Below are 1,153,433 nucleotides of genomic sequence, written 5' to 3' on the forward strand. Positions count from 1 at the left end.
AGACAGGACAGCTACTTCAGTTCTAGATTCAGATTGTGATGACCAAGCATACCTTGTGTTGAATCCTGAAAAGGAGGGCTTTGTTGTTGAGACCATAGACAAAGTTTTTGATCCAAATGTTCTCATGCCATTAGAACAGAGCCTGCATGAGGAGGTAATTCAGTCAGTTCATGAAAATCAAGATGAGATCTTCATTCAAGTAAGTGAAACAATTCCTTTGGATGAATTTATGGTAGATGATAGAACTGTCATTTTTGCACCTCAAGAATCAGCTGAAGTTTCTTGCCTTATGATTGAAGAATGTAATGAGAATCCGGCTATCATATCATATGAAGATCACCTACCATATTGTCTGACCACTGAAGATTATAGCATACAGGATTACCTTTCAGATTCTTCATATGTTTCATGTGCTGAAATGTTTTTCCAAGAAGAGATCTGCTCATCCATTTGTTCAGAATTTTTTGAAGCCCATGAGCATACTTTTACTGGAGCACATGATGAAGGTAGATCAGAGTTTGAAGCAAAGGACACCTTGTTCTTTCAGCAGGAGGTGGCAGTGGCAAATCTTCGTGTTTTTCACGATCCTCTAGCAAGTTTGTTGCAGCCAGCAGTGATAGTGTTTATTGCAGTGTTCAGTGATGAAGGAGATCACGGTCAGCTATGTTTTTGGATGCCCAGGGATAGGTTTGTAATGTTGACCAGAAGATCTGATAAGAAGGATCAATCAAGAAGGCATCTCCTTGATTGGTTGCATTGGCATTTTGATATAGTTTGATGGTATTTTGTCTTGTAAGAAACACAGGTGGTTGTCATCATGATTTCAAATCTTGATGGACTGCTGCCCTTCATAAGCTTTGTAAGTTTTGTTTTAAGTCAAGTCATGAGTCATTTGTGTTTGGTCTGTTGAGTAAGTTTTTCAAGTTATTTCAGTTTGCCATCGAGTCGGTTTGAGTCAAGCATCAGTTAAGTTTCAGTCAATTGTCTAAGTCAAATAAAGTTGTTTTTGAGTTGGTCACATGTGAATAAATTGACTCCATTGCCCAATGAATAAGGCACTGGTCTGCTCTCCCAGAGGTCTAAGGTTCTTGGCACCTCCAAGGAGCTACCATCCCCATTGGAGCCAATGTTATTGTCAGTATTTATAGCCTTCCTCCAGTGATCAAATGTGCTCTTACATAGTGATTTTGAAGTGTCAAGGTCAAATTTTGTCATTTCAAAGAGTTTTCAAGCAAAATTTGGTCACTAGGCATTAGGTCTAGGGTTTGCCCAAATGTCAGTCCATGTCATCATTCAGCTGAGTTTATCATCATTCATAGGGTTGTCATTATCATGTCAGTGTCAAATGAGTCATTTTACACCTTGTTCATGCTTCAGTTGCCGCCCAGGCAAGGTCATTTCCCTCTCCTAGGGTTTTGAAGGCAATTTTTCTTGGATGGTCAAATCACCGGCAAAACTTGTTTCCTGATGTTCATACACCTTCCCCTATCCTTAAAGTACCTTATCAAACACTTCCCATCCCTTAGATCCGCCAAATTCCTCATTTTTGCACAAACCCTAGTTTCTAGCTACAATCTGACAATTTTCTAGGTTTGGCCTGTGTTTTGCCCTTTTCGACCCCTTCCCCTCACTCAATCACTGAGATTCCACTTTCTCCTATTTCCTAACATCCTTCCCCACTCCCAAAAATTTCCCCAAGAATTTAGAAGCCCCCTATCCCCTTCATCTCGCTCCATTTCGACAAAATTCCTTGCTTCACACATCGGGACAAGTCACACTCAAATGATGTTCCAGAGCAATCAAAGATGAATTTTGCAAAACTGAGAGAGGTTTTTGTCCAAAACATGCCAAGGAAGAAAAGTCTCTTTCACTTTTTACACAGGTGTCATGGTTTGAGAGAAATGTCAAAAATACCGGCGAGAACAAAGGTGCTCCAAGGACGGTTGGCCAAAGCACAAAAACGAAGGAAAACGCCCGATCCACTCCAAACTTTGGCCAAAGCCTCTTTGACTTAGCATGGTACTTGATTGGGGACTCCCAGCCCAAATTTCAAGAAATTTGGAGAAAATTTTGTCATTTGTGAATTTTTTGTGCAATTTACAGGTTTTTCCCAAGAACTGGTCTCACCCCGGGTGAGACCAGTTTGAAGGGCTGCTCGGAATTTTGAAAACTCGGCATTTTTGGAAAGGGAATTCAAAAAGAAAAATGACCAATACTTGGGAGAAGCCTGATTTTGAGTTTTGAGCCTCCAAAAGCTCAAAATACACCTAAAAAATGACTTTCTGCCCACTTTTTGAGTTACAGAAAGTGACCTTGGGAGAATCAACTTTTGAGGGGTCAAATCAACTCCAAATCCAGAAATTCCACTTGGGATGGAAAGTAGACAGACCAAGCTTTCCAATGAGCCATCTTGCACCTGATTTGGACCAGTGGAACCTACTCAAAAATAGCTGTGAAGGGGCACGACCAGAACTTCCAGGGGCGCGACCAGAACTTCCAGATTTGCCAGAATTCACATTTTTGGTCAAAAAACACTGTTTTGACTATGGTTGACTATTTTTACTTGTAGATAAAGGATAAATGTAATATTTTCATGGCACTTTGGTAGTTTTTATCTTTCTTTACCCTTCTAGAAGCTTCCATGATGTAAAAAGTGAAAAATTAATGCATGGATGAGTTAGCTAAGTAATAAAGGCAAGTTGTTAGGCTGCCTATTTTCTAGTTCTTAGTTTAGAATTAGTTCAAACTGCTCCTAGAAAGCTGAGCTCGACCCCTAGAGATGGGGAAAGGAGTTAGATGGTCTAGATGGTCTATATTATGCTCTCTCCTTCTCATTTTCATGGTTGGACTCTTGTGTAAGGAAGCTTTATTGTATATTGTGCATCTATTTCTGCAATTGAAGGCAAGGAAAGCCAGGGTTTTACAGACATCTTTGAGGATTCTTGTGGATCTGATTGTTGATGGTGTGTTCTCTACATGTTCTTGTAAGTTTGTTTATGTGTTTCACATCTCTCTTATGCTTCTAAATTGGACAGATGAAGTGGTAAAGTTTGAACTCATGTTTTGACATGCTCAGCTTTTTAGTTTGTTCAATTTTAATGTTTTCTACTCTCTAGAGAGGATTCGAATTGTGTGTTTGTCCTCTTTAGCTTCTCCTCTATCATCTCTGATCATCCATCTCAGATTAAGGCATCAACACTCATTCCTACCTTGCCCCTTAGATCCCCCTGTGAAAACTGTGCTCAATCCCCGCACCTTGAATTGCACTCCCTCCAATTGCCACCAAAAAACCCAAAAATCTTTAAATCAACCCCCCTTATCAATTTACTAGCCTAATATCTTTGATCCTAATTGGTCAGCTTATTATATTATAAGATCTATCAAATCTGACCCGAGAGAGCCTTCTCATACCTCGTAGGGCTAGCTACGAGGTGAAATGGTTTGATGTAGCCTTGAGAGTTTGTCTATCTCAGCCTAGGTGAATTGCAAGCGCTAACAGAATCAAAGGCTTGGAAATATTGGAGAGAAGGGGCTTTGACTACTTCATGGTAAAGGTATGGTAGAAGGTATGACTAATAGCTCTCTGGATTTTGATTTTTGTGAAAGTTGTGTATATGCAAAGCATAATCGTGTGAGTTTCCTCTCTGGTGGTAAGAGGGTGAAACAGATATTAGAGCTTGTGCAGAGTGATGTGTTTGGACCTATGAAGGTTCTATCAATGGGTAAGTCTGCTACTATGTATCATTTATAGATGACTTCTCAAGGAATACATGGACATATTTCCTTAAGAAGAAACCTTAAGTCTTTGACAGGTTTAAAGGATTTAAGGCTCTGGTGGAAAACTAGACAAAGAAGAAGTTAAAGGTGTTGAGGTTAGATAATAGTGGAGAGTTTTGCAGCAACGAATTTGAAGAATTCTATAAGAAGTGTGGTATAGCATGGCGTAAGACTACTCCATACTCATTTGAGAAAAATGGAGTTGCAGAAAGAATGAACAAGATGTTAATGGAAAGAGCAAGAAGCATGCTAAGTGGTGTCGGGTTAGGACAAGAATTCTGGGTAGAGGCGGTGCAGATAGCATGTTACCTGGTCAACAGATCACCTTCATCAGCGTTGGGGTATAAGACTCCACAAGAGGTATGTACTGGTAAGAAACCCTCTCTTTCACATCTGAGGGTATTTTTATGTGATGCATATGTACATGTTCCAAAGGAGAAAATAACCAATTTGGATAGTAAATCTGAGAAGTGCATACTTATTGGGTACAAGGATGGTTTAAACGGTTATAAGCTTTGGAACCCAATAACAAGGAAGGTTGTGTACAACCGAGATGTGGTGTTCAGAGAGGTGAAAGATGTTATTAAACATGAATTCCAACCAAAGGAACCTAAGAAGATAGAGTTTGAGCTAAAGGGGGAAGAATTAGGAGATGAAGAGCCACAAACTTCGAGTGTGAGAAGATGAGTTCGAGAAAGAAGGAAACTAGAAAGGTATAGTCCATCTACTTTCTGTTCAACTTTTGCTTTATTTATTACTGATGATGATCCCATAAATGTGAAGGAAGCAGTAGATTCAGAGGATGACAAACTCTAGAAAGAGGCCATGGTTGATGAAATGGCATATTTGCACAAAAATGAGGCTTGCGATTTGGTGGAGTTGTCGGCTGGAAGGAAACCCATTGGAAGCAAATGGGTGTTTAAGAAGAAGACAAATGCAGAAGGAAAGGTGGAGAAATACAAAGCTTGGTTTGTAGCAAAAGGTTATTCCCAGGTACTGGGAATTGATTTTGGTCATATTTTTTCTCTTGTTGCTAAGGTAGCTTCTATTAGATTACTTTTATCTGTTACTGCTAGTTTTGATATTGAGGTAGAACAAATGTATGTGAATACAACATTTCTTCACAGGGATCTGGAAGAGGAGATCTACATAAAGAAACCTGAAGGCTTTGTGGTGAAGGGTAAGATAGAATTGGTATTAAAGTTAAAGAAGTCTCTGTATGGGTTAAAACAGTCACCAAGGATGTGGTATCAGAAATTTGATACATTTATATGGGGACTTGGCTTCACCAGAGTAAAGCAGATCACTGTGTGTATTTTAAATTAATTGGTGACCGTGTTATTTATCTTGTCTTTTATGTGGATGATATGTTGCTGGTGGAAATGACAAAGAAATTATCTAGGATTTGAAGACCCAATTATCCTCCAAATTCAACATGAAAGATCTTGGTGCTGCAAACTATATTTTGGGCATGGAAATTAAACAGGCAAAGAGGAAGCTCAGTTTAAACTAGAGGAAGTATGTCAAGACAATACCGCAGAGGTTTAATATGCAAGATAGTAAACCGGTGAAGGTTCCTATTCCTGTAGGTGTAAAGTTATCTGCTGAACAGTGTTCCAAGACATAGGAAGAGAAAGAGGACATGTCCCGTGTTCCATATGCAAGAGCAATCAGTAGCCTGATGTATGCGATCGTCTGTACTAGACTAAACATTGCACACGCAGTGGGAGTATGGAGCAGGTTTATGTCAAAACTAGGGAAGGAGCATTGGACAATAGTGAAGCAGGTATTCAGGTATTTGCATGGCATTAGTGATTATGGTTTGTGCTACCAAGGAAGACCAGGATTGGACAGAGTGTTGGATATTCGTGGCTTTGTTGATGCGGACTGGGCCAGAGATCTAGATTAGAGAAGATCTACAAGTGGGTATGTGTTTAACCTATTTGGAGGTGCAGTCAGTTGGATGAGTAAGAAACAATCCGTAGTGCACTATCAACTACAAGGGTAGAATACATGGCAATCACCCATGCAAGCAAGGAAGTAGTCTGGTTGTAGAGATTGTGTTCAAGTATGGCGTTAGTATAGGGAGCTATAAGGATATACTGTGATAGAAAAAGTGCAATTTTCTTGGAAAAGAACCTTGCTTATCATTCAAAGACAAAGCACATTGATGTCCAATATTACTTTGTGAGAGATATGATAGAAGAAAAAAAGGTGATGCTGGTAAAGGTGGATACTTTGAAGAATATTGTAGATGCATTGAAAAAATCTATGAGCTCTGAGAAGTTCTCTTGGTGTAGGGAAACAATGGGCATTTCAGGGCTAGATAAATGACTAAGCTCTCCTATGGCCCCCGGTGGAAAGAAAATAACAAGTGGGAGAATGTTGGGCTGTGTTATATTCTTTCCACAACTAGCCCACGTAATTAACTGGGGGGTTAGAGGGGGGAAAAAGCCCCCACTTCGTTGCACTGATTGCGCAGCGAGCGGCACCCCCCCTGTCTGGGGGGTTTGAGGGGGGTAGGCAACCCCCCTCTACAGGGTCCAGGGCAGCGCCCCAATTTTTTTTTTTGAACCCAATATTTGGTTGGGTGGACCTACCTACGGTTTTGTGCATGGTTTTCACACATGGTTTTGGATGCGATGGTTTTTGGTCCATGGTTTTCGGTCCATTGTATCAGATGCTTCAACATATATAAATATGTATTGTAACATTGAAAGGAACATAATGAAAAATCAATCTGGTAGTCCAAATTTTGGGATCCAGGGAAAATCTATATGTATATGTGTTTTATGTGTTATTCTCTCGCATTGTTTATTTTCTGTGTTTTAGAATTCATATGCAGGTAATTTCTATATGGGGTTAAAACCTACAGTTCCACCCGGCCATGTATCATTCTTTTCACGACATCAAACATGTTATTGAAGCATATCTGGATGATTTATCTACTTATTATCGAAAGAGAATTGATCATCCTAAACACCTTCAGTTGATCTTTGAATGGTGTTGTTTTTATAAAATCGAGCTGAATCCAAATAAGTGCGTTTTCACTGTCACATCCAGTCGGTTGTTAGGATTCATCGTATCGAGAGAGGGGATTCGAGTTGATCCCTTTAAATTTGAGGCAATATTTCAGTTGCCTCCCCCATTTTCCATTTGTCAACTTCAAAGTCTCCATGGAAAGGAAAATTTCTTGAGGAGATTCATAGCAAATTACGCTGAGATTACAAAAGGATTTATGCATTTTCCTAAGAAAGGAGTCCCATTTTTATGGGATGATTTCGTGCAACGATCTTTTGATGCTTCGAAAAAAGCATTAACCTCTGCTTCATTGTTGAGTCCACCCAATTATAACAGAGACTTCTTTTTGTATCTCACTACTGTAGAATCAACTATTGGTATGGTTATGGTTAAGGAAGATGATGCTTTTTCTGAGCATGTAATCTACTACTTAAGACGAGGCTTGGTAGGTCCTGAACTATGCTATTCCCACATCGAGAAATTGGCTTTGGTAGTTGTCCATGTTGTCCAACACCTTCAGCATTACATTCTTCTTCACAAAACATTTGTCTTAGTAGCCATCAATCCATCTCAGTTTGTTCTTAGTAGGCGAGTGATTGTGGGAAAATACAATAGATGGATTGTTATTTTGCAAGAATTTGATCTGGAATTCATGTCGACTAGATCTAAGAAATCTTTAGTATTTGCAAAGTTGATATCAGATCTGCCTTGTGAAGAAGCAGTTATTTATGAGGAAAATTTTCCCAATGAACATTTATTCCTCATTTCTTCACAAGATCCTTAGTATAGAGATTTCATTATATATCTCTAGACTTCGAAGTTTCCACCTACTTTCTCCAAAGATGACCATAGAAAGTTGTGTCACCTCGCTAAGAATTATGTTATTATAGGTGACACATTATATTATTGTGGGATTGATTCAATCCATAGGCGTTGTTTAACTTTGGAGGAAGCGAGTCAGTTCTTAATGATTTCCATTGTGGAGCTTGTGGAGGTCATCTATCAAGGCTTGCAACAACCCAAAAAATTTTGCGAGTAGGCTACTTTTGGCCTTCGATTTTCAAAGACTACATTGAAGCAGTCAAAAGATGCTATCCTTGTCAAGTATATACTCGGAAAATGTGCACACATCCAGCTCCTCTTTTCCTTTTTATCACCATTGGTCCTTTTACGCAGTGGGGCATTGATTTTACTACTTGTAATCCACATTCGGCAGGAAATCACAAGTACATCATTGTAGCAGTATACTACAATAAAATAGTGGCCTTGTTTCTCTTCAATCAGATTATTTGACGATTTGGTATTCCTAAAGAGATTGTCACTGACCGTGGTAGTCACTTCTAGAACCAACTGATGTCTGAGTTAGCTCTCAAGTTGGGTTTCCAGCAAGAGCATTCATCTCCATATTATCCTCAGGCCAATTGGTAGGTTGAAGTTGTGAATAAATCCCTTTGAATCATCCTACAAAGGATGATTGAAAAATCTCGATCTAATTGGAACATCATGTTGTATCCAACACTTTGGGCATACCGAACATCAGTTAAGACAACCACTGATTTTACTCCTTTTCAACTAGTTTACGAGATGGAATCTATCTTTCCTATCGAATTTGAAATTCCTTCTCTTAAGCTAGTTGTAGAACTTCTTCTAGAGACTTCTAGTCTTAAAGAATGCCTCATTCATTTGGAGCATCTTGATGAATAGCATTGAGATGCCACCATAGTAAACGAAGCCCATAAGAAAAGGATAAAAACTCAGTACGATAAATTTGGTCATCCTCGAAATTTCTGAAGGCAACCTTGTCCTGGTCTATGATTAAGACAAAGACACCCTGGGGGCAGGAAAGTTTAAATCCATGTGGTATGGTCCCTTAATAGTCAAGCATGTTTTGAAAAAGGGGGTTTATGAATTAATTGACTTTGAAGGAAACAAGTTGGCGGAGCCCAAAAATGGGCTCTACCTTAAGAAGGATTTTGCTTAGGCTTCAGCCAATCACTTACTTGTTTTCTATATAATGTATGTTTGTGTTGGCTTGTTGGGGCCTGACCCAGGTTTGCAGTTAATTAGCCAAACAAATCCCTATACTACTAGCCCGTTTGGCAACAATTCGTGGAGCATGGACTGAGGTCTCACCCGAAGTAGTATGGGGGGTACTGGAACTAGGTTTCCACTCCCTTGAGATGTCCGAGGGGTCGATTTGGTCCAACTATGAGTCCCTTCATGCACTTCCCTAGCCTTCATGCCCTGATATATTCACCTTCACAAAGCCCTAACCAGGGGGTTGTGGGGCTTTCGCGTTGGCCAGCGATTTGTACTATTTCCCTAAGTCACACCCTTCTTATAACAATTAGTTATCTTCGCGTAAACAGATGCCTTGTATTATATTTACTTATTTAGCCCACTCATATGAGTTCGTGCAGTAAATAAATAGTGAACTTGCAGTTCATACCCAATAATATATAAAATAAGAAAATATACAGAGAAATATGGTAAAACTTCTCTTTTATTAATTCTTCCCACAGTTACAGACTTGACCTGCCCTGTGTACTTAGGTGCAAGGGTCCGCACACTCAGTTGTAGACTACTAGGCCTATGCGCACTCAGTTGCAGAGCGTTTTCCTACTCTATGACCTAAAGACATGATTTACACTTCGACTCAATGCTTCTATTCCTTCGTCATCAAGCCATCATATTATTAGTTTTTTTCTCTTTTCACACTTAGATCCTTTATCTATTTATACAATCCCATGGTCCACGGACCATGGGCAGATCTTTCAAGCTGACATTACATTACAAAAACAAGGGCGGACAACACTATGACTCTACTATGACTTTGTGCTTCGCGCCCATATATCACAGTGTTCGAAATGGACTTAGTCAAAACTTGGCCTTTAAGCCCCAAAACATGCCTTTAGGGGATTCCATGCCTAATAGGCCCCCAACACAAACATCTTGACTAGCCCTCGAGTCACTCTAGCAGTGTAGAGATCTTCACGCGAGTCCTCCAATGTTGCTCGAATAGCTGCAAGGTCGGTAGTGCACTGAGTGCCTACCTGTTGAATCTCTTGTACAGGTTGATCTGAGACTGCGGTGTCAGAACTACTTCTCTGCATCTGTTTATAGTCTCGCGCCTTCTTCCAGCTACTTAGAGCACAAAGGCTATGCTTTTTTTGGCTAGTCAGATAGCCGGGCCACCCGTGTATGGCTTAATCGACTGCCATTCACTTTGCTTGGGAAAGGTTCTCCATTTAGCTTTACGAGCTGGACCGCACCTCCATCTGTAACCTCCTTAACAACATATGGTCCTAGCCAGTGCATTCTAAACTTTCTTGGGAATTTATCAAACTTACTCTCATACAGTAACACTAAATCATTTACCTTGAAGGTGCACAACTTAATATGTCGATCGTGCAAGGCCTTTTCACACTGCTTTTGTACCTGTTCATGGAAGCGAGCCAGAAACTATTCCTCTTCGAGTTCCTCCAACTGCATGAGCCTTTCCTCTAGGGCCCCGTGGTCCATGATACCTGTAAGCCCTTCTATGTGCAGACTAGGCAAAATATACTCCATTGGCATGTCAACTTCCACTCCATAAACCAACTAGAAAGGTGTCTATCCCGTTAGTTTCTTGCATGTTGTCCTATAAGTCGATAGTACTATAGGTATGCATAGGTCCCAATCACTCCACTGTGCATTGCAGACTTTAGTTAGCGCAGTCTCCAGTATTATGTTAAATTCTTCTACTATCCCATTGGCTTAGGGGTGATATGGTGTGCTTTTCTGATGATACAACTCAAACTCTTCTGTCAGTGCACTCATTGTTTCGGTCAGGAATTGTGTACTGTGATCACTCATCAGGATCTTCGGACATCCAAATCTTGTCAATAAGCGTTCAAACAGAAACTTTACAGCTATGTTGACCGTGCAATCTTTTACCAGCTGTGCCTCTGCCCAACGAGTCAGGTACTCTGTCACAGTGATAATTTATCCTGCGCTTGTCTTTCCTTGAGGTTTGATAGGTCCTAGGAAGTCGATCGCCCACTTTTCAAAGGGTTACAGTGTGATTTGTGGATTGAAAGGCATCTCGTCCCTCCGTGACAGCTTACCTGTTCTTTGACATACATCACAAGCCTTGCAATGTTCTTTTGAATCCCGATGAAGGGTCGGCCACCACAACCTTGTGTAGAGGATCTTTTGTGCAGTTGCTCACCCTCCATAGTGTTCTCCCACAGCACCCCCATGTGTGTACACAAGGATCTGGCTTTGTTAAAATTCAGGTACATACCTTCACAGTATTTCATCATTTTCGATCTTATATAGGTGCCCCACAATGACAAAAAAAATCTGTCGCTCGCACAACTAGTTCCTTCCTCTACTGGATGAAGTATTCTTTTAGTGCAGTTCCCATTGTCAAAAAGTGGATTATATCTTCAAAGTGTCCATCTGCTACGTGCACAGCAAAGAGCTATGCGTCAAGTAATCCTTACTAGAAATTAGTAGGTTCCTCTCCCATCTCAATGAGTGACAAGTGATCTAGTCTTGCTTTCAGGCATCCAGGCTTCACGATGACCTCAAAGTCATATTCATGGAACAATAAGAGCCACCTGCATATGCGCCCCCCCAACACAGGCTTATTGGCCAAGTATTTCAGCGCAGAGTGATCTATATACATTTTGAAGTGTCCAGCATCAAGCGTGAGCTCGCTACATGGTGCTTAACCAATCCAAATACAGTCCAATCATTCAGAAAAACCTTGAGGAACTTGTGGATATATTCCTTGAATGCTGCAACAACTATGTGTGAAAAGATGGCTGGCGTGTTCTTCAACCCAAACAGCATAACGGTGTATTGAAAGAAACCCCATTCAGTCATCAAGGTTGTCTTACTCATATGTTCCCACACAATTTTGATCTGGTGGTACCTTGAGAATCCGTTAGTGAAAGAATATGCTTCCTACCCACCAACATTCTCCAGTACTTCATTTGTGAACGGAGTTTGGAATCGGTCATGAACACATGCGTCATTCAATTTTATGAGATCCACGCATATTATTATCTCACCCTTCTACTTATTTTCCTGCACTACCATATGGCTTACCCAATCAGATTCTTCTACCGGCTTAATGACTCCAGCTGTAAGCATCTTGTCTAGTTTTATATGGAAATTCTCCTTGTGCTTCAGATTCAAGTGGTAAGGCCTCTGCTTAACTAGCTTCGCGTCAGGCTTTAATGTGATCCGCATCATTCCTAAATCTCCGATGATTCCTTTTAAGTCTGTGATCTTGGTGGGGATTAGGTCCTGGTACTCGTGGAGTAACTTAGCGACTTTACCCACCATTGCATCATCCCAGTAGTCACTGAGCATTGCGTAATTAGGTTTGGCTTCCATACCAATGTTTACTTGCTTCATTTTTACCGCAGTGATTATGTCAGGGTCTTCAATTAGTGGCCCTTGAACTTCGCGATAGCCTTTAGTTTCTGGAATGTTAACTTTTCGCGGATCCTTGTCACCTTATTCAGTTTTTACATTATAACACTCTAGCACGTAACTTAGATGAGTCACCCATTCAGGTTGAATCTTCTATTGGCTCCTAGGGTATTTAAAGATAGCTGCTTTAACTTCTTGTAGTGCGTCATCAACAGTATCCTACCAACGATCACCAAACATCAAGGTTAACAGGAACCCTTCGCATAGGATATCCCATTCACTTGTCCCATGGCAGAGCTCCATCTCTATATACCTGTTTATGGGTATAACATCTAGCGTATGATAGAAAAGGTGTACCCACTCAAGTTGTGGCTCTTCCACATAGACCTTTGTCCACTTGGCGAGGTGTGCGCGCAGATCACCCCGTCCATCATACTTGTCTTTTAAATGCATCTGATACTTCCCAAATCACATGCACATCATTCTCCTGCATTCGCGCCAGTCCTCAAAGCTTCCTTGGTGCATACCCCACCACCTCATGGGCATAGTGCGTAGCACCCATTTCATAGCTTTGAAATGTTGTTATTCCGGCACCTCTCTTTCAAATCTATTCAGGAAGGTATCGACCTTGCTTAACCCATCATACGTAGGCAGATCCCTTACCTTTGTTGATATGCAGTGCAACGATCTTGTCATCATGTTGTAGTTTAGCATGGTTACCTCGTGTAACTGGTTCTGCCATCACTCTATCTCTTCATCTGAATCCGATGTACAGGCGCTTTCACACTCCCATGAGATTTGTCCATCCACAGTGGGATTTACCTAGTCCTACTCTCACGCGGTTATCTTGTAGATGCAATCTAAGTCATCGTCGCTTTCATAGCCGTGCACTAGCTTCATGTAGCACGATCCTACCACATGGTCCATAGGTCTGACTACGCGCAAAGACTTTTTCTCAAAAATCATCTTGTGCTTCTTCAGATTTATCACCCCGTTCATGTTAGTGGTCCAATCTATTCCTAATAGTGTGGGGTAGGGATTTCTATCATCAACAATCTCTATCACTTCAAACTCTGCCAGCATGCTTGCTCCTTCAAGATCCACTGTGATTCCCTGCAATCTTCTCATCAGTAGGATCTTTTGCTAGTTCGCCATTTGTAGTTGGATAGCAAACCATTGCAGCATAGGCCTTGTCATGCGCTCCCATGCCTACTTCGGAAGAACACTTGTGTCTGATCCTAGGTCCAAAATCACTCGATCCATCTCATATTCCCCAATCTGCATAGTCAATCTCATTTCTCTTCCCGTTCTCATCACATGCTTTTCAATCTTCCGAACTATGCGCGGTTCTCCTGACGTGGTCCCAACGCATTTATTCATGAGTTCCTGCAGTCCCTTTATAGCCTTGATGTCGCGTAGCATCTTCATGCATGTTTCTAGGAATGCCATGAGTATCGATGGATCCATTTCTGGCTCTGGTCTATCCTTACTTCCTGAAGTGGAGGCATCAGTGAAGCTCTTCTTGGCTTCCATGAAGGTTTCCTTGGCACACTCCAAATCAAACTCTGGTTCTTTTGTCAGAGCCTTGCGAACCCAAGTACTATCTTTAGGTTACTTCTCTTTATCATCCCCCGTCATCATCCCAGTTCGGAGCACAATATTTACTTTGGGGTCTTCCTCGCGTGGCTCAGACCTCATCATTTGCAGGTTCTGAGTTGGGGGAGGTTGGAGCGCTCCTTTGTTGCACAACCTCGCTATCAGTGTGGGAAAATACTCTATCTCATGATCAAAAAATGTACAATATAGACATGACGGATGCGTTGGGTTCATAAAATCATGGGCATAATGTCCTAACCATCCGCAATTGTAACATATTTGCTGTCTGCGACCTCTTCCAGGTCCTCTACCTCGGCCTTGTCTACGGCCCTAAAATCCATTTTGTGCCATCCCTACGTTCTAGTCAAGGGGCTACGTTTTAGCCTAAACTCTGTAGGTGGGAGTCCTATCCATCATTAATTCATAGCTTCTACAGGTGTGCTCATCATGTCCCACTAATCTACAGAAATTACAAAACAATTGTTTCGAATTCTAGGTGTACTTATGTAATAAATGGCAGTTTTCCGTAGCATGCTTTCCTCCTATTTTAAAAATCGCGCACCACAAAGTAGCCATCGTGCTAGGTCCTTCTTGTGCCTCTGGTCTTAATAGCATTGACCCTCTTCCCACGAGGTAATTCGCGAACACTGGGTAATGGTCCTTGTCATGTCCCTGACCCTTGCACTTTACACTCCATACCTTGTCGCACACTTCTGGGCGAGCTGTCTTGTCTTGTTTCAGACTCTACATCTCAAGGCACAAGTTTCTCAACTACGCATGGATCTATTGAGCTCTTAGGTTAGGATCCTATATCATGGTTTCATGCAACCTCATCGCGATCTCCAAGGCCTCGGCTTGAGTAGTTAGCCTTTGTTGTGACAGTGCATTCCTTAAATGCAGCGTTAGTGATGCTACAAACCATTCGTGGTGTTGTCCATCCATAAAAGTCATATTAGCTTTGTTAATTGTGCACTTCAATCTTCGATCCAAGTCCCAAGGAGTCTCGCCTGGTAGCATCGTGATCTCCTTGAACCCAATGATCGAATGCGCCTCTGACTTCGGTCTACTAAATTCTTTGTTTAGCACAGTTTAGATGTCTGCGATCCCTACATTCGGATTGTCATTAGAATGCTTAATATACTAGGTCTGTGCATGATCTTGTAGAGCGCTGACCAATGTTGCTTTCTTTATATTGTCATCTAACTCCCTATGCTTTGAATATAGCTTTTATCACGAACCGAAACTAGTTCGAATCTTCATTTCCTACTCCCTTGAACACTGAAAACTTTATCGCACTTGCCATATTGACTCATGGTGGCGGCGGAGGTGGTACGGGCGAAGATGGAGGTGAAGGTGGTGAAACTGGCGGTGGTGTGGGTGGGGGTGGTATGTGTGAAATCCTCTGCCTTATCAAGTTGATTTCACTTCTTGGTGAGACCTTCGTGAGCTCTTCCTTGTCCCCTCGTGGAGGTGAAATCAAGGGGCTAGTTTCTAGTTCTCCACTACCTCCGTTTCTGTAAATTTTCCCACTTTCCGTAGTCCCAAACATCAATGTATTTGCATAATCCACTTTTCAGACAATAGAATTTTAATCCAAGTGTTCATAGACTTAACGCACTTACCTCACGGTCCTTTGTGAAAGTATCATTCTGCCTCACTATAGTTGACTAAAGTATCTACTGTGAACTCAGTAATGAATCGTCCTATAATTTGATCGAGCCAGTGATCAATAGTGCCTGCGATCTTATCCTTGAATGCTTCCAATCTACGCACCAATTCTGCAGTCCACACAATTGGATTATCAAGTTTCCACCTTCCTTGGCTATCTACTAGCTTCTCAATCTACTTGTATAGCTCAGTAGGGAAAAATGCGAAGAAAATTTTGTGGATTTCCATGTACAGGTAACAGTCTAACCACTTTTACTTTGATAGTTGCAGATTCCTGTTTTCCTGCGCCGTAAACTCGTGAATCTTCTTATCCAACCAATTTTCAATTTCCTTCTTAGTTGGATTCTAGCGATATGACATTAGACATCTCTATGCAGATCCCGATCCCAGCAGCATAACCATTTGTTGGCTTGTTGGGGCTTGACCCAAGGTTAGAGTTAATTAGCCAAACAAATCCTCGTACTACTGGCCCTTTCGGTAATAGTCCGTGGAGCATGGACTAAGGTCTCACCCGAAGTAGTATGGGGGGGTACTGGAACCAAGTTTCCACACCCTTCAGATGTCTTAGGGGTTGATTTGTCCAATTGTGAGTCCCTTCGTGTAGGTTACTTTGTGCACTTCCCTGCCCTTCGTGCCCTCATATATTCGCCTTCACACAGCCCTAACCAAGGCACTGTGGGGCTTTCGTGCTATTGGATCAGTGATCTGTACTATTTCCCTAAGTCACACCCAAGATCTTACTTATCTTCTTATAATAGTTAGTTATCTTCGCGTAAACAGATGCCTTATATTATATTTACTTACTTAGCCCATTCATATGATTTCCCATAGTAAATAAATAGTAAACTTGCAATTCATACGCAATAATACATGAAAAAGGAAAAGATACACCAAAATATGGTAAAAATTCTCTTTCATTAATTCTTCCCACGGTTATGGACTAGACCTGCCCTGCATACTTAGCTACAGGGGTTCGTGCACTCAACTGTGGACTACTAGACCTCTATGAACTTAGCTTCAGAGCCGTTTCCTACTCTATTCCTACTCTTACCACGCGACGCTGCATCTCCTCTATTCGTACTCCTACCACGTGACGCTGCATCTCCTCGGGAAAATCCTCTATGAATATCATGGGTACTTGGTGAGTCAGGCTCACCAAGTTCCTCTGAACTACATGGAGAACTCTCTCCCTCTTGGCTACAACCTCTTCGGCACCTCTTCCACGATGCCCGTGTCTCAGAAATCCATCAAGTCTCACAGGTCCAACATTTGAAACATGATCAATATAGTTTGTAAGTTTCTTGTCTCATCAAAAAATATTTTTAAGTTCATTTATATTAAAAATCCAAAAAGAAATATTAACAAAGCTTAATTTTTTATTTTTTTTTACCTATGGCACCCCATGCTACATTTGGTGGTAACACCAAGTCTGGATCTTCCTGGAAATTCATACTGGAAAAGGGGTAGTCATCGACTACGATGACTTGTTGATCCCACCAAGAGAAAAAATCATCATCAAAGGTCATTGTATACACGCCGCCACCCCAAAGGTGCTTCATCAGATCAACCCATCTACTGATCCATGGATCTCTAGGGCTACTCATAGTCAATAATACCTTGGATCGAAGCCTAGGTACTTTCTCGAAGAAGAATGAACATAAGAGTGTGCCATACCCAAAATTCTTTGTCTGACCCTTATGAATGGAGGTTAGTTGATTCTTGATATTGGTTAGTAGAGGCGTGCACCAATCAAACATTATGGTGAGACATTCCACTACTAGGGTCATCAATACTCATGAGGTCTGATGTAAAGAAGCTAAACCATTTACCCTGGCAATGGTAAATAGTAAAATATTTAAGGACAAGCTCTCGACATGTTTGATTGGAATCTGACTTCCAATCTTATATAGATGATTGGGACAGTATATGTGGACATAGTCTTCTACAGAAATACTACTCCTCATCCGGCCAGTAGAGTGCACCACCTCTCCTCTTTGGGAAAGACCAGTAATAAAGTAGATATCTTCGATCCCAATCCTTAGAGGCATATGATTGATCATGCAGGCATCATCTTCTACACTCCAGTAATGAATAAAAAGCTCAAGCAATCATGTGTTGGCTTTCATATTTGGCATCTTAAAGAATTTTAGTAAGTTTCATCCTCTTAAATCATCCAAAGCATTTGGGTCCTCCATTACTTCATTATCTATAGCATTATGTTGTCTTTCCCTCTAGGTTATTGTCATCCTCTCCAAAAAGATGTTTCAAACTGTTAGTTTTTTTTTTTAATTTTAACTTGTGCACACGCGGGTTCCCTTTACACGCAATTGCGTATAGGGCCATCGTATATGCGGGTTACCCATATTAAACCCAGATGTACACAGAGTTGAATTTTTTGATACATTTTGCCACAGTCAAAATTGGAAAAAAAATCTGAAAAGTATGACAAATCATTAAAAGCAGGATATAAGGGTTATCTGGAAATTTTGGAGTGATTTTATAAGTTCAATTGGTCAGAGGAAGCTTTCTTGAGTTTGTCTCCACACCTCCCTCCTCAAAACTCAAATGAAAAAACTGTGAGTCTAAAATTCCTTATATAAGTTGGAAAATACAAAATATTTTCTCAAAAATTGATTTTTCTCTTATGGATTTTTTGACCTTTTGGCTTGGAGTGTCAAGATTGGGTTGTCTTTAAGGGATATTTTGGAGACTTCTTCAAGACATTATTCTGGCCTATGACCATAGACCCATCATGGCAGGTATCACTTTCTTACTATCATATAGGTTAGGGAATACCACTTTCCGCTGCATTTTGCACACTAGCCTCCATACTGCAATACATTGGCCATAGGGTCGACCCCATCATTTCTTTGTTTGGAAACCATTCTCACTCGTTGAATTTAAAAATCATGATACAATGGCAGAGCCGACCTTTACATGGGCATTTTAGTTAGATCTTTGCTCACGTTAGCTGCCCATGCTGCTATATTAAGTAGGCTCGGGAGTCTTGTTTAGTCCCGACATGACTTATGCATTGAAGACTCATTCTCGTTCTTCTCCACTTATTTCTGGCCTTATACCCTAGAGGCTCCTTTGTGTTGAGTTGTACTGATGCATTGCATATTGACTACTTGCACCTTTTGACCTTGAGCCGACTTCACTTGGACTCGTGTTTAAGCCACTTTTTCGACCATGTCTTCTGCAAAATCAACCATGAAATCACTTAGCTTTTGTAACTTGACACACCCTTTTACCTGTGGAAAGAACATCCCTTTGAGTGTCCTTGACCAGTTCCGCCACCTTGCATTGAGCATAGGAATGTTCCCCTCCCAAGGGCTAGAGCATCTGTTTTTTCTGACACTCGTTCTTTCCACTGCACTATAACATTCTTTTATTCTTTTTCAAGCTTCATACAAAAGAAAAAGAGAAAAAAAATATATATTCCAAAAAGAGCGGGAATGGGACATTATTTCCATATTTTCATGGCAGCTAGAGTCAGTCGTGTTTCCCTTGAACAAAGCACTCAAAAGAAAGTCTTTCCTCCATTTTGGGTGGGCTTTAGCTTGACTTAGGAAAGCCTTAACCTTGTTATTGAGTTAGTTCTCCTCCAATTGGTTACCTCTTCCAATCATGCAGAGAGTTTGCTTATGCCTCATGCATGACAAACTTATACAGAGTTATCATATGCTGCCATATAGTCACAGTTGAGTCGTGCTTTTTTTCAAGGGAAGTAAGCCTGAGTTGGCCTCTCTATAGTGTCTCTTGACCTATTTTTGTCAGCCATCCCTGGTTGTCAGCATCATGTTCATTATCACATCATTTGTATTGGTCCTTTGCTCATGCCGATTTCAGAAGGTCTCCGTTAACTTCTTACTGGCAGGTCTTTTCCTTATTGACTATGAAAAATTACTCTGAGGGAAGATCTAGAGCTGCACCCTAGCCCTATTTTCATTACTGATAGGTCACCTTGTGCTCAGCATCGATTAGTATCATGGGTCTTTGACTGGGTGGCTTCCCTTATGTTCAACATCAGCTTTCATTATCACACATTGGGATTTGTTTAGTGCCTTAGTTTCCGTTTGACCCTATTGGTGGATTCCTCGCCTCTCTGTCAGCTTTCATTATTGGTTGGTTTAGAGGGTTTCTATCATGCGCTAGCTACATCTTGTGTATGTTAGAAACGTGCTTTGGTTGGGTTACTACATCTTTGTTCATCCGATTCCTTACACATTATTGGCCTACGGGTTACACTCATGCTATATTGATGAAGGATGCCTTAATGCCTTCCTTCTAGCAGATCTTTTCCCATCGACTTGAGCTCATTGCTCTGGGAAAGATATCTAGAGTCCATTTGGATGTACCTTGGGGTTTGCAGTCATTAGTTGCAGATTCCTTTGCTATCGACAGTGGGAAAACATCATTGTCTCTTAATTGATATATTATTTCAAGTGTTTGACCACAGGTCATTTATTCGCACTTGTTAGATTGTATTGGGTACCTTGACTCTCATTATCATTATCGGTGAGTAGTCTCGCGTTTGTTAACAGTATACATCGATGGCTGGTAATCAAACGATTTCTCACATGGTTGACTTCATATCATGCATTCCCATTGTGTAGAAATGTACCACGGCAGTCGGTGAAGACATCGGGTTTACAACATGTCTTGTCTCACTTGAGAGTTGCTCCTCTTTCTGCTAGTTGATGCCCTCCACCTTACATGTTGCAGTTCCTTACAATGACATCTTATATGTTAGCATCCGAGTTGTGAGGTAGTATCATCGATTCCATCATGTTCACTTGCTACTATTGAGATTAGTTTATTGACTTCAGTGATCAGCTTCATACTTCAGCTCTTTATATGTGATATTCAGACATGTACTTTCTCGATTATGATCAGATGATCCATTATGTACTTTCAGCTCCTTTATACTTATATACATATTGGATCCCCTTTTGTACTTGATATGTGGACATACTTTACTATTTCTCAGCAAGTGTATGCCTGCCTCAGACATCAATTTCTTTTTGATCTCTTTCAATATCTTGGCAGGTTGAATTCTGGTGAACTCCTCCTCAGTCTCAGCATGATTCTTTCCATTCCCTTAACACATTTTGGCCATCATCTACCCCTTCTGAACTCATATATTAGGGGGCATCTATTATAGCACCATTTACCACTCTTGGTAGATCTGATGCTCTGTTTGTGGCCTAGGGAAACCCTTCCTTCCAGACTTGGTCCAAAATCTTAAAAAACAATGTTTTATTCCCTATATGCTACTTTTCCCAATAATAAAAGTGTGTACACGTGGGTCAACATATACCCAACCCACGTACATATGTTAAAACACTTAAAAAAATTAATTTTCCTTAATTTCAGGTGGTGTTCATGGGTTTTAGCTATTACTCACCTCCTATTGCCCATGGCCCAACTGTTTCCCAACTGAAAAAACTAACTTGGAGAGGTATAAATATATCTCCATGGGAAGGCCTTAGAGGAGAAAGTATGAGATATTGATACTATAGTGAGATTATCCCTGATCAAGTCTGAAGAATCCCTGTGCCTCTTGCACTCCCCAAAGCTTTGGGAAGCCCTTGTTTCCTTAATTATAGATATCCCCCATCTTGCTTGAGATATCCTTGTGTTGGTGATGGAGTAAGATTGCTGAAGGCTAGGAAAGCATGGATTCAGAGGATGGTTCCACATGGAGATGGAGAAAGACTTAGGTCATATTTCTCCACGTTATATATATCTTACTTCAATAAAAAGGAATGTTGTTTTGTCTCTGAATTTGAAATGTGTTTATGCATCAAAGTCATCTTGTAATTCATTTATGAGTCTTTATTGATGTATAATTAGTCATTCATTTATATGATTTGAACTTAACATCATGTATATCATTTATGTTTCTACTATCTTGTATGTTCTATTTGAATAATTTTCAGGTTTCAAGAACATTGGGAGAAGCTGAGGGTTTTCATCCTGCGAGATCTACCCAAATGAAGGACATAGGGTAAGGACACTCCTACGTGATTTAGTAGAATAAGGATTTTTAATGATTGTTTGAGCATTTCTTTTTGAAGTTTGCCCACTGCTCTGTTGGAGTTCTCAACCCAAAGCTCTAGGGTGGTTTCACCCATAACAAGTTTGTCCCTAGTTAGCACCACATCTTGTGTCTTCTTGTCTTGGCTTGTCTTCTGTGATTTATATATATGTTCTATATGCATTTTCCTTTAATGTTGATGTGATTTCTAATATGGAAAATATATTGAGCTAACTGTGAAAATTGAAATAAATTGCTCTAGCATAGAACATACCTAAAATTAACAAGAATAAAGCCACAAGTTCAAAGCAGATCCACTCGTGATAAAAGAATACTTGGAGATTGAGGCTAAGAGGTGACATCATGAGAAGAGGAGCGTGCAAAGGCAAAGAGATAATCAGAGGATGGAGGAAACATAAAAGGAGTTGCAATATTTGAAGCAACAACTTCGGGAAGAATAGGAGATGCACAAAAGAGAGAAGGAAGTGTAGCATGGTCAGACATAACAGGAGTTGTAGCATGTACAAATTGATGAAACTACGCCCATATAGGTTATAGACTCATCCGAGCAGCTCACACAGAGTAGATAGGGTGAGCAGTCACAGCAGTAGGACTTAGCTCAAGAGATTGAACAGATGCTGGAGAAGATGGATACAGATGTGGTGCAACTAGAGTCTGAACAAGATATTAACCTCATGCCTCATAACCAAGAGGTCACCCCACTGACTTCACCATTTCTGAAAGTAGAGTAAGTCGCAAGTGATCAAGGAGACACGGAAATCCTTGAAGACAATCCAGAAGCAGAGATGCACAACATATCTCTCGACGAGTTGCAACACAGAGTTGTGCAGTCATCTAGAGTGCTTACTCCAGATGTCAACACATCTCTTGCGCAGTTTGAAGAACAAGTGATTATATATTATGTGTGCAAGAATCTAGAAGCATTGGCCGATGCTACTAGAGCATATGTCGAGGCCACTATCTCGAGTGTTCAGTTCTTTATAGCAAAGAACGAGCGCATGGCCAAGTAGTTACAAGTGGCCAAGCAGGGAGGAGAACAAGTTACATCATCTGCCAGAGAAGAGAACAATGTAAACTTTGAAATGGAACTATAAATTCAAAACAAGAACTCTGGCCCAAAAACCCCGAAAAAACATGACAAACAGTGCTAAAAACGAAAAGAGTGTATACTGGAATGATGGTTTTTTCTTTTAGGGTCAATTTTGAACATGTTTTAAAAATGGCAGTGAAAAAGATTTTTTCGTTGGAAAAATTGTGAAAAAAACACCGTGAAAATGAAAAGTGTTGATACTGGAATGATGGCTTTTTTTAGGGTCAATTTTCAACATTTTTAAAAAATGCTAGTAAAACCGAATTTAAAATTTCGATTTAAATTTTTTTTAAGACGGTTAAAAAAAAAACATTTTTATTTTAAAAACAAAAAAATGACTCACACTACCCTATAAAAATATAAATATAATTTTGATTCAAATTAAAAAATTATTATTATTATTATTATTATTATTATTATTATAATATAATGCTCATAACATATTTCATTAAAAATACTTGAAAATATTAACATTATTCGTATGTCTTTTTAAATTGAATGTTTTAGTTTATATCAATACATCATACCCCATATATATATATATATATATATATATATATATATATATATATATATAGATATATATATATATATATATATATAACGCTTAACATATTTTAATAAATTTAATTATAAAAAATTATATATATTAATAAAATATGAAACACCTAAATATATATATTAAAGTGTAGATATATTAATATAAACACAGTGTTAATTAGTCATATTTCTTAATTTTTGGTGATGGCATTCAACAATAAAGTGTTTTATTAGTTATTTTATTTTTGTGATAAGAACTGTCTTTATTATTTTTTTAATTTAATTAAAATATATTTAAATTAAATGACACCTACTAACTACTATATAAATTTTATTATAAATTTATCTTAATTTATATATTTAAATTCAAATTATTATATATTTATTTTTATTTGAATATGTTATACTTTAAAATTATATAAAATACTTACATTCAAATCTTTCATTCCATTTTTTTTTAATTTCATGCATGTGTAATCGAGATATTTCTATGCGTAGAATAATAAAATTTCATGGAAATTGTCGTTTAATCATTGTACTAGGATCTCTATATTTAATTATTCATCGAGACTGTTGTTTAATCATTGTACTAGGATCTGTATATTTAAAGCTTTTTCGATAATTTTTTTATTAGAATAACAAAACTTCATCAAAACAAATTTTTAATCATTGTACTAGGATCTTAGTATCTAAAGCCATTTAATTAGTGTACTACAATCTCAGTATCTAAAGGTTTTCCATTGTCAGAACATTTAATAAACATCCTTTGCAATAAACAAAATATGCCTAGATACGACAAAGGAAGAGGAAGGCTGAAGGTTTAGCTTTGTTATGTTTATCATATTTACAACGAAGTCATTTAAGAGATAAATGACTTTTCATCTATTCATTCACTATTAGAGTAATCACCAGAGTTATCTAGATTGTTTTCATTGGAATCATCCAAGTTGTTCTTCACTAATTGAGTAATCACCAGAGTCATCCAGATTGTTTTCATTAGAATCATCCAAGTTGTTCTTGGACGATTTCTCAAAATAATGCTCACAATAGATTCCAATATATTTGATAGATATCATATACAATAATTTGAGTTCTGATAGATATAACTTACAATAATTTCAGTTCTGACCACAACATCAATATGGATTTGTTATCGTGCTATCTATGCCTTCATAATAAATTTGAAATGTTTTTAGGGAGAAAATAAATTCAAGGAACAAATAGTTTGACCGAGTAATCTCTTATCAATTACATGATATAGAAGTCCTAACTGTCTAAAAGCTGCTTCGAATCTCAGTCTAGTTGCTTTGTTATTCTAAAAGGCTTGGAGTCTTCTTTGATTTAGATTAAAAAATGATAATACTAACTCTGTGTTTTCAGATTATGACAAATCCGGATGCACCTACTCCTAGCTACCCTATCGCACGTGAGTATTTACACTGGTATTTATTCATAATATTTTAAATTTAGGAATTTTAATTTGAATCTAATCCCTCTAAATTCCTAAATTTAAAATATATTGGCATTGGGCGATTCCGAGAATCGCCCAACGTAAACCTGCTAGCTTTTGGGGAGAAAAGATTTGACTTTGTTATGTTGCAATTATTTTATTTAAAATAAAAATTGATATTAAAAAAAAACTAATATTTTATTAAAAAATATATTTAATTTTTTCAAACAAATAATATTTATTTTTAAAAAAGTTTTAAATTTTTTTCACACACAAGATATTGGTCATAAAGGACGGAGGTTTTCCTTCTTGGTACAATGATCTGAAAGAACTTTGTCCTTCCATATGATTTAATACTACAGGTGTGTTAGAATTTATTTTCCTTCTTGGTACAACGATCTAAAAGAACTTTGTCCTTTCATATGATTGAATACTTTATTCATTGAATTATCTTTATTTCAAATTAAATTTGACACGCAAGATATTGGGTCATTTAGAAAGGAGGATGTGGGTTCCACATTTAAAAATTGGTGGAAAACTAACTTGAATATTGTGGAAACATACTTGTCAGGAACCCACACAAATAAAAAAAAAGTGAAAGGTGTGTGCATGGAGTTCAAATGTGTTACCACGAAAATGATCTCAGCGATATCTTATGCTCGGTCATGTCAGGCCAGGGTAACTGCAGAATGAATGAGCAGAAGAAAAAACTGAGATTGATTTATTCATTAGCTAACTATCAGTTATATACATAAATATGACGGATCAGTTCATCTTCTTGATGACTGTCCAGTTCACCCATCCGTTGAGAATTAGGTGTCAACATTCCCCCCCTTAATCTGAAGGGATGTTGGTGAGTCCAAGCATCGTTCTAAATCTTTCAAGCTTTTCTCTTCCAAGCGCTTTGGTGAAGATGTCTGCAATTTGCTCGTTTGTGGAACAATGACGGAGATGGATTGTTTTGGCGTCAACATGATGTCGGATCAGATGATATTTAGTATTGATGTGCTTAGTACGATCATGGAACTTTCGGTTCTTGGCCAACTTTATTGCAAAGGTGTTATCAATCATGAGTGGAGTTGATTGTATTTGTTTTACCTGCAAATCTTCAAGAATTTTCCTGAGCCACACAATTTCTTTCGTTGCTTCAGCTGCTGCCACATATTCTGCTTCTGTTGTGGAATCTGTTGGTACTGATTGTTTGCGTGATCTCTAGGAGACAGCTCCTGATCCAAGACTCATAGCATATCCTGAAGTAGATACCCCAGTTTCTTTGTCTCCATCAAAGTTTGAATCAGAGTATCCAATCAAGTTGAAGTCGTCCACCTGTGTATATTTGATTCCAAGGTCTTGAGTTCCCTTCAAGTACCTTAGAACTCTTTTTGCAGTAGACCAATGTCCCTCACAAGGCTTTTGCATAAACCTGGAGAGGATTCCAACAGCAAATGAAATTTCTGGTCTGGTAGTAGTGAGGTAGATGAGACTTCCTACAAGCTGTCTATACTTTGTTGCATCCTCAAATTCCTTTCCTTCAATAGATGTGAGCTTCAAGTTTTGTTCCATTGGAGTAGAAAGAGGATTACACTCTGTCATGCCAAATCTGTTTAACAAATCTCCAATGTATTTCTTTTGAGAAAGAAATATGGACTTTGGATGTTGGGTTACTTCAATGCCAAGATAGTAATGAACATAGCCCAAATCAGTCATTTCAAAAAATTTTCCTAATTCTTTCTTTATGGATGCAATATAGCTTTCATTGTTCCCTGTCATTAAAAGATCATCTACATATACCACAAGATATACAACTTTTTTGCCAACTTTCTTGACAAATAAAGTTGCATCATCAAGATCAAAATGATTGAAGTTGAGTTTTAGAAGATGCTCAGTTAGTTTTTCATACCAGGCTCGTGGTGCTTGTTTGAGGCCATACAAGGACTTCACAAGTTTGCATACTTTATGTTCATGTCCTTTCACAGGAAATCCTTCAGGCTGGGACATAAAAACATTCTCTTTTAGATCTCCATTCATGAATGCAGTTTTTACATCCATTTGATGGACTTTCCAACCGTTCTGAGCAGCTAGTGCAAAGAGTGTCTGGATGGTGGCCCATTTTGCTGTGGGGGAAAAAGTTTCCTCATAATCGACCCCTTCCTTCTGTGCAAAACCTTTTGCCACAAGCCTAGCTTTGTGCTTGTCAAGTGAGCCATCAGCTTTGTATTTGTTCTTGTAGACCCACTTGCAGCCAATTGGTTTGGTTCCAAATGGAGGATCAACCAGCTTCCAAGTGCCATTCTTTATGAGGGCATCATACTCCTTCTGCATCGCTTCTTTCCATTCATCATGAGAAGTAGCTTCTTTGAAGGAAGTTGGTTCAAAATCTGTAGACAAGTTCAATTCACAATCATAAGTAACATCCATATCAACAGGTGAATTAGAGTTATCTACATCACCTCCATCTTGTCGGTTTGTATTTCTGGTTCTTGTTTTTCCAATTTCATCAGGATGAACACTTTCAAGTGTCTTTGTCAGCCACTTTGGGGGACCTTTCTGAGATGGTCGAGGATGCTCTGTTGATTGAGTTGGGTCTGAATCAAGATTGAGTCTCCCAATCCTATCAATTACATCACTTAAAGCATCATCCGTTGTTGGAGTGTCATGCAGGGGAGATTGTTCTTCAGAAGAAGATTCCACATGTTGATCTAGTATAGGAATCCCCCCTTCAAGATGTGGAATTTGATTATCAAACTCTTGAAATGATTTCGGTTTTGTGAATCTATCCAAGCGATCAAGTTGCCGCTCAACAACGCTGTCAGATTTGGATGATTCAAGAAAAATGACATCTCTAGATAAAACAAACTTTTTATTTACTTCATCATAGAGGCGGTATGCTTTAGATGTGTTTGAATACCCCAGGAAGATACAATTACGACTTCTAGCACCAAGTTTGTTTCTATGTACCTTTGGTATTAAGGCATAACAGGTGGAACCAAAAATCCCGAGATGTTTTACCGAAGGAACATGTCCATACCAAAATTCATAAGGAGTCTTGTTTCTTATAGCACTAGATGGACATCTATTCTTTATATATGCAGCACATAGAACAACATCAGCCCAAGACATTGTCTTTACATTTTTGAAGAAAAGCATGGATCGTACCATATTCAAAATTGTTCTGTTCATTTTTTCAACTACACCATTTTGTTGAGGATTATAAGGCACAGTTGTTTGATGTTTAATCCCATGTTGGCGAAGATATTGTTCAAATTCATTTGATGTATATTCTTTTCCATTATCAGTGCAAATAGACCCAATATGAGATTGTGCATCATTTTCAATCCACTTATGAAAATTCTTGAATGTTTGAAAAGCATTAGATTTTTTCTTCAATAAATAAACCCAACACATTCTAGTGTAATCATCAATAAATGTCATGATATATTTATTTCCATTTGCAGAAGAAACAGGCATTGGACCACATAAATCTGAATGAATGAGTTCAAGCTTCCTATGTGCTCTTGAATGTTAATCACGAAAAGACTGCTTGCTATGCTTTCCTAGAATGCAAGCATCACATTGCTTATGTTTTCTAGGAATTGTAGGCAAACCAGCAACACCATTTTTCTTCAACAAGCGGAGACTATCATAGTTTAAATGTCCAAATCTAGCATGCCATAATAAACCTGATGGAAGTGTACCTTCTTCATGATGAGAAATATATGAGAATTGTTGTGCATAAGCAGAAGTTCCTTGCAGTTTAAGAAGTCTTTCTTCTTCTATACCCCTCATGACAAGTGAGTGGTCAGATGCCTTTCTTACCTCAAGCTTGCCATCAAACATATGAATGGAGTGACCTTGCTAGTGGATGTGGACCAGGGACAACAAGTTTCTTTTGATTTGTGGGAGATATAGAACATGATCCAGAAGAAAGTCTGGAAGACCAGGCAGTTTAAGCCTGATTGTGCCAAGCCCTGATGGCTTGATTTTTGATTGATCTGCAAAGTATACTGCTTCATCAACATTGTCAGTGAAATCTTCAAAAAAATCTTTCCTATGAGTCATATGACAGGTTGCTCCTGAATCAAGCAACCAGCCATTTTTCGAAGAAGCAAGTGAAGCATTAAACAAATCTTCATTTACTCCAATGTTACATTGTGCCTCAATATAGTGAGCGGATTCAGGTGCTTTACCTTTGTCTGTGTCATCAGTTTTACCTTTCTGCTGATTTCTTCTCTCCTCAATTTTGTCCCATGGTAGCTTGCATGTAGAAGCATCATGTGATCCATTTCATTTGCAGCTAATGCAATGCAGATCTGCCTTTTCTGCTTGAGAATGTCTGCCCCCCCTACCTCTGAAGTATCTTCCTCTTCCTCTTCGTCCACCTCTTCCTCTTGTAGAATCTTGAGCAGGATGCTTTTCTTTATGAGCAAGGCAAACAGTCTCTTCAGAAGATTCAGGGACTGTTTTCTTTCCAAAGGCTTTCTCTCTTTCAGCAAACTTTTTCACAAGAGACTCAAAGGTTATGTCTTTAAGATTTCCATTTGCTTGTAAAGACTCAAGATAATTGGAGTAGGTAGGATAGAGTGCTTTGAGAAAGGCAATAAGAGAGATATCCAGCTCAACCTTAGTGGATTTAATATCATGCATTATAGACTTTATTTCAGATGCAAGAGCAAGAGGATCATTGTTTTTCAGTTCAAGAGTGAAGAGTTTAATCATGAGCTGAACAACTTCAAGTGCAGAATGTGAATCATAGAGTTCTTTAAGCTTTTGTAAAGCTTCAAAGGCAGTGGAATAGGATGAAATATGACGACTTACTTCTTCATTTACAGATGCTGTGATCAATGCATAGGCTTTGCTGTTCTTGTTTTCCCAAATGACAAGTTCTTTATCTAATGTAGGCTGCACAGGGTCTTTGTCTTCTTCTCCGACACACACTCCCTTCCACAACTCATTGTACATGAGGGTGTGTTTTACCATCCGGGACCATTCAAAATAGTTCTCCTTGCCAGTGAGAACTATTCCTACCATAGAAATGACTGAATGCATTCTGTAAAAAAAAATTCTGCTGATTGAAAAATACTTTTTCTGTTAATGTGGAGATGATATCACTTGTGCAATGTACCAAATAATACAATGTTTAAACAATACATATGGCTGCTTTTAAAAAAATACATATGGTTGCCTTCAACAAAATACATGTTACTGCGTTAAAAAATACATATGGCTGTCTTCAAAACCATATGACAGCAACACATCTCCACACAGATCATATAAAAATCTTCAGGTAAAAAATATGGTTCTCAGAAAAAATATGTAAGCCAAGAACACAACAACTGAAGTCATAAAAGAAGCGGTGAACGCCAAGAAGGAACGAAGTCTATGAAACAGTCTCACTGTAGTTGTTCCATGGAGGCCGCACCATTAACTGATCAAAACACTGCGCGGATTTTAGAATACTCTGAAAATCACTTTAAAGTTGCATGCACTGACTGAAGCACTGTGCCCTTCTTCCTCCAACACCATAACCTCTGCCACTTTTCCAAGATTCAGAGAATGGAATAAATTTCGATTTCGATTCTCTTAAACACCATTACCGATTACGAAGTAAAAAATTGAGGCTCCTCATTACTACACCGGATAGAGGCGCAGCGGTTAGAGCATGCAACAGAGCGAATATGAGCAGTTCTTACAATAAAACTGAGGCCTGTTTTGGACCGGGAGTTAACCTCGGTAGAAATTGAACTGGGATTAATGAGGAAACTTACGACTGAACAACTCACGAGGCCCGATAGTTTCTCGTCTTCCGTCGAAGGTCAACAGCCTTGTTCACCGAATGGCTCGCAGTCATCTTCAATATCTCCCATTACTCGCCATGGTTCACCAATGGTGGGTGGTGATTCTATGAGTAAAAATCATGTCGGTGTTGTAACAAAATATGTAGGTGAAGCTGCTACTGAAGCAAGCTATCTGAGACACAAGCGTACCAAGTAACTCTAGATTTCGTGCAGAGAAGAAGGTATCATCAATGATTGAGGTTGTGGACCTGGACTACATCAACACGGCCATGGAAAAGTTGGAGAAGAACGATGTCCGTTACATATTTGTGGTGGATGTTGCTGGAAGCAAGCTAGATAACTAGTGGAGCACTCACAATAATCAAGGATTCGATGATATCATTTGAAACCCAAAGCAAAACGGCAGGAAATACATGAACGATAATGGAAGATTTTTGATGAGATTTGGAAGAGAGAGACTCGGCGAACGGCCAAAAGACGAGAATCAATGAACAGATACATTCAGGTATAACCGATACATTCAGGTATTCATGCGAAGAGAGGGGCAGCGCAGAGAGGGGCAGCGTATTCAGGCAAACGTTTATAAAAAACAATGAGCAGTCTCTGGCAGTCAGAGAACGCAATACCGCCTTAAAAAACGCTTATAGTGCAGTCAGGCCAGGCAGAGGCAGAGCCAGGGAGTCAATGTCAGAGTAGCACTCAGGACTGAGCAGCTCTCAGGACAACAGGAGTTACAACTATTTCTGGGACCTGTGCTCTGATACCATGTCAGGCCAGGGTAACTCCAGAATGAATGAGCGGAAGAAAAAACTGAGATTGATTTATTCATTAGCTAACTATCAGTTATATACATAAATATGACGGATCAGTTCATCTTCTTGATGACTGTCCAGTTCTAAAACCGTTTTCTCCAGTTATATGCACGTCGCTTGTGACCTGTTGTTGTACGTGATGGCATAATTCACAACTTTGAAATTCATAAAAGATTAAACTGGGAGAGTGGATGTGATTCATATCTTAAAATGTGTGCGGAAAGTTCCCAAGTATGCTGACGTAGGCCTGGAATTTCATTCTCTCTCCTTGTCAAATTTTAATGAAAATTTGATGAATTTTTGCATTTTTTTATGCATGTCATTTTACGTTTTGATCCAATCAAATTTGTGAGCGTCTGCGTGCTTTTATTTAAAAACTTTCTTTCAACAACTCTTACAAATTTGTTTTACAATACAAAATATTTAAATTCCAAGCTAATATTAACTATTATTTATAAGCATTCATTTTAAATTTCTATCATTTACAAATATTTAATAATAATTTTTTTAAATGATTTTTTTCTCAAAAGACCAATTTTTTTTTTTTTTTTTTTTTCCAGAAAATCAATTTTTCTTTTTTCTAAAAAATAAATTCTTGGATTTATTCTGTCGCAAGAAAATTATGCAGCTTGAGGGATATTGTAACACCCGTGTTGTAATTAAAATTATCAGTTTTTGTGTCTCGTTTATTATTTGTGGTTTAATTAGGGATTGAGATTAGTTGATTTTGGTTGGAAAATAATATTTTTTTGAATTAATAAATAAGTATTAATAAATAAAGTTTGTTGTTCTATGGTTTGAAATCATAATGGGTGACACTAGAATAAATGATACTTTTCCGGAATTTAGAGCAATTAGATTCAAATTAAAATTCCTAGATTTAAAATATATTGGCAGCCGAACGATTTCGGGAATCATGTAAACGAGAAAAGCTTTGATCTTGTTATGTTGCAATAACCACTCCAAAATGATGCATGTAGATTTATTTGATTCCCTATTAATGTTAAAAAACTATCATGTTATTTGATTCCCTGTTAATGTTACCGAAGTTACTATTTTATCATTTAAACTCTTGGATTTTTAAATGAGGAATTAATAAAGTGAATTAACAACTTTGGTATCACTTAAAATATAATGATAATAGTTTGGACATTAAGGGTTTTGATTTAACCTAAAACATTAGGGATTGAGATTAGTTGATTTTGGTTGGAAAATAATATTTTTTTGAATTAATAAATAAGTATTAATAAATAAATTTTGTTGTTCTATGGTTGAAAATCATAATGGGTGACACTAGAATAAATGATACTTTGCTGGAATTTAGAGGAATTAGATTCAAATTAAAATTCCTAAATTTAAAATATATTGGCAGCTGGGCGATTCTGGGAATCGCCCAATGTAAACAAGAAAAGCTTTGATCTTGTTATGTTGCAATTATTATAACTGTCACCACTCCAAAATGATGCACGTAGATTTATTTGATTCCTTGTTAATGTTTAAAAAGTATCATGTTATTTGATTCCCTCTTAATGTTACTGAAGTTACTATTTTATCATTTTAACTCTTGGATTTTTAAATGAGGAATTAATAAAGTGGATTAACAATTTTGGTATCACTTAAGATATAATGATAATAGTTTGGACATTAAGGGTTTTGATTTAACCTAAAACATTAGGGATTAAGATTAGTTGATTTTGGTTGGAAAATAATATTTTTTTGAATTAATAAATAAGTATTAATAAATAAAGTTGTTGTTCTATGGTTGAAAATCATAATGGGTGACACTAGAATAAATGATGCTTTGCGGGAATTTAGAGGAGTTATATTCAAATTAAAATTCCTAAATTTAAAATATATCGGCAGTCGGGAAATTCCGGGAGTCGCCCAACGTAAACGAGAAAAACTTTGTTCTTGTTATGTTGCAATTATTATAACTGTAACCACTCCAAAGTGATGCATGTAGATTTATTTGATTCCCTATTAATGTTAAAAAAGTATCATGTTATTTGATTACCTGTTAATGTTACTGAAGTTACTATTTTATCATTTTAACCCTTGGATTTTTAAATGAAGAATTAATAAAGTGGATTAACAACTTTGGTATCACTTAAAATATAATGATAATAGTTTGAACATTAAGGGTTTTGATTTAACCTAAAACATTAAGGATTGAGATTAGTTGATTCTGGTTGGAAAATAATATTTTTTTGAATTAATAAATAAGTATTAATAAATAAATTTTGTTGTTCTATGGTTGAAAATCATAATGGGTGACACTAGAATAAATGATACTTTGTCGGAATTTAGAGGAATTAGATTCAAATTAAAATTCCTGAATTTAAAATATATTGGCAGCGGGCGATTCCAGGAATCGCCCAAAAAGCTTTGATCTTGTTATGTTGTAATTATTATAACTGTAACCACTCCAAAATGATACATGTAGATTTATTTGATTCCCTATTAATGTTAAAAAAGTATCATGTTATTTGATTCCCTGTTAATGTTACTGAAGTTACTATTTTATCATTTTAACTCTTGGATTTTTAAATGAGGAATTAATAAAGTGGATTAACAACTTTGGTATCACTTAAAATATAATGATAATAGTTTGGACATTAAGGGTTTTGATTTAACCTAAAACCTACGTCAACATAATATCAGAATCTTGACCCATGTTCAATTAAAAGCTAGTAGGTTTAGGTTTCGCCTTCAATTGCAACCTACACAACTGAAATCTGTTAAACATAAATTCTTCTCATTATATTTACAGGGTTTGGTGTGCATCATTTTTGACATCGCAAATGAGATTCTACCAAGTAACCTGGACTGAAAATTCCATGTTCACACGACATTCATCTCTAACTACTGTTTTCTCCAATTTGGCAATCGGGAAATTCTGAGAATCACCCAGCTGCCGCCCAGGGCTGTGCCCCCACGGGTGGCCGGACGACAGTGTGGAGATTCAGGGAATTGCCCAACTGCCGTCGAGCCACCCGTGCGGGTGCGACCTTGGGCGGCGAGGCTTATTTTTATTTTAAAATGGACCAGGCTTATAGCCGCGCCTACGCCCTGGGCGACAGGGCTGTAAGCCTAGCCCATTTTAAAATAAAGATAAAAATTGATATTAAAAAAAAAAACGAATATTTTATTTTAAAAATGCATTTAATTTTTTGAAACAAATAATATTTATTTTTATTTATTTTTAAATGTTTTTTTTATTTAAATAAAAATTATTTTTTTAATAATGTTAAAAAAAAATTAAATCGAAATTTTAAATTTTAAAATTTGTAATATAAAATTTAAAATGTTTTTATTTTAAATAAAAAATATGGTTTTTTTTTTAATGTTTTTTTTATTTTTTATTTTTTAAATTAGAAAATAACTATATTTTTTTAAATTTTAAATGCTTTTTTTTTTTGTTTTGTTTTGTTTTTTTTTTTTTTTTTTTTTTTAATTTTTAGTTTTTTTTTTAAATGATTTTAATCTTTATTTTAGTAGTTTTTAATTTTTAATTTGTTAATTTTCTAATTTTTTTATTAAACCTAGTTTGTTTCTAATTTGTTTTTTTTTTAGTTTTTGTTAATGCTTTTTTAAATTTTTCTATTTTTACTTAATTTTATATATTTTTTTAAATATATATTTTTATATTTCTTTTTATGTCAAAAATAATTGACATAAAAAATTTAACATATCAAAATTCGTTAAATTTAGAAAATAATTATTTACATTTCATACATTAGAAGATTTAAAGTCAAAAAATAGGTCTTTTAAAAAAACGACATGATACAAAATCATCACTTTTTTAAATCAGCGTGGAAATCACTAACATTCTAAAACGTAATGTACATAAAAAAGTTAAAGTGCCAAAATCTATGCTTTAAAAAAATATGTGTGTTCTGCATCGCCCTTTTTCAAAATCGGGTCACTTTTTCGCTATCTCTACGAAACAGGTAACAATATCAGTTCCCGTTTCAAATTTTACATTGTTAGAGTTAAGAGAACGATATTGGATGAAGTATCGTCCCTCAAAACAGTCATGCAGATGTTGTATTATGGATTCGCCACCATGCATAAGGAAGTTTTCCATCTCCACAGTTGGTAGTAGTGTTGTTGTAGGAGAACATGCATCTTGTCAAATCTTCAAACTACTATTGACTGCATGCAGACATGGACAATGAGATTGTTGGTAGTGTTAGACCACCAACATGTCATGGGATCTCGTCGGTAAGAAGTCCCAATTAGACCTCATATTGTTTGGTGTAGTATTTCCAGTAGTGTGTCATATGGTAATGCCATGACCATGATTTCGCACAGAGGCAAGTAAGATAACTCTATTGGTAGCAAGGATGTGACAGTTGTAGTGAGCCAAGGAAGTTGCATGAGAGGTTCTAACACACGAGGGTTGAGATGAGTGCACCCCTTGGAAACCTATGATAGCATGCAATTAAGAAGTGAACACATGAGTGAAGATGCATCACAACATGGAAGGAAAGTTAGCAAGCAATCCAAAGTGATGGTTAAACCAACTACAGATTTCAGAAAGATTCATACATACATGCATAGATAGTTATACATGCATGAGTAAGTAATCCAATCCATATACCATTTAGAGTAAACCAGATAACATAGAATACAATACAACATATGCATGAAACGTGCTAGATCTTGTTATATTAAGAAGTGTAAGTTCTAGTCATACAATACATTGATGTCCAACCACTAGTTCCGATAGCGAAATGTTATAGCCACAATTGCCTGCTACTCCAAAGAGATGTACTAGCTCTATGTAGTGGAGAAGCCAAGGCTTGTCGCAATACTATGTAAGCTCTCTCCAAGATAGTCTTATTGGAAGCTTGGCTGACCAAAAGCCTATACAATGAGTTATGAGGGACTATTTATACGAAATGGTGGGGTGACCCTTGACATTCCCCTTTGTGACATTTCATCTACCCTCATGGCTCTTAATCTACTCTATGACCGTTACATCCAACTATCGACACTTGACTTGCAGTTGACATGAAGTTACACTACAATGCGCATGCACCCATGTGAGAGAAATGGCTTGAGAAAGCCATGCTAGATATCACTATGACTTAGACAACCATGGAAGTCCACCTCCTCAAAATCCTCATGCTGATCAACTATATTATACTGATGCCAAGACCAATAATCCACGATGGTGTGCGTGTCCTCCAAGGTGACATGTTTTTGGAACTTGACTCTTATCTCCATAGCATCTTAGTACACTGCTTGGGCTCCTCTGTCCAACTTGTTTGCAAGCATGCCCATCATTGTCTTTAATGTGGCTGGACCAGCAACATACTTGTGCATGATGTCTACACTGATGGGAAAGTCTGGGCAGGTGTAAATGCACATCAACTTGTTGATGTATGAGTCAAGCTCTAGTCGGACCTGTGCCTTTCTCTTCACCTGGGCGAGAGTCCCAATAGATGGGACGATATGTGTGCGCAACACAAAATCTATACTCTTGAACACACTGGCATGGGAAGCCTGTATACTAGTGATGAGATGCGGGAGCTCATCATATTTCAGGAGTTGACACCAGATACGTGCCTTTAGCTTGACCGCACTAGCCTTCATCATCTTAGGCAAGTGAAGTGGGGATCCCTTGTATCTCATCATCCCTATTTGAATGTAATCAACAATAGCATGCAAGTTCGTCAAGGTACGTGCTCTTGTATCACATCACTGCTACCACTCATTGAGATGGACGACTGCCTTATGCACGGTGCCAAACTTGGAGTACAAGGCTCACATAATTGTGTCAAGGGATAATACTTCATCTAGTATTGCCTTCTTCAGTTGACCTCAGGCGGACGCTATCACCATCTCTCCTCCTTGCTTGGCCGTTTGCAGTTCCTTAGCCATTCGCTCATTTTCAGGTATCAGAAAGTGAACACTTGAGCTAGTGGCTTTGACATACACTCTAGTTTCATCGGCCAAGGCTATTGGATTTTTTCACACATCAGACATGATCACTCATTCCTCAACTTGCATAGGAGATGTATGATCATCCAGAGTCAACACTCTATGAGACTGCACAACTCTATGTCGAGATTCATTGAATGAGATGTTGTGGATCTCTCCTTTTGGCTACTCTCTAAGGATCTCAATGTCCCCTCGGTTGCTTGGGACTTTCTCATCGTCTCAATGTGGTGAAGTAGGTAAGTCGACCTCTTGGTGGTGAGGAATAAGGTCAATGCCCTATTCCAATTCCTGTTGCTCGATATCCATATCCAACTATTGAATTGGTTGCTCTATATCACAATCGAAGTCCTACTCCTACGATGGTTCACCCTGTCTCCCTAATGCTAGTTGTTCTGATGAATCCACTACTTGTACGAGTATCCTTTCATCTGTTTTCACATGTTGCACCCCCTTCTGTACCTGTTGATGTTGCACTTCCCTCTCCTGTTTGCACAACTCTTGTTCCTTCCGGAGCTTCTCCTTCAACTCATGCAACTCCTTCTCTGCTTCTTCCATTCTTCTATTATACATTTGTCTTTGCTCGATTTGCTTGTTCCAATATTGCATCTTCTCCTTTATAGCCATAACTGCTTTTTCCACAAGTGGATTTTCTCAGAACTTTCAAATTTTCTATTCCTCCATGTGATAGACAATCTTCCTCCTTCCCCTATTGTGCACTGGTATGCTTGCCTCTACTACTAGTGTTGGTGCCCTCTAGGTTGTTGATTCATGTTACTTTTCTAACCACTCCACAACAAATCCGACCTGTTCATTGGGTCTAGAGAAATTGTAGCAATATCTCCATGGGTCCTCCTCTGCCCAATGACATGCTGCATGGATCTAGTTGAACTGCACTCTCGTGAAATGATCTTTCACAATACAATGTGCGTCATACGAATTGTAGCTTCAGAGGTTGAATGGATACTTCTTCATCTATTCTGCTTCGACATCCATTTGCTTAAAACTCTGGATCTCATATAACCCAATCTACAATGGAAGAGTGGGCCAAGGGGCCTTCTTTTTCCAGTGCAGTATAGCTGTCAATCATGTTCAGATGTGATATGCTGCTTCCTACAGGGTGAGTATGTTCAAGGTGAACTTTGGTAGAATGTGCAGAGGCTTCTCCACACTGGACATTCATATGAAGGTGCCAAATGGTGAGGCATACCAGTCAACAATGCCTATCAATGCCTCCATTTCATCCTTCGACATGTAGGGTGGATCCTATTCAAATATCGTCTTATAAACTGGGGTGAAAAAATGACTGGACAGACGTGTCATTACTCCTCTAAAGTTGCATTCAGACAACAACTTACAATATGTGTTGACAAGAATCTCTGTCGGCAACCATGCCCACTTCAAGCTCGGGAACTCCTAATGGGCACAGATTTCATCTAAGATGTATGCAGACATATAGATCTATGCTTTCACACCTCCAGGTGACTGTCAAACCTTTGTTACTTGTTCCTTCAGCTGATGAGGCAACAGGTCGGACCAGTTACATGGTTTACCCCCTCTATGCAGTTGGTCCAGCACGATCACCAAACTTTGTGGGAAGGTTGCCATGCTTTCTTGACCATATAGTTGACATGAAAATATGACCAAGTATTGATACACCTTCTGCAGTATCTTCATCTTATAGACCTGGTTGGGTGTCTCCTGAATCTAGCCAGCTCCTTTACCTAGTTCTTAAGAATGTCTATGGAGTTGGAACTGCTACTAGGTAAGTTTAAAGGAGTCTCCATGATAGTCATGGGATTCGATGTCTAATACATATCATCACAATCATGTGCCCTGAAGGTGGAAAGCTTCGTCCCGCAGACACTACTCAAAGTCATCGTCTTGGGATCAGTGTGCGAGATGATCAAGTGTATCATGTCTGTGAAGGGTAACGCGGTGTATCTGCATGAAATCTGGTGCAAGTCAGACTTGTGAATGTTCACATACACCCGACAGTCTTCAAGGACTTCCGCAAAAGTGCCTACAAATTCTTCATTGACCTCTTGCAATTTCAGCTTGATGTCCTTGTCTAGAAATGACTTGGTATGTTCATAGATCGGTAGGCATGTGGACACCTACTCAACTATTGCTCCAGTTGCACTTTTGTCAGTGTCCTTTGATCTTTCTCTTTTAGAGGCCGTTGATCTTTTACTTCTAAGAGGTAGATGAACACCTGAAAGATCTTGGGATAAAGCAACATGCATGGTAAGAAATCTGTTAGCGAAAACCTAAGCAAATTCGGGGAATGACTTAACACATAGTTGGGGAATGATACGTAAATGTTGCACAATTTCTTCTGGGAGGCTGGGTGACTAGCTGCCAGAACTAGACAAAAGGTAGTCTAGGTTGTCTGGGAGGTTAGACTGGTTGTTGGATTTATGCAATGTGCAATCTAGGCTAACTGCTGGGATTGCATAATGCATAATTCCAGCTGGCAATGACTGCAAGCTCAGGGACTACATTGCGCAATTTTTTGGGCTTGTAGTCACTGTCCCTCAGTAATGGGTAAGGTAGTACTGGAAGACATTGTCTAAGTATAAATACACATTTCTAGATAGGAAGACAGAGCCTTCCTTCTCCAGATTATGCAATGCTATCTAGGTGAGGTAGAGTCTGGGCCAAGGCTGGCCAGACTCGCCGACGGACAACTGAAAGAAAATATGAAAGTGAATGCATGGAGACACTAAGTGAAAGTAGAAGTGATTGATCATGCATGCAAACATTGAATTAAAGATTCAGTAAACAGATCAACATTCATGTGGGTGAAACGAGTCCCTGAATCAGCAATCGTTCGTGGAAAACAATTTCATGCATGTGACAATAGTGAGATAGAAACAAAAATTGAAATAGTGTTAGAATCAGCATACAAAGGATGATTGACAAATCTCAATCTAATTGGAACATCATGTTGTATCCGACACTTTGGGCATATCGAACGTTAGTTAAGACAACCACTAATTTTACTCCTTTTCAACTAGTTTACGGGCTGGAATCTATCTTTCCTATGGAATGTGAAATTCCTTCTCTTAAGCTAGTTGTAGAAATTCTTCCAGAGACTTCTAGTCTTGAGGAATGCCTCATTCATTTGGAGCATCTTGATGAACAACGTTGAGATGCCACCATAATAAACGAAGCCCATAAGAAAAGGATAAAAACTCAGTACGATAAATTTGGTCATCCTCGGAATTTCTGAAGGCGACCTTGTCCTAGTCTATGATAAAGACAAAGACACCTTGGGGGTAGGAAAGTTTAAATCCATGTGGTATGGTCCCTTAATAGTCAAGCATGTTTTTGAAAAAGTGGGTTTATGAATTAATTGACTTTGAAGGAAACAAGTTGGGGGAGCCCAAAAATGGGCTCTACCTTAAGAAGTATTTTTCTTAGGCTTCAGCAAAGCACTTAATTGTTTTCTATATAATGTATGTTTGTGTTGGCTTGTTGGGGCCTGACCCAGGTTTGCAGTTAATTAGCCAAAAAAATCCATATACGAGAGCTGGCTTCCCTTGATCAAGGAAATAAAAATCGCAAGCGCATCCCCTGGTAAAGCCCTCGGCATGTAAGTTATCCCTCTCCTTTCTTGTGTCTTCAGTCTTTGTTTTCATTTAGATCTAGGTATAGAATTTCTGTTAAATTCTAGAATATTTTAACCCTAGATATTAAATTAATTTCCTACTAGCATTAATATTCCCTAGGTTTAAAATCAATTTCATATTAGAATTAATATTTCCCTAGGTATAATATTAATCTCATATTAGAATTAATATTATATATTAAAACAAATTAATATTAATAATATAATTAATATTAATAATAATATAATTAATATATTAATAATAATATAATTAATAATAATAATATAATTAATATTATTAATATAATTAATATAAATTAATAATAATAATATAATTAATATAATTATATTAATAATATATTAATAATATTAATTAATATATTTAATAATAATATAATTATAATAATAATATAATTAATATAATTAATATTAATAATTTAATTAAATTATTTAGAATTAATTTTTCCTAGTTTCAAAATTAATTTCATATTAGTATTAATATTCCCTAGGTTAAAAATCAATTTCATATTAAAATTAATATTTCCCTGGGTATAAAATTAATTTCTCGTTAGAATTAATAATATTATATATTAAAACAAATTAATTTTTAAAAACATATTAATATTATATATTAAAACAAATTAATTTAAGATTATATATATAATATTAATAAAACAAATTAATATATTTATAAATTTAAAAAAAAAAAATACAAATTAATATAAAATTATATAAAATAAAAATTAATTAAAATAAAAATTATTATTTCAGCCGACAGTTTGTTATTCCAAATGTTTTATCCTCATCACTATTTATTATTATTTCTCCTTGCTCTTCTGTCATCATCATTCTCTTATCCTGAAGATGGATCCCATTTGGGATTTGAAACGTTGGTACAAAAATGTTAAAACTGTGGATTCTCCTGTCAATGATTCAAAAAATCCCTATACTACTGGCCCTTTTGGCAACAATGCGCGGAGCGTGGACTGAGGTCTCACCAGAAGTAGTATGGGGTGGTGCTGGAACTAGGTTTCCACACACTTGAGATGTCTGAGGGGTTGATTTGGTCCAACTGTGATTCCCTTCACGCACTTCACTGGCCTTCACGCCCTGATATATTCACCTTTGCAAAGCCCTAACCAGGGGTTTGTGGCACTTTCGCACTGGCTAGCGATTTGTACTATTTCCTTAAGTCACACCCTTCTTATAACAGTTAGTTATCTTCATGTAAACAGATGCCTTATATTATATTTACTTATTCAGCCCATTCATATGAGTTCATGCAATAAATAAACAGTAAACTTGCAATTCATACCCAATAATACATAAAATAAGAAAATATACACAGAAATATGGTAAAACTTCTCTTTTATTAATTCTTCCCACAGTTACAGACTCGACCTGCCCTCCGCACTTAGCTACAACGGTTCGCACACTCAGCTGCAGAGTACTAGGCCTATGTGCACTCAGCTGCAAAGCATTTTCCTACTCTACTACCCAAAGACACGATTTACACTTCGACTCAATGCTTCTATTCCTTCGTCATCAATCTATCAGATTATTAGGTTTTTCTCTTTTCACACTTAGAGCCTTTCTCTATTTATACAATCCCATGGTCCATGGACCATGGGAAGATCTTTCGAGCTAACATTACATTACAAAAACAAGGGCGGACAACCTTATGACTCTATTATGACTTCGTGCTCTGCACCCACAAATCACAGTGTTTGCAATGGAATTAGTCAAAACTTGGGCTTTAAGCCGCAAAACATGCCTTTGGGGGATTCCATGCCCAATAGGCCCCCAACACAAACATCGTGACTCGCCCTCGAGTCACTCTAGCAATGCAGAGGTCTTCGCGCGGAGCCCTCCAATGTTGCTTGAATAGTTGCAAGGTCGGCAGCGCACTGAGTGGCTGCCTGTTGAATCTCTTGTACAGGTTGATCTGAGACCGCGGTGTCAGAACTACTTCTCTGCATCTATTTATAGACCTGCACCTTCTTCCAGCTACTTAGAGCACAAAGACTATGCTTCTGTTGGCTAGTCAGATAGCCAAGCCACCCGTGTATGGCTTCAATTGACTGCCATTCACTTTGCTTTGGAAAGGTTCTCCATTTAGCTTTACGAGCTGGACCGTGCCTCCATCTGTGACCTCCTTAACAACATATGGTCCTAGCCAGTGCATTCTAAACTTTCCCGGGAGTTTATCAAACTTACTCTCATACAGTAACACTAAATCGTTTACCTTGAAGGTGCACAACTTAATTTGTCAATCGTGCCAGGCCTTTTCGCACTGATTTTGGACCTGTTGATGGAAGCGAGCGAGAAACTATTCCTCTTCGAGTTCCTCCAATTGCACAAACCTTTCCTCCAGGGTCCCATGGTCCATCATACTTGTAAGCGCTTCTATGCATAGACTAGGCAGAATATACTCCCTTTACATGTCAACTTCCACTCCATAAACCAACCAGAAAGGTGTCTATCCCGTCAGTTTCTTGAACGTTTTCCTATAAGCCCATAGTACTACAGGTACACATAGGCCCCAATCACTCCGCTGCGCATTGCAGACTTTGGTCAGCACAGTCTCCAGTATTATGTTAAATTTTTCTACTATCCCATTGGCTTGGGGGTGATATGGTGTGCTTTTCTAATGATACAACTCAAACTCTTCTGTCAGCGCGTTGATTGTTTCGATAAGGAATTGTGTACCACGATCGCTCATCAGGATCTTCAGACATCCAAATCTTGTCAATACGTGTTCAAACAGAAACTTCGTAGCTATGGCGACCGTGCAATCTTTTACTAGCTGCACCTTTGCCCAATAAGTCAGGTACTCTGTCACAATCATAATTTATTCCATGCTCGTCTTTCCTTGAGGTTTGATAGGTCCTACGAAGTCGATCACCCACTTTTCAAATGGTTGCAGTGTGATTTGTGGATTGAAAGGCATCTCGTCCCTCCGCGACGGCTTACCTATTCTTTGACATACATCACAAGCCTTGCAATGTTTTTTTGAATCTTGATGAAGGGTCGGCCACCACAACCCTACGCGGAGGATCTTTTGTGCCATTGCTCACCCTCCATAGTTTTCTCCAACAGTGCCCCCATGTGTGTACTCAAGGACCTGGCTTTGTTCAAATTCAGGTACATACCTTCACAGTATTTCATCATTTACCATCTTATATAGGTGCCGCACAATGACAAAAAAATCTGCTGCTCGCACGACCAGTTCCTTCCTCGACTGGACGGAGCATTCTTTTGGTGCAGTTCTCATTGTCAGAAAGTGGATTATATCTTCAAAGTGTCCATCTGCTACACACACAGCAAAGAGCTGTGCGTTAGGTAATCCTTCCTCCAAATTAGTAGGTTCCTCTCCCGTCTCAATGCATGACAAGTGATCTGGTCCTCCTTGCAGGCATCCAGGCTTCACGATGACCTTAAAATCATATTCTTGGAACAATAAGAGCCACCTGCATATGCGCCCCACCAACACAGGCTTATTGGCCAAGTATTTCAGCACAGAGTGATCTGTATACATCTTGAAGTGTCCCCGTAGCAAATAGTGATGATATTTTTGGAGCACGTACACCATAGCCAATCCCTCATGTTCAGTGGTAGAATAGTTATTTTCTTCTTTAGACGATCTGTGACTCGTGAATACGATAGGGTGATCCAAACCCTCTCCACCCTCCTTGTCCCATTTTGGGAAGACCAGGATCAGCGCAGAGACTAATTTTTCTTTTAGTACATCTAGGCTCTTCATGCATTCATCATTCTAGCAGAATGTGACATGTTTTTTCAACATCTTCTCCATTAGCATACTGATCTAGGCATAGCTTTTAATGAACTTCCTTTAATATCCCGTATGTCCCAAGGTAGCGCGCAACTATTTGACACTTCGTGGTGCTTCCAAATTCAGAATCACTGCAATCTTCGCGGGGTCTACCATCAGCCCTTGTTTGAAAACCACATGTCCCAACAGGTTCCCAAAGGGAACAAGGAACATACACATCTTGAGGTTCAACGCAATTTGGTGTTGTCAGCCGGTATCCAACATCAAGCGTAAGCTTGCTACATGGTGCTTAACCAATCCAAATACAGTCCAATCATCTAGTTAAACCTCGAGTAACTTGTGGATATATTACTTGAATGCTACAACAACTATGTGCGAAAAGATGGCTGGCATGTTATTCAACCCAAAAATCATAACGGTGTATTGAAAGCAGCCCCATTCAGTCATCAAGGTTGTCTTACTCCTATCTTCCCATGCAATTTTGATCTAGTGGTACCTTGAGAATCTGTTAGTGAAAGAATATGCTTCTTGCCCACCAACATTCTCTAGTACTTCATCTATGAATGGAGCTGGGAATGGGTCATGCACACATGCATCATTCAATTTTATGAGATCCATGCATATTATTATGTCACCCTTCTACTTCTTTTCCTGCACTACGATAGGGCTTACCCAATCAGATTCTTCTACTGGCTCAATGACTCTAGCTGCGAGCATCTTGTCTAGTTCTATGTGGACATTCTCCTTGTACTTCAGATTCAAGTGGTAAGGCCTTTAATGTGATCCACACCATTCCTAAATCTTCGATGATTCCTTTTAATTCTGTGATCTTGGTGGGGATTAGGTCTTGGTACTCGCGGAGTAACTCAGCGACTTTACCCACCATTGTGTCATCCCAGTAGTTGTTGAGCATTGCATACTTAGGTTTGGCTTTCGTACTAATGTTCACTTGCTTCATTTTTACTGGAGCGGTTATGTTAGGGTCTTCAATTAGTGGCCCTTGAACCTCGCAATAGCCTTCAGTTTCTGGAATGTTAACTTTTCACGAATCCTCATTGCCTTATTCAGTTTTTACATTATGACACTCTAGTGCGTAGCTTAGATGATTTTCCCATTCAGGCTGAATCTTCTATTGGCTCCTAGGGTATTTTAAAGATAGCTGCTTTAACTGCTTGTAGTTCGTTATCAACAGTATCCCTCCAACGATCCTCAAACATGAAGGTTAACAGGAACCCTTCACGTAGAATATCCCATTCACTTGTCCCATGGCGGAGCTCCGTCTCTATATACCTGTTTATGGGTATAACATCTAGCGCATGACAGAATAGGTGTACCCACTCAAGTTGTGGCTCTTCCCCATAGACCTTTGTCCACTTGGCAAGGTGTTCGCGTGGATCACCCCATCCTTCATACTTGTATTTTAAATGCATCTGAGGCTTCCCAAATCACATGCACATCATTCTCCTGCATTCGTGCCAGTCCTCAAAGCTTCCTTGGTGTGTACCCCACCACCTCGTGGGCATAGTGCGTAGCACCCATTTCAGAGCTTTGAAACGTTGTTATTCCGGCACCTCTCTTTCAAATCTATTCAGGAAGGTATCAACCTTTCTTAACCGATCATACGTAGGCAAATCCCTTACTTTTGTTGATATGCAGTGCAACGATCTTGCCATCATGTTGTAGTTTAGCATGGTTACCTCGTGTAACCGGTTCTGCCATCACTCTATCTCTTCATCTGAATCCAATGTACAGGCTCTTTCACACTCCCATGATATTTGTCCATCCATGGTGGGATTTACCTAGTCCTGCTCTCACGTGGTTATCTTGTAGATGAAATCTAAGTCATCATCGGTTTCATAGTTGTGCACTAGCTTCGTGTAGCGTGATCCTACTACATGGTCCAAAGGTACGATTACACACAAAGACGTTTTCTCAAAAATCATCTTGTGCTTCTTCAGATTTATCGTCCTGTTCATTTCAGTGGCCCAATCTATTCCTAATAGCATGGGGTAGGGATTGTTGTCATCAACAATCTCTATCACTTCAAAATCTACAAGCATGCTTGCTCCTTTAATAGCCACTATGATTCCATGCAATCTTGCCATCAGTAGGATCTTTTGCTTAGTTCGCCATTCGCAGTTGGATAGGAGACCATTGTAGCGTAGGCCTTCTCATGCGCTCCAATGTCTACTTCGGTAGAACATTTGTGTCTGAACCTAGGTCCAAAATCACTCAATCCATCTCATATTCCCCAATCTGTGCAGTCAATCTCATTTCTCTTCCCATCCTCATCGCATGCTTTCCAATCTTCTGAACTATTCGCGGTTCTCCTGATGTGGTCCCAACGCATTTTTATGAGTTCCTGCAGTCCCTTTATGGCCTTGATGTCGCGCATTAGCTTCAAGAATGTTTCCAGGAAAATCATGAGCATCGATGGATCCATTTCTGGCTCCAGTCTATCCCTACTTCCTGAAGTGGAGGCATTAGCGAAGCTCTTCTTGGCTTCCATGAAGGTTTCCTTGGCGTGCTCCAAATCAAACTCTAGTTCTTTCGTCGGAGCCTTGCGAACCCAAGTACTATCTTCAAGCTACTTGCCTTTATCATCCCTCGTCGTCATCCTAGTTAGGCGCGCAATATTTATGTTATGGTCTTCCTTGCGTAGCTCAAACCTTATCATTTGCAGGTTCTGGGTCGGGGGAGGTTGGAGTGCTCCTTTGTTGTGCAGCCTTGCTATCTGTGTGGGACAATCCTCTATCTCATGATCAAACAATGTACAATATAGACATGACAGATGCATTGGGTTCATAAAATCATGGGCATAATGTGCTAGCCCTCTGCAATTGTAACATATCAGTTGTCTGCGACCTCTTCCAGGTCCTCCTCCACCTCGGCCTCGTCCGTGGCCCTAAAATCCATTTTGTACCATCCCTACGTTCTGGTCAAGGGGCGACGTTTTAGCCTGAACTCTCTAGGTGGAAGTCCTATTCATCATTAATTCATAGCTTCTACAAGTGTGTTCATCATGTCCTGCTGATCTACAGAAATTACAGAACAATTGTTACGAATTCTAGTGTACTTATGTAATAAATGGCAGTTTTCCGTAGCATGCTTTCCTCCTATTTTACAAATCTCGCACAAAAAATTAGGCATCACACTAGGTCCTTCTTGTGCCTCTAGTCTTAACAACACTGACCCTCTTCCCGCGAGGTAATTCGCGAACACTGGGCAGTGGTCCTTGTCATGTCCCTGACCCTTGCACTTTACACTCCATACCTCGTTGCACACTTCTGGGCACACTGTCTTGTCTTGTTTCAGACTTTACATCTCAAGGCACATGTTTTTCAACTGTGCGTGGATCTGTTGAACTCTCAGGTTAAGATCATTTATCGGGGTTTCATGCAACCTCATCACAATCTCCAAGGCCTCGGCTTGAGCAGTTAGCCTTTGTTGTGACAGTGCATTCCTTAAATGCGGTGTTAGTGATGCTACAAACCATTCCCGGTGTTTTCCATTCATCAAAGTCATATTATCTTCGTGAATTGTGCACTTCAATCTCCGATCCAACTCCGAAGGAGTCTCGCTAGTAGCATCATGATCTCCTTGAACCCAATGATCGAATGCGCCTCTGACTTCGATCTGTTAAATTCTTTGTTTAGCATAGTTTAGATGTTTGTGATCCCTGCATTCGGATTGTCATTAGAATGCTTAATATACCATGTCTGTGCATGATCATGCAGAGCGCTGACTAATGTTGTTTTCTTTATATTGTCATCCGTAACTCCCTAAGCTTCGAATATAGCTTTTATCACAAACCAAAACTAGTTCGGATCTTCATTTACTACTCCCTTGAACACTGAAAACTTTATCGCACTTGCAATATTGACTCATGGTGGCGATGGAGGTGGTATGGGCGAAGATGGGGGTGAAGGTGGTGAAGCTAGCAGTGATGTGGGTGGGGTGGTATGCGTGAAATCCTCTGCCTTATCAAGTTGATTTCACTTCTTGGTGAGACCTTCATGAGCTCTTCCTTGTCCCCTCGCAGAGGTGAAATCAAGGTGCTAATTCTAGTTATCCACTACCTTCATTTCTATAAATTTTCCCACTTTGCATAGTCCCAAACATCAATGTATTCTCATAATCCACTTTTCAGATAGTAGCATTTTAATCCAAGTGTTTAGAGACTTAACGCACTTACCTCATGGTCCTTTGAGAAAGTGTCATTCTGCCTTGCTATAGTTGACTAAAGTATCTACCATGAACTGAGTAATGAATCCTCCAATAATTTGATCAAGCTAGTGATCAATAGCGCGTGCGATCTTATCCTCTGATGCTTCCAATCTATGCACCAATTCTGCAGTCCACACAATTGGATTATCAAGTTTCCACCTTCCTTGGCTATCTACTAGCTTCGCAATCTACTCGTACAACTCAGTAGGGAAAGATGCGAAGAAAATTTTGTGGATTTCCATGTACAGGTAAAAATCTAACCACTTTTCCTTTTATAGTTGCAAATTCCTATTCTCCTGCACCACGAACTCATGAATCTTATTATCCAACCAATCTTCAATTTCCTTCTTAGTTCAATTCCAGTGATATGACATCAGACATCTCTATGCAGATCCCGGTCCTGGAAACGTAACTGTTTGTTGGCTTGTGGGGGCTTGACCCAAGTTCAGAGTTAATTAGCCAAACAAATCCCTATACTACTGGCCCTTTCGGCAATAGTTCGTGGAGCGTGGACTAAGGTCTCACCCGAAGTAGTATGGGGGGGGGGGTACTAGAACCAAGTTTCCGTACCCTTCAGATGTCTCAAAGGTTGATTTGTCCAATTGTGAGTCCCTTCGTGCAGGTTACTTTGCGCACTTCCCTGGCCTTCATGCCCTCATATATTCACCTTCACACAGCCCTAACCTGGGGGCTGTGGGGCTTTCGTGCTACTAGATCAATGATTTGTACTATTTCCCTAAGTCACACCCAAGATATTACTTATCTTCTTATAACAATTAATTATCTTCGCGTAAATAGATGCCTTATATTATATTTACTTACTCAACCCATTCATATGAGTTCGCGCAATAAATAAATAGTAAATTTGCAATTCATACCCAATAATACATTAAAAATTAAAAGATACACAAAAATATGGTAAAACTTCTCTTTTATTAATTCTTCGCACGGTTATGGACTCGACCTACCCTGTACACTTAGCTGGAGGGGTCTGTACCCTCAACTACGGACTACTAGGCCTCTACGCACTCAGCTGCAGAGCCTTTTCCTACTCTACGACCTGAAGACACTACTTACACTTCAACTCAATGCTTCTATTCCTTCTTCATAAATCCATCAAATTATTAGATTTTTTCTCCTTTTACACTTAGAGTGTCACTCTATTTATACAATCCCATGGTCTGCAGACCATGGGCAGATCTTTGAAGCCAACATTACATTACAAAAATAAGGGCGGACAAACCTATGACTCTATTATGACTTCGCGCTCCACGCCCACAAATTGTGGAGTCTTTACAATGGACTTAGTGAAAACTTGGGCTTTAAGCCCCAAAACTCTCCTAGGGGGATTCCATGCCCAACAGTTTGTGCATATCTATTTAACAGTTTTAGTGATATCGATATTTTTTTATCTACTTTGTACAATAAAACATATGCATGAAATGTGTTGGATCTTCTTATATTAAGAAGTGTAAGTTCTAGTCATACAATACATCGATGTCCAACCACTAGTTCCAATAGCGAAACATTACAGCCACAATTGCCTGCTCCTCAAAAGAGATGTATTAGCTCAATGTAGTGGAGAAGCCAAGGCTTGTTACAATACTGTGTAAGCTCTCTCCAAGATAGTCTTATTGGAAGCTTGGCTGACCAAAAGCCTATACAATGAGTTATGGGGACTATTTATACCAAATGGTGGGGTGAACCTTGACATTCCCCTTTGTGACAGTTCATCTACCCTCATGACTCTTCATCTACTCTATGACTGTTACATCCAACTATCGACACTTGACTTGCACTTGACATGACGTTACACTACAATGCGCATGCACCCATGTGAGAGAAATGGATTGAGAGAGCCATGCTATACATCACTATGACTTAGACAACCATGGAAGTCCACCTCCTGAAAATCCTCATGCTGATCAACAGTAATACACTGATGCCAAGACTGGTAGTCCGCGATGGTGTCCATGTCCTCCAAGGTGACATCTTTTTGGAACCTAACTCTTACCTCCATAGCATCTGAGTACACTTCTCAGGCTCCTCTGTCCAACCTTTTTGTAAGCATGCCCATCATTGTCTTCAATATGGCTAGACCAACAACATACTTCTGCATGATGTCTACACTGATAGGAAAGTCTGGGCTGGTGGAAATGCACATCAACTTGTTGATGTACGAGTCAAGCTCTAGTCGGACCTGTGCCTTTATCTTCACCTGGGTGAGAGTCCCAATATATGGGATGATATCCTTGCACGACACAAAATCTATACTCTTGAACACACTGGCATGGGAAGCCTATATACTAGTGATGAGATGTGGGATCTCTTCATATTTCAGGATTTAACACCAAATATGTGGCTTCAGCTTGACCGCACTGGCCTTCATCATCTTAGGCAAGTGAAGTGGGGCTCCCTTGTATTTCATCATCCTTATTTGCATGTAATTAACAATAGCATGCAAGTTCGCCAAGATACGTGCTCTTGTATCACACCACTACTACCATTCACTGAGATGGACAACTGCCTTATGCACGGTGCAAAACTTGGAGTACAAGGCTCGCATAATTGTGTCAAGGGACAATACTTTGTCTAGTATTGCATTCTTCATTTCACCTCAGGTGTACGCTATCATGAACTCTCCTCCTTGCTTGGTCATCTAAAATTCCTTAGCCATTCACTCATTTTCTGGTACCAGAAAGCGAACACTTGAGCTAGTGGCTTTGACATACACTCTAGTGGCTTTGAGCTACTGGATTTTTTCGCACATCAGACATGATAACTCATTCCTCAACTTGCACAGGGGATGTACGATCATCCAGAGTCAACACTCTATGAGACTGCACAACTCTATGTTGAGATTCATTGAATGAGATGTTGTGCATCTCTCCTTTTGGCTACTCTCTGAGGATCTCAATGTCCCCTCGGTCGTTTGAGACTTGCTCATCATCTCGATGTGGTGAAGTAGGTAAGTCGACCTCTTGGTGGTGAGGCATAAGGTCAATTTCCTATTCCAATTCCTATTGCTCCATATCCATATCCAACTGTTGAATTGGTTTCTCAATATCATGATCAAAGTCCTGCTCCTGCGATGGTTCACCCTGTCTCCCTAATGCCAGTCGTTCTGATGAATCCACTACTTGTACAAGTGTTCTTTCATCTATTTTCACATGTTGCACCCCCTTCTGTACCTGTTGATGTTGCACTTCCCTCTCCTGTTTGCACAACTCTTGTTCCTTCCAGAGCTTCTCCTTCAACTCATGCAACTCCTTCTCTACTTCTTCCATTCTTCTATTATCCCTTTGCCTTTGCTCAATTTGCTTGTTGCAATATTGCCTCTTCCCCTTTATAGCTATAGCTGCCTTTTCCACAAGTGGGTCTGCTCATAACTTTTATATTTTCTATTCCTCCATGTGATAGACAATCTTCCTCCTTCACCTGTTGTGCACTGGTATGCTTGCCTCTACTACTAGTGTTGGTGCCCTCCGGGATGCTAATTCATGTTACTTTGCTAACCACTCCACAACGAAGCCAACCTGTTCATTAGGTTTGGAGAAACTGTAGCAATATCTTCATGGGTCCTCCTCCGCCTAATGACATGCCCCGTGGATCTAGTTGAACTGTACTCTCGTGAAATGATCTTTCACAATACAGTGTGCATCATATGGATTGTAACTTTAGAGGTCGAATGGATACTTCTTCATTTGTTCTGCTTTGTCATCCATTTGCTTAAAACTCTGGATCTCATATAACCCAATCTGCAATGGAAGATCAGGCCAAGGGGCCTTCTTCTCCTGGTGAAATCTAGTTGTCAATCCTGTTCAGATGTGATATGCTGCTTCCTGTAGGATGTGTATGTCCAAGGTGAACTTCTGTAGAATGTGCAGAGGCTTCTCCACCCTGAACATTCATATGAAGGTGCCAAATGGTGTGGCATACCAGTCAACAATGGCTATCAATGCCTCCATTTCTTCCTTCGACATGGTGGATCCTATTCAAATATTGTCTTATAAACTAGGGTGAAAAAATGATTGGATAGACGTGTGATTACTCCTTTGAAGCTGCATTCAGGCAACAACTTACAATATGTGTTGACAACAATCTCTGTCAGTGAGCATGCCCACTTCAAGCTTGCGAACTCCTAATGGGCACAAATTTCATCTAAGATGTATGTGGATATATAGATCTATGCTTTCATACCTCCGGGTGACTGTCAAACCTTTGTTACTTGTTCCTTCAGCTGATGAGCCAACAGGTCGGACCAGTTACATGGTTTACCCTCTTTATCCAGTGGGTCTAGCGTGATCACCAAACTCTGTGGGAAGTTTGCCATGCTTTCTTGACCATATAGTTGACATGAAAATATGACCAAGTATTGATACACCTTTTGCAGTATCTTCATCTTATATACCTGGTTGGGTGTCTCCTGAATCTAACCAGCTCCTTTACCTAGTTCTTAAGAATGTCTATGGAGTTGGCACTGCTACTGGGTAAGTTTAAAGGAGTCTCCATGATAGTCACGGGCTTCGATGTCTGATACATATCATCATAATCATGTGCTCAGAAGCTGGCAAGCTTTGTCTAGCAGACACTGCTCAGAGTCATCGTCTTGGGATTAGTGTGCGAGATGATCAAGTGTATCATGTCTATGAAGGGTAATGCAGTGTATCTCCATGAAATCTGGTACAAGTCAGACTTCTAAATTTTCACATACACCTGAAAGTCTTCAAGTACTTCCGCAAAAGTGGCTACAAATTCTTCATTGACCTCTTTTCCTTGTCTAGAAACGACTTGGTATCTTCATAGATCAGTAGACATGCGGACACCTGCTCAACTGCTGCTCCAGTTGCACTTTCATTAGTGTCCTTTGATCCTACTCTTTTAGGGGCCATTGATCTTGTACTGTTAAGAGGTAGATGAACACCTGAAATATCTTGAGACAAGGAAACATGCATGGTAAGAAATTTGTTAGTGAAAACCTAAGCAAATTTGGGGAATGACTTAACACATACCTGGGGAATGATAGGTAAATGTTGCACAATTTCTTCTAGGAGGCTGGGTGATTAGCTGCCAGAACTAGACAAAAGGTAGTCTAGGTAGTCTGGGAGGTAAGGCTGGCTGCTGGATTTATGCAATGTGCAATCTAGGCTAACTGTTGGGATTGTGCAATGCACAATTCTAGCTGGCAATGACTGCAGGCTCAGCAACTGCATTGCGCAATTTTCTGGGCCTGTAGTTACTGTCCCTCAGAAATGGGCAAGGTAGTCCTGAACGACAATGTATGGGTAGAAATGCACATTTCTGGATAGGAAGATAGAGCCTTCCTTCTCCAGATTGCGTAATGTTATCTAGGTGAGGTAGAGTCTGGGCCAAGGCTGGGCAGACTCGCCGACGGACAACTGAAAGAAAATATGAAAGTGAATGCATGGAGACATTAAGTGAAATCAGAAGTGATTGATCATGCATGCAAAAATTGAATGAAAGATTCACTAAATAGATCAACATGCATGTGGGTGAAGTGAGTCGCTGAATCATCGATCGTTCGTGCAAAACAGTTTCATGCATGCGACAATAGTGAGATAGAAACAAAAACTGAAATAGTGTTAGTACAAGCTAGTATGCATGTAAACGACAACAAACATTCAATGAAATCAAGCAAACAACACTCACACAAGTGAAAATAAAAAAAAGTGACAGAAATGATGAAAAAGACAAGTTGAGACCACTTACCCGTGAATAGCTGAGTCGTATGTGTCGAAGAGTCCTGGATGTGTTGTGGTATGTCAGAGCTCCAAGATCGATGTGAAAGAATGAGATCTATTGCGTCGAATAAATACATTTGATATCATGATGTGCATGCCACAAATCTAGGAAAAAGCGACACATGGAGGAAAGTTTCTAACACAAACTTTGCATGTAACCTCTGGTTGCTAAAAATAGCTCCCTAAATCAAGGGATTACTTTTCCATGTTGCCTTTTTCTATTCCAATAAAAAGAAAGCCATGCATGCAAGTCAAGTTTCCTTGGTCCTGGGTGGAATTGTTGAACCCGACTGCGCATGCGTGAGGCTGCTCAAATGCTGGGAGAAAATGTGCATTTCTGGATGGGAGCTAGGCTAGCTTCCTAGGAGATTTCCACAATTTCTCGGCAGAGCAGCTGACTGCTACCCTGGATTGTGAAATTTTTGGGTTGAGCAACTCTATTGGGAAGGATTGTGGAGTTTTCTGGATGAAGCCTAACTGGCAGGATTTCACAATTCTGAAGCCCAATAGGCTGCCAGACAAAATTGAACAATTTCTGGAGTGAAGGTTGGTTTCACTCCAGAATTGCACAATTTCTGGAGTGAAGGTTGGTTTCACTCCAGAATTGCACAATTTCTTGGGGGAGTTGATCAGCCCGCAACTGGACCAAGTCTAGGTGACTAGCCCGTGAGGGGAATGCATCAAGATTTGATCAACAGGCTATCTCTATGCAAGAAAAATAGTGAAGCTTCTGTACTTGATAAATCGAGACAAGGTGTTGTGAAAGGTTGGTAGGGAGGCTCCAAAACGAAGCTAAGGAAAAATTTTGAAGGGTGGTTGTAGCTGCTACAACACTTGACGACACATTGGTAGAACTTCAGCTCTCTAAATGGACCTTGTTCATGAAAAGCAAGTCTAACACCTCCGAAAGTATTGTTCAATTCTCAGTTTGTCTTGGTTATACACTAGCTTTATTGTAATATGTAGCATTTTCCAAGCTCTTGTTTAGTTGACACATATTCCAAGCTAAGGAAACATAGTTGTTTAGATTGGGGTTGAGGGGTATATTGGTGCACAAGTAGTACAGTCGTCGGAGTATTAGTTTCATCTCTAGTGTTCCTCCACTGCCAGTAGGCTTGGACAGTACCTCGACAGAGTCATGTAGGAACACAAGCATGGTTCCACTGCCAGCGAACCTAGTTAGTACCCCATTGGAGTTACTTGCATACCCTATCTGTTCAGGAAGCCTTTCTCTTCTTTTGCCTTATTTATTCTCATTTTTTCAAACTTTTTCCACTTTTTCTTTTTTTTCATTTTTGTAACTGTGGATAACACTTATTCATTTCAGAGGTGAAAGAGGTATCCCAACTTATTGAGAGTAGAAGAGGTTGTTCCAGCAAAGAATTAGTTTATTGTACCTCTGATGTGCTTGTTAAGGTTTTCCCCCTCACCTTACTCTACTTGACTGAGCTAACAAGGTTTAACCCAAAAACAATTGACTAGAGTAGGTGACACTACTTAGCACACAAGCGTTGTGTTTTCACCAAGGTTTACATCGAATAGTATGTATTTTCCTTCGACGTATCATGGAATCTAAGTAAAAAGTTATTCATACAAAGGTAAGATGACAGATAACCATGTAGTTATAGCTACGCAAGGCCTCTTGTACTTTACCCAGCTTGTTTCAAAATTCATACATGGTTTCATGTGAAAATAACCTACGAGAAAAACAATAAAATTAACAAACAACAAATCAAATCATAGGTAGAAGAAAAATTTAAAGAAAAGTAAACAAACAAGTAGGAAAACAAGCAAGCGAACAAACAAAATAAGCAAACAAGCATGAAATCAAATCACCTGAAATAAAACATTACTCCTACTACTAAACTAACGGTGCATGGGCCTGATCACGTAAAGTGATATTTCCAATGCATCCATCGACACCTTGGTTGACCCATGTTGGTGAAGGCTTGGTCCGCGAGCAACCCAGTTATGCAAACCAACAAGAAAGAAAGATATAAAAATGAAGACAACCACACTTTGTGCTCCAAGATGCCCACGGGACATAAGTGACTGCAACTGTATGAAGAAAGGTCCATGGACTTACCACGATACTATGCGACACTGCATGCAGCTTTGATGCATAATCACACTCTTGACTATGACATGCAAGAAAACGAAAGAAACAAAGACAACTTGCGTCGTGCACATGTGCTTGCAATTTAAGATTCCTCCAATGCATGAGCAATATGATTGTGTAGTTTGAGTGGAGGAAGCATAATCTGTGTGTGAGATTGATCTTCAATGCATATAGATGAGTGATGAGGAGCCTTGGGCGGTTGAACAATTTCCTAATCAGAAGTGAGACCAATCTCTAGATAGTGAGGGCTTGACATAACCATCAGCTCTGGTTGAAGTGCCTCGACAGTCTAGAGTGTTTCAACTTCATCTTCAGATAGATCATCATAGACCAGTGGCTTTGAAAAATCAACTGAGGTAGAAACATGATCGCGATAGAATGTGGGAGTAAATGGATCATGACAACCATGATCAGAAAAATCAATGATTTAATCGGTATCATCATGATTTAATGAATCAAACAGAGGGGTATATGAGAAGCGAACATATTTATCCTCTGTGTTTTCGGAAAAGGAAGATGAAAGATCAAGTGGATTTTCAATGAATAACTTATCCTCTCCATTGTCGAATCGTGGACTGACATCCGGTGTGTCCAGCCATTGATCAATAATGCGTGCATCTGCTAATGAAGATACACATGCGAAATCATGGATGGAAGGTTCACCAAAGATGCCAGGGAAGAATGGAGGAGGTTCAGATAGAAGGGAGTCATCCTTCGCCGAGTGTTGATGCTCAAGCTCCCACTCATACTCTTCATGAATGACACAGCATGTTGGTTGTGCAACACTAGCTCTGTCAGTGGCTTGTTCCTCATTCACAACAAGTGTAGAGTCTGGAATGGAAGAACACAAGACAATATCATCCAGAGGAATAGCCGAGTGCAAAGACAAAGGTTGTGGAACAAAATGCATATGACAACTCGATGGACTCACAACCAAATCTGTGTGAAAATTAAGCGAACTGATGTTGGGAGGATGTGACAGCTGAACAGGTGTATGAGCATGATCCTCAACATCACTCTATAGTGGTGGAGTTATTTGATAAGGGGATGGCAAAGAGTCACTTGTGATAGTGACCACATTTGTCTGGGATTGCACAGCTCCATCACTAAAGAATATGGAGTGAGGCTTGATTTCAAACTTCTTCTTGGGATGAGCAAATTTCTTAACGAAATAGTCGAATTTTCCCCAAAGATAGAAAAATTTCATTTGGCTCTTCAGAGCCTAAAACTGCAAATCACAGAAGCGTAGCAAAAAATCCATAGTCGATTAATGAGGAGCCTTCCGTTGTTCTAACAATTTTCGATCAAGATGCTCTAGATCAAAATGATAGAAAGTGTCTTCAATGAGATCACAGAAGTGCTCAAGTGAGTGCACACTATTAGCCGATAGGATGCACAACCATTGAAGTGGAGATTCACTAAGTGTGTATGAAAACAACAAGATAGCTTATTCATCAGTACATCCATCTCCCTCATGAAGCATGGAAAGGAAGTCATGTAAGAGGTAAGGCCAGACCACTTCGCCTTCACCGTCATACATGCAAGTGGAAAAGAGATCAAAGAACTCCCTCATGGTGATGAGATCTTCATGATTAAAAAAAACACAGAGGGAGGAGAGTGCACGAATCCATGATAGATATGCAAAGGTTCAAAATAGGATGAGATGACAGCTTGTCATCTGGCCCTCCTTTTAGTGCAAGAAATGTTGACTGTGTTTGACCCACCAACATGTCAGGGGATCTCCCTGGAAAGAAGTCCCAATTAGACCTCAGAACGTTTGGTGTAGGAGTCCCAGCAGTGGGTCGTATGGTAATGCCTTGACTGCGATTTTGCATAGAGACACATAAGATAACTCTGTTGGTAGTAGGGGTGTGATAGCTGCAGCGAGCCAAGGAAGGTGCATGAGAGGTTCTAACACACATGGGTTGAGATGAATGCACCCCATGGAAACCAGTGATAGAACATAGTTAAGAAGGGAACACACGAGCGAAGATGCATCACAACATCGAAGGAAAGTTATAAAGAAATCCAAAGTGATTGTTAAACTAGCAACACATTTCAGAAAGATTCATACATACATACACAGATAGCTATACATGCATGCATAAGAAAACCAATCCATATATGATTTAGAGTAAACTAGATAGCATAGAATACAATACAACATATGCATGAAACATGCTAGCTCTTATTATTTTAAGAAGTGTAAATTCCAGACATACAATACATCCATGTCCAACCACTAGTTCCGATAGAGGAACCTTACAGCCACAACCGCCTGCTCCTCCAAAGAGATGTACTAGCTCTACATAGTGGAGAAGCCAAGGCTCATTACAATACTATCCAAGATCTCTCCAAGATAGTCTTATTGGAAGATTGGCTGACCAAAAGCCTATACAATGAGTTATGAGGGACTATTTATAGCAAATTATGGAGTGACCCTTGACATTCTGCTTTGTGACAGTTCATCTACCCTCATGACTCTTACATCCAACTATCAACACTTGACTTACACTTGACATGACATGACATTACAATGCACATGTACCCATGTGAGAGAAATGGCTTGAGAAAGCCATGCTAGACATAACTATGACTTAGACAACCATGGAAGTCCAACTCCTCAACATCCTCATGTTGATCAACTATAATATTCTAAGGCCAAGATCAGTAATCTGCGATGGTGTCCACGTGCTCCAAGGCGACATATTTCTGGAACCTGACTCTTGCCTCCATAGCATCCGGGTACAGTGCTCGGGATCCTCTATCCAACTCGTTTGTAACCATGAGCAGCATTGTCTTCAATGCGGTCAGACCAACAACTTACTTGTTCATGATGTCTGCATTAAACGGAAAGTCTAGGCTGGTATCAATGCGCATCAACTCATTGAAGTACGAGTCAAGCTCTAGTCTAACTTGTGCCTCTCTCTTCGCCTGGGTGAGCATCCCAATAGATGGGATCATATGTGTGTGCACTACAACATCCATACTATTGAACACACATGCATGGGAAGCCTCTATACTAGTGATGAGCTACGGAAGATCTTCATAGTTGCGGATATAACTCTGGATACATGCCTTCAGCTTGACTGCAATGGCCTTCATCATCTTAGGCAAGTAAAGGGGGGCTCCCTTGTATCTCATTGTCCAAGTTTGCATGTAATCAATAGCAGCATGCTAGTTCGTTAAGACACGTTCTCTTCTAGCACATCGTTTTTACCATCCATTGAGATGGACGACTGCCTTATGCATGGTGCCAAACTTGGAGTACAATGCTCACATAACTGTGTCAAGGGAAAACATTTTGTGTAGTATTTCCTTCTTCAGTTCATCTCGGGCGGACGCTCTCACCAACTCTCCTCCTTGCTTGGTTGTCTGAAGTTCCTTAGCCATTCACTCATTTTCAACTATCAAAAAGTGAACACTTGAGCTAGTGTCTTCGGCATACACTCTAGTTGCATTGGCCAAGGCTACTAGATGTTTGCGCATGTTAGCCATGATCACTCATTCCTCAACTTGTGGAGGAGATGTATGATCATCTAGAGTCAACACTCTACGAGACTGCACAACTCTATGTTGAGATTCGTCGAATAAAATTTTGTGCATATCTCCTTTCGGCTGATATCCGATGATCTTAGTGCCTCATCGGTCACTTGATACTTGTTCATCATCTAAATGTGGTGAAGAAGGTAAGTCGACCTCTTGGTGGTGAGGCATAAGATCGATGCCCTGTACCAATTCCCATTGCTCCATATCCATATCCAACTATTGAAGTGCTTTCTCTATCTCATGAGCGAAGTCATGCTCCTGCAATGGTTCACCCTGTCTGGGTGATTCCAGCTATTCTGATGAATCGACTACCTGTATGAGCGCTGTTTCATCTGTTTGCACATGTTGCACCCCCTATTGTACCTATTTTTTCTGCCCTTCCATCTCATGTTTGCATAGCTCTTGTTCCTTCTGGAGTTGCTCCTTCAACTCATGTAACTCCTTCTCTTCTTCTTCCATTATTCTCTTATCACTCTGCCTTTGCAAGATTTTCTTATCACGTTATTGCCTCTTTGCGTCTATAACCATAGCTTCTTTCTCCACAAGTGGATCTTCTTGGAACTTGCAACTTTTCTCTTCCTCCATGTGATTGACAATCTTCCTCTTTCCTTGTCGCACACTGGTATGCTTGCCTCTACTTCTACTGCTGTTGGTACTGGTGCCCTACGGGATGCTACTTCATGTTGCTTTGCTAACCACTCCACAGCGAAGGCGACCTATTCATTGGGTCTGGAGAAACTATAGCGATATCTCCATGGGTCCTCCTCTGTCCAATGACATGCCCCATGGATCCAGTTGAATTGTACTATCATGTAGTGATCTTTCACAATGCAATATGGGTCATTCAAATTGTAACTTCAGAGGTTGAATAGATACTTATTCATCTGTTCTGCTTCGACATCCACTTGCTTGAAACTTTGGATCTAATATAGCCCAATTCACAATGGAAGAGCGGGCCAAGGGGCCTTCTTCTTCCGGAGCATTCTAGCTGTCAATCCTGCTAAGATGTGATATGCTTCTTCCTGCATGAAGAGTATGTCCAAGGAAAACTTCGGTAGAACATATGGAGGATTCTCTGCGCTGAACATTCGTATGAAGGTGCTAGATGGTGAGGCATACCAGTCAGCAATGTCTACCAATTCCTCCATTTCTTCCTTCGACATGCAGGGTGGATCATGTTCGAATATCATCTTGTAAATTGGGGTGACAAAATGATTGAAAAATCGTGTGATTACTCCTCTGAAGCTGAATTCAAACGAAAACTTACAATATGTGTTCACATTAGTCCACACCAGTGACCATGCCCACTCCAAGATCAGGAACTCTTGTCGGGCACAGATTGCATCTAAGATGTAGGTAGACATGTAGATCTCTTCTTGCATACCTCTTGGTGACTCTCGAGCCTTCATTACTTGTTCCTTCAACTGATGAGTCAACATGTCGGACTAGTTACATGGTTTACCCTCTCTGTCTATTTGGTCCAGCACGATCACCCAACTCTGTAGGAAGGATTTTCTGCTTTCTTGGCCATACAGTCGACATGCAAATATGACCAAGTATTGATAGACATTCTATAGTATCTTCATCTCATAGATCTGGTTAGGTGTCATCCTAAATCTAGTTGGCTCCCTTACCCAGTTCTTAAGAATGTCTCTGGAGTTCGCACTGCTAGTGGGTAAGCTTAAAGGAGTGTCCATGATAGTCACAGGATTTGACATCTGATACATCTCATCATAATCCTGTGCCCAGAAGGTGGCAAGCTTTGTCTGGATGACATTGCTCAGAGTCATCATCTCAGGATCAGTGTGCGAGATGATCTAGTGTATCACATCCGTGCATTAGACCGTGGGTAATATGCATGCAATCCGGTACAAGTCAGACTTGTGAATGTTTACATACACCTAATGGTCTTTGAGGTCTTCCGCAAAAGTGCTTGCAAATGCTTCATTGACCCCTTGCCATTTAAGCTTGATGCCCTTGTCTAGAAACGACTTGGTATCTTCATAGAATAGTAGACATGAGGACACCTACTCAACTATTGCTCCAATTACACTTCCGTCAGTGTCCTTTGATCCTGCTCTCTTTGAAGACATTGATGTTGTACTGCTAAGAGGCGGATGAACAATTGAAAGATCTGGAGACAAAGCAACATGCATGGCAAGAAATCTGTTAGCGAAAACAAAAGCAATTTTGGGGAATGACTTAACACATACCTGGGGAATGATAGGCAAACATTGCACAATTTCTTCTAGGAGGCTAGGTGTCTGGCTACCAGAACTGCGCAAAAGGCAGTGTGGGCTGTCTAGGAGGCAAGAATCACTGCCAGAACTGTGTAATAGGAAGTTTTGGCTATTTGGGAGACAAGAGTAGCTAATGAATTTGCGCAGTGCACAATTGAGGCTGACTGCTGACTACTGGGATTGCAATATGCACAATTCCAGCTGGAAATGACTGCAGGCTTAGGGAATGCATTACTCAATTTTCTGGGGTCAGCAATCACTGTCTCTCATAAATGCACAAAGCAGTCCTAGAGGATAGTGCCTAGTCAGAAATGTGCATTTCTGGAGAGGAAGATAAAGCCTTCCTTCTCCAGATTGCACAATTCTGTCTGGGTGAGGCAGAGTCCAGGCCAAGGCTGGCGAGACTCACCAATGGGAAAATGAAAGAAAATATGAAAGTGAATGCATGGTGACACTAAGTGAAAGCAGAAGAAATTGATCGTGCATGCAAACATTGAATGAATGATTCAGTAAACAGATCAACATGCATGTGGGTGAAGTGAGTTGCCGAATTGGCGACTATTCGTGCAAAACAGTTTCATGCACCGACAACAGTGAAATAGCAACAAAAACTGAAATGGTGCTAGTACAAGATAGTATGCATGTAAACGACAACAATCATTCAAAGAAATCAAGAAAACGACACTCACACAAGGGAAAATAAAAAAAGTGACAAAAATGTTGAAAAAGACAAGTGGAAACCACTTACCCATGAATCGCTAAGTTGGATGTGTCGAAGAGTCATGGATGTGTTGTGGGATGTCAGAGCTCCAAGATCGATGTGAAAGAATGAGCTTTGATGCATTGAATAAATAATATTGATGTCATGACGCACATGCCACGAATCTAGGAAAAAATGACACTTGGAGGAAAGCTTCTAATGCAAACTTTGGATGTAACTTCTGGGTACTTAAAATAGATCCCTAAATCAAGGGATGCTTTTTGCATGTTTCCTTTTGCTATTCTAGGAAAAATCAAACCATGCATGCAAGTCAAGTTTCCTTGGTCCCGGATGGAACTGGTCAACCCGACTACTCATGCATGAGGCTGCTCAACTGCTGGGAGAAAATGCACATTTATGGATGGGAGCTAGGTTGGCTACCCAAGAGATTTGCATAATTTCTGGGCAAAGCAGTTGACTGCTGCCCAGGACTATGCAATTTATGGGCTGAGAAACCTTGCTTGGAAGGATTTTGTATTTTTGTGGGTAAAGCCTGACTGGAAGGATTGTGGAATTCTGGAGCCCAGCAGGCTACCAGAAAAAATTTTGCAATTTATAGAGGGAAGGCTAGTTTCCCTCCAGAATTGTGCAAGTTCTTGGGGGAGCTGCTCAGCCCATAGTTGGACCAAGTCCTGGTGATCAGACTGTGAGGGTAATGCATCAATCTTTGATCGACAGTCTATCTTTGTGCAAGAAAAATAGTGAAGCTTGCGTACTTGATGAATCAAGACAAGGTGTTGTGAAAGGTTGGTAGAGAGGCTCCAAAATGAAGCTAAGGAAAAATTTTGGAGGGTGGTTGTAGTCGTTACAATAGAGATACAAAGAAGCCCCATTGTATTTTCCAAAGATGATGAATCCAAAGGAAGTAGAGTTGATCGCATGAATCTAGAGTCAGACCCGGAACTATGAGGAACTCTCGCAAGTCATCACCAGTTTGCAGGCGTCACATGAACAGGTGTTCAAAATCATGGATGTCTTGATGCGCACGGACACGATCCCATCGATTGGCACACTCACCGAGGTGAAACCAAAGAAACAAGTCTCAATGGAGCTGGACATGTAATTTTATGAGTTGATGCATGAAGCGACTAGCGTAGACTTGGAGATCAGCACATGCACTATGCATCAATATGTTGTTGGTTTGGCTACACTCAAGACTATGATGCGCATGTTATCAGACGAGTTTGATAGAGGTGCGAAATCAGTGTACCCAGATGCAATGGAGGTGAGAGTTCACTTTCATCAGGATGTTACCATTCAGCAGAAGGACACCATCACAGACTACCAAGCTTGGCATTAGTTTGCCACCATTGACCATCATGAGGATGTCGAAGAGTTGGGCTTCCCACAGTTGTCCGAGTCTTAGTAGTGTCTTTCATGGCTTGCTCAAGAACTTTTTTTCTCACATGGGTACATGTGAAGATTGTAATGTAACATCTTGTAAAAATAAAAGACCAAGTGTCAATGTTTAAATGTAATAGCCATGTAGTAGTTGAAGAGTCATGAGGGTAAGTGAAGTGTCACAAAGGGGAATTTCAAGGGTCACTCCACCCTTTGCTATTTATAGAACCTCACAACTCATTGTATAGGATTTTGGAAGCCAAGCTTCCTCTAATTGTATCTTAGAGAAAGCTTGGAGTGTATTGTAACGTGTCTTGGCTTCTCCACAGTGCATACCTAGAATATCTCTTTGGAGGAGGAGGCGGTAGTGACTATAAAGTTCTGTTGTCGGGACTAGTAGTTGAACATGGTTGTATGTATGATTGGAACTTTCACTTTCTTAATATAACAGAGCCAACACGTTTCATGCATATTTTGTTATTGTGTTTTAGTTACCTTAGTTACTCTAATGATATATTTAGTTGTTTTCTTACTCATGTATGTATGAAATCTTTCTATATATGTATGTATGAATCTTGTTGAGATATGTTTTGGGTTTAACCATGACTTTGGACCATTGGTTCACCTGCCTTCCAACTTGTGATGTATCTTTTCTCGTGTGTTCCCTTCCAAGCCATGTGTTTCCATAGGGTTCCAAGGGGCACACTCGTTCCACTTTCTGTTTCTTAGAACCCTTCATGCACCTTCCTTGGCTTTCTATGTTGGTCACACGCTTTCTACCAACAAAAACTTCCTACTTGCATCTTCGCATAACCGTGGTTAAGGCGATACTGTACGACCCACTTCTGGGACTCCTGCACCAAACAATCTGAAGTCTATTTGGGACTTATTACCAGGGAGATCCCTTGACATGTTGGCGAGTCCAACACCATCAACAGTTGCATATCCATGACCCAAACATAAAAGAAAACATCGACAGGAACAACTTGAATTCTCAAACCAATGACCTTGAGTGGCCACACACAGGAAGTAGGAAAAATCACACTGTATTTTTTTCTTAATCCAAGAACATTGCATGGAATGGTAACCTAATCAGCGAAAAACCCTCAATATAATTTTCTTTTTATAAATCTTTGAATATCATTCCTCCTAGAAGCTATTGGTGATTTCTAAAGTTAACAGACCGATCCAACGATCATGAAATCTCTCTATAGCTCAGGTGAGGCAAATAAGAAACATATGATAAAGATCAATGGAAGTGCATGAAAATCAAACTCCCTTTCAACACAATCAATGAGATCTTGTTACATCAATCTCGCTGAATCTCTCTTCCTAACCCATTGTGTCACCTAGCCTTACAGGCCAGAAAACAACCCGTACATGACTTGCATCATATTGCTTTCCAGCCTAGCATTTCCAATTTCCTTCCCGACCCCCTCGCATGCCTATAAATACCCTTGTTACTTGTCACTTCAAGATTTCTTTTCTAAATTCTAGGTTCTCTTCTCTACACTACATGTACCAATGGATCAAACATTGAACCCCTCAAATTTCAAGTGGTTTTGGTCACACTAAACTCTTGCTTCCTACTACCCGTTAGCCGACCTCTATGCTCAACAATCATTTGCTGTGCTCATCTCTCCTCTTTCTCTTGGGTCTTTGTAATTATCCTAGAATTTAGGCTGACGTACAAGTGAAACTCCTTGTCATCAACAACTACGTGGATGAACTTAAGACCAGATCAATGCACTAACAATGATACATAAACATATGTTTAACTAGGAGCTCAATTTCGAAAAAAAATATGTGCACCATCCACATGAATCTTTAGCTGTGAACTAAAAATAAATCTCCATGCAAAAGTCTTGTGTCCACTTTATGCAAGCCACGAGCAAATTTAAACTGGCTTACTATTCCAACAATGACATACTCCCGCTGAGGCTGATAAAACCTCTCGATTCTCTGAATCTGTAGTGCGCCACTGCTATACTCCATATTTATTTTTTCTGTCATGCATCACAGGGTTCAAACTAAGAACACATCCGTCAATGAGCTGTCTGCAACAAATCTATCATGTTCATGACCATTTACAACTCCGATCACACATCTTTAGCTTCCCATTGATCATTAATGCAATTGATTGCCCAATATTCATATTGGACTAGATCAAGACAAAAAATAACTATGCTCTACTAACATAATGTGTTCACATATTTGAATTCAACAATTACCGACCCACGGGAACCCTAGCTCTGCAGCCGCCGCCATGCCCTCGGCCGCCATAGTTTCTCAGATCGCCCCTGCCGCGAATGGAATCGAGCACCGCAGGCATAGATCAAGGGATATATCCCTCACTGCAGACGCACAGGATGCTCATTTTGTGAATGCTATGGCCGCAAACAAGATTACTCGCGCGGATCTCTTTGGAGAGTGCCCTGGAGTAGCTCGGCATCAGCTCCCCGCTTTTGCAAAAAACTCATGGAGCCATCCTCAGCCTGTCGGCGCAGCAGCCAAGGGCGCTCCAGCAGAACCCCACGCAGCGTATCTACTGACCTTGGATACTGGGAAGGAAAAGCCTGCTTCGATGGGCGGTATGCCTCCCCCGCAAATGAGGAAAATCCAAGATACGAAAACTAATCTTCACGCATGCAGCCTCTCTGCACAGATCTGCAAGGGAAAGAGGCATTCGGACTTTTCTGCATCATTCCAGATACAAATCAAGCTCATTACAGGAAAAACTATGCTACAATGGGTGAACCAGACGGATCTAGTGCAGAATCTCAAGCATACACTGAGCATCAAACTGGGAATCCCCTCTGTAGCTCAACGGCTTCTCCATGAAGGTAAACAACTTGAGGATCCCTATCCCACTTCTTTTTTCGGCATTGAGAAAGATGCATTCATTATTTTAATCCTTCGTTTGAGGGGAGGAGCTGCTGGAGAGTCTTCCTCAGCTAAGGCGTTTTCTTATAAAGATGCAGTCCATGCTAATAAGCCTGAAAAGACAGATTCGCCAGTTCAGGCTCCTCCCAAACCCTTTCTGGTTGACAAATTGGAAGAGGTCCCCTCTGTTGAGATCTCTTATCCTGACTTAGCAGATGACACCCATCAATTTGCTGAAAGGGCCATCATCTGCAGATTCAATGGTCTCTAGCCACGCTCAAAGGATCTTTATGATTGGATCAAGGACAATTGGACTCACCAATGCAAGATTTACTTCTGTGCAAAGGGATATTTTATAGTGTTGTTCGACAATCTCGAGGACTACGAAGAGGCCTTAGAAGAAGGCCCTTGGTTCATGGGTTCGGCAGGCCTCTTCTTAACTCCATGGTTCCCAGACTTTGATCCAGCTTCTGCAGTTATCATAAAAGCCCCTGTCTGGATCAGACTTCCAAATCTCCCAATTCACCTGTGGCGCACAGAGGTATATAGGCAAATAGGCAACACTTTGGGTTGCTTCTTAATGGGAGATTACAAGAGGGAAATGCAGGGTCTTTACACATATGCCAGAATTTGTGTGGAGCTAGATTTAAGCAAGGGATTGCCAGAGCAAATCAATCTCAAGATCAAGGACTCTGTTTGGACTCAGCTTCTAGACTATGAGAACACTGCCTTTCGGTGCCGCCATTGTCACCTTACAGGACACCTGCAGAACTCCTGCCCATCGCTGACAGCAAGATCGAAAAAGGGATTCAACGCAAAATCCAAGCCCAAGCGATGGGCTCCCTGCCCTCCTCCGCCGACTGGGAGCCCCAGCTCCCCAGGTTCGAAGGATGGGGATAGCGATTCAGAACCAGATCAGGAGCCTCAGCCGATGGATCCTCCCATGGATACCATGGGCCATCCCCCGGACACAGCAATCGCCCTGAAGCGCAGCCATGAGACCTCCTCAGAATCTGAAAAGGAATTCCAGATGTCAGAGTTTCCCAGTGTTCAAGTTGTCCTAGCTCATCCTCCCCAGGATGGCTGGATAAAAGTCAACAAAAAGAAAGGGAAAAAACAATGCGTTGTAGCTTCAACCCCTATGGGGTAAAGATCATTTGGTATGTCTGTGATTACATGCTATCTGTTGTTGCCATTAGTTCAAATCTTCTCACCGGGACCGAGGTTGATGGATACATCATTTCCAGTCTGCCGGTCTCTTGCTTTTCCTGATTGTACTATATTTTCTACTTAATAGAATTAGTCTTTACCGAGAAAAAAATGTGTTCACATATTTGGGGGCTCAATAAATTAATTAATTATCACCACATTCAACGATTACACCATGATGAGAAAAAATCATCCACTACGTTGTCTTTAATTTTTTGATATAATTCAAGGGCCTAAAATTAACCACTTACCTTTGGACCAAATCATTTGAAAACGTATACCAAATCAACAAAAGTTTGATTCTATATATCAACATGCACACATGTTAAAATATTCCTCTTCTTATTAATCGATTTTCCATTTGCAATATTCAAAGAATACCCTCCTTTCTAATTTTTTTTAATAAAGGCGCTATTAGAATTTTATTTGCTATAGGCAAATTGAGTGATTGACAATAAGTGAAGAACAAAGAGATCAGATTTAATTCCTGCAAATTCGTGCTCCATTCTTCTCTGAGAGTGTTCACTTTGTTTCCTTGCTTTTCCTCTTTCTTTTTTTTTCAAAAACTAATCATTGATTTGTTGTTTAGTGCAGAAAAAATAAACTTGGAATAACAAGGTAAATCTCAGTTCATGAATCCAGATTAAAAAACACACCATGATAAGTTACAAAAATAAAATTTACTCTAGTTTATGAAGAAGCTCTCATTTACGGGAGGAGCTCCCACTGAGCTTCTAGAATTTATGCTTCAATCTGCCCCTGAGGCAATGTTGTCCTCAATTCTTCTTTGAAGAAACTTGATACTCCATCTCTTTCAATTATTCAATAGTCTTATTTCTTCCTCCTAGGTTCTCTTTTCTTCTCCATATTTTCTTGGTTTTCACTTGTTGATTAATTTGATGCATGTTGGAATAATTCACACCATGATTCCTTATCTTCCATCTAAACTCCATGATGGCCATGAGTAGCTTGTAGTCTTTCTCTTTATGGCCAAGATTGTCATAGATATAACATCTAATGTGCCCAAGAAATTGTGGAAATTGCTCAAATCATTTTCTCATATTCTTTCTACATTCAATACCTTTATGGTCAGATTAATTACGTAAATAACAGTACCCATAAAAAATATTTTTGTACTTAGAGACTATTGACTGACTGCTTGAGATTTCTCCACATTTAAATGCTTCTTTTACTGGGAATTTTTTGTTATTTTTCTTCTACAAATTGCAGAAATGTGTCAAAATTATTGGTAGTTAAAACACCTGACATTTTATATACCTTTACTTTCTTCATCCTTTAACTCCTGATTTTTTCACTTGATCTTGTTGGCAACTTCCTTTACTTGTGCTTGAACTTTATTTTTTAGGATTTTCAATTGTTTCTCTCTTTAGACTAGATCTGCTCTCTTCTAACTCTACTACAAGTTTTTTGTAATGGTTGATTTGTTCCTTACGCTGATTGCCATCTCCTCTTCAGTCTTCCTTGCCTTCTCCATCTAATTTTTCATATTAGAAATTTATTCCTTAAGTGAATGCTCTCTCTCCTCAAGAATCTGGAGAAATTTCTTTAGATATTTATTCTCAATCATCAAAAATTTTATCACCCTTGCTTGAGCTTTGTTTTTGGCTTCAAGCATCACCAACCTCTTAAGGCCCTCATCTTCAAACTCTTGCACTGGAAAGTCAATTTCCTCATCTCTTGAGGAATCAACTTCAAAACACTAATAATTATCTTCTTCAATGAATTCAAGATCATCATCACTAGACTGGAAAGGAAAATGTCCATGATTGAATATACTATTAGCCATACCTTTTACCAAAAGAAGTGGGTTTTTAGGCTTTGCAATCAAGGAAAATTTTAGGGGCTAATATTTGAAAGTGGGCTAATTTTCCATGTTTCTTCCAAAAAAAAGATTGAACAATTTCCATTTTTTTTTTAAATCATTCGCTCACATTATAAGTATAAAAATATTTTCCCTTAAAAATCACCAAAACTTTATATAGAGCAGCATAAAATCATTAGAAATCTAAATATTTTTACAAAAATATTTCTGCACATTTTATAATTTTCATATTAGGGACTAGTAAGATTCGACAAGGTTTCTAAACTTTAAGATAAAATTCAATCCTTAAAATTTTCCTTGTTTACAATATTCTTTGCTTGTTTGTGACTCTTCCTTTTCTGAGATTGTTTCCTCTTATTCTTGACCACGACCCATGATTTTCTCTCAAGCGATCAAGCTTCATTGAGAAAACTTGAATATGATACCAAATGTTGGAAATGAGATTAATATTGAGAGGGCGGGGTGAATTAGTAGTAATTGTGATTATGTAACTTTTAATTCTTTTTACTATAAAAATGAATAATTAGTTAGGAAACATAAAAAACAAATTAATAACATGTAGAATAATTACATCAACAAATTAAAAACACCATGAAGAATCAATAATAAACCATGAACATAAGAGGAAAAAATGTTTCTAGTGGAAAACCCTCTCTAGGGAAGAAAACCACAATTTTTTGTTGTTGCTCAAATATTCTACCAAGTGTTGAACAAATTTTTACATGGAAGAGATAGCAGTGACTAGCTATAAGACTCGATTAATATGATAGTCTACTTTCAATACTGGATATAAAAAATCTTCTCTCTACAAACACCCATTCATTGGAAGCCACAACAACCAACGAGCCTCATCCAACAATGCTAGACTCTGGAGAAATATACTTCATTTTCTAATTTTTTGGCTAGAAGGCTCCTACCTTCTCTCCACATTGTCTCCTATGAGGCCTCATCACTTTCAACACCTCCATCCGAACCATGTTTCATGCATTTTCAAACGGTTCTCTCAAACCTGCTCAACATGAGTAATCCAATAGTCTCATTGTCTGCATATGAAAATGATAAGTTGATAGACACACTCTACTCAATATAGCTACGTATATGCAATATGCTAGACAAACCATTATAGCACACTGTCACTCTCACACAAAAAATCAACCACAAACTCATTCTTACATAAGTATATGCCAAATTATCCTCAATAATATCCAAATCAATACTACGAGAAAATAACATGGTTATGCCAATACCTAGGACACCTGTACCATGGTAATCTCTAAACCAATAACATACAAAAGTACTATGGTTATTTCAATATCCTGGACACCAGTACCATGGTACTCTCCAAACCAATACCATAGGAAAATACCATGGTTATATCAATACCCAAGACACTTGTTCCATGGTAATATAATACCAAATGCCAACCTACTCCACACACAAAAACATATAGAAATCAACCTCAACCCAATTCCATGGTAAGATACTAGGGCAATGCCAATATAAGGTGCCAAATACTAGTACTCATTATTAGTCCTATAAGAGAACCCACAACACATGAAATATTGTCTACAAGTACATCCACAAGACTACATCTATGTGGTTAATGTTGGGATATGTTATATTCTTTCCATGACTAGCGTACATAGTTAACCAGGGGGTTAGAGAGGGGGCGGAGCCCCCCCTTCGTTGCACCGATTGTGTAGCGGGGGGGTCATGGGGGGGTGGCAGCCCTCCCTATTCGAGGGGTTTCTGGGGGGTAGGTAGTGCCTTGGGGAAATTTTTTTTGGACCCTATATTATGTTGGGTAGACTTACCTATGGCTTTGTCCATGGTTTTCGCACATGGTTTTGGATGCGATGGTTTACGGTCCATGGTATTGGATGCTTTGAAATGTATAAATATGTATTGTAACATTGAAATGAACATAATGAAAAATCAAGCTAGTAGTCCCGGTTTTGGGATCCCGGGGAAAATCTCTGTGTATATGTGTTTTATGTGTTATTCTCTCGCATTGTTTATTTTCTATTGTTAGAATTCGTATGCAGATAATTTCTGTATGGTGTTAAAGCCTACATTTGGTATCGATGATGTTTTGGCTTCAAGGGGATGCCTTTGTTGCTAAGGGGTTTCACTCGGGCATGTGGTAGACTCTATTTAGTGGGAGATGTGTGAGATCGATTTTGGTGATGAAAGAAGATGGCGAGTAGTGGAAAGATAGAGATTGAGAAATTTAATGGTCAGAGTTTTGAGTTATGGAAACTCAAGATGGAGGATCTGTTGGTGGACAAAGATCAGTGGATCGCAATACATCCGGGTACTAAACCAACAGGAGTGTTCGATGAAGAATGGAAGAAGTTGGATCAAAAGGAAAAGAGCACAATATGATTGTGTCTCTCAGATTCAGTATTGCTGAATGCATCAGGGGAAGCTACGGTTAAGGCTTTGTGGGACAAGTTAGGGTCTTTGTACCAATCTAAGTCTCTGGTGAATAAACTGTTCCTACAAAAAAAGCCATATAACCTGAATATGAAAGATGGAGACGCAGTGACAGAGCATCTAAACACATTTAATACTGTGGTAATTCAGTTATTATCTATTGATATTAAAATTTTAGATGAAAATAAGTGCATCAATTTGTTGTGTTCTCTATCAGATTCATGGGATAGTCTGGTTATTGCAATAGGTGGCAATGCAACTGTCTTGCAGTTTGATGAAATAGTCTCATCTTTGCTGATGGAGGAGATGAGATGGAAAAATATGGAGAGCCAAAATGGTGATGCCTTGTCTGTATGAGGATAGTCCCAGAATAGAAACAAAAATAAGTCATTGAGTGGGGGGACCTAAATCTAGAGGGAGATCTAAATCTCCAAGAAAACTTGTAAAGGTGGTATGCTGGAAATGCGGAAAGGAAGGGCACTAAAAAGGGAACTGTAAATCTAAAGCTCTTGACAAAGGAAATGGATCTAATGATTCTCCTTCTACAGAGGTGAAAACAACCTTAGATGAAGGTGGGGATGTGTACTTGGCTTCTTCAAGTACACATGTAGATTATGAGGCATTGTTGATTGACTCAAGTGCATCCTTTCACTTCACTCCCCATAGAGAGTGGTTTTGCGAGTATGAGAAATGTGATGGTGGTGATTTCTTCTTGGGGGATGATAGGAAGGCTAGAATCATTGGTCGTGGAAAATTAAAGTTGAAGTTGCAAGGTGGAAGGGTTAGAACACTTCCAGATGCTATGCATAATCCTGCATTAGCCATAAATTTGATTTTTATAAGCAAGTTGGATGATGTAGGTGTAAAAACAGTGTTCGAGAAGGAAACCTACAAGATGGTTTGGGGAGCACTGGTATTGATGTGGGGAGTTCGAATTGGAACTCTGTACAAGTTGCAAGGTAGCACTGTTGTTGATGGGTGCAACAGTTCTATGGTTGCTAAAAGTGGAGTACAAAATCTAGTGGTCTCTGGAGAGAAGAACATGCTATGTAATCAAAGGCTTGGACATATTGGAGAGAAGGGCCTTCAAATACTTCATGGTAAAGGTATGGTAGAAGGTATGAGTAATAGCTTTTTGTATTTTGATTTATGTGAAAATTGTGTATATCGAAAGTAGAATTGGGTGAGTTTCCCCTCTCATGGTAAGAGGGTGAAACCGATATTAGAGCTTGTGCACAATGATGTGTTTGGACCTGTGAAGGTTCTATCACTAGGTAAGTTTGTATACTATGTATCATTCATAGATGACTTCTTAAGGAATACATGGATATATTTCCTTAAGAAGAAATCTAAAGTCTTTGACAGGTTTAAAGAATTTAAGGCTCTGGAGGAAACCCAGACAGAGAAGAAGATAAATGTGTTTAAGACAGATAACGATGGAGAGTTTTGCAATAAGGAATTTGAAGAATTCTATAAGAAGTGTAGTATAGCACAACAGAAGACTACTCCATATACACCTAAGAAAAATTGAGTTGTAAAAAGAATGAACAAGACGTCGATGGAAATGGCAAGAAGCATGCTTAGTAGTGTCAGGTTAGGACAAGAATTCTAGGCAGAGGCGGTGGAGACAACATGTTACCTACTCAATAGATCACCTTCATCAGCGTTGGAGGATAAGACTCCACAAGAGGTATGGACTGGTAAGAAACCCTCTCTTTCACATCTGAGGTTATTTAGATGTGATGCATATGTACATGTTCCAAGGGAGAAAATAACCAAGTTCGATAGTAAATCTAAAAAGTGCATCTTTATTGGGTATAAAGATGGTTTAAAGGGTTATAAGGTTTGGAACCAAGTAACATGGAAGGTTGTGTACAACTGAGATGTGGTGTTCAGAGAAGTGAAATATGTTATTAAACATGAAGTCAAACAAAGGAACCTAAGAAGATAGAGTTTGAGCTTAAGGAGGAAGAATCAGACTCTACAACAGAGGAGGAATCAGAAGATGAAGAGCCACAAACTCCGGGTGTGAGAAGATGAGTTCGAGAAAGAAGGCAACTAGAAAGGTACAGTCCATCTACTTTCATTCAAATTTTGCTTTATCTATTACTGATGATGATCCCAAAACTGTGAAGGAAGCAGTAGAATCAGAGAATGGAAAACTCTGGAAAAGGACCATGGTTGATGAAATGGCATCTTTGCACAAAATTGAGGCATGGGATTTGGTGGAGTTTCTGGATGGAAGGAATCCCATTGGCAGCAAATAGGTGTTGAAGAAGAAGACAAATACAGAAGGAAAGGTGGAGAAATACAAAGCTCAGTTGGTAGCAAATGGTTATTCCCAAGTGCTGGGAATTGATTTTGGTGATATTTTTTCGCCTGTTGCTAAGGTAGCTTCTATTAGTTTACTTTTATCTATTTTTGCTGCTTTTGATTTTGAGGTAGAACAGATGGATGTGAAGACAACATTTCTTCACGAAGATTGGGAAGAGGAGATCTACATGAAGCAACCTGAAGGATTTGTAGTGAAGGGTAAGAAAGAACTGGTATGAAAGTTAAAGAAGTCTCAGTATGGGTCAAAACGGTCACCAAGGATGTGGTATCAGAAATTTGATACATTTATATGGGAACTTGGCTTCACCAGAAGCAAAGAAGATCACTGTGTGTATTTTAAATTAATTGGTGACTGTGTTATTTATATGGTCTTGTATGTGGACGATATGTTGTTGGTTAGAAATGACAAAGAAATTATCCAGTATTTGAAGACTCAATTGTCCTCCAAATTCGACATGAAAGATCTTGGTGCTGCAAACTATATTTTGGGCATGGAAATTAAAACATATCAGGCAAAGAGAAAGCTCTGTTTAAACCAGAGGAAGTATGCCAAGACAATATTGCAGAGGTTTAATATGTAGGATAGTAAACCGGTGAAGGTTCCTATTCCTGTAGGTGTAAATTTATCTTCCGAATAGTGTCCCAAGACACAAGAGGAGGAAGAGGACATGTCCCACATTCCATATGCAAGTGCAGTCAGTAGTCTGTTATATGCAATGGTCTGTACTAGACCAGACATTTCACATGTAGTGGGAGTAATGAGCAAGTTTATGTCAAAACCAAGGAAGGAGCAGTAGACAGCAGTGAAGTGGATTTTCAGGTATTTGCGTGGCACTAGTGATCATGTTTTGTGCTACCAAGGAAGACCAGTATTAGACAAAGTGTTGGATATTCATGGCTTTGTTGATTCAAACTGGGCTGGAGATTTGGATCAGAGAAGGTCTACAAGTGGGTATGTGTTTAACCTATTTGGAGGTGCAGTCAGTTGGATGAGTAAGAAACAATATGTAGTGGCACTATCAACTACAAATTTAGAATACATGGCAGCCACTCATGCAAGCAAGGAAGCAGTTTTCTTGTAGAGATTGTGTTCAAGTATAGGGTTAGCACAGGGAGCTATAAGGATATACTGTGACATCCAAATTTCTATCTTCGTGGCAAAGAACCTTGTTTACCATTCAAAGACAAAACACATTTATGTTCAGTATCACTTTGTGAGGGATATGATAGAAGTCAGAAAGTTGTTGCTAGTAAAGGTGGACAGTTTGAAGAATACTGCAAATGCATTGACAAAATATGTGAGCTCTGAGAAGTTCTCTTGGTGTAGAGAAACAATGGGCATTGTTGGGCTGGATAAATGACTAAGCTCTCCAGTGGCCCACTGTGGAAAGAAAACAACAAGTGGGAGAATATTAGGTTGTGTTATATTCCTTCCATGACTAGCCCACGTAGTTAACCGGGGGGTTAGAGGGGGGGTGGAGCCCCCCCGTTCATTGTGCCAATTGCATAGCAGGGGAGTCATAGGGGGTTTTAAGGGGGGCGGGTAGCCCCCCTCTATGGGGTATGCGGAAGTGCCCCGAGGAAAATATTTTTGGACCCTATATTAGGTTGGGTGGACCTACCTATGGTTTTGTGCATGGTTTTTGCACATGGTTTTGGACGTGATGGTTTTTGATCCATGGTTTTGGACGTGATGGTTTTTGGTCCATGGTTTTGGATGTGATGGTTTTCGGTCCATGGTATTGGATGCTTCGGCATGTATAAATATGTATTGTAACATTGAAATAAACATAATGAAAAATCAAGCTGGTAGTCCCAATTCTGAGATCCAAGGGAAAATCTTTGTGTATATGTGTTTTATGTGTTATTCTCTCGCATTGTTTATTTTCTGTTGTTAGAATTCGTATGTAGGTAATTTTTGTACGGGGTTAAAACATACAGTTAAAGGCCTATAACCGCATGCATAGGAATGGATCAATGCAGTTGGGGTAGTGAATAGGGAAAAATAAAGACTTCTCAGATACCTCTATCAACCTACTCCAAAACTCTTCTATCACCTGCACAATTGTTGAAGAACCCAACAACTAGCATGCGAAGCAACATAATGATAACACTTGCACATAAGACAGTTACTAGCTCATCCATCATAACCACACAAAAGCCAAGCTGCAAAACAATCATCTGCAATACATGCCGAGGTTGACATCAATTCCAACCATCAATCACTGCAACTAACAACAACATCATCAATTCCAACATTTTCAACATTCCATGCCCATGCACACATTACGCACACATGACCAAGTACTTTTGCTAGCCTTTATCCCCAGGATCTTTACCCTTGTGTGCATTTTATTTATTCCATGGTCGATCCTCTATCGTTACATTTCCTATGAGAACCCACATGCCACTTGCACCCTCATCATTCGTCTTTCAAACTAGTCGCATATGCCACCTATGTTTCACCATGTCCTAAAGCCTTGTCATTTCAGAAAGAACTCATTATACTCCCTTTCAAAACTTCTAGGGTCCCTTTCCTTTAAAGGTCCAGGATTATGTGTCCCAGTGGGACCTATGTCGCACACCAGGACCAATCATAGAATAGTTGGAGTGAGATGTATTGCCACCTAACATCTTTGATGTCCCGGAACTAGTTCCCGAGATGTTTAAGCCTGTGCACCCTTGAAATCTTCCAAGGTTATGCCTCCAGGGTGATGTGTTTGCTAGTTGTTTTCCACCATACAAGGGTTCCATGTGTCACTCATTTTTAGCCCACTTAGGTACCTAAAAATTCCAAATATGCATGCCACATGTCACCCTCTCAATGTTGTCACATCATGTTGATGCCATCATGCAACTATGTCTCCATGTCATCTCTGTGAGATAATAAAAATTTGTCATTTGTCCTTTGCCAATTAATCAATTCTATCAAGTCCACATCACCAGTGCAAGAGAGGAAGTGGTCTCTGGGTCTTAGATTTGTTAGGTATTTATTTGTTAAATTTTTAAGGGTCGTAGGCCAAATCATCTTGTTGTGTCCTCATGGCACCATGTCAGCCCAAGACATCGCCTTGCGTTTGCCTCTATATCTTATGGGGTCATACCATCCAAGGTGAGTTATATGGTGGGGCTTCTGCACACAAATCATAATTCATATTGTTGTTTACATCCTTTTCCATGTTTTCCTAGTGCCTTGCCACCCTAGCGCTTCAAACTTCTATTTCCTTTGGATGTTCTAGGGTTGGACCTTCCAGGGTGATGTGGTTGTGGGGACCTCCCTGATTTGTTGTGCACCAACCATAAGTTGTTCCACTGTGTCCATACCATGCCCATGTACTTCCAATGCTTCACCATCCAAGGAGTCTCATCTTTCACATGCCTTTATATTGTTGGTAAGTGGTTGTCATTGATGTCAACCCAAGCAGTACCAGGGGCTACCCCAATCTTGCAAGGGATTTTTGAGTTGAAAACTCATATTATTTTGCATCAAATATATTCTCAATGGATTCTACTCATGTAGATGTTTCCTTTGATATATGGTATGCCTCCCAATTCTTCATGGTTTGAGAGTTATTTGCATTTGAAGTTAGTAACCCTAGTTAGTGGGCTAAAACCCTATGGGGTTGTGGCATGACACTAATAATTGGTTGTGGTCACTGAATAGTCAATAATTAATATTATTGTTTTTCTCCTAAAATCCCTCCAATGTTCACTTGTTGAGTACCCTCCCAACTCAGGACATTCATATAAATAATGACCCTCATATCCTCCTCTAATAGGGATTTTGTGGCTTGAAACAGATCATCATGGAATTTTTGCTATCACTTTTTTTCTTCTAAGCTTCAGAATATGATATTAAAACCCATCTGAGGTGACATATTGATGAACCTTGTGGCCAAATTTTAGACCTTGGTTCACTATATTTTCGGAGCTATGATTTGAGGAAGTTAGGGTTTTTGTAGGCTCCCAAATTCCATTTGAAATAGGTGACGTTGGGAAAACCATCATAAATTTCTCTCTGAGCATTGGATTCAAATTTAATAAGTAGTGATAAAAAGACAACAGACGATAGTTTGTTGAGTAGTATTTTCAGGGCCGAAGGTCGCAACAGTGACACATGGAGCTTCGTACAAGTTTTCTCTACTGAACCAAGCTATAATTAGGTCATCATGGGAGATTGGACATAACTATTTCTTTAACTCAAAGGTCTACCACAAGATGGAATTTTAGACCTTGGAGATCTGAAATTACATAGATACAAGAGATTCAATATTGAGCTCCTAGAAGGCAAGAAAAAGCATGCATTCAAGGGTCACTGCAGTAAGGAACACACATCAACAGTCAAGGGTAAGTCTCCTATAGAAAGGTATGTATGATTAGTGTTTACATTTGAATTTTGAGTATCACCTCTGACATATGTTTTTGTAGGAAAACGTAAGTATATAGAGGGTCTCAGTTATATCTCTATGTCTCTATATGTAACGGTTAGTTTTGATACCACATTTCGGATGTACTATTCTTGATACTACACATTTGATGCTACATCAAGTTTGCTAAACCTATATGATGTTGTTAGGCCTCTATACTACTAGTGTAACCCCTTATTGTTATTAGTACAACCCTAACATTTGGTATCAGAGCTTTGGATTCTAGGGTTTCGCTGCTCCAAACAAGTCATCGTGGCATTTTCACTATAACTTTTTTTTGCAACGTTTCAGAAGTTGCAAAAAAAACCCATTTGATAAGAAAACGCTCTGAACCTCGAGTTCGAATTTCAGAGCTTTTCGCGCTATATTTACGGAGATATGATCTAAGGAAGTTGGTCTTTTTGCAGACTCCTGAATTACATTCCAAACAGGTGACCTAGGGAAAATCGTCATAACTTTCTCTCTGGGGATCGGATTGAAATTTTGTAAGAAGGTACAGAAAGAGGATGGACTGTAGTTTCTTGTATGCGTTTTTCATATCGAAAGGTTGAAACAGTGACTCGTGGCGTGTCGTACAAGTTCGCTCTACTGAACTAGTCTATAATCAAGTCACTGTGGGAGATTTCACATAACTCTTCGTTGGAGAATCCAATTCGGGTCAGCCTTGTGGCATTGGAAAGAGGACACAGAGGGCTACTGTAGGTCACAAATTTAGAACTAGATGATCAGAAAGTACAGAGATACATCAGAGGAAATATCGAGCTCCTACAAAGTGAAAAAAGGTGTGTAGATTTTCTTAAATTTTTACTTAAGCTTGGTTTGAAAATTTATTTTGAAGGAGTTCAAAGGGCATAGTAGAGAATTATTATCAGTAACTGATGCCCTGAAGAAAGAAAATGCAATCACCTAGTAAGGAACTTGAAATCTCTAGCATGACTCATGAAGAAGAGAAAGAAATGCTACATGATATATCAAAATTACAAGAACAAGTGCAACAAATGTCACTGTCACAAAATTTAACAGAAGCTAAGATAAATGGCATGGAAGTTAAGATGAATGGAATGGAAGCTAATATGGACAACTTGAAGATAGATTTGAACACAAATTTGAAGACAAGCATGGCAGATTTGAAGACAGATTTGACAAATTTTCTACAAGAAATACTTACCAATGGTGGAAAGGTAGTAAAGGAAACTCATGATGCGAACAAAAGAAATGTTAATCATGATTTCTTAGACTCTAATGTGGAATTGAAAACCCACCATATTCCAAAAATCGATATGAGGAAGTTTGATGGCAAGGATCCTGCAACATGGATATTACAAATGGAGCAATTTTTCGATCTCAATAATGTGCAAAACACACAAAAGGTACGTATTGCAACTTTATATTTGGAACCAAATCAGTTTGTATGGTATCAATGGCTTTGCTCTCGTAAAAAAATTATCACTTGGGCAATTTTTACGGAAGAATTGATAGCACATTATGAGGATACAAAATGCAACACTTTTTTTAGCCAATTGATAAGTCTCAAACAAAAGGGTTCAATAATGGAGCACATTGAGGAGTTCCAAAAATTGAACATAAGGGTAAAAGATATTCTAGAGGAGCATAGGATTGATGTGTTCATAGGGACTTTAAAGGATAATATCCAACATGATGTTTGCCTTTGGGAACTTGATTCATTAGAGAAGGCATTCCGGTTAGCAAGAAAAATGGAAAGAAAAATTATGGCAACCAGGAAGCATACCACTCACAACTATAAAGATGGAAATGTGGTTGCTCCTAGTCTTCCACAACCTATAAGGTTGACACCACAACAATTGGAAGAAAAAAGAGCAAAATGGATTTGTTATAGTTGTGATAGCAAATACACTAAAGGTCATAAGTGTGTTGAGAATAAATTATTCTACATAGATTGTGAAGAGGAAGAAGAAAAGGAGCAAGAAAGGCCAAAAGAATAGGATATACTCCAGGAACAAAGCCTAGATAAAGAAGAAATGAATCCGACCGTATCTTGTAATGCATTGGATGGAATTACCACTCCTCAAACCATCAAGATAGAAGGACAAATCAAGAAGAAAAAGGTACTAGTGTTGATTGATTCAGGAAGTACCCACAATTTTATTCATTGTAAGGTAGCAAAAGAATTGAATTGCTTCTTATACCTAGCACCAGAGTTTCAAGTGATGGTTGTAAATGGAGGAACAATAAATTGCTCTGGAAAGTGCCATAATATCAAGCTATCGATGGGAGAATATGTATTGACTAGCCCAATGCTTTCCATTCCAATGGGAGGTGCTAATGTTGTACTAGGAGTACAATGGCTACAATCCTTGGGTACAATAGCTTTCAATTTTCAAGAACTTTTCATGAAATTTTCTGTGGAAGGAAAGGAAGTTGAAATAAGTGGGTTGTACTAATAACAATAAGGGGTTACACTAGTAGTATAGGGGCCTAACAGATGTTGTAATTTCATGGTACCTGTCTTGTCATAGTTGATAGAATGGTCTTTGTTTTTGTACTTAGAACTTGGTTCATCACAAGTCTAGTGTCTGTCATTAGTTTCTATAGTATATATCTTTAGGTCAGTTTTGGATAGAGTCTTGCATGGAGTCTAGGCCTATATCAAGAGTGGGAGTCTTTTTCTACTGCTGCAACAAGTCAACAACAAAAGCGACAAGAACATTTCAGGTACACATTGCAATTTTAATTTGTATTTATTCATTATTATGCACTTACGTCTGTGTTGCAGGAAGAGGTAAGTTGAAGGGTATTTTGTTTTTCCTTTTGAGATTGGGTTGCGTTGGGAAAATTTGCATAGAGGTAGATGAAGATTCAAGGACAACACCAAGCGAGCATCTAAGAGCTGAAGTATCAAATCAAAGGAAGCATTCCAGCTGGACATCCATTAAAGACATGAAAGCTATCCATATATTGTGAATAAGTGTCAATGCCAAGAGTCATCATTGTAAAGTTTTAAAAGAGTCATTTCTAAAAGTGTCATTATTGTAAAATAATCAATCTTCCTAGAGTCGAAAAGGCATTGTTGGGAGGTATAGGAGTGTCCGTTGGGATCATGTCATGGTTGGGTTGTAGGTCATAGTGTGATTGGGTGTTCGGTCAAAATAATTGTAAATCATATTGTATCATGGATCATTGTTCATGATATGGGAATCCACACTCTTGTCTCATTTTAGGCATTATAGGGTGGTAGGGAGGTGCTAGACAGGTGCATGAAGTTGCCTACAGGTTGGAGTCGGTGAACACTTCAAGGTGGTAGGCTGGTCTAGGATGTTGGGGCATCCATTTAGTTGATTACTGAAGAAACTATGGTGTTGGGGTGTCCTTCTACTGCGAGCTGGAGAAGAATTCTTTTCTAGAATTCTAGGAAGTTGTTGATTTCATTTCAGTTGGCATTGAATATTAAAGAATTTATTAGAAAATCATTTGGTGGTTTTCGAACTAGAGGGGGTTTTCCACCTAATTCTTTTGTGCCTCTTGTGTTCTTTTATTTATTGTTATTATGCATAAACATTAATAATAATTGAATATTAACTAATGCTGAAAAGATTTAAAAGTGCTAATTGCTAAGGAATACTGATTCACCCCCCCTCTTAGTATTTTCCAACATGTATCTTATGGGGAACATCCATTATTGACTTGAAAAATTCCATGGTTATGTGTCAAGCACACAACACTAGTGAGATTTTTATTTTTCCTATGCAGTCCACAAGTGTTCCTACATGGCTGCCACATGTACGCTAACTATGATGTGCGGCCCTAAATTTTGAATGTTTTCTTCATGACTTTGACCATCAATAAATTTCGATCTAAGATGTATTTTTTTGACTTTAGTATACCGTTGAAAATCTACTCCCGAGCTCTATCCATATGATAGGTTTCTAAGAGCTACTAGTATTATGTTATGAATTGGAATTGACTCCAAAGCCTCTGCACCTTTGATCATTCTACTCACACTCATCAATGACTTTGCCATCAATGAAAACTTATATTTAAATTTTTTTCTTTTTCTCCTTAGGTGGAATCCAATTGAATGCTTATACTCACTCCCTCCACATCATCTATTTGCACTCCTAGTATCCATAGGCTTTCATCCCAATTTTTAGATTGAGTCATCAAGATAATGATTTTTTATCACCTATACCATGTTTCAATTACAAGGGAGATGAATATGTTGAGACAAATTATTTTATGTGATATGCATCCATATCTTGTCTCATTGTCCTTATATTTGATCACACATAAACTTCTAGGATAAGTTTGATTATAAATAATTTCATCATATCATAAGTATGAATTATTCCTTCACACCCCCCCCCCCCTTAATTAATACATATGAGTCAATACATATGCCTTGAGTTATCTTCATATATAATCTTATACACTTTGCATCATCTCTTGTCTTCTTAATATTCATTTGAAACTTTATTTTTCATTGTATTTCTATATCAATATGCATTGCATATTTCTTTGATAGTTTTGGATATTGACTCAACCATTAGACTGCAACATCTTCATATCAATAATTTATTTATATTTCATTGACCTTTTCAATGGTTACTCTTCAAAAATTATATCATACTTAAGGTTTTCTTGACTCACCCTTGACCTCAAAGTGGTTCAACTTACAAAGAACCAATCATTACATCAAGTGGTTTGCACTAACTACAAACCTCCATTTGTCATTACAAAGTAGTTTTTAGCTTACCATGATAATTAACCATAGGAGGACCAAATGGCACATGAAATTTATATGGGATCTATTGTTTTAGATTTGAATACTTTACTGTGAAAAATATTTTCAACACAGATGTAATTTTCTTCCATTCAAGCACATCTAACCAACCACATTGTACATGTAAATGAGGATCTGATATTTCTCTATTCCAAAACTTGTGATGACCATGACTTATAAGAGAAAAAACATTGTAGTTATGTGTGTTCCAACATTTCACTTGTAGATGTCCCTTCCTACCACAATGACTGAAAAGTTGTTCATGCTTCTGAACTTGATTCATTGTATTGCTACTTGTAGAAATTCCAACTACTGTCATTGTTTCTACTTTTAGAAATTTGACAGTTGCATTGCTCATTTGTCCTTCATAACCTATACCTTTATTTTTTGGCCTTACACATATTTGTATGGGATTCTGAATACCTTGACCACTTCTACCTAAGCCCTTTCCATTGAAACCTATTTTATTTAAAAGTTTTCCAACAATTCCTTCTGTGAGATTATTGAAATTAACCATCTTCATCTTTAGAAACATTACTAGGATCATTATTTTGAGACTTATAATAAGAAAGATACATTTTACGTCAACATTATTATCATCTATCAAATGGTAAGTATAAATATATCTATCAATATTTTGAATGAGGTCACTAGTATTAAAAATTTCAAGACACTTTTCATTGTCTTGACTTAACTATATTACATAATTTTCAAGTACTAACAACACTTTTCTTTGGCCTCGAATTCTTGCTACAACAATTCTATCAAATTTTGTTTTTGACCTTGAATTTTGAAGAGATCACCTACAAATTGATCTGGTGATTTTAAATTATCTTTTTCCTGATGTGTTGATGCATTGTGTAACAAAGCTAACAAATTCATGATAAATTTAATTATCTTGTGAGAAGAACTATGCAACTTTGCACAATATGGATTTATTTTTCTTTTGTAAATTGTCTATTTCTTGAAAGAATAATCAAGATATTGTTGTAGTAGTTCAATTTCATTATTAATAATTTGTAGTCTTTTTCCTCATTTCCTCATTTTAAATTGCAAATGGTTCATGATTTTTTCTTCAAGAAAGAGTAAAATAAACATAAGGTATTAGCAATCATGCATTCATATTTAAAATTAAATAATGATAATGGTTTAACTTTGATTTCGACTTTCTCATTTTATCCTCAAATTTGGCTTTACTTTGACCTTAATTGAAATTCTCAAACTCTTAATTTTAATATTTTAACTTGAATCACTTGTCTTTACTATGACCTTACAAAAAATTTCATTAAATTACCTGACCAAGATATTTTAGCTCATATTCTGATTTGACTCGAGTCTTAAATTTAACATGTGAAATAACTCACTTCCACTAGATTCTCATCTTGGATTTTTTTTCTTAAATTGAGAAAACACTTATATACATATCAACACCCTTTTATCATTTATTTTTTTTTGTAAGAAGAGGATCATATCAATAAACTAATGGTATTGATGAATTCTTTTTGCAATCATATCACTTTGCTCTTAAAAAAATGAATTATTGTAATATTTTACTTTATCTTTAAACCATGAATAAATGGATCATAATTTAAAAATAAATCTCAAAGGATGAACCATGTTTTCCTTTCTTTTCTAGAAAAAAGGTTGTTTGAATGTAATAATAGTGGGAAAATGTCATTGCCATGCAAAAAGGAATTCATGAAAGTAACGAGTGACATATGAAGTTAAGTGAAAGGGCTCTTATGATTGTCTTCAAAAAAGGAAGTTTGAATGTAATAAACGTGGGCAAATGTCATTGCAATGCCAAAAGGAGCTTTGGGAAGTAATGAGTAAGATATGAAGTTAAGTGAAAGGAATGTTATTTGAACTTGACATGACCATAATGGGGATCCAATAGTGTTTATTTCATTCCTTAACTATTCCTTCATCATGTTATGTTTCCATAAACTTTTCAAGCTGTTATTTTAAATTGTAAGCCCCTCTTTTTTTAGCCTAGTTTTAGCCACCCAATCCACTATGATTTTTCCAATTTCCCAATCTTTCAATAATTGACATACAGTGCAACTTAGACTCTAATAATTTAGGAATACTGCCAATTATGTATCCACTACCCAATTAAAAAAAATGATTTGGTCTCAAAATTTAACAGTCCCAAAAACAATGCTTCACACCAGCACTATAATTTCTCACATACCTTTGTTTTTTTCCACTTTGTTGAGTAATTTCTCTTCGTATCACAAACATTCTCTACATGATCACTTGAAATTATAACATTTGAATTCTATTGAAAAACTTTGAACCAAAAACGTGCTTCTTTCCTTGTCATGATACTTGCATTCCTTTTCCATCCGTGCTTCTTTCCTTGTCATGATACTTGCATTCCTTTTCCATCTCTTGGTCATCATCACACCTGTGTTCACAAATTTTTTATTTTTATTTTTCGCTCTTAAAGCATTTGAACAAACCTTCTTTCATTGCAACTTAATTTTATTAGCAAGCATATCAATGAATTCCTTCATCCCATTCTTTTCACTATCTTCACTTCCATGCACTTGTCGAATTTGATCTCCATCCCCAATATATATCATTTTTAAAGGCTAGTGTGGTCGTCAAAGTTATTTGGTTACAACTTCATGACCCAATTACCTGTAAGGTGGTCACATCCCATAGTATTTTGATTACACTAATTGCTAGCTGAATCTTCTTATAGGTTGGTTTGGTCCTCACACTGGCTCATTAGGCCTCCTCATGCGTTGTATACATTCCTTTTGCAATCCATTGCACCATATGAAGAAACCATAATGAATGTGAAAAAGGAGGAAATTAAATGCCAAATCCCTTGAAATCTAGAACCCTCGCTGACATGGATTGAGCTAAATCCACACACAGATCACACACTACAAATAAGGACACTCGTCAGTAGATCAGACCCAAAAATTCAATCAGCTCTAAAGAAGACATATGCTTGTTTTTGTTAGAAATCATGTAGGTAAATCAAGACACACTCAATATATGTTGAAAACCTTGTTTGAATGACCACCTACTCTTATTCAATTCATCTTCATAGATTAGTCCCAAAAATACACAAAATTAATGACTAAACACAAGTATGAAATGGAATATCTTCAAGCGATAAATAATCAAAAGTCTTAAGCCTCTTAACCTAACTTTATGTCTTCATTTGTCCACTTTTGTGCTAATCTTCTCCTCAATCTACTACTTCACATGTAGATCCAAAAAAACATTTATCAGGGACTATTACCTCACACTTCTCTCACATGCATAAATTAATTTGTTTCTGGAACTCAAACATGTTGCAGACATGTATTTCACTTGATATCAAAACATAAATTTTCATTTTTACAAATACTTAAAAAATTTGTTTGTCTCCAGCCTTTGAAAGTAATTTTGACATTCCACTACTTACCCCCCTTATAGACCCCCTAAGTTTTGAGATTTATTCCATAATCTAAGTAAACTATTCTAAGATAGACTCCAGTTGTGGGGACACAATGAGTATCCACACATTTATGGATTCATAGTACATCATACTCCCCTTATTTTTAAAATTTTGAACCTCTGTGTTTATAGGAATCTAGTTTAGTAAAACTAAACAATTCCTCTTCAATTATTGAAGTGTTGTATGAATCAGGAAACCCTTGATATCTTACTAGATACAACTTATGGTTTTTAGATCATGTGGAAATAAATTTTGTGTTGTTGACACTACGATCAAGACCCTTCAAAATTTTTCTTATACATGAATTTTCAAGCCTACTAAGGATCTTATGACTTGCCGTTCCATGTGAATCATAGTCACTTCATGGTCGATTAATGTTTTTCAAAGCACTCGATTATTCTTCTCAAATCCTAAGTGTCAAAGTCACTTATTCACACATGCTCAATCCTTGATGAATTCACAAGCATGCCTTTAATCTATAGGAATTACACAGTCCTTGAGAGTAAGGCTTGTGCAGTCTTTGGGAATAAAGCTTGTGCAATGTTAAGTTATAGTACTTGCGTAGTCACTATAGATAGTAACTACATAGTCAATAATGATAGTGCCTGCACAATGTTTATCCCATGCCAACATTTAGTCTTCCACATCACTCGACAATCCCTCTCACTTTGGTTGCACTTGTACTTCTATTTTAGTGAGTTTTCTAAACTATCACGTTTACGTACATTTTTCATTCATAGGTGTCGGTTTCACTTCCATGACTGTAATATTTTATTTCTTTCACTTTAGGAAGTGTTGTTTTCATGTTATCTTAACTCTCACATGTGTCTCTTTCACTTTCTTTATGTTTTTCATGTGTCATATTTTCATTTTCTTATTGTCGCAAGTGTTGCTTCTAACTATTTTCACTCCTGTATGCATCACACCTTCACACATCACTAGGGGTAGTTCCAACACACTCTTCCACATTAGATGGTCCTATATATCATAAGAATATGTGTTAGCCACATCCCTACAAGTTAGCACACTTTTTAATCATAGTCCAACCTTGCATCGCAACTTGTCTTCTAAGTGTCACACTCAGAGATATGTTAACAATGTAGCAAGAAAGGCCCAATTTCACTTTAGGCTTAGTCAAATTGAGTAAATCGAATTTCCACATTAGTAGTACAACTTGGAGGTAGTTAAATAGTGTGACATGGATCTTGTCACTTAGTTAGCTTAGTAAATTTGAGTTAGTGGGCTTGGAGTTTAGTTATTCATGTGTCATTGCTAAATTTTAGCAATCTAGTTCAGTTATCTTCAGTTGTATTCAGTTAATTGGCCTATAGTTATTGATAGAGTCAGTTGAAGCTCAGTTGTGCCGTGAGATGATAGTTTAACTCAAAGATTTGTCAAGTAACAGATTAATCAAACCAAAATACCTAATGCATGAATGGAATTCAAATTCCTCAGCTGAAGTAGAGATGAGAAGTTAGTGTAATATGAGTTGTATACTAGTTTGAGTGTACAAGTGTTGCATAAGTTAGGAGATCAATCCTTGCGAATTGTGCAAGAAAATAGGAGGAAATTCCTATATTTTAGGACCAAATTTCCTCATTTCACAAGGAAATAGGAGGCTAGATGAGCAAACAATTGGCTAAGTGCTGGCCATATTTTGTCATTCAGTAGAGAGAACAATTATTCTTTCGTAGGTTGTGCTCAGAGTTGGAGCAAGAACTTGTAATGGTTTCTACATTGAAATAATTAATGGAAAGAGTCTTGAGGGATTTTTCCCAATTGTTTTCCCATTAAATTCACTGTGTACTTGTGTTTTTTCTTATTTCATGTTTATGCATGTTGTTCTAAAGTGTGATTTTCATTCCACAAATTAATAGACTATAATTGTGTCTCTTGTTTTTTAGTTTTAAATCTTGAGAAGTGGCAATTTATATAAAATTTATACATGATATCAGAGCCCTGAAATCACATTAGAACCAAGATTTAGAATTTTTCCCTCAAGAATTTCAAATTTTCAGTTTTAGTGCAGACATTTTTCTTTAGGATCAGGAGAATGTCTTTGAACGGAATGTGATTGGAGCATGCCCCGGAGGGTAGGTCGAATTTCATAGTGTAGAAGAACAAAATGGAAGTAGTTCTCGAGGATAATGGTATGTTAGAATATGTTAAAATTGATATAAAAAACTCCACAGTCAGATGCACATTAGTTAAACCAGTGGATGAAGGATGTTGCAAAGGCTGGGAGAATTATTTTGGAAGGTGTTAGATACCATGTGGTCTCAATTCTCCATGGAAAATAGACACCATTTTATATGTGGAATAAACTTATTGAGCTATTTGAAGATAACATTGAACATAAAAAATTGGCCCTAAAAGATAAAGTTCAAAACATTAGGATGCAAAAAAATGATACTATTCCATAATATCTCTACATATTTACACAAATTCGAGATGAGCTTGGAGGTGTTGGGCTGATTGTTGCAGTAGATGACTTGGTGAGCCTAGCTCTTCTAAGCCTTCCAAAATCTGGCATAGCTACCAGGACTTTGTGAATGGAAGGGGAAAAGTTACCGAAATGGGAGAGGTTGTGATCTGATTTAGTTCAAGAAGAGTTCAAGAGAAATACTAGATATGGAACTTCATCGATACTAGAGGATGAAGAGAATTTTTCCTTGGTTGGGAAGGGGAAGAAGGGAAAACAAAAGAAGACACAGAGAAAACGTGAATCCAAGCAAAATAATGGCAATAAGAAATAATTTTGAAAGATAAATGTTTCCATTGTCATGAATACGAGCACTATGCGAAAAAATGTTCACACAATAAGTCTAATAAGAATCCTTTAGGAGGAGTAGGGGGTGAAGCATTGGATTCACAATTCAAATTGAAATTCACCCTAATAGCATGCATGACCAACACTATTATGGGGAGTGTGTGGTACCTTGATTTTTTTGCCTCATTCCATATGACAGGGTGCAAGGAGTTTTTTGGTAGCTTGGAGGAGAAGGATCTCCAGATGCATATCGAATTGAGGGATGATGGAAGGTAGAGTGCTACAAGAAATGGTACTGTCAGCTTTGAGAGGGAGAAATCCTCCCATATTCACCTCAAAGATGTTATGTTTGTACTTGGGTTGAAGAGGAACTTGATCTCTGTAGTAGTATTGGAGGATAGAGGCTATGATGTTATTTTCGTTAAAGGAAAATCCTTTCTGAGACACAATTTCCAGGAAAGTGAAGCATATCAATGTTTGAGTGAAGAAACTATACAAAATTGAGTTGGGAGATTGCTCTGCATTAAGAATTCAGAATGAAAAGGTGCAAAGTTGACATGTTGGAGAACTCTGACATAGGATATTTTCCATCTACACTGTGTTGCCTTAAAAATCATTTATAAAATTACCACTGGTCTCCTTAAAGGCCCCCTTGATCAGTAGGATGTTTACAAGGGTTTCAGATTGGGGAAATATGTCAAATCCAACTTCCACGGCCTAGATAACAGAGAAGATGCAATCTTGGAGCAAGTCCACTGCGATGTTTGTGGAACCTTTTATAAATCCTCCACAAAAAAACATAAATACTATGTTATTTTTATTGATGATTTCTCTAGAAAATGTTGGATCTTCCTCATGTAAAAGAAGGATGAACTTTTCTCAAATTATTTTGAATTCAAAGCATTGGTTGAGAAGGAGACTCGGAAGAAGGTGAAGGCTCTCAGGAGCAACAGTGGAGGTGAATTTGTTTCCAATGCATTCAAGGAATTTATGTGACGAAGAAGGTATTCAAAGAGAATTGATATCACCCAATAACCCACAGTAGAATTGGGTAGTTGAGAGGAAGAAAAGGATCATAATGGGAGCAGAAAGAGCAGTATTGCATGATCATGGGATGCCACTGCATCTATGTGAAAAATCATGCAACAAAGAAGTCTGCTTGCAAAACCAGAGTCCTCATAGAATACTTGGTGTGATCACACTGGAGGAAGCTTTCTCTGGGAGAAAGCTCGATGTGTCTCATTTCAGAATTCTTGGAGCTTTAGTTTATTGTCATGTCTCCAAGGATTCAAGGAATAAACTTGAGCCTAAATGGAGTTTGGAATTTTTGTAGGATACACAGAAACACCACACAATTATCGAGTGTATTTACCTTCGTTGAGGATGATAGTTTTGAGGAGAGATGTCAAGGTCGATAAGGAGAAAGATATGATATTATATTTGGAATGAGATATGAGTATCCCACACAGTAGGAGCTTCTATGTCCAAAGAAGGAGCCTTATGATGAGCTTTAGTATATTGTGGAGCAACCACATGCAGCGGAGCAGGAATAATAAATTGACCACCCATAACAAAAATATTGTGAAATAAAAAATTCTATTTGACTTATGTGAGCTGATAAAATATTATAAGATCGATATCAAATTGAAATCATAAAATGTACAACAATAAGGTATACCTACTCACTGAAAGTATGATAACAATAAAAGGAATCTAGTTCATTAAGATCAAACTATAATAAAGAGTTCTAACTCGTTCTAAATTCAATAAAAGGTTCTTAATAAAACACTGACAAAAGAAAGTATTCGTTGAAAATTAGCTTATAGAAATCAGTGTGTAATCAAAATGAATTCAATTCGTAATTAATATAACTTCAATTATTTTACCAGAAATGTACAATACTAGAAAGAAACACTCCAATTCAAAAAGAAGAGATGATCGATATTTCTAAATGGAAAGGTATAATTACTCTGTACTAGATCTAACCGTGCATGCTAAGTCTAAATAGGTCTAACTTCTCAAGGCTTTCCCAAGATCAATGGTGGGAACTTGCCAACAACCTGAATCAATATAAACTAACTGCAATAAATTAAATTAATCACAACACATCAATAGAGAATAGCAGCTGAAATATTATTTATAAAGTCTTCAGTAAAATTTGTACATCATAGTTCCCAACATGTTTGAATCCAAACAAAGCTCGTAGGTATTCTAGGAAGAACATTGTCACTAGTATTTATTCCTATCTTTCCATGTCTAGCCTATGACACTAGTGATGATTCTCTTTTAAAGAGATCATCGTATAAAAATAAATCTACAATTGAATGAACAGAAATAGTAAAAAATATCTTGATATTTTCATATTAGGACAAGACCAAATTTCTTGGAAGGTTTTCCAAATCCATATGAATCAATTCCCAAGGGAATTGGTACTCTTTTTCAATTGCAAACAAATGTCTTCCATACAAATACTAACATATTCCCAAAAAACCTAGCATGGTTTCAAACTAACTAGATGAACGTACAAACAACTATTGATCGTTGTTGAGAGGAGCACAAAGATATACTATCGGGCTAGCTGGTGAATGGTCATGGTACCAGATTAAGTGCAAAACATAGTGTTGAATATATTCCTAGTAACAAACAACCAATCTAAGGATTGGACTATTAAGTTTACTTGTCAAAGACTAAGGAGTTCACAGTTTCATCTCAAGGTCCCCTAGTAGAGATACAACCATATGTTGATGTTAGAAATAGGATATAAATTCACTTAAGCATTTGTCTAAATCAACCAAATAAGTATGAAAATGAATCTAATCGATGACTCTTTATCTCCATTCACAATTTGGACCATTGATAGGATTAAGGACAATTTTAAGTATAATAGGATAAAAATGGGGAAGAATGACTATGGAAAAGGTGGAATAGGGTATCAAGAGGCGGCCAAAAATGAGTCCCAACATCTACCCAGTTCCAATTAGTTTTCATGTCCTCATGCAACTTTCCCTTAAAAAATTGTTCAGCTAACAAAATTGGTATTGGCTTTGCCTTATATTCTTGTTGCACTGACTAAAATCTCCAAGCTTCGATTATTACTTTTTCTCTATTGTTGTAGCCTCGAGTTCTTGTCATAAATAGTATATGTTCAAGAAGGTTTCAATAATTTTTCTCTCCAATGAAATAGATCCATGTTTTTCTCGGCCAATCTGTCATTTTCTGCCTTCAAGGTCGAATTTTTGGCCTAAAACTATTCACTTTATCCTCTAACACATTTGTACATGGTCTTATATTTGTGTGCCTTCTCTTTTAACTTCATAATTTTCCTTTGTAACCTTTTGACCAGGTTACACTAACTGTTCCATAGAAGGACCAAATATGTTATGACGGATATAATATTCTTTTCTAAACTAGTCTTCATAAACTACTTTCTCCTAGACCTAACGCACCACTACATTAGTTATCCATTTATTCATAGTAGGTTCATATGAAGATGGAACATTGGGAGGAGAGTTACCTTGTAAGTTTAAAAATTATGCATAGGTCCTATCTACCTTAGAAGTGACTTGTCAAGTGTTGGTGTCCTTGGAGGTGACAGAGGGGGAATTCTGGTCTTAGAATGTGGCTCTTCATTTGGAGAAGATGGAATAGATACTGGAGACTACTTTTTATGTGGCTTTCTTCTCCGTCTGTCCCCCTGGACCATTACTAGCATGCCTTGCTTGTTTTATTAATTTGATCAATGACTCAACAAGGGGTTCATGCTCTTTTATCGATTTCTTTGGATTAAGGGTTTTGTATTTCACCTTAACTTGATCTACCTCTCCTAGAAAATTTCTTGCTATAAATTGTGACCATATATCATTTCATTAGCCTAACTCATGCATGATTATTATTTTGATGAGGACATAGTGATATATATTGGTTTTTGTGGTTTTAGAGGATGATTAAACATTTCTCGCAACCTTTTGCACAATCTTCCATAAAAGGAAAGGAAAATTCGTAGCACAATCATGTGTGAAATTAAAAATAAGCCTCACATGATAGAGAAAGGTAAATGCATACCTTCCTTTGCAAGTCAATAAATTCTATAACATTGTTAGTAATGCATGCCATTCTTCTACCATATAACTTTTAGGAATGCCTCCGGTTCAGTCCACATTCTTGTGCTCTAGATTCAAGAATTTCTCACATTTCTTTTAGTCAACTAGAGTCCACTTGAAATATTTATCTCCACATGCAGGTAAGTCAGTTGCTTTAGATATCAATTCTTCTGTAAGTTCAAACTCAATATCTCCAAATTTTATAGTGGTTGCATCAATTTTTTGTGCGAATTCTAGAGCAATTTTATTATTATACCCTTGAAAGGTCCACTGTAAAAGTGGTATCCACCCTTTCTCTTCAAATTTATCTCTACATAACTTATATTTTGGGTTGGTACTAACATGTTAAAAGGTAGGCTCATGCCTTTCCACCTTGATTCCTCTGATGAACTTATCTTAGAACAACTGAATGACTAGAAAGGAGTCATGGAGGGGTTTACAAACAAAATTGAAATACTAGGACACTCATGTAATTAGGAGTACACAAATAGAGGTAGGGATTAATAAAAGGACTGGTCTTATTTTTTCTCATTATGAATAATAATGAGGATAAGTACCAAACTCGATGATCATTAGTAGTTCATGCATGTTCATGACTCCAAGAAGTGATAATGATGATTGATTGGGAAAGGAAAAAGGTACTAAATATAAAATCTCCTTTTTCGACATATCAAGGAGTACAAATGTTTTCAAAGTAGGGTGCATAATTTTTATCATTATTATTATGAATGGAGACTAAAATCACTTCATAAAATTAATATCCATAGTCCTTGTATTGACTTTAAAAAATTAAAAGTTAATTCATACTTATGCCTGGTTGTGTAATAATATCTACGGATTCATGAATTAAAAATATGAAGTATTCCCAAACATTGAAGTATAATGCTGACAACCATCACATGTGAAACTGAGTATTGAATAAATTAACATTCCAACTGAATATATTATTACTAAATTGGGAAGAGAGTGAAATTTGGCTTCATTAGGAAGAGAGTGAAATTTGTCAAAGTAGAGGAGACTTCTTGTTGGACCCTGGGAGGAGCTTGTACAACATCAAGGCACAGGTTGTAAAGTTCTTCTTTGATTTGAATTAATACAGTCAAATTCATTTTTCTCAACAAATTGTCTTATTTCATTTGTTTCAATTCCTTAATCATCATGTTAAGTATGCTTTATGATATTGGCTTTTCAGGTGCTATTTAATTTGTTTGCTTGTTTGTGTTTGCAGATTCGCAACAAGGGAGCTCATTTGGATCAAAGGAGCGAGGCTTCCACAAACTTGCATTGGACCTAAGGTAGGCCTAAAACACTTGTTGTCGTTTTTTGTAAATGCATATTTAGAGAAAGATAGTTTTTGATTGGATTGCTTGTCACTAGATATTGTTAGATTCTAGGAAGGTCTATCTTGTCCGCAAGATCAACTCATTCCATGTGACAAAATGGCGACTCCACTGGGGAATTGATTTTTTCCTTGTTTTTACTTTGACCTGAAAAACTGTGTTTTTGTTTTTGTTTTTGGCTTGTTGTGTGTGGAATTGGGTAGATTTAGTAGATCTAGGATTATTTTTCATTTTTCATAACTTTGGGAGAGGACCGCACCCTAGGCTTGTGACACAGTGCGGACCTATCCGCACTTTTGCTTTTAGCATAGAGCAGTACCGCACCTGTGTTAACTGTGGGACTGCGGACCCTGTCAAAATTTTGGAAAACCTAAGATTTTCTATATTAGTCAGCTTAGTTTTTGTTTAGATGTTATTATCCCCTGCCCAGACCTGCATATAACCTGTCAGAAGCTTTCCTTAGGTTAATTTCATTGGTGTTAGGGTTTTAGGTGAAATTCCTAGAAGTTTTGGTTGTTGGGTTTGTTTTTCATTTTGGTCTTGTAGTAGCTCTGAGCTTAGAAGCTGTAGAAACCTCAAATCACCTTGGTTTTTACCAACCTTCTTTTGAGTCTGACCATTTGGAAAATCTACCTTTGTTGAGGAATCCACCTTGTGTTTTCTCTTTACGAAACTTCAAAAAAGCTTGTGTTTAAAAGTTTGGATTTCATTTTTAGAAAAGAAAACAAAAATTGGTTGTTTTTTGACTAATTTGTGATTCTGCATAAATTGGTCCTTAGTTTACATCTAGCTAAGTAAAACATCCTTGAAAAATACATCTTGTAAGCTTTGACTTCAAATAGGTTTTTATAGTTTATAGATCTCAAGATTAGTCATTTCCATAGTTTTGAGTGTTTTATAAAAAATATAAAAAATCTCTTTTGGAAAAAGTTTGTTTTTGTAGTGGTTGAGTGTTTTGAAAGAAAAGGGAATTTTTTGTGAAAATAACTAGTTGTCTCATTTTGAGCGCATTGGAAAAGACAAAAAGCTATTCTTTTAATTTGTTTGTTAAGAAAGATTTGCGTTTACAAGTATTTGCATTCTCAAACTCTTTCCTAGCTAGAAGTTCATTGAAGGGAAAAGATTGCTTAATCATCTTAAGTGCATTTTTTAGTGATTTCGAGTCGAGTCTTCATACCACGAGTTTCATCTCTGCACCTCTTGACCTAAACAAAAACCAATAAAAACAACGCTTAAAGTAAAATCTATCTAGTAATATTTTTATTTCTAGGGCTCTGATACACCAATATAGCTTAGGCTAGTGTCTTGGAGTAGGGAGTAATTAACTCTCCAAGACAGTAAAACAAACATGTAGCTGTATCTTCCAATAGGAGAGAAATCCAATTGTTGCATTTATGCTCTGGGAAAGCTCCTCTTAAAGGAGAAGCACGAGATCGTTTCCGAACCAATGTGGGAATCAATCCTTCCTCATTGGGAACGACGCCAGATATTCACGTATTAAAAACGGTAAACCTCAGATTAACCATTGTCGAGGAGCCTGGGGTCACTTGTTGGTAAACCTTGGATTATGTCAAGGAGCCTTCAAGGGGATTGATCTTGTTACTTTGCCCTTGCGTGTGTATCGGATCGTAGACTGTTCCCCTAGGTATATTTGTTTCTGTTGGTAACCTTAGTGACCATATTCTAAAGGATTCTTCCTAAGGTGATAGTGGTGGGAAGATCCCACTGTACCTGGAGCAGACGTCGGCTAGACTCACTTGGATTTTCTGGGGGGTTATCTTCACTTGAGACGGTTTAGTGGAGGAACTTGTGCCAGTCTATTCATTAAGCAGGTTGCTGGGGTAACTGTTCCAACTGCCATTTCTGTATTGAACTCTGTGACGTTGGGCTTCATCACCAACTAGTGTTTTCAGTACGGAAAGTTACTGTTTGTGTGTGTTTGATCTCCTAGATTCTTTAGGCGTGTGATTCAAATTTGTTTGGTTCTCTAGAGGCTTTAAGTGGTTTTCATTGAGATTTTACTTTGTTTGCATGTGAAGTAGTTAAATTTTTTTAATCGTGGTTGAATTACCGAGGAAGTCCCGTAGACTTCGGGGCCAACCTCCTGAGTTTTCACCGAGCCAGCCTGAAGGGTTAAGAGCCCTCGTAACTCCTAGAGACAGTAGAGTTGGGTCACCTGAAGAAGGAGAGTCTTCTTTGGTGGTACACCCTAATTTTCAAGCTTTAGTAGCAGATTATAATCCACATTAGTGTCAGTTTCCGAAGTTACTGGTAGCTTTTCATCTACTAGTGATATAGGTGAGGAACCTGAAATATCCGAGCCTGAAAGTGAATTTACTACTACTCCAACATCGGGGTTTACTTCTCTAGCTTCTAGTGGTCTTGGTTCACCTAGAGTAGAAAGAATAATTACCCAAAATCTTCCTTTTGGACTTATAGCTATCGAAGAACTTGCTACTCCTGAAGAAGAAGTAGGCATCCCTATCCCTGAAAATCAACCTGTTATTGAACTAAGGGAGCGTGAATCAATTTTTTACAGTCCACCTAGGAGCAGTGCTTGGTATCTTTCATTAACTAATTTTTTGGAAAACCCAGGGTTAAGTTTTTCACCACCTCGTATTCCTTATCACCCAACACCTAGAGGTTAATATCCTCCGTTAAATATGTCAACACAGTCATCCATGTTTACTCAATCACCGGAATCTTTTTTGTATGGTGGTCCTTCTGTTCCCTCTAGGTATCAGTGACTTTCTGGTACTTTTGCGGGAGCATCTCCTCAACCCATTGAACAAGGGTTATTAACTGGAAACAATGGTACTAAGCTGTTGAGTGTAGAAGATATTCTCATGATGTCAGGTACTATTCGTAATCCTCAACATCAAGGTGGCCAGTTACCGCCTGGGGGTCAGCCTCAAAATCCTCAATTATCGCCTGGGGGACAACCTCAAGGTACCCAATTTGCGCCCGGGGGGCAACCTCAAGGACAGTACATACCTACGGGATAGTACGTTCCTCAAGGACAACCCCAGGCTCAATATGTACCCCAAGGTCAACCCCAGTATCAATATTTACCTCAAGTTCAACCCCAGTATCAGTACGTGCCTCAAGGGTATCAACCCCAAGGTTAATACTCGAACCAAGGTTTCCAACCACCCTCCGGTCAATCATATGTTCAAGGAATGAGAAATGTACCTTTGAATTATCAACCCTACCCTCAATCCGGTTATGGTCCTCCATATTCTCAACCTGCTATGGGTCCGTACCCCGGAATGAATTTAGTGTGGGATCCATCGCAAACTCAACAGGTCTTGCAACCGAATGTATAGTTGTCATCTCAAACTTGACAACCCTTAGTTTCTGGTTCACCCCGGCAACCTGTCTAGTCTACCATTCAAACTTCTGTAGCTTCAGTAGTTTCTCAGCCTGGGCCTAGTACGCCTCGTACTCCGCCTCAAACGGTTGCCACAACTACTGCAACATCTGTTCAATCTACCCCACCTACTTCTAGAGTATCGACAGCTCCGGTTTCTATTGTTCCTGTATCTACTCCTCAGACATCTTTACCTCAGTCTGGATCCACAATTCAAACTTCGGTTTAGATGCCTGTAGGACAACCTGGTTCAAGTAGGGTTGTCACAAGTCAACCACAATTTACTTATCAACCGTACCAGGGACAGTACCAATTCGGTCCTGTTGTGCAATAGCTAGTCTATAAGTATCAACCATACCCTGGGTACACATATCAACAACCTCAACAACCCCAGTACGGTCCGGTTAATTCTGGTTTTCCAGGAGGATACAAAATCCCAAATGCAATCCCTATTCCTAGTTATCCTGGATGTCCTCCTCCTGGGGCTGGTCTCATGACCCAGAGTTTTAGGGACCCTAATTGTCAGTTACCATTTATCGCAACTTTGGACTTGCCTGACTTGTCACGCCTAATGAACGATCCCATTAATTATCTTCCGTTTTGGCCACTAATGCCGAATAAGTTGCCTAGTGATATTCCTAAGTTTGAAGGCAAATCAGGAGAGGACCGGTCGAACCATTGTTATAGACATTTTTGTGCCTTACATCATGGAGCATGAAATGTCAATAATCTGAGGGATCCAAAGTCCCTAAACATGTTGTTCCTACCCCTAGAGGAACAAGGTCAGCAAACCACAGCACTACAGATCAGTTCTCCTCTGAAAAACACTCAAAAACAGGTCAATTTTGGATCAAAGCAGCTGCTCCACTAAGCATCTGCGCTGAATGTCAAAAGCTCTATGGTGTACCTGCGCTGCATAGCAAGTGCAACAAAGGCTACCTGCGCTGGGCGTACTTTGACATGTGGAGGAATCTTTTCTCAATGTGCCAGTGCCCAGGAAGCTTCCAAAATGACACTTGGATCAGAAGATTCGCCTAATGATGAGTAAAGAGGTTCTAAAAATCCAAGTGGAAGGTAGAAACTCCGAGTGGACTCAAGGACTGAAGAACAACTGGAGTTGAAGAGGACAACAAGTCACACATCAAGCTGACTTATCTTCACTCCAAAACTCTATATAAGGATCTCATCCCATGGGATCTGGAGGCCGGAATTTTGTGCAAAGAATTGCTGTTGGTTTACAGTTGAGAGTATTGGGTGATTGCTTGAGGGAGGTGAAGAGGAGATTTCTTTCCGTCGGGAAGGTGATGCTGGATTGGACCTCTTATAGTTGTATCACCGCCTGAACCTTACTTCCTTATATTAATAAAGCATTTGAGGTTCTTCTATTCGCATGTGTTTCAATGGTGTATTGTCTTACTTGTGTATTTGATTTATGCTAATCCTTGAATCAATTATGAATGCATGCTTCTTGTAGTTTCCCTTTCTTGTCTTGTTCGCAGGATCTCGTGTAGCTGGGCCCGTGAGAAGACTTGGAGCTGGGAGCAAGCGGCAAATAGAGGAGATTGGATCGACCATTTGCGCAAGACATCGGTAAGTGGATCTCTTCCTTTCATCTCTTGCATGTCATAAAGAAGTAACTTTAGATAGCTTTGCTTCAGCTGTTGCTAAGGAACTATCACCCTTAGAGTGGGATAGGGTCATTCCGTGTTGGATACTTTTCCCCACAACAGACTGGCGACTCCGCTGGGGATCGTGTCTTGTTGGTAGCTTGTGTTTCTTGCTATTCATTTCCTAAACAAACGGAGTACCGAATCGAACTGCATTCGAATACTTCGAATGCAAAGTAGAGGGCAGCTACTCTAGCTCAGTGCTGGGCATGTTTATGATTTGAAGAGCTGATCCACAAGGACTCTTTTTAGCTCTTTGTGATAGTGTTCATCTTCCTTAATCATCCTCTAGTGTATACTTGACTGATAGCCTCTGATTTGGCCAAAAACCATTGATTTTTGAGCAAACTGTGACCCGGAATCTGAGAGAGACGAGAGTTGTCTCTTCAGTGCAGCTGCAGCAAAGGCTACCTGCGCTGCAACGCAGGTCCCAAAAGGGGCTACCTGCGCTGCATGTCAGATTGATAGTGCAGCACCTGCGCTGATCCAGTTTTGCCTTGTGCAACTGGGGTTCCCCACTGTCTGTTGCCCAGTTTTCAATATTGTTTTTGCAGCCTGTTGTCAACCTGTATACCCAGCTGAAAATACCTTTCTTTGCCTTCATTTCGCCTCAGTTGTATGAAGAAACCGTGATTGTTCTTATTGTATTTCTTGCTTTCATTCGCAGTTTCCCGTAGCAAAAGTGAACTAGTCTTGCTGTGACCTCTTGAATCTAGACCTGTGATAAAGTGTCGTTGTGATTCTAAGAGCTAGTTTATTGCTGTTCATAGCTGCTTGAGCATTTGCTTTCATTATATGGTTCGAATTTTAGTATTTCTTGTGTCGAAACGAGTGAATCTTAAGGTGTTCTTTTGATTATTGGGCAAAAACTTGTTTTCTTTCACTTGAAATTGAATTCGAAATTATACAACAGCTTTCTTTTTGTAATACATCAACATTAAGAAAGAAGAAAAGAAATACTTGCATTGTGCATGTGCATTTTGACAGTTTGCATGCCGATTTAGGAAAGTGCATCAGTGTGTGCTCTATGATCTGTTTGAAAAGATGATGTGTTTCTTTTCCTTCAGTAGTTAAGATTTTCATAAGTTGAAAGAATTGAAAAAGCTTGCTTATCATTCTTAGACTGCATTTAGGAGTTGTATCATACATCACGTGGTGATCCATAAAGGAAAACTGCTAAGCAAGATAAACCTAAAACGAACTGAATTTACCTAACAATGCTTTGAAACATAACGAAACACAGTAGAGGTCTAGGTAGAGACGTGAACCGGCGTCGTTAAACATAGTGACTGTCGATCTCTACGAAGGTGGGTGATTCCTCCTGAGGGACGATAGCACTAATACGGACTTGTGCCCCCGTGTACCATCGCGTATATTGGGGGACCCCTATAGGAACAAATTCTTTATCCATAGGAAGCCATGTCGGCCGCCCTACTGATCGCGATGCAGTGAACACAGCATTCACGAAGATCGACCACTCGTACCGTAAAACGTATTCTGTGGTTTCGCGAAAGGTTTGGCACACCCTCTGCCTAGAACTCCAGAGTAGTTTCTTTTGGCCTTTTTCAAACTCTATAACTGAAAAAGTCCATCCGAGCATTTGTCACTTCGGGCTCGTTAATATATCGAAGGAGACTAGAGTCATCTTTAGCTTTTTCTCGACTCTTAAAAAGTGAAAAAGCAAGTTGTGTCTTAAAAAGCGTCTAAAATTAATTCAATTCGAAAACACATTTTTACCCTGTGCATTGTTGGTTGATCAAGTAATCCGCAACCGTGGAAGAAAGTCAATCGATGAACCGTCGTTCGCGGAGGCGCACGAGTCAACCATCTTTGTCTCCGGAATCGAAAACAACCCGGGCAAAGCGATCTCGTTCAACTGGTTCCAAATCTCCTCTCAAAGTTAGAACAAGTGTTCCGACGACATCTGAGGTTCCAGTTACTCCAAACATTTCTGGAAACCCTGCCCCTATTGAAGAAGTTCAATAGCCCCAGAAGGACAGTAACACTGATCCTAGTCTAAGAGCAAATACTTGTGTTACTGAATCAGTTCCATCAGTGATCGGTTCAGAGAGTCTTGCTCCTCAAACAACTGTCGCTGTCGAAACAACCCCTTCTTCGGCACCAGAAATATTCTACGGACCTGACGGTCTTCCTCTTCCACCCAGTCTGATCGCAATAGAAGAAATTGTAGAACATCCGCAAGCAACTACTCCAACGCATTTTGGAGCAGGGATCACTCTACTTCCTACTGCATCAGAAGCTAGCCTATCACCCAGAGAAGTTCCTGAAGAATCACTAGGCAATCTACTGGATAGACTCAAAATGTCTGAACAACCATCAACATCTAGGACTGTGCCAAATGACACAGCGACAGCAGAACTCCCTGCAGTCATTCCAACAATGTTCGCCGGCATACCATCTGTCCCTAACTCTCAACAGCTGGAGGGGGTCCCTTCGGGGGCCGTGACGACAGTATGGTCTGTTCCTGTTTGTTCTCACGGGATAATACCCGGTAACTCCTATGTTGGAACTCAATAGATTGATCCTTTCGGAAATCAGTTTGGGCAATCCGGTCCTCTAGGTGTAATAAATCCTCTCAGTTCCGGACCACCACCGTATGGGGGGCAATATGCTTTTTCATTACCCCCTCCGGGAGGTTACCCATACGGGAGCTCACAACCATACTCAGGTTATACTGGAATAACTACAAGTGGTTGGATACCTATGCTACCCCAGCAACCAAGAGTTGTGTATTCTATGCAACAACAGATGCCTGTGACGAACATCCCGACGACACCAGCAATTGTGACTGTGTCGCAAGTTCAAACGATACCTGTTGCATGTCAACCTCAGTTTTCCCAGGTTGTAATGCAACAACCCTTTGACCCTGCAACCCAACCACAATCGCCGACTGGCGGGGCGACACAAGCACAAACGGGTACCCTTACCCCTCATCTTGGCCCAGTGGTAAGCATCTTACAACAACCAATGGTATCACAACCATGGTTGGTGCAGTATCAACAACCGCAGTTCCAGCAAGTGTACCAAGGTACCGAGCAACAGATTTTTGCGAAAAATGGACAACCGTACCTACAATATGGTCAAAACCAACCACTTTACAGTGGGGTAGTCCACCAACCGTATCAATCATACCAGCATCAAATACATTATGCCGGTATGCAAAGACCAACTGCTCAGGCGATCCCTTCGTATCCTGGGTACGCTTCGCCTAATCTGAGTCAACAGCTGCCATTCGTGGCAACTCTAGAGTTACCCGATTTACATCGGTTGACGAATGATCCGATTGCTTATGCCCCTTGGTGGCCAGCGATTCCTCACAAACTTCCCTCCGACATTCCTAAATTCAATGGAAATCCAGGTGAAGACCCGTCGAATCACGTCATGACCTTTCATCTATGGTGTTCATCGAACACTCTGAACGATGATTCGATAAGACTTCGCCTCTTCCAGAGGACATTGACAGGTCCGGCGGTTAAATGGTATATAGAATTGCCAAGAACCTCTTTCGACAATTTCAGCTCCTTAGCCACGACTTTCCTAACCCATTTCCAATTACCTATCAGGTATGAAACAGGAACCGAGATACTAACCAACTTCAAACAGACGACAGCTACTCACATATCTGATCACATACATGAGTGGCGTCGCAGTCGTAGGATGGTGAAAACATACGTTCCTGATCAGCTATTAGCCGAATGGTTTATAAAGTCATTACTTCCGGCTATAACGGAAGATGTGGCCAAGGGGGGGGTTGTAACAGAGGAGCAAGTGATTGCTCGTGCTCAATATTTAGACTTGGTATATACTCAGTCTGGCACGCTCTACGACAAAATACCTGATGCCCCCAGACCTGAATTTTCAATTCCTCCCCCTCCTAAATCGAATATTGACTCTCATGCCGGAGATGGCGTGATTGGCATTGCAAGCGCGAAGACGAAAAAGGCTTCACCTCAGAAAGCCCGTAAGACTTCAAATCGAAATGCCCATGAAGAGATTCTTGCTTCGGAAGTAAATGCCATATCAGCAGATAAAGGCAAAGAAACCAATCAACCAGGAAGCAAGAAGAAACAAAACAAAGGGAGGAAGAAGCAACAGGATGATCCGTCACCTGAAAAAACTTCTTCAAACCCTCCTGAGAAAGGGAAAAAGAAATGGCCCTGTATGATATGTGACGAAGATCACAAGACAACAGATTGTCCATACAAAGCTGAGCTCAAGAGATTCTTTAAAAGTCCAAAGAACCCAGCTGTGTTGACAGATCCATTTCCCAATCCAGGTCAAAATATGGTTGATAGTGGAAATGCTTCCCCGTCGCAAGTGCTGATGTTATCGATCTCCAAGCAGCAGAACGATGCTTTGATTTCGACAAGGAACAAAGATTACGGGAATCCGCAACTGTCAAACGAAAAAGGTAAAGATCAACCTAGTAGTTCGACAACAACTTCGACAGAAGTTGTCCCACCCATAATGCCAGAATTAACGATAAAACCACCTAAGGGTGTAGTACACAAGTCGACTTTTAATCCTCGTGCCAGAGCGGCGCAACATTATAACATAGTAGAAGATTTGGCTCAATCGCCATCCGCTATGTCGACTCTAGAAGTACTACAAAATTGTCCATCCCAAAGGCAGGCATTGTTATCGGCAATAGGGGGGGTTGATCCTAAGGATTCCAATCTTGTGTCCTTTGATCACAAAGGGTATGACCCTCAATTACCAGCTCAACTAGCTTTCCTTATTCAAGTGAAGGCCCTCAACAAAACTATTCACAGAACAATTATTGACGAGGGGGCATCTACATGTATTATGTCGATGAGCTGCTGGAAAACGCTAGGGTCGCCAACCTTGTCGAGATCTTCGACAACACTGTTACACTAAAAAATGTCACCTTGACTACTTACAGTTAGTATGGCTCAAATCAACAGTCATGCTACCCTCTTAGGCAAGTCTCATGCCTCTGTTATCCATCTCAAACTCAAAGAAGAGAGAAAGTCTTGTAAAAACTATGTTTATCTCTGGGGTCGCAGGTTCTCTCTAGCCTTACCTGCGGGGACGCTGACCATGTTCACAAAATCTGCGTCCATGGACGCTCTGTATGTTAAGGGACAGGTGCGTCCCTCTGTAAAAGGCAAAATGCGCGAGTTTTATCTTGAAAAAGTTACTTGTGGTTACTTCTAGAACATTCTAGAGGTCGGTTTGATGAAATGGATGCGCCTCCAGTTGGTTCATGTATCTCTATTAAGGGGAACTTATCCCATCAATAAGGGAGCTATCCCACCCATAGAGGGGGATGATCCCATTGATAGTGGACCTGAATAACCTCTTTACAGCACTATAAATAAAGGCATTGAGCCAAAAGGAGAGGAGGTTGGAGCTATACATTTTCTTTGGGTAAATGCTGCAGGATTTAGGTCTTCCATTAGAGCCTTTGTGAGGAGAGATTGTCTTCACTTGATTCTACTTGGAGAGGGTGAGCTTTGTCAAAGTAGAGGAAAACCCTTGATGGACCCTGGGAGGAACTTGCACAACACCAAGGCCAGGTTGTAAGAGTTTCTTTGTTTCGTTATTAATACAAACTGGTTTATTTTTCTCAATAGCTTGTGTTAATGAGTTATTTCATGTGTTCCTTGGTCTGCATGTTGAATATATGTTTTATTATATGAAATGCAAGTGCTTGGTAATTGTTTGATTGTTTGTGGTTGCAGGAATTGACTTGAAGGAGGAGCTCATCCGGATCGTCAAGAACGGACTTCAACAACAGCGTTTTGGAATAAGGTAAGCCTAAACACTTGTAGTTTTCATGTTGTAAAAGGTGTATTTAGAGAAAGATCACTCCATTTTGTCTTGTTTGTCATTAGAATGTCTTAGACTTCTAGGAAGGTCAGTCGTGTCCGCACCCTTGACAGATTCCGTGTGACAAACACTAAAGGATTTCGACGGTAGGACATATACCCCTTTCGGTATCCTAAGTAACTTGAAAGTTGAACTAGGTGGAAAAACAGTAGAGATTGATATTGAAGTCATAGATGGAAATCTAGATTACAACATCCTACTGGGAAGACCATGGATTTATGCCATGGCAGCTATCGTGTCGACTTATTTCAGGAAGATCGCATTCCCGTTTGAAGGAGGGATTACGGTCGTCGACCAACAGAACTTCCTCCTTAATGGTTCACAAGTTACGGGAAGCATTCCCATGATCCATGAAAGCGACCATTCAATTCAAGATATAGGAGTAGGCCTGTTGAAAGACCCCACGATGATGGGGACTTTCTCGCTACCAAATCATATGTACATAGGAAATGTACCATTGGTGGCTACCTGCAACATGATATCTTCCACGAAGGTCGCAAAAGACAAAGTCATCATGGATCGGGCAATGGTCTTGCACTCGAGCCCAATCGAAATATTGTAGCAATCAATGTTTCAGGCATGGGAGGCGAGCCCAAATCAATGCTCGTCAAGCGTTTGGGTAGATAGGTCAGGAGAATGTGGTACCCCTTTAGATCCTTGGTCACGAGTGCATGCAAGTGACGAAGGAATCCTGCAATCAATGTGGATTGAGGGGGCACCATGGGATGATAACCACCATCATTCCCTTCCTAAGGAAGATACTCAAAGCAACCTGTATCACCCCTCAGTATTTGAATTCCTAACGAATACTGTAAATACGGTGGACTCCGAGAGAAACCTATCCGATATAGAAGAAACTATAGCCATAAATATCTCGACCAAAACAGACATTGTAGAGAATATTTATGTCGGCAAAGGTTGTTCCCCTTCAGAACAAGAAATATATAAAGCTCTTTTCCGCGAATTTAGAGATGTCTTTGCCTGGTCATATGATGAAATGCCAGGCATTGACTCGAGTATTGTTGAACATGAAATTAAGATGTATCCTGATGTCAAACCAGTAAGACAACGGCTTCGGCAGGTACACCCCAAGAAGGCCGCTGCCGTTAAAGCAGAAGTTGAGAAGCTTCTCCATGCTGGTTTCATCTACCCGGTTCCTCTAACCGATTGGGTATCGAATATTGTCCCTGTTATGAAAAAACAAGGAACAATATGAGTGTGCGTCGATTATAGGGATGTAAATCAATCCTGTCCAAAGGACAACTACCCTACACCCTTCATCGACCAGATAATTGATGAATGCGCCGGGTGTGAAATCTTTTCGTCTATGGATGGATTTTCCGGGTATAATCAAATTAATATCTGCCCACAAGACCAGTCAAAGACTGCATTTATTTTTCCGTGGGGCACATTCGCTTATCGAAAATTACCCTTTGGTTTAAAGAACGCAGGAGCGACGTTTCAGAGAGCAATGAATTATGCTTTCCATGACATCAAGAACATCGTTCAACCTTATCTCGACGATCTTCCGGCTCATTCGCAAAAGCGGACTGATCATCCGCAGCATTTAAGAGCAATATTTCTACGTTGCCGACACTACAAGATAAGACTCAATCCGCACAAATGTGTGTTTTGCGTCGGTTCTGGTCGTTTACTTGGCTTTATAGTCTCCAAGGATGGGATTCGTCTCGACCCTTGCAAGGTGCAGGCAATCATTAATTTGCCTCCACCTTCGAACTTGCTTCAGATTCAGAAACTCCAAGGGAAAGCAAACTTTCTGAGGAGGTTCATTCCAAATTACGCAGAACTTGCTAAAGGTTATACCCGTCTCCTGAAAAAGGATGTACCTTTCGTCTGGGACCAGGTTGCACAAGCTTCCTTTGATGCTTTGAAAGAAGCGCTAGTCAAAGCATCATTAATGTACGCCCCAGACTATCTAAGGGACTTTAACCTGTATCTGGCTGCAGCAGATACGACCATAGCAATGGTTTTAGTTCAAGAAGTCGATGGAATTGAACACCCTATATATTATTTAAGTAAAAACTTAAATGATACAGAAAGTAGATATTCTCATGTTGAAAAGCTAGCATTGGCTGCTGTTCAAGCGATACAAAGATTTCGGCATTATGTCCTCTTCAGGAAGACCACCGTATTGTCAGATTGCAACCCCATGACTTATATACTGTCGCGACAGTTGCTTGGGGGCAAATATTCAAAGTGGATAGCTATCCTTCAAGAGTTTGATCTGGAATTTGTGAAATCCAAATCAAAGAAAGCTTTAGTTTTCGCCGAATTATTATGCGATCTCCCATCATCGTCCAACGATGAAACATCCAAAGAATCGATCGTGGACGAAAGTTTGTTTCTGATATCAGCAAGTGATGAGTGGTATGGAGATATAATAGTTTATCTCCAAACCCAAAAGTTTCGGCCAGATACCTCTCACTCAGAACAAAAACGCATTCGATACCAAGCAAAAGACTACATGATCGTCGGTGATACTCTTTACTGTCGTGGTGTCGATACGGTCCTGAGAAGGTGTCTAACCCATGAGGAGGCCGAAAAAGCCCTGAATGAATGTCATTCAGGCACCTGTGGGGGGCATCAATCTGGATATGCTACATATAATCTGGATAGGTTGACAAAGAATCTTACGAGCAGGATACTTCTGGCCAACCATGTTCAAAGATTGCATAACCGCAGTCAGAAGTTGCCATGCATGTCAGATTTTTGATAGCAAAACCAGAAGACCCCCCGCTCCTTTACAGCCAATAATAGCTGTGGGGCCTTTCGCCAAGTGGGGCATCGATTTCATGCAATGTAACCCCACCTCGACCGGGGGGCATGGGTATATTATAGTCGCGGTTGACTATTTTACCAAATGGGCCGAGGCGATGCCTACATTGGATAACACTGGTGAAACAGCAGCCCTATTCTTTTTTAATCATGTGGTCGCTAGATTCGGCATACCACAGGCCATAGTGACAGATCATGGATCGCATTTTCGCAATCACATGATGGTTGAATTAACTGCCAAACTAGGATTGTCTCACGACAGCTCTACTCCGTACTATCCGCAAGCTAACGGACAGGTTGAAGCAATCAACAAAGTCCTAAAGCGCATGCTACAAAGGATGGTGGGGGTTCACAAAAGAAGATGGAATTTGATCCTGTACTCGGCTTTGTGGGCCTACCGAACATCGGTAAGGAATGCCATTGGGTTCACACCGTTTCAACTGGTGTATGGCCTAGAGGCGATCCTACCAATCCAGTGTGAAATTTCGTCCCTTAAACTCTCAATTGATCTCCTCCCCGGAACCTCAGAAGAAGAAGCTCATTTCTTGGAGTTAATCCAGTTGGATGAAACCCATCGTGATGCCGCCTTGGCCAACGAAGCCCATAAGAAACGAGTCAAAGCGCAGTTCGACAAAAATGTCAAACCCCGTGTCTTCTCGGAAGGTGATTTGGTCTTGCTTTATGACCAAGAATCCGATAAATTGGGAGCTGGGAAATTTAAGTCCTTATGGATGGGCCCTTATATTGTTAAGAGTGTATTAGCAAAAGGAGCCTACGAGTTGGTAGATTATGACGGGATTCCACTGGCGTAACCCCGCAACGGGTTGTACCTTAAGCGTTACTATGCCTAATAGTAACCTGTATGCTTTTGTTACATTTTTGTTTTCGCTAAAGCGTTTGTTCCGGTTTAAGTAATCTGCTTTTTACACTTATTGCAAATGTCAAATCCATTGGAACCGTGGGTTGGATATGCTGACGGAGCGAGTCGTAGTTCGAGGAACCTATCCTCTGTAGCATGGGCCATTTTTGACCCAAGCGGCGAGTTAGTGAGTTTCAGGGGGGTATGTATTGGTCAATCAACAAATAATATCACTGAGTATAGCGCGTTGATAGAGCTCCTCTCTGATGCCATCACCCATGGCATACGCCGGCTAGTCGTCAGGCTAGACTCACAGCTCGTGGTACTACAGCTCAATGGTACCTACTCTGTCTGAAATCCAGCTATTTATCGCAAGTTCCTAAGAGTTAAAATCTTGGAAAGACAGTTTGATTTTATCCAATATCAACACATTTCCAGAAACTTAAACACATTAACCAACTCATTAGCAAACTATGTGTTAGATAGACATTTGCAAAATTGATAAAAAGAGAAGCATCATCGATGTTTCATACATAGATCACATAAAAACTGGAATAAACCCCGAAAATCAAAAATATATATAACTGTTTACGGTTTACATATAATGTTCTGTAACCAAGACAAAATCGGTCATATGACCCCAAAACTCAAAAATGGCTGGGGGGCACCCTAGCCTAGTGATGCTCATGATAACATGCCATGGCCTGTGCGATCATGCGCAGAAGACGAGACCATCGTCTAGGAACACCAGCAGTATGTCGCTGCAATCGTAGTGGCAGCTCGTCGATCCGTACATCCGGAAATCCCAAGGGTAAGACCCTCGACCTGTTCCTGCACAGCTGCAAGAGTCTCGGCCAAGTCAAGGTCACGGAGAATAGCTCTCCCAGGAGCCTCCCCTGCTGGGGAAGCGGCCGGAGCTCTCGGACGAACTGCTGGACGGACGGGACCAACATCTGCATGCACACATGAGTTTGATTAGAGTCTTGATAGAGTAAAGCACAAGGACATTATAAAACAGTAAATAGTGATAAGGTCAAGATTTTACCAAGATCACCCCACTGCTCGCCATCCGGTAGCACCAAATCCGGATCACCTCGGAAATCCATGCCAATATATGGATGCTCGGAAAAAGCCATATCCTGCCGCTCGAACCACCTAAAGAAGGCATCAGTAAAAGTAATCTGAGATTGACCTGCATGTCTAGCCATGTGGTCGACCCACCTCTGCATGCGTGGCTCAGTAGGAGATGGCAAGTCGAGAACAATGTATTGAGGTTGCATCAGGGGTATCTTCTCCAAAGCGAAGGCAGTCAAGACCGAACCAAAGCCAAAATTCTTCAGTTTCCCGTCCTTTACTTTAGTCAACTGGCTTTTCATCTGAACCAGTACTGCATCACACCAGTTAAAAACTTTCGGCTGAAGACACTCCAGGGCGTGCTGCACATAAGACCTATTGGCAACATGAGGGGATGCGCTGCCGGCCATCCTACAAATCGTGTACAGAATGGACCTGAGAGACCTGTCAGTGATATCACGGATAGAAACCTTGCCGTCTCTGCTCGGCTGGGATCCCTCCCTACAATACTGACTGATATAATATTTCACGGAATCGCTCCCTCGGGCCGAACCGGACAAGGAAATGGGGGCACCCCGCCTTGACAACCCAGTCAAGAAGTAAATGTCCACTATGGTCAAAGGGATGGACATGCCCCTAATCTGGAACACTTGGTTAACAGGATCCCAAGCATCAAGCAAGTACTGCAGTAAACGTATCTGTGCCCTCATGCTAGATATGCGGAAGAATTTTAGCAAGCCACAGTTCCGCAACGCGCTCACGGTAACAGGATCATGGAGGGAAATCATGTCCTCCTCTTCATGCTCTTGTTCTCGCCACGTAAGAGTCATTCTGCTCCAATAAACTCTGCAAAACAAACAAGAGGAGGAGTAAGATCCCTGACTCGGTAAAGAAAATGGAAAAATTCTCATGAAAAAGTATGCAACCAAAAAGTTTTCTGCGCCCAACGCAGGTAGGGAAGGGTCTCACCTGCGTTGGGAGACAAACTGCCTTTGAAAATGAGAACCCCCAATGCAGGTTTCGATATGGGGCACCTGCGCTGATGGCAGAGCGCCCTAGAGAAACCCCAGGGGCTCATGGGGGCAGGAAAACAAGCATAAAACTGAGAAATAAGACCATGAAAAGATAGAGCTAGGGTTTAGCTCCTACCTGGTGGAAACAACGCTGAAAATCGTCCACAGAATCTCCCGAAATCAGCTGGTGAAAAGTCAAGAGGAAGAGGCACCTCCAAAGCTCCAACAAACCAAATGCACATGAAATGGTAAAATGAGAGGTAAAAACATCTTTTAATTGCTTTTTACGTAGTTCAAAGTGAAATATTAGTATTTTTACTTCATGTTATCTGTTTCTAACAAGTTTGTTGCAGCAATTGATGAAACAGTACTATCTTTGGAAAAGAAAAACTAGTCATGGTAAAATATGAATTTGACCCTATCAAACGAGCAGTTTTGGCAAAGTTCATGCTCGTTAAAAAATAAGCACAAGATCCGAGCAGTTTTAACGCGGACTTCATGCTCATTAAAAAATAAACATAAGCATGTGATCAAGCTTCCCCCAGAGTTCAAGCTCATTAAGGAAAATGAACCGGTAAATAACCATTTGAGACCGTAAATTCATCAGCCATAAAAGCCTTGGTCGTGTTTGTGCACCGTCACCTCCACTTTTCATTTGGCCGATCATTCACACCCACTTGATTGTTTACCTATTTTGAGGAACAGCTGCGAAGAGTGATTTCACTTAGCCATCCTTGTAATACCGCCGTGATTGGAAAATTCCAACCTGTACCTGGAATCTGCTGCTATCCCTGTTTATCACTCGTTCCTCAAAATACGAGTCTTCTTTGAGCTCTTTTCACTGACTCGTAAAATATGAAAAGTTTGCCGAGTTTTGGCCTTCCAGCTCGTTAAAAGGACCGGAAGAGCTATCCCTCCTCTAGATTTTAATCTTTTTGGACCTGAGGGATTATTGCACAAAAAGATTGAGCGCTTGTCTAGTTCGGCTCGATAAATATATCGAACATTCATCCCTTCTGTATTGTTTTATACTTTTTCGGACTTAAGGGATTAGATGACGAAAAAGGACCCCTGGAGTCCACTTTATGTACCCTTTTCAGACTCTCTAAAGATGAAAAGGACCGAGTTGTCTTTGTCGCTAGGCTCGTTAAAAATATTAGATAGCGACAAACTTGTCTTTAGACAAGAACGAGTTTCCCTATCGTTAAGCTCGTTAAAACATAGCGATGGGCTTGCCCGAAGGGCAGGTTATAGAACAAGCATATGTTATCCTCCTCAAGCTTGACAAAAATAAAGAGGTACTGGTCAGAAATGACTGGGGAAAAATTGGGAGAACCTCAAAGCTTAATGGTAGCAAGTCGCTCTTGAACATGACACTTTTGCCTCCGTAAATATCGGGTTGGGTTATTATCATTCACCGGTCCCTTCACCATGGTCTCGCCATACCATCCATACATGGGGTAATGCTACCGATCCATAACATCAGTGTCGTTATATGTTCAAGAGATGTCATTCAGAAAGTGTCAACCGGGTCCCATCCACTACCATACATCATCTTTCATCCTTCCATGACCGCCACCCTGAATCATATTTCACAGATCGTTTTCACCATCATCACTAGCTCCGTTTCGTGTCACTGATGTGGGATTCATTAAGGCCCTCCTTTGACGGATCACTTCTTGTCGACATCAGCTCACTATCCAAGAAGTTGATCTAGGAACACCCCCTCAGTACTTTGAAGCTTGCATGCCTCAATGGCAAGTTTCTCACTTCCGACGATAGGTATACATTAATGACCTTCGACCGGGAGACTTTGCGTGGTGTTCGACGTCAGATCCTATATTCACGCCACGTGAATTGTGCTGCAGTACCTTGAGGGTCATCATCATTATCGGTGATTCCTCTCGCGCTTGTTAACAGTTTACATTATTGACTGGTAATCAAGCGATGTCTTTCCATGTTCGACTTCAAGAAATTCTCACATGGATCGACTTGTACTAGAGTGAAGATCGGACAAGTTTGAAGACCCCGGATCTAGTTTCATCCATCCGGGCTGCGATATATATTTAGGAGATAAAAACATAGACATGTGCAGCAGATGATCATCCTACTAAAGGGATGATAATTAAAAGCAGAGAATTATCAGTCTATTATCAGATGATCGTCTGTTTATGTACAACAAATGTATTTATAAAGCTGAGCATGGGAAATGCCTGCATCAGCTAGATCATGAAAAGAAAGTATGAAAAGATAATGTATTGTATTGTATTTTGTTACAGGTCACCTCCCGACGATTGAATGAACTTCGGATCCTCCTAATAAAGCATTTCACCCGATAAACGACCTCATACTTTAGGGGGCAACTGTTATAGACATTTTTGTGCCTTACATCATGGAGCATGAAATGTCAATAATCTGAGGGATCCAAAGTCCCTAAACATGTTGTTCCTACCCCTAGAGGAACAAGGTCAGCAAACCACAGCACTACAGATAAGTTCTCCACTGAAAAACACTCAAAAACAGGTCAATTTTGGATCAAAGCAGCTGCTCCACTAAGCATCTGCACTGAATGTCAAAATCTCTATGGTGTACCTGCGCTGCATAGCAAGTGCAACAAAGGCTACCTGCGCTGGGCGTACTTTGACATGTGGAGGAATCTTTTCTCAATGTGCCAGTGCCCAGGAAGCTTCCAAAATGACACTTGGATCAGAAGATTCGCCTAATGATGAGTAAAGAGGTTCTAAAACTCCAAGTGGAAGGTAGAAACTCCGAGTGGACTCAAGGACTGAAGAACAACTGGAGTTGAAGAGGACAACAAGTCACACATCAAGCTGACTTATCTTCACTCCAAAACTCTATATAAGGATCTCATCCCATGGGATCTGGAGGCCGGAATTTTGTGCAAAGAATTGCTGTTGGTTTACAGTTGAGAGTATTGGGTGATTGCTTGAGGGAGGTGAAGAGGAGATTTCTTTCCGTCGGGAAGGTGATGCTGGATTGGACCTCTTACGGTTGTATCACCACCTGAACCTTACTTCCTTATATTAATAAAGCATTTGAGGTTCTTCTATTCGCATGTGTTTCAATGGTGTATTGTCTTACTTGCGTATTTGATTTATGTTAATCCTTGAATCAATTATGAATGCATGCTTCTTGTAGTTTCCCTTTCTTGTCTTGTTCGCAGGATCTCGTGTAGTTGGGCCCGTGAGAAGACTTGGAGCTGGGAGCAAGCGGCAAATAGAGGAGATTGGATCGACCATTTGCGCAAGACATCGGTAAGTGGATCTCTTCCTTTCATCTCTTGCATGTCATAAAGAAGTAACTTTAGATAGCTTTGCTTCAGCTGTTGCTAAGGAACTATCACCCTTAGAGTGGGATAGGGTCATTCCGTGTTGGATACTTTTCCCCACAACAACCATGTGATGATTTATCACCTCTGGTGTGCGTCTAACTCCATTTCAGATGATTCAATCCGTCTAAGGATTTTCCAGCGCACTTTAATTGGTCTCGTGGCCAAGTGTTACATTGAGTTACCGCGAGGCACTTTTTATAACTTTAGTCAGTTAGCTACCTCGTTTTTAACTCATTTTTAGTTGCCAGTCAGATATGACAATGGCACGGAATTACTAACTTCATTAAATCAGTCGACGTCCACTTACATTTTAAATCACATTCATGAATGGAGATGTCGACGACGTTTAGTGAAGGTTTTTATTCTGGATCAGATCTTAGCTGAATGGTTTGTAAAATCTTTGTTGCCAAAGATCACTAAGGATGTAGCTAAGGCCGGAGTCGTTACTGAGGAGCAAGTAATTGCTCAAGCACAGTACCTTGACTTGGTTTATACTCAGTCAGGTACATTACACGAGAAAATCCCTGATCTTCCTAAGCAAAAGCAAATCGTTGCAGCTCCTTCAGGGTCTCATGCCACTGATGGTATGATTGGTACAGTTAACACCAAAAGTAAGAAGAAGTCTTCCAAGAATTCTTCTCCTATCATAACCTTGCCAGATTTCCCGACATGAGATTCTTCCGTGGAGATTTCCGCTAATATTCACGTTGTAGAGTCATCTACAACCAAATCAAAATCTGGTGGTAAGAAGAAAGGGAAGAAGAAAAATAAAACGGACAAAAATTCAAAAGAGAAACCTAAAAAAGCAGAATCCAATGATGAAAAATGCAAACCTCGTTATCCTTGTCTCATTTGTGATGAAGAGCATTTTAAAAGAGACCGCCCTCATCGTGCAGAGGTTGTGAAGATTGTCAAAGGTTCCCAAACGCCTGTTGTTTTGAAGGATCCTTTTCTAAGTAAAGACAGTAAGATGATAGGTTCTTCCTCGAGTGCCAATGAAGAACCCATATTGATGATGTCCCATGTTAGGATTGTGACTCGATCGCATGATTATGGTAGTAAAAGTCCTGTTCATGGTAAAGAAGCGGAATCTTCTCATTCTAACCCATCAACCTCAGCTCCCGGTTCCGATCCACTACAGATAGAGAAACCTAATCCAGGCTTAGTAATCAAACCGCTTGCCAAGGGTATAATTCAAAAGTCAGCTTTCAATCCACATGTGAGAGCGGCTTAGAACTATAACATTTTTGAGGATTTAGTTGTTTCACCCTCATCAATGTCGACTTTGGAAGTGCTACAATCATGTCCAGCACAGCGTAAATTATTTTTGTCGGCTATAGGAGCTGTTGACGTTCAGGACCGAACCTAATAATTTTCGATCTAGAAAATAGTACACCGTGCTTACCTCATCAAATGGCTTTCTAGATCCTAGTGATAGTAAAAAACAGGCCTATTCACAGGACTGTGATTGATGAGGGAGCCTCAACGTGTATTATGTCGATACAGTGTTGGAGATCGCTTGGTTCTCCTTCACTAAATCAATCCCCGACAATTCTAAAGGCCTTTGATGGCTGTGGGTTTCATCCTTTTGGCATTCTACAGGATCTACCTATAGGGGTTGAAGGAAAAACTGTTAATCTAGACGTGGAGGTGGTTGATGCCCCTCTAGATTGAAACCTTCTCTTAGGTCGTAGTTGGTCTTACGCTATGACAGTTGTCGTTTCATCGGTCTTTCGGGTTATAATGTTTCCTCATAATGGAAAGATCGTAACAATAGACCAGCTAGCTTACTTTTCATCTGACCCAACCTCTTCTGAAAGCATTCAGCATGTCGGTAAAACGACTATCCCGTATAAGGATGTTGGAGTAGGACTAGTTAAAGATGCTGGTTTACTGGGAACTTTTCCTTTTCCTCTGATCAACGCATCGTCTTCTTTTGCAACCATTCATATGATTTCGTCAGACACCATTGTTTATGATGATCCTTGGATCATTCCTTCTGAATTTGAGATAGACTCATTTGGTGATATTATGCCTTTGAGTCCATATGAAATTGTGTATGAGGCCGTGCAATCGTTTACCGACCCATCTTCAGCCAAAATTGACTTAATGAATGTGGTCCGTGAGGAATCACTTTTCACATCAAGCTCGGATGCAACAAAGTTTTCCGAACTTGTTCACTCTGATGAGCAAATTCGTGAAATCCTATGTGTAGATGATTTACCATGGGAAGATCTCCATCACAGATCTTCGTTTTTACCTGATAATGATGGTTTTGAAAATGATTTTTCATCAATTTTTATGACTGAATATTTCAAGGAACCTCAGAATCCAATGAAAAATCCTAATTCAGAGTTAAATTTGGGAAACATCTCTCGAACTATTCCTATTGACATTTTGGTTAAGCCTAGAATTGTTGAGAACATTCATATAGGTGCCTCGTCTACAGAAGATGAAATTCAAATATATAAGGCCCTATTTCAAGAATTCCATGACGTGTTTGCCTGGTCCTATGAGGAAATGCCAGGAATTGACCCTGCAATTGTTGTTCATGAAATCAAGACTTACCCAGATGCTAAACCCGTCCGGCAACGTTTGCATCAGATTCACCCAAGAAAAGCTACTGCTATTAAAGCAGAAGTTGAAAAATTACTCAAAGCAGGTTTCATTTATCCGATCCCATTAACGGATTGGGTATTGAATATTGTTCTGGTTAACAAAAAGCAAGGGACAATAAGAATATGTATCGATTATAGGGACACTAATCGAGCCTGTCCAAAGGACAATTACCCAACTCCCTATATCGATCAAATCATTGATGATTGTGCCGGCAGCGAAATATTCTCTTTCATGGATGGTTTTTCCGGATACAATCAAATCAATATTCTACCTGTCGATCAACCAAAAACGGCTTTCATTTGTCCATGGGGGACATTTGCTTATTGAAAATTACCTTTTGGGCTCAAGAATGCCGGGAAAACTTTTCAAAGGGCCATGTCTTATGTGTTTCATGATATCAAGCACATTTTGCAGCCCTATCTTGATGATTTGCCTGCTCATTCATTACATCGAGCTGATCATCTCATCCATTTACGAGCAATCTTTATGAGGTGTAGGCATTATCGGATTAGGTTGAATCCACACAAGTGTGTTTTCTGTATAGAAACCGATCGATTGTTGGGGTTTGTTTTTTTGAAAGCCGGCATTCGCGTCGATCCCTTGAAGGTTGAAGCTATTGTCAAATTGCCTCCTCCTTCGAGTCTTCGCCAACTCCAAAGTTTGCAAGGGAAAGGAAACTTTTTACAATGATTCATTCCTAACTATGCCAAGGTTACAAAGGGTTTTACCCGATTGTTGAAACAGAATACTCCATTCTATTGGCATGAGACAGCTCAGAAATCTTTTGATGCACTAAAACATGTGTTGACCCATGCACCGTTATTGCATCCTCCCAACTACAACCAGGACTACTTCTTGTATCTCACCACCTCTCATTCCACCATTGGAATGGTCTTAGTTCAAGAAGATGAATTCGGTACTGAACATGTGATATATTACCTTAGTCACACTTTAAATCCAACTGAGCTAAAATACTCACATGTGGAGAAATTGGCATTGGCAGGTGTTCAAGTTGTCCAACGTTTTTGTCACTACATTTTGCTACGTAAAACTACAGTAATTTCTGATTGCAACCCTATGATCTACATTTTGACTAAGCAATTGCTAGGGGGAAAGTACTCTAAATGGATTTTCATCCTGCAGGAGTTCGACTTAGAATTTGAAAAATCTAAGTCTAAGAAATCTTTAGTTTTTGTGGAGTTAATGTGTGACTTCCCGCGTGCTGACATGGAAACTGTGGCAGAGGAGCCCATTGCGAACAAATCCTTGTTTCTAATCAGCACTTTAGATCCGTGGTATGGGGATATCATTGTTTACCTCCAGACCCAATCCTTTCGGCCATAAATTTCAAGGTCAGAATGTCATAAAATACGATTCCAGTCCCAACAATTCAAGATTATTGGAGATACTCTTTATCGCCGTGGGGAGGACTCTGTTTTTTGACGTTGTTTAACTCACGAGGAAGCTGAAAGGGTTCTAAATGACTGTCACTCTGGAGCGTGTGGCAGTCATATGTCTGGGTATGCCACAGCCCAAAAGATGTTGCGCGCTGGCTACTTCTAACGTGGTTCGAAAATGCCACAACTGCCAAATTTTTTATCGAAAGATGCGCGCTCCACCTGCTCCTCTCCAGCCTATAATTGCCATTGGTCCTTTTGCCAAATGGGGTATCAATTTTATTACATGTAACCCTCACTCGGCCGGGGGGCATGCATATATCATCCTTGCAATAGATTATTTTACCAAGTGGGCCGAGGTGATGCCTACATTTGAGGCAGATGGAAAAACAACTGCAATTTTCGTGTTCAATCATATAATTGCTAGGTTTGGTGTTCCACAAGCGATCATCACTAATCATGGGCATCATTTTCGAAACGTTATGATGACCGAACTTACAGGCCAGCTTGGCTTGCGTCACAATAGCTCAACTCCTTATTATCCACAAGCTAATGGTCTGGTTGAATCCATCAACAAAGTTTTAGTCATCATGATCCAACGAATCATTGGGATTCATCAGTCAAATTGGCATAACATGTTTTTTTCAGCGCTTTGGGCGTATTGAACCTCAGTAGAAATGTCAACAGGGTTCACACCTTGTTGTTGGGAAAAGTATCTATTCAGAATGCCCCTATCCCACTCTAAGGTGTGATAGTGCCTTAGAAACAAACAACAAAAACTACTTGAGTATTCTTCTTTATGAGATGTAAATGAGGAGAAAGGATGTAACTAACCTGTGTCTTTCACTAGTTTGTTGATCCAATCGCTCCTCTCTTCAGTAGCTCCCAGCTCCCTGCTCCCCTACCGGCCCAGCTTCACCGAATTCCTGCAAGATCACAAGAGAGAGAAACTACACGAAGATATAGATATACATTCATAAAAAGCTCAGGATCAGATTAAGCTAAACATGCAAATATAACAAAACATCATTGATACACAGCATGTAGGAGAAACTCAAATAATTTTATTGATATGATAAGAAAGTCCAGGAGGAGATACAACCAAGTGAGTCCCGATCCAGCATCTACCTCCCATCAAAGGAATCCCTTCCTCTCTTCCAACAAAGCGTAAATCACCCAATGTACTAATCTCAATCTCAAACCAACAACAATTCTCTGCAAAGTACAAAATTCCAGCCTATGGATCTCTAGGATGAGGGATCCATATATAGATGTAAGCAGAGAGGATGAGTCAGCTTATGTTTTGACTTGTGGCTTCTCTCTGTCAGTTCTTGCTTCCACTTGGAGACTGAGAGCCTCTTACTCATCACTTGGTCGAATTCAGTGAGGCAAGTGTCATTGGAGAAGATTCTGGAAGCTTCCATGGTCTTTCCACCTCGTTGAATGACTCTGCCACTTGTCATTTCCCGCTCAATGCACCGGGATAGTGCATTCAAGTGCGTTGCAATGCACCTAGCTAGTGTATTTGGGTGCTTTGCAATGCAGGCAGCTAGTGGAGCTTCTGAATTGATCCCGATTTGACTAGTTCTGAGTGGTTTTTGGTGGAGAACTTCTGGGAGAAGCTGTCATTGGTTGACCTTGTTCCTTTAGGAACTGTAACAACATCTTTAGGGACTTTGGATCCCTTGAATTATGGACATTTCATGCTCATAGCTGTAAGGCACAAAAATGTCTATAACAATTGCCCCCTAAAGTATGAGGCCGTTTATCGGGTGAAATGCTTTATTAGGAGGATCCGAAGTTCATTCAATGCTGGGAGGAGACCTGTAATAAGATACAATACAATACATTATTTTTCATACTGTTTTCATGATCTAGCTGAGGCGGGCATTCCCATGCTCAGCTTCATAAATTCATTTTGTGTACATAGGACAGACAATTGTCTGATGGTAGACTGATGATTCTGATGAAATCATCATCCTTTTGGTAGGATGATTATCTATTATGCAGTGCTGTACATGTCAATGTCTTTATTTTTCCTGAATATATATCGCAGCCCGGATGGATGAAACTAGATCCGGGGTCTTCAATCTCGTCCGATCTTCACTCTAAGTACAAGTCGATCCATGTGAGAAATGTTTTGAAGTCGAACATGGAAAGACATCGCTTGATTACCAGTCAATGATGTAAATTGTTAACAAGCGCGAGAGGAATCACCGATAATGATAATGACCCTCAAGGTACTGCAGTACAATTCACGTGGTGTGAATAAAGGACTTGGCGTCGAACACCATGCAAAATCTTTCGGTCGAAGGTCATTGATGTATACCTGTCGCCGGAAGTGAGAAACTTGCCATTGAGGCATGCAAGCTTCAAAGTACTGAAAGGGGTGTTCCTAGATCAACTTCTTGGATAATGAGCTGATGTCGACAAGAAGCGATCCGTCAAAGGAGGGCCTTAATGAATCCCACATCAATGACACAGAATGGAGCAAATGATTTTGATGGAGATGAAAACGATCTGATGATATATGGTTCAGGGTGGCGGTCATGAAATAATGAAGTGTAATGTATGGTAGTGGATGGGACACGATTGACTTCTCTGGATGACTTCTCTTGAACATATCGGTGACACTTATATGATGGATTGGTAGCATTTACCCCAAAGGTGGATGGTATGGCGATACCATGGTGATGTGACCGGTGAATAAAACAACCCAACCCGACTCAGGCACGGAGTGGAAGTGTCATGTTCAAGAGCGACTTGCTACCAATAAAGGTTCTTTGAGTTTCTTCCCAAATTTTCCCCAGTCATTGCTAACCAGTACCTCTTTATTTTTGTCAAGCTTGAGGAGGATAACATATGCTTGTTCTATAATTTTCCCTTCGGGAAAACCCATTGCTATGTTTTAACGAGCCTAGCGATAGTGAAACTCGTTCTCGTCTAAAGACAAGTTTGTCGCTATTAATCTTTTTAACGAGTCTAACAACAAAGATAACTCGGTCCTTTTCATTTTTAGAGAGTCTGAAAAGGTACGTAAAGTTAACTCCAAAAGTCCTTTTTCGTCATCTAATCCCTTAGGTCCGAAAAAGTATAAAACAATACAGAAGGGATGAATTTTCGATAGTTTTAACGAGCCGAACAAAACAAGCGCTCGATATTTTTGTGCAATAATCCCTCAGGTCCAAAAAGATTAAAATCTAGAGGAGGGATAGCTCTTCCTGTCGCTTTAATGAGCTGGAAGGCCAAAACTCGGCAATCTTTTCATATTTTACGAGTCAAATGAAAAGAGCTTAAAGAAGACTCGTCTTCTGAGGAGCGAGTGATAAAATGGGTAGCAGCTGATTCCAGGTAAGGGTTGGAATTTTCCAAGCACGGCAGTGTCACAAGGATGGCTAGTGAAATCACTCTTCGCAGCTGTTCCTCAAAATGGGTAAACAATCATATGGAGGTGAATGATCGGCCAATGGAAAAGTGGAGGTGACGGTGCAGACACGACCAAGGCTTTAATGGCTGATAATGTTACATTCACGGTGGTTATTTACCAGAGGATAGTTCATTTTTTAACGAGCTTAAATGCGGGTTGAAACACTTGCTCGATCTTATGTTTATTTTTTAACGAGCATGAACTATGTGCTAAAACTGCTCGATTAGATGGTCTTGTTTTGATTTTTACCATAAATAGCTTTACTTTTTCAAAGATAGTACTGTTCTTTCAATTGCTTCATCAAACTAGTTAGAAATGAACAACATTTGCTTGAAAATGAGATTAAAACGCTAATATTTTACTTTGAACTACGTAAAAAGCAATTTAAAAAGTGTTTTTACCTCTCATTTTACCATTTCATTTGAACTTGGTTTGTTGGAGCTTTGGAGGTGCCTCTTCCCCCTTGATTTTCATCAGTTGATTTCAGGAGATTCTGTGGACGATTCTCGACGCCGTCTGGACCAGGTAGGAGCTAAACCTGAGCTCTTTCATTTCATGGTTTCTTTTCTGCATTCTGTGCTTCAGTCCTTGCTTTTCTGAGCCCCTGGGGTTTGATGGGATCGTTCTGCCATCAACGCACCCTAGGCATGTCGAAACCTGTGCTGATTGTGGGTCATCATGAAGGTGACTTGACATTCAACGCACCCATAACACCTGTGTAGGTGCGTTGGGCACAAAAAGGAAAGATGTAGCACAGTTTTAAATGAAATTTTTCCCTGTTTCTCATCAAAATTAGGATTTAATCTCCTCTCTTGTTTTTTTTTGCAGAGATATTGGAGCAAAATGACCCTTACATGGCGAGAACGAGAACATGAAGAAGAGGACATGATTGCCCTACATGATCCTGTTACAGTGAACGCGCTGCGGAACTGTGGTTTGTTGAAGTTATTCCGCATCTCCAGCATGAGACAGCAGATCAACCTACTGCAGTATTTTCTCGATGCTTGGGATCCTATCAACTAAGTTTTCCAGATTAGGAGAAAATCCATCCCCTTGACTGCAATAGACATTTACTTCTTGACTGGCTTGTCACGGCGGGGTGCCCCCATTTCTTTGTCAGGTTCGGCCCGAGGGAGTGACTCTATGAGAGATTATGTCCTCCAGTATTGCAGGGAAGGATCTCAGCCGAGTAAAGATGGCAAGATCATCATCCGAGACGTCGCTGACAGATCCCTTAGGTCTATCCTGTTCACTTTTGGTAGGATGGCCGGGAGTGCATCTCTTCATGTAGCCAACAGGTCCTATATGTAGCATGCCTTGGAATGCCTTCAACCGAAAATATTAAACTGGTGTGATGTAGTACTTCTTGTGATGAAGAGTCAGTTGACCAAGATAAAGGACGGGAGGTTGAAGAACTTTGGGTTTGGTTCTATTTTGACCGCCTTTGCCTTGGAGAAGATACCACTGATGCAGCTGCAGTACATTGCACCTGACATACCTCCTCCTACCGAGCCACGTATGCAGAGATGGGTTGACCATATGTCTAGGCATGCTGGTCATTCTCAGATTTCGTTTTCCGATACCTTCTTCAGGTGGTTTGATCGGCAGGAGATGGCTTATGCCGAGTATCCATATGCTGGCATGGATTTCCGGGGTGATTCGGATTTAGTACTACCGGATGGCGAGCAGTGGGGCGCTATTGGTAAAATCTTTGACCATATCACTGTTTACTGTTCTTATTTATAATGTCCTTATGCTTTGTTCTATCAAGACTTTTAATCAAACTCTTGTGTTCATGCAGATGTTGGTCCTGTTCGTCCAGTAGTTCGTTTGAGAGTGCCAGCCGCTGCCCCAGCAGGATAGGCTGCCGGGAGGGTTATCCTTCGTGACCTTGATGTGGCCGAGACTCTCATAGCCATGCAGGAGCAGGTTGAGAGCCTTACTCTTGGTATTCCCGATGTGAGGATCGACGAGCTACCTTTGCAGTTACAGCGACATACTACTGGTGTGCCTAGACGATGGACTCGTCTCTTACGCATGATCGCACAGGCTGTGACTTGCTATCACTAGCATCATTAGACTAGGGTGCCCCCTAGCATTTTGAGTTTTTGGGTCATGTGACCGATTTTGTCTTGGTTACAGAACATTATATGTAAACCGTAAACAGCTATATATATATTTTGATTTTCGGGTTTTATTCTGGTTGAGCTATATGATCCACATGTAAAACATTGATGATGTGTTTCTTTTTATAAATGTCGCAAATGTCTATCTAACACATAGTTTGCTAATGAGTCGATTAATGTGTTTAAGTTTCTGGAAATATATTGGTATTGAATAAAATCAAATTGTCTTTCCAAAATCTTAACTCTTAGGAACATGCGATAAATAGCTGGGTTTCGGACGGAATATATACCATTGAGTTGTAGTATTACGAGTTGTGAGTCTAGCCTGACGATTAGTCGGCGTATACCATGGGTGATGGCATCAGAGAGAAGTTCTATCAACGCACTATACTCAGCGATATTATTCGTTGATTGACCGATACATACATCTCTAAAACTTACTAAGTCGCCGCTTGGATCAAAAATGGCCCAGGCTGCGGAGGACAGGTTCTGCGAACTACGACTCGCTCCGTCGGCATATCCAACACATGTCTCCAAAAGGTTTGACATCTGCAATAAATGTAAAAAGGTGGATTACTCAACCAAAATGAACACTTTAGCGAAAACAAAATACAACAAAAGCATATTGGTTACTATTTAAGCATAGTAACGCTTGAGGTACAACCCATTACGAGGTTGCGCCAGTGGAATTCCATCATAATCCATTAACTCGTAGGCTCCTTTTGCTAACACTCGTTTAACAATATAGGGGCCCATCCATAAAGAATTAAATTTACCTGCTCCCAATTTATCGGATTCTTGGTCGTAAAGCAAGACCAAGTCACCTTCTCAGAAGACACGGGGTTTGACATTTTTGTCGAACTGCGCCTTGACTCGTTTCTTATGGGCTTCGTTAGCCAAAGCGGCATCACGACGGGTTTCATCAAATTGGATTAATTCCAAGAAACGAGCCTCTTCTTCTGAAGTTCCGGGGAGGAGATCGATTGCGAGTTTAAGAGACGAGATTTCACATTGGACTGGTAAGACTGCTTCCAGGCCATATACCAGTTGGAAGGGTGTGAACCCGGTTGCATTCCTTACCGATGTTCGCTAAGCCCACAAGGATGAGTACAGGATTAGGTGCCACCTTCTTTTGTGAACTCCGATCATCCTTTGCAACATACGCTTCAAGACCTTGTTGATCGCTTCAACTTGTCTGTTGGCTTGCGGATAATACGGAGTAGAGCTGTCGTGAGACAATCCTAGTTTGGCAGCTAATTCGAGCATCATGTGATTGCGAAAATGCGATCCATGATCCGTGACTATAGCCTGTGGTACGCCGAATCTGGCGACTACATGATTGAAAAAGAAAAGGGCAACTGTTTCACCAGTGTTATCTAATGTAGGCATCGCCTCGGCCCATTTGGTAAAATAGTCAACTGTGACTATGATATACCCATGCCCCCCGGTCGAGGTGGGGTTACATGTCATGAAATCGATGACCCATTTGGCGAATGGCCCAACAGCAACTATTGGCTGTAGAGGTGCGGGTGGTTTTCTAGTTTTGCTATCAAAAAATTGACAAGCATGGCAACTTTTGACTGCGGTTATGCAATCTTTGAACATTGTTGGCCAGAAGTATCCTGCTCGTAAGATTTTTTGTGCTGTAGCATAACCAGATTGATGCCCCCCACAAGCTCCTGAATGACACTCATTCAGGGCTTTTTCGGCCTCCTCATGGGTGAGGCACCTTCTCAGAACTGTATCGATACCACGATGGTATAATGTATCACCGACGATCATGTAGTCTTTTGCTTGGTATCGTATACGTTTCTTTTCAGAGTGAGAAGTGTTAGGCCTAAACTTTTGGGTTTGGAGATAAATTATTATATCTCCATACCACTCATTTCTTGTGGATATCAGAAACAAATTCTCGTCCACGATTGATTCTTCGGATGTTTCATCATTGGACGACGATGGGAGATCGCATAATAATTCTGCAAAAACTAGAGCTTTCTTTGATTTGGATTTTACAAATTCCAGATCAAACTCTTCAAGGATTGCTATCCATTTTGAATATTTGCCCCCCAGCAACTGTCGCGACAATATATAAGTCATGGGGTTGCAATCAGACAAAATGGTAGTTTTCCGAAAGAGGACATATTGTCGAAATCTTTGTATCACTTGAACAACTGCAAGTGCTAGTTTTTCAACATAAGAATATTTACTTTCTGTATCATTTAAGTTTTTACTTAAATAATATATAGGGTGTTCAATTCCATCGACTTCTTGAACTAATACCATTGCGATGGTTGTATCTGCTGCAGCCAGATACAGGTTAAAATCTCTTTGATAATCGGGGGCATACATTAATGATGCTTTCATCAAGGAATCTTTTAAAGCATCAAAGGAAGCTTGCGCAACCTGATCCCAGACGAAGGGTACCTCCTTTTTCAAAAGACGTGTATAACCTTTAGCATGTTCGGCGTAATTTGGAATGAACCTCCTTAGAAAGTTTGCTTTCCCTTGGAGTTTCTGAATCTGAAGCAAATTTGAAGGTGGAGGCAAATTTATGATTGTCTGTACCTTGCACGGGTCGAGACGAATCCCATCCTTGGAGACTACAAAGCCTAGTAAACGACCAGAACTGACGCAAAATACACATTTGTGCGGATTGAGTCGTATCTTGTAGTGTCGGCAACGTAGAAATATCGCTCTTAAATGCTGCGGATGATCAGTCCGCTTTCGCGAATGAGCCGGAAGGTCGTCGAGATATGGTTGAACGATGTTTTTGATGTCATGGAAGGCATAATTCATTGCCCTCTGAAACGTCGCCCCTGCGTTCTTTAAGCCAAAGGGTAATTTCCGATATGAAAATGTGCCCCACGGACAAATGAATGCAGTCTTTGACTCGTCCTGTGGGCGGATATTTATTTGATTATACCCGGAAAATCCATCCATGAATGAAAAGATTTCGCATCCGGCGCATTCATCAATTATCTGGTCGATGAAGGGTGTAGGGTAGTTGTCTTTTGGACAAGCTTGATTTACATCCCTATAATCGACACACACTCTAATTGTCCCTTGTTTTTTCATAACAGGGACAATATTCGATACCCAATCGGTTAGAGGAACCGGGTAGATGAAACCAGCATGGAGAAGTTTTTCAACTTCTGCCTTAATGGCAGTGGCTTTCTTGGGGTGCACCTGCCTGAGCCGTTGTCTTACCGGTTTGACATCTGGATACATCTTAATTTCGTGTTCAACGATACTCGAGTCGATGCCTGGCATTTCACTGTATGACCAAGCAAAGACATCTCTGAATTCGCGAAAAAGAGCGTTATATATTTCTAGTTCTGAAGGAGAACATCATTTGCCAACATAAATATTCTCTACAACATCTGTTTTAGTCGAGATATTTATGGCTATAGTCTCTTCAATGTTGGATAAGTTTCTCTCGGAATCCACCATATTTACATTATTTGAAAGGAATTCAAAAACTGAAGGATGATAAAGGTCATCTTGAGTATCTTCTCCATAATCCGGAAGAAGGGAACGACGGTGGCAATCATTCCATGGTGCCCCTTCAATCGACATTGATTGTAAAATTCCTTCGTCGGTTCCATGCACTCGCGACCAAGGATCTGAAGGGGTACCATATTCTCTAGACCTATCTACCCAAACGCTTGACGAGCGTTGATTCGGGTTTGCCTCCCATGCTAGAAACATTGATTGCTATAATACTTCTATTGGGCTTGGTGGCAAAACCATTGCATGATCCATGTTGATATCGTTTTCTGAAATCTTTGTGGAAGATATCATATTGCAGGTTCCTATCGACGCTACTTCCGCCAGATTGATTGGAGGTGGAAGAGAAAAAGTTCCCATTAGTATAGGATCTTTCAGTAGGCCTACTCCGATATTCTGAAGCGAATGGGGGCTTCCATGGATCATGGGAATGCTTCCTGTAACTTGATAACCATTAGGGAGGAAGTTTTGTTGATTGACGATTGTAATCCCTCCTTGGAAGGGGAATGCAATCTTTCTAAAATAGGTCGACACAACAGCTGCCATGGCATATATCCACGGTCTTCCTAGTAGGATGTTGTAATCAAGATTTCCATCGATGACTTCAACATCTATTTCTACTATTTTTCCCCCTAGTTCAACTTTCAAGTTATTTAGGATACCATATGGGGTATATGTCCTTCCGTCGAATGCTTTTAATGTCGTCGAAGATCGCGATAGGGTTGGAGATCCTAAAGTTTTCCAGTACCTCATCGACATAATACATGTAGATGCCCCCTCATCAATAATTGTTCGATGAATAGTTTTGTTGAGGGCTTTCACTTGAATAAGGAAAGCTAGTTGGGCTGGTATCTGAGGATCGTATCCTTTGTGGTCGAAGGATACAAGATTGGAATCCTTAGGATCAACCCCACCAATGGCTGATAACAAAGCCTGCCTTTGGGATGGGCAATTTTGTAGCACCTCAAGAGTCGACATAGCGGATGGCGATTGGGCCAAATCTTCCACTATGTTATAATGTTGTGCCGCTCTAGCGCGGGGATTAAACGTCGACTTGTGTACTACTCCCTTTGGTGGTTTTATTGTTAATTCAGGAATGATGGGTGGTACAACTTCTGTCGAAGTTGTTGTCAAACTACTTGGTTGATCTTTATCCTTGTCGTTCGACAGCTGCGGATTCTCGTAATCTTTGTTCCTTGTCGAAATCAAAGCATCATTTTGCTGCTTCGAGATCGACAACATTAGCACTTGCGACGGGGAAGCATTTCCACTTTCAACCAGATTTGTTCCTGGATTTGGAAACGAATCAGTTAACACAGCTGAGGTTTTCGAATTCTTAAAGAATCTTTTAAGCTCAGCTCTATACGTACATTCTGCTGTCCAATGATCCTCATCGCATATATAACATGGATTTTTTTGTTTCCTATTTCCAGGAGGGTCTGAAGAAGTTTTTTCAGGAGATGACTCACCCTGTTTCTTCTTCTTCCCTTTGTCTTGTTTCTTCTTGCTTCCTGGTTGTTTGGTTTCTTTGCCTTTATCTGCTGATACGGAATTTACTTCCAAAGCAAGAATTTTGTCTTTTGCATTTTGATATGAAATCTTATGGGCTTTCTTGGACGTAGCCTTTGTCGATTTCGTGTTTGTCGTGCCAATCACGCCATCGCCGGCGTGAGAGTCATTGTTTGATTTAGGAGGAGGAGGAATTGAGAATTCCGGTCTAGGGGCGTCAGGTATTTTGTCGTAGAGTGTGCTAGACTGAGTATAGACAAGTCTAGATATTGCGCACGAGCGATGACTTGCTCTTCCGTTACGAATCCCCCCTTTGCCACATATTCCATTATAGCAGGAAGTAACGACTTGATAAACCATTCAGCTAATAGCTTAATGGGAACGTACGTTTTTACCATCCTACGACAATGTCGCCACTCATGTATATGATCAGATATGTGAGTGGCCGTTGTCTGCTTGAAGTTGGTTAGGATTTCCGTTCCCGTTTCATACCTTATTGGTAATTGAAAATGGGTTAAAAAAGTCGTGGCTAAGGTACTGAAGTTGTCAAACGAAGCTCTAGGCAATTCAATATACCATTTTGCCGCTGGACCCATTAACGTCCTCTGAAAAAGGCGAAGCCTTATCGAATCATCGTTTAGGGTGTTTGACGAACACCATAGATGAAATGTCATCACGTGATTCGATGGATCTTCACCTGGATTTCCATTAAATTTAGGAATATCTGATGGAAGTTTATGAGGGATCGCTGGCCACCAAGGGGCGTAAGCAATTGGATCGTTTGTTAACCAGTGTAAATCAGGTAACTCTAAAGTTGCCACGAATGGTAACTGTTGATTCAGGTTAGGTGAAGCATACCCAGGATATGATGGAATTGCCTGAGCAGTTGGCCTTTGTATACCAGCATAATGTAGTTGATGCTGGCATGACTGATACGGTTGGTGGACATGACCATTGTAAAGTGGTTGATTTTGACCGTTTTGAATGTACGACTGTCCACTATTCGCAAAGATCTGCTGCTCAGTACCTTGGTATACTTGTTGGAATTGTGGTTGTTGATATTGCACCAGCCATGGTTGTGAAGCCATGTTCTGTTGCGCTATACTAACCGTTGGACCAAGGTGCGGGGTAATTGTACCCGTTTGGACCTATGTCGCCCCACCAGTCGGCGATTGTGGTTGAGTCACAGGGTCAAGGGGCTGTTGCATTACAACCTGAGAAATCTGAGGTTGACATACAACAGGCAGCGTTTGAACTTGTGACACTGTCACAATAGCTGGTGTAGTCGGGATGTTCGACATAGGTACACATTGTTGCATAGAATACACAACTCTTGGTTGTTGGGGTAGTATAGGTACCCAACCACTTGATGTAACTCCAGTATAACCTGAATACTGTTTTGAACTCCCGTATGGATATCCTCCCGGAGGGGGTAATGAAAGGCCATACTGCCCCCCATACGGTGGCAATCCGGAACTCAAAGGGATTGTCTGCCCTTGGGGAATGGATTGCCCAAATTGACCTCCAAATGGATCAATTTGGCGAGTCTCAACATAAGAGTTGCCGGATATTATTCTGGAGGAACAAACAGGAACGGACCATACTGTCGAAATAGCCCCTGGATGGACTCCTTCTAGCGGTTGTGAGCTAGTCGGGACAGATGGTACGCCGACAAACATTGTCGAAGTGACGACAGGGAATTCCGCTGTCGCTGTGTTAGCCGACACAGTCCTAGATGTTGATGGTTGTTCAGACATTTTGAGTCTATCCAAAAGATTACCTAACTTCTACAGGAACTTCCACTGGTGGTAGACTAACTTCTGATGTCGAAGGAAATAGAGTGACCCCGACTCCAAAATGTGTTGGAGTACTTGCTTGCGGATCTTCTACAATTTCCTTTATCGCAATCAAACCAGGTGGAAGGGGAAGACCGTCAGGTCCGTAAAATATTTCTGGTGCCGAAGAAGGGATTGAATCAACAATGACAGATGTTTGAGGAGCAAGACTCTCCGAACCGGTTGCAGATGGAACTGGTTCAGTAACACAAGTGTTTGCTCTCAGACTAGGATCAGTATCACTGTCCCTCTGTGGCTGTTGAACTTCTTCTGTAGAGGAAGGGTTTCCAGAAATGTTTGGAGTAACTAGAATCTCGGATGTTGTTGGAACACTTGTTCTAACTTTAATAGGAGATTTTGAACCGGTTAAACAAGTTCGCTTTGTCCGTACTGTTTTCGATTCTGGAGGCAAAGACGGTTGACTCGTAAGCCTCCGTGAACGACGGGGTTTCAATTGACTTTCTTCCATGATTGCGGATTACTTGATCAACTAAAATACAAAAAGGGAAATGTGTTTCCGAATTAAATGAATTTTAGACGCTTTAGACACAACTTGATTTTTCAATTTTAAAGAGTCGAGAAAAAGCAAAAGATGACTCTAGTCTCCTTCGATTTTTAATGAGCCTGAAGTGACAAGTGCTGAGATGGACCTTTTTTGTTAAGGAGTCTGAAAAGGAATGAAATGGACTGCTCTAGAGTTCTAGGTAGAGGTTGTGCCAAACCTTTCGCAAAACCGCAGAATACTTTTTAAGGTACGGGCAGTCAATCTTCCCGAATGCTGTGTTCAGTGCATTGCGATCAGTAGGGCGGCCGACACGGCTTCCTATGGATAAAGGTTTTATGCCTATAGGGGTCTCCCAATATATACTCGATGGTACGTGGGAGCACAATCCATACTGGCGCTTATCGTCTCTTAGGAGGAATCACCCAACCATCAGTGAGGCCGACAGTCACCAGGTTTTACGACGCCGGAACACGTCTCTAGCCTAGACCTCTATGTTGTGCGTTAAGTTACAAAGCGTTGTTAAGTTCATTCAATTTATTTTAGGTTGATCTTTCTTAGAAGTTTGCCTTTTTGGATCACCACGAGATGTAGATACAATTCCTAAATGTAGTCTAAAGATGATAAGCAAGCTTTTATCTCTTTTCAACAATGAAAATCCTAGCTACAAGGGGAAAAGAAAGACACAATCTTTTCTCAAAGAGCATAGAGCACACTGTAAATGCACTTTTCCTAAATCAAACCATACAAACTATCAATATGCAAATGCACAAATGCATGTATTTGTTTTCACTTTCTTAATATTGATGCCTAAAAAGAAATCTGTTGTACAAATTTGAATTCGATTTCAAGTGAAAACACAAACAAGTTTCTTTTTGAAATCAAAAAGACGATTACGACACTTTATGATTCTGAAGTAAACACTTGTTTCGACACTATAAATTCAGAAATTCAAACCAAAAGACAAAAGTAAAAGTGCAACCAACTGTCAACAGCACACAAATTTACTCCTAAGATCACAACGACACTTACGACAGGTCTAGATCTAAGGGCGACAGTATGACTAGTTCACTTTTGTAATGGGAAACTGCAAATGATGTAACAAATACACAAAAACAAATACATTTTCTTTTATACATCTGAGGTGGAATTAAGGCAGAGAAAAGTGGTTTTCAGATAGGTACACACACTGATAACAGGCTGCAAAAAACAGAGATAAAACTGAACACAAGGATGTAAAGAACCACAGCTGCACAGGGCAAAGGCTGATCAGCGCACCTGTTGCACAGAGAAACTGAATTGCAGCACAAGTAGCCCTCTTAGGACCTGCGTTGAAATGCAGAGTCTCTTCACAGAGCCTGCGCTGAAGCAAAAACGAGAATTGTCTCTAGGTTCTGGGTCACGGTTTGCAGTTTGATCTGAGGTTTTTGGCCGGATAAAAGCTATCAATAAGGTACAATTAGAAGGATGATTTAAAGGAGGACTAAGAGCTATCACAAAGGGCAATTAGAGCATTTGTGGATCAGCTTGTTCAGATCATAAACAGGCCCAGTGAGTGGACTAGAGTGGCAGATCTCTACTTTGCATTTGTAAATGGCAAATGCAGTTCAATTCGTCACTCCTAAGTTTATGAGAAGAACAACAATAGAAACACAAATAAACTAACTAGATACGATCCCCAGTGGAGTCGCCAATTTGTTGTTGGGAAAAGTATCTATTCAGAACGCCCCTATCCCACTCTAAGGTGTGATAGTGCCTTAGCAACAAACAAGGAAAACTACTTGAGTATTCTTCTTTATGATATGTAAATGAGGAGAAAGGATGTAACTAACCTGTGTCTTTTGCTAGTTTGTTGATCCAATCGCTCCTCTCTTCAATAGCTCCCAGCTCCCTGCTCCCTTACCGGCCGAGCTTCACCGAATTCCTGCAAGATCACAAGAGAGAGAAACTACACGAAGATATAGATATACATTCATAAAAAGCTCAGGATAAGATTAAGCTAAACATGCAAATATAACAAAACATCATTGATACACAACATGTAGGAGAAACTCAAATAATTTTATTGATATGATAAGAAAGTTCAGGAGGAGATACAACCAAGTGAGTCCCGATCCAGCATCTACCTCCCAGCAAAGGAATCTCGTCCTCTCTTCCAACAAAGCATAAATCACCCAATGTACTAATCTCAATCTCAAACCAACAACAATTCTCTGCAAAGTACAAAATTCCAGCCTCTGGATCTCTGGGATGAGGGATCCATATATAGATGTAAGCAGAGAGGATGAGTCAGCTTATGTTTTGACTTGTGGCTTCTCTCTGTCAGTTCTTGCTTCCACTTGGAGACTGAGAGCCTCTTACTCATCACTTGGTCGAATTCAGTGAGGCAAGTGTCATTGGAGAAGATTCTGGAAGCTTCCATGGTCTTTCCACCTCGTTGAATGACTCTGCCACTTGTCATTTCCCGCTCAATGCACCTGGGTAGTGCATTCAAGTGCATTGCAATGCACCTAGCCAGTGTATTTGGGTGCTTTGCAACGCAGGCAGCTAGTGGAGCTTCTGAATTGATCCCGATTTGACTAGTTCTGAGTGGTTTTTGGTGGAGAACTTCTGGGAGAAGCTGTCATTGGTTGACCTTGTTCCTTTAGGAGCTGTAACAACATCTTTAGGGACTTTGGATCCCTTGAATTATGGACATTTCATGCTCATAGCTGTAAGGCACAAAAATGTCTATAACACACCTTTCCAACTAGTTTATGGTCTGGAAGCTGTGTTACCCATTGAATGCGAAATCCCGTCATTGCAAATGGCCATCGAGTTACTTCCAGCCACTTCCGAAGAGGAAAAACGTTTATTATACTTGGCTCAATTATATGAGAATCGACGTGATGCTGCATTGGCGATCGAAACTCATGCAAAACGTATGAAAGCTCAGTATGATCGAAATGTGACCCCTCGAAATTTTTCGGAAGGAGATCTAGTCTTATTGTATGATCAAGCTAATGATAAATTAGGCACTAGAAAATTTGTTCCTATGTGGCATGGTCCCTATGTTGTCAAGCGAAAGCTAGCAAAAGTGGCCTATGAATTAGTAGACTTTGACGGGGACTCTTTAGGTAAACCCAGAAATGGTCTTTACCTGAAGAGGTATTATGCTTAAAGAATGGGTATGGAGATTTTTAGTTAGGATAGTTTTCTTTCTAGCTGGTGTGTTTTAGTTTAAAAAGTGTGATTAGCTTAGAGAGTGTTTTTCGTCATTATTCCTACTTATCTGGTTTTACTCTTGATATTGCAAATGTCGATGCCTCTCCAAACATACATTGGTTTCGCTGATGGTGCTTGTCGTAATACACAGAACATTTCTTCTGCAGCTTGGGTTATCTATTTGCCCTCTGACAAGTTGGTATCTATGCATGGGGTAAGCCTCAGTCAAACAACGAACAACATTGCCGAGTATGGTGCAGTGATTGAGTTATTATCTGAATCTATTTCATTTGGGATTCAGAGTTTGTTAGTGAGGTTAGATTTTGAACTCGTTGTGTTATAGCTTAATAGAGTGTATGCCATTAGAAATCCAACGTTATTGAGATTATTTTTGAGAGTGCGTCTCTTGGAACATGAATTTGATTATATTGAATATCAGCATATTCCAAGATCTTTAAATACATTAGCAGATGCAATTTCTTCTCGAATGTTAAGTAGACATTTGCAATAATCATACATGTAAATTTAAAAGCATTCCATAACATGATTTACAAGATAAGTCGGTAATAGTGATATATATAGGAGTGTGTCAAAAAATACATCGTCCTCGATCATACGTTGAAAAACACCTTATGATCGGCAAAAATGATAAGTACAAAAAGCAAAAATGTCATATGTGCCTACAATAGGCGATCATCCTATCACTAGTGATGATCTCGATAAGAAACCACTGCACAGGCCACTTTGCAAAGGAACCTCCTAAAAGGTCCTGGGACCCCAATCACATAGCGCTGAAGTCGACGAGGAATGTCATCTATGCTGGTCTCCAGAATGTCTCCTGTCAAGCGCTCTAGATGACTCTCCAACTCGGCCAAAGTCTCTGCTGATTCGTCCTGTGGGGCTGGTGCGGCTGCAGCTGGTTGTTTCCTCTCGTAAGGCCGGAGAGCGGCTGGTCGCTATGGACCCACATCTGCATTTGAAACTTTTACTATCAGTTTTGGGACGATATAAAAAATTAAAAATTAAAAATTAAAATAGGAAAATGTTGAAAATGATTTTACCTGAATCATCCCATTACTCTCCTGGTGGAAGATCCATGTCTGGGTCACCACGAAAATCTACCCTAGCATAAGGGAAGTCCTGAATAGAAAAACCGGTTTTCCAACCATTGGAAATACTCAGGTTTGAATCAAACAACCTCTGTCCCCTCGTCCAGATGACGGGCCATAACTACAACCCATCGCATCAGTTTGGGCTCTCGAGGAAGCCCAGCTCCAATAGTAAGGTGCTGCGAGACCAGCATTGGGACCCTCTCCAAACCAAAGCTCACAACCAAAGCCCCATAACCAAAGGTCTTCAGTTGTCCATTCTTGGCTCTGTTCAGTTGGCCTTTTACATTAGCCAACACAGCATCGCACCAGTTGAAGATGGTGCCTCGAAAGCAGTCAACTGCCATCCGCATCTGGGATCCGGTGGCAATATGTAGTGCGGCACTCCCGCAAAGTTTGGTGACAATAAATGCGATCACCATGAGTTCAGGACGGGATATGGTTTTAATGTCTATCCCTTTGTCTCTAGCCTGGCTGTTGCAGAACTCTAGCTGGAGGCTATCGACAGACTGGCCACCTGGCCTAGTCCCAAATAGAGTCAAGTCTTCACCTCTCTTAGGCAAACCGGTCAAAAAGTATATGTCTGCCGGCTCAATTTCGAGATGGTGACCACCAATGAAGAAGCAATGGTCCTGTATGCTCCACATGTCTACCAACCACTGTAAGAAATCCACCTGGGCGCTCATGCCAGGTATGGCCCAGAATTTGTACAAGCCGCATGCCTTCAATGCATCAATTGAAGGTTGGTGATTCAACGTGGCGAGATCCACGTCCTCATGCTCCCGTTCACACCAATCTAGCATGATGTACACTCTACATCCAACAAAAAGGCAAATTAGAATGCAAGAAATTAAATTGTTTGGGTCAAATTTGAGAATTTTTGGGTTAAAAACCCTTGCTACAGGGACCACACCCTCTATGTTAGAGACAGTTCATGGGTCCACACCTTGCCTTCATGGAAGGTGCGGACCCTTGACTTTTTCCCCATTGAGAAAAAGTCGGGGTCCGCGGGCTGCCAGTGTTATGCCCGCGGGCCCCCGCGCGTGGGTTTTTAGCCTAAAAACCCTCTAAAAAAAGAAATAAAACCCTAAAACAAAATTTGAAACAGTTGAAATTGAAGAGTAGGATGATGTGGATTACCTGGAGAAGATGGTGTTCGATTCCGACAGTTGGATTTTCCGTAATCTTCACGGGAAGTTTTCTGAACAAAAGCACTATTTTCTCACCCAAATCTGAAACGGTAAATATGAATTGACGAAAGCCCTTTTTATAAGTTTTTTGAATAAATGAATTGCAAATTTGTTTATGTTTCACTTTAGAAACGTAATTTTTGCAGCATTTTTATCCATTTCAAACAGGTATGAGTAATGTTTGCATTTTTGTTCAGGATAACGGATTATTCAGGCGAAATCTATCATTTTCAACGGAAAAACATTTAGAGTCACCTTTAAGCTCTTTTCTAACTCCTAAAACATGAAAAGATCGCCGAGTTTTTCTTTTTAAACTCGTTAAAATGGAACTAAAAAGACAGTCCACTTACAGATCTTTTCTGACCGTAAAAACATGAAAATATTGCCGGATTTTTGTCGTTTCAAATTCGATATTGGTTATAAAACGACGTGTCGTTGATCGCTTTTTTACTTTTTTCGGATCAGGGGCACTAATTACGAAAAGTAATCCTTGGTCATAAAGATCAAGTGGTTCTCTCAAGTATTATTTTATACTTTTTCGGGCTTGGGAGACACAAATTTACGAAAAAGGTCAACCCTGGAGTCTTCTTAAATTTTTTCAGACTCCCTAAAATTGAAAAACGTCGAGTTTCTCCTATACTGGACTCGTTAAAATTTCACAGTAGAGGACCTATTAAATTACAAACAGGAACGAACCACTCCTTCTTAGGGTTTGAATTTAAACTAAGTTGGACTCATCCGAAGGATGAGCTTATAATCAAGCAAATGTTATCCTCCTCAAGCTTGTCAAAAATAAAGAGGTACTTGCCAGAAATGGTGGGGAAAATGAGAGAAAAATGATCCAGTTTGTCACACTTTGTAACCACTCTTGAAAACGACATTTTTATTCACCTGGGTTGGGAAATCCTTTGCCTAACAGCTGATCAAACCACATTTGAAAGTCTTCAGCCGGTTTCTGGGTATTAACTTCGGGTCAATTGTCACCAAACCATCTGTTGTGTCGTTATGTGTTCAAGAGGCCAGTGCCAATAAGCCATTCATCTGCAAATATTTGTCATCCATCTCGACCATCCCTTAGTCAGTCCTTGCAACTAAATTTCTTCAACTTCATCTATGATTTCGTGTTGTGGGCTTGCCTGCGACGGATCGCTTTCTATCGACTTCAGCTCATTATCTATAAAGATGATCTAGAAATCGTCAGTACCTTGGGATCTGCATGCCTCAATGGCAGGTTTCTCGCCTTTGATGACAGGTTGCATCATTGACCTTCGATCAAAGGATTCCATGACATGTTCGACATCAACACATTTATTCACATCTCATGGATTGTACTGGGTACTTTGAGAGCCATTGACATCACTGGTGGTTTCTCTCACACTTGTTAACAGTTTACATCATTGACTGGTAATCAAGTGGTTTCTACCATGTTCGACTTCAACACATTCATTCACATAGATAGGATCGTACTGTTTTGGGAAGTAGAAATGAAGACCCTGGATCTAGTTTCTGCAATCCAGGCTGCGAGGAATTTTGTATTCATGATATGATGGACTATTCATAAACAGATGGTTGCGTCCATGTTGTGTCCACATGAGTCTATACTTGTGATGTATTATAAGATCATTCCTATATCAGAGCAGTAGTTAGCTTTCTAAGTCAGTTTTGATCTGAGTATGGGAATGCCTACCTCAGCGATGATATGATCTCATATATATATCTTGCATTGAATGTTTTTACAGGTTTTGACCAGGCTCTCCACAAGATAATCCTCGAAATGATAAAGTACTTCACTCTTCCTAAATGATAAATGAAATCCTCATCTACTACAGACTTCGCACTTTAGGGGGCAATCTGTTACACAAAAATATCGTCACCATGATTATTTGCAATCAGTATGGGTCTATCATCACTTGTACTGTCCTCCTAAGCAAGTCTCAGACCTCAGCTCTTCAAGTCAAGCTTTGAAAATGAGAGAAAGACATTGAAAATCAACAAAGCTCTGGTTCCTCACTTTCTCTCACTGTTTTCTGCAGTCCCGCACCCCCTATTCACAAAAATTTCGGACCTGCACACTTTGTCCCTAAAGTAGTGGGTGCGGACCCCTGTGAAAGTAAAAAAGGCGCAAGTTTATTCTAAAAAACTCACTTTGGGTTAATTCTAGATGATTCTAGAAGGAATTTTGATGTGGATTGGTCGCTCTTAGGTGGTTCATGCATCCCAAAAGAGAAGGAGCTAATCCCTTGATGAGAGGAGCTATCCCTTTGAAGGAGGGCTTTATCCCTTTAAAGGAGGACCTAGTAACTTCCCTCCATTACACTATAAATTAAGGCATTGGGCTGGTTGCTAGAGAGGTTAGAAGATGAAATTTTTTTAGGGTAAATGCTAGTGGAATTGAGACTTCCTAGTTAAGCTTGAGAGGAGAGATCACATACCTTTTTGGCTTCATAGGGAACAGAGTGAAACTTGTCAAAGTAGAGGAGACTTCTTTTTGGACCCTGGGAGGAGCTTGTACAACATCAAGGCACATGTTGTAAAGTTCTTCTTTGATTTGAATTAATACAATCAGATTCATTTTTCTCAACAAATTTTCTTATGTCATTTGTTTCATGAATTGCTTGATCATCATGTTAAGTATGCTTTATGATATTGGCTTTTCAGGTGCTATTTAATTTTTTTGCTTGTTTGTGTTTGCAGATTCGCAACAAGGGAGCTCATTTGGATAAAAGGAGCAAGGCTTCCACAAACTTGCATTGGACCTAAGGTAGGCCTAAAACACTTGTTGCCATTGTTTGTAAATGCATATTTAGAGAAAGATAGTTTTTGATTGGCTTGCTTGTCACTAGATATCGTTAGATTCTAGGAAGGTGTATCTTCTCCGCAAGATCGACCCATTCCATGTGACAATGATCATCATGGTCTTAATTTTAACTAAGCCACTACTAAAAATTGTTTGAACTTCATAGGGCCCTAACCTTCTAGTAGAAATACTCCCCTCAAATTTCTTGAATTTACTCTCATATTACAATGCTCAGCCTCCCAATTGAAAAGTATTGTTTTTAATATACCTATCATGCCAACATGGTCTTTGATCCTATACCATCATAGTCTTTTGGAGAGCATCCTGTCTAACCTCATCTAGTTCATTCAACTAAACTATTGTTTGTTTCTGAGCTTCACACAAATCCATCCCTAATTTAATAACTATCCTTAAGTTCTCTACTTTAAATTATATTGGTAATAATACCTATTTCCAATAAACTAGTTCATAGGGAGTATATCCAATCACATTTCTCCAAGTTATTCTGTAGGCCCACAATACTTCTAGCAATTGGTCAACCCAATCTCCATGATGCAGATGAATGGTTTTAGTGAGAACAACCTGCAGGACATTGTTTTTAGATTCTACCTGATTGTTATCTTGAGGATGATACGTTGTAGACATGTGGTGCTTAATATGATAATGTTTAGTGATAGCCTTTACCAACTTGGAGATAAATTGTGTCCCTTGATCTGTGACAATTTCTGTAGGTATGAAAAACGTGTAAATATATCTCCAAAAAGAAAATCAACAACATATTTTTCACTAGTAGTATATAAGGCTTTAGCCTCTACCCATTTTGTCATGTAATTAGTGCAGACTAGAACACACTTCTTCTTTCTAGACATGGGTGAAATAGGCCCTATGAAATCCAATGCCCACTCTTGAAAAGGTTGAATCAATGCCTGAGTTTGAAGAGGCATATCATCATTTGGAATTGGTCTTCCCATTTTTTGGAAAGCATCAAAACTGGCAACAAACATGTTAACATCTTTGAAAAGGGTCGGCTAATAATATCCCACATCATTTTGTAAGTTGTCCTTTAATCGGTAAAATTCCCACCACATGGATCATTGTGACAATGTTTGAAAACATCATGCATTTCATATTACCACACACATATACTCATAATTAGATCAGGTCCTGAGTGGTACAAATCATGTTCAGTCCATGAAGAGTTGGCACTCAATTGAACAATATTATGCTTCTCCCAGGCATATAAGTTTAGTGGTTATTTTCCTATCACCAGGTAGCTAGCCACATCAATAAACCAAGGAGTATAAGTAGAGATTGAGAACATATTCTCATCAGGGAATTTTTCCTAGACTAGAGAAACATTTTATGAAATGTTCATTCTAGACAAAAAGTTTAGAACTAAGTTATCTCATCCCAACTTGTCAATCACAATAATGTTAAATTCCTGAAGCAAAAGAAACCATCTTGTAACTCCTCCCTTTATAATAATTTTATTCATGAGAAATCTAATAGTAGAGTGATCAATGAGCATGAAAATTTCATATCCAATAAAATAATGCCTAAATTTGTTAATTTCATGGACTACCACTAACAATATAATTCAGTTATGCAGGTGAGATTTTTGCTAACAAAATAATTAACATAAGGAATTTGATTTTCTATCTGACCCGACACAAATCCAAGGGATGTATCTAATGCATCAGTACAAATATTAAAAGGAAGAGACCAATTTTGTCCCCTTATTACTGGAGCAATTGACAATATTTCTTTCAGTACTTGAAAAGTAGTTTAGTAGTGAATATCCCATGAAAATGCAACATATTTAGCTAATATCTTAAGCCTAGGAGCAACAAGTTTAGTGAAATTATCTATGAATGTTTTATAATACTTTGCATGCCATATAAATCTTATTACTTATTTTTGTGAGGTTGGGATTTGGAGTTGTAATATTACTTCAATTTTTGCAAAATCAACCTTTATCTCAGTTTTTGAAACATGATGACAAAGAACAATTCCTTCAGTTCTCATCATTTTGAACTTTTTATTGCTAAGACCTACATACATTTCCTAACAGAAAATAAAAAGTTTCTCTAAATTATCCAAACCTTCTTGAAATTCACTCCCATTTAATATAAAATTGTCCATATAGACCTCCACATATTTGTGTATCAAATCAACAAAAATGGCTAGCACAAATATTTCAAAGTTGGCTTGATATTTGCACAAGCCAAAATGAACAACTTTATAGGCATAAGTAATGCAAGGAAAAGTGAAGGTGGCTTTCTCTTGGTCTTCTAGGGTTATTTGGATTTGATTATAACCACTAAATCCATCTAGAAAGGAAAAACATTTCTTTATAGTTAGAGTATCCAACACCTTGTCAATGAAGGACAAAGGAAAATAATCTCTGAAGGTACCTTTGTTCAACTCGATATAGTTTACACAAATCCTCCATATTTCATTCTCTTTCAAGATAAACTACCAAGGGAGATGTCCATTTACTATTTGGTTGACGGAATATTCTCTTCTCTAGACATAAGTGAACTCCTTAGATCTAGTTTCTTGATATAGACACAATAGAAACAAAAATAATTATGTTTTCCTTAGAGACATTAGAACATGGAGGAAAGACTTAGCTAGATTCCAAGACAATCTCTCCTCTTCTCCTAGCTTGTAAATTCCAACTCCAACTCCAACTCCATGTTCTATAAGTGGAACCTACAAAACAACTATAAAAAGAAAGAGAACTACAAGATACAAACAACATAGATTAATATCTCTAATCAATGAGTCAAGAAGGCATTGGAATACATATGCATAGAATAGGTATAAGTATAGTAAAACAAACCTTTCTATATTAATGAAATGTAGAATAATATGACAATCCTTTTATAGATCTTGACCATGTAGATGTCTCTCGCTTAACTTATCCTTCCTCACCCACAAATAAATCTTTAATCACAACTCAAGGATGCTAATTGATCCTTAGGTAAAGAGAAGCAACATCATGGCATAGATAATAGTCTCCAAAATCTATGCCAGACTCAATGGGAGTTAGTGAGTTTATAGGATAAAAGTGGTAGTTTGGGTTTTACCAATCTAGGACTTAGATCCACATATGAGGGAGGATAAGCTCTATGGATAAGAGATAAGACCTCCATGACAGGAATTTGAGATCTTAATAAATAGTAAATGGTTAAAACCACTTTGTAAGTTTTTTGAAAGACAAGTTTCAAAATTATTTTTATTTTTTCTCAAAATTCTAGAACCATCACACATGTAGTGAAGGAAAATGTGTAAATCAGTGCAATATCTTAGTTATGCAACATGCAACAGTGGACATTTCTAGAAGAGAAAGTGTGATGGGTAAAAAAATTAGGGTTTTGAGCTGATTAACCTAGAAAACTTGGAATTTTTGGAGAGATAATGCTTAAGGCTTTGCAAAGGGATGATTTCAAGGTGTCAAGGGTGTTGATTGATCCCATTTCTAGGCCATTTGACTAAATGAAACAAAATGACCTGTAACACATTGCCCCGTAAAGTAAAAAGTAAGAAGTAGTGGCTGAGGATTGAAGTGATTTACCATGTTACATGTTCATATCAAGAATATATTCGTTGAGATCCTCATTTGTTACAATACATATTATCATCATGATATCATCATTGAGGTAGGCATACCCATGCTCAACCTATAAGATAATATTACATGTAAAATAATCAAATTTATGTCCACTGATGAGAAATAGTGGACCCATGTTTGGATGACTTTCAGAATGATCGTAGCCATCATACTCTGTGATCTAGTGTGAATATTGAAACTACAGCTTGGATGGATGGAACTCGATCTGATGTATTCTACCTTGTCACTTGATAGTACGAGTCTAACCATGTGAATAAATAAGTTGGAGTCAAACATGGTAGACATCGTTTGATTATTGGCCAATGATGTAAGCTATTAGGAAACACAAGAGAAACCACCGATAATGGTAATGGATCTCAAGGTAGTATAGTACAATCCATGAGGTGTGAACGAATAAGCTGAAGTTGAACACCTCATGGGAGGGCCTTTATGTATCTCTCATTAATGACATGAAACAAGCATTGGGATTTGAGATAAAATGTAATGATGTAAAGCTAATTCAGGAGAGGCAGGCATGAAGTAAGGCTTAAGCTATTGTAGCAGATTCCAACTGAGGGTGGTCTTTCTCTTGAACATATCAGTGACACTAAATGGAGTTCACAGAATTTTATTAAAGATCCATGATGAAGGTATAATCAATAGTGAGGTAAGAAGATTCCCCAACCCATAGAAGTCATAGAGTTGAAGTGTAAGAGTGTCATGTTCAAGAGCAACTCACTTCCATTAATTGGTATGATGCCCTGTTTTCCCATTTTCCTAACTATTTCTGGCTAGTATGTCTTTATTTTTGATAAGCTTGAGGAGGATAAAATATTCTTGATCTATAATTTCATCCTTTGGATGAATCCTTTTGAGCAATTTTAACAAACCCTAGGAAGGTGTGGTTTGGATCCATCATTCTTGATGAACAGAATATTGTTTAATGGTTTTACGAGTCTAGCAAAGGCATAAATTAACTTCTTTTTCATCTTTAGAGAGTTTTAAAAAGAAGAAAAAGGGAAAAATCCAATAGGTTCCTTTTGGTAAATTTGTCTCTTGGGCCTAAAAAGGCATAAAACAATACCTAGGAGAACTTTTTAGCCATGTTCGACTAAAGTATTCCTTTTTCATAAATAGTCTATCTGATTCTGGAAAAGGGTTAAACTTATACTTGGTATACATATTTTCATTTACTTTAATGAGTTCCAAAATAAAAGTGCTCAATAATCTTTTGATGTTTTGGGAGTCTGAAAAGAGCTTAAAGAGGACTTTAGGGGGTTCCTTTTTCATAAGTTTAGCAAGCCTAAAAAAAGTGTTAAAAGTGTACACATTTATCAAAATGACTTGTATTTAACTTATAATATGCATTACATCCTTCAATTACCTCCTTTTAACCTCCTTATAACACCCAAATAATATTAATAATACATGACAGATGGTAAAAATTAGGTCAAAACATTAAAAAGTATTAAAAAAATGACTAATTTGACTATAAAAAGTGCCAAAATTTTAGCAGTTGATTGCAACAAAATCGGTGGACCATTTCGATTTATGTCAGCTCTAAGTAGGTGGTCTATCCTTTCTCATCAATTTCATGGTTTCCATTTTCTATTTGATGATTTTTTTAGGAAGATATTTGAGGTTTTTGGGACTTAAGATGTCCCCTAAGCCCATCACACTTTCCTTATATTGCGAGGTACGATGTGTAAAATAAATTTACATTGACCAATGTGAGTGAGCACACTTGCAAAGGCAAGAAAGTTTGATGGGTCACTCTACCCAGTGAGGGACAGTATGATGGGCATAGTAAAGTTCCAAGAAAATTGAATTTAGGTTAAATTTCTCCCAAATTTCTTCATGTGGCCAATTCTAACTATTTTTCATGTCATTTGCAGGTGCTTCTTTAGAGAAAAAAAGGTTCTAATCTAGTGAGAAATAGAGCATGAATCTCAATACATGGTTTCTTCTAATATCCTAGCAATGGTTTAGGCTTTGAGAAACTGTGGGCTTCTCAAGTTCTTCATGATTATGGGTATGAGGACCCAGGTAGAGTTCCTGGAGTACTTGGTTAGAGCCTGGGATACATAGGGACAATTCTTAGGGATTGGAGAACATATTGTCATGATAGATGTTGAGGACATCTACTTCTTGATATGGTTTTATTATAGAGGGGATCCTATTTCATTATCTGGCATGAGGAGAGGCGGAAAGACTGTGAAAGACTACATAGCTTCTCATTATCGACCATGCTCTTAGCCAACTAAAGATGGGAAAATAAAAATAAACGATGTCATTCGACTTCGACACAAAAGAATATTGTTTACTGTCACTCAGTTGGCTGGCAATGCTACTTTACATCTAGCCACGTGTTGAAGGATTGAAATGTAGCCTCAACATCGAGGAAAACCACTCGGTCAGGACCTTAGAGCATATCCTTTTCCATTTGAGATGGTGGCTCCAATTGGGATTACGGGACCAGTTTCCCTTTAAGTGAAATTATAAGAAATAGACTGAATAAAGTTATAAAGATATGATATAACTAGAATTGGAAATAATATTAATAGACTGAATATCTATCCTGGGAATGTTGTTTGTATATGTGATTAAAGATATTTCATAAATTAGCATGACAATGTAGATTGTCGTGTAAATATGAAGTTAAAACAGAGAAAGGTAACTAATTTCATTAAATAGTTAATTAAATTAGCTTAAAAATTTGTCACATATATGATATCTCGTTGTTCATACCTACTCGTTATGATTCCAATCAAGCATATCAGTAGTGACAATGTACGATTGTTATAAAACATATATAATGTCCAATATCTAATTTGCATTCCTATTAAACAAAATAATAATACATAGATAAGTGTACCTGATATATTGTTTCTCTGCGCATGAGAAAAATGGTGTTGGTTCAGCTATGTATTAAGAAAAAATGACGTTACAATATTGTAAGCTTGAGCCTTCCTTAAAAAATGCAGAACCCCTTATCATTACAAATTGAGGGCATTTGCAGTTTCAAAATAAAATACAAATATAGAAAATAGAACAAAAACTTGAAATGGTTTTAACAAACAAAGCTAAAATGAACAAAAAGAGACATAATAGAATCTATTGTAGCAAATCGTGTAGGCCTATGAAGAAGATTGTCTTCCCATTCATTGTTGTAGCTTGTAGATATCTGACATAATCTTTAATTTGGGTGGAGACTTCGGTTGAACTCACATATGGGTGATAAAGATTGTGTCCCTTAATGTTGGTAACATTTGAGTGGTGGTATTGGATAGACACCAGAGCATCAACTATTGTTTGTGTGGTTTGACCAAAAATTTCCAATGACTATCTAAGACAATTTTAGATAGTCGATATATTACTTTGGCTTGCTTTTTGGATGACTCTTGCCACATTTTAGCGAGTAGTTTAATATCTGGCAATGATCCTTCAGTGTAATTTGATATGATATTTTTTTGAAATAAGTTGTCACTAACTTCCTCAATGAGATTATTAGAAATATCTCTTGCATTGAACATTGTGACCTCTACATGTTTAAGACAAATTTCCCATTCTCTAAAGAAAATTTCCTTGTGTGACTCTTCAATTATGGGAAGATTAGCTAATCTTCCATCAGAGTTTTCCTACCATGTAAGGAAAGCTATAATTGTTTCTTCAATTTCATCAAAATAAGTTCTGATATATGATAATTAATCAACTAGGGAATTGGATTTATGGCACAAATCATGAATAATGACCAACGTTTGAGAAAATACAACTTTTTGTTAAGAAAGGAGAGTGTTTAACTCTCTTGCTTCCTTCTTAAACTCTGTCAAATCAGGATTAACACTTAACTGTTCAATGCTATTCTGCAATTCCTATATTTGAATGTCTCAAACCTACAAATTAGTTTCATATTGAACTTTGAGGGTATCAAAATTGTTATGGAGTTTAGTAATTTGTCCTTTCCATTCGTTGACAATATTTTGTTTCTCAATTTTAAAACTCTATTCCAAATGCACAATTGTGTCTTCTTTTTATTTTAACAATTGTTGTACTTTCGTGGATTTATACATTATTGCTAAAGCATAGGCTTTTGTGAATTGAGTGAGCCTTCCCAGCTCCTCTGTAGGAGTGAAAAAAGATCCTTTCCATACAACCTCAAAAGAATAATTTCCAGGGACTAGAGCCTGGGACTGATCAATTTTCCTTTTCTTCCTTTCTCTTTTGACAATAGCCTTGTACTGAGGACTGTAAAATATATCAAGTGGAGGAATTTATTTAATCCTTAATACAACCTCAGATGTTGGAAAAGCCAATATAATTTCAGTGTCTTCATCTTCTAAAGGCTTGTCAGAGGCCGTTTTATTGGTCAGAGTTTGTTCACAATTATTGGAAGTGTCTTGAACTTTCTCTTCTAAGGGAATCTTTAAAAATTGAGGTTTTTTGGCTTGAAGACCTAGTTATATTGCTCCCATATTTCTTTAAGCTTGCTATTAGGCACAAGGCCTTTTGCCTGAGAAGAGGAGGAAGAATGTGTTTTTCTTGATTGAGGCACATCAGTAGTCTGTGTGGAACAAACAACTATGACATCATCATGAATTGTGCCTTCCTCAGGAATTCTTAATGATTCCATAGGAAAATTAGCTAGCCTTGCGGCTATGTACTGGGCGAATTGAATCATCCCTTGTGGATTCAACTATTTTGCAACTTGTCTTATAACCACTAAATAGGTAGAATCCTTTTCAAATAGATCATTGAACTTGTCTGGCTCATGAGTAAACTGCTTGATGCTTGATGCTGTGGTAACCTTTCTGAAAACTTGATGGGGATCATACTATCTGTTAGGAATGGTTGGGAAATTGAGCTCTAGGATAGCATTAATTTCAATGCTTGCATGCTTGAAATTATCCAAAGCATATATATTGCATTGAATAGGAAAAACATTCCACATTTTCTTATCTGACTCCTTTAAGAATTTTGAAATACCATTCCCTACAATCTGGTATGTTATTTCTCAGGAAAGAATCTTATAAGGGAAAAATAGAGGCAAGACATAGGGGTTAGCAAGACTACCAAAGACTAGGACATAGGTAAAAAATTGTTCACTGAACCAGTTTCCTATCCGGAGCAAGTCTGTTTCAATTTTAGGAGAAACCCTTAGGCTCTTTTATTGAAGATGATTTTGTAAATAGGAAACATTACTCCATGAAAGATTTTATAAAAACAAGGCTAATACTTTTAGTCCCAAAGAATATATTGATATATGTGGATAGGGGTCAGGTCTTCTAAAGTCCACTTCCACCCCATAGAGGTGAAGTCCATAGTGAAACATAGGGCATCAATTATGAGGGCACTCATGTAAAATGGAGGAATTATGTTTTATGAGACTTTATGCTTTCTTCTAAAGGCCAGAATATGAGAGGATAGGTTATCTGAAAGTATATTTATCGAATCAAACATATAACCTTCTGAAGCCTTGTCAATCGGTGGCATCCATTAATTAATAAGGTTTTGTGTATTAGGGTAGGCAAAGAATCTACACATCATAGAAAATATTTGACAATAGGGACCACTAATTCTCCCGCTTTTACTTGTTCATATCTCTCCTCCATGCTTTAATAGGCTCTGATGCATGGTCATGTTCCCTCATGAATTTTTCCACGAACTCTTTGTTATATTTGCACTCAGGCTTTGGGAAGTGGTACATTGCGCTCAAATATTTTGCAGTGAATGAACCTATGAGTGTATGCTTCATTTTCATGATCTTTCTTTATGAAATTCTCAAATTTTCAACCACTCATCAAACCATGTTTGTATAAGGAAGGATTCTAAGTCGTCCCGTAATTTTGTGTAAGAATGAATTAGCAACATTGCTATAAGTAGTGTCCAAGACTAGGGTAGAATCATTAGCTATAATTGTTCTTTGTGTGACCCTGGGATCTTCATCCTAAAATAGTTTATACATGAATTCCTAAGAAGAACTTCCAGAATCTTAAGAACAGACTATATCGGAAAATAACCCTGGCATAACAACATTTTCAGTTGGATGAGTGGTAGTTTGCTGCTGAGCAGCGTGTTTCTTCTTTGATTTTGATGCTTTTCAAATTTCTTCATTATTGCGGTGGTCGAGACTTTCCTATTAGTATAAAACACAGGTCTAAGAGATAACATTTTCACATGAAATACTTAGCACAAATAATGAATTTTACAAAAAAATATTTTTCTTAAAAGCGAATTATGATAGAATCAAATTACAATGAATGAGGATGTTTATAATCTCGGAAACTATAAATTCACCACTATTCAAACATTAAATTCCTAAATGTGAATTAATGTGGGTTTACCTACATCAATATATCGAAATATAAATATGAAAGGAATGAATTTGAGATTCATTTGAAAGTTATGATATTGGTAACTTCTGATAAAAAATATTTGATTAAGTGATGACCATTAAGTAGAGGCGGGAGATGATATCAAGATTTATATATCTGAGGTAGCATATACAAAGTTTAAAGAACAAGCTCTTGATATGAAATTCCTGATAAAAGCTGCGAATGGTAATATTTGGGGTCTTGTGGTATCAGAGGAGACAAATATCAGGGCTGGTAGATATCAGAAGAAGAGCGTATGAGAGCTGGGAGATATCGGAAGTGTTAAGTATCGTAAGTGTCACACTTAAAATGTTAGATATTACGAAGAGCTGATATGCTAAGTGGTAGTTGTGGGGTCAATGACACTTATAATATTCTTCTAAAAATGGAGCACGTGACTTATATGAAGCTTTTTTGAGAAAATACCTTTTAATAAATAAATAATCATCGGGAAAGCTTTATTAGGGAGTTATTTTATGTTAACTTTTTTAAAAGGAAAGTTGCTATATATTAAGTGTCTGATGGAAACCTTTCGATAATGCATTGAATTTGAGGAGAGAGGGCCTATCGAGATTTTTATTTATTATAATATTTTAAGGGTTGAGCCTCCAATAAATGAGTTCCGATGAGGGAAACTTTTAAGCCTAAGAAATTTTACAACAAACTTAAAAATGTCTTATCTTTATTGAAAATTAAAGAGTTTTATTAAAATGAAATAAGGGTCCCCATTATTTATTAATAGCTAAAATAAAAATAAATAGGGGTGTTGTTGAATACTACGACACCGCCAAGTCCCAAATGCAGTATGCTTTGTAGTGCTTGCAACCTATAGTATTTAACTTGTCTGAAGGAGTTTTGGTGAATATGAAAGAACAACTCGATTGGGAAATGACAGGATGACTGAAGAACTTTAGATATGGATCTCTCATGAAATCCTTTGCTTTAGAGAGGATACCATTACGTTTTCCTTAGTGCATATCTTGTGATTTTCTGGGACCTAAAGTGTCTCGTATGAGGCAATGGGTAGATTTGATGTATCGTCATGGGGGAACATTTACAATGCGTTGTACACCTACTTTCTTCAAATTGATGTGAGTGCAACTGATTATGGCCTAGGACTATCCATATGTTGGAGTTGATTTCCATGGAGACCCAAAAATTGTCTTACCCAAAGGTGAGCAATGGCGTGATGCAGGTAAAAACATTGTCATACATGAATTTTTTTGGTTTTGGATTTTGAATTTTTTTTAGTTTTTATGTATTTGAGACTAAATATTGACTTCACTTGTAGATATAGGTCCTATGTGACCAGTAGGTGTGTCGTATCTTCAATGATGGGAGAAACCACAACTTGTACAAGTTGAAGCTACTGTAGGGGCAAAAGAAGAGATGGTTGATCCCATCACAGCTAAGACACTTGCTAATTTGAGCACCATGTCGAGGGTTTAACTCGTGGGCCAGAAAAAGGGATTAATGAAGTACCTATCTTTCTATAGTGGTACAATGTTGTGTAAAGTAATCCACTTAATTGTGTTATTGAGAACATCATCGGGATTAGTCACCCAGGAGGATTTTGAGACATATTTTGTATACATGTATTTTTTATATTGTAGGTCGTGTGGCCATATGTGTCTCAGACGCAATTTTTGTTAAAAAAAACACTATATATGATTTTCTATCTATGGATGTCTTCTACTGGTATTCTACTCTCTTCCATAACGTATGATGATGGTTTGTGTATGTAGAAATTAATGTGTAGATTTGAAATTGCTCATGAAATTTACTAAATCGCAAGACTCGAAGCTACTCTACTAATCCATGGAAGTTAATTCACAATCTAGGACACAAATCATATACATGAAAAAGGAAACATCACACATTCACAAATATTTATCTAGGGGAAATAAACCGATCAAATCTCCTTACTATCTCTATTGCATTAATCAAAGACTAGAGATGAAATACATATGCTTGCTCAAGCCTGAGCATACCCTACAAGTGTATATTTTATCCCTCTACCTGACTAACTAAATTCAGCCAACACTTAGCCAATTTTCAATCCCTTCAAGCTCCTATTTACTTACACTTTTTTGTTGAGAAATTGGCCCCTATTTTTTAGTAATTTACCACAATGGAATTGCGTAATTTCCTTAGGTCCTTCCTATGACTACATGCACCACCAATACATATTGGGATATGCTACAATTGATAGTACACTACCTTGGAATCTCAATCTCAAGCAGGTAACTCGAATTATCTACATGCAACAATTATTTTGGGTTGATTGATCAATTAACTAGTTGATCATTGAGTGTGGTTGAAGTTCCATTTCAACAACTTGACCTCCACTAGTTCTTCTGATAGTCAGAACTAGTTAAGCTAACAATCACTCAAATTAAATGAAATATATTGCTACAAATTAGAAATCAATCTTGTTGAACTGAGCTCATTCTTCCCCAACTTGAATTAACTGAGTTAACTGAGTGACAAGTGCCATGTGACCTCAGTTAGCCACCTGCAAGGTTTCTACTAAAATAGAAATTTGAATTTTCTCTAGTTTGACCAAGGGAAAGTCAAACTAAGACTTTATTACTACATTTTCAACAATTACTCTAAAAAATAAAGGGATTATCAACCTCCCATATTCTGCATTTGTGGAAGCCAAAATTCACCATTAACAAGACCTTTGTGAAAATATCAGTATCTTGTTCCTCTGTCGGAAAGTACTGCAACAACATAATTCATCTGTGCACATAATCCCAGAGATGGTGATACCAAATACCAATATTCTTGGATTGATTGTGAAAAACAATATTCTTAGAGAGTTTGATGCAACTTTAATTATCATAGTAAATCATAGTATGATCCATCATCTGGCCAAATAATCCAACAAGTATCTTTCTCATCAAGATCGCCTCACATTTTGCTTGAATTGTAGCCATGTATTCCGCGTCTACTGAGCTAAGTGCCTCTGATATCTTCTCCCTGTTGTACCAAGAAACCACTATGGACCCAATAATGAAAATTCCACATAATGTAATTTTCCGGTTTGATGGAATTCCCACCCAATCTGCATCAGTGAAGACACACATCTTCACTCCCTTTGTCCATATGTACCAAAGTCCAAACTTGGTAGTTCCTCTCAGGTACTATAGAACATGATTTACTTCCCTACAAAATAGTCTGGTTGGCGTAACCATAGATTGATTCAGCTAGTTGATTGCATAGCACATGTCTGGTTGTGTGTTCACAAGATAGATGAGTGAACCCACCAACTTCCAGTAAATAGTCACATCCACTTCCTCACCTGAAGTGGCATCTTCTTTCCTCAAGTTGGTTGCTAGAGGAGTCTCCATGGGTTTACACCTGTCCAGGTAGAACCTCTAAATCATCTTGTTGGCATACTTTCCCTAAGAGACAAATCATTCCCCATAACCTTTCCATGCTTCTAATCCAAGGAAGTAGTGTATGGGACCCTTTTCCTTCATATCAAAATCTCTTGCAAGGTCCTCCTTGCAAGATATGTTTATCTTCTCATCACTAGTCAAGATAAAGTCATCAACATATTAAAAAAAGTCAAAAATTTACCTTCTACCAAAATATGATAGAGGTTTGCATCCACTTCACTTTTGGTGAAATCCAAACTAGTGAGATAGCTATCAATCCCAACGTACCAAGCATGGGGTTCTTGCTTAAGACCATACAATGCCCACTTGAGTATGCACACATGAGACCTTGATCAAAAGTCTCAAAGTGTTCAGGTTACTGGATATACACCTCCTCCTTAATAACTCCATTGAAGAATGTTGTTTTTACATCCATCTCGTGGATCTTCCACCTCATATGTGCAGCCAAAGCAAGGATTGATTTGATGAATGGGGACCTTGCTACAAGAAAAAAAGTATCCTCATAGTCAATCCCCTCCACTTGAGGGTACCCCTTCCTCACAAATCTAGCCTTCTACTTTTCTATGCTTCCATATACTACTTGCTTCACCTTGAAGACCCATATCAAACCCACAATTGATTTTTATTCTAGTATTGGGACCACTTCCCAAACACTGTTCTTCACAATCGATTCATACATGTCCACCATTGCATCAAAACATATAGGTTTATCTATGTCTTCCTCAAAGAGGATGGCTCTATCTACACTATCTTAGTCATTAGATCTATGTAGCCAATGAATCTATCTGGTGACCTTCTCTACCCACGCTGATTTGAAGGAGAAGCAACATTCTCCCTCACATCCTGCACAAGTCTCTAAACTTCTCTAGTTCTCTTCCTACCTGCTTTGGATGGTTCTTCTTGAGTGATTGTTTCCACTCTCTTCTCCTCAACTTATGGCTACTCCACAACATCTTGAGGCTCCTCCTCTGGAGCTAAAAGCTCCTCCTTTGGTGGGATCTGAATCTCCCTCTGAAGAGAGCACCACATGGATTTTCTTCACCAGATTTGACATCCTATCACACAAATGTCATTCTAAGGGATGGAAAATACACACAGTATTTTGTGGGGAGTTTCCATGTAAGCAAAAAATACCCTCAACTCTGTTGTCGGCTCTAGCTTCTTCCTTGATTATTTGGAGACATGGAAATAAATAGAGTCTCCAAAGATCCTGAAGTGAGATGCATCTAACTTCCTCTCCGAGAAATCCTCCTCTGGTGTGATCATGCCAATAATTTGATGAGCAACCCTATTTTACAAATAGATTGTTGCGTTGCATGATTCAACCCACAAGTGTAGAGCTAGGCTTTGTTCATGCAACATTACCTATGATGCTCCCATAATGATATTGTTCTTCCTTTTATCCACCCCATTTTGTTATGGGTTGTGGGGTGTTTTCAACTCTCATCGAATGCCTGCCTTTTCATAGAAATTTTAAACTCATTCGACATATACTCACATATATTATCTCTCTGGATAGTCTTCACTTTCTTTCTCCGCCAGTGCCTTCAAACTCTAAGAACTTGGAGAAAGTTTCATCCTTCTTAAGGATGAAGAATATCAAGCACTTCCTTGAGTAGTCATCAATAAAGATGATAAAATACTTATGGTTGGCATTGGGGGCTATCGATAGAGGTCCACAAACATTAGAGTGGATCCTTTCAAGGACTTCATTTTCTCTGGTATCCCATCATGGAAAGTGGATTTTGTGTACTTCACAAAGGTACACCCTTTGTATGTGTCTTGCTACTCTAGTTCTCCTTTGGGGAGGCCCATGGTAATATTTTGCATGATCTTCAAAGCGCCATGATGAAAATGGCCAAGTATTATATGCCAAAGTTCATCGACATCACGACTCTACACCTTCTCCTCCTTTGTGCTCAATGCAACACAAGCCTTCACATCTAGCTCATAGAGGTTGTTCACATGAACCCTGATTTGATTCGCCTATCCCCTGACTGTGTCTTAGGAATGCCTTTCCCTTTCTAAATATCACATTGTAACCACGGTCTTCCAAAATTGAAACAAAGACAAGATTCTTCTTTAGACATGCAACAAACATCACATCCTTGAGACTAGTAGAGGAGACCAACTCCCACTAAAAGGAGACTGTACCAATCCTAGTCGCATTGTACCTTCCATCATCTCCCATATTGATGTTCATATGGAGATCCTTCTCCCCCAAAACACCAAAAAAAATCCCTATTCCCCATCATATGGAATGAGACATTATTGTCGAGGTACCACACACTTCCCATCATTGTGATGGACATGCATGCAATGAGATTCAAATAAATCTTGAATTGGGAAGCCAAAGCTTCACCCACTACTCCTCCATAGGTATTCTTGCTTGTATTCTTGTGTGGACCCCTTGTGGCATAACTATTGAATTCATGGAAGTATAATCACTTGATTCTGGGAAAGTCTTTCTTCTTTCCCCCTTGACTAGATTCTGCTTTTGATTGGGATTTCTTCCATTTCCCTTTTGTTAGGGTCCTATAACAATAAGATTCATAATTTTGAATTGGCTATGATCAGTATTGTAATATTGTACATACTTTTGTTTTCTACAAAATGTTTTCACATATTAAAAGTAAAAAATGTAAATAGGGTAATCCCTAAAAGAAAAATCAAAGGACTAAAAGAAAAGGATCAAAAAAGAAAATAAAATAGGAACCTCACCAAAAAGAGATAGAAAATATATTCTGAAAGTGATGAAAATTCAAATTCCACTTACTTCTTTTCTTTTCAAAATAAGATTGTGTGCAACTTGTCAAAAATGGCACAAGCCTTGATGGTCAAAAAGTTTAATCTTGATTCATTCATGCTTTAAATTTCATGTTGATAGGTAGAAAATAAAGATCTAGCCAAACTGTTTAATCTTGGCAGATCAGTAGTTAGGTAGAGAATAATAATGAGCTCATCAGTTTGATATGAGTCATTGGAAGTTATAAGATTAGAATTATATAGTTTTCTTATCAAAGAAAAAGAAATAGAGGGTCAACAAGCTCAAATGCACCCTATGAATGAAGAGAAAATGCTAGGGTAAATAAAGGGTAGGTAGAAGAAGTTTTTGGAATGCACAAGATTGTTAGCTCAAATGCACCTTCATCATGCTAAATCCTATGTTTCATGTGCAGGGAGAATTATCAAAGAAAGAGGACATTCACAAAAAGTTGTATATTACTTTCGGTATTTACCCTAAGAGTTCTATATAATTTTAGGCCTGAATACTAAAGCTCATTCACTAATTTCCTCTCATTTCACTAAACCCCTTACATGTCTAAATTATTAGTTTCACTTCATTACCCCTTCATTACTTTTCATTTCCCCTTATTCTAACACATTTACATTGTACAACCCTTTTCCTTCATTTTAAGCCTTTTTCCCTTTGTTTCAAACCTCTCCCTAGACATTTCCCTTTAAAAATCATTCCCCCCTTATAAATTTCCCTTTTCCATTTAAACCCACTAAAACCCCCTTATCCTAAGTCTAAATAATGTATCGGGCCCTATTAAAAAACTCTCCCCGATACCCTTTTAACTCATATCCCCACTATATTATATCCCCAATCCCAAAAACCTTTGCATAAGGGTTATAACCCTCCATCGTATAACCCATGGTCCCCACATTTTAATACCCACTTCATATATTATTTCCCCATACATTTTAATTAAAACCCGACCCCATACCATGACTCATCACTTGCAACTCTACCGTACGACAGCCCTCCGATCACCCACCTTCAGATCCAATGGCCCACATCCCACATCACACACTCCCAAAGCTGATCTTTAGCATCCCAAAAGCACGTGAGATTCACGGTTTTGCCCAATCGTCCTTTTTATACATGGCAGCCCCACGTTATATTGCATCCTTTGGAAAAATACCACCATACACTCAAAGTGGTGTGATAACCCATAATACCACCTCCCTGCGTAGGATGAAACCGCCTACTATTCACACATTAAATCCGGACCCAAAATTAACCAATGTTGGTTAAAAACCAAAAAGCTACCATTTCTACCGTTTTTACTATTATTCCATTGCCAAGAACCTATATTGACCAATTCCAAAGCCCCAGAAGACCTCCTGAACCATTTTGAGCCATTTTTCAACCACAATTCAAAGTTGACTACCAGAAGACATTGCAAACTCCAATGTGAAGCAGCACAAACAAAATTGAATCCTCAGAAAGCCTTCGTTGCTCCCACATAAACCTTCTACATACCAAATCTTCGTTTTCCAGGTATTCCTGAAAGTACCAGAAAGGCCCTGTACTTAAATCTTTGCACAAAATTTTAAAAGGAATTAATCAATTAAACCAATTAAAAGCCTGGCCAACCTAAAAGCAAGCCACTATTGCATCCCAAACCCTTTGTTGCAGACTATAATCACCTTTTGCACTATTCCAAAGGTCCTAAGATTACTCCTCAAGCCAGATAGTAATTAATCCAATGAAATAATCAAAACTATGGCTTCCCAGAGCATTTTGAATGCAAATCGCCTACAAACCCCTCACTTGGACATTAACCACCTTCCATTGGCCGACAGAGATTTCCAAGTCAAAGACACAACCTCCCCTAGCCATCTATTAAAGCTCCACTACTGGAGTAAAGACAAATTCCTCAACCACAGTGACGATGTCTAGTTATGGGAGTCTAATTTTCCCAAATACTTGTTCCCATAGGTATACCAGTTCCCTTAAATCATCCACCTATGCCAACTCTGCTACATCCCAAGTCAAAGAGCCATAGTCTCTCCCAACTAGTAGATTTTATTCACAATGACTGCAGAGTCAATAAATAATATGTTGCATATCTAGCCAAAGACTAATGAAACCCTATTTTCTATTTAAAACCTACTTGAGTTATACCTAAAGCTAGACCTTCTGAAAAGATCTCAAATTTTCTAGACTTTCATCTTAGAAGAGGCTCATATCCCTACAGAAAGTCCTCCATACCCTACCACCATTTTCTTTGATAGGGAAAGACAGATTTTAACCATGTTGTCTTGTATTCTAGGATATACCACTAATGAGCATGTAGATGAGCCTATACTTTCTTTCCTTTCTATTTTTTGCCCAGGCAAGCCTCTTGCTACAGTTTTCAATTGTGCCCAATTCTTAGCAGACAAAATATATGATCAGTTGATCATATTTCCAGATGAAAGAGTATTCAAATACTCTTCAGTATTGTTCCATATGTTCCTATATTTCCAATCAGACAGGTTTCCAGTCAACATCGAAAAGCTGGACACTAAGGGAGATCCTAGGTCTATTATCTTTTGGACACCCATGATCCAAAAATATTCCACTGTTTTCAACTACAAAGGGTTCATTGATTCCTTTGTTCACCCAGTTTTTAATATGTTAAGTAATAGAAATCAACCCAGGATCAGTGATGAGATTAAGAGAGTGTTATAGTTGTCTAAAAATAGTAGAATAGGAGACTGGTATTTATAGTAGGACCACACTGAAATTAGGGTGTGTGGATGCCAGCTCACTCCCTATAAGTTGCCCAAATATCTCCCCATGAGGATATTTTCATTAGAGTATATCAGGCAGATTATAAATTCAGATAATGTGAATTTTCTATCAGCTAGGAAGAAAACATAGTTCAAAATAAAAAAACAGCTTGGTCCTTTTATTTGCAATATTAGGGAAGCTGGTGAAGAAGCAGAAAAATGTTTACAAGAAATGATGTTCACCAATAGATTCAAATGGGAGTATGATCCTTTAGGAGTCATAAACAAACTAAGACTCAAGTTTAAATTGACCCCTTTTATGCATGAGTCCAAGCTAGAAATTGGAAAATATGCCAACCAGTCAGAGTGGTTGGAAAATACCTTGATAGATATGGATAAACAAATGGATACTAGTTCCATTTTGCATACTCCAGCCCTGCAGGACAAAATGAAAAAACGACTAGGGAAGAAGGTTCTTGCTCAAGCATAGATACAACACATGACAAATTTGAAATTATGTACGTGAAGAAACCCAAGCTAAATCTTGTAAATGAGCAAGAAGAGATAGTTGAGACAGTTGAAATCATTGATACTGACATAGTGGTTAAAGAGAATACATCTCCAGCAGTTTCAGAGGAAACTCATCAGCTATCAACCTCCAATACTCAGATTATTCAGAATCAGTTTAGTATTGAAGTTTCTTCATCCAGGAAACCAGTGGATAAAGAAAATGATATAAAGGAAAAGTATAAAGAAATCAAGTTGAGAAATGAGGTATTGAAAGCTGAAACCTATGCCCAGTATTTCAAATAAACTCCTAGTAATTAGAATAAGTTACTTTTAGCTTTTGACATTAAAATAGGGAAAATGCAAATGACCTTTTTGCAGCCTACAGTAAAACAATCTAAGTCATCAATGGATTACAACAAGACAAAATTTGAAGTTTTGGCCAAGAATGTTCATCCTATAGATCAGATTGAATTTCATAAGCAAGAAGGAGAAATGGTATACTCAGCAATGACCAAAAAATCTATGAGTCTACAAAAACTTCAAACTTCTCTAGAGAATATCACAACACAGTTTAAACTAGAGAAGGCATCCTCACAAGTAAAGGATAACAGAATTAAATCATTAGAAGAATTGGTTATTGAGATTGGATATAATCCAAATGACATCAAGGCAGTAGAAAAAACTCATAAAAAAGAAGAATGAAGACATTGCTGCATTGAAGAAGCAACTAAAATTGCCTCCTTCTGAACATCCACAGACCAAGGAAGTTCTAGAGAATCAAAGCCAAAAGGATGAGATGATGGACCTCATTCTTCAACTAAATTCTCAATTGAAAGAAATGGAGAATGATATGGATAAGTTAGTACAAGAGAAACATGCCAACATGGAAGTAGCTACTGCAATTGCTATTCTTATAGTTACTACAGCAGTTCCTTCTACTTTCGTAGTCTCACTGGCCCCAACAGCTCCAGTAGCTACAACACTTCCAAGCGCATTAGCAACTACATCAGCAACAGGTTCAACAACAACAACAACTCATCCTAGTGATGAAGCAAGTAAACTAGTCAAAGCCATGGAGGATATGTCGATCCAAACCACTGAAGTAAATAGAATTAAGGAATGAATAAAAAGTCTAGAGGATGAAAAGAAACTGGCTCAAATCATGCATAATATTGAAACACAAAAATCAAACACGGTGAATGAAATGTTACAAAAGTTAGAGAAGGAATTGACACTGAAAGAGCCACTAACCCAAGCAAAACAACTTTTATGGGCCAATATCAATGACTCATTCAATGATATTTGGCCATCTATATAGGTGATATTTGAGCAGAACGATTTTATCAAAGAGGTTGGTGAGGCAATTCAAAGGATTAGAGCCAAACCTAGGAATAACCCAGAAGAAGCCTCAAGAATAATCTAGTTCCTTAACTCAAAGAAAAAGTATGAATTGCAGGAACTTTGAATAGCTGACAAAACTGAGACAATACTAGAGGTAAAGAATGTAATAACCAAAAGGAACCTGATGATACAATTGGAGGAGAAATGCCAAACAATGAAGCTAGCAATAGCTAGGTTTATGGTGAAATTTGATGCTTTGAGGCAGAAAGATCTACCTAATCCATTGGTGATTAATGATAGGTTGATGCCACATGAAGACTATGACAAGAGGATCAGAGAAGTGACAAAGGAACGAGCCAAAAATTCCTCTATGAAAGGGATGCCTACAGGAAATGTTCTCTATCGGACTTTTGAAAACCTATTTTACCTCCAGCGTGAGGTAAAACATCTGTTCATAAACAAGCCTACTTTTGCAAAAGACACAGAAACTGATGAAGTTTACAGAAGAATGGCAAATATTAAATTACAATATGCACAATCTTGGGAAAAGTTGAATGATTTACTATAAGAAATGCAAGGTAAACAGTGAATAGAGAGAAGTCAAGGTAAAATAGCATATTAGCTAAGTCAAAGAGTTTCAGATGAAAGAGAGAGTTTAAAAGTCAAAGGCAAGGTAAAAGGACAGCTAGCGTAGAGCAATAGTAAAGGAGAGAAAAAGCAGCATAATATCAAAGAAAGGCAACAACAAACAATAAAAGATGGACAACTTGAATCAATTACATATCTGTCTCTATCTTCTTGCATGAAGATATTTCTTTTTCCTTGAATAATTCCTAAATCAGTTTTAGGATATTTTGTAATAGTTTTTGTATAAATACTACACAACTCGAAGTATTGGTGTGGATTGCTGGACATTTCTATAGTTATATTGATATGAGAACCTAAGGGTTTATTGTAACATTTTCAAGTCACCAGACTAGATTGAGTAATAAAGGCATTGCATTATAGGATTCGTGTGTTGGGTTACTTTAGTGAAGTATCTTTAATTTGTTAAATTGTTATTTTCTTGTGTATTTTACAGCCATACATGTTTTCCAATTTGAATGAAATAACTAGAATGTTACTATATAATTTGTTCAAGTACACTCTGCCTTGAACAGCTATTCATTTTGATGTTTTCTTCTGAAATCCAGAGTAGGGAATTCTTCATTGCTCCCTAGTTTTGATTGACCTCTTGCATTTCCCTCATTATTTGGTTTGAGGAATCCTTCACTTCCCCTTGACCTCGATTGGAAAACCAATTCACCATCCAGCCTAAAGATTTGAATTTACTCAGCTACCTTGCCTTGTGAACACTATCTTTAGAACTTGATTCAGTCCTATTTTCTTGACGTTTGGACTCCATGGCCCAATGGTAATAAGACACTTATCTATCCATCTGAATCAATGATTCCACCACCAAATCAAATCAAAACCCAATCGATCTTAAATAACTAGTCTAAAATCAAGTAACTAAACAAATTTAAATCATTAAGAGAGAGCCCTCTTTGAGCATTAGGAAGGCCATATCCTGATCTGAAAAGTAGGTTTGTGGTTACCTCTATCATTTCTTTAAACACAACATGAAATCCCTAGGGAAATTTTAGAGTGATAACATAGTGGTGACCATACTGGGGAATCACTCCTCAGTTCAATAAACCTTAAAGGAAATCATAAATCTCATCTTTTCACCTTAAGGCCATTTTAGGGTTGTGAAAGGTTTCATTAAAAAATAAAAAACTAAAAAATTAAAATTCTGGCTTCCAAAAGAACATACTATACCAGGGCACATCCAGATCCAAACCCTGCTATAATTTTTGATAATCTAGACAAAATCTTGAGAAAAAATAATAAAGTAGAAAGTTAAGAAAGCATTAGTTAGGTAACCAAAGAAAATTCACTTCCTAAAGAGTTATCAAGCTTATAGGATCTTAAATTTGATTTATCATTCGAGCATTCATTGTTTCGTACCAAATCTGAAACTTCAGTCAATGATACTATAACAGACCCTACTTTTATTCAATTTATTGAATCAAAGAATAATACTATACATCCTAATTTAGATCAGCATGTTGTAGACACTTTTGACAAACTTGATTCTTTAACCTCAATTCGATAAGAGATATAGACGAAACCTATTTTCAATAGTCATTTGAATTAGCTACCCTAATTGTTGCTACTCCTAAACCTTCTACCCTTCTTTCAGAGTCTATAAATTCATCTTTATTTAGTACCACCTCATCTATTATTTCCACTACAATTCATTCCACAGAATCATTCATCCCCAAGCTTCCTCTTCAGCCTAGAGTTTTATTTCCATCTCCAGATACTCCAAGTTCAGCTTCTAGTACTTTTGCTACATTTTCTAGCACTTAATGATCATCTAAAAGCCCTTCAAGTTCATCTTCAAGCACTACCACTTTACCTCCTAGCCAAGCTATAATCTTAGCCATGACTGCCAGATATGATCCTTTGACCTTACCCGCTCAAGTACATGCCATGCCCCAAGACTACCAAAGCAAAATCTTTTAGTTTGATGGTACTGGTCAATATACTACACAACAACATGTAAATAAATTGAGTGGTTATTTTGAATCACATGAAATTTATGAAGAAGATGTACAAATGAGATTATTTTCACAAACACTATTAGGAGGTGTCAAGAAATGGTTTGAATCCTTACTTGCTGGTCATATTGTTGATTTAACTATTTTTCATAGATTGTTTATCAATAGAGGGGAAACAAAGAAAAACTCATTACAAATATTACCTAAATATGAAAACATTAAAAGAGCTCCTAATGAGTCTATTCAAGACTATTGTACTAGGTTTAACAGCCTTTATAATGCAATCCCTGCAAATATCAAACCTCCACCAGACTTGGCACTAATCAAATTTCTTGATGGTGTTGACACTGATATGTCTTACCAATTGAGAGAAAGAAACCCTCCAACTCTAGAACAGATGCAGAGTGATGCAGTTAATGTAGAAGCTAACTTGTTTGCTAAAAGAGATAGAATGAGAAATGAGAGGAGAGTTACCATTAAGGAAGAACCATCTACTTCAGATGTTAAGATAGATACTTTGGCTAAAATTTTAGAAAAGTTAGTGGATAGATTAGAAATTATTGAAATAAAACCACAATGGGATAATCAACAAAAAGGTCCTCAAATAAGAAATCCAAACTTTAGGAAGAATCCTAATACTGGTAAGCCTAGAGAAGGGCCACCTGATCAATAGATTAGACCACCTTTCCAAGAAAACTGTGCTAAAGGTTCTCACCAAAATGAAGAAGATGAAGACACTTAGATTAAATTAATGGGAATAAATGATGGTAATACTATTTTTCTTACCCAAGAAGAACAAAAACTATGCATGTTACAACACTTACAGTTACAATCTGGAGAGTCCTTTGATTATAAACAAGGTTATGAGTTTGCCATTAATGAAGTTCATAAGAAATATAACCTTAGGAGTAAGAAAAACATGGAAACCCCTACTAATAAAACTGTCCAAACTCAGACCAAGAAAACAGTGGGAGCTCCTGTAACCAAAGTGCTACAAATTCTCTCTAAAGCAACCCAAAAAAATTTCACTCCAAAGATTATAGCTAGTCCAAAAATTGTAGACATTACAGATACTGCTGTTAAAACTTTAGCTGATATTCAAAAATCACCTGCTCTTAAAACTTCAAAATATATCCAAAAATCAACTGATACTCAAGCTTCAAATGCTATTCAGATTTCAACTACTTCCCAAACTATTCCAAATCAAAAAATTGAAAATAGAAAAACTGTGGATACCCAAACAGAAACTAAATTACCTACTGAGAGTAAGAAAGAAAAGACTACACAAACTCCAATTGCGAAGGAGGAAATTATTCAGTTAGGCAAACACACAGACTCCATTCAATATCCAAGATGAAATTACCAAATTGAAAATATTAGTTCCTTTAACATAGTTGATAAGAAATGATTCCTACAAAGGCCAAATCACTGAAACAATGAATATAGATGAAGGAGAAGACTCTCTTAATCTAAATGATGACCAACCAGAGTTAATATTTGATCCTAAGGTAAATGGAAAACATGAACAAAGTGGTGTTCCTCCATTCTACATTAGCTTGACTATTCATAATCAAATCTTACACAATGCTATGTTAGATTCAGGAACGCCTCATAATTTAATGCTTAAAGCAATCATGGAAACATTGGATTTAGATATAACCAGAGCATACAAAGATATTTTCTCTTTTGGTTCAATTAAAGTTAAGTTCTTGGGCCTAATAAAAGACTTTTCTGTCACTCTAGTTCAATACCTAGGTAAGAGTATTGTCATGGATATTGTAGTTGCTGATATCCCTCTAAAGTATGGAATGCTATTATCTCTCTCATGGGGAGAAAAATTTCAGGGATCTCTATAGTTAGACATGTCTTATGCCAAAATATCAGTATTTTGTCAGCCCAAAAATCTTTATAGAGAAACTTTAATGAAATGCGTGGTTAGTAGTACAGATAAACCACAAAACTATCCTATTTATTCTGTACATTCTGATATAGATTCGTTCATTTTATGTAATGCAGACACTGAAAAAGACATTAACAAAGTTGTAAAACAAGAAAATAAAGAACCTAACAGTGATAATTGTTGGGCCTTGAAATTGTCATTCACTTCCATTACATTTTCAGTTATATTTCCATATTATCACTTTCACTCCACCTCTATTTCATTACATTTACCTTACCATTATCATTATTGGGTCACATTTATGCTTTTCCAAACTTTATTAATTCTTAGCATTTTTAAATGAATTTATGGTTAAAAATTAGAAAATAATGTGCATATGCTTATACCTAACAAGTGGGATGAGATTGTTGACATGTGTAGGTCAAAAGGAAGCTTCTAAAAGATTCTTATGTGGCCTACCAAAACCAAATTCGAATTTGAGTGGAGAAGATCATGCAATCATAAGGATATGTGTTTCATTTCCTATTTGTATTGAAACTCTAAGAAGATAAGTATTATCATTTCCTATTTTGATTGTAACTCTAGAGATATAGGGAGAGATTCATGGACACTCATTAATGAGATAGCTTCTAATCTTTTTGTATAAATAGGGGAATTTTTCTCCTACCATTTTATGTGTAAAATTTGGGAATTGCTCATGTTTTGAATAAAGAAGAATGATTGCATTTGGAGCTTCTCAACTTTCCATCCTCATACTTTTCGATTGGCCATCTACAATGTGTGAGATTTATTTGTTTTCATAGATTAAGGCATATTTGCTTTCATAGATGAAGATTTATTGATTTCTTAATTACTTTGTAATCTTATGCTTATCCAATCGTCTCAAGAAAAGAATTTTCTCTTTTACAAAATTGGATTGTGTTTGAGGCATTGGAGCATACAGTAATCTTAGTTTTCCTTTACATGTTTTTACAATGCCTTCTTAGGATTAAGTTTTACATTCATTGTTTAATCTTATATAGAGCATTTCAAGAAGGTAGTTCTTCCAAAACTCATTGCTTGAGGCATTTAGAACACACAGTGATTTAGTTTCCTTTCTCCATGCTTTTATCATGCTTTTTAGATTAAACTTCTCCAAAATTGATTGCTTAAAAACATTAGATTACACAACCATTGCAAGTTTTTACATGTTTTATTTTACATGCTTTCTTTATGCATTCCTAGATCATGTTTTCTTTCATTTAGAGTAATAGATTAGTTTCTTTCATCAAAACATTTCCTTTTATTCCATTTCTAGAAATTAGTTTTCAACATTAAAATTCATTAGGTTTTATCCATTAAAATTTAAAGATTTCATCTAGAAGCATAACTTTCATTTCTTAGATGAATTTTCATAGGCATAAGAAACAAAACCCCAAAACAACATAAAAACATACTCAACGATGTAAGAAACAAGGCTAACTAAGCACATATTGTGCACCACACTTCATCCGTTTACTAACCCTAGTCGATAATTTATGTTATCAATTTAAGACATTAAATTAAATGAACATTTTGGCGCCATTGCCGGGGAAGTGTAATTAGGAGACCTTATTTCTTACATCGAACAAAAAAAATTAAAATTAATCAATTATTAATTTCTCAAGTATGCTCTCCTCCTGTGCTTTGTGTGATCTCGAGGATTAGAAAAATATATTTTTTATATTAAAAAAGATATAGAAAAAAAACAAAAAAAAAATAATAAAAATCAATATTGATTCATTTTGAATAAATTCAACTGACACAGTAAGAGTCACTTTGTCTTTTTTATCGCCATCAAAAATAAAATTTGTATGTGAAAATATGAATTTTTTTGAAATGCATAAATAAATTTGACGAATTTGACTAGTATGCTCTCTTTCTATGCCTCGTTGCAACTTGGAAGATCAAAAAATTAGATCAGTCAATTTAAAAATTAAAATTGAAAATTCATATAAACAAAAAATAAAAAAAAATAGAAATTGATTTACAGTTCTTTTTTTTTCAAATCATGATCCTCTTTGCTGTCAAAGTACTGTGAAGAGATGATGGACAGAGTATGGAAGAAACATTCGCTGTGGAAGACTCTCTTAACAGAAGCAGAAGTGAAACAGGTTGCCAACCACTCTCTGGCCAAAGGATAAATTGCAGTGTTCAAAGCAGGGGCCCGCAAATTGCCCTCTTTCCCTGTTGCCCATCACCTTATTTCAGCATCCACTATTTCAGCTAACCTATTGTTCTTTTCTTGCTCTCTTTGTGATTGCAAATTGCAGTCATTCTTTTGTGCTTATGTTGTAGCTGCACGTTCAAGGGTATGTTGATGTCATTCCAGCCTTTCATGCCACAGAGAATGCCACTATCCATTCTTTGAGGAACATCGTGACTGAGGAGACAAGAGGTGCCATGGCAGAAAGAGCTTGCCAACACTGTCCATTTTATAGGAGTGATAGGTCGGCCCGATTCAGTTCAAATACACGCAACACAAGGCAGAGAGTGAGGCGTGGAATGATCAAATCAAAATCAGAAAGTCTGGGTGCAGGTCAATACCAAAGAAAATAATGTGATGTTCACCTGAGCAGAACAGTAGAGCAGTCAATCAAGAAGCAATCGATCAAGAAGTGAATGTGGCCCTCTTGAGAGAAGTGCAACATTTGTAAAACCATCAGTTTTAAAATGCACTTTCTGAGCAAACTAGGGCGAATCTGAAAAAACTAGGACACGACTTTTTCCAGAAAGAGATGAATTTAATAACCCAGAAACTGTTTCCTCGGATTCCTAACCGTTTGGGAGAAAATCACGGTTCTTCGGGACCCTGTTTGGTGACTGCGTGAAGGAAAAATGGATTGCAAAGACAAAAACAGGATTTGCTGGCAGTGAAGGAGATCTCTACGACCATCAGTCCAAATGGAACAACTATCAACGCTTCAAGTGCATAATGTTTCAACTATTTTGATGTTTGAACAGGTTCTACACAGCAAATCAAGGAATGGGCCAAACAGATGATTGAGGAATGATTTAAAAATGAAAATACTCCTATCCAGCTATTCGAATTCCATAGGAAGGCTCTTTATGGTCTTGCTAGTTCATGACACTATCACTGAGTTACAGAGTTTTATGGGAGTACTAAATATTGACAGAAAATGAATTCCACAATTTTCCCTATAACATATATACTTCTACGCCCGCCAGGCCCTGTAGAAGCTCTTTCTTGGTACACTTAGTAGAATTAGAGCATGGTTTGAGCTTCAAGCACACCAGTAGGTAATGCCAGAAGCACTAGAGTCTTTAAGGCAAGCTTAGGAATATAGTAGAGTAGCTGAATCAGGCAGCTGTGTAAGTGTTACCACCCTTGCTGCTTGCCTTGATGCTTGTGGTGGTTATTCAACTGGCTCATTTCCAACTAGATTTGATGGGACTGCCTTTCCTGCCTTTCTCTCTGGTTCTAGCTAAACAACTGCTGAAACAATTGCTCAAACATTTGCTTCATCAACCGGATCTACTTCTGCTTCATCGACTGAATCAACTCGGTCAATAGAAATCAATATATGGTTGGCGATGATATGAGCGGAAGAGGAATAATTCGAAGGAAGATTTTACATTTAGAGGAATCATTCAAAACAATTCAATTTGACAGATTGAATAATGGCTTGCAAAATAATTGGAAGATTATTTAGATGATTTCTGAACATTTGGCATTAAAAATTATAATATTGTTCCTGTGTATTTTTATATGAAGTTTTAACTTGCAGGACATAGTGAATCTTTGAGATGCCAATCATTTTGCTGAGCACATCGCATGAAGTCATCCGACAATAGGGAGTTGAATTATTTTTCATGGTTATTTCTTAAAAATGGATTGTTATCAATATCATGAATTGGACTGAATATAACACTTTTGATTTTCCTTAATCTGTTTCATTTGACATTTAAATTTTGCATAAGAATCAGAAAGTAAATTGGCCATTTCTTTTTGAACACACTTATGTTCTTTATGTCAAGTTTTTTTTGTAGGTTTGGGATGATTGAATGATCATTGAAGGAAACTAATTGTGCACACAATTGGTCTTCAAATGACTGATTTCATGAGAAACTTAAGAACAAGTCCATGTCCATATTCATCAAAACCATTACTCTTCCTCCCTTTTGAATTATAAATCCAACCAAGAACTTCGAATCAAGCCACAATTATTTTTCCTAGCAAGATTCAGTTGTTCATTTTCCTTCATTCACATACACTTTCCATCTACTCCACAAATAAAAGAAAGAAGCTTACTGTCATGCTTATTTCCCATTGTCATTATTATTTTCCATTGTCATCTCCCATTTTCATTTTCATTTTCCTATGCTTTTCATTTCGTAATTAAACCCTACTTCAATGCAAATTATCGAGTCCATAGTCCTTTGAGTCTAAAATCCTTGCAAAAACACCTTGAGGCTTGCATGCCTCAATGGCAAGTCCTCATGCCAACAAACATTGGGAATACATCAATGTACCTTGTTCATCAGATCTTTTAGGTACTCGACAACAACAAAATTATTCGTACTTAGCAAGATGTGTTTGAGCATCTTGACTCTCATTGTCATCACTGGTGAGAGTTCTCATGTTGACTGGAGGCATCCATTAATGGCCACTAGGTCAATAATTTCGTACTATGTTCGACATCAGAACATCTATTCACATAGCAGGAATTGTGCCAACGAGGTTTTAAGACATGAAGACTATCATTTTTAGAATTTTGGATCAAATGTAGAAGAGATACAACTGCAGAAGCAACTAACAACTGTAGAATCCAATAACAACTGTAGAAACAAATAACAGCTATGGAATCAGATGTCAGCAGCAGAATCAACACCATTCTACAGTAGATTCAACAAGTTTTCATAAAAGCAATAAAAATTCATCTTGACTCTTTTCTGCATGACTTGTCCAACCACTTGAAGAAGATTATGATAAGAATTTTTCAGCCACCACGCATGTAGCTCATCCATTTCTAAAGGGTAAGGTATGTCATTTTATAAGCTTTTACCATAAAATTCCTTGAAAAGCTAGAATGATAATTTTTGGAAAAAAATATTTCTCTTCCAAATCTGATAAAATTTCCAATATCATCAGTTGGTGCGGGGATACATTCATATTCATATTTTTCCATATTCATATCACATTCAAAAGCCCACATACTTCCAAAAGATATTAACTATTACATTATTGTTATGAGCATACAAAGGCTTGTCAAAAGTACTAAAAATATAATTGGATACAAAAAAAATCATGGTTGTCACATAAGAACCAATTATGGTGCAATCCAATAAAGATATACTTTGTAACAATAATCAAATTATCATTATGCAAAGTTCAAAGATCAAAAATGAATGCAACGACAAAATATGTTTGTAACGCAAAAACCAACCATGTTGCAATTCAACTAAAAGAATTTGTAGAATATCATGCAAAGTTAAGCCAAAGCTCAAGGATAAAAAAGAATTAATCTAATAGATTGCATGAGGACATGCAATAGTTTCAGTTGGGGGGTATGTTGGGCCTTGAAATTGTCATTCACTTCCATTAAATTTTCACTTATATTTCCATATTGTCACTTTCACTCCAACTCTATCTCATTACATTTACCTCCATTTCATTACATTTACCTTACCATTATCATTATTAGGTCACATTTATGTTTTTCCAAACTTGATTAATTCTTAGCATTTTTAATTGAACTTATGGTTAAAAATTAGAAAATAATGTGCATATGTTTATACCTAACAAGTGGGATGAGATTTTTGACATGTGTAGGTTAAAATTAAAAGACCCTTATATGGCCTCCCAAAACCAAATTCGAATTTGAGTGGAGAAGATCATGAGTTCATAAGGATATGTGTCTCATTTCCTATTTGTATTGAAACTCTAAGAAGAAATGTGTCTTATCATTTCCTATTTTGATTGTAACTCTAGAGATATAGGGAGAGATTCATGGACTCTTATTAATGAGATAGCTTCTCATCTTTTTGTATAAATAGGGGAAGTTTTCTTCTATCATTTTATGTGTAAAGCTGGGGAATTGCTCATATTTTGAATAAAGAAGAAGGCTTGCATTTGGAGCTTCTCAATTTTCCATCCTCGTACTTTTGGATTGACCATCTACAATGTGTGAGATTTATTTTTGTTCATAGATTAAGATTTATTTGCTTTCATATATTAAGATTTATTTCTTTCTTAATTTCTTTGTAATCTTATTCTAATCAAAGCATCTCAAGAAAATAATTTTCTCTTTTCCAAAATTGGATTGTGTTTGAAGACTTGGAGCATACAGTGATCTTAGTTTTCCTCTACATGTTTTTACAATGATTTCTTAGGATTAAGTTTTACATTCACTGTTTAACCTTATGTGGAGCATTTCAAGAAGATAGTTCTTCCAAAATTGATTGCTTGAGGCATTTAGAACAGACAGTGATTTAGTTTCCTTTCTCATGCTTTTATCATTCTTTTTAGATTAAATTTATTATCTATTGTGTTATCTCATGTTCAACATTTCAAGAAGGTAACCCTTCCGAAATTGCTATCTAAAAACATTAGATTACACAATCACTGCAAGTTTTTACATGCTTTCTGTTACATGCTTTCTTTATGCTTTCCTGGATCATGCTTTCTTTCATTTAGAGTAATCCCTAGTTTAGTTTCTTTCATCAAAACACTTCCTTTTATTCCTTTTTTAGAAATTGGTTTTTAACATTAAAATTCATTAGATTTTATCCATTAACATTTAAAGATTTCATTTAGAAGCATAAATTTCATTTCTTAGATTAATTTCCTTAGACATAAGAAAAAAAACCCTAAAACAACATAAAAACATACTGAACAAAGTAAGAAACAAGGTTAACTAAGAACATATCGTGCACCACACTTCATCAGTTTACTAACCTTGGTTGATAATTAATGTTAGTAATTTAAGACATTAAATTGACTGAACAATAATATATTTCATGAATCTAGGTGGCACCTAGACTTTGATGGTTTAGTTAATAGATTAGGAGCAGGTGTAGGAGTTTGGATTCATAACATGGAAAATAATCATTCTTAAGGTCATGCCTTTAGATTAAACTTCGAATGCACAAATAACATGGTAGAATATGAAGCTTTGATCTTAGGATTTCAAATTGTAAGAAACTGTGGAGCCAATAGAGTTTCTATCATGGGAGACTCGAAATTGATCATAAAACAAATTAGAGGAGAGTATTCTGTGAATAATTCTAGGCTTAACCAATACAGAGAAATTGTTCTAGATCTGATTAAGGAACTTCTTGAAATTTATTTTGCTATTATTCCCAGGAAACAAAACATGCAAGCTCACAGTTTGGCTATTTTTGCTAGCACTTGCAGATTAGCTTTCCAGCCTAATCACCAGTACACTATTGAGGTAAGACATAGGCCTGTTATACCTGATAATCTTAAATATTGGTGGATTTTTTCATGAGATTCATTCTGAAGGTCATGCCTTTAGATTAAATTTCAAATGCACAAATAACATGGTAGAATATGAAGCTTTGATCTTAGGATTGCAAATTGTAAGAAACTTTGGAGCCAATAGAATTTCTATCATGGGAGACTTGAAATTGATCATAAAACAAATTAGAGGAGAGTATTCTGTGAATAATCCTAGGCTTAACCAATATAGAGAAACTGTTCTAGATCTGATTAAGGAACTTCTTGAACTTTATTTTGCTGTTATTCCTAGGAAACAAAACATGCAAGCTCATAGTTTGGCTACTTTTCCTAGCCCTTGCAGATTATCTTTTCAGCCTAATCACCAGTACACTATTGAGGTAAGACATAGGCCTGTTATACCTGATAATCTTAAATATTGGTAGATTTTTTCAAAAGATTCTCAAATCTATGATTTTATGAATACTAAGGGAGAATTCCAAAACTATAACATAGATACTGATTGTACAGTAAATGACATCATAGGTAGTGGGATAAATATAAATGTTGTAGATGTAAATAAACCCACTAAATTCACTAAAGTAGAAGTAGATAACTTAGACAAAGTAGAAATAGAAGAAATAATCAATGATGATTCTGAGATTTTAAACCTTAAAAATAACTTTTTGCCTAAGGGATTAGTCCCATTAGAAGATTTGTTTGATTCAAATGATGTGGCTTGAAAACCAAAAATGGAGCCTTTAATATCAAACATAGAAGAATGTAACCTAGGAACAAAAGAAAATCCTAAGGTTATTAAATTATCCAAAGCATTACCTCCAGCTGAAAAGCTGAAATACATAAGCCTATTTAAATAATTTCAAGATGTCTTTGCCTGGAGTTATGAAGACCTTAAGTCTTATGACTCCAACATTATTCAACGTAAAATACCATGAAAGAAGATCAGAAACCCTTTAAACAAAATCTTAGGAGAATTAATCTTGTTCTTATGCTACTAATTGAAAAGGAAGTAAAAAGGATGTATGAGGCACAAATTATAACACAAATTAGATATTCAGAATGGGTCTCTAATTTGGTCACCACTAGAAATAAAATAGGAGAAATCAGACTCATGTTGATTTTAAAAACTTGAACAAAGTATCACTGAAGGATAACTATCCCCACCCTAAAATGGACCACATTCTCCAGAGCGTAGTAGGGTCATCCAGAATTTCATTGCTTGATGGATTCTCTGGATACAATCAAATCTTAGTTCAACCAAAGGATCAAGAAAATGCTCCTTTCACCACTCCCTGGGGAACTTTAATGTATTTAAAGATTCCCTTCAGATTGATGAATGCTGGAGCAACATTCCAAAGAGAAATGGAAATAGCTTTTGCAAAAGAAATCCATGAATTTTTAGTTGTTTACCAAGATGACATCATAGTGTTTTCCAAATCAGATAATGAACATCTAGATCATTTGAGAAGATTTTTTATTAAATGTAGAAAATTTGGCATTTCTTTGAATCCCAAAAAGATACTCTTTGGGCTAGAAGAAGGTAAACCCTTAGGACACATAATTTTAAAAGAGGGCATTAGAATTGATCCAGCTAGAATAGAGGCAATCCTAAGCATCAATCACCCTAAGAACATTAAAGAATTGCAATCATTCTTAGGTAAAATAATTTTTCTTATAAGATTCATTTATAACTTAGCAGAACTAGTAAGAGAATTGAATAACTTGTAAAAGAAATATTCAACACTTAAGTGGACAATAGAGGCTAAGTAGTCTTTTGAGGAAATCAAAGAAGCCCTTACTAAAACACCTGTCTTCATAAGTCCTGATTTCAAAAAATATTTTATAATTTTCTCTTTTTCTTCAGAATGCACTATTGCAGTAGTCTTGTTGCAAATGAATGATCACGCTTATGAGCAGACTATTGCATTTTTCAGAAAATATTTGAGAAATGCTACACTAAAGTATAATATAATGGAAAAACAAGCACTTTCTTTAGTGAAGGCTATTAAAGATTTTAGAGTGTACATTTTATACTCACACATTATTGCATATGTTCCAAATTCAGTAGTAAAGGACATTATAACACAGAATGGTCCTGAAGGAAAGAGAGGAAAATGGATTTCCACTATTTTGGAATATAATATTGAAATAAAGCCCCCAAAACTAATCAAAGGCCAAGGTTTCGCTAAACTCATGGCTGAATCGAACTGTCTGGCCTTAGATATAAATTTCATTAGTGCTCTAGATGATTAGGAAGAGATGGCGATTCCATAGATCAATGAATTTTTTTTAGATTCACCTTGGTATAAAAATGTCATATTTGTTTTACTAAATTTACAAGCTCCTCTTGGTTTATCTAGAACTAGAGGTAGATTCTTGAAAGTCAAATCAATGAAATATGGTATCATAGACAATGCTTTATTTTGGAAAGATAATGGTGGAATTTTGTTAAATTTTTTATTAAAAGATGCAGCTAACAAAGTCATGCAGGAGATTGTGGAGGACACCTATACTGGAAAACAACTGCTGAGAAGATTTTAAGCGCAGGTTTTTACTAGCCCACCCTTTTTGTAGATGTCAAGAAATATATGATATCCTATCACAAATGCCAAATCTTTGAAGGCAAGAAAAAGCTATTACCTTTACCCCTCAAACCCATCTCCACAGAAGTCCCATTTTAGCAATAGGGTCTAGACTTCATTGGTGAAATTCACCCATCCTCCTCAACCCAACATAAATGGATTTTGATAGCCACTGATTACTTTACTAAATGGATAGAAGCTATCCCTTCTAGAAAAGCCACAGATTATGTCATGATTTCATTCCTTGAAAATAACATCCTTTCTAGATTTGGATGCCCACAAAAGCTCATCACTCATAATGTTGATACCTTCAAATCCTAGAAAATGGTAGACTTTTGTAACTGATACCACATTACCCTTGGTCATTCCACAGCGTATTACCTTCAAGGCAATGGGATTGTAGAATCCTCAAACACAATCCTTGTTAATATCATCAAGAAACTATTAGAAGACAATGAGAAGACAGGGAACAAAAAGTTGGTTAATTCCTTATGGGCAGACAAACTCACTACAAAAAGTCCATTTGTACATCTCCTTATCAACTAATATATGGAATGGATGTTGTCTTTCCATCCTCTTTAGGAATACCATTGATAAAAATGATTCAAGAACTGTAGATAGAATCCAATGATATCCAAAGGAGGATAAATTAGACCATACATTTGCAGCAAACTAGGGAAGAAGTCTAAGTCAAATCCCAAGTGATCCAAGATAAAATCAAAAATATTTTTGACAAGAAAACCAAAGCTGATGATTTTTACATAGGTGACAAAGTACTCAAATGGGCTTCCAGAAGAGAAGAAAAAGGTAAACATGGGAAATTTGATTTCCTATTGCAAGGCCCTTATATCATTTATGGTTACAGAGGTAACAATGCATTTTTCTTGAAGCAGTTAGATGGAACAGATCTACCGGTGGACTAGTCAATGGTAGTATGTTGAAGCATTACTTGTCCCCAGATTAATATTAGTTCATTTATTTAATTTGCTTATTGTACATAACATTATAAAGTTTAGATTGGATTGGATGATTATCTTTCGAGGTTGAAGCCCGAAGAGAAAGCTCCAAGATTTGAAAGGTGTACCATCATATGTATGAATAAAGCATATCACAGAGAAGTAGTTACTAGGCAACCATAATCAAAGTTTCAAAAGGCTACTGATCTTAAAGTTCTTGACATTTCACCAGGAAATGCCATCCCCATGTGGAGCCACAGTTAGGGTCCTATAATAATAGGATTCATAATTTTGAATTGGATATGATTAGTCTTGTAATATTGTACATACTTTTTATTTCTACAAAATGTTTTCTCATATTGAAAATAAAAAATGTAAAGAGGGTAAGTCTTAAAATAAAAAACAAAGGACTAAAAGAAAAGGATCAAAAAATAAAATAAAATATGAACCCCACCGAAAAGAGATAAAAAATATATTCTGAAAGTGATGTAAATTCAAATGCCACTACTTGTTTCTTTGCTTTGAAAAATAAGATTGTTTGCAGCTTGTCAAAAATGCCACAACCCATGATGGTCAAAAAGTTTAATCTTGATTCGTTCATGCTTTAAATTTCATGCTAATAGGTAGAAAATAAAGATTTAGCTAAACTGTTTAATCTTGGTAGATCAGTAATTAGTTAGAGAAAAATAATGAGCTCATCAGTTTAATCTGAGCCATTGGAAGTCATAAGATTAGAATTAGATAGTCTTCTTATCAAATAAAAAGAAATATAGGGTCAGCAAGCTGAAATTCACCCTATGAATGAAGAGAAAATGCTAGGGTAAATAAAGGGTAGGTAGAAGAAGTTTCTGGAATGCACAAGGTTGCTAGCTCAAATGCACCTTCATCATGCTTAATCCTATGTTTCATGTGTAGGGAGAGTTATCAAAGAAAGAGGACATTTACACAAAGTTGTATATTAATTTTGGTATTTACCCTAGAAGTTCTATATAATTTTAGGCCTAAATATTGAAGCTCATTCATTAATTTTCTCTCATTTCACTAAACCCCTTACATGTCTAAATTATTAATTTCCCTTCATTACTTTTCATTTCACCTTATTCTAACACATTTCTATTGTAAAACCCCTTTCCCTTCATTTTAAGCCTTTTTCTCATTCTTTCATACCTTTCCCTAGACATTTCCCTTTAAAAATCATTCCCCCCTTATCAATTTCCCTTTTCCATTTAAACCCATTAAAACCCCCTTATCCTAAGTTTAAATAATGTATTAGGTCCCATTAGAAAACCCTTCTCGATACCCTTTTAACTTATATCCCCACTATATTATATCCCTAATCCCAAAAACCTTTGCATATGGGTTATAACCCTCTGTTGTATAACCCATGGTCTCCACTTTTTAATACCCACCACATATATTATTTCCCCATACATTTTAATTGAAACTCGGCCCCACACCCTAACTCATCCCTTGCAACTTTGCCACGCGATAGCCCTCTGATCACCCACCTCCAGATCCAACGGCCCACATCCCATATCGTGCACTCCCAAATCCGATCTTTAGCATCCCAAAAGCACGCGAGATTCACGGTTTTGCCCGATTGCCCTTTTGCTACATGGCAACACCACGTTATATCACGTCCTTTGGAAATATAACACCGCACACTCAAAAGAAGTGCAATAAGTCATAATACCGCTTCCCTGCATAGGATGAAACCACATACTGTTAAAAGATTAACTCCGCGCCCAAAATTAACCACTATTGGTTAAAAACCAGAAAGCTGGCCTTTTTACTCTTTTCACTATTATTCCATTGCTAAGAACCTCTATCAACCAATTACAAAGTGCCAAAAGACCTCCTAAACCATTTTGAGTCGCTTTTCAATCACAATTCAAACTTGACTACCAAAAAACACTGCAGACTCCAATTTGAAGCAGCACAAACACAATTGAAGCCTCAGAAAGCCTCCGCTACTCCCACAAAAACCTTCTACATACCAAATCTTCGTTTTCCAAGTATTCCTGAAAGTACCAAAAAAGCCCTGTACTTAAAGCTTTGCACAACATTTTTAAAAGAATTAATGAATTAAACCAATTAAAATCCTGGTCAAACCTAAAAGAAAGCCACTATTGCATCCCAAACCCTTTGTTGTAGACTGTAATCACCTTTTGCACTATTCCAGAGGTCCTAAGATTACTCCTCAACCCATATAGTAAGTAATTCAATAAACTAATCAAAACTATGGCTTCACAAAGTATTTTGAATGCAAAACCCCTACAAACCCCTCACCTGGACATTGGCCATCTCCCATTGGCCGACAGAGATTTAAAAATCAAAGACACAGCCTCCCTTAGCCATCTATTAAAGCTCCACTACTGGAGTAAAGATAAATTCTTCAACCACAATGATGATATATAATTATGGGAGTCCAATTTTCCCAAATACTTGTTCCCACAGGTATACCAGTTCTCTAAAATCATCGACCTATGCCAACTCTACTATATCCTAAGTCAGAGAGCCATAGTCTCTCCCAACCAGCAGATTTTATTCACAATCACTACAAATTCAATAAATGAGATGTTGCAGATCCAACCAAAGCCCAATGAAACCCCATTTTCTATTGAAAACCTACTTGAGCTATACCTAAAGCTAGACCTTCCCAAAAGATCTCAAATTTTCCAAACTTTCATCTTAGAAGAGGCTCATATCCCTATAGACAGTCCTCCATACGCTACCAATATTTTCTCTGAGAGAGCAAGATAGAGTGTAACAATCTTGTCTTGTATTCAAGGATATACCATTAATGAGCATGTAGATGAGCCTATACTTGCTTTCCTTTCTATTTTTTTCCCAGGCAAGCCTCCTGCTACAGTTTTCAATTTTTCCCAGTTCTCAGTAAACAGAATCCATGATCAATTGATCAGATTTCCAAATGAAAGAGTATTCAAATACTCTTCAGTATTGTTCCATATGTTCCTATATTTCCAATTAGACAGGCTTCTGGTCAACATCCAAAAGCTGGACACTAAGGGAAATCCTAGGTCTACTATGTTTTGGACACCCTTGATCCAAAAATATTCCATTGTTTTCTGCTACAAGGAGATGATTGATTCCTTTGTTCACCCAGTTGTTAATATGCTAAGTAGTAGCAATCAACCTAGGATCAGTGATGAGATAAAGATAATGTTACAGTTGTCTAAAAATAATAGAATAGGAGACTGGTATTTATATGAGGACCACACTGAAGTTAGGGTGTATGGATGCCAGCTCAATCCCTATAAGCTACCCAAATATCTCCCCATGAGGATATTTGCATTAGAGTATATCATGCAGATTATAAATTTAGATTATGTGAATTTTCTATCAGCTAGGAAGAAAACACAGTTCAAAATAAAAAACTAGCTTGGTACTTTTATTTGCAATAATAGGGAAGTTGGAGAAGAATCAAAAAAATGTTTACAGGAAATGAAGTTCACCAATAATTTCAAATGGCAGTATGACCTTTTAGAAGTCATAAAAAAACTAAGACTCAAGTTTAAATTGAGCCCTTTTATGCATGAGCCCAGGCCAGAAATTGAAGAATATGCCAACCAGACAGAGTGGTTGGAAAATACCTTGATAGATATGGAGAAAGAAATGGATACCAGTTCCATTCTGCGTACTCCAGCCTTGCAGGACAAAAATGCAAAAAGGACCAGGGAAGAAGGTTCTTGCTCAAGCATAGATACAACACATGACAGATTTGAAATTATGTAGAGGAGGAAGCCCAAGCTAAATCCTGTAAATGAGCAAGAGGAGACAGTTGAGACAGTTGAAATCATTGATACTGACACAGTGGTTAAAGAGAATACAGCTCTAGTATTTTCAGAGGAAACTCATCAACCATCAACCTCCAATACTAAGATTATTTAGAAGCAGCTTAGTATTGAAATTTCTTCATCCATCAAACTAGTGGATAAAGAAAAATATATAAAGCAGAAGTATAAAGAAATCAAGTTGAGAAATGAGGCATTGAAATTTGAAACCTATGCCCAGTATTTCAAACAGACTCTTAGTAATCAGAATAGGTTACTTTCAACTTTTGACATTAAAACAGGGAAAATGCAAATGATCTTTTTGCAGCCTATAGTACAATAGCCTAAGTCATCATCAGATTACAACAAGATAGAATTTGAAGTTTTGGCCAAGAATGTTCATCCTATAGATCAGATTGAATTTCATAAGAAAGCAGGAGAAATGATATACTCGACAATGACCACCAAAGCTATGAGTGTAAAAAAGCTTAAAACTTCTCTAGGGAATATCATAGCACAGTTTAAGATAGGGGAGGAATCCTCACAAGAAAATGATAACATAATTAAATCATTCAAAGAATTGGTTATTTAGATTGGATATAATCCAAATGACATCAAGGTAGCACGAAAAAATCATAAAAAAGAATAATTAACACATTGCTGCATTGAAGAAGAAGCTAAAATTGCCTCCTTCTAAACATCCACATACCAAGGAAATTATAGAGAATCAAAGCCAAAAGGATGAGATGATGGACCTCATACTTAAAATAAATTCTCAATTGAAAGAAATGGATAATGAGATGGACAAGTTAGTACAAGAGAAACAAACCAGCATGGAAGCAACTACTGCAACTGCTATTCCTACAGTTACTACATCAGTTCCTTCTACTTTGGCAGCCTCACTAGCCCCAGCAGCTCCAGTAGCTACAACACTTCCAACTACATCATCAACAGGTTCAACAATAGCAGCAGCTCATCCTAGTGATGAAGCAAGTAAACTGGTCAAAGCCATGGAGGATATGTCCATCTGATGAGCCCCAAATTTGGTAACATTTTGGGCTCATTTGGCCTACTTACCCTTGCTCAACCCTTCATTTTTCATCACTTATGCATCATTTTTTAGTATATTCATGTTATTTGTAGGAAGGAAGGCAGTCACTATTCCTAGGTGGCTAATACATGTTTATTTCAGGTTTTTTTACATTAAATGGAGCAAAACCACGCAAATGAAGGCAAGGAGACAACCAAGGTGGCATTGCGGTTTTGTAGGAAGGTTTTCCACAGCCTTGAATGGCCTTCCTCATGATCTCCACCCCAACTCCGAGCTCCAACAGCTATCACCACCGAGTTAGAAGGCAGCCAACGGATTCTAAGGGAACATCAGTTTACTTTTAGTTGGCCAGCCAAGCCCCACTAATTTAGGAGGCCAGCATGGCCCTCATAATGTATAAATATTGAGGCTGTAGCCTTCGATAAAAGACTTTTGAACCTTTGTTGCAGATTCTGAATTACGAGCTATAGCTTTGTTTTGCTTTTTGTAAGCCATTTTTGGCATGTTGTTAGACTTATGACTATGATCTTTTAATAAAAGGCAGGCAGATTCGAGTTCAGTTCTGAGTTCTTAGAGGAGCTATAGCTCTCAGGGTTGGGACCAACCTGAGAGCAATAGTCCTCCTTTCTTTGTATTGTTACTTGTCTTTCTTTCAACATTATATTTATTTTCCTTTACATGCACTTGGAAACACAGTTTGCTGAGTTGACTGTTTTGATGTGATTACGTAAGTTAGGTTTATGAACACAATTGCTTCGGTAGTTTAGATTAGAGTAAGAGGATTGGAGTTAATCAGAGTTCAAAAAAGGGTTGAATGCACACTCACTTTCACCTCTGTTTGGGGACCGGAAGTGCAGACCATGCCAACTACCAAAAACACTGTTTTACATATTCATGCAAGTCTTGAGGTAATGTTTTCGGTTGTAGAAGTGTCCATGCATTTAGATCTTGTGGAATAACTCTTTGTTTCAGCACCATGCACGATTTCCCTTTAAACTACATTGCTGTTCTTTGGTTTCTAATAAAACAGTTAGAGTAGGTTGATGACATTTCGGTTATACGCAAGACAGGGGTGATTTGTTTCATTTACACTGCGCAGCACCACTCTATCATTTCCTTATCCTTCTCAGTCGTGCCTAGGCCATCTACTTATCTCCCAGTTAGATCATTTTCCTCCCAACTCTTCTATCATCCACGTTGTTTTATCTTTTCGGCCTTTCATTGCCTCTACCCTCCTCTAGACCAACCAGCTTTACACACCCCCTCTCCATCTCATCTCACTATCCATAAGACATCACAAGCTCCCCTCCTACCTCCCTATCCACCCATACAGCTCATTCACTCATCCATCACCCAAAACTCCGATTGCAGAACATCCTGTAGAAATCCTGAACTTCCTGTAGAATCCCCTGCAGACATGCTGTAGAAGCTTGCAAACACGGTTGCCAGGCATCTAAACTTTGTGAACTTCTGTGGAATGATGTTAGGGATCCCTTGGACCCTCTCAGAGTCCTCCTGACCTTTTCCAACCCTTACTCCCCTTTATCTACCCCTGCACAGTCAAGACCCCGTAAGAAGCACAGGCATAATAACTCCAACAACTTGAGAAAAAAATACAAAAACATGTTCTCTTCAGATGAAAGTAGTTTAGACACATGCATCTCATCTCAATAGAAGTAATGGCATCAAATTTAGAAGTTGCATTCCCACCATTGCATCATAAGGATTAAGCTGGTAGAATTAGGGTTTACTAGGGTTTCCATGTTTTGTTGGCTTTCAGTTCATTCTTGCAAAGTAGGTTAATTTCCTTTGAGATAACTTTCATTCATCACATAAAAAGCTTCTTCTGAGAACATATAGAAGTTGGCTTGAGCCCTAGCGGACTTGTGCCAGCTGACCAAGTGACAGCTGCGACAAGAGCTAGTACTTGTGCATACAGCACCGTTGCTTCCAAGTTTGTTCCGAACTATCGAGTTGATAAAATTAGAGAAGGAAGCTCCAGGAGTTGTAGAATTATTGCTACAATACTGGAGCCCACCATCTTTTTGGCGCCGTTGCCGGGGAAGCGTCAGAGTATTAGTGATTGTTGCTTTTCTTCTATTTTCCTACTCTCGCCTTCTGCCAAGTAGTTTATTTCATTTCCATTCTGCAAAAGTAGCATAGAAATTTCCTGCTTTCATAGATTAACATTTCAATTCCACAATTTCATTCTTGCAAGCATAGATTAGCATTTCAATTCTGCAAGCGTAGACTAGCATTTCCATTCCTGCAATTTCATTTGAGCAAAGTAGATTAGTTCTTTCCTTCTTTCATTTCAATTCTGCATTTTCATTTCAGCAAGATAGTTAGTTGTAGATCAATCTGTTTCAATTTTTGCAGGTACCAGAGAAAAAAAAACAAAAGCAATGAAATGTCTTTCCATTTCATGCCTCGTAGGAATCGAGATAAAACAGGCAAATTCTTACCCAACACCCCCACTACATCACTAAGTCACCCTTCTCTCTTCTTCGGTGACAGTGATCCAGAAGAACCTATAGGTGAACCTCCTGAGATATACGAAGATTCTATAGCAGAAGAAGAATTAGAGACCATCCCATCTGAAGCTATGGCTGACAATAGAGGAGAAGATGAGAGAATAGAAGGTGCCTTCCCCATCCGAGAGACCAATGGAGACATGAAAATGAAGAACATTAGCCCCTCCGCTTTACCTCACTTCCATGGACCGACTATTGAAGATCCTGATACCTTCCTGTTTGAGTTTGCTTTCCTTTGTCAAACCTATGACTATACTGAAGATGAGCAGAAGCTGAAACTCTTCCCCTCAACCCTTAAGGATGCAGCATTACGCTGGTTCATGGGCTTACCTGGGAACAATATCACCACTTGGGCTCAGATGCAGCAAGCTTTCAATACCAAGTACCGGGACTACTGTAGGTCCAAGGAAACCAAGGGAGAAATATTTCAGATGACCATGGGAAATGATGAGTCCTTAGAGGATTATGAGGAAAGGTTCCAACTTATCTATAAACGGGCTAGGTGCACACTTGACCCTGAATCCCTCAAGTTGGTCCTGCTCCGGGGAGTCCCTGAAGACCTCTTAGATACCCTTCACATGTTAGCTGGAGGAGATATTTACCAACTGCCTTATGAGGACATAAATACTGTGTTTAGAAACCACTCTAGGGTAGCCCGGAAACGAGGTAGAGGAAACCTCCTCTCAGCTAGTATTCCTTTCTCCAAACATGAGTTTGCGAATCAATTAGAGGATCTCAAAAGTGAGGTGAGACAGACCATTGCCATGCAACTTGATACATTCAGGATCCAGCAGAAGAAGGAAGAAGCTGAGAGGGCCTTGGCTATCTTCTGCCCTAGATGTACAAGGAGACACCCTAAGAACAAATGCCCATTACATTCAGTTGAGGTATGTTTCGTTTGTGAGGAGGACCATCCCACAAATCAATGTCCAACCTTACCTGGGCTTAAAGCCATGTACCAAGGGATAGAAGCCCCCACTGAACCACTTTATTTCCTCAACCAAGGGAGGCCACAAGAACCTAGATCTTACCAGCAGGGGATGCAAGGGGCACCCCAAGCTTATTACAGCCCCAACCAATCTACTCCTATGCCTTCCTGGGGTCCCCCTGCTCATCCTTCCTGGTCTGTGCCTCCTCCATGGTCTTATCCACCTCAGTACCATACTCAACCCACTACTCATTCATATCACTCACATGCCCAGCCATAGCCTCAGTGGAATGCACCTCCATCGGGGTGGAGACCCCAGTACAACACTCCTCCCGCCATTTTTCCTCCACCACCAGTTCAACCTCAAACATTACCTCCTACTCCTCCAAGGAAACCTCAAATGCCTGCTCAACCGAACCCGAACCCCAACAACAGACAGGCCCAGCAAGTATACACTGGGGAAACATCATGCCCTACCTATGCTGTGGAGATCCAGGAGATCAATCTGCGATCTGGAAAGACTCTTCCGGATCACCAACCTCCTCCCCCAGAGGACGAGGGAGACAAACAGGAAAGTGAACCAAAGGCTATTCCACCCTTTCCTGAGAGACTAACAGCCACCACACAACCCAACCCAGAGGAGGATGAGCTTCTGGGAGAGCTCAAGCAGTTGTGTATGAAAATACCACTTCTCCAAGCCAACAAGGATGTGCCAATATACAACAAACTGGTTAAGGAAAAGTGTTTCAAACACCCAGGCAGGCGAAAGAGAGATGCTTCAACCATCAATGTCTTAGGACAGCTGTCTGACATTATGTTTGGGACAAGTCATCTGCCCAAAGTATCTAGATCCTGGGAGTCCTATAGTAGATGTCCACATCAATGGCACCATCATACCTCACACCTTGATTGATCTGGGGGCTGCCATTAATGTGATGACCAGGGATACCATGCTCAAACTCAACCTTCAGGGTTCCTTGAGGAAGACCTCGACAGTCCTACAACTAGCAGATCGCTCCACCGTGACTCCCGAAGGGTTTGTGGAGGATGTCTTGGTCTCTGTTGACTCTTGGGAATACCCTGTAGATTTCTTGGTTCTGCAACCAAAGGCAAAGCTTACTAGATATCCTCTTATTTTGGGAAGGCCTTGGTTAGCCACTGCAGATGCTTACATAAGTTGCCGTGCAGGAAACATGACCATCAAAAATGGTCCTATGTCCAAGCAGCTAGTCCTATACCCTCCTGCCCAACCCTCCTTAGAGCATGACTTACCACTTTGGTCGGAGGAAGGAGAAGAGGATGAGGTGTACTCAGCACCTTTGTGCACCCTAGACACCACTAGAAGAGACCCCCCAACCGAGGATGACTTGATTGAGACCTTAATCCAGAACCCACCTCCCAGTGCACTATCCTTAGAGAAATTGGTGGAGGATGCCCAAGCTAGCACCTTAGTGGATCTTTGTGCAACCAACCCTGTCACTCCCAGAGTCAAGAATGTGGAGTTCGGCCCCGAGAGGACGTTAAAGATCAGCTCCTCCCTATCTCCTTCTCAGGAAAAGGAGCTGTGTAGTCTGTTGGCCAGTCATCTAGATGCTTTTGCTTGGAGCTATAAGGAGATGAAAGGAGTCCATCCTTCGATCTATACCCATCACATTTACATCAAAGAGGATTGTAAACCGGTTAGGCAACCCTAGAGGAGGATGAATCCATCCCTTAAGGACATTGTCAAGGAAGAATTGCAAAAACTGTTGGATGCCGGATTCATTTACCCCATCTCGGATAGCGAATGGGTGTCCCCTCTGGTGTTGGTTCCCAAGAAAAATGGGAAGTGGAGAATCTGTGTGGACTACCGAGAACTGAATAAAGCTACCAAGAAAGACCATTTCCCTCTACCTTTCATAGATCAAGTGTTGGATGGACTGGCAGGAAAGAAGTTCTTCTCTTTCCTAGATGGGTTTAGCGGGTACAACCAAATTCAAATCAGCCCAGAAGACCAAGATAAGACCACCTTCACTTGTCCCTGGGGTACCTTTGCCTACCGAGTTCTTCCCTTTGGGCTATGCAATGCTCCTGCTACCTTCCAGAGAGCCGTTTTGAGCATCTTTTCTGAGCTGGTCCATGATGCGGTGGAAATCTATATGGATGACTTCACTCCTTATGGGTCCATCTTCCAGGAAGCATTGTCCAATCTGGGAAAAGTCCTAACCAAATGCATCAAGATGAACCTATCCCTTAGTCCGGAAAAATGTGAATTCTTGATGACCGAAGGGACCGTGCTAGGCCATACCATTTCTTGCCAAGGGTTACAAGTGGATCCTAACAAAATTGCTCTCATCAAGAAGGTTCCACCTCCCCAAAAGGTAAGGGATGTTCGGAGTTTCTTAGGATTAGCAGGGTATTACAGGAGATTCATTAAAGACTTCAGAAAGCTAGCCTCGCCATTGTTTAGCTTGTTGGTAAAGGATGTGGAGTTTAAATGGACTGACGATTGTCAGAGGGCTTTGAATGAATTAAAGGACAAGTTGGTGTCTGCCCCAATCTTGAGAGGTCCAAACTAGGCCCTACCTTTCCACATCCACACTGATGCATCGAACAAAGCCATAGGGGCAGCCTTAGGACAAGTTGAACAAAAACTTCCGTATGCCATTTACTTTGTCAGCAAAAACTTGTCCAAAGCAGAACTAAATTACACTGTAACCGAGAAAGAATTCTTGGCTGTGGTCCATGCACTGAACAAGTTCCGACATTATATCACTGGCTATTAAACATTTGTACATACTGATCATGCTACAATTAGATATTTAATGAATAAACCAGATGTGAATGCTCATATTATTAGATGGTTACTTTTGTTGCAGCAATTTGATTTGACTATCATTGACAAACCAGGTAAAGAAAATGTTGTTGCTGACTTTTTATCTAGATTGGATATATCTGCAGATGAGGATGGAACAGTGGATGACCAGATGCCTGATGAAAATCTGTTTGCTATGTCAGTACTCTCTCCATGGTTTGCTGATATAGCAAACTACCTTGTTTCAACACAGTTCCCTCCGCACCTATCCTCAAGAGAGAAGAGCAGAATCATCAGAAAAAGTCCCTCATTTACTTGGATCAGGGGAAACCTGTTCAAGCTTGGTCCTGATCAGATCTTAAGGCGTTGTGTAAGGGAGGAGGAAGTCTTTGATATCCTCCTCACCTGTCATGATGGGCCTTGTGGAGGACATTTTGTAGCAAAGAGGACTGCCTTCAAAATCCTGCAGGCAGGCTACTATTGGCCCACACTTCATCAAGATGTCAGAAGGTATATCAGCCAATGTGACCGATGCCAAAGAATGGGGAAATCGACTCAAAGGGATGAGATGCCCCTCCAACCTCAAGTGACTCTTGAGCCATTTGAGAAGTGGGGTATGGACTTTGTGGGTCCAATCAACCCTCCTTCGAGGCAAAGGTCTTACATCATTGTGTGCACTGACTACCTGACAAAGTGGGCAGAAACTAAGGCAATCAAAGCAGCAACAGAAGAAAAGGTGGCTGAGTTCTTAAGAGATAACATCTTCTACAAATTTGGCTACCCAAGAGAGCTAGTCACCGATCAAGGAAGACAGTTCACATCCAACTTAATTGAAGACCTACTAGCTCATCACAAAATCAAGCATAGGACTTCCACCCCCTATCATCCACAGTCAAATGGGCAAGTGGAAGTCACCAGCAGAGCATTGGAAGGGATTTTGACTAAGGTGGTGAGAAGCAGTAGGAAAGATTGGGCAGATCACCTGGTTGAGGCCACATGGGCTTACAACACCACCTGCAAGACCACAACTAGCTTCACACCTTATGAGCTGGTCTATGGGAAGAAAGCTTTGCTGTCCATTGAATTTGAATACAACACTTTGAGGATGGCAGCTCAGCTGGACCTAGATCTCATCCATGCACAACAAGAAAGGTTATTGCAGCTAAATGGACTGGACGAGCACCGAATGCAGGCCCTCCTTCACTCAGAAGTGGTTCAACTTCAGAGAAAGGTGTGGCATGACCAACACCTCAATGACAAGCAATTCCATCCAGGAGATTGGGCACTGTTGTATGACTCCAGGCACAAAGATTTCAAGGGGAAGCTGAGAACCAGATGGCTGGGACCATATGCAGTGGAAAAATGTCATGACAATGGATATTTTCTTATTCGGACCATTGATGAGGAGGCCATCCCCATGCTTGTCAATGGGCATCGACTGAAGATCTACAGGAAACCTCTCTTAAGACAAGAGTTCATTAAAACTGTGGAGAAATCAGTGCTGGTCATAGAGAAGGGTTCTGCCTCTGCTTTGGGCATACCCTGAAAGATCCTTGGGTGAAAACCTTTCTGAGGCTTCCAAGGCAAGTGGTAAGGGTGAAAACCTCATTGAGGCGCCCCTATTGTCTTTCAAACAAAAGGGATTTGAAAAAAGATCCTTGAGTGAAAACCTCTCTGAGGTGCTTAAGGCAGGTGGCAAGGGTGAAAACCTCATTGAGGCGCCCCTGCTATCTTTTTAAAAAAAAAAAAAAAAAGAGAAAAGAAAGAAAAAACAGTAAGCAAAAGAGACAGGGACAACAAGTTTATAATGTGGAAATGCATGCAGGTTGCAGGTGTTCTATGAAGGAGAGGAGGTCTCTCAACTCAAAGTCAAGGATCCTTATCATGCTGCCAGGAGACCTCACCAGCACCTCCTCCAAGAATACTCATCTTCTCCAAGGTATGGGCACGATTTCATCACAGCTTAGTCTTCTACAGGAAGTTACAGACTTTCTACAGGAAGTTACAGACTTTCTACAGGAAGTTCTGTATTTCTACAGGAAACTTCCTGTAGAAGTTTTGGACGGCCCAGAACTGATTATATGAGGGGATCTAACGACCAAGGTCCCATATGGATGCATGCAAGCTACCACTTTCTCCCTCACACACTACTGTCACCTCCTTCTACCACCCCTGACGACATGCAATGAAGATACCTACACAATCAAAGCAGATCATTGAGTTATCAAGAGAAAGCAGTTTTTAAATGAAAAAAGATGTTGAGATGCCATCCCATACCCATCCCAGCTATCCAAGAGCCCTATGAGCATGATCGTGAGGCCACTGTCTTCATCGTGCAGCATGCACCCGAGGAGGAAAAACTGCTACAGGACATCCTGCAGGAGTCCCGTAGCAATTAAGCCAACTACAGTGTACACCATTCCATCGCCTGCAACATGCAAGGATAACGCAGGAACATGTAGCCGAATCATAAGACTCATCGTCAGCGGCCTGTGAAGAGGAACCTCCGGGCCTGTGCAATCCACCAGCAGCAAACAAATCTACTCATCATCGTCCAAAAGCCCGAAGAATCATGTCGCGGCCGCACAGGTAAGTGCCTCGCCCTTTCTTCCATCGAATTCCATGAATTTTACTTTGAAATGTTTGCAAGTGTGAAGTGAATGGGTTGAGCGGTCGTATGGCCATTCGATTGGCCACGTCGACCAGTCAGATGGTCTAGTCGGATGGTAAATGGTGGTCGTGGCAAAAGGAATGGGCAGTGCACACGTGAGAGCCATCCAGTCGGGGAGAGGCGCGTTTTAGCAGAAATGACGGCAACGGATCTGCGGGGAATCATGCGGCAGTAAGGGAACTTGCAGAAGAATGATGGAGTGACATCGTCCAACGGTCCGGCAGGGACAGCTCACCCCCGCGCCACGGATTCTGTCGGATTCAAATCTAATCGGCTAGATTGCCACCCCACGCATTTATCATTCGCCGTTTGAAAGTCGAGTGAGCATCCGGATTCCTCTGAAGCTCGACACTCCAAGTCTTCAGCCGTTCGAACACTTGTTAAGCAGCACAGAGAGCGCAGACCCACTGTAGTATCCTCCAGAATTCGTGCGCTGCTTCTACAGGAAAGCTGCTTCTACAGGAAATTGGGTTCCTCACATCAAAAGGTGGCGGATTAAAAAGGTAAGCCTGAACCTTCCATGCAATTGGTTTCGAGGGTGGCAGAGTCGACGTTCTACAGTCTGGTCGTAAAAAATTGCAAGTATTGTCTGCCGTTTGCATGAATTGTCGTCCTACAGGATATGAGTATAATTAAGCCGTGTTAAGGTCATCGGGAGATAAGTTTTCATGAATTGTATGCGTGATAGAGGCGTAATTCTAAGCTCTGTCCCAGTAGGCCAATTTTCTTCCGCACTCGCCACCTCCAGCTAATGCAGCAGTTTTTCACCATGCCGGGTGGGTTCATCAGAAGGGAACCAACCGACTCAACAAATCTAAGAGATAATCCTGAGGTGGTGGAGCTATTCAGGCAAGTGCAATGGATGTCGTTCTGCGACAAATTGCAGGGCTATGACGATGAGGTGGCAGAGGAGTTTTTACAAGCTCTGATGCCAAAATCCAAAACATTGGCCACCGTCAGCTTCAGGGGTTTGAGCCTCAGACTCACTCCACAATTCATCAGCCGAGTTACTAAGCTCCCAATGGGATTACCATGGGATAAAGAAGAAAGGAAATTGGGCCAGAAGGCTAAGAAGGAATTCTTCCCCCCAGAGGAGGAATTCTCATAAGATAAAAACGGGGTTCGTAGAACCAGCTTACTGCCACTGTGGAGTGAAGTTAGCCTTCAGATTATGAAGTACATCACCTATGAAGGTCAGTTTAGCATTGTATATGGGTACCATTTTCGGTTACTCACGGAATTAAGGCATCAGATGGACCTACCTGTAGAAAACAAACTAAGTATCCCCTACTTTCTACTACAGTCTATGATTGAATGTGCCACCAAGTTGAAAGAAGGCACAACAGACCAGGTAGCCCACCATGGACTCATTAAAATCCTCATGGAGGATGTGCTCCACACATACAAGGTTCCTCTCTCATGGGAAGCCTTTAGAAATTTGACCAAGGATGGTGACATAAAGATGTTGACCGAAGAGCTCGGTTCATCTAGCAGTGAGGAGAAGGAGTCAGTGCTCGCAGGGAAGAAAGAAAAAGGCCAGAAGACCACGACCACGGAACAGAAGGAAAAGCAAAAGAAGAAACAAGAGAAAAAGGGTGCCAAAGAGAAGGATGACACACCCATGTTGACGGCCAGAGAGGAAAGATTACAAAGTAGAGTGGACAAGGCTGAGCAGGTCCACGTCAGCAAAGGCACCTCGACAGCAGCCTCGACCAAGTCGAAAAGTAAAACACCCTCAGCAAAGCAACCTAAAGTGGTGCCACTTGTCTCTACAGGAAAACCGAAACTGGCTTCTACAAGAAGCCCGAAATCAGCTGAAAAAGGGCCTTCTACAGGAAGCCCGAAATCAACTGAAAAAGGGTCTTCTACAGGAAGCCCTGAGAAAGCGAAACCCAAGGAGAAGAAAGTTGAAATTCTTGCAAGGGAGGCAGCAGCTGTGCTGGCCGCCCTCAGTACACCTCCTAAGCCCAAGGAAAACAGGAAGAGGGAGACCCCTCTATATTTTAAAGCTAGGAGAAGTGTGAGAATAAAGACGGGCAAGCCACAGCCTCCGTCCAGCAGCCCAATCACTATAGATGATGCCCCTACTTCGCCCAAGGAGAGGTCCCCCTCAAGGATATCAGTCACCTATGAGAGGGGGAACCCAAAGAAAACTACTTGGAAAGAAAGGTTAGACCAATTGGCTTCAAAATCTCGGCTATAGGATGCTGAGGATGCTCTACAGGAAACCTTAGCCCGACTTAAGGAAACAGAGAGAATGGAAGGAGAAGCACCCTCATCACCACCGAGGGAGGGCGAAGTAGAGCCACCAAAAGAAGTGGAGAAAGAGCATATTCCAGAGCCTAGCCCTCAGCCAAGTCTGAGTTCATATTACAACTTCTTGGAGGCTGGAAAAATTATACCTCAAAAATTCACTGTGCCACTGTTCTTTGCATTGGAGGAAGAGAGAGTACGTACACACACGTGGATGAAAATAGCCAAGTCAAACAGTGTGGCAGGCATAGGCCCCTTGGAAGAGCAGCTCAAGGAGGCCAGAAGTGAATTAGCCATGGCTAAACACGTGGAAAATTACTAACGAGTGTTCCTACAGGAAGAAAACGAAAAGCTTAGATTGCAGCTACAGGAGCTAAGGACAGGAACAGGTACATCCTCCAGGGACACCACAGTAGAACAACAAGGCAAAAAGGAACTGCAAACCGGTCTTGGGGAGCCAACCTTGCATCTACAGGAAGCAGAATAGCAAGCACAAATTGAGGTGCAAGCTCTCAGAAAACAGCTGCAGCAGAAAGAGGCACAATTGGCCTGCATGGCCAGTTGGGCCATGGATGCTATACAATGCAGACAGACGGCCAATTCCTATGGCCTGTCCCTGAAAGACCAATAGCTGCAATTTCAAATCAATACCTTGGCGCAAAGAGGTATCTCTCAGCTCCAAGACCCACAACAATTCACTAAAGTATGCAGTACCAGTTCATCAGAGGATAAGGCCAAATTAGCGGAGTTCTACCTCCATAATTTTGCCCTGCCTAATGTAATTTCATGTGATCCCAATATGGCCTTACGAGATATGAAATTAATGGCATTTGCCTCATGGTTGAACCATGAGGACAAAAGAGCAGCAGAAGCCAAAGCGGTCATGAACCGAGAGCTAAATGAGCCATTGCTAATTCGAGCAGAACCAGGGGATCCAGTTGCACTAATCTCGGCTCACCAACACTTGTCCACTGACCCTCAAGCTTCATTGAGATATATGGATTAGCAGGCCCAAGCCATAGCGCATTTTGAGGACATGGAGAGACTGTTAGGAGACAACGCTGTCCAAGCTTGCACCCGCCGATGGAATACATTGGCCCACAGTCTGAAAATCAGAGAGTATCATACCCCAACTCGGATGAGGGAAGCTCTAGTACGGGTGGCCCTCTATAAGAAATCCATGCAAAACCTCCAGGCCAGCTGGATTGGCCTCAAGCTAAGCCCACCACTACTGCTAGGATTGATGGAAGGCAGCACAGAGAAAGATGATAATGAACAGTGGGAAGAGGTGAACAGAAAGGCTGGGTTCCATATCAGCAAGGAGGACACTACTACCGAGGCTTGGGATGTAAGGGTGGCAGTAAAGGCAATGAAGGATGAGGAGCTGGACTAGTTGCTCAAGGATGAGCAAATATTTTAGCTGGGGGGTGATGATGAGCCCCAAATTTAGTAACATTTTGGGCTCATTTGGCCTACTTACCCTTGCTCAACCCTTCATTTTTCATCACTTATGCATCATTTTTTAGTATATTCATGTTATTTGTAGGAAGGAAGGTAGTCACTATTCCTAGGTGGCTAATACATGTTTATTTCAGGTTTTTTGACATTAAATGGAGAAAAACCCCGCAGATGAAGGCAAGGAGACAGTCAAGGTGGCATTGCAGTTTTGTAGGAAGGTTGTCCATAGCCTTGAATGGCCTTCCTCGTGATCTCCACCCCAACTCCGAGCTCCAACAGCTATCACCACCGAGCTAGAAGGCAACCAACGGATTCTAAGGGAACAACAGTTTACTTTTAGTTGGCCAGCCAAGCCCCACTAATTTAAGAGGCCAGCTTTGCCCTCATAATGTATAAATATTGAGGTTCTAGCCTTCGATAAAAGACTTTTGAACCTTTGTTGCAGATTCTGAATTACGAGCTATAGCTCTGTTTTGCTTTTTGTAAGCCATTTTTGGCATGTTGTTAGACTTATGACTATGATCTTTTAATAAAAGGCAGGCAGATTCAAGTTCAGTTCTGAGTTCTTAGAGGAGCTATAGCTCTCAGGGTTGGGCCCAACCTGAGAGCAATAGGCCTCCTTTCTTTGTATTGTTACTTGTCTTTCTTTCAGCATTATATTTCTTTTCCTTTACATGCACTTGGAAACACAGTTTGCTGAGTTGACTGTTTTGATGTGATTACGTAAGTTAGGTTTATGAACACAATTGCTTCGGTAGTTTAGATTAGAGTAAGAGGATTGGAGTTAATCAGAGTTCAAAAAAGGGTTGAATGCACACTCACTTTCACCTCTGTTTGGGGACCGGAAGTGCAGACCGTGCCAACTACCAAAAACACTGTTTTACATATTCATGCAAGTCTTGAGGTAATGTTTTCGGTTGTAGAAGTGTCCATGCATTTATATCTTGTGGAATAACTCTTTGTTTCAGCACCATGCACGATTTCCCTTTAAACTACATTGCTGTTCTTTGGTTTCTAATAAAACAGTTAGAGTAGGTTGATGACATTTCGGTTATACGCAAGACAGGGGTGATTTGTTTCATTTACACTGTGCAGCACCACTCTATCATTTCCTTATCCTTCTCAGCCATGCCTAGGCCATCTACTTATCTCCCAGTTAGATCATTTGCCTCCCAACTCTTGTATCATCCACGTTGTTTTAGCTTTTCAGCCTTTCATTGCCTCTACCCTCCTCTAGACCAACCAGCTTTACACACCCCCTCTCCATCTCATCTCACTGTCCATAAGCCATCACAAGCTCCCCTCCTACCTCCCTATCCACCCATACAGCTCATTCACTCATCCATCACCCAAAACTCCGATTGCAGAACATCCTGTAGAAATTAGCAGACTTCCTGTAGAAATCCTGAACTTCCTGTAGAATCCCCTGCAGACATGCTGTAGAAGCTTGCAAACACGGTTGCCAGGCATCTGAAATTTGTGAACTTCTGTGGAATGATGTTAGGGATCCCTTGGACCCTCTCATAGTCCTCCTGACCTTTTCCAAGCCTTCCTCCCCTTGATCTACCCCTGCGCAGTCAAGACCCCGTAAGAAGCACAGGCATAATAACTCCAACAACTTGAGAAAAAATACAAAAACATGTTCTCTTCAGATGAAAGTAGTTTAGACACATGCATCTCATATCAATAGAAGTAATGGCATCACTTTTAGAAGTTGCATTCCCACCATTGCATCATAAGGATTAAGCTAGTAGAATTAGGGTTTACTAGTGTTTCCATGTTTTGTTGGCTTTCAGTTCATTCTTGCAAAGTAGGTTAATTTCCTTTGAGATAGCTTTCGTTCATCACTTAAAAAGCTTCTTCTGAGAACATATAGAAGTTGCCTTAAGCCCTAGCGGACTTGTGCCAGCTGACCAAGTGACAGCTGCGACAAGAGCTAGTACTTGTGCATACAGCACCGTCACTTCCAAGTTTGTTACGAACTACCAGGTTGATAAAATTAGAGAAGGAAGCTCCAAGAGTTGTAGCATTATTGCTACAATACTGGAGCCCACCACCATCCAAACCACTGAAACAAATAGACTTAAGGAACAAATAAAAATTCTATAGGATGAAAAGAAACTAGCTCAAATCATGCATAAGATTGAAACACAGAAATCAAACAGGTTGAATGAAATGTTACAAAAGTTAGAGAAGGAATTGACACTAAAAGAGCAACTAGCCCAAGAAAAACAACTTTTATGGGCCAATATCATTGACTAGTTCAATGATATTTGGCCATCTATATAGGTGATATTTGAGTAGAACGATTTGGTCAGAGAGGCTAGTGAGGCAGTTCAAAGGATTAGAGCCAAACCTAGGAATAAGCAAGAAGAAGCCTCAAGAATAATCCAGTTCCCTGACTCAAAGAAAAAGTATAAATTGTGGGAACTTCGAATAACTAATAGAACTAATACCATACTAGAGGTAAAGAAGGTAATAACCAAGAGGAACCTGATGATACAATTGGAGGAGAAATGCCAAACAATGGAGCTAGCAAAAGCTAGGTTAATGGTGAAATTTGATGCTTTGAGGTAGAAAGGTCTACCTAATCCATTGGTGATTAATGACAGGTTGATGTCACATGAAGGCTATGACAAGAGGATCATAGAAGTGGCAAAGGAACAAGCCAACAATTCCTCTATGAAAGGGATGCCTACAGGAAAAGTTCTCTATTAGACTTTTGAAAACCTCTTTTACCTCCAGTATGAGGTAAAAGATCTCTTCATAAACAAGCTTAATTTTGAAAAATACACAGAAACTGATGAAGTCTACAGAAGAATGGTAAATATTAAATTAGTAGATGCTTAGTCTTGGGAAAACTTGAATGATTTACTGTAAAAAATGAAAGGTAAATAGTGAATACAGAGCAGTCAAGGTAAAACAACTGACCAACTAAGTCAAAGAGTATCAGATGAAAGACAAAGTTTAAAATTCAAAGGTAGGGTAAAAGGAAAAATAGCGTAGAGCAACAACAAAGGTAAGAAAAAGTAGCATAATATCAAAGAAAGGCAACAACAAACAATAAAAGAGGGACATCTTGCATCAGTTACATATCTGTCTCTATCTTCTTGCATGAAGATATTTCTTTTTCCTTGAATGATTCCTAAATCAATTTTAGGATATTTTTTAATAGTTTTTGTATAAATAGTCCAGAAATCAAAGTATTGGGTGTGGTTTTTTTCCCAGGAAAAAAACGAACTTTCTTATAAGATATAAAAAAGTTACAATGCTTTTGAGTTAACATTCTGCATAGACTGCCTGTTTAGGAGCCAAGACTCCTCTGTTAGAAGCATTAACGTCCCTTCAGGGCTCTAAGAACTTCAACTGAAACCGGCTTTTACAGCCATTCCTGTAGTGCATGTCCTGTCAAATATAAGAAACCGCAGAGCTTCCTGGGCTTCCATACATATGGAAAACAGCCCAGGATCAAAACATATAAGTTTGACCAGTATATAGTTCGCTCTTTAAACCAGAGCATTTTTAAAAACAAAAAACCATAAGAGTAATATCAGTTTGTGCGAAGACATCAAGTTCTATCCGCTAACAGGGAAAAAACAGCTTAAGTAATAGAGCATCTTTAGAGAAAATTTTATATGTTTGGAGCTTGATCCGACACACGGATCTGATCATTTTCCTGTTCTGTTATTCTCCAAACACCCACAGACTGCCGCAAGCCTTCTTTAGAAAATCTATCCGCTTCCTCATTGAATTCCCTGTATATGTGAGCAATTGAGAAAACATTAAACTGCTGTTTTATAGTTTGGATCTCTTCAAGTAAAGGCAACAACAAATAGTTCTGGCATCTATGCTTCCCCAATACCCAATTTATAACATTCAACGAATCACCGAAAATCTGAACTGTGAGGATATGTTTTTGAACAAGCCAACATAGGAGAAGTTTAAGGGCAGTGAGTTCAGCGAAATTATTTGTCCCCCTTCCAATTCCCACCGAAGCTTTGAGAGAATGTGAGCCACTGAGGTGTATGCACAAACCGGCCCCCGTGTAGTCGTTTTGAGCAGCCCCATCAAAGAATGCCCACGGGATCCCTTCTCTGATGCTTGGTTCCTTCCGCGGGATAGCGTTTGTGGAAGCCTCCTTAATAGGAATGCTTTCAAGGATGGCACTGCTTTGGATGGCTATAGCTGTCCCCGGAGTCAGCTGCTCACGGAAAATGCTTCGGTTCCTAGCAATCCAGATACCCCAGCAGATAATGGGAGGTAAATTCCTTAAATTCCTCTCTTGAAAGTGGTTCCACCAGTTTTCCCAAGCGGTGGGCAAACAGTCACCTTCCCATCTGATTTTTACATTTATCAGTCTTTCCACTTCAGCCCACACCTGTTTTGTAAAGGGGCAAAGGATGAACAGATGCGAGATGGATTCAGACTCAGCGAAACACAAAGGGCATCTACCCGGTCCTTGTTTGAAGCGTGCTTGCAAGACTTCCCATGTAGGGATCTTATGATTTAAGGCACACCAGAAGAAAATTCTTGCTTTTTTAGGGCACTTTAGCTTAAATAAAGGTTTTGACCACCAGACTGGCGGGTTCCATCCTTTATTCTTCATCAGAAAGCTGTAGCCAGCCTTTGGCGAATATGAGCCTGTCTCTGCATGAGCCCAGACCAGAGCATCTGGTCTGTCCGAAATTCTTATATTTGATCTTCTAAGTTCTTGGATGAAGGCCTGCCATTCCACTCTCCAAACAGGATCGATTCCTATCTCGACCTCAGACCTCCAAACCTGTCCCCAAATGGAGTACTGATCCAAGTTTGCAATCTGCCTTAGGTTCCTGATACCTATCTCATCCAGGTGATTTAGCATACCAGGGGAAAGAGCAAAACCCTCGTTACACCCAACCCAAGGATCCCTTCCAATCCTGACATTTTCTCCATTTCCCACTCTCCAGGCTAGCCCTTGTTCAATAATCTTGAAAGCCTCCGTAGTGGCTTTCCAAATCACAGAGCAGCTTCTTCCTTTTTTATTTGGCATTCTGATCCAATCTTCCAGAGGTGTGGGATCAATGTACTTTCGCCTTACCACCTTTGTCCAGAGATTTTCCATAGTGATAACCCGCCAGCCCGATTTTGCAGCTAGTGCCAGACTGAAATCTGTGGGGCTTTTCAATCCCCAACCACCCCAGTCCTTTGGTCTTGCTATCTTGTCCCATGCCACCCATGGGAGCACGGAATCTTCCTTTGATCCAGACCATAAGAATCTACTGCAAATCTGCTTGATTTTGTGAAGTGTTCCTTTTGGAATCCAAGTCAGAGCAGCCCAGAACACCGGAATAGCCTGGAGAACAGCCTTTACCAAAGTAAGCCTTCCCGCCCTTGAAAGCCACTTAAAGCTCCAATGGGTTATTTTTTGTTCAATCTTCGCTATAAGCCAATTCCAGTCTTGCTTTCTATAAGAAGATGGTTTTAGCCAAAAACCCAGATATTTGAAGGGCTGCTCCATATTACAAGTGCCGAATGGCAGCTGGCCTGCGATCATATTCTCCTCCTGCCTATTGAACCCTTCAAAAATAAGTTGTGACTTCCTCTCATTTATTTGAAGCCCTGTAGCCTTTAGGAACAGATCAAGAATGCGCTTAATCTCTAAAATTTCATTTATGCTCCCATTAGTAAAAAGAAGAATATCATCAACAAAGAGCAGGTGAGTAATAAACAGGTTGACAGCAACTTCCAAACCTTTTACCAAACCTGATTGTTTTGCCTTTGCCATAAGCCTGCTCAATCCTTCCGCTGCAAGTAGAAAGAGCAAAGGAGAAAGTGGACATCCTTGGCGCAAACCTCTTTGGCTTCTAAAGAATTGAGAAGCAGCTCCATTAATCAGGACAACAAAGTTTACATTGGTGACACATCCCATGATCCAGTTTATGAAACCCACCTGGAACCCCAAATGTGTCAGCAGAAGCTTTAAATACATCCAACTGACTCTGTCATAAGCTTTTGATAGATCTATTTTAAGCACTGCCCCCTTCTTGTTTGCTTGTCTTAAACTGTGAATAGTTTCTTGAGCTACCCCTATTGCTTCATGAATTTGCCTCCCATCCAAGAAACCAAATTGTTCCTTTGAAATGCAGCCAGATAAAAAGGGTTTCAAGCGAACGGCGATGATCTTTGCAATAATCTTATAAATGGTGTTGCACAGAGAGATAGGCCTAAAATCTTCAAAAGAGCCAGGATCTTCTGTTTTAGGGATAAGTGCAATGAAAGTTGCATTGAAAGGACCATAGATTTCCCCTTTAACTCTAGATTCTTCGACTACTTCAGTAAGCTCAGCCCCAATTGATTCAAAGAAATGTGTAAAAAGTTCTATGGTCCATCCATCGGGTCCTGGGCTTTTGTCTTTTGGCATGGACTTTATTACATTTTCTACTTCTTCTTTTGTCACTTCTCTAAAAAGGTCATCCGCATCTTCCTCCTCCACAAACCTGGGGAAGGCCTGGGCAGTTCTAATGATTTCGGGCAAAGTAATGTCCCCCGGGTCCGAGAAGAGAGAGTGAAAGTGAGATTTCCCCATAGAGGACAGTTCCTCAAAAGAGGAGGCCTCTCTGCCTTCAGCATCCCTTAGCTTCCATATCGTGTTTGCATTCCTCCTCCCTTTTGCATAGTTATGGAAGAATTTAGTATTTTCATCCCCTGCTTTCAACCAAATAGCCCTGCTTTTTAATCTCCACTCCTCTTCTCTATCCAATAGAATCTTTGCCCTTCTCTTTTCCAGAGCCAGAATTCTTTCTTTCGACTCCTGAGATGAGTAAGAATCGTTTGCTGGATCTTCTAGAGTCCCCAATGCCTCATCAATACTCACTAAATCTTCCACTTGCTTTTTCCTCCTAGCTGCTGCCCATTCAATAGTAGCTTTTTTCAGTCTTTTAAGGTTCTCCAAGAACCGGCCAGCTTTATTCACCGAGGGCTCCTGACTTGCATGTCTCCAAGTCTCATTAAAAAGCTTAATGTATGATTCCTCCTGAAGCCAGGAAGCATTGAATTTGAAGGGCGCCGCAGGTTTTGTGGGTGGTTTAGAGAACTCCAGAAAGATAGGAAAATGGTCTGAGTTTCCCCCATCACCCACCCATTGTCGGAACAGAGGAATACCAGAGGCCAATCTTTCATTTATAAGGAAACGATCTAGTCTTTTCGCAATTCTGTCTTCCCCCGTTCTTCTATTTCTCCAAGTAGGTTTTGCTTTAATGATATTGACATCAATCAGATGATGCGAGAGAAGAATATTTGAGAAGAAGTCAGTCAATGGATCCTCCCTCGCAAGTGGCCCCCAGGCTTCAGCAATTCCCATCGAAAAATTTAGATCTCCCCCAATGATAAGATTTCTGTCTTTTAACAAATCTTTTGAGAGAAGGTCGTTCCAGAAAGAGACCCGCCCTTGACAAGGGCCGTAGACATTTACAAACAGCAGAGGGATGTCGAATTCAGGGGATACCACCTCCACACCCAGCACGTTTGGTAAACCCCAGGAACTTAAAACCTTCAGTCTTCCCTTTTTAAAACCCAAGGCTAGACCTCCTGAATGCCCACTAGCATCTGCAGCTATGAATACCCATCCTGGAAAGAGAGAAGCCAAAGAGGATTCAACATCCAGACCTTTCCCCAGAGTTTCTTGAAGGAAGACTATGTCCGGATTGTTTCGAGCAATAAGGTCTTTTAAAGCTAGTTTTTTGGGTTTACTAGCTAAACCCCTGCAGTTCCAAGAAAGGAAAATCATTTTATAACCGACTCAGGGGGTTTTGTTGCTCTAAGCGCCCCAGGTATTGTCATTTGTTTTCCATCTGCTACATCAAAAACGGCTTTTGCTTGAGTTTTTGACAACATAGATTTTCTTCCTCTGCCCTTCTTTGGGCAGGATTTTGGGGTTTCAGTGCCCAAACCTCCAACAGGGTCCAGAAGCTCCTTTGAGCACCCCGGTTTTTTGCTATGAGATCTAAGATTATATTGACAGCCGCCAGAGGAGGCTCCAACACCGGAAACCAAAGGGGGGAAATCCTCACAGTTCAGATTTAAGGAGGGAAGAACAGACGTAATAGTTTCAATATTTTGCATAACAGACTTAGCATTTTCTAACTTTGAGACCCCCCCTTCAACAGATTCATAGCAAGAGACAGAGGTATGTTGAGGGAAAAGCATACCCGATTGATCTTCCGGTGAGACCGCGGCCGGAACAGAAGGAGAGGGGTCCAGAGTTGGTTGGTCCACAGTCAAAGTCCTCGCGTCTCCGACATCCTTGATTTTTCCTTCCGTTGTCTGCTGCGGTTGCTCCTCCACAGGCTTTCCATCTGGAATGACCTCCTCCTGCTCGCTCCCGACCCGCCTGCTACTCCTTTCCCATTCCTTTTCATCTCTATAGGTCCTCCTCTTCCTCCTACCCAACGGGCAATCTCGAGCCAGGTGCCCATATTCATGGCAGCGATGACAGCGGAAAGGGAGTAATTCATAGTCCAACGGCTGCTCAACCACGTACTCCCCATATCGCAGCGGGATGGTTTTTGCCAATCCCTCCTTTGGATTTAACCTCACCAGTATCCTTGCCACCCCCATTTCGAAAGTGTCAAGATACGATCTATCTGCGTCCAGGTATGTTCCCAAGTGGTTCCCAATAGACTTGAAAACAGAGTCCGCCCAGAGATAAGGAGGGAGACTCGGAGCCCTTACCCAGACGGGAAACTCATCAACCTTTTCTTTTGCAGCATCAAAGAGCGGCGTCCATCGCTTAAAGAAAACCGGTCTGTTCCCAAATTCCCAAATTTTTCCTTCAACCCATTCCATGGCTTCTTTACTGCTGAAACGGGCCATGAACCAGCCTTTGACCAGAGAATTGATCTTGCATGAAGCCGCTGGGGTGTTTGCCCACTGACACGATGCCCACTGTCTAAGATCTTTACCGGAAACGGGCCGCCCCCTGATTCTGCCCACCAGAGTAACTTCAGCGAACTCTAGGACGCCATTCACATGCAAATCCATACCAAGAACGAGTTCTGAGAGGGTCTTAGTCTTTAAGGGTTTTGCTTTCTTTCTCTTCTCCCCAACCCTTGTCACCTCCGGGTGTGCATTCTGATCCCCGAGCTCTGGATCATGTAAACCCTCATCCCTTTGGGTCCCCAATTCCTGCCTAGTAACCTGCACGTCCCCATCCGATGTAGGGGCTTCGACCAAACCCTCAACTGGACTACCTACCCCTTCAAGCTCCGAGGTAACCTTTCCTTGAACAGTCCCGGCTACCGGTGAAGTCGAAACCGTTCCCTGTGAAACTTGTCCGCCTGCTCCGGAGAGCAATCCTACCGACCCACCGATTCCCAAAGGAGGGTTCTCTGTAAAAAGCCCCTTGCTTACTGCAGATGAATAGGAGCCCTTCCCGATCTCCTTCCCTGAAACGTTTAAGCCTTCAACCGATCTCCACACCCCTCTGTTCTGGACTGAGTTTATAATGTCTTCTAATCCCCCTGATGGGCAAAAAATCTTGGCTGGAGAGGTTAACTTACCAGACGGCACTACGGAACCTTTGTCTCTCAACCCTGACAGTGAGGGTTCCTTCTCATTTCTCCTGCCATCGGCGCCCAAAATGCCCGATAGATCCCAGCTTTCCTCCAACAGTCCCTTAGCGAAGCTTGCTGCCCTAGAACCAGCCGTCAAAACCGCTCCAGCTCCATTCCTTTCGAGCTTTTCGATCAGTTCTCCAATGTTCTGCTCGCTTAAATCCTTCCCCCACACAGTGAGCACATCCTCTGGCGAAGGGTCAAGTTCCACCGACTCGCTAGCAATAACCATTGTAAAAACCTAGAAGTCCGTAAAATGGTAAAAACCTTCCAACCGACGCCCGAAAATGCCAGCTGAAAAACCGCCTGCACAACCTAAAAAACGCATACAATGCTAAAGCCGGAACAGCTTCAAGGTAAAAGTCACGGGTTTTCGATAAACCGCTCATTCAATCCGCCTTTGGTAACAATAACCCGCCCGACTGTGTGAAAAGCTCCTTTGACCCGCGCGGCCCAGACCGCTTGACCGCAGATGCACCCGTCTCCTTCTGTGTATGCCAGCACCGCACCTACCGTACCTGCGTGTCAGCTTGCAGGAAAACCCTAAGCTACCTAGGCCCTAGCCCTAGGGGACCAGGGTCGAATCCCTGCCTCGCCATCGCATCACAAACTTCATTCATAAGTATTGGGTGTGGTTGCTGAACATTTCTATAGTTATATTGGACTGAGAACCTGAGGGTTTATTATAACATTTTCAAGTCAGCAGACTGGACTGAGTAATAAAGGCATTATATTACAGGATTCATGTGTTGGGGCACTTCAGTGAAGTATCTTTCATTTGTTAAATTTTTATTTTCTTAAGTATTTAACAAACATATATGTTTTCCAATTTGAATGAAATAACTAGAATGACTACATAATTTGTTTAAGTACACTCTGTCTTGAACAGTTATTCATTTTGATGTTTTCTTTTGATATCTAGAGTAGGGAATTCTTCATTTCTCCATAGTTTCAATTGACCTCTTTCATTTCCCTCATTATCCGGTTTTAGGAATCATTCACTACTCCTTGACCCTGATTGAAAAACCACTTCACCATCTAGCCTAAAAGATCTGAATTTACTCAGCTACCTTGCCCTATGAACACTATCTTTTGAAGTTGATTCAATCCTATTTTCTTGACGTTTGGACTCCATGGCTCAATGGTAAAAAGACACTTATCTATCCATATGAATCAATGATTCCACCACCAAATCAAATCAAAACCCAATCGGGCTTAAATAACTAGCCTTTAATCGAGTAACTCAACAAAGTTAACTAATTAAGAGAGAGCCCTCTCTGAGCATTAGCAAGGCTACATCCTGATCTCAAAAGTAGGTTTGTGGTTACCTCTATCATTTCTTTAAACACAACATGAAAACCCAAGGGAAATTTTAGGGTTATAACACCTTTATTTGCCTTTCCATCGAAGGAACAATTTTTTTCATCCTCACCCATGGATGAAGTCCCATCTCTGGTGTTCTACCTTATTTCCTCCTGTACCAAATCAGACTATAGGCATTCCCAATTTGGTAGTTTCTCCCTCCCATTAACCGAATCTTGGTAGTCGTTATAGCTCGTAGGAAGGCCTAGGAGGCCAAGGTTCACCAAATAACCCACTCCTATAGTAACACCAAATTTACCAAGTTCATCATGACATTGTGTGAACCTGCTTAGGTAATGTGGAATTTTTTCTTTCCTTTGCATCTTGACATTTCGAAGCTTGTCCTTGAGTCCCAGCTTCCTGTGGTCACTACTATTCTAGAATAGATATATAAATGCTTTCCACATTGCATACAAAGTCTCTTTCCCATGGAGATTTGAGAAAATATTATCTCATATTCCCTCGAAAATTATTCTCCTTGCCTTGGCTACACACTTCTTCCATTATGCTAGATCCTTAACATCAAATGTTGTTGGTTTCAAAATAAGGTTATCAATGAATTCCTTCAACCCATTATGTTCCAGTACTGCCTCCATGTGGTCCTTCCATGCAACATCATTCGAGCTTCCCTCAAGGGAATACTCGAGCCTTAGTCCATTTAAATCCATCTTCTTAGTCTTGAAGAAAACCTGCAACACTGATATGCAAATTTGAATATCCTGCAGTGACAACCTTGAAATATTTTCTCTACAGTGATTCTATCTCCAATACCATGTAGATATTAATGTGTATATTTGAAACTGCTCATGAAATTTACTAAATCACAAGACTCAAAGCTACTATACTTCTCTACACAATTGAATTGACAATCTAGAATAGAACTCATAGACATGCAAAATGAAACAACACACATGCACATAGATTTATCTAGGGGAAAGCAACTGCTCAAAACCTATTACTATCTATATTTCGTTAGTTAGAGAATATAGATGAAATACATATGCTTGCTCAATCCTGAGCACACCCTGCAAGTGTATATTCTATCCCTTTGCTTGACTTACTCACTTTGGCTAACACTTAGCCAATTTTGAAGCCCTCCAAGCTCCTACTTCGTTGTGTTTCTCCCTTGAGTGATTGGCCCATATTTTTAGGAATTTCCTGATTGTAGAAATTGGAATATGATACAACTGATAGTACACTGCCATGGAATATCTATCTCAGCTGGGTAACTCAAATTCTCTTCATGAAACAATTATTTTGGGCTGGTTGATCAACTAACACGATGATGAGTGAGTGTGGTTGAATTTCTACTTCCACAACTTGACCTTCAGTAGTTCTTCTGACAGTTAGAACTAGTTAAATTTGAAATAACTCAAATTAACCAAAATAGATTGCTTCAAATTAGAAATCAAACACACTGAACTAAAATAACGTTTCCACAACTCGATTTAATTGAGTTAACTGAGTGACAAGTTCCATGTCACCTAAATTAACTACCTCTAAGATTTTTGCTGAAATAGAAATTTGAGTTTTCTCTAGTTTGACTAAGGCAAAGTCAAACTAATATTTTCTTGCTACATTTTCAATAATGTATTCACATGTGTTGCAAATGGATTTATCATACATAATTATAGAATTCATTTGTTAATTTATGAAGACTCCTAGGAACATGTTGATACTAGATGTAATCAAAATTTAATTCTAAGAGACAAACCCTAAAAAACATACATAATAAAGCTAGACTTGTCACTGAATAGACATTGTTTAAATGTTGTACTGCAAGTTGTGAATCAATCCTAACAACTAAATAGTGAATTCCACATTAAATAAAATCAGATAATAATTCCATCACTACACTAAACTCAACAATTTTATTAGTCAAGCGACTGATACAAATTCCTTATAGATTCAATAACTCATCATCAAGAGCATAGATTTCCCCCGACTAGCACCATCAACATAACCAACATATAGATGAGGCAATGCCAACATATGCAAATCAAATTAAATTCAAGATGAGCAGAGGCGGTAAAAAACTCTAGAGAACCACATGGTAAACACACTAGAAAACCTATACAATATGTACATAGTGACTATGCAGAAGAAATCATAAGCATAATATTTTTTTAGGTATAACCCATTTCAGGGTTGCACCAAAGGAATTCCATCAAATTCAACTACTTCACAAACCCATTTTTCTAGTACATGTTTGACTATATATGGACTCAACCATAATGGTTTGAGCTTCCCAACTCCTAATTTGTCAGGTTTCCGGTCATATAAAGGACTAGGTCACCTTCCGAGAAGGAATGAGGTTTAACATTCTGGTCAAACCTTTCTTTGACACATTTTTAATGAGCCTTGTTGGCTATTGTGACATCAAGCTAGGTCTCATCTAGGCAAGCTAAGTGAAAAAAACGTTCTTCTCCTATAGAATTTTTTGGAAGATGCTTAATCACAATCTTTAAGGATGAAATTTTACATCCAATGGGGATAATTTCTTCTAGACCATACACCAACTAAAAGGGTGTGAATTTAGTCGCAGTTCATACAAATGTTCAGTATGCCCAAAAAGCAGAAAAAAGAATGGTATGCCAATTCATCTTATGAATCCCAACCATGCATTGGAGCATCAATTTCAAAACCTTATTAATGGATTATACTTTCCCATTAGATTATGGAAATAGGGAGTTGAGCTATCATGTTGAAGGCCCAACTTAGCAGTAAGTTCATACATCATATAAATTAGAAAATATTTTCCATGATCTGTAATGATCATGTCTTGAGGCACACCAAATCTGGGAATAACATCGGTGAAAAAGAGCAATGCAAATGATTTTCCACTATTGCCAAACATAGGCATCGCTTCAGCCCATTTTGTAAAATAATATATAGAAATGATAATGTAGCCATGCCCCTCAGCCAAGTGAGGGTTAGAGGTCATGAAGTCAATGCCTCATTTGGAAAAATGTAGAAAAACAATAAATGTATGCATAGGAGTAGGTGGAGGATAATATTTCCTATTATAAATCTAACATGCATGACATTTTGAGACAGCTAGAATACAATATCGAAACATGGTTAGCCATAAATAACTAACACGTACAATTTTTTGGGTGGTTACATAGCTAGAAATGTTTCCATCATATTCTCCAACATGAAAGTCATTCAAATATTTCTTGACATACTCATGAGTAAGACATTGTCAAAAGATAGTATTGACACCATTCCCATAAAGACTGTCACCAATTATGATGTATTGGTGAGCCTAGTATCGAATTCAAAATTGATCCAAAAGAGTAGTATGAGGAAAAGACGTTCGTGTTTGGAGGTAAATGATGGTATCTCCATAGCATGGTTTGAAAAATTCAATTAGAAACAACATTTTATCTGGAATATGATCATTAGTTGTCGATTCTAATTCAAAGGAGGGAAGGTCGCAAATCAGTTCGAAAAAGACTAAACATTTCTTAGACTTGGTTATGATGAATTCCAAATCAAAATCTTGGAAGATAACTATCAATTTTGAGTATTCCCGCCAAAAAAATTAATGTGAAAAAATGTAAGTCATAGGGTTGCAATCAGAAATCATAAGAGTCTTTCAAAATAGAATATAATGATGGAATATTTGGACAAATTTAATGACTGTGAAAGCTAAATTTTTGACATGTGAGTAATTAGCTTCAACCTTAGTAAAGTTTTGGCTCAAGAAATAAATGGGTTATTCGTCTTTTAAGTCATATTCTTGTATCAACACCATAGCAATCGTGGTAACTACCGTAGCTAAATAAAGGAAATAGTCTTGTTGATAGTCAGGTGGATATAGTAAATATGCTCAAGCTAACACATTTTTCATGGCATTGAAATATTTTTGAGCGACATGATCCCAATGGAAGGGAAGCCATTTTTTTAGTAAGCAAGTAAATTCTTTCATCAGTTTTACATAGTTAGGGACGATTCTACGTATAAATTTAGTCCTCCCTTAAAGGCCTTGTAATTGAACGAATGAAGATGGAGCATGGAAATCAATGATTTCCTGGAATTTCATAAGATCAATGTGGATCCCATTATTGGACACTATGAATCCTAGAAGTCGACTAGATTGGACACAAAATACACATTTATGTGGATTTAATATTATGTTATAATGTCGATACCACAGAAAGATATCTTTTAGATGCATTGGATGCCCATTAAAATGTTTAGAGTGGGTAGACAAATCATCCAAATAAGGTCGCATTATATGCTTGATATCATGGAAATCATATTCATTTCTCTTTGGAAAGTTATGCCAATGTTCTTCATACTCAAAGGAAGTTTTTGGTAGGAAAATGTAGCCCATGGAAAAATGAAGGAATTCTTATACTGGTCTCACAACAGGAGGTTTTTCTATTGTAACCAAAGAAGCCATCCATAAATGAAAAAAAAATTCTTCCAACACGATCATCAATGATTTAGTCGATGAAAGGTGGTCAAGTAGTTGTCTTTGGGACAAGCTCGACTAATATCACTATAATCGATGCATATAATATTGGACCCTATTTCTTCATAACATGAGCAATATTCAAAACCCAATCAGTTAAAGGAACATGATAGATAAAACCAGCACGCAATTTTTTTTTAACTTCTACTTTTATGGCAGCAACATTTTTCAAGTGAACTGGATGTAAATATTGTCGAATAGTTTTAGCATCCATATAAGTTTTAATATCATGCACCATAATGTTTGTAGCTATGCCTGGCATCTCTTCATATGTCCAAGTAAATATGTCATCGAATTCTTGAAAATGGTCCTTATAGATCTTAATCTCGTCAGGAGAACAAGATGTGCCAATATGGACATTTTCAATAACTCCATGTTTGATAGAAATATTTAGGGGTATGGTCTCCTCAATATTTGTTATTTTTTTCTCAGAAGTAACCTCATGAATAGAGATAGAACCCCAACGTGTCTTAGTAATGTTGGGTGAATAAAATCCTTGAAGATTTTTCTCAAGAATTTCAAGCAAACATGATTGATGATGACTATCGTCCCATGGTTCTTTTTCTAACATCATGATCTCCATGATGCCTTCATCGGTGGAAGATATGTTGTCGAAAGGGAGATAATTTAAATATGAACCTTTGGAACAATCAACCCAAGTTAATAAGGTATCATTATCAGAATTTGTTGAACATGCCAAGTAAATATCTTCATACTCTAGCTCAGCAGGGCTGAGTGACATACAGTCACCAAATCAGTGAATGTTAGATTTTTCGGGTACTATCTAGGGATCAGGTTGAATAGTAAATGATGAAATCACATTTATAGGGGCAACTAGATTGGGAATGTCAGGAGGAGGGAGTGTAAAATTTCCCATTAAGGATGAATCTTTAAGAAATCCTATCCCAACATGTTGTTAAGGTTGTGGGGATTCACCCACAATTGGAATACTCCCAATAACGTGGAATTCAATGGAAAAAACGCAAGTTCATATATGGCCAGAATGTTTCCCTAGTGACGGAAATAAATCATCCTAAAATAGATTGAGACCATTTCTTCCATGGCATAAATCCATGTTCAGCCCAGTAAGAGGTTATAATCTAAAGGTTCATCAATGACTTCCACCTCCACTAAGACTATTTTCCCTGGTAATTTTACTTGTAATGAATTCAATATCCCATAAGGTTTAAATCCTCATCCATCAAAATCCCTAAGGGTTTTTGGTGACTGATTAAGTTGTGGAGAACCAATGGCTTTCCAACATGAAAGTGACATTATGCATGTTGAGGCACCTTAATCTATGACTATGCAATGGATAGTTTCACTTCTAACAAAAACTTGAATAATGAATTCCAGTTCAAGCAGAAGTTTAGGAGTATGGTTCTTTTGATTAAATACAAAAATATTCAAATCTGAACGGTCTGCTCCTCCAGTTGTTGCTAGTAAATATTTATTTTTTGCAGGACAAATCTGCAACATCTCTAGAGCTAACATAGTTGAAGGAATTTGAGCTAAATCCTCAACGATGTTGTAATTTTGTGTAGCCCTCGTACAAGGATTGTAATTTTGTGTTGACTTATGAATCATTCATTTTGGAGGTTTGATAGTCAATTCAACAGTCAGATTCTTTATAGGGAGAGGAATAGAAGTAGGTTTAGTAGAGATGGAAGGTTGATCATTAGCCTTTCTAGTTGAAATATTTGAGTTTCCATTATCCTTATGCCTTGTAGCCACCAAGACATCATCCATATTTATGATAGCAGTTAAAATCATTATTTGGGAACAGGAGGATGAATTTTGTGCAATCATATTTATCCACTAGTTTGGGAAAGGGTCTATCAAAATGATAGGTGTAGTGGATGTAGCTTTCAAAAATTTATTGATCTTTGCATGATGTTGATATTCTCTAGTAAAATGTTTGTCATTACAGATAAGACATAGATAAGGAGGATTTTTCTTCTTGTTAGGAGACTTATTCTTCTTCTTTTCTTGTGGAGGTTTTTCTTGTTTATTCTTTCCTTTACCCTTTTTCTTATTTCAAAGTTTTTGATATTTTCCTTTACTGAATTGAAAAACATTTATCTCAAAAGTACACATAGGAGCATGATTAGAATGTAAGGCCCTATCCTAGGGTCTTCTAACATATCTATTTTCTCTGATAATTAAATACAATAAGAGGCAATAATTTACTTTCTTACAAGACATTTAAACAATGAAAATTTACCATTTACATTCTAATCCTTACAACTTATACTGAACATTTTATTTCAATAATTTACATGAGTAACCTATGCATAGAGGAATACCTGTACTAGTGGCTGGAGATGCCCTTGAGCTGCTGCTTCTGCTGAAATTCTCCTCTCAACTACTGACTGGATTTACCTCCTAGCCAACTAGGAAATAATTCCTAGCCTAGAAAACCTCCACAGGTTCCCTAGCCCTCTGAGCCCAAGTCCAACGAGATGTAGTGTGTGTGTCCAAGAGCATGGTAAATAGTGTTTCCCTCCTCTCAACTAACCCAAGAAACCTCCACAGGCTCCCTAGGGATCCAAAAATCATAGCCCACCTAAAATCACAGCTAACCTAAAAACATAAACAAGACCCAACATCCCCCTTTCTCCCTTCCTCCTTCCCTTTTTATGCCCTTCCTCTCATTAATGTCATTAAATTCTCCTCCATCCTTACAGTTGACTTCTCCTCTCCCAAGTAAATTTGAGAGTACATTTGGAAATGTGATATGAACATAAAATTGGGAAATTAATGGGAGAGGACCATGTCATCTCCCAAGTAAATCTGACAATACATTTGGGAATGTGAGATGAATACATATATTGGTAATTAAATGGAGAGGACCATGTCTTCTCCCATGTAAACGTGAGAGTACATTTGGGAATGTGATATGAATATCTATATATATATATATCTATATATATATATATATATATATATATATATATATATATATATATATATATATATATATATATATATATATATATATTGGTAATTAAATGGAGAGGACCATGTCTTCTCCCAAGTAAATGTGACAGTACATTTAGGAATGTGAGATGAATATATATATCTATATATAATTTAAAATAATGGAAGGAGACCATATCCTACCCAAGATTCAATTTGAGAAGACAAGTTGGGAATTTGAATAATAGAAATAATGAATTTTATATTAGTAAATAAATTTATAGTTTACCAATTGAAGGTATTCACCAATATTTCTCAATATTATCAAGTAATGTAAACAGTAATAAAATTTACATGATAAAATTAAGTGGGGCATTACATACACCCCTCCTTTAGAAAAATTCGTCCCGAAGTTAGAGTGAAAAGATACAAGGATTTCGAAGGCATAACAAAATAGAGAGAGTTGTAGTAGTAAAATTGATAAGTCAGACAGTGACATTACTTTCCCCCAAGAGTCTCCAACTGATCTATATCCTCCTATCCATCATGACCTACTTCTGTTCCCACCCTATCCATCCTTTGTTGCTTTATCCAGTGGCATCAGCCATACTAACCACTGATAACACCAACATGGTAGAAGCATCAACTACATTGACATAACTTCCCCAGTAGGAAACTGCCAATCATCATCACGCATACAGGGGAGCGTGTCCCCCACTACCCTCCCACGACTTTAGGTTTCAGAGGATACACAGTGGGAAATTTCTCCACCCCTCCTTAAAACCAGGGTCAACACCCTCATACATACCACACTACAACGCTGGTTGGACTTGTCATCAAATAATCCAGTCAGGTAGTCTCGCCACCTGTCATTTGTATTTTACTCATGTCATATGAGTCCATATCAAGTAGGTATCAAATGTAATAGAACAATGTACATTATACCTTCCTCATGAGATGTCTCGACTTTCGCTCAATGGAAGAGTAGATCTTAGCGATCATATAGTTATTCCCCCCTGCGGGTTAGCTCTCTTTCATGCATTTATATAAAAACAAGATATATAATCCTCATGTTATTAAGTCTAGTATCCATGTGTCAATCTTGTAGTTCATACTGGAAATAAATCATAAATTCACTAAGTCATTCGTTTAAACCAATCATATCCACTTGAGCCATATATGAAACAAAATAATTTTGATAAGTCATGCACTAGATAATTCACCATTAAGTAAGTCATACATTTTAGCCATACATCAACCATTTCCATCATCAATATCAAATCTATAAATTGATTTATATAAGTAATTTCACTTGTCCAAACAAATGCATCAATATTACATAATGTTCATAAATAATAACATGGGACTACCAAATAGAGCCTTAGCATGGGTAGCTATCTAAGTCAAAATGGGAATCACAGATGCTCATGTGACAACCTTGTGAAACCCCTTGATAACAATTAGATTTGAAATAGATTCAATTGTCCACCATGGAAAATAACATTTGAACCCGGATATGCTATAAGATGGTACCAAAACCAAAATATTGGCAAGCAATTAATTAGTGCACTATCAATTCCACTAGAAGGTGCTAGTATAAGTTTCATGCATATAACTACCTTAGTGAATATAAAAGTCTCACTCTTCCAATTTGCTGGCTTTTCATCTTCCAACCTAATTAGTTAACTTGAAAATAAAAGACTCAAAACTTCAGAAACTGTTTCCCTCATGATTTTCATACTTTTTTTTTTTGTAAATTGAGAGAAATGTCCTCTAAATGTCAAAGGTTTTATATATTTAATCATTGCTTACTAGTACTAAAACAATTTCATGATATATATTGCAGCTCACAATATGACCAGACAAATGAGAAATAAATAAATGAATGGAATAATTGCCTTTTCCCTGTTGCTATCAGTATTTCCCTTCTAAATGGCACCGCATTTCTAAAGATGCCTACTCCTTTCACAAGTGGCTAGTGACCAAAAAAGTTGCGAAGAAAGTTGAGGGTCATTTTATCCAAAACTAGAGACAAATTATTTTTCATGGCATTTTTATTCAACACTAGAATAAGGGTAAAAGTGTATCCTAATATTTTCACTGGTCTTTTATTGGCTAAATAAGCTCTCACTCTAAAATCCCAAGTTCTCTATGAAGTGATCTTCTCATTTAATTTAAGATCATTAAAAACAACTATCACAGTAAGCCTTACACAAGTCCATGGTATTCAATCTATGTTTTCACTACATAATTCCACCACCCATAGAATAATCATTAACGTGACATATAGGATATTTCAACATATCCTAATCTGAATCCCCATGCTTCATAGTCATTTACTTCTCAAACTTGAGATTTGCTATTATGACTTCCTCCATGAAGAATGTAAAATATACTATCTGAAAGATATTCCTACTATCCGAATGGAAAATCTACTGTATCTTAAATAAGAATAATGATAATCTGTTATCAATAGAATTAAAAACCACCCACGTATGTAAAATATAACTGACTACATTCTTTAGATTGGGACACATTTTGGGTATAAATTACTAGCCCCAAAACTACAATTTTTAGTGCAAATAGTGTTCACACCATCCATATATTTAATAGACACTGAGGTTGGCAACAAACAAGACCTCAGGTACATATTAGTGGGAACAAAACTGCAATTTTCAAGGTAAATATAGTTCACATCATTCTTCAATTAGAATTCTGAGACCATTACAGAGTTTGTTCAAAACGTTCAAGCGACACATCCTTCAGCCAAATTTAATCATTGTGATGTGGCAGACTTAACTATACAATCAATGAACTTGGGCTGCACGTTGAAATAGAATAGCTACATATTCACAAACCAATCATCATAACTTGACCATAGATCCCTTTGAATGTTGAGAAAGTGACCTTGCCCATAACCATCGATCTATCTGCAACCTTCTAACTTTCCTATCATTAATTCTTTGGTTCATGTGCCAAAGTCATCCAATCATAATCATATAGTTTCCATGCATCTTCTCAGATAATAGAGATATAATGAATCATCAGAGTCATTGGATCAACATCCTTCATCAATCTACTCATTTTAAGATGAGACAATATCATGATACAATTGTATCAACAAACTTCCAATCACCAAATCCCAACAATACACATGCACGGGAACTCTCTCTCACATGATCATTTTGTTTAGCAACAACTTCTAAATAATATATTCAACTGAGAAACATCAATAGAAGTATCATACCTACATCAATAGTACCTTATATTATAGATATCACAAATACTTCTGACTATTTGAACTTACTAAGAGACTTTGATATGAATTATGCCTTGGAATGATCTGCTCTATTTGTTTTGAATTGTTCGCTTCAAGTCTGATTATGATAAGGTGTCTTATGCAACACTGGTTTAGGGTTCTAGCCCTTATTAGCACTATTCCTAAACTTTTATACCACACTCTAGATAGTCCAAAGAGAACCCAAGCAACAGATCAATTCAAGTTATGCCAAGTTACTTATTAGCCACAAATTTAAACTTTAGAACATGTTATCATAGGCTAGATCACTGGTTAAAAACACTGTTGGTTCTTTGTTTAAGTGTTGTGTGAATTTTAGCTGCCTACCAACACCTCATTTCTATTTGTTGGGTTTGTGTTTGCCATGTAAACTTCTACAACTAAATTTCTCCCTGAATGTACAGCTGGTCAACCTACAACAGTAATTATTCATTTATGGCTTTGCAAGTCCACTGTATGGGTTTGAATGCAGTGCAATAGCATGGTACAGGCTACAACCATATATTCTCAAGCCAATGCACTTTGGCATACATTATATCCACCACATGCTGATGTAAATATTTTATAATAGTCTTGCAATTGGGAACATTGACTGGAAGGAATCTGACTTCAGACAACCATTTGAAATTCTGTTTATAAATGCATACAAGCTATTCTTTTGTGATTTGTTGATTAACTACAGCCTGTGTACCTTGATGAATTGACTATAGCCCTCACTCTCCAAACACGTGGAGTCAATTAGCTAAAATGATAAATTTATAATTGACTAATTGAACCTTGATTACAGTGATATCAATGAGAAGTGGTATCAGTAATTGTTATTTTGCTTGAAAAAATGCATATATGATTTTAATGAGTAAAGAAATGGTTGAATGAAGAACTATGATTGCACATTCAAACACAAAGAGGGCATTGTTTACTTTTAACACAAAAGAATTTGACTTACATCCTTGGTTGAGCATTTGCCTTAGCACCATAAGCAGGTAAAATAGGCAGTCAAGCCATTGAAACTAGATTTGCAGAAACCCATTCACTCCATGTCATGAATTCACAATGTAAAGTTTGATCTCAGATTGTGATTGTGACATGCAGAGACAATAAATTTTAATTCTGCAAAATAGCTATGTTGGCAAGTTGGACAGGCCATGGGCCTACGTTTTAGGGACCATATTCACACAAAACCTGGGATGCACAACTTAGTAATGGTGTATGTGCATGAGACTTTGTAAAAGATAATAAATCACAGGGTGGTATTCTAAAATAGTCATCCAATTACAAACGAAAAGAAACTAAAAGAAAACCTTGAGATAACCTTCTTGTGGTTTTGATATAAAATAGTAGACTAGGATCGAGGTATTTTCTATCTATGTCATAATGAATCTCTGTTGTATTAGTATATACTTAAACTCTACAAGAATTTCCATCAAATGGTCAAGTAATTTCAATTTTCACCCTCATGGCAGAACATGACTAATAAGATACTCCATTCAAAACTACGAGTAAAAGTAAATCAGATTAATTGACGTCAACATTATCTAGGTCATAGTAGCTAAATAAAATGTCCTTACGAAATCAATTTTTTTTTTCTCAAAAACACGCAGAATATTGACCTAATCAGTCAGTTGAATTCTCCTTTGGAAACTCCAGATGAACCTTTAATAAATGTGCCTGAGATAAAAACAATTTTTGCTAGAAAGGAGGGCTAAAACCTTTAAAATGTGCTACAGATATCATAGGCCGAAATGTATGCCTTATTAAACTTGTCTTGAAGACCAAACTGATCACAGTCAATAGCTATAACCAAAATGTAAAAATAGTCCAAACATACCTCAAATTTTGACATCCTCTTGAGATAATTCATGAGAATATTAGGACAAAATATCACAGAGAATGAGTACAAATTGATCCTTCTTTCCAACCCTCTCTAAAACTCTAAGACATCACAAGTCCAAGAGGTGCATTTTGGATGAGATGTCCTTGAAATGATTTTAGAAGCACTATCTCTCAAGAAGAGCAAGGACGTTGCATCCCTTATTAAGTTGAGGCTAAAGGGCGTATCACACACTGGAACCTAAACCCTTGAATTCAACCCCTAAATATGTGTAAGTTGTAAAGAACTAAATCTCTTCCCTCTAAAAGAAACTTTTATGAACAACTAAAACTATCTTGCTATCCAAAACCAAATCAATGTCACATTGATCATCCTAATCAAGTCCAAGGAAAAGCTAGAATGTCTCCTTGCTAACTCCACTAGATCAAGAGGTAGAAGATGCTCTTTAAAGTTTAAACAACTATTGCAATAGCAAGGATTCCCACATATATATCTCCCAACATATCTATTAGGGTTATTCTTCAAGGCTAATGATGTGTACAAAAGTAATACAAAATAATTTCGTCAAGGACTTAACAATACACAACTATTAACAACTATAACTACATTATCACTTGACCAAATCAAGACCTGGTTGATGATCCCAAATGAATCAATAGTAGAGCTAGAATTCCTCCTTGCTATCCAAACTACATCAAGGATATAAATATGTTATTTTAAGTTTAAAAATCATCAATCAACAAAGATGTATTCTCCTTAAACATGCATCTCTCCCTGCATATCCATTGAAGCTATTCTTTAAGGCCAATAATCTATAGACATCCATTGAGGACATCCTTCAAGACTAACAATGTGCACATAGGCAAAACAAAAGAACACCATCAAAGACTTATCAACATGTGTCTATGAACAGCTTGTGAGACAAAGTGACTACAACAATGCAAAAGAGCATTTCTAGCAACCATTAGCCATACTCAAAAGGAGTGACTTGATGACAACTAGGAATAACATGGAAAGTGCCAAAGAAAAAGGGGTAGAGAACAAGCCAAATAAAAAGTATAAGGTGGTTGATGTATAAAGGCGAGGTGGCTTGGCAAAAATGATTGAGCTAAATAAGGCTTTGTTCCCCAACAGGCAAAATGATCAGATTTTGCTCCATTTGATATAGCATGCTCCTCATCATCATGTCCTAAGCTAATCTATCCTGAATTTATTCCACACCTGCCCTCATAATTTACCTAGACATGTATGCTCAGTACATATCTTGCTTGATGGAACCTTGATAATGAATTTCCCATTTCACAAAAATTTTGTACATTCTACATCATTAAATTCTTAATAATAAAACTGTCTCATTATTTATTTACAAGACATTAAAATATTGAATTAGGGGTATAAAATCTCAAGAGTAAAAAAAGTTTATATATATATATATATATATATATATATATATATATATATATTTTAAAGACTTGGAAGTTTGGGAAAGTGCCATAATATCATGGAATTTATGAGGACCAATTCCCAAAATGAAATCCATTATCCAATGGAAGTTATTTTTTAGAAAATTAGACTATCGAAAGATGTGATAATAATATTGAGCCAAAGGTTGTTCAGTGTTAGCTGCTGATAACCTCCCAAAAACAAATAAAAGGACCCTCTCAATGTGCATCATGCAATTATTTAGAGGAAACCCAATGGCATCGCTTCTTTGGTCAGTGGTTCTCTAATCAGGTGGATACATTTGCAGAAATTGGGTATACAATTTCCCTTCCTCTGTCCTAGAGTGAAATGTTAATTTCTTGGCACAAAATATATAATGGAACATTTCTGAATAAGCCAATTGTAAAAAGGGCCTGAATGGCAATCACCTAAGTTTATTTGCCGGGAAATATGGTTAGCTAGAGGCAGAGCCATCTTTCAGCAAAAGAACACCACCCCTAGAACAGAGGCAGTGAAACCTTGTGGCCTCCTGTTAGAAGCAATCTGCGTTAAAGGATTGAAAGGCCATAATGTGATGATGCTGGAGTAAGAAGAGAAAATTTGGCTTAAGGATCTTTTGATGGGAGATATCCAGAATCCAAGAAGTATCATGGAAAGACCCAGTCATAGGGCACCATGGCAAATCCACCTAGAAGATGAGTTTCAAAGTTGGTTGACATTGTAGAGAAAGTCTGCTCTTTTCTTTGATGAAGCTTTGAAAGGCAACCGTAGACAACAATCCTGATGGAAAATAAGAAATAAGTTGTGAATGGGCATTAGAATGGAATCTAATAACCAGGTTGAAGCATTATCCCTTTATTAAGCCTTTTATCAAGGATTTAAGATCATTGTTCCAAGGTGGATAAGGAACCTGATAGTCATTCGAGACTCAAACATTATAATTAGAAACATGCACAACTCCACCACCCCATTGGACTGTAGTTTGGCAAGGCTTATATTGAAAATACCAATTGAGGCAAAAGATAAGACTCCCATGAGCATTATCATGTCCTAAGAGTGTGAAATTACCCAGTGGACCATTTAGCAATTGATGCCTCCATTGTAATGCTGTCAAGCCAGGTATTGAATTCTTCCATCAATCAATTCACGAAATATATCTTCAATACACATGATGTGAATTCCATCTTACTGAAATGTCTTATTTTAAAATCTCCTTTAGCCAAATCTGCATTAGAATCTACATCAATCACTTGTTCTTGCTTCCATCTTGGCCTTGCATGAGAAAATCCTACCATGGGTGCAACCAGGACCTGCTTTATGTGGAGGAGACTGAGAATGGGCCGAGATTGGAAAAGAGTGATTTCGATGTTGAATTCCTTGCAGTCCCTGAAGCACTTGATTTAGAATTTATGGCACCCATTCAAGAAATTCTATTTGCATCTGTATTCCATTGCATGATGACTGGACAGAGCTACTGGCTAGATCTTTTAAGTCTAAAGATAAAGAAGAGAGAGGAACCGAAGTCATGGCTTTTGATGCTTTGGAAAGTTACCTAGCTGGGAGGGTAGATGTTAGGGCAGAAAAGTATTATACACAATTGCCTCCTTAATAATGCCAAGGTTCATAGAAGTGTTAATCAACATTGTACTAATCGGGTTGTTCAAAGGGGATGGCTTCTCCAAATCTCTGGTAGCCAGAAGGGAAATAAGTCGTTATGTTTTGGACAACAAAGGAAATGTGTTTGCTGCCAATGCATTTTTAACGAGTGCTTAAGTGTTTGTGGACCTGTATGCCAAAAATGACAACACCAGTGTTTGACTTAAATTCATAGATTATTAGTTCGTACAACCACACACATATCTGAAACTAAATGGAAACAAGCACACAATTTAACCTAACTTGACAGTTTCCCTTTAAATTCCAAGAATAATTAGTCATATAGCCACACAAATATCAGAAAATCATCTTCATCGATCCTTTTCATGCAGAATAATGACACAACCAATAATATCAAAATGTATTGATGTGGAGTTATTACAATACTAATTCTAAAACTTCTATCAAGGTGCTTCAAGAGTCTTAATGGCCAAGCATCCATCTCCTACCAAGGGCTGGGAAACTGTTTGACACTTGGAGACACAAGATTGGGTTTGAATTAACGGTCATAGGTCAAGGGCTGGTTGCAAAGATATTTGCAATGTCTATTTCAAGAACTGCATTTTAAGATAATTATGCAATAATAAAAGTTTCCAGTCAATCGTAATTTAGGTTAAATAACATCATTTCCTGGAAGTTATAAAGCGAAACAATTCTTCACGAGCAATAATTAGAATCAAAGTGTGTCAATGCAATATCCATTTGATAAAAAAAAAAGTAAATATAAGGTTGGATTTCTAAATTACAAGGCCTCTACATGTCTAAAGAAGTAACGACCCTAGACATAGATAGAATTGAAATGGAGCTTTATAAAAATAGATTTAAGAAACCCTTGCACATTTAGCACTAGTTGTGTGAAAGTATACTTCATCCAGTTAAGCTAATAGAGCATACAAGGAATCCCTTGAAAAACTAGGATAATCCCCTGAAGAAAGAATAAAAGAAAAACATTCAAGGAGATGGAGATACCAGGAGCTTAATCCTCACATTCTTGCCATCACCCATTAATTAGGTCTCTAATGGCTCCCCAATGAACCTACGACTACTACTCTACATTAGCACCAATGTCCTAGGTTGCGTCAAACACATCATTCGTAAAAGAGATAGCCTGTGGCAAGAAAACCACGGGGCGTAGAGCTCCAAATTGAATTTCCATGAACACTAAAGATTGCAAAACCATACAAATTCCAAGGAACGAAACCGACATTGGATCCCAAATGAAACCAAATATTTGCACGCGTTCCACAATTTCAGAGAATTTCAGGCTAAATTTGGGTTTAGTGGGTTTTGGGTCTAGATTTTGAACCAAAGCTCTGATACCATGTGCAAGGCCCTATCCTAGGGTCTTTTAACAGATCTATTTTCTCTGATAATTAAATACAATAAGAGGCAATAATTTACTTTCTTACAAGACATTTAAACAATGAAAATTTACCATTTACATTCTAATCCTGACAACTTATAGTGAACATTTCATTTCGATAATTTACATGAGTAACCTATGCATAGAGAAATACCTGTACCAGTGGCTGGAGATGCCCTTGAGCTGTTGCTCCTGCTGAAACACTCCTCTCGACTACCAACTAGATTTACCTCCCATCGAACTAGAAAATAATTCCTAGCCCAGGAAACCTCCATGGGTTCCCTAGCCCTCTGAGCCCACGTCCAACCAGATGTAATGTGTGTGTCCAAGACCAAGGTAAAAAGTATTTCCCTCATGTCAAATAACCCAAAAAATCTCCACAGGTTCCCTAGGTCTCCAAAAATCATAGCCCACCTAAAATCACAGCCAACCTAAAATCATAAGCAAGACCCAACATCCCCCTTTCTCCCTTCTTCCTTCCCTTTTTATTCCCTTCCTCTCATTAATGCATTAACTTCTCCTCCATCCTTACAGTTGACTTCTCTTCTCCCAAGTAAATATGAGAGTACATTTGGAAATATGATATGAATATAAAATTGGGAAATTAATGGGAGAGGACCATGTCTTGTCCCAAGTAAATGTGAGAGTACATTTGGGAACGTGAGATGAATACATATATTGGTAATTAAATGGAGAGGACCATGTCTTCTCCCAAGTAAATGTGAGAGTACATTTGGGAATGTGAGATGAATATATATATATATATATATATATATATATATATATATATATATATATATATATATAGGTAATTAAATGAAGAGGACCATGTCTTCTCCCAAGTTAATCTGGGTGTACATTTGGGAATGTGAGATGAATAAATATGTTGGTAATTAGTTGGAGAAGACTATGTCTTCTCCCAAGTAAATGTGAGAGTACATTTGGGAATGTGAGATGAATATATATATATATATATATATAATTTAAAATAATGGAAGGAGACCATATCCTACCCAAGATTCAATTTGAGAAGACAAGTTGGGAATTTGAATAATAGCAATAATGAATTTTATATTAGTAAATAAATTTATAGTTTCCCAAATGAAGGTATTCACCAATATTTCTCAATATTATCAGGTAATGTAAACATTAATAAAATTTTCATGATAAGATTAAGTGGGGCATTACATGGAGGGGCTTTGATCAGTCATAGTTGGAGAAAATTTCGAATTAGTTTGATTACAAGATTTTCTCGGTGACTGTTGATTGACGAAACCAACCACACCATCAATAACATGTGATTCCTTCGATGGAGAAGGTGGAATAGTATGTGAAGGGCGCGAAGAATTGGTTATCTTACCATAGAACATGCTAGATTGGGTGTAAACCAAATCTAAATATTGAGCATGTGAAATAACTTCCTCTTCAGTGACAACCCCACCTTTGGCAACATCTTCAGTATTAGATGGCAACAAAGCTTTGATGAATAATTTTGCCCCTAACTGATGAAGAATATAAGTTTTTACGAATCGACATTGACTACTCCATTCATGTATATGAGAAGATATATGGGTGGACTCAGATTGTTTTAATGAGGTCAAAATATTAGTTTCGGTTTCATAATGAATATGTAATTGGAAATGGGTTAGAAACATGGTTTTTAAGGGATTAAATTTATTGAAATAAAGCTCATGGAAATTCAACATACCACTTGGCTTCTGTACTATTATGAGGTCTTTGGAAAAGCCACAAATGAATAAAATAATCATCTAAGGAATTGGATGAACACCATAAATCATAGTTCATAACGTGATTGGACATATTTTCTCAAGGATTCCTGTTAAATTTTATAATATTACTTGACAATTTTGTAGGAATAGCCAGCCACTGTGGATGATGACAAATAGGATCATTTGATTAGACGAGAGAAATATGGTAACTCAAGTGCTTTAATAAGTGGTAATTGTCTATTAAAGTCCATTTGGGGAGGTTGACCTTTTGGATAAAGGTTAACTGGTCGTGGAGGATATCCTATATATGATGGAATAGGTTGAGAAACTAGTATTTTCATTCCATGATAAGAAGGATTTTGATAACCAGGATAATGGTAACTAGGTTGTCTAGTTCTATGAAAACATTGGTAAGGTTGGAAGGTATGAGTTTTAATATGTTGGCCTTGATAAGGAATTTGTGTGATGGTTGATTGGATAATCGGCATTTTTAGAATGTCATGCAATGGTTTCCTGGATGGATTTTTCATCATTCCAATATTAGGTTGACTGGCTGGTACCCGTGGCATGTTATGAAAATGTTGGTTTACTTGCATTTGAGGTATGGACTGAGCAAGAGGTAGAGTTTTCAATGAACCGTGATGAGGTTGGGTAGATGGGATTTCAGAAATCCTAGATATTGTTGGAGTAATTTGTATTTGGGATACAACTTAAATAGGTTGACTCACTTGAGGTGTAACTTGGGTAGATTGAGGTATGGATTATAGATATTGGCAAGTATGAACCTGAGACATACTCATAATAGGTTTAGAGGTTGTCATTCAAGTTAATACCAAACTCGGTTGAATACGCATCATAATATTTGTAGTGTCCTATTTTTCTAGTATAGTCTTGTCACTCCTATCAAGGGTTATATATATATATGATAGGTTGATCACTTGATTGAGGAATAATGTTTTACATACATAGTTATATTTCATTTTATGTTTATGTATGACAGATTGATCACTAGATTGGGGAAAAATGTTTTATATAGTTATATTTCCTCTAATATGTGGCATCATTGATTATCTGTATTAGATGGTTTTGGTTAAGTAAAATGTTATACATATTTTTGTTTGTTTGTTTGTTTGTTTGTATTTTTGTTTTTTTGTTTTTGTTTTTGTATCTGATTTATGAAGCGGGTGTATGACATGGATGGTGATCCAATATTGAGACACATATACCCATGGATTCTCATGGTTATGCGGAATAGATGGTTAATTATGATTTATGGATGATACATGATTTGTGTGATTATATATGTCTAATATTGTACTAAGCAGGATGTGGTAGGGTACTTGGTCATTTTCCAACAAGGTTGTTCAATTATGAATGATTGTAGAAGTCATTTCTTCAAAACCAAAAGGACTTTTGAAGCCATGCACCATTCTGGGTAAAATGTGATTAAGTTAATTTCATTATGAAATTCATTTAATTCCTTTGATTTATGAGATTGTAATGTGTGCGAGTCCTTCAACAAGACCTTACCAGTGAGCCATCAGATGGGTAAAATCTCATAATCAATACCATAAGGAGAAACACAAAGTTTCAAAGCACAGTAGATGAGAGGGCATGGACATTAGGGCGTGGAGTCCTAAATCCAAGAAAGATAAAGATGTGGAGTCTTGTATATTTAGGGCATGCAGTCCTAAATATTTAAAAAGATCAAGTTGTGGAAGCTTGGACCTTTGGAGTAGGTCATGGCATGGAGTCCTCAATCTACTAAGACACGGAGATGCATGAAATAGGGGTGCGAAATCCCTATTCTCCAGAATAAAAATACCACTCATGGATGAATTTCCTTAAATAAAATTTCATTCTCACAATTTTGGAATGACTTTCTAAAAATAGAAAGTCATGTCCAGCGTCTCAAACATGACTTTCCAAAAATAGTAAATCACTTTACATAAATTGGTAATCAAGAGGAGGTTAAGAAAAATGAATTAACTTATCATTAATCAATCCCAATAGTTCAATCTTGATTGAATCCTCAAAATTATTAATATTATTATTATCTTTTACGAGACTATGATATTATTATTAAAAAGGAATTACAAGTCAATTTTATCTCCTCAATCAATTCACACATCTCTCTCTCTCTCTCTCTCTCTCTCTCTCTCTCTCTTTTAAATAATTAATTATACTCTATTTTATGCACTCAACAAAGAATGGCATATTCCTTTTCACTCATTCAAAATATGTCATAAAATATTCCTCTTACGCTCTTTTTAATGCATACGTTACACTCTCCTTAACTAAGGCATGCATACCTCTCCTTACTAGCATAAGTTACACTCTTCTAAATGGAATCCAATGCATGCACATTACTCCTCCTTTATTGCAATCATTGGTTTCTCCTCCTATATATGAGTCTCATGTATTCTCACTTGGGGATTAGGAGGCCAAGAGTTGAAGAGAATTGAGGAAAATAGTGAGAGGGAGAGATATGGATAGTAGCCAATTGCTTCCATAATAAATCTAAAAACATCGTTAAAATCCTAAGATCTCTAGCTATTGAGGTTGGCCATGAGTGGTATTGAGAGGAAGTGAAAATTTGCTTCCTTACTTTGCCTTGCAAATCTCCCTACTATTGTCTTTTGGTACTACTTGGGAGCTTTTGCAACTCAGGGGTTCTAGGGGTAAAATTTCTTCTTGGATATGGTTGGGAGGAAAACGGGATGGTTCACAATGAGTTGGTAAGGATATTGGAGCGTGAGAATACTCTCATTAGAGCTGGAGCATACTCCCATTTTTGAGTTGTATAAATTCACTGCCAGGTATGTTGACAACATTGTATTGTGTTTCCTTCTGTAGTTCATTACATGGTTTTTCTTATCTGGTTGTTAAATGAAACTTAGATTTATATCAAATGTTGCACAATAAATGTTGAAGGAATTTTGCAATAACTGTGGTTTATTTTATGTAAGTTTTTTTTGTACAGTTTCATTGCAAGTTGATTTACATCGTGTCTTAATCGCTGAAGCATTCAGGCTGCCATGAGTTTTATGAAAACGTGTTAATAGAACAAATTTGGGGTTTCCTTATTTTTTTATGGTTGTAGATAAGTTTTTAGAGTATATGTTTGACAATAAGGGGTTACACTAGTGGTATAGGGGCCTAATATTCGGGGGGTATATGTACCTTATGACCATGTTGCCCCAACTTTGATTTCAAAAAACAGAGTTTCAGAATCTGGTTCTGTAATCTTCTATATTTTACAAATTTGTTGGTGGTGGTGGTGGTTTGTCTTGCTACTTTTTTTTGTAACTGTGATTTACCGGGTAATCTCATTTTATGAAATCAATCTGTTATATAAACTTGGAATTATTATTTTAAAGTATCAATGGTTAATGCATTGATAGTTTAATAAACTCGTGACTACTTGTTTGATAGTTTAATAGTTAGCAACTTTTGTGACTGTTAACCGTTGTTCAAAATTCTCAATGGCTATAGCTACATCGATGCGAGCTATTTGTAAAAGTTCTTAAATATCAATAGTCATTATGTGCCTGAATTTTGTATATGCAGCATCAAGATGGATGATAGTTCTACTTATGTATTAGGTTCACTTCTTGGCATTACTAGCAAAGAAAAATAAATTATGTAATCTTAGATTCATGTTAGTTAATTTTGGTGAAATCGCCTTAAGGGTTATGGTTGTAAGTGTTTGAAAAAATGCTTCAATGGATGTACATTTCATGCTTGAAAACTATTTTACATAATGCTTCAATGGTTGTAGCTAATTACATCTATGAATTGTCTATAAAAATGACTAAATAAATTTAGGATTTGCAACCAAGGTGTTTTTAGAGATATATAAAAGAATAAGCATGATGGTTCCATCGAAGTAAAAATCCATGGAAGGCAAATTGGATGGATGAAATGTTGTAATTGTTAGCTCACATATGAATTCATAATAATTGGAAACCACTCCTTTAGAATTTAAATTATCGTTTTTTTCTTCCCTTTGTTTTACCAAAGAATTAATAGGCATATTATCTAGTACAAAATCAAATTAGTCACTCTTAAACACTCTTAATTGCAATAGAATGAACAATTATATTATTGGAAATTGTTGTTTGTAAATATTGATATTATTTATCCCACTGAAGACTCTATCATTTAAATGTGATTTTAAGACTTATGGTTGTAAGTATTGGATCTTGAGGAACCAAGACCCTGTAGTCTTAATGAGAAGTTTAATATTACCATGGGTTAGTTAGTTAGTAGAAATTAGTGTGTGGTGTAAATAATACCAATAAAAATAAAAATATAGATATATAACCTTGTATGAACTTTTACGTCTTAAAAACTTCAACTTAAATAGCATTTTGAGTCAGCCTTAGTATAATACTAATGGTTGGTAAGGTGGGACCTTACAATATTCCAAGCATTAGAAACCATTCCTTGAAATAGAGGTGCTTGTTAAACAGAGACAACATGGTATACCCGATGAAGATGATAAAGGAGAAGTACATGAACTAGTCAACACACCAGAAAAGGTTCTAGATAATGACTGGTAGCCAGGTGGCACTTACAGACCACCATAAAAATTACTTTTCGGTGAAATTACAATTATAGAAGTTTTTGCAACTTTGGTTGATTCACTCATGACAATAGACATAGGTTGAGAGACCATCACTAACTCAGTCATGGTTTGTTAGACCCCTATACTACTAGTGTAACCCCTTATTGTTATTAGTACAACCCCCTTATTATATTGTTGTACCCATGTAGTCCCCATATTGTTATTATTGTGCCCCATAGAAGCCCACTATTGTTATTATTGTGCCCTTACATTATTATTGTTATGTCAGCTCTGATTATATTATGACCCCTTAGACTCCTATATATAGAAAGGAGGTCTTGTCATTTGTATCATCAAAGAATCATTCGTTTGTGTAATGTAAAGGAGGTTTCCCCCTCGAAGAGTCTGAATTCTAAGGTTTTGATCTATCTTTTCTATCTTTTTGTGAGTTGGTTTCATAACATTTGGTATCAGAGCTTTGAATTCTAGGGTTTTGCTGCTCCAAACAGGTCATCATGGAATTTGCGCTATAACATTTTTTTTGTGACGTTTTAGATGCTACAAAAAAAACCCATTTGAGAATATATCACGCAAAACCTTGGATCCAAATTTTAGAGCTTTTCGCACTATATTTTGGGAGATATGATCTGACGAATTTGGTCTTTTTGCAGACTCCTGAATTACATTCCAAACAGGTGGCCTGGGGAAAATCACATAACTTTCTTTCTGAGCATTGGATTGAAATTTCGTAAGGAGGTAAAGAAAGAGGATGAACTGTAGTTTCTTATATATATTTTGTAGAGCCAAAGGTCAAAACAGTGACACGTGGCACATTGTACAAGTTTGCTCCACTGAACTAGTTTATAATCAGGTCATTGTCGGAGATTTGACATAACTCTTCCTTGGAGAATCCAATTTGGATTAGACTGGTGGAATTGGAAAGAGGATGCAGAGGACTACTACAAGTCACAATTTCAGAACTTAAAGATTCAAAAGTATAGAGTTATAGTCATTTCAGTATCGAGCTCCTAAAATCAAGAAAAAGCAAGAGGAGGAAGTTTGATGGCAAGGATCCAGTAAATTGGATACTTTAGATGAAGCAATATTTTGATCTACATGGTGTACCACTATTACAAAAGGTATGTATTGCATCTTAATATTTAGAACCGGATCAATTTTTATGGTATAAAGGGCTTTGTTCTCGTAAACAACTTGTTACGTGGTCAATTTTCACGGAGAAAATGATAGCACATTATGAGGATACAAAGAGAAACACCTTCTTTAGAGCAACAACACAACAATTGGAAAGAGTAAAAGGGATTTGTTACATAGTGGAAAGAAAAATTAATGCAACAAGGAAGTTTACCTCTTACAAATATAAAGATGGAAGTGTTGTTTCTCCTAGCCTTCCACAACCTACAAGGGTTACACCACAACAATTGGAAGAAAAAATAGAAAAAGGGCTTTGTTACAATTGTGATAGAAAATGCACTAAAGGTCATAAGTGTGCTGAGAAGAAATTATTTTACATAGAGTATGAAGAGGAGGAAGAAAATGATCAAGGAACAGCAAAAGAAGAGGATATACACCAAGACCCAACCCTAGAGAAAGAAGAAATGAATCAGACCATATCTTGTAAAGCATTGGCAAGAATTACCACTCCTTAGACTCTCAATATAGAAGGACATATGAAGAAGAAAAAGGTGCAAGAAGTGAAATATCACATTAAGAAAGAGGAAATGAATCCAACCATATATTGTAATTCATTGGTCAGAATTACCGCTCCTCAAACTATCAAGATAGAAGGGCATATCAAGAAGAAAAATGTTCAAGAAGTGAAAGATCACATCGAGCATCAAGAAATGAATCCGACCATATCTTGTAAAGGATTGGAAGAAATTACCACTTCTCAAACTCTAAAGATAGAAGGACATATTAAGAAGAAAAAGGTTCAAGCAGTGAAATATCACATCGAGCATCAACAACAAGTTCTCCAACTTTTAAAGGATAATGCCACTTCGGTGAAAAATTGAATGAAACAACAGGTAGATCAACATCGTAGTGAAAAAAGTTTTGATGTAGGTGATAGGGTATTTTTACTACTACATCTCAAGCAAGATATTTATGAGAGGGAAATGTTGGCAATACTATACGCACTTAAGAAATGGTGACCTTACCGAATGGGAAGACACTTCAAGGTAAAAATGGGTCATGATAGTCTTAAATACTTTTTAGAACAACTATTATCTTTGGAAAAACAAAAAAAAATGGGTCATAAATATGTTGGGTTATGACTTTGACATCATCTATAAAAAAGGGAAGAAAAATTTTGTTGTAGATGCACTCTCAAGAAAGGATGAGGATGTGGAAGCATTGTTTTGTGGTATTTATATTATCCAACGAGATTGGATAAACAAAGCAAGGGATGAATGGAAGAAGGATGAAGAAGTATGGCCACTCTTTCAAAAGTTGCAGAATATTCCAATTCAAACAATATTGCCAGAACTTGAAGAGGAAGGAAAAATCAAATTGGAACCTAGAGCAGTCACAGAAACAAGAACCTGATAGCTACAAAATCGTTCAATTTCAGAGTATCTCATCAAGTGGAAGAACTTACCCACCAAATATTCCACATGGAAGGACAAGAATTTTATGTAGAAGCATCAAGAACTACTCAAGCATTGAGGACAACACTTTTTGAGGGAGAGGGGCATGTTAGGCCCATATAATACTAGTATAACCCCTTATCGTTATTAGTACAACCCCCTTATTATATTGTTGTACCCATGTAGTCCCCATATTGTTATTATTGTGCCCAATAGAAGCCCACTATCATTATTATTGTGCCCTTACATTATTATTGTTATGTCGACTCTGATTATATTATGACCCCGTAGAGTCCTATATATAGAAATGACGTCTTGTCATTTGTATCATCAAAGAATCATTCATTTGTGTAATGTAAAGGAGGTTTCCCCCTCGAAGAGGTTGAATTCTAAGGCTTTGATCTATCTTTTCTATCTTTTTGTGAGCTGGTTTCATAACATGGTTAGACTACTCAAAGGATTTTGTCAAGGGAATTTCAAAGGTGAATTGAAGTAAGGAGTGTGATGTAGAGGAGATTGTGTTTGAGTACTAGTGGTAAATATAGGAAAATTTTGGTACAAAGGAGGAAAATATTGTTGTAATGGTATGCAAACAGAAGTCTGAGGACTAGGATAATATTATTTATTTATCTCATCTATGATTACAAGACCATATAGAACTTGTTCTCCATCAAGACTGGAATATATAGGTTGTGGTTGAGATGAAGGAAAAGGAAGAGAAGAAGAAGATCCTGAAGTAAGAGGTTCAATTATTTATGGTTCCTGAGGTTTCGTAACCTCAGGTTGTAAAGTGGATGGATTTACAAATTCATGTTCAATGACTTCATGTTGTAATGTTTGAGGGGCTTCAGTTTCAATTGCATCAGACTCACCAATTGGTAAGGATGTAATTTTGGGTTTGGTGCTTATGGAAAGTAACAATTTTGGTTGGTTAACTTTAGATTTGGTTCCAAAAGGGGTATATTCAAATGAACCAGTTTCAATAGTTTGTCTTTTTCGATTCTTATGACAACCATGTGTTTCCTTTGGAGGTAAAGAAGGAAATATGTTCATGCTATGCGAACGACTAGGGTGTTTAGGTTGTTTTTCCATTATCAATTAATTAATTTTAGAAATTAAAAGCACAAGTAAAACAAAACATGGGTAACTAGGAAAAAGGGTTTACCAAGTCACTATAAACTACAATATATTGTTTCTAGTACATTCAGGAAATTCCCCCGAATTTTGTGTTCGGTGTATCACAATAAACAAGGTGGTTGACTTTGTTACCTATGGAATGATATAAACCAAATGGGGAATTCAAAAATATACCCTAGGTACATGTAAGTGCAGTTTGTAGTAGTGTTGTGTAATGCGTCATGTACAATAGGAAGTATTCTGATACACTTTTCATACATGTAGAGTCATCCAATATGATAAAGGGTACGTGGATAACGATATGATATACTTACGTACATGGAATAATGACTACCCTTAGAATGTAACACAAAGAAGTAATGCGAAATCCTATTTTTAATGACGTTGGAACACATCTTCTAGCCTATACCACTATGTGTGTCGTTAATGTTCCAAATTCTCCTTAGGTTAATTGAATAAATTTTAAAGATGTTCTTCAATTAAGTTTCAATTTCAATGCTCATGTTACAAATTCACCTGAAATTCCTATGATGAAACTAGCATGATGAAAATAACTCTTTTATTTTCAATGAATATCTATCTACAAGAAGGAAAGAACAAACAATGATGCAATAATCAAAGACAAGAAAACAAGAGATTCCTAATAAGATATTTCATTATAATATTCCAATGCAATCCAAAACCCTATATGCAATGCAAGAAATGGAATTTTTTCTTTTCTTTTCTTCTCAATTTTCAAACAAAATGAAAATGAAAGTGAAGCTATATCATTGACCAAAATAAATCACATAGATTCTAACTATAATATGAAAATTATTTTATCCAATAAAAAATCAAGGCAATTGTTCACGAACCCTAATTGTCAAGAAAAAAGAAAAAATTCAAGCAAACTCTTATGAAAAGGTAATGAAGCTCAAATGTAAACACATTTATGGCTTTACAGAGACAATGACTAATTCAGATACTCAAGAAAACCCACTGGATAAAATCAGAACTCAGAGAAAGGAATAAAAAAACAATTTTTTGCAACCTATAGGAACCATCATTTTCTAGGTAAGAGAACCAGTGCGATGCATCGTACAGATAGAGAGAGACAAGTGTGATGGGTCACTCTTTCATAGACCAAAAAATGTGTTGCGGCTAATGTTTTGCAAAAGCAAAAACAAAAACCCTAGCAAGCTCAAAATTATGTTTTCCTAAGACTAACTACTATCTAAACAAGTCAAATTGAGTCAAATTGAAAGGCACTAAATGACTAGGAAAAGGAAACCACTATAGGAACATCTGGTTCCCAAGTATGGTCGCGAAGTTGTTTGACATAAAATTCTCCATGAAGACCAAAATCAACTTCACAGATCTAGTGCCTTGATCTAGAAAAAACATAAGAAAAAATACTTATTCTTTCCTTAGAGAGATTAGGACATGGAGGAAGGCTTACCTAGAATCCAACAAAAACTCTACTCTTCTCCATGCTTGTAAACTCTAGCTCCAACTCTGAGAGTGATAAGTGGAGCCTGGAAAACAACTATAGCAAGAAACAGAACTACAAGAGACAAATAACATAGACTAATATCTCTAACGAATGAGTCAAGAATGCATTGAAATACATATGCATAAAATAGACATAAGTATAGGAAAACAAATCTTTTTGTATTAATGAAATGTAGGAGAAGATCGTAACCCTTTTATAGATGTTGACCATGTAGATGTCTCCCACCTAAAATTTCTTTCCTTAGTCACAAATAAATCCTTTAATAATGGCTCAAGGATGGTAGTGGATCCTTATCTAAAAAGAAACAACATCAGGTCATAACTAAGAGTCTCCAAAAGCCAACCTAGACCCTATGGGAGGCAATGAATTTATAAGGTAAAAGGGATAGTTTGGGTTTTAGTAATCTAGGAATTAGATCCACATATGAGGGAGAATAAGTTATAGGGATAAGAGATCTAGGATAAGAATTCGAGATATAAATGAATAGTAAATTGTTAAAACCACTTTGGAAGATTCTGGAAAGAGAAGATTCAATTTTTTTTTTCTTGAAATTATATAACCATCACACCGGCAGTGAAGGAAACATGCACTTATCAATGTAGTTTCTTAGTTATGAAACATGCAATAATGTAGACTAGTAGAAGAGGAAGTGCTATGGACCCAAAAATTAGGGTTTTGAGCTGATTAACCTAGAAAATTTAGACTTTTTAGAGAGATAATACTTAAGGTTTTGCAAAGGTATGATTGCAATGTGTCAAGTATGTTGACTAATCCATTTTCTAGACAATTTGAAAGAATGTGGAAAAATGACCTGTAACACTATTAGAAATGGGATATATAAAATTGAAACTTAGCAAGTTTTAGAGTTACTCTTTATCAATTTCCTTAAGAGCGGGATTACTTTTTCTTTTTCATTGTCTTATTGGCTTGATTCCTTCATTAGTATAAATGAAGTGTGTGTAGGTATTAGGATGATTCCCCTTCATGTCTGAATAGTCGCAAGAAAATGTTCTAGACTGTTTTGGATCATTTTTATTACTTTCTCCTCTCTTTTTTTTTACACTCAATTCAACACCAACATATAATGTTTTACTAGGGATAATTTCAATAGGCTAAATAAATGATTCTTTGTTTTCGTCCATAGGTGCAATGGAAAAGGATGCAAAAGAAACTAAGTAACAAGTCTCTTGAAATTCAAGACTGAAAGAATGATTATATCGCCTAAGAGAAGCAACCTAATTAATACATATTTCCTCTAATAGAAACTATTGAAGGACATGTTCTTCTGTTCACTCTTGAAGTCCTCTTGACTGTTCTAGAATTAACAAAGGCAACATGCATTATTCTTCTCCATAAGGGTTCTCTAACCAATAGGAAACTTAATTTTCTAACTAAGCAAGTTGAAAAATGGTCAGCCTTTGGACTTGGGATCCATTTGAAATTGTCATATATCTATTCCTACAACCAATAAAAGCATCGATAGTAACTAACCATGGCCTTCATAGACTATTGGGTGTTCTGGTTTAGTGGTTTTGGGAGAGATCACTATAAAATATACCAGATATTTCTAGGAAGCCACAATTACTATCACATCTTCTAGGACTCCAATAAGCTTAACAATAGACTTGTCTACCAATTATAACATAATAGGTGTGGGTCTTACCAAGTTTAATCTAGAGAATTCATAGTATAAATGGTCTTTGCATTAATTTCTACTCATAAATCGACAACAGTATTAGGAAGGAAAGTTCCAATAATTCTCATTGTTACTACTATATTCCCTAGATCAACATATTTTAGTGGGAACCCCAATATTATTTCATAAATTTGGCCAATGACCTTAATGGTTTAGTTATCCTTTTTCTTTCATCCTAATTTCCTTATACAAAGATCTGTAATAATCTTGGAATACATAGGTATGCCCTTAATGGTTTGAATTAAATGGATATTTAAACAAGTAATATTACATAAGTACTTTGGATTTATTTACAAGCAATCTTTGAGGAAAAGGAGTTTCGTTGGCTTGATGGGCCCTGACCTAGGTTCAACGTTAGTCAGCTAAGAAAATCCCTACACTATTGGCCCTTTCGGCTTCTTCCCGTGGAGCGCAGAGCAAAGTCTTACCCAAAGCAGTATGGGGGGATGAAGGAACAAAGTTTCCACACCCTGAGATGGTCATGATGTCGATCTATACCTTCTAATCCTGCCTCAATGCATATCGATAAGATTGTTGCGCTTATTGATGTTCCTTCTCTTCTATCCTTTAGTACCTCTGTGAAGGTGCCCAACTAATCTTCGTGTAGCCCTAACTTGAGGTCCTACACGCCTCTTGTGACTACATTATATATAAGTTCCCAAGTTATCTTAAGTGTTACCTAATCTACCATGGATTTAAAGTTACCTTTGCATAATCCTTTATTCTTTCTTACATTCAATTAACAGATATAATTGAATACATTTGTGCATTAAATAAGCATTATAATGTAAACCTAGATCGTATCATAATATAATCAGATGCATTAAACAGAGACAACATACACAACAATTTGTAGAATACTTCCCTTTATTGATATCTCTAGTTCAATACAGACTCTATCCACCCTATGCACATAGCTATAGGGGTCCACACACTCAGCTGCGGACTTCCACCCTAGGCCTCTGCACACTCAGCTATAGAGCCTCTACCTATGCTAAGACTCGAGAATAGTTAGAAATTCTTACCCAAAACTCTTCTCCTACTCCTCTTAGACTCTTCTAAGACTCCCTTTTTATGCAATCTCCCTATCCATGGACCATGGGTAGATCTTTATAGCTGACATGAGACTTTACAAAAGAAGGGCGGACAACCCTTTGACATCTTCGTGCTTCGCGACCAAAAAATTAGGAGACTTTACATCTTTATTAAAAAATTTGGACCTTCTGCCCCAAAACATGGGCTTCTAGCCCCGAAACTAGCTCTTCAGGTAACCCATTCCGAATAGGCCCCAAACACAAACATGGTGACTCATCCTCGAGTCACTCTGTGGGCACAGAGATCTTGGCTCAAAGACCCCCCAGCAAGACTTGTATGACTGCTACCTCGGTGGTGCACTGCGTGACCACCTCCTTTATTTCCTCGACCAACTGCTCCATTGCTTACTCTGCACTATTAGCCTAAAGCTTCTACTGAGTCTCCTACATACTATCTAGCTTGCCTTCAATGGAGGCCATGATCAAGTAGGTCTCGTCCAACCAAGGCTTCAAGCGCGCCTTCAACACTACCTCCTTATGTTGAGATGCATCTATCTACTTCTTCAATACTTTAGCCTCCTGCAGCTTCTTGAGTCTCTCTGCAAGGGCAATAGTACGCATTGTCCCTTTTACCTCATCATAGCGTTGTTGTAGCTTTCGCGCCTCTGTTTCCACCCTCTGCACAGTAGGTTCTTCTTGCGGGATGGTTAGTACATCAAATGATTGATCAAAAAGCATTGTGCAATCTGCCATTGCACTTTCTACTACAACTGTTTTGTCTATTTTAGCAGTCGCGCACTACTCCTTGACTTCTAGCGGAGTCAAAGGCTGGGCCCTCAACTGCAATTCTACAATTTGGAGGTTCAACTCCAACTAAACCTTTGCCAATTTTTTGCGGGCTTCGCGCACCCCCATAACGAGTTTGTGAACACACACATCTATTGGCTCATCCATGGGAATGGCAATCTCTAGGACCATTCAACATGCTTCCTCCATGACCTGGACTATTTGATTTTTCTTATAGGTTACGTTATTTGCAGTGGCAATGGTAGAATCTCGATGTATTTCCATATGAGCATTGTTAATGCTCTTTTTGTTGATCACATGCAAACTATGATGTTCGCGGGCCCTCATTTCCACGATCATCCCATCCTGTAGTAGGTGGAGCACATCACTAGGAGGCACTGCCAAGTTCAGCCCTACTCCTTTGAGTGCGCTGACAGCAGGCCTGTCAGCTTCGGTCTCTATCGTCAATGCTCCATATGACAACACTATGGCTCAGGAGTCATTTGCACGCAACATCTTGGTGGCTTCTGAAGTACCAATGGCCAAACTGGTGGATGCCACATCAGCCTGTGATGTCTGAATCTGCAGCTCTCGCAGATTCGCTGGAATGACCCCTAACGCTTGCTGCTGCTGCTGCTCAAACTGTTGTAGCAGTTCTATGGTGGCATCCCACACTGTATCTCCAATGTCATTCAGAACCCCCTCTATTAGGGTGATTGGGTCCATGGACGTCTTACTAGCCTTGGACTTCTTCCAGGACCCTACTTTCTTTGTCCCCTTAGATGCTTGATACGGAACAGAGGTGTCTGTGGGTCTGCTCCTGTTAGCAGGAAATCTAGTGTCCACTCAGATCTGCTAGTCCCACTAAGACTGGTAGCTATCTTAGAAACAAACAAACTAAAACCACTTTCATTTTCCTTTATGAGAAGTAGATAAAAGTGGAATGAAGGACACCAACCTCAGTATTGCGCTTGGTTCCTTGCTTGATTCCTCTCCTTTCTGACAGATCCTTTCCGCTCCTCCTTCATCTACACAGCTTCAAAGAGCACTGTGGAATCAAAGCAGCATAATACTATCGAAGAACAGAGATCTACAATCATAAACGATATAGGACCAGATGTATATTGACCACATAAATGCATATATCATCAAACATACAAGAATGTGGAGGAAAACTTGAATAGCTTTATTAACAATCAAGAATAGCAAAGAGGATTACAACCAATTGTTCTGACCTAGCATCATCCTCCAGCATGAAAGCCCTTCTTTCACCTCATGAAAAGCTTAGATCACCCAACACTATGATATTCCAACAAGAAACCAACAACACTTCCTTACAAGATACAAAATTCCAGCCTCTGGATCTCTGGGATGAGGGATCCATATATAGATGATTGCAGGGGGGCGAGTCAGCTTCTGGGATTCTGATTAGTGTCCTCTCTCTGATATTCCTTGATTCCACTTGGAGATTTATGATCTCTTACTCATCCCTGGGCGAATTCAGAAAGGTAAGTGTCACAGGAGAAATTTCTGGAAGATTCCATGATCATCCACCTCGCAAACTGTCTCTGCCATTTGTCCACTCTCACCCATTGAACCCCATAGAAGGGCTTTTTAGTATGTATCGCACTTCCCATGTACATTAGGTGGGATGCATCACACTTTGACCATGGAGCAGGTGAGATGGTCCAGTTTTGACCTGTTCTGAGCAGTTTTTCATGGAGAACTTCTGGGAGATGATGTAATCAACTGACCTTGTTCTTTTAGGGTATGGAACAACACTTTTAGGGACTCAGGAGCCCTTGGTTTATGGACATGTTTGATTGGGGTTGCAGTGCCCAAAAATGTCTATAACAGTTGCCCCCTAAAGCATGAGGTCATTAATCTTTTGATGTCGGGTAAAATGCTTTATCATGAGGATCTGAAGTTTTTTCGAGCTAGAAGGCGACCTGTAATAAGATACAATGCAATAAATTATCTTCATAATATTTTTCATGATCTAGCTGAGGCGGGCATTCCCATGCTCAGCTTTATAAATTCATTTTCATGTACATAAGATAGAAAATTGTCTGTGTGGGAGACTGATGATTTTGGTAGAGTCATCATCCTTTGATTCGGATGATCATCTATGCAGCAACAATGTACATTTTATGTCTTTATTTTGCTAAATATATCGTAGCCCAGATGGATGAAACTAGATCTTGGGTCTTCAAACTCGTTCAATCTTCACTCGGAGTACAAGGTGATCCATGTGAAAGATGTTCTGGAGTCGAACATGGAAAGACATCGCCTGATTACTAGCCAATGCTGTAAGCTGTTAACAGGCACGAGTGGGATCACTGATAATGATGATGACCCTCAAGGTACCGCAATACAATTCGCGTGGTGTGAATAAGGGACTTGGCATTGAACACCACGCAAAATTTTTCGGTCGAAGGCCATTGATGTAAACCTGTCGCCGGAAGTGAGAAACTTGCCATTGAGGCATGCAAGCTTCAAAGTATTGAAGGGGTTGTTCCTAAGTCGACTTCTTGGATAATGAACTGATGTCGACAAGAAGTGACTCGCCATAGGAGGGCCTTAATGAATCCCACATATACGACATGAAACAGAGTAAATGATTTTGGAGGTGAAAACGATCTGGGTGGCGGTCATGAAAAAATGGAGCGTGAATGTATTGCAGCAGATGAGACATAGGTGAATTCTCTGAGCGACTTCTCTTGAACATACCGGTGACACTGACATGATGAATTGGTAGTGTTAACCCCAAATGTGGATGGTGTGATGGACCAATGGTGATATGACCAGTGAACGGAACAACCCAACCCGACTCGGATGTGGAGTGAAAGTGTCATGTTCAAGAGCGACTTGCTACCAATAAAGTTTCTTCAAGTTTTCTTCCCAATTTTTCCCCAGTCATTGCTAACCAGTACCTCTTTATTTTTGTCAAGCTTGAGGAGGATAACATATGCTTGTTCTATAATTTTCCCTTCGGGCAAACCCGTCGCTATATTTTAACGAGCCTAGCGACAGTGAAACTCGTTCTTGTCTGTATGGACAAGTTTGTCGCTATTCGGTTTTAACGAGTTTAACAAAAAGATAACTTGGTCCTTTTCAATTTTAGAGAGTCTGAAAGGGACGTAAAGGAAACTCCAATAATCCTTTTTCGTCATGTAATTCCTTAAGTCCAAAAAAGTATAAAATAATACGAAAGGGATGAATTTTTGGTAATTTTAACGAGCCGAACAAGACAAGCACTCGATCTTTTTGTGTAATAATCCCTCAGGTCCAAAACGATTAAAATCTAGAGGAGGGATAGCACTTCTGGTCACTTTAATGAGCTGGAGAGGCCAATCGCTCCGCAATATTTTCATGTTTTACGAGTCAGGTGAAAAAAGCTTAAAGGAGACTCGTTTTTTGAGGAATGAGTGATAATTTCAGGTAGCAGCTGATTCTAGGTAAGGTTTGGAATTTCCCAATCACGGCAGTGTCACAAGGATGGCTAACATGATCACTCTTTGCAGCTGTTCCTCAAAAGGGGTAAACAATCAAATGGAGGTGAATGATTGGCTAAAACAGAGTGGAGGTGATGATGAGAAGACAACCAAGGCTCAAAAGCTGATGATAATCCATTCGCAATGGTTATTTACTGGAAATTGGTTCATTTTTTAATGAGCTTAAACTCTGGGGGAACGTTTGCTCATTTCTTATGTTTAATTTTTAACGAGCTTGAACTCCACATAAAAACTGCTCATGATAATGGTCATTGATTTAATTTCATCGTTAATCACTTTTTTCCTTCAAAGGTTGTACCGCCTGTTCAATTGCTTCATCAAAACGATTAGAAATGAACAATATATGTTTCAAAATGAGTTAAAATACTAATATTTTACTCAAATTACGTGAAAAGTAATTTAAAAGTGGTTTTTACCCCTCATTTTACCATTTCATTTGAACTTTGGTTTGTTGGAGTTCTTGAGGTGCTTTTCCCCCTTGATTTTCACCAGCTAATTTCGAGAGATTCTGTGGATGATTCTCGGTGCAGTCTGGACCAGGTAGGAGCTAAACCTGAGCTCTTTAGTTGCATTCCTTCCTTTTCGAATTCTGTGCATGTTTCCCTGTTTTTCTGAGCCTCTGTGGTTTGAAAAATTTGCCTTGGCTCCATCACACCCTTTCTATATCGAAATGTGCGATGTATCCTGGCTTGGCCATTGGCCAATAGGGATGCATCCCACCCAGTACACTGCTGGGGGTGCGATGGGCGCGAGAAGGGAAGTTTTTGCACTATTTTCTCATGGAATTTTTGCCTGTTTTTTGCCAAATCAGGATCCTAACTCTTCCCTTGCTTGTTTTGCAGAGATTTATCGGAGCAAAATGGTTGTTACATGGCGAGAATGTGAGCATGAAGAAGAGGACATGCTTGCTCTGCATGATCCGGTTACGATAATTGCACTGCGGAACTGTGGCCTGTTCAAGTTTTTTCGCATTTATAGCATGAGGCAACAAATCAACTTGTTGCAGTATTTTCTCGATGCATGGGATCCTACCAACCAGGTGTTTCAGATCAGAGGCAAATCGATCCCCTTGACTGTCATGGACATCTATTTTTTGACTAGTTTATCAAGGCGTGGTGCCCCTTTTTCACTATCAGGTTCCGCCCGTGGGGGCCAATCCTTAAGAGATTATATTCGTCAGTTTTGCAAAGAGGGATCTCAGCCGAGTAGGGACGGCAAGATCAACATCTGAGATGTCGATGAACAGTCCTTGAGGACCATTCTGTTCACTTTTACTAGACTAGCTGGTAGTGCGGCTCCTCATGTGGCTAACAGGTCCTATATGCAGTACACCTTGGAATGCCTTGAACTAAAGGTGTTAAACTAGTGTGACGCAATACTCCCTATGATGAAAGAACAACTTACCAAGGTAAAAAATGGAAAATTGAAGAACTTTGGCTATGGTTCTATTTTGACCACTTTTGCCTTGGAAAAGATCCCACTGATGCAGCCGCAATACATCTCACTTGGCTTACCTCTCCCGACTGAGCCACGGATGCAAAGATGGGTCGACCTTATGGCCCGACATGCTGGTCAGTCCCAGGTTTCCTTTTCTGATACCTTTTTCAAATGGTTCAACCGTCAGGAGATGGTTTTTCCAAGTATCTATATGCTAGTATGGATTTCCAAGGTGACCCCTTTTGCCGGCTGATGAGCAGTGGGGTGCTATCGGTAAATTCTCTGACCATATCTCTGTTCATTATTTCTTTTTATAATGTTCTTGTGCTTTCTTCTATCAGGACTAATCAAAACTCATGTGCTCATGCAAATGTTGGACCAGTTCAGCCGGTAGTACGTCTGAGAGAACCAACTGGCACTCCAGCAGGAGAGGCTGTGGGGAGGGCTATCCTTCGCGACCTTGATGTGGCCGAGACTATTTCAGCATTGCAGGATCAAGTCGAGGGCCTAACTCTTGGTATCCCAGATGTGAGGATCGACGAGCTACCCCTGAGGTTGCAGCGACATACTACTGGCATGGTGAGTCGATGGACTAGGCTTTTACGCATGATTGCACAGGTGGTGACTTGTTGTCACTAGCACCATTAGACTAGGGTGGCCCCTAGCATTTTGAGTTTTGGGTCATTTGACCAATTTTATCCTGGTTATAGAACATTATGTATGAACAATAAATAGTTATATATATATTTTTGATTTTCGGAGCTTTATTTTGATTGAGTTACGTGATCTTGATGCAAATATTTGATGAAATGCTTCTTTTATAAATGTTGCAAATGTCTATCTAACACATAATTTTCCAATGATTCTGTTAATGTGTTTAATTTTCTGGAAATATGATGATATTGAATAGAATCAAACTACCTTTACAAAATCTTGACCCTCAGGAACATGCGATAGATAGCTGGATTCCATGCGGAGTAGATACCAGTGAGGTGTAGAATGACGAGTTGTGAGTCTAGCCTGACGACTAGTTGTGATATGCCACGCCTAATGGCATCAGATATGAGTTCCATCAACGCGCTGTATTCAGCAATATTGTTCGTTGACCGACCAATACATACCCCTATGAAACTCACTAACTCGCCGCTTGGATCGAAGATGACCCAGGTCACAGAAGATAGGTTCCATGAACTACGACTCGCTCCGTCGGCATATCCAACAAATGATTCTAATAGGTCTGACATCTGCAACAAATTTAAAAGTGGATCACTTAACCAAAACAATTACCCTTAGCGAAAACAAAAATGTAACAAAAGCATAGGGGTTACTATCTTGAGTCAAGCATAGTAACGCTTAAGGTACAACCCATTGCGAGGTTGCGCCAGTGGAATCCCATCATAATCTACTAACTCATAGGCTCCTTTTGCTAATACATGTTTAACAATATAGGGGCCCATCCATAAGGATTTTAATTTACCTGCTTCCAATTTGTCGGATTCCTGGTCGTAAAGTAAAACCAGGTCACCTTCTGAGAAGACACGGGGTTTGACATTCTTGTCGAACTGCGCCTTGACTCGTTTCTTATGGGTTTCGTTAGCCAAAGCGGCATTACAATGAGTTTCATCCAATTATATTAGTTCCAAGAAACGAGCCTCTTCTTCAGAAGTTTCGGGGAGAAGGTCGACTGTGAGTTTGAGGGATGAGATTTCACACTGAACTGGTAAGATTGCTCCCAGGCCATACACCAATTGAAAGGGTGTAAACCCAGTTGCATTCCTCGTCAATGTTCGATATGCCGAAAAGGATGAGTACAGGATCAGGTGCCAACTCCTTTTGTGGACACCAATCATCCTTTGCAGCATCCACTTCAGGGCCTTGTTGATTGCCTCAACTTGTCTGTTAGCCTGCGGATAATACGGAGTAGAGCTGTCGTGGGACAGCCCTAACTTGGCAGCCAACTCAACCAGCATTTGATTGCGAAAATGCGATCCATGATCTGTGACTATGGCTGTGGAACACCGAATCTGGAAACTACATGATTGGAAAAGAAGAGGGCAACCATTTCACCGCTGTTGTTTAATGTAGGCATCGCCTCGGCCCATTTGGTAAAATAGTCTACTATGACTATGATATACCCATGCCCCCTGACCAAGGTGGGGTTACATGTCATGAAATCTATGCCGTATTTTGCAAATGGCCCAACATAAACTACTGGTTGCAGCGGTGCGGGTGGTATTCTGGTTTTTCTATCAAAGATTTGACATGCATGGCAACTTCTGACTGCAGTTATGCAATCTTTAAACATTGTTGGCCAGAAGTATCCTGCTCGTAAAATCTTTTGCGCCGTAGCGTAACCAGATTGATGCCCCCCACATGCGCCTGAATGGCAATCATTCAGGACTTTTTCGGCCTCCTCGTGGGTGAGGCACCTCCTCAGAATTGTATTGACACCACGATGGTAAAGTGTATCACCGATGATCATGTAGTCTTTTGCTTGGTATCGAATGCGCTGCTATTCCGAGCGGGAGGTATTAGACCTATACATTTGGGTTTGGAGATAGATTATTATGTCTCCATACCACGGATTGATTGAAGATATCAGAAACAAAGATTCGTCCATGATCGCTTCTTCTGATGTGACATTGTTGGACGACGATGGGAGATCGCATAGTAACTCCGCGAAAACCAGGGATTTCTTCGATTTGGATTTTAGAAATTCCATATCAAACTCTTGTAGAATTGCTATAAATCTTGAATATTTCCCCCCAGCAACTGTCGCGACAATATATAAGTCATGGGGTTGCAATCTGATAGAATGGTAGTTTTTCGAAAGAGGATATAGTGTCGAAATCTCTGTATCGCTTGAACAGCTATGAGAGCTAGCTTTTCAAGATAGGAGTACTTGCTTTCCGTATCATTTAAGTTTCTACTTAAATAATATATAGGATGTTCAATTCCATTGTCTTCTTGAACTAAAACCATTGCGATGGTTGTATCCGCGGTAGCTAGATACAGGTTAAAGTATTTTTGATAATCAGGAGCGTACATTAATGATGCTTTTATTAGGGATTCCTTTAAAGCATCAAAGGAAGCTTGCGCGACTTGATCCCAGATGAAGGGTACTTCTTTTTTTAATAGACGAGTATAACCTTTAGCAAGTTCTGCGTAATTTGGAATGAACCTCCTCAGAAAGTTTGCTTTCCTTTGGAGTTTCTGAATCTGAAGAAAATTTGAAGGCAAAGGCAAATTAATGATTGCCTGAACCTTACAAGGGTCGAGACGAATCCCGTCCTTTGAGACCACAAAGCCAAGTAAACGACCAGAACTGACACAGAGCACACATTTTTGTGGATTGAGTCATATCTTGTAGTGTCGGCAACGTAGAAATATTGCTGTCAAATGCTGCTGATGATCAGTTTGCTTTCGCGAATGAGCCAGAAGCTCATCGAGATATGGTTGAATGATGTTTTTGATGTCATGGAAGGCATAATTCATCGCCCTCTGAAAAGTTTCCCCTGTGTTTTTTAAACCAAAGGGTAGCTTGCAGTATGCAAATGTGCCCCACGGACAAATAAATGCAGTCTTTGACTGGTCCTATGGGCGGATATTTATTTGATTATACCTGGAAAATCCATCCATAAATGAAAATATTTCACATCCGGCACAGTCATTAATTATCTGGTCAATGAAGGGTGTAGGGTAGTTGTATTTTGGACAAGCTTGATTTACATCCCTATAATCGACGCACACTCTAATCGTTCCTTGATTTTTCATTACAGGAACAATATTCGATACCCAATCGGTTAGAGGAACCAGGTAAATAAAACCAGCATGGATAAGTTTTTCAACTTCTGCCTTGATGGCAACGGCTTTCTTGGGGTGCACCTGCCGTAGCCATTGTCATACTGGTTTGACATCTAGATACATCTTAATTTTGTGTTCAACTATGCTCGAGTCAATGCCTGGCATTTCATCATACGACCAAGCAAAGACATCTCTAAATTCGCGAAAAAGAGCGCTATATATTTCTAGTTCTAAAGGAGAACAAGATTTTCCGACATGAATATTCTCTACAACATCTATTTTGGTCGAGATATTTATGGTGATAGTCTCTTCAATATTGGACAAGTTTCGATCAGAATCCATTGTGTTTACAGTATTTGATAGAAAATCAAAAACTGAGGGATGATGAAGGTCACTAGGAGTATCTTCTTTGTAATCCAGAAGATGGGAACGATGGTGGTAATCTTCCCATGGTGCCCTGTCAATCATCATTGACTGAACAATTCCTTCGTCTGTATAATGTACTTTAAACCAAGGATTTGAAGGGGTACCATATTCCTTAGACCTATCTATCAAAACGCTTGATGAGCGTTGATTTGGGTTTGCCTCCCATGCCGAAAACATTGATTGCTACAAGATTTCTATTGGGCTTGGAGGCAATACCTGCAAATGATCCATGTTAATATCATTTTTAGAGATCTTTTGAACAGAAGATATCATATTGCAGGTTCCCACCATTACCACTTCCGCCAGGTTGATTGGAGGCGATAGGGAAAAAGTCCCCATTAATATAGGGTCTTTTAGTAGGCCTGCTCTGATATTTTGAAGCAAATGAGGGCTTCCATGGATCATCGGAATGCTTCTCATAACTTGTGCACTATTGGGGAGAAATGTTTGTTGGTCGATGATTGTAATTCCCCCTTGAAAGGGAAATGCAATCTTCCTAAAATGGGTTGACACAACTGCTGCCATAGCATATATCCAAGGCCTTCCCAGTAGGATGTTGTAATCGAGGTTTCCGTCGATTACTTCAACATCTATTTCTATTGTTTTTCCCCCCAGTTCAACTTGCAAGTTACTTAAAATCCCATATGGGGTGTACGTTCGTCCATAAAATGCTTTTAATGTTGTCGAAGATCGTGACAAGGGTGGAGATCCTAAAGTTTTCCAGCAACTCATCGACATAATACATGTAGATGCCCCCTCATCAATAATTGTTCGATGAACAATTTTGTTGAGGGCTTTCACTTGAATGAGGAAAGCTAGTTGAGCTAGTAACTAAGGGTCATATCCTTTGTGATTAAAGGACACGAGATTTGAATCCATTGGGTCAATCCCACCTATTGCTGATAATAAAGCCTGTTTTTGGGAGGGGCAATTTTGCAGTACCTCAAGTATCGACATACCGGATGGTGATTGGGCCAAATCTTCCACTATATTATAATGTTGTGCTGCTCTGGCACGAGGATTAAATGTCGATTTGTGTACTACTCCCTTTGGCAGTTTTATCATTAGTTTAGGAATGATCGGTGGCACAACTTCGGTCGAAGTTGTTGTCGAACTACTAGGTTGATCATTGGCCTTGTTGTCCGACAGCTGTGGATTCCCGTAATCTTTATTCCTTGTTGATATCAAAGCATCATTTTGTTGTTTTGAAACCGACAACATTAGCACTTGGGACGGGGAAGCATTGTCACTAGCAACCAGATTTGTTCCTGGATTTGGAAACGGATCAGTCAATACTACTGAGGTTTTTGAATTCTTCAAGAATTTTCTAAGCTCAGCTTTATACAGACATTCTCTTGTCCAATGATCCTCATCACATATTAGGCATGGACGATTTGGTTTCCTTTCTCTAGAAGGGTTTGCAGTAGATTTTTCAAGGGATGACTCTTCCTATTTTTTCTTCTTCCCTTTCTTTTTCTTCTTGCCTCCTGGTTGCTTGGTTTCTTTGCCTTTGTCAGTCAATACGGCATTTACATCCGAGGCGAGAAGTTATTCATTTGCATTTTGACCTCAAACCATATGGGCTTTCTTTGACTTACCCTTTGCGGTTTTCGTGCTGGTCGTTCCTATCATGCCATCCCTGGCATGAGAGTCTATGTTTGATTTATCAGATGGGGGAACGAAAAATCCCAGTCTAGGAGCATCAGGGATTTTATCGTAGAGCGTGCCAGACTGAGTATAGATCAAGTCTAGATATTGCACACGAGCAATTACTTGCTCTTCAGTGACAACTCCTCCCTTTGCCACATCTTCCGTAATAGAAGGTAACAATGACTTAATAAACCATTCAGCCAATAGCTGATCAGGAACATATGTTTTTTTCTATGACGACGTCGCCACTCATGAATATGATCAGATATGTGAGTGGCCATCATTTGCTTGAAATTGGTAAGAATCTCTGTTCCCATTTCGTACCTTATATGTAACTAAAAATGGGTTAAAAAGGTTGTGGCTAGGGTGCTGAAGTTATCAAATGAAGCTCTAGGAAGTTCGATATACCATTTTTGCTGCCGAACCAGTTAACGCTCACTGAAAAAGGCGAAGCCTGATCGAATCATCATTTAGGGTGTTAGATGAACACCACAGGTGAAAGGTCATCACATGATTCGAGGGGTCTTCACCCGAATTTCCATTAAATTTAGGAATATCTGATAGAAGTTTATGAGGAATCGCTGGCCACCAAGGGGCGTAAGCGATTGGATCATTTGTTAGCCAATTTAGATCTAGTAACTCTAAAGTTGCCACGAAGGGAAACTGTTGATTCAGGTTCGGCAAAGCATACCCAGGATAAGATGGGATTGCCTGAGCAGTGGGTCTTTGCATACCAGCATCGTGCATTTGATGCTGATAACTTTGATAAGGTTGATGGGCATAACCACTATGAAATGGTTGATTTTGTCCGTTTTGAATATATGGCTGCCCATTACTTGCAAAGACTTGGTGCTCAGATCCTTGGTAAACTTGTTGGAATTGTGGTTGTTGATATTGTACCAGCCATGGTTGTGAGACCATGTGTTATTGCCCAATACTGGCTGTTTGACCGAGATGAGGGGTAATGGTACCCATTTGAGCCTGGGTCACTCCAGTTAAGGAGCCACTAACCGATGATTGTGGTGGCGTCGCAGGGACAAGGGGCTATTGGATTGCGACCTGAGAGACCTGAGGTTGGCATACAACAGGTAACGCTTGTACTTCCGACACCATCACAATGGCCGGTGTAGTGGGATATTTGACATATGAAAACTTTGTTGCATTGAGTATACAACTCCTCGTTGTTGAGGCAGTATTGGCATCCAACCACTGGATGTAATTCCAGCATAACCTGAATTCTGTTGGGAACTCTCGTATGTTTGACCTCCTGGAGGAGACAATGAAAGGGAATATTGCCCCCCATACAATGGTAATTCGGTGTTCAAGGGAATTATTTGCCTTTGAGGACCGGACTGCCCAAATTGACATTGTGAAGGATCAATTTGCTGAGACTCAACATAAGAGATTCCAGATATTATTCTAGAAGAACAAACGAGAATTGACCATACCGTTGAAACAGCCCCTAGATGGATCCCATCCAGTGATTGAGAGCTAGTTGCGATAGACGGTATGCCGGCGAACATTGTTGGAGTAGCAGCAGGAAGTTCTGCCACTGCTATGTCAGAGGACACAGTCCTAGATGTTGACGGTTGTTCAGACATATCTAGTCTATCCAAAAGGTTTCCTAGCGATTCTACAGGAACTTCCGATAACAGTGGACTAATTTTTGACGAAGAAGGATATAGAGTGATCCTGACTCCAAATTGCGATGGAGTACTAGATGGTGGATCCTCCACAATCTCTTCTATAGCAATCAAACCAGGTGGAAGAGGTAGACCATCAGGTCTGTAAAATATTTCCGATGCCGAAGAAGGTATAGATTCTATAGTGACTGATGTTTGGGGAACAACACCTTTCGCATCAGCTATGGATGGAGCCGGTTTAGATGTAGAAGTGTTTACCCTCACACTAGGATCAGTTCTACTGTCCTCTTGTGGCTGCGGAACTTCTTCTGTAAAGGCAAGGGTACCAGAAATGTTTGGAGTAACCAGAGTCTCCGAGGGTGTTGGAACACTTGTTCCAACTCGACCAGGGTACTTTGAGCTGGTTAAACGAGTTCTCTTTGTTCGGAAAAGTTTTGATTATGGGGACAAAGATGGTTGACTCGTAAGCCTTCGCGAACGACAGGGTTTCAATTGACTTTCTTCCACGATTGCGGATTACTTGATCAACTAAAAATAAAGGGGAAAATGTTTCTGAATTAAATGAATCTTAGACGCTTTGACACAACTTGTTTTTTCAATTTTTAAGAGTCGAGAAAAAACAAAAGATGACTCTAGTCGCCTTCGATTTTTAATGAGCCTGAAGTGAAAAGTGCTTAGATGGACATTTTCCTTTAAGGAGTCTGAAAAGGAACGAAAGAGATTGCTCTGGAAATCTAGACAAAGTGATTACCAAACCAATCGCAAAACTGCAGAATGCTTTTTACGATACGGCAGTCAATCTTCCCGAATGTTGTGTTCAGTGCATTGCAATCAATAGGGCGGCAGACATGGCTTCCTATGGATAAAGGAGATAGCCTATTGTGGTCTCCTAATATATACTCGACGGTACATGGGAGCACAAGTCCGTACTGGCACTTGTCGTCTCCAAGAGGAGGAATCACCCAACCAACAGTGAAAGCGACAGTTACCAGGCTTTACGACGCCGAAATACGTCTCTAGCCTAGACTTCTAGATGTTGTGCGTTAGGTTCCAAAGCGTTTTTAGGTTCATTAAATTTATTTTACAGTTGATATTTCTTAAGAAATTTTCCTTTCAGGTTCACCACGTGATGTAGATGTACAATTCCTAAAATGCAATCTAAGATGATAAAAAATCGTTTAATCTTCTTTTTGCAATGAAAATCCTAGCTACTAAAGAAAGAGATGATATTCTTTCAACATAGAGCAAAGAGCACACACTAGATGCACTGTCCTAAATCAAACCAACAAGCAGTCTAAATGCAAATGCACATGCATGTATTTGTTTTCATCTTTCTTAATGTGTGAATGACAAGAAGAATGCTAAGTACAAATCTAAATTATCTTTTCAAAGCAACAGTACTAACAAATTTCTCTTCAAAATGAAAGGAAGACAATGACAACACTTTACTATTTTTAATTGAAAACTGCTTTCCACACTTGAAAAACTACTAATTCAAATCAATTACAAGAGTAACCGTATAATCGACCATCAAGAACAATGGAATTCTTTTCTTTGACTGAAAACAACACTTGCGACACTTTCAAATCAAAAGACGACAGTACGACTATGCTACTACTTTGCAAAAGAGAACTGAAAATGGTGGAAAATACATAAAAACATTCACAGTTCTTTACACAATGGAGGTGGAATGATGGAAAGGAAGGGGATTTACACAGTGATATACTGACCACAGACAACAAAACTCCAGAATAGAGCTGAAAAGAGTGAAGAAAAACCAAAACCTGGAGGCAAAATTAGCCTTTTCTGATCATCGCACCTGTAACACAGGGAAACAGGGATGCATCCCACCTACTGCGCATGGGAGGTGCGATGCATACTGGTTTCCTTGAAGAGAGGGTGCGATGGTACCAGAACAAGACTTCACTTAGCTCTTGGTCATAGTTCGCAACTCAGTTCCGGGATTTAGGCCGAGAAAATGATGTACAGTAAATATAAATTACAGGGGCTGATCTAATGAGCTTACTAGAGCCACCACTAGGGCAATTAGAAAGCTTGCAAATCGATTGTTCAGTTTATAAACAAAACCCGGAGATACACTGAAGCAGCATTGATCTAATTTGCACTTGCATAGCAAATGCAGTTCGAAGGCTAGCTGGCTTGACTTCAGGCTCCATCTGTAAGTTTATAAAACAAACAAATATAGACAAACAAACAATCTATTCGCTCCTTAATGGAGTCACCATTTTGTTATCGGGAAATCTAGTGTCCACTCGGATCTGCTAGTCCCACTAAGACTGGTAGCTATCTTAGAAACAAACAAACTAAAACCACTTTTGTTTTCCTTTATGAGAAGTAGATAAGAGTGGAATGAAGGACACCAACCTCAGTCTTGCGCTTGGTTCGTTGCTTGATTCCTCTCCTTTCTGACAGATCCTTGCTGCTCCTCCTTCATCTACACAGCTTCAAAGAGCACCTGTGGAATCAAAGCAGCATAATACCATTGAAGAACAGAGATCTACAATCATAAACAATATAGGACCAGATGTATATTGACCACACAAATGCATATATCATCAAACATACAAGAATGTGGAGGAAAACATGAATAGCTTTATTAATAATCAAGAATAGCAAAGAGGATTATAACCAACTGTCTTGACCCAGCATCATCCTCCAGCATGAAAGCCCTTCTTTCACCTCCTGAAAAGCTTAGATCACCCAACACCATGATATTCCAACAAGAAACCAACAACACTTCCTTACAAGATACCAAATTCCAGCCTCTGGATGTCTGGGATGAGGGATCCATATATAGATGATTGGAGGGGGGTGAGTCAGCTTCTGGGATTTTGATTAGTGTCCTCTCTCTTATAGTTCTTGATTCCACTTGGAGATTTATGATCTCTTACTCATCCCTGGGCGAATTTAGAGAGGCAAGTGTCACAGGAGAAGTTTCTGGAAGATTCCATGATCATCCACCTCGCAAACTGTCTCTCCCATTTGTCCACTCTAGCCCATTGCACCCCATAGAAGGGCTTTCCAGTATGCATCACACCTCCCGTGTGCATTAGGTGGGATTCATTGCACTTTGACCATGAAGCAGGTGAGATGGTCCAGTTTTGACCAGTTCTGATCAGTTTTTCATGGAGAACTTCTAGGAGATGATGTAATCAGTTGACCTTGTTCTTTTAGGGTATGGAACACCACTTTTAGGGACTTAGGAGCCCTCGTTTTATGGACATGTTTGATTGGGGTTGCAGTGCCCAAAAATGTCTATAACAGCTCCTGCCTATTCTATCTGATTGTCCTCTTCTTCTGCTTCTTCTGTAGAGGGTGACTTTTCTTTGTTGGAGCTACACTCCTTTTCTCCTATCTATCTGCAAGTCTCCTATGTGGCATCACGGTGTGCCTTAGCCTTATCCTTGGCCTCCTTTCTCCTTTTCTCAACTAGATGCTCCATCTTGAGCTTGGCATCATCCTTCTTCCACTGTGTGGCTATCTTGTTGGATCCCGTCGTTAAGTCCAAGGCAGTGTGCCATTCTATTGGCCAGCTGTCAATAACCGCTTGAATTGCATCATCTATCACAAAGTAGGGAAATTAATAACACTTCTGCTTGGGGTCCTTCCCCGCCCTAATGGAATCATAGTGGAAATCAACCTTAAATTCTGCGTACAACTGTAATTTATCAAGGATAGTAGGTGACAATTGTGGCTTGCAGTTGATGGCCATGTGCACATTCATCTCCATCAAGATCCAAAAGATCTTTATGTCCTTGATCAACTGAGGATCCTTAGTCACTGATATCGAAGTGTACTTCATGGCCATAGGCAAGGCTGGCATGACCGAGGGAAATTGGTTGTCTTCGAGTAGCTCGCAGGCTACCAGCATGATGGACATCAAGAGCCACTCATAGTGGAAGGTCCTACTGAGATACTGCCCCTCGCAATAGTTCGTTAGGAACTCACCACATAGGTAGCACACCTAATTAATTTGAACCTGCTCCATGCATTGGGCCGCTAGAGATATGACAGGTGTCGGTACAGGGAACGACACTTCTACATGACCTTCCCTGCCAATATTTGTGTGGCCAATTTGGCCACAGGGTCATAAATAGTTGTAATCGCATAGCTGCGCAGCTTCTTCTTCATGGCATCCACTAGGGCCAGTTCGCCTGCTTTTCCACCAAAAATCATAGTCGAATTCTCCCTTGAATATAGAAGCCTCGTGATTCTATGGATAAGTCTATCAGTGATGGGTATTGGCTCCTCGAGTCATAGACACCCATCATGTACCAAGCACAAAAACTGCTTGATTACCAGTAAGGTAATGGGCGTGCGGTTGTAGTGCAACACCCATAGCAGGTTGAGCAAGCCTGCCTTGTCCACACCTTTGAGCCACTTCTGTGATTCCAACGCGGTCATCCCAGTGGTCATATGGAGGACGCGGTGCATCAACTGGTTTGTCGCCAAGTGAGCGAATCACTTAGTGTCAGCTAAGTCCCAGTCCTCCAATTTCAACATTGGAATCCACCCCAAGCACAGTCCTTCAAAAACAATCTTGTCCGGCAGCAAAGGTGTGTACAAGGTGACCTTGCTCTCATCAATGTCCTTAGGCACCTTGCCCTTGCCCCTATGCTGAGTGATGTACTCAAGCAATTTAGTAAAGGGGTCAGACCCCTCAACTTCAACATCCTCTGTTTCTATCCTAAGATCCTCATTGTCCATTGGGATATCCTCAATATATTCCTCCTCCGATTCTAGGTTAATTGTTTTTCCCTTTTCTTGAGCAGTGGGCTTGTCCTTTGGCGGGTTTCTCCTAGGTGATGTGCACACCGGTGGTGTCATGGCCTACTTTCCTTTCTTACCTTTCGTGCCTTCGTGGGTCTGGGTAAGCCTTGGTATAGATGATCGTGGCGACTTGGGTATCTATGAAACCTCTGGAGCAATTCCCTCCGCTTCCATAGCAACCTCTGGCATAGCCCCTTCGGCTGTCATTACTTCCCCAATATATATGGTTTCTGCCAGTGTTGACATGACGCTATTCAACAGTTCTTAAGTCTTCTTTGGCAATTGCTCAAACGCCGAACTCACTAACAAGATATTCGAAGAATTCACAGTTCGTACGCGTCTAAGAGCTCAACAACTCAATGATCAAAATGCCAAGTGTTCTTTGTTGGGCAGCCACATGTAATTTATAGGCCATTTTGAATTCAAATCATACAGTTCCCCCCAAAATCGGTTCATTAATGGTAGATTGGCGGCAGATTTTCAAGGATCTCGCCCATAAATTTCGTCTTAAATGCCACACCCCCACTCCATTTGGCCACTTTTTAGTTGTCAAATCATGAAAAGCGACTTGAACAGTCACTTTCCCACTGACCTGCACGGTTTTATCCTAGGTAGTGTAGTCGTCTCTACGCTTATGTGGTCTATGTGACATTTCCTCATTCTGCACAGTTTCTTCATCGCATAGTCCCCCAACTTGGGCAGTGTAGTTTATAGTCCCGCACCTCCTTTCAGCCGCTTGGAACGCTAATATTGTGCTTCCTTCATATAGTCACCTAGCTCGATCACCAGTGTATGGCTTCAATCAGCTACCATTCACCTTTCCTGGGAAGGGCTCCCCATTTAACTTAACAAACTAAAATTCTCCACCATCAGTAATCTCTTTGATGACATAGGGCCCTAGCTAGTGCATCCTAAATTTCCCTAGAAATTTATCAAAATTTTTTTCATATAAAAAAAATAGATCGTTCACCTTGAAGGTGCAGAGTTTAATGTGTCGATCATGCCATTCATTTTCGCACTCCTTTTGAACTAGTTGATGAAATCCAACCAGAAATCGGTCCTCCTCAAGCTCTGCTAGTTGCGCAAGCCTCTCTTCCAAGGCTCCACAGTCCGCCATTCCTATGAGTGCATCTATCCATAGACTAGGTACAATTTATTCCATTGGAATCACAGCTTCCATGCCATACACAACTTTGAAAGGCGATTTCCCAGTCAACTTCTTGCAAGTCGTTCTGTAGGCCCATAGCACCGCTCGTATGTGCACATCCCAGTCACTTCTCTGAGCATTGCAGAAATTTGTCAGTGCATTCTCCAGTATTTTATTTACTACTTCCACCATCCCATGGGCTTGTAGGTCATAATACATTCTCTTCTCATGATACACCTGAAATTATTCCATCATCACACTGATTGTTTCATTGAGAAAATGTGTACTGCAATCGCTCATCAAGATCTTTGGACAGCCAAATCTCGTTAATACGTATTCAAAAAGAGACTTTTTTGCTATCATGCCAGTACAGTCCTTCATAGGCTATGCCTCTACCCACCTAGTTAAGTACTCTATCGCGGTGATGATGTACTGCACACCTGTTTTCCTTCTTGGAGGCTGAATTGGTCCCACAAAGTCAATCGCCCATTTCTCGAATGGTTGTAATGTCAACCTACGTATCAACGATAGTTCATCCCTCCATGATGGCCTTCTAGTCCTTTGACATGCATCACAGGCCCTACAATATTCTTTCACATCGTTATGTAGAGTTGGCCACCAAAATCCAGCATGTAGAACCTTCTGTGATGTCACTTTTCCTACATAATTTCCTCCTGTAGCTCCTCCATGAGCCTCCACAAGGATGCTACTTTGCTCAAAGTTAGGTACATAGCATCACAATATTTTTCCTGACCCCATTTTGTACAAATTTCCTGCAATGATGGAGAAGTCTATTATGCGCACTACTAACTCCTTCTTCTCCTGGCTTGTATACCCTTCTGGAGCAGGCCCCGTTGTTAGGAATTATATGATATCTTCAAAGTTAATGTTTGCGACGCATACTGAAAAGAGCTGCATGTCAGGCATTTGTTCCTCCAAATTAGTGGGCTCCTCTCCTATTTCAATTTGGGATAGGTGATCTGGTCCCACATTCAATCATCCATGCTTCATAATAACTTCAAAATCATACTCCTGAAATAATAACAACCACCTGCAGATCTTCCCCCCCAAAACGGGCTTATTAACCAGGTATTTTAACGTAGAGTGATTCGTATACATCTTAAAATGTCCACATAGAAAATATTGCCTAAACTTTTGGAGGACATATACCATGGCTAGTCCTTCACGCTCTGTAATGGAATAGTTCTTCTCAACCTCCGACAACTTTCTACTCGCTAATGCTACATGCACATGAAATTCCTTCTTCCAACTCGAAAGACTAGGATTGGTGTGCCGACCATTTTCTCTTTCAGCACATCCAAGCTCTTCTGGCATTCATCACTCCAACAGAATGTAGCATCCTTTTTCAACAACTTCTCCATGGCCATGGTGATCTGGGCATAGCTCTTGATGAACTTCCTATAGTATTCGGTATGCCCCTGTTGGGTTGTGTTATATTCTTTCCACAACTATCCTACGTAGTTAACCTAGGAGTTAGAAGGGGGGCATAGCCCTCCTTTCATTGCGCCAATTACGTAGTGGGAGGGGGGTCATAGGGGGTTTGAGGGGTGTGTGATCCAAAATGGATCTAACATAGACTTCTAAGTCTATGAATTTTCCTCACAGAGGAAAATGAAAGTCAAAGGATGAACTTTCAAATAGTCTCATTATAGAGATCTCTTCATTCTGAATCTAATGCAATTTGAATGGGCTAAAATGGAACTTAGGTGAAGAAGTTATTGTAAAAAGAAGTTTTCCAATTATCCTTATAAAAGGAGGGAATTTCTTATTAAATGGGACTTAAGGGAAAATTTTTGTGTTCCTTTAAGTTTATCGCATTGCAACCTTCATCGCGTTGTAAGTATATATATATATGGAGCATTGATATCACAAATTATAAAGGGAAAATTAAATATCGCATCACAAAACATCCAAAGGGAAGGACTTAGCCAAAGGCATAAAGGTTTTGCGATAACTAATCAACGATTGCATGTGGACCATTGGATCGAGCGCGTAGATCAACGGTCAGGATATGATCGCTGATCAATGATCGAAGAAGGTTGAGGACCATGACCCATGGCATTGCGACTTGCGACCATGCGATTGTGCGATATGTGATAATGCCGATCGGTGATCGATGAATTGCATCGCAAACAATAAAAAGGCCAATGCACATGCAACCTATGAATAAAGCGATGGGCTAATTAGGATGAGAGTGTGTCAACCATCAGATTAGAAAAAGAATGGACGGTCCTAATTTGATCGGTGATCGGTGATCAGTGATCAGATTGCACAAATATAAAGGGCCATTGACACAGTGCAATTGTGATTAGCAATTAGGGCACGGACCCAATAGGGTTTATAAATGCGGCTACATAATATTTGAAATCCGGATTTACTAGATTTCTTTGTATTCCCGTGTATTTGGGTTTTTTGCCTACACAATGCAATTGTGATATTGCGATAAAGGGACGGACCCGAAAGGGTTTATAAATGCAGCTGCATATTATTTGAAGTCTAGATTTTCGGATTTTCAGTGTATTCCTGTGTATTGATATTTTTGACCATTTCTTGGGTTTTAAAGCATTCTGCCTATGCGATTGTGATATGCGATCAGAGGATGGACCCGAGAGGATTATAGGGGTGATTGAACTTTATTTGAGTTCAGCCTAAAGGCTCATGATGTGTTTTTCATCAATTTTCCTGTGTATTGCATTACGTGTTCAAATGCAAGATTTCTGTAGGAGGAAGGCCAAACGACTGGGTTTCCTCCCCACCAGTTCCTTTCCAATTGCAAACTGATTCCTGTGATGAAACAATCGGGTTCTTCAATGATGAAGGATTGTAACCAATGTGTTACAAAAACACAGAGAGCTCAATTGATAGGGCGGCTGAAGATTTCTGAGATTCGCTTGGAGGTTGAGTGAAGCATTGATAACATAGAGAGGTAGAGTTATGCTCAGGAGAAGTGCAGAGATGCCTGATAGGCTCAAACATGCTTGAATGTTGAGTGTAAGCCTGGAGCCAGAGCTAGAGCAAGAGCCAAGAGCCAAGAGCCAGAGCCGAGAGCCAGAGTCGAGAGCTAGAGCCTAGAGCAAGAGACGAGAGCCAAGAGCCAAGAGCTAGAGCTGAGAGCCAGAGCCGAGAGCTAGAGCTGAGAGCCAGAGCTGAGAGCCAAGAGCCAAGAGCCAGAGAGCCAAACAGCTAAGGATAAAGATGGCATTCTGAGCCTATTGGTTTAGTTGTAAACCATTGGAGTTGAGTCAAAGACTTGTAGAAGAATTGAGACCATAATCCCCAAGAGCCTATTCAAGTTGATTAGAGCTCAAGGAGACATATCCCAACAGAGGTTTGGGTGAACTCCATATGAAGCTTGTTGTCTTATGGTTTGTTTTACTTGCTGCATATTGCTGCTATGTGTATGATGTTTATTTGTTGCATTGTTTCACTATTATATGCTACATATTAGTTTTAAGAAAATAAAATTTAAGAAAATAAATAGTTAAATACAAAGAAAGCATACACCTATTTCAAGTCCTTTAATTATGCATTTATCAAGGATAAGCCAGATCTTGGAAATTGTTTAGGCTTTGGAGTGGGAGGGGTTCTTGTAAGCTGACAAGAAGCCTTTAGGTCCCCATTTCATATCAAGTGGTATCAAAGTGGTTATATCAAAGCAAAAGTTGATTAACCCCACCTTCAAAGAAGGTTATATCAGAGCAGGTTCTATCATGAAGCAGATGGTATCATGATGCAAGTGGTATCATATTAGAATGCCTGATTGACAAAGCAATCTATATGCTTGTTTGACTTGGAAGGTGTTCAAATAGTCAAATTCATACTGTTTGATTGTTTGTAAACTGATTGTTGTTTGAGTTTGCAGAGGATTAGGTAAAGTTGATGTTAGCTAAGTCCAGGAGAGGAAAAGAAAGAAGAAGTGTTGAAAGAATTCTTCTTATTCCAAAGGACCTCAAAGCAATCCTTGGATCACAAGAGGTTTGTTGGAAAAGGTTGCTTGAATAAGCTCTTTGTTAATCTTGTTTGAAGTTCTTTTGTTCATTTTGATAATGACAACTTCTACAAGTGAGTCCTCAAATTCTTCTTTCTTTACAAGATCCTTTGATGAAGACAAGAAGCAAGACTTGTTCACCATGATGGATATGGTGAGAGAAATGTATGAAGGAGGAAGGAATAGTATCATACTTAGAGAGCAGTAGAATTCCACAAAGGAAGAGAAGTAGTTGATTTCTAAAAAATTGCAGGAAATGGAGAGACAACTTCATATTGCAAATATGAATTTGGAAAAAATGCATGAGTTGGAGACACGGCTCCTTGTTGCCAAAGAAGCCTTAGTCAAGTATCAACTTGAAGAAGAGGTAAATAATTCCAGTTTGTCTTTTTCCTCTAATAATGTTTATATTGGTTCTTTTGAAAAACATACCAGAGGCATAGGGTCCAAGTTAATGTCCAAGATGGGCTATGAAGGAAAAGGCTTGGGAAAAAATGCACAAGGTATTGTTGAGGCAATAATAGTTGAGGAAAGGTCTAAGTATTTGGGTCTTGGCTATGGACAATCTTATGGAGAAATTTCCAAAGTTGCCATGAAGGCCATTGAAACAGATCCAATAAGGAGTTTCATTGCAAGTCTTCTACCTCAAGAGTGTGAAGAATGTATTCATGGGGAATGCAATATCATGAAGCATACTGTGAAGAAAGAAGGTCTATACCACTTGAACCAAAGAGTTGTGGAAACTCTGAAATCATTGAATGGGTTGATGGTGTTCCAAAGGGAGCTACTTCTTCATTCAATTCACCTCCTCAAGAAGGTAATAAAGGTGAAAAGGAAAGGTATAAATCTAGTTTTAACCATATGCCTTTTGATTATGTTCAGCATGGTAAATTTCCATATAAGTATGGGAAAAGAATTGCATCTTCCTTTTGTGGTTTGGATAACCATAATGTTTCTAGATGTTGGAATCGAATGGCCACATACAGGAAACTTTTGAAGGAAAGGAAGCAAGAAGCCAAAGGTCCATTGGACAAGGAAAATCGCGTTGCTGAGGAGATGCACATGTGTTGCACTTACTGTCATAAGCAAGGACACATTGCTGAAAAGTGTTGGACTTTCAATCCTACAATGCTTCCAAAAAACTTGAAGAGGGTGGGAAGAGAAAATCACAGGAATGGAAAGGAAGTTTCCATAAATGATGTGTTTCAGGATGATTCACATGTTGATACTAATGTGCGGACAAAGGAAGGACCTTTGAAATGGATTGGTAAGAAATTGTTAGAATTCTTATCTAATTGAGATTGCATGTATATTGATATAATGCATCTACTTTCATTTCTTTGTTAATGGAATGAAAGTTTTAGGGTTTTACCAAGAAGGGGAATCGAAACGTTGAGTAGGAGACTCACTTTATTGCTACAACATTATATTCATTTCAACTTTGAAAGTATAGTGTGCTTACGCAAAAGTTGAAGGATGAAATGCATGCATAATCATGATGTGCATGAACATAGGGATGTTGATGATTTCCTTGTATTTAAACATGTATGTGTGATTAACTTGAAGGGTTGATTACTTCGTTGTAAACATGCATGTCATGCAATATTGACTTGAGAAAAGTTGATTTGGTCTCGAAGATGGAGATAATGATCTTTGAAAAAGAAGTTTAGAATTCTTTTTCTACATGCTTGACTTGAAGGGTCAATTGTTTTAAAGTCATGTTTTGTTGGCTTGTTATCTAGTCAATCATTTGTATGCAAATGTAAAGACATGGAGGTAATTCACAAGATGTGAAATCTGTTTCTTTTCTTGAAGCAAGAGTTAGGCCATCCAGTTGTTGTCTGTAATCATGTTGTTGTTAACAGTTGTTGTTGACAATATGTCAAATAGGTACAAATGAAAATTTTGTGAAGAAGATGTAACTTCACATTGGTTTGAGCCACCATGGATCAATGATCAAGGCAGAGAAGTTCAAACTACCTTTTGTAACCTTCTCAGTAGGAGTTCTGCAAGAAATCAAGGGGGAAGACAATTCTTCCCAAGAGGAAAAGCACATCCAAGAAGGGAGTATTCAAAGGCTTTGGTTCAAAGGCACTATGAAACACAAGTGTATGGAGGCTGAAAGAAGAGGGTGTTGTTACTCTCATTTACTGTTCAAATCAGTATAACATTCTTTTGGGGTCCAAATATTTTTAGTGGGAAGGCGTGATCGAAAATGAATCTTACATAGACTTCTAAGTCTATGAATTTTCCTCATAGAGGAAAATGAAATTCAAAGGATGCTCTTGGAAATAGTCTCATTGCAAAGATATCTTCATTCTGAATTTAATGCAATTTGAATGGTCTAAAATAGTCTTTGGATGAAGAAGTTATTGTAAAAAGATGTTTGCCCATTATCCTTAGAAAACGAGGCAATTTATTATTAAATTGGACTTAAGGGAAAATATGTGTGTTCCTTAAAGTTTATCGCATCGCAACCTTCAGCGTATTGCAATATATATATATATATATATATCTGGAGCATTGATATCACATATTATAAAGGGAACATTAAATATCACATCACAAAACATCCAAAGGGAAGGACTTAGCCAAAGGCATAAAGGTTTTGCGATAAGCGATTAGTGATTGCATGTGGACCATTGGATCAGGTGCACAGATCAATGGTCAGGATATGATCACTGATTGGGGATCAGAGAAGGTTGAGGACCATGACTCGTGGAATTGCAACTTGCGACCATGCGACTGTGCGATATGCGATAATGCCAATCGGAGATCGGCGAATCGCATCGCAAACAATACAAAGGCCAATGCACATGCAACCTGTGAATAAAGCGATGGGCCGATTGTGATGATAGTGTGTCAACCATTAGATTGGAAAAATAATGGACGATCCTGATTTGATCGATGATCGGATCACACAAATATAAAGGGTCGTTGACATAGCACGATTGCGATTAGCAATCAGGGCACAGACCTGATAGGGTTTATAAATGCGGCTACATAATATTTGAAATCTGGATTTACGAGATTTCTTTGTATTCCCGTGTATTTGGGTTTTGGCCTATGTAATGCAATTGCAATATTGCGATAAAGGAACAGACCTGAAAGGGTTTATAAATGCAGCTACATATTATTTGAAGTCCAGAGTTTCAGATTTTCAGTGTATTCCCATGTACATATGTTTTTGACTATTTCTTGGGTTTTAAAGCATTCCCCCTATGCGATTGCAGTATGCAATCAGAGGACAAACCCGAGAGGATTATAGGGGCGATTGAACTTTATTTGAGTTCTGTCTAAAGGCTGATGATGTTTTCTTCATCAGTTTTCCTATGTATTGCGTTACGTGTTTGAACGCGGGATTTCTACAGGAGGAAGACAAAACAACCAAGTTTCTTGCCCATCGGTTCCTTTCCAGTTGCAAACTAATTCTTGTGATGAAACAGTCGGGTTCTTCAATGATGAAGGACTATAACTAATGTGTTACAAAAACATAGAGAGCTCAATTGACAGGGTGGTTGAAGATTGCTGAGATTCGGTTGGAGGTCGAGTGAAGCAATGATAACACAGAGAGGCAGAGTTATGCTCAGGAGAAGTGCAGAGAAGCCCGAGATGCTCAAAGGTGCTTGAATACTGAGTGTAAGCCCAGAGTGAGAGCTAGAGCTATAGCCAAGAGCCAAGATTTAGAGCTGAGAGTGAGAGCCGAGAGCAAGAGCTAAGAGCCAAGAGCCAATAGCTAGAGTTGAGAGCCAGAGCTGAGAGCCAGAGTTGAGAGCCAGAGCCGAGAGCCAAGAGCCAAGAGTCGAGAACTAGAGCCAAGAGCCAAGAGCTGAGAGCCAGAGAGCCAAAAAACAAGGGATAAATATGGCATTCTAAGCCCATTGGTTCAATTGTAAACCATTGGAGTTGATTCAAAGACTTATAAAAGAATTCAGACCATAATCCCAAATAGCCTAGTCGAGTTGATTAGAGCTCAAGGAGATGTAGCCCAAGAGAGTTTTGGGTGAACTCCATATTAAGCTTACTGTCATATGGTGTGTTTTACTTGCTACATCTTCTTGTTATGTGTATGATGTTTATTTGCTGCACTATTTCACTGTTATATGCTACATATTAGTTTTAAGAAAATAAATAGTTCAAGACAAATAAAGCGTACACTTGTTCCAAGTCCTTTAATTCTGAATTTATCAAGCATAAGCCAGATCTTGGAAATTGTTTAAGCTTTGAAGTGGGAGAGGGTTTTGTAAGCTGACAAGAAGCCTTTAGGTCCCCCTTTCAGATCAGTGCAGGTAACCCCACTCTATGGGGTCCGGTGTAGCACCCCAGAAAGTTTTGTTTTTGGACGCTATATTAGGTTGGGCGAACCTACCTATGGTTTTGTGCATGTTTTTTTTTCACACACGGTTTTGGACGCGATGGTTTTTGTTCCATGGTTTTGGACATGATGGTTTTCAGTCCATGGTATTGGATGCTTCGGCATGTATAAATATGTATTGTAACATTGAAAGCAACATAATGAAATATCAGGCTGGTAGTCACGGTTTCGGGATCCAAGGGAAAATATCTATGTATATGTGCTTTACGTGTTATGCTCTTGCATTGTTTATTTTCAGTGTTTTAGAATTTGTATGCAGGTAATTTCTTACAGGTTTAAAACCTACATTTGGTATCAAAGTTGTTTTGGTTTCAAAGGGACGCCTTTGTTGCTAATGGGCTTTTCTCAAGCTTGTGGTAGACCCTGTTCAGTGGGAGATCTGTGAGATCGATTCTAGTTGTAAAAGAACATGGTGAGTAGTGGGAAGACAGAGATCGAGAAATTTAATGGTCAGATTTTTGAGTTGTGAAAACTCAAGATGGAGGAACTGTTGGTGGATAAAGATCAGCGGATCGTGATAGATCCGAGTACTAAAGCAACGAGAGTGTCCAATGAAGAATGGAACAAGTTGGATCGGAAGGCAAAGAACACAATACGATTGTGTGTCTCAGATTTAGTATTGTTGAATGTATCAGGGGAAGCTATGGCCAAGGCTTTGTGGGACAAGTTAGGGACTTTGTACCAATCTAAGTCTCTGGTGAATGAACTGTTCCTACAGAAAAAACTATATAACCGAGGATAAAAGATGGATACTTGGTGATAGAGCATCTGAACGAATTTAATACTACGGTAAGTTAGTTATTATCTATTGATAATAAAATTTAGATGAAGATAAGTGCATCAGTTTCTTGTGTTCTCTACTAGATTCGTGGGATAGTCTGGTTATTGCAATAGGTAGAAATACAATTTCCTTGCAGTTTGATGCAATAGTCTCATCCTTGCTGACGAAGGAGATGAGATGAAAAAATATGGAGAGCCAGAATGGTGATGCCTTTTCTATACAAGGATGGTCCTAGAATAGAAACAAAAATAAGTCATCAAGTCAGAGATCTAAATCTAGAGGGAGATCTAAATCTCTAGGAAAATCTGTAAAGGTGGTGTGCTGGAAATGCGAAAAGGAAGGGCACTACAAAAGGGACTGTAAATCTAAATCTACTGATAAAGGAAAGGGATCTAGTGATGCTCCTTTTGTAGAGGTGAAAACCACCTCAGATGAATGTGGGGATGTGCACTTGGCTTCTTCTAGTACAAATGTAGATCATGAGGCATGGTTGATTGAATTAGGTGCATCCTTTCACTTCAATCCCCATAGAGAGTGGTTCTACGAGTATGAGAAATATGATGGTGGTGATTGCTTCTTGGGGGATGATAGGAAGGCTAGAATCGTTGGTCATGGAAAAGTAAAGTTGAAGTTTCAATGTGGTAGGGTTAGAACACTTCCGGGTGTTCTGAATATTCCTGCATTAGCGAGAAATTTGATTTCTGTAAGCAAGTTGGATGATGCAGGTGTAAAAATAGTGTTTGAGAAGGATACCTACAAGATGGTTCAGGGGGCACTGGTATTGATGCAGGGAATTCAAATTGGAACTCTGTACAAGCTACAAGGTAGCACTGTTGTTGATGGGTGCAACAGTTCCATGGTTCCTGAAAGTGGAGCAGAAAATCTAGTGGTCTCTGGAGAGAAGACCATGTTGTGGAATCAAAGGCTTGGACATATTGGAGAGAAGGGCCTTCGAATACTTCATGGTAAAGGTATGGTAGAAGGTATGAGTAATATCTCTCTAGATTTTTATTTCTATGAAAATTGTGTATATGGGAAGTAGAATCGGGTGAGTTTCCCCTCTGGTTGTAAGAGGGAAAAACATATATTAGTTGTGCACAGTAATGTGTTTGGACAGTTCCATCACTAGGTAGGTCTGTGTACTATGTATCATTTATAGATGACTTCTCAAGGAATACATGGATATATTTCCTTAAGAAGAAATCTGAAGTCTTTGACAGGTTTAAATAATTTAAGGCTCTGGTGGAAACCCAGACAGAGAAGAACATAAAGGTGTCAAGGGCAGATAACGATGGAGATTTTTGTAGTAAGGAGTTTGAAGAATTATGTAAGAAGTATGGTATAGCATGATAGAATAGTACTCCATATACACCTCAGAAAAATGGAGTTGTAGAAAGAATGAACAACACATTGATGGAAAAGGCAAGAAGCATGCTCATTGGTGTTGGGTTAGGATAAGAATTCTGGGTCGAGGCGGTGGAGACTGCATGTTACCTGGTCAACAAGTCACCTTCATCAGTGTAGGAGGATTGTTATAGACATATTTGGGCACTGCAACCCCAATCACATATGTCCATAAACCAAGGGCTTCTAAATCCCTAACAGTGTTGTTTCATATGCTAAAGGAACAAGGTCAACTGATTACATCATTTCCCAGAAGTTCTCCCTGAAAAACTGCTCAGAACTGGTCAAAACTGGACCATATAGACTACTCCATGCTGAGGGTGCAATGCATCTCACCTGTCACATGCAAAGGGTGTGATGCATACTGAAAATCCCTTCTGTAGGGTGCGATGAGCGAGAGCAGACAAATGGCAGAGGTAGTTTGCTAGGTGGAAACCTAGAGAATCTTCTAGAAACTACTCATTTGACACTTGCCTCTCTGAGTTCACCCAGGGATGAGTAAGAGATCATGAAATCTCCAAGTGGAACCAAGAACTATCAGTAAAATGACACTAATCAAAATCCTAGAAGCTGACTCACCCACCCGCAAATATCTATATATGGATCCCTCATCCTAGAGATCCAGGGGTTGGAATTTTGTATTTTGTAAGGAAGTGTTGTTGGTTTCTCTGTGAAACATTGTATTGTTGGGTGATCTAGCTTTTCATGACGTGAAGAGGGCTTTCATGCTGGGAGGATGGCACTAGATCAGATAGATTGGTTGTAATCCTCTCTTCTACTACTTCTATCAATAAAGCTATTTGGGTTTTCCTCCATATGCTTGTATATCTCTGAATCTTGTATTTGTGTATGCATTTGTATGGTTAATGTACATATGATCCTATATTGTTTATGGTTATATATCTCTATGCTTTGATGGTATTTTGCTGCTTTGACTCTACAAGTGTTCTTTGAAGCGAGACAAGTGAGAAAGGAGTGGCGAAAGCTCTATCAAGGGAGAGAAGAAACAAGCAAGGAGACTAGCAAAAGATTGAGGTTGGTACTCTCTGCTTCTCTCTCATCTATCTCTCATAAAGGAAAACACAAGTAACTTTGGTTTGTTTGTTTCTAAGATAGCTACCCATCTTAGTGGGACTAGCAGCTCTAAATGGACAGTAGTTTTCCTAATAACAAGGATAAGACTCCACAAGAGGTATGGACTGGTAAGAAACCCTCTCTTTCACATCTGAGGGTATTTGGATGTGATGGATATGTACATGTTCCAAATGAGAAAATAACAAAGTTTGAAAGTAAATCTGAAAAGTGCATCTTTATTGGGTATAAGGATGGTTTAAAGTGTTATAAGCTTTGGAACCCAGTAACAAGGAAGGTTGTGTACAACCAAGATGTGGTGTTTAGAGAGGTGAAAGATGCTATTAAACATGAAGTCCAACCAAAGGAAGCTGAGAAGATAGAGTTTGAGCTGAAGGAGGAAGATTCAGACTCTACAACGGAGGAGGAATCAGAAGATGAAGAGCCACAAAAATCAAGTGTGAGAATATCAGTTCAAGAAAGAAGGGAACCATAAAGGTATAGTCCATCTGATTTCTGTTCAATTTTTTTTTTTTATCTATTATTGATGATGATCCAAGAACTATGAACAAAGCACTAGATTCAGAGGATGAAAAACTCTGGAAGGAGACCATGGTTGATGAAATGGAATCTTTGCACAAAAATGAGGCATGGGATCTGGTGGAGTTGCCGGCAGGAAGGAAACCCATTGGTAGAAAATGGGTGTTCAAGAAGAAGACAAATGCAGAAGGAAAGGTGGAGAAATAAAAAGCTCAATTGGTAGCAAAAGGTTACTCCCAGGTGCTAGGAATTGATTTTGGTGATATTTTTTCTCCTGTTGCCAAGGTAGCTTCTATTAGATTACTTCTATCTGTTGATGTTGCTTTTGATTTTGAGGTAGAAGAGATGGATGTGAAGACATCATTTCTTCATGGGGATCTGGAAGATGAGATATACATGAAGCAACTTGAAGATTTTGCGGTGAAGGGTAAGAAACAACTAGTATGCAAGCTAAAGAAGTCTTTGTATGGGTTAAAACAATCACTAAGGATGTGGTATCATAAATTTGATATATTTATACGGGGACTTGGCTTCAGTAGAAGCAAAGTATATCACTGTGTGTATTTTAAATTAATTGGCGACCATGTTATTTATCTGGTCTTGTATATGGATGATATGTTGTTGGTTGGAAATGACAAAGAAATTATCTAGGATTTGAAGACCTGTTTGTCCTCCAAATTTGACATGAAAGACCTTGGTGTTGCAAACTATATTTTGGGCATGGAAATTAAAAGAGATCGGACAAAGAGGAAGCTCTCATTAAACCAAAAGAATTATGTCAAGACAATACTACAGAGGTTTAATATGAAATATAGTAAATCGGTGAACGTTCCTATTCCTGTAGGTGTGAAGTTATCTATTGAACAGTGTCCCAAGACACAAGAAGAGGAAGAGACCATGTCCCGTGTTCCATATGCAAGTGCGGTCGGTAGCTTGATGTATGCAATGGTCTGTACTAGATGAGACATTGCACATGCAGTGGAAGTATTAAGCAGGTTTATGTCAAAACCAGGGAAGGAGCACTGGACAATAGTGAAGCCGGTTTTCAGGTATTTGCGTGGCACCAATGATTATGGCTTGTGCTACCAAGGAAGACTAGGATTGGATAGAGTGTTGGATATTTGTGGCTTTGTTAATGCAGATTGGGCTAGAGATCTGTATCAGATAAGATCTAAAAGTGGGTATGTGTTTAACCTATTTGGAGGTGTAGTCAATTGGATGAGTAAGAAACAATGTGTAATGGCACTATCTACTACAAAGGCAGAATACATGGCAGCCACTCATGGAAGCAAGGAAGTAGTTTGGTTGTAGAGATTATGTTCAAGTATGGGGTTAGTATAGGGAGCTATAAGGATAGACTGTGATAGCCAAAGTGCAATTTTCTTGGTAAATAACCTTGCATATCATTCAAGGACAAAGCACATTGATGTTCAGTATCCCTTTCTAAGGGATGTGATAGAAGACAAAAAGGTGTTGCTGGCAAAGGTGGACACTTTGAAGAATACTGCAGATGCATTGATAAAATCTGTGAGCTCTGAGAAGTTCTCTTGGTGTAGAGAAACAATGGGCATTGTAGGGTTGGATAAATGACTAAGCTCTCTTGTGGCCCCTGTGGAAATAAAACAACAAGTGGGAGAATGTTGGGTTGTGTTATATTATTTACATGACTAGCCGACATAGTTAACTAGGGTGTTAGAAGGTGGGCGGAGCCCACCCTTTGTTGCATCGATTACATAGTAGGGGGGTCACAGGGGGTTTGAGGGGTGCAGATAACCCCACTCTATGGGGTCAGGGGCAGTACCCCTGAAAATTTTGTTTTTGGACACTATATTAGGTTAGGTAGACCTACCTATGGTTTTGTGCATGATTTTTTTGCACATGGTTTTGGACACAATGGTTTTTGGTCCATGGTTTTGGATGCGATGTTTTTCAATCCATGGTATTGGATGCTTCATCATGCATAAATATGTATTTTAAAATTGAAAGGAACATAATGAAAAATCAAGCTTGTAGTCCCAGTTTTGGGATCCAAGGGAAATCTCTGTGTATATGTGTTTTATGTGTTATGCTCTCGCATTGTTTATGTTCATTGTTTTAGAATTCATATGTAGGTAATTTATGTGCGGGTTTAAAACCTACAACCCTAGGGTTGCGTGCAGTTGTTTCACATTCCTTGGCGCCTCTAAGTTGATTATCAATGCGATCTTCATGGGGTCTACAATCAATCCCTGTTTGCACACCACATGCCCTAGGAGGATCACAAAAGGGACACAAAATAGACACTTGTTTAGTTTAAGCATGATCTGGTATCTTCAACACATATCTAGCATTAAGAGAAGACTTGCCACATCATGCTTGACCAATCCAAACACTGTCCAATCATCAAAGTACACCTCCAGGAACTTATGAATGAAGTCTTTGAATGCCATAATGACTACACGCGAAAAGATTGATGGTGCATTCTTCAGCCCAAAAGGCATTACAATATACTGAAAGCATCCCCATTTTGTCATAAAGGTTATCTTGCTTCTATCTTCAGGTGTGATTTTTATCTAATGATACCCAAAGAACCCATCAATGAAAGAGTATGATTCTTGTCCACCTACATTATCCAAGACTTCATTAGTGAATGGGGTCGTGAAGGGGTCATGCATGCAAGTATCATTCATCTTCAAGAGATCCATGCAGATCCTTATTTATTCTTTCAGTTTCTTTTCCTGAACCACTATCGAGCTTACCGAATTAGATTCTTCTACTCGTTCAATAATTCCTGACGTGAACATCTTATCCAAATGAATGTGAACCCTTTCCTTATACTTAGGATTAAGGTGGTAAGTTCTTTGTTTTATAGGCTTTACATTCGGTTTCAGGGTGATCTTCATTACGCCTAGGTCTCCTATTATCCCTTTTAGATCAGAAAACTTTGTGGGGAACAAATCTTGATATTCGTGGAGGAGCTCAGTGACCTTGTCTACTGTCGCATCATCCCAATAGTCCACAATCTTTTCAAATTTTGGTTCCTCCTCTGTGCCAATGTTGACCTGCATGGTTTTCAACAACATGGTTATGTCAGGATCCTCTATTTGTAGACCTTCAACCTCGTGATGACCTTCAGTTTCTGGAATATTAACTTTTTCAGGATCCTCGTCTTCTTCTTCAACAGTCACATTATAGCATTCTAGTGCATGGCTAAGCTGTGTTGTCCAATCAAGTTGGATCAGGTCCAAAGGATCTCGTGGTATCCTAAAGATCTCTACTTTAACCTTCTGTAGCGTCGTGTCAATATAGTAAAACCCATCCTCAAAGATGAACGTCATTAAAAATCCATGGCGCAGGATGTCCCATTCTTCAGTGCCATGAGAGAGCTCAGTTTCCAAATACCAATTCATTGGTATGATGCCCAGGGTATGACAAAACAGATGCAACCATTCAGGCTGGGGCTTCACACCATAAGCCTTATTCCATTTAGCTAGGTGATCACACGGGTCATCTCTTACATCATACTTCTCTATCATCCACACTTTTGGTTGCCCAAAACGTATTCTCATCATCCGCTTATAGTCACGCCAATCACTGAAACTATCCTTGTGCATACCCCACCATCTTGCAGGTGTAGCACGCTGTTATCACTCAGGTTGTCCCTAAAGCTCCTTAAAGGGATACGGCCAAGGTAACCACAAACCAATCTTTGGACTGCAGGTCCTAGCCTGCCTGCAGTCAGAGAGGGCTCTCTCTTTATGATTTAGCTTTGTTGAAGATGATATTAGGCTAGTTATTGAGTTCGAGGGATTTTGTTTATGTTTGGTGGGAAGGAGGATGTTTTCAAGTAGAGAGGAAATGCATAGTGTGGTATGTTTCAAACCATTAGGCATGGAGTCATGGAGTAGGACTGCTGGTGCGTTTTCTTGGTCACAAGAGGAATGAGGAGCAAGGTAGCTGCTCGTGAAACAACACTTAAGTTTAAAAGGATAGAATGAGGGCTAAGGAATGAGAGGCAACAAAGAATCTCTCACTCAGCTTAACAGAGGGAAGATGAATGAGCTCTATCTAGGAGCAGCTAATAATTCTTAAACAACAGTCATTCATATGTGAAATAGATCAAACATGAGCCATAAAGGAATTCATATTTATGCCTAAATCAAGAGGAAAACATTAAGAAGCCAGAGAAACTGAGCATAGAGTGCAGCTAAGCAAATTCTAGACCAATCTTTTGTTTTGTGACTTGAGCATGTATGAAATTGAAATAACAGAGGTGAGAAACACTAATTGATCCATATAGCAGCACATGAATTCTATCATTCACTCTTCAACCATTAAAAACACTTCAAACAGTCCATCCTCCAAGCTTTAAGCACTCTTTGATTAAAGAAATCATATCATATACAGAGCGAGTCTCTAGAGGAGTCATACAACCAACCAACCCTTAAAACTGTGCAGAGGGTGGTATATAAAGAAAAATAGCTACAGACATCCCTTGAACAGCTTTCAAGGGGGAAAAATATCTCAAAAATATCTCTGAAAACAGATCAAAAGAGATCTGTGCAGTCAATGTCATTGATCCTAATCTATGCTGGAAATAAATGCATGAAATAACTTAAAAGGGCTGCGCATGAGGGAGCAGCCTCATCAAAATGGTTCTTTAGGGCTGCACATGGTCCTGCAGCTTCAAAAATGGACTGAAAGAGTGCCTTGAGCCACGAGCTGTCCTCTGTGTGATAACTGCATAATTAAGGAAGCAACGCTGTTCCAAAATGCGACTGGGACCATTGTACTTGTCACAAATCTGCGTTGAAATCCTTTAATCTGCCTTCAAGTGGTCCTGTTGCCTTAAATGGCCAAAATCTGTGAGTTGGTGAGCCATTACAGCTCAATGATGCTTTGCTAGATCTGCTGGGGCCATTTTGAATTCATCTGCTTTGAACCGCAATATTGATACTCTCTGTCGCTTTCCTGATACTCTTTGACATGCACTTGAGCCTTCTCTTTCCTCTGATAAACTTTACGTTGTCAAATCGCCCCTTTTCTGCCTTCTAATGAAAAATTAACTGCTGCAAAGGTTCCCGTGGCCTTTGGAATGCTACTGGTGCTCTGGCCGATCAAAACTAGCCTTAAACTTTTTGAAAAATGGTGCAAACAGGAGGAAAAAGTGTTGCCAACTGTGTCGAGGCCGAGACTGGCCCCTAGAGCAAAACCAGGCTTGGAGCGATCCTAAATGGCTTAAGGATGTATGATTTCCCTTATTGGTTGTGGCAGGCGGGAGCACTGCACACAAACCTTAAACAATGGCCATTTTATCATAATATGAAAATGCTCTCAAAACACTGTGAAATTGTGAAAATTTGGTGCTTAAGAGGACACTGTAGCAATCATTAAATCTTGGTCGTTGGATCTGGCGCGGGCCGATCCAACATCCTAGATCTCATCGCAATATCGCATCGGGGCGGACCAAGGGGTGGCACATAAACAATCGCCGAAACTGCGCGAACTCGATATGTTATAGGCCCTTCCTTTTATTTGGGATCGCATCTGGCCCATCAGCGATGTCATATCGGCGGATTTACAAGACTTTGGTTTGTGGACCCGAAATGCTAATATACCATGCTTTATTGTTATTTCGGCTCCGCAAGTGGGAGCGATACATGGGGAGTGCTGCGATTAAATCAAGGCCATTGATCTGGGGGCCTGATCCGACGGCTGGCGCTAAATTGCATATCGACAGTCGGAGGGACTGGGGGTAACATCTGTGTGATCGCCGAAAAATGGCGAACCCGATATGCTATACAGACCCACTTTATCTCTTTTTAGGTCCGACCCATCGGGACCCTCATATCGGCAGATTTACAATTGAAACGGGTCCACGGACCCGAAACCCTTAACACTATATTTACATACCATTTCGGCTCCGGCTCGTCGGGAGCCTTCCTTTCGCTGCACAAGGGGCCCTTACGGACCCGAAAACCTCATAAGCTACGCCTTTATAATATTTCGGCTCCGCTGGTCGGAGCCAAACACAAGGGGTGACCGCCGATCAAACATGGGTTGTTGATTTGGTAAAGGCGATGGACGACAGAGATTACGTCGGCATTTCGCTATCGGTGGGGTCATGGGGCTGCCACATAGAAACGCCAAAACCCATCAGACCCGAAATGCCTTTGCATGCCCTTTATTATTTGAAATCAGGTTTGGCCCAGGCTTTCGGCAATGCACCATAGAGTTAACACATTTTATCGCCCAACCTCCGACAGTGATATCATGTCAGAGGGAGGGCACCTGCCTTCGGAGAAATTCCAAATATGTTCGTTACATGCCACTTTCCCCTCCCGATAGCGAAATCGCATCGAAGGGGGAACAAATAGAGCCTTTTCTCATCGGAGCATGCATTTTATTAAAATGCAAAGGTAAATGAATTTGGAGGGGTGATGAAATTGCTTTGAATGGATCTCTAGGGCATCGGAAGGGGTCCGATGGCCCGAAAAGGAGGATTTTTCAAATTTTTGAAGGTTTTTACATGGTTTGGGTATTCTTATGCCTTGGAAGGAGTCCAAAGGCACTTAGGAGGAAAGTGATGTGTTTTTGAGAGGGGTTTAGTGGGCAAAAGGGGTTTCATGCCTTCTAAAGGCAAACCAAGGTAAAAGGGGTGATTTTTTAAACATGTGAAGGAGAATTATGCAAAGGAATGAGTCCTTATGCATTTGGAAGATAGTTAGGGGGTTGATGAAGGGTTCTATGCATCGGAAAAGGTCCAAAATGCATGAGAAGATGGTTTGAGGGGAGAAGTGAGGATTCTTGCTGAGTTTCAGATAAACTTAGCAATTTCCAAGGATGTATATGGTTATTTTCAACCAGGGGGAGGGATAAATATATAGGGGAGTTATATACATAGTTTTAGTAGGGGAAGGGGAAATAGATAGGGAGTTACCTAATAAAGTTAGTAGTTAATATGATAATGATGAGAAAAAGCGCTAAGAATGATGTCTTAGACTATCAATGGGGGAAAATGACTGATAGAAGAAGTGTGAACATTCCTTTAGTGAAGCAGATCTTCACCAAGGCAGATGATATGGAGAATGATAAAATTAAGAGTTATCAAGCAGATCTTGACCTCTTTTAGGGGAAGTTAGTGAGTGATTTGGGGAAAGAGGAAGCGGGGGAAGTTAGACATGCATTTCTTGAAGTCCTCCAACTGAACAACTGCCTTCAACTTGTGATATGATAGATATAACACTTGACAATATGAAATGGATCACAAGCCATGATTCTGCAACCACAAAGCTACCTACCCGACCTACTCACCTAGCATTTTCTCTTCCTTTTGGTTTGGGTGCACTTGAACTAGCATACCCAACTTTTCATTCTTTTCTTCTTGCTGTCCTCCTATCTACAACTACACTTATTGCAGCCAGGGGCTGAGATTAAGCTGTTGAGCACCCTTGTTTCTCTACCTAACTACAAATCTGCCAAGATTAACCTGTTTGGACAGATGTTCATTCTCTATATTCTACAACATGAAATTGAAACCTAGGGAAGCCAAGATTAAGCTGTTTGGCCTTCCCATACTTGAGAATTGATCAAAATGGATTACTCATCAAGACTGGAACAAAGCATAGGCATTTAGATTAGCTCACTTTCACGGATACTTCTCTGGTCATCTGTAGCAAATATGGAGCATTGCAGCAAGCAAAGTATGACATATTTGGCATGTAAAAATGTCGATCATGAAAGATGATTAACCTGCCGCAGTAGGAGGCTAAGAGTGGCTCCACTTGGGGATGGCTTTTCCATGTGACAAGCCAAGAACAACAGGTCAAAATGCCTTGATCCTCTGTAGTTGTTGTTTAATTGAAAATTTCTTTTGTGCTAACTACCGAATGACTGGAACTTTAACTTCTGAATGCAACACTCCTCCTTAACTAAAACACTGTGAAAAGTAAAGCATCGCCTGCTTTCTTCCGTGTGCTTGATATTGCATACACTTTTTCTTGAGAACTAAACACAAAAAGGGAAAAAAACTGGAGCTCTTCTTTTCTTGTCTTTGAACAGGTTGTAGATGTAACGCTAAAAAAAACTCCTCTGTTTTGATACTACTGACTGAAGAACTGGAAGCCTGAATGCAACATTTTTAATAGAACTTGCTGTTATAAATAACAGCGATACCCTTTTGACACTGAATGTTCAGAACAACGTTGAACTCTGCTTTGGGAAGCCATTTATCTCTCATTTGTGCACAGGTATCAAAACTGAATACTTTCTTTGAAATATTTCGAAGAACAAAGAACAATAATGCTGCATTTTTTGCTCCTTTAACTCAAAACTGTGCTGCGTTTTTGTCCTATCAATCAAATTGCTTTATTCAAACATAAAAGAGAACGTTGGGTTTAAACAAAGACTAATATATAAATATATACACTGGCCTGAATTGCATTCAATAGATGGGAACATGGTAATGCTTTAATACTCGGCCATTAACCGGGCCTTCTTCAAGTGCAGAGGCATCTTCAGATTTGAGGAAATAAGTATTATTGCCTTGCACAACGCTGATGATAAAAGGGCCTTTCCACAGAAAGTCAAACTTGGCATGATTTCCCCTGTCTTCTTGTCTTGAGTCCCACTTTAGAACCTTGTCACCAATAAAGAAATCCTCAGCTTTAGCCCTCTGTCTGCCCATAGGGCATTGGTGAGCTTTTTATGCCATTTCTTCTTGTTTTCTTCAAGGGTCTTCTTGATAACACTGATCACGCTTTTGTTGGATAACTCAGCTAGCCTTCTTTAGCCTTTCTTGTAACATTTGAGCTCTGTCATACGCCTGCTCTCTGGTTTGCTGAAGATGAATGGTCTGATTGATCCTTCGTTGAATATCATTTGGTTCAGCTTGAACCTCCTGCAGCAGCTTGATAACAGGAATGCCTAAAGAAGACGGAAATCTGGCTTCCATGCCATATACTAGCTCATAAGGGCTCATTCTAATGGATCTCTTTGTTGAAAGTCTGTCTGCCCATAGGGCATTGGTGAGTTTTTTATGCCAGTTCTTCTTGTTTTCTTCTAAGGTCTTCTTGATAATACTGATCAGGCTTTTGTTGGATGACTCAGCTAAGCCATTACCTTGAGGGTAATAGGCTTTGGGATGGCCTAAAGTGATATGGAATTTATGGCAAAAATAGATCATCCTTTTGGATTTGAAAGCAGCGGCATTGTCAGTGATGATCTTCTCAGGGCAGCCAAATCTAGAAAGGATATTGCACTCAAGGAATTGGATAATGGTGGTGTCATTGGCTTGCCTACATGGGATGGCCTCAATCCATTTAGTGAAATAGTCGGTAGCTATTAAGATCCACTTATGCTGGCCTGAGGAAGAGGGATGGATTTCTCCAATGAAGTCAAGACCCCATTGTTGAAAAGGCTTCTCGGTTGAGATGGGTTCAAGAGGCAAAGGGAGCAGCTTTCTCTTGCCCTCAAAGATTTGGCATGACGTGGCATGACGTGGCAAACTTCTTTACATCTGCAAACAAAGTGGGCCAATAGAAACCAACCCTTAGAATTTTATCAGCAGTGGACTTCCAGTATAGATGTCCTCCACAGTCCCCTGCATGGAATTCTTTCATGACATTGTTAGTTTCATTCACAATCAAGCAGTTAAGCAATATACCTTCATGATTTTTCCAAAATAATGCACCATCTAAGACACAAAATTTCAAAGCCTTCATTCTTAAAAATCTCTTCTTGGTCCTGGACAATCCTGGGGGAGAACACAGGTTTAACAATACGAAGCAAATATCAGCATACCATGGGGATTGCAAAAAGGTGTCACTGATCTGTGAAGTCGCCAGCTCCTATTCATTGTCCAGTTGGTTGATGTCTAAGGCTTGAAATTTTGTTTCAGACATCAGTTTAGCTAAACCTTGTCCCTTTATCAGCTTGGTTGGTTTTATCTCTATTTCATACTCAAGAATGTTAGCAATCCACTTGCCTCTTTTGCCTTCTAACCCCTCTTGGGTTAATATGTCTTTTACAATAGCATTTGGCACATAAGCAATCACATGTGAATATAAAATATAAATTCGGAATTCCTTTATTGCTTTAACAAGGGCATAGGCTTGCTTCTCCATGATTGGGTATTTCAGGGGTGCATCTCTTAAGGCTCGGCTGAAAAATGCAATTTTCTTTTCAGTTCCTTGATCATCCTTCTGTAAAAGTACAACAACTATAGTATTATCAGTTGAAAATGAAAATATGATAAAGTCCCTATCAAATTTTGGACTTGTGAGGACTGGGGCTTGAGTTAAGGCTGATTTAATATCCTCAAATGCTTGCTTGGCCTCTAGAGACCACTTTACCTTGGCGTCTTTCTTGAGCATGTTGTTTAGCATTCATATTAGCTCAGCCAAGTTTGGAATAAACCTCCTTAGGAAATTGATTTTCCCAAGGAATGCTTGCAATTCTTTTATATTTCTAGGATATGGGATTTGCAATATGGCTTGGATCCTTTCCGGATCAACTCTAATACCATCCTTTGAGATGATATGTCCAAGTAATTTTCCTTCTTCAAGGCCAAAGAGAGACTTCTTGGGATTCAAGGAAATTCCATATTTCCTACATGTGATGAATTTTTGCCTTAGGTGTTTGAGGTTCTCTTTATCAGATTTGGAGAAAGGGGTTAAGTCATCAAGGTAGACAACTAGGAAATCATGGATTTTCTTGGCGAATGCAATGTCCATTGACCTTTGAAAGGTGGCACGAGCGTTCTTTAGGCCGAAAGGCATTTTAACATACTTGAATATTCCCCACGGTGTGGTAAATGTTGTCTTGTCTTGGTCATCCGGGTGAAAAAGTATTTGGTTGAAACCTGAAAAGCCATCGAGCAGGGAAATACGTGATGACCCCACTACTCTCTGTAGAATGCGATCCATTTTGGGAAAAGGATAGTGGTCCTTTAGGGAGACTTGATTTAGATTTCTGAGATCTACACAAAGTCTGATCTCATTTGTTTTCTTTCTTATGGGAACTAAGTTTGACACCCATTCGGAAAATCTGGTGGGTGCTATGATTCCTGCCTCATACATCCTCTTTACCTCCTTCTCAACCAAGGGAAGGAGGACGGGGTTGATTCTTCTAAGTTTTTGTTTCAAAGGCTTTTGATTTGGTTTTAAGGGAATGGTGTGTTGGATTACTGAGGTATCATAGGACTTCAAGTCCTCATAACACCAAGCAAAGACATCTTGGAATTCTTTGAACAAATCCACATACTTTGGTTTTTGATCAGGAGGTAAAGATTTAGACAGTTTGATCATTTTGGGCTTCTCTGTTGTTCCAATGTTGTATTCTTCTATGGCAGTGTTTATAGGCTACATTTTTGGCTTTTTGGGCACATCATTTGCATCAAACATGTCTTCTAGTGGAGTGAGGCCAACCGGGAGAAAATTGTCCTTTAGATCAATAATCTCGGCCTCTGTTTTATCTATTTCCTCCAAATGAATTTGTTTCAGCTCTTCAATGTTTGCATTGCCAAAGACTATTGGGCTTAGGATCTGCTTGGCTGTTACAGTTGTTACAACTTGCTGATTTTCATTTAATGCTTGTTGTTGTGGGTCCTCCATGGCATCCTCATCAATGTTTAGGCCTGCAAATTCATGCTGTAAGGTAAGAAAATTGTTTATTTTGAGCATCATCCTCGAACACTTGCCAGTCTTTAATGTTATTTTGGACAGCAGGCCTATGTTTTATTTCAGCAGTGAAATGGTGATTTGGCTCAAAGGGAAGCTTGCATGTACTAGCGAAAGTGGCTAGGCTGTGAGCATGAATGTTATGATTTCTTGAAATCTTGGCAAGCTTGGATTCAGTGAATGTATCAAGTATTGCAGTGGCAGCAGTACTATAAGCTCTTAGCCTTCTATCATTGGTAACAAAGTTGCCTTTCATTTGTTGGATTACGAGGTCTGAGTCACCTAGAATGGAAACTTTGGCAGCTCCTAAAGCTTTTAGCAGCTTAAGGCCTAAGAGGAGTGCCTCATACTCAGCCATGTTGTTGGTGCATTTGAAATTCAGTCTATAAGCATGACCCTCTGCATGGTTGTTATGTGTATTGTGAATCCATATTCCTGCCCCTGCTCCTAAGTTGTTAACAGAGCCATCAAACTCTAAATACCATGTGATTTCTTGCTTGTGGTTAGTATTAAGAGTTTCAGTCATTTTAGGGTTGGGCAGACCTGAGTCTTGTGTTTCGGGAGGTTTTTCTTGAGTGCTGGTTGCATTGGCTGTTGTGACAGTCTCATGGGTATGTGCAACCGATTCTTCATTGATGTGTGCTTGTTATACTAAATCCATAGGCTTATCATCGGTTGGAGGACTTGTTTCATCATTAAACAAAATAAAAGAATCCATATCAGTATGGATTGAGTAAATTGGAAATTTTTGGGGCTTTTCCTCACTACTTACCACATACTTCATCAGTGTTTCTCTATACAGTCTCTTAGGCTGCCCAAAGACTGATATAGTGGCATAAGAGAGGTCGAATTGGAGAGATCCTTGGAGTTTTGCTCCCCAAGATCTTGATAAGAGCATGCCATACTTTGGTGGGATGTCAGCAACCACCATGTCCATTAGGATTGTCTTGTTGGGAAATTGGACTAAGGAGACACATAAGTCTTTGATTAAGCCTAAACACTTGACCTGACTTGAGTTAAAGGAGAATAGATCTTTGTAGGGTCTCGTGACATCAAGGTTTAGTTTCTCCATTACAGCTTTGGGCATAAGATTGTGTGAGGCACCTAAGTCAAACATAGCATTGTGAAAGACTTTGTCATGAATGTGCAAACTGACATAAAAGGGTGGAATAGATCCATATGTTGATTTTCCATTAACTTCAGGACCGAACAGCAGCTCAGGGGTATCATCTAAAACATTTACATCATCCTTGACCTCTGGCATTTGAAGTGATCTTTGAATTTGTTGCCTATACACATCATGTTTGGCAAGTTCTGAGAGGGGGATGGATATCTTAAGTTTTCCAATCTCTGCCTCTAAATTAAATGGCTTTTCCAATGGAGTCTTGGTGTTGATGACGACAGTTTTTTCTTTTTAATTTGAATTATCAGCGATTTTCTCTTGTATATCAACGTTATGGGAATTGATTGCTTGCGCTTTTTCAGTTTTAAGAGGGATTTTTGGAACGCTGTTCAAATTCTCTTTCGAGGAAGAAGGTGGCAGAGGCTGATCAACAGAAGGCTGTATGTCTGTTATGTCCTCTACAGTCACTTGGTGCGGGTTTGGGACAGTTATATCAGTTGTTTTTGTTATAATAGCCTTGCCTCTAATCTAGTTGGGTTGTTTTCCCTCCTTTGGTTTAACTTTTTCGGGCACATCTATGTTTCTTGTCCTCAGCTTATACTGTTTGTGGAATTCATAAATAGCTGAATCATAACCTTGTTTAAAGTCAAAAGACTCACCAGAGTTAGTCTGAAATTGATTTATCTCATGGTCATCTTGGTCTTCTTGGGTTAGAAAAATTTGTTGCTCACCCTTCAAATCCATTAAATTCATGTGAGTGTCTTCTATGGGTTCATTAGAAGTGGATGCCTCTGCGTAGTTTTCTTGAAAAGGAGGTCTTATATCATGGTCTGAGCTAGACCTACTAGTGTTTGGATTTTGATTTTTCCTGAAATTCGGGTTCCTGACAGTGTTAGCTTGCTGCCCGTCCCATGATGATTTCCTCTCAACACTCTCTACTCTATCTCCCAGCCTGTGCATGCCATTGATATTAGCATCTAGCTTTTGATCTAAGGCTGAGGGCTCTTCCTTGAAGGTGGTTATTCTCTCAGTTCTAGCTCTGTTTCTTTTGGCAATTAAATTTGCCTCCACAGTGACAACCACGTTTTGCATGTTTGCAAGGCTGTTAGGGGCTCTTTCTTTTAACTGGTAGGCCATATCTGGGTCGAATCCATCAGGGAATTTATATAAGGCAAGGTCAGGTGGGGGCCTTAAGTTTTGTGGGATAGCATTATAAACGCTATTGAATCTTGCACAATATTCCAAGACTGTTTCTTGTGGACCTCTTTTGATTGTATCATATTCAGCTAGTATGTGCAAGGGGTCTTTCTTTTTCTCCCATCTGTTGATAAATGACTGGTATAAGGCTTCTGGGTCTGCTATGGAATTAGCTGGGAGTGCTCTAAACCAAGTCCTGACATCGCCTGTCGAACTTTGGACAAAAATCTTCATTCTCACATTATCATCGTCAATCTCATAGCTTTCAAAGTAATCCTGCATTTTCTTTGTATGCTGAAGGGCTATGTAGGCACTTGTGCCATCAAAATATGTCATTTTAGTTTGGTAATCCTGAGGCATAGCTCCAGGATTAGCAGGTAATTGCAAAGGTGCATATCTGTTAGCCATATTCACAGGGATAAGAGGGACAATAGTAACAACTGGGATAATAGGAGTAGTAGTGGTAGTATGTACAATGAATGGAGGTGTGGAAGGAGTTCTTTGAGACGTGGATGATGAACAAGGGGAACTAGGGGTTGAACGAAATAAAACTTTGGCAGGGGTTGGGCCATAGTTTGGCTGAACTATCACAGGAGTAGAATCAGCAAAATCTTCCTTTAGCTCTAATTTCCTGAGGTTTCTTTGGATCAATTTTGGATTTTCAAAGGCAGCTGTAGGATTTGGGTCTGGATTTGACCTTGTATAACGTGAATTCTTCCTTGGAGCCAGCTTCTGGCTTGTTTTTTGGGGATTTTCTAAGAATGTATGGGTTAGAAAGAAACTTTTGAAGGTATGGTTCTTTCCCAATGGAGCTTTCCAACTTGATTTGTGAAATTATCTGAGGATGCTCCCCAGTGGAGTCTCCATTATGATATCACTCAGGTTGTCCCTAAAGCTCCTTAAAGGGATACGGACGAGGTAACCACAAACCAATCTTTGGACTGCAGGTCCTAGCCTGCCTGCAGTCAGATAGGGCTCTCTCTTTATGATTTAGCTTTGTTGAAGATGATATTAGGCTAGTTATTGAGTTCGAGGGATTTTGTTTATGTTTGGTGGGAAGGAGGATGCTTTCAAGTAGAGAGGCAATGCATAGTGTGGTAAGTTTCAAACCATTGGGCATGGAGTCATGGAGTAGGACTGCTGGTGCATTTTCTTGGTCACAAGAGGAATGAGGAGCAAGGTAGCTGCTCGTGAAACAACACTTAAGTTTAAAAGGATAGAATGAGGGCTAAGGAATGAGAGGCAACAAAGAATCTCTCACTCAGCTCAATAGAGGGAAGATGAATGAGCTCTATCTAGGAGCATCTAAGAATTCTTAAACAACAGTCATTCATATGTGAAATAGATCAAACATGGGCCATAAAGGAATTCATATTTATGCCTAAATCAAGAGGAAAACATTAAGAAGCCAAAGAAACTGAGCATAGAGTGCAGCAAAGAAAATTCTAGACCAATCTTTTGTTCTGTGACTTGAGCATGTATGAAATTGAAATAACAGAGGTGAGAAACACTAATTGATCCATATAGCAGCACATGAATTCCATCATTCACTCTTCAACCATTAAAAACACTTCAAACAGTCCATCCTCCAAGCTTTAAGCAGTCTTTGATTAAAGAAATCATATCAGATACAGAGTGAGTCTCTAGAGGAGTCATACAACCAACCAACCATTAAAACTGTGCAGAGGGTGGTATATAAAGAAAAATAGCTACAGACTTCCCTTGAACAGCTGTCAAGGGGGAAAAATATCTCAAAAATATCTCTAAAAACAGATCAAAAGAGATTTGTGCATTCAATGTCATTGATCCTAAGCTATGCTGGAAATAAATGCATGAAATAACTTAAAACGACTGCGCATGAGGGAGCAGCCTCATCAAAATGGTTCTTTAGGGCTGCACATGGTCCTGCAGCTTCAAAAATGGACTGAAAGAGTGCCTTGAGCCACGAGCTGTCCTCTGTGTGATAACTGCGTAATTAAGGAAGCAGCGCTGCTCCAAAATGCGACTGGTACCATTGTACTTCTCAAAAATCTGCGTTGAAATCCTTTAATCTGCCTTCAAGTGGTCCTATTGCCTTAAATGGCCAAAATATGTGAGTTTGTGAGCCATTACAGCTCAATGATGCTTTGCTAGATCTGTTGGGGCCATTTTGAATTCATCTGCTTTGAACCGCAATACTGATACTCCCTGCCGCTTTCCTGATACTCTTTGACATGCACTTGAGCCTTCTCTTTCCTCTGATACACTTTACGCTGTCAAATCGCCCCTTTTCTGCCTTTTAATGCAAAATTAACTACTGCAAAGGTTCCCGTGGCCTTTGGAATGCTACTGGTGCTCTGGCCGATCAAAACTAGCTTTAAACTTTTTGAAAAATGGTGCAAACAGGAGGAAAAAGTGTTGCCAACTGTTCCGAGGCCGAGACTGGACCTTTGGAGCAAAACTGGGCTTGGAGCGATCCTAAATGGCTTAAGGATGTGTGATTTCCCTTATTGGTTGTGGCGGGCAGGAGCGCTGCACACAAACCTTAAACAATGGCCATTTTATAATAATATGCAAATGCTCTCAAAACACTCTGAAATTGTGAAAATTTGGTGCTTAAGTGGACAATGTAGCAATCATTAAATCCTGGCCGTTGGATCTGGCGCGGGCCGATCCAACGGCCAAGATCTCATCGCAATATCGCATCAGGGCGGACCAGGGGGTGGCACATAAACAATCGCCGAAACTGCACAGACCCGATATGCTATAGGCCCTTCCTTTTATTTGGGATCGTGTCCGGCCCATCGGCGATGTCATATCGGCGGATTTACAAGAATTTGGTTTGCGGAACCAAAATGCTAATATACCATGCTTTATTGTTATTTCGGCTCCACCAGTCGGAGCGATACATGGGGAGTGCTGCGATTAAATCAGGGCCATTGATCTGAGGGCTCGATCCGACGGCTGGCACTAAATCGCATATCGGCAGTCGGAGGGACCGGGGGGTAGCATCTGTGTGATCGCCGAAAAATGGCGGACCTGATATGCTATACAGACCCACTTTATCTCTTTTCGGGTCCGACCCATCGGGACCCTCATATCGGCGGATTTACAATTGAAACGAGTCCGCGGACCTGAAACCCTTAACACTGTATTTACATACCATTTCGGCTCTGGCTCGTCGGGAGCCTTCCTTTCGCTACACAAGGGGCCCTTACGGACCCGAAATCCTGATAAGCTGTGCCTTTATAATATTTCGGCTCCGCTGGTCGGAGCCAAACACAAGGGGTGACCACCGATCAAACATGGGCCGTTGATTTGGTGAAGGTGATGGACAATAGAGAATACGTCGGCATTTCGCTATCGACGGGGTCATGGGGCTGCCACATAGAAATGCCGAAACCCATCGGACCCAAAATTCCTTTGCATGCCCTTTATTATTTGAAATCGGGTCCGGCCCAGGCTTTCGGCAATGCACCATAGAGTTAACACATTTTATCGCCCGACCTCCGACAGTGATATCGCGTCGGAGGGAGGGAACCTGCCTTCGGAGAAATGCCAAATATGTTCGTTACATGCCGCTTTCCCCTCCCGATAGCGAAATCGCATCGTAGGGGGAACAAATAGATCCTTTTCTCATCGGAGCATGCATTTTATTAAAATGCAAAGGTAAATGAATTCAGAGGGGTGATGAAAGTGCTTTGAATGGATCTCTAGGGCATCGGAAGGGGTCTGATGGCCCGAAAAGGAGGATTTTTCAATTTTTTGAAGGTTTTTACATGGTTTGGGTATTCTTATGCCTTGGAAGGAGTCCAAAGGCACTTAGGAGGAATGTGATGTGGTTTTGAGAGGGGTTTAGTGGGCAAAAGGGGTTTCATGCCTTCTAAAGGCAAACCAAGGTAAAAGGGGTGATTTTTTAAACATGTGAAGGAGAATTATGCAAAGGAATGAGTCCTTATGCATTTGGAAGATAGTTAGGGGGGTGATGAAGGGTTCTATGCATCGGAAAAGGTCCAAAATGCATGAGAAGATGGTTTGAGGGGAGAAGTGAGGATTCTTGCTGAGTTTCTGATAAACTTAGCAATTTCCAAGGATGTATATGGTTATTTTCAACCAGGGGGAGGGATAAATATATAGGGGAGTTATATACATAGTTTTAGTAGGGGAAGGGGAAATAGATAGGGAGTTACCTAATAAAGTTAGTAATTAATAAGATAATGATGAGAAAAAGCGCTAAGAATGATGTCTTAGGCTATTAATGGGGGAAAATGACTGATAGAAGAAGTGTGAACATTCCTTTAGTGAAGAAGATCTTTACCAAGGCAGATGATAGGGAGAATGATGAAATTAAGAGGTATCAAGCAGATCTTGACCTCTTTTAGGGGAAGTTAGTGAGTGATTTGGGGAAAGAGGAAGAGGGGGAAGTCAGACATGCATTTCTTGAAGTCCTCCAACTGAACAACTACCTTCAACTTGTGATATGATAGATATAACACTTGAAAATATGAAATGGATCACAAGCCATGATTCTGCAACCACAAAGCTACCTACCCGACCTACTCACCTAGCATTTTCTCTTCCTTTTGGTTTGGGTGCACTTGAACTAGCATACCCAGCTTTTCATTCTTTTCTTCTTGCTGTCCTCCTATCTACAACTACACTTATTGCAGCCAGGGGCTGAGATTAAGCTGTTGAGCACCCTTGTTTCTCTACCTATCTACAAATCTGCCAAGATTAAATTGTTTGGATAGATGTTCATTCTCTATATTCTACAACATGAAATTGAAACCTATGGAAGCCAAGATTAAGCTGTTTGGCCTTCCCATACTTGAAAATTGATCAAAATGGATTACTCATCAAGACTGGAACAAAGCATAGGCATTTAGATTAGCTCACTTTCACGGATACTTCTCTGGCCATCTGTAGCACATATGGAGAATTGCAGCAAGCAAAGTATGACATATTTGGCATGTAAAAATGTTGATCATGAAAGATGATTAACCTGCCGTAGCAGGAGGCTAACACACGCAATACCCAGTCCAAGGCTTGGAAGCAATGTTTTTTCGATACTTCTCTTTTGAATGCATCCAAAAAGAAATAAAAATTAGTTAGCCCATCATAATGAGGCAGATCCTTGACTTCTGATGACACACAATGCAATAACTTGGTCATCATATTACAACGCAACATTGAAACTTCATGTAGTCGCTTTTGCTAATGCTCCAATTTTTCATCTGAATCTGACGTGCAGGAGCTTTCGCGATCCCATGCAATACATTCATACACTGTCAGATTCACCCAATCCTGGTATTATGTCGTTATCTTATAAATCTGGTCTAGATCGTCATCACTTTCATAATCTAGGACTGGTTCTCTATAGCGGGGTCCCTCCGCGGGATCTAGTGGCACCACTACGTGGAGCAACTTGTTTTCAAATATCATCTTCTGCTTCTTCAGGTTGATTACCCCATTCATGTTAGTGGCCCAATCGATTCCAAGGAGCATAGGGTAGGGATTGCTATCATCCACAATCTCTATTACCTCAAAATCTGCCAGTGCACTTGTGCCCTCGATGTCAATTGTGACTCCTTGCAGCCTCCCCATTGGGATAATTTTCTATTGATTCACCATTCTTAGCTACATCAGACACCACTAGGGCGTGGGCCTCCATTATTTCCCAGATCTATTTTGGTAGAACATTCGCATCAGGCCCTAGATCCAGGATAAAGTGGTCCATCTCATATTCCCCTATCTGTGCGGTGAGTCTCATCTCCCACCCGGTCCTTGCCTTGTGCTTTCCAAGCTTCCTGACCACGCATGGTTCACTAGTAGTGCCATCCTTACCAACGCATCGATTGATCAGTTCTTGCAGGCCGTTCACAGCCTTAGTGTCATGGAGTAGCTTCATGTAGGTCTCCAAGAATGTGGTAATCATGGATGGGTCCATTCCTTCAATTAGTTTCTCCTGACTTCTAGAGGTAGAGGCCTCAACAAAGCTTTCCTTTGCTTCCATAAATGTTTCTTTTTCATTCTCCAAATCAAACCCAGTCTCCTTTTCTCGTGCTTTGCAAACCCATTCACCTTTAGTAGGTTGTTTCCTTTTATCCTCCCCAGTCATGGTTCCACTCCGTAGCATAATTTTTACCTTAGGGTCTTCCTCGCGAGGCTCAACCCTCATCATCTAGAGGTTTTGCATCAGCTGCGGAGGCTGTGCCCCCTTTTTGCGAATCTTAGCCAACAATATTGGGAAATCCTTAATCTCATGGTCAAGATATGTACAGTAGCATCATGACAATCGCGTTGGATTCAGACAATCACTTGCACAGTGTCCTGGGCCTCCGTAATTGTAACAAATAATCTATCCTCGGCCTCTCCTAGGCCCTCCTCCACCTCGGCCTTGACCACACCCCTGATAAATCACCTCGTGTTCCCCCAATGCCTTGGTCTAGAGGCCACGTTTCTCTCTGCAGTTTGCATGTGGGTGTCCTATCCATCATCAATTCATAACTTTTACAATTACGCTCATCATGGCCTACTGATTGACATAAATTGCAGAACATTTGTCACGGTGTTTGTGCAAATTTCTATAGAAAATGGAAATTATCAGTTGTATGTTTCCCTGCTACCTAACATATAACACACCAGAGCACGGGCCCTATATTTGGCCCTGCCACAGCTTTCGATCGTAGAGGAATTAGTCCTCCTGCTGCAACATATTCGTTGATTCGTCAATAACGGATTCATGTTTTCTTGCACCACAAATTCATGGATCTTTCTATCCAACCAGGTTTCAATTTCTTTCTTAGTTTGTTTCCAATGATACGACATCACACATCTCTCATGTATATCCTGGTCCCACAAATGGAACCATTTGTTAGCTTGATGGGCCCTGACCCAAGTTCAGCGTTAGTCAGCTAAGCAAATCCCTACACTACTTGCCCTTTCGGCATCAGCCCACGGAGCATGGACCAAAGCCTCACCCAAAGCAGTATGGGGGGATGTAGGTACCAAGTTTCCACACCCTGAGATTGTCGTGATGTCGATCTATACTTTTTGATCCGTCCTTCGTGCATATCGATAAGATTTTAGGGCTTATCGATTTTCCTTCTCTTTTGTCCTTCAGTACCTCTGTGAAGGTACCCAACTGATCTTTGCATAGCCCCAACCCGAGGTCTAGGCACTTGCGCACCTCTTGTGACTACGTTACTATATAAGTTCCCAAGTTATCTTAAGTGTTACCTAATCTACCATGCATTTATAGTTTCCTTTGTGTAATCCTTTATTCTTGTTTGCATTCAATTAACAGATATAATCAAATACATTTGCGCATTAAATAAGCATTATAATGTAAACCCAGATCGTATCATAGTATAATTAGATGCATTAAACAGAGACAAAATACACAACAATTTGTAGAATAATTCTCTTTATTGATATCTCAAGTTCAATACAAACTCTATCCACCCTACGCACACAATTACAGGGGTCCACTTACTCAGCTCTGGACTTCCACCCTGAGCCTCTGCACACTTAGATGCAGAGCCTCTACCTATGCTAATACCTGAGAACACTTAGAAATTCTTACCCAAAACTCTTCTCCTACTCCTCTTAGACTCTTCTAAGACTCCCTTTTATACAATCCCATGGTCTGTAGACCATGGGTATATCTTTAAAACCGACATGAGACTTTATAAAACAATGGCAGACAACCCTTTAACATATTCGTGCTCCACGACCACAAAATGGAGAGACCTTACATCTTTATTACAAAATTTGGGCCTTCTACCAACAATGTAAACTTTGAAACGGGAACTATAAACTCAAAACGGGAACTCTGGCCCAAAAACCCCAAAAAAACCACAAAAACAGTGCTCAAAACGAAAAGTGTGTATACTGGAACGATGTTTTTTTTTTTAGGTGTCAATTTTGCGGTTGTTTTAAAAATGGCAGCGACTACGAAATTTTCCTGCAAAATATAGCTTCAGAACGAAAGTGTTGATACTGGAATAATGATTTTTTTTTTAGGGTCAATTTTCATACTTTTTAAACAATGCTAATAAAACCAATTTTTTATGTCTCAAACAAAGTTAACTTTTAAGGTAAAACACATTAATGTTTCTGGTAGAATATCATTTTTCTTTCCTAAGTATAAATTTAACATGTTTTCAACCACAAAACTAAAAAAACATGACATTATGAACAAATTATATCACTGAATGAATTCAAAAGTCTTTATTTGTACACTGAATAAAAGAGACATTATATCTCTAATTTGATATTGCATTGTAGATATTTAAACAATAAAATTTATCATACTTAAGACATAATCCAACAACATAAAAATGCTTCATAACTTCTCATTTAACAAAATATGGAAAACATTAATTTTATTTGAAGAGACGATGCATACATCAGTTATATAAACTGTCTTAAACAATTATTCAAAATCACTCATATTTTCTTGCACACCATCAGAATTCACATCTTCAGATGAGTGACTGGATGCTGACGAAGATGTTCCATATTCTTCTCTGTCATCAACTAGTGCCCCATCTGAGTCCACATGCATGCCCAAGATTCCAGGTTTCAAAAGTCTTCTAGATCTACGACTGGTTTCAGCAGAGTCCCATGTCAACACTGTTCCTTCTGGTAACAACCTTTTCAGAATCTCTGTCATCTTGAAGTGAAGAGTTCCTCTCTTTGTTAAATTGAAGTCATAAACAAGTATGTCAACATCCTTCAATTGTAATATGTCTGTGCGGCGGCGATTTATATTTGTACCCTGTCTTTTTCTTTTTCCACCATTTTTTTTGTCAACTACCATCTCTGGCTTATACACACCATTGAATGGGTGTGTATTTGTGGCATACCAATGTACTTCAACACCTGTAACATCCTCATTTTCTGTAAAGACCTTTAAAACTTTAGCAACCCAAAATGGATAGCCATTGGGATCTCCATCTGCTAGCACTGCAATCATGCAACCCTCCTTAATATCATGTACTGAACCCCTATAAAGGTCTTCCATGGCTTCACATTGTGCACGAGATCTTCTAGAACCTATATACATCTCTCTTTCCTCTGCCTGTGAAGAATTAATAATACCTTGAGATTGTTGTTGTTCAACAATGTTTACTTCCTCATGTTCATTCGACACATTTTGTGGCCAAATAAATGGATTTTTCAAAGGTATATCTTCATTTATTGTTGTCGAAATGAGATCACTTTGATTATTGAAAAACGACTCCCACCAAACTGAATCAACAATGTCAAAGTACTCATATGTATATCTAATACATTTTTTAATTTCTTCCAGGCAATCAGAATAATTTATAGCCCTGTTCTGTCTACGTGCATTCTGAACTTCACCAACTGATTGTAATGACAATATTTTTGATGCAAATATTGGATGATCTGGAATGAACTTCAAAAATTGCAATCCTGATGATGGTGCCCACTCTGTAGTAGTTGAATACTTCTTGCCCCATATTAGTGTTTTCCCATCAATTTTTTTGATACGAAATTGATGTTGGAAGCTAATGTCATTAAGTTGTTCAATGCATTTCCCCTCACCATATGATCCCAGAATAAACCTTCGCATGTCAACAGTTTCTTCCAACACTTCAAAAGCAGGCTCTGGCATGTATGATTTCTTAATACATTCAATTAGTGATGGCAAGCTCCCAACTTCCTTCCTCCTCAATGTGACTGAAAAACGACTGAACATCTGATCAATATGGTCATGAGTGTGCCCAACAAGAGGGAAACCAACCTTTACCTTTTGAAAAATTCTCAATTCAACAAGCATGTTCAGATACCCAAAAACAATTTGATTTTTGTTTTCACGGCAAGTGTTGTCCAATTGTAGATACAAAACTTCAGGAAGATTACCAGACCAATGAGAAATCACATCATGAATTATGGTTATGGTCAGATTTGCATCATTATGAATATTTGGAGCTGTGAAGTACACCCTTGGCAACATTTTCCCATTGAAGACCATACAACCAACCAAGTGAAACTGAATAAAATTTTCCTCTTGTAGATTTTTGGGTGTGCGAACAAAATGTGGTAAAAGTGTTTTCTTCTGGTCCATACCATCAATTATCAAACCCAAATATTTATTTGGATTATCATAACACTTCTTTCGATGCTTGTACAACTTCTTCCTTTCATTTGTTTGTTGTTCGCGATGCTCCTGAAGTTCTTTGACAATTAAATCTACACAACATAAAAGAAATTCATTAAGAAATATGTTTTCATAGTTGATGACTATACAATTTTAAAAGTAAAAGTTATGAACACTTACCTCTTTCTGAGCCTTCACATTTGTCCCTTTTTGATTTAAGAGAAGCACATGTACTGCAAATCCCCATCCTTGTCTTCTTAGGAATACGAACATTATTGAATTCTTTCTTCCATATCTTCACAAAATATTGATATGTAATAAAGTGGCCCTGTCCCTCAGCACTTTCTGCATATTCTTTGTATAAGTTGTATATTTCTCGTCTTGAAAAATTATCTGGAATATGTATTGTCTCTCTATTTGGCATACACTCTCCATGCTTTGAAAATAAATCTTTCATCCATGACATTGCAGTATTTGATAATGGCCCAAACTGTCTTTTATAACGTACTTCTGAATAAAATGTGGGATCCTTTTCCAAATTTTCTTGAATTCTCGAGAGACGAAAATTCCCAATTGAATGAAACATTTTGAAAGCTTTTCTACACAATAAAAAATTCCTAATATGATAATCATAACCTGACAATGTAGATTGCATGCAGCCAACTAAATATGAGTTTTGCATGCTTTTATTCATTGAAAAATATCTCTTCCTGCTTTCTAATGCAAATGTGAAATCCATACGTTTCAAGCAATTTTTTTGGCAACATTCACTTGAAATGAGAGCGCTGATAGAACTTCTTCTCGTCAGATATTCTGCTCTACCCCTTGTATAACTAGAATAGCTTGCATCGATACGAAAAGGTCTACTCCTACTCCTCGATACAATATTTCTTGGCAACATCTCCATCATTGGATCATCATTTTTATAAGGACTTTCATCATCATTAAGAGGAACGTTATCCACACTATGATCTGCTCTGATTTTCAAATTTTGACTGAGAGGATACCCTTCATCTTCCCCTTCTTCAGTGCTACTATCATAGTCCTTAGAATTCAGACTAAATGGAAAATCTGACTCGATGTTTAATGGATATTCTTCCTCATGTACATTGTCAGTGCTACTCTCATAGTCCATAGAATTAGGACTATGTTGAAAATGTGGCTGTTTACTTATTGAAGATGCTACATCCTGTCCTTTGTCACTGCTACCTTTATACTGATTAGAATTAGGACTAACTGCATCATCCTGTTCTTGATCACTGTTGCTCTCATAGTCCTTAGAATCAGGACTAAGAGGACATTGTGATACTCCAATGTTTTGAAAATCATCATCCCGCGCTTCATCACCGCTGCTCTCATAGTCCTTAGAATCAGGACTAAGAGGACATTGTGATACTCCAATCTTTTGAAAATCATCATCCCGTGCTTCATCACCACTGCTCTCATAGTCCTTAGAATTAGGACTAAGAGGACATTGTGATACTCCAATCTTTTGAAAATCATCATCCCGCGCTTCATCACCGCTGCTCTCATAGTCCTTAGAATTAGGACTAAGAGGACATTGTGATACTCCAATCTTTTGAAAATCATCATCCCGCGCTTCATCACCGCTGCTCTCATAGTCCTTAGAATCAGGACTAAGAGGACATTGTGATACTCCAATCTTTTGAAAATCATCATCCTGCGCTTCATCACCGCTGCTCTCATAGTCCTTAGAATTAGGACTAAGAGGACATTGTGATACTCCAATCTTTTGAAAATCATCATCCCGCGCTTCATCACCGCTGCTCTCATAGTCCTTTGAATCAGGACTAACTGGACACTGTGACACTCCATACTTTTGAAATTCATCATCATGCTCTTCATCATTGCTACTCTCATAGTCCTTAGAATTAGGACTAAGTGGACACTTTGACACTCCATTTTTTTGAAATTCATTATCACATTCATCATCACTGTTGCTCTCATAGTCCTTAGAATTAGGACTAAGTGGACACTTTGACACTCCATTATTTTGAAATTTTCCATCATGCACGTCAAAACTGCTGCTCTCATAGTCTTTAGAATTAGGACTAAGTGGACATCGTGACCCTCCATTCTTTTGAACTTCACCATCACATTCTTCAAAACTGCTACTCTCATAGTCCTCAGAATTAGGACTAAGTGGACATTGTGACACCCCATTCTTTTGAACTTCACCATCATGCTCCTCATCACCGCTGCTTTCATAGTCCTTAGAATTTGGACTAAGTGGAATCTGTGACTCTTTATTAATTTGAAATTCTCCATCCCCTCTTTCATCAGTGTTGCTCTCGTAGTCTTTAGAATCGGGACTAAGTGGAAGAATTCCCGCTATATTCATCAATATGAATAGAGTTGTTACGCGATGAAGATGTTGATGGTGTATAAACTGAAACTTCACCATCAGAGCAATCCATCACTTTCAAATAGAAAATGTTGAATGATACAAATGGAGTCTCCTAAGAATATTATATAGCTTAAAGAATGAAATATTCCCTCCAAAATTATTCCCTCCAAAAATTTTCGCGAAAATATTTCCCTCCAAAAGTTTGTTAGATTTATTTACCTTTATTATTTTATTCTACAATTGATTGAAAAACGTAAACTAATTTATTTTTATGAAATAAATCACTAAAATTCAATTTGTAAATCACAACTTGTACATTAATTATTCTAATAGTTAAAGTATATAATATTTACTTAACAATTATTTTTTTCTAATTTTTATAATATATTCTCAAACAAATTAATCCCACATTCAATCCGTTGTAAAACAACTCTACAATATTCTCTCTATAATAATGTAAAACAAACTATCCCACATTAATCGTATGGAAAAACATCTTCGTAATTTCACTTATATAATAAATTTCGCTATCACTATTACTCTCCTCACATCTAGGTTTTCTGAAGTCCCTTGAAAGACTCGTGAATTTGTGCAGCAGCGATATTGCTATCAACAATATATACAACGAAGAATTGTCGCAATTGAAAGGTAAGTACAATTATTTTTTCGAAATTTTCATATTAAATTACTTTAATGAAAAATATTTTTTTTTTTAAATTAAAAAATTTTCCAAGCCAATTTTTGTTTTTTTTTTTTTTATACCACATGGTGAATCGGTAACTGTCTAGCCTAATCTTGCTATTTACCCCACCCCGCCCGCCACACCTCCCCCCTTCTCCAACCCCTGCCCCCCTAACTCCCTCCCCCCCCCCATATTTTTTTTCAAATTAAAAAATTTTCCAACCCCACCCCACCCCGGGCCCACCCGGCACCCGCCCCCACCCCAGCCCCCCTGCCCATCCCACACCCCACCCCGGGCCCACCCGGCACCCGGCCCCCCTGCCCATCCCACCCGCCCCTCCTCCCTCCCCGGCACCCCCGCCTACCCCACCCCCACCCGGCGCACGGCCCAACCCCGCCCGCCCCTCCCCCTCCCCGGCACCCCCGCCCCCACCTGGCGCACTGCCGAACCCCGCCCGCCCCCGCCCCCTCCCCGGCCCCCACCCCCTCCCCGGCACCCTTGCCTGCCCATCCTCCACCTGGGGCACAGCCCACCCGGCGCCCACCCCCGCCCCGGCCCACCGGGCCGCCCCAGCCCCCACCCGCAGCCGGGCCGGCCACCCCGGCCCGGGCCGCCCCACCCCACTCCCCCTCCCCTCCATCCCCCCCCCCGGCCCTCCCCCGCTCGAAAGCCCCACCCCCCTCCACCTCCCTCCCCCGCCCGGCCACCCCCGCCCGGGCCGCCGCCTCCCCCCCCCCCGGCCCCCCCTGCCCGGGCCACCCCACCAGCCTCCCCCTCCCCCTCCCTCCCCCGCCCGGCCACCCCCGCCCGGGCCGCCCCACTCCCCTCCCCCTCCCCCTCCCCCCCCTCCCCCACTCGGCCACCCCCGCCCGGGCCGCCCCCTCCCCCCCCCCCCCCCCCCCCGCCCGGACCGTCGCACCACCCTCCCCCTCCCTCCCCCACCCGGCCACCCCCGCCCGGGCCACCCCCCGCCCCCCCCCCCAGCCCGGGCCGCCCCACCCGCCTCCGCCTCCCCCTCCCTCCCCCGCCCGGCCACCCCCACCCGGGCCGTCCCCGCCCCACCCCCCCCAGCCCTAGCCGCCCCACCCCCCCCCCCCTCCCTCCCCCGACCGGCCAACCCCGCCCAGGCCGCCCCACCCCTCCCGCCCCTCCCCCTCCCGCGCCCCCTCGCCGGCCCCGCCGCCCACCCCGCCCGCCCTTCCCTCCCGTGCCCCCTCCCCGGCCCCGCCGCCCACCCCGCCTGCCCCCTCTGCCCTCACAGGGCCACCCCCGGGCCGCCCCGCCCGCCCGAGGGCGGAGCGTCGATTCCGGGAATCGACGCCCCGCCCGAGGGTGGAGCGTCGATTCCGGGAATCGACGCTCCGCCCTCGGGCGGGGCGGGGCAACCCGGGGGTGGCGCTGCGCAGGCGTGCCGCCTGCGCAGCGCCACCCCCGGGCCGCCCTGCCCCGCCCGAGGGCGGAGCGTCGATTCCGGGAATCGACGCTCTGCCCTCGGGCGGGGCGGGGCGGCCCAGGGGTGGCGCTGCGCAGGCGCGTAGGCCACCCCCAGGCCGCCCCACCCCGCCCTCAGGCGGAGCGTCGATTCCGGGAATCGAAGCTCCGCCCTCGGGCGAGGCGGGGCGGCCCGGGGGTGGCGCTGCGCGGGCGCGACGCCTGCGCAGCGCCACCCCCGAGCTGCCCCGCCCCGCCCGAGGGCGAAGCGTCGATTCCCGGAATCGACGCTCTGCCGTCGGGCGGGGCGGGGTGGCCCGGGGGTGGCGTTGCGCAGGCGGCGCGCCCGCGCAGCGCCACTCCCGGGCCGCCCCGCCTCCCCCTCCCCCTCCCTCCCCCGCCCGGCCACCCCCGCCCGGCCACCCCGCCCCACCCGCACAGGGCCACCCCCGGGCCGCCTCCGCCCGCACAGGGCCACCCCCGGGCGCGCCGCCTACGCAGCGCCACCCCCGGGCCGCCCCGCCCCGCCCGAGGGCGGAGCGTCGATTCCGGGAATTGACGCTCTGCCCTCGGGCGGGGCGGGGCGGCCCGGGGGTGGCCTTGTGCGGGCGGAGGGGGCGGGTGGGGTGGGCGCGGGTCCAGGGAGGGTGAGGGGCGGGCGGGGCTGGGGAGGGGGCATGGGAGGGGGAAGGGCGGGCGGGGTGGGCGGCAGTGCCGGGGAGCGGGCGCGGGAGGGGGAGGGGCGGGAGGGGTGGGGCGGCCCGGGCGGGGGTGGCCGGGCGGGGGAGGGGGGTGGGGCGGCCCGGGCGGGGGGGTCCGGGCGAGGGGGCGGCCCGGGCGGGGGTGGCCGGGCGGGGGAGGGAGGGGGAGGGGGAGGCAGGTGGGGTGGCCCGGGCTGGGGGGGTGGGGGGTGGGGCGGGGGTGGCCGGGCGGGGGAGGGAGGGGGAGGGGGGTGGGGCGGCCCGGGCGGGGGGGGGGGCGGAGGGGGGAGGGGGCGCCCCTGGCGGGGGTGGCCGGGAGGGGAAGGGAGGGGGAGGGGGAGGGCGGTGGGGCGGCCCGGGTGGGGGTGCCCGCGCGGGGGTGGCTGGGCGGGGGAGGGAGGGGGATGGGGAGGGGGGTGCGGCGGCCCGGGCCGGGGGGTGGAGGGGGCGGCCCGGGTGGGGGGGGGGGCCGACCCGGCCGGGGGAGGGGGGTGGGGCGGCCCGGGCGGGGGTGGCTGGGGGGGGTTGGGGCGCCCCGGCCGGGGGAGGGACGGGAAGGGGGTGGATGTGGGGGGTGGGAGGGGGCAGCCCGGGGGGGAGGGAGGGGGAGGGGGTGGGGCGGCCCGGGGGGCCGGAGGAGCAGGGGGGGGGGGGCGGCTCGGGCGGGGGGACGGGGCGGCCCGAGCGGAGGGCCTAGGGGTGGGCTGGCGGGCGGGTTGGGGGAGGGGGAGGGCAATTTTGATTATACAAATAAAAAATTTATGGTATATTTCTGTTGTTAATGTAAGTTAATATGTTTTTTTATTTACTAATTTATGTGTTTTTTTTTAGGAAAATCGGATCAAGGAAAATTTTTGTGAATCTTTCTGGAGCAAGGAGTCTTAAAGGTGTATCTTCAAAAAATGTTGGTGAATGAACTCCACCTGAGCTCATACCTACAAATATGTCAACTGCTTTAAGTGATAAGAAGCTAATCTCAGATTGGAAAAGTTCAAAAGAGGTGAAATTTCCATCAAGAGCCTGGTATGTGAAAGAAAGAGAGAGCACAACTGTGAATATATATCTATACATCGATACACGCAATAATAATGAAAATTTGGAGGTGATGGGAAAAGTCATAGATATGTGTTCGGTACCAAACACTGAAGTTGTTTACGTACTTACAAAAGCTGCCAAGTCACATGAAAGGATTAAATACCGACTATCATATTCATTATATGACAGGAGAGAGGTATCTACAAAGTTGTGTAAACAAATCGTAAATGATATGAAACAAAACACGGTAAGTATTGTTATTTGTATTTTTATTTTGCGTTTTGAAAATGTCTCGCTATATTTTTTAACTTTGATTATATTAACATATGATATTTTGTTTGGCAGAATTTTGTTGAAAGCTGTTCAATTATGTTGGGAGGCATTCATTACATAGAGCATGATATCATGAAAGTTGTCAGCCATTTTTACTCAGTGTCAGAAGAAGATATGCAAAACATGGAAAATGTAGTAATTGATGATGCTACAAAACTACATCCAAAAAATCAGAAAAAAAATGCCTCTGGTGGATAAATCTAGCAAGGGTAAACAAGTTACTTTTGAGGACGATGAAGTTGAAATTGACAATGAAGCATATGTTGCCATTACTGAAGATGACATTGAAATTGTGGAAGGTCATAAAAGACCAAAAGTAACAATGCCCAAGATTAGATCTCTTGAGAATGTTAAGACGAAATAAAATAGAGTTGAAGATCTTGAAGTAGTCATTACCAGCAGTCAAGAACCTAGTGAAACTTCAAAAGAAAGCAGAGAAATCATTACACCAGGAGCTGATGCAGCTTCCAGGATTATAGTTATCTTTTAACTAAAACATGTTGTTATTGGTAGTATTTGTTATACATATCAGTATATTAACTTTTTCTTACTTTATGTATGCAGTCACAAAGTTTACATGAAAATTCAGGAACAAATGGTTAAATTGTTGAATGAAGATAGTTGGGATGATGTTGTACACAACTATCCAGATTCAAGTTCTACATCAACATTGAAAGATTTTTATCTTGCATTTAAAAGGGTAACTTGATTTATACATTCAGTTTTAATCATCTGTGTACTATTTTTAATTTAAAACTTACACATACATTTGTTTGTTTGGTAAAAGGTGAAGAAAGAAGATAATGGAGCACCAGACAGTTTCAAGACTTTTATTGAAAAAATAAAGATTGAAAGACTGAGAAAGCAACGTATTAAGAATGTTGAACTTGATCCAACTCTTAATCATTTCATTTGGAATGGGCTAGACGCTATTCAATATCAAGTAATACAAGGCGACTGTGAAGACATTGTGAAACTCGTACCAAAAAGGGATTATGCCCTGGTTATTGCAGATATTCCCCATGGTTTCAATATTCCAAACATTTGCTATGATATTGACCCTTATACTTATCAAGCTTTTAATAAAGTGGTGGCGGGATTTAAGGAAGTGACGTCATCACCATTATGGAGATTTGTGACATTTCATTCAGGCACACAATTGGCAATGTTATTGTCAAGCTTCAAGGGGAAAACAAATTCAAGGATGCAGCTTACATGGTAAGATGTTTAAAGGTATATTTGATTAATGTTGAAAAATTAATTTATGTACAAGTTAATTGAACTTTTACTATTTTATGTTACAGGCAAAAGTCAAATCTTCTTGACAATGAAGATCAACAATTTATAAATGACTGTGAGTTCATTCATATTGATAGTTGGGCAAAAGATGATAGCCATATGTCTATGATTTTTAATCGGGTGGACAAAAAGAGTCATAGCCAAATACTGACTTATGATGCTGTTATGAGAAAAATAACATATGAAGACAAAGAAAGGAAAGGAGAGATAGTTAACATTTATCAGAAACCACAATTATTGATTAACTATCTTATAGACATATGTTCAAATGAAGGAGATTGGGTTCTGGATTTATTTTCTGGCTCAGGTACGTTTTGCCACATGGAATTGAATTTCAATATGTTCTTTTTTTTAAATAATATGTCATTGTACTAATTTACTTCATTATTTTTTTGTGCTTGATAATTAGGTACAACACTAGCATGCTGCCTTCAAAAAGGAAGAAATTGCATTGCAATTGAGAAAGATCCATTACAATGCAATTTCATTCAGCAAAGAATTAATGATCTTCAATTTCTTCCAGATGCAATGCAAGAAATTGGGTTGAAGAAAGGGGACTTTAGTGAATCACGTGTGGCAAAAAAGGCAAAGGAACCCCAACCACCATTACATGGAATGTATGGAAAGACACATATTGGGGGATTTGCAGACATGAAAGACCCATTAGAAGAGGAAAATGAGCAAAATGAGAAAAATGAAACAGAAAATATTGTGGAAGAGGACAATGATGAAACTCTAGAGGACGAAGAGTTTGGATTACGTGACATTTTTGATTAAATTTAAGTTATGCTTGTAACTCAAGCTTTGCAAAGTTTTGACTTTGACATTTTATGAGAAGAATAAACACTGAATTAGGGTTGTTATACGTTCAATATTGGTAATATGTGATTTTTGCATTGATTTTGAAGTTAATCATTTTTTTTGAAAAAAAAGTAGTTATTATTATCTTTTTGACATGAAATTCATAAAAAAAACTATTATTTGACCATTTTTAGTTAATATTTTTGTATAAAAATTGTGATTTTGACATGTTAATTCTAGCAAAAAATTATCAAAACGTTTAGTTTTTTTGTTATATTTATGTTAAAAATGGTTATTTTTTATGTCCATTGTTAAAAAATGTTGTTTTTTAGAAACAATTATTTCATGTGGATTGAAAAATTAATTAAGGATGTCTAAATATGTAGATTATCTAAAATTCAAACTATCGACTTTCTAATTTAAAAACGCAAAACAATAAAAACCCCATTAAAAAAAAAAAAATTAAGATAGAGAACAAGAAAATATGAATACAATGACGACTTAAAAAACTATCAAATTTAGAAAATAATTTTTTACATTTCACACACTAGAAAATTTAAAGTCAAAAAATAGGTCTTTTAAAAAAAGGGTGTGATGCAGAATACTCACTTTTTAAAATCAGGATGAAAATCACTACCATTCTAAAACTTAACGCACATGAAAAAAATTAAAGTTCCAAAAAACATGTGTATTCTGCATCAACACTTTTGAAAATCAGGTCATTTTTTTGCCACCCCTACAAAACGGGTAACAGTATCAGTTCCCGTTTCAAAGTTTACATTGTTTACCCCTAAACATGGGCTTTTAGTCCCAAAATTGTCTCTTGGGGGAACCCGTTCCCAACAAGGTTCTTTAGGTTCCAATTGTTCATGTGGTTCTTTTATTACATCATTTTTGTGAATTCTTCTTTTTTTATTTTCATTTTTAGATTCTATTTGGGGATCCTCCTCTTGGATAATGACAACATGTTTACTTTTATTTAAAAATTTCTTATAGCATGGTTTCATTTCATTTACAAGAAAATAATTAATGACACAAGTGGTGAAAGTATGCAATTCTATATTTTTCACAGGTTGAGGAGGGCTATTATTAGGATTAGGTTCAAGTTGTGCAGGTAGTTGAGTTGGTCTTGGATGATTTGAATTAAATGGTTTTTGCATCTGATGTGAAGGTCTATTGGTACCTTGAGGTAATGGGAGTGGCCTTTGTTGTGGTGGTGGTAATGGGAATACAGGTTGTTATGGTGTAGACGTGGATTATACCCTTGATAAAATTGAGGGACATTAGTTGCATATGGTGCATAAGCTGGGTATTGTGGGTGATATTGGGAGCAGAAGGGTACTGGAAAATGAGGTTGATAGACATTATTAGAGAAATTTCCTCTCCAACCTTCACTCCATGGTGAATTTTTAGGTGATTGAGTTGACCATGGAGAATAAGGTTTTTGAGGATTCTAAGTTTGGTATTGAGGATAAGGCTGCACATTAGGGTCTTGATATGAGTTGAGATTTAGTGCCCTACATGGTGATATTCTAGGAGGATGGGAAGGCTTACTTGTTTTCAGCGTTCCTTTGAAAATGGGTTGTAATCCTGATAAGTAAGGGAATTCCTCAGATGGATAATCATGTGTATAAATCCCACAAACCTCCACGACATTTACAGGGCACTCTCTTTGAACATGTTTCTCTCTGTAGTTAGGACAAAAAATGGACAAAGAAGCCTTTTCTTGTTGATTCTTTTTCTTGAGATTAGGAGTGTCCAAGTGTTCAAGATATTTTTTATAAAGGTTTCTCATAAATTCCCTAATTATGTTTGAGTAACTCCCCCTTGAATGAGTTTGGAAATTTTTGTTACAAAGTCTCTTGTATTGTCTCTAATTCTTTTGCCTACTTTAACTTGAATCCTAGAATCTGTTCTATAGAGTTCATATATCTCAATGAAAGGTTTCTTGTAGATATCCCCTCAACTTAAGAGGTTTAATGTTTCTATAAAATCTTCCCTTAATCCCTTGAAGAAGGAATTCCTAATAGTTCACTCATAAAGATTACCTATTCGAGACTTATGTAAGTTCTAAAGGAATCTCTCAAGATACTCTTCTAAACTATCATCTTCCATTTGTTGCATCCTAAAAATGTCATTGATGTCTTTCATTTTACGATTATGTTGATGCTTTTTAAGAAAATGAGATTTCATTTCATCCCAAGAAAAGATGGTATGCTCCACTGAACTCATGAAACACCTAAGGACCAAACATTTTAAAGTGGTAGGAAATAGTTTTAGTTCATCATCATGATAATTGTAACTCCTATAAAGAATGTAAAAATCAAACAAAAAATAATTAGGGTCCTTTGAATACATACCATGAAGGAGTGGAAGAGATGCCAAGGGTATGGTCTTCATAGTAATATTCCTTAAGATATCCAAAATGGGGAATCCAAATGCTCTTCTCTTCTACCACCATCTCCATGAATTATGTCATTATTTCTATTGTCTCTACCTTCCGTTCCGGTCATCCCTCCAAATTATTTGAGAGAAGTAGAATCGAGTGTAGCGTCCCAGCAGGAAGAGGACTCAGCTGAGTTCACTCCTATATGCACAGGTCCTAAATCTCTTCGATGTGATCCCATTGAAGACTTGTGAAATCACCACCTCCTATTTTACTATTACTTGTTCTCTCTCCACAACACTTTCAAATACAAGTTGTTCTTGTTGTGATATACCTCCAAACTGTATGTTTTTTTGTATACAATTATTCTTGATTTGAAGCTATTGTTGTAGCTAAAATTTCTCCTTTCAACATGTTTCTTACATAACGATTAGTTGGGTTAATTGGGGGGGTTTTGTGGAACCAAATAAATTTTAAGGGTACTTCTCACCCTAAATAAATCTACCTTTACTATCTCTAGTTCTACCTTTCGCTCTATGCGTATGAAAATTAACTTAAAAGAATCAATCAGGGACAACCAGACTTTAGAGAAATCCCACCATAGTGGATGTGTGGCTCTTCACTAACATCTTACTATAATTTCTACACCCTCTTGTTGCCCTACAAATATGCTACCACAAAAATTAATCTACCGAATTCCTACCATAACAAAATGTTGGCTAGACCATTTTCAATTCCCTTCCAATGAAGCCAAAAATGTTAGGGGTTTCCTATGTTTGATTAATATCCATTCATTAAAGTGTCAACAAAGGTTCATAAACTTTGAGTTATAAGAGAACACTGGTTTAGGAACACTTCAACAAACCTATTCAATATGGAAATATTCTGACTTTAAAGTTTAAGCTAATTACACAATCCAAATTTGTAAGCTACAGGTACACAATATTATGTTGTTAACTTAGTAATGAAATAAAGTACCAAACCATATCACAATGCAGAAAATAAAATTTCAATATTAACTCCTAAGTTTAAAGAACCATTTAGCTACTTTAGAAAAAGGATAAAGTTTTGTTAACTAAAGGATCCTATTAAATTCAATTTACAACCCATAACATAAATACTCTGAAATAAAGAAGTATATTTGACTTATGCGAGATGATAAAATACTATAAGATCGATATCTAATTTAACTCATCAAATTATCTACAAAAATTAGATAGACCTACTCACAGCAAGTATGATAATAATCAAAGAAATCCAATTCATTCAAATCCAACCGTAATCAAGAGTTCTAACTCATTTGAAATTCAGTCAAAGGTTCTCAATAAAACACTGACAAAACATAGTCTCTCTTCAAAATTAACCTACAACAATCGGTATGTAATCAATATTGAATCAATTCATACTCAATCTCACTTGAATTACTTTTCCAGAAATGTACAATGCTAGAAATCAACACTCCAATTGAAAAACAAGAGATGATCAATATTGCTAAATGGAAAAATATAGTTACTCTATACTATATAAAAACATGCATGCTAAGTATAATTAGGTATAAATTTGTAATTCTTGGCCAAGATTGATGGTGCGCCCTTGCCAATGACTTGATTGAAGAGAAACTAACTGCAATACATTAAATTCATCACAACGCACCAATAATAAAGAAAATAGAATCTAGGATATTGTATTAGAAAGTCTTCAGTAAAACTTGTACATCATAGTTCCCAACATGTTTGAATCAAAATAGAGCTAATAGGTATTCTGGAAAAAATGTTTCACTAGTCTTTACTCCTCTCTTTCCCTTTCTAGCACATAGCACTATTGATCTATCTTCTAAAGAGACCATTGCCTAAAAATAAATTTACGATTGAATGAACATAAATAGTACAAAAGGATTTGATATTTTCATATTAGGAAAATACCATATTTCTTGGAACATTATTCCAATCCATATGAATTGATGCCCAAGGGAATTGGTTCTCTTTGTCAATTGCAATCAAATGTCTTCCATACAAAGCTTAACATATTCCTGGAGAAGTGACATGGTTCCGAACTGACTGGAGGAAGCTACTGAAGAATTGTTGACCATTTTCCATAGGACCATAGAGATATACTATCAGGTTCACTAGTGAATGATCGTGGTAGAAAATTACGTGTAGAACATAATTTTGAATATCTCCCTAATATTGAACAACAAATCAAAGTGCTAAACTATTAAGTTGACCTGCCAAAGACTAAGGAGTTCACATTTTCATGCCAAGGACCCCTACTAAAAATGAAAACTTATGTTGATGTTAGCAACATGATTTAAATTCACTTAAACATCTATCTAGATCAACCAAAGAAGTATGAAAACGAATATAATCCATGACTCTTTACCTCCATTCATAATTTGGACCATTGATGGGCATAAGAACAATTTTGAGTATCAAAGGATAAAAAAGGAGGGAGAATAACTATGGAAAATGGTTTAATATGGTATGAAAAAGAGGAAAAAAATGAGTCCCAACATATATTACTGAAAAAAGGTTGGTAGAACCTAGAATTCCTCCATTGTCACCTATTAAGTAAATTCGGAGAGTTAAGGTAAGCTTAGTTATAGAGAAAGAAGACCTCTATCCAAGGGATATTGAAAGAATGGGCAGACAAAAAGACACAATTTATAGTCATTTCAAACAAACAAAACCCTAAAACTTCTAATTCAATGATCAAGAAAGTCCAAATCATAGCCATTTAGATTAGGGTTACACACATATTAGTGTGAAACCATGTGAAGACAAGTGATATCCACCATCATGGAATAATGTTAAAGCTCCACATTTGCAAACTAGACCACAAGTATTAGAGAGTAATGTCACCATATTAATTGTGTATATAAGTAGAAAAATATCTTAATATATATTTTTATAAAATGAAACATATATTTAAATTTGTAGCAAGATGAAGTGTTATTCAACGTAAAATACACAATAACAAACATTGTGTTTGTATAAAGTGTATGCACAAGACATTAGACAAGTATCTATACTTCAATAGTTTGATATCATGCAGATTTAGTAAATGGACAATGGGGATTTGAAAATATTTAGTAGTAAACTAAACATTTAAGGTAATAATAGAATACATAGTTATAAGGACAAAAATCCAAAATATGGCCACAAGGTACATTGAGCTCATGAGGTTTGATCTTTTCAGGTTTTATATATATATATATATATCTATATATATATATATATATATATATATATATATATATATATATATATATATATATATCTACGTATGTATGTATGTATGTATAACTTTTCATTAATCCTGATAAAGGATTAAAGAATAATTTGATGTTAGGAAACACAAATCACCTCCATAGTAAACAAGTAAAAATTAAGGGAGACAATATATTTTTCTATAAGTGTATTGATATATGTATCTAAACATTTGAACAAATTCATTACATTAGTATTGAATAGTAAAAGACTAAAATTCAATAAAAGGAAGGAGGCTTTCTCTATAACCTTCGAGGATAGTTTATAATAATTTGTAATAATATAGATGTAAAAAATGATCTTTTATGAATTTTTAAAAAGAAACTTAGGGTGTTTTTGTGAGGCTAATTACAAGTGGTATTAGAGTTGTAGGTTACAAAATTGCACCTTTTATGGATCTTAACTGAAATAGTCTTTTCTATGTAACATAAGGAAATCAAACTACTACAAAAAATAAAAACGAAAGAATGGTTGAATATAACAATAGAAACACTTCGATAGGATCACTTGGAGGAGGTGAAGAGCATAATATTGAGCTGGGAATGATGGGAGGAGGAATTGGAAATGCAGATGATCATGGATTTGAGATTTTACAAGTAGCTCATAGTTTAAACGCATATTTAGACAATATTAAAGCTAATCAAGAGAAACTCTCTAGAGCAAGAGATGAACAAGAAAATGCAAATGGCTACATACATAATAGGTTGGAAGATAACCGAGGCAATAGGAAAGTTGAAAAAATAATAAGAAAAGACTCAAAAGTGAGTCACCAGATAGAAATGAATCTATAGCTTCAATTGAGATTCAAACATTTAAGTTTGATGAAGGCAGGGAAGAGAAAAAGTTTGGAAGTAGTGTTTTTGAATCTTACAAGAAAAAGGTTATGTCACAGTTACAAGGTGAATTTAAGAAGATCACACCTCTGAGCTTTGATGGGGAATCAAAAGAGGGACAAAAATATTGGGTTCTGAATATTCCAAAATATTTTGAGGTCTAAAATTACCCTAATAACCTGAAGGCACACATTATCTAACTAGAAAACCAACCTTGTGTTGGGAGTAGAATAAAGTAACACAGAAGGCTGGAAGTAAATTTTTTGACCCGACAATTATTTGAAAAGGAATTTGAAAATAAGTATGTAACAAAATAACACATCAATTAGAAAAGTACGGAGTTGCATGAGTTAAGGCCAGGAAAATCAACCATGGATGAATTTGTGAACAAATTTATGATCCTGTTGAGGTATGTACCATAATTCAAAGAAGAAAAGACAAAAATATAGAAGTTTATTAGTTTCCTACCTTTTTCCTATAGGAAGAGGATTGAATTCGACAATCCAAAAATAAATAGTGAAATAATAAGGAAGGAAAAATTGTATTACAACTAGAATACAAAGAAAAGTGACAATTCTAAAAGTTAGATGGCCAAGAATAATGAGAAGTTCTATGCTAAGAAAAGGGGATTTAAGAAACCTTATTTTTTTAATAATTTTAAAAGAATTCAAAGGGGAATTGCAAAATAAATGCAAATCAATAGAAAAACATAAGTTATAAAAGTGGCAAAGTAGAACAAGAAACTAGAACGTTGGTGAATCAATTAGCCCAGCAATCAATTGTTGTGGTTGTAATGAAAATGACTGATAGAGGAACTATCCATAAAATCCTTCAAATTAAAATGGAACAATACATAATATTCAAGATGCACCAACAATTAATGATGTGGCTCACAATATTCCAAGGATTAGTGTGGAATTGGATGCTAGATAGGTTAATTGTCAATCCACTATGGTAGAGATCCAAGGTAAAATATTTGGAAAGAATGTAATTGTTTTAATAGATATTGGTTCTACTTTAAGTTATATTTCACCTACTATAATTGAAAAAAGAAAAGGAGAATAAACCTTGGTTAGTGCAATTGGCCACAAGAACCAGACAAAGAGTTACTGAAATTACTAAAGATTGTTCAATAGACTAGAATGCAATGCATAATAAATTAAATTTGAACATTCTGTCATTGGCATGGATTAGTTAGAATAAAATAGGGTAGTCATGACCTATCTAGAAAAGTATTTTACATGAATCAATGATGAAGAGCATACCTTTACAGTAAGAGGGATTTCCATAGCCATTTCTGTGACGTAAATTTGTACTCTACAATTAAAGAAATGTGCTCAAAATGAATGCCAAACGTTTGTAGTTTGAATTGAAGATTTTTCTGGTAGAAATTAGAAACCATCTATAAAGGATTATACTATTTTGGAAAAAATAGGATGTTTTTTCTGAATAAATTTCACGACTTCCTACAAGAAGGGACATAAACTTTACCATAGATATTATTCCTGAAGCAGTTTTGGCTTCTAAATCTCCATACAGAATGAGTATTCTAGAATTCATGGAATTAAAAATTTAGCTACAAGAGCTGCTAGATAAGAAATATATAAGACCAAGTGTATGTCGATGTCGTGCAATAGTCTCATTTTCCTAAAAATCAATATGTAACCCTTAGAATTTGCATAGATTATAAGTAGCTCAAAAAGATGAATACTAAGAAAATGTATCCATTTCTCGAGATTGATGACTTATCTGAAAAATTCAAGGGAGCTACAACTTTCTCAAAAATAGATCTAATATTTGGATACCATCATATTAGAATCAAAGATAAGGATATTCACAAAATATCATTTAGGACATCTTACAAAGATTATGAGTTCATTTTACTTCCACTTGCACTCACTAATGCACCAACCACTTTTATGTGTATGATGAATAGTGTACTCAACCTATTTTTGCACAAATTTGTCATTGTATTCATATATGTCATTTTAGTATATTCAAAGAGTAAAAAAGATCGTGACTAGCATTTGAAAATGGTTGTTCAAACACTTATGGAAATTTAACTATATGATATGTTTAGAAAGTGTTCATTTTATGAAAAATATATTCACTACTTAGGCCATGTGGTATCTGAAGAATGGATTGATGTGGTGATCCAGTTGGCTCCAGACACATGCAAAAGTCTAAGAGGATTCAGAAAGGGTAAAATGTCAAAGTGATTAGAATGTTATCGAACGAAAACCAGAGCATATATCTCATCATCTTGATCGCAATGGTGTGAACGGTTTGTCAAACTGAGCTCATATGCGAAAGATAGAGCTCTTCAAAGTTTAACATGACAAGGGGAAAAACGGGGCCCACAGTGTGCCACATGGCATCTTAGTCAACAAGTGGGACCCACTAAGTTTATGTGGCGACTGAAAAACCACTAAAATATCGACACATGGCATGCTAGCATTGGTCTCCTAAACCTGCATAAATGAAATATATATATATATATATATATATATATATATATATATATATATATATATATATATATATATATATATATATATATATATATATATATATATATATATTAAAAATTCCATATAAAAACAAAAAAATCATATAAAACAAAAAAAAATCATTAAAAAAAGAGACCATATATTAAAATGTGATATCAAAACAAAACCATATAAATTATGGTTAGAAAAAAGAACATGAACAAATCCATTCAAAAAGGTTAATGGTTATGTTAAATTTGGTATGGTGTATAATCATATAACACCATATTTAAAATGAAATAAAAACAAAACAACCGTACCAACTATCATCACATGGTAAAAAAAAGTCAATGCGGCCATTTTTATAATTGTTGTGGGTAATTTTGGTGGGGGCGGGGTTGGAATGCCTAACCTCCTACCTCGTCACCTCCATGCCTAACCATTACACCAACGACCCTTTTCTTGATAACTCCGCCCATGTTCATTTATATAAACCCTTTAATTATTTGCACGGGGGGTGGTGGAGAATGCACAGAACGGAACCAAGGCCTGATGGAGCTGTGCAGAATGGTGGAATAGTTAGCCATGCCAAAGGTGGAACCATGACACAATTCCAGAAGGAAAAATGATGGCAGGCTTTTCAAGACATAATTTTTGCAGAGAATCTTAAAGATTCCATGAGGAGGTAAAAATTCATTTTATCAGAATGTAACAAAGTTTACAGTCAAATTAGTCAGATTTTTGTAGGGAATGGTATGGTGAGGTTGGATTCACCTTTGGAGTAGCAGACTTGCAGATTCCCAGTGGAGGATAATCTTCAAGAATCTTGAGGGAATCTTCCATATTCCTTGGAGGCTTAAATTCGCCAGAGTCAAAATACAACCAACTCCATACTCATTTTTCTCAAAATTTAGGAAAGAACCTAATGGCGTAGTCAGATTGATCTGAGCAGCAGATCTTCAGACTACCTAGAGGAGGGAATCTTTGAGGAATCTAGGAGGAATCTATAATATTCATTAAGCCCTAGATTTGTACCCTGTCAGAATTTAGAAATTTGACAGTCGATTTTATACTATTATACGCCACAAATCTGATGGTGCAATCATATTTTCCATTTGATAATTTCATTTTTTAGCCACTTTTCAAAGTGGAGTGTAGGTGTCAGCATTCAACGTGTGAGCAATCATTCCATGAGATTCGATGCCACGAGATTGATGGTACGACCAGCTTCAACAGTTTCACATCCTTTTATTCAGATGGCCCTAGGATGTGAGGTATATGCAGAGTGTTCATGTACTTATTTTTGCTATGAGATGCATTGTTTTGCACAAATCCTTGTTTGATGTTTGATGTGGGATCTTGTTTTTCTTACTTATTTCATGATTCTTGCTTGATGTGACACGGAATCATCTGTGGGATGTACTTATTGTCATGATTCATCATGTTTTGTTTGAGATCCCTTTTTCGTCATGTTGATGGGATACTCATGTTTTCGCCATGTATGTTTGCATTGAGATCCCTTTGATGCCATGTTGGCGGGATGCTCATTATCATCATGCATGAGTTTATGTCATATTGATAGGAGTCCTTTTTGACTGAGAGTCCCTGTAGTGGAACATCTTGTGGAGCCACTCCCACGTGAGGGCATTTTCCTTGTGTGATAGCAATGTCACCACCTATGTACATCATCATTATTGAAATCACTTAATGCAGTGACCTACACCATCTTGGCACTGGGGCCTAGAGATATAGTCCCTCTTGGACGAACTCTGTTATCAACGTCTTGTGTATTATGTTGCTGATTCTTGTCATGTTTTTTCTTCTTTACATCATTCATTTATGTTCCTTTATGCTATTTTAATTTCAATTCTAATGACATCATGAAAGCAAAAGATCTTGGTTAAATTTGGGAGTTGAGGTAACTCGGATCAAGTTTGGTATTGGAGCGGTCTTTGCATGGATGTGAATTGAAAGCGTGAACAATGGAACATGCAGTGACAGAGGATGAAAAATCGATGTACAATACCATGCTTGAAATTTCCCAAAGGGTGGAAATAATGTATGAAGCTCTAAAAAAAGAGACTGAGGAAAAGGAGTGAATTCAACTTCTGTTGCGAGCCATGGAAGAGGCCCTAGAAGAAATAAATCACAACAACCAAAATCTTCAAATATAGAACGCTAAATTGAAGATGCTTCTACATGAAGGGAAAGAGGAAAACTATAGTTTTATATAATAGCTGCAAGCTGAGGATGAGGCCTTGGAAAAACTACAGCGTGACCCATGTCAGGTAGAAAGTAATTCTCTAAATTCATGTATGTGTCCTGATGATGATTTCGCTGTTTTTGAAAATCATACTATATGAATTGGCTCCAAATTGTTGAAGAAAATGGGTTATGAAGGAAAAGGTTTGGGCATTAATTGCCAAGGCATTGTCAACCCCATGAAATTAAAAAAATTACCTTGTCAGGAAGGACTTGGGTATGTCAAGAAAGAAGTTGGGGAATTCGCCAAGACAAACAATGAACCACCAACAACAGAGGATGAGAATCCCTCATTAGTTCTTTCCAACTCGATAGTGGAGGTATAAGATGTTTATTTCCTTTTAGTTTCGTCTTCACATATTATGATTTCTGTTGGAGATTTGGAGATCCCAATTATAGGGACAAACATGAGGCTCCTTACCAGGACGAGGCACGAGGAGGAAGAATAACTTGGTTTTAATAACCAAGGCATAACTCAACCATTGGAGGTTGTGTAGAGACCTTGATTTGCAGGCTTTGGATACACCGAAGGAGAATGCTCAAAGGTGTCATATTCTTTTGAGGCATCATCAAAATCGTCGAGGAAAGAGAATGATGGGAACACATCACCATCATCCCATGGTAGTGCCCATTGTAGGGAAAGAGTTGAGGCATGCACTCATCGCCATAATGATATCAGAGGCAACAAGGAAAGGTATACCTAGTCTCGATATTCAAATGTTCATTTTAATTATAATCATGTTGTTAATGATGGAAATAAATCATGGAATCGAAAGACATGTACCTTTTGTGGATTACATAACCATACATTTTCTAAGTGTTGGAAAATATTAGCATCACACAAAAGGAGGAGGCATGAAAGACCTTCTCCATAGCAGGTAAAGAAACATGTTAAGTAGATCTAGGGGAAGAATATGGATTGCAGTCATTGCAACAGAGGTGGCCACCAAAGGGCCACATGTTGGAGGCTCCATCCAGAGCAACACCTTAAAGACAAAATGTTGGTGCATGAACCAGATGAAACAATTGTTCAACAAGAAAAACCACCATAGGGGGGTGACCCATTCACGTCGATAAGTGAAAAATGGTTTCTAGAGATGTTAGTTTATCATGGTCATGCTTTTGTAAATAATTTGTTGCATTTTAAAATGTAAAAAGTGATGATGTGTTTTCCATCACTTGTTAAGAAACAATGATGTCTAGTCTTATTTTGAGTTGCATGATAAACTGTGAAACTGATGTCGTGTTTCCATCACTTGTCAAAGCAACAATAGTTTTTGGCCTTATTTTGTAAATCATGTGTTGCAGTGATGATGTGTTTTCCATCACTTGTCAAAGCAACAATGATATCTTGGCCTTGATTTCATAACTGCGGTATTGTTTCCATTTTGATGTAAACTTGACCACCAAGTATGTGTTATAAACTTGTGGCAAGTATGGGATGCTTGGGTCATTAGCTGGTCATATGAATTAAACATGTAATTTTCATAAATGTACTACAGGTTTGCAGAGGTTGCAGGTGTCAGCTCATCGCTTATGGCTCCAAAGGACAAAGGTGAAGCAGAAGGAAGGGAGACTTATTAGACATTTGTATGTTATGACAAGGTACAAGGAAGTTACAGATTATTTTTCATGCTTTTGGAGTACCAAGAGCTCCTCAGTGGGGAGGATTGATCCAGGTGGCTGCATACACATGCAAAATTCCAAGAGGACTCAGAAAGAGTAAAAAATCAGAGTGCTCAGAATGTTATTGAACCTAGACCAGAGCATATATCTCATCATCATTATTGCAATGGTACAAATAGTTCATCAACCCAAGCTCGTATGCAAAAGATAGAGATATTCAAAGTTTGACATGACAATGGAAAAAACGAGGCCCACAGTGTGCCACATGGTGTCCCAGTCAACAAGTGGGACCCACTAAGTTTATGTGGCAACTGAATAACCACTAAACTATCGACACATGGTGTGCTAGCATTGGTCTCCTAAACCTGCATAAAAGAAAAAAAAATAAATATTAAAAATTCCATATTAAAACAAAAAATCATGTGAAAAAAAAATCATTAAAAAAAGAGACCATATATTAAAATGTGATATAAAAAAAAACCATATAAATTATGGTTAGAAAAAAGAGCATGAATGAATCCAGTGTGGTTATGTTAAATTTGGTATGGTGTATAACCATATAACACCATATTTAAAACAATATAACGCCATATTTAAAACAAAACCATATAAATTATGATCAAGAATGAATCCATTCAAAAAGGTTAATGGTTATGTTAAATTTGGTATGGTGTATAATCATATAACACCATGTTTAAAATGAAATAAAAATAAAACAACTGTAACAACTATCGTCGCACAGTAAAAAAAATTCAATGTGCGCATATTTATAATTGTTGTGGGTACTTTTGGAGGGGGCGAGGTTGGAACTCCCAACCTCCCGCCTCATTGCCTCCACGCCTAACCATTACACCAACGACACTTTTGTTGATAACTCTCCCTACGTTCATTTATATAAACCATTTAATTATTTGCACAGGGTGTGGTGGAGAATGCACGGAACGGAATGGGACCAAGGCTGAGCAGAACTGTGCAGAACGATGGAACCGCGAGCTGGGACAGAGGTGGAACCATGACTCAGTTCTAGGAGGCAAAATGATGGCACACATTTTGAGACAAAATTTTTGCAGAGAATCTTAAAGATTCCATGTGGAGGTAAAAATTCATTTTATCATAATGTAACCAAGTTTACAGTCAAATTACTCGGATTTTTGCAGGGAACACTATGGCGAGGTTCGATTTGCCTCTTGAGCAACAAATTTTCAGATTCCTAGTGGAGGATAATCTTCTTGAATCTTGAGGGAATCTTCCAGATTCCTTGGAGGTTTAAATTCGCCAGAGTCCGAATACAGCCAACTTCAAACTCATTTTTCTCAGAAATTCGCAAGCAACCTGATGGCGTAGTCAAAATTTTGATTTGAGCAGTGGATCTTCAGATACTCGGAGGAGGGAATCTTTGAGGAATCTAGGGGGAATCTAAAAGATTCCTTAAGCCCCAAATTTTCACTTTGTAAGAATTCAGATATTTGACAGTCGATTTTATACTATTCGACGCCACAAATCTGATAGTGCAATCAGATTTTCCATTTGACCATTTCATTTTTCAGCCACTTTTCAAAGTGGAGTGCAGTTTCAAAGTTGAGTGCAGGTGTCAGTGCTCAACATGTGAGTAGTCATTCCATGAGATTCAATGCCATGAGATTGATGGTATGACCAGATTCAGCAGTTGGACATCCTTTTCTTCCGGTGGCCCTAGGATGTGAGGTATATGCAGTGCGTTCATGAGATGCATTGTGCTGCACAAATCCCTGTCTGATGTTTGATGTGGGATCTTGTTTTTCTTACATGTTTCATGATTGCTACTTGATGTGACGTGGAATCAACTATGGGATGTACTTGTTGTCATGATTCATCATGTTTTGTTTGAGATCCCTTTGTTGTCATGTTGATGTGATACTCATGTTGTCACCATGTATGTTTTCATTGAGATCCCTTTAATGCCATGTTGGTGGGATGCTCATTATCATCATGCATGAGTTTGTGTCATACTGATAGGAGTCCTTTTTGACTGAATGTCCCTGTAGCGGAACATCTCATGGAGCCACTCCTACGTGAAGGAATTTTCCTTGTATGATAGTGACGTCACCACCTATGTACATCATCACTATTGACAACACTTAATGCAGTGGCCTACACCACCTTCACACTAGGGCCCAAAGACGTAGTCCCTCCTGAACAAACTCTATTATCAAGGTCTTGTGTATTATTTTGTTGATTCTTATCATGTTCCTTCTTCTTTACAACCTGCATTTATGTTCCTTTATGCTATTTTAATTTCAATTCTAATCACATCACAAAATCAAAAGATGTTGGTTAAATCTGGGAGTTGAGGCAACTCAGATCACGTGGATACAAAAAAGATAAAGGACATTATGGAATAGCCAATTCCCAAGGATGTAGCTGATATCATATATTTAATGGAAATTGCAAGTTATTACAAAAGGTCCATAGAGGGATTTTCCAAATTATCATGCCCCATATGCCTTTATAGAGGAAGTGAACTGGGTTTGAACGGAACCAAAAATGTCAAATTACCTTTAAGAAATTGAAACAATTGTTAAATAATGCTCCAATTTTGAAATTAGATTATTACAATAAAGACTTTTTAGTTTGCACTAATGCTTGTAAAGAAGGTTTGGGGGGGTTATAATGCAAGAAAACTTAAATAGCATGAGTGGAATTATGTTACACATGATTTTGAGATAGAAGGCATCATTCATGCTTTAAAAATGTGGCGGCACTATCTCATAGGGAGGAAATTCCAGTTAAAAAATGATAATGTCAGTCTCAAATATCTATTTGACCAACAAAATTCGAATGCTAGGAAAGCATGATGATTAGAATTCCTTAGTTATCATGACTTTAAAATGATACACATTAAAGGAAAAGAAAACAAAATTGTGGATGCTCTTAGAAAAAAAATAAATGAGGTGTGTGACATTTCTACGATTATTTGGCAAACAAATCTAGTTGATGAGGTGAAAATAGTTTCAAGTTTCGATCAAGAATATGCAAAAATTACATAAAAAATTCAGCGATTTGATTCACAAGATGAGGAATAAAGTGATTTTTCAATGAATGATCATGACTTGTTGATATATAGGAGAATAATATATATACCTAATAATTCAGATTTGAAATCTTTTTTTCTTGACGAAATGCATAAGGAACTTACAACTAGATATATTTGTTATTAGAAGGTAATAACTATGTTAAGAAAATATTTCTATTGGCCTAATATGAAATCATAAACAATAGAATATATAGTTAAATGTTTAGAATTTCAACAAGTTAAAGCTTCTCTTCAAATTATATCTGGTTTATTGTAGCCTTTACACTTTCCGAAATGGAAATGGGAGATAATATTCATGAATTTCATTACTGGTCTACTAAAAAACAATGAAAGAACATGAATATATGATAGTAGTGAAAAATAAACTCAATAAGGAAACACATTTCATCCCTGTAAATTCTATCTTCAAGGCTATTAACACAACAAAAATATTCATGAAGTCTTTAGAATCCATGGTATTCCTAAGGCTGTGATTCTAGACCTTGATGCCACTTCTAAGTTACGGAAGAGTTTATTTGAGGCTATGGGAGAGAAATTGAATTTTAGCATAGCTTGTCATCCTCAAACTGATGGTCAAGAATAAAACACCAATCAAATTCTTGAGGATATGATAAGAATGTATGTCATGGATAGGCCTTCTAAGTGGAAAGACTATCTCCATTTAGCTAAATAAAATTAGAATTCCAAATTTTTCGTTAAAAGAATTTAAATAAAATAAAAATGTTTTCAATGGAAAAGCCCTTCCTCCTTCATCTTGTTAATGTGTGGTCCTTCTCCATTATTTAATAAATCAATCTTGAAATGATATAGATAAGAAATAATTAAAAAATAAAATTAAAAGAATAATTAATATGGAAAAGTCGACCTTTACCTTTGTCCTCCACCGTGAATTGCTTAAACACTAAACCCTCTAACCTTGAGTCTATAATCGTCAAGCCCATATTTAAGGGGTAGGAAAACCCTAACACATATCCTCACATGAATACTAAAAGAGGATCTTTCTTTTTGGCACATACGCACACACACACACACACACACACACACACACACACACACACAAGAACACGCAATAGGTAGAGGAGCTCAGGGAATGGATGGTCATTGACAAAATATTTTCGCTTCAAGATTATCTTTATATGATGCTCCCATGTATGTGGGCCAGTATTATGTGCCCTAATTTTCATTAAATGAGTGTTTCAAGATTTTTTGTATATGATTCTCTTAGGTATGTGTGCTCTTTTTTTATGCCCTAATTTCTCATTGAAAGGGAATTTTCATTACTTAGAATTCGCTTCTGTTGGGTCCTTCATTTTTTATAATGGTTTTGGAAAATTTTCACTAGTTTTTTATCAAAAAATTATCGTAGAGAATATCACTAGAAAAGGTAAGACAAGTGATCAAACTAGCCAGATGTCGAGAGAAGAAAGAAAGAAGTGGAAGAAATAATTTAGAATAAATTAACTTGGGGGTCACAAAAGTCACAAAAGGAGGATATGCATGCTGAATTTGAAAAGATCAATGATGATAAGGACCAAAAAACTCAAATTTTGTCAATGTGGACCAGCTCAGGTGAGAATTATCAAGGAATAATATATATAAAATGATAAAGGAAATACTTCATAGAGAGAGGGTTTCTATAGTATGATGAGATTCTACCAACATGAAATCAAAAGTCAATTGTAATTTTGAATTTGTATTTATGTGCTCTATTCTATGATTTAGCTATGATGAGCTATGAAGGATCTCGAATCCTCATGAAGCTATGGGTTGTAATGTAATGATATGGTTAATAATATAATGAAGATTTGTAGGAACGATTTAGAGTCTATTTGTTGGGATGAATTCTAATTAACTAGAATTTTAATTTTTTTTAAGATTATAGCTCTATTTATCTTGTGATGTTTATAGTTGAAGAATATCTCTATTCTGATGATTGAATGAACACTAGATTCCATTGTGAAGATGGATGTAATATCTATGATTTTATTGATCGAAATGATAATTTACCTTTCAACCATGTTCAATGATCCCTTATCTTCTTTTCTGTCTCAACATGCCTCAGGTAAGATGCTTCTCTCTTTGAGAAGTGAAAATGCTAGCAATGTGTTATACTATGATGTAAAACCTTTTTTGGTACCTAGTGTATGAACCCTTGGTCTTCCCTCTTGAAATTTTGCGTCAACAAATGGTTTCGTTGTTTGGACCTTATCTTTTTGACGGATGTAGACCATGGTGTCAAGGATCCTTATAGGAGATATTTAGGATTGGTGGTATGAGAAAATTGACTGATTTATTTTACAACAAGCACAATTATGATAGAAGAATTTAGAGTGGGAAAAGGAGGAATTTTTGTATGAAGAACCTACCTGCGATCAGTATGAAATATTATGGTGTGAGTTCCCTGAAGAACTTCATAACTGGTTGCATCAGTTGTAGATCAAACTTGAGGCTAGAAATCATTTTAGACTTCATCGAAATTAGACTACTGCTGATCTGGTTGAGTTGCAAAGATTAGACACTAAGATGACTAGGGTTGTTCAATTTTTGGTACAAGTAACTTTGCAAAGATATATTGTTGAATTCGTTGCAAAATATCATCAGTCTTTTTCCAAAGCCAAAGTAGTATTAAAGTACAAATTGTGGGGAAGGCTATTGAAGGAAATCCATCTATGGATTAAAATTTTGATGGTAGAATAAAACCTATTTCCAATCAAATAAAATAATATGGAAGCTTAAAACTCTAGGTACTTGAGGTAGGGCCTAGGGGAGAGATGTTACTTGGTTACGAAAGATGAAGGCTTTTTGCGATGAATGGAAATGAGTCATAGAGGGATTGATATTTAAGAGCGGATAGAAGGGCACAAATACTTGATGAATGGTGGGAAAAGACATTGCATGAAATCTGAAGACGACAGAGATAATTACACCAAATTAGAGAGGTGTTGAGTAGCTTGAAGCTAGAAATAGAAGGACCAAGTAGCTCGGTGTTGTGACATACAAGAGATAGAAGTGGCAAAAATTCTATCCAAATAGGAGGTGATAGAAGGAAATTCATAAGGAATATGCAAATACGTAGCGGAGATCCACTTGAGTCAAAATGAGTGAAGATGTTGGACGAATAAAGACCTTTAGTAGAGTTGATTGACCAAAATACTCCTCCTGATAATGAGATGCATTATGTGATGAGATGATTATTTTATGAATATGATGTATCCCCTAAAAGTAACATTTCACTGGGTAACAATACAGGTAGCTCCTTCCCTAACCTTCCCATTGTTGAGCATTGGAAAAGGTATGTATTTACCACTTATTTCTTTATCTTTTCCTTTGAATCATAACTTCTTTACATTCTAAGATGGCAATATGATTAAAGAATTATGATAGAATTAAGGAGATTTGTGATTGATGCAAATGACTAATTATTGTGTTTTTCTATACAGAAAGTAAAGAAAATGGAAAATCACTATTCATGAGGAAAAGACAAAGCAGAAGCAACTGTTGTCCCTTTGATAGGAAGCCATATGCAGACGAGGAAAGCAAGATTGGAGCACATGGTCCAGGAAAAGGAAGAGAAAATGCGGCATCAGCTCAAGAGGAAAAAACGATGTACTGGAGATCACAGATATAGCAAATCCCTCAGGATCCTTTGATCCTAAGGGATCATTGCTCTAAGGCTTATCTGTATTCTTGATACTTGCGCCTGGCCATTATAAAAAGGCACAGCACTGGTAGCCCAGGGGGAGGATTTTATTGTCAATTTGTAGAACTTATTGTTGTAAACTTAACTTTGATCATCAACTCTCTTTGAAGAGTGATCGATGTAACTCTGCCATTTATGATTAATATATAACTCAGTTGTTGTTCCATTATCTGATTCTGGAGTTACCACAACAGTGCTTCCTTGGTGGCTAAGGGCTCGACCCTAGTGGATCCACTTGCTTCTTGTATCATTATTTTATGATTATAGTCATGGGTGGTTTGATTTCCTTTGCATTTCTCTAATTTTATTTATTTGGTAATCTTCTGTTCCTGAAATTACATTGAATTGTTGTGTTATATCGAAATCGTAATTGGATTGAAAAATTATTTTTCACAACTGAAAATGTTAAGCTGTTCATTCTGAAATAATATTGCACTATTTAATTCAGATTCCGCTGTTCATTTATAGATTTCTATTGTCGTTCATCTACAGTTGTGATTTCCATTCATTTAACTACAGTTCATGTATAATTGCGATTGTTGTTGATTTCACTACTGTTTAATTATAACTACAATTTCCATTCCTTTATACCTTTGGTTAATGTCTTGTATGTTAGAATAAAATTACTGACTCTATAGCCGCTGTGAATTTACACTTAATTAAGCTTTTTGTTCAATTTCTGTAGATTTACTTAGATTTGTTGTTCCTTTCTTAAATTGCTGTTCAATTCCTTTATTAGTTAAGATTGTTGTTCAATTCCTTTCGGTTAAGATTGTTGCTCAATTCAGTCTTGTAGATTAAGCTTTGTTGTTCGACCTTTTCAATAGATTTAGTTGATGTTCCTTTTCTGCTAATTGAATTGATATTTCCAGCATTTACTTGAGTGTGGATAGAAGGATCTACAACTTTAGCAAACATTGACTACTATTCTCCAAGTTCTTAGATTGAAGGTCTTGTCTGTGATTGATTTTCATTTACATTAGTTTATAGGGGAAAGAGTTATAATTACTTCATCCTTGACTCATGATTATTGTAGTTTCTTGAGTGAATAATTTAGTTACAAAGAATTTAAGTTTCTTGCCATTATAATTAGATTTTGTTTACTTTTGCAAGCACTATACTGCAAACATTACTCATGAACAAGTGACCTCCTTAGACTGAGTACACTCTTGAGATAAAAAATCATACCTGGATTGATAATTAATGTAGGGTAAATAGGGGTTAAAAGACACCTTTTTATTACTCAACATTTTGGCACCGTTGCTGGGGAGAGTGTAGCCATTTGTTTCTTTTGAAAAGAGAGTACTATAAGTACTTGATAGGAGAGAGTTGAGTTTTAAAAACGAAAAGTAAGAACCTGCGCCCGGAGCATGTAATAGCCCTGCTCCCCCACCCGCTTTCCTGCAGATTTGTTGATTATTTTGGGTAGAAATAACAATTTATTTGTGTGCATGACTAAGAAAAAAAGCCTGAAAAGAATCCAAAACAACTACCCAAACCTGATAAAGCTAAGGGACTAGTGACCCTTGGTCGATCGACCTTTATAGACGATATCCTTAGAAAATAAAAATCTCAGCCATTAGTAGGCCCTAGAAAAGTTACTTCTAGACAACCTACTAGTTCCGTTTGGGCCACAGAATCACAATCTATAGCCTTTGCTGAGGTGCACAACCAAACAGAGGAGTAAGATTTTCAAGAAATTTAGAATTCTATCCCAAAATCGTTACAAGAATGGAACCTTAGTAATCTCTGTGGAGGAGGAGGAGAAACAGGGGAAACTGAAGAACCAAGATCTCCTCTTGGAATAGTTCAGCCACTAAGCAGCCCAAATAAGGGAAGTGCTGTCAAAATCATCCAGAACAAAGCTGAAGAACCTAAAAAGCTAATATGCCCCCAGATATTAGTTCAACAAGGGACTCTCATCATCCTAGAAAAAGGAAGTGTTGTTAAGGTCATTCCTGGTCCTTCTAACTAGCCTAGGAATACACCCCTAGAATTCCCAGAAGGATATTGGCACATATTTGACCAAATGGCCCAGAACCAGCAAACACCCAAAACCTCCACACTACAATGTCCCATTGTAGATACTGCAGTTAATACACCTATGAAGGCCATTCCTCTTCAACATATTCCTACATTCCATGGCCAACATCGGAATATCCTAATGCATTTTTGTTTGAATTCGATATGCTATGTCAGGGGTACGACTATACCACCGATCCCCAAAAGCTAAAATTATTTCCCTCTACATTAAAAGGGGTTGCTTTACGATGGTTTATGGGTTAGGTGGAGGTGTTATAAATGACTGGGATCAGATGGAAGGTTCTTTTCTAAACAAGTATTAGGATTATTGTAGGTCTAGAGAATTAAAGGATGAAATATTTCAAATGGTAGCCAGACTTAATGAGACACTAGAAGAGTATGTTGAACACTTTCAGTATAATCTTCAGAGATTGCCTTATGGATCACTACCCTTACCTGACAATGTAATAAAAATGACATTAATTAAAGGCATGAAGGAACAATGGGTTGAAACACTAAATATTATGGGAAAAGGTGACATTTATCAAGAAAAATTTGCTGACATTATTGATTTGTGCATTAGGAGTTCACGAGGCAGTACAAGGCTAAAACCAGTGGAACGTGACATGCTCACAAAGGACAACAAGATCTGTGGTGGAGTAACACACGCAGAAATTGGGAATTTACTGGAGAATTTCAAAACTGATATATTGGGGACTCTGACAACGCGGCTCGATAATATACAAGCTAAACAGAAAGAAATAGAAGCAGAGAAAAATCTGGCAATATTTTGCCCTAGGTGCAGAAAGAAACACAGCCATAAAGAGTGCCCACTGGATGCAGTTCAAGTCTGCACTATTTGTACAAAACAACACTCCACAAAGAACTATCCCTCACTCCCGAGTTTGAATGCAGTGTACAAGGAAGTCGAGGAAGAATCAGAACCAGTGTACCTACTCAATCAGCACCGTCAATGGCAGCCACGACAACCAGGTATGCCCTCTGATTCATCTTCTTCTTTCCAACCTCTACAATATCATGCTCAACAATATAATACAATGTGGTAAAATCAACCACCCTTTTCAAACTGGTCACAACAACTGTTTCCTTCATCACCATGGCCAAATCAAACAAACCAAACTAATTGGCCAAATTTTATTGAGAAAACAATGCATATCCAACGCAATGGTCCCCTCCCACTTCGCAGAGTCAAGCCTAGCAGTCAAACTGCCAAAGACTGATGAATCAGCCAGCTAGAACCATCCCACTCCCTCCACACTGCCAGTGCCATATACACTACAACAAAATCCCCAGTCGAACTTAAGACCGCAACTCCCAGCCCAGCCCAACCCAACCCCAAATAATAGACCGGTTCAATCTGTTCAGATAATCGAAACACCAAAACTAGAAACCCATGTAAGGGAGTGCAATGACCTTCAATTAAGGTCTTGGTGCATTATATAAACTAAGGGAGATAAAAAAGTTCAAGTTGAAAATCAGTTACCCACAGAACAACCTCTACAAGAAGAAGATGTGGTCAGAAAACAAACTCACGATCAAGCAACCACGTATTCTCCCCCATTCCCAGAACAATTAATCATACCACACCCTATAGAACATCCTGACTTTGATATTCTGGGAGAACTAAGAAACTTGTATATAAAAGTCCAACTCCTCCAAGCTATCCAAGATATCCCAATATATGCAAAAACCATCAAAGGGCTATGTATAAGGAAGCTAAAGAGGAGAATAACAACTAACCCAATAGTCTAAGTAGTTGGCACCCTATCTGATCTGTTATCAGGAAGAGAAGCACTTGTCAAATACGAAGACCCAGGGAATCCTATAGTGACAGTGCAAATCAATGGACAAACCTTTTCAAATGCCCTAGTTGATTTAAGGGCTGCAATTAATTTTTTGACAACCACCACTTGTCAAAAACTGGCCATTACATTAGTGGAACCAACCTCCACCTTATTAGAACTGGCTAACTGATAAGTAGTTAGGCTAGAAGGTACACTACATGATGTAGTGGTATCCGTAGATTCCTGGGAATACCCTACCGACTTCCTGATAATTGACCCCAAAAACCGAGTCGATGGTCACCCGTTAATCTTAGGTAGACCTTGGCTTGTGACTACTGATGCTTACATTGACTGCCGACAAGGCAGTATAACTATAACTAGAGGGAGGAATATCAAGAATCCAACTCTATACCCTCCAGCCCAGCCAAGTTTGATAATAATGAAAACTAACAAACAACCTGTATCATACCTCATAGAAAACATTAGGTCCCCATTAACCATAGAAGATGCACTAGATTTTAAAGATCAAATAGAGGATGATGTTATTAACAACTTGATTAACCAATCCGAATGCAGATCCCATGTACAATGTCACATGATAGAGGCAGCATTCGACAATGAACTAGAAGAAGATCCACTCAAAGACACTCATGACCAATCAATACCCACTACCTCTATTTCAAATAGCAAAACTATAGAGATTGAGCCAGGAAAAACCTTGAACATTAACAAAAACCTAACTCTTGAACAAGAAGAAAAGCTGGTCCAACTGCTGAGAAAATATAAGGAAGCTTTTGCATGGGATTATTCAGACATGAAGGGAATTGACCCCCAACTATGTACGCGCCACATTTATACATAAAAGGATGTTAGACCCATTCGCCAACCCCAACGGAGACTCAACCCTCCCCTGAAAGATATTGTGAAAGATGAATTACAAAAAAATTTGGATGTCAACTTTATTTATCCAATCTCCGATAGCAAGTGGGTCTCTCCAATAGTAGTGGTGCGAAAGAAGAATGGAAAGTGGAGGATTTGTGTAGATTACAGAGAATTAAACAAAGCAACCCAGAAAGACCACTTTCCCCTTCCATTCATTAATCAGGTATTAGACACATTAGTAGGAAAGAAATTCTTTTCTTTCTTGGATGGCTTCAGTGGATACAATCAGATTCAGATTGCCCCTGAAGACCAAGACAAAACTACTTTTACCTGTCCTTGGGGAACGTTTGCTTACAGAGTCCTACCCTTTGGCCTATGCAATGCCCCTACCACATTTCAGAGGGCCATCCTAAGCATCTTTTTATATTTAATAAATGAAGGGCTCAAAGTATACATGGATGATTTCACACCATATGGAGATGATTTTGAGCCAGCATTAGACACATTAGAGAAGGTGTTGCAACAACGTATTGCCACCAGGCTCTTGTTGAGCCATGAAAAGTGCTATATGATGATGACCAAAGGGCTCATCCTAGGTCATTATATCTCAGAAGCTGGAATACTGATAGATCCGGACAAAATTCAAATAATTTTGTTAATACCTACTCCTACCACACAAACAGAGGTGGTGGGCCCCAGTATTGTAGCAATAATGCTACAACTCCTGGAACTCCCTTCTTTAATTTTATCAACCCGGTAGTTCGTAACAAACTTGGAAGCGACGGTGCTATATGCACAAGTACTAGCTCTTGCCACAGCTGTCACTTGGTCAGCTGGCACAAGTCTGCTAGGGGCTCAAGCCAACTTCTATGAGCTCTTAGAAGAAGCTTTTTAACTGATGGATGAAAGCTAACTCAAAGGAAGCTAATCTACTTGTGGAAAGAAACTGAAAGCCAAAAAGAAATACAAACCCTAGCAAACCCTAATTCTACCAACTAGTCCTACTGATGCAAAAATGAGAATGAAAACTACGAGAAGAGATGCCATTACTTCTAGGAAGGTAAAATGCATGTGTCTAAGTTATCACCATCTGAAGAAAACATCTTTTTGTATTTTTGATTAAGTTATTAGAATTATCATGCATGTGCTTTTAACTAGTTTTCCACTGTGCAGGGATGGATCAAGGGATGAAATGCTTTGGGAAAGGTTGGGATGGTACAGAGAGGGTCTAAGGGATCCCTAACCTTCTTTCTGAGAGTTTCACAAAGTCTGGATGCCATGCAACCGTGTTTATGAACTTCTACAAGAAGTCTGCAGGGGTTTCTACAGGATGTTCTGTAATTCTTCTACAGGATGTTTCGAAATGGGATTTTTGAGGATGGGTGATTGATGGAAGATGCATGGATGGTTATGGAGGTCGGATGGGGGTCTGAAGTGACCCAGGAACTGATGGATGGAGTGGTAAGATGATATGTGGAAGGCTGATTTGGCTTTAAGGTAGTTGAGACAACAATGGAGAAGAAGGTAGGGTTACGTGGGCAAGAGGATGGGTGTGAAGCGAGAAGCCTAGATATGGGATGAATTAGATGGCTCTGATGAAGCTTGACCATGTGAGTGAGTGATAGAGATGCCCTGCACAATGCACATTCAACCAAATCAATGAATTCTTGCAAACAAACTAAGTCCTAGCTAACTTAATCTAACTGTCAATGAAATGAATAAACAACATCCTCGTTTGGAAAGAGAACCATGTACATCACGTGAGAAAGAACATTCTGAAAGATCAAAATGCATGAAAAACTCCTACCAATCGATTCCCAAACATAAAAAGCTACTTTAACCAACAAAAACAACCAAAATAACAAAGCAAGATCTAAAGAGTAGATTTTATTTTAAGAACGCAACAAACACACATAAAGATAAACAGGGGAGGTACTGGGCGCTTGAGATGGGCCCAACCCCAAGAGCTACAGCCTCCCAAGAGAGATTTAGAGCTGGTGCAAAGTTGAATTCATCTTTATTAATCAAGAATGAAGAGTTACATCAAAACTGTCCACAAGGAGAGCTTGAGAATGAGCTGAAAGCAAAGCTAATCTATTGCATACAAATCTAATTACAAAATGACTACAACAAGGCTATGAAATGACTAACTACTAGCTACTATCTACTGGCTAACTAGCTAACATCCACTGGCTACACTGGCTAACCAAAATGAGGCCCTAAGCCTTCTTATTTATACAATTTGAGGACCCAACAGTCCTCCTAAAATTTAGGGACTTGGCTGCCCAAGACTTGTAGTTAACAACAGTCCTACTTGACTTGCTTGGCTGCCCTTGTGCTCATTGATTTGGTGGCCTTTGAACTCCGAGCTGATGGTGGAGAATTCGAGGTAAGGGCCCATAAATGAGGGGGACACCTTCCTACAAATCCTCTAGCTTGTTCTCCCACGAATTTGGCTGCCAAGTGCTCATTAAGACCTTCATTTTTGTCTCCAAGTTGACCAAAAAGGCTACACAAAGCACCCATTAGACTTTTTGGCATAATGACTAACCAAATTCACTCTATTAACATAAATATAATAAAAAACATGCAATAAACTAATGAGAATGGTGGATTAAGTCAAATTAGGAGGTTGAATGAGCCCAAATAATTGTACATTTTTGGGGCTCATCAAGACGTACACAGCTTCCTAGGATTTTCTGGTTATTATAGGATATTCATAGAACATTTTTCTCAAACAGTTGCACTTCTATACGCACTAACAAGGAATGTTGATTTTGTTTGGACAGATAAATGTGACCATGCTTTTGAGGATCTGAAAAAGTTTGTGTCAACAACGCCAATGCTCAGAGGCCCAAATTGGGACCTGCCATTTCAAATTTCATCGGATGCTTTAGACACAGCTATTAGAGTAGTCCTTGGGTAGGAAGAAGACAAAAAACCATATGCAATCTATTATATTAGCAAGAATTTGTCTCCTGCTGAGATAAACTATACCGTTACTGAAAACGAGTTTTTAGCTGTAATACATGCTGTAAATAAATTTAGGTTTTATATCACTGGATATCCTATTGTTTTATATACATATCACTCTGCCATAAAATACTTAGCAAATAAACCTATTACAAATGGTAGAGTAACAAGATGGTTGATTTTATTGCAGGAATTTGACATCACAATAAAAGATCGACCTGGAAAAGAGAATCATGTACCTGACTTTCTGTCACAAATGCCGAAGCCAATGGACACATCGCTAGTCAAAGATCAATTCCCAGATGAAAATTTGTTTGTTGTTACTGTCAAGACACCCTAGTATGCTGATGTTGTAAATTATCTAGCAGTAGGCAAATTACCAAAGCATCTAACCCCCAATGAACGAAAATAGATTGTGCAATGTAGTACCCGATTTTCTTGGATTGGGGGCTACTTATTTCATAGAGGGGCAAATATGCACATTAGAAGATGCATCTGTGAAGTCAAAATATTTGACATTTTGAAAGCCTATCATGATGGACCGTGTGGCGGACATTTTGCAGATCGAAGGACTAGTCACAAGGTTTTGCAAACAGGTTATTACTCGCTCACAATCTTTAAAGATGCTAAGAAATTTGTTCAAGCTTGTGATAGTTGCCAAAGAGCAGGGTTCCCTAGACAGTCTGACAAAATTCCTTTAAACCAATAGTTAGTAATTGAACCATTCAAGCGTTGGGCACTCGATTTCGTTGGTCCGATCAACCCATCATCAAATCAAAAAACATGTTTTCTAGTAGCAACAGAGTATTTTACCAAATGGGTTGAAGCAGAGGCACTTCCAAGAGCTACAGAGGATTCTGTGATTCATTTCCCATTCCAAATATTTTTGCGATATGGCCTCCCAAGGGACATAATCACGTACGGAGGACCGCAGTTTGTAGGTAATAAAATCGTTGCAACAACAAAAAATTATCACATTCAGCACAAAATTACCACTCCATATCACCCACAGGCAAATGGCCAAGTAGAGAGCATGAATAAGGTGATAGAGGCAATGTTGACAAAAACCATTGCATCACACAGGCGTGATTGGGCTTTAAGATTGCTCGAATCCTTTTGGGCATACCAAACAATGTGGAGAAACACCACCAATTATTCACCATATGTTATAGACATATTTGGGCACTGAAACCCCAATCATATATGTCGATAAACCAAGGGATATTTAACCCATAAAAGTGTTGTTTCATACCCTAAAGGATCATGGTCAACTGATTACATCATTTCCCAGAAGTTCCACTTGAAAAACCACTCAGAACTGGCCAAAACTGGACCATACTGACTACTCTTTGGTCAAGCTGCGATGCATATTGACTCTTACATTAACCAGGTGTGATACATACTGAAGAGGCCTTCTGTGGGGTGCGATGAGCGAGAATGGACAAATGTCTGAAGCGGTGTGCTAAGTGGATGCTCATGGAATCTTCTAGAAACTTCCTCTATGACACTTGCCTGTCTGAATTCACCCAGGGATGAGTAAGAGATCCAAGAAATCTCCAAGTGGAACTAAGAACTAAAGTGGAATGACACTAATAAAAAACCTAGAACTGACTCACACCTCTACAAATATCTATAAATGGATCCCTCATATGAGACATCTAGGAGGCTGGAATTTTGTAATTTGTAAGGAAGTGCTGTTAGTTTGTCTTTGAGAAGGAGCATTATATTGTTGGGTGATCTTGATTTTCATGAGGTGAAGAGGGCTTTGATGCTGGGAGGAAGATGTTGGGTCAGATAGCTGGGTTGTAATCGTCTCTTCTACTATTAATAAGTTATTTGAGTTTTCCTCCATATAATCGTGTATTTGTGAATGCAATTGTATGGTCAATGTATTTCTAATTCTGCATTGTTTATGGTATTATAGATCGAGATGCTTTGATGGTGTTTCGTTACTTTGTCTCTACAGGTATTCTCTAAAGCGTGACAAGTAGGAGAAGGGTTGCAAATTCCATCAAGGGAGAGAGAAATCAAGCAAGGAGTCAGGCGAAAGATCTAGTTTGGCCTTCTTTTCTTCTCTCTTATATATCATATGTAAAGGAAACCGCAAATTGCTTTGATTGTTTGTTTCTAAGATAGCTACCCATCTTAGTGGGACTAGCAGATCGAAAAGACACTAGTTTTCCCGAAAACAAAATGGTGAATCCACTGGGGATATAATAGTTTGTTTGTTTGTTATTGTTGTTTGCTTTATAAACTATAGACGGAGCCTGAAGTTAGCCAGATAGCCTTTGAACTACTTTTGCTATGCAACTGCAAAGTATATGAATGCTACTTCAGTCAATCTCCGGGTTGGTTTTGAACTAAACATTTGACTTACAAACATCCTAAACGCCCTTGTGGTAGCTCAATAACCTCTTAAGATCATACCCTTGTACTTTGTTTTTATTGTCCATCATATCTTAGCTTAAATCACTAAACTTAGCTGCAAATTTTGAGCAAAAACCCAATTTAGTTTCACTCCCTGGCCCATCGCACTGTCTGTAACTTGCAACCTGTATGCATTGCACCTCCCATGTGTTGCAGGTGAGATGCATCCCTATTTCCCTAAAGGAAAGGTGTGATGACTGAGTGATACTATTTCTCTCTTTGAAATTCAATTTTTTCTCCTTGTTTTCAACTCTATTAAGTAGTTTTGCTGATCATGATCAGTATCACATTGCTGAAGCCTCTTTTCTTTACATTATTCAACCTCCATTGATTGGGATTTGTAAATGTTTTTATGTATTTGTCCATCATTTACAGTCCTTCTTTTTCAAAATTAGCTTGCATTGAACTGTCATTTTTTGATGCAAAAGTGTCGTAACTATTATTTTGAGTAAAAAAAAGGAGTGTTGTAAAGTCTTCCACTTCTAGATAGTCGATTGTACTTTTGCCATTGTATTTGATTTGAATTGTTAATATTTGAAGTGTCAAAAGCAGTTTTCTATTCGAAATTGAAAAGTGTCATTTTAGTCTTCCTTTCATTTTGAAAAGAAATTGTCGAAGTGTTGCTTTGAAGAAAATAGTTCAGATCTGTACTTAGTTTTCCTTTTTGGCGTTCTCACATTAAGGAAACAAAAAACAAATACATGCATTTGCATTTGCATTTAGACTGTATGCAGAAAGTGATTTAGGAAAAGTGCATTTAGTGTGTGCTCTCTACTCTCTATCGAAAGAGTCATTATCTTCTTTCCTTAGTGGCTAAGATTTTCATTGCTAAAAGGAAATAAACGTCTGTTTATCATTTTAGATTGCATATCTAGGAAGTTTACATCTACATCACGCAGTGAACCTTGAAAGGAAAACTTCTAAGGAAGATTAATTCTAAAATAAATCTCAATGAACTTAACAATGCTTTGGAACCTAACGCAACACATCTATAGGTCTAGGATAGAGATGTGTTCCAGCATTGTAAAACCTAGTAACTACCATTTTCATCGAAGGTTAGGTGATTCCTCCTCTTTGATACAATAAGTGCTAGTACGGACTTGTTCTCCCCATACCGTCGAGTATATATTGGGAGATCACAATAGGCTGATATCCTTTATCCATACGAGGCCATGTCTGTCGCCCTATTGATCGAAATGCACTAAACACAACATTCAAGAAGATTGACTGCCGTACATAAGTCCTTGGTAATTTCTCTTTAATTTACCACCAAGGTGTATTTTGCAGTTTTGCGATTGGTTTGGTAATCCCTATATCTAGATTTCCAGAGTAGTCACTTTCATTCTTTTTTGACTCCTTAAAAGAAAAGGTCCATCTGAGCACTTGTCACTTCAGGATCATTAAAAATTGAAGGCGACTAGAGTCATCTTTAGCTTTTTCTCGCCTTTTAAAAATTGAAAAAGCGAAGTTGTGTCAAAGCGTCATTAAAATTTATTTAATTCGGAATAACATTTTCCCCTTTTTAATTTTGAGTTGATCAAGTAATCCGCAATCATGGAAGAAAGTCAATCAAAACCCCATTGTTCGCAGAGGCTAGCGAGTCAACCGTCTTTGACTCTGGAAATGAAACCATTCTGGGAAAAACGGTCTCCTTTAACTGAGTCTACCTCTCTTGGTTTATTTGAAACTTGTGTTTCAAAATCATTAGATACTACAGTTACTCCGATCATTTCTGATACATCTGCCTTTACAGAAGAAACTCCATGGTTACAAGAGGACATTATAACTGATCCTAGTGTAACGGTAGACACTTCTATACCTGAAATAACCCCATCTAGGGCTGATCCAGAAACTAAAGATCACTTACCTGAACATCTGGAAGATGAATTCCAGAATTCAGAAGGTGTCACCCCTCCAGTATCTATCACTGTAGAAACTATACCTTCTTCGACTCCAGAAATATTTTATGGACCTGACGGTCTACCTCTTCCACCTGGACTGATTGCCATAGAGGAGATAGTAGAGGATCTTCCATCCGGTACCCCGTTGAATTTTGGAACTGGGATCCACTTATATCCTTCTACTACTAAAGTTAGTTCTTTTAATCATCCTTTATCACAAGTTCCTATCGAATCGTTAGGAGATCTTTTGGATAGACTAGATATGTTTGAGCAACCATCAGCATCTAGGACTGTGCCATCTGATACAGCCACAACAGAACTTCCTGCTGCCACCACTCCGACGATGTTTGTTGGTGTACCATCTATCCCAACTAGTTATCAATAACTAGATGGAGTCCGCCCAGGGACTGTTTCGACGACATGGTCTATTCCTATTTGTTCCCCCAGGATCCTATCTGGCATTTCTTATGTTGAAGCTCAAAAATTGATCCTGCATACCAATTTCAATTTGGGTAGCCTAGCTTTCAAAGGCCAATATGTCCTTTGAGCACTGGATTGCCACCATATGGGCGGCAGTATGATTTTTCATTTTTCCCCCTTTGGAGCAACCATATGAGAGCTCCCCACAAAATTCAGGTCAAACTAGAGTTACATCCAGTGGTTGGGTACCAATACTGCCTCAACAACCAAGGGTTGTATATTCAATGCAACTAGCCCAACCTATGTCTAATATTACCACTACACCTGCTATTGTGACTGTGTCACAAGTACAAGCATAGCCTGTTGTATTTCGACCTCAAGTCTCTCAGGTTGCAGTACAACAGCCTATTGTCCGTAAAACTCAATCACAACTTCAGATTAGTGCTTCCTTAACTGGAACGACTCAGGCTCAAATGGGTATTACCACTCCGCATCTTGGTCAATCATCCAATATTGGACAATAGAAAATGGTTCAACAACCATGGCTGGTACAATATCAACAACTGCAATTACAGCAAGATTACCGAGGACTTGAACAACAACACTTTGTAGCTAATGGGCAACCGCATTTTCAAAGCAGTTATCAAAAACCATACTATAATGGTTATTCCCATCAACCTTATCGAAGTTATCAGCATTAGATACATTATGCTGGTATGCAAAGACCTACTGTTCAGGTGATCCCATATTATCCTGGGTATGCTTTGCCAAACCTGAATCAATAGTTTCCTTTTGTAGCAACTCTAGAATTACCAGATCTGAACCGAGTGACAAATGATCCAATTTCTTACACCCCTTGGTGGCCAATGATTCTTCATAAACTTCCCTCTAATATTCCTAAATTCAATGGAAATCCAGGTGAAGATCCATCGAATCACGTAATGAATTTTCATTTGTGGTGTTCATCTAACACCCTTAATGATGATTCGACTAGGCTTCACCCTTTTTAGCAAACTCTAACTAGTCGGCAGCGAAATGGTACATTGAATTGCCTAGAGCTTCATTTGATAACTTCAACACCCTTGCCACTACCTTTTTAACCCACTTTCAGTTAGCCATAAGGTATGAAACGTGAATGGAACTCCTTACCAACTTTAAATAGACAACAACCACTCACATATCTGATCATATTCATGAGTGGCGACATCTTCGTTGAATGGTAAAGACGTATGTTCCTGATCAGCTTCTAGCTGAGTGGTTTATTAAGTCATTATTACCTTCTATTACTAAAGATGTGGCGAATGGAGGAGTTTTCACAGAAGAGCAAGTCATTGCTCGTGCGCAATATTTAGACTTGATCTATACTCACTCTGGCATGCTCTATGACAAAATCCCTGACACAATTAGACCAAATTTTCTATTCCTCCCCCTCCTAAATCAATCAGGGACTCTCATGCCGGCGATGGCGTGATTTGTACCTCAAGTACGCAAATCATAAAGGCTCCATCTGGTAAAGCCCTTGCAGTTTCTAGTTAAAAAGAAAATGAAAAACTTCTTGCCTCAGAGGTTAATTCCGTGTCATCTGACAAGGGCAAATAACCAAAGCAACCAGGGGGCAAGAAGAAAGGGAAAAACAAAAAGAAGAAACAGAAGACTAAACTCCTGAGAAACCTTCTGGAAACCCTACTGGGAAAAAGAAACCTAATCAGCCATGTTTCATATGTAATGAGGACCATTATATGAAAAATTGTCCACATAGAGCTGAGGTTAAGAAATTTTTAAAAACATCAAGTACCTCGGGAATGTTGACTGATCTATTTCTGAACCCAGAAACTAATCTAGTTGCTATCGATCATGCTTCCCATCCCAAGTGCTTATGTTATCTGTTTCGAAACAACAAAATGATGCTTCGATATCGACAAGGAATAAAGAATATCGGAATCCACAGATGTCAAACAACAAGGCTACAGATCAACCCAGTAGTTCAACAAAAACTTCGTCCAAAGTTGTGCCACCCATCATTCTTGAATTAACAATAAAGCTCCCAAAGGGAATAGTACATAAATTGACGTTTAATCCTCGTGCCCGAGCAACACAAAATTATAATATAGTGGAGGATATTTCTCAATCGCCATCCACTATGTCGACACTTGAAGTATTGCAGAATTTCCCCTCCCAAAAGCACGCTTTGTTATCAACAATAGGTGGGATTGACCTAGCAGATTCCAATCTTGTTGCCTTTAACCATAAAGGATATGAACCTCAGTCACTGACCCAACTCGATTTCCTTATACAGGTAAGAACACTCAACAAAACTATTCATCGAACAATCATTGATGAGAGGGCATCAACTTATATTATGTCAATGAGTTGCTGGAAAACTTTAGGCTCACCACCCTTGTCACGATCATCAATGATGTTAAAGGCATTTGATGGAAGAACATACACACTGTATGGGATATTAAGTAACTTGAAAGTTGAACTGGGGGGAAAAAAATAGAAATTGAAGTTGAGGTCATTGATGGAAACCTCGACTACAATATCTTACTAGCAAGGCCCTAGATTTATGCTATGGTTGCCGTTGTGTCAACATATTTCAGAAAGATTGCATTTCCCTTCCAAGGTGGAATTACAATCGTTGATCAACTAACCTTTTCCCCAATAGTTCACAAGCTACTAGAAGCATCACAATGATCCATGGAATCTCTCAATCGCTTCAAAATGTCAGAGTAGGTCTCCTAAAAGACCCAGCCTTAATGGGTACGTTTTCCCTCCCACCTCCGAGTAATCTGGTGGAAGTGGCCACAGTGGAAAACTGTCATATGATATCTTCTACATCATCAAAGATTAAGAAGAATTCTGAACATTTTTTTAGTATGGATCATCACCAGGTGTTGGCCCCAAGCCCCATAGAAATTTTGTAGCTATCAATTTTTTGGGCCTGGGCGGCAAATGCAAATCAACACTCATCAAGTGTTTGGATAAGCAGGTCTCTAGAGTATGGCACCTCTTCTGATCCTTGGTCTCATATAAATTCTACAGACGAAGGAATCATTCAGTCAATGATGATAGGAGAGACACCATGGGAAGATTACCACCATCGTTCCCATCTTCAAGATAACAATGAAGATTATTCCAGCAACCTTAATCATCCTTCAGTTTTTGATTTTCTATCAAATACTATAAATACGGTGGATTCTGAATGATATCTATCCAATATTGAAGAGACTATCACCATTAATATCTCGACCAAGCCGATTGTTGTAGAGAATATTCATGTTGGCAAATATTGTTCTCCTTCAGGATTGGAAATATACTGCACCCTCTTTCCCGAATTTAGATATCTCTTTGCATGGTCATATGAAGAAATGTCAGGCATTGACTCTAGCATCATTGAACATGAAATCAAGATGTATTCATATGTCAAACCAGTACGACAACGGCTTTGACTGGTTCACCCGAAGAAAGCCGCTGCCATTAAGGCAAAAGTTGAAAAGCTTTTACATGCTGGTTTCATTTACCCTGTTCTTCTCACTGATTGGTTATCGAATATTGTTCCTGTGATGGAAAAGCAAGGAACAATTAGAGTGTGCATCAATTATAGGGATGTAAATCAAGTGTGTCGAAGGACAACTACCCTACACCCTTCATCGATCAGATGATTGATGAATGTGCCGGATGTGAAATATTTTCATCCATGGATGGATTTTACGGGTACAACCAAATCAATATCCGCCCATAGGAACAGTCGAAGACTTCATTTATATGTCCGTGGGGCATATTCGCGTACCGTAAACTACCTTTTGGTTTGAAAAATGCAAGCGCAACTTTTCAGAGGGCAATGAACTATGCCTTCCATGGCATAAAACACATCATTCAACCGTATCTCAATGATCTACCGGCTCATTCACGAAAGCAGACTGATCATCCGCAGCATTTGAGAGCCATATTTCTACGTTGTCGACACTACAAGATATGACTCAATCCGCACAAATGTATGTTTTGTGTTGGTTCTGGTCGATTACTTGGTTTCATAGTTTCTAAGGACGAAATTTGACTCAACCCATGTAAGGTTTAGGCAATTATTGACATGCCTCCACCTTCAAATTTGCCTCAAATTCAGAAACTCCAAGGGAAAGCAAACTTTCTAAGGAGTTTCATTCCAAATTATGCCAAACTTGCTAAAGGTTATACACATCTTTCGAAAAAAGAAGTACCCTTCAACTGGGATCAGGTTGCACAAGCTTCCTTTGATGCTTTAAAGGACTCCCTGGTAAAATCATCATTAATGTATGCTTCAACCTGCTCAACTACTCCATCAAATTGATTAGAAATACATATACATGCCTGAAAAAATGAGTTAAAAACCAACATTTTACTTGAAGTACATGAATAGTAACATAAAAAGCAGTTTTACCTCTCATTTTTACCATTTCATTTCAAATTTGGGATTTTGGAGCTCTGGAGTGGTTTTCCCCCTCAAATTTCCTCAACTGATTTCAAGAGATCTGGTGGACTATTCTCCACACCGTTAGGACCAGGTAGGAGCTAACCTTGAGCTCTTCATTTGCATTCCATCCTTTTCTGATTTTGAGCAAGTTTATCCTTTCTTTTGACCCCTTGGGGTTTGAGGAATTCATTCTCCCTCCATCGCACCTGGCCTGCATCAAAAGGTGCGATGCATATTGAGCTAGACATTGGCCAGTCAGTATGTTTCTCACCCTATGCACAGACAGGGTGTGATGGGCACAGAAGGGAAAGTTTGTACAATGATATTTCATGAAAGTTTTGCCTGTTTTTGCTCAAATCAGGATCCTAATTCATATTTTGTTTGTTTTTCAGAGATTCATTGGATCAAGATGGTTGTTACATGGCATGAACGTGAGCATGAAGAAGAGGACATGATTTCCATACACGATTCGGGTACAGTTACTGCATTGCGAAACTGTGGCTTGCTAAAATTCTTCCGCATATCCAGCATGAGGCAACATATTAGTTTGTTGTAATATTTTCTCGATGCATGGGATTCGATCAACCAGGTATTCCAAATTAGAGGCAAATCCATTCCTTTGACAGTTAAGGATATCTACTTTTTGACGGGGTTATCGAGGCGCGGTGCCCCTCTCTCACTATCAAGATCTGCCGTGCGGGTGAATTTGTGAGGGATTATATTCGCCAGTTTTGTAGAGATGGATCTCATCCCAGCAGGGACGGCAAGATCAATATCTGAGATGTCACTGATCAATCCTTAAGGGCCATTTTATTCAGCTTCGCTAGATTGGCTGGTAGCATGACTCTTCATTTAGCCAACAAATCTTATATGCAGTATGCCTGGAATGCCTGGAACCAAAGGTATCCAACTGGTGTGAGGCGGTACTTCTGGTCATAAAAGAATAGCTCTCCAAGGTAAAGAATGGAAGATCCAAGAACTTTGGTTACAGTTCCATTCTGACTGCTTTCGCCTTGGAGAGGATTCCACTGATGCAGCCATAGTACATTTCACTAAGATTGCCAGCACCGAGGGAACCACAGATGCAGAGATGGGTTGATCTCATGGCCAGACATGCTGTTCAGTCACAGATTTCATTCTCTAATACCTTCTTTGAGTGGTTTGACCATCAGGAGATGGTCTTTGCAGAGTTTCCATACATTGGGATGGATTCCCCAGGCGACCCGGATTTGGTGTTACCGAATGGCAAGTAGTGGAATGTTATGGGTAAAATGATTTGACCATATCTTTGTTTATCAGTTTTATAATGTTTTTGTGTTTCTAAATGTTATCAAGACTTAATCAAACTCATATATTTTTGCAGATGTTGGGCCAGTGCGACCAGTAGCACGACCAAGGGCAGCAGCTGATGTTCCAGCAGGAGAGGCTGTAGGGAGGGCTATTCTTCATGATCTAGACATAGCGGAGACCCTGGCAGTGTTGTATGATTAGATTAAGGGTCTCACTCTTGGTATTCAAGATGTGAGAACCAACAAGTTACCTCTGAGGTTACAACACCATACTACTGGTGTGCTGAGTTGCTGGACTAGGCTCTTATGTATGATCGCACAGGCGGTGACATGCTATCACCAACATCATTAGTCTAGGATGCTTTTCTGCATTTTTGAGTATTTGGTTTGTATGACCAATTTTGTCTTGGACACAAATCATTTTGCAAAACTATAAACAGTTATATATATATTTTATTTTCAGAGTTTTATTTTGGTTAATTTATGTGATCCTGATGCAAATGTTAATGTGAAATTCTCTTTCTTTACAAATGCTACAAATGTCTATCTAACACATAATTTGCTAATGAATTAGTTAATGTGTTTAAGTTTCTGGAAATGTGTTGAAATTAAATGGAATCAAATTGCCTTTCCAAAATCCTGACTCTTAGTAACATATGATAGATAGCTGGATTCCAAACGGAATAGACGCCAGTAAGTTGTAGGATGACGAGTTATGAATCAATGTGTTGTACTCAGCGATGTTGTTCATCGATCAACCAATACATATCCCCCTGAAACTCATTAACTCACCGCTTGGATAAAAAATGGCCCAGGCTGTAAAAGATAGGTTTCGCGTACTACGACTAGCTCCGTCAGCGTATCCAATGAATGATTCCAAAAAGTCCAACATCTGCAACAAATGCAAAGTGGATTACCTAACCAAAATGACAACTCTTGACAAAAGCAAAAATGTAACAAAAGCATATCTTTAAAGAGATTACTACACTTAATCAAACATAGTAACACTTAAGATACAACCCATTTCGAGGTTGCGACGGTTGAATCCCATCGTAATCTACTAGCTTGTAGGCTCCTTTTGCTAATACTCATTTAACAATGTAGGGGCCCATCCATAATGGTTCGAACTTACCTGCTCCCAATTTATCAGAGTCCTGATCGTATAGCAAGACCATGTCACCTTCTGAGAAGATGCGATGCTTGACATTTTTGTCAAATTGTGCCTTGACATGTTTCTTATGAGCCTCGTTAGCCAATGCGGCATCACGACAGGTTTCATCCAAATGGATTAGTTCCAAGAAACAAGCTTCTTCCTCCGAAGTTTTGGGAAGTAGATCGATTACGAGCTTGAGAGATGAAATTTCACATTAGATCGGTAAGAGAGCTTCTAGACCATACACCAAATCAAAGGGCATAAATCTGCTCGCATTTCTCACCGATGTCCTATATGCCCACAGAGCTGAGTATAGGATTAAGTGCCAATTTTTTGTGTGGACTCCAATCATCCTTTGCAGCATGCGTTTCAGGACTTTTTTGATGCCCTCAACTTGTCCGTTAGCTTGCGGATAATATGGAGTAGAATACTCATGGGATAGTCTTAATTTTGCAGCCAATTCAACCAGCATGTGATTGCAAAAATGCGATCCATCATCTGTGACTATAGCTTGTGGAACACCAAATCTAGAGACTACATAATTACAAAAGAAAAGAGCAACCGTTTCGCCACTGTTGTTTAATGTAGGCATCGCCTTGGCCCATTTTGTAAAATAGTCGACTGTGACTATGATATACCCATGCTCCCCGGCCGAGGTGGGGTTAAATGTCATGAAATCTATGCCCCATTTAACGAATGGCCCAACAGCGACTACTGGATGCAACGGTGCAGGTGGTAATCTGGTTTTGCGATCGAAAATCTGACAAGCATGGCAACTTCTAACTGCGATTATGTAATCTTTGAGTATAGTAGGCTAGAAGCAGGCATCTTGTAAGATCTTTTGTGCCGTAGTGTAACCAGATTGATGCCCCCCACACACACCTGAACAACAATCATTCAGGACTTTTTCTGCCTCCTCATACGTGAGGCACCTTCGCAGAATTGTATCGACACCATGACGGTAAAGTGTATCACCGAGGATGAATGAACAACATCAGTGAGTACAGCTCATTGATAGAGATTCTCTCCGATGCCATTGCACATGGCATACGGCGACTTATTGTCAGGCTAGATTCGCAACTCGTCATCCTACAACTTACTGGAATCTATTCTGTTCAGAATCCAACTATCTATCGTATGTTCCTAGGAGTCAGGATTTTGGAAAGGCAATTTGATTCCATTCAATATCAACACATTTCCAGAAACTTAAACACATTAACTAATTCATTAACGAATTACGTGTTAGATAGACATTTGCAGCATTTGTAAAGAAGAAGCATTTCACATTAACATTTGCATTAGGATCACATAACTTAACCAAAATAAAACTCTGAATCAAAAATAGATATAACTGTTTATAGTTTTACAAAATGTTTTGTGTCCAAGACAAAATCGGTCATATGACCCAAATACTCAAAAATGCAGAAAAGCATCCTAGACTAATGATGTTGGTGATAGCATGTCATCACCTGTGCAATCACATGTAAGAGCCTAGTCCAGCGACTCGGCACGCCAGTAGTATGGCACTGTAACCTCAGAGGTAACTCGTCGGTTCTCACATCCTGAATACCAAGAGTGAGACCCTCGATCTGATCCTGCAGCACTGCCAGGGTCTCCGCTATGTCCAGATCATGAAGAACAACCCTCCCTACAGCCTCTCTTGCTGGAACGTCAGCTGCTGCCCTTGGGCGCATCACTGGTCACACTGGCCCAACATTTGCAAAAATATATGAGTTTGATTAAGTCTTGATAACATTTAAAAACAAAAAAACATTATAAAACTGATAAACAAAGATATGGTCAAATCATTTTACCCATAACACTCGACTGCTCGCTAGCAAGTAACGCCAAATCCGGGTCACCTCAGAAATCCATCCCAACATATGGATACTCTGTAAAGACCATCTCTTCATGGTCGAACCACTCAAAGAAGGCATCATAGAATGAAATCTGTGACTAACCATCATGTCTGGCCATGAGATCAATCCATCTCTGCATCTGTGGTTCCCTTGGTGCTGGCAATCCTGGTGAAACGTACTATGGTTGCATCAGTGGAATCGTCTCCAAGGCGAAAGTAGTCAAAATGGAACCATAACCAAAGTTCTTGGATCTTCCATTCTTTAACTTGGAGAGCTATTCTTTTATGACCTAAAGTACCGCCTCATACCAATTGAATACCTTTGGTTCCAGGCATTCCAGGGCATACTGCATATAAGATCTGTTGGTGAAATGAAGAGCCACACTACCAACCAATCTAGCGAAGGTGAATAAAATGGTCCTCGAGGATCAATCAGTGACATCTCGGATATTGATCTTGTCATCCCTACTGGGCTGAGATCCATCTCTACAAAACTGGCGAATATAATCCCTCACAGATTCACCCCCACGGGTGGATCTTGATAGTGAGAGAGGGGCACCGTGCCTCAATAACCCCGTAGAAAAGTAGATATCCTTGACTGTCATAGGAATGGATTTTCCTCTAATATGGAATACCTGGTTGATTGGATCCCATGCATCGGGAAAATATTGCAACAAACTGATTTGTTGCCTCATGCTGGATATGCGAAACAGTTTCGTAATGTAGTAATTGTACCTAGATCATGTAAGGCAATCATGTCCTCTTCTTCATGCTCACATTCATGCCATGTAATGACCATCTTGATCGAATGAATCTCTGAAACACAAACAAAAGATGAATTAAGATCCTAATTTGAGAAAAAAATAGGCAAAAATTTGTACAAACTTTCCCTTCTACGCCCATCGCACCCTGCCTGTGCACAGGGTGAGATGCATACTGACTGGCCAATGTCCAACTCAGTATGCATTGCACCTTTCGATGCAGGCTAGGTGTGATGGAGGTAGAACGAATTCTTCAAACCCCATGGGCCCAGAAGAAAGCAAAAACTTGCTCAAAATTAGAAAAGGATGGAATGTAAATGAAGAGCTCAAAGTTAGCTCCTACCTGGTCCTGGTGGTGCAAAGAATAGTCCACTGGATCTCCTGAAATCAAATGACGAGATTTGAGGGGGAAAACCACTCCAAAGCTCCAAAATCCCAAATTTGAAATGAAATGGTAAAGAATGAGAGGTAAAACATTCTTATGCAACTACACGAACTTAACACGTTAGTTTTTAAATTTTTTTTCAGGCATGTATATGTATTACAAATCAATTTGATGGAGCAGTTTAGTAGGTTGAACAACCGAAAAAAGAATCTAGCGTGTTAAATGGTGAAGTGAACATCTTTGACCACTATCATGAACAATGTTTCCGCAAGGTTCAAGCTCGTTAAAAAATAAACCTGCTAATGAGCAATGTTTCTGCAAGGTTCAAGATCGTTAAAAAATAAACCCACCACTGAGCATACGTTAACGCAAGGTTCAAGCTCATTAAAAAATAAACCCACCTTTAGTAAACGACCTCTGTGATTGCCATTGCTATCAGCCTTTTAAGCCTTGGTTGTGTTCTTACCATCACCCTCATTCTTTTGGCCGATCATACGCTTCAACTTGATTGTTTACCCTTTTAGGAACAGTTGCGACGAGTGATTTTGTTAGCCACCCTCTTCATGATGCCATTTTTGAGAAGTTCCAAACTTACTTGGAACCAGTTATTACCTGGAAACATCACTCGTTCCTCAAAAAATGAGTCTCTTTTAAGCTCTTTTTAGACTAATTAAATATGAAAAGATTGTCGAGCAATTGGCCTCTCCAGCTTGGTAAAGTGATTGGAAGTGTGATCCCTCCTGTACCTTTTAATATTTTGGACCTAAGGGATTATCCCACAAAAAAGATCGAGTGCTTGTCTTTTTCGGCTTGCTAAAGCAATCAAAAAGTCATCCCTTTCGTATTATTTTATACTTTTTCGGACTTAAGGGATTATGCTACAAAAAAAGACTGCTGGAGTTTCCTTTTCGTCCCTTTTTCAAACTCTCTAAACATGTAAAGGACCGATTTATCCTTGTCATTAAACTCGTTAAAACGATTGCGACAAACTTGTCCACCTAGACAAGAACGAGTTTCACTGTCGCTAGGCTCACTAAAAGATAGCGACAGGTTTGCCCAAAGGGCAAATTATATAACATGCATATGTTATCCTCCTCAAGCTTGACAAAAATAAAGAGGTACTGGTCAGCAATGACTGGGGAAAAAGGGAAGAAAACTTGAAGAACTTCATTGGTAGCAGGTCACTCTTGAACATGACGCTTTCACTCCATCACAATGATTGAGTTGGGTTGGGTTATTCCATTCACCGACCATATCACCATTAGTCCTCCACACCATCCATCTTTTGGGGTTAACGCTACCAATCCATCTCAGTGTCACCGACATTTTCAAGAGAAGTCATTCAGATAATTCACCACCCAGTTAATGCCTCATCCACTACAATACATTCACTCTCCATTTTTCATGACCGTCATTCCTAAACCTTGTATCATGAGATTGTTTTCACCTCCAAAAAATCATTTGCTTCGTTTCATGTCGTAGATGTGGGATACATTAAGGCCCTCCTATGGCAGGTCACTTCTTGTCGACATCAACTCATTATCTAAGAAGTTGAATTAGAAACAACCTTTTCAGTGCTTTGACGCTTGCATGCCTCAATGGAAAGTTTCTCACTTCTAGCGACAGGTTTACATCAATGGCCTTCGACCGAAAGATTTTACGAGGTGTTCGATGTCAGATCATATATTCACAACACATGGATTGTACTGTAGTACCTTGAGGGTCATTATCATTATTGGTGATCCCTCTTGTGCCTGTTAAGAGCTCACATCATTGGCTGGTAATCAAGCGATGTCTTTCCATGTTCGACTTCAGGACATATTTTCACATGGATCGACTTGTACATCAGGTGAAGATCGAACAAGTTTGAAGACTTTGGATCTAGTTTCATCCATCCGGGATGCAATATATCTAGGAGTAAAAGGACATCAAATATACACAGAAGCTACACAAATGATCATCCAAGCTAAGTGATGATGACTCTACATACAAATAATCACCAGTTTGCAACAGTAGACGATTATCTATCTTATGTACATGAAAATGAATTTATAAGACTGAGCATGCGAATGCCCGCCTCAGCTAGATCATGAAAATAGAATAATGATGATGTATTGTATTGTGTTTTATACAAGTCACCTTCCAGTTCGAAAACCTCAAATCCTCGTGATAGGGCATTTCACCCAACATCAGAAGATTTACGACCTCATGTTTTAGGGGGCAACAGTTATAGAGATATTTGGGCACTGCAACCCCAATCATGTATGTCGATAAACCAAGGGCTCTTTAACCCCTAAAAGTGTTGTTTCATACCCTAAAGGGTCATGGTCAATTGATTACATCATTTCCTAGAAGTTCCACCTAAAAAACCACTCAGAACTGGCCAAAATTGGACCATACTGACTGCTCTTTGCTCAAGGTGTGATGCATACTGACTCTTACACTAGCTAGGTGTGATGCATACTGAAGAGGCCTTCTGTGGGGTGCGATGAGTGAGAGTGGACAAATGTCTAAGGGAGTCTACTAAGTGGATGCTCATGGAATCTTCTAGAAACTTCCTCTATGACACTTGCCTCCCTGAATTCGCCCAGGGATGAGTAAGAGATCCAAGAAATCTGCAAGTGGAACTAAGAACTACAAGTGGAATGACACTAATCAAAAACCCAGAGCTGACTCACACCTCTGTAAACATCTATAAATGGATCCCTCATCTGAGAGATCCAGGAGGCTGGAATTTTGTAATTTGTAAATAAGTGTTGTTAGTTTGTCTTTGAGAAGGAGCATTGTATTGTTGGGTGATCTTGCTTTTCATGAGGTGAAGAGGGCTTTGATGCTGGGAGGATGATGGTGGGTTAGACAACTGGGTTGTAATCCTCTATTCTACTATTAATAAATTTATTTTAGTTTTCCTCCATATAATCATGTATTTCTGAATCTTGTTATTTGTGAATGCAATTGTATGGTCAATGTATTTCTAATTCTGCATTGTTTATGGTATTATAGATCGAGATGCTTTGATGGTGTCTTGTTACTTTGTCTCTACAAGTATTGTTTGAAGCAGGACAAGTAGGAGAAGGGTTACAAATTCCATCAAGGGAGAGAGAAATCAAGCAAGGAGTCAAGCAGAAGATCTAGGTTGGCCTTCTTTGCTTCTCTCTTATCTATCATACATAAAGGAAATTGCAAATTGCTTTGATTGTTTGTTTCTAAGATAGCTACCCATCTTACTGGGACTAGCAGATCGAAAAGACACCAGTTTTCCCAGAAACACCATATCAGCTAGTATTTGGAAAAGAACCCATCTTTCCAATAGAGTTCAAAATACAAACATTAAGAATAGCACAGGAGATCGGTCTAGATTTAAATGAGGCCCAGACTAACAGATTATAGCAAATTAACTAGCTAGATGGAATTAGGCTCTCGGCTCTTCAACACACTACATTAATTCAACAACAGAGAGAAAAATGGCATGATGCCCTAATCAAAAAGAAAATCTTCCACGAAGGAGATTGGGCACTCCTATATGACTCCAGGTTTCAAGATTTTCCAGGGAAACTTCAGACTCGATGGCTTCGACCGTATGAAATCTAGAAAGTGCATGATAACAACACCATTACTTTGACTACTATTGACGGATCTAGACATACCTTTAAAGAAAATGGCCACCAAGTGTGACTATACCATAAACCACTTACTGAGGATTCCTTTTACCAGCATCTCCGGGAAGATTTTGATATGTAGATTCTTGCTGAGGAAAATAATCTTTCCTTGGCATTGGTTCACTAAATAATTCCATTGTTCTTAAATTTTGTACATAAGTTTTTCTTTTCTGTTTATATAAACTACTTTCTATAAAGATTTTTGAATTTCTGCATTTTTTTGCATTTTGCTGTTCCTTTCCGAAGGAACAACACTTTTGCATTTTGTTGTTCCTTTCTGAAGGAACAACATTTTTGCCTTTTGCTGTTCCTTTTCGAGGGAACAACACTTTTTCATTTTGCTGTTCCTTTGCGAAGGAACAACATTTCCGCCTGTTGTTCCTTTCCGAAGGAACAACACTTTTGCATTTCACTCTTCCTTTCTGAAGGAACAGAATTTCCACATTTTGTTGCTCCTTTCCAAAGGAACAACACTTTTTCATTTTGTTGTTCCTTTCCGAAGGAACAACATTTCCGCCTTTTGTTGTTCCTTTATGAAGGAACAACATTTCCACCTTTTGCTATTCCAATCCAAAGGAATAACACTTTTGCATTTTGATTTTCCTTTCTGAAGGAACAACACTTTTGCATTTTCCTATTCCTTTCCGAAGGAACGGTATTTCCTTCTTTTTTCTGTTCCTTTTCAAAGGAACAAAACTTTTAGTTTTTGCTGTTATTTTTCGAAAGAACAACATTTCCTTATTTTTTTTGTTCCTTTCCGAAGGAACAACACTTTCGTTTTTTGCTGTTCCTTTCCGAAGGAACAACATTTCCGATTTTTTGCTGTTCTTTTCTGAAGGAACAACACTTTCATTTTTTGTTGTTCCTTTCCGAAGGAACAACATTCCCGCCTTTTTGCTGTTCCTTTCTGAAGGAACAACATTTTTGCCTTTCTGTTGTTCCTTTCCGAAGAAACAACACTTTTGTTTTTTGTTGTTCCTTTCCAAAGGAACAACATTTCTGCATTTTTGTTGTTCCTTTCGAAAATAACAACACTTCCACCAGATTGTTTTGTTGTTCCTTTCAAAGGAACAACCCTCCTTCGCATTTTTTTTTTCTTTTTTCCATCCTTTCCGAAGGAACAAAAATTTCGATTTCAGATGATCTTAAGTTGTTCCACCAAAGGAGCGGTATTTTATTTCATGCTTGCTTTATTTGCTATTCCATTTAAGGAACAACTATTGTTCGTCTTAAGAAACAATAGTTTTGAGTGTACTTTTTTCTTTTGTTTACTGTTCCTTTTAAAGGAACCACGGTTTTTGCATGCAAATGTTCTTTTGTTGTCCCTCTTAAGGAACAATAGCTATTCCATCTAAGGAACAACACTATTTGAGTGTATTTTTTGTTTTTATTGTGCGTGTGCGTCTCATCATTTAAAGGGTTTTTTCTGAATGATGATCCTTTTAAGGCACAGGTATACATTTATGCGGAAATACAAAAATTGGAGGATACTGAAATCAACAAACCAAAGAAAAATCATTATCTTTAGAGAAAATGCTTTGAATTAATAAGAAAAAAGAGGAAAGGACACAACTATTTATATCACTTTGCTGCCTTTATTTTAACTAAAACCAATTTGATTGATTATTTTTATCATGTTGGCTCTTTCTTAAATCATCATAATTCTCTTTGATCATTATTATTGAATAAGAATAAGGGCATATTTTTCTCTATTGAGATGTTCAGACTTCTTCCACAATCCCTACTCTTAAGGAGTGTTGGGCCATCCTCTCTATATAAATAGGAAAGTGCTATATAAAAGAAAAAGAAAAAAAAGAGAAAAATATATATCTATATGATTGCTAACATGATTTGTCAAATGAAGGATAGGGGGTCTCATCAAGAGCCAACCTACCATGATCATAAGGAAGCATGTGAAGTGGCATTCCCACTATGGCCACCACACCAGGGATATGATCCAAGAGGCATATCAGAAAAATAAAAAATTCCTTAGAACATGAGGTCTCATCACGAGTCGGCCTGCCCACCTTTCACTCCTTCCTGGTGAATGACATTGTGATTCATTTGGTCACCAAGCCAGCACAATGGCCTCCATTCTGACATCACACAGCACTTTCCTAGGCATACATGAAGGATTACGGTTCCAAGCATGAAACAAGCAACTCTGTCAAGGTTATGGACACCTGTGGGCAATAGAGCTCTGTTGATGGTATTGAAGTCGTACTTTTAAAACACCAATAATTATTATAAACCCTTTTTTTATATCTCTATCTTGATTTCAAATGAGATTATGTTACATAACATTTTCGAACCTCTTACACATGAAAAATCTTTCATAAATAAATCATAAGGGTTAAAGTGGATAATGACCGAATAAGAATTTTTACTTATGTCTGCTATCCTCTCCTCCATTTTTCACATCATTTCACGGCATTTCCATATCTATTCATGATTTCCATCGCAAGCCTTGATTTCAGTAATCTGCTGCTTTTTGTAATCATGTCATAGATATATATGCTATACCTTTATTATATTGTATGACTGTAGTCCAGCATGCTGCTCCTTTATTTTCCGGTTGTGGATGACCTATCACATTTCTGGGGGTTATGGGTGACCTCCATAATACACAGGCATACATGTCAACTCTTTATTTGGAGGTACTATGACTCCATTAAAACTTGAGAATAGAAAGTTTAAAGGTATTGATATTTCCCAAAATGAACAGCATGTTGTACCATCATCATTTTTGTGTTTTTGCTCTGTAAAAATTAACAATGTGCTAAAGCTTGAACAACTTGCTATTCCATCATCATTTCTGTGTTTTTGCTCTATAAAAATGTAATAGTGTGCTAAGCTTGAACAAAATGGGAGGCAGATCAATACACAGCAAACCACAGGTGTTAATAATCTCTGATGCTGCATGTGAAATTTTAGTGAGAGCAGGATGGATTGACTACCTTAACTGAGTACAACAGTCTAATGAGACGGTGGCCATTGAATTTCTACAGAATTTGCAGGAAGATCGTTCCATGGTGAGGGGGAGGCAAATAACAATAGCAAATGCAATAATTGCTGAAGTATCGGGACTGCCAGCTATTGGACCAGTATGGACCCTGGAAAAAGTGAGACTTCAAGACGCTATAACCATCTTTCAGGACGAAGGATAGAGCCTTACTGTCAAAGGAAAAGGAGTCTTGCCTGCAACCCTGGGAGGACCATGGGTAGAATTAGCGAGGATTGTGCAAAGCTACATCACATGCGATGGTAGGAAAGACCTGGTAAGACCACACCATCTCAAACTGTTAGCTGTGTTAAAACAAAAATGTGCTACAAATTTGACTGCATACTTAAATTTTTTTATTGCATGATGCTGCTTAGAGTATACGAAAATATTGCCATGTGGAAACGGTAGTAAGTCATCATGGCCTAATTCGGCTAATAGTCAGTGACAACCTCACCCAACAGCAGATTAGTTGGGAAGAGTTGATATTCTCAATAGATGGGGGATTGGCCTTACCAACCCCCCCCAAAAAAAGAACAGCTAGCACATCAATAAGACTGTAGAAATGTAGACAGTCTGCTAGATTGGGGAGATGCAGAGGAATGTTGGGAAATCCGCAAGAAGACAGTAGCTAGCCATTAGATATATATGACTCAGAGGAAGAGCAACCCCCACAACTTGAAGGAGGGGAAAATGAAGAAGAAGAATTAGAAGAAAATGAAGAAGAGGAACTGGAAGAGGAAACTGAGCACTCTAGCGAGGAAGAAGGGGAGGAAGTAGAGAAACCCAGCGAAAGCCCATTACAAAACCCTCTGCAAGAAGATGAATTGGCCCATATTTTGGCAATATGTGCGAGTATATCCAACCCAACAGCTCACTCAACCTCTATATTGAAGCAAGACCATCACAGGAACACTCTGCTCACAATAAGAGTGCATTTGAAGAAATGAATGATGAAGAAGAAGGAGAAAGGAAATCACAGGAACACTCTGCTCACAGTAATGGTGCATCCAAAGAAATGCATGTTGAAGAAGAAGCCGCCCAGGAAATAGCAGATCAACCCTGGGTTTCCTCCCCTGAAAAACCTAATGAAGAGGACGAGAACACTGAAGAAGTGTTCCAAGCAGAAAACATGGAAATAAGTCAGGGCAAGGGTACAATCCCTAAAGAACAAAGCCCAGGCCCAAGAAAAGAAACAATTGTTCCTTCGAAGAAAAAAAATGAAATCAAAAGGCTATGAAAGGAACAGTAAAGACTATTAAATGTAGTTAAATAGCTCAGACAACAAATAAGGGTCCTAAAAATGGGGAGAATCTCAAAAAGAAACCATGGAGCAAAGGATGCAACGACCCAAATGAAACCCCATAAAATAAAGACCAAAAGGACTCAAACTGAACCCATTATCATTCAGGACCACAAGGAACAACATACGGTTATTACAAACGCAGAGGCCCAAACAGAAAGCACATTAGTTTGTAATAAGGATGTCTAGACAAAGGCATTGTCCTCTAGCATCATGACCAACTGGATAGTTCATGAGAAGGAAATGCAGACTATAGGAACCAGATGTTGCAATAAGGAGATCCAGGTAGCTCTCTAGCGCAAAAATGTTTTCATGGACAATGATTTGAGGATAGTGAGACTTCAAAAGGTTTTGGCATAGGCCCAACAAACGATAGAAAAGTTCACAAAGGAAACTGTTCCTCGAGAGAAATATCAACAGTTACAGCAGCAGGTAAAGAACATCAATGCATCGGAGAGCGAGGCCTTCGATAGATGGTGGAGGGCAGAGGAAAAAATTAAAAAGGTAACCAATAGAGTAGACATAGTTATGAGTCAAATGGATACCCTATGCTCTCTATATACTAATGTTCTAGCATGTAGGGCACCTGCCAAAAACTATGCTTTGTTTTTTATGGAAAGGTACTTACAATTAAAATTTAAAGCTGTCATGGCAGGCGTGCCTATAGAGTTAAAAACTATTGATGATTTCATAAACTGTTGTAAACATTATTGGGTGAAAGTCCAATGATTGCTATGTGAGTTTTATTTGCATAATCTTGTGTTGGACAATGAAACAGAAAAGAACCGTAGCCCTTTTTTGGGTGATATCCAACTTCAGACATTCATCTCTTTTGTTGTTAACCAGATAAAGTGGCTTAAAGCCCATAATACCTTTCAGAGACAGGAGAACGAGTTAGATCTGTGGGTAAGGGGTGAACCAAGCAACCCATTACAACTGTGGAATAAGCATAGAAGCTTAATGAAAAAACATGGTGTGATCCAGACATTGGGACCCATTCACACAATAGTTGTTGAACAAGTGGTAGAATACTTCCTAGCCATCAAAGACCTTGCCATAGTAGCAGCTAAGCTCTGATGGAAGACTTCCAATTGGAATGTGTAGGACAGAGGGCCATTCAATTACGAAAATTTTAAGTTAGCTTTTGATCACCTGGTTACCTATAGTAACCTCATATTAAAAGAGGGCCCGCGTTGGTTAGGCTATAGGTTTCGAAGTCCAATTATCTGGTATCCTGCACCAGGGTATAGGGCCCTATATGAATTGCCTGAAGGCCAGAGAGGGAATATTTTTGAAGTTTTAGCTAGAAATGATGGTTTTAGACCACTGCATGAAAATCCTTCTCCAACTTATTCCCTAACTCTCTTTCATGTAAATTACAATGTTTTCATGAGGGCAAGAAAAAGGGTAAGCAGGGGTTGTGTTTAGCATTGGAATAGGTATGTATTTACCACTTATTTCTTTATCTTTTCCCTTGAATCATAACTTCTTTACATTCTAAGATGGAAATATGATTAAAGAATTATGATAGAATTAAGGAGATTTGTGATTGATGCAAAATGACTAATTATTGTCTTTTTCTATACAGAAAGTGAAGAAAATGGAAAATCAGTATTCAGGAGGAAAAGACAAAGCAGAAGCAACTATTGTCCCTTTGACAGGAAGCTGTATCCAGAGGAGGAAATCAAGATCAAAGCGCATGGTCCACGAAAAGGAAGAGAAAAAACGACATTAGCGCAAGAGGACAAAACGATGAATTGGAGATCACAAATATAGTGAATCCCTCAGGATCCTTTGATCCTAAGGGATCACTGCTTCAAGGCTTATCTGTATTCTTGATACTTCTACCTGGCCATTATAAAAAGGGACAACGTTGGTAGCCCAGGGGGCAGATTTTATTGTTAATTTGTAGAATTTATTGTTGTAAACTTAAATTTGATCATCGACTCTCTTTGAAGAGTGATCACTATAACTCTACCATTTATGATTAATATATAACTCAGTTGCTACTCTATTATCTGATTTTGGAATAACCACATCAGTGCTTCCCTGGTGGCTAAGGGCCCGTACCTAGTGGATCCACTTTCTTCTTGTATCATTATTTTACGATTACAGTCGTGTGTGGTTTGATTTCCTTTTCATTTCTCTAATTTTATTTATTCAGTAATCTTTTGTTCCTGAACATTTCATTGAATTTCTTTGTTATATTGAAATTGTAATTGGATAGAAAAATTATTATTCACAACCTAAAATGTTATGCTATTCATTCTGAAACAATATTTCACTATTTAATTCAGATTCTGTTGTTCATTTACAGATTTCTATTGTCGTTCATCTACAGTTGTGATTGTTGTTCATTTAACTACAGTTCACATATAATTGTGATTATTGTTCATTTCGCTACTGTTTAATTATAACTGCAATTTCCATTCCTTTATACCTATGGTTAATGTCCCGTATGCTAAAATAAGATTATTGACTCTATAGTCGCTGTGTGTTTACACTTAATTAAGTTTGCTATTCAATTTCTTTAGATTTATTTAGATTTGTTGTTCCTTTCTTAAATTGCTATTCAATTCCTTTATTAGTTAAGATTACTGTTCAATTCATTTTGGTTAAGATTGCTACTCAATTCAGTCTTGTAGATTAAGCTTTGTTGTTCGTCCTTTTCAATAGATTTAGTTGGTGTTCCTTTTCTGCTAATTGAATTTTATTTCGAGCATTTACTTGAGTGTGGATAGAAAGATCTACAACTGTAGTGAACATTGACTACTATTGTCTAAATTCTCAGATTGAAGTTCTTGTCAGTGATTGATTTTCATTTACATCAGTTTACAGGGGAAAGAGTTATCATTACTACATCCTTGACTGATGATTGCTATAGTTTCTTGAGTGAATGATTTAGTTACAAAGCATTTAAGTTTCTTGCCATTACAATTAGATTTTGTTTACTTTTGCAAGCACTATTCTACAAAACATTACTCTTGAACAAGTGACCACCTCAGACTGAGTACACTCTTGAGATAAAAAATCGTACCTGGACTGATAATTAATGTAGGGTAAATAGGGTTTAAAAGACACATTTTTATCGCTCAGCACCCATGGTACTCTATCAGAATTGCTCTTGTTTTATTTTGAAGCTACTAAAGGCTTTGAATATTCAAAAGGTCCACAACACATATACAATTGGTACTTCTAGTGGTTTTGGTTCTAGTTCTCAATCAAATCCTTTAGGATCTTCACAACTTGGTTTGCAAGGATTTATCTTGATTTTTCCTAGTCAATCTGCAATGGCTAGTAACATAGCAAGGGAATTCACTTGGTACCCTAAGTTTTCAGGAAGAATGGATGAGGATGTTTAGAAACATTGGTATTTGTGTGAAGCCATATGGAGGGCTAGATAAACACCATATTCTATTAATATTATTGAGTTTCAAACTAATTTAAGAGAGAGGGAACTTTAGGTGGTTTATTAAATGACTTGATTTACATATGAACCTACTCTTGATGAAGTGCAGTGAAAATTTATTCAACAGTTTAAAATTCCCTAGACAAATCAACAAGGGTTATCTGGTATATGTGATATTAAACAACATGAAGGATAAATTGCATGGGAGCGCATGCAATGATCTAAGGATTCTATCAACAAATTAAGTTATCCCAACAAACCTAATCACAAGAGAGACTGGTTCATTAAAGCCCTGTTTCCATTAACTTGAATCCCCTTAATGCAACAAAATATTAATACATTGGAGGATGCACTTGAACAAGCTATGAAGATTGAAGGTATAGCAGGATATCCTCATGAGCACAGGGGAGGCACTCCTTCCAACGAACCAAGCATTGTGGGATTGCTATATTACATTGATGATTTTATTGAAAGATTGAAATACATGCATGTAACACGACCTTTATGTCCTCATGTATTGTGCACTAATTATCATGTTGAAGGCCATCATGCAACATAATTTCCAAGGTTGTGATGTCCAAGACCATCCGCTATGCCTATCGGACCGACTCTACTTTTACAACCACTGGAGTTGCACAAGTTGATAAAAATGATTTATATCAAGGACATAGTCAATTTCATGCATTTCTTAATCAAAAAGGGACGTCTGCAATAGTTATTGTGAGATCTACCAAACTTATGGTCATCCACCTTGTCTTTTTCCTATTCTGCAGAAATATTCAAAATGTTGGGTGTGGAGCCTGATTATCTTCTTTATTGAGAGGTATCACCACATTGGACCCCAGTTCGTAATTTGGTGGTAACGTCGCCCATAATATTTGCACTATAAGGGGGGTCTAGGGGTAGGGGGCTGCCCCCGAAGCTAAAAATAAATTTAAATTTGCCTTGTAAAATGTTCTAATTTCGTAGTCAATATGGGTCGTTCATTAGGCAGAGATATGATGGTAGAAGTTATGTTTAATTTAGGGATTTTTTCCCTAGAAGGAAACCCCTCACTATATATGAGGGAATTGTATTGCATCTATGTAGATCTGTATTCTGAGTGAGAAAGAGAGAGGAGATTGTGTGAGAGTGAAAAGAGAATTACAGTGGATTTGTTGTAGGTGTTATCTCTTCATTTTCCTAGATAATATAAAAGGAAGGACTGCGTATTTCTCTGTGGACGTAGCCCAAATTGGGTGAACCATGTATATTTGTGTCTCGCTTGTTTTATGTTTTTTTGTGTTTATATTTCTGTAATATATTTTATGTGTTCCATTTCTCTGTAATATATAATTTTCTAACAATCGGTATCAGAGCTGAAGGTATTTTTGGTTGATAAAATCGCAGGAGAAAGGGGTTCCTGGTTTGAGTGGGAGCAATGGAAGAAGACAGTAGGTTTAGAGTCAAAAAAATTAACGACCAAAACTACCACCTATGGAAGATACAGATGGAAGATTATTTGTATCATAAAGATCTATACCAACCATTGAGCGGAAAGAAAAACAAGTTGACGAGTATGATAGACATAGAATGGGATTCTCGATAGAAAGGCACTTGGAACAATACGGTTGTGCCTAGCAGCGTCAGTAGCCTTTAATATTTCAAAAGAAATGACAACAAATGGTTTAATGTCAGCATTGGTCAAACTATATGAAAAACCCTTGGCCTCAAATAAGGTATTTCTTATGAAGAATTTATTTAACATGAAGATGTCAGAAGGTGGATCTGTTTCTGATCATTTAAATGAATTTAATACAGTTACCAGTCAGTTTAGTTTTGTAGGGGTAATTTTTGATGATGAAGTTAGAGCTATGTTATTTTTGTGCTCATTCCTAGAAAGTTGGAATAGTTTAGTTATGGCCATTAGTAACTCTATCTCTAGATCTAGTACTTTAAAGTTTGATGATGTTGTTGGTGCAATCCTTAGCAAGGAAATGTGACAGAAAAGCTCCGGTGAGACATCAGGAAATGCTTTGACTGCAGAGACTAGAAGAAGAAAAATGGAAAGAGGAAATAGCCCAGGATATCGCAATAAGCCAAGGAAAGGCAGATCCATGTTCAGATCAGAAATAGTGTGTTGGAAATGTAGGAAGAAAGGACACCTAAAGAAGGACTGCAAGTCTCGGAAGGGAAAAGAATATGCATAACAAGAAAACAATCATGAAGCGGATGTGACAGGTGATGTGCTGCAAGATGCTTTGATTCTTTCATTAGAAAATATTATTGATGCCTGGGTGGTAGATTCAGGGGCATCATTCGATGTCACACCTGATAGGAAATAGTTTCATGATTATGTTCAAGGAGATTTTGGACAGGTTCGATTGGGTGATGAGAAACCCTATAAAATCATTGGAATGGGTCCAGTTTTCATAAAGCAGCAGAATGGAAATCAATGACTATTTGAAGGAGGTAAGGCATGTTCCAGATCTGAAGAAAAATCTTATTTCAATAAGGCAGTTAGGAGGTGAAGGCTGTGTGACTACTTTTACAGATAAAAGCTGGAATGTCACTAAAGGAGCCCTAGTAATAGAAAAATGAGAAAATGTTGGTACATTGTATTCATGCAATGGTATTTCTAATTCTGTTAATGCTTTAACCTCTATAGGAGAAGATACAGCATTGTGGCATCATAGGCTTAGGAACATGAGTGAGAAGGGGATGCAAATTCTTCACTCAAGAAATTTGCTGCTAGGTTTGAAGCATGTTGATTTAAAATTCTGTGAGAATTGTGTTTATGGAAAATGGAAGAGAGTCAAATTTCTCAGCATTAAAAAAGAAAAGAGAGTGAAAAATTAGAGCTTGTGCATACAGATGTATGGGGACCTGCTTAGGTATCATCTCTCGGTGACTCTTGTTATTATCTTACTTTTATTGATGATGCAACCAGAAAAAACTAGAATTATTATGTTCGAAATAAATATGACGTATTTGATACTTTCAAGAAATGGAAAGCTTTGGTTGAAAATGAGACAGGAAAAAGGTTTAAGTGTCTCAGATCAAACAATGGACATGAATATTGTAGCAAAGAGTTTGATAGGTATTGTTAAAAGAATGGAATTCGCAGAGAGAAGATAGTTCCAAGAACAGCACAAGAAAATGGTGTGTCAAAAATGATAAACAGGACAATCACAAAGCTTGCAAGGTGCAGGAGATTGCATGCAGGATTCCATTTACAATTTTGGGTAGACGCTATAGATACGGTTGTTTATGTAATAAACAGAGGGCCGTCAAGTTCCTAGGATGGTGGTATTCTAGAGGAGAACAATGTAAACTTTGAAACAGGAACTGATACTGTTACCCGTTTTGTAGAGGTGGCAAAAAAATGACCCGATTTTCAAAAGTGTTGATGCAGAATACACATGTTTTTTTAAGAACATGGTTTTTGGAACTTTAATTTTTTTCATGTGCATTAAGTTTTAGAATGGTAGTGAATGGTAGTGATTTTCATCCTGATTTTAAAAAGTGAGTATTTTGCATCACACCCTTTTTTTAAAAGACCTATTTTTTGACTTTAAATTTTCTAGTGTGTGAAATGTAAAAAATTATTTTCTAAATTTGATAGTTTTTGAAGTCGTGATTGTATTCATATTTTCTTGTTCTCTATCTTAATTTTTTTTTTTCTTTTAGTGGGGTTTTTATTGTTTTGCGTTTTTAAATTAGAAAGTCGATAGTTTGAATTTTAGATAATCTACATATTTAGACATCCTTAATTAATTTTTCAATCCACATGAAATAATTGTTTCTAAAAAACAACATTTTTTAACAATGGACATAAAAAATAACCATTTTTAACATAAATATAACAAAAAAGCTAAACGTTTTGATAATTTTTTGCTAGAATTAACATGTCAAAATCACAATTTTTATACAAAAATATTAACTAAAAATGGTCAAATAATAGTTTTTTTTATGAATTTCATGTCAAAAAGATAATAATAACTACTTTTTTTTCAAAAAGAAATGATTAACTTAAAAATCAATGCAAAAATCACATATTACCAATATTGAACGTATAACAACCCTAATTGAGTGTTTATTCTTCTCATAAAATGTCAAAGTCAAAACATTGCAAAGCTTGAGTTACAAGCATAACTTAAATTTAATCAAGAATGTCACGTAATCCAAACTCTTCGTCCTCTAGAGTTTCATCATTGTCCTCTTCCACAATATTTTCTATTTCATTTTGCTCATTTTGCTCATTTTCCTCTTCTAATGGGTCTTTCATGTCTGCAAATCCCCCAATATGTGTCTTCCCATACATTCCATGTAGTGGTGGTTGGGGTTCCTTTGGCTTTTTTGCCACACGTGATTCACTAAAGTCCCCTTTCTTCAACCCAATTTCTTGCATTGCATCTGGAAGAAATTGAAGAGCATTAATTCTTTGCTGAATGAAATTGCATTGTAATGGATCTTTCTCAATTGCAATGCAATTTCTTCCTTTTTGAAGGCAACATGCTAGTGTTGTACCTAATTATCAAGCACAAAAAAATAATGAAGTAAATTAGTACAATGACATATTAATTAAAAAAAAGAACATATTGAAATTCAATTCCATGTGGCAAAACGTACCTGAGCTAGAAAATAAATCCAGAACCCAATCTCCTTCATTTGAACATATGTCTATAAGATAGTTAATCAACAATTGTGGTTTCTGATAAATGTTAACTATCTCTCCTTTCATTTCTTTGTCTTCATATGTTAGTTTTCTCACAACAACATCATAAGTCAGTATTTGGCTATGACTCTTTTTGTCCACCCGATTAAAAATCATAGACATATGGCTATCATCTTTTGCCCAACTATCAATATGAATGAACTCACAGTCATTTATAAATTGTTGATCTTCATTGTCAAGAAGATTTGACTTTTGCCTGTAACATAAAATAGTAAAAGTTCAATTAACTTGTACATAAATTAATTTTTCAACATTAATCAAATATACCTTTAAACATCTTACCATGTAAGCTGTATCCTTGAATTTGTTTTCCCCTTGAAGCTTGAAAATAACATTGCCAATTGTGTGTGTGAATGAAATGTCACAAATCTCCATAATGGTGATGACGTCACTTCCTTAAATCCCGCCACCACTTTATTAAAATCTTGATAAGTATAAGGGTCAATATCATAGCAAATGTTTGGAATATTGAAACCATGGGGAATATCTGCAATAACCAGGGCATAATCCCTTTTTGGTACGAGTTTCGCAATGTCTTCACAGTCGCCTTGTATTACTTGATATTGAATAGTGTCTAGCCCATTCCAAATGAAATGATTAAGAGTTGGATCAAGTTCAACATTCTTAATACGTTGCTTTCTCAGTCTTTCAATCTTTATTTTTTCAATAAAAGTCTTGAAACTGTCTGGTGCTCCATTATCTTCTTTCTTCATCTTTTACCAAACAAACAAATGTATGTGTAAGTTTTAAATTAAAAATAGTACACAGATGATTAAAACTGAATGTATAAATCAAGTTACCTTTTTAAATGCAAGATAAAAAGCTTTCAATGTTGATGTAGAACTTGAATCTGGATAGTTGCGTACAACATCATCCCAACTATCTTCATTCAACAATTTAACCATTTGTTCCTGAATTTTCATGTAAACTTTGTGACTGCATACATAAAGTAAGAAAAAGTTAATATACTGATATGTATAACAAATACTACCAATAACAACATGTTTTATTTAAAAGATAACTATAATCCTGGAAATAAGTAAAAATAATTCAGCAAACTTACTTTTGAAATTCTTCAGACATTTCTTCCAATGATAATTCCCCCGACTTCACATGAGATAATATTGTTTTGACAATTTTTTCATCTTTCACTCCTTGCATCGCCCTCCAAGGCGTGATGGTCATATCGTCTGGAAGTTGCTTCAGTTCAGGCGCTGATTTATTGTTGCTACATATCAATGGCTTAGACTTTCTGACCCTCTGGTTTTTAATGCGAATGTCTTCCCACATGCTAAAAATGTCATCAATCAAATTCCAAATATCTCCAGTTCTAAATGCCAATTGGAAAATGTTATCAACATCTCTGAATAAATCGCTAGATCTTTTGTCTTTTCCATTTTTTGAATTTCCTTTATCTTCAATTTGATAGCCTATTTCCATACAACATTCCTTTCGGAAATCTGCAGTAATATTGATCTTATCCCCACCACATTTTTCTAGGAATTCACTATGAATAAATCTAACCTTTTGGATCAAAGTCATAGACATCCTATATTCATTATCTGAATTATGATCCCATGCCACTAACTTTGCTTCTGTTTCATTTAAACCAGCATAAATGATACATTTCATTGTTTCAAAACGTGGGTTATTAGGATATTCCTCCATCAATTGTCTTTGAGCTTCAACAGAATGGTTCCCCCCAAGCACATAATAATTGTATTCAAAACATTTTGACTTATCAAATGCTTCTTTGTTGGGAACTTGAAGTGGATCAACAAGAAGCACATAACTAACCACATGAGCATATGGATTGTACCTCATCAATGTCTTCAAGTTGTGAACATGCAGATGATGTGGCTTTCTGACTTGATATTGGCATTGTCCTTCACTTGCCTTATAGGTTTGTGTGACATTTAACTGAAATGTACGACCACCATCAACTAAGTTTCTCTTTGTCAAATTCTGTCGAATGGCATTTTTTTTTGTTTTGATAATGCCATCACCTAAATCAGCTCCTGGTGTAATGATTTCTTTGCTTTCTTTTGAAGTTTCACTAGGTTCTTGACTGCTGGTAATGACTACTTCAAGATCTTCAACTCTACTTTTCTTCGTCTTAACATTCTCAAGAGATCTATTCTTGGGCATTGTTACTTTTGGTCTTTTACGACCTTCCACAATTTCAATGTCATCTTCAGTAATGGCAACATATGCTTCATTTTCAATTTCAACTTCATCGTCCTCAAAAGTAACTTGTTTACCCTTGCTAGATTTATCCACCAGAGGCCTTTTTTTCTGATTCTTTGGATGTAGTTTTGTAGCATCATCAATTACTACATTTTCCATGTTTTTCATATCTTCTTCTGACACTGAGTAAAAATGGCTGACAACTTTCATGATATCATGCTCTATGTAATGAATGCCTCCCAACATAATTGAACAGCTTTCAACAAAATTCTGCCAAACAAAATATCATATGTTAATATAATCAAAGTTAAAAAATATAGCGAGACATTTTCAAAACGCAAAATAAAAATACAAATAACAATACTTACCGTGTTTTGTGTCATATCATTTACGATTTGTTTACACAACTTTGTAGATACCTCTCTCCTGTCATATAATGAATATGATAGTCGGTATTTAATCCTTTCATGTGACTTGGCATCTTTTGTAAGTACGTAAACAACTTCAGTGTTTGGTACCGAACACATATCTATGACTTTTCCCATCACCTCCAAATTTTCATTATTATTGCGTGTATCAATGTATAGATATATATTCACAGTTGTGCTCTCTCTTTCTTTCACATACCAGGCTCTTGATGGAAATTTCACCTCTTTTGAACTTTTCCAATCTGAGATTAGCTTCTTATCACTTAAAGCAATTGACATATTTGTAGGTATGAGCTCAGGTGGAGTTCGTTCACCAACATTTTTTGAAGATACACCTTTAAGACTCCTTGCTCCAGAAAGATTCACAGAAATTTTCCTTGATGCCATTTTCCTAAAAAAAAAACACATAAATTAGTAAATAAAAAAACATATTAACTTAAATTAACAACAAAAATATGACATAAATTTTTTATTTGTATAATCAAAATTGCCCTCCCCCTCCCTCGACCCCCCCGTAGCCCACCCCTAGGCCCCCCGCCCAGGCCGCCCCGCCACCCTCCCCTTCCGGCCCCCCGGGCCGCCCCACCCCCTCCCCCTCCCCCTCCCCCCCCCCCGGGCCGCCCCTGCCCACCCCCCACCCCCACCCCCTTCCCCTCCCTCCCCCGGCCAGGCCGTCTCAACCCCCCCCGGCCACCCCCGCCCGGGCCGCCCCACCCCCCTTCCCCTCCCTCCCCCGGCCGGGCCTCCCCAACCCCCCCGGCCACCCCCCACGGGCCGCCCCACCCCCCTCCCCCTCCATCCCCCGGCCGGGCCAGCGCCCCCCACCCGGGCCGCCCCCTCCACCCCCCGCCCCCCCGCCCGGGCCGCCCCAGCCCCCTCTCCCTTCCCCTTCCCCTCCCTCCTCCGCCCGCCCCCCCTGCCCGGCCCGCCCCCGCCCACCCCCCCCCCCGCCCCCGCCACCCCCGCCCAGGCCGCCCCACCCCCCTCCCCCTCCCTCCCCAGGCCAGGCCGGGCGGGGGAGGGAGGGGGAGGCAGGTGGGGCGGCCCGGGCGGGGGGTGGCCGGGGGGGGGAGGGGGCGGCCCAGGCGAGGGTGGCCGGGTGGGGGAGGGAGGGGGAGCGGGAGGGGGGTGGGGCGGCCGAGGCGGGGGTGGCCGGCCCGGCCGGGGGTGGGGAGGGGGCGGGACGGCCCGTGGGTCGGGGCGGGGGTGGGCGCCGGGTGGGCCGTGCGCCAGGTGGCATAGGGGCAGGCAGGGGTGCCGGGGAGGGGGCGGGGGTGCCGGGGAGGGGGAGGGGCGGGCGGGGGTTGGGCCGTGCGCCGGGTGGGGCCGGGGTAGGCGGGGGTGCCGGGGAGGGAGGAGGGGCGGGTGGCGGGTGGGATGGGCAGGGGGGCTGGGTGCCGGGTGGGTCCGGGGCGGGGGTGGGTGCCGGGTGGGCTTGGAAAATTTTTTAATTTAAAAAAAAATTATGGGGGGGGGGGAGGGAGTTAGGGGGGCAGGGGTTGGAGAAGGGGGGAGGTGTGGCGGGCGGGGTGGGGTAAATAGCAATATTAAAATTTGGCTTGGAAAATTTTTTAATTTAAAAAAAAAAATATTTTTCATTAAAGTAATTTAATATGAAAATTTCGAAAAAATAATTGTACTTACCTTTCAATTGCGACAATTCTTCGTTGTATATATTGTTGATAGCAATATCGCTGCTCCACAAATTCACGAGTCTTTCAAGGGACTTCAGAAAACCAAGATGTGAGGCGAGTAATAGTGATAGCGAAATTTATTATATAAGTGAAATTACGAAGATGTTTTTCCATACGATTAATGTGGGATAGTTTGTTTTACATTATTATAGAGAGAATATTGTAGAGTTGTTTTACAACGGATTGAATGTGGGATTAATTTGTTTGAGAATATATTATAAAAATTAGAAAAAAATAATTGTTAAGTAAATATTATATACTTTAACTATTAGAATAATTAATGTACAAGTTGTGATTTACAATTTGAATTTTAGTGATTTATTTCATAAAAATAAATTAGTTTACGTTTTTCAATCAATTGTAGAATAAAATAATAAAGGTAAATAAATCTAACAAACTTTTGGAGGGAAATATTTTCGCGAAAATTTTTGGAGGGAATAACTTTGGAGGGAATATTTCATTCTTTAAGCTATATAATATTCTTAGGAGACTCCATTTGTATCATTCAACATTTTCTATTTGAAAGTGATGGATTGCTCTGATGGTGAAGTTTCGGTTTATACACCATCAACATCTTCATCGCGTAACAACTCTATTCATATTGATGAATATAGCGGGAATTCTTCCACTATGAATAGAAAGTCAATTCTTCCACTTAGTCCCGATTCTAAAGACTACGAGAGCAGCACTGATGAAAGAGGGGATGGAGAATTTCAAATTAATAAAGAGTCACAGATTCCACTTAGTCCAAATTCTAAGGACTATGAAAGCAGTGGTGATGAGGAGCATGATGGTGAAGTTCAAAAGAAAGGGGTGTCACAATGTCCACTTAGTCCTAATTCTGAGGACTATGAGAGTAGCAGTTTTGAAGAATGTGATGGTGAAGTTCAAAAGAATGGAGGGTCACGATGTCCACTTAGTCCTAATTCTGAAGACTATGAGAGCAGCAGTTTTGACGTGCATGATGGCGAATTTCAAAATAATGTAGTGTCAAAGTGTCCACTTAGTCCTAATTCTAAGGACTATGAGAGCAGCAGTGATGATGAATGTGATAATGAATTTCAAAAAAATGGAGTGTCAAAGTGTCCACTTAGTCCTAATTCTAAGGACTATGAGAGCATCAGTGATGAAGAGCATGATGATGAATTTCAAAAGTATGGAGTGTCACAGTGTCCAGTTAGTCCTGATTCTAAGGACTATGAGAGAAATGGTGATGAAGCGCGGGATGATGATTTTCAAAAGATTGGAGTATCACAATGTCCTCTTAGTCCTGATTCTAAGGACTATGAGAGCAGCGGTGATGAAGCGTGGGATGATGATTTTCAAAAGATTGGAGTATCACAATGTCCTCTTAGTCCTGATTCTAAGGACTATGAGAGCAGCGGTGATGAAGCGCGGGATGATGATTTTCAAAAGATTGGAGTATCACAATGTCCTCTTAGTCCTAATTCTAAGGACTATGAGAGCAGCGGTGATGAAGCACGGGATGATTATTTTCAAAAGATTGGAGTATCACAATGTCCTCTTAGTCCTAATTCTAAGGACTATGAGAGCAGCGGTGATGAAGCGCGGGATGATGATTTTCAAAAGATTGGAGTATCACAATGTCCTCTTAGTCCTGATTCTAAGGACTATGAGAGCAGCGGTGATGAAGCGCGGGATGATGATTTTCAAAACATTGGAGTATCACAATGTCCTCTTAGTCCTGATTCTAAGGACTATGAGAGCACCAGTGATGAAGAATAGGATGATGCAGTTAGTCCTAATTCTAATCAGTATAAAGGTAGCAGTGACAAAGGACAGGATGTAGCATCTTCAATAAGTAAGCAGCCACATTTTCAACATAGTCCTAATTCTATGGACTATGAGAGTAGCACTGACAATGTACATGAGGAAGAATATCCATTAAACATTGAGTCAGATTTTCCATTTAGTCTGAATTCTAAGGACTATGATAGTAGCACTGAAGAAGGGGAAGATGAAGGGTATCCTCTCAGTCAAAATTTGAAAATCAGAGCAGATCATAGTGTGGATAACGTTCCTCTTAATGATGATGAAAGTCCTTATAAAAATGATGATCCAATGATGGAGATGTTGCCAAGAAATATTGTATCGAGGAGTAGGAGCAGACCTTTTCGTATCGATGCAAGCTATTCTAGTTATACAAGGGGTAGAGCAGAATATCTAATGAGAAGAAGTTCTATCAGCGCTCTCATTTCAAGTGAATGTTGCCAAAAAAATTGCTTGAAATGTATGGATTTCACATTTGCATTAGAAAGCAGGAAGAGATATTTGTCAATGAATAAAAGCATGCAAAACTCATATTTAGTTGGCTGCATGCAATCTACATTGTCAGGTTATGATTATCATATTAGGAATTTTTTATTGTGTAGAAAAGCTTTCAAAATGTTTCATTCAATTGGGAATTTTCGTCTCTCGAGAATTCAAGAAAATTTGGAAAAGGATCCCACATTTTATTCAGAAGTACGTTATAAAAGACAGTTTGGGCCATTATCAAATACTACAATGTCATGGATGAAAGATTTCTTTTCAAAGCATGGAGAGTGTATGCCAAATAGAGAGACAATACATATTCCAGATAATTTTTCAAGACGAGAAATCTACAACTTATACAAAGAATATGCAGAAAGTGCTGAGGGACAGGGCCACTTTATTACATATCAATATTTTGTGAAGATATGGAAGAAAGAATTCAATAATGTTCGTATTCCTAAGAAGACAAGGATGGGGATTTGCAGTACATGTGCTTCTCTTAAATCAAAAAGGGACAAATGTGAAGGCTCAGAAAGAGGTAAGTGTTCATAACTTTTACTTTTAAAATTGTATAGTCATCAACTATGAAAACATATTTCTTAATGAATTTCTTTTATGTTGTGTAGATTTAATTGTCAAAGAACTTCAGGAGCATCGCGAACAACAAACAAATGAAAGGAAGAAGTTGTACAAGCATCGAAAGAAGTGTTATGATAATCCAAATAAATATTTGGGTTTGATAATTGATGGTATGGACCAGAAGAAAACACTTTTACCACATTTTGTTCGCACACCCAAAAATCTACAAGAGGAAAATTTTATTCAGTTTCACTTGGTCGGTTGTATGGTCTTCAATGGGAAATTGTTGCCAAGGGTGTACTTCACAGCTCCAAATTTCATAATGATGCAAATCTGACCATAACCATAATTCATGATGTGATTTCTCATTGGTCTGGTAATCTTCCTGAAGTTTTGTATCTACAATTGGACAACACTTGCCGTGAAAACAAAAATCAGGTTGTTTTTGGGTATCTGAACATGCTTGTTGAATTGAGAATTTTTCAAAAGGTAAAGGTTGGTTTCCTTCTTGTTGGGCACACTCATGACCATATTGATCAGATGTTCAGTCGTTTTTCAGTCACATTGAGGAGGAAGGAAGTTGGGAGCTTGCCATCACTAATTGAATGTATTAAGAAATCATACATGCCAGAACCTGCTTTTGAAGTGTTGGAAGAAACTGTTGACATGCGAAGGTTTATTCTGGGATCATATGGTGAGGGGAAATGCATTGAACAACTTAATGACATTAGCTTCCAACATCAATTTCGTATCAAAAAAATTGATGGGAAAACACTAATATGGGGCAAGAAGTATTCAACTAATAGAGAGTGGGCACCGTCATCAGGATTGCAATTTTTGAAGTTCATTCCAGATCATCCAATATTTGCATCAAAAATATTGTTATTACAATCAGTTGGTGAAGTTCAGAATGCACGTAGACAGAACAGGGCTATAAATTATTCTGATTGCCTGGAAGAAATTAAAAAATGTATTAGATATACATATGAGTACTTTGACATTTCTAATTCAGTTTGGTGGGAGTCATTTTTCAATAATCAACAACAAATAAATGAAGATATACCTTTGAAAAATCCATTTATTTGGCCACAAAATGTGTCGAATGAACATGAGGAAGTAAACATTGTTGAACAACAACAATCTCAAGGTATTATTAATTCTTCACAGGCAGAGGAAAGAGAGATGTATATAGGTTCCAGAAGATCTCGTGCACAATGTGAAGCCATGGAAGACCTTTATAGGGGTTCAGTACAGGATATTAAGGAAGGTTGCATGATTGCAGTGCTAGCAGATGGAGATCCCAATGGCTATCCATTTTGGGTTGCTAAAGTTATAAAGGTCTTTACAGAAAATGAGGATGTTACAGGTGTTGAAGTACATTGGTATGCCACAAATACACACCCATTCAATGGTGTGTATAAGCCAGAGATGGTAGTTGACAAAAAAAATGGTGGAAAAAGAAAAAGAAAGGGTATAAATATAAATCGCCACCGCACAGACATATTACAATTGAAGGATGTTGACATACTTGTTTATGACTTCAATTTAACAAAGAGAGGAACTCTTCGCTTCAAGACGACAGAGATTCTGAAAAGGTTGTTACCAGAAGGAACAGTGTTGACATGGGACTCTGCTGAAACCAGTCGTAGATCTAGAAGACTTTTGAAACCTGGAATCTTGGGCATGCATGTGGACTCAGATGGTGCACTAGTTGATGACAGAGAAGAATATGGAACATCTTCGTCAGCATCCAGTCACTCATCTGAAGATGTGAATTCTGATGGTGTGCAAGAAAATATGAGTGATTTTGAATAATTGTTTAAGACAGTTTATATAACTGATGTATGCATCGTATCTTCAAATAAAATTAATTTTTTCCATATTTTGTTAAATGAGAAGTTATGAAGCATTTTTATGTTGTTGGATTATGTCTTAAGTATGATAAATTTTATTGTTTAAATATCTACAATGCAATATCAAATTAGAGATATAATGTCTGTTTTATTCAGTGTACAAATAAAGACTTTTGAATTCATTTAGTGATATAATTTGTTCATAATGTCATGTTTTTTTAGTTTTGTTGTTGAAAACATGTTAAATTTATACTTAGGAAAGAAAAATGATATTCTACCAGAAACATTAATGTGTTTTTCCTTAAAATTTAACTTTGTTTGAGACATAAAAAATTGGTTTTATTAGCATTGTTTAAAAAGTATGAAAATTGACCCTAAAAAAAAAATCATTATTCCAGTATCAACACTTTCGTTCTGAAGCTATATTTTGGAGGAAAATTTCGTAGAAAATTTCGTAGTCACTGCCATTTTTAAAACAACCGCAAAATTGACACCTAAAAAAAAAAACATCGTTCCAGTATACACACTTTTCGTTTTGAGCACTGTTTTTGTGGTTTTTTTGGGGTTTTTGGGCCAGAGTTCCCGTTTTGAGTTTATAGTTCCCGTTTCAAAGTTTACATTGTTGGAGGCATGGATAGGTAGAAAGGTAAACTACTCATTTTTAAAGACTTTTGGTTGTGAAGCCTTTATCCACATTAATAAAGAAAATAGAGCAAAGCTTGAGGCAAAATCAAAGAAATGTACCTTTATTGGATATGTTGTTAATGATTTTGGTTATCGCTTTTATGATTGTGAAAAACAGAAAATTATTAGGAGCAGAGATGTTATATTCAATGAAAAGGTTTTGTATAAGGATCAATTGCAGGAAAAGAAACATGAAAAAGAAAACATAGAACACACAATGCTTGATGAGAACACAAAAAAAGTGATGGTGCTTGAAAATCATAATGATCGACCACTAGAACAACAAAAACAACCACAACAACAAGAAGCACCTAAAACACCTGAAAGTGGTGTTAGAAGATGTACTAGGATAAGTAGACCACCTGAACTATTGGGTGTGGAGCCTAATTATCTTCTTTATTCAGAGGTATCACCGCATTGGACCCCAGTTTGTAATGTGGCGGCAACACTGCTTGTAATATTTTCACTGCAAAGGGGGTCCGAGGGGGCCGACTACGATCTTTGGGAGCCCCCCTAGCGGGGGATGGGGCGTAGTGCCCCCGAATCTTAAAATAGATGTAAAGCTGCCTTGTAAAATGTTTTAATTTCGTAGTCAATCTGTGTCGTTCATTAGGCAGAGAACTGATGGTAGAATTTATGTTTAATTTAGGGTTTTTTTTCCCTAGAAGGCAACCCCTTGCTATATATGGGGGAATTGTATTGTGTCTATGTATATATGTATTATGAGTGAGAAAGAGAGAGGAGATTGTGTGAGAGCGAAGAGGGAATTACAATGGATCTGCTGTAGGTTGTATCTGTTCATTTTGTTGGATAATATAAATGAAAGGACGGGTTGTTTCTCTGTGGACGTAGCCCAAATTGGGTGAACCACGTATATCTGTGTCTCTCTCTTGTTTTATGTGTTTTTGTGTTTATATTTCTGCAATATATTTTATGTGTCCCATTTCTCTATAATATATAATTTTCTAACAACATGTATTAGAGCCGAAGGTCTATTTGGCTGATAAATACATAGGAGAGAAGGGTTCCCCATTCGAGTGGGAGCAATGGCAGAATATGGTATGTTTAGGGTCGAAATATTTAATGGCCAAAACTACCAGCCATGGAAGATGCAGATGGAAGATTATTTGTATGAGAAAGATCTTTACCTACCATTGAATGGAAAGGCAAAGAAGTTGACAAGTATGACAGACATAGAATGGGATATTCTTGATAGAAAGGCACTTGGAATAATATGGTTGTGCCTAGCAGTGTTGGTAGCATTTAATATTTAAAAGGAAACAAAAACAAAGGGTTTAATGAAGGCATTGGCTGAACTATATGAAAAATACTTTACCTTAAATAAGGTATTTCTTATGAAGTATTTATTTAATATGAAGATGTTAGAAGGTGGATCTATTTCTAATCATTTAAATGAATTTAATACAGTTACCTATTAGTTAAGTTCTATAGGGGTACCTTTCGATGATGAAGTTTGGGCTCTATTATTTCTATGCTCATTTCCAGAAAGTTGGAATGGTTTTGTTATGGCCATTATTATCTCTGTCTCTAGATCTAGTACTTTAAAGTTTGATGAAGTTTTCAATGCAATCCTTAGTGAAGAAATGTGATGGAAAAGCTCCGGTAAGACATCATGTAATACTTTGATTGCAGAGACTAGGGGAAGAAAAATGGAAAGAGGAAAGAGACTAGGATATCATAGTAAGTCAAGGAAAGGAAAATACAAGTCCAGATCAGGGATAGTGTGCTGGAAATGTGGGAAGAAAGGACATTTGAAGAAAGACTGCAAGTCTCGGAAGGGAAAGGAAGGAGATGCGCAACAAGAAAACAATCATGAAGCGAATGTGATAAGTGATGTGATGCAAGATGCTTTGATTCTTTCATTATAAAATATTATTGATGCCTAGGTGGTATATTCAGGGGCATCATTCCATGCCACACCTGATAGGAAACAGTTTCATGATTATGTTCAAGGAGATTTTCGACAGGTTTGACTGGGTGATGATAAACCCTATAAAATCATTGGAATGGGTACAATTTCAATAAAACAACAGAATGGAAATCAATGACTATTTGAAGGAGGTAAGGAATGTTTCAGATCTGAAGAAAAATCGTATTTCAACGGGGAAGTTGAGAGGTGAAGGTTGTGTGACTACTTTTACAGATAAAACCTGGAAGATCACTAAAGGAGCCTTGGTAATAACAAAAGGAGAAAAGGTTGGTACATTTTATTTATGCAATGGTATTTCTAACTTTGTTAATGCTTTAACCTTTACAGGAGAAGATACAGAATTGTGGCATCATAGGCTTGGGCACATGAGTGAGAAGGGGATGCAGATTCTTCACTAAAGAAATTTGTTTCCAGGTTTGAAGTGTGTTAATTTAAAATTCTGTGAGAATTGTGTTTATGGAAAACAGAAGAGATTCAGATTCCTCAACACTGGGAAAGAAAATAAGAGTGAAAAATTAGAACTTGTGCATACAGATGTATGGGGAACTGCTTAGGTATCATCTCTTGGTGGCTCTCGTTATTATCTTACTCTTATTGATGATGCAACCAGAAAAATATGGATTTATTTATTCGAAATAAATTTGATGTATTTGATACTATCAAGAAATGGAAAGCTTTGGTTGAAAATGAGACAGGAAAAAGGTTGAAGTGTCTTAGATCAGACAATGGAGGTGAATATTGTAGCAAAGATTTTGATAGGTACTGTTCAAAGGATGGAATTCGCAGAGAGAATACAGTTCCAGGAACACCACAAGAAAATGGTGTGTCAGAAAGGATAAACAGGACAATCATGGAGCGTGCAAGGTGCAGGAGATTGGATGTAGGATTCCCTTTACAATTTTTGGGCAGATGTTGTAGATACTGATATTTATGTAATAAATAAAGGGCCTTTAAGTTCCTTGGATGGTGGTATTCCAGAGGAGGCATGGACAAGTAGAAAGGTAAACTACTCATTTTTAAAGACTTTTGGTTGTGAAGCCTTTGTCGACATTAATAAAGAAAATAGAACAAAGCTTGAGGCAAAATCAAAGAGATGTACCTTTATTGGATATGGTGTTAATGATTTTGGTTATCGCTTTGATGGTTATGAAAAAAAAAAATTATTAGGAGCAGAGATTTCATATTCAATGAAAAGGTTTTGTATAAGGATTAGCTACAGGAAAAGAAACAAGAAAAAGAAAACAGAGAATACACAGTGTTTGATGAGATCACAGAAAAGTGAAGGTGCCTGAAAATCATCAACAACAAGAACAATTACAACAACCACAACAGTAAAGGACCTCAAACACTTGAAAGTGGTGTTAGAAGATCTACCAGGATAAGTAGACCCTCTGAACGATACTCCCATTCATTATATTATGTATTGTTGACTGATTCTGGTGAACCAGAATGTTATGAAGAAGAAGTGCAGGTAGAAACGAGGAAGAAGTGGGAGCAAGCCATGAAACAAAATATGGAATTCTTAGCACATAACCAAACTTGGGACTTAGTAAGGTTAACTATAGGCAAAAAACATTGCAAAATAAATGGGTTTACAGGTTGAAGGAAGAAGATGGAGGTAGACAAAGGTATATAGCTAGACTTGTGGTGAAGGGGTTTTCACAGAAAAAGGGTATAGAATTTGATGAGACATTTTCTCCTATTGTTAAAATGATTTCAATTAGAACTATTTTAAGTCTAGTAGCAGCTGAAGATATGCATCTTGAGTAGTTAGATGTAAAGACAACCTTTCTCCATGGGTATTTGGAGGGAGAGATATGTATGCAGCAGCCACAAGGATATGAGGTAAAAGGGAAGGCAAAACTAGTGTGCAAGCTGAATAAGAGCTTGTATGGCTTAAAATAGGCTCCAAGGTAGTGGTATCTAAAATTTTACAGGTTTATGTCTAAACAAGTTATACTAGATGTCACTCTAATCATTGTGTTTATCTCAATAGGCAAAATGATGGCAGCTATATTATATTGTTATTGTATGTAGATGACATGATTGTTGCAGGTTCTAACATGCAAGAAATAAATGTGCTCAAAAGAAAATTGGCAAACTCATTTGCAATGAAGGATTTCGGTGCTGCAAAACAAGTCCTTGGAATGAGAATAACTGGAGACAGGAAGAATCGAAAATTAACATTGTGTCAGAGTGAGTACATAGAAAAGGTGTTGAAAATATTTAATATGCAAAATGCAAAACCATTTAGTATTCCTTTGGCTAGCCATTTCAAACTAAGTAAGGAGGTGTTTCCCAAGACTAAGGAAGAAATGGTTTATATCTCTAAAGTTCCATATGCATCAGCAGTTGGAAGCTTAATGGATGCAATGGTCTCCAGAAGGCTTGATATTACACATGCAGTGGGTGTTGTAAACAGGTACATGAACAATCTTGGAAAAGAACATTTGATGGTGATGGAGTGGATTCTCAGGTATTTGAGAGGTACTGCAAACCAAGCATTATGCTTTGGTGGTTCAAACATTTCTCTACAGGGATATGTTGATGCAGATATGGTGGGTGATAGAGATAACAAGAGGAGCAAAACATGATATATGTTTACTCTAGGTGGAACAGTTGTTAGTTGGGTTTCAAAACTACAAAGTTTTGTTTCACTCTCAAAAATGGAAGCAGAGTATGTTGCTGCTATAGAGGCTAGTAAAGAAATTATTTGGTTACAAAGGCTTCTGGATGAATTAGGTAAGAAGCAGGAGTTGGGCATGTTATACAGTGACAGCTAGAGTGCCATACATCTTGCAAAGAACTTTGCATTTCATTCCAAGACAAAACATATACAACTCAAGTATCATTTCATATGCTTAGTGTTGGAAGATGGACAATTGAAGTTGGAAAATATATACACTAGCCAGAATTCTGTAGATATATTAACAAAAGTTGTAATGAGGGAGAAACAAAGATTTTTCTTGGTTTCAATTGGTCTTGAAGTATGATGATGAAGATGAGAAACAACTAGGTGCAAAGTGGAGTCATTGTCCAGAAAATGAAGCATCTATGGAGTTGCTATAAACAGTCTCCAAGTGGAAGATTGTTGGGTGTGGAGCCTGATTATCTTCTCTGTTCAAAGGTATCACCGCATTGGACCCAAGTTAGTAATGTGGTGGAAACACCACCCATAATATTTTTGCTGCAAGGGGGGTCCAAGGGGTGGTGACTATGATCTTTGGGAGCCCCGCCCCCCCTCTAACGAAGGATCAGGGGAAGCGCCCTCGAAGCTAAAAATTGATGTAAAATTGCTTTTTAAAATGTTGTAATTTTGTAGTCAATCTGGGTCATTCATTAGGCACAGATCTGACGATAGAAGTTATGCTTAATTTAGGGTTTTTTGCCCTAGAAGGAAACCCCTCACTATATATGAGGTAATTATATTGCGTCTATGTAGATCTGTATTCTAAGTGAGAAGGAGGGAGGAGATTGTGTGAGAGCGAAGAGGGAATTACAGTGGAATTACTCTAGGTTATATCTCTTCAGTTTTCTGGATAATATAAAAGGAAGGACTGGTTGTTTCTCTGTGGATGTAGCCTAAATTAGGTGAACCATGTATATCTATGCCTCTCTTATTTTATGTGTTTTCTATGTTTATATTTCTGCAATATATTTTATGTGTTCCATGGCTCTGTAATATATAATTTTCTAACACAAACATCCAAAACAATATGTTTTGTGAATTATGTGGGTCCTTGAATCATCATGTGGATGAGCATAGAGATTTAGATGATCTTCTAGATGCCTTGATAGTATTGCATTTAGAGTTAATGATGTTGCTTGAGTAGGAGGAAGAGTAAAGTCAAGGGGGTGAGAACATGAGGAAATTATGACCTGTTGTTATAACTGTGATCAAGAAGGACAAGTTGCCCATGACTATCCATTACCTAGAGGGCCTTGGTGTTCCCATTGTAGAGTAAATACACATGCAATAAAAAATTCTCTTGAGCTAGTTTCTTGGTGGGTAGAGTAAAATCGACAAAGAGGAGAAAATATAATCAATGAAGAACCTAGGGAGATTGAACCAATTCCAATACAAAATATTAACATAATCACTAGAGGAGGAAAAAGGATTGGAGCAGATATGGACACCCCTAAATAAAAAATACGATAAAGCTTGCATCACCTAAAAAGCCCTATGATTCGAATTAGTAGAAATAATATTATAGGGATCCAACAAAATTTTTTAATCAATTGGCTTCATATTATAGTCCTCACATAGAAAAACAGGAACAAGTATGAATGAGGAGCCCTAGATTTTCTCTATAGATGGCCCATCCTATTATGGAATTGTTTAAAGTATTTTGTAGACTATGAATGATGAGAAACTATATACCCAATTGTGCAAGAAGCTCAAGAAAATTGTTAAGGACGAGGAACTTTTGGATAGGCCCATTTCCACAAAGTTTCTTAAATGACACTCCATGCATGTTTGTAGGAATAAGAGGATAATAGGAAGCGATTTTCATGTTGATGCTCAAAATGCAAGATTTGGGCTCTAATGTCAATATCTTACCTAGAAAGAAATGAGAGGACTTAGGGAAACCAAAGTTGGTGTTCTCTCCAATTCAATTACATATGGATAATAATTATTATATTCTTCTAATTGGACATCTTAACGATGTTGAAGTTGATATTGGAGGGGTAAAAACATATGTATATTTTGAAGTTATAGATATCATGTGTTATAAAGATCCATATCCATCTTTGTTGGGGATAGAATGGGCATTTGAGAACTATGTTGTTATTGATCTTAAATCAGAGAAATTGACTTTTGAGGTAGATGGAGTTCGAGTTATAAAACCATTAGATCCTTATGCAAGTCTGAGGTTTAGAGAGACTATACATGATAGAGAAGAGCCTAATCTTCTCGATCAATTTTATCAGCTCACAATGGGAAAAAATATATATTTATAAATCCGATAGCCAATGGTTGTATTAGCTAGAGAAACTTTCAAAATACAAAATTTGGTTCAAACATTGCGTTGGATGATTGGCAGCAAGGAGGTCATGAAATACATTCTAGATGTTGCACAACTACTCGCTGTGCCCACTGGATTGTTATTGAGGTATGGAATTTTCTTACATTTAATGGTATAGGTTTTGTTGTTAGTTTTATTAATGAAATTGATTCAAATTTTGAAGAAACATAAAATTTCCCTTTGTTGGATGCTACCCTTCAAGCCACACCAACAAAATGGTGGGAGATAAGCGTACTCATCTCCAAGATTGGGAGTCAGTCAAGTCTACGTTTTTATGTCGATTTCTTGCTCCAAATAAATATTCAAATAAAAGTGATGTATATGAAGGATGTACTAGCCCACAAAAACATATTCAAAATTGTAGTGGTAAGTGGAAAGAAGTAGGACCTCCTGTAGAAATGAGGGTGCATTAGTTTATCCACACACTAGGGATATTTCTACAAGCTTGGTATGTAAAGGAGGAGATGATGATACAAACAAATGACTGGGAGCTAATGGTAGCTCAATTTTGTAGTGATTTTTCTTTTCGAAATAAGGATGCGAAAAATGTAGGAGATTTAAAAGAAACAAAAATAGTATTGTTTCTATTGTAGCGGCTACAACCACCCTCCAAAATTTTTCCTTAGCTTTATTTTGGAACCTCCCTACCAACGTTTCACAACACCTTGTCTTGCTTCATCAAGTTCACAAGCTTCAATGTTTTTCTTGCACAAAGGCAGCCTGTCAGTCACAGCTTGATGCATTCCCTCACAAGCTGATCACCCAGACTTGGTCCAGCTACAGGCTGAGCAGAACCCCCAAAAAATTGTGCAATTCTGGAGGGAAACCGTCCTTACCTCCAGGAATTGCGCAATCTTGACTAGCAGGCTGCTAGGCTCTAGAATTACACAATTCTAGCAGTCAACACTCACAGTGAAAATTGTGCAATTTCCCCCAGTAGGGCTGCTTAGCCGAGAATTTGTGCAAATATAGGTAGCAGTGAGCTTCTCTGCCCATAAATGCACATCTTCTCCCAGTAGTTGAACAACCTCTTGCATGTGCAACTGAGTTAAACAATTGCCTCTAGGATAGAGAAAAATATGCTTGCATGCATGGGCTACTTCTCCCAAGGTAGCATGTAAAGGCATCCCTTGATTCAGGGATCTACTTTTAGGAGTTAGAGGTTACATGCAAGGATCACTTCAAAAACCTCCCACCAAGTGTTGCTTTCCCTAGATCTGTGGCATGGGCATGAAAAGTTCGATGTTATCAAAACTCATCGACTAGATGCTATAGAGCTCATTCCTCACATCAACCTTGTAGCTATGACATCCCACATCACATCTAGGATAAGTCAGCACATTCGACTTAATTGTTTTGGGGTAAGCCTGTTTCCATGACTTGTGTTGCATTTCTCTCTCTTTTTGTGTTTTCGCTTGTATGAGTATTTTTTTCTTGATTTCTCTGAATGCTTGTTATCATTTACATGTATATTAGCTTTCCCTAGCACTATTTCAGTTTTCGTTGCTATCTCACTGTTGTCGTATGAATGAAACTGTTTTTCACAAACGGTCACTGATTCGGTGACTCGCTTCACCAACATGCATGTTGATCTGTTTACTGAATATTTCATTCATGTTTGGATGCACTGTCAATCACTTCTACTTTCACTAAATGTCACCATGCATCCACTATCATATTTTATTTTAGTTCCCCATCGACAAGTCAGACTAACCTTTGTCTGGACTCTGCCTTCACTGAGACAACATTGCCCAATATGGGGAAGGAAGGATCTGTCTTCCTCTACATAAATGTGTATTTCTACCCAAGCACTATCCTCTAGGACATTTTTGCACATTCCTGACGGATAATGACTACTGGCCTAGAAAATTGCGCAATGCAATCACTAATCCTATAGCCATTTCCAGTTGAGATTGCACATTGCGCATTTCTAGTAGTCAGTAGTGAGACTAGACTATGCATTGCATAGTTTGAACAATCATCTAGTCTCCCAATAGCTTAGACTATGCTTTTCATAGTCTTGGCAGCTAGTCTCCCGACCTCCCAACTAAAACTGCATAACCTTCATGATTAGTCACACAGATATGTTGAAATTTTGTTCTCAATTTCATTTTTGTTTTCAACTGAAATATTTCTTTCCATGAGTGTTTCCATGTCTCCAGGTATTGTAGGTGTTCATCTGCCTCTCATTAGTGTAGGTACAATGGTTTCCAAGAGAGCAGAGTCGAAGACACTATTCATAGCACACCTGGAGATGCAGTCGATCAAATGTCTATGAGCTTGCCTAATCACGAAGATATCAATTTGTTCGTAGACAATAACATCAAGATATCATAGCGATAAACATCATGAATAGACGCTAAATTCAACATACCAAATGTAACGAATGTGGTGAACACAACAAATGCAACAAACACAGTGAATAAAGTGAACACAACGAATGTAGCAAATGCAAGAGGAAGGTTGTTGACAACACAGAGGTAGAATAAAGTTGCAAGATCAAGCAGATCCATTGATGATAAAATAAAATTTTGGAGACTCAAGCTATGAGGTGACGACATGACATGAAGATCACACAAAGACAAAGAATGGAAGGAGTTTCATGTGCTGAAGCAACAACTCAAGGAAGAACATGAAGCTACACAGACATGTGGATGAGTTGCAACAGGAACAGGAACAATAGTGGGTGCAACATGCACTCACAGATGAAACTATGTTTGTACAAGTTAAAGATCCATCCCAGCAGCTGGCATAGAGCAGACATGGTGAGCAGTGTGGTTGATCACATGCAAGGAGTTTAGCAACATGCATGTCATTGTGCACACACATGTGACCCAACCCATTCAGCACACTCACCAAGGCAGAGAAAAGAAGCAAGTCCAACTAGAGCTAAACATGCACTTCAACAAGTTGATGTGCGTGACCACCAACAGACATTTGAAGATCAACACGGACACTATGCATCAATTTGTTTCTAGTTCAGCCGCACCCAAAAAGACCATGTGCATGCTATCATAAGAGTTGGACGAAGGAACCATACCAATTCACTCGGATGCAACATAGGCAAGAGTTCGCTTCAAAAAGATGTAACCATGAGGTGCATGCACACCATCATGGATGACCAAGCCTGGCATCAACTCACCACCTTCACCATCTAAAGCATGCCAAAGAGTTGGTCTCATCACAACGAACCAAGTATCAATGGTGTATTGCATGGCTTCCTCAAGCCATGTTGCCTCACATGAGTACATGTGCATTATAATGTAATTTCACGTCAAGTGTAAGTCATGTGTTAATAGTTGGATGTAATAATCATAAAGCAGATGAAGAGTCATGAGGGTAGATGAACTGTCACAAAGGGGAATGTCAAGGGTCACCCCACCCTTTGCTATAAATAGTCCCTCATAAGTCATTGTAAGGGCTTTTGGTCAGCCAAGCTTCCGATAAGTCTACCTTGGAGAGAACTTGGACAGTATTGTAATGTGCCTTGGATTCTCCATTGCACCGAGCTAGTACATCTCTTTGGAGGAGCAGGTGGGTGTGGCTGTAACATTCTACTGTTGGGGCTAGCAGGTTTACATGGATGTATTGTATAATTGGAACTTACACTTCTTTATATAATAAGAGCAAGCATGTTTTCATGCATATGTTGTTATTGTAGTTGGATTGTTCCGGTTATTGTAGAAATGTATGTTGTTCAACTTACGTAGTTGTGTATGAATTGTTTTGTATTCAATTATATGAATCTTGTTGCATATGTGTCGTTGGTTTAACCATGATTTTGGATTGTCACCTGACTTGCTTTCTAGCTTATGATGCATCTTCACTCATGTGTTCCCTTCCCAGCTGAGTACTGTTGCAGGTTGCCAAGGGGTGCTCTCATCTCAATGCACCTATGTTAGAACATCTCATGGTCCTTCACTCACTGTAGTGGTCACACCCTTGCTACCAACAAAGTTATCTTACTTTCCTCTGTGCGAAATCACGATCAAGAAATTGCCATACAACCCAGTGCTGGGACTCCTACACCAAATAGTTTGAGGTGTAATTGAGACTTCTTATTAGGGAGATCGACTTAACATATTGGCAGCTCCAACATCATCAACATTTCTGGGACTATAAGGAGGGCCTGATGAAAAGCTGTGTCCTCTCATCTAGTTTTGAATCTTTTCATACCTTTCATGGATTCTTACACACTTCTCCCTCCGTGATGTTTCTCGAATCGTGAAGATGTCTCCATCACGAGGGAGTTTTTTGATCTCTTATCCACTTACGCATATGATGTTGAAGGCGAAGTGGCCTGACCTAAGTACTTACATGAATTTCTTTCCATGTTCATGAAGAAAATGGGTGTTCTAATGAACAAGCCAACTTTTTGCTTGCACACACACTTCGCGAATCTTCACATCATTCGCTGCTCAGCCTACCGGCTAACAACATGCACTCACTTGAGCACTTTTATGATCTCATTGAAGACACTTTCTATCATTTTGATCTAGAATATCTTGAGCAAAAATTGTTACAACAACTGAAGGCTCCGCATGAATCGGTTATAGATTTATGGTAGTGCTTCTGTGACTTACAGTTTCAATCTCTGAGGAGCCAGATGAAATTTGCCTATCTTTAGGACCGGTTTGAGTATTTCCTTGAGAAATCTTCCCATCCTAAGAAGAAGCTTGAGATCAAGTGTCGCTCAACATTCTTCATTGATGGAGTTGCAAAATCTCATGTGGATGCGGTCACTATCTCGACTGAATATTTTCCTTCCTCTCATTCAAAAACTCCACCACTACTGAGTGATGTTGAGGATCATTCTCACACACTTGTTCATCTTTCACATCCTCCCAACATCACTTCACTTAATTTTCGTGCAAATTTGGTTGTCAGTCCTTCGAGTTCTCATATGCATTATGTTCTACGACCTCCATCTTCGCACTTGGGTGTTCCTCCAGATGATATTGTCTTGTGTCTGTCCCTTCTGGAATCTTCACTTGCTACGAACAAGGAACAACCCATTGATGGAGTTGGTGTTTCACAACCAACATGCATTGTCATTCATGAAGAGTATTAGTGGGAACTTGAGCATCAACACTTGGTGAAGGAGGAATCCCTTCCATTCAAGCCCCCTCCATTCTTTCCTAACATCTTTGATGAACCTGCCATCCATGATTTGACATGTGTGTCTTCATCCACAGATGCACCCGTTGTTGATCACTTACAGGACTCACTGGATGTTGGTCCATCATTCAATAGTAGAGAGGATAAGATGTTCATTGAAAATCCACTTGATCTTTCATCCGTCTTTTCTAGAAACATAGACGATGAGTTTGCTCATTTTTCATCTACCCCTTTCTTTGATTCATTTGATCATGAGGATGTTGATGAATTCATTGATTTTCTGAATCGTGCCAGTCATGATCCATTTTTTTCTGTATTTGATCATGATCATGACTCTATCATAGTTGATCTTTTGAAGCCACCGTTTTATGATAATCTATCTAATGATGAAGTTGAAACACCCAAGACTGTCGAGGCACTTCAACCCGAGCTAATGGTTATGTTAGCCCCTTTCTCTCTTAGTATTAGTCTCACTTCTGATCATGAAACCATTCAATCACTCGAGGCTCCTCGTCACTCATCTGTATGCATTAAAGGTCCATCTCACACATAGATCATACTTCCTACACTCAAACCTCACAATCCCATCACTCATGCATTGGAGGAATCTTACATTGAAAGCACTCATTCACGATGCAAGTTATCTTTTTTTATTTCTTTTTCTTTCATGTCATAGTCAAGAGTGTTCTTATGCTCCAATGTTTCGCGTAGTGTCACACAACACCATGATAAGTCCACAAACTGCTCGCCATGCACTTGCACTCACTTATGTCTTGTGGGCACTGTCAAGCACGAAGTGTGGTTGTCTTCATTGTTATATCTTTCTTGCTTTTAGATTTTCACACCTGCGTTGCTCGCAGACCAAGCCTTCACCAACCTGGGTCAACCAATGCGCCAGTGGTTGCATTGGAAATATCACTTCACGTGATGAAGCCCATGCACTGTTAGTGTAGGAGTAGGAGTAGTGTTTTCTTTTAGTCAGTTTGCTTGCATGCTTGTTTGCTTACTTTTTTTGTTTGTTTGTTTTTTTTCTAGCTTGTTTTCTTACTCGTTTTGTTGTCTTTCACTTCTGCTCTTGATTTTCTTTCTTGTTTGTTAGTTCACTTGTTTTGATCGTAGGTTAGCTTCGCATAAAACCATGTATTACTCTTGAAATGAGCTGGGTGAAGTAGAAGAGGGCTTGTACAACTATCACTACTTTGTTATCTATCATCTTGCCTCTATATGATGAGCTTGTTACTTTTAGGCCATGATACATCAAATGAAAATACGTACTATTCGAAGTGAACCTTGGTGAAAACGCAATGCTTGTGTGCTAACTAGTGTCACCTTCTCTAGTCAGTTGTTTTTGGGTTAACCATTGTTAGCTTAGTCAAGTAGAGTAAGGTGAGGGGGAAAACCTTAACAGGCATGTCAAAGATATAATAAACTACTTCTCTACTGGAACAACCTCTTCTGATCTCAATAAGTCGGGATCCTTCTTCCGCCCTTGAAATGAATAAGTGATATGCACAGTCGAAAGATGAAAAATGAAAAAATTGAAAAGTGAAAATATTCAAAATGAAAAATGAATAAGGCGAAAGAAGAGAAAGGCTTATTGCACAAAGAATTTATGCAAGTAACTCTGCCGGGGTATTGACCAAGCTCACTAGAAACTGGAGCCATGCTTGTGTTCCATGTGACTTTGTTGGGGTATTGTCCAGGCCTGCTGGTAGCAGAGCAACACCAGAGATGAAACTAAGACTCTGACGACTATACTGCTTGTGCACCAATATACCCCTCAACCCCAATCAAAACAAATGTGTTGACTTGGCTTGGAATATGTGTCAATCAACCAAGAGCTTGGTAGATGCTACATCTTATAATCAAGCTAGTATTAAACCAAGATGAGTTTAGAACTGAACAATACTTCCAGAGGTGTTAGACTTGCTTTTCATGAACAAGGTCCATTCAAAGAGCTAGAGTTCTACCAGTCTATTGCCAAGTGTTGTAGCAGCAACCACCCTCCAAAATTTTGTCTTAGCTTTGTTTTGGAGCCTCCCTACCAAATTTTCATAGAACCTTGTCTTGCTTCATCAAGTTCATAACCTTCAATGTTTTTATTGCAAAAAGGCAGACTGTTGATCACATCTCGATGCATAACCCTCACAATTTTATCACTCGAACTTGTTCCAGCTATAGGTTGAGAAACTCCCCATAAAAATTGTGCAATTCTAGAGGGAAACCAACCTTCCCTCCAGAAATTGTGCAATATTGACTGGCAGCCTCTTGGGTTCCAAAATTGCACAATTTTGGCAGTTAACACTCATAGTGAAAATTGCACAATTTTCCCCAACAGGGCTACTCAGCCCAGAATTTGCACAAATCTGGGCAGCAATCAACTGCTCGGCCCAGAAATAGACATTTTGTCCCACCATTTGAACAACCTCTTGCATGTCTAGCCGAGTTTATCGGTTCCCTCCGAGACCGAGCAAAACAAGCTTGCATGCATGGGCTGCTTCTCCCAAGGCAACATGCAAATAAATCCATTGATTGAGGGATCTACTTTTAGGAGTTGGAGGTTACATGCAAGGAACACTTCAAAAAACTCCCACCAAGTGTCGCTTTCTTTATATCTGTGGCATGCGCGTCAGAAATTCAATGTTATCAAAACTCATCAGCTGGGTGCTACAGAGCTATTCCTCACATCAACCTTGCAACTATGACATCCCACATCACATGTAGGAGTAGTCAACACATTTGGCTCAGCTGTTTTGTGGTAAGCCTACTTTCCATGACTTGTGGTGCATTTCTGTCTCTTTTTGTGTTTTCACTTGTATGAGTATTGTTTTCTTGTCTTCTTTGAATTCTTTCTATTGTTTACATGTATATTAGGTTGTCCTAGCACTATTTCAGATTTCGTTGCCATATCATTGATGTCACATGCATGAAACTATTTCTCACAAATAGTCTCCAATTCGGTGACTCGCTTCATCCACATGCATGTTGATTTATTTACTGAATCTTTCATTCATGTTTGCATGAAATGTCAATCACTTCTACTTTCACTAAGTGTCGCCATGCATCCACTATCATATTTTCTTTCAGTTTCTCGTCAGTGAGTCAGACCAACATTGGTTTAGACTCTAGCTTCATTGGGACAACACTACATAATCTGGGGTAGGAAGGCTCTGTCTTCCTCTCCATAAATGATCAATTCTGCCCAGGGAGTGTCCTACAGGACTATTTTTCACATTTCTGAGGGACTGACCATTGGCAAAGAAAATTACACAATGCAGTTACTGAGCCTACAACCATTTCCAGTTGAGGTTTCACATTGCACAATTCCAGCAGTCAGCAACCAAACTCGACTATTCATTGTGGAGTTCTAGCAGTCAGCTAGTCTCCCAATAGCCTAGACTATGCCTTTCAAAGTCTTGGTAGTCAGTCTCCCAACCTACCAACCAAAATTGCGCAACCTTCATGATCAGTCACACAGGTCTGTTGAAAGTCATTTCTCAAGTTCATTTTCGTTTTCGACTGACAAATTGCTTTCCATGAGTGTTGTTGTGCCTTTAGGTATTACAGGTGTTCATCTACCATTTAGCGGTGTAGATACAATGGTTTCCAAGATGGTAGAGTCAAAGACACCGTTCAAAGCAATTCTAGAGATGTAGTCGATCAAATGTCTATGAGATTTCCTACTCACAAAGATATCAAGTTTTTCGTAGACAAGAAAATCAAGATATCACAACGAGTAACATCATGAACAACAGCTGAAAGCAACATACCAAACTCAACAATGTGGCAAACACAATGAGTGTAGCGAACATAGTGAATGCAGTGAATGCAATGAATGCAACGAATACAATGAATGTAATGAACGTAGAGAACACAATTAATACATCGAATGCAAGATGAAGGTTATTGACAACACAGAGGTGGAATAAAGTTACAAGATTAAGTAGAGCCATTGATGACGAAAGAAACTTTGGAGACTCGGGCTATGAGGTGACACTTAACATGAATATCGCACAAAGATAGAGAATGGAAAAAAGAAGGAGTTGCATGTGTTAAAGAAGAAACTCAATGAATAACATGAAGCTCCAGAGATAGACAAATGAGTTGCAGTAGGAATAGGAACAACAGTGGGTGAAACATGCACTCAGGGATGAAACTACACCCATACAAGTTAGAGATCCATCCTAGCAGCTGGCACAGAGCAGACATGGTGAGTAGTGTGGTTGATCGCATAAAAGGAGTTTAGCAGCATGCATGTCATTGTGCGCATGCATGAGACCCAACCCATTTAGCACACTCACCAAGGTGAAGACAAGAAGCAAATCTAATTGGAGCTGAACATGTACTTCGAAAAGTTGATGTGCATGACCACCAACACACATTTGAAGATCAACACAGACACTATACATTAGTGGGTTGTTATTTCAGTCACACCCAAGAATATCATGTGCATGCTATCAGACGAGTTGGACAAAGGAGCCATACCAATCCACCTGGATGAAACAAAGGCAAGAGTTCACCTTAGCAAGATGTCACCATGAGGTGCATGTGCACCATCACAGATGACCAAGTTTGGCATCAGCTCACCACCTTCACCATCACAAACATGCCAAAGAGTTGGTCTCATCACAATAGACCAAGTGTGAGTGATGTCTTGCATAGTTTGCTCAAGCCATGTTGTCTCACATGAGTAAATGTACATTTTAATGTAATTTCATGTCAAGTGTAAGTCAAGTGTCAATAGTTGGATGTAACAGTCATAGAGCAGATGAAGAATCATGAGGGTAGATGAATTTCACAAATGGGAATGTCGAGGGTCACCCCACCCTTTGCTATAAATAGTCCATCATAACTCATTGTATAGGCTTTTGGTCAGCCAAGCTTCTGATAAGACTATCTTGGAGAGAGCTTGGATAGTATTACAATGTGCCTTGGCTTCTCCAATACACTGAGCTAGTAGATCTCTTTGGAGGAGAATGCAAATGTGGCTGTAATGTTCCACTGTTGGGGCTAGCGGGTTTACATGGATGTATTGTATGACTGGAACTTACACTTCTTTATATAATAACAGCCATCATGTTTTCATCCATATGTTGTTATTGTAGTTGGACTATTCTGGTTACTGTAGCAATGTATGTTGTTCAACTTACGTAGTTGTGTATCAATTTTTTTGTATGCAATTATATGAATCTTGTTGCAGATGTCTAGTTGGTTTAACCATCACCTTGGATTGTCGACTAACTTGCTTTCCAGCTTGCGATGCATCTTTGCTCGTGTGTTCCCTTCCCAGATGAGTATTGTTACAGGTTTCTAAGGGGTGCACTCATCTCAACCCACCTGTGTTAGAACCACTCATGCACCTTCCTTGACTCACTGCAGTGATCACACCCTTGCTACCAACATAGTTATCTTAGTTGCCTCTGTGAAAAATCACGGTTAAGGCATTACCATATGACCCACTGCTGGGACTCCTACACCAAATAGTATGAGGTCTAATTGGGAATTCTTACTATGGAGATCCACCTAATATATTGGTGGGTCCAACACCGTCAACAGTTTCCCGTAGGAAAGCTTATTGAGGAATTTAATGATGAAGGGATTTTTGAGCACTTGTATGAATCTAGGTTTCATGACATCATCACTTACGGGAAGATTAATCGGGATTGTGATGAAGATGATTTAGAGGAATTGAGGCATTTGTCTTTTAAGGAATATGAAGGAGAGAGAAATATAAAAGACAACCTTGTGAAAGATTCTCCGCATTTGAAGCTTTTTTAGTTGTGAAACATAACATTGGAATTGAAGAAACGGTTGAAAGCATGAAGATGGGCTATACTTTTGGGCAAAATATGGTGATGAAATTAAAATTTTTTCCTCTTTATAGAATTGAAGCCCTCAAAATTCATATAAGAATTTTAGATTTTGATTCAGAGTAAAAACAAAATATGTGGATAATTATTTTGGTGTCCTAATGATATTTTTGCAAAACTATTTAGTGTCTTATAATCTGTTAATTTTCCATTAAATGCAATACTTTTCTTTACAATTTTTCACACATCTTAAGTGATATGCATGTGTTTACGTAGCATAAATTAGTCTAAAATGTGTATATATCTTTTTCATATTAAAAAAATTATTATTTCATGCAAGATTATATTTTATTATTATTTTTCAAAGTTGGTGAAGTAATATTTCAATTTCATCTTGCAAACACATGTCTTCGCATAAGGTTTTTTTCAAATGTTTAAATAAATTGAAATCGAAGAGTATACTTTTGAAGAGGAATTGTAAATTAATATAGTGACATCTTTTAAAATATTTTCATTGTGTATATTTTATGTTATTGATTGTTTATTCAACCTCTTTACAATTGTCCAAAAAAAATTCAAGCATTATGTTAAAATAAATTAGATGAAAAATATCATATGAATTTGAAAATTTCAAACTCATATGCCATTGGATGATGATTCCTTCATAAATACAACATAATCACCTTTACCACATAAGGAAAAAAATTTCCCTATGTTTGCAAGGGTACAAAATGGTGTCGTAGAAAAAATTGTAGAATGGCTGCTAAAATTGTGGTTTTTAGGATATCAAAAGCTCGATTGAGTTCTTAAATGCTCGATTGAGAGCTTGAATTTTAAATACAAATAGCTCAATCAAGGGTTTCCTAAACCCTTGATTGGGACATTTATGTGGTTAACTGGGTGCTCGTTCAAGCTATATGGCTCAATTGACCTATGAAGATCAATCGAGCCTCTGTAAAAAGAAATTCAAATCCTTATGTGAATCCCATAATCTAACAATTTAGATTTTAGAATCAATCAAGATATAAAATTTAATCCATTAATAATCTAACCAAGTTGATATGATATTATTTTACAAAAAATGATAATTCAACCAGATCGAGGTTATGAACAACATTATAAAATTTTTATGTTATTACGCTAAGAGGCAATTTCTACAACCTAGTATGTGGGAAGGTGTAAGTATGTATGCTTGTGCTCAAAATATATCTTATCATATACCTTGAATTTGAATTGATCATAAATTTACCTTCCAATTTGTTTTTACCACATGAAAATTCCAAATTAAAATCAAAGTTGAAATACCACATTAAAATTCCAAAGTTTATTATCATTTTTATTATCATCTCATGTAGAAACGTTGTTAAACCTAATATTAATATTAAGACAATATTATTAATATTAATATTAAATTATGAAATAGGATATTAATATTAATATTATTAATTTTAGATTAATATGATACTAAATTAAATTTAATATTAAATTTGTTATATTATAATATATTAATATATTATGATATATATTAGCTCCAAATATTTATGGGAGGGAAGAACAAACACATAGAGTGATAGAGGTGGCGACATAGACAAAGTGACAAGGGAGATATGGAGACAAAGTGAGAGAGAGAGAAGAGGAGTGAAGAAGGAGAGAAGGACATGAGAGAGAGGGAGAAAAAGGTAAGAGAGAGATGAGGACACAAAGATGGAGAGAGGGAGAGGACGAGAAAGTGGAGGATAAAAAGTTGGGTAGAGATGGAGTTGGAGGAAAAGATAGGGAGGGAAGACGAAGGACATATAGGGAGGAAAAGTTGGAGAGAGAGAGAGTGAGAGCAACAAGGGAGAGATGGAGAGAGAGTATGTATGTTGTTGGGTGAGATAGAAAGACAAGGAAGGAGAGATGGAGAGAATAGGGAGAGAGAATAAGAGAGGGATGGATATAGTGGCAAAGTTGGATGATGAAGATGGAGATAGTTGAGCTATTGTTTATCTTGTGCTCTATGTAAAACTAACACATGTAGACCTTGGCCACACATTTTGATAGAAAATAAGCGCTCGATTGAGCTCTAATTCTTTATTGAGCACTAAATATCGATCAAGCCATAATTCTCAATTGAGGTTTGTTTTGAATCCTTGATCGAGCTATTATTTTAGCGCTCGAGGAGCTTGATCAAGTTCTTAAAAATGGCTTGATAAATCCCTCTTTGTTTCACATAAACATGCCCTCCCTTGAAAAAAAGGGTAACCCAACTCCATGGTTTTACCTGAAAGCCTAAGTTAGATTCTATTGGTCATTGTTGGGATGAACAAACTACAAAAGAAATTTTTGATCTCCTCAAAGAATATGAAGATTTGTTTCTTGCATCAGTTTCAAAGCATAAAGGAATTAAAGTATATCTAAGGGAAATGAAGATTGTTTTGAAGCTAGATGCAAGACTAGTCAAACATCAGCCTTACCAATAAAATACTAGAGTGAAGGAGAAGGTAAAGAAAGAAATTGATAAGATGTTGGTTGTTGGTCTCATATTCCTAGTTGATGAAGCTGAGTGGATCGGTCCCATTATGATTCAAGATAAGAAGGACACATATCACATCATGGTTTGCATGGATTATAGGAGTCTTAATAATGCTTGTGTTCATGATTTGTTTGCTACTCCTTTCAGGAATGAGGTATTGGAAAATGTTGTTGTTAACGAAGATTATTCTTTTACTATTGGATTTTGAGGGTATCATCAACTACAGAATGCAAAAGAAGATAAACAACATACTGCCTTTACAACTGAATGGGGTTCTTATTCCTACAATATTATGCCATTCGATATTAAACATACTCCAATCATGTTTTCAAGGATTGTTATTACTTATTTTTCAGACTATATTCATAAATTTCTTGAACTATACATGTATGATTAGATGTATATAACCTTCTAAAAAATAATTCCAATTTGTTGCAGGTAATCATCGACCAATGTTGGGAGTTGCAAAGCTCTTTAAATATGAAGAAATGCATTTGTTTTTGTTCCGTTTGGTACTTTTCTTGGTCACATCATTTGTAAAGAAGGAATTTGTTTGGATCCTTCTAAAGTTGTAGTCATTCTTACTATAGCACCACCAAAAAGTATTAAGTGGTTGTGATCTACTTTGGTACATAAAGGCTATTACTTCCATTTTATCTGCAACTATCCTCTAGTTACCGTGCCATTGGAGAAGACGCTAAATAAGACAAATAATTTTATATGAACTGCTAAATATGATACTGTATTTGATACATTAAAAGAAAAGAGTGTGAGTGCTCCAATTTTGGTCTATCTAGATTGTAATAAGGAATTCCATGTTCATATAGATGCATATGGTATTTCCTTACGCACTATCTTAGCATCTATTGTGTGTTATATTTGTTGCTAGCATCAAAAGAAAGTGTTTTAGGGTAAATATATCCAGTGTGAGCTAGATTTATTTATAGTACACCTAAAATCACTATAGGATAAAATAGATGTAGCAAGAACCATATTTCTTTCAAACATAAAAACAAAAATTGCAGTGTAAAACAAATTTATCAACTACTAGATTTGTTTATAGCAAAAACAACATGATTGCAATGTAAAAAAATTCTAGTGTAAGAAAAAACACAAAAGCATTAAAGCATTAAAAAAGCACAAACACAAGAATTGTAGGGTTAAACAAATATAGTGTATGTTAGATTTTTTCTTAAACAATTGAAAGAAATGCAGAGTAAAACAAATCTAGTGCACGATAGATTTATTTCTAGCATAAACAAAATTATTGCATTATAAAAAAATATAGCACATGCTAAATTTGTTTCTAGAAAAAACACAAGAATTACAAGTTAAATATCTAACACATTATTGTACACATACATCAATAATACAAGTGCCATTTCCAAATTTAAATAGGAACTTGGTGGTTGGATATGAGAATAATGGAGAATAATGATGATGGAGAATATTTTTTTAGTAAATACAAAATGGCTTTGATAATATTCTTAATTATTTCATCCATATTATTTTTTTTAAATTTCGTTTCTAGCAAAAATATAAATCACACATAGTTTAACCTTAATTAAAATTTACAGTTGAGTTGTTACATGATTGGTGTGAGTTAAAATGGAAAACATAATTTTGACAAAAGGGAATTATATTGACCTCCTAATTAATGGTTAATTTATTGGGCTTAGAAAGGTTAAATCTATAGACACTGGAACACATTATGCTCGAGAAAGGAATAATGTAGACTATGTTACATTTTTCATAATTCATGTCACTCAACCACATTTTATTATGGAGGATGTTGATGAAGGGGACACATACCAATGTAATATTATGGTTTTAAGGATCAACATAGGTAAATAAAAATCTTGAAGCATATGTTAAGTGTTATTGAGAGTATACTAAATGTTTCGTTTGAGAAAATACTAAACTTATTTACTTTGTTTTACAGGTGCAAATGGTTCTTTCACATTTTCTCTTGGAGACAAGGTAGATCTTCTATAATATGGAATGAAAATAGGTGAGGTATCCATATTCAATATAGAGCATGGGAATAAGGTGCATGGAAAAATGGTAAAGAAAGAATGCAAAATGGTTAGAATTGAGAAGGTGTTGAAACATGATCCTCCTCTACCACATCCAATAAGATTTGGACATACACTAGGGGGTGCATTGGAATCTTATGTTATTTTTCCATAATCAGATTTGGAACCTCACCATCATGATAACGCCATAAATATTCCCAAGGATAACACTACCTTCATATGTACAAAGGTTTCTCTTACACAAAAATGCAAAGGAGCAAGCATGTGCATTTCCAAAGGAATGATAAGCAATGAGAGACTTTGTTTTCACAGTAATTCATATTGGGATAATTTTGAGATGAAACAATGTAGAGGATTTTATATCTTGTCGAACATTTTGGGTGGACTCTCCACCCATCATCAGGGACTGAGAGATTGAGTGATCACAAACAAGCACTGTGTATTCATTTATAGTAGAAATAATTAGAATTAGCCATTAAATGATAATATTGAAATAATAAACTAGTCATTAAAGAATAATATTATTAAGATAAAAAAATAGCCATTAAAAATAAATAGATAAAATAAAATAAAGGAATAAGGGGGAATAGAATCACAAGGGGTTATTAGGACTGTATTAGGATTAAGTAATTAGATGTTGAGAGTCAAATCAAGATAATTGAAAAATTAAAGGAAATGCCAATTAAAAGAAATAATAGTAACAAATAGAAATAAAAATAGCCCACGAGGCTTTGGATTGACGGTGAATGGGTGCATTGTTAAGGTACTCCTTGCAATAGGTCATTGGTTCAAATCTCCCGTGGGTGCTTACCTACCAAAAAAAAATGTTTTTACTATTAATATAAAACGGTTAAGTCCTTATTATTACATAATTAGTTAATTAAGTAGGGGGTAGAGAAAACCACGATAATTAAAGTATTAAATTAATAGGAAGAGTCAAGTCAATAGATTTAAGAAAATTAATTAATTAAAATGATGCAAATTGAAAGGAAATTGAAGTTAATACTAATAATAATAAAGAGGACAAGGGAAATTTAGATAACATTAATTACAAGTGAGAAAATATCAGAATAGCAAAATCACTAAAGATTATTATTATTATTTTTTTTAATGTTTGATAAGCACGGAAAATGAAATAATTACAAAAATTGAAGATAAAATATTAAAATATTTATTATTGGATTAAAAATAAAATGAAAATTTGGTTAAATAATAAAATGAATAATTCATTAAATAATTTTAAAAATGATTGAAAGCAACAGAAGTAAGAAGGGAGCGTAAGGAGAGATAAATAAAGGAGAAGACAAGAAAAGGTAAAGAGGTAAGGAAAAGAAGGGGGGATCGATAAATAATGAGTCATATGGTGGATAAAGGGATGCCAAGAATGGATGCCAAGAGAATGACTTAATTTAAAAGAGTACTTGTCTCTTTTAATTTATCCGGTTATCCACCATCTGACTCATTTCTTATCACTCCCCCCTTATTTTTCCTTATCTATTTACCTTTTTCTACTCTTCTGCTTTATTTATATCTCCTTACCCTACCTTCTTGCTTCCCTTTCTTTCAATCATTCTTAAATTTATTTAACCAATTATTCATTTTATTATTTAACTAAATTTTCATTTTATTTTTAATAAAATAGTAAATATCTTAATATTTCATTTTCAATTTTTATAATTATTCCCTTTTCTTCGTTAATCAACCATAAAAAAAAAATTAAGCTTAGGTGATTTGGCTATTTTTATATTTTCTCATTTTCTTATTAATGATATCTAAATGTCCATTTTCATATTTATTATTATTAGTATTAAGTTCAATTTCCCTTTTAATTTGAATCCTTTTAATTAATCAATTTGTTTAAATCTCTTGACTTGACTCTTACTATTAATTTAATCCTTTTATTATCCTCATTTTCTCTACTCCCTACTGCATTAATTAATTATGTAAATATGGGGGCTTAACCATTTTATTTTAATAGTATATATATATATACTTCTACTTCTTCTTCTTCTTCTTCTTATTATTATTATTTAATTGGCATTCCCTTTAATTTTTCAATTATCTTGATTTGACTCTCAACATCTAATTAGTTAATCCTAATATAGCCTTAAAAATCCCCTATGATTCTCTTCCCCCTTGTTCCTCTATTTTATTTGATTTATTTATTTTTAATGGCTATTTTATTATCTTAATAATATTATTCCTAATAATATTATTCTTTAATGACTAGTTTATTATTTTAATATCACCATTTAACAACTAGTTCTAATTATTTATTCCATAAATGAATACACAGTGCTCGTTTGTGATAACTCAAATTCTCAGTCCCTCATGATGGGTTGAGAGTCCACTCGAAACATTTCCCAATATATAGAGTTCTCTACATAGTTTCATTCGAAAAGTTCATCGAAGGCTAAGAAATGTCTGTGAGGATGATGGTGGGCTCCAGTATTGCAGCAATAATGCTACAACTCCTGGAGCTTCCTTCTTTAGTTTTATCAACCCGGTAGTTCGTAACAAACTTGGAAGCGACGGTGCTGTATGCACAAGTACTAGCTCTTGTCGCAGCTGTCACTTGGTCAGCTGGCACAAGTCCGCTAGGGGCTCAAGCCAACTTCTATGAGCTCTTAGAAGAAGCTTTTGAACTGATGGGCGAAAGCTAATATCAAAAGAAGCTAATCTATTTGCAAAAAGGAACTAAAAGCCAACAAGAAATGCAAACCCTAGCAAACCCTAATTCTACCAGCTAGTCTTACTGATGCAGAGATTGGGATGCAAACTACTGAAAGCGATGCCATTACTTCTATGAAGGTGAAATGCAGGTATTTAGACTACCTCTATCTGAGGAAAACACTTTTTGTATTTTTGTTCCAATTATTAGAATCATCATGCATGTGCTTTTAACTAGCTTTTTACTGTGCAGAGGTGGATCAAGGAGGCAGAAGGTTTGAAAAAGGTTGGGAAAGTTCAGAGAGGGTCTAAGGGGTCCCTAACACCCTTCCAGAGAGTCTCACAAAGTTTGGCTCCCAAGAAACCGTGTTTATGAGCTTCTACAGGAAGTCTGCAGGGGTTCTACAAGATGTTTCAGAACTTCTACAGGATGTTCAGTAATTCCTACAGGATGTTCTACAATCGGATTTTTGGGTGATGGGTGAGTGGAAGAGGCTGCATGGGTGGATAGGGAGGTAGGAGAGGGGTTTGTAATGCCTTAGTGACAGAGAGATGAGATGATGAGGGGGTGTGCTAAGCTGGTTTGTCTAAAGGAGGGTAGAGGGAATGGAAGGCCGAGAAGGTGGGATAACGTGGGTGGTAGAGTAGCTGAGAGACAAGGGGTCTAATTGGGAGATGAGTGGTTAGCCTGGGCAAGGCTTAGAAGGATGAGAGAGTGAGGGAGTAGCACTGCACAGTGCAAACTGAATCAAATTATTCCACGTCCTGCATATAATCAAAACATTCCTAACTGTTTAATGGAACCAATGAACAACAACGTTATTCTTGAGGAAAATCATGTATGGTACTGAAGTAAGGAAATATTCCAAGAGGGATGAACGCATGGACAACTTCTACAAAAATATTGCACCACAAATTGCATGTACTCGTAAACCAATGTTTTTGGTGGGTAGCATTGTCTGCAATTCCAGCCCCTAGAAAGAGGTGAAAATGAGTGTGCAAGCAACCCTTTTCTGGAACTTTTATCAACTCCAATCTCTTCAATTTATTCTAAATAGCTAAAGCAACTCTATCTTCTACCAATGACCTACTTAACCACACCAAGAAATCTAACTCAACAAACTGTGTTTCAAATGCATGTAAATAAAAACCATAATGCTGAAAGAAAGGATAACAATACAGAAGAAGGAGGCCTTAGGCTCTCAGGTTGGGCCCAACCCCGAGAACTATGGCTCCTTTAAAAGCTCAGAACTGAGATCAAATCCGACTGCTTTCCATTAAAAAATAATAATCATAAGTCAAACAGCATGGCAACAATGGCTACAAAAGAGCAAAACTAAGCTAGCAACTCGTAGTGCAGGATGTGCAACAATGTTTCAAAAGTCATTTTCGAAGGCTAAAGCCCTATCATTTATACATCTCGAGGCCCCAAGTTGGCCTCCTAAATCAGTGGGGCTTGGCCGACCAAACTAGGAGTGAACTGCTGCTTTCTCAAAATCTATTTGATTGTCTTTAAATCCGGTTGTGGTGGCTGCTGGAGCTCGAAGTTGGGGGTGAAGATCCTGAGGAAGGTCATTTAATGTTGTGGACAACCCTCCTACGAATCCTCAACCCCATCTTGGCTGTCTCCTGTCCTTATCTGCTCAGTTTTGTTCCAATCATGTGTCAAAAAACCAAATTTGGGGCTCATCATCACCCCCAGCTAAAATGATTACTCATCCCTGAGCAACTAATCCAGCTCTTCGTCCTTCATTGCTTTCACCACCACCCTCACATCCCAGGCCTCTGAAGTGCTCTCCTCCTCACTGGCATGGAACCCAGCCTTCCTTTCCACCTCTTCCCACTGCTTGTGCTCTTCTTTTTCTGTGTTGCCTTCCATCAATCCTAATAGCAGAGGTGGGCTTAGCTTGAGGCCAATCCAGTTGGATTGGACGTTCTGGATGGCCTTCTTGTAGAGGGGCACCCGTGCTAGAGCTTCCCTCATTCGAGTTGGAGTATGATATTCTCTGATTTTAAGGCTGTGGGACAATGTGTTCCATCAGCGGGTGCAAGCATGAACACAATTGTCCCCTAATAGTCGCTCCATATCCTCGAAATGTGCTATGGCCTGTGCCTGCTGATCCATGTATTTCAATAAAGTTTGAGGGTTGGTGGCTAAGTGTTGGTGGGCCAATATCAACGTAGTGGGACCCCCTGGCTCTGCTGGGATCAGCAGTGGCTCATGTAATTCTCGGTCCATGACCTCTTTGACTTCTGCTGCCCTCTTTTCTTCATGGTTCAACCATGAGGCAAATGCCATCAATTGCATATCCCCTACAACTGTGTTGGGATCCCATGTAGTCACGTTAGGAAGGGCCAAATTATGGAGATAGAACTCCGAGAGTTTGGCCATATCCTCTGATGAGCTGCTATTACATAACGCTGTGAACTGCTGTGGGTCTTGGAGTTAGGAGATACCCCTCTGTGCCAATTCATTTATCTGAAATTGCAGCCACTGGTCTCGTAGGTACAGGCCATAGGATTTGGCCGGCTATCTGCATTGGAGAGCATCCATGGCCCAACTGGCCATGCAAACCAGTTGCGCCTCTTTTTGCTGCAACTGCTATTTGAGAGCTTGTATCTCGATTTGTGCTTGCAGTTCCCCTTCCTGTAGATGCGAGGTTGGCACCCCAAGACCAACTCGCAGTCCTTCTCTGCCTTGATGTTCTGCTATAGTGTCCCCTGAGGATGTGCCCTTTTCCTTCTTCAGTTCCTGTAGCTGCAGTCTAAGTTTCTCGTTTTCTTCCTGTAGGAATACCCGCTGGCAGTTTGCCACGTGTTTAGCCATAGCTAATTCCTTTCTTGCCTCCTTGAGTTATTCCTCCAAGGGGCCTATATCTGCCACACCTTTGGATTTGGCTATTTTCATCCACGTGTGGGTTCTCACCCTTTCTTCCTCCAATGCAAAGAAAAGTGGCACTGTGAATTTTTGTGGGATAATTTTCCCAGCCTCCAAAAAGTTATAGTACGAGCTCAAGCTTGGCTGGGGACTCGGTTCTGGAATATGCTCTTTCTCTTCTTCCCTTGGTGGCTCTACTTCATCTTCCCTAAGTGGTGATGAGGGTGCCTCCCCCTCTGTCCTCTCTGTCTCCTTAAGCTGGGCCAAGGTTTCCTGTAGAGCGGCCTCGGCATCCTGTAGCTGGTCTTTCGAAGCCAACCTGTCCATTCTTTCCTTCCAAGTAGTTGTTTTCGGGCTCCCCCGCTCATAAGTGACTGATATTTTTGAGGGGGACCTCTCCCTTGGCGAGGTAGGAGTATCTTCTATAGTAATTGGGCTGCTGGATGGAGGTTGTGGCCTGCCTATTTTGATCCTCACACTTCTCCTGGCTTTGAAGTACAGAGGGATCTCCCTCTTTCATTTTTCCTTTGGCTTAGGAGGTGTACTAAGGGCGGCCAGCATGGCTGCTGCCTCCCTTGCAAGAATTTCGGCTCTCTTTTCCTTTGGTTTTCCTTTCTCAGGGCTTCCTGTAGAAGGCCCTGTATCAACTGATTTCTGGCTTCCTGTAGAAGCCGCTTTTGGTTTTCCTGTAGAAACAGGTGGCACCGTTTTAGCTTGTTTGACTGCGGGTGCTTTGCCTTTTGACTTGGTTGAGGCTGCTTTCGAGGTGCCTTTACTGATGTGGACGGGTTCAGTTCTTTCCATCCTACTCTGTAGCCTTTTCTCTCTGGGTGTCAATGTGGATTTTTCATCCTCCTTTTCAGCAACCTGGGGTTTCTCTTGCCTCCCCTTTTGTTCTTTCTTTGGTGCCTTGGCCGTGGGTTCTTGGCCTTTTCCTTTCTTCTCTGTGTGTACTGGCTCCTTCTCCTCGCTGCTGGAGGTAGTGAGCTCCTCGGTCAACATCTTGATATCGCCATCCTTAGTCAGATTTCGGAAGGCTTCCCACGAGAGCAGGACTGTGTAGGTGTGGAGTGCATCCTCCACGAGGAGCTTAATGAGCCCATGATGGCTACCTGGTCTAGCGTGCCTTCTTTTAGCTTGGTGGCACATTCATTCATAGACTGCAGGAGAAAGTAAGGAATACTAAGCTTCTTTTCTGAGGGTAGGTCCATTTGGTGCCTCAATTCTGTGAGTAGCCGGAAATGGTACCCATATACAATGTTGAATCGTCCTTCGCATGTGATGTATTTCATAATTTGGAGGCTGACCTCACTCCAAAGTGGCTGTAAGCTAGCTCTGCGAACCCCATTCTTATCCTCTGAGAATTGCTCCTCTGGTGGGAAGAAATCCTTTTTAGCCTTTTGGCCTAATTTCCTCTCCTCCTTGTCCCACGGTACCCCCATTGGGAGGTCAGTGACTCTGCTGATGAATTGTGGGGTGAGTCTGAGATTCAATCCCCTAAAATTAACAATGGCCAGCGTTTTTGATTTTGGTTTCAACGCTCGCAGGAACTCCTCTGCCATCTCATCATCATAGCCTTGAAGTTTGTCACAGAACAACATCCATCGCGCCCGAGTGAACAATTCTACCACCTCCGGGTTCTCCCGTAGTTTCTTTGAGTCTGTCGGTTCTTTTCTAATGAATCCACCCGGCATGGTGAAAGCCTGCTATGTTAGCCGGAGGTGGTGGGTGCGTATCAAAAGATGGTCTTTCAGATTTCTTTGGGACCGAGCATAGAACTACACCTCTGTCACGCACACAATTCGAATTCTGGGCTAGCTACAGATGAGATTTGACAGGGGCTCGATTACACACCACATCCTTTTTCAATTCGCCACCTTTGACGTGAATAGACCAATTTTCTCTGTAGCAGCGAGCTTCCTGTAGCGCAGCTTCCTGTAGAAGTCGCGCACAGGTTCCGGAGAGCACGTCAATGGTTTTGCTCCTTCTGTGCCACCACCAGACGTCTGAACGAGCTGAGGACTTGGAGTAACGAGCTTCAGAGAAATTCGGACGCTACTCGACTGCAAAACGGCTGGTGATAAATGAGTGGAGTGACGATCTAGGCGATGGATTTGAATCCCGGCCGAACTCGTGGCACAGGGGTGAGCTGTCCCTGCCGGACCGTTGGACGACGTCACCTACTCATTTCACTGCAAATCTCCCTGACTGCCACATCATTCCCCGCAGATCTACCGTCGCCATTTCCATTAAATCGCCGCTTCTCCCCGACTGGACGCTTCTCACGTGTCCATTACCCATTTTGCTTGCCACAACCACCACTTTCCAAATCTGACTATACAATCTGACTGGTCGTGGTGGCCAGTTGAATGGCTACCCGATTGCTCAACCCGTTCATTTCCACACTTGCAAACATTCTAGAGTATTATTCATGTAATTTGACGAAAGAAAGGGCGAGGCACTTACCTGTGCGGCCGCGACGTTGTTTCCAGGTTTCGGGACGAGGGTGATTGGATTTGCTTGCTGCTGCTATTTGCACAGGCCCGGGGGTCCTTCCTTGCAGACTATCGCTGATGAAGAAGCTTGTGACTCGGCTGCGGGTGGTGCATGTGCCCGCTCTATGTGTTGCAGGCGCTTTGATGGTGTACACTCTAGCTGGATGAACTGCTACGGGATTCCTGTAGGATGTCCTGTAGCAGTTTTTCCTCCTCGGGTGCATGTTGAGACAGTGGAGATGGTGGCATCATAGTCACGATCGCAGGACCCTTGGATGGCTTTGATAAGTAGTGCATGGTGTCTCTGCAACTATTTTTTATTTGAGAAGCGCTTCCTCTGATAATTCAATGTGCTGTTTTGACTGTGCAGGTATTTCCATTGCATGACAACTGGGGTGGTAGAAGGAGGTGACAACAGTGGATGATGGAGAAAATATTAGCTTGCATGCCTCCATCTCAGACCTCGGGCATTAGATCTCCCCACACAATTGGTTCTGGGCCGTCCAAAACTTCTACAGGAAGTTTCCTGTAGAAATACAGAACTTCCTGTAGAAAGTCCTGTAGCTTCCTGTAGAAGGCTAAACTGTGATCAAATCGTGCCCAGACCTTGGAGAAGATGAGTGTTTCTGGAGGGGGTGCTGGTGGGGTCACTTGGTAGCATAGTAAGGACCCTTGTCTTTGAGTTGAGGGGCCTCTTTTCCTTCATAGAATACCTGCAACCTGCATGCATTGCCACATTGTGAACTTGCTTTCCCTGCTTTTTTTTTTTTTGAAAGACAGCAGGGGCGCCTCCATGAGGTTTTCACCCTTACCATCTGCCTTGAGTGCCTCAAAGAGGTTTTCACTCAAGGGTATTTTTTCAAACATTTTCAGAATGATAGTAGGGACGCCTCAATGAGGTTTTCACCCCTACCATCTGCCTTGGGAGCCTCAGAAAGGTTTTCACCCAAGGATCTTTATTTTTTTTATTTTTTATTTTTTAAGATCTTCAAGGTATGCCCAAAATAGAGGCAGAACCCTGATCTATGACTAGCACTGATTTTTCCACAGTTTTGATGAATTCTTGTCTTGAGAGAGGTTTCCTGTAGATCTTTAGTCGATGCCCATTGACAAGCATAGGGATGGCCTCCTCATAAATGGTCCGAATAAGAACAGATCCATTGTCATTACATTTTTCCACTACATATGGTCCCAGCCATCTGGTTCTCAGCTTCCCCTTGAAATCCTTATGCCTGGAATCATACAATAGCGCCCAATCTCCCAGCTGAAATTGCTTGTCATTGAGGTGTTGGTCATGCCACACCTTCCTCTGAAGTTGAACCACTTCTGAGTGGAGAAGGGCCTGCATTCAGTGCTCGTCCAATCCATTCAGTTGCAATAGACTTTCTTGTTGGGCATGGCTGAGATCCAGGTCCAGCTGAGCTGCCATCCTCAAGGTGTTGTATTCAAACTCAATTGACAACAAAGCTTTCTTCCCATAGACCAGCTCATAAGGTGTGAAGCCGGTTGTGGTCTTCCAAGTGGTGTTGTAAGCCCATGTGGCCTCAACCAGGCGATCTGCCCAATCTTTCTTGTTGCTGCTCACCACCTTAGTCAAGATCCCTTCTAATGCTCTATTGGTGACTTCCACTAGCCCATTTACTTGAGGATGATAGGGGGTGGAAGTCCTATGCTTGATTTTGTGATGAGCGAGTAGGTCTTCAATTAAGTTGGAGGTGAACTGGCTTCCTTGATCGGTGACTAACTCCCTTGGGTAGCCAAATTTGTAGAAGATGTTTTCTCTTAAGAACTCGGCCACCTTTTCTTCTGTTGCTGCTTTGATTGCCTTGTTTTCTGCCCACTTTGTCAGGTAGTCTGTGCACACAATGATGTAAGACATTTGCCTCGAAGGAGGATTGATCGGACCCACAAAATCCATACCCCACTTCTCAAATGGCTCAAGAGTCACTTGAGGTTGGAGAGGCAGTTCGTCCCTTGGAGTCGGTTTCCCCATCCTTTGGCATCGGTAACATTGGCTGATATACCTTCTGACATCTTGATGAAGCGTGGGCCAATAGTAGCCTGCCTGCAGGATTTTGAAGGCAGTCCTTTTGGCTGCAAAATGTCCTCCACAAGGCCCGTCATGACAGGTTAGGAGGATATCAAAGACTTCCTCCTCCCTTACACAACGCCTTAAGATCTGATCAGGTCCAAGCTTGAACAGGTTGCCCCCGATCCAAGTAAATGAGGCACTCTTCCGTATGATCCTGCTCTTCTCTCTTGAGGATAGGTGCGGAGGAAACTGTGATGAGACAAGGTAGTTTGCTATATCAGAAAACCATGGAGAGAGTATTGAGATAGCAAACAGATGTTCATCTGGCATCTGGTCATCCACTGTTCCATCCTCTCCTGTAGGTAAATCCAATCTAGACAAAAAGTCAGCAACAACATTTTCTTTACCTGGCTTGTCAACAATAGTCAAATCAAACTGCTGCAACAAAAGTAACCATCTAATAATACAAGCATTCACATCCGTTTTATTCATTAAATATCTAATTGTAGCATGATCAGTATGTACAAATGTTTGATATCCAGTGATATAATGTCGAAATTTGTTCAGTGCATGGACCACAGCCAAGAATTCTTTCTCAGTTACAGTGTAATTCAGTTCTGCCTTGGATAAGTTTTTGCTGACAAAGTAGATGGCATATGGATGTTTTTGTTCAACTTGTCCTAAGGCTGCCCCTATGGCTTTGTTCGAGGCATCAGTGTGGATGTGGAAAGGTAGGGCCTAGTTTGGACCTCTCAAGATTGGGGCAGACACCAACTTGTCCTTTAATTCATTCAGAGCCTTCTGACAATCGTCAGTCCATTTAAACTCAACATCTTTTGCCAAGAGGCTAAACAATGGCGAGACTAGCTTGCTGAAGTCTTTAATGAATCTCCTATGATATCCTGCTAATCCTAAGAAACTTCGAACATCTCTTACCTTCTGAGGAGGTGGAACCTTCTTGATGAGAGCAATTTTGTTGGGATCCACCTGTAATCCTTGGCGAGAAATGGTATGGCCTAGCACGGTCCCTTCAGTCATCAAGAATTCACACTTTTCAGGACTAAGGGACAGGTTCATCTCAATGCACTTGGTTAGGACTTTTCCCAGATTGGACAATGCTTCCTGGAAGTTGGACCCATAAGGAGTGAAGTCATCCATATAGATTTCCACTGAATCATGGACCAGCTCAGAAAAGATGCTCAAGACGGCTCTCTGGAAGGTGGCAGGAGCATTGCATACTCCAAAGGGAAGAACTCGGTAAGCAAAGGTACCCCAAGGACAAGTGAAGGTGGTCTTATCTTGGTCTTCTGGGCTGATTTGGATCTGGTTATACCCTCTAAACCCATCCAGGAAAGAGAAAAACTTCTTCCCTGCCAATCCATCCAACACTTGATCTATGAAGGGTAGAGGAAAATGGTATTTCTTGGTGGCCTTGTTCAGTTCTCGGTAGTCCACACAGATTATCCACTTCCCATTTTTCTTGGGAACCAACACCAAAGGGGACACCCATTCGCTATCCGAGATGGGGTAAATGAATCCGGCATCTAACAGTTTTTGTAATTCCTCCTTGACGATGTCCTTAAGGGCTGGATTCATTCTCCTTTGGGGTTGCCTAAAAGGTTTACAGTCTTCTTTGATGTAGATGTGATGGGTACAGACTGAAGGATGAACTCCTTTCATCTACTTATAGTTCCAAGCAAAAGCATCTAGATGACTGGCCAACAGACTACACAGCTCCTTTTCCTGGGAAGGAGATAGGGAGGAGCTGACCTTTAACGTTCTCTCAGGACCGAACTCCACATTTTTGACTCTGGGAGTGACAGGCTCGGTCACACAAAGGTCCACTAAGGTGCTGGCTTGGGTGTCCTCCACCAATTCCTCTAAGGACAATGCACTGGGAGGTGGAGTCTGGATCAAGGTCTCAATCAAATCATCCTCTGCTGGGAGGCCTCCCCTAGTGGTGTCAGGGTGGCACAAAGGTGCTGAGTACCCCTCATCCTCTTCTCCTTCCTCCAACCAAAGTGGTAAGTCATGCTCTAATAAGGGTTGGGCAGGAGGGTACAAGACTAGCTGCTTGGACATAGGACCATTTTTGATGGTCATGTTTCCTGCACGGCAGCTTATGTAAGCATCTGCAGTGGCTAACCAAGGCCTTCCCATAATGAGAGGGTATCCAGTAAGCTTTGCCTTTGGTTGCAGAACCAAGAAGTCTGCAGGGTACTCCCAAGAGTCAACAGAGACCGAGACATCCTCTACAATCCCTTCGGGAGTCACGGTGGAGCGATCTGCTAATTGTAGGACTGTCGAGGTCTTTCTCAAGGAACCCTGAAGGTTGAGTTTGAGCATGGTATCTCTGGTCATCACATTAATGGCAGCCCCCAGATCAATCAATGTGTGAGGTATGATGGTGCCATTGATGTGTGCATCCACTACAGGACTCCCAGGATCCAGATACTTTGGGCAGATGGCCTGCCCCAACATAAGATCAGACAGTTGTCCTATGACATTGATGGTTGAAGCATCTCTTTTTCGCCTGCCTGGGTGTCTGAAACACTTTTCCTTCACCAGTTTGTTGTATATCGGTACATCTTTGATGGCTTGGAGAAGTGGTATCCTCACACACAACTGTTTGAGTTCTCCCAGAAGCTCATCCTCCTCTGGGTTGGGTTGTGTGGTGGCCGTTAGTCTCTCAGGAAAGGGTGAAATAGCCTTTGGTTCACTTTCCTGTTTATCTTCCTCATCCTCTGGGGGAGGAGGTTGGCGATCCGGAAGAGTCTTTCCAGATCATAGATTGATCTCCTGGATCTCCACAGCATAGGTAGGGCATGATGTCTCCCCAGTATATACCTGCTGGGTCTGTTTGTTGTTGGGTTTCGGGTTCAGTTGAGTAGGAATTTGGGGTTGCCTTGGAGGAGCAGGAGGTAATGGTTGTGGTTGAGCCGGTGGTGGAGGAAAAATAGCAGGAGGAGTATTGTACTGGGGCATCCACCCCGGTTGAGGTGCATTCCACTGAGGCTGTGGCTGGGCATGTGAGTGAAACGAAGGAGTAGTGGGCTGAGTATGGTACTGAGGTGGGTAAGACCATGGAGGAGGTATAGACCAGGAAGGATGAACAGGGGGTCCCCAGGAAGGCATAGGAGCAGATTGGTTGGGGTTGTAATAGGTTTGGGGTGTCCCTTGCATCCCCTGTTGGTAAGCTCTAGGTCCATGTGGCCTTCTTTGGTTGAGGAAATAGAGAGGTTCAGTGGGCGCTTCTTTCCCTTGATACATGGCTTTAAGCCCAGGTAAAGTTGGACATTGGTTTGTGGGGTGGTCCTCCTCACAGACAAAACATACCTCAACCGAATGTAATGGGCACTCATTCTTAGGGTGTTTCCTTGTACACCTGGGGAAGAAAATAGCCAAAGCCCTCTCAGCTTCCTCTTTCCTCTGCTGGATTCGGAATGTATCAAGTTTCATGGCGATGGTCTGTCTCACCTCACTCTTGAGATCCTCTAATGGATTTGCAAACTCATGTTTGGAGAAAGGAACACCAGCTGAGAGGGGGTTTCCTCTACCTCTTTTCCGAGCTGCCCTAGAGTGGTTTCTAAACACAGTCTTTATGTCCTCATAAGGTAGTTGGTAAATATCCCCTCCAGCTAGCATGTGAAGGGTATCCAAGAGGTCTTCAGGGACTCCTCGGAGCAGGACCAACTTGAGGGATTCAGGGTCAAGTGTGCACTTGGCCTGTTTATAGCTGAGTTGGAACCTTTCCTCGTAATCTTCTAAAGACTCATCATTCCCCATGGTCATCCGAAATATTTCTCCCTTGGTTTCCTTGGAACTACAGTAGTCCCGGTATTTGGTATTGAAAGCTTGCTGCATCTAGGCCCAAGTGGTGATACTGTTCCCAGGTAAGCCCATGAACTAGCGTAGTGCTGCATCCTTAAGGGTAGAGGGGAAGAGTTTCAGTTTTTGCTCATCCTCGGTATAGTCATTGGTTCGACAAAGGACCGCAAACTCAAACAGGAAAGTATCAGGGTCTTCAGTAGTCAGTCCATGGAAGCGAGGTAAAGCGGAGGGGCTGATGTTCTTCATTTTCATGTCTCCATTGGTCTCTCGGATGGGGAAGGCACCTTCAATTCACTCATCTTCTCCCCTATTGTCAGCCATAGCTTCAGATGGAGTGGTCTCTAACTCTTCTTCAGCTATAGGATCTTCGTATATCTCAGGAGGTTCACCTATAGGTTCTTCTAGATCACTGTCACCAAAGAAGAGAGAAGGGTGACTCAGTGATGTGGTGGGGGTGTTGGGTAAGAATTTGCCTGTTTTATCGCGGTTTCTATGAGGCATGAAATGAAAAGACTTCTGATTGCTTTTGTTTTTTCTGGTACCTGCAAAACTAAAATAGATTGAACTGCAACTAACTATCTTGCTGAAATGGAAATGCGGAATTGAAATGAAAGCATGAAAGAACTAATCTACTTTGCTCAAATGAAATTGCAGAAATGAAACGCTAAGCTATGCTTGCAGAATTGAAATGCTAGTCTACGCTTGCAGAAAGGAAATTGCGGGATTGAAATGTTAATCTATGAAAGTAGGAAATGTCTATGCTACTCTTGCAGAAAGGAAATTGCAGAATGGAAATGAAATACTACTTAGCAGAAGGCGAGAGTAGGAAAGTAGAAGAAAAGCAACAATCACCAATACTCTGACGCTTCCCCGGCAACGGCGCCAAAAAAGATGGTGGGCTCCAGTATTGTAGCAATAATGCTACAACTCCTGGAGCTTCCTTCTTTAGTTTTATCAACCTGGTAGTTCGTAACAAACTTGGAAGCGACGGTGCTGTATGCACAAGTACTAGCTCTTGTCGCAGCTGTCACTTGGTCAGCTGGCACAAGTCCGCTAGGGGCTCAAGCCAACTTCTATGAGCTCTTACAAGAAGCTTTTGAACTGATGGGCGAAAGCTAATATCAAAAGAAGCTAATCTATTTGCAAAAAGGAACTGAAAGCCAATAAGAAATGCAAACCCTAGCAAACCCTAATTCTACCAGCTAGTCTTACTGATGCAGAGATGGGGATGCAAACTACTGAAAGCGATGCCATTACTTCTATGAAGGTGAAATGCAGGTGCTTAGACTACCTCTATCTGAGGAAAACACTTTTTGTATTTTTGTTCCAATTATTAGAATTATCATGCATGTGCTTTTAACTAGCTTTTTACTGTGCAGAGGTGGATCAAGGAGGCGGAAGGTTTGAAAAAGGTTGGGAAAGTTCAGAGAGGGTCTAGGGGGTCCCTAACACCCTTCCAGAGAGTCTCACAAAGTTTGGCTCCCAAGAAACCGTGTTTATGAGCTTCTACAGGAAGTCTGTAGGGGTTCTACAGGATGTTTCAGAACTTCTACAGGATGTTCAGTAATTCCTACAGGATGTTCTACAATCAGATTTTTGGGTGATGAGTGAGTGGAAGAGGCTGCATGGGTGGATAGGGAGGTAGGAGAGGGGTTTGTGATGCCTTAGTGACAGAGAGATGAGATGATGAGGGGGTGTGATAAGCTGGTTTGTCTAAAGGAGGGTAGAGGGAATGGAAGGCTGAGAAGGTGGGATAACGTGGGTGGTAGAGTAGCTGAGAGACAAGGGGTCTATTTGGGAGATGAGTGGTTGGCCTGGGCAAGGCTTAGAAGGATGAGAGAGTGAGGGAGTAGCACTGCACAATGCAAACTAAATCAAATTCTTCCACGTCCTGCATATAATCAAAACATTCCTAACTATTTAATGGAACCAATGAACAACAACGTTATTCTTGAGGAAAATCATGTATGGTACTGAAGCAAGGAAATATTTCAAGAGGGTTGAACGCATGGACAACTTCAACAAAAATATTGCACCACAAATTGCATGTACTCGTAAACCAATATTTTTGGTGGGTAGCACTGTCTGCAATTCCAGCCCCTAGAAAGAGGTGAAAATGAGTGTGCAAGCAACCCTTTTCTGGAACTTTTATCAACTACAATCTCTTCAATTTATTCTAAACAGCTAAAGCAACTCTATCTTCTACCAATGACCTACTTAACCACACCAAGAAATCTAACTCAACAAACTGTGTTTCAAATGGATGTAAATAAAAACCATAATGTTGAAAGAAAGGATAACAATACAGAAGAAGGAGGCCTTAGGCTCTCAGGTTGGGCCCAACCCCGAGAGCTATGGCTCCTTTAAAAGCTCAGAAATGAGATCAAATCCGACTGCTTTCCATTAAAAAATAATAATCATAAGTCAAACAGCATGCCAACAATGGCTACAAAAGAGCAAAACTAAGCTAGCAGCTCGTAGTGCAGGATGTGCAACAATGTTTCAAAAGTCATTTTCGAAGGCTAAAGCCCTATCATTTATACATCTCGAGGCCCCAAGCTGGCCTCCTAAATCAGTGGGGCTTGGCTGACCAAACTAGGAGTGAACTGCTGCTTTCTCAAAATCCGTTTGGCTGTCTTTAAATCCGGTTGTGGTGGCTGCTGGAGCTCGGAGTTGGGGGTGAAGATCCCGAGGATGGTCATTTAATGTTGTGGACAACCCTCCTACGAATCCTTAACCCCATCTTGGCTGTCTCCTGTCCTTATCTGCTCAGTTTTGTTCCAATCATGTGTCAAAAAACCAAATTTGGGGCTCATCAGATGACATGCTTGAAGGTGAAACACAGGGTGAAATTGAATTTGTTGTTTCTTGGAAGAAATAGACAAAAATTGCTAAATATGTAGGATTGGGCTTATTTCTAAACATTTTTTGGTTAGATAGCCAATTAATAATCTATGGACAGTAATGGTGAGACGTCAAGGTTCAATGAAAATTTCAAGGAGCCATCCAAAGCAATTGCAAAATGGGATGTTAGAGAGGAAACAAATCCCTTAAATAGATGGGATGGGGATACTTATAATGAAAAAGATCTAAATTAAATTTATATGAATGAAATAAGGACATATAAAATGATTGAACAAGTTATGGCTACAATTGTTTTTGAAAAATGCCAATAAGAAATAGATGAAGAGAATGAAATTTGACCTTTTTGGAGTGGTGTAATGTTGAATACAAGATTGTCTTCAACATGTTGATAGGAAGGCCATTTGAATAGCAAGCAGGGGTTTGAAAGACATAAATAAAAAGGTATCAAGGAATTTATCTTAAATTCACTCTCAAATAAAGTCGCGTCAAAGAGCCATGGCCATGGTCTACCACCTATTGCTATAAAAGTAAAGGACATGAGATTTGAAGGGAATATTATTCGTAAGAAATCATCGTACAAGATACATAACATTCCTCATAGCACCTTTTATAACTGCCATCCTCATTCCTGTCATGGACATATTAAATTCATTTATGGTAACACCACCACATGAAAAGAACTTGCACACAATGTGGTGGCTAGAGAAATATTTCACAAGATTGTATTGGATAAATCATATTATTCACCAAATGAAACACATCAAGTTGAAGAAAATTGAAATATTTATCCTTTAAGACCATGGAATTCAACTTGCACATAAAATTATTTATTTAAAGACATTAAAGAGGCTCTCAAAAATCTCAATTACCCATCAATATCACAACCAATAGTGAGCAAGATGTGCAATACTCATTTTCGTGAGGAAATTTTTTCAAAGAACACCAACTTTATTAAATTTAGTGAATTTATTATGATGAAAACATGGCTGAAGTCAACAACTACAAAATAGTTGGAAGACAAGGCATGATGTAGATTGAAAATACAACAATATTTTTATGTGTGGAAAATATTCCTACTATGCACAATGTTAGGTTCCTATACCAATAGGAGTCATAATTTTGAATGACTAAGGTTAAGCCTTGTAATATTGTACATACCTTTGCTTTCTGCAAATTTTTTCCATATTAAAAAATTAAAAGAATATAGAGGGTATGTCCTAAAAGAAAAATCAAAGGACAAAAAGAATGAGAAAAAGTAAAAAAATGAAAATATATGAACCCCAAAAAACAAAAGAGACCTTGAAAGTGTGCAAGTCAAAATGCCACTATTATTTACTTTTATGCATAATCATGATTGTATGAAGATTTTTATTGATGCCACAATCCATGATAATCAAATTGTTTAATCTTGATTATATCATGCTTTTAATTTTATGTAGGTAGTTAGAGAATAAAATTTGACCAAACAGTTTAATCTTGTCAGATCATTAGATAGGTAGACAAAATAAAAGGAGCTCATAAGCTTAATTTGAGCCCTTGGATGATATAAGGTTAGAATTAGATAGTCTACTTTGTAAAAGAAAAGGATTGATAAGGGTTTGCTAACCTAAATACACCCAAATAAAATGAAGAAAAAATGGTAGGGTAAGTAAATGGGTAAGTAGAAGAAAGGTTGCAGAAATATCAAGTGATTACACAAAAGCACTTATGTCATGTTTAAATACATCTTTCAAATGTGCATAAGCAATATACAAAGAAATGACAATGGTTTACAACATGGTGATTAACTCCCCCTCATTCATTTCTCCCCTCTACTTACTAATTTCCCATAAATAAGTTCTAGGTACTTAAATCCTTTAAGTCAAAGACGCTCACAACATTTCTCTGAATTTTTGAGGGACAGGATTGTCGGCTTAATGACTTATGGACAAAAAGTGTTAGAGTCCCCTTCACAAAATTCATCTCCCTTCATTTCCCCTCGTTAGCTTGATAAAACCCCTTTTCCTAAGCTAAAACTTCATTTGCCTAGGAAAAGTAAACCCCCGCTATGTTAAAATATCTTTCATTCAAAACCCCCCAAAAAAAATTTATCCTAAGTATTTAGCGTATGTAAAGCATGCAAATATTAGATGTTACATTATGCTTTAGGGATATTACCCACTCCTATTATTCACTTCATATTAATTTTTTATTTTATTATATAATCCCCAAAATTCCATTATCTCGTATTAATTAATTCCTTTATATAAATAACCCAACCCCTAGTTTAGTTATAAACTATACACTTTACCCCATATCCCGAAAAACTTTATTAAGCCCAACATTTAATGTTGCGCAATCGCCTAATCTTGTCCTTAAGCAGCACCCAATCTGCTAATCCAGTGATTAAATCTAAACCAATCCCATTCCACTGGAGATTAAAGCTATGGGCCCCCCCGAAAGCCTTTGCTTTATCCCACATGCAATTCCCTCACCTGACTCCAGTTTGATTATCACCCCCCTCATCCGACGGCCTACAACCATATTGGCCAAACCCGATTGCCAACCTTTACCCTCTTGATAAAGTCGTTTTCCCTAACCCACCTACTGCTACGTGTCAAATGATGGAGTACATCAAGTGACCCCTCCCAAATACTTCCCCCTCCATAAAAGTGGTGCGATGGACAAGCAAAACCATTTCCCAGCTTAACAAAAAAAATCGCCAACTGTTCATTAATAAATGAACCCAGAAAAAGTAATTGTTTTTTTTATAAAAGGCCGCGAAGCCCTCTTTTCACCCTTTTTTACTCATTTTCTCTGTAAACTCTAAAAACCTTTGCGACTCCTGCAGACACTGTACTTGCCCACAGACCTCCAAATTCACTCCAGAAGATGCTGCAGACAACCCAACTGACCTCTCAATCCATACTAGAACTGTACAAACCTTTGCAGGTTCCCTGAATCATCAACTTGAAGCCCATTCACGCAATTCCAGGTATTTCACCATAAAGTACCACTCCCCATTCAAATTTGGAAACGTTCAACCTCTCAAGTATTTTCACTAAGTAAAATTAATTAAAAAGTACCTTAAATTTTGAAACCCAAGGCCAAACCCTCTAAAAAATCCCAGTTTCCATGAAAAACATCTGAATAAACCTGTATTGCCTAATTTAAATCCACAAGAACTAAATCATGGCTGCCCCTATTGCGTTAGACGTTAGACCTATCACAAATCCCCATTTAGACCTCGACCACCTTCCCTTGACTGACAGGGATTTCCAAATTTAGGATACATCTACCCGGGGCCTCCTGCTTAAAATCCATTGTCTAGGTAGGGACAATTACCTCAACCATGATGAGGATATTCACCTTTGGGAGTCAAATTTTCCAAAATACTGGTTCCTACAGGTACATGTTTTCATTGTCCACCAGTGCCATGCCTGTTACATTCCCAGCTTGAGAGCTATTATGCCACCTGAACAAAAGATTATGCTCACTATCATAGTTGAATCCATAAATGAAATGTTGCAACTCCAACCAGGACCAAACCTGACGCCACTCTTAATTGGATATTTGTTATACCAATATTTCAAGCTAAGTCCCTCCAGACTGGCCTAATTATTCCAAGATTTCATTGTTGAAGAGGAGATCATTCCTAAAATCCCCCCCCCGTATGTTTATGCCATGTTCTTTGAAAGGGGCAAACAAATCATCACCATGATATCATGTATCCTAGGCTGCTAAACTGATGAATTTGTTGATGAACTTGTCCTAGCCTTCATTTCAATTTATACCCCAGGACAACCTCCTATTGTTTTGTACAATTATGCTGAGCTCATAGCTGAGAGAATGCATGAACAGTTCACTAGGATGCACAATGAAAATGTGTTAAAATACTCATCTATCCTCTACCATATGTTCCTATATTATCAACTAGACAGATTTCCTTTTCCCCTCCAGAATCTGGATACCAAAGGCCAGCCCATGTCTGTCAATTTTTCGACCTCACTATTCCATAAGTATGACTCACCATATACCTATTCAGATTTCATAGATTCTTTTGTTCATCCAGTCATGACTATGCTGAAAGGAAGCCCTCCACCCAAAATAAGTCTAGAGATCAAAAGGGTCCTTCAATTGTCTAAACAAAGCAAAGTGGGAGATTAGTACCTTTACCAAAACCACACAGAGATAAGGATTTATGGTTGCCACTTTGCACCATATAAACTACCCAAATACCTCCCCATGAGGTTATTTTCTCTAGAGTACTATAGGCAAATAATGAACTCTCATGAGATAAATTTTGTCTTGGCAAAGAAAAGATCACAATTCAAAGTAAAAAACCATTTAGGCCCCTTCATTTACAATTCTAGAGAGGCAGGGAAGGAGGCATACCAAATTTTGTAGTAAACAAAGTTCCAAATGAGTTTCATGTGGAGGTATTCCCTCAGAAATTTATGACCAGATGGAGAAATAGGGCCAAGTTGGGACCCTATATTCACCACCCCATACCAGAGATAGAAATATATGCAAATCAATCTGAGTGGGTGGAAAAAACTCTTCTAGAAAGAGAGAGTACGAAGGTATATGTAGAAAATTCCTTTTGTGACTTAGAAAGGCATTTTGATAAGATATTGTTTCTGTAGGTACCTGAATAGCAAGAGCCATCCATGAGCACCCCTCCTATCATGTAGACTCCTCAGAACGAGGAAAAGAACCCCAAAAGAATGAGGGAGGAACCCTCAAGTTCAGGAATGGGCACATCAAATGTACAGTATGGGATCAGTCAGAGCAAAAGACCTAGGCTAAATCCTATTTCAGAGTAGGAAGACACAGAAGGGTCAGTATAAATAATTGATACTGAGTTAGATAGAAGTAAAGGTACAACTATATCTGAGGAAACACAGGGGCCATCTACATCACAAACCTAGATTTTGGAAAGACAACTAAGTGTAGAAGTATCATCATTTGGTAGGCTTGCTGATAAGGATAAGGATAAAAAAGATAGGTATAAAGACATTAAAATGAGGAATGAGAAGCTCAAAGCTTAGACATATGCTCAATATTTGAAAATCCCTCCCAAAAATCAAACAAGGCTGATGTCAGCTTTTGATATCAAGGAGGGAAAGCTTCAAATGTCCTTTACCAAACCTACATCACAGCAGCCCAAGACAGCATCAGAATTCAAGACGGTCGACTTTGAAGTATTGGCAAACGATATTCACCCCATAGACCAAATCGAACTGCACAAATAGGCTGGAGAGATGATATACTCCACCGTCATAGGTAAAGACATAGCTGCTCATTAGCTGCATAATTCATTAAACAATATCTTAGCATATATCAATTAGAGAAGGCCTCCTCACAGGACAAGGATACTAGAATCAAGATTTTGGAAGACTTATTGATTGAATTGGGACATGATCCCAAAGATATTAAAGCCACAGAACAACTGATAAAGAAGAAAAATGATGACATTGTTGCACTGAAGAAACAACAGAAGATACCTCAGCTGCAGCATCGCAAAACATAGGAGGTCTTAGAGAGCCAAACCAGGCATGAATAGTTAATGGACTTGGTCCTAAAGCTTAATGATCGGTTAAGGGAGACAGAGAAGGAATTAGACACTTTAATTCAATTGAAGCAAAGTGATATTGCCACTACCTCGGTAAATGTCATCCCAACAGTATCTACAACAGTCCCTTCCACATTAACAACTTCACTAGAACCTACAACTCCACTTGCCACAACATTGCTAGTCACGACAGTGTCTAAAATAGCAGGTACATCAAGAGAAGAGGTAGATAAATTAATCAGAGCCATGAATGAAATGTCAATCCAGGCTATATAAATGAACAAACTAAGAGAAAAGGTGGCAAGTTTAGAAACTGACTACAAACTTGCCCAAATTATGCAAAAGGAAGAGGCACAAAAGGCCAATAGAATGAGTGAAAGAGTCAAAGCTATGGAGAAAGACCTAACATTGGAGAAACCCCTTGGACAAGCCAAGGAACTATTATGGGCCAATATCATTGACTCTGTCAATGATATTTGGCCATCCATTCAAGTCATTTTTGAGTAGACAGAATTGATAAAGATAGCTACAGAAGCTATCCAAAAAGTTAAGGAAGAATTAGGAGACATGCCTGAGGATTCCAATAGACTCATCCACTTCCTTAATAGCAAAAACATGTATGAGCATCATGAGCTCGATGTAGAAGACATAACTGAGACCATTTTGGAAATAGGGAAGGTCCTTTCCAAGAGAAACCTAATGCTAAACTTGGAAGAAAAGTGCCAGAACATGCAGGTAGCCATTGATAGACTCATGGCTAAATTCCAAATTTTGAGGGAGAATGGATTTCCTAGTCCATTGTCCATTAATGAAAAACTTATGACACAGTAGGACTATGATAGGAGACTCAGGTAGTTGGCTAAAGAACAAGCTAGCACTGCCAATATGGAAAGTTTTGTATAATATATTTGAGAACTTGTTTTTTCTCTAGCATGACAAAAAACACTTATTCATCACCAACCCCAATTTTGCCAAGTATACCAAGGCTGATCACATATATAGGTGAATGATGAATGTCAAGTTACCTGATGATAAATGGTGGGAAACGATGACTGATTTACTATAATAAATTTACAATAAAAAGGTTATTATATAGTAAAAGTAGAACAACCAGGTAAAGAGATGAAAACAGGTTAGCATGCTAAAATGTATCAGGTGAAAGTTAAAAATTAAAGAAGATTCTAGTTTAAAAGACTACAACATCCAGCCAACATAAAGAAGATTCCAGCATAAAAGACCACAATAGCTAGCCAGCATAAAAGGCTACAAAGCAAACTATAAAGGCCAACTGCACCACAATAAAAGGGACCGCATGAAAATAGTTCAATAGCTGTCTCTATCTTCTTGCAAGAAGATATTTGTATTTCCTAGATTAAATCTCAAGTTAGTTTGAGATATTCTATAATAATTTTCATATAAATACTTCACAATTTGAAGTATGTAGGGTGGATTCTTAGACATTTCGATAGACTTCTTGATCAAAGGACTGTAAAGCTATTGTATCACTGACTAGAACAACAAGCTGGATTGATAAATAAAGACAAGATATTTCACCAGATTCGTGTGTAGAGTGAACTGTAGACAAGTATTTTCTCATGTTGTTATCTTTATGAAAGCTTTTCCACAATCTTTAATGTATTTCTGTATTTGAACGTTATAACATGGAATGATATCTTATAATTTGCTTAATTGCACTCTGTTTTAGCTATTATGCATTTAAATGTTTTCTACTGATTATCTAAGTTAAGAAATTCTTAATTGCTCCTTAGTTTAGGTTGTCTCTATGTAATCTATATCAAAGAATCCTTAATTTCCCTTTGTTTCCAATTATTCTGTGTTCCTCGTTTTGATCCCGGTTTGAGAATTCTTAATTGCTCCCTCACCCTGGTTAAGACCTTTTCACTCCTCTAGCCCAGAGACTTGCATTGGACTCTACTAGCTTGCCCTTTGAACACTCCCTTTAGTGAGTTAATTCTAGTTCTGCAACCCTTCTATTGACTCCATAGCCCAATGGCCTAAAGACCTCATTCTATCCATCTATTTTAAGGATTCCACCATCCAATCTTCAATACAAATAAAAAAACCCCTCGAACATTTAGAACTAGCCTAAAATCCCAGCAAACAAAGCTAAATCTTATACAGAGAGCCCTCTCTAAGAAATAGGTTGGTTAGAGCCTATGCTTACAAGTTGGTTTGTGGTTAACTCATTCATTTTCTTTCTTCTGATAACTTTAAGAGAATATTCTGAGTGATAACATAGTGGCGACCACACTAGGGAATCGAATCCTCGGTCCTAATAAAGCTTTAAGAAAATTCTAAATCTTCATTTTGAGCCTCTTATAGTAATTTGTTAGAAGTTTTCTTGAAAAAATCTCACAAAAACAATTAAAAAGTTTGAAATTCTGGCTTCCAAGAAGACTCATTTTACTAGGGCTAATCTAGACCCAATACCTACCCCAGTACTTCATAATCCCAACCTAATTTCAAGAAAATCCAAAAAAGAAGAAAGTTCAGTTAGACAGATACCATTAGTTAAAGCTAGTTCATGTGCTGATGAGTGGTTATTTTTAGAAGAACTTCCCTTTGATGTGCCCTTTGATCTTTCATTATTTAGAAAAAAATCCAAAAATACAATCAGTGAAACTGTTCTAGATCCTAACTTTATTGCAGACCTTGAAGTTCAATAGGCCAACAAATCCATTGATGAATACATTCTGAAATCTCCACAATCATCCATCAATACTGCCACAACCCCTGAGCTTTCTAAACAATCATCCATTACTTTGAGTTCACCATTGCTCCCTTCAACTTCATCAATAATACCTTCTGAAGTCCATTCTTCATCACCATTTATACCTACTATCCCTCACCAACCTATCATTACCCATTCATCACCTACTAGTCCTGGTTCATCATCCACCACTGCATCATCTTCGAGTACCTCAACACCACATCTTAGCCCCTCCTAGCTTATAGCCATGGCAAATAGATATGCTCCTCTTATTTTACTTGCCCAACTTGGTGCTATGCTAGTAGACTACCAAAGTAAATTTTTTCAATTTGATGGCAAAGGACATTACACAGCACAACAACATGTCAACAAGATAACAAATTACTTTGAGTTGCACGAAATTGACATAGATAATGTTCAAATGAGACTCTTTGCCAAGAGTTTAGCTAGTGATGTTAGGAACTGGTTTAGAGCATTGCATATTAATAGTATTGATAGTTTAGATGAATTTCATCAACAATTTTTGAACAGATGGGAAAAGAAAAAGAATCCCCTACAAATCCTTTTAGAATATGAGAATATTAGAAGAGGACCTAATGAAAATGTTGAAGACTACTGCACTAGATTCAATAATACATATAATGCCATCCCAATTAATCTTATACCCCCACCTAACTTGACATTAATAAAGTTCCCTGATGGTTTTGACACATATATGGCATACCAACTAGGAAATAAACCCCCCAACATTAGAAGAAATGCAAAGTGTAGCTGTTAGTGTTGAAGCTAATTTGTTAGCTAAAAGAGCTAGAGTCAGAAATGAAAGAAGAGGAACTGCGAAGGATGAAGCTTTGCCCTTTGAAATTAAAATAGATAGCTTATCCAAAATTATGGAAAAACTAATGGATAGAATAGATAACATAGAAAGGAAATCCCAATGGGATAACCAACAAGCACCTCCAGTTAGAAACCTAAATTTTAGAAAAAACCAAAACCAAAACATTGGGAAAAATGGACTGGATGAGAACATTAGGCCTCGTTTTCAAGAAAATTATGCAGAAACGTCCCATCCTAAAGATCCAGAACAAGATACACAAATTAACCTAATGGGAATAAATGATGAGGACATTGTTTTTCTAACCCAAGCTGAGCAAGAATTGCATATGCTGTAGCAATTATAGATACAGTCCGGAGAATCATCTTATTACAAACAAGGATATGATTTTCCCATATGTGAAATACATAAACAGTATAATCTAAGAAGAAAAAAGAATGTTGATGTCCCTAACCAAACCAAGAAAACACTCTAAAGTCAACCCAAGAAAATAAAAGAAGCCCCTGTGTCAAAGATCCTCCAAATTCTCCCTAGGTAGAACCTAAAACCTTTTGGCTGCACAATTGTAGATATAACCTCTGATCAAAATTTTGTTAATTTTCCATCCACTTCAATTCCACCTAAGGAACCAGTGGACAAAGTTCAAAACATCAAACCTAAAATTCTGCATAAGGAGATCCCCAATAAAGGAAAAGAAGACAAGTCTACTCAAATCCCTTCTTCAAAAATTCAAAACCTTCAAACAGAAAAAGTTTCCTTGCCATTCAATCTGCTAGTAGAGATAGAAAAGTTAAAGATTTCAGTTCCTTTAACAGAACTAATCAAGAATGAAACTTACAAATCACAGATAAACTAGACCTTAAACATTGCTGAAAATGAGGATTCTGTCAACTTGTTTTATGACCAACCAGAACTCATATTTCATCCAGATGTTAATGGAAAACCATTAGAAGGAGGATTTCCACCTTTTTACATTAGCCTTTGTATCCATGGTAAAATTCTACACAATGCAATGTTGGATTCTAGAGAAATTAAACCTAGACATTATAAGGCCTTACAAAGACTTATTCTCATTTGACTCCAGTGAGGTAGAGTGTCTAGGATTGATTAAAGACTTCTGTATCACTTTAGTCCAATATCCTGCCAAAAGCATCCTTATGGATATTGTAGTTGCTGACATCCCACCAAAGTATGGCATGTTGTTATCCAGATCATGGGGAGCCAAACTTGAGGGACCTTTACAACTAGATATGTCATATGCAACAATCTCTGTTTTTTGACAACCTAAGAAACTATACTGAGAAACCTTAATGAAATATATGGTAAGTAGCCAGGATTGGGCTCAAAACATTCCCATCTACTCCATACATTTAGATATCGATTATTTTATCTTATATAATGCTGGTCAAACACAAGAATTTTCTTTAGATAGTATTAATGCAGAACCAAAAGAAATTGCAATTTCTACAAAAAATGAAACTAACCAAACTACGAAACTTTTCAATGAACAACATGATCAAACTGCTATAAATGATGAAAAGTTTGTTGCACCAGATAGTGAAAATTATGAACATGAGATATTATGGCATCTAGAATTTGATGGGTCAGTCAATAAGTTAGGAGCATGAGCAGGAGCGTGGATATATAATTTTGAGAATAATCACTTAGAAGGCCATGCATATAGATTGAATTTTAAATGTACCAATAATATGGCTGAGTATGAAGCATTAATTTTAGGTCTTAAGTTAGTTAGGAATCTAGGAGCTAAAAGAGTTTCTATCATGGGAGACTCTGAACTAATTATAAAACAAATTGATGTTGTATATATGACAAAGGACCCTAGATTAAGTTGTTATAGAGGAACTATTGTAGAAATACTTAACACTTTCCTAGAAACAAGCTTGCAGTAATCCCTAGAAAACACAATATGCAAGCCCATAGTCTATAAATGTTTGCGAGAACTTGCGAGTTACCCTTCCAACCTAACCATCAATACACTGCTAATGTTTGGTATAGACTTGCAATTCCAGATAATTTGAAGAACTGGAAAATATTTTCTGATGACAAATAGATAAATAACTTTTTACTTTTAGAAGAAGAGTTTGTAAATAATAATATAGACATTGATATCTCCATAGATCCTTATACTAAGGATGAGATAGAAATAAATGAGATAGAAGGTGACAAACTAGATAGAGTCAATTCAACTAAATTTACTAAATCAGATGTAGATAACTTAGAGAAAATTGAGATTGATGAAAGAATCAGTGAAGAAACTGAAGTAATTAATCTCAAGGATAACTTCTTACAAAAGGGATTAACCCCTCTAGAATATTTATTTGATTCAAATGATGTTCCTAGGAAACCTAAAATGGAACCGTTAAGGTATGATATAGAGGAATGTCATATAGGCACCAATGAAAATCCTAAATTGGTCAAACTTTCAAAATCATTACCCCCAACTGGAAAAGTGAAATACATTGAGCTATTGAAAGACTTTCAAGATGTTTTTGCTTGGATTTATGAGGACCTCAAATCCTATGACACCAGCATCATCTAGCAGACCATTCCTATTAAATAAAATCAAAATACTTTCAAACAAAAACTTAGAAGGATCAATCCTTTCTTTTACCTGCAACTGAAAAAGAAATTCAGAGGATGTATGATGCCAAAATAATTGCACCAGTTAGATTTTCTAATTAGGTCTCAAACTTGGTGCCAACTAGAAAGAAAACTGGTGAGATCAAACTCTGTGTGGATCTCGAAAACCTCAACAAAGTATCACTAAAAGAAAATTACCCTCTCCCCAAAATGGACCACATTTTACAGAGGGTAGTTGGATCAACTAGAATCTCATTGTTGGATGGGTTTTTGGGTTACAATCAAATCTTGGTTCATCCTGATGACCAACCCAAAACTTCCTTTACTACTCCTTGGGGCACATTTATGTATGTGAAAATTCATTTTTGGCTAATGAATGCAGGAGCCACTTTCCACAGGGCTATGGATATAGCCTTTGCAAAAGAAATTCATGATTTCCTTGTGATATATCTAGATGATATTACTGTATTTTCAAAATTTGACAATCAACATTTGGATCATCTAAGACACTTTTTTATTAAATGCAGGAAATTTGGAATCTCCTTGAACCCCAAGAAGTCTTTGTCTGGGTTAGAATAAGGAAAGTTGTTAGGTCACATAATTTCAAAAGATGGTATAAGAATAGACCCTGCAAGAATAGAAGCCATCTGGCAAATACAACACTTGAGGAAAATTAGAGAGTTACAAGCATTTTTAGGAAAAATTAATCTTCTTAGAAGATTTATATCTAATATGGCAGAATTAATTAGATCACTAAACAACATGTTGAAAAAAGATTCCACCATAAAATGGACCGTTGAGGCTAAAACATCCTTTGAAGATATTAAACTGGCCTTAACTAAAACACCTGTGTTAATCAATCCTAAATTTGACAGAGATCTCATCTTGTTTTCCTTTTCTTCTAAACACACAATAGATGCACTTGTATTGCAGAAAAATGACCAAGGTTATGAAAAACCCATTGCTTTCTTTAGCAAAGCCCTAAGATATGCCCCCTTGAAATACAATATAATGGAAAAACAAGCATTGGCTTTAGTCAAAGCTATTAAGGACTTTATGGTATACATCTTATATTCTCATATAGTAGCCTATGTTACAAATTCAGTAGTCAAAGACATCCTAACTCAGGATGGCCCTGATGGAAAGAGGGGAGAGTGGATAGCTACTAGTTTAGAGGATGATATATAAATGAAACCTACTATGTTAATCAAGGGCCAAGGTTTAGCCTATCTCATGGCTGAATAGAACTGGCATGCCTTGGATATAAACTTTATTGCAACAATAGATGATGGAGAGGAGATGGCAACTCCAATAATTAGCCAAGCCTTTATTGAATCACCTTGGTACGCTGATATTTTTTATGTTTTACTGAACTTACAAGCTCCTCCTAAAGTATCTAGGACTAAAAGTAGGTTTTTGAAGATGAAATCCTTGAAATTTTGTATATTAGATAATGCTCTATTTTGGAGAGATCATGGAGGTATTCTTCTCAATTGCTTATTTAAAGATGAATCTGACAAATTTTTGCAAGAGTTTCATGCAGGTGACTATGGAGGTGATCCAGGTGGATCTTCAGATACCATGGCATGGAAACACTCAAAAATAAAAATGGTCAGAATGATGTCGAACCAAGACTAGATCTAAGAGCTCATCTTCCTGAACATGGAGGTGTGAATGGTTCATAAATCCGAGTTCGGATCACAAAGTTATCGTGAAAAGAAGGTAAACTTCATCCTTAAGAAAATGAGGTTTTTCCATAAAAATTGGACTTAAAGCCTTAAGAGGAAAATCACATCGGTAGAAGTACAAAGGGTAGACTTAAGGTAGGCCTTTGGAACCCCTGATTAGTGATCTCCGATTGATCGGAATTGGGGATAGGCAATCGACAATGGTGGAGAGTTAAGTTATGCAGTTGGCAGTCAAATCGGCGATATCGACACTTTAAATCGGCAATGTGGGCATCAGCGGATCGACGTTGGCGGAACCCAAACATTGAGGACCAGAACCCTTAGATATCAGAGATTGTGATTAGTGATCCCCGATATTGGCAATCGGAACGATCGGCCGATCGGCGATCAGTGTCGGCATATGCCATGTATCGGCAAAGGACCCGAGGTCGTAGCGATAGCGATATACTAATTAAATCGCAGCCGTCTGATCCGAAACCGATCAATGGACAAGATCTAATCGGCAATGTTGACGATCAACGATTAGCACCTTACGATCCTGACTTGCGATATATCCTAGACCCAATAAATTTATAATTCTGATTTTATAAATTTTGAAATCTGAACTGTCGGATTTTTCAATGATTTTTAGTGTTTTTCCGGGTTTTTGTCATATTGTTGTAAAATGATAAAAGGCCTATTTTTTAATGGTTGTTGCGCCCGCTGATTTTTCTATACAACGACTTCCATTCTTAAGCAATAGAACTCCGATTTCAAAGTGTTCTTGTCCCAAACATGTTATAGAACACGATGGGTGACAAAGAGCTGAGGGGGGCGAAAGGAGAGAGAGAGAACTTGTATGTAGACAGTGCCAGAGGAGGACAACCTATGTTAGAGAGCCAAGAAGCCTGTTAATGGTGCCCAGAGCATGGATTTAGAGATCTGGGGAAGGAGAAAGACTGTGTAAACCATGCATGAGAGCAGTATGATCGCAAGCCCGAGAGGCTGCGTGGAAAGGCTACAAGAAAGAAGCCTGAGAGCCTGCGTGCCAAAGAGAGCTTGAAGCTAGTGCAGCGCTTAAACACCAGAAAGCCATAGAGCCAATTAATCTATAGCACAGATAGTCATAGAGGCACAACCCATGAAATTTAGGTAGATCTAGAGCTGCAGGACATAAGCCAGAGCGCTACAGAGCTGAATAGCTAGCAAGCTACAGAGCCGAGTGTCCAGAGCAGTTCTTCTTATTTATGATCGATTCATATTTTGATAAATGCTTCTTTGATTGTTTCTTATGATCGATCATTCTCTGTGATCGATTATTCTTGCAATCGATGTTGTGGGATTGATGTCTCAGTGATCTTTAGCACTTTGACAGTTTGCTTCAGATGCTCGCTTCATCATATGGCCATTCATAGTGAGGCCATGACAGATTACGAACGAACTGTGCCTGCACAATGATGATGTGAACAGATGTTTACTGTGGATATTTTTCTCCACTTCTTCATTCATATCTTTAGATGGCCCATGGTTGGTGTGAGGTATATGATTTATTCATATATTCCTTCTTTTACATTATGCTACAGATCCTAGATAGATATTGATGCAGGATCTTATTTAATTCCATGTTGTCATGATTCCTTGCTTCATGTTATGAGGAATCTTCATATGATGTACCTTATGCTTTGAGATCCTGTTATACAAAAATATTGTCACCATGATTATTTGCAGTTAGTATGGGTCTATCATCACTTGTACTATCCTGTTAAGCAAGTCTCAGACCTCAGCTCTTCAAGTCAAGCTTTGAAAATGAGAGAAAGACATTGAAAATCAACAAAACTCTGGTTCCGCACTTTCTCTCACTATTGCCTGCGGCCCCGCACCTCCGGTTTACAAAAACTGCGGACCTGCCCACTCTGTCCCTAAAGGAGTGGGTGCGGACCCCTGTGAAAGTCAAAAAGGCGCAAGTTTATTCTAAAAAACTCACTTTGGGTTAATTATAGATGATTCTAGAAGGAATTTTGAAGTGGATTGGCCGCTCTTCGGTGGTTCATGCATCCCAAAAGAGAAGGAGATAATCCCTTGATGAGAGGAGCTATCCCTTTGAAGGAGGGCTTTATCCCTTTGAAGGAGGACCTAGTAACTTCCCTCCATTGCAGTATAAATTCAGGCATTGGACTGGTTGCTAAGGAGGTTAGAAGCTGAACATTTTTTAGGGTAAATGCTGGTGCAAATAAGACTTCCTAGTTGAGCTTGAGAGGAGAGATCACATACCTTTTTGGCTTCATTGGGAAGAGAGTGAAACTTGTCAAAGTAGAGGAGACTTCTTGCTGGACCCTAGGAGGAGCTTGTACAGTGTAAAGGCACAGGTTGTAAAGTTCTTCTTTGATTTGAATTAATGCAATCAGATTCATTTTTCTCAACAAATTGTCTCATGTCATTTGTTTCATGAATTCCTTGACTTTCATGTTAAATATATTTTATGATATTGGATTTTCAGGTGCTATTTAATTTGTTTGCTTTTTTGTGTTTGCAGATTCACGACAAGGGAGCTCACTTGGATCAAAGGAGCGAGGCTTCCACAAACTTGCATTGGACCCAAGGTAGGCCTAAAACACTTGCTTGCCTTTGTTTATTAAATCATATTTAGAGAAAGATAGTTTGTGATTGGTTTGCTTGTCATTAGGTCTTTTTTAGATTCTAGGAAGGTCTATCTTGTCCGGAATATCGACTCATTCCATGTGACAAAATGGCGACTCCGCTGGGGACTTGATTTTTTCCTTGTTTTTACTTTGACCTGAGAAACTGTGTTTTTGTTTCTTTTTTTGCCTTGTTGTGTGTAGAATTGGATAGAATTAGTAGATCCAGGGTTATTTTTTGTTTTTCATAGCTTTGGGAGAGGACCGCACCCTAGCCTTTTGACACAGTGCGTACTTATCCGCACTTTTTCTTTTAGCACAGAGCGGTACCACACCTGTGTTAACTGTGGGACTGCGGACCCTGTCAAAATTTTGAAAAACCTAAGATTTCCTCTGTTAGTCAGATTAGTTTTTGTTTAGAAGTTATTATCCACTGCCTAGACCTGCATATAACCTGTCAGAAGCTTTCCTTAGGTTGATTTCATTGGTGTTGGGGTTTTAGGTGAAATTCCTAGGAGTTTTGCTTGTTGGGTTTGCTTTTCATTTTGGTCTTGTAGTAGCTCTAAGCTTAGAAGCTGTAGGGACCTCAGATCACCTTGGTTTCTACTAGCCTTCTTATCAGTCTGACCATTTATGAAATCTACCCTTGTTGAGGAATCCGCTTTGTGTTTTCTCTTTACAAAACTTCGAAAAGCTTGTGTTTAAAAGTTTGGATTTTCATTTTTAAAAAGAAAATAAAATTGGTTGTTTTTTACTGATTTGTGATTCTGCATAAATTGGTCCTTAGTTTACATCTAGCTAAGTAAAACATCCTTAAAAAGACATCTTGTAGGCTTTGACTTCAAATAGGTTTTTATAATTTATAGATCTCAAATTTAGTCGTTTGCATAGTTTTGAGTGTTTTATAAAAAATAAAAAGAATCTCTTTTGGAAAAAGTTTATTTTTGTAGTGGTTGAGTGCTTTGAAAAGAAAAGGGAAATTTTTGTGAAAATAACTAGTTGTCTCATTTTGAGTGCATTGGAAAGGACAAAAGCTCTTCTTTTAATTTGTTTGTTAAGAAAGATTTGTGTTTACAAAGTATTTGCATTCTCAAAGTCTTTCCTAGCTAGAAGTTCATCGAAGGGAAAAGATTGTTTAATCATCTTAAGTGCATTTTTAGTGATTTTGAGTCGAGTCTTCATACCACGAGTTTCATCTCCGCACCTTTTGACTTAAACAAAAACCAATAAAAATAACGCTTAAAGTAAAGTTCATCTAGTAACATTTTTATTTCTAGGGCTCTGATACACCAACATAGCTTAGGTTAGTGTCTTGGAGTAGGAGAGTAATTAACTCTCCAAGACAGTAAAAACAAACAAGTAGCTGTATCTTGTGGTAGGGAAGAAATCCAATTGTTGCATTTCTGCTCTGGGAAAGCTCCTCTTAAAGGAGAAGCACGAGATCATGTCCAAACCAGTGTGGGAATCAATCCTTCCTCATTGGGAATGACGCCAGATATTCACGTATTAAGAACGGTAAACCTCGGATTAACCATTGTCGAGGAGCCTGGGGTCACTTGTTGGTAAACCTTGGATTATGTCAAGGAGCCTTCAAGGGGATTGAGCTTGCTACTCTACCCTTGTGTGTGTATCGGATCGTAGACTGTTCCTCCAGGTATATTTGTTTCAGTTGGTAGCCTTAGTGACCATATTCTTTAGGATTCTTCCTAAGGTGACAATGGTGGGAAGATCCCACTATACCTGGAGCAGACGTCGGCTAGACTCACTTGGATTTTCTGGGGGGTTCTCTTCACTCGAGATGGTTAAGTGGAGGAACTTGTGCCAGTCTATTCATTAAGCAGGTTGCCGAGGTAACTGTTCCAACCACCATTTCTGTATTGAACTCTGCGACGTTGGATTTCATCACCAACTAGTGTTTTAAGTACTGAAAGCTACTGTTTGTGTGTGTTTGATCTCCTAGATTCTTTAGGTGTGTGATTCAAATTTGTTTGGTTCTTTAGAGGCTTTAGGTGGTTTTCATTGAGATTTTACTTTGTTTGCGTGTGAAGTAGTTAAAATTTTTTAACCGTGGCTGAATTACCGAGGAAGTCCCATAGACTTCGGGGCCAACCTCCTGAGTTTTCACCGAGCCAGCCTGAAGGGTTGAAAGTCCTCGTAACTCCTAGAGACAGTAGATTTGGGTCACCTGAAGAAGGAGAGTCTTCTTTGGTGGTACATCCTGATTTTCAAGCTTTAGTAGTAGATTATAATCCGCAATCAGTGTCTGTTTCCGAAGTTACTGGTAGCTTTTCATCTACTAGTGATATAGGTGAGGAACCTGAAATATCTGAACCTGAAAGTGAATTTGCTACTACTCTGACATCGGGGTTTGCTTCTCCAGCTTCTAGTGGTCCTGGTTCACCTAGGGTAGAAAGAATAATTACCCAAAATCTTCCTTTTGGACTTATAGCTATCGAATAACTTGCTACTCCGAAAGAACAAGTAGGCATCCCTATCCCTGAAAATAAACCTGCTATTGAGCGAAGGGAGCGTGAATCAATTTTTTACAGTCCACCTAGGAGCAGTGCTTGGTATCTTTCTTTGACTAATTTCTTAGAAAACCCAGGGTTAAGTTTTTCACCACCTCGTGTTCCTTATCACCCAACACTTAGAGGTTATTATCCTCCATTAAATATGTCAAGACAGTCGTCCATGTTTACTCAATCGCCTGAATTCTTTTTTTACGGCGGTCCTTCTGTTCCCTCTGGGTATCAGTCACTTTCTAGTACTTTTTTGGGAGCATCTCCTCAACCCATTAAGCAAGGGTTATTAACTGGAAGCAATGGTACTAAGCCGTTGAGCGTAGAAGATATTCTCATGATGTCAGGTACTATTCCCAATCCTCAACCTCAAGGTGGCCAGTTACCGCCTGGGGGGCAGCCTCAAAATCCTCAATTATCGCCTGGGGGGCAACCTCAAGGTACCCAATTTGCGCCTAGGGGGCAACCTCAAGGACAATACATACCTACGGGGCAGTACGTTCCTCAAGGTCAACCCCAGACTCAATATGTACCCCAAGGTCAACCCCAGTATCAATCTATACCTCAAGGTCAACCCCAGTATTAGTACGTGCCTCAAGGGTATCAACTCCAAGGTCAGTACTCGAACCAAGGTTTCCAACCACCCTCCGGTCAATCATATGTTCAAGGAACGGGAAATGTACCTTTGAATTATCAATCCTACCCTCAACCCGGTTATGGTCCTCAATATTCTCAACCTGTTATGGGTCCGTACCCTGGAATGAATTTAGTGTGGGATCCATCGCAAACTCAACAGATGTTGTATCCAAATGTATAGTAGTCATCTCAAATTGGACAACCCTTAGTTTCTGGTACACCCCGGCAACCTGTCCAGTCTACTATTCAAACTTCTGTACCTTTGGTAGTTTCTCAGCCTGGGCCTAGTACGCCTCGTACTCCGCCTCAAACGACTGCTGCAACTGCCGCAACATCTGTTCAATCTACCCCACCTACTTCTGGAGTATCGACAGCTCCGGTTTCTACTGTTCCTATATCTACTCCTTAAAAATCTTTACCTCTGTCTGGATCCACGATTCAAACTTCGGTTCAGATGCCTGTAGGACAACCTGGTTCAAGTACGATTGTCACAAGTCAACCACAATTTACTTATCAACCGTACCAGGGACAGTACCAATTCGGTCCTGCTGTGCAGCAGCCAGTCTATCAGTATCAACCGTACCCTGGGTACACATATCAACAACCTCAACAACCCCAGTACAGTCCGGTTAATCCTGGTTTTCTGGGAGGATACAATATCCCAAATGCAATTCCTATTCCTAGTTATCCTGGATATCCTCCTCCTGGGGCTGGTGTCATGACCCAGAGTTTTAGGGACCCTAATCGTCAGTTACCATTTATCGCAACTTTGGACTTGCCTGACTTGTCGCGCCTAACGAACGATCGCATTAATTATCTTCCGTTTTGGTGCCAATGCCGAATAAGTTGCCTAGTGATATTCCTAAGTTCGAAGGCAAATCAGGAGAGGACCCGTCGAACCATGAGATGAATTATCACCTCTGGTGTGCATCTAACTCCATTTCAGATGATTCAATCCGTCTAAGTCTTTTCCAGCGCACTCTAATTGGTCTTGCAGCCAAGTGGTACATTGAGTTACCCCGAGGCACTTTTTATAATTTTAGTCAGTTAGCTACCTCGTTTTTAACTCATTTTCAGTTTCCAGTCCGATATGACAATGGCACGGAATTACTAACTTCGTTAAAGCAATTGACGTCCACTTACATTTTAGATCACATTCATGAATGGAGACGTCGACGACGTTTGGTGAAGGTTTTTATTCCGGATCAGATCTTGGCTGAATGGTTTGTAAAGTCTTTGTTGCCAAAGATCACCGAAGATGTAGCTAAGGCAGAAGTTGTTATTGAGGAGCAAGTAATTGCTCAAGCACAGTACCTTGACTTGGTTTATACTCAGTTAGGTACGTTACACGAGAAAATCCCCGATCTTCCCAAGCAAAATCAAATCACTACAGCTCCTTCGGGATCTCATGCCGCTGATGGTATGATTGGTACGGTTAACACTAAAAGTAAGAAGAAGTCTTCCAAGAATTCTTCTCCTATCATAACCTTGCCTGATTCCCTTACAAGAGATTCTTCCGCAGAGATTTCCGCCGATATTCACGTTGTAGAGTCATCTACATCCAAATCAAAAAATATCACTGATTATAAAAACCAAATCAAATTATAAAAACCTATTTGAAGTCAAAGCCTACAAGATGTCTTTTTAAGGATGTTTTACTTAGCTAGATTTAAACTAAGGACCAATTTATGCAGAATCACAAATCAGTCAAAAACAACCAATTTTTTTTTCTTTTTAAAAATGAAAATCCAAACTTTTAAACACAAGCTTTTCGAAGTTTTGTAAAGAGAAAACACAAAGTGGATTCCTCAACAAGGGTAGATTTCATAAATGGTCAGACTCATAAGAAGGCTGGTAGAAACCAAGGTGATCTGAGGTCCCTACAACTTCTAAGCTTAGAGCTGCTACAAGACCAAAATGAAAAACAAACCCAACAAGCAAAACTCCTAGGAATTTCACCTAAAACCCTAACACCAATGAAATCAACCTAAGGCAAGCTTCTGACAGGTTATATGCAGGTCTGGGTAGTGGATAATAACTTCTAAACAAAAACTAAGCTGACTAACAGAGGAGATCTTAGGTTTTTCAAAATTTTGGCAGGGTCCACAGGCCCACAGTTAACACAGGTGCGGTACCGCTCTGTGCTAAAAGCAAAAGTGCGGATAAGTATGCACTGTGTCAAAAGGCTAGAGTGCCGTCCTCTCCCAAAGCTATGAAAAGCAAAAAATAACCTTGGATCTACTAATTCTACCCAATTCTACACACAACAAGCCAAAAACAGAAACAAAAACACAGTTTCTCAGGTCAAAGTAAAAACAAGGAAAAAATCAAGTCCCCAGTGGAGTCACCATTTTGTCACACGGAATGACTAACTTCGTTAAAGCAATCGACGTCCACTTACATTTCAGATCACATTCATGAATGGAGACGTCGACGGCATTTGGTGAAGGTTTTTATTCCGGACCAGATCTTGGTTGAATGGTTTGTAAAGTCTTTGTTGCCAAAGATCACCGAAGATGTAGCTAAGGCCGGAGTTGTTACTGAGGAGCAAGTAATTTCTCAAGCACAGTACCTTGACTTGGCTTATACTCAGTCAGGTACGTTACACGAGAAAATCCCCCATCTTCCCAAGCAAAATCAAATCGCTATAGCTCCTTCGGGATCTCATGCCGCTAATGGTATGATTGGTACGGTTAACACTAAAAGTAAGAAGAAGTCTTCCAAGAATTCTTCTCCTATCATAGCCTTGCCTGATTCCCCGATAGGAGATTCTTCCATGGAGATTTCCGTTGATATTCATGTTGTAGAGTCATCTACAGCCAAATCAAAATCCGGTGGCAATAAGAAAGGGAAGAAGAAGAATAAAACGGACAAAAGTTCCAAAGAGAAACCTGAAAAATCGGAATCCAATGATGAAAAACGCAAACCTCGTTATCCTTGTCTCATTTGTGATGACAAACATTTTAGAAGAGACTGCCCTCATCGTGCAGAGGTTGCGAAGATTTTCAAAGGTTCCCAAACACCTACTGTTTTGAAGGATCCTTTTCCAAGTCAAGACAGTAAGATGATAGGTTCTTCCTCGAGTGCCAATGAAGAACCCATACTGATGATGTCCCATGTTAGGATTGTGACTCGATCGCATGATTATGGTAGTAAAAGTACCGTTGATGGTAAAGAAGCAGAATCTTCTCATTCTAACCCATCAACCTCAGCTCCCGGTTCTGATCCACTACAGATCAAGAAACCTAACCCAGACTTGGTAATCAAACCGCCCGCCAAGGGTATACTTCGAAAGTCAGCTTTCAATCCACATGCGAGAGTGGCTCAGAACTATAACATTGTTGAGGATTTAGCTATTTCACCCTCAGCAATGTCGGCTTTGGAAGTGTTGTAATCATGTCCAGCATAGTGTAAATTACTTTTGTCGGCTATAGGAGTTCTTGACGTTCAGGACTCGAACCTAATAATTTTCGATCTAGAAAATAGTACAGCATGCTTACCTTATCAAATGGCTTTCCAGATTCGAGTGATAGTAAAAAACAGGCCTATTCATCCGACTGTGATTGATGAGGGAGCCTCAACGTGTATTATGTCGATACAGTGTTGGAGATCGCTTGGTTCTCCTTTGCTAAATCAATCCCCGATGATTCTAAAGGCCTTTGATGGCCGTGGGTTTCATCCTTTTTGCATTCTACAAGATTTGCCTATAGGGGTTGAAGGAAAAACCGTTAATCTATATGTGGAGGTGGTTCATGCCCCTCTAGATTACAACCTTCTCTTGGGTTGTAGTTGGTCTTACGCTATGACAGCCGTCGTTTCATCGGTCTTTCGGGTTATAAAGTTTCTTCATAATGGAAAGATCATAACAATAGACCAGCCGACTTACTTTTCATCCGACCAAGCCTCTTCTGAAAGTATTCAGCATGTCGGTAAAACGACTATCCCGTATAAGGATGTTGGAGTAGGACTAGTTAAAGATGCCGGTTTACTAGGAACTTTTCCTTTTCCTCCGATCAACGCATCGTCTTCATTTGCAACCATTCATATGATTACATCAGACACCATTGTTTATGATGATCCTTGGATCATTCCTTCTGAATCTGAGATAGACTCATTGGGTGATGTCATGCCTTTGAATCCATATGAAATTGCGTATGAGGCCGTGCAATCGTTTACCGACCCATCTTCAACTGAAATTGACTTAATGAATGTGGTCCGTGAAGAATCACTTTTCACATCAAGCTCGGATTCAGTCACGTTTTCTGAACTTGTTCACTCTGATGAGCAAATTCGTGAAATCCTATGTGTAGATGATTTGCCATGGGAAGATCTCCATCACAGATCTTCGTTTTTACCCGAGAATGATCATTTTGAAAATGATTTTTCATCGATTTTTACGACTGAATATGTCAAGGAACCTCAGAATCCAATGAAACATCCTGATTCGGAGTTAAATTTGGGAAACATCTCTCGAACTATTCCTATTGACATTTCGGTTAAGTCTGGAATTGTTGAGAACATTCATATAGGTGCCTCGTGTACAGAATATGAAATTCGAATATATAAGGCCCTATTTCAAGAATTCCGCGACGTGTTTGCCTGGTCCTATGAGGAAATGCTAGGAATTGATCCCGCGATTGTTGTTCATGAAATCAAGACTTACCCGGACGCTAAACCCATTCGAAAATGTTTGCGTCAGATTCACCCGAGAAAAGCTGCTGCAATTAAAGCAGAAGTTGAAAAATTACTCAAAGAAGGTTTCATTTATCCGATCCCATTAATGGATTGGGTATCGAATATTGTTCCGGTTAACAAAAAGCAAGGAACAATAAGAATATGTATCGATTATAGGGACATTAATCGAGCCTGTCCAAAGGACAATTACCCAACACCCTATATCGATCAAATCATTGATGATTGTGCTGGCAGCGAAATATTCTCCTTCATGGATGGTTTTTCCGGATACAATCAAATCAATATTCTACCTGCCGATCAACCAAAAACGACTTTCATTTGTCCATGGGGGACATTTGCTTATTGCAAGTTACCTTTTGGGCTCAAGAATGCCGGAGAAACTTTTCAAAGGGCCATGTCTTATGCATTTCATGACATCAAGCACATTGTGCAACCCTATCTCAATGATTTGCCTGCTCAATCGTTACATTGAGTTGATCACCTCGTTCATTTACGAGCAATCTTTATGAGGTGTAGGCATTATCGGATTCAGTTGAATCCACACAAATGTGTTTTCTGTATAGAAATGGGTCGATTGCTAGGGTTTGTTGTTTCAAAAGCCGGCATTCGTGTCGATCCCTCGAAGGTCAAAGCTATTGTCAAATTACCTCCTCCTTCGAGTCTTCGCCAACTCCAAATTTTGCAAGGGAAAGCAAACTTTTTACGACGATTCATTCCTAACTACGCCGAGGTTACAAAGGGTTTTACCCAGTTGTTGAAACAGAATACTCCATTCTATTGGGATGAGACAGCTCAAAATCTTTTGATGCACTAAAACACGCGTTGACCCATGCACCGTTATTGCATCCTCCCAACTACAACCAGGATTACTTCTTGTATCTCGCCGCCTCTCATTCCACCATTGGAATGGTCCTAGTTCAGGAAGATGAATTCGGTAGTGAACATGTGATATATTACCTTAGTCGCACTAAAAATCCAACTGAGCTAAAATACTCACATGTGGAGAAATTGGCATTAGCAGTTGTTCAAGCTGTCAACGTTTTCGTCACTAAACTACAGTAATTTCTGATTGCAACCCTATGATCTACTTTTTGACCAAGCAATTGCTAGGGGGAAAGTACTCTAAATGGATTTTTATCCTGCAGGAGTTCGACTTGGAATTTGAAAAATCTAAGTCTAAGAAATATTTAGTTTTTGCGGAGTTAATGTGTGACTTCCCGCTTGCTGACACGGAAACTGTGGCGGAAGAGCCCATTGCGGACAAATCCTTGTTTCTAATCATCACTTTAGATCCATGGTATGGGGATATCATTGTTTATCTCCAGACCCAATCCTTTCGGCCTGAAATTTCAAGGTCAGAACGTCGGAAAATACGATTCCAGTCCCAACAATTCAGGATTATTGGAGATACTCTTTATCGCCGCGGGGCGGACTCTGTTTTTCGCCATTGTCTAACTCACGAGGAAGTTGAAAGGGTTTTGAATGATTGTCACTCTGGAGCGTGTGGCGGTCATATGTCTGGGTATGCCACAACCCAAAAGATATTGCGCGCTGGCTACTTATGGCCGTCTTTGTTTAAAGATTGTATTAACGCGGTCCGAAAATGCCACAACTGCCAAATTTTTGATCGAAAGATGCGCGATCCACCTGCTCCTCTCCACCCTATAATTACCGTTGGTCCTTTTTCCAAATGGGGTATCGATTTTATTACATGTAACCCTCACTCTGCTGGGGGGCATGCGTATATCATCCTTGCGGTAGATTATTTTACCAAGTGGGCCAAGGTGATGCCTACATTTGAGGCAGACGGCAAGACAGCTCCAATTTTCGTTTTCAATCATATAATTGCTAGGTTCGGTGTCCCACAAGCAATTATCATTGATCATGCGCGTCATTTTCGAAACGTTATGATGACCGAACTTACAAGCCAGCTTGGTTTGCGTCACGATAGTTCAACCCCTTATTATCCACAAGCTAATGGTCTGGTTGAATCCATCAACAAATTTTTAGTCATCATGATCCAATGAATCATTGGGATTCATCGGTCGAATTGGCATAACATGCTATTTTCAGTGCTTTGGGCGTATCGAACCTCAGTAAAAACATCAACAGGGTTCACTCCTTTCCAACTAGTTTATGGTCTGGAAGCTGTGTTACCCATTGAATGCGAAATCGCATCATTGCAAATGGCCATCGAATTACTTCCCGCCACTTCCGAAGAGGAAAAAAGTTTGTTATACTTGGTTCAATTAGATGAGAATCGATGTGATGCTGCATTGGCAATCAAGACTCACGCAAAACGTATGAAAGCTCAATATCATCGAAATGTGACCCCTCGAAATTTTTCGAAAGGAGATCTAGTCTTAGTTTACGATCAAGCTAATGATAAATTAGGCGCTGGAAAATTCATTAATATGTGGCATGGTCCCTATGTTGTCAAGCGAAAGCTAACAAAAGGGACCTATGAATTGGTAGACTTTGACGGGGACTCTTTAGGTAAACCCAAGAATGGTCTTTACCTGAAGAGGTATTATGCTTAAAGAATGGGTATGGAGATTTTTAGTTAGGATAGTTTTTCTTTCTAGCTGGTGTGTTTTAGTTTAAAAAGTGTGCTTGGCTTAGAGAGTGTTTTTTCGTCATTATTCCTGCTTATCTTGGTTTTACTCTTGATATTGCAGATGTCGACACCTCTCCAAACATACATTGGTTTTGATGATGGTGCTTGTCGTAATACACGGAACATTTCTTCCGCAGCTTGGGTTATCTATTCGCCCTCTGACGAGTTGGTATCTATGCATGGGGTAAGCCTCGGTCAAACAACGAACAACATTGCTGAGTATAGTGCACTGATTGAGTTATTATCTGAATCTATTTCATTTGGGATTCGGAGTTTGATAGTGAGGTTAGATTCTGAACTCGTTGTATTACAGCTTAATAGAGTGTATGCCATTAAAAATCCAGTGTTATTAAGATTATTTTTGAGAGTGCGTCTCTTGGAACGTGAATTTGATTATATTGAGTATAAGCATATTCCAAGATCTTTAAATACATTAGCAGATGCAATTGCTTCTCGAATGTTAAGTAGACATTTGCAATAATCATACATGTAAATTTAAAACCATTCCATAACATGATTTACAAGATAAGCCGGTAATAGTGATATATATATATATATATATATATATATATATATAGGAGTGTGTCAAAAAATACATCGTCCTCGATCATAGGTTGAAAAACACCTTATGATCGGCAAATATGATAAGTACAAAAAACAAAAATGTCATATGTGCCCACAATAGGTGATCATCCTATCACTGGTGATGCTCTCGATAAGAAACCACTGCATGGGCCACCTTGCAAAGGAACCTCCTAAAAGGTCCTGGGACCCCAATCACATAGCGCTGAAGTCAACGAGGAATGTCATCTATGGTGGTCTCCGGAATATCTCCTGTCAAGCGCTCTAGATGACTCTCCAACTCGGCCAAAACCTCTGCTGATTCGTCCTGTGGGGCTGGCGCGACTGCAACTGGTTGTTTCCTCTCGTAAGGCCGGAGAGCAGCTGGTCGCTGTGGACCCACATCTGCATTTGAAACTTTTACTATCAGTTTTGGGACGATAGAAAAATAATAAAAAAATTTAAATAGGAAAATGTTGAAAATGATTTTACTTGAGTCATCCCATTGCTCTCCTGGTGGAAGAGCCATGTCTGGGTCACCACGAAAATCTACCCCGGCGTAAGGGAAGTCCTGAATAGAAAAAACCTGGTTTTCCAACCATTGGAAATACTCAGGTTTGAATCGAACAACCTCTGTCGCCTCGTCCGGATGACGGGCCATAACTGCGACCCATCGCATCAGTTTGGGCTCTCGAGGAAGCCCAGCTCCAACAGTAAGGTGCTATGGGATCAACATGGGAGCTCTCTCCAGACCAAAACTCACAACCAAAGCCCCATAACCAAAGGTATTTAGTTGTCCGTTCTTGGCTCTGGTCAGTTGGCCTTTCACATTGGCCAACACAGCATCGCACCAGTTGAAGATGGTGCCTCGAAAGCAGTCAACTGCCATCCTCATATGGGATTCGGTGGCAATATGTAATGCGGCACTCCCGCAAAGTTTGGTGACAGTAAACACGATCACCATGAGTTCAGGAAGGGATATGGTTTTAATGTCTATCCCTTTGTCTCTAGCCTGGCTGTTGCAGAACTCTAGCTGGAGGCTATCGACAGACTGGCCACCTGGCCTAGTCCCGAATAGAGTCAAGTCTTCACCTCTCTTAGGCAAACCGGTCAAGAAATATATGTCCTCGGGCTGAATTTTGAGCTGGTGACCACCAATGAAGAATCACTGGTCCTGTATGCTCCATCTGTCAACCAACCACTATAAGAAATCCACCTGGGCCCTCATGCCAGGTATGACCCAGAATTTGTACAAGCCGCAAGCCTTCAATGCATCGATCGAAGGTTGGTGATTCAACGCAGCTAGATCCACGTCCTCATGCTCTCGTTCACGCTAATCTAGCATGATGCACTCTCTGCATCCAATAAAAAGACAAATTAGAATGCTAGAAATTAATTTGTTTGGGTCAAATTTGAGAATTTTTGGGTTAAAAACCCTTGCTGCGGGGACCGCACCCTCTATATTAGAGACAGTGCGTGGGTCCGCACCTTGCCTACATGGAAGGTGCAGACCCCTGACTTTTTCCCCATTGAGAAAAATTCGGGGTCCGCGGGCTGCCAGTGTTACACCTGCGGGCCCCCGCACGCGGGTTTTAAGCCTAAAAACCCTCCAAAAAACTGAAATAAAAGACTAAAACAAAAAATGAAACGGTTAAAAATGAAGAGTGGGATGATGTGGATTACCTGGAGAAGACAACGTTCGATTCCGACGCTTGGATTTTCCGCAATCTTCACGGGAAGTTTTCTTAACAAAAGCACTATTTTCTCACCCAAAACTCAAACAGTAAAAATGAATTGACGAAAGCCCCTTTTATAAGTTTTTTAAGTAAATAAATTGCAATTTGTGTTTCACTTTGGAAAGGTATTTTTGCAACATTTTTATCCATTTCAAGTAGGTATGAGTAATGTTTGCATTTTTGTTCAGGATAACGGATTATTTAGGCGAAATCTATCATTTTCGATGAAAAAAACATTTAGAGTCACCTTTAAGCTCTTTTCTGACTCCTAAAACATGAAAAGATCGCCGAGTTTTTCTTTTAAACTCGTTAAAATGGAACTAAAAGACGGTCCACTTACAGCTCTTTTCTGACCGTAAAAACATGAAAAGATTGTCGGATTTTTGTCGTTTCAAATTCGATATTGGTTATAAAACGACGTGTCGTTGATCGCTTTTTTACTTTTTCAGATCAGGGGCACTAATTACGAAAAGTAATCCTTGGTCGTAAAGATCAAGCGGTTCTCTCAAGTATTATTTTATACTTTTTCGGGCTTGGGAGACACAAATTTACGAAATAGGTCAACCCTGGAGTCTTCTTAAGTTTTTTCAGACTCTCTAAAATTGAAAAATGCCGAGTTTCTCCTATACTGGACTCGTTAAAATTTCACAGTAAAGGACTTGTTCAATTACAAACAGGAACGAACCACTCCTTCTTAGGGTTCGAATTTAAACTAAGTTGGACTCATCCGAAGGATGAGCTTATAATCAAGCAAATGTTATCCTCCTCAAGCTTGTCAAAAATAAAGAGGTACTTGCCAGAAATGGTGGGGGAAAGAGAGAAAAATGAGCCTGTTTGTCATACTTTGTAACTGCTCTTGAACACGACACTTTTATTCACCTGGGTTGGGAAATCCTTTGCCTAACAGTTGATCAAACCACATTGAAAGTCTTCAGCCGGTTTCGGGGTATTAACTTTGGGTCAATTGTCACCAAGCCATCTGTTGTGTCGTTATGTGTTCAAGAGGTCATTGCCAATAAGCCATTCATCTGCAAAATATCTGTCATCCATCTTGACCATCCTTGAGTCATTCCTTGCAACTAAATTTCTTCAACTTGATCTATGATTTCATGTTGTGGGCTTTCCTACGACAGATCGCTTTCTATCGACTTTAGCTCATTATCTAGAAAGATGATCTAGAAATCGTCAGTACCTTAGGATCTACATGCCTCAATGGCAGGTTTCTCGCCTTTGATGACAAGTTGCATCATTGACATTCGATCAAAGGATTCTGTGACATGTTCGACATCAACACATTTATTCACATCTCATGGATTGTACTGGGTACTTTGAGAGCCATTGACATCACTGGTGGTTTCTCTCACACTTGTTAACAGTTTACATCATTGACTGGTAATCAAGTGGTTTCTACCATGTTCGACTTCAACACATTTATTCGCATGGATAGAATCGTACTGTTTCAGGAAGTAGAAATGAAGACCCTAGATCTAGTTTCCACAATCCAGGCTGCGAGGAAATTTGTATTCATTATATAATGGACTATTCATAAACAGATGGATGCGTCCATACTGTGTCCACATGAGTCTATGCTTGTGATGTCTTACAAGATCATTCCTGTATCAGAGTAGTAGTTAGTTTTCTAAGTCAGTTTTGATCTGAGTATGGGAATGCCTACCTCAGCGATGATATGATCTCATATATATATCTTGCATTGAATGTTTTTACAGGTTCCAACCGGGATCTCCATAAGATGATCCTTGAAATGATAAAGTACTTCACTCTTCCTAAATGATAAATGAAATCCTCATCTACTACAGACTTCGCACTTTAGGGGGCAATCTGTTACACAAAAATATCGCCACAATGATTATTTGCAGTCAGTATGGGTCTATCATCACTTGTATTGTCCTCCTAAGCAAGTCTCAGACCTCAGCTCTTCAATTCAAGCTTTGAAAATGATAGGAAGACATTGAAAATCAACAAAACTCTGGTTCTGCACTTTCTCTCACTATTGCTTGTGGCCCCGCACCTCCAGTTTACAAAAACTACGGACCTGCCCGCTCTGTCCCTAAAGGAGTGGGTGTGGACCCCTGTGAAAGTCAAAAAGGTGCAAGTTTATTGTAAAAAGCTCACTTTGGGTTAATTCTAGATGATTCTAGAAGGAATTTTAACGTGGATTGGCTGCTCTTAGGTGGTTCATGCATCCCAAAAGAGAAGGAGCTAATCCCTTGATGAGAGGAGCTATCCCTTTGAAGGAGAACCTAGTAACTTCCCTCCATTGCACTATAAATTCAGGCATTGGGCTGGTTGCTAAGGAGGTTAGAAGCTGAACATTTTTGAGGGTAAATGTTGGTGAAATTAAGACTTCCTAGTTGAGCTTGAGAGGAGAGATCACATACCTTTTTGGCTTCATTGGGAAGAGAGTGAAACTTGTCAAAGTAGAGGAGACTTCTTGCTGGACCTTGGGAGGAGCTTGTACAGCATCAAGGCATAGGTTGTAAAGTTCTTCTTTGATTTGAATTAATGCAATCAGATTCATTTTTCTCAACAAATTGTCTCATGTCATTTGTTTCATGAATTCCTTGACTTTGTTAAATATGTTTTATGATATTGGCTTTTCAGGTGCTATTTAATTTGTTTGCTTGTTTGTGTTTTCAGATTCGCGACAAGGGAGCTTACTTGGATCAAAGGAGCGAGGCTTCCACAAACTTGCATTGGACCCAAGGTAGGCATAAAACACTTGTTTGCCTTTGTTTATTAAAGCATATTTAGAGAAAGATAGTTTGTGATTGGTTTTCTTGTCATTAGGTCTTCTTTAGATTCTAGGAAGGTCTATCTTGTCCACAAGGTCGACTCATTCCGTGTGACAGATCCATTATTATATGTTTCTAGGATACTCTTGTTGTCATTGTGCATGTGTTTTGCTTTGACATCCCTTTTATGCCTTGTTGGTAGGATGTGCACCATGCATGTTTTGTGTCATACTGATAGGAGTTTTGATTGAGAGTTCTAGTTGTGGAATATCTCTTAGAGCCACTCCTACGTGAGGGCCTTCTTTCTTTTATTATCGAGACAACAAACTCTTGTGTACATCACTTTTATTGACAACACCTAATGCATCTGCCTACACCACCTTTATTGGGGCCCGAAGACATAGTCCCTCCTGGATGAACTCTGTTAACAATGGCTTATGTTTTAATGTGCTGATGATTATTATGTTCCTATTCTATTTTTGCATGTAGATGTATTCCTTTATGTTCTTTTAAAAATCAATTTTAACACATCACGAAAGTAAAAGGTCTTCGAAAGGTCCTTCTTCACACCTGGACCTGGATCAAATGGTATCAGAGCAGGTTTTAACATTGATGTGAATTGCAGCGTGAACAATGGAACATGCAATGACAGAGGATGAAAGAGCCATGTGTGAGACTATGCTTAACATTTCTAAGAAGGTGGAAATTATGTATAAAACTCTACATAATGAAACAGAGGAAAAGGAGTGGTTACAGATTCAGTGGAAAGCCACAGAAGAGGCCATGAATGAACTAAAGCAAGACAGACATAATCTTCAAACAAAGAATGATGAATTGAAGATGCATATACATGAAGAAAGGAGGAGAAGCAGAGTTTGCTACTACAGCTACAAGCAAAGGACGAGGCATTGGAAAAGTTGTAGCATAACCCATGTGAGGTAAAAAGTATTTCTCCATCGTCATGTATATCTCCTAATGATGATTTCACTTTGTTTGAAAATCATACCACGGGAATTGGCACCAAATTGCTGAAGAGAATGGGATATGAAGGAAAAGGCTTAGGGGTTAATGTCCAAGGCATTGTCAATCCCATAAAAGTAGAGGAATTACCCCATTAGGAAGGACTTGGGTATGGTAGGAAAGAAGTTGGGGAATGTGATCCACCAACAACAAATGATGAGCAGCCCTCATCAGTTCTTTCCAAATTGAAAGAGAAGGTAAAAGATGTTGATTTCCTTTTGATTTCATCTACTGATAGTATGATGTCTATTGGAGATTTGGAGATCCTGATTATAGGGACAAATATGAGGCTCCTTACAAAGACAAGGCACGAGGAGAAAGAGCTTGGTCCTAACAACCAAGGCATGACCCAACCTTTGGAGGTTATGCATGAACCTCAATTTGCAAGTTCGACGTACACCAAAGGAGAGTGCTCAAAGGTGTCAGAGTTATCCGACACTTTGTTGAGGAAAGAGAATGATGGGAAAACATCCCCATCATTACATGGCAGTTTCCATTGTAGGGAGAGAGCTGAGGCAAGCTATGATTGCCATACTGACGTCAAATATAGAAAAAGGAGCTATAACCACTTTTGATCTTCGAATTTTCAGTATGATCATATTGTTAATAATGAATAAAGACAAAGGCATCGAAAAACATGCACCTTTTGTGCTTTACCTAACCATAACTTTTCTAAGTGTTGGAAAAGAATAATAGCACTCATGAGGCATGAAAGACCCTCTCAACCGAATAAAAAGAAACAGGTTAAGCAAGTATGGAGGAAGAAAACATACTGCAGTCATTGCGACAGAAATGGCCATCAGAGAGCTACTTGCTGGAAGCTCCATCCTGAGCAGTGCCTTAAAGAAAAAGTGTCGATGCGTGAACCAGGAAGAGCAGTTGTGCGACAAGCAAAACCACCTCAAGGAAATGGTTCTTTTGACTTGCTGCCATTTCATGGTCATTCTTTGTAAATTATTTGTTGCATTTTAAAATGTAAATGTGACAATGTGTTTCCATCATGTAGTTAGCAACAATGATGTCTAGTCATGTTTTGGGTCATATTTGAGTTGCGTGTTAAAACTATGAAAGTGATGTTCTGTTTCTGTCACTTTTCAATAGTGTTTGGACTTATCTATGTAAATCATGAATTGTAGTGATGATGTGTTTTCCATCACATTTTGAAGCAACCATGATCGGTTGGCCTTGTTGTCATATCTGGACTATTACGTCCATATTATTGTAAACTTTACCACTGAGTATGTGTTATAAACTCATGGCAAGTATGGGACATTTGGGTCTTTAGATTGGTCATGTCATTCATAGCATGTAACTACATATCCATGTAGTACAGGTTCTAGGGGAAGCAGGTGTTGGTTCGTTGCTTAAGGCTCCGAAGAAAAAAGGTGAAGGAGATGGAAGAGAAACCTTTTTAGGACATTTGCGATGCAGACAGGGTATAGAGAAATATGTAGATTACTTTTTATGCTTTTGGAGGACCAAAAGCTCCTCAGTGGGGAGGATTGAGCCAGGTGGATCTTCAGATACCATGGCGTGGAAACACTCAAGAAAACAAAGTGTTTAGAATGATGTCGAACTAGGACCAGATCAAGGAGCTCACCTTCCTGATTGTGGAGGTGCAAATGGTTCGTCAATCCGAGTCCGGATGATGAAGTTATCGCAGAAAGAAGGTCAACTTGATCCTTAAGAAAATGAGGCTTTTCCATAAAAATTGGACTTTAAGCCTTAAGAAGCAAATCACATTGGCAGAACTGCAAAGGGAACACTTAAGGCAGGCCTTTGGAACCCTCGATCAGCAAGCTCTAATTGATCGGAATTGGGGGCAGGAAATTGGCGATGGCAGACAGTTAAGTTATGCAATTGACGGTTAGATCAGCGATATCGGTGCTTTTAAATCGGTGATGTAAGTATCAGTGGATCGGCATCGGCGGAACCCAAAGGTTGAGGATCAAGACCCTTGGATATCAACGATTGCAATTAGTGATCTCTGATATCGATGATTGAAATGATCAACCGATCGGCAATCACCGTCAGCATATACCATGTATCAGTGAAGGACCCGGGGCTGTAGCAATAGCGATATAGCGATTAAATCACAGTCGTCTGATCCAGAACCTATCAATGGCCAAGATATAATCGATGACATTGGAAATCAGTGATCAGCACCTTGCGATCTCGACTTGTGATATATCCCAAACCCGATAAATTTATAAGTCCGATTTTATAAATTTTGAAATCCGAACTGTCAGATTTTTCAATGATTTTCAGTGTTTTTTTAAGTTTTTTTCATATTGTTGTAAAAAAATAAAAGGCCTATTTTTTAACGGTTGTTGAACTCGCCAATTGTTCTATACAACGGCTTCCATTCTTAATCAACAAACATCCAATTTTGAAGCGCTCTTGTCCCAAACATGTTATAGAACATGATTGGTGATAGAGAGCTGGGGGGGTGAAAGGAAAGAGAGAGAGCCTGTATGCAGACAGTGCCAGAGGAGGAAAACCTATGCTATAGAGCCTAGAAGCGTGTTAATGGTGCCCAGAGCATGGATCTAGAGAGCCAGGGAAGGTGAAAGACTATGTAAACTGTGGGCTAGATCAGTATGATGAAAAGCCCGAGAGACTACGTGGAAAGGCTTCGAGGAAGAAGCTTGAGAGCATGCGTGTCAGAGAGAGCTTGAAGCTAGTGTAGCTCTTGAACTCCAGAAAGCCATAGAGCCAATTAATCTATAGTGCAGATAGCCATAGAGGCACAACACTTGAAATGCAGGTAGATCCAAAGGTGCAGGACATAAGCCAGAGTGCTATTGAGTCGAATATCTAGCAAGCTACAGAGTTGAGAGTCCAGAGTAGTTCTTCTTCTTTATGATTGATTCATCTTTTAATCAATGCTTCTTTGATTGTTTCTTATGATCGATTATTCTCTGTGATCAATTCTTCTTGTAATCGACGCTATGGGATCGATGTTTCAGTGATCTTCAGCACTTTGATAGTTTGCTTCAGATGCCCGCTTCGTCATATGGCCATTCACAGTGAGGCCGTGACAGATTAGGAACAGACTGTGCCTGCGCAATGATGATGTGAACATATGTTTACTGTGGATCATTTTATCCAATTATCATTCATATCTTCAGATGGCTTGTGGTTGGTGTGAGGTATATGATTTATTCATATATTCCTTCTTTTACATTATGTTGCAGATCCTACATTGATATTGATGCAGGATCTTCTTTAGTTTCATGTTGTCATGATTCCTTGCTTCATGTTATGAGGAATCTTCATATGATGTACCTTATTCTTTGAGATCCCTTATTGTATGTTTTTGGGATACTCTTGTTTTCATTGTGCATGTGTTTTGCTTTGACATCCCTTTTGTGCCTTTTTGGCGGGATGCACACCATGCATGTTTTGTGTCATACTGATACGAGTTTTGATTGAGAGTTCTAGTTGTGGAATATCTCTTAGAGACACTCATTCGTGAGGGCCTTCTTCCTTGTATGATCGAGACACCAAACTATTGTGTACATCACTTTTATTGACAACACCTAATGCAGCGGCCTACACCACTTTGATTGGGGCCCGAAGACATAGTCCCTCTTGGATGAACTCGTTAACGACAGCTTATGTTTTCATGTGCTGATGATTATTATGTTCCTCTTCTTTTTCTGCATGCAGATGTATTCCTTTATGTTCTTTTAAAAATCAATTTTAACACATCACGAAAGTAAAAGGTCTTGGAAAGGTCATTCTTCACACTCGAACTTGGATAAGGAGGACACCTTTAATAGAAGACCACTACAGATAAAATCCTTAGAGATGGTTTCTACTAGCCTACCTTGTTTGCTGATGTCAAAAAATATGTGACCTCCTATCACAAATGTCAAATTTTTTAGGGGAAGAAAAATCTTTTACCTTTACCCCTCAAGACAATCTTTGCTGAAATACCTTTTCAACAATGGGGCTTAGAGTTCAGTGGTGAAATTCACCCACCCTCCTTTGCCCAGCACAAATGGATTCTCACAACCACAGACTACTTCACAAAATGGATAGAGGCCATACCTTCAAGGAAAGCCACATACACTGCTATCATAACCTTCCTTGAAACCAATATTCTATCAAGATTTGGATGTCCAAATAAGCTCATTACTGATAATGGAGCAGCCTTTAAATCCAAAAGAATGATAGATTTCTGCAATAAATATCATATCATCTTGAGCCATTCTACAACCTATTACCCTCAAGGAAATGAACTGGAAGAATCCTCAAACAAAAGTCTGGTAAACATCATCAAGAAGTTGCTATAGGACAATAAGAAAACTTGGAATAAAAAGTTAGTCAATTCCTTATGGGCAAACAGATTAACTACTAAGAAATCAATTGGTACTTCTCCCTATTAACTAGTTTATGGGATAGAAGATGTCTTTCCATCCCCTTTGGGAGTACCAGTAATGAAGATACTTCAAGAATTACAGGTTGAACCAAATAGTATCCAAAGAAGAATCAACCAAACTATTCATCTACAACAAACTAGAGAAGAGGTCTATATTCGGTTTCGAGTTGTGCAGGAAAGGATTAAAAAGATTTTTGATAAGAGAGCCAAGGCTAAAGATTTCTACCTTGGAGACAAGGTGCTCAAGTGGGATTCAAGGAGGGAAGACAAATTTAAACATGGGAAATTTGATTTCCTATGGATAGGTCCCTATATAATTTATGCTTATAGAGGAAATAATTCTTTCTTCTTGAGAGAAATTGATGGTATAGATGCACAAGGTGGGCCAGTGAATGGTTGGATGCTAAAACACTACTTTGAACCTAGTTACTAATTTTCATTTCCCATTTTGTACATACTTTATTTTCAAAAGTGTAGTTTGGATTGGGTGGTGATCTTTGAAAGTGAATCCCGAAGAGAAGGCCCTAAGATTTAAAGATTTTCTTTCATAAATATAAATAATGTAGATTTGCAGAAGGACACCTAGCAAAGCAACATCAACAACAATTCTTTAAAAGTTCTTGACATTTCACTAGAAAATGCCATCCCCAAGTGGAGCCACTGTTAGGTTCCTATACTAATAGGAGTCATAATCTTGAATGACTAAGGTTAAGCCTTGTAATATTATACATACCTTTGCTTTCTACAAATGTATTCCATATTAAAAAATTAAAAAATATAAAGAGGGTATGTCCTAAAAGAAAAATCAAAGGACAAAATGAATGAGAAAAGGTCAAAAAATAGAAATATATGAACCCCAAAAAACAAAAGAGACCATGAAAGTGTGCAAGTCAAAATGCCACTACTATTTACTTTTATGCATAACAATGATTGTGTGTAGCTTGTTATTCATACCACAATCCATGGTAATCAAATTGTTTAATCTTGATTATATCATGCTTTGAATTTTATGTTGGTAGTTAGAGAATAAAATTTGACCAAATAGTTTAATCTTGGCAGATCATTAGACAGGTAGAGAAAATAAAAGGAGCTCATAAGTTTAATCTGAGCCCTTGGATGATATAAGGTTAGAATTAGATAGTCTACTTTGTAAAAAAAAAAGGATTGATAAGGGTTTGCTAGCTTAAATGCACCCAAATAAAATGAAGAAAAATGGTAGGGTAAGTAAATGGGTAAGTAGAAGAAAGGTTGCAGAAATATCAAGTGATTACACAAAAGCACTTATGTCATGTTTAAAGACATCTTCCAAATGTGCATAAGCAATAAACAAAGCAAGGACAACTGTTTACAACTTGGTGATTAACTCCCCCTCATTCATTTTTCCCCTCTACTTACTAATTTCCCATAAATAAGTTCTAAGCACTTAAATCCTTTAATTCAAAGAGGCTCAAAGCATTTATTTGACTTTTGCAGGGCCCATACCCTCGGCTTAATGACTTATGGACAAAAAGTGGTCGAATCCCCTTCATAAAATTCATCTCTCTTCATTTCCCCTCGTTAGCTTAATAAAACCCATTTTCATAAGGTAAAACTTCATTTACCTAGGAAAAGTAAACCCCCCTATGTTAAAATATATTTCATTAAAAAACCCACAAAAGAATTTTATCCTAAGTATTAAGTGTATGTAAAGCGCACAAATATTACATGTTACATTATGATTAAGGGATATTACCGACTCCGCTCATTCACTTCATACTAATTTTAAATTTTATTATATAATCCCCAAAATTCCATTATCTTGTATTAATTCATTCATTTATATAAATAACCCAACCCCTAGTTTAGTTATAAACTATACACTTTACCCCATATCCCAACCAAATTTATTAAACCTAGCATTTAACCCCGCCCGATTGCCTAATCCTGTCATTAAGCAGTGCCTGATCTGCTAATCCAATGATTAAATCCTAAACTAATCCCATACCACCAAAGATTAAAGCTATGCCCCCCCCCCCCCCCCAAAAAAAAAAAGCCTTTTATTTATCCCCTGTGCAATTCCCTCACCCGACTCCCATTTGATTATCACCCCCCTCATCTGATGGCGTACAACCATATCATCCAAACCTGATCGCTGACCTTTACCCACCCGATAAAGTGGTTTTCCCTGACCCCCTACTACTACGTGCCAAACGCTAGAGTACATCAGGTGACCCCTCCCAAATACTACCCCCTCCATAAAAGCGGTGCAATGGCCAAGCAAAACTATTTCCCTGCTTAACCAAAAAAACTGCCAACTGTTCATTCATAAATTAACCCACCAAAAGTAATTTTTTTTTATAAAAGGCTACGAAGCCCTCTTTTTGCCCATTTTTACTCATTTTCTTTGTAAACTCTAAAAAAAATTGTGACTCCTGCAAATGCCGTACTTGCCCACAGACCTCCAAATTCACTCCAGAAGATGTTGCAGACAAGCCAACTAACCTCTCAGTCTGTACCAGAACCATACAAACCTCTGTAGCTGCCGTGAACCATCAACTTGAAGCCCATTCACCCAATTCCAGGTATTTCACCAGAGAATACCACTCCACGTTCAAATTTTGAAATGTTTAGCCTGTCAAGTATTTTCGTTAAGTAAAATTAATTAAAAATACCTTAAATTTTGAAACCCACAACCAAACCCTTTGAAAATCCGTGTTGCCGTGAAAAACTTCTGAATAAACCTGTAGAGTCTAATTTAAATCCACAAGAACTAAATCATGGTTGTCAGGGAAAATTTTAAGAAGCCCCCCTAAATTTATAAATATAATAAATGGGCGAATCTCCATGGTATATAGGAAAAATGGAAGGCGATTTTATCAATAATATAATATGTATATATAATTTTTTGGCGAATCTCTCACCAAGCATGGCGAATATTTTACTCAATTATAAAATCTTGTAAGATCTTGGCGAGTCTTTCACTAAATAATAAAACTTTGTAAAGTCCTAGTGAATCTTATCATAGGCTACATGTTGGTTTAATTCCCCCATTTAAATAGGCTACATTCCAGGTGAATACCATGGGTCAATACCATGTGCCATTTTTATTTTTATTAGAATATTTTACTCAATTATAAAATCTTGTAAGATCTTGGCGAGTCTTTCACTAAATAATAAAACTTTGTAAAGTCCTAGTGAATCTTAGCATAGGCTACATGCTGGTTTAATTCCCCCATTTAAATAGGCTACATTCCAGGTGAATACCATGGGTCAATATCATGTTCCATTTTGGTGAATACCATGGGTAAATACCATGTGCCATTTTTATTTTTATTAATTCTAATATTAGGGTTAATAATGGTTTTTTGCATGGTATTAATAACAATCTAGTCCATAGTATTTGTCCCATAGTATTTTGGCCATAGGTTTCACCTAAATATAACCCATTTTTTGAGTGTTCGTAAATATAAGGTGACTTATGGAGTAAATATAAAAAAATGTTTTATTTGTTTACCATACCTCTTTTACACATATGATATTTGGCCCATAGGATTCACTTAAATAAAACCTGTTTCTTGAGCCTTCATAAATAGAACGAGGGTTATGGACTAAATATAAAAAGAGGTTTCATTTATTTACGATACATCTAATTTATTTATATTTTTATTTATTTACCATACCTCCACTTTACTTATATTTTTATTTGTTTACACCCTTACATGTATATAAGGTGACTTATGGAGTAAATATAAAAAATGTTTTATTTATTTACCATACCTCTCATTTATTTATATTTTTATTAATTTACCATACCTCTTTTATAAATATGGTATTTGGCCCATAGGATTCACTTAAATAAAACCTATTCTTGAAAATGGGCGAATGGATTCACTTAAATAAAACCTATTCTTGAAAATGGGCGAATGGAAGGTTGTAAGTCCTAATTTCAAGGGCTAAATTTACCTTTTTTACCCTCTCCCTTAAAACAAGGTGGGCTATTTGAGGTGATTTGTAAAAATGTACTATGATACAAAATATTCGCCCACTAAAAATTTAAAACCCCTTAATTTCGTCAAAGGGCGAAAATTCACCCCTAAAATTATCCTTGATGGTTGTGCCTATTGCCTTGGATGTTAGACCTATCACAGCTCCCCATTTGGACCTCAACCACCTTCCTTCGGCTGACAGGGATTTCCAAATTAAGGATACATCTACCCAGGGCCTCCTGCTTAAAATCCATTGCCTAAGTAGGGAAAGATACCTCAACCACACTGATGATATTTGGCTTTGGGACTCATATTTTCCCAAATACTAGTTCCCACATGTACATATTTTCCCTGAAATTGTCTACCATTGCCATGCTCATTACATTCCTAGCCTGAGAGCTATTATGTCACCTGACCAAATGATTCTATTCACTATCATAGCTAAATCCATAAATGAAATGCTGCAACTCCAACTATGAGAAAACCTGACCCCACTCTTAATTAGAGATTTGTTAGACCAATATTCCAAGTTAAGTCCCTCTAGACTAGCCCAATTATTTCAAAATTTCATTGTTGAAGAGCAGCACATTCCTAAAATGCCCGCCCCATATGTTTATGCCATGTTCTCTAAAAGGGGGAAACAAATCATCACCATGACATCATGTATCCTAGGCTACTCCAGTGATGAGTTTGTTGATGAACTTGTCCTGGCCTTCATGTCAATTTATACCCCAAGACAACCTCTTGTTGTTTTGTAAGATTATGCTGAGTTTAGAGCTAAGAGAATGCATGAACAGTTTACTAGGATGCTTAATGAAAATGTGTTCAAATGCTCATCTATCCTCTACCATATGTTCCTATATTATCATCTAGACAGATTTCCTTTTCTCCTCCACAAGCTGGATACCAAAGGCCAGCCCAGATCTATCAATTTTTGGACCCCACTATTCCATAAGTATGAGTCACCATATACCTATTCAGATTTCATAGATTCTTTTGTTCATCCTGTCATGACTATGCTGAAAGGAAGCCCTTCACCTAGGATAAGTATAGAGATCAAAAGGGTCCTTTAGTTATCTAAACAAAGCAAAGTGGGAGATTGGTACATTTACCAAAACCACATAGATATAAGGATTTATGGTTGCCACCTTGCACCACATAAACTACCCAAATACCCCCCCATGAGGTTATTTGCTCTAGAGTACTATAGGCAAATAATGAACTATAATGAGATATAATTTTGTCTCGGCTGTTAGCTACCTATACCAATAGGTTTCATATTTCATGATGGCTATAGAAGTTCCAAATATGCTCTGCTTTGATTATGCAAAGATCCCATATTTCCAAAGGATTACAAGGTGTGTAAATAGCTTAATGTGTCTCAATTTTGATGGATGGTCCAACAGTCTAATCCGGATCATTCCATGGTTTAAATTTCCAGTTGTAGAATAGAGAAAGAAGTCTGTCCAAACAGTCTAATTTTGGAAGACAAAGTAGTTCAGGTAGAGAAGAGAAGGCTCCCAACAGCTTAATCTGGGATCTTGGAAGAAATAAGGGTAGAAGTAGATAGAAAAAAAAAGAAAAGGCCAAAGAAAAGAAAAGGCAAGCAAGGGTCTGCAAGTCCAAATGCACCCTCCAAGAAGGAATAAAAAATGCTAGGCAAAGTAGCTGGGTAAGTAGATGGGGTTGCAGAAGTCATATTCATTTCCAGAGTGAATCTTGCTGGTTCAGATAAGAAAACAAGGCAAAGGAGCATGTCTAATTCCCCAAATCCCCTTCCATTCCTATTACTAACATCCCTTCATCCATGGAGAGTTATGAAAAATTTGAAGTGTTATGATGGTTCTTATGACTCTAAAAGCCACATTTCCTATGTAAAAATTCTTTTCATTTTGATCTACTCCCTAAACTAAGTTAGTCTCAAACAAACTTAGTATTTTCTCCCTTCACTCATTTCCCCCATATTAACTCTAACTTTACTATGTAAATCCCCTATATTACCTTTCCCCTACTAGTATTAACACCATGGTGTATAAACCCCAAATTTTGTATAAATACCCCTCCCCTTGGCATTATAGCCAATAAGTTCTGTGTCAGGGATCAAATGACACCTGGTCATCTTGATGAACCTAAGTCCAACCCCCTCCCCTCTTCTGAAGTCATTTGGCCCCTTAGAAAACTTCATTTGCCAAAAGAGCCTCATAAATGACCTTGTTTTACCCATACCCGCTTCATTTGCAAAAATAACCCAAAATACCCACTTTGTTCGCTTATCCTAAGTCTCGGGCTTGTCTTATTGCGCATCAGAAAACCTTACAAAACCCCTTTATCCATGAAACCCCTTTGAAACTACCAAAAAACCCCGAAAAACCCACTTTCCGCTGCTTAAACCAAAGTTTGCGCATATATTCAATTTTTCGGAATATATTGAAAAGACATTAAAAAATATATATTTATTCCTCCGCCCGTAGCCATATCCACCTATCATGTCATCATCCCGTCCACCGTCGGATCAGATCCAAGAGATCCGACGGTCCTTATGGATGTCCGAGCAGTCCCCGCGACAGAGGTTTAGCGCCCGAGAAAGTGACGTTGCGTTACGTCAGGGCGCGGCCACGTGTCGCCCATTGAGGGCTCTCGAAGCAAACTCTGACAAGTGCGGGGCCGTATCATAACCGCCCTGAGAAACCGCAACTGCTAGGGCTAAACCGTAACCGTTAGGTCATTCACCGCCCGGTTTGCGGGTCCAGCGCCATCCCCACGACATCACCGTGCCTGCCACCGCATCACACTTTTGTCCGCATCTGTGCCAACGTGCCTGCCACCTCATTACCCCATGGACCAATGGTTTCTCGCCACCTCATCCAATGACGTCATGCTGACGTCATCCGAGGCTGACCCCACCCTATGACGTCATGCTGACGTCATCACAGAAAAAGCGCCAAATTGCAAAAGGTCCATATTTTAGCCAAAAAACGCGTTTTTTCATACTTTTCGCTCATTTGCTATTATTTCCTCTGCATGCTATTTCACGTCCTGAACTGCGCCACCTGTGGGAAACGACCTGAAGACCTCCAGAGCACCAGTTCCACCCACAGTTACGACCTCTGTTCGCGGTTAGCCAGGTATTTCTCATAGTTCATCCTCCATACGCCTAAATTCACTGTAAATTGCTCAGAACGCTTAAGGAACACTGAAACTCACTATTTCACCGACAGTTTCCCTCTGCAACACTTCTAAATTACAACTGCAACCTTGAAACCACCAGCTGAGCCTTCATTTCCCGAGTTTTGGTCGAAAACTGTAAACTGCTTGCGCAAACATGAGACAGTTGGTCAAGCTATTTAAACCTGCCAAAGAAGACAGAGGGAGACCAGGCATTGGTCTTATTCATAATTCGAGCAGTATTTCAATTGCTGCGTGTCCACTCCACCCTCTGGTCCCTGTAATTCACAGTTGCATTGCAAAAAGTCACTTCTGTGCTGTACTACTCACTTGAACTAATTCACCTGCAAGACAGAAACTGAATAGACCATGGAGACTCCAATTGCACTGAATATCAAGCCTCTCAATGCCCCTCACCAGGAATTAGAATGGAAATCCCTGGGAGATATGGATTATCAAATTCTAGACTGGTTTCCATTAGGCTCCAAATATAATATCCAGATGCTGAATGAGTTGAGAGCCCAACACCTTAGTGGAGCTGACATCCTAGGGGTTTGGGACTCAAACTTGCCCATCTACAACCTCCCCCAGGTAAATCCTATGCCAGAGTTGATCTACAGATGCCAGGAGTGCTATGATCCAGGCCAAAGAGCTGTCCTCAGCCCTACAGGCGCAATTTTGTTTCATATCACCCCAGAAAGCATAAATGAGATGCTGCACTTCCACACTGCAAAGCCATTGACCCCCCTCCACATGCAGGACTTGATAAAGAAGGGGAATAAGTTGTCAAATGACCAGACCATCAAAATCAACCAGCTGTTTGTAAAACCAAGGTCTGAAGCCATCAGAACTCCTCCTATTGGATATCACTACTTGAATGAATTGGGCAGAATGCTAGTGGATTTGATCAGCTATGTCCTAGGCTTCAAGGGAATGGAGGAGGTGAATGAAATCATAATGGAAATACTGTCTATATTCTCTCCTGGAAAACCCCCAGCTGTACATTATGATTATGCCACATGCATTGCAGATAAGATCCATGACCAGTTCATGAACTTGAAGAGGGAAAGACTGTTCAGGTATACTTCATACATATACCACCTATTCTTGTTTTATCAGCCAGCCAGCTTCTCTATTCCCTTGAAACAAGTCAATGCCCAGGGGAATCCAAGGTCAGATGTGTTTTGGACCTCTGTTTTTCATTGTGCCTCTGTATCACCATACACATACTCTGAGTTCATAGACTTATTCATTCATCCAGCCATGACAGTATTGGATGGTGTTCCTCCTCCAAGGTTAACTGATGACATGAGGAGAATTCTCCACCTGAACAAAACCTACAGCATTGGTAATTGGTACCTCTACCAAGACCACACAGTCATCAGAGTATATGGCTGTGAGTTGAAACCTTTTAGGTTGCCAAGGTATGTCCCCATGAAGGCTTTTTGCCTTAGAATATTTCAGGCAATTTGGGAATGCCGACTACCTCCACTTTCAAAGCAAGAACAAGAAGGCACAGTTGAAGGTAAGGAGCCAGCTGCGCCCTTTCCTATACAACAGAAAAGAGGAGGGGTGGAAAGAGGCAAACAGTGTCCTAGAGGCCCTCAAACTGCAAACTAGCTTTGAATGGATACCCTATGATCCCAATCACTTTGTCTCCCTCAGGAGGATAAAATACAAATTGGGCAGCTATTCACACGTAAGGCAGCCTGAGATTGAGCAGTATGCCAATAAATTAAGCTGGGAAGAAGGTACCCTAGAAGAAGAAATTACTAGTGAGGAGCTGCTAGAGAGAGAGGCTAGAAATATTCAAAAGAAAGCTGACTTAGAAACTTGTGGACAGGTTCCCCTCTCATACAAAAAACAACTTGGAGCAGTTGCCTCATCGTCAACAACGCACCATCAAGCTGCCATCAATCCTCCACAGACAGTCAACAAAGGCAAAGAAAAGCAGGTGGAACAGCCACCTCCTATGACCGAAGAGCAAATGGAAACCCTAATGCAGCAACAAGAAGAAATGGAGCAGCAGGGAGAAGGGCAGCAGCAAGAGGAGCAGCAACAACAACAAGAACAAAGGCAGGAACAGCCTGCCCAGCAAAAGCAAACAGTGGAAGCCCATAAATCCACTAAACAAACTGAGCCTCCAAGGCAAGAAGTTTCACCTGATGCAACAATACTTCAGACTCCACAAAAGGAGGACACAAGCAGGAAAAGGGACAGAGAAACTCCCCTTACAACATCAGCAACTCATGGGGAGAAGAGGCAGAGAATCAATCCTCTTTCAGAGGAAGAGATGCCAATAAGGCAGCCTCTGGGTATGGTCCCACCCAGCAGGGAAACATCAGCAAGTTCCTTTCAACAGGAACAGGATAGAGCAATGGGAGGAGAAGTGAGTTCCTCTAGGCAGCAAAGGGAAGGTGGGACTAGTATTAAACAACAGTTCATCGATATTAAGATGAGAAATGAGCCCATCAAGAGACAACTGTACAACCATCTGCTAAACTTGGCTCCCACCAATCAGCAAAGACTCATGTCTGCATATGATGTTCAGGAAGGCAAAATGATCATGATTCATTTCATGCCAACAGCAGCACAGCCCCAATCTGCCTCTGATTATTTGAGGACTAACTTGCAAGTCCTTGCCAAGGATATCCACCCAATGGACAAGATAGAACTGCACAAGCAAACGGGTGAGATGGTCTATGCTTCCCTGGCAGACCAAACCTTGGATAACTATAAGCTGCAAAATAGTCTTAACAATACAGCCTCTCAACTAGAGTTGGAGAGGGCATCATCCTAGGCAAAGGACAACAGAATAAGGTCCTTGGAAGACATAATCATTGAGATTGGACATGATCCCAAAGATATCAAAGGGATACAAGAGGTATTGAAGTTGAGGGATGCTGACATGGCAGCCTTGAGGAGAAAGATCAAACTCCCTGCCACAATCCACCCTCAAACAGATGAGGTGGCCCAGCAAAGGCATGATCAAGAGGCCACGACCCTGTTGATATCTCTATACAAGGAGCTAATCCGGACTCAAGACAAACTAGGAGAATCTGAGGTTGCAAAGGCAGCACTACAGGCAACATTGAAGCAAAGAGAAGAGGGTCAAACCTCCCAGCCTCCTCCTGAAATAATCAATCTTGAGGAAGCTCCTCCAACAACTGCCCCTCCTCCCCAGCAAACAGGGCCTACAGCACCAACTACATCAACAACTGCACCAACAACAGAGCAGACTCATAGTCTGGATATGCAGAAGCTCCAAAATGAAATTCAAGTCCTGGAAGCTCAAATGTTGGAGCTCAATTCGGCCAAAGAATCTTTGGCTAAGGTAAATGAGAGATATGATAAGAGCAAACAGAATGCAGCTGAAAAGGAACGAGAAATAAAAGCTCTAAAGAAGAGGATAACTGAGCTTGAGAAGGAGCTCACACTAGAAAAGGTGACAGCAGAGCTAAAAGCAGTCCTTTGGGCCAATATTGGCCGGTCTATCACCAATCAGTGGCAGTACATTGAGACTATAGATGAACAATCAGTACTCATTGCAAAGGCAAACAGGGAAATACACAGAGCTAGAGCAAGCCTTGGCAACATGCCTGATGCTGCCACCAGAATGATCAATATTTTAAATAACAGGACAAGCTCTCAACTGGCCACCATGGGAATTGCTCATAGGACTGAGACAATCTCAATGGTTAAAAGGGTCCTGACACTACGAAACCTGGTTGGAACATTGGAAAGAAGAACCCAGGATATGCAGACTGAAATCAACAAGTTCATGGACAGATTTCAGGCATTACAGAACAGAGGCCTCCCCAGCATATTAAGCAGTGTAGGAAGACTGCTTACCCTTGAAAACTACACTAAGAGGGTTGATGCCTATGCTGTAGGACAAATTGCAAGACAGCCCAGCACTTCAGCAGAATCAGGGCCAGCATCAGGGCAAACTTTATACAATAGGGTGGACAACCTATTTTTTATTATGAATGAGATCAATCATCTGTTTGATGTGCCTCCAAATTTTTTTAAGTATACAGAAGCAGATGAAACCATAGAGGCAATTGTGAATCACCAATTGCCCACACAGGAAGTCTGGAAGAATTTGACACAGATAATATTATCAAGCCAGAACCTGTAAATGTTAATTTTTTCCAGTTTATAAGTAAGTCATACACAGGCAGAATTTTGATAGATAAGCATACAGAGCAAAGATGAAAGGCTGAGCCAACTCAGCAGGGCTATTCGGTCGCCACAGCAGCAATCACAGTCACAGATGGCAAACCCGAGAAAATACAGCGCAGCAAGAAATAAAGACGCGTTATTCAGCATTAAAGCAAAGCGGCTCAACCGACTCAATGACCTCCAAAGGTCAAATTATCCTCTGACAGACATAAAGAGCATTTATGCTGCATTCAAAGTTGCAATAACTTCTTTTCTACTATCTGTACGAATCTATGAAGATATTTTCTCTCTCAGATGACTCAATGCCTGAGATATTTTGTATAAACATTCCTATAAAGTCCCCTTCGCATGAGCTTGCAAGGGTTGTTGTTGATTTCTCCTGAAGAAGTTCTTTTGCTGTAATCCTTTCAGAAGTTAATAAAGAAAGTGATGGAATTTCTCGGATTCCTGAAGTGTTGAATGCGTACTGGTATTTGTTGGAAACTGCTGGATTCCTGTGTATTTCGCCATACAATAAGTCTCTGTAACTCTCTCTGTTATGTATTTTGTTTGTTAAAATCCATATGTTATCCCACTTTAAATATCTAGCAACAAGGAAAAAGAATAACTTTCAGGATTTATTCAATGAATACCCTGAGTTCAATCTGCATTGTTAATAAATGTTTTCTTCAGATGCAATCTCGATAAGTGTAATTCTTAATTGCTGCACTTTCAGAATACATCTTTCACAGTAGCCTTTGTCACAGGAATTCAAGTTTGCTCCTGTGCAGCGTGTTACACTTTCACCTCACCAGCTTAAAAGAAAATTCTTAATTGCTTTCTAGTGGTTGACATACATCACTATTTAAACTAAATTTGTTTGTCTGAAATACAAAATTGGCCCTGCAGTTTCAGCAGCAGCAATCTTTCGTTTCCAAGCACTTCATAACTCCAGACTCCATTGCCCAATGATATTTTACTCTCTAAACAGTATATCATAAGACCTGAAAGAAATCCTTCAACCAAAACATAAACCAAAACCTGAGCATAATACCTAGCCTAAAACAACATCATAACAGAGACAAATCATAAAGAGAGAGCCCTCTCTGATTACAGTTTGGCTAGAAGCTGTGATCCAAAGATTGGTTAGTGGTTACCCCGGCCGTATTCCCTTGGGAGTCATAGGGAAAAACCTGGGTGTTAACATAATTGGCGACTCCACTGGGGAGTTTTAGGATTTTTTTAATTGCTATTTATCTTCCATAGCTACCATCAAGCCTGAAATCAGTCAAGAGGCCTTAAAACTGTTTCTGCATCACAGTGACAGCTTTAGGGAAGAGCTTATTTAGGGAATCTTCATCTTAGCTTTGAAATATATATAACCATTTCGAAATCTTTATCCAGTCCTTGCAGATATAAAAACTTCCTACAAAATCCCAAAAAGGTTTGAAGCTGGCTCCTAAGAAAAATCCACGGTACACTAGGGCAAATCCTGACCCTAATCCACCCATCACTGTTGATAATCCAAATACCATCCCTAGAAACATTAGGAGGCAGCAAAGGCAGGAGCAACCTGCTGATTTGACCTCAGAGTCAGATCATCCCAGCCTCATCCCTACTCCATGCAAGGTCCTTTTCCGGTCTACCCCTACTTCCCCTAGCTCACCGTCCACATCTCAAACTCCTCCTCTCACGTCCTCATCCACTGCTCATATCCCCTTGACCAACACTCTAGGTTCATCCTCACTTGTCACCCCTATCGTATCCGCTGTTCTTATTATCCCAGCTACCCCTGTTAATCCTCTAAATCCTGTAAATATGGCTAACAGATATGCACCCTTGCAGATACCAGCTAATGTTGCAGCTTTACCTCAAGATTACCAAAGCAAAATCTCATATTTTGACTCCAATGGCTCTCTAACAGTTGTCCAGCATGCGAAGAAGATGCAAGACCATTTTGAGACCTATGAAATAGATGATGACAGTGTCAGAATGAGGATGTTTGTTCAAAGCCTAACCGGGGATGTAAGAACTTGGTTTAGATCCCTGAATGCAAACTCCATTACAACTCCTGATGAACTGTATCAAGCCTTTACTACTAGATGGGAAAAGAAGAAAGATCCTCTGCACATACTCGATGAATATGAAACAATCAAGAGAGGTCCTCAAGAGACCGTTCTGGAGTATTGTGCTAGATTCAACAATGTGTACAATGCAATACCACAAAACCTAAGACCTCCTCCTGATTTGGCCTTGTACAAATTCCCTGATGGATTTGATCCTGACATGGCATATCAGTTGAAGGAAAGAGAACCTGAAACCCTTGAAGATGCTCAAAAGGCTGCTGTCACAGTGGAAGCAAACCTGATTGGCAAAAGAAACAGGGCAAGGTTGGAAAAGAGAAACATATACAAAGAAGAACCTTCAGCCTTTGACCAAAAACTTGATGCAATACTTAATGGTATGAAAAGGTTGGGTGATAGGGTAGAATCAGTTGAGAGAAAAGCATAATTGGAAGCACCACAAAACAATCCTCCTAGGAATCCAAATTTTAGGAGAAATCCAAACCCAAACATTGGCAAGGCCAGTGCTGACCAGGACATAAGACCCCCTTTCCAAGAAAATTATGCAGAAACTTCCACATCAGCTGAGCCCAATGAAGATCCTGAGATTAATTTAATGGGTCTAGATGGTGAAAGTCAAGTTTTCTTAACACAAGAGGATCATGAGGATGATGAAATCAAACTATTTCAAACTAAATCAGGTGAATCCTTTGACTTCAAACAAGGCTATGACACTGCTGTTTATGAAGTCCATAAACAATACAAGCTAAGGAGCAGAACTGTGAATGTTAACCAGCCTGAAAAGAAAAAGGATAATCAGCAGCCCGAAAGAGTTACAGTCACAGAACCTAATGACAAAATAAATTCACATACACAAGAAGTGATTGTTGAGGAGATCACTGAACCACTGTCCATAAAACAGCAGCCTATGGTCACTCCCCCTTCTCATCCTTATTCAACTATTTCTCCTCAAGAGATGAGTAAAAAGGATAAGTCCCAAAATCAAGATAAAAATCAAGAAGAAGATTCAATGAATAAGGAGAGGACTGTCACCTATAACCCCAGAACCCAATCCGAAAAATCCTTTGATCTAGAAACTGAAATTGGCAAAATAAAGATAGATATTCCTCTCGTGGAACTAGCCAAGCATGACATCTATAAGCTACAAATCAAAAAGTCCCTTCAACTCACTAGTAACAAAGATGATGTCAATGTGATGGATGACACCCCAGAACTCCTGTTTGGCCCAGAAGTGGATGGAAAAACAGTAGTCACAGGGGTACTGCCTTTCTATGTCAGTTTGTATATTCATGATAAAATACTACATAATGCAATGTTTGACTCAGGTGCCTCTCACAACCTCATGCCAAAAGCAGTCATGGAAAGACTGAATTTGGACATAACAAGACCATACAAGGACCTGTTTTCCTTTGATTCTAGCCAAGTCAAGTGCCTAGGTCTCATAAAAGATTTATGTGTGTCTTTGGTTCAATACCCAAACAAGACAATCCTTATGGATGTGGTAGTTTCTGATATCCCACCCAAGTATGGGATGCTGTTATCAAGATCATGGGGAGCTAAACTCCAAGGTTCCCTGCAATTAGACATGTCATATGCCACCATCTCTGTTTTTGGGCAACCAAAAAGACTGTACAGAGAAACACTTATGAAATACATGGTCAGCAGTGAGGAAAAGCCTCAAAACTTTCCCATATATGCTATCCATTCAGACATAGACTCATACATTCTCTTCAATGACACCACAATGCCCTCAAAAGGTGAGGATGAAACCAAGATATTCATACAAGAGAAAGACTCAAGGGAAAGTTTCACCACCCATGAAACAACAGCCAATCAAACACTAGATGTTGCTGCTGCCCTAGTTGTCCACAACATCCAATCAAATGATGAGACTGTCCTAGAAGACAAGCTAGAGAAAAAACCACAATTGCTACTCACATTACCAGCCCATGAACATATCATCAAATCCCCTTCCCAACAGGACATTCTATGGTTCCTTGAATTTGATGGTGCAGTTAACAAATTAGGAGCAGGGGCTGGAGTTTGGGTACACAATAAAGAAAATAGCTATGCAGAAGGCAGAGCCTATAGATTGAATTTCAGATGTACTAATAACATGGCAGAATATGAAGCTCTTTTACTAGGCCTCAAGTTAGTAAAGTTCTTAAAAGCTGCCAGGGTTTCAATCATGGGTGATTCAGATTTAGTTATTCAACAAGTGAAAGGAAACTTTGTCACCAATGACAAAAGACTAAGGACTTATAGGTCTGTTGTTGCTGAGGTACTAAACTCCTTCTTTGAATTCCAAATCACCAAGATTTCTAGGACCCACAATCTACATGCTCATAGTTTAGCCACCTTTGCAAGTACCTGCAAGCTGCCTTTTGAGCCCCATCATTGTTTTACAGCTGAGATAAAACACAGACCCTCCATCCCAAACAATGTTAAAGATTGGCAAGTATTTGAGGATGATATACAAATAAACAATTTTTTGACTTTGCAGCAAGAATTTTCAGGACTAAATATTGACAATGACAGAGCAAGTCAATCACAAATACTTGAGACAGCAAGTCAATCACAAATACTTGAGACAGCAAGTCAATCACAAATATTTAATGGAGCAAGTCCATCACAAATACAGTTTCAACAGACTACTCAGCCAATATCACCCAGAACTGCAAAACTAATGCTGAGTCCAACCATTTTCAACAAGGAAAACATTCAGCAAATTCAACAAATCAACTATGAAGAGGTGGCCAATGCTGAAACTGAAATCATAGAGCTGAAAGACAATTTCCTACCAACAGGCCTAACTCCTCTAGAAGACATCTTTGACTCAAATGATATTCCCAGAAAACCAAAAATGCAGCCCTTGAATGCGGCCATTGAAGAATGTAACATAGGTACAATTGACAAACCCAAAATAATTAAATTGTCTGCATCATTGCCGCCTGATCAAAAACCCAAATACATTGACCTCTTTAAAGAGTTCCAGGATGTTTTTGCATGGAGCTATGAGGACCTAAAGTCCTATGATACCTCTGTAATCCAGCACACTATCCCTCTCAAACCTGATCAAAAGCCCTTTAAACAAAAACTGAGGAGAATAAATCCTATGCTCCTCCCAGCGATGGAACAAGAGGTACAAAAAATGTTTAAGGCAGGCATCATAGCACCTATCAGATTCTCTGAATGGATCTCCAACTTAGTCCCTACAAGAAAGAAGACTGGTGAAATTGGGCTGTGTGTGGATTTGAGGAATCTGAACCAAGTATCCCTTAAAGACAATTACCCCTTACCCAAGATGGATCACATTTTGCAGAGAGTAGTGGGGGCTTCCAAAATTTCTCTACTTGATGGATTTTCAGGCTTCAATCAAATCCTAGTTCACCCTGATGATCAGGACAAAACAACATTTACAACCCCATGGGGAACTTTCAAATATGTAAAGATGCCTTTTGGATTGAAAAATGCAGGGGCAACATTTCAAAGAGCAATGGATATTGCTTTTGCAAAGGAGATTCATGACTTTTTAGTCATTTACCTAGATGACCTTACACCTTTCTCAAAGTCAGACCAAGAACATATAAGACATCTGAGACAGATCTTCCTAAAATGCAGAAAATATGGAATCTCCTTGAATCCTAAGAAATCCCTGTTTGGTTTAGAAGAAGGTAAGCTATTGGGCCATATCATCTCTAAAGATGGCATTAGAATTGACCCAGATAGGATACAAGCTATCCTACAAATGCCTCACCCAAGAAATGTCAAATAGTTGCAAGGATTCTTAGGAAAAATCAATTTCTTAAGAAGGTTTATCCCAAACCTAGCAGAGCTAATCAGATTATTGAATAACATGCTAAAAAAGGATTCAAAAGTCAAATGGATTGTTGAAGCCAATCAAGCCTTTGAAGGTATAAAATTGGCCCTTACCCAAACTCCAGTCTTGACCAATCCTCAGTTTGACAGAGAATTTATCATTTTCTCTTTTGCCTCCCAACACACTATTGCTGTTGTTCTATTACAAAAAGATGACCAAGGAAATGAAAAGCCAATTGCGTCCTTTAGCAGAGCTCTTAGAGATGCACCTTTAAAGTATCAAATCATGGAAAAGCAAGCTTATGCTTTAGTCAAGGCAATTAAAGACTTTAGGATTTACATCCTTTATTCCCATGTTATAGCGTATGTGCCAAGTCCAATTGTCAAAGACATTCTCACTCAAGAAAACTTAGAAGGCAGAAGAGGAAAATGGATTGCCAGCATCTTGGAATTTGACATTGAGATAAAACCTACAAAAATAATAAAAGGGCAAGGCTTGGCCAAATTAATGACAGATACAAATTTTCAAGCCTTAGACATCAATCAGCTGGACAGTGAACCGGAGCTGGCGACTCCAAAGATCAATGTAGCCTTTGAACAATCTCCTTGGTACTCTGATATCTGTTATGTCTTGCAAAACCTGTGTGCTCCCCCAGGACTGTCCAAAACTAAGAGTAGGTTCTTGAAAATGAAAACATCAAGATTTTGTGTGATGGATGGCAATCTGCTTTGGAAAAACCATGAAGGTATATTGCTGCACTGTTTAATTGAAAATGAAGCTGACAATATCATAAAAGAATTTCATGCAGGTGACTGTGGTGGACACTTGTACTGGAAGTCCACTGTGGATAAGATACTGAGGGCTGGATACTACTGGCCCACCATGTTCTCTAATGTCAAGAAATTCATCACCTCATGTCATAAATGTCAAGTGTTTGAAGGAAAGAGACAGTTGTTGCCACTTCCTTTAAGGCCTATTGCAACAGAGAGACCTTTTCAACAATGGGGATTGGACTTCATTGGGGAAATTCATCCCTCATCTTCAGGCCAACACAGATGGATCTTAACAGCCACAGACTACTTCACTAAGTGGATTGAAGCTGCCCCATGCAGACAAGCCAATGATTCAATAATTATTCAGTTCTTGGAGAACAACATATTGGCTAGATTTGGCTGCCCTGACAAAATAATTACAGACAATGCTGCTGCTTTCAGATCTAAAAAGATGGTGAATTTCTGCCATAAATTTCATATTACCTTGGGCCATTCTACTGCATACTATCCCCAAGGAAATGGCCTTGCTGAATCATCAAACAAAAGCCTGGTGAACATCATAAAGAAGGTGTTGGAAGAAAATAAAAAGAATTGGCACAAGAAGCTTGTGAATGCCCTATGGGCAGATAGACTAACAACCAAAAGATCAATTGGGACCAGCCCATATGAGTTGGTTTATGGATTAGAGGCCAAGTTCCCCTCATCCTTAGGAGTGCCTGTTATGAAGCTTCTCCAAGAAAGCCAAGCTGAACCAAATGACATGCAAAGAAGGATAAATCAAATCATATGTCTGCAGCAAACCAGAGATCAAGTTTTCAGCAGAGTTCAGGTATTACAAGAAAAACTGAAGAAGGCCTTTGACAGAAGAACTAAGGCAGAAGATTTTAATGTTGGTGATAAAGTCCTCAAGTGGGATGCAAGGAGAGAAGACAAAGGAAAGCATGGAAAATTTGATTCCTTATGGAGAGGACCATTTGCTGTCCAAGCAGTGCAAGGTAACAATACCTATTTCCTTAAAAGTCTAACTGAAACTGACTTGGATGAAGGTCCTGTGAATGGCAGGATGCTGAAGCATTATTTTGACTATTACCCATGAGTACAGCCTGAGGTTCCCTTGTATATATGCAGATGTATATATTATTTTCTGTTTAGATTGTAAAAATGCAGTTTTTTGAAGATTATTGACTATCAGCAGAAGGCACATAGAATCAGAGATAAACCAAGAAGGAAAAGCACAATTTTGGCATTTCAAAGCAGCATACAACAAGTTTTGGATAAAACATGTTAAGGGCCAAGGCAATCTGACCTGCTGTTCTTGGTCTTTCAAATGAAAAACCATCCCCATGTGGAGCCACTGTTAGCTACCTATACCAATAGGTTTCATATTTCATGATGGCTATAGAAGTTCCAAATATGCTCTGCTTTGATTATGCAAAGATCCCATATTTCCAAAGGATTACAAGGTGTGTAAATAGCTTAATGTGTCTCAATTTTGATGGATGGTCCAACAGTCTAATCCGGATCATTCCATGGTTTAAATTTCCAGTTGTAGAATAGAGAAAGAAGTTTGTCCAAACTGTCTAATCTTGGCAGACAAAGTAGTTCAGGTAGAGAAGAGAAGGCTCCCAACAGCTTAATCTGGGACCTTGGAAGAAATAAGGGCAGAAGTAGATAGAAAACAAAAGAAAAGGCCAAAGAAAAGAAAAGGCAAGCAAGGGTCTGCAAGTCCAAATGCACCCTCCAAGAAGGAATAAAAAATGCTAGGCAAAGTAGCTGGGTAAGTAGATGGGGTTGCAGAAGTCATATTCATTTCCAGAGTGAACCTTGCTGGTTCAGATAAGAAAACAAGGCAAAGGAGCATGTCTAATTCCCCAAATCCCCTTCCATTCCTATTACTAACATCCCTTCATCCATGGAGAGTTATGAAAAATTTGAAGTGTTATGATGGTTCTTATGACTCTAAAAGCCACATTTCCTATGTAAAAATTCTTTTCATTTTGATCTACTCCCTAAACTAAGTTAGTCTCAAACAAACTTAGTATTTTCTCCCTTCACTCATTTCCCCCATATTAACTCTAACTTTACTATGTAAATCCCCTATATTACCTTTCCCCTACTAGTATTAACACCACGGTGTATAAACCCCAAATTTTGTATAAATACCCCTCCCCTTGGCATTATAGCCAATAAGTTCTGTGTCAGGGATCAAATGACACCTGGTCATCTTGATGAACCTAAGTCCAACCCCCTCCCCTCTTTTGAAGTCATTTGGTCCCTTAGAAAACTTCATTTGCCAAAAGAGCCTCATAAATGACCTTGGTTTTCCCATACCCGCTTCATTTGCAAAAATAACCCAAAATACCCACTTTGTTCGCTTATCTTAAGTCTCGGGCTTGTCTTATTGCGCATCAGAAAACCTTACAAGACCCCTTTATCCATGAAACCCCTTTGAAACTACCAAAAAACCCCGAAAAACCCACTTTCCGCTGCTTAAACCAAAGTTTGCGCATATATTCAATTTTTCGGAATATATTGAAAAGACATTAAAAAATATATATTTATTCCTCCACACGTAGCCGTATCCACCTATCATGTCATCATCCCGTCCACCGTCGGATCAGATCCAAGAGATCCGACGGTCCTTATGGATGTCGGAGCAGTCCCCGCGACAGAGGTTTAGCGCCCGAGAAAGTGACGTTGCGTTACGTCAGGGCGCGGCCACGCGTCGCCCATTGAGGGCTCTCGGAGCAAACTCTGACAAGTGTGGGGCCGTATCATAACCACCCCGAGAAACCGCAACTGTTAGGGCTAAACCGTAACCGTTAGGTCATTCACTGCCCGGTTTGCGGGTCCAGCGCCATCCCCACGACATCACCGTGCCTGCCACCGCATCACACTTTTGTCTGCATCTGTGCCAACGTGCCTGCCACCTCATTACCCCGTGGACCAATGGCTCCCCGCCACCTCATCCAATGACGTCATGCTGACGTCATCCAAGGCTGACCCCACCTTATGACGTCATGCTGACGTCATCACAGAAAAAGCGCCAAATTGCAAAAGGTCCATATTTTAGCCAAAAACGCGTTTTTTCATACTTTTCGCTCATTTGCTATTATTTCCTCTGCATGCTATTTCACGTCCTGAACTGCGCCACCTGCGGGAAACGACCTGAAGACCTCCAGAGCACCAGTTCCACCCACAGTTATGACCTCTGTTCGCGGTTAGCCAGGTATTTCTCATAGTTCATCCTCCATACGCCTAAATTCACTGTAAATTGCTCAGAACGCTTAAGGAACACTGAAACTCACTATTTCACTGACAGTTTCCCTCTGCAACACTTCTAAATTACAACTACAACCTTGAAACCACCAGCTGAGCCTTCATTTCCCGAGTTTTGGTCGAAAACTGTAAACTGCTTGCGCAAACGTGAGACAGTTGGTCAAGCTATTTAAACCTGCCAAAGAAGACAGAGGGAGACCAGGCATTGGTATTATTCATAATTCGAGCAGTATTTCAATTGCTGCGTGTCCACTCCACCCTCTGGTCCCTGTAATTCACAGTTGCATTGCAAAAAGTCACTTCTGTGCTGTACTACTCACTTGAACTAATTCACCTGCAAGACAGAAACTGAATAGACCATGGAGACTCCAATTGCACTGAATATCAAGCCTCTCAATGCCCCTCACCAGGAATTAGAATGGAAAGCCCTGGGAGATATGGATTATCAAATGCCAGACTGGTTTCCATTAGGCTCCAAATATAATATCCAGATGCTGAATGAGTTGAGAGCCCAGCACCTTAGTGGAGCTGACATCCTAGGGGTTCGGGACTCAAACTTGCCCATCTACAACCTCCCCCAGGTAAATCCTATGCCAGAGTTGATCTACAGATGCCAGGAGTGCTATGATCCAGGCCAAAGAGCTGTCCTCAGCCCTACAGGCGCAATTTTGTTTCATATCACCCCAGAAAGCATAAATGAGATGCTGCACTTCCACACTGCAAAGCCATTGACCCCCCTCCACATGCAGGACTTGATAAAGAAGGGGAATAAGTTGTCAAATGACCAGACCATCAAAATCAACCAGCTGTTTGTAAAACCAGGGTCTGAAGCCATCAAAACTCCTCCTATTGGATATCACTACTTGAATGAATTGGGCATAATGCTAGTGGATTTGATCAGCTATGTCCTAGGCTTCAAGGGAATGGAGGAGGTGGATGAAATCATAATGGCAATACTGTCTATATTCTCTCCTGTAAAACCCCCAGCTGTACATTATGATTATGCCACATACATTGCAGATAAGATCCATGACCAGTTCATGAACTTGAAGAGGGAAAGACTGTTCAGGTATACTTCATACATATACCACCTATTCTTGTTTTATCAGCCAGCCAGCTTCTCTATTCCCTTGAAACAAGTCAATGCCCAGGGGAATCCAAGGTCAGTTGTGTTTTGGACCTCTGTTTTTCATTGTGCCTCTGTATCACCATACACATACTCTGAGTTCATAGACTTATTCATTCATTCAGCCATGACAGTATTGGATGTTGTTCCTCCTCCAAGGTTAACTGATGACATGAGGAGAATTCTCCACCTGAACAAAACCTACAACATTGGTAATTGGTACCTCTACCAAGACCACACAGTCATTAGAGTATATGGCTGTGAGTTGAAACCTTTTAGGTTGCCAAGGTATGTCCCCATGAAGGATTTTTGCCTTAGAATATTTCAGGCAATTTGGGAATGCCGACTACCTCCACTTTCAAAGAAAGAACAAGAAGGCACAGTTGAAGGTAAGGAGCCAGCTGGGCCCTTTCCTATACAACAGAAAAGAGAAGGGGTGGAAAGAGGCAAACAGTATCCTAGAGGCCCTCAAACTGCAAACTAGCTTTGAATGGATACCCTATGATCCCAATCACTTTGTCTCCCTCAGGAGGATAAAATACAAATTGGGCAGCTATTCACACGTAAGGCAGCCTGAGATTGAGCAGTATGCCAATAAATTAAGCTGGGAAGAAGGTACCCTAGAAGAAGAAATTACTAGTGAGGAGCTGCTAGAGAGAGAGGCTAGAAATATTCAAAAGAAAGCTGACTTAGAAACTTGTGGACAGGTTCCCCTCTCATACAAAAAACAACTTGGAGCAGCTGCCTCGTCCTCAACAACGCACCATCAAGCTACCATCAATCCTCCACAGACAGTCAACAAAGGCAAAGAAAAGCAGGTGGAACAGCCACCTCCTATGACCGAAGAGCAAATGGAAACCCTAATGCAGCAACAAGAAGAAATGGAGCAGCAGGGAGAAGGGCAGCAGCAAGAGGAGAAACAACAACAACAAGAACAAAGGCAGGAACAGCCTACCCAGCAAAAGCAAACAGTGGAAGCCCATAAATCCACTAAACAAACTGAGCCTCCAAGGCAAGAAGTTTCACCTGATCCAACAATACTTCAGACTCCACAAAAGGAGGACACAAGCAGGAAAAGGGACAGAGAAACTCCCCTTACAACATCAGCAACTCATGGGGAGAAGAGGCAGAGAATCAATCCTCTTTCAGAGGAAGAGATGCCAATAAGGCAGCCTCTGGGTATGGTCCCACCCAGCAGGGAAACATCAGCAAGTTCCTTTCAACAGGAACAGGATAGAGCAATGGGAGGAGAAGTGAGTTCCTCTAGGCAGCAAAGGGAAGGTGGGACTAGTATTAAACAACAGTTCATCGATATTAAGATGAGAAATGAGCCCATCAAGAGACAGCGGTACAACCATCTGCTAAACTTGGCTCCCACCAATCAGCAAAGACTCATGTCTGCATATGATGTGCAGGAAGGCAAAATGATCATGAGTCATTTCATGCCAACAGCAGCACAGCCCCAATCTGCCTCTGATTATTTGAGGACTAACTTGCAAGTCCTTGCCAAGGATATCCACCCAATGGACAAGATAGAACTGCACAAGCAAACGGGTGAGATGGTCTATGCTTCCCTGGCAGACCAAACCTTGGATAACTATAAGCTGCAAAATAGTCTTAACAATACAGCCTCTCAACTGGAGTTGGAGAGGGCATCATCCCAGGAAAAGGACAACAGAATAAGGTCCTTGGAAGACATAATCATTGAGATTGGACATGATCCCAAAGATATCAAAGGGATACAAGAGGTATTGAAGTTGAGGGATGCTGACATGGTAGCCTTGAGGAGAAAGATCAAACTCCCTGCCACAATCCACCCTCAAACAGATGAGGTGGCCCAGCAAAGGCATGATCAAGAGGCCACGACCCTGTTGATATCTCTATACAAGGATCTAATCCGGACTCAAGACAAACTAGGAGAATCTGAGGCTGCAAAGGCAGCACTATAGGCAGCATTGAAGCAAAGAGAAGAGGGTCAAACCTCCCAGCCTCCTCCTGAAATAATCAATCTTGAGGAAGCTCCTCCAACAACTGCCCCTCCTCCCCAGCAAACAGGGCCTACAGCACCAACTACATCAACAACCGCACCAACAACAGAGCAGACTAATAGTCTGGATATGCAGAAGCTCCAAAATGAAATTCAAGTCCTGGAAGCTCAAATGTTGGAGCTCAATTCGGCCAAAGAATCTTTGGCTAAGGTAAATGAGAGATATGATAAGAGCAAACAGAATGCAGCTGAAAAGGAACGAGAAATAAAAGCTCTAAAGAAGAGGATAACTGAGCTTGAGAAGGAGCTCACACTAGAAAAGGTGACAACAGAGCTAAAAGCAGTCCTTTGGGCCAATATTGGCCGGTCTATCACCAATCAGTGGCAGTACATTGAGACTATAGATGAACAATCAGTACTCATTGCAAAGGCAAACAGGGAAATACACAGAGCTAGAGCAAGCCTTGGCAACATGCCTGATGCTGCCACCAGAATGATCAATATTTTAAATAACAGGACAAGCTCTCAACTGGCCACCATGGGAATTGCTCACAGGACTGAGACAATCTCAATTGTTAAAAGGGTCCTGACACTACGAAACCTGGTTGGAACATTGGAAAGAAGAACCCAGGATATGCAGACTGAAATCAACAAGTTCATGGACAGATTTCAGGCATTACAGAACAGAGGCCTCCCCAGCATATTAAGCAGTGTAGGAAGACTGCTTACCCTTGAAAACTACACTAAGAGGGTTGATGCCTATGCTGCAGGACAAATTGCAAGACAGCCCAACACTTCAGCAGAATCAGGGCCAGCATCAGGGAAAACTTTATACAATAGGGTGGACAACCTATTTTTTATTATGAATGAGATCAATCATCTGTTTGATGTGCCTCCAAATTTTTTTAAGTATACAGAAGCAGATGAAACCATAGAGGCAATTGTGAAGCACCAATTGCCCACACAGGAAGTCTGGAAGAATTTGACACAGATAATATTATCAAGCCAGACCCTGTAAATGTTAATTTCTTCCAGTTTATAAGTAAGTCATACACAGGCAGAATTTTGATAGATAAGCATACAGAGCAAAGATGAAAGGCTGAGCCAACTCAGCAGGGCTATTCGGTCGCCACAGCAGCAATCACAGTCACAGATGGCAAACCCGAGAAAATACAGCGCAGCAAGAAATAAAGACACGTTATTCAGCATTAAAGCAAAGCGGCTCAACCGACTCAATGACCTCCAAAGGTCAAATTATCCTCTGACAGACATAAAGAGCATTTATGCTGCATTCAAAGTTGCAATAACTTCTTTTCTACTATCTGTACGAATCTATGAAGATATTTTCTCTCTTAGATGACTCAATGCCTGAGATATTTTGTATAAACATTCCTATAAAGTCCCCTTCGCATGAGCTTGCAAGGGTTGTTTTTTATTTCTCCTGAAGAAGTTCTTATGTTGTAATCCTTTCAGAAGTTAATAAAGAAAGTGATGGAATTTCTCGAATTCCTGAAGTGTTGAATGCGTACTGGTATCTGTTGGAAACTGTTGGATTCCTGTGTATTTCGCCATACAATAAGTCTCTGTAACTCTCTCTGTTATGTATTTTGTTTGTTAAAATCCATATGTTATCTCACTTTAAATATCTAGCAACAAGGAAAAAGAATAACTTTCAGGATTTATTCAATGAATACCCTGAGTTCAATCTGCGTTGTTAATAAATGTTTTCTTCAGATGCAATCTCGATAAGTGTAATTCTTAATTGTTGCACTTTCAGAATACATCTTTCACAGTAGCCTTTGTCACAGGAATTCAAGTTTGCTCCTGTGCAGCGTGTTACACTTTCACCTCACCAGCTTAATAGAAAATTCTTAATTGCTTTCTATTGGTTGACATACATCACTATTTAAACTAAATTTGTTTGTCTGAAATACAAAATTGGCCCTGCAGTTTCAACAGCAGCAATCTTTCGTTTCCAAGCACTTCATAACTCCAGACTCCATTTCCCAATGATATTTTACTCTCTAAACAATATATCATAAGACCTGAAAGAAATCCTTCAACCAAAACATAAACCAAAACCTGAGCATAATACCTAGCCTAAAACAACATCATAACAGAGACAAATCATAAAGAGAGAGCCCTCTCTGATTACAGTTTGGCTAGAAGCTGTGATCCAAAGATTGGTTAGTGGTTACCCCGGCCGTATTCCCTTGGGAGTCATAGGGAACAACCTAGGTGTTAACATCGGCCAAGGAAAAATCACAATTCAAAGTAAAAAACCAGTTAGGCCCCTTCATCTACAATTCTAGAGAAGTAGGGAAGGAGGCAGAACAAATTTTGCGGCAAATGAAGTTCCAAATGAGTTTCATGTGGAGGTATGACCCTCAAGAATTTATGACCAGATTGAGAAAGATGGCCAAGTTGGGACCCTATATTCAGCACCCCATACGAGAGATAGAAAGATATGCAAATCAATTTGAGTGGGTGGAAAACACTCTTATAGACAGACACAGTACGAAGGTAGATGTAGAAAATGCATTATGTGACTTAGAAAGGCAGTTTGATGAGAGCTCCTTTCTGCAAGTACCTAAACAACAGGATCCAGCCATGAGCACCCCTCCTATCATGAAGCCTCCTCAGAATGAGGAAAAGAACCCCAAAAGAACCAGGGAGGAATCCTCAAGTTCAGGAAAGGGCACATCAAATGTATAGTATGGGACCAGTTAGAGAAAAATACCTATGCTAAATCTTATTTCAGAGCAGGAAGACACAGAAGGGTCAGTAGAAATAACTGATACTAAGGTAGACAGAAGTAAAGGTACAAATATATTTGAGGAAACACAGGGGCCAACTACATCATAGACCCAGATTTTGGAAAGACAGCTAAGTGTAGAAGCATCCTCATTCAATAGGCCTACTGATAAGGATAAGGATATAAATGATAGGTATAAAGACATTAAAATGAGGAATGAGAAGCTCAAAGCTCAGACATATGCTCAATATCTAAAAATCACTCCCACAAATCAAACAAGGCTGATGTCAGCTTTTGACATCAAGGAGGGAAAGCTTCAAATGTCCTTTATCAAACCTACAACACAACAGCCCAAGATAGCATTAGACTTCAAAAGGGTTGACTTTGAAGTATTGCCAAAGGATATTCACCCCATAGACCAAATCAAGTTGCATAAACTGGCTGGAGAGATGGTATACTCCACCCTCACAAGTAAAGCCATAGCTTCTCATCAGTTGCAGAATTCATTAAAAAATATATCAGCTCGATATCAATTAGAGAAGGCCTCCTCATAGGCCAAAGATACTAGAATCAAGTCTTTGGAAGACGTAGTGATTGAATTGGGACATGATCCCAAAGATATTGAAGCCACAGAATAGCTGATAAAGAAGAAAAATCATGACATTGTTGCACTGAAGAAACCACTGAAGATACCTCAGCTGCAGCACCCCCAAACACAGGAGGTCTTAGAGAGCCAAACCAGACATGAAGAGTTGATGGACTTGGTCCTAAAACTTAATTAGAATTTGACACTTTAATTCAATTGAAGTAAAGTGATATTGCCACTACATCGGCAAATGTCATCCCAACAATATCTACAACAGTCGCTTCCACACTAGTAGCTTCGCTAGCACCTACAACTCCACTTGCCACAACATTGCGAGTCACGGCAGAGTCTACAACAATAGGTACATCAGGAGAAGAGGCAGACAAGTTAATCAAAGCCATCAATGAAATGTCAAACTAAGAGAAAAGGTGGCAAGTTTAGAAACTAACTACAGACATGCCCAAATTATGCAAAAGGAAGAGGCACAAAAGGCCAATAGAATGAGTGAAAGAGTCAAAGGTATGGAGAAAGACCTAACATTGGATAAACCCCTTAGACAAACCAAGGAACTGTTATGGGCCCATATCATTGACTCTGTCAATGATATTTGGCCATCTATTCAAGTTATTTTGGGGAAGACAGAATTGATAATGATAGCTATAGAATCTATCCAAAAAGTCAAGGAAGAATTGGGAGACATGCTTGAGGATGCCAATAGACTCATCCACTTTCTTAACAGAAAAAACATGTATGAGCTTCATGAACTGGATATAGAAGACAAAATTGATACCATTTTTGAAATAAGGAAGGTCCTTTCCAAGAGAAACCTAATGCTAAACTTGGAAGAAAAGTGCCAGAACATGTAGGTAGCCATTGATAGATTCATGGCTAAATTCCAAATTTTGAGGGAGAAAGGATTTCCCAGTCCATTGGTCATTAATGACAAACTTATAACATAGCAGGACTGATCTAGGTGGATATTGGTGGCCATCCACCAAGTCCACCTTGACCCCCACCATTTTTTCTTTCAGCTTTTTAGTTTCCTTAATTGTAGCATAGTTTACTATTTTTAGCAGTTTTTAGGGTCTTGAACTTCCAGAGCCATTTTGAGGCCCTAAACAATGTTTTTTGGGAAGCCTAGGAGAAACATGGGTCCATGGATTGATGTTTCTCTTCCCAAAGTTGTAATTCTCAGATAGATATTTCTAATGAGATATTGTGCATGTCAAATGGAGATCGTATGCGAAAGTTACGACCACGAGAAGTTGATGTACCAATTTACCCAAATAGGGCCCACAATTTGGTGTTTCATCTTCTCGGGTTAGGTTTCTAGATATTTAGGGTTTTCCATTGTTTCTCAATAATGAAGAGGCCTTTGAGCCTCACTGTAACATAGTTCAGAGGCATGCAGCTACCACATCTCCTCTCATAGATAAGCTACCATCACCCTAGCTGGTTTATTTCCATTTCTATTTGTAAGCATATTTCAGTATTTTACATTAATTAAATGAAGCATTATTTCAACTACATCTCTATGTTTATGGTTATCTCTGTAAATTTTTATGTTCCGATTTAAATTTGTATCAGTGGTATCAGAGCGGTCTGCTTTTTCTCTATTTTTCTTTGCATGTCCCCAACGAGTTCAGGATATAAGGAGTTAGGGCTTGAACTAGTCAAACCTTTGCAAGACTAGCCTCACAAATCCCGATGACCTCCCATGGTGGATGAAAAAGAAAGATTAGGGGGTAGGAGATCCTATCAAAATATTGCTCAAAGAAGCTTCCGAGTGACAAAGGAATGCGATGATGGACAACTTTTCCTAGATCCTTCAGCAGCTACCCAGGGGCGACACATTGGCTTCCAATAGTTACTCTGGAAATGCCACACAATTTAAGGTACAAGTTAATTTTGAAATCCCCATATTCAAGGGTCTGATAGATGCAGATGCCCTCAATAAATGGTTAAATTTTCTAGAGGGTTATTTTTTTGTTCATGACTTTTCCATTTGAGAAAATATTATTTTTTCTCTTCTCAAAGCAGCCCCCCACATCAAGGACTGGTGGGAAACCTGCTGCGAGCAGAAGGATGAAAGCACAAGCTCACTATTTTCTGTCACACCCACTTGGAATTTATTCCAGAATGCCATCAAGGAGTAGTACTACCCTATCAGAAGCTATGAGGATCAATAAATAAAGTGGACCATGCTGTGGTAGGGAAGGGACCAAGACATGCCAAAGTTTACCCATATTTTCCATACCCTTCACACAAAGTTAGGTATCAAGGATTTAGAGTAGCATTTGGTACTCAAATATCGCGGCTGCCTGCACAAGTACATCCAGGAAGAAATATAATTCCTAAACATCTCCTCGCTTGAAAGAACATATCGATATGTCGTCAAGGTCGAGCAAACGTTTAAACAGAAGAAGCGAGACTTTGGATCTGTGAATCGGAAGTAAGGGAAAGGTGCCCCCAAACCACAGAACAAAGGATCAAGCCAAGGCAGGGTGGCCCAAGACAAACTTCCAAAGCTACAAGCAAATAACAACGCCGTGAAGCTGAAAAAGGACATGGGAAAGTCGTGTGAGTTCCATAAGATCTCCACTCACAACACAAGTGAGGGTCGGGCCAGGTAGTCATTGGTGGCCAAGCTAAAGGTTTTAGAATCAGATGCATGTTCCGACTCTGAGTTAGAAGTCGATAAGGGGAATGACAAAGGGAAGCAGATTATCGATGTAGAGCCCAACGCCAGCGTTGCCACCATGAAGATCCAGAAGGAGGAACCCAAAGATCCAGAGGAGGAGGAGCCTCTCTTCCACTCCCAAATGTGGGTAAAGGGCTCCCCGCTACAGTTCATTATCGACAGTGAGAGCCAAAAGAACCTCATTTCGATAGAGGTCGTGAAGCAGCTAGGCTTACCGACCACAACACATCCACAACCGTACATGATTGGGTGGCTTCACCAAGGACGATATCTTGGCATGAGCTAGTAGTGTCGCCTTCCATACAACATGAAGCCCTTCACGGATGAGGTATTGTGTGACATTTCTCCCCTTGAAGTTTGTGATGTATTATTAGAACAACCATACTTGTGGAAGCGACATGTTGTGTATGAATCAAGGCCTCATGATGTTATTGTTACTTTAAGAAATAAGTTGTACAAGATACCGGAGGTAGCACCGCCTATCACCCTCTCTTTGGTTACTGTAAATGATGCAATAAGCTCATTTCCAAAACTGGGAAATTTGTTTTCCTGATGATATGCCCTCAAGGAAAGAAGAAGATGGTGGCCATGACCTCTAGACCCCGCCCACATGACAACTATAGATGGACAAGGTCATGAAGGAGTACGATGACATCTTCACCTACCCTACAGGGGTTCCTCTGCACTGTCAGGTTAAGCACTCCATCGATCTGACCCCAAGCGCACCACTACCTAATGGAACAATCTATTGGTGCTCTATTCTGGAGAACGATTAAATCAAGAGGCAGATTTAGGAGCTGTTGCAGAAAAGTCACATCTATCTGAGTTCAATGCCCTGTGGGAGCCTAATTGTGTTGGTACAGAATAAGGATGGGACTTGGAGACTCTGTATTAACTATCAGGCAGTGAACAAAATCACTCTCTGAAATAGGTACCCAATCCCATGGATTGATGACCTTCTGGACCAATTGAAGGGGAAAAAATATTTTAGCAAAATTGATTTGAAGTCAAGATATCACCAGGTACCAATCGAACCCTCCAATGTGTGGAAGACGACCTTCAAAGCCAAGGAGGGCCTTTTCAAATGGTTGGTTATGCCTTCCGGTTTGATGAATGCTCTTGCAACCTTCATGAGGCTAATGGATGACATCTTGTGGCCATTCACCAACTCATTTGTAGTGGTATACTTGGATGACATCCTGATCTTTAGCCAGAGTTGGGAAGAGCACCTCCACAACATCCGACGGGTTCTCCAAACACTATGGAAACACAAGTTACGTGCCAATTTGGAGAAATGCACTTTTTGCATTACCCAGGTTCAGTATCTAGGATACATTGGTGATGAACAGGGGGTGTATGTGGATCCAACCAGGATCCAAGTCAATCGAGATTGGCCATCTCCAACCACTCTAGCAAAGCTCCACAACTTTCAAGGTCTTGCCAACTTCTACCGCAGGTTCATGTTGGGATTTTCTCATATCACTTGGCCCTTCAGTTGAAAGATTGCCTCTACTCAGCACCAGTGCTCGAATTACCAGACTTGCAACAACCATTAGAGGTCGAGACAGATGCCTCATACTATGCTATTGGGGCAATCCTTATTCAACACAGGCATCCAGTGGCATACCACAATGAGACACTTTCAGACACACTCCGAAAGTATCCCACTTATGGCAAAGAGATGTATTCCATTGTTCAGGCGTTCTGACAATGAAAGAATTACATTTTCAGGAAGGAAATGGTCATCCACATAGACCAGGGACTCTTGTAGTTCATACAGACCGAAGGGAAATTGTAGAATGATCGCCATCAGAATTGCTCCACATACCTGCAACAGTTCCATTTGAATATCAAGTATAAGAAGGGCAACACCAATAATGTTACAGATTGCCTCAGTCAACCACCGATCATGGCTTTAACCACCGTGCTCAACTCTTGTGGGCACGAAACTTTTGATTGGCCACTTCTCTACAATAGCGACCCAGAATTTAGCCACACATACTAGACACTCTGGAGGGTCAGCATGTTCCAGATTTTCACCTCCAGGGTGCCCTGTTATGCCACCTAGGTCACCTTTGTGTTCCTTCAAGTGAGCGTGCCAAGATGATTTTGGAAGCATAGTACAGTCGGGCTTCTGGGCATTTCGGGGTTGAGAAAATGGTCGCAGTACTGCAGAAGTATTTCTATTGGCCGAATCTTCGACAGGATGTCAGGAAGTACATCATATCATGCATTGCATGCGTCGTTGCCAAATCAACCATCAAGAAGTAATGCCTCTATACCCTGCTACCTACCCCTAGTCGACCTTGGGAATCCATCTCCATGGATTACACATTTGGACTTCCTTCCATTAAGCATGGAAATGACTATGTTTTTGTGGTCGTTGACAGGTTCTCAAAGATGGCCATTATGGTGGCCTGCAAGAAGAATATCACAGTAGAAGCCACTGCTAAACTCTTGTTTGAACGAGTGTGGGTACACTTTGGGATTCCCCAGTCTATCATCTCAGATTGGGACACAAGCTCCTTAGTAGATTTTGGTCTAGTCTCTGGTCAATATTGGACACCAAACTCACTAAGTCCATAACCTTCCATCCCCAAATTGATGGCCAGAAAAAGGTTGTCAACATGATGATCTTACACATTCTACACATGTACAACTCAAATTATCCACGAACATGGGACAAGAGCCTCCCCTATGTTCATCATAGCTACAACCAGGCTCTCCATAGCTTGACTAGCCATAACCCTTTTCAGGTGGGCTTGGGATTCTAGCCACTATGTCCCATTGATGTGGCCATGCCATTTGTAGCTACTCATGTAGATTCGGCTCATGTCTAGTCCGAAACAGATAAGGAAAACAAATTCATTGAGCACATCCAACACATTTGCCAGCAGGTACATGAAATTATGGAGAAATCAAATGCCAAGTACAAGCAGTGACATGATCAACATCGGGTGCCACACAAGTTTCAGGTGGGTGACAAAGTTTGGTTGCATTTGCAAAAGGATCGTCGTACCGGAGCCTATCAGAAGCTCATACCACTCTGATATGGTCCTTACACCATTACCAAGGCTATGGGAGATAATGCATTTGAGCTTAGCATTCCCGCATTCATTGGCCTACACCCAGTGTTCAATGTGGACTGCCTTCTACCATACTTTCCACCATTACTAGACAAATCTGACATTGCAAAAAAGCTCACACCCACAGAGTTAAATCCAGATTGCATGGACAAGCTACAACTGATCGAATCATGGACACACAGATCAAGCACACTCACCAGCATAATATCCAGCTATATCGAGTTGTCAAAGTAGGCCAACTCCTTCACTAGGGCAAGTGGCTCACCATCGACCAAGTTCAGCAGAAGTTTCCTCATCTCATGGAGGAACTCAACGCAATGGGAACCATTTCTTCCTAGGGGGGGGGGGGGGGAATGATCCAGGTGAATATTGGTGGCCACCTTCCAATTCCAATTGGACCCCCACCATTTTTTCTTTCATCTTTTCAGTTTCCTTAATTGTAGCACAATTTACTACTTTTAGTAGTTTTTCGGGTCGTAAACTTCTAGAGTCTTTTTGAGGCCCTAAATGACGTTTTCTGGGAAAACTGGGAGCAAAATGGGTCCATGGATTGATGTTTCTCTTCCCAAAGTTGTATTTCTCTAATCGATATTTCCAACGAGATATTTTGCATGTCAAATGGAGATCGTATGCCAAAGTTATGACCTCGGGAAGTTGATGTACTAATTTACCCAAACGGAGACTACAGTTTGGCGTTTCATCTTCTAGGGTTAAGTTTTTGGATGTTTAGGGTTTTAATTTGTTTCTCAGAAATAAAGAGGCCTTTGAGCCTCATTGTAACACAGTTCAGAGGCATGTAGCGAGCACATCTCTTCTCAGAGATAAGCTACCATCACCCTAGCTGGTTTATTTCCATTTCTGTTTCTAAGCATATTTCAGTATTTTACATTGATGAAACGAAGTATTATTTCCATTGCATCTCTGTGTCTATTTTTATCTCTATAATTTGTTGCATTCCTGTTTAAATCTGGATCGAGGATTATGATAAGAGACTCAGGCAGTTGGCTAATGAACAAGCTAGCACTTCAGCAATAAAATTACTGCTAGTAGGCAACGTTTTGTATAATACTTTTGAGAACTTGTTTTTTCTCCAGCATAAGATAAAACACGTGTTCATCACCAAGCCCAATTTTTCCAAGTATACTGAGGTTGATGAGATATATAGGCAAATGATGAATGCCAAGTTACCTGATGATAAATGGTGGGAAAAGATGATTGATTTACTATAAGAAATTTACAGTAAAAAGGTTAATGTACAGTAAAAGTAGAACAACCAGGTAAACAGATGAAAATAGGTCAGAATGCCAAAGTGTATCAGTGTCAAAGAGTATCAGGTGAAAGTTAAAAATTAAAGAAGATTCCAGCGTAAAAGACCACAACAGCGAACCATCATAAAGAAGATTCTAGTGTAAAAGACCACAACATCCAACCAGCATAAAGGGCTACAAACCAAACTATAAAGGCTAGTAGCACCACAATAAAAGGGACAGCTTGAAAATAGTTCAATAGCTGTCTCTATCTTCTTACAAGAAGATATTTGTATTTCCTAGATTAAATCTCAAGTTAGTTTGAGATATTTTGTAATACTTTTTGTATAAGTAATTCACAATTCGAAGTACGTAGGGTGGATTCTTAGACATTTCTATAGACTTCTTGATCAAAGGACTGTAAAGCTATTGTATCACTGACTGGAGTAGCAAGATGGATTGATAAATACAAACAAGATATTTCACATGATTCATGTGTAGAGCGAAGTGCAGACAAGTATTTTTTCATGTTGTTGTTATCTTTCTAAAAGCTTTTCCACAATCTTTAATGTACTTCTATAATCTGAATGCTATAACATGGAATGATATCTCAGAATTTTCTTAATTGCACTCTATTTTAACTGTTATGTATTTAAATGTTTTCTACTGATTATCTAAGTTGAGGAATTCATAATTGCTCCTTAGTTTAGGTTATCTCTCTGTAATCTATAGCAAAGGATCCTTCATTTCCCTTTGTTTCTGATTATCCTTGGTTCCTCATTTTTATCACGGTTTAAGAATTCTTAATTTATCTCTCACCCTAGTTAAGACCTTTTCACCCCTCTGGCCCAAAGACATGCACTATACACTGGTAGCTTGCCCTTTGAACACTCGCTTTAGTGAGTTAATTCTATTTTTGCTACCCTTTTGTTGACTCCATAGCCCAATGTTCTAAACACATCATTCTATCCATCTGTTTTAAGGATTCAACCATCCAATCTTCAATACAAATCAAAAACCCCTCGAGCATTGAGAACTATCCTAAAATCCCAGAAAACAAAGCTAAATCATATCGAGAGAGCCCTCTCTGAGCCATAGGTTGGCTAGAGCCTATGCTTAATAGTTGGTTTTTGTTTACCTCGGTCATTTTCTTTCTTTTGATAACTTCTAGAGAAACTTCTGAGTGATAACACACAAAAAATTATGTCAAAGTTCTTTCCAAAGAATTATTTGAGTATTATTCACGATAAAATGCATAAACCAAAGAATTAAATCCAAAGGCTACATGTCAAACCAAAATCTACTGCAGGAAGAAGCTTAGGTATGTCATTGAAAAGTATGATAACACATGGGCATAAGACAAGAGCCTTTGGTCATTTATCCCTACCAATTGTATATATGGGATCACAATTTACTGTTAATCCCTTGAAAATTGTTTGAGGGACCTGGAAGATCCACACCATAATATGTATGGTGATCTACATTATGAGAGTGGATGTTCAATAAATACTATTTCAAATGCATTACTTGACACTTTCATTTACTCAAAATGTAAATTGTACAAGAATGGCTCTAATTTTGATTGAAGATCAAGAAATCAGAAATTTGATTTTAAACCTCTTCCTCCACATTTATTGTTACAACTAGACAATGTTGTGAGTAATAATAAGAATCACTATATTTTCATGTTTCAATCAATATAAAATGATATTGGTGTCTTCATCACTATTGAGGTTGGGTTCATTCCCATGGGGCACACCCATGAAGATATATATGGAACATATGGAAGATTTTCTTCCAACTTGAAATCTAAATATGTATATTCTTTACCTAAATTTATGGATATATATCACGCAATCAAAGAAAAGTGAGTGTTTCCACCTACACTTATTGACAAGGTCTATGAATTGTTGATATAATTTTCTATATATATATGTTGTGGCTGAGTTTACCGATGTCCCACATTTCGAGTAGTCTCACAATGGTGTATGACTTCAAAATTTTCCTTAATGGATACATCAAGGAGAGTAAAAATGCACTATTCAAACATATTAATGTCCAATTGTTTCCAAGAAAACTAGTGTCTATTCAGATCTGCTAGTCCCACTAAGATGGGTAGCTATCTTAGAAACAAACAATTCAAGGTAACATGTGTTTTCCTTTATGAGAGATAGATGAGGGAGAAGCAGAGAGCACCAACCTTAGTCTTTCACTTGGTTCCTTGCTTGTTTCCTCTCTCCTTTGATAGAGCTTTCGCCACTCCTTTCTCACTTGTCATGCTTCAAAGAACACCTGTAGAGTGAAAGCAACAAAATACAATCAAAGCATAGAGATCTATAACCATAGACAAAGTAGAATCAAATGTATAGTAACCATACAAATGCATACACAAATACAAGATTCAGAAATATACTAGTATATGGAGGAAAACTCAAATAGCTTTATTGATAGAAGTAGTAGAAGAGAGGATTACAACCAAGTTGTCTGATCCAGTGCCATCCTCCTAGCATGAAAGCCCTCTTCACCTCATGAAAAACTAGATCACCCAACAATACAATGCTTCACAGAGAAACCAACAGCGCTTCCTTACAAAATACAAAATTCCGGCCTCCGGATCTCTACGATGAGGGATCCATATATAGATGTTTTTATATGGGTGAGTCAGCTTCTGGGATTTTTATTAGTGTCATTTCACTGATAGTTCTTGGTTCCACTTGGAAATTTCATGATCTCTTACTCATCCCTAGGCCAATTCAGAGAGGCAAGTGTCATATGAGCAGTTTCTAGAAGATTCTCTGAGTTTCCACCTAGGAAACTACCTCTGCCATTTTTCTGCTCTTGCTCATCGCACCCTACAGAAGGGATTTTTAGTATGAATCACACCTCTTGTGTGTAACAGGTGAGATGCATCACACCCTTAGCACTGAGCAATTTGTATGGTCCAGTTTTGACTAGTTCTGAGCAGGTTTTGAGGGAGAACCTTTGGGAAATGATGTAATTAGTTGACATTGATCATTTAGGGCATGAAACAACACTTTTAGGGGTTTAGAAGTCATTGGTTTATGGACATATGTGATTGGGGTTGCAGTGCCCAAATATTTCTATAACAGTTGTCCCCTAAAGCATGAGGTTGTAAATCTTCTGATGTCCGGTGAAATTCTTTATCATGAGGATCCGAGGTTTTTCAAACTGGAAGGTGACCTATAATAAGATACAATACAATACATTATCTTCATAATATTTTCATGATCTAGCTGAGGTGGGCATTCCCATGGTCAGCTTTATAAATTAATTTTCATGTACATAGGACAGACAATCGTCTGTGTGGCAGACTGATGATTCTGGTAGATCCATCATCCTTTAGCTTGGATGATTATCTGTGTAGTTATGATGTACATTTGATGGCTTTATTTTCCTGAATATCGCAGCCTAGATGGATGAAGATAGATCCAAGGTCTTCAAACTCGTTCAATCTTTGCCTGAAGTACAATTTGATCCATGTGAAAGGATGTTCTGATGTTGAACATGGAAAGACATCGCCTGATTACCAGCCAATGATGTAAGTTGTTAATAGGCGCGAGAGAAATCACCGATAATGATAATGACCCTCAAGGTACTGTAGTACAATTCACGTGGTGTGAATACATGTGTTGATGTCGAACACCATGAAAAATCTTTCGGTCGAAGGCAATTGATGTAAACCTATTGCCAGAAGTGAGAAAGTTGCCATTGAGGCATGCAAGCTTCAAAGTACTAAAAGGGTTGTTCCTAAGTCAACTTCTTGGATAATGAGCTGATGTTGACAAGAAGTGACCCGTCGTAGGAGAGCCTTAATGAATCCCACATCTACAATACGGAACAGAGCAAATGATTTTGTGGAGGTGAAAATGATTTGATGATATAAGGTTCAGGGTGGTGGTCATGAAAGAATGGAGCGTGAAGGTATTGTAGTGGATGAGGCGTTAGCTGGGTTGGTGAATTCTCTGAGCGACTTCTATTGAACATATCGGTGACACTGAAATGGATGGGTAGCGTTAACCCCAAAAATGGATGGTACGGAGGACCAATGGTGATATGACCGGTGAACGGAATAACCCAACCTGACTAAATCATGGTGATGGAGTGAAAGTGTCATGTTCAAGAGCGACCTGCTACCAATGAAGTTCTTCAAGTTTTCTTCCCTTTTTCCCCAGTCATTTGACCAGTACCTCTTTATTTTTCTGAAGCTTTAGGAGGATAACATATGCTTGTTCTATAATTTTCCCTTCCCGCCAACCTGTCACTATGTTTTAGCGAGCCTAGCGATAGTGAAACTCGCTCTTGTCTGTATGGACAAGTTTGTCACTATTGTTTTAATGAGTTTAATGACAAAGATAACTCAGTCCTTTTTAGTTTTAGAGAGTCTAAAAAGAGACAGAAAGGAAACTCACATAGTCCTTTTTCGTAGTATAATCCCTTAAGTCTGAAAAAGTATAAAATAATACGAAAGGGATAACTTTTCCGATCACTTTAGCGAGCCAAAAAAGACAAGCGCTCGATCTTTTTTTGTAATGATCCCTCAGGTCCAAAACGATTAAAATATAGAGGAGGGATGGCACTTCCAATCACTCTAACGAGCTGGAGAGGCTAGTTGCTCGGCAATCTTTTCATATTTTATGAGTCTGTTGATGCCCCGAAAATCGTTGTATCAACATTGGGGGATAACCACCCGGTCCGGACCTTAATACAGCTCCTTTTCCATTTGGAATGGTGGCTCCGACTAGGGATAATGGGACCAGTTTCCCAGCAATGAGTAAACGGGATGAATGAATGATTGATTGACTAATCTAATGATAGGCGAATAACTTAATTTATCAGCGAAATAAAAGAACTACTACTAATCCCGGGAACTATTGTACTTTAAAGTGTAGCGCTTGATGATCTACGTTTATAAACAGGCATGTAGATGACTCTATTTAAAAAACATGGACTTTTATTCATTCAAGGATTACATTGCTTAAATCGTTAAACAAAGTGATTAGCGCAATATTGCTACAATTACATATCATCAATACATATATGATCAAAAGAAAAGCATCCCATAAACATCCAATAGTGGAGGGAATAAATAAATGCTGTTAAAACACATACATATATATGATAATAGCAAAGGCGATCAAATAACAATTCATATGAAAAGAATGAATTCAGACATAGATAATAGTACCATATGAGCTACTAGTCACTCCCAATATCAATCGCTTTTTGAGATTCTTCTTCCAACGCACATACTTTCAAACAAAGACAGTAGCGCTCATTTGCATAAAAGCTTCCTTGTCAAAATTAGAATAACTGGTCCAGTTTTATAAAAGAATATGGCTGAAGTACAGTAGTGCAACTTCAGTCTTTAAGTCAAGTACAAAACTTTACGACCCTTTCCAAAAAAATCAAAGGGTCTATAAATACTTAATTAAGCTAATTATCTATGAAACTGAAATCCTACTTAATTGGTATCAATTGATTTTGATCATATTCTTCTCAGCAACCTGGCAGTCGGCGACATGAATCATCAAGTAGGCTATTTGCCTTTAAACCTGAGCTGACTTATCGCAAGCATCGGCTCCACTTCGGGCGGTCTGTTGAGACGAGAGTTAAGGTGGGCGGCATAGGTGGCATCCTGAATATCGGGGATAATATACCCGATTGCATCTGTAAGGCATTTGAGGGCGGCTCTTTGACTGTGTGGTTTTACCAAGAAGAACCAATAGGTGTCCCATGTTAAACTGTTAATTCCAGCGATTAATCTCCCCTTTTCCTCTAGATCTGGATAACATGACTGCTCCAATGTTTTCATCGCTGTCAATTTTCCTGGAGTGCATTGGGAAATCATGTCTGACAAGTAGAGAGTATTATTAACCAATTCAACCAAATTACTTGTAGTTGATTTGCACCTTGAAATTGCCCTCTCTGCTTTCATTAACTAGGACTACCATTCTGTAAACAATATATCTTTATGTGACTCTAAAATTCTTGGTAAATTTGCCGCTTGTCCCTAATCAGTATCTTGCCAGTCAAGAAATGCAGCTATCGTTTCTTCAGCTTGATCCAATTCTGTTCTAGCATTTTCTGTTTTTTCACTTATTGATGTCGTCAATTCGCATAGTGGTTCCACCTAGGCGATTTCTTGACATAGAAGCTTGATCTGGGCTATTAATGCCCTATTTATCTGTAATGCCTCTACTCTGAATTCAGTGATTTGTGGAACGCCCTTTGTCTTCTCAAGTTGTGCTGATAGTTGAGCAATCTCCTCATCTTTTGTCTTCAGCATTTGTTCATTTGCTATCCTCAGTTGTGCCAAGGCTTCAGACAACTCTTTCTACTTATGGGTTGTGCTGTGATCAATCCTTTGTTTCTCTGCCTGCAATTGTTGAGTTAATTGATTATTGACTTGCTGTTGTGTCAACAATTGCTGTTCTGCCTGCTCCGCTTTCTACTGTGCTTTTGTTAGTTGTGCCTGCAATAAAAAGATTTCCTGGTCTTTTGTTTCCAATAAAAGATTCACCTTTGATGCTTTTTCTATTGTTGCTGCCGAATAGGCTCCAGCATATTGTGATAGTTTTGTTAGGTCATCAGAGGGGTCAAATTCCTCCCTCCAAACCACATTGCCTGTGACTGTCTGTTCTGGGAAAAGGGAAGGTTGATCAGTCCTTCTTCTCTTCCTCTGTCGTTTTACTATAGCTTTATGCCTTGGGCTATAGAAGACATCCAAGGGAGGAATCTCTTCTACCTGCAAAACGATTTGATCGGAGCGGTCCTTTGGTATTATTTCTACTTCCTTTGAACTGGGTAGGCCGCTGGTTGCACTTGGAACCTGTTGTGAAGTGGTTTCCTGTGTGTCTGCTGCTTTCGAAGTTTCGGTGTCCTTTGAACATTCCAGACTACTGATAATAGAATCAAATTGCTACCATTCCTGGAGCAGTTTTGGATCAATATGAGTATCCACATTTACTTCTATGTTGCTCTGTTTCTGCTCTTTAGTCTAGGTTTCCTCCTGCACTTTCTCCTGCTCTTTAGTATGAGTTTCCTCCTGTGCTTTCTCTTGTTCTTTTGTTGTAACCGGAGGTTCCTTTGAATGTTGTTGTTCAGGCTCGCTTGGTTTTGTTGCTGGGGTTGTTGCTAACAGATCTAGAGGCAGAGTTTGCAACCTCTGTTCTCTAAGTCTGTTGAATTCAACCAACCCTTCATCCTAATATTTCATTCTGGCTAGTGACTTGACCTGAAATATTGACTCGGCTGAGGAGAACATGTCATCAAACACATCTTCTTTATGATCAAACTTTGTCAATTTGGCGTGTTCAAGAGCATTATAGGTGACTTTGTTGGGATCAAATCGCCTATTAGGGAGAGTTGCTAGAGTTAATGATTTTATCTTTGTAGCTTCTTTCTCTGCATGTTTGAAATCATGCAAAGTGTAGACACCACATCTCAAAGGAAAAGAGGGCCAGACCTACTTCTTATTTTTCTTGAGAGTCTGTGTAACTCCCTCGGCAGTGATCTGATAGGTTATTTCCCTCGCCAGCAGTTTATCAGGTATGTACAAAGGAAGGACATGAGGTTCGGCTTGGCTACCGAAAACTCTTATATAAGTAAACTTTTCCTCCCCGAACCATCTTCCTATTGATGTTAAATCAATCCCTACTTGGTAGGAAATCTTGGGAGTAGGTTTATCAAAAATAGAGTAATGATTGGGTAACATAAAGTCATTGCAGACTTGGTATAAATGGTACTTATAAGAAGTTTTCCACAATTTCTGATGGTATATGTGAATAGGCATGGGGTCTTGTGATGTCCATCTCCAGCCGAGCACGGGAAATTCAGAATTAAAACACAGGGTTTCTAGTATATAAGCACTGTAGTAGAATGGGGGAATTAACCTTTCAGTAACGCGGGTCTTATTTCCAAAATCAAGAACAGCTGTTGCTAGTTTATCTGATAGTATAGTTTCCCAATCCATTATTTCACTGTTACACGCCGCTTCCATCAAGGGAACCATTTCTATAGTGAAATTAGCGGAATCGTGCAACCCCCACAATCTACACATCATTATCCTAGCATAACAATAAGGAGAACATAGAGAATCAACAGAGTACTTACCGGAAGATTCATGCTTGTGTTTTGCCAGATTTTGTCTCCAATCCCGGATGGGTTCGGATTCAATTTCGTTCTCTTTTCGGAATTTCTCCAAAAACGCCTTGTTGTACTTCTTCTCTGGCTCAGGCAAATGATACATTTGCCTTAAATCATCAGCCTTGAATGAACCGAAGATTCTCCCATCTCTGGTGCAGAAAGTTCTGTCTGTGATTGGGATTTCCTCAATTGCCCACCTCACTACATCCGTATATGGGAGAATTTGTTCCCGAGCTACTATCCGATGAAGGAAGGAGTCGGCTAAGTCCTTTAAAGTACCATCAGATTTCCGAGTCGCATCTGCCGTGGCTTGTACTGTTGTCACTTCAGGTTCTTCGGCCTCAATCAAATTATAGGTACTTTGCCAAGTAGTTTTGTCGAGACCAGAACATGTAGTATCAGATATTAATCCTTTCTTTTTATTTGTTGGATCAGCGACGGCTTGTCCTGTGGCTGGCACAGCGGAAGCGACTGTGGTTTTCTTAGACTTCTTCCCCATTCTGCTTGAGTTTTCTGCTTCGGAAGAATTCTGCACAGGAGTGAAAATAAGCGTAACACAGAGAATTGGTAGTGAAAACCAAATATGAGCGAGATATATTGATCAATGCGTGATGAGGGATTAACTTTAAAGTGGCCGTGGATACAATCTATGAGAAGATTTTAGGACTTACTATTACATTAAATGGCCGTTAAAACCTGCCAATCCTTTAAATGCCCATCATATCATTAATCGGCCGAATGATTTGTTTAAGCGTGCCTTGGATGTTTTGGCGGTTGAGCGCAGGTAAATCACTGTTCGAAAGATAAGGCCTTTAATATGAATTAATCGTAACATCCTCTGTTTTAACGGCTTTTTTGAAGTTTGCGCTTCTGGCTTTATCGCAATCGGGCGTCGGGGAAAACTTAAATCCTTATATTGACACCTTTTGAAATCCCCGATCGTCGATAGCGATATCGCATCGCATCGGGAGTATGGGCACTTTAAGAAAGCATGAATGGTATATCGCCAATCGCCGATAGCGATATCGCATCGCATCAGGTGTATTACCTGGGGTGCTTTAAAAACATGCATGGTATATCGCCGATCGCCGATAGCGATATCGCGTCGCATCGGAGCGAAAGGAACTTTATCGCATTGGAGAAAACCAATGGGCCTTTAAAGTATGCCTCCTATGTCATTGCGATATGCGATCTTGCGATCGCTTTATCGCAATGATAAAAGATTGATTATTTATATTATAAGGCCAAAATTGGTTTGTCCAAAAGGTTTTTTATAATGTCTTCATTTTTTTTTCGGACCTTTTTGAATAATACAATGTTGATACCAATCAAAACTAAATGGGACCCATTTCATATGATAGTTTTTTGTGAATAACCATGATATGAAATGGGGGGTTGTTGTAGAGCACAACAATTGGCGATTCGATGGAAGAAACAGTTATCTCTGAAAAGTATGGAAATACTTAAACTTTTTCAAAATAGAGTTCTCATTAAAGGGGAAAATTCTAATATAACTAGGTATATATGCATTCTAAATAAAATGAATCTATCTTTGTTAATTTCCTCTCTTGTTTAAAATTAGATACATTCTAAGTTTTAAATTGGCCTTTATTGGTTTATAATGATAAAACAGAGAACCTTTCCAAATCAGCTTTTAGAATTGACTCCTTTGTCATAGGTAGAGCCTCTGCTGCCAGCAAACGTTCATAGTTTCGACAGGGATACCTTTAAACCATATTATTGTCCATTGTCCCATCCATTTAAGAGTGTGATTAACAGAATGAATTCAAAACATGTTTTCATATTTTGTATTTCCTTTCTTTTTTTGTTATTGCTAAGATAAAAAGCCATTGTCCTGGTTTGGTGACCAGCTATTGACAATGCCATTCACTGGTAGTAATCTAACCGAACAAGCTGGCTCATGATGAGACCCCTTGTCTTATAATTCTAAGCCATTACCCTGTTTTGGTATGCAGTATTGGTAATGTCGGTTAAACTATTTCCCTATGAACATGGTAAGCAGGTTTGTAATAAGACCTCTTATCTTTAATATCAAATATTTTAGAATTACACTCTGAGTAACCATAAACTTTGGTGAATGGGATGGACAATTTTCTCCTTAAGAGTAAATGGATAGCTGAAGTTGGATTAGTTTCTGTTCTGATATTGATAACCTTTTTGTGACCAATCTGAAAACATAAAATGATTTACAATACTTCTAAACTTTGAGAAGGGTTCACAAAAATTGAAGTGTGGTTTTGGAATGCAATTATACCTAGTTTCCTAGAAATTATCCCTCTTGTGTAAGACTTCTATTATTTTAAAAGTAAATATCATCACTACTTCTGTTGAGAAAATTTTAAGTACAGCAAAGGTCAATGGAAGATACCTTACAACTTTATTTTCTAATGGTCCTACAAAATACAAAACTCTATTAAACTAAAAAGGAGAAGGGGTTACCTCCTCAATTAAAGAATTTATTTAAGATAAGGCCATTAACAGGGAGAGAATCTCTCAAACCTGATGAATCTTGTAATATGAAGGTCGAATGGCCTATCTTCTCATAGATATGAAATGGCCCAAGCCACATCTTCTGGAATTTGGTGTCTTTTCCCTTGTCCTCATGGGTTTTGTCCCATTTCAGAACTAAATCACCGACTTGAAATTGTTTTGAACCGGATGAGACTGAATCAAAGGATGAATTGATGATTTGCTGATGTTTTGCATGAATAACCTTGGCTTTTTCCCTTTCCTCTTCTAATTTTAGAATTTGGTCATGTCTAAGTTGAATAGAAGAAGAAGGGTTTTCCTCAATAAACTGAACTAGGGCTAGGGAAGGAAGGACAATATTTGTTGGTAACACTGCTTCTTTTCCATACGCAAGGTTGAACGGAGAAGATCCTATGGAAGCCTTCTGTGTTATCCTATCAGCCCATAGTGCGAATATTAAGGATTTGTGCCATGTTTTATGGTTCTGTTCGATAGTTCGCTTAATAATTTTAATCAGATTTTTATTTGTAGACTCTGCTAAACCATTACCCTGGGGATAGTAATTAGCAGAATATTTTAATTTAAATCCTCTTTTAATAGCGAAATCAAACATAGCATTGCCTGAGAAGTAAGATGCATTATCAAAAACAAGAGCATTTGGGACACCAAACCTGGTAATGATGAATTGATCTATGAATTCAATGATTGCCTCAGAATTTGTTGTCTTCAAAGGAATTGCTTCAACCCACTTAGTAAAATAATCAGTAGCAGTAAGGATATACTTATGCTGTTTGGAAGAATGTGGAGTAATTTCCCCAATGATGTCCAATCCCCATTGCTCAAATGGCTGTTCAATGTTGACCGGTTGCAAAGGAAAAGCTGATTTTCTTTGTCTTCCACTAGAAGTTTGACAATTTCGGCATTTCCTTACATATTCATGAGCATCTCTAAACAGAGTGGGCCAATAATATCCAGCATGAATGATTTTATGGGCTGTTGTGTCAGCTCCAAAATGTCCTCCTGCTGGTCCATCATGTAATTCCTGCAAAACCTTTTGTGCTTCAGGTTTTTCTAGGCATCTTAATAAGATTGAATCATAATTTTGCCTAAAAAGCACATCATCAATAATTGTGAAATTTTTTGCTTTCAATCTAATGGCCCTTTTGTTTTTGTAAGACAGGTTAGGAGGTGCATATCCATTTTTCAAATAAAATATTAAGTCAGCATATTGTGATTTAGAATCAGTAATACTTATCTGGTTGATTTCTTCAGTTTGATCTGTATCATATGATTCTGGAATGTTGGATGCTCCTGCCAATAACCTACAAAAACCTTGGCCTCTAACAATCTTTGTTGGTTTAATTTCTAAGTCATATTCTTGAAGTGTTGTAACCGAATTTGCCCTTTTTTCGCCTAGTTCCCTTTGGATTAATAGTTGCCTTACTGCAGGGAAAGGAACTATAACTTTTGTGTGGGCTTTTAAAAGGAAGGGTCTGTAATGTTTGACAGCTTTATATACAACAAAGGCTTGTTTTTCTACTTCGGAGTAATTCAATTCAGCACCCTGAAGATTTGAACTATAGAATGAAATGGGTGCTTCCAAATTGTGATCATTAAGTTGTGTGAGTACTACTGCATAAGGCAAGTTGGATGCGATAGTATACAATGTAAAATGATTAGAAAAATTAGGAGTATTTAAGGCTGGGGCATTGATTATTGATTGTTTGATTAAATCAAACGCTTCCTTTTCTGCTGATCCCCACTTAAAGACTGAATTTTTCTTAATCATAGTTTGAAGTGGCAAAATGATTTGAGAAAAGTCTGGAACAAATCTTTTGACAAAATTGATTTGGCCTAAAAATGACTGCATGGATTTTTTATTATGAGGGAAAGGGATTTCAGAGATTTCTTTGATCCTGTCAGGATCAATATAAATGCCATCTTTAGACACAATAAAGCCTAAGAGCTTTCCTTGGTCAAGAGCGAAGAAAGATTTTTTTGGGTTAAGAGAAATACCATATCTTTTGCAGCGTTGAAAGATTTGATTTAAATCATGCAAATGATTGGACTTCGCCTTAGAAAATACAGTAATATCGTCTAGGTAGACGACTCATGTTCTATTAATCAACCCTTTAAAAGCTATATCCATCGCTCTTTGGAACATCGCTCCTAATTAATAAGTCCGAAAGGCATTTTCTGATACGCATATGTTCCCCATTTTGTTCTGAATGTGGTTTTGAGCTGGTCATCAGGATGGACCAAAACTTGGTTATATCCTGAGAAATCGTCTAGAAAGGACATTAACTCAGAGCCTGCTACTGATTGGAGTATCTGGTCCATAGTAGGTAATGGGAAATTATCTTTTAAGCTCGCCTTGTTCAAATTTCTGAAATCGATACAAATCCTAATGTCGCCATTTTTCTTTCTGACTGACACCATATTGGAGACCCAGTTTGAGTGCCGAACGGGAAAAATAATCTTAGCTTTCAAGAGTTTATTAAGTTCAGATTTTATTTGACTCTCTAAGTTTGGATGTATTTTCCTCAACTTCTGCTGAATTGGTTTCTGTTCGGGAAGCATTGGAATGGTATGCTGGATGATGGATGTATCATATGTCTTTAAACCATCATATTTCCAAGCAAAAACCTGTTTATTTTTCCTTAACAGTCTAATGAATGCTTCCTTTTCTTCCAAGGAAAGTCCTAATCCTAAATTAATGTTTTGAGGAGTTTGCTCAGTGCCAAGGTTTATCAATTCAAACCTTAGGGTAGAACTTTGGAGCTTTGCATTAGTCACAGGTTTAAACCTGTCTTTAATATCATAAAGATCCTCAAGCTTCACCACAGGCTTAGGGATTGAATTTTCCTCAGGTTTACCTCTCATTTGAAGGTCATGCTCGTTTTCCTCGATGATTTGATCATCATAGGACTTTTCGGAAGTTAAGAACTGTAAAATTTCTTCATCATGGTTGAATACTCTCCAATTAGTGACATTGTCAGGAATTGATGGCCTAAAAAGCAATTCTACTAAAAATCTATCTGGGCTGTAGTCTTCGGAAGGTAGGAGCTTGGAAGCAACATTAGCTAGCAGGTCAGTTGCCAAATTTTGAGACCTGGGAATAGAAGAAATATTGAATGCCAAAAAGTGGGAGGTGAGTTCCTGTATCAGCGATTGATAATGTTTGAGATGGGTGGAAAGACAATGAATTGTATTCCTTACCTGTTTGATAATAATTTCGGAATCTCCAAACACTTTCAAATATTGGACCTTGAGGCCAATAGCTTTATATAGTCCTTGGACTAAGGCTTCATACTCTGCTGTGTTATTTGTGCATTCAAATTCTAACCTACAGGACAACATTTTTTTTTCCCCTTGTGGGCTAATCAAAATACATCCTGCTCGTGAGCCCTCACTAGATTTGGACCCATCGAAATATAACGACCAAAATAAAGAAGTATTAACAATTTTATTTACAGTTTTCTCAGTACCATTGAAACATCTTGACCTATCTGTTTGTGAAAAATTTTCAATCTGAGATGTAAAATGGTTTACTGAGAAAGGGATGGCTGGGCAGCGAAGTTGCCAAAGAATGACTCTGATGAATAATTCCCCAAAATGTTGTTATTAAATGCTATTGGTTGGTTTTCTTGTTCAAATTCAGTAACTGTATGGGTCATATGTTTTTCCCGATCGATCCTTATTTGATTTGGTTTACCCTTGTAGGGAAGCCACATATGTGACCAATCAGTAGAAATATACCCATGTAGTTTCTCAGACCAATCCCTACTCAAGATTAAACCATAAAATTCAGGTATATCGGCTATTAGGATATCAATCCTTTGTACTATTCTGGGATCAGCAGATAACCTGATAGTTACGGAATTAATCTCTCTCAAAACCTGTACTTTAGTCCTGTCCAACTGTACAATATGAATAGCAGACTTCTGGGGTTCAATGTTCAGTTTGGAACAAACTGAAGCTGGCATTATGTTAGAAGATGCCCCTGAGTCAATCAAGCAGTTGTGCAGGTTTCTATTGTATATCTCATAGGTTAGAAGGAAAGGTGGAGTATGAGAGTTTGATTTATCTCCTATTAGGGCTGCATCAGTAGCTTCAACCATACCAGAAGGTGGTTGACCTGTATCGTTTACAGCTTTAGCACTGGGAAGAGGTGAAGTAGGAACAACATTTAATTCTTTGAGAAGTAATTTCTACTGATGTTTTAATTTTTTAAGTTCAAACATGGTAATGTTTGCCTTAGTTTTCTTCATATCATCAACAATATTGTAATCCATTGAATCGGATACTACCAAAGTTTTAGATGTTGAAGGAGTATTTGAGGTTGAAGGTTGGTTTTGAGGAACTGCTGCAGGTGGCTTCTTTGTAGATACTTTTTCCTTTGTTGTAGAAGCACCTGCACTCCTTTTCTTTGAAGTTGCCTGAACAGGTTCGGAGGTACTTTTACTCCTAGTAGTGACAGGAAACGCTTCTTCTTCATTATCTGTATCAGAGTTAGGCAGTATGAAATCCCACATTCCATGGCATTCAACAACTTCCTCTTCTTCATCAGTAGGTGTAGCTGTTTCTTCTTCTCCTTCTTCAAGATCTGAATCTGCATTTGATATAACATTTGGTGGTTTTGATTCAGTTTTCTTATAATTTCTAAAGGGTCTTTTGGTCCAGGTTTCGGCTACTTGTTTTTTAATTTCAACCATTTCGTTTGACATAGTCTTGAGGACCTTTTGCAGACCTTCCATGTCATATGGATCTTTTGGGGTTTTCTTCTTTGAATCATCTTTAAAAGAAACTTTTTTAGCTTTTCTGTCTTCCAGAGCAGCTTTCTTTTCTAGAGCATTAATGCGTTTCTCCACAGCAAGTGCTTCTTTCATGTTTTCAGGTAAAGTAGGTTTCCCAGCCCTGTCTACAAAAATAGCTATATTGGTAGGTAGGGCAATTATATACCATTCGCTTCGGATTTGCTCATTTGGTTTGGAGGCCGTTGGGATTTTATTCAAGAGTTTATTGAATCGGGCGTTAAATTCCTTAATTGGTTCCCTATGCTCTATCCTAAGATTGGAGAGATTGTTTATTAGTGTAGCCAAAGACCTATCATCTCCATACTTAGTAAGAAACTGTTCTTGGCAAGTGTTCCAACTGGTAATGGAACCAGAAGGTAAAGAAAAATACCAAGATCCTGCTGATCCTTGCAAAGTATAAGGGAAAAGTCTAACAACAACATCTTGCTCTTTTACTCCCTTTAAGTTGACTGCCAACATGAAGTTATTAATATGTTCCTCAGCTTGCGTTCCATCATCTGGGTTAAACTTGGGTAGCCATTTTTCAGGAGCATCAGGTAATGCATGCAATGGTGCAGGAATGTTGACTGCACCAGGCCTGGTCCATGGATCTGCCATTATAACAGTAGTAGTAGATGATACTACTGTTGAAATTCCAAATGTTTGGGAAGTAAATGATGTTGCGGAGTGAGCAGGTTGGGATGTTAAAGTTCCTAATTCCTGATGAACAACAATATGTAATGGGGGAGTGGATGGTTGACTTCGCACAGGGGAAGGTGAGATGGAGGATGTGGATGAAAGCTCTTCACTGTCAGATCCCTCAGTATATTTCTTCGCCTTTTTCCTTTTGGGTAAAGGGAACTCAGTGGGTTCAATACCGAGCTTTCCACTCTGAAGTCTGGTGAGAGGGTGAGGTAAATTGAACTACGAAGTAGCACTACTTTGTGATACCTTAGATTTTTGTGGTGAAATCGAGAAGCTCTGAAGTTTGTGGATAAGAGACTGGACTTCAGGGGATTCAAGACTTAATTGTTCTAGAGTATGATGGGTTTGAGCAGTGGTAGTTGATTCCTCTTCTTCTTGTATGGATACTGTAGAACCAACATGCAATTGGGAAGTACGAGGTGATGCGGAGGGGGAATTACTCTTAGAATGGCTTGCAGATTTGGGTTTGCTTGCCATTCACAATTGTGGCCCTCCTTCTAGCGCCAAAAATGTTGATGCCCCGAAAATCGTTGTATCAACATTGGGGGATAACCACCCGGTCCGGACCTTAATACAGCTCCTTTTCCGTTTGGAATGGTGGCTCTGACTAGGGATAATGGGACCAGTTTCCTAGCAATGAGTAAACGGGATGAATGAACAATTGATTGACTAATCTAATGATAGGCGAATAACTTAATTTATCAGCGAAATAAAAGAACTACTAATAATCCCAGGAACTATTGTACTTTAAAGTGTAGCGCTTGATGATCTATGTTTATAAACAGGCATGTAGATGACTCTATTTAATAAACATGGACTTTTATTCATTCAAGGATTACTTTTCTTAAATCGTTAAACAAAGTGATTAGCGCAATATTGCTACACTTACATATCATCAATACATATATGATCAAAAGAAAAGCATCCCATAAACATCCAATAGTAGAGGGAATAAAGAAATGCTGTTAAAACACATACATATATTTGATAATAGCAAAGGCGATCAAATAACAATTCATATGAAAAGAATGAATTCAGACATAGATAATAGTACCATATGAGCTGCTAGTCACTCCCAATATCAATCGCTATTTGAGATTCTTCTTCCAACGCAGAAATACTTTCAAACAAAGACAGTAGTGCTCATTTGCATAAAAGCTTCCTTGTCAAAATTAGAATAATTGGTCCAGTTTTATAAAAGAATATGGCTGAAGTACAGTAGTGCAACTTCAGTCTTTAAGTCAAGTACAAAACTTTACGACCCTTTCCAAAACAATGAAAGGGTCTATAAATACTTAATTAAGCTAACTATCTATGAAACTGAAATCCTACTTAATTGGTATCAATTGATTTTGATCATATTCTTCTCAGCAACCTGGCAGTCGCGGCATGAATCATCAAGTAAGTTGTTTGCCTTTAAACCTGAGCTGACTTATCACAAGCATCGGCTCCACTTCGGGCAGTCTGTTGAGGCGAGAGTTAAGCTGGGCAGCATAGGTGGCATCCTGAATATCAGGGATAATATACCCGATTGCATCTGTAAGGCATATGAGGGCGGCTCTTTGACTGTGTGGTTTTACCAAGAAGAACCAATAGGTGTCCCATGTTAAACTGTTAATTCCAGCAATTAATCTCCCCTTTTCCTCTAGATTTGGATAACATGACTGCTCCAATGTTTTCATCGCTGTCAATTTTCCTGGAGTGCATTGGGAAATCATGTTTGATAAGTAGAGAGTATTATTAACCAATTCAACCAAATTACTTGTAGTTGATTTGCACCTTGAAATTGCCCTCTCTGCTTTCATTAACTGGGACTGCCATTCTGTAAACAATATATCTTTATGTGACTCTAAAATTCTTGGTAAATTTTCCGCTTGTCCCTGATCAGTATCTTGCCAGTCAAGAAATGCAGCTATCGTTTCTTCAACTTGATCCAATTCTGTTCTAGCCTTTTTTGTTTTTTCACTTATTAATGCCGTCAGTTCGCATAGTGGTTCCACCTGGGCGATTTGTTGACATAGAAGCTTGATCTGGGCTATTAATGCCATATTTATCTGTAATGCCTCTACTCTAGATTCAGTTATTTGTGGAATGCCCTTTGTCTTCTCAAGCTGTGCTGATAGTTGAGCAATCTGCTCATCTTTTGTCTTCAACATTTGTTCATTTGCTGTCCTCAGTTGTGCCAAGGCTTCAGACAACTCTTTCTGCTTCTGGATTGCGATGTGATCAATCCTTTGTTTCTCTGCCTGCAATTGTTGAGTTAATTGATTATTTACTTGCTGTTGTGTCAACAATTATTCTTCTACCTGCTCCGCTTTCTGCTTTGCTTCTGTTAGTTGTGCCTGCAATAAAAAGATTTCTTGGTCTTTTGTTTTCAATAAAAGACTCACCTCTGATGCTTTGTCTATTGTTGCTGCTGAATAGGCTCCAACATATTGTGATAGTTTTGTTAGGTCATCAGAGGGGTCAAATTCCTCATTCCAAACCACATTGCCCGTGACTGTCTGTTCTGGGAAAAGGGAAGGTTGATCAGTCCTTCTTCTCTTCCTCTGTCGTTTTACTACAGCTCTATGCCTTGGGCTATAGAAGACATCCAAGGGAGGAATCTCTTCTACCTACAAAATGATTTGATCGGAGGGGTCCTTTGGTATTATTTCTACTTCCTTTGAACTGGGTAGGCCGCTGGTTCCACTTGGAACCTGTTGTGAAGTGGTTTCCTGTGTGTCTGTTGCTTTCGAAGTTTTGGTGTCCTTTGAACATTCCAGACTATTGATAATAGAATCAAATTGCTTCCATTCCTGGAGTAGTTTTGGATCAATATGAGTATCCACATTTACTTCTATGTTGCTCTGTTTCTGCTCTTTAGTCTGGGTTTCCTCCCGTACTTTCTCCTGATCTTTAGTATGAGTTTCCTCCTGTGATTTCTCTTGTTCTTTTGTTGTAACTGGAGGTTCCTTTGAATGTTGCTGTTTAGGCTCACTTGGTTTTGTTGCTGGGGTTGTTGCTAACAGATCTAGAGGCAGAGTTTGCAACCTCTGTTCTCTAAGTCTATTGAATTCAACCAACCCTTCATCCTGATATTTCATTCTGGCTAGTGACTTGACCTGAAATATTGATTCGGTTGAGGAGAACAGGTCATCGAACACATCTTCTTTATGATCAAACTTTGTCAATCTGGCCTGTTCAAGAGCATTATAGGCGACTTTGTTGGGATCAAATCACCTATTAGGGAGAGTTGCTAGAGTTAATGATTTTATCTTTGTAGCTTCTTTCTCTGCATGTTTGAAATCATGCAACGTGTAGACACCACATCTCAAAGGAAAAGAGGGCCAGACCTGCTTCTTATTTTTCTTGAGAGTCTGTGTAACTCCCTCGGCAATGATCTGATAGGCTATTTCCCTCGCCAGCAGTTTATCAGGTATGTACAAAGGAAGGACATGAGGTTCGGCTTGGCTACCGAAAACTCTTATATAAGTAAACTTTTCCTTGCAGAACCATCTTCCTATTGATGTTAAATCAATCCCTGCTTGGTAGGAAATCTTGGGAGCAGGTTTATCAAAAATAGAGTAATGAATGGGTAACATAAAGCCATTGCAGACTTGGTATAAATGGTGCTTATAAGAAGTTTTCCACAATTTCTGATGGTATATGTGAATAGGCATGGGGTCTTTTGATGTCCACCTCCAGCCGAGCACGGGAAATTTAGAATTAAAACACAGGGTGTCTAGTATATAAGCACTGTAGTAGAATGGGGGAATTAACCTTTCAGTAATGCGGGTCTTATTTCTAAAATCAAGGACAGTTGTTTCTAGTTTATCTGACAGTATAGTTGCCCAATCCATTATTTCACTGTTACACACCGCTTCCATCAAGGGAACCATTTGTATAGTGAAATTAGCGGAATCGTGCAACCCCCACAATCTACACATCATTATCCCAGCATAACAATAAGGAGAACATAGAGAATCAAAAAAGTACTTACTGGAAGATTCATGCTTGTGTTTTGCCGGATTTTGTCTCCAATCCCGGATGGGTTCGGATTCAATTTCGTTCTCTTTTCGGAATTTCTCCAAAAACGCCTTGTTGTACTTCTTCTCTGGCTCTGGCAAATGATACATTTGCCTTAAATCATCAGCCTTGAATGAACCGAAGATTCTCCCATCTCTGGTGCAGAAAGTTCTGTCTGTGATTGGGATTTCCTCAATTGCCCACCTCACTACATCCGTATATGGGATAATTTGTTCCCGAGCTGCTATCCGATGAAGGAAGGAGTCGACTAAGTCCTTTAAAGTACCATCAGATTTCCGAGTCACATCTGCCGTGGCTTGTACTATTGTCACTTCAGGTTCTTCGGCCTCAATCAAATTATAGGTACTTTGCCAAGTAGTTTTGCCGAGACCAGAACATGTAGTATCAGATATTAATCCTTTCCTTTTATTTGTTGGATCAGCGACGGCTTGTCCTGTGGCTGGCACAGCGAAAGCGACTGTGGTTTTCTTAGACTTCTTCCCCATTCTGCTTGAGTTTTCTGCTTCGGAAGAATTCTGCACAAGAGTGAAAATAAGCGTAACACAGAGAATTGGTAGTGAAAACCAAATATGAGCGAGATATATTGATCAATGCATGATGAGGGATTAACTTTAAAGTGGTCATGGATACAATCTATGAGAAGATTTTAGGACTTACTATTACATTAAATGGCCGTTAAAACCTGCCAATCCTTTAAATGCCCATCATATCATTAATCAACCGAATGATTTGTTTAAGCGTGCCTTGGATGTTTTGGCGGTTGAGCGCAGGTAAATCACTGTTCGAAAGATAAGGCCTTTAATATGAATTAATCGTAATATCCTCTGTTTTAACGGCTTTTTTGAAGTTTGCGCTTCTGGCTTTATCACAATCGGGCATTGGGGAAAACTTAAATCCTTATATTGACACCTTTTGAAATCCCCGATCGCCAATAGCGATATCGCATCGCATCGGGAGTATGGGCACTTTAAGAAAGCATGGATGGTATATCGCCGATCATCGATAGCGATATCGCATCGCATCGGGTGTATTACCTGGGGTGCTTTAAAAACATCCATGGTATATCGCCGATCGCCGATAGCGATATCGCATCGCATCGGAGAAAACCAATGGGCCTTTAAAGTATGCCTCCTATGTCATTGCGATATGCGATCTTGCGATCACTTTATCGCAATGATAAAAGATTGATTATTTATATTATAAGGCCAAAATTGGTTTGTCCAAAAGGTTTTTTATAATGTCTTCATTTTGTTTTCAGACCTTTTTGAATAATACAATGTTGATACCAATCGAAACTAAAAGGGACTCATTTCATATGATAGTTTTTTGTGAATAACCATGATATGAAATGGGGGGTTGTTGTACAGCACAACAGAGTCTAAAAAGAGCTTAAAAGAGACTTGTTTTTGAAGAACGAGTGACGTTTTCAGGTAGCAACTGGTTCCAGGTAAGTTTGGAACTTTTCAATCATGGTAGTGTAAAGAAGGTGGCTAACAGAGTCACTGAGCGCAGCTGTTCCTCAAAAGGGTAAACAATCAAGTGGAGGCGTATGATTGGCTAAAAAGTGGAGGTGATGGTAAGAAAATGACCAAGGCTCAAAATCTGATAGCAATGCGATCACAAAGGTTATTTACCGAAAGGCGGATTCATTTTTTAATGAGCTTGAATATTTGGAAACTATGCTCAGTGTTAGGTTTATTTTTAACGAGCTTGAACTTTTCGGGAACATTGCTCGTGATAATAGTCAGTGATGTTCAATTCACCATTAACACTATTTGCTTCTGACGGTCGTACTACCTGTTCAATTGCTCCATCAAATTGATTAGAAATGTAAATACATGCTTGAAAAATGAGTTAAAAACCAACATCTTACTTGAATTATGTGAACAATAACATAAAAGTAGTTTTACCTATCATTTTACCATTTCATTCAAATTTGGGATTGTTGGAGCTCTAGAGGTGTTTTCCCCCTCGATTTTCATCGGCTGATTCCGGGAGATTTGGTGGACTATTTTTAGTGCCATATAGACCAAGTAGGAGCTAACCCTGAGCTCTTCAATTGCATTCTTTCCCTTTCTGATTCTGAGCATCTTTTCCTGTTTTTCTGGGCCCCAAGGGTTTGAACAATTTGTTCTCTCCCCATCGCACCTAGTATACATCGAAATGTGTGATGCATACTGAGCTAGCCATTAGCTAGTTAGTATGCATCCCACCCTGTACATAGCTAGGGAGCAATGGGCGCAAGGAGGAAAGTTTATGCACTGTTTTTTCAAGGAAATTTTGCCTATTTTTGCCCAAGTCAGGATCCTAATTCTTCCCTTGTTTGTTTCTTAGAGATTCATCGGATCAAGATGGTCATTACATGGTGTGAACGTGAGCATGAAGAAGAGGATATGATTTCCTTACATGATCCGGGTACGGTTACTGCATTGCGAAACTGTGGCTTGCTCAAATTCTTCCACATATCCAGCATGAGGCAACAAATCAATTTGTTGCAATATCTTCTCGATGCATGGGATCCTACCAACCAAGTGTTCCAGATTAGAGGTAAATCCATCCCTTTGATAGTTGAGGATATCTATTTCTTGACTAGGTTGTCGAAGCGTGGTGCCCCTCTCTCACTATCAGGATCCGCCCGTGGGGGTGAATCCATGAGGGATTACATTCGCCGATTCTGTAGAGATGGATCTCAGTCGAGCAAGGATGGCAAGATCCATATTCGAGATGTCATTGGCCAGTCCTTGAGGACTATCTTATTCACCTTTGTTAGATTGGCTGGTAGCACGACTCTTCACTTGGCCAACAGGTCCCTATCGAATATGCCCTGGAATGCCTTGAACCAAAGGTATTCAACTAGTGTGATGCAGTACTTCTGGTTATAAAAGAACAACTTTCCAAGGTGAAGAACAGAAGATCCAAGAACTTTGGTTATGGTTCTATTCTGACCCCTTTCACCTTGTAGAGGATTCCACTGATGTAGCCACAGTAAATTTCACTCGGACTGTCAGCACCGAGGGAACCACGAATGTAGAGATGGGTTGATCTTATTGCCAGACATGCTGGTTAGTCGCAAATTTCATTCTCTGATGCCTTCTTTGAGTGGTTCAATCGTAAGCAGATGGTCTTTGCCGAGTATCTGTATGTTGGGATGGATTTCCAAGGTGACCCAGATTTGGTGCTGCCGGCTGGTGAGTAGTGGGGTGTTATAGGTAAAAAGATCTGACTATATCTCTGTTTATTGCTTTTATAATGTTCTTTTGTTTTTTGAATGTTATCAAGACTAATCAAACCCATATATTTGTGCATATATTGGACCAGTGAGACCAGCAGTGCCCCCGAGGGTAGCAGCTGTCGTTCCAGCAGGAGAGGTTGTAGGGAGGGTTGTCCTTCATGATCTGGACATAGGAGAGACCCTTGTAGTATTGCAAGATCAAATCGAGGATCTCACCCTTGTTATCCAGGATGTGAGGACCGATGAGTTACCTCTGAGATTACAGCGCCATACCATTGGCGTGCCAAGTCATTGGACTAGGCTCTTATTTATGATCGCATAGGCGGTGACTTGTTATCACCAGCACCATTAGTCTACGGTTCTTTTCTTGCATTTTTGAGTTTTTAGGTCGTATGATCGATTTTGTCTTGGACACAAAACATTTTGTAAAAAGCTATAAACAATTATAGATATTTTTGATTTTCGGAGCTTTATTTTGGTTAAGTTATATGATCTTGATGCAAATGTTGATTGAAATTCTTTTTTCTTTTATAAATGCTGCAAATGTCTATCTAACACATAATTTGCTAATGAATTAGTTAATGTGTTTAAGTTTTTGGAAATGTGTTGATATTGAATAGAATCAAACTGTCTTTCCAAAGTTCTGACCCTTAGGAACATACAATAGATAGCTGGATTCCGAACGGAATAGATGCCAATAAGCTGTAGGATGATGAGTTGTGAGTCTAGCCTAACAAAAATTTGTCGTATGCCATGTGTGATGGCATCAGAGAGAAGCTTTATCAATGCGCCGTACTCAGTGATGTTGTTCATTGACCGACCAATACATACCCCTATGAAACTCACTAACTCGCTGCTTGGATCAAAAATGGCCCAGGATGCAAAAGATAGGTTCCGCATACTACAAATAGCTCCATTGGCATATCCAACAAATGATTCCAGTGGGTCTGACATCTGCAACAAATTAAAAAGTGGATTACCTAACCAAAACGATCACTCTTGACGAAAACAAAAACGTAACAAAAGCATATGAAGAGATTACTACACTTAGTCAAGCATAGTAACGCTTAAGGTACAACCAGTTTCGAGGTTGCAACAGTGGAATCCCATCGTAATCTACTAGCTCGTAGGATCCTTTTTCTAATACTCGCTTAACAATGTAGGGACCCATCCACAATGATTGGAACTTTCCTGCTTCCAATTTATCGGATTCTTGGGGGTAAAGTAAGACCAGGGCACCTTTTGAGAAGACACGGTTTGACATTTTTGTCAAATTGCGCCTTGACTCGTTTCTTATGGACTTCTTTAGCCAAGGCGGCATCATGACGAGTTTTATCCAATTGGATTAGTTCCAAGAAATGAGCCTCTTCCTCTGAAGTTCTAGGGAGAAGGTGAATTGCGAGCTTGAGAGATGAAATTTCACATTGAATCAGTAAGACCTCTTCCAGGCCATACACCAACTCAAAGGGTGTAAATCCGATTGCATTTACAAGGCTGAGTACAGGATTAGGTGCCAACTCCGTTTATGGACTCCAATCATCCTTTACAACATGCACTTCAAAACCTTGTTGATGGCCTGAACTTGTCCATTAGCTTGCAGATAATACGGAGTAGAACTATCGTGGGACAGTGTTTGGCAACCAATTCAACCATCACGTGATTGTGGAATTGTGATCTATGATCTATGACTATAGCTTTTGGAACACCCAATCTAGAGACTACATTATTGAAAAAGAAAAGAGCAATCGTTTCACCGCTCTTATTTAATGTGGGCATCACCTCGAATTTTTTTTTAAAATAGTCAACTATGACTATGATATACCCATGCCCCCCGGCCGAGGTGGGGTTACATTTTGTGAAATATATGCCCCATTTGGCGAATGGCCCAACAACAACTACTAGATGCAGAGGTGCGGGTGGTAGTCTGGTTTTGCGGTTAAATATTTGACAAGCATGGCAACTTCTGACTGCGATTATGCAATATTTGAACATAGTAGGCCCGAAGTAACCTGCTTGTAAGATCTTTTGAGTCGTAGCGTAACCAGATTAATGCCCCCCACACGCGCCTGAATGGCAATCATTCAGGACTTTTTCGGCCTCCTCATGGGTGAGGCACCTTCACAGAGCTGTACCGATACTGCGATGGTAAAGTGTATCACTGACAATCATGTAGTCTTTTGCTTAGTATCGAGTACGTTGTTGTTCAGAGCGAGAGGTATTAGGCCTGTATGTTTGGGTTTGGAGATAGATTATTATGTCTCCATACCACAGATCACTTGACGATATCAGAAACAAAGATTCATCCACGATTGATGCTTTGGATGTTGAATCGTTGGACAACGATGGGAAGTCGCATAGTAACTCCACGAAAACCAAAGATTTCTTTGATTTGGATTTTACGAATTCCAGATCAAACTCTTGCAAAATGGCTATCCATTTCAAATATTTTCCCCCAAGTAATTGATGCAACAAAATGTAAGTCATAGGGTTGCAATCTGACAAAATGGTAGTTTTGCGAAAGAGGATATAGTGTGTTGAAAATGCAACAAGATGATGGAGCTTAGTGGAAAGGAGTCGCCTTCACTAAGTGGGCCCACAGGCTATTTTTGGCACAAAGTCTATTTTTAGACATATGGATCATGGTCTATGAGTTGCAAGATGCTATTTGTGGATTATTGGTCATGTTGGTAAAAATAGATGGACTTCTATTTTTAGACATATGGGCGGAGTCTATTTTAGACTGCCAAGCTAAAAATAGAACAGTCGAATATTATTAGCTCTTAATAATATTTGGACTATAAACATTATCTTATCCTCTTGGAGCACTTCAGTTCGAGCTACAGATGTGGCACATGTAGCTGCTAGAAGGAAATACGCTTTTCTTATGGGTCAGTTGAGCTATTACATGATGGACTTCAGTTAGAACTCAAGTGGTTGAGTTTGGTGGAGTTGATTGAGGAGTTGATGGAGTTGTGTTCAGTTTGACTTGGTTGAACTAGTTGTATTTAGTCTAACTGCATAATACACTAGTGATGAGTGATGTGAATTAATTATTAATTAATTCACTAATTATTAACTCATAAATCAACTAAAGAATACATCAGTTAACTCAGTGCATGGACAGTTCAGTGGAGACAGGTGTTAGAGGTGAGTGAAAGGGCAAGACGGCTGTCAGTTGTGACTATAGTTGTGCATGAGATTTGCAAAATCAATGGATTGAGTATTGCCAATGAGGATTGCATGGTTTAGCCAAGGGAAATAAGAGTTTGCATCATCCATTCTCATCTATTCTCATGCAGAATTGCACAGTGGAGGCAGGCAAGCAGTGGAGGATATTTGAACCTGTGATTGATTCAGATCTGAGCTAGTTTGTGTGTAACAGGTGGAGATAGTACTGAGTACTTGTGAGGAGTATTTTACTATGTATTGTTACATGTTCTCAATCAATATAATATACAAATAGTTGGGGGTTTTCATCTGTACGCTTTCCCCGGGTTACATATTGTGTTAATGTGTGCATGCGATTGATGTTTCATTGGTTTTAATGCTGCAAAATTGATGATCAACATAGAGGAGGTTATGTATTATGCATGCATTCCACAATAGTGTATAATCGAGATAATATCTGTGAATAAGTGTCATATTATTCAAAATTTCTACATAGTGTTGAAATCTCTGTACTGCTTAAACAGCTGCAAGAGCCAGCTTTTCAACATAGGAGTACTTGCTTTCTATATCATTTAAGTTTCGACTTAAATAATAGACAAGATGTTCGATTCCATTGTCTTCTTGAACTAAAACCATTGTGATGGTTGTATCTGCTACAACTAGATACAGGTTAAAGTCTTTTTGATAGTCAGGAGCATACATTAATGATGCTTTTATTAGGGATTCCTTTAGAGCATCAAAGGAAGCTTGCACAACCTAATCCCATTTAACAGGCACTTCCTTTTTCAAAAGACGCGTATAAACTTTAGCAAGTTCGACGTAATTTGAAATGAACCTCCTCAGAAAGTTTGCTTTCCCTTGGAGTTTCTGAATCTGAAGAAAATTTGAAGGTGGAGGCATATCGATGATTTCCTGAACCTTACATGGGTCGAGTTGAATCTCGTCCCTAGAAACTACGAAACCAAGTAAACAACCAGAACTGACACAAAACACACACTTGTGCGGATTGAGTCGTATCTTGTAGTGTCAGCAACGTAGAAATATAGCTCTCAAATGCTGCGGATGGTCCTTCTGCTTTCGCGAATAAGCCGATAGATTTTCGAGATACAGTTGAACGATGTTCTTGATGTCATGGAAGGCGTAGTTCATAGCCTTTTGAAAAGTTTCCCCTACATTCTTTAAACCGAAAGGTAGTTTGCGGTAAGTGAATGTGCCCCACGAACATATAAATGCAGTCTTCGACTGGTCCTATGGGCGGATATTTATTTGATTATACCCATAAAATCCATCCATGAATGAAAAGATTTCGCATCTGGCGCATTCATCAATTATCTGGTCGATGAAGGGTGTAGGGTAGTTGTCCTTTGGACAAGCTTGATTTACATCCCTATAATCAACGCACACTCTAATTGTTCCTTGCTTTTTCATCAAAAAAACAATATTCGATACCCAATCAGTTAGAGGAACCGGGTAAATGAAACCAGCATGTAAAAGTTTTTCAACTTCTGCCTTGATGGCAGTGACTTTCTTCGGGTGTACCTACAAAATCCATTGTCATACCAGTTTGACATCTGGATACATCTTGATTTCGTGTTCAACTATGCTCGAGTCAATGCCTGGCATTTCTTCATATGTCCATGCACAGACATCTCTGAATTCACGAAAGAGAGCACAATATATTTCCAGTTCTGAAGAAGAGCAAGTTTTGCCGACATGAATATTCTCTACAACATTTGGTTTGGTCGAGATATTTATGGCGATAGTTTCTTCAATATTGGATAGATTTTGCTTGGAATCCACCGTATTTATAGTATTTGATAGAAAATCAAAAACTGAAGGATGATTAAGGTCGCTAGAACAATCTTCATTGTAATTTGGAAGATGGGAACGATGGTGGTAATCTTCCCATGGTGCCTCTCCTATCATCATTGACTGAATGATTCCTTCGTCTGTAGAATGTACATGTGACCAAGGATCTAAAGAGGTGCCATATTCCGTAGACCTATCTATCCAAACACTCGATGAGCGTTGATTTGGGTTTGCCGCCCAGGCCAAGAAAATTGATTGCTACAATATTTCTATTGGGCTTGGAGGTAATACCTTGCGATGATCCATGCTAACAAAATTTTCAGAAATCTTCTGAATCCTTATAGATATAGAAGATATCATATTGCAGGTTTCCACCATGGCCACTTCCACCAGATTACTTGGAGGCGGTAGGGCAAAAGTACCCATTAAGGTAGGGTATTTTAGGAGGCCTACTCCAATATTTTGAAGCGATTAAGAGCTTCCATGGATCATTGGAATGCTTCTCGTAACTTGCAAACTATTGGGGAGGAAGTTTTGTTGGTCAATGAATGTAATTCCTCAGAAGGGAAATGCAATCTTTCCAAAATATGTTGACACAACAGCAGCCATAGCAAAAATCTAGGGCCTTCCGAGTAGGATATTGTAATCAAGGTTTCCATCAATAACTTCGACGTCAATTTCTACTATCTTGCCCCCCAGTTAAACTTGCAAGTTACTTAAAATCCCGTACGGGGTGTATGTTTGTCCATCGAATGCTTTTAATGTCGTTGATGATCTTCACAAGGGTGGTGAGCCTAAATTTTTCCAACAACTCAATGACATAATGCAGGTAGATGCTCCCTCATCAATGATTATTCAATGAACAGTTTTGTTGAGCGCTTTCACTTGTACGAGGAAAGCAAGTTGAGCCGGTAACTGAGGTTCGTATCCTTTATGATTAAAGGCAAAAAGATTTGAATCCGCTGGGTCAATCCCACCTATTGCTGATAATAAAGCCTACTTTTGGGAGGGGCAATTTTGCAGTACTTCAAGTGTCGACATAGCGGACGGCGATTGAGCCAGATCCTCTACTATATTATAATTATGTGCTGCTCGAGCACAAGGATTAAATGTCGATTTGTGTACTACTCCCTTTGGTAGCTTTATTGTTAGCTCAGGAATGATGGGTGGCACAACTTCGGTCAAAGTTGTTGTCGAACTACTAGGTTGATCTGTAGCCTTATTGTTCGACATCTATGGATTCCCATAATCTTTATTCCTTGTCAATATCAAAGCATCATTTTGCTATTTCGAAATGGACAACATAAGCACTTGGGATGGGGAAGCATTACTGCTAGCAACCAGATTGGCTTCTAGGTTTGGAAATGGATCAGTCAATACCGTTGAGGTATTTTAATTCTTGAAGATTTTCTTTACCTCAGCTCGATGCAGACAATCTTTGTCCAATGGTCTTCATCGCATATGATACATGGCCAACTAGGTTTCTTTTTCCCAGAAGGGTTTCTAGAATATTTTTCAGGAGTCGAACCTTCCTGTTTCTTCTTTTTGTTTTTCCCTTTCTTCTTGGCCCCTGGTTGCTTCAGTTCTTTTCCTTTGTCGATCGACACAACATTAACCTCCGAGGCAGGAAGGTTTTCATTTTCCTTTTTACTGGAAACTGCAAGGGCTTTACTAGATGGGGCCTTTGTAGTTTGTGTACTTGAGGTTCCAATCACACCATCACCGGCATGAGAGTCCCTGTTTGATTCAGGAGGAGGAGGAATGGAAAATTCTGGTTTATGAGCATCAAGAATTTTGTCATAGAGCATGCCAAACTGAGTATAGATCAAGTCTAGATATTGTGCATGAGAAATGACTTTCTCTTCAGTGACAACTCCTCCCTTGGCCACAACTTCTGTAATAGAAGGTAACAATGACTTAATAAACCATTCAACTAGAAGATGATCAGGAACATATGTCTTTAACATTTGATGACGACGTCGCCACTCATGAATATGATCAAATATGTGAGTGGCTGTTGTCTGTTTAAAATTGGTAAGGAGCTCCGTTCCTATTTCGTAACTTATGGGTAACTGAAAATGGGTTAAAAAGGTGGTTGCGAGGGCACTGAAGTTATCGAATGAAGCTCTAGGCAATTCGATGCACCATTTCATTTCTGGACCAGTTAGTGTTCACTGAAAATGGCGAAGCCTAAGCGAATCATCATTGAGTTTATTGGATGAACACCACAAATGAAAGGTCATTACATGATTCGACAGATCTTCACCTAGATTTCCATTAAATTTAGGAATATCTGATGGAAGTTTATGAGGAATCATTGGCCACTAAGGGGCATAAGTAATTGGATCATTTGTTAGCCGATTCAAATCTAGTAATTCTAAAGTTGCTACAAAGGGCAACTGCTGATTCAGGTTTGGCAAAGCATACCCAAGATAAGATGGGATTGCCTGAGTAGTGGGTCTTTGCATACCAGCATAATGTATTTGATGCTGATAACTTTGATAAGGTTGAAAGGCATAACCATTATAATATGATTGTTGGTAACCATTCTGAATATACTACTTCCATTACCTGCAAAGATTTGTTGCTCAGGTCCTCAGTAAGCTTGCTGGAATTGCGGTTGTTGATATTGCACTAGCCATGGCTATGATACCATTTGTTGTTGTCCAATAATGGGTGTTTGACCAAGATGAGGGGTGATAGTACATGTTTGATCCTGAGTCGCTTCCATTAAGGAGCCACTAATTGGTGGTTGTGATTGAGTCGCGGAGACAAGAGGCTATTGTATTATGACCTAAGAGACTTGAGGTTGACATACAATAGGCATCGCTTGTACTTGCGACACTGTCACAATGACTAGTGTAGTGGGAATGTTTGACACAGGTTGATTTTGTTGCAATGAATATACAACTCTTGGTCGTTTAGGCAGTATTGGTATCCAACCACTGGATGCAATTCCAGCTTGACCTGAATTTTGTTGTGAACTCTCATATGGTTGTCTCCCAGAGAGAACAATGAAAAGGCATACTGCCCCCCATATGGTGGCAATCCAGTGTTCAAAGGGTAAATTGGTCTTTGGAGACTGAACTACCCAAATTTATACTGATATGAAGGATGAATTTGTTGAGTCTCAACATAAGAAACTCCAGATAAGATTCTGGATGAACAAATAGGAACAGGACATGCTGTCGAAACAGTCCCTGGGTGGACTCCATCTAGTGGTTGGGAACTAGTTGGGACAGATGGTATACCAGCAAACATTGTTGGAGTAGCAGCGGGAAGTTCTTCTGCTACTGTGTCAGATGACACAATCCTAGATGTCGATGGTTGCTCAGACATATCGAGTCTATCCAAAAAATTTCCTAGTGACTTGACAGGAACTTGCGATGAAGGGTGATAAAAAGAACTAACTTTTGTAGTAGAAGGATATAGGTGGATCCCAGTTCCAAAATGCAATGGGGTACTGGATGGAAGATCCTCTGCAATCTCTTCTATAGCAATCAGTCCAGGTGGAAGAGGTAGACCGTCAAGTTCGTGAAATATTTCTGATGCTAGAGAAGGTATAGTATCTACAGCGACAGATGTTGGAGGGGTAACACCTTCCGAATCAGCCCTAGATGGAACTTGTTCAGCAATAGAAGTGTTTACCATTACACTAGGATCAGTTCTAATGTCCTCTTGTAATTGCGGAACTTCTTCTGTAGAGGTAGGGATACCATAAATAATTGGCGTAACTGGAGTCTCTGATGATGTTGAAACACAAGTTTCAAATAAACCAGGAGACTTTGACCCAGTTAAATGAGATCGCTTGGCTCGGAATGGATTTGTTTCCAGAGTCAAAGATGGTTGACTCATTAGTCTCCGCGAACGATGGGGTTTTGATTGACTTTCTTCCACGATTGCAGATTACTTGATCAACTCAAAATTAAAAGGGGAAAATGTTATTCCGAATTAAATGAATTTTATGACCCTTTGAAACAACTTTATTTTTCAAATTTTAAGAGTCGAAAAAAAGCTAAAGGTGACTCTAGTTGCCCTCGATTTTTAATGAGCCTGAAGTGACAAGTGCTCAGATAGAACTTTTCTTTTAAGGAGTCGAAAAGGAACGAAAGTGACTACTCTGGAAATCTAGACAGAGGGATTACCAAACCAGTCGCAAAACTGCAATATACACCCCAGTGGTAAATTATAGAGAAATTACCGAGGACTTTACGTATGGCAGTCAATATTCCCAAATGCTATGTTCAGTGCATTGCGATCGATAGGGTGGTAGACACAGCTTCCTAAGGATAAAGGATATCAACCTATTGTGGTCTCCCAATATATACTCGACGGTACGTGGGAGCACAAGTCCGTACTGGCACTTTTCATATCAAAGAAGAGGAATCACCCAAACTACGATGAAAATGATAGTTACCAGGTTTTACGACGCTAGAATACGTCTCTAGCCTAGACTTCTAGATGTTGTGCATTAGGTTCCAAAGCGTTTTTATGTTCATTGAGGTTTATTTTACAGTTGATCTTTCTTAAGAAGTTTTCCTTTCAAAGTTCACCGCGTGATGTAGATGTACAATTCCTAAATATGCAATCTAATATGATAAACAGTCGCTTATTTTCTTTTAGCGATGAAAATCCTAGATACTAAGGAAAGAAGAGTAAAATTCTTTCAACATAGAGCAGAGAGCACACACTAAATGCACTTTTTCCTAAATCAATTTCCGCATGCAATCTAAATGCAAATGCACATGCATGTATTTGTTTTTCCACTTTCTTAATGTGAGAATGAAAAAAAGAAAACTAAGTATAGATCTGAATTACTTTTCCTCAAAGCGATACTTTAGCATTTTCTTTTCAAAAACGAAAGGAAGACTAAGACGACACTTTCACTTTCGAATGGAAAATTGTTTTCGACACTTCAAATAATTGACAATTCAAGTCAAATACTATGGCAAAAGTACAATCAACTATCTAAAAGAGAAAGACTTTACGACACTCTTTTACTTGACTGAAAACGACAGTTGTGACACTTTCAAATCAAAAGACGACAGTTCAATTAAGCTACTTTTTGCAAAGGAGGACTATAAATGATGAAAAATACATAAAAAACATTCACAATTCCTTATCAATGGAGGTTGAATAATGTAAAGGAAGAGAGTTTCAATAGTGATATACTAATCATAGGCTGCAAAACTACTGAATAGAGCTGAAAACAATGAAGAAAAAACCAAAATTTGGAGAGAGAAACAATCTCATTCAATCATCGCACCTGTCCTTAAGGGAAATAGGGATGCATCCAACCTGTAGCACATGGGAGGTGTGATGCATCCAGACTGCCAATGAGAGATAGTGCGATGGTCCAGGGACAAGACTAAGCTTGGTGCAATGGTCCAGGGATGAAACTAAGCTTGGTTTTCACCCACAGTTTGCAGCCAAATTCAGGGATTTAGGCTGAGCTTATGATAGGCAGTAAACACAAAGTATAGGGGCTGATCTAATGAGGTTATTGAGCTACCACCATGGCACTTAGGATTTCTTCAAGTCAGAAGTTTAGTTCATAAACCAACCCGCAGATTCACTGAAGCAACATTGATCTATTTTCCAGTTGCATAGCAAAAGCAGTTCGAAGGCTAGCTGGCTTAACTAGCGTTTCTGGGAAAACTAGTGTCTATTCAGATCTGCTAGTCCCACTAAGATGGGTAGCTATCTTAGAAACAAAAAATTCAAAGTAACATGTGTTTTCCTTTATGAGATATGGATGAGAGAGAAGCAGAGAGCACCAAACTTAGTCTTTTGCTTGGCTCCTTGCTTGTTTCCTCTCTCCTTTGATAGAGCTTTCACTACTCCTTTCTCACTTGTCTCGCTTCAAAGAACACCTGTAGAGTGAAAGTAGTAAAATACCATCAAAGCATAGATATCTATAACCATGAACAATGTAGAATCAGATGTACATTAACCATACAAATGCATACACAAATACAAGATTCAGAAATATACAGGTATATGGAGGAAATCTCAAACAACTTTATTGATAGAAGTAGTAGAAGAGAGGATTACAACCCAGCTGTCTGATCCAACGCCATCCTCCCAGCATGAAATCCCTCTTCACCTCATGAAAAACTAGATCACCCAACAAGACAATGCTTCACAGAGAAACCAACAACATTTCCTTACAAAATACAAAATTCTAGCCTTCGGATCTCTAGGATGAGGGATCCATATATAGATGTTTGTAGATGGGTGAGTCAGCTTCTGGGATTTTGATTAGTGTCATTTCACTAATATTTCTTGGTTCCACTTGGAGATTTCATGATCTCTTACTCATCCTTGGGCGAATTCAGAGAGGCAAGTGTCATATGAGCAGTTTCTAGAAGATTCTCTAAGTTTCCACCTAGCAAACTGCCTCTGCCATTTGTATACTCTCGCTCATCGCACCCTACAGAAGGTCTTTTCAGTATGCATCGCATCCCTTGTGTGTAACAAGTGAGATGCATCGCACCCTTACCATTGAGCAGTCTGTATGGTCCAGTTTTGAGTAGTTCTGAGTAGTATTTCAGGGAGAACTTCTGGGAAATGATGTAATCAATTGACCTTGATCTTTTAGGCTATGAAACAACACTTTAGAACCCCTTGGTTTATGGACATATGTGATTGGGGTTGCAGTGCCCAAATATGTCTATAACACCAATACTTCCAGATTCCTATACTCAATAATTTTCTAGTTCTAAGATACAAAGAATCCATTAGAGATATTGAATGGTCAGAACCAGTTGTGTTACGGAATACAGATGATGAACGTTGGCCAAAACTGCTTAAAACGATGCCATCATTCTTATTGTTATAGACATTTTTGTGCCTTACAGTATTAAGCATGAAATTTCCATAATCTAAGGGATCCAAAGTCCCTAAACATGTTGTTCCTACCCCTAGAGGAACAAGGCTAACAAACCACAACAATTCACAGAAGTTCTCCACCAGAAACGGCTCAAAAACAAGTCAATTCAGGATCAATTCAGTGGCTCCACTAGCTGTTTGCGTTGAATGTCAAAGCCAACACTGGCTACCTGTGCTGAATGTCAAAGGCAACACTGGCTACCTGCGTTGAGCGAGAGTTGACATGTGGCAAGTTCATTCCACGAGGTGTCAAAGCCCAGGAAGCTTCCAAAATCTTCCTCAATGACACTTGCCTCAGGGAATTCGACTGGTGATGAGTAAGAGGTTCCAAATCTCCAAGTGGAAGCAAGAACCTCCAAGTGGAATCAAGAACTGACAGAGGGAGAAGACACTAGCCAGATCTCAAGCTGACTCATCCTCTCTCCAAACATCTATATATGGATCTCTCCTCCATGAGATCTGGAGGCTGGAATTTTGTTATTGCAAAGAATTGCTATTGGTTTGAGATTGGAATCATTGGGTGCTTAATGCTTTGAAGGGGGTGAAGGTAGGAATTCCATTTGCTGGGAAGGAGATGCTGGATTGGAGCCCTCTGGGTTGTATCTCTTCCTGAACCTTGTTATTCATCAATAAAGCTATCTTGGTTTCTCCTATATACTGATGTATTTTTGATGTATGATTGCATTAGTATGTTTAGTTTATTTCTAATCCTGAACTAGTTATGAATATGAATCCATGTCTTGTGTAGTGTTTTCTTCTTGTGATCTTGCAAAAACCTCTTGAGGCTGGGCGAGCGAGAAGGCAAATAGCTGGGAACTCACAAAGAGAAGAGAGACCGGATCGAGGGACAAACGGAAGACACCGATTAGTCCATCTATCTCTCTTCATTCTTAATTCATAAAGGAAGAATACTAGAATAGCTGTCTCTGTTTGTTGCTAAGGCACTGTCACACCTTAGGTGGATAGGATCGTCCTGCATAGGCATTTTTCCACACAACAAATTGGTGACTCCACTGGGGAGATCTGTCTAGTCATTTTATTTGTGTTTCTATCATTGTTTGTTTCATAGACTCGACAACAACAATCGAACTGCATCTGTTATTCCCGGATGCAAAGTAGACAGTTGCTGCATTGATCCAATCACTGGACTTGTCTATGATTTGAACAATGGACTCACAAATGATTTGATGATCCTTTGTGATAGATCTTAGTACTCCCTCAAAGCATCCCTTTGATTGTACCTTGCTTGTTGCTTTGATTTGGCCTGAAACAGTAGATTAAATAGCAATCTGTGACCCAGAACCCAGTGAGAAACGAGAGTTTCTCCTTCAGCGCAGACCCTGTGAAGGGATTCTGGATTTCAACGCAGGTCCCGTGAAGGCTACCTGCGCTGAATGTCAAAACCCCTGTGTTGAGGTTGCGCTGAACCAGTTTGGCCTTGTGCAGCTGGGGTTCTCTGCTCTGTTTTGCCTTGTTTTGATCTCTGATTTTTGCAGCCTGTAACCAGCATAGGTACCAGTCTGATAACTCCTTTTCTTTGCTTGAATTCTGCCTCCTTTTGTACAAAAATATTGTGAGTGTTTTTATGTGTTTGTGGCATCATTTGCAGTTTTCCTTTGCATGAGTGAAATAATCATCCTGTAGCCCTTGATTCAGATCTGTTGATTGTGATCTTAGAAGAGAGTTCATTGGCTGTTTGTAGTTGATTATACATTTACTCTTTCTTATTGGTTTGAGTTTGTCTCTTTTAAGTGTCGAAACAAGTATTCATTTCGGAAATCGTTAAGTGTTGTAATCTCTTCTACCCTCTCTGATTTCGAAAAAGTAAACTTGTTTGTATTTGTCATTTAAAAGCAAATTCAAAGTTGTACAAAAAGCTTTCTTTGTAGGCATCAATACTAAGAAAGCAGAAAACAAACACCTGCATTGTGCATTTGCATCTTGATAGTTTGCATGATTGATTTAGGAAAAGTGCATTAGAGTGTGCTGATTGCTCTTTGAGAAAAGACGGTGTCTTTCTTTTCCCTTAGTAGCTAGGATTTTCAAAGTTGAAAAGATATAAAGCTTGCTTATCATCTCTAGACTGCATTTAGGAATTGTATCATACATCTCGTGGTGACCCTCAAAAGGCAAACTTCTAAAAAGATCAACCTAAAATAAATTGAATGAACTTAACAACGCTTTGCAACATAACGCACAACATAGAGGTCTAGGCTAGAGACGTGTTCCGGCGTCGTAAAGCCTGGTGACTGTCGATCTCGTTGATGGTGGGTGATTCCTCCTGAGAGACGATAGCGCTAGTACGGATTGTGCTCCCACGTACCGTCGCGTATATATTGGGAGACCCCTATAGGCATAAAAACTTTATCCTTAGGAAGCCGTGTCGGCCGCCCTACTGATCGCAATGCACTGAACACAGCATTCAGGAAGATCGACCGCCCGTACCCTAAAAAGTATTCTGCGGTTTTGCGAAAAGTTTGGCACACCCTCTGCCTAGAACTCCAGAGCAGTTCCTTTTGGCCTTTTTCAGACTCTATAACAGAAAAAGTCCATCCGAGCATTTGTCACTTCGGGCTCGTTAAAACATCGAAGGAGACTAGAGTCATCTTTAGCTTTTTCTCGACTCTTTAAAAGTGAAAAAGCAAGTTGTGTCTAAAAGCGTCTAAAAAATTCATTTAATTCGGAAACACACTTTCCCCTTTTGTATTTTGGTTGATCGAGTAATCCGCAATCGTGGAAGAAAGTCAATTGAAACCTCGTCGTTCGCGGAGGCTTACGAGTCAACCGTCTTTGTCTCCGGAATCGAAAACAGTATGGACAAAGCGAACTCGTTTAACCGGTTCGAAATCTCCTATCAAAGTTAGAACAAGTGTTCCAACAACATCTGAGATTCCGGTTACTCCAAACATTTCTGGAAACCCTGCCTCTATAGAAGAAGTTCAACAGCCACAGAGGGACAGTAACACTGATCCTAGTCTGGGGGCAAATACTTGCGTTACTGAACCAGTTCCATCTGTGACCGGTTCAGAGAGTCTTGCTCCTCAAACAACTGTCGCTGTCGATTCATACCCTTCTTCGGCACCAGAAATATTTTACGGACTTGACGGTCTTCCTCTTCCACCTGGTTTGATTGCGATAGAGGAAATTGTAGAAGATCCGCAAGCAAGTACTCCAACACATTTTGGAGTCGGGGTCACTCTATTTCCTTCATCAGAAGTTAGTCTACCACAAGTGGAAGTTCCTGTAGAATCACTAGGTAATCTCTTGGATAGACTCAAAATGTCTGAACAACCGTCAACATCTAGGACTGTGTCGAACGACACTGCGACAGCAGAACCCCCTGCCGTCACTCCGACAATGTTTGCCAGCATACCATCTGTCCCAACTAGCTCACAACCGCTAGAAGGAGTCCACCCAGGGACTATTTCAACAGTGTGGTCTGTTCCAGTTTGTTCCTCCAGAATAATATCCGGCAACTCTTATGTTGAGACTCGCCAGATTGATCCATTTGGAGGTCAATTTGGGCAATCTAGTCCCCAAGGACAAACAATCCCCTTGAGTTCCAGATTGCTACCGTATGGGGGGAAGTATGCCCTTTCATTACCCCCTCCGGGAGGGTATCCATACGGGAGTTCACAACAGTATTCAGGTTATACTGGAGTTACATCAAGTGGTTGGGTACCTATGCTACCTCAACAACCAAGGGTTGTATATTCTATGCAACAATGTGTACCTATGTCGAACATCCTGACCACACTGGCTATTGTAACAGTGTCGCAAGTTCAAACGTTGCCTGTTGTATGTCAACCTCAGATTTCTCAGGTTGTAATGCAACAGCTGCTTGACCCTGTGACTCAACCACAATCGCCTACTGGTGGGGCGACACAGGTCCAAACGGGTACAATTACCCCATACCTTGGTCCAACGGTTAGTATAGCACAACAGAACATGGCTTCACAATCGTGGCTGGTGCAATACCAACAACCACAATTCCAGCAAGTGTACCAAGGTTCTGAGCAGCAGATCTTTGCGAATAGTGGACAAATGTACATTCAAAACGGTTAAAACCAACCACTTTACAGTGGTCAAGTCCACCAACCGTATCAGTCATACCAACATCAATTACATTATGCTGGTATGCAAAGGCCCACTACTCAGGAAATTCCATTGTACCCTGGGTATGCTTCACCTAACCTAAATCAACAGTTACCATTCGTGGCAACTTTAGAGTTACCCGATTTACACCGGTTAACAAACGATCCAATTGCTTACGCCCCTTGGTGGCCAGCGATTCCTCACAAACTTCCATCAGACATTCCTAAATTTAATGGAAATCCAGGTGAAGATCCATTGAATCACGTGATGACCTTTCATCTGTGGTGTTCATCAAACACCTTAAACGATGATTCGATAAGACTTCGCCTTTTTCAGAGGACGTTAATGGGTCCAGCGGCTAAATGGTATATTGAATTACCTAGAGCCTCGTTCGACAATTTCAGCACCTTAGCCACGACATTCTTAACCCATTTTCAATTACCGATAAGGTATGAAACGGGAACGGAAATCTTAACCAACTTCAAGCAGACAACAGCCACTCACATATCTGATCATATACATGAGTGGCGTCGTCGTCGTAGGATGGTAAAAACGTACGTTCCCGATCAGTTATTAGCTGAATGGTTTATCAAGTCGTTACTTCCTGCCATAACGGAAGATGTGGCCAAGGGGGGAGTCGTAACGGAGGAGCAAGTTATTGCTCGTGCACAATATCTAGACTTAGTCTACACTCAGTCTGGCACGCTCTACGACAAAATACCTGACGCCCCTAGACCGGAATTCTCAATTCCTCCTCCTCCTAAATCAAATAGTGACTCTCATGCCGGCGATGGTGTGATTGGCACTGCAAACGCGAAATCAACAAAGGCTTCGTCTAAGAAAGCCCGTAAGAATTCGGATCAAAATGCAAAAGAAGAAATTCTTGCTTCGGAAGTAAATGTCGTATCAGCAGATAAGGGCAAAGAAACCAAACAACCAGGGAGCAAGAAGAAGCAAAACAAAGGGAAGAAGAAGAAACAGGGTGAGTCATCTCCTGAAAAAACTTCTTCAAACCCTCCTGGAAATAGGAAATATCCATGTCAGATATGCGATGAGGATCACTGGACAAGGGATTGTCCATACAAAGCTGAGCTGAAAAGGTTCTTCAAAAGTTCGCAAACCTCAGCTGTGTTAACTGATCCATTCCCAAATCCAGGTCAAAATCTGGTTGATAGTGGAAATGCTTCCCCGTCGCAAGTGCTTATGTTGTCGGTTTCAAAACAACAGAATGAGGCTTTGATTTCGACAAGGAACAAAGATTACGGGAATCCGCAGCTGTCGAATGACAAAGGTAAAGATCAACCAAGTAGTTCGACAACAACTTCGGCAGAAGTTGTACCGCCCATCATTCCTGAATTAACAATAAAACCGCCAAAGGGAGTAGTACACAAGTCGACATTTAATCCTCACGCCAGAGCAGCGCAACATTATAACATAGTGGAAGATTTGGCCCAATCGCCATCCGCTATGTCGACTCTTGAAGTACTACAAAATTGTCCATCCCAAAGGCAGGCTTTGTTATCGGCTATTGGTGGGGTTGATCCTAAGGGTTCCAATATTGTATCCTTCGACCACAAAGGATATGATCCTCAGTTACCAGCTCAACTAGCTTTCCTTATCCAAGTGAAAGCCCTCAACAAAACTGTTCACCGAACAATCATTGATGAGGGGGCATCTACATGTATTATGTCGATGAGTTGCTGGAAAACTTTAGGATCTCCAACCTTGTTGCGATCTTCGACGACATTAAAAGCATTCGACGGAAGGACATATACCCCGTGCGGTATCCTAAATAACTTGAAGGTTGAACTAGGAGGAAAAACAGTAGAAATAGATGTTGAAGTCATCGATGGGAATCTTGACTACAACATCCTACTGGGAAGACCGTGGATATATGCCATGGCAGTTGTAGTGTCGACTTATTTTAGGAAGATCGCATTCCCTTTTCAAGGAGGGATTACGATCATCGACCAAGAAGACTTCCTCCCTAATGGTTCAAAAATTACAGGAAGCATTCCCATGATCCATGGAAGCAACCATTCGCTTCAAGACATCGGAGTAGGCCTACTGAAAGACCCCACATTAATGGGAACTTTCGCACTTCCACCTCCAATCTATATAGGAGAAGTAGCGTTGGTAGGAGCCTGCAACATGATATCTTCCACGAAGATCTCAGAAGACGATATCAACATGGATCATGAAATGGTTTTGCCCCCAAGACCTATAGAAATATTGTAGCAATCAATGTTTCGGGCATGGGAGGCAAACCCAAGTCAACGCTCATCAAGCGTTTGGGTAGATAGGTCTAGAGAATATGGTACCCCATTAGATCCTTGGTCAAAAGTGCATGGGACCGACGAAGGAATTCTACAATCAATGTTGATTGAGGGGGCACCATGGAATGATTGCCACCATCATTCCCTTCTTCCAGAATATGAAGAAGATACTCAACATGACCTTTATCACCCTTCAGTTTTTGAATTCCTATCAAATACTATAAATACGGTGGATTCCAAGCGAAACTTATCCAATATTGAAGAGACTATAGCCATAAATATCTCGACTAAAACAAATGTTGTAGAGAATATTTATGTCGGCAAAGGGTGTTCTCCTTCGAAACTGGAAATATATAACACTCTTTTTCGCGAGTTCAGAGATGTCTTTGCTTGGTCATATGATGAAATGTGAGGCATTGACTCGAGTATCGTTGAACATGAAATTAAGATGTATCCTGATGTCAAACCAGTAAGACAACGGCTTCGGCAGGTGCACCCCAAGAAAGCCGCTGCCATTAAGGCAGAAGTTGAAAAGCTTCTCCATGTTGGTTTCATCTACCTGGTTCCTCTAACCGATTGGGTATCGAATATTGTCCCTGTTATGAAGAAACAAGGGACAATTAGAGTTTGTGTCGATTATAGGGATGTAAACCAAGCTTGTCCGAAGGACAACTACCCTACACCCTTCATCGACCAGATAATTGATGAATGCGCCGGATGTGAAATCTTTTCATTCATGGATGGATTTTCCGGGTATGATCAAATAAATATCCGCCCACAGGACTAGTCAAAGACTGCATTCATTTGTCCGTGGGGCACATTTGCTTATCGAAAATTACCCTTTGGTTTAAAGAACGCAGGGGCGACGTTTCAGAGGGCAATGAATTATGCCTTCCATGACATCAAGAACATAGTTCAACCATATCTCGATGACCTTCCGGCTCATTCGCGAAAGCGGACTGATCATCCGCAGCATTTAAGAGCGATATTTCTACGTTGCCGACACTACAAGATAAGACTCAATCCGCACAAATGTGTATTTTGCGTCGGTTCTGGTCATTTACTTGGCTTCGTAGTCTCTAAGGATGGGATTCGTCTCGACCCTTGCAAGGTTCAGGCAATCATTAATTTGCCTCCACCTTCAAATTTGCTTCAGATTCAGAAACTCCAAGGGAAAGCAAACTTTCTGAGGAGGTTCATTCCAAATTACAGAACTTGCTAAAGGTTATACTCGTCTTTTGAAAAAGGATGTACCTTTTGTCTGGGATCAGGTGGCGCAAGCTTCCTTTGATGCTCTGAAAGATTCTCTAGTAAAAGCATCATTAATGTATGCCCCGAACTATCAAAAAGATTTTAACCTGTATCTGGCTGCAGCAGATACGACCATTGCGATGGTTTTAGTTCAAGAAGTCGATGGAATTGAACATCCTATATATTATTTAAGTAAAAACTTGAATGATACAAAAGCAAATATTCTTATGTTGAAAAACTAGCGCTTGCGGCTGTTCAAGCGATTCAAAGATTTCGACATTATGTCCTCTTTCGGAAAACTACCATTTTATCAGATTGCAACCCCATGACTTATATACTGTCGCGACAGTTGCTGGGGGGCAAATATTCAAAATGGATAGCGATCCTTCAAGATTTTGATCTGGAATTTGTAAAATCCAATTCAAAGAAAGCTCTAGTTTTCGCAGAATTATTGTGCGATCTCCCATCGTCGTCCAACGATGAAACATCTGAAGAATCAATCGTGGACGAGAGTTTGTTTCTGATATCTACAAGCAATGAGTGGTATGGAGATATAATAATTTATCTCCAAACCCAAAAATTCAGGCCTAACACCTCTCACTCAGAACATAAATGTATACGATACCAAGCAAAAGACTACATGATCGTCGGTAATACACTTTACCGTCGTGGTATCGATACAGTTCTGAGGAGGTGCCTCACCCATGAAGAGGCCGAAAAAGCCCTGAATGAATGTCATTCAGGCGCGTGTGGGGGGCATCAATCTGGATATGCTACAACACAAAAAATCTTACGAGCGGGATACTTCTGGCCAACCATGTTCAAAGATTGCATAACTGCAGTCAGAAGTTGCCATGCTTGTCAAATTTTTGACAGCAAAACCAGAAAACCACCCGCACCTTTACAACCAATAGTTGCTGTTGGGCCTTTCGCCAAATGGGGCATCGATTTAATGACATGTAACCCCACCTCGACCGGGGGGCATGGGTATATTATAGTCGTCGTTGACTATTTTACCAAATGGGCTGAGGCAATGCCTACATTAGATAACACTGGTGAAACAGCTGCCCTTTTCTTTTTCAATCATGTAGTCGCCAGGTTCGGCGTACCACAGGCTATAGTTACAGATCATGGATCGCATTTTCGCAATCACATGATGGTTGAATTAGCTGCCAAGCTAGGGCTATCCCACGACAACTCTACCCCATACTATCCGCAAGCCAACAGACAAGTTGAAGCGATCAACAAGGTCCTGAAGCGTACGTTGCAAAGAATGATCGGAGTTCACAAAAGAAGGTGGCACCTAATCCTGTACTCAGCCTTGTGGGCTTACCGAACATCGGTAAGGAATACGACCGGGTTCACACCTTTCCAACTGGTGTATGGCCTGGAAGCAGTCTTGCCAATCCAGTGTGAAATCTCGTCTCTTAAACTCGCAATTGATCTCCTCCCCGGAACTTCAGAAGAAGAGGCCGTTTCTTGGAATTAATCCAATTGGATGAAACCCGTCGTGATGCCACTTTGGCTAACGAAGCCCATAAGAAACGAGTCAAGGCGCAATTCGACAAAAATGTCAAACCCCGTGTCTTCTCAGAAGGTGACTTGGTCTTGCTTTATGACCAAGAATCCGATAAATTGGGAGCAGGTAAATTTAATTCTTTATGGATGGGCCCCTATATTGTTAAACGAGTGTTAGCAAAAGGAGCCTACGTGTTAATGGATTATGACGGAATTCCACTGGCGCAACCCCGTAATGGGTTGTACCTCAAGCGTTACTATGCTTAAATAGTGACCAATATGCATGCACCTCAATTTGCGTTATTATGCTGGGGGCATGCAAGCTTATCATCAAGCAGTTTTAGCACACAGTTCATGCTCGTTAAAAAATAAACGCAAGATCCGAGCAGTTTTAGCGCATAGTTCATGCTCGTTAAAAAATAAACATAAGATCGAGCAAATGTTTCCACCCGCGTTTAAGCTCGTTAAAAATTGAACTATTCCGGTAAATAACCACTGTGAATGTAATATCATCAGCCATTAAAGCCTTGGTCGTGTTTGCACCGTCACCTCCACGTTTCCATTGGCTGATCGTTCACCTCCATATGTTTGTTTACCCATTTTGAGGAACAGCTGCGAAGAGTGATTTCACTAGCCATCCTTGTGACACTGCCGTGCTTGGAAAATTCCAACCTGTACCTGGAATCAGCCGCTAACCTGTTTCATCACTCGTTCCTCAAAAGACGAGTCTTCTTTAAGCTCTTTTCATCTGACTCGTAAAATATGAAAAGATTGCCGAGTTTTGGCCTTCCAGCTCGTTAAAGCGACCGGGAGAGCTATCCCTCCTCTAGATTTTAATCATTTTGGACCTGAGGGATTATTGCACAAAAAGATCGAGCGCTTGTTTTATTCGGCTCGTTAAAACTATCGAAAACTCATCCCTAAAGTATTGTTTTATACTTTTTCGGACCTAAGGGATTAGATGACGAAAAAGGACTTTTGGAGTTAACTTTATGTACCTTTTCAGACTCTCTAAAAATGAAAAGGATCGAGTTATCTTTGTCGTTAGACTCGTTAAAATCATTAAATAGCGACAAACTTGTCTTTAGACGAGAACGAGTTTCACTATCGCTAGGCTCGTTAAAACATAGCGATGGGCTTGCCCGAAGGGCAAGTTATAGAACAAGCATATGTTATCCTCCTCAAGCTTGACAAAAATAAAGAGGTACTGGTCAGCAATGACTGGGGAAAAATTGGGAGAAACTCAAGAAAAAATTTGATGGTAGCAAGTCGCTCTTGAACATGACACTTTTCCTCCGTACCACAATCGGGTTGGGTTGTTTCATTCACCGGTCACATCACCATGGTCTCGCCATACCATCCATATTTGGGGTAATGCTACCGATCCATCGCATCAGTGTCGCCATATGTTCAAGAGGAGTCATTCAGGAAAGTCGACCGTGTCCCATCCACTGCCATACATTATCCTTCATCCTTTCATGACCGCCACCCTGAATCATATGTCACAGATCGTTTTCACCTCCATCGAAATCATTAGCTCCGTTCCGTGTCATTGATGTGGGATTCATTAAGGCCCTCCTTTGACGGATCGCTTCTTGTCGACATCAGCTCATCATCCAAGAAGTTGATCTAGGAACAACCCCTTCAGTACTTTGAAGCTTGCATGCCTCAAAGGCAAGCTTCTCACTTCCAGTGATAGGTATACGTCAATGGCCTTCGACCGAAAGATTTTGCGTGGTGTTCGACGCCAAGTCCTTTATTCACACCACGTGAATTTTACTGCAGTACCTTGAGGGTCATTATCATTATCGGTGATTCCTCTCGCACTTGTTAACGGTTTACATCATTGACCGGTAATCAAGCGATGTCTTTCCATGTTCGACTTCAGAACATTTCTCACATGGATCGACTTGTACTTAGAGTGAAGATCGAACGAGTTTGAAGACCCTGGATCTAGTTTCATCCATCCGGGCTGCAACATATATTCAGGAAAGATAAATACATTGACATGTACATCATTGCAGCAGATAATCATCCTACTCAAAGGATAATAATTTCATCAAAATTATCAGTCTACCATCAGACGATTGTCTGTTCTATGTACAGAAAAATGAATTTATAAAGCTGAGCATGGGAATGCCCGCCTCAGCTAGATCATGAAAGCAGTATGAAAAATAATGTATTGTATTGTATCTTATTACAGGTCCCCTCCCAGCATTGGATGAACTTCGGATCCTCCTGATAAAGCATTTCACCCGATAAACGGCCTCATACTTTAGGGGGCAACTGTTATAGACATTTTTGTGCCTTACAGTATTAAGCATGAAATGTCCATAATCTAAGGGATCCAAAGTCCCTAAAAATTTTGTTCCTACCCCTAGAGGAACAAGGCTAACAAACCACAGCAATTCACAGAAGTTGTCCACCAGAAACTTCTCAAAAACAAGTCAATTCAGGATCAATTCAGTGGCTCCACTAGCTGTTTGCGCTGAATGTCAAAGCCAACACTGGCTACCTGCGCTGAATGTCAAAGGAAACACTGGCTACCTGCGCTGAGCGAGAGTTGACATGTGGCAAGTTCATTCCACGAGGTGTCAAAGCCCAGGAAGCTTCCAAAATCTTCCTCAATGACACTTGCCTCAGGGAATTCGACTGGTGATGAGTAAGAGGTTCCAAATCTCCAAGTGGAAGCAAGAACCTCCAAGTGGAATCAAGAACTGACAGAGGGAGAGGACACTAGTTAGATCTCAAGCTGACTCATCCTCTCTCCAAACATCTATATATGGATCTCTCCTCCATGAGATCTGGAGGCTGGAATTTTGTTATTGCAAAGAATTGCTGTTGGTTTGAGATTGGAATCATTGGGTGCTTAATGCTTTGAAGGGGGTGAAGATAGGAATTCCATTTGCTGGGAAGGAGATGCTGGATTGGAGCCCTCTGGGTTGTATCTCTTCCTGAACCTTGTTATTCATCAATAAAGCTATCTTGGTTTCTCCTATATACTGATGTATTTTTGATGTATGATTGCATTAGTATGTTTAGTTTATTTCTAATCCTGAACTAGTTATGAATATGAATCCATGTCTTGTGTAGTGTTCTCTTCTTGTGATCTTGCAGAAACCTCTTGAGGCTGGGCGAGTGAGAAGGCAAGTAGCTGGGAACTCACAAAGAGAAGAGAAACCGGATCGAGGGACAAACGGAAGACACCAGTTAGTCCATCTATCTCTCTTCATTCTTAATTCATAAAGGAAGAATACTAGAATAGCTGTCTCTGTTTGTTGCTAAGGCACTGTCACACCTTAGGTGGATAGGATCGTCCTGCATAGGCATTTTTCCCCACAACACTTATTTCTGAAAGTGAAGGATGTCTACTTAAAATAACTAAAGGAAGTAATAGCATCATACATACAAATGTGGAAATACACTATTGGCAATTAGGATTCACCAATTGCTATAGAAGAATGGAAAAATAAAGTACATTATTGGGAAATAGTTCTTAATACATTGGATGAAATCTACAATAATCATACAATAGTGGATGGAAGTGATTCATCTTCTAAAGACTTTTAGCCTGACAAAAGGAAGATGATGTATGATGATCATAATCTAGCCTAGGTACTCTCAAATATTATGGATGGATAGTTTGATAATGTGACATATGAAGCTGTATATATTGGGCCCAAGTGAAACAAGACAAAGGAAAGATTGAATCCTTTTATTGATGTTGAGAAAGGAGAGCTGTTTCCAAAATTAGGATGAAGGAGAGATCATTTGGATGGAAAAATCAACCTCAAATATATTCAATGATACTGAAAGTGGTAATCTTCATGTAAATTTGATTGGTGTAGGCTTATTTTAGGGAAATACAATGGATAAAGTTTAGAATAAATTTTTGGTACCAAATCCTGATGACACAAAACTTGGCTCTATTCTAATCAATAGCATAGTTTGGGCATGGATGCTGAAGAAATAAAATTGTAATAAGAGAAAGATAAATAAATGTTGTGTGGAATCTATCCTTGGTCTACTAGAGAGAATATCTTTAGAATAGGTTGTAACCACCCCTCCCACATTTACCCACTTTAACTGGGCTGCCAGGGTAAACATGAGATGAGGGCTATTATGACTTGACCTAACCTCCTAGATCACCTTAAGGAAATGGAGTCAAAAAAATGAAACCTTACTAACCTTCCTTAGGAGCTACAAGATCCCCTAGAGCTAAACCACCCCTCCAGGTTGCCAAACCCTAAGTCATATTGTCCTTTTTGTAACTTGGACTCGTAGTTGCTTGCATGACAAGGAATCCATGCAACTGTAGGCCTGTAGGCACATATGTAAGGCTACAAGGTAGCCACTGGGATCCCAATTTCTTAGTTATAAGGTTCAACCCTCGAATCAGTGCCACCTTTTTAGGGGTTGTGTCCAAACTACTTCCCATTACTTAATGAGACTTTCCAAAATGATAAATAACAATGAGACAAAGTCATTCATACAAAAAATGATCAATGAATTGACCTAACCGGGCCTAACCATGAGCCATTTCATTAAACATAGAGTGAAAATGTAACCTATAGGTCATGAATGCCTATCTAAACATAGGGCTTTGATACTTATTTTAGAATCATCAAGAAGGTCTAATGGCATCTCATAATAGTTGCAATAACATTAGTTAGCTCATGCGTTCATTAACCATTCATAAAAAAATCAAATACATCAAGAGACTTAACTAGGACCTATTATTGAACCATGCTTATAACCCACATATAACCAAAATAATAACCATGATATAATAACCATCAAAGCCACATAATAATAGGTAAAAATACTCATACAATACAAGAGGAAAAGAGATCTCACTAACATATGAAAAAGCCAACCAAGCTAGGGACTTCCATGTACCACACGACAATAGATTGGGCTGAAAAAAATATTTCATTCAACCAACCACCCTTGTGCCATATTCCAAGAATGAATGTGGGAGTCAAGGCAAAACAACCAGGGCTTCCTCAGGCTTTACTGCAATCCCATCAAAACTAGTCAAGGGATTCCTATGATAGAAGAAAGAACATAATCAATTAGGATTTACTGCAATCCTGCCAAAATCGATGAAGGGATAATTGGGCCCATAATAAGAACATAAACAACCATGCCTTACCAAAATCCTAATGAAACCTGTCAAGGGATCACTAGGCCCTAAACAAGATTGGATGCCTCCGTATTGTTTCACCAATACCTTGAGGAATTTTCTTGTCTCCCGCGTCTAGCATTACGCATTAACAAAAAAACCAGTCAAGGGATTCCTAGGCCCTTGGGAATTTTCTTGATACCACCTCACCCGGTTCCAAAACCATATGGAAATCCAAAGCTCCATCAAATGAAAGAACCCCATCACACCACAGCTATCCAGAAATGGTAAGGTAAGGTTGTAACCACTATCACATCGGGAAAAAACCATGCCAATGCCAAAAAAGTAACCAAATTATTACATGCATGTACCATGCATTCACCAACCAGCTAGGAAATCACACATCAAACATGTTACCTACAAGTATTCCTGCTAAAGTTGCCTGATCCAAATTTCCCTTGCTTGTTCCTTGCATTCCTTTTCTCTCTTTTCCTTCATTTTCTTTTCTATCTCCAATGCTAGAGTGCCCGAAGAATGCTCTAAGTGTGTAAGAGTATGAGGGAATAGAGAGATATCCAACATTAAACTGACAAAAGTTTGTGAATTTATCCACATAAGCCATTTTATGATTGAGGCATTTAATTTATTTATTTTCCTTTATTTTTCCTTCATTTTTTCTCTCATACAATTATGTGACCTTTCACCTCCATTTTCTCCTAATTTCCTTTATTTCATAAATAAAATACCAATTAATTCCACTTTTCCTTTTCAATGCCTTTTCCAATACCCTTTCCAATTTACTTAGCCATTATAAACCAATATGAACACCCACTAGGATGTTTTTCCCAACATTCATCTTGGAATACGTGTCCTATGGCTTTGGTCTTATTTTGCCTTTACTAACTTTCTTACATGAAATTTTAACTCGGGGATTTTACAAACCCCTCCCCCTTAGGGGAATCACTAACCTTAGTATTCTATGAAACCTATGACCAACAAGGCCGATGAAAACAGAAACATACTACCCATGGAGTTTTATAACATAGCTTGATGCAATATTTACAATGAAAAACCTGCTGAAAAGCAAAACCAACATAACAATCATGATAACCTGAAAACCATACCGATTATTGGAGTTTTATAACATATCTCATTATAATATTTATAATAAAAAACATTCATAAACATACACATATTTCAAATTCCTTTTCCTCAACCAGAAAAAGAAGAAGGATACATATCCCACATCCAATCTATGAAACCTATGACCAACAAGGCCAATGAAAACAGAAACATACTACCCATGGAGTTTTATAACATAGCTTGATTCAATATTTACAATGAAAAACCTGCTGAAAAGCAAAACCAACATGACAATCATGATAACATGAAAACCATACCGATTATTGGAGCTTTATAACATATCTCATTATAATATTTATAATAAAAAACATTCATAAACATACACATATTTCAAATTCCTTTTCCTCAACCAAAAAAAGGAGAAGGATACATAGCCCACATCCAATCAACCATCTCTCATGTAGGTTCATCGAACCCAAGGTGCTTTTGCTGCACTTTAACTTGCTCGATTGTTCTATTCTAGAGCATGATTTGGTTTTAATGAAAATTTCACTGAGGTTATGACTAGAATCCTCCTTCTACCTCCACCTACAATATAGGTTAGTCAAACACATGATCAGCATCCTTTACATATCTTTTAATTAATGACATGGAAAACATCATGGACTTTCAGTATTTGTGGTAGTGCAAGCTTGTAGACCAATAGTCCAACCCTATCAAGGATCCTGAAAGGCCCACAATACGGAGGTGCCAACTTGGCACATGATCCAATCCTCTAGGAGCTCTTCTTTGGCTTGATGTGCAAGTACACATGTTCGCCAAAGTAAAACTCCTTAAATATCCTATGTTGATCTCCAAAACCATTTAGTCTATCTTGTGATGTCTTTAAATTCCTGTTGATAACCTTCATTTGTTGTTCCATCTTTCCTAACATATCGGTTCTATCAATACCCTGCTCACTAGATCGCTCCAGCTGATGGGAGTATTACAACTCCAACCATAAAGTGCCTCAAATTGACCCATCCCCAATGACTCTTGATATCCATTTTTGTAAGGAAACTCAACTAGTGGAAGATAATCCTTCCATCTCCTTTGCTCGTGTATAACATACACCCTCAACATGTCCTACAAAATCCTATTAACCCTCTCTATCTATCCATATTTCTGTGGATGATAAGTTATATTGAAGGAAAACTTTTTACACAAACCTACAAATAACTCCTTCCAAAACCTAGAAGTGAACTTGCCATCTCTATCTGATCTAATCTTGTTAGGAATACCATGCAAACTCACTAGCTGAATAAGTAGACTTAATTGTTAAGAAGTGGGCTACCTTAGTCAACCTGTCAATTACAACCATAATAGAATGATGTTGTCTAGATGTTCTCAAAAAACATGTAATAAAATGCATGAAAATTACCTCCCATTTCCATTATGGAGTCAAAATCCGCTGCAATAAAACACCTAGATTCTTTCACTTTACTTTTATCTATTGATAGTCCAAACACTTGGTGATGAGCTCAACTACCTCTTTCTTCATATTTATCCAATATTAGAAGTTATTTGTAGTTGTTAGAGTGTTAGGATATCCAAGATGACATGAATGCATATTAATGGGAAATTATCTCAAAATAAGCTTCTTGATCTCACTAAGATCTTGTCCCTAAATCTCACCAAACCATTTATCGTGATATGATAGTCCACATCGTGATCACCTGTACCTTGCTATCGTAACCTATTCTTAAGCTCTTTGTACCTATCATCCTGTTGTCCTACCTGTAAGATCAGATCTTGTAAATCTATGCATATGAACTAATAATTGTTATATGATTTAGTTGTACTCTTCTTCTAAGAGAACTTGCATCTGCAACCTTGTTCTCCTTTCCCTTGATGTACCTGATCTCAAATTAAAACTCACTAAGAGTGGTGAACCACCTAGCTTGCCTCACATATAGATTAGGTTGGTTGAACAAATATCTCAGCCCACTAAGATCACTCATCAGAATGAACTTCCTACCAAGAATATAGCGACTCCACATCTTCAAAGCATGGATGATCATCGCCAACTCAGGATCATGTGTCACATAGTTTCTTGTGCTTATTTAGTTTCCTTGACTCACAACATACCACCTCTCCCTTCTGCATCAAGGCTCCACCAAGTCCTCTCTTGCTAGAATCTATACAGACCATAAACGCTTTATTTGGATCTTCAATGTTTGGAACTAGAGCATTTGTAAGCAACTACTTCAATCACTTAAAAGTAGCTGTAGATTACTTTGTCCATTCAAATATATTTCCTTTTTGTTTCAAAGATGTAATAGGATAGGAAATCCATGAAAAATTCATTATAAGCCTCCTGTAATAACCTACTAACCCCATGAATGATATGATCTCATCCATATTCCTACGAGTTTCCCATTAGATGATAGCTCTAATCTTTTTTGAATCCACTGTTATTCCTTCCTTGGAAACAACATGTCACAAGTAATGTACCTTTGTATGGAAGAAACTACATTTACTAAGCTTGGCATACAACTAACTCTCTCTTAACAATCTCAATATTGTTGCTAAATGTTCAGCACGCTCTTCCTCATTCTTAGAATATATCAATATATCATCAATGAATACAATAACAAACTTTTCCAGATAATGATGCAACACATTGTTCATCAAACACATCAAAGCAGTTGGAGCATTAGGTAGACCAAAAGGAACTGCAACAGACTAATAATTTGCATACCTAGTTGTTGGCTTAGTGGGTCCTTACCTAGGTTTAGAGTTAAGTTTTCCAAACAAATCCCTACACTACTGACCCTTTCGGCATCAATTTTCAGAGTGTGGACTAAAGTCTCACCTGAAGCAGTATGGGGGGATGCTGGAACCAAGTTTCTGTACCTAGAGATGAGTGTGATTTCGTTTTATTCCCTAAACCTACCTTCGCGCAGATCGATAAGACTTTAAGGCTTATCGATATATCTTCCTTTAACCAACCTGTAGACCTTCCCGAAGGTTTATGACTGTCTTATGTAGACCCTAAACAGGTGAATCAACCACTTATGCACCTCTATCATTACTCATAATCCTGCATTTATCTATATCAGCCTAAGTGTTCAGTAATTTTAACATGCAAAAAGATATTCTTCGCGTAAACAATTAATATTACTTGTGATCATATGGCAATATAAATAATGTAGAATCGTGCATCAATTATGTATTAATTCATAAACCCATCATTCACCATAACATGACAGCACATTCATTCATAACGGAAGTAAATAGAAAAACATAGATATTTCTGGAATAATCTCTTTATTAATACTTCAATTCTTCTTACAGACTGAAGACTCCCCTATGCACTCAACTGTAGGGGTCCATGCACTTAGCTGCATATTCTACTCTAGCCTCTACACACATAGCTACAAAGCCTCTCTTCTACCCTAAGACTTCTTCGCTCTTACTCTTACTGACGCATTACATTCGTCTTCATCTTCATTACCTACCTTAGACTCTCTAAGACTCTCCCTTTTATACAATCCCATGGTCCATGGACCATGGGTATGTCTATACAAGCCGACACAACTAACATAAAAGAAGGGTAAAACCCTTTATGATACTTTACTATCTACATGCTCTGTGACCACAACTTGCGGAGACTTTACATTTTCTACAAGAAAACTTGGGCTTCTGCCACAAAATTGACCCCAGGGGACCCTGTCTCAACATGCCCCCAACACAAATATTGTGACTCACCCTCGAGTCACTCCGCTGGCACAGAGATCTTATTGCAGAGACCTCCCAACTCTACTTGTGCCATTGCAACCTCAATTGCGCTCTGCGTCACTACCTGTTTGATCTGCTCCACCAGCTACTCTATCACTGGTCCTACACTGTCTTCCTTGATCTTATGCTACATTTTTTGTAGGCCTGCCAACTTCTCCTCAATGGTGGTGGAGATAATGTAGGCTTCATCCAACCAAGGCCTCAATCTAGCCTTGGGGACTGCCTCTTTCCTCTGCGCTCCTTCCACCTATTTGACCAACTGTTTCACCTCATGTAGCTTGGCCAATCACTATGCTATAGCGACGATGAGTGCCATTGCTCTTACTTCATCATACCACTACTGCAACTCACGGGCCTCTATTTTTAATGTATATAGGTTAGGATCTTCCTACAGAGCTGTGACTACCTCCAAGGACTTCTCAAAGAGTGCAACGTAGTCCACAACCATGACATCCCCTACTGCAACTCGATGCTTTACAATGGATTCACATTATTCTCTAACCTCTGGTGGAGTTGAAGGTTGTGACTTCAACTCTTGATCTGGTATCTTTAGGTTTAGTTCAAACGGAACCTTTTCCACTTCTATTTTGGTGTCGTGCACACCTGCAACCAACTTCCTAATCTTCACATCCATCGACGCTTCCTCCGGGATATGCAGTTCAGGGACTGTTATGCATGCCTTGGCCACCACAAGTGTAGTGTGTTTGTTTTGTGCCTAGAATTTCTTCCATGCTTTCAGTGCTACTTTTTTATCCACAAACATCTGTCCATTGTTGACTTTATTCTCACTGATCAATCTCACTGCATGCTCGTCTCGGGCCTTAATCTCTATGATTGGACCTACTTGAAGTGTGCGAAGAAAATCACTGGGGAGTGCGGCCAGGTTGAGGCCGATATTCTTCAAAGTGTTGACAATAACCTTGTCAGCAACCCCCTCCATGTTCATAACTCCATCAGGCAGTGCTATTGCCCGAAGATGCAATGACTAGACCAACTCTACTACTTGAGTGGTCCCCGGTGCCAAACTAGTCGATGCCGCGCTGCTCTCCCCTACATATAACCGGATCCTAGTCATTTGGATCTGCAGCTTGTGCAGGTCCTTCTGTATGGTGCTTAGTACCTGCCTCTGCTATTGCTCAAATTGTTGCAGCAGTTTTGTTTGTTGTATCCCACGACTTTTCACCAATATCATCTAAGTCACCCTCCGTCAAGGTAATTGAATCTAGCGATGACTTAGTGGATTTTCTCTTCCTGCAAAGTACTTCATTTTCTTGCTCCCTATACCACTTCACCTAGAAGGGAGTGCTTTCTGGTTGATCTCTACTACCCTTCTCTCACCACTGTTCTTTCTTTGTTTGGGGCAAAGGAGACTTTTGACTTCTTTTGGAGCCGTGCTCTTCCTACTCTTTTTATTCCTTTGTGGTGCACTCCACTTCCACTCGGGCCTCCTCCTTGGTCTCCTTCTTCCTCTTCTCAGCCAACTGCTAAACCTTATATTTGGCTGCTCAATTTTTCTTATTTTCCATGAACTTTCTAGTCCTAGCAGCCAAATAAGATGCTGAGTACCACTTTGTTGGCCAGCACTTCATGACCTCTTCAATAGCATCATTTGTAGCTAAGTAGGTTAAGTCAAACCACTTGTGATCCAGATCCTTCTGCACCTGAATGTAGACATGGTGGAAGTCTGCTTTGAACTCCACATACCCTGATAATTGGTCAAACACGGTTGTTGAAAACCACGACTTTTGGTTGATGGCCATGCGAATGCTCGCCTCCATCAACACCCAAAATATTTTTCTCTCTCTGACTCGGGAAACATCTTTTGTGGCCTAGAGAGATAAAAACTTTTCTGCTTCCGGTAAATCCTTCTCCATAGGAGGAAACCGGCTATCCTCCAACAACCCCCATGCGACCAACACAATTGAGAGCAACAACCATGGATAGTGAAAATCCTTACTATCGTCTTGCGCCTCTCTGCAGTTTGCGAGGAACTCGCTACATAGGTAGCATGCCTAGTTGAACTTTACACCCTCCACACACTGAGCTACTAACGAAACCACCGGTGTTGGAATCTTGTCGACATGACACTTTCTCATCACCTTCAGAGCCAAAATTTGTGTGGAAACCTTCACCGCAAGCTCGGTAATGGTGGTAATCAAATACCCGCCGCAGCTTCTTGAGAAGTTTAAACTTGTCCTTCATCTTCTCAGTGAGGTTGCACTCACTCATCTTTCTACCAAATGCCTTGGATGAATATATTCCAGAATGAGGCAATAATGTGATCTGATGGATCAACATATCAGTGATGGGTATCAGCTCATTCAGCCACAAGCACATGTCATACACCAAGCACTATAGCTACTTAATGACAATCAGGTTTATCGGAGCACGGTGGTAGTGAGGCACCCATAGCAAGTTTAGAAACCTTGACTTGTTGACTCCGCGAATCCATTCCACCGGTTCCAACACGGTGACACTAGACTCCTTGTAGAAAACTCTCATCATAAAGGTATTTGTGGCAATATGGGGGAACCTCTGTGGTTTGCCAAATGCTAGTCTTTGAGTTTCAAATGTGGGATCCGTAGCAAGCACAAACCTTCAAAATTTATAGCCTTTGATAGCAGGGGTATGTTAAGGAGGAAGTGTCCCTCAACATCATGGTGGCCTTCTACCTCTGGGATATTAATGTTCCTTGGGTCCTCTTCATCTTCTTCAGTAATCACATTGTAGCACTCCAGCACATGGCGCAGCTGGGTGATCTAATCTGGTTGAATCAAATCTAAGGGATTCTGTGGTATCTTAAAGATCGCTACCTTTTCCTCCCGCAACGGCTCATCAATCCATTCGAATCCATCCTAAAAATTGAATTTCATCAAGAATCCTTGTCTCAAAACATCCCACTCGTAAGTGTCATGGTGGAGCTTTATTTCTAGGTAGCAATTCATTGGTATTACATCCAAAGTATGACAGAATAAATGCACCAACTCAGGTTGCGGCTCTGCTTCATAAATGTCAGCCCATTTTGCTAAGTGATTGTGTGGATCACTCCTCCCATCATATTTCTTTGTCAGTTGCACTTTTGGGAAACCAAACCGCAACCACATCATGTTTCTATACTTGCACCATCCTTCAAAACTTTCTTTATGCATACCCCACCACCCCGCAGGCATAGTGCGCATCGTCAAATCCAAGGCTTGAAAGTGATGCTTTTCTATCACTTCCCTTTCAAATTCATCCAAAAATTTATCTATGGCAGTTAAACCATCATAATAAGGAAAAATTCTTACCTCAGATGATACACAACATAATGATTTAGTCATCATGTTACATTGCAGCATAGATACTTCATGCAACCTATTCTGCCAGTGTTCCAACTCATTTGAATCTGATTTACAAGAAATTTCATGGTCCCATGCATTACATCCATCTACTGTCACATTCACCCAATCTTGGTCTCACGTTGTGATTTTTTAGATCTGGTCCAAATCATCAACACTTTCAATATCGCGGACCGGCTCAGCATAACGCAGCCGTTCTGCAAGGTCCAAAGGTACTACTACGCGGAGTGAGTTCATTTCAAATGACATCATCCTCCTCTTCAAATAGATCACCCCATTCATATCAATATCCCAATCAATCCCTAGGAGTGCGGGATAGGAATTGTTGTCATCAACAATCTCTATCACTTCAAAATCAGCCAATGCACTCGCGCCTTCAATATCTACAATCACTCCCTATAGTCTTCCCATGGGGATAATATTATGTTGATTTGTCATCCTCAATTGAATCGGAGACCACTATAGTACAAGTCTTCCCATTATTTCCATGTTAGTTTAGGCAATACGTTCGCATTCGACCCAAGATCTACAATAACTTGATCCATTTCATACTCTCCTATTTGCGCAGTGAGCCTCATCTCACACTTTGTTCTTTCCTTATGATTACAAATTTTTCTAACTACGTGAGGTCCTTTAGGAGCATTCTCATTTTTGACAAACTTATTTATCAACACTTGTAATCCTTTCACAACCTTGCTATCGGGCAACAGTTTCATGCAAGTTTTTGAAAAGGTTGTAAGTATGGAGGCGTCCATTTCTTCAGACAGTTGATCCTGACTTCCTGAGGTAGAGGCCTTAATGAAGCTTTTCTTTGCTTCCATAAAATTTTCTTTTGTGTGCTCTAGATCAAATCCAACCTCTTTTCATATAGCCTTGCAGACCCATTCACTATTTTTAGGTTGCCTTCATTTATCTTCACTAGTCTTCATTCTACTCCACAACACGATATTCACATTAGGATCCTCTTCACGAGGTTCAGTGCTCATCATCTACGGGTTCTGGGTAGGATGTTGAGGATGCGCCCTCTTCTCCTGCATCTTGGCTATCAATACAGGGTAGTACTCTATCACGTGATAAAATTGAGTACATTATCAGCATGCCAGGTGCATCAAGATTGTACACTCTCCTGTGTAGTGGCCTGGTCTTCCACAATTGTAACAAATAACTTTTCCCTGACCTCTCGTAGGTCGTCCTCCACCTCGTCCTCGTCCACACGCCTGATATCCTATGTGTGCTCCCCCAATGCCTTGATCTAGAGGCTGATTTTTTGTTTGCATTCGATATGCGGGTGTTCTTTCCATCATTAACTCATAGCTACGATAGTTGCGCTCATCATGACCCAAAAATTTACAAAAGTTGCAGAAGAGTTGTCGGTGTTTCTGCACAGATTTTTGCAACAAGTGAGAATTGTCTATCACATGTTTTCCAGATACCTAACAGATGGCGCACCACAATGCATGCCCTGTACTTGGCCCTACTTGAGATTCTGGCCTCAGATGCATTGGCCCTCCTCCTGCAACATAATTCCCAAAGTTAGGGAAATGATCTTTATCATGCCCCTGGCTCTTACACTTCAAGCACCAAACTTGTTCTTGCACCTCTGGCTGAACCGCTCTATCCTTCTTTAGACTTTGAAACTCTAGGAAAAGATTCTCCAACTCCACATGAATCTGTTGAAATCTGAAAGAAACATCTGGAATCAACGTTTAATGCAATCTCATCGCAATTTCCAGGGCTTCTGCCTGGGCCCCAATCTTTTGTTTTGATAAGGAACCCTTAGAACAATGTAGACTTTGAAATGGAAACTGATACTATTACCCGTTTCGTAGAGATAACAAAAAAGTGACCCGATTTTGAAAAGGGGCAATGCAAAACACACATGTTGTTTTTAGAGCATAGCTTTTGGCACTTAATTTTTTTTTTTTATGTATGTTACGTTTTAGAATGGTAGTGATTTTCATCTTGATTTTAAAAAGTGGTGATTCTGCATCAGGCCCTTTTTTTAAAAGACCTATTTTTGACTTTAAATTTTCTAATGTATGAAATGTACATAATTATTTTCTAAATTTAATAATTTTTGAAGTGGTCTTCTTCTTCATATTTTCTTGTTTTTTTTTTTGTTGTGAGGTTTTTATTGTTTTTCATATTTAAAGAAGAAGGTCGATATTTTGAATTTTCGATATTCTACATATTTATACATCGTTAATTAATTTTCAATCCACATGAAAGAATTGTCTCTAAAAAAGAATAATTTTTAACAATTGACATAAAAATAACCATTTTCAACATAAATATAACTAAAAAACTACACATTTTGATAATTTTTTGTAATTTTTTGCTAGAAATGACATGTCAAAATCACAATTTTTATAGGAAATTTTAACTAAAAATGGTTAAATAATAGTTTCTTTTTTATGAATTTCATGAAAAAAACATAACAATAATAATCACTGTTTTTTTCAAAAAATAATGATTAACATAAAAATTAATGCGGAAATCACATAATACAACTATTGAACGCATAACAACATTAATTGAGTGCTTATTCTTCTCATAAAATGTCAAAATCAAAACATTACAAGTATAACTAATTAATAGCTACAAAAAATGAGTTTGATTTCCAAGCATAAGTTAAATTTAATCAACAATGTCACGTAATCCAAACTCTTCGTCCTCTATAGTTTCATCACTGTCTTCTCCTACAATATTTTTTGCTTCATTTTTCTCATTTTCCTCTTCTAATGGATCTCTGATGTGTGCGAATCTCCCAATGTATGCCTTTCCAATCATTCCATGTAATGGTTGTTGGGGTTCCTTTGCCTTTCTTGCCACATGTGATTCACTAAAGTCCCCTTTATTCAACCCGATTTCTTTCATTGCATCTCGAAGAAATTGAAGAGTATTAATTCTTTGTTGAATAAAATTGCATTGTATTGGATCTTTTTCAATGGCAATGCAATTTCTTCCCTTTTGAAGGCAAAATGCTAGCGTTTTACCTAATTATCAAGTAAAAAAAATTAATTAAGTAAATTAGTACAATGAGATATAAATCAAGAAAGAACATATTTAAATTCAATTACATATAATAAAACTTACCTAAGCCAGAAAATAAATCAAGAACCCAGTCTCCTTTAATTGAACATATGTCTATAAGATAGTTAATCAGTAACTGTGGTTTTTGATAAATGTTAACTATCTCTTCTTTTGATTCTTTGCCTTCATATGTTAGTTTTCTCAAAACAACATCATAATTCAGTATTTGGCTATGACTCTTTCCATCTACCAGATTAAAAGTCATAGACATATAGCTATCATATTTTTCCCAACTATCAATATGGATAAACTCACAATCATTTATAAATGGTTGATCTTCACGGTTAAAAAGATTTGGCTTTTGCGTGTAACATGAAATAGTAAAAGTTTAATTAACTTGTACATAAATGAGTTTTTTAACATTAATCAAATATACATTTTAAACGTCTTACCATGCAGGCTTCATCCTTGAATTTGTTTTCCCCTTGAAGTTTGACAATAACATTGCCAACTGTGTGTCTGAATGAAATGTCACAAATCTCCATAATGGTGATGAAGTGACTTCTAGAAATGCTGCAACCACTTTAATAAGATCTTGATAAGTATAAGGGTCACTATCATAGTCAATGTTTGGAATATTGAACCCATGGGGAATATCTGCAATAACTAGGGCATAATCCCTTGTATGTATGAGTTTAGCAATGTCTTCACAATCGCCTTGTATTACTTGATATTGAATAGTGTCAAGCCCATTCCAAATTAAATGAGTAAGAGTTGGATCAAGTTCAACATACTTAAGATGTTGTTTCTTCAGTCTTTTGATCTTAATTTTTTCAATATAGGTTTTGAAACTATCTGGTGCTCCATTTGCATCCTTCCTCATCTTTTATAAAATAAATAAATATATGTGTAAGTTATAAATTAAAAATAGTATACAGATGAATAAAAATGAATGTATAGATCAACATACCTTTTTAAATGTAAGATATATATTTTTTAATGTTGATGTAGAACTTGAATCTAGATAGTTACATACAACATCATCCCAACTAACTTCATTCGACAACTTAATCATTTGTTCTTGAATTTTCATGTAAACTTTGTGGCTACATATATAAAGTAAAAAAATTTAATCTAATGATATGTATAACAAATACTCCCAAGAAAAATATGTTATATTTAAAAGAAAATTATAATCTAGAAATAAATAAAAATAATTCAACAAACTTACTTTTGAAATTCCTCAGACATTTCCTCCAATGATAATTCCCCTGACCTCAAACGAGATAATATTGCTTTGACAAGTTTTTCATCCTTCACTCCTTGCAATGCTCTCCAAAGTGTGATAGTCATATCTTCTGGAAGCTGCTTCGTTTCAGGACCTGATTTATTGTTGCTACATATCAATGGTTTATATCTTTTGACCTGCTGGTTCTTAATGCCAATGTTCTCCCACATGCTAAAAATCTCATTAACCAATTCCCATATCTCTCCAGTTTTAAATGCCAACTGGAAAATGTTATCAATACTTATGAATAAATCAATAGTTACTCTGCCACCTTTTGAATTGATTTTCTCTTCAATTTGATAGCCTATTTCATACAACATTCATTTCAGAAATCTAAAGTGACATTTAGCTTATCCCCACCACACTTTTATTCAAATTCACTATGAATAAATCAACCCTTTGTATGAAAGTCATACACATACTATATTCATTATCTGAACAAAGATCCCATGCCAATAACTTTGCTTATGTATCTAATAAACCAGCACAAATGATACATTTCATTGTTTCAAAACATGGGTTATTGGGATATTACTCCATCAATTATCTTTGAGCTTCTACATAATGGTTCCCCCAAGCACATAATAGTTGTATTCAAAAAAATTTAACTTATGTGTTATCACTCAAGTTATTCCCTAAAAGCTATGAGAAAAGGGAATACGACTAAGGTAACCACTAACCAATCTTTTAGATGAGGATTCTAGCCAATCTACAGCTAGAGAGGGCTCTCTCTATATGATTTAGCTTTGTTTTACTATATGTTAGGCTAGTTATGAAGCACAAGTATTTGTTTGATTTTTGGATGGTGATATTTCAATAGAACAGGGGTGCAAAGTATGGCATTGGGTTAATGGAGTCAATAAAAATAAAATTATGGGTATGGTTTCTTTGGCAAAAGGAGGAACTACAAAGCAAGATAATTAGTCATGGAACAATTTTCAAGCTGGAATCAGGTGAAATGGAGTCAGGGAATGAAATGCAATTAAGGATCTTTCATCATGCTAACAGAGGGAAAGTGGGTAAATATTACCAAGGAGCAGTTAAGAATTCCTTAATTATATTCAGGTTGTAAGAACTAGGGAAACATGAGCAGTTAAGGATTCCTGCCTATGCTAGTCCTAGAGAAAAGATAAAAAATGACAAGAATTGAACACATAGTATAGTTAAACAAATTCTGGGCTATTCTGTCTTCCTGCAATTTAGAACATGATATATAGATGATATATAAAACATAGAAATAGTAAAACAAGAGTTAAAAAGACTTATTGATCCATGAGATAATTCAATAATTCCACAACATGGGCTTCCGCCATCAATTCCATAACCAGAGTTCATCAGCAAAGCATTCCAGCAATCTTTATCTAGAAGAGTTCTCAAATTTACAGCACAGTTCCAGAATGATATTCACCAACCCCTAATACTTAGACTGGGGAGGTATTTGTACAAAATGTTTACAAAATATCTCCAAGGAGATAATATCTTGCAATAATCTCTTTCACCTACTCTACAGAAGGAGTAAATGCTCTTGGGAACAGAGAGAAATGAATGCAGAAGTAAGAGAATGTTGTGTTGGCTGTTTTGTTGGTGAGATGCATTGATTGTTTGCCCAGTAAGTCGGCCGATGGATATTTTGGTGCAATTCCGCGCTGGTAGCGTCGCTTTCCTGGGTGCTTTGATTGATTGCCCAGCATGATTTTTACCTGCTCTTTTCATCGCTTTATGGCTTTTGTTATGTTCTGAGAAAAATAAACAAAACTTTGAAATCCGCCTACAGAATTTCCAGCATACTCTCCCACCATTCATTATCTGGTAATTGGTGTCTACGCATTTTAATTAGAGTTTCATCTCCATCTGTGTACCTGGAAAAAGTAGGCTAAACTGTGAAAAGATGCCTCACTTCATGTTCAATAAAAAACAAATTCTCCAAATTGTCATATAGGCTCTGTCCAGATGGGAGTTCCTTCTCTCCTGCAGAACTTGATGATGTTGTGGCTTGGCTATCCACATATGTATTTAATCTGTGTACATAGGCTGCATGTGACGTTGGTCTATAGTCATCAGTTAACAAACTGGGCGGACCCTTTTCCTCCAAAGTTGTGAACTTCTGTGTGAAAGCCTTTATTTCCATTTTCACTTCCTTTCTAGATTTTGTATGAAATTCCTCATGGTCAGAACCCTTTTAATTATTCAAATAGTGGTTGTCCTGTCCCTGATATCCAATTTTTCCAGATCTTCTTTGGTGTGGGTTTTCAGGAAATGTATTAGTCTATTGGCCTGTTCGGGCATGTTTCCCAATGAATACCTGGCCTTTTGAATTTCTTCTTGAGCTGCTGCCAGCAAATCAATCTACTCATGAATTATCTGTATTGATTTCCACATATCAGTGATGGATTGGCCAATGTTGGTCCACAGAATGCTCCTAATTTCTGCCAAAGTTTTGTCTAATAAGAGGTCATTTTCCAATGCCTTTACTTTGTTTTCCAATGCTTTCACCTCCCTTGTTTTTTCTGCTACAGTCATCTTGGATTTATCATAACTTACTTCCAATTTTTCCAATTGCTCTTTGGCACCTTTTAACTCTGACACTTGGAGTCTTAGATCCTCCATGGCCTTTATTAGTTCTTCAGTAGACATGGTAGTGTTGTTGCCTACTACTGTTGTTATTGAAGTGCTTGGTGCTAGTGATGCCAGGACAGTGGAAGGGACTGCTGTTGTGACTGTAGAGGGAGCATCTGTAACTATTGGAGTTGTTTGAGATGGATGAGAGGCCAACTCTCCTTGTTTTCCTTGTAGTGCTTCCTCCAATGCCTTCTTTGTTTCTGCCAATCTCTCATTCATTTTCATCAGCAATTCCATTGCATCTTCCTGTGATTTTTGTTCAACAATCTTTGTATTTTTGGGGTGCATGGTAATGGGTAGCTTGAGTTGCTTTCTGAGAGCTACAATGTCTTATTTTTTCTTTCTTTTTAATGCTTGGATGCCTTTGGGATCCTTGGGAAGGATGTCATGTCTATAATGAATCTCCCTGCTTCATTGAACCAAGAATGCAGATAAGGAGGAGGTAGCTGGGGCTGGCAATCCGGTTTCATGAATAACTGAGCAATTTTGGTTATCTCTAAACTGGGCAGTTTGGCACCTTGGTCAAGCAAGAATTCCATGGTGAGAGGAGCCAGAGGCTAAGTTGGCTTAAAGTGCAGCATCTCATTTATGGATTGAGGAGTCATATAGAAGAGGACAGTCCCAGATGGAGCGATAACTACTCTTTGTGTGGGGTCATAATAGGAACAGCATAAGTGGATGAGATCAGGAAGCACATTTACTGAGGGGAGGTAGTATATAGGCATGTTGGACTCCCAAATTCCATAGACATCAGCATTGCTATGGTAGCTATTCCTAATCTCACAAAAAGCTTGAAGGTGAGGCTTCTCATCAATCATATCCTTAATTTGGAAATCTCTGTCAGCAAGGATCAACCATTCTAATTCTTTGTGGTGCATTCAAGGGGACAACATTCAGGGCCACTGGAGCCTCCATTTTTCAATATTTTGTGATTTTTTAATTTGAAATTTGGGTTTTCACAACAATAGTAGGTAAAACCATACTTTTGGGTCCTTTCTGCGGGAATTGCAGGCCGAAATGAACTTGAATTTTAGCTAAATGGGCGAAATTGCAGAGGAGACAAATTCTGAAGAATTTCTTGGAGAAAATGGGCAGAACAACGATTAAAATGTGCAGCTTTTTAAAGGCAGCATGGTTTTTTAATTGAAATTTGGATTCACCGGGTAAATTTTGTAGAGAAATTTAAGAAAAGCAGGGTTCGAGAATGAAATGTAGGTAAATAACTGCTTTATCCGGTGGATTGTGCGATTTGCAGGTGGCGGGCTGAGCTTGAAGACTGGTTTGCAGGTTGGATTTAGCTGGGTGGCAGACTATACAGTAAAATAGCTATTTTGGTCGAAAATCGCATGAATACGTCGCATAGAACAAACAACAGAAATGGACAAAAATGACCTTTTCACGCCAATTTGACAAAAAAATTGGTTTTGGTGGATTTTGACATGCTTTGGTTGGGTGACGTCAGCGTGACGCAATATATTTCGTATAGCGGGGGTACGCAGGCTGACTTGGCAGTGACATGGCAGATGACACGATGGATGATGTGGAGGTGGGGTGGCGGATGATCTGTCGAATGAAGAGAGGGTGACGAGAGGGTGACGACAGTGGGGAGGGGGCATAGGTGGTAAGCGGTTTGGCCCCCGCACTGCCTTTGGGCCATGGTGGTATTGGAGGGGGGGGAAGCGATCACACTCGGCACCTACCACATGTCTTCTTTACGGCGACAATATCGCCCACCCGCTGGACGCTATCGTTCGACACATAAGGGCTTGCGATATATATGTGGGCCGTTGGATCTACGTCTTGCGATCCAACAGATGGTGGAAAATAAAACATGGCGGAGAGCTAGAGTATGGGACCCGCGTGATATTATTTAGCATTTTGTAATGTTTTTGCGGGGTTTGCAATGTATTCAATCTTTGGGTTTATGTTCAGGTTTGGTTATTCATTTAACTAGATGTTAAATGAAACCCATGGTTTATATGCGCACACGGGAAAGGGTTGTCCACAAGGTTTCGATAAACCTTGGACCCCCTAAAACATTAACATATGGCTTTAATAAGCTCGGGAAGGATATTTAAGAATTTCGAGGTTTTTATGTATTTTTACATAGTATGGGAGGGGAAATATTATGTAGGAGCTATATAATAGTGTTAATAGGTTTAAATGAGAAGTATTTATAGACCAAAAGCACTAAGTAAAAGGTGAAACTTAGGCTTAGGGGAGTGAAAGGTCTCCAAGTTATGGATTTGGAAAGCTTAGTAGAATGGGTCAAAAGTATTTTTACACAAGAAATGTGGCTTCCTTTGCCTAACTAAACACAAAGTTTTACTTAGTCCTTCACATAAAATGAAGTGAACTAGGACCACCGAGCAGATCCCAATGTCCTTGGGGGGAAATTAGTAAATGTTCTTGGAGAAATGAGAGGGGAAATTAGTGATGCTTCAACTTTTTTGCAGTCACCTTGCTATATCACTTATGCCATCCATGAGATAGATAATATTCAAAGGACAAAATTGAACACAAACTTGCTTCAGCAACACCAAACTGCCTCCCATCTTAATACACCTAACATTTTTTCTTCCTTTTTTCTTCGGTGCATTTGAACTAGCAAACCCTTTATCTCTTGTTTTATTTTAACTGTCCTCCTATCTAAGCCTGCCCTTATCTCTTCCAGAGGCTCAAATTTAACTATTGAGCACCCTTGCTTCACTACCTAACTACCTATCTGCCAAGCTTGAACTGTTTGGACAGATCTTATTCTCTAATTCTAAAACAAGAAATTTAAACATGGAGATGCCAAGATTAGGCTGTTTGGCCATCCATCAAGTGTGACAGAAGTCAATGTTTGCACAATTTGAGCTTCTTTACAAAAAATATGATAGTAGTGGCATTTTGACTAGCACACTTTCCTAGTCTTTTCTTTGGGGTTCATTTTCTTTGACCAATTCATTCTTTTTGCCCTTTGATTTTTCTTTTAGGGCATACCCTCTTTTCATTTTTTATTTTTTTTTATTTTTTTGAAAATATGGAACCTTTGCAGCATGGAAATGATGAACATATTTGGCATTTTAACAGTCAATCATGAAATATGACACCTATTGGTATAGGAACCTAATAGTGGCTCCACTTGGGGATGGATTTTCCAGGTGAAAAGCCAAGAACAATAGGTTAGATGGCCTTATATTCAACTCTTGCTGCAATCTGAAATTTCCTTTCGCTATAAACAAACAAAATTGTATCTCTGTAACATATATGCCTTTCCCATAAGCTGGTTTGAACAATTACAGCTCTATCTCTGACAATTTGTCTGAGTATTTGTCATCATTTTTATAGCTCCCAAGTCTTGTTCTTTAATTCCTCTGATAAACTCAAAATGTAATACAAAAATGTTGCACAATTCTTTGATTTTTTCTCAAAATTTGCTGCATCTTTATTCCCTATCTTATTGCTGTAATAAACTGCAAAAAATAGACACTATTATGTATAAAATACAGTCTTGATATATCAATAAAGTGGATCAAAATAATGCTTGAGCATCCGACCATTTACTGGCCCATCTTCTGCTTTTGTACTGTCCAGGCTTCTTAAAAAGTAGGTGTTGTTTCCTTGTACAGCTTGAATAGCAAAAGGTCCCTTCCATAGGAAATCAAACTTCCCATGTTTTCCTTTATCTTCCCTTCTGGAATCCCATTTCATCACATTGTCACCTATGAAAAAATCCTCTGCCTTTGTCTTTTTGTCAAAAATCTTCTTAAGTTTCTCTTGCAGAATCTGAGACCTTTGATACACTTCTTCTCTAGTCTGTTGTAAATGAATTGTTTGATTGATTCTTCTCTGAATGTCATTGGGTTCTACCTGTATTTCACAATTTTATCACAGGGATTCCTAAGGATGAAGGCAACACAACCTCCATGCCATAAACCAACTCATAGGGGCTTGTCCCAATATATCTTTTTTTTAGTCAACCTGTCTGCCCAAAGTGCATTGATGAGCTTTTTGTGCTAATTCTTCTTGTTTTCCTCCAATACTTTCTTTATGATATTGATCAAGCTTTTATTAGATGAATCAGCTAGACCATTACCTTGAGGATAATAGGCTGTGGAATGTCCTAAGGTAATGTAGTATTTGTGGCAAAAATTGATCATTCTTTTGGATTTAAAGGCAACAACATTGTCAGTTATGATATTTTCCTGACATCCAAATCTAGATAGGATATTGGTTTCTAGGAATTGCATGATGATTGATTCATTGTCTTGCCTACAGGGGATGGCTTCTATCCACTTGGTGAAGTAGTCTGTGGCAGTCAAGATCCACTTATGTTGGCCAGAAGAGGGAGGGTTAATTTCTCCAATTAAATCTAAACCCCATTCTTGAAATGGTGTCTCAATGGAAATGGGTTTTAGGGCTAAAGGCAACAACTTTCTCTTGCCTTCAAAGATTTGACATTTATGGCAAGAAACTACAAATTTGTTTACATCAGCAAACAGGGAGGGCCAATAAAAGCCAGCTCTTAGGATTTTATCAGTAGTTGACTTCCAATACAAATGTCCACCACAATCCACTGCATGAAATTCTTTAAGCACTTTGTCAGTTTCATCCTTTGTTAATCAATTCAACAAAATGCCTTCATGATTTTTCCAAAACAAAGCATTATATAGAATACAAAACTTTGAAGCTTTCTTTTCAAGAATCTCTTTTTAGTCCTGGATAACCCTGGAGGAGCCTGCAAGTTTAACAAAACATAGGCTATATCAGCATACCAAGGTGATTGCAGGAAGGCTTGATTGATCTATGGAGTTGCCATCTCCTGTTTGTTATCCAGTTCATTGATGTCTAGGGCTTGAAAATTGGTTTCAGTCATCAATTTAGATAACCCTTGTCCTTTTATCAGCTTTGCTGGTTTGATTTCAATGTCATATTCCAAGATGTTAGCTATCCATTTGCCTCTTTTACCTTCAATTCCTTCTTGGGTTAGAATATCCTTGACCACAGTATTTGGCACATAAGCTATCACATGAGAGTACAAGATATAAACTCTCAAATCCTTGATAGCTTTTACAAGGGCATAAGCCTGTTTCTCCACGATTTGGTATTTTAAAGCTGCATCTCTAAGTGCTTTGCTGAAAAAAGCAATGGGCTTCTCACATCCTTGATCATCCTTTTGCAATAGGACAACAGCAATAGTATGTTCAGATGCAAAGGAAAAGATTATAAAATCTCTATCAAACTTCGGGCTTGTGAGGACCGGTGTTTTGGTTAAAGCTATTTTGATTTGCTCAAAGGCTTGTTTAGCTTCTATTTTCCACTTTACTTTGGAATCTTTTTTCAGCATGTTATTCAACAATCTTATTAGTTCAGCCAAGTTGGGTATGAATCTTCTTAGAAAATTGATCTTTCCTAGGAAGGCTTGCAGTTCTTTGATATTCCTTGGGTGAGGCACTTGGAGAATAGCTTGTATTCTATCTGGGTCAATTCTAATGCCATCTTTTGAGATTATGTGACCTAACAGTTTGCCTTCTTCTAGGCCAAACAATGATTTCTTTGGGTTAAGTGATATGCCATATTTTCTGCAAATTAAGAACACTTATTTTAAATGCTCTAAATGTTCTTGGTTTGATTTGGAAAAAGCAGTGAGGTCATCAAGATATATGACTAGAAAATCATGGATCTCTTTTGCAAGGGCTATGTCCATTGCTCATTGAAATGTGGCCCCTACATTTTTAAGTCCAAAAGGCATTTTTACATATTTGAAGGTTCCCCAAGGTGTTGTAAAGGCAGTTTTATCTTGATCATCCGGGTGAACTAGGATCTGATTAAATCCTGAGAATCCATCTAACAGTGAAATCCTAGAAGCTCCCACTACCCTTTGTAAAATGTGATCCATCTTGGGTAAGGGGTAGTGATCTTTGAGAGAAACTTTATTCAGATTTCTCAAGTCTACACACAGTCTTATTTCTCCCGTTTTCTTCCTAGTGGGCACTAGATTTGAAATCCATTCTGAAAATCTAATAGGTGCAATTATTCCAGCTTCGTACATTCTTTTGACTTCCTTTTCAATTAGGGGAAGGAGGACAGGATTCACCCTTCTGAGCTTTTGTTTAAAAGGTTTTTGATTTTCTTTTAAGGGTATTCTATGCTGGATCACAGAAGTATCATAGGACTTGAGGTCTTCATAGCTCCATGCAAAAACATCTTGAAATTCTTTAAACAACTCAATGTATTTCAATTTTTGGTTGGGAGGCAAGGCTTTAGAAAGTTTTATCATTTTAGGGTCTTCTGTAGTTCCTATATTACAGTCCTCAATTTCTACGTTTAAAGGCTGCATTTTTGGCTTTCTTGGAATATCATTTGAGTCAAAAATATCTTCCAGGATTCAAGCCTGTAGGTAAAAAATTATTTTTCAAATCAACTACCTCAGATTCTCCCTCAGCAATTTCATCCAGGTCCATTTGTTTCAACTCTTGTAAATTTTTGCTGGTAAAGATTGTTGGATGCAAAATTTGATTTGTTGTTTCAGCTGATATATTATTTTCTATTTTGTCTATTTGTTGTTCTTCACAAATGGTGCTTGTGTCTATGTTTGTATTTGAAAATTCCTCTTTCAAAGTCAGGAAATTGTTGATTTGAGTGTCATTATCAAATACCTGCCAATTTTTAACATTGTCTGGAACAGCATTTCTGTGTTTAATCTCAACAGTAAAATGATGGTTAGGCTCAAATGGCAGCTTACAAGTGCTGGCAAATGTTGCCAAACTGTGGGCATGTAAATTTTGGTAAGCTGTGATTTTAGAAAGGTATAAAGTATTTCAATGGTTGCCCCTCTATAAGCCCTTAGCCTAAGATCATTTATAACAAAGTTTCCCTTTATCTATTAAATAATCAAATCAGAATCTCCCAAAATTGAAATCCTATCTGCCCCTAGACTTTTAATCAGTTTGAATCCCAGCAGAAGGGCTTCATATTTAGCCATATTGTTTGTAGATCTAAAATTCAGCCTATATGCATGTCCTTCAGCATGATCATTTTGCATATTATGTACCCAAATCCATGCCCCTGCTCCTAGTTTATTCACTGACCCATCAAATTCTAGATACCATAGAATTTCTTGACTATAGCTAGCATGAGGAGTTTTAGACATTGTCTTAGTGGACAGATTTGGATTTTGTAACTCATATGGTTTGCCTTGTGTGTTGGTTTCATCAATTACTTCAACAATTTCTAGATCTTGGAGAGTGGATTCTTCATTTATGTTTCTTCCTTTTGCTGATTGTATAACTTTGTCATTAGTTTTGGGACATATTTCAACATTGTATAAGATAAAAGAATCCATATCCGAATGCATGGAATATATGGGAAAGTTTTGGGGCTTCTCTTGATTGCTGACCACATATTTCATTAATGTTTCCTGGTACAATCTCTTTGGCTGGCCAAAGACTGAGATGGTAGCATAAGACATGTCTAACTACAAAGATCCTTGGAGCTTTGCACCCCAAGATCTGGACAAAATCATTCCATATTTAGGTGGGATATCAGCTACCACCACATCCATTAAAATTGTCTTGGCAGGGTATTGGACTAGAGATATGCATAAATCTTTGATTAGGCCTAGACACCTGACCTGGCTAGAATCAAATGAAAACAAGTCTTTATATGGCCTTGTGATATCTAGGTCTAATTTTTCCATCACATACTTAGGCATTAAATTATGGGAAGCTCCTGAATCAAACATTGCATTATGTAGTACTTTGTCATGAATGCTTAGGCTTACATAGAAGGGAGGAACTCCTCCATATATTGTTTTACCATTTACTTCAGGACCAAAAATCAACTCTGGTTGGTCATCTAAGACATTCACTGCGTCTCTATTCTCTGATATTTGAAGTGACCTACTGATTTGTTCTCTATAAACCTCATGTTTCGCAAATTCGGAGAGTGGAATGGCTATTTTTAACTTGCCTATTTCGATTTCTAGGTTGAAAGGTTTTTCCACTTGAATTTTTGCATTCCGGGCAGCAAGGTTTTCCTTTTTTGCTGTGTTTTTAGTGATTTTTTCTCTAACAGGAGTGATGTTATGAACTGCATCTGCTTTAAAGTTACTTTAAGGAGAGTTGTTTACATTTTCTTTTGGAGGAAAGGAGGTGGATGGCTAATTGTTTGATGGTTGTGAATCTGATATGTCCTCCACCGTGGGCTCTCTTAGGTTGAGGGTTGTTTTAGTAGGGAGTTCTGTAAGGGAAGTTTTATCCTTTGCTTTTTTAGGCTGCTTGGTATCTTTCAGCTTACTGGGTTTAGGAACATCTACTGTTCCACTTCTTAATTTTTATTGTTTATGAACCTCATAGACAGTTGCATCATATCCCTCTCTGAAATCAAATGATTCTCCGGATTTGGTTTGAAATTGGTTGAAGGTGTGAGCCTCTTGGTCATCTTGGGTTAAAAGATTTGTTGTTCACTGTTTATATCCATTAGGTTGATTTGAGTATCCTCTGTTGGCTCACTAGAGGTTGAAGCTTCAGCGTAGTTTTCTTGAAATGGAGGTCTGATGTTTTGGTCAAGACCAGCCTTTCTGGTATTAGGATTTTGATTTTTCCTAAAGTTTGGATTTCTTGTGGTGTTACTTGGTTGACCTTCCCAAGAAGATTTCCTTTCAATGGTTTCTACTCTGTGCCCAATCTATCCATTCCTTTGATAATTGCATCTAGCTTTTGCTCAAATGCAAAAGGCTCTTCTTTGAAGGGAGTCCTTTTTTCAGCTCTAGCTCGAGCTCTTTTAGAGATCAGATTGGCCTCCACACTAACAGCTATGCTCTGCATGTCTTCTAAGCTTGGATGAGCTCTTTCCCTTAGCTGATATGCCATGTCGAAATCAAATCCATCAGGGAATTTGATCAAGGCTAAGTCAGGTGGAAGTCTAAGGTTTTGAGGAATAGCATTGTACACATTATTGAATCTGGCACAGTAGTCTTGGAAAATTTCTTGTGGGCCCCTTTTCAGGCTTTCATATTCTGATAGGATATGTAATGGGTCCTTCTTCTTTTCCCATCTGTTCAAAAAGGTTTGGTAAAGGGAATCTAGATTAGCAATTGTCTTTACAACGAGTGCCCTAAACCAGGTCCTTACATCACCTGTTAGGCTTTGGACAAAAATTTTCATTCTGACATCATTATCATCAATTTCATAGTTCTCAAAATAATCCATCGTTTTCTTAGTATGTTGTTGGGTTGTGTAGGTGCCAGTACCATCAAAGTAGGTGATTTTACTTTGATAAACTTGAGGCATAGCTCCTGGTTTTGCAGGCAACTGCAGGAGAGCATATCAGTTTTCCATGTTAACAGGTATAAGTGGGACAACCGGAAGCACAGGGATAACAACTAAGACAACTAGAGTGGATGGAGGAGTGGAAAATATGCTTTGAAGTGATGATGGTGAACTAGAAGAAGCTACAACAACACTAAAAAGGATTGCTGCTTTTCTGGGAGTAAGCTCAGATTGGATGGATTTCTGCTGAGGCGTATCACTGTTTGAATCAACAGAATTTTCTAGACTTTCTTGTCTTCTTAGGTTCTTAGAGATCAAGTTAGGATTTTCAAAAGTAGCTGGAGGATTGGGATCTGGATTTTATCTAGTGTAACAAGTTTTCTTCTTTGGAGCCAGCTTCTAAATCTATTTTTGGTTTTTTCTGGAAGTTTTTGAAGAATACAAGTTTTGAAGATATCTTTCTAGGAAATTATGAATTGTGAAACTCTTGAATTTTCCTGAAGATCTTTTGAAAGCAAGAGGAAACTGATCAAATTTTTGAGACATTTGTTTAAAGCCTAAAACTAGACTGGAGATAGACTAAAGCAACTTTTATTTACTCCTGTAATTGCACAGCAAAACAGTCTCAAAGGCTACCTGGCTAGCTTCAGGCTCCATCTGTAGCTTTAGAAAATAGATAATAGTAACAAACAGTCATGTAGGTCCCCAGCGGAGTCGCCAATGATGTTATCGCTCAGGTTGTTCCCCAAAATCTGTGAGAAAAGGGAATACGGTCGAGGTAACCACTAACCAATCTTTTAGATACAGATTCTAGCCAATCTGCACTAAGAGAGGGCTCTCTCTATATGATTTAGCTTTGTTTTGTTGTATGTTAGGCTAGTTATGAAGCACAAGTATTTGTTTGATTTTTGGATGGTGATATTTCAATAGAACAGCGGTGCAAAGTATGGGAAGTTCAGACCATTAGGTTAATGGAGTCAATGAAAATAAACTTCTGGGTATGGATTCTTTGGAAAAAGGAGGAACTACAGAGCAAGATAATTAGTCATGGAACAATTTTCAAGCTGGAATCAGGTGAAATGGAGTCAGGGAATGAAAGGAAAGTAAGGATCTTTCATCATGCTAATAGAGGGAAAGTGTGTAAATATTACCAAGGATCAGTTAAGAATTCCTTAATTATATTCAGGGTGTAAGAACTAGGGAAATAGAAGCAGTTAAGGATTCCTGTCTATGCTAATCCTGGAGAAAACAAAAAAAATGACAGGAATTGAACATAGAGTACAGTTAAGTAAATTCTGGGCTATTCTTTCTTCCTGCAATTTAGAACATGATATATAGATGATATATAAAACATAGAAATAGTAAAACAAGAGTTAAAAAGACTTATTGATCCATGAGATAATTCAAGAATTCTGCGACATGGGCTTCTGCCATCAATTCCATAACCACAGAGTTCATCAGCAAAGCATTCCAACAATCTTTATTCAGAAGAGTTCTCAAATTTACAGCGCAGTTCTAGAATGATATTCACCAACCCCTAATACTTAGATTGGGGAGGTATTTGTACAAAACGTTTACAAAATATCTCCAAGGAGATAATATTTTGCAATAACCTCTTTCACCTACTCTACAGAAGGAGTAAATGCTCCTGGGAACAGAGAGAAATGAATGCAGAAGTAAGAGAATGTTGTGTTGGCTGTTTTTCTAGTGAGATGCATTGATTGTTTGCCTAGTAAGTTGGCCGTTGGATATTTTGGTGCAATTCCGCTGCTGGCGTCGCTTTCCTGGGCGCTTTGATTGACTCCCCAACATGATTTTTACCTGCTCTTTTATTCGCTTTATGGCTTCTGTTACGTTCTGAAAAAATAAACAAAACTTTGAAAGCCGCCTACAAAATTTCCAGCATACTCTGCCACCATTCGTTATCTGGTAATTGGTGTCTGCGCATTTTAATTAGAGTTTCATCTGCATCTATGTTACCTGAAAAATGTATGCTAAACTGTGAAAATATGCCTCACTTCATGTTCAATAAAAAAAAAAACTCCAAATTGTCATATAGGCTCTGTCCAGATGGGAGTGCCTTCTCTCCTGCAGAACTTGATGATGTTATGGCTTGGCTATCCACATATGCATTTAATCTGTGTACATAGGCTGCATGTGAGATTGGTCTGTTGTCATCAGTTAACAAACTGGGTAGACCCTTTTCCTCCAAAGCTGTAAACTTCTGTGTGAAATCCTTTATTTCCATTTGCATTTCCTGGCACTTCCTTTCTAGATTCTGTATGAAATTCCTCATGGTCAAAACCATTTTGATTATTAAAATAGTGCTTTTCCTATCCCTGATATCGAGTTTTTCCAGATCTTCTTTGGTGTGGGTGCTCAGGAAATGTATTAGCCTATTGGCTTGTTCGGGCATGTTTCCTAATGAATCCCTGACCATTTGAATTTCTTCTTGAACTGCTGCGACGAAATCAATCTGCTCATGAATTATCTGTATTGATTTCCACATATCAGTGATGGATTGGCCAATGTTGGCCCACAGAATGCTCCTAATTTCTACCAGAGGTTTGTCCAATAAGAGGTCCTTTTCCAATGCCTTTACTTTGTTTTCCAATGCGTTCACCTCCCTTGTTTTTTCTGCTACAGTCATCTTGGATTTATCATAACTTACTTCTAATTTTGCCAATTTCTCTTTGGTACATTTTAACTCTGAAACCTGGAGTCTTAGATCCTCCATGGCCTTTATCAGTTCTTCAGTAGACATGGTAGTGCTGTTTCGTGCTGCTGTTGTTGTTGAAGTTCTTGGTGCTAGTGATGTCGGGACAGTGGGAGGGACTACTATTGTGACTGTAGAAGGAGCATCTATAACTATTGGAGCTGTTTGAGATGGCTGAGAGGCCAAATCTCCCTGTTTTCCTTGTAGTGCTTCCTCCAATGCCTTCTCTGTTTCTGCCAATCTCTCGTTCATTTTCATCAGCAGTTCCATTGCATCTTCCTGTGATTTTTGTTCAACAATCTCTGTAGTTTTGGGGTGCATGGTAATGGGCAGCTTGAGCTGCAATGTCTTCTTCTTTCTTTCTTTTTAATGCTTGGATGCCTTTAGGATCCTTGGGAAGGATATCATGTCTACAATGAATCTCCCTACTTCATTGAACCAAGAATGTAGATAAGGAGGAGGTTGTTGGGGCTGGCAATCTAGTTTCATGAATAACTGAGAAATTCTGGTTATCTCTGAACTGGGAAGTTTGGCACCTTGGTCAAGCAAGAATTCCATGGTGAGAGGAGCCAGAGGCTGAGTTGGCTTAAAGTGCAGCATCTCATTTATGGATTGAGGAGTAATATAGAAGAGGACAGCCCCAGATGGAGCCATAATTGCTCTTTGTGTGGGGTCATAATTGGCACAGCATAAGTGGATGAGATCAGGAAGCACATTTACTGAGGGGAGGTAGTATCTAGGCATGTTGGACTCCCAAATTCCATAGACATCAGCATTGCTATGGTAGCTATTCCTAATCTCACAAAAAGCTTGAAGGTGAGGCTTGTCACAAATCATATCCTTAATTTGGAAATCTCTGTCAGCAAGGGGCAACCATTCTAATTTTTTGTGTGGTGCATTCAAGGGGGCAACATTCAGGGCCACTGGAGCCTCCATTTTTCAATCTTCTATGATTTTTTAATTTGAAATTTGGGTTTTCACAACAATAGTAGGTAAAATCGTACTTTTGGGTCCTTTCTGTGGGAATTGTAGGCTGAAATGAACTTGAATTTTAGCTAAATGGGCGAAATTGCAGAGGGAGACAAATTCTGAGGAATTTCTTGGAGAAAATGGGCAGAACAGTGGTTAAAATGTGTATTTTTTTAAAGGCAGCATGGTTTTTAATTGAAATTTGGATTCACCGGGCAATTTTTACAGAGAAATTTAAGAAAAATGGGGTTCGGGAATGAAATGTAGGTAAACACCTGCTTTATCCGGTGGATTGTGCGATTTGCAGGTGGCGGGTTGAGCTTGAAGACTGGTTTGCAGGTTGGATTTAGCTGGGTGGCAGACTGTGCAGTAAAACAACTATTTTGGTCGAAAATCGCATGAATGCGTCACATAGAACACACAACAGAAATGGACAAAAACGACCTTTTCACGCCAATTTGATAAAAAAATTGGTTTTGGTGGATTTTGGCGTGCTTTGGTTGGGTGACATTAGCGTGACACAATATTTTTCGTATAGCGGGGGTACGGAGGCTGACTTGGTAGTGACGTGGCAGATGACACGGCGGATGATGCGGAGGCAGTGTGGCGGATGGCATGTCAAATGAAGAGAGGGTGACAACAGGGTGATGACAGCGGGGAGGGGGCATAGGCGGTAAGCGGTTTGGCCCCCGCACCGCCTTTGGGCCATGGTTGTATTGGAGGGGGGGCCAACGATCACACCAGGCACCTGCCATGTGTCTTCTATACGGCGACAATACCACCCATCACCTAGACACTATCGTTCGGCACATAAGGGCTTGCGATATATATGTGTGCCGTTGGATCTACGTGTTCCGATCCAACAGATGGCAGAAAACAAAACATGGCGGAGAGCTAGAGTATGGGACCCGCGCGATATTATTTATCGTTTTGTAATGTTTTTGCGGGGTTTGCAATGTATTCAAGCTTTGGGTTTATGTTCGGGTTTGGTTATTCATTTAACCAGATGTTAAATGAAACCCATGGTTTATATGTGCGCGCGGGGAAGGGTTGCCCACAAGGTTTCGGATAAACCTTGGACCCCCTAAAACATTAACATATGGCTTTAATAAGCCCACGGCAGGATATTTAAGAATTTCAGGGTTTTTATGTATTTTTACATAGTATGGGAGGGGAAATATTATGTAGGAGCTATATAATAGTGTTATTAGGTTAAAATGAGAAGTATTTACAGACCAAAAGCACTAAGTAAAAGGTGAAACTTAGGCTTAGGGGAGTGAAAGGTCTCCATGTTATGGATTTGGAAAACTTAGTAGAATGGGTCAAAAGTATTTTTACACAAGAAATGTGGCTTCCTTTGCTTAAGTAAATAGAAAGTTTTACTTAGTCTTTCACATAAAATGAAGTGAACTAGGACCACTGAGCAGATCCAAATGTCCTTGGGGGGAAATTAGTAAATGTTCTTGGAGAAATGAGAGGGGAAATTAGTGATGCTTCGACTGTTTTGCAGCCACCTTGCTATATCACTTATGCCATCTATGAGATAGATGATATTCAAAGGACAAAATTGATCACAAACTTGCTTCAACAAGACCAAACTGCCTACCCAACTTAATACACCTAACATTTTTTCTTCCTTTTCGCTTGGGTTCATTTGAACTAGCAAACCCTTTCTCTCTTGTTTTCTTTTAACTATCCTCCTATCTAAGCCTACCCTTATCTCTTCCAAAGGCTCAGATTTAACTGTTGAGCACCCTTGCTTCACTAGCTAACTACTTATCTGCCAATCTTGAACTGTTTGGACAGATCTTATTCTCTAATTCTAAAACAAGAAATTTAAACATGGAGAGGCCAAGATTAGACTGTTTGGCCATCCATCAAGTGTGACAGAAGTCATTGTTTGCACAATTTGAGCTTCTTTGCAAAAAATAGGATAGTAGTGGCATTTTGACTAGCACACTTTCCTGGTCTTTTCTTTGGGGTTCATTTTCTTTGACCAATTCATTCTTTTTGCCTTTTGATTTTTCTTTTAGGGCATACCCTCTTTTCATTTTTATTTTTTTTTATTTTTTTGAAAATATGGAACCTTTGTAGCATGGAAAGGATGAACATATTTGGCATTTTAACAGTCAATCATGAAATATGACACCTATTGCTATAGGAACCTAACATTATGAAATGCTTCTTTGTTGGGAACTTGAACTAGATCAACAAGAAGCACATAATTAACCACATGAGCATATGGATTATATCTCATCAATGTTTTCAAGTTGTGAACATGCAGATGGTGTAACTTTTTGATTTGATATTTACATTGTCTTTCACTTGACTTATAGATTTTTCTGACATTAAGCTAAAATGTACAACCACCCTCAATTAATTTTCTCCTTGTCAAGTTTTCTCGAATGGCATTTTGTTTTTTTTTTGATAATGCCATCCAAGGTAATGATTTCTCTGCTTTATTTTGAAGTTTTAGTAGGTTCTTGACTGTTGGTAATGACTACTTCAAAATGTTCAACTTTAATTTTCTTCCTCATAACCTTCTCATCATTAACTAGAACAAATTTATTCTTGGGAATTGTTACTTTTGGTCTTTTACGACTCTTTTCAGTTCTAATGTCATCCTCAGTAACGAGAACATCTTCTTCACTTCCAGTTTCAACTTCCTCATATTCAAAAGTAACATGTCTACCTTTGCTAGATTTATCCACTAGAGGCTTTTTTTTATGATCCCTTGGATGTCGTTTTGTAGCATCATGAATTACTACATTTTGCTTGTTTGCCATATCTTCTTCTGACACTGAGTAGAAACTACAGACAAGTTTCATAATATCATTCTCTATGAAATGAATACCTCCCAACCTAATTGAACAAATTTCAACAAAAGTCTGCCAAACAAAATATCATATGTCAATAAAAAAAAAGTTATAAAAATATAGTGAGAGAGTTACAAGAACGCAGAACACAAATATAAATAACAATACTTATGATATTTTGTGTCATCTCATTTATGATTTGTTTAGAAAAAATTGTATATACCTCTCTCATGTCATACAATGAATATGATAACTGTTATTTAATCCTTTCACGTGACTTGGGTGGTTTTGTAAGTATGTAAACAACTTCACTGTTTGGTACCGAACACATGTCTATGAACTTTCCCATCACCTCATAAATTCCATTATCGTTAGGTATATCAACATATAGATATATCTGCACATTTTGGTTTTCTCTTTCTTTCGCATACCATACATTTGTTGGAAGTTTCATGTATTTTGATTTCTTTCAGTATGAAGCCATCTTCTTATGATTTGAGGCACTTGAAATATTTGTAGCCATTAACTCAGGTGGGGTTCATTCAACAATTTTTTTGAACATCCACCTTTAAGAGTCTTTGGTCCAGAAAGATTCACAGAAATCTTCTTTAATACCATTTTCCTGAAAACAAAAGACACATATAAATAAGTAAATTACAAAAGAATAATAACTTAAATTAACAACGAAAATGATAAATTATAATCAATTTTGTAAACCATAACAATTAAAAAAATAAAAAATAAAAAATATAAAGCCCTGCCAGCCCACCCTGAAAATCAGTCGGCCAACTGAGACGGTCGTTGGGTTCGCCCCCCCTACCCCACCCCAGTGGCCCAACAACTGCCTCCCCTCCCAAAGTGGTGGGCTGTTGGGTCGCCGGGGTGGGGTGGTGGACTGGTTGCCAACCCCCCTCGGCGGGCCGACCGAGTTGGGGTGGGGGCTAGCTGCTAGCCCCTCACCCCACCTAAGCAGCCCAATGGCTCGCAGGGGTGGCAGGCCAATTGTGCCAGGTATCCAACCCCCCTACCCCTAACCCACGGGCTTGTTTGGCCACTGTGAGCATTATTGGGCCCGCCATGCCCATGGCGAATGTATTGGGTAAATTTGGCCCACAAAAATTTTTAATTTCTAAAAAAATTTAAACTTCATTAAACTTATTTAATTTTAAAATTTGCAAAGCAGAAAAATTAACTAACCTTTCAAATGCGAGAATCCTCTGTTGAATATGTTGCTGATAGCAATGTAGCTGCTCCACAAATTCACTCCAAGTCTTTTAACGAACCTCGAAAAACCTTGATGTGATGTGAGTAATAGTGATAATGAAATTTATTATATAGGTGAAATTACGGAAATGTTTTACCATACGGTTAATGTGGGATTAATTTGTTTTTATAAAATTTAACATGTTAATTTTGTTATGATGATATAGAAAATTATGATAAAGCGAATATTATGCAATTGTTTTACAACGCGGTGAATGTGGGATTAATTTTTTTTAGAAGATATTATAAAAATTAAAGAAAACATTCAATTGTCTAGTAAATATTATATAGTTTAAATATTAAATTAATTTAGGTAAAAGATTTAGTTTACAATTTTAAATTTAAAGATTTATTTCATAAAAAAAAAATATAGTTAAATTTTTTCAATAAATTGTAGAAGAAAATAATGGAGGGAAATACATGAAACAAAATTTTTGGAGGGAAAAATTTTGGCAAAAATTTTTGGAGGGAAAATTTCATTCATTAAGCTATATAATATCATTATGAGAGTCTGGATTTGTTTCATTCAACCTCTTCTATTTGAAAGGGATGGATTCTTCTGATAGTGAAGTTTTGCTTTGTGAAGCATCAACATCTTCATCACGTAAAAATCTCTTCATATTGATGAATATAATGGAAACTTTTCCACTATGAATAGAGAGTCAATTCTTCTACTTAGTCCTAATCCTAAGGACTATGATAGTGGCACTGATGAAAGACGGGATGAAGAATTTAAAACAAATGAAGAGTCACAGTTTCCAGTTAGTCCTAATTCTAAGGATTATGAGAGCAATAGTGATGAGGAGCATGATGAAGAATTTCAAAATAATGGAGTTTCATGTTGTCCACATAGTCCTAATCCTATGGAATATGAGAGTAGCCGTGATGAAGAGCATGATGACGAATTTCAAAAGAATGGAGTGTCACAGTGTCCACTTAGTTCTAATCCTATCGACTATGAGAGCAACAGTGATGAAGAGAATGATGAAGAATTTAAATAGAATGGAGTGTCACAGTGTCCACTTAGTCCCAATCCTATGGACTATGAGAGTAGTAGTGATGAAGAGCATGATGAAAAATTTCAAAAGAATGGAGTGTCACAGTGTCCTCTTAGTCCTAATCCTATGGACTATGAGAGTAGAAGTGATGAAGAGTATGATGATGAATTTCAAAAGAATGCAGTGTCAAGGTGTCCACTTAGTCCTAATCTTATGGAATATGAGAGCAACAATGATGAAGAGCATGATGAAAAATTTCAAAAGAATGGAGTGTCACAGTGTCCTCTTAGTCCTAATCCTATGGACTATGAGAGCAGCAGTGATGAGGAATTTCAACTGAATAGAGTGTCACAGTGCCAACTTAGTCCTAATCCTATGGACTATGAAAGCAGTAGTGATGAAGAACATGATGAAGAAATTCAAAAGAATGAAGTGTCACAGTGTCCACGTAGTCCTAATCCTATGGCTATGAGAGTAGTAGTGATGAAGAGCATGATGAAGAATTTCAAATGAACAGAGTGTCACGGTGTCCACTTAGTCCTAATCCTATGGACTATGAAAGCAACAGTGATGAAGAATTTCAAATGAATAGAATGTCACAGTGTCCACTTATTCCTAATCCTATGGACTATGAGAGCTGCAGTGATGAAGAACATGATGAAGAACTTCAAATAAATAAAGAGTTGCAGTTTCCACTTAGTCCTAATCCTAAGGACTATGAGAGCAGTAGTGACGAAGGATAGGATGAAACACTTACTACTAATCCTAACGACTATGAGAGTAGTAGTGAAAAAGGACAGGATGTAGCATTTTGAGTAAGCAAATAGTCACCTTTTCGTCGTAGTCCTAATTATATGGACTATGAGAGCAGCACTGGCAATGCACATGAGGAATAATATGTTGGAAATAATACTGAGAGGGGGGGTGAATCAGTATTATCAAGCAATTTACCAAATCTTCCTTATTTGATCTTTTGAATTATTCTTGCATATCAGTACCATAAAATAATGAGCATGAATAAAGAAAATAGACAGTCACACCAAAGAACACAAGATGTAAGGTGGAAACCCAATGCGGGAGAAAACCACCTGCTGCAATATGTCTCTATCTTCTTTCAAGAAATTCTTTTTACAATGATTTTGTACTGGTGCAGTCCTTTACCAGCACGCAGGCTGCAACCTGCAGAGAGCTACAACTCTCTCTCGTTTTCCAGTCTCTCCTGGAAGGGAGCTACAACCCCCTACTTCTTTTCATGAAGAATCAAATGATCAACAAGTATACAACAGATACAGTCCACTACAGATATCAGATCAGTAATTACAGAAATAACCCAGAACACCTTATGAACAGAAATATACAGTCAACAGATCATCTTAAGATAGGGACGCATATTTTCTTTCTGTGACCTGCGACTGGACGCAGTCTACCTTCCACTGTTCTGCGTGCCGACGCACTGTTCCTCTATGCTTTGCTGCGACCGGCGCACTCAGAAACACTATCGCGCCGCGTCTTTTGCTTCAGAGACGCACCCAATAACACAGTCGCGCCGCGTCCTTTGCCTCAGAGACGCACCTGAGCCTTTACTGTACTGCGTCCCGGCGCACTTTCCCTTCACTGAACCTGCGTCCCTTCAGATATAAAAGATATGAGGACTTCAGAACCAACCCAAACACTCAGATCCACAGATCTGATCATGCGCCATAGAGATCACAGTCCATTAGAAGATTCGCCTTCATAGATCTGGACTAGATCTCACCAAAAGATATTCAACCAAGATGATGCATAATCCAAATGAACTCCTTTGCTTTATATAGGCGAGCTTCTCCCCAAAACATGGAACAAAACCACGAGCCGACACCATAGAAACACAAAACCGTCGGCTAGATACCACACAAGAAACCCCCACGTGCTTTTCTCTGCCTTGAAATGTGTGCACTGGGCGGACGCACCTCCTGAACGGCTGGCCTGCGTCCCTGGACGCGGGTTCTGTATGGTATACCTGCGGGGACGCACGTGCTGAACATATTTCCTGCGTCCTTCTTGATTTATCACCTGAATGGGTTTGCCATCAAGGACAACACCTGAATCATAATGCCAACATAATATCCAATTAAAATTGAGTCAAATTTTCCATTTAGTCCCAATTCTAAGGACTATGACAATAGCACTAAATAAGGGGAAGATGAACAATATCCTCCAAGTCACTATTGCAAAAGCACAACTAATCATAGTGCGGATAACATTCCTTAGAATGATGATGAAAATTCTTATACAAATGATGATCCAATGATGGAGATGTTGCCAAGAAATATTGTATCCAGGAGTAGGAGTAGACCTTTTCATATCAATCTAAGAATTTCTAGTTATACAAGGGTAGAGTAGACTATCTGAAGAGAAGAAGTTCTATCAGTGCTCTCAATTCAAGTGAATGTTGTCAAAAAGATTACTTGAAACATATGGATTTAAAATTTGCATGAGAGAAAACAAAGAGATATTTGTCAGTGAATAAAAGCATGAAAAATTCATATTTATTTGGGTGCATCAAATCTACATTGCCAGGTTATGATTATCATATTGGGTCTTTATTTATTCGTAGAAAGCTTTCAAAATGTTTCAATGAATGGGTAATTTTCGTCTCTCGAGAATCCAAGAAAATTTGGAAAAGGATCCCACATTTTATTCAGAAGTACGTCGTAAATGACAATTTGGTCCATTATCAAATACTACAATGTCATGGTTGAAATATTTGTTTTCAAAGCATGGAGAGTGTATGAAAAATAGAGAGCCACTAGATACTATAGATAATTTTTCAAGATGAGAAATCTACAACTTGTACAAAGAATCTGCAGAGGGTTCTGAGGGACATGGTTGGTTTATTACATATCAATACTCTGTGAAGGTATGGAAGAAATAATTCAACAGTGTCTCTATTCCTAAGAAGACAAGGATGGGGATTTGCAGTACATGTGATTCTCTTAAATCAAAAAGGGATAAATGTGAAGGGTCAGAAAGAGGTAAGCATTCATAAATTTAACTTCTAAGATTGTGTAGTTATCAACTATGAAAACATATTTCTTAATGGCTTTATTTTATGTTGTGTATATTCATTTGTCAAAGAACTTCAGGAGAATCACGAACAACAAACAAGCGAAAGGAAAAAAATGTACAAGCATCGAAAGAAGTGTTATGATAATCCGAATAAATATTTGGGTTTGATAATTGATGGTATGGACGAGAAGAAAACACTTATACCACATTTTGTTCACACACCCAAAAGTTTACAGGAGGAAACTTTTATTCAACATCACTTGGTCAGTTGTATGGTCTTCAATGGGAAAATGTTGTCAAGGGTGTACTTCACAGCTCCAAATATTCATAATGATGCAAATCTGACAATAACCGTAATTCATGATGTGCTTTCTCATTGGTCTGGTAATCTTCCCAAAGTTTTGCATCTACAATTGGACAACACTTGCCATGAAAACAAAAATCAGGTTGTTTTTGGATATCTAAACATGCTTGTTGAATTGAGAATTTTTCAGAAGGTAAAGGTTGGTTTCCTTCTTGTTGGGCACACTCATGACCATATTGATCAGATGTTCAGTCATTTTTCAGTAACATTGAAGAGGAAGGAAGTTGGGAGCTTACCATTATTAATTGAATGTATTAAGAAATCATACATGCTAGAGCCTAATTTTGATGTGTTGGAAGAAACTATTGACATGCAAAGGTTTATTCTGGTATCACATGGTGAGGAGAAATGCATTAAACAACTTAATGACATTAGCTTCCAACATCAGTTTCGTATCAAAAAAATTGATGGGAAAAAACTAATATGGGGCAAGAAGTATTCAAGTACTGTAGAATGGGCACCGTCATCAGGTTTGGAATTTTTGAAGTTCATTCCAGATCATCCAATATTTTCGTCAAAAATATTGTTATTACATTTAGTTGGTGAAGTTCAAAAAACACACAGACATAATAGAGATACAAATTATTCTAATTTCCTAGAAGAAATTAAAAAATGTATTAGATATGCATATGAGTACTTTGGCATTGCTGATTCAGTGTGGTGGGAATCATTTTTAAATAATAAAAGTGATATCATTTCAACAACATCAAATGAGGATATACCCGTAAAAAATTCATTTATTTGGCCACAAAATGTGTCAAATGAACATGAGGAAATAAACATTGTTAAACAACAACAATCTCAAGGTATTATTAATTCTTCACAGGCAGAGGAAAGGGAGATGTATATTGGTTCCAGAAGATTTCATGCACAACATGAGGCCATGGAAGACCTTTACAGGGGTTCAATATAGGATATTAAGGATGGTTGCATGATCATAGTGCTAGCAGATGGAGATCCCAATGGTTATCCATTCTGGGTTACTAAGGTTTTAAAGGTCTTTACAGAAAATGAGGATGTTACAAGTGTTGAAGTACATTGGTATGCCACAAATATACATGCATTCAATGGTGTGTATAAGCCAAAGATGGTAGTTGAGCAAAAAATTGGCGGAAAGGGAAAAATAAAAGTACAAATATAAATCGTCGTCGCATAGACCTCTTAAAATCGGAGGATGTTGACATATTTGTTTATGACTTAAATTTAACAAAGAGAGGAACTCTTCACTTCAAGACGATAGAGATTCTGAGAAGGTTGTTACCAGAAGGAATAGTGTTGAGATGGGAGTCTGTTGAAACTAGTCGTAGATCCAAAAGAATTTTGAAACCTCAAATGGTGGGCATGCATGTGGACTCAGATGGGGCACTAGTTGATGAAAGAGAAGAATATGGAACATCTTCGTCTGCATCCAATCATTCATCTAAAGATGTGAATTCTGATGGTGTGCAAGAAAATATGAGTTATTTTGAATAATTGTCTAAGAGAGTTTATATAACTGATGTTTCCATCATATCTTGAAATAAAAATTTTGATTTCCATATGGTGTTAAATCAGAAGTTATGAGTCATTTTTATGTTGTTGGATTATATATCTTAATTATGATAATTTTTATTGTTTAGAATATCTACAGTGAAACAATAAATTAGAGATATAAGGTATGTTTCATTAAATATACAAATAATGACATTTTGATTAATTTAGTCATGTAATTTGTTCATAATGTCATGGTTTTTTAATTTTATGGTTGAAAAAATTCGCAAACGTTTTTGTATCTTTAATGTTATGGTTGAAAACAGTTATAATTTTAGTGATCTTTAGTGTGATGTATGTTTAACAACATGGATGAAAACTAATATAATTTTAATGTATTTCACATCCAATTATTTTATCTTTATCGTCATGACTAAAACATATTTAATTGATACTTAGGAAAGAAAAATGTTATTCTACCAAAAACATTAGTGTGTTTTTTTCCTCATAAACAATTGTTCTTTTGAACATAAAAATTTAGTTTTACTAGAATTTTTTAAAAATGTTGAAAATTGATCCTAAAAAGAAAAAAATCATTGTTCCAGTATCAACGCTTTTCATTTTTAGTGTGTTTTTTGCACAATTTTTGAACGGAAATTTCATTTTCACTGTCATTTTTAAAACATGTTCAAAATTGACCCTAAAAAAAAAATCATCATTCTAGTATACACACTTTTTGTTTTTAGCACTCTTTTTGATGTTTTTTCAAGGTTTTTTGGCTAGAGTTCCAGTTTTGCGTTTACAGTTCCCATTTCAAAGTTAACATTGCTTTAGGTGAGGCAATAACGAAGCTACAAACCATTCGCGGCACTGCGCATCTGTAAGATTCATGTTAGCTTCGCGAATCTAGCATTTCAATTTCTGATCCAACAACCAGGGTGTTTCACTAAGCCTCATCATGATTTCCTTGAATCCAACGACTGACTGTGATTCAGACTTGGGCCTACTGAATTCTTTAGTCAACGCAACCTAAATGTCTACTAACGGAGCTATCGGGTTATCGGTACAATACTTAATGTACCATGTTAGTGCGCGATCCTGTAGAGAAGTAACCAACATTGCTTTCTTCATCTGATCATCCGTAATATTCTGGCCTATCCATACGGCCTTCACAACGAACCAAAATTGGTCCAGGTCCTCATTTCCAAGGCCCTTGAAAATGGGAAACTTCATTGTATTCGACATATTGAACGGTGGTGGAGGTGGTGGCGATGTGGGTGAAGGTGTATGCTATGGAGGTGAAGATAGAGGTGGTGTGGGCAGATGGTTTATTCGCAGAAACCCTTTCTGTATTAACTGGACATCACTCTACAATGAAGCTTGTTATGCTCCTTCATCGTCGCTCAGAGGAGGCTCAATCAACAGGCCATATTCAGGCTTGTTCTTCCTCTATCCCTAAATAGCTTTCAACTTTGCGTAGCTCCAAACATAAAGGTAATGGCATAACCTAGTTTTCACACAAGAGCATCTTAATCCAAGTATTAAAAGATCTCAAATACTTACCTCGCAATCCCTTGAAAAAGTGTCTCTCTGCTTCGCTGTAGCTGATCAAGGTACCTACCATGAATTCTATCACAAATCCTCCTATGACACAATTAGGCTAATGATCGATAGCGTGCGCGATCTTATCTTCAAAGGCTTCCAATCTCTGCAACAACTCGAGGGTCCATACTTTTGGACCGTCAAGCCTCCACATTGCTTGGTCGTCTGCCAATTTAGAAATCCACTCATATAGTTCGATCAGGAAGGAACATAAGAAAATTTCATGTATCTCTATGTACAAGTACTTGTCCAACAACTATTCTTTCATTAGTCACGGATTTTTATTTTCTTGCACCGAGAATTCGTGGATATTTCTATCCAACCAATCTTTAATTTCCTTCTTAGTTGGATTTCAGTGATGCGACATCACACGTCTCTTTATACAGATCCTGGTCCCCGAAATAGGACCATTTGTTGGCTTAGTGGGTCCTGACCTAGGTCCAGAGTTAAGTTTTCAAAACAAATCTATACACTACTGGCCCTTTCGACATCAATTCATGGAGCGCAGACTGAAGTATAACCCAAAGAAGTATTGGGGGATGTTGGAGCCAAGTTTCTACACCCAAAGATGAGCATTATGTTGTTTTATGCCCTAAAATTGCCTTCACGAAGATTGATAAGTCTTTAAGGCTTATCGATATAACATCCTTTAACCAACCTATAGACCTTCACAAAGGTATACAAGTATATTTTGTGGACTCTAAACAAGTGAATCAGCCACTTACGCGCCTCTGTGATTACTCTTAATCCATTATTTACCCAGATTGGCTTAAGTGTTCAATAACTTTAGCATGCAACAAGGTATTCTTCACGTAAACAGATATTATTACTTGCGTTCATATGAAAATATAAGTCATGTAGAATCATGCATCAAGACAGTATTAATTCATAAACCCATCATTCATCATAACAGAATACTGCATTCATTCATAACAGAAGTAAATAGACAAACACAAATATTTATAGAATAATATCTTTATTAATACTTCAATTCTGTATATAGACTCAAGACTTCCTTGCACACTCAGCTGCAGGGGTTTGCACAATTAGATAAAGGGGTCCACGCACTCAGTTGGAGATTTTACTCTAGGCCTTTGTGTACACAGTTGGAGAGCCTCTCATTATCTACCTTAGACTCTCTAAGACTCTCCTTTTTATACAATCCCATGGTCCGCGGAACATGGGTAGGTCTATACAAGCTGACACAACTAGCATAAGACAAGGGTAAAACCCTTTATGATACTTTACTATCTTCACGCTCCATGACCACAACTTGCGGAGACTTTACATTTTCTACAACAAAACTTGGGCTTTCTGCCCCAAAAGTTGGGCTCTTGCCCCAAAATTGACCCCAGGGGACCCTGTCCCAACACTAGTCTCGAAAGAAATATTGTATATGTAGTATCTGATGATATATTGATCTCAACTTAATCTTCAAGAACACTAATTCTCCCTTCAGCTGATCAAATAAGTCACCGATCCTCGACAAGAGATACTTGTTCTTGATGGTTACCTTGTTCAACTCAATGTAGTCAATTCATAACCTAAGAGTACCATCCTTATTATTCACAAACAACATAGGTGTGCCCCAAGGTGACACACTAGGCCTAATGTATCTCTTATCAAGCATTTACTTCAACTACAACTTTAGCTCCACTAAGTCTAGAGTGCTCATTACATAAGGTGCCTTTAATGTTGGTGTTTCCCTTGGTACCATCTCAATATAAATGTCCACCTCCCCATGAGGCTACAACTATAAAATCTATGCTGGAAACACATCCTAAAACTATTGTAAAATGAGATACCTCTTCAAGACTTATGCATCCTCAACATCCTTACCTTTATCACTAGAAATATGAACTATAAGTAACACACACCCTTTCGTTCGACTGTGTATTGCCTGCATAGATGTAACCATTCGAATAGATGTATCCTTCTTATTACCCTGTAAAATTCTCTGTTCTCCATTTTCATCCAAGCACTCAATAGTATTCTCATAAAAAACCACCGTAGTCCTCTGATGTTAAAACCAATCCATGCCCAAAAGCATAATGTATGATCCCAATGCAATTACATTTAGATGCACGGATGTAGGCATACCGTTCAGCTCAAATTTATAACATCTTACCCAATGATGATATAGCCAACTACACCAACCAAGAATCTGAATACACTTATCTTCTCAAACCAAACTTATCCACCAAGTTAGGGTTAACATAGCTCTAATTAGATATAGGTTCAATTAAAATAAAAACAACTCGATCACAAAGCTTACCTTCCATATCAATAATAAATGCTTGGTGATCTTCCTGCATGTTATCCAATGCTGCATAGATTTGAGGAATGTTATGTCTAACATCCCCAACTATCTGCGCCTCTTGAGCACTATAGATCTAAAGCCTACCAACCTGATACGATAGATAAACATTTTTTGGATTATCCTTGCCAGATATCTAACACTGTAACTATCTCCTACCATCACCTCTATTCTACTAATCTCTAGGATACGAACCATGTCCCTTCTCTACTGCATTAAACTTCTTATGAGGAGAAACATTTTATTTCTCACCTACATCTCAAGGTCTTTTTCGCTTTAGTGTCTATTTACCTTTTTGTCATTCCCTTCCCAACCCTACTTAGATTTGGTCATACACTTCAATTGCTTTTTAAAATGCTTCAAATTTCTAGAGACTTCTTCCAACAACTGAGGCTCATCATACTCAATCTTATCCTTAAATTATAATGGAAATCCACTGGTAAATCTTTGAACTTTTGTTTTCTCATCCTTAAGATATGACACATACCTAAAAAACTCCAAGAATTTAGTCATGTACTTCTCATCTATCATTGATCATATCTTCAACTCATACAACTCCTTCAAATCTCATCATAGTAACTTTGCGACAAATATTTCTTCCTAAAGAGTCTCTTGAATTCATTCCAACTCAACTCCTTTTTCCTAATGTCTCTGACATGCTTCACATCTTTCCACCAGATGTCTTCCTTCCCTTTGAGAATGAAAATAGCTATCCTAACCTTCATGTTCTTTGTATAGTCATGCAACTCAAAGAAATTCTTCATCCTAAGAAACCATACCTCTGCATCTTCCAGTTTCTTCAAATCTTCATCAAATGTAGGTGACTTGGCTTTCTTGAACTCATTGGGAAAAGTACCCTGTCACTCTTCTTGTAAGTATGATAGCAGTGATGTCCATGATACATGTCAGAACTAGAACTAGAGTAGAACCCATGTTCACTGCCTCTCCTATCGGGTGTATCTAAGTACCTACCTTCCATCTCTGACTGTGTCATTCCTGTCTAAACTGTGCCTACCACGAGACCTGCTATCATATTTCCCATTAGTTTCATCCTCTTGTTCATAACTAATATTTGGCTATCCCTATCATTGTATGTCTAACAAAATCTAAAGAATGACTGCATTGACCTATTCTTCTTTTCCCTGTGCCCTAGCAAGCATTTCCTGTGATTGAATGATGATGTCATTATATTCCTTGCAACTTCTGATCTATGCCTTTAAACTTCTTAATGTATCTACTATGTTAGGAGAGTACTCACTTCTTGGCTTCTCATCTTATCTATAGGAGGAGTGAATTGAACGGTAATCCACCATTTTTCTAGTCATCTTAGATCCTCTTCTTCCTGAAAACATACCATGTTAGATAAAAAATTGCAAACATAACCAATATAAGTTAGTGAAGTTCAGGGGAGGCTATCTCGTTTGGAAAATCAGTTGATATTAGTATGACACATATATATACATAATCATATGAATCTACCAATATGATATCAATCATCATCCCATTTACCTTCCATGATGTTACAAAATATAACATCGACTAGATACAATGCATGGATAACAAACTTATATACAACTAACATGCATAAACCAAAAATATTTTGGCCATTTGGTCCATGCATTAAACCATGCTTTGATAACACCTTGTAATCACCCCTCCCACATTTACCCACTTTAACTAGCCTCCCAGGGTAGACATGAGGTGAGGGATATGATGACATGACCTAAGCTCAATGATCACCTTAAGGAAATGGAGTTGACAAAATGAAACCTGACTGACCTTCCTCAAGAGTTGTTGGCTTGAGGGGGCCTGACCTAGGTTCAGGGTTAGTTAGCCAAACAAATCCCTACACTACTGGCCCTTTCGGCATCAGCCCGCAGGGCGCTGACCGAAGTCTCACCCGAAGTAGTATGGGGGGATGCTGGAACCAAGTTTTCGCACCCTAAGATGGTTGTGATGTCGTTTTATTCCCTTTATTCCTACCTTCACGTAGGTCACTTCACTTTAGGGCTTGCCAGACGAGCCCTTTATTCCATCCTTTAATACTTCTGTGAAAGGGTACGACTGACTTTCGCGCAGCCCTAACCCTCGATCTAGACACTTTCGTGTTGCTAAGGCAATGTACCTTGCAGATTCCTTAACTAGTGTAACTGTCTTACTTATCTTATTAGATACTCAAAGTTAGCATCGCGTAACCAAATATTCTTATATGTGTTCAGTCATCTAACATAATTATACACATTCGCACACCATATAAGCATTATTAAGGAAATTCATACATAAAATGACAAGATGCATCAATTGGAACAAAGACACATAAATTGCAGAATACTTCTCTTTATTGATATCTTCCAAGTGATTACAGACTCTAGTGACCATGTGCACACAACTGCAGGGGTTCACGCACTCAACTGTGGACTTTTACTCCAGGCCTCTATGCGCTAAGCTGTAGAGCCTCTACCTATGCTACGACCTGAAAGTTAGACTTCTTACTTCAGAGCTCTGACTCTTTTACCTTATGTGTCTCTCAAAATACTTAGAGCTTAGCTCTTTTTATATAATCCCATGGTCTGTGGACCATGGGTAGATATCTTACAGCTAACTTTACTTTACAAAAATAAGGGTGGACAACTGTTTATGACTTATAATAGCTACAAGCTTCACGACCACAAAATGAAAAGTATTTACAATTTTATTTAAAAAATTTGACTCAAACATGGGCTTTTAGCCCCAAAACTGCCCTTTGTGGGATCCCGTTAGCAACAAGGCCCCAACACAAACATCGTGACTCACTCTTGAGTCACTAGGTAGGCACTGAGATCTTTACATGAATTCCTTCCATCTCGACCCCTATGACTGCAACCTCAGTCATGCACTAAGCTGCTGACTGCTTTGCGTCTTCCACTGTCTGCTCAGTCACTTCGCCTACGCTGTCATCCTAAAGCGTTTGTTGCATTACTTGTAGAGTTGCAAGATTGACTTTAATATATCCTGTCCCCGCATAAGCCTCATCCAGCTAGGGCTTTAGTCTTTCTTTCAACACTATTTCCTTGTGCAGCACTGCATCCACCTGTTCCTTTCACTACTTGTCCTCCTGTAGCTTGGCTAGTATTTGTGTCAGCGTGACGGTTTGCACTGTGACCTTAACCTCATCGTAGCGTTTTTGTAGCTCAAACACTTTTGTCTCTAGCCTTTGTATACTGGGGTCCTCCTGCAAGTTGTGGGACCTCAAATGATTGTTCAATCAATTGCGTACAGTCTGCTACTACACTATCCACCACTGCTATTGCTTTTGTGACAATGGTCGCCCACTATTCCTTCACTTCTGGTGGAGTTGAAGGTTGGGCCCTCAACTGTAACTCTATAATTTTCAGGTTCTACTCCAACTGAACCTACGCCATCTTAGTTTGAGTGTGATGGACCCCTGTGGCCAACTTGTGGATGCATACCTCCACTGGCTCCTCCTTTGGAATGGCCAACTTTGCGACCATTCGGCACGCCTTCTCAATGACTTGCATAATCTGTTTTCTTTGATTGGTCACCTCAATCTCAGCGGCGATGACAACATTTCTCTATAGAGCCATCTTCCAATTGTTGATTTGTTGTTCACTGATCACATGGATGATGTGGTGCTCTTGGGCCCTCAACTCTACAATTATTCCATCCTGCAAGAGGTGGAGTGCTTCATGAGGGAGCACTGCCAGGTTCAAACTAACTCCCTTTAAGGTGCTGATAGTGGGCCTGTAAGCCTCAATATTTGTGGTTAGTGCTCCATTCAGCAGCACTATTGTAGTGGAAGTCTTTGTGCACAGAATATTGGCAGCCTCTGAAGTGCCGATAGCCAGGTTGGTAGACACCGTGCCAGCCTGCGATGCGTGGGTCTGCAACTCCTACAACCCTGTCTGGATAGCCCCTAGGATGATCTGTTGTTGCTGTTAAAATTGTTGCAGGGCCTCCGTGGTGACATCTATGACCGTGTCACTGATATCATGTAAATCGCCCTGTATTAATGTGATGGGGTCTAGCGAGGTCTTGCTCACCTTTGATTTCTTCCTGGACCCTCCCTTTTGCAGCTCACTTAGGCGCTTGATGCCGATGGACATCTCCTTAGGGTCTGCATTGTGCTACTCATTTGTCTCCTCCTTGTTATTAGTTGAAGGCAACCTCATGCCTTTATTAGAGCCTCACTTTGTCCCACCTATCTGCTTCCCTATCGGTTGCATGACCTCGGCTTTGCTTGAGACTTATCATCAGCCTCCTTCTTCCTCTTTTCGGCTAGCTGTGTCATGTTGAGATTGGCCTCCTCCTTTTTCTTTTGCATGGAAAACTTGCTTCTGCCCACTACAAAATCTATTGTAGAGCGCCACTCTGTCGACCATTAACCAAGCACCACATCAGTGGCATCATTTGTTGCCAGATACGGTAAGTCATACCATTTCTGCTCAAGGTCCTTTCGCACCCTGATGGATACTTAATGGAAGTGTTATAGACATTTTTGTGCCTTACAGATTTGAGCATGAAATGTCCATAATCCAAGGGATCCAAAGTCCCTAAAGATGTTGTTACAGATCCTAAAGGAACAAGGTCAACCAATGACAGCTTCTCCCAGAAGTTCTCCACCAAAAACCACTCAGAACTAGTCAAATCAGGATCAATTCAGAAGCTCCACTAGCTGCCTGCGTTGCAAAGCACCCAAATACACTGGCTAGGTGCGTTGCAATGCACTTGAATGCACTACCCAGGTGCGTTGAGTGGGAAATGACAAGTGGCAGAGTCATTCAACGAGGTGGAAAGACCATGGAAGCTTCTAGAATCTTCTCCAATGACACTTGCCTCACTGAATTCGACCAAGTGATGAGTAAGAGGCTCTCAGTCTCCAAGTGGAAGCAAGAACTGACAGAGAGAAGCCACAAGTCAAAACATAAGCTGACTCATCCTCTCTGCTTACATCTATATATGCATCCCTCATCCCAGAGATCCAGAGGTTGGAATTTTGTACTTTGCAGAGAATTGTTGTTGGTTTGAGATTGAGATTAGTACATTGGGTGATTTATGCTTTGTTGGAGGAGAGGAAGGGATTCCTTTGCTGGGAGGTAGATGCTGGATCAGGGCTCACTTGGTTGTATCTCCTCTTGGACTTTCTTATCATATCAATAAAATTATTTGAGTTTCTCCTACATGCTGTGTATCAATGATGTTTTGTTATATTTGCATGTTTAGCTTAATCTGATCCTGAGTTTTTTATGAATGTATATCTATATCTTCGTGTAGTTTCTCTCTCTTGTGATCTTGCAGGAATTCGGTGAAGCTGGGCCGGTAAGGGAGCAGGGAGCTGGGAGCTATTGAAGAGAGGAGCGATTGGATCAACAAACTAGCGAAAGACACAGGTTAGTTACATCCTTCCTCTTCATTTACATTTCATAAAGTAGAATACTCAAGTAGTTTTCCTTGTTTGTTGCTAAGGCACTATCACACCTTAGAGTGGGATAGGGGCGTTCTGAATAGATACTTTTCCCAACAACAGGAAGTCTGCCTTAAATTCAGTGTAGCCCTACAGGTTAGCGTACATTGTAAGAGACAATCATGACTTGCGATTGATGGCCGTCCAAATGTTCATTTCCATCAAGATCCAAAAGATCTTACTATCCCTAACACGTTGTGCATCCTTGGTCACCCATAGCGAAGTGTACTTCACTGCTTCAGAGAGTTCTGGAATGACCAAAGGGAACTGACTATCCTCTAGCAACTCCCATGCTACCAACACAATTGACAGCAAAAGCCACGCGTAGTGGAATTTCTTGCTGAGCTCTTGTTCTTCATGGCAGTTCGTTAGGAACTCTCTACGAAGGTAGTCCAACAAGTTGAACTGGACTCCTTTAACACAATATGATTTGAGTGCGATAGCAGTCACTGACACCTAATTGGCGTGACACTTCCTCATCACCTTCCCCACTAATATCCATGTGGCTACCTCCACAGTGGGGTTGTAGACATTGGATATAGTGTATCTGCGTAGCTTCTTCACCAATTTAAATTTTTCCTTCATTAACTCTGTGAAAGTCTGTTCGCCACCTTTGCTGCCAAAGATCATGGCTGGACTCTCTCCTATGTATGGAAATCACATTATCCGGTGAATCAACCTATACATGATGGTTATTGGCTCCTCCAACCACAAAAACCCATCATGCACGAACCAGAATAGCTGCTTGATGACCAAAATTATCACTACCGTGTAGTTGTAGTGTGGCACCCAAAGTAGGTTGAGCAACCCTGCCTTTTCTACTCCCTTGAGCCACCTCCGCGGCTCTAATGTGGTCATTCCCGAATTTGTATCAATGATGCGGTGCATCAGCTACTTGGTTTCCAGGTGTGGGAACATCTCGTGGTTTGCCAAGTCCTAGTCTTCAAGTTTCAATAGTGGCACTCGTGCCAAGTGTAGATCATTGAAACAAATTTCATCTGGTAGTAGAGGGGTTTGTAGGGGAGTCTTGCTCTCATCGATGTCCTTTGGTATCTTGGTCTTAGGCTTGCGTGGAGGGACATACTCCAGTAACCAAATAATAGGGTCCACACTGTGGGCTTCAACCTCCTCCACTTCAGCTCCCACATCCTTGTCGTCCTTGGGGATGTTTTTAATGTCTTCCTCCTCTGGTTCTAAGTTTATGGCCTTGCCTTTCTCCTATGCAGTAAGCTTTGGTGGGTTTCTTCTTAGCGATGTGTGCACCGACATGGCAGGCTGGTTGCCCTTCTTATCCTTCATGGTTTCCTTGGTTGGGGTCGGATTTGGTCACAACATCCTTGGTGATTTATGGACCTCCGCCAATACTTTGGCCACTTCTTGAGCAGTTACTTCTACCTCTCTTTCCATTTCCTGTGCTAGCTCCTCTACTACTTCCTCTGTATTTATAATTTTTGCGGGTGCTGACATAATGCTTTCTAACAGTGCTTGCATCATCTTTGGTAAGTTTTCAAATACAGGAGTCTCTTTGAAAGTCTTGAAGAATTCTCAGTTCATGGGTGCCTGAGAGCTCAACAACTCAATTCTCAAAAGGCCAAGTGTTTTTTGCTGGACAACCACTTGTCATTTATAGGGCATTTTGAATTCAAATCTGACCCCCAAATTTGGTCCATTAATGCCATATTCGTGGCATATTTTCAAGGATATTAGCGATAAATTTCATCTTAAATGTCGGCCACCCGCTCCATTTGGCCGCATTTCAACCGTCAAATCATGAACAGTGACCTTAACGGTCACTTTGCAACTGACCTGCGTGATTTCTCACTAGGTAGCATAGCTCCCTCTCCACTGCTGCAGACCCTGTGACACTTCCTTGCTTCGTACCATCCTCTAAACGCATAACTCCCCAACCCAAGCAATGTAGTTTACAGTCCCACACCTCCTTTTAGCTACCTAGAGCATTAAGACTGTGCTACCTTCATCTAGTCACATGGTTGGACCACCGGTGTATGGTTTCAATCGATTGCCATTCACCTTTCCTAGGAATGGATCTCCATTCAATTTTACCAATTGTACCACTACTCCATCGGTAATCTCCTTAATGACATAAGGCCCTAACCAATGCATCTTGAACTTCCCTGGAAATTTAGCAAACTTACTATCATATAATAAAACCAGGTCATTTACCTTAAAGGTGCATAGCTTAATATGTCGATCATGTCATGTCATTTCTCACTGCTTTTGAACCTATTGGTGAAATCAAGCTAGAAATCTCTCTTCCTCAAGCTCATCCAGTTATGCGAGCCTCTCCTGCATGGATTTGCGATCTGTCATACCTGTGAATGCTGCTATGTGTAGACTAGGTACAATATATTCCATAGGTATTACCGCTTCAAGACCATAGACAAGCTTAAAGGGAGTTTGTCCAGTCAACTTCTTGCATGTCATTAGATAATCCCATAGTACTGCAGGTATGCGTGGGTCCCAATCACTCTGTTGAGCATTGCAAACCTTGGTCAGTGCATTTTTTAGCACTTTATTAAATGCTTTCACCATCTTGTTAGCCTACGGGTGATAAGGTGTGCTCTTCTAGTGATATACTTGAAATTCCTCCATTAGTGCGTTGATCGTCTCATTCATAAAGTCTGTACCATGATCACTCATCAAGATATTTGGACAGCCAAATCATGTTAGTACATGCTCAAAGAGGAAATTCGTAGCAGTCATGCCTGTGAAATCCTTTATAGGTTGTGCCTCTGCCCAACGAGTTAAACACTCCATCATGGTGATAATGTACCTTGCTCCCGTCTTTCCTTGGGGCTGAATGGGTCCAACAAAATCTATTACCCATTTCTCAAAGGGTTGCAATGTCATCTGTGGATTCAAAGGAATCTCATCCCTCTGTGATGGTCTTTTAGTCCTTTGACACACATCACATGCTTTGCAATATGCTTTTGAGTCCTGATGGAGGGTTTGCCACCACAATGCTACACGTAGAATCTTCTGCACAATCACTCTCCATGCATAATGTCCTCCCGCAGCACCCCCATGAGTGTCTGCAAGGATGCTACTTATTTCAAACTCAAGTACATATCATCACAATATCTCATCAAACCCCATTTTGTACAGATGCACAACAATGACAAAGAAATCTGTTGTGTACACCACTAATTCCTTCTTCTGTTGCACAATGTATCCTTCAGGTGCAGTCCCTATCATTAAGAAGTGTATTATATCCTCAAAATGACCATTCGTGACACGCACTGCAAATAGTTGCACATCAGGCAATCCTTCCTCCAAATTAGTGGTTTCTTCCCCTGTTTTAATGCGCGACAGGTGGTCTGGTCCTACATTCAGTCGTCTAGGCATCACAATAACTTCAAAATCATACTCCTAGAACAATAAGAGCCATCGGAAGATTCACCCCCCCCAACACAGGCTTATTGACCAGGTACTTTAGTGAGGAGTGATCTGTATACATCTTAAAATGCCTTCCTAGCACGTAGTGCCTGAACTTCTGGAGTGTGTATACCATGTCTAACCCTTCACGCTTGGTAGTGGAATAGTTCTTCTCTGCTTTAGATAACCTTCTACTTGCAAATGCAATAAGGTGATCTAGGTCTTCTCCACCAGCATATGTGAGTACTACTCCCAGCGCTATACACGACACATCGACATGTACATGAAACTCCTTCTTCCAATCCAGGAAGACTAGGATCGACGCAGTGACAATCTTTTCTTTCAATACATCCAGGCTCTACTTACAATCCTCATTCCAGCAGAATGTGACATCCTTCTTCAACAAGTTTTCCATAGGTGCGGTGATCTGGGCATAACCTTTGATCAACTTTTTGTAGTATCCCGTATGCCCTAGGGTAGCGCACAACTGTTTCACACTCCTTGGCGCTTTCAAGTTTAGTATTATTGTGATCTTCACGGGGTCTACCATCAGTCCCTATCTACAAACCACATGACCCAGCAGGGTCCCAAAGGGAACAAAGAATAGACACTTTTTCATATTGAGTTCGATATGGTATCTTCGATAGGTATCTAGTGTCACATGCGAGCTTGCTACATGGTGTTTCACTAGACCAAACATAGTCCAATCATCAAAGTATACTTCCAAGAACTTATGAATAAACTCCTTACATGCAACAACAAAAAACAGCAAGAAAATTGCAAGTGCATTCTTTAATCTGAATGACATTACGATGTACTGGAAACAACCCCACTCAGTTGCGAAGGTTGTCTTGCTCCTATATTCCTGCACGATTTTGATCTGGTGGTACCTCGAGAACCCGTCCATAAAGGAATATGCTCCCTAGCCACCTACATTGTCTAACACTTCATCAGTTAACGAAGTCGGGAAAGGATCATGTACACAAGCGCCATTCAACTTTCTATGATCCACACATATCCTTCTTTCATCCTTCTACTTCTTCTCATGTACCACCATTGGGCTTACCGAGTCAGATTCTTCCATAGGCTTAATGATGCCTGCCGCGAGCATCTTGTTTAGCTCTAAGCAGACCTTTTCCTTATATTTTGGATTGAGACAATAAGGCCTTTTCTTAACTGGCTTCACGTCAGGCTTCAACATGATTTTCATAACGCCTAGGTCCCCGATTATCCCTTTTAGATCTGTAAACTTGGTAAGGAATAAATATTCGTATTCCCAAAGTAATTCAATGACCTTATCCACCATCGCGTCATCCTAGTAATCTGCAATCTTTTTGAATTTGCGCTCTACCTCCATACCAATGTTCACTTGTTTCATTTTCAGTGGTGCGCTTATATCCAGATTCTCAACCTGTGGTCCTTCAACCTCACGGTGATCTTCTATTTCAGGGATGTTAATATTTCGTGGATCCTCATCTTCTTCTCCAGTGGTTGCATTACAGCATTCTAGTGTGTGACTCAGCTGAGTGGCCCATTTAGGCTTAATCACATCTAAAGGATCCTTCAGTATCCTAAAGATTGTTGCTTTCACCTCTTGTAGTGCTTCATCAATATTGTCAAACCTGTCTTCAAAACTGAATGTCATCATGAATCCTTCGTGCAGGATATCCCATTCACATGTCCCATGGCAAAGATGTATTTCTACATACCATTTCATTAGAACAATATCCAGGGTATGATAGAACAAGTGCACCCATTCAGGTTCGAGCTTCTCTCCATAAGCCTAGGCCCATCTGGCCATGTGTGCACGTGGATCACCCTGCCCATCATACTTGTCTTTCATTCACATCTTCAGCTTTCCAAGTGAGTTCTTATCATTCTCCTACATTCATGCCAATCATCAAAGCTTCCCTTTTGCGTACCGCACTACCTTGCGGGCATAGTGCACGGTGCCCAGTCCAACACCTGGAAGCACTGCCTTTCTGGTACCTCCCTCTCAAATGCATCTAGAAAAATATCTACATCATTCAGGCCATCATAAGTAGGCAGATTTCTTATCTCTGAAGACACATAGCGTGGCAACTAGGTCATCATATTACAGCTCGGCGTAGTTACTTCATGTAATCAACTCTTCCAGTGCTCTAGTTCTTCATCAAAGACCAAGGTGCATGAAATCTCGTGATCCCATGTAATTCATCCATCCGCCGTTAGATTCACCCAGTCTTGGTCTCGCATTGTTATTTTATAGATACAGTCCAGATCATCATCACTCTCATAATCATGGACTGGTTCAGTATATCTTGATCCCTCAGCAGGGTCTAGGGGTACTATCACGCGTAGCGATATCTTCTCAAATATCATCTTTCACTTCATTAGATTGATTACCCTGTTCATATTAGTATCCCAATCAATTCCAAGGAGTGGAAGATAGGGGTTGCTCTCATCCACAATTTCTAATACTTCAAAGTCATCTAGCGTGCTCGCACCTTCAATATCCATAGTCACCCCCTGTAGCCGCCCCATGGGGATGATCTTCTATCGATTCACCATCCTTAGCTAAATCATAGACCATTGTAGTACGGGTCTCCCCATTCATTCCCAAGTCCATTTAGGTAGGACGTTCGCATCTAACCATAGGTCCAAGATAACTTGATCCATCTCATACTCCCCTATTTGTGCAGTCAATCTCATCTCCTGTCCTGTTCTTGTTTTATGATTACCTATATTTCGCGCTATGCACAGCTTAGTTAGAGTGTTTGTGGCGCATCTATTTATGAGCTCCTGTAGCCCCTTCACAACCTTTCTGTCATTTAATAACTTCGTACAGGTGTCCAGGAAAGTTGTAAGCATAGAAGGTTCCATATTTTGATCAAGCTTATCATTGCTTCCTGAGGTGGAGACCTTAGTGAAGCTCTTCTTCGCTTCAATGAAGGTTTCACATGCACACTCCAAATCGAACATGGCCTCCTTTGTCGGAGCTTTGCGAACCCATGTACTATCTTCTAGTTGCTTCCCTTTGTCATCTCATGTCGTGATTCCACTCTCGAGCTCTATATTCACATTTGGATCCTCTTCGTGTGGCTCAGACCTCATCACCTACAAGTTTTGAGTCGACGTAGCTCGTAGCACCCCTTTGTCACATATCTTAGCTATCAACGTATGATAATATTTTGTTTCATGATCATACAGAGTGCCATACTTGCACAACGAACATGTTGGGTTAGTGAAATCACAGGCATAGTGTCCTGGTCCTCCACAATTGTAGCAGATCAACTGTCCTAGACCTCTGCAAGGTCCTCCTCCACCCCGACCTCGTTTGTACCCCTAAAATCATATCTGTGCCATCCTCGTGCTCTGGTTAGGTGACACGTTTCAACCTGAACCCTATAGGCGGGAGTTCTATCCATCATCAATTCATAACTCCTGCAATTATGCTCATCATGCCCTACCAACCTACAGAAGTTGAAAAACAGTTGTTGCGGTGTCTATACAAATTTCCACAACATATTACAATTATTCGTTGCATGTTTTCCTATTACTTGACAGATATCGCACCACAATGCAGGCCCCGTGCTTGGTCCTACTTAAGATTCTACCCTCAAAGGCGTTGTTCGTCCTCCTGTAAGGTAATTCACAAAGACCGGAAAATGGTCTTTGTCATGCTCCGTCCCTTTTATTTCAGACACCATACCCCTTCGCGCACCTCTGGTCGAACTGTCCTCTCCTACTTCAAGCTTTGCATCTCAAGGAAAATACTTTTCAACTGCACATGGATCTACGAAACCCCTAGTTTTGGATCCTACATCGGTGTTTCATGCAGCCTCATTATGATCTACAAGGCCTTTGCTGGAGTTGTTATCTTCGGTTGCAACAACGTAACCCTTAAGTATGGCAGGAGCAAAGCCACAAACCACTCACGATGTTGTCCATCTGTTAGGTTAATGTTAGCTTCGCAGATTGTACACTTCAACCTCTAATCAAGTTACCAAGGTGTCTCACCTAGTTGCATTGCGATTTCTTTGAACCCCACAATAGAGTGTGCTTTAGATTTAGGCCTACCGAATTCTCTATTCAGTGCTGGCTGGATGTCTCCTACTCCAGCATTCGGGTTAGCATTAACGTAATTTATAAACCAGGTTAGAGAACGATCCTGCAGACAGCTAACCAATGTCACCTTCTTCATGTTGTCATTTGTAACACCTTGAGATTCCCATACATCTTTTACAACAAACTAGAATTGGCCAGGGTCCTCATTCCCCAAGCCTTTGAATAAAGGCAGCTTCACTGAATTTTCCATACTGAACTGCGGTGGAGGTGGAGGTGGTACGGGTGAAGTCGTATGTGATGGTGGTGAAGTTGGAGGTGGTGTGGGTGGAGGTGGTATTCGCATGAATCCTTGCCTTACTAACTGAATAGCACTTTGTGGAGAAACATGCACTATTCCCTCTTCATCACCTCGCGGAGGTGAAATCAACGGACTATATTCAGGACCATTTTTTCCTTCATTTCTATAAGTTTTTCCGCTTCGCGTAGCCCCAAACATCAAGGTAGATGTACAACCCATTTTTCGGAAAATAACATTTTAATCCAGGTATTCAAATATTTCATGTACTTACCTCATCCTTTGAAAAAGCGTCGCTCCACCTTGTTGTAGCTGACTGAGGTTTCACCCGCAAATTTATTTAGAAATCCTCCTATGACTCAATCAAGTCAATGATCGACATCACGGGCAATCTTATCCTCCAATGCTTCCAACCTTCGCACTAGCTCCAGGGTCCACACAATAGAGCTGTCAAGTTTCCACCTTCCTTTTCTATGTGCTAGCTTCACAATCCACTCGTATATCTCAACTAGAAAGGAGAAGAAAAATATCTCGTGGGTCTCTATATACAGGTTGTTAGCACTCAGTAATTTCTCAAGGTTAAAGAAAGAAATCACCGAGGTAACCACAAACCTACTTTTGATACTAGGATCTAACCTTCCTAATGCTCATAGAGGGCTCTCTTTTTAAGATTTAACATTGTTTTAAAATGATTTTAGGCTAGTTATGTAAGCTTGATTTGGTTTTGATTTGAATTTGGGTGGTGGGATCACTTACTTAGATGAATAGATGAATGTCTATTTTTCCATTGGGCTATGGAGTCAACCAGGCTTTGAAAATAGAACATCAATAAACCATAAAGAAAATGTTACAAGGAAAGATATCTGAAAGATGATTCGCCCAAATCAACAAAGTTTGAATAATTTTGCAAATATATCGGTTTGCATATTAGGGATTAGTGAGATTTCCAATCGGGATCAAGGAGCAGTTAAGGATTCATTAAACCAGAGAATGAAGATAGTGAAAGAGGTCAATCGAAACTAGGGAGAAATGAAGAATTTCCTACTCTAGATATCAGAAGAAAACATAGAAATGTATAACAGTAAAAGCAGAGTGTACTTAAACAATTTTTGCCATAACATCCATGTTATAACATTCAAATTTAGAACACATATGATTTTATGGAATACTTAGAAAAATAAAATAAACAAGATTAAATTTGTACTTCATTGAGATAGCTCAACACATGAATCCTGTAAAGAACTTTCTTTATAACTTGTCCTATTTGTCAACTAGAAATTGGTACAATAACCCTTAGGTAGTAGATTAGTCAACTATAACAATATTCAGAAATCCCTCCTTAATACTTCAATTTATGAAGTATTTATACAAAAACTATTACAAAATATCCTAAACCATTTTAGGATTTATTTTGGGAAAAATAAATATATTCATGCAAGAAGTTAGAGATAGCTATTAAACTACTATTTATTGTCCCTGTTATTTAGGTTCTGCTAGCTTTTAATATTTGATCTTTTGCCTTTTAATATGCTTTGTTGTTTTGTGTTCACGTTGGATGTTCTGTTTAGTTTGACCTTTTACTGTAAATCTTACTCAGTCTTTCATGCTTCTGTGTTTTTAGTAAAAATTATTTTTACTGAAAGACACATGTAGAATACAAAATGTTTCTTGGAGAGTAGTTTATAAGAATCCTTTGCTGTGCTGATGAAAATGATTTCATCTCTGTTTTAACAATTACTGTGTAAATTATTTCCTTCTGCTCTTCTATTGTATTAAAATTGATTTTATTCTTTGTACAGAAAACTCCTGCTTAATGAATCCTTTGAATAAATTTCCTGAGAATCCAGAGAAAACATGTTTTGTGACTAGTACTAAAGCTTGTTTATCCAATCTCGTGGCCTTCTAATCACCTGAAAAAGGAAAAAATCATTAATAAAGCATAGGTTTATGGGGAAGGAAATGAATGGATTTATTGAACTGGGATATCTGTGGATGGAATCCAGAGTGTGTTTGGAAGGCAAACGGGGGTCAAGTTCAGTTGCAAATGCTCAGGGTTGCACAGGAAGGCTTAGGCAGCTTTCACAATGAAAATGAGTGAAAAGAGTAAAAAATGGGCGTTTTCGGCCTTTTAACGGTTAACGGTCAAATTTGGTGCAAAATTCGATAAATGAACAGTGAGTGGTTTCAATTTTTGGTGGGAAGGTGTTTTCGGGAGCCATCGCACTGCTTTTGCCAATTGGGAGGTATTTCCCTGAGAACACGCGAGTCTGCTTGGAGCTGCCACGTAGCCGAAAGGGGCCTGAGAAAAACCGCGAATCTCGCATGCTCTCGGGTGGGTAAGGATCAAAAAGGGGATGAGCCGATATGGATGCACGCCGTCAGATCTCGGGGTGAGTGATCGAAGGGCTATCACGCAATGAATATGGTGTGGTGTTAACCTTGACGTGGGGTCGAGTACGGAAGAGTAGTTTGATATAATGGAGGTGGGGTCAGGATATATATTAATATATTTTAATATATGCGGGTTTGTATTATATGGGTTTGGGATTAATATATATGTGGGAATTATTTTAATACGGGATACATGTATAAGGGGAATTAAATAATTAGAGTTAAATGTTAATATTAGTATATGAGTAGGGTTTAACATATAGTGATGGGTTAATAAAATGCGGGACCCGAGAATAAATACACTAGGGATATAAGTTAAAAGGGTATCAGGGAGGGATTTTTTTTTCAATGGGGCCTGATACACTATTCAAACTTAGGATAAGGGATTTTAGTGGGTTTACAAGGGAGAAAGGAAATTAACAAGGCAGGATGATTTTTAAAGGGAAATGTCTAGGGAAAAGGGTTGAAATTAATGAAAAAAGGTTAAAATGAGGGGAAAGGGTATTTTTTCAACGGGAATGGGATTCACACTAGGGAAAAGGGGTTTTGTGTTGGGAAATGAGTATTGGAGGATAATTTGCTAGGGAAATGTATGAAACCAAGGGGTAAGGGTTAAATTAGTAAGTATGTAGTGGGGGTGAAATGAAATGAGGGGAAGTTAATCAAATAAGCTTGTAAACATCCTTTTACTCTCATAACTTCTCCTGGACACTGAAACATATGGTTAAGCATGATAAGTGTGCTTATGTTTTAACAACCTTGTACTTCTGCAACCTTTCTTCTACATACCCTTTACTTACCCTAACATTTTTTCTTCACTTTATTGGGTGCATTTAAGCTAGCATACCCTTTCCTTCCTTTTTATTTCACCAAACAAACTATATAATTCCAACCTTATATCTTCCAATGGCTCATTTTAAGCTGTTAAGCACATTTATTTCTCTGCCTAACTACCGATTTTCCAAGATTAAACAGTTTGGCTAGATCTTTATTCTCTAACTATAAACATGAAATTTAGAGCATGAACTAATCAAGATTAAACTATTTTGACTATCATGGGTTGTGGCATTTATAACAAGCTACACACAACCATTATTTTGCACAGTAAAGTAAAAATTAGTGACAGTTCGACTTGCACATTTTCATGATCTGTTTTTGTTGGGGGTTCATATTTTTTCACTTTTTTGATCTTTTGTTATTCTTTTTGTCCTTTGATATTTCTTTTAGGACATACCTTCTTTACATTTTTAAATATTTTACATATGGGAAAACATTTGCAGAAAGCAAAGGTATGTACAATCTTACAAAACTGACGTGGTCAATTCAAAATTATGAATCCTATTATTATAGGACCCTGACACTAGTACCTGTCCAGCCATTGTTCCTTTGTCAGTCGCGGGTTTTTGTTCTCCTGTGCCACGAATTCGTGGATCTTCCTATCCAACAAGTCTCCAATCTCTTTCTTAGTCATATTCGAGGGATAAAACATCACACATCTCTTATGCATATTTCGGTCCCGACAACAGAGCAATTTGTTGGCTTGAGGGGGCCTCACCTAGGTTCAACGTTAGTTAGCCAAACAAATCCCTACACTACTGGCCCTTTCGACATCAGCACACAGGGCGCGGGTTAAATTCTCATCCGAAGTAGTGTAGGGGGGTGCTGGAACCAAGTTTCCACACCAATGGTCATGATGTCCTTTTATTCCCTTTATTACTGCCTTCACATAGGTCAGTTCTCTCTAGGGCTTGCTAGACAAGTCCTCTATTATGCCATTCGATACTTCCGTGAAAAGGTACGACTGACCTTCACGTAGCCCTAACTCTTAATCTAGACACTTTCGCACTACTAAGGCAGCGTACAGTGCATATTCCTTAACTAGTCTAAGTGTCTTACTTAACTTATTAGATACTCACAGTTAGCATTGCATAACCAAATATTCTTATATGTGTTCAGTCATCCAACATAATTATACATATTTGTGCATCATATAAGAATTATAAACGAAATTCATAATAAAATGACAAGATGCATCAATCAGAACAAAGACACAGAAATTGCATAATACGTCTCTTTATTGATATCTTCCAAATGATTACAGACTCTAGTCACCCTGCACACACAACTGCGGGGGTTTGCATAGTCAGTTGTGTTCTTCTACTCTAGGCCTCTGTTCACTCAACTACAGAGCCTCTACCTATGCTACGACTCGAAGCTTAGACTTCGTACTTCAGAGCTATGACACTCTTACCTTCTGTGTCTCTCAAACTACTTAGAGCTTAGCTCTTTTTATACAGTCCCATGGTCCACGGACCATGGTAGATCTCTTACATCTGACTTTACTTTACAAAACTAAGTGTGGGCAACCCTTTATGAATTATGACACCTACGCACTCCGCGACAATAAAATGGGGAGTCTTTACAATTTTATTTACAAAATTTGACTCAAACATGGGCTTTTAGCCCCAAAACTACCCTTTGTGGGATTCTGTTCCCAACAGGAGCTACAAGACACACAAGAGCTAAACCATCCCTCAAGGTGCCCAAACCCTTAGTCAAATTTCTGTTATTATAACTTGGGATCCTAGTCACTTGCATGAAAAGGCATCCATGCAACTTTAGGCCTCCTACCTCATGATTAATCCTGCAAGGTAGCAATTTTAGTCCCAAATTATGAGTTTTGAGCCTCTGACACCGAAATCAGTGGCACCTTTTATGGGATTGTCTCTAGAATGCTGCCCATAACTTAATGAGACTTTCCAGAAAGATAAATGTGAATGAGACAAATTCATTCATACAAAATTTTATCAATGACTTGACCTAAATGGGCCTAACCATTACAGTCATTTCTTCAAACATATAATGATCATGTAACCTATGGGTCATGAATGCATATCTAAAAATAAGGGTATGACGCTTATCTTAGAATCATAAAGAAGGTTTAATTCCCTCTCATAATAATTGTAATAACATTGGTTAGCTCATGCATTCATTAAGGATTCATCACCAAATAAAATGCATCAAGAGTCGTAACTATGACCTATTATGGAACCATGCTTATAACCATCATATAACCATAATAATAACCATGATAGAACAACCATAAAATCCACATAATAACAAGTAAAAATACTCATGAAATACAAGAGAAAAAGAGCTCTTATTAACATATACAAAAGCCAACCAAGTGAGGGACTTCCACATACAATTCGACCATAGATTGGTCTAGACCAAATATTTCTTTCATCTAATCACCCTTGCGTCATATTCCAAGCATGAATGTGGGACTCAAGACAAAAAAACAAGGGCTTCCTCAAGCATTACTGCAATCCTACTGTCATGCGGAAAGAGTCAATTTTGCGGACAAAACCGACCTCCCTAGAAGCTAAGTCTTTCTAGTGACAAACAAAACGATCAAGCACTATCTTTCCCTAAATATGCATTTAAAATACAAGCAACCAGGTGTTTAAAGCATACCTTTAGTCCAACGCTGTTTGTAGCAGCCAAGCCTCTCTGATCCAGATGAGCTCCTCCTTCTCTTTGAAACCTGCATTCACTAACAAGCAAACGATTACATAGCACCTGAATAACTCATATAATAAAACATATTCATCATAAAGACCAAGGAGTATATGAAACAAATTATATATAACAACTTGTTGAGAAAAATGAACTTAATTGTATTAATTGGAAACAAAAGAAACCATTACAACCAGTGCCTTGGTGTTGTGCAGGTCCCTCCCAGGGTCCAGCAAGAGTTCTCCTTTACTTTGATCAGCTCACCCACTTCCAAATGAAGCTAAGAAAGGATGGGAATCTCTCCTCTCAAGCTCTATAAGGGAGTCCTAATTTCAACAGCATCTACCCTTAGGAATGTTCAGCTTTCAACCTCCCCTCCCTCTGGCCCAATGCCTGTATTTATAATGCTTTGGAGGAAGTTAATCAGGTCCACCATGAATGGGATAAGCCCCTCTTTCAATGGGATAGCTCCCCTCTTCATGGGATAAGTTCCTCTTTCTTTGGGATGCATGAACCATCTGGAGGCACTCAATACACGTCAAACCATCTTCTAGAATGCTCTAGATTCAACCAAAAGTAACTTTTTTGAAGTAAAACTCGCGCCTTTTGACCTTTACAGGAGTACGTACCCAGCCCTTTACAGACAGAGCGTACAATTACGCAGGTATTGTGAACTTGAGGTGCGTACACGCAGGTAAGGTTAAGAGAAACTGCGTAACCAGAGTTAATTGATTTTTTAAGGACTTTCTCTTTTTCTTGGAGTTTGACATGAGGAGCAGAGGTATAAGACTTGCCAAGGAGGACAGTATGACAGTTGATGGAGCCATACCAACTGCAAATAGTCATGGTGACAAATTTTAGTGTAACACCTACCAAAACCATTCAATGGATTCCTAGGACTGAAGTAAGCACATGATCAACCAGGCTTTAGTGTAATCCCCCCAAAACTAGTCAACAGATAACTAGTCCCAAAATAAGAACATAAACAACCAGGCTTTGCTACAATCCTGCCAAAATTGGTCAAGGGATCAATAGGCCCTAAACAAGCATGGATTCTTATGGATTTCTTCACCAATACATTGAGAAATTTTCCCATCACCACCCTCAGGATTTACCGCAATCCTACCAAAACCGGTGAAGGGATTCCTATGCCCTTGGGAATTTTCCTAATCTCACCTCACTTGGTTCTAAAACCATCTATCAATCCAAATGTCCACCAATTTAAAGAACCCCATCACACCATGGCTGTCTAGAAATGGAAAGGTAATGTTGAAATCACTGTCACACTTGGAAAAACCCATGCCAATGACAACAATAGAACCAAATGAATACATGCATGTACCATGCATTCACAAACTATATAGGAAATCAAACATGCAATCTATTACGTGTAAGTATTCCTACTAAAGTTGCTTGATCCAATTTTTCCTTGGTTTTTCCTTTCTTTCCTTTGCTCCCATGTTCTTCCTTTTCTTTTCTTTATCCAATGATAGAACGCTCCAAGAATTCTCTAAGTGTGCAAGAGTATGAGAGAATAGAGAGAGATCAAAGCTAAAACTAACAAAAGGCTGTGAACGGATCCTTAGAAACATTTTTATCATTGAGGCCACTAATTTATTCATTTTCCTCTATTTTTCCTTCAATTTTCCTCTCATGCAATTCTATGACCTTTCACCTCCCTTTTCCCCTAATTTCCTTTATTTCATAAATAAAATACCAATTAAGGAAACTTTTCCTTTTCAATTCCTTTGCCAATTTCCTTAGCCATAATAAACCAAAATGAACACCCACTAGGATGTTTTGCTGAACATTCAACTTGGAATATGTGTCCCATGACCTTGGTTTTATTTTTCCTTTATTAAATTTATTACATGAACTTTTAAATGGAGGCTATCACATAGCTGGAGATGATTCATGAATGTAATTTTTTCTTTTGAAGGATCTATTAATATACTTTAGAAACAATTTTTAATTGTTGTTGTATGTAACACGCCACCCAACATTTGTGTAATTTCACAAGCCTTGACATTGCATCCATGCAATTATCAAGCTATAACCACACTCACAAACTTTCTGCCATGCAGTTATGGCCCAAAATCTCTAGTTCTATGCGTGTTGTTCCATAATCTAAGCCACCTTTTTAGGCTAATCTCTAAACCATTTCCCAAAAATTCCTATAATTTTCTAGAAGCATAAGTAAGATTCTAATAATTCTAGTCATTCAGAACTTGAATAAGAGATTTACCTAACCATGCCTAACCATGATAGGAATTTCGTCAAACATATGAAAAACATACAAGATATAGTTCATGAATGCATATATGATCTTAAGGGTCTAAAATTCATATAAGAATCACCAATAAGGTCTAATGCCCTCTCATAATAGTTGCAATAAAACTTGTTATCCCATGCATTCATCAACCATTCATTAACATATCAAACCATAATAAGATCCATAGATAGTATGCCTCATTTAACCATCATATAACCAGCAAATAACCAACATAGAAACCATGGAAACTCAACCATAATATCACCAACATAACTACTAAAACCATTCATAAATCATAGTAGGAATATACCTCTTATTAATATATGAAAATACCAACCAAGTTAGGGAATTCCATGTACCACCCAACCAAATATTGGGTTGAATCAAATCTTTGTTTCAACGAATCATCCCCACACCATATTGCAAGCATGAATGCGGGATCTCATGGAATAAACCAAGAAAAAACCAACCAGGGCTTCCAAAGGCCAAACCACCTCAACCCAAAACCATAGTGATTCCACCTCTATGGTCCTGAAATCATTAAAATCAACCATATCAATCTCTACACAAGTTGTCTAGGGCTCCAAGAACTAGTAACTCAATCGACAATGTTCTAAGGCTCTAGAGTGTTTGTTCCAACCATGGCTATAGGGACTACTAACTCAATCCACTAAGGTCTTGAGAGAATTTGTCCCAACATATAGCTCTAGGAACTAGTAACTCAAACAAAGTTGTTCCAGGGCTTCCAAAGCATTTGTTCCAACCCACAACCATAAGGAAACTGAGCGCCATTCAGAAAAACAAGTGGAAAAACCCACAAACACATTGTTATCCAGGAAATGGAAATGAAACACTAAAACCTCTATCAATCAAGGAAAATCTCCATCCGAATGACAACACATAACCAAAGAATCACATGAATATATCATGCATGAAAAAAATAGGAAGGAAATCACACATGCAACATGTTACCTACAAAGGAATCCAATTTTAGTTTTTAATGCAACTATTTCCTTGCACTCCCAGCTTTACTTTTCCTTTTTTCTCCAATTCCAAGTGAATGACAAAGTGATCCATGAATTCTCCAAGAATACTCTAAGTGTGCAAGATTATGAGAGAATGAGAGAGACAAACTCAAATAATAAAAGATCAACTCGAAAGAGCTATGAACTGATGCTCATAATCATTTTTATCATTGATGCCTCTATTTCTTCATTTTTCCTCTAATTTCCTAAACATACAAATATATGTCTCTTCACCTTCCATTTCTACAATTTTCCTTTATTTTCATAATTAAATACCAATTATTACCTCTTTTCCTTTGCCAATTCCTTTGCCAATTTCCATAGCCATTAATTAATCATAAGTGATACCCACTAAAGTAATTTTCCCAATATTTAGCTTGGAATACATGTCCCATGAGCTTTCTCTCATTATATCTACATGGACAATTATCCAGACACTATTACCCCTACCCCTTAGGGGAACATCATCCTCTATGTTCTATAACACATATAACTAAAAAAATGTTGAAAACAAAAAACAATTCCCATGGAGATTTATAACATAGCTTGATGCAGTATTTACAATGACATCCTGCTAAAAAAAAAAAAACATACCACTTATTGGAAATTTATAGCACAACTCATTGCAGTATTTACAAAAACATCCATATACATTTGCCTATACGAAAAAATCATTTTCTTGAACCAACAAATAATGAATGGTATAATTCCTGCATTTTATCAACCATCTCTCATGTAGCTTCATCAGACCCAAAGTGTTTCCACTGCAGTTTAACCTTCTTAATTGCTCTATTCTAGAGCATGAGATGTTTTGAATGCAATATGCATTGTGGTTCTCACTGGAATTCTCCCTCTAGTTCCACCTACAATATAGACCAATCAATCAGAAGATCAACATCCTGCACATATCTATTAAGTAATGAAACATGGAAAACATTCCAGACTTTCATTGTTGTCGGAAGTAAAAGTTAGCAGGCCACTCATACAATTCTATCAAGGGTATCAAAAGGCCCGCAATACCAAGGTGGTAATTTGGCACAAGACCCAATCCTCAAGGAGATCCTCTTGGGATTTATGTACATATACACTCGCTCCCCAACCTAAAACTCCTTGCATTCCTTGTGTTGATTTGAATAACTCTTCTACCTGTCCTTTTTTTCCTTCAAATTCCTCTTAATAACCCGCATTTCCTATTCCATCTTAGCCAACGTATCCAACACAATCAACACCTTGCTCAGTGTATCACTCTAGCTAATAGGAGTATAGTTGCAATAAAACTTGTTATCCCATGCATTCATCAACCATTCATTAACATATCAAACCATAATAAGATCCATAGATAGTATGCCTCATTTAACCATCATATAACCAGTAAATAACCAACATAGAAACCATGGAAACTCAACCATAATATCACCAACATAATTACTAAAACCATTCATAAATCATAGTAGGAATATACCTCTTATTAATATATGAAAATACCAACCAAGTTAGGGAATTCCATGTACCACCCGACCAAATATTGGGTTGAATCAAATCTTTGTTTCAACGAATCATCCCCGCACCATATTCCAAGCATGAATGCGGGATCTCATGGAATAAACCAAGACAAAACCAACCAGGGCTTCCAAAGGCCAAACCACCTCAACCCAAAACCATAGTGATTCCACCTCTATGGTCCTGAAATCATTAAGATCAACCATATCAATCTCTACCCAAGTTGTCTAGGGCTCCAAGAACTAGTAACTCAATCGACAATGTTCTAAGGCTCTAGAGTGTTTTTTCCAACCATGGCTATAGGGACTACTAACTCAATCCACTAAGGTCTTGAGAGAATTTGTCCCAACATATAGCTCTAGGAACTAGTAACTAAACCAAAGTTGTTCCAGGGCTTCCAAAGCATTTGTTCCAACCCACAACCATAAGGAAACTGAGCGCCATTCAGAAAAACAAGTGGAAAAACCCACAAACACATTGTTATCCAGGAAATGGAAAGGAAACACTAAAACCTCTATCAATCAAGGAAAATCTCCATCTGAATGACAACACATAACCAAAGAATCACATGAATATATCATGCATGAAAAAATTAGGAAGGAAATCAAACATGCAACATGTTACCTACAAAGGAATCCAATTTTAGTTTTTAATGCAACTATTTCCTTGCACTCCCAGCTTTACTTTTCCTTTTTTCTCCAATTCCAAGTGAGTGACAAAGTGATCCATTAATGCTCCAAGAATACTCTAAGTGTGCAAGATTATGAGAGAATGAGAGAATGAGAGAATGAAATGAGAGAGCCAAACTCAACTAACAAAAGATCAACTCGAAAGAGCTATGAACTGATGCTCATAATCATTTTTATCATTGATGCCTCTATTTCTTCATTTTTCCTCTAATTTCCTAAACATACAAAAATATGTCTCTTCACCTTCCATTTCTACAATTTTCCTTTATTTTCATAATTAAATACCAATTATTACTTCTTTTCCTTTGCCAATTCCTTTGCCAATTTCCATAGCCATTAATTAATCATAAGTGATACCCACTAAAGTAATTTTCCCAATATTTAGCTTGGAATACATGTCCCATGAGCTTTCTCTCATTATATCTACATGGAAAATTATCTAGACACTGTTACCCCTACCCCTTAGGGGAACATCATCCTCTATGTTCTATAACACCTATAACCAAAAAAACGTTGAAAACAAAAAACACTTCCCATGGAGATTTCTAACATAGCTTGATGCAGTATTTATAATGACATCCTGCTAAAAAAAAAAAACATACCACTTATTGGAATTTTATAACACAACTGATTGCGATATTTACAAAAACATCCATATACATTTGCCTATACCAAAAAATAATTTTCTTGAACCAACAAATAATGAATGGTATAATTCCTGCATTTGATCAACCATCTCTCATGTAGCTTCATCAGACCCAAAGTGTTTCCACTGCACTTTAACCTTCTCAATTGCTCTCTTATAGAGCATGAGATGTTTTGAATGCAATATGCATTGTGGTTCTCACTGGAATTCTCCCTCTGGTTCCACCTAAAATATAGACCAATCAATCAAAGGATCAACATCCTGCACATATCTATTAAGCAATTAAACATGGAAAACATTCCGGACTTTCATTGTTGTTGGAAGTAAAATTTAGTAGGCCACTCATCCAATTCTATCAAGGGTATCAAAAGGCCCGTAATACCAAGGTGGTAATTTGGCACAAGACCCAATCCTCAAGGAGATCCTCTTGGGATTTATGCACATATACACTCGCTCCCCGACCTAAAATTCCTTGCATTCCTTGTGTTGATTTGAATAACTCTTCTACTGTCCTTTTTTTCCTTCAAATTACTCTCAATAACCTGCATTTCCTATTCCATCTCAGCCAACGTATCCAACCCAATCAACACCTTGCTCAGTGGATCACTCTAGCTGATAGGAGTATTACAACTCCACCCATAAAGAGCCTCAAATGGAGTCATATTCAAGGATTCCTCATACATATTGTTAGATACAAACTCCACTAGTGGAAGATACTCCTCCTAATTACGTTATTTATGCATGACATACATCCTCAACATATCCTCAAGAATTGTGTTGACACTCTCTATATTTCCACCTGTTTGTGGGTGATAAGTCATACTGAAATCTAATTTTTTCTCCAAGCCTACAAACAACTCTTTCCAAAACATGAAAGTTAACTTGGCATCTCTATCTGATATGATCTTCTTGGGAACACCGTGTAACCTAATTGTCTCCATGATATAGATCTAAGATACCTCACTATATGAATTCATATAGTTAATTGCAATGAAGTGATATAACTTACTCAACCCGTCAACTACAACCATGATGGCATCATGTAGTTTCAATGTACTCGAAAAAATTGTAATGAATTCCATGGAAATAACCTATCATTTCCACTATGGAATCATAATAGGCCGTAATAAACCACTTGGATGCTTACACTTTGATTTTACCTGCTGACACTCGAAACATCTTGCAATAAAATGAGGAACCTCTTTCTTCAATTTCTACCAATCATAAAACTTATTAACTGTTGTTAGAGTCTTCTAATATCCTAGGTGAGTGAAATACATATTGACATGAAAGTCTCTCAAGATAATATTCTTGCGCCACTACTATCCAACGCATAAATGTTGTTCCTGAATCTAACCAAGTGATCTTTTATGAGGTGATACTCCTAAATCCTATCACCTTTAGTCTGTTGTTGTAACCTATTCTTCAACTAACGGTACTTTTCATCATGTTGCCTTGCCTGCAATATCCACTCATTCAAGTCTCTCCCATAAAAATTCACTGCTACAATGTGATTCTCAGGCACTATTCTACCGAGAGAATCTGTAACCATGTTCTCCTTTCCCTTGATGTATCTAATCTCAAAGTCAAACTCACTAAGATTATCCAACTGTCTAGATTTCCTAGCATACACATTTGGTTGATCAAACAAGTACCTTGGCTCACTATGATCGCTCATCAGAAAAAACCTCCTGTCAAGAAGATAATGTCTGCATATCTTGAATGCATTATTAAGAGCTTCGAACTCAAGGCCATGAGTCACATAGTTCTAATCATGTTCATTCAACTTCATTGACTCATATCATACCACATATCCTTCTGGGATTACGAATATTCCAATTCCTCTCTTGCATTCTTTTGTACACACCAGAAACTCTTTGTTAGGATCTACAATATTCAAGACTAGAGCATTTGTAAACAACTCCTTCAACTAATCGAAAGTAGATGCACACTTCTTAGTCCATTCAAAATTCTTTCATTTTCTTTTTAAATATGTAATAGAATAGGAAATATAACTTCTTGTTTAACCTCCTATAATAACTTGTTAGTCCCAAAAGTGATCTGACCTCATTCACATTTCTAGGAGTTGGCCACTCCGTGGTAGCTGTAATCTTTTCTGGGTCCACTATTATACATTCATTAGAAGCAACATGTCACAATAAATGAACTTTTGTCTGAAAGAAACTACACTTGCTGATATTGGTATACAATTGATGCTCTCTTAACAATATTAATACTATTTCCAAGTTATCTACATTATCTTCCTCATTTTTACGATATATTAATATGTCATCAATGAACACTAACAAAAAATTGTCCAGATAAGGACACAACACACTATTCATCAAACACATGAAAGTAGGTGGAACATTATTAAGACCAAAAGGAACCACTATGAACTCATAATTCCCATACCTGGAATTGAATGTGGTATTATATGTCTCCTCTTCTTTGATGCATACCTGATGATATCTTGATCTCAAGTCAATATTTGAGAACACTGGTACTCCCTTCAATTGATCAAATAAGTTATTAATCATTGAAAATGGATACTTGTTCTTAATCATCACGTTGTTCAACTTCGTGTAATCAATGAAAAAACTAAGAGTACCATCCTTCTTCTTCACAAACAACATTGGTGCACCCTCAGGCCACACACTTTGGCAAATGTATCCTTTATCAAGAATTTCCATAATTTGCAACTTCAATTCCACTAACTCTGGAATAATCATCCTGTAAGGTGCATTTGGCACTGGTGCTACCCCTGGTACAAACTCAATCAATAAATACACCTCTCTATGAGGAGGTAAGTCTGAAATCTTTACTGGAAACATATCCTAAAATTGCTACAAAACTAGATACCTCTTCAAATCATCATCCCAACATACTTTCCTTTGTCACTAGAAACATTCACTACAAATAATAGTCACCATTCCCTACAACTGTGCTTAGCTTGCATGGTTGTAACCATTCTCATTGAGGTAGGCTTCTTCTTTCCATGAAATGTTCTCTTCTCTCCATCATCATCCAATCGCTTAATAGCCTTAGCGTAGAAATCCACTTTAGTCTCGTGAAGGTACAATCAATGCATACCTAAAATCATGATATATGAAACCAATGGAAGCACATTTAGATGTGTTGATGTAGGCATACAATTCATCTCAATTGTACAAGATCTCACCCAATGATGAAATCTTTTCTTGGTCCCTGTAGCCAACTGCACCAACCAAGACTTTGCATGCACTTCTTTATTCAATCCACACTTATCCACCAGGTTAGGATTGACATAGCTATAATTATATCCAAGATCAATCGAAATGGAAACAACTCAATGACATAGCTTACCTTCCATATGAATAATGCATTCATGGTGATTTGCATTCCTTTTATCAAACAATACATAAATATGAGGAATGATGTGTCCAACATCCCCAACTATCTACACCTCCTGAGAACTGTAAAACTAAGGTATGCCACCCTGATGTTGTGGAAAATCTCCTCTATGATGCTCTCCCCCACAAGTCCAACACTGGAAAGGATTCTTGCCATCACCTTTGTTCTTCTCGTTAGGTTGAGACCCATGTCCTTTGTCAACTACATTGAAATTCTTGTATGATGTTTTATTCTCTTTGTTACCTGCATCCTAAGGTATTGCTCGCTTCTTATCCCACTTTCCTTTTGTCTTTTAATTTCCTTTCCAACCATGCTTAGGCTCATAATTACACTTAGACTACTGATACCAATGCTTCAGATTTCCAATGAATTCCACTAAGGACCAAGGATTATCATACTCAATACGATATTTAAATTATAAATTTAATCTAGTAACAAACCTTTGGACCCTTGTCGTCTCATCCCTAAGATATGACAAATACCTCAACAACTCTAGAAACTTAGTCGTATACTCTCCATATTCATCTATACTATCTTCAACTCATAGAATTCCTTAGCCTTTCCATTATAATATCTCCCAGACAAGTACTTCTTTCTTAAGAGTGTTTTAAACTCATGCCAATTGAACTATTCTATCCTGATGACTACTAGTTTTAGTAACAAACATACCACATACCACATACCTAGCTACTTATGGTCATTCAAATAGACAACTAGGAACACTTCTAAGAATGATTATCTCCACTAACTTCTCATGTTCAGCATTTAGTAATAAGTATCATATCTTTGATGAGTTCTTTATTATAATTGTTCATAGTTAGAGGTTACAAAATGACCTAGTTTAAAATATTAAAATATAAACTATTTTTCATTTCGTATTATATCACTTTGTGTTAGATAACCATTCATTGTTTAGAAAATAGATTCCTTAATAGTCTATTAATGAGAAAGTAATGGTATACCTTCCCTCTATACAATATTCCCACTAATAGTCATTGCCCCATTCATTGCAATTTCAGATAGCTCATGCATATACGTCCTTTTCAAAAATAGGATTTCAAACCAGTGATGCTACTAAATAAATAAATAACTAATATTTCATTAAAATTGGAATTATACAGTGGGTCTAGATTTTTTTATTTTAACTAGATTGAGTTATTCAAAAATGAGGAATTAGAAAATTTCTTAATTCACTACTTTGAATGGATATATTCACTATTTTCATGAGAAAATGATCATAATAAACTATATAACACAAATTTATATAAATTTGCATAAGAAAATATTTCATGTCTTCATATTTTAATGAATAATAATAAGTTATTGTTAATTATTATTATTCATTTTTAATTAACTAGTAATATTTGTAATTTACAAATAATTATTATAATTAATGATAATTATTATTAACTATTAATAAAAATTTACTATTTATTATTAAATAATTTTTAAATTTTTAAATTATTGTTAAATGACTAACCAACTAAGTAATTAATTTAATTGAATTATGTAATAATTAAATAACTAGGTTTTAGACTTGAAACATATCCCTCGATGTACTTTATGTAAAAAAAATTAATGTAGCGTCCTATTCTTGCCTTAGAAAAAACAAAATTAATTAAATAATCGAGGGCCACCTGGAGAAAATAACTAATATTAAATCAAGTAGAGGAAACAAGGACAATATCCATGGAAATAGAGAGAATATTCATGATCTGCTCATTCTTTTCAAATTTGATCGACAATATCATCATTTTTACTATGATAAAATATATAAAAATGTATATAAAGTGCGTGCAAAAGCAAATCTTTGATGTCTTGATCTTGGACTTAGATACGTATTTTTTCTAATATTATTATTTATTATTTTATGAAAAGAATAATTCTATAATACATATAGAATTATTAATTAATTTGATTATAATTTGATATAATTAATTCGATTATAATTTGATATAGTAAATACTACATTGTTTTGAGTTATCATTATAGTAGAAGATTGACACAAATTTAGAGTGTGCATAAAATTTATTTAATGATAGAATTACAACATTAATATGTTTGTTATCCTAACAATTTTAATTAGGTACCACTATAATAGTATTTTTGTTTACATTTAGTACCATATTTTATTATATTACGAGGTTGATTACATATTATAATGAACTAGAGAAAATTTTTATAAGATCTATATTATTTTTATATTTATCCCTTTAACAATCAAAAACCAATTATAAAATAAAAATTATAGTAATATCATTTATGCCTATGAGTATTATTCATTTCTTTCTATTAATTTAAAGTTAAATTGATACAAAAAATTACATAACTAGTTATATAATGAAATTAATAATAATCAATGGTTGATACTATTATTAACCTACATTTTAGTTATATTTTTATATTGTAACTAGTTTATTGAGATTAAATCATTATGGTAATTCTAGCATATTGCACCATTTTTGATTGTCTATCTACAAAACTATTAAATGACATAACAACAATTTACAACAATTTCAATTATTGTTATAGTAACTTATTTTGTTTCTGTTGAGATTTAAGGTAATACATCATAATATCATGTCCTCTTCATGGAAGCATATCTTTCTGCCATTGAAAGTGTGATATCTATATCTTATGTATAAAAAGAGGTTAAAGAACATGGAAGAAAATAAGATTCCTAAAATTTCTTGTAACCTTGGCTAGAGCATTGGGAGATAGAGGAGGAGATAATTTTCCAGAATGTGGATATTAATATTAAATATATTATTACATAAAAAAAATCTAATTATTAAACTTAAATAGTAAGATGATAAAGAGTTATACGGTAAAAGGAAACTAAGATATTATAATAAGGAGGTGATCAACTAAAATATCCAAAACTAGAAGCATCTAGATTATTTTTTGGAGTAAAGTAAATAAGAAAATAAAAAATTTAAAAATAAGTTTAAACCCTCATGATCTCCATAGTGAAACTAGGAATAATTGGTAAATTTTAAAAATACCATGGGAGGAAAGTGTTTTTCTCCTTTGTAACATTTATTGTGTTGAATATGAAAAACACTAAGTTATCTTAGATTGTCCATTATACTCATATTGGATCTCAATTTCAAAATATTTGTAACACTGCCATCCTTCTTGATATTTTAACTTAACAAAACTATGTTGATCTCAAATGCTTCTCTTAATGCTTTTCACTTATAGAAAGAAAATTCTAAAGAATTATGCGTAATCACTTTATTCCCTACAAAAGCCCAGGAGACCATATTCACTCCTCATGAATGTTAATCGCCATCATCATTATATATTATTATAATAAATTTACACTACCTTATGCTCATAAGATAAGAATAAATTATGAACTGGAATAGTAAAATAATTTATTCTTGTTAAATATTTTTATATTAAAAGATAAGATTATTGAGCCTCACTTCATGAATAATAGTTTAATGTGCGAGAAATATCTTACTTATGAAAATATTCAATGAAAATGACATTAATGTCTTATATCTATTATTAAATTATCATTTTAACAATCAAAATCAATTATCAATAAGAATAACAATAAAGTAGTATAGATTGATTTTTTTCAAATACAAGAGAAAGAGGGTAAACTAACTAAAATATTTATTGAAAGCATTCAATATTGATTCCCTATCATAATAGCTGCAATACCAGTTGTTAGCTCATGCATTCATAAACCATTCATTAAGATATCAAATCATAAGAAGAGCCACAAATAGTATACCTAATCTAACCAACATATAAATAGCCAATAACCAACACAAAAAACATGTAAACTTAGCCATAATAGTACCTACATAATCACTACAAGTATTCATAAATCATAGTAGAAAGATAGTACTTATTAATAGATAAAAATACCAATCAAGTGAGGGAATTCCACATACCACCTAACCATAGATTGCACTGAACAAAACCTCTCTTTCAGAAAATCACATCCATGCCATATTCCAAGCATGATTGTTTAATGTCATGGAATAAACCAAAAAAACCAACTAGGGCTTCTAGAGGCCAAACCACCTCAATCCTCAACCATAGTGATTCCACCTCTATGGTTCAAAAATCGCTAACATAAACCAGATCAGCCTCTACCCAAGTTGTCAAAGGCTCTAAGAACTAGTAACTGAACCCACAACCTTATAGGTTTCCAGGGAATTTCTTCCAACCATGGCTCCATGTTATCGGGAAATCTAGTGTCTATGTAGAGCTGCTAGTCCCACTAAGACTGGTAGCTATCTTAGAAACAAACAAACTAAAACTACTTCCGTTTTCCTTTATAAGAAGTAGATAAGAGGGGAACAAAGGAGACCAACCTCTGTCTTGCGCTTGGTTCCTTGCTTGATTCCTCTCCCTTCTGATAGATCTTTTCCACTCGCTTCCTCGTCTACCCAGCTTCAGAGAGCACCTGTGGAATCAAAGCAGCATAACACTATCCAAGAACAGAGATCTACTATCACAAACAATATAGGACCAGATATATATTGACCACACAAATGCATATATCATCAATCATACAAGAATGTGGACGAAAACTTGAATAGCTTTATTAATATCAAGAATAGCAAAGAGGATTACAACCAATTATTCTGATCCAGCGTCATCCTCTCAGCAAGAAAGCCCTTCTTAACCTCATAGAAAGCTTAGATCACCCAACACTATGATGTTACACCAAGAAATCAACAGCACTTCCTTACAAGATCCAAAATTCCAGACTCCGGATCTCTAGGATGAGGGATCCATATATAGATGATTACAAGGAGGTGAGTTAGCTTTTGACATTTGATTAGTGTCCTCTCTTTGATAGTTCTTGATTCCACTTGGAGATTGATGATCTCTTACTCATCCCTGGGCGAATTCGGAGAGACAAGTGTCATAGGAGAAGTTTCTGGAAGATTCCATGTCGAACCACCTTGCAAACTGTCTCTGTCATTTTTCCACTCTCGCTCATCACACACTGCAGAAGAGCTATCTAGTATGCATCACACCTTTTACTCTGGGCAGGTGGGATGCATCACACCTTCTGCACTGGGCAATTTGTATGGTCCAGATTTGACCAGTTCTAAGCAGTTGTCTGTGGAGAATTTCTGGGAGATGATGTAATCAGCTGACCTTGCTCCTTTAGGGTGTGAAACAACACTTTTAGGGACTTAGGAGCCCTTGGTTTATGGACATATATGATTGGGGTTGCATTGCCCAAAAATGTCTATAACAGTTGCCCCCTAAAGCATGAGGTTGTTAATATTTTGATGTCGAGTGAAATGCTTTATCATGAGGATCCGAAGTTTTTTTGAGCTGGAAGGTGACCTATAATAATATACAATACAATACATTATCTTCATACTATTTTCATGATCTAGCTGAGACGGGCATTCCTAGGCTCAACTTTGTAAATTCATTTTCATGTACATAAGACAGACAATCGTCTGTGTGTAGACTGATGATTTTGGTAGAGCCATCATCCCTTAGATTGGATGCTTATCTATGCAGCAATGATGTACATTTGATGTCTTTATTTTCCTAAGTATATATCGCAGCCTGGATGGATGAAACTAGATCTGGGGTCTTCAATCTCGTTCGATCTTCACTCAAAGTACAAGTCGATCCATGTGAGAGATGTTCTGGAGTCGAACATGGAAAGACACCGCCTGATTACCAGCTAGTGATGTAAGCTGTTAACAGGCGTGAGAGGAATCACCGATAATGATGATGACCCTCAAGGTACGAAAGTACAATTCACATGGTGTGAAAAAGGGACTTGGTTTCGAACACCACGCAAAATCTTTCGGTTGAAAGCCATTGATGTAAACCTGTCGCCGGAAGTGAGAAACTTGCCATTGAGGCATGCAAGCTTCAAAGTACTGAAAGGGTTGTTCCTAGATCGACTTCCTGGATAATGAGTTGATGTCGACAAGAAGCGATCTGTCGTAGGAGGGCCTTAATGAATCCCACATCTACGACACGGAATAGAGAAAATGATTTTAATGGAGGTGAAAACAATCTGATGATATAAGGTTCAGGGTGGCGGTCATGAAAGAATGGAGCGTGAATGTATTATAGTGGATGAGACACAGATGAATTCTCTGAGCGACTTCTCTTGAACATACCGGCGACACTGACATGATGGATTGGTAGAGTTAACCCCAAATGTGGATGGTGTGATGGACCAATGGTGATATGACCAGTGAATGGAACAACCCAACCTGACTCGGATGCAGAGTGAAAGTGTCATGTTCAAGAGCGAATTGCTACCAATAAAGTTTCTTCAAGTTTTCTTCCCAATTTTTCCCCAGTCATTGCTGACCAGTACCTCTTTATTTTTGTCAAGCTTGAGGAGGATAACATATGCTTGTTCTATAATCTGCCCTTCGGGAAAACCCATCGCTATGATTTAACAAGCCTAGCGATAGTGAAACTCGTTCTTGTCTATATGGACAAGTTTGTCGCTATTCAGTTTTAATGAGTTTAACGACCAAGATAACTCGTCCCTTTTCAATTTTAGAGAGTCTAAAAGGGGCGTAAAGAAAACTCCAATAATCCTTTTTCGTCTTATAATCCCTTAAGTCCAAAAAAGTATAAAATAATACAAAAGGGATGAATTTTCGGTAATTTTAACGAGCCGAACAAAACAAGCACTCGATCTTTTTGTGTAATAATCCCTAAGGTCCAAAAAGATTAAAATCTAAAGGAGGGATAGCACTTCCAGTCACTTTAACGAGCTGGAGAGGCTAATTGCTCGGAAATCTTTTCATATTTTACAAGTTAGATGAAAAGAGCTTAAAGGAGACTTGTTTTTCGAGGAACGAGTGATAAATTCGGGTATAGGTTCATTCCAGGTAAGGTTTGGAATTTTCCAATCACGGCAGTGTCACAAGGATGGCTAACAGGATCACTCTTCGTAGCTATTCCTCAAAAGGGGTAAAAAATCAAATGGAGGTGAATGATTGGCCAATACAGAGTAGAGGTGATGATGAGAACACGACCAAGGCTTCATAGGCTAATGATAATGCATTCACGATGGTTATTTACCAGAAATTGGTTCATTTTTTAATGAATGAGCTTAAACTCTAGGGGAAACATTTGCTCACTGCTTATGCTTAATTTTTAACGAGCTTGAACTCCACATAAAAACTGCTCGATCCAGTCGTATAATAAGGATGTCTCATCTAAGATGCCATTTTTTATGGAGCTTGCACCTTACAAAGCTTTTCCCTGCATCCTTTCTTTATGCAAGTTAGGAAACGACCAATCCTATGAGTTTAAAGGGTTAGAGGACCTACAAATTTAAAAAATAAATGGTCACTCTTCGCTTCCATGCTAAAAGGTTTGCATGCCCCCAGGTATAGCAAAAAATTTCTAGGTTACCAAAGATTGCTTCATCCACATTGCAGAAAAAAAACTCCCTCGGCGATGTCTACCGAAATAAACAAAGGTGAGTGGCGCAACTTGCCTCCAATCACATAAATTTGACGAAGGAATCTTATTCTAGTCTAATCTCATAAACCAGTCATATATCCTTTGCGGAAACCTACCCTATGCCCAAGGTTTTCCTGCCGAAACAGATGGAAAATTTTCTTGAAGTTTAAAAACATTGGCGAATCTCACTATTCCCTAATATGCAAACTATAAAATTGATTTATTGATATATTATGTAAAATTATTCAAATTTATAATGATTTTATATATAGTCTCTATATAATGTTGGCGATTTTTCAGGTAAAATATATTATTCTATTCTAAAATTTGGAACGTTTTCTTCTTTTATCGGAAATTGGAAATCTGGTCGACTGGGAAAAACATGGAAAATTAGCCCACTGGGCAAAAGAATGGTAAGCAAAATTTTCCATGGAGGAAAGGATACTCACAAAAGCCCCTTCATCTACGATGGTACCGGCCATGACCATTCTTTATATTTGTGCAATGATTTGAAATGGTACACTAGCTGGTAAACGGGGTCTGCCTAGTAGATTCCAATCTAAGGAAACAACTAGGTTGCTTGGAGGTGGGACCGAATAGACAGCCGGATATGAATCTGATGAACTTCCTTCCTGTGGTAAAGGAACGGGTAGACTGCCCCCATGTTCATCGGAGTCTGTGTTTACGAAGAGAATTTGAACAGTGTCGTTCTTGTTCTCTCCGGCGACTGTATCATCTGAAGATGGACCTTCTGAAGGCAAGACTGGGTCAACTACCGCCTCGACCTTTTGACTTTCGTCTCGTGTGGATTCAGATGGTTTATCTTCAATGATAGACGCTTCGACCGACCATAATGGTGTGTCAGTCGGATTTTCAACTAGTTATGGACTTGGCAAGAGTTTCTTATATCCAGGAAGAAGCCGTAACGATGAAACCGAACGGTCATCCAAAACTCTTTTAGCCTCGTCTAGGAAGGGACAACAGTGGATGGCGTGATCTCCTTCACACAGTTTACAAGGGAATTTACTTTTCCTTTTCTGTCCCGACACTTTGATTTCACTAGTTGACGGTGTACTTTCAACATGATCATCAGAGGTTGTTAACACCGGATTGTGCAAACGAGGAGACCAGTCCCTTAAGATCCAAGGGATGTAAGGACAATCTCGATGATAGTGATCTTCTTTGTAAATGACACATGGAGATTTAGGCTTTGACAGTGCAGTGTGTTGATTTTCACTAGATGATGCCTGGTTGCCCCTTTTCGCCTTTGTCTCCTTCTTCTTCTTCTCTTTCTTCTCTCTTCTTCTTCCCCTTCTTCTCCTTCTTAGTTACTTGATTTTTGGCTTTACCAGCTCCATCAAGTGAAGAGGAAGGAAGAGAGGGAGAATCAGACGAAGTAGAAGGTTGGGGGGTAACTCTGGTATCATCTAGTTGCTGACTTGATTGCTCAGGAATCACGGTGTTTTGAACGACAGAGGTCGAGAAGAGCCATACGGGCAGGCCGATTGTCAATCCTGGAAGCGAAAATGTGGCCATATGGGGTGCACCAACATCTCCCCAAGAGGAGAAAGGACTAGGATTTCCTCCAAGGGGAAATCCTTGGTTGGTGGACTCCATTTTTCTCAACCTAAGACCAACGTAGGAAAGGTGACGTTTATTCCAATTAAAATAAATTTTAGACGCTTTAACACAACTTGTTTTTCAATTTTTAAGAGTCGAGAAAAAACAAAAGATGACTCTAGTTGCCTTCGATTTTTAATGAGCTTGAAGTGACAAGTGCTTAGATGGACCTTTTCCTTTAAGGAGTCTGAAAAGGAATGAAAGAGACTACTCTGGAAGTCTAGACAGAGGAATTACCAAACCAATCACAAAACTGCAGAATACTTTTTACAGTACGGTAGTCAATCTTTCCGAATGTTGTGTTCAGTGCATTGCGATCGATAGGGCAGCAGACACAACTTCCTATGGATAAAGGATATAGCCTATTGTGGTTTCCCAATATATACTCGATGGTACGTGGGAGCACAAGTCCGTACTGGCATTTGTCGTCTCAAAGTGGAGGAATCACCCAACCAGCAAGGAAAACAATAGTTACCAGGCTTTACGATGCCGGAACACGTCTCTAGCCTAGACTTCTAAATGTTGTGCGTTAGGTTCCAAAGCATTTTTAGATTCATTAAATTTATTTTACAGTTGATCTTTCTTAAGAAAATTTCCTTTCAATTTCACCGCGTGATGTAGATATACAATTCCTAAAATGCAATCTAAGATGATAAATAATCGTTTAATCTTCTTTTTGCAATGAAAATCCTAGCTACTAAAGAAAGAGGGATGATATTCTTTCAACATAGAACAGAGAGCACACACTATATGCACTGTCCTAAATCAAACCAACAAACAGTCTAAATGCAAATGCACATGCATGTATTTGTTTTCAACCCTCTTAATGTGTGAATGATGAAAAGAAAGCTAAGCGCAAATCTAAATTATTTTTCAAAGCGACATTACTAACAAGCTTTTTTTCAAGACAAAATGAAGACAATGACGAAACTTTGTGATCTGGGATTGAAAAATTGCTTTTGACACTTGAAAAACTACTAATTCAAATAAAATACAAGAGTTACAGTGTAATCGACTATCAAGAACAATCAGATTCTCTTCTATGACTAAAAACGACACTTGCGACACTTCCAAATCAAGAAACGACAGTTCAATTACGCTACTTCTTTGTAAAACAGAACTGAAAATGGCTCACAATACATAAGAACATTTACAGTTCTTTGCACAATGGAGGCAAAATAATGGCAAGGAAGGGGGTTTCCACAGAGGTATACTGACTACAGACAGCAAAACTCCTGAATAGAGCTAAAAAGAGTGAGGAGAAACCGAAGTCTGGAGGAAAAATTAGCCTTCTCTGACCATCGCACCTATTACACAGGGATTCCAGTATGCATCCCACCTACTACACACGGGAAGTGCGATGCATACTGATATCTTTGAAGAGAGGGTGCGATGGTACAGTGCGAGACTATTGATCCAGTTCTTGATCACAGTTTGTAGCACAGTTCAGGGATTTAGGTCGAGCAAGTGATAATTAGTAAATAAATCACAGGGGTAGATCTAAGGAGGTTACTAGAGCCACCACAATGGAAATTAGGATGTTTACAAATCAATTGTTCAGTTTATAAACAAAACCCGGAGATAGACGGAAGCAACATTGATCTACTTTGCACTTTCATAGCAAATGTAGTTCGAAGGCTTGATGGCTTGACTTCAGGCTCCGTTTGTAAGTTTATAAAACGAAAAATATAGAAAAGTAAACAAGTTATTCTCTCCCCAGCGGAGTTTCCATTTTGTTATCGGGAAATCTAGTGTCTATGCAGAGCTTCTAGTCCCACTAAGACTGGTAGCTATCTTAGAAACAAACAAACTAAAACTACTTTCATTTTCCTTTATGAGAAGTAGATAAGAGATGAACAAAGGAGACCAACCTCTATCTTGCGCTTGGTTCTTTCTTGATTCCTCTCCCTTCTAATAGATCTTTGCCACTCGCTTCCTTGTCTACCCAGCTTCAAAGAGCACCTGTGGAATCAAAGCAGCATAACACTATCCAAGAACAGAGATCTACTATCAAAAAAAATATAGGACCAGATATATATTGACCACACAAATGCGTATATCATCAATCATACAAGAATGTGGAGGAAAACTTGAATATCTTTATTAATATCAAGAATAGCAAAGATGATTACAACCAATTGTTCTGACCTGGTGTCATCCTCTCAACAAGAAAGCCCTTCTTCACCTTATGAAAAGCTTAGATCACCCAACACTATGATGTTACACCAAGAAACCAGTAACACTTCCTTACAAGATCCAAAATTCCAGCCTCCGGATCTCTGGGATGAGGGATCCATATATAGATGATTGCAGGGAGGTGAGCCAGCTTCTAAGATTTGATTAGTGTCCTCTCTCTGATAGTTCTTCATTCCACTTGGAGATTGATGATCTCTTACTCATCCTTGGGCGAATTCAGAGAGGCAAGTTTCATAGGAGAAGTTTCTGGAAGATTCCATGTCGAACCACCTTGCAAACTATCTCTGCCATTTGTCCACTCTCGCTCATCGCACCCTACAGAAGAGCTATCCAGTATGCATCGCACATTTTACTCTAGGCAGGTGGGATGCATTGCACCTTCTGCATTGGTCAGTCTGTATGGTCCAGATTTGACCAGTTCTGAGCAGTTTTCTGTGGAGAACTTCTGGGAGATGATCTAATCTGCTAAACTTGATCCTTTAGGGTGTGAAACAACACTTTTAGGGACTTAGGATCCATTGGTTTATGGACATGTATGATTGGGGTTGCAGTGCCCAAAAATGTCTATAACACTCCAGGGGCTAGTAACTCAACCCCCTAAGAGCTCTAGAGTGTTTGTCCCAAACTACAGCTCCAGGAAACAATAACTCAACCCAAGTTGTTCCAGGGCTTCTAGACCATTTTTTCCTACCCACAACCATAAGGAAATTGAGAACCAATCAGAAAAACAAGTGGAGGAACCCACAACGCCATGGTTATCTTGAAAATGGCAAGGAAAAGCTGAAACCATTATCGATCAAAAGAAAATTTCATGCGAATGAAAGCACATAACCAGAGAATCACATGCATATACCATGTGCCCATAAATCAACAATTAAATCAAACATGTAACATGTTATCTGCAAAGAAATCCAACTGTAGTTATCGATCTAATTGTTTCCCTGCAATCTTTTGTTTCCTTTTCCTTCTTTCTCCAATTCCAAGTGAATGCCAAAGTGCTCCAAGAATGCTCCTAGAATACTCTAAATGTGCAGGAGTGTGAGAGAAAGAGAAAATCAAATGAGAGAGCCAAACCTAAACTGACAAAAGTTGTGAACTGATCCTGAGAAGCCTTTTTATCATTGATTCTTGTATTTTCATCATTTTCCTTCATTTTTCCTATAATTTCCTTAGCATGAAAATTTGTCTCTCTTCACCTTCCTTTTCTCCTATTTTCTTTTATTTTCATAATTAAATTCCAATTATTTCCTCTTTTTATTTGTTAATGCCTTTGTCAATTCCATAGCCATTAATTAATTACAAGTGATACCCATTAAAGTTTTTTTCCCAACATTAAGCTTGGAATACGTATCCCATGACCTTCGTCTCATTTTATTTACATGGAAAATCAACCAAGGGTTGTTGCATGGTATATCAAATATTCTATTCATATTATCTTTTGAGGAGTTTTATATTATTTAGTATATATATGCACAATTTTTCTCAACTTCAATGTAATCATGTGATGATACTTAATGCAAATTACATGACAGTTTCATTCAATTATTTAGTTCAAAGATTTATTAAGCCACTATAACCTCTCACGATATCAAATGCACATACTCAAATTCAATGGTGCACTTAAAAAATATATCTCTTAGACTTGACATATTAAAACAATATTGAAGTAGCTAATTTCAATATAAACGATTTAGACACTTAATGAATAAATTCTTGAAAATTGAAATATTGCTTGAAGTGATATTTCCTTAATATTTCTTATTATATTTGATATAAATCAAATAATACTATGTTTCATTCTAATGCAACAACAAATAATTTTTATCATCAAATCACACGTAGACTTAAAAAATATTTTCACTTCTTGACTTTGCAGGCATGCCAACATTGTAGTAGTATAATAACTTATATTAAACAAAGAAAAAGTAGTTACTTAGTATCAACATTAAAATAGTTAATAATAGTAAGAAACACAATATCTATATATAGTGGAATAGCTTAATAGGTAAGAAATTCCTTATATATTCTATTACTCGTGTTAAATCTTCATGAACTTGGCTTCCATACAAAAAGATAAATATTGATTATAATAGAAGTAATGTAGAAATTGATCTAAGTTCTAGAGGAAAATCAATTATATGTTCTTTTTAAGATAATATATTCATACATTTCAAGCATAAACATTGAACACCTGCAATAACTAGTTTAGTTAGTTTATCCTCTTTCCTCTAGTATTTGAAAAAAATGAATGTATACTAATTTATTGCTATTCTTATTCAAAATTCATTTTAATTGTTAAAATGATTAATAATAGATAGTTAATATTACTAATGTTGTTGTCATTAAATAACTTTATAAGTAACATATTTTTTGCAAATTAATCTACTATCTATGAAGTAAGCCTCATTCAACTTAGTTTTAACACAAAATTATAAATAATAAAAATAAATAATGTTTTTATTCTAATTCATAATTTAATTTTCTCTTTTCAACTATAAAGTGGTGGAAATTTTGTACAATAATATATAATAGGTAAAAAATTTCTTATGCAATCTATTAGTCATGAGTTAAATCTTGATGAACTTGTTTTTAATAAAAATATATAAATATTAGTTATAATAGAAATAAGGTAAAAAATCTGTGTTTTAGAGGAATATCAATTATATGTTATTTCCGACATAATATATTCAAACAGTTCAAATGGATTCTTTTTTATCATTAGCATTTCTAGATGGAATCAAATGCATATTAGGAATGCACCCTGGAACAATGAGTTGGTAACTATTCACTGAGAGGACAAGTGGCACAGGATGATAGCGCTGGACATTGGATGCAAATTCGAGTTTGCATTGGATTTTGGACATCCTGGGAACGAGGTGAATCCTAGTATTACTTTGAGGGTGGAGGTGTGATCCTATGGATTCCCTTGTTGATTGATGCATGCGTCATATCCTTTTATTTGCTGGTTTAGCAAATGTGCATATGTGTATATGTGGTTATTATAAATATTGTAATGATTTGTGTTATAAAGCTCTAGTATGCGATATGGTTGTTATTTGGTCATGTTGTCATTGTGTTTTTCTTTTGAGCCTGTCATTCATCGTAAATACTACAACGAGCTATGTTATAAAGCACCATTGGTAGTATGTTTTGTTTCAGCAGTCTTGTTTGTTATAGGTGTCATTGAACATCGAGGATGGTGTTCCCCCAAGGGGGAGGGTTTTGTAACAAACCTGGTAAGAATTCCATGTAATAAAAGTTAAAAACCATAAACACGATCGATGGGACACATATTCCAAGATTAATAGTGGGAAAAGATCCTAGTGGGTGTCCATTTGGTTCTTTATGGCTAGGGAAATTAGCAAAGGAAATGGCTAAGGATTTGAAAGGGCATGAGACATTTATTGGCATTTTATTTATGAAAATAAAGGAAATTGGGAGAAAAGGAAGGTGAAAGGTCACATGTTGCATGTGAGGAGGAAATTGAAGGAAAATAATGGAAAATGAAGAAAAGAGAGGCCTCATTAATAAAAAGGCTTCTGAGGTGGGGAGGGCTTGGGCGATTTAGTGTTGGAACTCTTTCATTATTCTTTCTCTCTATCATACAAAGACACTTAGATTTTCCTAGAGAACTTTGGCATTGGAGTAAGAAAGGTAAATAAGGCAAGAGGAAGAAAAGATCAAGAACGGAAAGGCAGGATCAAGCAGCTACAAAAAGCTTCATTGCAGATTGATGGGTCCAGCCCCTTCGATGCACTCGACAAACTTTAATAAGTGAATATAAATTAATATGAATGATTTGGTGGTGATTAACTATGTGATCAGATTAATCAGAGGTTGATTGCAATGATTAGCACGAATATTTCCACTCCTGGTCTTTATTACTCGTACCAACACTGTTGGATTTTGGACATGTGTCCATTTCTCAGAAATCACACTCCCACCTTGGTTAACGACCCACAAACCCTACTCTCTCGGTCATTTGTGCATTGTTCTATTGGAGGTCGAGGGTTTCACTGTTCGGTTTTTCTGGTGCGATTTCACTGTGTGATTATGTTGTTACTGTTATATTTGCTTGGTCTTGACCTAGATATCTGCTCGGCTCCACTGGTTGGAAAGGATACGCTATTTTGTGCTATTTTTCTCGGCGCTTGATTTACCTTGTCGCTCCATGGAAACATGATTATCTTGGAAAGTTTTCAATTTCCTTGTCTATAGTCTCAGCTATTTGTTTCTCTTAATCGTAGTGACTATTCCTTGTCTTGGTTTCTTTGGTTCAATCGCTCTCGAATTTCACTGTTCGTGCTACTCTGTTGCGTTGGCAGGTTGTGGTCTCAGGGGTCTATAGCTTTGACTTCTTCCACAACGATAAAGGTAAGCTACTGTTCTATGCCATCATTGTTCTCCACTTGTTACGTTGTTGTCTAACTCATTTGCTCCTTTGTGAGTATAGGGGCCCTTGGGTGACCACAGCCTCGATGCTCTATCTATTCACTGGTAAGTCTCGAACCCTATGCTTCTGGTATTTTGTTTCCTCGGTCCTTCTTTTCCTTCCACACAACACTTACACTCTGTTTTGGTGGTTTTGCTGTAGATGGGTTCATTTGGGAGGACCTAGCTTCTGCTATGTTGCATGCTGGCAAGACCTGGGTGGGGTTATTCCTTATTAACTTGTTTTATTTGCGTGCCTCTATCATCACTAGCTTAAAACATTGCTTGGCTAGTTTTTAGGCACAGAATCTTCTGTTTGTCCGACGTAATGTAACTAAAGTCCTTAGGCTTGCATTATTATATTTTTTGGGTTGTGGCTATAAGGTTTACAAGATAGTGTTTTTCAACCCATTCTCTATTATGCACTTATAGGAATTGAACAATGCTATTTTCAGTATGGACTGTAAAGTATTTTTAGCAGAGATTATATGATTACTCTTGTGAATAAAAGTAAGGGTTCCATTCTCAGCAAATACCTGTGTTGTTGGTTTTTTTTTCCTTACTGTCTGGAACTGCTGCATTGTCCAAAGTCTCCCTTTGCTTGTTTGCTTTAATTGTTCTGGGACTAACCATCCACAGTTCTATGGTTTCTCTAGTTCTTACTTTTATAAAGTATGACTGTCTGCCATCCTGTTAAGTTAATGCAAGTAGAAAAAAAAACACATATGCTCTGTAGAATAGAAATTAAAGAACTTGGTTCTGCTGTGTTAAGCAACCCAACATGAAAGATTATAGTTGGACGAATATGGGATGTTAAATGTAACTTCTGTGTGCTTAGAGATTTCTATTAATTTTCTCCTTTCAAAAAGTTGAACCTGTTACAATGCATTCTGTCTCCTTTTGAATGATTTTTGGAAAACAGTTTCTCTTAACTACTGTTAGTTACATTTGATGGTTTGTTTTCAGTTCTAAAACTATTTATTTACCCTACACTATGGTCTATAAAAGATAACATGCTAAATGAAAACAATTAACTACAACAGTTTGTTTAATTCAACTTTTATCTTTCTAAATACTACTTCTCTAAGAAATTAAAATAATAAAAGAAACGAAATTAAAGTGTTCACTTGAAATTTCCTCCTCAGTCCTCTCAGAGACCAAATGACCTTCTATCATGATGATCCCCTTCAGCTAGATGCTACTGCATCAGGCTCCCCGAGTAATAAAAAGTCATGGCTTTGTTCCATGAGCTCCTCCATAGAATAACCTACTTCCTGTATTTGTGCCGCGTCGAGCCACGAACTGTCCTCGATAGGACGGTTCTTCCACTTGACAAGGTACCATAGATACTCCTTTCTGTGAGTTCTCTTGGCCACCTATGTGTTGAGAATCTTCTCGATCTCATGGGGTTGAGCCGAAGGCATTTGCCTCATCCAATAACCGCCTTCAACCTGGGTGTCCCATTCTGGCCGTACCATACTATCATCTTCTGGGTTGGCAGCATATGGGAACAGGTCTGCCACATTGAAAATAGGTGATATGCTAATATTCACTGCCATCTATATTTCATAAGCGTTGGCTGAGAATTTATGCAGAATTTTATAGGGACCAATCTTCTTAAATTTCAACTTATTATATACACCCTTAGGAAACTGTTCTTTGCATAAGTGTGCAAGGACTTCATCCCCTACATTAAACTGCACTTCTCGTCACTTTAAATCTGCCTGTTGTTTTTATTTTTGACTGTTGTCCTACAACTTTGATTTCACTTGCTCATGTATATCATTCATTTCTTTTGCGAAATCTTCCCCATCAGCACTTCCCTTTTCCAATTTTCCCAGATCCCGCAACTCATGCACTCCACGAGAATGCATGCCATACAAGATTTGAAATGGACTGTTCCCGGTGCTGCGGTTCAACGAATTGTTATAAGTGAATTCTGCTTGAGCAAGAGCACCATCCCATAACCATGAATTTTCTCTAGTCAGGCTCCGTAGCAGGTTCCCCAAACTCTTGTTTGCCACTTCCGTTTGCCTGTCAGTTTGCGGAGGATATGCAGAGCTGAAATTCAATTATGCATCCAACTTCTTCCATAGGGTGCGCCAAAAGTGTCCTATGAATTTCACGTCCCTATCGGAAATAATAGATCTGGTTAGGCCGTGCAATCTAACAATCTCAGTGAAAAACAGGTGAGCTACGTGAGTGGCATCATTGGTTTTTTGACAAGGGATGAAATGTGCCATCTTAGAAAACCTATCTACCACCAGCATCACCGAGTCATAATCTCGCTGCATTCTTGGAAGTCCTAAGACAAAGTCAATTCTGATTGAGTCCCATGGTCTACTTGGAACATGTAGTGGTGTGTAAAGTCTGGTGTTTTGACTCTGTCCTTTTGCCAATTGGCAGACTTTACACCTACTCACATGTCGATGCACATCCCTTTGCATCCTTGGCTAGTAACAGAAGTGTCCAAGTTGATCTAAAGTTTTTTCTATGCCGAAATGTCTGGCTAGACCTCCACTGTGCTTCTCCCGAATAATATTTTCTCTCATCGGACAATCAGGAATACATAACTACCCCCCTTTAAGCAATAGCTTCTCCTGTAAATTGTAGTCCAACCATGGACTATTGTTCCTCAGCGAGGGATTTTGAAAAGCTTCATAAGCCTCTTTGAAAACCGTGTCGAATTGATACAAGTCCTTCAAATGCTCAAAGCCTAGCATTTGTATCATACTTTCCTGTAAGAGAAAGGCTCTTCTGCTCAATGCATCTGCCACCTTGTTGGCCTGCCCGCTGATGTGTTTCAACAAAAGGTGAAACTCTGCAAATATTCGACCCACTTGGCATGCTTGTGCTTCAGTTTATGATGTTGTATCACATATTGCAGCACAAAATTATCAGAAAATAAAACAAACTCATTCCCCAGCAGATAATGCCTCCAATGCTTCAGATAGAATTTCTTGCCGTATGATGAATACTTCTACCTACTCTCGTTCAACTTCTCGCTGAAAAATGCAACAGGTTTATCTTCTTGGCTAAGTACAGCTCCAATGGTTGTACCGCTTGCATCACAGCGAACCTGGAAAAGCTTTTTAAAATCTGGCAATCTAAAATTGGTCTTTCCGTAATTTTCTTCTTCAGGAGATGAAAGCCTTTCTTTGCTGCCTCGGTCCAACAAAAAGGCTGACTTGCCTTTTTTATAGTGTCCAACATAGGCGTGTAGATTTCACTGAAATTTCTTATAAATTTGCGATAAAAACTTGTCAGCCCATCAAAATTATGTACCACAAACAGGCTTTTCAAGGATGGCCAGTTAATGATCGCTGCAATATTTTCTCGGTCCATCTTCAACTCATTTTATGTAATTACAAAACCCATATAAACTAGTTTTCTTTGTAGGAAAGTACATTTTTTCAGATTTATTAGCAGCTTATTCTACTGCAATTTCTCTAGCACACTTCGAACATGTCGAAAGTGTTCCTCCTTAGTCTTGCTAAAAATTAATATGTCATCAAGATACACTATTACAAACTTTCCGATGAACTCTTTCAGCATTTCGTTCATTAGTCGCATAAAAGTACTAGGGGCGTTATTCAAACCAAACGGCATGACTAGCCACTCGTACAACCCTTCATTAGTCGTGAAGGGTGTCTTCCACTCATCTCCTTCCTTGATTAGGATCTGATGATAGCGACTCTTTAAATCAATATGAAGTATGCTACCGCACTCAGGCATTCCATCATATCGTCCATCCATGGCAGTGGGAATTTGTACCTGATGGTGATCTTATTGATGGCCCTTGAATCCGTGCACATTCGCCATTCTCCTCCTTTCTTGGCAGCAAGAACTGTTGGTACTGCACAAGGGCTCAAACTCTCCCTTATCACCCCTTTATCTAGCAACTCCTGCACCTATTCTCTAATCTCCTCATTATCTTTGGGGCTCATCCAGTATGCTGCCTTATTTGGTAGACTTGCTTCAGGTATAAAGTCAATATGATGACTGATACTTCTTTTGGGAGGCAACTTGTCTGGAAAATTGTCGACTACAATATCACTGAACTCCTACAACATTTTCTGAATTTCTGCAGGAAAATAAGATATTTCTGTGTGCAACAACACTACCTTTGCTCTCCTCATAACAACATAGCTCACTTCACTTTCCTCAATTTGCTTCAAAAACTATTTTCCACCCATTAGTAATGCTTTCGTCCCGCTTGTTTCTGTTGTCTCCTCCTCCTTGATGGGCACAAGTGTGTGCTTGATCCCATCTTTGACAAACTTGTTGCAGTTTGTCTTTCCATCATGCACTACCTTTCGATCATACTGCCATGGTCTTCCTAGTAGTATGTGACACATGTCCATTGGCATAATATCACAGATAAATTTGTCTTTGCACCTGCCAATGTGGAACTCAACTTCACATTATTTGTCAACCAACAGCTGATGGCCTTTCTACAGCCATGACACCTTGTAAGGGCTGGGTTGCTTCAGCCACTTCAAACCTAACTTCTTTACCATCTTGGTGGCAACCAAATTGTCCGTACTCCCACTGTCGATGATCAACTTGTAGCATTTGCCGTGCGATTTGCAAACTATCTGGAATAATGCTTCTCTTTGAGTTTGTTCAGCTATTTCTTTCGCTAGTTTCAATAATACTTTTTTCAAAACTAAGGCTTCCCCTATTTCTGGCACATTTTATGCTTCTTGGGGTGGTTCCTCTACTTCCTCAGGCTATGCAGCAAACATTCCTATCTGGCCAGCTTGTTCCACTTCAGGGCAATCAAAAGATATGTGCCCCCATTTGTGGCACCTGTAGCACTGATAGTTAGCTCCTCTACCTTGGCCATTCCCTCTTCCTCACTGATATGGCCTGCCACCTCTAGTGCTATCTCCTTTTTCTGCTGTTCCTAAAGCTTTGGAGTTGCTACCCTCTTCACTATTACTGGAAATCCATCCTCTGCCATAGGACTGTCCTCATCCTCTGTCGGTTCCCCGTCCTCTCCTAGCATTCTGTTTTCTGGTGATCTTCTCCTCTGACTTCACAGCACTCTGGTAGGCTTCTTCTATATTTTTCAAGGAAACAATGTTGATTTCGTCCAATATTTCCAATCTCAAACCATTTATGTACCTTATTGTTTTCTCCGGGGTGTCCTCGGTGTAACCAGCTCTTAAATTTACACAGTAGAATTATTCCATATACTCTCTCACTGTCATCCCTTTTTGTCTCAAATTGTACACTTGCCAATGCAGTGAAATCTGGTAATCCTTGGGCAAAAATCTGCCTTCCAGCTTGGCCACCATCCTTGGCCATTTCTTTATTGGCAACTTGTTCATCCTTCTTCTTTCTTCTTGGACATTGTCCCACCATAGGGCTCTGTGTCCTTTCAGCTTTGTTGCAGTGAACTTAACCCTTCGGTCCTTACTAACCTCTTCACATTCAAAATACTTATCCAATTTGTTGATCCAGTCCAACAGAACTTCTGTGGACAAACTGCAATCGTAATTTGGGATCTTTGGTTTAGGCTTGTTGCTAGCCAATAAGACCTACCTCAACAACCTCATCTCTAGCCCTTCTTCATCTAATCCATATGTTGTAAGTATGGCTTCTTCTTCGTTGTCATCTCCCACCTCTGGATCCCTTCTCCTTCCTGCTTCAACTGCCTCCAAACGAGCAGTAAGGACCCTTATTTCTTCTCTCAGTCCTTCATCTGCTGCTCTACACACACCTCTCCCACGTCCTCATCTTCCAACTTCCATGTCTATCCTATCACTTTATATTTCCTGCTCTGATACCACTTGATGGGTCCAGCCTCCTTGATGCACTCGACAAACTTTAATAAGTGAATATAAATTAATATGAATGATTTGGTGGTGATTAACTATGTGATTAGATTAATCAAAGGTTGATTACAATGATTAGCATGGATATTTTCACTCTCGGTCTTTATTACTCGTACCAGCACCGTTGGATGTCGGATATGTGTCCATTTCTCGTAAATCACACTCTCGCCTTGGTTAACGACCAACAAACCCTATTCTCTAGGTCATTTGTGCATTGTTCTGTTGGAGGTCGAGCGTTTCACTGTTCGATTTTTCTGGTGTGATTTCACTGTGTGATTATGTTGTTACTATTGTTTTTGCTCGGTCTTTACCTGGATATCTACTCAGCTCCACCGGTTGGTAAGGCTATGTTATTCTGTGCTATTTTTCTCTTGTTCTTCTGCGTCAGTGCTTGATTTACCTTGTCACTCTATGGAAACACAATTGTCTTGGAAAATTTTCAATTTCTCTATGTATAGTCTCAGTTGTTTGTTTTGCTTAACCGTAGTGACTATTCCTTGTCTCGGTTTCTTTAGTTTAATCGCTCTCGAATTTCATTGGTCATGCTACTCTGTTGCGTCGGCAGGTTTTGGTCATGTGGGTCTACAGCTTCGGCTTCTTCCAAAGCAATAAATGTAAGCTACTATTCTATGCCATCATCATTCTCCACTTGTTAGGCTGTTCTCTGACTCATTTTCTCCTTTATGAGCAGAGGGGCCCTTGGGTGACCACAGCCTCGGTGCTATGTCTCTTCGCTGGTAAGTCTCAAACCCTACACTTCCGGTATTTTGTTTCCTTGTTTCTTCTTTTCCTTCCACACAACACTTACACTCTATTTCGGTGGTTTTATTGTAGATGGGTTCATTTGGGAGAACCTAGCTTCTGCTATGTCACGTGCCGGCAAGACCCGGGTAGGGTCGTTCCTTATTAACTTGCTTTATTTGCTTCCCTCTGTCATCGCTCGCTTAAACCATGGCCTGGCTAGTTTTTAGGCACATAATCTTCTGTCTGTCTGGCGTAATGTAACTAAAGTCCTTAGGCTTGCATTATTACAGTTTTTGGGTTGTGGCTATAAGGTTTACAAGCTAGTGTTTTTCAACCCATTCTTTATTATGCACTTATAGGACTTGAACAATGTTCTTTTCAGTATGGACTATAATGTATTTTTAACAGAGATTATATGATTACTCTTGTGAATAAAGGTAAGGGTTCCATTCTCAGGAAATACTTGTGTTGTTTTTTTTGTCCTTACTATCTAGAACTGGTGCATTGTCCAAAGTCTCCCTTTGCTCGTTTGATTTAATTGTTCTGGGACTAACCATCTTGTTATAGACAAATTTGGGCACTGCAACCCCAATCAAACATGTCCATAAACTAAGGGCTCCTAAGTCCCTAAAAGTGTTGTTCCATACCCTAAAAGAACAAGGTTAGCTGATTACATCATCTCCTAGAAGTTCTCCACAGAAAATTGCTCAGAACTGGTCAAAGCTAGACCATACAGACTGCCCAATGTAGAGGGTGCGATGCATCTCACCTTCCTAGTGAAAAGGGTGCAATGCATACTGAAAATCCCTTCTGTAGGGTGCGATGGCTGGGAGTGGACAAATGGCAGGGATAGTTTGCAAGGTGGATGATCATAGAATCTTCCAGAAACCTCTCCTATGGCACTTGCCTCTCTGAATTCTCCCAGGGATGAGTAGGAGATCATCAACCTCCAAGTGGAATCAAGAACTATCAGAGAGAGGACACTAATCAAAATCCCCGAAGTTGAATCATCCCCCTGCAATCATCTATATATGGATCCCTCATCCAAGAGATCCAGAGGCTGGAATTTTGTATCTTGTAAGGAAGTGCTATTGGTTTCTTGGTGGAACATAATAGTGTTGGGTGATCTAAGTTTTTCATGAGGTGAAAGAAGGGCTTTCATGCTGGAGGATGATGCTAGGTCATAACAATTGGTTGTAATCCTCTTTGCTATTCTTGATATTAATAAAGCTATTCAAGTTTTCCTCCACGTTCTTGTATGTTTGATGATATATGCATTTGTGTGGTCAATATATATCTAGTCCTATATTGTTTATGATTGTAGATCTCTGTTCTTTGATAGTATTATGCTGCTTTGATTCCACAAGTGCTCTTTGAAGCTGGGTAGACGAAGGAGAAGTGGCAAGGATCTTTCAGAAGGGAGAGGAACTGAGCAAGGAACCAAGCGCAAGACTGAGGTTGGTGTCCTTCATTCCCCTCTTATCTGCTTGTCATAAAGGAAAATGAAAGTGTTTTTAGTTAGTTTGTTTCTAAGATAGCTACCAGTCTTACTGGGACTAGCAGCTCCGAGTGGACACTAGATTTCCCGATAACAAAATGGTGACTCCACTGGGGAGAGAATAGATTGTTTGTTTGTCTATATTTGTTTGTTTTATAAACTTACAGATGGAGCCTGAAGTCAAGCCAGCTAGCCTTCGAACTGCATTTGATATGCATGTGCAAAGTAGAACAATGCTGCTTGAGTCTATGTCTGGGATTTGTTTATAAACTGAACAATTGATTTGAAAACCTTCTACTTGCCTTAGTGGTGGCTCTAGTAACCTCATCAGATCATCCCATGTGAATTCTATTTATTGTACATTACTTGCTCGGTCTAAATCCCTGAACTGAGCTACAAACTGTGACCTGGAACCCAGTTGAAGTCTCGTCCCTGCACCATCGCACCTTCTACTCTTGGGAATCTGGATGCATCACACCTCCCGTGTGCAGTAGGTGTGCTGCATCACACTTTCCCTATGTTACAGGTGCGCTGATCAGACAAGACCTCTTATGTTCTCAGTTTTTGGTTTCTGTGTTCACTCTCTTCAGCTCTATTCAAGAGTTTTGCTATCTGTGATTAGTATACCACTGTGGAAACCTCCTTCCTTTCCGTCATTTCGCCTCCATTGTGTAAAGAACTGTGAATTTTTTTATGTATTGTGCGCCAGTTTCAGTTCTCTTTTACAAAGAAGTAGCGTAATCAGACTGTTGTTTTTTGATTTGAAAGTGTCGCAAGTGTCGTTTTCAGTCAAAGAAAAGAATTATATTGTTCTTGATGGTTGATTATACGATTACTCTTGTATTTTATTTGAATTAGTAGTTTTTCAAGTCTCGAAATAAGTTTTCAATTCAAAATAGCAATGTGTCATCATTATCTTCCTTTCGATTTTGAAGAGAAATTTGTTAGTACTGTCGCTTTGGAAAGATAACTCAGATTTGTACTTAGCATTCTTCTTGTCATTCACACATTAAGAAAGTTGAAAACAAATACATGCATGTGCATTTGCATTTAGACTGCTTGTTGGTTTGATTTAGGATAATGCATCTAGTGTGTGCTCTCTGCTCTATGTTGAAAGAATATCATCTCTCTTTCCTTAGTAGCTAGGATTTTCATTGCAAAAAGAAGATTAAACGATTGTTTATCATCTTAGATTACATTTTAGGAATTATATCTACATCACGCGGTGAACCTAAAAGGAAAATTTCTTAAGAAATATCAGCTGTAAAATAAATTCAATGAACATAAAAATTCTTTGGAACCTAATGCACAACATCTAGAAGTCTAGGCTAGAGATGTATTCTGGTGTCATAAAGCCTGGTAACTGTCACTTTCACTGTTGGCTGGGTGATTCCTCCTCTTTGAGATGACAAGTGCTAGTACGAACTTATGATCCCACGTACCATTGAATATATATTAGGAGACCACAATAGGCTATATCCTTTATCCATAGGAAGCTCTGTCTGCCGCCCTATCGATCGAAATGCACTGAACACAACATTCCGGAAGATTGACTATCGTACCGTAAAAAGTATTCTGCAGTTTTACGATTGGTTTGGTAATCCCTTTGTCTGGATTTCCAGAGTAGTCTCTTTCTTTCCTTTTCAGACTCCTTAAAGGAAAAGGTCCATCTAAGCACTTGTCACTTCAGGCTCATTAAAAATCAAAGGCGACTAGAGTCATCTTTTGTTTTTTTCTTGAATCTTAAAAATTGAAAAAACAAGTTGTGTCAAAGCGTCTAAAATTCATTTAATTCGAAAACATTTTTCCCTTTTATTTTTAGTTGATCAAGCAATCCGCAATCATGGAGGAAAGTCAATTAAAACCCCATCGTTCATGGAGACTTACGAGTCAAGCGTCTTTGTCTCCAGAATCAAAACTATTTCGGACAAAGCGAACTCGTTTAACCGGCTCAAAGTCCCCTGGTCAGGTTGGAACAAGTGTTCCGACACCCTCGGAGACTCCGGTTACTCCAAATATTTCTGGCACCCCTACCTTTACAGAAGAAATTCCACAGCCAGGAGAGGACAGTAGAATTGATCCTAGTATACCTGAACCGGCTCAATCTATAGCTGATTTAGAAGGTGTTGTTCCCCAAACATCAATCGTTGCAGAATCTATACCTTCTTCGACACCGGAAATATTTTACGGACCTGACGGCCTACCTCTTCCACCTGGTTCGATTGCTATAGAAGAGATTGTGGAGGATCCACCATCTAGTACTCCATCGCAATTTGGAGTTGGGATCACTCTATATCCTTCTTCATCAAAAATTAGTTTACTGTTATCGGAAGTTCCTATAGAATCGCTAGGAAACCTTTTGGATAGACTAGATATGTCTGAACAATCGTCGACATCTAGGACTGTGTCATCTGACACAGCAGCAGCAGAACTTCCTGCTACCATTCCGACAATGTTCGCCGGTGTACCTTCTATCGCAACTAGCTCTCAATCGCTGGATGGAATCTGTCCAGAGGTTGTTTCGATAGTATGGTCTGTTCCAGTTTGTTCTTCCGGAATAATATCTGGAATCCCTTATGATGAGTCCCAACAAATTGATCCTTCGCATTGTCAATTTGGGTAGTCCGGTCTTCAAGCGCAAATCATTCCTTTAAGCACCAAACTACCGCCATCTGGAGGGAAATATGCCCTTTCATTGTCTCCTCCAGGAGGTCAAACATACGAGGGTTCACAACAGAATTCAGGTTATGCTGGAATTACATCTATTGGTTGGATACCAATACTGCCTCAACAACCAAGAGCTGTATATTCAATGCAGCAAAGTATGCCTATGTCAAATATCCCCACTACACCGGCTATTGTGACGGTGTCACAAGTACAAGCGTTACCTATTGTATGCCAACCTCAAGTCTCTCAAGTCGCAATCCAACAGCCCCTTGTCCCTGCGACGCCACCACAATCATCGGTTAGTGGCTCCTTAACTAGAGTGGCCCAGGCTCAAACGGGTACCATTACCCCTCATCTCAGTCAAACAGCCAGTATTGGGCAATATCACATGGTCTCACAACCATGGCTGGTGCAATATCAACAACCACAATTCCAACAAGTTTACCAAGGAACTGAGCACCAAGTCTTTGCAAGTAATGGGCAACCATATATTCAAAACGAACAAAATCAACCGTTTCAAAATGGTTATGCCCATCAACCTTATCAAAGTTATCAGCATCAAATGCACTATGCTGGTATGCAAAGACCCACTGCTCAAGAAATCCCATCTTATCTTGGGTATGCTTCATTGAACCTGAATCAACAGTTGCCCTTCGTGCCAACTTTAGAGTTACCAGATCTAAACTGGCTAACAAACGATCCAATCGCTTACACCCCTTGGTGGCCAGCGATTCCTCATAAAAATCCATCAGATATTCCTAAATTTAATGGAAATCCGGGTGAAGATCCGTCGAATCATGTGATGACCTTTCATCTATGGTGTTCATCCAACACTCTAAACAATGATTCGATCAGGCTTTGCGTTTTTCAGCGAACGTTAATTGGTCTGGTAGCAAAATGGTATATCGAATTGCCTAGAGCTTCGTTTGATAACTTCAATACCCTAGCCACAACCTTTTAAACCCATTTTCAGTTGCCCATAAGGTACGGAATAGGAACAGAGCTTCTTACCAATTTCAAGGAAACGATGGCCACTCACATATCCGATCATATTCATGAGTGGCGACGTCATTGTAAAATGGTAAAAACATATGTTTCTGATCAGCTGTTGGCTGAATGGTTTATTAAGTTGTTGTTACCTTCTATTATGGAAGATGTGGAAAAGGGAGCAGTCATCACTGAAGAGCAAGTAATTGCTCGTGTGCAATATTTAGACTTGATTTATATGCAATCTGGCATGCTCTACGATAAAATTCCTTAAGCTCCTAGACTAGAATTTTCCGTTCCTCCCTCTCCTAAATCAAACAAAGACTCTCATGTCGGGGATGGCGTGATAGGAACGACTAGCATGAAAACCATAAAGGCTAAGTCGAAGAAAGCCTGTACAGTTTCAGGTCAAAATGCAAATGAAGAACTTCTCGCCTCGGAAGTAAATGCCATATCTACTGACAAAGGCAAAGAAACCAAGCAACCAGGAGGCAAGAAGAAAAAGAAAGGGAAGAAGAAAAAATAGGAGTCGTCCCCTGAAAAATCTTCTGTAAACCCTTCTGGAGATAGGAAACCAAATCGTCCATGCCTTATATGTGATGAGGATCATTGGACAAGAGAGTGTCCGTATAAAGTTGAGCTTAGAAAATTCTTCAAGAATTCAAAAACCTCGGCAGTATTGACTGATCTGTTTCCAAATCCAGGAACAAATATGGTTGCTAGTGACAATGCTTCCCTGTCCCAAGTGCTAATGTTGTCGGTTTCGAAGTAGCAAAAAAATGCTTGGATATCAACAAGGAATAAAGATTATGGGAATCCACAGCTGTTGGACAACAAGGCCAATGATCAACCCAGTAGTTTGACAACAACTTCGACCAAAGTTGTGCCACCCATCATTCCTAAACCAACGATAAAGCCGCCAAAGGGAGTACTACACAAATCAACATTTAATCCTCGTGCGAGAGCAGCACAACATTATAATATAGTGGAGGATCTGGCCCAATCGCCATCCGCTATGTTGACACTTGAGGTACTACAAAATTGCCCCTCTCAAAAGCAGGCTTTATTATCAGCGATAGGTGGGATTGACCCAACGGATTCCAATATTGTGTCCTTTAATCACAAAGGATATGACCCTTAGTTACCAGCTCAACTAGCTTTCCTTAGTCAAGTGAAAGCCCTCAACAAAACTGTTCATCGAACAATTATTGATGAGGGGGCATCTACATGTATTATGTCGATGAGTTGCTGGAAAACTTTAGGATATCCACCCTTGTCGCGATCTTCGACAACATTAAAAGCATTTGATGGATGAACATACACCCCATATGGGATATTAAGTAACTTGCAAGTCAAACTAGGGTGAAAAATAGTAGAAATAGATGTTGAAGTAATTGACGGAAACCTCAATTACAACATCCTACTAGGAAGACCCTGGATATATGCTATGGCAGCCGTTGTTTCGACCTACTTCGGGAAGATTGCATTTCCCTTTCAAGGAGGAATTACAATCATCGACCAAAAGACATTCCTCCCCAACAGTTCACAAGTTACGGGAAGCATTCCGATGATCCATGGAAGCCCTCATTCGCTTCAAAATATTGGAGTGGGCCTACTAAAAGACCCTATATTAATGGGGACTTTTGCCCTACCGCCTCCAATCAATCTGGTGGAAGTGGCAATGGTGGGAACCTGCAATACGATATCTTCTATTCAAAAGATCTCTGAAAACGATATTAACATGGATCATCTACAGGTATTGCCTCCAAGCCCAATGGAAATCTTGTAGCAATCAATGTTTTCGGCATGGGAGGCAAACCTGAATCAACGCTCATCAAGCGTTTGGATAGATAGGTCTAAAGAATATGGTACCCCTTCAGATCCTTGGTTTCAAGTACATTATACAAACCAAGGAACTGTTCAGTCAATTATGATTGATAGGGCACCATGGGAAGATTACCACCATTGTTCCCATCTTCTGGATTACAAAGAAGATATTCGTAGTGACCTTCATCATCCCTAAGTTTTTGATTTTCTATCAAATACTATAAACACGGTGGATTCTGAGTGAAACTTGTCCAATATTGAAGAGAATATCGCCATAAATATCTCAACCAAAACAGATGTTGTAGAGAATATTCATGTCAACAAATCTTGTTCTCCTTCAGAACTAGAAATATATAACGCTCTTTTTCACGAATTAAGAGATGTCTTTGCTTGGTCATATGATGAAATGCCAGGCATTGACTCGAGCATAGTTGAACACGAAATTAAGATGTATCCAGATGTCAAACTGGTACAACAACAGCTACGGCATGTGCACCCCAAGAAAGCCGCTGCCATCAAGGCAGAAGTTGAAAAACTTCTCCATGCTGGTTTTATTTACCCGATTCCTCTAACAGATTGGGTATCGAATATTGTTCCTGTAATGAAAAAACAAGGAACAATTAGAGTGTGCGTTGATTATAGGGATGTAAATCAAGCTTGTCTAAAAGAAAACTACCTTACACCCTTCATTGACTAGATAATTGATGAATGCGCCGGATGTGAAATATTTTCATTTATGGATGGATTTTCCAGGTATAATCAAATAAACATCCACCCATAGGACCAGTCAAAGACTGCATTTATTTGTCCGTGGGGCACATTTGCATACCGCAATCTACCCTTTGGTTTAAAGAACACAGGAGCAAAATTTCAGAGGGCAATGAATTATGCCTTCCATGACATCAAAAACATCGTTCAACCATATCTCGATGATATTCTAGCCCATTCGCGAAAGCGGACCGATCATCCGCAGCATTTGAGAGTGATTTTTCTACGTTGCCGACACTACAAGATAAGACTGAATCCACACAAATGTGTGTTCTGTGTTAGTTCTGGTCGTTTACATGGCTTTGTGGTCTCAAAGGACGGGATTCGTCTCGACCCATGTAAGGTTCAAGCAATCATTAATTTGCCTCCACCTTCAAATTTGCTTTAGATTCAGAAACTCCAAGGGAAAGCAAACTTTCTAAGGAGGTTCATTCCAAATTATGCCGAACTTGCCAAAGGTTATAGTCGTCTATTGAAAAAATAAGTACCCTTCGTCTGGGATCAGGTCGCGCAAGCTTCGTTTGATGCTTTAAAGGAATCCCTAATAAAAGCATCATTAAGGTATGCTCCTGATTATCAAAAAGACTTTAACCTGTATCTGGCTACAGTGGATATGACCATCGCAATGGTTTTAGTTGAAGAAGACAATGGAATTGAACATCCTATATATTATTTGAGTAGAAACTTAAATGATACAGAAAGCAAGTATTCCTACATTGAAAAGCTAGCTCTCACAGCTGTTCAAGCGATACAGATATTTTGACACTATGTCCTCTTTCGAAAAACTACCATTCTGTCAGATTGCAACCCCATGACTTACATATTGTCGCGACAGTTGCTGGGGGGAAATATTGAAAATGGATAGAAATTCTATAAGAGTTTGATCTAGAATTTATAAAATCAAAATCGAAGAAATCCCTGGTTTTCAGGGAGTTACTATGTGATCTCCCATCGTCGTTCAACGATGCAACATTAGAAGAAGCAATCATGGATGAATCTTTGTTTCTAATACCTTCAAGAAATCCGTGGTATGGATACATAATAATCTATCTCCAAACCCAAACATATAGGTCTAATACCTCACGCTCGGAACAACAATGCATTTGATACCAAGAAAAAGACTACATGATCATCGGTGATACACTTTATCGTCGTGGTGTCGATACAGTTCTGAGGAGGTGCCTCACCCATGAGGAGGCCGAAAAAGTCCTGAATGATTGCCATTCAAGCGCGTGTGGGGGGCATCAATCTGGTTACGCTACGGCGCAAAATATTTTACGAGCACGATACTTCTGGCCAACAATGTTCAAAGATTGCATAACCATAGTCAAAAGTTGCCATGCATGTCAAATATTTGATCGAAAAACCAGAATACCACCCACACCTCTGCAACCAGTAGTTGATGTTGGGCCATTTGCAAAATGGGGCATAGATTTCATGACATGTAACCCCACCTCGACTGAGGGGCATGGGTATATCATAGTCACAGTAGACTATTTTACCAAATGGGCCGAGGCGATGCCTACATTAAACAACAGCGGTGAAATGGCTACCCTTTTCTTTTTCAATCATATAGTCCCTAGATTCGGCGTTCCACAGGCCATAGTCACAGGTCATGGATCACATTTTCACAATCACATGATGGTTCAATTGGTTACCAAATTAGGGCTGTCCCACGACAGCTCTACCCCATATTATCCGCAGGCCAAAGGAGAAGTTGAGGCAATGAACAAGGTCCTGAAGCGGATGCTGCAAAGGATGATTGGAGTCCATAAAAGGATTTGGCACCTGATCTTGTACTCAGCCTTGTGGGCATATCAAACATCGGTGAGGAATGCAACCGGGTTTACACCCTTTCAACTGGTGTATGGCCTAGAAGCAATCTTACTGGTTCAGTGTGAAATCTCATCCTTCAAACTCGCGGACGACCTTCTCCCCGGAACTTCAGAAGAGGAGGATCATTTCCTGGAACTAATCCAATTGGATGAAACCCATCGTGATGCCGCTCTGGCTAACGAAGCCCATAAGAAACGAGTCAAGGCGCAGTTCGACAGGAATGTCAAACCCTGTGTCTTCTCAGAAGGTGACTTGGTCTTACTTTATGACCAAGAATCCGATAAATTGGGAGTAGGTAAGTTCAAGTCCTTATGGATGGGCCCCTATATTGTTAAACGTGTATTAGCAAAAGGAGCCTACGAGTTAGTATATTATGATGGGATTCCACTAGCGCAACGTCGTAACGGGTTGTACCTTAAGCGTTACTATGCTTGACTCAAGATAATGACCCCTATGCTTTTGTTAGATTTTTGTTTTCGCTAAGGGTAATTGTTTTGGTTAAGTGATCCACTTTTACGTTTGTTGTACATGTTGGACCTATTGGAATCATTTTTTGGATATGCCGACGAAGTGAGTTGCAATTCGCGGAACCTATCTTCTGTGGCCTGGGCCATCTTCGATCCAAGCGGTGAGTTAGTGAGTTTCAGAGGGGTATGTATTGGTCAGTCAACGAACAATATTGCTAAATACAATGCATTGATAGAGTTCCTCTCTGATGCCATTACGCGTTGCATATGTCGACTCGTCGTCAGGCTAGACTCACAACTCGTCATCCTACAACTCACTGGTATATACTCCGTACGGAATCCAGCTATCTATCGCATGTTCCTAAGGGTCAAGATTTTGGAGAGGCAGTTTGATTCTATTCAATGTCAGCATATTTCTAGAAACTTAAACACGTTAACAGACTCATTGGCAAATTATGTGTTAGATAGACATTTGCAACATTTATAAAATAAGCATTTCATCAAATATTTGCATCAAGATCACGCAACTCAACCAAAATAAAGCTCTGAAAATAAAAAATATATATATAACTATTTATGGTTCATACATAATGTTCTGTAACCAGGAAAAAATAGGTCAAATGACCCAAAACTAAAAATGTTGGGGGGCACCCTAGCCTAATGATGTTGGTGATAACAAGTCACCACCTGTGCAATCATGCGTAAAAGCCTAGTACATTGACTCGACACACCAGTGGTATGTCACTGCAACCTCAGAGGTAGCTCGTCGGTCCTCATGTCCAGAATACCGAGAGTGAGGCCTTCGATTTGATCCTGCAATGCTGAAGGAGTCTCGGACACATCAAGGTCGCGAAGGAGAGCCCTCCCCATGGCCTCTCCTGCTGGAGCGGTAGCTGGTACTCTCAGACGTACTACTGGCCAAACTGGTCCAATGTCTGCATGAGCACATGATTTTTTAGTCCTGATAGAAGAAAGCAAAAGAACATTATAAAAAGAAATGATAAACAGAGATATGGTTAGAGAATTTACCGATAGAACCCCACTGCTAACCAGCCGGCAACACCAAATCCGAGTCACCCCGGAAATCCATACCAGCATATCGATACTCAGAAAAAACCATCTCCTGGTGGTTGAACCACACGAAGAAGGTATCAAAAAAGGAAACCTGGAACTGAGCAGCATGTCAGGCCATAATGTCGACCCATCTCTGCATTCGTGGCTCAGTCGGTAGAGGTAAGCCAAGTGAAATGTACTGCAGCTGCATCAGTGGGATCTTTTCCAAGGCGAAAGCGGTCAAAATAGAACCATAGCTGAAGTTCTTGGATTTTCCTCTTTTTACCTTGGTCAGTTGTTCTTTCATCATAGGGAGTACTACTTCACACCAGTTGAACACCTTTGGTTCAAGGCATTTGAAGGCATACTGCATATAAGACCTGTTAGCCACGTGAAGAGCTGCACTACTAGCCAGTCTAGCAAAAGTGAACAAAATGATAGATGTCCATGACAATCAAGGGGATAGATTTGCCTCTGATCTGAAACACCTGGTTGGTAGGATCCCATGCATCAAGAAGATATTGCAACAAGTTGATTTTTTGCCTCATGCTAGAGATGCGGAAAAACTTGAACAGGCCACAGTTTCGCAGTGAAGTTACCGTAACCAGATCATGTAAAGCAAGCATGTCCTCTTCTTCATGCTCGCATTCTCGCCATGTAACAACCATTTTTCTCGGATGAATCTCTGCAAAACAAGCAAGAGAAAAGTCACGGTCTTGATTTGGCAAAAAACAGGCAAAAATTCCATGAGAAAACAGTGCAAAAGGTTCCCTTCTCGCGCCCATCACACCTTTCGATATAGAAAGGGTGTGATGGAGCTAGGGAAAAATTTTCAAACCCCAGAGGCTCAAAAAAATAGGGAAACATGCACAGAATTAAAAAAGGAAGGAATGCAACTGAAGAGCTCAGGTTTAGCTCCTACCTGGTCCAGACGGTGATGAGAATCGTCCACAGAATCTCCCAAAATCAGCTGGTGAAAATCAAGGGGGAAAACCACCTCCAGAGCTCCAACAAACCAAAGTTCAAATGAAATGGTAAAATGAGGGGTAAAAAACCACTTTTAAATTAATTTTCACGTAATTCGAGTAAAATATTAGTGTTTTAACTCATTTTTGAAACATATATTGTTCATTTCTAATCAGTTTGATGGAGCAATTGAATAGGCAGTACAACCTTTGAAGGAACAAAGTGATTAGCGATAAAATTAAATCGATGACCATTATCACGAGGAGTTTTTATGCAAGTTCAAGCTCGTTAAAAATTAAACCTTAGCAATGAGCAAACGTTCCCCCAGAGTTTAAGCTCATTAAAAAATGAACCAATTTCCGGTAAATAACCATTGTGAATGCATTATCATCAGCTATTGAGCCTTGGTCATGTTCTCACCATCACCTCCACTCTGTTTTGGCTGATCATTCACCTCCATTTGATTGTTTACCCCTTTTGAGGAACAGCTGCGAAGAGTGATCCTATTAGCCATCCTTGTAACACTGTCGTGATTGGAAAATTTCAAACCTTACTTAGAATCAGCTGCTACCCAAAATTATCACTCGTTCCTCAAAAACAAGCCTCCTTTAAGCTCTTTTCACCTGACTCATAAAATATGAAAAGATTTCTGAGCGATTGGCCTCTCCAACTCATTAAAGCGACCGTAAGTGCTATCCCTCCTTTAGATTTTAATATTTTTGGACCTGAGGGATTATTACACAAAAAGATCGAGTGCTTGTTTTGTTCGGCTCGTTAAAATTACTGAAAATTCATCCCTTTCATATTATTTTATAATTTTTCAGACTTAAGGGATTACATGATGAAAAAGGATTATTGGAGTTTCCTTTACATCCCTTTCAGACTCTCTAAAATTGAAAAGTACTGAGTTATCTTTGTCGTTAAAGTCGTTAAAACCGAATAGAGACAAACTTGTCCATACAGACAAGAACGAGTTTCACCGTCACTAGGCTCGTTAAAACATAACGACGGGTTTCCCCGAAGGGAAAATTATAGAACAAGCATATGTTATCCTCCTCAAGCTTGAAAAAAATAAAGAGGTATTGGTCAGCAATGATTGGGGAAAAATTGGGAAGAAAACTTGAAGAAACTTTATTGGTAGCAAGTCGCTCTTGAACATGACACTTTCATTCCACGTTTGAGTTGGGTTGGGTTATTTCGTTCACTGGTCATATCACCATTGGTCCATCGCACCATCCATATTTGGGGTAAACGCTACCAATCCATTTCAGTGTTGCCGATATGTTCAAGAGAAGTCGCTCAGAGAATTCACCTGTGTCCCATCCACTGCAATACATTCACGCTCCATTCTTTCATGACCGCCACCCTGAACCCTATATCACCAGATTGTTTTCACCTCCCAAAATCATTTACTCCGTTCTATGTCGTAGATGTGGGATTCATTAAGGCCCTCCTACAACGGGTCACTTCTTGTCGACATTAGCTCATTATCCAAGAAGTCAACTTAGGAACAACCCTTTCAGTACTTTGAAGCTTGCATGCCTCAATGGCAAGTTTCTCACTTCCGGCGACAGGTTTACATCAATGGCCTTCGATAGAAAGATTTTGCGTGGTTTCCAAAGCCAAGTCCCTTTTCACACCATGTGAATTATACTGTGGTACCTTGAGGGTCATCATCATTATCGGTGATCCCTCTCGTGCCTGTTAACAGTTTACATCATTGGCTGGTAATCAAGCGATGTCTTTCCATGTTCGACTCCAGAACATCTTTCACATGAATCAACTTGTACTCCGAGTGAAGATTGAACGAGTTTGAAGACCCCGGATCTAGTTTCATCCATCCAGGCTGTGATATATTCAGGAAAATAAAAACATGAAATGTACATTGTTGCCGCACAAATGATCATCCAATCCAAAGGATGATTACTCTATCAGAATCATCAGTCTTCCACACAGATGGTTGTCTGTCTTATGTACATGAAAATGAATTTATAAAGCTGAGCATGGGAATGCCCGCCTTAGCTAGATCATGAAAAATACTATGAAGATAATGTATTGTATTGTATCTTATTACAGGTCGCCTTCCAGCTCGAAAAAACTTCGGATCCTCATGATAAAGCATTTCACCTGACATCAAAATATTAACGACCTCATGCTTTAGGGGGCAACTGTTATAAACATTTTTGGGCACTGCAACCCCAATCAAACATGTCCATAAACCAAGGGTTCCTAAGTCCCTGAAAGTGTTGTTCCATACCCTAAAAGAACAAGGTCAGCTGATTACATCATCTCCCAGAAGTTCTCCACAGAAAACTGCTCAAAACTGGTGAAAGATGGACCATACAGACTGACCAGTGTAGAGGGTGCGATGCATCTCACCTGCCCAGTGAAAAGGGTGCGATGGGCGAGAGTGGACAAATGGCAGAGATAGTTTGCGAGGTGGATGATCATAGAATCTTCCAGAAACTTCTCCTATGACACTTGCCTCTTGAATTCACCCAGGGATGAGTAGGAGATCATCAACCTCCAAGTGGAATCAAGAACTATCAGAGAGAGGACACTAATCAAAATCCTAGAAGCTGACTCACCCCCCTGCAATCATCTATATATGGATCCCTCATCCAAGAGATCCAAAGGCTGGAATTTTGTATCTTGTAAGGAAGTGTTGTTGGTTTCTTGGTGGAACATCATAGTGTTGGGTGATCTAAGCTTTTCATGAGGTGAAAGAAGGGCTTTCATGCTGGAGGATGACGTTGGGTCAGAACAATTGGTTGTAATCCTCTTTCTATTCTTGATATTAATAAAGCTATTCAAGTTTTCCTCCACGTTCTTGCATGTTTGATGATATATTCATTTGTGTGGTCAATATATATCTGGTCCTATCTTGTTTATGATTGTAGATCTCTGTTCTTCGATAGTATTATGCTGCTTTGATTCCACAGGTGCTCTTTGAAGCTGGGTAGATGAAGGAGAAGCAGCAAGGATCTGTCAGAAGGGAGAGGAACCGAGCAAGGAACCAAGCGCAAGACTGAGGTTAGTGTCCTTCATTCCCCTCTTATCTACTTCTCATCAAGGAAAACAAAAGTGGTTTTAGTTTGTTTGTTTCTAAGATAGCTACCAGTCTTAGTGGGACTAGCAAGTCTGAGTGGACACTAGATTTCTCGATAACACATCCATGCTTCTATGGTTTCTCTAGTTCTTACTTTTATAAAGTATGACTGTCTGTCGGCCTGTTAAGTTAATGCAAGTAGAAAAAAAACACATATGCTTTGTAGAATAGAAATAAAAGAACTTGTTTTTGTTGTGTTAAGCAACCCAACATGAATGACTATAGTTGGACGGCTGTGGTATGTTAAATGTAACTTCTGTGTGCTCAAAGATTTCTATTATTTTTCTCCTTTCAAAAATTTGAACCTGTTACAATGCATTTTGTCTCCTTTTGAATGATTTTTGGAAAACAGTTTCTCTTAACTATTGTTAGTTACATTTGATGGTTTGTTTTCAGTTCTAAAATTGTTTATTTACCCTACGCTATGATTTGTAAAAGATAACATGATAAATGAAAACAATTAACTACAAAATTTTGTTTAATTCAACTTTTATCTTTCTAATACTACTTCTCTAAGAAATTAAAATAATAAAAGAAATGAAATTAAGGTGTTCACTTGAAATTTCTTCCTCAGTCCTCTCAGAGACCAAATGAGTTTCTGTCATGATGATACCCTTCAGCTAGATGCTCCTGCATCACATATATCGACTTTCATTTGTATTTTCCTAACTATATTTAGCATGCATGGGATTATATGTGTTCCTTTTCTACGATGGCAAGGGTTTTTCCAGGTGTGACATCATTTCTAGCCTAGCCTTGCCATTTCCTTATAGCTTTGATGAGATGGGTTCTCTCATTCGGTTTATGTGGGATGTCTAGATTGGATTCGAAGTTGAGTGGGGTGGATCTTTGAATTGACAAACACATGGTCTGAATGGTCCTAAAACTAGATTAAGGATTACAAATCAACTGGCCTAGGAACCCCTAAACTAGACTGAGGGTTGTGGTAAATCCATATTGTGTTCCTTGGTGGGCCTAGGAATCCTTGTTGGTGAATGGCGGGATATATGGTAAAGCCAAGAGGTGGATTTTCTCTTTGTTGGGCCTAGTTGTCCGACAATGGGATGCACGGTAAAGCCTAGAGAGTATGTCTTTGTGTAGGGCCTAGTGATCCTTGGATCATACTGTGGATTGCGGTAAAGCCTAACAAACTAGGAGGCACTCAAATTCCTCATTATGTAGGTGGAGAACTCCAATGGCATCCATATTGATTGGTGGTTTTGGTTTTTCTATCAGTCCCACATTCATGCTTGGAATATGACATGAGGGTGATTGGCGAAATAGAGACTTCAGTCTATGGTCGGGTGGAACATGGTAGTCCCATCTCTGATTGGTTCATTTCATTCATTAATGAGAAATTCATTCCCTTGATTTTTATGTGTAAATGTATTCATGCATATGCGGATTTTGATGGCTGACATGTTTATGATATTTTTGTTCATATTATCCTGGTTATATATATATATTTTTTTAAGACATCTAGGAATGGACCTCAACATGTTTTTACTTGTGTATGAATGCATAATGTGTCTATGACCTAATAAATTATAATGTAACAAATTACATGAGGGAACAATGGTTCATAATGATTCTTAGATAAGTAAGAGATCCCTATAGTCAATTCGGTTGTTTACACCTATAGGTTACATATTGATTATGTATTTTGACGAAATGCCTATCATGGCTAGTAGGGGTCTAGTTATGGACTTGTTCATTTTATTTCTTTTGAATGATTGCTTCCTTATATTTTTACTGTTTCTAAGCTATCACTCCATTCTAGGTAGTGGCTTTGGCTGTAGGCCTAAAGAAGTGGCTTCAATCCCGGGGTCGCTGGCACAAAACTATCAATTTTGTTCTCTACTCACTCATAGGCAAGCCTATGAGAGTGACTTTTGGTTGTTGGTCACTGCCTTCCCCATAGCATGAGAGTAACTATGGCTATGTTATCTAGAACAACAGTGGAACCTAGGTACATGTTGTCTGAGTGGCTAACTTCTCTCTTGAGGGTTTTGTTGATGAGGTTGGATGACTGTGTGTGATGTTCCATCCATTCCACTTCCTTAACGTCATAGGAGGTTGAATATGATCATAGTATCCTCTCATCTCATGTTTACCCCAGTTGTCATGGTTACTTGGGTAGATGTGGGAGGAGGGTGTTACATCCACCAAGATATGATATCTGAGCTAGTCCCTATACATATGTATGTATAAGCTCTATTTTTGCTCTCTTATTTTCCTTCCCAACTCTAATAAATTTGACTCTCTTCTGTTTTCCGTAAACACAATTCTCACAGAAATCCAAATCAACATGCTTCAAACTGGGTAACAAATTTCTTGATTGAAGAATATGCATCCCTTTCTCACTCATGTGCATGAGCCTATGGTTCAAAAATTTCATATCTAATCTTGTGGAGGTTTAAGCATTAACAAAACTATAAATACCATTGCATAAATACAATGTACCAACCTTTTATCCCTTTTTTTATTACGAGGGATCCTTTAGGGACCTTCTAGGTTTTATCTGTAAATGTAGTTAGACAAACTTCACCACCTAACTACCGCATTGAAATTATATTTTACTTCAAATCTGTAACATGTCATACCTCTTTCAATAACCATTGGTTTTCATTTTGTTTCTTTATTAAAACCTTACCCATTCCAATGATTTTACAGGGTTTATCATCACCCAAACAAACATTTCCAAAATCTCCTTGAACATAGTCATGAAAATGTTTCCTATCAAGTGTAGCATGGAATAAAGCCCCTAAATCAACCACCTAGGAATCAATAATATTTTCTAATGAAATAACCAAAGTGTCTTGCAACAAATCACTTGTCACATTTTCTTGATGATTGTTCTTTTGTTGTCCATCTCCTTCTTTTCCTTTTGGATATTTGCAGTATTTCTTTAGATGTACTTTCTTCCCACTTACTGTGATTTCACGGGCTCCATCCTCTTTCCATTTTTCTTCCCCTAGTCTCTGAAGTCAAAGCATTACCTAATGTCTCACTAAAAATTTTCCATTGCATTTCCTTGTGAAGGATGGCACCAACAACATCATCAAACTTTAAAATACTAGATCCAAATAAAGAGTTTTGATATCCTTAAAAGAGCCATTCCAACTGATGAGCCTCATCATTGAGTAATTATATGGGTCTTAATTGACCTTAATTCACCTCCTAGCTTAGTTAAACCAACTACTCTCACAATTTATTGCATATTTTTTATTATATTTTGTTTATGAAATGAGTTAGAGTTGGATATTTGGCTTTGTGGTCTAATGTGCATATAATACAAGAATAAAGGATAAAAGCAAGGAAAAATGCAGGTATAAAGTATAAAAGCAAAGAACTATGGCAAAGACCTTGGTAAAGACTTGAATGGGATAAGGAAGACTAATTATAGGAGGTCAATATTCCTCAATTACTACCCCTCCATTCAAATATTCCTCCTTTAGCTTGTAGTGCAAACAACCATCACTTTGAGGACTAGAAGATAGCCAAGCAATGGAAAAGGACAGAAAAACAGTTTTCCTTGACTTGGAGGCCAAGCCTCCCTAGTGGGAAGGAAGTCAAAAGTGACTTTAGATGTATAAATAGAGAGGCTTAGGACCTCAGTAGGATTCAAATTTCATTTGTAAAACTCTGTTTTATTTCTAAGCTACAAAGACTTGTGATAGTTTGCTCTGTAATCCATGGTTTTTATAATAAGAATGATTTTTGTTTAAGCTAGCTCTGAGTTAACTCCGAGGGTTGAAGCTCTTGGTTTAGGGCCCAACCAAGTAGCCACAGCTCCTCTTTACTGTACATGTATGCTAGCATATGGTTTTCTATTTATTTATTTTCTTAAGTAGTTTCATGGTGCTTTGTTCATTTGCTTAACTAGCCTTATGGTTTTCACTGTTTATTTGCTTAAGTAGTTTAATGGTGTTCTATTCATTTGCTTAAGTAACCTTATGGTTTTCACTATTTATTTTCTTAAGTATTTGCACTTTCACTACAGCAATATAACGTAGATCATGCATGGGTTTCCTGTTCATCTGCTTCAGTGGCTGCATTTGTTGTAGTTTACTTTCATGTATGCCTTCTTTCAGTTCACAGGTTAGTTAGAGGAAAAAGATCACTATCAGGTTGTGCGCAGGAGTCTCAGCCTCATCTCCTCCCTCTAGGACCATGACTTGAGGAAGGGATCCTTCATTAACCCCAAAAACACAGGTCTCTGGTTCTTGCATGGGATATGGAGTTTACTGTTTAATGCAGTTGTTTGTTCACCCACACTAGTTTTCTCTATCATTTTCATTCGAAACCACTGCCATCACTTTCCTCATGCATCACTTCCTCATCGTCCGATCACCAACAAACCTCCACAATCACCGTCTGATTCACTATTTTCTCCAAATGCTGCCCCACATGGAGTCTTCCCCTCACTTTATGAGCTTTAATCTCCACCATCGATCTGTCCCTTGATCCGACAGCTAGCACATCACCTGATTACTTTATCCACTATAAGTCCCCACCATCGATTTGCCTTGTCTGATCCCATGGTTGTCGCTTCACCTGATCGCTAACTAGATTGGTCAATCTCGACCGTTGATCAACCCCGCCTGATCTAATGACCATCGTACAATCTCGTGTAGACTAGGGCATGAACATTGTCCGCTCGAGAGCATGCGAGAAAAGTGGTTTTCTCATGCTATGTGTCATGCAGTAAGGCTAATCACGTGAAATTTTGAAATACTAATTACAGCCCAAAGGGCGCACGACAAACTACTTATCACCTTATAAACCTACTCCCTCATTTCCGCATGATTCCTTTCCCAATGACGTGACCTCCATTGTCCATATCTTGACTTCACCCCTGCAATAAGATCTCATCCATTCATCGGTCCTGTTAACCTCATCTATCCATATCTTGACTTCACCTGCGTGATTATATCTCAACCATTCATCTCTTGTTAACCTTGTTTTTCCATCCACTCACCTAATCCCTCGCAACACGATCTCCACCATTCATCCTGTTAGTTAACCCTATTCGCCCATCTAGCTATAGAACCTCCTGCATTCTAATCTCCATCATTCATTTACCTTTCACCCAACTGATCCAATGGTTCTTATGCATTGTTGCTCCCTCACATCCTCCTTTCACTAATTTCGTCCTTAACTTCTCTTTCTCTTGAAAGTGGAGTTAGTTTAGTTATCTGCTTACACCTTAGTCTTGTTTTGATGCTCTTTACTTTTGCAACTTAGATAATTGGCATTATAAAAGTGTTAATTTAGAAATTCTTCTTAGCATAGTTGTTTGATTGGTTAGTTAGGTTATGGTATGGTTTAAGAATTTCATGTTGTTTTCTTCATTACTGCAGTAGAGTAGCTCTCTCATCAAAGAATTAAGCTTCTTCTGACCCTATAGAAGTCTGGCTTGGAGTCCTTGGGCTCTCTTACTAGATGAACTGTGACAACAAGCAGTATCTTCACTTTTACTTGTGCATATAGCACTGTCACCTCCAAGTTTGTATGAACCCTGAGTTGATCAGTAAAGTTGGTAGCCCTGGGAGTTGCAACATTATTGTTGCAATACCTAGGCTCATCACTTTTTGGCGCCATTGTCGGAGAGGTGTCTAAGTAGAAGTAATTATTGTTTTCTTCTATTTCTAGTATCCAACCTTCTTTTCTTCTACTTCTAGTCTTCAATTTTCTTCCATTAGTTTATTTATGAAAAAGTAATCTAGTTTCTTTCTTTCTTTTAGTTGTCATTATCTGTGTTCCTTTCTATTATGCAAGTACATTCTAGTTTTAACAAAATCTTACAAAAACCAACCCAAAAACATTTCCTTTCATGCCTCATAGCAATGGGAATAATTTAGGAAACTTCTTTTCAAATGCCCCCATTACATCCAATAGTCAACCTTCTCTCTTCTTCAGTGATCGTGAATTGGAAGACCCTTTATGTGAGAAACCTTACATATTTAAGGAACCTAACATATTAGACCACAAAGCCAAATATCCAACTCTAACTCATTTCATAAAAAAAATATAATCAAAAGTATGCAATAAGTTGTGAGAATAGCTAGTTTGACTAACCTAGGAGGTGAATTAAGGCCAATTAAGATACATATAATTACTCAATGATGAGGCTCATCATCACCCCCCTACTGAAATTGTTTCTCATCCTCTTAGCAACTTAATCATTTTACATGTCCTTCATGGCTTTGGTAATCCTCTCTAACATCCCATGCTTCTATTGTGGTCTCTTCTTTTTGTTCATAAAATCCTGCTTTCCTTTCTACTTCCTCCCAGTACCTCTTTTCCTCTTCTTCTTTCCTCCCTTCTAGCATCCCTAGGAGCAATGTTAGTCTAAGTTTTAGGCCTATCCAATTGGCCTTCAACGTTTTCATTGATTTCTCATACATAGGTGTCATGTTGAGTGCTTTTGTCAACCTTTGAGGGTAGTCGTATTCTCTAATCCTTAAGCTGTGTAGCAGTGTGTTCCATCTCCTTTAGCAGCATGTATATTATCATCTCTTAGTAGCCTAAACATATCCTCAAAATGTGAAATTGCTTGCTCTTGGGCAGCAAGCTATCTGAGTGCTAGTTGAGGATTATTTGCAATTAGATTATGGGTGTTTATTAGGGCCATGGGATTTGATTGTTCAGCTCTGATGAAAAGAGGTTCATTTTCCTCTCTGGCCAATATTCTTTTCATATTTGCAGCCCTTGACTCCTCATGGTTCATCGATGATGCCAAAGCCATTAACTATAGATCTCCTAGCTCTGTATTAGGATCCCAAATATTCATGTCTGTGAGGGCCATGTCATGCAAGTAAAACCTAGCCGTTTTGGCCCTATCCTCTAGTGCACTTTGATAACAAAGATCAATAAATTACCTGCAGTCCTGAAATGGCATGGTTCCCCTTTGTGCTAGTTTTTTAATATAAAACTACAACGATTTTTCTCTGAGGTAAAGAGCATAGGATTTAGCTGGCATCCCACATTGGATGGCCTCTTGTTGTTCTTTCTCCTTTGTTTCAATGCTTTCTTCCTCTTCTATTTTAGCATCATCCTCCTTATGCTCTCTTTCGTTATATTCTTCTGTATTAGTTTCTTCTTCATACATCTCATCCCCATCTAGCTATGTATCTTCTTCTTATTTTTCCTCCTCCTCACTGATAGAAGGACTAACATCATAAATGAGGGTTTTGATGTCATCCTTTGTTGGTAAGACTCTCAAGACTGACCATTTTATAGGGATCTTGAGGTTTTCGAGGGCATCTTCAATGAGGATCCTGATCAAACCATGGTGAGTCAACTGTTGGGAATTCCCTTCCTTTACTTTGTTGCTAGAGTCTATGAGTGATTGCATCAAGAAATAGGGCATGCTAAGTCTTTGTTGAACTCATGTTTCTACCCAAATCTTAATTCTTCAAGCATTCTCAAATGGTTTCCATAACAATACTATATCCATGGACTCTTGCATTCTATTTTTACTTATTAAAGAATTTCCTTTTTTCCACCTTTTCACTTATAAACCAACTACCTCTTAACCTTTACAACTTTTGATCAAATGATGCATATGAGTGAGTCTTACAGGTCAATTTTGGCACATCAACCCCGACTTCCAAATCCTTATTATTAGGGTCCATCAATCCCTAATTTAGTTGTTTTCATTCCCTAATGAGGTCAACCTACATCATGCATGCCTCCCAAGAGTTTCCATGACACCATTCATCCAAAAAGTTTCCCTAAGAAGATCAGCATAGGTAGTCTTCTATCAGGCTGCATTGTAATGCAAGAACTAAACTAACTGGGTGTGCTACATCACACTTAGCCTTTGTTTCACCTGCGCTAAGTGAGTTTCAACTAATGAATCCATTGGATTCCTCATCCAATGGATACTTCTGGAGGCTTCCAAGATGGTTGAGCTTTCATTTGGATGAGGAAGAAGATGAATGAATCTTAATCCATTATCCCTTTCTCCATGGAACCACTTCCCAAATTTGGCAGAGCATTCATGAAGGCCATTAATGGCTTAACCTCCTCCATTCAGCTATAAATTGACCAGGCATTCAAAGGTTGGTCTAGGTTGGAACTTCTTGAGCTAAGGGGATGTTGTTTGAATGAGATTAGTAAAAGTATTGTAATGATGTCGAATTGTTGCTTCATGAGGAGAGAAGGGATCAAAACTAGAAGGAAGACACTGAATCAAGAATGAAAATTCATGGGTTTTAATCTTTCCTTTTATCAATAAAGAATTCAAAGCTTTTTCCATTCATATTCTTATATGATGTATATCGTATTCTGGATTCTATGATATGTTTAATTAACATATCTTTATTGTATGCTTTGATGGGTTTCTGTCTTAGCTTGTGTGCAGGTACTTTCCAAGCGAGTTAAGTATGGAAAGGAGTGGTAGCATCAGTCAAGGGAGAGAGGGAGTAAGCGAAAGCTACAGGTTGGTTTCCCTTCTTACCTCTCTTATCTGTTGATTAAAGAAAAGGTAGCGAATTACCTTTTCTGTTGTTTCTAGACTAGCTACTAAGTGTAGAGGGTTAGGTGTTTGATAAAACACTAAATTTTCCCAAAACAGTGAGTGGGTGGGATACTTACCTGTGGTCGCGATGCCATGTTGTAGTTGTGAAAGACCAGAGATGCTTCTGATGGTCATTCTTCTTCCACCTCTACTACCTATTGATGGTTGATTAGTTTTTGCAGGTTTTTGTGACTGAGGTAAATCAATGGCAGAGATTGGATCGCAGGAGGTTCCATAGATAGATGGGCAAATATGGTTAACTAACAGCATTAACGGTGGAGAGTTGGTAGCCCTGGGAGCTGTAGCATTAGTGATGAGCCTAGGTATTGCAACAATAGTGATGCAACTCCCAGGGCTACCACCTTTTGGAGTTGTTGTTGGGGAGGTGTCTAAGTAGAAGTAATTACTGTTTTCTTCTATTTCTAGTCTCCAACATTCTTTTCTTCTACTTCTGGTCTTCAACTTTCTTCCATTAGTTTATTTATGCAAAAGTAATATAGTTTTTTTCTTTCTTTCAGTTCTCATTATCTGCTTTCCTTTCTATTCTGCAATTACTTGCTAGCTTTGATAAAATCTTACAAAAACCAACCTAAAAATATTTCCTTTCATGCCTCGTAGGAATAGGGATAATTCAGGAAAATTCTTGTCAAATACCCCCACTGCATCCAATAATCAACCTTCTCTCTCCTTTAGTGATGGTGAATAGGAAGACCCTTTAGGTGAGCAACCTTACATATTTCAGGAACTTACAGGGGAAGAAGAAGAGGAAGAACCCATTCCTACTGAACCAATGGATGAAAACCAAAATGACAGAGGAAATAGAGAGAGAATTGAGGGTGCCTTCCCCATCAGGGAGACCCGTGGGAGCACCAAGATGAAGAATATAAGCCCCTCTGCTCTACCTCATTTCCATGGCCTAACCACAGAGGACCTTGACACTTTCCTATTTTAGTTTATTGTTATATGCCGAACCTATGACTATACAAATGATGAGACAAAGTTAAAACTATTTCCATCTACCCTCAAGGATGCAAAATTGCACTGGTTCATGGGTTGACCTGGAGATAACATCACAAATTGGGCTCAAATACAGCATACTTTTAACAGCAAATATAGGGACTACTGTAGGTCAAAGGGCACTAAAGAAGAGATTTTGATGATGACCATAGGCCAGGATGAATCCTTAGAAGACTATGAAGAATGATTCCAACTCAGTTACGAAAGGGCCAAGTGCACACTTAACCTTGAGTCACTAAAGCTGGTCCTACTTAGAGGAGTAAGGGAGGATCTTATGGATACCTTACATATGATAGTAGGAGGAGATGTCTACCAATTACCCTATGAGGATATTAATACTGCTTTTAGAAACCAATCTAGGTTAGCCAGGAAAAAGGGTAGGGGTAGTCAACCTATGGCCAGTACGTCATCCTCTAACTTATCCATCAAGGGTGAAATTGGAAATATGATGGAAGATTTCAAAAGTTATATGTTGCAAACCCTTGCCTTGCAATTGGACACCATGAACATGAAAGGGAAGCAAGAGGAAGCAGAGAGACCCTTGGCAATAATTTGTCCTAGATGCACCAAGAGGCATCCTAGGAATGAATGCCCATTTAATTGTATTAAGATTTGCTCAGTTTGTGAAGAAAACCACTCCATATACAAGTGCCCTTCTTTACCTGGACTCAAAGTTGCATATCAAGGAGCTGAAGGGGTCACTGATCAACTTTGCTACATCAAGAAAAGTAGACCTCCTGGGATTAGACCATAGTAGTAGAGTACACAAGGGCCATCCCATGCATATTACAACCCAAACCAAACCACAACTATACCTTCTTGGGGACCCCTTACTCATCCTTCCTAGCCTGCACCCCCTCCTTTGTCCTATGCATCTCAGTATCAATCCCAACCAACCATTCAGTCATTTCAACCTTATGTTCAACCACAACATCAGTGGAATTCAACAATGTTATAGCCCTATTTCCTCCACCACCTACCTGGCCACAACTCCTACACTCTGCTCCACCTAAGAAACCCCAGATGCCTGCCTAGCCAAATCCGAACCCAAACAATAGGCAAGCTCAACAAGCATACAATGGAGAGATATCATACCCAGCTTATGCTATAGAAATCTAGGAGATCAACCTAATATCTAGGAGATTTATCCCAGACAACCAACCTCCTTCTCCACATAGGGAGGTTGAGGTAGAAAGAGAGGAAAGAAACCTTAAATTAAATCCACCGTTTCCTGAAAGACTAGCCCAACCAGTCTAGCCTACCCCAGAAGAAACTGAACTTCTGGGAGAATTAAATATATATATGTGTAAAGATCCCCCTTCTCCAGGAAATCAAAGATGTTCCCATTTACAATAAGTTGATTAAGGAGAAGTGCTTCAAGCATCCAAGAAGAAGAAAAAGGGATGCCCCTACCATTAATTTCATTAGGAAGTTGTCTGACTTAATGCTTGGGTAGGTAATATGTCCAAAATATTTGGACCCTAGAAGCCTTGTAGTAGATGTGCACAACAATGGCACCATTGTCCCACACACTCTGATTGATTTTGGGGCTACCATTAAGGTGATGATTAAGGACGCAATGCTCAAGCTCAACCTCCAAGGGTCATTGAGGAAGACCACAACAGTTCTACAACTTGCAGACCATTCCACAGTCACCCCTGAGGGAATTTTGGAGGATGTGATAGTCTCCATTGACTCCTGGGAGTACCCTGCAAATTTCCTAGTTCTCCAACCTAAGACTAAGCTTACTAGTTACCCTATCATCCTTGGGAGGCCATGGTTGGCCACATCTGATGCGTACATTAGCTTCAAAGTTGGGAATATGAACATCAAGAATGGGAATATGTCAAAAACGTTAGTCTTATACCCTCTTGCTCAACCTATCCTAGAGCATAATTTACCTTTATGGTTAGAGGAGGAGGAAGAGGATGAGTTTTATTTTTCCCAACTTTATACTTTTGAAACAACCATAGGAGGAGGACAACAAGATGAGGATGATTTAATTGAACACCTGCTCCAAAGTCCAACTCCTAGTTCATTTCCATTAGAAGAAGAAGCAAGGGAAACCTAGAATAATCATCCAATTGACTTATGCTTGGCCAATTCCAACCCACTCCGTGTCAAAACCATAGAATTTGGCCCAGAGAAAACTCTGAACATTAATCCATCTCTTTTTTCTTTAGAAGAGGAAAAGCCATGCAACATGTTGAGAGATAACCTAGAAGCCTTCACTTGGAGTTATAAGGAAATGAAGGGAGTGCACCCCTCAGTTTATACTCACCACATATACATCAAAGAAGGTTACAAGCCAGTTAGGGAACCATAAAGGAGGATGAATCTAGCTCTTAAAGACATAGTCAAAGAAGAACTGCAAAAACTGCTAGATGCAGGATTCATTTACCCTATCTCAGACAGTGAGTGGGTCTCTCCTTTAGTTCTAGTTTCCAAGAAAAATGGTAGGTAGAGGATTTGTGTGGATTATAGGGAGTTGAACAAAGCCACAAAGAAGGATCATTTTCCCCTACCCTTCATTGACCAAGTGCTAGATGGACTTGCAAGGAAGAAATTCTTTTCTTTCCTAGATGGATTCAGTGGGTATAACCAAATCCAAATCTGCCTAGAAGACTAGGATAAGGCCACATTCACCTGTCCTTGGGGTAATTTTTCCTATAGGGTCCTTCCTTTTGGCCTATGCAATGCTCCTGCCACCTTCCAGAGAGTAGTCTTGAGTATTTTTTCTGAATTAGCACATGATGCTGTGGAGATCTATATGTATGATTTTACACCTTATGGCTGTGATTTCCATGAAGCCCTGACTAACCTAGGCAAAGCATTACACAAATGCATTGAAATGAACCTGTCTCTCAGTCCAGAAAAATGTGAATTCTTAATGACTAAAGGGATTGTGCTAGGTCATTCAATATCTCAGCAAGGATTGCAAGTGGACCCAAACAAAATAGAAATCATCTAAAGGGTCCCACCTCCACAAAAGTAAAGAAATGTCAGGAGTTTCTTAGGGTTAGTTGGATACTACCAGAGGTTCATAAAGGACTTCAACAAGTTGGCCTCTCCTTTGTTTGGGTTGTTGGCCAAAGATTCTGAGTTTATATGGTTAAAAAGTTGTCAAGAGGCCTTAGACATCCTAAAGGGTAAGTTAATGACTGTACCAATCCTTAGAATACCAAATTGGGCCCTCCCTTTTCATATTCATGTTGATGCCTCACACAAAGCCATAGGAGCACCCTTGGGTTAGGAAGAGGAGGAAATTTCCTATGCCATCTATTTTATCAGTAAGAACCTGTCAAAGGTTGAGCTAAACTATATTATGACTTAAAAGTAACTCCTGGATATTGTGCATTCATTAAAAAAAATTGGGCATTACATTACAGGCTATCAAACATTTATGCATACTGATCATGCTGCAATCAAATATTTAATGAACAAACCAGATGTGAATTCTAGAATCATAAGATGGTTGCTTCTATTACCCCAGTTTGATCTAACTATTGTTGATAAGCCTCGTAAGGAAAATGATGTTGTTGACTTTCTATCTAGAATGAATCTATCTACAGATGAAGAAGGAATGGTGGATGATCAGTTACCAGATGAGCTTTTCTTTTCTATTTCAATTCTCTCCCCATGGTTTATTGATATAGCAAACTATCTGGTCTTTTCTATTTCAATTCTCTCCCCATGGTTTATTGATATAGCAAACTATCTGGTCTCAGCTTAGTTCCCACAAAACTTGCCCCCCAAAGAAAAGAGGAAGATAGTCAGAAAGAGTGCCCCTTCACCTGGATTGGGGGAAATCTATTCAAACTTGGCCCAGATCAAATCTTAAGAAAGTGTGTAAGGGAAGAGGAAGTCTTTGACATCCTTCTGACCTGTCATGATGGGACTTGTCGAGGTCACTCTGCAGCAAAGAGGACAACATTCAAAGTGTTGCAAGTAGGTTATTATTGGTCTACTCTTCATCAGGATGTGAAAAGGTATATTAGTCAGTGTGATCAATGCCATAGGATGGGAAAGCCTATGTTGGCATTATGATATATGTGTTGTACTTGATGGAAACCCACTTGTAGAAGAACAACTCAGTTGGATATGGTAGTGAGATGAATCTACATAAATAAATGAATTTACAGGAGAGATATCAAGATGTAACAGAATGCATGACAATTGTGTTTACAGATGTGACAAAATGCAGGGTAGTTGAAAGGAATCATTTCAGAAGGAATATAGAAAATTACATGTGTAACATGTCTATTCAGAGGTAATAGGGCACTAGTATAGAAGAACAATAAGATGGAACTAAGGTATATTGATAAGAATAAAGAAGGTAAAGGAAAAGGTTGATGTAAAGCAGTCTAAGAAGTATACAAAGGTCCACTTAGTAAAAACAACATATACACGCTAGTCCACAAAACAAAAGGCGCGTATATGTATATAGGCACTTTAATAGAAGGAAAAGCATGTCCATGTTGAAAAACAAGGTATTTTGATCCAAGGTATTGATCCAAGGTATTTGGTCCGAGGTATTGACCCTAGGTATTTGGTCTGAGGTATTCATCCTTGGTATTTGGTCCAAGGTATTGGTACTAAGTGGTTTAGGTCCAAGGTATTGAGAAGGGCCTAAAACTACATAAGGAGGAGAAGATCATTAGGCCAGGGTGTGCAAGTGAATAAGATTCTAAGGAGTACTTCTATCTAAAGTATATTTTATGTTGTAGGGTTATGTTTGGGACTAGATCTGAAATATTTATGTGCACCCTAAAGTTCAATATTGGATTAGTATCATGAGACATGAGATGACTTATTCTTGAATGATCTGATATTGGTTGAGGCTAGATCTGATGTTTTGTACCTGTTTTATTCATTATCTATCATGTTCTGGGTTTTTCTAATGTTTGGAATTGCAGCAAAGTTCTGAGTCAATATTTGCAGATCTGTACGCAGGTTCATCTCGGCTAAAGAGCGTATACACGTAAGTTATTCTCTTTCAAGTAGCCTATACAAAAGAAAGGCTTGAGGTTTAGAGATGACTGATCTATCAGATGAGTATTACTAATTTATTGTTGTTGTTGTTTTATTGTTGTCTCTCAATGAAGTCTTCTTAGATCTAAATATAAATCTAAATACATAAGGAGGTTAATATTTGATTGATTGTATAAAGAAGTGTTTTATGTTGCATGGCTTTGTAAAGTTTTGTAAGTTGACAGTAGATGTTCAATATACTATTGTTTGGAATAGTTTGTGACTTAGAGATTTTATGATTTAGAATCTTTAAAGGTATACGCAGGTTGGGCTAAAGGAAGTTGCTTATACAGACAGGTTTTTGTCATTGAAGTAGTGTATACAGTCTAATACATGAACGTTTGAGGTTTTCAGTTGGTTCTAAATGTTGGTACAGGTTTTTGGGTTCAACATAGTGTTTTGATGATAGTGATCTGATTATTTCTGATTAATTGCATGTTGGTTGATGAAGTTTGAGTTTCTAAATTTATAATGGGTTATTTATGAGTCAAGATCTTGATATGTTTTGATATGTGCCGGGAGCATCTAGTCTGAAAATTCATGAAACGTGGTCCCTGGTGAAGGAGGGGATGTTTCAGTAGGTTGGGACTTATGTACTAGTAAACATATTGACTAGTACAAGAGTTAGGGCGTTGTAGCTCCCTTCCAGTGGAAGATGGAGAATGAGAGAAGGTTGGAACCTTCTACAGGTAGAAGCCTGCATAGTGGTATGAGTCTGCACCAGTACAAGATTGTAAACATATTTTCTTATTATTAAAAAATGATAGAGATGACAACAATAGGTGGTTTTCACCCACATTGGGTTTCGACCTTAAATCTTGGTGTTCATGTGTGTTTCTTATGTGTGATGGTTTTTTTTGTTATTACTACACATAGTTATTGTTTATATGGCTAATGAAATACTCATGCACTGATTAAAAATCAACATATGATGAATTAACTGAATCATAATTCTACTGGATATATGCTGGTTTCCTTAAATATAGTTGCGTGTACATGCGAGTTACCTTCAATGAAGTAGCGTATATAAATATGACTATGGAAAGTAAAAAGTTATAGATTTGATAATACTGATTCACCCCCACTCTCAGTATTATTTCCAACAATTGGTATCAGAGCAAGTCCTTCAGAAGAAGCTTGATCGCTTGAAGGAAGATCCATCAAGATGAATAATCACAAAAACATGGGATCCATCAAACCCTAATCTTCTATGGGAGAAACTTTGTTTATTGGAAAATAAGAACCACAACCTATCTACAATCTCTTGGAACAAATGTCTAGGAAATTGTGGAAGGAGGATATAATTTTCCAGCAACAATTCCTACGGACACGACAGCTAAAAAGAAATATGAAACCAATGCCAAAGCTATCAATACTTTATTGTAAAGTTTTCCATAATCATAGTTTGTCAAAGTCATGCAACTCAAATTATCCAAAGAGATATGGGACAAAATCGTTTAGATCTACGAAGGAGACTCTCAAGTAAAATGTGCTAAGCTTCAAACTCTCATAATTCAATATGAAACTCTTAAGATGCATAGTGATGAGAGTATAGCTAGTTACTTCTTATGTATAGATGAGGTTGATAATTGTATGAAAAATCTGGGTGAAGAAATAAAATAAGTTACCTTAGTTGAGAAAAATTTTAGATCCTTGTTTGCTAAATTTGAATCAATAGTGTCTGCCATAGAAGAAAAACAGGATTTGCAGAATATCACTATGACATAGCTTCACGGAATCCTAACTACTTTTGAGATGAGGAAAGGAGGTCCATAAAATATGAGAGAAGCCACATTTAAAGCTTCAGCAAAAGGAAAATAAAAGGAAGAACACAATGAATCAGGACACGTTTCAGAAGAAGAAGATGAGGTAAATTTTGTCAAGAAGCTTCAACGAGATTCTGGAAGGTTCAGAGGTAAGCTACCTTTCAAATTCTTTGCTTGTGGTAGAGTCAGTCATTATGCTGCCACATGTCCTCATAAAGAAAAATATGAAAAAGGAAAGGAATATGCAAAAGGGAATAGGAAACAAGTTGTGAATAGGAGTTACTATACTCATGAAGAAAATGATGGTTTATCTAATAATGATGATTATAGACTTCTCACGGCTTATGACAATGATGATTTTGGGATGCTTTAGAGGGGGAAAACTTTCATGAAGAAATATCTAAAATCAAAATATGTTTATAGGAAAAGAATATGATCATAGATACCTTGACATACCGACTTGCTGAAAAAGAAAAAAACAATGAAAAACTAGAATGTGAAATTGTGGGTCTAAGAAAAGATCTTGAGAAAACAAAATCTCTCAATCTTAGATTTGCTAAAGGATCACAAACTTTAAATGAAATTACCAAATCTTGGCATTCTCCTCTGATAAAGACATGTCTTGGATATACTGAAGAAGAATCTCAATCACAGAAGCCGTCAACCTCCACCAAAAGCTATCTTGATGCAACAAAGACCAGTGAACAGTATGACAATCGTCAGCAAAGGCGTAAAGCTGATCACCAAGTAAATCATACTCAATTTTCTCCAAGGATGAATATCAATAGAAGCCTCAATCAACCTTAGGAATATCATACTCAATTTGCTCCAAAGATGAATATGAATAGAAGCTACAAACAACAAGTAAATAGATTTGAGAGTCGTAGAAAATTCTTTAATGGGCAATGTTTTTCATCTCATAATTTTTGGCACAAAGTTGGTCAATGTGTTGCTTACAAAACCATCATGACTAGAGAAGCACGAAATCAAAGGAATGTAATAGGGATCAAGAGAAGTTGCTATAATAATTTTTCTCCTCTTGAAAATGAAATAGAATGCTCAATCTGTAAAAACTTTGGTCATGAAGAATCTGAATGTAGGAGCAAATTTTGGCAAACACCTAAAAAGAAGCAAACACCATCAAATCCAAAGATATGGAGAAGGAAAGAATCTCAAATAGAAATATGTGGTATAGCCTTGTATGCATAAGGATAAGAAAATCAGTGGTACATCGATAGTGGATGCTCCAAGCACATGACAGGTGATAAAGAAAAACTTCACGCATATAATGCCTTAGAAAAGGAAAAGAATGTCTCATTTGGAAATGACACTCCAGTTGTCATAAAAGGTAAAGGTTATATTTTCTTGAAAGAAAAGGTTAAAGTTGGAAATGTTATATATGTAGATGGTTTAAAGCATAACTTGTTGAGTGTCAATCAAATGTGTGATCAAGGAAATGAAGTGGTGTTTTGATCAAACGGATGTGTTGTTTGTGATCTTGATACAGGAGAGATCATGATAAAAGGTACAGGAACTCAAAAAAACTTATACATACTCAAAGGAGGACAACAATAGTGCTATCTAAGAAAAAATGATGAAAATTGGCTATGGCATAGAAGATTGGGACATCTAAGCTTTTCTAAAATAAGAAAAGCATGCAGACTCAAGGTTGTTCGTGATCTTCCAGATATCAGCATCCTAGAAAATACAATATGCAAACCATGTCAAATTAGTAAGCAAACCAGAGTTCACTTCATAGAAATAGAAGGGTGAGCTAGTAAGCCTCTTGAACTTGTCCATACTAATTCACGTGGACCAACAAGGAAAAAGTCACCTCATGGAGAAGAATACTTTATTTACTAATGATTTTTCCAAAATTTATTGGATGGGTCTTCTAAATCATAAATATGAAGCATTTGAAAAGTTCCAAGCCTTCAAAGCTTTCGTTGAAAATGAATCAGATCGAAAAATCAAATGCCTCAGATCTGATCGAGGGGAATTTATATCAGATGAATTCTTTGACTTTTGTGCACAACATGGAATAAAAAGGCAATTCTTCACCGCAAGAACTCCTCAGCAAAATTGTGTGGTTGAAAGAATGAACATAACAGTTCAACAAATGGCTTGGGCTACACTTGATGAACTTGGAACTCCTGCAACCTTCTGGGGTGAAGCCGCGTTCACTGCTGTGACTATTCTCAACAAAGAAAATGTTTAGATATTTGGACCAAGGTATTAACCCTAGGTATTTGGTCTGAGGTATTGACCCTAGGTATTTGGTATAAGGTATTGAGAAAGGAATAAAACTATATAAAGAGGACAAGATAATTAGGCCAAGGTGTGCAAGTGAATAAGATTCTGAGTACTTCTATCTGAAGTATATTTTATGTTGCAGGGTTATGTTTGGGACTAGATCTAAAATATTTATGTGCACTCTAAATTTCAATATTGGATCAAGATCATGAGACCTGAGATGACTTATTCCTGAACGATATGATATTGGTTGAGGCTAGATCTGATTTTTTGCACTTGTTTTATTCGTTATCTATCATGATCTGGGTTTGTCTAAAGTCTGGAATTGCAGCAAAGTTCTGAGTCAATATTTGCAAATTTGTACGAAGGTTCATCTCGGCCAAAGAGCATATACAAGCAGGTTCTGCTCTTTCAAGTAGCGTATACAAAAGAAAGGCTTGATGTTCAGAGATGACTGATCTATCAGATCAGTATTACTAATTTATTGTTGTTGATGTTTTACTATTGTCTTTCAATGAAGTCTTCTTAGATTTGAATATAAATCTGAATGCATAAGGAGGTTAATATTCGGTTTATTGTATAAAGAAGTGTTTTCTGTTGCTTGGTTGTGTAAAGTTCTATAAGTTGACAGTAGATTTTCAGTATACTGTTGGTTGGAATAGTTTGTGACTCAGATATTTTATGATTCAGAATCTTTAAAGGTATATGCAGGTTGGGCTAAAGGATGTTGCGTATACACACAGGTTTTCATCATTGAAGTAGCGCATACAATCTGATCCATGAACTTTCGAGGTTTTCAGTTGGTTTTGAATGTTGGTACATGTTTTTGGGTTTAGCACCGTGTTCTAATGACAGTGATCTGACTGTCTTAGATTAACTGGATGTTGGTTGACAAAGTTTGAGTTTATAAATTTATGATGAGTCATTGATGAGTCAAGGTCTTCATATGTTTTGATATGTGCCAGGAGCACCTAGTCTGAAAATTCATGAAACGTGGTCCCTAGTGAAAGAGTGGGGTTTTTAGTAGTCTGGCACCTACGAACTAGTAAAAATATTGACATGTACAAGAGCTAGGGGGTTGTAGTTCCCTTCCAATAAAAGATGGAGAATGAGAGAAGGTTGGAACCTTCTGTAGGTAGAAGCTTGCGTACTGGTATGAGTTTGCACCAGTACAAGATCATAAATAGACTTTCTTATTATTAAAAGAAGACAGAGATGACAGTAGTAAGTGGTTTTCACCCACATTGGGTGTCGACCTTAAATCTTGGTGTTCATGTGTGTTTCTTATGTGTGATGGTTTTTTTTGTTATTGCTGCACATAGTTATTGTTTATATGGTTAATAGAGTACTCATGCACTAATTAAAAATCAAAATATGATGAATTAAATGAATCATAAGTCTGCTGGATATAAGCTGGTTGCCTTAAATATAGTTGCATGTACACGCAAGTTACCTTCAATGAAGTAGCATATATAAATCTGACTATGGAAATGAAAAATTTATAGATTTGATAATACTGATTCACTCCCCCCTCTCAGTATTATTTCTAACAGCCTACTCCATGAGATGAAATGTCCCTAAAACCTCAAGTGACTTTCGAGCCATTTGACAAGTGGGGCATGGACTTCATTGGGCAAACCTCCTTCAAATCAAAACAACACATCATTGTGTGTACTGATTATTTGACTGAGTGGGCTGAAATCAAACCTATTAAGGCAAAATCAGAAGAGAAGGTGATTGAGTTCCTAAGAGAGAATATATTCTACAAATTTGGGTATTGTAGGGAGCTAGTCACAGACCAAGGCAACCAGTTTACCTCTAGCATGATTGAATAATTGCTTAGCCATCACAAAATCAAGCATAGGACCTCCACTCTGTATCATCCACAAGCTAATGGGCAAGTGGAGGTGACCAGTAGGGAACTGGAGAACATCTTCACCAAGGGAGTGAGCAACAACAAGAAAGATTGGGCAGAGAGACTAGTTGAGGACACCTGGGCCTATAATACAACATGGAAGACTACCACTAGATTCAAACCCTATGAGTTGGTCTATGGGAAAAAGGATTTGTTGTCCATTGAATTTGAATATAACACATTGAGGATGGTAGCCCAACTAGATTTGGATCTCAGTCATACACAGAAAGAAATGTTGTTACATTTGAATGGCTTCGATGAATTCATAATGCAGGCCCTCCTACATACAGAGATAGTTCAGCTTTAAAGGAAGATCTGGCATGACAAGCACATCATGGAGAAGAAATTTCAAGAGGAATACTGGGCATTTTTAGATGGTTCAAGGTATAAAGACTTCAAGGGCAAGCTAAGGACGAGATGACTCAAAACTTATGTGGTGGAAAGATGCCATGACAGTGGTTCAGTGCAAGAACTATTGATGAAGAAGCCATTCCATTGCTAGTTAATGGACAACGATTAAAAATGTACAAGAGGCCTTTATCGAAACAAGAGTTCATTGACACTATCAATAAGACAGTGATGATGGTTGAGCAAGTTCCAACTCCTCCCTCATTACGTCACTAAAAAAATAAAAAACAAAAGAATAAGGATTTAGGTGAAAACCTCCATGAGGTGCTTAAGTCCCATATTTGGGTTGAAAACCTCATGAGGCGGCCAAGGGATGAGAAAAATGAAAAAGAGTAAGAATATCTGTGGTCGAAAACCTTCCTTGAGGTGCCCAGGGCAGATATCTAGGGTGAAAACCTCTTTGGGGCAACCTAGGTGTTTTTTTTCTTTTAAATGTAATAATAAAAGAAAAGAAAAACATAATGGTTATTCGAAGGTGGGTGAGAAAGACAAGCAAGGAGCAAATAGAAGATCCAAAGGAAACCCTGCCTCACATATATTCATCTCCTCCACTCCTTACCATATATCCCTCCATCAATTCCATTGTTTTTCACTTCATTACTTCAATTCAGGTAAAGATTTTGTTTTCTACAGGATCCCCTGAATGGTAGATTGGTTAGGTCCCCAAAATTCATACTAAACATGATCTAACCAATCACCTCATTCATTACCATCATCCCTACATCCACATACACTCCTACTCCCTCTGTCCATTCATTACAACATCCTCACAGCACCATCCAGCAACATGATCAAGAAATTCTAAAGGAGACACCAAACATTGCCAAGTAGTAATCCGGGAGCTCCACAGTTGTTTCAGAGAATTTGGTATCTACGGATAAATACTAATTCCCTAGATAAGTCGTTATATCTAGAACAATAGTTTAAAGTTTTTTAGTCTTTTCCTATAAGCAATAGATCATATGAGAAGATCAGAAGATCTACTTGTAGTTCCGCTTTCCTCTCGTCTGCTTTGTATCAATCTTGTCGCTTCTTCCTGTACTTAATATGCTTGGGAAGTACCTGTAAACACAATAGAAAACAAAGAATTGATCAAAGCAAACAATATATTGAATATAAGTGAAAGGAATCAGATACAATTCACACATATAAGCATTATAAAGCAATACAAACATATGGGAAAAATGTTCAAACAGTTTATTGAATAGAAGAAGGAATTGCAACCATTGGTGCCTGATTCAAAACCATTCCTCCATCTTGGATCCCATCCACATCACATCAAAAGCATGACAAACTTGTAGCATTACATTACTTGCTTCAAAGCCAAATCTCATAGCAACATTATCTCCTTACAATTCAACATAATCTAGCCCCTGATTAGTTATTTTAGTGGTAAATGTATAGGAAGATGAAGGAGGTTTTATCATAAATGGTGGCATTGAATGGCCTTCCATACTTAGAATTAGTTCCATGGAGGAAGGAATGAGAGGATAGTATGCAACTTAACTCATTCCTCATCCATTTTCAAGCTCATAGGAGTTGATAAGTGAGGGAACCTTCTAGATGACTCCAAAAGATAAGAATATTCCCCAAAACCTATGTGAATTTCACTCAATCCTGCCCAAAGTAGGTGAAAGGAAGCCTAAGTGCTTTGCAAAGCACCCTGGCATGGACTTAACTGCTCTACAACGCACTCTTACAAGGGCCTACCTACACTGGTCCCTCTAGAGGCTATCTTTGGATGTCTTCAAGTCATGAAACTGTCTTGGAAGGAGGCATTCAAAGGGTTGACTTGTTTAGGGCATGTAGCAACTGAAATTAGGGTTTGATGAGACCTAAAACACTGATCTAGATGATGGGATTGATGTGCCTGAATGGATCTATAACATCTTCTGACTAAAGCATGAAGTCGAAAAAATGCCAATGTCAAATGAAATGCTTTATGATGTAATGAAGAGGTATCAAAGTGGAAGGTGACCTACATCAATTGCTAAGGGAAGGCATACCCATGCTCAACTTATAAACTTTCATTACATGTACATGAACAGTCATCTATAGATATAGACCCATGATCAGAATGACCATCAATGTAAAGCCATTGTACATATGATTTATTACTCTTGAAATCGCAGCCCCGATGGATAAACTAGATCTGGGGTCTTGTATCTCGTTCAATCGTTTTCTCAAGTACAAATCTAACCACGTGAATATGAGATGAAGTTGAACATGGGAAGACACCATTTGATTACTAGCTAATGATGTAAGTTGTTAATACATGCAAGAGAAATCGCCGATAATGATAATGATCCTCAAGGTACTATAGTATATTATGCATTGTGTGAATGGATGATTTGATGTCGAACGCCATACAAAGTCTTTCGGTCAAAGTCCATTTATGTTAACCTATCGCTAGAAACAAGAAACTTTCCATTGATGCATGCAAGCCTCAAGGTACTGGATGGGTGTTTCTATGTAAACTTCTTGGATAACGTGCCGATGTCGACAAGAAGCGACTCGTTGCAGGAGGAACTTAATGTGTCCCACATCAATGACACTAAACGAGTGTAGTGATTTTGGAGATGGAATTTGACTGACAACAGAAGGTTCAGGAATGGTGGTCATGAAAATGAAGGTTTATGGTATTGCAAAGGATGAATTTTGATTGAATGACTTCTCTTGAACATGTCGGTGACACTAAAATGAATCAGTATCGTTGACCCAAAACAAAGTGATGGATGGTATTGTAGACCAATGGTGTGATAACCATCAAGCTAATAACCCAACCGAAAGAGTCATGGTGATAGAGTGAAAGTGTCATGTTCAAGAGAGACCTGCTACCATAAAGTTTTTTCCCCTTTTTCCCATTTTCCCTAGACATTGCTGACCAGTACCTCTTTATTTTTATCAAGCTTGAGGAGGATAACATATGCTTGTTATATAATTCCACCCTTCGGGTGAATCCATCGCTATGTGATGTTTTAATGAGTCTGGCGAAGGTGAAACTAGGTCTTGTCTAGATGGACAAGTTTGTTGCTATTTGATGTTTTAACGAGTTTAACAACAAAGATAACTCAATCCTTTTCATGTTTAAAGTGTTTGAAAAGGGACAAAAAGAAAACTCTACAAGTTCATTTTCGTAAATTAATGTCTCAAGCTCGAAAAAGCGTAAAATAATACAAGAGAGATATCGTTTCCAATCCATTAATGAGATGGAAAGGACAAGCGCTTGGAAATTTTTTCATGTCTAGAGAGTCTAAAAAGAGCTTAAAGAGGACTCCAAGGGTGTTTCCTTTTTGTTTTTAACAGAGCTCGAAAAATAGATAAAAGTGTGCTCTGTGGTCAAAGGTGCAATTCACAATTGAGCACATCAAATTCTATAAGTCAATTGCAAAACCCGCTCAAAACACCACCAAATTGATTAGAAATACTTGTTTCATGGGAGAAAATAGGAAAATACTAATGTTTAATCGATTAATGGACATGAAATAAACATAAAACAAGGTTTTACCATGACATTTTCACCATTTGGAACTGACCATTCAGTTTTGTGCTCTAAGCTACTTTTTACTTCAAACTTCATCAGCTGATTGCGAGAGATTCTGTGGACCATTTCTCAAGCCATCTAGACCAGGTAGGAGCTAAACCTCCCTCCTTTCTTTTCAGGTCATTCTTTTTTCATTTCTATTGGCATTATGATTCTGGTTTGGCTCTATGGTTTAGGTGTTGTACTTGATTCCAACTCACTCAAGTGGCAAAACTCTGTTCAAGCTCTCAAAATGATGAAAATAAGAGGTTTGTTGGTGCATCGTTCAAAAGGTGCGGACCCGCAGGTTCGCTGTTCAGGAAGTGTGGACATACCCGCAGGTTCTCCGTTCATAAGGTGTGGTCCCCCAGTTCACTCTCTCCAATGCAGAGAAGCGTGCTCACGTGGGGTTTCTTATGCTTGGCCCTTGGTATTTAGCCCATCATTTCATGATCCTATGGTTTTGGCCCGTGGTGTAGGATCTAAATTGTTGAACCCCAGTTTGGATCCCTTGTATTGGTGTTTGATGGTTTTGTCCCATGGTGTGAATAAGGGATTGACTATAAAAAGGGGAAGGAGATCACTTGGCAAAACACTTGTGAAATTTGAATATCTTAAGATCTGAAAGTTTGGGTGATTGGTTTTAAAAGCTAGATCTAAATCAAGGAGAAAATTTAAGGCGAATCTATTGATAAGTCGTGATCTCTCGGGTGCATGATCAGATCTGTGGATCTGATTGACTGTGGCACATTGGAGGACTATTAATTTGGCCCTAATCAGGGGTTCGCAGGCGATCCTCATTGTAAGTGTGGGGGTACGCAGTGCAGGAGAAGACGCAGTGCAGGAGTACGCAGCACAACAGAAGGCGCAGTGCGAGGTACGCAGCGCAAAAGAAAGCACGGTGCGGAGATATGCAGAGGCACAGAAGGAACAATGCGGAGGTACGTGGTCTGACAGATAGTGCAGTGCGTATCTGAGTTGAGGTACGCAGTTAAGCAGAAGGAGAAAGTGCGGTGCTACGCAGAGCAACAGAAGGATACGGTGCGGATCTACGCAGTTTAGGCACAGAAAGAATGCGGATATCCACAGGTTTATATCAATGAAGTTGCGGACCTGTCTTGAAACATTTGTTGGCTGCCTTTTATCTATTGCTGCAGAGTTCTGGGTTTAGATTTCTGGTATTACTTTTCTGTTTATAGCATTTTGAGAACTTGGGTGATTCATTGGTTGATTGTATAAGGAGTTTGGGTGACTTGCATGTACTTGATGATTATTTGATGTTCTTGGATCCAGTTTGAAAATTAATGAAACGTGGTCCTTAAAGAAGTAGAAGAGCAAAGGGGGTTGTAGCTCCCTTCCAGGAGAGACTGGAAAACGAGAGAGAGTTGTAGCTCTCTGTAGGTTGCAGCCTGCGTACTGGTAAAGGACTGCATCAGTACAAAATCCTTGTAAAAGAAGTTTCTAATTGAAAGAGGATAGAGAGATATTGCAGCAGGTGGTTTTCACCCACATTGGGTTTCCACCTTATATCTGGTGTTCTTTGCTGTGCTTATCTATTTTTCTTGTTCTTGTTCATTATTATATGGTACTGAGAAACAAATTAATGATCAATATCTGAAGAATAAATTAAAGTATAAATCTGGAAGGCATATTAAAAAGAATTTGATAATACTGATTCACCCCCCCTCTTAGTATTATTTCTAACAATTAGTATCAGAGCAATTTCTTCAGAAGAAGCTTGATCGCTTGAAGAAATATCTTGCATCATGAGCAATTACGAGAGGGAAGCATCAATCAGGCCACCAATTTTTGATGGGAGAAACTTCGTTTATTGGAAGGTAAGAGTTACTGCCTATCTTCAATCTCTTGGTACAGAAGTCTGGGATATCATAGATATAGGGTATACTTTTCCATCAGCAATTCCTACAGATCCGGCTGAGAAGAAGAAATATGAAACAAATGCAAAGGCGGCCAATACTCTATTAGGATGCCTATCTCAATCAGAATTTGTCAAGGTAATGCAGTTTAAATATGCAAAATAGATATGGGACAAGATTGTTCTGAGCTATGAATGAGATGATCAGATAAAACGAGCAAAACTTGAAATCCTCAGGATTCAGTATGAAAATCTCAGGATGTATAATGATGAAAGTGTGGCTAACTATTTTCTTTGTGTAGATGAGATTGTTAATTGTATGAAAAATTTGGGTGAAGAAATAAAAGAGGCTTTTGTGGTTGAAAAAGTTCTAAGATCTTTGTCCCCTAGGTTTGAATCTAAAGTTTCTGCTATAGAAGAAAAAGAGAACCTACAAAGCCTTAAAATGTCACAGCTGCACGGAATTCTAACTGCTTACGAAATGAGGAAAGGAGGTCCATCAGACAGGAGAGAAGCTACCTTCAAGGCTTCAGGAAAAGGCGAGTATTACGAGTCAAGACAAGTGTCAGAAGAAGAAGAAGAATCAAATTTTGTTAGAAATCTTCAACAGGGTACTGGACGGTTCCGAGGTAAGTTACCTTTCAAATGCTTTGCTTGTGGAAGAGTCGGTCACTATGCTGCCAAATGTCCTCACAAGGATAAGATTGACAAAGGGAAGGAACCTGTTAGATGGAACAAGAAACAGAATGCAACTAAGAAAAGTTACTACACTGATGAAGACAGTGATGGCCTATCAAATAGTGACGAAGATGAACGAGGTAATGATTATAAACTTTTAATGGCTTTTGAAGATGATGATTACATGGATGCTATAGATTTGGATGACTTTTATGAAGAGATTTCTAGACTCAAGACATGTTTAGAAGAAAAGAATGTGATCATTGATACTCTGCAATTTCAACTTGATGAAAAAGAAAAATCTCTTGAGAAGTTGAATGTGAAATTGTTGGCCTTAGAAAATAAATTGAGAAAACAAAGGTTCTTAATCTTAAGTTTGTTAAAGGATCTGAAACTCTGGATGAGATTATCAATGTACAACGTTCTCCTCTAATTAAGACAGGTCTGGGTTATAATGGAGAAACATCTCAAGCATCCACCTCAAAGAGTTATCTTGATGCAGCAAGGAGGAATGAGCAAAAGCCCAATGGAGATCATCAGGTAAAGTAGGGACGAATTACATCAAGAACAAACAGAGACTACCAGGTAAACCAGGGGCAATCCATCTTAAGGGTGAACAAAAGCTACAACCAGCCACAGGTAAAAACTTCTCAATTTGCTTCAAGAATGGATGACAATAGAAATTACAATCATTTGGTTAGTATATTTGATAATTGTAGAAGTTTCTTCAATGGCCAATGTTTCTCTTGCCATAAATTTGGTCACAAAGTAGCTCAATGTGTTGCCTATAAGACAATCATGACTAGAGAAGCTCAAAAACAAAGAAGTATGACCGGGATTATGAAAAGGACCTATAACAACTTTTCGGCCCTTGAAAATGAAATTGAATGTTCTATTTGTAATAACTTCGGTCATGAAGATTCTGAATGCAGGAGCAGGTTTCGGCGGAGAAAGGAACAAGCCTCAAGCACCCGAACATGGAGAATAAAGGAACCACAACCAGAAAGATGTGGGATAGATTTTTATGCAGAAGGACAGGAAAATCTATGGTACATCGATAGCGGATGTTCAAAGAATATGACAAGTGATAAAGAAAAACTTGAATCATATACTGCTTTAGAAAAGGGTAAGAAAGTTTCTTTTGGAAATGATACCCCTCCAGCCATAAAAGGAAAAGGCACTACTCAGTTGAAAGAAAAGGTCAAAGCTGGAAATGTTCTGTATGTTGATGACTTGAAGCATAATCTACTGAGTGTCAGTTAGATGTGCGATTAAGGAACCAAGGTAATATTTCGATCAAATGGATGTAGCGTTCGTGATCTTGATACAGGAAAAACAGTGATCAAAGGCAGAAGAACTCCAAATAATCTATACATATTTGAAGAAGGACAACAACAATGTTATTTGAGCAAGGATGATGAACATTGGTTATGGCACTGGAGGTTGGGTCATCTAAGCTTTTCACAAATAAGGAAAGCATGCAAATACCAGGCAGTTCGTGGTCTTCCAGATATCAAAATTCTAGACAACACCATATGTAAATCATGTCAGTTTGGTAAGCAAACCAGAACTAACTTCCATGAGAAGGAAGGATCAGCCAGCAGGCCTCTTGAACTAGTCCATATAGATGTATGTGGTCCATTTAGGACAAGATCACCTTGAGGAGAATAATACTTTATATTATTCATTGACAACTTCTCCAGGATGGTTTGGTTGGGACTTATGAAACACAAGGATGAAGCATTCGAAAAATTCAAATCTTTCAAAGCCTTGGCTGAAAGCGAATCAGATCACAAAATTAAGTGCCTCAGGTCCGATAGAGGTGGGGAGTTTACCTCAAATGAAATTTTCGATTTCTGTGAGGAACATGGAATAAGAAGGGAATTCTCTACAGCTAGGACTCCTCAGCAAAATGGAGTGGTGGAAAGGATGAACAGAACGGTCCAACAAATGGCTCGTGCTATGCTTGATGAGTCTGGGACTCCCGCAACCTTCTGGGGTGAAGCTACATTTGCTACAGTTGTTATTCTCAACAAAACAAATGTCCAAGTGAACAGCACTCAAACTCCTCATGAGCTCTGGTATGGTGAGACTCCTTCAGTAAAGCATTTCAAAATTTTTGGGAGCAAATGCTATATCGAGAGCACTGATGAACAGCTTGGCAAACTTGAATCTAGAGTAGATGAAGGCATTCTCCTTGGTTATTCTCCCCATAGCAAAGCATATAAGTGTTACAATAAAAGACTTGGAAGAATTGTTGACAGCATTGATGTAGTGGTTGATGAAAAAGGATACATCCCTAGGCAAGTAAATCATGAAAATATGGAAGACGATGAAGACTACTCTCCAAATCAGAAAAATGATGAAGAAGAACCTCAAGAGGCACCTGAGGAGCAAATAAGGATAGAAGAGAAGACTCCATCCAGGTACATCCAAAATAATCATCCAGAATCTCAGATTTTGGGGTAGAAAGAAGCAGGTGTACAAACAAGAAGAAGAATTGCAGAAGCCTCAAGCTATTTGGCATTGCTCTCCTCCACTGAACCACAAAATGTAAGAGAGGCATGCAAAGATGAATGCTGGGTCAAGGCGATGGATGAAGAACTTGAGCAGATCGAAAAGAACAACACTTGGGAGTTGGTTCCTAGACCAAAAGATAAGAATGTCATAGGGACAAAATGGATCTTCAAAAATAAGTTGAATGAAAATGGAGAAGTAATTAGAAACAAGGCCAAACTTATGTGTAAAGGGTATGCTCAACAAGAAGGAATAGACTTCAAAGAAACTTTTGCTCCCGTTGCTAGACTTGAGGCCATCCGAATGTTCCTTGCTCTCTCAAGCTTTCAGAAATTCAAAGTTTTTCAAATGGACGTGAAATTAGCCTTTCTGAATGGGGACTTAGAAGAAGAAGTGTACATTTTGCAACCAGATGGTTTCATCCTTGGGAATGATCCAAATCTTGTATATAGACTAAAGAAGGGTCTCTATGGTCTTAAACAAGCTCCAAGGGCTTGGTACTACCGTTTGGACAAATATCTTCATCAACAAGGTTTTTCAAAGGGATCAGCAGATAGCAATCTTTACATAAAAATTGAAAATGACAAATTACTAATACTTGTTGTGTATGCAGACGATATTATTTTTGGCAGCAATGAACAAGCTATGAGTCAAAGCTTTGCCTTGGTGATGCAGAAAGAATTCGAAATGTCTTTGCTTGGAGAACTAACATATTTTCTTGGATTGCAAATCCAACAAAATGAAGGCGGAATCTTCTTGTCTCAAACCAGGTATCTCAAGTAGATTTTGAAGAAATATGGCATGGAGATGCAAAACCAGTATGTACCCCCATGGTCACAGGATGTAGCCTCAGTGAAAATGATGAATCAGCGGCATTGCATCAACCAACCTACAGATCTATGATTGGAAGTCTACTTTATTTAACAGGTACCCGACCAGACATCATGCATGCAGTAGGAATAGTTGGAAGATTTCAGGCAAATCCAAAGGAAACATCATCTTTAGGTAGTAAAGAGAATTTTCAAGTACCTTCAAGGAACTCAAAACTATGGCTTATGGTATCCTATAGATACATATCTCACACTTCATGCTTATACAGATGAAAATTGGGCTGGAAGCATGGATGACAGGAAGAGCACAAGTGGTGGTGCATTCTTTATGGGTTCCAGATTAGTATCTTGGTTCAGCAAGAAATAGAGTTCGATTGCTTTATCTACAGTTGAAGCGGAATATGTGGTTGCTGCATCTTGTTGCACTCAACTCCTTTGGATGATGCTGACCTTGCAAGATTTTCAGATCACTTGTACTCCACCTATCTCCATCTTATGTGATAATACAAGTGCAATCAGCATTTCAAAGAACCCAGTCATGCATTCAAAGACCAAGCACATACCGATCAAGTATCACTTTCTTAGAGAACAAGTGCTTGAACAAAAGGTCAAGTTGGAGTATGTTCCTTCTAAGGAACAAGTTTCTGATATACTCACCAAACCATTGCCCAGGGAGACCTTTGAATACCTCAGGCAAAAGCTGGGAGTTGTTGATCCATCATCCTATTGTTGAATCTCATCTGTTTCAGAGATTGTTGGTTGTACACAAGTTTCATATGGGGTATTCGTGTACATTGGTTGAGGATCAAATAGCACAGGTTCAGGGGGAGCATATATTCTTCTAATAATGCATTGTTGGCATTATGGTAGAAGATCTTGGAAGCAGAACATGGATGCTGATCTGAATATTGCTGCAATATGTCTCTATCTCTTTCACGGTCATATATAGTGTATGGTGGATTATGGTTCTTCTTGAAGAATTTTTTTTTTCGTTTGCAGATCTGATCTTTAGTCAGGGGGAGAATGATCAGCAAAGGAAAGGCCTAAGCATGTTCTTAGGGGGAGCATAACCCTTTGCCCTTGATGTCAAAGGGGTAGAATGACGTTGAGGATCTTGAGGTTGCCATCAAGTCCAAAGGGGGAGATTGTTGGCATTATGATTCTGGTTTGGCTCTATGGTTCAGGTGTTGTACTTGATGGCAACTCACTCAAGTGGCAAAACTCTGTTCAGGCTCTCAAAATGATGGAAAATAAGAGGTTCGTTGGTGCATCGTTGAAAAGGTGCGGACCCGCAGGTTCGTTGTTCAGGAAGTGCAGACATACCCGCAGGTTCTCCATTCATAAGGTGCGGTCCCCCAGTTCACTCTCTCCAATGTAGAGAAGCGCGACGTGGGGTTTCTTATGTTTCGCCGTTGGTATTTAGCTCGTTGTTTCATGATCCTATGGTTTTGGCCCGTGGTGTAGGATCTAAATTGTTGAACCCCGGTTTGGATCCCTTGTATTGGTGTTTGATGGTTTTGTCCCATGGTGTGAATAAGGGATTGACTATAAAAAGGGGAAGGAGATCACTTGGCAAAACACTTGTGAAATTTGAATATCTTAAGATCTGAAAGTTTGGGTGATTGGTTTTAAAAGCTAGATCTAAATCAAGGAGAAAATTTAAGGCAAATCTATTGATAAGTCGTGATCTCTCGGGCGCATGATCAGATCTGTGGATCTGACTGACTGTGGCACATTGGAGGACTATTAATTTGGCCCTAATCAGGGGTTCGCAGGTGATCCACGGCGTAAGTGCGGGGGTACGCAGTGCAGGAGAAGACACAGTGCGGGGGTACGCAGCGCAACAGAAGGCGCAATGCGAGGTACGCAGTGCATAAGAAAGCACGGTGCAGAGATACGCAGAGGCACAGAAGGAACAGTGCGGAGGTACGTGGTCTGATAGATAGTGCAGTGTGTATCTGAGTTGAGGTACGCAGTTAAACAGAAGGAGAAAGTGCGGTGGTATGCAGAGCAACAGAACGATACGGTGCGGATCTGCACAGTTCAGGCACAAAAAGAATGCGGATATCCATAGGTTTATATCAGTGAAGTTGCGGACCTGTCTTGAAACATTTGTTGGTTGTCTTTTATCTATTGCTGCAGAGTTCTGGGTTTAGATTTTTGGTATTACTTTTCTATTTACAGCATTCTGGGAACTTGGGTGATTCATTGGTTGATTGTATAAGGATTTTGGGTGATTTGCATGTACTTGATGATTATTTAATCTTCTTGGATCCAGTTTGAAAATTAATGAAACGTGGTCCTTAAAGAAGTAGAAGAGCAAAGGGGGTTGTAGCTCCCTTCCAGGAGAGACTGGAAAATGAGAGAGAGTTGTAGCTCTCTGCAGGTTGCAGCCTGCATACTGGTAAAGGATTGCACCAGTACAAAATCCTTGTAAAAGAAGTTTCTAATTGAAAGAAGATAGAGACATATTGCGGGAGGTGGTTTCCACCCACATTGGGTTTCCACCTTATATCTGGTGTTCTTTGGTGTGCTTATCTATTTTTCTTGTTCTTGTTCATTATTATATGGTACTGACAAACAAATTAATGATCAATATCTGAAGAATAAATTAAAGTTTAAATATGGAAGGCATATTGAAAAGAATTTGATAATACTGATTCACCCCCCTCTTAGTATTATTTCCAACAATTTCATGCAAGTTTTAGGTTTTTTGGGGACCCCGGGGTTTCATTTTTTCGCTCTGGGATCAATGTGGGCTTTCACATTGAAAACTACACTTAAGAGCACCCAAATAGAAGGATGCACTCTCTACAGTGCACTACCTCTATGCTTGGGCTGCGCTGGGCGAGTTTCCTAAGTTTGATTTAGGTATTTGCTCCAAAATTTTCCCTGTTTGTTGCATGGAAAGGATCCTAGTTAAGCTTATGATTGTGTTTCAGGCTTTCATTGGAGTAGAATGTCAATTACATGGTGAGAAAGAGAGCACGAAGAACAAGACATGGTTGCCTGAAACAATCCAGGTATAGTTGAGGCCCTAAAAGACAGTGGGTTACTCAAATACTTCAAGTTGTCTGGAATAAGGCAACAAATAGAACTACTGCAGTTTCTTGTTCATGCATGGGATCTGACAGATCATACTTTTCACATTAGGGACAAGATGGTCCCTATTACCATTGATGATATTTAATTTCTTACCAGACTGTTGAGGTGAGGTGCCCCCATCTCACTTTCTGGATTTTCCCGTGGAGGTGAATCGATGAGAGATTATATTAGAAAGTTTGTCGGACAGGTACACAGCCTAGCAAGGACGGGAAAATAAAAATCAGGGATGTGAGTGATTTGCCTTTGAGAAGGATCCTCTTCAAAATTGCAAAATTGGCCGGCAGTGTGACACTACATTTGGCGAACATATATTATATGCAGTATGTACTAGAGTGTCTAGAGCCAAAAGTTTTCAACTGGTGCGAGGCTGTGCTTTCTTCACTGAAAGAACAAGTGACCAAGGTAAAAACTGGTAAGATGAAGAATTTCTGCTATGGTTTTATCTTAATCGCTTTTATCTTAGAGATAATCCCATTGATGCAACCACAACATGTATCACTAGGTGTAGCCGGTCCTAGAGATCCACGTATGTAGAGGTGGGTTGAATTGATGGCTCGACATGCGGGTCAGTCAACAATCATTTTTTTCCACTACATTCTTTAGTTGGCTCAAGTGACAACACTTTATCATTGAGGAGCATACATACTCAGGGATGGAGCATAATGGGGTGTTATGGGTAAATTATTTGACCAAAAGTGTTTTTTGATTTTTCAATTTTCTACATGTTTTTTGTGGTTTTAATGTTTCCAACACTAAACTAAAATCATTCTTATGCATGCATGCGTGGGTACTTTTCGACCTATGGGACACCAACAAGTTGCAGGTGGGCTAGCGCGGAAAAACATTGGGAGAGCAGTTCTCCAGGACTTAGATTTGGCCGAGACCTTAGTAGAGTTGCGGGATCACATAGAGGGATTAACCCTTGGTATTTCGGATGTCTGGATCGAGGAGTTACCTATGAGGCTGCAGCACCACACTATTGGTGTTCCTAGCTGCTAGGCAAGCCTTTTGTGCATGATAGCACAAGATGTGACCTGTTACCATGAGCACCACTAGATCTACTTAGGATGTTTTCCATGCATTTTGAGTTTTTTGTGTCAGATGACCAAACCTGTATTGGACACAAATTTTGTAAAAACTTTTAAAACACCTATCTATTTTACTTTCAAAGTTTTCTATGGTTATATGCAATCCTATTCAACTAATTATGTGAATTGAAAATATTACTTTTACATGTGTCGCAAATGTCTATTTAACACATAATTCGCTAGAGAATCAGTTAATGTGTTAAGATTTTTTGAAATATGTTGATATTGAATGTGTTCAAAATGTCTTTCCAAAATATCAACTCTAAGGAACAAATGAAAGATTGTTTGATTTCAAATAGTATAAATGTTTGTTAGTTGTAGTACAATGAGTTGCAAGTCCAACCTAATGATGATTCGGCTAATTCCAAGTGAAATGGCATCAAAGAGAAGTTCAATCAATATGTTGTACTTAGCGATGTTTTTCGTCGATTGACCAATACAAATCCCTTGAAAACTCACTAACTCATTGCTTAGAGCAAAAATAGCCCATGCTGAAGAAGACAAGTTTTGTGTACTATGACTAGAACCATTAGCGTAACCAATAAAAGGTTCAAAAGACTCCAACATCTGCAACAAATGCAAAGCAGATTACTAACTAGATAAAAACTCTAAAATATACACATACATACATGCAATGAAAGCATATATACAGTGAGTTTTACGACACTTAATCAAGCATAGTAACTTTTGAGGTACAACCCATTTTGGGGCTGTGACAATGGAATCCCATCATGATCTACTAACTCATAGGAACCTTTGCCAGAAAACACTTAACAATATAAGGACCCATCCACATTGGTTCGAATTTCACTGCTCTAAGATTATCAGCTTCCTGATCGTAAAGAAAGACCAGGTCTCCTTCTAAGAAGATACGAGGCTTGACATTTCTATCATATTGCACCTTGATACGTTTCTTATGCGCTTCATTAGCCAATGTGGCATGGCGATGAGTTTCATCTAGACGGATTAATTCCAAGAAATGCGCTTCTTTGTCAGAAGTGTCAAGTAACAGGTCAATCGCGAGTTTGAGCGATGAAATTTCACATTGTATTAGTAAGATTGCCTCCAAACAATACACCAACTGGGTGTGAATCCAATTTCATTTCTCACTGAGGTTCGATATGCCCACAAGGTAGAGTATAGGATTAAGTGCTAGTTTCTCTTATGAACCCATATCATTCTCTGCAACATCCTCTTCAGGACTTTGTTGATGGCGTCAACTTGTCCATTCACTTGTGGGTAATAAGGGGTAGAACTATCATGTCACAGTCTTAACTTAGAAGCCAACTCAATCATCATGTGATTGTGAAAATGCAACCTATGACCTATAACTATGGCTTGTGGTACACCAAACTGGGCAACCACATGGTTAGAAAAGAAAAGAGAAGTTGTTTCGCCACTGTTGTTCAATGCTGGCATCGCCTCAACCCATTTGGTAAAATAGTCAACGACAACCATAATATACCCATGCCCCCCGGCTGAGGTGGGGTTACATGTCATAAAGTTAATGCCCCATTTGGTAAATGGGCCAATAGTAATGACTGGACGCAATGGTGAAGGTCGTAATCTAGTTTTTCAGTCATATATCTGGGATGCGTGATAGCTCTTGATAGCAATAAGACAATCTTTAAATATGGTTGGCTAGAAGTAACAGGCACAAATAATTCTCTGTGTGGTTGCATATCCAGATAAGTGTCCACCACAGGCACCTGAATGGAAATCATTAAATTCTTTCTCGACTTCCTCATGCATGAGGCACCTCCATAAAATTGTATCGATACCACAACAGTAAAGAGTGTTGCCAATGATTAGATAATATTTGGCTAGGTATCGAATACACAGTTGTTGCGAGTGAGAGGTATTAGGTCAAAAAGTTTGGGTCTGGAGATAGATTAGTATATCTCCATACCATGCATCAGATGAAGATATCAGAAATAGAGACTCATCCAAAATTGATGGTTCAGATGTTGAACCAGTGGATGTTGAGGGAAGGTCACAAAGTAACTTTGCGAAAACTATAGATTTCTTTGATTTGGACTAGATGCATTCCAGATCAAACTCCTACAAAATGACTATCCATTTTTAGTATTTCTCCCCCAGCAATTGACGTGACAAAATGTATGTCATAGCATTGCAATAAAAGATGAAAGTTGTTTTCTGATGTAAGATGTATTGGCGAAATATTTGAACAACTTGTACAGCTCCCAAAGCTAGTTTCTCGACATAAGAGTACTTACTTTTTGTATCATTGAGATTGCGGCTCAAATAATAAATTGGATGTTCAATCCCATTTTCCTCTTGGACTAAAACCATGCCAATGGTTGTATCTGTAGTGGCGAGATACAGGTAATAGTCGTTTTGATAATTTTGATAGTACATTAATGAAGCTCTAATCAAGGTATCTTTAAGAGCATCAAAGGAAGCTTGTGCAACCCGATCCTAATGGAAGGGTATCTCCTTTCTCAAAATATGTGTAAAACCTTTAGCCATCTCAATGTAATTGGGAATGAACCTCCTCATAAATTTTTCTTTCCCTTGGAGTCTTTGTAACTGCAAAAGATTTGAAGGTGGAGGAAAATAAAGAATTGCCTGAACCTTTAATGGATTGAGTTGAATCCCCTCTCTACAAATCCAAGCAATCAACTAGAACCAACACAAAACACACATTTGTGTGGATTGAGTTGTATCTTGTAGTCTTAATGGTGTAAAAATATTGCTCTCAAATGTTGCACGTGATCAGTCTGCTTTCGTAAATGAGCATGTAAATCGTCAAGGTAAGGTTGAACAATGTGCTTGATGTCATGGAAGGCATAGTTCATTGTTGTCTGAAATGTGGCCCCCACATTCTTCAAACCGAATGGGAGTTTCCTATATGTGAATGTGGCCCAAAGACAAATAAAAGTTGTTTTAGATTGGTCCTGTGGGTGGACATTGACCTGATTGTAGCCAGAAAAACCATCCGTGAATGAGAATATTTCGCATCTGGTACATTTGTCAATAATCTAGTTGATAAAAGGAGTAGGATAATTGTCCTCTGCACATGCCTAATTTACATCCCTAAAATCGACGCACACTCGAATTGCCCCTTGTTTCTTCATGACAGGAACAAGGTTGGAAACTCAGTGAGTAAGAGGTACATGGTAAATGAAACCAGCCTGCAAAAGTTTTTCAACTTCTTCCTTAATTGCAGCGGCTTTCTTTTGATGAATAGGTCGAAGCTATTGTCAAACTGGCTTGATATCATGGTATATTTTGATTTCATTTTCAACAATACTAGAGTCAGTGTCTGACATCTCATCCTAAGACCATGTAAATATATCTCTAAATTCATGAAAGAGAGTATGATAACTATCGAGTTCTGATGGAGAACAAGATTTGCCAACATGAATGTTCTCTACAACATTAGGATTGGTCAAAATATTAATAGAAATATTTTCATCACTATTTTATAGGTTTCACTCAGATTCTACTTTGTCTATGAAAACTGAATTCGAAAGGAATTCAACAATTGAAGGGTGGTTTAGTTCATTTGAATAATCTTCAATGTCATCTGGAAGATGGTAATGCTGATGCTAATCTTCCCAAGGTTCTTCTCCTATCATCATTGGTTGGAAGATTCCTTCATTCGTAGAATGTATACGTGAGAAATGATCTGGAGAAGTACCATATTCTAACGAACGGTCTACCCATACAATTGGTAAATGCAGATTTGGAATTTCCGGACAAGCCCAAAAAATTGATTCCTATGATAGTTTAATGGGGCTCAGTGGCATTACCACAATATTAATATCAACTTCAAAATTGTTGGTAATCCTCCTTAAATCAGTTGAGGTGGAGGAAATCATGTTGCAAGTCTCTACTCTTGCCACTTCCGCCAAATCAGATGGTGACGGTAGTGTAAAAGTGCCCTTTAGGGAAGGATCTTTAAAGAGACCTACCCCAACAATTTGAAGTGACAGCGGGGGTTCGTGTACCAATGGAATGCTTCCTGTAACATGTGAACTATTGGCAATGAAGGCAACCTGATCAATGACTGTGATTCCACCCTTATGAGGGAATGCAATAGTACGAAAGTACATGCAAACCACATTAGCCATAGCATATACCCAAGGCCTTCCCAGTAAAATGTTGTAATCGAGGGGTCCATCAACTACCTCAACTTCAACAATAATTGTTTTTCCCCCTAATTCAATTTGCAGGTTACTCAAAATCTAACGAGTATATGTTCTTCCGTCAAAAGCTTTTAATGTGATTAGTGATCGTGACAACAATGGTGAACAAAGTGTTTTCCAATAGCTCATTGACATAATGCAAGTAGATTCCCCCTCATTAATAATAGTTTGCTGAACATTATTATTGAAAGATTTTACTTGTATTAGGAAAGCTAATTGCGCCGATAACTGTGGTGTATATCCCACATGTTTAAAAATCACAAGATTGGAATCCGTAGGGTCTATTCCGCCAATTGCTGACAGTAAAGCCTACTTCTAGGAGGGACAGTTTTGTAACACCTTGAGTGTTGACATAGCAGAAGGTGATTGAGCAAGATCTTCCACTATGTTATAGTTCTGAGCTACTCGAGCCTGAGGGTTAAATGCCAGTTTATGCACAACACCCTTTGGTGGTTTTATTGTCAATTATGGTACAATAGGTGGAATATTTTCAGATGAAGTCAAAGTTGAAGGATTAGGTTGATCAGTGACCTGATTATTCGACAATGACGGTGAATTTCCATAATCTTTGTTTCTCATTGACACCAAAACTTCGTTTTGTGGCTTTTTGATGGATAACATGAGTACTTGGGATGTGGAAGCATGATCTGTCTCAACCAAATGTGTCTCCAGGTATGGAAACAGATCAGTCAACACTACAGATGTGTTAGAATTCTTTAAAATCTTAGAGACCTCTGAGTGGTGTGGACAATCTCTTGTAAAATGCTCAGCATTATAGATTAGACATGGATAACAAGGTTTCCTTGCCGAAGTAGAGGAATCAGATGATTTCTCTTGAGGGGAATTATCTTGTTTCTTCTTGTCTTTCCCCTTTTTCTTGCCTCGTGGTTGCTTTTCATTTTTTCCTTTGTCAAATGACACGACATTAACTTCAGAAGAAAGAGTGTTTTCTGATGCATTGTTAGTTTGATTGGTAATAGCAAGAGTTTGACCAGATGTTATTCTTACCATTTGCATGCTCGAAGAACTGATCACCCCATCACCAGCATGAGAGTCCTTACTTGATTGTGGAGGAGGAACAGTGAAAGCTGGTCGAGGTGCATTGGGAATTTTGTCGTAGACCATGCTGAATTGTGTGTAAATCAAATCCAAGTATTTGGCATGAGAAATTACTTGCTCTTCTGTGACAACTCCACCTTTTTCCACATCCTCAGTGATTGATGGCAACAAGGATTTTATGAACCACTCAACCAAAAGCTAATTAGGAACATATGTCTTAACCATTCGACGATGACGCCGCCACTCATGAATATGATCTAATATATGGGTAGTAGTAGTATGTTTAAAGTTGGTTAGGAGTTCAATTCTAGTCTTGTATCTGATAGGTAACTGGAAGTGGGTCAGAATGTGGTGGCTAAAGTCGTAAAGTTGTCGAAAGAATCTCTTGGTAACTCAATGTACCATTTAGAAGTCGCACCAGTAAGTGTTCTTTGGAAAAGACGGAGTCTAACCAAATCATCATTTAAGGAGTTTGATGAACACCACAAATGAAAGGTCATGACATGATTTGATGGATCTTCTCTAGGATTTCCATTGAATTTCAGAATGTCAGAGGGTAACTTATGTGGAATCACTGCCACCAACATGCATATAATATTGGATCATTAGTGAGCCGATTTAAATATGGTAATTCTAAAGTTGCTACAAATGGAAATTATCGATCCAGGTCAGGTTGAGCATACCAAGGATATGATGGAATTTCCTGAGAAATAGGTCTTTGCATACCAACATAGGGCATCTACATTTGGTAACCTTGATAAGGTTGTTGTTTAACAAATCCGACATAAGGTGGTTGTTGATAACCAGGTTGAATTTGTGGTTTTCCATAACCTGAAAAGCCTTGTTGACCAGGACCTTGGTAAGCTCGATATTTTCCAAACCCAGGTTAAGCCTATTGGGCAAGTCCAAATTGGGGTTGGAATTGCTGGAATTGAGGTTGTTGAAATTGGGGCTACCACAGTCGTTGAATCAACTATTGTTGTTGTTGGTACAAATGTTGTTGCCTAGCAATGAAAGGTTGACTAGGTTGTGAATAAATTATACCAGTGTAAGCTTGGGTTAGTCTAGATAAGAGTATACTAACCCAAGGTTGTCGTTCAACCCCAGAAACAAGTGGTTGTTATACAAAAACCTGAGAAACTTGAGCTTCTTGACCAGAAACATGTGGTTGCAAGGTAGAAGGACCAGTTTGTACTAGTTAAGATACAACAGTTTGAACTTATGACTGTGGTACAATAGTAACAACAGGTGTAGTATGAATAGCTGACATAGTTTGCATTGGTTGTGCTGGATAAACAAGCCTTGGTTGAACCCGCATTGTTGGTTTCCATTAACGAACTCGAATTACAGCTTGACCTGAATACCATGGGATATTACCATATGGAGGATAAGGTGAATAAGCATATTTCTCTCCATATGGTGGCAATCCATTATTTAATGGATACATAGGTCTTTGTCGATCAGATTTCCCATCTTGATATTGATATGCAGGATCAAAGTGTTGAGTTTCCATTAAAAAAGAACCAGGTAGAATTCTAATTGAGGACATGGGTGATGACCATGGTGCAGAAGAAACCCTTGAGTGGGTTCCAAATAAATATTGGTAACCAACCGAGACAGAAGATTCACCATATAAGTGTGACTCAAGTGTGGTAGAAAGCATCAAAGAGGTTGCAACACAAGATTCTACCACAGTTGCATCAGATGATACAGTTTGGGATGTTGATGGTTGTTCAGCTATAGTTAATTGACCCAAAAGTTGTCCTAAAGAATCGACGAGTACTTGAAAATAAGTAGGATCAAACAAAGCATTAAAATGAGGAGTATGAGGGTAAAGATAAAGCCCAATTCCAAAGTGGAATGGGATTCCAGGTGTAGAATCTTCTTCCAATTCTTCCTCTACAACAATTAAACCAGGTGGAAGAACTTCACTATGTGGTCCGTAAAAGATTTCTGGTTTTGATAAAGTTGAAGTTTCAGTAGTTATTGATTCCTAAGGGGTAACCATTTGATCATCTTCCAGTAAAGTAACAACTTTAGAATGTTCAAATTCGAAGTGGAGATGTTTGGGTAAAAGAATATTAGTTTCAGAAAGAGGTGCCTAAACAACTTCCGGTTCAGATGTAACTTCTGTTTGAACTGTGATAGGTTCTGGATTAACTTCTAGTTGAACTAATTCAAGTTCAGAAGTAATTTCCTATTGAGCAACTTCAAGTTGAGGATCAACTTGTTGTTGAACAACTTCGATTATTGTTTCACTAGGATCAGTGCTAATGTCCTCAAGTAATTGTGAAACTTCTTCTTCAAAAACGGATGTACCAAAAATGGTTGGAGTAACTGGAGTCTCAGTACTTATCGAAATAGATGTTTCAGGTAACTCTTATGAAGAACTAGGAGTTCTTGATGTACTTGACTCAGTTAAGCGAGACTGCTTTGACTGAATAGGTGTAGCTTTGGGCGGCAAAGGTGGTTTACTCGCTATTCTCCATGAACGACAGGGTAAGGGTTGATTTTCCTCTAATATTGCTGATTAATTTTATTATGAAAAAAGAAATAAACAAAAAGGGGGTAAGCAATGCAAAAGGTTTACCAAGAAACTGTGAACTGCATAATACCTCCTGGCGAACTAAGATGTACAGGCAGGCAATCTCCCTGAATGTTGTGTTCGGTGTATCATAGTGTATAAGGTGGCTGACTCATTTACCTAAGGATGGATATCAACCTAGTGTTCTCCTCGCATATATAACTGAAGGTACATGGACGCCTAGTCTATATAAGTGTTGTTTAATTCAAAACCACACAGTGAGAGCATTCCCATATACTTTATGTACTGTAACACTGCTCTATATACCCAAAGGTACATGGACGAGCTACGGTATAATCATGTACATGGAATGAGGTATCACACTCATGATGTATTACAGACAAGTTAATGACATTTCCTCTGTTTTACGACACCGGAACACATCTCTAGCCTAGATCCACTAAATGTTCTCGTTAATGACAATGCTCCATTAGGTGAATTGATGTTAATTAAAGCTGATCTTGCTTAGGAATTTTCTTTTCAAGTTCACCACGTGATCTATTCTGAAATTCCTAGGAATCTAACTATCACGATAAGCATTCTTTCCATTCAATTTAACGATGAAAATCCTAGCTACTTAGGGATAGAGAAATTAGGTTTCCTTTGATCAAAGAGGAAAGAGCACAATCTAATGCAATTTCCGTACACTATTCCTATGATCACACACAAACTTTTTCAATGCAACATGCATGTATTTGTTAGGCCCCTATACTACTAGTGTAACCCCTTATTTTTATTCGTACAACCCACTTATTATATTGATGTACCCATGTAGTGCCCATATTGTTACTATTGTTGCACATAGAAGCCCACTATTGTTATTATTGTGCCCTTACATTATTATTATTAGGTCGGCTGGGTTATATTGTGACTTCTTAGACTCCTATATACAGAAAGGAGGTTTTGTCATTTGAACATCCAAGAATTGCTCATTTGTGTAATGTAAAGGAGGTTTCCCCCTTGAAGAGGCTGAATTCTAAGGCATTGTTCTATCTTTTCTATCTTTTCTTGAGTTGGTTTCATAACATTTGGTATCAGAGCTTTGGATTCTAGGGTTCCGCTACTCCAAATAGGTCATCGTGGCATTTTCGCTATAATATTTTTTCTGCGATGTTTCAGAAGCCAAAAAAAACCCATTTGAGAAGACATCATGCTGAACCTAGGGTCTAAATTTCAGATCTTTTCACGCCATATTTACAGAGATATGATCTGAGGAAGTTGGTATTTTTGCAGACTCCTAAATTACATTCCAAACAGGTGACCTGGGGAAAATCGTCATAACTTTCTCTCTGAGCATTGGATTGAAATTTCATAAGAAGGTACAGAAAGAGGACAGACTATAGTTTCTTGTACATATTTTGCAATGCCAAAGGTTGAAACAGTGACTCATGGCACGTCGTACAAGTTCACTCTACTGAACTAGTCTATAATCAGGTCACTGTGGAAGATGTTGCATAACTCTTCCTTGGAGAAACCAATTTGGATCAGACTGGTGGCATTGGAAAGATGACATAGAGGGCTACTGAAAGTCGCAATTTTAGAACTTAAAGAGCTGAAAGTACAGAGTTATAGTCATTTCAAGATCGAGCTCCTAAAATCAAGAAAAAGCAAGATGAGGAAGTTTGATGGCAAGGATTCTGTAAATTGGATACTTCAGATGGAGCAATATTTTCATCTACATGGTGTACCACTGTTACAAAAGGTATGTATTGCATCTTCATATTTAGAACCAGATCAATTTTTATGGTATGAAGTGCTTTTTTCTCGTAAACAACTTGTTCCGTGGTCAATTTTCATGGAAGAAATGATAGCACATTATGAGGATACAAAGAGCAACACCTTCTTTAGAGAAACACCACAACAATTGGAAAGAGTAAAAGGGCTTTGTGACATAGTGGAAAGAAAAATTATGGAAACCAGGAAGCATACCCCTCACAACTATAAATATGGAAGTGTTGTTTCTCCCAGCCTTCCACAACCTACAAGGGTTACACCACAACAATTGGAAGAAAAAAGAGAAAAAGGGCTTTGTTACAATTGTGATAGAAAATGCACTAAAGGTCATAATTGTTCTAAGAAGAAATTATTTTACATAGAATATGAAGAGGAGGAAGAAAAGGATCAAGAAACATCAAAAGAAGAGGATATATGCCAGGACCCCACCCTAGAGAAAGAAGAAATGAATCAAACCATATCTTGTAAGGCATTGGCAAGAATTACCACTCCTCAAACTCTCAAGATAGAAGGACATATCGAGAAGAAAAAGGTGCAAGAAGTGAAAGATCACATCGAGAAATAAGAAATGAATCCAACCATATCTTGTAATTCATTGGTCGAAATTACCACTCCTCAAACTATCAAGATAGAAGGACATATCAAGAAGAAAAATGTTCAAGAAGTGAAAGAACACATCGAGCATGAAGAAATGAATCCAATCATATCTTGTAAAGGATTGGAAGAAATTACCACACCTCAAACTCTAGAGATAGAAGAACATATCAAGAATAAAAAGGTTCAAGCAGAGAAAGGTCACATCGAGCATCAACAACAAGTTCTCCAACTTTTAAAGGATAATGCCACTTCAGTGAAAAATCAAATGAAACAACAGGTAGATCAACATCATAGTGAAAAATGTTTTGATGTAGGTGATTGGGTATTTTTACTGCTACATCTCAAGCAAGCTATTTATGAGAAGGAAATGTTGGCAATACTACATGCACTTAAAAAATGGTGACCTTACCGAATGGGAAGACTCTTAAAGGATGACGATGTGGAAGCATTCTTTTGTGCTATTTCTATTATCCAACCAGATTGGATAAATGAAGCAAGGGATGAATGGAAGAAGGATGAAGAAGTATGGCCACTTATTCAAAAGTTGCAAAAGATCCCAATTCAACAATATTGCCAGAAATTGAAGTGGAAGGAAAAATCATATTGGAACCTGGAGCAGTCACAAAAACAAGAACCCGACAACTACGAAATCAATCAATTTCAGAGTATCTCATCAAGTGGAAGAACTTACCCACTGAAGATTCCACATGGGAGGACAAGAATTTATACAGAAGCATCAAGAACTACTCAAGTGTTGAGGACAACGCTTTTTGAAGGAGAGGGGCATATTAGGCCCCTATACTACTAGTTTAACCCCTTATTGTTATTAGTACAACCCACTTATTATATTGATGTACCCATGTAGTGCCCATATTGTTACTATTGTGCCACATAGAAGCCCACTATTGTTATTATTGTCCCCTTACATTATTGTTAGGTCGGCTGGGTTATATTGTGACTCCTTAGACTCCTATATATAGAAAGGAGGTTTTGTCATTTGAATCATCCAATAATTGCTCATTTGTGTAATGTAAAGGAGGTTGCCCCTCGAAGAGGTTGAATTCTAAGGCATTGATCTATCTATTCTATCTTTTCTTGAGCTGGTTTCATAATAGTATTTGTTTTTTATTTCCTCAATGTGAATATGAACAAAAGGAAATATGCACATACAATCAATCAATCTTGCATAAGAATGAAGACTTTTACGACAGTTCTGATTCGAAGGAAAATAAGACTTTACGAAACTTTCTTTCGAATGAATATTAATCAACTATATTCTAACTTTGACTATAGATTGATAATGATAAAGAAAACATTAAAGAAACATTAATCAATCAAATCAAAGTAGGGCTAGACAAGGAGTTAGAAACTTGTTCTCTGAGACATAACATTCATTGATCAATCAACAAACAAACAAACAGAGAAAAATTGGCAAAAACACATTCCAAAGGTGGGAAATTGACCCTAGGAGGTTCAGCACATCCCTGAATGGGAGACAGTGTGCTTCAGAGCACTTTTCCTAAGCTAGGGGTGATCTACAGCACACTGTGTCCCTCACAAGCTTGTGCTGGTGACAATGGGACATTTCAAAAGGAAATTTGTCACAATTTTGACAAATTTTTCAATGCAAAGAGCTAAATTACAATCTATGAACACAACTAAGGTCTGTGAGGATGTCCTAGGAGGTGGATAAGAAACTAGGAAAGAGGATCCTCCCTAGTATGGTTGCCAATTTGTTTTACAGAATTTGGTATCTACGTATAAATACTAATTCCCTAGATAAGTAGCTATATCTAGAACAACAGTTTAAAGTGTTTTAGTCTTTTCCCATAAGCAATAGATAAGATGAGAAGATGAGAAGACCTACTTGTAGTTCTGCTTTCCTCTCATCTCCTTTGTATTGATCTTGTCGATCTTGTCGCTCCTTCCCGTACTTAATACGCTTGATAAGTACCTATAAACACAGCAAAAAACAAAGAATCGATGAAAGAAAATTATCTATTGAATATAAGTGAAAGAAATCAGATACAATTCACACATACAAGCATCATAAAGTAATACAAACATATGTGAAAAATGTTCAAACACTTTATTGAATAGAAGAAGGAAATACAACCATTGGTGTCTGATTCAAAGCCATTCCTCTACATCACATCGAAAGCATGACAAACTTGTAGCATTACATTACTTGCTTCAAAGCCAAATCTCATAGCAACATTATCTCCTTACAATTCAACATAATCTAGCCCCTGATCACTTAGATGAGTGGTTAATTCATAGGAAGATAAAGGAGGTTTTTTCATAAATGGTGGCATTAAATGGCCCTCCATACTTAGAATTAGTTCCATGGAGGAAGATATGAGAGGATAGTATGCACCTTAACTCATTCCTCATCCATTTCCAAGCTCATAGGAGTTAATAAGTGAGGGAACCTTCTAGATGACTCCAAAAGATAATAATATTCCCCAAACCCTATGTGAATTTCACTCAATCTTGCCCAGCGTAGGTGAAAGGAAGATTAAGTTCTCTACAGAGCACCCTGGCATGGACTTAACTGCTCTGCAACACACCCTTACAAGGGCCTACCTGTGTTGGTCGCTCTATAGGCTATTTCTGGATGTCTTCAAGTCATGAAACTTTCTGGGAAGGAGTCATTCAAAGGGGTGACTTGTTTAGGGCATGTAGCAACTGAAATTAGGGTTTGATGAGCCCTAAAACACTGATCTAGATGATGGGATCAATGTACCCAAATGAATCTATAACAATAGAAGCAGCAACATCAAATCCAAGAGCTCTAGAGCAGGAGCAACATCAAATCCAAGAGCTCCATAGTAGCAACAACATCAAATCCTTAGTCATAGACACCTGCAAAAACTAATAAACTATCAGCAGGCAACCGAGGAAGAAGAAGAATGAACATCACTATCACCTCTGATCTTTGACAACTGCAGCATGGCATCAAGACCACAGGCAAGTATCCCACTCACTCACTCATATGCATCATCTAATCAAAAGTTGTAAAGGTCAATAGGTAGTTAGTTTACAAGTGAAAAGGTGGCAAAAAGGAAATTCTTTAATAAGTCAAAAGAGAATGCAAGAGTCCATAGGTACAATATTGTTATTGCAACCATTTGTGAATGCTTGAACAATTAAGATTTGGCGTAGAAACACCAGTTCACCAAAGAATTAGCATACCCTATTTCTTGATGCAATCACTCGTAGACTCCTGTAGCAGAGTAAAGGAATGGAATATCCAACAGTTGGCTCACGATGGTTTGATTAGGATCCTCATTGAGGATGCCCTCGAAACCTCAGGATCCCTATAAAATGGTTAGTGTTCAGAGACTTACCAGTAGAGGATGACATCAAAACCCTCATCTATGATGTCAGTCCTTCTGTTAGTGAGGAGGAGGAGAAAAGGAAGAAGATACAAAGCTTGATGGGGATGAGATGGATGAAGAAGAAACTAATAGAAAATAACATGATGAAAGAGAACACAAGGAGGATGATGCTAAAACGGAAGAGGAAGAAAGAATTGAAGTAGAGGAGGAAGAATAGAAAGAGGCCATCCAGTGTGGGATGCCAGCTAAATCCTATGCTCTTTACCTCAGAGAACAATGGCTACAGTTTTAGATTAAAACACTAGCATAAAGGGCCACCATGCCATTTCAGGAATGCCGACAGTTTATTAATATTTGTGATCAAAGTGCACTAGAGGATAGGGCCAAAATGGCTGAGTTTTACTTGAACAACATGGCCCTCACAGACATGAATATTTTGGATCCTAATACAGAGCTAGGAGATCTACAATTAATGGCTTTGGGATCATGGATGAACTATGAGGAGTCGAAGGCTATAGAAATGAAAAGAATATTGGCTAGAGAGGAAAATGAACCTCTTTTCAGCAAAGGTGAACAATCAAATCCCATGGCCCTAATCAACACCCATAATCTAATTGCAAATAATCCTCAGCTAGCACTTAGATAGCTTGCTGCCCAAGAGCAAGCAATTTCACATTTTGAAGATATCTTTAGGCTACTAAGAGATGATAATATACATGCCTGCTAAAGGAGATGGAACACACTACCACACAGCTTGAAGATCATAGAATATCACTCCCCTGAAAGGTTGAGAAAAGCACTCAACAAGACACCTATGTATGAGCAATCAATGCAAAGGTTGAAGGTCAATTAGATAGGCCTAAAACTCAGTCCACCACTACTCCTAGGGATGCTAGAAGGGAGAAAATAAGAAGAGGAAAAGAGGCAGTGGGAGGAGGTAGAAAAGAAAGAAGGCTTCTATGAACAAAAAGAAGATACCACATCAGAAGCATGGGATGTAAGAGAGGGTACCAGAGTCATGAAGGAAATGGACATTGATTAAGTTGCTCAGAGGATGAGCAACACTTTTTGTAGGGGGGTGATGATGAACCTCATCATTGAGTAATTATATGGGTCTTAATTTCCCGTAATTCACCTCCTAGCTTAGTAAAACCAACTATTCTCACAGCTTATTGCATACTTCTGATTATATTTTGTCTATGAAATGAGTTAGAGTTGGATATTTGGCTTTGTGGTATAATGTGCATATAATACAACAATAAAGGATAAAAGCAAGGAAAAATGCACGTATAAAGGATAAAAGAAAATAACTATGGAAAAGACCTTGGTAAAGACTTGAATGGGACAAGGAAGAGTAATTATAGGAGGTCAATCCTCCTCATTTACGACCCCTCCATTCGAATATTTCGCCATCAACTCGGAGTGTAAACAACCATCACTTTAAGGACTAGAAGACAACGAAGCAAAGGAAAAGGATAGAAAACCAGTTTTTCTTGAGTTGGATGCCAATCCTCCATAGTGGGAAGGAAGTCGTTAGAGACTTTAGATGTATAAATAGAGAGGCTTAGGACCTCAATAATATTTAGACTTCATTTGTAAAACTTTGTTTTATTTATGAGCTGCAAAGACTTGTGACATTTTGCTCTGTAATCCATGGTTTTTATAATAAGAATGAGTTTTGTTTAAGCCAGCTCTGAGTTAACTCCGAGGGCTGAAGCTCTTGGGTTAGGGCCTGACCCAAGCAGCCATAACAACTATTTATTGTACATATATGCTAGCATAGAGTTCTGTTCTGTTTATTTTCTTAAGTGGTTTCATGGTGTTCTATTCATTTGCTTAAGTAGCCATATGGTTTCCACTATTTATTTCCTTAAGTAGTTTCATGGTGTTCTGTTCATTTTCTTATGTAACCTTGTGGTTTTCACTATTTATTTGCTTAAGTAGCTGCAGTTTCATTACAACAATATAGCATAGATCATGCATGGTTTTCCTGTTCATCTGCTTCAGTAGTTGCATTTGCTGTAGTTTACTTTCATGTATGTCTTCTTTTAGTTCAAAAGTTAGTTAGAGGAAAAGGATCACTATACGGTTGTGCGCAGGAGTCTTGGCCTCATCTCCTCCCTCTTGGACCATGACTTGAGGAAGGGACGCTTCAGCAACCCCAAAAGCACAGGTCTCTGGTTCTCTCATGGGATATGGTGATCGTTGTTTAATGCAATTGTTTGTTTGCCCGCACTGGGTTTCTCTATCATTTTCATTTCAAACTGCCTCCATCACTTTCCGCATGCATCACTTCCTCATCATTTGATCACCAACAAACCTTCACAATCACCATTCGATTCACTATTCTCTCCATCTGTTGCCTCACGTGGAGTCTTCCACTCACTTTATGAGCTTTAATCTCCACCATCGATCTATCCCTTGATCTGATGGCTGACCCATCACTCGATCACTCTATGCATTTTAAGTCCCCACCGTCGATTTGCCTTGCCTAATCTGATGGTTGTCGCTTCACCCGATCGCCAACTAGCTTGGTCGATCTCCACCATTGATCAGCCTCGCCTGATCTAAAAACCATTGTGCAATCTCATCCGAATAAGTGCATGAACGTTATCCGCCGGAGAGCACGCAAGAAAAGTGGTTTTCTCCTGCTACGTGTCATGAAGTAAGGTTAATCACGTGAAATTTTGAAATACTAATTACAGCTTGAAGGGTGCATGAGAAACTACTTATCACCTTAGAAACTCGCTCCCTCATTTCCGCACATTTCTTTTCCCCGTGATATGATCTCCACCATGCATCTCTTGACTTCATCTGTGCAATAAGATCTCAGTTGTTCATCATTCTTGTTAGCCTCATCTGTCCATCTCTTGACTTCACCTACGCGATTAGATCTTAGTCATTCATCTCTTGTTAACCTCGTTCATCCATCCACTCACCTAATCCCATGTGACATGATCTCGACCATTCATCCTGTTAGTTAACCCTATTCACCCATCTATCTACGAAACCTCCTCCGATCCAATATCCACCGTTCATTTTCCTTTCACCTGACTGATCCAATGATTATGATGCACTGTTTCTCCCTCATGCCCTCCTTTCACTAATTTCGTCCTCCGATTTCTCTTCCGCTTGAAAGTCAAGTTAGTTTAGTTCTCTGCTTACACCTTAGTCTAGTTTTGATGCTCTTTACTTCTGCAACTTAGATAATTAGCATTAGATTAGTGTTAATTTAGCAATTATTCTTAGCATAGTTGTTTGATTAGTTAGTTAGGTTATGGTATGGTTTAAGAATTTCATGCTATTTTCTTCATTATTGCAATAGAGTAGCTCTCTCTTAGAATAGGTTTTCTTTCCTTCCATCAAAGAATTAAGCTTCTTCTGACCCTATAGATGTCTGGCTTGGAAACCCTAGGTCTCTTGCCAGATTAGCAGTGACAACAAGCAGTATCTTCACTTTTACTTGTGCATATAGCACTATCACCGCCAAGTTTGTACGAACCCTAGGTTGATATGTAAAGATGGTAGCCCTGGGAGTTGCACATTATTGTTGCAATACATAGGCTCATCTCCAACTTTCTGTCAATGAGCATGGAAACAACAGAGCCTAACTTCATCATCAAAATCGACCCCTACAGAACTTAATTAACTGGTAACCACGTTAAATTCATTTAAATGATTAGTAATAGATCCACCTTCTGATATATTCATATTAAATAGACACTTCATAAGAAATACATTATTTGAGGCTGAGAGTTTTTCATATAGTTTCGTCAATGTCATCATTAAGCCTTTTGTTGTAGTTTCCTTTGAAATGTTGAATTCCACCGACGCTACCAGATACTATCGTATTGTTCGTAGTTTCTTTCTATCACGAATCTCCCATTTTGTGTTTGTCATACTCATCAAACTATTTAATTTTCCACTCAATGTTAGGTACAGATCTTTCTGATACATATAATATTCCATCTTCATCTTCCACATTTGGTAGTTTTGGTCGTTAAGTTTCTCGACCCGAAACCTACCATCTTTCTCCATTGATCCCACTCGAACTAAGGACCCTTATCTCCTGTGAGTTTATTAGCCAAATGGACATTTGAACCTTATACTAGTTGTTAGAAAGTTATATATTATAGAGTAATGGAACACATAAAATATTGCGGAAACACAAATACATAAACACATAAAAAAAGAGAGACATAGATATACGTAATTCACCCCATTTCGGCTATGTCCACAAAGAAACAACCAATCATTCCTTTATATTATCCAGTAAAATGAAGAGATACAACCTATAATAAAACTGTTATAATTTCCTCTTTGTTCTCGGACAACCTCCTCTCTGTCTCTCTTGCTAAGAATAATAACACACAATCACAATACAATTCCCTCATATAAACTGAGGGTTTCCCTCTAGGGAAAAGAATCCAAAATTAACACAACTTCTACCATTAGATTGTTCGCCTAATGAACAACCCATATTGACTATGAAATTACAATAATTTACAAGGAAAATTTTCATCTATTTTTAGCTTCAAGGGCACTGCCCCCAAACCCTCAACACCGTCGGGGGCTATTTATAATTGTTGTTTCCTCCCTTGGACCCCCTTTGGTGGCTATCATATGGGCAACATTGCTGCACTATTTAGTAATTGGGGTCTAATGCAACTTAGACCTTTGAATCAACACCACACCCAAAAAAATAGTTAACGACCTAGATCATAAAACCATATTAAAATATTATTAACTTAGAATTTATACCTTATTGTTAGAGGGAATATCCACATATTTGCATCATATTTAGTAATACAACCAATGTAAATATCTCATATCATTAATGGTTAAATCATATCTATAAGAACAGTCTTTGTCCTAACAAAACAACCATGTTAAACACAACGTTACTCAGGTTCATGATGCACTAAGAAATCAACACATTAATCTTTGCATCTGCATATACAACCTAGCCATATTTATTCATCTCCATACACACCTAAATCATATGTCTCCATATAATACTTAGTTAACCCACAATATACTAAACTTTATACATTCATCCTTTCATTTTTTAGCAACTTAAAAGATTAAACAGTAGATTCATTTTCCAAAATTTACACCTGCAATAAGAAAATCAAACAAGAATATATTTCCAATACATCTTCAGATCTCTTAGATACGACCTCCTCCTTACGTCTTGGTGCACACCTTTTCCAAATCAAATCAAATTGAAAAAATGAACACCCATCTGCTTGATCTCCTTCTTGTTGTATAACCTTCTTACTTTACCAATACCATAGGAAAATCCCTTGGGTTTGTTTTTGGTAATAGTTGACGGAATCAAATAGATGTTGTCGTCACAAAACCATGGGAGATTTCAATGGGAAATGCTCATGGATTTTTATTTTCCATGTGCAAGGTCGTGTAAGTGACTCTTGTTCATAAAACCCACATATGTACGTGACTATCATTCATAGGAGAAGCGTATGGATTTCAAACTTCACATTTTTCATTCTACTTTAATTGTATCACGTGACTAAGATTATAGTACACTTCTTCATCCTCTAAAATACATTTTTCATTCTACTTGAATTGGATCTTGTGATTAAGCTACCAATACACTTTCAGGTCCTCTAAAATACATTTACGACCATTCATTTTACATGCAATACTTCAACAGTCTCTTGCAATGCCTATACAATCATGATGACATAATATGACAAGTTAAAATCCAGATTGACATCAAGGAAAACACATTAACCATAATGCGTACACTATTATGATGGATCCAAGTGATCCTTTCTCTCTTAATACATGCTAGACATGTGTCTAAAATATGTACTTTTGTTTCATTTGATAATAAACACACTATTTTCTGAGGAAAAAAAATCAATATATGTTATGATGTATCTAATGTAGAATAATTATTATGTTTTAATTGTAACTATGTTTCGATGACTGATGCTTTGATACATTTTTACTATGTCCAAATAGTGTTTATGCAAAAAATTTAGGGTTAATTAAACACTACAATATGAAGCCTTAATTTTGTTTTCTACATTATTAATGTCTTATCTCATTATTCCAATTTCTCATAAATGAGTGATTAATTTATAATTACAAAACTTATACAACTTAGGTTATTTAACAGTGGCATGGTTAGAAAATCTGTGCAAATGCACAATGAAAGTATAAACAATTTTACAAATAGTAGAATGTGGTAATGTTTTCAAAAACTATATTGGTCTTTTGAGACTGTTTATACCCCTACCCTAATGCTAGATTCCAATGGTGTCTACGTGGATATAGACTAAGGAAAATGTATAGGAAATTCAACACTTTTCTGGCATTATAAAAAACATAAAACTAAACTATGGTCATAATTCATTTATAACTATTAAATTCTCTAGTGATGTTAGTTAGATAATATTAGGTACTCCATTAGGTGTAGTATTTTCTAAGTTGGTAGAACAAATATGAGCTCCAAAGTTCTAAAATCCTTCCAGATGCATGGTTTGAGCATTATCCGTTTGATTCTAGAATCTCTAAATTTTTTATTTCAGCTCCTAAATTAGTTGGAAATGGATAGATAAATTTTTTGCGAATGTGTACACTGATGTAGTTATTTGATCCACTTCCCTACTTAGAAACACTATTTTCATTCACTTTTCTTGCCTATCATTGTTGACTCCATTCGTATGTTTGTCCCCTTTCCTTTTTTTCTCTCCATTATCATTAGGTGAATTTATTTATGTAGTATCTACCAATTCTCTATTGAATTTCCTATTACTCCTCTAGCTCTTGTTGTGTCTATTATCCTGCACACTCTTCATATCCCTAGCTAGAATATACTATTTAATTCACATTAATTTCATATAAACTGCAACACTATAATGTCGCCACTTCTTGGGTTGCATAAAGGAGATATGTTTTCAATTTCAAATACCATGTCCTTTGTCATCCATTACACCACATTCCTATTTTGGTGGGGGGAACATCATGAAATTTTCCTTTTAGGGCCATCCCACATCCTTCATATAGGGAATTTCCACTACCTCACCTCATATTCCATCTCAATCATTAAGATGGTTACTAAATACATCGCTCTCTTCACCGAATGTTTGGGATATTTTACACTACACCAAGTAGATCATTTCCTCATTTTGGCTTTACCACTCCTCTTAATTTCTTATATACTATGTGGTTTTCATGCTCTAGTGATTAAGGTGGATCTCTAAAAAAGTACCAGGTGTTGTGGGGGAAAGTATCCAACTCGGAATGACCCTAACCCACTCTAAGGGTGACAGTTCCTTAGCAACAGCTGAAAGCAAAGCTATCTAAAGTTTCTTCTTTATGACATGCAAGAGATAAAAGGAAGAGATCCACTTACCGATGTCTTGCGCAAATGGTCGATCCAATCTCCTTTGATTGCCGCTTGCTCCCAGCTCCAAGTCTTTTCACGGGCCCAGCTACACGAGATCCTGCAAACAAGACAAAGAAAGGAAACTACAAGGGGCATTCATTCATAACTGATTCAAGGATTAGCATAAATCAAATACGCAAGTAAGACAATACATCATTGAAACACATGTGAATAGAAGAACCTCAAATGCTTTATTAATATATGGAAGTAAGGTTCAGGCAGTGATACAACCATGAGAGGTCCAATCCAGCATCACCTTCCCGACGGAGAGAAATCTCTTCTTCACCTCCCTCAAGCAATCACCCAATGCTCACAACTGTAAACCAACAGCAATTCTTTGCACTAAATTCCGCCCTCTAGATCCCATGGGATGAGATCCTTATATAGAGTTTTGGAGTGAAGATAAGTCAGCTTGATGTGTGACTTGTTGTCCTCTTCAACTCCAGTTGTTCTTCAGTTCTTCACTCGGAGTTTCTGTCTTCCACTTGGAGTTTTAGAAGCTCTTAACTCATCATTAGGCGAATCTTATCATCAAGTGTCTTTTTAGAAGCTTCCTGGGCACTGGCACTTTGAGAAAAAGATTCCTCCACATGTCCAAGTACGCCCAACGTAGGTAGCCTTTGTTCTACTTGCTATGCAACGCAGGTAGCCTTTGTTATACCTGCTATGCAGTGCAGATGCCTAGTGGAGCAGCTGCAATGATCCAAAACTGACCTGTTTTTGAGTGTTTTTCAGTGGAGAACTGATTTGCAGTGCTGTGGTTTGCTGACCTTGTTCCTCTAAGGGTAAGAACAACTTGTTTAGGGACTTTGGATCCCTTAGATTATTGACATTTCATGCTCTATGTTGTAAGGCACAAAAATGTCTATAACAGTTGCCCCCTAAAGTATGAGGTCGTTTATCGGGTGAAATGCTTTATTAGGAGGATCCGAAGTTCATTCAATCGCCGGGAGGTGACCTGTAACAAAATACAATACAATACATTATCTTTTCATATTTTCTTTTCATGATCTAGCTGATGCAGGCATTTTCCATGATCAACTTTATAAATACATTTGCCGTACATAAACAGATGATCGTCTGATAAGAGACGGATAATTCTCTGCTTTTAATTATCATCCTTTTAGTAGGATGCTCATCTGCTGCACATGTCTATGTTTTTATCTCCTGAATATATATCGCAGCCCGGATGGATGAAACTAGATCCGGGGTCTTCAAACTTGTCCGATCTTCACTCTAGTACAAGTCGATCCATGTGAGAATTTCTTGAAGTCGAACATGGAAAGACATCGCTTGATTACCAGTCAATAATGTAAACTGTTAACAAGCGCGAGAGGAATCACCGATAATGATGATGACCCTCAAGGTACTGCAGCACAATTCACGTGGCGTGAATATAGGATCTGACGTCGAACACCACGCAAAGTCTCCCGGTCGAAGGTCATTAATGTATACCTATCGCCGGAAGTGAGAAACTTGCCATTGAGGCATGCAAGCTTCAAAGTACTGAGGGGGTGTTCCTAGATCAACTTCTTGGATAATGAGCTAATGTCGACAAGAAGTGATCCGTCAAAGGAGGGCCTTAATGAATCCCACATCAGTGACACGGAACGGAGCTAGTGATGATGGTGAAAACGATCTGTGAAATATGATTCAGGGTGGTGGTCATGGAAGGATGAAAGATGATGTATGGTAGTGGATGGGACCCGGTTGACACTTTCTGAATGACATCTCTTGAACATATAACGACACTGATGTGATGAATCGGTAGCATTACCCCATGTATGGATGGTATGGCGAGACCATGGTGAAGGGACCGGTGAATGATAATAACCCAACCCGATATTTACGGAGGCCAAAATTGTCATGTTCAAGAGCGACATGCTACCATTAAGCTTTGAGGTTCTTCCCAATTTTTCCCCAGTCATTTCTGACCAGTACCTCTTTATGTTTTTCAAGCTTGAGGAGGATAACATATGCTTGATCTATAACCTGCCCTTCGGGCAAGCCCATCGCTATGTTTTAACGAGCCTAGCGATAGGGAAACTCGTTCTTGTCTAAAGACAAGTTTGTCGCTATCTAATATTTTTAACGAGCCCAGCGACAAAGACAACTTGGTCCTTTTCATTTTTAGAGAGTCTGAAAAGGGTACATAAAGTAGACTCCAGGGGTCCTTTTTTCGTCATCTAATCCCTTAAGTCCGAAAAAGTATAAAACAATACAGAAGGGATGAATGTTCAATATCTTTATCGAGCCGAACTAGACAAGCGCTCGATCTTTTTGTGCACTAATCCCTCAGGTCCAGAAAGATTAAAATCTAGAGGAGGGATAGCTCTTCCAGTCTTTTTAACGAGCTGGAAGGCCAAAACTCGGCAAACTTTTCATATTTTACGAGTCAGTGAAAAGATCTCAAAGAAGACTCGTCTTTTGAGGAACGAGTGATAAACAGGGATAGCAACAGATTCCAGGTACAGGTTGGAATTTTCCAATCACGGCAGTATTACAAGGATGGCTAAGTGAAATCACTCTTCGCAGCTGTTCCTCAAAATAGGTAAACAATCAAGTGGATGTGAATGATCGGCCAAATGAAAAGTGGAGGTGACGGTACACAAACACGACCAAGGCTTTTATGGCTGATGAATTTACGGTCTCAAACGGTTATTTACCGGTTCATTTTTTCTGAATGAGCTTGAACACTGGGGGAAGCCTGCTCACAAGCTTATGTTTATTTTTTAACAAGCATGAATTTCCGCATTAAAACTGCTCGGTTTTGCATTTATTTTTTAACGAGCATGAACTTTGCCAAAACTGCTCATGTTTGCGTTTATTTTTTAACGAGCATGAACTTTGCCAAAACTGCTCATTTTTACCAGTCATAAAGTAGGAAGGTCTCTTGGAAGATTACTATTTTTTAAAGAGCTTCATCTCCTCACGCTTTGCTCCATATCCTCTCTTTGTGCAAGCTGGGTATCGGTTAATCCTACGAGTTTAACGGGTTAGACCTACAGGTTTAAAGGGAGGACCTAAAAAACTAAAAACAAAATAGCCGCCCGTGCTTGCATTCCAAGAGGTTTGCATGCCCCCAGGTGTAAGTCTAATTTCAAGATTGCCCCTACTTTTCCGTTAAAAACCTTTGTTTTCAACAGGTGAGGCTTACCTCTTTCAGGTTACCCAAAGATTGTTCTGTTAATTCTTTTAAACAGAAACTTTCTTCGGCGATGTCTATCATTAGGTTATCCAAAGATGGTTACAATTTGTTGCAGCAATAGAATTTCTTTCTTTGGAGGCTGCCCCTACTTATCCTTTAAAACATTTGTTTTAATGGGTGAGGCTTGCCTTTTATCCAAAGATGGTTACTACTTGCTGCCGCAAACGGATCCCCTTCTTTGGCAGAGCCTACCTATTTAGACAAAGGTGAATGACGACGCTCCGCCACGCACTTAACTTTAACAAGAGAATCTTATTCTAGAACAACCCCACTCCCAATTACCCCTTCTGAGAGCCCATCTCTCTCTTCGTCTTCTTGTCCTTCTTCTCCATGAATATGGCTCAGAGGAAGATTCTCAAAGATGAAGGGGGGGATGGGGTACGGACTAGTCATATTCTCCCGCGGAAATTCTACTTTACACCCAAGGTTTTTTCTGCCTCCAGAGCAGACCAGGATGCATGCCCCCTGGGCTCCTGCGTTCCTTTCCCGAATCACTCGCATTCATCAGGAAGAAGAACCGGGGGAAGAGACCTTTCTTGATCAAAAAGACCATTGAGGATAGGTATGTGACTATTTGCGATGCGTGATCCCGGAAGTGAAAGTTGGTCTACGAGCTTGACCATCCTTCCTTCGTATGGAAAACACATTATTTGAAAGAGTGAGGAGACTATTGCTTCTATGCAATATATGTAGTCTCGTCCAAGGAGTAGGTTATAATCCAAGGGTCCTTGGACGACCATCAAATTCATCTTGACATCCTTCCCTTTCAGTGTAATAGGCACATTAGGTAGAACCCCTAATGGTCGACTGGTTCCTTTGTCAAAACCCGAGAGATGCCTTGTCTCGGGCAAAAGCACCGGGCAACCCAGTGCTTTCCAAGCAATAGAGGACAGGATACTCACAGATGCCCCTTCATCAATGATAGTTCCAGCCATCACCATTTTGTATATTTGGACTATAATTCTAAATGGTATGCTGGCTGGTAGCCGGGGTCTGCCTAGTTGGTTCCAATCAAAGGACACAACTAGGTTGCTTGGTGGTGGGACCGAATATACGGCCGGATATGATCTTGACGACGCTCCTTCCTGCGATAAAGGAGTGGGCACATTGCCCTGATGTTCATCAGAATCGATGTTGACGAAAAGAATATGGACGGTGTCATCCTTATTCTCTTCGGTGGGGGTGTCAACTGAAGATGAATCCTCAGTGACTGTGTGTTTGAAGATGAAACTTCTGAAGGGAGAACCGGGTCAACTGCCGTTTCGACCTTTGGACTTTCGTCCGGTCCGGATTCAGTAGGTTCACTTTCAGTGACTGACACTTCAGCTGGCCCTCTGAGCAAGATAGCTGTATTTTCGACCAACGAAGGACCTGGCGCGAGTTTTTGATATCCAGGAGGAAGTAGCACCGGTGCCACCGGTTGATCTTCCAAAACTCTCTTTGCCTCGTCTAAAAAGGGACAACGACGAAGAGTGTGATCGCCTTCACACAGTTCGCAGGGGAATCTCATCCCTCTTCGTCGTCTGCGACCTTCACTTTCGTTGGTCGACGGTAAGCATTCAACCTGGTTGTCAGAGGTTGACGCTTCCGAATCGTGCAAACGAGGGGACCAGTCCCTTAGTATCCGGGGAATACTGGGACAATCACGGTGGAGGTGGTCTCCTCTACATATGACACATGGCGATTTGGACCCGGTCCGTGCTGTGTGTGGGTTTTCGTTAGATGCCTTTTGCTTGCCCCCAGGCGCCTTTGGCTCCTTCTGCTTCTTTTCTTTCTTCTTCTTTTCCTTCTTCTTTTCTATGGGAGCTCCGCTTTTGGCGGCTTGACCTTTCGAAGAAGAAGGATCGGAGGAAGGCTCATAAGAAGTGGAAGGTTGGAGAGTAGCTCTAGACTGGTCTAACCGTTGACTCGACTGTTCAGGAACCGTGGTGGTCTGAACTACAGCGGTTGAGAATAGCCAAATTGGCAGGCCAATTGTCAGTCCTGGAAGCGACAATGTGGCCATGTGGGGCGCACCAACTTCTCTCCAAGAGGAGAAAGGGCTAGGGGTCCCATGCTGTGGAATCCCTTGATTGGTGTGTTCCATGTTCTCAACCTTAAGATCAACGTAGGAATTAGGGGTGATTATGTTCCGTTTAAGATGAATTTTATATGACGACACTTTTAGACACAACTTGCTTTTTCACTTTTTAAGAGTCGAGAAAAAGCTAAAGATGACTCTAGTCTCCTTCGATGTATTAACGAGCCCGAAGTGACAAATGCTCGGATGGACTTTTTCAGTTATAGAGTTTGAAAAAGGCCAAAAGAAACTACTCTGGAGTTCTAGGCAAGGGTGTGCCAAACCTTTCGCGAAACCACAGAATACGTTTTACGGTACGAGTGGTCGATCTTCGTGAATGCTGTGTTCACTGCATCGCGATCAGTAGGGCGGCCGACACGGCTTCCTATGGATAAAGGCTTTGTTCCTATAGGGGTCCCCCAATATACGCGACGGTACGCGGGGGCACAAGTCCGTATTAGTGCTATCGTCCCTCAGGAGGAATCACCCACCTTCGTAGAGATCAACAGTCACTATGTTTAACGACGGCGGTTCACGTCTCTACCTAGACCTCTACTGTGTTTCGTTATGTTTCAAAGCGTTGTTAGATAAATTCAGTTCTTTTTAGGTTGATCTTGCTTAGCAGTTTTCCTTTACGGATCACCACGTGATGTATGATACAACTCCTAAATGCAGTCTAAGAATGATAAGCAAGCTTTTTCAATTCTTTCAACTTATGAAAACCTTAACTACTGAAGGAAAAGAAAGACATCATCTTTTCAAACAGATCATAGAGCACACACTGATGCACTTTTCCTAAATCGACATGCAAACTGTCAAAATGCACATGCACAATGCAAGTATTTCTTTTCTTCTTCCTTAATGTTGATGTATTACAAAAAGAAAGCTGTTGTATAATTTCGAATTCAATTTCAAGCGAAAGCAACAAGTGTTTGTCCAACAATCAAAAGAACACCTTAAGATTCACTCGTTTCAACACAAGAAATACTGAAATTCGAACCATATAACGAAAGCAAATGCTCAAGCAGCTATGAACAGCAATAAACTAACTCTTAGAATCACAACGACACTTTCTCACAGGTCTAGATTCAAGAGGTCATAGCAAGACTAGTTCACTTTCGCTATGGGAAACTGTGAATGACAGTAAGAAATACAATAAGAACAATCACGGTTTCTTCATATAACTGAGGCAGAATGAAGGCAAAGAGAAGTAGTTTCAGCTGGGTATACAGGTTGACAACACGCTGCAAAAACAATATTGAAAACTGGGCAACAGACAGTGGGGAATCCCAGTTGCACAAGGCAAAACTGGATCACCGCAGGTGCTGCACTGTCAATCTGAGATGCAGCGCAGGTAGCCCCTTTGGGACCTGCGTTGCAGTGCAGGTAGCCTTTGTGGCAGCTGCACTGATGAGGCAAGTCACGTCTCTCTCAGATTCCGGGTCATAGTTTGGTAAAAAATGAGCGGTTTTTGGCCAAATCAGAGGCTGTCAGTCAAGTATACACTAGAGGATGATTAAAGGAAGATGAACACTATCACAAAGAGCTAAAAAGAGTTCTTGTGGATCTGCTCTTCAAATCATAAACAGGCCCAGCACTGGGCTAGAGTAGCTGCCCTCTACTTTGCATTCGAAAGACTCGAATGCAGTTCGATTCGGTACTCTCTTTGTTCAAGAAATGAATAGCAAGAAACACAAGCTACCAACAAGACACGCTCCCCAGCGGAGTCGCTAGTCTGTTGTGGGGGAAAGTATCCAACTCGGAATGACTCTAACCCACTCTAAGGGTGACAGTTCCTTAGCAACAGCTGAAAGCAAAGCTATCTAAAGTTTCTTCTTTATGACATGCAAGAGATAAAAGGAAGAGATCCACTTACCGATGTCTTGCACAAATGGTCGATCCAATCTCCTTTGATTGCCGCTTGCTCCCAGCTCCAAGTCTTTTCACGGGCCCAGCTACACGAGATCCTACAAACAAGACAAAGAAAGGAAACTACAAGGGGCATGCATTCATAACTGATTCAAGGATTAGCATAAATCAAATACGCAAGTAAGACAATACATCATTGAAACACATGCGAATAGAAGAACCTCAAATGCTTTATTAATATATGGAAGTAAGGTTCAGGCGGTGATACAACCATGAGAGGTCCAATCCAGCATCACCTTCCCGACGGAGAGAAATCTCTTCTTCACCTCCCTCAAGCAATCACCCAATGCTCACAACTGTAAACCAACATCAATTCTTTGCACTAAATTCCGCCCTCTAGATCCCATGGGATGAGATCCTTATATAGAGTTTTGGAGTGAAGATAAGTCAGCTTGATGTGTGACTTGTTGTCCTCTTCAACTCCAGTTGTTCTTCAGTTCTTCACTCGGAGTTTCTGTCTTCCACTTGGAGTTTTAGAAGCTCTTAACTCATCATTAGGCGAATCTTATCATCAAGTGTCTTTTTAGAAGCTTCCTGGGCACTGGCACTTTGAGAAAAAGATTCCTCCACATGTCCAAGTACGCCCAACGCAGGTAGCCTTTGTTCTACTTGCTATGCAATGCAGGTAGCCTTTGTTATACCTGCTATGTAGCGCAGATGCCTAGTGGAGCAGCTGTAATGATCCAAAACTGACCTGTTTTTGAGTGTTTTTCAGTGGAGAATTGATTTGCAGTGCTGTGGTTTGCTGACCTTGTTCCTCTAAGGGTAAGAACAACTTGTTTAGGGACTTTGGATCCCTTAGATTATTGACATTTCATGCTCTATGCTGTAAGGCACAAAAATGTCTATAACACCAGGGCATGGTAAGAGGGCTCAAAACTCAAAGTGGCAGAATCTGGGTAAGCTTAGCATCAGATCAAAGTGCTCGTCATCCTGATTCCAACAGTCTAAACGAAACCCAAATCTGAGTTCATATGAAGAAATCGGAGCAAGTCAAAGATAAAGTTTGACTTGGATGGGTGGCAAGAGGAAGTGACATGGAAAAAATATCAGTGAATGGGGAAGCACCAAATGGAAAGCCGACATTGATCTTGCATACTGTAGATCGTAGAAGGAAGAGGTCGCAGCTTAAGAAAATCAGCCCCAACACTACGTAGTTGTGATTTGCGATATCACAATCATAGATCGGAGGGGGTTGGAGTTCAATAATTAGCCTTGGAGAAAGCTAGATTGTGATTCGATGCATCACAATCATAGATCACAATGACGAAAGAGTTTAGGAGTTGGCCATGATAGAGTCAGGTTTCGATGAGATATCTCACAATCGTAGTTCGCAAATGGGAGCAGTCGTATGAGTACCAACCTTAGTTCCCGTTGATTGTGATTTGCGATGATTTTTCTGGAACTGATGTATTATGTACTATGATCTAATAGCATGTTAATTTTGCCTTTATCGTAGGCGACTTGTTGTAAAGGCATGGGTCCATTCGCCGATAAAAACCGCCTATTGAAAACATTGATTCAAGTGCTGATGTTAAAATCTGCTGGGATTAATTTGCGGTTAAGATGTTCTGGAGGTTTTTTGATATATGAGATGTTTGTCACCTCCATTCTATCGTAGGCCTGAGAACCTTAGTGTAGGAACCGCTGCTTGCTAAAATTGTCATTTGTTTAAGAACTGCCTAAGGATTAGGGAGTTAGCCACTACGTTATATAAGGGACTATACACGTCGGAAAAAAGAGGAGACTGGCATGATAGTTCAGAACACATTGCGTGTCACAGTAACCCAACGTGGAAGAAAGACAGAATCTTTCCTTGAGCAGCAAGGAGGTTTTTAGAGGATGTAGAATCTTCGTTTCTCTAAATTGAGTGTTCAAATAGGTGATTGCACATGATTTTTCACTAGTATTTCAGTGGTACTGTCTGTTTCTGAAGTTGGGCTCTCCATTCTTCGTCCATATTCTAGGTTGGAGGAATAAGGATTGTAAATGAATGTTTCTTGTACTTCATCTCCTTTTATGCCACTTAATGAAAGAAGGCCTCCCCACTATCGAGCAAGGCCTGGAGACATAGTCCAAATTGGATGAAATCTATAATCAAATCTTTGTGTCATGGTTTCATGCTTATCTTGTTATTTCCACATTGTTTTATGTTCTTTTAAGTGCCATGGTTAATAATCTCTATTTCATGTAATTTTGATGCATTTATAAGTTAAAGATCTTGGATCAAGTTTGGTATAAAAGTAGGCCTTTGTTGATGTGAATTTCATGAGTATATGCTAACTCGGAAAAAGTTGCAAAGAGGCAAAGGAAATCTTGAGTCCTTTGGTCTCGAAGTAGGATAGGCACAAAAAAGAATAAACATTACAAATGAAGAAGCTTGTTGAGAAAAGGAACAAAATTTGTGCATGGTATTCTACAATATGGCCGAGAAAGTGGACAAATGCTTTTTAGAGTATGAGAAGGCACTTGGGCATGAGAAGAAAGATGTTAATGACAATAGATCAGAAAATCATGAAGGTGGTGGAGAAGAGCTTCCTCCCTCTGCTTCTTTAGGTGATAGTTTTCATCACTCTAATCACGATTCCAAACATACATATAAGAAACCATTCTTCAATCTAGATATAAAGTTTGACTTACCCATGTATAATGGAGAGCGTAGTGTAGAAAAACTTAATAATTTGATAAGAAAGATAGAGGCCAATTTCTAGATTCAGGAGATCGAAGAAGACGAGGCAAAGATCTAGTTAGAATCTCTTTGGCTGAGTGGCACTTCTCTCATTCGGTGGGAGAGAAAGTTGCAAAAGGGAAACAAAAATTTGGTTAACCTTCTTTCCTCTTGGTCCAATTTTATTTCTATATTAAAAGACCAATTTTACCCTTTGGGTTAGAAAAAAAGGAATTAATGGAATGGAAATATCTAAGGCAACATAAAGGCCAAAATGTGCAAAGCTTCACTGAATAATTTTGGAAACCAGCATTGAATTTGGGCATCTCATTAGATTCGCCTAAGACTGTAACTAAGTATGTTGGTGTGCTACATAGTTACATAAGAAAATCATTGTTATTGGTCGAGCCTACTACGATTAATGCAACTAGCATAGAGGCCATTCATCTTGAAAGTTGAGGCAAGAATGACAGAGATGATCAACCCAAGAAAAAATTGTTCAACCATCAGCATGGAAAATTCCAGAAGAAAGGAAAGGGGAAGGATAAGAAGACCATCATAGCCAAGGAAGGGGATGGAGCAATGCCATCTTTCACTTATTGCAAGAGAGAAGATCATGACGAGGACCATTGTTGGTAGCTACATCCGGAGCTAATACCAAAGAGATTTAACAAAAAGGGACAGTAGAAGACAGTGGCGAAAGCCTAGCAAGACCTTGGATCAGATTATGACCATAAGACATTGATCACATCCATGGGTGGAAGAGGTACTCTTTCTGTTAGTAGTAATTCCGATTCAATTGCAAGTACTAGTTATTTGAATGATCCTGTAAGTAATGTGTTAGGTCCCTATAATAGTAGTGATTCCCCCATTACTATTGTCATTGTATCCCTTATTGTTATTTTTTTGCCCCTATTGTCCCCATATTGTTATTATTGTGCCCCAAAGAATTCCACTATTGTTATTTTTGTGCCTTTATATTATTATTGTTAGGTCAGCTTGGTTATATTGTGTCCCCTTAGACTCGTATATATAGAAAGGAGGTTTTTTCATTTGAATCATCCAAGAATTGTTCATTTGTGTAATGTAAAGGAGGTTACCCCCTTGAAGAGGCAGAATTGTAAGGTGTTGATCTATCTTTTTATCATTTTATGAGTTGGTTTCCTAACATTTGGTATCAGAGCTTTAGATTCTAGGGTTTCGCTGCTCCAAATAGGTCATTGTGGAATTTTCACCGTATTTTTTTTTTCAATGTTTCAGAAGCGAAAAGAAAAACCCATTTGAGACGAAATCGTGTTAAACCTTGGATCTGAATTTCAGAGCTTGTCTCACTATATTTTCGGAGATATGAGTTGAGGGAGTTAGGGTTTTTGCAAGCTCCAAAATTTAAGCTAAAACAGGTCATCGTGGGATTTTCGTTATAACTCTTTCACTACAAATTTTCAGAAGCTAAAAAAAAACAAATTTCAGAGGAAATCAGTCTAAACCACTGTTCCGAATTCAGATCCTGTCTAGCTATATTTTCGGTGATATAGTTTGAGGAAGTTAGGATTTTTGTAGACCCCTGAATTACATTCCAAACAGGTCACCATGGGAAAATCATCGTAACTCTCTCTGAGCATCAGATTGAAATTTATTAAGAAGTTACAAAAAGAAGATGGACTGTAGTTTCTTGTACATATTTTTCAGATCTAGAGGTCAAAACAATGACATGTGGTACTTCATACAAGTTTTCTCTTCTGAAAAGGAATATAATCAGGTCATCTTGGGAGATTGTGCATAAATTTTTCTTAGAGAATCCAATTTTGATCAGACTACTGGCATTGGAAAGAGGAAATAGAGGGCTACGGCAGGTCATGATTTGAGAATTGGAAGAGCTGAAATCACATAAATACATCAGATTCAATATCAGGCTCCTACAAAGTGAAAAAAAAGGTGTGTAGTTCCTTTTTTCAATTTTTGCATAAGGTTGGTTTGAAAAATTAGTTTGCAGGAATTCAAAGGGCATAATGAAGCACTATTATCGGTAATTGATACCTCGAAGAAAGAAAATGGAAACATCTAGTAAGCAACCTAAAAGCCCTAGCATGACTCATGAAGAAGAGGAAGAAACGCAACATGATATATCAAAATTACAAAACCAAGTACAACAAATGTCACTTGCACAAAATGTAACAGAAGCTAAGATGGATGATTTAAAGAAAGGCGTAGAAGCTAAGATGGACGGTTTAAAGAAAGGCATGGAAGCTAAGATGGATGGTTTAAAGAAAGGTGTAGAAGCTAAGATGAATGGTGTGGAAGCTATGATGAATGGCATGGAAGCAAAGATGGACGACATGGAAGATGAGATGGATGGCGTGGAAACTAAGATGGACGATTTGAAGACAGATTTGAAGATAGGCATGGAAAATTTGAAGACATATTTGATAAAGTTTCTACAAGAAATGCTTACTAATGGCAAAAGGGTAGTAAAGGAAACTCATTATAAGAACAAAATAAATGTTAATCATGATTTCTTAGACTCTATTGTTGGATCGAAGAACCACCATGTTCCAAAGATCGATATGAGGAAGTTTGATGGTAAGGATCCCAGAACATGGATACTACAGATGGAGCAATTTTTCAATCTTCATAATGTCCAAAACACACAAAAGGTACTCATTTCAACTTTATATTTGGAACCAAATCAGTTTGTATGGTATCGATGCCTTTGCTCTCGTAAACAAATTGTCACTTGCGCTATTTTTATAGATGAAATGATAGCACATTATGAGGATACAAAAAGAAACACTTTTTTTAGCTAATTGATGAATCTCAAACAAAAGGGTTCAATGATGGAGCACATTGAGGACTTCCAAAAATTGAATATAAGGGTAAAAGATATTCCAGAGGAGCATAGGATTGATATGTTCTTAGGTACTTTAAAAGGTAACATCCAACATGAGGTTCACCTTTGGGAACCAGCTTCATTACAGAAGGCATTCAGGTTGGCAAGAAAAATGGAAAGCAAAATTATGGCAACAAGGAAGCCTACCACTCACAATCATAAAGATGGAAGTGTTGATGCCCCCAGCCATCCACAACCTACAAGGTTGACACCACAACAATTGGAAGAAAAAAGAGAAAAAAGGGATTTGTTACTGTTGTGATAGCAAATACAATAAAGGCCATAAGTGTGCCGAGAAGAAACTATTTTACATAGATTGTGAAGAGGAGGAAGAAAGGAATAAGAAATGTCAAAAGAAGAGGATATAAAATGGGAAAAAACCCTAGAAAAAGAAGAAATCAATCCAACGATATCTTGTAATGCATTGGCTGGAATTACCACTCCTCAAACTATCAAGATAGAAGGGCATATCAAGAAGAAGAAGGTAAAAGTGTTGATTGATTCAGGAAGTGCCCATAATTTTTTTCATTATAAGATAGTCAAAGAATTGAATTACTTCCTATATCTAGCACCAGAGTGTCAAGTGATGGTTGCAAGTGGAGGAACCATAAATTACTCAGGAAAGTTCCATAATATCAAGCTATCCATGGGAGAATATGTATTGAGTAGCCGAATTCTTTCCATTCTAATGGTTGGTGTTGATGTTGTACTAGGAGTCCAATGGCTACAATCCTTGGGTACAATAGCTTTTAATTTTCAAGAACTTTTCATGAAATTCTCTTCAGAAGGAAATGGGTATCATGAGGAAACCAAGAATGATATTAAGCTATAATGGAATGACAAAGCTTCTAAAGATAGAACAATGAGGCATAATTGCACAATTATGTCCACTAGAGGTTCCCACATCAAAATCATCCATTTCTCGAGATCCCCAAAAAGTTTTGGAAAATCATTCCAAGGTATTTGAGACTCCCAAAGGCCTCCCACCTATTTGTGATCATGATCATGCTATCAATTGTTGGCATTATGATATAGGTATGACACAGGTGTTGTCCTTGATGGCAACTCTCTTAGATGAAAGATCATAGTATAGAAGGTAAACATCAAAGAATGAAGAAGGAAAGGTATATGTAGGTTCACTATATACAAAGGTGCTTATAATGTACACATGCACTTTCACAGAAGGAAAGGCGCATACATGTTGGGAAACTAAGTTTTGGTCCGTGGTATTTGGTCCATGGTATTTGGTCTGAGGTATTGACCCCCAGTATTGGGTCCAAGGTATTGGTCCTACGTGGTTTTAGACCATGGTATTGAGAGAGGGCTAAACCTATATAAGGAGAAGAAGATCATTAGGCCAAAGTGAAAAGTGTGCAAGTGATGAATATCTAATGAAGTCTGGGATCTAGTATGTTGGTTATGGGTTTGAGATGCTTTGCTTGATCTGAACCAAGGATGCACCTATGCGGTTGATGATGGATGATGGATTGGGATCATAAGGCTTGGAATGTATTATCATTATGTGGTTTGATCATGGATAGACTAGATCTGAATTATTGAAGCATGTTTTATTTTATAAATGTTATTATCTAAGTATGACTGATGTCTGGAATAACTGCAAAGTTATGAGTAAATATTTGGAGATTTGTATGTGGGTTCACTTTGGTAAAAGCACATATACACGTTGGTTCAGCTCATTAGAGTAGCATATATAGTATGAAGTATGATATTTGAAGTTGTAGTTGGATTTGGTTGTTGTTACAAAGTTCTGTGGTCTACTTTGTGTTCTGGTGATTGTGTTTCGTTGACAGGGTTTTAGTGATTTAATGTTGGGTGATTCAGATATTGATGATTGGTTGATGCAATAGTTGTATTACAATGGTGATTGATCTTTTGCCTCAATGTTGTTGAAATGTCCAGTGTGAAAATTGTATGAAACGTGGTCTTCAAATTATAGTGTTGTGCTTCAGGAGTATCTAGTATGAAAATTTATGAAACATGGTCCCTGGACGAAAAGAGAAGGTCGTAGCCTTTATAGGCCAGCGCCTACATACTGGTAAACATATCAGCCAGTACAAGAGCTAGGGGGTTGGAGCTCCCTTCCAGTAGTAGCTGTGAGAGAAGGTTGTAGCCTTCTGTAGGTGGGTGCCTGTGTATTGGTATGAGTCTGTGCCAGTACAAGATTGTAAACAGGGTTTTCCTATATTAAAAGGAAGACAGTAGCAGGTGATTTTTGTCCCGCATTAGGTTTCCACCTTATATATTTTCGTGTTCATGTGTGTTTCTTATGTGTGATGATCTATTTTATTTTTACTGCAACTGGTTACTGTTTATATGGATAATGAAGTAATGATGCACTGATTAAAGATCAACATGTGATGAATTAACTGAATCATAAGTTTGTTGGATATACGCTAGTTTCCTTAAGCACAGTTGCGTGTACACGCGGGTTACCTTCACTGAAGTAGCGTATATGAATTTGAGTATGGAAATGGAATACTATTGATTTGCTAATACTGATTCACACCCACCCCCCTCTCAGTATTATTTCCAACAATTGGTATCATAGCAGGTCCTTTGGTAGAAACTTGATCGCTTGAAGGAGATCCATAGAACAATGGGAAAGAAAGTGCATCAGAAGAAGAAGACAACTCAAAGGAACAGTGACAGCCTGTCATTAAGTTGAAGCAAGTATTTAGATTCTGAATCACCTCAGATTGGAGATGAACAATCAAATGAAGCATCAGATAAAATCATAGATCAACTTAAAATATTGGAGAGTGCCCTCAAAGAAGAATTTATCAGTGTAAAAGCTCAGCTGGAGTGTGTCTTTAGAGTACGTCAAATGCTGCAGGAGCAGAATGAAGGAGAAGAAAATGAGATTCTCAAATGAAGGCAACAAGTGGAAGAAGGAAGAAAGTCTGAAGAAATCTTGAAGAAGCAATATCTGGAAAAAGGAAGAACAACATCAAGTTGAGGTAAATATCATGAAAGGTAAATTAGAAGAAAAATATAAACTATTATGATTTCAAGACAGTACTAAGATTCTGGATGATATTCGTAGTAGTCAAAGGTTGCCTCCTACCAAAACTAGTCTTGGTTTTTATGAATTTGTTAAAGGTGAATCTAGCTCACAAGGTGAGGCAAGGAACTCTAATACAAAATCTAAAATTCTCAATAAGGAGATGAGAGGTCAACCCCATCAACAACGAAAGAAACAAAGTCTTCAAAGAAAATCCTTTACTCCTAACTGTGGAAATGATAGATGGTTATTTCCTCCGATGAATAATGTTGCATGTTTTATATGTCATAACTTTGGACATGTTGAAGCCAGATGCAAAAGTAGAATGGTTCAAGAGCATCACATAGAAAGATCATAAAGTTCTAGGTACTTTAAGGGATACTGTTTTTCTTGCAATATGTTTGGTCACAAAGCCATTGATCGTTATAGAAGGAATATGAAAAATATAAGATGTTATGCATGTAAAAAGCTTGGGCATATAGCAAAGGAATATAGGAGAAGACTTTGGGCACCATACCAAAAGGAGAAAACATCATCACAGTCAAAGATATGCAAGAAAAAGGAAGTACAGTCAGAAAGATGTGGCATGGCAGAGTATACAGACATGACAGACTCAGAGAGAGCTGAAGGTGTGGAACCTCAGTGTTCTAAATATCATACGCAAGTTTCATAAAGACAAGTCACATGTATATGTGAGTTCGAAGCTGCACAGTCACGTATATGTTGGTTTGAGGAAAAGAAGAAGGATAGACTCAGGAAAGAGGGTCTGATATGGTTCAGTCAATTATTTTCTCTGTTTGATGATGGTTACAATTTTTTGATGATGTGTGGAAATATGTTGGTACTCATAAGATGTTGTTTAGAAGCACTTTTGATCCTAACTTAATGATGATGATGCCTTGATACTTCTTGCTGATATATGCATAATCAGATCTGACAGTGAACAGATGGAACAAGTTCAGGAGGGAGCATATGCTTCGAATATTGCATCGTTGAAATTATGGTTAGAAATATTTGGTTATGATGCTTATGTGGCTAAATGATATATCTTTCTACTTATCATTGGTTGGCCAAGAGAATGGTATTGCAGGTTATAGGTTGCTCATGTTGCTAAGAGAAGCTTAGGGTGCAGATCATATGATGTATGATAGTTGCTGATGACTATCATGGTCTTGTTTAGGTCTTTTGTCTTTGTTTTCTTTTAAAGACCCATGAGTCATATGATGTAATTTGCACCCCCACTATGCATGGGAAGGATGATGTAATAATTTCTATTTTAGTCATGTATAAACATTTGGTATATCCCCACTTGGTTGGGTGGATGAGTCAAAATGGTGTATCTCCACTTGGTTGGGAGATTGATGTGTGTATGAGTCATTGGCGATAGGAAGGTCATACTCACTTAGTTGAGTTGTAGAGTCATGTTATTCTTTTGAGAAAAAATTTTCCAAACTCTGCATGTGCTCAGGGGGAGCATGGACGGATTGGTACATCTTGGCATGTACAAAGGGGGAGTTCAATCAGAGAATTCAAATTGTGCTCAGGGGGAGCATGGACAGATTGATACATCTCAACATGTACAAAGGGAGAGCTCAATCAGATATTTCAGCATGTACTCAGGGGGAGTATGGACAACAGAATTTATGTCAAGGGATAGAATATCTTGGTCTGCCCTTTGCCCTTGATGTCAAAGTGTGAGAGTGACTTGGTGTGATTGCTACCATCAAGTCCAAAGGGGGAGATTGTTTCCATTATGATATGGGTATGACACAGGTGTTGTCCTTAATGGCAACTCTCTCAAATGAAAGATCATAGTATAGCAGGTAAACAAAAAACAATGAAGAATGAAAGGTATATGCAGGTTCACCATTGACCAAGCCGCGTATGCATGCAGGTTCAATATATACAAAGGCGCATATAACGTACACACACACTTTCACAAAAGTAAAGGTGCGTACATTTTGGAAAACTAAGTTTTGGTCTGTGGTATTTGCTCCATGGTATTTTGGTATTGATCCGTGGTATTTGGTCCGAGGTATTGACCCCGGGTATTGGGTCTAAGGTATTTGTCCTATGTGGTTTTGGACCATGGTATTGAGAGGCCTAAACCTATATAAGGAGAAGAAGATCATTAGGCCAAAGTGAAAAGTGTGCAAGTGATGAATATCTGATGAAGTGTGAGATCTAGTATGCTGGTTATGGGTTTGTGATGCTTTTCTTGATTTAAACCAAGGATGCACCTATGCAGTTGATGATGGATGATGGATCGAGATCATAAGGCTTGGAATGTATTATCATTATGTGGTTTGATCATGGATAGAATAGATCTAAATTATTGACTCATGTTTTATTGTATAAATGTTATGATCTGGGTATGGCTGATGTCTGGAATAGCTGCAAAGTTATGAGTAAATATTTGCAGATATATACATGGGTTCACTTTGGTAAAAGTGTGTATACACACTCGTTCGACTCATCAGAGTAGCGTATATAGTATGAAGTATGATATTCGAATTTGTAGTTGGATCTGGTTGTTGTTGCAAAGTTCTGCGGTCTACTCTGTGTTCTGGTGACTGTGTTTTGTTGATAGGGTTTTAGTGATTTAGTATTGGGTGATTCAGAGATTGATGATTGGTTGATGCAATAGTTCTATTGCGGTGGTGACAGATTTTGTGCCTCAAAGTTGGTGATAGGTCTAGTATGAAAATTGGATGAAATGTGGCCTTCAGATTATAGTGTTGTGCTTCTGGAGTATCGAGTATGAAAATTTATGAAACGTGGTCCCTGGAGGAATAGAGAAGGTCATAGCCTTCTGTAGGGCAGCACATACATACTAGTAAACATATCGGCCAGTATAAGAACCAGGGGGTTGGAGCTCCCTTCCAATAGCAGTTGGAAAATGAGAGAAGGTTGTAGCTCTCTATAGGTGGGTGCCTGCGTACTCGTATGAGTCTGTGCTCTAGTACAAGATTGTAAACAGGTTTTATTATATTAAAAGGAAGATAGCAGCAGGTGGTTTTTCTGCCAGATTGGGTTTCCACCTTATATCTTAGTGTTCATGTGTGTTTCTTATGTGTGATGATCTGTTCTATTTTTATTGCAACTGGTTACTGTTTATATAGATAATGAAGTAATGATGCACTGATTAAAGATCAACATATGATGAATTAACTGACTCATAATTTTGCTGGATATACACTAGTTTCCTTAGGCACAGTTGCATGTACATGTGGGTTACTTTCATTGAAGTAGTGTATATGAATTTGAGTATGGAAATGGAAAATTATTGATTTTCTAATATTGATTCACCTCCCCCCCCTCTTAGTATTATTTCCAACGTCAATTTGATTCCAGGAAGTGTTCCTCGAAACATCAGGCCTTATAGATATCCCTATGTCCAAAAGAGTGAAATTGAACATATGGTTGTAGAAATGCTAGAGACTGGTAGAATTCAACCTAGTCAAAGTTCTTTCTCTACTCCAGTAGTATTGGTTCACAAGAAGGATGGATCATGGCGCATGTGTCTAGATTATAGGGAGCTCAACAAGCTCACTATTAAAAATGAATTTCCCATTCCTATCATTGATGAATTATTGGATGAATTGCATGGATCAATTTACTCCACCAAGTTGGATCTTCATTCAGGATATCATCAAATCAGAATGAAGACTAAAGACATTCCAAAAATAGCATTTAGAACCGATGATGGTTTTTATGAAATTTTGGTCATAACTTTTGGCCTTACTAATGCACCTTCTACATTTCAAGGTTTGATGAATTCCATTTTCAAACCCTTCCTTAGAAAATTTGTGTTAGCATTTTTTTATGATAAACTAATCTACAACAAGTCTTGGAAGGATCATGTCCAAAATGTTGACATGGTGCTCAAACTATTGGAGGAGAAACATTTATATGCAAAAATGTCCAAATGTTTGTTTGGAGTACAAGAGGTGGGATATCTGGGTCATATTGTATCTCATGAAGGTGTTAAGGTAGACCCTAGCAAAATTAAAACCATTAAGGAATGGAAAATCCCCACATACATAAAGCATCTACAAGGATTTATTAGGTTGATAGGGTATTATCACAAGTTCGTTAAGAATTATGGGAGAATAGTAACACCTCTAACAACATCATTGAAAAAAGATGCATTCTCATGGACTCCAGAAGCAATGAAGGCCTTTGAACATCTTAAAGAGGCAATGTGGCAAGCACCAGTCTTAGCTACACTGGACTTCACAAAAACCTTTATTGTGGAATGTGATGCCTTAGGAAATGGAATTGATGTTGTTTTAATGCAAGAACAAAGACCCATTGCTTTTGAAAGTCACCCAATCAAAGGAAAATATTTATGCAGAGCTATTTATGAGAAGGAAATGCTGGAAATACTACATGCACTTAAGAAATGGCAACCCTACCTAATGGGAAGACACTTCAAGGTAAAAACAGATCATGATAGTCTTAAATAATTTTTGGAACAAAGATGATCTTCAGAAGAGCAACAAAAACAGGTCACAAAGATGTTGGGCTATGACTTTGAAATCATCTACAAAAAAGGAAAGCAAAATGTTTTGGCAGATGAACTCTCAAGAAAGGATAAGGATGTGGAAGCATTTCTTTGTGCCACTTCTATTATCCAACCATATTGGATAAATGAAGCAAGGGATGAATGGAAGAATGACGAGGAATTTTTGGCACTCATTCAAAAGATACAACAAGATCCCAATACATCTGATACATTTAGCTTGAAAAATGATTCGTTATCATACAAGGACTGGTTATACCTATGTAAGAATTCCCAACTCAAACAAAATATTCTTGGGGAATTGCACACCTCTCCCTTTGTAGGGCGCTCAATATTTCTAAAAACCTACCACAATGTTAGGAAGATTTTTTTTGGGATGGCCTTAAATCGGATATTCCAAAGTTTGTGGCGGAATGTTTGGTTTGCCAACAAAATAAAGTTGAAACAATTAAGACCCCAGGACTATTACAACCCTTATCCATTCCAAGCCAACGTTGGGAGGAGGTTTCACTGGATTTTATCAGAGGTTTATGCAAGTCCAAATGAAAGAGTGTTATAATAGTGGTAGTTGAAAAACTTACCATGTATGCACACTTTTGTTCATTATCTCATCCATTTAAAGTGAGTACAGTTTCTGCTACATTTATGGAAACAATTCAAAAGCTACATGGAAACCTAAAGATTATTGTAAGCAAAAGAGATCCCATTTTCACTGGAAATTTTTGGACAAAATTATTTTCTTGTCTTGGGACTCAGTTAGCTCATAGCTCATCTTATCATCCTCAATCTAATGGGAAAACTGAGATAGTAAACAAATATTTGGAAGGATATCTTCGTTGCTTTGTATCTAATAAACAGACACAATGGGTCAAATGGTTGCCTCTAGATAAATGGTGGTATAACACTTCCTTCCATACTGCAACAAAAATGACCCCATTTATGGCCCTTTATGGATATCATCCACCATCCATCACATCATATTTAAGAGAAAATTCTAAGGTTCAAGCAGTGGAAGATCGCATTGAACATCAGAAACAAGTTCTCCAACTCCTAAAGGATAACCTTACCTTAATGTAAAATATAATAAAATAGTAAGCAGATCAACATCACAGTGAACAAAGATTTGATGTAGGTGATTGCGTATTCCTACAGCTACAACCATATAAACAAATGTCCCTCAAGCATGCTAAGAAGGATAATAAATTATCACCAAAGTATTATGTTTCGTACAAGCTATTGCAAAAGATAGGTACTATGGCATATGAATTGGAACTTCCTACAGCATCCCGAGTGGACCCAGTTTTCCATGTTTCATGTTTAAAGAAGGTTATAGGTGACAAGATTCCAGTTCAAACAATATTTCCAGAACTTGATGAGGAAGGAAAAATCATATTGGAATCTGAAGCAGTCAAAGAAACAAGAACTCGACAGCTACAAAATCAATCAATTTCAGAGTATCTCATCAAGTTGAAGAACTTACCCATTGAATTTTCCACATGGGAGGATGACAATTTTATACAAAAGCACCTAGAACTACTCAAGCGTTGAGGACAAAACTTTTTTGAAGGAGAGGGGCATGTTAGGTCCCTATAATAGTAGTGATTCCCCCATTACTATTGTCATTGTATCCCTTATTGTTATTGTTATGCCCCTATTGTCCCCATATTGTTATTATTGTACCCCATAGAATCCCACTATTGTTATTTTTGTGCCTTTATATTATTATTGTTAGGTCATCTTGGTGATATTGTGTCCCCTTAGAGTCCTATATATAGAAAGGAGGTTTTGTCATTTGAATCATCCAAAAATTGTTCATTTCTGTAATGTAAAGGAGGTTGCCCCTTCGAAGAAGCTGAATTCTAAGGCGTTGATCTATCTTTTTATCTTTTTGTGAGCTGGTTTCCTAACATAATGAGTGAAAGAGAATTGAATTATTCCACATTAGGGTCATTATAAAACAAACAAAGGTGGAAACTTTGTTTGATTTAGGTTCCCAAGAAAATTTAATCTCAGATTCCTTAGTTAAAAAGTTAGGCCTCGAAACTAAGCCTCATATGAGTCGATACCTGCTTGGTTGGGAAGCAATAAAGCAAAATTAAAAGTTTTAGATAGAGGAGGAATAACCTGTTGAGGAGTTTTGTGAACCCAACGTTTCGGACTGCCAAGTGAGTCCATCATCAGGGGACGCGACAATAGATAATCTTGAATCAATGATGTATCCATGAGCTGGGTTTTAGGGTATATATATCTAGGTTATTGAAGAAAGATGTGAGAAATTAGGTCGGCCAATGTATTTATTTATTATTATTTTTTTTTTTTAATAAAAAATTAATTGTTTTGAATAATGATTTATTTACTTTATAATGAGTTTAAATTAATTAATTAATTAATTAATTATTTGCTTGTTATATTAAATTATTTGTTATTATGATTATTAATTTTTTTTTATTTTTTTTTAATTTATTTATTATAATTTCTTTATTCTATTTTAATTTTTTAACATTTAATTTTTAGCATAATTATATGTTTTGAAAAATATGTATCTATATATGTTTTAATTTAATTTAATTAATTAATTATTTATTTATTTGTTTTATTTAATTTTTATTTATTATAATTTCTTTATTCTATTTTAATTTTTATAACTTTTAATTTAATTATATATTTTAATAAAAGTTTGATATTTAATTTAATTTAATTAATTAATTAATTAATTAATTATTTGTTATATTTAATTCTTTGTTTAATATGATTGTTAAATTATTATTAATTTTTATTTATTTCAATTTCTTTCTTCTGTTATAATTTTTATAATTTTTAATTTAATTGCATATACAAGTTTTGATGAAATATGAAACTATATGATTATTGTTATAATTATTATATATATATATATATATATATAAATATGATATATTTTTAATTTAATTAATCAATTAATTAATTAATCAATCAATTAATTAATTAATTAATTGATTGATTAATTAAATTAAAAATATATCATATATATATATATATATATATATATATATATATAACAATAATCATATAGTTTCATATTTCATCAAAACTTGTATATGCAATTAAATTAAAAATTATAAAAATTATAATAGAAGAAAGAAATTGAAATAAATAAAAATTAATAATAATTTAACAATCATATTAAACAAAGAATTAAATATAACAAATAATTAATTAATTAATTAATTAATTAAATTAAATTAAATATCAAAATTTTATTAAAATATATAATTAAATTAAAAGTTATAAAAATTAAAATAGAATAAAGAAATTATAATAAATAAAAATTAAATAAAACAAACAAATAAATAAATAAATAATTAAATTAAAACATATATAGATACATATTTTTCAAAACATATAATTATGCTAAAAATTAAATGTTAAAAAATTAAAATAGAATAAAGAAATTATAATAAATAAATTAAAATAAAATAAAATAAATTTAATAATCATAATAACAAATAATTTAATATAACAAGCAAATAAATAAATAAATAATTAATTAATTTAAACTCATTATAAAGTAAATAAATCATTATTCAAAACAATTAATTTTTGATTAAAAAAAAATAAAAATTAATAAATAAATACATTGGCCGACCTAATTTCTCACATCTTTCTTCAATAACCTAGATATATATACCCTAAAACCCAGCGCATGGATACATCATTGATTCAAGATTATCTATTGTCGCATCCCCTGATGATGGACTCACTTGGCAGTCCGAAACGTTGGGTTCACAAAACTCCTCAACAGGTTATTCCTCCTCTATCTAAAACCATCTTCACCTGTATGGACTCACTATTTAACAAAATTAAAAGTTACCAAGAATTGTAGGGCCAGATTTTTTATTCCTTCCAAATTAGTTGATGAGGTAGAGTTAGATGTTGTGCATTTGGATATCTATGGAAATATCTTGGGAAGTCCTTATATATATGACAAAAAGGCAGTTTTCTTTCGGCATGAAAATAAATACCACCTCACGAAGGATGGGGTAGAATATATAGTTAGGTTTAATAATATGAAAGTTAGTGCTAGCCTTGTAAGTTCATGAGAGATTAAGTGACTACTTAAATCTAGTAAAGGGTTTCTACTCATGGTGGTGAGAGCGAAAGATACTGAGACAGCTGACGCTTTCAAAGGTTGTGATCCTGATCATAAGAAATAACTGTTAGAAATTATTTCTGTCTATGATGTATTGTTTCAAGAACTGAGAGGATTGCCCCAAAAACGGGAAGTCCAACATGAGATCCATTTACAATAGGATATCCTTTACCGAATATTGGCATGTACCAGATTGATTTTATGGAGATGGAGAAGATCAAGAAACAGGTGCAGGAATTGCTAAATCAAGGGATCATTAGAGCAAGTTCTTCTCCATGCGGCTCATCGATCGTGTTGGTTCCATAAAAGGATGGCACATGGAGAATGTGAGTAGACTACAGGGTGATAAAAAATATTACGGTGAAGAATCAATACCCTCTCCCTTACATTGATGAATTGTTAGATCAATTGAAAAATGTTGTCTATTTTAGAAAACTGGATTTGTGTAGTGGATTTCATTAGGTTAGAGCTATAGAAAAGGACATTTTGAAGACTCCATTCAAAACCAAGTAAGGGTTGTTCGAATGGATGGTGATGCCATTCAGACATTGAAATGCTCTGGCCACATTTATGAGGGTAATGAATGATCTGCTTAGGCCTTTTATTGATAATTTTATGCTTGTATATTTGGATGATATCCTTGTTTATAGTGGGAGATTGGATGAAAATGTATGTCATGTGAAGAAAGTGCTTGATGTTCTGAAAAATGAAAACCAATACGTAAAACTATCAAAGTGTGAGTTTGGGAAGACCTCTCTGGTTTATTTAGGTCACATAGTCGGTAATGGGAAATTGAAAATAGATCCCTATAAAGTAGATGTGATTATGAAGTGGCCTGAGCCCACCAATGCTACATAGGTCTGAATCTTTTTCGTTGTGGCACAATATTGGAGAAGGTTCATTGCGGACTTATCTATTATCACAACCCCTTTACACAGATTGGCAAGTGTGAAGCAGGCCTTTTAGTGGGGAGGAAAGCAGCTGAAATCCTTCAACACGTTGAAAGAGAAGATCAGGACAACACCATTGATAGCCTTATGAGACCTTCCATAGCATTTTGAGATTGAGATAGATGCTAGTGGATATGCCATGGGCACTATGTTTATGCAACAAAGGAATCCTGTATGTTATAATTCAAAGAATTTCTCCCAGGCTTTTGTGAATTATCCCATGTACGAAAGGGAGTTGTACACCTTGGTTTAGAGTGTAAAGAAGTTGAAACACTACCTGATTGGCAAGGATACCATCATCCATATCGATCTTCAGTTGTTGCAGTACCTTTAGTCACAGACCAAGCTTCAACAAGTCTATCATTTTAGATGGATGTGATTCCTCCAGCAGTTCCATCTAGTAATAAAATACAAGAAGGGAACCAACAACAAAGTAGCAAATTTGTTCCTCGCCCTCCTATTTTTGCATATGTCATTTTGGAAAATGTGTCTTTATTGTTAGAAAGTTATGTTGAACAATATGTTAACAATGCTAATTTTAAAGGGATTAATGCAAAACTAACTCATGGATTGTAGGTGGACAATTATTATTTGCATGAAAAACTATTGTAACACCTTGACAAGATGTGCATACCCATTGATGAAAGGGTACATGTAATCTAAGAGGCTCATACCTCTCTTTTGTTTGGTCGTTTTGGGGTTGAAAAAGCTTTATGTCATTTACAGATGTTTTGTTTTTGGCCTCATATGAAAAACATTGTGAATCATTTTATAAAGGGTTGTGTATTTTGTTATGTTTCAAAGGCCTCTAATAGAAAACTTGGGCTCTACACACCACTCTCTATTCCAAGTCGGCCATGCGAAAGCGTGTTCATGGATTTTGTAGGTGGTTTTCCTATGTCTAGGAAAGGTCATGACTATTTATATGTCGTCATGGATAATTTTAGTAAAATGTGTATTTTAATGCCTTGTAAAAAGCAGGTCACTGCTAAGCAGGCTTCTTATCTTTTCTTTCACCATGTTTGGGTCCATTTTGGTTTACCCACATCTATTGTGTCAAATCGAGACTCTTAGTTTCTTGGAGAGTTCTAGACTAGATTTTGGAGAATGATGGACACTAAGCTTAAAATAAGTACGACATTTCATTCACAGACTGATGGGAAGAGAGAGGTCGTCAACTCCAATGTGGTACACTTGTTACGAGGCTATTGCGGAAAACATCCCAAGTTGTGGGATGAACAAATTCCTTATGTGAAACATGCATACAATCGAGAAGCACATTCATCCACATAGAGCTCACTGTTCCAGACATGTTTTGGTTATCTACCAAGGGATCCCTTAGACATGGTCTTTGGGAAATATGATGATGGCAATGGATGAGATGATAGGGACAAATCATAGAAGTTTACTCAGTGGATACAGGTGATTCATCAGGTAGTACAGGAGCAGTCGGAGAAGAGTTGGGCTTGGTATAAAGCTCGACATAATAAGCACCAAGTTGACCATCAATTTCAAGTTAGGGATAAGGTATGGCTCCACATCAACAAGAATAGAATGAATGGAGAAGGGATGAAATTGAGACCCATTCGATATGGTCCCTTCATTATATTGGCAAAGATTGGAGACAATTCTTTTCATCTTGACTTTCCTGCTTATATGCAAATGTACTTAGTAGTGAATGTTGAAAAAATGAATCTTTATGAACCTCCATTGATTATGGATACCGAAGAGGTTGCATAGATTCCTACAATGTACAATTTTACACCTATGTATCTAGAAAATTTTCCCGAAGATATCATACTCGATAGGAAAATGAGAACTTCACAATGGGGATATGTGGAGTATATTTGTGTTGGCTTCAAAGGAATGCATCCGAGTAAATCTCAGTGTATGGAGAAAGAAAAAGTGAGGGAGCAATTTCCTCACTTGCCAATTGATTGGAAAGGATTTTGGCAGTCCAAAAGCTCTTAGTGGGGAGGATTGATCTAGGTGGATCTCTAAAAAAGTACCGGTGGCATGGTAAGAAGGCTCAAAACTCAAAGTGGAAGAATCTAGGTAAACTTAACATTGGATCGAGGTGCTCGTCATCTTGATTCCAACTATGCGAACGAAACTCAAATCTGAGTTCATACAAAGAAGTTAGACCAAGTAAAAGATCAAGCTTGACTTGGATAGATGGCAGGAGGAAGTGACGTGGAAAAACTCTCAGCGAATGGGGGAAGCTCCAAGTGGCAGGCCTCCATTGGTCCTGCATATTGAAAATCATAGAAGGAAGAGCTTTTGGCATAAGAAAATCGGCCCGAATGCTACTGAGTTGCGATTTGCAATATCAAAATCACAGATCGAAGCCAGTTAGAGTTAAAGAATCAGCCTTGGAAGAAGTCAGGTTGCTATGCGATACATCACAATCAGAGATCACAAGGAGGGAAGAGTTGAGGAATCGGCCCCTGCAAAGTCAAGTTGCAATGCAATATATTGGAATCATAGTTCGGAAAGGGGAGCAGTCATATGGAGTACCAACCTCATTTCCCACCAATTGCGATGATTCTTCCAGACCCGATATATTATGTATTACAAATTGACATCCAGTCGGGTCTACCTTTATCGTAGGCCTCTCATTGTAAAGCCACGGGTTTATTCGTTGATAGCAACCATCGATTCAAGTGTCGATGTTAAAATCCACCAAGATTAATGTGCATTCAAGAGGTTCTGAAGGTTTTTACATATATGAAAGTTTTTCACTTGTATGATGTCCCAGGCCTAAAAACCTTGGTGTAGGAATCGCTTCTTGCTAAACTTGTTGTTTGTTCCAGAACTACCCAGGGATTGAGGAGTTAGCCACCAACTTATATAAGGGACTGTCCACATTGAAACAAGGAGGAGATTGGCACAATAGTGATGCAAGAGCATTTAGACCTAGTCAGCAATGCGATGGAATGATCACATGTTGTGACTAACAAGGTGTTTCTGAGAAAACTAGTGTCTACTCAGATTTTCTAGTCCCACTAAGAGGGGTAGCTATCTTAGAAACAAACAATTCAAAGTAACCTGTGTTTTCCTTTATGAGAGATAGATGAGAGAGAAGCAGAGAGCACCAACCTTAGTCTTTCGCTTGGCTCCTTGTTTGTTTCCTCCCTCCTTTGATAGAGCTTTCGCCACTCCTTTCTCACTTGTCCAACTTCAAAGAACACTTGTAGAGTCAAAGCAGCAAAATACCATCAAAGCATAGAGATCTATAACCATAAACAAAGTAGAATCATATGTACATTAACCATACAAATGCATACACAAATACAAGATTCATAATTATACAGGTATATGGAGGACAACTCAAATAGCTTTATTGATAGAAGTAGTAGAAGAGAGGATTACAACCCAATTGTCTGATCCAACACCATCCTCCCAGCATGAAAGCCCTCTTCACCTCATGAAAATCTAGATCACCAAACAATACAATGCTTCACAGAGAAACCAACAACACTTCCTTACAAAATACAAAATTCCAGCCTCTGGATCTCTAGGATGAGGGATCCATATATAGATGTTTGTAGATGGGTGAGTCAACTTCTGGGTTTTTGATTAATGTCATTTCACTAATAGTTCTTGGTTCCACTTGGATATTTCATGATCTCTTACTCATCCCTGGGCGAATTTAGAGAGGCAAGTGTCATATGAGTAGTTTCTAGAAGATTCTTTAAGTTTCCACCTAGAAAACTGCCTTTGCCATTTGTCTGCTCTCACTCATCACACCCTATAGAAGGGCTTTTCAGTGTGCATTGCACCCCTTGTGTATAACAGGTGAGATGCATCACATCCTTACCATTGAGCAGTCTGTATGGTCTAGTTTTGACCAGTTCTAAGCAATTTTTCACGGAGAACTTCTAGGAAATGATGTAATCAGTTGACCTCGATCTTTTAGGGTATGAAACAACACTTTTAGGGGTTTAGAAGCCCTTGGTTTATGGACATATGTGATTGGGGTTGCAGTGCCAAAATATGTCTATAACAGTTTCCCCTTAAAGCATGAGGTTGTAAATCTTCTGATGTCGAGAGAAATGCTTTATCATGAGGATCCGAGGTTTTTCGAACTGGAAGGTGACCTGTAATAAGATACAATAAAATACATTATCTTCATAATATTTTCATGATCTAGCTGAGGCGGGAATTCTCATGCTCAGCTTTATAAATTCATTTTCATGTACATAGGACAGGTAATTGTCTGTGTGGCAGACTGATGATTCTGGTAGAGCCATCATCCTTTAGCTTGGATGATTATCTGTGCAGCTATGGAGTACATTTGATGTCTTTGTTTTCCTGAATATATCATAGCTCGGATGGATGAAACTAGATCCGGGGTCTTCAAACTCATTCAATCTTCACCCGAAGTACAAGTCGATCCATGTGAAAATATGATCTGGTGTCGAACATGGAAAGACATCGCCTGATTACCAGCAAATGATGTAAGCTGTTAACAGGCACAAGAGAAATCGCCGATAATGATAATGACCCTCAAGGTACTGTAGTACAATTCATGTGGTGTGAATACATGAGTCAATGTCGAACACCACGCAAAATATTTTAGTCGAAGGCCATTGATGTAAACCTATGACCGGAAGTGAGAAACTTGCCATTGAGGCATGCAAGCTTCAAAGTACTGAAAGGGTTGTTCCTAAGTCAACTTCTTAAATAATAAGCTGATGTCGACAAGAAGTGACCCATCGTAGGAGGGCCTTAATGAATCCCACATCTATGACATGAAATCAAGCAAATGATTTTCTAGAGGTGAAAATGATCTGATGATACACGGTTCAGGAATGGTGGTCATGAAAAATGGAGAGTGAAGGCATTGCAGTGGATGAGGCGTTAGCTAGGTTGGCGAATTCTTTGAATGACTTCTCTTGAACATATCGGTGACACTGTGATGGATTGGTAGTGTTAACCCCAAAAATGGATGGTACAGAGGACCAATGGTGATATGACCGGTGAACAGAATAACCCAACCTGAATCAATCATGGTGATGGAGTGAAAGTGTCATGTTCAAGAGCGACCTGCTACCAATAAAATTCCTCAAGTTTTCTTCCCTCTTTCCCTAGTCATTGCTGATCAGTACCTCTTTATTTTTATCAAGCTTGAGGAAGATAACATATGCTTGTTCTATAATTTTCCCTTTGGGCAAACCTATCACTATGTTTTAGCGAGCCTAGCGACAATCAAACTCACTCTTGTCTAGATGGACAAGTTTGTCGCTATTGTTTTAACGAGTTTAACGACAAAGACAACTCGGTCCTTTTCATGTTTAGAGAGTTTGAAAAGGGAAAAGAAGGAAATGCAAGCAGTTATTTTTCTTATCATAATCCCTTGAGTCCGAAAAAGATTAAAATGATACAAAAAGGATGACTTTTCTGATCACTTTAGCGAGCCGAAAAAGACAAGTGCTTGATCTTTTTATGGGATGATCCCTCAGGTCCAAAAAGATTAAAATAAAAGAGGGATGGAACTTACAATCACTTTAGCGAGCTGGAGAGGCCAATTTCTTGACAATCTTTTCATATTTAGCGAGTCGGAAAAGAGTTTAAAGGAGACTCATTATTTCCAAACACTTTAACGAGCTAGAATGCTCGACAATCTTTTCATATTTAACGAGTCTGAAAAGAGTTTAAAGGAGACTCATTTTTGAGGAACGAGTGATGTTTTCGGGTAGCAACTGGTTCCAGCTAAGTTTGGAACTTTCCAAGCATAGAACTGTAAAGAAGGTGGCTAACAGAATCACTCATCGCAGCTGCCCCTCAAAAGGGTAAACAAGCAAGTGGAGGCATATGATCGGCTAAAAGAATGGAGGTGACGGTAAGAACACAACCAAGGCTCAAAAGGCTGATAGCAATGCAATCACAAAGGTTATTTACCGAAGCTGGATTCATTTTTCAATGAGCCTGAATCTTTAGAAACTATGCTTAGCTTCGGTTTCATGTTTACACAAGCTTAAAATGGAAAACTGTGGTTGTTATAAGTTCGCATGCCCCCAACATAATGACGCAAATCGAGGTGCATGCCCCCCAAGCTTCATTTCATTCAACGCAGTGGTTGGAATGAAGGTTTACCTTTGAGATCTTTGAAAGAATCAACTTGGAAAGGGAGTTGTTTCATTTTTTAATGAGGTTGACACAGTAAAAGAACTATCCTCATAACCCTTGTTTCATTTTGTAACGAGGTCGACACAAGATAAGAACCGTCCTCAGTGACCCATAGTATCAAAATGGTCAGAGTTCTTCTTAATCTTTGATGATGTAGAAGATATCATATGACAGGTTTCCACTGTGGCCACTTCCACCAGATTACTTGGAGGCGGGAGGGAAAAAGTACCCATTAAGGAAGGGTCTTTTAGGAGACCTACTCCGACATTTTGAAGTGATTCAGAACTTCCATGGATCAATGGAATGCTTCCAGAAGCTTGTGAACTGTTGGGGAAAAAGGTTATTTGGTCAACGATTGTAATTCCACCTTGGAAGGGAAATGCAATCTTTCTAAAATATGTTGACACAACAGCAGCCATAGCATAAATCCAGGGCCTTCCCAGTAGGATATTGTAGTCAAGGTTTCCATCAATGACCTCGACTTCAATTTCTACTGTCTTTCTCCCCAGTTCAACTTGAAAGTTACTGAAAATCCCATACAGCTTGTATGTTCTTCCATCGAACACTTTTAATGTCATTGATGATCGTGACAAGGGTGGCCAGCCTAAAGTTTTCCAGCAACTCATTGACATAGTACAGGTAGATGCCCCCTCATCAATAATTATTCGATGAACAGTTTTGTTGAGGTTTTCTACCTGTATAAGGAAAGAGAGTTGGGCTAATAACTAAGGTTCGTATCCTTTATGGTTTAAGGCCACAAGATTGGAATCCGCTGGGTCAATCCCACCTATTTCTGATAGCAGAGCCTACTTTTGGGAGGGGCAATTCTGCGGTACTTCAATTGTTGACATAATGGATGGCGATTGAGCCAGATCCTCTACTATATTATAATTCTATGCTACTCAGGCACGAGGATTAAATGTCGACTTATGTACTACTCCCTTTGGCAGCTTTATTGTTAGCTCAGGAATGATGGGTGGCACAACTTCGGACAAAGTTGTTGTCGAACTACTAGGTTGATCTGTAGCCTTGTTGTTTAGCATCTGTGGATTCCCATAATATTTATTCCTTGTTGATATCGAAGCATCATTTCACTGTTTCGAGATGGATGACATAAGAACTTGGGATTTGGAAGCATGATCGATAGCAACGAGGTTGGTTTCTGGGTTTGGAAATGGATCAGTCAACACCGATGAGGTAGTTGAAGTCTTTAAAAATTTCGCAACCTCGGCTTGATGTGGACAGTCTCTTGTGAAATGCTCATTGTTACATATTAAACATGGATAATGAGGTTTCTGTTTCCCAGTAGGGTTTTTAGAAGATGTTTCAGGAGTCGATTCTTCCCATTTCTTCTTTTTGTTTTTCCCTTTCTTCTTGCCCCTTGGTTGCTTTGGTTCTTTGCCTTTGTCCGATGACACGACATTAACCTTCGAGGCAGGAAGTTTGTCATTTTATTTTTTACTGGAAACTGCAAGGGCTTTACCAGATGGGGCCTTTGCAGTTTGCATAGTTGAGGTACCAATCACGCCATCACCGGCATGAGAGTCCTTGTTTGATTTAGGAGGAGGAGGAACGGAAAATTCTAGTCTAGGAGCATCAGGAGTTTTGTCATAGAGCATGCCAGATTGAGTATAGATCAAGTCTAGATATTGTGCACAAGCAATGACTTGCTCTTTAGTGACAACTCCTCCCTTGGCCACATCTTTTGTAATAGAAGATAACAATGACTTAATAAACCATTTAGCTAGAAGCTGATCAAGAACATATGTCTTTACCATTCGACGACGACGTCACCACTCATGAATATGATTAGATATGTGAGTGGCTGTTGTTTGTTTAAACTTGGTAAGGAGCTCCGTTCCTGTTTCGTCCTATGGGTAACTGAAAATGGGTTAAAAAAGTGGTGGCGAGGGCACTAAAGTTATCGAATGAAGCTCTAGGCAATTCGATGTACCATTTTTCTACTGGACTAGTTAGCATTTGCTGAAAAAGGCAAAGCCTAATCAAATCATCATTAAGGGTATTGGACGAAAACCACAAATGAAAGGGCATTACATGATTCGACGAATCTTCAGCTGGATTTCCATTAAATTTAGGAATATCTGACAGAAGTTTATGAGGAATCGCTGGCCACTAAGGGGCGTAAGCAATTGGATCATTTGTTAACTGATTCATATCTGGTAATTCTAAAGTTGCTACGAAGGGCAACTGCTGATTCAGGTTTGGCGAAGCATACCCAGGATAAGATGGGATTGCCTGAGCAGTGGGTCTTTGCATACCAACATTATGTATTTGATGCTGATAAATTTGATAAGGTTGATGGGCATAACCATTATAATATGATTGTTGGTAACTATTCTGAATATACGGCTACCCATTACCTGCAATGCTTTGTTACTCAGGTCCTTGGTAAGCTCGCTGGAATTGCAGTTGTTGATATTGCACCAGCCATGGCTGTGAGACCATTTGCTGTTGTCCAATACTGGATGTTTGACAAAGAAGAGGGGTGATAGTACCCATTTAAGCCTGAGTTGCTTCCGTTAAGGAGCCACTAATCAACAGTTGTGATTGAGTCACGGAGACAAGAGGCTGTTGTGTTATGACCTGAGGGACTTGAGGTTGACCTACAACAGGCAGTGCTTGTACTTGCAACACTGTCACAATAGCCGGTGTAGTAGGAATGTTTGACACAGGTTGATTTTGTTGCATTGAATATAAAACTCTTAGTTGTTGAGGCAGTATTGGTATCCAACCACTAGATGCGATTCTAGCTTGACCCGAATTTTGTTGTGAACGCTCATATGGTTGCTCTCTTGGAGGGAACAATGAAAAGGCAGACTGCCCCCCATATGGCGGCAGTCGAGTGTTCAAAGGGTAAATTGGTCTTTGGAGATTGGACTGCCCAAATTGATACTGATGTGAAGGTTCAATTTGTTGAGTCTCAACATAAGAAACTCTAGATAAGATTCCGAATGAACAAATAGGAACAGACCATGCTGTCGAAACAATCCCTGGGTGGACTCCATCTAGTGGTTGAGAACTAAATGGGACAGATGGTATACCAATGAACATTGTTGGAGTAGTAGTGGGAAGTTCTGCTACTGCTGTGTCAAATGACACAATGCTAGATGTCAATGGTTGTTCAGACATATCAAGTCTATCCAAAATATTTCCTAGCGATTCGATAGGAACTTGCGATGAAGGGTGATTAAAATAACTAACTTCTGTAGTAGAAGGGTATATGTGGATCCCAGTTCCAAAATGCAATGGGGTGTTGGATGGAAGATCCTCCACAATATCTTCTACAACAATCAGTCCAAGTGTAAGAGGTAGACCATCAGGTCCGTAAAATATTTCTTGTGCCGAAGAAGGTATAGACTCTGTAGCAATAGATGTTGGAGGGGTCACACCTTTTGAATCAACCCTAGATTGAGCTCGTTCAGGAATAGAAGTGTTTACCATTACACTAGGATTAGTTCTAATGTCCTCTTGTAACTGTGGAACTTCTTCTACAGAGGCAAGGGTACTAGAAATAATTGGAGTAACTGGTGTCTCTGATGATGTTGAAACAAAAGTTTCAAATAAACAAGGAGATTTCAACCCAGTAAAACAAGATCGCTCGGCCCATAATGGTTTCGTTTCCGAAGTTAAAGACGGTTGACTCATTTGTCTCAGTGAACGATGGGGTTTTGATTGACTTTCTTCCATGATTGTGTATTACTTGATCAACTCAAAATTAAAAGGCAAAAATGTTATTCCGAATTAAATGAATTTTATGATGCTTTGACACAACTTTCTTTTTCAATTTTTAAGAGTTGAGAAAAAGCTAAAGATTACTCTAGTCGCATTTGATTTTTAATGAGCTTGAAGTGACAAGTGCTCAGATGGACCTTCTCTTTTAAGGAGTCTAAAAAGGAACGAAAGTGACTACTCTGGAAATCTAGACAGAGGGATTACCAAACCAATCAGAAAACTACAATATACACCCTGGTGGTAAATTGTAGAGAAATTACCAAGGAATTTACGTATGGCAGTCAATCTTCCAAAATTTTGTGTTCAGTGCATTGCAATCGATAGGGTGGCAGACACGGCTTCCTAAGGATAAAGGATATCAGCCTATTGTGGTCTCCCAATATATACTCGACTGTAGATGGGAGCACAAGTCCGTACTGGCACTTTTCGTATCAAAGAGGAGGAATCACCCAACCTACGATGAAAACAATAGTTACCAGGCTTTACAACGTTGGAATACGTCTCTAGCCTAGACTTCTAGATGTTGTGCATTAGGTTCCAAAGTGTTTTTATGTTTATTGAGGTTTATTTTAGAGTTGATCTTCCTTAATAAGTTTTCCTTCCAAGGTTCACTGCATGATGTAGATGTACAATTCCTAAATATGCAATCTAAGATGATAAACAGTTGTTTATTTTCTTTTAGCAATGAAAATCCTAGCTACTAAGGAAAGAAGAGTAAAATTATTTCAAGATAGAGCAGAGAGCACACACTAAATGCACTTTTCCTAAATCAATTTCCTCATGTAGTCTAAATGAAAATGCACATGCATGTGTTTGTTTTTCCACTTTTTTAATATGAGAATGAAAAAAAGAAAACTAATTACAGATCTGAATTACTCTTCCTCAAAGCGATAGTTTAGCAATTTCTTTTCAAAAACGAAAGGAAAACTAAGACGACACTTTCACTTTTGAATGGAAAACTATTGTTGACAGTTCAAAGAATTGATAATTCAAATCAAATACAATGGCAAAATTTTAATCGACTATCTAAAAGAGGAAGACTTTACGACACTCTTTTCTTGACTGAAAACGACAATTGCGACACTTTCAAATCAAAAGATGACAGTTCGATTAAGCTACTTTTTGAAAAGGAGGACTGTAAATGATGAAAAATACATTAAAAAACATTCACAATTCCTTATCAATGGAGGCTGAATAATGTAAAGGAAGAGAGTTTCAACAGTCATATACTGATCATAGGCTACAAAACTACTAAATAGAGCTAAAAACAATGAAGAAAAAACCAAAATCTGGAGAGAGGAACAGTCTCACTCAATCATCGCATCGGTGCTTAAGGGAAACAGGGATGCATCTCACCTGCAACGCATAGGAGGTGCGATGCATCCAGACTACCAATGAGAGATAGTGTGATGGTTCAGGGATGAGACTGAGCTTGGTTTTCACCCACAGTTTGCAGCTAAGTTCAACGATTTAGGCTGAGCTTATGATAGACAGTAAACACAAAGTATAGGGGCTGATCTAATGAGGTTATTGAGCTACCATCAGAGCTCTTAGGATGTTTGCAAGTCAGATGTTCAGCTCATAAACCAACCCGGAGATTGACTGAAGCAGTGCTGATCTACTTTGCAGTTGCATAGCAAAAGCAGTTCGAAGGCTAGCTGGCTTAAGTTCAGGCTCTATATGTAGTTTATAAAGCAAACAACAGTAACAAACAAACAAACTATTCGTTCTCTAATGGAGTCACGATTTTGTTTTTGGGAAAACTAGTGTCTACTCAGATCTGCTAGCCCCACTAAGATGGGTGGCTATCTTAGAAACAAACAATTCAAAGTAACTTGTGTTTTCCTTTATGAGAGATAGATGAGAGAGAAGTAGAGAGCACCAACCTTAGTCTTTCGCTTGGCTCCTTGTTTGTTTCCTCCCTCCTTTGATAGAGATTACACCACTCCTTTCTCACTTGTCCCACTTCAAAGAATACCTGTAGAGTCAAAGCAACGAAATACCATCAAAGCATAGAGATCTATAACCATAAACAATGTAGAATCAGATGTACATTAACCATACAAATGCATACACAAATACAAGATTCAGAAATATACAGGTATATGGAGGAAACTCAAATAGCTTTATTGATAGAAGTAGTAGAAGAGAGGATTATAACCCAGCTGTCTGATCCAGCGCCTTCCTCCCAGCATGAAAGCCCTCTTCACCTCTTGAAAAGCTAGTTTTCCCAACAATACAATGCTTCACATAGAAACCAACAACACTTCCTTACAAAATACAAAATTCTAGCCTCTAGATCTCTAGGATGAGGGATCCATATATAGATGTTTTTAGATCGGTGAGTCAGCTTCTGGGTTTTTTATTAGTGTCATTTCATTGATAGTCCTTGGTTCCACTTGGATATTTCATGATCTCTTACTCATCCCTGGGCGAATTCAGAGAGGCAAGTGTCATATGAGTAGTTTATACAAGATTCTTTAAGTTTCCACCTAAGAAACTGCCTCTGCCATTTGTCTGCTCTCACTCATCACACCCTACAGAAGGGATTTTCAGTATGCATTGCACCCTTAGCAGTGAGCAGTCTGTATGGTCCAGTTTTGACTAGTTCTGAGTAGTTTTTCAGGGAGAACTTCTCGGAAATGATGTAATCAGTTGAACTTGATCTTTTAGGGTATGAAACAACAGTTTTAGGGGTTTAGAGGACCTTAGTTTATGGAAATATGTGATTGGGGTTGCAGTGCCCAAATATGTCTATAACACAAGGGGTTGGAAGATAAGAGATTAGTTAATTTTATTTATTTAAATGTGTGAGAGTGTTTATTTATTGTCAAATATGAGAAAAGGGCATAGTGGCTGATTGATCCTCCCTATGTGGAGATCAGGTAAAGTAGTTAGATAAATTGGTTTGAATAGGATATGAGGGATTTCAAAGCTTAAATTAGCATTTGTTTTAGAAAAGAGTGGAGCTGAAGAGATTCTTTAGGAGAGTGAGAGATTTCTCGATCTAAACTAAAATTGGTTCATGAATCCACTTTTGTATAAATTATGATCTTTTTGTATAATTTTGAGGTTAGATGGAGATTAGAGAGGTTAGAGAGGCTAGTTAGAGGTTAATTAGTTTAGAATTGGGTAAGAGAGAGCGAGGACTTCAACAAATAAACAGGGGGTTTCTTTATCGCTGTAATCGAGCCAGAGGGAGAGACCCTGTAATTGTATTGTATTGAATAAATAATTATATGTGCATGAATGGGTTATTTCTCCTGAAACCCTTCACTTGTCTCTGTATAGTTGGTTGCGAATCAAATTAAGCATTCTTCTTTTTTTTTATGCCTGACGTGATAAATCGCATCATTCAAAGCATAATTGGGGTTCTTAGTGTTAATAGCAGTGTTTGAGCTGCATTAATCCCAGTCGTTGATCCAAAGATATCATAGATTGTTATATATGGAGTTGTGGTTGTGAAAACAAAGTATCACAGAGGAACCATGTTAAAGTGCAAAGTCCCTCATAAAAGGAATGAGATCAAGTAAAGAGACGGAATAAAGACTATAAGGATCAATGCACAGGATCCATTGGATCTCATGGATCAACGGACTAGATTAAATTGCTTGAAGGAGATGCACAGACATTAAGTAGCGAAGGTGGTTTCCATAAGCAGTAAGCAGATTATCGGGCGGCCAAAAAATGGTAAGTGGTATTTAGGGTTGGTCACTCAATACCATTCATCGACCGACACATGGCAGGAGAATGGAGAGAGAAAACCACTTTATCGGGTAGTTATTCCTCTTGCAAGTTATCCACCCAATATCAATATCAACCATCAGATCGAATGAAATGTTTGGTCATGTCAAGTGAAGTGTAAACCGTTGGATCGGAGAATGCAATGGATGGCGGAGATCGGGCCGATCGAAGATCGAAGGAAGGAAGGAGTATCACTACAAAGGTGTCGTTGATGTGCAGACTCAATGATTTATAGATTCGGTGTAATGTATTTGATGTCCGGTCTTATGCGTCGAAGTGGGACTAGGGTCCATTGGTTAGGTTTGTTTTTTTGCGTTATTTGTTGAACGACCAGTGATTGGTCATATTTTTGTAAAGTCTACCAATGTAAAAGTGCTTTCGATGCAAATGTGGGCCTAATTCTTTGGCCACATGCAGAGACTAGTAAAATCGCAGTTTTGCTGCATCATTTTTGGTATCAAAGCTAGATCAATGCTCTATAGAGATTGGTTGAGAGACTAAACTTTAATTTCAGCATATGTATAATTGCACTGAAGTGAATTTGATACAGATGGGGATCAGACTACAAAGGACACTAAGATCAGAATGGGGAAGCATTGAACTTCTGATAAAGGTCTGGTAAGAATGTTTATGTTTATGATTTTGTAGAGATGTGTTTTGAATGTCTAAAGAACAACAAGGGATTGAAATTTCAAAGGAGAAGATGTTTTCCTTTCAGGAAAATGAAATTTCCATGTAAGTTGATTGAATGATTGGTTTGATTTAAAAGGTAAATTGAAATGAAAGGTTTAGAAGTTAAATCTGAATAGAAGAGTGGTTTGCCATGGAATTGAAGTCATTTAAATGATTTGAAGAACTTTGTGAAAACTGAGAATGATTGAGGATTGCTTAAAGAATTGTTGAAGACAATGATATCGATAAATAAAGGAACAATTAGACTGAAGATTGGATTCAATAGATCTGAAAAGAGATTCATTATAAGGAATGAATTTTGGAATTTATAGAAGCAAGATAGGATTTTCATACAAACAAGTTATCAGAAGGAATTGATAGTGTCTGTCATGAATTGGTAAATATAATTGAAATTCGGATCTAATCTTAATTGATCTTGAATGTTGAAGAGTCCACTGTGAAAAGTAAGAGGAAAAATAGTTGTTGACTGTATGAAGGCTTTTGAATGGAAATTTTAAATGAAATGTTGAACAAATGAATCATTTGGCAAAGATTTAACTGATGGAATGGGAATTAGTTTTAAGACATATTTGAAGGAATAGTTACAGGTTTAAAAGATTACTTTGATGTATCTTAAGATCAGATTGTGTAGGTCAATAAAAGTAGTGGAATTGTTGAAAGGTAGAATGAGTTGTACCAGCATCATAGCATATGAGCTATGTTAAAGAACATAGAGCAAGAAGAACTCTCAGATGAGTAAAGGTGACATTACCCGACGGTAAATGAAATTACTGAATGAAAGAAGGAAGTGAGCAATTGAAGATGCAGAGGCTAAAGCAATGAGTGTTCAAGAGAAGCTGACAATGGCCTCCAACTATGGTTGGTAGAATTTGTTGAGGCAGCTCCACAATTGTGATTGTGGATAGGAGATAACAACTCCAACAAGAGGAGCATTGGGTAAAATTGTTAGTCAGTGAAAGGTTCGAGGAAAGAACCAATAGGTGCCAAAAGGCTGAACTCAGAAAATTTTGGTGAGGCATGAAGGAGACTTGTTACAGATGAAATGAAAAAGGCTAGTTGTAGCTCACAAGTGAACAAGGAAATTTTACCAAAGGAAGAAATGGAGCTCACTATTGGTAGTTATGATAGGGGTACAGAGGAAAGTCAGAAGCAGAGGAAAAAGAGTGCTGAAGTAGTTGGACTCAAAGGAATGAGTAAAGAGGACACGAACATAGAGTTGGCTGAGATGAAGGTAGAACTCAGTTGTTTAAAGAAGTTGGTATTTAAAGGAATTAGAGAAAATGGAAACAAGGATTTTATGTGGGAAAAAGAGTTAAATGGCTTGTCAGAGAATTGTTTGTTGAGAAATTAATACTCCGAACAGTTGAGAATGAGAGGAATGTGCTAGTAGCATCCTCACAGACAAGAGAATCTTATATTTTTGGGACTAATTATTTCTGTGAATGTAAAATTGTAGGTATGCAGCCTAATGAATTTGAACCTGTGTATGAAAAGGTGAAAGAGGTAGAGGTAAGAAAACGACAAAAGGAGATGCATAAATACTTTCAAGGCTTCAATTGGTGGAGGAAGTTAAAAGGTATGGCTGAATGGTTGTGCCTTCTCATGGTGAAAACTTATTGGATCATGTTAGAAGGAATTTTAGCATCAGCTCTGAAGGAATCCAGGTTGCTATATGAGAGAATCTCCTATTCAATATAATACAGTTATAGGGTTACATACTGTCACCTTTATAAGGGATAAATATGAGATTCTCTTCCATTATCATTAAAGGTAATCTTTTCCTCTATGTTATCAGGTCAGAGTTAAAGAATCAGCCCTAGAGGAAGACAGGTTGCTATGTGATACGTCACAATCAGAGATCACAAGAAGGGAAGAGTTGAGGAATCAGCCCCGACGAAGTCAGGTTGTGATGCGATATATTGGAATGATAGTTTGGAAAGGGGAGAAGTCGTATGTTGTACCGACCTCGATTCCCGCCAATTGCGATTTGTGATTATTCTTCCATACTTGATATATTATGTATTATAATCTGACATCCCACCGAGTCTACCTTTATCGTAGGCCTCTCATTGTAAAGCCACGGGTTTTTCCGTTGATAACAACTACCGATTCAAGTGCCGATGTTAAAAGCACCAGGATTAATGTGCATTTAAGAGATTCTAGAGGTTTTTACATATATGAAAGCTTTTCACCTGCATGTTGTCCCAAGGCTAAGAACCTTGGTGTAGAAACCACTGCTTGCTAAACTTGTTGTTTGTTGCAAAACTGCTCGGGGATTGAGGAGTTAGCCACCAACTTATACAAGGGACTGTCCACATTGAAACAAGGAGGAGATTGGCACGATAGTTCAAAAAACATTATGTGCAATAGTAACTTGACCTAGCAGTAGGCTAGAACCTCGCCTCGAGCAACATGGAGGTTCCAAGATGGTGCAAAAACTTCATTTCTCTAAATTATGTGTTTTAATAGGTCATTCTACATGATTTTTCGTTAGGATTTCAGTTGTACTATCTACTTCTGAAGCTAGGCTCTCCATTCTTCATCCAAATTCTAGCTTGGAGGTATAAGGATCGTAAGTGAATTTTTCTTGTAATTTATCTATTTTTATGCCACTTAATGAAAAAATGCCTCCCCACTGTTGAGCAGGACCCAGAGAGATTGTCCAAATTGGATGAACTCCGTAATCAAATATCTATGTCATGGTTTCATGCTTATCTTGTTATTTCCACATTATTTTATGTTCTTTTAAGTTCCATGGTTAATAAGCTTTGTTTCATGTAATTCTAATGCATCTATAAGGAAAAGATCTTGGATCATTTAGATGGGCCTAGCATAAAATTGCATTAAAATATATTTTGACATGAAAATTCATTCGTTGAGGGATCATTTCCGCCATCATGGTTCCTTTGATTTTCATAGCTCCAAGAATTAGTAATAGTCCTTGATAGCCAATTTATCAATGATAAAACTGTGTTCCCTATGCACATGTTGAGCATAGATGCTTGGGTAAAAGCAAAAATTTTTATAATTCTTGTATGAATGTGGTTTAACTTGGAGTTTGATGGAGCAGTTCCAAGAGAGAGATGTTGGATTGTATTGTTAGAGTGACCTATGATGATGAGGGATTTTATTAGAAATGATGTACGTAGATTTATGCCTTGAAGGAGGGAATTATGTTTCTTCTTGATTATCCTATCCTCTCACTCTTTGGTTTTTCTTTAATGCCCCAGTAAAGCAAATAGTATAAAAATGTTAAGAGTGTATCCAATCCTTAAATTGATAGCTTGTTAAAGTTAACTACCAAAATTTCTTCTTTTAAATATGACAATGAATGATTTTTATAATTTGAATTGAGAGAAGCATATGTCTCCATGCCTATCTAGAAATTGAAGTATATAAATATTTAAATTTCATGTTTTCATGTGCTCTACTAGTAAGGTTTTTTTTCTGTTTCAACTGCCAACTCCTAGAGTGAAAGGATTTCCCATAAAACTGCTCTATTCCTTGGTAGCCAAACATCCAACAAAAAAATAGTAGGGAGACACATCCATACCCCTCTAAAAAGAGGGTTTCCTCTAAAACATGTGAGGTAATTCTTGTTCCAATATTCAAATAGGCAAAGGATTTTTTCAAGCCAGTTGAGATAACACTTGCATAACCTGACCAAAAATGTATTTAGTGATCTCATATTTTACAAATAGATGCTTTATTTTTTCATTATCTTGGAATAGAGAGCATATTGATGGTCCATGGATCCCTCTCTTAGTGAGGCCTTTTGTTGTTAAAAATTTTTAATGGGCTAATGTCTGACAAAATATATTTATCTTTGGGAGGCTATCTAGGTTTTAGATATTTTTCAAAATGCAAGTATGAGATGGGGAAGGGGGGTGTGGGGGCAGGGGAATTTATATTCATATTCTCTTTTGACTAATAATATGATTTCCAGAGACCCCTTTTGTACCCCATCATGGGTAGATATGGGGGTGCTTCCTATAAATTCCATCTTAAACTCCACAAATAAGTGTTCTAGATGAGGTGAAATAAAGAATAGCTTTTAGCCACACCATTGGCAACCTTGAGTCCAAATAGATATATTATAAGCCTCGAAATTACAAAATATGATAAATTAATATTTTATAAGTATGAAAATATGAAATTACAAATGAAATCTAAGGTAACTAAACTTTAATAACCATCCATTTTTTATAAGAAAAATAATATGATAAAAGTTGATAAATATAAAATTATGAAGAAAATGAAAAACATAAATATATAGCGAATTATAGTATTTTAAGAAACCAATGTTATATATCAAATAATATTTATGATAATTATGAAAAAACATTTTTTTTGTCAATTAAAAAAGTTAATTTCGAAATTTATTTATTTCCTTGATATATTTTCAATTGTATTATGGAAAGAAAAAATTTCACATTTTCCACTGTCCTTAATATCAACCTATATATGAACAGTGGCTCAACTATAACATTAATTACACTAATAATCTATATTTCAACAAAAATATATCAAATAATATTATTCCAATTATAATTTGATAAGATAATTAAGTTGAAGTAAATATGAATAAAAATTGTTAAAATGAGATAAATGCAAAAAAATATGATATATGGTAATACATAATATCCTAAAAATTACACTGGAAAATTGGAAATTTTGATTTTATGGGGCAATGATTATATTTATAATATTTCTACGAAGTAATGAGAGAGTGTAACTTCAAAAGGAATGATCTAAAATGCCTTCAATAACCATTCAATATGAATTTAAGCAACCAAACCGTAATCATCAATGAGGCAAGGTATCCCTTGGTTTGCATGTCAAAATTGCAATCCTTATGGTAATGCATCTCCTAAATATAAATCTAGCCTCCAAATATAATTAGAGAAGAATCATATGCTCCTAATAATTACTATATAATATTTAAGAAACCTAATGAACCACCAAATACAATGGTCACTAAAAGATAAACCCGACATAAAAATTATCTTTCCAATTTAAAAAGGATATAATATCCCAGTATTCCCATATGGGATGGTTCAAAGAAGTAACTTAATATTGAATTGGTATAAAGAGATAATTAGAGCTTGAGTTTCAAACCATTTCAAAATAAATTGGTAGGTGATTTCTCTCTAGCATTTCCTCATTTTAATTATGTATTCTTTTTACTGCAATAAATCACACTTGGAGTTGTTCTGAGGCATACATAATCCTTTCTAAGATTGGACCATGAGACATGTGGGGAGAAAAACTCCCCATGTAACAATTGGAACACATCCTCAGGAATTTATTTTAATTGTGTAATTGTAAGTGTTTTGATTGGTATTGTTTAAAAATATTAAATAGATAAATATTTTTTTATTACAATCAAATGTAAATTATATTGTATTGTAATTCCATCTCTTTATGTTGGTAGATGAAGGCTCTCATGGGAAGAGTCATAAAAGGAAAATACGAAGAAATATATGATATCTTACCTGTAATGAATGACATTAAATGTGTTGAGTCGAATTAACAAGATTTTCTAGAAATAATGGAGGCTAATATTAGTCATTTAGAGAGCCACTTCTAGTGTCATGTTGATACCCCAACCACTCTAGGATCCGTTTAATTCCTTCTTATTTTCAACCCTTGGTAATTATTTCCTTATAATCAATAATTACATACTCGAAAAATTCTCAATCTTAATTTTTCTTTTACGATTCAATAAACATTATTAGATTGATATATTATATACAAGGTAAGTGTTCATGTTTGATTACAAATGAGGGCCTATATATATATATATATATATATATATATATATATATATACACTTATACTTAGCACGTCCTTTCATTAATAGACATGTTTTTCAATAAGATATGTCTTTTATTTTTAATATTAATTAGTTATTTATTTTTCATATTGATATTTTACATTATATATAATATATAAATATATATTTTTTCACATAATACAATACATATTATATTTTTTTTGTTCAAAAGGGAATTCTCTTCACTGTAATATAAAGCATCAATGCTCCCTCTTAGTGAGGAAGGTATTCTTCCATGATCTCTTTTAGTAGTCCCGATCACACCCGACCACTTCACATGGTATGGGCACGACTACCACCATAGTCTCAAGGATATACTACAAGTGTCTATGATGTTTCTACTCTCATGGAAGTCCCAATTACACCTATCCCATTGACATGGTGTATGCAAGTATTGTACTAGGTTACTCATTACTCCCTCAGTAATGTCACATGACTGATATGGCAAACCCTTGGCTAGAGGGAGATTATATACCCATTGTAGTAAAAACATCACAACTTCCTCTCAATGAGGGTGGACATTATCCATCATACCAAGCTTGTCTCTAAAGTATTCAAATTCACATTATAGAGAGGCTTGGTGAGAATGCCTATTGTCTATTCATCTATGGATATGTACCAGAGTTCCATTGCTCCACTTTGTACCATGTATCATATGAAATTATGGTTTTTTATCTTTAAATATTTTGACTTGTCAAGAAAGATTGGATTATCTAAAACATTCACACAACTTTCATTATCACAACATATCAAAGTTGGTTATAACTATAGATCAAATAACCCTCCAAGTATTTGATAAAGCCACATTGCTTCATACCTTGCATAACTAACTGTGATATAGTCCTCCTTTGATATACTTAGTTCCATTGACAAATTTTTTCCACTAAACCATGAGATTATACTTGATCCCAAACTAAAGCAACATCCTAGGGTGATTTTCATATCTACTACAGTCCCTACCCAATTAGAGTATGTATAACCTTGTTGTGTTACTTCACCGTCTAAGACATATCTAAGTCCATAGCCGACGGTATCATGAATGTACCTCAATACATGCTTTGCTACTACCAAATGTATATGTCTAGGCTCAGCCATGTACTAACTCAATGTGTTCACTACAAATCATATATCCAAATTGGTATTAATTAGGTACATCAATGATCTAATCATCTATATGTACATTATGGGATCTACCAAATATGAAGCAGAATAGCTCAAGAACTTCATATTTTTAACCATATGTGTTATCATGGATAAATCTAAACTACATACTTCCCTTGGCTAAGTAAGACCTCATATGGTCTCTGCGACGCTTCTTATGATAAGAAATAGTGCATTAAATCCATATATTTGTAATGTCCCAAACTAAAATTTTGGAAAATTCTTGGAATTTATCTCAAGAAAATGCTTCATATAAAAAATTGCATCCATTGATTAAGTATTTGCCAGTAAAATGCAACAAACATAACATAACAAATGATAAATGGAAATAAACTAAAATTTATTATATTAACTAGATAAGGTATACATGTTGAGACAACTGAAATAATTGAGATAGATAATAAGGAATCCAAAATAATCTACTGTAGTGTTCAAATTGGCCCTCCCAAAACTAAAATGAAAATCAACAAGCTGCAACCTATGAATTCTGGATGAATTCACCATAGAGATAGATAGGTTCTACAAATGTAATGTTCTTTGCAAGCATGAAAACCTAGGTGAAAGGTGTAGATCCTCAAGGTTGGGAATGGCTCACACTAGTAACTTGCACTTCCCAGAATTTTTATTGTTGCTATTGTAGGTGAGATCATGTTTCTACTCTAAATACTACTCCAAAAATTCTAAAACATTAATCTACGTCTCCTCACACCAAACCCATAAATGGTTTTTCTTAACTAGAAGCCAAGGTGAATCACACCAAGTGGTTTAAATTACCTACTTTACCTACAAAATTCATTATTGAAGTAAATTTGATTTATAGCCCGAATAATGCTTATAAAAATATAACATTTTAACCATGAACTCCTCTCATAAAACCCATAAAAACCTAGAAATATCATAGCCATATTCCAACTAATATGGAAAGACCCAATTTAGTGTGAAATCCTAGACTACCCAAATCTACTTCTAAAAGGAAATCACCTCAACAAATGATCCAAATCCACCTCCAAAATAGTTGAAAATGTCCTACAAAATCTCATCTGGAAATAGATCTAAATTTAGCGAAAATATAGGTAATTTTTTATCCCCAAGCAGATTCTACCTAATAACCCCGCATAGGCTATGAAAACGAAGATTTCATCCCAACAATATTTCATTGTCTCAACCCTGTAAATTTGTGCCAATCTCCTCCGCCTTCCAAGACAAAAACCCCTACAAAAGGCTAGAAGCTGCAAACAAAGAGAGATGTGCGAAATGATCACTATAGTTCTCCTTCTATGCCTAGGTAATATGAATGGCTAAAGGAAATATCTACAATTATTTCCAATGGAATTCTTAAAGTAGACTCTCCAATGCCTCACTAGCGAGACATTTGAAGTCATCCAAAATGAGGGTGGAATTTCCGCTTAGAAATTTCTATGATAAACAACACTTTCCTTCTTGTGCTAAACAACCTAAGAGAAGGTGAAAGATGAAATGTAATAGACAAAAGATGATCAACAAATGAGTCCATCCTCATTTTATAATTCTTTCCGATGCTTCTAGACTTCGTTTTTAATTATTATTTTAGTGGTGGAGGGCATTTTCCACTAAGTGACTTTTTCCTTAATATTATTAAAATAATAATTTTCTACCAATCTCCATTAAAATAATATTTTACCTTCCTTCCTTTAAAAAAATATTATTTTCTGCCATTTATTTGAAATAATATTTTTTTGGGTTTTCTCACAAAATAGTAGTTTTCCCTATCTTAATATTATAAAAAAAAATAAAAAACTCCATAGTGATTTTAGCATGCACAAAATTCGGGACATGATAGTCCTCCCATGGGGGATTCACTCAATGAACCTCTATCATATCACATGTATTTTGGGAATACTAAACAATAAACAATGTAAACTTTGAAACGACAACTATAAACTCAAAACAGCTCTAGCCAAAATATCCCCCAAAAACATGAAAATCAACTCGAAAATGAAAAGTGTTGATGCAGGAATAACATTTTTTTTCTAGAGTAAATTTTCAACATGTTTTAAAAATGGCAGTGAAAACTAATTTTTGTGCAAAAATTGTGCAAAAAGCAACCTAAAAACGAAAGGTGTTGATGTCTTGATGTTGAAATAACGTCTATTTTTTTTTTTCAGGATAAATTTTCAACATTTTGAAATAATGCCGTAAAATTGTATCATGACTCTGAAAAACATTCAAATTTCAAAAGAATAATGAAAACATAAATTAAAAAATAAAAACAAAAAAAAAGTTCAAAAAATAACAAAATGTAAATAAAAATATATAAAAAAAAAATCATAAATTTTTAAAAAGAAAAAAAAAATCAGATATAAAAAAAGAGACAAAAAAAATCAAATATATAATAATAATAATAATAATAATAATAATAATAATAATAATATAATAATAATGATAATAATAATGACAGGAAAAAATAATAAAAATGTTAAAAAAGAAAAACAAAATTAACCTATAAAAGAAAAGAATTAAAAAACTAACAAAAAATTAAAAAATATAAAGAAATAAATAATAACAAAATCATTTAAAAAAAAAACATAAAAACAGTAAAAAGAAAAGTAATTATCTTCTAAATGATAAAAATTTGAAAAAAATAAAAATAAAGAAATAAGCTATACAAAACCAAATTTTTGTGCAAAAATTGTGGAAAAAACACCCTAAAAATGTAAAGTGTTGATATATAAATTTTCAACATTTTGAAATAATGGCATAAAAGTTTTTATCATGACTCCAAAAAACATTAAAATTTCAAAAAAATAATGAAGACATAAATTAAAAAGTAAAAGAAATAAAAAAAGGTTTAAAAAAAGTGACAAAAAATAAATAAAAATATATATTAAAAAAATCATAAATTAAAAAAAAAAAATCAAAGACAAAAAGTATCAAACAAAAAAAATCAAATATAAATCTTCCTAGATTTTTGTCGTTTTCCTTATCTTCCTAATCTTTACTTTTTCAGTCTTTTTTTTCCTCATATACCAATAATAATAAAGTTAAAATTAGTTAATTATTTAATTAATTAATTTAATAATTATTAATTTTTTCAAAATTCTTATTGATATTATATCTATTATATAATTTAATAATAGTGATATTATTTAACATTAAAATAAAATTATTTTATTGGTCTTATTTATTTATTAATTCAAAAATAATACTAGTTATTAATTTCATAAATTAAAATTAAAAATAAAAAAGGTTAGTTATTTAATTAATTAATTCATTAATTAATTATTATTATTATTATAATTTTTGTATCTCAAAATTCTTATTGATATTATATGGGTAATATAGTTTAATAATATTAGTACTATTTAATACTAAATGGAATTATTTTATTTATTTCTTAATTAAAAAATAATATTAATTATTAAATTAAAATTCTTTTTAATTCTAGGTCAAAGACTTAATTGGTTATTTCAATTTTTTAGTCGAACTAGTTGTTATTTCTAATGGCTAGTTAGTTGCTCTCATCATCTATTTATTCCATTTCCTAGATCTGATTCCTCATCTTGTCCTGAAGTTGAACCAGACTGGTCGGTTCGAAACGCGTCGACGGGATTTTATTTTATGTGATTTTACCAAAAATGCTATTACAATTAATATGGATCACAAAAGTTTAAATTCTACAATCATAAATATGTTAAAAGAGAAAAGCAAAATGAACATATAAAAATAAAAATAAAAAATGGAGTTGTCTTTAGTGCGACTTTATGAAAGCTTTTACTATGGGCTTTTCGGTCAAGTTTCTCTAAAATCTAGCAGGAATTTATTGAAATCACAAGCTTGATGGGTAATCCTGCACAATCAAAGTTCCCTAGGGGTTTTGATTGTGTTGAATCAATATATACAGTCAAAAAACTACTTTAAATAACACAAATCAAGGTTTCACCTCAAAATTTTCCGTCGGATTCCGGCACTAGAGAGTCGAAAAAGTCGCACTAAGGACAACTCAAGAAAATAATAAAAAATTAAAAAAATATCAAGAAATAAATAATAACAAAAACATATTTAAACAAAAAAACATAAAAATGTAAAAAAAATTATGTTCTAAACTATAAAAAAAAATAAAAAAATAAAAACTAGAAAATTAACCAACAAAAAAACATTTTAAAGAATTTAAAAACAAAATAAAAAAGAAACAAAACGAAACTATTAAAATTAAACAAAAAAATTACAATAAACTAGAAAAGAAAAAAGAAATCAAATTAAAAAATATATATATATTTAAAAATTATTAAAACATTCTACTAAAAGCTTTAAAAAAACAAAATTATTAACAAACCTCCCTTCAGCCCCATCCGAGGGCCAGGGGGAGCATGACTTAGCGGGCAGAGCTGTGTAGCTCATCCAACCCAGGGCCACGCCCGACAGGCTACCGGGCAAGGCTGAAGGCCGATTCCAAGAATCAGCATGTGGGGTGCAATTTTTCTTTTTTTAAATTTGTTAATAATTTTTTTTTTAAATGTTAATGGCAATGTTTTATTAATTTTTAATTAATTATGTTGGCTTTTTTTATTTTTTTAAATGTTTATTGTAATTCTTTCATGTCTTTTTAAAAGTTTTTAATTTAATTTTAATATTTTTTTAATTATTTAAAATGTTTAAATTATTTTAGTTTTTTTGGTTATTATTATTTTTTTTAATAAGTTTGTTTTTAATTTTTTTAATAGTTTTTTAATTTTTTGTATTTTTTTATTGGTTTATATAGTTTTTTTCATTTTTATTTTTTATTTTTTATCCTTTAGAAGATTTTATTTTATTTTATTTTTAGTTTTTTATTTTTTATTTTTTTATTTTTTATTTTTTTTACATTTTCTATGTTTTGTAGTCTTTATATATATATATATATATATATATATATATATATATATTTATATTTGTTTTTCTAGGTAATCAATGTTTAAGAAAAGAGAAATAAGACAAGTAGAAAATTTGTGAAGTAATCATGATTTAAAAAGCATTTGGACATAAAAAAAATGAAAGTGTCAAAAAATGTAACATTTAAAAATAAATATCCACACTTAATACGTTAGAAAATTTAAAGTGTCAAAAATAAACCCTCTAAAAAAAGGGGTTGATGCTGCATCAACACATTTCAAAATCAGGATGAAAGTCACTAACATTTAAAAACAAATATTTATATGTGATACATAAGAAAATGGAAAGTGTAAAAAATATGCTCCGAAAAAAAGAAAAAAAAAAGTGTATTCTAAATCAATGTTTTTCAAAATTGGATCATTTTTTTGCTACATCGTGAAAACGGGTAACCGTATTAGTTCCTGATTCAAAATTTACATTGTTAATACCCTTAATTTGACTACATATTGGAAAATATGCTTAAAAATCCCATTATTTAATCCCCTACCAATACGAACCCAATACACCTTCCCAATTTAGGAAACCTCTACTTTCACTAGATATTGTAGGTATCCATTTTTTTATAAAAACATTTTATATCCTTTTATATTTTTTCATTAACATTGAGCTCCATTTTTTACACTTCCCAATATAAAAGCCCTTTAGCCCCTTTTATACTCTCAATATAATATTTCATTTTTTCCTCTATATATCCCCCAATATGAACACATGTGGTATGGTATTTCTCCCCTAGTGAAGCCCCTGAGAGTACTCCCCGCCAAAAATTGCTTTTCCTCAAGCAATATCACAACATGTTGTTGATCCATTGGCTAGTTGAGCTAATACTAGAGTCCCAGTTGTTCCACTAAAGCACTCCTCGCTACCGTGGACCCATCACATGAATAAATCCTATGTCATTGGCGTCCCAAATCAATCTAACCTCCTCCTGAGGAACATCCTGCCATATTGGTGAAGTCCCCCATGTCATTAGGGAATTACTAAAACAAAATGGAAGACTTGGATGATATTTCCCTGTAGAAACCATCTGATCCATAACGGTAGTTGAACTTTTGAATCTTGTGATTCCCAGATCTCATGCTAGTCTTGTGGCACCATTCTCTCATTGCACCACTTTGATCTTGATTGTCTTCACATCTTGCACAAACTGTAGCCTCCTCACTAGAACTTGATGAGAAAATATCTATGGAATCCCAACACATCTTGTCTAGGCATCTCCATGATGCAAGGCCTACTCATCCAATGCTAACCCTAATCTGGAGTAATGAGAAGGAAAACTAGCATTTCCATGCTAAGAAGGCCTCAGTGCCCCCCCATATGTCAAACCAAGAGTGAGCTAGGTCACACTCTACTCTAGTCTTTCTTGTCACAAAATAGAGAGACCAATCAACCACTAGCATAGTCCTAACAACCATTGTCACCAACCCATAACCCATCTAGGGTCACTGTATGCAATCAATATATGGACTCCATACATCATGAATCAATCTGGTTCATGGAAGACTATCTTACGCTTTCCATACCACACTGTGAGATATGTTATCTTGCCGCCTGTAGGTGTTATCCAATACTACATGGAGTATAAAAATCTTCCTACAAGAAGGGTACACCAACTGTTATATATCCTCCTAATATATCTTTAAATGTCTCTCCAAAAAGATATCATGCATCTCCCTAAGTGTTGGCTCAAGCGTGGAACACGTGCTACTGCGTTAGAAGATCAGACCATCCCCAAGCTTTCACCTTCCAACTCACACCCTGACCATATACAATAACTAGAAAGCCTCTTTCATGATGCATTGTGTCTCATCCAACTATCTCAGATCAACCTCTCTGGTCATTTTTCTTGTGATGAGAGCATCAACTAACAATAACCAAGTTCCTTTTATTAGTCTGCAATGTTGGAGAGTGATAATTATATGGGTTCCAATGGATATGTCCAAGAACTCGTATGGAAGCTCATGGTCATCCCTATGAACAACCCACTCTATAAACCTAGGAGTGTTAAACCTAAGGGTATTCCAATTATCCCTCTCAAGACATCCCTCTAGAGGCAATGCTCCAACAATCTATTATGCATCATCATGCTTTTTTGTACACCAACATGTGCCCCTACACTCCTCTTAATAGCACCAAAGTTTATGGTACAACTCCCCACACCACTGGATACCAATGCTCACTATCATACTACTATGTACCATTTGGAATCCCATATGCACCAATTCATCCACCACTCAGCTAGTAAACCCTCCATTATGTGATTTAAATCTCCTCATCTTCCCTTATAGACCTCAACGGCCTAACTTCTCACATGCTAAGATAAATGACACTATGTGCCTATCCTTAGTACCTCTTGTGTCAAATATACCAATGAGAGAGAATTGTATCCATGCAATGCCCTATATGGTGGCCTATTGATTCCACCTCTTCCTACCAACTCTTGGGAGAGTAGGCTAATCACACTATGACCCTCCGCATAGTCAATACACCAAGACAACTCACGACATTTTCATGTTACCTTATCAAACCATCCTGTCACTAGTGTTATCTGGGGTTTTGATGGAGATCTAAAAAAGTGTGTGCAACCAACCACCAAATCTGTTAAGCAACTACTACCATTTCTTACTGACTCTATGATGTGATGGGAAATCCCACTTGGATCCCAACAACATTCTAGTTGTCAAGCCCCTATGTTAATCCACAACCTCTACTAAATTGTGGCCATGTATATATCCAACCACCTATCTTAATCCATCGAGTACCAACTTAGTTTCCCTCACCATCCAATCCCAAAGGAGGAATCGAATGTAAAATCTCTTATGTATGGAACAATACCTCCTTGCTAACATTATGCCACACTCCACTCAAGTCGTTCACTCCTGCTGACTTGGTCACCTACTACAATTAGTATAGACAACTCCAGCTCTCTCTATCTAGTGCATACATGTGAGCTAAAAATGTTGAAATCCATATCAACGTGCCTTCGAAATGAATTGTGGTGAAGTCCAAACACGTTCTTTCTTCTCTATCCCAAATTAATGGCTAACCCTAAAGAACACTTCTCATCCTCCTCAGATCAAATTGAGCATCTAACTGCACCTCCATAGACAACACTTCATCCAAATCATCCTCACTAGCCATGTATAGGTGGCTGCCATCTTGAAACTTTGTCATGGATCTAGATGCCTCTATTACCACTAACATCTTGCTAATGGGTGATCTTATGAGTATGTGCTCCACTCTCTCTTCCACTACCTCATTCCATGCCATCAATTTTCTCTCTGATAATAGTTACTCTCCAGTCACACTAATTTGATCTATGTCCTCCTCACAATCATGAGTTTCCTCTGCCTCCTATTCAAACTCCTCATCCTCAATGTCAGGAATCACCTCTTGAAGTGGACCTTATCGTTGGTGTACCTGCACCCAAGGCTCCATAGCTCTTGACTTGTAAAACCGAATCTCCTCCTCCATAGGTCTCTCTTGATCACATACCCTGACTTCCCTACTTTATATGAAGATCCATATCCCAATCTATTTTTCTCCATCAAATGATAAAAATCCCCATATGATAGAGCCCTCCTAACCCTGAGATACAATGCTTCATACTGATCAATCCCCTATGATAAATACCTCTTTATATCTGCAAAGGTGTTTAACTCCCCCTTCCTCTTAGGTTTATCCATAGAGTGAGGCACGGTGAAATGACTAGTCTTTCCATATGTAAGGGTGTTGTTATGATGACTCATGCATGCATTAGCATGGGTTCCCTTTACTATTCGAGAACCACATTCTCCATGGTTGGCTTGAAACTGCTGGTTTTGCAATTACATTCCAACCTTTGTTTTAACATCTCTATCAAGGCCCTATTTTTCCTTAGAAACACCTCTAGAGCTTGTCCCTAACCACCGTGCCTAGGTAGCTCATTATTTTTTAAATCTCCTCCATGATTCCTTATCTATCCCTCCCTTTTTGTGTCATTGGAATGTCCATAGTTTCACCCATAGTTTTGCATGCATGCCTACACCTCCATTATCTTGCTAGCTTCCCCATGATTAGCCAAGATCATGCTTTAATACCTCTGTAATGTCCCAAAATTTTTTTTTTTTGCATATTCTCGGAATTTATCTCAACAAAATTCTTCATATAAAAAATTACATCCATTTGTACAAATTTTCCAGCAAAATGCATAAAGAAAAACACAACAAATAATTGGAAATAAACTTAGATTTATTATATTAACTAGATAGGGTATATATGGTGATACAACTAAAATAGCTGAGATAGATAATATGACATCCAAAATAATATACTCCAATGTAGAAACTGGGCCTCCCAAAACTGAACTGCATATCAATAAGTTGCGGCTTGTGAATTCTCGATGAATTTTCCATGGAGAGAGATAGATTATACCACTGTAATGTTATTTTGGAAGCATGCAAACCCAAGTGAAATATGTAGATCCTTAAGGCTCGAAATGGATCAAACTGGTAACTCACACTCCATGAAAATTATGTTGTTGTTGTTCAAAGTAAACTGGTGTTTATGCCCTCAATACTGCTCCACAAATTATGAAAATTTAATGGGATCCTCCTCACACCAAACCCATAAAAACCTAGAAATATTTTTCCTTAACTCCAATCCAAGGTCAAGCCCACCAGGTGGTGTAAATTTCCCCTTTTACCCATAAAACACACTATTGAAGGAATGTTGATTTCCAACACAAATATTGCCCACAAAATTATTAAAATCTTACCATGAACTCCTCTCACAACATCGAGAAAAACTCAAAAAAATATATGGAAAATTCTAGCTGGTTCAAAAAGGCCAAAATTGGTGCAAAAATCCCAGGCTCACTCGCTATGTGTCTAATAGGAGATCAAATTAGCAAATGATCCAATTGAACCTCCAGAAATAACTGAAAATATCCTGCAAAATTTCCTCTGGAAATAGATCCAATTCCATCCAATCTCCAACTAATTTTCCATCCCCAAACCTCTATGCAAACTCTACCTAATAAATCCATCACAAACTTGGAAAGAAAGAATTTGGTCCAGCAATATATCATCTTTGTAAATTTATGGCAATCACCTCCTCCTACCAAGAGAAACAAACCTACAAATGCCCCAAACTTCCAAACAAGCAAAGCGGCTAAAAATTATCATTGTAGTTCTCCTTTTGTACCTAGGTAGTGAGAATCATTAAAGGAAATCTATATAATTATCTCTAATGGAAGTCTTGGAGTAGACTCCCCAAGGGCTCACTAGGGACATACTCAAATTTCTCCAAAATGAGGGTGGAATTTCTGCTTGGAAATTCCTATTGTAACAAACACTTTTCTTCTTGTGATAAACAACCCCAAGAGAAGATGAAAGGTGAAATGTAATAGACATAATATGACCCACAAATGAGTGCATCCTCCTTCAATAAGTTCTCCCCTTCCTTCTAGACTCATCTTTTAATTATTATTTTAATGGTGGGGGCCATTTTCCACTAACTGACTTTTTCCTTGATTTTAATAAAATAATAATTTTCCATAAGTCTCCATTAAAATAATATTTTTCCTCCCTTCATGTGATAAAATTTTATTTTGATGTCATTCTATTAACATAATAATTTTTGTTTTCTCTTACAAAGTAATATTTTTCCATTTTTGAATATTATAAAAAAATAGCAAAACTCCCTAGCGATTTTAGCATGCACAAAATTGGGGACATGAAAATTATTCATTTCAAACTCTGAAGTGATCTTCCAATTATACCCATATATGAACTTATCATCCACTATAAGAAATAGGCTATTTACATAGAGCACCAATATCAATGGGAAACCATCTTAAACCTTGTAGTAAAAGTTGGTATTTTCATTACTCTTGGTAAACCCCAATCTCATCAAATGACTATGTATTCTAGCATTCCATGACCTAGGTTCCTTATTAATCCCATACAAATATTTCTTCAATTTACATGCCTATACTCTGCACACTTCTTCGTCAATTACACCATTCAGGAAGGCAGTGTTTACATCAATGTGGTGTAATTTCCAACCCATAATAGAAGTAATAGAGATTATAGATCTAAGAGAACTGTACCTATACATTGGGGAAAATGTTTCATTTTAATCCTTTCAGTCTTTATAGGATAATCCTCTAGCCAAAGATCTAGCCTTGGACTTTTCTGTGCTACCATCTGTAGGATGATTGAACTTGTAGACCCATTTTGAAGCCATCGCTAACTTCCCTTCTAGTCTCAAAAACACATCCCACAAATCATTTTTCATGATGGATTCGTACTCTTCCACTATAGCATCCTTCCAGACTTTCTCTTTTGTGGCGTCTTCATAAGTGGATAATTTTAAATCAGTGATCTCACTCATTAGCACCACATAGCTGCAAAAATTATGTGGCCTATTTGACTCTCTGCAGGAGCCTCTAGTATTTTCACATTTTTTTGGTTTGTGCAACATGTTTTAGAGATGCGTTGGTCTCTTTTTTATTACTATAACCTATTTAGGTTGATTTACCAGTATCTCCGTGTCTATTGTCTCATCCTAATCTTTTGGGATATGTTATTTTGGAGTAGATTCAATCATCATTTTATCCATGGGAGCCTCTTTCTCCTCTCTATCCTCATCCATCTAAGATTCTATAGATTTCCTCAAAGATAATTCTTCATCAAAGGTGGCATCTCTTCTAATATCAATATTTATGTATCCATAGATATATATTCTATAAGCCTTTGAAGTCTCATTGTATCCATTAAAGTGCCCTTCTTTACCAAAGTCTCTATCTTTGTTCTCTTTTCCTTAGGAACATGTATGTACATTAGGAAACCAAATATCATCAAGTGGTTGACTTCTAGTTTTTTATTGCTAATGGAAAACCTGTGAGCAATTTAGGAAACCGACGTTTCGGACTAGCTAGGTGAGTCCATCATCAGGGCAATGAGATTAGAATTATGAGAAGAGAGAGTCAAGACATTAAGTTATTAATAGAAGAATCGAGAGATATCTCTTAGCTTGTACTGTCGGCTGGAAGATTTACATTTATAAATTAATTAACTCAATTTAATTTCAATAATTTAATTAATTTTAATTTTTTTTTTTTTTTTTTTTTTTTTTCTTAATTTTATTTTTATTTGTTTACATATATTTATATATTTATTTTATTTTAAATTTCAAAATTGAAAAAAGTTAATAATTAAGTTTTATTTAAAAGCCTCATATGTAAATATTTTTATGTTATACCTAATAATGTTATTTACTTTGCAATAATTGCAAATGAAGAAATTAAACAAACCTAATATATGGATTAAGTTAATAAGTTAATTTAATTTAATTTTTATTTATATTGTTAAATTTGTTTATTTTTCTTTTATTTATTATATTTCATTTATTTATTTATTTATTATTATTATTAATATTATTATTTATTTTATTTTATTAAATTTTAGTTAATATATAATTTTTTATTTAAAAGACAATGTGTATCTAATTTAATTTAATGTTTTTTATTATTTATTTTGTTTATTCATATTATGTGAGCTAAAATATAACTGAGAATGTTTTGAACTAAATTTACTTGGACAACAATTACGTTAATAAAAATTGGATTAATTTAATAAATTAATTCATTTCATCAATATTTTCTATTATATGTTATATTTAAAATTATGTGAAATGTTGTGTAAGAGAGATCTTTACTTAGAATTGATTTAAGAAGAAGAGAATATTGTCTACATTAACTTATATAATTGATTAAATAAAATTATGAATTGTCAAATGTAGTCATAAGGTTGAAGTGGATTAGCTTGAGAATTATGTTATACCTACTAGTTTGTTTATGGTGAATACTTCTTCTAGTGTCTTGTTCCCTAATATTTACGAGGATGTATGCTTTGAACATATACATCTATTCTAGATGCTTCTTCCCATATATACATGGGTAAGTTCTAATCATGGAGCATTTCTTTAGTTGATTATACAATTGATATGTTCTTTCGCTATACAACCCAATTTTTTTGGGGTTGTAGGGAGCTTTCGGGTCCCTCTTAATCCCTACTTCTCTACAAATGTATTTGAACTCATTTGAGGGGTATCCACCTACATTATCTAACCTCAAAATTTTAATCTTTCTTCCAGAGAGAGTTTCTACGAAAGCCTTGGATTCTTGAAAATTATTAAAAGCTTCATATTTTTTTCTTTCAAGAGAAATTTAATCTATTTTTTGCATGAGAAATCATCAATAAAAGTTCCATAATATAAAAACTTACTTAGAGATGGTACAATAATTTATATACATACATATGACTGTATAATGTCCAATAACCCCTTGGATCTGTTATAATTACTTTGGAAAATTCCCTTGGAAGTATTTCCAGGTGCACAAAATTTTCATGCTCCATCATGCTCCACATGCTAATATATTAGACCTATGACCATTTTTATCAAAACTAACAAGGCTCCATAGTTTAAGTGAGAAATTCTTTAGCTCCATAGCTCACTAGAGGTAATACTATTTTGTATAAGAGCTTGTTTTGGGTGTCCCTTTAATTTATGAAATACTCCGTCTTAGAAAATAATCACATTGGTTAAATATATAGCTAAACTCTTAGGCCATGTAAGGACTTGAAAATTAACAAAATCTACTTTGAAGCCTCAATGTTCTAAAGCAAAGATAGAGAGAAGATTATTCTTTAAATATTGTACAAGCAATACATATTTGATTGAAATGGAGTTACCTGAAACAAGTTGGTAGGATGTTTCTCCTACTCCTTTTACTGCATTATTTGAATCATCTCCAAGTTCCACCTGAAGGTATGAACTCCTTTTTGTAAAATTTGTAAGATAATTTCAAAACCTAGTCATGTGCTTGGAAGCACCATTGTTTACTAAACAAATATTGTTCCCTTGAATGATGTTGCCTATGAGAGTTGATAGAAAGAGATCATGATGGGGATAGGAAAGGTTTCCCTGGCTACCCATAACCTAAGATACTCCAACCCACAAGCACAACTCTGTGTTGGAGAATACAATTCTGCAAACTAAGAAATTTTGTTTAAAATATGTAATCAAAAAGGGAAGATAAATATGGCTTCATAAGTCCCATGAGTGGGCCTTCTCTCATCCTTCCAACAATTATTCTCACCTCAAATAAGTCACATTGGCTTGAACTTATTGATGGCACATCATTCTAGCCAAAACGGGCTTTCAACAACTCACATGCAGCCCTGAAAATGTTTGCTATAAGCATTACATAATATTTCTGCAGTGCTCTTTTAAAAACCTATAGGTGCTGCAAAATTGTCTTTCGACGCTTCCAGTACTTTGTATTTTCATATTACAGGAAGCTGAACCAAATCAGACTTGCTCCCAATCAACTATACATGTCCTTGAGTTTCTCCTTAACACTACACATAACCTCATACACCCTCCTTCATGGGTATTTACCATTATAACTCACACTTACCAAGTAGAAACAATTTTGCAAGGTTTTGGACAACATACTAACAAAACAGGGTACTCTAGTTTTCTCCATGCATATATACTCTATGATCACATCGACACAATATTAAATTATAGGAGTGGTTTCTCACTTTAACCTCAAGGGAATACAAAACCAAACAAACACATCATATTCCAATCAATAGGCGCTGACTTCATCTCAATAGTGGTGCTCTATTTTTACTAATGGGTTTTGCATCACAAAACCGAGACACCCACTGATCTCCACAATGCATAGACACTTTATTCCTTGAGATCTAAGGTAACACAATATGAATAAATACACCAAGGGACACCACACCATGATGGAAGCTTCAACACGTAGATTCTCAATATAACTCAATGGAGTAAGAACATACTTTCAAATATAAGGAATACGCAAAGACCAAACCAAAATGGAACACAGTACATAAGTAGAAAACAACGGCAACCACGCTTCCTTATAAAAAATATGACCCATACACATAGGTAAATATATTCATCCCCCATTTCCATTTAATCGCAAGGAAACATTTCACATGAAAGCATATAGACATGAAAGTTCTTAACACATCTTGATTCTTAATATAAATTAACTCAACAAGTGTAGCCCTCAATAAATGAAATTAACATTACACAGACAAATAAATAAACATGTTCAAATGCATTAAACAAATTGTTTATTAATCAAATCCATACATACAATAAACTCACCAAATTTACAATGTGGGCATGTGTAACCCAGGCCTCTCGTCCTCTGCCTCTTCTACTAGTGTCGGAGCTTCTCCTCTCTTCTTCCACTACACTTCTCTACTGCACACTCCTTCTCAAACACTCATTTATTTATAAATAAAGCTAACATGGGTAACCAAAATTCATAAGTGATGGTTTGTTTCCCCTTCTCAAAAAATAAGGGAAACTAATATTACATTTATGTTAGGAAATATTTCCTCCAACTTATTCTAAAAACAAAACTCACATCCTAATGAAAATATCTACAGAAAAATTAAAATCTCTTCCAACATCACCATGTGACCATGCCATGACATTGGCAAGCCTCGGTCCAGTCTTCATCGAACTTGCCCATCTATGCACCCACATCACATACTCTTGATATTTTGTCCCTCTTATATTTTTCGTAGATGTAGAATCCTCCGTATTTGTTGCATGTGCATGATGTTTATTTTTCCTTTCCCTTGAAAACACCGGCAAGAAAGGTGTCACAAATTTTGATAGTTGTAACACCTAATCTTAGATACATCCTTATTCTTATCTATAATTAATATTCTACTTTTATTCGGATTGTTGTTTATTATATCTTTTGCTTTCTACACATGAGCAACAAGAGTTTGATTTTCTTCATCATTGGTCTTTTGTGCCTTGGGTATCAATCTCGATTCTTATTGAGCACAATCTATCCATAACTTCACAAATTTAGATAATTTCCTTCTTTCACAAATTCGTTGAGAAAAATCATCCAAAGAAGGAGGAAAAACATTTAGATTTGTAATCAAAAGCTCTGCATCATCTAATGAATATCCAATAGCTACTAGTTCATCCTTAATATAGGAAATCCTTATGAGATAGGTAGAAATTGAATATTATTTGTTGATCATTACATTTATGATTTGATTCCTTACAGTTAGCATCCTGCTTGTATTCTTTCTTTAATATAATATTGATAAGTCATTAAACATTTCATTTAGTGTCTTTGTAATACCCCCAATTAAACGATTTTTGTTAAGAAGAATTTTTCTTTTGTAGTTTTGGAAATTGGGGGATTTTGTGGAATTGAAAATTAGGAAAGGATGGTTAGGAGGACCCCACATAACTTTTTGAAGAAATAAGGCTCCTAAACATTAAAAGAGGAAATGAACCAAAATATAAAGTGGAATGTGCAGCTACCCCAAAAGGGTATTCATACCCCTTGGGAGAGTTTGTATTGGTGGCAAGAAAAAGAGGAGGGAAATTGACTTGTGGGGGGCACATGGGGGAAGAAAGGGGGAGGCAAGATAAATGGAGGTAGAGAGCCTCATTTTTGGGTACCATTTTCTCATTTGATAACAAAATCATTTTTTTCTCAAGCTTCTTAGCTGACTCAATAGAGTGTTGTTCAACACACAAGATCTCTAAGCAGAAATATCACCCTATCTTCAGTGGAATTTGAGTGCCATCCATAGGAGGTGGTGTTCTAGTTCATGTTACATAGATACCCCAAAGATTATACAGGCAGATTCATGGGTCTTTCTCAGTGATACGGGCACATAAAGGGAGTATGATATTCCTAAGTGAGACACTAATGGGGTAGTACTTTTTCTGGACATTGGAGAGATGAGGAGAAACCAAATTTGTAAGAGATTTGAGGGCTGATTTTTCATATTTATGGAAGGGTATTGTTGTAGCCTCATCACTATTTTCCTATGATTATGTGGCTTCTCCATGGAGATTTTCATTGAGCCACATGTAGGAGTTCAGGGTTCAACTATTTGGGGGTTGACTGGAGATGCATTTGTTGGAGACCTATAGGGGTAAATTGTGCTATAATTTGGAACCATTTTGGGAGGGAAGAGTAGTCATTCCTTTAGGTGGGCTGAAAATTCCCAGTCATTGGTGGAGCAAGAGAAATTGGGGTCAATTTCGATGGTCAAAACTAGGACAAACCCTTTCACGGTTTTGGTGGGTTATTTGAGTGGAGACCGAGGTGATTTACCATAATATTTTGAGAACTAGAAGTGGGTCAAACAATAGATATTTTACAGCATATAGGGAAGTGTCTCTAGGGCACCACAAGGCATAGTTGAAGGTACACATTCCAACATATGGGCAATGCACTTTTGCACCTCAGGCTTATGTAGCTTGGCTTTTTGGCAAGTCCAGATGCACTCATACCAGACCCCCATTATAATACAATTATATTTATTAAAATGGCCCAGCTAGGTGTTATTTCAGGTGGTATTTTGCATGTTCTCTTATATGATTTAATTTATCTGTGTGTACATTCTTATTTTCTTGTTTGTCATTGCATTTTCCTAGTAGGAATATTACAGTGGTATCATAGGAATGGTCTTGGCCAGTTGTGGGTCTAAAGAAAGTGAATCAAGGACATACATCATAGGTACCATGAAAGGTCTAATAGTTTCTATTGGAAGGAAGTAAAAGACAACAAGTGAATTGATGGAGCAGTGTTCGAGATCTACCCTAGAATTGGTTGAACTATTGGAAGCTTGGTTATTGGCAAGGAAATAAATGAGGAATTGCAAGATTGAAGCCCAAGACTGAGGAGATAAGGATGAAAGGGTCCTTAGAGATGAACTTTTTGCTGAAGATGTCATCCCTTCAGTGGGAGAGTCGAATAAGGAAGTGACAACTCCTATATTTGAAGGTAAAGTCAAAGATTAGGGGGCTAAGGGCAAAATTAGAGAAGCAGAAATGTTAGTTGAAGATACTAGAGGAAGGGAAGGTCTAATACACTCAATTGAAAAGACAAATCATGATGAGATACCAGTGGTGCATACTAAGGCAATTACATATTGGGGGAATAAAATTATGGGGAACGGATTAACCCAGACAGAAGAAATAACTATTGTGACTAAAAATGAAGTCCAAGCACGTGGTATCAATAAAAACATAAGGGAGATAAAACCTGTGTAAATTGAGTAAATTTATGATAAGTTGGGGTTTAAAATGGAACCTGAATCTTACTTGGATCACAGAGTTCTATGGGATGTGTCCACTAGTGATTTGAATCTCTTAGTTACTGGAATTAACCAAGATATTTTACTTATTTCATGTTAGCAGAATTGCATGTGAAAGAGTATGAAAAACCACATGTGCATACTTTAAATAAGAGGAAACATAATGACAACCATCAAATGAAAGGACACAAACACAATGATAACATATTTCACCCAGTGTGGGTTACATATCCAAACCCACTGTCAAAATTGGGGATGCTACTTCATTAAATGATGCAAGGTGATGATGATGTACATGGTATATTCTTTGTCATGACAAGGATAAACTCCGTCAACTAGAGTGGCATATCTCTCCATGAGATGTTCTCCTACAAGAACTCTCACTCATATGGGCCCTCCTTTAGCATGAAAAGATATCTAATTATCACATGAAGTGGCATACGAGTATCCTCCAACAAAATAGTAAACAAGGATCTCAAAAAAATAATCATCATCTCAAGAAATCAAAAGAAAGACATGGAATCACTGCACCATATACCTCCACTTCTAGGGATGGCCTAAACATGCACAACTCTACCAAACAAATCAGTTTAATGTTGGATTCATGGTGCAAAATCATGTCAAATGACTATAAACTAGACTCCTTTCTGACATCATCAAAATCTGGAACTTTGGGAATCTCAAAGATTCCCCAAAGATTCCTTCTCCCTGCTTGACTAGAGTTTTTCTACTCAGGTGACAAATATGACTTCACCAATGCACTCCTTGTGAAAAATTGAGTAATTTGATTATAAATTCGATCTCATTCTGAAGCTGTCAAAATCAGCCCATTGTAAATCTTTAAGATTCCTAGTGATTCCCCAAAGATTCCTCTCTGCATTTTGACTGCATATCTGTTTCTCATATCCAAAAACTAATCATTCCATTCGACTCCTTTCGAAATTTGGGTTCATTTGAGTATAAATTTGGCATGATTTTGGCATTGTGAAAATATGGCTCCAAGGGAATCCTTTAGATTCCTCGTGATTCCACAAAGATTCATCTTTACAAGTTTACTGAATATCTACTACTCAGATGAGGAAACTAATTGCACCATCATATTCCTTGTGGAAAACTGAGAAAAATGAGTATAAAGTTGATATGCTTATGCCTCTATCAAAAATCAGACTCCAAGGGAATCTAAAGATTCCTCCCCTGCATCAAAGAATATTCTTCTTGAAACCCATGCCAAGCATGGTTCCATTTCCTTAGCATCTGTGCACACTCCTTTGTCCCCTTCTATCAATTGAAATGAACCAAGTTTTATAAAAAAAGTTTGAGTGGATATTACAAAGGTGCTCGATTGGCATACTGGTGGGCAGGTTTATTTAAAGTAGATGGTTAGGGGTGGGCTGGGTTCAAAACCCGCCAACCCATTTTGATTGTTGTTGAATTTATTATGGTAAATTATTGGCGTATGAGCATGTATTCTATTGGTTATAACGATTACCAGAAACCATTAGTCACATGTTAATTTTATTTTTTTTAATTCAAACCATATATATACTATGGTTATAACCTCTAATTACATAAGTTGGAGTTGTGATTGTAACCACATTTCATTTTTGTTTATAATATATCCAATCAAAACATAAAATGCATTTGTTGATTGTTATAACAACATTTGAATATATTTTTTGTTTTATATCATTTTCTTGTCATATGGTTATATTTTTATATTATTTTATTTTGTCTTTTATGGAATTATTATATTTTCTTTTTTTTGGTCTTTCTACAAGAACAAAGAGACAATGGATGAGCACCAAGTGTCAATGGATCATGGTATGCCATGTATATAGTGGGTTCCACCTGCTGACAAGGATTCCATGTGGCATAATGTGGGCCCCATTTTTGCATGTCCTGTCATCTATGCCACACAAATCATAATGACAAGCAATACAACTTGGTATTGGTATGGATAAATTTTGACAAATTTTATTTTCCATCCTTTCTGGAGGCACATTTGACTTCTGAGAATTTCTGGAGCCACCTAGATCATTCCTACCCACTGAGGAGATTTCGGTCCCCCAAAAGAATGAAAATATTCCACAACTATTGTGTTACGTTGTTTGCACAAAAAGTTTCCTGAAAGCTCACATTTCCTTCTCCTTCACCCCTTTACTTTGAAGCCATAAGTGATCAATCGACACCTACATCCCCTACAAACCTGTAGTACAATCTTTTCAAAGTACATGTTCAATTACATGGCTAATCATGACCCAAGCATCCTCATACTTTCCAAGAGTTTATAATATACACTCTTTGTTGAAGTATACACCATAATAGAAACCAATACCCCAACTATCAACAAAAGGCCAAAAACATCATTTTTTCTTTAATACGTGATGGAAAACACATCATCACTTTTCCAATTATATAGGAACACATGATTTTAAAAATGAGACCATGAAAAGCTAACATATATAGTAAAACCATCTCTTACTCACCAAGGTGAATGGGTCATCTCCCTATGGAGATTTGCTTGTCGAACATCTGTAGCAGCCAGTTCCTACACAAGTGCTTTGTCTTTGAGATGTTTCTCTAGATGTAGCCTCGAACATGTGGCTCTTGGATGTCCACCTATATTGCAATGATTTCAAAAAGTATTCTTCCTTAAGACTTTCTTAACCTTGTTCGTTCCCTGATCTGGAGATTTCCTTTCATGTCTTGTCCTCTTTCTTGCTGCAATTCTCTTCTAGCACTCGAAAATCATGTGGTTATGCAAGCCACAAAAATTACATCATTTTCTATACCATCATTTCTACTCATAATTTAAAATATGCTTGTAATCAAAATGAAATTTAGAGTACTCAGACTTTTTATACCTCTCTTGGTTGTCTTTGATGCAATCCTAGAGATAAGAGCTTGCCTTAGCTCTTCCTCTACAATGTGCACTTTCATGGGAGGATTGTAATTTGTTCCCATCACCATCTTTCCTTGATAGTTTTGACCATGCCTTGGAATATTTTGTTACCTTCGATCACTCTCCTTCAATGTACCCCATCTTGGTAAGGAGTCTCAGGGAATTTCCTGAAATGGCTACCTCAAGGCTTCCAATAGAAATAGCATCATGTGAAAATGAAATTGAAGAATGATCAACATTTTTTACCTTAGTTCTCAATTCTAAAGCAACTGATGATGGCTTCTCTAAGACCTCATTTCACTTCAACTCCTCCAAGGCCTCTTCCACAGATTGTAACTAAAGCAACAATCTCTGCTTCTCCTCTTTTTCTTCTTGTACAATTCTCCTCAATTCAAGATTCTTTACTTGAAGACTCTGATTTCTCTCCTCATTTTAATGATGAGAAGTTGATGAAGAACAAAAATAATCACTGGAAGTTGGAGATGTCGCATCATCATTTGCTCTTTCTTTCTCTTGTTCAACTCTTGCCATTTTCTCCTAGTAATTTTCATACATTAAATCTACCATGTTGTCCATCCCGTAGAATGCCTCGTAGATATATTTTTTGTTCTCCATTTTCCTTCTTATCACACACTCTATCTTTAGTTATCATTCACACTCTCAATTCACACCAGCGGGAGGACCGTTCTAATACCAAACTTGATCTGCATCTCTTAGCTACTAAAATTAACCAATAATTTTTACTTCTATGACGTTAGTAGAATTGCATGTGAAAGACTATGAAAAACCACATGTACATACTTTAGGAAAGTGGAAACATAATGATAGCCATCAAATCAAAGGACACATGTACATTGATAGTGGGGTTCACCCAATGTATGTTATGTATTCATGCCGAGTGTCAAGATTAGGGAGTTCACTTCATTAAATGTTTCAAGATGATGATGATGTACACGATATGTTGAAAATGCAACAAGATGATGGAGCTTAGTGGAAAGAAGTCGCCTTCACTAAGTGGGCCCGCAGGCTATTTTTGGCGCAAAGTCTATTTTTAGACTATGTCTATTTTTAGACATATGGATCATGGTCTATGAGTTGCATGATACTATTTGTGGATGATTGGTCATGTTGGTAAAAATAGATGGACTTCTATTTTTAGACATATGGGCGGTTTCTATTTTTAGACTGCTAGGCTAAAAATAGGAGAGTCGAATATTATTGTCTCATAATAATGTTTGGACTATAAACATTATCTTATCCTCTTGGAGCACTTCAGTTTGAGCTACAGATGTGGCACATGCACTTGTCAGAAGGAAATATGCTTTCTTTGTGGTTCAGTTGAGCTATTACATGCAGGACTTCAGTTAGAACTCATGTGGCTGAGTTTGGTGGAGTTGATTGTGGATTTGATGGAGTTGTGTTCAGTTTGACTTGGTTGAACTAGTTGTATTTTAGTCTAACTAAAGAATACTCTAGTGATGAGTTGTGTGAATTAAATATTAATTAATTCACTAATTATTAACTCATAAAGCAACTGAAGGATACATTAGTTAACTCAGTGCATGTACAGTTCAGTGGAGACAGGTGTTAGAGGTTGAGATTGCTATCAGTTGTGACTATAGATGTGACTATAGTTATGCATGAGATTTACACAAGCATGGATGGAGATTTCCCATGAGGCTTGCGTAGTATAACTAAAGGAATTCAATTTCCCAGTGTGATGATTCCCTTGCAGGATTGCGCAGTGGACGCAGGCAAAGCAGTGGAGGAGATTTGAGCTGTGATTGATCAGATCTGAGCTACTTTTGTGTGTAACAGGTGGAGATAGTACTAAGTAATTGTGAGGAGTATTGTACTATGTATTGTTACATGTTCTCTATCATTATAATATACAGATAGTGTGGGGTTTTCAGCTATATGCTTTCCCTGGGTTACATATTGTGTTAATGTGCACATGCGATTGATGTTTCATTGTTTTTAATGCTGCTAAATTGATGATCAACATAGAGGAGATTATGTATTGTGCATGTATTCTGGAATAGTGTATAATCACGATAATCTCTGTGAATAAGTGTCATATCATTCAAAATTTCTACATGGTATCAGAGCCAGGTTGATCATCAGATCTATTATTCAGTAAGTGTTTACATTTTATTTCTTCAGGCAGAGTCTGTAATCGGGCCAGGTAGCCTCTGGATTCATCCTTCCTTTGGAAGGTGAGATATCTGGTAAAATCCCATACAGTCAATCTCTATACGAGAAATACTATGCTCTCATGAATCTTAGATCAGTGGTGGTTGAGTCTTGAGCTGGTGGAATTCGAATTTGCAGCAGTGTTTTCTTGGTATCAATGTGGCAATGTCTTTCAACGGATTGCAATTGGAGTATGCTCTTAAGGGCAACTCAAACTATATTGCATGGAAGGACAGGATGGAGGCGGTGTTAGATGATAATCGGCTGAAGGAGTTCATAGAGGCTCAGGTCCCAAATCCTACTGATACTGCGCAAGTTGATGCTCAGCAAAAGAAGACAGCAAAGTGTCGAAGGATTCTATTGGAGGGCGTGAAGGATCACATTGTGTCCAGCTTGCATGGAAAGGCTTCTCCATAATTGATGTGGAATGCATTGATAGATCTATTCTAAAGCAAGAGCAATTAGAGGAAGCTGGGGCTCAAGGATAAACTCAAAAACATTAAATGCGAGAAGGGAGACAGTATGCCCAAGTATCTCACGAAGTTCACTCAGTGCAGGGATGAGTTGGGAAGTGTGGGGGTGACTGTCGATGATGAGGAATTGATGAGCTTGGCTCTCCTTGGTCTTCTAAAGAGTTGGCATTCCTATCAGGACTCTGTCAATGGTTGGGAGAAACTGCCAGGATGGGAGAGACTTTGGTCGAATCTTCTGCAAGAGGAGATCAGACGGAGCATCAAAGACAATTCTTCATCCATGCATGATGAGGAGAAATATGCCTTAGCGAGTAAGGTGAAGAAGGGGAAGGAGAAGGGTTCTCTTTCTGAATCTAGTTCTTCCAATGATGGGAAGAAGGTTGAAAAGTCGAAGGTGAGATGCTTTCGTTGTCATGAGTTGGGCCATTATGCTACTAATTGCCCAAAGAAGAAATCCAAGAAGGGATCCGGGGAAGGATCTGAAGGTGAGGCACTTGCTTCACAGTTTGAGTTGGATTTCACACTCTTCGCATGCATGGTTTCATCCATGGTGGGAAGTGGTTGGTTTCTTGATAGTGGAGCTTCTTTCCACATGATCGGTGACAAGCATTTGTCTAGTACTTTGGAGGAGAAAGATCTCCAGATACTCATAGCGATGGGTAATGATGAGAAGTATAATGTCTCAGGTGTAGGCATGGTTACTTTTCAGAGGGAGCATGGAGCTTGCCTTACCTTGAACGATGTCAAGTATGTACCAGGATTGAAGAGAAACTTGGTGTCGATCGCGATAATGGAAGACAAAGGCTATGATGTAGTCTTCAGTGAGGGAAAGGTTTTCCTTAGACACATCATCACTAGAGAGTTGAAGAAGATTGGTTCACAGGTCAAGAACCTGTATGTTATTGAGGTTCAAGATGCATGCAAAGCCTTGAGCAGTGAGGCAACTAATGGAGACTTGGTGGTTGAGAGGGAGTGCATATTACCTCTCAACATGCAGAGCCAGAAGAAGTCTCAAACGATTGTGGAGGATCCACGATTGGTGCAGCAGCTTCAGGAGGTTTTGGAGTAGCCACAACAAGGGAAGCTGAGAGGAGATCGAGTAGAGACATCTACTCATGCAGAGACCTCCAGTAGGGGGAAAATTTGAGCCAGGTGGGCTGAGGGATCACATGCAGCCATACCTCCAGGTAGGAGGTGGGGCGATATAGAGTGATTGTCCCAAGGAGGAGGGGCAGGATCCTTGAGGTACCCAACCTCTTGGATGAGACCTTGCTACGGGAGCCCTGATGTGGAGTAGCAGGAACTGGTTGATTGCGTAGAGATAGATACGGATGGAGCAGCAGAGAGAGTGACAGTGAAGGGAATCCTAGGACAGCGCATAGCTAGCAGGATGCAGTAATGCGAGAGGCACAAGTGTTTTGCACAATGCTAGGTGGCATAGAGAGGTGTTGAATGGTGCGATATGCATGGAGATGTTGCAGTAGTGCAGATGTTAGAGAGGGATCACTTGTTAGGAGTAGGTAGAGCTTCAGCATCAGAGTATGTTCCTAGCCCAAGAGAGTGGTCAGTTGGGATTGTTTTTGTTCCAAGTGTTGTTGGAGCAAGTGGACCAGGCAAATGTGTTGCATGAAGAACATTCCAGATTTGCAGGATAGGGGTTGCAGATAATCCATATCTTTTTGAGAGGGAGTGTTGAAAATGCAACAAGATGATGGAGCTTAGTGGAAAGAAGTCTCCTTCACTAAGTGGGCCCGCAGGCTATTTTTGGCGCAAAGCCTATTTTTAGACTATGTCTATTTTCAGACATATGGATCATGGTATATGAGTTGCATGATGCTATTTGTGGATGATTGGTCATGTTGGTAAAAATAGATGGACTTCTATTTTTAGACATATGGGAGGTTTCTATTTTCAGACTGCCGGCTAAAAATAGAACAGTCGAATATTATTGTCTCATAATAATATTTGGACTATAAAAATTATCTTATCCTCTTGGAGCACTTCAGTTTGAGCTACAAATGTGGCACATGTAGCTTTCAGAAGGAAATATGCTTTCTTTATGGGTCAGTTGAGCTATAGCATGTAGGACTTCAGTTAGAACTCATGTGGTTGAGTTTGGCAGAGTTGATTGTGGAGTTGATGGAGTTGTGTTCAGTTTGACTTGGTTGAACTAGTTGTATTTTAGTCTAACTAAAGAATACTCTAGTGATGAGTTGTGTGAATTAAATATTAATTAATACACTAATTATTAATTGATAAAGCAACTGAAGAATACATAAGTTAGCTCAGTGCATGTACAGTTCAGTGGAGACAGGTGTTAGAGGTTGAGATTGTTATCAGTTGTGACTATAGATGTGACTATAGTTGTGCATGAGATTTGCACATGCATGGATGGAGATTTCTGATGAGGCTTGCGTAGTATAACCAAAGGAATTCGATTTCCTAGTGTGATGATTCCCTTGCAGGATTGCGCAGTGGAGGCAGGCAAAGCAGTGGAGGAGATTTGAGCTATGATTGATCAGATCTAAGCTAGTTTTGTGTGTAACAGGTGGGGATAGTACTGAGTACTTGTCAGGAGTATTGTACTATGTATTGTTACATGTTCTCTATCATTATAATATACAGATAGTGTGGGGTTTTCAGCTGTATGCTTTCCCAGGGTTACATACTGTGTTAATGTGCGCATGCGATTGATGTTTCATTATTTTTAATGCTGCTAAATTGATGATCAATGTAGAGGATATTATGTATTGTGCATGTATTCCGCAATAATGTATAATTGGGATAATCTCTGTGAATAAGTGTCATATTATTCAAATTTTCTACATGATATATTCTTTGTCATCATAAGGATAAACTCTGTCAACTATAGTGGCATGTTGCTCCATGAGAAATTCTATTTTTAGACATATGGGAGGTTTCTATTTTCAGACTGCCGGCTAAAAATAGAACAGTCGAATATTATTGTCTCATAATAATATTTGGACTATAAACATTATCTTATCCTCTTGGAGCACTTCAGTTTGAGCTACAAATATGGCACATGTAGCTTTCAGAAGGAAATATGCTTTCTTTGTGGGTCAGTTGAGCTATTGCATGTAGGACTTCAGTTAGAACTTATGTGGTTGAGTTTGGCAGAGTTGATTGTGGAGTTGATGGAGTTGTGTTCAGTTTGACTTGGTTGAACTATTTGTATTTTAGTCTAACTAAAGAATACTCTAGTGATGAGTTGTGTGAATTAAATATTAATTAATACACTAATTATTAATTGATAAAGCAACTGAAGAATACATAAGTTAGCTCAGCGCATGTACAGTTCAGTGGAGACAGGTGTTAGAGGTTGAGATTGTTATTAGTTGTGACTATAGATGTGACTATAGTTGTGCATGAGATTTGCACATGCATGGATGGAGATTTCCGATGAGGCTTGCGTAGTATAACCAAAGGAATTTGATTTCCCAGTGTGATGATTCCCTTGTAGGATTGCGCAGTGGAGGCAGGCAAAGCAGTGGAGGAGATTTGAGCTATGATTGATCAGATCTGAACTAGTTTTGTGTGTAACAGGTGGGGATAGTACTGAGTACTTGTGAGGAGTATTGTACTATGTATTGTTACATGTTCTCTACCATTATAATATACAGATAGTGTGGTGTTTTCAGCTGTATGCTTTCCCAGGGTTACATACTGTGTTAATGTGCGCATGCGATTGGTGTTTCATTATTTTTAATGCTGCTAAATTGATGATCAATGTAGAGGAGATTATGTATTGTGCATGTATTCCGCAATAATGTATAATTGGGATAATCTCTGTGAATAAGTGTCATATTATTCAAATTTTCTACATGATATATTCTTTGTCATCATAAGGATAAACTCTGTCAACTATAGTGGCATGTCGCTCCATGAGAAATTCTCAGCAACTCTCACTCGTATGCAACCTCCTTTAGCATGAAATCATATCTAATTCTCACATGAAGTGACATACAAGTATCCTACAACAAAATGGTAAACAAGGATCTCAACAATAAAATCATCATCTCAACAAATCAAAATAAATACATGGCATCACTGCATCATATACCTGCACATCTATGGATGTCCTGGAAATGCACAAATCTTCTAAGGAAATGGATTACAGTGTTGGATTTGTGGTGTGAAATTGTCTCAAATGACTGTAAACTCGACCCCTTTGTGACGCCATCAAAATATGGACCCTCAAGAATTTCAAAGATTCCTCAAATATTCCTTATTGCTGGTTTACTAGAGTTATGTTGCTCAGGTGAAAAATGTTATTTCACCACTACGCTCCTTGCAAAAAACTGAGTAACTTGAGAATAAAGTTGGCTTGGTTATAGAACTATCAAACATTGGCCCTTACATAATCTTTTAGATTCCTTATGATTCAAAAAGATTCCTCTTTGCATGTTGACTAGATATTTTATGCTTAGACTCAAAAAATGATCATGCCATCAGACTCTTAGCGAAATTCTAATGACACCAGTAGATGACACCATAAGATTCCTTCGAGAAAACTGAGAAAAATGAGTATAAATTTGGTATACTGCTGCCTCTGTCAAAAAACAGCCTCCAAGGGAATCTAAATATTCCTCCACTGCATCACAAAATATTCTTCTCCAAATCAATGTTAGGCATATTTACACTACCTCAGCATATGTGTACACTCGTCTATTCCCCTTGGTCTATTGAAATGAGTTGGGTTTTATAAAAAAGGTTCAGTGGGGTATTACAAAGGCTCTCGTATGGCAAACTAGTGGGTGGGTTTATTTAAATTAATTGATTGGGGACAGGCTGGGTTTAAAATCCTCCGCCCCATTTTGATTGCTGTTGAATTTATTATGGAAAAAGTTTGGTGTGCGGGTCTGTGTTCGGTTGGTTATAACCATTTCGAATAAACCGTTGGTCATATGTTAATTTAAAAAATAAAAAAATCAAACCATATATATAATATGTTTATAACCTCTCATTACATATGTTGGAGTTGTGGTTATAACAACATTTCATTTTTGTTTCATAATATAACAAATCATACAATAAAAATAATTTTTTGATTGTTATAACAATATTTTAATATAATTTTTATTTTATATGGTTTTGTCCTTATATGGTTATATTTTAATATTTTAATGTCTTTTGTGGAATTATTATATTTTCTTTCTTTTGTCTTTTTTCAAGAGTAAAAAGCCAATGATTGAGAATCAAGTGTCAATGGATGATGGGCTTCCATGTACGTTGTGGGTCCCAACTACTTACCAGAATACCATTTCGCACACTTTGGGCCCCCTTTTTGGTCTGTCATGTCAAACTTTAAAGAGACATAAGTTGGTCATAAAGGCTCGAATTCGAGTGTCGTATGTGCCACCAGAATTGTAATGATGAGCACTACAACTTGGTATTCGTTTGGCTACATTTTGAAAACTTTGATTTTCAAGCCTGTCTAGAGCCACCTTTGACTTCTAAGCCTTTCTGGAGCCAGCTAGATCAAATAGGAATAAGATTCAACATAAAAATACAATATAGTTTACTGGAGTATGCATAAGGCCACTAGAGGTTTGCAACAATTACATAGGGAGTGTGCTCATATTATTGGTTGACTTGAGACTAGTTTTGAGGTACCCTTGGAAAATAATTTTCAAACACAGCTCCAAGGAAAAATTATGGTTTCTAAAGAAAGGAGACGCAAATCAATTATTTGTATTACCCTTCAAACACCTTATGAAGCTAGGAAGGTCCTTGTAAAAGTTTAAAATGGATTTCTTATGTAATGGTATCTGCACGAGGTAATTAAAGGAACTGAACTATACCCAATATCAAGGTTATTTCAATTCCAATATTTCTCTGATGAGATTGATAGTCTCTTGTTTAATTTGAACTATGTTTAGGGTTTTCCATTGGGAAACAAGGTTCATGAGTATGTAAAAGGACCTTTAGTCCATGCTAAAAATAGAGACATCGTACCACAAATCAATGCCGAAGAGCTATAGTAGGGGAAGCAATGGTTAAATAATAGATTTCTGATGAGGTATGAGACTGAAGAAAACCCTTCAATAAACTGGGTCCTCAAACTTGCAACAATAAAAATCTTTAGACACGGAGTTCATGGCTTGGTAATTAGTCAAATGAAAACTAAGTATTTCAGACAAATGGTTACAAAAGTGATGTTATCCATTCAACATCATCTATGGTTTGTTGCTCACCCAGGACAATTACAAAATTGACATGGATGTGCTCCAAGTCTCTATGATATTGATGGCAGCACATATTTTAACAATAAGCGTGACAAATAGATTATAGTTCCTGGAATTTGGGATCTTGAGGCTAGTGTTAGCCTCCTGTTGCAACAAGTTTCATATTTCATGATTGACAGTGGAAGTACAAAAAATGTTCATCTTTTCCATGCTCCAAAGGTTCCATTTTTCAAAGATTTCTCAGTTAAGGTTAAGCCAAACAGCTTAAGCCTGGTTCCCCTAGGTTTAAATTTTTTGCTATAGAATATAGGGAATGTATTTGTCCAAATAGTTTAAGCTTGGCACAGTAGCAACTAGGTAGAGAATGAAGGAGCCCAACAGCCTAACCTGGACCCTTGGAAGAAACAAGGGTAGTTTTAGATAGGAAAGGCAGTTTAAAAGAAAAAGGCAATCGGGGTTTGCAAGTCTAAGTTCACCCTTCTTGAAGTAACAAAAAATGCTAGATGTCTTAGGCTGGGTAGGTAGCCTGGGGTTGTAGAAAAGATCATCTTCAGTTTTGGCTTTGACAAAGAAAACTCATCTTATCAGTGGCAGAGGTAGCAAAGCAGTATTTTAATGGTAGAGTTTTGGAGGCATGTCTAACTTCCCTTCATTCCCCCTAAGAAACCTCTTACTAACATTTCCCCAAAGGACCTTGGGATCTGCCCAACAAGCCCTGATTTCATTTCATTTCTGTGAAACATTAAGGTAAGTGTTGGCTTTCTTAAATGAAAAGAAGCCACATTTCTTGTGTAAAAGTCATGTTTTCATCTTCTACACACTCTCTATGTCTGTCATTAGTTCACAGACTTATCATCATTTCCCCTTCATTTTTCATTTCATAAACTCACATTAACTCCTAATTTTATTATGTAGCTCCCTAACTACTCCCCCATCCCCATTCACTACTAAATACTATATGAAAAACCCCAAAAAATATTAAATAGCCCTCCCATAGGCATTCTAGCCATATGTTTTGGTCAGGGAAATAGCAGCCCATTTGGGGCTCCTATTAGCCCCTCTCTCTCCTAACCTTGGAATTAACTTAACCTCTCGTTGGGTTAATAGCCTTTATCTAACCCCTCGCTCATCAAAAAACCCGCATATGTTTACCTTTCCGTGCTCATTTCCCAGAGTTAAATGTTCATATGCTTTATTGAACATTAAACACCATCGTTTAAATCCTCGGAGCATAGCCCACAAACCCATGTTCCCAAAGTTTTTAACCCCCACACGTTGTATAAACCCAAAAACCCACTTTATTAATGTTCCCCCCCCGTTGTATAAATAAACAAACGTACTAACGTGTGGGCCCCGTTCATAACCCTCCGCCACCTTGATTGTTCCGCCAGCTATTAGATCTGGCCCGCCCAAGATCTACAGTGGGCGGGTCCCTAACGCGCGCCAACTGCCCGAGGCTGAGCGTCCGGAAGTTCGGTGGTTTTTCCGTCGTACTCCCACCACGCGTCAAGCTCTCAGGTGTGGCGGAGCCCCTCCTTCCAAAACCACCCAGGCGCTAAGGCGGTGCGCCCAAAACCACTTACCACCCTCGCCTGCGTGACGTCAGCGCCACGTCTTCCCCTATGACGTCGCCTTCCGCGCTCCGCTGCCGTGCCACGTTGCCGCCACCTCATACCTTTTGTACCCTCGCCCTGCCACCGTGTCTTTGCCACCATGTCCCTGCCACCATACCGCCACGTCACCTGTCCGTACATAATGATGTCATCTGCTGACGTCATCCCGCCACGTCATCCATCCGTACCCCGGGACCCGCCGATGACGTCATGCTGACATCATCCCGAAAAAATCGCCAAAAGCGCCAAATGTCATTTTTTTGCTTAAAAAAGCGCACAAATGACCGTTACATTTCATTTTATTGGTTCATTTGAACGCCCTGGTCCCCTGTTTCATTCATTTTCTCACTCCCAAAGCTTCAGAGTGACCAACTAAGCTGTTGCAGCGGACAATTCAAGTTCATAGCCTACCTTCGCATCAATTCATCAACTTTCGGCACCGTTCAAGCCAGGTATTTGCCATATTTTCCCCTTTTCGCTTCTCTGCTTGCATTTTATCTGTCGCACATACTACGAACCTGCAAAAATTCCCCAATTTGTAACTCTGCTGCGCCTGAAACCCCATTAAACCTACTGGAAACCCTTTACTTTAGAAAAGTCTCAGAAACCTTATGCCCATTTACACTTTTGCAGGCGAATTCTATTTAAAGCTCGGCCCCCAGCAAAAATCTCGCGGCAGCTCGGCATTTCCCCATTTTTACCCTGTTCCGCTGTCCAAATCCGTTCACTGAAACTCTAAATTTCCCTCTGCTCCTCTGTGTTGTTCTTCACAGTCTCTAGCTCCAAATAATTAACTGAAAAAAGGGAAATTGACCCAAAACTCTGCAAAATTGGTCTCTTACAGCATAGGCTCTCAAGATGTCCAGCTACTGTTACATTTGAGTTCAATTCGCCTGCTCTTGCTGGTTATTACAAGCGAATTTGATAGCCAGTTGTTGCATTAGTCCTCCTTCATCTCAAGCATTCAAAAGCTGCATAATGGACACTCCGTCTGCTCTGAACGTTACTCCCATCAACCCGCCAAGTAAAGAACTTGAGTCCATGCCCTTGGCCGATACAGACTATCTTATTCAAGACTTTGTTGCCAAAAGGAATCATCTACACACCTACTTCCAGCTGAGAAATAGTTTCATAAACAAATCTGACATATATGGCATATGGGAGTCCAATCTGCCTCATTATTTCCTCCCTTTTGTGAATATTTTTCCTGATATTATTCACCTCTGTGCTGCAAATTATGAACCAAGTCAAAGGGCTGTTAAGTCTTCATCTGGGGGCATACTTTTCTAAACTACTCCTGACTCCATCAACCAAATGTTGAACTTCAAAAGGACCGAGATACTATTACCCTTCTCCATAAATAACTTTCTGGAAGAGGCCTCTTGGTTCCCTAGTACCAAGATTGAGATGATTGCTAAGACATTTATGAGGGCAGATTGCCAACCAAAGGAACCACCCCCATTTCCTTATGACCATTTCAATGAGGTGGGCCAACTGCTGGTAGATATGATATCCTATGTGTTGGGCTTCACAACAACTGAACTTGTAGATGAGACAGTGTTGGTTATATTGTCTTCTTTCAGCCAAGGACAGCCTCCTGTTGTCAAGTATAATTATGCCAGGTTCATATCAAACAAAATCCATGACCAGCTCACTAGACTAGATAGGCAGGGAATTTTCAAATATTCCTCCTATATCTATCATTTGTTCATGTTTTATCAATCTAAAATTTTCCAATGCCCTATCAAGAAACTGGACTCAAAGGGAGAAAGGAGATCTGTTGTCTTTTGGTCATCTGTATTTCATCAAGTCCAGCACTCTCCTTGTTCATACTGTGAATTCATTGACCAGTTTGTCTATCTGGTCTCCTGCCTCCTAATGAAGGTTCCTCCTCCCAGAATAACCTATGAAATGCAAAAGATCTTACAGTTGTCTAAGAATTACAAATTAGGTGATTGGTACCTATATCAAGACCATACTGTCATCAAGGTTTATGGCTGTGAGCTGTGTCCATACAGGCCCCCGAGATATGTGCCGATGAGATTGTTTGCATTAGAATACTACAGGAAGCTTATAAATTCAGATTTGACTCACTTCCACAGCACCAAGAAGAAGGCACAACTGAAATTCAAAGACCACTTAGGCCCCTTCATCATGAATAAGAAGGATGGTTGGCAAGAGGCTAACATGATACTCAAGGATCAATTTAAATTAAAAAGGAGTTTCTGGTGGGTCCCTTATGACCCACTTGGCTTCATTAGTGCCAGAAGGGTCAAATATAGGTTAACACCCTATGACCACTGCAAATACCCAAACATTGAAAAATATGTTAATCAAGATGCATGGGCAAATGGAACTTTAGTTGAAGAACTTACTCAGGAAGAATTTTTGGAGCAAACTGCTAAGGATCTTGAAAAGACTCTTGACTTGGATTCTGATGACCATGTATATTTCAGGCTGCCATACAAAGTTGAAGAGGGCACTTCTACAGCTGCAGCTTCACAAGCTGCCCAAGGAGCTTCTACATCAGCAACAGGTACAACCAAAGGGAAGGAGCCGATGGAGACAGAGCAAACGGTCACGGAACAGCCTGTCAGTTCAATGGAACAAATTCAAGGGCAAACCCCTCCTCAACAAACAGAGGCACTACAAGTGCCACCTTTGCAAACTCTTGCCCATGAGGAAAGGGGTAGGAAGCGAGACCAACAAGATTCCACACCTGCTAGTGGGTCTGTGCAGCAACCTGAATCAAAGAGACAAAGGGTTGATTCTCCGGTTGAGGAAGAGGTCAGTGAAGAGATCGTGGAAAGCCCGAGAAGGGAAACAAGCCTGCATACACCAACAAGATCTTTTCAGCGAGAGCAAGATAGACAACAAGGCATGGAGGTGTCTTCCTCCACGCAAAAAGGCAAGAAACCAGCCAGCACCAAGGCCAGCTTCAAAGAAATCAAAGCTCAAAATGAGCTACTAAGAGTGCAATTGTATAAGCAATTCCTGAAGGCAACACCTGCCAAACAGGAAAGATTGATGGCAGCATTTGATATCAAACAAGAAAAGATGATTCTCAGCCATTTCAAACCCAAGGTTCAGCAGCCACAATCGGCCGCAGATTTTGTTAAAACGAGGTTGGAGGTCCTGGCCAAGGACATCCACCCAATGGACCAAATAGAATTACACAAGCAGACAGCCGAAATGCTTTATGCTACACTTGCTGAGAAGGCCACATTGGCCCATGAGTTGAATGAGTCATTGAAGAATACCAACACTCAGCTGGATTTTGAAAGATTGTCCTCCACAGCCAAGGATAATAGAATCAAAACATTGGAGGAGATTATTGTGGACTTGGGACATGATCCCAAAGATCCTAAGGGTGTGAGGACCCTTATGAAAAAGAAAGATGATGACATTGCCGCACTGAAGAAAAGATTGAGGTTGCTTCCTACTGAGCATCCTCAATCAAAAGAACTGCAGAAGGAAAAAGAAGCTAAGGATCAATTGGATTTGATGATGAAGTTGAACCAGAGAGTAATCGATTTGGAAGGGGAGTTGGAGCAAGCACTGCAAGGAAAGCAGGGGGAGTCGGCCTCCCACCCACCTCAAACAGCTCCAACTGTTGCCACTATTCCACCTGTACAAGCAGCAGTGCCACCCCCAATTATTCTAGCGACCACCACAGCCACAAAAGCTACAACATCAACAACAACAGCACCTGAAGCAAGCATGAGCGTGGATGATTTGATAGAAGCTGTCAATAAACTTAAACTTCAGGCAACAGAAATAAAGGAAACCAAGGAAAAGCTGGCCAAGCTGGAAGAAAAATATGATAAGTCTAAAATAACAGTGGCCGAGAAAACAAGGGAAATTAAGGCCCTGAAGGACAGAATTAAGACCTTGGAAAAAGAGCTGTCATTGGACAAGACTTTGGCTGAAATAAAGAAGATCCTGTGGGCCAAAATAAATCAGTCAATCACTGGCCAATGGAGGTCAATTCAGGCCATGTACGAACAAGTAGAACTGCTTGGCCGTGCTAAAACTGAAATTCAGAGAGCTAAGACAGGATTAGGAAACATGCCTGAGCAGGCTAACAGAATGATCAATTTTCTGAATCATCAAACTAGGGAAGAGCTGGCAGCACTCCATATCATGAGCAGAACTGATGCCATATTGACAGCAAAGAGTGTGCTCACACTGAGAGGCTTTGTACAAACTCTGGAAGCAAGATGTCGGGATATACAAAGGGACGTAGACAATTTCGACGTAAAGTTTGCAGCACTACAAACTAGAGGATTGCCCAGCCTGCTGACCAGTGCTGGAAAGTTATTAACATGTGACCAATATGCTACCCAGCTCAATAATTTTGTCAATAATCAGCTTACTACCTCATCAAGTTCTACAGCAGAGGCAGGGCCGCCTACAGGACAGACACTCTACGACAAGCTTGAAAGCTTATTTTACCTGGAGCATGAAGTCAATCATCTGTTTGAAATGCCGCCCAGTTATTACAAGTACACAGAGGCCGATGAAACACTTGTCAAAATACAAAGGCATCAATGGCCTTCTGAAAATTGGTGGCAGGCAATGCTGGTCATATTGCCCAGGTGATTTCGGCTTTTGCCTCTTTTTTGTTCATTTCAAAATCTATGCCAGCTACAGGTCAGCAAGAAGCACAGGATAAGGCGCAGAATTCACTAGACAAAGCAATTAAGGAACGTGCAGGACCAGTGGGAGCAGTTACAAGGCAAAATGCTGAGATGGCAAACCTAAGAGCTCGGATTTCTGAGAACGCAGCCCAGCCGACTCAAAAGTCAACATTTACTGCCAGAAGAGAAAAATGATTGCATTTGTATTTATTTCAGCATTTACTTTTCGTCAACCACTCCTTAAGAGTTGGTAGAGAAGTTATCAGCTATTAACTTCTCGTGTAGATATTTTTGTATTCAATTTTTGTATAAATACCCCCCCTCTGCATCGTTAAAAGGGTTGGTCGGCTTATGTATTCCAGGGGAGACTCGCACTGCATACTTGTTATTTTCTATAATCAAAGACTGTTGAAAGCTTGGAGGAATGGTTGTCTGCACTGTGTTTAAATGGTTTAAAGATGTGAATATGGAATTCTTGCACTGTTGTATGAAACAATAAGTGTTCCTTATCTCTGTCATTTCCATTTCATATATGCACAAATCACAGAAAGAAAGATTGGTTTAGAATTTGCATATCTGCACTCTATGCTCAGTTTCTGTGGTTTCTTAATGTTTTCCTCTTGATTTAGGCATGAATATGAATTCCTTTATGGCTCATGTTTAACCTATTTCACATATGAATGACTGTTAACTAGGAATTCTTAATTTCTCCTAGGCAGAGCTCATTCATCTTCCTTCTGCTAACCTGTTTGGGAGATTATTTGTTGCCTCTCATTCCTTAGCTCTCTTTCCATCCTTTAGCTTGAAAAATTTTTTTGTATGCAACTATATTTCTCCATGTTTGTCTTGTGACCAAGAAAATGCGCCAGCAATCCTACTCTTTGACTCCACACCCAATGGTTTGAAACTTCTAGAATATGCCTTGCCTCTCTGCCTGAAAGTATTCTCCTTCCCACCAAAATAAAAAAAAAAAAAACCCTGAATTCAATAACTAGCCTAAGATCATTTTCAACAAAGCTAAATCCCAAAGAGAGAGCCCTCTCTGATTGCAGGTGGGCTAGAACCTACAGTCCAAAGTTGGTTTGTGGTTACCTCGGCCGTATCCTTTCAGGAGCTTGAGGACAACCTGAGTGATAACATAATGGCGACTCCACTGGGGATCATCCTCAGATAAATTCACGAAGAAGGTAAGAAAGCTCCACTGGGGAAGAACCAAACCTTCAAAACTGTTTTTCAAGATTAGTTCTGGTCTGTGATGGTGGACAGAGATCAGGCACTCCAAAGTTGATCATCCACCTGGCGACTCCACATCATCTTCACAATCAAGACTCCACTGGAGGAGCGAACCTCAAAGAAAAAACTTTCAAAGTTTTGAGCAGTTTTACAGCCAAGTAATCCCATTTCCCAGTGTTAATAGTCAGATAGGATGACCGGGTGTGGGGGAGATGAGGTTGAACAAGCTGTAAATCAATTCAGGAAGTTGTTATCAGAATATGAGCTTGAAGAAAATTTTGTTAGATCTGTGCTGTTAAAAGTCAAAACAATAAAGCAGCCTCAAATCAGAATATCTTTCCTGGACCTAGTTGTTGAAGAACATGAGAATGAGATTGAATTTTTGCATTCTCAAATTCGGTCATATGATTTTCCTAATCCTAAAGAGTTCTTCCAAAATCTTCCTTCTCCTAGTCATAAGGAAATTGTACTACCCTCTGACTTGCAGATTGAGGATGATCATACTTTCAAGAGAAAGAATGAAGTATTGGCTGCAGAGGTTGTTACTAAGGATGCAGTTGTTCCATCAGACAAAGCAAGCCTAGAACAAACTCTCCCACATAATGCTTTTATAGATCCTGTAGCTGATTACATGGAGGATCTTTTCAACTCAAAATCTTCAACATATTTTCTCTATGAAGACCAAGACATTCAGCAAATACCTTCATATGTCACAATTTTGATTATGGGAGCACATGACCAGACAATGTTTCTGATTTCACCAACTATCAGTCAAACAGTTTGTTTTCTTCTACAAGTGCTAAAGTGGTTGCACTGGTTGTTTCATTTTACCTAACCAGCAAACAAGTGTTGATTAGGGTAGGTAGGTAGGATTTCAGTTTTCTGTTTGTATAGCAGCCTGATGCAGTTGATGCCCAAAGTGAAGGCCCTAAGCTCATCAAATGTACTTTCATATGTATAAATAAAGTACCCAGCAAAGGAAAGTTTTTTAGAATACAGAAGCAATTGAACACTAAGGCAGTTTGACCTGCTGTTCTTGACTTTTCACAAGGAAAAGCCATCCCCAAGTGGAGCCACTGTTAGCCTCTTGTTGCAACAGGTTTCATATTTCATGATTGACAGTGGAAGTACCAAAAATGTTCATCTTTTCCATTCTACAAAGGTTCCATTTTTGAAAGATTTCTCAGTTAAGGGGAAGCCAAACAGCTTAAGCCTGGTTCGCCTAGGTTTAAATTTTTTGCTATAGAATATAGAGAATGTATCTATCCAAAACGTTTAAGCTTGGCAGAGTAGCAACTAGGTAGAGAATGAAGGAGCCCAACAGCCTAACCTAGGCCCTTGGAAGAAACAAGGGTAGTTTTAGATAGGAAAGGCAGTTTAAAAGAAAAAGGCAATTGGGGTTTGCAAGTCTAAGTGCACCCTTCCTGAAGTAACAAAAAATGCTAGATGTATTAGGCTAGGTAGGTAGCCTGGGGTTGCAGAAAAGATCATCTTCAGTTTTGGCATTGACAAAGAAAACTCATCTTATCAGTGGCAGAGGTAGCAAAGCAGTAATTTAATGGCAGAATTTTGGAGGCATGTCTAACTTCCCTTCATTCCCCCTAAGAACCCTCTTACTGACATTTCCCCAAAGGACCTTGGGATCTGCCCAACAAGTCCTGATTCCATTTCATTTCTGTGAAACATTAAGGTAAGTGTTGGCTTTCTTAAATGAAAAGAAGCCACATTTCTTGTGTAAAAGTCATGTTTTCATCTTCTACACACTCTCTATGTCTGTCATTAGTTCACAGACTTATCATCATTTCCCCTTCATTTTTCATTTCATAAACTCACATTAACTCCTAATTTTATTATGTAGCTCCCTAACTACTCCCCCATCCCCATTCACTACTAAATACTATATGAAAAACCCCAAAAAATATTAAATAGCCCTCCCATAGGCATTCTAGCCATATGTTTTGGTCCGGGAAATAGAACCCATTTGGGGCTCCTATTAGCCCCTCTCTCTCCTAACCTTGGAATTAACTTAACCTCTCGTTGGGTTAATAGCCTTTATCTAACCCCTCGCTCATCAAAAAACCCGCATATGTTTACCTTTCCGTGCTCATTTCCCAGAGTTAAATGTTCATATGCTTTATTGAACATTAAACACCATCATTTAAATCCCGGAGCATAGCCCACAAACCCATGTTCCCAAAGTTTTTAACCCCCGCACGCTGTATAAACCCAAAAACCCACTTTATTAATGTTCCCCCCCCGCTGTATAAATAAACAAACGTACTAACGCGCGGGCCCCGTTCATAACCCTCCGCCACCTTGATTGTTCTGCCAGCCGTTAGATCTGGCCCGCCCAAGATCTACGGTGGGCGGGTCCCTAACGCGCGCCAACTGCCGGGGCTTAGCGTCTGGGAGTTCGGCGGTTTTTTCGTCGTACTCCCGCCACGCATCAAGATCTCGGGTGTGGCGGAGCCCCTCCTTCCAAAACCACCCAGGCGCTAAGGCGGTGTGCCCAAAACCACTTACCACCCTCGCCTGCATGACGTCAGCGCCACATCTTCCCCTATGACGTCGCTTTCCGCGCTCCGCTGTCGTGCCACGTTGCCACCACCTCATACCTTTTGTACCCTCGCCCTGCCACCATATCTTTGCCACCGTGTCCCTGCCACCATACTGCCACGTCACCCGTCTGTACATAATGATGTCATCCCGCCACATCATCCATCCGTACCCCGGGACCCGACGATGACGTCATGCTGACGTCATCCCGAAAAAAATGCCAAAAGCGCCAAATGTCAATTTTTTGCTTAAAAAAGCATGCAAACGACCATTACATTTCATTTTATTGGTTCATTTGAATGCTCTGGTCCCCTGTTTCATTCATTTTCTCACTCCGAAAGCTTCAGAGCAACCAACTAAGCTATTGCGGCCAACAATTCAAGTTCATAGCCTACTTTCACATCAATTCATCAAATTTCAGCGCCGTTCAAGCCAGGTATTTGCGATATTTTCCCCTTTTCGCTCCTGTGCTTGCATTTTATCTGTTGCACATACTGCGAACCTGCAAAAATTCCCCAATTTGTAACTCTGCTGCGCCTGAGACCCCGTTAAACCTACTGGAAACCCTTTACTTCAGAAAAGTCTCAGAAACCTTATGCCCATTTACACTTTTGCGGGTGAATTCTGTTTAAAGCTCGGCCCCCAGCAAAAATCTCGCGGCAGCTCGGCATTTCCCCATTTTTACCCTGTTCCGCTGTCCAAATCCGTTCACTGAAACTCTAAATTGCCCTCTGCTCCTCTGCGTTGTTCTTCACAGTCTCTAGCTCCAGAGAATTCACTGAAAAAAGGGAAATTGACCCAAAACTCTGCAAAATTGGTCTCTTACAGCATAGGCTCTCAAGCTGTCCAGCTACTGTTACATTTGAGTTCAGTTCGCCTACTCCTGCTGGTTATTACAAGCAAATTTGATAGCCAGTTGTTGCATTAGTCCTCCTTTCAGCTCAAGCATTCAAAAGCTGCATAATGGACACTCCGTCTGCTCTGAACGTTACTCCCATCAACCCGCCAAGTAAAGAACTTGAGTCCATGCCCTTGGCCGATACAGACTATCTTATTCAAGACTTTGTTGCCAAAAGGAATCATCTACACACCTACTGCCAGCTGAGGAAAAGTTTCATAAACAAATCTGACATATATGGCATATGGGAGTCCAATCGGCCTCATTATTTCCTCCCTTCTGTGAATATTTTTCCTGAGATTATTCACCTCTGTGCTACAAATTATGAACCAAGTCAGAGGGTTGTTAAGTCTTCGTCTGGGGGCATACTTTTCTACACTACTCCTGACTCCATCAACCAGATGTTGAACTTCAAAATGACCGAGACACTATTGCCCTTCTCCATAAATAACTTGCTGGAAGAGGCCTCTTGGTTCCCCGGTACCAAGATTGAGATGATTGCTAAGACATTTATGAGGGCAGATTGCCAACCAAAGGAACCACCCCCATTTCCTTATGACCATTTCAATGAGGTGGGCCAACTGCTGGTAGATATGATACCCTATGTGTTGAGCTTCACAACAACTGAACTCGTAGACGAGACAGTGTTGGTTATATTGTCTTCTTTCAGCCAAGGACAACCTCCTGCTGTCAAGTATAATTATGCCAGGTTCATATCAAACAAAATCCATGACCAGCTCACTAGACTAGATAGGCAGGGAAATTTCAAAGATTCCTCCTATATCTATCGTTTGTTCATGTTTTATCAATCTGAAATTTTCCAATGCCCTATCAAGAAACTAGACTCAAAGGGAGAAAGGAGGTCTGTTGTCTTTTGGTCATCTGTATTTCAACAAGTCCAGCACTCTCCTTATTCATACTGTGAATTCATTGACCAGTTTGTCTATCCGGTCTCCTGCCTCCTAATGAAGATTCCTCCTCCCAGAATAACCTATGAAATGCAAAAGATCTTACAGCTATCTAAGAATTACAAATTAGGTGATTGGTACCTATATCAAGACCATACTGTCATCAGGGTTTATGGCTGTGAGCTGTGTCCATACAGGCTCCCGAGATATGTGTTGATGAGACTGTTTACATTATAATACTACAGGCAGCTTATAAATTCAGATTTGACTCACTTCCACAGCACCAAGAAGAAGGCACAACTGAAATTCAAAGACCAATTAGACCCCTTCATCATGAATAAGAAGGATGGTTGGCAAGAGGCTGACATGATAGTCAAGGATCAATTTAAATTGAAAAGGAGTTTCTGGTGGGTCCCTTATGACACACTTGCCTTCATTAGTGCCAGAAGGGTCAAATATAGGTTAACACCCTATGACCACTGCAAATACCCAGACGTTGAAGAATATGTTAATCAAGATGCATGGGCACATAGAACTTTAGTTGAAGAACTTATTCAGGAAGAAATTTTGGAGCAAACTGCTAAGGATCTTGAAAAGACTCTTGACGTGGATTCTGATGACCAGGTTTATTTTAGGCTGCCACACTAAGTTGAAGAGGGTACTTCTACAGCTGCAGCTTCACAAGCTACCCAAGGAGCTTCTACATCAACAACAGGTACAACCAAAGGGAAGGAGCCGATTGAGGTAGAGCAAACGGTCACGGAATAGCCTGTCAGTTCAATGGAACAAATTCAAGGGCAAACCCCTCCTCAACAAACAAAGGCACTACAAGTGCCACCTTTGCAAACTCTTACCCACGAGGAAAGGTTCAGGAAGCGAGACCGACAAGATTCCACACCTGCTAGTGGGTCTGTGCAACAACCTGAATCAAAGAGACAAAGGGTTGATTCTCCGGTTGAGGAAGAGGTCAGTGAAGAGATCGTGGAAAGCCCAAGAAGGGAAACAAGCCTGCATACACCAACAAGCTCTTTTCAGTGAGAGCAAGATAGACAACAAGGCATGGAGGTGTCTTCCTCCACGCAAAAAGGCAAGAAACCAGCCAACACCAAGGCCAGCTTCAAAGAAATCAAAGCTCAAAATGAGCTACTAAGAGTGCAATTGTATAAGCAATTCCTGAAGCAACACCTACCAAACAGGAAAGATTGATGGCAGCATTTGATATCAAACAAGAAAAGATGATTATCAGCCATTTCAAACCCAAGGTTCAGCAGCCACAATCGGCCGCAGATTTTGTTAAAACGAGGTTGGAGGTCCTAGCCAAGGATATCCACCCAATGGACCAAATATATTTACACAACAAGACAGTCGAAATGCTTTATGCTACACTTGCTGAAAAGGCCACATTGGCCCATGAGTTGAATGAGTCATTGAAGAATACCAACACTCAGCTAGATTTTGAAAGATTGTCCTCCACAACTAAGGATAATAGAATCAAAACATTGGAGGAGATTATTGTGGACTTGGGACATGATCCCAAAGATCCTAAGAGTGTGAGGACCCTTATGAAAAAGAAAGATGATGACATTACCGCACTGAAGAAAAGATTGAGGTTGCTTCCTACTGAGCATCCTCAAACAGAAGAACCGCAGAAGGAAAAAGAAGCTGAGGATCAATTGGATTTGATGATGAAGTTGAACCAGAGAGTAATCGATTTGGAAGGGGAGTTGGAGCAAGCACTGCAAGGAAAGCAGGGAGAGTCAGCCTCCCACCCACCTCAAACATCTCCAACTGTTGCCACTATTCCACCTGTACAAGCAGCAGTGCCACCCCCAATTATTCCAGCAACCACCACAGCCACAGAAGCTACAACATCAACAACAACAGCACCTGAAGCAAGCATGAGCATGGATGATTTGACAGAAGCTGTCAATAAACTTAAACTTCAGGCAACAAAAATAAAGGAAACCAGGTAAAAGCTGGAAGAAAAATATGATAAGTCTAAAATAACAGTGGCCGAGCAAACAAGGGAAATTAAGGCCCTGAAGGACAGAATTAAGACCTTGGAAAAAGAGCTATCATTGGACAAGACTTTGGCTGAAATAAAGAAGATCCTGTGGGCCAAAATAAATCAGTCAATCACTGGCCAATGGAGGTCAATTCAGGCCATGTACGAACAAGTAGAACTGCTTGGCCGTGCTAAAACTGAAATTCAGAGAGCTAAGACAGGATTAGGAAACATGCCTGAGCAGGCTAACAGAATGATCAATTTTCTGAATCATCAAACTAGGGAAGAGCTGGCAGCACTCCATATCATGAGCAAAACTGATGCCATATTGATAGCAAAGAGTGTGCTCACACTGAGAGGCTTTGTACAAACTCTGGAAGCAAGATGTCGGGATATACAAAGGGACGTAGAAAATTTCGACGTAAAGTTTGTAGCACTACAAACTAGAGGATTTCCCAGCCTGCTGACCAGTGCTGGAAAGTTATTAACATGTGACCAATATGCTACCCGGCTCAATAATTTTGTCAATAATCAGCTTACTGCTGCATCAAGTTCTACAGCAGAGGCAGGGCCGCCTACAGGACAGACACTCTACGACAAGCTTGAAAGCTTATTTTACCTGGAGCATGAAGTCAATCATTTGTGTGAAATGTCGCCAAGTTATTACAAGTACACAAAAGCTGATGAAACACTTGTCAAAATACAAAGGCATCAGTGGACTTCTGAAAATTGGTGGCAGGAAATGCTGGCCATATTGCCCAGGTGATTTCGGTTTTTGCCTCTTTTTTTGTTCATTTCAAAATCTATGCCAGGTATAGGTCAGCAAGAAGCACAAGATAAGGTCAAGAATGCACCGGACAAAGTAATTAAGGAACGCGCAGGACCAGTGGGAGGAGTTACAAGGAAAAACGCTGAGATGACAAACCTAAGAGCTCGGATTTCTGAGAACGTAGCCCAGTCGACTCAAAAGTCAACATTTATTGCCAGAAGAGAACAACTGTTGCATTTGTATTTATTTCAGCATTTACTTTTCGTCAACCACTCCTTAGAGTTGGTAGATAAGTTATCAGCTATTAAATTCTCTTCTAGATATTTTTGTATTCAATTTTTGTATAAATACCCCCCCTCTGCATCGTTAAAAGGGTTGGTCGGCTTATGTGTTCCAGGGGAGACTCGCACTACATACCTGTTATTTTCTATAATCAAAGACTGCTGAAAGCTTGGAGGAATGGCTGTCTGCACTGTGTTTAAATGGTTTAAAGACGTGAATATGGAATTCTTGCACTGCTGTATGAAACAATAAGTGTTCCTTATCTCTGTCATTTCCATTTCATATATGCACAAATCACAGAAAGAAAGATTTGTTTAGAATTATCATATCTGCACTCTATGCGCAGTTTCTGTGGTTTCTTAATGTTTTCCTCTTGATTTAGGCATGAATATGAATTCCTTTATGGCTCATGTTTAACCTATTTCACATATGAATGACTGTTAACTAGGAATTCTTAATTGCTCCTAGGCAAAGTTCATTCATCTTCCTTCTGCTAACCTGTTTGGGAGATTCTTTGTTGCCTCTCATTCCTTAGCTCTCTTTCCATCCTTTAGCTTGAAAAATTGTTTCGTATGTAGCTATCTTGCTCCATGTTTGTCTTGTGACCAAGAAAATGCGCCAGCAGTCCTACTCTTTGACTCCACGCCCAATGGTTTGAAGCTTCTAGAATATGCCTTGCCTCTCTACCTGAAAGTATTCTCCTTCCCACCAAAATAAAAAAAAAAACCATGAATTCAATAACTAGCCTAAGATCATTTTCAACAAAGCTAAATCCAAAGAGAGAGCCCTCTCTGATTGCATGTGGGCTAGAACCTGCAGTCCAAAGTTGGTTTGTGCTTACCTCGGCCGTATCCTTTCAGGAGCTTAAGGACAACCTGAGTGATAAAAGCTAGCACGTTTGATGAAGTGAAAATGCTTGGAAGGAAAGTACTCACATGATAGATGACTGGTAATAAGCCAACATAATTACCCTCCATATCAAAGAGCTTGAATCCATGTGGCCACATTTACTCAAGACAACAACAGTTGAAGGGTCGAATTCTAGGTATTTACTCGAAGATTGAAATCATTTCTATTTTTACGAAAGGATTCATCAACCACATACATCTCTTCTAAACATGTTGTCATAATGAAACTAAGATGATTATTGTGAAGGCTTGGGTGGCTAGTTAATTTAGACTAGCCATAAATATTTGGTGTAACAATGTTGTTGGGATACATATTAAAGGAATTGCTCAAAACTAGACTTTCATGTTGTCTCTGTGAAGGCAAGGAGATCCAAACGTAACATGAAGCCCCGCTAAGAAATCTCATTTAACTTGGGGACTTGAGCTTAGTATGGATTTCAAAAGTTCTAGGCCACAATATTCTATATACCAAACGGAAGCCTTAAACTCAATAAGAAAGAGGGCAAGAGTTCCCATAATCTTACCAAATGGAGACTTTAGAGTTCACTAGTAAGGGGAAGAAAAAGTGAGATTAGACGTACCTAGTAGGTAGCTAGATGTTGATGGGAGAGTCATATAAATGACTAATGAGAATGTTTGTAATCTAAAAGAGGTCATTAGTGAAATGGCTACAAATAGTATTCGAGTCATAGCATATGCATACCAAGTTTTAAACAAAACATTGCATCCTCAAAATGAGGTACGAGATCTTCATGGAAAATACAAGGTACAAAACTCACAATCATTGCTATCATTGGCATAAAGCATCCTTGTAGACCTAGAGTCGTGCAAGATGTTTTTGAATGCAAAAGTGTTTGACTAAAGTTTTACATGGTAACTAGGGACGATCTTATAACAACAATTTCAATTTTCTAGGAGTTTGAAATCTATTTAGAGGACGGAATGGACATAAATGGTTTTTACGTCCACAACTATAGTAACAAATATATCCTTACAAGCCTGAAAAAACTCCAGGTATTGGCTCGTTCACTTCCATCTCACAAGTTACTAGTGGTTCAAAAGTTGAAAGAGAATAGTAAAGTTGTTGCAGTAACTAAAGACAAGACAAATGAGGCATTGAAACTCCATGAGGCCAATATTGGTCTTGCAATGGGTATCTTTGCAGCAAAATTTTCCAAGGAAATATCTGAAGTAATTACCTTTCATGAAAACTTTTCTTCATTGGTAAAGATGATGCGACAAGGACGTGTAGTTTATGAAAACATTCAAAAGTTCCTACATTTCAGTTAAGAACTAATGTTGTAGCTTTAGTAATTAATTTTGTGGTAGAAATATATAGCAGTAGTGTGCTTCTATAAACAATACATATGTTATGGGTAAACTTGATCATGGATGCACTAGGAGGATTAGCACTTGCAACTAAAATTTTCATGTACTACATCTACAACATTATTAGAAGTGAAAATTTGGATATTCCTAATCATGGTTATGTGAATAGTGCCTCTGTGAAAATTATTGAAATCCTTGTGTTTTGGATAAGCCCTACAAAGAAAACAAAGATGGTTCCAACCCTATTTTACACAAGTCATAAGTATGTGACCGTATCTCTAAAATAAACCTCCATCTTAGTAGTCATTGCATTTCTAGGAAACATTGCAACTTTGATGATGAGAAAGGAAGCAGAAAAAGATGGTTTGGATGGAAATACCATGGCCCAAATAAGATGTTTTTGGGAACTTTTGTGCAAGCCATTACAGAATGCACTAGAAATTCCTCAGTAAAAAGTAATAACAATGAAAATACCAACAGAGAAATGACCGAGGACCTATTTGAAAGATTGCCTCTTCTATTTGGATTAAAAATGACATTAGCAAGATCAATTTAAATCTTTGAATGCTCCAATGATGAATATGATATCCAAGAAAGAATTTGGAGCATTGTCCAAATTGCTAGTAGAATTATTGCTTGTGTGATTGATCAGGCGATCTATGAAAAATGGGATGCCAAGGAATATTACTTATCATGGACTTATTGTGCCCATATTTCTTGTCAAGTATCAAACATTGAAGGAAGGGATCCTATTAAATCCTTCTTGGGAAAATTAATCAACAAAAATAAGGAAACAAAGGAAGTAGGAGGTATTAATGTAGATTATTTACAATTTTATTTTCCTAATGGCAATTATCATTGAACAATACAATTTCTTCCAACCCATGTTATCACAAAAATGCATCATCAACATGAACAACATTTGTCTTCTTTGTATACAATGGTATTTCTAGACAGCCCTACGTTGATGGAATGAACCATGAGTATACTTTCCATCTGAAGCCACAAGTAGTACCTTGGAGGATCCAAATACCCGTCATTCCTTTGCTTAGTTTGGGGTCAATTAGTGCTCTAGGTATTGTTTTTAGTAAGCATTCTAGTTGAGTCATGAAATAACGAGAGATATTTAACTAGAAAAAGAAAACAAGAGCTCAACATGGGTGGAGAGTGGATAATTGACACTTATGGGACCTAGTACTAATTCCATATGGGTCAGTTTATGAAGTGGAAACCCATGATGATATTTCTTGAGGACAACCAATTTTTGGTGGGGATGACTATAATATCCCAAATTAATTGATTTTTGTTAAGAAGAATTTTTCTTTCGCAGTTTTGGAATTAAGGGATGTTTTGGAATTAAAAATTTGGAAAGGATGGTTAGGAGGACCCCACTTAAATTTTTTACGAAGGAAGGCTCCCAAACATTAGAAGAGGAAATGAACTAAAGAGCAAAGTGGAATGTGGGGCGACCTAAAAAGGGAATTTGTACCTCTTGGGAGAGTTTGAATTGGTGGGAAGAGAAAGAGGAGGGAATTGGAATTATAGGGGCCACATGGAGGAAGAAAGGGAGCAATAAGATAAATGGATATAGAGAGCCTCAATTTTGGGTACCTTTCTCTCATTTGACAACCAAATCATTGTCTTCTCAAGCTACTTAGTTGAGTCAACAGAGTGTTGTTTAGCACATGAGATCTCCAAGAAAAAATATCACCCTATCTTTGATGGACTTCGAATGTCATCCCTAGGAGGTTTTCCATTTCATGTTACAAAGCTGCTCCAAAGATTATACAGATAGATTCATGGCTTTTCCTTAGCAATCTGAACACAGAAAGAGAGTACGCACATCCTGAGTGAGAGTGTTGTGGGGTAGTGCTTTTTATTGACTTTGGAGAGAGGAGTAGATACCAAATTTGCTCGATTTTTTAGGGTTGAGTGGGCATATTTTTGGAAGGCTCTTGTTGTAGCCTCATCACCATTTTCAAGTGACTACATGGGTCTACACAAAGTCTTTCATTTAGCCACATGTGGAAGTTTAGGGGTCAGGTATTTTGGGGTTGATTGGAGTTTCATTTGGTAAAGACCTCCAGGGATAAATTTTTCTAGCATTTGGAACCTTTTTGGGATGGCATAGGAGTGATTCCCTTAGGTTGTATGAAAATTCCTAGTCATTGGTGGAGTAGGAGAAATTTGGGTTCAAAATTAGAACAAAAGCTTTGATGGATTTGGTGGGTTATTTGAGAGCAGTCTGGGGTTAATTTCCTAGAATTTTCTGAGCACCGAAGATGGGTCAAACAACAAATATTTTGCAGCAGACAGGGTAGCTTCTCTAGGGTAGTAGGGCATAATTGAAGCTACACAATTCAACATATGGGCATTTCACTTTTCCATTGAGGGCTTGTCTAGCTTATATTTTGGGCAATCCCAGGTTCACTCATACCAAACCCCCATTGTACTACAATTATATTTAAAAAAATGGCTCAGTTGGGTGTTATTTGTGCTGGTATTTCGGTTGTTCACTTATATATTTGAATTTTTGTGTGTGTACATTCTTATTTTCTTGTTTATCACTGAATTTTCCTAGTAGGTATATTATAGTATTCAATTCTAATACATGAGGAATTAAGTGGTCTTTTATTGAATATGACAAGATCCTCTTGGCCTTGATCACATTCTTGTTATTCTTTGTCTTGGTCTCTTCCTTTTCTGGTTCTGGGAGTTCTTTCTTGACATAATCCAAGAGCTCATTCTCTTCTAGGATGAAAATTATTCTATACTTCCATGATCTAAAATTGTTTGCTCCATCTTGCCTATCTTCTATTATGAAATTGGACACCATCTTGTAAATCACAAATTAAATTAACTTATTTTCAACTATGGGATAGTGTTTGTCTTAATATGTACTTCACTTTAAGAAAGCCTTTCGTTTTGTTTTATATGGTAGAAAATACTATGGGCCAATGGTTTACCAAAACCATGGACTTATAAACTAGAAACAACAAAAGAAAAGAAGAAGAAAAGAAAAAGATACATGAATTTTCTTTTCATCCAGTAAAATAAATTTTACGGATTGCTAAAAAATTGTTCTATGAAGTTGTTTGGAAAATATCATGGGCTCTTTACCAGCTCTTTGATACCATGTTGAATTCTTTCTTGATTTTAGATCTTTGTAATTATTGCCTTATGATCCATAATTGCACACTTGAAGAATTCTCAATCTTCACTTCGTTTTTACGATTAAGTAAACATTATTAGATTAATGTAATGTATATGATATATTTATTGATGTCTAATTAAAAAAGAGGGTCTTGGTAGGTATGTAGTATATATATATTCGAGGTGTCTCCTCATTAATAGAAATGTCTTTTTTTATTAATTAATTATTGAATATTTATATTTATATATTATATTATATATCAAAATTAATATATAAATATATATTGTTGTACATAATATAATATATATTACACATTGTTGTTTGGAAGGGAATACCTTGTGCTACTATATAAAACTTCAACCGGATCTAGAGCCAAATATCCTACACCTATTACTTTCGTTGATTCCTCGATGTTTGTGATGTTCAACAACAATTTTTTGATATTTAGTATGGTAGTAGATATAAACGTTTTTATGAAGGCATATGTATTTTAGATAGTTTTCTTCTATTGTAAATGGTTAAGATTATACGGTTTCCCATGAGGCAGATTGAAGCTGCCTACAATAAACTCTCCTTGAACTAGGGACATTTAGATTATATATTTTGATATGATGTTTATTTCAAATTTATACATATGTTCATAATTTTTTAAAATAATTATTCATTATTAAAATTTAAGTATATACAATAAGTTTTAACTTTTTGGAATAATTAAAAAAAAATATCTTTAACTCTATAAAAAAAATTCATAATAAAGATGAGAAAAATAGTTACTAAACTGATAATAATAATTATATATATTGTGGTTTTCAAAGTAATATAAAAATGGTGTTTTTCCTTTATATGAAAATACATTTAGATAAAAAAATCAATAAAATATATCTCAATTTTTAAAATAAATTTTAAAAAGTGAATGAAATAAAATTATAAATAGTTAGATTTAAATTATATTATATTATTATTTTCTCAAGGAATGCATAATTTTTGTTGAATTTATTTTGCAGTAACGTGTATTCTCATTGAGGTTTATTTCAGAACACACTTCACCCATCTCCAGGGGCAAAAAGCTAAGAATGAAAATAGAAAAAGTGCAAAAACAAGATTATAGAAAGAGAATAGAACTTTAAGGAGTGAATGTTGATAATTTCGTAATTAGAATGATTTAAAATTTAAATAAATGATCGAAATTGAATTAAAGTACCAATAAAGAGGTTTCGACCAATATGGTCAATAGAGAACTATAGAAAAAACGAAACATTGATAATAATTACGAACAAATACTTATAGTTTAAGAAGGGAGAGTTCTATTTATATTAATAATAATTAAATAAATACAATGAATAAGAATAAATTAATCAAGTCAAATAAACCGTAAAAGAAGAAAATTGAAAAGAATGAAATGAAAGATTAAATTTAATAATAATGATTTTATCGAGAAAATGGGGGTTTTGTTATATTACATAAAATTATAATAAACATAATTAAAATGATATAAAATTTAGGAGTAAATATTAAATATTTAGTATAAAATATTAAATAATATTAAATTAATAATAAAATAATAGAGTTAATGAACAATAATATTGAAATAATCATTTAAATAGATAAATAATATGAAAGAAGGAATGGTTAAATATTTAAATTAATGAGATAAGAAAGAAATGGTAGATTAAAAGAATGTAGAATAGAATGATTGGATTAATAAGGTATAAAATAACATAGGTTTGATTAAGAAAAAATAAGGTAAATTAAATTATATTAAAATAAATAGGAATTAAAATCAATTTGGAATTAAATCCTTGAAAATGAAGTAAATAGAATTTTATTAAAGATTACAATATATTAAGAGAGATCTAAGAATAAATTAATCTAATAATAAAGAAAGAAAAGTGGGAGCTAATGGAAAATAAGATTAAGTAGAAGGTGAAAGGGGAGGTTCTACTCCTAATCAGCTAAGTCAAATCTAGATTTATTAATTTCCCCCCTCCCCTAGCCTCTCTTTTGTATTAACATCATTTTGAGCCCTCTATTATTTTATTATTAATTTAAGAATATTTAATATTTTGTAATAAATATTTAATGTTTTTACCATAACTTTATATAAATTTAATTTAATTATAATTGTGTCCTTTTCTCCTTATTTTGACCAAACTCATTATTATTATTACTATTATTATTATTATATTTTAATATAATCTTTTGTGTCATTATTTTTCAATTTTATTCATTTATTATTTATTTGACTTAATTATTTTATTCTTATTCATTTTATTTATTTAATTATTATTAGTATAAATTAAACTCTCCCTCCATAAATTATAAGTATTTGTTATTATAAAAAATTTATTTCTTCTCTAGCTTTCTAAAGGCCATATTTAATTAAACCTCGTTATTAATTTAGTTCAATTTCAATTCTCATAATTCCGATAATTTAATTTTAAATCATTGTAATTTTCATATCATCATTATAATTTTAATAATAACAGTGTTCTAGAAAAATTTCTCAACATCATATTGTCAGTCCGGTATGATGTGTAAGGATGTTTATCCATCGTCAAAGTTGAAATTTTTCTCATGCCGGACAATTTTTATCTTTATTTTTTGTTTTTTATTTTTAAATCTAAAAAAAAAAGTAAATAACTATACAAAACATTTAATTAGTGTCGACTCATAAAAAAAATTGCACATGAAGAAATTGGATCCCTCACAACTTACGTTAGATCTATATTTAAGATGGATCTATGCTAGTGTATACCATAAAATTAAAGATCCAAATCACCCTAAATTAAGTCTATAAAACATAAATATAATAATGTATCACATAAAGAGAAGTAGTTCAATTGGTAATAGCCATGTTATGATTCATTATGTAAACTATGGGAGAAATTGGGGTCAGAACTAGGACAAACACATATTGGGTTTTGGTGGGTTACTTGAGTGGAGTCTGGGATTAATTTCTCTGAATGTTCTAAGCACCAGAAGTGGGTAAAACAATACATATTTTGCAGCAGACATGGTAGCTTCACCAGGGCAATGAGGGGCATAAATGAAGCTACACATTCCAACATATGGGAAATGCAATTTTCCATTTGGGGTTTCTCTAGCTTTTGCCTTTTGGCAAGCCCAGTTGCACTCATACCAAAACCCCATTATACTAAAATTATATTTATTAAAATTGCTCATCTAAGTGTTATTTCTAGTGGTAGTTTGGGTGTTCACTTATATGTTTGAATTTCTGTCTATGTATATTCTTATTTACTTGTTTATCAATGCATTTTCCTAGAAGGAATATTACAGTGGTATCATAGCAATGATCTTTGCGAGATGTGGGCCTAAAGACAAGTGAATCAGGGACATAGGTCGAAGGTTCCATGGAAGGTCTAATAGCTTCTACTGCAAGGAAGCAAAAGAAAACAATCAAATTGATGGAGAAGTGTTCTCTAGCTACCCTAAAAGTGGTTGAACTATTAGAAAGGAAAGAAAGGAGGAATTGCAAGCTAAAAGCAAAGACCCAGGAGTGTTATACGAAATTTATACCTACAGATAAGTATATCTTCTCTAAGTGGGTAATTACACTTAGAACAACTGAAGTAAAGATGTTTAATCTTTTCCTACAATAAACAGGTAAGATAAAATAACCTACTTGTGATCCTTCGCTACCTTTGATCTTTTTTGAGTTTCTCATATCACTCCCGCTCAAACCGAATTCACTCAATTAGTACCTGCCAATATAAACAGAGGATGACAACAATCAAAGCATATGATATATTTATTGTAAACAAATGGAATCTACAACATTTGAAGATACATTCATCATAGATATAGACAAAAGTATTGGAAAAGGACAAACAACTTTATTGATTGATAGAAGGAGAAGTTACATCTAATGCGGTTTGATCTCATGTCACTCATCCAGCTTAGTCGAAGCCCTCATCACACCAATAGCAACATCAATCCAGTAGCATAACATTATTTGACAATGATTTCAAGTCTCTAAACCAACAATATTTCTCTATAATATCCAAGCTCTTGGCTCTATGATGGGAGGCCAATTTATAGATGAATGAAAATGGTTTTGTCATTAATATGGCGTTGAATAGTTTTCCATAATTGGATGATTAGTTTCCATGTTTAAAGGGATGAGAAGATAGAGGATTATATGATGCAAGGCTATCCTAAGTTGAGCTCATATTGATAGGATAGGAGTTGGGTTCCTTCTAGAAGGCTCTAGAAAGGAGGAATATACTCAGGATCCAATGAACATTTCGAGGATTCTTGCCCAGCGTAGGCTTGAGTGGGCTTAGCTTCTCTGCAATGCAACCTTGAATGGGGCTATGTGCTCTGCAGAGCACTTGCCCTTGACCAGGGGTGTGCTAGTGACCTAAGGAAGCACTTAAGCAAGGTTTGAAGTCAGGAATCTCTAATGGATGAAAGCACTCAATGAAGTGACATGTATAGGGCATGTAGCAATTCAATTATGGTTTGATACACCCTATTTACACTGATCTGATTGTTAGGAGTGATGTGCCCAAATAGACATATAACAGCTACCCCCTAAAGCATGAAGTCAAAAATGATAATGCTGAGTGATATGCTTTACGATGTGATGAGGAGGATCTGAAGCAGACAACGACCTACATCAACTACAATACATAATATCATGATATCTTTGAAATTTTGATGAATTGTTGAGGGAAGGCATACCCATGCTCAACATATAAAATTTTCATTACATGTACATAAATCAAATAGTCGTCTATAGATATAGATCTATGATAAGATGAGTATCTATGTAAAGCCATCATACAAATGATTTAGTACTCTCCTGAAATCAAAACCCGGATGGATGAAACTAGATTTGGGGTCCTCTATCTTGTCCAATCATTTGCTCAATTGTGAGTCTAACCATGTGAAAATGTGATCGGAAGTCAAACATGGGAAGACATTGTTTGATTACCAGCCAATGATGTAAGCTATTAACAGACATGAGAGAAATCACCAATAATGATAATGATTCCCAAGGTACTACAATACATTCTTCATGGTGTGAATAGATGCTTTTATGTCGAACACCATACAAAGTCTCTCAATCAAAGGCATGTGATGTCAACTTGTCACTGAAAGTGAGAAACTTGCCATTGATGTATGCAAGCCTCAAGGTACTTGAAGGGTGTTTCTAAGTCACCTTCCTGGATAATGTGCTAATGTCGACAAGAAGTGACTTGTCACAGGAGGGCCTTGATGTATCCCCCATCAAAGACATGAAACAAGTGTAATTATTTTGAAGAAAAAATGTGACTGATGACAGAATGTTCAGGAATGGCAGTCATGAAAATGAAGGTTTATGAGTATTGCAAAGGATGAAGTTTACTGAGTCACTTCTCTTGAACATGTCGGCGACAATGAATGAATTAGCAACATTGACCCAAAACTAAAGTGATTGATGGTGTGATAGACCATAGGTATGATACTCATCAAGCATATAACCCAACCCAAATAGTCACAGAGATGAAGTGAAAGTTTCATGTTCAAGAGCGACTTGCTATCATAAAGTGTTTTATCCCTTTTCCCATTTTCCCCAGTCATTGTTGACCAGTACCTCTTTATTTTTTAACAAGATTGAGGAGGATAACATATGCTTGATGTATAATTCTACCCTTCGAGTGAATCCATCACTATGTGATGTTTTAGTGAGTCTAGCAAAGGTGAAACTTGGTCTTGTCATGATGGAAAAGTTGTCACTACTGATGCTCTAACAAGTTTAACGACAATGAGAACTAGGTCCTTTTCATGTTTAGAGAGTTTGAAAAGGGAAAAAAATAAAACTCCACAAGTTATTTTTTGTAAATTTGTCTCTCCAATCCAAAAAAATGTAAAATAATACAAGAGAGAACCTATTGACCATGTTCGATCAACATATTCTTTTTTCGTAAGTAATTTATCTCAATCTGAAAAAGGGTTAAACTTATATTGAGTAGATGTTGTTTCCAATCCATTTACGAGATGAAAAGGGCAAGCACCCAGAAATATTTTCACATTTTGAGAGTCTGAAAAGCAGTAAAAGAGGACTCTATGGGGCTTCCTTTTTCGATGTTTAACAAAGCTCGAAAAAAGGATAAAAGTATGCTCTGTGGTCAAAAGTACATTTTATGATCATGCATGTCAAATTCACTATGTTAGTTGTAAACCTACTCAAAGAATCACCAAACAGATTAAACATACCTATTTCATTGGCAAAAATAGGTAAAAAGTATAGTTTATTCATTTAATGAGCTTGAAATAACCATAAAAAAGAATTTGCCAAGTCATTTTACCATTTCACATTTACCATTTACTTTTGTGCTCTAGACCAGTTTTTTACCTAAAACTTCAGCATCTGAGTGCGGGAGATTATTTGGATCATTCTTCATGCCGTCAGGACCAGGTAGGATATCTACCACTTCTCTTTCATTTAAGGTCATTCTTTTTCAATTTCAGGCAAAAATTTTATGGTTTTGGGGTCCCTAGGGTAAATATATCACGCCGTAGGATCAACGCACCCTTATGCATCAAAAAATGCACTACAGAGGAGTCAAACAAAAGGGCAACTGCTTTGCATTGCACTATCTAAAGATCAAGGGTGTGTTGGGCATAGTTTAGAAATTTGATTCATCATTTCTACCCAAAATATCTTAAGTTTTTTGCATGAAATGGATGCTAACTAAGCCTATAGTGTGATTTCATACTTTGATCGGATCATAATGGATATCACATGACATGAAAGAGAACATGAAGAATAGGATATGGTTGCCATAAATGATCCTGGTACTATTGAGGCCCTAAGAGATTGTGGGTTACTCAAATATTTCAGGTTATTGAAGATGAGGCAATAGTTAGAACTATCGTAATTCTTGGTTCATTCATGGGATCCAGTGGAACAAGTTTTTCACATAGGGGACAAAGTTCTCCCTATATTGATCGATGATATTTACTTTCTCACAAGATTGTCGAGACGTGATGCCTTCATTCCTCTTTCAGGTTTTGCGAGGGGGGTGAATCAGTGAGGGACTACAGTCGACAATTCTGTCGGCCAAGTACACAACCTAGAAAATATGGAAATATAAACATCGAGGATGTTTGTGATATGCCCTTGCGAACAATCCTCTTTACTATCACAAAATTGGCGGGTAGAATGACACTTCATGTCGCGAATAGGTCATACATGCGATATGCACTCAAGTGTCTTCAGCCAATTATGTTCAACTGGTGTTAGGCAATACTCTCTTTGATGAAAGAGTAGCTGACTAAAGTAAAAAGTGGTAAGATGAAAAATTTCAGTTATGGATCGATCTTGATCGCTTTTACTCTAGAGAGAATTCCATTGATGCAACCTCAGTATGTGACACTGAGTTTAGCTGGTCCTAGAGATCCATGGATGCAGAGATGGGTAGAGTAGATGGCTAGACATGATGTTTAGTCATCGATCTCATTTTCTACCGCATTCTTCAATTAGCTTCGTCGACAACATATTGTCATAGAGAATCATTGATATGCAGGGATGGATTTCAGTAGAGATCCAAATTTGAGATTACCAGTGGGTGCTCAGTGGGGTGCTATAGGTAAATTGTTTTGACCATGTATTTCTTATTTTTTGAGTTTTTACATGTTTTTGTGTTTTTTAATTTTTCCAAGACTAAACTAAAAATTTTCTCATGTATACAGATGTTGGTCCTATTTGACCAATGGGTCATCAACAGGAGGCAAGTGAACTAGTGGGGAGAAATGTCAAAAGAGCAGTTCTCCAGGATTTAGATTTGATCGAGACACTCATAGAGTTGCAACATCATATAGAGGGGTTAACCCTTGGTATACTAATGTTCAGATCGAGGAGTTACTGATAAGATTACATCGCCATATATATTGGTGTACCTACCTGTTGGATGAGTCTATTGCACATGATAGTTCAGGTAGTGACCTGTTATCATGAGCATCATTAGATCTACTTAGGATTATTTATTGTATGCATTTTGAGGTTTCGAGGTCAGATGACCAACATGTATTGAACAGAAATTTTTGTAAAAACTTTGAACATCTATCTATTTTACTTTGAGTATTTCTGTATGGTTATGTGTAATCCTATTCAACTATTGATGCGAATTGAAAATTTACTCTTTACATATGTCATAAATGTCTGTTTAACATGTAATTCACTAAAGAATCAATCAATGTATTAAAGTTTCTGGAAATGTGTTGATATTGAATGTAATCAAGATGTCTTTCCAAGAGATGAACTCTAACAAATATACGATGAATAGTTGGATTTTGGACAATATAAACATTCCTATGTTTTAGTACAACACGTTGTAAGTCTAACCTAATGATGATTCAGCGAACGCCAGGTGAAATGGAATCAGAGAGGAGTTCGATCAATGCACTATACTCAACAATATTTTTTGTATAACGACTGATACAAATCCCTTGAAAACTCACTAACTCGCCACTTGGAGTGAATATGACCCATGCTAGAGAGGATAGGTTCTGTGTACTATGACTAGCATAATCGACATAACCAACAAATGGTTCCAAAGATTTTGACATCTGCAAGAAATGCAAAGCGGATTACCAACCATATAAAAACTATAAAAGTCACACTATGACACACACACACAATCAAAGCATATATGCAGTGTTTTTACTACACACAATCAAGCATAGTAACGTTACATATACACCCCATTTCGGGGCTGCGATAATGGAATTCCATCATAATCAACCAACTCATAAGTGCCTTTTGACAAAACACGTTTGATAATGTAGGGGCCCATCCATAGTGGTTCAAATTTTCTTGCTCCTAATTTATCGGCTTCCTAATCATAAAGCAAGACCAAGTATCCTTCTAAGAATATGCGAAGCTTGACATTGTAGTCATATTATGCCTTAATTGGTTTCTTATGTGCTTCGTTGGACAATGCGGCTTCATGACGTGTTTCATCAAGATGGATGAGTTCTAAGAAACATGCTTCCTCATGAAAAGTGTCAGGTAACAAGTCAATTGCAAGTTTTAGTGATGAAATCTCACATTGTATTGGCACGATTGCCTCAAGACCATACACCAATTGGAAAGCTGTGAATCCAGTTGCATTTCTTACCGAAGTTCGGTAAGCCCACAAAGCTGAGTACAGGATCAAATCCCAAATCTTTTTGTGAAATCGTATCATTTGTTGAAGCATTTTCTTAAGGAATTTTTTGATGGCTTCAACTTGTCCATTAGCCTATGGATAATAAGGAGTAGAAATATCATGTGAGAATCCTAACTTGGCAGTTAATTCAGTCATCACATGATTGCAAAAATGCGAACCATGATCTCTAACTACAGCTTGTGGTACCTGAAATCATGCAACCACATGGTTGAAGAAAAAAGGTGTAGTTGTCTCACCATTGTTGTTTAATGTAGGCATCACCTTAGCTAATTTCATAAAATAGTCAACGAAGACAATAATATATCGATGCCCCCTGGCTGAGTGAGGGTTACATGTCTTGAAATAAATGCCCCATTTTTCAAATGGTCCAATAGTGATGACAGGATGTAGTGGTACAGGTGGTAATCAAGTTTTGCAATAAAAAATCTAGCATGCATGACAACTTTTAACAACGGTAATGCAATCGCTAAATATGGTAGCCGAGAAGTAACAAGCATAAAGAATTTTCTATGTGGTAGCATAACTAGATAAATGACCACAACAAACACTAGAATGGAAATCATTTAGAACTTTCTTGGCTTCCTCGTGTGTGAGGCACCTATGAAAAATTGTATCGGTACTATGACAATAAATGGTGTCGCCGATGATTAGATAATATTTGGCTTGATATTGAATACGTCACTCTTGCAAGTGAGAGGTATCAGACCAGAAAGTTTGGGTTTGTAGATAGATCAGTATATCTCCATATCAGGTGTCATATGGTGAGAACAGAAATAGAGACTCATCTAGAATTGATGGTTTTGTTGTTGAGTCGATAGCAGTAGAGGGAAGGTTGCAAAGAAGCTCGACAAAACTAGATATTTATTTGACTTGGATTTGATGAATTTCAAATAAAATTCCTGCAAAATGATGATCCATTTTAAATATTTGCCTGCTAGCAATTGACGTGACAAGATGTATGTCATAGGGTTGCAATCTAAAATGACAGTGGTCTTTTGGAGTAGGATATAATTGTGAAAACTCTATACATCTTGAATGGAAGCCAAAGCTATCTTCTTAACATAAGAATACTTAGCTTCGAAATCATTGAGATTATGACTCAAGTACTAGATCGAATGTTCAATCCCATCTTTTTCTTGGACTAAAACCATAGCAATGGTTGTATATGTAGTGGGAAGATACATTTAATAGTTGTTCTATTAATTAGGGAAATACATTAATGACGCTTGGATCAGGGTATCTTTGAGAACATCAAAGGAAGCTTATGCAACCTGGTCCCAATGGAAGGGAATTCTGTCTTTCAAAAGACAAGTGAATCCTTTAGCCATTTCGACATAGTTGGGAATGAATCTCCTTAGAAGGTTAGCCTTCCCTTGGAGTTTATGTAACTGAGTTAAATTGGAAGGTGGTGGCAGATCAAGAATTTTCTTAACATTCAAGGGGTCGAGTTGAATTCCTTATTTGGACACTATGAAACCAAGAAAATGACCAGAAATAACACAAAACACACATTTATGTGGATTGAATCGAATTTTTTAGTGTCGGTGCCATAAAAAGATGGCTCTCAAATGTTGCAGGTGATGAGCTCATTTTCGTGAATGAGTAGGTAAGTCATCTAGATAGGGTCAAATGATGTGTTTAATGTCATAGAAAGCATAATTCATTGCCCTCTAAAAAGTTGCCCTAGCATTCTGCAAACGAAAAGGAACTTTCCTATATGCAAATGTGTCCCAGGGGAAAATAAAGGCAGTTTGAGATTGTTCTTCTGGGTTGATATTAATTTCATTATAGCCAAAAACACCATCCATAAATGAAAATATTACACATCTAGAACATTCATCAATTATCTGGTCAATAAAGGGAGTGGGATATTTGTCTTTTGGACAAGAATAATTAACATCCCTGTAATCAACACACACTCGTATTGTTCCTTGTTTCCTCATGATAGGAACAATATTGGAAACCCAATCGGTAAGGGAAACAGGGTATATGAAACTAGCATGAAAAAGCTTTTCAACTTTTGCTTTTATGGCAACAACGTTCTTCGGATGAAGAGGATGGAGGCGTTGTCATATTGGCTTGACATCAAGATACATTTTAATCTCGTGTTCAACTATACTAGAATCAATACCTGTCATTTCCTCATACGAACAAGAAAATATACTGTGGAATTCATGGAAAAGAGCACGATAAGTTTCAAGTTCCGATGGAGAATAAGGTTTGTCAACATGGAGGTTTTCTACAATTCTAGGTTTGGTCGAAATATCGGTAGAAATGGTTTCTTTGATATTTGATAAGTTTCATTCGGAATCAAATGTGTCTATAAATAAAAAGTCTTAAAGGAAATCAACAATTGAAGGGCGATTTAGCTCATTTGGAATATATTTTGTGTGATCTGGAAGATGGGGTAAATGATGATAATCTTCCCATGGTTCTTCCTCTGTCATCATTGATTGGATGATTCCTTCGTTAGTAGAAAATGTATGTGAAAAATCATCAGAGGAAGTACCATATTCTAACGAATGATCAACCCATACAATCTGTGATGATGGATTTGGATTTTCTACGCAAGCCAAAAATATTGATTTCTGTGCAATCTCAATTACACTCAGTGGCATGGTTTCGTTACACATATCAACTTCAGAAATATTGGAAATCTTCCATGAGTCAGATGAAGTGGAAGATATCATGTTACAGGTCTCAAATTTTGCAACTTTCGTCGTTTGTGATGGTGACGGTAGTCAAAAGGTGCCCATTAGGGCAGAATATTTGAAGAGATAGCAGAGGTCCATGAACTAACAGAATGCTTTTAGTTTCTTGTGAAATAGAGGTGAAGAAGGAAAGTTGATCAATTACTTTATAAGGGAAAGCAATCATTCGAAAGCATATCGAAACCATAGCATCCATAGCATAAACCCACAGTCTTCCTAGTGAAATATTGCAGTCAAGGAGTCCATCAGTGACTTCAACTTCAACAGTCACAGTTTTTCCCCCTAGCTCTATCTACAGGTTACTTAAAATTCCACAAGGTGTATAAGTGCGACCATCAAAAGATTTTAGTGTCGTAGGTGATCATGACAAAGGTGGTGAGCCAGGTGTTTTCTAGCAATTCATTGACATGATACAAGTAGATGCACCTTCATCAGCAATGGTTCTGTGAATGAGGCGATTCAATGGATTTACTTGAATCAAGAATGATAATATGCTGGTAATTGTGGCATATAACCCACATGGTTAAAAACTACGAGATTGGAATCCATTGGATCAATTCCACCAATTGCTGACAATAAAGCATGCTTTTGGGAGGGAAAATTTTGAAGCACCTCATGCGTTGACATAACAAGAGGTGAATGAGCCGAATCTTCTACTATGTTATAATTATGCACTGCTCGAGCTTGAGGGTTGAGTGTAGATTTATGAACAACTCCCTTAGGCAGCTTTGTTGTTAACTCTGGTGCAATGGGTGGTGTAAGGGAGTAGGACGAAGTCGAAGACGAATTACTGGGTTGATATATAGCCTGGTTATTCGACGATGATGGTGGATTGTTGTAATCTTTACTTTCTGTAGTCACCAAAACATCAGTCTTAGGCTTAGTGGTGGATAGCATAAGCACTTGTGAAGTTGAAGCATGATCTATAGAAACCAAATGAGTCTCTGGGTTTGGAAAAGGGTTTGTCAACACAACGGATGTACTAGAAGTCTTAAGCAGTTTTGAGAATTCAGGGCAGTGAGGAAAGTCTTGCGTAAATTGCTCCTCATTACAACTTAAACATGGCTAACAAGGTTTCCTAGCCAGAGAAGAGGAATCAAATGATTTTTCTTGAGGGGGAGAATTTTGTTTCTTTTTTGTTTTCCCGTTTTTCTTGCTTCTAGGTTGCTTTTCATTTTTACCTTTGTTAGATGACATGGCATTTATTTCGTAAGGAAGTGTATTATCAGGTGTATTAGAGGTTTTATTTGAAATAGAAAATTTTTGACTAGATGGTCTGCTTGTTGTTTTAGTGCTTGAAGAACCTATCACACCATCACTAGCATGAGAGTCCTTATTAGATGGAAGTGGTAGAATAGTAAAAGCTGGTTTAGGTACATTTGGAATCTTATCATAGAGTGTGCCAGACTAGGTGTAAATCAAGTCTAAGTATTGGGCATGAGTAATTACTTGCTCTTCAGTAACAACTCCTCATTTATCCACATCCTCAATGATAGATGGAAACAAGGATTTAATAAACCACTCAGCTAAAAGCTGATCAGGAACAAAATTTTTGACCATTCGACGACGACGCCGCCACTCACGAATATGATCAGAAATGTGAGTAGCAGTGGACTGTTTAAATTTGGTCAACAGTTTCATTCCAATTTCATTTCTGATGGGTAACTGGAAATGGATTAAAAATGTAGTGGCTAAGGCTATGAAGTTGTCAAATGAAGATCGTGGTAATTCAATATACCACTCGGATCAGTGAGTGTTCACTGGAAAATACATAAACTTACTTAATCATCATTTAGGGAGTTGGATGAACACCATAAATGAAAAGTCATAATGTGATTGGATGGATCTTCACCAGAGTTTCCATTGAACTTAGGAATATCAGAAGGAAAATTGTGTGGAATCACCAGCCACCAAGTTGAATAAAGAATGGGATCATTGGTAAGCTGATTTAAATCTGGTAATTCAAGTGTTGCAACAAAAGGCAACTTTCGGTTTAGATCATGTTAAGCGTAACCGGGGTAAGATGGAATTGCCTAGGGAATAGGCCTTTGCATACCAGCATAAGGAATCTGCTACTAGTAACCTTGATAGGAGTAGGTTTGTTGAGCATATCCAGTATAAGGTTGTTGTTGGGAACCAGGAAAAATTTTCTATTGACGAAAACTAGCGTAGGCTTGTTGACTAGAACCTAGGTAAGATTGTTGTTGACCAAACCCAGCATGCTTGTTGACCAAACCCAGCATAGGCTTGTTGACCAAGTCCAAGATAAGTTTGGTACTATTGGAATTGTTATTGTTGGTATTGTGGCTGCCACAGTTGTTGATATAATGGTTGTTTCCCACCAGTATAAGTTTGACTAGGTTATGGATAAATTGGACCAGTATAATTTTGAGTCATCCTAGTTAATGGTAAACTGGCTTGAGGTTGTTGGATTTCAAATAGAAACAGTTGTTTTAAAATGGCCTGAGAAGACTGAGTCTGTAGACCTGAAACTTGAGGGTAAGAGGTTGAAGGATCAGCTTGCAAAGGTTGAGATACAATCAACTGAGCTTGCGACTATGGTAAAGTCGTAATGACATGTGTAGTAGTTATGGATGAAACAAAGTGTATTGGTTGTGATGAATGCACAAGCCTTAGTTGAACAGGCATTGTAGGATTCCATTGACAAAAAATCATTCCAAAATAATTTGGACATAAAGATTATGGTATACTGCCATATGGTGGCCCCCTAGAGTATGGAGAATAAGCAGATTGGTCATATTGTTCACCATATGGAGGTAATCTAATGGTAAGTGGATACATTGAATGGTAACCAGATGGACCAACTTGATATTGACTTGATGGATCGAATTGTTTAGTATCTGTAAGTGAAGAACTAAGTAAAATTCCTGTGGACAACATGGGTGAAGACCATGGACTAGAAGAAACATCAGAGTAAGTTCTAGATAATGATTGGTAACCCAGTGGGATGGATGGACCACCATATAGATGTGACTCAGGTGTTGTGGTAAACATCAAAGAAGTAGCAACAGTAGATGTTATTGCACCTGTAACAAATGATACAGTCTGGGATGTTGCTTCAACCATAGTTGAATGAACCAATAAATGTTCTAATGAATCTACGGAAATTTGAAAGTAAACATGATCAAGAGGAGCAGTATAAGTTACGGAGGAAAAGAAGGATAAAGATAAATCCCTGGTCCAAAACGAGTTGGAGTTTTAGGTGAATTTTCTTCCTCAAATTCCTCTTCAATAGCAATCAAATCGGGTGAATGATTTCACCGTCAGGTTTGTAATAAATTTCTGATGTTTGACTCTACGGTAAAGGAGAAGTCTCAACAGTTACAAATGTCTCAGGACAAACCAGTTGATCATCTTCCAGTATGGGAACAACTTGTGGTTGTTCAACTTCATGATCCAAGTTTTCTGGTAAAATAATAACAGGTTCAGGATGGATTTCTTGAAAAACTTCTGGTTGAGGATCAACTTCTTATTGGACAAGTTCAATTACCATTTCACTAGGTTCACTTTTAGTGTCCTTAGGTAACTGTAAAGGTTCTACTTCAGTAGCAGATAAACCAGTAATAATAGGAGTAATTGAAATCGCAGTACGTATGGTATAGGTTACTCTGGTAATTCAGATGAAGAACCAGAATTTTGTGATGTATTAGACTCAGTTAAACGAGACCGCTTTCGCTGACTAGGTGTAGATTTAGGCGGTAAAGGTAGTTTACTCGTTGTCCTATGCGAATGACAAGGTAAAGGTGGATTTTCTTCCATGATTTTTGATTGATTTTATCATAAAAAGAAATAAAGAAAAAGAGCGTAATATAGGCAAAATAATTACCAAGTAACTGTGAACTACAGTATACCACCTCAGAGGAGCTAAGGACTTAACATACTTGTAGGTAATCTCCCCAAATGTTATTTTCGATGTATCATAGTATACAAGGCGGCTGACTCGGTTACCTATGGATCAATAGAAACCTAATGTAGTCCTCCAAAATATACCCGAAAGCACATGGAGGCCTAATCCGTGTTAGCATTGTTTAATGTGAAACCACACAATGAGAGAATTCCCTTATACTTTTCATATTATGACACTGCACGACATACCCGAAAGTACGTGGAAGAGCTACGACATAATTACGTACATTGAATGAGGTATCACAATCGGAATGTATCACAGACCATTAGCGACAGCTGCTATGTTTGACAACACCAAAACACATCTCTAGCCTATACCTCTAAATGTTATGTGTTAAGTTACAATGCTCCATTAGGTTATTTGAGATAAATTTTAGTTGACCTTGTTTAAAACTTCTGCTTTCAAGTTCACCGTGTGATGTTTCTAAAACTCCTAGAATGAAAGTAAGATGGGAAACATTCTTTTCATTTGATTTAAACAATAAAAATTGTAACTAAAAGGGGTAGAGCAATCATAATCTCTAAACAAAGAGCATAGAGCACATCTAATGCAACTTTTCTCTATACCCTTGCTACAAACACACAAACTTCTAAATGCTTTGTGCATGTTTTTCTTTTCATTCCTTTAATTTTTAGATGAACATAAAGAAACTAAATGCACAAATGATCAATCAATGCTTTTCACAAGAAACAAAGACTCTATGATAGTTTATTTTTCAGAAAATTAAAGACTAATCAATGTAGGCTAACTTTGGCATTGATTCGATAATGATAAAGAAAACATAAAGAAACATTGAAGAAACAGAGCCAAAGTGGTCATGGAAAAGAAATGCTAATTTGGACTTCAAGGATAGACACACATTGACCATTCAACAAACAAGATGTGAAGCAATTTGGAAAAAATCAAGAAAAATGATGGGTTTTTGGCTTGACAGGGACCAGCGCAGCCCTGAGTGGGAGACAATGCGTTGCAAAGCACTGTCTCTAAGCTAAGGTTGCTCTGCAGAGAACTACGTCAAGAGCAATAGTGCGTTGATTCCATAGAGCACTGTCATCACACAAATAAGCACACATTTTGAACAAACAAGCTTCAAAATGACTGAATATAGGTAAATGAACTCAAGCAATGTCTACTGGTGCTGCTAAGACAAGTGATAAATACAGGAATGATGGTCATTCCCTAATATGGCTGCCAATTTGTTATACGAAATTTATACCTATGGATAAATATATCTTCCCTAAGTGGGTAGTTACACTTAGAACCACTAAAGTAAATATATTTAACCTTTTCCTACAATAAACATATAAGATAAAAGAACCTACTTGTGATCCTTCACTTCCTTTGATCTCCTTTGAGTTGCTCCTGTCGCTCCCACTCAAAATGAATTCTCTTATTGGTACCTGCCAACATAAATAGAAGATGAAAATAATCAAAACATATGATCTATTTATTGTAAGCAAATGGAATCGACAACATTTGAACATACATTCATCATAGATATAGACAAAAGTATTGGAAAAGGAACAAACAACTTTATTGATTGATAGGAGGAGAAGTTACACCCAATGTGGTTTGATCTCATTTCACTCATCCAACTTAGTCCAAGCCCTCATCACACCAATAACAACATCAATCTAGTAGCATAACATTACTTGACAATTATTTCAAGTCTCTAAACCAACAGTATTTACATATAATATCCAAGCCCCTTGGCTCTATGATGGGAGGAAAATTTATAGATGAATGCAAGTGGTTTTTTCATTAATATGGCATTGAATGGTTTTCCATAATTGGATGATTAGTTTCCATTTTAAAAGGGATGAGAGGATATAGGATTACATGATCCAAGGCTATCCTAAGTCGAGCTCATCTTGAGAGGATATGAGTTGGGTTCCTTCTAGAAGGCTCTAGAAAGGAGGAATATACTCAGGACCCGATGAACATTTCGAGGATTCTCGCCCAGTGCATCCTTGAGTGGGCTTAGGTTCTCTACAATGCAAACTTGAATGGGGCTACTTACTCTGCAGAGAACTTACCCTTGACCAGGGGTGCGCTGGTGACCCAAGGGAGCACTTCAGTAGGGTTTGAAGTCAAGAAAATCTCATGGATGAAAGCACTCAATGAGGTGGCATGTCTAGGGCATGTAGCAGCAAAATTATGGTTTGATAGGCCCTATTTACACTAATCTGATCATCAGGAATGATGTGCCCAAATATACCTATAACAAGGAGCTAAGGATGAAAGGGTCATTAAAGATGCAATTTTAGTTGAAGACCTAGTCCCTTCAGTGGGAGAGTCTAATAAGGAAGAGACAACTCCTATAGTTGAAGGTAAAGTTCGATATCAAGGGGAAAGGGCCAAATTAAAGAAGAAAAAAAGGAAGTTGAAGATAATGGAAGATGTGAAGGTACAATACACTCAATTGAACATAAAGATAAGGATGAGATATGAGTGGTGCATACTAAGGCAATTATATCTCGGGGAAATAAGTTTATGGCGAAGGGATTAACCCAAACAAAATGAATAACTATTTTCATTAAAAATCAATTCCAATAACATGGTATCAAGAAAAAAATAAGGGAGATAGCACCTATGCAAATTGAGGAAACTGATAGTAATTTGGAGTTTAAATTGGCACCTGAATCTTACTAGGATCAAGGGGTTCTCCGGGATGAGGCCGTTAGTGATCTAGTTCTCTTCACTACCAGAATGAACCAAGATCTTTTACTTATGTGATGTTAGCATAATTTCATGTGAAAGAGTATGAAAAACCACATGTGCATACTTTAAAGAAGAGGAAACATAATGAAAACCATCAAATCAAAGGACACACATACATTGATAATAGAGTTCACCCAATGTGGATTACGTCTCCATGCCTGATGTCAAGAGTGGGGAGGCCGCTTTATTAAATGTTGCAAGATGATGATGATGGAAATGGTATTTTCTTTGTCATCACAAGGATAAACTTCATTAACTAGAGTGGCATGTCTCTCCATGATACATTCTCCCATAGGATCTCTCACTCATATGGGATCTCCTTTACCATGAAAAGATATCTAATTCTCACATGAAGTGGCATACGAGTATCGTTCAACATAATGGTAAAAAAGAATTTCAACAAAAAAATCATCATCTCAGGAAATAAAAATAAGACATGGCATCCCTACATCATATACCTCCACTTCCAGGGATGTCTTGAAAATACATATCTCTGCAAAAGAAATGGACTACATCATTAGGTTCGTGGTGCGAAATCATGTCAAATGACATTAAACTTGACCCCTTTTAGACACCATCAAAATCTATAGCCTCAGGAATCTCAAAGATTCCCCAAATGTTCCTTGTCATTGGTTGACTGGAGTCCTACTGCTCAGGTGACAAATACGACTTCACTATGACGCTCCTTATAAAAAATTGAGTAATTTGAGAATAAAGTCGACATGGTCCTGAAACAACAAAAAATCAGCCCTTAGGGAATTTTTTAGATTCTTCATGATTCCACACAGATTTCTCTCTAAATGTTGACTAAAGATATGTTTCTCACATCTAGAAAATGATCACACCATTAGACTCTTGGCGAAATTTTGGTTCGTTTGAGTATAAAGTTGGCATGATTATGTCACTGTGAAAATTTCGCTCCAAGGGAATCTTTTAGATTCCTCATGGTTCCACAAAGACTCCTCTTTGGAAGCTAACTAAAGCTTTGCTACTCAAATGAGGAAACTAATTACACCATCAGATTCCTTGCTTAAAATTGAGAAAAATGAGTGGAATTTTGATATACTTATGCCTTTGTAAAAAGTCAGCCTCCAAGGGAATCTAAAGATTCCCCCCTGACATCAAAGAATGTTGTTTTGGAAATATTTTTTAGTCATGGTTCCACTACCTCAACATCTGCGGAAGATTATATTTCCCCCCTGGTTGATTGAAATGAATTGAGTTTTATAAAAAGGTTCGGGCGGATACTACAAAGGTGCTCGTCTGACATACTGGTGGGCGGGTTTATTTAAAGTAATTGGTTGGGGGCAGGCTGAGTTCAAAAATCACCACCCAATTTTGATTTTCATTGAATTTATCATGGTAAATGGTTGGCGTACGAGTGTGTGTTCGGTTGGTTATAACCATTTCCAACAGACAATTGGTCATATGTTACTTTGTTTTTCTTAATTCAAACCACATATATAATATGGTTATAACCACTCATTACATGCATTGGGGTTGTGGTTATAACCACATTTCGTTTTTGTTTTATAACATAACCAATCAAACCATAAAATGAATTTGTTCATTGTTATAAAAATATTTTAATATATATATATATATATATATATATATATATATATATATATATATATATATATATATATATATATATATATATATATATATATATATATATATGGTTTTCTCCTTATATGATTATATTTTTATATTATTTTATTTTGTCTTTTATGGAATTATCTATATATATATATATATATATATATATATATAGTCTCTTTGTAGGAGAAAAGAGCCAATGATAGAGCACCAATTTTCAATGAATGATGGGCTTCCATGTACATTGTGGGTCCCACCTGCTGACTGGGATGCCATGTAGAACAATGTGGGCCCCTTTTTTATTTGTTGTGTCAAACTTTAAAGAGCCATCAGTTGGACACATAAACTTGGATTTGAGTGTTGTTTGCACTGCCAGAATAATAACGACGAAGACTACAACTTGATATTGGTTTTGCTAAATTTTGAATACTTTCATTTTCGAGCATTTCTAGAGCCACCTTTGACTTCTGAGCCTTTTTGGAAGCATCTAAATCATTCCTACCCACTGAGGAGCTTTTGGTCCTCAAAAATCATGAACATAATCTACAACTATTGTGTTACAATGTCTTCACAACAATTGTCCTGACAACTTACACTTCTTTCTCCTTCACCCTGGTTCTTTGGAGTCATAAGTGATGAATCGACACCTACATCCCCTGTTGGAGAGGTAAATACCCTCGGCGAACAGAGGGGATTTACCTCTCCAACAATTTGGCGACTCCACTGGGGAGCAGCTATTTGTTGTTTGATTCATAAACCTTGGACGGAGTCTGAAGCACGGCCAGGCAGCCTTTGAAACGCTATTGCTTTGCATTAGTGGAGTAGATCAATGCCACTTTAGTCGATCTCCGGTTTGGTTTATGAACTGAACGGCTTGGAGTTTGTCTTGCATGTTAGTTTTCTCTTGCCTGCTTGCATAAATGAGCTTTCTGGGTCAGCTTTAAAGTTGTTTCTTGCTGTTAGATCCGTCTGAGTACTATTGACCAGACCCTGGGCTGTTTTATTTATTTTTTGGGCCAGCAAACTGTGTTGCCGCGTTTTTTTCCTTGACAGTCGCGCCAGTTGGCGCATGTTGCACAACAGAAACTCGTGCCAAATCCTTAATAGCGCAAGTTGCACGCTGACAGTCGCGCCAGTCCTATGAATTTTGCCAGTGTGTTTGTTGGAAGCTCTTTAAACTCAGATTTTTGTCTTTGTATATTCTTTGCAGCCCCTGGAAGTGTGTTGGACCTCTGTTTGACTGGGTTTTACCTTTATCCTTCAGTTGTTTGCTTATTTCTATCGATTTTGTATCTTAGCCCTAGAGTACCTAGTGGCTTTGCATGTCGAGCCTTCTGTGGGAAGTTTTGGTTCTTTGATTGTCTAGTCGACTTTTTGGTTGTTTTCCGCACCTATCTAGTGGTTGTCAAAGCTTGTTATTCTATGCTTCGAGAAATTCACCTCTAGCTTGTTTGGATTTTGCTTGACTTCATTTGAACTTAGATCACATGGTTCATTGAAAGTCTTTGCGCTTTTCTTTGTTTTGACAGTTCATCTTGGTGTTTCAGAGTTGGTTCTATTTGCATTGAGTGGATTTTGTTTGTTCATGCTTGTTAATATCTCTTGATATTTGTTTAGATGCATTATGTCATTTTAAAAGAAAAAAAAACAAAAGATTTTTTTGCATTATATTAGTTAGCATTTATTGTTATTTGTTGCTTTTAAAAAGAAAAGAAAAAAAAAGTTTCATTTCTTGTTATTAGCTGCATTAGGATCTTTGTTGATTGTTTATTGTTCATTTTGTTTGTTTGAAAATCTCAACCCTCCTATAATTAGAATTCATTGAACGAAATGGTATAATTTTGGCATATAGTTTGCATTTAGGAAGTTTTGAGAGATCACATATGGTAGGACCAAAAAACTGAAACTTAATTGAAGATCAACTGTAAAATAAACCAAATGAATCTAACAATGCATTGGAACCTAACGCACATATTCTAGAGGTCTAGGCTAGAGACGTGTTCCGGCGTCGTAAAACCTGGTAACTATTGCCTCACTGATGGTTGGGTGATTCCTCCTGAGAGAAAATAAGTACCAGTACGGACTGAGCTCACACGTACCGTCGCGTATATACGGGAGACCCCACTAGGTTACCGTCCTTTATCCACAGGAAGCCGAGTCTGCCGCCTTACAAGCCGTAATGCACTGAACACAGCATTCGGGAAGATTGACTGCAGTATGGGAAGTCCTTGGTTTTCATCCGATTGCCAAGGTGTATAAGCAGTTTTACGGATTGTTTGGTAAACCCTTTGCCTAGAGTCTCCAGAGTAGCCACTTTTGATCCTTTTCGGACTCCTTAAAATAAAAGGTGCCAGTGAGCGTCTTGTCACTTCGTGCTCATTAAACATTCGAAGGAGACTAGAGTCATCTTTTTGTCCTTTTCTCGACTCTTAAAAGAGGAAAAGGTCAAGTTGTGTCTTTGCATCCTAAAATTTATTCGGCCACGATAACATTTACCCGACTAGATTTTGTTTGCGTTAGTTTGAGTAGGGATTTTATCTCGGTAGATTCCTTAGGTTTTGTGAAGTTTCATCCTGGCGGAATTACCAATTCCGTCTTCTTCCGAGATACTGGTTGTGAGTGCAACTCTTTCTCTGATTCCAAGTATACAACCAATTAGCTCTCGTGCCCACGGCGACGAGACTTACGAGTTTCATTGGAACCCTGTTTAGGAACCTTTTGAGGACAATACCCCTTTTTGGGACTATACTTCTCCTCATGTTTCAGTCCCAACTTCTTCCTCTGACATGGAAGACTTGTCCCCTACTACCACTGACGAGTCCGTTGCGACGAGCGGTGAAATTCCCACCGCAACGGGCCCTGCACCTATCAGTAGTACTCCTACTACTGGCGACCTACCACCAAGGTATAAAGCATTAAGGGATACTATGCCCTCTGGAACTCCTTTCACAGGTTCTATTTGGTCACCACTCACTTTTCCCACCACGGAACCCTTTACTCCGCAAAGTCGCAGTGCGTCTGTTACCTCAATCACAACCGCTCCAACGGTATGTGTAGCCTCTTCGACTCCTATTTTTAGTCGTCCTTCGGCTTCTTTATTTGGAGTCTTTGATCCTACATCAAATGTCCCAACAGAGGGGCCATACGATCAGTATTTTCCGTCTCAACCGATTGTGGAGGTATTAGTTCCATTGTCAATTAACTGGGGTTCCACCTCTTTTCATGGTGGCCAAGTGTCGTCTGCGCAATCTCCCAGACAACCTCCTCAAGACCACCAAGGGCAGTCCTTCCATGGAAACCCTTTTGCTTCTGGTGGTCCGTTTTTCTCTTCTTATGTTCAACCTTCTGGTAGCTCAGGTCAATCTTCTGTTCAACAAGTCCAACCTGGTATCCAGCAAGGTTATCCTACTGGACAAATTGGTCAATCATCTGTTAACCCAAACCAACCCAATATCCAGTATGGTCCAATATCTGGACAAGCTGTTAAACCACATGGTTAGCCCACCGTCCAGTATAGTCAACCTTCTGGCCAAGTCGGTCAGCCTCAAATCCAATCAGGCCAGAGGCGATCCCACTAGCCCAAAATGGGTCTAGTAACAATCAAATCACGCTAATATGCAAGTTCCTAGTTGCATACTGAAAGTGGATTACGAGAACCAACCTGGAGTCCAACGCTAATGTCGAAGAAGAGTTGATACTCCCGTTCCCTTGCTCCGGCAGGTCACAATCCTTGTGATCCCCGCGTATGGATACCTGCACATGCAAAGAACGAAGCGAATACAAGCATAAAATCCACTAAAATACAACTATATTTTAGTCAGAAAGGAAATAAATCAAACATTATCATGATGAACAATGAGATTGGAACCATAACAGTAGTCGTTTATTAATGAATAATCAACAGAGAAAGATACAACCAAGGTTCTGACATTGAACCTCTCCTTTGGCTGGGCGAGCAGCTATGTATGTCTTGCAATAGACCTTCTCTCTCTCATACTTCCGGCAGCATAACCTCCCTATGCTTCAAGACTCTTACTATCACTCAAGACAAGCATAATCAAAACTAGCATTACTCAAAAACTAGCTTGTCTAATGCATGAGGACAGACTTTTATAGATCGAGAAGGGAGGAAGATACAATGCATCAGGACACCCATTGTGGATTGGCATTATCTCCGAAAAACCTCTATGGATAGATGTCAAGGATAGATGATGACTCTCGACCTCTATCAGATAAACTTTATCCTCAAAAGACTTCGTGATCTGAAGGGAAAAAACATCTGGGTGTGCATTTGTCAAAAATCATTACCAAACTTGGTTGGCGCGGGTGTTGTTCTGAGACAGAGCGCCAATGGTCGCACCCTCTTTTGATGATCTCAGTGATTGGCGCGGGTAAGACATTGTGGACCCGTGCTAATGGGAAAAGGGCACTTTTCAGGGATATTTTGTAGAAGGTGTCTTCAGGGAACATGAAGTACATACCCAGGGAACATAATGCAAGTGTTTTTAGGTTATGTCACTGTTTACAGGTCCCGGAATGCGTCCTCCAATGTATGAAAACAGGGGTAACAGGGACGGTGACCAATGGTGACAAATTACTGTGTAACAGATGCCCCCTAAAGTATGAGGCCCGAGAGAGAGAGAGAGGGGTGAAATGCTTTACAAGAACACATGTAGCTGCCGCCGAGAATCCGCATTGAGAGATACAACTGATAGCTCAAATACATGATGTATGTGGTATGGTCGCAGCCATCCATAAGAGAGTACATGATAATCTAGATCCGTAGTATGGACGTAGCCATCTGGTTAGGATCAATGAATCAACTCAGGTATGGTCGCAACCATCCAGTGAATGAGTCATGTATCAAGAATCACGCCTGGATTACAATAGACACAATCCAGGTTCTTGCGCTCCATCTCGACCCGAACAAAAGTACAAGTTCAAGCATGCGAATATATGAGCTAAAGTCGAACATGCATGAACATCGTCTGATTACCAGTCAATATTGGAAACTGTTAACAGACGCGAGAGGTACCACCAATAATGACAATGGCCCTCAAGGTACTATAGGTACAATCTATGGCATGCGAATTAGTGATCTGACGTCGAACACCCATAGAATCATTCGATCAGAGGCCAATGATGAAAACCTCACGTCGAACACGAAGAACCTGCCATTGAGGCATGCAGGCTCCAAGGCACCGGAAGGGAGTCTCTAGATCAACTTCCTGGATAATGAGCTGAAGTCGGCAGGAAGTGACCTTGATCGAAGGTGGGCCATAATGTTTCCCACATCATCGACACGAGACGGAGAGATAATGTTGTGAATCAAGATTGTGTGAGCTATTAGAGGGAGGTTGTTTCTTTGCAGAGGTCAACTTCTCTTGAACATATCGGCGGCACGACAGTGGAATTGGCAGTATTTGACATCAATGTATCAGAGGTCATGGTGACGAGGCAATGAGCAGATGAGCGGTCAAACAGGATTACCCAAATCCACGGAGGCAAGTGAAAAATGAGATGAGATATCCCCACCCAGACACGAAAGCAGACAAGTGCCATGTTCAAGAGCAACATACTGCCGACATGATGGTAATTATGGTTCCTTTTTCCCCCGCCATTTCTGGCGAGTACCCCAATTATTTTTAACAAGCTTGATGGGGATAGCATATGCTTGTGGTGCGCCAACTTGACAAAATCCGATGTCATCAAGTTTTAACGAGTCTAACAAAGGAAGAACTCGGCGTCTTTTCATGTTTAGAGAGTTTGAAAAGACAACAGAAAAGGAAACTCTAGGGGTGTCCTTTTTTGTAAAGTTGTGTCTCTCGAGCCCAAAAAAGTATAAAACAATGCTCGAAAGAACTGCCTGACCATTACGATCGAGGAGTACTTTTCATAAATAGTGATTTCGACCTGAAAAAGTAAAAAAGCGATCAAAACCACGTCGTTTCGTAACCACTAACGAGTTTGAAACGACAAAAAGAACTTAAAACGACTACCCCTTATTAACATTTAACGAGTCAAGAGGAGTAACTCAGCAATCTTTTCCTCTTTAACCGGTCATAAAAGAGCTGAAAGCAGACCTTAAAAATAACCTTTTCACATGTTTTACTGAGCTTGAAAAAGTAGAAAAAGAGCTCATTTCGTTGCTTGAGTTGCACCAATCCCTGTCATCATACAAAAAACAGCGCAAAACCCACTTCGACATAAATATATTCCAAAAATACTCAAAAAATATCATTTTTAATGTATTTTTAGGTCAAAAAATGCTATAAATAGTGAAATGGTAAAAAATAAATTTACTTTTCACTTTTTACCTTGTGAGTTTACCATTGGAGGGTTTTGGGTACAAAATTCAACTGCTGATTGCGATCAATCCAGGAGATCATTCGAGCCGCCGTCTGAAGCAGGTAAGAGGCCTCATCCTTAGCTTTGTTTTCATTCCATTCTTTCAGTTTTTCATCCATAGATTAGTCCCCTGCTAGAGGATTTGCAAATTCATAGGGTTGTGCCATTGGCGCGAGTTTCCCGCACGGGATCGCGGCAATGGGATTTTCTGCCCAAAGGGGGCGCGACCTTGGCGCGACTGTTTTGAAAACAGTCACGCCAACCGCGCGACCTAAATTTGCCTCAAATTTGACCGTTGAAATTGCAAATTTTTCTCAATTTCGATTTCACCAATGATCTAATAATGAAAATTTCGACTCTATGGTTGCAGGGATTCGTCAGAATGGCTATAGAATGGAGAGAAAGAGAGCATGATGCCATAGATGCCATGGAAATGGAGGATGATGCATGCATGGATGCTTTGAGAGACTGTGGCTTGAAGAAATTCTTCCTCACCTCATATTTACGTGCACAACCTGAGTTGCTGCGATTTATTGTGGATGCTTGGGATACGGAGGATCAGGTATTCTGCCTGAAAGATCAGACATTGGAGTTAGATGTTTCCGATGTCTACTTCATCACTGGACTATCGCGGAGAGGTGCACGGCCCATCTTGACTGGTAGTAGGCCTTCCGGGGAGAAGATGGGAGAGGTGATGGAACGAGTTTGTCCTGGGGCACGGTTTGGATCAAACAGTGCCAAAGTAGATATTATCACGGTTCCCGACCTGGTGCTACGAGTGATATTATTCACTATCACATGGACGGCTGGGGTACAAGCGCCCCATGAGGCCAGCAAGAATCATTTGCTGCTGGCAACTGAGTGTCTCCAACCTACACTGTTTGATTGGGCCACCGCAGTGACGAAAAATATCAAGAGGCAGCTTACCAAATGTAAGCGTGGCAACAAACAGTTCGGATATGGATCTATCATAGTATCTTTCTTCCTGGAGCGACTGCCGATATTCCAGATTCAGGGCGGTATAGTGGCAGATCCAGTGCCACGGGAGCCGAGGTTGACTCGATGGGCAGAACTCATGCCCAGAGGAGGAGGGGGCCAGCAGATGGCCTGGAGGCCCGAGTTCTTCATTTGGCTCCGTCACGAGATGATCGTCATAGAGGATTGGCCCTATGCGGGCATGGATTTTACTGGAGATCCAGATCTCCCATTGCATGCGAGAGAAGACTGGGACGAGGAGCTAGGTAAGAACTCTTTGTGTTTTTGATGTTTTTATGTATTTAAGTTTTTTTTTTGTAATACGCGCCAGTCTCTGACAACAGATATATATATGTATGCAGATGTTGGTGCAGAGCGACCAGCTGACTTGTCTCACATTGCATGGAGGGCACAACCTGCAGCCGACCCTCAGGTAGGGGGTGATGCGGATGATGATCTAGTACAGAACCTTGAGGCACTTACCCGAGGGATTCCGGACTATGGCAGATTGGAAGACATGCCCAAAGCGTATCAGAGGCACACGGTGGGAGTATCTACTCGCGTCCATCATCTGTTGAGACGTTTGGTGCGAGCGGTGACATGCTATCATGAGCATCACCGTGATTAGATGCCTAGGTTTCATTTTTGCATGTTTTTGAGAGACATGTTGTCAGCGGCCGTATGAGTTTTGGACATGTATTATTTTTTGGATTATGTAATGCACGTGGCGCAAACATTATGACACACACGTATATATATACATATGCCTATGGTTTATTATTGTGTTTTCATGTGCTTGCTTCTATACTGTTTTGGTTACAAATTACGCAAATGTCTATCTAATACATGATTGGCCAATGCATCAGATAATGTGTTTAATTGTCGTGGAATATGTTGATATGTGATAAAATCAAAGTTCCTTTCTAACAATCTCACACGTAAATACAACCTTAGAATGTGATGGTCTCTGACGGAATATTGCCCGTTGAGCTGGTGGACGACAAGTTGAGAGTCCAGGTTCACTACCAATGCACGAATGCCAAGATTGATTGCTTCAGCAAGTAGCTCGATTACAGCACAGTATTCAGCGACATTGTTAGTAGTACGACCCAAACAGACACCCTGACAATCTATCAGCTCGCCATGATGATCGTAGATCACCCACGCTGCAGAGGACAAGTTGAGAGTACTGCAGCAGGCACCATCAGCGAAACCAACATAAGGTGCATCAGACATCTGCACAAGAAGCGAAAAAACACAATAAGTGGCAGTTACGCCTTTGAAAACTGACACACACACACACACAACACACTTGCTAGAGTACATGTATGTACAAAATAAAATGTACCATCATCACGCATAGTACTTTTTCAGATATAGCCCGTTTCGGGGCTTCCCAAGAGGGTTCCCTTCATAATCAATTAGCTCGTAGACCCCTTTCTGCAAAACTTTCTTGACAATGTAAGGGTCTAGCCACATCGACTCGAGCTTTCCTGCTCCTAGCTTATCCTTTGTCTGATCGTAGAGCAGGACTAAATCTCCCTCAACAAAAGAACGTGGACGTACGGTCTGATCGAAGTGAGTCTTGACTCGCTTCTTTTGTGTTTCGATGGCCAAAGAGGCCAGGCGACGAGTCTCATCTAGCCGTTCTAAGTAAAGAAAGCGTTCTTCTAACGGAGTGGTGTTGGGAAGTAGCTCGACAACTAATTTTAATGAAGGGATTTCACATTCAATTAGAAGGGTAGCCTCTAGTCCATAAACTAGTTGAAATGGAGTGAAACCAGTGGCATCCTTCATAGAGGATCGGTAGGCCCACAAGGCAGGGAACAACATCAAATGCCAGTTAGACTTATGCATGCCAACGGTACGTTGAAGCATTGTAACCAAAATCTTATTGATAGCTTCAACTTGGCCATTGGACTGAGGGTAGTATGGATTTGAACTATCGTGTTGCAAGCCTAGCTGGGTTGTTAATTCCGACATCATATGATTACGGAAATGCTTCCCGTGATCAGTGACGATGGCTCGAGGGATGCCGAATCGCGAAATAACATGATTAAATAAAAATTGTGTCGCTGTGTGACCGTCTTCAATTAATGTAGGCATCGCCTCGGCCCATTTAGTAAAGTAATCGATGGCAACGATAATAAACCCATGCCCCCCAGTCGAGCGAGGGTTACAGGTCATATAATCAATGCCCCATTTTGCAAAAGGGCCGACGGAAACAACAGGGTGCAATGGAGCAGGAGGGCTCGTAGTTTCCGCTGGTATATCTGGCACTCATGACAAGAGCAGACGGTAAGGATGCAATCCTTGAAGATAGAGGGCCAAAAGTAGCCAGCGCAGAGGATTTTTTAGGCAGTAGCATATCCGGACATATGACTGCCACAGGCACTGGAGTGGCAGTTATTCAAGACCCGCTAAGCCTCCTCGAGAGTAAGACAATGGCGGAGAACAGAGTCGGCGCCGAGACGATATAATGTATCGCCAATGATATGGTATGGTTGATATTGATGACAAATCCTTCGCCGAGCGTCTTTGGACATGCCCAAACAAAAGGAGGACGTTTGCAGATATATAATGATAACTAGGTCTGAGAGAGAGAAGGTCTATTGCAAGACATACATAGCTACAACTAGCATTACTCAAAAACTAGCTTGTCTAATGCATGAGGACAGACTTTTATAGATGGAGAAGGGAGGAAGATACAATGCATCAGGACACCCATTGTGGATTGGCATTATCTCCGAAAAGACTCTATGGATAGATGTCAAGGATAGATGATGACTCTCGACCTCTATCAGATAAACTTTATCCTCAAAGGACTTCGTGATCTGAAGGGAAAAAACATCTGGGCGTGTGTTTGTCAAAAATCATTACCAAACATGGTTGGCGCGGGTGTTGTTCTGAGACAGAGCGCCAATGGTCGCACCCTCTTTTGAGGATCTCAGTGATTAGCGCGGGTAAGACATTGTGGACCCGCGCTAATGGGAAAAGGGCACTTTTCAGGGATATTTTGCAGAAGGTGTCTTCAGGGAACATGAAGTACATACTCAGGGGAACATAATGCAAGTTTTTTTAGGTTATGTCACTGTTCACAGGTCCCGGAATGCGTCCTCCAATGTACGGAAACAGGGGTAACAGGGACGGTGACCAATGGTGAAAAATTACTGTGTAACATCCCCTACAAACCTGTAGTACAATATTTCCAAAATACATGTTCAATTACGTGGCTAATCATGACCAAGTCATCCCCATACTTTCCAAGAGTTTATAAGATACACTCTTTGTTCAAGTGTGAATCATAATAGAAACCAATACCCCAACTATCAATAAAAGGCCAAAAACATCATTGTTGCTTTAATAAGTGATGGAAAACAAATCATCACTTTTACAATTATATCACAACACATTATTTACAAAATGCAGCCATGAAAAGGTAACATATATAGTAAAATCATATCTCACTAATCAAGGTGAATGGGTCATCTCTTTCGGTGGATTCGCTTGTCGAACATCTTGACCAGAATTTTCCTACAGGGGTGCTTTGTCCTTGAGACGCTACTCTAGATCAGGGAAAATTTTAAGAACCACACTAAATTTATATCTATAAAAAATGGGCTAATCCCCATGATACATAGGAAAAATGGGAGGTGATTTTATCAATAATATAATATGTATATATTTATTTTTTTGGTGAATCTCTCACCAGATTATATTATCTTGTACAGTGATGGAGAATATTTCACTGAATAATAAAGCATTGTGAAGTCTTGGTGAATGTTTTGTTAAAGTATGAAACCATATATGATAATAAGAAAACATATTCATTAAACTGTAATATACTAACATACATGTTTGGAAAAAAGAAACGTAATTTTCTCTTCCTACAAACAATGTTCCAAGCTTCAGTGGCCATGTTTGTCAAGGTTCTTACATACACTCATTCATATCCCTCTATTAGTTTTGATGATATTCCACAACAAAGTTCTTGTAGGTGTTGATATTGACAACGGGTTCTGTCAAGGTAGGAGAGATTAATCTTTTCTCTACAACTTTTGTCAAGCTACCACCTTTTTCAGGTTATCAAATTTCTTTCTTATTCCATAGACTCCAACTCCGATATAAAAAAAAAACACCAGGTTTGTTTACCGCAACACGCCAACAAGTAGCAAGCCCCAACTATATTATATAAGAAAGTATTAGGTATCCCAAAGGCTTGAAGGGGACCTAATTGAAAGAAGTGACCATTGTGATAATCCTTCCAATCAATATATGAATATATAAATGTAGATTTATTATTATTTTAATTGGAAATTTTCAATTAAATAATAAAATTTAATTACATATCTCCCAATCTAAATTTCTTATTAGCATAATTCACTACCCTCATAGGTCTTGCATTTTTTAACAGCGTAGTAACATGTAGATTAATTTCCTTTTTGGTGAACAATCTCCACCTTTTAGGAAAATATGGTGCAGTGGCTTCAACCCCTACAGATGATTAGGACAGACTAAGAATAACATCGAAGATGAAAGGTTGTGCAAACCAGCTTATTTTTCAAACAACTAATCCAACATCAGTGCCTAAACTTTTTCATGAAGATATCATATTGAGAATGTTTGAAAAATGGTGAGAAATCTTCTGTGAGGGTGATGTGGAAAGAGTGATAAGGTTTCATTGTTTTGAATTTTTTTTGTTAAATCAGAAAAAGTTAAAAACCAATATTAATGGAGATATTGGTATTTTTTACTAAATTTTGTGAAGTGACTAAATGTAGCTTTAACCATTCACCTTAAGATGTTTTTACAATATAGTTTCCTAAGTCTATTTAATATCTTCATTATCATAAAAACCAACCTATATCCGTCTTAACTCCACATCTACCACTCTTAGGGGGATGAAATCTATTTATCCCTCTGAGCACTGGTAGACCCAGAATTAAGATGGATCTAAGATGAAAGAATTTCCCCTTTAAATAGTCTATGCTCACATGAATACCATATGACATGGGTCAATACCATGGGTTATCATAAACCTGGAGCTTAAAAATTACTATTAGTAATTTATAAAAATTAATAAAATTAATAATTGATTTTTATTTTAGTTTTTATTTTAACCAAGTTAAAATTTTTAACATACATTAAATTACAATATCCACTTTTACTCTTGATCCACCAAGCCCCAAGAGGGATCAAATATTTTTTCACTCTATGCTAGTTTGCATATCATGATATTTGATCCGTCTCGGGGCTTAGTAGATCCAAAGTAAAGATGGATCTATGCTGGTTTAATTCCCCCATTTAAATTGGCTACATTCCAAGTGAATACCATGGGTGAATATCATGTGCCATTTTTATTTTTATTAATACTAATATTAGGGTTAATAATGTTTTTTTGCATGGTATTAATAATAATCTAGCCCATGGTATTTGGCCCATAGTATTTTTCCCATAGGTTTCACCTAAATATAATGCATTTTTTGAGTGTTCGTAAATATAAGGTGACTTTTGGAGTAAATATAAAAGAATGTTTTATTTGTTTACCATACCTCTCGTTTATTTATATTTTTATTAATTTACCATCCCTCTTTTACAAATATGGTATTTGGCCCATAGGATTCACTTAAATAAAACCTCTTTTTTGAGCCTTCATAAATAGAAAGAGGGTTATGGACTAAATATGAAAAGAGGTTTTATTTATTTACCATACGTCTAATTTATTTATATTTTTATTGATTTACCATACCTTTTGAGTAAGTATAAAAAGATGTTTTATTTATTTACCATACCTCCACTTTATTTATATTTTATTTGTTAACCCCTTGCATGTATATAAGGTGACTTATGGAGTAAATATAAAATATGTTTTATTTCTTTACCATACCTCTCATTTATTTTTATTGATTTACCATACCTCTTTTATAAATATGGCATTTGGCCCATAGGATTCACTTAAATAAAACCTATTCTTGAAAATTACGGTGAATGGAAGGTTGTAACTCCTAATTTCAAGGGCTAAATTTACCTTTTTTACCCTCTCCCTTAAAATAAGTTGGGCTATTTGAGGTGATTGGTAAAAATGTACTATGATACAAAATATTCGCCCATTAAAAATTTAAAATCCCTTAATTTTGCCTAAGGGCGAAAATTCACCCCTAAAATTTTCCATGCTCTAGATGTTTCCTCTAAGATGTGGCTCTTTGATGTCCACCTCTGTTGAAATTATTTTAAAAATTATTCTTGTTGAGGGACTAAGTCCCCTAGGGTTTTGGGTCAAAACCCTAGCAGAGCAAGGGGTTATCTACAGTAAAAGACAAGCATTCCACGCACACATGATATTTAAATAAGAAAACTATGCAAAGAGATGTGTACCTGGGGGTCCTTCGTTCAAATAGATCCAGCCAGGGTTCAAACCCTCTTGGAGTTCCTCTCGATCCTTGAACATGCAAAAAAGCCAATTCAAAGAAGCATAGCAATATATGGACAAAGTATCATATAGAAATTAACTTCATAACATATTGAAAGATGGTTAATTATACATTGAAACAATTATTCATATGTGAACCATAACAATAACATCATATGCATAAAGAAGATTGATTTTAGGAACAATAATTGTTTTTCTTTATTGCAGATAACTAAAACAAAGCAAAGAATGATATCACCTGAATCTTCCTCTTGTTGGCTCCAAGCGGAACCATCCTCTGGGTTCGTCCAATCCCAAGTCTTCAAAAGGCTCCTTCCATAACTCACACAAGGATATCTCAACTAGTGAAATGACAACAAAACTCAAGGAAACAAGGGTTTCCTGTAGTGGGGGGAGTACTGGAAGCACAGGGGTCTTCAGACTTGATCGGGGATAATCTCAGTAGAGTAATTCTCTCTCTTCTCTCCTCCCTAAGTCCTTCCCATTGAAGCCTTTTTATACTTCTCCCAAAGTATTTTTTATTTGGGAATTCATTGGGAACAGTTGGGGCCAGTGGCACTAATAGGTAATTAGTAGGTAAAACTCATGATATCTACCCGAAATTAAGGAGATTTAATTTTTTTAAGTGTTTTAAGACATATACATGGGTTGGGTATACATTGACCTGTGTACACATGCGTTTAGCTCAGGGCAATGTCGCGTATAGGGAGTAAAACATTGTTTTTTAAGTATTTGGACCAAGTCTGGAAGGATGGGTTGCCCTAGGCCATAAATGCAGCATCACAAATATCAAGGGTGAGATTTGGAGCTATATCAGATGGCGAGGTCAGAAGGGGTACATGATGGCCGAAATGTATTAAGTACATGGAAAGGAAACCTGTCAAAAAATAAGGACTTCACCAGATTTTAGCCTGCCAAGCCACAAAAGGAGATCAAAAAGAAACACTGTCTGAGGCGGGCATACCCATGCTCAGAGAAAGTAAAGCATGTCCACATATCAAGCACAAGCAGATCCACTAAGTATACAAGTATAGGAGACTGGAAATACATAATGGATCATCTGATCACGATCGAACAAGTACATGTCTGAATATCACATATAAGAAGATCAATGAAGCTGAAAGATGAAGTTGATCACTGATGTCAAAAACTGATCCCAATAGTACCAAATGAACATGATGGAATAAGATGATACTACACTGCAAACTCGGGTGCCAGCATATAAAATTTCGCCATGAATGACTGCAACATATAAGGTGGAAAGGTATCAACTAGCAGCAACAGGAGCAACTGTCAAGTGAACCAATGAATGTTGATGCAACCTGAGGTCTTCATCGACTGCCGTGGTACATTTCTACACAATGGGAATGAATGAGCTGAAGTCGACCATGTGAGAAATTGTTTGATTATCGGTCATTGATGTATACCTTTAACAAATGTGAGACTACTCACCGATAATGATAATGAGAGTCAAGGTACCCAGTATAATCTAACAAGTGTGAATAGATGATCTGAAGTCGAACACCTAGAAGAATCTATTGATCAGGAGACAATGATGGTTTCCCACTTTCGATAGCGAAGGATCTACCACTAATGACTGCAAAACCCAATGTACTACCAAATGGACTCTACACCTTTGCCCCAGAGCAATGAGTCATAGTCGATAGGGAAAGATCCGCTAGAAGGAAGGCATTAAGGCATTCTTCATCAATCTAGCGCGAGTGTAACCCGTAGGGAAATAATGTGGAAGGAATCAGACGAAAAAGATGTATTAACCCAACCAAAGCACGTTTCCAGTGTACACAAGATGTAGCTAGCACACGACAAAAACCCTTTGAACCAACTAATAATGAAAGCTAACACAGAGGCGAGGTATCCACCAATAGGGTCAAATGGAAACCAAGGTAATGCACAAATCCTAATGTGTGATAATGAAAGCTGATGTCGAACACAAGGGAAACCACTCAGTCGAAGAACCATGATACTGATCGATGTTGAGCACAAGGTGACCTATCATTAATGAAAATAGGGCTAGGGTGCGGCTCTAGGCCTGTCCTCAGAGCAAGATGTCATCATCGATAAGGACAAAACCTACCAGAAAGAAGTCAATGGAGACCTTCTCAAACCGACACGAGTAAAGGACCAATATAATGTGATGATAGACAAGACACTGACAATTAGGGATGGTCGACTAGCAAATGAGTCAAGGGACACCACAGAGAGGCTAACTCAGGCTTACTTCCCTTGAAAAAAAAGCACGACTAAAATGATGACTTTGTGGCAACATATGATAACTTTGTATAAGCTCATCATGCAGGAGGCATGAATGAACTATCCATATGATTGGAAGAGATAACCAATCGGAAGAGGACTGACTCAATAACAAGGTTAAGGCATACCTAAGCCAAGTTAAATCCCATCCAAATAGAGGAGACACTTTGTTTGAGTGCTTTGTTCAAGGGAAACACGACTCTAGCTTCCAACAATAAATGGAAATATTGTCTCGTTCCCGCTTTCTTTTGGAATATATAGTTTTTTTTTGTCTTTTTCATTAAGCCTAAAAAAGAATAAAATAATTCTATAATACAATGGAAAGAATGAGTGTCGGTGAAGCAGATGATCTAGTTCCTGGGATTGGAACATTCCTATGCTCAATGCAGGGAGGCGAAACTAGTCAAGGACACTCAAAGGGATGCTCCTTCCACGGGTCTAAAGGTGCATCAAGTTGTAGAAGCTAAGGGATTGCAAGTTTGATTTTTTCAAAAGACATGGTTAAAAAGTGGCTTAAACACGAGTCCAAGTGAAGCCGGATCAAGGCCAAAAGGTGCAAATGGTCAAAATGCAATGTAGTAGTACAACTCAACACAAAGGAGCCTCTAAGGTATAAGGCCAGAACGAAGCGAAGAAGCAAAGAGGAATGAGTCTTCAACACACAAGTCATGGCGAGACTAGAGAGAAATCCCGAGCCTAACAACAAAAAATCAGCATGGGTGCCAATTGAAAACATGGTATTATCTAGGGCACCCATGATAAGGTAGGCTCTACTACGCAAGTCATGATACTTCTAAGAAATGAGAAGGTTCTGCACCATAACTTGGTGGGGTCGATCTTAAGGCCAAAATGGGAAAGGAAACTGATAAGTGGACAATGCAGGTGAAAACCTAACCTATGTGCCAGTTTTGAGAACCAATACCTGTCTGAACGGATCAACCATAAAAAATTCCAATGGAGAAAACTTCCAAGTTCTGTAAACATAAATAGGAACACTAGACAAGAAGTTAATACATCCCACATATAAACTTCCTATAAAATCTTGTGTTATAGAATATAAAACCTGAAAATTCGTACCTTATATATAAAAATTGTAGAGGTAGCTATGCAACCTTATGGCTTATGCATAATAGTTCTTCTGGACAAACGCCCTACAGGGCTCAAGCCAAGGACTCCTTTGGTAGTCAAAACTCATGGCTTCAAAGAGTTCCTCCTGTGAAGGAAAATCAAATTCTGAGAAATCATGAAAACTACAAGGATCAAAAGAGGGAATCAAGGGGTTCCATGTCCCTATAGGAAGAATCTCTCAGTCAACTGTCGGGACCAAGTCCCAAGAAGGAGAATAATAGGTCAAAGGATCCTTCTCAGAAGCGATTGAACATTAAGGATTCAATGCCACATAATTGACCCGTGGGGGGGTAGAGTCTACTTGAACATTTGGAACAAACCAAGGGGTAGCAGTAAATTCAAATTAGGGTGGTAATTATCAGATGTAAGTTGATCAATAGTGACACTATTCCCTTTATGAGGAAAGCACATCACTCGAAAGAGTGAAGACACCACAATATTCATAGCATAGACATAATAACTCCAAAGTAGCATATTAAATTCTAAAGGGCTATCAACCACCATCATATAGATTAAGACAGTCTTCCCACCTAAAGTAATAGGCAATTAAGGAAGAACACCCATAGATTCACCAGGTCTTCTATCATAGGCTAACGACTGACACTAAGCTGTCAACAAATTTTGGGGAACCCAAAGCTTTCCATATCAAAGAGGATATAATACTTGCAGAGGATCCTTCATCCACCATACATCGATAGACATTTATGGAATTAACTCTGACCTTTATTTGGAAAGGTGCAGCGGAAGGAAGACGAGGCTCGATAAGGCTATCGCAATCAAAGGAAACACTCCTAGAACTTGGAGGGGGAACATTTGAAGAAACCGAAATGCCCCCTATACCAGAAGACTCTGTACTAGAAATAAAGCAAACTCCTCTTTTAGGCACTTCACCCCTCAAAAGAGGAGTGTAATCGGCCAGAGATTTCACTGGCTCTACCACATTATCAACCAATGGTTGATGGGATTGACGAGAAACCATATCAGATGCAGGAGTAAAAGAACTTTCAGACTCAGACCATATCCTTTGTACCTCTAGGATATCAGGGCATAAGTGAGTAAGATGGTCTCCCTTGCATATTTTACAAGGGAACTTAGGTTTAAAACATCTACGTCCAGGTTTCTTATCAACCTCCAATCCACCAACATGACTAGCAGTGGTTTGTGGAGAGTCCTGAACATGACTTGCAAAGGATCCTAACTCTTTACTAGTATGACTCACAGTGACTAGACTCGTACCCCAGCCTGACTTACAGGGGCTGAAGGTTTATCTCCAACATGACTTGTAGAGGTTGAAGATGAATTGCTAGTATAACTTGGAGTGGCTGAAGGCTCATCTTCAACATGACTAGCAGAGGTTGATGATGAATTGCTAGTATGACTTGCAGTGACTAGACTCATGCCCCCAGCCTGACTTGCAGCGGCTGAAGGTCATCTCCAACATGACTATTAGAGGTTGAAGATGAATTGCTAATATGACTTGCAGTGACTAAACTTATGCCCCCAGCATGACTTGTAGTGGTTGAAGGCTCATCTTCAACATGACTAGCAGAGGTTGAAGATGAATGGATAGAATTATTCTTCTTCTATGACTTCCTCTTTATCCTCTTTTTAGATTTCTTATTACAAGAAGGAGGAGAAAAAGGAATCCCATATTTCTCTTTGAAAGAAGATGATCAATTAGCACCCATGTGATGCCCCTGAAATAAAGCATTCAACTGAGAAGCTTCAAGAACATCAGGAATAGTCAGAGTGGACCATATCCAAACTGGTATTCCAACATTCAATCTAGGAATATTCAAAGTGGCCATGAAGGGAGTACCAATGTTTCCAAAGAAAGTAAAAGCACAAGGATCCCCTTTTGGGAGGGTACCTTTGTTGGTTTCCACATGAATATTGGCCATATCTAACTGATTTGCAGACCCTTCCCTTCCAAGAATGTACAGATGACTTTTCAAATAAGATAGAAACACAGTCAAAACCTTTGCCCTTGAGGAGGCAACTGCACTACTTCCGAAATAACGACCAAAAGCCTTTCAAGATCGATAGAGTGGTAAGTCAGTCACTCAGAATACAAAGTCGAAAAGTGACTAGACAAAAATACCTAAAACCAACTATATACAAGGAGCAAAGAGAACTCAACTATAAAGTCCCTGAAGATACAACCAATCAAGCAACTTCCAAGTATTTCTGTTCCGGGTGATGAGGACCGGACACCAAAATACAAGAAAGTGAAGTAGGGGCCTTCCAAAGATAGTCTCGGATAATGATGGCCCAGACCTACCAGCGAAGGTATTAGAGGAAGTTATGTTAACCTCCAAACAACAGCCCATGCCGGTGTAAGCCCCGAGCTTTGCAAGGGCGCCTTCCAGAAGTACTGCTGAGAGTCATACAATGTCAACCTCAGGTGCCAAGGGATTCCCCTTCGCAAACACCTGTGTAGATCCCTAGGATAAGCAACTAAGGTTACCAACTCATGTCTGAAGCTAGGTGAAATAGTGTTGAGGTAAGATCCGACAAGTAGGAGAGGGGGTATCTCTCTTCCTTATCTTCAAAAACCCTCGTGCTTAACTCTCAGATCCAGATCTTTCCTGGTCTCCCTAACGCTATTGGATTTGCACTCTTTATTCAAACTTCTATGTTTGACAGTTTAAAGTGGCCTTGGAGAGTTTTCTCTCCACTCGCCTAATCCAAGGCCCTAAATATCCTAAAACTTGTTTGTGTGTCAAAATTGACAATATAATAAAGTTCTAGTATATTTTATTTAGCGCTTGGTTTTAAATTGGTTGTTCCTAAGTCAAGGGATAAATGGAAGTGAAACTGAGGATGTGTGTATGACTCAACCAAAATCAAAGAAAAAGTAACTAAATGAATGTAATCATTTTTCTTTCTATGAAAAGCAACTTCTACTTGGGTTCTATGAAACTTTGATAGAGAAGAAAATTTTTCTTTTCTTTTCATTCAACAAGCTTCCCACTCACAAAAACTAACAAAAATATTGGATGCCCTAACAAATGCACAAACTACCCTAATGCAATGATTATATGTTGATGCAAAAACTTAAGATTACTCTAAAGCAAAGAATGAAAGAAAATTGTTTAATGCTTCTAATTAGCCACCTTAGATGTTCAGATAGAATATAAGTTCCTAATGCTAATTTTCGTCCAAACACTAAAAGCAAATCTTAAGACAAACAAAATGCACTCTCATTGCAAAACTAAACCAAATCAAAACAAGGCAAAAGAAAGCAAAAACCATGTTTTTCGGAAGTTTTCTTTTCCACAAAAGCAAAAACACAACTTTTCAAAAGCGCTCTAAATACTATTGAATACTTTAAGACTGAAAAGTAGGAAACAAAAACACTTTGCAAGTTATCAACTCAATATGGGGGAAAACTCAACAAAATAGGTATTTCAAGATGCCCCGAAAGACCAAAAAGCAGCAAAAAGAGCTTGGTAACAATGATCAAAAGACCAAGAAAAAGAACTTTCAAAATCGTCAACCAACAACTTTCAAAAAGTGAGAAAAGAAAATGGCCACAAAATGCAGTTTTGACACAAAGCAAGAAGATCATAAAGATAAAGTTTGTCACAAAGATTGAAACCAATATTTCTAATATGGAAGGCCAGAACACCCAAGATGCTCAGAAAGAAATCTCGTGTGCTCAAACAAAAATGATGATACTCGCAACAAAACCAAACAAGACCAAAACTTTCCACAATAGGAGAGAGTTTGAAATCTTAAACTTGTTGCAAAACCAAGGACTGACAATAAAAACTAACTACTAAGGAAATACTCAGACCAGCAAACAAATATTCTAAGATAGAAAGACTTGAAAAAATCTTGGAAAATTAGGGTATACATGACTGTGTCAATACACAGTTGTGTGTATACGGGATTCAGCCCAAATAAGCCTACGTATATGCAGGTTAATATGGGCATACTTGCGTACATACGCTACTGTAACCTGACAAAACTGTGTATATGACAGTTCACAAAAAAAAGAAAAAACAGCTCTGAAGAAATTGCTCAAACATAAAGTTTGAGTTCCTATAGGAACAAAAAAATCAGTTACAGTAAGAAAACCAATGGTTGAGTCCTAATTGGCTTAAATTAACCCAAACTAGGAACAACAATATTGTTGTCCCTAGTGGAGTCACCATTTCTGTTGAGGGACTAAGTCCCCTATGGTTTTGGGTCAACACCCTAGCAGAGCGAGGGGTTACCTATAGTAAAAGACAAGCATTCCACGTAGACATGATACTTAAATAAGAAAACTATGCAAAGAGATGTGTACCTGGGGGTCCTTCGTTTGAGTAGATCCAGCCATGGTTCAAACCCTCTTGGAGTTCCTCTCGATCCTTGAACCTGCAAAACAGCCAATTCAAAGAAGCATAGCAATATATGGACAAAGTATCATATAACAATTAACTTCATAACATATTGAAAGATGGTTAATTATACATTGAAACAATTATTGATATGTGAACCATAACAATAACATCATATGCATAAAGAAGGTTGATTTCGGGAATAGGAAAAATGTTTCTTTATTGCAGATAACTCAAATAAATCAGGGAATGATATCACCTGAATCTTCCTCTTGTTGGCTCCAAGCGGAACTGTCCTCCTAGTCCACCCAATCCAAAGTCTTCAGAAGGATCCTTCCATAACTCACACAAGCATATCTCAACTAGTGAAATGACATCAAAACTTAGGGAAAGAAGGGTTTCCTATAGTGGGGTGAGTACTGGAAGCACAGGGGTCTTCATACTTGATCAATGATAATCTCAGCAGAGTAGTTCTCTCTCTTCTCTCCTCCCTAAGGCCTTCCCATTGAAGCATTTTTATACTTCTCCCAAAGTGGATTTTCAGTTGGGAATTCGTTGGGAACAAATGGGGCCACAAGCACTAGTAGGTAATCAATAGGTAAAACCCATGCTCTCCACCCAAAATTAAGGAGATTTAATTTTTTTAAGTTTTTTAAGACATATACATGGGTTGGGTATACACTAACCCTCGTACACACATGTTTAGCTCAGGGAAATGTCGCATACAGGGAGTAAAACACTGTTTTATAAGTATTTGGACCAGGTTTGGAAGGAGGGGTTACCCTAGGCCATAAATGCAACATCACAAATATCAAGGGTGAGATTTGGAGCTATAACACTTCTTCCTTCAGACCTGCTTAACCTTCTTCCTTCCCTGATGTGGAGAAGGCCTTTCACGTCTCAACCCTTTTCTTGTTTCCATTCTCTTCTAGCACTTGGAAATCTCGTGGTTATGAAAGCCACAAAAAATACATGGCTTTTTATGGCATTATTTCTTCTCATCATTAACAATATGCTTGTAAACAAAATAAACTTTAGAATACTCAGAATTTTTATACCTCTCTTGGTTATCTCTGGTGCAATCTTGTCAATGAGAGCTTGCCTTAGCTCTTCCTCTGCAATGTGCACTATCATGGGAGGATTCTGATGTGTTCCCGTCATCCTCTTTCCTTAATGATTTCAACCAACCCTTGCAATCTTTTGTTATGATCAAGCACTCTACTTCAATGTACCCCATCTTGGTAAGGAGTCTCAAGCCAATACCTGAAATGGGTACCTCAAGGCTTCCAACGAAAATAACATTATGTGAAAATGAAACTGAAGAATGATCAACAAGGTTTACCTCATTTTTTGATTATAAATAAAGTGATTATCGCTTCTCTAAGACTTCATTTCGCTTCAACTCCTCTAAGGCCTATTCTTTGGCTCGTAACTTAAGCTACAACCTGTTCTTCTCCTCTTTTTATTCTTGTAGAATTCTACTCAATTCATCATTATGTGCTTGAAGGATGTGATTCATCTCCTCATTTGAATGATGAAAATATGATGAAGAAGAAGAATAATCACTAGAAGATGGAGATGGAGCATCATCCTCCTCTAATTATTTCTCTTGTTCCTTTCTTTCTATTTTCTCCTTGTAATTTGCATACATTAAATCTACCATGTTGGCCATATTGTAGAAGGCCTCATGGAGATCTTTTTTGCTCTCCATTTTCCTTCCCGATGCACGTTCAATCTTTGGTTATCATTCACACTCTCAATTCACATCAACGCGAAGACCGCTCTGATAGCAAACTTGATCTAGATCTCTCAGCTACCAAAATTAACAAAGATATTTTACTTCTGTGATGTTAGAAGAATTGCATGTGAAGTAGTATGAAAAACCACATGTGCATACTTTAAAGAAGAGGAAACATAATGACATTCATCAAATCAAAGGACACACACACATTGATAATGGAGTTCACCCAGTGTGGGTATGTCTTCGGGCACGATGTCGAGAAAGGGGAGGATGCTTCATTAAATGATGCAAGATGATGATGATGTACATGGTATATTGTTTTTCATCACAAGGATAAAATATTTTAACTAGAGTGGCATGTCTCTCCATGAGATATTCCCCTTCAAGAACTCTCACTCATATGGGCCCTCCTATAGCATGACAAGATATCTAATTCTGACATGAAGTGACATATGAGTATGCTCCAACAGAGAGATAAATAAGGATCTCAACAACAAAATCATTATCTCAGCAAATCAAAAGAAAGACATGGCATCATTGCATCATATACCTCCACCTCTGGGGATGGCCTGAAAATGCGCAGCTCTACTAAAGAAATGGATTATACCATTCGATTCATCATGTGAAATTGTGTCAAATGAGTATAAAGTCGACCCTTTTCTGAAAAGGTAAAAATATGGACCCTCAAGAATCTAAAAGATACACCAAAGATTCCTTCTCTCTCGTTGAATAGAGTTCTGCTTCTCAGGTGACAAATCTGACTTCACCACTATGCTCCTTGCAAAAAACTGAGTAATTTGAGTGTAAAGTCAACATCATTTTGAAACTGCCAAAAATCAAACCTTAGGGAATCTTTTAGATTCCTCATGATTCCAAAAAGATTCCTCTCTGCATGTTGACTGAAGATATGTTGCTCATACCCAAAAATTGATCACATCATCAGCCTCCTGGTGAAATTACAGTTCAATTGAGTATAAAGTTGGCATCATTCCCTCATTATGAAAATTTGTCTCCAAGGGAATGTTTTAGATTCCTCATGATTCCACAAATATTCCTCTCTGCACAATGACTAAACATCTACTGCTGAAATGATGAAACTGATTACACTATTGGATTCCTTGTGTAAAAATGAGAAAAATGAGTATAAAGTTGATATACTTCTGCCTCTGTAAAAAATCAGCCTCCAAGGGAATCTAAAGATTCCTTCTATGCATCAGAGAATATTCATATCAAAATATATGGTAGGCATGGTTATGCTACCTTGGCATCTGTGGATGCTCCTCTTTTCCCCTCGGTCAATCGAAATGAGTTGGCTTTTATAAAAAAAAGTTGAGGCGAATATTACAAAGTTGCTCATCTCGCAAACTCGTGGGTGGGTTTATTTAAAGACATTGGTTGGGGACACACTAGGTTCAAAACCTGCCACCCCATTTTGATTGTAGTTGAATTTATTGTTGTAAATAGTTGGTGTATAGGTGAATGTTCAGTTTGTTATATCCATTTTCAACAAACCATTGGTCATATGTCAATTTAAAATAAATAAATCAAACCATATATATATATATATATATATATATATATATATATATATATGGTTATAACCTCTCATTACATACATTGGAGTTGTGGTTATAACAACATTTCCTTTTTATTTTATAATATAACCAATCAAACCATAAGAAATTTTTTTGATTGTTATAACAATATTCTAATATAATTTTTGTTTTATATGTTTTTTTCCTTATATCCTATATTTTAATATTGTTTTTTGTCTTTTATGGAATTATTACATTTTATATTTTTTGTCCTTTTACAATAGAAAAGTTTCAATGATTGAGCACCAAATGTCAATGGATGATGGTCTACCATGTACGTCGTGGGTCCCACCTGCTGACTGGGATTTCATGTGGCACACGGTGGGCCCCCTTTTTTGCCATAAGTTGGTCATACGGATTCAGATTTGAGTATCGCCTGCGCCACTAGAATCGTAATGATGTGCACTAAAAATTGGTATAGGTTTGGCTAAAATTTTAAAATTTTGATATTCAAGCCTTTTTGGTGTCACCTTTGACTTTTGAGCCTCTATGGAATCACCTGGATCAACTAGGGGGATGATTCTGCATAAAAATACAATACAATTTATTTGAGTATGCATAAGACTACCAAAGGTTTTCAATGATTACATAGGGAGCATGCTCATATTATTGGTTGACTTGAGACTAGTTTTTGAGGTACTTGATGAGATCCAGTATTGTAGCAAGATTTCCGCAACACCTAGGGATACCAACTTCACTTAATCGACCTAGGGTTTGTACAAACTTGGAGGTCATAGTGATGTATACACAGTAGATGCAATGGTCTACTCTTGTCACTTTTCAACTAGGGCGATAGACCACTAGGGTTTTTCAAACCATCCTTATATTGACTAGAAGGAGTCTGCCTACCAAATAGCAAAGGGAAAATTACTCTTAGTGTAGAAAGGAAATGCTCCTTACTCTAGGAAATAGAAGTGTTGAATTGGAAGGTGCTGTAAAGTGACATGAAATCCTCTAGCTAATAATCTACACATATTGCTTGCAAAAGAGACCTAACTTAACCTTTCATATAACATCTAGTTAGCTAGGCTAAATGAGCATGGAAATTTATCTAAGAACTATTGTGACTGCTGCATGTATGTGCTAACTAGAAATTGTAGAAAACTCCTTTTCGATTTTCATTTTTATGAATGCAAATGTTAATTTAAGAAATTGTTTCTTTGGGAGGGGAGACAGGCATGGGGAAATAGTTCTGGAATGGTGTTCAGGGTATGGAAGCCAAGTGGAGGCCTAACCTAAGCTAAAATGACCATTTTTGTTTAATTCGGGCTTAAAAAAGGTTGGTACATGGTTTCCTGTAATACTATAGGATGTCATAGTTCTACTACAGCCTACCCTATTTTAGTACAGGAAACAGTCTAAAAGCTTATAGGGAGGTACGAAAGGTAGAATGAAGTGTGGGAAAGGTGTATGATGGGAAATATGGCACAGAGGAGGTGCACACTACCCAAGGCTCAGTCCAAGGCTTCAAGATGGTTTGACCTGATCAAGCAAAATGTCCACTTTGCTACAAAACATGAATTAAGATTAGGGTTTGGTGGACTTTGGCACCGTAGGTGGAGATGACTTAGATGAGGCTGGCAAGATGAGGTCTCCCTGTAGATCAGAAACTCCTGCAACAAAATACATTCTTTTCTTCATTTATGCAAAACTTCATTTATATATGGAAAAGATGAGTTGAATTTAGGAAAAACAAATTTATTAATAGCTAATGGCTAAGTTTATGAATGGAAGTTCTTCTAAAGCATACCAAACTCAAGAGACCAAAATGAAAATTGTAGGTCCTTCTAAGAAATTTGGAAACAATGATCTATGCAACAAGAAATCATAAGTTATGCAGTAATCAAACAATAAATCTATTTTTGGGTTGTGTGAATGGAACCATCAAACAATGATCCCATAAGGGAGATGATGCATAGGTCACTACCACAAGATTTTTTGAAGTGTTTACTGTCACTATTATACCATTGATCTATCTATCAACAAATGGAAGAAAAGTAAGTAATCATCCAAATACTTGTAGATTAAACAAAACCAAAATCACTTCAGCAGCTAACTATGAATGTAATATAATCATACATGTACAGAAAGAGCAACCTCTACTTATACGGTTGGGCCCTAACCCAAGAGTTTCAGCTCTCTGAGTCAACTCAGTGCTAGATCAAGAGAATGCTTTTCATTTTATCAAAATATCAAAAATACATAAGAGTTATCAGTGACAATGTCTTAGGTAACAAATACCTCTTCGCTACAACAAAAAAAGTTGAATCCTAATGAGGCCCTAGGCCTTCTTATTTATACAATTGAAACTACAGCTAGATTCCTTAAAATTAGGGAGGATTGCCTCCCAAATCGAGATTAAATTGTCTTCAACTAACACTGACTTGGCTACCAATGTTTCCTGTAGGAGGCTTTTCCCTTTCTGAAATGGGGTCAAAGGTTCTTCGATTTTCTTTGCTGAGGTTGATCTCGTGACAGACCTCCTAACATAGGTGATTGGCGACTTTAAGGAATCCTATTTTGACCTCTTCACCTCTCATTTATGGAGAGAGTTTAGCTTTTCTTGTCCTTTTGGTGATTCTTCAATGATGATACAGGTCTTGGTAGGTGTTTCTTTCTCCCCTGATTAATCCTAGTGCTCCTCCTTGTTTTGAAATATAGGGGAGTCTTCCTCTACTTTTTTCCTGTTGATTTTATGGGTGTGCATAGGGCAGTGAAGGTAGAAGCCACCTCCTTCTTTGTGGGTTCAAGAGACACTCTTGGAAATTCCGCCCCTTCCTTGGTATGTTTTTTAGGGCTTGCCTCATCCTTCTATGCTTATTTTCCATTGTTCTCTTCTCCTTTTGTTTTATTTCGTCTTTCCCTCCTCTTCTTCCTCTGGTTATTCCTCTTCTTCTTTAGGTTCCTTCTCTTCTTCTTCCCCCTGTTCTTCCTATTCTTCTTCGGGTTCCTCCTCTTCTTCTTCATCACCACTAGAAGTTGGGCCTCTTTCATAGTCAATTTATTCAATTACAACCTCCCTGTCCATGTACCTAAATGTGGACCATAGAAGAGGCACTCTTAATTATCTTGTGGAATCTTCTAGTATGAGCTTGATTAGTCCATGATGTGCCATATGTTGATGGTTTTCTTCTTGTACCTTTATGCTCATGTATATTATTGATTTCAACAAAAAGTAGGGAACACTAAGTCTTTTGTTAAGGGGTAACTCCTCTCCACATCTTAGCTCATGGAGGAGTTTAAATTTGCAACCTGTTGACGGTGCTAGACCCACCAACATTCAAGGGATATCCCTGGTATGAAGTCCCAACTAGAACTCACACGTTTGGTGTAAGAGTCCCATCCAGTAGGATGGCCCAATTGCCATTATCCTAAAGATATACCTCAACTCTTATTTGTAATCACATGAGAGTGGTTGGCTTTGTCTTCGAGAAGTCAGGTTTGCATGCCTGGTGAGTGTAAGTGTCACTTGTGTCAATGGTTTCTTTCACTATCGAGGGAGAGGGTGAGAGTGAGTTCTAGGTCGATTGGGAGAAGTCCCAACATTGCTAGGAACACACAACACAATAGGACATGCACAACTTCTGGAGGAGAATTCCACATAGATTTGGCAGTGACAACATACAAGGTAATATAACATGTACAACACTCAATGGATTAGTCCAAATGAATACAGCAATTGTTATATCAAGCTTCATGTGAAAGGTTTGTTTGATGTCCAGGAGCGTAGTCTATACGGGTGAGACAATGTTAACAACATATACAACACATTTCCATTAAGAGGTTATGAATTACAAAAAATGAAACAGTTCAGATGTAGAACACAGGTTAAAGAAACATGCATTACAAGTGTTAAAGATCAGTCTTACAATAGATACAATACATGTCTGAAAATGTGATAGCCTATTAGCAGGCTTCTTAATTAAGTGAAAGTTCCAAGACACATTGTTACACCATACATCACTAACCCCGAGTGCGGGGCATTGTAGCCACTACTTACTCCTCAAAGAAAAGATTACAAACTCTCTTGGCTATGTGGGAGGATCTGAGGTGAAAATTCCCTTGCATGTTCAAATGAGGGGGTATTTATAGTGAAGGGTAAAACTGACCCTTGTGGTTGTTTGACTAACCTCATGACCATTTGACTTCAATGACTTTTTGACTTACATGACTCTTTGTTCAACAATCGGGTCTCTTGGATTTCCATGTTACATCACATTGATTGAAAACATAACCCATAGTGGAGATGTGGGTGACATGACTCCACATGAATTGACATGAAAATGCTGGTATATTTGTGTTGCGGCTAGAGTGCATGTCAAATTATAGTGGTGCTCGGTGATGGATGTCTTCATGGTGTATCATAGCTTCACCTCCGCATGGCGAAGTGTGCGGAGTCTTTGATGGTCCTTGGTTCACTTGATGAAGCTTTAACATTTTGTTCCTTGCTTGCATCTTATAAGGCTTAATAGGCTCATCTCTTCATGAAGGTGCATGTTCGTCGCATTCATCCATTTCACATGCATCATTCATTTGTCCATTTGTTATAGACATTTTTTGGCACTGCAACCCTAATCATAAATGTCCATAAACCAAGGGAAACCAAGGGCTCTTAAGTCCCTAAAAGTGTTGTTCCAACCCCTAAAAGAACAAGGTCAGCTGATTATATCATCTCCCAGAAGTTCTCCATCAAAAACTACACAGAACTGGTCAAAATTGGACCATCTCAGCTGCTCCATGGTCAAAGTGCGCTACATCCCACCTAAATGCACACGGGAGGTGCGATGCATACTGAAAATCCATTCTATGGGGTGCGATGGGTGAGAGTGGACAAATGGCAGGGTCAATCTGCAAGGTGGAGGATCATGGGATCTTCCAGAAACTTCTCCTGTGACACTTGCCTCTCTGCATTCACCCAAGGATGAGTAAGATATCATCAATCTCCAAGTGGAATCAAGAAATATCAGAGAGAGGACACTACTCAAATCTCAAAACCTGACTCACCCCCCTTTCAAACATCTATATATGGATACCTCATCCCAGAGATCGAGAGGCTGGAATTTTGTACCTTGTAAGGAAGTGATGCTGGTTTCTTGGTGTAACATCATAGTGTTGGGTGATCTAAGATTTTCATGAGGTGAAGAAGGGCTTTCTTGCTGAGAGGATGACGCTAGGTCAGAACAATTGGTTGTAATACTCTTTGCTATTCTTGATTATTAATAAAGTTATTCGCGTTTTCCTCCACATTCTTGTATGATTTATGATTTATGCATTTGTGTGGTCAATATATATCTGGTCCTATATTGTTTATGATAGTAGATCTCTGTTCTTGGATAGTATTATGCCGCTTTGATTCCACAAGTGCTCTTTGAAGCAGGATAGATGAGGAAGCGAGTGGCAAATATCTATCAGAAGGGAGAGGAATCAAGCAAGGAATCAAGCGCAAGACAGAGGTTGGTTTCCTTTATTCCCCTCTTATCTACTTCTCATAAAGGAAAATGAAAGTGGTTTTAGTTTGTTTGTTTCTAAGGTAGCTACCAGCCTTAGTGGGACTAGCAGCTCTGCATAGACACTAGAGTTCCCGATAACAAAGTGGCGACTCCGCTGGGGAGCGAATAGATTGTTTGTTTGTCTATATTTGTTTGCTTTATAAACTTACAGACGGAGCCTGAAGTCAAGCGAGCTAGCCTTCGAACTGAATTTGCTATGCAAGTGCAAAGTAGATCAATGCTGCTTCAGTCTATCTCCGGGTTTTGTTTATGAACTGAACAATCGATTTACAAGCTCTCTAATTGCCCTTGTGGTGGCTCTAGTAACCGCCTTAGATCTACCCCTGTGATTTATTTACTGACTACCACTTGCTCGGCCAAAATCCCTGAACTGTGCTACAAACTGTGATCAAGAACTGGATCAAAAGTCTCGCACTGTACCATCGTACCCTCTCTTCAAGTATCTCAGTATGCATCGCACTTCCCATGTGTTGTAGGTGGGATGCATACTGGAATCCCTGTGTAACAGGTGCGCTGATCAAAAAGGGCTAATTTTGCCTTCAGACTTTGGTTTTTTCACTCTTTTCAGCTCTATTTAGGAGTTTTGCTGTCTGGAGTCAGTATACCTCTGTTGGAAACCCCCTTCCTTGGCCAATCATTCACCTCCATTTGATTGTTTACCCTTTTTGAGGAACAGCTGTGAAGAGTGATCCTGTTAGCCATCCTTGTGACACTACCGTGATTGGAAAATCCCAAACCTTACCTGGAATTAGCTGCTACCCAAATTTATCACTTGTTCCTCAAAAAACGAGTCTCCTTTAAGCTCTTTTCAAGTGACTCATAAAATATGAAAAGTTTTCCAAGTAATTGGTCTCTCCAGCTCGTTAAAGTGACCAGAAGTGCTATCCCTCCTTTAGATTTTAATCTTTTTGGACTTGAGGGATTATTACACAAAAAGATCGAGCGCTTGTTTTGTTCGGCTCGTTAAAAGTACTGAAAATTCATCCCTTTTGTATTATTTTATACTTTTTCAGACTTAAGGGATTATATGATGAAAAAGGATTGATGGATTTTTCTTTAAGTCCCTTTTTAGACTCTCTAAAATTGAAAAGGACCGAGTTATCTTTGTCGTTAAACTCGTTAAAACCGAATAGCGACAAAGTTGTCCATACAGACAAGAAGGAGTTTCACTATCGCTAGGCTCGTTAAAACATAGCGATGGGTTTGCCAGAAGGGAAAATTAGAGAACAAGCATATGTTATCCTCCTCAAGCTTGACAAAAATAAAGAGGTACTGGTCAGCAATGACTGGGGAAAAAAATGGGAAGAAAACTTGAAGAAACTTTATTGTTAGCAAGTCGCTCTTGAACATGACACTTTCACTCCGCATCCAAGTTGGGTTGGGTTGTTCCATTCACTGGTCATATCACCATGGGTCCGTCACACCATCCATATTTGGGGTCAACGCTACCAATCCATCATGTCAGTGTCACCGATATGTTCAAGAGAAGTCACTCAGAGAATTCACCTGTGTCTCATCCGTTGCAATATATTTACGCTCCATTCTTTCATGACCGCCACCCTAAACCTTATATCGTCAGATCATTTTCACCTCCATTAAAATCAATTGCTCGGTTCCGTGTCATTGATGTGGGATTCACTAAGGCCCTCCTATGACAGATCGCTTCTTGTCAACATTAGCTCATTATCCAGGAAGTCGATATAGGAACAACCCTTTCAGTACTTTGAAGCTTGCATGCCTTAATGGCAAGTTTCTCACGTCCGGCGACAGGTTTACATCAATGGCCTTTGACCGAAAGATTTTGCATGGTGTTCGACGCCAAGTCCCTTATTCACACCATGTGAATTATACTGTAGTAACTTGAGGGTCATCATCATTATCAGTGATTCCTCTCACGCCTGTTAATAGCTTACATCATTTGCTAGTAATTAGGCAATGTCTTTCCATGTTCGACTCCAGAACATTTATCACATGGATCGACTTGTACTTGGAGTGAAGATCGAATGAGATTGAAGACCCCGAATCTAGTTTCATCCATCTGGCCTGCGATATATATTCAGGAAAATAAAGACATCAAGTGTACATCATTATTGCACAGATAATCATCCAATCCAAGGGATGATGTCTCTACCAAAATCATCAGTCTGCACTCAGACGATTGTCTGTCTTATGTAGATGAAAATGAATTTATGAAGCTGAGCATGGGAATGCCCACCTCAGCTAGATCATGAAAATATTATGAAGATAATGTATTGTATTGTATCTTATTATAGGTCACCTTCCAGCTCAAAAAAACTTTGGATCCTCATGATAAAGCATTTCACCCGACATCAAAAAGATTAACGACCTCATGCTTTAGGGGGCAACTGTTATAGACATTTTTGGGCACTGCAAACCCAATCATAAATGTCCATAAACCAAGGGCTCTTAAGTCCCTAAAAGTGTTGTTCCAACCCCTAAAAGAACAAGGTCAACTGATTATATCATGTCCCAGAAGTTCTCCATGAAAAACTACTCAGAACTGGTCAAAATTGGACCATCTCACTTGTTCCATGGTCAAAGTGCACTGCATCCCACCTAAATGCACATGGGAGGTGCGATGCATACTGAAACGCCCTTCTATGGGGTGCGATGGGTGAGAGTGGACAAATGGCAGGGTCAATCTGCAAGGTGGAGGATCATGGAATCTTCCAGAAACTTCTCCTGTGACACTTGCCTCTCTGCATTCGCCCAAGGATGAGTAAGAGATCATCAATCTCCAAGTGGAATCAAGAACTATTAGAGAGAGGACACTAATCAAATCTCAAAAGCTGACCCACCCCCCTTTCAAAAATCTATATATGGATCCCTCATCCTAGAGATCCAGAGGCTGGAATTTTGTATCTTGTAAGGAAGTGCTGCTGGTCTCTTGGTGTAACATCATAGTGTTGGGTGATCTAAGCTTTTCATGAGATGAAGAAGGTCTTTCTTGTTGAGAGGATGACGCTGGGTCAGAACAATTGGTTGTAATCCTCTTTTCTATTCTTGATTATTGATAAAGCTATTCGAGTTTTCCTCCACATTCTTGTATGATTGATGATTTATGCATTTGTGTGGTCAATATATATCTGGTCCTATATTATTTATGATAATAGATCTCTGTTCTTGGATAGCATTATGTTGCTTTGATTCCACAGTTGCTCTTTGAAGCTGGGTAGACGAGGAAGCGAGTGGCAAAGATCTATCAGAAGGGAGAGGAATCAAGCAAGGAACCAAGCGCAAGAGAGAGGTTGGTCTCCTTTATTCCCCTCTTATCTACTTCTCATAAAGGAAAACGAAAGTGGTTTTAGTTTGTTTGTTTCTAAGGTAGCTACCAGCCTTAGTGGGACTAGCAGCTCTGCATAGACACTAGATTTCCTAATAACACCATTGGTGAACCTATCTTTCTACATTTCATCCCTTCGTTCATCCCATTCATTGTCTCGCCATGTTTGTTGGTGTACCTGTACCTATAGTCATTCATGACAAGACGAAATAAAATTCAAAAACCTCCTAGTCTACCATGACACATGATCATTTCGGATGCAGGTGACCGAGAGAAGCAACAATGTTATGAAGCAGGATGATGGATCTGGGCACTACTGATGAAAATTGTTCAAGAGTCACTGAGTGATGGGGACAGGAAATCTGAGTTGATTGTGTCTATCTGCAAGGTTTGACTTGGCTGGGAGGCAAAATTGCGCAAATTTTGGGAGGGACAATCTGGGCTGTTGGAAGGCAAGGTAGGCATTATTTGTGCATTTTTCAAAATGAATGGGCAGCGGGGGCTAGATAGCCAGACTTGTGCAATTTTCCATAGGAACGGGTTGGGCTACATGAAGGGTCAGTAAGTAGGAATTGCGCAGTTTTTTGGGGGAACTGCCATGGAGATTGGAAGCCAAAACCACACAATTCCCAGAGGGAACTTTCAGTTGGTTGTTGGGGTCACTGGAAGCCAAAACGATGCAATTCATAGAGGGAACTGCCAATTGGCTACTACAGTCACTGGTAGCCAAAACTGTGCAATTCCCAGAGGGAACTACCAATTGGCTTTTGGAGTCACTGGCAGCAAAAACTGTGCAACACTTGGAGGGAATTAGCATTCTACTGCTAGGGGTTGTGGCAAGGAAAACTACACTGAGGTCGAGAGATGAGCCTACTGATCATCTTAGCGCAATTTTTGAGTTGAGCTGACTGATGAGAAGTGGAAGACTGTCACACGGAATATGTCGATCTTGCGGACAAGATAGACCTTCCTAGAATCTAAAGAAGACCTAATGACAAGCAAACCAACCAGACACTATCTTTCTCTAAATATGCTTTAATAAACAATAGCAAACAAGTGTTTTTAGGACCTACCTTAGGTCCAACGCTAGCTTGTGGATGCCCTCACTCCTTCGATCCAAATGAGCTCCTTTTCGCGGATCTGCAAACACAAACAAGGCAAACAAATTAAATAGCACCTGAAAAGCCAATTGCATAAAACATATTTAACATGAAAGTCAAGGAGTCCATGAAACAAATAACATAAGATACTTGTTGAGAAAAATGAGTTTGATTGTATTAATTCAAAAGAAGAAGAACCTTACAACCTTTGCATTGACGCTGTACAAGCTCCTCCCAGGGTCCAGCAAGAAGTCTCCTCTACTTTGACAAGTTTCACTCACTCCCCAATGAAACCAAAAAGGTATGTGATCTCTCCTCTTTAGGCCTAACTAGGAAGTCTTGATTTCACCAGCATTTACCCTCAAAAATGTTTAGTTTCTAACCTCCTCAACAACCAGCCCAATGCCTATATTTATAGTGCAATGGAGGGAGGTTACTAAGTCCTCCTTCAAAGGGATAAAGCCCTCCTTCAAAGGGATAGCTCCTCTCATCAAGGGATTAGCTCCTTCTCTTTTGGGGTGCATGAACCACCTCAGAGCGAACAATCCACATCAAAATTCCTTCTAGAAACCTCTAGAATTAACCCAAAGTGAGTTTTTAAATATGAAACTTGCGCCTTTTGACTTTCATAGGGGTCCGCACCTACACCGTTAGGGACAGAGCGGGTAGGTACGCAGTTTTTGTACACAGAAGGTGCAGGACCACAGGTGACCATGAGAGAAAGTGCGGAACCAGAGTTACATTGATTTTTAATGTCTTTCTCTCATTTCCAAAGCTTGATTTGAAGAGCTGAGGTCTGAGACTTTCTTAGGAGGACAGTACAAGTAATGATAGACCCATACTGACTGCAAATAATCATGATGACAATATTTTTGTGTAACAGATTGCCCCCTAAAGTGCGAAGTATGTAGTAGATGAGGATTTCTTATTATTTAGGAAGAGTGAAGTACTTTATCATTTCGAGGATCATCTTGTGGAGAACCCGGTTGGAACCTGTAAAAAAATTCAATGCAAAATATATATATGAGATTATATCATTGCTAAGGTAGGCATTCCCATGCTCAGATCAAAACTGACTAGAAAAACTAACTACTGCTCTGATACAGGAATGATCTTGTAAAACATTACAAGTATAGACTCATGTGGACACAGTATGGATGCATCCATCTGTTTATGAATAGTCCATTATATAATGAATACAAAATTCCTCGCAACCTGGATTGTGGTAACTAGATCCAGGGTCTTCATTTCTACTTCCCGAAACAGTACGATTCCATCCATGCGAATGAATGTTTTGATGTCGAACATGGTAGAAACCACTTCATTACCAGTGAATGATGAAAACTGTTAACAAGTGTGAGAGAAACCACCAGTGATGTCAATGGCTCTCAAAGTACCCAGTACAATCCATGAGATGCGAATAAATGTGCTAATGTCGAGCATGTCACGGAATCTTTTGATCGAAAGTCAATGATGTAAACTATCATCAAAGGTGAGAAACCTACCATTGATGCATGCAGATCTCAAGGTACTGATGATTCCTAGATCACCTTTCTAGATAATGAGTTGATGTCGATCGAAAGCGATCCGTCGTAGGCAAGCCCACAACACGAAAGCATAGATCAAGTTGAAGAAATTTAGTTGCAAGAACTGACTCAGGGATGGTCAAGATGGATGACAGATATTTTGCAGATGAATGGCTTATTGGCAGTGACCTCTTGAACACATAACGACACAATAGATGGTTTGGTGACAATTGACCCAAATTTAATACCCAGAAACCGGTTGAAGACTTTCAATGTGGTTTGATCAACTGTTAGGCAAAGGATTTCCCAACCCAGGTGAATAAAAGTGTCGTGTTCAAGAGTGGTTACAAAGTATAACAAACGGGCTCATTTTTCTCTCTTTTCCCCCACCATTTCTGGCAAGTACCTCTTTATTTTTGACAAGCTTGAGGAGGATAACATTTGCTTGATTATAAGCTCATCCTTTGAATGAGTCCAACTTAGTTTAAATTCAAACCCTAAGAAGGAGTGGTTCGTTCATGTTTGTAATTGAATAGGTCCTTTACTATGAAATTTTAACGAGTCCAGTATAGGAGAAACTCAGCGTTTTTCAATTTTAGAGAGTCTGAAAAAACTTAAGAAGACTCCAGGGTTAACCTTTTTCGTAAATTTGTGTCTCTCAAGCCCAGAAAAGTATAAAATAATACTTGAGAGAACCGCTTGATCTTTTACAACCAAGGAGTACTTTTCGTCATTAGTGCCTTTGACCCAAAAAAGTAAAAAAGCGATCAATGACACGTCGTTTTATAACCAATTATTGAATTTGAAATGACAAAGACCTGGCAACCTTTTCATGTTTTTACGGTCGGAAAAGAGTTGTAAGCGGACCGTCTTTTAATTCTGTTTTAACGAGTTTGAAAGAAACACTCGGCAATCTTTTCATGTTTTAGGAGTCACAAAAGAGCTTAAAGATGACTCTACATGTTTTTCTGTCGAAAATGGTAGATTTCGCCTGAATAATCCTTTATTCTGCACAAAAACACAAACATTACTCATACCTATTTGAAATGGATAAAAACATCGCAAAATACCTTTTCAAAGTGAAACATAAACAAATTTGCAATTTATTTACTCAAAAAACTTATAAAAAGGGCCTTTGTCAAATCATTTTTACCATTTGAGTTTGGGTGAGAAAATAGTGCTTTTGCTTAGAAAACTTCCCGTGAAGATTGCGGAAAATCCAACCGTCGGAATCGAGCGTCGTCTTCTCCAGGTAATACACATCATCCTACTCTTCATTTTTAACTGTTTAATTTTTTGTTTTGGTCCTTTAATTCATTTTTGGGAGGATTTTTAGTCGCAAAACCCGCGCGCGGGGGCCCGCAGGTTTACCATTGCGGACCCGTGGACCCCGACTTTTCCTCCATTAGGAAAAAGCTCGGGGTCCGCACCTTCTGTGTAGACAAAGTGCGGTCCCATGCACTGTGTCTAACCCGAAGGGTGCGTACCCCACCGCAAGGGTTTTGAACCCAAAAATTCTCAAAAATGGACCAATCAAAATATTTTCTAGCAATTTAATTAATCTTTATACTTGATGCAGATAGTACATCATGCTAGATTGGCGTGAACAAGAGCATGAGGACATGGATGCTACCGCATGGAATCATCAGCCTTCACTTGATGCTTTGAGGGCGTGCGGACTGTACAAATTCTAGGCCATTCCTGGCATGAGGGCTCAGGTGGATTTCTTACAGTGGCTGGTTGACATATGGAGAATACAGGACCAGTGCTTCTTCATTGGTGGCCACCAGCTCGAAATCGAGCCGGCAGACATATATTTCTTGACTGGTTTGCCTAAGAGAGGCGAAGACTTGACTCTGCACGGGACTAGGCTAGGTGGCCAGTCTGTCGATAGCCTCCGGTTAGAGTACTGCAACAGCCAGGCTAGAGACAAAGGGATAGACATAAAGACCATATCCCATCCTGAACTCATGGTGATTGCGTTTACTGTCACCAGACTTTGCGGAGCTGCCGCATTACATATTGCCACCGGATCCCAGATGCGTATGGCAGTTGATTGCTTTCGAGGCACCATCTTCAACTGGTGCGATGCCGTGTTGGCCAATGTGAAAGGCCAACTGACGAGGGCCAAGAACGGACGCCTAAAGACCTTTGGTTATGGGGCTTTGGTCGTGAGTTTTGGCCCGGAGAGGGTTCCTATGCTGATCCCACACCACCTTACTGTTGGAGCTGGGCTTCCTCGAGAGCCCAAACTAATGCGATGGGTCGCAGTCATGGCCTGTCACCCGGACGAGAGGACAGAGGTTGCTCGATTCAAACCTGAGTATTTCCAATGGCTGGAAAACCTGGTCTTTTCTATTCAAGACTTCCCTTACGCTGGGATAGATTTTCGTGGTGACCCAGACATGGTTCTTCCACGAGGAGAGCATTGGGACGAGTCAAGTAAAATCCTTTCCAGCATTTTCCTATTTTAAAATTTTTTATTTTTCCATCGTCTCAAAACTGATAGTAAAAATTTTAAAATGCAGATGTGGGTCCACAGCGACCAGCCGCTCTCCGGCCTTTCGAGAGGAGGCAACCAATTGCACCCGCGCCAGCCCCATAGGACAAATCAGCAGAGGTTTTGGCTGAGTTGGAGGGTCATCTCGAGCGCTTGACAGGAGATATTCCTGAGACCACTATAGACGACATCCCTCGTCGACTTCAGCGCTATGTGATTGGAGTCTTGGGACCTTTTAGGAGGTTCCTTTGCAAGGTGGCCCGTGCAGTGGTTTCTTATAGAGATCATCACCAGTGATAGGATGATCGCCTATTGTGGGCACATGTGACATTTTTGTTTTTTGTACTTATAATTTTTGTCGATCATATGGTATTTTTCAACCTCTGATCGAGGACGATGTATTTTTTGACACACTCATATATATATATATATATATATATATATATATATATATATATATATATATATATATATATATATATATATATATCACTATTACCGGCTTATCCTGTAAATCATGTTATGGAATGATTTTAAATTCACATGTATGATTATTGCAAATGTATTTAAAGACCTTGGAATATGTTGATATTCAATATAATCAAATTCATGTTCCAAGAGACGCACTCTCAAAAATAATCTTAATAACACTGGATTTCTAATGGCATACACTCTATTAAGCTGTAATACAACGAGTTCAGAATCTAACCTCACTATCAAACTCTGAATCCCAAATGAAATAGATTCAGACAATAACTCAATCACTGCACTGTACTCGGAAATGTTGTTCGTTGTTTGACCGAGGCTTACCCCATGCATAGATACCAACTCGTCAGAGGGCGAATAGATAACCCAAGCTACGGAAGAGATGTTCTGTGTATTACGACAAGCACTATCAGCGAAACCAATGTATGTTTGGAGAGGCATCGACATCTGCAATATCAAGAGTAAAAACAAGATAAGCAGGAATAATGACGAAAAACACTCTCTAAGCTAAGCACACTATTTAAACTAAAACACACCAGCTAGAAAGAAAAAACTATCCTAACTAAAAAATCTCCATATGTTCCGTGTATTACGACAAGCACTATCAGCGAAACCAATGTATGTTTGGAGAGGCATCGACATCTGCAATATCAAGAGTAAAACCAAGATAAGCAGGAATAATGACGAAAAACACTCTCTAAGCTAAGCACACTGTTTAAACTAAAACACACCAGCTAGAAAGAAAAAACTATCCTAACTAAAAAATCTCCATACCCATTCTTTTAAGCATAATACCTCTTCAAGTAAAGGCCATTTCTGGGTTTAACCAAAGAGTCCCCATCAAAGTCTACCAATTCATAAGCCCCTTTGGCTAGCTTTCGCTTGACAACATAGGGACCATGCCACATAGGAACAAATTTTCCAGTGCCTAATTTATCATTAGCTTGATCATAAACTAAGACTAGATCTCCTTCCGAAAAATTTCGAGGGGTCACATTTCATAATACTGACCTTTTATTCGTTTTGTGTGAGTCTCGATCGCCAATGCAGCATCACGTCGATTCTCATCTAATTGAGCCAAGTATAAAAAACACTTTTCCTCTTCGGGAGTGGCTAGAAGTAACTCGATGGCCATTTGTAGTGACGGGATTTCGCATTCAATGGGTAACACGACTTCCAAACCATAGACTAGTTGGAAAGGAGTGAACCCTGTTGATGTTTTTACTGAAGTTCGGTATGCCCAAAGCGCTGAAAATATCATGTTGTGCCAATTCGATCGATGAATCCCAATGATTCGTCGGATCATGATAACTAAAACTTTGTTGATGGACTCAACCAGACCATTCGCTTGTGGATAATAAGGGGTTAAACTATCGTGACATAAACCAAGTTGGCCTGTAAGTTCGGTCATCATAACGTTTCGGAAATGATTCCCATGATTAGTGATTATCGCTTGCGGGACACCAAACCTAGCAATTATATGATTGAACACGAAAATTGCAGCTGTTTTACCGTCTGCCTCGAATGTAGGCATCGCCTCGGCCCACTTAGTAAATAATCTACCATAAGGATGATATACGCATGCCCCCCAGCCAAGTGAGGGTTACATGTAATAAAATTGATACCCCATTTGGCAAAAGGACCAATGTCAATTATAAGGTGGAGAGGAGCATGTGGAGCGCGCATCTTACGATAAAAAATCTGGCAGTTGTGGCATTTTCGGACCGCCGTAATACAATCTTTAAATAAGGACGGCCAGAAGTAGCCAGCGTGCAATATCTTTTGGGCTGTGGCATACCCAGACATATGACCGCCACATGCTCCAGAGTGGCAGTCATTTAGCACCCTTTCAGCTTCCTCGTGAGTTAAGCAACATCAAAAAACAGAGTCTGCCCCACGACGATAAATAGTATCTCCAATAATTCCGAATTGTTGAGACTGGAATCGAATTTTCCGACGTTCTGACCTTGAAATTTTCGGCCGAAAGGATTGGGTTTGGAGGTAAACGATGATATCCCCATACCACAGATCTAAAGTGCTGATTAGAAACAAGGATTCATCCGCAATGGGCTCCTCCTCCACAGTTTCCGTGTCAGCACGCGGGAAGTCACACATTAACTCCGCAAAAACTAAAGATTTCTTAGACTTAGATTTCTCAAATTCCAAGTCGAACTCTTGCAGGATAACGATCCATTTAGATTACTTGCCCCCTAGCAATTGCTTGGTCAAAATGTAGATCATAGGGTTGCAATCCGAAATGACTGTAGTTTTACGTAGTAGAATGTAGTGACGAAAATGTTGGACAGCTTGGACGGCTGCGAATGCCAATTTCTCCACATGTGAGTATTTTAGCTCAGTTGGATTTAATGTTCGACTAAGGTAATATATCACATGTTCCGTTTCGAATTTGTCTTCCTGAACTAAGACCATTCCAATGGTGGAATGAGAAGCGGCGAGATACAAGAAGTAATCCTGGTTGTAGTTGGGAGGATGCAACAACAGTGCATGGGTCAATGCGTGTTTGACTGCATCAAAATATTTCTGAGCTATCTCATCCCAATGGAATTGAATGTTTTGCTTCAACAACCGGGTAAAACCCTTTGTAACCTCGGCGTAGTTAGGAATGAATCGTCGTAAAAAGTTTGCTTTCCCCTGCAAACTTTGGAGTTGGTGAAGACTCGAAGGAGGAGGCAATTTGATGATAGCTTCGACCTTCGAGGGATCAACGCGAATGCCGGCTTTCGAAACTACAATCCCAGTAATCGACCCGCTTCTATACAGAAGACACATTTGTGTGGGTTCAACTGAATACGATAACGCCTACACCTCATAAAGATTGCTCATAAATGGACGAGGTGATCAGCTCGATGTAATGAATGAGCAGGCAAATCATCGAGATACAGTTTCACAATGTGCTTGATGTCATGAAACGCATAAGACATCGGCCTTTGAAAAGTTGCTCTGGCATTTTTAAGCCCAAAAGGTAATTTGCAATAAGAAAATGTCCCCCATGGACAAATGAAAGCCGTTTTTGATTGATCGGCAGGTAGAATGTTGATTTGATTGTATCTGGAAAAACCATCCATAAAGAAAAATATTTCGCTGCTGGCACAATCATCAATGATTTGATCGATATAGGGGGTTGGGTAATTGTCCTTTGGACAGGCTCAATTAATGTCCCTATAATCGATGCATATTCTTATTGTTCCCAATATTCGAACAATATTCGATACCCAATCCCTTAACAGGATCGGATAAATGAAACCTGCTTTCAATAGTTTTTCAACTTCTACTTAATTGTAGCAGCTTTTCATCGGTGAATCTGACGCAAACGTTGCCGAATGGGTTTAGCGTCTGGGTAAGTCTTGGTCTCATGAACAATAATCGCAGGATCAATTCCTAGCATTTCCTCATAGGACCAGGCAAACACGTCGCAGAATTCTTGAAATAGGGCCTTATATAATTGAATTTCGTTATCTCTACATGAGGCACCTTTTTTTTCCACTGGAAAAATCGTAATCTTTCATTTACTTTGAAAAATTACATATTGTAGATGCATTCAACATATGCTATAAGTTCTTTCGCCACAGATGGGTATGTCTATATATCTAATCTGTTCAAAAAGCAATGAAAAACATCCCGCGAGATGTTCAGTGATTGTTCTATGCTATATATACATATTGCCACGCAGGGCTGCAAGTAGTTTGTATTGTCAGCTATGTACAGTAAGTTCCCAAAAAATATCATTTTCAGATCTGCAGTTCATGGGCTGGCTGCCCTGTGATAGTGTGTATCTATATACGGACGATGATAGTATTGATATTCATTTGTTCCACGCTGCTCCTGGATCATCCACTCTCCTCTGGGTAGTGCCGTGGCCTCCTTGGATAGTTTGTCGGCACTGTTGTTGAATTCCCTGTAGATATGTTGACAAGTGATATCAGTGAATTGTGCCTTTAGAATGTTGATATCATCCAATATATAGCTGAGAGTGTGTGTGTGGCATATGGTGGTATTGTTGAACCAATCAATGACAATCTTCGAGTCTCCGAATATATGTATATGCATGCAGTTGTGTCCTAATGCAAAATGCAGAAGATGTCGGAGAGTGATCAATTCAGCGAAATTATTTGTGCCAGCTCCCAGACCCAGTTTCACTTTGTAATAATGTTGTTCATTGATGTATAATAGAAAACCGCCCCCACAGCCCTGCTGTTGGGCTGCGCCGTCAAAATATGCCCATGGTGTATTGTGATCAATTCTCGGGGGGTCGTGCGGAATTCTAACTCTCGGCTGTGGCGGCTCAGGCAGCTCGTTATAGGCCGAAATGATACGAGCAGTGAGATGCGGCCAGTTTATCGGTTTATCATCAAATATCAATCGGTTCCGGGCAAGCCATAGATACCAGCACATTACTACAGGCAGACTTTGTAGTTTGGAGTTTTTGTGATTGTAGTACCAAGATTCCCAAGTCCGGATTATGTCATCTCCCTCCCATTTTCCAGAGTGTTGTATGGAGGTTGATAGTGATTGCCATAATGCCTGTAGTGTAGAACAGTTTATAAACAGGTGTGTACACGATTCTGAGTTGAGTTTGCAAAGGGTGCACCAGGTCGGTCTGTGGACTGCTCGGCGCATGAGATATTCCCCAGTGGGGACAACTCCTCTTAAAATGCACCAGAAGAATAGTTTTTGCCTGGGGGGAGCAGTTCTACACGAGGCACCTATATGAATGTTCTCAACAATTCCGGGCTTAACCAAAATGTCAATAGGAATAGTTCGAGAGATGTTTCCCAAATTTAACTCTGAATTGGGATGTTTCATTGGATTCTGAGGTTCCTAGACATATTTAGTTGTAAAAATTGATGAGAAATCATTTTCAAAATGATCATCCTCAGGTAAAAACGAAGATCTGTGATGGAGATCTTCCCATGGTAAATCATCTACACAGAGGATTTCACGAATTTTCTCATCAGAGTGAACAAGTTTAGAAAACGTAGTTAAATCTGAGGTTGATGTGAAAAGTGATTCCTCCGAACCACATTCATTAAGTCATTTTTGGTTGAACACGAGTCGGCAAAAGACTGCACAGCTTCATAGGCAATTTCATATGGACTCAAAGGCATGGAATTACCAAATGAGTCTATTTCAGATTCAGAAGGGACGATCCAAGGATCATCATAAATAATGGTGTCTGATGTAATCATATGAATGGTTGCAAATGAAGATGATGCGTTGATTGGAGGAAAAGGAAAAGTTCCCAGTAAACCGGCATCTTTAACTAATCCTACTCCAACATCCTTATATGGGATAGTCGTTTTACCAACATGCTGAATACTCTCCGAAGAGGCTGGGTCGGATGAAAAGTAAGCCAACTGGTCTATTGTTACGATCTTTCCATTATGTGGAAACTTTATTACTCAAAAGACCGATGAAACGACCGTTGTCATAGCGTAAGACCAACTTCGACCCAAGAGAAGGTTGTAGTCTAGAGGGGCATCAACCACCTCCACATCTAAACTAACAGTTTTTCCTTCAACCCCTATAGGAAAATCCGGTAGAATGCCAAAAGGATGAAACCCACGGCCGTCGAAGGCCTTTAGAATTGTCGGGGATTGATTTAGTGAAGGAGAACCAAGCAATCTCCAACATTGTATCGACATAATACATGTTGAGGCTCCCTCATCAATTACAGTCTGATGAATAGGCCTTTTTTTTACTATCACTGGAATTTGGAAAGCCATTTGATGAGGCAAACGTGGTGTACTATCTTCTAGATCGAAAATTATTAGGTTCAGGTCCTGAACATCAACAGCTCCTATAGCCGACAAAAGTAATTTACGTTGTGTTGGGCATGATTGCAGCACTTCCAAAGCCGACATTGCTGAGGGTGAAATAGCTAAATCCTCAACAATGTTATAATTCGGAGCCGCTCTCGCATGTGGATTGAAAGCTGACTTTCGAAGTATACCCTTGGTGGGCGGTTTGATTACCAAGTCTGGATTAGGTTTCTCGATCTGTAGTGGATCGGAACCGGGAGCTGAGGTTGATGGATTAGAATGAGAAGATTCTGCTTCTTTACCATCAACAAGATTCTTACTACCATAATCTTGCGATCGAGTCGCAATCCTAACATGGGACATCATCAGTATGGGTTCTTCATTGGCACTCGAGGATGAACCTATCATCTTACTGTCTTGAGCCGGAAAATGATCCTTCAAAACAACAGGAGTTTGGGAACCCTTGACAATTTTTGCAACCTCTGCACGATGAGGGCAGTCTCTTGTAAAATGTTCATCGTCACAAATGAGACAAGGATAACAAGGTTTGCATTTTTCGTCATTGGATTCTGCCTTTTTAGGTTTCTCCTTTGAACTTTTGTCCATTTTATTCTTCTTCTTTCCTTTCTTCTTCCCACCGGATTTTGATTTGGCTATAGATGACTCTACAATGTGAACATCGGAGGAAATCTCTACAGAAGAATCTCCTGTTGGGGAATCAAGCAAGGTTATGATAGGAGAAGAATTCTTGGAAGAATTCTTCTTACTTTTAGTGTTAACTGTACCAATCATACCATCAGTGGCATGAGATCCTGAAGGAGCTGCAGCGATTTGATTTGACTTTGGAAGATCGAGGATTTTTTCGTGTAACGTACCTGACTGAGTATAGACCAAGTCAAGGTACTGTGCTTGAGCAATGACTTGCTCCTCAGTAACCACTCCGGCTTTAGCAACATCTTCAGTGATCTTTGGCAACAAAGATTTTACAAACCACTCAGCCAAAATCTGATCCGGAATAAATACCTTCACTAAATGACATCGACGTCTCCACTCATGAATATGATCTGAAGTGTACGTGGATGTCGATTGTTTTAGCGAAGTTAACAATTCTGTGCCATTGTCATATCAAACTGGAAACTGGAAATGAGTTAAAAACAAGGTAGCTAACTGACTAAAATTATAAAAAGTGCCTCGTGGTAACTCAATGTACCACTTGGCCGCGAGACCAATTAGAGTGCATTGGAAAAGTCTAAGACAGATCGAATCATCTGTGATGGAGTTAGACGCACACCAGAGGTGGTAAGTCATCACATGGTTTGACGGGTCCTCTCCTGATTTACCTTTGAACTTGGGAATATCACTGGGCAACTTATTCAGCATTGGCGGCCAAAACGGAAGATAATTAATGGGATCGTTTGTTAGGCGTGACAAGTCAGGTAAGTCCAAAGTTGCGATAAATGGTAACTGCCGATTAGGATCCCTAAAACTCTAGGTCATGAGACCAGCCCCAGGAGGAGGATATCCAGGATAACTAGGAATAGGAATCGTGTTCGGGATATTGTATCCTCTTGGAAAACCAGGATTAACCGGACTGTACTGGGGTTGTTGAGGTTTTTGATAAGTGTACCCAAGATACGGTTGATACTGATAAACTGGCTGCTGGACAGCAAGACCGAATTGGGACTGTCCCTGGTATGGTTGATAGGTGAATTGTGGTTGACTTGTGACAACCGTACTTAAACCAGGTTGTCCTACAGGCATCTGACCCGAAGTTTGAATCGTAGATCCAGACGGTGGTAAAGATGTCTGAGGAGTAGATACAGGAACAGTAGAAACCGGAGTTGTCAATACTCCAGAAGTAGGTGGGGTAGATTGAATAGATGTAGTGGCAGTTGTAGCAGTCGTTTGAGGCGGAGTACGAGGTGTACTAGGCCCAAGCTGAGAAACTACCGAAGGTACAGAAGTTTGAATGTTAGACTGGACCGGTTGCTGGGATGTATCAGAAACTAAGGATTGTCCAGTTTGAGATGACAACTGTACACTTGGCTGCAACACCTATTGGGTTTACGATGGATCCCACACTATATTCATTCCGGGGTACTGACCCATAACTGGTTGAGAATATTGAGGACCATAACCGGGTTGAGGGTAGGATTGATAATTGAAAGGTACATTTCCCATTCCTGGAACAAATGTTTGACCTTGGGGTGGTTGGAAACCTTGGTTCGAGTATTGACCTTGGAACGAAAAAGGTATGTGATCTCTCCTCTTTAGGCCTAACTAGAAAGTCTTGATTTCACCAGCATTTACCCTCAAAAATGTTCAGCTTCTAACCTCCTCAGTAACCAGCCCAATGTCTGTATTTATAGTGCAATGGAGGGAGGTTACTAAGTCCTCCTTCAAAGGGATAGCTCCTCTCATCAAGGGATTAGCTCCTTCTCTTTTGGGATGCATGAACCACCTCAAAGCGAACAATCCACGTCAAAATTCCTTCTAGAAACCTCTAGAATTAACCCAAAGTGAGTTTTTAAAGATAAAACTTGCACCTTTTGACTTTCATAGGGGTCCGCACCTACACCGTTAGGGACAGAGCAGGTAGGTACGCAGCTTTTGTACACAGAAGGTGCGGGACTGCAGGTGACCATGAGAGAAAGTGCGGAACCAGAGTTACATTGATTTTTAATGTCCTTCTCTCACTTCCAAAGCTTGATTTGAAGAGCTGAGGTCTGAGACTTGCTTAGGAGGACAGTACAAGTAATGATAAACCCATACTGACTGCAAATAATCATGATGACGATCTTTTTGTGTAACAAAGACCTTCTCATCAAAACTGCTTAATTTCTGAGATGAACAGTCGGTCAACTGTTGAGATAACTGACTGGGAAAACTGCATAATTTTTTAGGGGAAACATGGATGGGCACTTGGTGTCTATCCAGCCTATCTACGAAATTTCCTCAGTCAGCCGAGCGATTAAGTTCAGTGGCCTCTACGCAATTTTTTAGGGGAATCAGTCCCAGGGTGACTATTGTGTCCAATTGCCTTAGTGGCCAGAATGAGAGTTGATTGAATTGCTTGCGAACGATGCAATTTGAAAAGACAAGATTAGTGCTTCTGCATTGTTTTGGTTGATACTCGATTAAGTCAATGGCGGGGTGATAGTCTGGCTATCAGTGGGGAGTCTGGTCGTTAGAACTGCAACGAAAATGACTAAGTATGTGAACAATCGAAAGATACATAGATGATCATATAAACACACAATCACACAACTCGATGTCAAAATGACCCAAACCATCCAAACACACATGTACAACATGACTGACCAATGGTGCAAGTGACAAGTGCAACACTTGTGATTGATTGTTCATTGATCAAGACGACACTTGCACAATAGTGAATGTGACTCTGTGTGTGAGCGTGATATATGCTTTCATAGCGAACACAAAAATCACATACGAAATGAAGACTTTGAGCATAACGAGAGCATGGTCACAAGCATGAGTTAGACATCATCGTGCAGAATTGAATGAAATGAAAAAGAAAGGTGGATGTAAATACTCACATGAGCTCATGGAGTGAACTCAAGTGTGTGGAACCACCAAGTGAAACTCTCACAGGAGGCTCCGAAATTGGTGTTGGCCAAAATTTTGGAGGGTGGTTGTAGCTGCTACAACATAACCATAGACTATAATGAGCCTTACCTCACAAGAAATATACTTGAGCATGTGATATCTTACTTCATCCAAGGATAGGGAAGACTCTCCCTTCTGCTATTGCCTAGATTTACCTCAGGCTAAAAAGGTAGAATCCAGGGCCAACATCAAACCACGCTCAGCCTGGTAGCTAGCCCTACCAGGTCAGGAGAGGGCTCTCTTCTGGTCAATCTCAGCAAATTATGATCAATGAGGGCTTGAGATCACTGAAATATCTTCTAATTTTAGGCTAGGTATATGTACAATAGAGTTTGATTGAATAAAATGATGATTTTGTTGGCTCAGATGGAAAGGAAAATTTTGGGTGCAGGGATTGAGGCTCAGTCCTGCAGAGATCTCAATGGGGCAAGGTAGGCAGTTGTTTTTGGCACTTAAAATTGAATTAGATGGAAGGAATAGATAGGTGAGGTGTTGAAAAGGGTAAGAGCAAGCATGGATCCTCCCCAAACAGCTGAAAACATCAAGAAACTAAAGCAAACTTCAAGTAGAGCACTGCAATTTCAATGGATTCTACTTACACTCTTGTTTGTTTAGTTCAGAAGAAACAAGATAGAGAATGGCATACATGACATATAAGCAAATTCATAATTACAAAGAGAAGCACTATACCAAGACGAATTGCCACATGAATCCCAAAGAGTGCTGCAAATCCTGGTCTCAATTCCTTAGCCAAAATGCTGAAATGAATTTACAATGAAGCTCAAGGCTTTCTCAAAAGTCCAACCATGCTAATTACTGAAAAAAAACATAATATAGACAACCATAGCTCATCCTTGCCTCTATGGGTCGAGCTCACATGTTTAGGATCTGTTTCAACCAATTATAAACTAAGAACTAGAAATTAGGAAACAGAACAACATGCCTCTAAAAACAAGGGAACTGATTCATTTAGTTTCAAACAACTTTTAAACTGATGAATCTTCCACTACAAGTGAAAATTTGACATATTTACATCATGATCCATCAATGTACATTAAATTACATCAGAAATTTTCCATTAGGAAAGTGAAAAAGTCAAACTAGCCAAAGCTGGGCGAAAAAAAGAGAAATACTTGGTCAAACTAGCAACTTTTCCTCTATGCGCTGTTCCTGATTCTCTATGCATAACGCCTGTTTGGACCCATTTTTGGAGGCCTTCGCATTGTCAAAATTAGCTCTAAGTGTGATTTTTGGAAAGGTATGCCTGTTCTCTTTCCAACCCAAGTGGAATTTTTCAATTTGGCCTCCATTTTCCCCTTCAAAAGTCAGTTCTCCCAACACTGCTTCCTGTGTGTCAAAATAGGGGCAATGAGGTCATTGTTTGAGTGTTTTTGACCTTTTTGATGGCTCAAAGCCTATCCAAATTTCTTGTCCATTAGTATGAAAACATTTTTTCCATGTCAAATCCAAAAATTCTGAGTTTTTGTCTTTTGGAGGCTCCTAGCAAAAGCGAGTGCCAGGTGGCGCGACGCATAGAGCAGAAAACCTCGTGTTAAAAATTTCTATGCGTAGTGCCGTTTTGAAGACAAGTTTTGAGGGCCTTCCTAGTGTCAAAATTGGGTGCAAAATATCTCGTTGGAAATATTATTGAGTCTACTTTCCAACCCAACTTTAATTTTTCAATTTGGAGTTCATTTGCGCTGTCAAAAGTCAAATTTCCCAAGACTAGTCAAAATGTGCAAAATGAGGCTGCCTAAAGGCAGAGTGTTGTTGCAATCAACTCTTGAAGTGCTTCCTCAACCCCAAATTGAGCTCATGATAGCTCATTGGAAATATATTTTTGTCTAATTATCATTTGACTCATCGAGCAAGTCATTTAGCCAACCAAGCTAGGATAAATCTTGATTTTCCCAAAGACACTTCAGAGGTGCATCAATTCTCCTGAGGCAACTCTATTTTTGATATTTCTCTAAAACCATGACGCCTGTGTAAAAATTGTAGGAGGATTTTCTTCCTTGGCTTATTATGGACAAAAACGTCTGTCCGTTTTTCCAAATTCATGTTTCCTTGCTCAAAAATATCATTTGAGTAAAACCTATCCCGATGTGTGGAACAGGGGATTTGTCGAAATGAAGGGAAAGGAAGGAGATAAGGGCCTTCTAAATTCTTGAGGAAATTTTGGAAAGTAGGCAGGGATGTTAGGAAATAGAGGAAAGTTTAATTTCAAATATTGAGTGAGGGGAAGCGGTCCAAAAGTGCAAAACACAGGCCTAGTCTAGAAAGTTGTCAAGGTGTAGCAAGAAACTAGGGTATGTGCAAAAATGAGGAATTTGGGGGATCTCAGTCATGGGAAGTGTTTAATAAGGTACACTAAGGATAGGGGAAGGTCTATGAATATTAGGATACAAGTTTTACTGATTACTTGACCATCCAAGAGAAATTACCCTAAAAACGCTAGGAGAGGGAAATGAACCTTACCTACACGCAACTGAAGCATGAACAAGGTGTAAAATGACCCATTGGAACCTAACATGATGATGAAAACCCTATGAATGATGGCACACTCAGCTGAATGGTGATATGAAGCTCTTGGGAAAACAATTAGGGTTTGGGGATTTATAGTTAAGATTTGGGAAAAATGGGAATTGGGTATAGGGATGACTAAATATGGAAGTTGGGGAATCAGGGAATAGGATGAGAAAATGAGTGAAGGAGTGAAAAGGTGAGGGAATGGGTTAATGGACTTGGCAGCCAAAATAACCAATCCAAACCTTAGGCAACAATTTCTTGAGAAATGGCAAGAATGTAGGGTTTGATTTTTATTTTACATAACCACCATAAATTGTATGAAAAACTCCTTCACTAGCAAGGAAGAGGCTTAACTTACTTGCAAACTAGAAGACTTGAGTGATTTTGGCAATTTGAGGGAAATATTAAGCAAATCAGGCTTGGTAGCTCTATGCACCACACCTCAAACCCAATGCGCCATGCTTCCTATGTGCACCGTGCCAGTGTAAATTAACACTGAGGAGAGCGGCTCTATGCGCCGAGCCACTTATATGCACCGTGCCACTCACCCAAAGCGCCGCGCCTCCAAAACTGGAACTCTTTGCTGCGATTTTGCTTCCTTTCTCCAACATGACCTTCACTTTGCTCAATCTTTCTTCTTTGCGTGCCAATGAGCTTTGAATTGTAAAGATGATTTATATACAAGAGATTTTGATTTTTCCTTCATGAAACCAACTTTTATAATGTTTTCAATGTGACTTTACTTGTCAACTCTGTTTTTTGAGCTTTTCACTTTTTTGAGCCTTTTGATGAACTGAATAACTTGATTTTTCAATTTTCCTTGCAAGTGATGGAGATGCTAAAGCTTGGCAAGGTGACCAGGGTTTCCACTGAAGTTTTTTACATATGAAAGAACTAAAATTACATCAAATTTATACATAAAAACATAAAATGCTCTCTTTTTCCTCAAAACAGGGTTTTGAGGAAAAATACATTTTTTAGTGATTGATTATGAAATTTATTGATACTGGAACCTCCTCATGTGCCTGCTGACTGTTATTGGACATTTTGAAAACCTATTTGATGAAACCCTAATGAAACCCTAGACCTAATGACAATGAAACCCTAGAAAAGAGCCTTGCAAACTTTAAAGACAAAAAGGTGACTGTATATAATTTTGATGAATAAACATGGGCCAGCAGGTAAAGGACATGAGGAAAATGTAGGAGAAGCCACTACTGTTAGATGATCCATGCTCTTAATGGAATGCAGCTAACTGGGCGGGACAGTTAATATGCAATGCAACAAGAGGATTTGATCTCTAACGGAGGGATGAAGATACCGACACTAACATTGGCTCCAATGGGGATGGTAGCTCCTTGGAAGTGCCAAGAACTACAGATCTATGGGAAAGCAGGTAGTGCCTTCGTCCATATGGGTATGGGGTCAATAACTTTGACAAACCGAAACCAAACTCTTGACTCAAAACTGGACTCAATTACATCACTAAAAACTGACTCAAAACTGACTTAACACTTAAACACAACCAACAAACTAGAAATGATGCTCAAAGTAGAGCTTATTCATCATAACCTACTCTAATAGTTTCATTCATCACCTGATCAAGTGAAATGAAACAACCAATGCAACCAAGTAAGTATTCCTGCTGCTGTTTGAATTCTCCGCAAGTGCTTGCGTATGAACAACAAGAGAGAACTACTGAAAGGAAACTCCCATGAAAACTTGTGAACAGATCCGTTGAATACTATGGATTCTCTATCCGCCTCCAAAAACACTGTATAAGGATCTTGAAGTTCATGCACACTGGGACTTAGCTCATCCAATGGATTACTTCTCTTCTCTTCATACCATGAACACAAACTTTGATCTGAGCTTTGTGACGAGACTCCTGCTGAAAATGACAAAGAAACCGGTTGTAGGATCAAGTTTGCATCAATACTTTTGTCAAGCTCACAAACGAGAGAAGGACTTTGACTGTAGACATCATCCAACACATCAGCTATTGGATCGTGAAAAACTTGAAAAGACTGCTGCAAGCCATTTTATATTGGTTCTGATAAGATTTCATGACTTTCTACAGGCTGCTCATTTGAAAATATACTATGTAGTTTTCCCTTCAGAAACTGAAATGATTCAAAACAAAATGGTACGAAATCATCTTGTATCATTTGATCATATGCGATAGCATCAAATTCTTCATCTGCAACTTGACAATAAATGGCATTTGGGGGCTGAAAATCTGGATATGAGAAGTCTTGAACAAGGTTTCCATTGCCCGCAAGATGGTCCAAATCAATACTTGTCGATAATTGATTTCGGATTGCATTAATGTTGTCTCCGATGAACTGAAACGAAGAGAAACAAAAAGGCAAAGATCCTTCACTTACTTGAAAATTTGTTGTGCTTTCCTCGTCATTTCCATAACTAATATGTGATGGTTTAACATTGTATTCGAGCTGTTGAAAGTGAACTTCTTCCTCTCACAAACTAGTTGTTGATTTGTTTGCAAGATTAGCTTATGTTTGGAGAACATAATTGTCATCATGCTGGTCAAACTGAGGCAAATCATCAGTATAAAACATATCATCAAGAATACATGTCATATCAACAGATCTCTCTTCTCCAAGATGATCTATAAAACAATCATTATCAAATCGATGACAACTGGGATAAGAAATAAGATGTTTTGGATCAGAAAGTTGTTCTTCTTCAATCAGCGAGCCATGGGCTTGAACATTATACTCATTCCTTCTGATGATCCTTTGCATCATCTCTTCTACTGCACTTACCAAAATTTCAAGATTTACCTCTAGAGATGTCAATTCCTCTGGATCTATGTTTTTCATCTCTTCTTCCTTCAAATTTACCCTTCAAATCAACAAATGAGCCTCTACATCTACTGCATTGTTCTACATCTCTTCAAGTGTTGCAAGGTTCCTTTCCCTCAGCTGAAACTCCATTTCCGGATCAAAGGCAGCCGGGTAGTGCAAGAGAGTGGATCCAGGAGGAGGTCTTATATCAACAGGCATCGAATAATAAACTTGGTTAAATCTGGTAGAAAATTGTTGTACTGTCTCCCCTGGAAATCTTTTCACTTGATTATACTCTTCTATAATCAAGAAAGAGTTCTGTCTAACCACCGACCTGTCGAGGAAAACTTGATGAACTGCTGGAAATCTGAGATGCTCGCATTAGGAAGGGTTTTGAACCAACTCTTGACTTTGCCTTGCAAAGAAAGAGCAAAAAGCCTAATACTGACATCTTCTTCATCAACTTCAAAAAGGTCAAAGAAAGACTCAAAATTCAGTGCATGTCTCTCAGCAGTGATGTTGTCGCATTCACGATCAAATATTGGTAGATATAGATCATGATTTTTAGGGAAAGCATGGGATAGTGGAGGTAAAATCAAAGGTTTGTATCGATCTGGAATTTTACAAGGTATACGGGTATGTATAGAAGGTATAGAATCAGTCTTGGCCTCTTGAGGCTCATCGGTTTGAAGACGATCACCACAAGATTCAGAAAAAAGGTCTTGATCCAGCTCAAAAGCATGCAAATCTTTGGTATTCACAATCTTCAAAGGGAAGGAATCAAATGCAGGCCGAGGATGTTTTCTCAAATACAATATACTTTGCAAAACCTTCTTGGCATTCTCGGGAAAAGAGAAGAAATAATTTACAACAAAGAACAAAATGTCTTGGATGAAATTCCAACTTGAATACCTGATTTTTCCATATTGTCCTTCCATGTTTTTGCTGGTCAGGTGCATCCTCCAATGGAGTCCTTGGATCTGATCTTGAAACTGATTTGGAATCGCCAGGTGAATGATTTCAACCTTGCTGGTGTCTGATTGTTGTCCACCATCAACAATCAGATCTGAACTTGATACATGTTACTGGGGAAATTTGCAAGTCAGATGTTCAGCTTATAAGACTAGAGCGGAGATTGACTGAAGTAGCTTTTATCTACTTTCGCTAATGCAAAGCAAAAGCATTTCGAAGGCTACCTAGCTAATCATCAGACTCCATTTGTAGTTTATGAAGCAAGAACACTAACAAACAAATAAGCTTTTCATCCACAGTATGGTCGCCACTATGTTAGTGTCTAGAGTTACCTCAGGCTGAAAAGGTAGGATCCAGGGCCAACATCAAACCACGGTCAGCCTAGTAGCTAGCCCTACCAGGTCAGGATAGGGCTCTCTCCAGGTCAATCTCAGCAAATTATGATCAATGATGGCTTGAGATCACTGAAATATCTTTTGATTTCAGGCTAGGTATATGTTCAATAGCGTTTGATTGAATAAAATGATGATTTTGTTGGCTCAGATGGAAAGGAAAATTTTGGGTGCGGGGATTGAGGCTCATTCTTGCAGAGATCTCAATGGGGCGAGGTAGGAAATTGTTTTTGGCACTTAAAATTGAATGAGATGGAAATAATAGATAGGTGAGGTGTTGAAGAGGGCAAGAGCAAGCATGAATCCTCCCCAAACAGCTGAAAACGCCAAGAATCTAAAGCAAACTTCAAGTAGAGCACTCCAATTTCAATGGATTCTACTTACACTCTTGTTTGTTTAGTTCAGAAGAAACAAGATAGAGAATGGCATACATTAAATATAAGAAAATTAACAATTACAAAGAGAAGCACTGTACCAAGACAAATTGCCACATGAATCCCAAAGAGTGCTGCAAATCCTGGTCTCAATTCCTTAGCCAAAATGCTGAAATGAATGTACAATGAAGCTTAAGGCTTTCTCAAAAGTCCAACCATGCTAATGACTGCAAAACAACATAATATAGACAACCATAGCTCATCCTTTCCTCTAGGGGTTGACCTCACGTGTTTAGGATCTATTTCAACCAATTCTAAACTAAGAACTAGAAATTAGGCAACAGAACATCATGCCTCTAAAAACAAGGGAACTGATTCATTTAGTTTCAAACAACTTTTAAACTAATGAATCTACCTCTACAAGTGAAAATTTGACACATTTACATCATGATCCATCAATGTACATAAAATTACATCTCAAATTTTCCATTAGGAAAGTGAAAAAGTCAAACTGGCCAAAGCTGGGTGAAAAACAGAGCAATACTTAGTCAAACTGGCAATTTTTCCTCTATGCGTCGCGCCTGATTCTCTATGCATAGTGCCTATTTGGACCCACCTTTGGATGCCTTCTCGGTGTCCAAATTAGCTCTAAGTGCTTTTGTTGAAATGTTTTGCCCATCTACTTTCCAACTCAAGTGGAATTTTTCAATTTGGCCTCCATTTGCCCTTCCAAAAGTCAGTTCTCCCAACACTTCTTCCTGTGTGTCAAAATAGGGGCAGTGAGGTCATTTTTTGTGTGTTTTTGATCTTTTAGAGGGCTCAAAACCTGTCCAAAATTCTTGGCCAACGGTAGGAAAACATATTTTTCCATGCCAAATACAAAAATTATGAGTTTTTGTCTTTTGGAGGCTCCTAGCAAAAGCGAGCGCCAGGTAGCGCGGCGCATAGAGCAGAAAACCCTGTGTAAAATATTTCTATGCATAGCACATTTTGCAGACCAGTTTTGAGGGCCTTTCCAGTGTCTAAATTCGGTAAAAAATAGCTCTTTGGAAATATTATTGAGTCTACTTTCCAACCCAACTTTAATTTTTTAATTTGGAGTTCATTTTCCATGTCAAAAGTCAAATTTACCAACACTAGTTAAAATGTGCAAAATGAGACTGCCTAAAGGCAAAGTGCTGTTACACTCAACTTTTGAAGGTCTTCCTCAACCCGAACTTGAGCTCATGATAGCTCATTGGAAATATCTTTGTGTCTACGTATCATTTGACTTATCACGCAAGTCATTTGGCCAACCAAGCTAGGATAAATCTTGATTTTCCCAAAGACACTTCAGAGGTGCATCAATTCTCCTGAGGCAACTGTATTTTTGATATTTCTCTAAAACCATGACACCTGTGTGAAAAGTAAAGGAGATTTTTCTTCCTTGGCATATTGTGGACAAAAAAATCTCTCATTTTTTCCAAATTCATCTTTCCTTGCTCAAAAACATCATTTTAGTAAAACCTACTCCGATGTGTGGAACAAGGGTTTTTTCGAAATGAAGGGAAAGGAAGGAGATAAGGGGCTTCTAAATTCTTGAGGAAATTTTGGGAAGTAGGAGGGAATGTTAGGAAATAGAGGAAAGTTTAATTTCAAATATTGAGTGAGGGGAAGGGGTCAAAAATGGCAAAACACAGGCCTAGTCCAGAAAATTGTCAAGTTGTAGCAAGAAACTAGGGTTTGTGTGAAAATGAGGAATTTGGGGGATCTCAGTGATGGGAAGTGTTTAATAAGGTACATTAATGTTAGAAAATTATATATTACGGAGCAATGGAACACATAAAATATTGCAGAAATATAAACACAGAAAACGTACAAAACAAGAGAGACACAGATATATGTGGTTCACCTAGTTTGAGCTACGTCCACCCCGAACATCCAGTCCTTCCTTTCTATTATCCAGCAAAATGAAGAGACAAACCTACAGCAAATCCGCTATAATATCCTCTGTTTTCTCTCACAGTCTCACCTCTTTGTTTCTCGCTCACTGAATACACATCTATCTCACAGCCTCAAATACAATACCCTCATACAAAGAGAGGGGTTGCCTTCTAGGGCAAAAAACCCTAAACTAAACATAAGTTCTACCGTCAGATCATCTGCCTAATAAATGGCCCAGATTGACTAGAAATTACTATACTTTTACAAGGAAACCCCCCTGCCGCCCCCCCTTGACCCCCCCTACAGCGAATATTTTACTGGCGGCGTTGCCACCCCCATTTCGAACTGGGGTCCAATGTGGCAATACCTTTGAATATAGAAGATAATCAGGCTCCACACCCAACAATTAAGGATAGGGGAAGGTGTATTAACATCAGGATATAAGTTTTTCTGATGATTTGACCATCCAAGAGAAATTACCCTCAAAACCCTAGGAGAGGGTAATGAACCTTACCTAGGTGCAGTTGAAGCATGAACAATGTGTAAAATGACCCATTGGAACATAACATGATGATGAAAATCCTCTGAATGATGGTACACTCAGTTGAATGGTGATATGAAGCTCTTGGGACAATAATTAGGGTTTTGGGATTTATAGTTAGGATTTGGGAAAAATGGGAATTGGGGATAGGTATGACTGAATATGGAAGTTGGGGAATGGGGGAATACGGTGAGAAAATGAGTGAAGGAGTGAAAAGGTGAGGGAATGGGAGAATGGACTTGGCAGCCAAAATAACCAATGCAAACTCTAGGCAACATTTTCATGAATAAAATGGAAAGAATGTAGGGTTTGATTTTTCTTTTACATAACCACCATAAATTGTATGAAAAATGCCTTCACTAGCAAGGAAGAGACTTAACTTACTTGCAAACTAGAAGACTTGAGTGATTTTGGCAATTTGAGGGAAATTTTAAACAAATCGAGCTTGGCAGCTCTATGCACCACGCCTGAAACCCAATGCATCGTGCCGCCTGTGTGCGCCGTGCCAGTGCAAATTAACACTGAGGAGAGCGGCTCTATGCGCCGCGCCGTGCCACTCACCCAAAGCACTGCGCCTCCAAAACTAGAACTCTTTGTTGCGGTTTTGCTTCCTTTATCCAACATGACCTTCACTTTGCTCAATCTTTCTTCTTTGAGTGCCAATGAGCTTTGAATTGTAAATATGATTTATATAAAAGAGCTCTTGATTTTTCCTTCATAAAACTGACTTTTATAATGTTTGCAATGTGACTTTACTTGTCAACTCTGTCTTTTAAGCTTTTCACTTTTTTGAGCCTTCTGATGAACTGAATGACTTGATTTTTCTATTTTCCTTGCAAGTGATGGAGATGCTAAAGCTTGGCAAGGTGACCAGGGTTGCCACTAAATTTGTTTACATATGAAAGAACTAAAATTACATCAAATTTATACATAAAAACATAAAGTACTCTCTTTTTCCTCAAAACAGGGTTTTGAGGAAAAATACATTTCTAAGCAATTGATTATGAAGGTTATTGATACTGGAACCTCCTCATGTGCCTGCTGACTATTATTGGACATTTTGAAAACCTATTTGATGAAACCCTAATGAAACCCTAGACCTAATGACAATGAAACCCTAGAAAAGACCCTTGAAAACTTTAAAGACAAAAAGGTGACTGTATATAATTTTGATGAATAAACATGGGCCAGAAGCTAAAGGACATGAGGGAAAATGTAGGAGAAGCCACTACCGTTAGATGATCCATGCTCCTAATGGAATGCAGCTGATTGGGCGTGACACTTAATATGCAATGCAACAAGAGGATTTGATCTTTGATGGAGGGATGAAGATACCGACACTAACATTGCCTCCAATGGGCTGGTAGCTCCTTGGAGGTGCCAAGAACTACAGATCTCTGGGAAAGTAGGCAGTGCCTTCATCCATAGCGCTATGGGATCAATAACTTTGACAAATCGAAACCAAACTCTTGACTCAAAACTTGACTCAATTACATGATTGAAAACTGACTCAAACTGACTTAACACTTTAACACAACCGAGAAACTGGAAATGATGCTACAAGTAGAGCTTATTCATCATAACCTATTCTAACAGTTTCATTCATCACCTGATCAAGTGAAATGAAACAACCAATGTAGCCAATTAAGTATTCATCTTGATGTTTGAATTCTCCGCAAGTGCTTGCGTATGAACAACAAGAGGACTACTGAACGGCAACTCCCATGAAAAATTGTGAACAGATCCGTTAAATACTATGGATTCTCTATCCGCCTCCAAAAACTTGAAGTTCATGCACACTAGGACTTAGCTCATCCAATGGATTACTTCTCTCCTCTTTAGGCCTAACTAGAAAGTCTTGATTTCACCAGCATTTACCCTCAAAAATGTTCAGCTTCTAACCTCCTCAGTAACCAGCCCAATGTCTGTATTTATAGTGCAATGGAGGGAGGTTACTAAGTCCTCCTTTAAAGGGATAGCTCCTCTCATCAAGGGATTAGCTCCTTCTCTTTTGGGATGCATGAACCACCTCAGAGCGAACAATCCACGTCAAAATTCCTTCTAGAAACCTCTAGCATTAACCCAAAGTGAGTTTTTAAAGATAAAACTTGCGCCTTTTGACTTTCATAGGGGTCCGCACCTACACCGTTAGAGATAGAGCGGGTAGGTACGCAGCTTTTGTACACAGAAGGTACGGGACTACAGGTGACCATGAGAGAAAGTGCGGAGCCAGAGTTACATTGATTTTTAATGTCTTTCTCTCATTTCCAAAGCTTGATTTGAACAGCTGAGGTCTGAGACTTGCTTAGGAGGACAGTACAAGTAATGATAGACCCATACTGACTGCAAATAATCATGATGACGATATTTTTGTGTAACAAAGACCTTCTCATCAAAACTGCTTAATTTCTGAGATGAACAGTCGGTCGACTGTTGAGATGACTGACTGGGAAAACTGCATAATTTTTTAGGGGAAACATGGATGGGCACTTGGTGTCTATCCAACCTATCTATGAAATTTCCTCAGTCAGCCGAGCGATTAAGTTCAGTGGCCTCTATGCAATTTTTTAGGGGAATCAGTCCCAGGGTGACTATTGGGCCCAATTACCTTAGTGTCCAGAATGAGAGTTCATTGAATTGCTTGCGAATGATGCAATTTGAAAAGACAAGCTTAGTGCTTCTGCATTGTTTTGGTTGATACTCGATTGAGTCAATGGCGGGGTGATAGTCTGGCTGCCAGTGGGGAGTCTGGTCGTTAGAACTGCAAGGAAAATGACTAAGTATGTGAACAATCGAAAGATACATAGATGATCATATAAACACACAATCACACAACTCGATGACAAAATGACCCAAACCATCCAAACACACATGTACAACATGACCGACCAATGGTGCAAGTGACAAGTGCAACACTTGTGATTGATTGTTCATTGATCAAGACAACACTTGCACAATAGTGAATGTGACTCTGTGTGTGAGTGTGATATATGCTTTCATAGCGAACACAAAAATCACATACGAAATGAAGACTTTGAGCATAACGAGAGCATGGTCACAAGCATGAGTTAGACATCATCGTGCGGAATTGAATGAAATGAAAAAGAAAGGTGGATGTAAATACTCACATGAGCTCACGGAGTGAACTCGAGTGTGTGCAACCACCAAGTGAAAGTCTCACGGGAGGCTCCGAAATTGGTGTTGGCCAAAATTTTGGAGGGTGGTTGTAGCTGCTACAACATAACCATAGACTATAATGAGCCTTAGCTCACAAGAAATATACTTGAGCATGTGATATCTTACTTCATCCAAGGATAGGGAAGACTCTCCCTTCTGCTATTGCCTAGATTTACCTCAGGCTAAAAAGGTAGGATCCAGGGCCAACATCAAACCACGCTCAGCCTGGTAGCTAGCCCTGCCAGGTCAGGAGAGGGCTCTCTTCGGGTCAATCTCAGCAAATTATGATCAATGAGGGCTTGAGATCACTGAAATATCTTTTGATTTTAGGCTAGGTATATGTACAATAGAGTTTGATTGAATAAAATGATGATTTTGTTGGCTCAGATGGAAAGGAAAATTTTGGGTGCAGGGATTGAGGCTCAGTCCTGCAGAGATCTCAACGGGGCAAGGTAGGCAGTTTTTTTTGGCACTTAAAATTGAATGAGATGGAAGGAATAGATAGGTGAGGTGTTGAAGAGGGCAAGAGCAAGCATGGATCCTCCCCAAACAGCTGAAAACATCAAGAAACTAAAGCAAACTTCAAGTAGAGCACTGTAATTTCAATGGATTCTACTTACACTCTTGTTTGTTTAGTTCAGAAGAAAAAAGATAGAGAATGGCATACATGACATATAAGCAAATTCACAATTACAAAGATAAGCACTATACCAAGACGAATTTCCACATGAATCCCAAAGAGTGCTGCAAATCCTGGTCTCAATTCCTTAGCCAAAATGCTGAAATGAATGTACAATGAAGCTCAAGGCTTTCTCAAAAGTCCAACCATGCTAATTACTGAAAAACAACATAATATAGACAACCATATCTCATCCTTGCCTCTATGGGTCGAGTTAACATGTTTAGGAGCTGTTTCAACCAATTATAAACTAAGAACTAGAAATTAGGAAACAAAACAACATGCCTCTAAAAACAAGGGAACTGATTCATTTAGTTTCAAACAACTTTTAAACTGATGAATCTTCCACTACAAGTGAAAATTTGACATATTTAAATCATGATCCATCAATGTACATTAAATTACATCACAAATTTTCCATTAGGAAAGTGAAAAAGTCAAACTAGCCAAAGCTGGGCGAAAAACAGAGAAATACTTGGTCAAACTAGCAACTTTTCCTCTATGCGTCGCGCCTGATTCTCTATGCATAGCGCCTGTTTGGACCCATTTTTGGAGGCCTTCTCATTGTCAAAATTAGCTCTAAGTGTGATTTTTTGAAAGGTATGCCTGTTCTCTTTCCAGCCCAAGTGGAATTTTTCAATTTGGCCTCCATTTTCCCCTTCAAAAGTCAGTTCTCCCAACACTGCTTCCTGTGTGTCAAAATAGGGGCAATGAGGTCATTGTTTGAGTGTTTTTGACCTTTTTGATGGCTCAAAGCCTGTCCAAATTTCTTGTCCATTAGTATGCAAAAATATTTTTCCATGTCAAATCCAAAAATTCTGAGTTTTTGTCTTTTGGAGGATCCTAGCAAAAGCGAGTGCCAGGTGGCGCGACGCATAGAGCAGAAAACCTCGTGTTAAAAATTTCTATGCGTAGTGCCTTTTTGAAGACAAGCTTTGAGGGCCTTCCTAGTGTCCACATTGGGTGCAAAATATCTCGTTGGAAACATTATTGAGTCTACTTTCCAACCCAACTTTAATTTTTCAATTTGGAGTTCATTTGTGCTGTCAAAAGTCAAATTTCCCAAGACTCGTCAAAATTTGCAAAATGAGGCTGCCTAAAGGCAGAGTGTTGTTGCAGTCAACTTTTGAAGGTCTTCCTCAACCCCAAATTGAGCTCATGATAGCTCATTGGAAATATATTTTTGTCTAATTATCATTTGACTCATCGAGCAAGTCATTTGGCCAACCAAGCTAGGATAAATCTTGATTTTCCCAAAGACACTTCAAAGGTGCATCAATTCTCCTGAGGCAACTGTATTTTTGATATTTCTCTAAAACCATGACACCTGTGTAAAAATTGTAGGAGGATTTTCTTCCTTGGCTTATTATGGACAAAACCGTCTGTCATTTTTTCCAAATTCATGTTTCCTTGCTCAAAAACATCATTTGAGTAAAACCTATCCCGATGTGTGGAACAGGGGATTTGTCGAAATGAAGGGAAAGGAAGGAGATAAGGGCCTTCTAAATTCTTGAGGAAATTTTGGAAAGTAGGCAGGGATGTTAGGAAATAGAGGAAAGTTGAATTTCAAATATTGAGTGAGGGGAAGGGGTCCAAAAGTGAAAAACACAGGCCTAGTCTAGAAAGTTGTGAAGTTGTAGCAAGAAACTAGGGTATGTGCGAACATGAGGAATTTGGGGGATCTCAGTGATGGGAAGTGTTTAATAAGGTACACTAAGGATAGGGGAAGGTTTATGAATATTAGGATACGAGTTTTACTGATTACTTGACCATCCAAGAGAAATTACCCTAAAAACGGTAGGAGAGGGAAATGAACCTTACCTACACGCAACTGAAGCATGAACAAGGTGTAAAATGACCCATTGGAACCTAACATGATGATGAAAACCCTATGAATGATGGCACACTCAGCTGAATGGTGATATGAAGCTCTTGGGAAAACAATTAGGGTTTGGGGATTTATAGTTAAGATTTGGGAAAAATGGGAATTGGGGATAGGGATGACTGAATATGGAAGTTGGGGAATCAGGGAATAGGATGAGAAAATGAGTGAAGGAGTGAAAAGGTGAGGGAATGGGTTAATGGACTTGGCAGCCAAAATAACCAATCCAAACCCTAGGCAACAATTTCTTGAGAAATGGCAAGAATTTAGGGTTTGATTTTTATTTTACATAACCACCATAAATTGTATGAAAAACTCCTTCACTAGCAAGGAAGAGGCTTAACTTACTTGTAAACTAGAAGACTTGAGTGATTTTGGCAATTTGAGGGAAATATTAAGCAAATCAAGCTTGGTAGCTCTATGCACCACGCCTCAAACCCAATGCGCCATGCCTCCTGTGTGCACCGCGCCAGTGAAAATTAACACTGAGGAGAGCGGCTCTATGCACCGAGCCACTTATATGCACCGTGCCACTCACGCAATCCGCCGCGCCTCCAAAACTGGAACTCTTTGCTGCGATTTTGCTTCCTTTCTCCAACATGACCTTCACTTTGCTCAATCTTTCTTCTTTGCGTGCCAATGAGCTTTGAATTGTAAATATTATTTATATACAAGAGCTTTTGATTTTTCCTTCATAAAACCGAATTTTATAATGTTTTCAATGTGACTTTACTTGTCAACTCTGTTTTTTGAGCTTTTCACTTTTTTGAGCCTTTTGATGAACTGAATAACTTGATTTTTCAATTTTCCTTGCAAGTGATGGAGATGCTAAAGCTTGGCAAGGTGACCAGGGTTTCCACTGAAGTTGTTTACATATGAAAGAACTAAAATTACATCAAATTTATACATAAAAACATAAAATGCTCTCTTTTTCCTCAAAACAAGGTTTTGAGGAAAAATACATTTCTGAGCGATTGATTATGAAATTTATTGATACTGGAACCTCCTCATGTGCCTGCTGACTGTTATTGGACATTTTGAAAACCTATTTGATGAAACCCTAATAAAACCCTAGACCTAATGACAATGAAACCCTAGAAAAGAGCCTTGCAAACTTTAAAGACAAAAAGGTGACTGTATATAATTTTGATGAATAAACATGGGCCAGCAGGTAAAGGACATGAGGAAAATCTAGGAGAAGCCACTACTGTTAGATGATCCATGCTCTTAATGGAATGCAGCTAACTGGGCGGGACAGTTAATATGCAATGCATTAAGAGGATTTGATCTCTAACGGAGGGATGAAGATACCGACACTAACATTGGCTCCAATGGGGATGGTAGCTCCTTGGAAGTGCCAAGAACTACAAATCTATGGGAAAGAAGGTAGTGCCTTCGTCCATATGGGTATGGGGTCAATAACTTTGACAAACCGAAACCAAACTCTTGACTCAAAACTGGACTCAATTACATCACTAAAAACTGACTCAAAACTGACTTAACACTTAAACACAACCAACAAACTAGAAATGATGCTCAAAGTAGAGCTTATTCATCATAACCTACTCTAATAGTTTCATTCATCACCTGATCAAGTGAAATGAAACAATCAATGCAACCAAGTAAGTATTCCTGCTGCTCCTTGAATTCTCCCCAAGTGCTTGCGTATGAACAACAAGAGAGAACTACTGAAAGGCAACTCCCATGAAAACTTGTGAACAGATCCGTTGAATACTATGGATTCTCTATCCGCCTCCAAAAACACTGTATAAGGATCTTGAAGTTCATGCACACTGGGACTTAGCTCATCCAATGGATTACTTCTCTTCTCTTCATACCATGAACGCAAACTTTTATCTGAGCTTTGTGACGAGACTCCTGCTGAAAATGACAAAGAAACCGGTTGTAGGATCAAGTTTGCATCAATACTTTTGTCAAGCTCACAAACGAGAGAAGGACTTTGACTGTAGACATCATCCAACACATCAGCTATTGGATCGTGAAAAACTTGAAAAGACTGCTGCAAGCCATTTTATATTGGTTCCGATAAGATTTCATGACTTTCTACAGGCTGCTCATTTGAAAATATACTATGTAGTTTTCCCTTCAGAAACTGAAATAATTCAAAACAAAATGGTACGGAATCATCTTGTATCATTTGATCGTATGTGATAGCATCAAATTCTTCATCTGCAACTTGACAATCAATGCCATTTGGGGGCTGAAAATCTGGATATGAGAAGTCTTGAACAAGGTTTCCATTGCCCGCAAGATGGTCCAAATCAATACTTGTCGATAATTGATTTCTGATTGCATTAATGTTGTCTCTGATGAACTGAAACGAAGAAAAACAAAAAGGCAAAGATCCTTCACTTACTTGAAAAATTTTTGTGCTTTCCTCATCATTTCCATAGCTAATATGTGATGGTTGAACATTGTATTCGAGCTGCTGAAAGTGAACTTCTTCCTCTCACAAACTAGTTGTTGATTTGTTTGCAAGATTAGCTTCTATTTGGAGAACATAATTGTCATCATGCTGGTCAAACTGAGGCAAATCATCAGTATAAAACATATCATCAAGCATACATGTCATATCAACAGATCTCTCTTCTCCAAGATGATCTATAAAACAATCATTATCAAATCGATGACAACTGGGATAAGAAATAAGATGTTTTGGATCAGAAAGTTGTTCTTCTTCAATCAGCGAGCCATGGGCTTGAACATTATACTCATTCCTTCTGATGATCCTTTGCATCATCTCTTCTACTGCACTTACCAAAATTTCAAGATTTACCTCTAGAGATGTTGATTCCTCCGGATCTATGTTTTTCATCTCTTCTTCCTTCAAATTTACCCTTTAAATCAACAAATGAGCCTCTACATCTACTGCATTGTTCTACATCTCTTCAAGTGTTGCAAGGTTCCTTTCCCTCAGCTGAAACTCCATTTCCGGATCAAAGGCAACCGGGTAGTGCAAGAGAGTGGATCCAGGAGGAGGTCTTATATCAACAGGCATCGAATAATAAACTTGGTTAAATCTGGTAGAAAATTGTTGTACTGTCTCCCCTGGAAATCTTTTCACCTGATTATACTCTTCTATAATCAAGAAAGAGTTATGTCTAACCACCAACTTGTCGAGGAAAACTTTGATGAACTGCTGGAAATCTGAGATGCTCGCATCAGGAAGGGTTTTGAACCAACTCTTGACTTTTCCTTGCAAAGAAAGAGCAAAAAGCCTAATACTGACATCTTCTTCATCAACTTCAAAAAGGTCAAAGAAAGACTCAAAATTCAGTGCATGTCTCTCAGCAGTGATGTTGTCGCATTCACGATCGAATATTGGTAGATATAGATCATGATTTTTAGGGAAAGCATGGGATAGTGGAGGTAAAATCAAAGGTTTGTATCGATCTGGAATTTTACAAGGTATACGGGTATGTATAGAAGGTATAGAATCAGTCTTGGTCTCTTGAGGCTCATCGGTTTGAAGACGATCACCACAAGATTCAGAAAAAAGGTCTTGATCCAGCTCAAAAGCATGCAAATCTTTGGTATTCACAATCTTCAAAGGGAAGGAATCAAATGCAGGCCGAGGATGTTTTCTCAAATACAATATACTTTGCAAAGCCTTCTTGGCATTCTCGAGAAAAGAGAAGAAATAATTTACAACAAAGAACAAATTGTCTTGGATGAAATTCCAACTTGAATACCTGATTTTTCCATATTGTCCTTCCATGTTTTTGCTGGTCAGGTGCATCCTCCAATGGAGTCCTTGGATCTGATCTTGAAACTGATTTGGAATCGCCAGGTGAATGATTTCAGCCTTGCTGGTGTCTGATTGTTGTCCACCATCAACAATCAGATCTGAAATTGATACATGTTACTGGGGAAATTTGCAAGTCAGATGTTCAGTTTATAAGACTAGATCGGAGATTGACTGAAGTAGCTTTTATCTACTTTCGCTAATGCAAAGCAAAAGCATTTCGAAGGCTACCTAGCTAATCATCAGACTCCGTTTGTAGTTTATGAAGCAAGAACACTAACAAACAAATAAGCTTTTCATCCATAGTATGGTCGCCACTATGTTAGTGTCTAGATTTACCTCAGGCTGAAAAGGTAGGATCCAGGGCCAACATCAAACCACGGTCAGCCTGGTAGCTAGCCCTACCAGGTCAGGAGAGGGCTCTCTCTGGGTCAATCTCAGCAAATTATGATCAATGAGGGCTTGAGATCACTGAAATATCTTTTTATTTTAGGCTAGGTATATGTTCAATAGAGTTTGATTAAATAAAATGATGATTTTGTTGGCTCAGATGGAAAGGAAAATTTTGGGTGTGGGGATTGAGGCTCATTCTTGCAGAGATCTTAATGGGACAAGGTAGGAAATTGTTTTTGGCACTTAAAATTGAATGAGATGGAAAGAATAGATAGTTGAGGTGTTGAAGAGGGCAAGAGAAATCATGAATCCTCCCCAAACAGCTGAAAACTCCAAGAAACTAAAGCAAACTTCAAGTAGAGCACTCTAATTTCAATGGATTCTACTTACACTCTTGTTTGTTTAGTTCAGAAGAAACGAGATAGAGAATGGCATACATGAAATATAAGCAAATTAACAATTACAAAGAGAAGCACTGTACCAAGACAAATTGCCACATGAATCCCAAAGAGTGTTGCAAATCCTTGTCTCAATTCCTTAGCCAAAATGCTGAAATGAATGTACAATGAAGCTTAAGGCTTTCTCAAAAGTCCAACCATGCTAATGACTGCAAAACAACATAATATAGACAACCATAGCTCATCCTTTCCTCTAGGCGTTGACCTCACGTGTTTAGGATCTATTTCAACCAATTCTAAATTAAGAACTAGAAATTAGGCAACAGAACATCATGCCTCTAAAAATAAGGGAACTGATTCATTTAGTTTCAAACAACTTTTAAACTAATGAATCTACCTCTACAAGTGAAAATTTGACACATTTACATCATGATCCATCAATGTACATAAAATTACATCTCAAATTTTCCATTAGGAGAGTGAAAAAGTCAAACTGGCCAAAGCTGGGCGAAAAACAGAGCAATACTTGGTCAAACTGGCAATTTTTCCTCTATGCGTCGCGCCTGATTCTCTATGCATAGTGCCTATTTGGACCCACCTTTGGATGCCTTCTCGGTGTCGAAATGAGCTCTAAGTGCTTTCGTTGAAATGGTTTTCCCATCTACTTTCCAACTCAAGTGGAATTTTTCAATTTGGCCTCCATTTGCCCTTCCAAAAGTCAGTTCTCCCAACACTTCTTCCTGTGTGTCAAAATAGGGGCAGTGAGGTCATTTTTTGAGTGTTTTTGACCTTTTAGAGGGCTCAAAACTTGTCCAAAATTCTTGGCCAACGGTAGGAAAACATATTTTTCCATGCCAAATACAAAAATGCTGAGTTTTTGTCTTTTGGAGGATCCTAGCAAAAGCGAGCGCCAGGTAGCGCGGCGCATAGAGCAGAAAACCCTGTGTAAAAACTTTCTATGCGTAGCGCATTTTGCAGACCAGTTTTGAGGGCCTTACCTGTGTCTAAATTCAGTGAAAAATAGCTCTTTGGAAATATTATTGAGTCTACTTTCCAACCCAACTTTAATTTTTTAATTTGGAGTTCATTTTCCCTGTCAAAAGTCAAATTTACCAACACTAGTTAAAATGTTCAAAATGAGACTGCCTAAAGGTAGAGTGTTGTTACAGTCAACTTTTGAAAGTCTTCCTCAACCCGAACTTGAGCTCATGATAGCTCATTGGAAATATGTTTGTTTCTACGTATCATTTGACTTATCACGCAAGTCATTTGGCTAACCAAGCTAGGATAAATCTTGATTTTCCCAAAGACACTTCAGAGGTGCATCAATTCTCCTGAGGCAACTGTATTTTTGATATTTCTCTAAAACCATGACACCTGTGTGAAAAGTAAAGGAGATTTTTCTTCCCTGGCATATTGTGGACAAAAAAATCTCTCATTTTTTCCAAATTCATCTTTCCTTGCTCAAAAACATCATTTTAGTAAAACCTACCCCGATGTGTGGAACAGGGGTTTTTTCGAAATGAAGGGAAAGGAAGGAGATAAGGGGCTTCTAAATTCTTGAGGAAATTTTGGGAAGTAGGAGGGAATGTTAGGAAATAGAGGAAAGTTTAATTTCAAATATTGAGTGAGGGGAAGGGGTCAAAAATGGCAAAACACAGGCCTAGTCCAGAAAATTGTCAAGTTGTAGCAAGAAACTAGGGTTTGTGCGAAAATGAGGAATTTGGGGGATCTCAGTGATGGGAAGTGTTTAATAAGGTACATTAATGTTAGAAAATTATATATTACGGAGCAATGGAACACATAAAATATTGCAGAAATATAAACACAGAAAACGTACAAAACAAGAGAGACACAGATATACGTGGTTCACCCAGTTTGAGCTACATCCACCCCGAACAACCAGTCCTTCCTTTCTATTATCCAGCAAAATGAAGAGACACAACCTACAGCAAATCCGCTATAATATCCTCTGTTTTCTCTCACAGTCTCACCTCTCTGTTTCTCGCTCACTGAATACACATCTATCTCACAGCCTCAAATACAATACCCTCATACAAAGAGAGGGGTTGCCTTCTAGGGCAAAAAACCCTAAACTAAACATAAGTTCTACCGTCAGATCATCCGCCTAATGAACGGCCCAGATTGACTAGAAATTACTATACTTTTACAAGGCAACCCCCCTACCGCCCCCCCTGGACCCCCCCTGCAGCGAATATTTTACGGGCGGCGTTGCCGCCCCCATTTCGAACTGGGGTCCAATGTGGCAATACCTTTGAATATAGAAGATAATCAGGCTCCACACCCAACAATTAAGGATAGGGGAAAGTGTATTAACATCAGGATATAAGTTTTGCTGATGATTTGACCATCCAAGAGAAATTACCCTCAAAACCCTAGGAGAGGGTAATGAACCTTACCTAGGCGCAACTGAAGCATGAACAATGTGTAAAATGACCCATTGGAACATAACATGATGATGAAAACCCTCTAAATGATGGTACACTCAGTTGAATGGTGATATGAAGCTCTTGGGACAATAATTAGGGTTTTGGGATTTATAGTTAGGATTTGGGAAAAATGGGAATTGGGGATAGGGATGACCGAATATGGAAGTTGGGGAATGGGGGAATACGGTGAGAAAATGAGTGAAGGAGTTTAAAGGTGAGGGAATGGGAGAATGGACTTGGCAGCCAAAATAACCAATGCAAACTCTAGGCAACAGTTTCATGAATAAAATGGAAAGAATGTAGGGTTTAATTTTTCTCTTACATAACCACCATAAATTGTATGAAAAACTCCTTCACTAGCAAGGAAGAGACTTAACTTACTTGCAAACTAGAAGACTTGAGTGATTTTGGCAATTTGAGGGAAATTTTAAACAAATCGAGCTTGGAAGCTCTATGCACCGCGCCTGAAACCCAATGCATCGTGCCTCCTATGTGCGTCGTGCCAGTGCAAATTAACACTGAGGAGAGCGGCTCTATGCGCCGCGCCGTGCCACTCACCCAATGCACCGCGCCTCCAAAACTAGAACTCTTTGTTGCGGTTTTGCTTCCTTTATCCAACATGACCTTCACTTTGCTCAATCTTTCTTCTTTGAGTGCCAATGAGCTTTGAATTGTAAATATGATTTATATACAAGAGCTCTTGATTTTTCCTTCATAAAACCGACTTTTATAATGTTTGCAATGTGACTTTACTTGTCAACTCTGTTTTTTGATCTTTTCACTTTTTTGAGCCTTCTGATGAACTGAATGACTTGATTTTTCTGTTTTCCTTGCAAGTGATGGAGATGATAAAGCTTGGCAAGGTGACCAGGGTTGCCACTAAATATGTTTACATATGAAAGAACTAAAATTACATCAAATTTATACCTAAAAACATAAAATACTCTCTTTTTCCTCAAAACAGGGTTTTGAGGAAAAATACATTTCTAAGCAATTGATTATGAAGGTTATTGATACTGGAACCTCCTCATGTGCATGCTGACTGTTATTGGACATGTTGAAAACCTATTTGATGAAACCCTAATGAAACCCTAGACCTAATGACAATGAAACCCTAGAAAAGACCCTTGAAAACTTTAAAGACAAAAAGGTGACTGTATATAATTTTGATGAATAAACATGGGCCAGAAGCTAAAGGACATGAGGGAAAATGTAGTAGAAGCCACTACCGTTAGATGATCCATGCTCCTAATGGAATGCAGTTGATTGGGCCTGACACTTAATATGCAATGCAACAAGAGGATTTGATCTTTGATGGATGGATGAAGATACCGTCACTAACATTGCCTCCAATGGGTTGGTAGCTCCTTGGAGGTGCCAAGAACTACAGATCTCTAGGAAAGTAGGCAGTGCCTTCGTCCATAGCACTATGGGGTCAATAACTTTGACAAATCGAAACCAAACTCTTGACTCAAAATTGGACTCAATTACATGATTGAAAACTGACTCAAAACTGACTTAACCCTTTAACACAACCGAGAAACTGGAAATGATGCTACAAGTAGAGCTTATTCATCATAACCTATTCTAACAGTTTCATTCATCACTTGATCAAGTGAAATGAAACAACCAATGTAGCCAATTAAGTATTCCTGTTGCTGTTTGAATTCTTTGCAAGTGCTTGCGTATGAAAAACAAGAGGACTACAGAAAGGCAACTCCCATGAAAAATTGTGAACAGATCCGTTAAATACTATGGATTCTCTATCCGCCTCCAAAAACTTGAAGTTCATGCACACTAGGACTTAGCTCATCCAATGGATTACTTCTCTCCTCTTTAGGCCTAACTAGAAAGTCTTGATTTCACCAGCATTTACCCTAAAAAATGTTCAACTTCTAACCTCCTCAGTAACCAGCCAAATGTCTGTATTTATAGTGCAATGGAGGGAGGTTACTAAGTCCTCCTTCAAAGGGATAGCTCCTCTCATCAAGGGATTAGCTCCTTCTCTTTTGGGATGCATGAACCACCTTAGAGCGAACAATCCACGTCAAAATTCCTTCTAGAAACCTCTAGAATTAACCCAAAGTGAGTTTTTAAGGATAAAACTTGCGCCTTTTGACTTTCATAGGGGTCTGCACCTACACCGTTAGGGACAGAGCGGGTAGGTACGCAGATTTTGTACACAGAAGGTGCGGGACTGCAGGTGACCATGAGAGAAAGTGTGGAACCAGAGTTACATTGATTTTTAATGTCTTTCTCTCATTTCCAAAGCTTGATTTGAAGAGATGAGGTCTGAGACTTGCTTAGGAGGACGGTACAAGTAATGATAGACCCATACTGACTGTAAATAATCATGATGACGATATTTTTGTGTAACAAAGACGTTCTCATAAAAACTGCTTAATTTCTGAGATGAACAGTCGGTCGACTGTTGAGATGACTGACTGGGAAAACTGCATAATTTTTTAGGGGAAACATGGATGGGCACTTGGTGTCTATCCAGCCTATCTATGAAATTTCCTCAGTCAGCCGAGCGATTAAGGTCAGTGTCCTCTACGCAATTTTTTAGGGGAATCAGTCCCAGGGTGACTATTGGGCCCAATTGCCTTAGTGGCCAGAATGAGAGTTGATTGAATTGCTTGCGAACGATGCAATTTGAAAAGACAAGCTTAGTGCTTCTGCATTGTTTTGGTTGATACTCGATTGAGTCAATGGCGGGGTGATAGTCTGGCTGTCAGTGGGGAGTCTGGTCGTTAGAACTGCAAGGAAAATGACTAAGTATGTGAACAATCGAAAGATACATAGATGATCATATAAACACACAATCACACAACTCGATGACAAAATGACCCAAACCATCCAAATACACATGTACAACATGACTGACCAATGGTGCAAGTGAAAGGTGCAACACTTGTGATTGATTGTTCATTGATCAAGATGACACTTGCACAATAGTGAATGTGACTCTGTGTGTGAGTGTGATATATGCTTTCATAGCGAACACAAAAATCACATACGAAATGAAGACTTTGAGCATAATGAGAGCATGGTCACAAGCATGAGTTAGACATCATCGTGCAGAATTGAATGAAATGAAAAAGAAAGGTGGATGTAAATACTCACATGAGCTCACGGAGTGAACTCGAGTGTGTGCAACCACCAAGTGAAAGTCTCACGGGAGGCTCCGAAATTGGTGTTGGCCAAAATTTTGGAGGGTGGTTGTAGCTGCTACAACATAACCATAGACTATAATGAGCCTTACCTCACAAGAAATATACTTGAGCATGTGATATCTTACTTCATCCAAGGATAGGGAAGACTCTCCCTTCTGCTATTGCTTAGATTTACCTCAGGCTAAAAAGGTAGGATCCAGGGCCAACATCAAACCACGCTCAGCCTGGTAGCTAGCCCTACCAGGTCAGGAGAGGGCTCTCTTCGTGTCAATCTCAGCAAATTATGATCAATGAGGGCTTGAGATCACTGAAATATCTTCTGATTTTAGGCTAGGTATATGTACAATAGAGTTTGATTGAATAAAATGATGATTTTGTTGGCTCAGATGGAAAGGAAAATTTTGGGTGCAGGGATTGAGGCTCAGTCCTGCAGAGATCTCAATGGGGCAAGGTAGGCAGTTTTTTTTGGCACTTAAAATTGAATGAGATGGAAGGAATAGATAGGTGAGGTGTTGAAGAGGGCAAGAGCAAGCATGGATCCTCCCCAAACAGCTGAAAACATCAAGAAACTAAAGCAAACTTCAAGTAGAGCACTGCAATTTCAATGGATTCTACTTACACTCTTGTTTGTTTAGTTCAGAAGAAAAAAGATAGAGAATGGCATACGTGACATATAAGCAAATTCACAATTACAAAGATAAGCACTATACCAAGACGAATTGCCACATGAATCCCAAAGAGTGCTGCAAATCATGGTCTCAATTCCTTAGCCAAAATGCTGAAATGAATGTACAATGAAGCTCAAGGCTTTCTCAAAAGTCCAACCATGCTAATTACTGGAAAACAACATAATATAGACAACCATAGCTCATCCTTGCCTCTATGGGTCGAGCTCACATGTTTAGGAGCTGTTTCAACCAATTATAAACTAAGAACTAGAAATTAGGAAACAGAACAACATGCCTCTAAAAACAAGGGAACTGATTCATTTAGTTTCAAACAACTTTTAAACTGATGAATCTTCCACTACAAGTGAAAATTTGACATATTTACATCATGATCCATCAATGTACATTAAATTACATCACAAATTTTCCATTAGGAAAGTGAAAAAGTCAAACTAGCCAAAGCTGGGCGAAAAACAGAGAAATACTTGGTCAAACTAGCAACTTTTCCTCTATGCGCCACGCCTGATTCTCTATGCATAGCGCCTGTTTGGACCCATTTTTGGAGGCCTTCTCATTGTCAAAATTAGCTCTAAGTGTGATTTTTGTAAAGGTATGCCTGTTCTCTTTCCAACCCAAGTGGAATTTTTCAAATTGGCCTCCATTTTCCCCTTCAAAAGTCAGTTCTCCCAACACTGCTTCCTGTGTGTCAAAATAGGGGCAATGAGGTCATTGTTTGAGTGTTTTTGACCTTTTTGATGGCTCAACGCCTGTCCAAATTTCTTGTCCATTAGTATGCAAACATATTTTTCCATGTCAAATCCAAATATTATGAGTTTTTGTCTTTTGGAGGCTCCTAGCAAAAGCGAGTGCCAGGTGGCGCGACGCATAGAGCAGAAAACCTCGTGTTAAAAATTTCTATGCGTAGTGCCTTTTTGAAGACAAGTTTTGAGGGCCTTCCTAGTGTCAAAATTGGGTGCAAAATATCTCGTTGGAAATATTATTGAGCTACTTTCCAACCCAACTTTAATTTTTCAATTTGGAGTTCATTTGCGCTGTCAAAAGTCAAATTTCCCAAGACTGGTCAAAATGTGCAAAATGAGGCTGCCTAAAGGCAGAGTGTTGTTGCAGTAAACTTTTGAAGGTCTTCCTCAATCCCAAATTGAGCTCATGATATCTCATTGGAAATATATTTTTGTATAATTATCATTTGACTCATCGAGCAAGTCATTTGGCTAACCAAGCTAGGATAAATCTTGATTTTCCCAAAGACACTTCAGAGGTGCACCAATTCTCCTGAGGCAACTCTATTTTTGATATTTCTCTAAAACCATGACACTTGTGTAAGAATTGTAGGAGGATTTTCTTCCTTGGCTTATTATGGACAAAAACATCTGTCAGTTTTTCCAAATTCATGTTTCCTTGCTCAAAAACATCATTTGAGTAAAACCTATCCCGATGTGTGGAACAGGGGATTTGTCGAAATGAAGGGAAAGGAAGGAGATAAGGGCCTTCTAAATTCTTGAGGAAATTTTGGAAAGTAGGCAGGGATGTTAGGAAATAGAGGAAAGTTGAATTTCAAATATTGAGTGAGGGGAAGGGGTCCAAAAGCGCAAAACACGGGCCTAGTCTAGAAAGTTGTCAAGTTGTAGCAAGAAACTAGGGTATGTGCGAAAATGAGGAATTTGGGGGATCTCAGTGATGGGAAGTGTTTAATAAGGTACACTAAGGATAGGGGAAGGTCTATGAATATTAGGATACAAGTTTTACTGATTACTTGACCATCCAAGAGAAATTACCCTAAAAACGCTAGGAGAGGGAAATGAACCTTACCTACACGCAACTGAAGCATGAACAAGGTGTAAAATGACCCATTGGAACCTAACATGATGATGAAAACCCTATGAATGATGGCACACTCAGCTGAATGGTGATATGAAGCTCTTGGGAAAACAATTAGGGTTTGGGGATTTATAGTTAAGATTTGGGAAAAATGGTAATTGGGGATAGGGAATATGGAAGTTGGGGAATCAGGGAATAGGATGAGAAAATGAGTGAAGGAGTGAAAAGGTGAGGGAATGGGTTAATGGAATTGGCAGCCAAAATAACCAATCCAAACCCTAGGCAACAATTTCTTGAGAAATGGCAAGAATGTAGGGTTTGATTTTTATTTTACATAACCACCATAAATTGTATGAAAAACTCCTTCACTAGCAAGGAAGAGGCTTAACTTACTTGCAAACTAGAAGACTTGAGTGATTTTGGCAATTTGAGGGAAATATTAAGCAAATCAGGCTTGGTAGCTCTATGCACCACGCCTCAAACCCAATGCGCCATGCCTCCTGTGTGCATCGCGCCAGTGCAAATTAACACTGAGGAGTGCGGCTCTATGCGCCGAGCCACTTATATGCACCGTGCCACTCACCCAATGCGCCGCGCCTCCAAAACTGGAACTCTTTGCTGCGATTTTGCTTCCTTTCTCCAACATGACCTTCACTTTGCTCAATCTTTCTTCTTTGAGTGCCAATGAGCTTTTGAATTGTAAAGATGATTTATATACAAGAGCTTTTGATTTTTCCTTCATAAAACCGACTTTTATAATGTTTTCAATGTGACTTTACTTGTCAACTCTGTTTTTTGAGCTTTTCACTTTTTTGAGCCTTTTGATGAACTGAATAACTTGATTTTTCAATTTTCCTTACAAGTGATGGAGATGCTAAAGCTTGGCAAGGTGACCAGGGTTTCCACTGAAGTTGTTTACATATGAAAGAACTAAAATTACATCAAATTTATACATAAAAACATAAAATGCTCTCTTTTTCCTTAAAACAGGGTTTTGAGGAAAAATACATTTCTGAGCGATTGATTATGAAATTTATTGATACTGGAACCTCCTCATGTGCCTGCTGACTGTTATTGGACATTTTGAAAATCTATTTGATGAAACCCTAATGAAACCCTAGACCTAATGACAATGAAACCCTAGAAAAGAGCCTTGCAAACTTTAAAGACAAAAAGGTGACTGTATATAATTTTGATGAATAAACATGGGCCAGCAGGTAAAGGACATGAGGAAAATGTAGGAGAATCCACTACTGTTAGATGATCCATGCTCTTAATGGAATGCAGCTAACTGGGCGGGACAGTTAATATGCATTGCAACAAGAGGATTTGATCTCTAACGGAGGGATGAAGATACTTACACTAACATTGGCTCCAATGGGGATGGTAGCTCCTTGGAAGTGCCAAGAACTACAGATCTATGGGAAAGCAGGTAGTGCCTTCGTCCATATGGGTATGGGGTCAATAACTTTGACAAACCGAAACCAAACTCTTGACTCAAAACTGGACTCAATTACATCACTAAAAACTGACTAAAAACTGACTTAACACTTAAACACAACCAACAAACTAGAAATTATGCTCAAAGTAGAGCTTATTCATCATAACCTACTCTAATAGTTTGTGCTTGCATATGAACAACAAGAGAGAACTACTGAAAGGCAACTCCCATGAAAACTTGTGAACAGATCCGTTGAATACTATGGATTCTCTATCCGCCTCCAAAAACACTGTATAAGGATCTTGAAGTTCATGCACACTAGGACTTAGCTCATCCAACGGATTACTTCTCTTCTCTTCATACCATGAACGCAAACTTTGATCTGAACTTTGTGAAGAGACTCCTGCTGAAAATGACAAAGAAATCGGTTGTAGGATCAAGTTTGCATCAATACTTTTGTCAACCTCACAAACAAGAGAAGGACTTTGACTGTAGACATCATCCAACACATCAGCTATTGGATCGTGAAAAACTTGAAAAGACTGCTGCAAGCCATTTTATATTGGTTCCGATAAGATTTCATGACTTTCTACAGGCTGCTCATTTGAAAATATACTATGTAGTTTTCCCTTCAGAAACTGAAATGATTCAAAACAAAATGGTACGGAATCATCTTGTATCATTTGATCGTATGTGATAGCATCAAATTCTTCATCTGCAACTTGACAATCAATGGCATTTGGGGCTGAAAATCTGGATATGAGAAGTCTTGAACAAGGTTTCCATTGCCCGCAAGATGGTCCAAATCAATACTTGTCGATAATTGATTTCTGATTGCATTAATGTTGTCTCTGATGAACTGAAATGAAGAAAAACAAAAAGGCAAAGATCCTTCACTTACTTGAAAATTTGTTGTGCTTTCCTCGTCATTTCCATAGCTAATATGTGATGGTTGAACATTGTATTCGAGCTGCTGAAAGTGAACTTCTTCCTCTCACAAACTAGTTGTTGATTTGTTTGCAAGATTAGCTTCTGTTTGGAGAACATAATTGTCATCATGCTGGTCAAACTGAGGCAAATCATCAGTATAAAACATATCATCAAGCATACATGTCATATCAACAGATCTCTCTTCTCCAAGATGATCTATAAAACAATCATTATCAAATCGATGACAACTGGGATAAGAAATAAGATGTTTTGGATCAGAAAGTTGTTCTTCTTCAGTCAGCGAGCCATGGGCTTGAACATTATACTCATTCCTTCTGATGATCCTTTGCATCATCTCTCTACTGCACTTACCAAAATTTCAAGATTTACCTCTAGAGATGTCGATTCCTCCGGATCTATGTTTTTCATCTCTTCTTCCTTCAAATTTACCCTTCAAATCAACAAATGAGCCTCTACATCTACTGCATTGTTCTACATCTCTTCAAGTGTTGCAAGGTTCCTTTCCCTCAGCTGAAACTCCATTTCCGGATCAAAGGCAGCCGGGTAGTGCAAGAGAGTGGATCCAGGAGGAGGTCTTATATCAACAGGCATCGAATAATAAACTTGGTTAAATCTGGTAGAAAATTGTTGTACTGTCTCCCCTGGAAATCTTTTCACCTGATTATACTCTTCTATAATCAAGAAAGAGTTCTGTCTAACCACCGACCTGTCGAGGAAAACTTTGATGAACTGCTGGAAATCTGAGATGCTCGCATCAGGAAGGGTTTTGAACCAACTCTTGACTTTGCCTTGCAAAGAAAGAGCAAAAAGCCTAATACTGACATCTTCTTCATCAACTTCAAAAAGGTCAAAGAAAGACTCAAAATTCAGTGCATGTTTCTCAGCAGTGATGTTGTCGCATTCACGATCAAATATTGGTAGATATAGATCACGATTTTTAGGGAAAGCATGGGATAGTGGAGGTAAAATCAAAGGTTTGTATCGATCTGGAATTTTACAAGGTATACGGGTATGTATAGAAGGTATAGAATCAGTCTTGGCCTCTTGAGGCTCATCGGTTTGAAGACGATCACGACAAGATTCATAAAAAAGGTCTTGATCCAGCTCAAAAGCATGCAAATCTTTGGTATTCACAATCTTCAAAGGGAAGGAATCAAATGCAGGCCGAGGATGTTTTCTCAAATACAATATACTTTGAAAAACCTTCTTGGCATTCTCGAGAAAAGAGAAGAAATAATTTACAACAAAGAACAAAATGTCTTGGATGAAATTCCAACTTGAATACCTGATTTTTCCATATTGTCCTTCCATGTTTTTGCTGGTCAGGTGCATCCTCCAATGGAGTCCTTGGATCTGATTTTGAAACTGATTTGGAATCGTCAGGTGAATGATTTCAGCCTTGCTGGTGTCTGATTGTTGTCCACCATCAACAATCAGATCTGAACTTGATACATGTTACTGGGGAAATTTGCAAGTCAGATGTTCAGCTTATAAGACTAGATCGGAGATTGACTGAAGTAGCTTTTATCTACTTTCGCTAATGCAAAGAAAAATCATTTCGAAGGATACCTAGCTAATCATCAGACTCCGTTTGTAGTTTATGAAGCAAGAACACTAACAAACAAATAAGCTTTTCATCCACAGTATGGTCGCCACTATGTTAGTGTCTAGATTTATTTCAGGCTGAAAAGGTAGGATCCAGGGCCAACATCAAACCACGGTCAACCTGGTAGCTAGCCCTACCAGGTCAGGAGAGGGCTCTCTCCAGGTCAATCTCAGCAAATTATGATCAATGAAAGCTTGAGATCACTGAAATATCTTTTGATTTTAGTCTAGGTATATGTTCAATAGAGTTTGATTGAATAAAATGATGATTTTGTTGGCTCAGATGGAAAGGAAAATTTTGGGTGCAGGGATTGAGGCTCATTCTTGCAGAGATCTCAATGGGGCAAGGTAGGAAATTGTTGTTGGCACTTAAAATTGAATGAGATGGAAAGAATAGATAGGTGAGGTGTTGAAGAGGGCAAGATCAAGCATGAATCCTCCCCAAACAGCTGAAAACGCCAAGAAACTAAAGCAAACTTCAAGTAGAGCACTCCAATTTCAGTGGATTCTACTTACACTCTTGTTTGTTTAGTTCAGAAGAAACAAGATAGAGAATGGCATACATTAAATATAAGCAAATTAACAATTACAAAGAGAAGCATTGTACCAAGACAAATTTCCACATGAATCCCAAAGAGTGTTGCAAATCCTGGTCTCAATTCCTTAGCCAAAATGCTGAAATGAATGTACAATGAAGCTTAAGGCTTTCTCAAAAGTCCAACCATGCTAATGACTGCAAAAAAACATAATATAGACAACCATATCTGCCCCTTTCCTCTAGGGTTTGACCTCACGTGTTTAGGATCTATTTCAACCAATTCTAAACTAAGAACTAGAAATTAGGCAACAGAAGATCATGCCTCTAAAAACAAGGGAACTGATTCATTTAGTTTCAAACAACTTTTAAACTAATGAATCTACCTCTACAAGTGAAAATTTGACACATTTACATCATGATCCATCAATGTACATAAAATTACATCTCAAATTTTCCATTGGGAAAGTGAAAAAGTCAAACTGGCCAAAGCTGGGCGAAAAACAGAGCAATACTTGGTCAAACTGGCAATTTTTCCTCTATGCGTCGCGCCTGATTCTCTATGCATAGTGCCTATTTGGACCCACCTTTGGATGCCTTCTCGGTGTCCAAATTAGCTCTAAGTGCTTTCGTTGAAATGGTTTGCCCTTCTACTTTCCAACTCAAGCGGAATCTTTCAATTTGGCCTCCATTTGCCCTTCGAAAAGTCAGTTCTCCCAACATTTCTTCCTGTGTGTCAAAATAGGGGCAGTGAGGTCGTTTTTTGAGTGTTTTTGACCTTTTAGAGGGCTCAAAACCTATCCAAAATTCTTGGCCAACGGTAGGCAAACATATTTTTCCATGCCAAATACAAAAATGCTGAGTTTTTGTCTTTTGGAGGCTCCTAGCAAAAGCGAGCGCCAGGTAGCGGGGCGCATAGAGCAGAAAACCCTGTGTAAAAAATTTCTATGCGTAGCGTATTTTGTAGACCAGTTTTGAGGGCCTTTCCAGTGTCTAAATTCGGTTAAAAATAGCTCTTTGGAAATATTATTGAGTCTACTTTCCAACCCAACTTTAATTTTTTAATTTGGAGTTCATTTTCCCTGTCAAAAGTAAAATTTACCAACACTAGTTAAAATGTGCAAAATGAGACTGCCTAAAGGCAGAGTGCTGTTACAGTCAACTTTTGAAGGTCTTCCTCAACCCGAACTTGAGCTCATGATAGCTCATTGGAAATATCTCTGTGTCAACGTATCATTTGACTTATCACGCAAGTCATTTGGCCAACCAAGCTAGGATAAATCTTGATTTTCCCAAAGACACTTCAGAGGTGCATCAATTCTCCTGAGGCAACTGTATTTTTGATATTTCTCTAAAACCATGACACCTGTGTGAAAAGTAAAGGAGATTTTTCTTCCTTGGCATATTGTGGACAAAAACATCTCTCATTTTTTCCAAATTCATCTTTCCTTGCTCAAAAACATCATTTTAGTAAAACCTACCCCGATGTGTGGAACAGGGGCTTTTTCGAAATGAAGGGAAAGGAAGGAGATAAGGGGCTTCTAAATTCTTGAGGAAATTTTGGGAAGTAGGAGGGAATGTTAGGAAATAGAGGAAAGTTTAATTTCAAATATTGAGTGAGGGGAAGGGGTCAAAAATGGCAAAACATAGGCCTAGTCCAGAAAATTGTCAAGTTGTAGCAAGAAACTAGGGTTTGTGCGAAAATGAGGAATTTGGGGGATCTCAGTGATGGGAAGTGTTTAATAAGGTACATTAATGTTAGAAAATTATATATTACGGAGCAATGGAACACATAAAATATTGCAAAAATATAAACATAGAAAATGTACAAAACAAGAGAGACACAGATATACGTGGTTCACCCAGTTTGAGCTACGTCCACCCCGAACAGCCAGTCCTTCCTTTCTATTTTCCAGCAATGAAGAGACACAACCTACACGAAATCCACTATAATATCCTCTGTTTTCTCTCACAGTCTCACCTCTCTATTTCTCGCTCACTGAATACACATCTATCTCACAGCCTCAAATACAATACCCTCATACAAAGAGAGGGGTTGCCTTCTAGGGCAAAAAACCCTAAACTAAACATAAGTTCTACCGTCAGATCATCCGCCTAATGAACGGCCCAGATTGACTAGAAATTACTATACTTTTACAAGGCAACCCCCCTGCCGCCCCCACTGGACCCCCCCTGCAGCGAATATTTTACGGGCGGCGTTGCCGCCCCCATTTCGAACTGGGGTCCAATGTGGCAATACCTTTGAATATAGAAGATAATCAGGCTCCACACCCAACAATTAAGGATAGGGGAAGGTGTATTAACATCAGGATATAAGTTTTGCTGATGATTTGACCATCCAAGAGAAATTACCCTCAAAACCCTAGGAGAGGGTAATGAACCTTACCTAGGCGCAACTGAAGCATGAACAATGTGTAAAATGACCCATTGGAACATAACATGATGATGAAAACCCTCTGAGTGATGGTACACTCAGTTGAATGGTGATATGAAGCTCTTGGGACAATAATTAGGGTTTTGGGATTTATAGTTAGGATTTGGGAAAAATGGGAATTGGGGATAGGGATGACCGAATATGGAAGTTGGGGAATGGGGGAATACGGTGAGAAAGTGAGTGAAGGAGTGAAAAGGTGAGGGAATGGGAGAATGGACTTGGCAGCCAAAATAACCAATGCAAACTCTAGGCAACAGTTTCATGAATAAAATGGAAAGAATGTAGGGTTTGATTTTTCTTTTACATAACCACCATAAATTGTATGAAAAACGCCTTCACTAGCAAGGAAGAGACTTAACTTACTTGCAAACTAGAAGACTTGAGTGATTTTGGCAATTTGAGGGAAATTTTAAACAAATCGAGCTTGGCAGCTCTATGCACCACGCCTGAAACCCAACGCATCGCGCCTCCTATGTGCGTCGTGCCAGTGCAAATTAACACTGAGGAGAGCGGCTCTATGCGCCGTGCCGTGCCACTCACCCAATGCACCGCGCCTCCAAAACTAGAACTCTTTGTTGCGGTTTTGCTTCCTTTGTCCAACATGACCTTCACTTTGCTCAATCTTTCTTCTTTGAGTGCCAATGAGCTTTGAATTGTAAATATGATTTATATACAAGAGCTCTTGATTTTTCCTTCACAAAACCGACTTTTATAATGTTTGCAATGTGACTTTAATTGTCAACTCTGTTTTTTGAGCTTTTCACTTTTTTGAGCCTTCTGATGAACTGAATGACTTGATTTTTCTGTTTTCCTTGCAAGTGATGGAGATGCTAAAGCTTGGCAAGGTGACCAGGGTTGCCACTAAATTTGTTTACATATGAAAGAACTAAAATTACATCAAATTTATACATAAAACCATAAAATACTCTCTTTTTCCTCAAAATAGGGTTTTGAGGAGAAATACATTTCTAAGCAATTGATTATGAAGGTTATTGATACTGGAACCTCCTCATGTGCCTGCTGACTGTTATTGGACATTTTGAAAACCTATTTGATGAAACCCTAATGAAAACCTAGACCTAATGACAATGAAACCCTAGAAAAGACGCTTGAAAACTTTAAAGACAAAAAGGTGACTGTATATAATTTTGATGAATAAACATGGGCCAGAAGCTAAAGGACATGAGGGAAAATGTAGGAGAAGCCACTACCGTTAGATGGTCCATGCTCCTAATGGAATGTAGCTGATTGGGCGTGACACTTAATATGCAATGCAACAAGAGGATTTGATCTTTGATGGAGGGATGAAGATACCGACACTAACATTGCCTCCAATGGGCTGGTAGCTCCTTGGAGGTGCCAAGAACTACAGATCTCTGGGAAAGTAGGCAGTGCCTTCGTCCATAGCGCTATGGGGTCAATAACTTTGACAAAACGAAACCAAACTCTTGACTCAAAACTGGACTCAATTACATGATTGAAAACTGACTCAAAACTGACTTAACACTTTAACACAACCGAGAAACTGGAAATGATGCTACAAGTAGAGCTTATTCATCATAACCTATTGTAACAGTTTCATTCATCACCTGATCAAGTGAAATGAAACAACCAATATAGCCAATTAAGTATTCCTGTTGCTGTTTGAATTCTCCGCAAGTGCTTGCGTATGAACAACAAGAGGACTACTGAAAGGCAACTCCCATGAAAAATTGTGAACAGATCCGTTAAATACTATGGATTCTCTATCCGCCTCCAAAAACTTGAAGTTCATGCACACTAGGACTTAGCTCATCCAATGGATTACTTCTCTTCTCTTCTTACCATGAATGCAAGCTTTGATCTGAGCTTGGTCACGAGACTCCTGCTGAAAATGACAAAGAAACTGGCTGTCAGATCAAGTTTGCATCAATACTTTTGTCAAGCTCATAGACAAGAGAAGGACTTTGACTGTAGATATCATCCAACACATCAGCTATTGGATCGTGAAAAACTTGAAAAGACTGCTACAAGCCATTTTCTATTAGTTCCAATAAGATTGCATGACTTTCTACAGGCTGCTCATTTGAAGACATACTATGCAGTTTTCCCTTCAGAAACTGAAATGATTCAAAACAAAATGGTACGGAATCGTCTTGTATCATTTGATCGTATGTGCCAGCGTCCAAGTCTTCATCTACAACTTGACAATCAATGGCATTCGGGGGTTGAAAATTTGGATATGAGAAGTCTTGAACAAGGTTTTCATTTCCCGCAAGATGGTCCAAATCAAGACTTGTCGACAGTTGATTTCTGATCGCACGAATGTTGTCTCTAATGAACTGAAATGAAGCAAAACAAAAAGGCAAAGATCCTTCACTTACTTCAAAATTTTCTGCGCTTTCCTCTTCATTTCCATAGCTTATATGTGATGGCTGAACATTGTATTCGAGCTATTGAAAGTGAACTTCTTCCTCCCACAAAATAGTTGTTGATTTGTCTGCAAGATTAGCTTATGTTTGGAGAAAATAATCGTCATCATACTGGTCAAACTGAGGCAAATCATCAGTATAAAACATATCATCAAGCATACATGTCATATCAACACATCTCTCTTCTCCAAGATGATCTATAAAACAATCATTATCAGATCTATGACAACTAGGATAAGAAAGAAGATGTTTTGGATCAGCAAGTTGTTCTTCTTCAATCAGCGAGCCATGGGCTTGAACATTATACTCATTCCTTGTGATGTTCCTTTGCATCATCTCTTCTACTACACTTACCAAAATGTCAAGCTTTACATCTAGAGATGTCGATTCCTCTGGATCTATGTTTTTCATCTCTTCTTCCTTCAACTTTGCCCTTCGAATAAGCAAATGAGCCTCTACATCTACTGCACTGTTTTGCATCTCTTCAAGTGTTGCAAGGTTCCTTTCCCTCAGCTGAAAATCCATTTCCAGATCAAAGGCAGTCGGGTAGTGCAAGAGAGTGGATCTAGGAGGAGGTCTTATATCAACAGGCATCGAATAATAAAATTGGTTAAATCTCGCAGAAAATTGTTGTACTGTCTCCCCTGGCAGTATTTTCAGCTGATTATACTCCTCTATAATCAAGAAAGAGTTCTGTCTGACCACCCACTTGTCGAGGGAAACATTGACGAACTGCTGGAAATTTGAGATGCTCGCATCAGGAAGGGTTTTGAACCAACTCTTGACTTTTCCTTGCAAAGAAAGAGCTAAAAGCCTAATACTGACATCTTCTTAATCAACTTCAAAAAGGTCAAGGAAAGACTCAAAATTCAGTACATGTCTCTCAGCAGTGATGTTGTCGCATTCACCATCAAATCTTGGTAGATATAGATCATGATTTTTATGGAAAGCATGGGATAGCGGAGATAAAATCAGAGGTTTTTATCGATCTAGAATTTTACAAGGTATAGGGGTATGTACAGAAGGTATAGAATCAGTCTTGGTCTCTTGAGGCTCATCAGTTTGAAGACGATCATCACAAGATTCAGAAAAAAGGTCTTGATCCAGCTCAAAAGCATGCAAATCTTTGGCATTCACAATCTTCAAACAGAAGGAATCAAATGCATGCCGAGGATCTTTTCTCAAATATAATATAATCTGCAAAGCCTCCTTGGAATTCTCGGGAAAAGAGAAGAAATAATTTACAACAAAGAAAAAAATGTCTTGGATGAAATTCCAACTTGAATACCTGATCTATCCATATTGTCCTTTCATGTTTTTGCTGGTCAGGTGCATCCTCCAATGGAGTCCTTGGATCTAATCTTGAAACTGATTTCGAATCGCCAGGTGAATGATTTCAGCCTTGCTGGTGTCTGATCGTTGTCCACTATCAACAATCAGATCTGAACTTGATACATGTTAATGGGGCAATTTGCAAGTCAGATGTTCAGCTTATAAGACTAGACCGGAGATTGACTGAAGTAGCTTTTATCTACTTTCGCTAATGCAAAGCAAAAGTGTTTCTAAGGCTACGTGGCTAATCTTCAGACTCCGTCTGTAGTTTATGAAGAAAGAACACTAACAAACAAATAAGCTTTTCATCCCCAGTATGGTTGCCACTATGTTAGTGCCTAGATTTACCTCAGGCTAAAAAGGTAGGATCCAAGGCAAACATCAAACCACGCTTAGCCTGGTAGCTAGCCCTACGAGGTAAGGAGAGGGCTCTCTCCGAGTCAATATCAGCAAATTATGATCAATGAGGGCTTGATATGACTGAAATATCTTATGATTTTAGTCTAGGTATATGTACAGTAGAGTTTGATTGAATAAAATGATGATTTTGTTGGCTCAGATGGAAAGGAAAATTTTGGGTGCGAGGATTGAGGCTCAGTCCTGCAGAGATCTCAATGGGGCAAGGTAGGCAATTGTTTTTGGAACTTAAAATTGAATGAGATGGAAGGAATAGATAGGTGAGGTGTTGAAGAGAGCAAGAGCAAGCATGGATCCTCCCCAAACAGCTGAAAATGCCAAGAAAGTAAAGCAAACTTCAAGTAGAGTACTGCAATTTCAATGGATTCTACTTACACTCGTGTTTTTTTAGTTTAGAAGAAAAAATATAGAGAATGGCATACATGACATATAAGAAAATTCATAATTACAAAGAGAAGCACTGTACGAAGACAAATTGCCATATGAATCCCAAAGAGTGCTACAAATCCTAGTCTCAATTCCTTAGCTAAAATGCTGAAATGAATGTACAATGAAGCTCAAGGCTTTCTCAAAAGTCCAACCATGCTAATGACTGAAAAACAACATAATATAGACAACCATAGCTCATACTTGCCTCTATGGGTCGAGCTCACATGTTTAGGAGCTATTTCAACCAATTCTAAACTAAGAACTAGAAATTAGGCAACAGAACAACATGCCTCTAAAAACAAGGGCACTGATTCATTCAGTTTCAAACAACTTTTAAACTGATGAAGTGAAAATTTGACATATTTACATCATGATCCATCAATTTACATTAAATTACATCACAAATTTTCCATTAGGAAAGTGAAAAAGTCAAACTGGCCAAAGTTGGGTGAAAAACAGAGCAATACTTGGTCAAACTGGCAATTTTTCTTCTATGCGCCGCACCTAATTCTCTATGTATAGCGTCTGTTTCAACCCACTTTTGGAGGCCTTCCTTGTGTCCAAATTAGCTCCAAGTGTTCTTGTTGGAAATTTCTACCTGTATTCTTTCAAACCTAAGTGGAACTTTTCAATTTGGCCTCCATTTTCCCCTCCATAAGTCCATTCTCCCAACACTGCTTCCTGTGTGTCAAAATAGGGGTAGTGAGGTCATTTTTTGAGTGTTTTTGACCTTTTTAAGGGCTCAAAACCTATCCAAATTTCTTTGCCATTGGTACGAAAACATATTTTTCCATACAAAATGCACAAATTCCGAGTTTTTGTCTTTTGGAGGCTGCTAGCAAAAGCGAGCGCAAGGTGGCGCGGCGCATAGAGCAGAAAACCCCATGTTAAAAATTTTTCTTTTACAAAACCACCATAAATTGTATGAAAAACTCCTTCACTAGCATGGAAGAGGCTTAACTTACTTGCAAACTAGAAGACTTGAGTGATTTTGGCAATTTGAGGGAAATTTTAAGCAAATCAGGCTTGGCAGCTCTATGCGCTGCGCCTCAAACCCAATGCGCCACGCCTCCTGTGTGCGCCATGCCAGTGAAAATTAACACTAAGGAGAGCGGCTCTATGCACCGTGCTGCTTGTATGCATCGCGCCACTTAGCCAATGCGTCACGCCTCCAAAGCTGGAACTCTTTGCTACGATTTTGCTTCCTTTCTCCAACATGAACTTCACTTTGCTCAATCTTTCTTCTTTGAGTGCCGATGAGCTTTGAATTGTAAAGATGATTTATATACAAGAGCTTTTGATTTTTCCTTCATAAAACCGGCTTTTATAATGTTTGCAATCTGACTTTACTCGTCAACTCTATTTTTTGAGCTTTTCACTTTTTTGAGCCTTCTGATGAACTGAATGACTTGATTTTTTTGTTTGCCTTGCAGGTGATGGAAATGCTAAAGCTTGGCAAGGTGACCAGGGTTGCCACTGAAGTTTTTTACATATGAAAGAACTGAAATTACATCAAATTTATACATGAAAACATAAAATACTCTCTTTTTCCTCAAAACATGGTTTTGAGGAAAAATACATTTCTAAGCAATTGATTATGAAATTTATTGATACTGGAACCTCCTCATGTGCCTGCTGACTGTTATTGAACATTTTGAAAACCTATTTGATCAAACCCTAACGAAACCCTAGACCTAATGACAATGAAGCCCTAGAAAAGAGCCTTGCAAACTTTAAAGAAAAAAAGGTGACTGTATATAATTTTGATGAATAAACATGTGCAAACAGATAAAGGACATGAGGGAAAATGTAGGAGAAGCCACTACCATCAGATGATCCATGCTCTTAATGGAATGCAGCTGACTGGGCAGGACACTTAATATGCAATGCAACAAAAGGATTTGATCTCAGACGGAGGGATGAAGATACCGACACTAACACCTTCTAATCCCATTTTTGTCCTCAATTGGCACCTCATCTCTCAATAAAAGGTTCTTCTTGGCATACATTCTACTAGCTTTATCCTCCTTTCTCCATTGTAAGCCTAGAGAAAGTGTAGTTCTTCTGCTAATGCTTTTAGTGGTAATTCTTATTGACAATCCTCTCACCACAAAAGTGGCACTGACTGTAGCCTAAGGTGTGAGTGTCATGGAAAACTCCTGAGATACATCCTCTTCATATCCTCTAAGTAGTAGTGGGAATCCCAAACATTGGTGCCTTATAAATATCTCTACCACAGGGGGATGGAGATGTATTCTAGATGTCCCTATGGGCTACCTTGTATTGAAACCTCCTCCCATTTTCTCCTCTTTGTCAATTTGATTGTAGGTGTTTTGGGGGCTTATCTTTAGAGATTTCCAAGGTGACTGAGGGTTTAGAGTTTAGGAGGGTGATGAATAAAATTATTTCTTTATCCCCCCATAATTCTATTTATCCCTATGCACACTGTAATTATGAAGAAAAAAAGAAGTTTTATTTTCCTTTTCTCTTTTCTAGCCATCAAGTCAAAACACAGAGGATATGGGTCGCCTACCTTTCACTGTAATGCCCTGGTTGAGGAGAATTCCTGAATCGCTAGGCCCTAGGCACCCCCTTGGAGATTTTTTTGACAATCCACACTGTTTCCTATAGTTTTTTGTGTTTCCTATAGGTGTTCACTATAGGATGGCCAAGACTATATTTCTTCTTTGATGGCTCCTCCATGTGGTCCCAGTTTTCTAAATCTTGAAATGGACAATGTGTGCATGAAAGTTAGGGGATTTTTCTATTTATTTTCAATTCCTTGGAGCGGTGTGATGGATGGCAGGGTACATGATTTTTCCTTTTCGACCTTTGCCCACCATTAGTTATCATGCAACCCTTTCCCGTAATCATCACCCACTTCTGTACAACCTAAATTGACCACCTTTCCGCCTTCTCACTAGAACTTCACTTTTTCTTTTCAGGCTGAGGGTGGCCAAGTTAACTAGCCACCTTGAGATTATAAAACCAACTTTTTCATATTCTTACACTTCTATCATATTCATACTTAGGAAAGAGTACAGATTTTGTGCCATACCTATGGCTTCCTTTGCTCATTTGATGCATGTTGGAGGGTGACTGTACTGTGCTTCATCTTGTTCAGGTACATGTTCCCCTTTTCTTTTGTTTTGTTGATTTCTCCCAACTGATATGTTTGTCTTCTTTGTTGTGATGTGCAGGTGCTGGCATATTTTGCTACTGGTGAGCTCTAGATCGGTGCCATAGTGCCTACAGGGATGTTCATACTCTTCCTCTTCATGGATGCTGAAGGAGGAGTGTGGAGACCATTGTTGTCATAATACAGGTTGCTACAAGATTTCCTATAGTACTACAAGGAATATTGTAGCTTCCTCTTTCTTAATTTTTTTTTTCTTTTTATTTTTGAGGAGGAATATGTGTTTAAGTAGGAGTGGAAGGGGTGGAAATGGGGAAGATGGAGTGGTGGGTGAGGTAGGCCACTGATGGTATGGCCCTTGGACTTTTCTTTGTTTTCCTTTCTTCTTTCTGAGTGGTTTCCTTGATGGACACAGAGGGTGGAATGGTCATGAATAGGTGTTGGGTGAGATGTGGTGAGGCAAATGGTCTCCTCTCTTAATCCAGAACATGCATGCATCATTATTTCTCAACCATGATTCCATTCCTATAGAGTTTTAGGACATCCTTTAGTACTACAGGAAACTCATGTAGTAACTACAAGAAATCCTGTAGAAGCGAGAAACTTCCCTGCAATTTGGTTTTTGATGTTTGGGGATGAGAATGGATGTTGGAGACATGGTGGGAATGGCATGTATGAAATGAATGAAGTAAGAATGGGGTGTTTCTTGGCTTTCTACCCTCTAAACTTGGTGTCCTTTGTTGCCTTGAAAACCTTCAAAAATCATAAAATTTTATTAGTGGGCAGGTTTGAGGTCCCTGCCATAGCATGCTTGTGTTTTTTTATTCTTTTCTTTTTTTTGAAAGACACACAGGTCTCCTCAAAGGAGGTTTTCAACCTGTTTACCTACCTTAGGCACCTCAAGGGAGGTTTTCACCTAGGTATATTTTATTTTTCTTTTTCTTTTTTCACTCTTGGGCTGCCTGAAGGAGGTTTTCAACCCAAAAGTTAGCCTTACGTGCCTCATGGAGGTTTTCACCTAGGTCCCTTATTGTTTTTTTCTCCATTTTCCATTTTTTTCAAAAATAAAATAGTCTTCAAGAATTCAGTGAGGTGGAAGCCGAGACACCTCCAATCACGACCGCTGCCTTACTGATACTACTCATAAACTCTTCATTTGACACAGGTCTTTTGTAGGCTTTCAATCTGTACCCATAGACGAGTAAGGGGATACCTTCTTCATCAATGGTTCTTATCTGAGTAGCCCCATTCTCATGGCACTTTTCTATCAAATATTGGCCCATCCACCTGGTCATCAATTTTCTTTTGAAATCCTTGAACCTGGAGTCATATGGCAGAGCCCAATCACCCTCTTGAAAAACTTTGTCTTTGATATTTTTGTCATGCCAAACCTTTCTTTGTACTTGAGTCACCTCTGTGTGTAGGAGGGCTTGCATCGTAAATTCATCTAACCCATTGAGTTGGAGTATCCTCTCTTGTTGTGCCCTTGTAACATCCAAATCCAATTGTTCTTCCATTCTCAAAGTGTTGTACTCAAACTCAATGGAGAGGAGCACCTTCTTCCCATAGACCAAATCATAAGGGGTGAATCTAGTGGCTATCTTCCAAGTTGTATTATAGGCCCAAGTGGCCTCCACTAGTCTATCATACCAATCTTTCCTGCTGCTGCTCACCACCTTTGTGAGAATGGTTTTCGATGCTCTGTTGGTAACCTCTACTTCTCTATTGGCCTGAGAGTGGTAAGGATTTCACTTCCTGTGCTTGATTTTATGTTGGCTCAACACATTCTCAATTAGGTGTGACGTGAATTCAGTTCCCTAATCAATGGCTCACTCTCTAGGGTACACAAACTTGAAAAAAAAATCTCCCTGAAGAACTCAAACACTTTCTCTTATGTGGCTACCTTGAAAACCTTGGTTTCAACCCACATTTTCAAGTAATTAGTGCACACAATATACTTTTTTTGTCATGATGGTGGATCAATGGGCCCAAAGAAATCCATGCCCCACTTGTCAAATGCCTCAAAAGTCACTTGAGGTTGCAAAGACATTTCATCCTTTGGATTAGGCTTCCTCATTCTTTGGCACTAATCACATTGGTTGGCATATCTTTTTTCATCTTGGTGGAGAGTGGGACAATAGTAACCAGCTTGTAGTACCTTGAAGTTTTTCCTCTAGGTTGCAAAGTGACCTCCACTAGGTCCATCAAGACATGCCATAAGGATGTCAAAAAATTCTTCTTCGCTCACACATACTCTCAGAATTTGATATGGGCCTATCTTGAAGAGATTTCCCCCAATCCATGTGAATGGTATGCTTCTCCTTATAATTTTTCTCTTTTCCTTGGAGGATGAATTTGGAGGGAACTATGCAGCCACTATGTTGGCTTACAAGGGGCTGACCCATGTTCAGAGATGATTTATCCAAACAAATCCCGGTACTACTGGCCCTTTCAGCAAGTGCGCGGAGCGTGGACTGAGGTTTCACTCGAATTAGTGTGGGAGGGTGCTAGAACCAGCTTTTCGCACCATAGAGATGTCTGATGGTTTTTTGGTGGCCCGCGGTTTGACCCCGCACACACGTCGCTACGCACACCTATCAGTACCTTGAAACCTACAACACTACCTTTACGCAACCCTGCTCGATGTGTGTTTTGTGCTATTACCCAAGTTCCTTACTATTAACTTGATATTATCCAATTACTTAACTTATCTGTATGAGCCCAATTATACTTAACAGTGTTCAACATTCATAAAAGTGTGCGCGATAAACAAAATAGTATAAATGCATAGAAAGTAATACAAAAGCAGATACATAGTATTTGGAATCAAACTTCTCTCTATTATTCTTCTTCTTGGGTCACAGACTTCACTCCACCCTGTGCACTCAGCTGCAGACTCTACTAGGCCTCTGCGCACTCAGCTCTTACTACTACTATGACTCAAGACACTTACACTTCTCCTCTATGCTCTCTATCTTCTAGACTCTATCCATGTCCATCTCTCCTTATCTTTATGACATAAAGCCTTATTCTATTTATACAATCCCATGGTCCACAGACCATGGGTAGGCCGACATGACATTACATTACATTACACAACTAAGGGTGGACAACCCTATGACTCAATGTACATTTTTCGCTCCGTGCCCACAATTCATGGAGTCTTACAACATATTTGACCAAAACATGGGCTTTGAGCCCCGAAACATGATGTGGGAGGATTCCACGCCCACCAGGCCCCCAACGCAAACATCATGACTCGCTCTCGCATCACTCTGTTGGCATGGCGATCTTGGCACATATTCCCTCTAACTGATCCCAAAGGGCCTGAATGTCTACAATGCACTGCGCTGCTACCCGTTGCACCTGCTGCATTCTGTCTTCTAAGCCCTCTATTTCTAGCATGCTACATTGCATCTGTACCTACATCTCCTAAATCTGCGTGAGCTTTCCTTTGATATCTTTTGTGATTGTGAAGACTTTGTCAATCCATGGATGGACTCGTTTGAGAACAGCTTGCTTATGGCGGGCCGTGTCCACCTGCTCTTTTAATGCCTTGGCTTGCTTCATCCTTGTAAGCTGTTGAGTAAGGACTACTATTTGCGTAGTCCCTCTGATGTTGTCATATTTTTGATGTAGTTCACATGCCTTTGTCTCTCCCTGGCATGCATCTCTTCTGTTATTCCATCCTCTAGCTGATAGATCATTTCTCAAGGAAGGGCAGCTAGATTAATTCCAATTCCTTTCATCATGCTAGCCATCATTTGGTCCATCGCGTCTACTGATACCAATGCTCCTTCTAGCAACACTATTGTCTTGGCCATCCTTGCACGCGACATCTGTTCTACTGTTGAAGTTCCCACTGTGACGTGGGTAGACAAGATACCTTCCTGAGGGGGCCACACCTTTAACTCCTGTAGCTGCATCCTGAGGGCCCCCAACACATTTTGTTGCTCTGTCATAAAGTCTTGGACCGATTCACTATTGACATCGAGAACCATCTCGCCGATGTCATGGAGGTCACCTTTAGTTAAGGTGATCGGGTCGATGGCCAGCTTCGAGGCCTTGACCTTTTTTCTGGGACCCAATCTTTCTATGATGCACAACCATTTGAGTTGGGTCAAGGTGGTTTTGCACTCCCATGAAGCCAGCGCTCTACCTCTTCGTCTAAATGCGAAGTGCAAGAGCTCTCACACTCCCATGAAATCCTTCCATCTGCAGATGGGTTCACCCAATCCTGTTCTCGCACGGTTATCAGATGCAATTGAAATTATCATCATTATCATCGTTGCACACTGGTTTATTGTATCGTGCTCCTTTGGCTGGATCTAGTGGTACTACTACACGTAGTGACTTTTTCTCAAAAATCATTTTGCGCTTCTTCAGATTTATGACTTTGTTCATATCGGTGGCCCAATATATTCCTAGTAGCATGGGATAGGGATTGATGTCATCGTCAATCTCTATCACCTCAAAATCCGCCTACGCGCTCACACCTTCTATATCCATTGTTACACCTTGCAATCTTCCCATGGGCAAGATCTTATGTTGTTTCACCATTCATAACTAAATAGGAGACCATTGTAGCATGGGTCTGCCCATGTGTTCCCATGTTTGTTTTGGCAGTACATTCACGTTCGATACGAGATCAAGGATTACCTAATCCATTTCATACTCACCGATTTGTGAAGTCAACCTCATTTCCCTTCCTATGCGCAATGCATGCTTTCCAAGTTTCCGGACCACACACAGTTCTCCTAACCCCAAGCACCTAGTGATAAGTTCCTATAGTCCTTTTACTGCCTTGCTGTTGTGTAAAAGTTTCATGCATGTCTCCAGAAAGGTAGTGAGAATTGATGGATCCATCCTTGGTCCTAGTTGATCCTTACTACCTGAAGTGGAGGCCTCCATGAAGCTCTTCTTAGCTTCCATGAATGTCTCCTTCACGCGTTCTAAACCAAATTCGAGTTCCTTTATAGGAGCCTTGCAAACCCATGCACATTATTCCGACTACTTAACTTTATCATCATTAGTGGTCATACCCCTACTAAGCATCATGTTTACATTCGAGTCTTCTCACATGGCTCAGACCTCATCATTTGCAAATTTTGAGTCAGAGGAGGCTGGAGTACCCCTTTTTCGCGCAGACTCACTATCAATTTAGGAAAGTCTTCTACCTCATGATCAAACTGAATACAGTACAAACGTGATGTCCTTGTCGGGTTTCTATAATCACGGGCATAGTGCCCTGGCCCTCCGCAATTGTAACAAATTAGTTCTCTGCGACCCCTTTTGGTCCCATTCCACCTCGACCTCGTTTGTGCAGCTGAAATCCAGTGTGCACCATTCTTGTATTTGGGTGAAGGGCTCACATTTCAGTCTGCACCCTATAGGCAGGAGACCGATCCATCATTAATTTGTAGCTTTTGCAGGTGCGTTCATCATGGCCTACCGACCTGCAAAAATTACAAAACAATTGTTGGGTCGTATGCATATACTTTTGCTATAGATGACAATTATCCATATTGTGTTTTCCTCCTATCTAACAAATGACGCACCATAGTACAGGCGTCGTTCTTGTTCCTACTTGTGCCTCAGGTCTTAGCGGCATTGGCCCTCCTCCCGCCAATTAATTCGCGAACACTGGACAGTGATCCTTGTCATGCCCCTGGCCTTTGCATTTTATGCACCATACCTCCTCACACACCTTTGGCTGAGGTGTCGTGTCCTATTTAAAACTTTGCACCTCTAGACACAAATTTTGCAGTTGCATGTGGATATGTTGGACTCCCACACCAGGGTCTTGAATAGGGGTCTCATGCAATCTCATTTCCATCTCCAAAGCTTCAGCATGGGTGGAAATCTTTTTTGTGACAGCATCATTATTAAATGCAGTGTTAGTGACGCTAAAAACCATGCGTGGTGTTGTCCATCCGTCAAAGTCATGTTGGTTTCGCGAATCATACCCTTCAGTCTTTGGTCTAGATCCGAGGGGGTCTTTCCCAAGAGCATCGCGATCTCCTTAAATCTGATAATTGATTGTGTCTCCAACTTTGGCCTGCTAAATTCCCTGTTCAATGCGGTCTGGATTTCTGTGATTCCTTTGTTTGGATGTTCATTAGAATGCTTAATGTACCATGTTAATGCGTGATCCTGCAACGCGCTTACCAGCATAGATTTTTTGATATTTTCATCCACAATGCCTTGTGCTTCCCATATCGCCCTTGCCATAAACTAAAATTGGTCTGGATCTTCATTCCCACATCCTTTAAATACCGGTAGTTTGACTGCACTCGTCATACTAAACTGTAGTGGTGGAAGAGGTGGTGTGGGTGGAGATGGAGGTGAGGAGGGTGAGATGGGTAGCAGTGTAGGTGGAGGTGGTAAGTGCAGAATTCGCTGACTTATCAGACTGACTGCACTTCTCAGAGAAACTTTTGTGAGCTCTTGCTCGCTTTCTCACAAGGGTGAAATCAAGGGACTAGTTTCTAATTCTTCACTACCTCTGATTCTGTAGGTCTTTCCACTTCGCGTAGTCCTAAACATTAATTCATTCACATAACCTGCTTTTCACACAATAACATCTTAATCCAAGTGTTCAAATATTTAATATACTTACCTCACGGTCCTTTGAGGAAGCGTCGCTCCGCCTCTCTATAGCTGACAATCGTATCTACCACAAACTTACTGATAAATCCTCCTTTAATTCAATCAAGCCAATGGTCCACAGCTCGCACGGTCTTACCTTCTGACACTTCTAGTCTGTGCACTAATTAAGGAGTCCACACAATTGTTTTGTCAAGCATACACCTTCCTCGACTGTTTGCTAGCTTCGTGATCCACTCAGACAGCTCAGAAGGAAAGGATGCAAAGAAAATTTCATGGGTTTCTGTATATAAGTAGTGCTCCAACCACTGTTCCTTAGATACTCACGAATTCCTATTTTCCTACACCACGAACTCGTGAATCTTCTTGTCCAACCACCCTTCAATTTATTTCTTTGTTGGATTCCAGTGGCATGACATTAGACATCCATTTTACAGATCCCGGTCTCGACAACATAACCATTTGTTGGCTTATAGGGGCCTAACCTAGGTTCAGAGATGATTTAGCCAAACAAATCCTAGTACTACTAGCCCTTTTTGCAAAAGTCTGTGGAGTGTAGATTGAGGTCTCACCCGAAGTAGTATGGAAGGGTGCTAGAACCAAGTTTTCGCACCCTAGAGATGTTTGATGGTTTTTGGGTGGTCCGCAGTTTGACCGTCCGCGCACTTCGCTATGCGCACCTATCAGTACCTCGTAGCCTACAACATTGCCTTTGCACAGCCCTACTCGAGGTGTGTTTCATGCTATTACCTAATTTCCTTACTATTAACCTGATATTATCTAATTACTTAACGTATCTGTATGAGCCCAATTATACTTAAATGTGTTTAGCTTTCATAAAAGTGCATGCGATAAACAAAACAGTATAAATGCACATAAAGTAATACAAAAGCAGATACACAGTATTTGGAGTCAAACTTCTCTTTATTATTATTCTTCTTGGGTCACGGACTCAACTCTGCCCTGCGCACTCAGCTATCTGACCTAGAGATTCTCCTAGAGTTTTGTCATAGGCATCAACATGGATGTGGAAATGAAGAGCGCAATTTGGGCCTTGGAGTATAGGTGCAGTAGTCAACCTATCCTTTTGGGTTTCTACGGCCCCTTGGAAGCTTTTTGACCATAAAAAATTGGAGTCCTTGGCCAATAGTCCAAACAAAAGTGAGGCTACTTTTCTGAAGTACTTTATGAATCTCCTATAGTATCTAGATAAACCCAAGAAGCTTCTGACATCCCTATGCTTCTGAGGAGTATGTACCCTCTTTATGATAAAAAAAAATTATTTGGGTCCACTTGCAGTCCTTCCTGGGATATTGAGTGACCTAGAACAATCCCTGCAGTCATGAAGAACTCACACTTCTTAGGACTAAGGGATAAGTTCATTTCAGTGCATTTGTTTAATACTTTTGCTAATTTAGAGAGAGCCTTTAGGAATCACACCCATAGGGGGTGAAATCATCCATATAAATTTCCATAGAGTCATGGACTAACTCTGTAAATATGCTTAGGACTGCCCTTTGAAAATTGGCAGGGAATTGAGTAATCCAAAAGAAAGGACCCTATAAGAAATTGGCTTTGTTAAGCTCTCTATAGTCCACACAAATCCTCCACTTTCCATTTTTCTTTGGAACCAGAACCAGAGGAGACACCCACTCACTATGTGAGATGGGGTAAATGAACCATGTATCCATCAACTTCTGAATTTCTTCTTTGACTATATCCTCGAGGGCTGGGTTCACTCTCCTTTGAATTTGGTGCACTGGCTTGTAGCCTTCCTTGATGTAAATGTTGTGAGTACACACTGAAGGGTGCACTCCCTTCATTTCCTTATAACTCCAAGCAAAGTTATCCAGATGCTTTCTTAACATGTCACATAACTCCTCTTCCTGATGTGCAGAGAGAGAGGGGTTTCTTTTCAATGTTAATTCTTGATCATCATGACATGAGTACGACTTGAGTTATCTAGGCACAAATCAATCCAAGGGTTAACTTCAACTTTCTTTACTAACTCCTCAAGGGACATGGTGTTGGGGGGTTGATTCTAGAGGATTTTTTCAATCAGGTCATCTTCATCAGGTTGATGCCCTCCTATAGTAGAATTTAGGGTACATATTTGGGAAGAATATACTTCATCTTCCTCATCCTATTCTAACCATAAAGGTAAGTCATGCTCCAGAGATGGTTGAACAAGAGGGTACAAGAACAATTGTTTTTAAAAATACCCATTTTCAATGGTCATATTCCCAGCCCTGCAACTTATGTAAGCATCAGAAGTGGCTAACCATGGACTTCCAAGGATGAGAGGATAACCGTTGAACTTGGCCTTAGGTTAGAGAACTAATAAGTGAGAAGGGTATTCCTAGGAATCAATGGAGACCATCACATTCTCAACGGCTCCCTCAGGAGCTACTATGGACCTATCTACAAGATGCAAGACTATTGTGGTCTTTCTTAATGATCCTTGGAGATTCAGTTTAAGCATATTCTTCTTAGTCATCAAATTGATGGAAGACCCATGATCAATCAAGTTATGGGGGACAATGATACCATTGATGTGCACATATACCACAAGACTTCTAGGATCTAGATACTTTGGTAAAATCACCGCCCCAACATTAAATTAGATAGTTTTCCAATGAAATTAATGGAATGGGTACATTTATTTTTCCTTCTAGGATGTTTGAATAATTTCTCCTTGATTAAATTTTTGTAGATTGGGACATCCTTGATAGCTTGGAGGAGCATGACTTTAACACACAAGTTTTTCAATTCATCGAGAAGTTGAGTCTCTTATGGGGTGTGTGGGATATGATGGATTAATCTCTCAAGAAAAGGAGGTGGATTGGCTTGAGTAACACTCTCCTCCTTTTCCTCTTCAAGCTCCTCAGATGGAGATGGATTTCAATTATCTGGAAGAACTCTTCCAAACCCGAGGTTGATTTCTTGAATTTCCACAACATAGGTATGGTATTATTTTTCCCCACTGTAGACCGGTTGTGTCTATCCGTTGTTAGGGTTCGGATTTGGTTGAGCAGGCATCTGAGGTTTCTTAGGTGAAGTAGGGTGAAGGATTTTTCATTGAGATGGAGGTGGAGGCAGTAAGGCTGGAGATTGGTTATATGGTGTCCTCCACCCCTGGGATGGTGCATTACACTGAGGTTGTGGAGGTGTATATGGATGAAATGATTGATTGGTAGGTAGGGAATGGTAATGAAGTGAAAAATACTAGGGAGGATGTGTGGACCATGAAGGATGACCAAGATGGAACTAAGGGATAATGGATGCATTCTAGTTATGGTTGTAATATGAATAGGATTCCCCTTGCATGCCTTGTTGGTATGGTCGAGGTCCTTGAGGCCTCCTTTGGTTGATACAATAGAGTTGTTCAGTCACCCCTTTAGTTCCTTGATACACAACTTTCAATCTAGGTAGAGAAGGGAACTTTTTTGTGCAGTGGTTCTCCTCGCAGATTGAGCAGATCTCTAAAAGATTTAATGGGCATTCATTTCTAGGGTGCCTTATAGTGCATCTAGGCCAAATGACAACCAAGGATCTTTTTGGTTCCTCCTCCTTCCTCCTAATCTGAATGGTGTCCATTTTCAGAGCAAGGGTATGCATCATTTCACTCTTGAATTCTTCCAACATGTTCCCAATTTCACGTTTTATGTATGTGTTGGAGGAGGATGAACTGGACAAAGCTTGACTGGCCCTACCCTTTTTTATGTTTGCCCTAGGATGATTTTTGAAAAATGTATCAATATCATGATAGGGTAGCTGATATATGTCCCCTCCTAATGACATGTTTAGGGTTTCTCAAAGATCTTCCATAATCCCTCTAAGAAGGACTAGCTTAAGTGATTCAGGATCGAGGGTGCATTTGTCCCTTTTGTAGCTAAGTTAGAGCCTTTCCTCATAATCTTCCAAAGACTCATCATGTCCCAAGGTCATTCTAAAATTTTTCTCTATGGTATATTTCGACCTGTAATAATCCTTGTACTTATTGTTGAAGGCTTGTTATATTTGAGTCCAGGTGGTGATGTTTTCCCTAGGTAAACCCATGAACTAGCACAAGGTTGCATCTTTGAGGGTGGATGGAAACAATTTCAACTTCTCATCATCAGAGGTATAATCATAAGTTTTGCATATGAAAACAAACTCAAACAAAAAGGTATCTGGGTCCTCTGAGGTCAAGCCATGGAAGTAAGGAAGGGAAGATTGGCTTATGTTTTTCATCCTAGCATCTCCATTAGTTTCTCTGATGGGAAAAGCACCCTTCGCTCTATTTTCAGCTCCTCGATTTTGAGACATGGTGTAGGTTGGTGGAATGGTCTCTTCTTATTCTTCCCCAATAGGCTCTTCAAAGATATCTAGTTGTTTGCCTAATGGGTGCTCTAGCTCATAGCCACCGAGCAAGAGGGAAGGTTGGATGTTAGATGCGGTGGGGGTATTTGGTAAAACCTTTCTTAAGTTGTCTCTACTCCTATGATACATGAAAGGAATTTATTTTTTCAGGGTCGTTTCTCATAATTACTTGCAGAATGGAAAGAAATAAAATATTTGTAACTATTTGTTGAATTGAACTACTTACAGAATTGGAAAGAAAGAAAAGTTTGCAACTATTTCCTAAAATGGAAAAAAAGAAGGAAAGCAGAAATGACATCTACTTAGACACCTCCATGGCCATGGTGCCAAAAAGTGATGAGCTCCAATATCACATCAAGAAGGTTGCAACTCCTAGGCTACCAACTATACTTCATCAACCTGGGGTTCGTACAAACTTGGAGGTGACAGTGTTGTATACACTGTAGATGCAATGGTCTACTCTTGTCACTTTTCAACTAGGGTGATAGATCACTAGGGTTTTTCAAACCAGTCTTCTATTGACTAGAAGGAGTCTAACTACAAAATAAGAAAGGGAAAATTACTCTTAATGCAGAAAGGAAATGCTCCCTACTCTAGGAAATTAAAGTGTTGAATTGGAAGGTCCTATAAAGTGAGATGAAATCATCTAGCTAAGCATCTACATATTTCTTGTAAAAGAGAACTAAATTAACCTTGCATATAACATCCAGTTATCTAGACTAAATGAGCATGCAAATTTATCAAGGAAGTACCGTGATCACTGCATTTATGTGCTAACTAGAAATTGTAGAAAAAGCCTTTTTGATTTTTAGGTTTATGAATGCAAGTGCTAATTAACCAATTTGTTCTTTGGTAGGGGAGACAGGTATGGGGAAACAAGTTTGGAATGGTGTCGAGGCTATGGAAGCCAAGTGGAGGCCTAAGCTAAGCTCAGATGACCATTTTTGCTCAATTTGAGCTTAAAATAGGCTGCTACAGGATTTCCTGTAGTACTATAGGATGTCCTAGTTATACTACAGGATGCCCTTTTTTACTACAAGGATTAGGCCGAAAGATTATAGGGAGGTATGAAAGGTAGAATGAAGTGTGGGAAAGGTGCATGATGGGGAAATAAGACACAAAGGAGGTGCACACTAACCAAGGCTCAGTCCAAGGCTTTAAGATGGTTGGACTTGCTCAAGGAAAATGTCCACTTTGCTAGAAAACAAGAATTTGGAGTAGGATTTCGTGGAATTTGGTAGCGTAGGTGGAGAAGACTTGGATGATGCTAACAAGATGAGGTCTCCCTGTAGATCATAAACTCCTGCAACAACATACATTATTTTCTTCATTTATGCACAACTTCATTTATATATCGAAAATATGAGTTGAATTTAGGAAAAACAGAGTTATTAATAGCTAATCACTAAGTTCATGAATGGAAGTGCTTCTAAACCATAGAAATATTAAGAGACCAAAATGAAAATTTCAGGTACTTCTAAGAAATTTGGAAACAATGATCTATGCAACAAGAAATTCTAAGTTATACAGTGATCAAACAATAAATCTATCTTTGGGTTGTTTGAATGTAACTCGCAAACTAGGATCCCATAAGGGAGATGAGGTAGGGGGAACTACCACAAGATTTTATGAAGTGTTTACTATCACTAATGTACCACTAATCTATCTATCGAAAAATCGAAGCAAGCTAAGTAATCATCCAAATACTTGCATATTAAACAAAACCAAAATCACTTCAGTAGATAACTATGAATGTAATCTAAGCATACATTTACAGAAATAGGAACCTTTTGATGAGGATCATTAATGGATAAAATATATGGATTTTAATGCACCTTGAGCTTACTAAAATCAAATATTCTCATAATTCTTTACATGTTTTAATTATATTTTTATTAATGAGATGAGTAAATGTAAGATGTCATGTCTAGTGGTCTAATGTGAATTGATTTAAGGTTTTGGGAGAAAATTATGGATAATTAGGGTGCAGGATCTCCCTCCTTGACTCATCACTCACTCAAAGATCCCCTAATCAAATCAAACCAGCTCAGATTTGCAAGCAGCTGAGTCCTGAGGATTATTGGTAGCCAAGCCACTAATAATTAAGAACGAGTTAATCTCAACATTGGGAGCAAAGCCTCCCTATATTTAAGTAATTTATTGGTAGCTTCAGTTGTATAAATAAATAGGCCTAGAGCCCCATTAGGATTCATATTTTATTTTCAATATAGCTTAGCAGTTTTTGAGTTGAAGGATTGTGACAAAACACTTTATGTATTTTTGATATGTTAATGAAAATGAGGAGCATTCCCTTGATCCATAACTGAGTTGACTTAGAGGGCTGAAACTCTTGGGTTAGGGCCAAACCCAAGAAGCAGAGGTTCCTCTTATTATATATGTTTGCTTAGTTTATCTCATAGTTAGTTGTTAAAGTGATTTTGATATTGTTAATTTACAGGTATTGGTGGATGTTGGGAACGGGATCCCCCAAGGACAGTTTTGGGGCTAAAAGCCCATGTTTTGTGTTAAATTCTATAATAAAGTGTAAAGTCTGCGCATTTTGTGGTCACAAAGCATGAAGGTATCATGAGTCATAAGGGGTTGTCTTCCCTTATTTTGTAAAGTGTAAATTTGGTTGTAAAGATCTACCCATGGTCCGCAGACCATGGGATTGTATAAAAAGAGCTAAGTAAGTAAGCCCTAAGTAGTCATAAGTTGTAGTAGAATTAAGAAGTTATGAGTGATAAAGGGAGAAGTATAAAGTTTCAAGTCCTAGTGTAGGTAAAGGCTCTGCAACTTAGTGCGCAGAGGCCTAGGGTGGAAGTCTATAGCTGAGTGCGTGGATCCCTGCAGCTGTGTGCGCAGGGCGGACAGAGCCTATAATCATATGAAGATATCAATAAAGAGAAGTATTCTACAAATTTTGTGTCTTTGTTTCTTGTTAATGCGTCTTGTCCTATTGTGTATGAATTTCATTTATAATGCTTATGTCATGCACAAATGTATGTAATTACGTTGGTTAATTGAACGCAAGTAAGGATATATGTTTACGTGATGCTACCTATGATTGTTTAATAAGATAAGTAAGACACTTAACCTAGTTCGGGAATCTACACGATACGGTGTCCTAGCAGTGTGAAAGTACCTAAATCGTAAGTTAGGGCTATGTGAAGGCCAATCTTACCCCTTCACGGAGGTACGGAAGGGCGAAATAAAGGGCTACAAACTGACATCAAAACCATCTCAGGGTGCAGAAACTTGGTTCCAGCATCCCCCAATACTGCTTCGGGTGAGATTTATGTCTGTGCTCCATGAGCTGATGACAAAAGGGCCAGTCATGTAGGGATTTGTTTGGTTAACTAACATTGAACCTAGGTCAGACCCCACGGAGCCAAAAAATGGTTCTATTGTCGGGACTAGAATCTACATAAGAGATGTGTGATGTCGTATCACTGGAATTCAACTAAGAAAGAGATCAAAGACTGGTTGGATAGGAAGATCCATGAATTCGTAGTGCAGGAGAATAGAAATCCATGAATAACAAAGGAACAGTGGCTAGACATGTACCTATACACATAGATCCATGAGATAATTTTTTGTTCCTTTCTAGTTGAGCTATACAAGTGGATCGCGAAGCTAGCGGATAACCAAGGAAGGTGGAGACTGTTGGAAATAATACTGAGAGGGGGGGGGGGTGAATCAGTATTATCAGATCAATAAAACTTTTTCATTTCCATACTTAGGTACATATACGCTACTTCATCCAAGGGAACCCGCGTGTATATGCAGCTGTGTCTAAAGAAACTAGCGTATATCCAAAATACTTATGATTTAGTTAATCATTAAATGTTGATCTTTAGTTAGTGCATCAGATCTTCATTAACCATATCAAAAGTAAGTAGGTGCAGTAAAAACAGAATAGATCATCAAACACAAGAAGCACACATGAACACCATGATATAAGGTGGAAACCCAATGTGGGTGAAAACCACCTGCTGCAATTCGTTTCTATCTTCCTTTATTAAGAAACTTCTTTTACAATGTACTGGTGCAGTCCTTTACCATCACACAGGTTACAACCTGCAGAAGGCTACAACCTTCTCTCGTTCTCCAGACTCTCCTGGAAGGGAGCTCCAACACCCTTTGCTCTTGTACTAGCTAAGATACTAGTACATAGGCGCCGACCTACAATCTTCTCTCCTCCAGGTACCACGTTTCATAAATTTTCAGACTGGATACTCCTGAAGCACAACACATAATCTGAAGGCCGCGTTTCATCAAATTTTCATACTGGACCGATAAATATCATTGAAGCACAAAACAGTCAATACTAGCGTCATCAATTTCTGAATCACTGAAACACTGAAACCCTGTCAATAACACAGTCACCAGAACACAGAGCAGATAACAGAACTCTGCCATAACCATCAAATCCATCTGCAACTTCAAATATTATCCTTCATAATGTATACGCTACTATAATGAATCAAACCCACGTACATACGCGCTTTCGCCAAAGACAACCTGCGTACAGATCTAAAATTAATTTCTCATAACTTGCAGCTGTACCAGACATCAGTCATACTCATAACACTTACAGAACAATACATGCGTCAGTATGTAGATCTAGAATAAGCATCATAAAGATAGTTCATTTCAAACCATTTGATCCCAATCTCTCCTTAGATCTTGTTCTCCATCAATCAGTGAGATCCCTCCTTAGCTCAGATCAAGCAATGCATCATCAACCCATAACCTGCATCCTGGATCTCATACTTCTTCAGATATTCAAGACTTTTTGGATACCCTTTCCTAATGATCTTCTTCTCCTTTTATAGTCTTAGGCCTTGCTCAATACCACGGTCCAAAACCATAATAAATCAATACCAAGAGCCCAATACTTGAGATCAACACACTTGGCGAGATACCATGGTCCAAAACCATAGGTTCAGGTACCGAGGACTAACTACCACGGACGAAGACATAAGTTTTCCCACATGTACGCGCTTTTCCTTGCGTGAAAGTGTGTGTATACGCATACGCACCTTCGGCACGTCCAACCCGTGTGTATACGCTGATTTGTCACAATGAACATGCGTATATCTCTTTCTTGACCTGCTGTACTAAGATCTGTCCTCTGATTACGTTGCCATCACCTGTATCAACCTTTGAGTGAGTTGCCATCAAGGACAACACTTGTATCATAATGCCAACAATCTCCCCCTTTGGACTTGATGGCAACCACCACACCAAGTCACTCTCCCCCTTTGACATCAAGGGCAAAGGGCAGACCAAGATATTCTCTTCCTTGGTATACCTTTTGCTATCCATACTCGCCCTGAGTACATTGTGAAGTTTCTGATTGAGCTCCCCTTTGTATATGCCAAGTTGTATCAATCCATCCATGCTCCCCCTAAGCAGATGCGAGTTCTAAGACAAGAAATTCATTCAAGACAATGGCTATCATTCATCATATATGATCTGCACCATAAGCATCAACATCCAAAACTGCAATACCATTCATTTGATCAAACAACAAATTGTATCATTTAGCTTTATCAACAACTTCTAACCATAATGCCAACAATGCATTATTTGAAGTATATGCTCCCCCTGAGCCTGAGCCAACCATGACCGAATCATTTGCTGGGTCTGTTCTACTGCCCTTTCTTCTGATCTCCATATACGCAACTCTGCAGCCTGTAACTCCCGTATATACGTGACTTCCCTTTATGGAACTTGCGTATGATATTCAGGATACTGAAGTTTTATACTTTCAGCTCCCTCTGAGTCTGTTATGTCTGTGCTGTGCTGTATCTGAGTGCATTGTGTTGTGCCACATCTGTCTGACTGTACTTCCTTCTTCTTCCATATCTTCAAGTGTGATGATGTTTTCTACTTTTGGTGTGATGTCCGTCCTTTGTTCCTGCATTCCTTTGCTATATGTCCAAGCTTGTTACATGCATAACATCTTACATGTTTCATATTTCTCCTGTAGCAATCAGCAGCTTTGTGACCAAACACATTGCAAGCAAAGCAATATCCATTAAAGTACCTTGAATGTGATGATCTTTCTACATGATGGTCTTGAACCCTTCTTCTTCCACATCTAGCTGCAACATGTCCAATATTATGACATGCATAACATTCAACATTTTTCATAGGAGGAGTAAAAATTTTTCTTTGAGGAGTCTCTTTCCTTGATTGTTGATGGGGTTGACCTTTCATCTCCTTGTTGATCATTTTACATTTCTCTTTAGAGTTCCTTGCCTCACCTTGTGAACTAGATTCACCTTCAACAGATTCATGAAAACCAAGACCAGTCTTGATAGCAGGAGACCTTTGACTACTAAGAATATCATCCAAGTCTTTAGTACTATCTTGAAATCGTAATAGTTTATCCTTTTCTTCTAATTTACCTTTCAAGATATTTACCTCAACTTTAAGTTGTTCTTCCTTTTCCAGACATTGTTTCTTCATGTTTTCTTCAGCATTTCTTTCCTCTTCCATTTGTTGCCTTAGTTTGAGAATCTCCTTTTCTTGTTCTTCATTCACATCCTGCTGCATTTGACAAATTCTAAAGGCACATTCCAGCTGAGATTTTAAGCTGATAACTTCGTTTTCCTGTTTTTCAATAGCTTGGAGTAGATCTTTATTATGCTTCTTTATTTCGTCAAGATCTTCCTTTAGCGAGCGGATTGTGGCTTCAAGACTTTCATAGTAACTGGATCTATCTCTGAGTTTCTTGATGGTTGTGCTTCTTTCATTGACTTCATCTCTTAGAGATATTACTTCATCCTGCAACTTTTGATATTTGTCCTTGAATAACTCCCTTACCTTGTTTCCTTCCTCTAGTTGAGCTTTTAGTTTGGCAGCTTCTTCTTTGAAGACACATTCCCTTTTGTTCAATAGATCTTGTTGATCTCTAATTTTGTCTGTAAGCCTTTTAAATTATGCCTCTATTTGATATCTTTCTTGCTCACCCATAAAAGCAAATTCAGTTGTTTCGCTATCACTTTCATCTTTTCCAAATGGATAGATAGATGGAACATCAGAGGATAACAAATTCATACCTGATAGTTCATCTTCATTCTGAAATGATTATGAAACTAATTCTGAATCTGAAGAACTTCTTATACCTAATCCCCAATCGATTCTCCCACTGTCATAGTTCTTCTGAGATGTCTTCTTCTTCTTCTTAGGTGCTTTCTTCTTAAGCTTCTTTCCCATCGTTCCACAGATCTCCTTCAAGCGATCAAGCTTCTACCAAAGGACCTACTCTGATACCAATTGTTGGAAATAATACTGAGAGGGGGGGGTGAATCAGTATTATTAGATTAGTAAAACTTTTTCATTTCCATACTTAGGTACATATACGCTACTTCATCCAAGGGAACCCGCGTGTATACGCAGCTGTGTCTAAAGCAACTAGCGTATATCCAAAATACTTATGATTCAGTTAATCATTAAATGTTGATCTTTAGTTAGTGCATCATATCTTCATTAACCATATGAACAGTAAGCAGGTGCAGTAAAAACAGAATAGATCATCAAACACAAGAAGCACACATGAACACCATGATATAAGGTGGAAACCTAATGTGGGTGAAAACCACCTGCTGCAATTCGTTTCTATCTTCCTTTATTAAGGAACTTCTTTTACAATGTACTGGTGCAGTCCTTTACCAGCACGCAGGCTACAACCTGCAGAAGGCTACAACCTTCTCTTGTTCTCCATACTCTCCTGGAAGGGAGCTCCAACCCCCTTTGCTCTTGTACTAGCTAAGATACTAGTACGTAGGCGCTGGCCTACAATCTTCTCTCCTCCAGGTACCACATTTCATAAATTTTCAGACTGGATACTCCTGAAGCACAACACATAATCTGAAGGCCACGTTTCATCAAATTTTCATACTGGACCCATAAATATCATTGAAGCACAAAACAGTCAATACTAGCATCATCAATTTCTAAATCACTGAAACACTGAAACCCTGTCAATAACACAGTCACCAGAACACAGAGCAGATAACAGAACTCTGCCATAACCATCAAATCCATCTGCAACTTCAAATATTATCCTTCATAATGTATACGCTACTATAATGAATCAAACCCGCGTACATACGCGCTTTTTCCAAAGACAACCCACGTACAGATCTAAAAATAATTTCTCATAACTTGCAGCTGTACCAAACATCAGTCATACTCATAACACTTACACAACAATACATGCATCAGTATGTAGATCTAGAATAAGCATCATAAAGATAGTTCATTTCAAACCATTTGATCTCGATCTCTCCTTAGATCTTGTTCTCCATCAACCGGTGAGATCCCTCCTTAGCTCAGATCAAGCAATGCATCATCAACCCATAACCTGCATCCTGGATCTCATACTTCTTCAGATATTCAAGACTTTTCGGATACCCTTGCCTAATGATCTTCTTCTCCTTTTATAGTCTTAGGCCTTTCTCAATACCACGGTCCAAAACCATAATAAATCAATACCAAGAGCCCAATACTTGAGATCAACACACTTGTCGAGATACCATGGTCCAAAACCATAGGTTCAGGTACCGAGGACTAACTACCACGGACCAAGACATAAGTTTTCGCACATGTACGTGCTTTTCCTTGCGTGAAAGTGCGTGTATACACATACGCGTCTTTGGCACGTCCAACCCGCGTGTATACGCTGATTTGTCACAATGAACCTGCGTATATCTCTTTCTAGACCTGCTGTACTAAGATCTGTCCTCTGATTACGTTGCCATCACATGTATCAACCTCTGAGTGAGTTGCCATCAAGGACAACACTTGTATCATAATGCCAATAGAGACTTGATGGTCCTATTGTGTAGACCCCAGAGTTAGTACAAAGATTGGAATCCTCTGAGGATAAGATCGCACGTGCTGTCGATCATTGGCTCGATCGCATCATAAGAGGATTTGTGACTGAATTCGCGGTCGATACCTTAGTCAACTACAACAAGGCGGAGCAATGTTTTTTCAAAGGTCTGTGAGGTAAGTACTTGAAGTATTTGAATACCTGGATTAAGATGTTATTGTGCAAAAAATGGGTTATGCAACTACCTTGATGTTTGGATCTACGCAAAGTAGAAAAACTTATAGGAATGAACGAAGAAAGGGTCTTGAATATAGTCCATTAATTTCACCTCCACTAGGTGATGAAGAGGGAGTAGTGCAGGCTTCTACGTGAAGTGTTATTCAGTTAATAAGACAAGGATTCCCGTGACTACCACCTTCACCCACACCACCTCCAACTTCACCACCATCACCTGCGACTTCGCCCATACCACTTCCACCTCCACCACAATTCAGCATGGAAAATTTAGTGAAGCTGCCTTTGTTTAAAGGCTTGGGAAATTAGGACCTAGACCACTTCTGGTTCATCATGAAATCTCTATCGAAAGCTCAGCGCATCATGGATGATCACATGAAGAAGGAAACATTGGTTAGTGCTTTGCAGGATCCCGCACTAGCATGGTACATCAATTACTCTAATGATAACCCAAACACTGGGGTGGCGAACATCCAGGCTGCGTTGAATAAAGAGTTCACTGGGCCTAATTCCAAGGCATAGTTGATTGTGGGGTTCAAAGAAACCAAGATGAAACCAAGCGATAAACCTTGGGAATTAGATAAGAGATTGAAGTGTAAAATCCATGAAGCAAGAACTTAACAGATGAACAACAACGTGAATGGTTCGTGGCTTCGCTCCTGCCGCACCTAAGGGTTGTGTTGTCACAGCAGAAGATAAAGACTCAGGCAAAGGCCTTGGAGATTTAAATGAGACTGCATGAAACAACAATACAAGATCTGAATCTCAAGGTTTAGTAGATCCATGTGCAATTGCAAAATCTTTGCCTTGAGATGCAAAGTTTGAAGCAAGACAGAACAGTTCGACCAGAGGTGCGCGAAGAGGTATGGTGCCTGAACTGCAAGGGTTAGGGGCATGGAAAACACCATTTCCTGGTCTTTGCAAACTACATTATAGGAGGGGGACCAATGCCTTTGAGGCCAGAAGCTCAAGTTGGACCAAGAACGAGGGCTGCATTGTGGTGCGCTATATGTCAGGTAGCAGGAAAACATACAATGGATAACAGTCATTTGTTGCAGAAGTTTTTACAAACAACACAACAACTATTTTGCAACGTCTGTAGGTCGGTAGGGAATGATGAGAGCAAATGCAGAAGCTATGAATTGATGATGGATAGAACACCCACCTATAGGGTTCAAGCAGAAACACGGTCCCCTAACCAGAGCGCGGGGATGGTGCAAGCAGGCTTTCTGGGGCGCGGACGCGGCCGAGGCGGAGGAGGACCTGGCAGAGGTTAGAGACAACTAATATTTTACAATTATGGATGACCAGGACACTATGCCTATGATTGCACTAACCTAACATGCCCGTCGTGCAAACATTTCACTCTATTTGATCATGAGATGGAGGATTGTCCTACGTTGATAGCGAGGATATGCGACAAAGGGGCGCTACCACCTCAAGCGACTCAAAATGTGCAAATGATGAGGTCTGAGCCTCATGAAGAGGCTCTGAATGTCAATATAGTGCTTTGAAGTGGAATTGCAATAGGAGATGATAAGGGGAAACAACTCAAAGACAATGCATGGGTTCGCAAAGCTCTAGCAAGGGAGGTTGAATTTGATTTGGAGTGCACACATGAGATGTTTATGGAAGCAAAGAAGAGCTTCACTGAGGCCTCCACCTTAGGGAGCAAGGATAAGCCTGATCAAGAGATGGACCCTTCTATGCTTACAACCTTCCTAGAGACCTGCATGAAGTTGTTGCGTGATAGCAAGGTCGTGAAGGGATTAAAGGAGCTTATAAATAGATGCACCAAAAACAACCCAGGAGAACTGCGCATGGTATGAAAGACTGGTAAGCATAAAACAAGGACAGGATGAGAGATGAAGCTGACCATGCAGATAGGAGAATACAAAATGGATCAAGTTATTTTGGATCTGGGGTAAAACACGAATGACCTACCGAAGTAGACTTGGGAACAAATGGGAAGACTCGTGTTGTAGTGGTCTCTGATTCAGTTAAGGACGGAAAATCATCAAAATATCATCCCCATGGGGGGATGCAAGGGGTGACTGTATATATTGAATGCGCGAGTGCATTGGCTGACTTTGAGGTAATAGAAATTGTAGATGACAGCAACCCTTACCCTCCTCTCCTTGGAATTGATTGGGCTACTGATATGAATGGTGTAATCAACCTAAAGAAGCGAAACATGATATTTGAAAAGAAATCGCTCCACATAATAGTACCCCTAAATCCAACTAAAGGATCGCGCTATAGTGAACCAATCTGCGATTATCAGAGCGATGATGATTTGGACTGCATATATAAGATAACAATGCAAGAGCAAGATTGGGTGAATGAAACAGCAGATGGATGAATTACATGGGATCACAAGAGTTCCTGCACCTTGGACTCTGATGAAGAATTAGAGCACTAGTAGAATTGGTCACATGAAGAAACCATGCTAAGCTGTAACATGATGACCCGATCGCTATGCTGTGTGTCGTTAGAGGTAAGAAATTTCCCACTTATGATGGCCTGAATGATGTAGATATATTTTTGGATGCATCTGAGAGGGAGGTACCAGAGAAGCAGCGCTTCCAGGCTTTGGACTAGGCACTGCATGCTACACCTGCAAGGTGGTGGGGTACACACAAGGGTAGCTTTGATGATTGGCATGAGTGTAGAAAGATGATGAGAACACGCTTTGGGAAGTCAAAGGTACGCATGACAGATAAGTATGATGTGAAGGATGATTTGCGTGTGCACGTGGCCAAATTGGCTCAAGCTTATGGAGTGAAGCCCCAACCTGAATGGGTGCACTTGTTCTATCACACCTTGGATGTCATCCCAATGAACTGGTACTTAGAAACAGAGCTCTGCCATGGTATAGGTGGATAGGATATTCTTGCGAGAAGGGTTCATAATCACATTCAACTTTGAAGATGGGTTTTACTATATTGACAAGGCGCTAAAGAAGTGAAATCAGCAATCTTTAGGATACTGCAGGATCCTTTGGACTTGATTCAACCTGATTGGACTACTCAACTGAGCCACACACTAGAATGCTATAATGTAACCGCTAAAAAAGAAATTGAGGATTTGCGAATGATTAACATCCTTGAAATAGAAGGTCACCATGAGGTTGAAGGACTATAGATTGAGAATCCTATTATAACTGTGCCATAGAAAACAAAACAGGTGAATATTGGTGTGGAGGCAAAGCCCAAATTTGTGAAGATTGGAGATTATTAGGATGACGCGACGGTGGATAAAGTCACTGAATTGCTCCATGAATACCAGGATTTTTTCCCTATCAAGTTTAAATATCTAAAATGGATAATAGGAGACCTGGGTGTTATGAATATCACATCAAAGCCCAACACGAAGCCAATTAAGCAAATTCCTTACCATCTCAATCCAAAGTATAAGGAGAAGGACCACATAGAGCTAGAGAAGATGCTCGTGGTAGGCATCATTAAGCATGTAGAATAATGTGATTGGGTAAGCCCAATGGTGATACATGAAAAGAAGCAAAAGGATGAAATAAGGACATGTGTGGATCTTAGGAAGTTGAATGACGCTTGTGTACATGATCTTTTCCCAACTCCATTCACAGATGAAGTGTTGGACAATGTGGGTGGTTAGGAAGAATATTCCTTCACTGATGGGTTCTGTGGGTACCATCAAATCAAAATTGCACCATAGGATAGGTTCAAGATGACCTTCACAACTGAGTGGGGATGCTTTCAGTACACTGTAATTCCTTTCAGATTGAAGAATGTGCTTGCAATTTTTTCGCACGTAGTCATTGCTGCATTCAAGGAATTTATTCATAAGTTCCTAGAAGTGTACCTTGATGACTAGACTATGCTTGGGCTGGTGAAACACAATGTGGAAAGTTTGTGCCTGATGCTAGATACCTTTCGAAGATACCAGATCACACTCAATTTGAAGAAATGCCTGTTTTGTGTTCCTTTTGGGACCCTATTGGGTCATGTGGTTTGTAGACCGGGACTGATGGTAGATCCCACGAAGATCGTGGTGATACTTAACTTAGAAGCACTGAAGAGTGTGAAATAGTTGCGCGTTACCCTAGGTAATATTGGATATTACAAAAAGTTTATCGAGGGCTATGCCTAGATCACCGGGCCTATGGAGAGGTTGTTGATAAAGGATGTCACATTTTGCTAGAATGAGGACTGAAAGGAAATCTTGGATGTATTGAAGGAATAGATGGTCACCGCGCTGATTTTAGTCTTCCCAGATTGGAAGAAGGAGTTTCATGTACATGTTGATGCATCATGTATAGCACTGGGAGTAGTACTGACACAGGCTAGCGGAGGAGACTTGGAACATCCTATAGCATTCGCAAGTAGAAGGTTATCCAAGGTGGACAAGAACTATTCCACCACCGAGCACGAAGGGTTAGCCATGGTATACATGATCCGAAAGTTTACACACTATTTGTTGGGTCATCATTTTAAGATGTATACGGATCATACTCCATTGAAATACCTATTCAATAAGTCTGTGTTGGGGGGGAGAATCTGTAGGTGGTTGATATTATTCTAGGAGTATGATTTTGAAGTTATTGTAAAGCATGGATGACTGAATGCGGGACCAAAAGATTTGTCCTGCATCAAAATAGGGGAAGAGACCACTAATTTGGAGGAGGGATTGCCTGACACATAGCTACTTGTAGTGCATGTCGTGGATGGTCATTTTGAAGATATCATACACTTCCTAAAAATAGGAACTACCCTAGAAGGATACACCGTCCAGTAGAAGGAGTTAGCAGTGCACGCAACAAACTTTTCTGTCATTGCTACACATCTATACAAAATGGGTTCTGATGAGATATTGCGACAATATGTATTGAAGTTTGAAAACAGAAGTATCCTCATGGACTCTCATGGGGGTGCCGTGAGAGGGCATTATGCAGGGAGAGCAACTGCACAGAAGATTCTATGCACAGGGTTTTGGTGGCCAACCCTCCATCAGGATTCAAAAGTGTACTGTAAAGCGTGTGATGTATGTCAAAGGACTAGCAGGCCATCGTGAAGGGCTGAGCTACCTCTGAATCCATAGATGACATTACAACCCTTTGAAAAATGGGCGATAGATTTTTTGGGACTGATTCAGCCCCAAGGGAAGAAGACGGGAGCAAGGTACATTATCACCGTGACGAAGTATTTGACTTGATGGGCGCAGGCACAATCTATGAAGGATTGCACAGGCATGACTGCTACAAAGTTCCTCTTTGAGCATGTGCTGATGCGATTTGGGTGTCCAAACATTTTGACAAGTGATCGCGGGACACACTTTCTGAATGAGACAATCAGCGCACTGATGGAGGAATTTCAGGTATATCACTAGAAGAGCATGCCTTATCACCTATAGGCTAACGATACGGTGGAATCATTCAATAAAGTGTTGGAGAATGTGCTGACCAAGGTTTGCAACTCTCAGCGGAGTGATTGGGACCTACGCATACTCACAGTACTATGGGCCTATCAAACGACATGCAAGAAGTTGACTCGATAAACACCCTTTAGTCTTGTATATGGTGTTGAAGCAGTGATACCCATGGAATACATTGCACCTAGTCTACACATAGCGGCACTCATGGGTATGACAGATCACAGAGCCCTGGAAGAGAGTTTTGCACAGATGGCTGAGCTTGAGGAAGAAATATTTCTAGCTGGATTTCACCAACAGGTCCAAAAGTAGTGTGAGAAAGAATGGCATGATCGGCACATTAAGTTGCGCACCTTCAGGGTAAATGACCTAGTTTTGTTATATGACAGCAAATTTGATAAATTTCCAGGGAAATTTAGAATGCACTGGTTAGGGCCCTATGTCATTAAGGAGATTACCGATGGAGGAGCGGTTTAGTTGGTTAAATTGAATGGAGACTCCTTCCCAGGAAAGGTGAATGGCAATCGATTGAAGCAATACACTAGTGGTCCAGCCATGCGACTATATGAAGGTAGCATAGTCTTATTGCTCCAAGAAGTTGAGAGGAGGCATGGGACTATAAACTACAATGCTCGGGTTGGGGAGCTGCGCGATTGGAGGATTGTGCGGAGAAAGGAAGTGTCACAGGGTTCGCGGCAACATGAAGGGAGCTACGTTACCTAGGAAGAAATTGTGTAGGTTGGCTAGAAAGTGACCATTAAATTCACTTTTCACGATTTGACGGTAGAAATATGGCCAAATGGAGCAGAAGGCTAACATTTAAGATGAAATTTATGGGTTAGATCCTTAAACATTTCCTGCCAATCTGGCATTAATGAACACAATGTGAGGAGAACAGTTGGATTTGAATTCAAAATGCCTTATAAATTACAGGTGGCAGCCGAGCAAAAAACACTTGGCATTTTGAGCATTGAGTTGTTGAGCTCTCAGGCACACATGAACTGAGAATTCTTTGAGGCTCTGATAGCAAGTCCAGCATTTGTGAGCTTACCAGAGATGTTGCAAGCATTGTCGAGTATTGTTATGTCAGCACCCGCAGAAACTATAGATACCGAAGCAGTAGTAGAAGAATCGGTGCCAAAAATTGCTATGGAGGTCGAAGAAGCTGCTCCAAAGGTTACTAAAGTATTAACGCAAGTGCCTAAATCACCAAGGATGTTGAGACCAAATCCCACCCCAACGATAAAGAGCACGAAGGATAAGAAGGGAAAGTTGCATGCAGTACTAGTGCGCGCAATGCTAAGAAGAAACCCACCGAAGGACACGCCGAATGCACAGGAGAAGGGCAAAGCTATCGATCTAGAGCCAGAGGAGGAAGAAATCAAAGACATCCCGATGGATGATCAATATGTGGGAATAGACGTGGAGGAATTTGAAGCCCAAGGTGATCACCCTATCACTACCTTGCCTGAATACATCACCCCGCATAAAGGCAAGACTAAGGTGCCAAAAGGTATTGATGAGAGCAAGGTCTCCTTGCAAACCCCTCTGCAGCCAGATGAAATTGTATTTGAAGGACCGTGCTTGGGGTGAGTTCCTCTATTAAAACTTGAATACTGGGACTTCGCTGACCATGAGAAGTTCCCACACTTGGCCACCAAGAAACTGATGCGTCCCATTATCAATAAAACCACCATAATGACCGCATTAGAGCCTCAAAGGTGGCTCATAGGAGTAGACAAGGCAGGTCTGTTCAACTTGCTATGGGTGACAAACTACAACCACACCCCAACTACACTCTTAGTAATCAAGCAGCTACTATGCTTGGTGCATGATGGGTGTTAGTGGCTGGAGGAGCCAATACCCATCACTGACAGATTGATCCATAGGATCATGCGGTTTCCCTACATAGGAGAGAATTTGACCATGATGTTTGGTGGAAAAGGTGGCGAGTAGGCTCTCGCGGAGGCCATGAAAGAGAAGTTTAAGCTGGTAAAGAAGCCGTGTGGATATTCCATATCTAGCATTTGTGACCCTCCTGTAAAGGTGTCTATGTAGATTTTAGCAGGGAAGGTGATGAGGAAGTGTCATGCCGATGAGGTGCCAGCACCTGTCATCACGCTAGTAGCCCAATGCGCCAAAGGAATTCAGTTCAATTGGGTAGACTATCTTTGTGGAGAGTTCCTTACGAGCTACCATAAGGCATAGGAGCTCAGTAAGATGTTTCACTCTATGTGGCTCTTGTTGTCTATTGTACTAGTAGTGTGGGAGAAGCCAAAGGACAGTCAATTCCCTTCAGTCGTGCCAGACCTTCTAGAGGTAGTGAAGTACACTTCGTTATGGGCAACTAAGGATTTGTAGCACATCAAGGACAACAAGATCTTCTGCATCTTGATGGAGATGAACATCCACTTGGCAATCAATAGAAAACCGTGGCTGTCGCCTACGGCATTTTCCAACCTGCAGGGCTACACAGAGTTTAAAGAATATTTTTACCATGTGTCCATCAAGGCACGGAAGGACTGTGCATAGACATGGTATGACTTGCCTTACCTGGTGGTTGATGATGCCATTGATGTAGTACTTGATCACTGGCCAGCAAAATGACACACTACAACAGACTTGGTGGTGGGAGGTAGCAAGTTCACCGCACAGTGAAAGAAGGAGGAGGCCAAGCTCAAGATGATGTAGTTGACTGAAAAGAGAAAGAAGGAGGCCATTGGCAAGGCCCAGGCGGAGTGCGATGTCACTCAGCAGACAGAGAAGAAAATAGGAGGAACAGATTGGGGCTCTGACAAAGACACGAGGTTGGCTTCACCTGACATAGAGGAAGAGATAGACAAGCAAACATAGCAGCATGGCATGGACACACGAGTGACATCTGCCTGCATCAAGCATCCAGGGGAGGAAGAGAAAGGAGGTTCCAAGAAGCAATCCAAGGCCACTAAGACATCGTTGGACCCAATCACCCTCATAGAGGGAAATTTGCATGACATCGATGACACGGTGCGAGATTTCATTGTGGTCGCCCTACAATAGTTTGATCAACACCAACAACTAATATTGGGGGCTATCCAGACATCTCTTCAAGAGTTGTATACTTTCGCGTGATAGGATGGCACGGTGTCCACCAGCCCTGCTATCGACACTTTAGAGGCTGCCGAGATGTTGCGCATAAAGTCCTCCAATGTGGTTGTGTTGCCTGATGGAGCACTGACCATAGAGAATGAAGCTGATAGGCCTACTATCACTATGCTCATGGGAGTAGGGTTGAATCTGGCAGCGCTCCCAAGTGAGGTACTCCACCTATTACAAGATGGAGTGATTGCGAAGTTGAGGCTTGTGAGCACCACGCCCTACAGGTGATCAATGAGCAGTGCATTAACAATCAGTAAAGGACACTACAGTGAGACTCTACCATCACTGTCATGACCGAGGTGACCAATCAAAATAAGCATATAATGTAGGTCATTGAGGAGGCATGCCAAATGGTCCCAGAGTTGGCCATTCTTGAGGAAGAACCAGTCAAGGTGCGCATCCACAAGTTGGCTATAGGGGTGTGCAACGCTCGTACAGAAATGGTGAGGGTTCAGTTGGATTTGAACCTGTAGATCACCAAGTTATAGTTGAAGGCCCAACCTTCAACTCTGCAAGAAGTAAAGGAGCAGCATGCAACCGCTGCCATATAGGCAATAGCAGTGGTTGACAATGTAGTAGCAGACTGCACATAACTTCTTAAGCAGTCATTTGAGGTCCTGACAAGCTTGCAAGAGGACCCTAATGTATAGTGGCTGGAGATAGAAGCGTGTGAGCTGTAGTAGTGGTATAATGAGGCCAAAGGCACAATGTGAACTGTCGCGCTCACATAGAGATTAGTGAAGCCACAGGAGGCCAAGAAGCTGAAAGAATACATGGGGTGGATGCAGCGTTGCACAAGGAAGCAGTGCTGAAGGCGTGACTGAAGCCCTAGCTAGATGAGGCTTACATGGTCATAACCTCTATTGAATGAAAGCTTGTGACTCTGCAAGCAACTCAGCAAAAGCTTCAGGCCAACAGTTCAGGAGCAGTGACCCAACAGATGGTTGAAGATGTGAAGCATGTAGCCGCATAGTGTACTGTCGAGGTTGCAGTCATACAGGTCGAGCTGGGGGGTCTTTGTGCTAAGATCTATGCACTTGCAGAGTGACTGAAGGGCGAGTCACAATGTTTGTGTTGGGGGTCTGTTCGGAATGGGATCCCCTAAGTATAGTTTTGGGGCTAAAAGCCCATGTTTTATGTCAAGTTTTGTAATAGAGTGTGAAGTCTACACATTTTGTGGTCGTGGAGCATGAAGATGTCATGAATCATAAGGGGTTGTCCACCCTTATTTTGTAAAGTGTAAAGTTAGATGTAAAGATCTAGCCAAGGTCCGTGGACCATCGAATTGTATAAAAAGAGATAAGTAAGTAAGCTCTAAGTAGTCATAAGTTGTAGTAGAAGTAAGACGTTTTGAGTGATAAAGAGAGAATTCTAAAGTTTTGGGTCTTAGCATAGGTAGAGGCTCTGCAGGTGAGTGCACAGAGGCCTAGGGTGGAAGTCCGCAGCTGAGTGTGTGGACCCTTGAAACTGTGTGCACAGGGCGAATAGAGTTAGTAATCATCTGAAGATATCAATAAAGAGAAGTATTCTACAAATGATGTTTCTTTATTTCCTGTTAATGCATCTTGTCCTATTGTGTATGAATTTCATTTATAATGCTTATGTGGTGTGCGAACGTATTTAATTACGTTGGTTAATTGAACACATGTAAGGATATCTGTTTACGCTGCACTAAATGTGATTTTTTAATAAGATAAGTAAGACACTTAAGGTAGTTTGGGAATCTACATGATACGGTGCCCTAGTAGTGCGAAAGTATCTGAACCTCAGATTAGGGTTGTGCAAAGGCTAATCGTACCCCTTGGCGGAGGTACTGAAGGGCGGAATAAAGGGCTAGACTGACAAAGCCCTAAGACTTAATGACCTATGTGAGAGCCAGAATAGAAGGAATAAATTGACATGACGACCATCTCAGGGTGCAAAAACTTGTTTTCAGCATCCCTCGATATTGCCTCAGGTGAGACTTCAATCTGCTCTTTGCGGGCTAATTCCGAAAGGGCTAGTAGTGTAGGGATTTGTTTGGCTAACTAATGTTGTACCTGGGTCATGCCCCATGCAGCCAATAGTACATTTCATTAGTTTTCTTCCATTTGTGAACATGTTTAACAATAACGTTATAGAGATACAGAATTATTCAAAAAAGGATGAAAACAAGTGGATCTGACCTCATTATTCCCTTCCTGGGACCATGGCTTGAGGAACAATTCCCATTCAGCCCAAGAAAGACAGAATTATGGTTTCTTATGAAATTTAGGGTTTTTCTCCTAATTAGTTCATCATCTTTTAGTTTTAGAAGATAGGTTGTAGTTGAAATTTTTGATATCTTAAGTCTTGGATTAGATTTCATGTTGCTTTCCTAATGGTTTCAACCATTCCCATGCATGAACTTGAAAAATAAATGATGCAAATTCTGTTTTCTTCTATTTTAGTAAACCGTTCTTATTTTCAAATGAATTTATGGATAAATTCCAGCAATGATGTATATGTTGCAGGAGTTTCCACATTGCAGGAAAACCTCATATCATCAGCCTCATCCTAACCATATCCACCCATGATTTCCAAAATCCACTAAGTTCTCAATTTGAATTCTCGTGTTACAAGGAAAACTTGCCATGCTTCTTGAGAAGATCCAACCATCGTAAAGCTTTGGTTTGAGTTCTGAGTGAGTGTTTACCACTGCGTTTCCTTATTTCCTCCTTACTCACCTTCTCCAAGCTCCATCCCACCTTTTAAACCACTCCCTATGCTTTTGCCCTATTCTTGTAGGGAAACAGGGGATCCTGTAGGTGAACTAGGACATCTTGTAGACATGTTGTAGGAAAATATGTAGTGGCCTATTTTGAGCCCGCATTGTGAAAAAAACATCATTAAAGCTAGGAGTAGACCCCTTATTTCCTCCCAAGCCATCTAAACCAATGCACTCATCTCCCTACACACCTACCTCACCTGCCATGCATCCAAGAAAAATCAACATTTACATTTTTACAAAAGGATAAAAAGAGAAAATGTCTTTATATTTATTTATGCACACAACATATAAGTGCTTGTTTAGATCAAACTTCATGCTTAGGATAGTTAAGACTTCACATGTATTAAATTAAAATTATTTTGAAAGAAAGGTATATTAACAAATAGATAGATGAGTTATGTGTTTTGTAGGCATTTCTTTCAGCCTTTCATTACTACAGTAAGTAGCATTTCAATTCTATCAATTAGGGTAAAATTTTCCTCTCTCAATCGATAATCAGACTTCTTCTAATCAGTAGAAGGCTGATTTGAAAAACCCTGGTGGTCTATTTTCCTAGCTCAGCAGTGACCAAGAGTGGACCCATTACATCTATTTGTGTATACATCACTGTGACCTCCAAGTTTGTACGAACCCTAGTTGATGAAGTAAAGTTGGTAGCCTCAGGAGTTGCAACATCCTTGCTACAATACTAGTGCTCATCAGTTTTTGGCACTGGTTCTAGGGAGGTGTCTGAGTAGATTGGATTTGTGCTTTTTTTCTTCCATTTATCATCTCTTTTATTCTACCATTAGTTCTATTATGCAAAGTAGTTGTAATTTGGTTTTCTTTCCTTTCCATTTTGCAATTAATTCCATTTAGCAGTTAGTTTCAATTCAATTTGTCCTTTCAATTTCGTAATCAGTCTTAAAGCTTGAAAAATAATACAAAAACACTCCTTTCATTCCTCGTAGGAATAGGGATAACTTTGGAAAATTTCTATCAAATACCCCCACCACTTCAAACAACCAAAATTCCCTCTTCTTCGGGGGCTGTGAATTAGAGGACCCCTTAGGGGAACAACCAGAGATTTTTGAAGAGCCTATAGGGGAAGAAGAAGAAACCATTCCCATTAACATAATGGCTGAAAATAGAAACGAAAGGGGAGATAAGGAAAGAATTGAGGATGATTTTCCCATCAGAGAAACTAATGGGAATGCCAAGATGAAAAGCATAATCCCCTCTACTCTTCCTCACTTCCATGGCCTAACCTTAGAAGATCTAGATACCTTTTTTGTTCGAATTTGTTGTTATATGCAGAACTTATGATTCCACCTCTAATGATCAGAAGTTGAAATTATTCCCATCCACTATGAAGGATGCAAACCTACATTGGTTCATTGGTTTACCTGGGGATAGTATCTATTACAGGTCTATTTGGCAACTGTTAGTGTTGGTATGTTCATCCCTCCATCAGTGATCAAAATTCTCTTATTGCATTGCATTTTAGGTGTCTCATCCGATCAGCTGCATTCCATTAGGTCATGGATCATCTAATGGTAGTGGCTTATTATCAATTTTCCCTCATGATGTTTACCTGCTGGCCTATTCTCATGAATTCAGATCATTTACAGTCATTTTTGTCTTTACATTTGCAAAAGCAATTTTTAAGGTTTTAGGTCTCATTAGGTCTAGTGTTTGTCCTCATAGTCTTGTAAAATCTCAATAATGGTCAGCAGGCAAATGAGGAGGTCAAATAAGGTCTCAGCATCAAAAATTTCAATAATCACATGCTCAGTGATTGATTTTTCCTCAAAACCCTGTTTTGAGGAAAAATAGAGTTTTATTGTTTTATGTATAAAATTTCATGTAATTTTATTCTTCCTATATGTAATAAGTCCGAAAATGCAGCCCTGGTCACCTTGCCAAGCTCTTGCACTCCATCTCCTATAAAAGAAACAAGAAATTCAAAGCATTAGTCCATCAAAAGTAAAAAATAAAGTCCAATTGCAAAATAGAGTTTTAAATGATAAAGTGAAAGGCAAACATTAGAAAAGTGGGTTTTTGTAAATGAAAAATAAAAGTAACTTGTATATAAAGTTTCCCTTGTGTTATAAACTTCATTTGTGTGCCAAAGAGAGAGTGAACAAGCCAATTTACGATTTGAGGAGCAAAAGGAGAAATCGTAGCAAAAATTGTGAAAGCTTAGTGGGCGTGGTGCACCTGGGTTGAGGCACGGTAGACCTGGTCGGCGTGGTGCACAGAGCGCAGGAAACACACTGGAAATTACATAGGCGCGGCACACCTGAGTGGCGTGGTGCACTTGTTAGTGAGCACGGTGCACCTGCCCTCCAAGTGCGAATTTTGTTCAATTTACCTCATCTGGCTTCCAAATCTTGCAAACCTCATTTCACAAGTAAGTGAAACATTCCACTTTGCCATTGCAAGGGTTTTATTCATCCTTGATGGTGTGTTAGTAGGTGAAAAGTAAACCCTAGTTTGCTGCATAGTTACACTAAAAAAATTGTCTAGGGTTTCAAAAGTTATCATTGTTGTTGTTTGCTCCCCTGCATCATTTTCATTTCCTTCCACTACACTTCCCAAATTTCATTTCCCTTCCCCTCTCTCATTCACGCTCATTCCACCCCCCTATCCCCAAAACCATAAAACCTAACAAATTCCCACTATTTCCCGAACCCTTATTTGCATTCCCAAAACCCTGCCACTCCCAAAAAACCCTACGGTCAACACAAAATCCCTCATTCACAGTCCCACTCATCAATCCCATTCGTCAAATAGCAAACACCTATTCTTAATATAAAATCTCTTCATACTCATCATTGAAAACCAAATAGTGGAAAATATGGAAACAGATTCACCTTATGAAAGGGATGAGGAAACAGTGAGTGATTCCTCTGAAGAAATTCGTGCACCAAGAAAACCTCACATGGGAGGACAACATATCTGGGAGGAGCCCACTACACTTACAGAGCTATTTGATTGCTGTCTTGCAGTAGCTTGTTTCAAACATGAGTCTTGCTACCAGTTTTGTGAGATGGTGGAAAGAGTCAAATACCACCATGAGCTTGCTAGATTATTTCTCCTCCATCTTCACAATGGCCAAGTCAATTTGGTAGGTGTTACATTCACTTTGACACCTGAAACTATAGCTGAAGCAACAGGCATTCCAAATGTGGTTGAACAGTGGAACAAGGGACAGATGGTGGACAAAGAATAGTATGAGCCTTATATCAAGGCTGTCTATCAGAAGCAAATCAGTAGGGTCTTCCCTTTCAGATACTTAGAGGACACATATCCTCCACTTATGAAACTCATAATCAAATACTTTAGCTGTGAAGGGATATTTTCTCGCTTGTACACCTACCATATTAGATTATTGATGCATTTTACTAGAGTGAGGATGATGAACATCCCCTATTTCATGTGCCAGAATTTTGAGAAAATGACCACATTGGTGCAAAGGAAACCTCCTCATCAACAATATAACAACATCTATCACTTTGCATTGATCAAGATTGTGGTTTTGCATCAGCTGAGCTTGCTGAATGTTTCATGGGATAATTTCATTTCACATGAGGTTTTCAAAAGTCCTCAAGTGACCCCATCAGTTTTTCATGAGGTAGGAGGGCCTTCAAGTTAGCAAGAAGTGCATGAGACTCAAACTACCAGTGTGCTAGTTTTTGTCACTTACCAAAAGGGCACAAGGAGATTATTTGCAGCAACCAAACGAGTATTATCTCCATCGGGGGCAGAAGGGGTCTCGTTTCCTTCAATATTAAAGTAGGTACAGGACAAAGGGAAACAACTAGTGCATTATGAGGGGCTTTCTAAAGGTCAAGAGAGAGATTTCATTCTCATTCAGGATGATGACTCTAATTTGGGCTCCCAAAGCTCAAAGCTCTAGTAGATCATCAAAGAACAAGAAGCTGACATTCATGACTTATCTCTTAACCTAGTAAGAGCTAAGTGGATTATAAACTACCTTGAGCAAAGGAGTAAGCAGTTGGAGGACCAACAAACAATCATGGAGCTGCAAAACATAAGAGAAAACTGGCAAGAAGCCAAGAGGAGGAAAACAAATTGAGACCACTAGAGCAAGAGATTGAAGCTGATCGTGAATCTTGGATAGAGAGGGTAATAATGCACTTGGAGAAGCTGCTAGAGAAGGCCAACAAAGAGAAAAAGACGTTGAGGCACATGGCCTATCACTATTTGGCAAGAAACAAGATTTGCATAGCGAGAATAAGGACCTTGAAGTCCAAGTTGAGGAAAACTTTGACGAGGAATAAAGAGAAAGATAAGCTCAAAATCTTGGCTGAGGCTTCCTTAGCTCAACATAGTACTTAATGCAGGTCACTTAGCCCAAATTTCAAAAAATTTGACACACTTTTTGTCAATTTTTAACTTTTGAAGGAAAAAACAGGTTTTTTTGCCTGGTGCGTAGCGCCACCCAGCGCTCGCTTTTGCTAGGGACCTCCTCTAGAGGAAAACTCTACATTTTTGGATTCCTCATGCAAAATTATGAATACCCAGAAATTACTAGAATGTTATGTCAAGTTTTGAGCTTCTAAAAGGGTAAAAAACACCTCACAAATGCCCTCTCTGCTGCTTTTCAGCCACACGGGACGCAGCGTTATGAGAACTCATTTTTGGAGGGGCAAATGGACACCAGACATAGAAATTCCAAGTGTTATGGAAAGTAGGTAGCCAGACATTTCCAACACACTCACTTGGAGAAAATTTGGTGCAAGGTAAGGCCTCCAAAATCAACTGCAAAAGGGCACTACACGTGAGGAAAGTGGCACAGTGCACAGGATGGAAAATTTCTATTTTTTCCCAAAAACTCTGTTTTTCGCCTAGTTTTTTCTCAGTGTGACTTTTTTCTCTCTCATGGTCAAAATCATGATGTAAATTGATGAAATTTTAGGTAAAAATGTTGAAAATTCACTCATGGAGTTAGATAGATCATGAAAAGGAAGTTTTGAACTGAATGAATCAGTTTCCTAGGTTTTAGAGGCAAGCTGTTCCACTGCCTACTTTTCAGTTCTTAGTTTAGATCTTATTGAAACAGCTCCTAAACTCATTAATTTTACCACAAAAGGCTAGCATGAGTTGTTTTTTGCCTATATCTAGTACTTTTTCAGTCATTTGTAAAGGTTGGACTCTTGGGAATGCTTTGAGCACTATTGTAAATCACTTTTGTAGTTTGGCAAGGAAGTAGACCAGTGTTTGTAGCATTTTGTGAGATTCTTGTGGCAAGGTGATTTATTATTGTTTTCTCCTCTGTGAATCAAGTTATCATATGTTTATGTGTGCCATTATGTCTCTCTTTCCTGCTTAACTAAATGAATCAAGTATAAAGGTGGAAAGCATTGATGTTGCAGTGCTCTACCTTAGGGTTTATTTAGCTTTACATGTTTTCTACTGTTTGAAGAGGATTCATGACACTTCCATGCCCTCTCCAACTCCTCACCAGTCTTAAAACTCTCCATTTCACTTAATTCAAAGTACTAAAGCACTTGCCTACCTCGCCCCACAGAACCCTCTACAAAATTGAGTTCATTCCCCGGACCCAAAATTTCCTTTCACATTTGATCCAGCAAACCACCATAAAATTCAATCAAACTCCTCCAAGCATATACCTAGCCTAAAATTAGTTTTTACATTAGTCATCTCAAACCTCATTTGCTATATTTTCCTGAGATTGACAAGGAGAGAGCCCTCTCCCGACCTGGTAGGGCTAGCTACCAGGTTAAGCGTGGTTTGATGCTGCCCTAGATGTGCCTTTCTCAGCCTGAGGTAGATTTAGGCCCTAACATAGTGGCAACCATACTAAGGAACGTAGTTTTACGTTCATCGGCAAAATGTATCAAGTTCATATCTGATTGTTGATGGTGGACAACGATTAGACACCAGGAGGCTCAAATCATTCACCTAGCGATTCCAAATTAGTTTTGAGATCAGATCCAAGGACTCCACTAGAGGATGAACCTGACCAACAGAAACATGATTGGACAATATGGAAAGATCAGGTATTCAAGTTGTAATTTCATCCAAGACATTTTGTTCTTTTTTATAAATTATTTCTTCTCTGTTCCCTAGAATGTCAAGAAAGATTTGCAAAGTATATTGTATTTGAGAAAAGATCCTTGGCCTGCATTTTATTCCTTCCCTTTGAAGATTATGAATACCAAAGATTTGCATGCCTTTTATTTTGATCAAGACCCTTTTTCTGAACCTTGTGATGACTGTCTTCAAACTGATGAGCCTCAAGAGACCAAGACTGATTCTACACCTTCCGTACATAACCCTATACCTTGTAAAATTCCAAATCGATAGAAGCCTCTGATTTTACCTCCTATATCCAATGCTTTCCCTAAAAATCATGACCTATATCTACCAAGATTTGATGGTGAATGCGACAACATCACTTCTGAGAGACACGTACTGAATTTTGAGTCTTTTCTTGACCTTTCTGAAGTTGATGAAGAAGATGTTAGTATTAGGATTTTTGCTCTTTCATTGCAAGGCAAAGTCAAGAGTTGGTTCAAAACCCTACCTAACGCGAGCATCTCATATTTCCAGCAGTTCGTCAAAGTTTTCCTCGACAGGTGGGTGGTTAGACAAAACCCTTTCTTGATTATAGAAGAGTATAACTAGTTGAAAATATTGCCAGGGGAGATAGTACAACAGTTTTCTGCCAGATTTAATAAAGTCTACTTTTCAATGTCGGTTAATATAAGACCTCCTCCTCGATCCACTCTCTTTCACTACCCAGGTTCCTTTGATCCAGAAATGGACTTTTAGTTGATGGAAAGGAACCTTGCAACACTTGAAGAGATGCAGAACAATGCAATAGACGTAGAGGCTAATTTGCTGATTAGAAGGGCAAAGTTGAAGCAAGAAGAGATGAAGAACATAGATCTAGAGGAATCAACATCTTTAGAGGTAAAGCTCAACATTTTGGTAAGTGCAGTGGAAGAGATGATGCAGAAGATCACCACAAGGAATGAGCATGATGTTCAAGAACATGGCTCACTAATTGAAGAAGAACAAGCGGCTGATCCAAAACATTTTCTTTCTTATCCTAGTTGTCATAGATTAGATAATGATTGTTTCATAGATCATCTTGGAGAAGAGAGAGCTGTTGATATGACATGCATGCTTGATGATGTCTTTTATACTGATGATTTGCCTCATTTTGATTAGTATGATGATGATTATGTTCTCTAAACAGAAGCTAATCTTGCAGATGAATCAGCGGCTAGTTTGTGGGATGAGGAAGTTCACTTTCAACAGCATGAATACAGTGATTAACTGATGCATTTCAGCTATGGAAGTGAGGAGGAAAGTGAAGCAAATTTCGAAGTAAATGAAGGATCTTTACCTTTTTGTTTTGCTTCATTTTAGTTCATCAGAGACAACATTCATGCGATCAGGAATTAGCTGTCAACAAGTCTTGATCTGGACCATCTTAAGGTTAATGAAATCCTTATGCAATACTTCTCTTATCCAGACTTTCAGCCTCCAAATGCCATCGATTATGAAGTTACAGATGAAGAATTGGAAACTGGGCTATATGATCAAATGATGCAAGATGATTCCGTACCTTTCTGTTTTGAATCATTTCAGTTTTTGAAGGAAAATTTGCATAGTACATCTTCAGTAAAGGATGAGCAACCTGTAGAAAATCATGCAATCTGATTGGAAATAATAAAAAATTGGTTGCAGCATTCTTTTCAAATTTTTCAGGATCCAATAGCTGATGTTTTGGATGATGTTTGCAGTCAAATTCCTTCTCAATTAGCTACCTATGAGCTTGAAATTTGTATTGATACAAACTTGATCTGGCAACCAGTCTCTTTGTCATTTTCAGTAAGAGTCTCATCACAAAGCACAGATGAAAGTTTGCATTCATGATATGAGGAGAAGAAACCAAGTGTGCATGAATTTCGAGATCCTTATGCAGTGTTTTTAGAGTTAGATAGAAAATTCATATTATTCAATGGATCTATTTACAAGTTTTCATGGGAGTTGCCTCTCAGTAATCCTCTCTTATGGTTCATAAGAAAGCACTTGGGAAGAATTCAAACAACAGCCAGAATACTTACTTGGTTGCATTGGTTGTTTCATTTCACTTGATCAGGTGATTAATGGGACAATTAGATTAGGTTTTACTGAATAAGCTCCATTTTGAGCATATTTTCCAGTTTGTCGGTTGTGTTTAAGTATTGAGTTAGTTTCCAGTCTTGTAATTGAGTCAGTTTTGAGTCAATATATTGGTTTTATGTTTGTTGAAGTTATTGACTCCATAGCCCAATGGAAGAGGAAATGTCTGCTTTCCAGAGATCTGTAGTTCTTGGCACATCCCAAGAGCTACCATCCCCATTGGAGCCAATGTTAGTGTCGGTATCTTCATCCCTCGATCAGTGATCAAAATTCTCTTGTTGCATTGCATTTTAGGTGTCTCATCCAATCAGCTGCATTCCATTAGGTCATGGATCATCTGATGGCAGTGGCTTATTATCAATTTTCCCTCATGATCTTTACCTGCTAGCCTATTCTCATGAATTCAAATCATTTACAATCATTTTTGTCTTTACATTTGCAAAAACAGTTTTTAGGGTTTTAGGTCTCATTAGGTCTAGGGTTTGTCCTCATAGTCTTGTAAAAGCTCAATAATGGTTAGCAGGCACATGAAGAGGTCAAATAAGGTCTTAGCATAAAAAATTTAATTAATCACATGCTCAGTGATTGATTTTTCCTCAAAACCCTATTTTGAGGAAAAATCGAGTTTTATTGTTTTATGTATAAAATTTCATGTAATTTTATTCCTCCTATATGTAATAAGTCCATAAATGTAGCCCTTTTCACCTTGCCAAGCTCCTGAACTCCAGCTCCTGTAAAAGAAACAAGAAATTCAAAGCATTAGTCCATCAAAAGTCAAAAAGAAAGTCCAACTGCAAAATAGAGTTTTAAATGATAAAGTGACATGCAAACATTAGAAAAGTGGGTTTTTGTAAATGAAAAATCAAAGTCACTTGTATATAAAGTTTCCCTTGTGTTATAAACTTCATTTGTGTGCCAAAGAGAGAGTGAACAAGCCAAGTGACGATTTGAGGAGAAAAAGGAGAAATCACAGCAAAAATTGTTAAAGCTTACTGGGCGCGGCGCACCTGGGTTGAGGCACAGTGCACCTAGTCGGCACGGCGCACAAAGCACAGGAAACACACTGGAAATTACATAGGCATGGTGCACCTGAGTGGCATGGCGCACCCGTTAGTGGGCATGGTGCACCTGCCCTCCAAGCCCGAATTTCGTTCAATCGACCTCATCTGGCTTCCAAATATTGCAAACCTCATTTCACAAGTAAGTGAAACATTCCACTTTGCCATTGCAAGGGTTTTACTCATCTTTGATGGTGTGTTAATATGTGAAAATTAAACCCTAGTTTGCTGCACAGTTACACTAAAAAAACTGTCTAGGGTTTCAAAAGTTGTCATTGTTGCTGTTTGCTCCCCTGCATCATTTTCATTTCATTCCACTACACTTCCCAAATTTCATTTCCCTTCCCCTCTCTCATTCACACTCATCCCACCCCCTATCCCCGAGACCCTAAAACCTAACAAATTCCCACTATTTTCCAAACCCTTATTTGCATTCCCAAAACCCTGCCACTCCCAAAAAACCCTACAGTCAACACAAAATCCCTCATTCACAGTCCCACTCATCAATCCCATTCGTCAAATAGCAAACACCTATTCTTAATATAAAATCTCTTCATACTCATCATTGAAAACCAAACAATGGAAAAATGGAAACAGATTCACCTTATGAAAGGGATGAGGAAAGAGTGAGTGATTCCTTCCAAGAAATTCATGCACCAAGAAAACTTCACAAGGGAGGAAAACATATCCGTGAGGAGCCCACTACACTTACAGAGCTATTGGCTTGCCCTCTTGCGGTAGCTTGTTCCAAACATCAGTCTTGCTACCAGTTTTTTGAGATGGTGGAAAGAGTCAAATACCACCATGAGCTTGCTAGATTATTTCTCTTCCATCTTAACAATGGCCAGGTCAATTTGGCAGGTGTTACATTCACTTTGACACCTGAAACTATAGCTGAAGAAACAAGTATTCCGAATGTGGGTGAATAGTGGAATAAGGGACAACTGGTGGACAAAGAACATTGTGAGCCTTATATCAAGGCTAGCTATCAGAAGCAAATTAGTAGAGTCTTCCCTTTCAGATACTTACACGACACATATGCTCCACTTATGCAACTCATAATCAAACACTTCAGTTGTGAAGGGAGATTTTCCCGCTTGTTGATCCGGATTTAAACAGGAACGCAACAAATTACAGAGATAACCATATACACAAAGATGCAGCAGAAATAATACTTCATTTTGTTAATGGAAAATACTGAAAAATGCTTACAACCAGAAATGGAAATAAACCAGCTAGGGCAATGGTAGCTTATCTCTGAGAAGAGATGTGATGGCTACATGCCTCTGAACTGTGTTACAATGAGGCTCGAAGGCCTATTTATTGTTGAGAAACAATGGAAAACCCTTAACATTCCAAAACCTAAACCTAGGAGATGAAACGCCAAACTGTGGGCCCCGTTTGGGGGTAAGTTGGTACATCAACTTCCTGGGTCGTAACTTTGGCATGTGATCTCCGTTTGACGCGTACAATAGCTCATTAGAAAGATCTATCCGAGCACTATCATTGTTGGAACAGGAAACATCGGTCCATTGCATGGACCCATGTTGCCCCCGAATTCCCCAAAAAACGTCGTTTAGGGCCTCAAAACGGCTCCGGAAGTTCAGGACCCGAAAAATTGCTAAAAATAGTAAGTTGTGCTACAATTATGGAAACTGAAAATGCTGAGAAAGACAATGGTGGTGGTCCAGGTGGACTTGGCAGGTGGCCACCAATATCCACCTGGATCATTCCTCCCCCCTAGGAAGCAATGGTCCCCATTGCGTTGAGCTCCTCCATGAGATGAGGAAACTTCTGCTGAACTTGTTCCCTGGTGAGCCACTTGCCCTGCTGAAGGAGTTGGCCTGCTTTGACAACTCGATACAGTTGGATATTCTGTTGGCGAGTGTTCTTGATCTGTGTGTCCATGATCTGATCAGTTGCAGCTTGTTCCATGCAATCTGGATTTAATTTTGTGGGTTTGAGCTGTTCTGCAATGTCGGATGTGTCTAGCAATGGTGGAAAGTATGGCCGAAGGCGGTCCACATTGAACACTGGGTGCAGGCCAAGGAATGGGGGAATGCTGAGCTCAAATGCATTGTCTCCCATCGCCTTAGTAATGGTGTAAGGACCATATCGGAGTGGTCTCAATTTCCAATAGGCTCCAGTAAGGCGTTCCTTTTGCAAATGCAACCAGACTTTGTCGCCCACCTGAAACTTGTGTGGCACCCGATGTTGATCATGTCGCTGCTTGTACTTGGCATTTGATTTCTCCAGAATGTCATGGACCTGCTGGCGAATATGTTGGATGCGCTCAATGAAGCTGGTGGACTTATCTGTTTCGGACTGGACATGAGCTGAATTCATGTGAGTAGCTGCAAGTGGCATGGCCACATCAATGGGGCATAGTGGCTGGAATCCCAAACCCACCTGAAAAGGGCTATGGCCAGTGGAGCTGTGAAGAGCTCGGTTGTAGCTGTGTTGAACATAGGGGAGGTTCTCGTCCCATGTGCGTGGATGCTTTGAGTTATACATGCGCAGAATGTGCACAATCATCCTATTGACAACCTCTGTCTGGCCATCAGTTTGAGGATGGAACGCTGTGGACTTCGTGAGTTTGGTGTCCAGCATTGACCAGAGACTGGACCAAAATGTGCTGAGAAACCGACTGTCCTGATCTGAGATGATAGACTGTGGGATCCCAAAGTGCACCCACACTCGTTCAAAGAAGAGTTTAGCAGTGGCTTCTGCTGTGATATTCTTTTTGCAGGCCATCATAATGGCCATCTTCGAGAACCTGTCGACGACCACAAAAACACAGTCATTTCCATGCTTAGTGGAAGGAAGGCCTGACATGTAATCCATGGAGATGGATTCCCAAGGTCGACTAGGGGTAGGCAACGGGGTATAGAGGCCGTGCTTCTTAATGGCCGGTTTGGCAATGGCACAGGCAGTACATGATCGGATGTACTTCCCAACATCCTGTCGAAGATTCGGCCAATAGAAATAATTTTGCAGAAATGCCACTGTTTTCTCGACCCCAAAATGCCCAGCAGCCCGACTGTAGTGTGCTTCCCAAATCATCTTGGCACGCTCGCTTGAAGGAACACAAAGGTGACCGAGGTGGCATAATAGGGCATCCTGGAGGTGAAAATCTGCAACCTTCCGACCCTCCAAGAGTGTCTGGTATGTGTGGCCGAACTCTGGGTCGCTTTTGTAGAGAAGTGGCCAATCAGAAGTCTCGTGCCCGCAAGAGTTGAGCACGGTGGTTAGCGCCATGATCGGTGGTCGACTGAGGCAATCTGGAACATTATTGGTGCTGCCCTTTTTATACTTGATATTCAAGTGAAACTGTTGCAGGTATGTAGACCACTTCTGATGGTGATCATTCTGCAATTTCCCTTGGGTCTGTATGAACTGCAGAGGTCGGTGGTCTGTGTGGATGACCGTTTCCTTCCCCAAAATGTAATGCTTCCATTGTCGGCAGGCCTGTACAATGGAATACATCTCTTTATCATAAGTGGGGTACTTCCGGACTGTGTCTGAAAGTGTTTCACTGTGATATGCCACTGGATGTCCATGTTGAGTAAGGACTGCCCCAATAGCATAGTCAGAGGCATCTGTCTCGACCTCAAATGGTTGTTGTAAATTTGGTAACACGAGCACTGGTGCCGTGCAGAGGCGATCCTTCAACTCCATGAATGCCTTCTGTTGAGATTCAGACCAAAAGAATTTTGCTTTCGCCCCGCCCTTGGTGACTTGACTCAAGGGCCAAGAAATATGAGAAAACCCCAACACAAACCTGCGGTAGAAGTTGGCAAGACCTAGAAAGCTGCGGAGCTCTGTTAGAGTGGTTGGAGAGGGCCAATCCCGAATGACTTGGATCTTGGTTGGATCGACATGCACCCCCTATTCATCAATGATGTATCCCAGATACTAAACCTGGGTCATGCCAAAAGTGCATTTCTCCAAATTGGCACATAGCTTGTGTTGCCGCAGTGTTTGGAGAACCTGTCGAATGTGGTGGAGGTGCTCTTCCCAACTCTGGCTGAAGATCAGAATGTCATCCAAGTATACTACTACAAAGGAGTTGGTGAATGGCCGCAAGATGTCATCCATTAGCCTCATAAAGGTTGCAGGAGCATCCGTCAATCCGAAAGGCATGACCAACCATTCGAAGAGGCCCTCCTTGGATTTGAAGGCAGTCTTCCACACATTGGAGGGTTCGATTGGTACCTGGTGATATCCCGACTTCAGGTCAATCTTGCTGAAATATTTCGCCCCCTTTAGTTGGTCTAGGAGGTCATCAATCCGCGGGATCGGGTACCTATTACGGACAGTGATCTTGTTCAGCGCCCGATAGTCAATACAGAGTCTCCACGTCCCATCCTTCTTCTGTACCAACACGATCAGGCTCCCACAGGGCGATGAACTCGGACGGATGTGACCTTTCTGCAGGAGCTCCTGAATCTGCCTCTTGATTTCATCGTTCTCCAGAACGGAGCGCCGATAAATCGGTCCATTGGGTAGCGGCGCACCTGGGGTCAGATCGATGGAGTGCTTGACTTGACAGTGCAGAGGAACCCCTGTCGGGGAGGTGAAGATGTCCTCGTACTCCTCCACAATCTTGTCCATCTGTAGTTGTCGTGCAGAGGGGCCCCGTTTGGAGGCCGCGGCCACTGTCTTCTTCTTTCCTTGAGGGCGTATCATCAGGAAAACAAATTTCCTGGTTTTGGAAATGATCTTACTGCATTGTTTTGCAGTAATCAAAGAGAGGGCGGCAGGTGGTGCTACCTCTGGTATCCTGAACAACTTATTTCCCAATGTAATAATAACAGCACGGGGCCTTGATTCATACACAGCATGTCGCTTCCACAAGTATGGTTGTCCTAGTAATACATCACAAACTTCAAGGGGAGCAATGTCACACAATACCTCATCCGTGAAGGGCTTGATGTTGTATGGAAGGCGACACTGCTGGCTCACGCGAAGATCTCGTCCTTGGTGAAGCCACCCAATGGTGTATGGTTGTGGATGTGCTATGGTCGGTAAGCCCAACCACTTCATGACCTCTGCCGAAATGAGGTTCTTTTGACTCCCGCTATCAACAATGAACTGTATCGGGGAGCCCTTTACCCACATCTGGGAGTGGAAGAGACGCTCCTCCTCCTCTCGATCTTCGGGTTCATTTTTCTGGATCTTTGCGGTAGCAACAGTGGCGCTGGGGTCCGCATCAATGATCTGCTTCCCTTTTTCATACCCCTTATCGGGTTCTGACTCAGAGTCGGAACATGCATCTGATTCTGAAACCTTTAGCTCAGCCACCAGTGACTGCTTGGCCCGACACTCACTTGTGTTGTGAGTGGAGCTCTTATGGAACTCGCACCATTTCCCAGTGTCCTTTCTCGGCTTCGCGGCGCTGTTCTTTGCTTGCAACTTCGGCTGGTTGTCTTGGGCTGTCCCGCCTTGGCTTTGTCCTTTGTTCTGTGGTTTAGGGGCACCTTTCCCCTGCTTTGGATTCGCAGATCCAAAGTCTCGCCTCTTTTGTTTAAACTTCTGCTCGACCTTGACGGCATACCGATATGCTGCGCCGAGTGAGGGGATGTTTAAGAATTTTATTTCTTCCTGGATGTACTTATGCAGGCAGCCACGGTATTTGAGTATCAAATTTTGCTCCGAATCCTTGATACCCAACTTTGTGCGAAGGGTATGGAAAAGATTGGTGAACTCCGGCACGTCTTGGTCCCTTCCCTGCCGCAGCGTGGTCCACTTTGTGTATTCATCCTCATAGCTCCCGACAGGGTAGTACTGCTCCTTGATGGCATCCCGGAACGAATCCCAGGTGGGTGCGGCTGAAAATAGTGAGCCAGTACTTTCATCCTTCTGCTCGCAGTAGGTTTCCCACCAGTCCTTGACGTGGGGGGCTGCTTTGAGGAGAGCAAAAACAATCTTTTCCCGACTCGAAAATTCATGAACAGAAAAATAACCCTCTAGCAGATTTAACCATTTATCTACGGCATCTGCGTCTATCTGACCCTCGAATATGGGGATTTCAAAATTAACTTGTACCTTAAAGGGTGTGGCGTTTCCAGAGTAGCTACTGGAAGCCGATGCGTTGCTTCGGGGCAGCCGCTGAAGGATCTGGGCAAAGTTGTCCATCATCGCGTTCCATTGTCGCTCGAGGGCTTCTTCGAGCAAGATTTTGATGGGATCTCCTGCCCCCTCGTCTTTCTTCTCATCCGCCATGGGAGGCCGTCGGGATCTGCGAGGCTGGTCTTGCAAAGGTTCAACCAGTTCAAGCCCTAACTCCTTATATCCCGACCTTGTTGGGGACATGCAAAGAAAAATAGAGAAAAAGCAGACCGCTCTGATACCACTGATTCAGATTTAAACAGGAACGCAACAAATTACAGAGATAACCATATACACAAAGATGCAGCGGAAATAATACTTCATTTCATTAATGGAAAATACTGAAAAATGCTTACAACCAGAAATGGAAATAAACCAGCTAGGGCGATGGTAGCTTATCTCTGAGAAGAGATGTGATGGCTACATGCCTCTGAACTGTGTTACAATGAGGCTCGAAGGCCTATTTATTGTTGAGAAACAATGGAAAACCCTTAACATTCCAAAACCTAACCCTAGGAGATGAAACGCCAAACTGTGGGCCCCGTTTGGGGGTAAGTTGGTACATCAACTTCCCAGGGTCGTAACTTTGCCATGTGATCTCCGTTTGATGCGTACAATAGCTCATTAGAAAGATCTATCCGAGCACTATCATTGTCGGAATGGGAAACATCGGTCCATTGCATGGACCCATGTTGCCCCAGGATTCCCCAAAAAACGTCGTTTAGGGCCTCAAAACGGCTCTGGAAGTTCAGGACCCAAAAAAATGCTAAAAATAGTAAGTTGTGCTACAATTAAGGAAACTGAAAATGCTGAGAAAGACAATGGTGGTGGTCCAGGTGGACTTGGCAGGTGGCCACCAATATCCACCTGGATCACTTGTACACCTATCATATTATATTATTGATGCATTTCACTAGAGTGAGGATGATGAACATGTTGGGTCCCTATAATACTAGTGATTACCCCATTACTATTGTAGTTATACCCCTTATTTATATTGTTGTGCCCCTATTACCCCCATATTGTTATTTCTGTGCCCCATAGAATCCCTCTATTGTTATTTTTGTGGCTTTATATTATTATTGTTAGGTCGGCTAGATTATATTGTGACTCCTTAGACTCCTATATATAGAAAGGAGGTTTTGTCATTTGTATCATCCAAGAATTGTTCATTTATGTAATGTAAAGGAGGTTTCCCCCTCGAAGAGGCTGAATTCTAAGGCGTTGATCTATCTTTTCTATCTTTTCTTGAGCTGGTTTCATAACATTTGGTATCAGAGCTTTGGATTCTAGGGTTTCGCTGCTCCAAACAGGTCATCGTGGCATTTTCGCTATAACTTTTTTTCTGTGACATTTCAGAAGTGGCAAAAAAAACCCATTTGAGAAGAAATCACACTGAACCTTGGCTCCGAATTTCAGAGCTTTTCGCGTGATATTTGCAGAGATATGATCTGAGGAATTTGGTCTTTTTGCAGACTCCTGAATTACATTCAAAACAGGTGACCTGGGGAAAATCGTCATAACTTTCTCTCTGGGGATTGGATTGAAATTTCGTAAGAAGGTACAGAAAGAGGACGGACTTTAGTTTCTTGTGTGTGTTTTTCAGATTCAAAGGTTGAAACAGTGACTCGTGGAACTTCGTACAAGTTCGCTCTACTAAACCAGTCTAAAAGCAAGTCACTGTGGGAGATTTCACATAACTCTTCCTTGGAGAATCCAATTTGGCTCAGACTTGTGGCATTGGAAAGAGGACATAGAAGTCTACTACAGGTAGCAATTTCAGAACTGGATGATCCGAAATTACAGAGATACATCAGATTCAATATCAGGCTTCTATAAAGTGAAAAAAGGTGTGTAGTTTTTTTTTAAATTTTTGTGTGAGCTTGGTTTAATGGAATTAAAAGGGCATAGTAAAGCATTATTATCGGTAACTGATGCCCCAAGGAAAGAAAATTCAAACACCTAGTAAGGAACCTGAAAGCTCTAGCATGACTCATGAAGAAGAGGAAGAAATGCTACATGATATATCAAAATTACAAGAACAAGTGCAACAAATGTCACGCTCACAAAAGCTAACAGAAGCTAAGATAAGTGGCGTGGAATCTAAGATAAATGGCGTGGAATCTAAGATAAAGGGTATGGAAGCTAAGATGGAGGATTCGATGGCAGATTTGAAGATAGATTTGAAGACAGACATGGAAGAATTGAAGAAGTTGCTACAAGAAAGGGTCACTAATGGTGAAAAGGTAGTAAAGGAAACTCATGATGAGAACAAAAGAAATGTTAATCATGATTCCATAGATGCTAATGTTGGATCGAAGAATCACCATATTCCAAAAATCGATATGAGGAAGTTTGATGGCAAGGATCCCGCCACATGGATATTACAGATGGAGCAATTCTTCGATCTCAATAATGTGCAAAACGCACAAAAGGTACGTATGGCAACTGTATATTTGGAACCAAATCAGTTTGTATGGTATCAATGGCTTTGCTCTCGTATACAATTTATCACTTGGGAAATTTTTACGGAAGAATTGATAGCACATTATGAAGATACAAAAAGCAACACTTTTTTTAGCCAATTGATAAGTCTCAAACAAAAGGGTTCAGTAATGGAGCACATTGAGGAGTTCCAAAAATTGAACATAAGGGTAAAAGATATTCCAGAGGAGCATAGGATTGATGTGTTCATAGGGTCTTCAAAGGATAATATCCAACATGATGTTCGCCTTTGGGAACCTGATTCATTAGAGAAGGCATTCAGGTTAGCAAGAAGATTGGAAAGCAAAATTATGGCAACCAGGAAGCATACCACTCACAACTATAAAGACGGAAGTGTTGTTGCCCCTAGTCTTCCACAACCTATAAGGTTGACACCACAACAATTGGAAGAAAAAAGAACAAAAGGGCTTTGTTACAGTTGTGATAGCAAATACACTAAAGGTCATAAGTGTGCTGAGAAGAAATTATTCTACATAGATTGTGAAGAGGAAGAAGAAAAGGAGCAAGAAAGGTCGAAAGAAGAAGATATACTCCAGGAACAAAGCCTAGATGAAGAACAAATAAATCCGACCATATCTTGTAATGCATTGGTGGGAATTACCACTCCTCAAACCATCAAGATAGAAGGACAAATCAAGAAGAAAAAGGTAATAGTGTTGATTGATTCAGGAAGCACCCACAATTTTATTCATTGTAGGGTAGCAAAGGAATTGAATTGCTTCCTATATCCAGCACCAGAGTGTCAAGTGATGATTGCAAATGGAGGAACAATAAATTGCTCTGGAAAGTGCCATAATATCAAGCTATCCATGGGAGAATATGTATTGACTAGCCCAATGCTTTCCATTCCAATGGGAGGTGCTGATGTTGTACTACGAGTCCAATGGCTACAATCCTTGGGTACAATAGCTTTTAATTTTCAAGAACGTTTCATCAAATTTTCTACGGAAGGAAAGGAAGTTGAATTAAGGGGTATTGCAGGGAAACCAGGAAAGATAATCAGCTCTAATGGCATGACTAAGCTTCTTAAAAAGGAGCAAAGAGGTGTAATTGCACAATTATGTTCGCTAGATGTTTCCACATTGGAATCATCTATTTCTCCAGATCTCCAAAATGTCCTGGACAATCATTCCAATGTATTTGAGACTCCCAAAGGTCTCCCACCTATGCGTGATCATGATCATGTTATTCATCTAATTCCAGGAAGTGTTCCTCCAAACATCAGGCCGTACAGATATCCCTATGCCCAAAAAAGTGAAATTGAACGTATGGTTGCAGAAATGCTAGAGGCTGGTATAATTCAACCAAGTCAAAGTTCTTTCTCAGCTCCAGTAGTATTGGTGCACAAGAAGGATGGATCATGGCGCATGTGTCCAGATTATAGGGAGCTCAACAAGATCACTATTAAAGATAAGTTCCCCATTCCTGTTATTGATGAATTATTGGATGAATTGCATGGATCAATTTACTTCACCAAGTTGGATCTTCGTTCGGGATATCATCAAATCAGAATGAAGATTGAAGACATTCCGAAAACGGCATTTAGAACTCATGAGGGTCATTATGAATTTTTGGTCATGCCTTTTGGCCTTACCAATGCACCTTCAACATTTCAAGGTTTGATGAATTCAATTTTCAAACCATTCCTTAGAAAATTGGTGTTAGTATTTTTTGATGATATACTAATCTACAGCAAGTCTTGGAAGGATCATGTTGAACATGTTGATAGGGTGCTACAACTATTGGAGGAGAAACAATTATATGCAAAAAGATCCAAATGTTTCTTTGGAGTCCAGGAGGTGGAATATTTGGGTCATATTGTATCTCAGGAAGGAGTTAAGGTAGACCCTAGCAAAATTAAAGCCATTAAGGAATGGAAAATCCCCACATCCATAAAGCATCTGCGAGGATTTCTTGGGTTGACAGGGTATTATCGCAAGTTTGTTAAGAATTATGGGAGAATAGCAGCACCTCTAACAACATTATTGAAGAAAGATTCATTTTCATGGACTCCGGAAGCAACAAAGGCCTTTGAACATCTTAAAGAGGCAATGTGCCAAGCACCGGTCTTAGCTACGTCGGACTTCACAAAAACCTTTATTGTGGAATGTGATGCTTCAGGAAATGGAATTGATGTTGTTCTAATGCAAGATGAAAGACCCATTTCTTTTGAAAGTCGTCCAATCAAGGGAAAGTTTTTAAGCAAAGCTATTTATGAGAAGGAAATGTTGGCAATACTCCATGCACTTAAGAAATGGCAACCCTACCTAATGGGAAGACACTTCAAGGTAAAAACGGATCATGATAGCCTTAAATACTTTTTAGAACAAAGATTATCCTCTGAAAAGCAACAAAAGTGGGTCACAAAGATGTTGGGTTATGACTTTGAAATCATCTACAAAAAAGGGAAGCAAAATGTGGTGGCAGATGCACTCTCAAGAAAGGATGAGGATGTGGAAGCATTGTTGTGTGCCCTTTCTATTATCCAACCAGATTGGATAAACGAAGCAAGGGAGGAATGGAAGAACGACGAAGAAGAGTGGGCACTTATTCGAAAGCTACAACACGATTCTAGTACTTCTGATACATTTAGCTGGAAAAATGATTCGTTATGGTACAAAGATCACTTATACCTCTGTAAGAATTCCCAGCTAAAACAAAAGATTCTTATGGAATTGCACACTTCTCCCTTAGGAGGGCACTCAGGATTTTTAAAAACTTACCACAGGGTTAAGAAGGAATTTTTTTGGGATGGCCTTAAATCAGATATTCAAAAGTTTGTGGTGGAATGTTTATCCCCTTTCATGTGTTGGAATATTGAGAAAATGACCACAGTGGTGCAAAGGAAACCTCTTCATCAATAGTACAACAACATCTATCACGTTGCATTGATCAAGATTGTGGTTTTGCATCAATTGAGCTTGCTGAATTTTTCATGGGATGATTTCATTTCACATGAGGTTTTCACAAGTCCTCAAGTGACCCCATCAGTTTTTCAACAGGTAGGAGAGCCTTCAAGTAAGCAAGAAGTGCATGAGACTCAAAGTACCAGTGTGCCAGTTTTTGTCACTTACCAAAAGGGCACAAGGAGATTATTTGCAGCAGCCAAACGAGTATTATCTCCATCGGGGATGGAAGGGGTATCGTTTCCTTTAACAGCAGAGCAGGTATAAGACAAAGGGAAACAACCAGTGCATGATGAGGGTCCTTCTGAAGGTCAAGAGAGAGATTTCATTCTCATTCAGGATGATGACTCTGATTTGGGCTCCCAAAGCTCAAAGCTCAAGGAGATCATCAAAGAACAAGAAGATGACATTCATGACTTATGTCTTAACCTGGAAAGAGCTAAGTGGATTATAAACTACCTTGAGAAAAGGAACAAGCAGTTGGAGGACCAACAAACAATCATGGAGCTGCAAAACATAAGAGAAAATCGGCAAGTAGCCAAGAGGAGGAAAATCAAATAGACATCACTAGAGAAAGAGATTGAAGTTGATCATGAATCTTGTCTAGAGAGGGAAAAAATGCACTTGGAGAAGCTGCTGGAGAAGGCCAACAAAGAGAAAAAGATGTTGAGGCACATGGCCTATCACTATTTGGCAAGAAACAAGTTTTGCAAAGCAAGAATAAGGACCTTGAAGGGCAAGTTGAGGAAAACTTTGACGAGGAAGAAAGAGAAAGTTAAGCTCAAAATCTTGGCTGACATTTCCTTAGCTCAACATAGTACTTATTGCAGGTCACTCAGCCCAAATTTCAAGAAATTTGACACAAATTTTGTCAATTTTAATTTTTTGAAGGAAAAAACTGGTATTTTTGCTTGGTGCATAGCGCCACCTGGCGTTCGCTTTTGCTAGGGACCTCCTCTGGAGGAAAACTCTACATTTTTGCATTCGTCATGTAAAATTATGAATGCCCAGAAATTACTAGAAAGTTTTGTCAAGTTTTGAGCTTCCAAAAGGGTCAAAAACACCTCAAAAATGCCCTCTGTACCGCTTTTTGGCCACACAGGAAGCAGTGTTGGGAGAACTAATTTTTGGAGGGTAAAATAAACACCAAGCTCAGAAATTCCAACTGTTCTAGAAAGTAGACAGGTAGAACTTTACAACAAGCCCACTTGGAGCAAATTTTCTGTACGGGAAGGCCTCAAAAATCAGCTGCAAAAAGGCGCTACGCACAAGGAAAGTGGCATGACGCATAGGATGGAAAATTGCTATTTTTGCCCAAAAACTCTGTTTTTCGCCTAGTTTTTTCTCAATTTGAATTTTTTCTCTCTCATGGTCAAACTCATGATGTAAATTGATGTAACTTGATGGAATTGTATTTAAAAATGTTGAAAATTCACTCATGGAGGTAGATACATCATGAAAACGTTGTTTTGAACTAAATGAATCGGTTTCCTAGGTTTTAGAGGTAAGCTGTTCCACTTAGTTTAGATCTTATTGAAAGAGCTCCTAAACTCATGAATTCGACCCCTAAAGGCTAGCATGAGTTTTTTTTTTCCTTTATCTAGTACTTTTTTAGTTATTTGTAAAGGTTTGATTCTTGGGAATGCTTTGAGCACTATTGTACATCACTTTTGCAGTTTGTCAAGGAAATAGACTACGGTTTGTAGCATTTTGTGGGATTCTTGTGGCAAGGTGATTTAGTATTGTTTTCTCCTTTGTGAATCAATTTATCGTATGTTTATGTGTGCCATTATCTCTCTCTTTTCTGCTTAACTAAATGAATCAAGTATAAAGGTGGAAATCATTGATGTTGCAGTGCTCTACCTTAAGGTTTATTTAGCTTTTCATGTTTTCTACTATTTGAAGAGGATTCATAACACTTCCATGCCCTCTCCAACTCCTCAATAGTCTTAAAACTCTCATTTCACTTAATTCAAAGTACTAAAACACTTTCCTACCTCGCCCCACAAAACCCTCTGCAAAACTGAGTTCATTCCCCGGACCCAAAAATGTCTTTCACATTTGATCCAACAAACCACCATAAAATTCAATCAAACTCCTCTGAGCATATACCTAGCCTAAAATTAGCTTTTACATCAGTCATCTCAAACCTCATTTGCTATATTTTCCTAATATTGACAAGGAGAGAGCCCTCTCCTAACCTGGTAGGGCTAGCTACCAGGTTAAGCGTGGTTTGATGTTACCCTAGACCTCCCTTTCTCATCTTAAGGTAGATTTAGGCCCTAACATAGTGGCGACCATACTGGGGAATGTAGTTTTATGTTCTTTGGTAAAATGTATCAAGTTCAGATCTGATTGTTGATGGTGGACAACGATTAGACACCGGAAGGCTGAAATCATTCACCTGGCAATTCCAAATCAGTTTTGAGATCAGATCCAAGGAGTCCACTGGAGGATGAACCTGACCAGCAGAAACATGAAAGGAAAATATGGAAAGATCAGGTATTCAAGTTGTAATTTCATCCAAGGCATTTTGTTCTTTGTTATAAATTATTTCTTCTCTTTTCCTAAGAATGTCAAGAAGGCTTTAAAAAGTATATTGTATTTGAGAAAAGATCATTGGCCTGCATTTGATTCCTTCCCTTTGAAGATTGTGAATACCAAAGATTTGCATGGATTTGAGCTTGATCAAGACCCTTTTTCCGAACCTTGAGATGACCGTTTTCAAACTTATGAGCCTCAAGAGACCAAGACTAATTCTACACCTTCTGTACATACCCCTATACCTTGTAAAATTCTAGATCGATACAAGCCTCTAATTTTACCTCCTATATCCCATGCTTTCCCTAAAAATCATGATCTATATCTATCAAGATTTGATGGTGAATGTGTCAACATCACTTTTGAGAGACACGTGCTAAATTTTGAGTATTTTCTCGACCTTTTTGAAGTTGATGAAGAAGATGTCAGTATTAGGCTTTTTGCTCTTTCATTAGAAGGCAAAGTCAAGAGTTGGTTCAAAACCCTACCTGATGCGAGCATCTCAGATTTCCAGCAGTTCATCAAAGTTTTCCTCGACAGGTGGGTGGTTAGACAGAACCATTTGTTGATTATAGAAGAGTTTAACCAGTTGAAAAGATTGCCAGGGGAGACAATACAATAGTTTTCTCCCAGATTTAATCAAGTCTACTTTTCTATGCCGGTTAATATAAGACCTCCTCCTAGATCTGCTCTCTTGCACTACCCAGGTGCCTTTGATCCAGAAATGGAGTTTCGGCTGAGGGAAAGGAAGCTTGCAACACTTGAAGAGATGTAGAATAGTGTAGTAGACATAGAGGCTAATTTTCTGATTAGAAGGGCAATGTTGAAGGAAGAAGAGATGAAGAACATAGACCTAGAGGAATCGACATCTTTAGAGGTAAAGCTCGACATTTTGGTAAGTGCAGTGGAAGAGATGATGTAGAAGATCACCACAGGGAATGAGTATGATGTTCAATACCATGGCTCGCTGATTGAAGAAGAATAAGTGGTTGATCCAAAACATTTTCTTTCTTATCCCAGTTGTCATAGATCAGATAATGATTGTTTTATAGATCATCTTGGAGAAGAGAGAGCTATTGATATGACATGCATGCTTGATGATGTCTTTTATACTGATGATTTGCCTCAGTCTGATCAGTGTGATGATGATTATGTTCTTTAAACATAAGCTAATCTTGCCGATGAATCAACAGCTAATTTGTGGGAGGAGGAAGTTGACTTTCAGCAGCCCGAATACAGTGATTAACTGATGCATATCAGCTATGGAAGTGAGGAGGAAAGTGAAGAAAATTTTGAAGTAAAAGAAGGATCTTTGCCTTTTGTTTTGCTTCATTTCAATTCATTAAAGACAACATTCATGCGATCAGAAATCAACTGTTGACAAGTCTTGATCTGGACCATCTTGAGGGCAATGAAATCCTTATGCCAGACTTTTCTTATCCAGAGTTGCAGCCTCCGAATGCCATCGATTATGAAGTTACAGATGAAGAATTGGAAACTGGGCTATATGACCAAATGATGCAAGATGATTCCGTAGCTTTTTGTTTTGAATCATTTCAGTTTTTGAAGGAAGATTTGCATAGTACATCTTCAGTAAAGGATGAGCAGCCTGTAGAAAATCATGCAATCTCATTGGAAACAATAAAAAATGGGTTGCAGCAGTCTTTTCAAAATTTTCAGGATCCAATAGCTGATGTTTTGGATGATGTTTGTAGTCAAAGTCCTTCTCCATTAGCTACCTCTGAGCTAGAAATGTGTATTGGTACAAACTTGATCTGGCAACCAGTCTCTTTGTCATTTTCAGCAAGAGTCCCGTCACAAACACATGAAAGTTTGCATTCATAATACGAGGAGAAGAAACCAAGAGTGCATGAATTTCGAGATTCTTATGCATTGTTTTTAGAGTTAGATATAAAATTCATATTATTCAACGGATCTGTTTACAGGTTTTCATGGGAGTTGCCTTTCAATAGTTCTCTCTTATAGTTCATAAGAAAGAACTTGGGAAGAGTTCAAATAGCACCCAGAATACTTACTTGGTTGCATTGGTTGTTTCATTTCACTTGATCAGGTGATGAATGGGACAATCATATTAGGTTTTATTGAATAATCTCAATTTTGAGCATATTTTCCAGTTTGTCAATTGTGTTTAAGTATTGAGTAGGTTTTCAGTCTTGTAATTGAGTCAGCTTTGAGTCAAGACATTGGCTTTATGTTTGTTGAAGTTATTGACTCCATAGCCCAATGGAAGAGGCTCTGTCTTCTTTCCAGAGATATGTAGTTCTTGGCACCTCCTAGGAGCTACCATCCCCATTGGAGCCAGTGTTAGTGTCGGTATCTTCATCCCTCCATCAGTGATCAAAATTATCTTGTTGCATTGGATTTTAGGAGTCTCACCAAACAACTACATTCCATTAGGTCATGGATCATCTGATGGCAGCGGCTTATTATCAAATTTTCCCTCATGATCTTTACCTGCTGGCCTATTCTCATGAATTCAAATCATTTACAATCATTTTTGTCTTTACATTTGCAAAAGCAATTTTTAGTGTTTTAGGTCTCATTAGGTCTAGGGTTTGTCCTCATAGTCTTATAAAAGCTCAATAATGGTCAGTAGGCACATGAGGAGGTCAAATAAGGTCTCGGCATCAAAAATTTCAATAATCACATGCTCAATGATTAATTTTTCCTCAAAACCCTATTTTGAGGAAAAACAAAGTTTTATTGTTTTATGTATAAAATTTCATGTAATTTTATTATTCCTATATGTAATAAGTCCAGAAATGCAGCTCTCGTCACCTTGCCAAGCTCCTGCACTCCAACTCTTGTAAAAGAAACAATAAATTCAAAGCATTAGTCCATGAAAAGCCAAAAAGAAAGTCCAACCGCAAAACAGAGTTTTAAATGATAAAGTGACAGGCAAACATTAGAAAAGTGGGTTTTTGTAAATGAAAAAACAAATTCACTTGTATATAAAGTTTCCTTTGTGTTATAAAATTAATTTGTGTGCCAAAGAGAGAGTGAACAAGCCAAGTCGCGATTTGAGGAGCAAAAGGAGAAATTGCAGCAAAAATTGTGAAAGATTATTGGCGTGGTGCACCTGGATCGAGGCGCGGCGCACCTAGTCGACATAGCGCACAGAGCGCAGGAAACACACTGGAAATCACACAGGCACGACGCACCTGAGTGGCGCGGTGCACTTGTTAGTGGGCGCGGCTCACCTACCCTCCAAGCTTAAATTTCTTTCAATCGACCTCATCTGGCTTCCAAATCTTGCAAACCTCATTTCACAAGTAAGTGAAACATTCCACTTTTCCATTGCAAGGGTTTTACTCATCTTTGATGGTGTGTTAATTGGTGAAAATTAAACCCTAGTTTGTTGCACAGTTACACTAAAGAAACTATCTAGGGTTCCAAAATCTGTCATTGTTGTTGTTTGCTCCCCTGCATCATTTTCATTTCCTTCCACTACACTTCCCAAATTTCATTTCCCTTCCCCTCTCTCATTCACGCCCATCCCAACCCCCTATCCTTAAAACCCTAAAACCTAACAAATTCCCACTATTTCCCAAACCCTTATTTGCATTCCCAAAACGCTGCCACGCCAACAAAACCCTACAGCCAGCACAAAATCTCTCATCCATAGTCCCACTCATCATTCCCATTCGTCAAATAGCAAAAACCTATTCTTAATATAAAATCTCTTCATACTCATCATTTAAAACCAAACAATGGCAAATATGGAAACAGATTCACCTTATGAAAGGGATGAGGAAACAATGAGTGATTCCTCCCAAGAAATTCATGCACCAAGAAAACCTTACAAGGGAGGAAAACATATCCGGGAGGAGCCCACTACACTTACAGAGCTATTGTCTTACCCTCTTGTAGTAGCTTGTTTTAAACATCAGTCTTGCTACCAGTTTTGTGAGATGGTGGAAAGAGTCAAATACCACCATGAGCTTTCTAGATTATTTATCCTCCATCTTCACAATGGCCAGGTCAATTTGGTAGGTGTTACATTCACTTTGACACCTGAAACTATAGCTGAAGCAACAGGTATTCCGAATGTGGGTGAACAGTGGAACAAGGGATAGCTGGTGGATAAAGAACATTATGAGCCTCATATCAAGGATGGCTATTAGAAGCAAATCAGTAGAGTCTTCCCTTTCAGATACCTACAAGACATATATGCTCCACTTATGAAACTCATAATCAAATACTTCAGCTGTGAAGGGAGATTCTCCCGCTTGTACACCTATCATATTAGATTATTGATGCATTTCACTAGAGTGAGGATGATGAACATCCCCTATTTCATGTGCCGGAATATTGAGAAAATGACCACATTGGTGTAAAGGAAACCTCCTCATCAACAGTACAACAACATCTATCACTTTGCATTGATCAAGATTGTGGTTTTGCATCAGTTGAGCTTGATGAATGTTTCAAGGGATGATTTCATTTCACATGAGGTTTTCACAAGTCCTCAAGTGACCCCATCAGTCTTTCATGAGGCAGGAGGGCCTTCAAGTCAGCAAGAAGTGCATGAGACTCAAACTACCAGTGTGCCGATTTTTGTCACTTAGCAAAAGGGCACAAGGAGAATATTTGCAGCAGCCAAACGAGTATTATCTCCACTAGGGGTGGAAGGGGTCTCGTTTCATTCAATAGAAAAGAAGGTACAGGACAAAGGGAAACAGCTAGTGCATGATTAGGGGCCTTCTGAAGTTCAAGAGAGAGATTTCATTCTCGTTCGGGATGATGTCTCTGATTTTGGCTCCTAAAGCTCAAAGCTCAAAGAGATCATCAAATAACAAGAAGCTGACATTCATGACTTATCTCTTAACCTGGAAGAAGCTAAGTGGATTATAAACTACCTTGAGAAAAGGAACAAGCAGTTGGAGGACCGGCAAACAATCATGGAGCTGCAAAACATAAGAGAAAACCGACAAGCAACCAAGAGGAGGAAAATCAAATTGACACCACTAGAGCAAGAGATTGAAGCTGATCATGAATCTTGGCTAGAGAGGGCAAACATGCACTTGGAGAATTTGTTGGAGAATGCCAACAAAGAGAAAAAGATGTTGAGGCACATGGCCTATCACTATTTGGCAAGAAACAATATTTGCAAAGCGAGAATAAGGACCTTGAAGGCCAAGTTGAGGAAAAATTTGACGAGGAAGAAAGAGAAAGATAAGCTCAGAATCTTGGGTAAGGTTTCCTTAGCTCAACATAGTACTCAATACAGGTCACTCAACCCAAATTTCAAAAAATTTGACACACTTTTTGTCAATTTTTAATTTTTGAAGGAAAAAACAGGTTTTTCTGCCTGATGCGTAGCACCACCCGGTGCTCGCTTTTGCTAGGGACCTCCTCAGGAGGAAAGCTCTACATTTTTAGATTCCTCATGCAAAATTATGAATTCCCAAAAATTAGTAGAAAGTTTTGTCAAGTTTTGAGCTTCCAAAAGGGTCAAAAACACCTCAAAAATGCCCTCTTTGCCGCTTTTTGGCCACACAGGAAGTAGTGTTGGGGGAACTGATTTTTGGAGGGGTAAATGGACACTAAACTCTGAAATTCCACCTATGCTGGAAATTAGACAAGCAGGACTTTCTAAAAAGCCCACTTAGAGGAAATGTGGTGCATGAGAAGGCCTCCAAAATCAGCTGCAAAAAGGCGCTACACACAGTGAAAGTGGCATGGCGGATAGGATGGAAAATTGCTATTTTTGCCCAAAAACACTATTTTTCGCCTAGTTTTTTCTCAGTTTGACTTTTTCCTCTCTCATGGTCAAAATAATGATGTAAATTGATGTAAATTGATGGAATTTGACGTAAAAATGTTGAAAATTCCTTCATGGAGGTAGATACATCATGAAAATGTAGTTTTGAATTGAATGAATCAGTTTCCTAGGTTTTAGAGGCAAGCTGTTCCATTGCCTACTTTTCAGTTCTTAGTTTAGATCTTGTTGAAACAGCTCCTAAACTCATGAATTCGACCCCTAAAGGCTAGCATGAGTTTTTTTTTTCCTATATCTAGTACATTTTCAGTCATTTGTAAAGGTTGGACTCTTGGGAATGCTTTGAGCACTATTGTACATCACTTTTGCAGTTTGGCAAGGAAATAGACAAGGGTTTGTAGCATTTTGTGGGCTTCTTGTGGAAAGGTGATTTAGTATTGTTTTCTCCTCTGTGAATCAAGTTATCATTTGTTTATGTGTGCCATTATCTCTCTCTTTTCTACTAAAATAAATGAATCAAGTATAAAGGTGGAAATCATTGATGTTGCAGTGCTCTACCTTAGGGTTTATTTAGCTTTACATGTTTTCTACTGTTTGAAGAGGATTCATGACACTTCCATGCCCTCTCAAACTCCTCACTAGTCTTTTAACTCCCCATTTCACTTAATTCGAAGTACTAAAGCACTTGCCTACCTCGCCCCACAGAACCCTCTACAAAACTGAGTTCATTCCCCGGACCCAAAACTGCCTTTCACATTTGATCCAGCAAACCACCATAAAATTCAATCAAACTCCTTTGAGAATATACCTAGCCTAAAATTAGTTTTTACATCAGTCATGTCAAACCTCATTTGTTATATTTTCCTGAGATTGACAAGGAGAGAGCCCTCTCCCGACCTAGTAGGGCTAGCTACCAGGTTAAGCGTGATTTGATGTTACCCTAGACCTGCCTTTCTCAGCTTGAGGTAGATTTAGGTCCTAACAGGAACATCACTCTGGAAATTTAGATCAGTACAATTAGGGCTCATAAAACCCTAATTAAATTGCTACATGCCCTAGACAAGTCATGAAATTAAATTCTTCCATCCATGAAAGTTTGCTAGCTTGAAACCCTGCTGAAATGCCTCCTTGGGACATTAGTACAGCCTTGGTCGGTGGCAACAATATTGCAGAGTAGGTAGGCCCATTCAGGCATGCACTGTAGTGCACTTATGCCCTCTTTGACCTATGCTGGGCAAGAATGAGCAAAATTAACATTGGATTCTCGAAATATTCCCTAACTCTAGAGCATTCTAGAAGGATGCCTAACTCTTATCTCATCATATGAGGTCAAATTTGGATAGCCTATGGATCAATTAACCCTCTATCCAGTCATCCCTTTCTCCATGGAAACTAACTCCAATTTTGGAAATCCATTCAATACCCAATTTATGACATAACCATCTACATTTCCCTATAAATTGACCACTCATCATAGTGATCAGGGGGCTAGAATATTAAGTTTGTAAGGACATTCTGTTGGTTTGAGAATTGAGTTCATGTAAAGCAATGTTATGATGCTGGATTGGTGTGCTTTTGATGTGGTTAGGGTTGGATTGAAGCTGGAGGAGTGCCACAAGATCGAATTATATTTGGGTGAAACTCTTCCTTCTACATTAATAAAGATTTTGTTGCTTTTCTCATATTCTTGTTCATATCTATGATGATTATATGTTTCAATGTCTTTGATTCCATTGGTTTATAGTAGATAGATCATGTATGCTTTGATCATTTGTTATTTCTGTTTCTATTGATAAAGGTACCAATTGAGCGGATTTAGTTCAAGTGGGAGCGACGGGAGAAATTCAAAGGGGATAAAGGAATCGAAAGACTACAAGTAAGTTCCTTCATCTCATATATCTACTATAGGAAAAGGTTAAACTAATTTCTTTACGTTTTTCTAGGTGTAGCTACCCACCTACGGAAAATGTGTTTATCCGTAGATGAAAATTCCATATGAAAAATTGGCAACCATACTAGGGAAGGATTGTCATTCCCGGTGGCTTACCCTCATCATATGACACCATAGTAGACTTTGATTTACTTCATTGATCTTATTTCAGTCTTTTTGAAGTGTTTTTGGTCAGAAAGTGTGCTTGAATGTCTCTTGATTTGACTCTCTGGCACCAGCGCAGTGTTGGTCTTGACACAGTGTGCTGCAGAGTAGCCCTAGCTTAGAGGCAGTGCATTGCAATGCACTGTCTCCCACTCTAGCCTGCCTTGATCCCTCTTGTTAGTTTTAGTGTTTTCAGCCTTCCTCCAGTGATCAAACATGCTCTTACAAAGCGATTTCAAGGTGTCAAGGTCAAATTTTGTCATTTTAGTAAGTCTTCAAGTAAAATTTGGCCACTAGGTATTAGGTCTAGGGTTTGCTTTTACTCTTTTCAAATTTGTCCAAATGTCGGCCTATGTCACCATTTAGCTGAGTGTACCATCATTCATAGGGTTTTCATCATCATGTCAGGTTCCAATGGGTCATTTTACACCTTGTTCATGCTTCAATTGTGCCTAAGTAAGGTTCATTTCCCTCTCCTAGGGTTTCGAAGGTAATTTCTCTTAGATGGTCAAATCATCAACAAGACTTGTATCCTAATGTTCATACACCTTCTCCTATCCTTAATGTACCTTTTTAAACACTTCCCATCACTGAGATCCCCCAAATTCCTCATTTTTCCAAAAACCCTAGTTTCTTGCTACAACTTGACAATTTTCTAGCCTAGGCCTGTGTTTTGCCTTTTTGGACCCCTTCCCCTCACTCAATATTTGAAATTCCACCATCCTTTGCTTCCTAACATCCCTCCCAACTTCCCAAAATTTTCTCAAGAATTTAGAAGCTCCTTATCCCCTTCATTTCACTGCATTTCGACAAATCCCCTGGTCCACAAATTGGGATAGGTTTTACTCCAATGATGTTTATGAGCAAGAAAAGATGAATTTGGGAAAACTAAGAGATATTTTTGTCCAAAATAGGCCAAGGAAGAAAAACCTCATTCTCTTTTTACATAGGTTTCATGGTTTTAGAGAAATGTAAAAAATACAGTTGCCTTAGGAGAACTGATGCACCTATGAAGTGACCTTGGGAAAATCACGATTTCTCCTATCTTGGTGGTCTAATCACTTGGTTGATGAGTCAAATGATAACTATACACAAATATCTTTCCAATGAGCTATCATGTGCTCAATTTGGAGTTGAGGAAGACTTTCGAAAGTTGACTGTAACAACACTCTGCCTTGAGGCAACCTCATTTTGCACATTTTGACCAGACTTGGGAGATTTGATTTTTGGTAGGGCAGTGAACTCCAAATTGAAAAATTCTAGTTGATTTGGAAGGTAAACTAAATAAGCTTTCCAGCAAGCTATCCTGTGCCCAATTTGGACAACAGGAAGGCCTCCAAAAGTATCTTGCGAAAAGGTGCTATGCATTGAGATGGTGCGGCGCATTGGGTAGTGGTTACAGTGTAATTTTATAACTGGCGCTACGCATTGGGACATCACAGCACATTGGGCTACAAAGCCTAAAATCCATTCAAGTCTTCCTCCAAAAGCTCCAAAATTTCAAATTCTTCATTCCACAAGTAAGTTAACATCTCCATATTGCCAATGTATGAGTTTCCATCAATGTTTATGGTGTTTCAATAGGTGAAAAATAAAACCCTAGATCCTTGCCCAGTTTCATTGAAAATCTGCCCGGGTTTGTAAAATTTCCATTTTTTGCTGTCTTATTCCCCTCTACCACTTTGACATCCCCTTAGCTTTCATTTCCCATTTCCCCTCTCATTTCCACTCACCCTACTCCCCTATCCCCAAAACCCTCAAACCCTAGCTTCTAGGGTGAAACCTTAGTTTTCTTCATTGCACTAATGGTTGTATACCCTATCCCCTTAATCCTACTCCTCTCATAATTTATCCCATTAATTCCATTCTCCACATATAATCTCCCAAATGCTACACTCCCCAAACCCTATCCATATCCCTAAACCCTACTCACATCCCTAAAACTCTTACTCCCATCCCTAAACTCTGTTCACACATACATTTTTACATTCTCTTCCATACACTATACCCATTTCATTCCTCCACCAAATTTTCACACTGTTATCCACAAAACCATCCATGTACAACCACATTTTTCGAAACCAAAGGAAAACAATGGAAAGAGACAGTGATCATGGGTATGAGCAAAAGATTGAACATGACCAAGAATCTTGGCTTGAGAGAACAAACTTGCACTTGGGAAAGGATGCTAGAGAAGGCCAACAATGAGAAAAACATGTTGAGGAACATGGCATACCACTGCTTGTCAATAAATATGGTGTGCAAAGAAAGAATCAAGATTTTGAAGCCAAGTTGAAGAAAGCATCGAGGAGGTGAAAAGAGTAAGATAGACTTTAGATCTTGGCTGAGGCTTCCTTGGCCCAACACATCACTTGATGAAGGACACTCAGCCCAAATTTCAAGAAATTTGGGACACTTTTTGCAATTTTGAAAATTTTGGCCTAAAAAACAGGTTTTTCTGCCTGATGTGTCGCGCCACTTGGCACTCACTTTTGATGGAGACATCCTTTTGAGGAAAACTTAGCATATTTGGATTTTTCATGAAAAAATATGCATGCCTTCAAATGGACAAGAAATTTTGATAGGTTTTGAGCTTCGAAAAAGACCAAGAACACCTAAAAAAAGACCTTTCTGCCCCTTTTTGGACACACAGGAAGCAGTGTTGGGAAAACTCATTTTTGGAGGTGCAAATGGAGGCCAAATTCAAAAATTCCACTTGTTCAGGAACGTAGACAGGTAGAACTTTCCAACAAGCACACTTGGAATAAATTTGGAGACCGAGAAGGCCTCCAAAAGCAGCTACAAAAAGGCACCACGCATTGGGAAATCAATGCGCGCATTGGAGGAATTTTGCTCATTTTGGCCAAAAAAAACTCTGTTTTTCGCCTATTTTCTTGATAGTTTGACTTTTATTCCTTCTAATTGTCAAATTCATGATGCAATTTAATGTGAATTGATGGATTTTGATGTAATTATGCTAAATTTTCACTCATAGAGGTAGATTCATCGATGAAAAGGTAGTTTGCAACTGAATGAATCAGTTCCCTAGTTTTTAGAGGCAAGTTGTTCCACTGCCTACTTTTTACTTCTTAGTTTAGAATTTGTTGGAACGGCTCCTAAACTTATGAGCCCGACCCCTAAAGGCTAGGATGATTTGTTTATTGCCTATATCTACTTGTTTTGAAGTCATTAGCATGGTTGGAATTTTGAGAAAGCTTGGAGCTTCATTGTATACACATTTTCAACAGTTTGGCTAAGGAATAGACCAGGGTTTGCAACACTTTATGGGATTCATGTGGCATCTTGCTTTGGTATTGTGTTTCCTTCTGTAATTGTAAGTTTACTTGTGTTTTATGTATGCCATGATCTCTCTTTGCTTCATCTTAACTAAAATAAACAAGGATAAAGGTAGAATCCATTCAAATTGTAGTGCTCTACCTAGGGTTTGCTTAGTTATTTATGTTTTCAAATGTTTGAAGAGGATCCCTAAGAATTTCTTGCCCTCTTCAACTCCTCACCTATCTAAAGCTCTCCATTTCATTCAATTTGAAGTGCCAAATCAGTTTCCTACCTTTCCCCATAGAGATCTCTGCAAAACAGAGCCTCATTCCCCAGACCCAAATCTGCCTTTCCATTTGAGCCAAAAAAACATCATCAAATTCAATTAGACTCCTTTGTACACATACCTAGCCTAAAATCAGTATTCACATCAGTCATCTCAAGCCTCATTGATCATATTTTGCTGAGATTGACAAGGAGAGAGCCCTCTCCGAACCTAGTAGGGCTAGCTACCAGGTTAAGCATGGTTTGATGTTATCCTAGGTCCTACCTTTCTCAACCTGAGGTAGATTTAGGCACTAACACCTCTTGGGCTAAAAAAATCACCTTTGGTTTGATTTTTCCAATGTTACTTTTGATTTTGTTTGCTGAAAGATCAATGTTTCTTGTGGTTTTGAAATCAAGTTGTATTTCTCCTCCTAGCCCTACTTCGACCTTGATTGTTTAGTGTTTCTTAAATGATTTCTTTATCATTATCAATTCATTGTCAAACTTAGCTTATAGTTGATTAATCTTTTCTAAAAAGGAAGTGTTGTAAAGCCTTCATTTCTTTAAAAAGGAACTATCGTAAAGTCTTTGTTTCTTGCAAAAAGTATTGATTGATTGTATGTGCATTTAGTTTCCTTTTGTTCATCTAAACATTAAGGGAAATGAAAAGAAAAAAATACATTATGCATTTAGAGTATTGTGTGTGCTTGTAGGAATAGTATAGGGAAAGTTGCATTTGATGTGCTCTATGCTCTTTGATTAAACATTCTGATTGCTCTATCCCTTGTAGTTAAGGTTTTCATTGTTCAAATAAAATGAAAAGAATGTTTCTCATGATAGTTACATCCTAGGAATTTCAAAGACATCATGTAGTGAACATGAAAGAAAAAATCCTAAACAATATCAACTTAAAAGTTATCTCAATTGACCTAATGGAGCATTGTAACTTAATGAATAACATTTAGAGGTTTTAGGCTAGAGACGTGTTCCAGTATCGTAAAACCTAGTAGTTGTCATTAATTATCTGCGATACATTTTGAATGTGATCCCTCATTCCACGTACGTAAGTATATCGTAGGTCGTCCATGTACCTTTGGGTATATGGGGCGGTGTTATAGTACGAAAAGTATAAAGGAATGCTCTCACTGTGTGGTTTCTCATTAGACAATGCTAACACGGATTGGGCCTCCACGTACTTTCGGGTATATTTCAGAGGAATACATTAGGTTGTTATCCATCCATAGTTAACCAAGTCAGCTGCCTTGTATACTGTGATACACCGAAAACAACATTCGGGGAGATTTCCTACACGTATGTTAATTCCTTGTTTTACTAAGGTAGTATATTGCAATTCAGAGTTACTTGGTAATCCTTTTGCCTAGATTATCCCTCTTTTGTTTTGTTTTGTTATTTTGATTAAAATAAAATTAATTGACCATGGATAACATCCTCCACATCACTCCTTAGTTGATATTAGGTTGAGACATATGGAAACAACTCTAGAGTCCACCGATCAAGGAATTCCTTTTGATGGGAATCCTAGTCCTTTTCCACCTTTTGGAAATATTAGTGCTATTTGTATGGCTACATTGTCCCTTCCGGGATTTACCATTGGCTTTCCAGTATGGTCGTTCTCAACTTCATTGGCCCCACAACTGAATATTCCTACAACTAGACAAAATCAACCTCCATTTGATCTTAAAGTTGACCCTTTACCTTCTTCGTCAGTTGTTTCTTCGTCCCCTTCTTCCTCTTCACCTGGTGAACATATTGACACTAGTAACCAGGTGGATAAGCAGAAGAAGAAAAGGAAGAAGAAGAAGAAGAAGAAGAAAAATCAGTAGGGGGGCAACCAAGAAACCATTGCTTCAAATGTAACTTCTGATGAGAAACCATCAGATAAGCCTCACAAACTTCGATATCCTTGCAAAATTTGTACGGGAGACCATCTTATTCGAAATTTCTCTGGTATTCCTCATATCTTAGAAGAATGGTCTTCTTGTTCACATCATCCTATGTCATCAACTTCTGGAGATCATGCTGGTCACACACCATCAGCTAGTGATATTAAAGTTCATGGAAAGAAGGGTAAATTTAAGTTTCCCTATAGGTTATGCAAAGGGAATCACCCCATTCACCTTTGTCCCTATCTGGATGAAGCCAAAAAAATGTTGGATAACCATCTTGCTTCTCCGCAATGACTTCCATCTAGTTACATAAGACACTCCCTTAATCCTTCACTAGTTGATGAAGTGATTGACCAAAATCAAACGTCGATCAAACCCACTCTCTCTGAATGTGATTTGCATGAGTCTATACCTGACCAATCATAAGTAGAGGAAACAGTTGACCCGATTTCACCTTCAGTGAATCATACTTTTCCCGTAGAGAGTGAGTATGATACCACTCAGGTTATTTTCATTTCTTTATATTCCAATGAGCTTGGAGGCAACCCCCCTTTTCCATCAATACAGGAGGAAAATCCTCACGATCTTGTAACTCAAGGGGGTAATTCTCCGATTCTTATGGTAGCCCCTCAAAGTAGTTTGGTCACTTCCTATGGTTGGAATCGACTGGCAGGATTTGTCTTCCTTCTTATGTCTCTTTCCAGATAATATTACATGTTTATAATATGGTTGTATCTGGCAATATTATAGATGAAGGTGCATCTGTGAGTATCCTTTCCTCCACTACATGGCAGATGCTTGGTTTGCCACCATTTGTGACTGTTACCTAGAATTTGTTGGCGTTTAATAGAGGAACCAGTCAACCATTAGGTATCCTTCCTCAATTGTTTATTAATTTGGGAGGAAAGATTGTTTATCTCAATGTGATGGTAGTCACAGGCCCTTTATATTACAATTTACTTCTTGGGCGTGACTATCTTTATGACATGGGAACTATTGTTTCAACACTCTTTCGAGTGATGTGTTTCCCTCATGAAAGCAAAATTTTCACCGTTGACCAACTTTCATTTCTCGGTCCAAATATGGCTTCGAGTCAACCATCTTCCCTAAATGGTCATTTTGTCCCAATGGTATCTTCCCTACCATGGGTCAATTATGTGGAGACCTGTTCCATGCATACATCAACTAATGATCAATTCCATGATTTTTGCATTATGTATTGGGGTAATTGGAACCAGATCTCTCTAATGGATTCCTTGCTACATATCCCTTCCAGAGAATTGTTCTCTCATCTGATGAGAACCTCTTGGAAGTCATGACCTCTTATAGGTCATGAACAAGTAATCATGAGGATAGTTCCTACTCTTCTGTCAACCTGATTAAAAAATGAAACAAAGGGTATGGGCATAGTTCCTTGTCTTGTGTCAAGCTTGTTAAAAAATGAAACAAGAAATATGAGGATAGTTCTTTTACTGTGTCAACCTCATTAAAAAGTGAAACAAGTCCCAGAGCATAGTTCCTTGTCTTGTGTCAAGCTTGTTAAAAAATGAAATAAGGAATATGAGCATAGTTCCCTGTCTTGTCTCAAGCTCATTAAAAAATGAAACAAGGAATATGAGGATAGTTCCTTGTCTTGTGTCAAGCTCATTAGCAAATGAAACAAGGGATATGAGCATAGTTCCTTGCCTTGTGTCAATCTCATTAAAAGATGAAACAAGGAATATGAGGATAGTTACTGGTCTTGTGTCAACCTTGTTAAAAAAGGAAACAAAGGGTATGAGCATGGTTCCTTATCTTGTGTCAAGCTCGTTAAAAAGTGAAACAAAAAATATGAGGATAGTTATTTTACTGTGTCAACATCATTAAAAAATGAAACAGGTCCCAGAGCATAGTTCCTTGTCTTGTGTTAAGCTTGTTAAAAAATGAAACAAGGAATCTGAGCAGATTTCCTTGTCTTGTATCAAGCTCATTAAAAAATGAAACAAGGTCCCTCAGAGCAAAGTTCCAATTCGAGTATTTGATTAGATCTCGTAAAATTCCAGTTGAGTATTTCACTTGTTCTCGTAAATGAACCTTCATTCCATCGACCTGATAGCCACAAGTAGTTTAATTAGGTGAATGCAATGAATCTTAGGGGGCATGCACCTCGAATCGAGTCATCATGCTGGGGGCATGTAAACCATTCCACGCATAGTTTTTCATTTCGAGCTTGTGTAAAAATGAAACTGAATCCAAGCATAGTTTTTCATTTCAAGATTGTGTAAACATGAAACTGAATGCAAGCATAGTTTTTTGTTTCAAGCTTGTGTAAACATGAAACTGAATCTAAGCATAATTTTTCATTTCAAGCTTATGTAAACATGAAACTAAATCCAAACATGGTTCCCTATGGTTCAAGCTTGTGTAAAAATGAACCCATTTCCATTTTAACCCTCGTGATTTCCATTCTATCAGCCTCTTTCATCATATGAGCCTTGTTTTTTATCCTTCCATCATCACTTTTTTCTTGGTCGATCATACACTTTCACTTGGCTGTTTTAAACTGTTTGAGGAAAAGTTGCAATGAGTGGTCTTATTAGCCAGCCTCTAAAATAAACATGTTTCGAGAAGTTCCAACATCACCGGAACCAGTTGTTATCCTAGACAACAATCATTCCTGTAAGTGGAGTCCTCTTTAAGCTCTTTTCCAGGTCTTTAAATATGAAAATATTGTCAAGCGCTTGTCCTTTTCAGCTCATAAATGGATTGGAAACCCATTTCCATTTTAACCCTCTTTTGGAATGAGATAGATTACTTACGAAAAAGGAATACGTTGATCGAACATGGTCAATAGGTTCTCTATTGTATTATTTTACGCTTTTTTGGACTTGAGAGACAAATTTACGAGAAAGAACTTGTGAAGTTTTCTTTTTCCCTTTTAAAACTCTCTAAACACGAAAACAACCAAGTTCTCATTATCGTTAAACTCGTTAAAACATCAAATAACGACAAACTTGTCCATCATGACAAGACTGAGTTTCACCTTCGCTAGGCTCATTAAAACATCACATAGTGATGGATTCACCGAAAGGGTGGAATTATGCTACAAGCATATGTTATCCTCCTCAATCTTGTTAAAAAATAAACAGGTACTAGTCAGCAATGACTGGGGAAAATGGAAAAGGGATAAATCACTTTATGGTAGAAAGTCGCTCTTGAACATGACAGTTTCACTTCATCTCTGTGAGTATTTGGGTTGGGTTATCTACATGATGGTTATCATAACTATGGTCTATCATACATCCGTCACTTTGGTTTTGGGTCAATGTTGCCAATTCATTCAGTGTTGCCGACATGTTCAAGAGAAGTCACTTAGTAAACTTCATCCTTTGCAATACTCATAAACCTTCATTTCCATGACCAACTTTCCTGAACCTTATGTTGTTAGTCACTTTCTATCTTCAAAATCATTACACTTGTTTCATGTTGTTGGTGAGGGATACATCAAGGCCATCTTGCGATGAGTCACTTCCTGTCAACATCAGCACATGATCCAGGAAGTCAACTTAGAAACACCCTTCCAGCACCTTGAGGCTTGCATACATCAATGGCAAGTTTCTTGCTTCTAGCGACGGGTCGACATCTGCAGCCTTCGACCAAAAGACTTCATATGGTGTTCAACATCAAAACATCTATTCACACCATGCATAATTTATTATAGTACCTTGAGAATCATTATCATTATCAGTGGTTTATCCTGCATCTATTAACAACTTACATCATTAGTTGGTAATCAAAAGGTGTTTTCCCATGTTCGACTTCAGATCCCATTTACATGGTTAGACTCATACTTGAGTGAATTATTGGACAAGATAGAAGACCCTGGATCTAGTTTCATCCATCCGAGTTGCGATTTCAGGAGAGTACTAAATCATCTGTGCGATGTCTTTACACAGATGGTTATCCTATCAAGGGTCTATATTTGTAGATGATAATTTGATTTGTGTACATGTAATGAAAAGTTTATATGTCGAGTATGGGTATGCCTTCCCTCAACAATTCATGAAAAATTCAAAGATATCATGATATTATGTATTGTAATCGATGCAGGTCACTGTCTCCTTCAGATCCTCCTCAACACATCATAAAGAATATCACTCATCATTATCATTTTCGACTTCATGATTTAGGGGGAAACTGTTACAGGTCCATTTGGGCACATCACTCCCGACATTCATCTCAGTACAGTTAGGTCTCATCAAACCCTAATTCAATTGCTACATGCCCTAGACAAGTCATCAAATTGAATGCTTCCATCCATGAAAGTTTCCTAGCTTGAAACCCTGCTGAAATGCCTCCTTGGGACACTAGTGCAACATTGGTCAGGGGTAACTATGTTGCAAAGCAAGTAGGCCCATTCAGGCCTGCACTACAATGCACTTAGGCCCTCTTTGACCTGTGTTGGGCAAGAATGAGTGAAATTAACATTGGATTTTGGGAATATTCTCTGATTCTAGAGCATTCTAGAAGGATGCCTAACTCTTATCTCATCTTATGAGGCCAGTTTTGGATAGGCTATGGTTCAATTAACCATCTATCCTCCCATCCCTTTGTCCATGGAAACTAACTCTAATTTGGAAAGCCATTCAATACCCAATTTACGACATAACCACCTACATTTCCCTATAAATTGACCACTCATCATAGTGATTAGGGGGATTGAATCTAAAGTTTGTAAGGAAATTCTTTTGGTTTGATAGTTGAGTTCATTTCAAGCAATGTTATGCTACTGGATTGGTGTTCTTTCAATGTGGCAAGCATTGGACTGAAGCTAGAGGAGTGGCACAAGATCAAACTAAATTGGGTCAAACTCTTCCTTCTACATTAATAAAGATTTTATTCATTTTCTCTTATTCTTGTTCATATCTATGACGATTATGTGTTTCATTGTCTTTGATTCCATTGGTTTATAGTAGATAGATCATGTATGCTTTGATCATTTGTTTTTTTTGTTTCTATTGATACAGGTACAAAGTGAGCAGATTTAGTTCAAGTGGGAGTGACGAGATCAATTCAAAGTGGATAAAGGAAGTGAAAGACTACAATTAAGTTCCCTCATCTCATCTATCTACTATAGGAAAAGGTTAAACCACCTTCTTTTTGTTGTTCTAGGTGTAGCTACCCACCTAGGGAAAATGTGTTTATCTGTAGATGCAAATTCCATATAACAGCAACACCACTTGGGCTGAGATGCAACAAGCTTTCAACAAAAATTATAGGGACTAATGTAGGTCCAAAGATATCAAAGAGGAATCTTTTAGGATGACCTTGGGACATGATGAGTCCTTAGAGGATTATGAGGAAAGATTCTATCTCAACGATAAAAGGGCTAGGTGCACACTTGATCCTCAGTCACCTAAGTTAGTCCTTCTCGGGGGGATCAAGGAAGATCTCGTAGAAACCCTAAACCTACTATCAGGAGGGGACATCTACAAACTACCCTATGATGATATAGAGACTATTTTCACGAATCATTCTAGGGTGACCAGAAAAAGGTGTAGGGTTAGTCAAACAGTGGACAACTTATCCTCTTCCAACACATATAGAAAGAGTGAAATTAGGAACATGTTGGAAGATTTTAAGAGTGAAATTAGGGAAAATATTAAGGATTGAAATTTATTTTAATGTTTAGAAACCTTGGCGAATCTCACTATTTCACAATATATAATATGTAAAATGGATAACAATACTTTTGTAAAAAATTCGAATTTCTAATAATCTTATGCAATCTGTATATAAAATTTTGGAAATTTTTTTTATAAAACAATTTTACATTATAAATTTTTGGTGACTAATTTTTAGAAAAAATGGAAATTAGCAAATATTTTTTTTGGAAAAGAGATGGAAAATTAGCCCAGTTGCAAATATTAGCCCCTAAAATTATCCCTCAGTGAAATGTTGTAAACGCTTGCCCTACAGATGGATAGTACGCAAATCAAGAGGAAGCAGGAGAAAGAAGAGAGAGCATTAGCCATTTTCTACCCTCGATGCATAAGGAGGCACCCTAAGAATGAATGTCCATTGAACCTTATAGAAATTTGTTCAGTATGTGAGGAAAAAAACTCCAAAGACAAGTGAACATCTCTGCCTAGACTAAAATTTGTGTATCAGGGAACTGAAGGGGTGGCTAAACAACTCTGCTACATAAATCAAAGGAGGCCTCATGGGCCTTGAAAATACCAGTGAGGCATGAAAGGGTCATCATATTCATCTTACAACCCTAATCAAAATACATCCATTCCCTCTTGGTGACCCCTTACTCATCCCTCCTAGTATACAGCTTGTCCCTAGTGTTTTGGACCTCAATACCATTCCCAGTTGACCAACCAACCATTCCATCCATATACTGCTCCCCAACCTCAGTGGAATGCACCACCTCAGGGGTGTAGGCCCTCATACGACAACCATCCAGCTCTATTTCCTTCACCTGAATCTCAACCACAATTTTTACACCCTGCTCCACCTAAACAACCTTAGATGCCTACACAACCAAAACTGAACCTGAACAACAAACATGCACAACAAGTCTACAGTGTAGAGACATCCTACCCTAATTATGTTGTGGAAATTCATGAAATCAACCTTAGGTCTAGGAGAGTTCTCCCAGATAACCAACCTCCATCTCCACCTAGGGAGATTGAGGAGGAAGGATATGAAAGTATGCCTAAAGTAAATCCAACACCCTGCTCCACCTAAACAACCTCAGATGTCTACACAACCAAAACTGAACCTGAACAACAAACATGCACAACAAGTCTACAGTGTAGAGACATCCTACCCTAATTATGTTGTGGAAATTCATGAAATCAACCTTAGGTCTAGGAGAGTTCTCCCAGATAACCAACCTCCATCTCCACCTAGGGAGATTGAGGAGGAAGGATATGAAAGTATGCCTAAAGTAAATCCAACACCCTTTCCTAAAACATTAACCCATCGAGTCTGGCATACCCTAGAAGAGAATGAACTTCTAGGAGAATTGAAAAATCTATGTTTCAAAATCCCACTTCTCCAAGATATTAAAGATGTACCCATTTATAGCAATATTATTAAAGAGAAGTGTTTCAAACATCCAGGAAGGCGAAAAAGAGACACCCCTACCATTAATGTCATTGGACAACTATTTGATTTAATGTTGGGGTAGGTAATTTTCCCAAAGTATTTAGACCTTACGAGCCCTGTAGTAGATTTACACATTGATGGCACCATTGTCCCCCATACCTTGATTGATATTGGGGCTGCCATCAATGTAATGGCTAAGGACACTATGATCAAGATGAATCTCCAGGGGTCATTAAGAAAGACCACGATAGTCTTCCAGCTTGCAGACCAATCCATAGTAGCCCCTGAGGGGATTGTTGAGGATGTCATGGTCTCTATTGATTCTTGGGAATATCCTCCAGACTCTTTTTTCTCCAGCCTAAGGTCAAATTTAATGGTTATCCTGTCATACTTGGGAGGACTTGGTTAGCCACTGTCAATGCCTACATAAGCTAGAGGGCTAGAAATATGACTATAAAAAATGGGCATCTCTCCAAGCAGTTGGTCGTGTAACCTCCTTCTCTGCCATCTCTAGAACATGGGTTACCTTTATGGCTAGAAGAGTAGGAAGAAGATGAAGTCTACTCCTCCCAAATCTATACCCTAGAAACTTCCATAGGAGGAGAGTAGCCTGATGAAGATGATTTGATTGAACACATCCTCCAAAGTCAAACTCCTAACACCCTATCTTTGGAGGAAATATTCAAGGAATCAATGACAACCATCAGATTGATCATTCATAATTGACTTAAACCCTACTTGTGTCAAGATAATAACATTCAGACCTGAAAGAGCATTGGAAATCAACCCCTCTCTCTGTACACCAAGAAGAAGAGTTATGTAATATGCTAAAAGAGAATTTGGATGCCTTTTCTTGGAACTACAAAGAAATGAAGGGAATGCACCCGTCGATGTGTACTCACTATAGTTACATCAATGAAGGTTGCGAACTAGTCCAACAACCCCAAAGGAGAATGAATCCATCTTTCAAGGATATAGCCAAGGAAGAGTTGCTGGATGCGATATTAATTTACCCTATCTCGACAGTTAGTGGGTGTCTCCTCTGGTGCTGGTTCCAAAGAAAAATGGGAAGTGGAGGATTTTGTTGATTACCAAGACCTAAACAAAGCCACAAAGAAGGACCATTTTCCTCTACCTTTAATTGACCAAGTCCTAGATGGTCTGGCAAGAAAGAAGTTCTTCTCTTTCTTGGATGGATTTAGTGGGTACAATAAAATCTAGAGTAGCCCAAAGGACCAGGATAAAACCACCTTCACGTGTCCTTGGGGTACTTTCTCTTATAGGGTCATTCCTTTTGGTCTATGCAATGCCTCGACCACTTTCCAGAGAGGAGTCCTGAGTATCTTTGCAAAGCTAGTCCATGATGTAGTAGAAATTTATATGGATGACTTCACACCCTATGGGTGAGATTTCCAGGAGGCTCTCTCTAGCTTGGGCAAGGTCCTAAACCAATGCATTGTAATGAACTTATCCCTTAGTCGTGAAAAATATGAGTTCTTGATGACTGTAGGGACTATTCTAGGACACTCAATATCCCAGGAAGGATTGCAGGTAAACCCAAGTAAGATAGCCATCATAAAAAGGGTCTTAACTCCATAGAAACATAAGGATGTTAGAAGATTTTTAGGTTTAGCCGGATACTATAGGAGATTTATAAAAGATTTCAGCGAGTTAGCTTCTCCCTTATTTGGGTTATTGGACAAAGACTTCAAATTTCTATGGTCAGAAAGCTGCCTAGAAGCCCTAGACACCCTAAGGGACAAGTTCACTACTACACCTATTCTTCGAGGGCCTAATTGGGCTAATCCTTTTCATATTCATGCCGATGCCTCTCAGAAAGCTATAGGAGCAGCTCTAGGCAAGATAGATGACAATTTTCCTTATGCCATCTACTTCATCAATAATAATTTGTCGAAAGTTGACCTAAACTACACAATAACTAAAAAAGAGCTCCTAGTTGTTGTGCATTCATTGAATAAATTTAGACATTACGTTATTGGCTACCAGAAATTTGTACATACCGACCATGCTGCAATTAAATACTTGATGAATAAACTTGATGTAAATGCCCAGATTATTAGATGGTTACTTTTATTGCAACAATTTGATTTAACTATTATTGATAAGCCTGACAAGGAGAATGTAGCTGCAGATTTTTTTATCCAGATTTACTTTGCCTAGAAGGGAGGAAGGAATGGTTGATTATCAGCTACCAGATGAACATTTATTCACCATTTCAGTTCTCTCTCCATGGTTTTTTGACATAGAAAACTACTTGGTGTCTACACAGTTCCCTCCAAATTTGTCCTCCAGGGAAAGGAGCAGAATCATAAGAAAAAGTGACCCATTCACTTGGATTGGTGGCAATCTCTTCAAGCTAGGTCTGGATCAAATTCTGAGAAGATGTGTCAGGGAGGGGGAAGTCTTCAACATCCTTCTAGCATGTCATGATGGGCCTTATGAAGGTCACTCTTATGCCAAAAGAACAACATTCAAGGTACTACAACCAGGTTATTACTGGCCCACTCTTCACCAAGATGTAAGGAGGTATACCAACCAATGTGATCGGTGCCAAAGGATGGGTAAACCTACCCCAAGGGATGATATGCCTCTACAACCTCAAGTGACTTTCAAGCCATTTGACAAGTGGGGCATGGATTTCATCGGTCCCATTGACCCTCCATCCAGACAGAAGAAGTACATCATTGTGTGCATTGACTACTTAAGCAAATGGGCTAAAGCCAAAGCCATCAAAGTAGAAGCAAAAGTAAAAGTGGTTGAATTCTTAAGGGACAATGTGTTTTATATGCTTGGGTACCCTAGAGAGTTGGTCACTAATCAAGGCAATCAATTTACATCTCACATGATTGAAAATCTGTTAAGCCAACACAAGGTCAAGCACATAAAATCCACCCCTTACCACCCACCGGCTAATGGGCAAGTGGAAGTGACCAACCAAGCATTGGAAGGCATTCTAACCAAGGTGATTAGTAGCAAAAGAAAGGATTGGGCAGACAAATTAGTTGAGGCCACCTAGGCCTACAATACCACCTAGAAGACCACCACTGGCTTCACTCCTTATGAGCTGGCCTATGGGAAGAAAGCCCTATTTTCCATTGAATTTGAATACAACACCTTGAGGATGGCAAGACAAATGGATCTAGATATCACAAGGGCACAATAGGAAAGACTACTCTAGTTGAATGGGTTAGATGAATTTAGGATGCAGGCCCTCTTGCACATAGATGTGACTAAAGAACATAGGAAAATCTGGCATGACAAGAATATAAAAGACAAAAAGTTTGAAGAAGGTGATTAGGCCTTGATGTATGATTCCCGGTACAAACATTTCAAAGGAAAGTTAAGGACTAGATGGTTAGGGCCTTATCTAATAGAAAAGTGTCATGATAATGGTGTTGTTCAAATAAGAACAATTGATGAATAGGCTATCCATTTGTTTGTCAATGGGTACATATTAAAAATATACCAAAATCCCTTATCAAAGCAGGAATTCATCAATAGCATAAGACAGTGACGGTGGTCGAGCAAGTCTTAGCTTCCACCCCGCCAAGTCCCCGAAGAAAATAAAAATAAAAAATAAATAAAGAGATTCAGGTGAAAACCTCCATGAGGCACCTGAGTACAACTATTGGGTTGAAAACCCCTTGAGGTGGCCCAAGAGTGTTAAAAAAAAATAGAATTAAAGATATTTGGCTGAAAATCTCTTTTGAGGCACCTAGGGTAGGCAACTAGGATGAAAACCTCCTTGGAGGCAGACTAGTTTTTTTTTTTTTTTTTTTTAAAGAGAGAAAAAGATACAAAGATAATAATTATGTTTTGCAGGTCTACAAGAGGAAGATAAGCACAATATATAAAGGATATCAGGACCTGCGAAAACTATGTTTTATTTCAACCATATCATATCCTCCATTATCCCCCTTGTCTTCCATCTATACTCCACTCCAGATCATTTCAAATAGTTCTATGTTTTCTATAGGATTCCCTATAATACTACATGATTTTCCTGTAGGAATTGCAGGAGGTCATGAAAACCACAAGAAGAGTAGTGCAATGGAAAGGTGGTGACAAAAGCCTATGTTTGACTATAAAAAACATTTAACTCATCACACCACAGCCAATACATTTCATAACCATGTCGTACCCGTAGCCATCAAAGAAACCAAGTTCAAAAAATTTATAAAAAGAAAAAGAAAAAAGAAAAAAAATAGAGAAAAGGGAAAGATGAGGCATACCAAAAGCAAATCCCTCACCTTCCATTCCATAACCCCATTCTCCACTCATTTCAATACCCATTCTACTTCAAATTTGAGGAAAAAAGCAAGAGTTTAAGGGAAAGGTAGCTACAGGACATCGTGTAGACATCCTATAGGAAATCCTATAGCAGCCTATCCCACAAAAGAGACCACAGAGACTGCAGCCATCTTCATCATAGGGACTACAAGGATGAGAAAGATCCTCCAGAACTTAGTAGCAATAGGAAGATTAGTACCAACAAGGTCTAGCACCTGTGCATCATCAAAAGGAACAATTCATCAGAAGAGGAAATATACAATTGAAAATATGCAGCTAAAAAATAACAAAAAATTGGCACCACTCTCCAGAATGCATCATCAACGAAGAAAAGGACCCACAAGTATGTCATCTTACCAATAATCCCTCATAAGTATGATATGATTAAACTTGTAGGAATAATGCGAGAGTTTGTTTTATAAGTGAAGGTGGCCAGTTAACTTCTCCACCCTCGGTCAGATAACGAGAAGAAAAGGGTTATTACACTACACACGTGGCAAGGTCAAATCAAAGGAAAAAGGGGAATGAATCCAAAAATGGTTAACTTACGGAGAATAAGTGTGGGAGATGATTACGAGGCAATGTGATATGATAAACTGATAGTGGTACCAACGGTCCAAAAGAAGGTACTCGTACTTGGCCAGACAATGCATCACCCAACACAATCATCCATAAATAGAAATAAACACTGACTCCCATATGAAGAAGGTAGAGGAAACTTCAAGGAATCATGAAAAGAAGGGGTTACTCTTGGAATTCCAAAAATAGCACCTACATGAATTAGTCAGCACCTACAGCAAGTAGGAATCCTATAGGATATAGGGAGATTAGCCTACAGAGCTATCAGTGCAGACTAAGGGAAATCGAATCAAGGGTTATCGTCACCAAGACATGACAAAGGGAGGTAGGTGGCATAACTTCTATATTTTCCATTTAAAAAGAAGAAATCCTCAATTCGATTAAGAATTTGTAGTGCATATAAGGATAGAAATATCACATTGCATGTCAATAAAGGTTAAACTCCAAAACATCCTCACCTACCTGAAGTATTCAACTGTATCCACCCAAACCTTAAGAATTACCAGGCAAATATGACCAGAGGTTTCAATAAAAGAGAACCCACCAACACAGCAAGAATCCACAAACATCCTCTTGTGGTGGAAATTTTTACAAGGCATCAATGGATGGGGTTCTTTGAGAAGATGAGAGGATACAATGATGATGTGGCCAGAGAATTTTCCATGTCACTCATACTGCTCACTTGAGCCAGTGCCACTACTGTAGTGAAGGGTTTGTCAGTAGCAATTTCCCCTGAGGTTATAAGTACGATAGCTACACTCCCCCTAGGTTTACAGTGGAGAAAAGAGGACATGACTAACAACACCATTGCAAAAAAAAGTTTCTTTTTGGAAGGAGAAGAACCAATTGAATACAAAAATGGGGTTAGAAGGGAGAGCATTCCATACCCTTGGAATGAATTCAGTTACCACATCATCAAATATATTTTGTGTGAAGGGAGATATAGTGTAGTGTATGGATACTAGTTCAGACTCCTCCAAGAACTCAGATTTGGAGAGAACACACCTCCTCATAAAATACTAAGTATACCCTATTTTCTGTTACAATCCATGATAAACATGAGCATCAAGTTACAAGAGGGAAAACATTAGCAACTAGCCCATCATGGGTTGATTAAACCCATCCCTTAAGATTCTCTACACAACTTAAGAATCCCTATTGCATGGACAACATTTACAGACATGCAGGAAGAAGGAGAGATTGAAGCCATTGAATATGATAGGAGCCCTACTCCTAGTGAGGGGGAAGAAGAAACAAAGGAGGAAAATGAAGAAGAAATAGAGGAGGAAACAAAAGAATAAACAGATGAGAAGAATGAAGAAACAGATGGAGAGAAAGAAGAGGAATAAGGAGACAAAGAAGAGTATGAAAAAGAAATTAGAAAAGAGGATGAAGGAAAAAATTATGAACATAAGTTTGCAACTCAGAGAAGGGAAGAAGAAGAATAACCACGAGTGTCTCCAGATTCTATAGAGAAAGAGGAAAAAGACAAAGAAAAGATCCACTTTACTTCAGGGCAAGAAAGTGTAGTAGGATTAGACAAGGGAGACCTCAAACCCCTACCAAAACTCCAAATGTCATAGAGGACTCACCAAAAAAACAAGAGAAAGTAGTCCCTCCAAGGAAAAATGAATGAGAAGGAACATCAAAACAAGATTCACCCAAGTCTCCAATCACCTATGTTAGGAGGCCTGTCACCAGGTCAACTTCAACAAAAGGAAAAGGTCTCCTACAGGAGACACAATCATACCTATAGGTAGTAGAGACAATCCTATAGGAAACCCTATAAAACCTACAGGAAACACAGAAAAGATGTAGAAATTCTCATTGTAGATCACTTGATAATGTAATGTACTAAAGCAATATACTAGATCTACTTCTACAAATAAACATTGCGGAAGCTTAAATGAATATGAGCAAGATCAAATAGAACACATATAACTGAGAATGAGAAATCAATCACACATGAACACTGAATAATACTCTAGGGAAAGCCTTAGCTAAAAACCCTGATCTATGTAATATCATACAAGTTGAAATATGTTTGGATTACACAAAGCTTTAGCTCACAAGCTATCTAGCTCTCAGTACAATCATACAATGCTGCTCATAGATAGTCAAAGGCTTCTCACAAACCTTCTCCTCTGCCCTCCAAGCCTCCTATTTCCTTGCGCTGTTTCTCCTCGATCCTCAAGCTACCACCTATGTGTAATAATCGCTCACACACTGTTCTGACCTCTGAAATAAATGCACAAACCTAAAGGAGATGAATCCTTCTGCATGGATGAGTTTCCTTTATAGGAAAAATTCATCCAACTGATAGTACATTGTCCCTCCTCTGATCTCAACTGGGTCTCTGACAGAACTGACATGCATGAGTTATTTATCAGAGAATATTCAGTTATCTGAAGTGCGGCAAAACATGGATGCAAGTATTAACTAACTAAACTCACAATTAATTCAACAAACAATTTGAGTTAATCTAATTGGACTTGACTCAGTTAACTAAGCCAACTAATTAAAACTCAATATTACAACTCATCCTTATCTCTTTAACTAATGGAAAAATTCCTCAATCAATGGAGAAACTGTTGCATGTCCCCACATAGACTTCATGTTTGATTTTATACAACTAATTAACTCATGGTGAATTCATTATTTTACAAATAGCTGCTAAGATCAAATTCGAATTTTACTTCACTATTTTAGTTTCGAGACTACCTAAAATAGGAATCTATCCCGAATTGCTATTTTTAGCAATGCTATTTATAGGACTTCCATTTTTCATTCCTTGTTGCTATGTCCAACACTGGTACCTGAACTGCTATTTATAGTAGTGCTATTTTTAGCATTTTTTGTTACCATTTTCAACACTCCCTCTCAATAAGAAAGGCATGCAACTCGAACCCAATCCTGAAACTTTGGAATGTTCTGCATGCAAAACTTCTCCCAAGTGTGGTTGCTCCAACAACTCTAGAAACAAAAAAAACTCCCAACTGACCTTCCTATTGGGCTAGAAACATACTCTGATGTTGAAGCTCCCTCTACCACTCACAAGTGCTCCCTCTCTGACCTCTGAGCTGCTGCAACACTCCATGCATCTCGCACCATTGCACACCTCTCTGTGCCATCCTGTAATGGTGCAACACTCCTGTGCCTATCGCATTGTTGCAGCCTGCTAGCTCTACACTGTCTTGGGATTCCTACACAGTAGCTCTCTCTACTACTCTAACTGCATCTATCTCTACCTACTTAGCCAGTCTTGCTACTCCTCATTGGGGCTACTGTAGCAAAGTCGAATACAAAAGGTTGGGTACCTCAAGGATCCAACCCCTATTTCAACCTTTGTGGACGATCACTCCACATCGCCCCACCACCCACCTGGAGGTATGGCTACATGTGATCCCTCTGCCCACTTGGCTTGAAATTTCCCCCTACTAGAGGTCTCTAGATGAATGGATGCCTCCACTTGATCTCCTCTCAGCTTCTCTAGTTGTGGTTGCTCCACAACCTCCTGAAGCTGCTTCACCAACTGTGGCTTCTCCACAATTTTCTGAGACTTCTTCTGGTGCTGTATGTTGAGAGGTAGTGTAGTCTGCCTCTCAACCACCAAGTCTCCATCAGTCGCCTTGCTCCTCAAGGCTTTGCATGCATCTTGAACTTCAAGAGCATACAGGTTCTTGACTCATGAACTGATCTGCTTAACCTTTCTCATGGTGACGTGTCAAAGGAAAACCTTCCCCTTACTGAAGACTACATCATAGCCCTTGTCTTCCAGCACGACGATCGACACCAAATGTTTCTTCAGTCCTGTTACATACTTGACATCGATTAAGGTAATGTGAGCTCCATTCTCCCTCTAAAAAACAACCGTGCCTACACCTGAGATGTTATACTTTTCATCATTACCCATCGATATGAGTATCTCGAGATCTTTCTTCTCCAAGGTACTGAACAAAATCTTGTCATAAATCATGTGGAAAGAAGCTCCACTATTAAGAAACCAATCATTTCCCACCATGGATGAAACCATGCATGTGAAAAGTGTGAAATCCAACTCGAACTGTGAGGCCAACACCTCACCTTCTGATCTTTCCATGAATCCCTTCTTGGATTTCCTTAGTGGACAATTTGTAGCAAAATGGCCCACTTCATGACAACGAAAGCATCGCACTTTCGATTTGTCAAAATTCTTCCCACCATGGAAAGAAGTAGATTTGGGATGAGAATCCTTCTCCTTTCCTTTATTTGACTTACTCGTTAAGGCCCAATTATTTTCATCTTCCTTGGATGAAGAAGATCCATCTCTGGTGCTTCTCTGTATCTCCTCTTGCATTAGATCTGACCAAAGTCGTTCCCAATCTGGCAATTTCTCTCTTCTGCTTACCAAGTCTTGGTAGCTATGCCAGCACTTAGGAAGACCGAGGAATGCAAGACTCACAATGTCATCATCAGCGGTCGAGATCCCTACACTTCCAACCACATCCCTGTAGGTGGTGAGCTTGTTCAGATATGTAGAGATAGTCTTGCCCTTTTCACACTTGACTTTCTGAAGCTTGTTTTTCAATGCCAGCTTCATCTCATCACTACTATTTTGATATAGATATTTCAATGTTTTCCACATCGAAAATGGTGTCTCCTTCCCATGGAGACTCAAGACTATGTGATCTTGAACTCCCTCTAGAAGGATTCGCCCTGCTCTAGCCACACATTTCTTCCATTCCGCTAATTGAGTAGCATGAGTCGGCTTGGGGACTTCTTGATCAATGAATTCCTTTAGACCGTTATCCTCTAATACTGCTTCCATGCGATCCTTACAAGCTATATAATTCGAGCTACCATCAAGGGCATACTCGAGTCTTAAACCGTTGAATGCAATTGGTGAAATTAAGATGTGATAAGAACTTGATTTCTATATTCAGGGACCACAAACTTCGAAATTTTCCCTTCTTGTATAGTGTTCTTCACTTTGATCACCTTCACTTCGATACCATGTAGAAATTCCCACTATAGATCACCTGATAATGCAATGTACTAAAGCAATGTACTAGATCTACTTCTACAAATAAACTTTGCGAAAGCTTAATCGAATATGAGCAAGATCAAATAGAACACATATAATTGAGAATGAGAAATCAATCACACATGAACACAAAAGAATACTCTGGGGAAAGCCTCAACTAAAAACCCCAATCTCTGTAATATCATACAAGTGGAAATATGTCCGGATTACATAAAGCTTTAGCTCACAAGCTATCTAACTCTCAGTACAATCCTACAATGCTACTCATAGATAGTGAAAGGCTTCTCACAAACCTTCTCCTCAACCCTCCAAGCCTCCTATTTCGTTGCGCACTTTCTCCTTGGTCCTCAAGCTACCACCTATGTGTAATAATCCCTCACACACTACTCTCACCTCTGAAATAACTGCACAAACCTGAAGGAGATGAATCCTTCTGCATGGATGAGTTTCCTTTATAGGAAAAATTTATCCAACTGATAGTACATTGTCCCTCCTCTGATCTCAACTGGGTCTCTAATAGAACTGACATGCATGAGTTATTTATGAGAGAATATTCAATTATCTAAAGTGCAACAGTTACATGCATGAAAGCATTAACTAATTGAACTCACAATTAATTCAACAAACTATTTGAATTAATCTAACTGGACTTGACACAGTTAATTGAGACAACTAATTACAACTCAATATTACAACTCATCCTTATCTCTTTAATTGATGGAAAAATTCCTCAATCAATGAAGAAACTATTGCATGTCCCCACATAGACTTCATGTTTGATCTTCTACAACTAATTAACTCATGGTGAATTAATTATTTTACAAACAACTCCTATGATCAAATTCGAATTTTAGTTCAGGGACAAACTAAAATGTAAATCTATCTCGAACTACTATTTTTAGCAATGTTATTTATAGCACTTCCATTTTTCATTCCTTGTTCCTATGTCCAACACTGGTACGCAAACTCCTATTTATAACAGTGCTATTTTTAGCATTTCTTGTTGCCATTTCCAACAAAAGAGACGATGAAGGAATTACTCAAGAAGAAATAGAGGAAGAGACCCAGGAACTGAAGGAACCTAGCCCACAACCAAACCTCAACTCTTACTATAGATTAATTAAAGAAGGTAGGGTGATACCACAAAAATTGTCCATTCCTCTATTCTTTGAACTTGAGAAAGAGAGGGCAAGGACACAGACGGTCGGTGCAAATTGCGAAATCAAAAGGGGTAGAGGATGTAGGCCAATTTGAAAATAAATTACAGGAAATGGGTAGAGAACTAAGTAGCATAAGAGATAGAGAAGAAATAGTGAAGTCTTAGTTAGAGGCTGAGAACACATGGCTAAGGAAGAAACTGCAAGAAAAGAAAGGCCAATTGGCAACTATGGCTAGTTTATCCATGGAGGAAATCTAGTGCAAGATGCCAGCAAAGTCATATGCCTTATACCTCAAGGAACAATGACTAGAATTCTAGATAAAGACGCTAGCACAAAGAGGAAAAATTTCTCTCCAAGACTACATAAAATTAATTGACCTTTGTGATCAAAGCACCCTCAAGGATAGAGAAAAAGTATTTGAGTTCTAGCTACACAATTTAGCTTTGTTAGATTTAAATGTGTGGGACACAAATCCAAAGCTATGGGACTTACAATTAATGGCCTTGGCATCTTGGATGAATCATGAGGAGGCCAGATCTAGAGAAATGAAAAAGATATTGGCACAAGAAAAAGCAAAACCCCTTATGATAAGAGCAAAATAGTCTAACCCAATGGTTGTCATCAACACTCACAACCTCATTGCAAATGATCCAAAACTTGCATCAAGATACCTTGTTGTACAAGAACATGTAGTCACACATTTTGAAGACATGCTAAGATTGTTAGTAGATGAAAGCCATCAAGCCTGCCAAAGGAGATGGAACACCTTACCTTACAGCCTAAAAATTAGAGAATATCATTCTCCTGACAGAATGAGGGAGGCACTAAATAGACCCCAATGTAAAAGAAAGCATTACAAAGACTCAAAGTCAATTGAATTAGCTTGAAGCTCAATCTACCATTTCTTTTAGGTATGTTGGAATGAAGAAAGGAAGAAGAAGAAAGAACCCAGTGGAAGGAGATAGAGAAGAATGCAGGGTTTTATTCATAGGAGGAGGAGACTACAGTAGAAGCATGGAATGTCAGCGAAGCCACCAAAGCAATGAATGACACGGACATAGATTGAGTTTCTGAGAGGATGAGAAACACTTTCAATAGTGGGTGATGATGAGGCTTATGAATGGGTAAAATATATGGACCTTAATGCACCTCGAGCTCACCCAAATCAACTCTTCTCGTAATTCTTTACATGTTTTAATTATATCTTTCTTAATGAGATGAGTAAAAGTAAGATGTCATGTTTAGTGATCTAATGTGCATTGATTGAAGGTTTTGGGAGAAAATTATGGCTAATTAGGGTGCAAGAAATCGAATGAGACAAGAAGGAGAGATTATAAGAGATAGGATCTCCCTCCTTAACTCCTCACTCACTTGAAGATCCCTCAATCAAATTACATGAGCTCGGAGTTGCAAGTTACTGAGTCCTGAGAATGATTGGCAGCCAAGAGAATGATAGTTAAGAAATAGTTATTATGAAGATTGGGAGCCAATTTCCCTCGATTTAATTAAGTTATTGGTAACTTAAGTTGTATAAATAAAGAGGCCTGCAACCTCATTAGGAATCGAATTTTTTGTGCAAGATAGCTAAGCAGTTTTCGAGTTGAAGTATTGTGACAAAACACTTTTATGTATCCTTGATATGTTAATGAAAATGAGTAGCATTTCCTTGATCCAGCATTGAGTTGACTCAAATGGCTGAAGCTCTTGGTCAGGGCCCAACCCTTGCAGCAAAGGTTCCTCTTACTATATATGTATGCTTAGTTTATCTCATAGTTAGTTGTTAAACTGATTTCGGTGTTCTTAATTTGCAAGTATTGGTAGATTTGACTAGTTTGATTCCATTTTTGAATAACTCTGACAATATCATTATAGAGATAATAAAATCTTAAAAAAAGGCTGAAAAAAAGTGGATCTTACCCCATTCCTCCTTTCTTGGGACCATGCCTTGAGGAAAAATTCCCATTCAACTCAAAAAATAGAGAATTCTCGTTTCTTATGAAATTTACGGTTTTTCTACTAATTCGGTAATCATCTTTCAGTTTTATAAGATAGGTTGCAATTGAAATTTCCCATATATTAGGCCTTGCATTAGATTTCATGTTGCTTTCATAATGGTTTCAAGCATTCCCATGCATGAGCTTGGAAAATAAATGATGCAAATTCTATTTTCTTCTAATTTTAGTAAACCCTTCTTGTTTCGAGATGAATTTATGGATAAATGCCAACAATGATGTATATGTTGCAGGAGTTTCTACATTTAAGGAAGACCTCATATCATCAGCCTCATCCTAACCATATCCACCGATGATCGCCAAAAGCCACTAAGTGCTCAATTTGAATTCTCATGTTACAAGGAAAACTTGCCATGCTTCTTGAGCAACTCCAACCATCGTAAAGCTTTGGTTTGTGTTTTGAGTGAGTTCCTACCTCTCCCTTACCTTATTTTCTCCTTACTCACCTTCTCCAAGCTCTATCCAACCTTTCAAACCACTCATTGTGCTTTCGGCCTGTTCTTGTAGGGAAATAGGGGATCCTATAGGTGCACTAGGACACCCTGCAAACATCTTGTAGGAAAACCTCGAGTGGCCTACTTTGAGCCCAAATTGTGAAAAAATGATCACTAAATATAGGAGTAGACTGGTGCTTGCCTCCTAAGACATCTGAACCATTGCACTCATCTCCCTTCACACCTATTTCACCTGCGATGCAACCAAGAAGAATCAACATTTACATTTTTATAAAAAGATAAAAATAAAAAATGTCTTTATATTTATTCATGCATAGAGCAAATAAGTGCTTGTTTAGGTCAAACTTCATGCTTAGGCTAGTTAATACTTCACATGTGTTAAATTATATTTCTTTTGCAAGCAAGGTATATTAACAAATCACTATACGAGTTATGTGTTTTGTAGGCATTTCTTTTAGTCTTTCATTACTATAGTAAGTAGCATTTCAATTCTCTCAATTAGGGTAAAATTATCCTCTCTCAATTGGTAATCAGACTTCTTGTAATCAATAGAAGGTGGTTTGAGAAACCTAGTGGTCTATCACTTGAGCTCAGAAGTGACCAAGAGTGGACCCATTACATCTATTTGTATATACAACACTCTCACCTCCAAGTTTGTACGAACCTCGGGTTGATGAAGTATAGTTGGTAGCCTAAGCATTTGCAACATCATTACTACAATACTCGTGCTCATCACCTATGTCTCTAGGGTTGGACCCTATCCCAAGAGGTTCATCCCTTTGAGTCAAGTAAGTGTTGGATCAAGGGAATGCTTTTCATTTTTATCAAAATATCCAAAATACGTCAGAGTTCTCAGTGACTTAACTTTAAAGTGCCTCTTGGCTACAACAAAAATGTTGGAATCCTAATGAGGCCCTAGGCCTTCTTATTTATACAACTGAAGCTTCCAAAAAATTCTTTAAAATTAGCCAGGCTTGGCTTGTAACTCCTGATAAACTTGTCTTCATGAATCACTGGCGTGGCTACCAATGACCTTGGTGGGCTTGACTTCTTGTAACTCTGAGATGATAAGATATTTTGGAGGAATCTTCAAGTGATTGACGAGTTAATGAGGGAGATCCATTCTCCTAAAATCCCTCTTGCTTGTCTACTTCGAGTTCCTGTACTTAAATTAGCAAAATTGCTCTAAATCCTCTAATTAATGCACATTAGGCCACATGACATAACAACTCATCTTTACCCTTCTCACTAAGAAAAATATAATAAAATATGTACACTGTTAAGAAATTTACTGCATAACATAAATAATTACTGAGAGGAATATATATAAGAAATAACTAGCAAACACCATAAACACATAAACACAAATGTTTATCCAGGAAAACTCCAAATCCGGGGAAAACCCAACCTAATAAGATCTCATTAGGATTGGCCAAACACTAGCCAATCTGACCAAGTGAGCCTTCACCGCTTACCGCCAGGTCTTACATTACAATGAAGTCCTTCCAGCCTTTTATAAGCTCTATTACATATAATACCACGGGCAGAACACTATGGGTGCACAATACCATGTGCCCCAAAACCATCATTGTTTAACCTGGTCAACTTTGACTCTATCCCGAGTCAAGTTTGCCTAACAATTCCCCCTTTAAACTTGACTTCGGGTTCCTTGACTAACTCTAGCCAAACCTGCTAAGTGAGACAATCTCGCTCACTCTAGCTCTTACCCCCCTCAGAGTTTTTACTCGAGGTATTGTTAACTCGACATCCCCCCTATCACCTAGGTCTAACCAGACTTTACTGGTGATCACCAAGGGGTACACATGCCTTACTAGGTCTTACAGTAGTATGCCCATTTACATGCAATAATTTTGACTTCATTAATTTTTTTTTTGTTTATTGCTGCTGCAATTTTAATCCATCCTCTCTCACTATGACTTGCTCATTTTATCATCATCATCCCTGGAAATATCAGTGCTTCTGCAGTCCACAAATCTAGTCTTGGCCACGATCCCATTCATATTGGCTCCTCAACCTTACTGCCTCCTGCTCAGTGTAATTCGGCTAAGAGTCACGTCTTCCTTGTGCATAACCTACTCGGAATCAATAACCCCGATACTAGAATTTGCAGGTCCGCACACACCTGCTTAGGGAATCAAGTCCCTAGGCATGCACCAGGTCGTTCTGTATCATCTTCCAAACGCATTTCCACGCAGCCCTTGAGAAAAATGGCGCCATGATCACCACCAACTCCGTCTTGCGGACATCCACGTTAGGCTTCCACTTCGTCAGTAGCCACATCATACTGCTATTCGGATCTAGCGCTGGCTGCGATATCTGTAGCCCATGCCTTTTCACGACCTTCAGATATTCTTCGGCGTCAAAATTGTCGACCCCCATATCTTCATCCCCTCAGCCTACTTGTTGAGACTCTCGTCGTAATCGAAAAGCATCATTATCGGAAAATTGTAGCAACGGCTTGGTTAATCGCATATTTCATCTGCGCGGCCACCGCGAAGGTGACTAGATACTTGGGCTTCCGTGGCAAGTCCTCACTAGGTTTTCCTCACAGCCTGCGCAGATACAAATCCGTTTGCTGAGCAACTATTCCGGGAGGCTTGCTCGACATTCCCAAAATCTTGTACCATTATTTTCCAAACCCAGATCTGTAAAAAACTACATTGGTCTCATCAGGCCATATAAACTCCTGGCATCAAAGAATCCCCTTGAAGCCAATATCTGGCTCTGATACAAGTTGTTAAGAAATTTATTACATAACATAAATTATTACTGAGAGGAATATATATAAGAAATAACCAGCAACAACCATAAACACATAAATACAAATGTTTCTCAAGCAAAACCCCAAATCTGGGGAAAAACCCAACCTAATAAGATCTCATTAGCATTGGCCAAAACCCTGGCCAATCCGACCAAGTGAGCCTTCACCACTCACCTCCACGTCTTGCAATACAATGAAGTCCTTCTAGCCTTTTATAAGCTCCATTACATATAATACCAAGGGTAGAATACTATGGGTGCACAATACCATGTGCCCCAAACCATCACTGTTTAACCTGGTCAACTTTGACTCTATCCCTTTGAGTCAACTAAGTGCTGGATCAAGGGAATGCTTTTCATTTTTATCAAAATATCCAAAATACATAAGAGTTATCAGTGACAATGTCTTAACTCTAAAGTGCCTCTTAGCTAGAACAAAAATGTTGGAATCCTAATGACTCCCTAGGCCTTCTTATTTATACAACTGAAGCTTCCAACAACTTCTTTAAAATTAGGCAGGCTTGGCTTGCAACTCCTGATAAACTTGTCTTCATGAATATCTCTTGATTGGCTGCCAATGATCTTGGTGGGCTTAACTGCTTGTAACCCTGAGATGATAAGATATTTTGGAGGAATCTTCGAGTGATTGAGGAGTTAATGAGGGAGATCCATTCTCCTAAAATCCTTCTTGCTTGTCTACTTCGAGTTCCTGCACTTAAATTAGCCAAAATTGCTCTAAATCCTCTAATTAATACACATTAGGCCACATGACATAACAACTAATCTTTACCCTTCTCACTAAGCAAAATATAATAAAATATGTAAATAAATGTGAGAAAAGTTCATTTTAATAAGCTAGAGAGTGGCATTAAGGTCCATAATAATTTAACTATTGATGAGTCTAATTAATACTCTAAGAAAATATTTTTCAAACACAGCTCCAAGGAAAAATTGTGGTTGCTAAAGAAAGGAGACGCAAATCTAGTGTCTGTATTACCCTTCAACCATGTTATGAAGCTAGCAGGGTCCTTTTAAAACTTAAAAATGGTTTTCTTACACAATGGTATCCTGAGGAGGTAATTGGAGGAACTAAATTATACCCAATACGAAGGTTATTTAGAATCCAACATCCAACGTTTCTCTTATGAGATTGATGCTCTCTTGTGAAATTCGAACTATGTTTAGGGTTGGCCGTGGGAAACAAGGGCCAGGAGCATATAAACGGACCTTTCTTCCGTGCTAAATATAGAGACCTCGTAGCACAAATCAGTTCCAAAGAACTAAAGTAGGGGAAGAAATGGTCAAATAACAAATTTCGGATGAGGTATGAGGTTGAAGAAAATGCTTCAATAAAGTGGGTCCTCGAACCTGCAACAATAACAATCTTTAGACATGGAGTTCATGGCCTGGTAATTAATCAAATGAAACTGAGTATTTCAGTAAAATGGTTACAAAAGTGATGCATTCCGTTCCGCACGATGTCTGGTTTGTTGGTCACCGAGTACAATTACAAAATTGTCATGGAGTGCTACAAGTCCCTATGATATTGTGGAAGCGCACATTTTAATAATAAGCATGACAAATGGATTATAGTTCATGGGATTCGGGATCCTGAGGCTAGCCCACTTGATGAGGTGGAGATGTTTGGAAGGAAATTCCTCACAGGATGGATGACTGATAATAAGCCAACACAATTATCCTCCATATCAAAGAGCTTGAATCCATGTGGCCACAATTAGTCAGGCTAGCAACAGTTGATGGCTCGAATTCTCGGTATTTACTCGAAAATCGAAAGCATTTCCTGTTTTCCAAAAGGAATCATCAATCATATTCAGCTATTCAAAATATGATGTAATCGTGAAACTAAGATGATAGTTGTGAAGGCTTCGGTGGCTGGAAAATTCAAAGAATCCATAAAAATTCGGTGTAACAATCTTGTTGGGATACTTATTGAAGGAATTTCTCAGAACTATACTTGCATGGTATCTTTTCCAATGGGAGTAAATCTAGAAGTAACAAGAAGCCCAACTGAGAAGGCTCTTTTAATTTAGGGACATGAGCTTGGAATGGATTTTAAAATTTCTGGGTCATAGACTTCTATATACCAACTATAAGGCTCTAACTCAATAACAAAGAGGGCGAGAGTGTCCATAATCTTACCAAATGGAGAACTTAGAGTTCATTGGTAAGGGGGAACATAAGCGATATTAGACCTATGTAGTAGCTAGCTTGATGTTGATGGAAGAGTCAGAGAAATGACTAATGAAAATTTTTGTAGTATGAACGAGGTCATCAGTGAAATGGATACCAATACTCTTCGCCACATACCAGATGCATACCAAGATTTAAACAAAACATTGCTTCCTCAGAATGAGGTGCAAAGAGCTTCTTGGAAAGTTCTAGATACAGAACTCACAATCACTTCTATCGTTTTCATAAAGGATCCTCGCAGACATGGAATTACGCGAGATATCTCTGAATGCAAAAGCGTTGGAGTGAGGGACAATATTATAACAACAATTTCAATTTCCCGAGAGTGGCATATATTCAGAGGATGGATCGGCCATACAGGGTTCTAACTTGCACAACTATAGTAATGGAGAGATGGTTAGAAGCCTGAAAAAGCTACAGGTATTGGCTCGTTCACTTCCAACTGACAAGTTTCTAGTTGTTGAAAATCCAAAAGAGAATAGTGAATTTGTTGCAGTAACTATAGATAGGACAAATGATGCATTAACACTCCATGAGGTCAATATTGGTCTTGCAGTGGGTATCTATAGAAGAAAAATTACCAAGGAAAGATCTGAAGTAATTATATTTGATGACAACTTTCTTTATTGGGAAAGATGATACGACGGGGATGTGTAGTTTACGAAAACATTCAAAATTTCCTACAATTTCAGTTAACAGTTAATGTTATTATTATAGCTTTCACAATCAATTTTGTGGCAACAGTGTCCAACGGTACTATGCCTATGCAAATAGTAGATATGCTGTGGGTAAACTCGATCATTGACACACTAGGAGCACTTGCCGTTGCAACTAAACTTTTCATGTATTACATCCACAACATTCTTGGAAGTGAAAATTCTAATATTCCTAATCATGGCGATCTTAATATTTCCATTGTACAAATTGCTGAAAGCATTGTATTTCTGCTAAGCCCTACAAAGAAAACAAATTTGGTGTGAACCCTGTTTACGCAAGCTATACGTATGTGATCGTATCTCTAAAATAAACAACCATCTCAACAGTCATTGCATTTCCAGGAAACATTGCAACTTTGATGATAAGAAAGGTAGTGGAAAAAGCCGGTTTGGATGACAATACCATGGCCCAAATAAGGATGCTTTTGGGACCATTGGCGCAAGCCATTACAGAATGCACTAAAAATCCCTCTGTAAAAAGTAATAACGGTGAAAATACGACTAGAGAAATTCCCAAGGACTTCTTTGAGAGATTGAGAGATTTCGTTTTGTATTTGTATTAAAGATGACATTAACAGGATCAATTTTAAGCTATGAATGCCCAAAATATTAATATGATATCAAAGAAAGCATTGGGAGAACTGTCCGAATTGTTAGTAGAATTATTATCTCCGTCATCGATCAGGGGATATATGAAAAATTGAATGCCAAGGAATATTAGTTATCATGGAATTATTGTGCCCATATTGCTTCCCAAGTATCAAACATTAAAGGGATCCTATTAAATCCATCCTGGGAAAATTAGTCAACAACAAGAAGGAAACAAAGGAAGTAGGAGTTATGAATGTAGATTTTTCACAATTTTCTTTTCCCAATGGAAATTATCATGAAACAATATAATCTCTTCCAGCCCGGATTATCACAAAAATTCATCATCAACATGAACAACATCGTCCTACATTGTATACAATGGCATTTCCAGAAAAGCACTATCTTGAGGGAGTGAACCATGAGTATAATTTCCATCTGAAGCCACAGGTACAACCTTCGAGTATCCAGGTGCCCATCTTTCCTTTGCTTAGTTTTGGGTCAATTAATGCTCAAGGAACTATTTACAGTAACCATGATAGTAGATTCATGAAATAAGGAGAGATATTTAATTCGAAGAAGAAATCAGGCGGTCAACATGGGTGGAGAGTGGATCAATGACACTCATGGGACCCTGGTACTAATTACAAATGGTTTAGTTTATGAAATGACAACTCATGATGACATTTCTTGAGCACAAACAATAATTAATTGATTTTTGTTAAGAAGAATTTATCTGTTGTAGTTTTGGAAATTGGGGATGTTTTGGCATTAAAACATATGAAATGATGTTTAGGACGACCCCACTTAAAGAAGGTTTCCAAACATTATAAGAGGAAATGAACCAAAGTGCAAAGTGGAATCTGGGGCCACCCCAAAAGGGAATTCGTACTCCTGGGAGAGTTCGAATTGGTGGGAAGAGAAAGAGGAAGGAACTCAAATGGTGGGGTTCACATGGAGGAAGAAAGGGGGCAGCAAGATAAATGGAGGTAGAGGGCCTCATTTTTGGGTACTTTTGCTCATTTTACAACCAAGCCATTGTTTGCTCAAGTTGCTTAGCTCAGTCAATAGAGTGTTGTTTAGCACACGAGATCTCCAAGAAGAAATATAATGCTACCTTTGGTGGAATTCAAGTGCCATCCATAGGAGTTTTTCCAGAACATGTTACAAGGCTTCTTTGAAGATTATACAAGCATATTTGTGTGTCTTTCTTAGGAGTTTGAGCGCAGAAAGGGAGTACACACTCCCTGACTAAGACCGTTGTGGGGTAGTACTTTTTCTTGACTTTGGAGAGAGGAGTATAGTAGAGTTTTGAGGGCTGATTTGGTGTATTTCTGCAATGGTCTTATTGTAGCCTCATCACCATTTTCCAATGACTACATGGGTCTACACAAAGTCTTTCATTGAGCCACACGTGGGAGTTGAGGGGTCGAGTATTTGGGGGTTGATTTGAGCTGCATTTGGTGGAGTCCTCTAGGGGTAGATTTTGCTAGCGTTTGGAACCTTTTTGGGAGGGCATAGAAGTGATTAATTTAGGTGAGATGAAAATTCCTAGTCATTGGTGAAGCAGGAGAAATTTGGGTCAATTTTGGGGTTCAGAACTAGGACAAAACCTTTTTGGGTTTTGGTGGGTTATTTGAGAGGAATTCAGGGTTAATTTCCGAGAATTTTCTGAGCAATGAAAGTGGGTCAAACAATATATATTTTGCAAAGACATGACAATTTCTCTAGGCGAGCATAGGGCATAGTTAAAGATACACATTTAAGAATCTTGGCATTGCACTTTTCCACCTTGGGCTTTTCTAGCTTACATTTTTGGCAATCCTAGGTGCATTCATACAAAACTCCCAATGTACTACAATTATATTTGATAAAGAGGCTCATTTCGGTGTTATTTTTGGTGTGTATCAGGTGTTCGCTTATATGTTTGAATTTCTGTGTGTGTACATTCTTATTTGGTTGTATATAACTACATTTTCCTAGTAGGAATATTACATTCTTCACTTTTAATACATGAGGAATTAAGTGGTCTTCTATTGAATCTCACAATATCCTCTTGGCATTGATAAGATTCTTGTTATGCTTTGTCTTAGCCTCTTCCTTTTCTGGTTCTGGGAGGTATTTCTTGATATAATCCAAGAGCTCATTCTCTTCTAGGATGAAAGGTATTCTATGCTTCCATGATCTAAAATTGTTTTTATCCATCTAGCTTATCCTCTACTATGAGATTGGACACCATCTTGTAAATGACAAATTAAATTAACTTATTTTCAACTATGGAATAACGTTTGTCTTGATATGTACTTCACTTTAATAAATCCCTTCGTTTTTTTATATGGTAGAAAATACCATGGTCCAATGGTTTACCAAAACCATAGACTTATAAACTAGAAACAATAAAATAAAAGAAGAAGAAAACGAAAAGATACATGAATTATTTTTATCGAGTAAAATAGATTTTACGGATTGGTAACAATTTGTTTTATGAATTTGTTTCGAAAATATCATGGGGCGCTTTTACGGATTGGTAACAATTTGTTTTATGAATTTGTTTGGAAAATATCATGGACCCTTTACGAGCGCTTTGATACCATGTTGAATTCTTTCTTGTTTTTGAATCTTTGTAATTATTGCCTTGTGATAAATAATGGCACACTTGAAAAGTTCTGAGCCTTCACTTATGTTTTACAATTAAGTAAACATTATTAGATTAATATAATGTATATGAGATATTTATTGATTTCTAATTCAAATTGAGGCTCTAGTGTTTGTGGGTGTGTATATATGTGAAGTGTATTTTCATTAATAGACATTTCCTTTTATATTAATTAATTATTGATTATTTATATTTATATGCTCTATTATATATAAAATTTAATATATAAATGTATATTGTTGTACATAATATAATATATAGTACACATTGTTGTTTGGAAGGGAATACCTCGCGCTGCGATATAAAAATTCAACGGGATCTAGAGCCAAATATTCTACCCCTTACTTCCTCCGATTCATGAATGTTTGTGATGTTGGACAACAACTTTTTGTTATGTAGTCTGTCAGTACGTATGAATGTTTAAATGAAGGCATTTGTATTTTGATACTTTTCTTATATTGTAAGTGGCTAAAATTTTTTTTTGAGGTAGATTGAAACTTCATACAATGAACTCTCTTTCAACTATCTACATTTAGATTATATATCTTGATATTATGTTTTTTTCGAGGTTACATATGTGTACTTTTTTCCTTATAATATAATTTTTTAAATAATTATTTATTATTAAAATTTAAATATATGAAATAAGTTTTAACCTTTTCGAATAATAAAAAAATCAATTTAACCATATAAAAATTTCAAAATAAAGTTTGGACAAATAGTTACTAAATTGATAATAATAATTATATATATTGTGGTTTTTAAAGTAATTTAAAAAAAATGTTTTTCCTTCCTATATTTTTTGGATTAAAAAAACTCAATAAAATATATTTCAATTTTTAAAATAATTTCTAAAAGTGTTTGAAATAAAATTATAAATATTTGGATTTAAATTATATTACATTATTGTTTTCTTAAGAATTTAAAAAAAATTGTTGAATTTTTTTTTGGAGTAATGTGTGCTATCATTAAGGTTCACTTTGGAGAGACATTTCACCCATCTTCATGGGCAAAAAGCTAAGAATGAAAATACAAAGAGTGAAAAACCAAGATTATAGAGAGAATAGAAATTTAGGGAGTGAACGGTTATAATTTAATAATTAGAATGATTTAAAATTTAAATAAATGATTCGAAATTGAATTAAATTACTAATAAAGGGGTTTGGACAAATATAGTCAATATAGAACATCAAAAAAAAAACATTGATAATAATTAATAACAAATACTTACAATTTAAGAAGGGGAGTTTAAATTATATTGATAATAATTAAATAAATTAAATGAATAAATACAATTAATAAGAATAAATTTATTAAGTCAAATAAAAAACAAATGAAGAAAAATGAAGAAAATTGAAAAGAATGAAATGAAAGATTATATCTAATAATAATGAGTTGGTCGAAAGTGAAAAGAAAAAATGGGGGTTTTGTTGTATTCCATAAAATTATAATAAGCATAATTAAAATAATATAAAAGTTAGAGCAAACATTAAATATTTATTATAAAATATTAAATAGTATTAAATTAATAAAAAATTAATAGAATAGTTTGCCTAGGGTAGCTCAAGTGGCGATGGCCGTGGAGTGAAGTCTCACCAAGCCAGAGATCTTGGGTTCGAATCTTGTGCTACCCTCCCTATAGCAGGATGAATAATGGACATGTAAACACAAAAGTCGGAGAGTCCTACCAAGCTTACGAAATAATAATAATAATAATAATAAAATAATGGAGTTAATCAATAATAATATTGAAATAATCATTTAAATAGAAAGAAATAATTTAAAAGAGGGAATGGTTAAATATTTAAGTTACCAAGATAAGAAAGAAATAGGTAAACAAAAATAAGATTAAAAAAATGTAGAATATATTGAATTCAATTAATACAGTATAAAATAGTAGACGCTGGATTAAGAAAAAATAAAGTAAATTAAATTATATTAAAATAAATTTGGAATTAAAGCCTTGAAAAATGAAGTCAATAGAATTTTTTTAAAGATTAGAATATATTAAGAGACAACTAAGAATAAATTAAAAATAAATTAAACTAATAATAAACAAAAAAAAAAAAAAAAAAGTGGGAGCTTGGAAAAGGAGATTAGGTAGAAGTTGAAGGGGGAGGGTCTACTCTTAATCGGCTAATTCAAACAAAGATTCATTAATTGGCCCCTTCCCCTAGCTTCTCTTTTGTATTAACATCCTTTCGAGCCCTCTATTATTTTATTAATTTAATAGAATTTAACATTTTGCATTAAACATTTAATGCTTTTACCATAGCTTTTATATCATTTTAATTATACTTATGCTCTTTTTCTCCTTCATTTTTCCCACACCCATTATTATTACTATTATTATTTAATCTTGAATTTCATTATTTTTGAATTTTATTCATCTATTATTTATGTGAATTAATTAATTTATTCTTATTCATTTTATTTATCTAATTATTATTAGTCTAAATTAAACTCCCCCTCCCTAAATTATATGTATTTTTTAATATAAAATTTTTCTTTCTTTTCTACTTTTCTAAACGTCATATTTAATCAAACCCCCTTATTAATTTAATTCAATTTCAATTCTCACAATTCCAATTATTTTAATTTTAAACAATTGTAATTATTTTTTTTTCCAAAGGAAAAAACGAAACTTTTTATTAAGATTATAAAAAGTTTACATTGCATATGCCGAAGCATCACTGTTCATTCTGAGTTTCTGTCAAGTCTGGATTACAAAAATTTCTGCCTTATGCCTGAAAACAGTTCCATTTAAGTGTTGTAGCTATCTCTGATTTGTGTTGTCCTGTGGTTCTTTTGTGCCGGTAAGACATACACAGAGACTATGAAACGATCATGAAGGAAAACAACCCGTCACTATACCTGAAAAGTTTAAATAGGCCGCAATATCGTAGCTGTTGGTTTTGAGGTTTTATATATAATACAAAATTCTGTTGATAGTAAGTAAACAAAAAATTCCTGCCAAAGATATCAGAAAGGTTGATTATAAGGTGGCTGGTCCGATCTTCTGATTTGGCCTTGATCGTCTTCTACTATTTGCCAGCTGCCCAAATCCTGTTGAAGACCATCTTTAGAGAGCTTATCCGCCATGTCATTTCTTTCCCTGTAAATGTGACATATGGAAAAACTGTTAAACATTGTTTTCAGTCTTTGAACTTCTCCCAGAATTTGTTTTAAAACTTGATTGCTGCATGTACTTTGACCATTTACCCATCTGATCACGTTTTGGGAATCCCCAAAGATTTGAATAGTGAGGGTGTGCCTTTGGATGAGCCAACATAAAAGGAGTTTGAGGGCAAGCAATTCTGCATAATTATTGGAGCCTGTTCCTAGCCCCACGGAAGCTTTTAGAGAGTGAGATGGGTTTTCATGGATGACAAGTCCTGCTCCTGCTTTGTTGTTTTGAGATGCACCGTCGAAAAAAGCCCAAGGGATTCCTTCTGAGATCTGTACTTCAGGGACAATTCTTTGGGAGGAGGATTCCTTAGGTTCTGGAATGCTAGAAAAGATGGCAGCACCCTGAATTGCGGTGAGTGCTACAGGGGTATCTTTGTCCTGGAAGATGCTCTTGTTTCTAGCTATCCATATCCCCCAACTGATGATTAGGGGGAGGTTGCGCAGGTTCCCATCCGGATGCTCATTCCACCACTTCTGCCAGGCTTCTTGAATATTGTTGCCTTCCCAGACGAGCTTTTTGTTCAATAAGTTTCCAGTCTCACCCCATATCTTTAGTGATTCTGGGCATTTAAGAAAAAGGTGGTTAATGGATTCTACTTCTGCTTTGCATAAGGTGCATCTCCCAGGCCCGTGCATGAATCTGGTCTGCAGAATATCCCAAGTTGGGATTTTGCTCCTTAAAATGCACCAGAAAAGGATTTTAGATTTTGGAGGGCTCTTAAGTTTCCAAAGCTGTTTCGACCACCACTCCGGATCTCCCCATCCTTTCCTTGTCATAAGGAAGGTATACCCATTCTTTGGGGCATATGTCCCGGAGTCTGCATGAGCCCAGATTAGCTCATCTTGCCTGTCGCTCAGCCTTACATTGGACCTGAAGAGTTCCTGAGTGAAAGCATTCCAATCATTCCACCATCTTTGCTCCAGATCCAACTCTTCTCCATTCTTCCAAGCTTGCCCCCAAATGGATGAGAAACCTGGTTTCTCCACTTGGCTGAGGAAGCGGAGATCTTTTTCTTCCAACTGCTGAACCAGGTCGGGGGAGAGGGCATAGTTGCCATTACAGCCAACCCAGGGGTCCTTCCCAATCTTTACCTTTTCACCATTCCCGATCTTCCAAGCTAATCCTTGCTCAATCACCTTAAAAGACTCCAAGGTGGCTTTCCAAATAGCAGAAACATTCTTTTGGATCTTGTTTGGGTTCCTGATCCAATCTTCCAGGGGAGTTGGATCAATATATTTTCTTTTTACCGTTCTTGTCCAGAGGTTTTCCATCTTTATAAGGCGCCAACCTGATTTGGCAGCCAAAGAAAGTCTGAAATCTGGGAGGCTTTTTATCCCCCAACCACCCCAATCCTTTGGTCTCGCCACTTTCTCCCATGCAACCCAAGGGAGAACCGAGTTTTCTTTGGTCCCTGCCCACAGAAATCTGCTGCATATTCTCCTAATTTTCTCCAGGACTCCTTTTGGGACCCATGTTAGAGCTGCCCAGTAAACTGGGATGGCTAGAAGCACGGATTTTATTAAGGTCAGTCGCCCTGCTCTGGAGAGCCATTTGAAGCTCCAGTGACTGATTCTTGCTTCAATCTTTGCGATTAGCCAAGACCAATCCTCCTTCCTATAATCATTTGGCTTCAGCCAGAACCCCAGATACTTGAAAGGGGAGCCCATGTTGCACATTTCATATGGAAAGAATGAACTGAACTGCTCCTTATCAAGTCTGTTTAAACCTTCTTCAATGATTTGAGATTTCCTGGGATTGATCTGCATTCCGGTAGCTTTCAGAAAGAGCTCAAAGATAATTTTTAACTCCTTAAGTTCATTGGGGGAGCCATTAGTAAAAATCAGGATATCATCTACAAAAAGTAGGTGAGATATGAACAAGTTTACTGCTGCCTCAATACCATTTATCTTACCTTCCCTTTTGCTTTTATGAATCAGCTGACTTAGACCTTCAGCCACTAGGAGGAATAACAAAGGGGATAGAGGGCAGCCTTGCCTCAGCCCTCTCTGTCCTTTGAAGAAAGAGGTAGCAGCTCCGTTGATGAGGATAGCATAGCTGACATCTGTTATACACCCCATGATCCATCTGATGAAGTCCACTTTGAAGCCTAGGTGCGTTAGGAGCATGCGGATATATGTCCAGTTTATCCTGTCATATGCCTTTGAGAGGTCAATTTTAATCACCGCTCCCCTCTTGTTTTTCATCTTAACACTGTGAAGGACCTCCTGAGCCACACCAATTGCCTCATGGATTTGTCTTCCGTTCAGGAACCCAAATTGTTCAGGAGAGATATGCCTTGATAAAATTGGTTTGATCCTGAGAGCTATTACTTTTGCGATTATCTTATAGATGCTGTTGCATAAGGAAATAGGTCTGAAGTCCTCAAAGGATTCCGGTGCTTCCTTTTTAGGGATGAGGGCGATGAAGGTTGCATTGAAAGGACTGTAGACTTCTCCCTTCGATCTTGACTCCTCTACAACTTCTGTGATTTCTTCACCTATCTGCTCAAAAAAGTGTAGGAATAGCTCTACTGACCAACCATCCGGGCCAGGGCTTTTCTCTTTTGCCATAGACTTTATTACACTTTCCACCTCCTCCTTGGTGACAGGATCCATTAGTTGGTCCGCTTCTTCCTCCTCCACATATCTGTGGAAACACTGCGCTGTTTGGATGACTTCCGCTATGGTGATCTCACCAGGGTCTTTGAATAGGGATTGGAAATGATTCACCCCGAGGGATGAAAGAGCCTCGAAAGTCTTGGCTTCCCTTCCATCTTCAGATTTTAGGCTCCAGATAGTATTGGCGCTCTTCCTCCCTTTAGCATAGTTATGAAAAAAGCTAGTGTTTTCATCCCCTGCTTTGAGCCATATTGCTCTGCTCTTGAGTCTCCATTCTTCCTCCTTTGCCAGCAGAATTTGATTCTTGAGCTTCTCCAGGCCTACAATTTTCTCCTTAGAATCTTGTGTCGCATAGCTGTCCGCCTCTATGCTTTCAAGCCTTTGGAGTTCCTCATTTATCCTGGTTAAGTCCTCATTCTGTTTTAGTTTCCTGTCCTTTGCCCATAAGATTGTTGCCTTTTTCAATCTTTTGAGATTTTCCATAAATAAGAATCCTTTATTCTCTTGGGATCCTCTGACAGGGTGAATCCATGTTTCATTAAACAGCTTGTTATAGGATTCATCTTGGAGCCAGGAGGCATTAAATTTGAAAGGAGCAGGAGGTTTTGTGGGACCTTTGGAGAGCTCAATATATATCGGAAAATGATCCGAGGGCCCCCCTTCTTCTACCCATTGCCTGAATAAAGGAATTGCAGCAGCCAGGTCCTCATTGATTAAGAATCGGTCTAGTCGTTTTGCCACCCTCGCTTCTCCTACTCTTTTATTCCGCCAAGTAGGTTTCAGCTTGATGAGATTTGCTTCTATTAGATTGTTTGAGGCTAAGAGGTTCATGAAGAAATCAGATTGCGGATCCTCTCTTGCATTTGGGCCCCAGGTCTCCGCTCTACCTAAAGAGAAGTTTAGGTCTCCTCCCATCACCAAGAATTTATTCTTCACGAGCGAGCTCTCCATCAAACCATTCCAGAAGGGAATCCTTCCTTGACATGGCCCATATATATTAATAATAGTAAAAGGGAAATCAAAATCCGTAGATTGACACTCAATCCCCATCACCTGCTTCATTCCCCATTGATTCCGGATCTTGATTCTGCCTTCTCTGATCCCCACAGCCAAGCCACCTGAATGGCCATCAGCATCCAAAGCTGTGAATTCCCATCCTGGGAGAAGTGCTTTGAGCAATGATACAATGTCCTCCCCTTTTCCCAGGGTCTCCTGGAGAAGGATTACATCCGCCTTGGAGTTCAAAACTAACTCCCTCAGAGCCAGTTTTTTGGGTTTACTGGCTAAACCCCTACAGTTCCAAGAGGATATGATCATTTTAAAACAGGGCCGGGGCTTTGCACTGCTCTAAGTGCCCCTGTGATAGAAAGCTGCTTCCCATCTGCCACATCGAAAATAGCCTGGACTTTGGCCGCAGAGAGTTTTGACTTCCTACCCCTTTTTTTCCCGGGCTGGGACAGAGAAGGGGAAGGATCAATGCCCCCCACAGAAGGCAAAGAACCGGGTTTTGTTACCAGAGAGCGAAGGTTATAAGGGCATTGAGGAAGCTGGGCCTGGGAGGAGGGATCAAGGCAACACCCATCACGATTCAAATCCAGGGAAGGAATAGCGGCCGATAAGTTTTCGATACAGTTTTCAATACAGGTTTCCAAATTGCCATCGATCGAGCTTACATTTTTAACAGTTAGTTCGGGAGGGGAAGGATTAATGAGCGGATCAGCAACTAAACGATCATCCAAACATTCGTCTTTATTTGCAATAAGAGGAGAGAGGGATGGATTCAAATGCATACCCTTTTGATCCTCGACAGGGCTTGGGGCTGTGCTTGGAGACTCCTCGACCGCGGGCTTCGATGCTTCCTCTGGGTGCGCTCCATCTTTCGGCAAATCCTTCGGAGGTTCCTGAGTGTCAGCTTCCTGAGCATGGCTCCCCTGTTGCAGGTCTATGTCCATTAATTCCTCCTCCTGTGTTACAGAGAGCTCTTTGTTATTTTGATGCTGAGAACGCCGATAGATCATTTCCGTCCTCTCCCTCGTTCGCTGGAACCTCCTCCTCCATCTTCCCAAGGGGCATTCCTTAGCCAGATGCCCATATTCGTGGCATCGGTGGCAACGGAACGGCAAGTACTCATAATCCAAGATTTGTTCGAATACATAATCCTTATATTGAAGATTGATTTTCTCTGCCAAACCTCCGCTAGGATTAAGGCTTACCAGGATCCGCGCCATGGCCCTGTTGTTTGTTTCCAGAAAAGACATATCAGTCTCTAGGTAAGTACCCAGTCTATTCCCGATCGCCTTAAACACTGATTCAACCCAGAGGAACGATGGCAAGCCTGGCGCCCTTACCCATACCGGAAAGACATCAACTTTTTCATGAGCTGCATCAAACATGGGGCTCCATTTTTTGAACAGCACCGGAATGTGCCCAAGAGACCAGTTCCTCTGCAATACCCATTCTGCTGCCTCTTTGGATTCAAAACGGACCGAGAACCATCCTTTTGGAAGTGTCAGGACCCAAAAATCTCTGATTAGGTCCGTTTGCCAATTCTGCTTCCCCCAGGATTTGATGAATTCAGAAGAAAAAATCTTCCCTCTTACTCTACCGACCAGGGTACTTTCAGCTACCTCCAACACTTCTTCAATTTTGACGTCCATCCCCAATACCAGGTTTCCTTCAACCCCTTGAGATTTAATCAATCTCTGTTTTTTCCTTTGCCCTTCTGAGAGTTTTGAAACTCTGGGGATGTCTCCTAGGGCTTCATTCTCCTGCTGCCCTCTATGAGCGCTAGGGCCGGGGGATTGGGAGATAAGGCTAGCCTCCAGGCAATGCTCCTTCGACGAATTTGGAAGAAAATTTAGGGAATCAAGACGAGTCTGATTGGTTACCTGAGACCCCTGAATTGACCGCCTATCGTCCCCCCTTGGATCCTGGGGTTCTTCAGGACGCTGATCCGGCCCTCCTATCTCTTTTGCGCTATTTCTGCAGGCTGCAATTGAAGCCCTTGTGATGGGTGCCGAACTTCTCGCATTTCCAACCGGGCTGTGCCCTAGCTTCGCTCCTAAGTTGACAATGTCTTCCAATCCGCCGGAGAGGACCGGTTCTGCAAACCCTAGAGACCCTTTACTTCCGAAAGGTGGGTTGATCGGGTTTGTCTGCGAGGTCCTCTGACTCGAGCTTTGGAGCGAATGTTGGAGCTTTCCTCCCTGATACACATTTACCGTTTCACACCGGTCCTTAGGCGAAATGGAGGGTATATGGATCTGTTTCTCTGGCTCCGAACAGAACGGACGTGTGGCTAGGGCTTCCACCGTTCCGAAGTAATGTTCAACGTTCTGGGGGGTTGGGTCTTTCCCCCAAACGGAGAGAATATCTTCCATGGATGGGTCTAGATCGATACCCTCATCCGAGATAACCATGGTTACTTTCTGGAAAAACAGTCGATGTCGGATTGTCGGGTGCTGAGAGGTCACGGTCCGTAAAAACTATTCCTGTTTTCCCCCTGCAGGAAATTACCTTCGCGCTTTGCAGCTACAATGCCCTCCAGGTGTCTGTACTTTGCCGTGGATAACCTCCACCTGCCGATAACCTCCTATCTGCCACCGGGACGGGAGCGACTGCCGATGCCTACTCCCCGTCCATCGTTGTTGGGCCCTAACCTCGGCCCTACGGGCCTAGATCTGGCTCTGCGCCAGCTGCCGAGACCTCCCTGTTACCGCGCTCCATCCTCTCCAGCCTCCATTTACTCAACTTGTAGATCGCAAGTGACCAAATCATTGTAATTATTATACCATCATTATAATTATAATTTCACTTTGGTCTTTCACTCTTTGTATATTCATTCTTATATTTATGTCTTGAAGATGGGTAAGTGTTTTACTTGACACCTTAATGACAACAACAATTCTCTAGGAAAATTTCCCAGCATCATATTTTTAGGCTAGTATGATGTGTAAGGATGTTCGGCTATCATGAAAGTTGAATTTTTCCTCGTGCCGGACAAAATAAAAATTTTAAAAAATCTAAAAATAAAAAAAATTAAATAACCATACAAAACATTTAAATAATGTCGGCTAATAAAAAAAATTGCACATGAAAAAATTGGATCCCTTTCTACTCATGGTAGATCCATATTTAATATGTATCTATGTTGTTGTAAACCATAAAAGTGAAGGTTCAAATCTCCCTAAATAAAGTCTATAAAAATAAATATGATAATGTATCACATAGAGATAAATATTTCAATTGGTAATAACTATGTTATGATGTATTATGTAAACTAGGGGAGAATTTGGGGTCAATTTGGGGGTCAGAAGTAGGAAAAACCCTTTCTGGGTTTTGGTGGATTATTTGAGTGAAGTGAAGGGTTAATTTTTTAGAATATTCTGAGCACTGGAGGTGGGAAAAACAACATATATTTTGTAGTAGAGATGGCAGTTTATCAAGGGCAGCACAAGGCATAGTTGAAGCTACACATTCCAACATATGGGCAATGCACTTTTACACCTGGGGCTTGTCTAGCTTTCCTTTTTGGCAAGCCTAGGTGCACTCATACCAAACCAACATTATACTACAATTATATTTATTAAAATGACCCAGCATGGTTTTATTTTTGGAGGTATTTCGGGTGTTCAACTGTGTGTGTATATTCTTATTTGATTGTTTATCACTGCATTTTCCTAGTAGGAATATTACATTGGTATTAGATCAATGGTCTTGGCCAGCAGTGGGCCTAAAGACAAGTGAATTACGGAGATAAGTTGAAGGTACCATGGAAGGTCTAATAGCTGGTACTGGGAGGCAACAAAATACAACAAGTGAATTGATGGAGTAGTGTTCTAGAAGTAGCCTAGAAGTGGTTGAACTATTGGAAGCTTGGTTATTAGCAAGTACAGAAAGGAGGAATTTCAACCTTAAAGCCCAAGACCCAGGAGCTAGTGATGAAAGGTTCATTAGAGATGCAAGTTTCACTAAAGACCTAGTCCCTTCAGTGGGAGAGTCTAATAAGGAATGGACAACTCCTATAGTTGAAGGTAAAGTCCAAGATCAGGGGGCCAATGGCTAAATTAGAGAAGCAGAAAAGGCAGTTGAAGATACTAGAGGAAGGGAAGGTTTAATACACCCAATTGAAGAGACAAGTAAGGATGATATAGAAGTGGTGCATGCTAAGGAAACTACATCTTCGAGAAATAATTTTATGGGAAAGGGATTAACCCAGGAAGAAGAAATATCTACTATGACTAAAAATGAAGTCCAATCACATGGTATCAATGAGAAAATCAAGGAGATAGAACCTATACAAATTGAGGAAATTGATGGTAAGATGGGGTTTAAAATGGCACCTGAATCTTACTAGCATTAAGGGGTTCTCTGAGAGGTGTCTACTAGTGATCTAGATGTCTCAGCTACCAGAATTAACCAAGATATTTTAGTTATGTGATGTTAGTAGAATTTCATGTGAAATACTATGAAAAACCACATGTGCGTACTTTAATAAAGAGGAAACATAATGACTAACATCAAATCAAAGAACGCACACACATTGATAATGGAGTTCACCCAGTGCGGGTTACGTCTCCAGGCCCAGTGTCAAGAGTGGGGATGCCACTTAGTTAAATGTTTCAAGATGATGATGATGTACATGGTATATTATTTTTCATCACAAGGATAATCTATATCAACTAGAGTGGCATGTCTCTCCATGAGACGTTCTACTATAGAAACTCTCAGTCATATGGGTGCTCCTTTAGCATGAAAAGATATATAATTTTCACATTAAGTGGCACATGAGTATCCTCCAATAGAATGGCTAACGAGTATCTAAACAACTAAATTATCGTCTCAGAAAATCAAAAGAAAGACATGGCATCACTACATCATATACTTCCACTTCTGGGGATGACCTGAAAATTCACATCTCTACTAAAGAAATGGATTGCACCATTCGATTCACGGTGCAAAATTGTGTCAAATGACTATAAAATCGATGCCTTTTTGACACCATCGAAATATGGACACTCAAGAATCTCAAAGATTCCCGAGATATTCCTTCTCGCTAGTTTACTAGAGTTATTCTTCTCAAGTGACAAATATAACTTCACCATTGTGCTCCTTGCAAAAATTGAGTAACTTGATTATAAAGTCAGACTCGTTCTGAAACTCTCAAAAATCGGCCCTCAGGGAATCTTTTAGATTCCTCATGATTCCAAAAAGATTCCTCTTTGCATGTTAACTGAAGATTTGTTTCTCATATCTAAAAACTGATTATGCCATCAGATTCCTAGCGAAATTCTAGTTCGCTTGAGTATAATGTTGCCATGATTATGTCACTTTGAAAATTTGGCTCCAAGGGAATCTTTAGATTCCTCATGATTCCACAAAGATTCCTCTAGAATTTGACTGAAGACGTGCTGCATAGATGAGGAAACTAATTACACCATCATATTCCTTGTAGGAAACTAAGAAAAATGAGTATAAAGTTAATATAATTGTGCCTCTATAAAAAATCAGCCTCCATTGGAATGAAAAGATTCGTTTGCTACATTAGAGAATATTCTTATTGAGATCCATGTCAGGTATGGTTCCACCACCTTAGCACCTATGTGCACTCCTCTATCGCCCCAAGTCGATAGAAATGAACTCGGTTTTATAAAAAAAAATTTGGAGGATATTACAAAGGTGCTCGTCTGGCATACTAGTGGGCAGGTTTATTTAAAATAATTGGTTGAGTGTAGGCTAGGTTGAATACTCGCCGCCCCATTTTGATTGTTGTTGAATTTATTATGGTAAATGGTTGGTGTGTGAGTGTGTGTTTGGTTAGATATAACCATTGCTAAGAAGTCATTGGTCATATGTTAATTTAAGAAAAAAGTCAAACAATATATAGAATATGGCTATAAGCTCTCATTACATACATTGGAGTTGTGGTTATAACCACATTTAATTTTTGTTTTATAATATAACCAATCAAACCATAGAACAAATCTACTGATTTTTACAAAAATATTTTAATATATTTTTTGTTTTATATGGTTTTGTCCTTATATGCTTGTACTTTTATATTATTTTATTTTGTCATATATATATATATATATATACTTGTCTTTTTGTAGGAGCAAAGAGCCAATGGTTGAGGACCAAGTGTCAATGGATGATGGGATTCCATGTACATCGAGGGTCCCACCTATTGATTGGGATGCCATGTGACACATCATGGGCCCATTCTTTTTCTTGTCGTGTCAAACTTTAAAGAGCCATAAGTTGGTCATATGAACTAAGATTTAATTGTTGTCTACGCCACCAGAATCATAATGACGAGCACTACAACTTGGTATTAGTTTGGTTACATTTTGAAGAATTTTATTTTCAAGTGTTTCTGGAGACACCTTTGACTTCTGAGCCTTTTTGGAGCCACCTGGATCGTTCCTCCCCACTGAGGAGATTTTGGTCCTCCAAAATAATGAACAAAATCTACAATTGATGTGCTACATTGTCTACACAACAAGTTTCCTGAAAGGTCACACTTCCTTCTCCTTCACCATTTTTCTTCAGAGCCATAAGCGATGAATTGACACCTACATCTCTTGCAAATATTTAGTACAATATTTGCTAACTAAAAGTTAAATTACATGGATAATCATGAACAAAGCATCCCCGTACTTTCCAAGAGTTTATAATATATACTCTTTGTTCAAGTGTACATCATAATAGAAACCAATACCCCAACTATCAACAAATGCCCAAAAACATATTAATTGCTTTAATAAGCGATAGAAATCACATCATCACTTATAGAATTATATCACAACACATAATTTACAAAATGCCTCCATGAAAAGCTAACATATATAGTAAAACCATCTCTCACTCATCAAGGTGAATGGGTCATCTCCCCATGGCGGATTTGCTTGTCCAACTTCTTCGCTAGTTCGTTCCTGCATGGGTACTTTCTTCCTTCAGACCTGCTTAAATTTCTTCCTTCCTTGATGTGGAGAAGGTCTTTCACATCTCGTCCTCTTTCTTGCTACCATTCTCTTCTAGCACTCGTCAACCATGTGGTTATGCAAGCCATAAAAACTACATGGTTCTCAATGCCATGATTCCTTCTCATCATTAACAATATTCTTGTAATAAAAATGAACTTTATAATACTCTAACTCTTGGTTGTCTTTGGTGCAATAGTGGTGATGAGATCTTGCATGAGCTCTTCCTCTACAATGTGAAATGTCATGGGAGGATTGTGATGTGTTCCCATCATCCTCTTTCCTTGATGATTTAAGCCATGCCTTGGAAACTTTTATTACCTTCGAACACTCTCCTTTACTGTACCCGATCTTGGTAAGGAGTCTGATGCCGGTTCCTGAAATGGGTACCTCAAGGTTTCTAATAGAAATAACTTCATTTGAAAATGAAATTCAATAAGGATCAACATTGTTTACCTTAATTATTGATTCTAAATCAAGTGATGGTGACTTCTCTAAGACTTTTTTGCACTTCAACTCCTCCAAGGCCTCTTCCGTGGCTCATAATTGAAGCTACAATCGATGCTTCTACTCATTTTATTCTTGTAGAATTCTCCTCAATTCAACATTCTTTCCTTGAAGGCTCTGATTGATCTCCTCATTTGAATGATAAGAAGATGATGAACAAGAAGAATAATCAGTTGAAGATGTAGATGGAGCATCATCCTCTTCTCTTTCTTTCTCTTGTTCCTCTCTTTCCATTTTCTCCTAATAATTTGCATACATTAAATCTACCATGTTGGTCATCATGTATAAGGCCTCATAGAGATATTTGTTTTTCTTCATTTTCCTTCATGTTGCACGTTTAGTGTTTGGTGATCATTCACGCTCTCAATTCCTATCATCGAGAAGACTGATCTAATACCAAACTTGATTTGGATCTCTTAGCTACAAGAATTAACCAATATTTTTTACTTCTGTGATGTTAGTAGAATTGCATATGAAAGAGTATGAAAAGCCACATGTGCATACTTTAAAGAAGAGGAAACATAATGAAAAACATAAAATCAAAGGACACACACACATTGATAATGGGGTTAACCTAGTGTGGGTTACGTCTTCGGGCCCGATGTCAAGAATGGGGATGCTGCTTCATTAAATGGTGCAAGATGATGATGATGTACATGGTATATTATTTTTCATCACAAGGATAAACTCCATCAACTAGAGTGGCATGTATCTCCATGAGATATTCTCCCACAAGAACTCTCACTCATATGGGCCCTCCTTTAGCATGACAAGATATCTAATTCCCACATGAAGTGACATATGAGTATGCCCTAATAGAATGGTAAACAAGGATCTCAACAAAAAAACAATCATCTCAACAAATGAAAATAAAGACATGGGATCACTGCATCATATAACTCCACCTCTGGAGATGGCCCAAAAATACACATCTCTATTGAAGAAATGGATTACACCATTGGATTTGTCGAATGAATCATGTGAAATGACTATAAACTCGACCCCTTTTTGACATTGTCAAAAGATGGACCCTCGAGAACCTCAAAGTTTCCCCAAAGATTCTTTTTCATTGGTTGACTAGAAATATGCTGCTGAGGTGATGAATCTGACTTCACCAATGCGTTTCTTAGAAAAAACTGAGTAATTTGAGTATAAAGTTAGACTCGTTCTCAACCTGTAAAATATCAGCCCTTAGAAAATCTTTAATATTCGTCGTGATTCTATAAAGATTCCTCTCTGCATATTAGCTGAATATCTGCTACTGAAACCTAAAAATCAATAACGTCATCAGACTCTTGGCTAAATTCTACTTCCTTTGAGTATAAAGGTAGCATGATGATGTCACTATGAAAATTTGGCTCTAAGGGAATATTTTAGATTCCTCATGATTCTGCAAAGGTTCCTCTCTACAAGTTGATTGAAGATCTACTGCTCATATGAGGGAACTGATTACACCATCAGATTCCTTATGGAAAACTAAGAAACATGAGTATAAATTTGATATACTTATGCCTATGTAAAAAATCAGCCTCTAAGGGAATCTAAATATTCCTTCCCTGTATGAGAGAATATTCTTCTCGAAATTCATGCAAGGCAGGGTTCCACTTCCTCAGCATTCATGCGCACACCTCTTTTCCCACTGGTTGATTGAAATGAGTTGGGTTTTATAAAAATGTTCTGGTGAATACAACAAAGGTGATCGTCTAGCAAACTGGTGGGTGGGTTTATTTAAAGTAATTGGTTGGGGACGAGCTAGGTTCAAAACCCATCACCCAATTTTTATTCTCGTTCAACATATTATGGTCAATTGTTGGCGTACGGTGTCTATTCGTTTGGTTATAACCATTTCAAACAAACCATTCGTCATATGTTAATTTAAAAAAAAAAATGAAACCATATATATAATATGGTTATAACCTCTTATTACATACGTTGGAGTTGTGGTTATAACATTTCATTTTTGTTTTATAATATAACCAATCACACCATAAGAGCAATTTGTTGACTTTTATAACAATATTTTAATATAGTCTATGTATTATATGTTTTCGTCCTTATATGGTTATATTTTAATATTTTTTTTTTTTGTCTTTTATGAAATTATTATAATTTTTTTTTTGTCTTTTTGCGGGAGGAAAGAGCTAATGATTGAGCACCAAGTGTCAATGGATGATGGCTGCAATGTACACCATGGGTACCATCTACTGACTAGGATGCCATGTGGCACATTATGGGCCCCATTTTTTTCTTGTCATGTCAAACTTTAAAAAGCAATAAATTGGTCATACAGACTCGAATTTGAGTGTCATTTGCGCCACCAGAATTGTATTGACGAGAACTACAACTTGGTATTGGTTTTTTTATACTTTGAAATATTTTATTTTCAAGGCTATTAGGAGCCACCTTTGACTTCTGAGCCTTTTTGGAGCTGCTTAGATCAACTAGGAGGAATATTTGACATAAAAATACAATACAGTTTACTGGAGTATGCATAAGGCCACGAGAGGTTTGCAATGATTACATAGGGGACGTGCTCATAGTATTGGTTGACTTGAGACCAGTTTTTGGGGTACCCTTGGAAAATATTCCTCAAAGACATATCTGAGAAAAAATTGTGGTTTCTCAAGAAAAGAGGCATAAACGTATTGTCTATATTACCCATCAACCACCTTATGAAGCTAGCAAATCCTTGTAAAAATTAAAAATGGATTTCTTATGCAATGGTATCTGGAAGAGGTAATTCGAGGAACTAAATTGTATGCAATACAAATGTTATTTAGATTACAACATTTCTCTGATGAGATTGATGCTCACTTGTGTAATCTGAACTATGTTTAGGGTTGGCCATTGAGAAACAAGTGTTAGGAGCATATAAGAGGACCTTTATTTCGTGCTAAATATAGAGACTCCATACCAAAAATCACTACCGAAGAACTAGAGTAGGGGAACGAGTGGTTAAATAACAGATTTATGAATAAAATCCTTCAATAAAGTGGGTCATTGAACCTGCAATGTTATCACTGAAAAATTGATCATCTAGCCTAATTCACTAGATGGATCGAAGTACACCATGTAAAGCCAGCTTTACCATAGTAAAATTGCTTTCACTGTGAGAAATTACTTGATAAACCACCTTTGTTAAGTAATTTATAGTTAAAGCCATGAAGAATAATTAAATAAATCACTATTTATTTGATTTTCTTCTAGGAATAATTAATTAAAGCATTGTTTTATTACTATTCCTTGTCAAATTTGAACCAATCATGAAAAATAAATAGATAAATCATTATTGTTCTTATTTTTCTCTAAGAAAAATTAATTAATCACTAATTAATTATTATTCTTTGTTAAATTTGACTAAATCCATTAGGAATAATTAAATAAATCTTTTTTTGTTTATTATTCCTTAACTAATTCCTTGAGACTATAAATAAATCATTTATTTATTTATTATTTCTAAGTAAAAGTTTAAATACTTCCCTCCTAACCAAATATAATAAAATATTCCAAGTGGTTATTCCAAAAATGAGATCAATAATATTTTATTATTGCTAATTATTCGAGGATAACTCAATATTTTGTTATAAATAGAAGGGTTTTCCATTCATTATTAACTTTTGATTATTTTCATTGTTCCACTCACTGTTGTAACTCTCATTATTTTCATTGTCGCACACCATATTTTTGTTGGGTTTTCACATTATAAAGGAGAGAGACTCTGCACAAGCTGAAGACATTTTAGGATAGCCAAGAATCCATCCCATAGAGGGAGACTGGTAACATTTATATGTTACCTTCACATGTGTTATAATAAAATTATTCTTTACATATCTGGTTTCCATTAGATGAATGGAGTTATTACTCTTTCTTTTTGTTGTTTAACTATGTCTGTAGCATAGATCTGGACTTTGGCAGGTTTTGTTTCTATCAGTTGCTGCAGATCTACAATGTTTAGCAGACATTTATATTGTTGATATTGTTTGTCCGCCACAATATTGAGTGGGTTCTTTTCATACATCATTGAGAAGAAAACACTACAACAAAATTGGTGACTCCACTGGGTTTTTATACTTCAGATCTAGAAACCTGACGAATTTTGGTTTTCAACTTAGGGTTTCTTATTTTTTCAATTCTATTAATGTTTCCTAGTTTTTAACCATAGATATGTTAAGTTTTTGACTTTTGCAAGCTGTTTGGTCTTTTCTGTAGGTCACAGGAACTAGTGGTGATAAAAGCGGCACTTTTTTCCAAGATTTTCCGACCGGGATCCATGGAACAGAAGTTGTAGTTTTTAGCCCCAAAATTGGGCTATGGGCTTCAAAACACACCTTTCAGCCCAGAAAGTGCAATCCCTGTAGAGAAACAGGTCAGTACATGTGATTTCTAGGTTTTAGGTTTTCTCTGAAATATGTTTTTGGGTTTTGCCAAGAGCTATCTGTTGGGTGCTTGACTTCTGTCTCATCCCACTCAAGCCTTGATGCACTTTGTTTTACTCTTCAAAGTCCAATTTAGCCTCCCATACGGCTTGTAGTACATTTGCACCTTTCTAGGAGGAGTTTAGCTGAGTGAGTAGTCTGTGTTTCTCCAACGCTTTTAGCCACATTTTTTAGATATGCACCTTTCTATTTGAGATCTATTAAGATAGTTTGTTACCATCCATAGTGTCACATTTCTACTTGTTTGGTCATTTTCCTTAGGGTCCCATCCGTTTCCCTAGGTGTTTCACCCTTCTCCCTATCTTTTTGCAGTGATCATCCCATCTGGTTTTTTGTTGTTGCTGCACCATTTTCTAGCACCTTAGTGTCACTTGATCCCAGTCACACTGAAATTTAGATCTCTTGACCATTTCAGTGTACTTTCCATTAGTTTAGCCACCAAGCAGTATAGTGTTTGAAAACCTAGTTTGGGTGGGGTTTAGTTAATTGTTTTGTTGTTCATTTTCAGTTATTTATTTCAGTTTATTTTCAGGAAGTTTTTATCTTTTTTCAAACATGATCTAGGCTTAATCAATTAATACACTTGCACACAGAAGAACACCTTAAGCGAAGGGCTCTTGGTTTACACCTCCAAGCCAAGACTTAACATAATAAATTTATCTCCCCGCATTGAGACAAAGATATATTGTTGAATGTCCCTTCACCATTTCCATGTTATGTGTGTCCTACCACCATTGCACCAGCAAGGCATGTGTCATAGAGACTATTAGGCCTTCACCCCCAGTTTCTGCTTGGGCATATTACTCCTCCCCATCGGGTTCAAGTTCATAGCCCTCCAGGTCCCCATACTGACTCTTATCATGGTTCTTATGGTTCCTCATCTAATTTGGAGCCTCCTTCACCACATATTGTCACCATATCTGGACCCACATCTGGTGTAGGAATCCAAATTGGTGATGGCTACGGTTCTATCCTAGTGATCACATCAAGAGGAACAATCTCATGAATCGTTCTGGCTTCCCCCATGCACCCTTTTATTTTTGGGTTAAGTCTATCTGATCTTAACGATTCAATAGATGACCCCATACACCATGATGCTGGTTAGCCCTCTATGTCAACTAAGCTTTCCTCAGACATCCCAATGTTTGAGGGTATTGCTAGAGAGGATCCTACCAACCATGTTCGATCCTTCAACATGTGGTGTTCGTCCAACTCCATAACCGATGACTCCATTCATCTTCGGCTCTTCCAATGCACGCTCACTGGAGACGCTGCAAAAATGATATGTAGACCAAGCCTCCTCATCTCATTTTGTTTTCACGATGCTTGCTAAAGCTTTCCTCATATTTCCAGTTAACTATTTGGTATGACACTGGTACAGAGTTATTGACCATATTTTGTTAGTCCTTTGCCACTCGCCTTTTTGACCATGTTCAAGAGTGGTGTCGAAGGAGGAGCACATGTCGTGCCCTACCTTTCAAAGACCGTGTCTATCTAGATTCGTTTCTTAAGAGCCTTTTATCCCCGGTTGGGAAATATGTCGCATCCAATTTTCCTCAAACCGAGGAAGAAGCTCTCCAAACCGCTTTGAGATATGATATGATTTATGCACAATCCGGTTATGACTATACCATCATTTCAGACCTCCCTCATGCTAGAAGTGTCAATGCACCAGGGGTATCTCACATCACTGATGGTATTGTTGGATCCCTTTCACACTCTTCACCATATACTCAACAAAGTTATGGCTACCTATCGGGGGGCACTAGTTCCTCCAACATTTATGCCACTCCTACTAACAACATGTTTCCAGGACCACAACCTGTCTACCAAAATATTTATCCTCCTTATGCACAGTCAAGCACTCTAGCCCTTAAGAATTAGTATCACAGCCTCCCATGCATCCTCAACCCCAGCAGCCACCACCCCCACAGGGTCAAGTGTTTGCAGAGAGGAGTGCTAGCAATCCCAAAAATTCAAAGAAAAAGAATAAGGGGAAGGGTAACAAGGGAAACTAGGGTAATCAAGGTAACTAACCTAGTGAACCCCAGGGGAACCAACCTAACACTAACAACTAGCAACGGGGTGGCCAGCCCAAGAAAAACAAGGTTATTCTTATGAACAAGCCTTGTGCATTTTGTGGTGTACATGGCCATTATATGCATGAGTGTCCTCTTTAACCCTAGATGAGCCAAATGTGGGAATCCAAAGTAGCTTCTCGAGGTCAACAATCGCCTCAAAATCTTGTGGCATCCAAACTGATAGTGCTCGCAAATCCATTCACTCAGCAAGGATTTGTTTCTGCTCAACCTTAGCCGGGTCCAACAGCCCATCTCCCCCATCGTCCTGGTCTCGATGACTACCAGATTCTTATGATAAACTCTGATGAGGTTAAACTCTCCAATATCAAGCTACAAATTCAGTTGTGTCAATATGACAAGCCCTCCACTTCGTCAGCTACCGAGTCTAAAAGCAAAGTATCCACTGAGCCTCTTATAACACCAAATGGTCCTTTACAGATCCCTCCACCTAAGGTTGAGGCCATTCCTAAGATCCCAAAGGGACCATTATGTTGTAATGCGGCTTGTAATAGAGCTGAACATACATACAATATAGTAGATGACTTGGCGTAATCAACTATCGCCATGTCAATGCTGGAAGTCCTCCAATCATGCCCTTCCCAAAAGAAATCTCTACTAACTGCCTTGGGTGTAGTGGATCCTTCTAATGATTGCTTGATTGTCTTCCTGGTTGATAAATCAATGTGTCCCCCATTTCCTTCATCGGTTTCTTTCCAAATATTAGTTAGTGTTTGTAATTCCATCATCTCCAGATGCATTATTGACAAAGGTGCATCCACCTGTGTGATGTCTGCTACTATTTGGAAACAACTTAAGTCACCTGAGTTGTCCCCCTCCACCATCACTTTGCGTGCTTGGGATGGACACCCCTTCCATCCCCTTGGCATGTACCGCAACTGTCTAGTGACCCTTGAGGGCAAGACTGTTCATGTCGAAATTGAAGTCATTGATGCCCCTTTGGATTATGACATTCTCTTAGGACGTAGTTACACAAATGCCATGTCAGTTGTCGTGTTTGTAGTGTTCTGCAATATGTGCTTCCCCCATGAAGGGAAGATTGTTACCGTTGATCAATTCACTTACTACAAGCTGAATTTCGTGACCTGCCCCGAGTCCATTATCTCATCAATGTTTAACAAATAGTCTACAACTCCTCCCACTGGTGTTTCACCTAGAGTCCACAAAGATTCCTCATTATTGGGTTCTTTCCTGATCTAGTATTGAGTTAAATCAGATGGATGAAGCTCTTGGGTTAGGGCCCAACCCTAGCAGAAAAGGCTCCTCTTCTTGTATCTGTATGCTTAGCTTAGTTTCATATATTCATGGTTAAACTATGTTTAGAAGTATTTCATTGCAAGTAGTGTAGATTTCTTTAATTGTTTATTAGTTTGCTTCCATTTGTGCCTTACTTCAATAGTAGGTTAGAAGGGATAAAAGAAGCATCAAAATGTTTTCAGTAGGTGTCCTGGCCTCCCTTATTCCTTCTAGGATCATCATTTGAGCAAAAGACCCTTATGTAGCCCTAAAAAGATAGATTTCTATTTGTTTCATAAGGTTTAGGGTTTGATGTACTTAAATTGGCATCTGATCAGTTTTTCAAGTATAGGATTTCATTGCAGTCTCTTCTATCTTCATTCTTGTAGTATATCTCATCCATGATTCCATTTTATTCAGCAATTTCCTCATGCATAAGGTAGACAATTAGTTCATTAAATTTTTCTTTTCTAGCTCATGAGAATTCTTCTTGTTTACATGACTTTTTGGAAATTACACATCTTTGATGCAAAGAAGGTGCTTCATAAGTAGAAAGAGATCTCATAGAAATAAGCCACCTTCCAAACCCATCCACCCATAGGCATTCCTTGTTTTCATCAAGACATTCACCAATTTTATCATTTTACATAGAAATTCTCCGAAACATGATGAGTGAATCCAACCATATCCTAAACTTGGTTTTTAGTTCTGAGTGATCCTAGGCCTTTTCTCACTTCATTCCACCCAACAACCACCTTCCCTAAGTCTTCCATCACCTCAAACACCCATTGTTTTTCTCTTGGTTGTATCCTGTAGAAATACAGGGAATCATGTAGGTTTCTAGTACATCCTGTAGCTTTTCCTGTAGTGGCCTATTTTGAGGCCAAATTGAGGGAAAAATCTAGGAATCCTCCCAAGGTCACCAAAGGGTATCCCAAACCTTCCAACAATCTCCTAAACCTTCCAGCCATCCACTAGCATCCCTAAGCCACCTATCACATCACCAAAATAGATTATCTTGCACACTTGATTTTTCATGAAAAGAATAGAAAGAAAAAACATATTTATTACAGTCCTTTACATGCAGCATAACAATGATGTTTGATGTTTTTAACTTCCATGCATAGGAAAATATAATTTTTTTCATGTTAATTTAGCCTTATTTCAAAGCATAGCTCTTAGCAGTTAATTAGGAAATAGTGTGCCTTAGCATTGAATTATAGTCTTTTTCATTATTACAGTAGATCAACACTCTCTTAGAGTAGAATTATATTTCTTTCATTAAGGAACCAAGCTTCTTCTAAATCCATAAAATTCTAGCTTGAAAACTCTAGTGGTCTCTCACCAGTTGAACAATAACAAAATGTAGAACCAATGCTTTTACTTGTGTATACAACACTGTCACCTCCAAGTTTGTACGAAACCCGGGTTGATAAAGTCAAGCTGGTGGCCCAAGAGTTGCAGCATTCTTGCTGCAATATTGGTGCTCATTACTTTTTTGCATCATTTCCAGGGAGGTGTCTAAGTAATATGTGATTACTACTTTCTTTCTTCTATTTCTTGTTTCTAATATTCTGCCATTAGTTTCATTTATGCAAAAGTAATTTAGTTTGCTTCCTTCCATTATGCATTCTTTTATTTCCTTTATGTTTTGCAAGTTAGATTTCAATCAAGTAGTTAATATTTTGATTCAATCAACAATTTCAATTTTGCAATCACTTTCAAAGTTTGAAAAAAAAACACAAAACCAAACCAAAAAAATTTCCTTTCATGCCTCATAGGAATAGGGATAACTTAGGGAAAGTTTTGCCAAATACCCCCATTGCATCATACAGCCAACCTTCCCTCTTCTTTAGTGGCTGTGAACTGGAGGAACCCTTAGGTGAGGAACCAGACATATTTGAAGAACCTACAGGGGAATAATAAGAAGAAGAACCCATTCCTACAGAGCCAATGGATAAAAACGGAAATGACAGAGGGATTAGAGAGAGAGTTGAGGGTGCCTTCCCCATCAAGGAAACTAATGGGGACACTAAGATGAAAAATATAAGCCCCTCTGCCCTTCCTCATTTCCACGTCCTGACCACAGAAGATCCTAACACTTTCCTATTTGAGTTTGTTGTTATATTCCGAACCTATGACTACACAAATGATGAGCAGAAGTTGAAACTATTTCCATCTACCCTCAAGGATGCATCGTTGCACTACTGTAGGCCTAAATATACTAAAGAGGAAATTTTAAGATGACCTTAGGCAATGATGAATCCCTAGAGGATTATGAAAAAGATTCCAGCTTAGTTACAAAAGGTCAAAGTGCACACTTGACCTTGATTCACTAAAGTTGGTCCTGCATAGAGGAGTAGGGGAAGACATTTCGGATGCCCTAAACTTGTTAGCAGGAGGATATATATACTAGTTACCCTATGAGGGTATCAAGACTATCTTTAGAAATCATTCTATGGTAGCTAGGAAAGAAGGTAGGGGGAATCAACCTATGGTCAGTACATCCTCTTCCAATTCATCCACCAAGGGTGAAATTGGAAACATGCTAGAAGATATTAAGAGTGAGATGTTGCAAACCCTTGCCTTACATATGGACACTATGCACATTAGGAGAAAGTAGGAGGAAGTAGAGACAGCCTTGGGCATTTTCTATCCTAGATGCACTAGGAGGTACCCTAGGAATGAATGTCCATTGAATTCTATTGAAAATTTTCAATTCTTTCAAGAAAACCACTCCATAGACAAGTGCCCTTCTTTGCCTAGACTCAAAGGTGTATATAAAGGAGCTGAAGGGGTCACTAAGCAACTCTACTACATAAATCAAAGGAGACCTCATGGGCCTAGGCCATACCAGCAGAGCATGCAAGGGTCATCCCATGCATATTACAACCCGAATCATACCACATCCATACCTTCTTGGGGACCCCCTGCTCATCTTTCCTGGTCTACACCTCCTCCTTGGGCCTTTGCATCTTAGTATCATTCCTAGCTAACCAGCCAGTCATTTCAACCATATGCTCTACCACAACCTCAATGAAATGCACTGCCCTAGGGGTGGAGGTCCCAGTACAACAATTTTCCTACTTTATTGCCTTCACCACCTGCCCAACCACAACTGTTACACTCTCCTCCACCTAAATAACCCCAGATGCCTACCCAGTCAAATCCGAACCTGAACAACAGACAAGCACAATAGGTATACAATGGAGAGACATCATATCTAGCTTATGCTATGGATATCTAGGAAATTAACCTGATATTTGGGAGGGTTCTCCTGGATAACCAAACTCTACCTAAGGAGGTTGAAGAAGAAAGAGAGGAAAGGATTCTTAAAGTAAATCCACCCTTTCCTAAGAGATTAACTCAACCACTCCATCCTACCCTAGAAGAGACTGAACTTCTAGGAGAATTGAAAAACCTATGTGTCAAGATTCCACTTCTCCAATCCATCAAGGATGTACCTATTTACAACAATTTGATTAAGGAGAAGTGTTTCAAGCATCTAGGGAGGTGAAAAAGAGATTCCCCTACCATTAATGTCATTGGACAACTGTCCGACTTAATGTTGGGGCAGGTAATCTGTCCAATGTATTTGGACCCTAGAAGCCCTGTAGTATATGTGCACATCAATGGCACCATTTTCCCACACACTTTGATTGATCTTGGGGCTGCCATTAATGTGATGACTAAGGACACCATGCTCAAGTTCAACCTCCAAGGTTCATTGAGAAAGACCACAACAGTCCTGCAACTTACACACCGCTCCATAGTGGCCCTTGAGGGGATTATGGAGGATGTGATGGTCTCCATTTACTCTTGGGAGTACCCTATAGATTTCCTAGTTCTCTAGCCTAAGGCTAAGCTTACTACTTACCCTATCATCCTTCGGTGGCCTTAGTTGGCCACTGCCGATGCTTACATCAGCTATAGAGCTGGGAATATGACCATCAAGAATGGGCATATCTCCAAGCAGTTAGTCCTATACCCTCTTTCTCAGCCATCTCTAGAACATCATTTACCTTTATGGCTAGAAGAGGAGGGAGAAGATGAAGTTTATTCTACCCAACTATATACCTTAGAAACAACCATGGGAGGAGGACAATAGGATGAAGATGATTTGATTGAACACCTCCTCTAAAGTCCAACTCATAGTACATTGTCCCGAGAAGAAGTAGTAAAGGAAACCCATAAAAGAAATTCAATTGATCTGTACTTGGCTGATTCCAACACTCTCCATGTCAAAACCATAGAATTTAGCCTCGAGAGAGCTTTGAAAATCAATCCATCTCTTTCTGTTCTCCAAGACGTAAAGTTGTGAAACATGCTAAAGGAACATATGGATGCCTTCACTTGGAGTTATAAAGAAATGAAGGGAGTACACCCCTAAGTGTGTACTAACCATGTTTACATAAAAGAAGGTTGCAAGCCAGTTTGACAACCCCAAAGGAGGATGAATCCATCTCTTAAAAATGTAGTCAAAGAAGAAGTTCAAAAATTGCTAGTTGCAGGATTCATTTATCCTATCCCTAACAGTAAGTGGGTCTCTCCTTTGGTGTTAGTTCCCAAGAAAAATTGTAAGTGCAGGATTTGTGTCGATTACAGGGAGTTGAACAAATCCATAAAGAAGGACCTTTTCCCTCTACCTTTTATTTACCAAGTGCGAGATGACTTGGTAGGGAAAAAGTTTTTCTCTTTCCTAGTTGGATTCAATGGGTACAATCAAATCCAGATCAGTATGGAGGACTAGGATAAAACCACATTCACTTGTCCTTGGGGCACTTTTTCCTATAGGGTCCTTCCTTTTGGCCTATGCAATGCTCCTGCCACTTTTTAGAGATTAGTCCTAAGTATCTTTGCTGAGTTAGTCGATGATGGGGTATAAATCTATATGCATGATTTCACACCTTATGGGGGTGATTTCGAGGAGGATTTGTCCAACTTAGGTAAGGTACTGTACAAATGCATTGAAATGAACCTCTCTCTCAGTCCCGAAAATGTGAATTCTTAATGACTGTAGGGATCGTGCTGGGTCATTCAATATCTCAGCAAGGACTGTAAGTGGACCCAAACAAAACAACTATCATCCAAAGGTTCCCACCCACTCAAAATAAAAGAGATTTTAGAAGTTTCCTAGGGTTAGATGGATAATACTGAAGGTTCATAAAGGACTTTAGAAAGTTGGCCTCTCCTTTATTTGGGTTTTTGGCTAAAAACTATGATTTTATATGGTCAAAAAGCTGTCAAGAGGCCTTGGACATCCTGAAGTACAAGTTAACCACTGCACCAATTCTCTGAGGCAAAAATTGGGTCCTTCCTTTCCATATTCATTTTGATGCCTCACACAAAGCCATAGGAGCATCCCTAGGTCAGATAAATGGAAAATTTCCTTATGACATTTACTTTATTAGTAAGAATTTTTCAAAGGCCGAAATGAACTACACAGTGACCGAAAAGGAGCTCTTGGCTATTGTACATTCATTGAAAAAATTTAGGAATTATATTATAGGATATCAAACATTTGTCCATACTAACCATGTTGCAATCAAATATTTAATGAATAAACCCAATGTGAATGCTCACATTATAAGATTGTTACTTTTATTATAGTAGTTTGATCTAACTATTGTTGATAGCCTGGTAAGGAAAATATTTTTGGATACATTTTTTCCATATTAACTCTGCTTGCAGGTGAGAAGGGAATGGTTGATGACCCGTTACCAGATGAGCACTATTTCACCATTTTAGTTCTCTCTCCATGGTTTGCTAACATAGAAAACTATTTGGTATCTGCACAGTTCCCACCGAACTTGTCCTCCAAGGAGAAAAGAAAGATTATAAGGAAGAGCACCCCCTTCACTTGGATTGGGGGTAATCTCTTCAAACTTGGCCTAGATCAAACCTTGAGAAGGTGTGTCAGGGAGGAGGAATTTTTTGACATCCTTCTGACCTATCATGATGGGCCTTGTGGAGGTCACTTTGCAGCAAAGAGGACAAAATTCGAAGTGTTACAGGAAGGCTATTATTGGCCCACTCTTCAACATGATGTGAAAAGATATACTAGTCAGTTTGATCAGTGCCAAAGGATGGGAAAGCCTACTCGAAGGGATGAAATGCCTCTGCAGCCTCAAGTGACTTTTGAGTCATTTGATAAGTGGGGCATGGACTTCATTAGACCTATTAACCCTCCATCCAAGCAAAAATAGTACATAATTGTGTGCACTAACTATCTGACTAATTGGGATGAAACCAAGGAAATTAAGGCAGTAACAAAGGAGAAGGTAGCTGAGTTCTTAAGGGAGAATGTATTTTACAAATTTGGGTACCCTAGAGAGCTGGACACTGACCAAGGTAGCCAGTTTACCTCCAACATGATTGAAGACTTGCTCAGTGAGCACAAGACCAAGCATAAATCCTCCACTCCCTATCACCCACAAGCTAATGGGCAAGTGTAGGTGACCAACAGAGTGCTAGGGGGCATCTTGACCAAAGTTGTTAGCAACAGTAGGAAGGATTAATCAGATAGACTAGTTGAGGCCACCTGGGCCTATAATACCACTTGGAAGACCACCACTAGATTCACACCCTATGAGCTGATGTATGGGAAAAGAACCCTACTGTCCATTGAGTTTGACTATAACATGTTAAGGATGGCAGCCCAACTAGATCTATATCTCAACAGTGGACAACAAGAGAGATTTCTTCAGTTAAATTGTTTAGATGAATTTAGAATCTAGGCCCTCCTACACAAAAATGTAACTCAACTTCAGAGGAAGATCTAGAATGATAAGAACATCAAGTATAAGAAATTTCAAGAAAGTGATTGGGCCTTGTTATATGATTCCAGACATAAAGGCTTTAAGAGCAAGTTAAGGACAATATGGCTAGGACCTTATGTTATAGAAAGATGTCATGATAATGGTTCAGTGCATATTAGAACCATAGATGTAGAGGCCATTCCTTTACCTATTAATGGGAATATACTGAAAGTTTACAAGAGGCCATTGTCAAAGCAAGAGTTCATTGATAGTATCAATAAAATAGTGATGGTGGTGGAGGAAGTTTCAGGTCCTTCCTCATCAAATCACAGAGAGGAAAAAAAGAAAAATAAAGACTTAGGTGAAAACCTCCATGAGGCACCTGAGACCCACTAGTGAGCTAAAAACCTCTTCGGGTGGCCCAATGGTGTCAAAAGAAAAAAGAAAAAGAAAAAGGGGAAATAAAAGTATCCCTGGGGGAAAACCTCTCTTGAGGCATCGAGGGAAAACAACAAGGATGAAAGCCTCTTAGAGGCAAACTAGTTGTTTTAAAAAAAAAAAAATGAGAAAAAATCATGAAGATTTATGTTTGCAGGTCAGCAAGGAGGACGATTAGAAAACAATGGAGTATCAAAAAGGGACATATTTCACTCGTTTTTATTTTTCCACCCATCATCATTCATCACTCCATCATTTGTTTCATTTTTTCACTACTTTTCTTTAGTATAAAACGGGACTGTGTTTTCTACAACATCTGTTGTAAACATACAAGATCCCCTCGAAACCTACAGGATGATCCTATAGGAACTACAGTGGCTCGGGAATCCTACAGGAAGTGACCCTAGGGAGAGAAAATGACCTGCCATGTTAGAAATAACATCCCTATATCAGCAGTTCATTACCACACCTATCTCCACTTTCATCACCCCTGCATTCACCATAAAACAAAATCAGTTTCAAAAAAATATATTTTTCACAGTCTTCAAGAGGAAACACAAAAAAAAATGAAACAGAGAGGAGAAGGGAGCAACACCTGAGTACTTGCAATCCTCCACACTCCTAGTCTTCCTCTCAATCCATGTCATCATGCTCAAAATCCCAGCAGAATAAATGATTATAAATTCCGAGGGAGAAGCAGCTACATGACATCCTGTAGGAAATCTATAGTAGCCTATCCCACATAATACAAACCATTGTTGCAGCAAGCTTCCAGCATGAAGATCCAAGAGAAAAAAAAGCTCTAGAGCAGTAGCAAGCACGGTCATATTCAACACCAGGTACATGCACATCAAAGGAATCATCAGAGAGAAATAAAAAAGGAAGGAAAAGTAGCATGCAGCCAACACACAACAAGCACCTTCGGTCTTCAACAAATACAACAAGGTATTGACACCACAGGTAAGTATCTTACTTCACTCTCTCATTTGCGTAATGTAGTCAAAATATGTAAAGGTTACGAGTAGGTTGGTTTATAAGTGAAAGGTGGCTAGTTAACTTGGTCACCTTCATTTAGTCAACGAAGACAAAACAGTTGGTCCTCCCACACGTGGCAACAGTCAAGTCAAAGAAAGTGAGGAGAAGGAGAAAAGTAGTTAAGTCTACAGAGGCATGAACTGGGAGTGGATTACGAGGATAGGGGAATGATGAGGTGGTAGTGTGGACCAATGGTCCAAAAATAGAAAACATACCTCTGCTGCCAGCACACCACCTCTCATAACTCGGCCATAGGAGGAAATAATCGTTGATCCCCATGCACTCATACATTCATCTCCTTGAGGCCCACTCTAGAAATGTCGATCTCGTACCCAGGAAACCTATAGAAGAGAGAATTCCAACTTTCTCCTGCACAAGACTTCCTATTGGACTGCACAAGAAACCCTACAGGATCACATAGGAATCCTACAGGATATAGACAGACAGTCTACAAGGTTGGACAAGAGGAGTTTTAGGAGGGAAAACACGAGATTTGGCTACAACAAACACTATGAGGAGGTAGGCTCTATAATTACATCACTTTTTCAAAGTGAATTGAATAGAAAATCAACTAGTATTGAGTGAATTTGGCAACTATGTAAGGGAATTGTATCCACAATTATTTCAGTTATTTACTTCTGCATTCGAAAATTGTATCAACCATCTCATCTCCTCAAATTCGCCAACCAAAATGATAGGGGGGTTTAATACAAGGAATCCCGTTAACACTGTGAGAATCCACCAACACTCTCAGGTGTTAGAAATCTTCACAAGCATAATTGGATGGGGTATTTTGAAAAATTAAGAGGGTATGATGATGAATTGGCCCGAGATATTTCTCTCTCCCTCATTCCACTAACCAGGGTCCATGCCACTGTTGTGATGAGAGGCCTTTCCATAGAGCTCACCCCTAAAATCATAAGCAGAATTATCAAACATCCCCTACGAGTTCCTTGGAGAAAGGAAGAAAAGGGAGATAGCTAGATTGCAATGAATAAGTTCCTTTTAGAGGGAGAAGAGCCCATTAAGGAAAAAAATGGAGTAAGGAGAACAAGCCTACCATATCCCTGGAATGAGGTGAGCTACCACCTTATCAAATACATATCATGTGAGGGCAGGTAGAGTGTGGTTTATGGATATCACTTTAGGCTTCTTGAAGAATTGAGGTTTGCAACAGAAACACCTCCTCACCACAGGCTCAATGAACCATACTTCCTTCTGCAATCACTAATAGACACAAGCATAAAGGTGCAGGAGGAAAACCACCAAAAGTTAGCCCACCATAGGTTAATTAGAATCATCATAGAAGATGCCCTCAACAAACCTCATAATTCCTATCCAATGGAAATTTTCAGAGACATGCAGACAAAGGAGGATATCAAAGTCCTCACATATGACATTATTCCTACTGTCAGTGAAAAGGATGAGTAAGAAACTCAAACAAAAGGAGAAGAAACATAGAGGGATGAAGATGAGATAGATGAGAAGGAAGAAGAGAAGAAAGAGAAGGAAGGTGGTGAAGAGACGGAGGAAGATGCCAAGGAGGAGATTGATAAACAATATGAGGGTCTACAAGGAGCAGAAGAGGGGGAAAACATAGAGGAAAAGGGAAATGGAAAAGAGGAAGTAGAAGACAAGGAGGAGTCACCTAGGGTGTCTCCGGAATTGACAGAGAGAGAAGCAACAACTTCCCTCACTGCTCTTATCACCTCTATTAAACAAAACGGAAAAAGACAAAGGTATACCCTCTTATATTTCAAAACAAGGAAAAGCACAAGGATAAGGCAGGGGAAACCCGAAACTCCAATCAAAATTCCCATTGTAATTTAGGACTCACCTAAACAGTAGGAGAAAATGCCTCCTCCTATGAAAACTCATGAAGGAGGATCCTTAGCACAAACCTCCCCTAAGTCTCCCCTCACCTATGTGGTAAGGCCTATAACTATATCCACCTCATACAAAGGAAAAGAAATCCTAAAGGATACATAGCAAGACCTACAGGAAGTAGAAGAATTCCTACAGGAGACTCTGCTAAACATATAGGGGACTCGAAAATTGGATAAGGGGGGAAGCCCAAAGAAAGAAACTAAAAGAGAGGACCCAGAGCTAAGGGAACCTAGCCCCCAACCTAACCTTGAATCATACTACAGATTTATTGAAATGGGCAGGGTAATTCCACAAAGATTTTCTATTCCATTATTCTTTGAGCTTGAGAAGGAGAGAGCCAAAACTCATATATGGATGCATATTTCCAAGTCTAAGGGGGTGGAGGAAATTCGTCACATGGAGGAGAAGCTTAAGGAGATGGGTAGAGAACTAAGTAGCTTGATAGATAGAGATGCCATAATGACAAATTAGTTAGAGATAGAAAACGCATGGTTGAAAGGGCAGCTGCAAGAAAGAGAGAATCAATTGGCATCCATGACTAGTTAGTCTCTCTTTGGAAGTAATCCAGTGCAGGATGCCAGCTAAATCTTATGCCCTATACCCTAAGGAACAGTGGTTGTAGTTCCAAATCAAGACCCTAGAACAGAGAGGCACTATGCCATTTTAGGATTATAGTCATTTCATTGATCTTTGTCATCAAAGTACATTGGAAGATAGGGACAAGATGTCTGAGTTTTATTTGCATAACATGGCCTCAACAGACATGAATGTATGGGACCCTAATTCCAATCTAGGAGATTTACAGCTAATGGCTTTGGCATCATGGATGAACCATGAGGAAGCAAGGGATATAGAAATGAAGAATATATTGGCAAGAGAAAAAATAGAGCCTCTTATGATCAGAGCTGAGTAGTCCAATCCATTGGCCCTCATCAGTACACATAATTTAATTTCAAATGATCCTCAGCTTGCACCCAGGTATCTTGCTACCCAAGAGAAAGCAATTTCACATTTTGAGGACATGTTCAGGTTGTTAGGGGATGAAAACGTGCAAACTTTCCTGAGGAGATGGAACACATTGCCATAGATTTTAAAGATAAGAGAGTACCACTCTCCTCAAAGAATGAGAGAAGAACTAAACAAGACACTCATGTACAAGTAGTATATTCAAAGGTGAGTCCACCACTGCTCTTAGGGATGCTAGAAGGAATGAAGGAAGAAGAAGAAAGGAGGCAGTGGGAGGAGGTATAAAAGAAGGTAGGATTCTATGCACAAGAAGAGGAAACCACAGCAGAGGCATGGGATGTCAAGGAGGCCACTAGAGCTATGAAATACATGGATATTGATTGAGTTGCTTAGAGGATGAGAAACACTTTCAGTAGGGGGGTGACGATGAGCCTCATCATTGGGTAATTATATGTGCTTTAATTCACCTCCTAGCTTAGTCAAACCAACTCTTCTCACAACTTATTACATGCTTTGATTATATTTTGTTTAATGAGCTGAGTTAAAGTGAGATATTATGCCTAGTGTACTAATATGCATTGAATGTAGGTTTGGAAGAGAAAATCAAGAAATTTTGGCAAGACTAAGGTTTGAAACTTGAATGGGACAAGGGAGAGAGATTGTAGGAGGTAAATCCTCCTCATTTACTACTCCTCCACTTGAATATTCCTCCATTAATCACACTAGCTTGGAGTGCAAGCAGCCAGGTCATGAAGATCAGAAGGCAGTCGAGCAAGTGATAGACAAAGAGTTAGTTCATCTTGAGTTTGGGAGCTGAGCCTCCGTAAATTTAAGGAATTTGTTTGGGACTTCAGTTGTATAAGTAGAGAGGCATAGAGCATCATTCGGATTTGAATTTTGGTGTTAAAAACTCTAGTTATTTTCGAGCTCCAGACTTGTGGAAGACTTTGATGTAATTTTATGTTTTGGTAATAAAAATGATCTTTTCCTTGATCCAGTACTAAGTGAACTTAGAGGGCTGAAGATCAAACAAAAGATATTTTGCAGTATACATTGTAGTTTCTCTAGAGCAGTGTAAGGCATAGTTGAAGCTACACATTCCACCATGTTGGAATTGCACATTTCCACCTGGGGCTTCTCAAGCTTGCATTTTTGGCAAGCCCAGGTGTACTTATAGCGAATCCACACTGTACAACAATTATATTTAATAAAATGACTCAATTGGGTGTTATTTTTTTGTGGTATTTCGGGTATTCTCTTATATGTTTGAAGTTTTGTGTGTGTACATTCTTATTTTCTTGTTTATCACAACATTTTTCCTATTAGGAATATTAAAGTCTTCAATTCTAATACATGAGGAATTAAGTGGTCTTTTATTGAAGGTCGTTTATTGAATCTGACAAGATCCTCTTGGCCTTGATCACATTCTTGTTATGCGTTGTTGTTGCCTCTTCCTTTTCTAGTTTTGGGAGCTCTTTCTTGACATAATCCAAAAGCTCATTTGCTTGTAGGATGAAAAGTATTCTATGCTTCCGTGATCTAAAATTGGTTGTGCCATGAGATTGAACACCATCTTGAAATGACAAATTAGATTAACTTATTTTCAACTATGGAATAGTGCTTGTCTTAATATGTACCTCTCTTTAAGAAAGCCTTTTGTTTTGTTTTATATGGTATAAAATACCATGGGCCAATGGTTTACCAAAACTATGCACTTGTAAACTACAAACAATAAAAGAAAAGAAGAAAATCAAAAAATACATGAAATCATTTTGATCTAGTAAAATAAATTTTATGGATTGGTAAAAAATAGTTTTATGAATTTTTTTGGAAATCACCAGCGCTTTACCAGCACTTTGATACCATGTTGAATTCTCTCTTGTTTTCAAATCTTGGTAATTATTGCCTTATGAACAATAATTTCACACTTTAAAATTTCTCAACCTTCACTTTGTTTTGACAATTAAGTAAACATTATTAGATTAATGTAATATATATGAGATATTTATTCATGTGTAATTAAAATTGAGGGCTTCAGTGTGTGTATATATATATATATATATATATATATTCATTCTTGAGATATCTTTTCATTGATAGACTTGTCTTTTTTTTATGAATTAATTATTAATTATTTATATTTATATATTATATTATATATAAAACTTAATATAAATATATATTTTTGCACATAATATAATATATATTAAACAAATAATATATATTAAACATTGTTGTTTGGATGGGAATACCTTGTGCTTCTATATAAAACTTCAACGGGATCTATTGTCAAATATCCTACACCTATTATTTCTTATGATTCCGGGATGTTTCTGATGTTGGACAACATCTTTTTGTTTTGTAGTATGTTTTGTAGTATGGTAGTAGATATGAATGTTTTGATGAAGGCGTTTGTATTTTGGATAGTTTTCTTATATTGTCGGTGGTTAAAATCATCTCGTTTCCCCTGAAGTACATTGAAACTGTCTACAATGAGCTATGAGCTATGTTTGATACAATGAGCTATGTTTGAACTATGAACATTTAGATTAAATATCTTCATATTATGTTTTTTTCGAGGTATCTTCATATTATGTTTTTTTCGAGGTTATATGTATGTGTAATTTTTTTATTATAATATAATTTTTTTTAAATAATTAGTTATTATTGAAATTTAAATATATAAAATAAGTTTAATCTTTTGGAATAATTAAAAAAAAAAATCCTTTAACCATATTAAAATTTCGAAATAAAGTTTAAAAATATAGTTACTAAACTCAGAATAATAATTATGTCTGGTGGCTTTTAAAGTAATTAAAAATGGTTTTTTCCTTAAAAAATAATGCATTTAGAAAAAAAAAAATATTTAGATAAAAAGAATGGAATATATCTCAATTTTTAAAATAATTTTAAAAAGTGTTTGAAATAAAATTATAAATATGTGGATATAAAGCATATTACATTATTGTTTTCTTAACAATTTAATAATTTTTGCTGAATTTTTTTTGGAGTAACGTGTGTTCTCATTGAGGTTTACTTTTCGAAAACATTGATAATAATTAAGAACAAATACTTATAATTTAAGAAAGGGGAGTTTAATTTATACCCATAATAATTAAATAATTAAAATGAATAAATACAATGAATAAAAGAGGGAATGGTTAAATATTTAATTTACTGAGATAAAAAAGAAATAGGTAAATCAGAATAAGATTAAAAGAATGTAGAATAAGATGAATTGGACTGGTAAATTGAATTATATTAAAATAAATAAGAATTAAAATAAATTTGGAGTTAAAGCCTTGAAAAATGAGGTAAATAGAATTCTATTAAAGATTAGAATATATTAAGAGACAAATAAGAATAAATTAAACTAATAATAAAGAAAGAAAAATGGGAGCTAAGGGAAAAGGAGATTAGGTAGAAGGTGAAGGGGGAGGGTATACTCTCAATAGCTAAGCTAAATTTGGATTCACTAATTGGCCCCTTCCCCTAGCCTCTCTTTTGTACCCTCTATTATTTTATTATTAATTTAATAATATTTAATATTTTGTAATAAATACTTAATGTTTTTACTATAGTTTTTTATCATTTTGATTATACTTATGCCCCTTTTTCCTTTCATTTTAACCAAACCCATCATTATTAATATAATAATAATTATTATTATTATTATTATTATTTAACTTTTTATTTAATTGTCTTTCAATTTTATTCATTTATTATTTATTTGCCTTGATTAATTTATTCTTATTCATTTTATTTATTTAATTATTATTAGTCTAAATTAAACTCCCTCTCCCTAAATTATAATTATTTGTTATTATAAAAATTTTCTTTCTTCTCTAGTTTTCTAAAGGCCATATTTAATCAAACCCCCTTATTATTTTAACTCAATTTAAATTCTCATTATTCCAATTATTTTAATTTTGAATCATTCTAATTATTATATAATCATTATAATTTTAATTTCATCTTGGTCTTGCACTCTTTGTATATTCATTCTTAGATTTCTGCCTTGAAGATGGGTGAAATGTTTTCCATGACACCTCAATGAGAGCAACAATGCTCGAGAAAAAATTCCCAACATCATATTTTCAACTAGTTTACGTAATACATCATAACATGGCCATTACCAATTAAAATACTACTCTCTATGTGATACATTGTTATACTGAATTTTTATAAACTTAATTTAGGGGGTCTTTAACCTTTAATTTTATGGTTTACACGAACATAGGTCCATCTTAAATACTGATCTAAAATGAGCTGAGAGGAATCCAATTTCTTCATGTGGGGATCACATGGAGGAAGAAAGGGGGCAACAAGATAAATGGAGGTAGAGGGTCTCATTTTTGGGTACCTTTTGCTCATTTGACAACCAAATCATTGTTTGTTGAAGCTACTTAGCTGAGTCAATAGATTGTTGTTCAACACATGAGATCTCCAACTAGAAATATCACCCTATCTTTGGTGGATTTCGAGTGCCATCCCTAGGAGGTGCTCCAGTTCACATTACAGAGTTGCTCCAAAGATTATACAGGAAGATTCATGGGTCTTTCTCAGCATTCAGAGCGCAAAAAGGGAGTATGCACTTCCTGAGTGAGACTGTTGTGGGGCAGTGTTTTTTCTTGACTTTGGAGAGAGGAGTAAACACCAAATTTTCAAGAGTTTTGAGGGTTGATTGGGCATATTTATGGAAATGTCTTGTTGTAGACTCATCACCATTTTCTAGTGACTACGTGGGCATACACAAAGTCTTTCATTGAGCTAGATGTGGTAGTTGAGGGGTCGAGTATTTGGGGGAAGATTGGAGTTGCATTTGGTTGAGACCTCCAGGGGTAAATGTTTCTAGAATTTGGCACCATTTTATGAGGGCATAGTAGTGATTCATTCATGTGGGATGAAAATTCCTGGTCATTGGTGGAGTAGAAGAAATTGGGATAAATTTTGGGGTTCAGAACTAGGACAAACCCTTTTTGGGTTTTGGTGGGTTATTTGAGAGGCATTCAGGGTTAATTTCCTAGAATTCTCTAAGGACCAAAAATGGGTGAAAAAAAAATTTTTTGGAGTAGACAGGGTAATTTATCGAGAGAAATGCAGGGCATAGTTGAAGCTAGATGTTCCAACATCTCAGAATTGCGCTTTTCCACCTAAGGCTTGTCTACCTTTCATTTTTCGCAAGCCGAAGTGTTTACTCATACCAAACCACCATTGTACTGTAATTATAATTTATAAAATGGCTCAACTAGGTGTTATTTTAGGTGTTCTCTGATATATTTGAATTTATGTGTGTGTACATTCTTATTTGCTTGTTTATCACTACATTTTCATACTAGGAATATTCCATTCTTATATTCTAATACATGAGGATTTAAGTGGTATTTTATTGAATCTAACAAGATCATCTTGGCCTTGATCACAACTTGTTATTTTTTTCTTGGCCTCTTCCTCTTCTAGTTCTAGGTCTTTCCCGATATCATCCAAGATCTAATTCTCTTCTAGGATGAAAAGTATTCTATGCTTCTATGATCTAAAATTGTTTGCTCCATCTAGCCTATCATCTACTATGAGATTGTACACATCTTGTAAATGACAAATTAAATTAACTTATTTTTAACTATGGAGTAATATTTTTCTTAATATGTACTTCACTTTAAGAAAGCCTTTTGTTTTGATTTATAAGGTAGAAAATACCATGGGACAATGGTTTATTAAAACCATGGACTTGTAAACTACAAACAGTAAACAAATTATTTTTGATGTAGTATATAAATTATACAGATTGGTAATAAATTGTTTTATGATGTTGTTTGGAAAATATCATGGGCTCTTTACCAATGATTTGATACCATTTTAAATTCTTTCTTGCTTTCTGATCTTACTAATTATTTCCTTATGATCAATAATTGCACACTTGAAAAATTCTCAACCTTCACTTTGTTTTTACAATTAAGTAAACATTACTAGATTAATATAATGATGTCTAATTAAAATTGAGTGCCCCAGTGTGTGTGTGTGTGTATATATATATATATATATATATATATATATATATATATATATATATATATATATATATATTTCAAGGTGTATTTTCATTAATAAACATATTTTTTTATTAATTAATTATTGATTATATATAAAATATAATATATAAATATATATTGTTGTACATAATATAATGTATATTACACATTATAGTTTGGAAGGGAATATCTTGAGTTGCTATATAAAACTCCAATATGATCTAGAGCCAAATATCCTACACATGTTACATCCTCTAATTCCTAGATGTTTGTGATATTGGACAACAACTTTTTGTTATGTAATATAGTAGTATATATGAATGACTTGATGAAGGCATATGCATTTTGGATAGATTTTTTATATTGTAGGTGGTTAAAATTATCTAGCTTCCCATGAGGTACATTGAAACTATATACAATGAACTTTATTTGAATTATGGACATTTAGATTATATATCTTCATATTATGTTATTTTCGAAGTTATATATTTGTGTATTTTTTTATTATTATAATATAAGTTCTTAAAATAAATAACAATTTAAATATATAAAATAAGTTTTAACTTTTTTGGAACAATTAAAAAAACTATCTTTAACCATATAAAAATTTCAAAATAAAGTTTAGAAAAATAGGTACTAAATTGATAATAATAATTATATATATTGTGGTTTTTAAAGTAACTTAAAAACAATGTTTTTCTTTTATAAAAAAATACATTTAGATTTAAAAAAAAAATCAACAAAATATATCTGAATTTTTAAAATAATTTTTGAAAAGTGTATGAAATAAAATTATAAATATTTGGATTTAAATCATATTACATTGATGTTTTCTTAAGAATTTAATAATTTTTGTTGATTTTTTTTTTTTTTTTTTTTTTTGGAGTATTGTGTGCTCTCATTGAGGTTTATTTCAGACAGACACTTTACTTGTGTGCTCTCAATGAGGTTTATTTCAGATAGACATTTGGACATCTTTGGGGGCAAAGTTAAAAATGAAAAATACAAGAAGTGCAAAACCAAGATTAGAGAGAGAATATAACTTTTGGGAGTGAATGTTAATAATTTAATAAATAAAATGATTTAAATTTAAAGAAATGATTGAAATCTAATTAAATTACTAATAAAGGGGTTTGGACCAATATGGTCAATAGAGAACTCTAGAAAAAAAGGAAACATGGCTAATAATTAATAACAAATACTTATGATTTAAGAAAGGGAAGTTTAATTTATACTCATAATAATTAAAATTAATAAATAGAATGAATAAGAATGAATTAATTAAGTCAAATAAATGATAAATGAAGAAAATTAAAAACAATGAAAGAAAATATTGAATTTAATAGTAATGAGTTGGTCAAAATGAAGGAGAAAATAGGGGGTTTTTGTTATATTACTTAAAATTATAATAAGCATAATTAAAATAATATAAAAGTGAGTAGAAAATATTAAATGTTTATTATAAAATATTAAATAGTATTAAACTAATAATAAAGTAATGGAGTTACATAAAATAGTAAATAGTATTAAATTAATAATAAATAATAAAGTTAATGAATAATTATATTGAAATAATTATTTAAATAGAGACAAATAATTTAAAAGAGGGAATGATTAATTATTGAAACATAAGAAAGAAATAGGGAAATAAAAATAAAGATTAAAAGAATCTAGAAGAGAATGAATTGGATTAATAAGGTATAAATATTGTAGATTAGATTAAGAAAAAATAAGGTAAATTAAATTCTATTAAAATAAATAGGAATTAAAATGAATTTGAAATTAAATCTTGAAAGAAATGAAGTAAATGGAATTTTATTAAAGACTATAATATATTAAGAGAGAACTAAGAATAACTTAAGAATACATTAAATTAATAACAAAGAAAGAAAAGTGAGAGCTAAGGGAAAATGAGATAAGGTAGAAGGAAAATGGGGAGGTTCTACTCTTAATCAGCTAAGTCAATCCTAGATTCATTAATTTCCCCTGTCCCTTAGCCTCTCATTTTTATTAACATCATTTTGAGTCCTCTATTATTTTATTTTTAATTTAATAATATTTATTATTTTGAAATGGATATTTAATGTTTTTACCATCGATTTTATATCATTTTAATTATACTTATGCCATTTTTCTCCTTCATTTTGACCAAACATCATCATCATCATCATCATCATCATCATCATCATCATCATCATCATCATCATCATCATCATCATCATCATCATCATCATCATCATCATCATCATCATCATCATCATCATCATCATCATCATCATTTTTTATTTTATTCATTTATTATTTATTTGACTTAATTAATTTATTCTTATTCATTTTATTTGTTTAATTATTATTAGTTTAAATTAAACTCTCTCTCCCTAAATTATAAGTATTTGTTAATATAAAAAAATTATTTCTTCTGCTACTTTTATAAAGGCCATATTTAATCAGAACTCGTTATTAATTTAATTCAATTTCAATTCTCATACTTCCGATTATTTTAATTTTAAATCATTTTAATTATTATATCATCATTATAATTTTTATTTCATCTTAGTCTTGCAATCTTTGTATATTTATTATTAGATTTTTATCTTGGAGACGGTTGAAGTGTTTACCCTTACACCTCAATGAGAGAAATCATGCTCCAGGTCAACTAGTTTACATAATACATTATAACATGGCTATTACCAATTGAACTACTGCTCTCTATGTGATACATTATTATATTTATTTTTTATAGACTTAATTTAGGTGGATATGAACCTTTAATTTGATGGTTTACACCACCATAGAGCCATATTAGATACAGATCTAACATGAGCCAAGAGGGATCGAATTTCTTCATGTGGGGGGCACATTGAGGAAGAAAGGGGGAAACAAGATAAATGGAGGTAGATGGCCTCATTTTTGGCTACCTTTTGATCTTTTGAAAATCAAATAATTGTTTGCTCAATTTACTTAGCTGAGTCAACAAAGTGTTGTTCAGCACATGAGATCTCCAAGCATAAATATCACCCTACCTTCGGTGGACTTCGAGTTCCATCCCTAGGAGGTCTTCTAGTTCACGTTGTAGATTTTCTCTAAAGATTATACACGAAGATTCATGTGTCTTTTTCAGTAGCCTCAATGCAGAAGGGGAGTATGTACTTCATGTGTGAGACTATTGTGGAGCAGTGATTTTTCTTGAATTTCGAGAGAGGAGTAGACACAAAATTTGCTCAAGTCTTCAGGGTTGGTTGGGCATATTTTTGGAAGGGTCTTGTTGTAGCCTCATCACCTTTTTGGTGGAGACCTCCACGGGTAAATTTTTTTAGCATTTGACACCATTTTGGGACAACATAACAATGATTCCTTTAGGTGGGATGAAAATTCCTAGTCATTGTTGGAGTAGGAGCAATTGGGGTCAATTTTGGGGTTTAGAACTAAGCCAAACCCTTTGTAGGTTTTGGCGTGTTATTTGAGACGTGTTCAGGGTTAATTTCCTACAATTTTATGAGCACTAAAAATTGGTCAAACAACATATATGTGGTAATAGACAAGGTAGTTTCTATAGATACGCGCAGACCATAGTTGAAGCTACACATTCTAGCATCTGGGCATTGCACTTTTTAACCTAGTGCTTGTCTAGCTTACATTTTTGGCAAGTCCAGGTGCACTCATACCAAAACCCCATTGATTGTAGACAATTATATGTAATAAAATGGCTCAATTGGGTGTTATCTTTGGTGGTATTTTATGTGTTCGCTTATATGTTTGAGTTTTTGTGTGTGTATATTCTCATTTGCTTGTTTATCACTACATTTTCCTAGTAGGAATATTACATTCTTCAATTCAGATGTACGAGGAATTAAGTGGTTTCTTTATTGAATTTCACAAGATCCTCTTGGCATTAATTACATACTTGTTATGCTTTATTTTAGCCTCTTCCTTTTCTAGTTCTTGGAGGTTTTTCCTGAGATAATCCAAGAGGTCATTCTCTTCTAGGATGAAAAGTAGTCTATGCTTCCATGACCTACAATTTTTTGCTCAATATAGCCTATCTTCTACTCGATGCCATCTTGTAAACGACAAATTAAATTAACTTATTTTCAACTGTGGAATAATGTTTGTCTTAATATGTAATTCACTTTAAGGAAGCATTTTGTTTTGTTTTATATGGTATAAAGTACCATTGGCCAATGGTTTACCAAAACCATGGACTTATAAACTACAAAGATTAAAATAAAAGAAGAAGAAAATGAGAAGATACATGAATTCTTTTTCATCGAGTAAAATAAATTTTCCAGATTGGTAACAAATTGTGTTATGAAGTTGTTTGGAAAATATCACGTGCTCTTTACTAGTGCTTTGATACCATGTTGAATTATTTCTTGTATATATATACTCACTTGAGGTGTCTTTTCATTAATAAACATGTATTTTTTATTAACTAATTATTGATTATTTATATTTATCTATTATATTCTATTATATCAAAAACTTAATATATAAATATATGTTGTTGTACATAATATAATATATATTATAGATTGTTCATTGGGAGGGAATAACTTGCACTGTTATATAAAATTTCAACAGGATCCAAAGCCAAATATCCTACACCTGTTACTTCCTATGATTCCTGGATGTTTGTGATGTTGGACAACAACTTTTTGTTATGTAGTATGGTAGTAGATATGTTTGTTTTGATGAAGCCATGTGTATTTTGGATAGTTTTCTTATATGGTAGGTTGTTAAAATTATATCATTTCCCATGAGGTAGATTTTGAAACTACCTACAATAAATGTTGTTTGAACTATGGACATTTAGATTATATGTCTTGTTATTATGTTTTTTTAGGTTGTATATAGGTGTATAAATTTGTATTATTTTTTTTTCTGCGTAAATACTAATTCTATTAAAAAAGAGAAAAATATGTACATGGAGGTCGAGACCTCAGAGGGGGTAGAGGCCAGCCCTCAGCCAGAGATTCTGAGACATACATATCCCACTATCTGCCATTTCCAGATTACAGACTTCAAAAACTTGATTTGTTAGACAGTGACCCACTAAAAAATAATTCTGTTCTGAGTCTAACACATCATAGCTATCGCCTGTAGAGGCTTTACTGAGAAGCATGTTGTCATGCCCGTCATGGACAAAAGAGGCAAAACAGAACTCATCAAACCCAGAGTTGTTGCTGCAAATTGAGAATAGGTTGGCTAGCGTCAAAAACTTAAACAAGAACTGAGACGAGACCCATAACTAGAGATCCAAAAACATAGACACATAGCATAAAATCAAACAGAGCGAAGGAAACAATGCCACCCATCGGTGATGAACCAACATCAATCTGCATGTTGCAGAGAGTCGGGCATATCCTTATCCACCTGGCTAGACGAGGAAACCCAGGTAATGAAACCATTATCTTCAATTCCTTCAATACCACCTTTTGGAGGAGTTACCAGGTTGAGGATGCTGCCTGCACGATGAGTCGGTCCACAAGCAAGGATCTCGTGCTGAGTTGAATCAGCCGGATGCAGAGGCGCTTCAGGAATAGGGGTATTGTCCTGCATATTATCTGCATTAAACACAACCCCAGCCATCTCCCCCTGAAGGATGCTGTCTTCCTGAGATTGAGAGGTGGTGGTGTGGGCTGAGCTGTTGGAATTGTCCTCTTCCTTAGCAAGAATAACTGTGATACTGGTAGACAAAAATGGCTTGTTGAGCTTGCTATGGAAGGTGAACTGGGTAGTTTGAAAGGAATTGTGCGGGAGAGGCCCAGCATGGCTAGAGGGCGGTGAGGACGTGGAGGCCGAAGCAATGGAGATTACATTCTGAGGAGTAGATCGAGAGGCTCTACCTCTGTTACCGGTATTACCTCCTCGGCGAGAGACTCCTCGACGGCGAGGTATTTTCGAAATGACAGAACAGCTGAGAAAGGGAAGATGGCAGAGCTGATGGGAGAGGGATTGAGCACAGAGGAACCCGGCGATACAGAAAAACCAGGCATGCTTCCAGACAATCTGAGCGAGGCAGGGGTGCGGGAAGAACAACGGGAGGAGGTGAAAAGAACCAAGAGCGATGGCGTGAATCAAATACCGAGCCATACATAAAACCTTGAGCATGAACTCTCGAACTAGGCGCACATTAATGCCAATCTGTGCGACCAACATTCCATCCAGCATCCAAATAAATGCGCATGCCATGGAGATCTACAGCCTTCGTCTGCCAGCCAGGTGCAGGGCCAGCTGCCTGCCTTGAGCGAGCCCTCATAAATGCAGCACATTAACACCCGCATCCGGGTGTGTGTCATCCTCCTGAAGCATGTCATCCTTCACAATATTCTGGAACTCAGAGAGTTGATCCTTGGAGGCTATGTTGGAGATTGAGCCTACAAAGAGATCTACCCCAATTTCCACTCCTATATTAGCAAGAAAATCAGCAAGCTTATTTCCTTCCCGCTTAGTGTGCCTGAAGGAAATTGCTTGATGTTGAGAAAGCCATCTGTCTATTAGCTCGAGCCTTTGAGCCATCCTCCAACTGTTACTGACCTTATGTATGGGGGATCCCTGCATTAGTTTTGTGACCATCTGTATGATGATTTGTGAGTCCCCTTCTATGATAAGTGGAAAAAAACGTATAAATTTGTATTATTATTAAATATAATATATTTTTTTAAATAATTATTTATTCTTAAAATTTAAATATATAAAATAAGTTTTAACTCCGTTGGAATAATTAGAAAAACATTAACCATATATAGATTAAAAAATAAAGTTTAGAAAAATAGTTACTAAAGTGATAATAATAATTATATATATTGTGGTTCTTAAAGTAATTTAAAAATAGTGTTTTTCCTTTATAAAAAAATACATTTAGATACCAAAAAAAATTAATAAAATATATCTAAATTTTTAAAATAATTTTTAAAAAGTGTCTGAAATAAAATTATAAATATTTGGATTTAAATCATATTACATTATTGTTTCTTAAGAATTTAATAATTTTTATCGATTTTTTTCTCATTGAGGTTTATTTTAGACACTTCAGCCATATTCATAGGAAGAAAGCTAAGAATGAAAATACAAAGAGTGCAAAACCAATATTATAGAGAGAGGGGATAGAACCTTAGGGAGCGAGTGGTGATAATTTAATATTTAGTATGATTTAAAATTTAAATCAATCATCGAAATTGAATTAAATTATTCATACAGGGGTTTGGACAAATATGATCAATAGAGAACTGGAGACAGTACTAAGAATTAATTACAAATAATTATAATTTAAGAAAGAGGAGTTTAATTGATACTAATAATAATAAAATGAATAAATATAATAAATAAGAATAAATTAATTAATTCAAATAAACAATAAATGAAAAAAATTGAAAAGAATGAAATGGAAAATTAAATTTAATAATAATGAGATGGTCAAATTGAAGGGAAAATGGGGGTTTTGTTATATTACATAATATGATAATAAACATAATTAAAATGATATAAAAGTTAGGAGAAAATATTAAATAGTAATAATGATTAATAATAAAATAATAGAGTTAATGTCCACTTGGGGTAGTTCAAGCAACAGTGGCTATGGAAATGAAGTCTCACTGGACCAGAAGTCTTGGGTTCAAATCTTGTGCTACCCTCTCCCCATAGTGGGGTGAATAACTATCATGTAAACACGAAAATCGGAGAGTCCTACCAAGATTACGAAAAATAATCATAATAGAGTTAATGAATAATAATATTGAAATAATCGTTTAAATAGAGAGAAATAATTTAAAAGAGGGAATGGTTAAATATTTAAATTACTAAGATAAAAAAGAAATAGGAAAACAAGAATAAGATTAAAAGAATGTAGAATAAAATGAATTGGATTAATAAGGTATAAAATAACAGAGGTTGGATTAAGAAAAAATAATAAAATTAGATTATATTAAAATAAATATGAATTAAAGTAAAGTTAGACTTAAAGCCTTGAAAGATTAGAATTAGTAAATAGAATTTTATTAAAGATTAGAATATATTAAGAGAGAACTGAGAATAAGTTAAACTAATAATAAAGAAAGAAAAGCAGGAACTAAGGAAAAAGAGGATTAGGTAGAAGGTGAAGGGGGAGGGACTACTCTTAATCAGCTAAGTTAAATCTTGATTCTTGATTGCGCCCCTCGTGACCCCTCTATTTTTTATTAACATCATTTTGGACCCTCTATTATTTTATTATTAATTTATTAATATTTTATATTTATGATTGGTATTTTGTAATAAATATTTAATGTTTTTACCCTAGGTTTTATATAATTTTAATTATACTTATGCCCTTTATCTCCTTCATTTCGACCAAACTCATTATTCTTTTATTATTATTATATTTTAATTTAATCTTTCATTTCATTAATTTTCAATTTTAGTCATTTATTATTTATTTGACATAATTAATTTATTCCTATTCATTTTTGTTGGACACCTAATCCTCTATGGGTTAGTGTGGAAGCCGAATAGAAAGAGGAGTCCAAGAGACCCCTTGGAATATGAATCCAAGGGTCATACCATGTACTATAAATGTATATCATTTGCTAATAATAAAAGTACTCTCTTGTTTATCATTCATATTCTGTTGCTGCCATGTGTTTGTTTAACATCGTATCAGAGCAGGCGATCTCCTGCCCTACTCAAGTGTGAGCCACCTATTTTTGTGGCCTTTGTAAACCAATGCTCTCCTCCTGATTATGCCTTTATGAGAATTTGTTAGAATAGAGGTTGTTACCTCTATCAACACTACCATTCCTTTGTTGTAAGCAGACCCACCCCTGCGACTGCAAAGAGGAATATTTCCAAACCTGTCCCTCTTTAATTTGTAACTCCTATACCTTAGCCCTGCGCTCTCAGTTATCCTGCCCTGTCAGAACTTTGCTATTCTAAGCCCATAATTCTCAGAGTCACCGTATTATTCTCTGCGATGATCAGCTGGTTTTTTAGATTCATTGTATATAACGTAACACAACATTTTTCCAACTCATAGTCGGGTATGCGAACTAGGCCCTCTTGTCTGCATTTTCTGGAACCCACGACTCCTCTGTTGCTACTGTTATTATTCATTCATCTCGATGCTCTACTGAAAGACATCCGATGACAACATTGTATCAACTTGATAATCAAAAGTCATGGGATCCTTAAGAAGATTATCGACTCCACAATTAACGTGCTAAGACAAATCACGTGGGCCTTAGCTTTGAAAACTTGCCTAGAATGCAATAATATTTGGCTAGGCACTTCAACTTGCAGCCGGAGTTCGAGCTTTGAATGCCTTGGAGATCGTCACGCTAGCTACGGGGTGTGAGACTATGTGTAGCTTCCACACATTAAACATCCTAATCTCTATCAATCAACTCAAGAGGCAAATACGTGTGTTTTTGTTATCTTTTAGGTATCTGGGTGTGGTTTTTTCATGGAGTTTGGAGGTTTCAATATGTTGGGTGTCAAAACATGCCCTCCATCTACATGCCCAGATCGTCCTTAATCCAAATTGACCAAGGATGATACTCTTTCTATTTATGCTTGATTTCTTAGTTGAAGTTGTGAACAATGTTGTGTGTATGGATTCAGTACGAGAAATATATCAACTGTAAATGTCATGTAGTTTTGCCACACTGAGGAATAAACTATTGTGGTATTGACTGGGCATCAGATCTAAATAAGCTCTACATTAACTCCATATACGTTGATCCTTTCTCATATACGCAACAAACTCTAATTCACAACCAACACCTACAACAGTCTGCCCTCCATCAAGGTGAGCGTGAATTTGTCACTATAGAAGACAAATATTACATTTTTTCTGTTGTGACTTATCGTTATGACAATCAGAAAGGAAAATATGAAGCCAGTGAGAAGAGACTAGATGTGTAGTCAACTGGGAGATATTAGGTGAACAACTATCTTGAGATGTTACTAGAGAAGTCATGATATTGGGCATGAAAACAATTAGATGATTCATAAGTAATGGTGTATTGGTATGGCCCTTATTTGGCTCAGTAAATCACCTTCCACCATTAACATGCGGATAAAATCTCTACTGTATTCACTGCCTATTCATTTCCATTATGCTAGCCTGTGCAGGTGGACTTTGTGACATGTATATGTTTTGCTCAAGTGAATCTTTAATAAATAGATTATGCTTTGCTTCATTTTGAAGCTATCCATCCAAAGCTATTTGATTAGAGGAATCAACTTGCCTTTCTGAACCCTAAAGTAGTATTTAACAACATTGATTATAATACTAATTTTACTCTGCCCATGAAGATTAATGTTCTCTCCTCTTGCTTTAGCCTCTTCAAACTTTGTTTGGCTCAAGGCTAGTGAACTGCTCAACCTTTTCTGTAGTGTGTCCACAACAAATGAAGGCCAGCAGGGTTGACAAGTGGATGTGAAATCTTTGGAGTTTCTTAACATATCAGAGTCTAAGGCAAAGATGCAAAAACTTTAAATATTATTGTCAATAGTGGTCAAGGATACTCTCCAAAAATAAAATTGGGAGAGCCTTGGTTGCATTGAAGGCTATTGTGCAAGGGTGCTAGTGTTATATGGTGTATGGTCAAAGAAATATAGAAGCTAATCTCATTTTTGTTAGGGTTGTGTTATTGCTAGAAAAAAGGAGCCTATGCGCTATCAAGCTGGACATTTTGTTAAGGCAACAATATTGAGCTTGTTGTGTAGAAATTGAGGCACAAGATATTGTGAAGTGAGAACATGAGTAGACATCAGTACAAATTAATTCTTGTTGAAAAGTTGGCAAATTAATTTTCTAAAACCATTATTGTTTCTACAAGTGCAGTTTTGGTCATTTATTGATTTGATTGTTTGAATAATGGAGAAAATTCATGGATTATTAGAGTTATTAAGCACTCTAATCTTATCTACTAATGGAAGCACCATTAAAATCAGCAAAGACACTCTCAGACATATTCAAACATCTTTACAATATGCACAAGAAAACATTGCTTTTTTGCATCTTGAATCTCAAATACAACAAGAAGAATTATAGTAGTGGAGTCATCATTCTGAACTTGTTTCTATTCAGAACACTGAAATAGACTCCCATGAGAAACAAATTCATTCAGATCCAGTGCCCAATAAAGAAACATAGTTACATGCAGATGTAGAAGTTTAGCTTGCATTTCCGAAGCCCATCATCAGAACTTGGGAAGAGCTTGTCAACAATAAGCACATAAATGGTCTTGGATATGACAAGGACGTGTCATTTCATATTCCAAATTACACAAAGCCCATCCAGTTTCAAAGTGTTGGATTCCTTCATGAAAATTCACCTTCCACTGTTTCATATTCTGCCCCTCTTCCACAACAACAACAACAAATTGTGAAATGCTAACACTGTGACTGAGTTGGCCATCTAAAAGATCATTGTTTTGATCTTCATCCATGTAAGCACTGTCATAAAACCAGTCATTCTTCAAACAAATGCTTCAGAAGAAAACCTCCTACAAGAACAAATATTCATCTTGGATGGATCGCTTCTTGGCAATGGGCATCAACAGCCAAGAAGATATTCCAGTCACATGTCAGAACTTGTTCTAGAGTATTGAATAGTCTTGCAGATGAGTCTTCTCCATCATCTCACCTTGTATCTGACAGGGAGGAAAATGATGGTCATCTGCAATCTTCAAAGCCACATCAAGCGAGCCTAAGCCACAACCTGCCACACAAGTTTTAGAGTTGTAGCCAGAGATAAAGATGCCCCTGAGCATGACCTCAGTTGGTAATGCCTCTCCAAAGAATTTGGGACACTTCCTCTAGTAGAAGACTTCAGCTTCTTGCCAGTTTCGGAAGAGTTCCAGGAATTACGTTAAGTATTCCAGAGTTGTTGGTAATCCTTAAACCATCATAGGTTGAGACTTCTCTTTTCAGGTTGAGGTTCTCCCTTTTATGCAGGGTGAGACTTCCCTTTCATGGTTGAAGGTTTCCCTCTTCAAAACATTAGGAACACTTCCTCTAGCAGAAGACCTGAGCTTCATGCCAGACTTGGAAGAGTTTCGGGAACTGCACTAAGCGTTCTGGTTTTGGTGCTCATCCTTAAACCATCTCCCTTTATACCAACATTTGAGAGAGCACATTCAGCCTGGTTCTACCATTTTGAATTACAACTCTCTTCTTGGACTCATACATAACCGTTCAGATTAAGGGGGGGAATGTTGGACACCTAATCCTCTATGGGTTAGGGTGGAAGTTGAATAGACAAAGGAGTCCAAGAGACCACTTGGAATATGAATCCAAGGGTCACGCCATGTACTATAAATGTATATCATTTGTTAATGATAAAAGTACTCTCATGTTTATCATTCATATTCTCTTGCTTCCATGTGTGTGTTTAACAATTTTATTTATTTAATTATGATTATTCTAAAATGAACCCCCCCCTCCCTAAATTATAAGTATTTTTTATTATAAAAAATTTCTTTCTTCTCTAGTTTTCTAAAGGCCATATTTAATCAAATCCCCTTATTAATTTAATTCAATTTCAATTCTTATAATTCCAATTATTTTAATTTTAAATTATTCTAATTATTATATCATCATATATTCTTAATTTCTTCATGGCCTCGCACTCTTTGTATATTCACTCTTAGCTTTGTGTCTTGAATATGGGTGAAGTGTTTTCCTTGACACCTCAATGAGAGAAACAATGCTCCCAAATAATTTTCCAACATCATATTGTCAACTAGTTTACATAATACACCATAACATCACTATTACCAATTAAACTACTCCTCTCTATGTTATACATTATTAAATTTATTTTTTATAGGCTTAATTTAGGGGGATACAAACCTTTAATTTTATGGTTTACACAACATAGATCTATCTTAAATACAGATCTAACATCAGTCTAGAGGGATCTAATTTATTCATGTGGGGTCCACACTCAGGAAGAAAGGGGACACCAAGAGAAATGGACGTATAGAGCCTCATTTTTGGTCACCTTTTGCTCATTTGAATACCAAATCACTATTTGCTCATGTTTCCTAGCTGAGTCAACAGAGTATTGTTCAACACACGAGATCTCGAAGAAAAAATATCACCCTACCTTTGATGAACTTAGAGTGTTATCGATAGGAGGTGTTCCAGTTCACGTTACAAAGTTTGAATATTATACAAGTAGATTCGTGGGTGTTTCTTAGCAGTCTGAGCACAAAAATGGAGCACGCACTTCATGAGTGAGACTACTGTGGGAAACAATTTTTCTTGACCTTGGAGAGAGAAGTAGACACCAAATTTGTTGGAGTTTTAAGGGGCGATTGGGCATACTTCTCGAAGGGTCTTGTTGTAGCCTCATCACCATTTTCTAGTGATTACATAGGTCTATGTAGTTTCTTTCATTGAGCCACACGTGGGAGTTAAGGGGTCGAGTATTTGGAGGATGATTAGAGCTACATTTGGTGGAGACCTTGAGGGGTAACTTTTGCTAGCTTTTGGCACCATTTCAAGAGGGAATAGTAGTGATTCCTTTAGGTGGGATGCATAATCCTAGTCATTGGTGGAGGAGGAGAAATGGGGGTCAATTTTGGCATTCAGAATTATGACAAACCTTTTCTCGGTTTTAGTGGATTATTTAAGGCAAATCCGAGATTAATTTCTCAGAATTTTTTGAGCATCGAAAATGCGTCAAATGACACACCTTTTGAGGTAAATAGTGTATATTCTCTAGAGTAGTTTAACACATCGTTGAAGCTACACATTCTAGCATCCACACATTGCACTTTTCCACCTAGGCTTGTCTAGATTGTATTTTTGGTAAGCTCAGGTGCACTCATACAAAACCCCCATTGTACTAAAATTATATTTAATATAATCGCTCAGATGGGTGTTATTTTTACTTGTATTTTGGGTGTTCTCTTCTATGTTTGAATTTGTGTGTGAGTACATTATTATTTTCTTGTTTATCACTGCATTTTCCTACTAGGAATATTACAATCTTCAATTCTAATACATGAGGAATTAAGTGGTTTTTTATTGAATCTGACAAGATCCTCTTGTCCTTGATCACATTCTTGTTATGATTTTCCTTGGCCTCTTCCTTATCTGGTCATAGGAGGTTTTTCCTGACATAATCCAAGAGCTCATTTTCTTCTAGGATGGAAGGTATTCTATGTTGCCATGATCTAAAATTGGTTGCTCCATCTAGCCTATCTTCTACTATGAGATTAGACACCATCTTGTAAATGACAAATTAAATTAAATTATTTTCAATTATGGAATTTTTCTGTCTTAATATATATTTCACTTCAAGAAAGCATTTTCTTTGTTTTATATGGTAGAAAATACCATGGGACAATGGTTTACCAAAACCGTGGACATATAAATAGTAAAAGAAAAGAAGAAGAAAATGAAAATATGCATGAATTATTTTTGATCTTGTAAAATAAATTTTACAGATTGGTAAAAAATTATTCTATGAGGTTGTTTAGAAAGTATCATGAGCTCTTTACCAACACTTTGAGACCATGTTGAATTCTTTCTTGTTTCTACATCTTGGTAACTATTTCCTTATGATCAATAATTGCACACCTGAAAAATTCTCAACCTTCACTTCATTTTTACGATTAAGTAAACATTATTAGATTAATTTTTTTTTTCCTGTAGAAAAAGTCGCAATTTCTATTAGATCATAAGAAATTACATTCTGTAGATGCCTAAGCATATGCGTAATGAGGCTGGCCGCCTCCCGGATAGTAGCAAGAAGAACACGGTTTGACTACAACCATGTACAAATAGCACTGAAACTAGTTTTTTCCTCCACGCAGGGAGTTACGAATCTCAGATGGATGTTGTATCATAATACAAAGAGGGAGGGAAGATTATGATTTTCTCCCCTTTTTCTTCTCAACCTTTCGCCACTCTCCTTGAGTTGGAGAGGATGAAATAAGGACTAGAGAGGAATCCTCCACAGTACGAGGCGCGTCCTTATATGAATCAGAGTGTTCTGGAGAGTGATGTCTTTTAGCCCTGCTAGTGTCCTCAAAAACTGGATTTTTCTTCGACAAAGAGGCTAACATTCCCTGGGCTGCCAAAGTCTCTGATTCTGGCGACATGTGAACTTGATTAGGTGCTATGGGGGAGGAAGTCGTGGCTTCGCCCCCAATTGGATCATCGTCATGTTCAGGTGGAGGGTTGTCTGCCTCTCCATCTTCTGTTTCTTCTTCTAGGTTCTCTGTGTGTTGCCAGCCTCTTGTTTTTTTTGCTTGTTTCTTGTTTCTTCTGTTTTCCCTTTTGGCTTGAGGACAGTTATTACGGAGATGACCTGTCTGTTGACAGCCTCGGCATCTGAAGGCCGTGTTTTCATAATCTAGTGGTTGTGTCCACTGGGAGTTGTTATGGATCAAGATGATGCTGTCAGGTAGCCCTTGACTAAGGTCAACTTCGACACAGATTCTGGCAAAAGTATGGATGCAACTAGCAATTATTTCGTCATCTTGCTTGATGTATTTTCCTATTGCATTCCCCATTGCTTCAAAAACTTTGGGAAGCCAAAAGTGAAGCGGGAGATTATGTAACCTGACCCAGACCGGCATTTTGGAGACCACCAAAGAGGAGGGGTCAAATCCTGGAAACCAAGGGGTCGTAAACAGCCCTACATTTCCCCAGAACCATGGCCCCTCATGGAGGACATGGTCTTTTTCCTCAACTGAGTCGAATTTTACAATAAAAAAACCTTTGGAGCATAAAAGGATGTCACAGTTTGGTGTCCATGTGGAAAAGATCCAATGCCGTAAAGCATATGTTTTAGGCCAAAAGCCATTGAATCTACAAATGACTACCAAAGAAGAGAAATCAGCATGAAAGTTGTTTACCTCCGGCATATCGATTGTTAGAACTGGATTCTGCTTACTTTGCTCCACTATATAAGGACCAGGCAGATCTTGTGGTGGTGCTAGCTTGTTGGTGGCTTCCCCTTTTCCTTTGACAGCATCCTTGAACGAACCTGTGCCCTTTGAGCTAGATCCAAAGCTTCCTCCTCTCAGCCTCATACTCAGAAAAATTGTTGAATCTCTCACTACTCCATAAAATGTGTCCTGCATAGACCAAACTCAACAGACTTGCTGATATGCCTAATAATTCTTGAATTTCGTCCTTTAAGTTTTTTATCAGCATCCCTGTTCTTATTTTCTTGCAGATTGTGTTCCCTGACAGGGTTCTGATGAAAATTTGAATCTCTTCAAGACCGGAATCCTTTATTGCTAATTTTGTTTTTTGCCTGGCTCCTTCTGCTAGTTGATTCTCCAGCACAAGAAGGGGAACAAGCTTGTCATGGTCGATTCTCCGGCATTCATTTAAAGTATCTGGAGAACCTGCAAGAGACAGGGAGACATGGATCTCTCGATTAAAAGGGAACTTGGAAAGGGGAGTCCAGAGATTTAATTTTTCCGCTGCCGAGATGGTAACTGCCCAAATCTGCGCTACAGGGAACAGAGGAGCCTCAAACCACAGGGAATCCAGGTCCAAGCTCCTGCCCCATACTTGGTCTTCAACCAAGCCATTTAAAGACAGCCATAGAGCGGCAGATCGGACCCGCGACATACCGAAAGGGGGCAGAGGAACAGGAAACCGCCTCTTTTTCCTATAGACGCAGACAGAGCTTCCTAGCCTGGGCAAGACACCCGCGGAGGAGGGTACATCAACCCGATACTGGGTAAGGACCAATCGATTTGCAACAAAAAACCAAGGACAATGAGGAAAGGTGTCCAGAGCCGCCCTAAGAAAAACGACCTGTGCCAAGATGGGGGGAATAACCTCCGGTCTCTGTTCGCTTTGGTTCAAATCATGAAACTCCTTTCCAGTAAAGGATCCGGGCCAAAACCAGAGGGTAGCATCGAGCTCTGAGAATCCAGCGGTCAGGCACCAAGCCGTTCCAGAATAAAGCAGATCTTTGGGGGCCGCGGCGGCACTGAACGAACCTTCTAAAACCCTAAACTCACGAACAACCGCCATCACACCTTGGATATCTGCCTGATACATTATAGTTTCATCTTATTAGATTAATGTAATGTATATGAGATATTTATTGATTCCCAATTAAAATTGAGGACCCGGATATATATATATATATATATACATACACACACACACACACACACACATATATATATATATAGATATATTTGAGACGCCTTTTCATTAATAGACATATATTTTTTATTGATTACTTATATTTATATATTATATTATATATAAAATTAAATATATAAATATATCTTTTTATACATAATATAATATATATTACACATTCTTGTTTGGAAGGGAATACATTCCGCTGCCATATAAAACTTCAACGGGATCTAGAGCGAAATATAGTACACTTGTTACTTTCTCTTATTCATGGATGTTTATGATTGGTCGACAACTTTTTGTTATGTAGTATGGTAGTAGATATGATTTTTTTGATGAAGGCATATGTATTTTGGATATTTTTCTTATATTGTAGGTGGTTAAAATTATCTGGTTTCTCATGAGGTATATTGAAATTGCCTACAATGAATCCTCTTTGAACTATGGACATTTAGACTCTATATTGATATTATGTCTTTTTCGAGGTTATATTTAGGTGTGTATAATTATTTATTATTATAATATAATCCTTTAAAAATAATTATTTATTATTAAAATTTAAATATATAAAATAAGTTTTAACTTTTTGGAACAATTAAAAAAAATAATTAACCGTATAAATATTTTAGAATAAAGTTTTAAAAAATAGTTACTAAATTGATAATAACAATTATGTATAGTGTGGTTTTCAAAGTAATTTAAAAATGTTGCTTTTCCTTTATAAAAAAATACATTTGGATTAAACAATGCATAAAATATATCTCAATTTTTAAAATATTTTTTAAAAAGTGTTTGAAATCAAATTATAAATATTTGGATTTAAATTATATTACAATATTGTTTTCTTAAGAATTTAATAATTTTTTGTTGAATCTTTTTTGGAGCAACGTGTGTTCTTATTGAGGTTTATTATTTTTTATTTATTTTTCTAAATATGGCTAATTCTATTAATGTAACAAAAAATAATACATGGAGGCACCGACCTTTGCAAAGCCTGTCTCAGATTATGCCATGTTTAACAAACAATAATTGAAAACGACTGCCCCCATGAGGGAAACCAGTCCAAAACTAGAGGAGTGTGCTACCCATGCAGGGGAACCAGCTTGTAAAACCTTATTGGAATATTTTGTCGAACAAAACATCAAAATTGACAACAGGTACAAAAAGAAACAACAAAAAAATTCCCCTAAGTTTGGTGACCGGGAGCTCAAAACCTGAAATAATATGTGGCAGCTAGGTGTCATTAGGTGGCAGAGGTTCTTCCATAATCAGACACCTGTATGCCTCCATGTCATCTTCCTCGTGCTATTGAGCACTCGTTGTTGCTTCCATATTCGTGTAGCCACCTGGAATATTGTGTCCCTGAGTTGCGCTTGTTCGGTCCAGAGCTTCACCATGGGTTCTGCATGTCCCAGAGCTACTACTAGGAGCTTTCCTTCTACTAGTGTTGGTCCACTCCTGAGTGTTACGAACTAGGACATCAGAGCATTGAGGCTCCTATCTGAAAGCGACTGAAACGGTTGCAATTTGCAAGGGCATTCCAACGTGCAAAGAAACTGGAACTCGGTAGAGTGGTTGGGATGTTGCGTCGGGACAGAGGTAGCAGGCGATCGTGGAGCATCTTCAACACGCCTATAGTCGGCTATCTATGCATGCCCCCTATTGCTACGGGTGGTGGGATAACGACCCATCAGATGAGCCGCCGTCGAGCAGGAGGATGATTCCGAATGGGTAGAGTCAGAGAGGGGCAACGAGGGGGGCAAATTGCTCTTCCTCTATTGCAGCCTCTTCTACAGTGCATCCTATGACGCAGATGAGGCATAGTCGCTTGGTTGAAATTGGGTCGATGAAGACTAGGAGGGGTAGAATGAGGGATGGAATGGCCTGTGGGAGCAGGAGAATAGGGAATCTGAGGTTCCGAAGCAGGATTCAGGGCCAAAGAAGTAGTGCGAAAGTAGTAAAGTAGATTATGCGAGAAGTGGGCACCTTATACCATTTCAATACAGCAAAGAATATGGAAATGTCTCACCGTTATCGTGCACGAGCTTGGCTCGCCAGCAACAGGGAGGGAGTTGTAGTTCATAAGAGGCGGAACAGGGGGAAGGCAGTCCAAAATCGCTATCTTATGGATCAGAGTGAGGTTTCCTTGGTTCGTACAAAGCGTTAAAACACCATTAATTTCGGCGTTGAGCTTCTGGGTGGAAGAGTGGGTGGCCATGTGGTCGCGCCATTTTCCAACCCAGATTTGTTGCGCTGTACAAGCAACTTTAATCACCCATATCCAAGACTCTCATTGAGGTTTAATTCAGACACACACTTCGCCCATTTACAAGGGTAAAAGGCTAAGAATGAAAATACAAAGAGTGCAAAACGAAGATGAGAGAGAGAGAGAAAATAGAACTTTAAAGAGTGAACACTAATAATTTAATAATTAAAATGATTTAAATGCAACGAGTAAGAGTAAATTAATTAAGTCAAATAAACAATCAATGAAGAAAATTAAAAAGCACAAAATGAAAGATTAACTTTAATAATAATGAGTTAGTCAAAATGAAGGAAAAAGCAGGGGTGTTTTTAGATTATATAGAATTATAATAAACATAATTAAAATGATATAAAAGTTACGAGAAAATATTAAATATTTATTATACAATATTAAATAATAATAAAATAACAGAGTTAATGAATAATAATATTGAATTATGAAATAATTTAAGAGAGGGATGGTTAAATATTCAATTCAGTGGGATAAGAAAGAAATAGTTGAATAAGAATGAGATTAAAAGAATGTGGAATAAAATGAATTGGATTAATAAGGCATAAAATAACATGGGTTGGATTTAGAAAAATCAAGGTAAATTAAATTATATTAAAATAAATTTAGAATTAAAGCTTTGAAAAATGAAGTAAAGAGAATTTTATTAAAGATTAGAATATATTAAGAGGGAACTTAGAACAAATTAGGAATAAATTAAATTAATAATAAATAAAGAAAGGTGGGAGCTAAGGGAAAAGGAGATTAGGTAGAAGGTGAAGAGGGTCTACTCATGATCAACTAAGTAAAACCTCGATTCATAATTAATTGTTCTACTCCCCTAACCTTTCTTTTGTATTAAAATCATTTTGAGGTTTCAATTATTTTAGTATTAATTTAATAATATTCATTATTTTGTAATAAATATTTGATGTTTTTATCATACCTTATATATCATTTTAATTATACGTATGCCTCTTTTCTCTTTCATTTTGATGAAACCTATTATTATTATTATTATTATTATTATTATTATTTATTATTATTTTAAAGCTTGGCAGGACTAGATCTTCATCATGTCCAACTTCTCACCCCGATTGGGGGATAACACAAGATTTGAACCCAAGACTTTTGGTTCAGTGAGACTTCATTTCCATGCCCATTGCTAATTGAGATACCCCAAGAAGACTATTATTATTATATTTTAATTTGTTTTTTTTTTAATTTTATTCATTTATTATTTATTTAACTTAATTAATTTATTCTTAGTCATTTTATTTATTTGAATATTCTTAGTCTAAATTAAACTCCCCCTCCCTAAATTATAAGTATTTGTTATTATAAAAAAAATATTTCTTCTCTAATTTTCTAAAGGCCATTATTTAATCAAAGTCCCTTATTAATTTAATTCAAATTCAATAATCATAATTGCAATTGTTTGAATTTTAAATAACTGTAATTATTATATCATCACTATAATCTTAATCTCATATTGGTCTTGCACTGTTTATATATTCATTCTTATCTTTCTGTCTTGAAATGAGTGAAGTGTTTGCCCTCACACCTCAATGAGAGAAATAGTGCTCCAGAAACATTTCCCAACATCATATTGTCAACTAGTTTACAAAATACACCATAACATAGCTATTACCAATTGAACTATTGCTTTCTATGTGATACATTATTGTATTTATCCTTTTTAGACTTAATTTAGGGGGATTTGAACCTTTCATTTTATGGTTTACACTAGCATAGATCCATCTTAAATGCAGATCTAACATGAGATGAGAGGGATCCAATATTTGCATGTAAGTGCCACATGGAGGAATAAAGGGGGAAACAAGATAAATGGAGGTAGAGGACCTCATTTTTGGGTACCTTTTGCTGATTTGACAACCAAATCATTATTTGTTGAAGCTGCTTACCTAAGTCAATAGAGTCTTGTTCAACACCTGAGATCTACAAGTAGAAATATCATGCTACCTTTGATGGAATTTGAGTGCCATCCCTAGGAAGTGTTCTACTTCATGTTACAGAGCTATTACGAAGATTATATAGGTAGATTCATGGGTCTTTCTCAGCAGTCTAAGCGCAGAAAGGGAGGACGTACTTCCTGAGTGAGACTGTTGTGGGGCAATCGTTTTTCTTGACTATGGAGAAAGTAGTAGAACCCAAATTTTCTGACGTTTTGAGGGCTGATTGGGCATATTTCTAGAAGGGTCTTGTTGTATCCTCAGGACCATTTTCTAGTGACTACGTGGGCCTGCGTAGAGTCTTTCATTGAGCCACATGTGGGAGTTCAGGGATCGAGTATTTGGGGGATGATTGGAGTTGCATTTTGTGGAGACCTCCAATGGTAATTTTTTCTAGAATTTGGCACCATTTTTGGAGGGCAAAACAATGATTCCTTCAAGTGGGATGAAAGTTCCTAGTCATTGGTGGAGGAGGAGAAATTGGGGTCAATTTTTGGGTTCATAACTAGGACAAACCCTTTTTGAGATTTGGTGGGTTATTTGAGAGGAGTCTGTGGTTAATCTCCCAGAATTTGTTGAGCACCAATGGTGGGTCAAACAACAAATATTTGCAGTATATGGGGCAGTTTCTTTAGAGTCACACAGGGCATAGTTGAAGCTACACATCTAGCATGTCGGCATTACACTTTTTGACCTAGGTCTTTTCTAGATTGCATTTATCGCAAGCCCAAGTTCAATCATAACAAGGCCCCATTGGACTTCAATTATATTTAATAAAATGGCTCAACTGGGTGTTTTTTTTTGCGGTATTTTGGGTGTTCGCTTATATGTTTGAATTTTTGTGTGTGTACATTCTTATTTTCTTGTTTATCACTAAATTTGTGGAGTAGGAATATTACAATATTCAATTCTATTACATAAGGAAATAAGTGGTCTTTTATTGAATTTGACAAGATCCTCTTGGCCTTGATCACATTCTTGTTATGATTTGTCTTGGCCTCTCTTCCTTTTCTAGTTTTGGGAGGTCTTTCTTGACACAATCCAAGAGCTCATTCTCTTGTAAAATGAAAAGTATTCTATGCTTCCATTATCTTAAATTTTTTTCTCCATCTAGCCTACTTCTACTATGAGATTGGACACCATTTTGTAAATGAAAAATTAAATTAACTTATTTTCAACTATGGAAAACTGTGTGTCTTAATATGTACTTCACTTTAAGAAGGCCTTTGGTTTTTTTTATATGGTATAAAATACAATGGGCCAATTCTTTACCAAAACCATGGTCTTATACACTACAAATAGTCAAATAAAAGAGGAAGAAAATGAAAAGGTACATGACGTTTTCTTGATCCAGTAAAATAGATTTCATGGATTGGTAACAAATTGTTTTATGAAGTTGTTTGGAAAATATCATGGGCTCTTTACCAACACTTTGATACCATGTTGAATTCTTTCTTGTTTTTAAAGCTTGGTAATTATTGTCTTATGATCGATAATTGTACATCTGAAAAATTCTAAACCTTCAGTTCGTTTTTATGATTAAGTAAAAATTATTAAATTAATATAATGTATATGAGATATTTATTGATGTCTAACTAAAATTGAGAGCCCATGTGTGTATATATATTAGAGATGTATTTTCATTAATAAAGATGTCTTTTTTTGAATTAATTATTGATTATTTATATTTATATATTATATTATATATAAAATTTAATATATAAATATATATTGTTGTGTTGTTATGTAAAACTTCAGTGAGATATACAGCTAAATATCCTACACCCGTTAGTTCCTTTGATTCCTGGATGTTTTTGATGTTGGTTAACAACTTTTTGTTATGTAGTATGGTAGTAGATATGAATGTTTTAATGAAGGCATTTGTATTTTGGATAGTTTTCTTATATTTTAGATGGGTAAAATTATCTGGTTTCCTATGAAGTAGATTGAATTTTCCTACAATGAACTCTATTTGAACTATAAACATTTAGATTATATATCTTGATATTATGTTTTTTTCGAGGTTATATCTATGTGTAATTTTTTTTGTTATAATATAAATAATAAAAAAAATTATTATTAAAATTTAAATATATAAGATAAATTATAAATTTCTGAAATAATAAAAAAAAAAAAGCCTTTAACCATCTAAAAATTTGAGAATAACGTTTAGAAAAATAGTTACTAAATTGATAATCATAATTCCATATATTATGGTTTTTAAAGCAATTTAAAGATGGTGTTTTTCCATTATAAAAAACACATTTAAATAAATAAAAAAATCAATAAAATATATGACAATTTTTAAAATAATTTTTAAAAAGTGTTTCAAATAAAATTATAAATATTTGGATTCAAATCATATTACATTATTGTTTTCTTAAGAATTTAATAATTTTTTGTTGAATTTTTTTGGAATAAAGTGTGCTCTTGTTAAGGTTTATTTTGGGAAGACACTTAATGTGTGTGTTCTCATTGAGGTTTATTTCAGATAGACTCTTCACCCATCTTCAAGGAAATAAAGCTAAGAATGAAAATACAAAGATTGCAAACTACAATTATAGTGAGAATAGAACTTTAGAGAGTGAACACTAATAATTTAATAATTATAATGATTTAAAATTCAAATATATAATTGAAATTGAAATAAACAAGGGGTTTGAACAATTATGGTCAATAAAGAACTAGAGAAAAACAAAAACATTGATAATAATTAATAAAAAATTAAGGGGCAGTTTAATATATACTAATAATAATTAAATAATTGTAATGAATAAATAAAATGAATACGAATAAATTAATTAAGTCTAATAAACCATAAATGAAGAAAATCTAAAAGAATGAAATGAAAGATTAAATTTGATAATGATGAGTTGGTCAAAATGAACGAAAAGATCAGAGTTTTGTTATATTACATAAAATTATAATAAGCATAATTAAATTAAAGTGATATCAAAGTTAGGAGAAAATATTAAATATTTATTATGCAATATTAAATAACATTAAACTAATAATGGAGCACAATCAAGGAATACATGCAAAACGGGGTGAGAGCTAGGGTTTCTTTTCAACCCTGGTTGCTGCTATTGCGCCTGCGGCGGCAGGGCTTACTTGTGGTGTGGTTTCCGGCCGCCCTTCTACCGCCATCGCTTGGTGCTTTGACTCATCGTCGTGCGGCAAAGTTTACTTTGATATATCTGTGCCGGGGCTCACTGCGTCTGGTGGGGTTTGAAGTTCAGTGGTTCTAGTAGCCTGTGGCGAGGATTCGACTTCGGCCTCCGCTCCCCTCTCCCCTGCGGATCTCTTCCCTTGCGACGTGCTTTTCTTTCTTTCCTCAGCGTGACTCTGATACATCATCTCCGTCTGTCGATCCCGGGTTGGTGGCCTGCTCTGCTTAGTCTCTGGGTTTCATAGGCAGAGTTCCGGATTTGCTTTGTGCACTGAGTTGGGAGGCGGCGGAGTGTGTCCATATTCTTCTGGTTTCCGGCGGACTTCGGCTCATCTTCAGACACTCTGTTTTGGCGGTCTCTCCAAGTTTTTGCTGAGCCGCGGTGCGGGGGCGGGGGCATTGTTGGGCCTCTTCATTCTCTTCGTGGGGGCGAGGTGGCTGCCCTAGCCGCCTCTGCCCCTGGATCCGAATCGCCTCTGCTCTGGTTGGGCCCTGATGGGTTCCCTTGCTGAGGCGTTGGAGATTTTTTTTGGCCTTTTGCTGGCTTACCTCTACAGTTATTGGGAGCATTGAGGGATCTGAGGTGTGGAGTCTGTCTCTGCACCGATTCGTGCCGTCTCGTCAATGGTTGTTTCTGGTTGGTTTCTTCTGGCTTCTTTGGATATATGGGTGGTTTCTTCCTCTGGCTTCTTCGGTTTCAGGAGGAGAGTTTGAGGGGGTGGGGGGGTGTGGCTACCTTGGCTGCTCCCTACCATTTCGTGCCTCTCCTCCTTGTCTTGGCGGCCATTTCGAACTTTCTGCACATTCCTCAGGAGCTATTGTTTTTTTTCTGTTATTTTAGCTTGAGATGGGTAGGGGTATCCTCCTATTGGGGTTTACATATCCTTTCTTCTTGCTGCCCTGTTTGAGGGCTCTTCTGCATACTTCTCTTGAGGTATTGTTTTGTAAGTGGGTTACCCACACTACAGCATATGCGTTCAGCATCTACAACATGTAATTTTCTTATTAATGAAAATTACGAATTATCTTCTTCGGGAAAAAAAAAAAAAACATTAAACTAATAATAAAATAATATAGGTAATGAATAATAATATTGAAGTAATCTTTAACTAGCATTTGCACCAGATGTTGCAAAGAAAATGCCGTAAGGCGTAAAGTGCGGAAATCCATCATCCATGTAGTGTGTGCATTATTCAACAAGGTGGCTCTCTCGAAATTCATTGAAAACATTTATGTTGTTGGATTTCTAATTTATTTAGAATCTACTACTACCTCCTCTTCTTGGAATATTAAATTTCTTATCACCCCATGATGACAATCCCGCTAATTATTGGCATCATAGTTTTTTCCACTTTAGCGGGTTTACCTTCAACCTAAAGAAACATGAATTTGAGTCACTCAATTAAAAAGAAATTGCTAAATTGCTATTTATCAGGTTTTGAGTAAAAACAATTAATAACTCATATTTACAACGCTTTAAATATTTACAACCTTTTAAGTCTTGTATTTATAACTCATATTTATAACCCTTTAAAATGAAACTGACTATCTATATTTTTATTAATAATAAAAATAATCTTCTTTCTAAAACTGACACTCACATGCTACTCCTATATATTTATGTTATATTTAATATTCAGTGTCCATCAATTGAATGACAAGATGAAAGCTCAACTTAATTTCACCTTTAAAACGTGACTTAAAAGTTTAATTGGTAATTATTTATTCAGTAATTTGTACATTGTTAATTGCAATCTCTCTTGAAAACCAATCTTTATATCAAAATTTTAAAAATTAACATTCACTTCTCTCGTAGTTTGGTGTTTCTTTGTTTGATCGTGGTACTCAAGATTTCCTTTCTTCAAAGTATCCAATGTGAAGATGATATCTTATGTGTTTCTGTGTTTCTTTATTTGATCATGGTACTCAAGATTGCCTTTCTCCAAACTATCCAATGTGAAGATGATATCTTATGTGTTCCCACTTTCTCAGTAGGTTCATGTGATTATTATTATTTTTGGTGTTAATGTTTATGTTTTTTTTATGCCCATCCATTATTTATTATCTAAACATTGATTGAAAATCCGTAAGTGGCTAGTGTGGAAATTGCAAGGTATGCTGAGAATTTGGTTATCTAGTAAGCTTAGAGTCATTCTTGAGTCATTATCTTTACCATCTCAGGAAGAAGAAGAAGAAAAGCCTATTGAATTGAAAAAGAACCCTAAAAAGTATTAGGATCCATGGGTCATTTTTTTGCATCATGTAGCAAGATCACATGGTTAATTGATTATGCCACATGAAGAATTAGCCTTTGCCAATATTTAGGCTTATGACTAGGTGATTTTTTCTACTAATATTCTTATACCAATTTACCATGATAATTCTCTTTTAAATTAAAAGGCAAGCACCATTTTTTAGTGTTTCAACTTCATTTATAAAGAGTTTAGTGCTGATAATTAGTAGATTATATGAAATTTTGAAAATTGCACTAATATGTTATTGTTGTAAGGCTCTACATTCCCAATGGAACTCATATAGTGAGTGGATAAATAAATAATAAGTTTTTCAAATGGTGAAATAATTTTCATATGCGTGATATTGTGATCTAGATAAATAAAACCAAACTCTTCATTTATCATGTGTCTTAAGTCTTTTATATCTCCAATGTATTTTTCGTACAAATTAGAAGCATTTGTTAATCATGCATCATATAATATGATCTCCAATCAGTAGAAAAAACTTAATATCAAAGAAAGAAAGACAGAGGAAAATGATTTTAATGTCCACAAATGACTCAATGTTACAAAAGAGATGCTTGCTAATGAACAGGATAAGGTAGCTATGGAAAAGTGTAGTAACAGCTTTTATAAGAATCCTATATAGATTTCCTGTTAACAATATATTAAGATATTTTAGAGAGTAGTTAAGTATGTTTAGAGATGTGCTAAAGAAAATAAGGTCACTAAATAAAAAAATAAGATAAACATCAATTCTTATTCGAAAATAATATAAAAAAGAATTTGTGGGAACTTACTACTCTTGAGAGAAGCTTCCTAAAATTTCCTAATGGTGCTTCTCCTTAAATAAATAGGTTTAAGGCTACATCTAATTACATCAACATGGATAACACAAGATCTCAAGGATATGGATGTAATTTAATTACTAGAGTTGATATTCATGAAGTGAGAGTGCACACATTAATATCTCCCAAGATTGAGGGAAGTGCAGGTTAGATTAACACATACATGACCTTTGTTGTAAAAAGGATCAAAACAAAAGTCGCCTTTCTGCAAAAGTCAGCCCATCTTCCAGAACTGCCTTATACAATATATTATAACCACTGGCACCCAATATATATGCAGAGGCTCTGAGTAGCTTATCTATTCCATGTCAAGATCTCCATTTAATTTCACAAAAGCTCCTTGATGTTGATCTCCATTGTCCGAGACACTTCCATCTAAGCTCTTATCAACTTTTTTAAGGCAGAGCCATCCAACTCTACCCGAACTGGAAGAACAGTCTCCATTGTCGTCCAACTGAATATTCATGGTATTAGGCCCATCCTTTGACTCCTTCTTTCTTCTTGTTCCCCAGTAACGGTACATAAAAACTGCGTAAAGGAGGCTTATCCCTGCAAAATCGCCAACTACAATGGCAGCTATGGTGCCTATACTTAGACCTTTTCCCTTGTTGATAACAGGCATGGCTGCAATTGCTGAAGGTGAGCTGATTTTTGGAGGATCCGAGAGTGTTGAAGGAATTGAACATAAATTTGTCAGTGGGTGACCACAAAGACTTGGATTACCAGCAAAAGCATCATTTTTCTGATGCAAAAGAGCTCCAAATTGTGGAATGGGTCCAATCAAAGGCACAAGGTTACCCCAGCGTAAAAATTGCGGACGAAAATTCAGAGGCATCTTCAAAAACACGCAACACGAATATGAAGAAAAATTTCGACAATAGCAATGGATTTCTCAACGAATTTTCTTCCTCTAGGGCGGATTCACCCTCTACTCCTGTAGATCCAATCACAAAAACCATTTGGACGCAGCAGTCATCGTCAGATGATTCATCTCTGACCTTATTTGATCTGGATCTCATTTCTACATTCAGGAAATCCATGGATGAAATTTGCCCCAGAGGTTTGATGGATGGAGCCCGCTTCAGAGGTCTGTCAGGGCAGCACGGGAAGCAAGAGCAGAGAAGATGAAAAGGGTACCCCAGGAAAATCTTTCAGGATCCGATCAGGCTCCGATCTAGTAGCATTTAGGCGAGGGTTTGCAACTATTTCAAAAATCGTGAACAATTGCAACCACTCAACTACCTTCCCTTGATCGAACAATTAACAATCTTCTAATCGTCTAACACATAATCTAACGGCACACAGGGATGACACGTGGATTTTAGGGAAGTTCATTTCAGAGGGAAACGACTTACGACGTAATGAATGTTATAAATAATAATGAGGAACTTATTAGAATTGGAATAATCTCAAATCCCTAAAAGATTGGTGGTCGAGGAAATGTGACACAAATATATTTTTTTAAATTTATTAAAAGTCAACGCAACCTAAGAAACTTATGCTGAGCATATTCTCTCAATCTATGCCCTCAATTAAAAAAAAAAAATCAATAGATCCTCATCCACCTTAAGTTGAAATAAGAAGCCTTCGCAAAAATGAAACATTGCAATGTAATAAAACTCATATTATTCAAATTTAATGTAAACAAACAAAAAAAACACCCCATTAGAAATACACCAAAATTATAAATAAGTAAAATTATTTTCAAATATCATAAAATTTTGGATATTAAACTTTAAATAAATAAATAAAAATATAAAATTATATTTTACCATTTTTCAACCGAAAAGTCTAAACAAGTAAACTAGCAATGGTACCAAAAGGTACAAAGAGAGGCCGATAGGATTATTAAATTGGAATTGTTGAATTTTTATAGAAGAGTTAATTGGTTTGTCAAAAACATTGTTTTCTTGGACTGGATCATTGTGCAATTACTTTTCTTTAGATATTTTGTTTATATCTATATAACAAAGAACACATTGAATGTCTTATTTCATTTTAGAGTAAGTTAATTACCCAAAATCAAGAGGTTAAATTAATTACCCTAAATCAAGAAACCTCTATAGATGGCCAAGTATATATAAAGCTTGCTAGTGACCAAAGCAATAACCACCATGACTATCGAGTACCAATATATTTCATTGAAAACCATAATTGTATATTTCATTTAGAAAGTCAAAACATAATATTAGAAAACATGTTCATATATTGCTATTAAAAAGTTAATTCCATTACAAACCATGATATTATTATTATATTTTATAAAGAATAATATACATATATAGAATGATACTACATTGAAAGCCATAATTGTATAGTGCGATTAGAAAGTCAAAATATAATATTCTTAAACCAATACTTATTGTATTCATATGTGATGTTTAATAAAATACAATTAAATTTGTGATGTATAATTAATTTTTTAACTATTTTTATTTGAAAATTAATAATAATAATAATATAATTAAAATAATAATCAATAATAATATAATTGAAATGATAAAATATAAAGATTCATAGGAACGACCAAAACAACCCAATCTGCAAATTGACAATTGGACATCTTAATAGTAAAGGCATTTTAAAAATAAGCATGACTTTGAAAGAAAGTTGAAATTGATTTGATCATGTCAAACCTTTTTTGTTTAATAAAATACAATTAAATTTGTGATGTATAATTAATTTTTTTAACTATTTTTACTTAAAAATTAATAATAATAATAATAATAATAATAATAATAATAATATAATTAATAATAATATAATTGAAATGATAAAATATAAAGAGTCATAGGAATGACCAAAACAACCCAATCTGCAAATTGACAATTGGACATCTTAATAGTAAAGGCATTTTAAAAATAAGCATAACATTGAAAGAAAGTTGAAATTGATTTGATCATCTCAAACCTTTCTTGACCTATGCAAAAAGTTGATGAACAGTTTTGGACATATCCAAAAAGTTGCTAAGGAGAGGTTGAGATTGAAAATATATAATCATTTTGGACGTATCTGGTGGGTGAGAAAGTAAAGGTTGAAATTGAATTAATTTTTAATAATTATAATTATGATCTTATGTGATAAAGGATTAAAAAATATAAAATCCCAAAGTAAAAGTTGTTCCAATTAAATTTACTTTATCATAACTGGAAATACTTTATCAATATGAAATCATATACCATATACCTGTCTTAACTGTATCCACTTTATTAATGTCGATCCATGAGCTCGATGACACTTGTGGCCATATAAAAGTTTAAAGTAAAGAATCTTGGTGATAATCGAGCATTTAAATAATATTTTTGAATTTAAAATAATTAAAAATGGTATATTTATTCTGCATCAAAAGATACCTTTAATGACGGAAAAGGGAAGCTTCCTTGCTTTTATAATTTCTAACTTCAAAAAACAGGAAGCTACCTTTACTTTTATAATTTTGAAAAACAATGTGATAGAATTGAATAAAATATCATAAAATATCATAGACTGAAATGAACAAAATTATAATAAAATATAATATAATAGACTGAAATGAATAAAATTAAAATAAAATATTGAACAAAGAAAGTAGTAATATTTCCATACAAGTAAAATTTAGTAGCTAATATTGCAGATGGAAATCCCATACTATTACAAGTAGAACTGAGAAATTTCATATACCACAATACAAGTAAAACTGAAACCAATCTTGTAGAGTGAAATCCCATCATATTACAGAATGAAATCTCATTCTATGGGATTTACTAGGGTCATTACAGAGAAAATAAACATAAATGGAGAGCTGATTCACAAGGCATGACATGGACTCTGTAGAGTGAATCCCATCATATTACTGAATGAAATAGCATTGTAAAGGATTTACCAGAAACATTACAAAGGTCGCTATCACAGTGGAGCGTTGCTTCACAAGGTAGGACATGGATTCAACTTACAGGATGTAAGCCCTTCATTCACCACAGAAACTCTTGTTGTTGAAGATGAGAAGAAGCAGAAAAGTTAGTCATTCCACATCTACTTCAAACTTACAACAATATTAACATCCTGCAAATATTCTCATCTATGAGGAGCTTTGGGGGCCTATAGATTACAAGAGAATAGCATAAATTCTTCACTAAACATGTTAGTAGCGTACTGATCATCTTGGCTATTGGAGACAGAACCGGTGTTGAAGCTCTCTTTCCTCACAAACCCAGCAGGGGCTTTCTTGTCATAATTCTGAGTAGAGAAAGGTTGGGTAACCGAGCTGTATGGCACGAATGGCCATAGTTCTGCACGCTTCCCAGTGCATTTCACTTTCTTCAGTACCTTGTTCGGCTTCACATATCCCGTGACTGTCACTTTCTACATCTTTCTATTTATATACACGATTTGAACTCCTGCACAAAATGTCCCATAGAAGAGAGACAAAAGTTATTACAATCATCAAAACCCCAGCTTAATTTAACGTAGAAAAGAAAATGATGGGCCACTTTGGCCTGTGGCTTAGAGGTAGATCTCGGTTGTAACAGGTGACAAAAGTTAGCATCTCCTTACAGAAATCAGTAACAAAGCTAATGGATTGGTAATGAGCAAACATAGATCCTGAGGTGCAACTTTTCAAAAGCCCAAAGCTAAAAAAATTGGTAAAACAGAGCAAACATGAACTCTCAGCTGAAAAACTAAAGAAACTTTAAAGAATTAATCAGCACACAAGTAGTTAAAGCTGAAAGCATTTGCAAGGCAGTGTATCATTCTTCCACTTTGATCCGCATTTCCACCATATCTGTCAGTTCTCCTTGTGGTTTAAATAACCAAGCAATGCCTCTTAGTTTTCCAATATTGAACATAAAATTTCAATGACAGTTTCACCAGAGGCGAAGGAAACATTTTAGTTAAGTAGTTTTCAAATACTAGGTTTCCCTAAGCTAGACACATTTGAAGAAACATCTTTGTTAAGCCATGGAGAATTAGTATGTAGATTTGCTTTTCAATTGAAAATACTTAGGCATCCATATGCACACAGTAAAGATATCATAACCTATAGCTATGATTTACTGTATGTGCTTTTGTGAAGATGGACATTGCAGTTCATAAGATACTTTTGTTTGGAATTAAATAATCAAATAGCCACTTGGAAGATGGAAACAAGTATAAGAGTTTGACACAAGCTACATTGAGGATTTGAACAAGTATCTTTGGGATGGGTTTCTCTTCATTTGAAAGTAGGTTTTATATCATCAACCACTTGTGAATTTGCTTAGCAACTTAGAAGGCTACTCAACATAGTTTTTAAAGAAATTAAATTAATAAGATATTACACAAATGTTTTACATCATAAACCACTTTTGAATCTAATTAGCAACTTGGAATGCTACTCAACATAGTTTTTAAAGAAATTAAAGTAATAACATCTCCCCATGACCTCTGTAACAACGGCTATGGAAATATAGTGTCTCACTCCTATGCATGAGTGAAATTGGTCTGAAATGTGTTGCACATAATATGCCTATATGGAAGGTTCACATAAAGAAAGACAATATGGAAGGTTCCTTGTGGCTGCTAGACTCAATGTCTGTGATATTATAACCTTTCTTGATCACTAATATACCTAGTCTTTCTTTTCATATTTACAAAATTGAAAAACACAAAAACCAAATACCACACATAATTCTCACAAATTTAAATTTAATTCCTTTTGACAAAATTTAATAACATGGAAAACCCAAAACCACACAAATTTTTCACAACTTAAAACTCTAGCAACTTTGAACAATTCTCTTACAAAAAACAAATATTACACTAAATTCTCACAACTTAAATTCTAGCAATTTGAATTCTCGCAACTTAAAATTTTAAGAACTTTAAATAGGTACTTGCTACTTTGTAGCTACCCTTGTTTAATAATAGTAGAGGACTCTATGAAAAAAGTGGTAGATAACCCTTTCTCACTAAATATTTTTCTTGGATGAACGATTAAAAGTGTGTTTGAATTTTTTTATATGATAAAAAGGATTAAGTAATTTTTCCATTAGTCTATGACACGTAGTTGATATTTAGAGAAATTATAAGAGAATGACTTAAGAATTTTATGCAGACCTTTAGAAAGTGAATACAAGTTGTATTTCTCAAGTGCAACATCTATATAAGGTGGTTAAATAGTGTTCAAGACAAGTTTGATTTCAAGCATCAAATGAAAATGGAAGGAAATATTTAAGTATCACTCAACCTTCTTATATTTATGAACACAATATTTGACCACAAAAAGGTATTAAGAAAATGTTTATTGAAATATTAGTGAGACAATCATATCAACTGAAAAAAACATAGTTTTGTGATGAGACTTATCCTACCAAAACACATCGAATGAAAAGGAAAGGAAATATTTAAGTATAACTCACCATTTTTATATTTAAGAAGACACCATTTTGAGAAAAACCATTTGGACGCAGCAGTCGTCGTCAGATGATTCATCTCTGACCTTTTTTGATCCGGATCTCATTTCTACATTTAGGAAAGCCATGGATGAAATTTTCCCAGAGGTTTGATGGATGAAGCCTGTTTCAGAGGTCTGTCAGGGCAACACGGGAATCAAGAGCAGAGAAGACGAAAAGGGTACCCCAGGAAAATATTTCAGGATCCGATTAGGCTCCAATCTAGTAGCATTCAGGCGAGGGTTTTCAACTATTTCAAAAATTGTGAATAGTTGCAACCACTCAACTACCTTCCCTTGATCGAACGATTAACAATCTTCTAATCGTCTAACACATAATCTAACGACACACAGGGATGACACGTGGATTTTAGGGAAGTTCATTTCAGAGGGAAACGCCTTACGGCGTAATGAATGTTATAAATAATAATGAGGAACTTATTAGAATTGGAATAATCTCAAATCCCTAGAAAATTTGTGGTCGAGGAAACGTGACACAAATATATTTTTTTAAATTTATTAAAAGTCAATGCAACCTAACAAACTTATGCTGAACATATTTTCTCAATCTATGCCCTTAATTAAAAAAAAAAAAATCAACAGATCCTCATCCACCTTAAGTTGAAATAAGAAGCCTTCGCAAAAATGAAACATTACAATGTAATAAAACTCATATTATTCAAATTTAATCTAAACAAACAAAAAAATTACCCCATTAGAATTATACCAAAATTATAAATAAGTAAAATTATTTTCAAATATCATAAAATTTTGGATATTAAACTTTAAATAAATAAATAAAAATATAAAATTATATTTTACCATTTTTCAACCAAAAAGTCTAAACAGGTAAACTAGCAATTGTCCGAAAAGGTACAAAGAGAGGCCAATAGGATTATTAAATTGGAATTGTTGAATTTTTATAGAAGAGTTATTTGGTTTGTCAAAAACCTTGTTTTATTGGACTGGATCATTGTGCAATTACTTTTCTTTAGATATTTTGTTTATATCTATATTACAAAGAACACATTGAATGTCTTATTTCATTTTAGAGTAAGTTAATTACCCAAAATCAAGAGGTTAAATTAATTACCCAAAATCAAGAAACCTCTATAGATGGCCAAGTATATACAAAGCTTGCTAGTGACCAAGGCAATAACCACCATGACTATCGAGTGCCAATATATTTCATTGAAAACCATAATTGTATATTGCATTTAGAAAGTCAAAACATAATATTAGAAAACATGTTGATATATTGCTATTAAAAAGTTAATTCTATTACAAACCATGATATTATTATTATATTTTATAAGGAATAGTATACATATATAGAATGATACTACATTGAAAGCCATAATTGTATAGTGCGATTAGAAAGTCAAAATATAATATTCTTAAACCAATACTTATTGTATTCATATGTGATGTTTAATAAAATACAATTAAATTTGTGATGTATAATTAATTTTTTAACTATTTTTATTTAAAAATAATAATAATAATAATAATAATAATAATAATATAATTGAAATGATAAAATATAAAGATTCATAGGAATGACCAAAACAACCCAATCTCCAAATTGACAATTAGACATCTTAATAGTAAAGGCATTTTAAAAATAAGCATGACTTTGAAAGAAAGTTGAAATTGATTTGATCATGTCAAACCTTTTTTGTTTAATAAAATACAATTAAATTTGTGATGTATAATTAATTTTTTTAACTATTTTTACTTAAAAATTAATAATAATAATAATAATATATATATATATATATATATATATATATATATATATATATATATATATATATATATATATATATATAATATATATATATATATATATATATATATATATATTGAAATGATAAAAATATAAAGAGTCATAGGAATGACCAAAACAACCCAATCTGCAAATTGACAATTGGACATCTTAATAGTAAAGGCATTTTAAAAATAATCATAACTTTGAAAGAAAGTTGAAATTGATTTGATCATCTCAAACCTTTTTTGACCTATGCAAAAAGTTGATGAACAGTTTTGGACGTATGCAAAAAGTTGCTAAGGAGAGGTTGAGATTGAAAATATATAATCATTTTGGACATATGTGGTGGGTGAGAAAGTAAAGGTTGAAATTGAATTAATTTTTCATAATTATAATTATGATATTATGTGATAAAGGATTAAAAAATATAAAATCCCAAAGTAAAAGTTATTCCAATTAAATTTACTTTATCATAACTGGAAATACTTTATCAATATGAAATCATATACCATATACTTGTCTTAACTATATCCACTTTATTAATGTGGATCCATGAGCTCGATGACACTTGTGGCCATATAAAAGTTTAAAGTCAAGAAGCTTGGTGATAATCGAGCATTTGAATAATATTTTTGAATTTAAAATGTTTAAAAATGGTGTATTTATTCTACATCAAAAGATACCTTTAATGACGGAAAAGGGAAGTTGCCTTGCTTTTATAATTTCTAACTTCAAAAAACAGGAAGTTGCCTTTACTTTTATAATTTCGAAAAACAATGTGATAGAATTGAATGAAGTATCATAAAATAACATGGACTGAAATGAACAAAATTATAATAAAATATAATATAATAGACTGAAATGAATACAATTAAAATAAAATATTGAACAAAGAAAGTAGTAATCTTTCCATACAAGTAAAATTTAGTAGCTAATATTGCAGAGGGAAATCCCATCCTATTACAAGTAAAACTGAGAAATTTCATATACCACAATACAAGTAAAATTGAAACCAATCTTGTAGAGTGAAATCCCATCATATTACAGAATGAAATCTCATTCTATAGGATTTACTAGGGTCATTACAGAGAAAATAAACATAAGTGGAGCGCTGATTCACAAGGCATGACATGGACTCTGTAGAGTGAATCCCATCATATTACAGAATGAAATAGCATTCTAAAGGATTTACCAGAAACATTACAAAGATCGCTATCACAGTGGAGCACTGCTTCACAAGGCAGGACATGGATTCTACTTACAGGATGTAAGCCCTTCATTCACCACAGAAACTCTTGTTGTTGAAGATGAGAAGCAGCACAAAAGTTAGTCATTCCACATCTAATTCAAACTTACAACAATATTAACATCCTGCAAATATTCTCATCTATGAGGAGCTTTCGGGGCCTATAGATTACAAGAGAATAGCATAAATTCTTCACTAAACATGTTAGTAGCGTACTGATCATCTTGGCTATTGGAGACAGAACCGGTGTTGAAGCTCTCTTTCCTCACAAACCCAACAGGGGCTTTCTTGTCATAATTCTGAGTAGAGAAAGGTTGGGTAACCGAGCTGTATGGCATGTATGGCCACAGTTCTGCACGCTTCCCAGTGCGTTTCACTTTCTTTAGTACCTTGTTCGGCTTCACATATCTCGTGACTGTCACTTTCTACATCTTTCTATTTATATACACCATTTGAACTCCTGCACAAAATGTCCCACAGAAGAGAAACAAAAGTTATTACAATCATCAAAACCCCAGCTTATATTAACGTAGAAAAGAAAATGATGGGCCACTTTGGCCTGTGGCTTAGAGGTAGATCTTGGTTGTAACAGGTGACAAAAGTTAGCATCTCCTTACAGAAATCAGTAACAAAGCTAATGGATTGGTAATGAGCAAACATAGATCTTGAGGTGCAACTTTTCAAAATCCCAAAGCTAAAAAAATTGGTAAAACAGAGGAAACATGAACTCTCAGCTGAAAAACTAAAGACACTTTAAAGAATTAATCAACACACAAGTAGTTAAAGCTGAAAGCATTTGCAAGGCAGTGTATCATTCTTCCACTTTGATCCACATTTCCACCATATGTGCCAGTTCTCCTTGTGGCTTAAATAACCAAGCAATGCCTCTTAGTTTTCCAGTATTGAACAGCAAATTTCAATGGCAGTTTCACGAGAGGCGAGGGAAACATTTTAGTTAAGTAGTTTTCAAATACTAGGTTTCCCTAAGCTAGACACATTTGAAGAAACATCTTTGTTAAGCCATGGAGAATTAGTATGTATATTTGCTTTTCAACTGAAAATACTTAGGCATCCATATGCACACAGTAAAGATATCATAACCTACAGCTATGATTTACTGTACGTGCTTTTGTGAAGATGGACATTGCAGTTCATAAGATACTTTTGTTTGGAATTAAATAATCAAATAGCCATTTGGAAGATGGAAACAAGTATAAGAGTTTGACACAAGCTACATTGAGGATTTGAACAAGTATCTTTGGGATGGGTTGCTCTTCATTTGAAATTAGGTTTTATATCATAAACCACTTGTGAATTTGCTTAGCAACTTGGAAGGCTACTCAACATAGTTTTTAAAGAAATTAAATTAGTAAGATCTTCCACAAATTTTTTACATCATAAACCACTTGTGAATCTACTTAGCAACTTGGAAGGCTACTCAACATAGTTTTTAAAGAAATTAAAGTAATAACATCTCACCATGACCTCCGTAACAACGACTATGGAAATATAGTGTCTCACCCCTATGCATGAGTGAAATTGGTCTGAAATTTGTTGCACATAATATGCCTATATGCAAGGTTCACATAAAGAAAGACAATATGGAAGGTTCCTTGTGGCTGCTAGACTCAATGTCTGTGATATTATAACCTTTCTTGATCACTAATATACCTAGTCTTTCTTTTCATATTTACAAAATTGAAAAACACAAAAACCCAATACCACACATAATTCTCACAAATTTAAATTTAATTCCTTTTGACAAAATTTAATAACATGGAAAACCCAAAACCACACAAAATTTTCACAACTTAAAACTCTAGCAATTTTGAACAATTCTCTTACAAAAAACCAATATTACACTAAATTCTCACAACTTAAATTATAGCAATTTGAACTCTCGCAACTTAAAATTTTAAGAACTTTAAATAGGTACTTGCTACTTTGTAGCTACCCTTGTTTAATAATAGCAGAGGACTCTATGAAAAAAGTGGTAGATAACCCTTTCTCACTAAATATTTTTCTTGGATGAATGATTAAAAGTGTGTTTGAATTTTTTTTATATGATAAAAAGGATTAAGTAATTTTTCCATTAGTCTATGACACGTAGTTGATATTTAGAGAAATTAGAAGAGAATGACTTAAGAATTTTATGAAAACCTTTAGAAAGTGAATACAAGTTGTATTTCTCAAGTGCACCATCTATATAAGGTGGTTAAATAGTGTGCAAGAAAAGTTTGATTTCAAGCATCAAATGAAAAGGGAAGGAAATATTTAAGTATCACTCAACCTTCTTATATTTATGAACACACTATTTGACCAAAAAAAGGTATTAATAAAATATTTAATGAAATATTAGTGAGACAATCATATCAACTGAAAAAAACATAGTTCTGTGATGAGACTTATCCTACCAAAACACATCGAATGAAAAGGAAAGGAAATATTTAAGTATCACTCACCCTTTTTATATTTAAGAAGACACCATTTTGACAATAGATATATCTATATATATATATATATATATATATATATATATATATTAAAAAAATTGATTAAAATATTAGTGAGACAACCATATCACCTGAAAAAAAGCATAATTTCGTGGTGAGACTTATCTTATCAAAAAGAAATTATAGGATTAATGCATCACATTAAAGTGATAACATTAAATTATATTTTTGAAATGAAGATCTAAAAAAAAATTAAGAAACAAATGTAATGTTAATGGAAAGTATTGGCCACATAATCTAATAGGTTGGACAAGCCATTATTAGATAGTGAAAGGTAAGGCATGGTTATATAGTGTAAATGCGAGAGATTGATTATTTTTAAAATGGAGCTGCACACCATTTCCCAGTTGATGCGTGTAAGTTTGGAACTATGATCATTTATTAATTAGTAATGCACTTGCAAGATAGACTTCAAACCGATGTGTATTTAACAATAAAATTTTATTGGGACAAAATATGATACACGACTTCTCCAAAATTCTTAAGATGTGCTCCTTAGAAAAACTTTACTGCTGAATTTTAAAAAGTCAGATTGTGAAGTGAAAGGATTTAATGTGCATCTCAAAACATTATTGCCAAAGTTATCAGAACCACACAGGTCAAGAACCAAAATTTCCAAAATCACAAAATAAACTGTACGTACCAAAAAAGTAGATTAAAACATTGGGAAACTGAAAAATACATAAATTCCCATGGAGCAGCGTCATCCAGTAAAGTTGGAAAACACAGCTCCAAACCAGTTTAGGGGCAAAATTGGTCTGAATCAAAACCGAACAGTTTTCATAACTATGGTTCATGCAAGCTGGTAAGTGAGATACATTAGCCGGTCATCGATTAGAGCTTGGTGGATTGGACCATCGAATTTCAGAAAGAGATAAAACGAAAATGACTGGAGCAGGTGGAGTCACCAAGAAGATTCTGGCCTTGAAAAGTATGGCAGTTTGGACAGTGCAGCGCTAACCATGTGCACAACTATCTCAACGAGCTTGCCGACCCAAATTTGTTTGTACTTGGCCCTCCTCCCTTGGCCCTTCTAGAGGAAAGGCCTCTAATTTTGTTCTGTTTCCAACGTTTTCAAATTCCATAACCATGCACTGGTTGGTATGCATTGCTTCCATAATAGTGACAGAGTTCAGATAACAGGATGTCTTCTCGTATAGGTGAGAATTCAAATCTTAATCCATGTGAATACACAGTAAGGCAGTTTGTTTGGCTTGGCTGGTGACCTTAAATTGAAGATTTGCGAAATTTTCCATTTGGCCAAAAATACAAACCTCCAAAATTCTGCTTCAGCAATGCATGCCTATGCCTTTCCAATGATGCCAAAATGAGCAGAGAAATTCACGAACAAAGAATATCTACGCTGCCTGGCATACTCTAACTTCTAAGAATGTCTTAGCATTGGACAATAAGATACATTAATTTGATCTCGAGTTTGGAAGTTTGAGCATGGTGATGGCGAAACATTTGCAGAAAAACCCTCAACAAATTCACAATGCCAAATAGTTCTTCCTTGTGGAATACCTTCCAATTTAATATTTGAAAGGCAGATGTCGACAAAAGCGGTCTTATGCAGGCCCTTGAAGGATGGTGCATTATGTATGTCTTTACCCACAAGATCTCTTATTATTATTCCCTTGATGAGTGGAAGAGCATTGAGATCCCAGTTACTATCTGGGTGATCATTAGAATTAGCTGTGAACTTGATGGGTATCTTGACATTTTCCATTGTTACGTTAGAGATTGTGATATTGGTAATATAACCACCTCTCCCAATATCAGTCTTCACTCTGACACCTGCAGATGCATTATAAACATTCAAGTTTTCTACCAATACACTTTCTATTCCCCCAGAGATTTCACTTCCAATTCCAATCCCTCAATAAGTTGGATTTTCTTCTGTCAGTCGCCGAATAATTATGTTTGAGCTTGGATGCCCCACAGCTATTCCATACTCGTCCCATCCACTCTTTATTGCTACAAGATCATCACCACTGCGAATGTAGCAGTCTTCTATACAGACATTTGAGCTTGAATCTGCCCACAAGTATATGTGCTATGATGTTAGAGATAGACCTAGAATAGAACCTAAAGATATATTAATACCTTACAAAACAAAAGACGTGATAAGGATCACAAGAATGCCCCGTAATAAAGAAATTTAAAACTTGTAAGCAAATAACACAAATAATAAGAATCACAAGACATAAGGACGAAGAAGCTGAACAAGCATATGAGATAGTACACCAAAAAGTGAGTCAGTAGGAAGGATTTGCACCTTTTTTTCAATATCTTATTAGAATATGCCAATGTGTAACCTTACAAGAAATATTGTAGTTTAAGACCCAAGTTCTTTTGAAGGAGCTGGATTATATGGGAAATTGTGGATTGACCCATTTTTTCAATATATGGGAAACTTTAGCAAGAAACATGGTAATTTGAGCAAGGTAATGCATCTTAAAATATATCTATAAATCACAGCCTAGTGTTCTATACCCAGTGATGGTTTAATACGAAGAGAAACATACTATATCGAGTGAATCAGAATCCATCGTAGAAACCTCATAACTGAAATTCACAGGAAGAGAAAGACTAGTGAATAGTTAAAGAAAATCAAGAAAGGTATCCCAATTCCAATTTCAGGAAACTCTTAAAACACTCACAACTTAATGCTATGGAAAAAAGATCTTAAAGGAGTAAGGTGGTTGCTTTTCACTTCTAGCCCTAAGAATGAGAAAATGGTGAAAATTATTGATGGTCATCCTACTAACTAATAACCATCAAACTCTACCTTGCCATTGGGCTTACTTTGGTATCAGACATGGAAGCTCCTCAAAAAAGAGAGACGAATCCAAATTGGTGACCCCAACCATGCATCCTACTTTCTATGTCCTCTATTGAGCCCCCGAGAGCAAGTCAGTATTTCCATACTCTTAATTTTCAGATTTGATAAGTTCAAAAGCTTGCCATCAAATATCTAATTCCACATCATCTAATGAAAAAGAAGTCAGTCCTTACAAAGGAAATAAAACGCAATTGGCACAAAGTGCTCAAGCAATTAAGGACCAGGAAATCATTAAAATAGCAAAGAACAAGAAAAACACAATAGGGTTATTGTGGCCTTAGCAATGTTCACATGTCAAGAAAGTCAAATCATGACATAACTAGTCAGTGTCATTAGAAGATGTTTACACCATGATTGATAACGATGTTTCAATATTCATTCAGGTTATGAAAGAGACATCATTAAATTGGAGAAAGATCACTTGTAAGAACCTTGACACGAGATATATCATTCAACTGAAGCTTCTTCAACTAAATGAATAAAACTCATCCTCAAACTCACAGGAAAAGAAAGACTAGTGCATAGTTGAAGAAAATCAAGAAAATTATCCCAATTTCTTAAATCAATTTCAGGAAACTATCAAAGTACTCACAACTTTATGCTATGGAAAAAAGACCTTAAAGGAATAAGGTAGTACTCCCCGAATGGGATGCCAGAAGCATGAGAGGGTGGGGGACGGGATGCCACCATCCCACCAATCAACACGCCCAGGGGACGTGGGAGCACGCCCCTCTAGAGGATTGAAAGGTACATGGAACAAGCACGGGAGTTCCAACACACACATGAAGCTCCTCCCTCATTACACCATCCACTGCTCAATGAGACGTAGCACCATCCAACCTGATTTTGTATTTTTGATGGATTTCAGCTCAATCAAGAGCTTTGTCATTTTTCTCTGCCCCATCAATTTGACATTTATTCAAGGGCAGGCAAAGGCACTTAGCTTTCGCATTTTTCTCCAAGCTTTTATTATGCATTGTATATTGGAAAGCCTCTGGACAATTCTCAAGTCTCAGGATGTTTATCAAGAAAATGCTCGTCCTTGGCTCTTGCAATTTCATTGTCTTTTAGTTGTTGTGGAGAGTGAATTCGGGATTATGTTTTTATGGTTCTATGTGTTGTGGCTATTTTGGGATAATGCACACATTGGCAGTGGAGTCGGACATTTAGGCTAAGACCTCTAGTCTGCCTCAGTGGTTTCCTGGTGACCTCCTAGTCCATTGTTAGGCTTTCCTGAATCTCAGTGAGGAAGGGGATGGAATTAGCCATGCCAATAGGAGCACTCATTCCAAATTTCACTCTCTTCCAATGATGGAATGTGTTCGTGCCACATTTTGCAGGTCTAGGGTCTTTTCTTTACGACATTTTTTTTTAAATTCTCACTGTCGTCGTTTTTGAGTGGTCTGTAGCTTTTAGTCAAGGGGTTAGCAGTAGCACAAGGCTTGTCCCTAGATATGGGCCTATTAGCTCCCCTTCGCCCCCCACCCAAGCCAATAACGATCATCCTTGGATCTTCACAGCCCATCCCAAGACACTCTGGGAGGTCCAACCTCGAGTCAAAAACACTTTCCATTCCAACAGACTCCCCTACTCTGTTTGAGCAGCAAGACATGCTGCATCAATGTGCTCAGTATGCTGAGGAGCCACTCATTACCAGGAGTGTGTCTTCACCAAGTCCCAAACGAGAGTAGAAGGCTCAACAACCAGGTTTAGGGAACTTACATTATAGCCAATTCGAGATGAATTGATTCAGCTAAAACAAGAGTTGGTAGATGAGCAGTGCACCCTCACTCATTCCGAAGTTTTGGCTGAGGTTGCATAGTGGATGACCAACATTGGTCATACTCGGGGAAGATACAACCAATATATGTACACTGTGGACATCCACTAGCACCTGAAATTTTTCCTTGGTAGGGTTCTCCTTGAAAAAATGCAACCAGAGAGGACATGCTTCTCTCCCTGGATCGTATGCGAAGACAATTAGTGTTTATGGTTCAGAGGCTTGGACAAATTGAAAGGCACATGGGCATCCCTCTAGAACTAGGTTGCTCTCCAGGCAGCTTCTCTCCTTGGATAGTATGCAAAGACAATTGGCAGCAATAGATCGAAGGTTTTGACACATTGAAAGGCACATGCTCATCGCTCCAAAGCCAAGTTGCTCTCTAGGCAGCAATAAGTAGCCCATACAAGTAGAAGCCACTGAATCTGATCACTCCTCATGATGGTTTTCTCAATTAGTTTGTTTATCCTCGTGCAACATTTTTGTTTGTTTTAGTTCCTTACAGGCCCAAGAGGCCCAGTTACATTTTTTAGACTTCTAGATATAGTAAACAGGGCTAGTTTTTGGACTAAAACTCTTTTGAAAAGACTGAAATTTTGTATCTGGTTGGGCCTGTCCAATGGAATACTATATCAACACTAAAATGTAACCCTATGTTATCAGGCAATATAAATATTTACTTCACAAGACAAAAAGGAATAAGGTGATACCTTTTCACTTCTTGCCCTAGGAATGAGAATATGGTGAAAATTATTGATGGTCATCCTCCTAACTAATAACCATCAAACTCTATCTTGTCATTGGGATTACTTTGGTGTTAGACATGGAAGCTCCTAAGAGAGACGAATCCAAATTGTTGACCCCAACTATGCATCCTGCTTTCTATGTCCTTTGTTGAGCCACAAGAGCAAGTCAGTGTTTCCATACTCTTAATTTTCAGATTTGATAAGTCCACAAACTTGCCATGAAATATCTAATTCCACATCATCTAATGAAAAAGAAGAATTCGGTTCTTGCAAAGCACATAAAACCCAATTGGCACAAAGAAATCAAGTGATTAAGGACAAGTAAATCATTGAAATAGAAAAGAACAAGAAAAACATAATAGGTTTAAGGTGACCTTAGCAATGTTTACATGTCAAGAAAGTCAAATAATGACATCACTAGTCAGTTTCATTAGAAGATGTTTACACCATGATTGATAACGATGATTCCATATTCATTCAGGTTATGAAAGAGAGATCATTGAATTGGAGAAAGATCACTTGCAAAAACCTTGACGCAAGATACATGATTCAACAGAAGCTTCTTCTCACGGGAGATGAAAAAATCAACTACATTGAGGAAACTTTTAGTGGAATGGATACAATGAAGAAGTGTCTGACGTATCTCAATATTTTTCCTTGGAGATAAAACTGAAAGTTTCTGGTAAAAGTTAAAATTCAGTTGGTTACTTAAAGTTAGTGAGGTCAATAGTTAATACCCCAGAAGCAGAATTCCTATTTGAGAATATGTAGGATGTTAGATAGCCACATAAATTTATGGATAATATACAGAAAAAATGCAAAATGAACTTCGAGCTCATGATAACCTGATGCATACTATAACAATGCTCATGATGGTCCGTTGTTTAGAGAATATCAGAGGAAAGAAGCCTCAGGGCATATGTCCAGTACTAACGTGGCATTCTTATGGTCCTAGTATATGCTTCTTTATATTTGCAACTATCCAAATTGAGGTTATTTTGACCAGACTTATGGCAGGTTTTCAATAAACAGAGGGTACTTGTCAGATTTGCAGCCTGTTCTTACTATCCAATTGTCAATTGATTAATGTCCGACTGTGTGTACACCAGACTTTACTAAGCTTTAAACATGACAGTAGAATCCTTTACTTATCCTACTTCAAACTCCCCGACTATAACGCCATTGTAGCTTGGGGTCATCGCAGGGCACCGATGACCCAAATCTACAATCACGATAAGGATGACCCCTGAAACCTAGGGATAAATAACATTTGTTATTCTTAGTTGTGAATGAAAGCTCAGTTTGGCTTTGTGTCTGGGCCCTCTGATGACCCAAATCTACAATCATGATAAGGATGACCCCTGAAACCTAAGGATAAATAGCATTTGTTAATCTCAGTCATGAACGAAAGCTCCGGTGGCCTTCAGAGAAATGTGAAAATTCAAAATCCTCCATCAAGTAAGGTTCTCCCGTAACGATTAACAGATCTTCATCTACCATTGTTATTGCTAAGGCCATGTTGTCAATCCTAGAGCATTCGAATAAATGAACAAGAGAAGTCCTGGTTTATTTCATGTCCTGGAAGAGAGGGATAGAACCTACCTTCTAAAATGTCTTCAGAAGTGAAGACTCAAACCAAATTGTAGAGAATCATGACACAACCACTTATGTACCCTAAAGTTCATTTGAAATCAAATTGTAGCCCATCATTACAAGGGTCTTTATCTACCTGAAATATTGTCTAAAACTGCTAATATAAACTATCATCACAGCCATAAGGTCTCTGATTCTGTCAATGCATTTAACAAGAATGTAGATTTCATTTTTTTTTAGATATACAGGGGAAAAATCAGAGATCTAAAAAACAAATAAAGCACAGTTCCCAAAGCAGTTTCAACGAGGAATCGATATAAAGAGATAGTTACCAAGGTAGTGTCAACGACATCCATTTCAGTAGAAAAAACATAGAGCATTTTGAAAAAGAGATCTATGGAAAGAGTTGCAATCTTCAAAGAGAAGCTTTAATTGGTTTTCATTACTCCTTTTCTTGACATTCCCCATAATTTAAGAAATCTTCAGATAAATTTCCTCAAAACCAATCATTCTTTGGCAGAGAGAGAAAGATCTGAACTGTAAGTTGTGTTCCATCTTGAGCAAGTTAAAATTGATATCATGGCATGCTGTCATGGGCTATCTATTATTTGGATTCATATGTTTCCATTAGCTATCAAGCATATTCACAGTGATGCACCCCATAAATTCACCAAATAGAGCAAGATCATAACAATACATAACATACTAGAAATTAGGTGGGAGAAATCACCAAAACTTAAGTTGATAAACAGAAATCCTATAGTTCATCCCTTTATTGAATCCACATTCTTTGTACTTTTCACATCATTTCTTTTAGGCAACAATTTAGCCCTAGGCAACATTCTAAACAACATTCATGATAATTGGACAAAAAGAAAGTATCTAGAAAATGAGATAGAACTAGGAGTGAGTTCATCAAAGCATGCAAACAAAACCACTAATAAAACTTTGTTAGCAGCGAAAACTACCTGGATCAATCCCATTTGTGTTAGGGGCATCAAGGGGAGCCAATATGGTAACATGTTTTATTACCACATTCCTGCAGGGTAGTATGTAGGAGAAATGTTGTGAATAAGAACATCTATTCCAATGTATTCTTATTGCAAACAAATACAAATCAACACAAAACTTGCTTAACTCTCACACTCAATTTTTTTTTTATTAATTACCAACCTGCAATAGACTGGATGTATGTTCCAAATGGCGAGTTAAGGAATGTAACATTCAAGAATGAAGATTCAAAACTTGAAGACTAGATAGATTACAAAAGTTCTCAGGCAATGATTTTATTGGAGTGTATGACAAATCCAAACCTTTAAGTGACAGGATACTACAGAATCAACAAGCTTGGAGCAGTTATACAAGTTGAGAAACTGAAGCTATTGAAGTTGCTTCAAGGTTGGCAATCCTTTAATTGGAGTGGATGACAAATCCAAAACCTGAAGAGACAGGGTATTGTTGAACAATTCTTCTGGAATCTTTTCCAAACGAATATTGGAGGCTAAAACCAAACTCCTCAATTCTAAACATCTCAAATCATTTGGCAGATCATGAATAGCATTATAGCCCACCGATATTCGTCTGCAATCCCTGGAAACTTTGTCAGTCGGAAAGCTCTGCAACTGTTGACCTGCTGCAAATAAGCATGTTCCCTCCTTTTGGCTATGTCAATTGCCATGTCACGAAAAGCTTCATGAATCTTTAAATACTCGACACTGTGATAGTCATCATCAACAATATACTCCACACACTCCACCAAGCACCTTCTTACTAGTTCATCAATGCATTGCCGCCAAGCATCCATAAAATAAGGTGTCCCTGGCTTGTTGAGGAAGCCTTCTGTGTCCCACATCTGCACCAGCGTCTCCACAGTAATTTCTTCATCTTCCAGAAATGCTGCACAATTTAGAAAAAAAAATCTTTAGATGGAATTCTGATAATTCATTGAAAGTCCATCTTAACACCTGATAAAGCTCTGCGTCAATGGCCCTGAGATTTGTTGGGACGGAAGCATCCCTCTTTCTCATCAAATTTAAAGCATGGATCCACTCATACTCATTCTTTTTAAACCTCATCACTCCAACAACTGCATTTATGGCCAACGGCAAGCCTCTGCAGTTCGAGGCAATTTCTCTCGCTCTCGCCTCTACAATACCATTCTCAGGTCCATTTTCAAAAGCTCCTTTTCTAAATAAGTCCCAGCCTTCATCTGAGGACAAGGGTTCTATCTCCAGGGAGTAATCCTTTGCTCCCATCTTTTCAATCACTTGTGTGCTGCGGCTGGCGACTAAGAGTTTGCTACTAGTATTATCCCCAATTTTGACGCCCACTTCACTAAGATCTATTTCCTTCCCAATGTTGTCCAATATAAGAAGCAATTTCTTTTTGTCTACAGATGCACTCAATTTCATCGTTTTCATCTTAGGATTATCATTTTCCTCCATCTTATATTCAAAGCCTTTGCAATGGAAGCTTGCAACTGTTCAATTTCAAAGTTCCCATGAACTGTAAAACGAATGACGAGATCAAAGAAATGACTGACCTGTAGATATTGTAGATGATTTTGAGCAAGGATGTCTTACCCACACCCCCTTTACCATATAGACCGATTACACGAGCTTCCCGACGAGCCACATCCAACCAACCCTGCAGCTTCTCCCGGGCAGATTTAATGCCCTCCCATACGAATCTGGAGTCAGGCACATGTTGAAAGAGGTGTTGTGCTCTAGGAGCGATTGAGGACACAATCAGATCTGCATTGGAGGACATCGAAAAAACCATTTCAAGCTCTTGCAATAGGGAAGCAAGAGCGGAGAAGAGGAAAAGTGTGCCCAGGGAAATCTTTCAGGCTCTGATCTAAGAGCATTCTGGGAGGGTTTGCAACTGTTTCAAAAATCGTGAACAGTTGCAACCACTCAAGTACCTTCCCTGGATCGAACGATTAACAATCTTCTAATCATCTAACACATAATCTATGGCACACAGGGATGACACGTGGATTTTAGGAAAGTTCATTTCAGAGGAAAACGCCTTACGGCGTAAATATTTATTATAAAATATTAAATAACATTAAATTAATAATAAAATAATAGAGGTAATGAATTATAATATTGAAGTAATCATTTAAATAGAGAAAAATAATTTAAAAGAGGGAATGGTTAAATATTTAAATTACAGAGATAAGAAAGAAATAAATAAATAAGAATAAAATTAAGGAGGTAGAATATAATGAATAGGATTAATAAGATATAAAATAATATAGTTTGGATTAAGAAAAATTAAAGTAAATGAAATTATACTAAAGTAAATAAGAATTAAAATAAATTTGGATTTAAAGCTTTGAAAAATGAACTATAGAATTTTATTAAATTATAAGAATTAAAATAAATTTGGATTTAAAGCTTTGAAAAATGAACTATAGAATTTTATTAAAGAAAGAAAAATGAGAGCTAAGGGAGAAGGAGATTAAGGGAGAAGGAGATTAGGTAGAAGATGAAGGGGAAGGGTCTACTCTTAATAAGATAAGAAAGACCTTCACCCATTAATTTCCCCCTTCCCTAGCCTCTATTTTGTGTTAACATCATTTTGAGCCTTCTATTACTTTATTATTAATTTAATAATATTTAATATTTTGTAATAAATATATAATGATTTTACTATAGCTTTTATATCATTTTAATTATACTGATGCCTTTTTTCTCTTTCCATTTAACCAAACACATTATTATTATTATTATAACCTTTAATTTCATTATTTTTCAATTTTATTCGTTTATTATTTATTTGACTTAATTAATTTATTCTTATACATTTTATTTATTAAATTATTATTACTCTAAATTAAACTCCCCCTCCATAAATTATAAATATTTGTTTATAAAAAAATTATTTCTTCTCTAATTTTCTAAAGGCCATATTTAATCAAACCCCATTATTAATTCAATTCAATTTGAATTCTCATAATTCCAATTATTTTAGTTTTAAAATCATTGTCATTATTATACCATCATTATAATTTTAATTTTATCTTGTTCTTGCACTCTATGTATAATTTTCGAACATCATATTGTCAACTATTTTACATAATACATCATAACATGGCTATTACCAATTGAACTACTACTATCTATATGATACATTATTATATTTATATTTTATAGTCTTAATTTAGGGGGATCTTAACCTTTAATTTTATGGTTTACAACTATTCAAACCTAGATTCATTAATTGCTCTCGTTTGCAATTAATGAGCTGAGAGTCTTATTCTACAATCTAGTATGATTGGTAAGGTTGCCTATCCATCACCAAAGATGAAATTTTTCTCATGGTGGCCAAAGTAAAAAATTCAAGAAAACTATATAAGAAATTAATAATAACTATACGAAACATTTAAATAATATCGGCTCATAGAAAAAATTACACATGAAGAAATTGGATCCCCCTCAGCTCATGGTAGATCCATATATAAGATGGGTTAAGTATTTTTCCTCACACCATGATGAGAAACAATGCTTGAGAAAAAATTCCCAACATCATATTGTCAACCAGTTTACATAATACACCATAACATGGCTATTACCAATTGAACTAATGATCTCTAGGTGATACATTATGATATTTATCTTTTATAGAATTAATTTAGGGGGATTTGAACCTTGAATTTTATGGTTTACACCAACATAGATCAATCTTGAATATAGATCCAACATAAGCCGAGAGGGATCCAATTTCTTCATGTGGGGACCACATGGAGGAAGAAGGGGTTCAAAAAATTAAATGGAGGTAGAGGGACTCATTTTTGGGTACATTTTTCTCGTTTGACAACCAAATCATTGTTTACTCAAAATGCTTAGTTGAGTCAATAGAGTGTTGTTCAACACATGAGATCTTCAAGCAGAAATAACACCCTACCTTTAGTGGAATTTGAGTGCCATGCCTAGGAGGTGTTCTAGTTCATGTTACAAAGATGCTCCAAAGATTATACAAGTAGATTCATGGGTCTTTCTTAGCATTATGAGCATGGAAACGGAGTACACACTTCCTTAGTGAGATTGTTGTGGGGAAGTCATTTTGCTTAACTTTTGAGAGACGAGTAGACAACAAATTTGTTGGAGTTTTGAGGGTTGATTGGGCATATTTCTAGAAGGTTCTTGTTTCAGCTTCATATCCATTTTCTAGTGACTAAGTGGGTCTACATATAATCTTTCATTGAGCCACACATGGGAATCGAGGGGTCAAGTATTTGGGGGATGATTGGAGCTGCATTTTGTGGAGAACTCCAGGGGTAAATTTTTCTAACCTTTGGCACCATCTTGGAAGGGAATAATAGTTATTCCTTTTGGTGGGATGAAAATTCCTAGTCATTGGTGGAACAGGAGAAATTGGATTCAATTTTGGAGTTCATAACTAGGAAAAACCCTTTCTGGGTTTTGGTGGGTTATTTGAGATGAGTCCGTGGTTAATTTTTCTAGAATTTTCTGAGCATCGAAGGTGAGTCAAACAACAAATATTTTGTAGTAGACATACCAATTTCTCTAGAGCAACAGAGGGCATAGTTGAAACTACACATTTTAGCATCTAGGCATTACACTTTTCCATCTAGGGCTTGTCTAGCTTGCATTTTTGGCAAGCCCGTGTGCACTCAAACCAAACTTTCATTGGACTACAATTATATTTAATAAAATGGATCAGTTGGGTGTTATTTTTGGTGGTATTTTGGGTGTTGGCTTATTCGTTTAAATCTTTGTGTGAGTACATTCTTATTTTCTTGTTTATCACTACATTTTCCTAGTATGAATATTACAGTCTTCAATTTTAATACATTAGGAATTAAGTGGTATTTTATTGAATCTGACAAGATCCTCTTAGCCTTGATCACATTCTTGTTATGCTTTGTCTTGGTGTCTTCATTTTTTGGTTCTAGGAGGTATTTCCGGACATAATCCAAGAGCTCATCCTCTCCTACGATGAAAAGCATTATATGCTTTTATGATCTAAAATTGTTTTCTCCATCTAGCGTATCTTCTACTATGAGATTGCAGACCATCTTGTAAATGACAAATTAAATTAACTTATTTTCAACTATGGAATGATGTTTGTCTTAATATGTACTCCACTTTAAGAAAGCCTTTGTTTTTTTTTTATATTGTAGAAAATACCATGCGCCAATGGTTTACACAAACCATGGACTTATAAAATACAAACAATCAAAGAAAAGAAGAAGAAAATCAAAAGATACCTGAAATTTTTTTGATCCACTAAAATAAATTTTTAGGATTCGTAACAAATTGTTTTATGAAGCTGTTTCAAAAATATCATGGGATCTTTACCAATGCTTTGATACCATGTTGAATTCTTTCCTGTTTTCAGATCTTGGTAATTATTGTCTTAGGATCAATAATTGCATATTTGAAAAATTCTCACCCTTCACATCATTTTCACGATTAAGTAAACATTATGAGATTAATGTAATGTATATGAGATATTTATTGATGTCTAATTAAAATTGATGGCCCAAATAAGTATATATATATATATATATATATATATATATATATATATGGTTTTTTTTCATTAATAGACTTGTCTTTCTTTATTAATTAATTATTGATTATTTAAATTTATATATTATATTATATATAAAACTTAATATATAAATATATAGTGCTGTACATAATATAATATATATTACACATTGTTATTGTGAAGGGAATATCTTACGCTACTACATAAAACTTCAAGGGGATCCAGAGCTAAATATCCTACACCTCTTACTTGTTGGTCAACAACTTTTTTTAATATAGTATGGTAGTAGTTATGGATGTTTTGATGAATGCATCTGTATTTTGGATAGTTTTCTTATATTATAGGTGGTTAAAATTATTTGACTGCCCATGAGGTAAATTGAAACTTCCTACAATGAACTTTGCTTGAACTATAGACATTTAGATTATATATCTTGATATTATGTTTTATTTTTAGGTTATATATATATATATATTATATATATATATATATATATATATATATATATATATATATAATTTATTATAATCTAATTAAAGAAAATTATTATTAAAATTTAAATATATAAAATAAGTTTTAACTTTTGGAATAATTAAAAAAAATCTTTAACCATATAAAATTTTTAAAATAAAGCTTAGAAAAATAGTTGTTAAATTGATAATAATAATTATATATATTGTCGTTTTCAAAGTAATTTAAAAATGATGTTTTTCGTTTATAGAAGAATACATTTACATAATAAAAAGTCAACAAAATATATCTCAATTTTTAAAATAAAAATAAAAATATTGGGCTTTAAATCATATTACATTATTGTTTTCTTAGGAAGTTAATAATTTTTGTTGAATTTTTTTTGGAGTAACATCATGAAGTTTATTTCAGATAGATATTTAACTTGTGTGCTTTCATTGAGGTAGGTTTATTTCGGATAGACACTTCACCTATCTTCACGGGCATAAAGCTAAGAATGAAAATACAAAGAGAGACTATAAAAGCAATATTATAGAATAAGACAATACAATTTTAGAGAGTGAACCATCATAATTTAATAATTAGAATTATTTAAATTTGAATAAATGATCGAAATTGAATTAAATTCTTAATAAAGGGGTTTGGACAAATATGGTCAACAAAAACTTAGAGAAAAACAAAAACATTGATAATAATTAGTAACAGATACTTGCAATTTAAGAAGGGGGAGTTTAATTTATAATAATAATAATTAAATAAATTAAAATGAATAAAAATAAATCAATTAAGTCAAATAAAAAATAAATGAAGAAAATTAAAAAATAATCAAATGAAAGATTAAAGTTAATAATCATAAGTTGTCAAAATGAAGGAAAAAAATCTGGGTTTTGTTATATTACATAAATTCATAATTAAAATTATATAAAAGTTATAGCAAATATTATTTATTATAAAATATTGAATAATATTAAATTAATAATAAAATAATAGAGTTAATAAATAATAATATTGAAATAATCATTTAAATGGAGAAAAATAATTTAAAAGAGGGAATGGCAAATATTTAAATTACTTACCTAAGAAATAAATACGTAAATAAGAATAAAATTAAAAGAACATAGAATGAATTGGATTAATAAGGTATAAAATAATATAGGTTGGATTAAGAGAAATTAAAGTAAATTAAATTATATTAAAATAAATAGGAATTAAAATAAATTTGAAATTAAAGCTTTGAAAAATGAAGTAAATTAAATTTTATTAAAAATTAGAATATATTAGGAGAGAAATAAGAATAAATTAAAAATGAGATTAGGTAGAAGATGAAGGGGGAGGTTCTACTCTTATAAAACAAACTTGGATTCATTAATTTCCTTCTAGCCTCTCTTTTGTATTAACATCATTTTGAGCTCACTATTATTTGACTATTAATTTAATAATATGTAATATTTGGTAAGAAATATTTAATGTTTTTATTATAGTTTGTATATCATTTTAATTATACTTAGGATTTTTTTCACATTTATTTTTATTAAAACTACCATTATTATTATTATTATTAATCTAATTTTTCCTTATTTTTCAATTTTATTTAATTATTATTTATTTGATTTAATTAATTTATTCTTGTTTATTTTATTTTATTTATTTATTATTAACTTAAATTAAACCCCGTTCCCTAAATTATAAGTATTTGATATTATAAAATAAATAAATTATTCTATAGGTTTCTAAAGGCCATATTTAATGAAACCCCTTTATTAATTTAGTTCAATTTCAATTGTAATAATTCTAATTATTTTAATTTTAAATCATTGTAATTATAATGTCATTATTATAATTTTAATTTCATCTTGGTAGTGTATTCTTGGTATATTTTCCCAACATCATATTGTCAACTAGTTTACATAATACATCATAACATGGATATTACCAATTGAACTAATGTTCTCTATGTGATACATTATTATATTTATTTTTTTAGACTTAATTTAGGGGATTTGAACTTTTAATTTTAGAGTTTACATCAACATGGATCCATCTTAAATAAGGATCTAACATCACCAGAGGGATCCAATTTCTTCATGTGGATTTTTTTTTTGTGAGTGGACATTATTTAAATATTTTGTACAATTATTTTTTATTTATTTATTTTTTTTTTTAAATTTTAAGTTTTGGCCAACATGAGAAAAATTTGAACTTTGATCCTTACACATCATACCGGCTGTAAAATGAACTCTCTATGGGCTCAATAATTTATGATAACACAATGATTACCTATTAAGTTGCCCCCTTAAAGGTTTACATTTTTCATTGTTATTTTTAATTAAATAAAAATCTATCCTCTTCAATAAAATACCATATTATTAACTATGAAAATCTACATAGTAAAATAAATAAATATATTAATAAAATTCATAACATTCCATTGTTATTTTTAATTGAATAAATATCTATCTTCCTCAATAAAATACTATATTATTAACTATGAAAATTTACACGATGAAATAAATAAATATATTAATAAAATTCATAACATTCAATAAAAATGAGAAATTATATTTTTAAAATTACAATGAATAATTTTATGATAGATTTTTCGGCGAAAATCACATGAGAAACCATTTGTCAACGCGTTTCGAACCAACCAGTGTGGTTCATCTTGAAAAACAGATCCAGCTTAGCCTGTTTAAATAGCTAGAGCACAGACACCAACGGTTACCTGGGCAAAAAGTTGACTTAAGGAGGAAGGTCAAATTTAGTTATATTAGGTATAAAATAAATAAATATATAAATATATAAATGAAAAAATAAAAATAAATTATAAATGGTATCATTAGTTAGGTAAAACTAAAGGGAAGTAGTTACGTAACAGGACTTCTCTTATAATATATAAATATGTAACAAATTAATGGGTTAATTAGTTAGAATTAATAAATAAATAAATTAGAACAATAGAATAAATAAATTAAATAATCAAATAAATAAATAAAAAGAGGAAATAAGGATTAGAAAATAAAATAAAATAATTATAGTTAGTTAGAGGTATTAAAAACTAAAAAGAAAGTGGTTATATAACGGATAAATAAATAAATAAAATTAAAATTAATTAATAAAATAAAAATGTAAGAATAATTAAAAATTGATATTATTAGTTAAAAATATTAAAAGTAATAACAAGCTTTTCCTCATAATAAACATATAAATGAGTTATTAAGATGAAAGAATGTTGGAAATAATAAATAAAAATAATAACAATAATAATAATAGAATTAAGTTATTCAAGATAAATAAATACATAATAATAATATGATGCATTGGCTGGGCAGTTGGTTTTCGCATGCTCCAGCCCCGTTCAATCCCTGCTGGTGCTACAGGTTACTGTAGCAATTTGTTTCGACAATGACGTAGGCTACGACTTTATTTGGTCCAATGTTGACTTATATCTGCTCTCGGCGATGACGTACCCTACGGCATTATTTGGTCCAATGTTGACTTTCAGCGGGGATTCATTTCCCCCACTGAAAAAATTATGCCAGCATGCTTCTTCAGCGGGGATTCATCTCCCCCACTGAAAAAATTCCCTCGCATAAATGGCCGTGGCGCTTAACAATTCCATTAAGCCAGTATTTAGTAATATTGGTCAACTGGCATATATATATAGATTACTCGAGTATTCTAATTATGCATAGACTTCTGTCTTTCCCACACTATGGATAAAAGCCTGTGGCGTTTCCCATGATATAAAGCACGCACTTACCAATATGAGTTACATGTTAGTATCGAGTAAGTTACATATTTTAATCCATTCTTAGACTTTAGACGTAACCAATGGGAGCTGCCGGTCTAGTTTGGATGAAAGGGCGTCGTGTTTATCAATAACTATTGACTTAAAGTCAATAGTTAGCAATATTAATAAACATACAAATTTTAGTTATGCAACGATTCGAAATTTAGTTAACTCTAGTTTATTGATTGAAGAACGTCATTCTGCCTCTCCCAGTGCCATGAAGTCACCATTATTAATAAAAGAAAGCAACCGAGGTTTCTTTCATGGACAAAAAGTTGGAAAACATTAATTCCAACAAACCAACCTTCCACATTAATTAAGATAGTTAAGAGGCTTGTCTCGCAGAGCTTGTGAGACCAGATAGCTTTCCGAGAAAGCCACTGTAATCGACCATCCAGAATAGAGGAGCTTTATCGTGATGTATAAAATCACTTTCGCAATATAAATTGTAAGTGTATTGTGTTATCTGTGTTTTCTGATTTGGTATCACAGCAAGGTTAAGGTTAAAGAGCGTGAGTCTTTGTTCTCTTTGAGCGATCAAAGTCTGAGATCGCTTAGGGTGTGTTGAAGAGTTGATGGAGACCATATTGGCCTGAGGGTGAGTGTTGAGCATGTTGTATGCGACCAGTGTGGGAGAAACCGCTTTGTAGTCTTTGTGTGCAGATAGTGTGTGAAATCTCCTAAGGAAGAGATTGTTTATCACGGAAGAGATTGTTTATGACCGTGTGTGAGAGCTTTTCGCTGTAAGTGGCCTTGCAAGGAAAAATTGCTTGTGTGCTAGTAGAAGAGGGCAGACTCGCTCGAGGGGGAGGTTTATGTTCCACTAAGTCTTGAGAAAGCGAGATCTGAAGGAGGCATGTGTTGAATCTTCAACAATTTCTTTTTGTGTTTGCAAGATTAATGAAGCGTTTGCTTCTATAGGTTGTGCGTAAGGATAAAATCACTCTTAATCTTTTTATAATCGGCTGCACAATATTTAATCCAAAACTTATGTTATACCTATGATAAATTTTCAAAAAAAAAATTAAATTTTTTTTATTTGGTTTTAAGTTAAAGATCATATTTTCTAATAGTGGGATATTTTACAAGGAGTAATTTAAATTAAAAATATTTTTCTGAATCTCAACGTATTTATTGTTAATACAAACAGATTTTATAAAAGTGGGGTATTTTACAAACACTAGTCATTTAAGGTAAACATTCTAAACATTCTTTTTTTTTAATTTCACTGTATTTATTGTTAATACACAACTCCATAAATTTGAACTAAGTGTGGTAGTTGTTATGGGTTTCTAAATTTATGGAAATTACAACTTAAGTAAAAATTTAATTGTGGTTGTAGAAATAAAAATTTAATTGTGGTTGTAAAAATAAGTTTGTGGTGGCTGTGTATTAATTGGAGAGTTGTGTAGCCATGATGGTTGTGGAGTGGTGAAATAAAAGTTTTTTTTTAATGATTTTGAGTTGTGAAGCTTAATATAATTCAATTACTTGTGAGGTGTTATTATATGTGATTAATGAATGATTAAAGTTATTGGTATTTAGTGATTGGAGGATTTATAAGATTAATATCATGGCTAATGTATTAGCGGAGTCTTATCTATCGGATTCTAATAAGTTAGATGGTGGAAATTATGAAAATTGGAAGTTTAAGTTGTACGCTTTGATGAAAGGATACAATATATGGACAATTGTGTCTCGAGATGAAGTCAAGCTAGTGCCCCTCAAGCCACACATGCTGCAATTAAAGATTGGGAGCTACAATAAAACAAAGCTAATGTGATTTTGTGATGTCAGTTAATGACAACATTATTGCACACATTAGAGAGTGCAAAACATCCAAGGAGGTATGAGACACTCTCAAAAATTTGCATGAGACAAACACTACAAGTTCAATATTGTATTTAAAGAGTAATCATCTTTCAATTAAGATGGAAGAAAATAAAATATTTGTTTCTATAATTAAGGATCTCAAGAATAAATTAGGTGACATTGGTGAAACAATATCTACTACACACTTGGTTACTATGACATTAAATGGAATGTTTGATGAATATCAAATGTTTATCACTAGTATTTCAGCTAGAGAGAAGGCTCTTAAGTTTGATGAATTGGCAAGTATACTTATGTAGGAAGAAGAGCGGAGAAGAAGTCTTAAATAGAAATCTCACAATTCAAATCTAACATTGATGGCTAAAGGGAACGAGTCATTCAAAGGAAAACAATGGGAAAAAACAAAGCTAAAAAACCACAAGTAATGTTGGCCTCACTCTCATAATAAAACAATTATAAATCCAAATATCATAATTAAATAAATCAAATCTTGAGAACTAGGAGTTAGTTCCTTGAACTAGGGAGTTTAGTTAGGATGAGAGATTCTCTCCAACTAGTTCTCCTAGATTAGTGTTTTATTCAAGATAGAGGCACTATCTTGAGACAAATTCCTCATGTATTTATATGTATCATCAACATTAGTACAATAATGAAGTACATGAGAATGAGAGACTACACGAAAGTATCTCATGCCTTCTCTGCCATTTTGTATATTTCTGATATTTATTTTATGAGTGAGTGTTTTATTATTAGTTTGTTAATCTTCTACGTGTGGTATCACAGTCTGAGAATTGGTTAGCCTCTGAACGTTTGGATATTGGAGAATTTGGGATGTGAAAACCTAGGTAAATGTTGAGAAGTTTGATGACAACAATGGTGCAGTGACTAATATATTGTTATAGATGTGACATGAAAATATATGAGAAATATAAATATATCTAAGAAATAACAAGATCTGAATATAGAAAAGCTTCACTTTATTAATCAAACCCTTAAGGTAGGGTAACACCATACATTCACTCCTTAAGGAAAGAGCGCTCCACAAGCCATATGTCTGTTCATACAATATTCCTTGACATCTCTCAATGGGGGGTCTCTACCCTCTATCTAGGCCTCATACATACAATACCATGGTTCCCTCAATACCATCTATGTGATACCATGGACTTATTACTTTATTGCTAACTACTTGTGGTCCCTTACATGATATGGGTTAACCACCTTATTTATTACTATGGCCCATCCCATTACTACATTATTCCCTTGGGTGCCTCCCTTTGTACCCCATATTATCCTCCCCAGGTATATTACATTCCACCCCCCTTAAACATGTTTCGTCCCTGAAATATAACAAGAACACAAATAATAAGATCTACTCAAAAGAGTAGTCCACTGGTACCATGCACATGCATCTAGCCATCCCAGTGAAAGGTGAACCCTTGATCTAGGTGGTGCTTCTCTCGCTTGAGATGGAAGTTGACTTTGGCAACTCTTCTATGTCCATGTGTAGTAGGTTGATCGTCGCCACTCTCTATCTGTCATGCAGGGGTTGTTGTCCTTGTGGCTAATTCGTTGCCATCTTGTTGGTTGTTTTCTTGCGGGGTGATGTAGGTGGTGATATGTTAATGTTTTAACCAACGATGTCTTTTTCTTTAATTCACCACCTAATGGAGCCTAATTAGTAGCTGGTACATGTTGTGGTGCTTGCTGTTGTTTCTTATATTCCAATTTAATTTCAACCACTGAGTCTTCATTTGATGTATGAGTACTTGTAATATTTTATGTTTGAGCCTCCTTAGATTCTTCCTGTGTTTCTAGTACCTAGTTTGATGTTTGTTTTTGGTTTTCGACCATTAAGGGCTCATCGTCTCATGTGTCAGTCCCTATAACATCTTCTGATTCAGCCTCCTCGGACTCTAGCTATTTATTTATGGAAATATCTTTTAATGTAATTTTCTTCTTTTTATACTAGAGCTTCACGAATTTCTTTTGTACATTAATATTGATAGTACCTGCCCTCAACGGTATCCCAAAACAACATCCACATTAGCCATATATGAAGCATAAAAATCATAACGCAATACATACTTGTCCATAGAAATCTTCAAACCTTTATAAACTTGCACCTCCTCATTATTAACCTGTGTGTGCTCCATTTTTCTTTGTGGAACTTGCAATTTTTTTGTCAAATTGACATTTCTAAATTTTTTCTTGCAACTAGGATTTATAGACATAATGATCTTCTCCTTTTGAATATATCCATGAACCTGTAATAAGCAAATACCGGTAAAAAATAACTCCACATGTTTCTCATTATCTTGTTTTCTAGCATGAGACCATTTGTCTAAAAGGAATTTTTGACATTCTTCATCAGACAGGTTCGAACACTTCTTTTTGTTAAGTAATTTCCGCCATGTGGCTGCCTCATCTGTAAAATTAGCCACTACCCAAAATCTCCAATGTTTTTGACATAATGACTTTTTTTATTTTATGTATTCTTCAATAGTAGGACCATTATCTTTTCCTGTAAAATATAGAGCTACCATGAAGAGGGTTTGGGGAAAAAAATTCACTTACTTGGCGAAAATTTGAAATTGTCACAATTTAGTAAATATTGCTTAGAATCCATATTATTACCTGTTTCCGGAAATGGAACAACCATTCTGCATGTTCCCATAAGATAGAAATCCTGATTTAAGCATTGAAATTTCAAATTCGCGCTGCAACTGTCCCGCTGTCACAAAAAATTCTGAAAATAGCTCATTTTAAATCAATGATATATCCTTCATGCGAACTCTGATTCAACTGATTTTTTTTTTTTGAAATTAGGTATTTTTTTACAAGGAACCCAGATCTGTAATTAGATTATGAAAATTTTGCACCAGAACCTACAAATCTGATCTGCAAACTTGTCACCCCAAAAAATGTCTGCAACACAGCTGATTTTTATATCGGCGATATCTCCCTCATCCGAACTCTGCTTTAGCTAATTGTCTTTTTCAAATTAGGTTTTTTTTTGCAAAGAACCCAGATCTACAATGCGATTTTGCAAATTTTGCACCAAAACGTGTATATATGATCTACAAATTCACTACCCCAAAAAGTTCCTCAAAAATAAATAAATAAATTCTCCACTTTGCCCAAGAAAGTTCTTTGATACCACTTGTTATAGATCTAAAATGAAATACATGAGAAATATAAATATACCTAAGAAATAACAAGACCTGAATATAGAAATGCTTCACTTTATTAATCAAACCCTTAAGGTAGGGAAACGCCATACATTCACTCCTTAAGGAAGGAGAACACTCCACAATCCATATGCCTCTTCATACAATATTCCTTGACATCTCTTAATGGGGGGTCTCTATCCTCTATATAGGCTTCATACATATAATACCATGGGTCATTACTATGGTTTCCTCAATACCATCTATCTAATACCATGGACTTATTACATTATTGCAAACTACTTGTGTTCCTTTACATGATACAAGTTAACCACCTTATTTATTACTATGGCCCATCCCATTATTACATTATTCCCTTTGGTACCTCCCTTTATACCACATGTTATCCCCCCTAGGTACTACATATATCTCTTTGAGAAAATGGATATTTCTTTGCGATCTTAAGTTGAAATGTTGTAATTGATAAGGTTACACTTATATTGAAATAAAGAATGCCTTTATCGCAATGAAAATCTAATATGATTTTTGAATGAAGCATTCATTTGTTTTCAGCATAAAGCATGCATTTCCGGAATGGAAATTAAAGATGTTGAAGGAATCAGTTTCTTGAAATTGTTTCCGCAAATGGATTTGAAGGAATAAATTATGAATATTTCGAGAAAGAAAATTGAGGGGGCACAGAGACTGTGCTATTCATTTCATTTACACTCTTGGTGATGACTTTTTTGCCACAGATGTCTCTTTATGGGGATTGTAATACTTTGGAGGCCTCGTGACATTAAAAGTGTGGTCGGGGTTACAATCACAGTTTAGAGAAATAATTTAGAAATTTTTGGAGACATTTAAAGGGTAGAGACTCCTCTTGCTTTGTGTTTCTGAGTTGAAGACTGTGAAGCACTGTTGGAGACATTGCAGCTTTAGAGACTATTCTTCTATTATCGAGGCTCTGTATTTGCATATATGGTGAGTTCTCTGTGATGAACTATTGGTACAAGGAGCTTTTGGTTCAAGGCATAAAGGATTAGGTTGTATTTTTTAAAATTTGGTCCCTAAGCAGCTGTTGTGGAGGTTTTGCAGTATGCCAAAAATTGTGGATCGGGTAGTTGCAAATATACAGAGTATTGTTGCATGGATCTGGTGGTAAAGCGTAAGCACTCGTGTGCATGCTCAGCTGCCCAACCAAGGCACCATCATCTCTTGTGCGTCTATCAGAGAAAGCATGAATAAGCAATATGTCATTCATAGATGTATTCAAGATCAATAATTAGATTTTATCTTGCCTCTAAATATTAGGCTGATTGAAAGTAACCATGATCAAGGAAACAAATGGGTATTATCTTTTCTTTAAACGTCACAAATAAACCGAAGAAATGAATCTTTTCACAAGTAAATGTGTTTTACAGAATTTGTTACATTAAATTCCTTTGTAATGTGCATGCATTGGGCTAGGCATTGCTCCTGGTGCCATTACTCGTCCTTGAGAAGATTTGTTGGCTCACTTAGGACATATTTCGGAAGATCATATTTTGCACCTCTTTCATCATAACAGGTCGTCATATCATCGCTAGTGACAATTATGCATGCACTATCAACTATCACTCGTGCCAATCCCAAGTCAGCCTCAGTTACTGCTCACAAGGCATCCCAAATCTCTTTTTTCCCACCATAAAGTGGTGCTATATCCCAAAATTCATCACACATTTTCTTAAGTTGAGCTCGTGTGATAGGCTCTAAGTGTTTCCAAGGCTTTCGTTTCCATATCCTATTTGAATGCCCTTATTGTTTCCTTGAACTCATAACTCCCAAACTCTTTTCTCTTGATTTGAATCCTGGCTAAACTGCCTGGTGGGGTTTGCAGGATATCATACCGAGCCAAGGGGTGTAGTGGCAACAGTGTGATGCAATCTATGGTAGCATGGATGATTATGTGTTCTAGTTATTGATTCCACCCATCAATAGCCTTCTCTGAAGATATGACGTAGACCATTCTTTGCTACAGATATTCTCAAAATGACATGGCAATTGCCAAAGACGTTGAGTGGCTAGGGCAGGGCAGATCTAGCTAAGACTCAAAGACAATATGTGTTAATGTCATCTTACAGTTGACATACATGCAGGGACAGGAGAATCGCCTTTGATTAATACAGAAGACTTAATACCCAAAATTTCTATTGCCATCCTATTGTTGTTGCTATTGTAATAAGGTATAATTTGTATTTTGTAGTAATAAGTTGTAATATTTGTGGAGAAATAAGGTGATATCCACAGTGGATTTTGTAGTATGCCTTTGGAGAAATTTTGGTTGACATATAAGTGTTAATCTCTTTGAAGTGTTTTGGGGGGTCATATTTGAAGTCATAAGTGAATTTTTGTATTTGGAGTGATAAGTGAATTCTTCTTTTATAGAAAAGTCATTGTTGTACTCCAAAGTAATTTTTTACTTTGAGAGTGATTGAGTCACTACAGGCAGTTTTTGAAGACAATTTGCTTCCAAAGTTTGCAAGTGTGACATTCTCATTGAGAAGTTTCCATTACAAAGTTGTGACATTGAAGAATGATGTTCTTCAGTAATTAATAAAATCATAATTTTTGTGGTGCTTATGTCCTAGATCCATCCGAAATTGAATAAGGGCATCTTAGGTACACCCTATGTAATGAATGCATGTGCATGACTTGTGTTCAGATTATCTCTTTGTATTATACTTAAACAACTACATGCACGTAATCAAGCTTAAGTATAAGAACACTTAATCAAGCTCACATAATCAAGCTTAAGTACACAAGCACAAAGTGTCACATCATCAACTTGATAAGATGATCTTCCAAGCAAGCACATTTCACATCATGTAATCAAAGCAATCATGTTAAGGACGCTACAAAATAAAGCATTTCAAGCCAAAATGACATTTCTACATCACCATCCAATCAAGCTGTCATCTACATCAACAATTTTTGCAGCAATTCAACAACAATCTTTTGGAAACTGCACTTGCACCATTTTTTTAATAAGCTCAATATGAAACTGTAACTTGCAAATCATAATTTGTAAGTTGGATTGTAATCAAAGACAAATTGCTTTGAATTGTCAGGGTGCATTCTCGGTTGAAACTGACATCCACGCTTTGAATTGATACAGAATCAATTAAACCAAGTGCATCCATTGTTTTTTAACTGAGTCATTCAAATCATTGTAAGCATTTCTCTTGGGTGAATTTTCAATAGTATTCAACACCCTTCTTTTTATCAATCAAGAGAGTGAGTTTAAGCAAGTGCAAAGTTCACAACATCAAGCGAGCCTGAAAATGGTTGAAGCAAGCATCAAGCAAGCGAGTTTAGATCTAAATAAAGCAAATGTGATATTCAAACAACCATCAAGCCTGTTCATATCTACAACAAGCGAGCACGAGTTCAAGCAAGAAAAGATCAAGGATTCAAGCAAGCGAGCTCTAAAAATCTAGCAAATATTAAAAGCAAGCGAGCATGACTTCCAACAAGTTCTAATGGTGAAAAGAATTCAATTGTTAAAGATTCTTAACAATTTTATCATCAACTAGTGACATGGTGAACATTAGCAAAACAACTCTCGTTGATATTCAAGTGCATCTTCAACATGCACATGAACTGATCAAGTTTCTTCAATTGGAGTCACAACTACAAAGAATTGAGTTGCTAGAAAAGCATGATGCTTCCAAGTATTTGAACAATAAAAATATAGCTATTGATTCCAAGTCACTGATCCAACCAACTTCAAGTGTCGAAGTGGTCCATGATCTAGTTCAACTTTCTTCCAAACCAATCATCAAGCCATGGGAATAAATCCAGAGTAACAGAAATCGATGAAGCTTAGGATATGTCAAAGATGATGCCAACTTTCATATCCAAGATTATTCAAGGTCCATTAAGTTTGTCAATGCAGGGTTTCTTGCACAAATCACATCGGCTAGTTTTGAGAAGTTGAAGCCAACCGGAAATACACACAAACTGAAGTTGTAGTCAAACCAAAATTCCTTCATTGTAAAAAAACCGGTCATCTGGAAGATCAATGTTTTGATCTCCATCCTTGTACCCATTGTGGCAAGTCAAATCATTCATCAACACAATGCAACAAACAACAACAATCAACCAGATTGAAGATAAATTATTCATGGATTGATCTCGGGGAAAGGTCATCGACGGTCAGAAGATTGTATAAGTTTTACAATCGCATTCACTCACACATATTGCAGCCAATGGTAAAATAGAAGATGGTACTCTCATGCAGTTGAATGGGGGAGTACTCCAGTGAAACTCTCCTACACCTAAAGGGGGGGAGTTTAGAAATCAAGTAAAAATAATTGTCTCTCCTTTCAGCCAACAAAGGAGGAAGAATGTCAATGAAATTGATAGTGGTTGTCAGATTGAAAGTCTCGACAACATCAGCAAAGCAGCCAGTGGGCTTTTTTATCAGCGAGTAAGCATCAAATTTTTTTCCAGTGGGCGATCGATAGAAAAGTCAACAGTGAGCAGTTTTCAAACACAACAAATTCACAGTGAGTTGTTTTTCGACATCATCAGTGAGTGGGCATTTTCAATATTTTGTCAGTGGACACATGATGCTGATTTCAAGCAAAAGACAGTTGGATCCTTTTGCAGCTTGGCACGTGATGGAGTTGTCAAGCGACATTCAGAGATGAATCAAACATCTAGTTGATTCATGGTCTCTTCATATTGTAGTTTCTTTAGCATCTAGCTTTGGCGGTTTTTCAGGCAAATGTTTTTTTGGGGATCAAGTTGAGAAATTGGAAGAGGGTTCCTTATTCTTATTTTGGATTTATCATTGAGGGGGGGAATTTTAGCCTCTCTCTCATAACAGAACAATTATAAATCCAAATATCACAATCAAATAAATCAAATCTTGAGAATTAGGAGTTAGTTTCTTAAACTATGGAGTTTAGTTAGGATGATAGATTATCTCCAATTAGTTCTCCTAGATTAGTGTTTTGCTGAGAACATTTCTCAACCAAGTTTGTTCAAGATAGATGCACAATCTTGAGACAATTTTCTCATTTATTTATAGGTATCATAAACATTATTTTAATAATTAAATACATGAGAATGAGAGATTACAGGAACGTCTCTCATGCCTTTTCCGCCATGTCTCGTTTTTGTATATTTCTTATATTTATTTTATGAGTGAGTGTTTTATTACTTGTTTATTAGTTTTCTACAAGTAAAATAATTTCAAGTTACACTTTTACCAGGGACAAATGTCAAATCAAGTAGAGATAATGTGTGTTATTATTATGGAAAATTTGGTCATTTTTGCTAAGAATTGCATGAAAGGAAAGGCTCATCAATTTAAAATAAGAAGGTATTTAGGAAATTATGTTGATAGAGATAAAGCAATTACTCATGACTTTAGAAATCTTAAATTTTGTGTGTCAAATGTTGCCTTATCAACGGAAACTGATAATGATAATGTTTGGTTTATAGATTCTAGTGCATCAATCCCCATGTCATGCAAAAGAGACTGGTTTGATACTTACCATGAAGTTAATAATGTTGAAAAAATATATTTAGGAGATAATAGATCACATGAAATTAAAGGATATGGTGATGTAAGTGTTATGATGCCTAATTGACAAGAAAAACAAATTCAAAATGTGGTGTATGTTCCAGGAATAAAGAAGAACATAATTTCAATCTTTACTATTACAAATAAACATCTAAAAGTTGAATTTGTGAAATCACATTGTTTGGTAAAGGACGTGCAAAAAAACTACAAGTTCGTTGCAAAAGGAATGAGAGTTGGAGGATTATACAAGTTGGATGTAATAAAGAATGGACATCAATCTTTGGCATCAACATGCATGTCAAATATAGAGCTTTGGCATCCAAGGTATGGACACTTCAATCATAATGACCTGATGTTACTACAGAGGAAATTTATGGTATAAGGACTTCCAAATATTAAGGGTGAACACTTTGAATGTGAAGGTTGTACACTAGGAAAATAACATAGGGAAGAACTTCATGTGCATGAAAATAGAAGAAAATGTGAAATACTTGAGCTAGTGCATACCAATGTATGTGGTTCAATGTAAACTAAGTCACTTGGTGGAGCATATTACTTATATTTATTGATGATAGCACTAGATACACCTAGGTGTACTTTATAACACACAAAAGTGATGTGTTTGAATACTTTAAAGAATTTAAGAATATGGTTGAAAATCAAATAAGAAAGAAAATTAAAATTATTTGATGAGATAAAGGTGATGAGTACACTTCAAGAGTTTTTGTCAAATACTGCAAACAATATATAATTATGCAACAATTTACAGTACCACATACGCCTCAACAAAACAGAGTAGCTCAGAAAAATAATAGAAAATTAGTTGAATGCGTTCGTAGTATGCTAAAAAGTAAAGGACTTTCTAATAGTTTTAGGGTTGAAGACATTAATACAGTTGTATATCTCAAAAATAGAAGCCCTACAAAGTATCTTCAGCACAAAAACCTATTTGAAGCATTTTGTGGTTTTAAACCTAAAGTTAGTCATTTAAGGATATTTGCATGCAAGGCCTTTGCTCATATTCGTAAAGAGGATATGAGGAAATTAGATGTTAAATCTATCAAATTCATTTTTATTGGATATTTTACTCATCAAAAAGCATATAAAATGTATGATCCAAGTACTCACAAGGTCTTTGGAAGTATATATGTTATATTTCATGAGCATGCAGATAAAAAAATAAAAGAAGATGAACATAGTGTATGGCATCATCTTTATTACAAACTTAAGGAAGAAGAATAAGTTGTGGAATCATTTCAAGTTCAAGAAAGCATGGAAATTCCAAAAGACATTTCAAGAAGTCAAAGTCCACAAAGAAGAGATGAAAGCACTCCATAGAGAAGAAGAGGAGGAAAAGGTACTCCATAGTGTAATGAACCTCTAAGAAGGTCAACATGACACATTAAAACCCCTATCATGTATGAAGATTATCCTTTAATGTCTTAAGTAATGATTATTTTTGAGCCTTTAAATTATGAACAAGCTAAAAGTCAGAAACAATGGATTGAATATATGAAAGAAGAATATGACTCTATAATCAAAAATGAAACTTGGGAATTAACATAATTACCTGCAAATATACTTCCTATAGGATCAAAATGGTTGTACAAGACAAAATTTAATGCAGATGTTAAAATAGACAAGTATAAGGGAAGATTGGTTCCAAAAGTTTATTCACAAAAGTAAGGTATAGATTATGAAGATACCTTTGCTTCGGTTGCAAAACTTAATACAATAAGAATAATGATAGTGTTAGCCAGTAAATATGATTGGATGCTACATCAATTAGAAGTGAAGTCAGATTTTCTAAATGGGTACTTAAAAGAGGATATTTATCTTGATCAATGAGAAGGATTTGTAGAGAAGGGACAAGAGCATCTTGTATGCAAGTTAAAAAATGCCTTATATGGACTAAAACAAGAACCTAGATCTTGGTATGAGAAAATTGGTAAATTCTTCTTTCAACAAGGATTTAAAAAAAAGAAAAAACGATCCTAATTTGTATGTCAATATGGATAGAAATGGAGATATAGTATTAATCTATATATATGTTGATGGTCTAATAATAATAGGGAGTGTTGATAAATTGATTAAAGATATAAAAAGAAAGTTATCACAGGAATTTGAGAGGAAGGATCTTGGACAAATGGATTATTGTCTAGGTCTTGAAGTATGGAGAGATAACGGAAGAACTTAAATCACACAAAGTAAATATACAAATGAGGTACTAAAGCGATTTCATTTGAAAGGATATAAATGAGTGAGTACTACATTGGAAAAAAATATCAAATTGAGAAATGATGATGGAACAAAAGATGTGAATGGAACGTTGTATTGACAATTAGTGGGAAGTGTGAATTATATCACTACTGCGAGACCAAATATTTCTTATGCAGTAAGCATACTTAGCCAATTCATGGCTAATCCTTGTGAAAGCCTTTGAATAGTGGCAAAAAGGGTCCTTCGATATTTAAAGGGAATTATCGATTTTGGTATTGAATATACTAATGAATGTAATTTTGAATTGATAGGGCATTCTGATTCCGACTCAGCCGGAATTCCAAATGACAGGAAATCCACCACTAGATACATGTTCAATATAGGATGAGGAGGTATATCATGGAGTAGTAAGAAATAACCAACAATTTTCTGTCATCAACTGAAGCAGAGTATAAAGCATTATGTAGTGCCACTTGTGAAGGTATAAGGTATATGGCTCAGAAGAATACTTGAAGATGTTGGTGAAGGTCAACAAGAACCTGCAGTCACCAAATGTGATAATCGAAGCACAATGAAACTCGTGAACAATCCAGTATGTCACCCAAGGTCACAAAATATAGACACACAATATCATTTTCTAAGAGAAAAGGTCAAACCAAAGGAACTTAACTTAATATATTGTAATAGAAATGATAATGTATGTGACATATTCACTAAACCTCTTGGGAAGGCCAAATTTGAGTTTTGTAGAAGTAAGTTACCTGTTGTAGAAAATCTGCATTATGTTGTAAGCCTAGCTCAGACTTAGACCAACATGCATGTCAATTAAGGGTATGCTTGTGTCTTATGTATTATGCTATAGGGTATTTTTTGCTTCTTTCATGTGTTTAGAATTGAGAGAAAATCTAGGAAAACATTAATTCCAACCAACCAACCTTGTGCATTAACTAACTTAAGTAGAAAAGTTATGTGATAACTTTTAAAGACTTCAGACAACTTCTTGAATAAGCCACTATCACCATCCATCCATAATTGAAAAGCCGCATCGCGATGTATAAAATCATTCTCTAACCATGTAAACTCTAAGTGTCATTCTCTAACCATGTAAACTCTAAGTGTGTTGTGCTATATGCCTTTTCTGATTCACAAGAGTGCAGCGTTGTTAAATGTTATAAACTCAATATTTAGCAATATTAGGTAACATTGTTTTTATTTTGACGGTGATGCTTTATTTTCTAACTTTATTTAATTTTGAGATGTTGCTTTATTGTGTTCCTGTCTACTTGAGAGGAGAGATTAAGAAATCAAAACACCCAATAACATGGAACCTACCTCTTATGGATAAAAGCGTTCCTCGTCTCTCAATGCTATAAAGTCGATGTTTAGATTTATTAGATAACTTTCTTTTGATGTGGAGGATTCAATGTCCTTTGATTACTGCGCGGAATCTGGAGAGATGGTAAGAAATCAACAGCCAATTAGAATCCGGAGAGATGTCACACATTCCCAATACTTAGTCCCGATGCTGAATGACTATATATAGAGCAAATTACACTAGTCGTGAGCGGATTACGTTTGAAGGTTATTTATTCAACATATTGAAGGGTTTTAAAATATTTTTTAATTAAAATTTGTTTAAATTTTCGCAGAGATTGGTTGGCGTGGTCCAAATCCCTGGATCCTCTCATTCAAATTGTCAATTAATCTTGTAATAATTTATGTTTAAGAAACCCTATTCGCAAATAAATGAACAGGTTTATATACACTAGTTTTCGACGTCTCCTAGAACTAAGATACTAGGTAAAAGATGTAGGTTTAATATCATAGTTATCAAGTTTTAGAAAAAAATTTATTAGTTAACCCTATTTGTAGGTGGTTGGTTATGCTCTTGGTGTTATAGTGGCAGCTATGAGGTTTGATCCTTGGTCTCCCATAGATTAGGCTCGGCAGTTATCAATTCACCATGTAATTAAAAAAAAAAAAAAAAGGATATAAAGTTAATATCATAGTTACTAAGTTTGAAATAAAAATTCTATTTGATACTGAAAAATAGGTTATTTAAAATCAATACACAAAAAATTCTAAAGCATGCATCTTACTATTATTAGAAAATGATTGTTTAAAAAACAGTAAAATAATTTAAATTAGCAATTTTGAGCCGCAAAATTTCAAAAACTTGTAAAAAAATTGTATTCAATTATGTTATAAAAATTACAAATAAAATTAGATATTGACATTAGGAAAAAGAATTTCGGCTCGATGGAAAATGAGATTGTAATTAATGAAATTATTCTTAATAATACATTATGAAATATTTTTTTATTAATTAAACTCAATAAGTTTAAAAAATTCATTTAAATATAAAGAGTTTCGATGTTTTAACTATCCAAAATCTAGAAATCATGTTTGAGCTATTTCCTTCATAAAATTCTTAAAAGCAAAAGAAGATTGGATAAATCATGTTTAATCTATTTCTCTTACCCATTCTTAAAGGCACAGGATGAGATCCAAACAATTTTTATTACATATAAAACATTCAAAAAATGAACCATTAAAAAATCATGACTCACTGCTCAATATTACTCTATGAAAGAAATAAAATAAAATTTAAGAAAATGGAAAAGAAATATTTTATTTTTAAAGTAAACGCTATTTATTTCATTTTTATACATACATGTATATTTTAATATAAAATGAAAAAGCATTATACATAATGGCGAAAAATTTAATAGCAGCTTGAAGAGGGACTATGAAATTTTTAATCACCTATTGTGGAGTTCCTGATTTGGTGAAATAGTGGTATCATTGACACGTCTTCCATGTATTGGCTTCCAAACTCGTTGTTTGACTGGATACATCCGTTGGCAGTGGAAATTATCTATCAACACACAATTTTCATTTACCTGTAATTGATGAAATAGTCACAGGCGAAGGGGAAAACTTTACCGGCCATCTATAGTTGCAGTTTTAAAAGCGCATGCAGGACGAAATTAATGTGAGAACAATGGAAAATGAGTTTCTGAAAATTAGAAATTACATGAAATTTTAATAAAAAATTTGAACAACTGACGAAATTTTAATAAAATTTTGGAGATACCATGATGTGCACCGAATAGAATTTTTGCATATTAATGGCAGAATTGACCAAATTGTCGAATGGAATTTTAGCGTGTTAATGGCTGAATACACAGTATTAATGGCTTATTTCGCTAAATTGGATAACTATGGTTTAAATAAACACTAATTTTGATCAATTTTTTCTGGGGAGACAACAAACTTATATTCTGTGGCCAATATAAACTGTTAATAATAAGTTCAGAATAGAAGACTATTACAGACCTATTTTAACTATTAATCTACCAACATTCAAGAGGGATCAAATTTCAAACTTGAAAAGAAAATTATAGGTCAAGAAATTTAATCCCTTCTAGTGCTTGGTAAATATGTGATTAATATAGATGGATAGTGGTAATTTTTTATTGTTTATATTGTATTTTTGAATATTTTATCATATCAATATTTTATATTAAAATTTGATTGAATTACACATTTTTCTCTTATTAAAAAATAACTACAACTACATTATTTTATCTTTAATTACTTTTTCTTTTAGAGAGTTAAAATATTTTACTAAGGTAAACATTAATACACATAATACATAGAAAGTTCATAGTGAAATATATTAGTTAATATGGATATTCAAACAATTTATTTAAGTTTTATATTTTAATTACTTTATATTTATATAAAATTATATTATTTAAGATAGACATGCAAATAGTATATTTATTACATGAAGAGTTAAAATGAGATATCAAAGAACTATGTATAATAAAACTGAAATAAATACTAGATTGTAAAATGAGGAGTGAAAATTATTTTTATTATTTTTTGAGGACATGACATATTTACACGTCCCTTATACTAGATTGTAGAACAAGTATAAATCCATTTTAACCATGGATCTAAGAAGTTTTCTTCTTACTCATAAATAATTACATTATTTTATTTTTAATTATTTTTCTTTTCGAGCATTCAAATATTTTACTAAGGTAAACATTAATACACACATAATAGAGACTCAGAGGGTTCATACTAAGATATATTAGTTAATATGGATATTCAAACAATTTATTTAAGTTCTATATTGAAATATTTATAAGAGAAATACGTTTTTTAAAATTACTTTGAAATATCAAAGAACCAAGTAGAATAAAAGTCAAATACTTGATTGTAAAAGTAGCTTTGAAAATAATTTTTATTATTTTTTGAGAAGGTGACATATTTAAACATGTCCCTTATACTCGATTGTATAATGACCCTCTACACCATTTTTAATTATTTATTTATATGATTATCTAATTTTTGTTTTTTTGTTTTGGTTGACAGTAGAGAAAATTATTTTTATTATTTTTTGAGGACTTGATATACTTACACATGTCCCTCAAACTAGATTGTAATATTGGATTGTAGAAGGAGTATAGAACCATTTTAACCACTCATCTACCAAAAGTTGAGAGGGATGAAATTTCAAACTTCAAATTTTTTTACACGAAAATATATTCAATGACTTCTAGTGCTTTGTAAATATGTGATTAAGATAGATATATAGCAGTAATTTTTCATTGTTTATATTGTATTTTTGAATAAAAAAAAATTAATTACTTTATCTCTCCAAATTTTTATAAAATTATATTATTTAAGATAAACATGGAAATATTTTATTTATTACTTGAAGAGTGAAAGTGAAATATCAAAGAACCAAGAAGAATACAATTGAAATATAGGATTGAAAAATGATTCTCTCCACCATTTCTAATTAATTATTTATATGCTTATCTATTTTTTTTATTTTTTTTGGTTGACATTAGCCAAAATTCATTTTATTATCTTTGATGACTTTACATACTTATGCTTGTCCATCATACTGGATTTTAGAACCAGTATAGATCCATTTTAACCTCAATCTACCAAGAGCTTAGAGGGATCAAATTTCAAACTTAAAAAAAATTACACATCCAGATTTAATCACTTCTAGTGCTTGGTATATATGTGATTAAGATGATAAAAACTGAATATATTAACTAAATGACTCTCCATGTGAGATACCTAGAGAGTGTACAAACACTCATACACACACTCTGTCTATGTTGAATCAGGAGAGGCTTTCACACAATCACGGTGGTTTGAACCACTCCCTAGACAGTAGGATGTGAAATCTAATCTTAGAGTCTCAATCCTATCCTTAACATAACTAACTGTATCTTTCTCCATTTATTATAACACTCCTCCTTAATAGAGAAAGGGTATTGAAAAATAACATATCCCTCTTTGTCTAGTCTTAGCTAGGCTTACAACTAAAACATGTATCTTTCTCCATTAATTATAACACTCCTCCTTAATAGAGAAAGGGTATTGAAAAATAACATATCCCTGTTCGTCTAGTCTTACCTAGGCTTACAATTAAAACATGAAAAAAACTTGGTAACAGATTTTTCATTTTAGTCTTCTTGCAACAGAGCCCATACTTGCTCATTTGTCGATAAGGCATCATCTTCACTTTCTTTGCCATGAGGTAAGCATGTATATTCACCTCATTTCTTCCCCTGTGAAGGAAATCTTGAATTCTTATTCTCACCCTTTCGAGAATTATGGTAGGCTGGATAGGAGAATTTTCCCTCTCACTATTCCCGATGTTAACCATTTGAATGTTCTCTCAAGCTTTGTCTTCTTCTGCCACATCTCTGCAATGAGCTTCATGTGGCTTATCCAATTGATCTTCAACACTTTGTTCCTCTTCACACCCTTCTTGAAGATCAGCTTGTGTGTCTTCAATCTCAGGATGTTGCACAATGGACTATGCCTCTTGACTCTCATGGTTATCAACAGAATCACATTGTTTTTCTGAAATTTCTTCTGACTCGAACATACTACCCATGCTAATTCCAAATGCCCACATGAGAGAATCATCATCATCAGAATCAAAAAGATCTAAAACTATAAACATGTTGTTAAAGTCCAACTTATCTCACTTTGAGATTTCTTTTCGACTCCACACGGTCCTCGAGCTCCAACAACCCTATTACCACGCAAGCGAGAAACTTCTCCCTCTGGTAGCTCTTCAACTGTAGAACCCGTTACCACGCAAGCGAGAAACTTCTCCCTTTGGTAGCTCTTCAACTGTAGAACCTTGCAGACTGTGGCATCTGTGCCATGTATGTCTTAGTGCCCTCGGCTCCCGTGATGAGAAACTAAACAAATAGCACTACCTCATGGCAAAGAAGGTCAAGATTAAGCCTCATCCACAAATGAACAAGTATGGGCTCTAATGCAAGAAGACTAAAATGAAAGCTTAAAAAATGAATATATTAACTAAATGACTCTCGAGATGAGATATCTAGAGAGTGTAAAAACACTCATACACACACTCTGTCTATGTTTAATGAGGAGAACAAGCTAGTACATATAGGTTTTCACACAATGAGGGTGCTTTCAACCACTCCCTAGATAGTACGATGTGAGACCTAATCTTAGAGTCTCAATCTTATCCTCAAAACAACTAAATGTATCTTTCTCCTTTAATTCTAACATAAGATAGATCTATAGTGGTAATTTTTCACTGTTGATATTGTATTTTTGAATATTTTATCATTATCAAAATTTTATTTTAAAAATTGAATGAGTTACACATTTTTCTCTTATTAAGAGATAACTACATTATTTTATCTTTAACTAGTTTTTCTGTGGGAGGGTTGAAATATTTTACTAAGGAAAACATTAATACACATATTATATATATAGAGAGAAAGAGTACATACTGAAATATAATATTGAATATGGATATTCAAACAATTTATTTAAGTTCTATATTGAGATATTTATAAAAGAAATATATATATATATATATATATATATATATATATATATATATATATATATATATATATATAAGTTATATTATTTAAGATAGGCATGTAAATATTTTATTTATTACTTGAAGAGTGAAACTGAAATATCAAATAACCAAATAGAATAAAAGTGAAATAGTGAATTGTAAAATGAGCCTCTTGTCCATTTTTAATTGTTTATTTATATGATTATTTAATTTTTGTTTCTCGTTTTGGTTGACATAGTGAAAATGTTTTTTATTATTTTTTGAGGAAATGACATACTTACACATCCCATCTACTCGATTCTAGAATTAGCCTCTCTATCATTTTTATTATCTATTTCTATGGTTATCTATTTTTTTCTTTTCTCTTTTGGTTTACGTCCCCTAAAATTATTTTTATTATTTTTTGAGGACGTGTACTTACATGTCCCTAATAATTGTAAAATGAGCATCTCAACCATTTTTAATTATTTATTCATATGGTTATTTAATTTTTTTGTTTTTGTTCTTCATGAGATTATCTAAAATTATACACATGTCCCTCATACTAGATTGTAAAATGAGCATCCGAACCATTTTTAATTATTTATTTATATGGTTATTTATTTTTTTTTGTTTTTGTTTCTGTTGAGATTATCTAAAATTATTTTTACTATATTTTTAGGACATGACATACTTATGCATGTACGTCATACTGGATTGTAAAATGAGCATCTCAACCATTTTTAATTATTTATTTATATGGCTATTTAATTTTTGTTTTTTTGTTTTTGTTGAGATTAGCTAAAATTATTTTTATTTTTTTTTTTTTATGACATGACATACTTATGCATGTACCTCATATTGGATTGTAGAATGATCTTGTTGGTTCAATGAGCCTCTCCACCATTTTTATTTATTTATTTATATGGTTATCAATTTTTTTGTTTTTTTTGTTTTTTTGTCTTGGTTGACATTAGCGAAAATTATTTTTATTATTTTTAGAGGAACTAACATACTTACACATGTCCCTCATACTAGATTGTAGAATGAGTCTCTCCACCATTTTTAATTAAATATTGATATGGTTATCTAATTTTTATTTTTATTTTCGTTCACATTAGCAAAAAATATTTTTATTATTTTTTGAGGACATGACATACTTACACATGTCCCTCCTACTGGATTGTAGAATTAACCTCTCTGCTGAACCAATATAGATCCATTTTAACCATGGATGTACCAGCAGTGGAGAAGGATCAAATTTCAAACTTGAAAAATCTTGGTAAATATGTGATTAAGATAGATCTATTGTTGTAATTTTTCATTGTTTTTATTGTACTTTTATATCTTTTATCATTATCAATATTTTATATTAAAAATTGAATGAGTTACACTTTCTCTTCTTATTAACATATAACTACATTATTTTATCTTTAATTACTTTTTTCTTTTTGAGTGTTGCAATAGTATGCGAAGGTAAACATTATTACAAAAATAATAGAGAGAGAGTTCATACTAAAATATATTAGTTAATATGGATATTCAAACAATTTATTTAGAATTTATTTAACTTTTATATTGACATATTTGTAAGGGAAATATATATTTTTTTAATTACTTGATCTCTATAAAGTTATATTATTTAAGATAGGCATGGAAATATTTTATTTATTACTTGAAGAGTGAAAGTGGAATATCAAAGAACCAAGTAGAGAAAAAGTGAAACAATGGATTGTAAAATGAGCCTCTTAATTATTTGTTTATAATTTTATTTCATTTTTGTTTTTTTGTTTTGGTTGACATTCGCTAAAATTGTTTTTATTATTTTTGAGGATGTGACATACTTACACATGTCCCTGATAATGGATTGTAGAATGAGCCTCTTGGCTCAATGAGTGTAATATCCCAAACAACAAAATAACAGATCTAGTACACTCTAGATGTTATAAAAATTTTGCAGTAAAAATATCGAACACAAAACAAAAATGAAAATGCAGCCTTTATTTATATTAATCACTGAAGTAATAATACATGCCATACAAAACATTTCAATCCCCTACAATGACATGCAAAATTGTTTATCAAAGAGAAGAGAAATGCACTGAAGCACAATCTTGGACCCTCGATGGATCCACTAGACAAAATTACACCCATTGGTTTTCGTCTCTGGGATCAAACTGGAATTGGCAACACCAAGTTCTCAAGAAAAACGTAACAAGATAGATAAATCCCAACGCATTTAATGCTTAGCTTCTATCCCCTTTTATAGGTTTGATGGACTTTCTAAGGACCCTATTTTGTTATTTTTCCTTGCAAACTAAAATTAAATACCATGAGTTGATACCATGGGAAAATACCATGGACATATTCCTTCCATTTTGAAGAGATCAAGAAAGGGAATATTACAAATCCTCTTGCCCGAAGATTGGTTTCCCTTAAGAAATTCACTTCTAACCACAACAAAAGCATTGATACCATGATCCCAGACAACCCACTGTGATATTCCATACCTCCATGCTACATGATCCTGAATGGATCCATTGATACATGGATCCCAAACAATACTCTGACTAATCCTTAAGTCAATAGATTCATATGGGTCCCAAACAATCCTCCATCCAATCTTGGCCCTAATGGATTCTCTCGGATCCCAATGCCACCTAAGTGTTGGGACCTATGGGTTATGGTACCATCTCAGCCTTCTGTCACTTCTTATGCCAAAGGGCCCAAGCTGCAATATGCCCTTGGATTTGAGTATCCTCCTAGGAATCAACCCATCAATAGAGTACCAACTCATAATTTCTCACCAATCCATACCTTGGGAAGGTTGAATACATACAAATATACTATGTTGATGCTTCTTGACACTCACCTCATGTTGCTTCACTTGGTCACCCAACATGATGCATTTGGAGAACTTTGCCCTGCTCTTCCCAATGTATAAGCGGGGGTTGGTAGTGTTGCAATCCTTATCTATGTACTTCTATAGAGGGATGCTATGGAACTCCCAACTATACTCCTGTTACTGCCTTATGAGGGACTTGAGTCATTCCTCAACACTAGACAGTCAGATCATTGATTCAACACATACCCCTATGAGCTCGTCAATTTTTCTATTCTCTTGTAAGATAGTGTCTCGACCAGTCCAGAATTTCTACTTCAACATCATAAGATCTCTCTTAAAATACATGATCTTTTCTCGAAAGTCCTCTACTCGAAATTCTTGTGCCCTGCTGAGTGTCTCTATATCTGTCTGCATTGGTTTCCCCATGACCACAGCTTCAAATTCAACCTTTGACTGACCCTCCAGAAATGGCTCATCGTGCATACTATTTTTTTCCTTCCACCCCACATGATCATGCTCATCATGTAATTTTATTATTACAAGCCACTCATTTGATTCTCCTTGATTCTTCTTCCTGGCCTTCTCCACATGTGGGGATAATTTGTCTGCCCTCTCTCATTATCAAACATGGATGTATTGGTGAACTTTTATCTATACATTGTTTCCCATACTCTTTATGGATATTCTCCTCGATATCTATAGACTCAACTACCTCGTCATTAGGAGGAATTCCCTCCTTCCATTCCCCATGTCCTTTGTCAAGTTCACCGATTATGATCGGCTTGTCCTGCATGTTTCTCAGAAAAACATGGTGTTGTTTCTCACCATATGTACTTGAGTGCTTGGATCCTTCATAGGTTCTATTCTGAAAACTAGTGAGCTGAACTATGGATGAATCTCCATGATCTTCCATTTTTGGCTCCTTATCACCTAGATGTGAATGGTTATAGGCCCAAAGTCCCTTGCAAATAAATCATAGTCTTCTCCTCATTAGTTCATTCTTGCTGCAAATTTTGTTCCTTCTTCCTCCATCAATCCTTATCAACTCCTTCTTAGTCAACACCCTTCTAAGAAATTTTATGTTTCTCCTCACCAACTTCTCAACTAGATCATAGGCAACTGGTGATCCTTGTGGTTCCTTCCTCAAAATAGACAACAATTTGGACCTTAGTATCTTGCAAATGTGAGCATTGCCTTCTAAGAATAGAGACATAATATTTTGCATGCTTGTTTTGACACAATCTGAATGAGTTGATGTAATACTAGTGTAAAAGTTTTGGAGCAAATGAAAGATCAACTCATCACATCCAAAATTCAACATGAATGTGCCAAAGCTTAATTCTGCCATGAGTTTTAAAATTATGCACCGCTTCTGAAAGGAGGAAGCATGATCTTATTCAATCCATGAAGGGCTTCTACTATGAGTTGCAGTACATCTCTCATGAGATCATTTTTGTAGGGCAGTAGTGGCGATGTTAGGGCTATGACTCTACTCAGAAAAGAAGCAACAAGGGTGTTCCCAATGTTTGGTTGTACCAATGCAAGAATGGATGGCTTGAGAGCCCAACTGAGTTTCTTCCATTCTAGTCGCCCTACCTTAGACAAAGATGTGTCTAATTCCTCCAACTTATGAAGATCTATGTCTCACTTTGTTTGTTGTAATTTTGATCCAAGTGTGAAGAGCTTATCCCCTCTTCACTGTCCCCCATTCGCTTTCCATGGGTGCTTCTATTGAAAAATAACATACACTATTGTTTTGACCATCATTTTGGTCTAAGAAGACATTGTTGCATAAAGGGCCATATATTCTCACAAGTTCATCAAGAATTTTTTGGGTGTTTTGCAAAGTCTCTTCAAGAGGATTTATCTTCTCACATACCAAAGCATAGGAATATGAATTCTTCAAACATCTAATTAATAAATTAAAACCCCTTATTCTCTTCTTTTCCTTTCTCTTTTTTGTTTTTGTTTCGAATACCTTTCTTTTCTAGTGCAGCAATAAATCCATCACATATGTATATTTTTTTGGTTGTGCACACTACCTGAACACAGATATTTGCCTAGTGCCCCTCTGAATAACGTTCTGGATACAAATCATCATACACATGTATTTACATATTTTAAATACAAGTTGACCACATAGGGCACACGCAGTGGCTTCTCACAACATTTATGCATTAAAAAAAAATAGTGATTCATTATCACAAATTTGCCTTAAATCAAGGCCACACATTTCTGATTCCAAGAACTGAACTTCTTTAAGTAGATCTTCTCGTTATTTTCAAAAGAACAAGTCAATCTAATCTTTTGTCTGCACAATACCATGCTCAATGCATCTAGACTAGTTGTAGGTGCTCAAATTTTTCTCCCTCTTGTTTGCGAACATAAACTGATGACTTCTTTCCTTCAACGACTTAACAGATTTACATTCATTGTGACATATCTCCTTCCCGTTTTAGCGCCCTCTGACATTCGGTGAACATTGCACATAAATCCTCGTGTCCTTTTCAGAATGTATGTCCCCATCTTCCTTCGCGGGTGTTCTTTTACGATTAGCAATGTGGGGGTGTTGTTCCTGCATCCTTATAACTACTCCACGTGATATGTAATGACCTTAATCAATTATGGTGTTCAAGTCGCAGGGAATTCGACCTTCACCCTTGGACCGTCTTTGCGACTGTTGTGAGGCTTCACAACATTTCTAACTTCACATATTGAATTTTGGCTGTATGTATCGCACTCAACCCTCGATCACTTGTGTGAAGGGTTTATGACACCTCACCTGTGTGAAGGGTTTATGACACCTGCAAATTACACTCACACCTCGAATCTCCAGAGTTGCATAACAAGAGATGGATCTCAGTGCTACGCCTTGCTGCAGTCGAAATCAGCTTGACTTCTCACTGATCCTCGATGAAACATGAAGAAAATACGTCGTTCTTCAAACATGTGACATCTCGGAAAGAGTGATCACTGTAATATACCTTTTAAAAAAATGAAAAACTGATCTCCATGCACTGTTTATAGAAAGATGAATCCCCTTGGTATATTTCCCATATACCATTAAAATGGTTGAGCCAATACAAAATGAATCGAGCCAAAATCAATTAACGTATATCACTCCAAGGTATAAAAGAGGGCTTTTACCAAATTTTGTAATTTAATTCATTCCACCTCCCACCAATAAATCGACGGTCAACCTTGTATTCTGCGCAGGGAGAATCTCGTACTGAGCGGTCATATTTGCAGATGAGGGTGTCAATTATTCTCTGGAGCTGTCGGCTCCAAACAATTCTCAATCCACCATCGGCTTCTTACACGACCAGAGTGCTATTCTGAATAGTTCTGTCCAGTAGGTGGTGATTCAGACTCCTTCCTCAACTCGAACCTTTTTGCCAAACCTTGTGTTGGGAATCTCCGATCTCAGCTCACTAATGAACTAGGTTTGTGCAACACCTAAAATCTGATGCTTCTTCTCCACAAGACAATATGTCTCTTCAACGTAATCCAGTGCAATAGCTTTCACGAACTAAGGCAATTAACTTGTCCCTGCAAATAAATTTGAAACTAGTGATTTTGGTCTAGAAATTGATTGATGCAGAAAACCTAGAATTGTTTTTTAGTAAAGAACTGAAAACGTTTTACAGATACGTTTTACAGATATAGAGATAGAGATCTGTTCTACCAATTGGTTAAGCAAAATAGAAAATGGGAGACCAACTAGGGTGATATTAAATACCACAGAAGATGGAAAAGCAAGTTAAGGTAAGAATAAATCCCACCCAAATTTCTTGCTTAAAACCATAACTCAGGTGCACAGCTCTGATACCACTGTAACATCTCAAACACCAAAATTTCTAACAGATCTGATAGACTTTAGATGTTCTAAAAATTTTGAGGTAAAAACACCACACACAAAACATATCTGAAAATGAAACCTTTATTTATAGTAATAACTGAAGAAATAGTACATGCCATACAATAAATTTCAAGCCGGCAATAGCACTCACAAATGCTTATCAAAGAGAAGAAAAATGCACGAGGCACAATCATGGACCTTGGATGGATCGCACGAGTTTTCATCTTTAGGAGCAAACTAGGACCACACCAAGTTCTCAAGAAAGATATAACAAGATAGATAAACTCCAATGCCTTAAATTCTTATCTTCTATATCCCTTTTTATAGCCTTCATGGACTCTCTAAAAACCCTATTTTATTATTTTCCATCCAAAACTAAAGGTAAATACCATGCAAAATACCACCATGGAGTCTCACCAGATTAAGAAAGGGAATATTATAATGAGCCTCTCCACCATTTTTAATTATTTATTTATATGGTTATTTAATTTATTTATTTGTTGTTTTGGTTGATATTAGGGAAAATTATTTTTATTATTTGTTGAGTACCTTACATAGTTACACATCTTCATCATACTAGATTGTCGAACTAGTATAGATCCATTTTAACCACAGATCTACCAAGAGGGTAGAGGGATCAAATTTCAAACTTGAAAAAAAAATTACATATCAAGAGATTTAATGGCTTCTAGTATTTGGTAAATATGTGATTAAGATAGATCTATAGTGGTAATTTTTCATTGTTTATATTGTATTTTTGAATATTTTATCATTATTAATATTTTATTTTAAAAATTGAATGAATCACACATTTCCCTCTTATTAACAAATAGCTACATTATTTTATCTTTAATTACTTTTTCTTTTGGAGGGTTGAATATTTTAGTAAGGTAAACATTAATACACACATAATAAAGAGAGAGAGAGCTCATAGTGAATTATATTAATTAATATGGATATTCAAACAATTTATTTAAGTTCTATATTGAGATATTTAAAAGAAAAATATAATTTTTTTAATTACTTTATCTAGATAAAGTTATATAAAATTATATTATTTATGATAGACATGGAAATATTTTATTTATTACTTGAAAAGTGAAATATCAAAGAACCAAGTAGAATAAAAGCAAAATAATGGATTGTGGATTTTTAATTGTTTATTTATATGGTTATTTAATTTTTGTTTTTTGTTTTTGTTGACATTAGTGAAAAATACTTTTATTATTTTTTTACTACACATGTCCCTCATACTTGATTGTAGAATGAGCCCCTCCACCATTTTTATTATTTATTTATATGATTATCTATTTTTTGTTTTTTTTTTTTTTTTTTGGGTTGACATTAGCTAATTTTTATTTTTTATTTTTTTAGGACATGACATACTTACACATGTCCCTCTTATTGGATTATAGAATGAGCATCTCGACTCAATGAGCCTCTCAAACATTTTTAATTATTTATTTATATGGTTATTTAATATTTCTTTTTTGTTTCGTTGACATTGGTTAAAATTAATTTTATTATTTCTTTAGGATGCAACATACTTATACATGTCTCTCATATTGGATTGTAGAATGATCCTATCGACTCAATGAGCCTCTCCACCATTTTTAATTATTTATTTATATGGTTATCTATTTTTTTATTTTCTGTTTTGGTTGATATTAGCAAAAATTATTTTTATTATTTTTTGAGGAAGTGACATACTTACACACGTCCCTCAAACTAGATTATAGAATGAGTCTCTCCACCATTTTTAATTAATTATTTATAGGGTTATCTAAATTTTGTTTTTTTCTTTTGGTTGACATTAGCTAAAATTATTTTTATTACTTTTTGAAGACCTGACATATTTACGCAAGTCCCTCATACTAGTTTGTAGAAACCAATATACATCCATTTTAACTATGGATCTACCAAGAGTGGACACAGATCAAATCCCAAACTTGAAAAAAAAATTACAACGTCAAGAGATTTAATCACTTCTAGTGCTTGGTAAATATGTAATTAAGATAGATCTAAAAATTGAATGAGTTAAACATTTTCTTTTTATTAACGAACAACAACATTATTTTATATTTAATTACTTTTTCTTTTCGTGTTTTCTTTTTATTAACGAATAACAACATTATTTTATATTTAATTACTTTTTCTTTTCGTGTTGAAATATATTAGTAAGGTAAACATTAATACACACATAATAGAGATAGAGAGTTCATACTTAAATATTGTAATGCCCCTAGTAAATCGATAATGTTTTAAGTAAGGCAGTAAAATTTAACTGTTGACTAAGGTTATGTTTGGTAAAATTAAAATAGCTATGTTGCTACTGCTGCTAATTAATTATGTTAATTAATTGTTGCTACTACTGTTTAATTAAGTATGTTGATTAATTGTCGTTAGTAGCTATTGAGGTAGTTGGAAAAAGAAAAACCTAGCTACCTTCATGAGACGGTTGAGACCCCATAGGAAAAGGGGAAAAAGGTTATGCCAAGTCTGCTAGAGATCAGATGGCAGAAAAAAAAAGGAGAGTTGCTCTTTGGAAACAGAAAATGCTATGTCTGGTAAAGATCATATGGCATGTGTTTTGAGGGGGAAGCTTCCTGAACCGCTATGTCTAGTAAGGACCAGATAGCGTGACTCTGGTATAGCCAGAGAGTTGCAGATAGTGAGGATCAGATAGTGAAAGAGGGGCCAAAAGAAAAGCTAAGTCTGGTAAGGACCAGATAGCAGGGCTCAGAGAGCTGTATCTAGACAGCAAACGCTAAGTCTGGTTGTGACCAGATAGCGTTTAACTGGGAAACAGAGAATTTCCTAGAGCTGCTATGTCTGATAATGACTAGATAGCTCAGGTCTAGCAACGCTAGAAATCTTGCAGGCAACAGAAGACTTGCAGGAGCGCTTGGGGGTGGAAGGTCGAGTAGGACCCTCCTAAGGATGGGAGGAGGACAAGCATAATGAGGTTATTTGCTTTATGTCAGGTAAGCATTGATTAACGAATTAACAGTTCTGGATTTTACCAGTTTAAAAGCACAGAATTCTGTGATTGTGAAAAGAAAAGAGAATAGAGTTATGACTGTAAGCATTTACATGAAAGAATTATGAACTGAACAAGCAATGAATGATGGCATTTAATATAAGCGTAGGGTAATCAAGATTAAGAGCGCTAGGTAATCATTATAAAATTGAGAAAGGAATCAAGCCTGTTCTTCTATTTATAAATGTGATAAACTATTGTAATTAGCAGCAACCGAGTAAGCACAGAACAATTATGCTCGTTTATTGCTTACATATACATATAATAACTGCAAGCTATAACCAAGACTGGGTTATACCTATACACGAGAGCTTCCAGGGTTTGTAAGCAGAGTCATTACAATGAAATTAGCCTTATGCATATAAGAGTCCAAGCTAAAAAAAAGAAACTTTGAAGAAAACACCGAAGCTTCTTCCTTCAAGAAATGGCCGGAACAACCATTAAGAATAGGACATCAAACCTTAGATTAACCACAGTCAGAAGAAAAACCACTGCTCAGTAAACAAGAGCGAGACAACATGCTCAAGCTACATAGGAAGTCGTGACAAGCTTGCCACAAAATGAGGGATGATATCCGGCTTGAAATGGTACCGAGCTTTAGGAACAGAAAACAAAACATTTATCCCTTGAAATCGTTAGTTATCTGTTGGGTAACCGCGTAACAACTTTAAAAAAATAACCCAGATACCAAATCATGTGCATAGACTGCGATGGAGGGAAAAAACCTTTCGCATCGCACAAAGTGCGTTATACTAAGCAAACCAAAGAGAGCATGGTTATACTAGCACAAAATATATTAAACAATTCCTTGTGGCATAATGAAAATAATATAAAAAACAAATCCAAAGAGTGCATATGAGAAAGCAGTCCTGCAATTACAGTAATATATTGATGGCAGTTTGGGGAGAAACTCAAGGGTTTGACCCTCGGCCCCATATGGAAAAATACATTAAGAGCAAAGTCAATAACCGGTGCTAGTGCCCAGCACTTAAAATTTGTAACTTTTCTCGAAACAAAATTTATATTTCACACGCACCGGAATGGGCCAGAGACCCTATCAAAAGAATAAAACAAACGGCGACACCGTAACCAGAAAGAGAACCCTGGTGGGCTCGCCCAGAGAAAGGCCACCACCCATCTGAAATCACTGTGTTTTCTTCCCTAAAAACAATGAAGATAACCACTTCTTACCCGGAGGGCGAAGTCCACATGGAAGATTTGGCTTGGTCGCCAACCCGAAAGCAGGTCACAACGCCATAAACATGCACCTGCGATAACAAAGAGTTTCACCGTAAGAGTTTTCCACCCTCAGAGGTCACCCATTTGAGAGGCGAGTGACTAGGACTTCTTGGGTGGTCACCCATCCTTGCTCAAATTCCTGGTCGCTCAACCATCTAAGATCACCTCTAGCTCAAGGGTGCTTGAATGTGGAGTTTTGCCCACAATCAAGCCCACTTAGCCTGCTACCCCATTTGCAAAACCTTAGCAAGTATTGTGCATCATGAACCATTCAAGTAGAGTTCCCTTCACTCTTTTGAATTAGGTAACTCACTAATTTCTCATGATTTGAGAATAGTCCACTTAACACTCATTGCATCGGGTGATGCTCACAAGGATGTAGAAGTGGGATTGAAACTAGTGAAATAAATCACATAGCGTGAATCATCACTTTGGTGGCTTGCACCCGGTAACCAAGACTTTAGGGGGTAACCCATCCGAGATGCCTCTAGCTCATGTGCACTTAACTGTGGAGTTTTCCCCAAAATCAAGTCTTCTTAGCTTGCTACCCCATTTGCAAAACCTTAGCAAGTATTGTGACTCACAAACCATTCAAGTAGAGTTTCCTTTACAAAAAATGATATCTAATTAGCTAAATTATTTTCATTATTTTTGAGGATGTGACATGCTTACACATGTTACTAGATTGTAGAATGAGATTCTAGGCTCAATGAGCCTCTCCACCACTTTTAATTATTTATTTATATTGTTATCTAATTTTTATTTTTTTGGTTAATCATTTTTATTATTTTTTGAGAACTTGACATACTTACACATGTCCATCATATTGGATTGTAGAAATAGTTTAGATACGTTTGAACCATGGATCTACCAAGAGCAGAGAGGGATCGAATTCCAAACTTGAAAAAAAAATTACATGTCAGGAGACTTAATCACTTTGAGTGCTTGATAAATATGTGATTAAGATATATCTATAGTGATAATTTTTCATTGTTTATATTGTTTTTTTGAATCTTTTATTATTATCAATATTTTATTCTAAAAATTGAACGAGTTACACATTTTTCTCGTATTAAGAAATAAACTTATTATTTTATCTTTAATTACTTTTTCTTTTGGAGGGTTGAAATATTTTACTAAGGTAAACATTAATGCACACATAATATAGAGAGAGTTCATACTGAAATATATTAGTTAATATGAATATTCAAACAATTTATTTAAGCTTTATGTTTGAAATATTTATAAGAGAAATATATATATATATATATATATATATATATATATATATATATATATATATATATATATATATATATATATATATATATATATATATATATATATATATCTTTTTTCGACGGGGCTGCAAACGAACATGGCTTCGGAGGGGTATCATTTTACACATATCCTCGAGGCACTTCTTTCATATCAAAGTAGGATTGGGGGCTGGCACAAACAATTATTCTGAGCTCATTTCTCTCCGACATCTGTTACATTTTGCACTCAGTCACCAATGCACCAGCATCAACATATTTGGCGATTCTCAGATTGTTACAAACTGGGTCAATAGAGTTACCACATGTCACTCACACACTCTAAATGTATTGCTTGATGAAGTATTTATACTAAAGGATGCTTTTAACTTTTTTCACATCTCTCATATATACAGAGAACATAACCAGACTGCTGACAAGCTTTCCAAGGAGGCCGCGGTGATGGAGAATGGGTTATGGGAAATCACTGAATTTTTGGATCAGCAGGAGCAGAAATACTACCATCGGCCATATATAGACCCGACATATCCTACTGCGGGTCAACAGGCGACATAACATAACAGTTTTTTGAGGATTTGACTGCACAACATGATATAATTTGAAATAGATTGAGGATTGCCAAAAATGGCACCAATTTTGCACAATTTTTGAAAATGTAACAGACAGATATACAACACAGACATGCAAATTTTTTGTGAAAATGTACAGAACAGTTGGCATATGCTTCAAAGCATCTACATATGTAATCTTTCATATTTATAATGAAATATTACGGATTTTTCCAGTGAAAAATAATATATATATATATATATATATATATATATATATATATATATATATATATATATATATATATATATATATATATATAGATATATATATATAGATATATATATATATATATATATATATATATATATATATATATATATATATATATATATATATATATATATATATATATATATATATATATATATATATATATATATAATTACTTTATCTCTATTAAGTTATATAAAATTATATTTTTTAAGGTAGACATGGAAATATTTCATTTATTACTTGAAGAGTGAAAGTGAAATATCAAAGAACCCATTAGAATAAAAGTGGAATACTCGATTGTAAAATGAGCATCTTGTGGATTTTTAATGGTTTATTTTTGTGGTTATTTAGTTTTTGTATTTTTGTTTTGAATGACATTAGTGAAAATTGTTTTTATTTTTTTTGAGAATGATGTCCCTCATATTGGATTGTAGAATGAGCTTGTAGGCATCCATTTTAACCACTGATCTACTACGAGGGGATCAAATTTCAAACTAAAAAAAAAAATTAAGCGTTGAGTGATTTAATGGGTTCTAGTACTTGGTATATATGTGATTAACATAGATTTATAATGATAATTTTTTATTGTTTATATTGTATTTTTTAATATTTTATTATTATAAATATTTTATAATAAAAATTGAATGAGTTACAGGTTTTCCTCTTATTAACAAATAACTACATTATTTTATACATAATAAAGAGAGAGACAATTCATATTGAAATATATTAGTTAATATGGATTTTCAAACGATTTATTTATTAGAGAAATATAATATTTGTAATATACCTATTGTGATTAACCCCACGTAAGGTAATTTTAAATTACCAATCAGTTAATCAAACCTGCGTAAAAGTAATTTTAAATTACATATCAGTTACAACTAATTATTGGCATTGGTTAAATGGATCAGCGAGCACCCTAACATGGGAAAGGAAGAAGGTGGATGGAGAATGGTTGATGAACAGGCAGAGAGAAGAATTCCAGGAGAGAGCAAACAGAGAAAGAGGTTAAGTCTGGTAGAGACCAGATAACCTGAGAAAGAGGTTAAGTCTGGTAGAGACCAGATAACCCAGCACAGGAGTGCATGTGTCTTGTTGAGGGCTGTAGGCCTGCAAGACTGCTCGGGGGGGGAATCCAGTGTGAAGTGGATCTCAAGGTTGGGAGGATAAGAGCAAATCAGTTGCAGGTGACTTCTGGAAGTAGGAATATCGGTAGCAGGCTACCCAGGTATGTACTTCCTAATCAAGTATAGCATGAAGAACTGAGACTGAAGGTGAATAGACTAATCTGTATTCTTCCATTGATTAATGGTAGTCGTTATTAAAGATTAATGTTGTATCAGTATCTTTGTTCATCTTCAATAAAACAAATCTGGTAGTTGAATATAAACTTCCAGGGTAGAACCAGACCCTAAGGGCGGTTGGCGGTAGAGGAAACCGCAGTAGTGTGTTGGTTATTAGAAGGAAATAAACCAATCAGAGACTCGGTTACGGAACCGAGTCGAAATAGGCATTCTGGAATGTCAGACAAACATCTCATCTGAATGAAAGAATAGTCGAGAATCAGCACAAAAGCCTGCGCTTGTACATAAACCGAAATGTTGAATAGACATGGAAATGTAGTACAACTAAACCAATGTATAAACACAGAAATATGGCATAGCTACAACACTATGTAAACAAATAGTCACGGCATAAGTGCTGTGTGAACCTAACATTACGCATATATACAGTACCGTATAAACCCTAGCAAGGTTATTAAATAAACTGCTGTGCGAACTGAAGAAATATTACCAGAAACTAATACTGTGTGAACCAAGCATAAAGCATGGAACGATGCTGTAAACGAAAGATTTGTAAAGGAAATGAACAGGTGTAAGCCAGTACGTGATAGCTGAATGCCATCAAGGGTTACCGCATAGATATACAAATCCGAGCTAAATAACCAGTATGTAAATACACAGATTAAACGTATAGAAAGCTATCCTCGAGTTATCAACATAATAAAATGCAATAACAGAACCCTGAACATTTGAATGCACATGTGTATATCAGACTCCGGCGAGTCCCGGTTACAAGTGATAGTATACGCGGATGAAGGGTTGCCTATGCATTCATTTACCAAATGCAAGACCCCACCCTAAAGGCCGCATTAACCATAAGAAATGAAAGAGGAACATACGAATCGAATGCATGCAAAGACTAAGACGAACTGGTAAGTTATTATAATACTGTAAATAGAAAAGTATGTCCGCCTCATAAACCCTTCTGGGTAGTATTGAACAATAAGCAAAGGAAAATGATTAGACAATAATAGCGTTAAACAGTGAACTGAACCGTCTCATGGTGAACATCGGTGGTTCCAAGCTAGATCCGGCTATTAAACATATGACAAACCCGTGTATGTAGAACAACCTTTCATTTAATCAGAGATAAACTAATAACAGAGTCTTAAAGGTCCTGTAGAGTATTAAGGCACTCTCGTAACCAGAATGAGTTAACCACTGTGCCAAAACATTACTATAGGAGACCCTACATAGCTCAGACGAAGTTTAACAGAGTATATACAAACTTCAATGCATTTACAGTATGTCCGTAGACCAAAGTTGGTACCAGATATACATCATGTGGACGGCATGAAAGCCATGACTACCCTAGCTAAACCCTGACTGTCACCGCAGTACAGGTCCCGGCAAAGAAGGCCGTTTGCAAAAGTAACCAGAAATTTGGAATATAATAACCAACCTGAGACAGGAAGGATAAGGCTCATGAGACACACCCCAGACCAGAGAAAAAACACTTCGAATCTCAACGCAGAAACCACAAGAGGTGATGAGCTTACTTGTGTCATGAAGGTGACAAACCCCTGCGGCGGAAGGAGGCTGCAACCGGTCAATCCACCTGCACATAGAATAATCACCATGAGTAAACCTGAATAGCCGAATACTAAATCACTTCAAGGGTTGAAATGTAAACTGTAAAGAAATACCAGGTGTGGAATGCCAGGGTTTGATACCTGAAGGCAGACGATGCAGAAGGGTTGACAAGCCGAGGAGGCTCTCGGTCGAGACGAAGTGAACAAATGAGTTGAACCGGAGAACCCGGACACCTTATGTATGCCTGTGGAACCCTCGAACTGATCTGAGCCATACGATGAGCTCGAATGATCTCCACCGTCCATCAAAGCGGGAAAACCTGGCGCAGAAATCACAGTGAGTCAACCACATGAGTTCACGTGATCCCTTGCCACCTGGTTACGGAGGGGATGAGCTGGAAGGATCTCCATCCTCCATCTGGGCAAACAAGTTATGCGTGTTGGGTCAACCAACAAGGCTAACATGACACCAAGGTTGTCATCGTTTATGGCATATGTGCGGGTGTTAATACCAATTCGGTGGGGGTAGGTGTACATTAAAGGGTTATTATACGTGCACAGCGTCTAAACTTAGATTGCAATTACATTATATTCCTTAACAGTTTGAGGGTGGGTTCATGAGTTGACCGCCATAACTATAAAAAAAAAATTAATTTTTTACTGTTTATATAATGTGTTTAAAAGGATCGTGACAATGTGGTATCAGAGCCAAAGGTTGCAATACTGGTGCCTTTGGGAATTGGTAAGTGGAAAGGATATTGAAGTACGCCATTGGTAGGCATCAACTCGGGTATGAGTTTAATCATTCGCATATTCATTTATGCCGTACACTACTTTTGGCATGACAGGTGTGATTCATGATTATGACTTCTTTGAGAAGTAGTTAATAAGATGTGGCATAACTACGTTCATAACGTTGGATTTCTGATGAGGATAAAAGAAATGAAACTTTTGTTGCACCTAAGAACAATATTGAGTACTCATTACAATCATGAACAATATTGAACACTCAGGGAGAAAAGTGACAATCAACTACCAACTTTTACCTTGCAAATATGGTAATAACAATGATACATTCGTTAAACAAGAAGTTACCATGAACAAAACTTAATGAGTCATGCATGAATATAAATTATGGGGAACATCCTTGAATAGGATGACAAATTGTTTTAAAAAAAAAGACATTAGAAGAACCCCCTTAGACATTGAAAACATGCAATGAGTCAAGCAGCGAGACTTGATTGTCATAACTAACTTTTGATTCAGTCTTGTCATGGGTGCATGAAGACGATTGGTAGTTGGGATTGGTTAGTGTTGTATGACTAACCCATCAAACTTATATGCATTAATTGAATTGGACTAAGATGGTTACAATTCGTAAACTAGTGAAGGTTGATTGATGTCACATGCATGGAATGTGTGTGCTATAGTTCCAGTTGTTTATGAGAAGAGTTCTTAATTTTATTCACCATGAGCATGCATGATGAATAGTATATTCTTATGTCTTAATAGATCTAATGACGATTGCCTTATAATTAACTGAAATCCATTAGCATGGTACGTGCTGATGTTAATTATTACTTGTTGGGAGATAAAAACCATTGGAGCCTCGATTAAATAATGGTTGAATTTATCTCTACTATGGGAATGATGGATTTCTTATGCATGTTGCATACCAGTGTGAATTTAAGGGTAGAGGCATGTTCAGTGGGTGTTTCTAGGACCCATTCATGGTATAATTACATGTGATAATTATTCATAAATAGACTACCTGTGTTAATACAGTTGTCAGTAAACTCTAATTACCTTCCCCCAACCATAGATGCTTCCAAAGGAAAAGGAAGCAAGGAGAAGGAAGAAGACCGTGCTGTAGGGACAGACGGAGATGGGAAAAAGAAATCGCTAAGTCTGGTGATGACCAGATAAAGCAAGCTTTGAGTGTTAGAATCTCGCGGAAGACTCTAAGTCTTGGGATGACTAGATAAGCGCTCGATGTGCATGTGAGTATTCCTTTGACCAACTATAGAGTATTGATGTTAATGATTTTCATAATGTCTCCTTGAACTCATTATTCTGAAATGGTCACATAGTAGTGTTATGATAGTTGTTGCATATAGCACCAAATGGTAGCTCTGGTGCATGTGTGACACTTAGGAGATTATGCTTCTAATTGCATAAGTAGAGCAATTGCTTCCGGTAGGGGTGGTTTAACTTGTTAGTTATGCATGTTGATCCAAGGATAAGATAAGTGTCTTGTTCACTTACTTGAAGAACACGTATGAATGTTTTATATGCTTTCTTAGTAGAGAAAGTATTTGAATGCATGCAATAAAAGAATGGTTCTTTTATAGGTTTTCTTGGTAAAGAAAATGTGTTAAGGCATGCAGTTAAGGATTGATTATCTTGTATGTTTTCTTGGTAAAGAAAATAGGTAGTTCCTATTAGAAAGACTCCACGTGAGTCTTGTGTGTGAAATGCTTGTCTCTGGTCTATAAAATCCTTGTTAAATATAGCCAAGTATCTTCTTGAGAAAGAGGATGAGGTATATAAATGTCCTGAGAACATAGCATGGAAGGTGGCCAAGTTTGCTTGAATTAAAATATGTATCTTTATTTGATAAAAGCTTCTTGAAATATATATATATATATATATATATATATATATATATATATATATATATATATATATGCATGCTAATTGCATTACGATTCTAGTTAGTCTCTAAGTTCTAGTGAAATGATTATGCATTACATGCATGATAAAAGATAACTAAGGATGTGCTTCTAGGCATATAGATATTTATCCCTAGTTTCTTGAGGAAAGGGTATATTACATATATACACAAATATAGTCTCATTCTAAGAGTATGCATACTTCATGTATGAAGATAAAGGATTTTATGAGAGTTCTTGAAAATGGAAACAGAGGTTCTTTCCTTTAAAGACACATTAGAATAGTGTTCATACAAGAACCAAAATCCTTACTTGTTTCATGAAAAGAACTATGTGCATTAAAGTAAAGTAATTGTGTTAGGAGAACACATGTTGCATATTGGTAGTTATTTTGACTTTGGAATTATGAGACTGTGCGTACTTAGAGACAGTGGTCATGATAGCTTCCTTGAAAATAATAATCTCTTGGAGAGATTGTCTTGTTGGAAGAACTGTGTCGATTGCTTGATTTGATGCATAAAGGATAAGTAAACCTTGTTTTTGTATCTTGGTTTTTATGCCGAAAGATAGACATCTTTAATAATCCTTGAAAGGGAATCTTCAGAAATCCTCACATCGGAAGATAGAGAAATGAGGATTAAAATGACTTCCTTAAGAAAGAGGTATGTGGTTTATTGTAAGAAATGCTGGTAGTATTCTAGTGAAAGGAATATGGGTTGCATACATTAAAGGAAGGCTTATATGATAAGCAATGGTATGCACAAAGATTAGTCATTATGATATAGAGTTATGATCTTTGTATATTAGAGATATTATGTTTAATTACATTAACAATGCATGACCCAAGCTAGCCATAGTAAACGTGAGATAATACTCCATTAATGATGATTTGAATTGGAGCAGCAGACTATGGCAAAATTGGGAATGCTGAGAGTATTAACTCAACTGTTGTTGACATTTATACATTAATGAGTATTTGCATATGCTCTTATACATGACAATATTGTATGCATGAGAATTCTTGGAAATTGAATAGGTAATGACTGATGCATACTTATAATTACCGTTGCTAATGGGATTAAGTAGTGGTAGCTTAATGGCAACAAGAAAACTCATCACATAAATTGCTGCAATGTGAAATGCAATCATAAATGAGAAAGAATGATGTTATATGATATGCATGAATTATGCTATTTGGAAAATTTGCATGCATACAATGTGTATGATGGATATGTTTCCCATCAATCTTGATGTTGTGGACCCATGTTGGGGGTTAAGTGTAAATGCATGGTATACATGCATGTTTGTTATGCTAATGATAATGTTCATATGGTTCATTGTGTAAATTACTTTGAGAAAGAGTAATAAAAGAGAAATTTAACATGCCAGACAGTTGCAGATAGTTGGGTTGATGACAGTTACCTGCCTGGAGGGTTGATGGTACTTGTCTGCCCGGATTGTGAAAGGCTTGAATGCCTTGGGTTGATGACAGTTACCTGCCTGGAGGGTTGATGGTACTTGTCTGCCCGGATTGTGAAAGGCTTGAATGCCTTGGGTTGATGACAGTTACCTGCCTCGAGGGTTGATGGTACTTGTCTGCCCAGATTGTGAAAGGCTTGAATGCCTTGGGTTGATGACAGTTACCTGCCCGGAGGGTTGATGGTACTTGTCTGCCCGAATTGTGAAAGGCTTGAATGCCTTGGGTTGATGACAGTTACCTGCCCGGAGGGGTTGATGGTACTTGTCTGCCCGGATTGTGAAAGGCTGGAATGCCTTGGGTTGATGGCAGCTACCTGCCCAGAGGGGTTGATGGTACTTGTCTGCCCAGATTTACTCTTCCTGGAATTCTTGAGCTGGTTGGCCAGTGGAATTCCATGTTAGACCTGGTAAGGTCTCTATCAAAGAAACTGTCTGGATGTGAAAATGACTCGATTTGGTTGTGAGAACCAGTTCCCATGGGTTGGGAATTCCTTAGTCTAGTGTGAACTCATGGCTAAAGGAATTAACTAATCAGCTATATGTTATGTTAAAAATGAATTTTACATATAGTTGTGTAAAATATGTTATGCACATTTAATAAGAGATGAGCTTAGTGCTCGATAAAGAATAAATGGAAATTTTAATTCCTTTATTGTGTTAATAATGTTGTGAATATCTTAGTGGGAGCTAAGACAATTCTTGCTTGATGAAATGATTGACTGTTTGATGATTAGAGAGCTAGGTGCTCTTTTGGTACTTCTTGAAGTACTTTACGGATGTCTTTAGTAAGAATTCGTTCAGTGTGCACGTGAGCAGTGATTTATCATTTGATGATTAGCATTAGTGCTCTTTAAGTACTTGTAAAAGTACTGTGATTTAGAAAGCATCTAACATTGCACAATTGATTGCTAGTCAAAGTGTCTCATTTGACTCAAAATATAGTGACTAATGTGGTTGAATTTGTTAGTCATATATTGCAGGAACTACTTACCATGGAAGGTTGAAGAATTGTCCAACCTCTATTAACAGGCTTACATGAAAGTATTCATGATTTTCAAGCATAAGATGGTAAGTTATGGTAAGTTGACACAGAGAATTGTTTATTATGAATAAACAAGGGCCAGGTGGTGGCGAGTAGAAGTTGCATATTTTTGCAATTACAAATTATTATGACTATTGATGCTTATAACTAATGATATTTCTTATGACTATATCATTACTATTTTGTTTGTCGTCTTTTCTTGGAATGAAATCGTTGATTTCAAAGAGAAAGGATCACATTTGTGTGGATTAGATAGTAATACCACAAGTAAAATATCAAGTTCTGAAGAAAGATGAACACCGAGGACGGTGTTCCTGTTAAGGGGGGAGTATGTAATATACCTATTGTGATTAACCCCACGTAAGGTAATTTTAAATTACCAATCAGTTAATCAAACCTGCGTAAAAGTAATTTTAAATTACATATTAGTTACAACTAATTCTTGGCATTGGTTAAATGGATCAGCGAGCACCCTAACAGGGGAAAGGAAGAAGGTGGATGGAGAATGGTTGATGAACAGGTAGAGAGAAGAATTCCAAGAGAGAGCAGACAGAGAAAGAGGTTAAGTCTGGTAGAGACCAGATAACCTGAGAAAGAGGTTAAGTCTGGTAGAGACCAGATAACCCAGCACAGGAGTGCATGTGTCTTGTTGAGGGTTGTAGGCCTGCAAGACTGCTCGGGGGGAGAATCCAGTGTGAAGTGGATCTCAAGGTTGGGAGGATAAGAGCAAATCAGTTGCAGGTGACTTCTGGAAGTAGGAATATCGGTAGCAGGCTACCCAGGTATGTACTTCCTAATCAAGCATAGCATGAAGAACTGAGACTGAAGGTGAATAGACTAATCTATATTCTTCCATTGATTAATGGTAGTCGTTATTAAAGATTAATGTTGTATCAGTATCTTTGTTCATCTGCAATAAAACAAATCTGGTAGTTGAATATAAACTTCCAGGGTAGAACCAGACCCTAAGGGCGGTTGGCGGTAGAGGAAACCGCAGTAGTGTGTTGGTTATTAGAAGGAAATAAACCAGTCAGAGACTCGGTTACGGAACCGAGTCGAAATAGGCATTCTGGAATGTCAGACAAACATCTCATCTGAATGAAAGAATAGTCGAGAATCAGCGCAAAAGCCTGCGCTTGTACATAAACCGAAATGTTGAACAGACATGGAAATGTAGTACAACTAAACCAATGTATAAACACAGAAATATGGCATAGCTACAACACTGTGTAAACAAATAGTCACGACATAAGTGCTATGTGAACCTAACATTACGCATATATACAGTACCGTATAAACCCTAGCAAGGTTATTAAATAAACTGCTGTGCCAACTGAAGAAATATTACCAGAAACTAATACTGTGTGAACCAAGTATAAAGCATGGAACGATGCTGTAAACGAAAGATTTGTAAAGGAAATGAACACGATGTAAGCCAGTACGTGATAGCTGAATGCCATCAAGGGTTGCCGCATAGATATACAAATCCGAGCTAAATAACCAGTATGTGAATACACAGATTAAACGTATAGAAAGCTATCCTCAGGTTATCAACAGAATAAAATGCAATAACAGAACCCTGAACATTTGAATGCATATGTGTATATCAGACTCCGGCGAGTCCCGGTTACAAGTGATAGTATACGCGGATGAAGGGTTGCCTATGCATTCATTTACCGAATGTAAGACCCCACCCTAAAGGCCGCATTAACCATAAGAAATGAAAGAGGAACATACGAATCGAATGCATGCAAAGACTAAGACGAACTGGTAAGTTATTATAATACTGTAAATAGAAAAGTATGTCCGCCTCATAAACCCTTCTGGGTAGTATTGAACAATAAGCAAAGGAAAACGATTAGACAATAATAGCGTTAAACAGTGAACTGAACCGTCTCATGGCGAACATCGGTGGTTCCAAGCCAGATCCGGCTATTAAACATATGACAAACCCGTGTATGCAGAACAACCTTTCATTTAATCAGAGATAAACTAATAACAGAGTCTTAAAGGTCCTGTAGAGTATTAAGGCACTCTCGTAACCAGAATGAGTTAACCACTGTGCCAAAACATTACTATATGAGACCCTACATAGCTCAGACGAAGTTTAACAGAGTATATACAAACTTCAATGCATTTACAGTATGTCCGTAGACCAAAGTTGGTACCAGATATACATCATGTGGACGGCATGAAAGCCATGACTACCCTAGCTAAACCCTGACTGTCACCGCAGTACAGGTCCCAGCAAAGAAGGCCGTTTGCAAAAGTAACCAGAAATTTGGAATATAATAACCAACCTGAGACAGGAAGGATAAGGCTCATGAGACACACCCCAGACCAGAGCAAAAACACTTCGAATCTCAATGCAGAAACCACAAGAGGTGATGAGCTTACTTGTGTCATGAAGGTGACAAACCCCTGCGGCGGAAGGAGGCTGCAACCGGTCAATCCACCTGCACATAGAATAATCACCATGAGTAAACCTGAATAGCCGAATACTAAATCACTTCAAGGGTTGAAATGTAAACTTTAAAGAAATACCAGATGTGGAATGCCAGGGTTTGATACCTGAAGGCAGACGATGCAGAAGGGTTGACAAGCCGAGGAGGCTCTCGGTCGAGACGAAGTGAACAAATGAGTTGAACCGGAGAACCCGGACACCTTATGTATGCCTGTGGAACCCTCGAACTGATCTGAGCCATACGATGAGCTCGAATGATCTCCACCATCCATCAAAGCGGGAAAACCTGGCGCGGAAATCACAGTGAGTCAACCACATGAGTTCACGTGATCCCTTGCCACCTGGTTACGGAGGGGATGAGCTGGAAGGATCTCCATCCTCCATTTGGGCAAACAAGTTATGCGTGTTGGGTCAACCAACAAGGCTAACATGACACCAAGGTTGTCATCGTTTATGGCATATGCGCGGGTGTTAATACCAATTCGGTGGGGGTAGGTGTACATTAAAGGGTTATTATACGTGCACATCGTCTAAACTTAGATTGCAATTACATTATATTCCTTAACAGTTTGAGGGTGGGTTCATGAGTTGACCGCCATAACTATAAAAAAAAATTTAATTTTTTACTGTTTATATAATGTGTTTAAAAGGATCGTGACAATATTTTTTTAGTTACTATATCTCTATAAAGTTATATAAAATTATATTATTTAAGATAGATATGGAAATATTTTATACATTACTTGAAGAGTGAAGGTGAAATATCAAAGAACCAAGTAGAATAAAAAGTGAAATAATGGACTGTAAAATGAGCCTCTAGTCAACTTTTAATTGTTTATTTATATGGTTATTTAATTTTTGTTTTTTTTTTTTGCTTTGGCTGACATTAGCGAAAATTATTTTTATTATTTTTTGAGGACGTGACATACTTACACATGTCCCTTATACTGGATTGTAGAATGAGGTTCTATACGATTTTTAATTATCTATTTATATGGTTATCTATTTTTGTTTTTTTTTTTTTTGGTTGAAATTAGCTAAAATTCCCTCATATTGGATTGTAGAATGAGCCTCTCGGCTTCAACCAATTTTAACCATGGATCTATTAAGAGCTAAGAGGGATCAAATTTCAAACTTGAAAAAAAAATTGCATGTCAAGAGATTAATGGCTTCTAGTGCTTGGTAAACATGTCATTAAGATAGATCTATAATGGTAATTTTCTATAATGGTAATTTTTCGTTGTTTATATTGTAGTTTTTAATATTTTATCATTATCAATATTTTATATTAAAAATTCGAGTTACGTTTATTAACAAATAACTACATTATTTATCTTTAATTACTTTTTCTTTTCAAGCGTTGAGATATTTCACTAAGGTAAGCATTAATACACACATAATAGAAAGAGAGAGAGTTCATATTGAAATATATTAATTAATATGCGTTTTCAAACAGTTTATTTAAGTTATATATTGAGATATTTATAAGAGAATTATAATTCTTTTTTAATTAATACACACATAATAGAAAGAGAAAGAGTTCATAGTGAAATATATTAATTAATATGGATTGTCAAACAATTTATTTAAGTTATATATTGAGATATTTATAAGAGAAACATAATGTTTTTTTTAATTACTTTATCTCTGTAAAGTTATATAAAATTATATTATTTAAGATAGACATGGAAATATTTTATTTCTTAATTGAAGAGTGAAAGTGAAATATCAAAAAACCAAGTAAAATAAAAGTGAAATATTGGATTGTAAAATGAACCTCAGAACCATTTTTTATTATTTATTTATATGGTTATTTAATTTTTGTTTTATTTGGTCCACGTTAGCCAAATTTATTTTTATTATTTTTGAGGACGTACACATGTCCTTCGTACATAGAATGAGTGTCTCCACCATTTCTAATTATTTATTTATATGGTTATCTATATTTCGTTTTTTTTTTTGTTTTGGTTGACTTTAGGTAAAAAAAATTATTATTTTTTGAGGACTTTACATCCTTAGACATGTCACACGTCAAGAGATTTAATAGCTTCTAGTGCTTGGTAAATATGTGATTAAGATAGACCTATAGTGGTAATGTTTTATTGTTCATGCTATATTTTTGAATATTTTATCATTATCAATATTTTATATTAAAAATTGAATGAGTTACACATTTTCCTCTTATTAAGAAATAACTACATTATTTTATCTTTAATTACTTTTTCTTTTCGAGAGTTGAAATATTTTACTAAGATAAACATTAATACACACATAATTGTTAGAGACTTCATAATCAAATATATTAGTTAATATGGATTTCAAACAATGTATTTAATTTTTATATTGAGCTGTTTATAAGAATTTTTTTTAATTACTTCATGTTTATAAAGTTATATAAAATTATATTATTTAAGATAGACATGGAAATATTTTATTTATTACTTGAAGAGTGAAAATGAAATATCAGAAAACCAAGTAAAATTAAAGTGAAATACTTAAACGAGCTTGATCACCATTTTTAATTATTTATTTATATGGTTATTTGATTTTTGTTTCTTTGATTTGGTTGACATTAGCTAGTATTTTTTCTATTATTTTGGAGGACATGTCATACTTATAGTCGGATTATAGAATGAGCCTCTCCGCTATTTCTAATTATATATTTTTATCGTTATTTATTTTTTGTTGTTTTGTTTTGGTTAACATTAGCTAAAATTATTTTTATTGTTTTTTTAGGACAGGACATACTTACACATGTCCCTCATATTGCATTGTAGAATGAGCCTATCCACTCAATAACAACTATGGGTTGAAAATCTACGATTTTGATCGTCCATTTTGAAATATTTTTTTTAATGATAAATTTTGGAATAGTAAGAAATCTATAGATATAAGTGGATCATGAATCCTAATCCTCACAATTCCTCAATCCAACCATTAATTTGTTTCTCATGACAGAAGCATTGACATTAATTTTTACTAACACAGGCATGTCTTCATTATTGAGCAAATAAAATTCATATCCCTGAAAGGGTAAATCAAAAAGAAATAACCATATCATATTCCATCCTAACAAAATAGTATAACATGTAATATTCAAGCACTACAAACTAGTAGAATATGAACAATTATATTATTCAACTGTGTCAATGGTAAGCGTTAACCATGAAAGCACAACAAATGATAAATTATAGGTGACTGGAAATAATACCAACTACGGACTTCACTTTCCATATTCCTGCCACACACTGCCTATCAAGAAATATTGTCACAGATTTTATTTTAAGGTTGAAACTACTCACAAGCCTCTTGGCTCAGCGCTTAAATGAAGTTTGTTTGATGTACATTTCCTTCTATGGCTTCGCATGTATGCAACCTTGTAATTTTTTCCTTTTGTATTTCTATTCGTTGTGTGTGTAAAGAGAGAAGTTTATGCTATATTTTCCTTTGTGGAAACAAATCTTAGTAGTGATGTTTTCTGCAATTTGTAAATGGAGCTGCATAGGGGAGCTTTCTCGTGTGGCTAAACAAAACAAAGGAAAGCAAGATATTTTACTTAGTTAGAACAAAACAATTTTTTTTTTTCTTTAAACATAGAAGAAACAATGGATTTGATTGTGGTTAAAAAGGAGCAACAATATTTGTTTTTGTAAAGAAATTTTCTCTCTGAAAATGGTTGAAAAATACATCTCATTTTGAGATATGTATGCCCCGTTTTGTTGGTTTTTTATTTGTTATTTTTTATTTTTTTATCTCTCTTACTCTATTTTATTTTTTAATCCTTTGGCTCTTCCTTCAGTTGGTATAAAATCCAACGGTCATTAGAGCATGACAAGGAGTCAAGATTTATATCATTAAGCAATGGAACCTTCAAGCACGAGCTTGACAAATCCACAAATTCCTCATTTCAATGAAAATAAGAAGTTTTCCATGGATTGCAATAGCAGCCAGATTAAAGCAAGCACGGGACAAGCTCCAAATAGTATATCAAGACATGGAAAAAGTGAAAACAACAAAGTTGCAAATGCCGAGAAGGGATAATTTGGAAAGAATATGAAGACAACAAAGTAGCAAATTTGGTGAAAGGATTTTGAAACAATGTATATGAAATATTCTGAATCATTAGGCACATTCTTTACTCAAACTATTATATTGGTAAATCAAATCAAACCTCATGGTAAGACATTTGAAGAAAGGGGAGTGGTTGAAGAAATTATACGTCTATTACCAACAAGGTTCGAATATATTGTTGTGGCCATAGAAGAGACAAATTATCTCTTACAATTCCCATTGAATGCGTGTTAGGTACCTTAATACTAGTGATTCCCCCATTACTATTGTCACTGTAGTCGTTACTATTATTGTTGTGTCCGTATTGTCCCCATATTGTTATTATTGTACCCCATTGAAGCTCACTATTGTTATTGTTGTGCCCTTATATTATTATTGTTATGTCATCTTTGATTATATTGTGACCGCTTAGACTCCTATATAAAGAAAGGATGTTTTGTCATTTGTACCATCTAAGAATTGTTCATTTGTAAAATATAAAGGAGGTTTCCACCTCGATGAGGCTTATTTCTAAGGCGTTGATCATTCTTTTCTATCTTTTTGGTGAGATGGTTTCATAACATTTGGTATTAGAGCTTTGGATTCCGGGGTTTCACTGCTCCAAACATGTCATCATGGAATTTTCGCTATAACTTCTTTTTTCCGATATTTCAGAAACTAAAACCAAAAAACATTTGAGTAAAAAACATTCTGAACCTTCGGTAAAAATTTCAAATCTTGTCTTGCTACATTTTCGGAGATATGATCTGAGGAAGTTAGGGTTTTTGCAGACTCTTGAATTCCATTCCAAACTAGTGACCTTGGGAAAATAATCATAAATTTCTCTCTAAGTATCAGATTTCAATTTCGTAAGAGTTATATAAAGAGGATGAACTTTAGCTTTCTGTGTATCTTTTTCAGATCCGAAGGTCAAAACAGTGACACATGGAATGTTGTACAATTTCACTCTATCGAAAGATTATATAATCAGGTCATCTTAGGAGATTGGGCATCACACATTTTTGGATAATCCAATTTTGATAAGACTGGTGGCATTAGAAGGAGGACTCAGAGGGTTACCATAGGAAGAAATTTTAGACCTTGGAAATATGCACTTACAGAGATACACCATATTCAATATCGAGCTTCTACAAAGTGAAAAAAGGTGTGTAGTTTTTTTAAAAATTTTCATAAGTTTGGGTTGAAAAATTAGGTTGAAGTTAAAAGGGCATAGTGAAGCATAATTATTATTAATTGATGCTTTGAAGAAAAAAATGGAAACACCTAGTAAGCAACCTAAAAGCTCTAGCATGACTCATGAAGAACAGGAAGAAATGCAACATGATATATCAAAATTATAAGACCAAGTGCAAAAAAATTCACTCTCACAAAGGTAATATAAGCTAAGATTGATGGTTTAAAGAAAGGTGTGGAAGCTAAGATGAATGGCATGAAAGTTAATATGAATGTAGTGCAAGTTAAGATAGATGGCGTGGAAGCTAAGATGGATGGCACGGAAGCTAAGATGAATGGCATAGATGATAAGATGGAAGATTTGAAGATAAATTTGACTAAGTTGCTACAATAAAGACTTACTAATGGTGAAAGGCTAGTAAAGGAAACTCATGATGAGAACAAAATAAACGTTAATCATGATTTCATAAACTCTAATGTTGGATTGAAGACCCACCATGTTCCAAACATCAATATGTGGAAGTTTGATGGCAAGGATCCTGTAACATGGATACTATAGATGAAGCAATATTATGATCTCCATAATTTGAAAAACACACAAAAGGTATGCATTGCAACTTTACATTTAGAGTCATAGCATTTTGTATGGTATCGATGGATTTTCACTTGTAAATAAATTGTCACTTGGGCAATTTTTAAGGAAGAAATGATAGCACATTATGAGGATAAAAAAGCAACACTTTTTTTAGCCAATTGATAAACCTCAAACAAAAGGGTTCAATGATGGAGCACATTGAATACTTCCAAAACTTGAATGTAATCGTTAAAGATATTCCAGAGGCACATAAGATAGCAAATAACAATGTTAACTTTGAAACAGGCACTGATACTATTACCTGTTTCGTAGACATAGCAAAAAAATGATTCGATTTTGAAAAGGGGTGATGCAGAACACACATGTTTTTTTTAGATCATAGTTTTTTAGATTATGTACATTACATTTTAGAATGGTAGTGATTTTCATTCCAATTTAAAAAAATGGTGATTCAGCATCAAGCCCTTTTTTTAAAAGACCTATTTCTTGAATTTAAATTTTCTGATGTATGAAATGTAAATAATTATTTTCTAAATTTAATAATTTTTGAAGTGGTCTTCTTCTTCATATTTTGTTGTTTTTATCTTTTTTTTTATTTTTTTGTAGTGAGATTTTTATTGTTTTTCATATTTAAAGAAGAAGGTTGATATTTTGAATTTTTGTTATTCTAGATATTTATACATCGTTAATTAATTTTTCAATCCACATGAAATACTTGTCTCTAAAAAGCAATAACTTTTAACAATTGACATAAAAATAATCATTTTCAACATAAATATAACTAAAAAACAACAATTTTTCATAATTTTTTGTAAATTTTTGCTATAAATAACATGTCAAAATGACAATTTTCATAGGAAACTTTTAGCTAAAAATGGTTAAATAATAGTTTTTTTTTATGAATTTCATGTCAAAAAATAATAATAATCACTTGTTTTTTTCAAAAAATAATGATTAACATAAAAATTAATGCGAAAATCTCATAATACAAATAATGAACACATAACAACATTAATTGAGTGCTTATTCTTCTCATAAAATGTCAAAGTCAAAACATTACAAGTATAACTAATTAATATTACAAAAAATGAGCGTTATTTCCAAGAATAACTAAAATTTAATCGACAATGTCACGTAATCCAAACTCTTTGTCCTCCAGATTTTCATCATTGTCTTCTCCCACAATATTTTCTCCTTCATTTTGCTCATTTTCCTCTTCTCATGGATCTTTGATGTCTGCGACTCTCCCAATGTATGCCTTTCCAATCATTCTGTGTAATGGTGGTTGGGATTCTTTTGCCTTTTTTGCCACATGTGATTCACTAAAGTCCCCTTTCTTCCACCCAATTTCTTGCATTTCATCTGGAGGAAATTGAGGAGCATTAATTCTTTGTTGCATAAAATTGCATTGTATTGGATCTTTTTCAATGACAATGCAATTTCTTCCTTTTTGAAGGCAACATGCTAGTTTCATCCCTAATTATCAAGCACAAAATAAATAATGAAGTAAATTATTACAATGACATATAAATTAAAAAATAATATATTGAAATTCAATTCCATATAATAAAACTTACCTGAGCTAGAAAATAAATCCAGAACTCAATCTCCTTCATTTGAACATATGTCTATAAGATAGTTGATAAATGTTAACTATCTCTCCTTTTTCTTCCTTGCCTTCATATGCAAGTTTCTCACAACAACATCATAAGTCAGGATTTGGCTATGACTCTTTCCATCTACCTGACTAAAAATCATAGACATATAGCTACCAACGTTTGCCCAACTATCAATATGGATGAACTCACAATCATTTATAAATGGTTGATCTTCATGCTTAAGAAGATTTGATTTTTTCCTGTAACATGAAATAGTAAAAGTTCAATTACTTGTACATAAATGAATCTTTTAACATTAATCAAATGTACATTTCAAACTTCTTACCATGTAAGCTGCATCCTTGAATTTGTTTTCCCCTTGAAGCTTGACAATAACATTGCCAATTGTGTGTCTGAATGAAATGCCACAAATCTCCATAATGGTGATGATATGACTTCTAGAATCTTGCAACCACTTTAGCAAGAGCTTGATAAGTATAAGGGTCACTATCATAGTCAATGTTTCGAATATTGAAACCATGGGGAATATCTGCAATCACTAGGGCATAATCCCTTTTAGGTATGAGTTTAGCAATGTCTTCACAGTCACCTTGTATTAATTGATATTGAATACTATCAGTCCCATTCCAAATGAAATGAGTAAGAGTTGGATCAAGTTCAACATTCTTAAGACGTTTCTTTTCCAGTCTTTTGATCTTAATTTTTTCAATAAAGGTTCTAAAACTATCTGGTGCTCCATTTGCATCTGTCCTCATATTTTATAAAATAAACAAATATATGTATAAGTTATAAATTAAAAATAGTATGCAGATGAATAAAAATGAATGTATAAATCAACATACATTTTTAAATGCAAGATAAAAAAAATTAATGTTGATATGAAACTTGAATCTAGATATTTACATGCAACATCATTCCAACTATCTTCATTCAACAATTTAACCATTTGTACTTGAATTTTCATGTAAACTTTGTGATTGCATAGATAACGTAAAAAAGGTTAATATAATTATATGTATAACAAATACGGCCAAGAACAATATGTTATATTTAAAAGAAAATTATAATCTAGAAATAAATAAAAATAATTCAACAAACTTACTTTTGAAATTCCTCAGACATTTTGTCCAATGATAATTCCCCTAACGTCACACGAGATAATATTGCTTTGACAAGTTTTTCATCCTTCACTCCTTGCAATGCTCTCCAAGGTGTGATAGTCATATCTTCTAGAAGCTGCTTCATTTCAGGCCTTGATTTACTATTTCTACATATCAATGGTTTAGACCTTTTGACCTTCTGGTTTTTAATACCAATGTTCTCCCACATGCTAAAAATCTCATTAATCAATTCACATATCTCTCCAATTCTAAATGTCAACTCGAAAATGTTATCAATACTTCTAAATAAATCAGTAGTTACTTTATCGCCTTTTGAATTCATTTTTTCTTCAATTTGATAGCCTATGTCCATACAACATTCCTTTCGGAAATATACAGTAACGTTTAGCTGATCCCCACCACATTTTTCTTCAAATTCACTATGAATAAATCTAATCCTTTGGATGAATGTAATAGACATCCTATACTCATTATTTGAATTATGATCCCATGCCACTATCTTTGCTTCTATATTTGATAAACCAACATAAATGATACATTTCATTGTTTCAAAATGTGGGTTATTGGGATATTCCTCCATCAATTGTCTTTGAATTTCTGCAGAATGGTCCCACCCAAGCACATAATATTTATATTCAAAAAATCTTGACTTATCAAATGCTTCTTTGTTGGGAACTTGAATTGGATCAACAAGAAGCACATAATTAACCACATGAGCATATGAATTGTACCTCATCAATGTCTTCAAGTTGTGAACATGCAAATGGTGTGGCTTTCTGAATTGATATTTACATTGTCCTTCACTTTCCTTATAGATTTGCCTGACATTAAGCTGAAATGTATGACCACCCTCAATTAAGTTTCTCTTTGTCAAGTTCTTTCAAATGGCATTTTGTTTTGTTTTGATAATGCCATCCTCTAAATCAGCTCTTGGTATAATGATTTCTCTGCTTTCTTTTGAATTTTCACTAGGTTCTTGACTTTTGGTAGTGACTACTTCAAAATGTTCAACTTTAATTTTCTTCCTCAAAACATTCTCATCGTTAATTAGAGCAAATTTATTCTTGGGTATTGTTACTTTTGGTCTTTTGCAGCTCTTCTCAGTTCAAATGTAATCCTTGGAAATGACAACATATTCTTCACTACCAGTTTCGACTTCCTCATCTTCAAACATAACCTGTATACGTTTGCTAGATTTATCCACTAGAGGCTTTTTTTTTTTCTGATCCCTTGGATGTAGTTTTGTAGCATCATGAATTACTACATTTTTCTTGTTTTCCATATCTTCTTCTAACACTGAGTAGAAACTGCTGACAACTTTCATAATATCATGCTCTATGAAATGAATGACTCCCAACCTAATTGAACGAATTTCAACGAAATTCTTCCAAACAAAATATCATATGTCAATAAAAACAAAGTTATAAAAATATAGTGAGATAGTTACAAGAATGCAAAACACAAATATAAATAAAAATACCTATGATATTTTGTATCATATCATTTACGATTTGTTTACACAACTTTGTAGATACCTCTTTCATGTCATACAATGAATATGATAACTTGTATTTAATCCTTTAATGTGACTTGGGAGGTTTTGTAAGTATGTAAACAACTTCACTATTTGGTACCAAACACATGTCTATGACCTTTCCCATCACCTCATAAATTCCATTTTTGTTAGGTATATCAACATATAGATATATCTGCACATTTTGGCTTTCTCTATCTTTCACATATCAGACATTTGTTGGAAGTTTCACTTCTTTTTATTTCTTCTAGTATGAAATTATCTTCTTATTGTTTGAGGCACTTTAAATATTTGTAGCCATCAGCTCAGGTGGGGTTCGTTCAACAACATTTTTTGAGCATCCACATTTAAGAGTCTGAGGGTGGAAAACCCATTCGAGAGGCGAGTGACTAGGACTTCCTGGGTGGTCACCCATACTCGCTCAAATTCCTGGTCACTCAACCATCTAAGATCACCTCTAGCTCAAGGGTGCTTGAATGTGGAGTTTTGCCCACAATCAAGCCCACTTAGCCTGCTACCCCATTTGCAAAACCTTAGCAAGTATTGTGCATCATGAACCATTCAAGTAGAGTTCCCTTCACTCTTTTGAATTAAGTAACTCACTAATTTCTCATGATTTGAGAATAGTCCACTTAACACTCATTGCATCGGGTGATGCTCACAAGGATGTAGAAGTGGGATTGAAACTAGTGAAATAAATCACATAGTGTGAATCATCACTTTGGTGGCTTGCACCCGGTAACCAAGACTTTAGGGGGTAACCCATCTGAGATGCCTCTAGCTCATGTGCAATTAACTATGGAGTTTTCCCCACAATCAAGTCTTCTTAGCTTGCTACCCCATTTGCAAAACCTTAGCAAGTATTATGACTCACGAACCATTCAAGTAGAGTTTCCTTTAGAAAAAAATGATATCTAATTAGCTAAATTATTTTCATTATTTTTGAGGATGTGAAATGCTTACACATGTTACTAGATTGTAGAATGAGATTCTAGGCTCAATGAGCCTCTCCACCACTTTTAATTATTTATTTATATTGTTATCTAATTTTTATTTTTTTGGTTAATCATTTTTATTATTTTTTGAGAACTTGACATACTTACACATGTCCATCATATTGGATTGTAGAAATAGTTTAGATACGTTTGAACCATGGATCTACCAAGAGCAGAGAGGGATCGAATTCCAAACAAAAAAAATTACATGTCAAGAGACTTAATCACTTCGAGTGCTTGATAAATATGTGATTAAGATATATCTATAGTGGTAATTTTTCATTGTTTATATTGTTTTTTTGAATCACTTTCTAAAAATTGAACGAGTTACACATTTTTATCGTATTAAGAAATAACCTTATTATTTTATCTTTAATTACTTTTTCTTTTGGAGGGTTGAAATATTTTACTAAGGTAAACATTAATGCACACATAATATAGAGAGAGTTCATACTGAAATATATTAGTTAATATGAATATTCAAACAATTTATTTAAGCTTTATGTTTGAAATATTTATAAGAGAAATATATATATATATATATATATATATATATATATATATATATATATATATATATATATATATATAATTACTTTATCTCTATTAAGTTATATAAAATTATATTATTTAAGGTAGACATGGAAATATTTCATTTATTACTTGAAGAGTGAAAGTGAAATATCAAAGAACCCATTATAATAAAAGTGGAATACTTGATTGTAAAATGAGCATCTTGTGGATTTTTAATGGTTTATTTTTCTGGTTATTCAAACAATTTATTTAAGCTTTATGTTTGAAATATTTATAAGAGAAATATATATATATATATATATATATATATATATATATATATATATATATATATATATATATATATATATATATATATATATATATATATACTTTATCTCTATTAAGTTATATAAAATTATATTATTTAAGGTAGACGTGGAAATATTTCATTTATTACTTGAAGAGTGAAAGTGAAATATAAAAGAACCCATTAGAATAAAAGTGGAATACTCGATTGTAAAATGAGCATCTTGTGGATTTTTAATGGTTTATTTTTCTGGTTATTTAGTTTTTGTATTTTTGTTTTGATTGACATTAGTGAAAATTGTTTTTATTATTTTTTGAGAATGATGTCTCTCATATTGGATTGTAGAATGAGCTTGTAGGCATCCATTTTAACCACTGATCTACTACAAGGGGTCAAATTTCAAACTAAAAAAAAAATTAAGCGTTGAGTGATTTAATGGGTTCTAGTACTTGGTATATATGTGATTAACATAGATTTATAATGATAATTTTTTATTGTTTATATTGTATTTTTTAATATTTTATTATTATAAATATTTTATAATAAAAATTGAATGAGTTACAGGTTTTCCTCTTATTAACAAATAACTACATTATTTTATACATAATAAAGAGAGAGACAATTCATATTGAAATATATTAGTTAATATGGATTTTCAAACAATTTATTTATTAGAGAAATATAATATTTTTTTAGTTACTATATCTCTATAAAGTTATATAAAATTATATTATTTAAGATAGATATGGAAATATTTTATATATTACTTGAAGAGTGAAGGTGAAATATCAAAGAACCAAGTAGAATAAAAAGTGAAATAATGGACTGTAAAATGAGCCTCTAGTCAACTTTTAATTGTTTATTTATATGGTTATTTAATTTTTGTTTTTTTTTTTTTGCTTTGGCTGACATTAGCTAAAATTATTTTTATTATTTTTTGAGGACGTGACACACTTACACATGTCCCTTATACTGGATTGTAGAATGAGGCTCTATACGATTTTTAATTATCTATTTATATGGTTATCTATTTTTGTTTTTTTTTTTTTTGGTTGAAATTAGCTAAAATTCCCTCATATTGGATTGTAGAATGAGCCTCTCTGCTTCAACCAATTTTAACCATGGATCTATTAAGAGCTAAGAGGGATCAAATTTCAAACTTGAAAAAAAAATTTCATGTCAAGAGATTAATCGCTTCTAGTGCTTTATATATGTGATTAAGATAGATCTATAATGGTAATTTTTCGTTGTTTATATTGTAGTTTTTAATATTTTATCATTATCAATATTTTATATTAAAAATTCAATGAGTTACGTTTATTAACAAATAACTACATTATTTATCTTTAATTACTTTTTCTTTTCAAGCGTTGAGATATTTCACTAAGGTAAGCATTAATACACACATAATAGAAAGAGAGAGAGTTCATATTGAAATATATTAATTAATATGCGTTTTCAAACAATTTATTTAAGTTATATATTGAGATATTTATAAGAGAATTATAATTCTTTTTTAATTAATACACACATAATAGAAAGAGAAAGAGTTGATAGTGAAATATATTAATTAATATGGATTGTCAAACAGTTTATTTAAGTTATATATTGAGATATTTATAAGAGAAACATAATGTTTTTTTTAATTACTTTATCTCTGTAAAGTTATATAAAATTATATTATTTAAGATAGACATGGAAATATTTTATTTATTAATTGAAGAGTGAAAGTGAAATATCAAAAAACCAAGTAAAATAAAAGTGAAATATTGGATTGTAAAATGAACCTCAGAACCATTTTTTATTATTTATTTATATGGTTATTTAATTTTTGTTTTATTTGGTCCACGTTAGCCAAATTTATTTTTATTATTTTTGAGGACGTACACATGTCCTTCATACATAGAATGAGTGTCTCCACCATTTCTAATTATTTATTTATATGGTTATCTATATTTCGTTTTTTTTTTTTTGTTTTGGTTGACTTTAGGTAAAAAAAATTATTATTTTTTGAGGACTTCACATCCTTACACATGTCACACGTCAAGAGATTTAATAGCTTCTAGTGCTTGGTAAATATGTGATTAAGATAGACCTATAATGGTAATGTTTTATTGTTCATGCTATATTTTTGAATATTTTATCATTATCAATATTTTATATTAAAAATTGAATGAGTTACACATTTTCCTCTTATTAAGAAATAACTACATTATTTTATCTTTAATTACTTTTTCTTTTCGAGAGTTGAAATATTTTACTAAGATAAACATTAATACACACATAATTGTTAGAGACTTCTTAATCAAATATATTAGTTAATATGGATTTCAAACAATGTATTTAATTTTTATATTGAGCTATTTATAAGAATTTTTTTTAATTACTTCATGTTTATAAAGTTATATAAAATTATATTATTTAAGATAGACATGGAAATATTTTATTTATTACTTGAAGAGTGAAAATGAAATATCAAAAAACCAAGTAAAATTAAAGTGAAATACTTAAACGAGCCTGCTCACCATTTTTAATTATTTATTTATATGGTTATTTAATTTTTGTTTCTTTGATTTGGTTGACATTAGCTAGTATTGTTTCTATTATTTTGGAGGACATGACATACTTACAGTCGATTATAGAATGAGCCTCTCCGCTATTTCTAATTATATATTTTTATCGTTATTTATCTTTTGTTGTTTTGTTTTGGTTAACATTAGCTAAAATTATTTTTATTGTTTTTTTAGGACAGGACATACTTACACATGTCCCTCATATTGCAT

This window comes from Pinus tabuliformis, chromosome 9, assembly GCF_031772625.1.
Source record: "Pinus tabuliformis cultivar Carrire ecotype Pingquan chromosome 9, CPIR1, whole genome shotgun sequence".
Classification (NCBI taxonomy): domain Eukaryota; kingdom Viridiplantae; phylum Streptophyta; class Pinopsida; order Pinales; family Pinaceae; genus Pinus; species Pinus tabuliformis.